This window comes from Callithrix jacchus, chromosome 8 (assembly GCF_049354715.1).
Source record: "Callithrix jacchus isolate 240 chromosome 8, calJac240_pri, whole genome shotgun sequence".
Taxonomy (NCBI): Eukaryota; Metazoa; Chordata; class Mammalia; order Primates; family Cebidae; genus Callithrix; species Callithrix jacchus.
The window spans coordinates 17,924,664-18,816,523 of record NC_133509.1 but is presented as its reverse complement, the minus strand read 5'-3'; the positions used below and the strand labels follow the sequence as shown (position 1 = coordinate 18,816,523).

Sequence of the window (891,860 nt, the reverse complement as noted above, 5' to 3'; positions counted from 1 at the left end):
ACCTCCGGGAGGCGGCGGTCATGGCGAGCCAAGGTTGTGCTGCTGCGCTGTAGCCTGGGTTATGGAGAGAGACCGTGCCTCAAAAGAAAGAAAGAAAGAAAATAAATTGTTACGTGCCAGACACAGTTCCAAGTGTTTGTATGTGCAAACTCCTTTAATCCTTACAACACAATCAGACAGGCATTATCATTATTAGCCTAAAAATGAGACGGACATTACAGAGAAGTTAGACAGTTTGTAAGTGACGTAGCTGGGATTCCAACCCAGGCAGATGAACTAGTCATGTTAAGAGAATTTATCTGCTCAAGGGAAAGGGAGAAAAAAAATGAGTATCATTTAAAAAATACAAAAACTTTCAAGCATTTACTAAAGAAGATCCTCTTCTCCATACACATCTTGTCTCTCTACCTGGACTTAAAGGAGAAAGTACATTTTCTGGGTTATGGAAAGTCACTTTTGAACTGGCATTTCTGTTTCCAGCTTTTCTACCAGCTGCAGATTCTTAAACTCAAACTGAAATAGAACTATGTTTGCTTTTAAAGGCACAGCTCTGGGACTGCATGGGTGATGGGGAGTTGCTGTGGGGGGCTGTGTGCATGCGTGTATCCCTGAAAGCATATGTCACATGACAATGGAGAGCCCCCCGAGATGACCGGGTTGCCACAGAGATGTCACTGCCTGTGTCATGTCTCTTGTGCTTTATTCTTGAGATCTGACACTATCGTAAGAGCTGCACGGATTTACAGAAATTTCTCCAATCCAACTGCTTAGCTGAGTAGTGTTCTACTGTAACATTTGGTGTATTTTCCTTTGTGGCTTTTGATATTGAAGTAAGCTATATTTTCTGGCATTCTTTTTTATTTTTTGAGACAGATTTTTGCTCTTGTTGCTCAGGCTAGAGTGCAGTGGCACGATCTTGGCTCACTGCAACCTCCGCCTCCCGGGTTCAAGCGATTCTCCTGCCTCAGTTTTCTGAGTATCTGGGGTTACAGGTGTCCACCACCACCCCAGCTCATTTTTGTATTTTCAGTAGAGATGGGGTTTTGCCATGTTGGTCAAGCTGGTCTCGAACTCCTGACCTCAGGTCAGGAAATCCCAAAGTGCTGGGATTACAGGCATGAGCCACCACGCCCAGCCTATTTTACCAATCTTTTATGTTTCTTTAGCATAAGGAATGGTTTATTTGTTAGTCCTTTTTCAAAACAATTTTTTTGAGACAGGGTCTCACTGTCACCCAGGCTGGAACACATAATGCCATTATAGCTCACGGCAGCCTCAACCTGCTGAACTCAAGCGATCGTCGACCCAGCCTCCAAGGTAGCTGGAACCACCAGCTGTGCACTGTGGACTTCTGTGGACGTTTGGAATTATTTTGAAGATAAAATGTTTAAAAACCAATATATAGAACTAGAATATATTAACAGGTTGTTATTTAGTTTGTTATGACAATGGTCTTGTGGATGTTTAATTAAGAAATAATCCTGCTAGAGATATACTGTGAGGCATTTACAGGAGAAGCGAGTTAATGTCTTGGATTTGCTTTTAAAGGCTTTGGTGAAAGTTTTTGTTTGTTTTTTAATGAACGAATGAAAAGAGGGAGTAGAACTGAGAACTAAAGTTGGTGGTTGTTGATGTGGGTGATGGGGATCATGGGTGTCAAGGATCTTTTCTCTCTCATTGTGTTTGAGATTGAAATTTTACATAATAAAGAGTTTAAAATATGTATATACATACAAGCCTCCTACGTGAACAATGAAACAAGAGATGTGAGTGATGACTTTGGACGCACCTCTAGTCTGCTAGGCTTCCACCCTCCCCATTCTACTCTGTCTTCACTGCCCATCTTTTTTTTTTTTGAGACGGAGTTTCGCTCTTGTTACCCAGGCTGGAGTGCAATGGCGCCATCTCGGCTCACCGCAACCTCTGCCTCTTGGGTTCAGGCAATTCTCCTGCCTCAGCCCCCTGAGTAGCTGGGATTACAGGCACGCGCCACCATGCCCAGCTAATTTTTTGTATCTTTAGTAGAGACGGGGTTTCACCATGTTGACTAGGGTGGTCTCGATATCTTGACCTCGTGATCCACCCGCCTCGGCCTCCCAAAGTGCTGGGATTACAGGCGTGAGCCACCGCGCCCGGCACTGCTCATCTTTACCTTTCCTTGCAGCTTTGGAGAAGCTAAACTGAACGGGGTGACTCGGGAGGGAGGAAACCACCGGCGCTGCCAGGGAACAGGCGGGCCAGGCCCGCGCACCAGCGCCCCCTCCTGGAAGGAGAAAAGCGCAGCGAGCGGGGCGGCGCCACGTTGCGCTTCCTCCCACCTCCAGTGCTTCGCGCCCGTCTACACCCGGAGCTGGCTCGGCTCGGAATGTCCTTTCCCCTCTTCTCCAACCGACTCCTCACACTTTAAGACTGGGTCCAAGGTCTCTCCTGAGAGCAGACGCTCCATCATCGCTCCCCACATCCCAGGCCTATCAGAAACGATCTTACTCCTTGTTTGTGATCACCGGTCTCCTCCCATCCGCACAGAAGCTGTTAGTCGACCCTGTGTAAGGGCTTGATTTGACACGTAGAAGGAGCCTGATAATTATTTGTTGAGCGCCTAAGTGGATGGAAGCTTGCCCCAGTCCCAGCAGCCTGCGGCTTCTGCTCTCTGCACTGCCCGAGGCGCTGTGGGCATCTCTCCGGCCTCCTCCGGGGAGCGGTTCCAAGCACTCGCGGGCCCGCACACCCTTGGCCTCTGCGGCCGTTCATTCTGCCATGAGAGGTTTAAAATGTATTTTAATAAAAGGCATTTACCTGGCCTGAACCGAAACGGGTGGAAGCAATGAGCTACTCGGTCCCAGGGCTTTCCTGGGTGCCCCAAAGATGTCCCATCACCCAGAGAAGCAGCCGCCCCGGGCATGAGACAGTCGTGTCCACCGCGTGCTGAGTGAAGGTGCTGGGAAGGGTGGGTCCTTCCGCGGTCTCTACCGGGTCTCCTCTGCTTTTGTCTTTTTCATAATTGGTCGGATTGTTTTTGAAGAAGTTTTTTTTCCCTTCCTAGAGAGTGACAAGTGGGTTCCAAGAGCCTCAGGTATGAGACTGTGCGTATTAGCTGGGTGGCCTCGGCCAAGTCTCTTCACCTCTCTGGACAGTTACTAAGAGGAAGTCGTGGAGCTAATAGGGGACTTTCACGTCTGGGTGAAGGCAGAGGAAGGAATCAAAGTACCTCTCAAGTTCTCGCCCAGATCTGATCAATTGTACCCAGAATCACAAAATAGCAGGTAGTTGAATTCACTTGTAATACCCTGAAAGGCCACAAGATAGAAGTGTTATTCCATTTCCCCAATTTCTAGCATAAAGGACTTGGGAATTTCTTCTTTGGAATTGCACCAAAGTAAACACTTCACTACTACTCACTCGCATCTCCAGGCCGAGGATTTAAGCTCTTGCTAAAGAACCCCAGCCGTTCCCTACAGCGCTTCATGCACAACTTTGCTTTATTCTATCGGAGCACCACAGAGGAACTGATCGACAGTCAGGAGACCATTGTCTAACGCGGAGGTGGCATTCCCGCCCTCTGGGAGTATCGCTCCATTGTGTCCTGATACACTGGCTCGTGTGTGTCAGAGCTCCTGAGATATTGCAAATATCCAGAAAACAGTTGTTGAGTGGAGTGGATGTTGGATTTGTTGAACTTAATCATGTAGTTGGCATTAAAGTAGACCATGTCATCTACAGAGGGATTCCCGTGTTCCCACAGGAACTGTTGAGATGAGTGCAAAGGCTGGAGACAGAAGCTTTGTTTATAATTTGGTTTCCTGTATTCTAGAAGTGTTTGCCTCAAGGCCCAGATTCTCAGGATTTGGGGATCAGTGAGCAGGAAGGGCACTGACTGAGTCAGGCGTGGGAGCAAGCCTCAGGTGAATCCTGGTAACCTACTATGGATGAGGGTCTCGCCATAGAAAGATGAGATTCTGCGGGCAGAGCTGCTTGGTCAGGAACCCCTGTCACGTTACCCTTGGCTGGTAGGAAAAGAAAGAATGAAAGCAACAGGGTTAGGCAGACCTGGCTCAGGCAGGCAGGTTGTGTCATAAGCAGCAGACACTAGGAATGGAGGCAGGGTGATGTGGAGGAGCCGGGGTGTTAACTTCTCGTGGTCCTGCCAGTCAGGGGAGCTGTAAAGGTACTTGGAGGAGATGGTAGAGAGCTGATGACAGAGAGTGGGAGTGATAATCAAGAGTGCATGGCCGGGCGTGGTGGTGCACACCTGTAATCCCAGCACTTTGGGAGGCCGAGGCAGGAGGATCACCTGAGGTCAGAAGTTCGAGACTATCCTGGCCAACATGGCAAAACCCTGTCTCTAATAAAAATACAAAAATTAGCCAGGTGTGGTGGTGGGCACCTGTAATCCCAGCTGCATGGAAAGGTGAAGAAGGAGATTCACTTGAACCTGGGAGGTGGAGGTTGCAGTGAGCCCAGATCATGCCACTGCACTCCAGCCTGGGTGACGAGACAGAAACTCCATCTCAAACAAACATGAAAGAAAAGAAGAGTGCATGGCTGGGTGTGGTGGTTCATGCCTGTAATCCCAGCACTTTGGGAGGCTGAGGCAGGTGGGATCGCTTGAGCCTAGGAGTTTGAAACAATCCTGGGCAGCAAAATGATATCCTTTCTCTACAACAACAAAAACAATAACAAAAACCCCCCAAAACAACAGTTAGCTGGGTGTGGTGGTGCACACCTGTAGTTTCAGCTACTTGGGAGGCCAAGACAGGAGGATTGCTTGAATCTTGGGAGATCGAGGCTGCAGTGAGCTGTGATTGCACCACAGCCTGGGTAACAGAGCAGGATGCTGTGTCAAAAAAAAGAAAATGAATGAAAGAAGGAAGGAAAGAAAGGAATAAAAGAAAGAAAGAGAAAAAGAAAAAGGAAAGAAAGAAGGAAGGAAGGAGAGAGAGAGAGGGAAGGAGGGGGGGAGGGAGGAAGGAAGGAAGGAAGGAAGGGAAGAAAGGAAAGAAGGAAGGAAGGGAAGAAGAAAGAAAGGAAGAAAAGAGGGAGGGAAGGAAGGAAGGAAGGAAGGAAGGAGAGAGACTGTATGCCCTGAGCCTGAGAGCCAGAAAACTAGTTTGGACACAACCCTGCGTGCTGTTCCCGGTGATGTGCTCACCACCAGCATAAATGAACTGGACATTCCTGAATCCTGGCTGGACCATCCTGCCAGGGCCTGTGCACGGAGGAGCCCTGGTGACCACCATGAATGGCCTGGGCAGGTCACAACTAGCTGTTTGATACCTTGATTGCCTGTGGCAGCCAAGGAATGCTCTGCCCTTCCTGAGTGGGTGGCTGCAGGTGGCGCACTGGAAAGGCTGCTGTGAATCGCCCCATGCACCACGCTGTTAGTTATTGCAGTGTTGTGCGCACTTGAGTAGCACTCAGGTAACTTTTAAGGGAAAATAGTTATTTCACTGCCCTTCACTGTTGAATTAAATTACGTTTAATTATAATATTGTGGTCATAAAACTAAGTAGAAGGGGTACACATGATATAACTGTATAATCGAAATGATATTGCTAATTAAATCAAAATACAACTTCAAAACACAGAGTTAAAACCAACAAGTTTGATAAGATAAGAGAACGCTTTGCTGAAACCCAACTGCTCCTTATGGCATAGATGTAGGAACTTACCTGATGGTGCAAGTTCTCATGGGCTAGGCGGGTAATAATTAACTCGAAATTAAGAAATTAAGCTAATTCTTCCCATATTAGCGCAGCTCGTTGCATTTAAAGCAATACTACCTGAGTCTGCTGCTGGAATTAAATGTGGTGTTGAGATAGGAGGTAATAAAGACAAATATGAGGAAACTCTACATGGTGTGTCAGGCACTTTGGGAGGTTGAGGTGGGAGGATCACTTGAGCCCAGGAGTTTGAGACTAGCCAGGACAACATAAGAAGACCTTGTCTCTATGAGAAAAAAAAAAAAAATTTAGCCGGGCATGGTGGCATGTGCCTGTAGTCCCAGCTACTTGGGAAGCCAAGGTGGGAGGATCGCTTGAGACCCGGAGGTGGAGGCTGCATCTTCTCCAGCCCGGATGAGGTAGTGAGACCCTGTCTCAAAAACAAAAACAAAGCAAAGCAGAAAACATAGATAAGGAGTGGAATATATGTTCCGCTCCTAAAAACACAAAATTAGGCCAGGCACGGTGGCTCATGCCTGTAATCCCAGCCCTTCAGAAGGCTGAGGCAAGTGAATCACCTGAGCTCGGGAGTTCGAGACCAGCCTAACCAATATGCAGAAACCCCATCTCTACTTAAAATACAAAACTAGCTGGGTGTGGTGGTGCATGCCTGTAATCCCAGCTACTCGGGAGGCTGAGGCAGGAGAATTGCTTGAACCTGGGAGGCAGAAGTTGCGGTGAGCCGAGGTCATGCCATTACACTCCAGCCTGGGCTGTAACTAGGGTGAAACTCTGTTTGTTTGTTTTTTTTTAATTCTCATGGAAAACTTGAGACTCCTGAATAATACTGTTTTATTAAATTCTCTCCCCAGGCATGGGATTACTAAGTGAAAGGCTACATTCAGTTTCACAGCTCTAGCCTCCAATGCTAACGGTTTAACCCAGGAAGATAGGTGTTTTGCACACAGTCAAAGCAGGTGCACGAATCCACAGCTGACATCAGCCTGCTGGCCCTAGTCGAATCCTGTGGCTCCTCTGCCCAAATCCCTTACTGGCTGCTAATCTCACTCAGAGTGAACCCCAAGTCTTTCCCTAGGCCCCCAAGTCATCTGACTACACCTCCACCCCTGCTTCCCCTTGTCCTCCCCAATCCTGAACACTGTCCATGCCCTGGCTGCCACTTTTGGACATGTCCCTGCCCTACCAGGGACACCCCTACCCAGGTATCCACGTGGCTGGCTTGTTCCACACCCCCTAACCATCCTAGTTCAAACTGCAGGCCCAACCCTGTCTCTGCCTCTCCTTATCCATCTTTTCTGCTTTGCTTTGCTTTTGTTTTTGAGACAGGGTCTCACTACCTCATCCGGGCTGGAGCGGCTGCAGTGCAGTAGCAAGCTCACTGCAGCCTCCACCTCCTGGTCTCAAGTGATCCTCCACCTCGGCTTCCCGAGTAGCTGGGATCACAGGCACGTGCCACCATGCCCAGCTAGCCTTTTCCTTTTCTCATAGAGACAAGGTCTTCTTATATTGTCCTGGCTAGACTCAAACTCCTGGGCTCAAGTGATTCTCCCGCCTCAGCCTCCCAAAGTGCTGGAATCACAGCATATCATGCCTGACCATCATGTAGAGTTTCCTCATTTATGTCTTGATTTTCTGTCTCCCTCCTTAGGGTGGAGGCTCCCTGGGGACAGTCTTATGCCACCTGGTTTACTGCTACATATTCAGTGACTAGCATACTATCAGGCACGGGTAGATGTTCAATTAATATTTGTTGAATGAATGAATGAGTGAGTGGGTGATTGCCACGAGTCGGGAGGCATAGAGGCTGTTGGGATATAGTGAATCCCAAGGGAGAGTAGCTGAGTTCTGAGGCAAACAGAACTCTGAGTCAGGAGCAGGCTGAGGTAGACTCATATCCCTTCCCTTGAATCCGGGCAGGCCTATGGTTGGCTTTGACCAATAGAACAAAACAGAAGTTTCGTCTGAATGATTCGTACAACACTTACGAGGTCAGCGTCTCACAGCACCTGCCACACCGTCTTCCTCACAATCTTCTACCAACAGAAAGAGCCTGAATCACTCTTGACTTGCCTTAAAATGGCCACAATGAAAACAGCAGTGCCTCTGGCTCTTATCAATGGGGCCAAACTTGAGAATTGGCTTGCAGGACCCAAACCTGGATGGATGGGCTGAGGATGGAAAGGGCTGGAGTCACCAAGAGTGACGGCTGCATTGCAGTGGTGCTTCTCTCCTGCCTCTTGCCGCTACAGAGGCCCATTGGTGGCTTTCCAGTGTGCCTCCAGGACAGGCAGGGGACAGGGATGACTGCCCATCCCCGGGCTCAGCAGACCCTCTGAGGTCACTGAGGTAGGCCAGGTGGTGGAGTGAGTGAGAAGTGTGAGCCTTTCCCTAGGTTACCGTGCCAGGGGTTCCAGATGCAGGAGGGGTGCTTACACCCAGGCCTGAGAGATCTGGCAGCTCTTCCTTCCTTCCTGTTGCCTATTCGTCATCCAGAGAGACCCATGAAGAGGCCACATGGAGACGGAGAAGCAGGGAACAGGGTGGCAGAGAGACCTGAGGCTCCCTTGGCAAACCATTTCAACCATCTCAGCCTGAGCGTCATCAGACCTGAGAATGAATGAGCCAGCCTGGAGGGTCCAGCCCTGGCAGTTACCAGTGTGTGTGTCCTGGCCACATTCTTGACCCAGAGAATCATGAGAACTAATACAATGGCTATTTGTTATAAAGCAAGAGATAACACAAACGGGGACATTACCTGGGTGTGTCAGGTGCGTGCAGGGGGCACGGTTCTGGGTTCAGGTGAGCCACAGGCAGGGAGGGTGGCAGACGTTATTCTGGTGGCACTGTCGGGGCACAGGTGGAGGAGCCGCCACTTCTGCTGTCTGGGTGAGAGCGTCAAGGCTGACACTGGCATCAAGTTCAAGCATATTGGATTCTTTGGGTCCCAGCGGTTCTGTCCCCCACCTCCTCGGCCAGCCTCTAAACAGGATTGTCCCTGGGTTTAGAAGAACAGAGTTTTGGAATCCACGTATAAAAGCAGGATGTAGAAACAGATGGCTTCTGAAGCTTTTTCCCTGGAGGCAACAGTGTGTTTTCGTGTGCGTGTTGGTGTGTGTGTGCATGCATTTCAGTGCATGTGTATGCCTGTATGTGTGTGCGTATGAGTGCATGTGTGCATGAGTGCATGGGCACATATGTATGTGTATGAGTGCATGCGTTTGTGTATATGAGTGTGCATGTGCATATGTGTGCTTGTGCATGTAATTTACCTTGCTTACCTGTACCTGGAAGTTGAATGAGCACCCATGTGATCCTTATCAGGTAAATTTAAAAAACACAGCCAAAAAATAGTTCTTTCTCCCCATCCCCCTTTTGTTCTGTATTTCCGCTTCCCACAACTTTCTATTGTAGGAAATTGCAAACTTCAGAGTAGTAGTATAATGGGCATCACATACCCCTCACTGATATTGTCCAGAATACATGTTACCTTATCTGTGTGCGTGCTTTCTCCATACACACATGTGCACACGCGCACACACACACATACTCACTTTCAGTGACCCATTTGAAGGTAAACAGCAGCTCATGACTTTCCTAGATACTGCAGGCGTGTGTACTCCTGTTTGGCCAAACACCATCCTCAGTCCAAGAAGATTTACATGGATTCAACGATGTCATTTTTTTTTCTCTTGAGACCGAGTCTTGCTCTGTCGCCCAGCCTGGAGTGCAGTGGCATGATCTCGGCTCACTGCAACCTCCGCTTCCCAGGTTCAAGCGATTCTCATGCCTCAGCCTTCAGAGTAGCTGGGATTACAGGTGCCCGCCACCATGTCCAGCTAATTTTTGTGTTTTTAATAGAGATGGGGTTTTGCCATGTTGACCAGGCTGGTCTTGAAGTCCTGGGCTCAAGCAGTCCACCCACCTCAGCCTCCCAAAGTGCTGGGATTACAGGCATGAGCCACCATGCCCAACCAACAATGTCATCTTAAATACAGTTTATATTCAAATTTTCCCTTTCCTAAAAGTTTCTTATCAATTTTTTTTTGGCGGGGGGTTCTGTCTTTCTTTCCCTCTTTTTTTTTTTGAGACAGGATTTCACTCTGTCACCCAGGCTGGAGAGCAGTGGCTCTAACTTGGCTCACTGTAACCTCAGCCACCCAGCCTTAAATGATCCTCCCACTTTTGCCTGCTGAGTACCTGGGATTACAGGTGTGCACCACCAAACCCAGCTAATTTGTATTTTTGTAGAGATGGAGTTTTGCCACATTGCCAAGGTTAGTTTCGAACTGCTGAGCAATCTGCCTGCCTCAGTCTCCCAAAGTGCTGGAATTACAGGCGTGAATCACCATTCCTGGCCCTCACTGTCTCTTAAAGTATCTTTTCTTACTGTTCAGCTTCTCTGATTACTGGAAACATATAATTTTGAACCAAGTCTGACTCCCGGTCACGTCCCTCCCCTGGTCTGCTAGAGGAGCCCAGGTTCTTGTCATCTGTCCCTGATGATCCTTGAAATTGAAGGTTGAAGACAGTACTCCCTCCAGAACCCCTCCATCCTGGTCATCATCCTGCCATCTTCTGGGCTTTTCCTGGATGGTCAATAATCCTTACGATGTGTGGTCCCTGGAACTGGAGGCTGAGGGTCCCAGCCTGGGTCTGATCCTCGTGCAGAGCAGGCTCACTGCCTCCCCCAGTGGGGGGTGCACTCCTCTGGAAGCAGACTAAGATCATATGGGCCGCACTGAGCCTGGGTGGGATCAACAGTGCTGCACTTTTTCATCCGGTCCTTGCGTGATCTGTGCCCACTGACTGAAATTGATGTGGAGAAAGAGGTTGGAACTAGTATGGGCTGGAATCATATAACGTGCCAGGCCCTGGTGAGACGGAGGTGGCAAAGAGACAAGCCTCAGCCTCTAGAGGAAGTGGACTGTGGAATCCTAGCACCCCCAGGTATTAGCTGGGGCACCAAACCTCTCTGAGTCTCAGTAGTCTCATCTGTAGAAGGTAACAATATTCGAACCTCATAGGTTTTCTGTGAAGATGAAATGAGCTCGTGTGTGTAAGTGTGTTCAGCAGAGCGGCTGGCACCTGGTGGACTCCTGTATTGAAGGGTTGAAGAGTAAGTGGAATTTTGGGGTGCTGGTTGCCCAACACTATGGTTGCTTTAAATGCCAGTGAATTGTACATTTGAAAATGGTTAAACTGGAGGCCGGGAGTGGTGGCTTATGCCTGTAATCTCAGCACTTTGGGAGGCCGAGGCCCGCAGATTGAGCTCAGGAGTTCAAGACCATCCTGGGCAACATGGTGAAACCTCATCTCTACTGTAATACAAAAAATTAGCCAGGTGTGGTGATGCATACCTATAGTCCCAGCTATTGGGGAGGCTGAAGCACCAGAATTGCTTGAGCCCCAGAGGCAGAGGTTGCAGTGAGCTGAGATTGCACCACTGCACTCCAGCCTGGGCTACAGAGTGAGACTCTGCCTCAAAAAAAAAAAAAAAAAAAGGAAAATAAAATAGTTAAAACAGTAAACTTTGAGAGGAGAGATCCAAGATGGCTGATTACTAGCAGCTCAGGATTGTAGCTCCCAGTGCAAGTGCAGAGAATGAGAGGATACCACACTTTCAGACGAATTTTTGTTGCTCATGGACCTGGAGATTCCCAGCGGAGGAGCCCCACGGGTTGCCAGTGCAACTCTTGTGGCTGGTGCGGCAGTTTTGCTGGCGCCCTGGCGCGGTGGTTCTTGGTGCAAAGTAAATGGGACTGGCTCCCCTTTTGGTCGGCGTTTGGAGCTCCGGGAAGGCAGAGTTGCGTATTCAGCTGAATGAAAAAGGGACTCAAGAAGGAAGCCAGACTGGAGATTCCCAGGCAGAAAAGCACCATGAATCTTAATGCTGCTGTTTTAGCCAGTGCAGTGGGTTGCTCAGATTTTGGCACTGGGAATCAACAAATTGGATGTCCACTCAGAGACCTAATTTGAAAGTCAGTAATTACTGACTAACAGAATTAGGCTTCAGAAAGTGAATAATAAGAAACTTTTTTGAGTTAAAAGAACATATTCTAGCCCAATGTAAAGAAACTAAGAACCTTGAAAAAATGTTTGATGAAATCCTAACGAGATTAGACAATCTAGAGAGGAATATAAGTGAATTAATGGAACTGAAGAATACAATACGAGAACGCCACGAAGTATGCACAGGTTTTAACAGTTGAATTGATCAAGCAGAAGAAAGGATATCAGAGGTCGAAGACCAACTTAATGAAATGAAATGAGAAGACAAGATTAGAGAAGAAAGAGTAAAAAGGAATGAGCAAAGTCTCCAAGAAATATTGGACTATGTAAAAAGACCTAATTTACGTTTGATAGGTGTACCTGAATGTCATGAAGAGAATGAATCCAAGCTGGAAAATATTCTTCAGGATATTATTCAGGAAAACTTTCCTAACCTAGTAAGGCAGGACAATACTCAACTCCAGGCAATACAGAGAACACCACAAAGATATTCCTCAAGTAGAGCAACCCCAAGACACATAATTGCTAGATTCACCAGGGTTGAAATAAAGGAGAAAATTCTAAGGGCACCTAGAGAGAAAGGTCAGGTTACCCATAAAGGGAAGCCTATCAGACTTACAGCAGATATCTCAGCAGAAACCCTACAAACTAGAAGAGAGTGGGGGTCAATATTCAGTATCCTCAAAGAAAAGAATTTTCAACCCAGAATCTCATATCCAGCCAAATTAAGCTTCATAAATGAAGGAAAAAAATTTTTCACGAACAAGCAAGCACTCAGAGATTTCATCACCACCAGGCCTGCTTTACAAGAGCTTCTGAAAGAAGCACTATACACAGAAAGGAACAAGCAGTATCAGTCATCCCAAAAACTTACCAAAAGGTAAAGAGTATCTCCATAATGAAGAATCTATATCAACTAATGGGCAAAATAGCCAGCTAGCATTAAATGACAATATTAAACTCACAAATATCAATATTAACCCTAAATTTAAATGGATTAAATGCCCCAATCAAAGACACAGACAGGAAAATTGAATAAAAAAGTCAGAACCCATCAGTATGCAGTATCCAGATCCATCTCATAAGCAAGGACACACAAAGACTCAAAACAAAGGGTTGGTGGAAGACTTATCAATCAAATGGAGAGCAAAAACAAAAACAAAAACAAAACAGCTGTAACTTTCGTCTCTGACAAAATAGACTTTAATAGTAACAAAGACTAAAAGAAACAAGGACATTACATAATGGTAAAAGGATCAATGCAACAACAGTAGTCAATGATTATAAATATATATGCACCCAATATAGGAGCAACCAGATACATAAGACAAGTTCTTAATGACTTATAAAGAGACTTGGACTCCCGCAATAATAGCAGGAGACTTTGACACCACATTTGTTAATATTCAATGGATCAATGAGATAGAAAATTAACAGGGACATCTATGATTTGAACTCAGACATGAAACAAGTAAACTCAGTGAATGTTTATAGAATTCTTCACCTCAGGTCCACAGAACATACATTTTTCTCAGTATCACATTACACCTATTTTGAAAGTGACCACATAATTGGAAATAAATCACTCTTCAGCCAAAAAAAAAAAAAAAGAAAAGAAAAGAAACAGTAAACTTCATGTAAAGTGGATTTTTACCATGCACAAAGAATGAATGGAAGTTTTCCAGGCAAAAAGGTGGATGGGAGGGGCGGGCGATAGCATTTTAGGCATAGAGCTGGTTTCTGAGTTATTGGTGACAGGACAGAGTTATTGGCTTTCCAGGACAGAGTCACAAACAGAGCTTCAAGCCTGTGCTCGAGACAGCTCTCTAGGCCAGGGTGAACTTCAGCTGGCGTCACTGTCTCAGTCACACTGTATTTCGCACCAAGATCGCCTGAAAGATTTTCCCCATCCCCCTTTTGTACTGTATTTGGCTCAAATCAAGACCCAAGTGAAGTCAGCTAGAGGGAGCTGGAGGAAGCTTCAAAGTTAAAGACAGAGCCCCACCAAACCAGCAGAGTGGGTGTCAAGCTATTCTGCACGATATGAGTACCTGGGGGAGACTTAAGGAAATTCATGTGGGATTGCACCCTGGGGCGGTGCGCACGCCTGAGGACTTCACTTTTAGCTTCTCGGGGAATGCAGCCTAACACAGGACCCGGGTAAGTAGGTGGGCTCATGTTCTTTCTATCTAAGGCACATCTTGTTCTCTCACGGGCCCGGCTCCCCCTCAAGCACCCAAAGCCAATGTCTACAAGCCACTGACCTCTAAAGGGTCCGAGTCTTCTTTTTAGAGGGGACTATTTGCAGGAGAACAGAATGTGAATGAGGCCAGAGAAAGCACAAACTTGTCAACAAAGCAGATATTTCAACTGGTTTATTGTTTCTTTACAATAATAAAAATAAATTAGTCACACACAAAAATAGTTGTCATTTTTGCTGAGAACAGACCATATTTACCCACATAATTCAGCTTCTACCCTTCACCTGCTTACGTAATAATTTAACACTTTGAGGGGACATGGAAGTGATGGAGTCTTGAGTGGGTTCCTTGCTCCTGGCTGTGCAGTTCACAGGCCAGCCACCTGCCTTGGGCCCAGGTCCCCAGCAGGGACAGTGGAGGTATCAGGACAGTAAGTGCTGCCACCTCCCTCTCAGCCACTCCCTGTCCCTGCCAGCCACCTGCCTCATCCACAGCTCTAACCAAGCCTCCCGAGCAATTGACGCTGCCGGTCCAAAAATGGGACAAAGTGAAGAGAAAAGGGGTAACACCCTCCCATTTCCTTCTCCAAATGTCTGTGGATGAGGGGAAGGCAGATTAGATGAGGAAATATAACATTTAAGATGAAAAAGTGGCAATCAGGTTCAGGTACAACGCTCCCTGAATGAGTCGAAAAGCAGGTATTTGATCTTAAACCCTGGGGAACTGCACTGATTTGCATACTGAACAGTTGTAACTATGGACTGAGAAAAAGACATCAATCGTTGTACAGCGACACTCCAGGAGGCTGGGTTAGTACGGTCAAATGATTTCACACAACTGTGGATCGCATATGTAAATAAATACCTATCAGGTCCCTTTAAAATTAACACATTCTAAATAATAGAACTGTTTTGGTGTATGACTCATTCTGCAGATAGAGTTCAGAATACATATTTCCTATAAACATCTTGTATTTACAGAGAACAAAATAATAAGTTATAACAAAGTATATCCTTCTCTCAACTGAGTCATAGGGAGGAGTCAAGGCAGGGGGTGTTAGTTTTGTGTAGCAGGTGGCTTCCCTCTCGCAAGACAAAGGGCTGAGAAAGTTGGCTGGAAGTTTTCACCATCCTGTGGCCACTTCTCCTCAGCACGATGGGCACCCCCACCCCCCACCATTATCTGCTGAAAAGAACAGGAATGGGGGGTAGTTCAGGGTGAAGAGAGTTACCTTGCCCCTGCAAAGGTGCAGGAACCCAAGAGCTGAGAAAGAGTGATGGTACCTACAGGGTCCTAGGCCAGTCATGGCTCTGATTCCACTACAGTGAGTGACCCTGGGCAGGCCCCCTGCCAACCTGCTGTTTGGTTACTCCTCTATGCAGAAGGCGGCTCTGACCAACTTGCCAGTGTTTCTCTGAGACATGAGGCCACATTCAGCTCAGGGTTTCAGTCCCACAATGGGCTCTCCATGGCTGACAGCGGGGGCACAAGTCAGAAATATAAAAGCTATGTACTTGCCCTCACAGACCAGACGAATCACCTAAAGCTTTTCTACTTATAGATGCTCCTAAGCCCCAAGTGGGGAGGGCCCTGCGCATCACGCTGCCCATCCAGACACCTGAATCCCCTCTCCAGCATCCCTGACAAATGGCCTCCACTGCCACCTCCAGTGATGGGTGGGGTCACCACCTACCAGAGTCCCTCTCTTTCTGGAAGGCTTCAGCTTGTGAAAAGCTGGGTCTCTGCAGGAGCTAAACTTACCTCCCTGTAGCTTCTGCCTCCTGGTCCTAGGAGAGCTCTTCTTGTGCCCAAGTCCCTTTTCCAGCCTGAAGGTTCTTATGAAGTCCTTCCTGCTGTATCTGAGCCCTCCATCAGGATAGGGAATTGATACACTGACGTTACAGATGATCAGTATTCTTCTTAAAGCGTGGTTCTGGCAAATGCAAACAAAATGTGGTATGACCCTCACCACTGTTCTCTCACGTAGCCTGCTTGTCTGTGGGGTTTTCTCTGCAGGGTTCCATCCCACCTTCTTGACTCACACTGAGCTTGGTCAACTGAAATTCTTGCCTCTCTCCCAGCTTGTATTTATATACTTTTTGTTTTATTCTAAATATAGGACTTTATGTGGATTTCTGGTGACTTTTTAAGATCCAAGTTTTATTCTAGTCTCCCTGATCTTTCTGGAACCAGGATCTGTCACCCAAGCCATTAGCTCCCCAGCTTCATGTCGTCCATAACATTCTGTGAGGAAGGCATCTACGCTATTTTCCCATCTAAACCACAGTAAAATGTTTTATATGGCAGTCTCCATCCACCAGGCTGATAGAGATCACGCAGCCTGTTTTACGGGAAGTCATGCCTCTTTTTACCACGTATATTTGTGTCCTCCTCATTAGAAAATTGATATTCCAACTCTAAAGTGGCTATCCTAATGAAAAAAGAAGAAACAAAACCCAAAACACAACACTGGTTTAGAAAGGTCCTGGTAATATCTGGATTTCTCTCTCTGCCACATAACTTGATGAAAACACATCAAGCTCGTGTCTCCTCTTTTCTATCCCTTTGTAAGGTCATTCTTTTTAAAGCAAAAAGTGTTGAATGCTAACCACTTTGAGAATAAGTAGATGATAATCAAGAAAATAAAGAAAAAAACTTCCAAGAACTCTGGGCCAGAGAAGGTAAAGGGATAGGTGGGGACAGTGCTGAGAACCCTTGTCATGCTCTAGCTCCCTGGGGGCAGGGACAGGCTGCCTTGCTCCCTCTGCGGTCCCCAACAGCTTGCAGGCAGCAGGCACTGAACATGCTTTCACGGAACTGAACTGACGCCCTCTAGTGGCTGGCTGGCTTTACAGGCTTTTTTTGTTTGTTTGAAGTATTTCTCAGGCCGTCCCCTTTCTATGGAGAGAACAGCAAGTCATCGTGAGGGTGGAGAGGATCGATTGTACTAATGTCCGTTGCCTAGGCTGCAAGAGGCACAATTTCCTTTTCCAGTGAGTGAAAGTAAAACGGCAAACTATTTTTGTTTGGACTCCGTTGATTTTTGTGAGGAAACCATATAACAGTTTTAATTCATCTAATTTTAAAATTCAGAGCAGGACATGAGGTAATCCAGTATACAGGCCAAAAAAAAAAAAAAACAAAAAAAAAAAAAAACACCAGTATTGAAATGTAAATTTCAGCTCCACATGATGGCCAGTTAAGGGAACATGGGAAGACCAAAAAGAAGATAGCAGTGGCACAAAGGAGAAGGGGAAATAAATGGGCACTAAGAAAGGAGAGAGAGACATACTTGGAGGGAGACGGCTACCAAAAGCTGGGCTTTTGTTAGGTCCTCTCCCCAAGGAAAGTCATCACCGGAAATCCCCAAGGCCCTAATTGTGTGCATTGTGCTAGGGAGAAAGACATTCAGATGCTGAAATAAAAACCAGGGAATTAGTAAAAACTGGATCTCTAAGACAAAGACATGGATCGAACTCCTGTTCTAATCATCTATAACCTCTCCAGAGATGAACTCCAAGAACAGCTCAATGGTTTGTTGGAAAAAAAGAAAAAAGAGACCTTTGGTGTATATACTTTCTCCCCTGGGGAGACATGGGGTTGATCCATTCGCTCCTCTTCAACTGCACAGTTGGTAGGCTGGCTATTCTCATGGAGGGTCATTCTCCTTTTAAATAATGGTTAGGTCACCTTCAGGAGCCATAGGACACTTTAGACATCAAAGAGACAAAGCCATCACTGACCCAGCCCAGCCATGAGAATTCCTGAGTTGGAAGAACCAGGGTGTTGACCTCCCACTCAACAGAAAATTCCCTTTAAGGACAGAGAGCTCCCTGGTATGTGATGGCCCTTGCCTCCGGTGGGTGGCTCTGATCACTAGAAGGTGTTCCTTTAACTTGAGCTAAAATCAGCCTTTCTCTCTTCCACCCATTGATTTTACCCTGCCCTCCAGCATGAAAAGAAAACCTCTTCAAATGATTGGCTTGCTGGGCAAGATCTGAGAGCAGCCACATAAGGGAACGCCTCCCCTCGTGACAAGAGGCAAAACAAGTGGCGAGTGGGGAAGAGCTGGCCCTGAACAGCACCGGTCAACATGCTCGGCCTCTCGCGTCCCTTCCCTTTGTCAGTCTGCGAGCCTGGGCCTCTGCCAGGCTGCTTATCCACAGGAGTTCCAAGAGAATCGGGAGAGATGGGGATGCTTTTGGGAAATGATGCCTGGGGCTCCCCAGAAGAGAAGCTGGAAAGCTGCCCACGGAAAGGCCAGATAGAATTTCTAAAAGCCCCAGGTTAATGGAAGCCTCATGAGCATGTCCGGCCAGGCTGCCATATTGCTTCCAAAAGCTACAAACCATCATCACACGAGCAGATTTGTCAGCTGAAAGAGCAAAGAGGGGAAACAGTTTGCTAAGAATCCAGGCTACCTTTAAAAGGGAAATATGCCCCCCAGGACCGTAAGATAAGTTTTCTGTAAGTTTAAAATTTGCTTAGCTTGCTCTTTTCCTTAATGGGTAAAATATACATCTATTCCTCCTAACTGGTTTTTCAGAGGGTCCTTTCAATAAGCACTGCATCCTCCTGCAGACCTGCAGCCTCTGGAACTGGATAGTGGGGGGAAATGACTTGGAAGAGATGGGGAGGGGTCCACAGTACCTTGTCCCAGGCCAGTTTTAATCACGCAGATCTTGGTGTGAAAGTCTGGGGGTGGGGGGTATGCACTGTGAGTCCTGGGGGAGGGGAGGAATTGTGGCCACAGAGAGAAATCCATAAACAAAACCAGAAAGGCCAGAAGTAGACTTTTTCTAACACAGCAGTGTTCTGGCTGGGACAGTCTGGCTGGACCCACTGGGGATGGTGAAGGGCACGGGGGAGGTGGCTAAGGCAGGGCAGAGCCCAGGGCGCAGAGCTGTGTGCTTCAGAAGTCAGCTCTGCAGTGGGGCCCGAGGGACCAGAAGGACCTTGGCCGGATTCCTTTGGGAGGAACAGCACTTGGAATGGAGTCAGAAATTCAGGTGACTGCGTTCCTCCGATGGCTTTCTAGTTTCATGGACAGTTTAACAAAGCCTGCAGAGTCCTGTAACTAGGGTCTGTAACTTTCAGGGAAGGGAAGGTAGGAACAGACGTCCAAAACAACTGAGTGCTGGGATACAGACTTGACTAGAAAGATTTCAGGGGCCTGGGCTTTGTTTGGATTCTGGGAAACTTCTCAGCCCCAGACCCCCAGACTTGGTCACAAATGAAGTCACCACCCTTCACACCTAAGGACAGCCCCCAAGCTGGTATTGGTAGATGACTGGGGCAGGGACTCAGCTTTTCCATTGGATAGGCGAATATACCTGGCAGGTCAATTACCTACGTTGAGCCTCAGTTTCTCTGTCATTAAAATGCGGATAATGAATCACCCCCTACCTCTTATTCTGGGTTGTTGTGAGCTGCTAAGGAGCTAGTCTCTGTGAGTATACCTGCTAAATAAAGCACAATAGTCATGTGAGATATTTGTGTCATACGGCAGCAAACAGTCTAATGTCTTGAGAATGAAAACAGGCACAGCTGGGCTGAGGTCACAGAGGGAGCACACATGTCGGCAAGGCTTAGAGGGGCTCTGGGTTGGGGACACTGCCTCCTTGGACTCTCCAGGGAGCTAATGTTAGAAAGGCCAGTAGCACCATGGACAGGGCAGCGCTCAGTCAGCGGCCCATCTGCTGACTTGAAAGGTGCCACTCGAGAACAGGGCTGAGAGCTCCATGCACTTCCCACTGCTTGGCTTTCAAAGGTCACCATTAGCAGGTGCCAGGTCCAAGGAGGGGATCATCAGTACATGGTGATGCTTAAAGGATCAATTGTGGCTTTCAAACATCCTGTGTTCAAAGCCCCTGGGTACCACGGGGTGCATTCACTGGAGGCAGGGGTGGTGACTAAGTGGCTTGGCAGCGCCTGGGCCAGGACGCACATGATGGAGCAGCAGCCAGCCAGGCGCACTGCAGAAGCCCCTGGGAGGGCAGTGATGCTGCCCTACTGATGGGGTGCAGGGGTGTTATCTGCTCCTCAGGAAGCCCGTCTGCCTGTTGGCCACACGGGTGCAGGAGGCGCAGCAGGCCGTCTTGTAGTAGTTGTAGACACAGAGTCTGGCTTGGACCACCACGTTGCAGTTGTAGTACTTGTCCTTGCAGTTTTCATCTGCAGTGGAAGACATTGAACAAAAGACTCCCTGAGCACAAGAGGCAGCCTGGACTACCGGGAAGAGAAGGGGTCGTGGCTGCGGCTTTAACTCCCGTGCTGCTATTACCTAGGTGAGGTGTGAATGTGTGCCAACAGCACACAGATTTTTCTTCTTTCTTTTTTCTTTTTTGAGATGGAGTCTCGCTCTGTTGCCAGTCTGGAGTGCAGTGGCACCATCTTGGCTTATTGCAACCTCCACCTCCTGGGTTCAAGTGATTCTCCTGCCTCACCCTCGTGCCAGCATGCCCAGCTAATTTTTATATTTTTAGTAGAGATGGGGTTTCACCACATTGGCCAGGCTGGTCTTGAACTCCTGACCTCAGGTGATCTACCTGCCTTAGCCTCCCAGAGTGCTGGGATTACAGGTGTGAGCCACTGTACCCGGCCATCTTTCTCTTAAACATTATAAGGGAAATAGGTATAGAGAAAAAGGTACTGAACTGTGCCCCCCTTGACTCTGATCACTTCCTCCTTCATCCTTGTCACTCCAGAGGTAATCAGATGTCCCAAATTTGGTGTTTCTTATCCCTAAACATTCCTTTACACTTAAACTTTATATGATGTAATCCCTCACCACTCTGTGACATTTAAACATAAAAAGTATCATATATTTATAATTATATATATTTGTATTAAATATATTTAAATATATATTTATATTTGTAGATAAATACATATTTATATGTATTTGTATATAAATATTTTTATATTTTCTATTGAAAAAGATACTGTAGATTTATAATTATATATAATATATATAATTTTTATCCTTGGCAACTTACTCAACACTGAATTTGTGCAATTCCTATTTAATGAATGCTCTAAATAATTCATTTTCTTAATAGTGTTTTCCTATCTATATAATATAATACACAATTTAATCATTTTCTATTGATGGACATTTAAGTTGGACACGAATCCAGTGTTTTCTTCTTCAGCTTTTAAGCAGTTTTGTTACCATCCTCTGCCTGGGCCTTGCTGGGTCATAATGTTTATGCAGCTTTGCTAGATATGGTCTGTTTGCTCTTCAAAGTCAGTGGAACAGAAGAATTCTTTCTGCCATATGTTTTAGTTTTTGCTGATCTGGTGAGTGTGAAATGATTCCCACGTGAGGCTGAGCATATTATGTATATTTGCCATTCAAGCTTCCTTTTCTGTGAATTGCTTTTCTTGATCTTTTGCTCATTTTCTGATTTAGTTAACTTTAAAAAATGATTTGTGAAAATTCTTTATATCTGAGGGATCTGATCCTTTGTGAGTTAGGTTACGTGTGTGCAAACATCTTCTTCAGCCGCAGCTTTTCTGATCACTTTGCTTCTGGTGTTGACAAACAGAGAGTTTTTAATTTTAATGTGATTGGTATTATAATTTTTTTCTCCTTTGTGCTTTGGAATAGTTGGTTTCATTTAAAAAACCCTTTTGTATTCTGAAATAAAACATAAATTTCCCCATTCTCTTCTAAAAGTTTTAAAATGCTCTTTTCATATTCATTTGACTAATGCACCAGGAATTAGGGTGTGTGGTGTGTGTACGAAGAGAGGAGGGAATTCAATTTTCTTGATTTTTTCTTTGTACGTGGATGAACAATTGTCTCATGACCATTTATTGAATTGTTCATCTGTTCCCCACAGATTCATGATGACACTTCCATGATATATCATGCATCCTTTATGTTTGAGTTTATTGCTGGGCTCTCTACTCTGCTCTCCTGGCTTTTATCCATTCTTATGCCAGTATGCCTTGATATGTGGTAGGAAAAGTCCCTCGACATGGTTCATCATCAAAACTGCCTTGCTCTTTTTGGTTCTTTGCTTTTGCTCTTCCCTATAAACTTTTTCTTTGAGACACAGTCTCGCTCTGTTGCCCAGGCTGGAGTGCAGTGGCTTGATCTCAGCTCACTGCAACCTCTGCCTCCCAGGTTCAAGCCATTCTCCTCCCTCAGCTTCCCAAGTAGCTGGGATTACAGGTGCATGCTGCCACACTTGGCTAACTTTTTTTATTTTTATTTTTACTTTTTTTCATTTTTAGTGGCGACAGAGTTTCACCATGTTGGTCAGGCTGGTCTCCAACTCCTGACCTCAAGTGATCCACCTGCCCCTTAGCCTCCCAAAGTGCTGGGATTACAGGCCTGAGCCACCATAGAAACTTTAAACACAGGTGGGCAGATTTTTCTATGAAAACCCTTGCTGGATTTTGGTTAATATTGCTTGAATTTATACATTAATCTGGGAAAGAACTGACAATATACTTCTCTGCCATTTGCTTTTTACAAGATTACTCATAAATATAGTTAGATAACTTTTTTGCATCATATCTGTCACCTTCTTTTATGGGGTATCTGAGTATGTTGTCCTATGTGCTGGAACATAATTAAATAAGCCATTTCTTTCTATTTATAGAAATGTAATTGCTTCCAATTTTTCTAAGTTACAAGAAATTGTAGGATTCATTCATTTGTTAATTTTACACAATTCATTAAGCCCTATCTATATATTTTTTTCAGAGATGGGGTCTTTCTGTGTTGCTCAGGCTGAGGTGCAGTAACTGTTTATAGGGATGATCACAGTTTGAGTTCCTGGGCTCAAGTGATCCTCCTGCCTCTGCATCCTGAGGAGGTGACACACCCGGTGAGCCCTGTTCTTTGCGTGTGTGTGTATCTGTACATTTTTGAGTATATATTCCTATTTTTAGTATATATTCCTAGCAGTAAAATGATTAAGTCAGAGATAATGGGCGCTTTGTATCTTGATAGATACTGACAAAATTCTCTCCGAAAAGATTACACCAACTTACCAGCTGGCACATGACCAATCCCCCACAAGTTTGCCAACACTGAACATCGTCTAGTATTTTAAAAGTTTGCCAATCTTATGGAAAAACACGGACTCCAATTACTTTTAAAATTTGCATTTCTGATTACTAGTAGCTTGAGCATTTCCTCAGCCTCTTTTGGTAGATTTTTTTTTTTTTTCTTCTTTGAGAAAGGTCTCACTCTGTCACCTAGGCTGGAGTGCAGTGGTGCGTTCGTGACTCACTGCAGCCTCAACTTCCTGGACTCAGGTGATTCTCCCACCTCAGCCTCTCAAGTAGCTGGGACTACAGGCATGCACTGTCACACCTGGCTAATTTTTGTGTTTTTGGTAGAGAAGGGTTTCGCCATGTTTCCCAGGCTGGTCTCAAACTCCTGACCCAAGTGATCCACCCATTTCAGCCTCCCAAGGGGCTGGGACTATAGGTGTGAGCCACCATGCCCTGCCTTTTGGTGGGTTTGTTCATTGCCTTTATGCTTTACACAATTGGACCATTTGTCTTTTTTTAAATTGAATGAGTTCTGTCTATATTGGGATTTAATTTTTTGTCTACTTGAGTGACATTTATTTGCTTTTAAGATGCTATCAGGCCGGGCACGGTGGCTCATGCCTGTAATTCCAGCACTTTGGGAGGCCGAGGCAGGTGGATCACGAGGTCAGGAGTTTGAGAGCAGCCTGAACAACATGGTGAAACCCTGTCTCTACTAAGAATACAAAAGTTAGCTGAGCGTGGTGGCATGCACCTGTAATCCCAGCTACTTGGGAGGCTGAGGCAGGAGACTTGCTTGAACCCAGGAGGCGGAGGTTGCGGTGAGCCAAGATCACAACACTACATTCCAGCCTGGTGATAGAGCAAGATTCCATCTCAAAAAAAAAAAAAAAAAAAAAAAAAAAGGAAAAGATGCTATCAATTGTAGGGTGATTTCAAAAAGCTGACAACAGCACACACATACCCACGTACTCAGGTACTATTTTCTTCTTCAGCATCATGATCGAAATGTGCACCTGAGCCTTCTTTGCCTTCAGAGCCTACACAGATTATTGCTATCAGCAGCCCTCTGGGATATACCCTGTGTGCCGTAACTCTGGCTTGTGGCCTGGACATTTTTAGTAACTTTGGTGTTGACAGGTATAATTTTGAGGCATATCGAAGAATACCAAGGCTGTGTCTACAGTTCTGTTTTGTTAATCTCACAGCTTCCCTTTTTCCTTCAGTTGGATTTTATGTAATTAGAAGCTAGACAATTTCCCCCACTTGAAAAGACACCATAGACAAACACAGAAGACGAAAACAGTGACGACTCATTTTGTAGCACATTACATTAGTTAAAAGCCTTTGACAAAGTGAGGCAGCTGAGGGATGCCCTTCAGAGCATGATTTGCTTATGCCAGTAATTCTAGCTTTAAGAATTATACAATCAATTCTAAGGACCTGGCAATTTTGACTGTCTTTAGTTATATTTTCTGGCTTGAGACAAACAGGCAACTTCATGTGTATAACTTTTTTTCTTTTCTTTTTTTTTTTTTTTTTTTTTGAGACATGGTCACACTCTGTCTCCCAGGCTGGAGTGCAGTGGGGGGATTGTAGCTCACTGTGGCCTTAACCTCCTGGGCTCTAGTGATCCTCCTACCTCAGCTTCCCAATTAGCTGGGACATGCACTACCATGCCCAGATAATTTTTAAACATTTTTTGTCGACATGGGGTCCCACTATGTTTCCCAGGCTGGTCTTGAACTCCTATTTTCAAGCAATACTCCCACCTTAGCCTCCCAAAGTGCTAGGATTACAGGCGTATGCCATTGCATCCAGCCCAAAATATTTTCTTCTAGCATTTTTACAAAGCATTTTCTCTGTTAGAGTCTTTAATCCATTAGACATTTACATATTTTATATTTTTAAAGCAATCTTCAGTATGGTTTCAATACAATGGAAGTCTCTCCTCTCCCCACTTATCATTCCACACTTAACAAACTTAACTTCCCTTTATAAAGGAGTCTGTTTCAGAATTCTGCATTATGACATTCACATATGATATGCCTAAATCATATATTAGGTTGGTGCAAAAGTGAATCCAGCTTTGAAAATAATGGCAAAAACTGCAATTACTTTTGTACCAACCTAATTGTTTTAGTTCTGTAGCTTTGTAATATGTTCTAATATACAGCACATACAGCTCCCCTCGGGAACCTTCTTTTATCATCTTTATGGTATTGAGCATTCCCATCCAGGAATATGTTAATGTCTCTGTCTATTCACATTTCCCTTTATGTTCTATAGTAAGGCTTTCTTACTTTTATTTTTTTCTATATAGATCTTATATACTTCTGGATAATTTTCTTCTTATGGAATTTACATTTTTTTTGGTTGCTACTGGGAATGATCATCCCCATAACTTTAGTCATGGGTCATTGCTGGGATGTAGGAGCCTCTTAATTATAAAGCATCTATTCTGTAACTGACACATCTCTGGGATAGAAAGGATGTTAGGTCAGTCCATTAAAACCTTCAATTTGGTCCAGAGCAGGAGGAATCTACCCCATGACAGCTTATTGATACATTAATACATTTCCTGTGAAGAAAGGAAAGTAAATAGGTTCTGTGTAAATAGACTGTGAAAAGGCCTACTGAAAGGAGCTCGGTGCAGCTCTATTCTGGAACCAATCCTGACTACACCTGGGGGTGCATTCTGAGTGGATTTTAGGTGGGGCTTTGGGGCATTCAGTATGCCTCTGGAGGTGCATCTCCACCCACCTCACACTTCCTATCTGCCCAATCTATGTGCAAGGTGCCTTCTTTAGTTTTCTGGCTGTACTTGAGTTTCCCTGATGGGATGAGACACTTCCTCATGAACTGCAGCCCAGGAGTGGGCATAACCTCCCTAATGCTCTCCAGTGCTTTCCTCCAGGAAACTGGCCCCTATTTCAAGGGTGCAGGTTGGAGTCTTCTGAAGTGCAAGGCTGCTGTTCCTTGCAGGACTCTGACCACTGTGTGGCCTAGATCTTCCTGCTGTCACTCCCTCTCCTTGAGTCTAGTCACTGCATCCCTCTGAGACACGGTCGGACCCTCCATCACTGTCTCTACCAGTTCGTGGTCTTCTCCTCTTCCTCCCTTCTCTGTTAACTCACTAAGGTTCCAGAATCTCTCCACATGGTCCAGTCTACACTGGTTTGCATTTACAATTAAAAGTCGACACTTTACTACTTTGACCTAGAGTCAAATCTTTGAAGGCATTACCTTTTTTTTGAGATGGAATCTTGCTCTGTTGTCCACACTGGAGTGTGGTGGTGTGATCTTGGCTCACTGCAACCTCCGCCTGCCAGGTTCAAGCAATTCTCCTGCCTCAGCCTCCTGAGTAGCTGGGACTACAGGCACTCACCACCATGCCTGGCTAATTTTGTGTATTTTCAGTAGAGACGGGGTTTTACCATGCTGCCCAGGCTGGTCTCGAACACCTGACTTCGTGATCCACCTGCCTCAGCCTCCCAAAGAGCTGGGATTACAGATGTGAGCCACCGCACCTGGCCATCACTGCCATTTTAATCAATCCACACTAAAGCGTGTCTCTTGCTGGGTCGCTTAGACAGCCATCCACACTATGAATGATCATCTTAAACTATGAAACTTGTAATATCAAAGGCACTTTGACCCTCTGAACTCCATGACTGTGCGCAAGGTCACAGAAAGACCTGGAAGAGGCTTGTTATTGTCACATCAGAGAATCTGACAAGCTTAAAAAATACCAACCTTTCCCCCATGACTGAAATCTCTACTTACCAACTTCAGGGACACAGTCCTGAGGGTTACAAGATTCTCTCTCTTCTGGTTTCAACTGAGGGTCACAGAGGTTACTCAGAGCCATGTCGTCTGACAGACACCGCACTTCCCGGACCCGAAAGCCGCCCTGGCAGCTCTTGGAACACTGCGTGGGAACAAAGGGAAAAAGTCAGATTTTTGGGCAGACCAGTAGCTCAGCACACTGGAGAAGACAGACACTGGAAAATCTCAAACGTTTCCAAAAGGAGATAGAATACGAAAATTCTATCATGTACCTATCAACCAGCTTCCACAATTAGCAACTCATGCCAGGTGTGTCCCACCCATATTCCCAGCCCTCCTGCTCCTCCCACTACGTTGAAGCAAATCTAGACATCTGATCACTTCTTCCATATAATTTAGGGCGTAGTTATAAAAGACAAGAACTCTCTCTTTTAGAGTTTATATATAAGTTCTTTACATATAAATTCTGCCTAGAAATTATAATAATTTATTCTCTTCAATATAGACTGAGTATTCCTACTTATCTTATGACTCCTATAGATTTTTTTTTTTTCTGAGATGGAGTCTTGCTCTGTTGCCCAGGCTGGAGTGCAGTGGTGTGACCTCAGCTCACTGCAACCTCTGCCTCCCAGGCTCAAGCGATCCTCCTGCCTCAGCCTCCCCGGTAGTTGGGATTACAAGGCATTCATCACCACACCTGTCTTAACTGTTGTATTTTTGTTAGAGACAGGGTTTCACCATGTTGCCCAGGCTGGTCTTGAGCTCCTGACTTCAGGTGATCCGCCCACCATGGTCTCCCAAAATGCTGGGATTATAGGCATGAAACACTGGGCCTGGTCAAGATTTTTTTAATACAGGTTATATTTCCCTTTAAAAATCAGTATCTGCATCAGGTCTGCACATTGCAATCGGTCAAAATGTCTTTCACGAATCCTTCAATCCATAGGTTTCCCTTCCACTGTCTTTTTCCTCCTTGCACTTAAAAAGTTTTTGGTTGCAGTGGGGGGTGGAACTGAGTCATTTGTTCCATGGTTTCCCATAGTCTGGATTTTGCTGACTGTGTTCCCATGGTGCAGTGTGTGTTCCTCTATTTCCTGAACACTGCAAGTTGGACCTAGAACAGGCCTTAACAGGTGCAGGGGTTTTTATTGGGTGTGTTTTTGAGACTACTTCCCAGGCGGCTGTCTCTCTTTGGGGATATTAGTGGCCACTGACATGCAATGCTCAGATCCGTGAGTTTATTGGGGGCTTGGAATTCTAATTCTATCATTTCTCCTTCTATTAGCTGGGAATCTTTCATAAAGAATCCTTCCCTCGGCACCATTCCTCTTTGGTTACCCAGTGGCAGGGTTTGTTTAAGAAAGAGAGCATAAACACTTGAATCTTTCCCTTCATGTACCAGTTTTCATAATAGTAAGTTGGTTCCCTAACATCCTATAATGATGACCTATTAGTTTTTTAAAGTATTATAAACTTATTGTAAATGGATGTATTTAAACGCATATAATGTGTTTCATCCAATCTACTGCATTATTATTCTTACTGATGCTCAGTGGCTCACAGGAGCCTCTATGAGTTGGCTCTGGGATGCTTTGGACACGAGCTCTGTTGTTGAAGAACTTCCTTGCTGCCTGCCAGGAAAGGATAGTCCAGCCTAACTTACATATATGCTGCCCCAGATCTGGAAGCAGCCACCCACTCTGAATCCCTGGATTGGTCACTGATTCTAGACCCTTTCAGTGGGTGAAATTAGGAAAGATTTTTAGAAAGATAACTTATAAGTTCATACTGACACTTCCAATTCGAATTCAGGACAACAGGCTTTTTACTGAGGTCTTAAGCTATATGATATCTATCTTGTATCTTTATATCCTTTCTCCTAAGCAGAGAATCTTACTTCTCAAGGATACTGGGGCTAACAGAATTATACTACCATCTAATTACTCATCTGCCTTCTCACACATGATATGCCCAATCACTGTATCCAATACAACACTCTCACCAAAAATAGGATTATTTCAAATAGTGTGAATGTTTTTCTGCAGTAATTTTTTTTAGGGATAGACTGTCAAATTACCAGGTATTAAAGCCACTTGCATTAGTGCTGGTGCCACCAACTGGAAACACGTTTAGATTAATTTGTTTCACTGTATTTTCAGTTTTGGGGGATTGCTTTCTTTAATTTTCTTTTTATAATTATCTAAAATATTTACTTAGTTCCAAACTCAAATTTGGAAAACAAGGTACATTCAAAGAAGTCTAGCTTCCATTAGTCCTTCGCTATTATAGTAACCACTGACTTCATATTTGTTTCAATTTTTTTCTAAATTTGCATCTAAAAATTTCCCTTTTTGTGGCATACATATCTATTAGTTTTGACAAATTCATACAGTTGTGTAACTCCCACTGCAAACAAGACATGAAATAGTTTCACTGTGCACAAAAAACATTCCCCTGTGCTGCCCCTGTGTGGTCAGATTGCACAGATGTGCTCACTCATCCTCCGGCATGCACTGATCTGGTCTCTGTCTCTGTAGCTTCAGAATATTATATAGATGGACTCGTATAACATGTAGTTTTCAGAACCTAGATTTTTTTTTTTAACTTAGCAAAACGCACTGGAAGTTCATCCATTTTTTCATTGCTGAGTTTTTTGTCCCACCGTGTGGATGCACCAGGGTTTGTCCGTTCACCTGTTGACAGACATTTGGGTTGATTCCAGCAGGTGTTTTTGGAGATTATCTCCTTTGACTTGGCCTGGTGAGCATGGCTCTTTGTAGACTTCCCGGACCAGATGACAAAAGAAAATTGCGATCTGTTCTTGTATCCTCAAGCCTTGGTCAACAGTATAATAATGAAGTTCCACTTCCCAGAAGTTGACAGGACACTTTTTGACCCACCTCCTTGGTTCCCGTCTGCCTCTGAGATGTGGTTTGCTACACAGCCAATGGCTGTTACCACTGGAGCAGACAGATACTTTTTGGAAATAGAACTCTCAACTTTTATTCATACATATTTTTTTCTAAGCAAAATTCCCTTTTACTGCTCTTGAATCATTGTGAGAAAGGCTCTGGCCCCTACTCTGGGCTCACTACAGCCTCTGCTTGAAAACCGTCAGTGATGAGAAACAGAATGACTTTTCCCCCACGTCCCACCCCGACCCACAGGACTATGCCAATGGTCACCTGGAATGGTGCCCTCTGGAGGTTTTCTGGTCACCTGGAATGAATGATCACCTCGTGATGAGGTTTTCTATTTTAGGAAATTTCTTTAAAATGAATGCTTCAACTTGAAAAAAATATATCTTATCACTACATCCATCCGTTCCCCTTTCATTTCTTAATGACTTATTTCTGTATTTATTAATCTCTCCTTCTCTTTCTTCACTTAACACTACTTCCCTCCTTTATAAAAGGGATTTGAAATGACTTGAGAAAGACTTAGAGGGCCACAGATTTAAAAAAAAAAGTGAGAAAACTAGGACTAAAGGACGATAAGGGTAGGGAAAAGAAAGAGAAGGTACGGGAATATTGGCGCATAAAATCCACTTTGCAGCATCTGATGTACTCTCTCTTTGAGGTGAGCCATCATTTTGGTTTTGAGCTTCCTAGTAGCCAGTTCAAAGAGAAAACAGAATCAGTCCCACAACCCATAATCCAGAATGTCTATAGGATTTTTAAAAAGTGTACACACACACACACACACACACACACACACACACACACACACACACGGAGACAGGCAGACAAGTACTGAGGTCTGACAGAAATTCCTCTGGTGAGTTTTATAAAGAGGTCACTACAGATATAGTAATTAAAAAATTTTTTTAGAGATGGGGTCTTGCTAGTTGCCCAGGCTGGTCTCAAACTGCTAGCCTCAAATGATCTTCCCAACTTGGCCTCCCAAAGTGTTGGGATCACAGGCGTGAACCACTAGGCCTGACATCAGATGTAGTACTTTTAACAGCACCCTTGAACCCTCAATCCTCTCTGGCAGCATTGCTCAAAATGCAGTCCAAAGACAACTTCATCCAACACACCTTAGGAACTTGCTAAAAATGCAAATCCTCGGCCAGGGCTGGCCCAGAGTTGGACTTGTCAAACAAGATCCCCAGATGATTCCTTGGCACACTGAAGTGTGAGAGTCACTGTTTTATGGCTGCTACAATTTAGAAACCAAGATCATCCAGGTTTCAGGCCTCCTCCACCAAGCAGGCTGCGTCATGAGGTATCCCAGCAGCCACCACCTAAGGTAGATTGCTGTACGGAATCTCTTAAAGGGCTGAGTCCAGTGCCTGGCCCAGAGGGGTCTATGGAAGTTCAGCTGGGGAATGGTGTGCCAATGCAACCTCCATCAAGAGCACCATGACTTACCATGCTCCATTCGGTGCTAAACCATTTGGCTCCACAAGGCTTGAGGTGGCAGGATTGCTGGCTGGGGGGTTTTTCCAGGAAAGAACATTCAGAGGGGTCCAGCACTTCAAAGGTATCTGCATTCTTTCTAACACAAATCACCTCCCTCTGTTGTGTCCCACTCCCGCACTCGATGGAACACTGCAGAAAGAAGCAGAGAAAGTTGAGTGTCACATGATGGAAAGGGGCGGCAACTGCTGTGCATCAGGGGATGCTTATGATGGGCACCATCAATTCTACCACCAATTCTGGGAGGAAGAACTGCATGGGAACCTGGAAATGTTTCTGGAAGAGAAGTGGCATATGGATTGCAATTCCCTAACAGTTCTGTGGTACCCTGATGGTCACAACTGGAGGATGCTGGTCACTAAGATCTTGCTGTCTTCTGTGCTGACAGGGAAATAGTTTACCGTAAACTCTCCTGCAGGATCACATCAGCCAGGTCGTTGGGTTGTTTCTGTCCCATAGGCTCTGACACCTCTCACAGGAGGTAAGACAATGAGCTGACATTCTCGTTTTATCCGTTAGTCTCCTTGGAGGTGGGTACTGTGACTGAATGCACTCCCAGACTCTGCACATCTGTGAACACCTAAAGCTGAGAAGACCCAAGACTTGGGAAAATGTACGCTGTGGTCAACTCTCCCCTTCCAACAGGGCAGCCAGCAGGAACTGTGACTACAGAGCCCGATCTTCTTGTTTCCATATGTGGTGCCGAAATCTGTGCCATGGGGTAGTGATCCCACAAAGAAGCTAGGCGATTCCATATGTTGATGCATTTTGTTAGTTCATGGAAATAAAATGCATATAATGCATATAAATTATGCTATTTAGTTATCTATCACTTGGCTAAATTTTTTTGTTTGGTTTACTCAATCTTTTTTCTTTTTTTTTCAGACAAGGTCTCACTCTGTCACCCAGACTGAAGTGTAGTGGTGTGATCATGGCTCCCTGCAACCTCAACCTCCTGAGCTCAAGTGATCCTCCCACCTAAGCATCCATGGGACCACAGGTGTGCACAACCTCGCCTGGTTAAATTTTTTTGAGACAGGATCTCACTCTGTCACCTAGGCTAAAGTGTAGTGGTGCAATCTTGGCTCACTGTGACCTCCACCCCTCAGGCTCAGTAATCCTCCTACCTCAGCCTCCAGTGTAGCAGGGAATACAGGCACATGTCACCATGCCTGGACAATTTTTGTATTTTTTTGTAGAGCCGGGGTTTTGCCATGTCACCCAGGCTGGTCTTGAACTCCTGAGCCCAAATGATCTGCCTGCCTCAATCTCCCAAAGTGCTGGGATGATAGGCAGAGCCATCACACCAGGTGTTGGCCTGCTAATTAAAAAAAATTTTTTTAGAGATGGGGGCTGGGCACAGTGGCTCACTCCTGTAATCCCGGCCCAGGTAGGATTACAGGGGTAATCCAAGGTGGGTGAATTACCTCGGGTCAGGAGTTTGAGACCTGCCTGGCCAATATGGTGAAACCCTGTCTCTACTAAAAATATAAAAAGTTAGTTGGGCGTGGTGGCACGAATCTATAATCCCAGCTACTTGGGAGGCTGAAGCAACATAATCACTGGAATCTGGGAGGTGGAGATTGCAGTGAACCAAGATGGCGCCACTGCATTCCAGCCTAGGTGACAGAGCAAGACTCTGTCTCAAAAAAAAAAAAAAAAAAAAAAAAATTGTTTTGAGAAACAGGATCTTACTCTGTTACCCAGGCTGATCTGGAACTCCTGGCCTCAAGCAACCTTCCTGCCTGGGCCTCTCAACGTTCTGGGATTACAGGCATGAGCCATTGTACCCAGCCTCTTAATACTTTCGGATTAAAAGTTGTAAAGCAGTGTTCTATGTACTTTTATAGACTTCAAAGAATCTACTACCTTTAGAAAAAGCCTGTAACGATGTCTGCAGTTCACACTTTAAACATTAGCTTTGCTATTCATAAGCAGCCACACAATCAAATAAAAACAGGGAGAAAGAAAAACACCTACCTACAGAAAAAAAATTATAAAACCCCCAAACCAACAAATGATGAATTAGTCACACAGGGCATGAATTAGCAGAGGTTAACACCATCAGAAGTTTCTACTTTGTCCATGCCTTTTTGCCATCTTTGTAGCATTAAAAAAACCACAATATTTCTTTTTTTTGAGATGAAGTGTCTCTCTGTTGCCCAGGCTAGCATGCAGTGGTGAGATTTCAGCTCACTGAAACCTCTGCCTCCCAGGTCAAGCGATTCTCCTGCCTCAGTCTCCCAAGTAGTTGGGACTACAGCTGTGAGCCCCTGTGCCTGGCTAATTTTCGTACTTTTAGTAGAGATGGGGTTTCGTCATATTGGACAGAGTGGTCTCGAATTCCTGACCTCAGGTGATCTGCCTGCCTTGGCCTCCCAAAGTGCTGGGATTATGGGCGTGAGCTTCCACACCCGGCCAAAAAACTACAAAATTTTCTAGTCTGTTTCTCCTATTTTCCTCCATGTTAGTTTATGATTTGGAATGTATTCGTGTCTTGTCCTTTTCTTTCAAGTGCTGCAGCCAATGGAAGAATTGAAGGCAGGAGAAGAGCCACAGGCTGCAGCAGGCAAAGGCTGGCCTCTCAGCAGAAAGAATGAGGATGGGGCAGGGGTGGGAGGTGGGGGTGGGCAGCAGGGGTGGAATGCTGGACTGAAGTCAGGAGACATGGAAACTAGTCTCGACAGCATCAGTAAATAGCTCGGTGCCTTTGGCCAAGACACTGCACTTCCCCAGGTCGCTCTGATCTTATCTGAAAATTGAAAATGAGGGGTTTGGAAACATGATCTGCAAGATCCCTCACTGCTATGAGATCCTACCTCTGTACTAAGTGTGTGGCAGAAAAGAAGACTGCAAACCTCAATCTGAACCTGAAGTTATCTTCTGCTATGTTTTGGCAAGTCCTTGAAAAGACTGTGTTCTTAAGGGAGAATGAGCACGTCTCAGCCTTCTTTTACTGTAAATGATCAGAAATAGCAGAATATGTATGTCTGGAAAGTGAATAAATGTGTGTGTGTATGCATCTCTCAATCTCTCTCTCTCTCTCTCTCTCTCTGTGTGTGTATTTCTCTCTCTGTGTGTGTGTGTATGTGTGCATGAGGCAGCATTTGAAAACAAGAAAGGGTACTCAGTCTTGGTGGTCCAGAAATTATGGGGAATCTTTGAACACTGAAAAACAGACGAGATCAAAGTGAAGAAGGAAACTGGAGTCCAAATGCACACAGAGGAGGAGCTCTAGCAAAGCTCACATGCTTCAGGCTAGATTGGTGGTGGACGGACAGTGAGTGATTAGCTGAGTTACTAGCTAAGAGCAGCCAGGCTGGCCTGACTATGCCAAGGAAGAGGAAGCAGTGAGCCATCTGCCAGAAGCATTCGTGTCAAAGTGCAAAATGAAGTCATTTTTAAGTATTCAAGGGCTCAGAAACCTTACCACTTACAAATCCTAATCAAAAGACTTGCTGGGTTATAGCCTTCAGCAAAATAAAAAGAAACCAGGAAGATGACACAGAATATAAAAGAAGGAGCTGGCAAAGACACCGATAAAAGCTGTTATTACTAATGAATACCAGGTGTCTTTTTTGGATAATCAAAATGTGTTGGAATTGGATAATGCTGACGGTTGTACAACTTTGTGAACTTACTAAAAACGAATGAATTGTATATTTTTAAAGGGTGAATTTTATGGTATGTAAATTATATTTCAATAAAAAATAACCTTTGGGGAGAGGAGAAAGCTGTTTTAAAATTTAAATTCATATTTTCTATAAAATTAACATTAATCTGGAGCTAGATCCAGATAATACCAACATCTTTCTGGAAATATTGTAGATTGAGAGGGTGGAGGTAAATAAAAGGAGAAGGCTTCTATTTTCTTTTAGGAGAGGATGTAGTTACTGATAACTTGACACTAATGGAAACATAAAAGTTTAAAATTCTGTGCTAAAAATTTGAGTGTTATCACAGAAGACATACCACTAGAAGATGTATAACTTTCAAAATGTTAGAAGAGAAGAAATGGAATTTTAAAAACCTGCCTAATAATAAACATGTAGAAAGGAAAGAGGAAAGAAGCAAGAAAGCATGGTAATAGAAAACACAAAATACAAAAAATAAGGATTACAATAAGTATAAATGGTTAAAATTTAACTCTTAAAATACAGAGGTTTATAGATTAGGTAAAAATAATGTAAAAAATAGTCCTGCACATGAAAGACATATCTTAAAAATACATAGAAAGTTTGAAAATTAAGAAACTGATGAAGATATATCAGGTGAAAATCAATAATGGAGTAATTCAAACAGTAGATAAAATATAATCACAGATAAAAGCATACATGACCAAGTAATATTTAATAGGGATAAATGCTTTCAATGAGAAGTGATGGCAGTTTTGCATGTTTCTGCACCAAAGAATTCCTATAGTTGCATTTTGGTGGATCACTGATCCATGAAAAGATGAGAATAAAAATATCTATTGCAATAAATGCAATCAATAAACTGCTCCACACCCACAGGCCAACAAAATGGCTGCTCCAGAAGACTAGAGACGGTGACGGATCTCCCCAGAATGAAGACAATCTAAGGTTGTAGTAAACTCAGAATTGATAGAGAATAATGGAAATGATTCTGATCATAAATAATGGACTTGGCAGATGCTTATGAATAAAAGTTGGGCTACTATGCCTCCAGAGTAGAAAGAGACGTCCTAAGCTTGATATACTCTAGTTTCCAGGGATCTGAGAAGCAGCAGAAAAGGAATATAATTTCTTTACTGGTGGAGTCAGAAAGACTCTAAAGCCAGAAACTCCTTGGTCTCTGCCTCTCCATGGACTTAGGTCTCATCCTCTCAGGCTGGCTTTTTGCACAAGCCTCAATAGGGCCACTGCCAGCATCTGAGCTCACAATCTCCTAGTGAGTCTCTTCCCTAAAACACAAATGAAATGTCCCCAGGAAGGACTCTGTTTGGCTCAGCTTGGGTCACACGTCCAACTGTTGGGTCATGTGTCTAACCCTGGACTAATCACTATGACCAGGTTGGGTATTCGAAATGCCAACTTTCATTCAACCCACATCGTTGAAAGAAACATTTATTTTTATATTCTGAAGTCAGTTAATGTTTAAAACTTACCTTTCAAGAAATAAGCATGCTCTCATTTCAATTTCTTTGGGGATAATGTCAAATTCCTATGGCAGGGAGCTGCCAGCAGGCCCTGACATCCTTATAAATCCAGAACCAAAACCTTGTCCACATTCAATTGTATCCTGACCCTTTTGGACAACAGGGCAACAAATCCTTTCTTTCTAATCTTGGCAGAAATAAAGGTTGTCATTGCCAGGGTTCATATCATTCTTAGTTCTTTGAGCTTAGTCCCAAAGTCAATAGGAGGCCACAAGCAAAAAAGGCCCTGAATCCTGCTCCCTTCTCTTCTGAGAATGGTAGACATGTGAATTCAATTGTATTACTTATCTTCACTTGTGTGACTATAATGATCAGATGCTATGACTTCACACATCTATGGATAATTTGGCATAACTGGTGTCCCACAAATAGTCACTATTAAATTACCTTTGGGGTTTAAGTCTTATGTGTTTTGCTACTAGCAATGAGATAGAAATAGCTGGCAGAAAAAAATAAACGTGGAGAGATGGAAACTAATATTTATTAAGTATTTCCCATATCCTAAGCAATGGGTAACTTTATGTGTAGCATCTCATAAAAACCTCGTAACAACATTAGGAGGTTGGTATTATGAGGAAACAGGTTCAGAGGTCAAATCACTCACCTAAAGCCAGAAAACTGATGAGAAGTCAAGCTGGGATCAGTTAGCAAGTGTGCCTAACTTCGCTATTCATCAGAGTAGCACTGGAAGTACTTGAATTCTTTCTGAATTCTTTATCTTTTACAAGTTGTATTATAAAAACATTAAAGAGAATTTGAAAAGAAAAACATTTCCCTATGCTTTTTGCATAAAAAACTGTACATTGAAGTGGTAGAGGTGATAGGGTTTGAATAATTTCACATTCTATTTCCCACTTCCCATTACGCCATATGCACTTCTCAGACATCTTCCTAATGATTGCTGTCATTGTCACCTTAAATTTTCCTGAGTTATGATCTACCATAGTATCCACAACCATCCTGCTGTCATGATCATCTCTGTTGAAAAAGGCCTTTTTTTCCCCTTTTGTTAATTATTTCCTTAAAATGAATCCCCAGGAGTGGGGTGACTGGGTTAAGGCGAATGAACATTTTTATGGTTCTTGACTTTTATTGCCAAATTGCTTTCCAAAGGGTTTGTATCCATTTACAAGGACAAGGCAGTGCATTTTTTTCCAAGGTCAGTTTTTAAAGCTACTTAAAAGAAATAAAATTCTATATGGAGCCAGAGGTCTTGATAATGTGCAAATTGTGATCATAAGCCAAACAGTCCTTGGAGAACCAGCCAGCCCTGGGAGCCAAATGCTAAGTGTTCCAAGAACTCCAATACTGATGGTAATCAAAACGAGGCAGTCATTTCCATATTTTCTTAGTGGGGTTCACGTTCAGTTTTGGAAGAGTGATGGAAAATGTAATTCATCAATTATTAAAGTATTAAGTATTATTTATTCTTCATAATGAAGCATTACAACTTCTAAAATTTCTGCTTCTGACACTGTCAAATGCCAAAAGAACTGGCTTTATTAACAGGAATATTAATGGCAGCCACCATTTACTGTGTGTCAGGCACTGTGCTACATACTTTATATGTGTGATTTCACGGTTTCATTTCTTCTAAAAATAACCTCATAAGGTACCATGGCTACCAGCATTTTGTAGATGAGGAAAGCATGTTAGACCATAATCTTGAGGGCAGGGATATTTGTGTGTTGCTCACTGGTATAGCCTGAGTACTTAGATGAGCACACAGTAGGTGCTCAATGAACACTGTTGACTAACTGAGGCTCCAGGAGTATAAATAGCTTCTCCAGGGTCACAGATAGACAGTGGCACAACTGGGATTCAAAGTTGGGACACCTGACACAAAGTCCTGGTTCCTAACCCCTCTGCTATGGTGCCTCTTGCCTGGCACAGGCAGACGTACCCAGTTCTGGCCACTCACCTGACTCCAGCTCCCGGTGAACCACTCCACCTTGCCCGTGCAGGGTCCATTGTCACATGGGGTGGCCTCTGCTGGCCGGTTGTTCCCACAGCCCTCCAGGGGTAGGCTGCTGACATGGTTGGTCATGCACACCACCGAGCGTGTCCGCACTCCGGCCCCACACTCCGCTGAGCACTGTGAGACAGGGGGAGGGCATGTTAGTGGGGAGGCCCTGGCAGCTGCTGAAGCCGTTTTCAAATGATGCAAAGGAGGATGGAATGTTTCATTTCCCGCCATCTGTTTCCCCTAGAAATATCTGACAGTTTCTCATGCATAGCCTGCTCCATTATGGGATGTCAGTATGGTGACTCCTGCCTTAGATTTTCTGGGTTGGGCTTCATTCTAAATTCCAAATATCCGGTCTCACCACTGCAATTAATTCACTTATACCGGTTAGGCTATCTTTCTCAGCTTTTGGTTTCAAAAATATAGTCAGGTTGGCTAGGTATGGTGGCTTATGCCTGTAATACCAGAGCTTTGGGAGGCTGAAGCGGGAGGATTGCTTGAGGCCAGAAATTTGAGGCCAGCCTGGGTAGCATAGCAAGACTGGCCCTACAAAAATTTAAAAAAAATTAGCGAGGAGTGGTGGTGTGCACCTGTAGTCCCAGTCTCGACCTGTAGTCGAGAGGCTAAGGCGGGAGGATCACCTGAGCCCAAGAGTTTGAGGCTGCAGTGAGTTATGATTGTACCCTGCACTCCAGCCTGGGCAACAGAATGAGAAGACCCTGTCTGTAAAAATAAAAATAAAAAAAGTAAAAAAATATATTCAGCTGAAGCAGAATGGGTGCATGAAAACCTGGGCACATGTCTACCTGCCAGTAGCCACGTCTGGGCTGGGACTGAAGTCTGTCACCTCAATATTGCTGCCTGATATCAAGGTAAAGTGCTCCAGTCCCTGAAGGCCACAGCTGTGAGAGGATTGGGAGACAGCTTGGTACAGAGGGAGAGCTTGGCTTTGGAACTAGGTACAGCAGTGTTGATATCCTCACTAGCTCTGCAGCCTGGAGCAGGTGACCCAGACCTTCCTACCTTTGGCATGCTCATCTGGACAACTGGCATAGAGACACATCTCTGGCAGGACTAAGGAGAATGTATAATGTGCTTTGCAGACAGCAGGTGCTCAATACATGGCATAAGGGGCTTCAACTCCTACATTCCCACTCTCAGATGGAAAAACTAAGCCTCATAGGGATAAAATCTTAGCTTAGAAGATTATTTGGCTTAGAGCCAAATAACTATTAATAATTTTTCTACTCCAATCACACTGTCCTCTCCTTGGGCACAGTGGAAACATTCCCAAGTCATAGGCCAAAGCTCATAGAGCATTTTCCATCTGTCTTGACATACTTTGGAATGTACCTTTATTTTGCTTCTCATCTTGTCTTTTTTTTTTTTTTTTTTTGAGACAGGGTCTCTCTTTGTCATCCAGGTGGGATTGTATCACCCAGGTGGTGCAGTCTTGGCTCACTGCAGCCTCAACATTTTAGGGTCAAGCGATCCTCCCAACTCAGCCTCCTGAGTAGCTCCAGGTGAGCACTACCACATCCACCTAATTTTTGTATTTTTTGTAGAGATAGGATATTGCCATGTTGCCCAGGCTTGTCTCGGACTCCTGAGCTCAAGAGATCCAACTGCCTTGGCCTCCCAAAGTGCTGGGATTACAGGTGTGTGCCACCACACCCTAACTTCATCTTATTTTTTCAAACATTTTTTGGGCATTCTTATCTGGGTGTCCCACGGATACTTCGAATTCAGCATGTACACCGTCACCACTGTTACCATTCCTTCTGTTTTTCTGATTTGCTTTCAAGTTTCTACCTGGATTTGAAAGTTGACGGTTCTCCTACCCTCTTGCTTCCAACATCTAGACAACCATTAGATCTTGCAGACTCTAGTTTTGCCACATTTCTCTAATCTGTCTAGTCCCTTTCCACCCATGGTCCCCAGGACCATTTACTTTCTTGCCCTGTACTGTGGTTGTAGCTTCTTGCTCAGCCTCATCAGCTTTTTCAATGCATTGGGATTCCAGGTGTTGAGAACTCCATGCTAAATATTCCCTCTGAAGTCATTCCATTCCTAACACAAGTCACATATGGACTTCCCCAACTAGCGTTAAGGGTTTCCGATAATATGGCTCACAATTGAACCACTTCTTCTAGACTAATTTCCCATTGTCCTATTCCACATACCTCCTGCTGGACAGCCCCCGAGTTGCTGCTATTCCCTGATCACAGAAAATGCTCACAGAGACCTTGCCCCTGCCATTCCCTGCACCTAAAATGCTCTTTCCCATCACTGGACAGATCAGAAGTCTTTAAAGCTCAGCTCAAATACCATCTCCTCCATGAAAACTATCTTGAGTGCCCAATTTAAGCTGTTCTTTCCAGCCTTGGAATTCTCATGGCATTCTATGGGCTGCTTCCTGCCTTTAAATTATGGTTATTTGTGTCCTGTCTTTTTTTTTTTTTTTTGGTCTTTGCTGAAATAGGCTTAGTGAGAGCAGGAACTAATGGATCTCTAATTCTTTCTCAGGTCAGTGCCCTTACTCATGAGTAAATCCATGAATATCAGTTGCATATAAACTTGGGCCCTGCCTTGTTCATTTCTCTTACCTATTAGCACTTTCCAGTCCTAGACGTGGCCCTTTAGCACATGACTGAAGTCTTTTCTAAGGGTTTCTGGGTCTTATCAGCCTAGGAGTTCAATGATGAGGCACGTCCTTTTCTGACTAGCAAAGGAGATTTGGTCCTTCTTTTAGGAATATCCTCTCAGGACTGTGGGTGGGTGGGGTTTGCAGCCTCCCTTGGAAGGTTAGTCCCTGCTCCCTGCTGATAAGAGAATATTCTTATCACTGGAGATGGGCAGCTGACTCTAAGATGAGTCTGCACAAATAAACTTTAATAAAATAATCCTTATCTTCTTTCTGTTTCCCCCATATATTTCTTAGTCAATTGTTCACAATTTACTCTGCCCCTAGAAGCCCCAGCCCCTTTTATTTGTCAAATCACTTATCCATAATTTATCACCCTTTGTTAAAATGATATATAAGCCCTCGAGTCTAACTCACTTCTTTCCTATGAGGCCGTCCATGCCACAGAAAAACATTAACTTCAAATAAAGTTGGTAAGATTTTTGTCTGTTAATGTTCTGTCAGTTTAATTCGCAAACTGCAGCCAGAGAACCTAAGAATGTAGAGCAAACATGTTTCCTCCCCTACAGGTTTGCAGACATTTTTCCTGTTCCTTGCTGTATTTAGATTGTTATTAGAAATCAGAGACAATGACTCAGTCCCTTAGCTTAAAATTTCTTTGTTACAATAATTGGAATATTCTAGGCTAAAGGATTTGTTTGTGTGTTTTTTTTCAGCTATGTACGATCTGGGTTTCTTCCAAACTTTAAAACTCAAGATATTTAAACACTCTTGTAAACAATACAAGGTAAGCCGGGAGTGGTGGCTCACACCTGCAATCCCAGCACTTTGGGAGGCCAAGCAGGGAGGATCACCTGAGGTCAGGAGTTTGAGACCAGCCTGGCCAATGTGGTGAAATCCCCATCTCTACTAAAAACACAAAAAATCACTGGGCATGGTGGCACACATCTGTAATTCTAGCTACTTGGGAGGCTGAGGCAGAAGAATCGCTTGAACCCGGGAGGCGGAGGTTGCAGTGATGCAGTGAGCTGAGATTGCACCACTGCACACTCCAGCCTGGGTGGCAGAGCAAGACTCCATCTAAAAAATAAAAAAAAAATAAATAAATAACAGTAATAAAAGGTAAATAGAATTTCAGTTGTCTTCATGTCACCAACGCTTAGATTCTTTCTTTCCAGTTAATTTTCATCTGACTAGTTAACTTAATTTTCTGCCTTTTTTTTTTGAGACGGAGTTTCGCTCTTGTTACCCAGGCTGGAGTGCAATGGTGCGATCTTGGCTCACCGCAACCTCTACCTCCTGGGCTTAGGCAATTCTCTTGCCTCAGCCTCCCGAGTAGCTGGGATTACAGGCACACGCCACTGTGCCCAGCTAATTTTTTGTATTTTTAGTAGAGACGGGGTTTCACCATGTTGACCAGGATGGTCTCGATCTCTTGACCTTGTGATCCACCCGCCTCGGCCTCCCAAAGTGCTGGGATTACAGGCTTGAGCCACCGTGCCCCGCCAATTTTCTGCTTTTAAAACCAAGTAATGCAGATGCATCTGGGAAAGTGTCTCCACATCCCCATGTGCTTAATTTAAAAGAAGAATATTAAGGACCATGCCAGTGCCCAATGGGAGGACATCACGCGGATGAGGCCGGTAGAGGAGTTTCACTTTATAACAACACCTGCAGTGAAAAGCCCAACAAGCATAAATGTGAAAGGAGCTCGCCACACAGGACCTGGCCCGGGAAATTGGTCAGCAGAAGCAAGGGGAAGGAGAAGCCCCTAACAGGGAGCAGGGACTAACCTTCCAAGGGAGGCTGCAAACCCCACCCACCCACAATCCTGAAAGGATGTTCCTAAAAGAAGGACCAAATCTGCTTTGCTAGTCAGAAAAATACGTGCCTCGTCATTGAACTCCTAGGCTGAGAAAACACAGAAACACATGGAATTTCTAAGCAGCCCTCTGGTGGGGACTGCCTTCTCACTCCAGCCAACAGTTAAATCCTAAACTTGGCCCAATTGGCCCCTGAGGGACTATAAGGCTGTAATAACTATTCTTGAACCTCAGCTTTATGCATCATTTTCTTGTAATTTAAGTAGCTCAGTATTTTTTTCCTGGAAAACTTTCTTAGAAATTAGGTGTTACCAAACTGAGGCTGGTGGACTTTCTAAAAGCGTTTTTTCCTATTGTGATTAAAAATGGCACACATGCTTAAACCTATCATTGATTTGCAGAATGAAAAGTCAGTGATGCTTACTTCTGATAAGGCCCACTCTCGATTAAAAGCAGCTGAAAGGTGTTGGTAAGGCGAGTCATTAAGCCAGAAGAACTTGTCCCTAGAAGTTTAAGAGAAGATTCCCACTGGGGTTACAACCTCAATTCGTTTAGGGAAAGAATAATTAATTTTAAATTGGGCAATAAGACACACTCTGTACCCTTCAGTGTTTGCAAACCTTAATTTTCTTTGGTCTCTCTCGCTTCAGCTTGTTGAATCAGAGCCTGTGTCTCATTCCTGACTGGCATGTAACAGGTGCTCAACACATGTTTATTACCAGTAATACAAAATTTCATAGCTCAGACTAAAGCTTAACAAAGCCGACTTTTACACAAAGCAACTATTCACAGGTGGAAGACTGCCATCTGCTGGTCATTCCAGGGGCTGAACCTGCTCTAAGACCAATTGGTAGCCCAAAGGCTCCTGGTGACATGGAGCAACAGGGCAAGACCTGTCTCTAAAAAATAAAAATAGGCTGGTGTGGTGGCTCATGCCTGTAATCCCAGCACTTTGGGAGGGTGAGGTGGGCCAATCATGAGGTCAGGAGTTCAAGACCAGCCTGGCCAACATGGTGAAACCCTGTCTCTGCTAAAAATACAAAAAATTATCCGGGTGTGGTGGCGGGTGCCTATAATCTCAGCTAGACAGGAGGCTGAGGCAGCAGAATCACTTGAACCCAGGCGGTAGAGGTTGCAGTGAGCCAAGATTGCACCACTGCACTCTAGTCTGAGGGGTAGTACGAGACTCCGTCTCAAAAAAATAAAAATAAATACATAAAAACTAAAAAATCCCAAAGATTTAGAAAATAGGAGATTGTTTCAATTATGTAGTTCTATAATAGCTTATAATAAAAACAATGTTTTAAAGATTTTATTCTTATAATAATTAAGTGAAAAGAACAGGTGACCAAATTATACATACATTACGATTTATATCTTTAAAATACGTATGAGGAAAAAAGCTATGTAGGTAAAGTATGTACGAGAAGAAAAAAGCTTGAACTAGAGCTTAAAACAATCTTAAATTTTTTTTTTTTTTTTGATGGAGTTTCGCTCTTGTTACCCAGGCTGGAGTGCAATGGCATGATGGCGCGATCTCAGCTCACTGCAACCTCCGCCTCCTGGGTTCAAGCAATTCTCCCGCCTCAGCCTCCTGAGTAGCTGGGATTACAGGCACGCGCCACCATGCCCAGCTGATTTTTTGTATTTTTAGTAGAGACGGGATTTCACCATGTTGACCAGGATGGTCTTGATCTCTTGACCTTGTGATCCACCTGCCTCGGCCTCCCAAAGTGCTGGGATTACAGGCTTGAGCCACCGTGCCTGGCCAAATTTTCTTTCAGTGAAGAGATTTGGAGCATAGTTTTCCAAATGTTTCATATTCTTAAAATAATACTGTATTACTTTATAACCAGAAAAAATCAACATTATTTGAAAAAGAATCTTTCCAATAAAAAAATGAAAGCCCAGCATCATTCTTTTCATCCATTTGCTGATACAGGAAATCCATCCAGTTTATTGAGAACACAAATGAGTTTTGGGTTGGTTAGAAATTCAGAAACTAAAGAACGAAAGGATAAGCTGAAGAAACCAGGAATTTTTAGCCTGAAGAAAGTGGAACGGGTCCCCCAATGGCTGTAGGGCCATCCTTTTCTAAAGCACAGGGGGACTTAGTAAGAAACACTTTGGTTCATTGTAAAAGGAGATCTTGTGACACCTTGAGCTGTACAGAAAATAGATGTAATTGGACACACAGTAACTTTCTGATAAAGAGTTTCGACAAGAGCTGTGACCTATGTCAGAGACACCACAGAGGATTCCTCATGCTGGCCAGGAGGCTGACCTCAGAAACATCTTTCCCTACTGTTTCCACAGTGACTCTAGCTAATGTTTGGGATGGGACGCTTGGAAAATGGGGATATACAAGAAGAACTAGGATGAGCCCTGGACTCAGCTTTCTGGCAGAAGTTTGAGTCAGCGGCCAGGTCAGCATTTACTCTCCATCCGTTTCTCTTTGGTTAGAGCCTCCCTGATGGCCAAATTAGTGTCTGCTCCTGGGCCTGAGGGCACAGTCAGATACTCATCTTGGGAGCTCAGTATTTGCACCAAGGGCTCTCTATCAGGGGCCATCCCGGGGTTAAGGGGCAGGGACTGTATGCCACAAAATGTGGGGGAACCCACAAGATGAGTCGCTAGGGAATCTCCAGGAGGTGGAGTGAAGGCTGCATTTGCAGGCTTGTCCTTCCTCTCTTTCTGGATAACACTCCCTATGGAAGTGGATCGTTATGGTGATGAGAGGGACAAAATTATGGGGCATCTTACACCTTGGAGGGAGAGAAAACCTGTGTGAACACCTCTAGGGTGATGTTCAAAATACTCAACGGCAGGTGCACAGGTCAGTGACCGGTCAGAATGAACACTGAACAGTTGGAGTTGGCTAATGTGGCCATATGGGGCATGTCTGCTGATGTCCCCAAACTGCATGAAAGGGCCCTTCTTTGAGACTGAGATACTGCAATTGTTGTTCTCATGATGCTGGGGGGTGGAGACTAGGGTGGGGGCTCACAGGCTGCATCAGGTCCCCTAAGATCCATGAACTTGGCTGGGCTCCTCTGTCTTTTTTATGGCCTTGTTACTCAGAGTGTGGTCCTTGGACCAGTGGCCTCAGGGACCCGGGAACCTATAAGAAATGTACACTGTGGTCAGGCGTGGTGGCTCATGCCTACAATTCCAGCACTTCGGGAGGCCAAGGTGGGCAGATCACATGAGCCCAGGAGTTCAAGACCAGCCTGGGCAACATGGTGAAACCACACAAAAATACAAAAATTAGCCAGGGGTGGTGGCAAGGCAACTATAGTCCCTCCTACGTGGGTGGGGATGGGGAGGGGGCTGGGGTGGGAGGATCACTTGAGCCTAGGAGGAGAAAGCTGCAGTGAACTAAGATGGTCCCACTGTACTTCAGCCCGGGAAACAGAATGAGACCCTGTATCAAAAAAAAAAAAAAAAAAAAAAAAAAGAAAGAAAGAAAGAAACAGAAAAGCAATGTGGACTCCTTGGCTCCACCCCACACCTACTGCCTCAGACCTGCACTTTAACGTGGTTCATGGGTAATGTGTAGGCACAGGATTCTAGCAAGGGTAGTGGGGCAGACCTAGTATATCCCAGAGCTGCTAACCAAGGTCAGAGATGGCCAATCATGTCCTCATCCCAGGTAAACTCCCTAGATTGCCTGAAGAATCCAGAACCTGGACTTGGTACCTCTGACAGCTGTGCAGCTGCCCTGGGCAAACCCTCTGGCCTCCCTCATGCCTGCCAATCTGCTGCTGCCACCACGAAAGGAAGCACAATTGCTTATCTCCTTCCTCCTTTCTTCTCCCTGTCCTTGGGCATGTTCTTCAATTTGTTTAGTGTCTTTTCTCGAACTGTATTTCTGATTGTGGTAGAATACGCATAACATAACATTGACCATCGTAACCACCTTTAAGCCCACAGCTCCGTGGCATTGGGTACATTCATGCTGTCATGTAACCACCCCTCCATCTCCAGAATCCCTTTTTTGTATAAATCATCCTTTTGCCCTTGGTAGACGGATTTAATCTATGACTGCTTTCCCTCATGTCCAGGTAACTGGTGGACTAATGGTTGTCTATATATGCCTTTGAGTTATTCTTTGACACCTGAGACCCCCCCCATGGGAGGTCAGGCTACTGGGGAGGAAATGGGGTATGGAATGTTTTGAGTTGGCAGGAAGCAGCAGAGGGGCCTGCCATTGCTGAGTATGTATGAGGTGCCAGGTACTCACGAGATATATGAAAGATGTGATGTAATTATTCACTTTACCTAGCACGACTGAGTGACCACATGGAGTGCTAAGGAGAGTTCCATCAAGTTTTCACCCACTCCTCACCTCTGGAGCCCCTCAGTCCTCATGTAAGGATAGAAGCCTACGATAATTCCTCTCTGGGCTTCCCCGCCCGCACCAGAGCCAGAAATCAGCCTTGGGATTCTGAGCTCGTGATTGATCTTCCCATGGTTTCGGGGGCAGCTGGCAGACCTCAGTCCCCGGCGCCATGCCTGCCATCACACTCACCCTTTCACTCCACTCGGTGAGGAACCAGCTCTTGGCACAGGGTCCCATGTCGCAGTTCTCAATGTCATTTGGCCGGAGCTTCATGTTGCATTCCTCATCGTCAACAACATCCCCAATGTTGCTCACACACTTCACGTCACGGGTCCTCTGTCCCACTCCACAGGGCACCGAGCACTGAAACACACAGCACACTGGCTTCAGCTCTGGGAGAGAATTGCCAGCATGGCGCCCGCAGCCTTTGTTACCAGCCCCATGAGACCATGCTGAGGCCTAGTCATCCCTGTCACCACCTGGGGCAGGGATCTGAGCCCTAGAAAACTGTACAACCCTTTTCTCCAAGACCTTCTTAGATGTCTCGCCTACTGTAAACTAAAAATTAAATCCTTGGCTGGGCGTGATGGCCTCCAAGCACTTTGGAGGCCAAGGCGGGTGGATCACCTGAGGTCAGGAGTTCAAGACCAGCCTGACCAACATGGTGAAACCCCGTCTTTACTAAAAAAAAAAAAAAAAAAAATTAAATCCTAAGCCCTCCAGCTGACTTAACAGGCTTCCTCTTAGGCAAGGAGGCCCCAGAGAAACTTTAAACACGGAGTTCCTGGCCACAATAGGATGGGAGGATGGACACAGCCTGTCATACCACCTCCCTTCTGAATTCCAGCCACAACTAACCAGCATTAACGTTGAGAGATCATAAGATTGACCAAATGGACTCTCTGTGGCAACAAGATACCAAATTATAAACAGGACCAATGCCATGGCAGGCAAGGGTTAAGTCGTGCACCTCTGCCCTTGAAGAATCAACCATGTTTTAAGTTGCCTGGGAAGAAGGTCTTATGATCGTGGCTTATATCCTGTTCTGAGTAAAGAACATTCTTGTGAGTTCCTCAGATCTTATGAATTCTTCAAACTGTTGACATACTGATTAATATGTAACCTGTGGACACTGAAGAGGACAACGGTTTGTTTCTGAGTCATAAAGTTTTGCTGATTTATTTCTGATTCGGGTTACTGCCCTGTATGTAATACATTTACGCTGTATGCTAGTGATTCTAATCTGTAGCCAGTGATTAGAACCTCTGTGCTGTGCCCTCCAATGAAAAAGACAACTCCAATTCAAGGGGTCCCCTCTCTTCTAAACTTTCTTCTAAAAGCCTTTCCACTTGTCACAGACTTTGGACCACGTCCAACGTTGGTGGTGTGTCTTTTTGGGTTGGTCTTTACATTGGCTTCCAATAAATCTTTATCAAATTATTTCTGCCTTAACAAGCCTTAATTTTGGTTGACACCACTTTATTCTTCCAGGCCTCAGTCTTTTCATCTATGAAATGGGTGGGGAAGATTGGAAGGAGCTGGCTGTACCAGCAGTTGCCAACCTTCACTTTGCCATGATGCACAGAACAGATGAGGCCGGTATTACAGGACTCCCCTGGGCTCACCCATAAAGTTGGTGGTGGGAGGCGCACACTACCCTGAACTCAACTGAACTATCGGTACATCCCATGGTTTGCAAAAACAGCTGTCCAGACCCCCACGGGATGGGTTCCCTCCTGTGGAACTCAGGGTTACCCATCTCAGGTCTTGTTGGGGGAGGTTGGAGAGTGTGGCGGGAGCTGGAGAGGGGGCTGGAACGGGCTGCCGTGCTGCGTACCGAGGTCCAGTCGGTCCGGATCTGCCACTCGCTGCAAATCTTGAGTTGGCAGGTGCTGGTGGTCTCGGGCTTCTCCAGGTGCTGGCAGCGGTAGGGCTGCACCGTCAGGCTGCGGTTGGCGTACACCTGGCGGCACAGGACCTGGCGGTGCTGCATGCCCAGGCCACAGGTCTTGCTGCACTCAGACCACTCCCCGATGTCCCAGCTAGCTCAGGAATGAGAGAGCGAGAGTGAGAGACAACCTTCAGTCAACAAGAAGGGAGTGTGAGCCTGCACCAGCTTACACAGAATCATCAGAATCATCATGGGTGAAGTCTCTTACTAGAGTGTTGTTTAAAAGTCAGCCTAGGCGGGGTGCAGTGGTACACGCCTGTAATCCCAGCACTTTGCGAGGCTGAAGTGGGAGGATGGCTTGAGACCAGGAGTTGTAGACCAGCCTGGGAAACATGGCAAAACCCCATCTCTACAAAAAATACCAAAGTTGGTTGGGTGTGGTGGTACATGACTTTAGTCTCAGCTACTTGGGAGGCTGAGGTGGGCGGATGGCTTTAGCCCAGGAGATTGAGGCTGCAGTGAGCCATGATTGTACCACTGCACTCCAGCCTGGGCAACAGAACAAGACCCTGTCTTGAAGGAAAAAAAAAAAAGAAAGAAAAAGAAAAAGTCTGCCTAAAGGTCATCTGACTCTGTAAAGGAAGATAAATTTGCTTGACATACTATTTATCAATGGTTAGGGCCAAGATTCTATAAAAAGCTATAGAAAACGGAAAAAGTACAAATGATTTTTATCTAGTAAAAAAAAAAACCCAAAACAACTGCCAAAGGTTAGTTTTATTACCCTGTAGATCATTAACCCATTTTTGCTGCTACCTTAGAAATCTTATTCTAGTGTTCTTTTTCATGAACAATTCCCATGTCAGCTTCCCAAACCTTCCTCTTGTCATTTGCTCTGTTATTAGTTAAATGAGACATCAGCCCATGCTCATCATATAGTTAGGTGAGAATTATATTTTTATTACTCTGAAAATTAGGTTTGGACCCTTTTAGGGCCCTTTCCCCTCGTTCTTCTTCAAGTGTCCTATTTGTCATTCAATAACCAGTTCAAGGCCGGGTGTGGTGGCTCAGCCTGTAATCCCAGCACTTTGGGAGGCCTACGTGGGCAGATCATTGGAGCTCTGGAGTTCCAGACCAGCCTGGCCAACATAGTGAAACGCTGTCTCTACAAAAAATACAAAAATTAGCCAGCTGTGGTGATGTGCACTTAGTCCCGGCTACTCAGGAGGCTGAAGCAGGAGAATTGCTTGACCTAGGAGGCGAAGGATGCTGAGATTGTGCCATTGCACTCTGGCCTGAGCAACAGAGCTAGACCCCACCTAAAAAAATAAACAAACAAGAACCAGTTCAAGATCTCTCCTGACATACTTTTCCTGGCCTCTCCAGGCTGATGCTTTTGTGACTTGCATTATCCTGTCTCTGGAAACAGCTCACCCACTAACTACACTGGCTTCTCATGCTTTGCTTCCTCCTTTGTTTTCCTTACCAGGCTCAAACCTAATTGCTCTGACTTTGCCAAGGGTGGGCTTTTCAGGAGTGGGCTGACTTGCTAAAGGCTATCACCCCCGGGGTTCATCCTGAAAGACAGTTATGCTTGCCAACCAGACTGCAGTTTATGCATGGTCCAAGTCTTGTATTTCTAAATCAGATTTAGACTGACTTAAAACTACACTGTATCTGCTCCTGAGGTCCTGTGCACAAGCGACCTGAAGTAACCTGATAATAAGTGACCTCGACGGAGGGGCATCTTACAAGGCTGGGCAAGGGAAGATGTTGCAGGGCTCCTCCTCGGGGGATGGCTTCATGCTGGAGTCACAGTAGCTCTCGGGAGCCTCTTCGTGAGTGCTTCTGTGCACACAGCGGAAAATAGGGTACTGCGATCCTGCAATGACAGGAGAATGTCTGAAGGACTGTCCCACACACGGGAAAGCTGGGCTCTGCGTGGAGATGCACAGAGATTTGGGTGCTGATGAAGAGAGGGCACAGAAACAGTGAGGACAATTCACACACGCACGCACACTCACACCCCCTTCATTTGAGGGTTTACATACACCTACCTCACAGGGTCTTTGCTAGGAACTGTGGGGGTGCAAAGAAGGGCCTGCCCTAAAAGAAATCAACAATCTATTTGTGGACACAATCTAAATATGCTCAAAGGCAGATACAAACCATCTTCATAATAGTCCGAGATAACAGCAGAGAGATCCCTAGGCAGTGGAATGATTATAGAATGAACACAAATAGTAACTTTTCTAAGGTTCTCTGGAAGCATCAAAAAGAAAGTGTCCTAAAAGGGTCAAGCTTCATTCTTGAGAAAGAACTGGGTTTGGGTAGACGTGTGAATTTGTATTTTGGAGGGAGGAGGCTGCCTAGGTCATTCAACTGGAATGAAAGTGTTTGCCTCACAAACTAGACTTCTAGAGTGGGTTGACTTGCTAAAGGTGATCAGCTCCTGAGTTTATCATGAAAGATTCTTGCTAAACAGACTGCATTTAAGGGACAGGTTGAAGCACAGAAATAGGACTCAAGAAATGGCGGAAGAGCAGCTACCTCCCCCTTTGGCAAACATCTTACACATTCTTCTAATAAAGTATCCATGAGACAGTGAGTTTCTGAGGGACAGGGCTACTTCCTCACCTCGGCAGCCCCAGTACCTAGGATGGTGGCAGGTGCTCAGTAAATGACTGTGTTGAGTGAATGTTTGGTGTTGAATGGATGTTTATAACAGCCTTATGCTTTTTGTTTTACTTTCATTGGCTTAATAAGGATGTATCTATTTTCGGTAAAAAGCCAGAATTTGTTAAGTGGAATGTCTAGCTCTCAAAAAAAAAAAAAAAAGCTGCTTTAATTCTGCCTTCCTCTTTCTGTTGCCACCTGGTGGCAACACTGAGCTATTACTAATTGACTTTTTTTTTTTAATTGCATTTTAGGTTATAACGTGAGAAACGCGACCCCTGAACGCGACGTCTGAACCAACTACCTGAAGATGCTTCTTCGTAAGTAACTGTCTTCCCTACGGTACAGGGCAATATGCAACTCCTGCCGCGAAGAATGCCGTCCTTTATTTTACAACTCTGTCTTATCTTTGCTGCTAATTGGCCAGGCATTTATATTTTTTGAAACTCCAACTCCTTCCGATTTTAACTGCAACATGGGGGCTAACTTTTAACATAAATGCCACAATATTTCGTCAGTCATGAAAATGTTTCGGTCGTTTTTCAAGCTTATCTTGTATGACACACTGAGCCCGAGGGTAGTAAGAAACCTGACAGTTTGCAAGACAGTGTTGAATCTGAAATGATCATTTGTTTAAATTACCCTGGCAGTAAAAATTTACAGTGTGGCTATAACTTGAGACCACTTGAGAACGTTATTTAAAATAACTTCAGACCTTGTTATTGGTCTGTTCATAGTTTCAGCTTCCTCCTGGTTTAGGCTTGGGAGGACACAAGTGTCCAGGAATTTATCCATTTCTTCCAGGTTTACTAGTTTATGTGCATAGAGTTGTTTGTAATAATCTCTGATGACGGTTTGAATTTCCGTGGAATCTGTGGTGATTTCCCCTTTATCGTTTTTTATTGCATCTATTTGGTTATTCTCTCTCTTCTGTTTTTATCAGTCTGGCTAGTGGTCTATTTTGTTGATCTTTTCACAAAACCAGCTCTTGGATTTATGGATTTTTTGAAGGATTTTTCGTGTCTCTATCTTCTTCAGTTCTTCTCTGATCTTAGTTATTTCTTGTCTTCTGCTAGGTTTTGAGTTTTTTTGATCTTGCTCCTCTAGCTCTTTCAATTTTGACGATAGGGTGTCAATTTTGGATCTCTCCACTCTTCTCATGTGGGCACTTATTGCTATATATTTTCCTCTAGAGACTGTTTTAAATGGGGTCCCAGAGATTCTGGTATGTTGTGTCTTTGTTCTCGTTGGTTTCGAAGAACTTCATTTCTTCCTTTATTTCATTGTTTATCCAGTCAACATTCAAGAGCCAGTTGTTCAGTTTCCATGAAGCTGTGCGGTTCTGAGTTAGTTTCTGAATTCTGAGTTCTAACTTGATTGCACTATGGTCTGAGAGACTGTTTGTTATGATTTCAGTTGTTTTGCATTTGCTGAGGAGTGATTTACTTCCAATTATGTGGTCAGTTTTAGAGTAGGTGTGATGTGGTGCTGAGAAGAATGTATATTCTGTGTATTTGGGGTAGAGAGTTCTGTCTATCAGGTTTGCTTGCTCCAGGTCTGAGTTCAAGTCCTGGATATCATTGTTAATTTTCTGTCTGGTTCATCTGTCTAATATTGACAGTGGAGTGTTAAAGTCTCCCACTATTATTGTTTGGGAGTCTAAGTCTCTTTGTAAGTCATTAAGAACTTGCCTTATATATCTGGGTGCTCCTGTATTGGGTCCATATATATTTAGGATTGTTAGCTCTTCTTGTTGTATCAATCCTTTTACCATTATGTAATGTCCTTCTTTGTCTCTTTTGATCTTTGTTGCTTTAAAGTCTATTTTATCAGAGATGAGAATTGCAACTCCTGCTTTTTTTTGCTCTCCATTTGCTTGGTAAATCTTCCTCCATCCCTTTATTGTGAGCCTTTGTGTATCTTTGCATGTGAGATGGTTTGAAATAAAACAAGAAGGCAAGATTAGAGAAAAAAGTGCAAAAAGGAATTAACAAAGTCTCCAAGAAATGTGGGACTATGTGGAGAGACCTAATTTACATTTGATAGGTGTACTTGAATGTGACGAAGAGAATGAATCCAAGCAGGAAAATACTCTTCAGGATATTATCCAGGAAAATTTCCCCAACCTAGCAAGGCAGGCCAATATTCAAGTCCAGGAGATACAGAGAACACCACAAAGATATTCCACAAGAAGAGCAACCCCAAGGCACATAGTCGTCAGATTCACCCAGGGTTTCTCTAATCTTGCCTTCTTGTTTTATTTCCTGGATACAGCACACCGATGGATTTTGGCTTTTTATCCAATTTGCCAGTCTGTGTCTTTTGATTGGTGCATTTAGTCCATTTACATTTAGGGTTAATACTGTTGTGTGAATTTGATACTGCCATTTTGATGCTAGCTGGCTGTTTTGCCCGTTAGTTGATGCAGATTCTTCATTTTGTTGATGCTTTTTAGCATTTGGTATGTTTTTGGAATGGCTGGTACTGGTTGTTCCTTTCTATGTGTAGTGCCTCTTTCAGGAGCTCTTGTAAAGCAGGCCTGGTGGTGACAAAATCTCTGAGTACTTGCTTGTTCCCAAAGGATTTTATTTTTCCTTCACTTATGAAGCTCAGTTTGGCTGGATATGAAATTCTGGGTTGCAAGTTCTTTTCTTTAAGGATGTTGAATATTGACCCTCACTCTCTTCTAGCTTGTAGGGCTTCTGCCGAGAGATCTGCTGTGAGTCTGATGGGCTTCCCTTTGTGGGTGACCCGACCTTTCTCTCTGGCTGCCCTTAGCATTTTCTCCTTCATTTCAACCCTGGTGAATCTGACGACTATGTGCCTTGGGGTTGCTCTTCTTGTGGAATATCTTTGTGGTGTTCTCTGTATCTCCTGGACTTGAATATTGGCCTGCCTTGCTAGGTTGGGGAAATTTTCCTGGATAATATCCTGAAGAGTATTTTCCTGCTTGGATTCATTCTCTTCGTCACATTCAGGTACACCTATCAAATGTAGATTAGGTCTCTCCACATAGTCCCACATTTCTTGGAGACTTTGTTAATTCCTTTTTGCGCTTTTTTCTCTAATCTTGCCTTCTTGTTTTATTTCATTGAGTTGATCTTTGACCTCTGATATCCTTTCTTCTGCTTGGTCAATTCGGCTGTTGAGACTTGTACATGCTTCGCGAAGTTCTCATGTTGCTTTTTTTCAGCTCCATCAATTCACTCATCTTCCTCTCTAAGTTGTCCATTCTTGTTATCATTTCCTTAAATATTTTTTCAGTGTTCTTAGTTTCTTTGCATTGAATTAGAATGTGTTCTTTTAGCTCACGGAAGTTTCTCATTACCCACCTTCTGAAGTCTGATTCTATCATTTCATCACACTCATTCTCCGTCCAGCTTTGTTCCCTTGCTGGTGAGGGATTGTGGTCCCTTATAGGAGGCAAGGTGTTCCAGTTTCAGGTGTTTTCCTCCTTTTTGCACTCATTTCTTCCCATCTCTGTGGATTTATCCACCTGTCGTCTGAGTAGTTGCTGACTTTCTGACTGGGTCTCTGAGTGGACGTCCAGATTGTTGCTGATGAAGTATTTCTGTTTCTTAGTTTTCCTTCTAACAGTCTAGCCCCTCTGCTGTAGGACTGCTGAGGTCCACTCCAGGCCCTGCTCGCCTGGGAAACACCTGTAGTGGCTGTGGAACAGTGAGGGTTGCTAACAGTTTCTTCTTCTGCTATCTTTGTCCCAGAATGATGCCCACCAAATGTCAGTCTGATCAGTCCTTTGTGAGGTGACTCTTTCGATATACAGGGGTCAGGGAGCTGCTTGAGAAGACAGTCTGTACTTTATAGGAGCTCAAATGCTGAGCTGTGAGCTCTGTCATTCATTCAGGGCTGCTAGGCAGGTACGTTTAAGTCTGCTGCAGCAGAACTCTTAAAGCCCCTTTTTTTCCTTAAGTGCTTTGTCCTGGGGAGTTAGGGCTTTATTTTTGAGTATAGGGCTTTATTTTTGAGTATCTGTTGCACTGTCCTGCCCAGCAAAGAGGCAGTCTAGTTACTGCCTGCCTGCTGAGGTTATGCTGAGCTGCTGTGGGCTCCGCCCTGCTGCTGTAATTCCCCGTAGTCCTGTTTACATAGGTGTGGTTAGAACTGCCATGGCAATGGTGGCCTGCCTCTGTAATGGCAGACTCTGTTATGGTGGGTCGCCTCAGCAATGGCAGGCTGCATCAGCAATGGCAGAGTACCTCCGTAGGAGTGGAGTGCCTTGGTAATGGTGGATACCCCTCCCCCACCAAGCTGCACCATCCTGGCTTCAGCTGTGCTTGCTGTGAAACTCTCAACCCCAAGTTTCCAATTGCTGTTCGTTTTTGTGGGGGTGGGACCTGCCGAGCCTGATCACCTGGCTCCCTGCCTCAGAGTCCCTTTTTTTTTTTTAAGTTGAACGATTGACTCTCTCCCAGGTGTTCCAGCCACCTGCTAAAAGGGCGCCGGGATCTGTGTGATTTCCCATGCAGTGACCCACTGCACTGGCTGAAACAACGTCTCTGCCTGGGAATCTCCTGGCCTGGCTTACTGTTTAAGTCCCGTTTAATCAGATGAATGTGCTAATCTGCCTTCCCAAATCTCAAATTGCCGGTTTAACAGGGCAACCAGACCACTGTATTTTGTATGGAGTGTTGCTGCGCTGCGGCACCGGCCAAAACGGCTGCACCAGCTTAAACAGCCATGCTGGTGGCCTGTGGGGCTCCTACGCATGGGAACCTCCTGATCTGTGGGCAATAAAGATCCATCTGGAAATGTGGTGTCCACTCACCCTCTGCGCTTTCATGGGGAGCTGCAATCCTGAGTTGCTCCTATAGTGCCATCTTTTCCTCTCCAAAGGAAATCAAATTTTTCTTAGCAAAAGGATGCAGGCTCACATAGGAATGCTCTGTGTCTTGGGAAGATGGGTCCTGCTGGGGCTGTCCAGCATCTGGCCACTGCTTATCTTCCCTTGACATTTTATAGCCTTTATGAATGCTGTCTATGGTCCAGATCCATGGAAATGAACTCAGAGCCCTTCTGTCTCTCTGATGGTGGGAAAATGCCAGATCTACAAATCTTTTCTTTTTTTGAGATGGAGTTTCACTCTGTCACCCAGGTTGGAGTGCAGTGGCATGATCTCTGCTCACCGTAACCTCCACCTCCTGGGTTCAAGTGATTCTCCTGCTTCAGCCTCCCAAGTAGCTGGGATTACAGGTGCCCACTACTGCATGTGGCTAATTTTTATATTTTTAATAGAGACGGGGTTTTGCTATGTTCACCAGGCTGGTCTTGAACTCCTGACCTCAGGTGATCCACCTACCTCTGCCTCCCAAAGCGCTGGGATTACAGGCATGAGCCACCATGCCCGGCCCAGATCTGTAATTCTTCAGTCTAGTGACTGCAGTGGTTTCTTACTTTGGGTATGTTTTATTATCTTTAGAAAGGGAGAGAGCACCTGGCCACCTCCCATTGTTCAAGACTGCAATTCAATTATTCCTTTACTTGCTAGCAAGCGGGAACAAGGTGGTAAGGTCAGGAGCTGGCTGGGCTTCAGACAGCTGGAAAAAATCTGGGATCAGTTGGGTCGACTTATATGCAGGCACATTGATTAAAACAGAAATATGTCATGTTGAAGGAGGGGATTGTACCACAGGTAATTAGCAGATAATAAATGAGGTCAGTGAATTCAGGGGCTAGTGTAGAGGTCAGTGGGACATTAGGGAAGAGAGACAAAATAAAGAGCAAGAAAAAAATGAAATGACTCCAGACTTAGAACTCTAGGAAGCAACTGAAACAAGTTGAGAGTTTGACAGAGGCCTGGTGAATGGCTGTGTGCAATGAGCCACACTTGGACGCCAGCAATGGGGCCCTTCCCTGAGATGGCGTTATCATGATGCTGGAAGCACTCCGACAAAGGGAAATTTGACCATGAAAAGCACAGAACTGTGTGGTGTAGTTAGCTCCACCAGGAAGGACTGGAGAAGGCTTTGGGAAAGGATGTGTGTGAAAACACACAATGAGATCACAAGGGGAACAGACTTATTCTGTGTGTAAGTGACTGGGACAAAGCCGGCAGGCTTGGGATTTCCTGGTCACTTGCCATGACTGCTGACATCCATGAGATGAGCTCCACATCTGTGCCTCCACATTGTCTCATCTACCCTGCATGTCTGGTGCCATCACTACCTGGGAGGGAGCAAAAGAGGGACCTTCATGGGCTGCTGCCACTCATCACATGAAAGCAAAAAGGGAATTGGATTGACCAAGAAGGGAGGGATGAGGAGTAACACATTCCTGGGCTTGCTTTATTTCCAAGGCACCTCTTCAGTATCTCTTGGGCCTGAGAACTGGTGCCATTTACTGGATAAAGAAGAGATAAACATGCCATCTCGGACATTCTGAGTGGAAGATGCTGAGAGAGAGAGAGAGAGAGAGAAAGAGAGAGTGCATGTGCGCGCACGCATGTGTGTGTGTACATGTGTGCACATGTGTGTATGTGTCCACGTGTATGTATGTGTGTACATGTGTGTACGTGTGTGTATACATGTGTATGTGTGTACATGAACACATGGGTGTATATGGGCTAAATATAAAAAATGGGTCCTGTGCATGCTCAGTTTCGTACCTCACACTTTTGTGAATCTGTGTGTGTGTTTCTGCAATGCCGAGGACAGAAGATTAAACAAAATCATGTGGAAATCTAGAGAAAAAACTGTTCTTTTTTTTTTTTTTGGAGATGGAGTTTCACTCTGTTGTCCAGGCTGGAGTGCAGTGATGAAATCTTGGCTCACTGCAACCTCTGCCTCCTGGGTTCAAGTGATTCTTCTGTCTCAGCCTCCTGAGTAGCTGGGATTACATGCATGCATCACCACATCCACCTAATTTTTGTATTTTTGGTAGAGACAGGGTTTCGCCACGTTGGCCAGGCTGGTCTTGAATTCCTGATCTCAAGTGATACACCTGCCTTGGCCTCTGAAAGTGCTGCGATTACAGGTGTAAGCCACTGTGCCTGGCCGCTTGCTCAATTTCTAACAGGTAAATCCACATTCTTTATGCTATGTTGACAGAACATGCGTAAAAGCAATCATAGGCTTGTATATCTAGGATACAATAAAGATGAAAAACTACCCTTATACCATTTCTAGTAGCTCATATATTCCACATTTGAAATGTGGTGATGGGCCGGGTGCGGTGGCTTACGGCTGTAATCCCAGCACTTTGGGAGGCTGAGGTGGGTGGATCACAAGGTCAAGAAATCGAGACCATCCAGGCCAACATGGTGAAACCCCATCTCTACTAAAAATACAAAAAAATTAGTTGGGCATGTTGGCACGCGCCTATGGTCTCAGTTATTCAGGAGGCTGAGGCAGAAGAATCGCTTGAACCAAGGAGGTGGAGGTTGCAGTGAGCCAAGATTGCGCCACTGCACTCCAGCCTGGTGACAGAGCAAGCTCCGTCTCAAAAAACAAACAAACAAACAAACAAAAAACAAACAAAAAGAAATGTGGTGATGATATATTCACTTATTCAAGAAACACAGGAGTGCCTACTGTGCGCTTGGTATGATGCCAGGTGCAGAGGTTGCAAAGTGTATATTCATGGAGACAGCCAAGCCAAGCAGAGCTGGGAAAGAAATGTGTCTTGAATTGCTGTGAGGTCCCAAGGATGAAGTGCCTACCTGTTCTTTGCAGACTCAGGAAGGCTTTGCAGAGGTGGTGGTCTCAGAGCTTTGAGTATGAGCAGGAGTGTGCTGGCCAGATACCAGAGGAGTATAGTGAGATAGTAACACAGCTATGTTTTGCTTTTAGCCTATTTATTTACCTGCTTTTACTCTGCTTTATTTAAATGTCACCTCCATACCTCAGCGTGGATCACACAGACTGGGGTGGGTTGTGGGAGCAAAAACTGGAACCTTTGGTTATGAGTTTGCTCCATTAGAGAGATCATGGGAGCAGCTGGAGGACGCACAGGGAAACGGTACATGTTTTTGCCCTCATCTCATTCAGCCCACAATGAAAGGCCTTATGGGCTCTGGACAGGGTGAAAGAGAATCTTCTCTACATGCCACCCTTGGTAGCAAAACACACAATGGGCTGGGTGCGGCAGCTCACGCCTGTAATCCCAGCACTTTGGGAGGCTGAGACGGGTGGATCACAAGGTCAGGAGTTCAAGACCAGCCTGGCCAATATGGTGAAACCATGTGTCTACTAAAAATGCAAAAATTAGCGGGGCATGGTAGCATGTGCCTGTAGTCCCAGCTACTCAGGAGTCTGAGGCAGGAGAATTGCTTGAGAACTGGGACCCAGGGAGTGGAAGTTGCAGTGAGCCATGAATGGGTCACTGCACCCCAGCCTGGGCTACCGAGTAAGACTCTATCTAAAGAAAAAAGGAAAAAAAAAAAAGAAAGAAAAAAATGTTTTATTCTTGTTATGACTTTCCCTGTTTTCACCTAGTTCTGAATGTATCTGGTTCCTATGAAGGGCATCAACACCACTACCTAAAGGTAGAATATTTCAACAACAGTACATTTTGATCTCAGGTTCCTGTATCAATTACATCACATACTGTTTACCTCTATAATATCACAGACAGAGTCTCACTAGAATGGTTTTGGCCTTAATGCAGAATTATTTCTAGCTCTCTGCCTCTGTCAAGACATATTTTATAGGCATTTAATTTTTCCTCACAAAGTATATAAAAGAAGTTGGTCCAATGAATCTACAGTCCACATTCTTTGCACATGTATTAAGTATGAGCACAGTAAAATTTGCGCAGTAAAACCTCTATAAATCAACACTCCAGTTACCGAATCATTATGGAATTGCAGAGGTTCCAGGCAGGAAAACCTCCAGCCCCCAAGAAGAACCGAGGACTTAAATTCTATTCTCAAAAGCCACTAAGCCAATGCTTTTTTGAAAAAGATAAAAACTTTAGAAGCTCTCATGAAAGATTTTTCCTGTGCTAATTTTGTGAGAGGTTCCAAACTTTGTACTTTTAGATACAAGTACCAGAAGAAAAGAAAAAAAAATACTCCAAACCAATGCTCTGGGGTATCATACAGTTCCGCAGTTTGCAGAGACTCCCGGGAGATAGCCTTTCACCAGGCTATACACTTTGCAACCTCTGCACCTGGCATCACACCAAGCGCACAGTAGGCACTCCTGTTTCTTGAATAAGTGAATATATCATCACCACATTTCTTTTCGTTTGTTTTATTTATTTATTTTTTTGAGACGGAGCCTTGCTCTCTCACCAGGCTGGAGTGCAGTGGCGCAATCTTGGCTCACTGCAATCTCTGCCTCCTTGGTTCAAGCGATTCTTCTGCCTCAGCCCCCTGAATAGCTGGGATAGCCTTCCTGTTTTGTTAGCAACCTCCCCTCAAAAAACAGCTGTTTCAGGGGATCAAATAGTACTTTACTGTAAGCAAACAGGAGACCATTATCATACATGAGAAGGAAATTATAACTACACAGTTCATAGGTGTATCCTTGTAACGAGTCACCTTGAAACAGAAGCGGCATTGATTTCCAACCTGGTATGGAATGTCAGACAAAGGCTTTCTGGACATCACATTCCACATCTAAACTTCGGAGTTTTCAAGGAAATGGGACTTCTGGGTCCATTTCAAATTGCTGGGACACAGCCATGCTCTGCTTTCAGCATATCACAACCCTGCTTCATTTAAATTTCACCTCAACTGTATCCTCCCCAATCCCACAAGTCTGTCTCCTCTTTTATTTGGAGAGACACCCCACGCTTTCTCTGGTGCTGTGGACTCTCGTGTTATGAGGGGTTAATAAAGCTGACTCTGTTGGGCTTCAGGTTTGTCCCTGGTGATGCCACTGGGATGGCACCCCCTCAAAAGAGCAGTGGTTCTGTTTCTAGATTGTGGATCTTCAGATACATTCTGCCATTTTCATTTCACTTCCTGAAAGTCAGGGTCGACTTGTGAAAAGTTGTTAAACAACATGCTAAGTGTGAAATGTCAACCCGTACTCTAAACTTTCCCTGTTCAGAGCATCGGATGAGGACCTCCTTGGGTTTTACAGTGGCTTTCTGATTTTTGGGCGTCCATGAAAGCAGGGAGTTTGAAAGCTGCTGTATACTGTTAACCATTGTCTGCCCATGTCCTGCCTGAAATACCGTGATTGCTTCTGGAAAGTATCTTTAATAAAGCTGGATACAGTTTGGCTTGGGAAAAAAAATCCTAGCTGATTGAGTTAGAATAATGGATGAATATAAGTTTGGGATTTTCCTGGGATAGTATAGGAGTTGTGAGTGCTGGTCAGTGTAAAAACCAGCTAATTAACACACCAAGCTCCTGAAGTATGTTTTGTTTTCTGAAATCCTTAGATTTGAGAATGAGTTTCAGTGAGGATTTCTGAAGTCTTCCACAGCCCTGACTTGTAGATTAAATTTTAGATCTTGAAGCATGTGAGCGTATTCTGTTTATTAATGAATATATGTGTCCAGCACGCCTGAATTGCTCAAACCCTGCACATGCCAAAGACAGGCCCTTGGCCAGCTCCTGAAAGATAACCTCTAAGCCCTTGGAATATTCCACCTGATAAGAGTGTGTGTGTGTTTTTTTAATGCCTGAAGTCTTGGGCCACGCGGTATTGATTTGGTTTCTGGGGTGGTAGAGTAGCTAGTGTCACTCGTGTGGGAGTGCACACCTACACGACTGACTGCAGTAAAAACCCTGGACACCAGTGCTTAGGTGAGCATCTCTGGCATGTGCTGCCAGCCTCTGAGTTACACCGTTTCTGAGAGCATTAACTGCATCCCCATGTGACCCTGCTGGAGGGGATACCTGGAAGCTGGCGCCTGATATCTGGACTTTGCTGATGCACGTTTTCCTTTGTTAACTGTAATCTCTATCCTTTGACTGTAATGAATTGTAACCATGAGCAATTCATTACTCTTCTGGGTCTTGTAAGTCCTTGGAGCCAATCGTTAAGCCTGAGAGTGGTCCTGGGGGCCCCAACACAATCTCACACCCATGAGCCATCTCACAGACAGGCTCACAGAGGTGAGGGTTTGCCGCATCCCTTGCGCCGGGGTCCCCAACCGGCACCAGGCCATGGCCTGTTAGGAACCAGGCTGCACAGCAGGAGGTGACTGGTGGGTAAGCAAGATCCACGATGACGTTAGATTCTCATAGGAGTGTGAACCCTATTGTGAACCATGCAGGCAAGGGATCTAGAATGCGCACTCCTTATGTGAATCTAACTAATGCCTGATGATCTGTGATAGGGAGTTTCATCCTGAAACCATCCCCCTATCCTGCTACCATCTATGGGAAAATCGTCTTCCATGAAACCGGTCCCTGGTGTCAAAAAAGCTGGGGACAGGCAGGTGGATCACAAGGTCAAGAGATTGAGACCATCCTGGCTAACATGGTCAAACCCCATCTCTACTAAAATACAAAAATTAGCTGGGTATGGTGGCACACACCTGTAATCCCAGCTACTTCGGGAGGCTAAGGCAGGAGAACTGCTTGAACCCAGGAGGTAGAGGTTGCAGTGAGCCAAGATCATGCCACTGCACTCCAGCCTGGTACCTGGTGACGGAGAGACTCTGTCTCAAGAAAAAAAAAAAAAAAGCTGGGACTGCTGCCTTGGGCCACCTACACACTCCTTGATTAGGGTTCTGTGGGGTTCCACCTGTCCCTCACACAGGCTCACCTTTCCCACACCGATTAGTGCTTTCCCTAACACGCAAAACACTTTTGAAAATCAGTGAGACAAAGAGGAACACTGCAGTAGGAACAGCAGCTGTGAGCCATAGATGGTTCACAGGCTTACCTTTCCCACAGGTCGTGGAGCATTCTGTCGTCCCAAGCTGCTTCCAGTTGTGATCCCGGCTTCGCCTTGGGGGCTGCGGTGCTGGTGGAACCAAGGTGTCCGGTCGACGGGGAGAAAATCTGTCTGGATGCCTGACCGGGAAGGTCTGTGCCGATTCTGAGGTGAACGTCTCAGGGGCCTCCCCACGCAAGTCCTCCTTCTTCTCATTCCTCCCTTTTGCTTCTCCCTCCTCCTGGCTCCTGCGTTCTGTCTCTAACTGGCCATTGAAGGGTTCCCCTAGGAGAGGGAGGTGTGCACACACAGAAGCAGGATCAGTTTGGATGCTGAGTTGTAAAGAGGAAATTGCTTCGACAGCAGACCCTGTGTAGCATGAGGTCGTTTTGAATTCACAGCACATAAGCACATCTGTTTAAAACCAGCAGACACCTATTAGTGCTTTCCCTCACATGCAAAGCACTTTTGAAAATCAATAAGACAAAGACGAACATTGCAGTAGGAATAGTAGTTGTGAGCCATAGATAGTTCACATAAGAAGAAATACAAACAGTCAAAGTCATATAAAAATCCTCAGCCTCACTCATAATTCCATAAATTCACAGGAACAGAATACCACCACCACCTCTATTTACCTAACACCAAAGACTAGACAGTTTGGAAACCCTTAAATCCCAAAACGCCTGTTGAAGGTGCAGGAGAACATACTTTCAGTCACTGTGGAGGAGGCTGCAAATTGATCCATGGTTTGCAGGGAAATTTGGCATTATCTGCCCACATTTTAAATGCACGTACCCTTCGACTTAGCATTCAGTTTCTAGCACATCTGTCCTGTAAATATTTTCTTTTACATAAAGCAGATTATACAAGTATGGTTACTGAGGATTGGTTGATTGATTGATTGATTTGAGATGGAGTCTTGCTCTGTCACCCAGGCTGGAGTGCAGTGGCGCGATCTCAGCTCACTGCAACCTCTGTCTCCTGGGTTCAAGCAACTCTCTGCCTCAGCCTCCTGAGTAGCTGGGATTACAGGTGCCGCCATCATGCCTGGATAATTTTTTGTATTTTTAGTAGAGATGGGGTTTCATCACCTTGGCCAGGCTGGTCTTGAACTCCTGACCTCATGATCCACCCACCTTGGCCTCCCAAAGTGCTAGGATTATAGGTGTGAGCCACCACACCTGGCCACTGAAGTATTATTTGAAATAGCAAAAAAAGTAGAACAGACATAAATGCTCATCAGTGATACTGGTTAAACTACCTTATGCTACAAATACAAAATGGAATACCATGTGATTTTTGAAAAGAATGCAGCAAATACATGTTCTGGCATGAAGAAGTGACTGAATATTGTTTGGTGAAAGAAAAAAAGCATAACACACACACATACACATAGATGTGGCAGGTCACTTTTTGAGATACTAATTTGTGTTTGGTTTTCTGTCTTTCTTCCTCCACCTCCTCAGGATTGAAATAAGAGCCAAGTCCTTAGATGTTATTGCTTTGTTTTTGTGCAGGACAGAAAACAAAAGCTGCTAGAAGTCAACAGCGTTCCTTCCAAGACTGCAGGGCCAGGCTGTCGTTAAGGGTAAGTGGATGTCCCTGAGTGGCCAGCCCAGAAAGGAGGAGGGCACATTTTGAGAGAGAGAGAGGAGAGGAAGTGAGGGACAGGGCAAGAGAGAGAGGGGAGAGACAGAGACAGAGAGCAAGAGAGACAGAGATAGACAGCAAGAGAGAAAGAGAGCAAGAGAGAGAGATACAGAGACAAAGCAAGAGAGACACAGAGACAGAAGGCAAGAGAGAGAAGGAGACACAGAGATCAAGAGACAGAGACAGTAAGAGACAGAGAGCAAGAGAGACAGCAAGAGACAAAGAGACAGAGACAGAGAGCAAGAGAGAGACAGGAATAGAGAGCAAGAGACAGAGAGACAGAGTAAGAGAGATAGAGACAGAGAGCGAGAGAGACAGAGAGTGAGAGAGACAGAGAGCAAGAGAGACAGAGAAAGAGACAGAAACAGAGATCAAGAGACAGAGAGACAGTGTGAGAGACACAGTAAGAGAGAGAGAGACAAGAACGAGAGACAGCAAGAAAGAGACAGAGAACAGAGAGAAAGAGACAGAGACAGAAAGCGAGAGACAGAGACAGAGCAAGCTAGAGAGAGACAGAAAGAGAGAGAGACAGAGAGAGAAAGAGAGAGGTTTTCAAGGTGAAGGAAAGGTAGGAGTGTGGGGTCCTGGTTTGCTGAGTGCCATGGAGCCTTAGGTGTGCCGAACAAGGTCCCAGGAGGAGGCCACACCTGCGGTGGGAGAAGGGCCTGGCTACCAGCCTCACCAGCATCCTGTGCCCCCAGTGCAGGTTGGAAGGAGCAGAGCCCTAACCTGAAGGCCCCATGAGGCTGCTCCTGGTGGCACCTCAGCAGAATTAGTGTGGACAGACCACCAAGGGGTCCAATGCTTTGGCTTGTCTAAGAGTCTAGATCTTTCCTTATACCTGGAGTGTGTGCATGCGTGTGTGTATGTGTGAGACCCCCAAGCAGAATGCGATGGAATTATCTACTGGTTCCAAAAAAGGGGGAAGTTGAGGTCAGATTTAAATCGACTAATGGAAAATAATAATATGCACTATTCCTTGCGCATCTGCGACTGTAGTCAGTGATTGAAATGGGCCGCAAACATGTTTGTGTACGCATAGAGAAAGGCCAGGCACAACCCCACAAAGGGCCAGACTCCCTCTGGGAATGGCCTGGGTTTGGGAGCTGTTGATTTTTTAAAAAGACTATTTTTTTTTTTTTTTTATAGAGCAGTTTTAGGTTCACAGCAAAAGTGAGCAGAAAGTGCATTGTTCCTGGGACAGGTGTGGTGGCTCACGCCTGTAATCCCAGCAACTTGGGAGGTCGAGGCAGGCGGATCACAAGGTCAGGAGTTTGAGACCATCCTGGCCAATATAGTGAAACCTTGTCTCTAAAAAAAAATACAAAAATGAGCCGGGCCTGGTGGCACGTGCCTGTAGTCGTAGCTACTTGGGAGGCTGAGGCAGAAGAATTGCTCGAACCCAGGAGGTGGAGATTGCAGTGAGCTGAGGTCGCGCCACTCTCTCCAGCAAGACAGAGTCTTGCTCTGTCAAGAAACAAAAGAAAAGAAAAGAAAAAAGAAAAAAGAAGGGAGGGGAGGGGAGGCAAGGAAAAGGAAGAACAGAGTTCCCATACACCTCCTCCCACCATACAGTCACAGGGTCCCTAACCATCACCATCCCATATCAGAGCGGTACATGTGTTATAACTGACGATCCTACATGGACACGTCATTATCATTTAGAGTACATAGTCCACATGAGGGTTTGCACTTGGGGGTGAACATTCTCTGGGTCTGGGCCAGTGCACAGTGACATGTATCTGCCAGTGTCATGTCGCATAGAGTAGTTTCACTGCCCTGAAATCCTCCATGCTTCACCTGCTTATCCCTCTGTCCTCCCAGCCCCTGGTAACCACTGATCTTTTTACTGTCTGTGTAGTTTTAACTTTTCTGGAATGTTGTATAGTTGGAATCAAACAACATGTAGCCTTTTCAGATTGGCCTCTTTCACTTAGGAACATGCATTGAAGGTTCCTCCATGTCTCTGTGATTTGATGGCTCATTTATTTTTAGACCTAAATAATATTCCATTAGTTTTTATCTGTTCACCTATTGAAGGACCTCTTGGTCACTTCCAAGTTTTGGCAATCATGTGGCAGTTACTTTTGACTCTATATATTTCTATTTTGATTGAATATTGTTCAAGTATGTATCATTGTAATACAAAATAAGGAGGCAAATTCTAGGGTTACCAGAGAACACAGTTAAAACTACAAGGGGCCTGGGTGAGGTGGTTCATGCCTGTAATCCCAACATTTTGGGAGGCCGAGGCTGGAGGACTGCTTGAGCTGAGGAGTTCAAGACCAGCCTGGGCAACAGAGTGAGACCCCATTTCAGTTGTAATAATAATAATAAAATAATTAGGGTTTTCTAAGCTTTTTTTTTTTTTTTTTTTAAATTTTGAGACAGAGTCTCGCTCTGTCACCCAGGCTGGAGTGCAAGTGGCTCACTGCAGCCTGTACCTCCCAGGTTCAAGTGCTTCTCATGTCTCAGTCTCTTGAGTACCTGGGATTACAGGTGAGTCATATCTGGCTACTTTGTGTACTTTTAGCAGAGATGAGGTTTTGCCATATTGCCCAGGCTAGTCTCAAACTCCTTGGCTCAAGCAATCTGTCCGCCTTGCCTTCCCAAAGTGCTGGGATCACAGGCATGAGCCACTGCAAGCAGCCTCTCAGCTTTTTCACTAGGACTTTCTTACTTAGTTGGCTGTTATCCTTCATGGTTTAAAATATGACATGCAAATGTGACCGGAAAATCAGGACCAGGCATGCTGCTATAAATGAGAACTGTCCAAGATATTGTTGGACAAAACAATTTTAAAAATCTTTCAGTGCCTTGTCCTGGACACTATGCTGGGATGGACATCTAATTTATTCACTCTCTTCCCATGTCCTCCTTCCTGCCAAAAACCACCTTTTGGGGTTTTTCTTCTATTCTGTAAACTAGGTATGTGTTCAGAGAGGTTGCTGATCTGCCTGAGAGTGCACAGCAAGAAGGTGTGGATCAGGATTCCAACTCAGACTCCACTGATATGGAAGAGGAAGCCTGGTCACAATGTCCCTGCTCACCAACTTTTGACAGGTGACCCTTCCAGGCCTGCCCTGTCCCAGGGAGCTGATCCCAGAACCCCCATGCTATTCACGAGCTGAGACCCATCAGGCCTGACAGAAATCATCATCATCCCGATAGATATCAAATAGTCTGTCTGATTATCCCTATAAACCAGCAAAGGACCCCAGAAATCTTATCCAAACTTGGTTTATCAAACTGTGCCTTGCTTCTGAACATGACATAAAAATTCTCTGTTGCACTGAGTGTGCTGACTTGGAGTTTGGACAACATATCCCCTCCCCATGTGCTGGGGATGCACCCGACTGTTGTCCTCCCCAGTGTGTAGCTGTCAGATAACCTGGTTATCCCATCCAAAGCTCAGAGAAGGATGGATGGGCCAGGTTTGGCATCTGTGCCTTTATTTCCTCCTAGGATACGGATGGGACCAAGTAACCTCTCAGCCACATAACAAGCACAGGTATGGTCAGGCCCTCCTCAGGTCACTGCCCAGGTGTGGGACCTGGACAATTATTAACTTATTTTTTCTAAGCTTCCATTTCCTTACTCTTAAAATAAGGCTAATAACAGTACACCCCTCCAAGTACCTTCCTCTGTCGTGAGAATTCAGCACAGCAGTTTATAAGTCCTTATACACAGCAAGGACTCAGTGCGTGTGAGCTATGATTACCACGAATACTTCTGCAGACCTTCCTATTTTAAGGAAGGTAAAGACTGTCTGCATTTGGGGGGTGGGCTCCATCATCCTCTGCTCTCTCTGCAGACTCAGAGAGCAGTCCCATGCCCAGTGCCAGCTGAGAGAAAGCTGCCTGCTCTGCCTATCAGCAGAGCCCACTGGGAATACTCAACATGGATTGTCAGGTGTGAATTCATTATTCTTGTCTTATAGGTCAAAGTGTTATTAACAGAAACAAAAGGGGACAAAGAGAAAAGGCATATAGTAGACAGATAATGGCTCCCTAAAGATGGCACATCCTCATCCCTGGAATCTGTAAATATGCTACCTTACACAGCAAAAAGGGCCTTTGCATGTGAAACTAAATTTGAGATTTTGAGAAAGGGAATATCCTGGATTACGTGGGTGGGCCCAGTGTACTCTCAAGGGTCCTTATAAAGGAAAGAGAGAGATGGATGAGAGTCAGAGAGGAGATGTGATGAGGCCAGAGCCAGAGAGAGATTTTAAAGTGCCAGCCTGCTGGCTTTGAAGGTGGAGGAAGGCGCCAGGAACCAAGGAAGGCAGGTGGTCCCTAGAAGCTGGAAAAGGCAAGGAAGTGGGTTCTCTCCTAGAGCCTCCAGAGACAGCTAGGCCCTGATGACACCTTCATTTTGCCCCAGGGAAACCTGTTTCAGACTTCTAACCTCCAGAACTCTGAGAGAGTAAATTTGCGTTTGTTTTTCTTAATTTTGAGATAGGATCTCACTCTGTCATACAGGCTAGTGGTACGATCATGGCTCACTGCAGCCCCAACCTCCTCGGGCTCAGATGACTCTCCCACCTCATCCTCCTGAGTAGCTGGGATTGCAGGCACACACCATCGCACCTGGCTAATTTCTGCATTTTTTTTTTGGTAGAGATAGGGCTTTCATCATGTTGCCCAGCCTGGTCTCGAACCCCTGCGCTCAATCGATCCACCTGCCTTGGCCTGCAAAGTACTGGGATTACAGGCATGAGCCCCCTTGCCAGGCTTGGAAGCTAGTAGAAAGCATTTCAAACATTGAACTGGCAGGGCAGACCCAGGATGCTCACGCCATTTTTTAATCGAGTGAATGACAGTCTCATCAGTGAAGGCTCAACTGGTCAAGCCTGCTCCAATGTCAAGGCCCCTTGGCTTTGAAATATGCGTCCCTGGGTTTTCTCTGTGTTGACTGAGAGACAGAGAGTGGATGCACAAGAATTGAGAGAGAGAAGGCTTTACAAGGAGGTGACCTAGAGTGCTCAGCCACAAGACAAGGGATTCTACCTGGTCTCCGGTGGGGCGGCACCTGGGGGCTGATGGCATTGGTCCCCATGATCACGTACTCGTAGTGCACGCCTGGGTTTGGCTGCTGGTGTATCATCTGCCGACAGAAACATCAGAGTTACTGCACTTGGCCCGTACGCACACCCCTTCTCCCGCTGGCTTGGGTTTCAACGGCATTATCAGAACTATTGATAAATGACTGGGATGGTTCACTCTAGTACGAATCTAGTAACATTAGTGAACCTGTGGCAGATTAAAGGAAGTCATTTCCGGATGGCTTTTTGTTATGCACATTTGAAGAATGAAGAACTTAGGCTGAGGAAGTCAGAGGAAAGCTAAGCTAAGAGCCAAGATTTTCTCAACTCCAAATGGGAAGATGGAGCAACGGCAGCGAACCTTTCTGCTGGCTTACAGCCTCCATGCCATGGATTAGATTTTGCTCAGCCCTTTCAACACAGATCAATACTTGTACACTGCAGGAGACCTGTTTTAACAGTAGGTGGCGCGAGAGAGTCATGCCAACAAGCAGCAGACATCCTGGACAGAGCCATCCCGGGATCCTTCAGGTCCCTTCAAAGTTCTCGACCTGGCTGCTGAGGCTGGCTCCAGGTTTATCCCCCTCTCATTCACGGAAAGCCCTAGAAACATAGTGATGGGGTCAGGAAAACAGGCAGAAGGGACCCAAGTCTTGCTGGGTCACATTCTCTTAGGAATGATGACAAAAATAGGACAGCAAGCAGGAATCTACGTAGGGCTGTGAAAGTCAGCAGCTGAACATCATCTGGGCTGAAAACATATTGCATGAGCATGGCCCAACAGAATACATCCTTCCCTATCGGATTTGGAGCAGAGTCCCAGCTGCCCATGGCTTTCCTGATGGGAAGCAGGGTGCTGGGCCAAACCAAGCAGCAGAATGAAAACCCACGGTGTAAATATGAGCTCTACAAGGAGACACGGTCGGTTTTGGTATCTGTCTCTGCTACTTTATAAAGCAGCTCTCCTGTTGACCAGCTGTGTAATCTAGAGCAAGTCCCTTCACCCCGCAGTTACCGATTTCTTCCTTAAAGAAGGAAGAGGTTAGAATCACTTTACTCTCAAAGGTGCTTTCTAGTTAGAAGCATCTCTGAGTCACTCCTGCATGGTGGGTCCTGTGTCTGTTCTTATTTATGCCATGATTTCTTGCCCACTCCCTACTGATGAAATGGGTGTCCGTTTTATAAATCACCCAAAGGCAGGCAGACCTCAGAACTCCTGGGATTCTCCTACCCAGGGACCAGTATCAAACCATTGATGTTGCAGAAACATGGCAGTGGGCACTGAACCCCCAAGGGACACAGTTGTGTGGCCTCAGGTTCTTGCTGTGTAGCCCTCATTCTCTCACTGCCTTTTCACACCATCTTCCTCTTGGTCTGTGGCTATAAATCCTCCCTCCCTCTCTGGTGCCTCTTCTGCTTGAACATTCTGCCAGTGCAAACCTTGTCCCGTTTATGAAATTCCTGTTGGCTTCCTTTCCTAGACCACCCACAGTAGGCCTTTAACAACCTGAGTTTTTACCTCTGATACCATTTGAAATGTATTCAAAGTCAACCGACCAATTGGACAGTCTGAAAAAAAATTCCAAAATTAACTATAACAAGGCGTCCTTTGTAATTTTGAGTCTACCGGGTCCAAGGGGAAAGGCCATAGAACTGTGTGCAGGTAGGGAAGTAATGACAATGCAATTAATAATATTTCCAAAACTGACACAGCAAATGTTAATCATCTCAGCTTTGGGGACAAAAAGAATGTGTATAGTCATGGGTGATCTCATTCTTTTTATCCAAATGTTATTTCAAGTTATTATTTCTTATCACTCTTTATTTCCTGGTCTTTTTGAGAAGACTAGATTCTAGTGGTTTCCTTTGAACCATTTAAAACTCTTGAGCAATTTAATATTTTAGTTTCACATAAAATAAATTAAGGTTTTGGTTTCTATGAAGCAGGGAGCTTCTAATAAACCTCTCTCCTGTGAATCCAAGCTTCATTGATTCATCTGGAGGGCTCTGGAGCTCTCCTTTCTCCATTTGCTCTCAGAGTTTGAACAGGGCTAGGAGCTGCGAGTGATCCTGCCTTCTTTTTGGCTCTTGCTTTCCTTTGCCTTAAAACAAACGCGCCAAATAAGCATTATTAGGAAAGTGCCTGGAGGAGATCAAATGCTCATGAAATAAGGAGCATGTTTTGCCTCTGATTTGGTTCAACAAGTAAAATTGGTTTTACTGGGTCAATAAACTCTGAAGGTCATACGCATCTGGTGGGGGTGAAGGTTTCTATGAGCTAGGCCCATTCAGGGGTAAAGGCGAAGATAAACGCCAAGCATTCAAGGGGTGCCCCCAACGAGTTCTGCTCAAAGGGTTTTTATTGAGTATGGGCAATGATTTGTGGCTTATTTGTTCAGAGTGTGTTTCATAGAAGTGACAAGATTCAAAATCCAAAGGACAGTCCAGAAACATCCAAACTCACATAGACATCCAAGATCTCGTTGGTGGGACCTTCCGCCAAAAAGGACTCTCCGGCAGTGCTCGAAATCTCATTTGGACGCTTGTAGGTGAACATGGTCCCTCCGCCCTCATATTTTCCTGGACGATCAATTGCCCAGTTCCCATTGATGATGGAGCGTCCAGAACGACTTCGCAAGGCTGTTAAGAAAAATGAGACAGTTCTTCGGGTAAGCGCAGGGTGTGCACAAGATACAGAGCTGACTCCCCCAGTCTCTGGCTTCTTCAGTCACCCAGGTTTTTGTTAGGATCCACTATGTGCCAGGCAGTGATCCAGGCCCCAGTACACCGTTAGGTATCTAGATTACATCCTCTTGGGCTGAATCACTTCTTCAACCCACTCTGATCCCTTCTACCCCTGGGACTGAGTATAGAAATGTAGGCGAAAAGGATGTGGAAAATGGGAGGGAAAGGAGAAAGGGGAGGAAGAGAAAAAGGGGGGAAGGGAAACAAATTTATATTATATACCATTATCTAGGTGAGAGGTTGCACATTGGCAGCCCACGAGCTGATTTTGGCCCATAGATGGGTTTAGTTTGGCTTCTGTAGTGTTATTAAAAAAAAAAAATAACTGAGCCCAAATATAAGAATTGAAATATTTCACATAAAAATTTTAGAGTTCTAGCTTCTCTTATAAACCAGCAAAACATGTTAACAATGGCTTCACACTCCCTCATGGCAGCAATCAGCTGGAGCCCAGGAAGGCTGCCCCTCTCAGATGGGCCCTATATGCTCTGAGTTGCCCCAGTCCCTACCCCTCCTGTTGCCCCCGAACACTGAGGCTAAGTCTCAGTTTATTACCCCTTTATTTATGAATATGGGTGATTTATATCATTTTTCATACTTGCATTGTTCTTTTTCTGATCCAATTTTTTCCTTTTCCTTTTTTTTTTTTTTTTGAGACAGGGTCTTGCTCTATTGCCCAGGCTGGAATGCAGTGGTGTAATTCTGGCTCAGTGCAGCCTCAACCTGCTAGGCTCAAGGAATCCTCCTGTCTCAGCCTCCTGAGTAGCTGGGAATGCATACATACATACATATATATATTTTAGAGATGGGGTTTTGCTACGTTGCCCCGGCTGGTCTCAAACTCCGGAGCTCAAGCGATCTGCCTACCTCAGCCTCCCAAAGTGCTGGGATTATAGGTGTTAGTCATTGCACCTGGCCTGGAATTTTTCTTATAATTCTCTCTACTCACATGTTTACTACAAGTGACAAAGCTAGAGACAGGCCAAGAGGGTCACATGATTTTCTCCTGTACCTGGTCAGCTTCATTCATTTCGATGACCTTCCTGATTTCCTGGGCATCTGAGGCTGTGGGCTGTGTTAGATACCCACATACACTGTCACATTTAATCGTCACAACATTGCAGAGCAGATGTTATGATCCCCATCTTTCAGAGTGGCTCAGAGATTCGAGGGAACTTGTTGAGGTTTATGAGGCCCATGGGTATCAGACCTGTGATTTTGAGTCTGTACTCAGGAGAGGGGTAAGAAAGGAGAAGGGAGCAAGGAGCAAGTTGTTGGAGTTAACGGGAGAAGAAAGGGTGGCATCCGGAAGTAGAATTTCTTCAGCTACCCTTGGCACCTGGAAATCCACAAGCCAATGGAGGACTGAGTTTAGAGAAGGTCCTTTTTTTTTTTTTTTGAGACAGTGTTTTGCCCGTGTAGCCCAGGCTGGAGTGCAATGGCATGATCTTGGCTCACTGCAACCTCTGCTTCCCAGGTTAAAGTGATTCTCCTGCATCAGCCTCCCGAGTAGCTGGGATTACAGGCGTGAGCCACTGCGCCCGGCTGAACACCCTGTTTTAAGTGTGAAGTACACAGTGGGCCTGTGATGGCCACCGGCACTTTGCACCTTCAGTTTACAGAATTCCTAAATTTAACTTTGTACAATTTGTTATGGAAAAAGGTACACATATGCAAAAGTAGTGTGAACAGTATAATAAACCCCCGTGTACCCACGGTTCAGCTTCAACAACGATCAGCTCATGGCTTCTCTTGTGTCACAATGCAAATATGTATCTAAACTTTTCAGTAGGTATCACTCGCATAAAATAACTTTTTCTTAGGCGCCCCCCCCCCGCTGCCGTTTTTTTCTTTTAAGCAGCGCCCCTGCAGTGGGCCTTCCCAGAGGTTTGGCCTGCAGAATCAGAAACTGCACAGAGGGGCAGGAGAGGCCCAAACTCCAGCTGGGCTCCCCCTGCAGACTCCACCCAGGCTGGCTGGTGCCATGGCTCCAGGGAGGGCAAAGCTGCAGACCTTCCACAATTGAGTGACAAGATCAATTCCGCTTATTGAGTGGCAGGAAGGGTCAAGGGTGGAAACTGAGGAAGAACAGATTCGGGGCTATTCTTTATGAAGAACCACACTTCTTCAAGAATGGTCCAGTGCCTCACATTTTCTCACCTCCCACTCATTCCTCAACCATCTCCAATCTGCTCCTGCCCCCAGCATTCCACTGAGTAAATTTAAAATTAGTGTCACCAAGATCTCTGTGATGCTAAATCCAATGGGTGCTTCCCAGACCTCCTCTTTCCAGATGTCTCGGCAGCACTTGGCACCATTCCATCCTATTTGAGGCATTCTCCCCCCGCATCTGAGACACCACACTCCCCTCGCTCTCCTCCTGCTCTCAGGCTGCTCATTTCTGTTTTCTTGTCTGTCTCATCTCTCCCTACTTGGCCATTAAATATCAGAATTTCTTAGATTAAGAGTAGACCTGCTTTGGACACTTCATGAGCCATGTCCTAGGACCATGACTTCAACTAGCATATGCCAATGACTTACACATTTATGTTAACAGGCCAAACTTTGCCTCTGGCCTTAGAATTTCACACGTAATTGCCTCCTTGCCAGCTTCAGTCAGATGTGTTGCCTAAGGCTGAACCCAACCCCAGCCTCAGTGTTTCTTATCTCAGTAAATGGTACCACCATCCCTTTAATCAGAAACCCAGGAATACCTCCTCTCTGCCTATTCCCCCAAAACTAACCCATCATCACATCTTATTTAACTCCCTCCGCCTCTCTTCATGTCCACTGCCGTCATCCAGGGCCAGGCCACTATGAGATCTTATCTGGACTCATAAAGTATCTTCTAATTCATCTTCCTGTTTCTCTTCTGTTTAGCTAGAACAGTGTTTTCAGAATGTAGCTTAGATCACCTACGATGGCTTAAAATCCTTCAATAGCTTTCTATTGCCTTAGGCAAAAAAAAAAAAAAAAAAAAAAGAAACCCACAATCCCATTATAGAGGCCTCCTCCCCAGATGCTGCAGCCCAGCCTCATCTTGTGTTACTGTTCTCTCTGTGCTCTGCCCCAGGCCTTCTTTTAGCCCATCTACAACATCATGTTCCCTCCACAGTGCTGTCCCTTCTTCCAGAAATGCTCCTCCCTCAACTCCAAGTCCTATTCATTCTTTTTTTTTTTTAAGACAAGGTTTCACTCCTGTCACCCAGGCTGCAGTGCAGTGGCACAATCATGGCTTACTGCTCACTGTAACCTCCTCCTCCCAGGCTCAAGCGATCCTCCTTCACACAGGTGTGCGCCACCACATTCGGTTAATTTTTGTATGTTTTGCAGAGATGGGGGTTTCACTGTGTTGCCCAGGGTGGGTCTTGAATTCCTAAGCTTGAGCAATCCTCCTGCCTTGGCCTCCCAAAGTGCTGGGATTGCAGGTGTGAGCCACCACGCCTGGCCTTATTCATTCTTCAGATGTCAATTTCTCCAGGGCAGTCTTCTCCTACCCCCAGTCCAGGCCCCTCTCTTCCCTGCTATGCTCTAAGAGATGCAAGAGCCTTTCCCTCAAGGCATTTAATTCAGTTTGTCCATACACTCACGGAGAGAGTTATTTGATCAATGTCTGACCCCTTGTACACTGCAAGCTCCAATTTCATCACCATTACACTTTCAGAGTCTAGTGTAGTGCTCGCCACATAGTAGGAACTGAATGTTTACATGGTAGACAAGGGCAAAGAGCCCAAAAGAAAAGCAAAGAATAATAAATAAGCAATTCACAGAAAACCAAGTACAAGTACCCCATAAGCAAATGAACAGATGCTCTGCCTTATGTATAATTCAAGAAATGAAAATCAAAGCCACAATGGGATCATCCTGACCCTCCAAATTAGCAAACATTAAAAAAAATTCATATTGCAAGTATTGCCAGGTGGATAAGCAAGTGTCCACGGCATTGCTGGTGGGATATAAACAGACTCAATCATGTTGGAGGGCAGTTAGACGGCACTGCTAAAACTTTAAATGCCCACACACTTTGATCCAAGAACTCTACTTCTAGAAAACTACTTGAGAGAGATACTTCTATAAGTTTACAAAAATATTTGTAACAAGATTATCTGCCAATTTTTTTTAAATAGAGAAAAATAACTTCCCTAAATGTCCATCCATAGAACATTGTTTAAGTAACACTGGCCATTCATACAATGCAATACCAAGTGACCCAGAAAAGAATGAGCTAGGTCTGTGTGTGTGGGTATGGAAAGAATTCCATGATATATTTTTGAAGGAAACAAAAATTCAGAAGAGTGCTTTTGGTATAATCCTGTTTATGGATACTTTTAAATAAAGGCATAGATATAAAAAAATATATAAAATGTTTAGAGAAAGATAGTCATAAAACTATTAACATTTGGGGATGGGAACTGGGGTTTATGTTGGGATGGGAGATGAGAAGGGAGAAATTTATTTCCCATTTGATATCTTTTTACTGACACTTATAATTTGTTTTACCATATACATGTATCGCCTTCTATAAAAACGTTTTGAGTCCATATAAAGGACATGGTGCAAGCAGAAATCCTTAAGAAAGATATTTTCTGTTTTTCACAGCTTCTTCATACAGTCCCATTCACAGCACCAAAAATGCAGAATTGAGGTAGGTTCTGGCTACAGTTTTATTGCTCTTAATGAGAATATCATAGAAGAGGTTATTATATGGAAACCACAAAGTCCATTAAAGAACCATGTGAAGGACTGCACAGGAGAAAGCCGCAAGGATCTCCCTATGAGATTAAAAATTGGGACCTTGAATCTTTTTACCATCTATTACTATTACTCACCCATTCTCTCTAAAGGGTTGGGTTAATCTTGAATCATACAATAGCAAAGAAGTTTTAAAATGCCACAACAGATTCTTAGCAAACGTGGTTCTGATTCCACAGGTCCATGCATTGGCTTCTGAAACAGCTCAAAAACTAGCCCCCACCTGGCCCTGCATATCAAATACAGCTGCAGCTACAATTTATTTGCCTGCAAGCAGTTCCAGGGCTAGGAATGGCGTCCAGAACTACCTCACAAAAAGGTGCAGGTGGCTCCTGGCTCTTGCTAGAGGCTGTGTTTGCTGAAGGTCAAGCCTGTTTGAAGGGCAACCTCATAGCTATGCCAATATGAAGATACCTTCACTCTCATTTGACATTTGGGTTTTATTGCCTTGTTTTTTTTGAGACAGGGTCTCACTCTGTCACTCAGGCTGGAGTGCAGCACAATCATAGCTCATTGTAACCTCGAACTCCTGGGCTCAAGGAATCCTCCTGCCTTGGCCTCCCAAAGTGCTGGGATTACAGGCATAAGCCAACCGTGCCTCGCCCCTTATTCCAGTTTTAGTTGCTGGTACTGGGCGAATATTTTTGGCCTAAATTGTGGGTACCAACCATGCCATTCTCCACGATTCATGTAACAAGTGCTTATATATGCAAGCCCTGATTATCATATACTTTAATCCCATAATCTTTTATTTATTTATTTTTGAGACAGGGCCTCACTCTGTCACTCTGGCTGGAGTGCAGTGGTGCGATCTCAGCTCACTTCAGCTTCCACCTCCCGGTTTCAAGTGATTCTCCTGCCTCAGCCCCTCAAGTAGCTGGGATTACAGGTGTGTGCCACCATGCCCAGCTAATTTTTAATGTTTATTTTTAGAGAGACAGGGTTTCACCATGTTGACCAGGCTGGTCTCAAACTCCTGACCTCAAATGATCCATCTGCCTTGGCCTCCCAAAGTGCTGGGATTACAGGTGTGACCCACCATGCTCGTCCATAATCCCATAATCTTAATGCCCATGGTTGATGATGACCCAACCACTTGTACCTACAACCAAATAAAGAAGTCATGTTTCCTTACAGCAGACACACGACTATGATCTAGATATTTGATTCTTCTTTTGAGAAATGAAAGTGAAGTTCCTCCTAGTTTCTGGCTGGGAGAGAGGTTAAAAAAATTAAAAGGAAAAAAAGTTTCTCCTAATAATAAATCCCAAACTTTGTAATTTTTCAGCAGTTCTTGGAAGCTATTCGGGAAGTAGCCGAATAAACTCAAGTGGTCAGACATCACTGGCTACCAGTACAATGCCAGCGGGAGGTCGGAAGCCTGGTTTCTTTGCCATTTCTGGTCTAAAATATGAGCTTCCACAGAATCCCACACATGGGCAGGAACCCAAATGGGTCTCAGAATGTGTTAGCTAATGAGGATACCCTGAAAATGAAATACAACTCTTCATGTACTGCCTTGGAGGGTTCTGTGAATTCTTTCATTTCACTAACCTCCAACTGAAATTCAGCATTTAGTTTTATTATGAATGTAAGTAACAACCATAATAATATGCAGGACTGTGACTCTATCACCGACAGAAATCACACAGATATCCATGGGACATTATAGACGTTACTGATATTTTGAAATATTTAAGAACTCATAACTATTTTGAAATTCTGATATTAGATCCTCTAGGAGGTATCCTATCTTAATGTTAAAGAAGCACATGGCTAGACACAGTGGCTCACGCCTGTAATCCCAACACTTTGGGAAGCCTAGGTGGGTGGGTCCTTTAAGCCCAGGAGTTCAAGACCAGCTGGGCAACATAGGGAGACCTTGTCTCTACCTAAAGTAGAAAAATTAGCCAGGTGGGTGGCACACACCTGTGGTCCCAGCTACTTGGGAGGCTGAGGCAAGAGGATCCCTTGAGCCCAGGGGGTTGAAGCTGCAGTGAGCTGTAATTGCATGACTGCACTCTAGCCTCGGCAACAGAGTGGGGCTCTGTCTCAAAGAAAAAAAAAGCACGTTATTGTATGGTAAATTTGTTTTTTAAAGAATATTCTGATGGCCAAATGCAATGGCTCATGCCTGTAATCCTAGCACTTTGGGAGGCCAAAGCAGGCAGATCATTTGAGACTAGGCTGGGCAACATAGAAAAACCATTTCTACAAAAATTAACAAAATAGCCAAGTGTGGTGGTATCTGCCTACAGTCCCAGCTCCTCGGAAGGCTGAGGTGGGGGGACTGCTTGAGTCCAGGGGGTTGAGGCTGCAGTGAGCTGAGATCTTGCCACTGTATTCCAGCCTGGGAGACAGAGTGAGACCTTGTCTCAAAATATATATTTTGATAATTGCATTTCAACAGAATTGGTTTCCTTTGTACTCTTCTGTATTTATGTTATGAGTTTAAAACACTGTTCTAAGAAGGCACCCATAGACTGCCAAGGAGTCTTGCTTCCACCTGGGTATTTCTGTTTAAGAATTCTAATCTCCAGGCCGGGCGCGGTGGCTCACGCCTATAATCCCAGCACTTTGGGAGGCCGAGGCGGGTGGATCACGAGGTCAAGAGATCGAGACGATCCTGGTCAACAAGGTGAAACCCCGTCTCTACTAAAGATACAAAAATTAGCTGGGCACGGTGGCGCGTGCCTGTAGTCCCAGCTACTCGGGAGGCTGAGGCAGGAGAATTGCTTGAACCCAGGAGGCAGAGGTTGTGGTGAGCCAAGATCGTGCCGTTGCACTCCAGTCTAGGTAACAACAGCGAAACTCCATCTCAAAAAAAAAAAAAAAAAATTATAATCTCCAAAATGTCCTTCTTTCCTTGGGACCAAAATGGTAAACACAGGCGGTAATGCATTAAAATTCTGTTAAAAGAACAGCAAACATCTCTTCTTAGGCAGACCAAGTGTAGTTTGATGTCCAAGTTATGGTTTCTGTTAAACAAATATATGTACACATCGCACAGCAATTTTTTTTTTCAGTGAGATTCACTTTGGCATTTTGAGTTTGGATAGACTCAAATCTGTGTGAGTTTCTAAAACATGATGTAACACATTTGGACTGAAAATCAGAGGATCACAGAAAGAAGGCTGGCTTTCTCTTTGGCACCATAATCACAGGTTGTAAGGGGTTTGAGTGAAGGGGAATGCCAAGGTTTTGTTCTTATTTCATTGCTAAATTATAGCAAAGTGTGGCTAATTCCCATTCTTTAAAACATTAGAAGATTTGATTTATTCTGAATCCAAATTTCCTTTGAATACTTACTAACTTTAAAGTAAGTTTGTGTGGTTTAACTTTAAAGAAAGTTTATGTGTATTTAAGCCTCAAATAATGTTGTATGAAATTGATCCCACCTATGGTGTAAATATAAGAAGAAAATAAACTGGTCAAAAAAGTATTGGGGGTTGTAAAGGTACAGCCAGTGACTTTGGGAGTTCAGTCCATGGAGCAGTCAGACACACGCCAATACAACATGACCAGAGAGGCTGGTAAAATTTCCACGAGATGCAGAGGCTCTCAGAGAGGGGGTGGCATTTGAGCAGGGATTTGCAGGGAGAGGAGTGGGTCACACCAGATAGGGGATGAGGGAAGGGCACTGGGGGCGTTGAATGGCATGGACAAAGGCAGGAAGGGGCATGACCTTTGAAGGATGGAGAAGGGAAGTTGAGGGGTGCTGGGAGCGTGTGTAGATGGGAGCCCCCGGAGATGAAGTCAGATGGGAAGACATTGGGACAACTGTGAGGGCTGATTGTGGGCACCGGGAAGCCTAAAAGATTTTGGATCAGGATATGACATCTGAGATCCAGCGTTAGGAGCCTACATTGGCAGCTGAATAGGAAGATGGGTAGCATGTGATGCCCAAAGTTCATTCACACCATACACAGTTCTCATGTACTTACCATGCCTTACCCAGCCCGTGGACAGCCCTGCAACTGTGGCCACCTCAGGCCATGCTCCCCTCCTTAGGCTGAGCTGTCCACTTGCCCAGAGCAGGGAAGGACTATGTCTGCCCTTTAGAAGGAATTCCAGGAGGCTACATTTGCCAATGGGTCTCATAATAGCCCAATTTATCTAGAAGAGAAACGTGATATCTTTCTCATTCCAAAGTAGTTGCTTCATAATCCCCTCCTCTAAAAACAAGAAATTGTTCTCCCATGACTCAGACTGTAGTTTTCACAATCTCTTTTCTTTTTTGAGACATGGTCTTGCTCTGTCCCCTAGGTTGGCATGCAGTGGCATGATCACGGCTCACTGCAGCCTCAACTTCCCAGGCTCAAGCAATTCTCCCACCTTAGCCTTCCAAGTAGCTGGGACTACAGGTGTGTACCACTATGCCCAGTTAATCTTTTATTTTTTCTAGAAACAGGGTCTCTCTCTGTTACCCTGGCTGGTCTCGAACTCCTGGGCTCAAGTGATTCTCCTGCCTTGGCCTCCCAAAATGCTGGGTTCATAGGCATAAGTCATTGTGCCCAGCCTGCTGTAATTTTTTCCACAGGGCAGGAGGCTTGTCTCATTTAGTACCTTACAGACACTCGACAGATGTTGCCCAGTCATGCTGGCAGCCCCTCTCATCTGGGAGGTCTTGTTCAAGGCCTAGTCACTTAATGGCCCCATCACTGCTCCTCTGTCTCCTGTGCTGCTAGCTCCTGCTTCTAACTCTCATCCCTAATCTTAGTGTCTATGCTCTGTTTGTTGATGGTTAATCAATTGCTTTTGTGATTTTTTTTGGAGGGGCTATCCTAAATGCTGTATTTAAGTTTCTCAAGATTTTTTTTTTTAACCTCATGAGCAGAAAGGTGAATTAATCAGACTCTTCAGCCTGCGGCACTTCTGCTGCCCAAAGTCCACCCCTCTTGTCTTATTTTATTTTTCCCTTTATGCCAGATTCCACCACCAGTCCCTGCCTATCCCAACCTGCACCTAGGCTAATGTGACATGTAATTTACATAAATGTTACCGGGTTTTCCCTTTGCTTTTCATACTGTCTTTGTTGCTGTGATGTCCAACTGGATAATTGCTTTCTAACTGCCAAATAGAACTCCATGACATTCACCAACCTCAGTTTACTTATCCAATCCCCTAGGCCTCTGGAGTCTGGTTTTAAATTTCCTTGTTATGGTCCACAGTGTCAGCCAAGAGCTGGTATTTGGTGATGACTCATTGGGTATTTGCTACAAAACACCAGAAGCCAAGAAGGCCCATTTTCGAAAACAGAACTCCATCAACAGCAAGAGGAAAAGTATCTTATCAGGGCTCATATATGCATGCAAAAGGCGGCAACATGTGCCCCAGAATGCATCTTCCTCCTGTCACAGACAGGGATAACTGGAGCTGTCAAAAAATAAGGTATCAGAGGTGGGGTTAGAATTCAGCTGTTACGCCTCCCGGTCATCTGGTCAGGTCTGGCCCAGAAATTTCCATGGAGAAATATGTGTAGTGACCTCATGGAGTTGAATATTAGGATTCTACATGAGAAGCGTCCAGGATTCTATGTGAATGATCGGAACACATGAGAAAAGAAGCATCCTGCATATACTGCAAACGGGGAAGCCCCAAGAAGTGAGACCTGCTTGATTTGAGGGAGGAAGGCCCTGGAAGTTGGGTGGGGCGGTGATATTGTGCAGTCAAATGTGCACTGTGGCTGGGCAGGGTAACAGTCCACTGGCTGGCCTGGCATCACCCCATAAGTACAGTCGGCTATGACCCAAAGCACTGGTTATTAGCCTACCAAAAAACCACACACAGACAGACACACATTCACACGCTCTATAGAACAGGAGAGTGCTCTATGAACAAAAAGAATTAAATCAATACTAGAGTGCAATTATAGCACAGTACTACAGTGCAGTCCTATAGCATGACTATGTGGCAGGGTGGATTTACTTCTTTCATTCATGTGGTAAATGCATGGCCAAACTTATCCTATACTGGGTTGAATAGCGTCCTCCCAAAATTCGCATCCACCCAGAACCTGTGAACGTGACCTTATTTAGAAATAGGATCTTTGAAGATGTTATGTAGGTGAGCTCATGCTGCATTAGGGTGGGCCCTAAATCCAGTAGGACTGGTGTCCTTAGAAAAGAAGGCAATTTGGACAGGCAGACCCAGAGACACACACAGGGAGAACGCCATGTGACAAAGAAGGCTGGGACTGGAGTTAGGCAGCCACAAGTCAAGGAAGGCCAAGGGAGCAAGCAGTGGAAGCTGAAAGAGGGGCACAAAACAGATTCTCACTCTAAGCCTCGAAAAAAACCACTCCTGCTGACACCTTGATTTCAGAATTCTGGTCTCCAGAACTGTGAGAGAATGAATTTCTATAGTTTCAATCCACCCGGTTTGTGGTATCTTGTTAAGGCAGCCACAGGTAACTAATACACATCCCCATTATCTAATTGATGTGTCTGTTCAGGGTTGGAATGTTTGGAGGCTGTGGAGTGGTGGGTGTTTTGATTGGCTTGCAACAGACTAAAGCACCAATATTTGAAGCCAGTGTTAAAAAGACCTATCCTAAATAGAGGCCAAAACAAAAAACAAAAAACAAACCCAGGGCCTAATTCCAAATTCTAAGCCCCAAATCTGTGACTAAATTGCGATAACATTGGTGAATAAGTGGAAAGGTTGATCTCGATGTCATGAGACAGTTGATGTTTTTTATATGCTTATTGGCTGTGTGCATATCTTCTTTTTAGAAGTGTCTGTTCATGTCCTTTGCCCATTTTTGAATGGGGTTGTATGGTTTTTGCTTGGTGATTTGTTTACATTCCTTATAGATGGTGATATTAGACCTTTGTCAGATGCATAGTTTGCAAATATTTTCTCCCATTCTGTAGGCTGTTTACTCTGTTTCTTTTTCTGTACAGAAGCTCTTTAATTAGGTCCCACTTGTCTATTTTAAAAACATTATTTTTAGATGAAATAAACAGAGACCAACCAGAATGCAGGATCAAATTTGTAAGATAAATCACAGGACTTCAAGAAAATTTAGTCTTGTGGTAGAGGAAACTTGGGCTAACTCCTTACTTCCAGGTATTACCTTTCTTAGGGCTTCATGGGAAAGCTAAGTGGCACTGGTGGAGTGCGTTTTTCTCTATCCACCCTGAGAATCTGAAAACAGCACTTCCATCTATCTTCTGCTATCCTTCTTTATAATTTAATTTTACTTAAAAACTTTCTTTAAAAATGTAAAATGTTGGCTGTGCACAGTGGCTCACGTCTGTAATCCCAGCACTTCGGGAGGTTGAGGTGGGTGGATCACGAGGTCAGGAGTTCAAGACTAGCCTGGTCAAAACGGTGAAACTCCGTCTCTACTAAAAATATAAAAATTAGCCAGGCATGGTGGTGGTGGGCACCTGTAATCCCAGCTACTTGGGGGGCTGAGGCAGAGAATTGCTTGAACCCGGGAGGTGGAGGTTGCAGTAAGCTGAGATTGTGCCACTGCACTCCAGGCTGGGCAACAGAGTGAGACTCCATCAAAAAAAAAAAAAAAAAAAAAAAAGTAAACTGTCAAATATACTAAAAGTAAGCAAAGCAGTATAATAAATTCTCAGGTACCCATCATGAAACTTCATGAATTATCAGCATTCAGCCATTCTTGTTTCATCTATAACCTACACCTCTGTAATTGCGTCCCGATTTTTTCACTTGCAACACTTCTCTCAGGGGCAATAGTTTTCTTCTTTCCCCAGGAAGTACTCTCTCAATTAAGACCTCAAGAATAAAGATTTTTTTTTTTTGCTTGTCTGGTTTAATTCCATTTCCAAACTGGGTTAAATAGTGCAAAGTGGAGCTCAGAATGGAATTAACCTCCCTTGCAGAGTGTTGCTGTGGTATTGAGCACCAGGGGACAGTAGGGTCCAGGAGACAGTAAGATTGTATAAGCCAGACTATGTCTCTTTTTCAGAACCCCAAGGGGCAACAGCTGCTGAAAGAATCAGCATCAGCAACATCGATGTGGGCAGAGGGCCATGTAGGCACAGTGACCTCCATACCGCAGCCGCTGGGGCCCTGCAGAGATGCTAGAAGCTCATCAGGAAAACAGCAGGAAGGACCAAGGCAGTTCCTGAGGGCAGTTCCCAAGGGCAAGAGGGTGGCCACACGGCCCTGGAACAGGAGGAATTTAATGCTTGGCAAGGACACCATGGTAGCTATCCTGCTCAATGGGAGGGACCAGAGTATATAAGGTTCTAACATTACAATGATGGCATCTTGAATTAAGATGATTCCAGTCACTGTTTTCTGCTATCGCCCAAGCCTTTTAAACTAAACTTTCCAAGTTACCTTGGCTTGAGAAGCCTGGGCTGCTTCATTATTGATCATAATATTAACAATTATCATAGCATTATGTTGATTCAACAGTTAATTCAACTCTTATAGATGTAAACTTGATGTTTTAAAATTTATTAGTTTCACCTCCTTGAAAAATTCCCCTTCCCCAACCTTTCACCCCTAATTTGTTCTCTATACCTATGGGTTTGCCTTTTCCAGAATGTCATGATAAATGGAAGCACAGAGTATGTGGTCTTTTGAGTCTGGCTTCCTACACTTAGCATAATGCATTTGAGATTAATCCATGTTGTGTGTATCCATGGTTTATTCTTTTTATTGCTGGAGTAGTCTTCCATTTCATGGTTGTTCCCCAGGTCATCCATTCCCGAGTTGAGGAATAGTTGGGTTGTACCAGCATAAAGGGCTGTGAATAGAGGCTTATAAATTTTATTGATATTTTCAAAGGACAAGTACTTTTTTTCTTATTTTTTTCTATTGTTTTCCTGTATTAAATTTCACTGATTTCTGTTCTTATCTTTATTATTTCCTCCTTTCTGCAATTCTCCCTTCTGCAAAGCAAAATCCAAATAAATATGATTTGGGATTAACTTGCTCTTCTTTTCCTAGTTTCTCAAGGTTGAACGTCATATTATTGATCTGCGCTCTTTCCTCTTTTCCAGTATAAGCGTTGAATGCCATAAACTTCCACAAAGCACTGCTTTAGCTGCATCCCACACATTCTGACATGTTGTATTTTCACTTTCAGCAGAAAATATTTTCTAAGTTCATGTGAGAATTCCTTTCCAATTCAGTGATTGTTTAGAAGTCTGTTGTTTCATTTCCATGTTTTTAAAAAAATATTTGGGAAATTTCTAGATTTTCTGCTGTCACTGATTTCCAGTTAAATTCCATTGTGATGGGGAAAAGCCAGGTTTATATTATAGCTATATTGAAAATTTTAAAAGTCTGTTTTATGGCACAGAATATAGTTTATTTTGGTGACTGTTGCATGTACACTTGAAAAGAATATGTGTTCTGCTGCTGTTGGTTGGGGTGTTGTATAAATGTCAATTAGGTCAAGTATTGTACTTGTTCTATCGGTTATTCTAAGAGGAAGACTAAAGTCTCCAAGCATCACTGGGGATTTGTCTCTTTCTCCTTTCAATGCTATCACCAGTTTTGCCTCATGTGTTTTAGTGTTTCCCTGTTTAGATGCATACACATTTATGGCTGTTATGGTTTCTTGGTTAATTTCCCCTTTATTATCATGTAATTTCTCTCTTCATTTTTGGTAATTTTTCCTTGTTTTAAATTCTACTTTGTGTAATGTTAATGTAGCCATTCTTGTTTTTCTTTGATTAGTATCTCCCCGATATAACTTTTTAAACATTTGTTTCCTTTAAATCTATTTATATATGTCATTACATTTAATGTGGATTTAATATAGACAGCATATCATTGGGTCTTTCTTTTTCAATCTAATCTGACCATCTGCATTTACAATGAGTAGTGATTAGATTGCACTCGACTATTTTATTACTCTTCTGTCACCTTTTTAACTTCTCTGCTCTTTTTCCTTTCCTTTTTGTATTTGCATAATTTTTAGTTATGCAAAAAGGCATGTTGGTCATGTCTCTTTGTACTATTTTTTAGTTGCTGTCTAGGGATTAAAATATATAAACCTAATTTGTCACAGTCTACTTTGAGTTAATAGTTACCATTCCAAACAAAATGTAGAAATTTTAAAGCAACAATGGGAAAAGCTCTGCATGTGTGTAGGCTAGGAATATAGGGGAATTTTCTATACCTTCCATTTTTCTGCGAACCTAAAACTGATGTAAAAAATAAAGTCTATTAAAAAAAAGTCTGAAACCAAAAGCAAAACAAATGCAAAATAAAGGTCCCTTTACCCTCCTTATTTATATTTGCCATGTGTATTTCACCTATATATATTGAAATTCTCACAATGTTACATATTTTTTGCTTTCAATAATCATGCATATTTTATAGAACTTAAGAGGATATGACTTTGGCTTTTTCTTTTAACCTCACAAGAATCTTGGTAACTACGTAAGCAGATATAAGGAATTCTATTTTAAAGACAAGGAAACTAAGATACTTGTCTGCTATCGCACAGCTGGTTAAGAGCTGAACCAGGATTCAAACCTGTATGTCCTCACTTCCTATTTCTTTCCCCTGTACCAGGCTCCATTTTGTTCCTCATTTGTGAGTCATGGATTTGACACAGAACTAGAGTCTGTGTGGCACAGAACGTTCCATAAAATTGTAAAAATATATTGGCAATGAGAATACCTAGGTTCAAGACCTACTCTGCTAACTGCAGGTCATAAGAGCTCAATCCAGCTTAACACTCGTAAATGCAGAGCTTGGGAACTTTCACAAATAATAATAAGGTATTCTTCCCCTTGAAGATACGATAGGAGCCAGATGAAGTGCGTCTTAATGTCCTCTATGTGGCACCAAGATAATAAGCCAAAATTGACCTGGGTCTAGTTTCTAAGGCACTGGATCAACCACATTCTGGCTGATGCTGTTCATGTTCACAACTAATAAACAGATTACGTCCATGAGCATTTATCTTGGCTCTCTTCCATTTGGGATTTGCTACTTCTATTCATCAAAATAATCAAGATTCCAACTACACATGGCTGAGTACGAAAATCATTTCTGTGGAAATCCTATTTCCCTTCCCTTAAATTGGTGGTTTTAAAAACTGTGTTCCTTGGAGTCCAAGAGGTTTTCATTAAGTTTCCATATTTCTACAAAGTGTCCTCAGAGGTCATCCTGGAACACAGGGTGGAATGGAATGGAGGGGGCATCTCCCTGTTGCTTTGTTTTAAATATTTTACATTATTTGAACAAATAGCTCCTCGGAATTAAATACATTTGAAAACTTCCACCTTAGAGCATTGACTCAGCCCCCCAGGATGGGAAAGGGTTTGAAGTTTATCTATCTTCGTCTACCTCTCCATGGAAGGCTTGAATTCATCATTACCAAGTGACATCCTACCTGGATCTGAGCAGCTTCAGTGGCAAGGGATTCCCCACGCCCGTAGCAGCTTATCCCATCTTGACTTGTCCTGATGCTTTTACTCGTGAGCATCACTGCTTCTCAATCTTGGCTGCCCATGGCAAGCACCTGAAAAGTGTTTTTTGTTTTTTTTTTAACTGATGCCTGGGCCTCACCTCCAGAGATTCTGATTGAATGGGTTTGGGTACAGCCTGGGTAATGGGAGATTTGGAAGTTTCCTGGTGATTCTGATTTGTAGCAAAGTTTGGGAACCGTTGCCTTAGATAAGATCTCCACCTGGCATGTGTCTACCCAATGCTCTTACTCTTCCCCTGGAAAGCAGGGATAACAAGTCAAATCCATCTTCCACATTAAGAACCTTAAGAAAATCTGGAGATTCGCTTTCTTCCCAGCATTTCCAATTAAAGTCCAGTGTTTCCTAGACGCCTCCTCCTGCCACATGTGATCTGGCTGATCTATGCATGTACAGACCAGCAAGGAACCCCCCTGGAATATAATAGCTAGGATGGGTCTGATCACAGCACAGGAGAGCAGAACTGTGACGCCCCTTCTTCTCCACAGTCCACCTCGATTGCTGCAACTCAGCTTTCCATGGAGCCCCACCTACATGATAAAAACACGTTGATTTTTTCACACAGGTGCTGCTGCTAAACTCTTTTTTCCCTCATCTTGCATTTGGTCACTAATTACTGGCTGAGGCCTAACGACAACCAGAAAACCAAATCAGCAGAGCCCCTAGGCAATTCACTCTTACATCCTGTAGCATTTTACAGTTTGCAGAGTAAATTCACACACCTTATTTTAATTACTCCTCCCCGCAGCTGTGCTTATTCCAATCCTGTCTTTCCAGGTGAGAAAGCTAGTTTTGGAGCAAAGAACAGGCGTGCCCCTAAACCACACGGTTGGTGAGTAGCAGAGCAGTGGATGTAATCCATTTTGCGATCTGTACACCACGCTACCCTACCTCCCACGTAACTGCACAGTCCACGGCAGGCCAGGGACGGGACCTCACAGCAGGGAAACCTCGGCTTAGCGCTGCTGTTTCATGTGGCAGAGTTCCAGGGCCACCCACACTCTGCACACTTGTGTGCAGCACCATAACCGCAGGACGGGGGTCTTTGCCACAGTGCTGGGAAAACAGGCCAGGTTTCAGGGCAACACTATTTGCCCCTCACTTTAAATGCTGACAGAAATTAGGTGGTGACTTAAAAACTTCCTTGGAGAAAGACTGCCATATGCATGGCTCAGTCAAAAACAATAAAACAAAACCAAAAACCAAAAAACACACCAGGTCAGAATGGCAATCCGTTTGGCTAAAATTCCTAACCCAGCTCGAGATGAATTCCTTGCTGCATATACGTGTGATGCCTTATTCTCCTTTTGGTTCCTGACATGTCTTTACCCTAGGACCGAACAAAAATCTAACAGCCGACACTTAAACAATATACCCTTTCAGTTAGTTTCTATATAGTTTGGTTTTCTGGCTGCAGTTTGGTATATTCTCAGGGCTCTCTCATTCAAACTCTCATTACTGACCCTACTACAGGTCGTCTTCTTCACTTATTCCATTGATTAAAGACAAGGCTGATAGCCCTTGGCCAGGCACTGGGCGTGGTATGTCCCAGGTGCAGGCAATAAGGAGGTAAGTCATCTGCGGAGGATTGAAAAACAGTCATAAACTGTCTAGAAGTGGCGCTTTTTATGATCATCGTGTCACTCTCCCCTGCTGGATTAGAGCACTGCCACTGTCCCTCGTCCCTAGCCTTGGCAGGTCACTGATCCCTTTCAATCACAGACGGCAGTGTCAGTCTGCTAAGGCCTGGGGTCTGTTTCTGTCCTGTGTCTAGTGAGTTGGGCAGGAGAGGAGGCACATGTAACTAGGCTCAGCAGGACTTCCCCAAAACTTCCCGGACGGTACAGATGGAAGGGAACTCAGTTAACTCTGCTAAAAAGGATACAGTCCTAAAAGACAGTGCAGCTTCTATGGCAGAACCAAAAGCCAGAACAAACTGGATTTTAAGAGGCTCCAAGAATATATTCCTGCACAACACAGTGGTTATTCCCAAGCCCTGGAAAGCATCGGGCTGGAAAAAGAGGGCATGAAATTGTTTTTGTCTGAAAGGCATTTGTTTGGGGAAAGGATGCTTTCTCCAAGCAAAATGTTAGCTTGCTTGGTTAGAAGTTAACTATAATATTCATTACTTAAAGCCAGCCTGGAATTTTGGCTTGAATTCTTAGGAGCCTGTGATTCAGAAAGGAAATGACCTATTCAACCCCAGGCCAATCAACTAAATGTTAACCTGATAACTGCTTGTTCAAAAGGGCCCGAGAGAGAAGAAATAAATCCCCGAGGGAGGAAAAAAACAAAACTGTGGTTTAAATCCAGGAACATTATCGTGGAGATATCAGAATGTTATGGAGATTGGAGCTAAACGAGGAAATGACTTAAAAGAATACAGTGGTCAGTTGCCTTGGTTCCCAAATTAATAATGTCTTTGTTCTTTTGATATCTCCGAAACTCACATGTTGGTTTAATTAAAATATTTGGGTCCTAATGTGCAGTGCAAGCAGGGAAATCATACATTTGGTATGTGGCTTTAATGGACTATAGCTTATTCTAATCTGTCTTCAAAAGCAAACTTTATCCTTGTTGGTCATCTCTATCAGCTCTGTCTTCTGCCTGGGTACTACTGGCCAACTTGTGTGGGCCTCTGGACATCATGGCTGTTTAGCTGTCCCATCCTTGATGCCTATTTGAACCTTAACTTTGGGTTTCTCCCAAGGCTGGAGTGTCAGCTTATGGTTTTTGTGCCATGTGAGATTGACCTGGTTGCTGGGCCTTCTGAGTTCTGCTCTGTTTCACCCTCCAGACCCACCCTCCCACCCCAGCTCACAGACCTGAACTCCCAACTGTCAATAGGCCATGCCCTTGACCTTAACCCATCCTGCCGCCTTCAGGATTATCCTCCATCAAGCATCCCTTCTCCCTCCTATCTCTTATCTCCCACTCTGCCAACTCCTCTCCATCCTTCAGGAAACATATTCCAATTATCTTAGCCTTAAAAAGGAAAAGACAAGTCACAACTTGCCTCAGTCCTGGCACCCCTTAATCCTCCTCCTCCTCTTCACTGTCAAACTTCGTAGATAACATTCACTCTGGCTGCCTCGCACCTGCAAAGGTCATGTGAGACACTGTGGCTGCTAGATCCAGCTGTCTCTTTTCTTGGATGTCATGTTGTTTGCAAGTTAACCCTTTTTACTAGAATGTAGACTGCTTCTCCCCAAATCTCTCATCCTCACTTGCAGGGCATTGCGTCCTCCAGCTTCTGTCCACCTCAGACCCAGCTCCCGGTTCTCCTCTCTGAAGGGAGCTGGTGCTACACACTCTTTAGAAGGTGGCTATGCTCAACCCTGCCTACCAACAGTTACCTTCTCTGGTCAATTTCTATTTTTTCTCTCCATTCTATCCCTTGGAAAATCCCAAATATCCACAACTTATATCTTTTGTCCTGAGCTCCAGCATCAGGTTTCCCCAGCCTGCTAGAGATTTCCCCTCTACGCTTCACAAACGCCTCCAGTTCAACACGTCCCAAACCAAATCCTGTTCACTGGCTCAGGTGTCCTCCTGGTCAACAGGCTGGAGATCTGTGGGTTTCCCTGGCTCTTCTTTTACCCGTAGCATCGAATCAACTACAAAAACCTATTTTCCAAGCAAGCTGCAGCCTCATTCCACCATATGCAGTCAAAACTTCCCACACTCCAGGTCTGTGCCCACACTGTCTTCTGTCTGGAAGGCCAGCTCCAGCTGAGGAGAGTACTGAAGAGACAAAAGCTCCATTTCAAGACCTGCCACTTACTAGCTTGGACCTCTGTTTCCTCACAGGCAAAAAAAGGGGCTAGATAATCTCTGAGGCTTTGTGATTCCCTGGATGCAATTCCTCACCATGTCTGCATGCCCCCAAACCTACGTACCCTTCAAGATTCATGATACTTGCCTTCTCCTCTCAAAGTATCCTCTGCCTCTCTCCCCGCTCTGGATTCCTGTCACACTTTCTATATTTCTTTCAGGGAGTTTAATCACTGATTACTTATCTCCCGCATTAGATGAACTGCCACAGACTCTTGGAGGGAAGAGTTCATGTCTTGCACTTTTTCTTCTTCTTTAGATTCTCCTTGTATGTAGTAGGTGACCATGATGTAGTCATTGAATGAATGAATGACCGCAGAATCCTCCCCATTGATGAAAAAGCTGCAGGAGCTTCTCATTTCCTCCTGGCTGCTTCCCTGACACAGGGCTGGAATAGCTTGTCTAATCCAAGCAGCAGAATAAGGGGTGGTCCAGCTCGGCAGCTGCTGAGGGTATTGGTATACAGAGGCTCCAAAATACCTCCAGGACAGCAACATCTCACCAGATGTCCAAGGAGATGATGGAATCCTGTGCATGTTGGTTGCCATGCACAGGACAAGAATATCCTGGATAAGCTTCTCAGGGCTGGAGGAGACACCTCTCTCTCACTTCATTAACAATAGAAGTCAGTCCAATGCTGTTGGAGGAATGTGGGTCTGGTTATCTGTGGGGTTTTAGTTTTGCTAGTTGTGCTGTGCAAACTGGGTACTGGTCTTCCTTTCTGCACATAGGGCTCAGCCTGTCCTCAAAACGAAAGTTCAGTAAGTATTTCAAGACTCAGTTTGAGGTACACCTGCTGTGGGCTGGCCCTGGGTGTCCACCCCTCTGGCCCAGCTCCTTCCCTGCTAGACCCTTTCATCCTGCCAGCTCCTTGATTGCCCTTCGGTGGCTTAGGATTATCTTCATCCTTTGTCTTCTGCATTTTCCCTCCCAACTTCTACCCATTCTTCAGGGCTGGGTCCATGTTCTACCTCCTCTACACCTCCTCCACACTTGATCACTCCATATAGCACTGGTTTCTCTCTGATTTGAAGGCCCAAAGTGGGCTTTTTATTCCTTCCCTAGGCCAAACGCTTTATAGCAGAGTCCATGAAGATGGTATCACTATGTACTTCTCGTTCAGAGTGGCTAAGGCTTGCCACATCTGCATGTTGCAGTCTGGATTCAAAGCTGGGTTTAGGCTGCAACACGCTTGCTGTTTTCACTACATCATGCTTCTCCCTGGCCTGTTATACAAATCACTGTAGCTAGAGGCTGTAGCCAGCTGGCCCATGTATATCCAGGACCAAGTGTCTGGTTCATGGTGGTTGCTGGATACATGCATAGTACCTGAATACTCAGCTTTGAGTTATATAATACAGGATCATATTAGTATGTTCTCACCCTGCTAATAAAGACATGCCTGAGATTGGGTACTTTATAAGGGAAAAGAGGTTTAATTCACTCACAGTTCCACATGGCTGGGGAGGTAGAAGGTGAATGAGGAACTAAGTCACGTCTTACATGGTGGCAGGCAAGAGATTATGTGCAGGGGAACTGTCCTTTAAAAAAACATCAGATCTCATGAAATCTATTCACTGTCACAAAATCATGGGAAGTCCTGTCCCCATGTTCCAATTACCTCCCACCTGGTCCCTCCCATGACATGTGGGAATTATGGGAGCTACAATTTGAGATTTGGGTGGGGACAGAGCCAAACCATATCAAGGATGAATGTAATGTGCTACCTTGTCACTTAGCAATTAGGATGCTAACTCTAAGAAAACGGGTTTCTTGGGAAGAAATCATTTTAAGTTCTGTTAAAAACTTTGTAAAGCTTTTCAATAAATATTGGCTAAAATTTGCCAGGATCCTAGCCCCTCACCAGGGACAGGGGCAGAATACAGTGCTAACAAGGAAGAAGTTGAGGAGGCTCCCTAGGAATTAGATCCTTCTCCATCTACCCCAGGCTGTGATGGAAACTTAGGCCTGCAGCTGAGCCACACAGCTGGACTAAGTGCCTGTCTATCAGAGCACTAAGCCCCTGAGGCCCTGTCCCCAGTGCTATGTAAGACTCAGTCCCTTCTTTTTGCCATATCTCAGGTTATAACCACTCACAGGTTCCTCCCTTGCTGACTCAGGCCACTAACCAGGAATGACTGAGTGAAACAATAAGATGCCAATGGGCAGCTGAGCAAATGACATAAGCTAATGGAAATGTATTCAATCTGTCTTGTAATCTAACACAAATTAAAATAATAAAACTGTATCACTTTCACCTGCCATATAACAACAACAGAAACATTAAATAATAGAGATTTCTGGTCTACACGGTGAGATAATCACATAAGAACAGGAGGCTGGCCAGGAGTGCGGCTCATGCCTGTAATCCTAGCACTTTGAGAAGCCCAGGCAGCTGGATCACCTGAAGTCAGGGATTCGAGACCAGCCTGGCCAATATGGCAAAACCTTGTCTGTAATAAAAATACAAAAATTAGCTGGGCATGGTGGTGCATGCTTGTAATTTCAGCTACTCAGGAGGCTAAGGCAGGAGTATTGCCTGAACCTAGGAGACAGAGGTTGCAGTGAGCCAAGATCGCACCACTGCACTACAGCCTGGGCAACAGAGTGAGACTCCATCTAAAAAAAAAAAAAGCGGGGGGGGGGGAGGCGGGCAGGGCCAGAAACCTTTCGAAACGAGGTGTCAGATTTGCTCATTCACTCAAACTTTTTTGAGTACCCACTAATGTGCCATGTGCTGGATGCATACAACAGTGGGCAGAGAGGCATGGACTCTGCCTCCTTTGAGGGAAACAAGTTGCCGAAAGGGAGAATGGTGGGGAAGGGAGTGCAGTGGTCAGGGAAGACCTCTCTGAGGAGGTACCTGAGTGTGGGGAAGGAGTCATCCTTGTGAAGAGCAGGGAGGTGCGTTGCAGAAAGAAAGAACAGTCTGTGCAAAGGCCCCATGGTCAGAACTTGGTTTGAAGAAATGACAGAAAGCCTGGTCAATGACTATTGTTGTCGTGAAGAGACATAACCATGTTGGCTCTTCTGGATGTGGGTTACGGGGTGTCAATAGCATTCTCAGGTAACATTCTGCATAGGAGGGGCAGAAGTTGGCTCACATAAGAATCAAGGAATTTAATGAGGCTGAGCCCCCAAATTCAGGATCTTAAATCTATTACAATTTATTAACAGTCCTTCCCTGGGCCTCCCCTTCCTTATTCATAAAATGTTAGGACTGAACGAAAACACACCTCTAAGGACTCTTAAAGTGAAAAATTCTTTTAAAAGATTCAATTTAATTAAAATAATGAGTTCAAAATGATGAAATGAATCAATTAACTAAGAGTTTAAATATGACCATGAGCTCCAGAGGCTTGATGGCAACTTCCTCCTGCCTTTCCCTGATCCCGTTACAATATTCCAGGCTGCAGGGTCCAGTGGTGTCTGGGGGCCCCTGGATGAGGCCTGCCCTCAAGGAAGAATTCTGAGCAGCAGGAAGAGCAAGCAGATGGGAGCACCTGACCCCTAAGGAGGAAGTCATGGATGGATTTGCAGACAGTCAAATTTCTGAAGACTGTCGGTTCAGAACACCTCAGATGGAAAGGAGGCCTGGCAGGGTGCATCGGGTCCGAAGACGCTTTTCAGATTTGATTTATAGGCTGTGTGGCAGTGTTACCTCTGGCAGTTTTATTTTCCATATGTTTCTCATCAGCACAACTTTAATTTTTTTTAAATCACAGAAGCAATTCATGATCATTAAAAAAATTTAAGCCTCCTAAAAGTAAGAAGTGGAAATTCTCACTTCTCCTTCTGCTCAGCTCCAGTCTCACCTCACGAGGATGACCACTTTAAACGATTAGTGAGAATCCTTCCAGATCTTTCTGTGCATGTGCAGACAGGCATAAATAAAATTATATAAATTCATATGTATTTTCTAATACAAAAATGGGACCCTACTATAATTTTTTTAGCCCACCATCATTTTAAGGATCTTCATTTTATGTTATTAAATATAGAGCTAACCCATTATTTTTAGTGGCTAAAGAGTACTACATAGGATGGAAATAATATAACATTTAATCATTTTTCTATTGTTGGATAGGTTGCATTTTATTTTTTCAGCTTATAAAACTGGTTGCAATGAACATTCTTGTAAAAGTCTTTGTGCTCTTAACGACGCTTTTGCTAAATCAAGGGTTTGCATCATTATACTGTCAACACTTGTTGAGAGTTGCTGAGTTCTCCCGCAGCCTCCTATTCCATATTATATTTTACCATCATTTTAAATTTCTGTAATCTTCCAGGTAAAACTGTACCACACTGTAACAATCTGAAGTCTCCTGGTAATTAGTGGGGATAAATATCTTTTCATGTATTTAGAAATCATTGGTACTTGTTCCCCTGGGAATTACTTGGATACATCCTTTGCCTCTTTTACATTGGATTGTTTTATCTTTTCTTAGTGAACTGCAGGAGCTTTAAAAAATACAAAGGGTATTAGTCATTAGCCCTTTGTTCAGAAATATTATTTCTCAGTCTGTCATTTGTCTTTAATAGGGTCTTTTGACATAGAGAAGCTGCCAATTTTTATTAAATCAGATTTATAAACCCTTTTAATGTTTATAGAAGCCAAAAGGGTTTAGGTCTTGTTAGGAAGTCTCTTCTCACCACATAATTTAAAAATATTCTTTTCTGGAACATTTTTATAGATTTTATTTTTCTATATTTTCTTCTGGTATATTTATAGTTTTTATCTTGGTATATATTGTGACATAGAGATCTAATTTTATTTTTTAATAATAATAACTACTATCCTAATGCTGAGTATTGAGTTGTTTCCTCAAATATTTAAATATATTTTTGTCATATAGTACAAACAGAGGTCTATTTCTATATTATTTCATTTCATTACAATCTCTTTGGTATCCCTGTGCCTTCCCTGAAGCTTATAAAACTTTGATATCTTGTAGGATATATTTTCACTTCATCTTTATTTGAAAACTTGGCTACTCTTGAACATTTGCTCTTCCAGATGAACTTTAAAATCATGTCACAAATGTCAGAATTTCTCTTTTTAAGGCTTAATAGCATACACACACACATGCACACACACATACATATATGTATATATACACATACATACATACATATATGTATATTTCATAAGTTCTTTATCCATTCATCTATCGATAGACGTTTAGGTTGCTTCCATGTTTTGGCTATTGTAAACAATGCTGCAACAAACATGGGACTTCGCTGATCTCAAGTGAAATCAGGATCTCCTGATCCTGATATATACACCCAGCATCCCAGAGATTGATGGATCGTATGGTAGTTTTATTTTTCATTTTTTAAGGAAACTCCATACTGTTTTTCATAGTGGCTGCACCAATTTATATTCCCACTACCAGTGTGTAAGGGGGCCCTTGTCTCCACATCCTTGTCAACACTTATCTTCTATTTGTTAACAGCCATTCTAACAGAGTTTATTCTTCTCCCTCAGATTCTACCTAAGCACCCACTTGACTGAATCCCAGATGCTTGTTTAACCTTCTATTTCTCCTCTAGACTCTCCAACGTCTACTGCAATAGGTACCAGGAAGTATAAGCACCAAATGATATTTAAGGAGTGTGCCACATAGTCCCCAGGTCCTCGGGGAGTCCTGAGGGACTCTGCAGTGTGAGAGGGGGCTGAGCTGATGAGGCGGAGGCCCTTGGCCCCCTCTTCAGTGAGAGAATTGCCTTCTGTGTCTCATTCATGTGCTGAAGTGGGGGTTCTGTGCCACATTTTATTTATAAAATATCTACCCCCATAAAAACAATAAAAAAGATTATTTCTACCATGCTCCCTTTCTACGCATAGAGAAAATACCAGGTATCCACCTTTGAAAAAACTCCGAAGATGAGACATCCTATCTTGTGCTGCAAAATGAATGTATATTTTGTAACTGGAAAGATATGATATTCTACAAATAATCAATAACATCTCCCCTGCAAATACCTAACTCAAATGCAGGTTCTGCAAACACCATCAATTTTAAAATCCCAAATGCTAATGACCGTTACTAAAGTGGCCCTCTCTTCCTTCTTTCATTTTACACGGTGCATTTTGGACTGATCTAAATTCTACAGCATTCCTCTTCTATGGTGTCCACAATCACCAAGTGTCCCCTCCTCTCCTGTCATCTGGATCCCAGTGCATACTCTTTCTTTACAGCGGAGCCCCTTGGATGTGTCCCAGTCCTTCCCCTGCCTGCTGGCCCTGGGATCCTCTGGCAGAGGCTTGCTGGGAGACAGGTGTGTGTCTATGTTGATGTGCCTATGCACCTACTTCCCCTGAGCAGGTATTGTCCTGAAATGACAGTGGTCAAACACCAAGTTTGACCACGTTTGACCACTGAAGCTGTGTCCCAGCAAGTCCCACCCCCTACCAGCTCCTTCACTCCCCAATTTCATGCACTTCTCACGGATCCTGTTCATGCCGCTGTCCTGCGTCCGCTTTCCCTTCCATCACCTGACCCTTCTGCACAGCTCCTCTGCCTCCTTTCCTGATTTGTTTCTTTTTCAGCTCTCTGATTTAGTATTCCTTCTGGTATTCTCTCTGACACATTTTCTCTCATCCTTCCCCATTTATATAATAACTTGTAACTGCGGGCTCTTACCAGTGGCCACTTGAATTGTTCCCTTTGCTCCTTCCCAAGTCTTATCACCCAGTTGCCAAAGGGCACTCCCTCCTTCCTTCCTCCTGTTCTCCCCTGCTAGAAGCTGTGCATTCTGAAGGCTGCCTCTCCAAGTCGCATGGACTTGTGACTGCCCTGTACACTGCAATGTGATCGACCTGCATACTTGGTGTTGTATTTTCAGGCTTTCGGCGGACTTGTGGCTGGGAGTGGTTTAGGTTTCAGATGACCTGTCAGGGTCTGTTCTAGTTCTCTCCTTCTCTCTTCCCTACAGATCATCCCCCTTTCCCTCTGCTCAGCTCAAAGCCCTGTGGTGAGGTGGGCTGGAAGGAAGCATTTTTCCTGTGCTTGGATTTGGTATTCTTTCTCTTTTTTAGTTACAGTTATTTTTAACTCTCTGTTCTCAAGGTATGCCAAGGGTGTGATTTTTGTGTCTTTTCCTTTCTCCCTTTTTCGATCTGTATCATTTGGGGAGGAAATATTGGGATATGGGCATCAGGTTGCCACCATTATCTTCAGCTACTTGGAAGCCCTCATTTTCTCCTTTTAACTGATAATAGCTATGCTCTAGTTTCAATATTGAAATGTGATCCTCAGTGTGTTGGGAGGTGGGGCCTAGTGGGAGGCATTTGGGTCACTGGAGGTGGATCTCTCAGGAATGTATCCTTCTTTTTGTTTGTGAGATGGAGCCTTGCTCTCTTGCCCAGGCTGGAGTGCAGTGTGGCCTGGCTTCAAGTGATTCCCCTGCCTCAGCTTCCTGAATAGCTGGACTGTAGACACAGGCCACCACATCTGGCTTTTTTTTTCTTGTATTTTGGTAGAGATGGGCTTTCACCATGTTGGCCAGGATGGTCTCAATTTCCTGACCTCATGATCCACCCACCTTGGCCTCCCAAAGTGCTGGGATTACAGGCGTGAGCCTCCCCGTCTGGGCAGCTTTGTGTCCTTCTAGCTATAGTGAGTGAATTCTTGTTCTGATGAGATTGCATTAGTTCGCATGGGAATGGATTAGTTCACAAGAGTGCATTGTTATAAAGTCAGCTTCCTCCTCCTGTTTGGTTCCTCACTTCACATGGGTCTGCTTCCCCTCTGACTACCTCCACCGTGTTGTGACATAGCATGAAAGCCCTTACCAGAAACCATGGCCATGCTCTTGAACTTCTCAGCCTGCAGAACCATGCGCTAAACAAGCCTCTTTATAAATTACCCAGTCTCAGGTATTTTTAAAACAGAAACACAAAATGGCCCAAGAAAAGGTACCATAAACAGAAATTTTCAACAAATTAGATACTTCATATAATACTAGTGAAACTAGCTAACACTTATCGAGGCCTCTCTGTACCCTAGGCATGTCCTCATGCTTTATCTGTATCAACTCACTCAGTTATCGCAGCCATTTTACCTCTGCTATTTACATTTTACAGATAAATTAAGTAACTTGCCCAACATGCACTTATTCTCTTGTATAATCTTCACAGTGTCTGGGTAGGCATTATTAGCTCCACTGTATAGATGGGAAGCAGAGGCTCACACAGGCTTTTAACTTGCCCAAGGTCACAGAGCTAACAATGAGGAAGAGTAAGATTTGAATCTGGTTCTGAAGGGATTCGTCTCCCTTGTGAAGGAAGAAGAAAGTAACATCTGTCCTGTATCCTGAGTGTGCAGGGGCTGTGACTCCCTGGATCGGGTGGGACTCAGGCCACCCTTTTACCTGACTCTGTGGTGGTCACCATCATCTGTCCTTCCCTAGGGGAGAATGGCTATGCAATCAGCAGAACTCACCATTATGGGAAATGTTACAATCAAATACCCTGGGCCCTGACACACACACACACACACACACACACACACACACACATGCATGCACACACACTCACACAAATATTTTATATGTATATACACACATTATTAAAAACAAGAAATCAAATGACTGCTGCCCATATTACGGTGTCTCAGGAACTGAACTTGCACACACACACACACACACACCTACACACAATAAAAGGATAGAAAAGAGAATTTGTAGATTAGAGAAGCTTAAAGGACCTAATTAAAAATGGGCCAGGCTAAACCATAAGGCCTAGGGATGCACACTAGGGCAATAAAATTATAAAGAAATTCAAGGAAATGATTTCTCTAAAAGTCAGGAGAGGAAGGGAGGGAACAAAGATTGGGACAGGGCCTGTGAAGGGGCCTCTAGGGACTAGCAGAGTTCCAGTTTTTTTCCCTTATAATAGCTCATTAAGCTATAGGTGTGCTTCATGGAAGGATTTGGAAAAAGGGCTGTAAGGAGAGAGAATGAGATATGAATTCAATGAGATATGAATTGCACAGAAGGCAAGCTTCAAATTAAGAGAGAGCCGGGGCCGCCACACGTACTGCTAGTTCCTTAGCGCACTTCTCCACCTCCCATGGCCTGCTGCACTTAGGGCCATCCTGGGGGCCAGGTGCACACAACTCCAGGTGGATGCAGGGGAGTGTTCTGGGTGGTTTGTTGTGGTCCTGTGGGGTCTAGTGTGGTGGTCTTCAGTGTTTTCAAGGAACTATGGACTGCCTCAGAGTTGTACTTCAGGCTTCTCCTGACAAAGCTACACAGAGTTCTATGGGCATGTTCTGAAAATTTCAGTTCAGTTCCTGATGTCTGTACTTTCTCTTGGGATACCATAATATGGGCAGCAATCACTGGATTTCTTGTTTTTAGCTTCTTTGGTTTGGAAGCAGACATTTTTCACTCAGTTAAAATCTGAAATAACACATTATTTCTTACAACTGCATATAAATTCCCAACTATTTCAATAAAATTTTCAATTAAACTCTACAGAGAAATGAAAAGTTAAATTGCCAGGCAACTTGCTGAACAACTGGAAGGAAAACATATAATCCTTGAAAAAGCTTAATCATGTTAAAAGTAAATACGTTGACTCAGAGTTACACCTAAAAGATGCCAGACCTTTATTAAAAGTCATCAGAGACAGCAGATCTGATGAAAAGCTAAAAAGATCCCCTTTTCTCCTTTCCCAAGAAATCTATACTCCTGAAATCTATATTTCAGGGTAAAATAGAATATAAAGAAAAAGAGACTGAAAGAAGAGAAATCCAAGGACCTAGATATAGAAATTCCATTTGACCCAGCAATCCCATTACTGGGTATATATCCAAAGGATTATAAATCGTTCTATTATAAGGAAACATGCACATGAATGCTCATTGTAGCACTGTCTATAATAGCAAAGACTTGGAACCAACCCAAATGCCCATCGATGATAGACTAGACAGGGAAAATGTGGCACATATACACCATGGAATACTATGCAGCCATAAAAAATGATGAGTTCGCATCCTTTGTAGGGACTTGGATGAACCTGGAAACCATCATTCTCAGCAAACTTACCCAAGAACAGAAAATCAACCACCACATGTTCTCACTCATAGGCGGGTGTTGAACAATGAGAACACATGGACAGAGGGAGGGGAGCATCACACACTGGGGTCTGTTGGGGGGAACTAGGGGAGGGTCAGTGGGGGGGTGGTGGGGAGTTGGGAGGGATGACATGGGGAGAAATGCCAGATATAGGTGATGGGGAAGAAGGCAGCAAACCACATTGCCATGTATGTACCTATGCAACAGTCCTGCATGTTCTTTACATGTACCCCCAAACCTAAAACGCAATAAAATCTATATTTAAAAAAAATAAAAAAAGAAGAGAAATCCAAGTATTCTGAATGAGATGAAAGGACCATGACATTACAAGGATAAAGCCACCAGAACATAGATGGAAATCCACTCAGTCTGTCACAGCTTTTCCAAATAAAGGATCTGACCAACGGCATTTCTCACGTGGTTTCCACCAAAAGGTCCACCTTCATCTGAAAGGAGATCTTTATGCTTGCCTCTACTCAGCATCCAACCTTGACAATGGCTTTTCTTTTCTTGTTTTTTGAGACAGGTTCTCTGTCATCCAGGCTGGAGTGCAGTGGTGTCTTAGTCTGTTCTCATGCTAACAAAGACATACCCAGGACTGGGTAATTTATAAAGGAAAGAGATTTAATGGACTCACAGTTTCACATGGCTGGGGAAGCCTCACACTCATGGCAGAAGACAAAGGAAGAACAAAGGGATGTGTTACATGGTGGCAGGCAAGAGAGTGGGAGCCAAGTGAAAGGAGAAACCCCTTATAAAATCATCAGATCTCATGAGACTTGTTCACTACCCTGAGAACAGTAGGGGGGAACCGCCCCCATGATTCAATTATCTCCCATTACTAAAAGAGCTGACTGCATGCCAGGTAGTCTATCAGGAGTACATTCTGCAGTTTAATCCCACTGGGTCTCTCCCACATATGGGAATGATGGGAGCTACAATTCAAGGTGAGATTTGGGTGGGGACACAGCCAAACCATATCAGTGGTGAGATTCTAGCTCACAGCAACTTCCTGGGCTCAAGCGATTCTGTCACCTCAACCTCCAAGTAGCTGGGACTACTGGTATGCACTACCACACCTGGCTAATTTTGGTATTTTTTGTACAGACCAGATTTTGTTCTGTTGACCAGGCTGGTCTTGAACTCCTGGGCTCAAGTGATCGGCCTTGGCCTCCCCAAAGTGCTGGGATTACAGGCGAGAGCCACCATGCCCAGCAAGACCTTTTAATCTCTCTTTAAAAGCAATTTGGACTTCACTCTCGTTATCTGTTTAGGAAACTGCTCTTTTTAATTATTATTTGCCCACTTGGAAGTTTTATGGAATTATAATTTCAGGAGACTGACTTGTAAACAGTTTCTTTAACTACTTAAAATGTAGGTTTAAACATTAAAACATGATCTAGGTCAGCATTTCCCCAAATTGTCTTCCCTGAACATGAGTCCCTTCAGAGAACAGTGCTTCTTATCACAAGGAATACAGCCAGCAAATGTCATCTGCAGCACCTGGTGCCACTCTCTGCCTCCGCGCTTTCTCCTGCTGCTTCCCTTTAGGTATCCTCAGAGGTCAGAGCTGCCCACCAGCTCAGAGATCTCTTAGTTCACTCTGTCAAGCACAGAAGAGGAGACACAGAGTTGAGCAATTTGAGAGTTGGGCTCTGGTGGCTGAGCTGAGGTGAGGTCACCCTGGCCAGCTTCTGACCCACAGCTTACTGGCAGCTCCCTGCACACTGCAGAGCGAAATCTTCCAACCCGGTGAACGAAAAAAAAAAAACCAAAAAACAACTTACAGTGGAAGAATATATGTCCTGCCATAAAGTACAGCTTCTACTCTGTCTAAATCACCTTGGCATCCAGCAAGTGGGGAAAAAAGGCCTGTCGTGTTTTGAGGGATGGTCTGGAATCGTAATTCCAGCAAGATGACCTCATAATCTACGTAATTCTTGAAACGCATAGCAGCAGTTTAGAATAACAGAAACATTGAAATTAACTCATATTCAACTTACATGTGCACATACACCCGTGTCTCCTTTATCAGTTTGTGCCTAAATGTTCTGGAACACTCTCGTATATATTAATGTCCTGGTATTTTGTTACTCTTAAACTAATTATATGGGAAACTGGCCCAATGGAGGCTCTGGTCATTTGGACAGAGAACACACCCGAACAATTACTTGTTACTTTTGGTGAACGGCCCAGCTGGAATTTTGTTATCCCTTGTAGAGAGTTTAAACATTCCAGCCTGACCACGCTGCTGTGTTTGGCCACTTGAGGTTTCCACCTGGACGGCTTGATCTTTGGGAATCTTGATCCTGGTTTCGTTCTTACTCCCCTGGGGATATGCTACGCCGACCTCTCATGTGTTTGCTGTGTCCAGCTGCCCGGAGTCCATTTGATTCGCCCAGCAATGGTTCACTAGGGATCCCCAGGGCAAGGCTGTCCTGTGCTAGACAAGGGTGAGAATGTCAATCTCTCTCACACCCTAAAAAAAAGAGAAACGCTTCCCAGGGGAGGAGAAAAAAAGGCACAGTTCAACTCATCATTACTAAAAGACTTGACTGCATGCCTGGTAGTCTACCAGGAGTACATTCTGCAGTTTAATTCTTTAATAATTCCCACTTTAGAGATGAGGATCATAAAGGTCAGAGAAATGAAGTAGTCCGAGCAAGGCTGTGTAGCCAGAAGGTGATGGCACTGACCTCACTCAGCTCCACCTGGATGCAAGTCTGTGCTCCTTCCTGTCTAGACAAGCTGCCCCTTAATGATCAGTTAACACTTGAACAGGCAAGGACTCCAGCCAGGTGAAGGTTCTGTCTTGGGTAGTGGGACAAGCTGATGATAAAGGAAGGCGAGTGTATTCTTTTCCTATTGCTGTTGTAACAAATTGCCATAAACTAAGTGACTTAAAGCAATGCAAATGTATTATCTCGCAGTTCTGGAGGTCAGAAGTCTGATACGGGTTTCATTGGGCTTAAATCAAGGAGTTGGCAGGACTGAGTTCCTTTACAGAAGCTTTAGGAGAAAAATCGTATTCTTGCCTTTCCAGCTGCTAGAGCTGTATTTCTGGTACTTCCTAGTTTGTGGCCCCTTCCTTCATCTGCAAAGCCAGCAGTTCAGCCTCTTCAAATCTTTCCGACTTGACTCTTCTGCCTGCCCCTTCTACCTAGGAGGACCCTTGTGGTTACACTGGACTCACTGGATAATCCAGGGTAACTGTTCCATCACAAGGGTCTTCATTAGGCCCTTAATTCCACCTGTAACATTAAACCCCCTTTGCCATGTGATATGGTTTGGCTGTGTTCCCATCCAAATCTCATCTTGAATTCCCACGTGTTATGGGAGGGACCTGGTGGGAGGTAATGGAGTCATGGGGACAGGTATTTCCTATGCTGTATCCATTGATAGTGAATAAATCTCATGAGATCTGATGGTTTTACAAGGGGGAATTTTCCAGCACAAGTTTTCATTTTGCCTGCTGCCATCCACCTAAGATATGACTTCTTCCTCCTTGCCTTCTGCCATGATTGTGAGGCCTCCCCAACCACATGAAACTGTAGTCATTAAACCTCTTTCTTTTTTTTTTTTTGAGACGGAGTTTTGCTCTTGTTACCCAGGCTGGAATGCAATGGCACGATCTCGGCTCACTGTAACCTCCGCCTCCTGAGTTCAGGCAATTCTCCTGCCTCAGCCTCCTGAGTAGCTGGGATTACAGGCACGGGCCACCGTGCCCAGCTAATTTTTTGTATCTTTAGTAGAGACAGGGTTTCACCATGTTGACCAGGATGGTCTCGATATCTTGACCTCGTGATCCACCGGCCTCGGCCTCCCAAAGTGCTGGGATTACAGGCGTGAGCCACTGCGCATTAAACCTCTTTCTTTTGCAACCTGTGCAGTCTCAGACACGTCTCTATCAGCAGTGTGAAAATGGACTAATACACCAAGTGGCTTAACACGTTCATAGGTTCTGGGGAATAGGCTGTGGACATCTTTGGGGGGCATTATTCTGTCTACCATAGAGGGTATCAATAAGACTCAGTCCTCCTTGCCGTCTCAGGTCCCCACTCCCCAGTCAGGCATGTGTAGTGACTCTTGGCTCCCACCCTCTTAGACAACCTTGTGAATGTCTAGCAGTAGACTCCAGCACCATCCCAGGAGTTGGGGAGTGGCAGCTGCATGCCACAAGGACCCCAGATTCTCAGCAAGGATTCTGGGCTTTTGTGATTCTGAAGAAAGGGCCAGCAACACCAAAGAGGACAGTTTCACAAAGAGGTCTTAACAAACGTGAGGCTCGCAGACACACACACAATTACCCATTCATCACAAAACCTCATTACAACTCCAGGGCCAGGGCCAAGGGCAAGATGGTCCTTCTGCAAAGATCACTCTGGCTGAATTTTTGACTATTTTTTCATCAAAGATTGGCTTTGATGCTTCATTGAATCTGATTCCACTGGGATAAAAACATCTTAATTGGCGAAGAGTTTGGGACCATTTACTCCGTTTTATGTATCACCGACGGGAAGTTTGAAGCAGCAGATTTGGGTTAAAAATCAAGGACTTTTGAATGGCAAAAGCTGAGCAGGGTTGAAGAGGCTGCCTCATGAAGAATTCAGCTCCATGCCTCCACTCACGTTCAGGGAAGGGGAAGAACGTGGTCCAAGCAGGGAGCTCCATAAAGGATCCTGGACTCAGAACCCAAACTGGACTGAACTAACACCGAGGAATCTCTTCCATTGTCCAGAAGAGGTGCTGGCACTTTCACATGTACTTCTTCCCAATCCCCATGATCTCAATGAGGGTGATGGTATCAGTGTCATTTTATGGATGAGGAAACTGAGGTGACACAGTCTTGCCCCGGGTGACACAGCTCACCCGGCACAGAGCTAGGAGGACAGTGTGGGTCTTTTTCTATCCCACACACCTCTCTGGTTAGGATTGAAGCCTTGAAAGTCTTGGCTCTCCTTTCTGGGTTCCTGATTCTATGACAGAACTGAGGGTGAAGGCTTATTTTGCATAGGGAGGGAGCTTTATACAACATCATCTCCTTTCATCCTCTTTACCTTCCTCTTATTCCCACTTTATATGTGAGGAGAAGGCGAGTCACAGAGTTCAAATAACAATGGTCAAGAACTCAGAGCTGCTCAGTGGTGGATGCAGAATTCAGAGCCTGACTTGAGGCTTCATATCTGGGGTTCTCTCCACTGCCCCTTTACGGATGCTGCTTCTGGAAGCCCAGAGCTATTGAGCATCCCGAGGAACCAGGTGGTGGCTCCCAGAGCGGAGAAGCCACACCAGGTTCAAAATCCATCCTTGGTCTGACTTTTTGAGGATTAAAAACACTTTGAAGAAATTTCCAGTAAGATCATTAGTATATCTTGGTCACATTTTAGACAAACCATCTTTCAGAATCTCATTGAGGAGGAAGTAAACTGAAGAGCTCTATGGGGACTTATGGATGGAGCTGCAGAGTGTGGGATCTCTGGCTCTTGCCTGCCAGCCAAAGATGGACAAAAGGCATTCCTGAGCTTTATCCCATGGGCCGGGATAGAGAGGAGGCAGGGAAATGACCCGGCTCAGGAGAGGAACCATATGCATGTGGTTCTGGAACATCTGTCACAATGGGGAATGAAAATGTCACAGTAAGTGAATAATTGAAAAAGAAAAAAAAACTGGCAGGGGTGATTTTTCCAAGATGTTAACATTTTGCCCTCAAACACAGGTTTTAAAAATTTACAGGCATCTCTCTCTCTCTCTCTCACACACACACAAATATGACATCAGGATTAATTCATTGGAACATGTAAATGCACTCAATCTTTAGGGTGAAGTCTGGGTCCCAGTGATGACTAATTCTACACGAGCTCTTAAAGACTGAAAGGAAAATGTTCTTTGCAACCATTGGGAACTATAGAAAAATTAACAGAAGAATTCTGGATGGGACTCAAGACAGAAGACTGGCTTGTAAAGGCTTCCCACCGGCCAATAAATCAAAATCATGTACTGAATGCTTTACTGCATGCAGAGCATGCAGTTGGGAACTGTGGAGAACTGTGAAGAAACGGGGAAATACAGATTTGTGCTCAAGGAGCTTTTTCATTAAAAGGTAAGGTAGAGGCAACGGTTATACAGAATGCATATGAACACATGTGAACAAAAGCATTTACAAGAAATTGTAACTGAAGCCACAACTGCAGCCTAAAACAGACGTGGCTAATAACTGACTTAGCTCATAACAGACTCTCAAGAAATGTCTGGTGAATGAATAAATGAAAAATGAACAAATAGGTTAATTTGCATATCGGCATAATTTGCATTGATTTCCAAATATTTGTATTCAAATATTTTTGATTGATGAATGGTTGATACAGATAAATTTCTGAGGTGCTGGGTTTTTTTTTTTGAGATGGAATTTTTTTCTTGTTGCCCAGGCTGGAGTACAACGGTACAATATTGGCTCACTGCAGCCTCCGCTTCCTGGTTTCAAGTAATTTTCTTGCCTCAGCCACCCAAGTAACTGGAATTATAGGTACCCACCACCATGCCCGGCGAATTTTTGTATTTTTAGTAGAGACAGGGTTTTGCCATATTAGCCAGGCTGGTCTCGAACTCCTGGCCTCAGGTGATCTGCCCACCTTGGCCTCCCAAAGTGCTGGGATTACAGGCGTGAGCCACCATGCCTGGCCAAGGTGCTGGCTTTCAAGTTTAGCTTGTGAGCTCAGCCCTTTCAGTGGTCTTTCATTTTCTCTTAAGTTGTTTTCTAAAGACAGAAAGTGCTGTCAAGAGTAAGCAATAATTCCCTGGTTACAGCTTCCTGGTCCTAACAACAAATATCCCATTAACTTCTAAAAATTAAAGGATAATTTTTCATATAAAATAAAATTTAAAACAGCAAAACCTAACAACATTAAGAGGTGGGCTCAATAGTCCTTAAAGAACAAGCAATTAAAGAAGGTGGACATCTAGTGAGATGTCCGTAGTGTAATTTATTCTCTAGGGGTTAATAGACACTGCCTGTTTCATGCTCAGACTTGACTATGAAACTTTTATCAACTTGATATTGGAAGGAAGAATGATATCCAGGGTTGGCACCTACTAACAGGTGACTGTCCATTGCCCTGGTTACTGCTCATCTGTGTGCTGGTAGAACTCTCTTTTAAAATGGTCAACTGGTGTTGACTGAGCTATTCCTAACTCTTAACCAGTTTTTGGACCCACCAGACATTCAATTAGTGTGGGGGTTAGCAAAACACAGTCTTTGAGCCAAATATGGCCTGCCACCTGCTTTCGTAAATAAAGTTTGATTGAAATCAGTCACTGCTCTTGGATTAACAGGAGAGTTGAGTAGTTGTGACAGAGTCCATAGGGCCTACAAAGTCTAAAATATTTCCTATCTGGCCCTTTACAGAAAAAGTCTAGTGCAGCATGCCTGTAAATCTTCACTTTTCCTGCTACTGCTTCCCCCCACAGAGACCGGAACAACAGAATGCACCATGTCCACCACCACTACCAACTACTCTTTCCCCCAGGAATGGCTCTAGGGATTCCCCTCTCCCTTTGTCCTTATAACCCAAGCTTAGCAATATCATGTTTGTGGGTAAAACATCACACGTCATTACTTTCTCTATCCCATGTGTTCTGATTTCATGGTTTATATCAATAGACAGAGACTGATGAAGTGGCGAAGAAGCAATGCTCTGGCCATCTCAAAACAAAGGTGCTCCTATGTGGAGGAACATCTGTCCTCTTTTTTTGTCTGGTATAAACCGTACAGCCCTGATTCAGTAGACAGAGAAAGAAACAATTTCCTTCTTACCTCAGCCCTCAAAATAATGCAGACCACACTCTCCAAAACAATACAATCAGGTATTACCAGCACGCATGCAACCAGTTAAGCATGTAAATATCAACAGATGCCTTTGGGGGTTTAGGTTAAGGAGTCAATCCAACGTACACATCTTGGGTATAGAGTTTCAGTTTTGGAAGTTGAAGAAAATTCTGTGGATGGGTGCTGGTGACAGCACCCACTGGTTGTACAATCGTGTGAATGTACTTAGTACCACTGAAGCGTACATTTAAAATGGTTCAGTTTTACCATGATTTTTAAAAAAGTTCTTGTTAGGGGAAGCTGTATTGGATGGAGTATATGGGAACTCTGCATTGTCTCTGCAACTCTTCAGTAAATTTAACATTACTTGAAAATAAGAAGTTTTAAAAAAATGTATGTATTTCCACTGACTTGGAAGAGTGTATCTCAAAGTATGGTCCTTAAGATCCCTTTAGGAGATCTTTGAGATTAAATCTATTTCCATAATAACCCTAAGATGTTATTTGACTTTTTCTCTCATTCACTCATGAGTATAAAGAGCATGACAAGTTTATTGATGTGGTTTTAGATTTCCCATTGCAACTAACCTTTAAGAAACTACCACTTTCCTAGTTTGGTATAGAATTAAAGGAGAAGATTCACAATGATCTGAAAAGACCACCAAACCACATCTCCATTTTCCAACTACATATTTATGTGAAACCAGATTTTCCTCATATACTTTAGCCAAATGACCTATCAGAACAGATTGGAGAAGCAGATATGACAATCCAGCTGTATTCTATTAGGCCAGACATTAAAAGATACAGTATTTGCAAAATTGTAAAATGATGCCACTCTTCCCAAAATGTTTATGCTTTATGCTTTGGGAAATACTTTTAAAAAACTGTTACTGTATTATATAGTGAGTTTATTATTGTTATTTTAAAGCAAATTAATATATGTCTCAAATTTCAGTTTAAAATGTGAATACTGTAAATATTAATGAATAAATTAATATAAACAAAAGCTCTCTGGGGTTTTCAGTTTTTAAGAGGAGAAAAGGGTCCTGAGATGAAAGCATTTGAGAATCACTGAGAAAACAGAAAAAACAAGTGTCACATAATAAATTTATGCAATTTAAATACTCTTATTTCTTTAAAAAAATGGAAACCAAGGTAGAAATCATAAAACAGAAGTATGTGAATTCAAAAAAGAAAAACACACATGAGAACCTGAGAGCTGGTCTCTAAGATGCTTTTGAAAATAAGCAAATTTAATAACCAAATAAAGCCCAAATAAGAGAATATATCAGATGATGCTGAAATAAGTGAATTTGATATGTAATTCTCTACTACTACATTTGAAACTCTCTGTGAAAAAGATACATTAAAAATTACCGAATTGATTTAAGATGAGCCAGAAAACATGATAGACTAAGCCACAGACATAGAAGAACTATTAAAAGTTAGCGGTAATTTCTCCCAAAAATATTCTAGTGCCAGATGTTTTTTATCGGTGAGTTTTTATAAAAATCTGAAGGAACAGATCATTATATAAGCTTTTCCAGAGCATATAAAAATTGGAACACTGACTTAACCTACACCTCTGAGAGGCAGCACAAATGAAAACGATAGGCCAGTCTCACTTTAGAATACAGATTTTAAAAATCCCAAATCAGGCCCTCGCAAACTGAATTCAACAGAACATTAAATAAACCACTGAGCAAGATCAAACAGGGTGTAATCCAGGAATGCAAGGATAATACGGAAAATGCTAAAGAAAAAAATAACCTAAGTAGGTGCCAAAATGTTTATTTAAAACTCATCCTCTGCAGAGAAATAGGAATGCTTTTACACTGTTATACCATTTGACCCAGTAATCCCATTACTGGGTGTATACCGAAAGAATTATAAATCATTCTATTATAAAGACACATGCAAACGTATGTTTATTGTGGCACTGTTCATAATAGCAAAGGCTTGGAACCAACCCAAATGCCCATCAATGATAGGCTAGATAAAGAAAATGTGGCACATATACACTATGGAATACTATGCAGCCATAAAATCAGGCCCATAAAATCTGTATTCTAAAGTGAGACTGGCCTATTGTTTTCATTTGTGCTGCCTCTCAGAGGTGTAGGTTAAGTTCGTGTCCTTTGCAGGGACATGGTTGAAGCTGGAAACCATCATTCTCTCAGCAAACTAACACAAGAACAGAAAACCAAACACCGCCATGTTCTCACTCATAAGTGGGTGTTGAACAATGAGAACACATGGACACAGGGAAGGGAATATCACCCACCAGGGCCTGTCAGAGGGTGGGGGCTAGGGGAGGGATAGCATTAGGAGAAATACCTAATGTAGACGACAGGGTGATGGATGCAGTCAACCATTGTAGCATGTGTATATCTATATAACAAACCTGCATGTTCTGAACTTAAAGTACAATAAGAATCATTTTATCAAAATTTTCATCTATACTATCTATTTATAAAAGACTGACTGCATTTACCTATGGAAATAGACAATAAATCACCAAGAATTCATAAGGGTTAAAAAAAAAAAACTCATCCTGGTAAAAAATAAATTACAAAATTAGAAATAAACTTTCTTACTCCAACAGTGAGCATGTAATCATATAGTCAATTAAAATATTTATTGAGGATACATTCATTTTCCTTGCTAGTAAAAATCAGGGGCATCCACATTAAAATCAGAGATAGGTTCAGGATGTCTGCTATTCAGAGTGATTACTATTGGCAAGGAGGAGGCAATATTACAATTATTTCTGTATGATTATATCATTAGAAAATGATGAGAATCAACTCAAAATACTCAGTATTTATAAAAGCTCAACAAAGTTACCAGACAGAGGTAAATATAAAAAATCCGTAGTGTTTCTACATATTGATAAGAATTTTGGAGACAAAACGGAACAGATGCCTTTCTCTGTCATCACTGTCATCCTCATACCACAGCAAAATAGGATCAAATACCTATGACCAATCTTTACAAGAAATGCAGAGAATCTATAAGGGAAATATAAAAAAATTCACTGGCAGATATAAGCTATTTGAATGAATGGTAATAAACGCTATGTTCTTAGACTGAATGGTTTTGTTGTTGTTTAGAGATGGAGCCTTGCTCTGTCACCCAGGCTTGAGCGTAGTGGTGTGATCTTGGCTCACTGCAACCTCGCCTCCTGAGTTCAAATGATTCTCATACCTCAACCTCCTGAGTAGCAGGGACTACAGGAAATTGCCTCCTGAGTAGCTGGGACTACAGGAAATTGCCACCACGCCCAGCTAATTTTTTGTATTCAGTACAGATGGGGTTTCACCTGTGGGCCAGGCTGGTCTTGAACTCCTGACCTCAAGTGAGCTACCCACCTCAGCCTCCCCAAATGCTGGGATTACAGGTAGAAGCCACTGAGGCTGGCCACACTGAATGTTTTAACTGCATCTACTCCTCCCAAATCCATTCATAGATTTAATACACTCTTGGCATGATTCACGTTCAAATTCAAGGATCATGTTCCTTAAGACACTGACCACCTAATTCAAATAGTAGCCTGCTCTTCCAGTTGGCACTCATTCTCCTCTTCCCCAGTTTTATTTTTTATAGTATGTCTCATCATCTGAAATTAACTTTTTGTTCTTTTGTCTCCAATCTCCCCAATTAGAACTTTGTAAATGCTATCAGGGCTGGTCTGCCCTTTTCTCTGCAGCATTCCCAGTACCCAGAACTCCACCTGACACACAGTAAGGACTTAGCACATGTTTATTGAATGAATTTAACACAATCACATGAAAACACCTATAGGATTTTCTTATGTGACAATGATTTCAAAAATTCACCTGGAATAATGCTAGATTACCTAAAAATACTATCAAAAAGAAGCAAGGCTGGGTGCATTGGCTCACACCTGTAATCCCAGCATTTTGGGAGGTTAAGGTGGACAGATTATGGAGTCCAGGAGTCTGAGATCATCCTGGTCAAGATGGTGAAGCCCTATCATTACAAAAAATACAAAAATTAGCCAGGCATGGTGGTGTCAGTCTGTAGTCTCAGGTACTTGGGAGGCTCAGGGGGGAGGATCTCTTGAGCCTGGATGGTTGAGGCTTCAGTGAGCCGTGATTGTGCCACTGCACTCCAGCCTGGGCAAAGAGTGAGATCCTGTCTCAAAAAAAAAAAAAAAAAAAGGCAAAAGAGGGAAGAATTGCCATGCCAAATATTAAAACACATTTTAAAACTATGATAGTCAAAATACTCTCAGTGGTACAGAAATTATGACAGATAAATGGATACAATAAATAGTCATGAAACAGATCCAGGGTAAGTATGCGACTTAGCACATTCTACACATTCCAATGTTAAATAAATGAACCACTCAAAAAATTGGTATGGGGAATTGGCTAAACATTAGGAAGAAATCTACCTTCTCATTTTATACTATACCCCAAGGTAAATGTTAAAAATGTTGAGCCAAAAAAAAAAAGAGCCAGATACAAAAAAGTATATGCTGTATTATTCCATTTATATAAGGTTTTAATAAAAACAGACAAAACGAATGTATGGTGTGAACAGTCGTGGTAGTGGTTCTTTCTGCGGCGGGGAGGTTAGTGACTGAGAGGGGCACTGGAAGGGGCTTCCGAGCTGATAAAGTTCTGTTTCTTCATCTGAGTACTAGTGACGTGACTGTGTTCACTTTGTGAACATTCATCAAGCTGTACTGTACAGTTTTGAATAGGGAACTTTTCCTGTGTATTTATACTCAGAATTTCAATAAAAATCTTATCCAACAAATAAATAAGTGCTAAGCCAGCCACTGGCTCTGGCCAGACATTAGGCTTTTGGTACTTAAACACGTGTCTCTTTTTCACATGCGCTTTGAGAAGAGGGGATAAAGTTCTGTGATGAGAGTTTTACTTACTTAATTGTAATGAATCAAGCATTGAACCATGCCTTTATCCTTTCCAGGACGGGTCTGATATCACAGGGGTTCCAAGGGTCCCCATGCTGAATAGTACTGAGACCCTGTGCCCATAACTCTCATGAGCTGATAGAGGAAATTTCATTGTTCTCTTGGTCTCTGAGGCACAGTTGAACATTTTAAAGACCAACACATCAGAGAATAGGAAGTCAGTATTCACATTAAAAGTAGAACACGTAATAGCCCAGTCCTCATACTTGCCTAGGCCTGAAATACAAGCGTTGATCAACTTCTGTTTGTCCCTATGAACATCTTGGTACCCTCAAGCCAATGAGCTGAGTCAGGGGACACCATATTTACTAAATGCAATTCAAACAGTGCTTGATCTTAATTCACTATCAGTTAGTTATAAAGACACGTGCTATGTAAAAAAAAATTTTTTTTTTGAGACAGATTTTTGCTCTTTCGCCCAGGGTGGAGTGAAGTGGTACCTTCTTGGCTCACTGCAACCTCCACCCCCTGGGTTCAAGTGATTCTCCTGCCTCAGCCTACCAAGTAGCTAGGATTATAGGTGCATGCCGCCTGACTAATTTTTGTATTTTCAGTAGAGACAGGATTTCCCCATGTTGGCCAGGCTGGTCTGGAACTCCTGACCTCAGGTGGTCCACCTGCTTCGGCCTCCCAAAGTGCTGGGATTACAGGTGTGAGCCACCACACCCAGCCGTGCCATGTAAAAGTCTAATACGGATTCTTGGCTTGATAAGACTAGGAAAAAATGGTCTTTTGCTTTTAGAAAGGCATTTATTATCTAGACAAACTTTTAAAGAACAAATATGTGGATCTCTAACCATATAATCCTGGACTAGTTTGCATAACAGTAAGAATAAAAATGCCCTAGTATGGCCGAGCATGGTAGGCTTACACCTGTAATCTCAGCACTCTGGCAGGTCAAGGTGGGCAGATCACTTGATGTCAGGGGTTCAAGACCACCCTAGCCAACATGGTGAAACTCTCTCTACTAAAATACAAAAATTAACTGGGCATGGTGGCACATGCCTGTAATCCCAGCTACTTGGGAGGCTCTGGTAGGAGAATTGCCTGAACCCAGGAGGAAGAGGTTGCAGTGAGCTGATATTGCACTACTGCGCTCCAGCCTGAGCAACAGAGCGAAACTCCATCTCAAAAACAAAACGAAACAAAACTATAGTAATGACATCTGATGTTTATTAAGTATTTTGTGCCTGTCACTGTGCTAGTTTACCAGTTTTATTTAACCTTCCCACCAACCCTATGAGATGAATATTATTGTCAATTCATCTTACAGGTAAAGAAAATGACATACGGAGAGGTAACTGACCGAAGGCCGTAGAACCAGCAGGTTGTGTTGCTGAGAGTAGAACTCTTAACTTGCACGATTCTGCTCACATTAAAATGTTTGAGACAGTAATTTGGATCCTTTGGCCAGTGAAACTGATAACTCAAATTTTTTCTTAAAATTCCAAGTTAGTCCTAGCTATGCACAATGTTGTAAGTTAAGGAAAGGCTAGCAATGACATGGAGTATTTATTTAAAAGAAATCTTAATGCAGCTGATTAAGTCTTTTTTCTCTGATCAACAAATTTTTGCCCTCCAGTAGAGATTATCTTAAGGGTTAATGTGGGTCTTCTTGCAGCAATTCTAAAAACTTGGCAAATATGTGATTTGTTAGGGATAACTAAAAATCAAGTAATTCATCCTACAAGATTCATGTAGGACCAGATGTGTGCTGCCTGCTGAGAACGTGCTGTTGGGATTAGGACCTTTGCACAGGAGGAGGTTTAGAGAACAATCCAGCTCTGGTGTCCCCAGAACTTACCAATAAGACAGGAACGGCTGGACTGGGTTTCAAAAGTCCTGCTTTAGAGACAAGGGAAGGACTTTAGCTTCTCTCAAAGGCAATCCCTCCCCTCTTTTTAAAGAGGACTGATTACCTGCATTTCCAACTCCTCCGATTACTTATTCATCTTTTCTACTCTCATTTGCTCCAGATCATCTCAAGTGCAGTTTATCATTCCATGATGTAGCAGTACTGTGTTGTGTATTATGTTCTTCTGTAATAAGGTGCTCAACCTACAGTCACTGATTAAAAACATACACAAAAACTCTTAAGATGGTCAAATGTACTGTTTGGAATCACAGAGTCCACTGACTTAGCGGTATCCTTGTTACTAGTCACTTCTCTCTCAGATCCTTCCCATAGGCCAAGCCTTTTTACAGCAGCCTGTCCCCCTCCTCCTCTATGACTGCCCCAAATTATCTGTAGAGCAGAGCCAGGAACCTGTCACAACCCTTCTCCAGCTGAGTGTCTTCGGATTTAATACAAAGGATGTGGTTCAGGATGAAAGAGGTCTAGCCGTATGCTGTATTTGCAGTCTCAAATGTCAAGGTGACTCTCACTAATTTCATAAGGCACTAAGTTCAGAACATGCCTCACATTCAACCTTCTCTGTACCTTAGTTCATGCTGCTTCTTCAGATTGAAATGCTCTTTCTCCTATTTCTTCTGAGAAAAGCCTATCCATCCACCAAAACATGGATGGGCAAACTACAGTACGAGGGCCAAATTGAGAGGCTGGCTCTTTTGATATATATTCTGTTGGAGCATAGGCATACCCATTCATTCACGTATTGTCTGTGCTGCTTTCTCACTCAGCAGCAGAGTAGCTGTAACAGAGACTAACTGGCCTGCAAAGCCCAAGATATTTACTACATGGTCAGTCCAAAAAAAGGTTGCCAACCCCTGCTCTAAAAGCCCAGTTTAAACACCACCTCCTCCAGGTGTCCCTCAGATTATCCTATTAGAATTCATGTCTCCATCCTTTGCACTCCCATAGCACTGGGTCTCTTTTCAAAGTCATCAAAGGATTCCCAAGTGGAGAGTAAATGCCTTTCAGGGCAAAGACCATGTATCGGTCAACTCTTTCTCCACAATACATTGTATACAGTAGGTGATTACAGATATCCAATGAAATAATTATCTCACAGGAATATTAAGTCAGACAAAGAGCAATGTTTTCTTTAATCAAAGAAAGCAAATCAGTCCTGATTCAGATTAAATACCAGACAATAAAGGGAAAAATATTGATCAATGAGACAAATTCCACCCCCAAGACACCTTCTGTGACTGTAAGGTCACAAAGAAAGCTACAGAGTGGGGCTATGTCAAAGCATAATTTCCAAGGAAGAACATAAATACAGGCTAGGAATTCAGACAGAAGGAGTTGTCTTCCCTTTGCTGACATTTATGTGGTTTCTAATTTAGAGAATAGTGTCCGGCTTGGGGAAAGAGTAGGGTAGATTCAGGAGATGCCAAAGATATTTTTAGAGCTATTGATGCTAAAACAGCCAGAGCAAAGCTAATAAAGGTGGTTCATGATGAGAGGGAGAAAGGATTATCTTCAAAGCCCACCCCTTCAGTGACTTATCTGTAAGAATTGCACTTTGGAAGGCCAAGGCGGGTGGATCAGGAGGTCAAGAGATTAAGACCATCCTGGTTAACATGGTGAAACCCCATCTCTACTAAAAATACAAAAAAATTAGCTGGACATGGTGGCAGGCGCCTGTAATCCCAGCTACTCAGGAGGCTGAGGCAGGAGAATTGCCTGAACCCAGAAGGCAGAGGTTGGGGTGAGCCAAGATCATGCCATTGCCCTCCAGCCTGGGTAACAAGAGCAAAACTCTGTCTAAAAAAAAAAAAAAAAAAAAGGAATTGAAGGTTTAGAAGAAGAGCAGAATGTGACTGGAGTTCTGCTTAATAAAAGAAGGGGAAAGGGTGCTCAGCTTCTCCCATGGGAAGGTAAGACCTGAAGAGAGAAGCAGGCAACCTTAGAAGGCAGGTTTCACATTTCTGAAGCTCTGATGCTCATGAGGAAGAGAAGCTCCCAATGAGAGCCACAACCATGGAGCAGCAAAGGGTGGGCCATCCCCAGCTGCTGGTTAAGAAATCCTCAAGAGATTATTGTTTTTCTCAGGGGCACTTCTCTTTCATTAAGCCAACTCTATTTACTAAACGTTGTTTAAACCTTAGAAAGCTCTTCTTGGGGCCTAACTTGTATTAATGCCCTAATGTGGCAGCTCAGTGACTTAATATATCGCAAAAAAGCAAGACTTTGATTCAAAGAGGGAGGGCTTCAATGGACTTCCAAGTGGGTTAGGGAATAGACGGATCTAGGGACAGTGTTATCCACACTGGACTTGGAGACAATGGGTTCTCAGCTATTACCAGGTAGGAGATCTGGGAGCCATGAGCAGCCCTGCTGAAAATGCTATCCACTCAGATGCTGTTGCCTAGAGTGGGCTAGAAGACAATGTTATTCTTCATGCAAGGACAGAGGTGTCAAATCACTTCCACAAAAACTCAAGACTCAGCCCACTCAGCAGCTGTTTCCTGTATTTGAGGAAAGCATCTCATTAAGTATAGGAAAACAGGTGTGGGCATTTTGCATATTTCTGAGACAGACTGTATTAATTAAAAGCAAAAAAACAAACTACAGCTTAACTATTCCCACAGAATGAAAGGTAAATCCACGTAGAAACAGGCAAACTCAATCTGACATTTCCAGGGTGGCTAGGTACTAACTATAAATATATAGAGCAGAAAATGTGAAACAATGAGCAGAAGGGGGTGGGGCAGAGTTGATTTCCTTTCCTTCCAGCGTATCTGAAAGCTTTTCAAGGCAAAGTGACTCTGAAAGTGAAAAGAAAGCCCCTGTAAACAGATGTAAGAACATTGCGGCTTTCCTAAATCAAAGGGAGGTGAGCTGTCAGACACCAGGTGGAAAGTATATAATCCAAAATCAAGTCCAGGAGTGCTAAAACAAACAATTAGCATCTTTCCAAATCACAGCAAGAGGGCACCATCTCTTTGACGTGGAATCTTTGTTTTGTCAATATCTGGTTTTGGACAGGAGTCATAAAAGCTTGTGGAAAAGAAAAGGCAAGAAATGAGTCCAAATAAAAAAACCAATACTCAATGATAACTTTCCTCATCTATTAGCATTGACAAGGAATATCCAGCTAAGAGTCAGGATATCCCTTTGAGTCGTTTGTGACTTAACCGTCTCCTGGGGCTGCGATGACCCACAGCAGGTAGCAAAGCCCAGCTCAGCATCTTGTCCTGATGCCTGAAAGCAGAGCACTGGTCCCTATCATATCATCTGCTTAAATACTCTTTTGAAAACACACTTGAAGTGTTGGTGAGAATTTGGAGACATTGAAACCCTTGTGGGAAGATAAAACAGGGCAGCTGATGTAGAAAGTTTGGCAGTTTCTCTAAAAGTTAAATATAGAGTTCCCATATGACCCAGGAATTCCACTCCTAGGTATATACCCAAAAGAATTGTAAGCAGTGACTCAAACAGAGTTGTATGGCAATGTTCATAGCAACATTATTCACAATAACCAAAAGAGGGAAACAGCCCAGGTGCTCATCAACAGATGAATGGATAAACAAAATGTGCTATATACATAAAAAGACATTGAAATTCTGATATGTGCTACCACACGGATGAATCTTGAAAACATTATGCTAAGTGAAATAACCCAGACACAAAAGGACAAACACTGTGTGATTCCATGTGCATGAGGTTCCTAGAATAGGTCAATGCATAAGGCAGAAAGCAGAAGTCACCAGGGGCTTGGAGGAGGGGGAAAGAAGAGAGTTATTGTGTAATGAGTACAGCTTTTTGGGATTATAAAAAATTTTGAGGCCGGGTGTGGTGGCTCACGCCTGTAATCCCAGCACTTTGGGAGGCTGAGGCATGCGGATCACGAGGTTAAGAGATCAAAACCATCCTGGCAAACATGGTGAAATCCTGTCTCTATTAAAAATACCAATATTAGCTGGGCATGGTGGCATGTGTCTAAAAATACCAATATTAGCTGGCATGGTGGTAGTCCCAGCTACTTGGGTGGCTGAGGCAGGAGAATTGCTTGAACCCGGGAGGCAGAAGTTGAAATGAGATGAGATTGTGTCACTGCACTCCAGCCTGGTGACAGAGCAAGACTTCGTCTCAAAAAAAAGAAAAAAAAAAATTCTGGAAATGGATCATGGTGAAGGTTGCACAGCAGTGAATGTACTTAATGTCACTGATTATATGCTTAACATCATTAAAATGGTAAATTTTGTGTTTGTATATGTTTTACCACAATAAAAAGAGGAAAAACACACACACTTGATGTTTTATTTCTCTAAAATGTTCTACTCTTTTTAAGAGCTGGATACTCTTTTAAAAGCTAGTCCCATAAGGAGTCTGCTGAGGCAAGATGGTGCACATCTAGTGACTAAGATATAACTATGCCGGGCCGGGCGCAGTGGCTCACGCCTGTAATCCCAGCACTTTAGGAGGCCAAGGCGGGTGGATCACGAGGTCAAGAGATCAAGACCATCCTGGTCAACATGGTGAAACCCCGTCTTTACTAAAAATACAAAAAATTAGCTGGGCATGGTGGCACGTGCCTGTAATCCCAGCTACTCAGGAGGCTGAGGCAGGAGAAATGTCTGAACCCAGGAGGCGGAGGTTGCGGTGAGCCAAGATCGTGCCATTGCATTCCAGCCTGGGTAACAAGAGTGAAACTGTCTCAAAAAAAAAAAAAAAGATATAACTATGCATATTTAGTCCAAGGATTCCCAAAGGGAGCACGCGACACGTGATTGTAATCAAGCTTGAGGTAGTGGTAGAAACGGGATGGAACAGTGTGGAGGGTGCAGGATGGCTGCAAGGAATTAAGCAGAACATGTCCTTCTTCCAATGGTTGGGGAGGGGAAGACACAAATACCGCCCCACCCTGCCATATTTTTCTTGCAAATGGCCATGGTCATAAACACGCAGTGGAGATCATGAGTGAGGCCTGTGCCCAGGTTCAAGTCCTGATTCCACCACTCACAAATCGTGTACCACAGGCAGGTCCCTCAACTATAAAATGCAGACGATGACAGTAGTTCCCACCTTGTGTGAGTGCTGTGAGGATTAGATGAAGGAGCCGGTGGACTCAGGATTTTAGCCTTCTAGCGAGTAGTAATATAACTCCAGTACCACGTGGGCTGCACAGGGTGCATGGGCCTCAGGAGAGCCAGCACGGCCTTTATTTCTGGATCCGCACCACTCAGCACAGTCCCTAGCTTGTGGTGTTAACTCCAGAGAACAATGTCTAAGGCTTGCCTGTTTGTCTTCAAGGAGAGCACAGCCTCACTGGGAAGAGCACAGACATGTAAGCAGATAAACTACAGTAAAATCGAGTTAAGTGCCAAGCTGGAGAGATGATCAGCGTTCTATGAGAATCCAAAGAAAAATGGACTTTCTTTGCTTGTCTTTTTCTCTTTTATTCTTCTGCCATGTATTAAGAAAGCAAGAAAGGACTCCAAATGCCACAGGGCTGGCTACCAAAAGGCATTTTAAGATGGGACTTCTGCTGCTGGGGCTGCTTCACCACTGCTGAGAGATAAGCAATCAAGGGACCCACTACCAAGAATTGAGTGAAATCTGGAAAGTGAACCAAAGGAGGGGATTGGACTGGAAGCTAAGGATTCCGAGTGAGCTGATGAATGTGAACTCAACGGCACATAAAATGGTCCTTCCAAGAAAACCTTAGGTATTTATCGTTATTTTAGAAACATCATTCTGAAATAAGTGATCTACAGTACTTTAGCACTGAAAGGGATCTTAGTGATCAAACAGGCCAGGGTTTCTTACTTCAGCTCTATTGAGGTTTGGAGCTGAATAATTCTTTGTTGTGGGAGCTGTCCTGTGCACTGTGAAAGGTTTAGCAGCATCCCTGGCCTCTGTCCACAGATGCCAGCAGCACCTGCCTCCCCTCTTCTCTGCCCTAGCTGTAACAATCAAAATGCCTCTGGCCATTGCCAAATGTATGGGGAGTGGGGCAAAATAGTCCCCAGTTGACACCTACTGACAGAGAAAAGGCCTTCTACCCTGAAAAGACATTGGAATCACCTTGAAAACTTTTTAAACAAATCCTGAAGTCCAGGCTGTCAGGCTGTGCCCCTGACCAGTTAAATATGCAGGTGAGACTCAGGCATCATGCCTCATACAGCAGGCCTCCTATGATTGCAATGTGCAGCCAGGGTGAGAACTACTGATTCAGGGATATATGGGAACTTACGGTTTGGAGATGCTGGATATTTTACCTATATTTTCTCACTTAAAGTTAATAATCCTATGAAACTGTAATTGTTTTCCTATTTTGCCTATGGGAAAACCAAATCTCAGAAAAGTTAAGGAACTTGACCAAGAGCATCCCAGCTGGAAACAGCTCTGCAAATACAAATTTCAATGGGCAGAGCCAGGCTACAAATGGAAGACAAAGCCAAGAAGTGGAGCCCAGATAAGAGCAAGAGCTGAGAAATGCCACTGACATCACTAGATGCAGCCTGGTGCTGGGGGAGTATGGTGGGAGAGGCATAAACTCATCATCACACATCGGTACTCCTAGAGGATCCATTTTCTGATTAGAATGAGGTCAGCACAGGAGATACGCTGAAGAAGCATGCCTACTTTTCTTTCTCTTTTTGTTCTTCTGGGAAGAGGAAACTATTCCTAGACAGACAGATGGGTGCAAAAGCCACACAACTATAGCAGTTAAATCAGGTAGGCTTTTGATGTCTAAGAAGAAGGGTGTAAAATTTTGCACCTGAACTGGCGTAATCCTGGAGGCTTCCTTGGCAGTGGAGCAGGAGAGAAGGCTGTTTCTAGTCATTGCAAGGAAAACAAAAGAGTTTTGTTAAGCAGTCACTGATGCATACTGGAGCCTTGAATAAAGCCGGGAAAATATGTATTAAACTCATTATCATGCTAGGCAATTCGCCATTATCCTACTGAATCCTCAGATGCCTCTAAGAGAAGAGGCTTTTGTATCCGCCTGCCTGTCTGTCCCCTGCCCAGGCACACTCAGAGGAAACCTGCTTCACCATAGCCTGGCAGCATACTGGGCTCTGCTCCATTTGGAGAAAAGGACTACTGCAAAGACAGATGAAAGTCATTGTGGAGGAAAGCCACCGACCGTACCTAGAATAAGCAACTATCCATTATCTTTATAAATATAAACTGACAACTAAGGATTGATCATCAGATATTCAGAAGAAAACTAAACAAAACAAGGGCAAGTTGTAATAAAAATTCTTAAAAGCTAGTTATAGAAAGAAATAACCTTATTTTGATGAATCTGTCAGAAAGCTAACCAAACACTATTAGAAGTATATCCATTGTGGGGAACAAGATAAGAAAGCCCATTATCATTTTGATTATTCCACAATTTTAGAGGTTTCACCCTCTAAGTGCAAGAAGAGAATAAAGTAGAATACTTGAAAGGAAGGTAACTTTTTTTTTTTTTTGAGACGGAGTCTCTGTCACCCAGACTGAAGTGTAGTGGTTCAAGAGATTCTCCTACCTCAGCCTCCTGGGTAGCTAGGACTACAGGTGTGCACCACCATGCCTGGCTAATTTTTGTATTTTTATTAGAGATGGGGTTTCATCATGTTGGCCAGGCTGGTCTCAATCCTCTCTTGACCTGAAGTGATCTGCTTGCCTTGGCCTCCTAAAGTGCTGAGATTACAGGTGTGAGAAGATAACATTTTTATTATTTGTAGATATCATGACTGGTCACCTAAAGAAAACCCAAAATCAAACAACTGAAAATCTATTAGAATTATCAAGAGTCTAGCAAGATGTCAATACAAAATAAATATATAAACTAATTTCACATATACTAGCATGACTAATTAAAAATATAATGGAAATGAAGATGTTATATGCCATATTAGCAAAAACTATAAAATACCTAGGAATAAAGTAATAAAACATAAGCAACATCAAGTTGAAGAAACTCTATTAAGAACATAAAAAGGGGAACGTGCTAGGCCCTTGAACAGAAAGATTCAATGTTGTGATTTTTTTTTTCTGCCTCAAATCAATCCATAAATTTGTTGGAATCCCAATCAAAATCTCAACAGAATTTTTATGAATTTTGACAAATTGACTTTAAAATGTATATAGAACAAATGTATAAGAATGCCTAAGAGAATGTACAAAAAGAGCAAAGTGTTTACTTGGTAGGAAACTGAGGAGGGGCAGATAATTGACCTATGCAAGAACAAAACATATTAAAACTACAGTAATAAAATTTATATAGTATGTAAGTAGAGGAGACAAAGAGATCAATGGACCTGAAGCGAGAATTCACAAGTGTATCTATATATATTTGAATATAGCAAATGGTAGATATGGCATTTCAAATCAGTGGGAGTAATTTAACAAATGGTGTTTCCAACTGTCTATTTGAAAAAAAAAGTTAGAATCCTGCCTCGCACACCACACAACACAAAAATTAATTCCAGATATATTAAATATTTAAATAAAAATATACTCATAAAAGTAATAGGATAACATATTAGAGAATAATTTTATAATGCTGGAGGTGGGCAGGTCTTAATTAAGACAAAAACACTAGCCATAAAAAAATGGACAGAATTGACTGAAGAAAGATTAAAATTTTTCACCACAGAGTAATAGATAATTTAAGCAGAGTTGAAACATAAGATAAAGGCTAATATTCTGAATAGATATGAGCAAAAAAATGATTATTACTCATTATGTATATGAGTTCTTAAAATCAATAAGAAACTATGAGTGCAATTTAAAAATGTCAAATTCATAGAGTATAAAAATCATTAAGAATTACTAGTCAGGAAAATGCAAATAAAAAAGATATAGTAAGAATTAAGTGTATTTGTAATAGTTAGTTTTGGTAAGGGTGTGAAGAAAGAGTTCTTTCATGTGCTTCTGGTGGGAATGTAAATTGGTACAATGACTTTGGAGAGGAATTTTATTTTCCAGAATTTTAAGTGTGCATTCCATCTGACCTACAAATTCTCCTGCCAGGAGTCTATCCTACAGAACTATTTATATAAGTACGAAAAGATATACAAGTTAGGATATTCACGGAGGCAATACTCGTTAGAGAACCTTTCTTTAAGTTTCTTCTCCAAGAATTTGCTCAGTTTCTTCCAGAAGCAACTTTTTCAGTTATTTATCTTGGGCATTACCTTTCATGCTGCAGTCTTAAGAAAATGTCTAGTGATCCTTGGTTACCCATTCATGGTGTTTTCAGTTATTCATTGGCATTTAAGACAAAAGCAACATGAAGGCTTCCTGAGAACCCTGTGCAAACTGTCAGAGTGTGTTAACAGGCTAAGTTCTACAGAGTCAGAGAGTAGGGTACCAGTCAGCAAGCTGCCCTTTTCCCAATTCTACAATAAAGACTGAAGCCTTGCGGCACCCACCTCTCATCCATGCCCTAGTTCCTTTCAGTATTTCGACAAGGAGGCGGTGCCAGCAGTCTGAATGTGTGTGTCTGCTGGGAGTGGGGGTGCCTGTTCCATAGACAGTTTTTTTTTTTTTACTTCTTTCCCCATTTTCAGCCACATTCACCTCTTCTCCCCTCCCTGTTACCTGCTGTCTTCCAGGCTCAGAGCCTCTTGGGGCTTCAACTCACAGGCCAGACCCTCCTCCTCCCAGACCCCCTCTGCACACCTGGGCTGTGATTTCCTCTGCTCTGTCGGTGAGTATTCTCCCATCTGCTTTCTGTCTTCCAAAAATCTGTTAAAATTATTTGCTCACTGACGCCCCCACTCCAGTCTTCTTGGTGATTTTAAGTCATATCTTTTTTTTTTTTTAATTCCTTTAGTATCATTTTGAAGTAATCTTTGAAGAAAGGGAAGAAAAACTCATGTGCTCAGTCTGCCATCTTCAACCAAAATTCCAAAGTATTATTTGTAATGTTATAAAATTAGAGGCAATCTAAACATCCCTCAGTAGGGAAGTACCTAAATAAATAATGCCACATCCACTGTATGGAATACTCTGCACTCAAACAAAGAAAAAACGTAGCCTTATATGAATATAAAAAGATAGCCATGATATGATCATAAAATAAGGAAGCAAATTGCAAAAAGCATGTGTAGTAATATCAATTAGAGAAAGTATATATTTATTGGTACTTACAGAAAGGGCTGGAGAATACACAATGAACTGTGAAGAGTGGTTAATTACCTTCAAATAGTGTTTACACTTGAAGGCAGTGGATCAAGTGTGGAGTTTGTATAAAGAGGGAATTTTACCTTTCTGCTCTATTTCATTTGTCTTGCTTGAAATTTTTACAGTGAATACGAAAAAATATTAGAGATTGTCATGCAAATGTAAGACATCACAGTATTTAAACATTCAATGTTTCCCATAAAGAAAGCAGCTCGATGAATAAATTGAAGCTTGACAATTATAGGTTATTCATAACACTTGATTTTTTTTCAATGCTGACCATTATTATTGTTTAAAACTTTCAGGAGAACATGCATGAAAGTAAGAATATTGCCAGTTTATTTTTGAAAGCTTACAGATCTTTAGAAATTCTGTCCAAGTCTAAAACTCTATGACAACCTAACATGTTGGCAGGTAGTACGTGTCTTGTATAATCAATTTGTGCTTGGTATGCTTTTATGTCTGATTTCTTAACTGTTGTATAATGACATTAGTAAACTGAACTGACAGAACTATGCCAAACTTTGATATTTCAGCTAAAATAATTTTACAATATCTTTTATTAAGAAAAAGGCAAGTAATACAAAATGTCAATCACTTAAATACAATTAAACTTATTTTCCCTAAATGGGAGAGTTCAGGAATAATTCACATACAAAAGAATAATTCATAGCTTACAACAGACATGGGAGTTCTAAAGTCTTTCCCATTTTAAAAAAAGATCTAGGACTCTAGAACTCACGAAACAGTCTATATTTTGGAGCATGTAAACAAATTCAAATAAACAGAAATTTGGAGCTCAATTCTGCAGAGTTTCATTAGTTTACAATCTCAAATGAGACGAATAAACATCTTATCGCCTGAAATATGTGCAACATTAAATGTTATGGTTTCTGTAGCTTTGTTCAGAGAAAAGAAGCATTGTGGGGAGTTGGCCTCTTCCTCCAGCTGTACATGGGCCACTCCTCCTATGAGGTATGGCAGGGAAGGGGCCGGACCAACGGCCTTCAGAATCTGAGTCTAGTAGGCTAGGCCTTAATGGTCAAACTAAATTACGCCAGAAACTCAGAGTTAACTTTAATGTACAATCACTATAAATATATCAGCCAAGGTTTCTGGTATACAGGCCTCCTTTTTCTATTTAGTTTTAAGTTTTAAATTTCAATTTTCATATCTTAACTCTATAATTATATCTTTAGAAAGTCTAAAGCTTTTTGAAACAAGAAAAGTATTCATAAATAATGTCCAGTGTTAAAGATCAGAAGGCCATGTATGTGAAAATGCTTTGGAGATTAAAATATTCCATATGTGTGGTATGACTACTATTATTAACTAAGTGAGAAGCCCAGGGTGGGAGGAGGGTTCAGAAAAAGTAACTTGGGGGTACTAGGCTTACTACCTGGATGATGAAATAATGTGTAAAGAACCCCCCATTACACAAGTTTAACTATATAACAAATCTGCACTTGTACCCTTGAACTTAAAAGTTAAAAAAAAAAAGAGAATCCTAGGGATGCTCATTTAAATATTGAGGGCTTTAGAAAATCTTTTAAAATAAGGTGATTCAAAAAGAATAAAATACCGAGGAATACATCTAACTAGGGAGGTAAAAGATCTCTGAAGTTAGAATTACAAAACACCACACATGATACAAACAAATGGAAAAACATTCCATGTTCATGGGTGGGAAGAATCAATATGATTAAAATGACCATACTGCCCAAAGCAATTTACAGGCTCAATGTTATTCCTGTCAAACTACCAATGAAATTCTTCACAGAACTAGAAGAAGCTATTTTAAAATTCATATGGAATAGAAAAAGGAGCCCCAAAACCCAAGGCAATCCTAAGCAAAAAGAACAGGGCTAGAAACATTACCTTACCTGACTTTAAACTATACTAGAGGGCTACAGTAATCAAAACAGAGTGGTACTGGTACAAAAACAGACACACAGACCAATGGAACAGAATAGAGAACTGAGGCCCAGAAATCAGGCCATATACTGCCACTATCTGATCTTCAACAAAGCTGACAAAAACAAGCAATGGAAAAAGGACTCCCTATTCAATAAATGGTGCTGGGAGAACTGGCTAGCCATAAGCAGAAGACTGAAACTGGACCCCTTGCTTATGCTATATACAAAAATCAACTCAAGATGGATTAAAGACTTAAATGTAAAACCCAAAACTATAAAACCCTAGAGGACAACCTAGGTAACACTATTGTGGACACAGGAACTAGGGAAGATTTCATGATGAAGTTGCTAAAAGCAACTGAAACAAAAGCAAAAATTGACAAGCGGTGTCTAATTAAACTTAAGAGCATCTGCACAGCAAAAGAAACTATCAACAGAGTAAACAGACACCCTACAGAATGGGAGAAAATATTTGCATCAAAGGTCTCATATCCAGCATCTAAAGGAACTTTCGCAAATTTATATGAAGGAAACAACTCCACTAAAAAGTGGGAAAAAGACGTCAACAGAAGATGTACTTTTCAAAAGAAGACATATGTATGGCCAACAAGCATATGCAAAAAAGCCCAGTATCACCAATCATTAGAGAAATACAAATCCAAGACACCACCTCACACCAGTCAGAATGGCTACTATTAAAAAGTCAAAAAATGACAGATGCTGGCAAGGTTATGGAGAAAAGGGAACGCTTATACATTGTTGCTGGAAGCGTAAATGCTTTTCAACCACTGTGGAAAGTAGCCTGGTGATTCCTCAAAGAGCTAAAAACAGAATTACCATTTGACCCAGCAATCTCTTACCAGGTATATACACAAAGGAATATAAATCATCCTACTATAAAGACACACACACACATATGTTCATTGCGCACGATTCATCATAGCAACCTAAATGTCCAACAATGACAGATTGCAGAAAGAAAATCTAGTACATGGTACATTACCTTACCTGACTTTAAACTATACTAGAGGGCTACAGTAATCAAAACAGAGTGGTACTGGTACAAAAACAGACACACTATGCAGCCATCAAAAAGAATAGGATCACGTCTTTTGCAGGAACATGGATGAAGCTGGAGGCCATTATCCTTCGAAAACCACACAGAAACAGAAAACCAAATACCACATGTTATCACTCCCAATGGGAGCTAAATGATGAGAAGACATGGACACACAGAGGGAAACAACAGACATGGGGCCTACTTGAGGGTGGGAGAGGGTGAGAATTGGAAAAAAATAACTATTGGGTACCAGGTTTAGTAACTGGGTGACACAATCTGTACAAAAACCCGTATGATATGAGTTTACCTACATAAAAACCTGTACGTGTACCCACGAACCTAAAATAAAAGTAAAAAAACAAAACAAAACAAAATGAGGTGATTAAATCATCATCTTCAGCATTAGTAATATAAGTCTGGGCTGGACGCGGTGGCTCATGCCCATAATCCCAGCACTTTGGGAGGCTGAGGTGCGTGGATCACGAGGTCAAGAGATGGAGACCATCCTAGCCAACATGGGGAAACCTCATCTCTACCGAAATACAAAAATTAGCTGGATGTGGTGGCGGACGCCTGTAATCCCAGCTACTTGGGAGGCTGAGGCAGGAGAATCACTTAAACCAGGAAGGTAGAGGCTGCAGTGAGCCGAGATTGATTCATTGCACTCTAGCCTGGGTGACAGTGAGAGACTCTGTCTCAATCATCAATCAATCAATCAATCAAACAAGTCTGCCTTTCTCATAGAAACCTATTTTCTATTGTTTCTGAGGAGTCAGTCATTTAAAAAATACCATCTATTTCACAGGGAGAGTTTTATTTGCATTATAAATAACTAAAGGTAATTCTGGAAATAACAAGAAACTAGAAAAATCTTTTCAAGCTGTGCAATCTTTAAAGCAATGATACAAATGTGAACTATTAATTTCCTTTATATTGCCTATTCTACAGATCAAACTTTCACAAATAGCTGAGTAAATTTTGTGTATCGAGTCAAATTTTATAGAAAATACAGTTTACATAGCCAGAACTCACAAGGTAAGAAAATCAGAATCTTCACTGTTACCTAGAAAACTGTGGAGAAACCCACCACATATCTCTCTGAAAAAGGTTTCAGCGTTTGACAATGTAAAATGTAAAAAACAGTTGTCGGCCGGGCGCGGTGGCTCAAGCCTGTAATCCCAGCACTTTGGGAGGCCGAGGCGGGTGGATCACGAGGTCAAGAGATCGAGACCATCCTGGTCAACATGGTGAAACCCCGTCTCTACTAAAGATACAAAAAATTAGCTGGGCATGGTGGCGCATGCCTATAATCCCAGCTACTTGGGAGGCTGAGGCAGGAGAATTGCCTGAACCCAGGAGGCGGAGATTGCGGTGAGCCAAGATCGCGCCATTGCACTCCAGCCTGGGTAACAAGAGCAAAACTCTGTCTCCCAAAAAAAAAAAAAAAAACAAAAAAACAAAAAAAAAACAGTTGTTAAGAGTTCAAAAATAGCTAGATACACCTGCTAATCGTTTCTACATGATCTCAAACAATCCCATGTATGTTTACTTTTACAATATACAGACTTCATTCCGCAGGAATAGTGGGTTAGGTAAAGAGAACAGCTGTGAAGAGAAAAAGACCATTCTAACCAATGAACACTTCAACAGGATGAAATTTATGGCATATGAATTATAGATCATTTTCTAAAAAAGAAGACACACAAAGCAGCCCAGGTGACGTAAGTGCTATAGAAGGAATCTCTGTTCGTCACCTCTGCAATCTCCTTTCAACAGAGCCTGCTCTTTCGTTTTTGCTCTCTTCTTTGCCCACAGGACCTCATGTAATATTGCCATGGATGCTACAGATTTCATGTGTACCCCACTGATCTCTGGGTGCAGGAAGTTGAACTTGACTTTTTGAATCACCTCTCCATTGAGTTTTTTCTTTTTTGGGATACTGTCTTGCTCTATCACCCCAGCTGGGGTGCAGTGGCATGATCACAGCTCACTGAAGCCTTGACCTCTTAGGCCCAAGCAATCCTGATGCCTAACCCTCCCAAGTAGCTAGGACTACGGGCATGTGTCACCAGATCTGGCTGATTTTTAAATTTTTTTTGGAGAGATGGGGGTCTCACTTGATGTTGTGCAGGCTGGTCTTGAACTCTTGACTTCAAGCAGTCCTCCTGCCTTGGCCTCCCACAGCACTGGGATTATAGACTGAACTACCATGCCTGGCCCCCACTGACTCTTGGTACTTCCATTTTCTCTCTGCCTTCCCTTCATCCTTTTTAGGGAAAGAGGAAATGTTTATTCCACAATTTTGATGGAATCAAAACTGACAAGCCCTCTGAGACAAAAGAAAGGGAATGAACCTTTGTCAACTGCCTAGTTAGGGGCTCTGCTGGGTCTTAAACATGTGTTATCCTATTGAAACTCATGACTACTTGTAAGATGAAGATTCTTATTCTCATACTCCAGAGGAAAACACCAAAGCTGTGAGAGCTTCCTCTATTGAGACATCCAGTCGATATTCACCCAGAATGTCTATTTTTTTCTTTAGGGGGCACAGCTTGAAAACTGCTTGCTGAATAGAACTAACAATAGCCAGGGAAAATGTACAAAAAGCAACATCTTGCTAATAAAAAGTGACATTTAAACGCCATTACACTTCAAATAATCCCAGAAGAACATTCCCATTCTAGGAGGCAGGATGTTTAAGAAGATGTGATCTCACAGTAGTACAAAAGAAAGGAGAAGACACACAAACACTATTTTTCACTATTGAAAAGAATATACAAAGCACCCACTGAAAAACTAGGTTTTCTGCCACTTTGATGGCTCCTGGGTTTGCCAGAGCAAATTGAACAGTTTTTCTTAGATTGGGTTCGTCTCAGAGTCTCATCTGCCATTCTTTCCTTCTCCCCTCAATAAAACCAAGTTCGTTTTGGCTGCATTTGACTAGACAGGGAAGGAAGAGCTGCAGAATATGGAGTTCCTGGGTCTGGAGTTAACTTCTGGGTGATCCTGATATTTGAAAGTTGCAGACTTAATAGTCTTTCAACTGCTGCAGCCATTGACTGCTTCATGGCCAGCGGCACACCACAGGGACTCAGGTTCCAAGACTGCCCATGGGTATCATCTCTTGATAGACTACCACACCAGGAGAGAGACTGCCTGGGTTTGAACCCCAGCTCCACCTCGTTATGGCACTGTGCCTTTGGCAAGGTACATAATCTCTCTGTGCCTGCTCTCTTATATATAAAGTGAGGATGGGAATAGCTCCTTTTCCCAGTTGAGAGAATTCAAAGATTGAATGCATGTAAAGTATTAAAAATAGTACCCGACACATAATTTTGTGTTAGGTAAGTTCTAGTTCAATTAAATAATTAAAAGATAAAAATACATACTGCTATTGTAAACAGTGCTGCAATGAACATACGTGTGCACATGTCTTTATAATAGAATGATTTGTAATCCTTTGGGTATATACCTGGTAATGGGATTACCCATCAATGATAGAATAGATAAAGAAAATGTGGCACATATACACCATGGAATACTATGCAGCCATAAAAAAGGATGAGTTCATGTCCTTTGCAGGGCCATGGATGAAGCTGGAAACCATCATTCTCAGCAAACTGACACAAGAAGAGAAAACCAAACACCGCATGTTCTCACTCATAAGTGGGTGTTGAACAATAAGAACACACGGACACAGGGAGGGGAACATCACACACGGGGGCCTGTTGGGGGCTGGGGGGCTAGGGGAGGGATAGCAGGGGTGGGGGGATTAGGGAAGGATAACGTTAGGTGAAATACCTAATGTAGGTGACGGGGGGATGGATGCAGCAAACCACCATGGCATGTGTATACCTATGTAACAATCCTGCACGATCTGCACATGTACCCAGAACTTAAAGTATAATAAAAGAAAGAAAAAAAATGCATACTGCTATTCATTAGATAACTTTTAAAAATGCCTCCCTTATATTATTTTGTTAACTGATTTGTACATCCTTACATGAATTAGAAATACACAAGAAGTAATATGTTCAAGGCTATGTATGGTGGTTCACACTTGTAATCCCAGCATTTTGGGAGGCCAAGGCGGGTGGGTCACTTGGGGTCAGGAGTTTGAGACCAGCGTGGCCAACATGGTGAAACCCCATCTCTACTAAAAATACAGAAATTAGCTGGGCATGGTGGTGCAAACCTACAGTCCCAGCTACTTGGGAGGCTGAGGAAGGAGAATCGCTTGAACCTGGGAGGTGGAGGCTGAAGTGAATTGAAATCACACCCCTGTACTCCAGGCTGGGCAACAGGGCAAGACTCCATCCCCCACCCGGAAAAAAAAAACAGTAATTTGTTTGACTGGTTTGTGGTTTATCCCTCCCTGAGTCCATGTGTTCTGATTGTTCAACACCCATTTATGAGTGAGAATATGTGGTGTTTGGTTTTCTGTTCTTGTGTCAGTTTGCTGAGAATGATGGTTTCCAGCTTCATCCATGTCCCTGCAAAGGACATGAACTCATCCTTTTTTATGGCTGCATAGTATTCCATGGTGTATATGTGCCACATTGTCTTTATCCAGTCTATCATTGATGGGCATTAGGGTTGCAATCCCATTACTGGTAATAAACCCAAAGGGTTTGCTCAACTGCTTTGTGGTTTGTATCAGATGGAATGCAAATAGCTCGAAAGTCCAGAAGGAAGTATCAAAAAAGATCTTTTGTGGAACAATGGGTTAAAAATGGCCTCTCAATATTGATGATATTGTCTAAAATGATTGCTGGAGGATTCCACAGCTTTTCAAAAGACACGCACGCTACTACATGTATATGTCTGCTGCCCCAGGCAGGTGAAGCAGAAAGAAGAGAAAAATGGCTTTGCTTTAGACCTCCGGGGAGTGAAGGTATAGATGGGATCAATTGTCCCTGGCCACCTCAAATCCTGACAGAATAAACACTGGCGGGTCTCCGGGCTTTGCAAAGAGCTTCTCCCATCTCAGAGCAACAATTTGGTCTGCTATCCACTTTATAACCATGTTTCTCTTGGGAGAAGCAAAGGCTGGTTTAAATGTATAGATACTAAATATTTATTTGCTTACTTGCAAGAAGGACCTTTTTTTAAAATTTTTTTTTACCGTTCTTCACCCAAGCTTCTCATTTCAAGGCGCAGGCCAGGTGGTACCTTGGCATTCCTCAGGGGCACTCTCCGCATGCCCCAGGACTCCCAGACACTGCTGTGTCTGAAGGAATACATCACCTGGCAGGGACAGATGGCTTTCTCTGGAAAAAGACCAAGCTTACCCAAATAGTTGTTGCTTTTGTACATCTCCGTGATGTTGATTTTCGTGGCTCCCTGGGGAATCTCCACGACGCGGTGGTAGCCCAGGCTGGTGAGGGCATGCTTAAACACGCCCGACACAACCTGACAGCCCGTATTGTCTCCTCCACACACCCCACATTTGTCCACGACTTTGTCAGAGCCTAGGTAGTCATCACAGCCAATGTTCTGCAAAAAGGCAGAAAATAAAAGACTCTTATAGCATGAATCGGGAGCATGCAGGAGGAAGGAGGGGAGAAGCTCTCTGGGCAAGAAACTTCTTTTCTCGCTATTTATGAAATGTATATTCTAGGAGTGGGGTGGGGACCACAGACAATAAAACAGAGTTTGTTTGGTGGTGGTAAATGATCAGGAGAAAAATAACACTGGAAAAAAGATGAGGGAAGATGTAAGGGGCTAGAAATGTACTTAAACAGGCTGTACAGTGAAGTTCTGCAAATCCCTGTTGGACTATGGGAGGGGAGAGGACGGTCTGTGCTGGGATTTATTTATTTATTTATTTTAAGACGGAGTCTCGCTCTGTCACCAGGCTGGAGTGCAGTGGCATGATCTCAGCTCACTGCAACCTCTGTCTCCTGGGTTCAAGCACTTCTCCTGCCTCAGCCTCCTGAGTAGCTAAGACTACAGCATGTGCCACTAAACCTGGCTAATTTTTGTATTTTTAGTCAAGACGGAGTTTCACTATGCTGTCCAGGATGGTCTTGATCTCTTGACCTTGTGATCCACCCACCTTGGCCTCCCAAAGTGTTGGGATTACAGGCATGAGTCACTGCACCCAGCCTGTGCTGGGATTTTTATACAAAGAATCTCTTTGGAGGCCAGGCACAGTGGCTCAAGTCTGTAATCCCAGCACTTTGGGAGGCTGAGGTGGGTGGATCATGAGGTCAAAAGATCGAGACCATCCTGGCCAACATGGTGAAATCCCGTCTCTACTAAAAATACAAAAAATTAGCTGGGCATGGTGGCAATGCCTGTAATCCCAGCTACTCAGGAGGCTGAGGCAGGAGAATTACCTGAACCCAGGAGGTGGAGGTTGCGCTGAGCCGAGATCGTGCCATTGCACTCCAGCCTGGGTAACAAGAGCGAAACTCCGTCTCAAAAAAAATGAATCTCTTTGGAATCATGACAAGCACCGCATCTGAAACTGGGATTTGCCCCCAAGTCTTCTTATAGATGCTACACTTAGTAAAGTACCTCCAAAAGTAGTGTTCCCCAGACCAGTTTCTTAGGACACTAAATTGTTTGAGAGCTGAACCTCTACTGGTAACTGTGGCTGTGAAGACCTGAGAGGCAGGACTTTTGCTTGCTTACTCCAGAGGAGCAGAAGGATGAAGGTAAACAAGAGCCAGAAACATGAACAGACAGGACGATAACCTGGTAAATCACGGAGCGCCATGAATTCTCCGTTGCTTTGTAGAGTAGAATGGGTCTCATCAGTGTATAAGGGAATTCTGACTTTCCTGAATTCCCCTCCCCCCACAAAAGGAATCTTCCCACTACTCATTCTAAGATCTTTTGGCATTATCTCTTCCTCTTCATTCATATTTCCGCTGCAACCATTTTATTTTGCATACGGAAATTAAACTTTGGGTCAGACATGGTGGCTTATGTCTGTGATTCCAGCACTTTAGGAGGCTGAGGCAGGAGGATTGCTTGAGCTCAGGACTTTGAGACCAGCCTAAGCAATACAGTTAGATTCACTCTCTATAAAAAAATAAAAAATTAACCAGGTGTGGGAGCACACACCTGTAGTTCCAGCTGCTCAGAAGGCTGAGGTGGGAGGATCACTTGAGGCCAGGAGTATGAGGTTGCAGTGAACTATGATTGCACCACTGCACTCCAGCCTGGGCAACAGAACAGACCCTATTTCAAAACAACCACCACAAAAACGAAACATTGAAACAAAATGGAATAATCTTCATGAAATCTTTTCTCACTTCTGCAGCTTCCCACTCCTGGCCTCACAGGGGTCAGGATCCTGTTTCCTGAGTCTAAAACTGGGACTCCTGGTCCGAACAAAGAATTCTGTCACTTTTCCATGAGCAGATGGAAGTGAGTTGATTATGGTTTGGACGATGAAATACTGTGAGTACAGGATTATTCACTGGGTTGTGAGGATATGGAAAGACAGTTGAAATCAGAATGGTATTCTAATTGTTGAGACACATGCTCTCCAAATCACAGGCTTGTTCTTGTTCTTGAATGCTAACCGCAATGATCAGTCCACATCTCAGGGGCAAGGCGGCCAGCAAACCAAAGTCCGCTTTTGATTTTGTTATACAACACCGGGTCTCTTCATGAAGGTCCTATAGGTCAAATCCCGTGGGCAGAGTCAAATCAAAAGGTGCCCATTCCTTCCCCTCTAGCTGCATGCCTGATTGAAACCTTTCTGCAGGCGCCGCCCTTCTGCATTTATTGCTTCCATATTCCCCAGTGCACATTAACCCATCCATAATGCCTGGTCTCGCTTCACAAATAGCATCGCTGTGAAACACTATCTCTGACAGGAACAGAACATCTCTGTATGCTCATCCACATCCAATTAGCCTTTCCAAATGCCATGTTTGCTATGTATTTCTCCTCCCTCAAATCGTTCTCACCCTGCCCCATGCACATTTTAGCAGAAAAAATAAGGAAAATGTTTTTCGTGCATTATTTCCATAGCCCCACCCCCCTTGAATTCTCCCTTGCTTTGAAACAACAACAACGAAATGTTACCACCACAGGGGTTTTCAATAGAACCCACGTCATCAAGGCAAGATTCCAACTGAATCCAGGAGATACCTTTGACTCTCACCAAGGGGGAAGGTGGACAGGAGAGCTGGTCAACACTCATTGCCTACCCTGTCTAGCAACATCTCACACTCCCTCCCTTCCCAACCTCCAGTCTGTTGCTGCTACCCCTGGACTCGGCTTGTCTAGACTGAGCTTGTTCTCAGAGGGGTCCTTCAGATAAAGGGAACGATGTATACACAGGTAGGAAAGAACACAGAATGACACGGCTGAAGCGCGAGGCTGCCGGGAGGGATGAGTCGAGGCTGGAGAGTTCAGCTGAATTTGTCAAGAATCTCGTTTGCTGGATCGAAGAATTAGAATTTCATTCTATGGCATGAGCAACCCCCAGATGTCTGAAGAAGGGGAGAACCATGCTCAGACTTGCTTTTTAGTGATAATAATGGTTGCAGTGTGGAGCGGGCTTTACCTAGAGCGGGGACAATGAGCCGTCCAGGGAGTCTCTCTTCTGTAACTAGGTTGTAAGGGATATTTCAAGAATGAATGAGAGTCTCCAAAGATGGAACGGATGTCACATTAATCACATTAATCCTCAGCCCCAGCCCAGTTAGAATGGAACTGTCACAAGGAAATTACACAAGCACGGATAACTTCAGACACCCATAGACTCAGACAAAATGTTACTTGGTCTTGAGAATCGACATTATATTAAAATGCTCTGCACCATTTGATGGACCCACCCCCACCAGGTTTCCTGCACAGCATGGTTGCTCTGGATCGATCTGGACATGGGAAGGAAAAGCTGCAAGAGTTTTTCCTGGTAGATGTCCAAGGATCCCGGAGATTGGTTTCAGTGAAGCATGCGGCTGCACAGGATGCCAAGAACTATAGGTGACAGCCCGTCTTCCTGAAGCCACGATCAATAGCTTCCTTAGGACATACTGGAAGCACTCTTCAGTGTTCTAGTGGCTACCCACGCCTCTGAGAGACTGAGTTCCCATGGAGTTACCAAATATCTCTCCTTTACTTCACAAAGCAAGAGAGACAACTACAGAATGAGAACCAGGGAGACAACATATATTCAAAACCTTCATTTTTAGCTGAGACCAAAGGCAAATTACACACATGACAAAGGTCCCTTCTCCTGTACAGGGCCGTTGTGAAGATCTGATGATGTAACGAGGGACGATTTGGATTGGGTGTCTAGGAGGGCGTGGCTGGGGAATGACCTCTGGACTACGATTTGAATGACAAGGACGACCTGCCATGACAAGATCGAAACAGGTAAAGATGTATTTCATCACTGATGTTGTTGAGTGGCTACACTAAAAAGGCTGCCCAGGAGATCCCAAGCTGAATCAGACACAGGTCCTGCCTTTGGGAATCTGAGTCTAACAGGAGTGATCAGACACACACACACAGATAATCACAAGCTATCAGACAATGAGGAACCCCTTATGCTCTATGTCGTGCTGGACGGGATTGAATCTCCTTTAGTCGAGAATTAACAATTAGGTACATGGAGTCTGGAGGATGTTGCAATATCCCAGCATGAATGAGGGGAATAGGGATGGAGTGAAGGGATTTGAGAGATGCTTGGAAGGCAAAATGAACAGGTCTTTGCGTCTGTCCTCATCCTCCTCCTTGCCATCTTCCTCAACATTGTCATGCCCAGCATTTACAGAGTCTTTACTATCTTCTAGGTCCTCTGAACATATATGTTTTGCCATTTAATCCTAAAAAGCCATCCGTGAGATTGCTGAAATTTATAGGAAACTAAGACTTAGAAGAGAGGTTAGGTAATTTGCCCAAGGCCATAATGCCAATAATAGGCAGAACTGGGATGGAAACACAGGTCCCAGACCAAAGCCCAAGTTTTTAACCATTAGGTCAAAGTTGGAGGTCAAAGGATCAGAGGTCATGTTTTGGGTTCTAGCTTTGTTGAAGTAGTAGATGGTGGCAGTGACCTACGTGCAGAGGAACGAGTTCAAATCATGGTGACCGTGAAGACCAGAGAGAGCCTGGCCTAGAACTAGTGACTCTGGCTTTCTCTTCTTGCAAGGTTATGAGGGACCAAGCCCACTATGTATCTCTCTTACACTGGCTCTTTTAACATTATACTTTATATACACGTGTGAAAACATATTCTAGCCCATCTTCCTATTACATTACTTTCTTATTGTTAGAATGTTTTATTTTGAAATAGCGTAAGACTCATAAGAAGTTGTAAAAAGAGTGCAGAGAGTTTCGGTGCCCGCTCACCCAGCTTTCCCTAATGATAATATCTTGCATAACCAAAGTACTTTGTCAAAACCATGAATGCCATTGACATCAGTATCATACTGTGAAGAATAGGTCTTATTTGTATTTGGCGTTTTTTAGATGCACCTTTCTGGTGTTTCATGAACTATTATCACATGTATAGATTACGTGCTATGAATTTGTTTAAGGCAGCTGATATGATATTTTCCTCCAAAACACAGTCGTATAATCATTAGATATAATCACTAGCCGATGTCATTTATCAGGAGAAACAGTTTAGAATAACAAAAAGAATGTTGGCCTGGGAACTGGAAGACCTGGGGTGCGGTCCTGGCCTAGGCCCTGGCTTGCTGTGTGATGCTGGGTTGGTCGCTTCTCTTTGAAGCAGGTGCTGAAAACACTTCCACCATCATCCAGATCTTCTTGTCAAGGACAATGTTCAGAAACGAATCTGGCCTGAATTCTGGTTTGTGTATCAGGAGGCTGACCAATTGGTCACTGATAGGGAAGACTTAGCGCTGACCTGTGTCTAGACTCTGTCAGAGGTACCATTACAGTATCCTCAGGGAGTGCTTGGGGTGGGCAGGAGGACCTTCGTTCTTGTGCTGTCTCTGCCACCAATGAGTACTGTCTTTGGACATGTTGATAAGCTGTTCTGAGTCCAAGGGTTTTTTTCTGTCTGGATGGGGATGGAGCAGCTACTTCTTAGGACTGTTGGGAAAATCAAATGAAGCAGACACAGAAGGTACATAACAAATGCTGCCATATGGTGGCTTCTCAGAAAATGCTGGGTTTTGTCATCATTGTCTTCATGTATTTGATTTTGTCTGAAGTCTATCCACTTTTAGGTAAATCCGATCATCATGTAAACACCCAGACCCACCCCTTTTCTATAACACTTTCCACTACTTCTTAGTCAGAAGTATTCTCTTATTTGTTTGGTCAAATTCAGAAAACTTTGAAGAGCAAAAAACAAAACAAAACAAAACAGCCATAAAGTCAAGACACCTCACACAGCTTCTCTGTTCTCACTGCTCAAACAGCACCTATTGAAAAAGGCCAGAAAGAACATCTACTCTCTGATCTCCCTTTATTTTATGTGTCTTGCTCATCATGTACTACAGTTCAAAATAGATATTTCTTGCTGTTACAAAGACAAGTGGATAACCATCAGATGTCCTTTGTATTTTTTCCAGTGATTTTTGTAATACATTGTAGGAAAATTTTACGCATGGCAAGCCATCACAGGAGAAATTGCTCAAGAATTACCCCCGATTGTGTGCCAAAATTAACCTGAACAAAATTTCCTGAGGGAAATAAGCAATCTGGATGACATATTTGGAGGTGAATTTCACAGGGAGGAGGCCTCTGTCATCATGGCAGGGTAGGCTGGTGCCAGGCATTCAGATAGTGGAGGTTCTGATCCCCTAATGGGAAGCAGATGTGTCTGTGTGTGCTCAATAAACACATGAGATAGGGTAACCTCAACTGTTTGGCTAGATGACCCCCACAGGTAAAACAATGTGCCTTAATAAGGCTGGTAGAACAGTCTGGGAGAATATTAAAGTGATTAGTAGCTGACACCAATTTACTTATATTTACGGTGTGCTAATTCATGGAAACGCATGTGGATGCCAAAACGTTTATTCATGACATTCTGTTGAAAGAAATCCTTTGCATATGATAAATATCCCCTTGTTATTACTGTTAGGACCGTAGATCAATACCACCTTCCTGGAAAGCAATTTAGCAATATAGACCGTTTGATCCAGCAAATTCTTCTAGCAATTTATGCTAGGAAATGATAAGAAATCAGGCCAACAGTTTCTGTATGAAGGGCTCATCACAGTATTATTAATAATAAAAAATTGGAAACATCCTAAATGTTCTACATAAGGAAACAGTTAAACAATCTATTCTGGGTGGATCTTTTTCCACTTGTTATTCTCATTAAAATCCTCTAACATTTATGTCTGTAAAACTGACCTTCCCTATAGTTCAGTAAATGTTTCCTGAGCCAACCTCAACTATGTGCCAATGCAGCAGTAGGCAGCAGAGACATGAAGGTAAAACAAACAGGGTTCCTATTTACAGTCTGAATTGGGGGTCAGAAAACTATAGCTAGTAGGCCAAATCTGGCCTACAACGTGTTTTTATAAATAAAGATTTATTAGAACACAAACACTCCCATTTGTTTAGTTATTGTCTATGGCTACTTTTGTGCCCCAACAGCAGATTGAGTGGTTGAAACACAAACAGTATAAAGTATTTAGATCTGGCCCTTTACAGGAAAAAATTGCCAACCCTGGTCTAAATTGTAAGTCAAACACAATCAAATTACTTCAATATTGTCTGTAAATGTTGAGAGGGAGATGGACAGAGTCTTGTGCAGCCAAAACCAATGCTTAGGTAGATGCTTCCAAATCTACCCCTGATCGTCCTCATCCTGCATCACATACACCCAGTTGATTTGTTCTACAGTGACTCAATTGCAAAACGGAAGGCAGAGAGTTGTCTTCTACCACAGTAGTCTTCAACTTTTTTTTAAGTAAAAAAAAAAAAAAGATACTTCACAAATAAAATCTCGTGTGGAAATCCAAGTCTCCACTATGTAAAAAAAGAAGAGCAGACCTGCTTTGCTTGAAGGACCGTCAGGGTTTAGAAGCCTAGCTTCTCACCCTCCTGCCTGCTCTTCTTCCTCAAGGTGAGGGCTTCTCAACTTCAGCTCTACTGACGTTTTAGTCCTGAACGGTCTTTCCTGTGGGGGCTGCCTTATGCACTGTAGGATGTTTAGCAGCAGCCCTGGCTTCTACCCACTAGATGCCAGAAGCATCCCTCACTCTCAGTGTGACAAACAAAAATGTCTCCAGACATTGCCAAATGTTCCCCATGGATACAAAATCACTCTCAGTTGCAAATCACTGCTGTTTATTCCAAAGCTCATGAGACACCTAGGAGCACATGACAGATTCCCCAGAAAGCTTTAAAACGATGGCAATTCCACAGAAGTGCACACACAGCCTTTGTAAATGTCAGAGAAGCTAATGAGCAAAGGACACTTAATTATCCAGTTTCTAAAAATAGTTCCTTACTGCTATCAAACTATTCAATAACCTTCTTGAGTTCTTCAAGATTGCCTCTTGACTTAACTTCAGCATGAGTAGGATTATGCATTGCAAAGAGCACAGTGCCTGGGACATAGTAGGTGCTTAGTAAGTGTTTATTGAATGAAAGAGCAGCTGGTTGAGGAACCAAAAGATCAAAGTTACAGAACCAACTTGCTCTTCGAACTGGTTCATCTCTAAGGTCCCCTCTGGTGCCAATATTTTTTCTTTTTTTTTTTTTTAAAAAGAGATACACTCTAAATATGAAGAATCCTGTCATATTTAAAGGGAGGGAAATTTGCTTTATATAGACAAAATTAAATTGGAAACAGGAATCAATGGAGATCAAATTGACAATGCCATTCATTTCAAGAGAAGAAATGGTCCATAGGATAAAAGGTGTTCTGGCTTCCTCAATGAAAGCAATTGTAAAACAAGTGATCTGGTTTTAATCAAGCTTCTGGCTGTCACTTTTCAGTACCTCATCCTAGTTCCTAATACGATAGCATCTTACCAAGGAACTCAACTGGAAGAAAATGCTGGCGCTCTTGTATGATAAAACTGGGTAAGAATCAACTGTAGCTATGTTTACAAATCTGAAGATAGGAGTCCTGAGGGGTAAACATTATATTCTGTAAGATAAGTAATTACCACCTCCCCCAATTCCAAGAGGGTCATCATTCTCTGGAGGGTGGGGGTATCTTAAACTCTAAAATTCTAACGCTTTACTTTCATAATCTTCCTTCTCTGTGAATTGAAATGGGGGAGAGGCCTGGAATAGCTTTTGACAGTGGTAATTGCTCTATTAAAAAAGTAAGATAGCCACATTTTTGTATAGAATACTAGAAACCTCTAGACTTTCACTTTACTTTTAATGTGTAGGGCTGTATGGTGAATTGTGCTTAAAGAGACTATAATATATCTGGCTAGATTGTACTGTAATTTTTTAGTGTCCCAGGAGGGGCTGGCAGCAGGAAAAAACCACGTGGGATGTCTGTTAGAAGCTGAGGTTTGGGGCTGCTAAGGGGGTCAAGACTAGGAAGTTCCTTGCAGAATGGAGCAGAAAGATACTGCCTATACCCTAGAGGGCGGAGTTCTAGAAAGCAGATTATCAGCAAAAAAGATAATAGTGAGTTGGGTTGATGAACTCTGATCCAGGATGGAGGCTGCTTGCACACTGGCCTCATTTACAGGGCTTCCTGAGCACAGATGGCCTGAGTCTACCGATGCAGGTCACAGTCAGAAGGCTCTCACGGGGCCTGTCCTCATGGCCAAAAGGCAATGATGGGGATTCACGCTGGCATCCTTGTCACTTCCTTAATGCACAGGCAAACGTGCCTGTTTGCATTTTTCTCCACAAGATGGCACCTCTAAGCCTTTGCAAGAGGGTACTCACCTAAGTAACTAGTTTAAGTACAGGAAGCAGTGATTCAACATTAAAAAAAAAGAAAGATTGTTGAGAAACACAAGAAGGGTGGACTCAGAGATCCAGGCTGACTGCTCTTTACTGGGCTCTTCTGTGCAGGTTTCTGCCATGTTATTAAGGCACGATTTCATTTCTTAAAAGTTTTTTATGGAACATAAACAAAAAAGGTAGGTGAAATATGCAGATCTTGTATTTCCAAAATGTTCGAGAAAATGCTTTAAAATCTGTGTAAATGAATTACAACATTGGGAAATCTGTGGGCTTCTTAGATATCATTGTGCCATCTCCAGGGACGGCTGAGAGGACCGACTGGGTGAGTGGGAAGAAATGATGAGAGAAAAGGCTGGCGACCAAAGTGTGGGATCTTAAATCTAAAGACTCTTGAGTGGGAAATGGCATTCCGAAAAGCTTTTTTCAGGAGATGCCTGGCAAACACAGGCAATGAACTGGAGATGGAAGAGACTGGAGATTGAGACACACACACAGACAACTGCATTAAGATGGACACAAAGCGATAGAGGCCTGGACTAGAGAGATGGAGTCAGAATGGAGGGCAGGGGCCCACCAACATCATGCCGAAGGAATGGCCAAGTGGATTGAGGGTGGATGTTCTAATGAAGGTGGAGAAGTAAGGAAGACCTGGGTTCCTGGCCTGAGAACCTGGAAGAATACTAGTGTTCTTCAGGCAGAAACTCTACTGAGGGGGCAGGCCTTTGATGGGGCCATCCAGCCAGGATCTGAGCATGGATCTGATATTCATTAATTCATTCATTGAATTTAGTTATATTAATTCTCTCTCCCTCATTCTTTCATTGGAATTTTCCTCTAGAACCGTATGCATTTTTATTTTAGCTTTTTGGAGAGGAATCCTTCTAAAGTATATTTTATAATCCTCATTTTTTAAAAAAATCAAGACTAATAAGCATTATTTTCTCTGGCCTCTTGTTACTCAAAGTGTGGTCCATGGACCAGCAGCACAGGCATCATCTGGGGCTTTTTAGGAGTCTTGCACCCCTTCCCAGGCTACTGAATCAGAAACTGAAGTTTAACAGCATCCTAAGGTGATTCCTATGCACATTCAGGTTTGAAAGGTGCTGCTCTACATTGGGGGTCAGCATGCCTCTTTTGTAAAGAGCCAGAGAGTAAATATCTTAGGCATTGCAGTCCTATGGTCTCTGCTGCAACCACTCTGCTGGATTGTTGCAGTGTGAGAACAGCCATGGACCACTTATGGCTGTGGCTGTTCCAATAAAACTTTATATATACAAACAGGTGGCAGGTGGATTAGACTCACATGCTAGATAGATTTGGTTTACTTGCTAGATTTGGCCCATGGGCTGTAACTTGCTAACTCTTGCTCTTGATGACTCAGAGACATTCTGAGGTGTGAGAGATTTTCATCCTCTATATTAAGTAGCTCCAACTATCAGAAGGTCCTGCCATCCCTCCTCTGGATGTCAGAATTCACTTCTTGCAGCTGGTAGTCCCTTTCCTGACTTACTTATTGGCTGTTTTCACCAGGAAATGGCTGAAGAGCAAATGAAATATCCCAGAACTGAAAGAACTCACTAGTCAATAAATGTTGCTGTGATAACTGGCTAGCCATATGCAGAAGATTGAAACTGGACCCCTTCCTCAAACCATATACAAAAATCAACCTAAGATGGATTAAAGACTTACACGTAAAACCCCAAACTGCAAAAACCCTGGAAGACAATCTGCATAACACCATTCTGGACATGGGAACTGGCAAAGATTTTATGACAAAGACACCAAAACCAATCACAACAAAAGTAAAAATTGGCAAATATTATCTACTTAAACTTAGGAGCTGGGTGTGGTGGCTCAGGCTTGTAATCCCAGTACTTTGGGAGGCTGAGGTGGGTGGATTGACTGAGGTCAGGAGTTTGAGACCAGCCTGGTCAACATGGTGAAACCCATCTCTACTAAAAATACAAAAATTAGCTGGGCATGGTAGTACATTCCTGTAGTCCCAGCTACTTGGGAGGCTGAGGCAGGACAATCACTTGAACCTGGAGGCAGAGGAGTTGCAGTTAGCCTGAGATTGCACCACTGCACTCCAGCCTGGGCGACTGAGCAAGATTCCATCTCAAAAACAAGACAAAACAAAACAAAACAACACTTTTAAAAAATGTTTTCTTTTGTTAGTCTTTCCTGTTTTTTCTTGGAGACCAGCTATGGAAAGGCTGAAAAACTGGAAAGGGGTGATATTCATTTTAGAAACAGAGCAAGGGAGACTGCTGGGTGGAGCCTATAGAGTGGACATGTTGGGTCATGGTCTCAGATAAGTTGTAGGTGGAAAACAGATGCAATCAGGGCATTCAGGCATCTCCCAAGGATTTAGGCAGTCGGAGGACCCACGAATATATGTGACAGCTGTTATGGCTGGAGCACACACCACATGCTGGGCACCTCACCTTATATGTTATCCTGCCTGATTCTCTCGACAACCCCAGGAGGTAGGAATTATTATCCCTATTTTGCCAAAGCTCAGACAAGGTAAGTAATAGGTCAAAGCTCACACAGAAGTGATGGTGGTGGGTTTGAAATAAATGCCTTTTGGACCCAAAGTCTAGGATCTTCTTCCTTGTGACATGGTAATTGCTCCATAATTACCATACCTCAGCTTTCCGTTGAAACTGCTCTCTATAACACTAATGTGACAGGCAAGCAGTCCAAACCAATGCCATTTTGGCGCCTGTGCCATTTTAAGAAAAACTAAGACTCGTAATAAGTAACTGAAGTCTGTAATTTCCACCTACTCAGACAATGTGTAAACTAACGCTTATCTTGACTTCTGTGAACCACTTAAGTAACAATCGGAATGTCTAAAGTCCCCTGACCCTCGGAATGTCCGAAGCCCCTTGCCCTCACCCCCGCCCAGGAGGTGGTTTATGGGCATAAAAGGTCTTGACACCCTCCTTCCGGGCCACGGATTAGAGACACAAGTCCTCTGTGGCTGCTGGCGATAAAGACTCTGTAATTTGGCCTAGGCTTTGTCTCAGTGGTGATTTCACGCTCGCTCAGTTACAACGTCTTTGCTAGTTGTATTGTTTCTTAGGATCACAGAAACCCTTCTTCTAAGAACAGGGCCTGGTAGATGGCTGACCAAGGGCTGCATATACACTTATATCTCTTGGGCTGCTCTTAGGCTTCCCCAACATGCTTACACATGGACTTTACTCCCAATCTGAGTCCTCCCCTCCCATGAGGCTTGGCCACGTTGCTTCAGCATCTCCTATACCTTCTCTTGATTCCCTTGCTCCCCTGAAGTCCCACATTGTACTGATTTACCCCCCATGAAGGGACATCTATCACACCACCCTTCCTCCCATAATGAATTCCTAGACCCAAAACTATCCGCTGAAATTGTAACTATTTTTCTCATTTGTCATCCTGGGAATGGGAGCTATTGATTTGCCAAGTTGAGAGGTATTTATGACTCAAGGAAAAATATCGGGTTCCTTGGGTGATGTCATTACCCAACCTGCAAGCTTGTTCTCTGAGACCAGAATGACTAAGAAATTAAATAACGATAATTCCTTATTATTCTCTCTTCTAACAACAGATACATCCAATATGAATATTTCATTAGGAAATAAAGACATTGTTTTCCATGCATTGTCAGAAGGAAGAAATTTGGCTGAAATGTCTAAACGTGAAGGCTCCTTCATGGTTTTCTTGAAGGATGGCTAAGAACAGGGTTATCTGTCAAACTCAATGTGTTCCCTAACAGTAATTCAGGTGGCAGCCAGATGAATGATTCTCATGAAGGGAGAGAATTTTCATTCTCTTGCAACTTTAAACCAAAATGCAGGGCAATGGCAGATCTGCTGCCCATACATGGCTTCCAAGTGACCGCACTAACAATATGCACTTGTATACATAAATATTTAGGACACATATGCCAGTTGGAAAAACACTGATCCTTCCCCTCCTTTGGTGGAAGTTTGAAATTCTTAATTTTCACCAGGCCCTTTTTTAAAATCCAGATCATATTTATGAGCTTTTAAATCATGCCCCCAGATGTGTAAGCATAAAGGTTAAATGTTATAGTTTCAGGTAATCTATCCTGCATGTGGTTGTGAAATTTATCTTTCAAAGACACTGCTCTCATCATGTCATTCCTCTGGCGCAAAAGGCCTCCTGATGTCAGCTGTCACTTAAACGAGCAGATTGCTTCCTCCTAGGCTTTATGCCTATATGTGATTCCCTGATTCCAGGTGGAAGGGAGTGCCAAGGGCTGCAGCTGCTCAAGAATACGACTTACCCCAGGTGTGGACAACAGAGCGAAGGCGGGACTTTGACAATGATCCAGTGTCCTTGTGCTTTGATAGCAAAAATACTTTGCTGTCATAAAGTGAAATATGTAATAATTAGTGACACTATTTATTAATTATATCTCCTAATTTACTGGGTTGGTTTTATGATGATAAAAGCCAGTTTTATGTTTGTAAAAAGCACCTGATACATGGAAGGAACTCAATGAATATCACGTTTTATTTAAAGTCAAGTTAAAGATAACATAGAGGGCAAATTCAAAGAAACACAAATAAATGGTATCAATTCCCAGCTTAAAGAATCGCTGCTTGGAATGTTATTTAGCTAAAGAATGGCCTAAAGATGCTTTAAAAAATTGAAATGGCAGCAAACATGGAAGTAAAAATAACAAAAAACATTTTCCCAGTAGAGGAAAACAAACTCTGGTCAAAAGAAAGAGCCAAAGTCAAAAAGAGTCAAGGATTCAATTTCCACAACGGATGACTCTGGTGGTTTTAGGTTCCATAAGAAAAGTGTGCTCACAGTATTCAGAGAGGTCCGCAGAGATGCTCCTGAGCACCCAGAAAAGCAGTACCAAGAGGGAAAACTGGAATTTGTTGCTTATCTGATAGGGTGAATATACTTACTCCCATTTTAATAAAGGAGGAAAAAGGGAGATTCAGTAACTTGCCTAAGGTCACATGGCCAAGTGCTAGGATCTCAGTTCATATCTATCTAGCTCAAAAACTCAAAAGCAGAGTTTTAAGATGGAAGCCACAGAGGTGAGGAGATTAATGAAGTGACTGAAACAGGGAATATGGTAGTGAATAGCAGATGCCAGCAAGTGCAGAGCGCCCAGTGAAAGGTGCATGCGTTGGACAGTGGAGGGATGAGGGAAAGTGGCACTGGGTGGCTTTTGAGTACCTACTCTGTCCTGAGAATTCTTGGAGTCATTTTTTTTTTTTTTGAGACAGAGTCTTGCTCTGTCGCCCAGGCTGGAGTGCAGTGGCATCATCTTGGCTCACTGCAACCTCTGCCTCCCAGGTTCAAGCAATTCCCTGCCTAAGTCTCCTGAGTAGCTGGGATTACAGGCATGCGCCACCATGCCCAGCTAATCTTTGTATTTTTACTAGAGACAGGGTTTCACCATCTTGGCCAGGCTGATCTCAAACTCCTGACCTCGTGATCCACCCATCTCAGCTTCCCAAAGTGCTAGGATTACAGGCATGAGCCACTGCGCCGAGCCAGAAAGGAGTCATCTTAATACCATCTTGAATTTCCCCTTTACACGCATGGGACACCTCCAATTTCCCAGAAGCTTTGAGTTCTCTCTTATCCACTGCCTACATGCACTGCCTGAAGCACTGGCACTAAACCTCTCCCAGACTTTTTTTTTCTATTGCACCAAAAGGGTGTGATAAAGGCTTTTCTCCCCAAAGCAAACCCAAGGGTCTGGAACTTGAAATTCTTTTGGACAGCTTCTATTTCTTCTGGTGGCTCACTCTGCCTCAGGGCTCCAGAATGTTTTTCGATGATTAGAAAGGGAATCTAAAATCATAGTAGCCCGATTTCCATGATAGGCCAGGGTTTCCCCATGGTATGGTTTGGCTGTGTCCCCACCCAAATCTCACGTGTGGTGGTGGGAATGCAGTGGAGGCAATTAATTCATGAGGGCAGTTCCCCCATGCTATTCTCATGATACTAAGTTCTCATGAGCTCTGATGGCTTTATATGGAGCTTCCCCCTTTGTGTGACTCTCATTCTTCTCCTTCCTGCCATAATGTGAAGAAAGATGTGTTTGCTTCCCCTTCTGCGATGATTGTAAGTTTCCTGAGGCCTTCTCAGTGTTTCAGAACACAGTCAATTAAATCTCTTTCCTTTATAAATTACCAAGACTTGGGAAGTCCTTCATAGCATTGTGAAAACAGGTTAATACACCCCAAGATGATCTTTCCTCTGGGTATGAGTCACTCTAACAACCCTGGGGCTCCCCCTCTTGAGCCTTAAGGTACCTGCTTTGAGACTATATTCTGTATATGATTGAGGGCTGCAAGGAAATTACTGTTCAACATGTGTTTTTAAATAATGATAGAAAAACACCCTGTTCCTTTAAGCTGAAGGAACTTCTGGAGCTCTTGAGCAAGGGAAGGCTATAAATCCATAGCCTTTTAGGAGCTGCTGTATTCATTTTGAATTGTTATTGCCTCCTAAGCATTCCATGAACTAACTAAGGCATTAATCCATAGCTGAGGGGTGAAATGGACTGCTAGAGGAAGTTATTGGAAATTTTTACTTGAATACTAAAAAAAAAAAAAAATCTCTGCTTCAAATCAGCTGGTAATTGTAACATGACTGATAAAAAGCCATTTAGACTCGTAACCAGTAAAGTGATTTATCCACTTCTTAGGATGGCTGAAAAACCATGTCATCACATAGATGAGGATATCCATCTTTATCCTTGCTATGGTTCAAAGTCATCAACAAATTGAACCAGTTTTTTAAAAATGAAAGCTCAAATGTCAGATGAACAGAATACAAACAAAGGTAGCATAGAGCATTGACTTAGCTGGCTGTGAAAGTCAAATTTGAATTTTTTTGTAAATTTGGAGCTTACAGTTACCAGTTTATATTAGGAAACACCACAAATTCTTGCTGAAGATTAGAATTCTGTATTTTATACAAACTGAAATGGATAGGAGCAAAAATAAAATAAATTTGAAGCAAAGGACATCTATCCTTTTCAGATAATATGACTCTGACATTTCATTTCATAACAGATTTGTAGTATAGAGAAGAACAAAATGACCCGGCCAACTGAATGAAGAGGAGGCTTATCACAGTAAAATGTGGCTTACTGTCAAGTATTCCCACTAAACAGAGTGCTAGAATCATAGACTCTTAGAACAGAAGAAAATGTAGAGATCATCTGGTTTAACCACAATCAGTTAGACCTTGGTGTCAGCCTGGGTCCTCCTGTTCCCTGTTGAGACCTTGGACAGGCACTGGGGCTAATTTAACCTATAAATCATGTCTGCTAAATGAGATAGGTCAGTAGCTTTCAAGCTATTCCAAGGGTCTACTTCAATATTTTCATAATATTTATTTTTAAAAGGTGAAGAACTGTGATAAACATCATATACACTCAACCACAATATACGCCTAAGTATAACACACTGGACATCTCTACATTAACTCTATATGCAGCCTCTGAAATAAACTGCTCCCATTTTTATTTCACCAAAGAGACTATCTGTCTATAATTTCTTGCCTATGTTAATTAAGAACTCTTTAAAGGTTGTAAATTGAAACACAATTTAGAAATAAGTGAATGCTAAGGCATCTAAATCATTTTCCATATTACTTGTGCTAAACTTTCTAATAGACAAAATAGCCACATGCCCGCTAATGCCTGTATAATCGATGTTAATGTTTCAATTAGAAATTAATATGTACTAAAGAACAAGATTGCGTCCTTTGCTCCTGGATGAAGCTAGAGGCCATCATCCTCAGCAAACGAATGCAGAAACAGAAAACCAAATACCACATGTTCTCACTTAAAAGTGGGAGCTAAATGATGAGAACACGCGGACACATAGACGGGGGAAACACTTGCTGGGGCCTTCTAGAGGGTGGAGGGTGCGAGGAGGGAGAGGAGCAGAAAAAAATAACTACTGAGTACTAGGCTTAGTACCGGGGTGACAAAATAATCTGTACAACAAGCCCTTGTGACATGAGTTTGCCTATGTAACAAACCTGCACATGTACCCTTGAACCTAAAAATTGTTAAAAAAGAAATTATTTATGCTAATGAAACACATTAGTGGTTTAAAAAAATTGTTTGATGTGTTGGGATTACCTATGCCTCTTTCGTTGGAAACAAGATCATTTTCATGAAAAAGCGTTAGGACTATAGGACCAGATGATTTAGTACATGCATGGCACTTTAAAAGTGGCATATTATTTAAATTAACTCACTGATTCCTCCCAATACCCCAAGCGGAAAGTGACACTATTATTTCAATTTTAGAGATGAGAAAACTGAGGCAGTTGAATAAACTGTCCAAGATTAGTAGTAAACTGTTGAGCAGAATGTAATGCGTGCATTCTGGTCCCAGAACTTAGACTCCTAATATCAACTTTTAATACACCTTCAGATGACCTCCCGGGTGCCTGGTAACCCTAACCTTCTAAGCCATTTGTGTCCTCTGTCATCTGACTGTTTGACTTTTTCTAGGGACAGGCAGCCCTCCACCCACTGAGGAAGCCAGTTCATTCCTGAATGGCCCTGACTAGTAATAAATCCTCCTCTCTACATACCATCCGCACTGCTTCATGTTCTGCCCCTCTGTAAACCTTTGGACACTGGTCAGTGACACTTCCTTTCTAACATATTCCATTTGGTTTGATGTATTTGCCTAAAACAGATCTTCTTCTCAGGACTACATAGGGAGAGCACCCTGATGCAAGGAGAACCCCCGGTGTCAAGCTCAAAAGCTTAATTACCTGGAATAACTTTACTGTGGTACAGGTATCAATTTTTTTTTTTTAACAGTTTCTTTTTAGCATTTTACCTTTTCTAGCATTTGGTTTCCCTGTGAAAACAGTGGCTTAAAAATATCCCTTTAATGAATCTTCTTTCTGTGACAAAGCATTTGCCCTTCTCTCCCTTTTATTACAAAAGTGACATATGGGATTCTAAACTGCTAAAAAAGTGAAAATCACCATTAAGTAGCAATGATGCCAAAGAGCAATGAGAAACTCTGTCTTTGGAATCACAGTCTTCCAGGATTGCAGTTCTGCTGGCCACACACTAGCTGTGTGACCTTAGGCAAGATACGTAACCTTTCTGTCAATACTACATGGGAATAATAATAATAATTTAAAGCACAAAAAGAAAGCGTTCCTCACAGTGCCTGGACTCCAGTGAGTTCTCAATGAGATTCCCTGATGGTTATTAACCATGCTGTAAACACCTGGGGAGGTTAACAAGAAGAAAAGAAGACAGGCATTGCTAGATGGCCCCCACATTCAAAGCTTCGTCACATGGAAGAAAGATTAGATTTCTCATCTGTGGTCCCACGAAATTGAACTGGGGCTTACAGAGGAATGGTATAGAAGGACTGATCCCATGTAGTGATTGTGAAAGGAAGCCTTAGGGAATGCCTCTCTCAAAAGATTGCTGTGAGGATTAACTGTTGCGATCTCTGTAAAGGGCTTAGCACCATGCCTGGAACATAGTAGGCACTCAGTAAATCCTAGCTCATTATGTTAGCAGTTGACTGAAGATGGAAGGGATTGTTTTGGGAGGAAGTGAGCTCTTCACCACTAGAGGCATTCAGGGAAAAACTGAATGAACAGTGTGAGTGTATGTGTGTGTCCATAGGTGGGTTTTGAAGGAAAGATCTAAATCATCAGGTAACTTGCTATATTAATGAAGGATTAATTAAATAGCTGCCAGTGCCTAGCACTACCTGGTCTTTTAGAGTGGCATATGTTACATCTTTGCATTCGGTGGGCTTAATGTCTACTTGGGGAGACAATATCTGTGAGCAAAATAAATAAGAGATGAACCGCATGGTGGGTGGAACAGGAATTAAGGGAGAAACTGGGTAGCAACAGCTAAGGGATTCAGAGATGGCTTCACAGCAAAATCAGGGTTTATAAAATAAAGGGATGGATTTTTACACTGAAATAAAATGAGAAGAAATTCAAAGATTAAGAGTCATGCAATTTTGGGAAAGCCTGAAGTTTTTAAACAATAATCAGCATGGCTTGGGACTTTATCTATGTCATGCTGTCCTTCCTGCTCTCGGTTCTGACGAAGACAGGTAGGTCAGTGGCCTCAACTTATATCACTGAAATTACTCCAATAAAGAATTTGAGACCAGTCCTGGGTAACCCCCTCACTCTCTTGCCATAAATTACCTCCCCAAATTTGCCACAGCTGGCCCTCTAATTTCACTGTGTTGGATTAGAAAGTCGCCTAGGTCAGGTGCAGTGGCTCACACCTATAGTCCCAGCACTCTGGGAGGCTGAGGAGGGCGGATTGCTTGAGCCCAGAAGTTTGAGACCTGCCTGGACAATGGTGAAATGCTGTTTCTACAAAAAAATACAAAAATTAGCTGGACACAGTGGTGTGCACCTGCAGTCCCAGCTACTAGGGAGGGTGAGGTGGGAGGATTGCTTGAGCCCAAGAGGTTGAGGTTGCAGTGAGCTATGATCATGCCACTGTACTCCAGCCTAGGTGACAGAGCAAGACTGTCCAAAAAAAGAAAAAGTTGCCCCCAAAAAGTTGCTTTTGTTACCACTTTTCCAATAAGCTCCCAATACTAGTATTTTGGTGGATACTGAACAGTACATTTCTTTCTTGACCCATTTTTACTGAAAAAAGTCAGTAATATGTATTGTAAGATGCATTGTTCCTCATGAAGCTAAAGTAAGCTTTATTTTGAATAAGAAAAAAAATTAACATGAGCAACATATTTTTTGGGCTTGGCCTTATTTTTTTTCTAAATAAAAACATCTATAACTGGCTTAGACCATCCTGTAAGAATTCAGGGATAAGAACATCCAGGGATATGTGGGCAGTGAATCACGACTATGCAAAACCATAAAATGAAGAACATAACTTTTTGTTGATTCACAATTTAATAATAAGTTGTTTAAAATATTTAAACCATAATGTCATCGTCAGCCTGTATCATGTCTGTGTGTGTTGTTACATCTAAAGGGCCTTGAGCAAAGAAGATGCAAAATTTGACTCTGCATTCCTTTCAGAACTGGCACACATTCAGTGAGAATAATTCTTGAATTAAGTAAAATTCTTAGGACTACAGCTGGGCTCCCATTCCAGAGCACAGAATGCCTCATTTGAAGAATGAAGAAATCAGAGTCCAGATCCTTGTGGAGTGGAACTTTGTGGTTTAGCGCATTTTGGTCCTGTATTGCAAATGGGGCATTTACGTCAAATAATGGTTGTCTATGAGCTTAAGTGAATGTTATTTCCAAATTACATCTGGTTTTCTGGGACTCCTTCGGCCTCCATGCAAGCTACCAGGATTTAGTTTGAAAGTGCAGTTTACAAACTGATGAAAGTACTAATCTTTTCACTTTAGGCAAAGGGAATGGTAGAATGGATTTCTGTTAGACCTTATTGATGTTTCTCAGTATCTGGCTCCTCTACTTCTGAGTAAACGGAGGACTACAATCCTCTACCCTTCCGAAGTTAGGTTTGGCCATGTGACTAGTTCTGGCTAATGGGATGCGAGTGGGAGTGGCAGGAGTCACTTTCATGTGGAAGCATTTAATTGCCGGTGCTCAATTCTTGAACTCCCTCTTCCTCTGCCAGAGCAAATTTTGCAGCTGTTGGGGGACATGACTGCAAAGATGGCTGACCTTGAGGGGAGCTATCGAAAATGGTGGCGCCTCCAGCAAGCTGGGTCCCTGAGGCACCATAATAAGTAGGGTCCTTGCTGGCTCTTTACGGACAAATAGAAGAGAAAAACCTTTGTATTAAGCCACTGATATTTTGTCATTACAGTAGTTGTCACTCAAGCATAATGTAGCTTATTCAGATTGGTACAGAACTTCTGCTTACATTCTTAAACCTACGGTCCAAAAATTATGTAGAATCTCATGCTAGGACACAGTCTAGACCATACTTTGACACAAACTATGTCTCAAATTATTTCTTTCAAATGCCTAAATAAGAGTATACTGTTGCGTTGACATGTCTTCATTTATAAGTACTGAGACTATGAGAACAATTCAGTTTTAAACTGAGTAGTTTGCCGAAAAATTTTTCTCTGTTATATAGAAAAGACAAAGTGTGCATAGACATGGAATGCTACCTGCCAATTCTATGTGCAATTAGAATAGTTTTAGTGCTCAGGGGTTCAGAATTTACCTCTCACTCAGTGCTGCTGGGCTATGTATTATAGTTTGGAAAGCTTCTTTTAAGACCTGCAGGACATCTATAGGACATTTCACCACAATTTTTACGTATCACACAAATCAAAGTGAAGCTGAGGGCCCGCAAGTATCCAAATGACCTTCAGACTTCTGGAAATACAACCCAGAGAAACCTGTATTCATTTGTCCACACTGCATACTATCAGCTCAATATTATACTACAAAAGAGTAAGTGCCCTGTAAAAACATAGAGATTACATGTGGAATCACTGACATTCTTGACTTTTACTGTGGCTCCAAGTTTGATGCTTCCTGCACTTTTTAAAACAAAAACATGGTAAAATCAACATGAAATTTACCATCTTAGCCCCTTTTAAGTTCAGTGGTATTAAAATACATTCTTGGTGGGGTGCGGTGTCTCACACTTTGGGAGGCCAAGGCAGGTGGATCACCTGAGGTCAGGAATTCAAGACCAGCTTGGCCAACATGGTGAAAGCCCGATTCTACTAAAAATACAAAAACTTAGCCAGGCATGGTGGCAGATGCCTGTAATCCCAACTACTTTGGAGGCTGAGGCAGGAGAATCGCTTGAATCTGGGAGGTGGAGGTTGCAGTGAGCAGAGGTCGTGCGATTGCACTCCTGCCTGGGCAATAAGAACTAAACTCCATCTCAAAAGAAAAAAAAAAAAACAAAAAACCACAAAGAAACCAAAATAACAAAACCCAACAACAACAAAACCATTTATAATGTTGTACAACCATCACTACCATCCACCTCCACTGTGTACCCATGAAGCAATAACTCCCCATTGCTGCTTCCCCCAGCCCCTGGCAACCACAGTGCTGGTCTCTCTTCCACATAATCATTTCTCCTTTAACCTTCTGCCATGGACTGCTGCCCTCACCAGATTACTGGCATTTCTTCATTGAAAATGCCAATGGCTTCATTTTCCCTGCAAGTGGGGTCTTCTCAATTCTCATCCCTCACTTCTTGAGCTATTCTCTGCCACTGTCTTCAACGACACTGAGATCCTGGCTCCCCAGGTTCCCCTTTTTTACTTTCCTTCACTATCTCCTTGCCATGGGCTTCCAAAGTCTCAGAGCTTGATGGTATTTTTTCCACGTATACAGCCCAAGATGGTTTCTGAAAGCCAACCATTTTAAGAATTTGTAATGCAGACCATGTTAGTTATCTAAAATTTTAAATGTAGGGGCTCTGAAAGTAAATGAGAAGTTAAAGCTCTGTAAGCAATGGTGAAAAAGAGTTCAGGGAACTTGAGGCCGGGTGCTATGGCTCATACCTGTAACCCCAGCACTCTGGAAGACTGAGGAGGGTGGATCATTTGAGGTCAGGAAGTCAAGACCAGCCTGGCCAATATGGTGAAACCCTGTCTCTACCAAAAATCCAAAAATTAGACACAGGAAAATCACTTGAACCTGGGAGGCAGAAGTCGCAGTGAGCCCAGATCGTGCCACTGCACTCCTGCCTGGGCAACATAGCAAGACTCCATCTCAAAAAAAAATAATAAAAGTTAATTGGACTTGAAAATAGCATTGACTCAATCGATTCCTTCCTACCTCCTAATAGTAGATGTTCCCCCAAACAGAACTGTTCATTCTCTTAGCTTTTCTATTTATTCTGCTGCCATCAGTGAATTCAGTTGCTACCTTCTCTCACCTGAACTTCTAATGCCAAGGGTCATTTATCTGAAGGAGCCCTTTAGGGACCTTTTTTTTCCTAGATGAAGTCCCAGTAATGCCCAGGTTAGTTTAGGAAATAAAATCTAAACTTAAAAGTTAGTTTTGCAGGAGAAAATCACTGTGGTTCAGAGCTCTTCTCATAGGAACCTGCTTATGGGTAAAAAAATCCTTGAATAAAAGAGAGTGCTGGGGCCGGACATGGTGGCTTATGCTGTGATCCCAGCACTTTGGGAGGCTGAGGTGGGCAGATCACTTGAGGTCATGAGATCAAGACCAACCTGGCCAACATGGTGAAACCCCATCTCTACTAAAAATACAAAAAAGATTAGCTGGGTGTGGTGGCACACATCTGAAGTCCCAGCTACTTGGGAGGCTGAGGTGGGAAAATTACCTGAACTTGGGAGGTGAATGCTGTAGTGAGCCACAATCACACCACTGCACTCCAGCCTGGGCAACAGAGTGAGATCCTGTCTCAAAAAAAAACAAAAAAAAAAAAAAAAGAGAGAGCATGCCTGGCCCACAGACCTCAAGTGAGCAGATTTCTCACAAGCCTCACAGGTCCGCCTGTTTTTCAGTCATGGTAATGAGGAAAAGGGGAGAAGAAATTAAATTTTTCTTCCTTTCCATAAGCAAACTTCCCTGAGTCCTTCCCCCTCCCATCAGAGTGTATCCTTCTTTGCAAGTTTTATAAGTTTCTAAATTCTTGTATTCTTGTTCTCTACAGCTGATAACCGTAAGTTTCTGTAACACACTGAAGGTCATGAGAAAGGCTTAAGCAGGCTGGACTCCGGCCATCAAGGCGCTGTAGCAAAAGGCAGCAGATAAGGCCCCTGCTATAGCATCTGTACTGTGTAACAAAAGTCATATGTAAACCTGAGTTGTGTGCCTGTCATTGCTTAAGAAATTGTCTTTTTTCTACACCTACAACACTGTGTACTTCATGTATAAAAAGTCAAGTCCTGTCTTTGTCAGGCACTCAGCCATTTTGATTCCAAGTAGTGTTGGGTGTATACATTAAATAAACTCCTTCTGCAACCTCAATGGTCTCTCCAGTCTCTCAAATTCTGCAACATTTCTGGTGAGTTGGCTGGGAACTGCAGATGACAGGCTCGCTGTCTCCTTTGCCTGTGGGGGGCCAGGGCCCCAGGGCCAAGGGAGATCTGAGACCCTCTAGGTGCTACCGGGAGGTTTCTCCCAAGAAGGAGTTTGGCTCTCCCAAGCCCTGGTACCCTCCCCGGACAGTGCAATGGAACTGGGAAGAGGCTGCAGAGACACTTTAGGATTAGTGCGCTTTGGGAACAGCAGTAAGACATTTGAGGGTTTAAGGAAGGGGAAGGAAAAAGGGAAAGGAGGTCCTGAGCTCCAATTACCTTTGGGGAAGTGACTAGTAACCCGACCTAGCAGGTAGGGGAAGCGAGGGTGCTTGCCAATTTGAGTGAAACTCACCTAACCAGAACCTGATCAGCTCCAGAGGTGTAACTACTAATCTGACCCAGAGGGGCTGGGGGTGGTGAGAGTGCCTCGCTATCCCAAGTAAAAATAGGAAATGGGAGTGAGGAGGGGTGTGAAAGTGGATGAAAGAGATGGCTCTGGGAGGAGACAGCGCCGGGAGGAATGTATGCTCCCAGCGTAGTGTGGGGCTGGCTGCAGCCAGGGTGATCCACATATGGCTTAAGGAGGTACCCTCACAATCTAGGTATTGTTGAGGGGGGTAATGAACTCTCCAATGCCAAACGGCACCTGAAACACCCCCTCCTACTCGGATCAGGATGGGGGAATGGCTTAACCAGTCCCAAACGGAAGTGGAAGTGATTGTGCGCCATAAGGGAGGAGATGGGAGGAAAGGTGAGAAAGCTACAGCACTGAAATGCATGCTAAAAAATTTTTAGAAGGACTTTGGGGGAAACTATGGTATTAAACTAATCCCTCAAAGGTTAAGACCTCTTTGTGAATTAGAATGGCCTTCTTTTGGTGCTGGATGACCTGCCAAAGGAACTGGCTGTGCAAAGTGGTGACCGGGGTCAGAGGACAGCCAGGGCATCCGACAAATTCCCTTATATCAACTCATGGCTGAATATAATTCAAACCCAACCTGTGTGGCTGCAGCCCTGTCTGGTAGATTATTGCAAAATGCTAGTAGGTTGAGCTGAGCCCAGCATGAAAGAAAAATCAGCTGTGCCGGAAGCTTCAGAGACAAAGGAAAAGCCACAGGGAAAACAAGGACAGTTTTGCAGGAGTCGCCAGAGGAGATAGAAATCCCCTACCTTCCTACTAAGGCCAGCCCCTGAGCAGCCAGACATGGAAGGTGACACACCCCAGGCTACACCCTGCAGAGAGGAATCTGAGCCCCTGCCTCAGGAAGCCAGAAAATCAAGGTGATCAAACAGGCTGTCACCTTTGTCTCCGCTGCCCAGGACTAAAGGGGCAGGGAGAGCAGTGCCTGGGCCACTGCCTCAGCCACCTATTACTGGGGGTAGAGGGCAGACAAGTCCTGAGCTCAATGCACAGGGAGATGGAAGAGCCACCCACAGCAGGATTAAGAAAGGGAAAAGGCGGCGCTGCCCAAGATGGCCTGGAAGAAGCCCCGGTGAGCGTCTCCCTGAGGCAGCCGCAACATTGCCTGCAAGGACGACTGGCCGTGCCAGGAGGGGCTCTGCCAGCTGCCTGTCAAGGGCAAGGCCCAAGAAGGCAAGGTTGCAGGCTGAGCAGTGCACCTGTGGGGCACTGGGAACAGCCCCAGACTGAACACAGAGCAGTGGTCACAGCTGCAGTAGGATGGTCCAGGGCCACGCTGGGAACCTAAAGGGGCAGGTGGACGTGGCACCCCCCTGCCTGGCCGCCTGCACCCCGAGGCGGCCACCCATGGGCAAGAAAACCAGCAGCCATAAGTAGTAGCTACAGCAGCTGGGGCAAGCCCCGCTCTGGCCAGCAAAATGTTAAAAAAAAAAAAAAAAAAAAAGGTAAAAAGGAATATCAAAGAGATTAAGAGTTAAACTGCTGACCCTAAAGACCAGGGAGAGAGCCGGCTGCACAGCTGTGGGTAAGAGCAGCTGACCCAAGTAGCTGAGACAGGGTGAACAGTGTAAGAATAAGCTGCTAAGCTAGTGTAACAGCAAGTGAAACAGCAAACGTAAGGAGAGAAAAAGAGAAAGTGCAAATAAGATAAAGACTTAAGGAAGAGGCCCTGTAAGTCTGGTAATGAAAGATTCAGATGAAAATTACAAAAGCTAGAAGGTTTTGCAGGCATGAATGCCACCCAGCGTTTAAAAGGGGCTGCCAAGGTGTATGTTAATCGTGACCAGGAGGCAGAGAGGAAAGCTGATCAGAAGCTTAGAAGGAAAGCCGATATACTGGTAGCGGCTCTGGTGGAAACGGGGGTGAATGTAGTAAGAGGATGTAGACGTGAACGTGGACGTGAAAAGGGCCAAGTTAGGCCATGGTCTCAAAGTAAGTCTAGAATCAATGTGCAGTGTGCAAAAAGAAAGGAGACTAGGAAAATAAATGCCGGGAGGGCAAAAAGCAGAAAATGTCAGAGCCTATAATACTGGAAAAGTGCCAGTCAGAGGCTAACACACCCCAAGAGAGTCAGACACTAAGATGATCAGGCAGGCAGGGCTTGGAGATTACGAAGACTAGGACAGACTGGGCTTCTCTTTAGGCCTCGAGGAGCCTACAGCCACAGTGGAAGTAGGGGGCCAGCTAATGGACTTTACAGTAAATACTGGAGTTGAACACTCGGTAGGAATCCAGCCCATAGGGCCATTTTCCAAACGTACAACTATTATCAGAATTACAAGGATTCCAGAAAAGAGGCCATTTTGTAAGCCAAAGAGGTGTGCCATCAAAGGACGGGAAGTCCAGCATAAATTCCTGTACCCCTCAAACTGTCCAGTGCCTCTACTGGGGAGAGACCTGCTCCACAAGTTGCAAACCCAGATTACCTGTGGACTGCCAGGGGGTATGACTTTAAGCCTAACTCAGCCAAAGGCTATGAGGTTAACCCTTACTGTCCCAGAAGGGACACTATAAAACTATGAAAAGTGGAAACTATAAACAAAGAAAATACAGGTACTGATGCTGAAGGAGGTAACATTATTGGCCAGGCTAGATGATGGAATTCCTGGAGTATGGGCTGAAGAAAATACACCTGGGTTGGCTATAAATCAGGCACTCGTAGTAGTGAAGTTAAAACTGGGAGGAATTCATGACTGTGTGGAAACAGTAAACAAGGGATTCTCAAGCCAAGACCACCTTACAGACCAGCCCTTCATGGACTCAAATGTTAAATACTCTACACTTGGGAGCAGTTTTGTGCTAGAAGGAGCCCATCGGGCTAGGTATGCGGTAGTACCATTGGACTCAGGAGTGGAGGCTCAGCCTCTACCCACTGAAACGTTGGCTCAGAAGACAGGGCTGATAGTCTTAGCAAGAGCTCTTTTGAAGGAAAAGTCTTAACCTATGCCCCGCCTCCCAGAGACTCCTTTCCAGGAAGCTCCATGCTACTCTCCAAATGAAAAGGCCTGGTTTGCCCAAGAAATTGGAGAATACATTAAAGGAGAATGATGGAAGTTCTCCAATGGGAGATTAGCCATTCTTGAATTGGTGGCTCCTAGATTTGTAGAGCAGTTCCACCGAGGAACTCACACGGGAAAAACGGCACTGGAACTGCTACTACGACACCATTTCTACGTGTCCCGGCTTACTGCCGTCACCCCAGCCGCTTGTAACAGTGTCTAACGTGTGCTCAGAACGACCCACAGCGAGGGCCCACTCAGCCCCCGGGAACTAGAGAATAGGAGCCATGCCTTGTGAAAACTTGCTTAGGGACTTCACCAAAATGCCCCGGGCAAGGGGCTATCGGACCGGGCTGGTGCTCGTTTGCACCTTCTCGGGATGGGTTGAGACTTTCCCCACCTGAACAGAAAAAGCACAAAAAGTGACTAACGTACTATTAAGAGACATTTTTCCCAGATTCGGACTGCCCCTAACTCTAGGGTCAGACAATGGACTGGTATTTGTAGGTGAAATAGTTCAAAAATTCACACGGCTGTTAAAAATAAAGTGGAAGTCGTGCACCGCCTACTGGCTGCAGAACTCAAGAAAAGTGGAGCGTATGAACCGGACACTCAAAGAGCTGCTGAAAAAATACTGCCAAGAGACTCTTCTAAGATAAGATAGACCTCCTCCGAGTCAGGTGCACCCCTACTAAACAAACTGCAAGACCCAGACCACCGGAGCCCGCTGATCCTGTGACGAGACCAAGCTGCGGATAGAGACGACAACAGCCCTGCTCTGGTTACCCCAGAAGCTGACCAGTCTACGCATGGCTCAAGCCTGAGGAAGCAACGAAAGCCCTGCTCCAGTCACTCCGGAAGCTGACTAGTCTACGCATGGCCAAAGCTTGGATTGACATCCGCAAAGTAAATGCAGTTAGAAATCCTAAGTCTAGGCCAGGCGCAGTGGCTCACGCCTGTAATCCCAGCACTTTGGGAGGCTGAGGTGGGTGGATCACGAGGTCAAGAGATTGAGACCATCCTGGCCAACATGGTGAAACCCCGCCTCTACTAAAAAGTACCAAAAAATTAGCCGGGTGTGGTGGCACACGCCTGTGGTCCCAGCTACTTGGGAGGCTGAGGCGGAAGAATCGCTTGAACCAAGGAGGCAGAGGCTGCAGTGAGCTGAGATCGCGCCACTGCACTCCAGCCTGGTGACAGAGCAAGGCTCCGTCTCAAAAAAAAAAAAAAAAGAAAAAAAGAAATCTTAAGTCTAGTAATTTTCCCTTAGGCTATTATTAGTCTGTTGCTGTGCTCAACCCGCTCCTCCAGGAAAGGACCTCTTTGCCCTGGTGGGTGTAAGGATGCTACCTTTTATTTTGTTCTTACTCCTCCCCATGAAGGCCTCCCCTTTATTTGTATCAAAGGATAGGCTCACAGAAGGGTGCCCCACTGTGCCCACACTACACGGTCAGAAAACACAATAACCAGGACTCTGCTACATTACACGTACTATGAGTGCACAGGGACCCACTTAGGAACTTGCACCTGCAATCTCACAACCTATTCAGTTTGTGACCCAGAAAGTGGCCAGTCTTATGCATATTATAACCCTAAGCTTTGACCTTATAAAGTCTGGTTTAAAATATATATCAGGTCAAAAGAAAAAAAGCAGCAAACCTTCTAAAGCGAACTAAGAAGGTCTCTCCCTCCTACAAAAGGCCTATTTATATATTGTCAAAAGACTCAGACTTGTCCGGCCGAATAATTCCAAGTTTTTGAGTCATTTTATGAGCATATCAAACAAAAGCTGGCTAAGTCCTCCCCTTTAACTAAAAACCTGTTTGCTCAGCTAGCTGAAAACAATGCTGGCAGCCTAGGTGTTTTCTCATGCTATGTCTGTGGAGGAAACAACATAGGAGACCAGTGGCCATGGGAGGCAAAGAAATTAGTGACAAAAGATAACCTCACTTTAACTGTCTCATTCCCCAAAGCCTAGGCTTGCAGGTCAAAGCATCTGCCTTTTAAAACCTCTATAATCAGAACGTCCTGCATTGCTCCCTGAAGAAAAGCCTTCACAGATCTGGTGGGAGAATTAACTTACCTAGGACAACAACATCACAATGAAACTGTAAGAAAAACTCTATGGCAGGATGGGAAAAATAACTCTGCACCCCCCACCCCCCCACCCAATCCCTCATTTCCCTTCTTTGAGCAATGCTTGATACCAACTCGAAGCTCCAAATACCTGGCAAGCACCTTCTGGCCTCTGTTGGATCTGTGGACCTAGGACATATCAGCAGTTGCTGGCCAAATAGACAGGGGCCTGTGTACTAAGGACATATAATCAGGCCATCTTTCTTTCTAATCCCACTGAAGCAAGGAGAAGCCTTAGGGTACCCAGTCTATAATAAAACTAAAAGGAGAAATAAACAGGGTGTAACCACAGGGTATTGAAAAAACAGTGAATGGCCTCCTGAGAGAATAATTCCATATTATGGCCCAGCCATCTGGGCAAAAAAATGTGAGGATACGGCACCCCTATTTATATGCTCAATAGTATTATAAGGTTATAGGCAGTACACAAAATCATTACTAATGACACGGAAAACACCTTGAACTTGCTTGCCCGTCAGGCCACAAAAATAAGAAATGCTATTTATCAAAATAGACTGGCCTTAAATTACCTCCCGGCCCAGGAGGAGGGAGTATGTAAAAAGTTCAGCCTAACCAACTATTGCCTAAAGATCAACGACAATGAAAAGGTCACTGAAAAGATAACTGCAAAAATCCAGAAATTGGCTCATGTCCCAGTCCAAACCGAGAAAGGATGGCCTCCAGACTCCCTTTGTAAGGGCTTCTGTTCATCTCTCAAAGGATTTAAAACCTTAGGAGTACTAGAAACCTGGGTCTCTTACCTCTCCTTGTTAGAAATATCCAATCAACCATGGAAACTCTAATAACCAGGCAAACTACTGCTCGGCTAATGGCTTTAACCAAGTGTCAACTCCTGCCAAATGAAAAACTAAAAAACGGTGATGCTTTCTGTTGAATTTCATTTATACAAAAGCATCAAAGGGGAGAATAATGCAGGAAAGGGGAGAAGAAATTAAATTTTTCTTCCTTTCTATTAAGCAAACTTCCCTGAGTCCTTCCCCCTCCTGTGGGAGTGTATTCTGCTTTGTAAGTTTTATATGTTTATAAATTCTTGTATTCTTGTTCTCTATAGCTGATAACCCTAAGTTTCTGTAACACAGCAAAGGTCATGAGAAAGGCCTAAGCAGGCTGGACTCTGGCCATCAAGGTGCTGTAGCAAAAGGCAACAGATAAGGCCCCTGCTCTAGCATCTGTACTGTGTCACAAAAGTCATATGTGAACCTGAGTTGTGTGCCTGTCATTGCTTAATGAATTTTCTTTGTTCTATACCTGCAAGCTTGTTTTTGCACCACTGTGTACTTCATGTATAAAAAGTCAAGCCCTGTCTTTGTTAGGCGCTCAGGCATTTTGATTCCATGTAGTGCTGGGCCAGCGTACACCTAAAATAAACTCCTTCTGCAACCTCAGTGGTCTCTCCAGTCTCTCAAATTCTGCAACAACGGCATGGGAGTCTGAGGACAGAGGTGGGAGGCTTGGGGTTCCTGGGAGATCAGGTGGGGTCAGGATTGTCAAAGGCACAGCTGTAGGTACTTCTGGGAAGAACCGAGCAAAAAAGATTTCTCTGTGCTGGTCCCTATGACAAAGAGCCAAGAACAAATGAAGAATGCGGGAGCAATGCAGCAGAAGCTGGCAGGAGCTTCAGTCCAGTGACAGGAGAAAGAAACTGGAATGAAATGAAATGGGGGTGGGGTGCAGAATACCCCCAAACTAACACTTTGAGTATCTCTGGTTTTTTGTTTATTCTATTTCATTGATCTGTATACTGGCTCATGAGGCGGCTATTATTTTTCTGTGTTTTTCTTTGAGACGGAGTCTGGTTCTGTTGCCCAGGCTGGAATGCAGTGGCACGATCATGGCTCACTGCAAACTCCACTGCCCAGGTTCAAGTGATCCTCCTGCCTCAGCCTCCCAAGTAGCTGGGATTACAGGTGCCTGCCACCAGGCCCAGTTAATTTTTTTTGTATTTTTAGTAGAGATGGGGTTTCACCATCTTGGTCAGGCTGGTCTTGGACTCCTGACCTCAAGTGATCCACTGCCTCAGCCTCCCAAAGTGCTAGGATTATAGGTGTGAGCCAAGGTGCCCAGCCTATTTTCCTCATTTTACTTCAGTTGAGGAGAATTAAACAAGTTGTTGAAGGTCCCATGAACAGAATCCAGGTGAAACTCTAGTCTGTCTCCAAACCACACGTGCTTTTCAGTGTACCAGGATAACAAAGGGTTATGAACGGGAACTTCACGGCAGACAGACCTCACTGAGATCTGAGTCCCGACCCTGCCATTTACCAGCTGGGTGACCTTGGGAAAATTGCTTATGTTTGCCAAGCTTCAGTTTCCTCACGTATAAAAGGGGTGTATGATAGTATCTAAGTTTTTCAAGAGTCAAATAACATAACCCATGAAAGTGCATACTTTTAAAGTGCCATGTTGTAGGCACCTAAGAAACATTAATTCCATTAATATCATGATTGTGATGATTTCCAGTCTCACCTCCAGCTCCACACCCATGCTCCCAATCATGCTGCTGGGAGAAAATTAACATTTGATTTTTTTTGATAACTGGAAACCTTTGTCTGGTATGTGTTCCATTTGCCATTAATTAAAGCATTTGATAACTAGAAGATCATGTTTTCCAACCAATCCATGATGTGCTTCCTTTAGAGAAAGAGAGATAGAAGAGAAAATACACTCAACTCTTTTCAGCCTTTTAGCAAAGTCACTGTTATAAATTGGTCCATTTTTTTCTTTCAAAGAAAACCATGCTGCTATCTTCAAGGCCATCTCCTCACATGATTACTTTCCCCAGATAGCTTTTCATTTTCCAGGGTGCCTCAAATAGAGAGATAGATAGATAAAGAGAGAGAGAGAGAGAGAGAGAGAGAGAGAGAGAGAGAGAGAGAGAGAGAGAGAGAGTGTGAGTTTTGTGTGTGTGTGTGTGTGTGTGTGTGTGTGTATGTGTTCCCACCCAATAAATCTCCTGCTTGGCAGGGATTGTTGATGGTTTCTGTGAAAGGGTCTTTTTGTCCCTTTTTGTCTAAGAAGCTTTTTCATTAGAAGCCTGGAAGTCAAGGTAAGTACCAGAGGGATTCGAAGATCTCTTGGCTTTTCTCCGACATCCAAATTATCTCCCAGAAAAATGAAGTCCTACATTCCCTGCAATCAGTTAATAGAAGTGACAGCTGTGAGAGCTTCAAATCTGGCCCTAATTAATGGGCAGTGCACAAATGTGACCGATGCATATTTGCAGAGAAGAGGCTTTAAATAGCATCAAATGTTTGTGAGCAGGAGGCCATGTGATGGCAGGAAATATCTGAGGGTCCTAATGGGATCAGGCTTTTGTGTGCAAACAATGGCCGCAAACCACAGCCCAGCTGAGAGCCATTAAGATGGAGTATTCATTTGTGTGGTGGGTAAAGGCTCTTCAATAGCTGCTAATCAAAATAGAGAAAAATGAATGTATGGTATGATGCAACTCTAATAAGACTGGGTGTCCAAATAACCCCACGTAGGTGTGCGGAAGGCTTACGTGGAATGGCCTTCTCCTTGAACTTGCCGCACCCTGGAGCAGCGTCTCTCTCTCTCTCTCTCTCTCTCAGGAACCTCTTCCCTTGACCTCTGGGGAGATTTTACTCTCTCATTTCTGACCAACCTTTCTTTACCTTGTTCCTCTCATCCCCTCAATGAGACAGTCACTGTTCACATTCCCTGTGTGACAGATTCCCTGGGGAAGATCTCTTCTCCTAAATCTTATGGGGCTTTAAGAACGTCACTTGTCCAGCTGCGGCCAAAGTGGACATGCCATTGGGATGCAGAAGTGCTCATGCTTACCTAAATACGCATACTTAAGAGAGCAGAGAGTGGGACTTCCATGTATTCATTTCCGACACTCTCATTCCCAAATACTGAACTAGAAGCTGGTGATGCAGACGTAAGATTAATGTTCCCAAGGAACTTAAAAACCATCCTCCCCATCACGGTAGTGGCTGACTTGAGTACTATGAGTACTACGCCAGGTACTCTGCTAAGTGCTTTACTTATGCAATCCCACTTAATCCTCACAGCAACCTGGTGAGCTGGTTACTGTGATTCTTTCTTTTCTTTTCTTTTTTTCAGACAGAGTTTCACTGTTGTTGCTCAGGCTGGAGTAACATGGTGCGATCTTGGCTCACTGCAACCTCTGCCTCCTGTGTTCAAGCAATTCTCCTGCCTCAGCTTCTGAAGCAGTTGGGATTACAGGCACCTGCCACCACACCCAGCTAATTCCTTTATTTTTAGTAAAGACGGGTTTTCACCATGTTGGCCAGGCTGATCTCGAACTCCGGACCTCAGATGATCCACCTGCTTCAGCCTCACAAAGTACTGGGATTTATAGGCATGAGTCACCGCACCTGGCTGGATTGTTTCATTTCAGACGATGGAGCTAGTTTTTCTGTGAAAGAGCATAGACCAAGCTCGGAGTCTGGTAAGCAGTGGACGTAGGACTAGACGGGCTCATCTACTGTCAAATCCCATGCCCATATCCATTCTGCTACCCCGACTTTCCTGCTATTTACCTGCCAGTCTAGCAGAGGAAAATAGACAAGTTCACAATTTTCGATAATCATAACCCAGCAGGAAAGGAAATGAACTGACAAATATTAAGAATTTATACAAATATCCATGTGAGTTGTATGTTCAAGGAATCCATATTTGTCCCTTCAAAAGAAATGTTGCTTTCAGCAGAGCATAGTGGCTCATGCCTGTAGTTCCAGCACTTTGGGGGGCCAAGGCAGATGGACTGTTTGAGCCCAGGTGTTCAAGACCAGCTCAGGAAACGTGGCAAAACCCCACATCTATGAAAAATACAAAAATAAGCTGGTGTGCTGGCACGTGCCTGTGGTCTCAGCTAATTGGGAGGCTGAGGTGGGAGGATGGCTTGAACCCAGGATGTCGAGGCTGCGATGAACTATGATGGCACCCCTGCACTTCAGCCTGGGTGACAGAGTGAGACCCTGTCTCAAAAAAAAAAAAAAAAAAAAAAAAGAGAAATACTGCTTTTGATTCAAGGCACTATATTCCTCCAGTTAGACCTGTCTTCAGTCTCAGTGGTATCTTTCTCATGGGTGGGGCTGATCATTTACACACACAGTAGATGGAGGTTGACACACAACAAGAACCTTAAGAGACCAACTTTGCATTGCCTGAATGCCTTCTCTTTTGTCTTTTCTTTCTTGTGTCACCTTGATGCCCTGCACCCTGAAAAAAGGCAAGCTGTCAGGTAAGCTGCCAAACTGAGGAGGGCAGTAATAAAATAACTGTCTTTAACAAGGTCTGTTGATTAGGAGACTTGTTACAGCAAAATAGGCTCAGACAAGAGCTGAAAGAGCTTAGATTTCAACTTCTTCTCACTCAGTAATGAGCCTTTATCATCAGCCTCTGTCCTCAAGAGAACATTTCACATGTAAGCTGTTTGTGTAGTCTTCTTATTAATGTAAATAAACAAGACCTTACATGAGATGCGGAAAAGAAATTGATTAGGACCAGGCAATGTTTCCAAATCACTTACAGCAGTTGCTGGGAAAACAAAATTTTATATTTAAAACATCACACACAAAAATGTGCAACACTTCGGTCCAAGACACATAAACTGTGGGTTAGGGGAGTTCATTCAACCAACACTTAGAGTGACTTGAAAACAAACAGACATTTAAAACATAAGCAAGAAAAGCCAGTCAACTCTCTTTGGTCATGGGAACCCAAACTAACAATTCCAGCATGCGGGAGGACCACAGAGCGGCCAAAGAAGTAGGTTCTGGCCATAGGGCTTTTGGCTTTCAGTCTGTTGGTTGCAAACAATCCCTGGAAAATTGAATCAAGAGTCACATGACCTGGTAACACCTAGAGAGAGGTCACCTGGGTGGCAGATCAAGGAGGGGTCATACAGTCATGAAGAGGGGTCCTAGAATCATCCCTCCTTTAAAGATCTCAGCTTTTCGATCCTGAAGGTGGTACAGAACTCAGGCAATGCCAACAGAGATGGGAAAATCTGAGGGGGTCAGATTTTCAAAATACATTTCCAAGGAAGAGGAGGAAACAGGACTTCTTGACCCACTGAATGTTGGGGCCAAAGAAGAACTAATGATAGGAGCTAATATTTAGTGAGCACTGGACTCACTGCTTTTCAGGGATTATCTCATTCTGTTTTTCTGCCAGCTCTACAAGATAGGTAGGATTATTATCTCCATTTTACAGATAGGAAAACTGAGGCTCAGGGAGGTCAAATAGCTTAGTTCTCTAAGATCTCTCGGCTAGTAAGACATGCAGCTGAGAACTGAACACAACTGTAGTGACCCCGAAGCCCATGCTCGTAATTTCCATGCTATTAGGAGGCTTTGTAGCTTGGGATATTGGGCAGGATGATAGTACCCTGAACTGACCCAGACACCTGACACTACAGCACCCATGTTTTCCTTCTCCCTTTGGCCTGGGACTTACGTGTCCTAGAGGAAAATGGTGGGACATCACAAGACCCCACCCAACACTGCAGAAGCAGATTCCTTACTCTCAGTTGACTGGAACCATGTGGCCAAGAAGAACTAATGGCTAAGCCCTCCTGACCTATCTCAGCCTCTCTCTCTGAGGCCTCAAAGACTCAGCTTGCTTTTCCTTTTCAAAATCGCTAAGATACATCCTACCCCTTTAGGGTTCCTCTACTTTCAAGCCTGGCTGTGAGGCACTACCTGGTCTCCCCAGCTCTTCCCTTCCAGCTACCCCTGGAAAAAAAAGGGCACAGGCCTTCTTAAGAGTTCTACTAACCATCAGGGAAGACAAAAGGAGCAAACACAGAGACTTAGTGAGGTGTTTGTCATTCTTAGCCTTTCCTTTTTCACCCTCTTGTTAATGAAAGTAAGATGATTCAAGGTCAATGGAGGTCATGAAATCCTCCTTCCTTTCCAAGCTCTCTCCTTTTCAACGCTGAGTGTATACTAGAATCACTCTAAAGGTTTGAAAAGCTACTGATGCCCAGGCCTTACCTACAGGACTCTGACTGACTTGGGCTGGCACAGGCCTGGTCATGATAACTTGATGAACATTTTTCAGGTGATCTTACTGTGTGCTCAGGCAGCCACACTCTGCCTCTTACCTAGGGGGATCCTTTCCAAAGTCATCCAATGCAGAGTTCTGAACTTGGGGGAGATCTTGCTCTCCCCAGGAGACACTGGGAAATGTCTGGGGGTATTTTTGATTGTCCAGTTGGTGGTTGGGGAGGAGGGCATGATGGCATCTGGTGGGTGAAAGCCACAGGTATTGCTAAACATCCTACAATGCACAGAACAGCCCCCACCACAAAGAACCTTCAGGGCCAAATGTCAATAGACCTGGAGCTGAGAAACCTTTGCCATGAGGTGCCATCTTATGCACTGTAGAATTGTTGGTCTGAAATATGAACAGTGCTGCTGTTGAAAAACCCTGCTCTCACAGAATCAGAGACACACACTGGTGCACTCAAACACCCCCTGTGTCTCTGAGGGGATCCCCAGAGCTACGAGAGACCCTACTGGGAGGGCCTTAGTCTTTGTGGAGCAGTGAAGGTCATTGTGCCATATCCTTATAGACTTCATGCTTGAAAAGATGGGGAAAAACCTTTCTCTGTCTTCAGAGAAGGGAACTGTGCTTTGTATTCTATTGTACAGTCATGCTCAGAGCACTCACTCCTCTTTAATTATATAAAAAAAGTTTTTGAGGAAAGCATGACAAGAAATCCCAAAACTGGGGGTAAAATATAAACAAATGTTTTGGCTGATGTACTGCACACTTTTTAATCACAAAGTGTGTTTTCAGAGTGTACTGAGCCCTGCCTAGAATGGCTCAAATTAAAGATCAAAGGCAGTGCCGTGACGAGACAGAGCAGAGCTCCACGCCAAGTTAGCATCCCCGTTTCCCCTCCCTGGAATAGCCATGTGGTCACCCGCTTGCCTAAGAAATGCTTGTCTGAAGCACCAGTTAAAACGTTGAGCATTGATTAGAGGATTTTCTTTTTTTGTCTGTTTGCTTTCTTTTTTATTGGGGAACTTCAGAGTGTGGTTAGATAGCAACAAATTTTAAAAAAAGAATGAACATGATTGAGAGCCAGCTTATAAAGACGTAAGTTTGATGCTTGGAAAGTGGAAAATATCAAGAGATTCCAACTAGAGACGGGAGGAGCAAAGCTGGCCAAGGGAGACAGAGGCCTCTCTCTGAGCACACAAGGGCCTGGCCATGTGACTTGTGGGTGCAAAGGAGCCTCCAAGGGTTCTGGAGCCAAGCCATCCCTACCTTACAGCCAGAGTAACCAGAGGAAATAGGCTCCTGAGAGCTGAGGCTGTGATCCACACATCGCAGATGAGAAAAAAGTATAGAAAAACAGGGCTATCGGCTGAACATAGGATGGGTTTTTTTTTGTTTTGTTTTTTTTTTTTGTCACTCCATCACTAGGCACATGCAATGGCATGACCTTGGCTCACTGCAACCTCCGCCTCCCAAGTTCAAGCAATTCTCCTGCCTCAGCCTCCCAAGTAGCTGGGACTACAGGTACGCACCACCACACCTGGCTAATTTTTTTGTATTTTTAGTAGAGACAGGGTTTCACCATGTTGGCCAGGATGGTCTCGATCTCTTGACCTCGTGATCCACCTGCCTCGGCCTCCCAAAGTGCTGAGATTGCAGGTGTGAGCCACCGTGCCCTGCCAGGATGGGTTTTATTTGGGATCAGGGCATGGGAGGTAAAGAAACAGAGAAGCTTATAGGGAGGCTGAGGCAACAGTGTAGGTATGGGATGTGGAGTGGGGTGGAGGCTGGAGGAGAAAAAGGCAATTCTACCCAACATCACAAAAGAACAACTATGGGTCCTGAGCATCTATGGGTCCTAGAGCTTCACCTCTAGAGCTGAGTTCTCAAACTGAGATACAACCAACGAGAGATCGTAGCTGATAAGAAACTAGAAATGGAAAATGTGATGGAGAGTGCTTGAGGAGGATGCTCTAGCTGGGATAGTTACAGCAGGTGATATTTGAGTGTGACCTGAAAGACACAGGGAACACGGAGGCCTAGCAGCTGGGGAAAGGCCCTCAGGGTCCCGCTGGCTCTTCTGTCTTGAAGCAGGGTCACCACGCCACTTCCCTCAACAGTGCTTACTGCAAAAGGGTTTGGGTCTCCTTCACCGTCTGGCTGTCCTCCCCTGGATGATCCCAGTTTGCTGCAATCCCCATTGAGATAAGGCCCAGAGATCTGAAGCCTGTCAGTCATCCAGCTCTGACTGGGCAGAGAGCGCAGGACTCTACTGCCAGTTCAGGACACTGCTGTTGATGCAGAGGGAGCCCCGGTGAGTTTTCTGGACGTTCCACTACATTATTTATTCAGATTGAGCCAACCTGGTGACAGATTGGACGTACAGGCTGACAGAGTGAGAGAAGTCAGGGTGTTTCAAGGGTCTGGTAATTTACACTTGTAAACCAAACCCTGTGATAACCGTTTTGCTTTAGACACACACCGCTAGATTATAAAACTGCCTTATCTTCACATCTCAAGTGTCTAGAACAGCCTCCAGCTCACCGTAGGCACTCAATAAATATTAGTTAGACGGCTGGATGACCAATCATATTTCTGTCACTGCTAGCCCCATTCTGTCCATTTCCCGGGAAGGTCTGGCTGGTGCCTCGGCAGGACAAGCAGCAGTTATGAGTCAAGGTGGGGGCTTCCCAAACTTGCATGAATTTTCTGTTTTCTCATCTGGGAAAGAGTCACCAAATTCATCTGTAATCAAAGACTCTCGAATGTCTCTATCAAGGTCAAGATTTGATTCCACTGTTGTACAAAATAAAATTGCTAATAAGAAAAAAAAAAAAAAAAAAAGGCTGGGTGCAGTGGCTCATGCCTATATTCCCAGCACTTTGGGAGGCCGAGGTGGGCGGATCACAAGATCAGGAGTTTGTTTGGGACCAGCTTGGCCAATATGGTGAAACCTCGTCTCTACTAAAAATACAAAAATTAGCCAGGCGTGGTGGTGTGCACCTGTAATCCCAGCTACTCGGGAGGCGGAGGCTGCAGTGAGCCGAGATCACACTACTGTACTCCAGCCTGGGTGACAGAGCAACACTCCGTCTCAAAAAAAGAAAAAAGAAAAAAAAAATCAATATTTGATTCTCAGAGTGTATTGACACTCTTGACACTCAAAATGTCACCTGCAGACTAACAGCATCAGCATCACCTGGGAGTTGTTACACATGCAGAACCTCAGGCCTCACCTTAGGCCTCCTGAAGGCCTCAAATCTGCATTTTAACCAGATTCCAAGGGGACTGCTGTATGCTCCCCAAAGGGTGAGCAGCCCTGGTCTCTGCCAAATGGGTCGAGACTTGGTGCATCTTGTTCAAATTCTGGTTCTGCTACTTGGTTTCTGTGCTACCTGGGACAAGTTCATTTTCCTGATCTCTCGTGTCCTCACATTTAATATGGGAATAAATAATGCATAGAGTTGTTATGAAACATGAGGAAGTGTGGACATAAAACTATCCAGTTATGAAGGTTTCAAGTAAGGCTGTGTGTCATTCTCAAGTTAATTTTTTACCCCCAAGCTAATGACAGATGATCCTCTGCTCCACTGTCAATGGAGGTCATGAAATCCTCCCTCCTTTCAAAGCTCTCTCCTCAACCCTGAGTGTATACTAGAATCACTTTGAAGGTTTTGAAAAGCTACTGATGCCCCGATCCACAAGCCTCTGACTGACCTGGGCTGGCAGAGGCCTGGCCATAACTTGTTGAATGTTTCTTAGGGGATCCTACTGTGTGCCAACGACTCTGGGGAACTCAGACTTTGCCACTTACCTAGGGGTAAGAGGATGCTTACCTGGGATATGGAAGGGCCCAGTGAATGTTCTTCTGGTTGTCCATATGTGACCCTTTCTAAAACTTTGTCTTCCTGAATACACAGTCTGCTGGTAATCCCCACATGAGCTTCCTGTTCATTGTCAAAACCAAATTTCTGCCTTGACCAGGAGATGCTCTGCTTGTAACTGCCATATAATTAAACTCCTCAGCGATGAATGACACACAGCTCAACTGGAAAAAAATCTCTCCTTACTTTGAACCAAAATCTTCCTCTCCCCTGCCCTATTGTATAATACCATGAAAATAATCTGTAATTCTAACTCCATGGGGATTCTTAATTTATAAGAAGACATATATTTTTCCCCTACTGCCATTTCCAGCTCAGCTCCAACAGATGGTCCGCATATGGGATTTCTGGATCCCCACAACCCTGGTCAAACTCCCCTGAAGTCAAGTAACTGGCTACTGATATCCATGTGTCCTTTTAAAAGCTAAGCCTACTTCTCATCTAGAGAAGGAGCTGCCATTTACAGCCAGGGGTGTGCTGGTATGGTCTGAGCTTGTGCAAGCTCAGATTCTCCAAGCAAAGTCATTTTAGTAGCACTGGTCCTTTGACGCCTGGGGCTCAAGTCACTGATCAAGAAAAGTCAATGCCACGATTCAGCACTACTGGCCTTGTCACAGATGAAGATGTCGGAGAGTTCACATACTACACGCACCCACATGCGCTCAACACCTTGCCTCTGGAGGTTCCCTCCTTAGGATGAATAGAACACACGGATTAGAGAAGGAGCCTTTAAGTCCCTTTCACACAGACATCTATCCTGACAGTCCTCGGCCCAGTGATGGGATGGCTCTCCTCTCCCTTTCTGTAACATCAGGACACACTTCTATTCTTTCATGAACATCTTAAAAAAATGGGTGTCAAAACCAACACAAAAGAAACAGAAAATGTATACAAATATCCACTAACTAAATTCATGTAACAGAGCACCTCCTTATGTCCCATCTCCCTCCTTCAAAATACTAGACGTAGACAGTTTTATGGGTAAATTCTGTCCAACGTTCGAAGAGCAGATACTCCCCACTTTACAAGTTATTTCTGAGTACAGAAAAGAAGGAAAGCTGCCCATCTCATTTAATGACATAGTATAATCCCTGATTCCAGAGCTGGATAAGAACAGGGAGAGCAGAGAAAATAGTAAGTCAAGGTTTTCTATTTTGAAATGTCACAATCTGGAATAAAATACTAGACAATGAAATCTAGTGGTGTGTTACTGTGGTCAGATGCATTGTAATCAGGTGATTTTTATCACAGAAGGTAAGGCTCGCACAAAATCTGATAAAATCTCTAACTGTAGTTCACTCCATCACTGGTGCTACAGAAGAAAAACCATATGGGAATCTCAAAAGATGCAATTTAAATAAAGCATCTTTTGATGCTTTAAAAATCTGTTTACGTTTGGCTGGGTGCGGTGGCTTACACCTGTAATCGCAGCACTTTGGGAGGCCAAGGTGGGCGGATCACAAGGTCAGGAGTTCAAGACCAGCTTGGCCAACGTAGTGAAACCCCATTTCTACTAAAAGTACAAAAAATTAGCTGGGCATGGTGGCGGGTGCCTGTAATCCCAGCTACTCAAGAGGCTGAGGCAGGAGAATTGCTTGAACCCAAGAGGCGGAGGTTGCAGTGAGCCAAGATGGCGCCACTGACTCCAGCCTGGGTGACAGTTCGAGACCCTGTCTCAAAAAAAAAAAAAAAAAGTTAAAGTTCAATGTATATTTAGTGTAAAAATTCTTAGAAAAACTTAGAAGGGCACTTTCTGGATCTTAAAAGGGTTATCTAACAGATCCTACCCCAACAGAAAACACTACTCTCAAAGAAGAAAATTTAATATGTGTTCCATTAAGGGTCTGGAAGAAGACCAAGATGCCCACAGTCACGTTGTTCAACAAGATATGGAGGTCCTGGCCAGGGCAGTAACACACAGAAAGGAAATAAGAATTATCAGTACTGGAAAAGATAAGAAAAGGTTGCCATTATTTGCAGATGCCATGTTTATCTTACTTAGAAAACCCCATAAAATCCAACAACTCTGAGAATTACAGAGTACCAAAAGGTTGCAAGACACAAGATACTATAATTTTTTTTTTTTTTTTGAGACAGTTTCACTCTTGTTGCCCAGGCTGGAGTGCAATGGTGCAATCTTGGCTCACTGCAACCTTTGCCTCCCGCGTTTGAGCAATTCACCTGCCTCAGCCTCCCAAGTAGCTGGGACTACAGGCCAAGTACCACCATGTCCCGCTAATTTTTTGGATTTAGTAGAGACGGGTTTCACCATGTTGGTCAGGCTAGTCTCGAACTCCTGACCTCAGGTGATCCACCCCCTTGGCCTCCCAAAGTGCTGGGATTACAGGCATGAGCCACCGTGCCCGGCCAATACTATAAATTGTACTTCTCTATAACCAACAATAACCAACCACAAAAAGAATATAAATAACATACTCTTCACAATAGCACCAAACACTATGAATTACTTAGAAATGAAGCTCACAACACTGTATAAGATCTTTATAAAAAATGTATAAAAATTCTCTAAAAGGATGTAAAAGAAGATCTAAATAAGTAAAAAGATGTGCCACAATTTTGAATGACAAAACTGTATTTGATTTACCCATTTCTAATCCTGCAGAGTCCTCCAGGAAGTCTTCCATGACTCTTTAAGCAGGCATCAGGGACTGCCAGTCTGTGCTGTCCCAGCTCCTGTGCCCCTCTCTACCTTAGCAATCTATCACCTGTCAGTCTCCATCCCCTCCACCCTAGAATTTTGTAAGCTCCTTGAGAAGACACAATTTTCCTAGCCTTGAGCACAGTGCTTGGAATATAGTCACTGCTAATTAATACTTATTGCATGAGTGAATAAGAGACCTATGCTTGTTTGCATGCTCCTACTTATTTGCTATTTGTCAAAATAAACACGGGAACCACTTTCATCTAAGAGTAATGGATATAGCATTGACAGTAACTAAGAGGTTTTAAAGAAGACCTAGGAATCTTAGAGATTTTTCGTAGTCTCTAGTACCCAACTCTATCCTTTCTTCCTCTTTTCTCTTTTGAGTGCAGAATTTTTCAAACTTCTCTTCACCTTCTTTCTCATTTCTACATGGTACTCCTCATTTCCTCAAGAAGTTTTTTCTGAGATTTAGTCTCTTGAAGAGCACCCAATACACTCAACAGGCTCTTGAAGAGCACCCAATACACTCCAAGAACCCTGTAGAATAGACTGATTGACCAAAGGTCTTCACTGGCCCAGGCTGGGCATGGTGGCTCACACCTGTAATTCCAGTACTTTGGGAGGCCGAGATAGGTGGATCACCTGAGGTCAGCAGGTCAAGACCAGTGAGGCCAACATGGGAAAACCCTATCTCTACTAAAAATACTAAATTACCCTGGGAGGTAGTACACGTCTGAGATGGTGCCACTGCACTCCAGCTCAGGCAACAGAGCAATACTCTGTCTAAAAAAAAAAAAACAAGGTCTTCACTGGCCCACTAGAAAAAAAGAAGTATGCCTGGATCCCATCCCAGCTGCCAGGAAACAGATTCTTTAGTAGGTGAAGTCCAGGTGTGCACGTATGCCCAATATTTGTCAAGATCAGTGGCAGTATAATGGATTGTTTGCTAGTTGATCCTAGCACAAGACATCTTTCACATGGCTTTCTCTGCAGGCAAGGCTGGCAGGGCCTTTTTGATGGGCCTGAAGGATGACTTCATGTCACTGTATGAGTTGGATTCCTGGCCAATGATGACAGTCCATGGCCTTCTTCAGACTGAAGCAAACAGCCAGACCAGACTTCCACTTGAACAAGGCATCATAAAAAAAAAGAGGGCAGGTGTGAAAACAGGATTGGATTTACACATTAACACCAAATGAGTCCAAAACACAGGGTTTCAATTAAGCCACACACAAAATGCCTTCCATATTGATTATTTTCATGAAGAACTAAGGCTATCACTCCATGGCAAAGAAATCTACCGGCAGATTTATTGGATGTTTCCTCCCTACCCAAAACTACTTTTAAAGGGAATATTCCCCCCAAAAATGTGACTTAGGGTGTTTTTACAAATTGAAGAGTAAATAATTCAAATATATAATATGTTCAGATATTTTGTTGTTGTGGATACTGTGGTGTGTGGTCTGGATTCCTTCAGGACTGAGGCTGAAGACTCAGAGCTGAATCCCCCCCACCGGGGCTTTGCTCAAGGATTCCCCTCCCTTCCTGGGGGGCAGCCAGTATCTGCTGACTCAGTGATGGAGGGGTATAAAGACCCTGTATCCTTGCTTCTATTGGGACCACGATGAAAGGTTATTTTGGCTCCAGAACTCCCCGTAGAATATGCAATATGTTGGACTTGACCATTCCTGCAGTCCTCACCCTCATTTGTTGTTCTCAATCACTCTCCCTACTAAACCTCCTGCAGACAAATCTCAAAGTCTGTTTCCCAGGAAAGGCAATCCATGACATCTGTCTGGTTCAGGAATTGCTTCACTACTGTAACACTTGATTCTCTGATTCGATTTTAAACGCTTCTGATAAAATACTAAGTTTTAACTACTTTAAGACGGCACAATACCGAGTACAGTCCTAAGCAAAATAAATATTGCTTAGTTCTCATTTTTATCTTTCCAGTATTTTGAATGTTCCTCTTTTACAGCATGGGCTCAGGTATCAGATGGCTTAGGTCAGATCTTGGCTCTGCTGTTTACTTAGGGGAAACGCACTGAAGTTGCTAAGTCTCAGCTTTCTGTAAGATGGGATTAAAGTACTTCTCTGATAAGGTTTTTGTGTCATTAAATAGTATAATCTATGTAAAGCGTTTAGCACAATGCCTGGCACACAAGCTCAATAAATGGTGGCTGCTGTTGTCATTAATGGCATAACAGGGGCGCCGCTCTGGTGACCTTAGTTACTGCCTTAATCATCACTCTGTTCCTTCATTATCATAATAGAAATTGGTGTTCCCAATACTCTGTTTTTTCTTCATTACTCTTTCCCTCCAATTCTTTTCGGTGGCACCAAATTAATTTTCTTAACATACAACTTTTATTGCATTTCCTTCTGTTCAAAAATTTTCAGGGACTCCTGATTACCGAGACCTCCATGAACTGGCTTTGCTGGAGCCATCCAACCAGCACTGCAAAGGACAAGACTCCTCTTCATTGTCGTTGGACGAAGGCTCACTCTGTCCTGCTCCTCCGTATTTTCTGTATCAATCAAAATCCTGCCCAGCTCAATGTGGATTCCATGGATCAAATCTCTCCTCAATCTAGGTCCATAGCTACCTCCGCCTATCCTGAGCCTTCACGTACCCTAACAGTCTCCCACATTTCCAATACTGTATGATCAAAGGTATCCCTAAACTTCTAGCTTTCCCTCAGGTTTCATAACTGACTTAAAAATCTCCTTGATAAGCTCTTCATTAGGACTTCCTACAAAAGTTGCTATTCTGAGCTTCTCCTTTGGTCCTTAAGTACTTTTCGCATCATTAAAATTTACAAAAAGATGGTAGTAAAAAGTAGATTGAACATCTTGAAAAAAGTATTTAGAACATGTTAGGAAAAAAAAGTGAATCACATATGTAAATAATACACTAGACCAAATGCTGAGTTGCAATGAGGTAAAGAGACATATGGAATTTGTCAAAAAAGGAGTCAACTGGCTTCCAGATTTGAGGGATTGATGCCTCTGAGTTATTTTTGCTGGTAGAAATTCCAGTTTATGAGTAATATTTGGGACACTGTATCAACAGTCAACAGGTCACAAACTCTTGAAAAAGTCTCCAGCAGAAAAGGTTTAATTAAGCTTGACAGAAATTATCTAGCAGCTTTCATAAGTAATTGCTATTACCCAAAATAGGACCAACTCATAAATTGCATGATTTCAGAAATGATGAATCAATAAAAATGTTTATAGAGACAACATTTTGATTAATTCCTTCAGACTAACAAATTCATGGCACATGTGATAAACTGACATTTCCATTGTCAATTAGGGAAACTCAGAAATCAAACCGAGTCTTCAAATACAGCCCTTGGATAACTGATCCCAACGTTTTGCACTGGTAATTGCTTTCTAAACAGCTCCTCCAAGATCAACTGCGCCACACCTCTAAGCCTCATTCCTGAGATAGGTTCAAAATCACTTTGCATCTCAGTCATGCTAGCAGCCAAGTAAGATTAATGATAGGTAATATATCATGATTACAAAGAAGGCTTGACAATCAAGCAACAAGTTACCCATAAGTAACTAATGCCTTCTTTTTCTATATATAAACTCAACAACAACAGCAACAACAACAAATCATTAGCAATTGTAATGATGTAATATCTCCTCTACTACTGAGACTTAACTTGGAAGTTCCATATATCTAGAGCACAAGTGAATATTTTTGTTATATGGCACTGTGTTCATAGCAAAATGACTCAAACTTCTACAAGAATCTAAGAGGCCTTTTCAGCCATCAACAAAAATGAAATTATTTCATAGTTTTAGTGTCCAAACACAGGTATTAATATTCAAAAATAATTACTGAATGATAGTTATAGTAACACTCAGTTAATCAGAATATCAATAATTTAACATTCCAGTGGAAATGTACATGTAATTATTTAATAGGTACAATATTACTATGTCATGCCCACAAACTACCTTTTTTCTCCAAAATGCTCAACAGTTACTGAATGAATGCACAAAACAACTAGACAAATAACTGAAATATTGTTAGTGTTTCAGAGCATCTCAGGGCTGAAAGGGACCTTTAGGAACACCCAAACCAATCCTTCATCTGGGACAACTGTTTTAGCAACTCCTGCGTTCTTTTCCATGTTAATGATCTCCATCAAACTTAAAAAAAAAATAACACTCTTGCTCTCAGTCAATATCTTGAAAGCAATTTTCAATTTTTCCTATAGAAACTCATAATTAAGTAGTACTTTTCATTAGTACCTCTCACATGTTTAATTACATATATTTCACAGCAATCTAAATTATCATTAATTGTAAGTTATACCCTGGATTCTTAGATGTTAAGATGTGAAACAACTGTTTTAGAATTGATCATACATGGTACTTTGGGTGTATAATTACACTTGCAAAGGACAAGAAATCATGAACACAGAATATGGAGCAAAAGACCCCAGAAATTATCTTGTCAAATGTCCTACAGCCTATATTAAAGATCAAGAAAGTTAGAGCCAAAGAAGTTATCTGCCCAAGATAACATAATAGGAAGCAGCCAGTAAGGAGAGCAGAACATAAGTTGGACTCCCAGACAGAAGTTGACCCCACTGCTTATTAACCTTTTAACCCTCTACTCCACTTGAGAGCTAAAACATGTCTCCATTACTAACAGTGGTCACTAGGGCAACGAGTCTATGTTGGAGGGGTGAGCAAAGGTGGAAGGATGGCATTGAATATGTGCAGCTTGAATATATTCCCCCTGAGGCTTCATTTCTCAAGCCTTGTACAAGGTCATACACAGCATACATAGATCTAATCATGTTATTTGTCACCACTACCATTAATAAGGTTGCTTCAGCTGAGTTAATCAGCAAGAATAATGAGCTATTCTTGGTGCCCTCCTAATGACATGCCATCAGGCAAGAAGATGGCTTTGAATTCCTGGGCTCAAGTGACCCTCCTGTCTCAGTCTCCCGAGTAGCTCGGACTCCAGGCATGTACCATCATGCCCAGTGAATTTTGCTATTCTGTGTACAGAGTTTTGCTATGTTGCCCAAGCTGATCTCGAACTCCTAGTCTCAATCATTCCTTCTACCTTGTCCCCTCGAAACTCTGGGATTACTGGTATGAGGGCCCACACCCAGCCAGACAACTATGTTTTTAAATACCATTAATATGTTAGACCCTATATTAAGCATTTTTCATTACTTAGCTCACTTCATTCTTAACAACTCATTTTTTTGGATGAGAAAACAGAATATCAGAAATATTAGGTAATTTCCCAAAGCCTCACAGGGAGTAAAGTGGAAGAGCTGGGCTCTGAAGCCCAGTTTGTCTGCTCTAAACACTGGGCTGTTTCCGCTATGCCTTCCTCTTAGGATACAGAAAGATACAGAAAATAATATCCGAGGCTGGGTGCGGTAGCTCATCTCCGTAATTCCAGCACTTTGGAAGGATGAGGTGGGTTGATCATCTGAGACCAGGAGTTTGAGACCAGCCTGACCAACATGACGAAACCCTGTCCCTACTAAAAAAAAATACAAAAATTAGCCAGGCGTGGTGGCAGGCCCCTGTAATCCCAGCTACTCAGGAGGCTGAACCCAGGAGGTGGAGGTTGCAGTGAGACTAGATTGCGTCGCTGCACTCCAACCTGGGCAACAAGAGCAAAACTCAAAAGAAAAGAAAAGAATAAATAATATCCAAGTATCCACCAAATTAAGTTTTGTTACTTTTGCTTAAGGTATTTTCCTTTTTGAGGAAACAAAACATTATCGATAATGCTGAAGAGGCTGTGCATGGTGGCTCATGTCTATAATCCCAGTACTTTGAGAGGCTGAGGCAGGCCGATCACTTGGGTCCAGGAGTTCAAGACCAGCCTGGGCAACATAGTGAGACCCTGTCTCTACAAACAATTGTTTAAAAAGTTAGCTGGGTGTGTTGGCATGCACCTGTGATCCCAACTACTCAGGAAGCTGCAGTTGGAGGATCACCTGAGCCCAGGAGGCTGACGGTGCAGTAAACTGTGACTGCACCATTGCACTCCAGCCTGGGTGAGAGTGAGACCCTGTCTCTTTAATTTTTTTTATTGCATTTTAGGTTTTGGGGTACATGTGAAGAGCATGCAAGATTGTTGCATAGGTACATACATGGCAGCGTGATGTGCTGCCTTCCTCCCCATCACCTGTATCTGGCATTTCTCCCCATGCTATCTCTCCCCAACTCCCCACGCCCTGCTGTCCCTCCTTAATAATGATAAAAATAAAGTTGAAGAAAGTTTTTGGCCAGGCATGGTGGCTTATGCCTGTAATCCCAGCATTTTAGGAGGCCAAGGCAGGTAGATCATGAGGTCAAGAGATGGAGACCATCCTGGCCAATATGGAGAAACCCCATCTCCGCTAAAAATACAAACAATTAGCTGGGCATGGTGGCATGTGCCTGCAGTCCCAGCTACTTGGGAGGTGAGGCAGGAGAATCACTTGAACTCAGGAGTGACCCAAGATCATGCCACTGCACTCCAGCCTGGTGACAGAGCAAGACTCGTCTCAAAAAAAAAAAAAAGAACCTTTTGTTGCACCACCCCTATTTCCATCCCCTCCCCCAGAGGCAGCCTGTGATGCCAGGGTATATCTCCGCTTTACTGTTTTGTGTTTTCTTTAGAAATTTGTGTAATGGTAAAATAGCTTCAGTACCGTGCTTTCTGCACTCTGCTGTTTTTGAGATCTATCCATGTCGACACATATGCATATAGTTTAGTCATTTTAACTGCTGTTAAAGTGTGCACATGTGGGAGAGGTGCCCTAAAGTGTATCCCTGGAAGTGGGATTGCTTACTTTTACGGTGTGTGCATTTTCAGTTTTACTAGAAAGTGCCTCTGTCTTTACGTTTCGCTTGTCAATTCATGCTGTTTCTACATCTAAATAAGGTGACCTCCAAAAGCATCAGGTTAACAGAGAAGTTTTATGAAAACTTAGCAGGAGTTCAATGAGCGTCGTGATTTTCTTCAGAAGACCACTTTGGTTTTGGATCTTTCCATGACTGAAAGTGTTTCCAAGCTTTGGGCTAGGACCAGAAATGGAAAATAAGGACTCTTGTTCAGAGGTGTGTGCTGATTGTTTGGGGTCTTTAGACATCAGCTCGTGCCAGCCAGGGAGGAATTGGTAAATGGGCCCTTTGAGGAAAAAGATAAACAGAAATAAAGAAATGCTGGAGCTAACTGGAAGATTGTTTTTATAATTCAATTTTGTTTTACATAACCTTGCTCCCCCAAATGTTAGCAATTTAGCTCAAAGGGCGGCTAGTGTGATTAAATAGTCACCAAATGTTGCAGAGACAGCTCAGCGAAATTCCCGAATGGAGAAACCATTTTATGACCATTGTTTCACCTCTGGGGGTGGCTTGCTGCATTTTGTTCCAGGACCCCAGGGCCCAGAGGTAATAACATCTGTATTTTTAAGACCAGCTTTGCACCACACCTGCATATCAATTCCCCTTTCTGACTTCTGCCTCTAAACCAAAGCCAAATGTTTGGCTACGGATTTGGTTTCCAGGGTTCAGTTGAGTATGAAAGGCAGCAGCTCCAAGACTTCACTGGTCCCCACCAAAAAATTGTTTAAGTGATGTTAATTGAGTCTTGGGAAAGTTTAAAAAATTTAAGTCCTTAGAGAAAAAGGAGATGAAAGGAAAGAAAGGGAGAAGAAGAAAAAGAGCAGGCAATGAGAAATTACTGACAAAACCAAATTATATCAAATGATGGTATTAATAAAAAATTTAAACTAAAACCATTTAAAAATAAATTTTTTTTTGAGATGGAGTTTCGCTCTTGTTACCCAGGCTGGAGTGCAATGGCACGATCTCGGCTCACCGCAACCTCCGCCTCCTGGGTTCAGCCAATTCTCCTGCCTCAGCCTCCTGAGTAGCTGGGATTACAGGCACGCGCCACCATGCCCAGCTAATTTTTTGTATTTTTTTTTTTTTTTAGTAGAGACGGGGTTTCGCCATGTTGACCAGGATGGTCTCGATCTCTTGACCTCGTGATCCACCCTCCTCAGCCTCCCAAAGAGCTGGGATTACAGGCTTGAGCCACTGCGCCCGGCCCAAAAATAAAAATATTTTAAAAATTATTTTAGTTTACTTTAATGTACTTCCATTAATTTGTTTCTAGCTTGTATCTGATTTTATTGCAAAAGTAGAAAATTACTATTAAATGTTCTAACATCAACTGGAGGATAGGAAATTTGAGGAGGGCAAGAAATCTCAGATTGGAGATTATGTTAGTTGGTTTATCACTATAAACTTCTGCTGACATTTGCCGTGATATCACATGATATAATATGAATCAACTCTCCAATTTACAAATTATCTTCTAATAATGAGAAGTAATTCTAGATTGGCCACTCTCTGGTGACAGGTTGGAAGTCCCTTTAAACTAATGGCTAAACCCTTTTGAGTCCCTGTTACAAGCATGGATTACTGTGAGCAGCTAGCTGACCTAGAAAACAGTGTGAATGAAGCCTTCAAGGAGCTTTGCTGCACAGTGGCCCTAATCTAGAAAGCTCTCTTTAGAGAGTTAACCCTATTCATGAAGAATGAAGTGGAACAGTCACAGATGCCCAACCAAAACCTCTTGCCCAATGCAGGAATCTCGTCTATAGCTTTCCACCCAGCCATTGCCAGAACATTTCCAGTGAAGAGAGCGCTTTGCATCTAGGAGCGATTCTATTTTCTAGGAAATGCTTTCTCACAGCGGATTGAATTCAGGCTCCTTACTACTTCTACCCACTGGTCTCAGTTCTGCATTGTGAGCAGTGCAGAAAAGTTCTAACCCTATTTTCCAAGTTTTCAAGATGGTGCTGTTGCCACCACTTGTCTGCTTCTCCCTGCACTTCTTCAGGTTAAACCATGCCATCTCTTTCTCAATTGTCCACTTGGATTGGAACCCCACATTACTGGTCCTGTTCACCCTCCCTCGGTTGTGTTCTAGTTTATCAAGGTCCTTCTTAAAATAAGCAGATAAGTATGGAACATCGTGCAGTCTGACTAGCAAAACATAAGAGGACTGTGATTGTTCAGAACCCTAATCAGAGTCACCTTTTAAACCTTTTTGTCATACTAGTTGCTTTTATTGAAGGTCAGTTCAAATTTCCTGACCATTTCTAGATGAAGTTCAGAATTCCAGCTATTTAAGTCTGTCTGTTCTACAGATTTTTTTTTTTAAGGAACTGCCATCAAGCTTAGATATCTGCAGTTTCCAAATTATACATACCCTCCATTTTGAAAACATGGACACTTGTCCCTCTTTAGTATTAACAGTTTTTCATTCAACTGGCACATTTGCACTGTGTGTCTATCCTGGGCCAGATGCTGTGCTGTGAGCTGGGTCAGTGAACAAGACACAGTTTCTGCCCTCAAGGAGCCTCTATTCAGTGAGGAGAGTCACATGAATGCACAGAAGGTTACAGCAGCTCAGAAACAAGATGGCTCTGGGAACACATATCCATCCACCCTGAAGAGGCATTATTCCCTGGGGTGCTGGGCTCAACCTGCACACAATGAGTATTGGTGGGAAGCCCAGCCTCATCTCAAATGCCTGGGTGCTGCTGCTTCTCACCTAGCCAGGGCTGCAGAGACCTCTTTGAGTTGTTGCTTACACCCTTTTTCAGGTGAAGAGCAATTTCCATCCAGGAAAAGACAGAATCCAAGCGGAAATAGCTCGTTTCCCTTTGACACTGTTAACATTATTCTTGGGACCTAAGGAAGAAGCCTGGCCCTTTACTCTGTACCTACTTACTCTAAAGGATAATGATGATGAAGATAAAGAAGGGGAAGAGAAGTACCTTCCATGGAAAAAAAAATTCATTCTATGTAACGTACATTATATGTGTGTAAAGCATATAATTTAAATATATATTTATATAACTATAACTTTCTATAAATTTATAAATGTGTCATATATTTAAAATCATATTTATAAATGACAAAATAAAAATTTAAATTATAAAATTACAAAATTAGGAATATATTTATGAATTATAAATTATAAAATAACCCATGTTTGAATGGGGTGGGTCCACTTACACACGGATTTTTCACACAAACATAGATTAAAAAATACAATATCCATGGGGTGTGACACCTGTGTATACCAAGGAATGACTGCATATATTCCTTTAATCCTTTTTATTCCTTAAAGCAACTCAAAAAATGAGGTAGATATTGTTATCCTTGTTTACAGCTGGGAAAACAAGTCTCAGTAACTTTTCCAGTGTCACATGATTAGGAAGTGAGACAGCTGGACCCCAAATCCAGGATTCCCACACTTCTAATGCACATATGACCCTGATGGTTTGTTCTGCCGCGTTACTTAACTGTAGGCCGATGAGACATCTACATCACCTAGAAGTTCCTTTTCCAAGAGTCCCAGTTGCTTCCAGCCTTGGCCTTCCTGGCTTTGTTTCCCTAAGTTCCACCACTGTGTTCAACCCAGGTGCATGAGCCCCCTTTGTGCCCACTGTGACCACCGTTTGGCAAGCCTGAGCTTGTAGCCTCATGGGTTTCTTTGAAAATTTTCCTCCTTCCCCTGGTTCTCATTTTCTTTCAGTGGCATTCCTCACCATGGTAAAGTGGATTGAATTTACAGGTTTTGCTTGGTTGTCTTATTTTGTTAATTTACTTAGCTATCTACCTACATTTTATTTATTTTATTTTTATTTTTTGAGATGGAATTTCACTCTGTTGCTTAGGCTGGAGTTCAATGGCGCAATCTCAGCTCACTTCACCTTGCAACCTTCGCGCCTCCCCCACCCTACCCCCTTGTTTAAGCAATTCTCCTGCCTCAGCCTCCCAAGTAGCTGGGATTACAGGTGCCTGCCGCCATGCCTGGCTAATTTTTGTATTTTTAGTAGAGACGGGGTTTTGCCATATTGGCCAGGCTGATCTTGAACTCCTGACCTCCGATGATCCACCCGCCTTGGCCTCCCAAACTGCTAGGATTACAGGTGTGAGCCACCATGCCTGGCCTACATTTTATTTTTAATCTTCCATCCTTTGGAAACCATATTTTCCTTTGGAGTCTCTGACCAGGGGATCCTGTTTATCTTTTCCAAAAATAGAGATTCCATGCATCACAGAAATCTCATTTCCATTTTTCCATTTACATTTAAAAGGGAAAAGTGAGCAAGTCTATGCGGAGTGCTATAAAAAAACTGGCCAACTGTTTTCCCTTACAAAATCAAATCTGCACAAATCAATGTACATAGAAGGCGCTGTAATCTGAGAGCCATTCTGAATGCCAGCTCTTTCTCAGGTCCTATTTTTTAAAATTGGGCAGCAGTTTGATAGACAGGGTGGCATCTTCCTATTCCACTGTGATGCCTCATGCATTGGCTTCTAAGAACTCATGGAGGGAAGCGTGCCCCACAGAGGTCCTAGCCAGGAGGTGGCCTCAGTTAACTGGAACCTCTCGGGCGTTTGTTTACATTAGTGGATGCTTCTTTCCCTTTCAGGTCTAGCTGACTGCCTCTCTCCTTCAAAAGAAGGAAGAAATCACCCCGTGGTTTCCTTGTATCCTGTTGCTGCTCTCTTTGAACATTACATATTCTTCATCTCCACTCAAAAATCCTATTTTTTCTTTGGAATCCTCTACCATGACCCTAACCAATATTGACCTCTCATTCTCTTCCTATACTTGAACTATGTCTTATAACCCAAACATTTCTGGATTTAATTAACTATTTTCACAAACTATTATTTTAAACTTTCACCTTTAGGGATATTCTTTTCAGTGAGACGACACACTACAAAGTGGGTACCAAAATTTACTGTTCTCTTCTTCTGAAAACAACATCCACAAGGTCGTTGGGGATAGGTGAAATCAACGAATTGAAATGCTGCACATGGAATATGGAGACTAGCTGGGTGGACTCTGGGAATAGGTGTGAGAACCAGGAAAACTTAGCATCCTCTCAGTCAGGAGACTAGAATTCTCCAGAAGGCTCTGAGGTGGAAAAAGCATGTGAAAATGGCAATTGGATTTCATAATCAGGCAACTTCTAGTGTCCTCAGGAGTAATGGTGGCCAAATCCAGGCTGGGATAGATACAGAATGAAGTAAATGGTGGTGAGGAGATGCAAGAAGTGGGTTGAATTCTTCCCAAATAGAGGTACTCTTCTCTGTACCTACTTCTGTTTTTGAAAAGAAGGGTTTCATCTGGGACAGACAGAAAAATGTTTGGCAGGCAGGGCATGGTGGCTTACGCCTGTAATCCTAGCACTTTGAGAGGCCGAGGCAGGGCGATCACAAGGTCAGGAGATTGAGACCATCCTGGCTAATATGGTGATACCCCATCTCTACTGAAAATACGAAAAATTAGCCGGGCGTGGTGGTACGCACCTGTAGTCCCAGCTACTTGGGAGGCTGAGGCAGGAGAATTGCTTGAACCCAGGAGGCAGAAGTTGCAGTGAGCTGAGATCGCGCCACTGCACTCCAGCCTGGGCGACAGAGCAAAACTCCATCTCAAAAAGAAAAAAAAAAAAAGAAGAAAAGAAAAATGTTTGGCCAAAATAGAGTTGCTACATTTTATGGTAAGATAAGAATAAGGTTCTTTAGAGAGCAAGCATTTCTATTCTGTTCCTGCCTCAACCACAGTACTTTGCGATCTGGAGGTGGCTTCCATGCTTAAAAGTTGCATTAATGAATACTCCTTATATTTTGAGGCTAGGATATTTATTCAGTAAGTTTATGGTCTAGTCTACATGCAGCAAACCCCCATTCAGACCTTAGATAGCAGTTACAGATATACAAAGCCCAAATGAGCTATAGACTTACACCCCACATCAAAGGAGGCATATTGCTAAGCAGGGACTTTGGCCAAAATGTGATACTATTTTTCCGCCTAATCAGGACTGGTTTATTGGAGTACAGAGTTCTGCGTGAAACCTATGGTTTAGATGAGACATGATCCCGTGTGTACACAGAAGAAACCCTTCGGAACACAATAACTGGTGGAGGTATGCATTCATAAACAAGTTGCAGAGGAAAAAATGAAGATGTAGTCAGTTTAGTTTTGCTTGGGTAGATGTGGAAAGCTGTGCAAATGAGAGGGTCTAGATAAGGCGGAGAGATTTAATAGAGATTGTGACTTATTTTCTCTATGCGGCTCCAGATGTATCTTCTGGCTAAAGATGAACTGGCTCAACATTGTCAGAAGTCGTAAAGACAACTGGTAAACCCACTAATCCTCCTCCTATTTATGTCTGAATTCTTCAAATCAGCGTTTCCTAAAGTGGTTCTGAATCTGCAGGACCTAAAAAGATGTTAAAATTGAAAAAACGAACAATAGATCCAGGGACAAGTTTGAGAAATGCTAAATGATACCAAGTTAACCGAGTTTCCTTAGCGCAAGATATTCTGGAGGTTTTACTATGCTAGCGAGCCTTGTGAATCTCCACGAGGGGCACATAATACACAGCATTTCTTGAATTTACTTGCATATAAAACTCTTCTCCTGCAGGACTCACGGCGACTGAGGTCCTGAAACATGCTTTGGGAGAGGCTGCTTTTACCAGCTCTGCTTATGCAAATACTACACCCTTGACAAGGGCCATTAACAAATGAAAATGCGTTTGCTTTCCACAAGTCAAGGTAAATTTCACAATGCTTTTCAATTAAGAAAACAGGCTCCACAAATCCTTTACCTGTGATCATTTACATGTGACCATGTGACAAGGGCCCTTCTTAAACAAACAATAACACTTAAGATAGAATTATTGCCAAAACCCATCTATGAGTTTGCTTACTTCCTCCTACTGATGGCAATAGAATTCCGTCTTCAGCCATAGTTAGCAATCACCAGAAACCTCAGGAGAGCAACACTCATCCATTTTGTTCTAAGCTTTTTAGACTATGCTGGCCTTGGGCCTTTGAACCATATCAATGCACGGACTCTCTGTTGGGAAGTAATTTCACAGCTGGGGCCTCTTTCTGAGTGTGACCCTTTCAGTTGTCAAATTCAGAAGGCACAGCAGACATGAGAGGCAGTTGAATGGCCTCCCATTCCAGTCCCATAGCAATGTGTCAAAAGTTTAAGCAGCTGCCTATCCCTCTTGTCTCTGTTAACAGCTGCAGCCATGGAACCCATCCATCCCTTTCATGGGTGCCAGCCCAGAAAACAGCCTAACAGCGTCAGCTCCACACATTAACAACCTGAGCAATTTCACTGAGCCTGGGACAGCAGTTAGGCTTCCTGTGACCCGCCCTTTGAATTCCAGATCCTCCCTCTTTGTGCAACCACTTTTTCTATGAAATATTTATTTTCAGAAATCCTTCTAGGAACCATCTCACCCAAGAGGTTTGCAGAAGAAATCTGCCATCAATCCCACTGGGGGGTGATTGTTGAAATTGTGAGCTCATCTGACTGACCTTAGAGAGCCTCATTACCTCTTTTACAAAAGACTTTAATTCCCCTTTAGTGATCACACTGACAAAAACACAAAGATATCAGTCATTCATGACCCCTTTCCAAAGGTCTCCTAGGCCTCCTGGCCCCTCCCTGACCACACAGCTAGTGTTTCCCAAGTCTTTGAGGGTTGTCCACTTCCAGAGAAACGGCTAAGAGGGGATATCTTCCAAACGACCCAGTTTTCTTGGGACCCCACAAATCTTAGCTGCAGGTGGTACACAATCCTCAACCGACTTCAATGCAGTTCTTGTTGGCAAAGAGTACTCATTCAACTTCTGCTCAGCTCAAAGCCTCCAAGACCTCATCCCTGCCCAATTTTCCAACCTAATATACAGCCATTTCCCAGCCTCCCCTTCTTACCATTTACATCCTCATCCAGCAACCCCAGCGTTCCAGGCATTTCAGATTATTCCCTGTTCCTTAATCCTGTCTTGCAATTCCTGGCTCAGGGCTTTCAACCATGCTGTAGGCTCTGCCTTATTTGTCCTCATTTGCTTGGTAAACAAACAGCATCCTACAATTTCCAACTGAAATGTCATGTTCTCTGAAACCTTTCCTGGCCACCCCAGGTGGGGTTAATCCTTCTCTCTTCTCTGCACATAATATTAATTGTCCACCTGTCATATTACACAATGGTTGCTTGCTATTGATCTGTGTCTCCTGTGACTAGACTGGGAGTTCTTCGAGGGTCCCCAGTGCTTAGCACAAAGCAGGTGTTCATAAGATGTTCACTGAAAAGAGAGGAGCACTGTGGTGTTTTCACTGTGAATGGGCACAGCGGTTGCTGAGTGAGAATTAGCATAGGGGTTGTTGCCAGGGGTGGGGCTGGCAGCAGGAAATAGGCAGCAGTAAATGGAAAAGGCTGGCCTGGTCCCACCCTTCATCTCTTTCAAGAAGGAAAATGGCATTACTTTTACGTCCAATGAAAAACTCAAGACCCTCTGAATGCCTGATGCAGAAAAAGAGAAGATCAGTACAGCAACACTAGGAAACCCCAAGGGCAGAGGATGCAGGAGGGAAATGGGATCCATGCACTGAAACTGGCTGTCTCTATTTGTGGCAAGTTTACTGATTGCACAACTGTACAACTGGTAAAATGGCATGCCTACCCGCTCAGGCCAAGTGTGCTGGCTTTAAGTCCAGTGGTTTTTCTTTTAACATGTCTCAAAGCACCGTCAAAATTGCCAGGGCCTCTGTGAACAGTTGTTTGCTAAGAATCTACGCTAACCCGCGGTTTGTGAAATCTTCTCCATATCCCAGTCTTTTTTGCTTCTTTCTTCCATACACACATGCACGCAACTACACACATATAAATACACATGTAGGCATACACGTGGATGCTACACTCATCTCAACTCACCTAGGGGCATCTCTCTAGACCCCTTCTGCTCTCTGCTCCCCTCCAATTTATACCTGGAGAATGACTCTCAGAACATTACCTCTCATTATGTAAGGAGAGAGTATAAAGATGGGCACTTTAAACAGCACGGGGAAGGAGAGTCTATTAAATGTGTCTATTGCTGTCACTATGTATCTATGTATATAAGTATCTAAAGGTACATAAGTCACCCACATTTACACATCAGCACAGAGAGTGTTATAAATTACCGGAACCAGGGTGCCTGTCTCTGTGTCACCACTAAGTCGAACCTGCCCCCATTGAAATCTCCATGCTGTTGCAGGACAGACTGTTTCTCAAAGGGCAGTTCCCTTTGCTAAGTTCTGTCCTGTTGACACAGGAGTTCTGTCGTGAAAAAATTCTCATTGCCTTGAGTATGCCCCAGTGCCTTCCTAAGAATTGCAGGTCCCTGGATGATGTTGGGTCTCTGTGGTTCACATATTCATGAAATGAGACATTCCCGTGCACCAAAAGGAATGATGAATAAAAACTAAGGGGAGATGAAAGAGGGCAGAAGGTGCCTTCTCTAAAGGAGGGGCCTGCAGGGGACATGACATATCTCACTGGGCAAAATGCTGCCATGGTTCTCTGTCTCTCTGCAACACATATTTCCTCTGAGGCATCAGTGCTGGTTATTATCAATTACTTGTCAATCTGATGCTCCCCCCTTACTTAACACCGATGTGTTCTTGTGTTAGGGAAGGAATGTGCATGATTGGATGTGCTTTCAAACAGTTTATTTAAATCTCTCTGCAAACAGTTTTCACCTCTTTATTGTCAATGACAGTCTTGGATTCCATGCCAGGCCGCCTGTATTTAATTCGACTTGCTTACTAGGCCCCATGCATGCCCGAGCGAGTTCGCTTTCTCTCAGTGCCTGGCATACAGGAAGCCCTCGATACATGGTAGTTCTGGTTGTTGTTTTTCTCCTTATACTCTCTCCTTCCACATGTTCCCAAGTGAGATTACTGGCTTCTTTGGGTCTTCCAAGAGAGACCAATGTGCTAATCTGGTCACAGCTCAGATTATATCCAGAGGTGACCTTGGCCCCCGGAAGTGCGTTACCACTGACCTTCAAGTCTGAACAAAACCTGAAGTGATGCTGAGGAATCAGAGACGGGGCTGAACTAAGAGAAATGTGACTTTATTCCTAGTGAAATGACCCCTTCCACAGTGAGAAATTATACAATGCTCTTTAGAAAGTGCTGCAGTAGCTTGCATTTGTTAACTAATTTGGATGAACTCTTATATGTGTTCCTTATGGCATTACATAAGGAACATAAGGTACATACATAATGTACCTACATTTCATTTTCTGTTCTTTTCTCGCTCCCTCTTCACATTACCAGTCTTCAATTCATACATGCTCTGAAGAACAACAGTGTGTTAAGAAAGAATTCTCTGGTGTCAGGTGGTAGTTAATCTTCTTTAGATCATTACCAATAGATAAACCAACCAGTAAGAAGAGCAAGCCAAGGGGATCTTGGACTTTATGTCATTTTCCAGATTTAAAATCCTTCTGTGGGGTCCATCACCTACCTGCCCAGGGAGAGAGAAGATCCGTATAGTCACACTACACTGTGTCTCTTGAGTTAGCCAAACCGGGCTTTGGTTCTGGCTCTGCCTTACTAACTCTGTGAAATGGGGCTTGTAAAATCATCCACCAGCTCCATTTTCCTTATCTGCATATTGGGGATAATACTCATTGCATGATTGTATCATAAGGATTAAGTGATATCAAATTTTACATTATAATATTCATTTTTGAGGATGCTGGTAGTTGAAACAGAGATTAGAAGAACTTTTTGGAAAGCCATTTACCTTGGATAAGGATCAAGAGACTTAAAATGCTCGTGTTCTCTGACCCAGTCATTCCAATAATAGGGACCAATCCTAAAGGCATAATCCAAACAAGGCCAAAGATTTAAAGACAAGTATGTTTATCATAGCTTAATTTATATTTACAGAAAATTGGAAACAACTCAAATGCATAGCACCAGAGAAACGATTAAATAAATGATGGCCTGCTCACATCATGCGTGTAAGAGATTGCTTAAAATGATGTTGACAAAGACTCTGTGATAATGTGGGGAATCCCTTTTATAATGTTAAGTAATAAAAGGACGGTAGAGAGTTTATATAATCCAGAAAGAAGTACATCAGGATGCTAACAATGGAGGATTTCTTCTACTTTATGAGTTTTATCATTTTTCTACCATGAGTATGTATTTTTAAAAATGGAAAGTTCACAACTACACTGAAACAATATGAAAACCCTGGCGAAGAGACTGTTAGACAGCAGGCACATAACACATACGAGCCCTGCCCTCCTCTCCCTGAGCACGCTTGACTCACTTCTTGCTCTCCTCCAGATTCTAGGGACTTCCTTAATTCCGATCTCCTACCTCCCAGGACCTCTCATGTCCTTCCACATGCCCTAGTGTTTGTCCATCTGGAAAACATCACAGGTGGCCCATGCCTCAGTAAGCCCTATTCGGTACATCTCTAAGGCCATACCTCCATTGTGACTGGGGGTTGGGTAAGGCTCTGCCACCCCTGTGCTCCCATGAGCACCCTCCTCATTCCCCAGTTATGATCCTTATCATGCTCTGCGCTGTGATAACCACACAGTTCTGTTTCACCGGAATGACAGGGAACTACTTCAAGTGTGGACAACATACCTTTCTTACCTTTGAGTCCTCAAGTGTTGGGCATGATGCTTGGGCCTTGGTAGTTAGTCAAATGAATATAGGCGTGGGAGTCTCCTATTCTAACAACTTACCATGATCACCTCTCAGGCTTCTTGTCACTTACAAATGCATTCATTCTTGCCTTTGAGTATTTTTGCAAGCTGGACCATCTGCCTGTGATCTTCCTCATTACCACTCATTCTCAAGACAGCCAAGGTGTCCTTCCCTAACCACTGAAAAAGCTCCTAAAATTCCACCTCTCCTGTCAAACACGAATTCCTCCAGCACTTTCTGATCAGGGACTCCTGGATCCACATTTAGGTATAATGGCTCTCTGGTGTCAGTTTCCAGACAGTCTCAAAGCATCTCCATTTCTATCTCCTTCAAAGGCCCCAAATGGAACTTACCATGTGGGCCGCAGCTGGCCCGTCTTTTCCCACCAACACATTTCTGTTGGAGCTTTGCTGAGCATTTGGTTTCCCCAGAATCTTCAGGGTATTCTGCTCAAGCATCCCTGAAACCAAGCTGTCATCCAGTCCTGCCTTCCGCGCCCCCCACCCCTCCAAAATGTTTTCAGATTTGATTTCCCAATTTTAAGGACAGCTATGCTACAATTGCCATTTGAAATATGTTATTTCTGGGAGGTCTTATTCCTTTGAGCAGTTTATCCTGCCTCCTTGCTAAAGTTTGCTGCCTCCAAACGGCATTCACTTTGCCACAGAAGCTTAAGTGACAAGGAACATAAAATGAATGATCACACTGCTGCAAAATGTCCCCATCCCCAAAAGGAGCCAGACACCAACAACAGAAAATAATACAGCTTATGTGGTCTCGCTGCCCTGCCATTGCACAAAGTAGTTTAGAAGAGGGTTCTTAGAGAAATTGCCTTTGTCTTTTGCTCTTTGCAAGAACCAGAAAGAGGGAGAGAACACCACCATCACCACCACCAACAACAAAGTAACCAAAAAAGCCAAACCAAAACCAAAACCAAAACAGACAGTATTTTCTCTTAAACTACCCACAGTCAACCTTCTGCCCTCACTACATGAGGACATTGCCTTTGTCAAGGTTACCAGTGATGCCAGATTACTAAATCTGATGGCCGATGATGAGTCCTTATTTTCCCTGACCTAACAGGTACACTTGGCCCAGCTGACTCCTCCTTGCTTCAAATACTTTCTTCAAGTGACCTCAGGCACAGCTCACTCTCTTGGCTTTCTCTTTCTCTCTCTGATTGCTGCTTCTCAGTCTCCTGTACCTTCCTCCCCATTTCTCAGACTTCAAGCACTGGAGCATCCCAGGGCTCAGTTCTTTGACCTCCCTCTCTCCTCCATTTACACTAGGTAATCTCATCTTGCCTCACTACCTTTACATCTCCAGCCTCGAGCTTCCCCAAACTTTGGACTTTTATACCCACTGGCTCTCTGACATCTTTATTTAAGTGCCCAAAAGGCCCCACAAACTTTACAGTTCAAAATCTGGTTCCCAATCTTCCCTCCCAAAGTCGTTCCTCCCAGTCTTCCCCATCGTAGCTGCTGGCTACTTCATCCTGCCAACTTTTCAGGCTGAAAGTTTGATGTTATCCCACCACTTCCACTGCTGCCATGTGATCCAATCCACCTTCCCCTTCACTTGGGTTTGTTCCGTAGTTAGTAATGGGCACATCTTCTTCTATTCTGTCCACTCATCATCTTCCCCACACAGTAGTCAGAATGATAATATTAGAGTCAGAGCTCTGGGTGAAACCCCTCAGAGGCTCCCATCTCAATCCATGCAGAGGTCAAAGTCTTTACATGACCTATCCTTAGCATGATCACAAAGTTTCTCATCCAAACCAGGACATTTTGAGAATAAAATAATATTAGGACAGTACATCTAAATGTGGATTGTCCCAAGCAAACAAAATATATACTTATTCTTCCTATAGTGCCCTGCAGAGTCTGGTCCCTGTCAACTTCAGGACATTATAATTCCCTTCGCTTCTCTTCCTTGATCCTTCTGCTCCAGCAATGCTGGTCACTTTGTTGTTTTTTTCCTTTTCTTTCCTTTTTTTTTTTTTTTGAGACGGAGTCTTGCTCTGTTGCCAGGCTGGAGTGCAGTGGCACGATCTCAGCTCACTGCAAACTCTGCCTCCCAGGTTCAAGTGATTCTCCTGCCTCAGCCTCCCAAGTAGCTGGGACTACAGGTGCACGCCAACATGCCCAGCTAATTTTTGTATTTTTAATAGAGATGGGGTTTCACCATGTTGGCCAGGATAGTCTTGATCTCTTGACCTCATGATCTGTCCGCCTTGGCCTCCCAAAATTCTGGGATTACAGGTGTGAGCCAACGTGCCCAGCCACCTTGTTCTTCCTTAAACATGTCAGATATGCACCCTTCTTGGGTCTTTCTGCTTGTTATTTCCTCTACCTGGAATGTTCTCCCCTTTGTTTACATGGCAACCACCTTACCTCCTTCGGGTCTCTGAGCAATTACTGCCTTCCCAAGAAAGTCTTCTTCTACCATTCTACTTAAAACTGAGAACCCACTTCCCATCCATTTCCTACTGACCTTTATTGCATTATTTTTCTCCATATCATTTCTTCTGCCATTGTCAATAAAGACTATTTTCACTGGATATAGAATTCTAGGTTGACAGGTTTTATTTGTTTTTTCTACTTTCGGCACTTCAAAGATGACACTCCAGTCTTCTGGCTTGCATACAATTGACATTTTGTATACCTTAAAACAGTAAATAATTGACATTGAATGATATATATACATTTCCTAGCCCTTGCTTGCTAGAACTTTCCTTGGGCTCCTCTAAGTTTAAATGAGGCATTCGTTGATTTGATGTAGATGACACACATTTCGTCAGGTACTTGTGTGGTGTGTTACCTTGCATTGGAATATTCCAGGCCTTTCTAATCCTTCCTCTTGATTTTCCTACATTATCTCTTGGATTTAAATACATTTTGTCTGAAATTCTCAAACTGCCGAATGAAATGCCATATTAAGTCCAACTATACAGTTTCATTTAGGCCAAAGTAACTATTGTGGAAGGATTGTAATAAAAGTGTGACAATAAATTGAATAAAAGATGGCAAGACAATCTGTAAATTACAAAGTGTTATAAAAATGCATTGAGTTTCTAGTGTTATTACCCTTTCATATTTCTCATTGGCGCATCAATCAGACCTTGCTTTCCTCAAGTGGAAAGAAGAAAAAGGCTGCACCTGTCCAGGCTAGGGGTCTGGGCCGAACTATTAGCAAAATTTTTAATACATCTTCATGCCACAAGCCCAAACTCATTAGATCCAAAACTTATTTCATTATCTTCTTTATTCCCATGGTTTTCCTCTTCAGTATTTTTCAGGCCCATTCTCAGCACCTTCATGTTTCTAGTCTCGGAAAACCCAAAGTTAAAAAGCAGAGTGACCTTAAGAGTGTTCTATACCTCTTCTCTCTCCTGCATCTGTGGCCAAGGCTATTTTTTCTTTCTTCTAATTCTTGCCCATATTCAGCTCTCTCCATTTCTACTACTAAAACCTTGGACTAAATTCTCAACTTATGCCTGGATGGGCACAGCTAGCCTCTCTGACCACTCTTTCTTCACCCTAACCTACCCTTTATATACAGCCAGAAAAACCTTCCAATGAAAGCAATCATCTCCCTAATGCACCATGACCCATGCCCACTGCGTCAAATTCAAATTCTCCCACCAGAGGGAAAGGCATTTCAAGCAATTCATAATCCAGCCCCTTCCAAAGCCCCTACCTGTCACAACCCACTGCAGGCACCAAAAATCCCATGAGCATTCTTAGCCAGTCTCAGAACCTGTGGGAGCCTGCATATTAGGATTTGCCTCCTGACCAGAGCCAGGGTACAGATTTAGTCTTGTTCTTTTCAAAGCCAGGATCTTGAGTGTAACCTCCCACCCAAAAGTTTACTATGCATCTCATGACCCACTTGGTTCTGATAGATGCAGGAGACAGATAAGGGTCCAGGAGAATCTCTGACCCACCTCTGCACTGGGAAAATGGGGCGGAACCACAGGAAGTTTGTGCTATGTGCAGGGGAAGGAACCTGGCCTTTTCAGTTCCTGTGTGGTGGCCTGGTCTTCTTCAGTCCATGCAGTGGGAGCCCATTAGCAGGATCCCCTCTTGCTTTGCTGAGAGTTTTTTTTTGCCCAGTAAATTCCGTTCCCCTCACCCTTCAGTGTGTCTGTGTTCCTAATCCTTCCTGGTGGTGTGACAAGAACCTGCTTTCAGCTGAACCGAGGAGCAAACCTCTGCATCGGTTCTACACTGTCCCTATCAGACGACATCATTGCATTTGCAGCAAAAATGCACTTTATCTTTGACCAAAAGTTTGTAGCCAACCTCACTGCTGAGCCCTCACAGGTCCTAATAGCACAGAGGCAACCTAGTGGGGAAAGAGCACAAGCTTTGGAGCCAGAAAGCCCTGGGTTCGAACCCCAGTTTGCCTTCTTATCACTAGCTTCATAACCTTGGGAATGTTACTTGATCTCTTTGAGCCTTAGGTTTTCTTCTCCCCTCCTTATTTTTTCTGATATAATTCGTATACCAGACAAGTTATCCTTTTAAAAGGATATACTACTGTATAACTCAGTAGTACATTCACAAAGTGGTACAACAATCAGAACTATCCAATTCTGGAACACCTCATCACCCCAAAAAGAAACCCACAACCATTAGGTCACTGCCCATTCCTGTCTCCTCCCAGCCGCTGGCAGCCGCCAATCTGCTTTCTGTCTGTACAGGCTTCCAGGAGCCTCCATTTTAGCGGTCTCTAAACTGAACATCACACGTACCTTATAGGATTGCTATGGGGATAGAGACCATTTTTCACAACATCTGCATCATAATTCAGTATCTAAGAGATCTATAGTAAGTTGCTTATAGTCTATTATTATTATTATTTTTTGCTCCTTCAGAGTCTCGGGTACACGGGACCTTAGCTCCAGACCATTCCTGTTCTTTATTACTGCCCTCACCCCCTCCTGTCTGTTCTCACCCTCAACTCATCATCTGCCTGCTAGACCTCTGCCTCTCCAAACCCAGCATTTAAGATCCAGCTGAAATCCCACCTCCTACATCATGTGAAGTCTTTTCCAGAATAATGCTGCTTTTCACATGGTTGTCCTAAGCTACCCTGAAGAGAAGAAAAGCCCTTTCAGTCGAACTTTAAACATTTCCAATATAATGAGATTTTGGACATGACTCCAGGCTAATCAGACTTGTGTTTATTCTAGATTTTGCTTTGTGGCACATACGAGGCTGCTCACGCACATAGTTGCTTTGTCACAGTAAAAAGGAGAGTGCTATTTTATTTTCAGAAGAGAGTTCTGATCTCACAACCAAACTTCCATTACCAGATGACACAGAAGCAATAAATAGTGATGTTTCAGTAGCTCTGTAGAGGGCAGCTTGATTTTTCCACATTCTTGTGATTTGCAAATTTAGAGCCATCAAAGATTACAGCCTCTTCAGAGTGTATTTGGTCTTGAAAATGCTCTTCATGAGTTTGACATTTTTATTAAGCTTAAAGTCTTTGACCAAAGCCTGGTGCAATTACTGTCATTTATAAAGTAGCCAACATGTGCAGAGTCTTGGCAGGCCCACGACAATGCCTTGCAAAGTCCGGCAGCCTGGACATGCTCACCCAGTTTTCCACTCCCTTGTCTTGGAAGCACCATGGAGGCCCTAAGGGGACAATCCCTGCAGTGGGTGTGAGAGCAGCTGTCCGGGAGTGCTTTCTCCAGCTGCTAAAGGCTTTATTTCTAGGCTGATTTCACAAATGAATCAATTCTCCCCACTACCCCCAGCCAATCCTTGAGGCAATAAAGGGAGAGGATCCACAGGCAGCAGGCATTGTTAAACGATAGTCTTTAGTAGAACAGAATAGTAATGGCTCTTGCTCTGTCATCACATGAGCCTGGACTTAAATCTCGCTTCCAACAAGCACTCATGTTATCATTTAATTATCTCATGGGTTTTCAGCAAGTTATTTATTCTCACCAAAACCAATTTTCCTCATCTTTAAGGTAGGCAGGATAGGCTAGGTGTGGTGGCTCACACCTGTAATCCCAGCACTTTGGGAGGCCAAGGCGGATGTATCACCTGAGGTCAGGAGTTTGAGACGGCTTGGCCAACGTGGCAAAATCCCGTATCTACTAAAAATACAAAAATTAGCTGGGCATGATGGTGTGCGCCTGTAATCCCAGCTACTCAGTAGGCTGAGGCAGGAGAATCGGTTGAACCTGGGAGGTGAAGGTTGCAGTGAACTGAGATTGTGTCACTGCACTCCAGCCTGGGTGACAGAGCAAGACTCTGTCTCAAAAAGAAAAAAAAAAAGCAAAGCAAAGACAGGCATGGTAGCAGGGATTAACTAGGATAATGTAGGTCAAGTGTAGAAATGTGTGTCTAGAATGTAGCGATATTGATGGCCGTTGTTATCACTTTGTCATTGTCATCATCATTATATAACATGAACCAGTTTTGGGGGTCACTGAACATGGTTGGGTGTGATTAATAATTCCCAATCATTCCTTTTCTACTCCAGATATTTAGAAAGTGCCTTTTATGTGTAAGGCACTATACCATGTACTGTGGGGCTTACAAAGATTAAGACACAGATTCTTCCCTCGAGGATCTTACAGAAAAGTAAATGTCATGTATTAAGACAAAGAAGACAACGCAAAGAATTCCAAGAGAAGAGCAAACAAAACCTATGGGAATTCAGAAGGGGAGTGTAGCAGAAATCAGAGAAGGCTTCCTGGAGGAGATGGTACCTGAGCTAGTAAAGATGGTAAGATTTGACCATTCAAAGACTAGAAGGCAGGTACTCCAGGAGTAGAGCAAGACTTTGAAATACAGACAGCTTTCTGTGTGAGTTAACAGTCTTGCACAGAACACTAATCCACAGTATTGACTGTAGCTAATTAGTAGCATTTCCCCAAGGCATGCTGCTATAAAATCTTAATTACTCTTTTAGTCTTAAAAAAGAAATGCTTTGGCTGCTCAAAATCAGTCACTTTGGAAGGAAAGTGAAATAGGCTTTCACCAGATGGAGTCATAACAGAAAGATGACACTAACCACGCCTGGATGTTTTAGAATTTGAGATGTGAGAGCTTACAGTCAAACAGAGAGCCAAAGTGCCTGTTGGTGAGATTTGTGGCTCTGCAGTTGGAAAGGAGTTTCCCATACCGGGGGGCATTGTGGGGAAGACACTGGGGATTTATGCAGCTCCCAGTGTTTGGGCTCAAAGCGGGCCTCTCCACACAATGCAGAGAGATGACATTTGCCCTTGAATGCACACACATTCCTCCTGGCCCACTGCCAGAGTCCACTGGAGCGGCTAAGCGGCAGAATGGAACAACTCTTACTTTATAAAATGCTCCTCATCAGGTTTTATGAAGAAAATGGAGCAGGGCCTTGCCAGGGGAGCACATACCACGGGACTGATGGCATGTAATTAGCCTGCATTACTATTTGGGCAAAGTTCCTGGTTTAAGGGGCTTTCTACCCTTGAGATGCTCTATAGCATTTCTATGACCTCACAGGTGGCTAAGGTCTGGCCAGAACAAGGCATGGGTTTGAACCTTAAATCTAGGAGCAGAGAGAAAACATGGATTGACAAGGACTGGCATATCAGGGCCTCATGAGTATGTGACAATGTGAAGAAATAGTTTGATAGGAAGCGGGCTCCATGTATGATGTTAGCTCAGAAGACCTGGCCTCTCCCCAGGGGAGAGGCATCCACATTTCTACTTGGGTGGAAAAAAAAAATACAGCAAATCAATCAAATATTTATCTTGTACATACCATGTGACCAGCACTACACCATGCTAGAGGCAATAGCTTGGATTCAAAAGAAATATAAAACATAGTCTCAGAGATTACAGTTTAGCTTGGGAGACAGAACTAAGATGAAATTCTTGTACCCAATAACATTTATGGTTTAACTAAGGTTTTCAAGTGGTCCTAACTTTAAATACTGAGAGTAGTGCAAGTGGAGTTCAGAGAGGTAAAAAGCTCGGAACAAATCAGATTAGCTGAAAAAGAAGTCACGAAGTGGGCAGGACTTAAGCTGGGGTGTGCCTAACATAGTGATACATGCCTTTGTCAATCTTTTTTTTTTGAGATGGAGTTTCGCTCTTGTTACCCAGGCTGGAGTGCAATGGCGTGATCTCGGCTCACCGCAACCTCTGCCTCCTGGGTTCAGGCAATTCTCCTGCCTCAGCCTCCTGAGTAGCTGGGATAACAGGCATGCGCCACCATGCCCAGCTAATTTTTTGTATTTTTAGTAGAGACGGGGTTTCACCATGTTGACCGGGATGGTCTCGATCTCTCGACCTCGTGATCCACACATCTCGGCCTCCCAAAGTGCTGGGATTACAGGCTTGAGCCACCGCGCCCGGCCCTTTGTCAATCTTTAAACAATAAGTTCTGCCCAGGTGTGGTGGCTCACACTTGTAATCCCAGAACTTTGGGAGGTGGAGGCAGGAGGGTTGCTTGAGCCCAAGAGTTTGAGACCAGCCTGGACAACATGTGAAACCCTGTCTCTATGAAAAATGCAAAAATTAGCTGGGTGGGGTGGTGTGTGCCTGTAGTCCTAGCTAGAAGGGAGGCTGTGGCAGGAGGATCACTTGAGCCCAGGAGATTGAGGCTGCACTGAGCTATGCTCTCGCCACTGCACTACAGACTGGGCGACAGAGTGAGACCCTGTCTCAAACAGAAACAACAACAAATGCAAAAAACGCTCAAGAGAAACAGTAAGATCAACTGTGGAAGATTCCAGCACAAAGCACAAGGTCGGGTACGAAGAGAGTATAGCAGGGAATGGAGACATGAACTCTGCAAAACCAGTGACGCTTCTCCCCAACCTTCAGTCAAAGCCTGGCCTGTACAATGAATCCTCTAGTGTATTTATCACCTATACCTCCTGGCCTTCCTTGTCTCAGTACCCATCAATGCCAATAGTCAAAAGGTCAGACTCCTGGCCTTAGGGATGTGTCCCGTTTGACCTTTAAAATGCCATGATGTCACCACTCTAGTCAAACTAGCATTCTTCAAATGCATAATGGGCTGGATAACTTCTGCCTCAGCACTTGCTCTTGCTACCTTGGCCTGGAAGGTTCTTCTTGCTCATTTCCCTGACCAATTCTTAGCAGTCTTTCAAGGACTAACTTTAAAACAACTAGCTTGGTGAAGCCCTTCCTAACCCTCAGGGCTCTGCCCTCCAAGACAGCCCAGCCACCATCTCTCGACTGGTCCTCTTTGTTCAGCTTAGCCTGCACTAGGAACACTTCTCACTCCCCTGATAGCCTGGGAGCACCTTGAAGGCCTGAACCATTACTCATCTGTGTGAGCCTAGGGCACAGCACAGGATCAGGCCCACTGAAGGCACCTACTAAATGTCTGAGGGAGAAATGAAAAGCAATTCAAGGGAGTGCCTGAACTCACTTCCTTTGGGGCTGACACAGAGGTGTTCCCTGTGAGACACACATGGCAGGGCCCAGGCAGCTTGGAAGCCATGCCTGGGGACAAGGAGGGATCTTCCTGCCCACCCTAGGAAGCCATAGAGGAAAGTGATACTTCTCACATAGGGTGCCAAGCTTGTTAAAAATCCATCAGTGTCGGCCGGGCACAATGGCTCATGCCTGTAATCCCAGCACTTTGGGAGGCCAAGGCAGGCAGATCACAAGGTCAGAAGTTTGAGATCAGCCTGACCAACATGGTGAAACCCTGCCTCTACTAAAAATACAAAAATTAGCTGGGTGTGGTGGCAGGTGCCTGTAACCCCAGCTACTAGGGAGGCTGAGGCAGGAGAATCACTTTAACCCAGGAGGCAGAGATGGCAGTGAGCCGAGGTTGTGCCACTGAACTCCAGCCTGGGTTACAGAGTGAGACTTGGTCTCAAAAAAAAAAAAACAGTGTCATCCAGCACTTGGGGGTGGGACATATACAAGAGAAACTAAGTCATCAGAGCTAGGTGGTTTGTCTTCTCATCCTGTTCTTCCAAGCGAAATATTAAAAGTTCTTTCTTTGTATACATGCTTTTTGGTAAACATTTTTTTCTTTAAAAGCCTAATGATCCTCACAATGATCTGTTATTATGCCTTTCATAGTGCATGCTGCCTACAGAAATAGCTGGGCATAAACACTCTATAAAGAAGTCTAGAAGAGCTGCATATATATAATATACATGTTACCACATGTGTATTTTGATATATATTCACACACACACGTGTGTGTGTGTGTGTGAATGTATGTGTGTCTATACCTATTTAGCAACTTTCTGAATCTCTGAAAATTTGCAAGATATAATACATATCCATTGCTAAAGAGGCAAACTGTCAGTTTCAGCTAGGCTGTCCTTACACATTGTTGCCTACTTGAGACAGGAGATTCCGGGTAGCACCAAGGCAGGCCTCTGACGGAAAACGTCCCCAAGAATTTGAGAAATTTAATGCTATAATTTAGATATAATGCAAACGGCCTATGGTTCCACCCAAAAACAAGATTAAAAGAACAATATTTTTGGAAGAATTAGAAAAGAAACAACTTCAAAGTGCAACTTTCAAACAAATGATTTGGACTGAAAGAAAGAAGTGAAATCTAGTTAAATATTTTGGTTTAGCAAGAGTTCCTCTTTGCCTCACCCAGCCCTGTTCCCTAAAGCTTGTGGCTTCAGTGTTCCTTGGCTGCTTTCCTTCTTCCCCACACCCCCTCTTTGGCTGCCGCTCTCAAACAATAGCATTCCAAGCCAGGAGAACCAGGGTCACCTAGGGGCCCGGCAAACCGCTGCCACTCTGCCACCTCCCTCTGCTGCTACACGCTTCTGCTGTCTCCAAAACAGAGCTGTGCTCCCCAGCCAGGACGCCGGCAGGATTTTAACCCTACCACGTAGAAGAGGAAATACACAGAATACGGTTCTATCATTAACAGTTTGGCTGAATTGAGTCTAAAGATCTTTGTTTTTAGGACCAACCTAGGCCCAGTACACACCAGGCAACTTTAGAATTCAAAGAGTTTCCACAAGTGAATCAGTCTGGAGTAACTAGATAGAACTAGTATCTCATTCTGTCCCCACGAAGCCAGCCTTTAGGTTGATACTATGGACAATCTGAATGGCAACTCAGTTTATAAAATATAGAACTCTTAGCAATAAGCTTCATAGCACCTTCTGGAAGAGGGATGCTTGATGCATTTAGTGCATCAGAAAAACAGATGGCCACTTCTGGAATGTGGTGGAAGATTTCATTTAAAAAAGGCCTTTGGGTAATTATCTTGTGTTTGTACTTGGAGGAGAGGAAGAAAGAGGGAACCACAACAATGTAATGATTTGACTGCATTCCTACCCACAGAAGGGTGACACACCGTGTCATTTGTGGAAGGCCACTCTTCCCCCAAACCAGTCAGCAAAATAGAAGTCACCCCAACAATTCACTCAACCACCACAGACACAGTGATTCCTCTAAAGACCTGTTTTTAATAAAGGATGAAACAAATACTCACAAGATGCAAAAACACAAACAAAGAATACCTCAAGGACATTCTGGTTGTTATTTTAAAAATACAAGACAAACAAAAGTGAACTTTTGCTGGAAAAGAAGCAACAGTGAGGCTGGATGGAACATGCATGTCCTGACTTTAAGTGTCAGGAGATGGTGAAACAGCCGCCAGTGAAAAGCTGTGCCATCTCTCTCAGTCAAACCGATGTGTATTGTCAATGAAAACATAGACACAAATCCCTCTCTGCCACTTATTCAGACCTTGGGAAAGGTTCTTAGCGTCTCTGGGTCTTGGTTTCCTCATCTATATAATGGGAATAACAGTAGTTGCCACCTTTAAATGGAGGGCATTGAACTAGCAGAGCTTGGGGTGATAGAGCTGGGGAGTCTTCTACTCAATAATTCAATGGAGAATGTTCTCCACTTAACATTGGAAGTCTCTTTGGAAATACAGTCACTAGAAAGGATGCTATCTGCTTCCTCTGGACTTGCATACATACATATGCAATTTTAGGCCCTTTGAGCTTCCAAAATTCTGAACATATGGCTTGTATATTAGTTCATTTTCATGCTGCTGCTAAAGACATATTTGAAACTGGGAACAAAAAGAGGTATAATTGGACTTACAGTTCCACATGGCTGGAGAGGCCTCAGAATCATGGCAGGAGGCAAAAGGCAATTCTTACCTGGTAGCAGCAAGAGAAAAACGAGGAAGAAGCCAAATCGGAAACCTCTGATAAACCCATCAGATCTCGTGAGACTTACTAACTACCATGAGACTCGCATGGGAAAGACCAGCCCCACACGATTCAGTTACCTTCCCCGGGGTCCCTCCACAACACACAGGAATTCTGGGAGATACAACGCAAGTTGAGAGTTGGTTGGGGACATGGCCAAACTGTATCAGCTTGTTAAAACAAATCTTTAGGATTCACAATGTCTGACTTCTAGGCCTGTCCACCCACAGTACCTTTCCAGCATCACCCATTACCTGTGTAGAAGAGAGCTTCCAATCCCAATCTGATTAGAGAGAAGCTCATACATTTAGTAAGAGAGTAGCTGACTTTTTAAACTCAGCTCAACTTTGTCCTCTATGCCAAACTTCTCTTGTTTATTCCATATCACCACTTAGTTCCCACCACTAGGACTGACTATGTAGCTGATAAACGCTTTCTCCTTGATACCTAGTTCAGATGTCACCTCTTCAGAGAAGCCTTCCACAATTCCCTCCCTCCCAAGAGAGACTCAGCTGCTCACTTATTTCCTCTCCTGAGCTCCTCGTATATCCCTCATGCATAAAATATACTTAGTTAACTTCTGTCTCTCTTTCTCGACTAGCAAGTCTTCCAGATCAAGACTATATCTTATTTTCCCTCATGTACATCACAAGATACTGACATGGGGTAGGAAATGGGTTAATGCTTGTTAGATAAATGGAGGTCAGAGCAACAGCGACCTGGAGCATAGCTTTCCTATGTCTACTGCTGAAGCCTGGGAAGCTATTGAGACCCCAGGAGGAGGCCTAAGGTCTTCACCCGAGGCAATGTGGGCAGCCTCTTTGATTTGGGAAGCCTGGATCACCTGGGCACACCTGGGTCGGGCTGGATACTCTGGGGGTCAGGCAGAGGATGGCTTACAGAGGGTAGAAATCTCAGTTACTAAGAGATTCATTCAGGCTTGGGAATAGACTGGAGTGAAAGGAAATAAGAGTCCAGTGGATCCCTGGCTGTGGGGTAAAAGGGGCAAAGAGAGGGACTGGGCAGTGCAGCCCATGTCCAGCTGCTCCACCTCGCCAATCTCTCATGTCCTTCCTATTCCTGGGCATCCTTCCCCTCTTTCCTATCAGCCCCCATTCTTAGTGATTTCAAATAGTCACTGATTTGGGTAGTAAGATTTTTTTTTTTTTTTTTTTGAGTCAAGGTCTTGGGCTATTGTCCAGGCTGGAGTGCAGAGGCATGATCATGGCTCATTGCAGCCTCGACCTTCCAGGCTCAAGCAATCTTCCCATCTCATCCTCCCAAGTAGTTCAGATTATAGGCACATGTAATCACCCCTGGCTAATTTTTGTATTTTTTTTTTTTTTCTGTAGAGACAGAGTTCTGCCATGTTGCCCAGGTTGGTCTCAAACTTCTGGGCTCCCGTAATCCACCCGCCTTGGCCTCCCAAAGTGCTGGGATTATAGGCGTGAGCCCCCATTCCCTAGCCCATAATAAAAATTTGCATCCAAGCAAGGACAGAAGAGAGATAAGCAGAGGCAGGGGAAGGCCAGGAACAGGTAGGAGGACACTGTCATCCTGCCTTGTCACACTGCCTCCAGCAAGTTAGGCTGTTTTTAAAAGGTCACCCATGAGGGTGTCTTCCAGGCTCTTTTTATCACAATGATATAAAGAGATAAGGCTGGGGGTGGGATAGAAACCTCTGTTCACTTCTCCCCTTGATTTAGATTTGGCTCTGACCCTTTCTAGAAAGAACTAGAGGTTCGAACCTCTATTTTCACTAGCTGCCTATTCTTGGAAAAGTTAATGAATCTCTCCAAGATTCCAATTGCTCTGCATTAAAGTGAGAATGCTCCTGCTGACCTCACAGAACGAAGCTGGAATGTGACGAGAGAAGGCAAGCAGGACAGTCAGCTCAGCATGAGGCTCGTGTGGCTGCTTGCTAAACGTCACTCCTTACCCCTCCTGTCAGTCAGCACTGAACTCAGGACTCACACCCCTCCTGTCAGTCAGCACTGAACTCAGGACTCACACCCTTTCTGTCAGTCAGCACTGAAACTCAGGACTCACAGCCCTCCTGTCAGTCAGCACTGAAACTCAGGACTCACAGCCCTCCTGTCAGTCAGCACTGCAACTCAGGACTCACACCCCTCCTGTCAGTCAGCACTGAACTCAGGACTCACACCCCTCCTGTCAGTCAGTACTGAAACTCAGGACTCACAGCCCTCCTGTCAGTCAGTACTGAACTCAGGACTCACACCCCTCCTGTCAGTCAGCACTGAACTCAGGACTCACACCCCTCCTGTCAGTCAGTACTGAAACTCAGGACTCACAGCCCTCCTGTCAGTCAGCACTGAACTCAGGACTCACACCCCTCCTATCAGTCAGCACTGAAACTCAGGACTCACACCCCTCCTGTCAGCACTGAAACTCAACACTCACACCCCTCCTGTCAGTCAGCACTGAAACTCAGGACTCACACCCCTCCTGTCAGTCAGCACTGAAACTCAGGACTCACACCCCTCCTGTCAGTCAGCACTGAAACTCAGGACTCACAGCCCTCTTGTCACTCAGCACTGAAACTCAGGACTCACAGCCCTCCTGTCACTCAGCACTGCAACTCAGGACTCACACCCCTCCTGTCAGTCAGTACTGAAACTCAAGACTCACAGCCCTCCTGTCAGTCAGCACTGAAACTCAGGACTCACAACCCTCCTGTCAGTCAGCACTGAAACTCAGGACTCACAGCCCTCCTGTCAGTCAGCACTGAAACTCAGGACTCACACCCCTCCTATCAGTCAGTACTGAACTCAGGACTCACACCCCTCCTGTCAGTCAGTACTGAAACTCAGGACTCACAGCCCTCCTGTCAGTCAGTACTGAACTCAGGACTCACACCCCTCCTGTCAGTCAGCACTGAACTCAGGACTCACACCCCTCCTGTCAGTCAGTACTGAAACTCAGGACTCACAGCCCTCCTGTCAGTCAGCACTGAACTCAGGACTCACACCCCTCCTATCAGTCAGCACTGAAACTCAGGACTCACACCCCTCCTGTCAGCACTGAAACTCAACACTCACACCCCTCCTGTCAGTCAGCACTGAAACTCAGGACTCACACCCCTCCTATCAGTCAGCACTAAAACTCAGGACTCACACCCCTCCTGTCAGTCAGCACTGAAACTCAGGACTCACAGCCCTCCTGTCACTCAGCACTGCAACTCAGGACTCACACCCCTCCTATCAGTCAGCACTGAAACTCAGGACTCACACCCCTCCTGTCAGTCAGCACTGAAACTCAGGACTCACAGCCCTCCTGTCAGTCAGCACTGAAACTCAGGACTCACAGCCCTCCTGTCACTCAGCACTGCAACTCAGGACTCACACCCCTCCTATCAGTCAGCACTGAAACTCAGGACTCACAGCCCTCCTGTCAGCACTGAAACTCAGAACTCACACCCCTCCTGTCAGTCAGCACTGAAACTCAGGACTCACAGCCCTCCTGTCAGTCAGCACTGAAACTCAGGACTCACAGCCCTCCTGTCAGCACTGAAACTCAGAACTCACACCCCTCCTGTCAGTCAGCACTGAAACTCAGGACTCACACCCCTCCTGTCACTCAGCACTGAAACTCAGGACTCACAGCCCTCCTGTCACTCAGCACTGCAACTCAGGACTCACACCCCTCCTATCAGTCAGCACTGAAACTCAGGACTCACACCCCTCCTGTCAGTCAGCACTGAAACTCAGGACTCACACCCCTCCTGTCAGCACTGAAACTCAGGACTCACACCCCTCCTGTCAGTCAGCACTGAAACTCAAGACTCACATCCCTCCTGTCACTCAGCACTGCAACTCAGGACTCACACCCCTCCTATCAGTCAGCACTGAAACTCAGGACTCACAGCCCTCCTGTCAGTCAGCACTGAAACTCAGGACTCACACCCCTCCTGTCAGCACTGAAACTCAGGACTCACACCCCTCCTGTCAGTCAGCACTGAAACTCAGGACTCACACCCCTCCTGTCAGCACTGAAACTCAGAACTCACACCCCTCCTGTCAGTCAGCACTGAAACTCAGGACTCACACCCCTCCTGTCACTCAGCACTGCAACTCAGGACTCACACCCCTCCTATCAGTCAGCACTGAAACTCAGGACTCACAGCCCTCCTGTCAGTCAGCACTGAAACTCAGGACTCACAGCCCTCCTGTCAGTCAGCACTGAAACTCAGGACTCACACCCCTCCTGTCAGCACTGAAACTCAGGACTCACACCCCTCCTGTCAGTCAGCACTGAAACTCAGGACTCACACCCTTCCTGTCAGTCAGCACTGAAACTCAGGACTCACAACACCTCAATGCTCAATATTCTTCTAATGTAGCCTGTTCTCAACCTAGAGGCAGGCTATGTTCCAAACATTTGTTTGAAAGCTGAGAAAAACCGTTGAGAAACATTAAGTTTACCCTGCCTCCATGGCTCTCCCTTGTGGAAATTACTTTTAGTTTGTAATCAGTGGTAGGCGGGTAACAGCTGCCTACCTGGCATATTCCTGCGGTATGTGTATATGTAGAACACCTGTGTATTAATAAGAATCATCTGTCAAAGGGCAAAAAAATACGTGGATGAATCTTTGCTCGGGGCCTTCAGTCTGGAGAGCTGTCAGCCCTGTCGGCTCTCAGGCTGTGGTTGGTCCCCAGGATAGATTCACTCTGTTGGCCATCTGAGTGGCTGCCTCTCTCAATACCTTTAGCCCACCTGGGTGGGGGTCTCCCAACGGAGCTGGGTCTTGGTAAACTACGAGCATGTTTTCCCACAAAATGTGTTCTATAGATGGTGATTGGTTCCCAGACCTGTCTGTGAGGTTATCCAGCCCACAGGGGATTCACTATCACGGACAGGTCTGGGAACCCAATCACCATGTACAGAATAATGACATGATTCTGTCATTGTTTTGTAGACCAGCACCCAACTACCCAGGAGGGCTTGGCTTCTGTGGGAAAATGCCTTGTGAATTCCAACTTGTCATGCCGGGCAAACAGCTTCTCCTGGCACCTCTAGACAGGTAACAGCCTAATTCCCGGGACGGCAGGGCCGAGTGGCTGTGCACACGATCAGATGGCTGCCAGCACTCTCCTGCTGCCGCTGTCCTGCAGCCCCTGCCCATCACGTACTTCATTGCTGGATGGAACGGGGGAGGGGGGGGGGAACAGCGCCCTCACCTCAACAACTGTCAAGAACCTGTAATGGTTTCCCTGCCAAAAGATCCACATTTCTTCTCTGCTTCTTCCCATGGTAACCACATGTTGGCTGAGAAATGTGTGTTCTTTTCTCTTTCAATGTTACCGCTGTGTGATAAGGAGGAAACATTGCAAGCTATGGAGCAAAACCCTAGCTCCAAGCCTGGCTCCATTGCATGCTGGCCAGTGGCCACGGGCCAACAAGCTAATCTCCCAGGTCTCTTTTCCTCATCTTTAAAATGAGGAACAACCTGCCTCATAGGGTTGGGAAATTACATGAGATAACGTTCGTGAAAACACGACATGGTTTCTGTCATCCATCAGAACAAACCATCCAACCCACAAACATTCATTTTTTTCTTTTCTTCCTTTTTTACTACAATGAAACCACTTCTGAACAATACCATTCCCATTTGCCTATTTACCTGCTGCCTTATTGTTATACACCCACTTTTTATTTCTCAGTTTTGGGTATATGGAAAATGTCTGGATTTATTGATTTTTTTCTTCTTTCTGAAAAAAAAATCTGGCCCTAGTCTAAACATCTCTCCCCACAAAAGAGCTGGATGCAAACATTCTTGAAGATGGTTACACCCAACAGCTGCCCTCTGACATCCCCTGGAGCTCCACCAGCATGAATCCACTAGGTGTTTGTCCTTGAACTCTCCCTTTCAGCGTCATCTGTCACACATGGAACATGCCACATGCATGATGGGGAAGCCCAGGGTATGACCTGCTCCTCTACCCTGCAGAGGGCAGTTAGCCAAGAGGATGGGTATAGCAATGCTCTTGCTGTGTGGGAAGTGAAGCTGTCTGAGCAGTCAAAAATCTTATCTTATGTGTTTGTGACATGCAGAAACGGAAAACAGAAAGAGATGTAAAGAATGACGCTTGAGCTTAGACCAAAGGTAGGCACAACAGAGCAGCCTTGAAAGACCAGAAGAGCCATGGCCAGCCAGATTCAATTCCAACTCCATCACACGCTACTGTCTTACCTTAGTGACTGACTTTCTCCAATTCCAGCTTTCTGAGGTTCATAATAATCAATAATTGTCCTGCCTATTTTGTGACAATAAAATAAAAGGATGTCCATAGAAGTGCTTTTCCATTTGAAAAGCCCTTTCACTACACAAGATATTGTCATTACTATTATCAAACATATGAGAATGGCTTATTCTTTTTTTCGTCAACTTTTAAGTTCAGGGTACGTGTACAAGATGTGCAGGTTTGTTACATAGGTAAACATGTTCCATGGTGGCTGGCTGCACAGATCATCACATTACCTAGGTATCAATCCCAGCATCCATTAGCTATTCTTCCTGATGCTCTCCCTCCCACCAGACACCCCCTCTGACAGGCCCCAGTTATTCCCCACCATGTGTCCATTTGTTCTCATCATTCAGCTCCCACTTATAAGCGAGAACATGAAGTGTTCGGTTTTCTGTTCCTGCATTAGTTTGCTGAGGATAATGGCTGCCAGCTCCATCCATGTCCCTGTAAAGGACATGATTGTGTTCCTTTCTGTGGCTGCATAATGAGAATGGCCTATTCTTTTTTTTTGAGGTGGAGTTTCGCTCTTGTTACCCAGGCTGGAGTGCAATGGCGCAATCTCGGCTCACCGCAATTCTCCTGCCTCAGTCTCCTGAGTAGCTGGGATTACAGGCACGCACCACCGTGCCCAGCTAATTTTTTGTATTTTTAGTAGAGACGGGGTTTCACCATGTTGACCAGGATGGTCTCGATCTCTCGACCTCGTGATCCACCTGCCTCGGCCTCCCAAAGTGCTGGGATTACAGGCGTGAGCCACCACGCCCGGCCAAGAATGGCCTATTCTTATCATCACCCTAGTCCAGGTCCCCATGGCCTCAAAACTGCATTATTACAAGTTGCCAAATCCATCTTGGTCCATGGCTGGCTCATATCATTCTGAAATTCTGCTGTGAATAAAGGTCTTATGGAATATTTCAAGTACTCAGGCAAAGATAGGGAATGACACCACAAACACTTGGGTTTCCATCCCAAGATTTGTCTTAACCCAACAGATATGGCTGAACGTCCTTCCCTCGACTCCATTCCCCACTCTCCTTCAACAGCCATAACTGCTATCTTCAATTCGGCATTTGTAATCTTCACGCATATTTACATTCCTACTGATATCTGTAGATCTAGAAACGATTGATGGTATAGTTTTACATTTTTAGAAGGTTTCTATAAATGACAATACATTTATACTTCAAAAACCATCTTTCTTTCACATTTGATTTCTTATTTGTGTCCATGATGACACATGTGGCTCTGGATTTCCCTTTTTAAAAGTGTTACTCTGTACTTCATTACACATGCATAGCCACAACTTATTTATCTGTTCTCCTAGGGACGGAGATTGAGAGGGTTTCCAGTTATTGGCAATAATAAACAGTGCTGCTAGCAACATTACTGTACTCGTCTCTGTCACACATGTACAAGGGTCTCTCTGGGTAGCATTTTTCAAACTTTTACTACAACCCACAGTAAGAAATACATTTTAGGCCAAGTGTAGCGGCTCATGCCTATAATCCCAGCACTTTGGGAGGCTGAGGCAGGAGAATTGCTTGAGGCAATCATGACCAAACTGGGTGACATAGTGGGACCCCATAGTTACAAAAAAAAAAAAAAAATTAAAAAGTTAGCTGGGCATGGTGGTGCATGACTGTGGTTCCAGCTACTAGGAAGGCTGAAGTGGGAAGATCCCTTGAACCCAGGAGGGCAAGGATGCAGTGAGCCATTATTGAGCCCCTGCACTCCAGCTTGAGTGACAGAGTGAGAGAGTCTGTCTCCAAATATGTACATACATTTTATATCACACCGTACTACACAAAACATGTATGCACACACACACACACACACACACACAAATTGGAACTATTTTATGAAATAGGACTTGTTACTCTTACATGCTATGTCCTTTAATATACTCAAGTCCTTTTAATTCTATGTTTTATATGCTGGTCAAAACTCACTAAATTGACTGAATAAACCATTAATGAACCTAGGATATACATTCAGACATGAAATCGCTGAATGGATGCATGACTATGTGAATCCCTCTCCATTGTAAAACTGCTATTTTAAATCCCTCTCCAGCTAAAAAAGCACAAAGGTCCCTAATGCCTAACATCCCACAGCAAATTCCTCAGTCTCTCTCATAAGGTTTCCCATGACTCAGCCACCTCCCTGACTGAACTGTCAACACTCATTGATTAACCCTTTGACAGGTCTCCCCATACTCCCACAACACATTGTGCGTGTTCCTGCCTTTGCTCAGACTGTGCCCCCTGACGGCAACGTTCTTTTTCTCCCTCTCTGCATCACTGATACCCATCTCCCCAACGTGTATTCCAAGCTACCCCAGCCTCATAGTGACCTTGAACTTAAGCTTCATTTAAAAGCATCCCTGGCTGGGTGCGGTGGCTCATGCCTGTAATCCTAGTAATTTGGAAGGCCAAGGCGGTGGATTGCTTGAGCCCGGGAATTTGAGATCAGCCAAAATAGCCGGGTGTAGTGGCATACGCCTGCATCCCAGCTACTCAGGAGGCTGAGGTGGGAGGATCACCTGAGCCCAGGAGGTTGAAGTGTGTTGAGCAAAGACTGCATCACTGTACTCCATCCTGGGTGACAAAAAAGTAAAATAAATAAATAAATAAATAAAAATAAAAGCACTATTATGACGATATTTCCTCCTAATCTTCAACTGTGTCTCACTTTTCCCAATGACAAGATTCTTGACAATGTAACTATGCCACAGGGAGAGTCCTGGTTTTAGAGCTAGAGGATCTCGTTGTTGAGTTTAAAGTCCCAGTTTCCAAGCCACTGGGTTTGTTACCTCAAGTTAATCTTTTAAACTATCTGCCATTTTCTTTACCTATAAAATGAAAACAGGGCAAACTGCTTTTTGGGTTTTAAGAGAGAAAATGAGATCACAGCTGTAAAAGTGCTTTGAAAACTGTGAAAGGTCAGAACTTGGCTTATTCCTATGCACATTTTATAGCTTCCATAGCGCCAAGCCCTGAGTCAGCATGATGCTTGTGGGTTCTGAGAAGCAGCTTCCTTTAATGAATATCAACAGCCCCATGAGGGAAACACAGAATAGTGTGGCAGGCAAAATTTTAAGACAATTCCCAGATTTCCTGCTTCTGCTTACTGCATACCCTGGATAATCTCACAACTGTGAACGTGTTGGATTTTACTCCCATGATTAGGTTATGTTGAATGGCCCAGTTGACCTTCAGATCAATTATCAGAGTGGCCTGACCTAATCAATGAGCCCTTTAAAAGCCAATGGTTTTCTCCGTTTGCTCATAGGTTTGAAGTATGGGAAGGGTTTAGCATGCTGTTTCTGATTGAAGACAAAGGGGGCTATGTGACAAGGAATGTGGGTGGCTTTTAGGACTCTCAGAGCAATCCTCAGCTGAAAGCTGAGGGGAGGAAATGGTTACTTTAGTCTTCCAGCTGCAAGGAAATTAATTCTGGCAACAACCAGTAAGCTTAGAAGAAGATTTCAAGCTCTAGATGAGGGTGGTACCCTGGTAAATGCCTTGATTCAGCCTAGGGAGACCCTGAACAGAAAACCTAGCTATGCTGTGCCCAGACTTGTGACTTATAGAAACTGTGATATAAAACATTTGTATTGAGGGGTGTGACATCAGCAAGATGGTAGAATAGGAGGTCCCCAGCTCAGGCTCCTCTACAGAAACAAGTATTTGGCAGCCATCTATAGACAAAATTGCCTTTATGAGAGCTTTAGAATCCAGGCAAGAGGTTACAAAATCCCAGTGGGGGTCAAGACCAAGAAGGGCTTCTCTGAGAAGGCAGACCCACCCACAGCTGGCAGGCCCTCCAACTGTAGCCCTTGTTATGGACTGGAAGCACCACCTTCCCCCTGTAAATTCAGCTCCAGGCCTGCTTGTCTATAGTCCTGCCACTAGCCCCTTCCACCAAGGGGCTAAGGAAACTAGGGAAACCCATACCTATCTGTGCCACCAGTAATGGCCACTGACTTTGAACCTGATTGCTGTCCCTTAAACAGCATTGCGACTTGGGTCCTGTCCTGCTCTTCCATGGTTCAGAGGTAGTCCTGCCCACCTAGGGATACATCCAGGGTATTTGGGAGAAGCCATGCCCTTAGTTCTCCCCTACCCCCAGTAATGCACTTACTGTCCTTGGTCCTGACTATCCCATGACTTGGTTCCAGGTCTGCTTTACTGTGGCCCATAGGCACTGTTGCCTTCCCAGACACCCACCCAGAGACCCAGCAAGAATGTATTGAGGGACCCAGTAGAAGTCACACTTGTCTATATCTCTGATAACAGGCTCAACAACTGTGGACATGATTGTGAACCTGGCAGCAGCCACGGGATGCTAGATGTCTTCCTTTGTGATTTGGTTATTTTTTACAGTATACTCGGATTCATTTCTCTTTATTTTTTTATGCATCTGCTATAGGTTTTAACTGTAAAACCAGAGGCCAGCCCAACTCAACTATGATCCCGGAGATAGTCCCATCATCTAGTCTGTTAGATAAGACTAGAAGAGATGTCTGCTCCTTCAATCCAAGGCTACATGAATTATGAAGATTCAGGCAAAAATGACACTGCCAAAATAAACAAGTAAAACACCAATAATGAACCCTAAAGAAATGGAGATCCATGAACTGCTTGACAAAGAATTCAAAATAAACATATTAAAGAAGCTTAATAAGCTACACAAGAGACAGATAACTAAATAAAAGCAGAAAAATAATACATGCATAAAATTAGAAGTTTGATAAAGAAACTATGAAAAAATTGTGGAGCTAAAGAATACAATGACTGAACTGAAAAATATCAACAGAGAGCTTCAACAAAAGACTCAATCAAACAGAAGAAAGAATTAGTAAACTCAGATACAAATCATTTGACATTATCTAGTTAGAGACACAAAAAGCAAAAAGAATAAACAAGAGTGAGGAAAGCCTACAAGACTTACAGGACATCATCAAGTGAACTAATATATGCATTATAAGAGTTAAAGAAGGAGCAGAGAAAGAGAAAGAGGCAGAAAATGCATTTAGAGAAAAAATGACAAAAAACTTTACAATTCTGGGAAGGAAATTCAACATCCAGATTCATGATGTCCAAGTAACCCCAAATAGACTGAACATTAAGAGATCATCGCTGAGACACATTATAATCAAATTGTCAAAAGTCAAATACAAAGAGAGAACTTTCAATGCAACAAAAGAAAAGTGACTCTTCACATACAAGGGAAACTCTGAGATTATAAGTGGATTTCCTGGCAGAAACCTTGCAGGCCAGGAGTGAGGGAGGATATATTCAGAGTGCTGAAACAAACAAACAAACAACTCTGCCAACAAAGAATACTATATCTGCTAAAATTGTCCTTCAGAAATTATGATGACAAAAAGATTTTCCCAAACAAAAGTTCATTATAATTAGATCTTCCTTACAGGAAATACTAGAGTTCTCCAAGTTGAAACAAAAGGACATAAATTACCAATATAAAAACTTTTAAATTATAAAGTTCACTAAAAATGGTAAGAATGTAGTCAAAATAAGAATAACCCAATATTGTATTGGTGGCATATAAATTACTTTTAATTCTCATATAAAGTGAAAAGACAAAATAATAAAAAAACTATGGCTACAATAATTTGTTAATAGAGATACAACATAAAAGTTATAAATTGTAACATCAATAACCAAATGTAGAAATAGAAGTAAAAATTATAGATTTTAAAATTCAATAAAAATTGTTATCATCTTAAAATAACAACTATTACAGCTATATAGGACATTTTATGTAAGCCTCATGGGAATCACAAAGATAAAAACTGTAGCAGACACACAAAGTACAAAGAGAAAGGAATCAAAGCCTACTACCTCAAAAACTTGTCAAATCACAAATGAGGACATCTAGGGAGGAAGAAAGGAAAAAATGAACAAAAAAAATCCCACAAATAATTAACAGTAAGTTCTTAATATCAATAATTATTTTAAAGTAAATGGATTAAATTCTCTAATCAAAAGACATTAAATGGCTGAATGGATTAAAAAAACAAGATCAACTATACACTGCTTACCAGAGACTCATTTTAGTTTTAGGGATAAACATAGGCTGAAAGTGAAAAAAATCAAGACTGGGTATGGTGGTTCATGCCTGTAATCCCAGCACTTTGGGAGGCCAATGTGGGCAGATCACCGGAGGTCAGGAGTTTGAGACCAGTCTGGCCAACATGATGAAACACCATCTCTACTAACAATATGAAAATTAGCTGAGCATGGTGGTGGGTGCCTGTAATCCCAGCTGCTTGGGAGGCTGAGGGAGGAGAATCACTTGAGCCCAGAAGGCAGATGGTGCAATGAGCTGAGACCATACCACTGCACTCCAGCCTGTGAGACACCGTCTCAACAAAAAAGAAAAAAAAAATCCATGTAAATGGTAACCAAAAGAGAGTAGAGTGTACTTAAACAAAATAGACTTTAAGTTGGAAATAGTCACAAGAGACAAAGAAAATCATTATATAATGATAAAGAAATCAATTCATCAAGAGAATAACTATAAATACATATGCACCCAACATTGGAGAACCTAAATATATAAAGCAAATATTGACAGAACTGAAGGTAAATAGACAGCACTATAACAGTAGGGGACTTCAGTACCCCGGTCTATCTAACAGTGGATAGATCATCCAAACAGAAAATCCGTAAGAAACAGTGGACTTGAACAACATACAGACCAAATGGACCCAACAGACATGTATGGAACATTCTACTAACAGCAGCAGAATGCATATTCTTCTCAAGAGCACACAGAATCTTCTCCAGGATAGAATATATATTATGCCACAAAACAAGTCTTAACAAATTTAAGAAGAGTGAAATTATATCAAGAATCTTTCTGATCAAAATGGTATGAAACTAGAAATAGAAGAAAACTGCAAAATTCACAAATATGTGGAAATTAAACAATGCACCTCTAAAACACACTCTTGAATAACCATCAAGGATGAAATCAAAAGAGAAAATAAAAATACATATTAATACAAACAAAAATGGAAATATAGCATACCAAACTCACAGGATGCAGCAAAAGCAGTTCTAAGAGGAAAGTTTATAGTGACAGTGAAAAAAACAAAGATTCCAAATAAACAACCTAACTTTAGAAACTTTAGCTCCTCAACTAGGAAAAAACCCAAACTAAAGCTGAAATTAGCAGAAAGAGAAAAGTAATAAAGATTATAGAAGAAATAAATGAAATAAAACTAGAAAATCAGCAGAAAGATCAATGAATCTAAGAGTTGGGTTTCTGAAAGATAAACAAAATTGACAAACCTTTAGCAAGACTGTGAGAAAAGAGTCAAAGTCTCAAATAATCAGAAATGACAGGGGAGAGATTACAACTGATATGACAGAAATAAAAAGGATCGTAAGAGACTCCTATAAACAATTATATGCCAACAAGGTGAATAGCTTGGATAAATTCTGAGACATATACAATCTACTGAGACTAAATCATAAAAGATAAACCTCTTAAGGAAGAGAAGTCCAGGACTGGATGGCTTCATTGGTGATTTCTACCAAACCTTTAAAGGATTAATGCCAATGCTTCCCAGGCCCTTCAAATAAACTGAAAGGGAGAGAACATTTCCAAACTCTTTTCATAAGGCCAGCATCAACAGTCTTGATAGATACAGATGCAAAAATCCTCAACAAAATACTAGCAAATGGAATTCAACAGCAAATCAAAAGGACCATATACTACAATGAAGTGGGACTTATACCTGGGATGCAAGGGTGATTCAACATGTGCAAATCAAGACGCGATATGCCACATTAACAGAATGAAGGACTAAAGTTAGTTATATAATCCTCTCAATTGATGTAGAAAAAAGCATTTGACAAAATTCAATATCCCTTCATGATAAAAAAGAACTAATTAGGTATAGAAGAAATATACCACAATATAATAGGGCTGTATATGGCCAGCCCACAGCTAAAGTCACACTTAACAGTGAAAAATGAAAGGCTTTTTCTCTAAGAGCTGGAGTGAGACAAGCATGTCCACTCTTGCCACTTGTAGTCAACATAATGCTGAACTCCTAGCTGGAGCAAGGAAGCAAGAAAAAGAAATAAAAGGCATTCAAATTAGAAAGGAAAAAAAGACTGTCTCTGTTTGCAGATGTCATGATCTTATATATAGAAAATCCTAGACTCTACCAAAAAAACCTGTTAAAACTAATAAGCAAATTCAATAAAGTTGTAGGATACGACAGTAGCACACAAAAACCAGTTGTACGTCTATACATTAACAATGAACTATCCAAAAAGAAATGAAGAAAATAATCTCACTCCCAAAAATAAAATATAGAGGAATAAACTTAACTGAGGAGGTAAAAGATCTGTATATTGAAAGAAAGAAATGGAAGAAGACAAATAAATAGAAAGACAATCTATGTTCATGGATTGGAAAAATTAATATTATTAAGACGTCCATAGTACCAAAAGTGATCTACAGAGTCAATGCAACCTTTATCAAAATTCCAAAGGCCTTTCTTACAGAAAGAGAGAAACAATCGTAAAATTCAAATAAAACCACAAAAGATCCTGTATAGCCAAAGAAATCTTGAGTGAGAACAAAGCTGAAAGTGTCACTCTTTCTGGTTTCAAAATATTATAATGCTACAGTAATCAAAACAGTATGGTATGAACATAAGAAACAGACTTATAGACTGACAGAACAGAACAGAGTGTCCAGAAATAAATCCACAACTTTACAGTCAACTGATCTTCAACAAGGGTGCCAAGAACAGACAATGGAGAAGGAACAGTCTCTCAATAAATGATACTGGGAAAACTGGATGCCCGAACACAGAAGAGTGGAATCAAACCTTTACACTAAAACCAATGCAAATGGATTAGAGACTGAATTGTGTAAGACCTGAAACTGTAAAACTGCCAGAAGAGGAAAAAAGTTTCTCTACGTTGGTCTAGTCAATAATTTTTTTGAATATGACATTAAAAAGCACAAGCAACAAAAGCAAAAATAGAAAAGTGAGATTGCATTAAATTAAAAATCTGCACAGCAAATGAAGCAATCAGCAAAATAGAAAGATAACTTATGGGACAGAAGCTAATATTTGCAAACCATATATCCTGATAAGAAATTAATAACCAAAATATACAAGGGACTTGACTCAGTAACAAAAAATCAAATAGTTCTCAAAAGAAGGCATGCAGATGACCATCACATGCATTAAAAGGTGCTCAATATCACTAATCACCAGGGAAATATAAATCAAAACCAGAATCCGATATCGCCTCACACTTGTTAGAATAACTACTGCAAAAAGACAAAGACTAAGTGTTGGTGAGAATGTGGGGAAAAGGAAACCCTTGTACATTGTTGATGGAAATGCAAATTGGTACAGTCATTAAGGAAAACGGTATTCAGGCTCTTCATAGCTTTAAAAATAGAATGATCTTATAATCCATCAATCTCTTTTCTGAGTGTATATCCAAAGGAAACGAAATCATTATCTCACAGAGTCATCTGCACTCCCACGTTCATTTCAGCATTATCTACAATAGCCAAGATATGGAAATGAGTGTCCATTGATAGATGAATGGATAAGGAATATGTTGTGTACATGTGTATATGTGTACATATATACGCACACATATATGTATATAATGGAGTGTTATTCAGCTTAAAAAAAAGAAAATCCTGCCATTTACAATAACTTGAATGAACCTAAAGAACATTATGCTAAGTGAAACAAGTCAGACACACAAATACTGCATGTTCTCACTTATGTGTAGAATGTTAAAAACGCTGAATTCACGAAAGCAGAGAGTAGAATGGTGGTTAGCAGGGGCTTGGTGGTGGAAGGTCGTGTGGGAGAGATGGGGAGGTGTTGGTCAAAGGGTAGGAAGTTTCAGTTATGCAAGATAATTTCTGAAGATCTAATGGTGACTATAGTTAATGACACTGTATTGTATACTTGAAATTGAGTATATCTTATATTTTCTCACACGCACCCATACAAAGATATGAGGTGATGGATATGCTAATTAGCTTAATTGTGGTAATCATTTTACAATGTATACATATATCAAAACATCACATTTTATACCTTAAATACATACAATTATTCTTTGTCAATTATACTTCAAAAATCTGGAAAAAGAAAAGCTTAGACTCTGGAGCCTAACTGCCTTAGAGTCTGCCAGTTAAGGACATAACTTCTTTCCCAATGTAATTTCTTACTTTGTAGTCTAGATAAAGCCTATACCTCTCTGTCTCTCTTTCCATATCTCACTAGCGTTTCAAGTCCAGCCATGCCAATTTCCCTGAAATAATCTTCCTCTCCTTGGAACTACCCTAGCATGGCATCTATACTTCTTACTACCTGCTGTGTACAAATTACATGTATTCTTTTTTGAAAACTCTCTCTTGGGGAAGCACAGATTTCTTAAGAGCAGGATATTATTACTTGATTTTTTTACATCTCCAATAAGTCACAATGTAATTTGCATCCTGTGGTTGCTTAATAAAGGTTAGGTGAACGACACATTTGTCATTGGATGCTGAGCATCACCCTCCTCAAAAAATCCCCATCATTTATGTGTTTTAAGCCACTCAATTTGTGGTAATTCGTTATATAGCAATAGAAAACTAATATATATAGAGCTGGGCAGGTGTGGTCACTAGCTAGGTTTTCAGTTGGTCTATTTGTAAACAGGTGTCTCTCACTATTGTTTTACCTTCCAAACCATGGTGACTCCCATATTTTGAAAGCTATAAATGGGAAATAAAACCTAACAGTTGAGGGTGGAGAGAGAGAATGACCTAATTTGAGGGGATCTACCATATCGAGGCATTTACTGCAGAGTGGAGTAGAATCATCTTTGAAGAGTACAGCAGGAATCTTTCTCAGTCCCAGGGAAATGATAGATCTTCTGACCTGTGTTAACTAAGGCTGGGAAGGGGAATGCAGATTGTAGAGTTTGTTTTCACAGCCTAGCTCTCCCTCTTTTGGGGATTTGTTTACTCAAAGGGATTTCTAATTCCCTTTCTCATTGGAACTCCATAGGCTTCTGCAGATCATGATGAGAACAGCACAAGGAGCCGCTTCTCAGGAGGACATTCTGACTCGGGGTCATTTCACTCACAGCTGACCTCCAGCAAGTTAACAATAGTTACCGCACACCCATGAAAAGCCAGCTGCTACGGAGAATGCAAAAGAAGTAATAGCACTGCCTTACCTAAATCCAATTTATCCCCAATTTATAAAGGCAACTTATCTTAAACTGAAAACATAATTAATTACTGCTAATTTCATTAAAAAGTTAGTACAATCCAGATTTCCCAAGTCAAATTAATATATGCAAAGGTAACACCAAATATCACTAAAATGGTCTTCATTATTTACTACAATATAGTATCACAATACGACCTAAACAAGCATTTTCTATTTATTATTTAGTCTATCAAATGGCTGTTTACCTATTTTTCTTAGGCCACTTAAGAAGAGAACACTTAAGAGTATACCATAGGTGGGGCGCGGTGGCTGACGCCTGTAATCCTAGCACTTTGGGAGGCCGAGGAGTGCAGATTGCCTGAGCTCAGGGGTTTGGGCAGTGAAACCCCATCTCTACTAAAATACAAAAAAAAAAAAAAAAAAAAAAAATTAGCCAGGTGTGGCAGCGTGCACCTGTAGTCCCAGCTACTCAGGAGGCTGAGGCACAAGAATCGTTTGAACCCTGGAGGCCGAGGTTGCAGTGAGCGGAGATCATACCACTGCACTCCAGCCTGGGTGACAGAGCAAGACTGTCTCAAAAACAAAACAAAACAACTGAGTATACTATGGCATATGCTACAGAGTATACTAAAACACAAAACATGTATATGATTTACATTATACAGAGTTTATATCATGTAACCATTAAAAAAGTAAACTAAAAAAAAGCAATGACAGAGTGCAAATGACATCACACTTATCAAACAGGTTGACATCATAATGTGCATCATCCTGCTATAAACTAGCAAACCTCGAGTCACCTGAAAGAAGGGCACTCAGCTAGATGTCATTGCCAGCTACCTCCCTGTCAAGATAACCACCTGGAGGCCACACCGCTGCTTACAAGATGCGCCAGTCCAAAGTTTATACATATATATATCTGTGTGCACAGACACAAGGGTGTAAAATCCAGTGAGAAGGGCTCACATATGCCCAGGTAGGGGACGAGAGTGGCTTTAACTGCCAGGGTTGAGACCACAGTAGAGGCACACAGGAAGTAGCAAAGAGTAGCAGCCTCCTTCCTTCAGATCATCTGAGGACAGGAATTCGAGCCCAGCCTGGCCGACATAGTGAAATCCCGTCTCTACTAAAACACACACACACACACACACACACTTAGCTGGGTATGGTAGGTGCCTGTAATCCCAGCTACTCAGGAGGCTGAGGCAGGAGAATCACTTGAACTCAGGAAGTGGAGGTTGCCGTGAGTCAATATTGTGCCACTGTACTCCAGCCTGGGCAACATAGCAAGACTCCTTCTCAAAAAAAAAAAAAAAAAAAAAATGCACCCAGTGCAGACTGGCTTTCACAAATACCAAGACCGCTTAGAGCGGAAGTAGGGCATCATGTGAAAGTTTTAGTGAAGCCAAATGGTTGCAAATCACAGATATAACTTCATAGTATGTACTTTACAGTTTGCAAAGCATTTCTCCATCTCCAAAGCTTCTCCATAATACCACATTTATTCCCAGCCTCTGTGAATCTGAAAACTGTTTTTTACCACTTCCCACAGTCTCCCGTCGTCCTCCTCCTAGTTTACAACTGTCAAGTCCCAGAAAGTTCGAGACTTTAGCCATCATGTTTAACATGTGAGAAGCCGAGGATTAGAGTGGTGAACCAGCCTGTCTTCTGGCCATCTCCTTGCACCTTCTCTAGAAAAGCTTTCCTAACTCCCCCAGAACACACAGATCACTGGACTAGTCAATCAGCAAGTGTTCATTGAGCATGTCTGATGTCCTGGCACTGATCGAGAAACTGCAAGAGATTTAAAACAACATATAAAACAAAGTTTCCTTTCACAAAAGGGATTACATTCTAGTTCAGGACACAGGTGAGGGAATTCTGAATAAGAGAAATATTTAATTGGAGACATTTACAGTTCATATTGCACAATCCAGTACTTTTCAAAAATACCATTTATTATATAAAACATCCTATTTAGTTAGAAAGTATTTGTATATCACTCTGGTATAGGCTTTGAGGAGCTTTAATAAAAGACATTATGAGGTTGATAAAAATAGAAGAAGCCAGGAAACAGAAAAGACATCAAGCTTAAGGGTAACAAAGTTGTTCTAGCTGAGTATAACATCTGACTTTGAGACAACTGGTAGCCAAGGCAAAAAAGGTAACGTGTTATCTTTTTATATGAAAGGAGGAGAAGAGGTAAATACAAAGGAAATTAGAAAAGACACTAAAATTTCCTTAATGTCTACTGGGTGATAAAAGACAAAGTGTCCTAAACAATCACTTTAGAATAAAGGCAGAAGTAGATTTTTAACTTCATGAAAGCTAAGAAGGTAGTAGCACAATGTAGCTTTATGGAGGTGATTGGGGGGGGTGTGGCTGGGGGGGGGGAGCTGAGCTGAGGTCCAAGTATTTTGACTTGGCCAAAGAGTAGATTCAGAATTCCCAGTGGGAGGGGAGGAAGGAGAATATTCCTTAAACTGTTTTCCTAAATATCTTTAAAAACAAACAAACAAACAAACAAACGTGGCTTTTAATAGGAACACGACTGCAAATGCTAACAGGTCAGATTTTCTGTTTAGCTCCTGATCCACGCAAATGTATTGAGAAAGAATATACTAAATATTTTTCTCTTATTCAACCACCAGTTTTCAGAATATTGGATTTTATAGACCAAAATTTCCAAAAAGAATTTTGAGAACATTTTTTTTTTTAAACAAAAAAGACTACCCTCTAACTCTTACTATCCTTTCCTATAAGACATTTTAACAGCAAAAAAACTGGAGAGGACACAATCTCAGAATAAGAGAGAAGTGATAAAAATAAACAAATTTAACTTCATCTAACACTCCACGATAGTCTTCCTTTGCACACCTTGCTCGGGGTCAGTGCAAACTGCATTGAGAAGGATTTGGGACCGTCTGACCTAGACTGTAAGCATCTTGCAGGCAGGGGCTAGCCCACAGAGAGACACCCTTCTAACATTTTTCATCCCACTGCCAAATATATGTACATCCAACCCTATATGGACTTTTTTTGTTGTCGCCATTGCTTTAGAGGGGTTATTCGTAAATTTCCCACAGTCCTCTGGAGTCCATATAACTAGTAGCACCACTTTAGAGACAATAATGAGGGAGCGTCATCTAGTGGTAATACATGTAACTGCAGGCTTTCCAAACGAATCTTTCTAGAATTCAGTTTCCAGGTATGAATTTTGGCTCAATGTAGTACTTCGAATACAACTTATTAAAAATGAAGAAACAAAATGTCCTGATTTCCAGTGCATTTCTGGGCATATGAAGGTACGCTTCTCGTTCATTCACTTTAGTGATTTTATTTATCATCTACTGTATTCAAACCGGATTTTAGGCAACTTACAAACTATGCAATGCGGCAAAACAAAATAAAAATTTAAAGCATGTACAGATGTGATCTGTTAAAGAAATAATAATATGAAGCTAAAAGTAAAATCAGTGCCAAAACACATGTCACAAGGTCTTTGTATTTGCTGGTGGTAGAGCATATACTCAGCTTTGAGCTTTCCAGCAGACAACTGAAGAGAGAAATCCATTGGCTTCCTAAGACACAAATCCATAAAATTAAAAGCACCAAACAAGCCCAGCTTTAGGGAAGTCTAGGTTCACCTAGTACTGAGACGAGAGAGTAACGTCTCCCATGGTGCCATAAAATGAACGATGCCCTCAACAACAAGCTGGCAGTAAATATGATGGTGAGATGCACGAGTTATTTCCTGTAACTTCCTCTATATGTGGCTGGTGCATCACCAAAGCCCCAAGCGTAAAGGTAATTCCACAGAGGACTATAATGCTGTGGCCCAGGTATGTGGCTTTTGCCAGTCCTGCTTGGTCAAAACATACTCCAGGATATCTAGAGAAATGGACTAGATCGTAACAGTTTCAGGCAATTGCTATGGTAGGTGACAAAAATGGCTGAACTCATTCATGCCTTTCCATATCAATTCCTGTAGAAATATGACTTTGTAGCTCCTCCTGTGAAGAGATGATCATGGTCATGTACAAAATACAAGACCTCGTGTTTAGAGGTCACCTCTAACCTGGGCACTACAAACAGGCTCACAGAGACTAATAGACTGCTCAGGGTCACATAGCATGAAGCCAGAGATGCAAATCTATGTGTGACATTCCCTTTGACATTCTAATGCCCAACTTCATAGCCATTGCTGCTTACTCAGTTAGTGAAAGGAGATTTGGGACCTAGTTTTTGGTACCATGAAGATCTGGGTGAGGGAGTCAGTGTACCTTTTCATTATATGATAAATAGTTTAGTGTTTCCAAAGCTCATTTTGCTTGTCTGCAAAAGGGGATGACAATCATACCTACCAGCATTGTTGCTAGGTTCAAAACTTGAGACTATCATAAATGTTTGCCATTGCAATGACATACAATCAGTGCTTAATAAATGTTGAATGCATACATGAAGGGATACATTACTCTCTAAGGCATATACTTGAACTAAAGGCTGTGACTCAGCATCAGACATTACAATACAGGGTCAGTCAGCAAATATTCACTGATTGTCTACTGTACACTGAGGTACTGGGATACCGTAGTAACCTAGAGAAGTTCTGGGCTACTTTCTCAAGAATTGAAATTATGGTTTTGCCTCTTTAGTTAATACCCATTTGGACTGCAGGCATTCGCTCCGACTTCTCTAAAATTCCTCTATGGAGCATTTTTAAAAGATTAAAAGTCCTTCATTCAACAGACATTCATTAGAATCCTTGCTTGTCCTTACACTCCAGTAGGTGCTGGGGAAACAGCGAAACTCAAAAGTAATTAAGGCGACACAATTAGTATTAAGTTACTAAATGAAGTCACAACGAGTGAGGCTGCAGGAAATCAATCAGAGCCCATATTGACATTTATTATAGCTCATAATCCTTCAGAAACAGTTGATTCATAACCTACCTCTACAGCAATGGAGAGCATATGAATAGAGCACATTGTAGAAGGGAAATTAGATTATCCTATTCCCCAAAGAGTAATTAATTTATACAGTGGATTTGAGGAAATATTTTTACATTAAAACAGGATGGTGTTTAACTTATTTCACAGGTGGCATTTGGGGGAAAAAGAGACCTATTGAATAGAACCAAACTGTGTAATTCACAAAGCACAGATTACAGTTTTGAAAGGTCTAGAAACATTCCTTTGGCCAAACAGTTCCTGAAGTCAAATGCCTTTTCAAAGCTACCTTCTAGTTTTTGCTCATCACTAAAAATAAAGTTTGTTGGGTCCTTGGATTTCAAAACAAAGATTTTCACCCATGTCCCTCCTAAATGTCTTCCTAAGAGGATCCCTATCTTCTATTGTCACTGCCACCACCCTTGGCCTTCCCCACCTGGATTCGTTTAACAACTTTCCCCAGGTTTAATAAATGCTAGGCACCTACTATGTGTCAGGCACTGTGCAAGGCCCTGGGTGAGCAGTAAACAGAAGTCATGATTCCTGAACCTAGAAGGCTCAGATTCCTCACCCGCCAACTCCCCAGAAAGCCCAAGTCTGCTGTCCCTCCTGCAGATGCTCCAGTGAATTTCCCAAAGTGCATGTCTGCTGAGCTCAAGCCTCTACATGGAACCACCAGCAGCCTCACCAAGTCTTTGGGATGAAGTTGTCTTCCTTGGTGGGACATCAAAGGCCTCTTGGGGTATGCCTGCTAGACTCCTCCAGGCACAGCTCCTGTCATGTCCTCCCAGGCATCTTCTACTCAGGCCACAACAAAGACCTGGCACTTACCCAACCCTGCCAGGCTCCCTTTCTTGACGGCGTCTGCCTTTCCTGGAATGACCTCTCCTTTCCCCTCCCAACCAAATTCCTTCTTCTGTGTCACTTTGTTCTTTGAGAAGTAGCTTGAGTCAGCTTCTCTTGAAGCGTGTTCTCCCCACCCCAACCCTACCTTTCCGACTTAGAAAATAAAACATACAGAATCTTAAGATTATACTGAACCAACTTAATATTTGATGACTCGGCAAGCCCTTTTAGACTCTGCTGTCTTCAAGGGGGTGGCTTCTAATATGAAGTATCTCGTGCCCAGTGCCAGTGCTCCCCACCCCTCTCCCTGAGGGCAAGCCAGTGTCTCCTCTTTCTTTACCCCAGAGCATGCCCAGTGCCAGGCTGCACTTCCCAGCATGCAGTGCAGGTCCCAGTGTGCAGGGAAGAAAGTGGTATACTGTGTAAGTGGCCACCATGGTAAAGGTGAGTTTGAAGTAAAAAGGTAGAAACAAAACAATCTCCAAGCCCAGCACAAAGGAAACAATATAAAGAGCTACTTCACCCATACTAGCAAATGTTACACAGCTATTAACGATCACGGCTTTGAAGACTATTTAATGATACAGGAAAAGTGCTCACTATTTAGCTACTCTCACTCAACTGGAAATTCGCGTAATTGGCAAGAGTTGAGGATGAACAGCTAAAGACAAATGTACTTTTGTAAATCCAAAATATAAACAATAAGCTGGTTGTGGTAGGAGTTTATTTTATTATAAATAGCTTTTGAAGTTTTTTCTCTGCAGTATCCATCTCTGTTTTTGTCTCTTTCTGTCAACAATAAATATAAAATACTTTTTATAATAAAAGACAAACATTTTAAGAGAGAGAGCAGATTAGGGATGGCAGAGATATGAAGCAAATGAAAAAAACCCCACTCTTCTAAGATGCTGAAGAAAGAAAATACAATTAATAGGGATATTGCCAAGGTAGCTCATACGCACCAGGTTAGCTAGTAAGATAAGCTGTTTGTGGCCAACCCCAGTAGCTGAATCTCCCAGTGTCATGCAGGAGGACATATGGCCACACCAAGGTGCCATACTGTCCAGCTTAAAAGATCAGCTTGAGGGAAAGAAAGCTTGTCTGCGGGCAAAAGCTGAGACTTCCTGTAGATTCGAATGCAGCCTTTACGACCAAATTTGAAAGAAGGGTTTTCATCTCATTTGACTGCTCTGTCTTCTCCTGCAGGGCTCAGAGGAGAATTTTGTCCACCATAGATACTTAAAATGTGTTCTAGGAGCTAAATACAGGCATTTCAAGAAGCATACCAGACAGCTGGGGATTTGGTGAGGCGACCTTGCCTTAATGCAGTGAGAACATGGAAATCACATTTTGAAATATAAGCCCAGGGATCTCTTTTTTCCATTAAATAAGGAATTTCTTGGGATTTGCTAAACATTTGTTTTATTCAGTACAGAAACTTTTAGGCAAAAGGATGCCAGAAACAAACCTGAAGCCTAAAGCCTAGGCCGGGGTTTATTTATCTGGGCATAGGAAATGGACATGCGGCATGCTGGCCCTCAGGGAAGGTCTTCCAGGGAGACCCCGCTAACTTGTAAGAATTCAAGATGTGCCCCTGTGATCTTTGGGCTCAGGAGACGTTTTGAAAGGAAAAAAAAAAAAGTGAGTCCCTCAGCAGGTCTAGTTCCACCTTCTGGCACTTTCCACTTTGAATCCCCTCAAAAAATCCATGGAAGACAAAGTATCAAGGAAGGAAAAATGAAACACATCCTGCCGATACTGTGGAAAGGCCCCATAGACACCGCAGGCTCAAGGGAGTTCTGACCTCTCACAGCCTTTAATTCACAGCCCACACACCCCAGCCCCAAGCAGGCTGGGGCAATGGTGAAGTTTCAGTGATCCTCAGAGGCGCAGCCACAGAGCAACTGCTAATTCGAAAATGACTGGAAACACCCTGGAGCGTAGTCTGGGAAACTGCCTGGAGCCACAGAAACCCAGAGGCGAGCAGGCTGTCGCAGCTGGAATGAATCTTCCCAGACAAGTCATCAACCTTATTTTTCAGTTGAAGACGCTGCTGCTCTAGGGAGAAAAAGGACTCGCCCAATACCACACGATCACTCAATGGCAGGCCCAGGAGCAGACACCTCACCCGAACTCAACTTAAGATCCTAGAGCCAAATGCCCATATTTCCATCACCATGAATTTGCCCCCAGATTGTGAAGTAGTTGTAAAAGGTATACCTGACGGCAAAACCCCATCTCTACTAAAAATACCAAAAATTAGATGGGCGTGGTGGTGCACACCTGTAGCCCCAGTTACTCGGGAGGCTGAGGCAGAAGAATCGCTTGAAACCAAGAGGCAGAGGTTGCAATGAGCCGAGATTGTGTCACTGCACTCCAGCCTGGGCTACAGAGTCAGACTCTGGAAAAAAAAAAAAAAAAAAAGGTGTATCTGAATAATCTGGGTTTTATTCCAGATTGGTTTTATTCTACCAATACTTAGCAATATGATCTTACTTTCCTCACAGAAAAATGTCTTCCTGATCAATATCTCATAGGGTCGTTGTGAGCAATTAACAACACAAATGAGAAAGCCATTTGCAAACCCTAAATTCTGCTTTCAAAATATAACTGGCTGTACTTGATGCATGGTGCCGTAATTACATTGGTTAGGTTCCGTATAAGGAGTGTTCACTGATGTTAGGTATTATTATCTGTTCTCATAAACAGTGGTACTGACTTCTTGAGTCAAAGGGCTAATATGTTTTATCCTATTTTATTCACCCAACCTACTTAACTCAATACCCCCTCCAAATAAATGAGCTTATTTTCTTTTATTTATTTTTTGAGACAAAGTCTAACTTTGTCATTCAGGCTGGAGTGCAGTGGTGTGATCATAGTCACTGTAACCTCTGCCTCCTGGGTTTGAGGGATTCTCCTGCCTCAGCCCCTCGAGTAGCTGGGATTACAGACAGGCACACACTACCATGCCTGGCTAATTTTTGCATTTTTAGTAGAGACAGGGTTTCACCATGTTTGTGAGGCTAGTCTTGAACTCCTGGACTCAAGTGATTTGCCCACCTTGGCCTCCCAAAGTGCAGAGATTACAGATGTGAGCCACCATGCTTGGCCCTTCACTCATTTTTACCTATGAGTTAAACATTCAATTGTTTCCTTCTTTGCCTTGGCTGCCAGGGAGCTCAAAGTAAAATTTTTGACACATCTTTAGTTATAGGTAAAGGCATGGATTTTTGACACCAGTCTTACTCATGTTCTATATTTCTACCCAGTTTCCCCTTTGCTCCATTTTCCTCCTTTGTTTTCTTGTTCATTGCATTCAGTACATTTTTAAACGTTAAATCGTTTTCAGAATGAAGGCATCATAAATAACTTTTGAAAGATGCTTAGTCAACACATTATTGGGCCAAATAAAGAAACAAATAAGACTGAATTCTAGATTTATATTGTTGCTTTCTTCTTTCCTCCCCCCTCCTTCTTTTCTTCTTTTCCTTCCTCCTTCCCTTTAACTGTGACATCTAACTTAACATTTCCCTTGAAACACGAAACCAAATAGCAAAGAAAGACTCTGTGGGTCTGCACTCAAATCCATGAATATCAGAGGGCAGAATCTCTGCTGCTTCGGGGCTTCTGACCAGCAGATTTCTGAGTGGCAGGCCACATTTTACCCTGAATGCTTCTAGCAAAACATCTATTTTTAGATAATAATGGACTTGGGGGGATGTTACGGTAAAAACATATTCAGATGAGAAAAAATATTTTTTCATTTTTCCCCATTTTAAACTAGTACATGCTGATTAAAGAAAATTTGTCATATACTCTATAGACAAGCAGTAAAAAAGTTAATAAAAATCATGCACGGAGGAAATACTTGAAAGATTATCCTTAGAAAAGAAAGAGGTAAGAGCACAATCATTATAAGTCCTGGCGGTGGCTTCTGTTGGCACTTGCATTTTAGTTTTCTGTTTCCCTTGTTATGAAAAAGGTTCTGAATCTGGATTCAGCAAAACAGAATCCTGGGATCCTGTGTGGTCTTCAGGGACCTCCTGTCACATCACCCATGTGCTGCATCCTATTTAGCACTGTGGGGTGATGGGCATCTGTTTCTGTGGCCACTTTGAAGAACACATGTATTTTGCTTTATTTGTGGTTCACACTACAAACCTGATGCATGGGCAAGAATTCTGTGGTTTTCCCATGCAGTCAGGGCCTTCATGTGAAGACCAGGGAGCCCTCGTTTCAGAAAACAAAAATCTTTCTAAGGTAAAACTAGAGAAGAGCCAGCAGTGTGGCAGATACTTGTGACTAGTCCCAAGTTTGTCTCTTTTTGGTGTGTAACTGGCTTTTGTATTTATCTATACTCATCCTATACCAAGAAAGGAACTCGGGGCTTTCAAATGCACACACAAATAGGATAAGAATAAATATACAAAGAAATAGAGGCAGAAGGGAAATGAAGGGTAAGGTGGGTGCAGAGATGACATTCCCTTAAGGTCTTAACCAAAAGCTGCAATAGGTGGGCTGTAAACTGGTTCTGAGCTTCCAAATGGACAAAATAAAGAAGCAAATATGATGGGTCATCGAAGTCAAGATTCATGGGGAAGATGCTCCCTCCCCCCACCCCCGCCCCCGCCCCCGCCAGGAGTTCTGGCTTCCCTGATTTTGACCAGGGATGGCACTTCCTCTTGTGGCTCCTCTGCCCATGCACTGCTGCATTCCTCCTTCTCTCAGCTCCTGAAGACAGTTTGCTACAAACACCTGCAACTCTGTCGCAGGGGCTTTGCTTTTGCCCAGGAGCAAGCTGGAAGTGCGAAAGAGGTAACGCTCCTATAGCAGCACTGAACTAACAATAAGAAAGGAGCTGGTGGACAGATACAGCTGCTTCCTTGCTTCATGGCTAATTCTGAGATGTGTGCTACACTGGCTCCTAGATGTCTCCAGCAGGATTCAGCTCCAGTGCCCACAGGGGCCACTGGCTTGATAACACCCCTGTATAGGGCAGCTTCCCTTCCAGTCTCACTTCGCCTGTCCTCTGCTGGTGTTTTCACCAGTAGAACCACCCGCCAAGGGAACCACTGGCTCAGGTCCTTGGCTCAGCATCTGTGTCTGGGGAAGCCCCAACTAAAGCAGAGGTCTCTCTGGGATCTAGTGAACAGGGTCTTAAAATGCTTCCAGAAAACACAATGATTGCAACGTGCTGCCTCTAATAGGTCCTCCTGTACAATCGAGGGCAGTTCCACATATCAATATCACGGCTATCCTGGCACTGCTCTGAGTGAGCGGGTCTACTTCATAAATTAACTTTTAGCCTTGCTAATGTGAAGTTGGGCCAATCACTCTAGCTGTCCTGCAGTTTCCAAATCTCTAATGAGAGAGTTGTTCCCTTGCTCCCTCCGTTCCAAGATTCCTTGGCATAAACTACTCCACACCTATGTGAGTTTAAGTATTTAGGGAGTAAAAAAAAAATCTCAGTACTCTCTACTGATGTGTTTTTCAAAGAATTGCATCAGCAGTCTGTTTTGCTCAAGTCCTCAGGGTGAAAAGACAGGGAGGTGCTCCGTAAAGAGAAAAGCCAATGTCTGGAGCTCTCTGAAGGCGATGACCTAGTGGGAATGGCATGGGAAGCAGGGAGCAGGGAGAACAGTGGGGTCCTGGGGTAAGAGGCCCAATTTATAAACCAGGAGAGAAAACAACGGGGACTTTGAAGGCACACTGAGCAAGTTATAACCAACATGATCTTGCAGGGTAGGTAAGGTAGGGATGGGGAATTTTGGGGAAAACAGTCAAAGAGACCAGGATCTAGACCATAGAAACTCTCAAAGCAGCACAGTATCACTCAGCATGGCCAAGGACTCCAAGCCTTTAACAAATTATATTCAGCAAGCTAGTTATCTGTCTACCCTCAAGTGAGATAACAACCCCTATCGCAGAGGGCTCTGGTGGAGATGAAAGGAAGGTATCTAACACCTGACCACAAAGTAGATGCTTAGTAAGAACTGGTGTTGAAACCTGTTGGCTGATCCTGAATTAAGGAAATACATGGACATTGCCTCTGACCACAGACTTCTGGGTATTCTGACTTATAATTATGTCAAAGTAGCTTGCATTTTTATCTTATTAAATCCCTGTAAAGAGAAAACACACAACCTCCAAACCACACACTGTTATAGAATAACTGTGTCTTCAGAGTACTTGAATTCACTACTGAATTTCAGCAAAAAATTAAAAAAAAAAATGGCGGGGGGGAAGAAATGGTTTAGTCATTCCTTTTCTTTAAGCTGTAAGCTTATCAAATTTTTTCTCCTCCTTGGGCCTCAGATTTCCCATAACTAAACTCAGGGAGCATTGGGCCAGATGCACTTGGAGTGCCCTTTCAGGTCTTTGGTTGGTTTCAATTCTAGGGGCCCCTGGGAAAGCAGAGAAACAAGTTCTTCATGAGGTCATAGTTACTTCTGTTTGCCATCGTCACACTTGTGTTCTGAGCACCTCAGAAGCTGGCTTAGGGCCTCTCACCCTTAATGATTCCCTTGCTTTTCTTCCCTTGTCAATAAATTAGAGGAGGTTTTCCCTGTTGTTTCCATACCTCTGTAATTTATGTCCTGTGGTTTCAGAGGTTCATTCAGGATCCAGGAAAATCTGCCTGTTTAATCCTCTCCTCCTCAAGTTCAGTGTTTGCAATTAAACTTAAAAGAGAGTCCCTGGAGCAGAAATCAGAGGGATAAGGTCTCCACCATCACTTCCAACACATCCTTCCATTCGAGTTCAGCTCAAGCTCCACCTCCTCTGTGAACAGTCAGCCTGCTAAACTCTTTTACTTCTCTAAATCATTTCAATGAATGGGCGCGCTGTACTCCACGCAATTAGCACCTTATTACCTACGATGCCAAGTTCTAATTGTCTGTATCATATAATTGAGCAGTGGGTTACATAGGGCAGACTGTCTTCCACTGATGTGTGAGCAGCCTAGTCTGATGTGGGCTCTGGAAGAGGAGTGATGATGGTCTGAATCCTGGTTCTTCTCTGGACTGCAATACACAGTCAATATTATGTGGGCACATGGAGGATGCATATATAACGATCATCTATGATTTTTACCTACTAAGTATCCATTTGCCTGCAAACAGCACCCTGAGGTCACTTTGTGATGCTGGCAGGCTGAACATCTTGCCATTCTAGAGTGTGCCTAGGACTTAGCCTGGCAATCAGCATATTTCTCTCCATTGGTTCAGGGATGAGCATGTGACCTAAGTCAGCTTAATGAGAGTTAGCTCTAGAAATCTGCTGGAACTGTAGCCACAGTCCTTGTATTCAAGATTTCACGATCCAAAAGACTTCCAAACCTAAGGCATTCTTTTTGTTGTTTTTTGTTCTTTTTGTAAGTTTGGTGTTCAAACTCATTTGGCAACAAAACATGATTTAATGGAGGTGACACTATTAATGCTAGTCTTCATTAATCCTATTTAGTATGACTGTTCAACCTTTCTGTCCTGCATATATTCATGTATTTGACTAGAACCTACGGGGCTGTTATATAATACACAATATATTGTATTATATATTATATATAGTATATTGTATTATATATTAGATACAATATGTAATATATTACATACATATTGTATACTATATATTATATATATAGTATATATTATGTACACACACACACGTGGAATATCCAAAAGAATCCAAATTCTGAAACACATCTGAGTCTCAAGGGGTTTGGGTAATGGAATCTGAACTTGTACAGACTTCCTGTTGTTGCACCTGGTTTTCCCTCTGTGTGAAAAGTTACCTCCCTCCCCTTCCACTCCTACTTATTCAACACGCCCTAACCTAAATGTCCTCTCTGCTGTGAAATATTCCCCGACTTTCCTCAGCAGAATTAGCCATGGTGTCATGTGGGTTCTCACGACACTTGATCCATACACAGTACAACGGTTTTCACACTGGATTATGGTCCTCTCTGGGCACATCTGCCCCCTTGGAGGGTTTCTAGGAGTGGGAACCCACCTTTGAATCTTCAGCTTCTGGTATAATGCCCAACATAAACATAACAGCAATAGGGCATCTTACCTCTACAAATTTCTGAAGAGGGAAAAATGGGCAGAAACAGTGTAGAATCACTGAAAATCCATTTGTCCAGTTCTATCAATTGTGAAACAAAACTCTTGTTTTCTAATCTATGATGCTGCAAAAAACGATTTAGTTTTTAATATAGAAAAGTAAAATGAAGAAAACTCAGTGCAGTTTGGAATTGGCTGACTGGCATATCAACCAAGACAACTGATGGAAAAGCCCACCCCCACCCCCATAACAAGTCAGCCCACCTGAGGTCTGATGCATGTTAGGGCCTCAGTACACATTTGTCACATGGGATGAAGAGTTTATTCACCAGCTGAAAATATTTAAAGGAGATGGGAGCGGAAACTGAAGAGAAAGGGGCCCTGGCTGGACAGCAACCCTTTTTGAGGCTGGACGAAGCCATATCTACTAAGGTCATCAACATCCATATTCTAAAACATGAAAATCAGAGGCTATTTACAATCAGGTTATTTGGACCCAATAAAAAGATGTGGACTTCTGTCTACTTCGTGTGTTTTGTCAGGAATAAAAGCCAAAATGTTTAAGTGTTTTTTGGCTTAATCATTATGATGTGTATCCGGATTTAAGCTTTGGCTTAGGATTCTAATAATTATCAAAATGCTTCATAATTAGAGGGCCACCTTCATCTGACTATCCCAAAGTGCTTACTACATAGTTCTTAGATGTTTTCAATGGCATTTGTGATTTTAATTGCCTTTGGATGGGTTTCCAGAGCATTTAGAAGATACAGTTCCAAGTGAACTGCCTCCAGGGTACTAGCAGAGTCTTTATTACCTGAGGCTCACACTGAAGATTTCCAGAGTGGTTTTGCTGGTGGGTACGCCAGCAAGACTCTGCCACGCCTCTTGCCTCTCATGGAGGTCCTCATCAGTTATGATACAGCTTTTCTGCCTCACTGTGGTGATGTAAAGGTTCACTAAACATGTGCTGCACGCATGCATCCTGTGTCCAATGCTGTGCACCATAGGATGAAGAGGGATATAAGAGATGGTTTCCCAGTCTCAGCTGCTTACAGGCTTACCGGGAGGCCAGAATGTTCATAGGGGCAAACTACTAAGAGAGCAACTGAGGTCAAAGCAGATCTGAGACTTGATGTTACAGAATCTACTAAAGTGAAGGGCATTTAAAGACCAGAGATGCATTTTGGGAGGCCGAGGCTGGTGGATCACCTAAGGTCAGGAGTTCAAGACCAGCCGGGTTAACACGGTGAAACCCCGTTTCTACTAAAAATACAAAAAATTAGCTGGGCATCGTGGCATGTGCTTGTAATCCCAGCTACTCAGAAGGCTGAGGCAGGAGAATTGCTTGAACCTGGGAGGCAGAAGTTGCAGTGAGCTGAGACTGTGCCATTGCACTCCAGCTTGGACAAGAAGAGTGAAACTCTGTTTCCAAAGGGGAAAAAAAAAGACCAAAGATGGCATGCTTAGGTGTTCTGGAAGAGGTGGGACTTGGAATAGGCAGGAAGCAGGAACTGTGATGAAATGGACATAACATCACATCTAGGCTCTGGCAGTTCTCAGGTTCCTGCTTTTCTGCTACACTTCCAGGGGCAAGAGTGTCAGAATGTGAGGCCAGAATATTTGTCTGGCTCATTGACATATATGCCAACCACTTAGAATAATGCCTGGCACATGATAGGCTCTCCACAAATAATATGTTGATTAATGAGAGTGGAGGCATGGTATCACCTCTTCCCTTCCCTCCCTACCACCTTGCAAGAGACTCAGATGGTTGATGTACAAATCTAACCATCTCTACAGTACAAGCAAACGTGGAGAACAAACTTGAGGTTTGTAAGAGACTTCAAATACTTGAGGTCTCCTACAGACAGCTTTGAACACACTTAATGTGTCTGGTTTGAACAGCATCTGATTTAAAACCACAAATACTCTCTTCCAAGTACCTGCAAGCTTTCCCTTGCCTAAAGGTCTCAGAAGCCGCAACTGGGTGTGTCAAGATTATTTTGCTTCTAGACCATTCACCCTCCAGCTCTGGGTTGAGCAACTGTGTGGTCCTGGGCAAGCCACGTAACCTCCAAAAAATTCATTTTCCTCGTGTGTAAAATTGGTAGGTTGTATTAGATTATCTCTAAGGTTCGTTATTAAATAATGATTCAAGACATTGGAATTTGGTGCTTAACATCACTTTCTGGCTCTAGAGAAGGTGTGGGGGAGAGAGCGGGAGGAAGAGGGGAGAGAGAGAGAGAGCGTGTGTGTGTGTGTGTGTGTGTGTGTGTGTGTGTATTTTAAAAGGAGTCCTGGGTCAAGCCTTTGCAACTGTAGCTTTGGAAATCCTGGTTTTTGCTCTTTCTTCTTTCTCAACTGCTCACCTCATCACCATTTGAAAGCATCCTAGATATTTTCTTCTCCTTTCTCTCCCGTCGCAGCCTGTGGCTCATCAGATTTGGTTAATGAATTTGGAGCTACCCTTCGGATTCTTGACTGTACACCTCCCTTTTCTAGGATCCCACATTTGTCTTTTTATTCTCATGGGTGATGCCCTTACCTCCAACTCTGTATTCATTGCCTCTCATTCTTCTCATTTTGCTTTCTACTTCAATTGGATAAATACCTGCTCACAGCTTGACGCAATTCCCCTAATCAAAGAATCTTTCTCCATTTGGCTTGAGAGATCAATTTTTCAATAATAATGATGGCTGTCATTCATTGAGCATATGCTCATACCAAACACTTTATGAAAATCATCTCCTTAATCTTCACTAAAACTCTATGATATTGACATGATCTTCCTATTTTAAAGATAAAGAGAATGAATGAGGCTTAGGGAACTTAGCCTGCCTAAGCAAGAACCAGCGAGTCAAGCTCAGGCCTTTGTGTCGCAAAGCTCATGGATTTTCTCCCACTATACAAAAGACATCAACACTATTCAAGGGTTCATGATATGTGTTTGCAGTTTAGTGATCACTTCTAGATTCAGATAATGTTAAAGCTGGAACATGCTTAGGAAGTCACTTAATTTTAGTGACTTCTAGTAGAACCTAAGAAATATAAGAATATACCCACACAGAAAAAAGAAATGTATAATTACATAGAAAATTGCACACATATTATACATAACTATATTTATATAATACAAACAGAAAGTACATCTTTACAAGCTTCCACAGAACATTTACAAAAATGACTTGGAATACCTTCCTCTAATATCTGCCTATGAAACTCCTAAGCACTCCTCAATCCCGTTGCAAATGCTGCTTTCTCCCTGGGCTGTTCCTGATCTCACAAAAGGGTGTGCTATGTTTATTAGAGTAATTTATATCTTAGCCCTCACCGACCTTTTTGTTTTTTCCTGCTTTTAGAGGGCAGATGGGGTCTCATGTCCTTACAAATTCCATAGCACTTAGCACAAAACTTGACGCCAAAAGTAGCACTCAATACGTGGTTGTTGAATTTAATTTAGAATTGTTTATTTTGCCTTGGTTCAATGTAAGAATACGAAAAATATTGTAGTTAGGCAGAATTCAATACATTCTAATATAAATCACTCTGTCTTTTATATCAATTACTCATTTTGTCCCTTAAACATGCCTTCGTTGAAATTTCAGCATTTTTTCTGTTGGTTCGTATTAACTTTCTAAGCTAAAGTAAATAAATTTACTGAAAATGCTGAATCAGCAAATAACTTTTTTTTAAGTAAAAAAATATTATTTTTAAAGAAGAAATGCCTAATTGAGCATGCATGCCAACAATATGGTATAAGAAAATAGGAAGGAAGAAAGATGCTCATTGTAGCATTAGTTTTTAGATTATATAACATTTTCATTTATAAAATACGTGACTTTCTCTTAAGGTACTCAGTAGTTTCTTGGCAAGAAATTTTCTCAAGAAATAACGATAAAATTCTGTTTGAGCCTCTCATGATATGCCAACCACAATTAATCACTTTTCTCTAGTGTCGCTGAGCTGACCTGCTTTATAGCACTGGCTACACAAAAGGACAGTGAGTTAAAGGAAGAAACTAAAGGTCATCCTTTGCATTTGAATAGATCTTTACAGTTTGCAAAGCACTTTCATGAACATTATCTGATTAATGTTCCTTATATGTCGCTGCAATGAATGTTATTATTATTCCCATTTTATAGGTAGGAATGCGGAAGTCTAAAAAAATTACTTGCCTAATAAACGTTTGTTGAGAAAAAAAAGAAGGATAAAAATGTGCCTTATGTAGGGGCAAGATGGCAGACCGAGCAAAGGTATTCGTTTTCTTCTTTCCTTTGCAAAATTCCACTCAAATAGCAGAAAACACACACAAGTTGTAGCAACAACTATGAAACAAGAAAGGATATGATTAGCAGATAAAACATTCTGAGGAATTTCTGGATATTAGAAAGTTTATGTTGGCAAGAAACCACAGCAGAGGAAACCACCAAAACAGACTATTGCAGAGATGAAAAAATTCTAAACTCAGAAACCACAGGCACAATGAGCAAAGCTACAGTGGCCACTGACATCAAGGAAAGGACTGCCTGAAGAATGCTGAGGTCAGTCATGCCCCACCCCTCCACAGGCCAACAGAGACGCTGGTGGGAGGTTTCAACACGTCTTCCTCAAATACTGACAGATAAGGCACATTAGAAAACACACCGAAGCCTTGAACAACCTCATCTACAACCTTGATTTAATAGAAATACACAAGTCTCTGAACCAATTATCAAGACTGTTCATCAAACAAACATTTTTCTCAAGCACACTTGGCGGGTTTACAGACGCTGTTTACGTACTGAGCCATAAAGCAAGTCTCAACAAATCTCAGTAAGTCAGCATCACACATACTGCATTCTCTGACCACAATAGAATCAAATTAGAAATTAATTTGGGATTTAAAAAACCACTGAAACCCTCCATACTTAAAAAATATAATTAAATAATGCATGGCTCAAAGAAAATATCATAATAATTTTTAAAAATACTTATAACTGAGGCTAGGGGCAGTGACTTATGCCTGTAATCCCAGTACTTTGGGAGGCCAAGGTGGGAGGATTGCTTGAACCCAGGAGTTCAAGATCAGCTTGGTCAACATAGGGAAGACCCTATCTCTACAAAAAATTTTTAAAAATTAGCCAGACATGATGGTGTGCATCTATGGTCTTAGCTATTTGAGAAGCCGAGGTGGAAGGATCACTTCAGCCCAGGAGGTCGAGGCTGCATGAGCTGTGATCCTGCCACTGCAATCCAGCCTGGGCAATAAAGTGAGACTCTGTCTCAAAACAAAATAAAACTTAAAACTGAATAATAAAAATACTGTCTATCAAAACTTAAGAGATGGCACATAAGTGATATTATAAGAAAAAAATTACCATCTTTAATGCTTATATAACAGATTAAAGGCCAAAAATTAATTAGCTGAACATATATGTATACATATGTATACATGTATACACCGCAATATATTTAATATACATATATGTATACATCTATATATGCACAATATATATATTTAATATACATATATGTATACATGTATACACACATGTACGTGTGTGTGTGTGTATATATATATATATTTAGAGACAGAGTCTCATGCTGTCACCCAGGCTGGAGTACAATGGTGCAATCTTGGCTCACTGCAACCTCTGCCTCCTGGGTTCAAGTGATTCCCCTGCTTTAGCCTCCCAAGTTACTAAGTGCCCACCACTATGCCTGGCTAACTTTTATATTTTTAGTAGAGATGGGGTTTCACCATGTTGGCCAGGCTGGTCTTGAACTCCTGACCTCAAGGGATCTGCCTGCCTTAGCTTCCAAACTGCTGGGATTACAGCTGTGAGCCACTGTGCCTGGCCCACATAAATTTTAAAAGTTACTAAAGTTAAAGAAAAAATGATGACATGAATAAACCCGAGGAAAATAGAAAAATAAAAGCAGAACTGAATGAAATAGAAAACAAAGCTTCAATGCAGAGGAACAACAAAGCCCAAAGCTGATTTTTTATGAAGATTGATAAAATTTATAGGATTCTGGAAAGAATGGTTAATAAAATAAAAGACACAATTTAACAATATTAGGAAAGAAAAAAGGGCTCTGCAGTATCTGGAGATCCGCAGATGCTGCAAGTAATTAGAAGATAATGGACATATTTATGTTAATAAACTGGAAAACTTAGATAAAATGTACAAATTCCTAGACATATTTAACTTTTAAACATTTTCCAAGAATAAGGAGAAAGCCTTAATACTCCTATAATGATTAAATAAAAACAGTCAGTGGTTTAAAATTTCCCCACAGGGGGAAGAAACACGTCAGGCTTAGCCAGTTTTTTTTAGGTGACTTTCTAGGAATAAATTATAAGAATTTTGTACTATAGAAAATCCTCTAGAAATTAGAAAACAAGGCAGTACTTCTGAAATGAATTCATAAGACAGGTATAGCCTTGTAACAAAACAGTAAAGTACAGCATAAGAAAGAAAAATGTATAGGCACTCTCAAATATAGATTTTTTTTAAAGAACCCTCTTAAAAGTAGTCATGTTATAAAATTAATTTAATAAAAATTGAAATAGAACCAAGTTGGATTTATCCTTGGAATGCAAGGATAGTTTAACATTATAAGATCTATTTCTGTAATGTATCACACTGACAGATTAAAAAAGTAAAACCAAATGATCATCTGAATAGAGAAAATGTGTTAGATAAAATTCAATACATGTTCATTATTAAAAAATAAATCTCTTAGTACACTGGGAATAGAAGAGGGTTTATCAAACTGATACAAGCATTAACTGATACAGCAAACTTAATTTTTTTTTTTTTTTTTTTGAGATGGAGTCTCACTCTGTTGCCAGGCTGGAGTGCAGTGGCACGATCTTGGCTCACTGCAACCTCCGCCTCCCAAGTTCAAGTGACTCTCCTGCCTCAGTCTTCTGAGTAGCTGGGACTACAGGTGGTGTGTGCCACCAAGCCCAGCTAATTTTTACATTTTTAGTAGAGATGGGGTTTCACCGTGTTGGCCAGTATGGTCTCAATCTCCCGACTTTATGATCTGCTTGCCTTGGTCTCCCAAAGTGCTGGGATTACAAACTTGATTTTTAATGGCAAAATGTCACAAGGGTTCTCTTTAAATCAGGAGGAAATCAGGAACAAAATAACACTGCCTCCATTCAACGTTTTTCTGGAGGTTCTAGCCAGTGCAAAGTTTAAGAAATAAAAATTCTAAAAACTGGAAAAGAAACAAACTCAAAATGGCCACTAAAAAAGAAATAAGATATATGAGAATTTGGAAAAGGAAAAAACCAAAATGGCCATTATTCATAGATTACATGATTATGTACTAGAAATTACAAAAATTCCTATATGAAATTGATTTAAATTAACAACCATTTAGAAAGTTGTTTTGATATAAGATCATCTACTTGTTTTTTTAGACAGGGTCTTACCATGCTGCCCAGGCTGGAGTAAAGTGGTATGATCATCACTCACTACAGCCTCAACCTCCCTGTGCTTAGGTAATCCTCCCACCTTAGCCTCTTGAGTAGCTGGGAATATGGGCACACACCACCATGCCTAGCTCATGTTTTTCTATTTTTCTAATTTTTTCTTTTTGGGAGACAGGTTTTACCAAGGGCTAGTCTCAAACTCCTGGGCTCAGGTGATCTGTCTGCTTCAGCATCCCAAAGTGCTACTAGCATTACAAGCATAAGCCACCATGCCCAGTTGATCATTTGCACTTCTAAGCATTAGGAACCAAAAGGAAAAAATAATTATAAAAACATACACATAATTTATAATAAAATAACAAAGTACCTAGGATTAAGTATAAAATAAGATGTATAAGACCTTTGTGTAAAAAATTGTAAAACTTTATTAGAAATGTCAAAGACTTAAATAAACATAAAGCTTATATACTATGTTCATGGATAGAATGTCTCAACATTAGAATGCTGTTAGTGTTCTCATATTAATCTATAGACTCAATACACAACTGATAAAAATTCTTAAAAAAGTTTTCAAGAAAAATTGATGTGATAACTTCAAATTTTATAAGGAAGAGCAAATGTCTAAGAATAACTAAGACACTCCCAAAGAATAATGTGAACTGATTTGCCCTACATAGATTGAGATTTATTATAAGACCATAGTAATTAAGACAGCATGTTACTTGTAGAGACATAGACACATGACCAATGGAACAAATACAGAGGCCAGAAAAAGATATACATAAATATGGAAACTTGGTAGTGAATAGAAATGGCCCTGTAATTTGTTGAAAGGGAAAGACTATTCAACAAATGTTCCTGTAGTAACTCAATGCCAATACAGGGAAAAAAGAAAATTAGATCCCTTAATGAAAAATTATATCTCTTATTCACCCTATACAAAAAGTTTAATTCTAAGCATATAAAAACTTAACTGTGAAGTGCAAAATTTCAATAATTTTAGAAAACAACATAGGAGAATATGTCTATAACCTTGGGATCAATAATTTCCTAAACAAGAAAAGGAGAGTGTTCACATAAAGAAATAAAATGGATACATTCAAATACACTAAAACAAAGGACTTCTGTTTAGCTAAAGACACTTTATAAGTCATAAAGTGGAGAAAATATTACATGGAATAAAAAGCAAAGGGTTCATATTCAAAATACATAAAGGACTCCTAAGTCAGTAGTGAAAAAGCAAAGATCTAAGTTTAAAACCAGAAAACAAATACAAACAGGCATTTCACAGAAGAGGAAACGTGAATGATATGTATACACATAAACATTGTACTATATCGATAGTTTATGATCAGGGAAATATCCATTAGCACACACCAAAACCATTTTATACCTTATAGATCAGCAAAAATTAACCTGTCTGATAATGCCTAATACTGGAAAGGAGATAAATCATTGCGAACTTTTACACTCTACTAGTAGAAATGAAAACTAGTACAAACTGCTGTGGAAAGCAATCTGACATTACTTGTAGAGTTAAACAAACACATTCTCCATGACCCACCAATTCAACTCCTAGGCATGTATCCTAAAGGAATTCTTGCACAGTATGTGAGAAGACATTCCAAAGTGTTCATAGCAGCATTGTTTGTAGTAGGAAAAACACCCTAAAGGGAACCCACATATCTATCAACAGGAAAACAGATGATATATTCATATTGCAGAATACTATCTAGCACTGAAAATGAATGAACCACTGCTACAGATATTACCATGTCTAAAAAATCAAGTTGAATAAAAAAAAAATCAAGATAACCGTGTTTACACAACTCAAAACCAAACACTATCAACCAGTATGTTCTTTTTTTGTTGTTGTTGTTTTTGAGATGGAGTCTCACTGTCACCCAGGCTGGAGTGCAGTGGCACCATCTCAGCTCACCGTAACCTCTGCCTCCCAGGTTCAAGTGACTCTCCTGACTCAGCCTACTGCGACCTGGGACTACAGGCGTGCATCATCTCGCCCAGTCAATTTTTGTATTTTTTTTTTTTTTTTTTTTGTAGAGATGGGATTTCATCATGTTGGCCAGGCTGGTCTCAAACTCATGACCTCAAATGATTAACCCATTTCAGCCTCCCAAAGTGCTGGCATTACAGGCATGAGCCACTGCAACCGGCCCAAACGGTATATTCTTTAGACACACATACACCGTGATTACATTGTTTAAAAAAAAAAAAAAAGCACTGAAGTGAAAAGCATAACATTCAGGATGATGATAAGTTATCTCTGGAGAAGAGAAGTGAGGATGCCAAGAGTGGGGAGTAGCATACAGTACTGGGAATGTTTGATTTCTTTAGTTGGGTGGTGAGTTCACAGATGTTGGCTTGATTATTCGACTTCATAATTGCTTATACATTACATACATTCTCCTACATATATTATTATACCTTTTTTGAAAATAAAATAAATGGTTAAAAAATACTCAAATATCATCACTCCACTGAAGAGCTGGATGGTATTATGATTGAGTTCAACGAACCTTCAAACCCGAGTCCCTGGGGGGCGGTGGTACAGATTTAAAAAAAAAAAAGTAACGCTTTTTTGTTTAAACTGTTTCCGTGGTGGGGTGTGGTGGCTCACCCCTGTAATCTACCTGGGGAGTCTGAGATGGAAGGATCACTTGGGTCCAGGAGTTCAAGACCAGCCTGAGCAACAAAGTAAGACCCTGTCTCTATGAAAAATAAAAAATTAGCCAGGCATGGTGGTGCATGCCTGTAGTCCCAGCTACTTGAAAGGCTGAGGCAGGTGCATTACTTGAGCCTGGGAGGTCAAGGCTATAGTGAGACGTGATTGTAGCACGGCACTTCCAGCCTGGGTGACAGAGTGATACCCTGTCTCAAAAAACAAACAAAAACCATTTCAAAGCATATGAAAAGATGAAAGACTTCAGAATTGATTTTACAAAACTATCAAAACTCTGGTCTAGCACAATAAAATACAGCCGAGAGCCAATAACACTTACTTAAAAAAAAAAAAAAAGAAAAAATTAAAAATAATTATAAATCAAATCCAGTAGCAAATTTAATGAAAAATCACCACGATTAAGACAGTGAATTCCAAGAATGCAAAGACAGTTCAACATTAAGAAATCCATAATATAATTCACTATGTAAGTAGATTAATGGAGACAATTCATATGAGCATTTTTATAAAGACAATGTTTGATAAAATTCAGCAATCACTCCTGATAAAAACTTAGAAAGAAACTTCTAACTGCATAAAATGTATCTACTTAAACCTCTGACAGGTATCACACTTAGTGATGAAATATTAGAAACATTCTAAGTCTGGAAGGACTGGGTGCAGTGGCTCATGCCTGTAATCCCATCCCTTTGAGAGGCTGAGGTTGGCGGATCACCTGAGGTCAGGAGTTCAAAACCTGCCTGGCCAATACAGTGAAACCCAGTCTCTACTAAAAATACAAAAACTAGCCGGGTGTGGTGGCACACACCTGTAATCCCAGCTACTTGGGAGGCTGAGGCAGGAGAACTGCTCGAAATGGGGAGGTGGAGGTTGCAATGAGCTGAGATCCCACCATTACACTCAGTCTGGGTGAAAAGAGTGAAACTCCATCTCAAAAAAAAGGTCTGGAAGAAGACAAGAATGTTCACTTTCATTTATCTTAGTCAGCACTGTATTCTGGAAGTTCTAGTAAATGCAGTTAGACATGCGGTAGAAACAAGCATAGGTATCAGAAAAGAAGAAAAACTCTGCCACTGCAAGTCATAGGCATACACATACACATATGCACATAGACCCACAGACATACACATACATATAGGCACATACCCTTATGTTTATAAATGTACAGGAATGGTTTTAGAAGGACAGATGCTAAATTGTTAACAATGGTTTCATCTGGGCAGCAAAGGAAGATAGCGGAGAGAATGAGGGTAAAGAAGAACCTTTAACTTTTATTCTCTGTATTTGTTTGCTTGAATTTGTTTTTACAACAGTTTTTATAATTAAAATTTTTTTAGGCTAGTGTTATGGCTCATGCCTGTAATCCCAGCACTTTGGGAGGCTGAGGCAGGTGGATCACGTGGGGTCAGGAGTTGGAGACCAGCCTGGCCAGCATGGTGAAACCCTGTCTCCACTAAAAATACAAAAATTAGCCGGGCATGCTGGCAGGCACCTGTAATCCCAGTTACTGAGGAGGCTGAGTCAGGAGACTTGCTTAATCCCAGGAAGCAGAGGTTTCAGTGAGCTGAGATCACTCACTCAAGCCTGGGTGACAGAGTGAGACTCTGTCTCAAGAAAAAAAAAAAAAAAAAAAAAAAGGGGGAAAAGCCTTATGATCACATGACTTTTCACCCAAGTGACTAGCCCAAGGCTCAAACTTGGGTTTTGCAGTATCAAGTGAGTTTCACATAGCTGGTTTGCTATTTTAGATACCAGAAAAAGGAGGAAAGAAAGGGGTAGCCAGGGAGAATTGTGTACTAGGAAATAGTCATTAAGGTCATTACATTGATCCTTCATTTCTATTTGTCACACATAATGCTCTAGGAATGAAGAGTGACAACTAGTTTTTTAAACAAAGGGTGTCACTGCTTCCAAAGCAGCCCTACAGTGGATCATAAGGTCAGGAGTTCAAGACCAGCCTGGCCAAGATGGTGAAACCCCATCTCTGCTAAAAATACAAAAATTAGCTGGGTGTGGTAGCACATGCCTGTAATCCCAGCTACTCGGGAGGCTGAGGCAGAGAATTTTTTTTTTTTTCTTCGAGACTGAGTTTCGCCCTTGTTACCCAGGCTGGAGTGCAATGGTGCGATCTCGGCTCACCGCAACCTCTGCCTCCTGGGTTCAGGCAATTCTCCTGCCTCAGCCTCCTGAGCAGCTGGGACTACAGGCACACGCCACCATGCCCAGCTAATCTTTTTGTATCTTTAGTAGAGACGGGGTCTCACCATGTTGACCAGGATGGTCTCGATCTCTTGACCTCGTGATCCACCCGCCTCGGCCTCCCAAAGTGCTGGGACCACAGGCGTGAGCCACCAAGCCCGGCCGAGAATTGCTTAAACCTGGGAGGCAGAGGTTGCAGTGATCCGAGATCACACCACTGTACTCCAGCCTGGTGACAAGGCAAGACTCTATCTCAATAAAAAATAAAACAAACAAAAAACAAAGCAGCACTCCATTCATTATTTAATTTGATTTACTCCTTAGGAAATAATTTCAATCATTTATGAAGAAGAAAATGTCCTGCAATGATGATCTAAATGACATCATAAAAAGATAATCTTGACTGTAGATCTGGAATTCGCGGAATTTTCAAAGGCACAGAGAAAAACTCCAGTTCTCAGGTTTCAGCTGAGTGACAAATTTCCTGCCTCATCCCCTCACAACGGATGCTTCTGTGATCTGAACTATACGTTATTTCTAGTACATGCCATGGCCTTTCTTATTTCTGGGGCTCTACAGATATTTTCCCTCTGCCTGGAATGCTCTCCTCTCTCTTCCCACTTAAAATGCTAACATATCCATCAGAAAAGAGTTAAGATAGCAGGACTGACTGCTCTCTGTGAAAAGATCTGCTTACAAGGCTGGTTCTAGCCTGGCATCTGGTAACTTGGATTTGAGGAGGGTTCCCATCCTTCCCAGAACTGATAAGGGTGGCTTGCTTGCTGCGCCTCTACTGTACAGACTGTGCTGAACACCTGCTTTCCTTGTGGGAGTGTGGAATTTTGTTAGCTGGCAGGCAGAGGGTGTGTATGTGGTCAGCCCCAATAAAGATGCTGGGCTCTGAGCCTCTAACAAGCTTCCTGGCTGCCAACATTTCCCATGTGTTGTCACAACTCATTGCGGGGGGAAGTAAGTGGGTCCTGCATGCCTTCCCTAGGGTAAAAAACCTTGGGTGCTTCTATCTCGTTTCCCCCAGACTTTACCCCATGAACCTTTTCCCTTTGTTGGTTTTCTTTGTATACTTTCACTGCAATAAATCATAGCTGTAAGTGCCAATGTATGCTGAGTCACTGAATCACTGCAGATCACTGAATCTTAGGGGTTGTCTCGAAGACCCTCAACACACAACCCTTCAAGCGTCAGTTCAAATATGACAGCATTAATCTTTCTGTGCTTTCTCAGGGAGCTTCCCATTGCTCCTTTGCCTCTGCTCTTGCAATTAAAGAGAGTTCCTTATTGCATGATCATTAACCCTTTGTACTCTGTGCCCCTTTTAGAGTATAAGCTCATCAAAGACAAAGATCTGGTCTTTTTCCAGCATAGGGTAAATATACTTGGTAGCATTTGCAATGGTGATTGTAGTCACTACCCACTGTTCACTACGTGCCTGACACACATAGCTAAGAGCTCTACCCTTATTATTCGCACTTCATCCTTCCAACCACCCCTTAAGGTAGTTACTACTCTTATCCTCATCTATAACGTGGAGAAAACAGAGGGGCCATCAGAAGGTGTTCAGTGAGTGAATGAACCATGTAAAGAATGTCATTTTAGTCCGTGGGGAATCACGTCACTGAGCTGCACTTTTGTCACCATGGCTATTAACTCATGTACATGCACCTCTGCAGGTGCTGTGTACAAACTGCTCCTAGGATGTAACCTATTATATCACTTCTTCATTATGAAGTGACTTATTATATCATTTGTTTTCTTATTACTTTTTTTTAACTAGATAAGGTGTGCTTACTGAGCACAATTCAATCAAGGGTGTGTAGTGGAACATAACCCTCTCTCCTGTTTGCCACCCCAGACCCTCTTTTATGTCCTTCCAGAGGGGATGGACATGTGTTAACATATTTTACACAATGGGAGCATTTTATGCACATTCAATTTGCTTTTCTTACCTAAAAACACATCCTGGTGGTCGTTTCATTGCACATCTACAACAACCTCACCCTTCCTGAACACCTGCAGAGCACGCCACATCACTAGGACAGTAGGTTGGAAACAGCTTAATTATGACAAGTGGCTCTAGAACATTTTACAGAGTAGACCTATATGATAAAAAGTCTTAGAAATGGAACATCTGGGTCCAAAAGATATTACTTATTTTTAATGTAAAATATTGTGACATAATGTACATACCATAACATTTGCTCTTAAAGGTTATGGTTCCGTGGTTTTTAGGATAGTCCACAATTGTGCAATATCACCACTACCTAATTCCAAGACACTTTCATCACCATGGAAAGAAACCCTGTCTGTATCCATTAGCAGCTAAGAGATCTAGTTTTCATTTTGATAGGTTTTGCCATATTGTGGCCATCAAAATTAAAGAACATCTTTTTGACCACACATTGCAGAATTTATAATATTACTCCAAATACGCAAGGTAGTAGATTTCTAGTTGTGTCTCCATCCCTGTGCCTACACAGAACAATGTCTCATTGGTCTTATCTGAGAAAGTAAGTCCAAGCTCAAGAAAGAAAATGCAAGCCTCCCATTCCCACCTCCCCTCCCCCACCATTCTGCTGCGTTCTGCATAGAAGCTGCATGTTGGCACACTCCCCACACTGAGAAATGCATCAAAAGTCCAGCCTGACTTTAGAAGTCCTTTACAGTCTTTTCAGAGATGCACCCCATCTATACAAGTGTACATGGTTGCTACCCTGACCTTGACCAGGACAAAGGCATTCTCATGATGTCAGTGTTCTGAGTTTAATGCTCTGGCAACAGGAGAATTTAAAAAGGCACAGTTCCTTTCTGTGTCTGTTCTCCAACCCAAGCGCTGACACCATATCAGGTTGTTCTGTCCTTGGACCAGTCACCAGTGCCCACAGTGCCAGCCATGGGATGCCAAACAAGGCTTGCTTTGCGTCCCACCCCTCCTCCCACCACCTGCCATCCCCTGCTTATCTGGAAGGACCTCACACCCTAGAAAACTGACTCTGTAAACTGCTTCCCAGAGTGTGCCGCTTGGCTTCCAGCCCCACGTGGAGAACACAGCCCGCCAAGCACCCCCAGGTGTATGACGCTTTCTTCCTCTTTCTTCCTTTTCCTCATGTGTTTTTAGGAACATCCAAAGGGAAGATAATTAAAACCTGCAAGAAAACCAGCTGGCAGAGTAAAGGAAAATCTTAGTGACTTAGGGACGACGCCACATGTTTATGGGTAAGTTTTGTAAGTAACACGACAATAAAAAAGAGGCTTTATAAATAAATGCCACATTCTTCAAAGCTCTATATAAACTACATTTTTTTTAAAGGAAGGGGTGGGGGCGAATCATACCATGCTTCTTCCTCATCATTTCATTTCCAACAGGGGGAAAGGAATCCTAATTGTACAATTTCCTAGGAGCTCAGGCGTTCTGGAGCCAACAGCACAGAAACATACACGCACTCACACACGCATTCACACACACGCACACACTGAGGAAAAAAGGGAAAGCAAGAAAGAAAAGAGGAGGAGGCCCAAGAGGATCCTTATTTAGCAAAGCAGAGTGGAACAAAGGGGCAGGAGGGCAGTCATCTCACCACCTCTGATCGGGTTTTCTAGCTATTCATGCTAAGCACACACACTTTTAATTCATAAGACGAAACCTCTGCCTTCCTTTCTCAAATGCCAAGCGCTGTCTGAAAAGTGCCAAGATTAGGGTGAGCCTATATAATCCCTTTCATTTTTCATCTCCTTTGCTGATTGTCAGGTGAAGCAGAGAGCCTTTTGCCACTCTGCATGTGACACAAGGCTCAGGGCACACACATTCCAGAGTGGCCTTCCCCACGAGCCAGCTGTGTGTAGGTAACTAAAGCCTGCCCTTTGCTTGCTGTTAACAGGAGTAATTGGCACGCCACTGAGGAGCTGCTGGAGCGCTGTGATTTGCTCAGTTTGGGGGTCTCCCCAGACCATATGTGCATGCAGTGGTGATAGAAATATTTTCCATATGAGCTCTCCACTCGCCTGCTTAAGTGTTCCAGGCTGAGGGAGGCCAGCCCATTTGTCATTTACTCTACACACTAAAAAAATCAACAGGGAAGTTGCGAACTTCAACTACAACTAGAGGGCAATGGTCTGCTTTCAGCTTCCAGCATCACTCACCCATTCAGTTCCTCTTGCTCCCATTCAAGGGCTCAATCCCCCCACAGGCCCAGAAAATATCTACAGAGCAGAGGACATGATTAACTAATAGGCGAAAAGCCTACAACAAATGACCCGTTGCTGCATGCCTCTGAGCTGCATGTCTGTTTTGAACAGAGCAACACGCCTGCTGAAACCACAGCTAGCTTTGCAGCCGTGGGCTTGGAGCGCTCTCACTTCCACTCTTCTTAGACAAGGGAAAGTAATTACATTAGCCTTTCAGAGCCTGCTTGGTCCCTGACAAGGCTAACAAAAGGCAAAGCTGTGAAGTGGCCTCATGGCCCTTTTAGGAGATATACTTTTCACTTGGCTTTTCAAAGAAGAAGATGGATGCAAGAGAAAGGCTGTCGTTTCATTACTCAGGCATCAGGGTAAGAAGTGGATACAGGAAATATGTTGCAGGCTGCTTTGCAGGTGAGGGTGGATACACCAAGGTGCTTCCTCCATGGGGCTCAATGACAATCTATTCTAATCTCTTTACCTGCATAAAAAACTGACTCCAAGAGGTATCATTGATGTTTAAAAAAAAAAAAAAAAAAAAACTGCACCCAACAATCACATGAACTCAACCTCTAAGAATAAATCATCCTCGTGGACTTGAAACATCTCTTCCTTCTAAGGCTGATCTGGGCACACTCCTAGCCCTGTTGCATATTATCCCTCTTCAAACCTGTGATAGAAAGTTAAGCACAGATTTATCCAAACACATCAAAGCCCAAAATAAAAATAAAAAGAGAAGGAAGTGTTGTAAAAGCAGGGAAGAAAAGCGATTCTCCCAGCATGCACATTCTCTTTGCAGCACTGGAGAAAAATTCTCAAAAGGTTAACAGTCCCTATCAAAATCTGACATGGCATATCTTTTCTTTTTTTTTTCCTACTACAGCAGGAGAAATGTGCACGCTACAGGCATCTGTCACCAAGGCCAGAGCAACTTCCCAGTGTGGCAACTGTACAGATAGCTTCAGAATGAGATTTTAGAAATTATAAAATTCTTTAAGAAGAAAAGATGTCTTCATATAAGAAAAGGCAAGAGAAGCCTACGAAAGTAATATAAAGCATTAGTCTTTGCACCCCATAAAAATCCATTCCCTGATCCCTCTTGGTTGATAGAAGAGGAAATATAATGCTGACAAAAATACAACTTCTGACAAGATATTTTATTTGGCTTACCTCTCCCCCAGGTCTTGCTAACACTGCTGTTTGAACGTGGAGAAATGTTAATATCAGGTAGCTGACAAACATTATTACCCAAAGTTAGAACTACCCTAGAGGAGAACTCCGTCTGCCAAGTGCTAACAGCTAGCAGATGCACTTGTGTCTCGGGATTCCAGCCCTGGAGTTCCGCTAGGCACCGCGCTGGTTCCCTCGGCTCTCCCTCACTGTACTACCCGGCGCTTCAAGCTCAGCCTCTGCTCTGAAGAAAACTGGTAAGCTGATCTCTTCATGTAATAACTTCTCCCGGCTGGGGGAGGGGACAGGAGCCAGCTGGGAGCTGGGGGGCTGCCTTTAACAGAAAGCAGAAAGGGGAGGGACAGAAATGATCAATGTGGAGTTCTGCATCTGGTCTCATTCATGAAAAGGGTTCCAAGGTAAGCACTCCACATGCAGGGGGACAGCCCCTACCCTCATCCACTGAGGCAGGGAGGAGGCAGTGAACTGCAGCAGGATGAGCTCCAGGCTGGGAACGGGGAGGGCTAGGGCCTTCCTAGTGCAGGATCTGGGGCTGACCAGCTGTGTTTGCCTGGACAAGTTGGCAGCCCTCTCTGGGCTGCAGTTTATTTTTCTCACTGGTACAATCAAACGTTGGGTGAATGGCCTCTGAGTTCCCTTTTAGATCTGATTTGATGGTTGCAGAAATCTAGGTGGTTAAAGGTTGTATTATCAAAGGCAGCCTCAATGGGGAAAGTCACAGGGTGATGTGTGTTTGTGCACCAATTATATAGACACAAATGGATGGGAACTGTGGAAGACAACATAGCCCCCTCTTGCTGCATCCCTGGGTCACTATGCCTAACCAAGAGCTTGAGGAATGATTGCTGACAATGTAAAAATAGGCAGCAAGATGGGAACAAGTGAATCCCAAGTGTCACATACTGCGTCAGAGTGCACTGAAATGCAGGATAGTTTTAAAAGAAATAAGAGCTACCTTTGAGTAGACTCACACTGACCAACAAAGTGGGACTTGGGAGTGTGGGGAGCAGGATGGGAAAAGGGTCTTCCTAGAGCCTACTGAGCACTTGAGATACACCTTACATGGTCACCTGTTATCCTGAAATAGCAGGGATCGTAGTTTAAAACAGATTACCATTGTATTCTGCCTAGAACGGGTTCAAGGCAGTATTCTGAGGCTTTTGGTGACCACAGAGGATAGGATGACTGCATGGTGTAGTGGAAACAGCCTGAGGTCCTGGAATTAGGCAGGTGTGGGTTAAACTCCAGTTGTGCTTCAAACTCTTTGTGCATGTATGGGTGAGTATTTAACTCTGGTGAGCCCTAGTCTCCCCTCCTGCGAAATAGAAAAATGCCATCCAATGCTTATGATGACTACCAATGAGCTCACCTAGGCACAAAACGTGGCATACTTCCTGGCACACAGTAAGTACTAAAGACACAGCCTTTCCCTTTGATCTGAAATAAATATCAGCAGCCAGCCCCAGAAAGTAAATTAATAAACACTTGAAAAGCCTCAGGTTATGAGCATTTTCCTGCATTAATGAGGAAACTTTAAACCTAACTGCAGTTTGCAGCCATCTCAGAAAGTTTATTATCACCAGTCACGAGACCATTTACTAGTGGGGGGACGAGGGGGAAGAACTTTCATTCCTTTTTTCCAGGTCTATAAGATGAAAAAAAAATTAGAGTGAGGATAACATAATATCTCCAGTTAAAGAAAGAAAGGAATGAATTTTTCTTCTTCCTCCTTTGCAGTCACGATTACTGTTCAGCTTTGGGTCTATTCTGCTACGTAATTGAAGGGGCAAAGTTATCTTCTGAGTAACCTCACGGGAAATGCAGGCATTACTTCAGAAAGTCAAAGTTCTTGAAAGTCCAGGAGTGTTGTCTAGCCAGGGGTTGGGAAACTTTCTGTAAAGGGCCAGATGGTAAATATTTTTGGTTTTACAGACCATGTGGTCTCAGTAGCAACTACTCAATGCTGCCATTACAGCACAAAAGCAACCACAGATAACACACACATGAACGAGTGTGGCTGTGTTCCAATAAAACTTTATTTGTAAAAAAACAGGCAGCAGGCCAAATTTGACAGTAGTTTGCCAGCTCCTGGTCTAGACACTTCCCAATCATCCTTCAAGCCAATGCAATCTTTTGACTTCTTTGCTCTACTGCAAGGGCTCTGGAAAGGTCACCAATGGCCCCTGTGTCACACAATTCAAAAGATAATCATTTAGCACTTATTTACTTCTCTGTAGCCATGTCTTCCTTTACTTTTAATGTTGTGGTAACATATAAGCAACCTAAATTTATCATTACATTTATTATTAAGTATATAATTCAGTGGCATTAAGTACATTCACAGTATTGTGCAGCCATCGCCACTGTTCATGTCTAGAACTTTTCCATTTCCACAAACAGAGACTCTGTATTCACTAAACCTCTCCATTTACCCTCCTCCAAGCCCCTGGTAACCACTATGCTACTCTCTGTCTCCATGAGTTTTCCTAGTCTAGTTACATCATACAAGGGGCATCATACACTACAGTATTTTTCCTTTTGTGTCTGATGTATTTCACGTAGCATAATATTCCCAAGGTTTGTCCATGCTATAACAGGACAAAACTTCATTCTTTTCTAAGGTTAAACAATATTCCGTTGCATGGATATACCACATTTTGTTTATTCATCCATCTGTTAATAATGGACACTTGGAATGTTCCTACCATTTGGCTGCTATGTATAATGCTGCTATGAACCTGGGTGTCCAAGTATCTATTTGAATCCCTGCAGTCAATTCTTTTGGATATATATCTAGGAGTAGAATCATTGAATCATATGGTAACTCTATGTTTAACTTTTTGAGAAGCTACCAAACTGTTTTCCGTAGTGGTGGTACCGTTTTACATTCTCACTAGCAATGCATAAAGGTTCAATTTTTCTACATCCTTGACAACACTTATTATTTTCCATTTGACAACAGACATCTTAATGGATGTGAAATGTATGTCTTCCTTTTTGAACTACTCTCTTCCCATAGCTTCCAGGGCTATGGCTCTAGATTTCCTTTGCCTCTCATTAGCTGACATTCGTTGAGCACTATGAGCCCAGTATTATTAAAATTACTAAAATAACTTTTAAAATAGTTTCATGTAGCCATGACAACAGTCTTATTAAATAATTTGCTTCATGTCACACAAAGGTAGGTGGCACAGTCAGCATTCTGACCCTGGCAGCCTTTGTCCAGAAGCTGACTCTTAATGACAGCATTGCCTTGTCACCATTTCTCTGGACTCTTGACACACCCTGGGCCTAGCTCCTAAATTCTTATGTTCTAGGCCGTTTCCTCTCTGTCTGCCTTTGTTGGGCCATCTTATCATTTCAATGGTCTCAACCCTTTACATACCCACGATTCTCTACAACCATCTGTAGCCAGGTCTCTCTCCTGACCTGCAGGTCGATATACCCAGTTGCCGAATGGATACTTGCATTCCTCAAATGTACTCTGAATTCAACAGTTCTAAAACTGACCTAATGTTTCCCTGACACCTGTTCTTCCTCCTGTTTTCTCCATCTTAGTAAAGGACATCATTAGCCATATAATTCCCAGGGGCTGAGAACAGGGTCCTCCCACTCCCTCACTTTTTCATCCAAACCATCATTGGGTCTGATTGAGCTTCTAGAGAGCTCCACAGCAGGTCTATGGCCCCACATTCCTGCTGCCCTGTCCCCATCCAGCCCTTCACATCTCTTCATGACTTTATGTAGCAACCTTCTTGTTCTGTTCTTCTCTTCTTCCAGCCCTCTTTCCTACTGCAACCACTGGGATCTTCTAAATGGGATTCCAATCATGTCATTCACCTGATTTTGTTCTTTTTCTTTTGAAATAACTTTAGGTTTACAGAATAGTTGCAAAGACAGCACAGAGTATCACAGCATCTCTTCACCCAGCTCTTTATACTGTTAACATCTTACATAACTGATATATTTATATAAACTAAGATGTTACCATTGGTACAATAATATTAACTAATATAAATATCCCTAGTTTTTTTTCCAAAACGTACTTTTTCTATTCCAGGGACCCAACCCAGGAGACCAGTTATATTTAGTCATTACATTTCTTTGGTCTCTCCTGGTCTGTGACAGTTTCTCGGCCTTTGTTTTTCATGACCTTGACACTCTTGAAGATTACTGGTCAGGTATTTTCTAGCTTATCCTTCATTTTGGGTTTATCTAATGTTTTTTTCATGATTAGACAGGGGTTAATGGGTTTTTATGAAGAATACTATGGAAGCAAAATGACCTTCTTATCACATTCATCGGGGGATACTCTTTCAACATGACTATCACTGATGATGTTAACCTTGACCATGTGGTTAAAGTGGTATCTGCCGGGTTTCTCCACTGTAAAGACAGTATTTTCCTTTTCCATACCCTATTTATTAGAAATGAATCAGTAAATCCCATAGAATTAAGCTCTACTTTCTGGTGGGGGAGTATCAAAGAATATTCAGACATGTCAAAACCATCACAAATGCATACATATTTTGAAGGAGATACTTTGAGGCTATGCAAATGCCCTGTTTTCTTGGCTAATTTTAACATTCATCTGTAGATCTTGCCTGCAGCAATTATTACTGTAGTGTCCTAATAGTGATTTTCTGTTTTCCTCATGCCTTCTACATTTAATCAGAACTCATTAGTTAGATGATTTGTCCCTCCTTTTCCATATATTTATTAATTGAAACATTTATTTATACTCCTCTGCTTAAAATCTTTTGATGGCTCTCCTTTGGGATGAAGTCCAAATCCTTTCATATGACAATTACAAGACTGTTTGCAATATGTTTTCTTCCTGCCCTTCCAGCCTCTTCCCCGTCTTTTGCTCATATACACTTTATTCTCCAGCCATCTTAAGCCACAAGAAATTATCCCAACTACCAGGTGTCCTTGTGCTCAATGCCTTCTTTCCCAGTAGTCCCTTTCCCTAGAGTCATTCCCCTATCATTACCGAGCTAGATCCTGTTGCTCTTTGCTTCTAAAAATGTATCCCAAATTGTGCATAAGCACCAAATGTTGGAAACCACCTAAATGCCCATCAATAGGGACTAACTGAATAATTGTGACATCCATAAAATGAGGTACCCTGGAGCAACAAAAAAAAAAAAAAAAGAAAGAAAAGAAAAAATTGAGGTTGCTTCCTATGTAATGATACGAAACATATCCAAGATTTATTAAGTGGAAAAAAATGCACAGAGGTGTGATTACTGTCCTATTATCTGCGTATGCCTGTTTGTAATTGCTTGTCTATGTGCTATCTGTGGAAAAACACACTTGAGGCTACCAACAATGGCTACCTCTAGGGAAGGAAACTGAATAGCTTCAGGACAGAAATGAGAGAAAAATTTATTATTATATAACTGTGCTGTCTCATACTGCAGCCACTTAGCCATGCACAAATACTGACAATGGAAATGTGGCTATTCCAAATTGTAATATGCTGTAAGTGTAAAATGCACTTTGTACAAATTGAAAACTTGGTATGAGCAGAAGAATGTAAAATATCTCATTCATATATGTTTATGTTGATTTGATGCTGAAATAATATTTTGAATATGTTGGGTTAAATACAGTATTAGAATTAATTTCATTTGTTTCATTTTACTTTTTAAAATGCGGTTACTAGAAAAAGAGCCACACTGGTGGACAGCATTTCTATATCCACTTTCACACTTACTGAACTGTCAAACATGTGAATGTATTGCTATTCAAAAAGTAAATAAAATGAGGCTGGGTGCAGTGGCTCACGTCTGTAATCCCAAAACTTTGGGAGGCTGAGGCAGGCAGATCACTTGAGGTCTGGAGTTTGAGACCAGCCTGGCCAACATGGTGAAACCCAATCTCTACTAAAAATACAAAAATTAGCCGGGCGTGGTAACACGCACCTAGTAGCAGTAATCCCAGCTACTTGGGAGGCTGAAGCAAGAGAATCACTTGTAACCCTTGAAATTAGGAGGTGGAAGTTGCAGTGAGCCAAGATCCCACCACTGCACTCCAGCCCGGGTGACAGGGAGAGACTTGTCTCAAAAAAAAAAAAAAAAAAAAAGTAAAATGAATGATAGAAATAATAGTTAAGAATAGAAATGAACACACACACATCTTCCTTGATCCCAGTGATTCACTTAAATGTCACTTTTTCTAGGAGTTACATCTCATTAGACTCCCTGTTAAGCCGAGGGCAATGCCCAGGCCTCCATTCCCAGGTATCCTCTGATTATCTCCAGTGTATTATTTATCATGATGTGTTGTAATTGTTAATTCATGTACTGTCTCCATCAATAGAGTGAGCGCTCCATAACAAGAGATGCCTCTTTTCTCTGTGGCTCCAAGAGTCAGCACACAAATAGCCTGATTCAGTGAATGTCAAACCAGAGAATGGATGCAATGGAGTATTTTATAGGAAACTCTTATCTGTTTGTGACGGGAGATCTTCTAATGGTTCATCTTAGATACCAGAAAACGAAAAACACAGAGGAGAAACTCCCAGAAGGTATATTCCTCAAGGAAATTCAAATAATTTTAACCTAACTTTTGGGTAGCCTAAAAAGAGAAAATGTTAGTGGTAAAATGAGAGTATCAAAAAACATGAATGTATGACACCTAAAACCACACATTTCATGTAAAATATAATATTGCACTACATCTTACTAATGAAGAAGAGTGAACCATAGCAGATGTCACCTCTAAGGCTATTTTACTTCCTGCCAAGAATGTGTTTTCCTTTATGAAGGAAGAAGGAAGATGCAGGCTTCTCCACAGAGGTCCATATTGTATGGCTAAACTGTTCAAACTATGTTCTTTCTTTACATATGCTGACATTGTGTGGAATAGGTGGAAAAAGTCTCTTGTCAAGAAAGCAGCTGGCTATCAGTCAGGGAGCTGGCCATGCAGGAAAGGAGAAGCAGAAGCAGGTGTTAGTAATTAACTCTTTCTTTGTATGAACCAAGAAGCCATTAAATAGTCACAGAGGTGGGAAATGAGGAAAGCAAAGAGTTCTCTGCTGCATTTCTAGTGATTGCTGTCTCTTCTCTTTAAAGAACAATCATGAGAATCTACAACAAAGGAAGTCGCTGCATCCTTACCCTTCTCTGATTTCTGTCTGAAAGGGACCAAAGGCTGGGTGGATCAGCACTTATAAATATCAGGGCAGCCATGCAGTTAGACTGAGCACCTTGCAGGTTCACTGAAAGGAGGGTTATGTTACTTGGCTCAACTGGGTTCAGGGATTTAAAGTCAGGCCAAGAGTAGGGCCACAGACACAGCGAGATGCTTTAAAAAACAAAAACAAAAACAAAAACCCTACAGGCCTAACTCTTAGAGCACACAGGGGAACTAGTTCAGATAATGCATCGAAACCATGCATCGGAATCATGTTGACTGTATTTTTGTTTCAAGTATTTATTCTAAGGAGAGGTTCTCAACTGTGGTCCCTGGATCAGAATCATGGGGGAACTTGTTTTAAAACGCAAATATCAGACTCATCCCAGACTTATGAATTAGGAACTCTGGGGGTTAAGCCCACCGATTTGTGTTATAACAAGCCCTGTGGATGCCTGCTGGTTTGGGAACTTCTGCTTTAAGCAATAATCGTCTGTCTAGTAAACCTTAATTCAAATTGCATAAACTTAAAGTATTATAACAACTTATTTTCTTACAAAAGGTAACTGTCAGACACTAAAACATAGCACAAAGCCGTAATAATGAAAACAGTGGCATAAACAACACTGACGGAAGAGGCAGATCATTTACTAAACATGGAGAGGGATTTCATGTGCAATCAAGAAGTCACTTCAAATCAACAAGGAAAGGAAAGCAAAGGGTTGGGAATGTGGCCAGTGACTTGAGGAGTAAGTTATTTCTCTAATTTATATCAATGACAAAATAAATTGTGGGTGAATTACAGGTTTTATGCAAAAATAGAAGTGTGAAAACAGTAAAAGGAAATGGGTTAATATTTCTATATTCTTGGTGTGGGGAAGGATTTTTAAGCAGAGCTAAAATGAAGACAGAAATCATAAAAGAAAATATTTATATATTTGTATACATATTTAAAAATTCTGTAAATTCAAAATATCATAAACAGAATTAAAAGCCAAATAGGCTGGGTGCAGTAGCTCATGCCTGTAATCCCGGCACTTTGGGAGGCCAACATAGATGAATCACTTGAGGTCAGGAGTTCAAGACCAGCCTTGGCCAACATGGTGAAAACCCGACTCTATTAAAAATACAAAAATTATCCAGGCGTGGTGGCATATGCCTATAAACCCAGCTACTTGGGAGGGTGAGGTGTGAAAATGACTTCAACCTGGGAGGCAGTTGCAGTGAGCCAAGAACACGTGATTGTGATTGCACTCCAGCCTGGGCAACAGAGCAAGACTGTCTCAAAAAAAAAAAAAAAAAAGCTGAATACACAGTAGAGAATGTAGTTCACGTATCCATTTTCTAAAAATATCAGCACTTATCATCTGCTTGAACCAGGAAAAACAGCAATAGGCAAAAACAAACTCAATTCTCATCACTATGGAGCTTACTGTCTGGTGCAGGATGTCAACATTAATGCAACCCAGCAAATACATTTAAAATTGCAACATGAGGCTGGGCATGGTGGCTCGCACCTGTAATCCCAGCACTTTGGGAGGCCGAGGCAGGTGGATCATGAGGTCAAGAGATCGAGACCATCCTGGTCGAAATGGTGAAACCCTGTCTCTACTAAAAATACAAAAAATTAGCTGGGCATGGTGGCGCGTGCCTGTAATCCCAGCTACTCAGGAGGCTGAGGCAGGAGAATTGCCTGAACCCAGGAGGCAGAGGTTGCGGTGAGCCGAGATCGCGCCATTGCACTTCAGCCTGGGTAACAAGAGCAAAACTCCGTCTCAAAAAAAAAATTGCAACGTGAAAAGAATTACAAAGGAAAGATACATGGTAACATAGGAGGTCTGTCCTCATTAGAGAGATTGGCTTGTGAGGGGAGCAACAATGGCCTTCCTGATGACTTGAGAGGAAGAAGGTGTGGCTGAATAGAGGCAACCAAAAGGACACCAGCCTAGCATCAGATGGGCTGAGGACAAAGGGAGGGGCCATGATGAAGAGATTTGTCTTTCTCTTAATGAGAATCTACTTTAAGGGCAAGGGAAGCAGTTATAGGACATTTTGCAAAGGCTACTTCTGCTGTATGGAGAAGGGATTAGAGGGAGGCAAGAATGGAAGCTGGAAGGCCAGTTAGAAGATTATGGCTGTAGTCCAGACTAAAAGGGCTAAGCGCTTAAAACCGGAGGGTGGAAAGAAGTGAATGATTTCAAAGGTAACTGACAACATTTTCAGTGGGAAGGGGCTCAGGTCCACAATATATTTTTAAAAACACAAAACTCTTAAATAAAAACAATGTTAACAATGAAAGGATGGATTCAATGTCTAAACATAGGGGAGGTCTTGGATACACTACAGTACACCCAGAAAGTGAACTCCTATACAATCATTTAGAGTGACCACGCCATATGTTTACTGACTGCTTGATACTGATAACATTTTGATGTTACATTTTAAGACAAAAGTAGGCTACATCAATAAGGGAAGAATAGTCTTTTCAAAAAATAGTGCCAGGATAAGTGGATATCTACACACAAAGGAATGAAGATGGACCCCTACCTCATCCCACTCACACACGAATTAACTCAAAACACATCAAAGATTCTACATCATGGTCACTATAATTAATAGTAACATATTATATACTTGAAAACTACTAAGAGAGATTTTAAGTGTTCTTCCACATATAAATAAATGTTAAATGTGGGAGGTAATACGTATGTGAATTACCCAGTCACAATGTGTACATCAACACAAAACATCATAAGGTACACCATGCATATATATAAGTTTTACTTGCCCATTAAAAAACAAATCATAGTCTGTGGTAGGCAGAATGATGTCTCCAAGATGTCCACATCTTAATCCCTGAAATTTATGAATATGTTACATTACATAGCAAAGGGAAAACAAGGTGGCAGATGGAATTTACATGGCTAATCAGATGACTTTAAAATACAGAGATTATTTTAGATTATCAAGGTAGGCACAATTAATCACAAGGGTCCTTACATGTGGAAGGGCAAGGCAGGAGAGGGAAGACTGTGAGAACTCAACCTGCCGTTGCTGGCTTTGAAGATGAAGAGGAGCTGGGAGCCAAGGAATGTGGCAGCCTATAGGAGGTGGAAAGGGCTAGAAGTAGGGATGCTTTCCTAGAGCCTCCACAGGGACTACGGCTTTGCCAATACCTTGGCTGCAGTCTAGTGAGAACTATTTTGGACTTCTGATCTCTGGAACTGTAAGATAATAAATGTGTTATTTGATGCCACCAAATTTGTGTTGTTATAAAAGCCATAGGACACTATAGACTGACTGTAAGAGCTAAGATTTAAAAACCCTTAGAAGATGATACAGGAGTAACTTCATGACTCTGGGTTAGGTGATAATTTTATAGGTGTAACACCAAAAGCACAAGTGACGGAAAAATAAATGAACGGGACTTTATCAGCATGGAAGGCCCTGGTGCTGCTAAGGATACCATCAAGTTGGTGAAAACACAATCTACAGAATGGGAGAAAAAATGTACAAATCATGTCTGATAAAGGACTTGTATCAGAACCTGTATTCTTACACCTTAATAAAAAATTGGAAACTCAATTAAAATGGGCGAAAGCTTTGAATAGACATTTCTCCAGGAAAAAACATACAAACGGCCAGTAAGCACAGAAAAAGATGTTCAGTATCATGAGTCATTAGGGAAATGCAAATCAAAACCACTACTCAAATACACAGATGATAACAAATGTCAGCAAGGGTGTAGACAAGCTGAAATTCTTTTCTTTTCTTTTTTTGAGACGGGGTTTTGCTGTTGTTACCTAGACTGAAGTGCAATGGTGCGATCTCAGCTCACCGCAACCTCCGCCTTCTGGGTTCAAGCAATTCTGCCTCAGCCTCCTGAGTAACTGGGACTACAGGCGTGCACCACCATGCCCAGCTAATTTTTGTATTTTTAGTAGAGATGAGGTTTCACCCTGTTGACCAGGATGGTCTCAATCTCTTGACCTCATGATTCACCCGCCTCGGCCTCCCAAAGTGCGGGAATTATAGGGGTGAGCCACCATGCCCGGCCAACAAGCTGAAATTCTTATATGCTACTGGTGGCCACGTAAAACGGGGCAGCTGACTTGGAAAATTTTGCAGCTGTATCAAAGAGTTAAATGTAGAATTACCACATAACCCAGTAAGTCCAGTTTTACATATATACCCAAGAGAAATAACGACGTATGTCCACATTATTCATAATAGCCCAAAAAGTAGACATAACTCAAATGTCCATCACCTAATGAATGTATATAAAATGATGCATATCCCCATTACAGAATATAGTTTGGTGATACAAAGAAATGAAGTATTGATACATGCTACAAAATGGATGATCCTTGAAAAATAAAAAAAAATTTTTTTTTTTTTTTGAGACAGAGTTCTGCTCTTGTTGCCCAGCTGGAGTGCAATGGTACAATCTCGGCTCACCGCACCCTCTGCCTCTCAGGTTCAAGGGATTCTCTGGCTTCAGCCTCCGGAGTAGCTGGGATTACAGGCACCTGCCACCACGCCTGGCTAATTTTTAGTAGAGACGAGGTTTTGCCATGTTGGACAGGCTGGTCCCAAACTCCTGACCTCAGGTGATCTGCCCACCTTGGCCTCCCAAAGTGCTTGGATTACAGGCATGAGCCATCGCGGATGGCCAAAAAGATATCTTAAGTGAAGAAAGCTAGTCTTGAAAGACCATTTGTTGAACGATTCCATTAAATGAAATGTCTGAAATAGGCAAACTTACAGAGACAGAAAGTAGATTAATTGTTTCATAGGCCTGAGGACAGTGAGTGGAAATGGGGAGTGACTGCTAATGGGATTACTTTTGGGAGTGATGAAAATGTTCTAAAGTTATATTATGGTGATAGTTATACAATGATGTGAATATGCTAAAGAAAAAAATCAGTGAATTGGAGGGTGTATAAATTGTATCTTTTTTTTTTTTTTTTTTTTTTGAGTTAGAGTCTTGCTCTGTCACCCAGGCTGGAGTGCAGGGCATAATCTTGGCTCACTGCAACCCCTGCCTCCTTAGTTCAAGTGATGCTCGTGTCTCAGCCTCCTGAGCAGCTGGGATTCCATTCACCCACCACCACACCTGACTAATTTTTGTATTTTTAGTAGAGATGAGGTTTCGCCACGTTGGCCAGGCTGGTCTCGAACTCCTGACCTCAAGTGATCCGCTTGCCTTCGCCTCCCAAAGTGTTGGGATTACAGGCATGAGCCACCATATCTGGCCACAAATTATATCTTAATAAGCTGTTTTTAAAATATAGGCCATAAAATATCACTCTTAATTTTATTTTGAGCAAATATAAAATGTATCTCATTCTTTTTAAAAATTTTATTTTCTACTTGTTTTCTGTAAGCAGAAAAATAAATATAGTGAGAAAACAATAATTATTTTCATTTGGACAAACAGTGAAATGATAAATATGGGAGTGACTATGAATAGGCAGTTTGCAAATGAAGATATACAAATGCAACTGAGAGTATGATATGAAAACAATTTAACATTAATAGTAACCAAAGATACACAAAAGCAAGTAACACTTTGCTACATTAACCTGGAAAATAATTTTTATGAAGGATAAATGCCCATTACTGGCAAGAGTCTAGGGAAACAGGTAGTCTGACACAGGGTTGAGATTGCAAATGGATACAGGTGCTTTAACAGTTGGGCTTTGGCTGGGCGCTGTGGCTCGTGACTATAATTCCAGCAATTTGGGAGCCTGAGGTTGAAGGATCCCTTGAGCCCAGGAGTTTGAGAACAGCTACGTAGCGAGATTGTCTCTACAAAAAAATCGAAAAGTTAGCCAAGGGTGTTGTATGCACTGTAGCTCCCAGTATTCAGGAGGCTGTGGTGAGCTGGGATGGTGCTGATGTATTCCAGCCTGGGCAAGAGACTGAGACCCTATCTCTGAGAGTGTACACAAATCACCTTGCTGCTTTTTTTTTTTTTTTTTTTTTTGAGATGGAGTCTTGCTCTCTCGCCAAACTGGAGTGCAGTGGCACGATCTCATCACCTCGCATCTTAACATGATAGTAAATCAGTAGATCTGGGATGGGCCTCAAACTTTGGATTTCTAATAACCTCTAATGATGCTGGGGTTATTTTAGTTCAAAATGTATGCATTACGAAGCCTGGTGATATTGCCTGCTTAGAGCAGGTCTCCCACCTGACCAGTAGGTCTTCCCTTCATCTTCAAAGCCAGCAATGGCAGGTTGAGTTCTCACAACCTTCCCTCATCTGCCTTGCTCTTCCACCTTTAAGGACCCTTGTGGTTAAATTTTCTCCTACTAGTCAGGTGGGAGACCTGCTCTAAGCAGGCATTATCAGCAGGCTTCATAATGCATACATTTTGAACTAACACCAGTTCCATATCTAAGAATCATGGACATGAGCCAACATTTGTCTAAAAAAGAGTTCTCATCTTCATTTGGTTCATAAAGGTGAAAAATCTTAATGTAAATGTTTAATTACAAAGTCTGAGTTAAATACGTCTTGTATGTTTTAGAATACTATTTAATTATAAAACTGACGTATTGTAATATTTAGCGACACTGAATGGTGTTTGCTGTATGGATGTGACAATTTGCTAAGTGAAAAAAGGTTACAAAGGAGGATTCTAAGGATGAAACCATTTTCATTACACACAGAAAAAGTGATCAGAAGGCTATTCTCCACCATGGTAATGCTGGTTCTCTCTGCGCGGTAATTTTTACTTTCTCCTATTTGCTAATCAATATTTTCTAGCATTCACACCACAAACACACAATATTAACATAATAAGGAGGAGTAATGAAGGTTATTTTGATCCTGCTCAGATTACCAGGGATTTGCCTCATTGGCAACCCAGCTCAGCCAAAAGAGGCAAAAGCTCCATCTAGAGGTTCTTTCATCAAACTGCAGGCACCTGATCCCAGAAACCCACAGAAGACTAAAATGCTCAGCAAATACATCTCATATCTCAGAAGGCACACACGTGGCAAGTATCTCAGAAGGATTGGTTTTCTTTCCATGACCAAAGGTGTTCATTCTATGTCTAAATGGAAAACTTTACAACTCCCGCCAGTGGAGCTGAGAAAATATTACCAGTGGGAAACTGACAGAGAGCCAACCAACTCATTGGTTTCCTTCCAAGGGTCTTCAATACACTCCTTCTCTAATCTTAATTTTACTTAAATATAGTTAATTTCCTGCTTTGAATAGAACAGAGATGATTATTACTTTCTGAAAAAGAAAGAAAATGGCTTTGCATAAGTTAAGAGCTTTGTCGAACACCTATATTATAAACAGCCAGCACTAAACACTCGGGTGAAAAAGTTTAACAAATATGTGGCAAGATAAATCCTACGTTAAGTAATTCCACCCTTTGGAGTTTCAGTCAGTGCTAAGAGTTTAGTGTTGGCATTGCTGATGGCTGCTACTCTCCTGAGTCATGTCTCTCTTCCAGCCTCACTCCCTTAAGGCCAATGCTATAGAATAAGCACCAAAGGTTCCCGTGAACACCTCTGCAAAACATGGCAGATCAACCCAACAGTATAACCTTACTTACTCCTCAGCATGGCCTGGACCTGTATTTTAGGCTTCAGGACTTACATAAATTTCTGAGGCCTTGGAGAAAGTACTGGAAAAACCTGGAAACACTGACCTTGCAATAAAAGCTTAAGGCTGGGGTTATGAGTGAGTTGGAGATGAGGAACATGAAGAGGGGACATACTGATGGTTTTTAAGTTCACAAGGGGTTCTAAGGCAGCCCTGGTCTCCCTCTACCCAGCATTCAGGAGTCTTCTGCCCAGTTTTTGCATCTCTTCCTTGGCAGCTGGAAAATATCGGAGAAACTAACCCAGAACAAAGAGCTAATTAAGTGATAACTGGATTGAAGTGTTACCTCTTCTTGCATTTTAACGAAAGAAAAGAATAACATTTAATGAGTGCTACTAGGAAGTGTATTAAGAGACCATAAATGTATTATCTCATTTAAATAATATACCAAGTGGATGGGTGAGTCAAGGCTTGGAAAAAGTTAAGTGACTTTTTCATGATCACATAAACAAGTCTGTAGCAAAGCATGGATTCAAAACCCAGGACATCTGTCTCCACAGCCGAGGCTCCTAACCACAATGCAGCAGAAGAGTCTTGCTGACTGCGTTTTTGAAATGTGTCTTGAATTCATCCACTTCTGCCCATTTTCACGTGTACACAAGTTCAAAGCATCGCACCTCCCGCACACTCACAGCCCCAAAACCATTGCTTGGCCTCCTAGATGAAGCATCACTGAAGTTACATCTGACCCTGGATGTAACTTTAATCTCTGATCTTTATGTCCTTCCTCTCCCCTTACTCCCAGCCACAGGAGCTGAGCTGGCAAGAAGTGTAGCGACACCACACTGAATTGGGCATTCTGACTGCTGTTAACCTCAGCTTGCTGGAAACCAGCCTCAATCTTGGCACTGAGTGCACCAGCCCCCGAGCTGCTGTAACCACCATTCGGCTGGTGGTCTTCTCCACTGGTGTGTCTTCCAGCTTGTGCACAGAACTTGTTCATTTTCTAATAATAATTTCTACCAGGGGTATTTCATTTTCTTCCCCCAATAAAAAGGATTAGAAGAAGATAGTATAAAGGCTGCAACTACCAGCAAAAAGTGGCAAGAAGAAATCAGTAAAAACTGTAGTTACCATTAACAGCAGCACTGCCACCTAGCACCGTTCTGTGTGGGGATAAGCAGCCACAGATAATTTGCAAGTCTCCGAGGGTGATAATTCATGTTCATAAGCATAATTCCCAAGCAAATCCCAACAAACCACGTCATTAAGAAAGAGTAGAGTTTTGATATTTATTATGTCAGGCATTAGGCTGGGAGGTAGCTATGATCCCCATTTAATTCTCCAATCTATAGATTAAGTTTCCTTTATTTTACAGTTGATAAAGCTGGAGACTGGAAAAGGTACAATTATTTTCAGTACACTTTGTTCAAGAAAACATAAAAGTATACAGGATACTTTAGAGAAATCTTTGGTGATTGTCTAATTTCTGGGTTTCTAACTACTCACAAAAAAAATCACCTTTATTTCTCCTGTCTTTACTAAGCTTCCCCTTCTCAACCTAGCACCTGGCACCAGGAGTGTTTAATCTGATTGAAAACACAGTAAGTGCAGTTAATCACTAACCTCAGCTTTCAACTGAGACTGTTAGGTAAAAAGTCAAATAGACTTCCTGCTGACAGAGAACCTTATTCCATATTTCTTATGATCAATACACACAGCACATTTTGAATAGATAAGTAATTATGAAATTTGTTTTCCCACAGTAACAAGAGAGAACATGTTCAGAAGAATGTCGAGTGCTATCATAAAAAGGGAAAGCTGAAAACATTCACCTCCTGTTTCATCAAGTTTATTCACTAAGGCAAAGCTAGCTGCTATAACAGATGAACCTTGATGGCAAACACAAAGAGCTTATTTCTTGATAGTATAAAACTCAGTTGGTGGGCAGGGAGGACACAGCTCCACACAACCACTTAGGGACCCAGGCTGCCAGAGGCTCTATGCCCCTCAATACATGGTTTCCAAGGTTGCACTGGAAACTCATATCCACCTGGCAGATGGAGAGGGGAAAAAGTGGAGGATCACCAGGACTGGTCCATCTTCCACTGGGTACATCCAACTGCAAAGAAGGCTGGGAAATATGGCCTAGCTACAGACCCAAGAAAAAAGAGACTCAGGCTTGGCAAACAACTAAAGAATCTTTGCCATAATAGTCAGGAGCTTCCAAAGAAGTGAGTTCATCACTGTTACCTAAATTATATGAAAGTGTGATGTGAACTGGTAAGAAACGGATCATGGGAAGCCCAGACTTACTCCTTACCAGCCATGAAGCCTACACACCTGCCGCATATCAAGATTTCCCTTCTGCTCCTGCTTCCTTTAAGGCCAGTCAAGAAATCTGATGAATCTGTGAAAAAAGGAAGTCTCATCATCTTTACCAGTTGATGTTCAGATAGTCCAGTGTCAGTTACAAAAGGCAGCCCAGTGAGGGAGTTTGTACTTACATTATGGAATGCAAAGAGGCAAAGAAAAGAACACTTACAGAGTGCCTACTCTATATGGATGCTTGACAGACATTATCTTCTTTAATTTTAATAACCATGGGGGGAGAAATTTTATTTCCATTTTCCAGATGAGAAGACTAAGCTCACAGAAGTGGACAACTCTACTAAAGGTTGCAGTAGTCTTAAGAGTTAGACTTCAGTTTGGGTGCTACTCGAGTCCATGTACTTCCCCATCCTGTTTCCCCTGGAGCCGAGGGCTGCTGGGTGCCACTGTGTGGGTTGTTGCCTGGAATGAGAAGTTGCTGACAAAGTCCTCGGTGGTTGCTCCAGACGTTCTGAAGGGCCCTGACTCTCAGGGTCGAGGACCCCATCCATTGTAAAAATATGATACACAGGCAAGAGCACTTAGCTCTCATTCTTATCACTGACTCTGGCAATGGCAGAGATGAAGGAGAGAGGGAGAGAGAGTTTCCAAGTTAGCTGTCTCCCATTTTCAACTTTTGTGGTTTTCAATAATAAACACTCTGGAAAGTTGGGTATTTGCCTGAGTGCAAGAGCGTCCAAGGCACTGTTTAGTCCTAAGGCTATTTTCTTAGGCTTATACCTAGGATATATCAGACAAGATATTAAGAGTTTAAATTGCCTGGGTGAGGTGGCTCACAACTGTAATCCCAGCACTTTGGAAGCCTGAGATAGGAGGATCACTTGAGCCCAGGAGTCAGAGACTACCAGCCTGGCCAACATGGCAAGACCCAGTCTTTACAAAAAATACAAAAACTAGCTGGGCGTGGTGGTGTGCACCTGTAGTCCCAGCTACTCAGGAGGCTGAGGTGGGAGGATTACTTGAAACGGGGAGGTTAAAGCTGTGGTGAGCCGTGATTGTGCCACTGCACTCCAGCCTGGGCAACAAAGTGAGAGCCTGTCAAAAAAAAAAAAGGATAAACATGTGGAAAAAAAATCAATAAAATCTGAGCAACATCAACGAAGAAAAGCAGCAAAATTAAAAGAAAATCCAAAAGAGGAATCATAAACATTAACTAAAGTGGTGGGGTGTGTGTGTCAGAACCTATCTGATGATGTCGGGAATAGATCAGGGGTTTGCAACAATTTTGCACTTTCAGATGCTCAAGTTTTTGGCTATACATTTGAAGGCGTTAATGGTAAATCCGTTATGAAAAAGAAAGTGTTGGGAAGTTACCAGAACTCCCTGCTGTTGTCACATTTTTCACTTCTGCTGCCTTCCATCTGAGAATTGTTTATTGCCCTGACCATGTCTTTTTATATTCATCAGAGGAAGAGATTGTGTATTTCAATAAACGGCTGCCTTAGTCAATTTTTTTCTGTTACGTCAAAATACTTGAGAATGGGTAATATATAAATAGTAGAAATTGGTTTCTCACAGTTCTGGAGGCTGGAAGTTCAAGATTAAGGCACCAGCAGGTCTGGTGTCTGGTGAGGGCCCTGTCTTCACTTTCAAGGTGGCATCTTGTTGCTGTGTCCTTACATGGTGAAAGGCAGAAGGGCAAAAGGCCGAACCCTGTGTGAAGGCTATTTTATAAGGGCATTAAGCCCATTTATGAGGGAGAAGTCTTCATGACCTAAGCACCTCCTAAAGGACCCATGTCTTAATACACCTGCACTGGGGATTAAGTTTCAACATGAATTTGGGGAACATTCAGACTATGGCTAGTCATTTTTCATACATACTAACTTGCCATGACATGGTGCCTTGTAGCTGTGGCACTGTAAATCCCGCCTCATTCTGTGCCACGTGCCACTTGCTCAGTTCAGCATACTCTCCAATAGACACTGAAAGAGCCTGTGTTCTAGGTTGACGCAAAAACAAATTTTACATACAGATCAAAATTTTGCAGAATACCTGTGCGGCACTGCTACGCAATAAGCTACCACACCAGCTCTAGGGATCGTCATCACCTAATTGGAAAAGTGCAAAATCAAAGACTCGGCATTTGCCCAAGTGAGAGATGAAGCTCTATTTCACATATTCAGTTCATCCCACCCATAAACATGCTGAGAGAGTCAACATCATATTTTCACTGCAGCAACTGTTCCTGAAATATGTCCAGTCCAACTATTCCTAAAATAGTTTATTTCAGGAACAAAAAAACCAAACACAACTTAAAGAATCCCTAAACTAAGCCTAAAGAGAGCACAATGAAACTGCCAAAACGACTGCATTTCTGTCCATTCGGTGGACCTCTAAGCGACTGTCTCCTAACAAGAAAGAAGTAACTTGAAAATATTCAGCCGGTGCCAGTGATGTGTGATTTAAGAGAGGAAATACTTAGAGGCTTAAGAGACCTTTGCAGGGAGCCTGGAAGCTGGCTGCAAGTTTGAAGAAACTTGCATTCTCTGGAATCCAGGTTCATTTCTCTCTGGGAACCACCAGGAAGTAAAGTCCATAAACTGAGATTTTAGAAGGTCCTTGAAACAGGCAATGAATCAGAACAAAATGAAACTTGGTTCAAGTAGGCAGTAATTTATTGCGGTGGTGTTCCCAGCCTACAGGGGGAACATTCAGCCATTTACAACGAAATAGTGATGGGTCAGTGAATTTGATAATATATCCAGGGGCAGAATGTAACTGAATAGGGTTGGTTCTTATTTCCTTGGTTCTACTAATTCACTTACTGTTTACTGTGACTGCGTGTGTCAGGTGTTAGAAGCTCCTGAATGAGTGAGACCCACTTCCTGTCCTTGAGTGGTTCACGTTCTACAGGGAATGAGAAAGGTGGCGAGTCTGTAGCTAGGGATGCTAAGGCAAAGTTCTCACTAGCTCTCACCAAGGACCATGATTTTCTGTTGCATTTGTGAGACCATTGAGATGAGATGCAAAGAATGCATCTCCAAAAATCCCAACAGATTCGGACTTTTCAGCATGATTTAGGACGTCGACTTCTTCATCTGTGTCCTGTTTCCTCACAGTTGGAATGTTCTGTCCATGGACTATGATAACAGAAGTCAGTTATTTCTAACTCATTACTTGGGAAGACATCTCCCTAATACATAAAACATTTGCGCAGATTTCTCTGTACATTGTAAATCTGTATAACTGACTCTCAGCTCATAGTTTGAATAAATGTATCTGTGGGCACCTTTTAACCACCCCCACTTGCTGGCTCTGTGCTCAGGCCTGACCTTGTCCAGTTCTGTACCTTCCACTGCATCCTGCATATTTCCACTTGCAAGTCTTACCAATGTTTCAAATCCAAAACATCTATTAAATCCGCAGTTTGGTGGTTATGAGTGTCAGTTTTAACATTAGGAAGCTTAAAGTTAAATTCTGCTTGTACCACATACTAGTCGGTAAGTTTGGAATAATTTGGGCTAGTAATTTAATCTCTATGTGCCGCATGTTCCTCATCTATACAATTAGATGACTGATAGTACCTATCCCTTGAGGCTGTCACAAGAATTGAGACATTACATGTAAAACACTTAGCATGGGGCCTGATGCATAATGAGCACTCAGTAAATATTAGCTATTTTTATTCTTCATTGCAAAATTGATGTCTATGTTTCTGTCATTAATATCACCATTTTCTTTGTAGGTGAGGTAGGGAGAGTTCAGGATTGAAGAGTCCCGATGACTGCATCCAAGGTGCATAACTGCTGATCTTGGTTGGCCCTTTTTGAGGCATGGAGGAGGGAGGGAGGGAGCATGGGCAAGGAGGTTCTTTAAAGTATAAAGCAAGAAGGGGCTCATCCACCTACTCCTCCTATGCTCACGGCAGACATTGCAAGTCATTTACAACACTCTTCCCTGCTCAGCTCCTGCAGCTTAGCGTCCTTCTCAAGGCAGCATAGAGTCAGCCATCCAACGCAGCAGAGTTGCCACACTGGGTGAAATGTACTTGCTACAACTGCTCTAAAGGAACAGCTTCTGCTGTCAAGAAGGTTCCAGAGAAATAAGAAAGCAAACCATGGGACAGTTGCACAGACTATTAAAGTCAGAGTGTCACTGTGCAAATCTGCAAATGGCTTCTGCCAACTGCCAGTTCCTGGTGTCAATCCCTGTGGCTATCTTTAAGGATGGCAGGCGTCTTGGAGACAACCCTGGCCCTCAACAGACTGTTCGATTTCAGTTTTCTCCACCCCATCTTTCTGACCATCACTTATATGATCTTTTCTCAGAGGGTGGGCACCATCGAGCAGTCTTTTTCAGAAGTGTGGGGACCACTTGTTCTTTGAGATAATCTAGATAAAACAGGTCCACGGTCAAGTAAGTGTGGGAAAGGCTATCCCCCAGAAACCTTCTTTAGATAGTTATGATATACACAGGGATGTTAAAAGCTTACAAACATCCTGCAGGATAGATACCTGTTCAATACTGTTTAATCCAAGGTTCCCCAAATGTCTTTGTGTATAGAACAATTTTCCCCTCATATAATAGCTACTGGTATACCAAGATCCAGCATTCTGTATTTTGGAGAAATATGCCTTGGTGTCAAATTAGGATTTTCTCCTTCTCTTGATGACCACATGAAAATTTATCACCAAGTTCTGGCAAATTCTTTCGTGAAATATCTCCTGCTTCCATTTCCTCCTCTTTATTCCCATCCAGTTCCTCATTTTTCCAGTCCTGGACTAAGGCCAGAGCAGCCAGTGAGCCCAGTGTCTGCACCCAACCCTTGCTATCCTACTACCCCCATCAACCATCTTCCTAATACATCCGCATCATTGCAGTAGGTTGAAGGGTGGTCTCCCAAAAGATACGACCATGTCCCAATCCCCAGAACCTGGCCTCATTTGGAAAAAGGGTCTTTGCAGATGTGATTAAGGATCTGATGATGAGGTCATCCTGGACTGTCCAGGTGGGCCTTACATCCAATAGCTTGTGTCCTTATGAGAGAAACACAGAAGATAAACACAGAGAGAAGAAAAGTCCATGTGATGATGGAGGCAGAGACTGGAGGGATGCAGCCAGGGGCCAAGGAATGCCTGGAGTCCACAGAAACCAGAAGAGACCAGCCTGGAGTCCACAGAAACCGGAAGAGACCAGCCTGGAGTCCACAGAAACCGGAAGAGACCAGCCTGGAGTCCACAGAAACCGGAAGAGACCAGGAATGAGTATCCCTTGGAGCCTCAGAAGGGAGCACAAACCTGCTGGCCTTGATTTCTGATGTAAAGTTTCCAGAACTGTGAGAATTGATTTCTGTTGTTTCAAGCCACTGAGTTTGTGGTACTTGATTACAGAAGCTACTGCAGTCATCACATCTTTTTTACTCAGCTCCAAAAATGAAGCAACATGAGCTAACACTGACTTACCCCAAAGGGTTGACTCTTTTGTTTCCATAACGTGCCAGATAACCAAGCGTGACCCCCAGTGTGGTGGGCACATGTGCATTGATGTGGTGCAAGGGAGGCATCTAGACAGGCTTGGCTGCCCCTTTTCTGTGGTTCAGGCTGGAGTCTCATTAAGTTGCTGGTCCCAAAGTCTTTCTCTTTTGAACTTACTAAATCCTCCCTTTCATCTTCCAGGTATACAAAACCTACTCCTTTTCTAAATATCTAAAGGTAGATATCCATAAACTCTGCCACTGACACCTCTCAGTTCTACCTAGAGACACAGAGGTGTTAAATCACCTATTCCAGGAGGTTCACAGAAAGTCAAGGAAGATTCTGGGTTGGCTTGCTTTCCTTGCTTTGTATTTCTTCACCCCACATTTATTTATTCAGTCAACATGTGTTTACTGAGCACATATTAGGTGACAACCACGACATTCAGAATTGGTCACACTTAAGTATGAAATTCTGAATACATCTCTTTCAATCGATGAGCAATACTTTTCACTTTCCAAACACTCCATCAGCACTTGCGTGTTCCTCTTATTATCCTGGACTTCCCTCTTCCCCACTCCTAACCCCATACCTTCACATAGAAGCTGTCTTCTATGATCTGTCCACAACTGTGCATGTCCTGGACTGGGGAGACAGCTCAAAGGACAGCTTTGAGTTTGCCTCTACCATGTCACTACAGTAAAACATGTAGGCTAATCTAAATAAGTTGGTTGTGATAGTAATATTAATAATAGTAGTAACACTTGGAAAGGTAAATAAAGTACACAGAAAACATGCAGGATTTTATTCTAGACAGAAGAAAGTACCCTGAAGTAGGAATTAAAAGTTCAAGGCCAGGCTCTGCTACTTTCCAGCTAGGTGGTCTCTCTGGGTAATATCACTTCATCTTAAAGAGCAGGTATATGCCTCCATGAGGTGCAAAGCCCAGGTTCACATCAGGTGTAAAAGGGTGAAAAACGGTAACAGTGAGCTGATGATGAATGTTTTTTATGAGTATGTTAGGGCTTTAACTTTCAAGGAGTGTTTTACACAAAGGGACGCAGACTGGCTCACCATACAGGTGACTGTATTTGTCCCTCACCAATTTTTATAATAATTTCTTGAAGCGGGGGAGGACTCAAGATAGCTCTGTGAGAACAACCCAGGATTGGAGCTCTCGTTGAATCCGCAAAGAGGGACATGGATGAATCTGGAGAACGTCATCCTCAGCAAACTGACACAAGAACAGAAAATGAAACACCGCATATTCTCACTCATAGGCGGGTGATGAAAAATGAGAACACATGGACACAGAAAGGGGAGTACTAAACACTGGGGTCTACTGGGGGGAAAAGGGGAGGGCCAGTGGGAGGGGGAGGTGGGGAGGGATAGCCTGGGGAGAAATGCCAAATGTGGGTGAAGGGGAGATGAAAAGAAAAGCACACTGCCATGTGTGTTCCTATGCAACTGTCTTGCATGCTCTGCTCATGTACCCAAAACCTAAAATCCAATAAAAAATTAAAAAAAAATAATAATTTCTTGAAGCAATGAGGCCTTTAGAAGAAGGATCCCAGCTTATTCATTTTGGCATCTGGAGTCTGGAACACAGTAGGCACGTGACATACATTTGTAAAATGAGTAAACACATGCCTATTATTCATAACTTTTTCTTCAAGGATCTTAAAGGAACTTTTAGTGACAGCAAAATCTGATCCACCAGGTGAGTCAACAAAACAAACAAACAAACAAACAAACAAAACCCCAAATTGATCTACAGGTTAATGAATTCTTTTAGAACACAAATGAGGAACTGAGAGCAACCTGAGAGGTCATCTTCTTACTCATGGCCATTTGGCAGGGAAATTCATGGCTCTTCCATAGTGGTTCGGTTGTCTTGGAAGTCTAAGTATTTTCAAGTTGGAGAAACACAGAGAAGTAATTAAAAAGTAACTCTGCCAGGATCCCGGAGCCTAGAAAACTGAGACCCGATCATCCACCCATGCTTTTGGACAGGAGTAGGTCAGTGTCAAAGAAAATCCATTTTTTAAAGTGATGAAATGAATTCAATTTAATATGATGCCTAAAGAATCTTATTTATTTAAACAATTTCTTTAAAAAAATAAGCTGTATATTTATCTTTTAAAATAATGGAAAACTAAAATCTCTTACCAAAAAATTATCTATAATCCCATCATTTTCCTTGTCTGCAGGGAGAGTGGGGAAGTAGGCAGTTTTGTTAGGTGTTCACTTTGCAATTCAAAGGGGGAGAGAGTATTTGTGTGCTGTTACTTTTAGGTAAAGTAGTGGAAGACAAGTTAAGTAAACCAATAATTTCCTTTTTCTATTCACAACAATTTCCCTTTCTCACCCTTGTCTTCTCCCGAGTCCATTATCTTCAGGTGCATCACTGATGTTGGTAGTTGATCCACCAACATTTCAAAATCAGTATGGTCATGGAAGGAAGACGTTAGCCATTCGCTCTCAAGGTTCCTCTTCAAACTTTGTGTTGCTACCATCTCCCATTCTTTTGGGATTTACAGAGACTTCTTGGGCAGCACTGCTCCCAACTTAGCAAACCTATCTTCCTCACTTACAGCAGAGTGAGGATATAATCTCTGGTATCAGGTTATAAGGTTTAAATCTCAGGTCCACCACCTACTATATAGCACTTTGGCCAAATGATGTAACCTGTTTAGAGTTCAGTTAATCCATCAGAAAAAGGGGAGCAAGAATAGTAGCTGTGTCATAAGACTGTTGTGTTTACTGAGGGAATACCGTACGTCAAGTGCTCAGCATAGAACCTAACACATTGTAAGTGCCTAATGAATGTTCTCTATCATTTCTCCAAATGAAAATCTCAGTAAAACATACCGGAAATGTGTAAATATGAACATTCTCCAACTCAAGGGCAGTGGGATAAAAGGAGTCCAGACACTCTCTTGTTTAGATAAAACTCTTCTTGCCCCACAAGCTGCCTAAGAAAGCGATTCCAAGGAGGAGGCCCTGGGGCCCACCCCACAGGAAGCTTTAAGAAAGAGCAGTCACTCCTAGACTCCAGACTTCCGGTCTGAACTGATGGGGAAACCTCCTCTAGTGTCATTCAGGGCAAATGGCAACACGGAGCAAGCTTTACCTCCAACACAACCTCCCAGGTCATGTTTGCCATCCGGGTCTCATCTCTAGACCGGTCGACCCCTCCCTTAGTGAGAGCACGCTCCAACCCTCCCTGACAACCCCTCCACTTTCCACTCTGACTTCTGAAATTAGTAATGCCAACCAGGCCATATTGCTTACTCGCTGCATGTTTCTTAACTGTGTCAGTTTCCTATGTGATATGGAGCTATTAACAGTATCTACAGTTTAGGATTACCAACAGGACTAAACAAGTCGTTGCAGGAAAAGCACTTAGAATCCCGCTAGACAGACAATACATGTTCAATAAAAACTTGCCATCCTATGATTTGCCGGAGCTACATCATCTTTTCTGAATGTTTACTTCCTTTCTGCCCACTCCCTGGACCTGGCTGGCCTCAGAGGATCACTCCTCACACCCAGGGCCTGGAGGTAGGATAGTCTTTTCTCACCAATTCTCCCCCCTTGCTCTTTCCAAAGCACTATCCTCCTCCTTCGAAACTTCCAGCTTCTGAAGTTCATGTTCTTCTAACCATTTTCTCCACTCCCTGTCTTGCTACTGTACACTCTATTCCACAAACAGATACCAGAGTTATCGTTAACACTTAATTCAGGCCAGGCATGGTGGTTCATGCCTGTCATCCCAGCACTTTGGGAGGCCAAGGCAGTTGAATCACTTGAGGCCAGTAGTTTGAGACCAACCTGGCCAACATGGTGAAACCCCGTCTCTACTAAAAATACAAAAAGTAGCTGGGCATGGCAATGTGCGCCCATAATCCCAGCTACCTGGGAGGTTGAGGCTAGAGAATTGCCTCAACCAGGGACGCAGAGACTGCAGTGAGCTGAGATCATGCCACTGCACTCCAGCCTGGGTGACAGAGTGAGATTTCGTCTTAAAAAAAAGAAAAAGAAAAAACTTAATTCAGATAACATACCGCTTCTGCTTTAAACCTTTCTATGGTGTCCTATTACCTTGGAACAAAATCCAAAGCCTGTCTACATCTCTGACCTTATATTGTCACTCACCGCCACTGGCTACACAGTGAAACTGGCCATCTTGCTGTTCCTGAAAGACATGGCACTCACTCACCCCAGGGCCTCTGCACTTGCTGTTTCCACTGTGCCCAACACTGGATTCTGGATCCTTCATATCACTCAGGTCTGAGTTCAAAAGTCATCCCAGAAAATCCTTCTAAGAGACCCCAACATAAAGCAGCCCACATTCCCTATTACTTTCCTCCATCTACTGTTCTTACGGCCTTACCGACATCTGAAATAATCATGCTATCTTATTGTTAAAAAAATGCCATATTATTTTTAACTTCCTGTTTTTCTGTCTTTCTGGTGTATATGCTCCATAAGATTGGGAGTCTTGCCTTTATAGTTCATTGTAGAATCCCTGAGCAAAAGTGCCTGGTCACAGTAACCATGCACAAACATTTGCTGAATAAACCAACACAGAACAATGGGTCTAAAGACCACAAAGCTCTGTCCTGGATTTCAATCTGAGCTCTGACAATTTATTGGCTGTGTTGCCTTGGACAAATTATTTGCCTCTCTGAGACTCAAATCCCTCCAATTAGAAAACAGTGGAGGCGGAGAGTCATCCTATCAGGGCTGGGAGGATTAATGAGATTGTGTTTACGGCAGCACCTAACATATTGCTCCACAAATTCCAAGCACTCGAAAAATCATTATAGTTATTACTACCCAGAGGATAACATAAACTTTAAAACTTTACTAAGATTAAAGTCACTTAAACTTGGATCTCTTTCTCTTTTTCAGAGTCTGGAGGAGTACAAACCCCAGCCAGAGGATGTCTCTATCATTCCCACCCAGGTAGGGACTTCTGCTCTTGGAAAAATGCCTCCCTTTGTCTGAGAAACAGAGCAGATCATCACATCACGTTCCTGAGAACAGTGGATCCCATATTTAATGGTTTAAAGCTGACAGACGAAAGATTCCAAGGTATCATAACTTCTTGTATACATTAGCAAGAGGAATTAAGTTTTCCACAGCCGAATTGAATACATTTAGAAGGGATGGGGAGATGGGGGCGTGTGAACAGGTTTCCCTGCAAGAAGTCAGGGAAACTTTCAACTTTGTATTCCTAAGGAAGGGTCTATTTTCTGGAACCGAGCAATGCATACATGTTCCCCAGAGCATCTTGCACTTCTGAGAGCTCTTGGGTCTACTTGGCCTTTCCTTTCTCAAATCTGTGGATAATTAAAACAAGGAGAAGGCAGTCTGGTCAGTTCTCGTCCTTGACATTCATGGCCAACAGATGAAGCATACATATGTCTACACAGCACTACCCTCCCTCTGGGGACCTCCAGTATCCTTGCAGCTCTGGAGAGAGTTGTGATTGAACAGAAGGGCCAACAAGACTTCAAGGCAATGCTTGGCTTTTCGTCTGCTCAAGGAAGGTTACCAATGCCACAGTGCTTGCACTTTGGGCCTTCTTCCATAGGCCTGAACAGAAGCATGGTCAAAATTTCTCGTTCATCACACACCAGGGCCTGAAGGGGAGTGGGCACCTAGGGGAGGGTTAGAAGAAATACCTAATGTAGATGACGGGTTGATGGGGTGCAGCTAACCACCATGGCACGTGTATACCTAGGCAACAAACCTGCACGTTCTGCACCTGTACCCCAAAACTTAAAGTATAATTAAAAAATAAAAGAAAAAAAATTTGCTTATTCTTTAAAGGAGACTTTGGCTGAGGAGGAAAGCAAGTAGTTTGGTGTGGTTACATCAGTGAGAGACAGGCAGGGGACTGAGCAGGAAACGGTTGTTTTCTGTGCATTAACACAGGACCGAGACGCCAGTGAGACTCGGCGCATCGCGTGGAATTCTGCTAGGGAGCATTATTATTCACGTTACAAATGAGAACGTCATGTTATTCACGTTACAAATGAGAATGTCTTTCGGCCTGAAATTATTGTTACTGAAGAAGAATTTACAAAACAAATCCAAACATACTAAGATTTTGAATGAGGGAGATTGAGAAGGTTGGGAAGGTCAAATAGGTAGAAGGGAGATAAAGGACTGGAGGCGAGAATGAAAGCGAGGTTAAGAGACAGAGATGAAGCAAGAGGAAGCAGCAGCGTGAAAGAGAAAACAGACACACACCGAAGAGAGAGACATGGACAGGGAAGGAGGGAAGGGAGCAGTGGGGATGGAAGAAGAGACAGCAGGTTTAGAGCAGGTTGAAGCGACCCATTATCACACCAGATGCTTCAACTTGCCTTGCTGCTTACTTGGACGGTGGTCAGTGAAAGAAACTATCACATGACATTTTTGCTAGCAGTCTGTAAATTCATTCATCCTTCTTTTGAGAATCTTATATGTTAGTTTAGCTTAGGCCAATGAAAGCAGTCAAATGTCTTCTGCTTTAAATACCCTGGACAAACCTCAGGCAGAGTTCATTCAACAGAACTTTCTGTGATGATAGAAGGTTCTCCCTGCCCAATATGGTAGCCACTAAGCTACATGTATCAACTGGACACTTAGCATGCAGCTAACTCAACCAAGGAACGGAATTAAAAAATTTTATTTCATTTAAATTAGTTTCTCAGAGGAGAGTCTGTATCCCAAAGGGAGCAGAAGTGAGATATTATCATATAGCACAGAAAATGAACACAAAATTTTAAGTTATATGCCAAGTAGTTTGGTGTGGTTACATCAGTTATAGAAAACTATAACTAGTATATCAAGTTAATGATTTCAGTTACTATAGTTCTTAGAGCAAGAAAAAAAGGAAATCATACTTTGTTTGAAAGCACATGTTAGTAATAGTACAGGTGGTGCACAATATGGCATAAATTATGAAGAGGGTGTGCAAATAACTAAAAGTTGAAATTATTTAAAAAAATTAGAGTCTTAGAAATACTAGACAGTGTTTTCCAATTGCATTATACTGAAGATTGGCAAATGACTTGAATTTATCACCATGGACTCAAAGAGTAAGAAAGGAGGGTAATTTTTCAATTGGCACAGAGGAGAAAGGAGGTGTGAGACTATGAGCATCTGCCAAGGAAGCTGGGATCTATGGCGTCTGAAGTCAAGCCTTGAGGTTGTTGCAGATGTGATTGGGCCACTCACCACCAACCGTCCAGCTCCTGCATTTGCTGGGTAGATGAACTGGGACAAAATGGCAATGATGATAGCCCAGGGACATCATGTAGAGTAAATAAAGTATGTTAATGTGGGCTGCAAACTGTGGAGCACCAGATACAAATGTTATTCTATTTTATTCTCTCTTCATTTCCCTTAGCTTTGTCTTCTCTTCCAGGACACCACCTGTATCCCATTTCAGTGGAGAAATGCTAACCATTCATTCAGAAATGCTAACCATGACTAAGCATTCAGCTTCCCCGTTTCCTGTGGTACATGCCCCAGAGTGTCTTCACTTGATCAAAAACCCTTGGCGGGCCCAGGGTAAGTGCTCCATTATAAAACCTAGGGCTCTGACTACAGGCTTGATTTGGGGTATTTACACAGAGCGTGTGTTCTCTCGCAAGGGGAGTAATCTTCAGGTCATTACATCTGCTGATCCTCTGAAAAAGATGCCAGGATTTTGCCAGAATGTGCCCTGAAAAATAGCCAAGGCACAAATTAACACCCACTTTCCGGCAATGGGAACCATTTCTGAAAAAGCCACTTCTGTAAAACCCGAGGCAACCTGGAACAATCCGGGAGCCAACATGTAATTTATTCACAAAGAACGTAGAATTCTGATCCGGCAGCAAAGCTGCTGGGTGTGTTTCCTTTCCCACACAAGCTACATTTCAAAGGCCTGCCACTCTTAATTTACAAGCCCAGCCCTCGAAAGGAATGCTCTACATAGCCGAAGATTTACAGAATGTCATAACTACAGACAAGGTAGAGAGATTGGGCCCTCCTCAATCCCCTTGTTTTAGAGATGGGGACACAGAGACCCAGACAGGATAAGTCAGCTCGTGATTACACAGCTACAGACAGGGGCACAGCCAGCACTGAAATCCAGGTATTCTGACCCCCTGATCACTGTCTCTGGCTCCTCCAATTTTTCTACTACATTCAAACATCAATTATGTTTTCAGATTAACATTTAAAAAGCAATGATTTTCATTTCAAACTAGCAGAATTGAAAAGGAAATTCAGGCATTGCTTGGGAGATGGAGCTAGACAACATCGAAGGTTAATTTCTAATCCCGACAGATTAGGTTTCAATGAAAAGAGGTAGCACTTAGCACAGGGACCAGAGTTAAAGTCCACCTGTTAAGGTGACACAGAATAACACATTCATTCATTGCTGGTGAGAATGTAAATTGCTAAAACCATTTAAAAAACAAAAATTGACAATACGTATTAAATTCTTTAAGGATATCTAAACCTTTTTTTTTTTTTTTTTTGAGATGGAGTTTCGCTCTTGTTACCCATGCTGGAGTGCAATGGCGCGATCTCGGCTCACCGCAACCTCCGCCTCCTGGGTTCAGGCAATTCTCTTGCCTCAGCCTCCTGAGTAACTGGGATTACAAGCACGCGCCACTATGCCCAGCTAATTTTTTGTATTTTTAGTAGAGGTTTCACCATGTTGACCAGGATGGTCTCAATCTCTTGACCTCATGATCCACCCGCCTCGGCCTCCCAAAGTGCTGGATTACAGGTGTGAGCCACCGTGCCCGGCCACCTAAACCTTTTGACCTAGAATTTCTACTTTTAGAGCTTTCCTTGAGGAAATACTGAACAAATGACCAAATGTGTTATGTCCAAGATGTTCTCTTGTAGGAGGTTAGTAGGTAGTAACTAAAAACTGCAAACAACTTAAATATGTACCAGCAGAGGTATGGTTAAACGAATTTGGATATATCCATCCATGGGATGTGATGTATCCAACAGAAATAGCCTCTGAGAGAGAGAAATGTTCACTGATATGTTGTTTAAAAGGCACATTATAAAACAGCACATATAGTATGATCCCATTTTTGTTTAAAGTTTTATTTACTGAAAAACAATAACAGATCAGAGATTATCACGGGACAATAAGATCATAGGAGATTTTAATTTTTCTTCTTATATGTATATTTTCTTTCTGCAGTGGATACATATTACATCATGAAGAGTTTTTAAAGGATCTTAAGAATAAAACAACTTTATTATTTACTCAGCAACGAAAAACAAACTATTGATTCAACACCATAGATGAATCTCAGAAACATTATGTTGATCAAAAGCAGCTAAACACACAAGAATTGATCTCTAACATTCCATTTATATGCAGCTCTAGGAGAGGTGAGACTGGTGATAAATATCCCAAGGTAGATACCAAGAAGAGAATAACTTTAATACCTCCTCTACTGGCAGGCCAGTTGGATGATGATGCTTATCTCTCCTACATCTGTCAAGCCCTCCTAATTACTCCTGCAGGTGGCCACAATGGAAACAGCCTCTTTCCATCACAGGTGCCATTATGAGCGTCATGCCCAGGACAGAAATGTGACCTTGGTGACTACTGCCCTTCCTTTCTCCTGATACCTGGCTTCCTTCTGCTCCCTGGCTGCTGTGCCTCATTCTTCCTCACTTTCCTTCTAAACTGAGAGACTGATGTAGCCAAAGGGGCCCTAGCTCTGACCTCTGTTTGCCTGAGTTCAAGCACTGGCTCATTTATTTAAGCAAGTAGGTCAATTCCCCTAAAGCAAGTAAGTCAATTTCCCTAAACTGAGGTCACTTTCTGGTTTTTATCATCATAATCCCACCTCTCCTAGAGCGGCATATAAATGGAATGTTACAGATCAATTCTTGTGTGTTTGGCTTCTTTGGTTCAATACAATGTTTCTGAGATTCATCCATGGTGTTTAATCGTTTGCTTTTTGTTGCTGAGTATATCTATTGCATGCATAAGCTACAACTGATCTATTTACCTACTGATAGATCGTTGGGTTGTTTCCAGTTTTGAGCTATTATGAATAAAGCTGCTAATAATAATCACGTTCAAGTCCTCTGTGTCTCTCTTTTGATTTCTCCCCAGTAAATACCTAGGAATGAAATTGCTGGGTCAGTTGTCCAAAGTGGTCATGCCATTTTACATGACCACCAGCAATGTGTGAGCATTTCAGTCTCTCATCCTCACCTAGGTGTTGAGAATTAAGTGTTACTAGTGGTTTTACAAGAAGGTGTTCATTCGCATTTTCCTGATGATGTTGACCACCTTCATGTAATTATTGGCCATTCATATATCTTTTTTGCAAAATGTCAATTTAAGCCTTTTGCCCATTTTATTAAGCTGTTAGTCTTATTATGAGTTCTTCCTAAAGTCTAAATGCACATCCTTTGACATATAAAGGGGTTTTAAAGACACTTTCCTAACCTACCTGAAACAGGGTGAGGAGACGATTAGATAATGCTGTGGCAGTCTATGAAACTTAAGGATAGCCTTTCCTGATAGAAATCACAATCCCGCTATTAACAAGCAACAGTAAAACTGAGGCTAAGAGCAATGCGAGGATGGCATGTCTCCTAAGTACAGAGACGACAGGAAGCTCTCAGCTCACGTCATCTTGGAAAGCCTCTAGCAGTGATGTGTGGATGTCTGGTCTCCCATGAGGTTTCTCTGATTCTGCATCTTCCTCAACTCTACTTATCAGCTTGTGTCATGATTATCATTACTGAGCCCTTGCTTAAATTTTGGATCAATTTCTTTGCTCTGATCTCTATTGCTTTCCTTATTGCTACAGCACTGGGTTTTGAGCTTCCTGCACCAAGATGTATGTTTTCATTTTCTTGTGTGACTTGCGGCTTACCCTGAGTCCTGTCTTAGTTCCAGCTTCCTTCCCGCCACCTGACTCTGACTCATGGTCTTGCTTTTATCTTCAAGGTCAAGAGGTGCTTCTTCTCTGGGCAGTTAGCATAACTTCAGGCCCTTGGTACTGTCTTGGGTCCAGCCCACTTCTTTTACTCCCTGCATGTTCCGGCTTGCTCATGACCTACAAGACCTGGTTTCTCATTCCTTAGCCTAGAGATAATATTATGAAGGATGAGGTAGATTCTGTTTCCCAGGATAAAATATTAGCTTTGGCATTTAAGGTCTTTACCAACTGACTTCTTGTCTTCTTTCCCTAACAAGTTGTAGTTGATTCACAAATAAATGTTCCAACAGGAAAACGTATTTATCTCTTTCCCCATTAAATGGGAATCAATGGGAAATTGTAACCAAGGACCAAAAGAATTGACAATATATTGCTATTTCAATGACAAGTTACTCCGAGCTAGAAGAAAGAATCTGGGCCCATGTGATTTCTGACTCATACATTCGTACATTCATTCATTTAGCATTTACTGATCACTTGCAAAGTATTGAGTTTGGAACTGAAAACATAACCCAGCTACAAAACCTTATTCTGAGGTGTTCGCCGACTGGTAAGGAAAGCCAACATAAAGAACTTTCCTTCCACAATATAAGTGCTACAGTGCAGGCACAAGGTGCCACAGGAATTCAGGGGAGAAGCGGAATGTGTATTTCTGGAAGCCATCAGGATATTGACAGTGATGCTGATGTTTCACTGGAAAAGCAGTATTTGAATGGTGCATGTGTTAAAGGATAGGTGGGAATATGACAGAAAGATGAGGAAGACAGGGAACAGTAGAAACAAAAACATGTTTCTCCAAACGCTTCACCTCCCAAGATGCTAAGAATGACTTGGCTACAGAAATCATACCCAAGTTATGCTGGGATGGAGTATCTCCCACTGCATTATTATTTGAGGTGAATACGAGGAGGAGAATATTGGTAAAAACCAAGCCACAGATCATCTCAATCCTAGAGCACCCCATACCATTCCTTCTTAACGCAGCCAGTTTGATTGACTAAACTTTGTGCCTTGCCCACTAGCTCTGTGAAAGCAAAGCCTGGGTCTGTTTTGCTGTTTGCTATCATCCTAAAACCTGTGACTGTGGCACTTGTTATTTGTTAAAGAGTTGGGTGCATGAAGCCCTGAATACTGGATCGGGGAGAAGGGCACAGTCTCTGAAGGCAAGTCACTCGCCCTGGGTGGGAGGGCATTCTATACCTTGATTTCTAGCTTTCCATTGCTAGCTGTGTTTGCATTTTGTTTCTTTCTCTGCATATGCAGAATCATTTAAACCACTACAATTTGAAGGTGATCTTAGAATATTTTGTGCCTGTTTGAGAAAGGACTTTGGGAGAAATTCTTTTGTAATAGGAAATTTTAAACAGCATTTTCCTAGGACTGAATTATACTACTTTTACTTACAGAGGCTGCTCTTAGGGGAAAGGAGCCCTATGTAGAAATCTGACCCTGAACAGTGTAAAGGTATTTGACATCTAACTGAGCATGAAAATGGTGAGATACAATCACCCCAGCTGTCAGTTGGAAACTATGCCACAAAAGCAATGATAGAGTAAGTGAGTTCTATAATTTCTGAAAAAATAACTAAAAGGGAACTTGCTGTTTTCTTGCAAAACTGCATCCCAGAGCAAATGTACCAGCAGAATGGGCCTCAACAGAATGTGGATGGACAGAGAGCAAACAGCAGTGTGACATCAGGGAATTGCAAATCAACCCCACAATGAAATACTACTTCATACCTACTAGGACAACTATAATCGAATAGACAGACAATAACAAATGTTGTGAGGGTGTAGAGAAATCAGAACCCTCCTACACTGCCGATGAGAATGTTAAATGGTGCATCTGCTTTAGGAAACAGCCTGGCAGTTACAAAAAGTTAGAGTTACCTTACATACATGCACACATCAACTCACACATAAACACCCATAGCATTGGTCTGAATGTTTGTGTTACCCCAAAATTCATATGTTGAAACCTAATCCCCAATGTGATAATGTTAAGAAGAAGGGTGATTAAGTCATAAGAGTTCCCCATGAACGGGATGAATGACTTTATAAAAGAGGCCACAGGGAGTTTGTTTGCCCCCTTCACCATGTGAAGATGCAGCAAGAAAGCATCATCTATGAAGCAGAGACTGATCCCTCACCAGACACTGAATATGCTCACTCCCTGATCTTGGACTTCCAGACCCCAGAACTGTGAGCAATAAATTTCTGTTGTCAATTACACAGTCTATGGGACTTTTGTTATAGCAGCCTGAACAGACTAAGCCAAAAGCCAGAAGTAGAAACAACTGAAATTACCATGAGCTGGTGAGTAGATAAAAAATGTATATCCATACAATGGAATCTTATTTTTTCATAAAAGGCATTAGGTATTGTTATGTGCTATGACATAGGTGAGCCTTGAAAATCCTATGCTAAGTGAAAGAAGCCGGTCAGAAAAGACCATACACTACTCCATTTATGTACAATATCCAGAGTAGGCAAATCTATAGAGACAAAGCAGATTAGCAGTTACCCAGTGCTAGGGTTTGGGAGTAATTGCTAATAGGTTCAGACTTCCTGTGTGAGGTAATGAAAATGTTATAAAATTAATAGTGGTGAAGGTTGCCTAACTTTGGGAATATAGCAAAAATCACTGAATTGTACACATTCAATAAATGAATTGTATGGTATGTGAATTACATTGCAATAAAATTGTTATTTAAAAAATAGCAGCCCAGGTGGATTACAGAAGAGAAGCAGGCACAAAGTTCAGTTACAAAGGGAGATCCAGATAGTCCTGAGACTTGCCACTCCCCAGGGGAGGGGAGGTGGGGCTCACAGCAACATCAGAACCACTCTTGTATTTTAGCTGTCCTTTACTGCACATATGTGAGTGCATATGTAAATGTAAGTTAACTCTTAGGAAACTATTGGTCTGTGCTGTCTAATAATCACGAGCCATATGTGACTATTTAAATTCAAATGATTGAAATAAAATTTAAAATTCAGCTTCCCATTTGCCCTAGCCACATTTCAAATGCTCAACAGCCACATGTGGTTCATGTGTGCAACCATACCATGCAGATATAGAATATTGCCATCATCTCAGAAAGGGCCTATCAGACAGCAAGTCTCACGTGGCTGGCCACTGTGGGCTCAATCACTTTCTACCAATCCTTTTTGCTACCTCCTAAGGCTAGAGTTAAAAGAACTCTTTCAAATATTGTTGCAGCTAAGAAACCTGTGTCCTGACCAGGCAAAGAAGCAGGTCCCTGTAAAAACCAGAGTTACAACAAGGCCTACTCTCGTGTGGGTGTGTCAGTCAACACATACGCGGTTGCTCTGTCCTGCTGGGATACTAGATGCTTTTTATTTCTTTTAAGAAAAAAGAAAAAGAAAAGGAATTCTAGTATTGTTTTTATAATACTGGTGGAATAATAAACAATTGTTTAATGTTCTGAGTGGCAAGATTAAGCCCCTAGGGGAATAGGAGAGAAGATAAATCAATATTTACCAGTAGTTCTTATCCTATGTTAAATATTAGCTTAAACTTCAAAACCCATGGTTTTTGTTGCTGCCTCGCCTTAAGCCCAGATTTCACTGGTCTTTTGCTCTTGTGGAGAAATAATCATTTCAGAAGCAGTGGGAAATATTTGAACCATGTCCATTATATATGTTTTACTGTCGTCTTTAATAGTTATTGTAAACGCAGGGGTCACAGGGAAACACTGCCTGCCTGAAAGGTTCAACCTTTGCAATGCAGCATAAATCTCAGTGGGAGTCAACCAGTACTACCCATAAAGCTGTACAGTGAGCAAAATTAAGGGTAATTTGCTAGCATTTTTGAGAAAATCTGTGAGCTACACTGGAGGTTTTGTATTTCACAGATTTGCATTAACCCTCGAAACATTGGAAGTTGCTGCCAGGCCTGTGCAGACATCATTGGAACCTCCACACCAAAGAACACATTAGGCACAGAATTTGCTGTGTATTCAGCCTGGGCAGTTTACCCCCTCATTTCTTAGCTGCTGGGATAACAACAAAACTGGGTCTCCAGAGAAGCCAGAGAAAGCTCTCTGTAGGGGATGTGGAGCCAAAAAAGTAGGTCATTATGTAACATTGCCTAGATGGCCCAAACAGCAGATTGTTCACTGCATATTAAAATATTCATGTATATCACCCTCCCTAGGGTCTCCAATAAAGATCCTTTATAAACACATACTGAATAAAATCCCCGACACCGTCTCTGTGGGGGATGTGTATTAAATACCAAGCTTTTCTTATCGATGCTAAAGCTAAGCCCTGAGAGGTGAAATAACTTGCTTTAAATCACAGTGCGCCAGGAGGAGCCCAGGTGCGCTGGCATCTGAACCTGCTTTGTAAAACCTCATTATAATTGTATAAAATATGACAAAAAATACAATCATGATACAAAGAATTTGGGAAGTTAAGGGGTTATTTAATCAAAGTCACTTAAATGATTTATGGTTGGAAGGATCAAAGAATTAATGTTACAAAATTAAGCAAAAGCCAAAACAAAAGCAGTGGGAGGGGGGAAATTGGTTTTCCCACATTTTAATTCTTTTGTGAAAATGAACTCAACAAGTGCTTAAATATTTTGCAATGAAAGTAAATCTTTTTCCTTTTTCCTGGGAGGAAGGAAAAACAACAAAGATCTGTGGTGTTCAATTCAGAGAGAACACCTTGGCCTTTGAAAAGTCTCCTAATCCTCCCACCTTTATTCCCAACTTTAGCTGTAGCAGGGGAGAGAATCTATTATTCCTTCTTCAGGCCTCTAAACCAAATCTGAGAGAGGCTGGTGGAGACATCCCCAAATTCTGCCTCACTCCAATACCAAATGCCTGTTCAAACATCCCTCAAGACCAGCCTGGTTACCAGTTCCACACAAAAGCTATGAACAGTCCAACTCTCTTCCCTCTTCCTCCTTGTTCTGTTTTCCATTATTTGGTGCCCTTTCCATTTGATTGGCTCTGCTGAAGAGAGAAGCCATATTTCTTTTATCTTGCTCTGCACTCAGACTTCTCCTCTTGATCTTTATAGCAAAACATCTTTGTCTCATCACCAAACACAAGCTCACTCATCCTCTTGTACAAAACATCACTCGACCACACCGACAAACACAAGCTCACCCATCCTCTTATACAAGAGCCTAGCATGTAGCAATACTGTTACATTCAAATGAAAAGAATGATTCTACTTCTTTTATGGCAACCTGAGGTCAATAACGAGACTTTTAATCATCCTTCACAATGCCAAAGACTCTACTTGCTGTTTTTAAGCACAAGGTTTATCCCCAGATTACAAGTGAGTTAAGGTCTGTAGAGACCATGGTCCATAACAGAACATGAGGCTGGGCTGCGAAGAAAACCTGGTTTGTCTTCAGGTCCATCTCATGCTTATTCCTAATCCAGGCAGGGGCACTGCCACATCTCCCTGCTGCTCGCTCCCATGCTGTATTCGGGTCACAATGCAGACATCCTCTTCATGCAAAGACCTCCCTGATCACAGTATCTAGAAGAGCCCATCCATGCCTTCTTTCTCTCTAGCCCGTTTCTCCTATTCAGCTTTTCTTCAGAGAAGCTATGGTCACTGATATTCTATGTCTGTGCGTTAATGATCAACCTCCCCCACTGGAATATAAGCTCCATGAGGGCAGGCACTTTTGCCTTGTGTGCAGCTGCATCCTCAGTGCCTAGTATAGATTTGTCCTTTCAGTAGGCACTCAATAAATACTTAATATAAGTGAAGGACGAACAAACAGCTGTCATTCACCGGGACAACATTGACTGAGTACCAAGTCATAATAAAACCTACCAATTACTCAGTGTTCACTAGACGCTAGACGCTGTGCCAAGTGCTAGTGGCTAGCACGCTGGGTGTTCTATCAATGCAACAGCTTTCTACCAATGGGCAAAGTTTTGTTTTTAATCAAAAGATGTCTCTTGCCCCAGTAGAGCAGCGACACACAGCTCTACGGTCAATCATTACCTCCTCTTCAGTCCAGCATGAAAACCTTCTGACTTCTGCCAATATGGTTATTAGAATGATTCCTACTGTATTCATTGCATTTTTAAGAGTATCTACAATATTTATGTCCTAGAGCCTGCTGGAGAAAAAAATCCTTTTTAAAGCCAATAAAACACTACAATAACCAGATTTAAAAGTTTTCATCATTCAATCTAAATAAACCAGTTGTGCAGCTTGGTAGAGAAATCCTCCAAATAGGTAACATGGTAAACTTTCCCGGGGAAAGTAGCTTCAGACTGAACATCTACCTAGGATTTACCACTTTTAAAAATGAAGAGTCCATTTAAGGTTCTCTATCAATTTCATATCAGATGCTTTCTACTGCCTGGAGGATACAGTATGGTGAAAGCAGCTGATAAAATATGTGGGATTTGGGGTCCAACAGACCCAGGTTTGGTTTCTAGCTCCGCCACTAGCTGTGTAAAGTTATGTTAGATGCATTACTTCTTGAAGTCGAAATGTTCTTGCTGCTCATCTACCACCGTGTAACTAACAAACATATAATCGTTATTTGGTCAGGGGCTGATTTTACTCCACTTACTTACAAGCTAATGAGTTAACCTATCATGGTTTCATGGTTACTAGCAGAGTCCTGGATAAGGAGACAAAGGACTTTATTACTCATGGCACAGTAAGTAGCATGGATGTCAGTATTCGCAATTGGTTCCCCTTGTCTCCAAGTCCACGGGGACAATGCAGAGAGGTCCAGACGGACACTGCATGTGCAGTGTGTTTGCCATGCAGCAGAGGAACACTGAGCTTGCGAATGCATTGCTTTTATAGCAAGCAGTAAACAAGCTTCTTCTTCATTCTGGATGGAGGACTTCCCTCATTTCTAAATGTTGCTTACTGAAAGCACAGGCCTGAAAAAATGGGTGAGATGAAGGAGATCATGGCCTCATAGTCTGGTCATACCCAACATGACATGTAGGAGTGTGAGTAAACCCACAGAGGACTGTTTCCAATAATAAGATTAAATTACCCCCCACCCCGCCCAGTTCCTGTAACTTGGTATCTCAAGATTCCACCTGCCTCCTCCCTCTTTCTCTCAGAAAGACTTCCTTTTTTGAAGAAAAAAAAAATCCATCCTTTTATTTTTCTTTTTGCATCATACTCAAAGAATTCTAAAATTTTTGAGCTGGGAGGCATTTTTCAAACCAAGCAGTTGTAAAATTTTAGGCAGCTATTAAAACTTACACAGAATTTTAATCATGTTTATAATATCTAAAAATACATTATATATACACGATACTTTTCTGTGTTTTACAAATTCTACACTGAAAATGTATCTCACTTCTCAAAAGAAAAATGAAATGCTCTAGTTCACCCCTTTACTTTGCAGATGAGGAAGTGAGAAGCATACAGGTTAAATGACCTCCTGCAACCACTCACCCGCTCCAGCAGGCCCTTTGCAAAGCTGGCAATGAAAGGCACAGCCTCTGAATTTTCAGTGGTATGACTTTGGCCCTCGCCTCTGGGGATTTGGGAGGGACAGCAGGGCAGGGCTGGGTAAGGAGGATCTGGCCAAGGTAACCATGACCGTCTGAACTTGGGGAAGAAGCCCTTTGCATTTAATGACTGTTGGCAGCTGGACTCAGGTTGCCCTGCCCATTACTATAACTGGCACGGGGGAGAAGATGAATTCCCTTAGGCCTGGGCTTCTTATGGTAAGCCACTCATTGTTCAAAGTTGGCAGCCGAGTGAGATGTGGCTTAATCCTGGGCAAAACAAAGCCCTGAGACTCCAGTAAGCAGAGCTGAGGTTGGGCTCTGGCACAAGCTCCTGAAGGACTGGCTTCAACATGAGCTATCTGAATTACTTGTCTAGACAATTCCCCATTTCACTGGATCATTAAGTGGTCCTCCTGCCCCCTTAGCAATGTTCATAACTCATGTAAGCATCTTTCTCAATCACACACTTCTCTTTTTCCTTCACTATTATTTTCGAATTACATTACTGCATCATTGTACTTTTTATTTTATTTTTTGGTAGTGATGACTTTGCTATTCCCTAATTGCAGGAGAAGAACCCAACACAAGTTAGTAGAAGATCTAATCAGGGAACTGGTTAATTTAGCTCAGCTGAGTTAGAATGAACCCCTTGGAGCTTCAAGTCCTGCAGTATAATTCTGGTCCTGCTTCCGGGGGGAGGATATGTGGCTTTCTGAAACCTGTCAAAGACAACTTGAAGTAACATTCCAACACCAAGCCCAAGCTTTTCTCCAGGCACAAAGAATATGGAGTCCAAAGATTTGGTCTTTGCCTTCCTGGAGCGTCAGGTGTAGAGGGAGGCAGATGAGGTTCAAGGTGGCAATGTGGGGAGGTAGCTGCTAGAAACTGCCTGACTACTCCCCTCCTCTCTTCAGCCCACATCTTTCAAACTTTGGGACAATACGGGGAAGTGTCCTCAGCTAACATACCAGAAGGAAGAGATCTGAGCACGGCTGAAAGAAAAACATAGAACTAAGTACAGGCCTTTCAATATACTTCCTGAAAAATCTTGTGTTCTACAAAACAGTGCCCTAAAAATAGTGGTTTATGAGAGAACTAAGAGCCAACCACTCAAAACCTATGCAGCCTTTTAACCAAAAGTCAGGAAGACCCATAATTGGTTCCGGGGATATAATTTGACACCCCAAGTAAGAAACTCAGAACTCTGTAGTCTGTCTCAGGGAATATTAAAAACATACGACATCAAAAAAGTGGCACGCTGGCTTGCAGGTGCTGTAGCAAGGTGGTGAGGCAGAGCTCTGAACCAGAGGGGCAGCCATTAAAGGCAAACAGGAGGAAGCACAACCAACCACAGTCCTGGAGCTTCAGCAGTCTCCCCTAGGGGTAGCTCCTGAGAGTTTTGGGTTTTGTGCTCTGTGTGTGTGTGTGTGTGTGTGTGTGTGTGTGTGTGTGTCCTACTGAAGTTTTAAATTCTACTCCCACTATTCCACTTCCCCCTGCCTAGGAAAACTTATGAATGAACCCAATAAATTCCAAGGTACACTGACATCATTCTACACTTTACTAGTTATTTGTGAACTAAGCAATGTCATAATACAAGTTGTAACAGAACAGGCTGCACCTCACAGGGCAGTGAGCCTGAAACACAAACCCTATGGAGCCGGTGGAAGGGTCCTGGCATGGCAGTAGTAGCCTTGGGCCAGTTCAGACCAGGAAAGACAACCTGCTCTTCAGGCCGCCATAAGCGGTGGAAATGGAATTGTGGGATACAATGGGATCATCTGAGCCTTCATGCAAGTTGAAAACTAAATGTGTTGTTTTGTGTGAATTACATGGATTTCTATAACCTTGTGTTGACATTCTTGTATCTCATTGGATGTGTGTGTGGGGCACTTGTGCTGGAGGGGACTAAAGCTTTGACAAGACAGGCCACCTGTAAACAACCTGGTCTTGGTTGGCATGGGGCTTACGGGGTGGAACTAATCTCTGGAGACAAATTCCCTGTCTCTGTACCATGCTGATGGCAAGTGCCTCTTGAAAGCACATGGGAAAGGGAAAGTAAGAATCAGTACAATCCAATGCTTAATTAACCCTGGGCAGAGGTTGGAGGGAGAGGCTGAAACAGATCACTCATCCTGATGGCTAATGCATTGTTCTAAACTCATCACGGCGCACAACCTAAATTACAGAAGGAAAAAAACCAAAAAACACAAATCTGGAGGCAAAAGATATTTGACTCCCAAGATCTAGATCAGCAAAAGCACAGATGGGAGTTAAGGAACAACACGGCCATAAACTCAGCAGACCATAAACTCCTTATGGGCAAGGACAACTCCTGACACCATGCCCGAACACAGAGGGTGCACGAGCAATTATTTCTGAGTGAAAGAAAACATTCAGTATGACATTGTGGGCACGAACCACATTTAGAAAACATGTTCGTGTGTTTTTTTCCCCCTCAAAATAAACAAACCACCATTTTGCCACTTTACAAAATTACAAAAACGTTTTCAAGGATTTCTTGTCATTTTTCAAATTCCTTCTTTGTTTGCTTCTGGAAACAAAACAACTGGATCTTCTGCTGATACAAAGAAAACAGGCCCACTTTCTATTATTCTTAGACCTCATTAAGCCTGAGCTGATAGCTATTAATCACTTGGGTATTGCCAAGTGCTTCTGACACTTGCCAAAGTATAGGACTTTCCTGTTGCAAGATCAGGTAACTGTAGTATTTGGCATTTCATTACTATTTGCCTTACCTATTTGAAGCGTATTTTTCCATCTATGTTTCTGTTCCCACACAAACTTGAACCACTTAAATTTCCTCTACTTTTGCAAAATTTTATTTTAAAGTTGGAAACCTGATTTTTTTAACTTTTGCTTTTGACCACTGCTTTTCCATTTTTACATTTGCTATTTTAATCACAAATTTTGCCCTTGTTTGATTTGGCTGTCTCTTTTTGGCTGCCATTTTTAAAAATCCCATCTTTTTTTTTTTTTTTAATTTCACTTTAAGTTCTGGGGTACACGTGCAGAACACGTAGGTTTGTTACATAGGTATACACGTGCCATGATGGTTTGCTGCATCCATCACCTCATCATCTACATTAGATATTTCTCCTAATGCTATCCCTCCCCTATCCCCCCACCCCCTGCTATCCCCTCCCCTAACCCCCCCACCCCCAACAGACCCCGGTGTCCATCTTGTTCTTTTTCTATATCTAATTTTGCATTTCAGCTCTTCAATTTTCTTCCCCAAACTCTAAGAAAGCCTTTTTCAAGTACATGTCTGTTTCATTCACTCTCTTAGACAATATTGAAACAGATACTCAAGAAACCTCTGTACAGAAAGTGATTGTTTGTACTAAAGCAAAAGAGACGTAATTGTGGAGACAAGGTCTCAGCGAAGATGAGAAGGTATGGGGTTCTTGGCATTTCGGAAAAGAATCTCTCCATACCACCTATGTAATCCTGCAAGGACGGGGAGGTAATCGTAAGGATGGGAATCTGTGGGGGTAAAGGCAAGAACTATGCTCAAGAAAATTCATCAAGGTGAATATTCTGGTACTGACATGTTGATGTCATGTGGCTATCATGTGCTCCTGAAACGATGGGATAAGGGCACTTCACCTTCATAGTATTCTTCCCTCAAACCCATAGTCCCAGTCTAACAATGAAAAACATCTGAAAAACTTATTTTGAGGGACACATATCTGACCACACTCTTCAAAACTGTCAAGGGCATGAAATACAGGGAAGGGTGAGAAACTATGACAGAGCAGAAGAGACTAAGGAGACATGATGTCTCAATGTAATGTTGAGTCCTGGATGGGCTCCTGAAATTAAAAAAGGATGGTAATGGAAAAACTGCTCAAATCCAAAGAAAGCCTAGAATCTGGTCAATAGAAATATATCAGTGTTGGTTTCTTAGTTTTGACAAACGTACCCTAGTAATACAAGACGTCAACATTAGGGGACACTGAAACTTGCTAAGGGGTACAGGAACTCTCTCTACTATCTTTGCAACTTTTCTGCAAATCTTGTTACTTCAAAATCAAAAGGTTTTTAATAAAATTAATACAAATAATGAAGTATTCTCAAACTCCTTGTATTTGCGCTTTAACCGCTGGCTCCATTTTCCGTCTTTTCTCCACCTTGTATAATTACTTGTAATACTTTGTTTCTAATATGAATGCGTGGCTTTAGTGTTTATGCTTCTGAAATGGTTTCTTCAAGGTCACCTGATTTCATAAAGAGGTCCTTTGTTTGTCAATTCTTCTCCATAAAATCAACAGTCGTGACTATTTTCACCTTTAATTATCTCAGCTTCCTTAACCCCACATGCATACATTCCATTCATTCCCTCATGCATTTGTTCAACATATATTCAGAGCCCTGGCATAGGCCAGACCCGGAGCAACCCCTCACGACCTGCTGGTGATTTGGAGTCCCTGCCCTCAAGTCATCAAGATAAAGAAAGGTGAAATTCTGCATGGCTTGATCATCACGAAACAGGGACATGTCTCAGGGGCCTTGCTGAATCTCAAAGTATGACTTGTTATTGGAAAAGCCTTCACTTTCCACTCTTTTCCACCTCTCCTTTCCCTCCCCAAGCTAGGACCATGCTATGTTCCCTTGAAATCATTATGTACTGAATAACTGAGTCCCACAGACTGACTGTGTGAAGACTGTGCCAGTATGGACTGATTCTTCATGGTCAATTGAGTAAGGAAATTAGAGCACAGAAAAAGGTTCCATTATCCTGTTTTTTTTTTGTATGTGATTTTCATCTTTCGAAAAAGTTAGGAGGGTTGGCTCCAGGAGTGGATTCAGTGCCTCTTTTGACTTCACTATGAATGCCTCAATGCATACTGGCCCTACAGCCAATACATCAGGCCACCAACCCTGGAGAGTGACATTCCCAGGGAGAGGGGTTGGGAGGTCTGTAGAAAGGTATAACCCAGGCCCCATTTGCTGAAGATGCAACATAGCCTGGGGACTGTGAAGGCTCCCTGAGTGTGTGGAAGGCAGGGTGGCCTCAAACTTGGTCCTAGACAGGCTAATACAATTCTGTTGGTCAATGCTTTCCCAGCATGCTGTAATGATGAGACACTTGTTAGGTTTTTTTCCATTTGTGGACTGGACAGACTCCTAAAGGGTGGGTTGGGAATCCCAAGGTGGAACAGCTCCATGCTAAGGTGAGGTCATGAGGCTTTGACCATGGGGTGTTGGGGACAATGGGAAGGTGCGTTGTGGACTTGAGTCAAGGTGGAAATGCTCGCTGAGGAATAAAATCCCTTTTGTCCTTGCTGTGGCCTATAGTGCTGTGATCTGACTCCTGCCTACCCCTCTGACCTTCTTCCCTACCACCCTCCGAGCATTTTCCATGCTTCATCAATGCTGGTCCTCTTTCTATTCCTCAACTATGCCAAGATCGTTCTCAACGTCTTTAGAGCTGCTGTTCCCACTGTCTGGAAGGGTCTTTCCAATAGATCTTCACAAGGCTTCATGTTAAACCACAGCTCAAATGTGTCCTCAGAGGGGCCTTCTCTGCCACCAATCTAAAACTGTCCTTCAGTCACTATCACAGGAACCTATCTGGGTGGTTCTCAAACTTTCCTGGTGGATGGCACCCTATGGAATTGGTACACTGTGCTGTTTTGAACTGTATTTAAGTTCTTTCAACTTACATTATATAATTCAACTGTATTTAAGTTCAGTCCACTGCAAATTCCCTGAGTAGGATGACAGATTCTCATGTGGCACCTGGCACACACGAGGGCTGAACTAACAGCACATTTAGTGTTAGTTCTGAAGACTATTATTTTAGCCATTTGTCAGAAAGACCTCATTTATAAAATAATTTGTTTTCTCCCTCCAATTCTCACTTAAGACATTTCCTACCTTTATTCTCCCTAAAGATGTACAGGAGCCTGACATGATCTTCTGTATAAGATCTTCTGCTTCTATTCAGCATGTATTCCATCTATAGACTACATTATGATCTGATACGGTATTTTTCAAGTCAGCTGTTTGGCCTCTTTTATGTTCCAATGCTTTAATCATCTGCGTCTGCTCCCAGCTGCCTCTCAACGTTCTTTCATTTCTCTAACTTGTGAAGCATAATATTTGATACGTTACTATTGCGCACAGTTCATTTAAAATTGGAAGATTTTCAGCAGATTTTATAATTGTTAAAACATCCTTAGTATTTGCTGCTGGATAAAATATTGTGTTTCTTTTCTTCTGTGATCCATGATAATCTCTAAATTGTTTTCTACCATAAAAGTTCGCAAAGAAGCACGCCCATTATTTTCATTCACTTCTCCATCCTAATTTTGATTAACTTTAGTATTTGTAGTTAATTTCCATGGCACAAGGTAAATGTTGAGAGGTGTTTTTAAGTGCTTTCTGGGCTGACCCTATATTATATACAAGCATCTCTAACCGGATCCAATACCTAGATGCACAAACTTGCCCTGATTGTACTCCATTCCTTTCAGTAACTATATCAACTCTAACGACCATGCTATTTATCCCTGTACAATGGGGCTCTAATTAAGGTCCAGTTCCCACAAATGTTCTGGAATTTTATGAAAATATTTCTCTATGAGATCAGTATTGTGGATTAGTTTTACTTTATTCCTAAAATCAATCAATGTCAAAGGCCTCATTCTCAGTTTTATATTTAAACATGTTCCACATTCCTGGGCAGATCTTAAACATAGTTAAATAGGTGTGTTCTCTGCATGATTTGTTCCTTCTTTGGCAGCAGAAATTATGTAACACACACTAAATAGAGGAGGCAGAGATGGAAAAGAGAAGTCAAAGATGACTCAATGACACCAAAATCAAAATTAGGGTGGAGGAATGAATAGAAACAATGGGTGTGCTTCTTTGTGAGCTTTTATGGTAGAAAATGGTAGAAAACAAGTTGGAGGTCATGACAGATCATAGATGAGAAGGAACACAATATTTTATCCCAAAGTGGGAAGACTTATTTGCATTTTTAAATTCAAATCTACCTTCATACATTAGCTGTTCAAAAGATACAAGGTTTAATGAATTAAGTCAGAGTACACTAGATTATTCCATCAACACAGCCTTGCCATGTTGAAATACCTTCTTCAAAGGATCTTGGCATTACCTAGCCCTGGCACGTAGGTAGTAATCAGTTCACATTGGCAGAATGGGAAAATACCAGCACGGAGGAGAAAAGAACGGAGGAGAGATTGAGAATGAGAATGAGAATGAGAATGAATAGAACACAGCCTTGGAAATCAGATAAACCAACTTGAGGCATATCCAGCTTCTGCCAGGTACTAGTTGTATGACCTTTGATAATTGAAGTTATTAAATGTGAGTCTCAGTTTCTTTCTTTGCAAAATAAGAATACCAACACTACCATTGAGTTTATACTGAGAATAATCATATATGGATGTGTGATGCACTAGAATAGCTGAATATGTGTGAATTGTTTTGCCTCTTTCTGCCTTATCTAAAAGAAAAATACACAGCTTTGGTGGATTTTTTCCCCCACACTAATCACCAACAACAATCTTCTTGTTATATATAAAGAATTGTGCTAGATGGAAAGACATATCATGTTCATAGACTGGAAGACTTATTATTTTTAGAATATTTGTGCTCTCCAAAGCAATCTAAAAAGTCAATGTAATCTTTATCAAAATATCAATGGTATTGCTTTGCAGAAATAGCAAAAACAAGTCTAAAATTCACATGGAACCACAAAGAACCCTGAATAGCCAAAATGATCTTGAGAAAGAAGAACAAAGATGGAAGCCTCATACTTCCTGAATTAAAAACATATTGCAATGCTACAGTAATCAGAACAATGTGGTACTGGCATAAAATAGACATATAGACCAATGGACCACAAGAGAGAGACCAAGAATAAATTCTCACATGTGGAGTCAAATGATCTTCCACAAGGATGCCAAGATTACACAATGGGGAAAGAACAGTCTCTTCAACAAACGATACTGGGAAAACTGTATTTCCAAATGCAAAATAATGAAGTTAGACTCTTACCTTATACTATATACAAAAATTAACTGAAATGGATTAAAGATCTGAACTAGAAAGCTCTTAGAAGAAACCTTACTGGAAAAGCTTCATGACATTAGATTTGGCAATCATCTCTTGGATATGACACCAATAGCGCAGACAGTAAAAACAAAAATAGACAAATGGTATTTCATCAGACTTAAAACTTCTGCTCAGCAATGGCAACAATCAACAGAGGAAAAAGACAACCCATGGAATGGGGGAAAATATTTGCAACCTATATATCTGAGGAGGGATTAATATCCAGAATATATGAAAAACTGTTACAACAACAAATCTAATTTAAAAATGGGCACAGGACGTGAACAGACATTTCTTCAAAGAACATATACAAATGCTAATAAGTGCATGATAAGATGTTCAAAATTAATAATTATCAGAGAAATACAAGCAAAAACCACAGCGAAATATCACCTTAGACCTGGCATGGTGGTTACCATCAAAAAACAGGTAATAACAAGTGCTGGGGAGGATGTGGAGAAATTGGAAGCCTTGTACACTGTTAGTGGTAATGCAAAATGGTGCGGCTGCAATGGCAAACAGTAAGGTGCTTCCTCAAAAATTAAAAATGGAATTATCACAGGATCCGACAATTCCGCCTCTGGGTATCTATCCAAAAGAACTGAAAACAAGACTCTGAATATTTTTAGAATATTCTCTTTTGCATACCTGTGGTCGCTGCAACATGACTCACAATACCTAAAATGTGAACTCAACTGTCTACCCATAGATGAATGGATAAAGTGGCATATTCATCCAATGGAATGAGTATTTTAGCATTTGTAGCATATGATGGGATTTCCTTCTTTTTCCATCCAATGGAATATTATTCATCATTAGATAAAAGAAGGAAATCCCATCATATGCTACAAATTCACCATCTGCTTTTAACTCGATTTTTGTCGCTTGTATTGGAAGCACTATGATACAGTCTGTGTGGTTCCAGTTATATGAGGTATTTAAAGCAGCCAAACTGTTAGAAATGGAGAGTGGAACAGTAGTTCCTAGGGGCTCAGAGAAGGTAGAAAAAAGGAGTTATTCAATGGGAACAGAGTGTCAGTTTTGTAAAATGGAAGAGTTCGAGGGATCTTTTGCACAACAATGTGTATATACAATAATTAACACTATTGTACTACATACTTAAAAATTAAGATGGTCAATTTTATGTTATGTGTTTTTAACCACAATTTAAAAAAGTTGTGCCAAGCACCTAAAACATCTAAACATGGTCTTCAAATTGCTTAGAAGATAAATGTATGAAAAATATAGTACATGGTATCCTATGTGGCATGGCAAATATTTGCTGGGGAAAATATGTGCTTCAAAAAACTCAGTGTTTGTGAGACTGCTGCTCCTTTGGTAGACAAAACAAGAAGAGAGAGGCTTCCTCCTGGGCCTTGAAGGAAGGAACAAACTTAGAAGGAGGTGCTGTTGGCAGAGAGGAGAGCATTAAGCAAACTACAATGAGAGGACAGCAACTGGGGACCAGGAGTTGCATCAATTAGACCAGAGTGAAGGGTTTGTGTTTGGAAATAACGAGAGACAAGGTGGGAAAGGTAGGACTCATCTGATCAATGCCATGATACAGAGCTTAGAATTGATTTGTCATCCATTCAATACTAATGAGTGTTCTTGAGCTTGGCACTTAGATGACTCACCCAAGGTCACCTTGCAAGACTGACGTGTGTCAGGTGTGGTGGGACCTGTGATACCTTTAATAACTGTAATCCCAGCACTCTGGGAGGTCAAGACAGGTGGATTGCTTGAGTTCAGGAGTTCAAGACCAGCCTGGGCAATATGGCAAAACCCAATCTCTAAAAAGAAGACAATATATATATATATATATATATATATACACAAAAACAAAAAACCATCTCTACAAAAAAAAAAAAAAATTCGATGTGGTGGTATGTGCTTGCCGTCCCAGCTACTTGCGGGGCTGAGGTGGGAAGACACTTTGAGCCCAGGAGGTTGAGGCTGTGGTGAGCCATGCTCATGTCACTGCTCTCCAGCCTGGGTGACAAAGTGAGACCCTGTCTCAGGAAAAAAAAAAAAAAAAAGATGAACAGATTAACCTGGCTATCGTGTGCAGGATCTATGCAGAAGGCAGAAACCAGAGGGCAGCAAGGATAAATACTGCAGTGTCCAGGAGCCAGTGGTGAAGCCTGCATGGAGGGTGGGCATGAGAGTGGAGGAAGGTACGATTCTAGACTGACAGAAGCTATGATTCTGTAAGGAGGTCAAGAGTATTAGGAGAGGCAGCCATGGGATCTGTATTTAAAAAGCAGAAAAACAATAAAGCGCTGTTTCCTAACCACTATCAGCAAGACATTATCAACATCCAAGCACAACTGGGGTGAAAAAATGCAAAATATTTTAAAACACATTTCAGGCACTTTACACAGCAGGAATGTTTTGTGGATTTCCACTTGCAATGGACCCTAATATGTTAACATTTAATTAGGCGAGAAATAATCAGCTTTCTCAAGAGGCATGAGTTGTTCCCTTCTTAAAGCATGATAAATTATAATACTATATGGATTATTCCCATGGACTCTTTCTGATTAGAATGTGTCACAAAAATTTAATATTGTTTTGAGGAATACAATCCAAACAGCAGTGTTCCTGTTGGTCAAAAGTTACTTAATCATTAAAATTTGAGTATTAGATTTCTATCACCAACCCATGTTGGCTTCATGCCACGCCAGTTAGGATATGCGCCTGAATCATTATGAGAATCACCTATAACCCACCCTTCTCTTGTCATTTTAACTCAAAGATATTTAATTCCTTACTTTGAAAATCCTATTGGCATACACCAGACATTCTATCTGTAAATGATATGACGTTGATCCTAAAGCAATATTTTAATTCAAACCCATTTATTTTTCTTTCTTTCTTTCTTTTTTTTTTTTTTTTGAGACGGAGTTTCGCTCTTGTTACCCAGGCTGGAGTGCAATGGCATGATCTCGGCTCACCGCAACTTCCGCCTCCTGGGATCAGGCAATTCTCCTGCCTCAGCCTCCTGAGTAGCTGGGATTACAGGCACGCACCACCATGCCCAGCTAAGTTTTTGTATTTTTAGTAGAGATGGGGTTTCACCTTGTTGACCAGTATGGTCTCGATCTCTTGACCTCGTGATCCACCTACCTTGGCCTCCCAAAGTGCTGGGATTACAGGCGTGAGCCACCGCGCCTGGCCCAAACCCATTTATTTTTCTGACCAATGACATTTAAAATACATCATGAAAAATCTTTACAACCCAACAGTTATATTCAATGTCTGAAAACTTTATGTCGATAAACAGAAAAAAAAAAAAAAAAAGAATTCTAACAGAGACTACAGTGGTCTGGGGATCTATACAACCCAGTGACACTAGCCCGGCAAGTAATGCTTTTCCCCAGGGAAGGTTGATCTTAAAAGATTAAACCCTACCTCTGCAGAAGGGACTCCTTGAACAAAGAAGTAGGTATGATGGAATAAATTACAATATATGTTTGTATATTATTTATACATGTGTGTGTATATATATTATTTTACACACGTTTACCTCTCTCTTTTTTTGAAATGGAGCCCTGCTCTGTCACCAATGCTCTTGGCTCACTGCAACCTCCGCCTTTCAGGCTCAAGTGATCTCCTGCCTAAGCTCCCTGAGTAGCTGGGGCTTCAGGCATGCGCCACCACACCCAGCTAACTTTTGTATTTTTAGTAGAGATGGGGTTTTGCTACATTGTCCAGGTTGGTCTCGAACTCCTGACCTCAAGTGATCTCCCTGCATCGGCCTCCCAGAGTGCTCGGATAGAAGGCGTGAGCCACCGGCCACACCTGGCCACATATATACCTGACAGACACATAGCAATATCCCCCTCCTCTTCTTAAAACCACATTTTAGAAAACATTCAAGTTTGTATAACTGTATTATTATCACAGAAAGGTTTTGGGCACAACAATTTCAGAATCTGCACAACATCCTTCATTTTGCAAAATACTCTTTGGAGGCTGGACTGCAATGGCAGTGCTGGTGTTCTCGCTTCTTGGATGTTGAAGCCTGCGGCGTGCCCAATATTCATGTATTTCCTTTTCTCTGGCTGGTAATTAATTCATCATCCTGCTCAGAGCCCAAAGCTTCCAGCCAATGCTCCTGGAGTGGTTTCTCTCATTTTCAGCTGCCACCACCCCTGTGGCATGGCTCCTATCTCCTTTCCAGTTTTAGCTAAAATGGAGGGAGGAGCCATGCCACAGTCTTCCTTTCTTTAATATTGCTTATGGTAGAAACTGAGTCACTTCCTCATATTCATTCTCCCCTTCTTCCTAAGGACAGACCCCAGTTTTATTCCAAGCATCACTGTGCCTGGGACTATCATTTCGACCCTTTCTTGTATTTAGAGGTGTCCAATGAGATGTCAGTAGAAGCTATGAGGTAAATTTCTGGGAAAGGTCCTTAAGAGGGGAACAGGCAGTAGCATACTTTTTGCCTTTCTCCTCTTTCTTCACGTTGCTGCCTGGAATGTGGTTCTGTTGACAGGAGCTCCAGCAGCCACCTTGGGCCTGGAGGCAACCTGGATGAAAGTTGCATGCTGGGAGTGACAGAACAAAAAGACTGAGGAACTTAGGATCCACATTGCCTATACACAGACTTGTTTCAAGTGAAAGAACCAAGTAAACCACCTTTGGGACTATAGGCCATGCTTATCTTGGAATCTTGTTTATGAAGCTGATTCTAAATGTCAATAACATAATACTTCATCCCAACTGCTTTCTATTGTACACTAAATCAGCTCATAGTATGAAAGATTAATTTTGCTGTGCCATGAAGAAATATTAGCACGCAAAAGCTGTAGTTCAAGTAAGTGACAGGTACAATTACACATCCTTAAATGATCTCAGTTCAGCTCAAAGAACATCTCAGCTTCTACTGACATCTCATTGGATACTTCTAGATATAAGATTTACATAGAACAAGTGATATTCCAAAGTGATCTGGCACTTAAGAAACCAAAGGATGGTATCTAGTTAATTCCATCCCTTCCTCTAAGGGAGAAGCTTCTGCTTCCAGGCAGACCAGTGCCTGTGCTGGTGGTTTACTGTGTAGGGAAGTGATTGGTATGAACTCTAGCTGCCACTCCAGAATGTAAGCAGAAGACTCTGTCCTGAACATTTCCAAAGCCTGAAGTTCTAACCAGTCTCTCCAGTGACTCTACCATGGGCTTAAATGAGATGCATGGTCTTTTCCAGCAGGGAAGCCTCATGGAGTTAAGTAAAAACCAAAGGGCAGGGTGCTTGGGAGAGTTCCTGGGGACAGTGACATGTGTTTATAAAACAGTTTCTACCTTGGATCAAGCATTTTGAGACTCTCCTCCACAGCCCACATGGGAGGTTTCTAAATCCAAATTCCTTTATGTTACAAAGATAACAATATTGACCCTCATTTTAATCCTTTACAGTGTCTGCAGTCTGCAATTTTCATGACCCAGCAGAATTTGAGCAGGTCCTATTTGGCTTGCCAGGTATCGGATGCCCTGAGCACAGGGAAGAATGCTTCATTCTTTCTTATGTCATGTTTCTAACAAAGAGAAACTATACTTTTAGTACCCTATTTCAGTTTAGAGTAGTACTGCCAGGGTGAAGGCATGGGAGGGAGGGAATGAATATTGGGGACAATCAGTTAATCACAGTAAGATGTTCAAAGTCCATTCCTTTCCCGGGGCACACATCTGCTCTGACAGGGGCCACTGTCTACTTGTGAGCTTTCTTCTCTGGTTAAAGGGACTTTGGTGTCTGAGTCTTTGCATTGGAGGGCTGGGTTGGAAGCACTCCAAGCAGTAGGAGAGGAGGGCTCCATGTCGGCATTCTCCAAAGTAACCCAACAATTCAAACTTACGGTGAGAAGAACGGGGTTGGGTTGCTATTGGCAGCTGTCAACTTGAATTGTTAGCCATTTCTACCTTTCGAGGAAACTGTGACTTAGGTCATTGGCACCATCTCTTCTCCCTACTTTCTGAAAAGCAGTAAATTGCCCACATTTCCTCAGCCTCCCTCCTCTCAGCCCGCACTGGGCCTGAGCCAGGTCAGCTGTATCAATACTTCGGGAGGTGTGTGGACCATTAAGCTGAAGGTTAGTGGAGACCTTTCCTACCAGCACCTCACAAGACCACGTAAATCACTTCTGATTAAGCTGAAAGCTAGTGGAGACCTTTCCTACCAGCACCTCATCAGACCACGTAAATCACTTCTGAGGCCCTGAAAGAGAAACACATGCCAAAAATATGTCGATTTACAAAATGTTTTTATATCTTTTGGGTATTTTATTTCTCCTGCTTCTTGTGACATAAATAGCACATAACCCTGACCCTGGGATTTTTTAATAACCAGCTGTGAAATTTCACTAGCACTGGCATAAAATCAAGAGCCGAAAATAATTCACCCCAATGTATGGAGGCTTCTGTCCTCCTCTGATGGGGCTTTGATTTGGTAATGGTTTATAAAGCCACTCTTCTTCCTGATCTGAAACAGAACTTAAAAGAAAAATATCAAATTCACTAATGGGCAAGAATCCAGAAGGTATTTCTCTTGGGATCCACCGTGTGCTGGCGGTGGGGGTGGGGTCAGAATATGGAAGAGTAAAGAGGAAACACTGTGTAATACAGACTTCAGTTGCCTGAACGCTTTTAAAAATATTTAATTAAAAGTCAGAGAACATTCGGGAGCCACTTACACTTCGTGCTTGCTTTTGTAATGACACACAGAGGCTGATGATGACTTGGGGCCACTGAGACATTTAGAGCACAAGGTTGCCCAACTTGGAAGTAGGAGTTAGAAAAGATGGGGACAGAGATGAGCTCTGTCCTTTAAAAAATATGTTAGTGTTCACCTATTTTATCATTTAACCAAATAACGTTCTTCCCTGCAGAAGATCAGTTTGCAAATACAAACAAGAAACGCAAACGGAAAAAGAGTTCTTCCTAAAGGTTTTCACGTATGAAGGTTCAGGGGTAAATTGAAATGACTCCCTTTGTCAGTACACATCATTTTCTTTAAAAATTGACCCTCTCAATCTTCATATTGAAGTTAGGTTATAGCTGGGTGTCCCATCCACAGGTGCCACCTGAAAGCGATGCTGTAAACTATGAAGGCTGCTAGGGACAACCATGCACTCATTAGTGCTCCCAGGGCCAGTCCTGGGGCCACCAGGACACGGTTCACAGGCAGTGCAGCCTCTGATTAGCTGTGCTGTGCTCTTGGGCAAGGGGACCACTCTGAGCCCTTCTTGCCCCAGCTATGATGATGGCAATAGCCCTTCCCTCACAAGGAAGGCAGCTGTGGCTGATTTGACAGACCAGGTATGAATTGTCTAGTAGAGTGGTAAGAAATAGTGTAAGCCCAATAAACATTTGTCCTTTGGATGAAGGAGATGTCCTTAAGACAAAGAAAGTTCATGCCAGCGATTCTGGGGCAATCTAATCGCACTCTTTATTCACACTGAGGTGTATGGAGGTCTTTACTATTAGCTTTTAGTGAAGCTACAGTCCACATTCAAACACTAATGTTGATACAGACTAGTCATACGGCCCACAGCAACACATTCAGCTTCCTGGAGCCTCAGTTTATTCAGCTATCAAATGGGGATCATAGCTACATTTTCTACACAGATGATAAAGATCACATGTAAGGAGGTCTTTGTACCTGTGGGGTGCTACATAAATATAGGTTATTAAGTTTGAGATGGCTGCAGTCCAAACTCAGAGGAAAGGCTAAAAATTATTTTTAAAAATTAAAGAAATGTAAGAGTGAGAGTTACACAGACAGAGCACTGGCTTGGCAGCCAAAGCTCGGATGATGCCACAGGTGGTCTCACAATTCAATGTCAACTTCTCCAGCTCTGTCACAAAAAAATCCACCATCCTCATATTACCCCAAAGCCCATGAAGTCTGATGAGGAGCAAGCTGGCTTAGCATCCATGCTTTTATACCAACCCTACTAAAGTCTTCCCAAACCATTTTTGCCCTGGGTATCCCATGCAGGTTTATGTATTTTAAGGAACAGCCACATAGTTCTGAAATATCTTCTTGTCGACTCCTCTCAGCCAGGAAACCTATCTGAATTCACAAAATTTTATTTGGGAAGTTTGATGGGTAGAGTGGTTTTCTGAGGGGCTACTTCCCTCATTACAGTGATTAACCCTTTTTCAACAGTTCTTATATGGTTCTGGGGGGAAAAAAAAGACATTTCACAGAGGGCAAAGGGTTTCAATGTGGCATGCTTCAGGAATAATTCTCACCACAAACAAATCGATTCTTCCTACTAGGTTCTATGAGCATGGAATTGATTTAGGGGCTTCTTTAGAAACAATGGAGAACTTTTGCACTTTGAAAAAGACCCTGGGCTAATTCTGGACCGGGGATACAAAGGGAAAGAGGCTTCCTTTACTGCTATGTTTCTTTTCTGGAAGCTTCCTTCTCTCAGGCTTGGGGAGTTGGTGAAGCCAGGTCCTCAGTGGCTTTGCTTTCTCTTGCAAATATGCTTCATGGGCTTCCTTTCAAAACAAAACAAGTAATCCCAGGACTATGGGAGGCCAAGTGGGCAGATCACCAGAGGTCAGGAGTTCAAGACCAGGCTGGCCAATATGGTGAAACTCCCCCATCTCTACTAAAAATAAAAAATAAGAAGATAGCTGGGCATGATGGTGCACACCTATGGTCCCAACTGCTCAGGGGGCTGAAACAGGAGAATCGCTTGAACCCAGCAGGCAGAAGTTGCAGTGAGCTGAGATCGTGCCACTGCACTCCAGCCTGGGTGACAGAGCAAGACTCCATCTCAAAAATAATAATAATAATAAATAAACAAAACCTAAGACTAAGAACTGCTGTACTACCTTAGACTAATGGTGCCCCATCTACTGTGGACTATATGTATGCTGAGAGCCCCGTTGTTTTGAGGAAAAAAAGTGTCAAAACATCAAGTGTACAACATCCGTAACATATAAATACATCTCACAGACCACTGAGAAAAGAGCTTACATGCCCACAGGAAAACGTGGAAATGACATGAACAGGCATTTCGAAAAGGAAACGGAAGTGATAACGATGAAGAAATATTCCACTTCATCTGTCATCAAAAGTAGGCAAGGAAAAATAAAGATACTGTCTTAGTCCATTTGCACTGCTACATCAGAATACCTGAGGCTGGATAGTTTATAAATAAAATAAATTCATTTCTTTCTTTTTTGAGATAGGGCCTCACTCTGTCAACCAGGCTGGATGCAGTGGCACAATCATAGCTCACTGCAGTCTCAACCTCCCAGGCCTAAGCAATCCTCCCACCTCAGCCTTTTAAGTAGCTGGGACGACAGGTGCACAATGCCTGGCTAATTAAAAAACTTTTTTTTTTTTTGGTAGAGTCAGGTCTCCCTATGTTTCCCAGGCTGGCCTCAAATTCCTGGGTTCAACTGATTCTCTTACCCTGGCCCCCTAAAGTATTGGGATTGCAGGTATGAGCCCACCATAAATGCCAGGCCAGAAATTTATTTCTTACAGTTGTAGAGGCTGGGAAGTCCAATGTTGAGGAGCTACATCTGGCAAGGGCCTTCTTGCTGATGCAGACTCTCTGCCAAGTTCCAAGGCTGTGCAGGGTATCACGTGGTGAGTGATACCTGAGTGTGCTAGCTTAGGTCTCTCTCTTATAAAACCACTAATGCTCCACCCTTATAACCTTAGCTAATCCTAACTATCTGCCAGAGGTACCACCTCTCATATACCATAGGATATCCCCACTTCTAAATAGTGTAGCAACAGGGATTACATTTCAACCTGAGTTTCAAAGGGGATCAACATTCAAACCATAGCAGATATCATGCTTTAACTTTCCAAATTTATAAGCATTAAAAATATGATTATGCCCAGTGTTGTCAAGGGTGTGGAGGAAAAGGGCATATTTTCCCACGTTAGTAGTGGAACAGTCAATCTGTCTCATGGACAATTTGACAAGTGCCATTAAGATGTTCATATCCCTTTGACCAAAGTAATTCCGTTTCTTGGGGTTTAGGCTGAGAAAACAGCATACTTGCACACAAAAATGAACATGCGAACATATTCATTTTTATGTTGTGTTAGTACCACAGAGTTTGGAAACTATCCAGGGACAGGTGATATGTATTTTAGGCTTGGCAGGCCACCTGGTGTCTATTGCCATTATTCAACTCTGCCATTGTAACAAGAAACCAGTCAAAGACAATACAGGAACAAATGGGCACAGCTATATTCTAATAAAACTTTATTTATTTATAAAGCAGGTAGCAGCAGACTGGATTGGGCCCATGGACTGTAATTTGCCAACCTGTATAGTACAATTCATAATTTTTGTTTTTTATGTTTTGTTAGAGTCCTGCTCTGTCACCCAGGCTGGAGTGCAATGGTGCCATCCCAGCTCAATGCAGCCTCCAACTCCTGGGTTCAAGCAATCCTCCTCTCTCAGCCTCCTGAGTAGCTGGGATTACAGGCATGCACCATCATGCCCGGCTAATTTTTGTATTTTTAGTAGAGACAAGGTTTCACCATGTTGGCCAGAATGGTCTCGAACTCCTGACCTCAGGTGATCCACCCAACTAAGGCTCTCAAAGTACTGGGATTATAGGCATTAGCCACTGTGCCTGGCCTATAATTTTTAAAAGTAGAATCATCTAAATGCCTAACAATATGGAAATGGTAAAATATTTTATGTAAACATTACAACTTTTTTAGTGAAATGGGAAAATGCTCATGTGGAAAAAAAATAAGGACACAAAACTGTAGGTTTAGAGTGATCTCAGTCTTTCAAAGGAAAGAAAATATGTAAGCATGGAAAAAAGATTAGAAAGAAATACACAAATATTTTAACAGCAATGGTGGTTTTAATTTTCTTTTTTTATACTTTTCAGGATCCAAATTTTCTATAATGGATATGTGTTTTATTTTTAAAATAGGAAAAAAATGTTTAAAATGACAGAAGTGGACTTTGGTGTGAAGATTATTGCATAAGTCATCATTCTCCCTTCCTTCATGGGGAAATAACCCAAAAATGAGAACAAAAGAAAAAGCCTACCGTCTTCCATTTGTGGCAAAACCAGGAGACATCAAAATTTTTTAAGGGACACAAAATGAAAACAAATTTTCTCCAGAGGTACAGAGGAGGAAGTGTGGAGAAGAGATGTGGGGGAGAGTCTAGAGGCAGCAGATTTCATAAAGCCCTAAAATTACTGCACTTCCAAAGTGTGAGGGGCACTCTTGAGGGATGAAGGCACACCCATCGCCTGCAGAAGAGCATCCCCCCCCAAGAAGGCAGTGAGCTGGGCAGAAGCTGGGGGTAGCTTCCAGGGTTGTGGGCCTGAAATTTATGCAATTTGGGGATAAGAACCTTTTAAAGATGCATAAGACAACATTTTAAATACAAAATTAGCTACAACAAGAGCACTTAATTAAAACAAGTAAGGAAATGGTAATACATGTACTTTTTTTTTTTTTTTTTTTTTGAGACGCAGTTTCGCTCGTTACCCAGGCTGGAGTGCAATGGTGCGATCTCGGCTCACCGCAACCTCCGCCTCCTGGGTTCAGGCAATTCTCCTGCCTCAGCCTCCTGAGTAGCTGGGATTACAGGCACGCGCCACCATGCCCAGCTAATTGTTTGTATTTTTAGTAGAGACGGGGTTTCACCATGTTGACCAGGATGGTCTCGATCTCTTGACCTCGTGATCCACCTGCCTCGGCCTCCCAAAGTGCTGGGATTACAGGCATGAGCCACCGCACCCAGCCTAATACATGTACTTTTTAAAGCTGATAAATTTGACACCCACCACCAAAATGCAGGAAAAGATTCTAATAACTAGCTGCAACTAACTTACTGACCCACCTCTACAACACTCCACCTCTATCGTATCTTCTTTCCCTATTTTTTGGTTGCATAGTCTTACTTCTTCAGAGGACAGTAATATTTAATATGGAGGAACTCAGAAAATACTGTTCCCATGAGCTTTTCTGGGGAAATTTCTAGAAGATGTACCTCAGTCAAGGGAAAGATGATGGGGGAAGGTATGGCAAAGGAACTGGGGGGGCACTCTGAACACACTTAACTTCAAACCTAAGACAAAAGCAAGTTTGGGTATTTAAAGTTAGAAAGGAGAAAAATAAACTGAAGAGAAGCATAAGGAAGGAATTAATAAAAATAACATCAGATATTGGTGAGTTGGAATAAATCACTAATAGAATAAACAGAACTAAAAGCTTTTGCAGCAGCAAAATACATAATTTGCTAGCTAACTAAATCAGAAAGGGGTGGGGGAATAGTAAACACACAAAGTAAGAATTATGAGGCAATAGTTACAAAACCTAAGTAAACTAAAAGAATCATAAAAGACTATTTCACTAAACGCAAGACAAATACATTTAAAAGGCTAACAGAATGGGCAATTTTTGAAAAAGCAATACAATTTACTTAAACTGACTCCAGAAGAAAGAGAAAATCTAAACAGACTAATCTCCATAGAAGGAAAAAAAAAAGAAACTTGCTTAAGAGCCTCATCTAAAACGTATGAGATCCAGCTGGTTTCATTTAGCATCTCATAGAACAAACTTACTTAAACTATTCTAGAACACAGGATAGAATGGAAACTTCTAAGTTTTCTGATGTGAGCAATAACATCATGCAACAAAGATTTCAAAAGTGAAATCATCTTATGAGTTCTTATCCAAAAATCCTAAATAACTTACTAACAAACATTATTCAGGACATTAGAAGAACAATGCAGGGCCGGGCGCGGTGGCTCAAGCCTGTAATCCCAGCACTTTGGGAGGCCGAGGCGGGTGGATCACAAGGTCAACAGATCGAGACCATCTTGGTCAACATGGTGAAACCCCGTCTCTACTAAAATTACAAAAAATTAGCTGGGCACGGTGGTGCGTGCCTGTAATCCCAGCTGCTCGGGAGGCTGAGGAAGGAGAATTGCCTGAACCCAGGAGGTGGAAATTGCGGTGAGCCGAGATCGCGCCATTGCACTCCAGCCTGGGTAACAAGAGCGAAACTCCGTCTCAAAAAAAAAAAAAAAAAAAAAAAAAGAACAATGCATCCTAATCAGGTGGCAATTATGCCAGAAATACAGTTTAATATTAGGAGAGAATTAATATAAATCAGAATATATATAAGTTTAAGAAGAAAAAACATAATTCAATATCTGTTCTTGTTAGAAATATTCAAAGATGTTAGAATGTTCCCTTCATATGATAACAGCAGGTCTGTCACTGCCCAAGAGCTTGCATCATGCTGAAGAGAGAAATACAAGCAGCATCTTCAGTAAACTCAGGAATAGGACAAAGATTTCACTCTTACTTAACTTTGTGCTAGAAGCAGTAGCCTACATAATTGAATAAGAAAAGGAAAGTATGAGTAAAGAATTTGATCAGGAGGAGTAAAAGTATCATTACTTACAGGTAATGCCAAAGGGAAAAGTATCATTACTTACACTGAATGCCAAAGGGAAAAAAATGAAAACCACAGAAATAATAAAGAATTTATGAAGATAAAGTATATAAAATTATAGAGAATCCAATAACTTTCATATTTATTAATAACCAGATTCAAGACATATTGGAAGAAAAGATTCTATTTACAATAGCATTTTAAAAGGTAAAACATAAGTCAATTTTTAAAATGTGAAAGTCACTTAAAAAAACTTTAAAATATTTCTGAAGGTCCTCAACAAACACTTGAACAACATTCTTGAATTATATACCACTTAACATTATCTTAATATAAGTATCAACAGTTATTTCCCTCTGGAGCTAGACAAATATCTACATGCAAGATTCTATGCTGGCCATAAGGGGAACTGCAAACATAAGGCAAAGAAGAATTTTTCTATACTGTGTTGCTTTGGCCCTTATATGCTGGTTGACAATTTCTTGCAGGTTACAGCTAACAAGATGCTCATAAAATCTTTTATATACCCGGAGACTTAGAAAAGGCAATTAGATTTAGCAACGAAGAGGTTACTGTTGACTTTCAAGAAAACAGTTTCCACAGAGTAATGGAGCTGAAAACTAGTCTGTAGCTGTTAGCAAAAAGCCGTTCATTCCATCGTTTAAGGAAAGCAAAAGAATTTCTTGCCTGCTTATGACAGTGTGAACTGATGCAAGAAGCCTATCTTCCATCTCCAAAAAAGAAGTTGGATAAAATACACATGTACACAAATCCTACATAGCTGAATTCAGAATAAGAAAGGGAAATCCCAAGGTGTCAGAAATGAAGAGAAAATGCAAAGTCAGAAGCATGTTGCACTGGCATAGAGCTGAATGTCTTACAGTTGTAGGAGATCCCAGTAAGTCCTGCAAGGCTGGGACTTCAATGCAGTTTTAATACAGTTCACAATTGAGACTGTAGTCAACTACTTCCCTGGCTGACAGGAAGCTACATCGGAGAGATTTCCTCAGAATAAAGCTAAAAGCTTTTTGAACTGGTGGGTAGACACTCAATAGGTGGTGTCTTCAAAAGCTTAGTTAACATATATCCTGGTTTTACAGCCTCCCAGCAAGGCAAATTCAAAGTATTCTCAAAGGTACTTCTCTTGAGCCAGTGGGTTCTCTCCAGGAAAAGAACCCCTGTTGCACTAGCTCATACTCCAAAATTGCAAAGCATGGGAGAATTACCTCACAATGAGCCAGCATTCACAACAAAGAAATTCACACCCAGGAGCTGCAGATAATGGGCCAATCTGAAGAAGGCTTTTAAAACTATTTCTAAAATGTATGTAGAGATGGACAAAGGAGTGGGAAATAAAAAAATTAAAAAAAATATAAAAAAAAAACAGAAAAGAAACTTGGCATCAGGAAGTTTCTTTTGAAACTTCCAATGAAAGTTTCAATAAGATGTGAGTGATACCTGCATGCATAACCAAAATGGCAAGCCATGTATGCCACTTACACCATGTGGAAGTGAGAGAAGGGACATGTACTGAGAGCCGATTATATACCAGGAAGTGTCCTAAAATGTAACTGTCTCCTTTAATACACACAACAACTACCTGTGGGGTAAAGTCATCATTCCCACTTTTTAACTGGGCCTTGGAAAATTTCACTTTCCCAAGGTTACACAAGTGGAACTGGAAGTGGAATCCCAAACTAGCAAAAGGGGAGAAACTACAGCTGCTAAGGAAAAAAATTCAGGACTTGTTATCTCCAATGAGGCAGAAAAGGATTAAAGGAGGTTTGATTTTAAAGATACCACTTCAACTCTGACTCTGAGAACGAGAAATACTTTGAGATAGAGAAGAGGGTGCTTAAGGGTGGTGTGTAAGGGTGCTCAAGAATGAATGCTATATCATGCACTATATAAAACTCCACATGTCCCCAAACTGAAATCACCTCATACTCACGCAATTATTTTAGCAGGAGAGGAAAAAATGATCTGACTTCAATTTGTTCAGCATTTATTTTCTAAAAAAGGATATTTGCCACAAGTAATTACTGTGAAGGGGGAGCTATTCCTGGCTAGAAAGTTTTTAATCATGAAGTGGTATTTGACGTTCTAATTATTTCCACAGCTTGAAAAACAAACTTGTCACTGGGCTGTAGTAGTAACTAAGTATGACCACGAAAAGAATGGCATGCACTGTTGATATACACAGCCACTAATTTTATAGGAATAAAACTAAAATATGTACTAATAAATATTTGTCATTCGATGAGAAGCCCTATAAAATAATGTAGGAAACAGTTTTATTCTCTCTCTTTTTTAATCTTAAGAGCTGGGGGCCCTGGGCAAGCGGTCTGTAGAAGGCAAGAGAAAGAGTCTAGAATCTCTAGGCACTTCTGTCTCCAATTTCCATTCTTCTCAGGCCTCCTTCTGCCCAGCAAGGCTGGTAACATCAAATGCTCTGGAGGCAGTGGTCAGCTCAGTTTTCTCTTAATGATCTCGAAACATTTCAAAGTTGAATTTGTAATAAGTTCCTCTTCTACCACTGAACCACAATAATTCTGAGCCAAAAATAGTCAATGATGGTGAACTATAATTTTACTCAGGAAGGAAAATAAATCACAGAAAAATTCTTTAGGGGGTTTCTAGTTCAACCTTCTCAGCCTAGGGATGAGGATTTGAGGCCCAGAAGTGAAGAGAAGATGGCCACTATGGGCAGACCTTGGCCTAGAACTCATTTCTTACAGGCCCTCATCCAAGGCTCCGTACCATGCAGATGACCAGGTCAGATGAATAATGGCAGAATAGAAATACATATACAGATGCTGAGCCAATGGGGCCTAGAAAAAGCCATTAGCATTAATGAGGATAGCAGGAGTGGTGGTGGTGGTTACTGATTAAACACCCTTCGTCAGCCCAGCCCTCTTTCTTCCAAATCAGGAAACACTAGCTTCTAGAGGAGCTGGGGGAAACAATGTATTTGAAGACACAAAATGGTTTAAATGTTTGTAGATCACCTAGCTGGTCAGCAATAGTCAATAGTCAAGGGTAGAAGAGAGGACTGGACCAGAGGTCTGCTTCTGAGATGATGGGACATCTTAAGCAAACTCAACCAGTATGCATTTTTTATTAGGTCATAAGTCCTCGACGTCTTTTAAATTCCAATGCTTCTAAATGCTTTGGAGGGGAAACCTTGTGCCCAGGTCTTACTCCACCACAAGGGTTCACTCCATCATGAACTTCAGAGGCCACAGCCAGGCCACTTCACATCTCTGAGTTTCCTCGGGTTCCACACCTGCAAATGGGGGGTTAATAAACTCACAGTTCTAACAACCTCACAGAACTTTGACTTTTCAGAGTTGAACCTCCCCTTTAAACTTTCCGTAGTTCAAACTCTCCTTTTAAAGAGGGTTGCATGAGGCAAAATATATGCTGAAAGGATGACGAAGAAGAGGAGGAGGAAGAAGAGGAGCTTAGGTTGATGATGGTACCTTTGACCACTGATTAGAGCTCTGCCTCAGGATAGGACAGATCTGGTTTAAAAGCCAGGCTCTGTGCAATCCGGACAAAATAAAATCTTTCTGAACCTTGGTTTCTTCAAATTTAAGTCTGGAATAATAATGGCACCTATCTCATTGGAAAAAGAATGTAAGAAGAGACCCACGGCCAGTTTATTCTTCAGATCTTACTCATGGAAACAACAGCATATGGGCCCTTCTATAGCTAATTTAGAAAAGTAGAACCACTCTCTTTGGAGGTTCCTCTTGAGTAAACTATGCTGGCGGAGTCAGTAAAATCAGCAGACGGAAGTTTCCCAATGGTCAGAATCAGAAATTTCATAGAAAATTATTCTGAAAGTTTCCTTTCCAGACTATAGTATCATCTTCATCTCAGTTTCAAATCCTGAGAAAGCCTAGCTAGGTTCACGGAGAGGCTGGTTAAGGGGTCCAATGTGAAATAATATACCACCTTGAGTTATATTTGAAAGGCCCTTTCCTCTTCACAGAGTATTTTCTCAATTGTTCACACCCTGTGAGAACAGGCAGAATGAACACTGTTTCCTTTCCCTAGAAGAAGAATCAAATCTGTAAGAATGAGATTGTGTCCTCTGCAGGGACATGGATGGAGCTGGAAGCCATTATCCTCAGCAAACTAATGGAGGAACAGAAAACCAAACACTGCATGTTCTCACTTATAAGTGGGAGATGAACAATGAGAACACATGGACAGATGGAGGGGGACAACACGCACTGGGTCTGTCTGCGGAGGGTGGGGTCGGGGGAGATCATCAGGATAAATGGTTAATACATGCTGGGCTTAAAACCTAGGTGATAGGGGCTGGGCGCAGTGGCTCACGCCTGTAATCCCAGCACTTTGGGAGGCTGAGGCGGGTGGATAATGAGGTCAAGAGATCAAGACCATCTTGGTCAACATGGTGAAACCCTGTCTCTACTAAAAATAAAAAAAATTAGCTGGGCATGGTGGCACGTGCCTGTAATCCCAGCTACTCAGGAGGCTGAGGCAGGAGAATTGCCTGAACCCAGGAGGTGGAGGTTGCGGTGAGCCGAGATCGCACCATTGCACTCCAGCCTGGGTAACAAGAGTGAAACACCGTCTCAAAAAAAACCTAGGTGATGGGTTGATAGGTGCAGCAAACCACCATGGTACACATTTGCCTATGTAACAAACCTGAACATGTACACTGGAACTTAAAATTTAAATATAAAATAAATAATTAAAAAAAGAATCAAGGCTGTAAAAGTTCAAATTACTTTCCAAAGTAAATTGCCAACTAGTCAAATGCTCTTCTCATGAGACAGCACTGCTTCTCACTCCACTTGATCAAGTTTTAGAACCTCATTCTCCCTGAAATATTTGGTTTTGTCCAAACAAAAACCAAATAAGCCTTGATAGGAGAAACTAATAATCTTTTACCTATTATGAAACCAACATAGATTAAAATTCAAATAAGATGCAAGCCACACATTTACATATATGAAGACTGAAGGGAGTTTAACGAAGGTACTCAAGAAGAATTGAGGTATTTGAGATTGTGACTGCATAACCAGTCTGAGGAACTCAAGTATAGTCAGCCCAACTTGGCCTGTGCATCTCTCTCTTTTGTGTTTCTCTATGTCCCCGGATGGTGCTGTTATTAAACATTAGAGATAGCTCTTTAATATTTTGTATTCCTTATTGTATAAGACACTGTTTATTAGCAATCTCAATACCTAGTCTCAACCTTCTTTCTTTGATGTCTTTATAAGAAATACTCACTTTCCTAGTCTCCTTCATAGCTGGATAGGCATGGCAATTGTTCTGGCCAATGATATGTAAGTTGAACTCTGCTGTGGCGGAGGGTAGCAGTTATGAGAAAGGTTTGCTTTTCTATTAAAAGTTACAGTACAGGTCGGGCATGGTGGCTCATGCCTATAATCCCAGCACTCTGGGAGGCCGAGGTAGGGGAATCAGCTGAGGTCAGGAGTTCAAGAACAGCCTGGCCAACATGGTGAAATTCCACCTCTACTAAAAACACAAAAAATTAGCCAGGTGTAGTGGTGGCCACCTGTAGTCCCAGCTACTTGGGAGGCTGAGGGAGGAGAATCACTTGAACTTAGGAGGTGGAGGTTATAAGTGAGCCAAGATCGCACCACTGCACTCCAGCCTGGGCAACAAGAGCAAAACTCCATCTCAAAAAAAAAAAAAAAAAAGAAAGTTACAGTACAGTCCTTTCCATCTTTCTGTCTGCCTTGAACTCAAATATGATGGCTGGAGCCACAGGAGCCCTCTTAGGACCATGGGAGAATCAGTAGAGATGATAAGCCACTGAACCAACTGTAGTTACGGTCTACCTTTGGACTTCTTGTTATGATAGGAAAATAAATCCCTCTTGGTTTAAGCTGCTGTAAGTTGTTACTGTTACTTGAAACCAAACATGCTGATCAGACTATGATCAGAAGGAACAGGAATTTTTTTTTTTGCCCCTGTTTTCTAAGTTGGCTCCACATGTTGTTGGAAGGGCACTCATGGCTCTGGGTGATTATTCTGGTATTTAAAGCTAAGGTTGAGTTTTCAAGCAATGGCTGGTAACACATAAAGACACCCTCTCTTTTCAGCATTTATGTAGGGGGAATTCACCCAAAAAATGTATTTATCAGAAACCATGGTATTCTCATAAATGTCTACAGAAGGAATGATCAACTGGAGGAAATAATACTCTAGTCAATAGGTACAATAAAATGACTGTTCTATCCAACTATGAGCATATGCATATATATCCTTTCCTGTCCTTCCTTCTTTTTTTTCCTTCCCTTCTTTCTTTTTAGGTAATTAAAGGCTCAATGAACAAATGTAAAGGGGAAAGACGCTACAGCATCAAGAGGAGCAAAAAGGAAGGGTTGGACTGAAGAAAGAGAAAAATGAGAGTTGAGAAAGGAGGTCTTGTCTTCTCTATCTGTGCTGGATCCAAAAAAGTTATTTATCTACTGCCACTGCCTGCTGGAATTCAGCGAAGGACTTAGCTACTTAGAGAAATCCTTGTGGTACAGTAAAAGAATCAGTCTACTTGTATTTTCAAACTTTTATGCCTATTTTTAAAAACTTCATCGTCCCAGGAATTCTCAAAGTTTTAGATATATAAATATATATGAAGTAATGACTCCAATTTTATAAATATACTTAGAAGCAAAGAAGTAGCTATTAGTACTGTCCACAGAAGCCTAATAAGATGGTATTCCAAAGGCATCAGATTACCTTATCCCGGATCTTTGAGAACCAAATCGAGTCTTCTTTCATCACCAAGTCTAAACGGTACATTTAATGTGAGAATCTGTCATTTTTTAGAGCTTTTTTCTTTCAAGCAAATGCAGGTTTTTGTTTGTTTTTGGCTTAGTAAGCATGCTCCTTTTTCCTCGCTCCTAAACAATTTAACAAACTACTTTGTTTTTAAACAAGTCTAACAAGGGTGGTCTGGTCACATGCCTAAAAATTAAGACTTCATATACTTTGACATTTAACCAAATTTCAGTTCTGTGAATCTATTTTAAAAATGCCAATCAGGCATGTAAACTGCATGCATGGGGTGTTCATGGATGTGTTTGCAATAATGAGAAATGAAGATAATCTCTGGTAGATGAGTGGAAATATTTTACAATCCACTGTGTCCTCTTCACGGGTCCAGTGCATTCCCTGCCCGCTGACTTTAGGCTGGGTCACGTGACTTTGGCCAATGGACTATTTGTGACTAAAATGAAATGCAAGGTTTGAAAAACCATTTACGTGATGGGGCTTTGCACTCTTGCACTTTAGTCAAATTAGCTGGCGCTGCAATGAGAAGATCCCAGGAAGGGTGTGAGAGACTTATGGAGCAGAGCCCCTCCACCTCACTATGTACCAATACCGCCTCAGCCACGCTGAAAACTCGTGAGCAAGAAGGAAGTGCTTATTTCTAATCTGCCATATTTTTGTGATTGTTATGCAGCAACAGTATGGCAAGAGTTAATTGATACACAACTTATATTTCAAAAAATAGGGAATTTAATACATTGCACACATTATCACATAGTACTAAACAGTTCTTATGGCCGGGTGTGGTGCCTCACACCTGTAATCCCAGAACTTTGGGAGGTTGTGGCAGGTGGATCACCTGAGGCTGGGGGTTCGAGACCAACTTGACTAACATGGAGAAACCCTGTCTCTACTAAAAATACAAAATTATCCAGGCATGGTGGTGCATGCCTGTAATCCCAGCTATTTGAAAGGCTGAGGCAGGAGAATTGCTTGAACCCAGCAGGAAGAGGTTGCAGTGAGCCGAACTGCACCATTGCACTCCAGCCTGGGCAACAAAAGTGAAACTCCATGTCAAAAAAAAAAAAGTCATTATTATTAATGATAATCAGCCACACACACACACACACACACACACACACACACACACACACGGGATATGTCTAAAATATTAAGAAAAGAAGTGGCCAGGCATGGTGACACGTGCCTGTAATCCCAGCACTTTGGGAGGCTGAGGTGAGCAGATTGCTTGAACTCAGGAGTTCGAGGCCAGCACGGGCAACATAGTAAGACCTTAAGTCTCTAAGAAAAATAAAAAATTAGCCAGGCATTCATTGTGGCATGTGCCTGTGGTCCCAGCTACTTGCGAGGCGGGTATGAGAGGATCGCTTGATCCCAGGTGGCAGAGTTTGCAGTGAGTTGAGATCCCACCACTGCACTCTAGCCTGGGTGACAGAGCGAGACCCTAGCTCAGGAAAAGAGGGCAGGGTAGGGGAAGGCAGGGGAGGGTAGGAGAGGGCAGGGGAAGGGAGGGGAAGGAGGAGAAAGGAGAGGAAGGGAGGGGAAGGGACGGGAGGAGAGGGGAGCAAACAAGTATTCCAGCATGAATCTTTTTTTTTTAAAATATAAATGCATGTGTGTGCTTACACACACAGAAGAGAACCTGGACTTGAAATACATGAAATGTTAACAGTGTGTCTCTCTGAAGGGGAAGAATATAAGTATTTTTTATTTCTCAATCACTATTTTTTGCATTAAAAAGACTCACAGCAATTTTAAGTGCAAATGAAAATAAGTAAGTTATTTCATTTGGAAAAAAAACAAAGAAAACTTACAGAGTTTTCTGACTGTAAGCTGCCAGGTATTACTAGCCTTCAATAGGAAACAAATTTTTTTTCAAACCTTCTCCTAAAGAGTGAAGGGTATGCATTTTTAAAATCTGGCAACTAAAAGCTGAGGTATGCCTCAAAAATTAAACCAAATCCCCATCAACATACAAAAACAGCCCAGCCTGTTTCTTTCCCAAATTTGTCTGTTTATTACATCAACTAATGAAAAGTCTCTGGTTCAGACTCTGAGTAGCATATCTGTGAATTAGAGCTCAGTTTCCCAAGTAAAGTTAACCTTCTTTCCTGCCTCTCACTCTTGATGATTTGTCCTTGATCTTCCCATAAAACCCCAAATCCAGAAGCAATGATTAGGAAACTGCAGACTCTAGTAAAAGTAATTTCATTAGTGTCAGAGAAAGAGAAAGGTTACCCAATTAAAAGAACTAAGGCTTGGCATGAGAAGCAGAAGCTGTGAACATGACAAACAACATGAATAAATGGAGATGGAGAATGTTCTTTAAGCCTAATGGGAATCTGTGCAAAATAAGTCCATCTAGTACCTCACTCAGGTATGGGGGGGAGGGGTCATTGAAAACATCTGACCAAAACAAAACAAAAAAATCAAAAATTAGAAGGAAAAAAAGTAAAGAAAACCCACTAGTGAACAAGTGATCAGCTAGCAGTTACAGATCCCAGACATGGCTTGCAAAAAAAAAAAAAAAAATATATATATATATATATATATATATTCACTCCGACTAATTTTCCTGCAGGTGTTTCTGTTCCCCTCGACTGCCACTGCACTACTGGGGGCCCACTGCTCTCTGGTGTTAAGGATTATAGTTGTTTCAGTTAAAGGACACAAAGCAGACCTGCGGTTTCGGGAAATATTAAAGACCTGTTCGCTTGCAGAAAAATGACAGAAGCTTTCATCTCTTTCTTTTCTAATGGCCCATTAGGGAAGCCCAAGAGGAGTAATTTCTCAGACCACTTTGCTCAGTGTCTGGAAACGGCCCCTGTGATTGTCCTTTGCAATCCCCTCATTTGGTTGCCAGAGTCTTCCCCTGGTCAGAAATGCAGTCCCCAATATTTCTCTGTTGCACATCCCATAATTACACTTGGCATAGCTGTGCTATAAGCCACAAAGAAGGGATTTGAATTTTGGTTGTGAGCTACCATTGAAATTCTTTCTGCCTGCCACTCACTGACAGTCAAGATTTAAATCTCTCTTCACAATGCTGCACTGTTTTGTAACAGGTGACCACAAGTGCTGGTACTTTGATTCTGTTCATCTTTTGGGTGGAGTCCACCAAATCGTGTTGTCTATAAAAAGTTGCATTTTTCTGTTTAATAAATATATCTCCACAGATACTACATGCATGTGTTTACTAAAAATGAGAATAGACAATATAATTCTGTATATGTTATGCCCCACTTTAAAGAAGACTTACATAAATATATGTAACAATACTAGATAATGTAAATTAAAATAATAGATGGAAATATAAGAAAGTCAGGAACGGAGTTAGTATACACCATCTATTGCTATACCTGCTTATGTACTTCTTAGAGGCAGATCTGGGCTTTCTGGTGTAAGCTGTAATATGATGTGGCATTCATAGAACCAAAACAGCCTCCCTCACTCAGGATGGAAATATCTAATACTATGCAGCCGAGCCCAGGGGAAATTTCTCCCATGGGTCTTCATTAAGAGGCTGTTATGGAACGTAATGAGCAACATCTTTAAGGAAAACTTTGCACCAAGAGAGCAAGCAGCTGCGCAGGCCTCCTTCTTGCAGCAGCCTCCCAGCCTTGGGGCTTGAGCACACCCCCTCCCATCCTCAGGGACCAGAACCATGAGATTTGGGCACACAGCTCTGCTGCATTGCGTCAGATTTGAAAGCAAGCAGTGAGATTGTTTGTAATGGTTTTTTAAGCTGCAGACTCTATATCCAAGTGAAGATTTACTAGGGAGTGGGAAATACAGAAGGAGAAGCAGGTTCAGTGTGGTGAAGGGGATGGATAAAGTGAGTGGTAGGAGGGATGCTGATGGAGGGTAGGAGACAGGAGACGGGAAGGAGACCTGGGCTGCGCTGGTGGTGAAGCCTGGAGAATGAAGCATGAAGGTGGAGGCTGAAACGATGGGAGAGGAGCTGACCTGGCTAAGGAGGCAAGAACAGGAGGGGCTGAGGTCCCACAGACTGAGAGTTGCTCAAGAGGAGGAGGAAGCAGCAGCTTTTATTTCTTGATTCATAAGATGCAGCATAATGCCCTCAATGTGGCCTCCATACTCCTAATCCCACTCCAGTAACCTTCAAATGTCTCTAGCTATCTGCCCATCCTTTCATCCTCCAGGCACAAGAGCTCTCTTCAGGGTGGGGGAAATGAACTCAATATCCAGGCACTGTGGAGCAGCATGTCCACTTCCTCTACCTCTGGACTCCTCTGGGCAACTTCGAACTGTTCTAAACACAGTTTTGCACACATATGCTCTAACTTTACTAGCGGTCTGTTTATGTTCGCATTCAACTTCACATTAAACAGAAGGAGACCCCGTCTGATAGGAACCAGTGGCGTCACACCCTCATACATTTGGCCCTGGCTGGTTCCGTGCACATCTGAAGGAGGGTGTGTAGAGCTTTTGCCTCGTTTCAATGCCTTGATGTTATAGCTCTGGTTTCTGAAATGTTCTTTTGTAAACCAGGAATTTGTACTGCAAATTATCTGTATGTATACCTTGGTGAACAGTGCTCTTTGGGGCACTGAATTTGCCTAAGCATGAAACCTGAGTTTGCTCATTGCTGGAAGTAAGAAGTTTTCCTTACCCCATGGGAGGATGCCAGTGGGTGTTCACTCATGCTCACGCTATAGAAAAGAATTAGAAACCCATGCCTGCCCAGGGGACTGATGAGGCAGCTGGAGCTCCTGATGGCTTACTTTTCCAAAAGTAAACATTCCAAAAGTTTCTTGAAGAGTTTGAGGGATGCTGATGAGGGGTAGAGATGAGGAGGGAGACCTGGGCTGTACTCTTTCTTGAACAACTGCTCAGCAGAGCGTTTAGTAATGATTCTTCTGTAAGCTCTATTCTTGAGGTACTAAAAGAAAATAGCATTAGCCTTAGCTACAGATTTAGCTATAGATTTGGACGTAGAGGTTGCCTTGTTGCCTTGAAGACAAGCAGGCCATTCTAGAGTAGCTGCCAATCAGGAACACTGGAAGTTGTCTGAAGGGAGCTAAGAGCAGCTGAGTATCAGAAATATACAAGGGGTTGGCTGGGCACGGTGGCTCATGCCTGTAATCTCAGCACTTTGGGAGGGCGAGGTGGGTGGATCACTTGAGGTCATGAGTTCAAGACCAGCCTGGCCAACATGGTGAAACCCTGTCTCTACTAAAAATGCAAAAGTGAGCCAGGTTTGCTGGCAGGCACCTATAATCCTTACCATGGAGGCTGAGGCAGGAGAATTGCTTCAACCTGGGAGGTGGAGGCTGTAGTGAGCCAAGATTATGTCACTGCACCTCAGCCTGGGTGACAGCATGAGACTCCATCTAAAAAAAACAAGAAGAGGAGGCCGGGTGTGGTGGCTCACGCCTGTAATCCCCAAACTTTGGGAGGCCGAGGCGGGTGGATCACGAGGTCAAGAGATCGAGACCATCCTGGTCAACATGGTGAAACCCCGTCTCTACTAAAAATACAAAAACTTAGCTGGGCATGGTGGCACGTGCCTGTAATCCCAGCTACTCGGGAGGCTGAGGCAGGAGAATTGCCTGAACCCAGGAGGTGGAGGTTGCGGTGAGCCGAGATTGCGCCATTGCACTCCAGCCTGGGTAACAAGAGCGAAACTCCGTCTCAAAAAAAAAAAAAAAAAAAAAAAAAAAAAAAAAGAAGAAGAAGAATAGACAGGAAATGGGGAAAATGACCACGATGGGTCAGGCCCTTTGCTGAATACTTTACATACATGTTACCTTATTTGGTCATCATAAAAAACTACGATTTAATCCCCATTTTAGAGACAAAGTGCAGCTCAAGAAAACTTGGCCAAAGACATAGTGAATGGCTGAGTGGAGATTTGAGCCCAAAGCCCATCTCTTAGCCACTTCTTTTAAAAAATTAAGAAATTATTATCTTTTATAGACAGGGTCTCCACTCTGTCACCCAGGCTGGAGTTGCAGAGGCACGATTCTAGCTAACTGTAACCTTGAACTCCTGGGGTCAAGCAATCTTCTTGTCTCATCTTTCCAAGTGGTTAGGACTAGAGGTGCACACCACTATGCCCAGCTAATTTTTAAAAAAATATTTTGTAGAGACAGGATGTTGCTATGTTGTCCAGGCTGGTCTCAAACTCCTGGCCTCAAGCAAACTTCCCGCCACAAACTCCCAAAGTGCTAAGACTACAATCATGAGACACCACGACTGGCCCCCATTTTTTGATGCTTACTCCCTAACACCTGCTACTTAGAATGTGGTTATTGGACTAGCAGCAGCAGAATCACCTGAGAACTTGTTAAAAATGCAGAATCTCAAGCTCTATTCCAGACCTCCTAAATCAGAATCTGCATTTTAACAAGATCCCCAGGTGATTTATGCATCCAAATTTCAGAAGGATGATCCTAATACACCACCACTGTCTGGTTAGTAACCCGTGGGAAATGACCAGAAGCCACTTTAGTAAAAAGGAAACTGGGACAACAAAACGGGGAACAATTTGGCAATATCCATGAAAATTTGAAATGCACGTGCCTTTTCCACAAAAATGCTACTTAAAGGAAGTTATTCTACTTATAAACTCACACATATGTGCAGAGACCTAGAAACAAAGATAAAAATTGTGTGGAATAGCAAATGAGCAACCTAAATGCCCATCCATAGGTTCACGAAGCAGGCTTTCAAGAGGAGAGGGATGGTACATTCAATTTACAATAATCTGAGGCTGGCTTAATAAATAAAAGGATTATTAGTAAAGTTATGGATTAGGGCATAAGAGAAAAGCATAATACAGGGGGTCTTGAACTTGAGTTTGGATCAGAATCATCTGGAGGACTTGGTAAAACACAGACTGCTGGACTCCACCCTCAGGGTGTCTGAATCAGTAGTCGGTCTGTGTGGGCCTGGAAATGTGCATTCCTAACAAGCTCCCAGGTGATACTGACTTTGCTGGTCCTACAACTGCACTTTGAAAATCATTTGCATAGTGAAGTAAGCCAGAACTAGAAAAGAGTGGAGGAAATACCCCGGGCCTAATGGGTCAAGGGAAGAGAGATTGCTAGAACCCAGAAGGAGATGGTCACATAGAGAAGGCACCTAAGATGTCCTTGCAAGGAGAGAGTTAAGGGGATAAATAGCCCAACTTCTCTCTCCTCCCTCCTCCTCATGTGGGGCTGAACCCAGTGGGAATCTAGGAGGGAAGGAGGTCTGATGATGCACTTCACATAGAGTAGCTTTCTGTAGATAGAGAGCAGGGGATGAAAGGATGGCTGATAGATTTGGAGAAGAAAACATCTGGTACAATGGTGGACTGGTTGCACGAAACCATGGAGAAGTTTTCACTTGCAAGCAAAAATAAAGTAGCAGGCCAGGGCGTGGTGGCTCACACCTGTAATTCCAGCACTTTGGGAGGCCGAGGTGCGTGGATCATGAGGTCAGGAGTTCAAGACCAGCCTGGCCAAGATGGTGGAACCCCTTTCTTTGTAGTCTTTACTAAAAAAAACTACAAAAATTAGCCAGGTGTGGTGGCAGGCTCCTGTAATCCCAGCTACTCTGGAGGCTGAGGCAGGAGAATCACTTGAAGTCGGCTGACAGAGGTTGCAGTGAGCTGAGATCGCACCACTGCACTCCAGCCTGGGCAACAGAACGAGACTCCATCTCAAAAATAAAAATAAAAGTAGCAAGATGCCAAACAAACATTACATGTGCTGTAATGCTCCCATTTGTGTGCAAATAATGCAGAATGTCCCTGTAAAGGCACAAGAGGCTATGAGTAGTGACTGCCTCTGCCTCTGGGGAGCAGACTAGGATACTGGGGTTTCCTGAATGGATAAAGCCTACCCTTGGATGAGGTCATAGGGGCCTTGGGTATACTGGTCCTCAGATCCACGTCAGAAGAAGTCAGCATCAAGAGACTGCCCAGTATTGTCCAGCACAGTGAGATCCTGGGATGCTTTGAAAAACCACCATAGAGGCCCCACCCTAAATTCCAATTTCACTGGCCTAGGGTAGGAGGGCCCGGGCTGGTAAATAAGAATGTGTCCAGGTGATAGGGCACATTGCTGGTCACTTTCACTGGTGAGAACCTTCCACTGATGGTGGCCTGCACATATGTATGCATGGCACAGCATGCATGGGGACTTGGCTAGCTCCATTCAAATTACTCCAGGCATCAACATTCCTTTTCTCAACAGCACCCCAAAACAGGGGGCAGGGTCCTTGCTACCCCACCCCCATCCCATAGGAATAGTGGCAATGGGAAGGGAATGTTCTCTGACTCTTTTCTCTGTATAGGATTGGGGCACGGTGGTAAACTACATTCCTTACAATGATAGGAGCATGTTAGGCATTAGTGTTCAGGCTGTTACTATTATTAGAGTGAACAATCATTTTTCAACAGGTTGCCTGGTGGATTTGAAGGCTCAGAAACAGTGACAACTCCAAGTAATTCAGAGCTCAGAGATCCAGCTGGGGTGTGGCCTAGAGAAAAGGCATAGCTTTTAAAATAATATTGAATGACCTAGAAACAGTTTGATTCTCAAAGCTGGGCTGGGCGCGGTGGCTCACACCTGTAATCCCAGCACTTTGGGAGGCTGAGGTGAGTGGATTGCTTGAGCCCAGGAGTTGTAGACCAGCCTGGGCAACATGGCAAAACCCTATCTCTACAAAAAATACAAAAATTAGCTGGGTGTGGTATTGTGTGCCTGCAGTCCCAGCTACTTGGGAGGCTGAGGCAGGAGGATTGCTTGAGGCTGAGAGGCAGAGGTTGCAGTGAGCCAAGATCACACCATTGCATGTCAATCTGGGTAACAGAGATTCTGTCTCCAAAAAAAAAAAAAAAAAAAAAAAAGCCAAATACAGTTAATAGTTTTAAAAAGACATGGTAACATTAAGGATTTTTAAAATAAGCACCTGAAAATGCACTATTCAAAACAGATCTCATCATTAACAGCATCTGCAACAAGTCTGCCCACACAACTCAGATATTCTCCCTGCCAGAGTTACATAAAACAACTCACACTGCCTCCCCCGCCAGTGTTTCAAAGGCTACATTTCCTTCCCATGGGCGTTTTTCTAAATTTAGAATGCAAAGTTTACCACTCACATAGTTTCAGTTAAGATGACATGTGCTTTATGAGAATAACACATACACAGTCAACCTGCAAAATCAACCTCTCTCAAAATTAAGATCCCATTTCCATGCAGGTCAGTGAGCAGGACTTCCAAGATGCATAAGAGAGGGGTTGTTTCTGGAACATTCATCTTGGAATGAAGAAAAGTTCCTCAGGGAGACACTTTCTTGTTTGTCTGCTGTGGAAACTCTGCCCGTTAGAGAAGCCAAGCCTCTGTTCTCTAAGAAGAGCAAAGAAATCTTCAACTGGGGGAAGTTCTAAGGGCCAATGTGAGAGAGAGCAGAATTAAAGGCTTGCAGAGACAGTGCAAGCCTTGTCGGAAAGGATCCCTGCTCAGATGGGCCTTTCACAGATATGCAGTATAGTTACTCTAGAATGAATTAACTGTTGATGATGATGATAATAAATGATAAACAGTAGTGGTTAATATGTACTGAAAGCCTAACACATACTAGTTAGCAAATACTTGACTCTGTTAAGTTTATAAGCATGAAATCTTTACAAGAATCCTATCATGTAGATACCGTTATTAACTCCATTTTACAGAGGAGGATAAAAATCTTACAAGGCCAGGCTCAGGGGCTTATGCCTGTAATTCCAGCATTTTAGGAGGCTGAGGCAGAAGAATCACTTGAACCTAGGAGTTTGAGACCAGCCTGGGAAACACAGGGAGACCCCGTTTCTAAAAAAAAAAAAAAAAAAACTTAAAAAAATTAGCCAGGCATGGGGGTACATGCCTGTGGTCCAAGCTACTCTGGAGGCTGAGGTGGGAGGATTGTTTGAGCCCAAGAGGTCGAGGTTGTAGTGCGCCATGATTGTGCCACTGCACTCTAGCCTGGGTGACACAGCAAGACCCTCTCTCAAAACAAAAACAAAAACACCAATGTACTTAAGCTCACATGACTGGATGTAGCCAAGCTGGGATTCAATCCCAACATCTGACTCCAGAGCCCAAGCTCTGATCCCCCACTCATCCAGTCTCTCAGAGCCAGTGAAGACTGAGCACTATGGATGATCTTACCCAAATCCTCGTGGCACCCAGTAAGGAATGTTTTATGACCCTCATTTGATAGATAAGGAAACAGGAAGTAAAAGTGTCAGGGTCTTGCCTAAGGTGACACACCTAGGATAAGGCTGGGCCAGGATATGGAGCCAGGCATGTCTGTGCAGTGCACCCTTGTTCCTGATCACTTGATCATACTTCTTTCACATTGCAAAAGACAAACATCTGACAGAGTGACCTAAAGTGGGTGAGGGTAAGGCAAAAGAGGACAGCAGGAAGTAGTGGCTGGAGGGCCTCAGAGGGTCACACTGTACACTTGAGACCCAGCATAACACATTAGGGCTGGCCTAGGTGAGTAAGAAGGGTGTGGGAGGGATGAAACAGAAAGTATTAAGCATATTTACTATCCCAGAGAGACTGGGGGCATCCTGTAAAGACACGGACATTCTGGAAGCTCTGTCACCTATACTTCCCTCCATGGGTCTGACTTTTGGACACCTCCACCTGCTTACCCTAGTGATTAATTCTGAACCTCAGCATGCAGAGGGCCCATGTGCTCATGTCTGGCGGCAGCTGGCATGGGTGTCATAAGCGGGGATGGGTCACAGAAGGGGTAGCCTGGGACTGGATGGGAGCGGGGTCAGCAAACTCCTGAGGCCCACAGCACAGGAATGTGCCGGCATTGAGGCCAAGGGGTTACCGAAAAACTAGCAAGTTCTTTTTGGTTTGTCTCTGCTTAGCAGAAAAGCTCAAACAACAAAAAGAAATAGCCCAATAACTTTAAATATATGGTAAAACTTCTGAATTGTATATGAGTTTGAAATCCTCACTCAGCCAACTTATTAGCTTTGTGATCTTGATCAAATCACTACATCTCTGTCAGTTTCCTCACCTAGGAAACAGGCACAATACTAGTATCTCCTCATAAGGTCATTAGAAAAATTAAATGAATCAATATATGTAAAATGCTTAGAATAGTACTCTCTGCCATAGAAATGTTGGCAATTGTTGTTATTATTTTCTAGCAGTGGTTATCACGGTTATCACTTGGGTTTTAAAAGACCTTTATATTGAGGTCTTTTGACCTTAAATTGAATTTTTATTTCTTCCCTAGAGTTTGACTGCTTGGAGCCATGTGGATGCTCCAAGCAGTCAAACTCTAGGGAAGAAATAAAAATTTTCAATTTTACTGCTTCCTCTAGGTAGGGAATAGGTAGAACTCCAACCAACTACCAGGTTTTTTCCATAACTCTTGAATGCAAATAATCATTCTAAAGCAAAGCTCTGACTCCTCATAAATTAGGAGTAATTATGAATTGCTTCTAGAAAAAAATAAAAAAAAAAAAAAAAAAAAAAAGGCCAGCATGGTGGCTCACGCCTGTAATCCTAGCACTCTGGGAGGCCGAGGCGGGTGGATCATGAGGTCAGGAGTTTGAAACCAGCCTGACCAACATGGAGAAACCCAGTCTCTACTAAAAAACACAAAAATTTTCCAGGTGTGGTGGCATATGCCTGTAATCCCAGCTACTCAGGAGGCCGTGGCAGGAGAATCACTTGAACCTGGGAGGCAGAAGTTACAGTGAGCCGAGATTACGTCACTGCACTCTAGCCTGGGTGACAGAAGGAGACTCCATCTCAATAAAAACAAAAAACAAAAATCAAAAGTCAAATTACTTTATAAACTACAAGGTCCTTAAGATAGGGAATCTCTTATACTTATTGCCTGAAGATGTGAGATTGTTTCATGCCTTTACGCCTTTGCATAAATTGGCTCCTCTGCCTTCATCTCTACCTCCATATGCCTACTGAACTATTTATATGTTAAAATCCAGCTTGGACATCTACTCTGTACTTATTTGACACTGTACATATTTATATTGTATGCATTCCCCTCTATTATATGTTGTCTCCCCCTAGATTGGCTCAATTGACTTTGTATATCACTTAGCACATGGTGTTCAGTCTTCTATTCGTTAAATGAATAGAAGGCCTGCTATGTGTCAGGTGCCACAGGAGACACTAAGGAAGGATTCAACAGTTAGCCAGACCAGCATGGTGGAGATCATGGGGAGGGAGATCACCAGACTCTGAATTTCCTGCCTTCTTGCCAAAATAGGGCAGTCTTCCAAAGATATATTTGATGCAGATGTGCTGAGCATAAGTTGAACACGCATCCGGCTAAATGCATTCATGTGGGTGCTGCTTAGCGGATAAATACCACCCATGCCTCACTTCCAAGTGAGGGGCTCTCAGCAGTTGGTTGGCAGCTTCTCAGCCTTGAAACCAGCCACCAGCATGTGTCTGTGGGACTGCGAGGTGGGGGAGCCAGGCCACGACGGACCTTCTCGCATTGCTGTCTCACTGTTCTCCATGAGTTGCTGACTTGTGAACCTGCAGCTGCGTTCTGAGAGCTGGTAAATCTGAAAACGCAAGGTGAATTCAACTTCAACTTGGGATGTGTGCGCAGAAACCAGTCCTGTGTGCAACCTGAGGATGCCCACTGGGGACAAACCCACGACAACCCCACAGGGTCTGGGCAGTGCAACACACAGAGAAGTTAGCATGGTTTATAAGATGGAGAAAAGTTTATCAAGTAGAATCCTCTTTCAAAGTGACCTGTAGGTGTTTGAGAAAAACACCCAAACAATTTGTTAGGTCAAATGTGAGGCCTGGAGGGAGTCTAATCATGCGTCCAATTAAGCAAGGAAAGAAAAGGGATGGATGTTTATTGTCACAAGTGTGACAGAGTCTGCTAGTTGTCTTCCAATATTTATTCTCCCTTTGTTCCACAGTAAGAGAACGACCAGGTTTTAGACAGGCAGATACCTGCCCAGAATAGAGACTATATTTCCCAGGCTACTTTGTAAGTAGCTGTGGTTATGTGGCTAAATTCTGGCAAACAGGATGGAAGCAGAGGTAGCGTGTGCAACTTCTGCGATATTCCTAAAGGGAGGGTGCATGCCCGTTTTGCTGGCTGGAAGGTATATGTAATGGCTGGAGCTGAAGCAATCATTTTAGATGATGAGAGGATCTTAAAAATAGAAGCTAAGCATGAAAAAGTAAGAAAGAAAAGAGGTTCTAGTACTGTGGAGACCACAACTGCCCTGGACTGTTCATACCCAGACTTCCCTATCGTGAGGCAGAAATAAACTCCTTTAGATCACTGCTATTATTTTTTTTCTATTATAGCTAAAACTAATGTTAATAGGAAATAGGAACAAGGGAGTGAAATGAGGGCTGAGCCTGTGAAGAGACCTATAGCCAATCACTTGTTAAAGTCACCTCTGGTGGTGTTTTGGACATGCTGCCCAAAAATATGGGACATTAGCATATGAGCATATTAAATATTTTAAGCAGATGGGATCTGAGAAAGCATGTGCAGGTTGGTTTCCAGACCTGTATGAGTCTGTTCTCATGCTGCTAACAAAGACGTACCCAAGACTGGGTAATTTATAAAAGAAAGAGGCTTAATTGACTCGCAGTTACACATGGTTGGGGAGGCCTCACAATCATGGTGGAAGGCGAAGGGGAACAAGACAGGTCTTACATGGCAGCAGGCAAGAGAGCGCGTGTGCCGGGGAACTCCCTTTATAAAACCATCAGATCTCCTGAGACTTGTAACAGCATGGGAAGACCCACCACGATTTAATTACCTCCCACCAGGTCACTCCCACAACACATGGGAATTATGGAAGCTGCACTTCAGATGAGATTTGGGTGGGGACACAGCCAAACCCTATCACCTTTCTCCTGCTCTTCTTCCCTGAAGCAGGTCATTACACCCAAGGATTTTCTGACCCTTCCCTGAAGCAGGTCATACGACCCTCATGTGGAGGTGACCTCCCTGTACTCAGGGCAGAGGAGCATCCTTATCTCTGAAGACACTGGGACAAGAAAAGAATCTGAACAAGGAGGGTTTCCTTGCTAAGAGCCCCCCAGTTTACCACCATTAGATCGCACTCTTTTGACCTATCATATTTCTCCATGACTGTCCACTCTTCAAAGGTGGCACAAAAATACACAGGTTTAATCATTTCTTCAGGTATCCATTTTCTTATGAAGACTCCAGTGTCACATAAAACTTATATTAAATAAATTTGCACTTCTCTTGTCAGTCAGTCTTTTGTTATGGGGCCACAGCCATGAACTGAGGATGGATGAGACATTCCCCCTTCCACACCTCTAGTATTTGGTAAAGGGAGTCAATGAATGACAAGTCAATTCATGCCATGTGGATCTTTGTGGAAAATGGATTTAGGGAGAGAAACGAAGGCAGCGTGTGAGGCTGTAGAAGTGGAGAGGCAGAAAAAGCAAGTCCCTGGAAGCCATGGGAAATGGTTTGGAACTCCTAGACCTTTCCATTTGAATTGAATAAGACTTCCGGGGATGTGAGTTACAAATGCAAAGGCAACGCCTCACAGCAGACACCAGACTAGAGGTCTGGATAGGGAGGCTCCCTCACAGAAGCTACCTTTTAGCTGAGGCCAGAGGCCCTTGAGGCATTTGCCCCAAAGGCAGCAGGGCTCAGGTCCAGTCCAGTGTAGCTGGAAAGGGGCTGGACAGGGAATGAGGGGAGTACTGTGTGACTTAGGGGTGATGAGAATAGAGTTCCCCCAGGTTTAATCAGAAGACTCTGAGATCAGCAATGCCTCCTAGAGAGACAGCCCTGGCTCCAGTACAGAGAGCAGATGAGAGACAAGTCAGTGCCAAGCCACTGCTGCAATCTGGGCAAGAGGTGATGGCAGCTTCTACCAGGGGATGGGAAGAAGAGGGGCAGTTGAGGGAGATCCAGAAGGTAGAGCAAAGCCTAGAGCAATGAGGAAGAATGAAGACTTAAGGAGTCTCCTGAAGGTTCTTCCCTGGCACCAGCAGATAAAGGACATGACGTCTTTGGACATGCTCTCTGAATCAGGCCTGGAGCTGGGAGAATGCTGGGGGTCAGTCAGGTGGGTGGGCTGCAGCATATTTACATCTGACCCTTTTTCTCTGTTATAGCTTCTCCTAGGGCCTCTATTTCTCTATTTTGAAGTAAAAGAAGGAGAAAAAAGGAGGATGAGGAAGAAGAAATATCCCTTAGAATTCTCAAGGAAAAGCCAGCCAGATCCTCTTCTCCACATCAATTTCACCCCTGACCTTCTTTCCTGGCCTTTCAATCACCTGCCACAGGAAACTTCAGGAACTATCCGTGGAAGTGCCAGTAAATGCCCTGAATAGGCATTCTCTTATTTGCCACTATTTTAAAACTGATGGAAAGTGACCAAAGCATTCTTTCCAGTTCCCTCCTCCCTCCAGCTGATAGTGTATGCTTTACAAATAAGAAAGCAACAAAGCAGGTTTTGGGAAATAAGCCATGAGATTAAACCTTTCCCAACAGGGGAGATGAATACCAACAATGCAACAGACCAAGTTTGATTGATACGTAGGTAACTTGGATTGCAGGGATGAAAAGTCTGGGCAAATATAAATCTTAAATTTAAATGCACATCACCCAGATTTTAAATAATGATCCTCTTTCCTTTGGGATCATTAAATCTGAAGCCAAGGAGGGAGGCCAGGGAGAAAATAAAGCATAAATCTATCAATTAGCTTTATAATGTAGAAGGGAGTTGAAACCCCCAAAAGGTAGCAGGAACAGCTTTTAAATCCTGCCTTTTCTCTGCCCCTGTCTACCCCTCACAGCCACCCTAATTAACTGCAGCGTAAGTGTCAAACTATGGAATCAGGGCCAAGATGCAGTAGGAGCCTGAACCGCTGAGTTCAAAGGGAGCTCATTTGTTTATTACTATTATGTAATGACTGAGTCAGTCACACTGAACATCCTGTGGGAGACCTTGTTTCCATTAATAAAAACCTTGTTTTCTTCAAAGTGAAATGCAAGAACAGATTAATACATTTTAAAATGAGTAGAAACAGGTTCCTTTACTAAAGAATTTCGGTGGCTAAAAGCTAAGATTTCCTAGCATTAAGGGCAAGCATGGGGAGGTTGAGTTCCATCTTGAGGCACTTGCTCACGAAGAAAAAAATAACTCAGGTAAAGGTCATACACAAGATGAATTTTACTCAATTTGGAGAGTTTTAAATGTGCATTTTATACTCACTCACTAGGGAATATAAACTCATATTAAAAGTGCATATATTCACTGTCCTAAGTAAATAATTGAGGACTTAAGAAGGAGAGGGTAGTATTTTCATGTCTTACTCTAATGGAAGGTCATCATTTTGGAAGACTGTGGAACAAACGGGAAGTTGGTAGCTGGCTCCCCAAGAAGGGCTTATATAAAGGGGTTCTGTGCCTTCTCTGAAAACGGTATGCATCTCCCAAAACTGGGAAAATTAAGGCAGAGGAATTTCTGATTGGGGGTTTATGCTTATACTTTAGAAGGGCAAGTGGCTAGGTGAGATGATGAGTGAGAGGTGATACTAAGCGACCATGAGTGTGTTGCCGGTAAAAGCACCAAAGCCCTCTTTCCCAGGAAAATCTCAAGGAAAGCTAATTGGTTATGCTCCATACAGCTTAAAGGACCTGCAAACCAAGACACAGACTGTGTGTAACACGGCTACCTTGAATGATGGCCCTTAATGGTAAGCATCTTCTCACTGGCATCACCAAGAACGACAGTTGAAACTCATTGTTACAAATCTTGGGGGAAGAGTATCCCTTCTCTAAATTAGCAGGCAATACACAGTATTGGACTACCAGCAACCTGGGAACTGGAACCCAGTCTTCTCATCGGTTTGCCCACCTACAGCCTTTCTAATCTTTCTGACAGGTGAAGGGTACACGCTGCCATGGAAACTCTGGGGTGGAGATGGAAGCAATGTATATTCAACCTATGGCAATTTGTCCAATGGAAGTCACACCCTGATGGGAAACAAGGTCTGAGCCAGAGTGGACTGTCTAAACCAAGATGGGATATACGAGCACGGCATGGAGCCAAAACAAATGGCAAAGTCAGAGGTCCTAATGCAGAAGGCTGGACAGCTAGGATGGTGGGGAGAGGCATGAGCTTGAAGGACTTCCCAAGTTAAGCAGAGCTGACCAGGAGGGCATGTGATAGATTCATATCTGGGGAGTTTAGGGGTTTGCATGGGGTGTGTCAAAAAGCACTGGCATGGAATAAACATATCTTGCACAGGAACGTATGACAGGTAATTGAATAGTTTGTGATTTGAATTACGTAAAGACATGATTCTAATGGTAGAAGCATGTGAAAGAGCAGACAAATAAGGCTAAAAGATGAAGGTGAATGAACTCAGGATAGCGAGAAAGATAGCTGATGGGGAGTTAAGAGACTTGGAGACTAATCAGGATAACAACACTTGTAAACAAAGAGGTACTCCCTGGTCCAAAAGGGTAAGGACAAGAGGTCGGTCAGTTGATAGATCTTTATGCACCTAGAAGTTCCCTAGGCTGATCCAGGAGTTATGTGGTAGGGAACTTGAGCCGAGGACAAAACACTTCCCAGCTTGCCCCATTTCCTTTCTTCCTCTGGAGCAAGAAGCAGCTTACTAGAACTGACAGATGCAAATGTCAGAGACCCAGAATGTATTGATTAATCAGGCATTTGGCAAAGTCTCTCAGGAAATTCTTGTGGACAAGGAGGAGAAATGTAGACCAGATGACGGTATAATTTGGGCAACTCATAGTTGGCTGAAACATGTATTCAAACATAGCTGCTGGAAGGGGGCAGGAAAGTGACCTGGGCCTGCCAAATGGCTCTGTCACCGGTCCTATTCTGCTCCTCATTCCTATGTGTGACTTGGATATAAAGATAGACGGAATGCTAATCAAACACAGTAACAATGCAGGGAGAAATAACCAAATGATGAAATCAAGATTTAAGACTTAGTGAATATCAGAATGACTTCAATGGGCTGGAACAATGAGCTGGACCAACGAGAAGGAATTGTTCGGAGGTGAATGCGAAGTCTTTCATTTAGGTTCAAAAAACCAACTACGTGAATATAGGATTGGGAAGTCCGGAACTGACAACAATTCCTTTCAACAAAGACTGTTAATTTTAGCTGATCACAGCTAAAGATAATCCAACAGTTTCACATGGCTGCGAAAAAGCTAATGTAATCTTTGGTCCTATCAACAGAAACATAATATCCAAATCAACTGGAAGAAACAATCTCACTCAACTCTGTCCTCTTAAGACATCCAGACTGGCATAGTACCTTGCCAACAGGCAGCATTCAACAAATACTTGTCACACAAATGAATAGATACCAAATTTTCAGATGGACCTTGAAACTAAGATGGTAAGTTAGTTTGGAGACTGTTCTTAAAAGAGAAGGCTGAACAAACATGGAATGTTTAGCCTGGAGGAAACTAAGGAGACCCACATGAGAGTGGTTTTCAAATATTTGAAGAAATTTCACATTTGGTTTTACTCCAGAGAGAATAGAAATTAAGGGTCAATGGACAGAAGATATGCAGAGATACAACTTGGCTCCAGTAGAAAATGAGAACTGTTTGAAAATCAAAGGTAGTGAGTGGTGGCATGTGTTTTGTTACTGAATATATTAAAGTAGAAGTGGGATGATCATGTTTCATTTCTTTAGTGTTTCACAATATATGTCTGCATATATTGAAAAGTTAGGCCTGTGCTGGGCACGGTGGCTCATGCCTGTAATCTCAACACTTTGGGAGGCTGAGGCAGGAGGATCACTTGAGCCTAGGAGTTTGAGACCAGCCTGGGCAACCTAGGGAGGCCTCATCTCTACGAGGAAAAAAAAAAAAATTAGCCAGATGTGATGGCGCTTGCTTGTAATCCAGCTATTTGAGAGGCTGAGGTAAGGATCCTTGAGCCTGGGAGTTCAAGGCCACAGAGAGCCATGATCACATCACTGCACTCCAGCCTGGGTGACAGAGTGAGACCCTGTCTCAAAAAGAAAATGGTCAGAACTAAATTTAGTGAGGAGTTATATATATATTTTTTAAAGAGAATATGAAAAAGAAAAAGAAAGTTGGTCCTGGAGGACATGTTAGATTTCTTCCAACTATAAGGTTATAAGACAGATGATTCTATGATGCTTCTGGTTTTGTTCCTTCAGCTCTGAAGGAGCTTCCAACTCATGGGAGTTGGCTCGCCAACATAAAAAGCCTCATGCCAGGCAATCTTGGCCATGTATTTCAAAGCAGCAGTTAACAAAAGAACCTGGCCTGCACTCCAGGATGGCAACCCATGAATGGTAACTTTGTGAAAGGAGGTTCAGTTTTGATCTATTTGTTTAACTTTTCTCAATGCAGACACTAGGGAAGAAAAAAAAAAAAACAAACCTGATGGTGCCCATATGGCTTCATCATAGTGGAAGAAAATCCTGCTTGGAAATTCTGATCAAAAGTAGACTCTAACCTTGACTTTTCTGGACTGTATTTTTGTTTCTTAACAAACGTCATATTAAATATGTTTGGAAAGAACGTTTTAAAGGACTACATGTATTTTGACACTGTTTGGTAGCCATATTTAATACTGATGGACCCTATAAATCCCAACAGGATCTATTTGCTTCTTTATTTGAAATAACACTATGGGAATTTTGTACTAGAGGAGACTGAAAGTGCTGAGGGGCCATTGAGGGTGTGCTACCTCACCTCTGAGATAGCCACTGGTATACATGCCCTTTTAGAAGTCCCTCACACACTGAATAATGCTGAACCTGTAACCAATAAGATTGCAGAAATGACAGGGTATGACTTCTGGGACTAGGTTATAAAATATATTGGGGCTTCTACCTTGCACTTTCTTGGATCACCTGGGGAAGTCAGTGCCATGCTGTGAAGACACTCAAACAGCTCTATAGAGATGCATGTGGTGGGGGATCGGAGACCTCCTACTGTTATACTGGAGCAAGCATAGAAAATTAACACCAAGACAAAATTGCAGGGATTTTATTGCCGGTGGTCACAGAGGACTCATGTCTCTCCAACCTGTGGCCCTGAGCTCAGGGGGAGCAAGGCATTTAAGCTGCAAAACTACATTCTTGTTTAGGAGGGCACAGGGGTGTGCAAGGCAAGCTGTCTGTACAGAAGCTAAAGTCAGTGGTTTGTTGTAAGGGGAGGAGGGTAGCAGTGGAAATTTTTACCCTTAACACTTCTGAGAATTGCAGTACAATAACAGTTTTGAGAACTACACCTCTGCCCAGGGCCCAGGTGTCATCTCTATAAGATGGCAGTGCTTAGGTTTCTGTTTTAGCCCCTATTTCACTACCAACAGTCAGTACCAATTTACTAGGCACATGAATGAGACGTCTTACAAGCAGATCTTCCAGCCCCAGTCAAGCCTTCAGATGACTGCAGACCCAGCTAACATCTTGAAGACATCCTCATGAGAGGCCCTAAGCCAGAACCACCCAGTTAAGCTGCCCCTGAATTCTAGACTCACAGAAACTTTGTGGGATAGATGTTTATTATTTGATAATAAATATGATAAACATTATTGCTACCTTTGGGAATCATTTGTTATGCAGCAATAGGTAATGAATACAGGGGGTTAATATAGAGCTGCCACGGCTAAAACTCAGTTTTATTCTGTACTGCTTAAATAGCAGGGGCCAACCAGAAGAACCAATATGTACGAACCGGGGACCTAGGAAGCTGTACAGAAGATACAAGCTTTAGAAGATACAAGTGTTATTTTGTGTTTCCAGGACTGCAGTGAATGATTAGGTAAGCACCTCCAGCAAACTGTTCTCTGGTAACCTGCAGTTCTTTTTGGCTATGTGACAACGACCAGACACCAGCAAGGTAAAGTGACCTTGGCATTATATGCGTACAAGATAGCTACATTTCGTAAACAGGTAACGTTCATAATTGCCACAAGGCAGTCTTTTTCTATTTTCACTGAAGAGACAGCTATCAGCCTGCTGAGAAAAAGGCCAAAACCCAGGCTCTGCAAGTGTTTGTTGACTTTAAATGGTCCAGGATAAATCAGCTCCTACAGTCACGGGCATCACTGTCAGCTTCTGATGTGACTTCAGGACTCCAGGTATCATAAACCAAGCTAGAATTTACAAATATGTCCACATGCCATCCAGCCCTACTGGCAGGCAGAGGTATAATAAATTCCAGGTGGAATGTATACTGATCCATTAAGTTGGGGAGGACAGCACGATATTTAAGTGCCTTTTAATATACCATTCAATCTACTCCTGGGGTTATCTGGGACCAATGGCATGCTTAAAAAAAGAAACAAAAAACAGGCGACTTGTATTCCTTCTTCACCTTGCTTATCTACCTATATTTTTTATAGGTAGATAAAAGGCTGGTAAGTGATTTATTCTTTCTATTAGTGAGTCAGCTCAGAACATTGGTCTAGCTTTCAACCTCTTAGCCATTCCCTTAGGGGATCTTTTTGGAATGTGCTCAAGAAAGAGAATTACCACTAGTATTTTGGGCCACAGAAATCAAGGGGGTAAAGAGGGGACAACCTCAGAGAAACATGAAAAAGGGCCCATGGCACTTATTATAGGAGAGGCATTAGTGTGGCCAGAAGTAGAAAATCAGAGACAGGCCCAGAGGTGGAGACTGCTGGTAACTTTGGAGCTGCAAAAGGTATGGTTGAGTGTGGTGGAGGAGAGGTAGCAGATCCAGGCGGTATGAGATGGAATATACAGTCTTTAAGAGAGAATGCAATCCGAAAAATTAAATGTATAAAGCTTATCTGACTAATAATATCTCATCTCCCTAGAATGTATTAGACTCTCTACTCTCCAGTTCAAAGCAGCACACAGTGAGCTAATCCTTTACAAAAACAAGAGTTATTCTTAAGTAAGGTTAGTTATCATATGTAACTTTTTAGTTTATATATATTCACTCCCAAGTTTGTATATATTTTAATATGAGGGCTCTGGGTCATTTTTACTTTTGGAATGTTTCTCTTTCTTTTTGCATTTTTTTTAAATTAAAAAGTAACCTGAAAAACACCAAGGCTTGCTTCAAATAGTCTACTTTATGCAAGAGATACAACCATTCCAAGAAAACTTGGAGAAGAAATATTTCATTCTACCTTAAACTAAGCAAAGTGAGCAAAACCCATGCCAGAGACAGTTCTGGGGCTTTCTGCTGTGTGACCAGTTCAAAAGCATGTTGACCAGACAGAAAACGAAAGAAAGAAAGAAAGAAAGAAAGAAAGAAAGAAAGAAAGAAAGAAAGAAAGAAAGAAAGAAAGAAAGAAAGAAAGAAAGAAAGAAAGAAAGAAAGAAAGAAAGAAAGAAAGAAAGAAAGAAAGAAAGAAAGAAAGAAAGAAAGAAAGAAAGAAAGAAAGAAAGAAAGAAAGAAAGAAAGAAAGAAAGAAAGAAAGAAAGAAAGAAAGAAAGAAAGAAAGAAAGAAAGAAAGAAAGAAAGAAAGAGAAGAAAGAAAAGAAAAGAAAAGAAAAATAGAGAAAGAAAGAAAAAAGAGAGAGAAAGAAATAAAAAGATAGTTGGGCATGGTGGTGCACACCTGTAATCCCAGCTATTCAGGAGACTGAGGCAAGAGAATCACTTGCACCTGAGAGGTGGAGGTGGCAGTGAACTGAGGTCATGCCACCACACTCCAACCTGGGCAACAGAGCAAGACTCTGCCTCAAAAAAAAAAAAAAGAAAGGAAAAAGAAAAGAAAAGGCTGATACTACTCAAGATTCAAAGGGTCAAGTTAGGAATTCATGAGAAAGCTGTGTAAACTGTATCTTTCATGTCCCTAAAATATAATTCCCAACTATTTTCAATCCAAGCTTTAATGATAAATAAACATAGCTAAGCAGAGAAGGTTCCATTTGAGCATCTGGCAAAGTAAAGAACTTGGAGTAGCCATTCACAGTGGGCACTATTATAAATGAATCAGAGGCAAGGTTTTTAAAGGGCAAATACATTTTTAAAAAAAATAATTCTGTGTGAAAGACTACAACCTAAAGTTGTAGAGACCTCACAGAATAAGAATGGCCCTCTTTCAATAACAAAAATGTTTTGCATGGTTTCTCCAATAACGTCTAAAGATGAGTACAATATTTTCTTCTCTTTTATTTCTCTTTTAGAAAGTCCTAGGCAGTTGAGAGTCTTGATGCATGATAATTACATGATTAGTTAAAGTTTATATTATGCTTTATAGTTCACAAAGTACTTTTGGTACCTTACTTGTTTTGAGCTTAAAAACAACCTGGCCGGGTATGGTGGTTCATGCCTGTAAACCCAGCACTTTGGGAGGCTGAGGTGGGTGGATCACGAGGTCAGGAGTTTAAGACAAGCCTAGCCAATATGGTGAAACCCTGTCTCTACTAAAAATAGTAATAATAATACAAAAATTAGCCAGGCATAGTGGTGGGCGCCTGTAATCCCAGTTACTTGGGAGGCTGAGGCAGGAGAATTGCTTGAACCTGGGAGGTGGAGGTTGCAGTAAGCTGAGACCATGCCATTGCACTCCAGCCTGGGTGACAGAGTAAGACTCTATCTCAAACCAACCAACCATCCCACCAACCCACCAACCCACCAACCCACCAACCCACCAACCCACCAACCCACCAACCCACCAACCCACCCGCCCAGAGGTAGGCATAGTATTTTTACTTGAGAGGAAATAGGTGTTTGGAAGCCAGTGAACATTTACTGAGTTCCTACCAGTTAGGCTAAGTACTTTAGACACATGATCACAGTCCTACTGCAGTCCTGCTGTTTTTATACATTTATTATCCTAATTCCAGAGACAAGAATACTAAAGTTTAGAAAGGGCAGTATGCTGCCTTTGATAATACTGCTGTAAATATGATAAAATACAAACTAAGACAAAATTTGGCTCCAAATCCCAGGCTCTTTCCACAGCATAACAATAGATGTATGAATCATATTTCCATGTATATTTATATCCCAAAATCCTGTTCTAAGCTCATATGATTTTTGCCAATCACCGAATTTCTCTGAACTTCAGTTTTGTTATCTGTGAAAAGTAAATACTAACAATAATTATAACAATTAACACATGGTCATTAAAGAATTAAACCAATGCATATGCATATAAATATGAATACTCAATGCATATAGCTTCTAATAAGATTATATGCACAGGGTGGTTTCACTTGTAATCATTTATCCCAGGACTAGAAGAGTTCAGGAATCCTCTGGGAAAGGATCCTGGTAGCAGCTAATACCACAGGTTCCCCTGACTTCATTTGTTCATTCCACACACATGTGCCAGGCATTGTCATGGCGCTGGAAATTCAATGGTGAGAAAGATGGACTAAGGCCCTTCACTCCTGGGGCCCACATTCTGGTGAGGAAGACAGGCCATAAACATATAACCAAAGAAATACTAAGACCTCAAGTAAGAATAACAGATCTGGGAAAAATCAGGCAGCATAGAGGGTAGAGTTCGGTGGTGGTGGAGGGAAAGGTGTTGGAGGTGGGCTGGTCAGAGGACAACCCTCTGAATAGAAGCATCAAAGAAGTGAAGGAGTGAGCCTGGCAGACACCCCAAGGTTGAGTGTTCCAGCAAGTGTCAAGCCCCTGAGGCAGACAGGCTTGGCAAGACCAAGAACAAGGCTGAGGTGTCAGTGCTGGGTGGGAATGGTAGGCGGGAGAGGGGAGCTCTGGGAAGAAGCCAGGTCTTGAAGGACGCTGTTGTCTACAGCAAGGAGTCTGGACGGCATTTCAGGTGATGAATCCATTTCCTAGTCCCAGCCAGGACAGGCAAGGTTGGAAATACTTGCATCACCATCTCCTTGGCTTCTTTTTTTTCTTTCTTGAGGCAAGATCTCACTTTGCCACCCAGGCTGGAGTACAATGGCATGATCTTGGCTCAGTGCAACAACCTCTGCTTCCTGGGCTCAAGCAATTCCCCAGACTCAGCCTCCCAAAGCGGGATTACAGGAGCACACCCCATTGCCTGGCTAATCTGTGTGTGCGTGTATGTGTGTGTACGTGTGTTTTATTTTGGTAGAGACAGGGTTTCACCATGTTGCCCTGGCTGGTCTTAAACTCCTGAGCTCAGAGTGATCTGCCTGCCTCAGCTTCCAAAAGTGCTGGTATTGCAGGTGTGAGCCACTGTGCCTCACCCATCCTGGCTTCTTTATTGGACAGAACTCTGCATACCCTCGGGTCTTCATCATTGTCTAACAGATGTTTATGAAACAAAGTTCACTAGTTATCTCAATGAGACAAAATTCAGAGTCAGCCTGAAAACTGTAGCTTCTGGAGGGAAGGCCATCCATGGCTCTAAGATATCTCCTTGAAGCGGTTCTTAGAATTCCCCAGAACCCTCATTTTATCATCTTGAGCTGAAATAACACAGGTTTGTTAAAGAAGGCAATGCCTCAAGATGGCCTTTGGAAGGGAAAGTTTCTTGGCTGCTGCTATGAAAAGAGGTGAATATGGAAGGAATTTACATACTTGACAGCAAAAGTTTTACCCTCCTGTTCCACCCCAGCTTTCTCTCAATTTCTAGAATAGGGGCTTGTGGAGAAGGAAGCAGTGCAGCGTCGAGATGGGGCTCCCAGACTCAGAAGCTCTACTGCTGAGGTCTGATTCCTGACTCAGCCACCCACCAAGTATAAGATCTCAGGCAAACTACTAGGTACCTCAGTTTTCCCATCTGTGAAATGGGGATGCTAATAAAACCTACCTAACAAGTGTGTTTTGAGAATGACTGCTTGAGATGATCAGGTAATATGCTTAGCACAGTGCCTTCCTCATCACCACGATGCATGAAACAATGTTTTTTTTTTCTTTTTATTTCAACAAAGATGATCATTTAAGCATCTTCACTGTCTTACCAAAATTTGAAGACAGCTCCTTTTGCTCCTGGCAAAAACTTTTTCCAGAAATGAAAGAAATTAGGAAAAAGAAATGGGTAAGATTGCCTTAAAATGTGAGGTGAAGGGAGTACACAGGGTGGGAAGTCTATGAATAAACACGATGTGCTGCTTTAGCACTCTTTGGATGTCTAACAGGGGACATTTTCAAGCTATTTATTTAAGTAATCCAAAAGTAAACCACAAGAGGAAAAGAGAGGAAGAGAAAAGTTCTTTCCTTATGCCCAAAGCAAACACCACAAAAAAACTTTGCCATTCATAAGAGGGGATGCTGGTTAAGGGAGTCAAAACCTGACTTTGCTTACAAAAGGTGGTCCCCTCAGAAAGGGCAGTGGGTCAAACAGGGCTGAGCTTGACCACTGACTTTCGGGCAAGCTCAGAAAGAGAAGAAACTGACCTCAACAGGGCAGGATCAACGGCCTCTGTTGCTCGAGGGGAAAGAATAGCTCCTATCAGAATTGATGAGAAAAGCATAAAAAATTGTACTCCTTGCTTTAATCCAGGGCCACCAGAGGTGAAGAGAGCAATTTTGTCTTTGACACCTCCCACTCCCCTTTCAGCATCTACTTGTGTCAAATTACTACCCCCTTCCTCCATGCTCCTAATTTCTGCCCGCTACCTCTCAGCCAAATTGGGGTTCATCTGGAACAGATTATATCCACAAATTCATTTCACACTAGGCCTGGTGTCATGCTGCAGAGGAGAACAGCATCTTATTGCAGCCCAATTCCTTAGGTAGAAGGAATGAATCCCGAAGGCTGGGGATGGGGCTGGTGGCATATGGAGCCACCTAGAGAGACAAGCTCCACTGGAGCATGGAATGATGGCTACTTATTAATGGAGGGGCCTCTCCCTCTCTTATCCATGAAGCAGCAAGGCCAAGGGGATGGCTGTTGGAGATACAGAATGCTCTCCTTCAAACACACACCCCACCAAAGCCTCCAAATCAATATATAGTCAACGCAAAAATTATAGGCTTCTCAGTAGACACGGCTACATGACAAGCCCTGTAAATATCACCTTTCATGCAACCTGCCACCCTAAGCCCTTCTGATTTCATCATTGTGGGGCCACTGCTGCATCAAGTATGAAAACCTTCTAGCCTCAGGAGGCTCAAGACTTCTGTATCAGGCAGAAGGAGGGGAAGCAAAGTTCTGCTTTTTTTCTGGCCCTCATCTCTCCTGCTTTGCAGATCTCCAACAAATATACACAGCCACAAAAGATGTCTTGTCCCAGAGAAACCAGGTAGGAATTTCCTCATGGTAGAAAAGCCAGGCCCACACGATCAGCAGGTGATGTAGTCATTGGTGGGTAACAAAGGTGGGCATGGAAAGGGAGAGGGAGCCTCTAGACCAACGAGAGAAGATTCATATTGAAAATCAAAGCTGTAGCCGGGCTCCGACAGGTTTCTGGCTTTGGAAGGAAAGTGTATTTATTCCTCCCATCTTGATCTCTTCAACTGGGCTTTGGGGATTTTATTGATTCAGTCAATTTAGCATGTCTTAGTAACAAATTCTTGTTAATTTTGTTCCTCTTTTGGATGACCTTAATGTCAGGGAGTGATGTTTGAAGAACGAGAGATTGCAGGGGTAGAGAAACTAGCCTGCCAACACCGCCCTGAGAAAGCCTTTTCAATTACCTTTCTGACCACTTAGAATGAATTTTAACGGGCTGTGCTTTTCCTGGGACATTTTTTCTTTGAACTCCCAGACTTCCCTTCATTGCGAGTTGCCATAATATGAACCAGATTCTTTTTCTCCCTCTTGTTTGCTTAAAAGGCGTTAACTATAAATTAGAGTATCTTAAGAGCGAGGTGTCACATGCGGGGCCTCAGGCTCCTCGGTCCTGGAGCCCCACAGCTGGGAGAGGGGCCAGGTCACCTCTTTCTTTGGCAGCCAGGCTCCAAGACCCAGGCCAGGGATGATCCCACCCTTCTTTTCAAAGCTATCCAGTTACATCAACGTACAGAAACTGCCTTGTTTGACTTAAGCATTAAGTTTTATTCCCTTTTTGAAAAAAAAAATTCTTTCCTAGAGGAGAAAGGAAAGAGTGGGTTTTTGTTTTGTTTTTCATTGAGATGTAGTCTTTCTCTGTCACCCAGGCTGGTACAGTAGAGTAATCTCTGCTCACTGCAACCTCTGCCTCCTGGGTTCAAGAGATTCTCCTGCCTTAGCCTCCCAAGCGGCTGGGATTACAGGTGCACACCACCATACCTGGCTAATTTTTGTATTTTTAGTGGAGATGGGGTTTTGCCATGTTGACTAGGCTTGTCTTGAACTCCTGATCTCAAGTGATTCACCTGCCTTGGCCTCCCAAAGTGCTGGAATTACAGGCATGAGCCACTGTGCCAAGCCGAAAGAGTGGTTTTAAATGTACATTTCCTTTGAGTTGTTTTCCATGCAATTATTTCATTCTAAAGAGCATGCAACCACCGTGGACACCAGGTTCATTTCCAATGCTCCCATGCCTCGAAGAAATGACTGGGGTTTCTCATCTGTGGGAGCTGCCAGCAGGCAGCTGTGACAGTCACAACACAAGAAGGCAATGACCATCACAATCCATTTTTTTTTTTTTTTTTAGGACAGAGTTTCACTCTTGTTACCCAGGCTGGAGTGCAATGGTGCAATCTCGGCTCACCGCAACTTCCACCTCCTGGGTTCAGGCAATTCTCCTGCCTCAGCCTCCTGAGTAGCTGGGATTACAGGCACGCACCACCATGCCCAGGTAATTTTTTGTATTTTTAGTAGAGACGGGGTTTCACCATGTTGACCAGGATGGTCTCGATCTCTTGACCTCGTGATCCACCCGCCTCAGCCTCCCAAAGTGCTGGGATTACAGGCGTGAGCCACCGCGCCCGGCCCACAATCCATTTTTTACGTATACCTATCCATTAAATTCTCATCAGGGAATCTTTAGAGCTGCACATACCCACCTCCCTCAGTGTCTGGATACAATGCCCCCAGGGGACAAAGCCACCAACAAGCAGACAACGACTGTTCCACTGTAATTCAGCTTTTTGTGAACACTGAAATTCACAGCTGTTACTCAATTTCAAATCTAGGTCACCAAGTACCAACTGTTTACAGGCATAGTACTAAATTATTTTGTACTGCTCGTGTCACCAAACATGATTGCCAGTTATTACCCAGTGTATTATTTGCTTGTGGCAGGTGACACCATGTGCCCCCATGGCCCTCACAGTGAAGCATGCAAGGACAAAAGAGAGGACAGATCAGTTCCTGAAGCCCCATTTCAGACAGAAGGGTCTGACAGCAAAACACTTTGGACTTGAAAGAACTGGACGCTTTCAATCAAAGAGTTTAGTTCTGAATTCTGAAAGGGCTTGGCCGGTAAGATCACCCGAAGTTGGCATGTATGACTGGAAGCTACATTGTAGAGAAGAGGGAAGCTATGGCATGAGGCAATGTCTTGCCACAGGGGAAAGGGTGGACTTAGTCTGCTCAGGCTGCCGTAACAGAATCCCATAGATCGGGTGGCTTAAATCACAGAAGTGGATTTTCTCACAGTTCTACAGGCTGGAAGTCCCAGATCAAGGTCCAGAAGGGTTGGGTTCTCATGAGGCTCTTTCTGGCTTGTAGAGAGCCACCTTATTGCTACATGCTCACGTGGCCTTTCCTCAGTGGTTGTAGGTAGAGACAGAGAGTAAATTTTCTGGGGTCTTTTCTTATAAGAGCACCAATTTTATGGGGGCTCCATCCTCATGACCTCATCTAAATTTACCACCTGGCTAGGCACGGTGGCTTATGCCTGTAATCCCAGCACTTTGGGAAGCCGAGGCAGGCAGATCACCTGAGGTCAGGAGTTCAAGACCAGCCTGGCCAATATGGTGAAACCCTATCTCTACTAACGATACAAAAGTTAGCTGGGTGTGGTGGTGGGCACCTGTAATGCCAGCTACTCAGGAGGCTGAGACAGGAGAATCACTTGAATCCAGGAGGCAGAGGTTGCAGTGAGCAGAGAATTGTGCCATTGCACTCCAGCCTGAGCAACAAGAGTGGAACTCCGTTTCCAAAAAATAAAAATAAATAATAAATTTACCCCCTAACCACCCCACCTCCAAATACCATCATATTGGGGTTAGGGCTTCAACATAACAAACTGTTTTTGGTGGAGGGAAGCCATAATTTCAGCCATGCCAAGGGTAAATCCCTTTGAGAGCTGAGGGAAGAGGGGAGACTGGCATGGAGGGGCTAAAGTTCAAGTATGGAATGTTTTCCTTCACCTCATGCAGCACCCCCACACCCCCCATACCCAGACCAGGGCAGAACCACCTGGGGGTAGGAACAGAAACCTCCAGAGAGTTTTGGGAACCCAAACCCACAGGAATTATGCCCAGCCCCCATGCCTCTGTCCTTCTTCCCAAATGGGAAAATGGAAGCTGGGAGACCACCTTGCAGAGTGACCCCAGCAACACAGGACAGCTTCAGGAGAGGAGATGCAGTGCTGTGGTGAGTCCAGCAGAGGAAGGAGCTGGGACAGTGGCCACAAAGCCAGTATGTGGCTGTAGGAGGTGGTTAGGCAGGAGGTGGCTGGCCAGAGCAGGGGGCCTGGCAGGGATGCAGTGGGGGCCTGTGAGCATCAGCTGCACCTGTGAAGACTATGGTGGAGTTTCAGCTAGTGAGGAGGGTCCTGTGGGAAGGCTGGAGTCCACCAACCCTCAACATTGTACTGCGAAACAAATGAAGTCCCATCCCTGTGACTGGAGCAGATGCAGCAAGGACGGTGGGCCCAGAGACCAGGCAATGTGAAGTCCGTCTCAACTGGTCAGCAAGAACCAGCAGGGAAGGAAGGAACTAGCAGGGAACCCTTTCTCCAGGACCATAACACTAGGTATGCTCTCTCCTCCACCCTGATCTACCTGGGAGAACAGACCGAGAAACGGGAAGAGAAGGGACCTGGAGAAGGAGGCAGGAACTCTGAGAGAGGAGTTTTCCAAAATAGACCAAGTTAGTCCAAAAGAGACATCTAAACCAGAAAGGACTAACTTTAACTGACTAGAAAATAAAGTATCACCCGTCTCCCTGCCCCCACACCTGTGTCTACCAAGTATCAATGCAAATCTTGTTTAATTAAGGGGTTCAGGAAATGCCACCCTGAACTCACTGTTCAGGTCAAAATAGACCACACTGGTGTGCTGATGACTTAGAACTGAAGGCACTAAGGGAGAAGTAGATGCAGGCAGGGAAAGCCCCCCTTATCTGCCTAAGGACGGATCCTCCAAAACAAACCCAACTGCCCCGAATCTGCTCCCTGGGAATCTTATCAACATGGGAAGATTAACTGGGATCACAGGAGAGGAACTTGGAGGTTGATCCCAGTCCAATCACCTTTTCTCCCAAAGGCTGCTCAGAGGCAACTTGTATCTGAGGCAACAGAATTTGTATCTGCCTAACAAAGCTTCTTTACCCACATATAATTCTCCCACTCACTCGGCCATAACTTGTGTCACTACCACCCCCAGATTCACACCCCCTTTTTTTGAGAGAGTGTCTCGCTCTGTCATCTAGGCTAGAGTGTAGTGGTGTGATCTTGGCTCACTGCAACCTCCACCTCCTGGGTTTAAGTAATTCTCCCGCCTCAGCCTCCTGAGTAGCTAGCATTATAGGTGCATGCCACCACACTTGGCCAATCTCTGCATTTTTAGTGGAAATGGTGTTTTGCCACCTTGACCAGGCTGGTCTCAAACTCCTGACCTGAAGCAATCCATCCGCTTTGACCTCCCAAAGTGCTGAGATTACAGGAATATGTTGTGATGCCTGGCTCCTAGCCCCCCTGTTCCTGTCTGTAGCTCAGGATGCAATATAGTCTTCAGTCATCTGACCCTTCTTTGAGTCTCATATTTTGTGGGGCTCCCATGTGTACATATGTAATTAAATGTGGCTTTCCTCCTGTTAATCTGTCTTATGTCAATTTAATTCATAGCCCAGCCAAGGAAACTAGAAGGGTCGGGGGAAGCCACATCTCCCTCCCCTATACTACCAAGTGAAATGGGGGCTTATGAACAATTTGAGCTGAGTTATGAGCAAAGTTACATCTCCACAGACTCCAATTTTTCCCTAATTTATACTTATTACACTACCTTGAATGCTATAATTATTTTCATTTTGCAGATGAGAAAACTTAACTCGGAGAATAGCAGCAACTTGTGAATGAGCACACAACTTGTAAGTGATAGAAGCTGACTGTGAGCTGAATCTTTCGAGCCCAGACCCAAAGTGATTTCTGCTTGTTTCCTGTTTCCCTCTCCCCTAACCCTCTCTAGCAGGCACAGCTCTCAGGTGAAAAGCAGAGCAAGAAAAAAAATTCTTCATTTGCCTGCATTATTCTCACGTGGGCCTGCAATCACCAGGCACCCAGAGCGTGAGTCTCCACTTTTTTCCAGGTCTAGGTTTCCTCCAGGCAGCAAAGCCAATCGTATGTGGCATACGGACATGCAACCACCCAATCCACTAACTCCAATGACTCAACCCGCAGCAGGTTAGTGACAGAAGCAACAGGTCTGCCATCTTTGGGTTTTCAAACACACACTGCTGGATTTATATATTTGTCCCGCACCCAATCCCTTCCTTCCCTTGTTCCTTCTGATTCATCCTGGATTTGCACATCACAACTCTTGTGGCCATCCATGTCTACCCTGGACAGCTGCCATAGGCCAGGGTCCCAATCCACCTCTTTGTATTGTCACAGCACCTTAATATGGGGAGTAGTTTCTTTTCCTACTTTTAATCCTAAGTAGTTTTTTGTTCCTTACGAAGTCTATCACGACTTCGTAGGAACTAGGCAAATAACAATTGGTATTAAGATGACGCTTTTCATTTTCTAGTAGTCGGCGTGCATACCGGTGCAAAGCAGTTTTCTCCCAATGAAGTCTACTTACTTCTCAAATGCTAGTCTAACTTGAACTGTTAAATTTTACTTCTCATTTTGCTACCAACACATTTTACAACCCAAGCTAAAGTGACTACAAAATGTCTACACGGGATGGGGACAACTGATTATCACCACTGTCCTCTGTGACTTTCATGTCTTTAGATTGGATGGTACTAAAAATAACAGCTGATTATCCTTTTAGTACTTATGGTGTGGCAGGCACCATAAGTACGACACAAAATTATCTCACTCAATCTTCACAATGACTCTGTGAAGTAGGTTCTATTATTACCTCCGTATTTTCTGAGGTGCAGAGGTTAATTAACCTGCCCAAAGCCACACAATGGTTAATAGGTGATGGAACTCAGACTGCAACCCAGGTCTGACTCCAAAGCCCACGTTCTTCTTCACTATCTACATTGCCACATAGAAACAGTGTCGATATACCCCCAAAGAATTTGTTCAGTGGAACAAGAGTTTTAAATCAGAAGTGTTGAACAACAGTATATGTGTTATGTCAACAAGAGCAATTTAAAAGCTCTAATTACTAACTAAAATCAACATATAAGCCTTCTCCATCTGAGGATCAAAGTCTGGATGTGGAACTGAGTCTCCTCTGTGATCACCATCTCAGGGAATGTGATCAAAGAGAACAGGTTTCCCTTGACCCTCTGGGGCAGTGAGCAGGCTGCTCGCTGGTCAGGCAGGCACATGGGGTAAGGCTGGCAGTCCATTTTCTGGTTTGCCCACTTCAGCTACTTTGAGGGAGAATGAACAGAAGGCAAGGGGATTTCTAAGTAATCATCAAATGTGTTTACAGCCAGTCCCCAGTTTTCACCACCTCTCCTTTGACCAATCCATTCACCCAGCCATGCCTGAGAGCCACCTATATTTAACTTTTCACCACCTTGACTTAAGAATTTGTCAGTTTCTAACAGGCGGTTAATATTATCAGTGGCTGGTTTCCCAATTGATGCATGAGTGCCATCTAGAGTGAATGGAGGTAACTGCAGCCACAGTGGGGAAATCCATCCTTCCTACATCTTCCTAAAAGTCCCTGCAGAGAAAGCAGGAAGGGCTGCAGTAAGATCGTTACAGGACTCAGGGATGGATACCCCATTCTCCACGATGCGCTTGTTTCACATTGCAGGCCTGTATCAAAACACCTCATGTACCCCATAATATACCTACTATGTATCCACAAAAATTTAAATTTAAACTTAAAAGAATCATTATGGTCGGGTGAGGCAGCTCACGTCTGTAATCCCAGCACTTGGGAAGGCCGAGGTGGGTGGATCACGTGGTCAGGAGATCGAGACCATCTTGGACAACATGGTAAAATCCCGTCTCTACTAAAATACGAAAAATTAGCTGGGTGTGGTGGCATGTGCCTGTGCACCTGTAGTCCCGGCTACTCAGGAGGCTGAGGCAAGGGAATCACTTGAACCCGGTAGGCAGAGGTTGCAGTAAGCCAAGATTGTGCCACTGCACTCCAGCCTGGGTGACAGAGTAAGTTCCATCTCCAAAAAAAATTTTTTAAATCATTTACTAGGTATTACTTACAGCAAAACAAGCAAATATGGTCTCTGTTTTAGAAGACTTTATTATGTAACACTGGAAAAAAGAAGTTAATAAATATAATATCTATTACTTCAAGATCAAATTATTAAATGCCCCCAAATGTTAAGGGAGTTAAGACTTAAGGACAGGTTGTTTCCTAAGCAGCCTCTGCCACCAAAATATTTGATTTGATCTTAGGCAAATGACATTTCTCTGGGCATCAGTCTTCTCAACATTGCCTTCTCAATATTCTCAATGAGGATGGTGGACAATATGATACAAGCCATTCTTACAAGGCCCATTTCTAGCATATAACACAATACTTCTACATAACAACTTCTACTGGCTGCTGTTGTGTTTCAAGCAGGCAGACAGAACCACAAATAAGGGTAAATCTTCTTGTGACCCTAACTAACATAACCCTGACAATGTTTGTTTTGCCCATGTCCCATAAAACCGGATCCATGCCTGGCTAATGGGATATAACCAGAAATCAACTAAGTAGAGCTGCTGAGAAAGCTATTGCTTATCAGAGGAAACGGTGCAGATTCAATTGACAAGCACCTTGTACCTTTAGCCCTTCTTCCTGCCTGGAACATGGACTCTGGAGGTAGAAGAGCCAGCATGTTTTCATGAGAACATGTAGTTACATGCCAAGGAGAGCTGATCAAGACTCTGGAAGGGTCTGTGATGAATTCTAAGCACATTTATTAGCCCAGGACCTCTTCCTCTGGAGTTGTTCCATGAGAAAAGCAGTATCTTTTGGTTAAACCATGCTAGGGTTTCTGTGGCAAGCAGAAAGTCATCCCTAATTGACACAACTCAGGTTTTGTCCTTTGTTTTCATATTCAACAAATATTAGCACATATACATGTAGCTATGTGCCAGAAACTGTGACAGATACTAAAAGACAGTCCTATCTTGAGGCCTTGCAGTCTGGTAGGATAAATTCTACAGCCATATTAACTTGTCAGAAAGCATCCAAAGGAAGAGAGGTGGTCACAGAAGTCCCTCTCAGGGTGACTCATTAGCTAAGTATTCAACAATTAGCCTGATAAAGAGGAGGAAAGAGGGCAGCAGAGGACACTGTTGCTTGCAAACCCACTGGGCACTTCCCCTTCCTCCATGCTGACAGTGCCTTGGTTTTCATTCCCGTGTCCTTTTCTCTCCCAGTCCCTGCCCCTGACTTCTTTAAATCCCTGTGCCAGTGACAGGCAACAGATTAGCATGAGATGCAGTTCTCACTAATAAGACAAAAAGCAACTCCTTCTTTGAGGGCATCTGGAAACGTGTCCCTGACTGTTAAAGAGCATGCACGAGAAAGAAGAGGGTCCTCATTCTTTTGCTGGACTTGATATCTTCCCGAGATGCTCAGATCCAGAGCAGACATCCTGAAAACTGGAGGGAAGTGACCCTGAGGAGGCTGCACAGAGTTTGGCAGAGTGAAAAAATGAAGAGAAACTTGTCCTTGATGACACTACTGAACTACTGCCGTTAATCAACCCTAGAATCACCAGACACCCATATTGATGTGCTTAAACTCTTACTGTTTAAGCCTTTGCATTGGATTTTCTGTTACCTGCCGCCAAAAATATCCCGCTACACAAGGCATTCTAGGCAGAAGCAGCAGAATATACTAAAGCACTGAGAAAAATGACAAAAGACAACTTGTTTTGAAAACTAAAGGTATTAAAGATCAATGTGTAAGGTAAACAGTAGTGTGATAAATCGACACCATAGAACTAAAGGGAAAATTAAAGACCATGGAGGAATCACTAGAAATTTTACAGACAGGGAGTGACACATTTTGATTCCTATTTTACAAGACAACACTGACTGTATAAGAAAGGGCAACACTAAAGATGAGAAGACCATGAAAGTGGTTGCTATACTTATCTATACAAGTAATGACGAAGGTTTAAAGAAAGGAAAGGAAATAATGGCGGGAAGAAGAACAAAGAGCAAAATACAAATAACTACTAAGGAGGTAGATTCCTGGGGACAGTATCACCATGGGATACAGAGGGGGAATGGAAAGCAGAATTGATACTGACATTGATATTTCTGGCCTGGGTAACTAGTTGGATGTTGTTTGTGGAGATACAAAGTATCTAAAGTTATTTTCTTTTGGGAGAGGTGAAGGAAATGGTAAGAATAAATTCAGTCTCAATTATCTCAAGGTTTGAAGTCCTTGTCATACAACCAGGCAGAGCTATCTTGCAACCGCATTTTGCTAAAGGTGTAAAACATGGATGGACTCATCTCCACAATTAAGCTCAGCAAAATTTGTCTCATGCTTCATGCTTTGATGTACAAAACAAGCAAAGCGCATACGGATTTCATATCCCATCATGGATAACATTTGAATTCTACAAACTTGAAAGGAACTTTCTGAGCCATTAGCCACGAAGATAAATTATCACCTCTTTCCAGTCAGCCCAAATGGTGGTCCTGACCAACGCTTTGAATTTCAGACCTGGGTACCCAGCTGGGTACTTCATATCATCACCATTTGGAAATGATGGGAAGGATCATCTGAGAAAACAGGGAACCTCCTGTCAATCAAGTTGATGGGGATCAGAATGTTGACTTTGTTGGTGCTTCTGTAAATGTGACACATCTGCACTCTGGGATTGTGAGATCAGGGGATATCCAGGTGACACCTGGTGAAGAATGCATCAATGGCATGATGCCAGCAGCTCCAGATGAACAGCCTTGCTCCCATGATGATCTCATGACTGGCTAAATAGATGGATTTGTTCATTTGAACAAACATCTTTTGAGAGTAAGTATTATGCGCTGACTCACTGTGCTAGACAGTGGAAGATCCAAGCTGAGTAAGACAAGGTTGCTTCCTAGTTTAGGATTTTTCTGTGCATCAATGGGGAGCTAGATACGCAAGTCAAAAATGGCAATAAAGAATTACAGGTGTCTTAAAAGAGGTCTCTTTGGGGCACAAAAGGGAGAGGAAGCCACCCTCTCTGGGGACAAAGAGTAACAGCATTATAGCAGAAATGACACCTAAGCTATGTCTTGCCAGGTGAACAGCTATTTGCCATGTGTACAGGGAGGAAAAGGTATTCCAGGTGGAAAAACAAGTAGGGACAGAGACCAGAGGCAGGGCCTCTTCAGAGAGCTGTACATGGTTTGGTATGGCTAGAATGCTTGCTTTAAGAATGGAGAGGTAGTAGGCAGGGGCTAGATTATGGAGCATACTGAATGCTATGCTAAGGAATCTGGACTTTTATCGTGGACAATGGGGAGAGGAAGAGTGGACACAGAGGCAGGGGAATAATTTACTCTAATTTATATTTTAGAATCCCTGTGGCAGTAAAATGAAAGCTTATATGAAAAAGAATAAGAAAAGGCAGGAAGACTAGTAAGTACTAGTTAGTAGACCACTGCAATGGTCCAAAGACGACGACCTGAAATGAAGGTCTTCTGAGACTTCAAGAATAAATAGAACTGGGTCACCAAGGGTCATAGAGAGATGGGAATGAAGAAGGCATACAGCTTGTCTGGCATGGGGACTCACTGATTGGAGGTGTCACCTGCCAAAATCAGAAACCCAAGAGTGTGCACAAGGGAGGAAGAAAATATAATGAGCTCAGATTTAGTCATGTGCAGCTGTGAGATGTGCGGGTGGAAATGAAATGTAGCGAATTAGCAGATGAGTCTGGTGCTCAGGAGAGAGACGTGGGCTACAGAGGACACATGGATTCTCTTGATATATTTCTGTCTTCTGACTAAAAGTTAAATCGATATGTGACTGGACAAGATTAGCAATGACACCAGTGGCCATAGAAGAGAGTGTATCAGCTTGGACTCTTCAGGTGGATCCTGTGCTTTAGAATTTTCCACTGAGTTCTTTAGAATATGTGATTTGCAGTGTCTTAGATGGAAGGGATCTAGCAGTGATCCTGTCCAAACCTGCAGTCAGATAAACATCCCTTCTCTGCACCAGTTTATCCAGCTTACCAGTTTGTCCACACGCAGCACGAACACCTCTCTCTGTGCCCGCCCACCCAGCAACCCACCATTCATCACACATTTATTAAGCACTCGCACTGTTTTAACAGGGAAGGTGTTATGACAAGGAATAGGCCATTCATTATGGGGAAGTTCTAGTTCCTAGGAACTTTTTTTTTTTTTTTTTTAATGTTGACAAAAGGTCTATTATAAAGGACCACCTCAGCCCTGGATAACCATGAAACAGATTTTCCACTGAGGAGCAGCACCTGCGCTTTAGTGGTGTGGCAGTCTTTATTTCTAGGATTTGCTTCAGGGCCTTTCTTTAAACGAAATGAAATGAAATAAAATAACATGGAACAGAAGCATTTAAGAGTATTTGTTATGCACCTTTGCTTTAGTTTTGAAATTCTGTTTTCCCATTGTGCTTTAATTCAATACAGTGCTTAACAGCTGAAGCAATGCATGTTGTAGAGAGAATGGGTCAGGATACAGCTTTGAACATGCACCTTTTATGCTTTCTTTTTTTATATATTTTATTGTGTTTTAGGTTTTGGGGTACATGTGAAGAACATGCAGGATTGTTGCATAGGCATATATATGGCAATGTGGTTTGCTGCCTTGCTCCCCATCACCTATATCTGGCATTTCTCCCCATGTTATCCCTCCCCAACTCCCCATCCCCTGCTGTCCCTCCCCTAGTTTACCCCCAGACAGTGTGTGATGCTCCCCTCCCTGTGTCCATGTGTTCTCATTGTTCAACACCAGCCTATGAGTGAGAACATGTGGTGTTTGATTTTCTGTTCTTGTGTCAGTTGGCTGAGAATGATGGTTTCCAGGTTCATCCATGTCCCTACAAAGAACACGAACTTATTGTTTTTTTGTGGCTGTGTAGTACTCCATGGTGTACGCTTTTTAAAAAGCGCAGCACATAGGAATTTTTTAACAAGTGATCTGGGATGCTGCGGTTTTGCAAGTGCCCAGCAGGGGGCCTGGAAGGGACAACATACAGGTTTGTTGTGTTTATGGTTTTGTGCTGCCTCTGAACTTAACATACATTTTCAAAGGGTTGTTTCAATGCTTCCTCTTTGCGAAATTTGACATTCTCCCTCCTTACCCTAAATTCAGAAATACACTGTAGCTTCCAAACAACATCAGGTGAAGTGCTCATACATACAGAGGGGGGTGGGGAGCGGGAGGGAGGGAGGGGGATCTGGTTTTCTTTTTTCTTTTTTTTTTTTTTCTTTTTGAGACAGAGTTTCACTCTTGTTACTCAGGCTGGAGTGCAATGGTGCGATCTTGGCTCACCGCAACCTCCGCCTCCTGGGTTCAGGCAATTCTCCTGCCTCAGCCTCCTGAGTAGCTGGGATTACAGGTACGCGCCACCGTGCCCAGCTAATTTTTTGTATTTTTAGTAGAGACGGGGTTTCACCATGTTGACCAGTATGGTCTCGATCTCTTGACCTCGTGATCCAACTGCCTTGGCCTCCCAAAGTGCTGGGATCACAGGCTTGAGCCACCGTGCCCGGCCCTGTTTTTCTTTTAATTACAGGTTGGACATCAGTTGATAGAAGCCAAGTTGGGTAAAAAGACCTGCAGGCAGAGAGGATAGCTTGACCCTTCGGTCACAAATGGCATTTATGAGCAACCAGAGCAGCCCAGGGAGGCCAGAGAAGGAAGGGGAGTGCCTAGCCCAACCTCCCTAAAAAGGAATGCTTTGAATGTAAACAGAAAAATCCTTAACTTTTTTCCTCCGTCAACTTTGTAAAGATTTCACACCTAAAGAAAACGTTACAAGAACAGTTCCACCAGCATCCACATACCCTTCACCTAGATTCAGTGAACATTTTGCCACACTTGTTTCACTGTCTCTCTGTTCCTCTCCACTCCTCCCCTCTCCTTTCTCCTGTATTTTTAGTGTATTCATAATTCTTTCAACGTTTTTAAGTACCTAATCTTCCCCTCAAGGGGCTCATGGTTTATCAGGAGGGTTAGAAGCATAAATAGTCTAGTAAGAACAAGAGAGTCTCAAGCACAAGGGATTATGGAACTGGAAACACTGTGAAAGGAGCAACGATGCCTGCCAGAATCAGAGAATGCACTACCAAAGGTGACCTATGTGCATACACAAAGGAAGAAAAAGATTTCCAGGCAGAGGGAATGGCCTATACCCAAAACAAGGTGGAAGCAGAGCCGTGTATCTGGGTTTTGTTTTGAAACCTGCTTTCATCTCCTTCCTTTATATATGTGTGTGTGTGTGTGTGTGTGTGTGTATAAAAATGCACACGCATGTACGTGCATGCGTGCGTGATGTGATCTTGGCCCATGGCAACCTCCACCTTCCAGGTTCAAGTAATTCTTCTGCCTCAGCCTCCCAAGTAGCTGGAATTACAGGCACACGCCACCACGCCCAGCTAATTTTTGTATTTTTAGTAGAGATGGGGTTTCACCATGTTGGCCAGGCTGGTCTCCAACTCCTGACCTCAGGTGATCTGCCCACCTCTGCCTCCCAATGTGCTGGGATTACAGCATGCGCCACCGTGCCCGGCCTCATCTCCTCCCTTTAGACAGCAACAAGGGCTACTATTTTGCTACTGCGTGCTTACTAAGCTGTGCCAGGCACTGTCTAAGACTCTTTTATGCACTGTCTCATTGAATCTTCACAAACCTGTGGGGTCAATACTGCTGTCACCCCCACTTTAATAAGTGGAAAATGAGGCTCAGAAAAGTTAGGAACTTTTAATAAAGGAGACCCAGCTCCTGAGAGGCAGGAAGGTAGTAAGTCCTACTGCATGTTACTGTATCTTCTTAAAGTTCTATAGGTGAGGCCAGGCACAGCCTGTAATTCCAGCATTTTGGGAGGCCAAGGCAGGTGGATTATGAGGTCAGCAGTTTGAGACCAGCCTGGCCAGCATGGTGAAACCATCTCTATTACAAATACAAAAATTAGCCAGGCTAATTTTTAATTTATTTTATTGAAAAATAAAGATGTTTAATTTTAACTTTTTGAATTAATCCCAGCTACTCCAGAGGCTGAGGCAGGAAAATTGCTTAAAATAAAACCCGGGATGGGAGTGAGCATTGGAGATTGCAGTGAGCTGAGATCATGTCACTGTACTCCAGCACTCCAGCCTGGGTTACAGAGGAAGACTGACTCCATCTCTGCTGGGGCAGTAGGGGTGGGGGGCAACTCTACAGGTGAAACACTTTCTCTTCTCTCTCCAAGGACACTGAGGCTTTCCTCCATCCCTCTCTCCTGCACTCTGTGACCCAAATCAGTAGGGCAGTAGCCTTCCCAATCTTGCTGCCTTTTCAGGCACTGCGTGGTTCCCTTCATCTGAGCCTCACACCAGTCCACATTTGCTGCTCATATCAGGACCTGCCCCCTGTTGCCCACTGATCCTGTTACAACATCCTGGACAATTTCTGCACCTGGTCACTGTTTTTGCTACCCCTAGACATCAAGATCCATGCAAATGACTTCCCAGACACAGCCCCACACCATCACCACCATTACCCATCACTAGCGCTGCTATTTATTGTTCACAATACACCCTACACTGAGCCCAGATCATTATAAATAAAACATCTCATTTAATTCTCCCAGAATTTTAGGATGTGGATTCAGCATCTCAAATTTATAGATAAGAGGACTGTGTTTCTGAGAAATTATATGACTTGCTTGAAGTAATCTGACTAGTGAATTTATACCAACTCTTGGTCTGAGAAGAGCTAAAGAAGACTGAACAACAACAACAACAACCCAGGTTCAGAACTAAGTCTGAACAGCTGTTCACCTTGCATGTCCATACAGTTGCTCCCAAGTATAATTTATCGTTCTTGGTGTTACCATCAAGGAGCAATTACTCTGCTAATTCAAACCGTCCCCAGTTATTGCCCCAATTACTCCACTTCCATTTTTTGTATTTTGGCCTTTTTAATGCATTGCCCAGTCCTGAATTAAACACTAATTTATGCCAGTTTCCTTATGAGCGGCTTTTAAGAAAGACATGTAATTCTGGTACTGAACACTAGATGTCACGATCAACCAGTTCAAGAAAAAGTCATCACCAAGCAGTTAAGTCTCACGTCTACTTATCTTGTGCTATATGATCTATAAAAGCAAGAACACAGCAATAAGACATAGACTTTCATTTACAAAAGATTGTACAGTCTCTAGCCTCACTCTGAGGAGCATTATATATCTATCCAAAGAAGAGCTTAATTTTCCCTAAACAAGAAATAATTGCATGAGTACACCAAACATTATCAAAACACCAGGCACTGTACTTCATAACATATGTTTGAAATTTCACATTGTATGTGTGAAGTATTCAAATTAGGCTTTTAGAAACTGACTTGAAATTCAAAGGATACAAAAATTCTTCATCCACAAGAAGTTCATCATAGCTCTCAAAAGGGATACAAAATTTACGTTGAGGTTTTATTAAACACAGTTTTGAGGAAATGAGGCTAGTACTTGGGAAGCAAATGTTTGAATCCAAAAATCTTTGTTCATGCATGGTCATATTCAGTCCATTTAAATGACAATATGGCTGTCACTGATCTCCCTTCCTTAGTCCATCTGGGTGAATGTGGAGGTAGGACAAAAAAATATATATATATATATGTTGGCTGGCAGCACTCAAGATTTGGTTAGGAAACTGGTCCAGAATATCATTAAGCACTACAATTACTAGCATAATGCTGGGAATTGTGAAAATAGAACACAAGAAAAGTTAGTAGAACAACTAGTAAATTTCAAGCCATTAGAAGATGGATTGATAACCTTTAAGGAAAAAAACAAAACTTGTGAAAGATACCATCTATTTACTGAACAACAGAAGATGGTTCCTTAAGAGCTGCCCACGGGAGCAGTGAGTGGTTTTTCCACATCAAATCTCATTTGTTCTAAAAGCAAACACCTGCCAAAAACTTTATTCTGGGTTTTTCAATACATTTTCCAATTCTCTATTTTTTAATACTTTTCCTCAACTGTCCATGAGATCTTGACCTAGCTTACTGTGGTTTTGTCATTTGGAATGCTTTTCATGCTTGTAACTCCTGCCATTCTGGTCCAAAAAGTCATAGACTATTCATGTATCAATCAAGTAAAAATACATTGTACACAGGAAGTCTTGTTAAGGTACCTAAATCCAGGTGGCTTTTCCAAGTGATGAACAAATAAAGGTCTCCATTTGAAGTCCATGAATGCATTAGCCCCGAGCAAAGCAAACTTACCTTTCATTGCTTCGAACACCTGTGTGTTCTGCTTCTCTTTCGAAATGTATTTTCTAATATTTATATATGAAAAGACAGAGAGATGAATAGAATTGAATAAAAAGCCAAAAGTACATACAAGCAATAAAGAGGGAGCCTCAAAATAGTGGAGCAAGATGGACTATTCAATTATGGTAGAGGTAATTGGGTAATTATCCATAATTGGGTAGCCACCTGTAAAAAAAGAAAAATTGAATCCATACCTCACACGATATATTACGATAAATTCCAAATGAACTAATGTAAAAGGTAAAAATGTAAAAACATAGAATCATAAATTGCTGAAAGGAAATAGGATGATTTCTTAATAACTTCAAACTGTAGAAGGTCTTTCTATGACATAAAATCCAGAATCACAAAAGAGAAAATTGCTAAATTTGCCATTTAAAAAATCTGAAACTTCTGCATGGCAAAACCAAACAAAACCCTGTGAGCAAAGTGATAAGTAAACAAACGGAACGACAACAGAAAACACCCTGCAATTTACACTGTAATCTCTTTAATGCATAAAAAGCTCCTACAAACTACAAAAAAGTTTAGCAAACCAACAGAAAAATGAGCAAAGATTATTAAAAGATCACACAAAAGGAATATAAATGGTTCCTGGGCGAGGAGGGCACTGCACAGGGGTGGGACCAGGTTGGGTAGAGGAGGTGCTTAGGGCACAGAAGTGAAGGAGACCCTGAGAATTTAGTAAATTTGCCTCAAATTCTGCAGCCAACGTACGGCACTCACTTCATCCCAGCCCCGTCCTTGAAGGTTCAGTTCTTAAGCATGTGAAAATGTGCTTGGCCTCACTCAAAGTTAGATAAAAGCAAATGAAAACTAGTAATATCACAGGAGATACCACTTTCCACTTATCAGACTGGCAAAGAGCCAAAAGTGGATAACAAACCACTCTCATCCATTGCTGGGAGATGTGTTACGGTTTCAACCACTTAGGGCAACTTGCCATGCACTAGCTATCAAAGTCACAAAGACGTATGAATTCTTGACTCCCTTTCAAGAATATATCCAACAGATATTGCAAACATGTCAGGGGACCCATGTGCCAGTATATTAATTGCAGTGCTAAGGGCTCAGAGACCAATACCCCAAATTTAGCACGTTAGCACACTGGATTCAAGTAAGCACCTCAAGGTCTCTCTGACCTTACCCCCGCTCCACCTCCCCTTAGCCCCTCAATGTTCTGTCTCTCCCAGAGCTGTTCTCTAAAGTTCCCTTAGCTGCCTAAAGCCCACACCTGAGAAAGAAGAAAACAATTACCTCTGGTCCTTTCCTTGAGTTTTCATTAACTTGTATTGCCGGGAAGAAAGATTCAAGCTGTCAATGCCTGGGCAGACATCTATCAAACCATTGTCTTCTACTCTGGTGCCTGATACGGTTTGGATGTAGGTCCCCTCCAAATCGAATTTGGAAATGTGATCCCCAGTGTTGGAGGTGGAGCCTAGTGGAACATGTTTGGATCATGGGGGTGGATCCCTCATGAATGGCTTGGTACCAATACCCTCGGTGATGAGTGAGTTCTCAGTTCGTGTGAGCTCTGATTGCTTAAAAGAACTGAGAACTCACCATACCCTCGGTGATGAGTAAGTTCTCAGTTCACGTGAGCCCTTCTCTCTCTTGCTGCTGCTCCTGCCATGTGATGGGCCTGCTCCACTTCACCTTCCACCATGATTGTAAACTTCTTGAGACCTTACCAGAAGCTGAGCAGTGGCCAAGACCATGCTTCTGGAAGAGCCTGCAGAACCATGAGCCAAATAAACCTCTTTTCTTTGTAAATTACCCAGCCTCGGGTGTCTCCTTTACAGCAGTACAAAAACAAATGAACACAGTTCCATTCAGTATTTCAAAAGGAATCGTTTACCAGCCATTGTCTGCTCTGTTGGCCCAAGAGACTTTGTCACCAAGTCCATTCGTTTTCCCGTAAAAATGTTACTGTTCCTCAAATTGTCACATTTCCCTCATCTCCAACTGGCTTATGAGAAAGGATGTATAAACATCTGGACTCCATTGGGTTGTTAGGGAATCATTCTCCTGCAATTCCCTTGTGCCATGCATGTTAGAACAAATTTGGTATGCCTTTTTCCTATTAATCTGCGTTTTGTTGATATTCACAAACCTCCAGAAAGTTAAGGCGGAAGCTTTCCCTTGGTCCCTACAGGTTGGGCACTGTGAACGGGATAACCAAAACCACTTTGCTCTTTATGGAAGCCACATTCAAGGGAACCCCAGAGGTGATATGCCAGCAAAAGGGTGAGAAATTCTTATCATTCTTGGTCACTCTTTGTGGAATCTAGCTGAGTCGATGGTAAAACTAACTGTCCCATTTTCCTTTCCAAATTTAAGATTAATGGGGAAAAGCACTTGTTTGACTAGCGTTGGGTATAGTAACTCTGGTGTATTTTTACTATGAATATTCATATTATCTGATCCTTTTCTTTCCAGAAATAGTCTTTGTCTTTTCCTTTGTCTTCCTGTGTTGTTTTGTCATAAATAAGGGTATCACAGAAGAGAAACAGGATAGAACACAGGCCTACAGGCCTAAAACCCTGAGAAGCCCATTGTCTGAGCTGACCTCCACAGACTGGTGAGTTTTACAGTTCTCATCAGACCAGCGTCTATTTAAGAGAAACTGTGCTGTGGGTCCCTGAAATGAAAACCGGATGAGATTCTCCTTTCATCTTGCTTTATGCTCTTCAGAGCTGACTTGTGAGCAAGAGGGAGCACTCTCCCTTGGTCTCTGCCTCTGGGGGTGTGATTTTCAGGTCGTGTCCAGCAGCTAGTCTAAAAGGACTGGGAACCCTGAGCCATGTACAATTTTAAGCAGTGTTCTATTTTTTTCCCCCAAATGTGCCAAATTCTCACTGGAGTCTGTCTTAAAAGGAGTTTTATCCATGAAGGGCTTCTGGTGCCTCCATCTTTGTTGCCTGGTTAGTGCTGGAAAAGGCGAATCCCAGGAGTGCCTGCCCTGTGTCACAGGCATCACAGGTTGGCAGGTCTGTGGATGGAGGCACCCCCATGTGCCCACAAGTCCATGTGCTCATGGAGAGACCAGCTACACCATCTTTAACCACCTGTGGCAACAGAGATCTCCTATCTTAGCTTATTTCTGGGAGTAAATTTGTGGGGGGGGGGGAATCATGAAGGCTGCATCTTTTGTACCCATTTTTTTAAAAATGCCAATTTTGTCTGTGGTATTCTAAACCTGAGGACTTTCCATGAAAAAAGTTGGCTCGAGTCACGTATGAGATAAATAAATTCGCTAAATGTAAAAGACTACTCATTAGAGAGCTATCGTCTTAAACAGCTACCTTATTGGTACCTATGAAAAAACACGAGAGAAATAGAACCCAAAAATTCCCTTGGAAAGATTTTTAAAAGGCAGAAATCAGACTGAAAACAACGTGAAGATCCTTTGTACATGTAAACTGTCTGCTTTGGAGCCTTTGAAGAATTTGCAAAAAAGATATTCTGGCCTGTAGTTTGGTGGCTAGGATTCTGAACTTTTCCTTTCTGTCTGGGGTTGTATTCCCAGTTAGGGAACCGGTCCCTGGGAGATATAAATCTTTTAATTCAGGAGAAAAAAAGAAACATTTATAAGGATTGGTTTTAATGATTTGTTTTGAATTTATATTTGACTCTTGACTTTCTGGAGTACATATTTGTTACTGATCCTTTTCCCTCCCATGAATAGCTACTGCTGTCCTGCTCATCGCTAAGTTTCTCTTTTCTTCTCGCTGTCTTGCAGGGTGGCTCTGGGTCTTCAGGGGACTGATTCTTTGTGCCTTTTTATATGAGTCATGCATTCTTGGTTAAGTCATAAAAGGCGTATTGATCTGCCTCCAGAATCACTAGATAGATACCTTTAGATTTTTAAAAAAAATTTAAAACCCGGAATACGTGCTATTTGTCCCCATTGAAATCTAATAAGAAATTGTAAAGGATTGTTTCAAAGAGAGGTCTATGGCTAGAAATCAGCTTAATTAAAAGCTGACACTCAGACTGTATTTTTTTTTTAAGCTTCTCTGTTCTCTTTTGGATATTGTTTCTCCCATGAGAATTTTTAGACAAGTAAATGCCTTTTTCTCAAAGCCCTGGTAAACAAAACTCACTGGCCTTTTGGAAAACTTCATCCCTCCCCACTAAACTATCTCCTCTACAACTCATTCTTCCTTTTAATTCTGCCCTTCCTTTCTTTTGCCACCTTCAATACTGCATGAAGAGATCTAGAGGAAGACTTCTAGCAATCCTTAACCCCCTTGAGAAATACAAAAAAAAGGGACCATTGACCTCTTTTTGTTTCAAGATTCCTCATCTTCCTCATAAACTCCAAGTGATGAACAATGAGAACACTTGGGCACAGGGAAGGGAACAACACTCATAGGGCTAGGTGCGGGGGTGAAGGGGAGGGGAGGGGAGGAACAGCAAAGAGGGGGTGGGGAGGATGGGGAGGGATAACACCGGGAGAAATGCCTGATGTAGGCGAGGCTGGGGGATGGAGACAGCAAACCACCGTGGCATGTATGTACCTATGCAACTATCCTGCAGGATGCAGGATATGCACATGTACCCCAGAGCCCAAATACAATAAAACAAAAGAAAACAAACTCCAAGAGTCATGGGCAGGTTCCTCTCAGTTGTAAAGCTCTGCTCTTTTACACTGATATTCTTATTCTCTTTGGCTTCTGTGTACACAGTGTGTGTTATTGGCTATGTTTACATGTATGCATCTGTATATATATGTGTTTGTATGCTGTTTACATGGTACCAACTTGATTTAGAAATAAGTGAACACTCATAAATCAAGTAAATAGGCCCAAATGTTTTTCAGGTTCAGACTGACTTTAATAAGCCTTTGGTAAATAGAACTAGCTTTAAAATTGTTGGTAAAGTAACATAAAAACAGCTTCAGAATTTAATTGACATTTTGCCTAGGTCTGTCAGACAGGTTTATGCTGTCTCTGCTAGATGTTTTAGTGTGCTAAAACTATTGCTTTTGTAATATTTTTGATGCTTGTTTGTTTTGTCTGTGAGCTAAACCTGTAAGGGCTGGCTAATGGGCTCCCCCAAAACTCTGTATACATCCTGCCGTGATCTATACACCAACTTATGTCTTTGGTTTTGAGCATCTGGATTCTGAGGTGTAGCATGGTAGCCATGATGAGGCCTGGGACATATGTGTGTGTGTGGCACCTGGACCATCAGCTATAGGGCAGGGCTAAGCCTAACACAGCTCTATCCTCCCTGGCCCAACTCTGTCTATTGGCCATGTTGGAAAGGGTTGGATCCTCCTGACATCTTCACAGCTCTTTCCTTTGTCCTGGTTTCTGTACCTGGTATGTGAATCCAGAACCCAGACAGGCCCTGGCCTTCACAGCCACCTGTGTGCCCATATGGTGAACTGGGACCCAGGATGACTGAGGGGACACACTGGGGAGGGGGTCTGTGTCCAGTATCTCAGAAGGCTTGAGACTGGCTAGTATAAAGCAAGACTTGTTTTTCTTTTGCCAAAAAAAAAAAGAAGAAAGTTAACTTAAATGGCTAGTTTTGTTCCCCATAAACAATTAAAATGTAATTGTTAAGAACAAATAAATTAGGTAAATATGAATGGGATAAACATTTATAGACAAACATGTCAGTTCAAAAAAGTCTTTTCAGTAATTTAAAATCTTAAAGTCATGTTATATTAAATAGATTAGCAGGAAATGTCTGCATTCTATCTAAATATATTAAAACATTTAATTATTAAACAGAAGTTTAAGCTTACATACTTTTGGTATATTTTTTCAGAAAAGAAAGAATATTTAATTAGTAAATATGCCATCTTCCACATTAAAAAGTTGTTCTATGGAAAAGGCTATGTTTCTAAAAATTATAAAATATATATTCACAAAATGTTTTGGCACACAGCACTTAAACTGCTTAATTTTTCAGTGAAAATTAGGATTACTGAGAGTTAAAAGTATAATTATGGTATATAATCAAAAATACTAGAAATAAAGGAAATAGTTCTGTATACAAAATGTACAGGGAGGGTAGGGTATGAGGAAGAGTATGAAAAAGGCATAAGGATGTGGGTTTTGCTTAAAAAGGTAATTTTGTCTACTTTGGAGGTTATTTAAAAGTTGTTTCCAAATGAAGAAATAAAAATATGCTACAGATGAAACTAAACACATATAAAAAGTTGAATAAAATAAAATTTTAAAGAAGTTATAAATGTTTACAAAAATTGTATCATGTGTGGTCAATGCTGACTAATACAGATTTATTTGTAAAATTTCATTAAAATTAGCATTTATACTGATGCAAAAGTAAATTTTGGTTCTCTTGCAAACAGGATTTATAAATACTGACAAAGAAGATTTTGTTCACCTTTTGAATAAACTGCAAAAAAGAAGGGAGAGAAAGGAAGAGATTCTACGTGCTTCATACTGTTACTGTGTCTTTTGATTATTTGAAAAACTGAGTCTCTATCGAAAAGTAAAGGCTTTAGCTTTTTTGAAATCTCTTAATTATCACTTTGGTTAAATGAATGATGATTGTTTCACAATGACCTGTGATTCTATTTTTAATCAAGTCTTTTGAACCTTTATTTTTAAAAGACTTCAAAATCAAATTTCAAATTCTAAATTAAATCTTTTTGAGTTTCAACTAACTTTTGAATGAACATTCCAGAAGGGCCTTTGGAAGGTACAGAGAGACATATTAGGCTTACTTGGTAGGTTAGAATCACATGGGAAACGTCAAATATAAAATTATGTTTAATTTTTCTTGAGTTGTATTTGTATAAATGTGTAATATATGTTCCAAAATAGTATGAGATTCCTAGAAATCTGGTATGTCTTGATTGATGTTACCAGTCATAATTGTAATGTTAAATCTTTCTGTAATGCCACAGAAATAACCAGATTTCTTTGTGTAGAGACAAAATGACTGATCCTGGATGTTAATCCACTACTGACTTCTGAATGACTCCATTCTCTGAATGCCTCCTGATTTCTTCTTTATTTGTTGTCCTTAGTGTAAGAACAGGTACTCACTACAAATCCCAGTTTTAGATCAAAGCAACCTTGATGTTATCACATAAATGGTAGGCTATGACACATACAACATTCTTGCCTGTTCTGGAGGGTTGCCTTTAATTGTCTTGCGGGAGCGTGTATTCCCTTCCCTGATGGTATGTAAGTCTTGGGTCTGGGGAGTAGCAGTGCAGATATTGACCTGTCTTGCAGCCACCCAAGACCATGCTTCTGGTCTAAGTTCTCCTAATAAATAAATCATCATATACTAACACACTGGATTGATCTGCCTCATTCTTTGGTTTCTTGGCTCCTTTGGCGTTTGAGAACTGCTGTGCACATGTGGATCCTTCACAGAACACCTTGTTGATTCCATCATTAAGAACTCTCGTAAGATTTCTAATCATGGCCATTTTAAGTCTTGTTGTCCACAGTAAGTTGCTTTACTCCAATGCTTCTAAAAGGTATTTGCAAGCAACAATAATCCTAAAGTGTTCTCTCTTCAAGAGGTTCATGAAAAAAATAAAAAGCTTCTGACAGCTACCCGGAAATATAGACCCCCTGCTAATGACTTTGAGATTATCCAGTTGAACTGGATAAAATTTTTAACAATTCCAATGGAAAACACAGGACTCATAAAACTGTTAACATCAAGCAGAATAAGAATTACATGTGCGTCAGCTGATTAAGGATTATGATATTTTAGGGCTTTTTGTTTGAACATTGCTGATTCTTTGTGTTTTGTTTTCCAAAGTCAAGGAGCTTCCTATTATTCCTCTTAAATTTTACAGCAATTGGGTATAGTTTTGTGAACAAAATTGAAACATTTGCCTTTCTCTCTACCTTATCCCTCCCAAATTCTGAAGTTATTCATGAATATTCTTATCTTATGGCAATGTGGTTATCTGCATAAATTCAATAAGAATCAGTTCTTCTTGTAACAGAACACAATTAGAAACACTGGTCAAACACCAAGGCTTTGACTGGAATGTCATATTTTCCTCTATGACCAGACAGCTTTATAGAACAGAGGTTGATATTACGAAGCCAATAGAAGCCCTGGGAAAAACTGGCCTAATACACAATTCTTACGGCTGCCTTGTGGTAGGTAGAGAATGACACTTTCTGTTTTTTTGTGTGTGTGTGTGATTTTTGTTTGTTTTTTGAGACAGGATGAAGTGCAGTGGTGCAATCTTGGTTCACTGCAACCTCCACCTCTTAGGTTCAAGTGATTCTTGTGCCTCAGCCTTCGAGTAGCTGGGATTACAGGTGTGAGGCACCATGCCTGGCTAATTTCAGTATATTTAGTAGAGACGGTATTTCACCATGTTGACCAGGCTCAGGAAGAGAGAAATTCACTCAATTTGTGTAGTTATTACGACGTAGTCTGAGGACAAATCAAATCTTTGATTTGGCTTATAGCCTTGAGAGACTTTTAAAAGTCTTAATCTGAGTTTCCTTTTAAAAATTTTCAACAAAGCCAACTTGAAAAGAGCCTATATAATAATTTCTAACTGTACTTTATGCAAATCAGGCCAAGTTAATAAAACGAACTCATTTTACAAACAAATTAGTCTCATTATGAGTATCTTTGATAGGAATGAAAGGCTGAAAAGTTATGTTTCAGAAGAAAATTATGGTGCATTATTATTAGATTCTAGCCCTGTTCATTGTTTATGAGTTTTTCTCCTACGCTTCTCTCTTAGAATCACTAAAAATTCAGATTTATTTTTTCCTAAGGCCCTACAAGTTGAAGCTGGTAAACTTGGCTTTGAAAAAAAAAAAAATCACAACAGCTCATATTTGAACAAACTTACACACGGACTGAAATCCAGGAAAGTCTATCACGTTGCCTCTGGCCTTCTCAGCTGACTATCCCCCCAGACTCTATAAGAAACTAGTTTATAGACCACCACAGGCATTAACATTTGCTTTCCATCTGTTTCCATAAAAACGTCTCTCATTAAAGATCTGTCTGCCTGTGTCATGTATAGAAGTCTAACTTTGAGAGCCCATCTACAATTCCATCTCTTAAAATGAGAAACCCCTGATTAATTGGATTGGCCTATTCTCAGAAATGAGAGGCTGGTTTAATGAGATCCTTTACCATTCAGCTACTAACCCTATGTTCCTCTCCAGTCACCAGCTCATCTTTTAGTATGTGAAATGTCCAGGAAAGTTTGAGTTCAGAAACGAATATCCCAAAATGTGGCACCTTGATGCGCTAAAGCAGCAGCCTCACAGTCTCTCTGATCTCCCTGTTCCTGTTTCTTAACCCTCTGTCTCTCCCAAAGCACAGGATGAAGCTGTTCTCTGAAGCTCTCCTACTTGCCTAAAGTCACAACCCACCAAAGAAAATAATTACCTCTGGCCCTTCCCTTTGTTTTCATTAACTTAACTCGTTGCAGGAAGAAAGATTCAAGTCTGTCAATACACCTGGACAGACTTTTGTCACAAACCAGTGTCTTCTATTCTGATTAGGGTCCTATTCAGTATTTCAAAGAGAATCATTCACCAGCCATTGTCTGCTCTGTGGGCCCAACAGCCTTTGTCCCAGGCCACTGTGTATTTTCCCAGTCCATTCATTCCCCTCTAACAATCATTTACTATCCTCAAATTGCCACATATTCCCCATCTCTTTCCTCTATGGAGAAGGGTATATAAAATAATCTGTACCCCATGGAGTTATTGGGTGGTCGGATTCTCTCCTGATTTTCCTGTGCCGTGCATTTTATAATACATGTTGCATGCCTTCTCTCCTTTTAACCTGCCTTTGGTCAGTGAACCTTCAGAGGGGGAAGTGGGAAGCTCGGCCCCTACAGCAGCATGGCTGGTGATGGTAAAAGACTGGAAACAACCAACATGTGCATCGCAGTTAAATAAATTATGGTTGATCCTCCTGTGGAACACCTTGCAAATGTAAAATGAACGAGAATGTTCTTTAGATATTGAAACGTAAGGAAGATAAGGGAAAAAGCAGTGTCTGTAATAAGAGGCAGTACTTGTCAAAAAGAGAAGGAAGATAATATAATACGAATTGTCTTGTGATGCATTAAAACATCTGCCTTAAAAAAGAAATTATCGGGCCGGACGCAGTGGCTCAAGCCTGTAATCCCAGCACTTTGGGAAGCCGAGGCGGGTGGATCATGAGGTCAAGAGATGGAGACCATCCTGGTCAACATGGTAAAACCCCGTCTCTACTAAAAATACAAAAAATTTGCTGGGCACGGTGGCGCATGCCTGTAATCCCAGCTACTCAGGAGGCTGAGGCAGGAGAATTGCCTGAACCCAGGAGGCGGAGGTTGTGGTGAGCCGAGATCGCGCCATTGCACTCCAGCCTGGGTAACAAGAGCGAAACTCAAAAAAAAAAAAAAAAAAAAAAAAAAAAAAAAAAAAAAGAGAAAAAGAAATTATCAGCTACTGGTTATTTCCTGTTGGGGCTCTGAAGAACTGGATACTTTTGATATTTGAGTCATATAAATGTATTATCTATTAAGAATATGAAACAAAGAATTCAAGTGTTTTCATCTGGCACTTTTGTTCTCAAAAACCCGTTTCAATCTATTTTTCTAATGCTTTTCAAGCACATGAGTGGGGCTTCTCGCTATTTGGTTTGACCTGAATTTTGCCAGGAATTTAAATGAGTTGCCCAAATACGGTGTTCAGGTGATGAATGTTCCCTTCACATCTTCACTCAGATGTCCAGGCCCTACTTGAGTCATCATTAGGCTAAGCAGCCTATGTTAAAAAACAGTAAGAATAATTAAAAAGTCTGAGCCCATGTCAATATAACTGGTGAATAATAGGAGTTGATTCTGCAAGGATGGGTACAGGGCCCAAAAGGAAGGGACACTATTGCTTCCTTGGCCCTGTGAGTCTGAACAGAGACTGCATAAAATTTCCATATGCAGCAGAGTTTTCTAAAATTTTATTATGTGCCTTGTGGAACAGTACCTGTAGAACTGACTTTGCATACAATAAGTATTGCATAGCTCTGTAGCTTGCATTCCGTAACAGATCCTACTCAGACAGTGCTTCTAGACTGTGCTTGGATGGGGCAGGGATGGCAGTGGGTTGGTATAGAAGCGGACCGTCTGGCCCAGAGGACTTTTCTCTGCTGAAGTTTCCCCTCATTTCTCAGTTACAAGTGTCAGTCATCACTGCTGCTAATTTAGACTGAACACTTCAAGTTCCCTTTGGGGAAACGCTACCCATTTCTTCATAAAGCTAGGGGAGGGGATCCTAACCTCTCTTCTGTCACTTGGGTAAGAGAACCAGGTTGGATGCCCTGGATATCCCATCCCATCCCATCCCAATTTTAACTGAACCACCTCTCTTTTATCTGTTTTAATGTTAGATATCCTGGTCGCTCAAAGCCTCTTCTTGACCCATTATATTATCCAATTTCCAGGGGAGTCTTTTGGGCCTGGAGAATGACTTAAGGAGGATTTCCCATTCCTAAAGCCAGCATGTGTTCAGAAAGAAGGGTGCATACCTTGGAGGAACTAAGAATGGCACCACCAGAAGGAGACCAGACTAACTCAAGGGCAGAGAGCAGGGAGCAAGCACAAGGTGGTCATCTCAACAGCTATCGTGAGTCAGCAGCTTTCCTGAGTATCTCATATGTCTAGGTCCTGGGCTAGAGGCCTGGCATACACTTTCTCCAACCTCTAAGGTCTGCGAGGCCAGTGACATTGCCTTCACCTGCCCCCTGGACTCTTGCCCTCCCTGGAGACCTTCACCTAACACTCCATTTAATGTGTGCCCCCAACCGTTTTTCACTACCCTGTTAACTTCATAGCATTCATCAACAGCATCCATCATAATATTTGTTGAATGCATCTTTTTTTTTTTTTTTTTTTTGAGACAGAGTCTTGCTCTGTTAACCAGGCTGGAGTTCAGTGGTGTGATCTCGGCTCACTGCAACCTCTGCCTCCCGGGTTCAAGCCATTCTCCTCCCTCAGCATCCCGAGTAGCTGGGATTACAGGCATGAGCCACCAAGCCCAGCTAATTTTTGTTTTTTTGGTAGAGACAAGGCTTCATCATGTTGGTCAGGCTGGTCTTGAACTCCTGACCTCATGATCCACCCGCCTCGGCCTCCCAAAGCACTGGGATTACAGGCGTGAGCCACCGCACCTGGCCTGTTGAATGCATTTGAACACTTCATAGCATTCATCAATTCTTTTGCTTATTAACTGACTTTGTATTACTTTTCCCATTAGGTTTTTAAAGCTCAATTTGAGTAGAAACTATGTTAATCTTTTCCACTGTTTTATCCCAGTGTCTTGCCCAGTGTATGGCAGTGAGCAGTTATAATTATGTTAGGTTAATAATTATGTGTATTAGTTTATTAATAATTATTTGATATATATCAATTAAGAAATCTAAACAAGATTTTCATGTTGCATAATTGTTTTAGTGATCAACATAAGAAAACAATTACACAACATGAAAATCTTGTTTAGATTTCTTAATTGATATATATCAAATAATTTGATATATATCAAAACAATAGCTAATTTTTCTAAACTACATATAACAAAACAAATTTCATCAGCTTTATGTTAGGTTTCAGTTTAAGGTTTCAAGAGGTCCTAAGAACAGATCACGTGCCCCAAAAGTTTTCTTCTTAGTTAATCCTATTCATGATCATTTTCAGGAAAGGAGGTTTCACAAACAATTTCTAACTCGTTCTTTTGTTCCGTTCACGTATATATTTAAAAAACATTCATTGAATACTTTTTAACTGTTAAGCACTGAGAATACAAATACATATACAACTCAGTCCCTCTTCTTTAGGAGCTAAGACACACGTCAAAATAACTAAAACATAAAACAATAAACTTTTAATAGTCACAAGCAGAAAGCACTTTTTGAACAGAGTGCTTGGGGTGGGTAGAAGAGAGAGAGTCCACGAAGAGTCACATCAACTTGGAATTCTGGCAAATGAGAGGTTCTCCCCCCTCTTTCAGGGGTGAATCATGCAAATATCCGGGAAAAGAGAAGAACAATGTACCCAATCCAATTATTCTCTTGGTTTCTTCGGACTAACAATATAAACTCTAAGCAAAGCCCACAAAGGGACGGCAGTAAAAAGGAACGTAGGGCAAAAGGGCAGAGAAATGAGCAGGGTCTACTTGTGTGGTTCAGGAGAGCACAATAGTGTGTATAAAGGAGAAAATGGACAATCAGCACCTACACACACACACACACACACACACACTCTCTCTTACACATGCACACATTCATTATGTCATCCTTCCCAGTCCGGACAACACGTTGGTCCACAGCTTATCTTTGAACATTTGGAAACAGTTACCATGCTTTAATTTATTGAATAAATATGAAACTGTCTGCCAATGTGTCCTGATGGAAGCCAAGTGGTGTCCCAGCTGGGGGAGGAGGTGTCAAAGCCCACACTGAGTGTGAGTGGATGGCGGAGCCGCAGGAAATGCCCTGCAGTGGAGGCGATGACTGACCGGACGATGTGCCTGATCTAAGGGAGGAGTTTGGGAGCCAGAAGGCGGCTTCTTCCCCTTCACCAGAAGGCACCATGGGAGCATGCACTCACACTTTCTTAGGTTCCTCTGCCATCAGCTCGGCAGGGACTCAAGAAATTCAGAGTAAGCAACCGAAAAACAATATGGGGCTGACAGGGGCTTGGGAAGGTGCCAAGAATTCTCCCCCACCTTCAAGGCCTTGTGTTCTGGGTATCTGGCCAAGGGGGCTTCATCTCCTTGTTTTATCTGCATTCAATGGCCTATTCCAAGCCCCAAATGAGAAAACTCTGTGATGAATTAAAGATTAATTTCATTTGCTGAAATTCAACATATTGAGTACCAAGTACCTTCATTCATTTACACATTTATTTCAAATACTCATTCAAATGGTAGGCTTTTTGCTAACGTAAGACTGGACATAGCAAGGCACTCCAGGCTGACGGGACAGCACGGACACTCCCATAAAAGCACCAACCAGCAGGCCTACAGGGTCAGGGACTGCCAGGGAGTGACAGGTCCCCATCTGGCTGGCACTGGGGGCCAGGAGACATGGCAGGAGGCAGATGATAAAGGGCAGGGACTTTATTCATAGGCAGTATGGAGTCGCAGGTGGAATTTAGTCAAAACAGATGTTCATCCTGATGTTTTGAAAAGGTGGTCATTTGCAAAGAGGAGGTGAGAACAATAAACTCAGAAGAGGGGAAAGACTTAAAAACAAATGTTGGCTTTTTTTTTTCCAACACATATAAACAACTCTTTCTATTCTGATGAACAGTTCAGCCTAAAAAGCCAACAGTAGTAATAAACCACTATGTAGCATTTAGTATGTTCAACTCACTTCATCTTCATGACAGTCCTCTGTAAAATGGCGACTAATAATACCTCCTTGATCGGGTCATTGTAAAGATGAATGAATGAACAAAATCATTTTTGTGTAAAGGACACCGCCCAGTGTGCGGCACATGGAAAACTCAGAAACGGCTCCTTGCTGGCTTGCATCAGCTTCAACACCTTCTTCCCCTGTGATTTCAAAGAAGCTATTTTTTTTGCAAGGCACCTACTCAAGTTCTGCTCCTTCAAAACCAAACACTTTTTTACGGGGATGCGGGTAGGCCTTGGGGTCATTCTGACTCAGGATCATTAAAGTCTGGAAGCCTGAGATTTCTGAAAGGTTGGTCTCCAGGGAGCTAAAGGTTTGGTTTCTTTTCTCCTGCATGACCCTGTTCTTTCAAAAGCCTTCTATACCTTCGAGGCAAAGTTTCATCGATTTTTATTAAGTTGTGAGCAAAATTAATACATACAGCTCAAACTACAAAATTTTGGAACAGTTAAAAACAGTTTAAAGCCAAGATCAAGAAAAATAAATCATAGTGTGGCTAATGTGATGTTTAATAATAGAAATTATGATTGTGCTCTCTGTTAATTAGACCTAAGTGGTATTCCACTTGCATAAATGACAATGATGACTGGGCAGGGCTGAAGTGTCTCTGAGACCTCTCTGAAGACTGGCCAGATGTTCATTTTTTGATGTCTGGGGAAAGTGGTTGGGGTGAGGGAGGGAGAATCTCTGTGGCCTTCCAATACATCCTCTTGTTTTTGGAAATGACAGAATGAGAGCTCTACTTGCCCTTGTCCTTCACAGCCTTTCTATAAGCAGTAATTAGCCCAAAGCCAACATTTAGACTCCTTCAGTCCCTATCAAGAAATGGAGTATCACCGAGCACCAAGGGACTAGATATCAACCCCAAATTTCTCTGGTCCCCAACCCTCACCAAGGTAGTCCTAGGACATCTGCCTTCTTCTTGTCCTTTTTCCAACTCTTGGGTCTAAAGTGCAGAGGAGAGGCAGATCAAGATGGCTGAATAGCAGCCTTCATCAACATTCTCCACACAGGAACACCAAATTTAACAATTATGGACACAAAAAAGCACCTTCATATGAACCAAAAACCAGGTGAGCAATCACACAAGCTGGTTTTAACTTAGGGGCACTGACAAAGAGAGGAAAGACATTCATGAATCACTGACACCACCCTTCTCCCATTCCCCAGCAGCAGCCACGGGGCATGGAGAATCTGTGCGCTTTGGGGAGGGAGAGCACAATGATGTGGACTTTGCATTGGAACTCAGTGCTGCCCTGTTATAGTAGAAAGCGATACCAGGTGGAACCCAGCTGTTGCCATGGAGGGAGCATTCAGACTAGGCCTAGTTCAAAGGGCACTCAACCATCCCAGTGGTTGGAACTTGAGTCATGGCAAGGCTTGCCACAGTGGGCTAATGTACTCTGGGGTCCTAAACAGACCTGAAAGGCAATCTAGGCCACAAGCCCTGTAATCACAGGGAATGTTATGGTGCTATGTTGGGCTTGGAACTAGTGGACTTGGGGGACATGAAACCTAGTGAGACACCAGCCAGGATGGCCAAGGGAGTGTTTACACTACCCCTCCTCCAACCCCGGGCAGAACAGCTTGCCTCTACGGGAGAAACTCCTTCCTTCCACTTGAGGGAAGGAGAGGGAAGAGTGAAGAGGTCTTTGTCTTGCAACTTGGATACCAGCTCATCCACCATAGGATAGGGCAACAGGCAAGTCCTGAGGCTCCCATTCCAGGCTGTGGTTCCCAGAACACATTTCTAGATGTACCCTGGGCCAGAAGGGAACCTGCTGCCTTGAAGGGAAAGACCCAGTCCTGGCAGGATTCATCACCTGCTAACTAAAGAGCCTTTGGGCCCTGGATAATCAGCAGCGGTATCCAGGTAGTACACGTCAAGGGCCTTGGGTAAGACTCTGAGATATGCTAGCTTCAGCTGTGACTGAGCACATTCCCAGCTGTGGTGGCTATGGAGAGAAACTCCTTCTGCCTGAGAAAAGCAGAGGAAAGTAAAGAGGACTTTGTCTTGCAGCTTAGATACCAGTTTGGCCACAGTGGAATACAGCACCAAATGGGCTCTTGGAGTCCCTAGTTTCCGGCTTTGGCACTTGGACAGGATTTCTGCACCTGCCCTAAAGGGTGGGTCCCAGGCCTGGCGTCATTCACCACACACTGACTACAGATCCGTTGGTCCTTGAGTGAACATCAGCGCCAGCCTGGCAGTACTCTGTGGGCCTGTGGAGGTGGTGGCCATGGGAAGAGACTCCTCTGCCTGTAGAAAGGGGAAGAAAGAGTGGGAAGGACAGTCATCTGGCTTGGGTGCCAGCTCAGCTGCAGTAGAATAAAGCACCAGTTGATTCCTAAGGTTTCTGACTCTAGGCCCCGGCTCCTGGATGGTATTTCTGGACCAGCCAGGGCTGGAAGGAACTTGCCGCCCTAAAGGAAAGGACATAAACCTGGCTGGCTTTGCACCTACTGATTGTAGACCCTAGGGCTTTGAGTGGACATAAGCAGTAGCCAGATAGTGATTACAGCAGTCCTTGGGTAAGAGCCAGTGCTGTGATGGCTTTAGGTCCGACCCAGTGCAGTCCCAGTGGTAGTGGCCACAGGGGTGCTTATGTCACCTCTTCCCTGGGTCCAGGTAGCTTATCACAGAGAGAGACTCCATTCATGTAGAAGAACGTAAGGGGAGATAACAATAGTCTCTGCCTGGTAATCCAGTGAATCCTTCTGGAACTTATACAAGACCACCAAGGTGGTACCTCTATGGGCCTGCAAGACCATAGCATTATTGGGCTTGAGGTGCCCCCTAATGCAAATATGTCTGCAGTGACCAAAGACTTAGATCTCAACACCCAAGTCCCTGAAAATATCCAGAAAGCCTTCCAAGGAAAGATGACTACAAACAAACCTGAACTGTGAAGGCTACAATAAAAATCTCAGTAAAATATCAAGACCCTAATGAACATCCACAAGCATCAAGACCATCCAGGAAAACATGACTTCACCAAATGAACTAAAAAAGGCATCAGGGACCAATCCTGGAAAGGACAGAGATACATAACTTTTCAGTCAGAAAATTCAAAATAGCTGTTTTGAGGAAACTCAGTGAAATTCAAGACAACATAGAGAAGAAATTTAGAATCCCATCAGATAACAAAGAGATGGAAATAATTTAAAAGAATCAAGCAGAATTTCTGGAGCTGAAAAAGGCAACTGACATACTGAAGAATACATCAGAGTCTCCTAATAGCAGAATTGATCAGGAAGAAAAAAGAATTAATGAGCCTGAAGACAAATTATTTGAAAATACACAATAGGAAACAAAAGAAAAAAAAGTAAAAAAGAATAAAGCATGTCTACAAGCTCTAGAAAACACCCTCAAAGTGCAAATCTAAGAGTTATTGGCCTTACAGAGTAGGGAGAGAGAGAGAGAGACGGGATAGAATGTTTATTCCAAGGAGTAACAGGGAACTCCCCAAATCTAGGGAAGGGTATCAGTATTCAAGTACAAGAAGGCTATAAAAGATCAAGTAGATATAATGCAAATCAGGCTACCTCAAGGTATTTAATAATCAAACTCTCAAAGGTCAAAAAAAAAAAAAAAAAAGAAAAGAAAAAGAAAAGTTCCTAAAGGCAGTAAGAGAAAATAAATAAATAACATACAATGTGAGCTCCATTACATCTGGCAGCAGACATTTCAGTGAAAACCTTATAGGCCAGGAAAAAGTGGCATCACATATTTAAAGTGCTAAAGGAAACACACTTTACCATAGAAGAGTGTCTCTGGTGAAAATATCCTTCAAATGTGGTGGAGAAATAAAGACTTTCCCCGACAAAAGTTGAAGGAGTTTATCAACAAAAGCCCTATCCTATGATAAATACTAAAGGGAGTAGAAAGAGAGTAGAAAGAAAAAGATGTTAATAAGCAATAAGGAATCAGCCGAAGGTACAAAACTCACTGGTAACAGTAAGCACACACACACACAAACACAGAATATTATATACTGTGATTGTGGCATATAAACTACTCTTGTTGTTTTAGACAGAGTGTCACTCCATCACCCAGGCTGGAGTGTGTAGTAGTGGCACTATCTTGGCTCACCACAACCTCTGCCTCCTGAACTCGGGCGATTCTCATGCCTCAGCCTCCCAAGTAGCTAAAATTATAGGTACATGCCACCATGCCCAGGTAATTTTTGTATTTTTAGTAGGGATGGAGTTTCGCCTTCTTGGCCGGGCTGGTCTCAAACTCCTGACCAAAAGTGGTCCCAAAGTGCTGGGATTAGAGGTGTGGGTCACTGCACCCAGCCACCACTCTTATCTTAAGTAGAATGACTAAAGAGGAACCTATCACAAACAATAACCGCGACAACTCAAGACATAGACAGTACAATAAGATGTAAATAGAAACAACAAAATGGTAAAAAGCAAGGAGTTGAAGTGTAAAATTTTTATTGGCTTCTCTTTGCTTGTTATTTTGTTTGTTAATTGCAACCAATGTTAAATGATAATCAGTTTAAAATAATGAATTGTAAGATGTCATTGGCAAGCCTCACGTTAATCAAACCAAAAAACAAAACGGATAGATAAAATAACAAAACTCAAGAAATTAAAACATACTACCAGAGAAAATCACCTTCACTAAAAGGAAGACAGGAAGGAAGGAAAGAAGAAGAGAAGACTACAAAACAATCAGAAAACGAATAACAAAATGGCAGAAATAAGTCATTACTTACCAATAAGAACATTGAATGGATATGGGCAAACCTCGCCAATCAAAAGACATAGAGTGGCTGAATGGATTAAAAAAAAATAGACCCATACATTTGTTTCCTACAGGAAACACACATCACACATAAAAACACACACAGACTGAAAATAAAGGGATGAACAAAGACATTCCATGCAAATGGAAACCAAAAATGCAACAGGAGTAGCTACATGCTGACAAACTAGATTTCAACACAAAAACTACAAAAAGAGACAAAGAAGGACATTGTATGATGATTAAGGAGTAGATTCAGCAATTGTAAACATACATGCATCCAACACTGGAGCACCCAGATACACAAAGCAAATAGTACTAGAACTAAAAAAAAAAAAAGAGAGAGAGACAGCTGCGGTTTTGTGGATGCTTCAACACCACACTCTCAGCATTGGACAGACCATCCAGACAAAAAAATCAGCAAAGAAACATCAAACTTAATCTATACTACAGACCAAATGGATCTAATAGATATTTATAGAACATTTCATCCAACAGCTGCAGAATACACATCCTTTTCCTCAGCACATGCGTCATTCTGAAGGATAGACCATATGTTGGCCACCAAACAAGTCTTAAAACATTTAAAAATCCTGAAATAATATCACGTGTCTTCTCTGACCACAATGGAATACAACTAGAAAATAATAACAAGAGGAATTTTGGAAATTATATAAACTTACGGAAATTAAACAATACACCCCTGAATGATCAGTGGGTCAACGAAGAAATAAAGAAGAAAACTGAAAAATTTCTTGAAACAAATGATCATGAAAACACAGCATACCAAAATCTCTGGGATCCACTGAAAGCAGTACTAAGAGGGATGTTTATGCCTGTAAGCACCTACATCAAAAAAGTAGACTCAAACATATTGATGTGTCTTAAAGAACTAGAAACACAAGAAAACCCCCAAAATTAGTAAAAGAAAATAAATAATAGGGCAGGCATGGTGCCTACGCCTGTATCTCAGCACTTTGGGAGGCCAAGGCAGGAGAATTGCTTGAGCCTAAGAGTTCAAGACCAGCCTAGGCATCACAGTGAGATTCCATCTCTAAAAAAAATTTAAAAATTAATCAGGTGTGATAGCGTGTGCCTGTAGTTCCAGCTATGCAGGAGGCTGAGGTGAGAGAATTGCTTGAGCCTGGAGGTCGAGGCTGCAGTGGGCTGTGATCATGCCCCTGCACTCCAGCCTCAGCAATAGAGCAAGATTGTGTTTAAAAAAGAAAAAGAAAATAAATATAAGAGCAGAAATAAATGAATTTGAAATAAAGAAAACAACACAAAAGATCAACAAAATGAAAAGTTGGTTTTTGAAAAGATAAATAAGATGGACAAACCTTCACCCAAACTAAGAAAAAAACAGAGAAGACCTGCATAAAAAAGCAGGGCTGAAAAAGGATACATTACAAATGATACCACGGAAATTCAAAGGATCATTAGTGACTACGATGAGCAACTCTATGCCAACAAACTGGAAAAATGGATGACATTCCTAGGCACATACAACCTACAGAGATTGAAGCATGAAGAAATACAATACTTGAGCAGACCAATTAACAGGTAATGAGGTAGAAACAGTAGTAAAACATCTCCCAGTAAAGAAGACTCGGACCCAATAGCTTCACTGCTGAATTTTACTAAACATTTAAAGAAGATTTAATATCAATCCTATTCAAACTATTCTAAAAAGTAGAGGAGGAGGGAATACTTCCAAATTCATTCTGTGTGGCAAGTATTACCCTGATACCAAAACCAGACAAAGACATGACAGCAAAAGAAAACTACAGGCCAATATCCCTCATAAACATTGATGCAAAAATCCTTAAGACAAAACTAGCAAACTAAATTCAGCAACATGTTAAAAATATCATTCATCAGGACCAAGTGGGATTTATCCCAGGGGTGCAAGGATGGTTCAACGTAGGCAAATCAATCAATGTGATATAGCAACAGAATGAAGGACAGAAACCATATGATCCTTTCAATAGATGCCAACAAAGCATTTGATAAAATTCAATATCCTTCATAAAAACCCTCAAAAAGTTGGGTATACAAGGAACATGCCTTAACATAATAAAGTCATATATGACAGATCCACAGCATCATACTGAATAGGGAAAAAAACAAAAGCCTTTCCTCTAAGATCTGGAACAAGACAAGGATGGTCACTTTCCTCAATACTATTATTCAACATAGTACTGGAAGTCCTAGCTGGAACAATCAGACAAGAGAAAGAAAGAAAGGCCATCCAAATTGGGAAGGACAAAGTCAAATTACCCTTGTTTGCAGATGGTACAATTTTATATTTGTAAAACACTAACAACTCCAAAAATGATTAGAATTGATAAACAAATTCCGTAAAGTTGCAGAATACAAAATCAACATACAACAAACAGTAATGTTTTTATATGGGAACAGCAAATATACATATTTCTATATGCCAACAGCAAACAATCTGAAAATGAAATTTTAAAACGAATCCCATTTACAATAGCTACAAATAAAACACCTAGGAATTAACCAAAGAAGTGAAAGATCTCTACAATGAAAACTATAAAACATGGATAAAAGGAGGTGAAGGGGACACACAAGAATGGAAAGATATCCTGTGTTCCTGGATTGCAAAACTTAATATTGTTAAAATGTCCATAAAACCAAAGCAAATTACAGATTTATTGAAATTTCTATCAAAATACCAATGAAGTTCTTCATAGAAATAGAAGAAAACAATTCTAAAATTTATATGGAACCATAAAAGACTAAGAATAGCCAAAGCAATCCTGAGCAAAAGGAAGAAAACTGGAAGAATTACAGTACTTGACTTCAAATCATACTACATAGCAATAGTAACCAAAACAGCACGGTAGTGGCATCAAAACAGACATATAGACCAATGGAACAGAATAGAGAACCTAGAAATAAATACTCACAACTACAGTGAACTCATTTTCAACAAAGGTGTCAAGAACATACACTGGAAAAAGCAGTTTCCTCAAAAATGGTGCTGGGAAAACTGGAAATCCATATGCAGAAGAATGAAACTAAACTCTCTCTCAACATATACAAAAATCAAACCAAAATGGGTTAAACACTTAAATCTAAGAACTCAAACTATGAAACTATTACAAGAAAACATTGGGGAAACTCTCCAGGACATAGAACTGGGCAAAGATTTCTTACATAAACAAACACAGGCAACCAAAGCAAAAATGGTCAAATCAGATCACATCAAGTTAAAAAGTTCCTGCACAGCAAAGAAAATAATCAACAAAGTGAAGAGACAACCCACAGAACGGGAGAAAATATTTGCAAACTACCCATCTGACAAGGGATTAATAACCAGAATATATAATAGTCCAAACAACTCTATAGGAAAAATCTCTAATAATCTGATTTTAAAATGGGCAAAAGATTTGAATAAACATTTCGGAAAAGAGGACACACGAATGGAAAACAGGCATATGAAAACCTACTCAACATCATTGATCATTACGGAAATGCAAATCCAAACTACAGTGAGATATTGTCTCACCCCAGTTCAAATGGCTTTTATCTAAAAGTCACGCAATAATAAAGGCTGGTGAGGATGCGGAGTAAAGGGAACCGTCTTACACTGAAGGCGGGAACGTAAATTAGTACAACCACTTTAGAGAACAGTTTGGAGGTTCCCCAAAAAGCTAAAAATAGAGCTACCATGTGATCCAGCAGTCCCTCTGCTTAGGCATATATCCTGAAGAAAAGAAATGAGTATATTGAGGAGGTATCTACACACTTACGTTTATTGCAGCACTATTCACAAAAGCCAAGATTTGCATCAGCTTAAGTGTCCATCAACAGGTGAATGTACAGAGAAAATGTGGTACATATACACAATGAAGTACTATTTAGCCATAAAGAAGAATGAGATCCTGTCATTTGCAACAACATAGATGGAACTGGAGCTCATTGTGTTAAGTGAAACAACCCAGGCACAAAAAGACAAACTTTGGGCTGGGCATGGTGGCTCACATTTGTAATCCCAGCACTTTGGGAAGCCAAGGTGGGGGATGATCACCTGAGGTCAGGAGTTTGAGAACAGCCTGGCCTACATGGCAAAACACCATCTCTACTAAAAATACAAAAATTAGACGAGTGTGGTGGCACATGCCTGTACTCCAAGCTACTTGGGAGGCTGAGACAGGAGAATTGCTTGAACTCGGGAGGTGGAGGTTATGCTGAGCCAAGATTGCAACATTGCCCTCCAGCCTGGGCAGCAGAGTGAGACTCCATCTCAAAGAAGAAAAAAAGACAAACTAGGCATGGTCTCATTTATTTGTGGAAGCCAAAAATGAAAGTAATTGAACTCATGGAGATGGAGAGGAGAATGATGGTTGTCAGAGGCTGGGAAGAGTAATGGGGGGTTTAGGGGGAGGTAGGGACGGTTAATGCGTACAAAAAAATAGAAAGAATAATATCTAGCATTTGATAGCATGACAGGGTGACTATAGTCAATAATAATGTAATTGTACATTTAAAAATAACTAAGAGTATAATTGGGTCTTTTGTAATACAAAGGATAAATGCTTAAGGGGATGGATACCCCATTTACTCTGATGTGATTATTACGTATTGTCTGCCTGTATCAAATTATCTAATGTACTCTATAAATATAAACGATGTGCCCACAAAAATGACAAATTAAGAATTTAAAAAAAATAAATAAAACAGAGAGGAGCTCCAGAACTGGGTAAACACAGGTCTAGCTTGAGCTGAAACACAGCATTCAAGCCAGCAATGGGTGGGCCTGGGGCCTTTACTTGGCTTGATGTGAGGACAGTGCCCTCCTCTCCTGAGGACTCTTGTAGACTCAGCTTATATTATTATGTAATGCTTGTCACCTTTCATTAACTTTTCTTGCAATCCTGGCTATTTCTTTCAATCCTATGTGGCCAGGAGAGGCTTTGTGTAACTATTTCAGATGCAGACACATGTCTTAGGGAGAACTGTCTGCAAGTGACAGCTTTCTCAGCCACAAGTCAGAGAGGTGAAGAAATGAATTTGAATTCTGGGCATGCAATCAAATATTTAGAAAAGGACACTTTTTACTCTTTGAAAGTTGCAAAGTAAACACAAGTTCAGCCTGGGAAGCAAATGTACTTCTGATTATTTAAACTGAAGTTCTAGAGAGGATGGGAGAGTCAGTGGTTCCAACAAACTTCAATGAGGAAATTTCAGGCAAATGCAGAGAAAAAATGCAAAGTAGCATCAAAGTAGCCGTGGTAACATCCGAACTCTATTAATATACTTACATCCTGGAAAATGTCTGTCTCAGGCTTTTAACAATGATTATCTGCAAACTGTGTTGCCATCAAGTTTGAATGTTTTTCCTCAATTAATAAGAATCCATATCCATGTCCTTATAAGTGTTTGCTTTTCTTTTGTATCACCAGCTCATAGACACTTAATGAAATACTAAGAAAATGTGCTCTCCCAGTGAAGAGACCACATTTCATATTCCTTCCAAGTCATCTCACCACCATATATTTACATTTCTGACTCTTTGTTAACTCTATTTTAATCAGTGTCCCTTAAAACTTTGCTACTCAAAGTACAATCCAGGGACCAGCAGCATCAGCATCGCATGGAAGATTTTTAGAAAAGCAGACTCCCGGGCCCTTCCCCAGGCCCTACTGAATCAGAATCTGCAATCCCTTGGTGATTCACACTATAGCATGAGAGCACTGACCCAAAAGAGCATGTGCATCTGACAAATCTATAACCACGAAAAAAGGCAAATACTTTTGCATAGAAAATCCAAGTATAATGGTAGATATGTAGGCATATGCAGTGTTAATACTAATAAATGCCAGTATGCTTACTTCATACCAGACCCTGTTACAAGGTCATGACTCTTCACCACAACACAGGGTGTAGGTACCATCCGCCTCATTTTTTAGATGATGTACAGAAGCAGAGAGAGCTTAAGTAACTTTTGCAAAATCACACAGTAAATCAGTGGAAGAGACATGACTTGAACCCAGGTAGCCCAACTTCAGGGGCAGGTTTGTAACCATTATAATTTACTGTTACATTCACCATTCCTCAGCAGTATGCACCTGTATTCAGGAAATGAAACAGTTGAGTTGGGATCTGAACGATAAAGCTAGATTGCTATCAGGCCCATCATCTTAGCTCAGTAACATTTAGAAGCAGAGACCATTCTAGATGGAGAGCATAAAACTCTAAGAGAACACCCTTTGGTATTTTCTGAGGACACCGAAGCTTAAAGAGGATGTGTGAAAACCAGCGGTTTTCCCAAAGGAGCAGAAAATTGGAGGCTATGATATTTTCCATGATGTTTCCTGTCTCTTCTATGCCACATCCTAATTCTTTCAGGGTTTGCTCTTCCAAGGATACTTCATACACATCAGATATCAAGTGACACCTTGTTCCTTTCTTAACTTGCATTCAAAATGTGAGAACAAAATCCTGTCATTTGCAATAGCATGGATAGAACTGAATTTCTGTCAACTGAAATAAGCCAGGCATACAAAGACAAATATCACATGTTCTCACTCATATGTGGGAGCTTGAAAAAAAAAAAAACAACACAAAATTGAACTCCTGAAGACAGAGTGAAATGACAGATGCCGGAGACTGGGAAGGGTAGTACGGATGGGGTTATAAAGTGGGGATGGTTAATGGCCAAAAAAAAAAAAAAAATACAGTTAGAATGAATAAGATTGAGTATTTGGTAGCACAGCAGGGTGACTATAGCTAACAATAACTTACTGTATATTTTAAAATAAGTCAAAGGATAGAGGCTGGGTGCGGTGGCTCATGCCTGTAATCCCAACACTTTGGGAGGCCAAGGCAGGTGGATCACCGGAGGTCAGGGGTTCAAGACCAGGCTGGCCAACATGGTGAAACCCTGTCTCTACTAAAAAGACAAAAAATTAGCTGGGTGTGATGGTACATGCCTGTAATCCCAGCTACTTGGGAGGCTGAGGAAGGAGAATCACTTGAACCGGGGAGGCAGAGGTTGCAGTGAGCTGAGATTGTGCCATTGCACTCCAGCCTGGGCAACGAGAGTGAAACTCCGTCTCAAAAAACAAAAAAATAAATAAAATAAAAGAGTGTAACTGGAATGTTCCTAATACAAATAAATGATAGAAGCTTGAGGTGATGGATACCCAATTACCCTAATTTGATCCTTACACACTATAGGCCCGTATCAAAATATCACATATACCTCATAAATATATACATCCATTACATACTTGTAATAATTTAAAATATCCTTTTTTAAAATCTGAAAATATCAATCCTGCTTTGCTAGTTATTTTGCCTCCTATATGAAACCTCCTCATTCAAAATGTTGTTGGGGGGGTAGGTTGTGCTCATAAATCACACCTCAATATCTTTAATATTAAACACGGTAGCAATTTGTATTCAAAATATAATAGGAACTTTCAGATGTTATAGTCAAAGAGCTCTTCCTTTGATAAAAATCAGTCTGCCAGCTAGCTATAGAGTGCTAATTAAGACAAACTCTTCCTTTGGGTTCCAGAGTCATTTAACTGCTAAAATCTTAGCTCCACTAATGCACATGTAGATGAAAGGAAGGTACAAGTCCTAGCGCAAATTAACGTGGCCACAGAATTTGTGCCATTTCACCTAAGATGCCTTTTTTTTTTTTTTTTTTTTTTTTTCAGACGAAGTTTCACTCTTGTTACCCAGGCTGGAGTGCAATGGCACGATCTCGGCTCACCGCAACCTCCGCCTCCTGGGTTCAGGCAATTCTCCTGCCTCAGCCTCCTGAGTAGCTGGGATTATAGGCACGCGCCACCATGCCCAGGTAATTTTTTGTATTTTTAGTAGAGACGGGGTTTCACCATGTTGACCAGGATGGTCTCGATCTCTTGACCTCGTGATCCACCCACCTCAGCCTCCCAAAGTGCTGGGATTACAGGCTTGAGCCACCGTGCCCGGCAAGATGCCTTTTTTTAACCAAATGGTGCTTTCTGTCAATGCTGAGCATCCTACAAGGATTCTCTCAAGCCCAGAATGTTTGCAGAATGCCAGGCGGGGGAGTTCCTGGAACAGACTTCAGAAGCCCAAGGAGGTTGAAAACTTCCTGTTTAAAGTACAACTTCTGCTACAAAAGGCACGAAACAACTTTCCTTTGGAAGCCTGCCTTTTCTGGGGAGAGGCAAGATAAAATATGCTATTCCTTTAAAATGCCACCCTCATGACGTCAACCATTTCTTGATTTAACCAGCAGTGCCCTTTCCATAACCTCTGTTTTTCATAGGCAAGGAAGGAGCTCCAGATCCAACCAGCAAAGATCACCGTGTCCCTTGTGAAGCATGTGGCGTCAACATAAATCACTTAATACTGGCATTTTCATTATTTGGACATGATGATGCCCAAAGATCACAAGCAGAGTCAGGGCTGACCAAGTAGCCCCATCTCAGCCCAGTCCCCCCAGAGTGCATGGTTCAAGGGCCCCCACGTGGGCTGGGGGGAGCTAGCAGACTAGTCCCTCCCTGGAAAACAATGGAGTCAGCAGTCACAGACCAAACGCCCCGAGAATTCACCCCAGGTGCCCCAGTTCAGGGGCTCTTACCTTGCACTGCCCAGACACACAGATGGCCGTGCCGTTCTGGTCACAGGGGGTGCCATCGATGACCTTCTCAGCTTGCCGTACGTAGAAGCGGTAGCCCATTGCCTGGCAGTTCAACTCACATTTGCGATTGCCTTTTACTATCAAAATAAAATAAAGAAAAGTTGACGTGCAAGCAACGCCATCTCTTTGGAATCAGCACCTTTTTTCTTCCTATAATTTTTATTGAGATAAAATTCATGTAACATAAAATCATTTTAACCTACTACACAGTTCAATGAGTCTTTGTATGTTCCTAAGGTTCTATGTCCAGCCACAACCATTATTATATAATTCCAGAACATTTCCATCAGCTCAAAAAGAAGCCCTGTGCCTATAAGCTGTCATTTCAATTCCTCGCTCCCCCCCAGATCTTGGCAACCACCAATCTACTTTCTGTATGGATTTGCCTATTCTGGACATTTCATAATCCCACACTTTTTAAAAGTGCATGAAAGTTATCAGCTCTCCCCATATTCGATGATAGAGGGAAGGGATTGTATCTTGATCTATTTGCATATAGTAGTAATTCAATGCTGAGTGAATATTATAAAGGAATTCTTAAAGACTCTCACCATGCAAATAACAGGTTCTGCTTTTAGACATCCTCCCATGCTTTGCCATTGTCAAAACTAATTAGATTGGTGCAAAAGTAGGTGTGGTTTTTGCCATCGAAAGTAATGGCAAAAACCGCAATTACTTTTGTACCAACCTAGATATACTTCATACATCAGCGATCATAGTGAGCACACAATTTTTATGTTGAAGAGTCTCACTCTATAACCCAGCCTGGAGTGCAATGGTGCAATCTCGGCTCACTGCAACCTATGCCTCCTGGGTTCAAGTGATTCTCCTGCATCAGCCTCCCAAATAGCTATGATTACAGGCACCTGCCACCGCAGCCAGCTAGTTATTTTTTTTTTCTATTTTTTAGTAGAGATGGGGTTTTACCATGTTGGCCAGGCTGGTCTTGAACTCCTGACCTCAAGTGATCTCCCCACCTCAGCCTCCCAAGGGTGGCTCATGCCTGTAATCCCAGCACCAAAGTGCACTTTGGGCTCCAGAGTCATTTACCTGCAGTCATTTACTTCGGTGCTGCGATTACAGGCATGAGCCACTGTGCCCAGCCATGTTCTGCTTTTTAAAGTTAAAATCTATGCAGATATGATATATCATCTGTATGTCTTTTTAAATGGCTGCAGCTTTCTGTAATTCCTCCGTTATGAGATATTTAAGTGGTTTCTCCATCGTTTTAGGTTGAAGTTCAAAGTTCTAATCGAGGGATAAAATACCTTTTAAGAGTGGAGCCTCACCTACCTTTATGGCCTCATTTCCTCCTGTTCTTCCTTAAATCCACATTCCTAAATCCACATTCTACACCCAACTAAGCACTTCCTCTCTCTAGCCATTGCTTAACTGTTCCTTCCGTCACTTGGCTGGCACACATTCGTACTTTGTTTGCATGTCCAGGTCACCTCCTCAGGAAGCCCTCCATGGATCTTGATCCCACCTCTACTTCCGCCCCACCGCAGGCTGATGTGGCCTCCTCTATTTCAGGGTTAACCATGATGCATTGCAGTGTGGTTTTGTGAGAACACAGGATGTCTCTGTCTTACTTTTGTATCCCAGGAACCCAGCACAGAGCTTGGCACAAAGCAAATGCTAAACAAATCTCTGAAGAATAAAACAAGGGATGCATAAATAAATCCTGGCCTTTTCCCCCCATTAGCTTTCTCTCCTCTCCTACTGCTAGATATATTTCCCCACCTCAGAGTCTTTCTCTACGTTTCTATCACTTCACACCAAGCGTGGCGCACAGTGGGTGCACAGTAAATGCTAAATTAATTACTGCTACAAGGAACATCTCAGAGCAATTTAGTTGCTTCCAAAATAAGAATGAAAATAATTTCCAGGCAAAATATATTTCTATATCTAAAAGAGACAGACAAGCCAAGTACACACAGTTTTTTTGTTTTTTTTGTTTTTTTTTAACTGTTTTTGGAGACAAGACTAATGCTATGCTCAGCCACAGGCAGCCCGTTCCAGGGGCAAACCTTTGTCTAAAAATCAGATTACCAGACTGGGTAATACTGACTTTTTCCTACACAACACAACACAGCATATTTCCCCAGTGTGGCTGCCTGACTGTCATAGCAATAAACTTCCTTCTATTCCAAAGCCACTGAAAACCTCTAACAGGAAATAACATGGAGCCTCTGGGACCACATGGTTCAGGAAGATCACATCGTCTAGGTACTCTGAGCTCTATCTTATAAGTCAAGAGACCTGGTTTCTTACCTTGGCTGCCCAAAAGATATAAGAAGTGATTTGGGGGAAATAAATAAAACCAAGATGGAACCACCTTTGGGATTTATTCCCAACCAAACCATCATTTTATAGATTTAAAAACAGGCCTAAGAAAGGAAGTGACAAGCTGCAGACAAAGCTCATCTCCTGTAACTTGCTTTCTCATTTCATCTATTAAGACCCTATTCCCCCTCTCCCCAGATCCTGGCTTTCTGAAGCGCTAGAATGATCCAGGTGCATTGCATTGTAAGTAATAAAAGGGTTTGCGAAAGGCAGCCTCATCTGGGCAAGGGTTTTGGGTCCTCACTTCTCTTGGCTTCCTCCCAGGTATCTCTATCCTTTGAGATCCTATCTTTTGGGGCCACAATTTTATTTCTCAATATTCTCAACTATACTGCAGAAGAACATTCTGAGAAAAAAAGAAAAGCTAAACATGAGACAGTTACAGCAGAATCTCCAAAAGGCCACAAGAAAAGAAATTAGAAAAATGGCCTTAACTCTGGCTCTTCCTACCAGTAGGCACTGGGTCTGCCTTCTCAGATTTGCAACTAGGAGATAACTGAAACCTGAGGACAAGGGGCTTTTTAACAAAACCACGTAGCATTCTGTTGCCTTAAAAAATACCCCAGGTCTGGCCAAGTGTGGTGGCTCACGCCTGTAATCCCAGCACTTTGGGTGGCTGAGGTGGACAAATCATGAGGTCAGGAGTTTGAGATCAGCCTGGCCAACATGGTGAAATCTTGCCTCTACTAAAAATACAAAAAATTAGCTGGGTGTAGTGGTGGGTGCCTGTAATCCCAGCTACTCAGGAGGCTGAGGCAGGAGAATCACTTGTACCTGGGAGACAGAGGTAGCAGTGAGCCGAGACTGCACCACTGCACTCCAGTCCTGGCAACAGAGACTCCCTCTCAAAAAAAAAAAAAAAAATGCCCAGTTCTTTTCATAAAATTATGTAATGACTTCTCTAAACCCTGCATAGACTTCCTACCCACTGCCCGCCCCACCTTTGTGTCTGTGTGAGGCAGCATCTCGTATCACTCAGGCTGGAGTGTTCTTGGCTCACTGCAGCCATGACCTCCCAGGCTCAAGCCATCCTCCCACCTCTGCCTCCTAAGTAGCTGGGACTACAAGTGTGCACCACCACACTCTGCTAATTGTATTTTTTGTAGAGATGGGGTTTTGCCATGTTGCCCAGCTGGTCTCAAACTCCTGGTCTCAAGTGATCCCTTTGCTTCAGCCTCCCAAAGTACTAGGATAACAGGCATAAGCCACCGCCCCCAGCCCCCAACCCCTTTAAAATTCCACATAAAAATACATTTGGGCATGCATGTCTATAATGCGAACACTTTTGGAAGCTGAAGCAGGAGAATTGCTTGAGCCCAGGAGTCCGAGACCAGCCTGGGCAACATAATGAGACCCTGTCTCTACAAAAAAATTAAAAATTAGCCGGGCGTGAGGGTGCATGCCTGTAGTCCCAGCTACTCAAGAGGCTGAGATGAGAGAATCCTTTGAGCCCAGGAGTTTGAGGCTGCAGTGAGTTGTGATAGCACTACTGCACTCCAGCCTGAATGACAGAGCAAGAGCAAGATCCTATTTCAAAAACAGCAGCAACAACAACATTCGAAGGGTTTCAAATTAAGGTTTTGCATGAATATTCACTTTATTTTTTTGCCTTTGAGTCAGGTACAGTTTTGATGCCAGGAGACGCTACTCTATGCAGATTTTGTCAGGTTTCGTTAGTGCAGACAAAAGGGGAAAACAGAAAGGGGAGCAATGGAATAAGAGCAAGTGGGCACAAACTTCTCTCTGTTCCTCCTTCTTTGCTCTCATCTGTTTCCTGAATGTCCTCCCTGTTTCCAAAACGAACATTTCACCATCCACACACTAAAGCAGTAGTTCTCAGTGTGGGCCTGGGACCAGCAGCACCAGCACACCAGCGTACTTGCTGAAAATGCAAATTCTTGGGCCTAACCCCAGGCATCCTGGATCAGAAACTCTGGGGATGAGGTCCAGGACATGGTCAGTTTGGGAATCATTGCTCTGAGGAAAATCAAGCAGTAAGCAGACTTGGAAGCAGCTGACTCTTCTTATTTTGAATCAAAGCTATTCAAATTCCATACCTGAATTTAAAAGATGATATAACCCCAAATATAAGCACTCTAATTAAATTTAGGATATTACCAAGTATCAGGAGCCCTGATATTTAAAGCCCTCTGATCATGAAAAAAATGCTGGTGACTATACAAGAAAATTTAGGTCACTAAGAGTAAAGCAACTAAAAGCTAAAGGGTGTACCCTCTAATACAAGTTAAAGATTTAAATCACTCATTGAATTTTGTTTCCTTGGAAAAGCCATCGATATAATAAAATTTTTTTAAAAAGTAATAAACTCAAAAGAACAAATAGAAAAGGAGTTAACAGTTACAAAATTCTGGAAACTGGAAAGCAGAAGTAGCCATCATAAGGACTTATGACCCAAGAAAGCTAATCCTAAGCAGCAATAAAAGCAACAAAACTACATAGCATTGTGGAGTCTCCAAAAGGTAACTTTGGAAGTAGGGGAAAGAAAACAGACCTAAAATCGGAACAGTGATCTCTAAGAGTTGTAAGAAGTAGTTAGAGGTCCCACTTTCCAGAATGGCTCTCAGTGCCTCTGAAAATCAACTCTTTGATAAAAGCAAAAGGCAGCTAGAGTGGCTCTACTAATATTTTGGACAAAGTAGACTTTAAGACAAAAGTTGTTACTTGAGACAAGAATGTTTTATAATAACAAAAGAGTCAATTCGTCAGGAAGACATAACAACCAAGCCCCAAAATACATAAAGTAAAAAGTGACAGGCTGGGCATGCTGGCCTGTATTCCCGACATTTTAGAAGGCTGAGGTGGGGAGATCACCTGAGATTGGGAGTTTGAGACCAGCCTGGATAACATGGCAGAACCCCATCTTTATTTTAAAAAATACAAAAATTAGGCAGATGTGGTGGCACGTGCCTGTAATACCAGCTACTCGTGAAGCTGAGGCAAAGAATTGCTTGAACTTGGGAGGCGGAGGTTGCAGTGAGTCGAAATCATGCCATTGCACTCCAGCCTGGGTGACAGAGTAAGACTCTGCTTAAAACACACACACATATCTGACAGAACTGAAAGAATAGACAATAATAGAATGGTAGTTTCAAACTTCCATATCCCACTTTCAATAATGAATACAGCAATGAGACAGAAGATCAATATGGAAACAGAATACTCAAATAACACTATAAACCAATTAGTCTTAGATATCTAAAGCAGATCAATAAGGAAATAGAATACTTGAACAACACTATAAACCAGTTAGATATCTATAGACTATCAATAAGGAAATAGAATACTTGAATAACACTATAAACCAATTAGACTGAGATCTATAGAAGATCAATAAAGATATAGAATACTTGAATAATACTATAAGGCAATTAGACTGAGATAGCTATATAATACTCCACCCAACAGTGGCAGAATACACTTTCTTCTCAAGTGCACATGAAACATTCTCCAAGAGGGAATAAATGTTAGGCTATAAAACAAACTTTAACAAATTTTAAAATATCAAAATAATGAAAAGTATGTTCTCAGACCACAATTGAATGAAATTAAAAATCAATAGCAGAAAAAAAATTGGGGAACTTTTTAAATACATGGAAATTAAACAACATACTCCTAAATAAATAATCAAGAAAGAAAGCACAGGGAAAATTAGAAAATACTTTGAGGGCCAGGTACGGGGGCTCATGCCTGTAACTTTGGGAGTCCAAGTTAGAAGGATCACTTGCAGCCAGGAGTTCAAGACCAGCTAGGGCAATATAGTGAGACTCTACCTCTTAATTGTATTTCTATTTACTATCAATGAGTATTCTGAAAATGAATTTGAAAAAGCAATTCAACTTAAAATAGCATTAAAAAGAATAAAAATACCTATAAACAATTTAAAGAAGTATAAGATTTATGCACTGAAAATCTCAAAATATTGTTGAAATAAATTAAGAAAGATCTAAACAAATGGAAGGACATCACATTTTCTTGGATCTAAAGTTTTAACTTTGTTAAGATGGCAATACTCCCCCATATTGATCTGCATATTCAACACAAACTACCAACTGGCCTATTATTTTTCTGAAGCTAATCTTAAATTTTACACAAAAATGCAAGGGACCAAAGAAAAACAGTTGGAGGATTTGTATTTCCTGAATTTAAAATGTACTACAAATCAACAGAAGTGTGTTATTATCATAAGGCTAAACACATAGATCAATGGAATAGAACTTAGAGTCTAGATATAAAGTCTTACATTTATGGTCAATTGACTTTCGACACAAGAGCTAAGATGATTCAATAGGGAAAAAATAGTGTCTGTAACAGATGATGGTGGGATAACTTTTGCATACAAAAGAATGAAGTTGGATCCCTACCTCAAACCATATACTAAAGAAAAAAATTGATCAACCTAAATGTAAAAACTAAAACTATAAAATTCCTAGAAGAAAATGGGTGTAAATTTAACCTATTAACCTAAAAATGTGTACATAAATATTCATAACAGCTGTCTTAGTTTGCATGCTATAACAAAATACCTTATATTATGTCATTTATAAACAGAAATTTATTTCTGTGTTCCAGAGGCTGGGAAGTCCAGCATCAAGGTGCCAAAAGATTCAGTGTCTGGTGAGGGTTCTGTCTGCTTCACAGATGGCACCTTGTTGCTGTTATCCTCGCATAGCAGATGAGGCAAGGAGCCTTGCTCAAGTCTCTTTTATGAGGGTACTAATCTCATTAATGAGGCAGGAACCCTCATAACTTAATTCCAAAATGTCCCATCTCCAAATGATATCACATTGAATGTTAGGTTCACACTGACATTCAGACTATAGCAGCAGCATTAGCAGCTAAAAAGTGGAAACAACTGAAATGTCTCTCAACTGATGAATGGACAAACAAAATGTGAATGTGGTATATCCATACAATGGAATATTACTTGACAACAGGAAGGATTAAAGTATGGATACCTGCTATGACATTGATAAATCTTCAGAACATTATGCTAAGTAAAAAAAGCCAGTCATATAAGGCTATATATTGTATAATTCCATTTACATGAAATGCCCAGAATATGCAAATCCATGGAGAAAGAAAGCAAATTAGTGGTTGCCAGGGCCTGAAGAGAAGGGATAATGTGGAGTGACTGCTAATAGATATGGGCTTTCTTCTTAGGATGAGAAAAATGTTTGCAATTATATCGTGATAATAGTTACATAACTGCGAATATACTAAAACAACTAAATTGGTGACTTTTATGACATATGAATTTTATTTCAATAAAGTTGGAATTTTACAAAAAGGAAAAGCAGAAGCAATTAATTTTCCAGATCCACAGGAAATCATCAGATAACTCAAGAAAATTTCAGTTTCCAGATTGCAGGAGTCTATCAAGTGCCCAGGATAATGGTGTCAGGGCTGGGATTTGATCTTACCTTACTTACAATCAATAAGTTATCTTGTTACTGTTTTCATGGATACAAACAGAAGATAGAAGATTTCTGAGTGAGAGATAAAGAAGAGCAAGCAGTTCATGGAAGAGCAAGTAGCGTGAGCATTAGTGTGTTTGCGTCTGTTCCCTCTGCCCCCAAGTCCCAAAGGGGCAATCCATAGGGCCCATGGATACTGCATATACAGTGGCTTTGTACTGCAGCTGAGGGACACTGAGGTTGAGAGATCTACTGCTTTTATTGAAAGCAATAAGCAACCCTACTATTTGTCCTGAATGGAGACTTATCCCTCAAGGTTGCTCACTGCAAATACAACTTTGGAAATAATGTGATTTTAGTGTGGTCAGGGCCTTGCATTCTTGGCATGCTCCAAAGACTTGTAAGCATGGAGAAGTGTCTCCCAATAAATAGATAAAAACAAGCCCCCATGAAGGGCACATCACTTGAAATTTCAAGACACTGGGACAAAGAAAAGATAATACAAGCATCCCAAATAGAAACAAAATAGTATTGGATTTCTCAACAATAACTTTGATGGCTGAACAATGATTGAGTAATACCTTATCATTTTTGAGGCACAGCCATTTCTAAATCAGAATTCTATATCTAGTCAAATTATCAATCCTTAGGAAGAAAGCATTTTCAGAAATGCAACTCCTGAAATGCAATTTACTTCTCACACGCCCTTATTGGAGGATGTAGTCTACCACAATGAAGGAGTAGAACAAGAAAGAAGAAGGCGTGGGATCCAGGAGACAGAAGATCTAAGCCAAGAAAGAAGCAAAGAGAATGCTCAGGACTAGGAAGAAAGGAGATCTCAACAAGACAGGTGTGAACTAGGGAAAGACTAGAGCAGGTCAGAGTTCCAGGAGAGAATTCTTGAAGATGAAATGGACAGAATACCCAATACATTTTAAGATACTGAGATTTTAAGATCCTGAGACATGAAGCTACTGAAAGAAGATGTACACAATTTAGAAGAGCTTGGGTTGAATTAGTATCAGGTACATAGAAACGTAGGCAAACTAAAAACCAAAAGGTATTTGTCAACAACAGAGAAAGTCAGATTTCAGGAAAGGAAATATAATCACAGTCTATGTGGTGAATGCTTCACTACGGTGCCCAGATAATCTACCCCTACCCAATCCCCAGTCAGCCACACCCCCAGCAGTTAGAAGCTGGCTCAACAGCTGTGAATTTCTAGAGCTTGTGCTGTGCCTGAGGAAGCTGGCTCCCCCAGGGTTAAGCCTCCTCCTCAGGGAGAGCTCCATCTAATGACTGGTCCTCTGGTACAAAGGCCTGCCCTGTCTCAATTGCTGGTAACTCTTCAAGGCTCCTTCTGCTCAGAGCTTCCTGTAGGACGAGCTGAGGCCTTGGTGTGACTGCATCACAGCCCAACCTCCCTCTGTCCAATCCTGCCTCCCACATCCGTCACAGGTGCTGTGCCCCAAGGAATACTAGGAGTAAATCTCTGCTTGAGGATCAGTGCTCTGGATATCCGACCTAAGGTGGTATAGCACATGGCTGCAGTGTGAAGTGTATGTGCACAGTCATCACAATGTGAGCAATGCTCATTCGTCTAAGCAAAATTACAACAATTACATCAAGAGGGTGTGGGATGGGGAGTGTTTGCGTGTGGTAAGGTCTAGGGAGAGGACAGTGAAAGAGGACAAGCTTTTCATTTTCAACAGAAAAAATTTAAAACATAAAAACCCAGAATTAACAATGTGAGTATTATTTAGAGATAAGGTAAAAATCAAAAGAACAGCTAAAATGGTAGAGGAGTAGGAAAGATTAGGGAAAGGGCAAACTTTTAGAACTACTTGACTCTATAAAACATATACACACATAATTTGGGATAGAAAATAAAAACCAATTTTTAAAAAAATCTAGAAAATAACTCCCACAATTCAGGTACTTTGAAATGAAATCCTTCTGTGCAATTATTATTAATGGTAGATCCTTTCAATCTCTATTCAAAATTAACAAAAAACTAAAAATCTCCTTGCTATCTTCTTAGAAATTTTACATAAGTGGAAGAAACTTATGCAAAAGGGAATGCTGCCTTCTAGAAAAGCAAAATGTTGCTAAAGTGTTGAGCTTTTGGATTTTAGGAAGCTTTGCTACTTCACTGGTTTGCATTTGCTCTCAGCCAGCAAGGAGACTTTGGGAGGGACGGGAGCCCCCAGAAAGTGGAAGGAAACAAGGTCCAAGCTTTTCCCACAATTGCACATTCTCCCACTCTCATTTAAGTGGGGAGAAAAACCAGGTACAACAAGAGGAGATTCTGTGCATAAATACATGAAGCTATTCCTGGAGAATAGGTAACATCTGTGCTTAGCTGCAGATGCATTCAAACATCACACGTTCACTCCAAGTTGAGCACTGAAGCCCTCATTTCCCAGGGTCAGGTTCTTTTTTTTTTTTTTTTTGTGAAATATTTGATACCCCTGTTCAAGAATTGCAGCCTAGTAAACGCAGCTCATAAAACTTGGAGGTGGCAGGGTGCTTACCCAACACATGCTGATGAGTGAAGTGTAAATGAATTAGAAACATGTGGATACAGTGTCTTAAGTGTGTATGCAGGGGTTAAATAAAATAAGGTGTTTGCTCAAAGCAGAGCAAGGGACCAGGAGTTTGCTGCATTTGGTATAACTAACCCAGGAGCAGCCAGAGCCACGGGAGCACTAGGCTTCACCTCCACTGACTACATTATCTATGTATTATTGCTCCTGTTTATGACAAAGTATCTCCCTGCCCTTGGATTCCAAATTCTGGACTAGACTCAGATGATTACTATTTAAAATGCTTTTCCCCAGACTGCATTTTCCAGGACAAAGTTATGGAAAATAAGATGAGCAGAATGATTCTCAGAGGCCAGACTCTTCTCTGGAATTAGAAAACTGTTCTGAAAAAGTCAGAATAGAAGAGGGGTAAGATTAAGTCTTAGCTTTTCCTGTTCGGAAAAAGAAAACTGTTTTGGGTGCATTCCATTATTAAAGCTCAAATGCAAAAACACACAGCTTATCAGTTGCCTAATACCCCAAATCTTCCATCCCACACTTGCAATTTAAACTTAACTTAAACTTTATAAGTTCATACTGAATGCCCTTTAAAGGGCATTTCTAAAAGCAATGTCCTTTAGAAACTTTAGAAGTGCACTAACTGGGGCTGGGTGCAATGGCTCACGCCTGTAATCCCAGCACTTTGGGAGGCTGAGGTGGGCAGATCACAAGGTCAGGAGTTCAAGACCAGCCTAGCCAATATGGTGAAACTCCATCTCTACTAAAAATACAAAATTAGCTGGCCATGTTGGTGGGCACCTGTAGCCTCAGCTACCTGGGAGGCTGAGGCAGGAGAATTGCTTAAATCTGGGAGGGGGAGGTTACAGTGAGCTGAGATTGCACTACTGCACTCTAGCCTAGTGACAGAGCAAGACTCCATCCTGTCTCCAAAAAAAAAGAAAAAAAAAAGAGGTGCCCTACTGAATCTCACTCAACTGACTGTTTTAACCGGCTTCAGATATGGATTAGAAACAGTGAACGAAAATGTCTTTTTAATGTTTATTTTTCTTTCTGCAGATTTACTGAGGTATCTTTTATACAAAAACATCCCTTTTGAACCCTGAAAAAAATCACTGGCTCAATTTTCTATCAATAGTCTTAGCACCATGCATATGTAAATATAGTTCTAATTGTCCACAACACTAACATTCAGTGGCTTTCAAACTTCTGGAAGTCTTCTGCTAAAACGAAGGCTGATGGACCCCACTCCCTGGAGTGTCTGATGCAGTAGGCCTAGTGTAGAGTTCAAGAATATTCATTTCTAACAAGTTCCCAGGTGATGCCAGCGCTGCTGGTCTGGGAGTCACACCTGGAGAACCTCTGCTCTAACTGATGCTTCTGAACTAGCATAGGAGGAGGAGACCTGGCTTGTAACCAGGCTACTAGATGACAGCCTGGGAATGCACTGCCATAGCTAACATGCAAAATGATGTTTGGCTACCTAAAGAAAAGGTTACAGCTGTATATGTGAAAGCTAGACAGCGAAGACTGCAGCCGTCAGGAGGCCTTGCAAGGAGGAAATTTCCTTTTGAGTTGTCAGGTATGATCTATACTGTGCAGAACACAGAGCGGGGACAGGAACTTCTCTTTCCTTTTTAGCTGCATTTGGATTTAGCAGGCATTAGGATGTAGCTGCCTAACTTAGTCCTGCCTTTTGCAAATTTTATGTTTAGCGTTTATTGGACACTTACTATATGTTAGACTCTTTATAGAAATTAATTTAGCCAATCCTTGCCAATGGACGACAAGGACCCTGAGGCTGAGGCAAGCTCAGTGATGTGGTCACAACCACGTGGTAAGTGTAGAGCTCAGCTGTAAGCAGGTCCATGTGACTGAAATGTCCTTGCTCCCACTGCACTCCCCGCCTCACTAGTCCATTCTGGAACCCAAAGCTACTCCAAACAGAGCTTCCCTCTGCTGTTCTGTGCTGCCAATGGGCTACAGCTGTGGCACCACTGGGGCATGCCTACCCCACAAAGTCACCTGCTGCAGGCTAGATTACCTACCTACCCTCACCCTGCTTGGATCTCATGGGGGCCTGGGGACTTTCTGCTTCCCCTAGGGCAGCCAGCTAAATAAATGAAGCCTCCCTCCTATGGCCCAGAAAGTGGACTCTGTTTCCGTTTTGGATTTCTAACTCCATGCCCCTGTCTCCTACTCAATTCCCTGGCCTACTCCCATCAGCTGCATGAAACCTGCATGGGTCTGCTGTGATGCCAGACATGGGAGCTGGCTGTCAACCTCTCCTCCTGTTCCCTCTTTCTGCACCCCCAGCTGCCAGCTTTCAATCTTCTGCTGGGTTGCCAATCACTAATGCAGATTTCTAGAGCACAACCCAGTTTTCTCAAGGACAAGGATGTATGTCTGTCAATGGCAACAAACATTCTAGAAACCTCTTTCAACCTTTGTTATTGGCTCTACCACCAAGCGGTATCATTCATTCATTGTGGGTTCTCCTCCTCCCTTTCACTCCTCTGCCAAATCCCAGCCCAGGCCTTCATCAGCCTATGTTACAGGCTACATATTGTCCTAGCTGGTCTCCCTGATTCCAAGCTCCCTGCCCTCTCCCCATTTGTCTGGCTCAAGCTATATTATCCCCAAACCTTCCTTCTTCAGGTCACCCTCCCTTCAAGAACTTGTAGCTCTATACAACTCCTTTCCCACCACTCCTAAAGAACCATCACCTCTTCGCCAAATGCCCTGTGCTCCTTCTCCACCACCATGGTTTTGTACACAGTGTTCCCCTGGCTGGTGTCTCATGTTCTATTCTCTGCCTAAATAAATTCTACCTGACGTTGCAGATGTGACTCCTGGAAGCTTCCTCTTTCATAGCCACTCCCACTAATCTTGCTATCTCTGGACTACATGGACCATCACAGCTGGAAAGACCTCACCCAATCCTTTCATTCTACACAATAGAAAACTGACACCCAGAAAAGTGAAAAGACTTGTCTGGAGTCATTCTGTTTGTCAATGACCTCACCACACTTAAAATACTGCACAGAGATTTCCTAAATTGATTATAATGACACTCAACCTGGCTAAAGTGCTTGCATTGTAACAAGTACTGTGTGAAACGCTGCATATGTATTAGTTCATATCACTCTTTCAACGCAGAGAAATAGACACTATTACTATCCCATTTTACAGATGAGAAACCCTCGGCTCAGGGAGGTTAAAAACCTCACTGCTAGAAAGTGCTAGAGCCAGAAGGATTTACATTCAGATTTGACTTAGAATTCTATCCTCAGTGCTCTATTACACTCTGAATTCTTTCCTCTGAGTACATATTCTCTAAGCAGAAGCTTATCCCCTCAAGGCCAAGGACAGTGCCTAGCATGGGGCCATGTATGAAGCAATGCTTGTTCATTCATCAGATTGTATGCCAGGCACTGTGCAAGAATCTAGAAATAAATAAATTACTAAGACAGAGTCCCGGCCCTCATGGGACAATCAGCATTTATTCATTCATGGAACTGATCACTCAGCATATACATATTGAGGATCTTATTCCAGACACTATAGTAAGTACCGAAGAAATAAATTTTTATTGAGATGGAGTCTTGCTCTGTTGCCCAGGCTGGAATTCAGTTGCGCGATCTGGGTTCACTGCAACTTCTGCCTCCTGGGTTCAAGCGATTTTCCTGCCTCAGTCTCCTGAGTAGCTGAGACTACAGGCATGCATCACCATGCCTGGCTAATTTTTATTTTTAGTAAAGACGAAGTTTCACCATGTTGGTCAGGCTGGTCTCGAACTCCTGACCTTATGATCAGCCTGCCTTGGCCTCCCAAAGTGCTGAGTTAACACGGTGCCCGACCAGAAATAATTTTAAAAAGAGACTATGTCCTTGACTTCCTGCAACTACAATTTCATAGGAAAGATAGGTATGAATTAACTAGTTACACAAATAAGTGAAATTACAGCTGTGAAAGAGGGGTAGGAGTTTACTTACTATGTGAAGGGGAGGAGAGGAGGGAGGAGCATTCCAGGCAGAGATATATCCAAAGGCCGGGAGCACGAAGCACATAGATGCTGGGAGACATTCCTCATGGCTGAAGTGGAAAGCGCGAACCGATACCAGGCGAGGCTGCGGAGGTAAACCAGCAGCCCAGGTCATGCAAGACCACTGTTCTCATAGGAAGAATGAACAACTTGTCTAGAGTCCTGGGAAGTGCTACAGCTTACATCCTGCACACCTAAAAGCCGAGCAGGGAACACAGTAGCTTCCCATTTGTGGAAAGTTCCTAGACACATAGTTTCATGGGATTTGGCTAAGCCCACCTTGTCCAAGTTACCCAACCTTTTTCTGAAATGTTTCCTTTTTCTCTCACATCAGATTAAATCTAGAGCTGGAAAAAGTGACTGAAAACAAATGCCATTATGAAAAGGCACCATACTGTTCAAAACTCTTCACGCTGTGTGACATGTTGTGTTACATCCTAAAATGTTATATTTAATAGATAAGCTGGAAAGGGGTTCTGCCAGTGGAAAGCCAGTCTGGCTGTCAGGAAAGCAGCTTGACAGATTCAGTAGAGGTGGGAGGCCATGGGCCAGTGTTTGATGGCTTGGGAAAATTTTTAACTATCTGAGCGGATATATGTTAAAATACCGACTAAATATATATCCTCTAGCAAAATTATGTGGCTGGAGTTTCTCCTGTCAAGAACTGAGGCTGCTGAGAGCTCTGGGAAGGAAGTCAGGGAAAGGAACTCTGGTATAAATTGCCACATAAAGTAAAGGTCCTGGAAACCAGAGAAAGTCCAAGGCAGAAGAAGTGGTAGCACCTCTACGGGCAATACCCAGAGGAGGACCGCTTGACTTCCCATCCCCTGCTATTACCATCTCAGTAAAAAAGGTATGCATATGTACAGGTATGTGTCTGTGCATGCATATGTATGCATATATGTTTTATGTGTGTACATGATGTATACATTATGTATGCATGTGTATATATGATATAGATGTGTGGGTGTATCAGAGTATGTGTATTTATAGTACATATTAGGTGTATATTTATATACCTGTGTCTACATGGTATATATGTGTACATGTATTGTACATATGTGTGTGCATGTCCATGTTTCATTCAGAGTCTATTGGTATCAGGCCGAAGCACTCAACAGTGATAACACATGGGTTCATCAGGTGGAAAATCTTGGCACATAATGTATGGGCCACTCAGCAAATCCTGATGTCTGAAAACCGTGCTGTGCTTTCAACAGACACACACACTCTCTGCTAGACACTGAGAAGCAGACTCGGGAGGCACTGGAAAAGGAAGGTTTTAGCAGGAAAAGAGTTTGGATGGCTTCAGAAAAAGAACGTTCTGGTATGACATCATCCAGGAATTCAGGGGAAAACTCCAAGGAACCCCAGCTCACGTTATAATTTTTGGGGGGAGTAGGGGGATATGGTCTAGCTGTCGCCGAAGCTGAAGTGCAGTGGCGCCATCTCGGCTCACTGCAGCCTCTGTCTCCTGAGTTCAAGCGATTCTCCTGCCTCAGCTTCCTGAGTAGCTGGACTAAAGGCATGCATCATCAAGCCCAGCTAATTTTGTATTTTTGTAGAGATGGGGATCACTATATTGCCCAGGCCGGTCTTGAACTCCTGAGTTCAAGCAATCTGGCCACCTTAGCCTCCCAAAGTGCTGAGATTACAGGTGTGAGCCACAGCACCTGGCCAGTCTCAACTTCTGACTGCAGAAACCAGTGAGTGGGAATTGTCTGTGCCTCCACCCAGTCCTTGTGAGCTGCCACAGGCTTTGCATCTGGAGGGCAACGGAGCTCAGTGGGGATTTTTAGACTGGATGTCCTGTCACCTTCACAGCATGTCCCTTAGCAGCCTCCCAGAGGGCTCTTGGCCTCTGAGCTCCTCGTTTTGGGGTTTAATAAAACCCCCTAACAAGTGACTTTCATCATGTTACCCCTCTTCTCACAGCCATCCAGTCCTTCACCATCATCAGATGTCCGCATCTAACTCCTAAGGCAGGTTTCAAGACCACTGCCTCCTTCATTTGGGCGTGTCCTCCTCACTGTTACAAAAACACAGCACAGGCATTCACACCTCGGTGGCTGTTTCTTCTATTCACCTGTCCAGAATATCCTCGGTTCTCCAATCTGCCTTCGCAAATCCCACCTTCAGCATTGAGCTCCAGACCCACAACTCCTGGGAAGCATTTCACACTGAAATCTGTTCAGAAATAGCTGTCGAGTGCTGAGTAGAAGTGGGTGGAGATGTCAGAGGGACTGGCATTAATTTTATTAAATACACAGAAATGTAAGCAACTATATAAATGCCAAATTGTGCCAAGTGCTGTGATGGCAAAGTCTCCTGGGGTATATAAAAGGGAGAAATGACTTAGTCCAGGGTATCAGGAAAGGTTTTAATGAGGAAGTGACTTCCGAACTGAAATCTGAAGGATGAGTAAGAGTTAGCTCTGTGAAGGACGAGTGGGGAGGAAGACATCTCAAGCAGTACCAGCAGACTAGGCACACTCTCTGTGCAGGAGGAGGAGTGAAAAGAAGGCTAGTGTGGCTGGACAACAGAGTGTATGACAGCCCAAAGGGAAGTCCACCTTTAGGTGTCTAGTTTGCACCATCTCTCTGGGTTTGGGCTGCCAAATAAAATATAGGATGCTTAAATATTTCAGACATAGAGCACACATTGAATTGGACATACTTACACTAAATACTTACGGTAAAAAATTATTGTGTATCTGATATTTATATTTAACTAGGCATCCTGTATTATTTACAGGCGACTGTACTCTGGATACAACCAAATAATGTATTTTTCTATGTAACTCAATTATATTCTTAATTACAGTGGGTCTTAATTGTTATTCTGATTTGATATCATTCCATCTCAGTGACTGCCTCAATCAGAGAACCTTGGAACAGGAAGACTCCTTATAGAAATCAGCCAGTCTGACCTTGTCACTTCACAGATGAGAACAGGAGGCTTAGGAAGGCCCTGGAGTCGCTCAAGGTCACAGATAGAGAGTACTCTGGGGCTTCTTTCATGCCTCCCTGCTGTGCCTAGGACAGTGCTGAGCACACTAAAAAGCAGCTTAATCAATTGTTCAACTGAATTAACAATCTCATTTACATGCCTCTGTACAGAGGGGGATGAATAGATACAATCCCAGACACCCAGGAACTTTCAAAACCAAATAAATAGCAAGCCAGACAGTAGGAGCCATTTGCACAGGCACATACACAGGGAGACACAAAGGACCTGGGGAAGGGGCTGATTCCATCAACCGGACTCCAGCCTTTTCCCTGAGATTCTACAAGAGCTTGGAAACCAAGGCTCGCCTCCCTCCCTGTGGCTTGGTGAGTTTATTCCTGCATGAAGGCTCATTGGATTTACATGGCAAATATGGAAAGTGATCATTTTTACTGAAAGGTGGAAACCGTGACCCTGAAGGAACTCGCCAGCCTCATTCCCCCATTCAGGCCACAGTTATTCGCTGAGAGACTATTTCAGGCTCTCTCTGTAGGCAGAGCACGTTCCGTCCAAATACGCACAACCATCAGGAGAAAAAGGCAGGGGCAGGCTCCACCCCCACTATTTACCAAACGAATGCAGCCCTCCACATTCAACTCCAACTGAATGCAGGGGGATAATCCCCGAGTAAGCTTGGCTTTCATTCCTCCACAGGACTTTAAAAGACATCAATCCATCCTAATCACAATCAAATGAAAGCATTTCACTTCCCCAAAGACAAACAAGGATTTGGACAAATGAGAAGCGGAGGTTCCCTTGTGGCTGCATGAAAAACAAATTCAGCAGCCCCGGCTCCCTCTCAAAGGAAGCACCAGGAAGGACGTTCTTGTCATGGCCACACAAAGCGTGACATGAGCTCATCGTGCCAGCACCAAATTGAAACCTCAGGCTGAAACAGTATTTGGTGGTATTTGAGGGGAAAGGATGGGCAAAGACAAAAAGGAAATACAAAGGATGTGTACAGAAGACACATGAAAAGCAGCCCGCTTCTTGACCATAGGACAATTTGGATGGTGGCCGTTGAGTTAAATGAGGTGTAGCCTTGCTCTCGAGCTCTCTGAGACCCGAAGATGCTCTGCAGAACTAGCTGGGCCAGCACTATAATTCCATAGCCAAGGCCCTTAGGGTCCAATAGAACCTTTAAAATGCAATGATATTCAAAGAGATACGGCAGGAAGGATGCTGGTTAGGCCTGTAGACAAACTACCCAGCACACTGGAGAATCTACTGAAAGGCATACAAGAGAAAGGATGGTCTCTGCATAGTTCTCACCCGAGTTTGAATCTGAGCTTGTGTCATTGGACGAAGTATGTCTATGAACCTTGCTTTTCTTTTTTTCTTTCTTTTTTTTTTTTGAGACAGAGTCTTGCTCTGTTGCCCAGGCTGGAGTGCAATGGTGCGATCTCGGCTCACTGCAGCCTCCATTTCCCAGGCTCAAGCAATTCTCCTGCCTCAGCCTCCCAAGTAGCTGAGATTTCAGGCATGTGCCACCATACCCAGCTACTTTTTGTATTTTTAGTGGAGACGGGGTTTCACCATGTTGGTCAGGCTGGTCACGAACTCCTGACCTCAGATAATTCATCCACCTCAGCCTGCCAAAGGGCTGGGATTATAGGTATGAGCTTCCGAGCCTGGCCAGAACCTTGCTTTTCTTATCTGTCAAAATCAGAATGACAAGGTTTATCTTAAAGATTTGTCTGTGAATCAAATGAGAATGCTTGTAAAGACACAGGCACTCAATAAAAGTTAACTTCCTTTCTCCTCCCATGAAACTAGATGCCCAGGGAAGTCGTGGAATGTCTGCATTTGGAAGCTTTATAAGAATTGCAGACATGGAAATATCAACATTTATCAATATGTGCCAATGCCTGGCAGAAAAGTTGGAATGGGCAGTAGTCCCCAGTAGTCTCAAGGCTTCATTCGAATATTCTCTTGCTTTTAAGTAGTAAATTGACCCTGGACTGTCGTCAGAGCTCTTCTGAGCTGCCTGTTCTTTTAGTTTTCTTTGATAATGATCACAGAAACATGGCCAAGTTAAAATATCCCTGGAAGAAGAGTAGGGAGATGGGCTTTATGGCATTTTGGCTGCATTTCAGGACTCCAGCTGCACGGTAGCCAAATCTAGAAATGCTGTCCAGGGTCTCATTATTCTATTTTCTTCCTCTCCATGGTTCTTGCAAACAGCCACCTGCAAGTTTCATTGTTATTGGATCTGGATAGAGACAGAGTTTTAATCTCACTTCTTGTGATAGTCTCCTGTGTTCTGAGAGGCCATCATCTCCTGCAGTATCATCAGCCACTGATAAACCTAAGTCTTAAAGGATTCACTATTCTTTTCCTTCAGTGAAAGTTGCCACTAACAGGCATACTCAGATTCAATGGAAAGTGTGTGACTACAGAATAAGATTCCCACCCCTCCCCTGACACTGAACATAACCATAGCCAGGAAACCTGTGTGATACTGGCTTTTTTCCTAGACTCGGTTCCCAACTTCACCTTGAATATGTAGCAAAAGCCTGATGCTCTACTTTCTCTTGGATAGATTTAGCCAACTAGTCTGAGTGCAGTGGCTCACACCTATAAACCTAGTGCTTTGGGAGGCCCAGTGCAGGAGGATTGCTTGAGGTTTGCAGCTCAAGACCAACCTGGGCAACAAAGCAAAACCCTGTCTCTGCAAAAAGAATTTTAAAATTAGCCGGGGTGGTGGCTTGTGCCTGTAGTCTCAGCTACTTGGAAGGCTGACATTGGAGGATCCCTTGAACAGCAGGAGTTCAAGGGTGCAGTGAGCTATGATCACATGACTGTACTTCAGCCTAGAGGACAGAACAAGGCCCTCTCTGTACAGCAAATCTAGAAATCGCATACACACACACACACACACACACACACACACACACACACACACACACACACAGAGATTTAGCCAATTATAATTACCAAAAATTGAAGGGCCCAGAAAAAGAGAAAACTATCCTTGAATGCCTTATATATTTGAGATGAAAGCCTGTGATTTTTCTGACAGTGATCCCAGTTATTCCCACTCCCCTTCCAACTGTACTTTGTAGATCAGGAGTCAAGAAAATTTGCTAGGTAACTCAATATGGTAAACTACTCCTCAGGCAGAGCTCTGACAAATGCAGACGCAAGTTCAGATCAAGGACATTCAAGGTCTGTTATTGTGGGTTCAGAGGGCTAGATGTCAAAGGAGGGCTACATGACAAAGTAGACATAGGGAGACACAAGATCCAAAATTGGATTTAACCTCTGTACATTTATGTAAAGGAAAATCAAACTTGCTACAGCTTATCTATGCAATCCTGAATCTTCCAATACTTTTACCCTTTAAGTCCTCTCTAATTTCTTCTTGGTTTCCTTGTCCAGCTAAAGTCATAAGAACAGTTCACCATAAACAGATAATGCCACGAAACTCAGATCACATAAACAGACAGAAAGTGTAATATAACCTCTCTTAAACCGTTGGCCCAGATTTCGTTGGGGCCATGCTGTTTGGTTTTTGATAGTAGGTATATAAAGGCAAATGGGAGCATTTCCTGATTTGTGTCTGTTTATCTGAAAATTCAGGGATTGTCCAGGATATGTTGCTCATTCTATTATTTCACCCTCAGAAATGGAAGCAATACCTCATACCCATTATGAAAACTATTATTAAAAAAAAAAACAGAATAGCAAGTGTTGGCAAGGATGTGGAGAAACTGGAACCCTTATATACGGTTGGTGGGAATGTAAAGTAGTATAGCCACATGGAAAGCAGTATGACAGTTTCTCAAAAATTTAAAAATAGAATTACCATACGATCCAACAATTCTACTACTCAGTATATACCCCAAAGAACTGAAAACAAAGTCTTGAAGAGATATGTGTATGCTCATGTTCATAGCAACATCATTCACAGTAGCCAAAAGGCAGAAGAAACAAAGTGTCCATCAGCGGATGAGTGGGTAAACAAAATGTGATATAAACATACAGTGGAATATCATTCAGCCTTAAAGAGAGGAAATTCTGACACATGCTACTACATGGATGAAATAAGCCAGTCACACAGTGACAAATACCATATGATTCTGCTTCTCTGAGGTACCCAGAGTAGTCAAATTCAGAGACAGAAAGTCAAACAATAGCTGCCAGGGGCTAAAGGGAGAGGGCAATGGGGAGTGTCTGTATAATGGGTATGGAGTTTTAGTTCTGCAAGATAAAAGGAATGCTGCAGATTTGTTGCACAACAATGTGAAGGGACTTAACACTTTAAAATGGGTAAGATGGCTTGGTGCCGTAGTTCATGCCTGTAATTCCAGCACTTTGGGAGGCGAAGGTGGGCAGATCACCTGAGGTCAGGAGTTTGAGACCAGCCTGGACAACATGGAAACCCCGTCTCTACTAAAAATACAAAAATTATCTGGGTGTGGTGGCAGGTGCCTGTAATCCCAGCTACTCGGGAGACTGAGGCAGGAGAATCGCTTGAACCAGGGAGTCGGAGGTTGCAGTGAGCCGAGATTGTGCCATTACCTGGTAGACAAGAATGAGACTGAATCTTAAAAGAAAAAGGTTAAGATGGTGTATTAATCCATTTTCACACTGGTGATAAAGACAAACCAAGACTGTGTAATTTACGAAGAAAAAGAGTTTTGAATGGACTCACAGTGGCTATGAGGCTGGAGAGGCCTCACAATCATGGCAGAAGGCGAAAGCCATGTCTTACATGGCAGCAGGCAAGAGAGGAAGTGAGAGGCAAGCAAAAGGGGTTTCCCCTTATAAAACCATCAGATCTCGAGAGACTTACTCACTCCCATGAGAACAGTATGGGAGAAACCACACCATGATTCAATTATCTCCCACTGGGTCACTCCTATAACACGTGGGAATTATGGGAGCTATAATTCAAGATAAGATTCAGATGGGGACACAACCAAACCATATCAGATGGTAAGTTTTATGTTTTATATATATATATATATATAAAATCACAATTTTTTTTAGAAGGAACCCATATGCCAGATTCCATACAAACATCCAAAGCCTGCTCCCTCCCTACACACACACATACATACTAAATTCCAAGGAATCAAATCAATACTCAAATGAAACAACTAAGTCAAATTGGTGAGCAAATTACAGTAGCTGAGATGATTTCCTACCAGACCACTCTGTCCTATAGGGCTTTGCTTTCTTATTTTTATTCTTCCCTCCTTCATCTGAAGCTGGCATACAGGAAGGGCTGAACACCATGAAACCTTTCAGAAACAAACGGCTTCTGGTAGATGGAAAAATCAGCCATCCTTTGGAAATGAAGATGACATGACTGACCCAAACTAATAAAGCCTGCATGAAGTTTGCTGTGTTCCCCATTACTAAGGATACATTTCTATCACTTCACCCACATTCTCCTATTATAAAGTACCTGGCACCTAGTGGGTACTCCATATAGGTTTGGTGAACAAATTAATGAATCACCTACAGGCTAAAGGGAACAAACCAAGCGGCTATGCAGCAGAAATTTAAGAAGCCCTCAAGAGTGTTAGAAACGCAAACTGATTGCCTCTTTCTGGATGAATTCAAGGGCTGATTTATATGAAAGGAGGTAAAGTAAGTTCTTGTTAAAGTCTCAGGTTTTACTGAGAAAGTGCGACATCCTGAGTGTAGTTTTGATTTGTCTTCTGCGTATGTGTGTAAACCACAAAAGCAGTTAACTGTTGATGGCCAAATAACAAACGCCTCTGTCTCCCGCAGGAGTGATTAAATAGCTCTGGGTTGAGGGGGAAAAAGATCAAAAGAAGATCCAGACATCTCTGGTTGGCAGACAGCAAGAGGTCCCGGGATCAAGAGAGGGTAACCTTTGCTTGAACCTAGAGCAATTTGGAAGAGGGGTTCTTGGCTGAGAAAAAGAAATCTTTAAGAGGTTTCTCATAAGCTGTGCTAACCAAGATTCTGAGCTACATGCCTGAGATTCCCTAACCAGACCCTAATATTTACTTCTAAGCCTTTGTTGTATATACTTATGATTCACAGGAAAGATTTCTTTCTTTTTTTTTAAGAAGAGCACATTCCCAGCCCTTTGGGAGGCTGAGGCGGGTGGATCACAAGGTCAAGAGATCAAGACCATCCTGGTCAACATGGTGAAACCCTGTCTCTACTAAAAATACAAAAAATTAGCTGGGCATGGTGGCGTGTGCCTGTAATCCCAGCTACTCAGGAGGCTGAGGCAGTAGAATTGCCTGAACCCAGGAGGCGGAGGTTGCGGTGAGCTGAGATCGCGCCATTGCACTCCAGCCTGGGTAACAAGAGTGAAACTCCGTCTCAAAAAAAAAAAAAAAAAAAAGAGCACATAAAGCAAGTTTGGGATGGAAGTGCTATCTTCACATGACTGGTGCAGCTTTTGGGAAAGTAAGACAGGTATCAGGCTCTGTAATTCATACCCCACCTGGCAACATAATTCATACCCACCAACCCATTCATCCCCCTCCTGGAATTTATTCTAAGACTAAAATCTAAAACAGCATATTTCCCTTTTTCCTGAAAACGCATTTGAATGAATTTTGAGTTCTGTTTATACATATTAGGAAAAAAGACTCTAGGGAAGAAAAACAAATTATAAAAAAATTATACCCTTTAAATCTCAGGGCATATTGTCTGTGTACAGTGAATCCCTGTGTAAGCCCCGATTCTTGGGTACCATTTGGTTTGGAGAGAATCACCAAACCACAGCATCTTGAGCAGATAATGTAAATGTTTCCCTAACACCTGAGATCACCCAGACAACAATGTCAGTCAACAAGATTCCTTTCTATAGTCCCTCAGCCTATTTAAAAAAAAAAGTTAATCAGTTATGCCTAGCAGTCAGCTTCCAGTGCACAGCTATTCATTCTTCAAACGTGATAAAAAGCATCCAGCCCAAGTTCTCAGAAACCTAAAACAAAACGCAAGCAAACTGTGAAAACAACTTGACCCTATGCCCATGGGCTGCAAAGGATCTCTAGAGATCAGAAAAGAAAAAGACAACAAAAACAAAAACAAAACCCCTGAAACCCTGGCTCTGAAAGTAACAAGTAGTGTAATGCAAACACATGTTGATTACAAGGCGAACAGAATCCTTTTCTGTTCTGTTTCCAAACACAAAGCTTAGAAAACAAACGATTTTTGCCAAATTCTTCTAAAATAAGGAAACAACTGGTGAATGCCGTCATTTAAAAATCGAACCCCCTGAATTAGGAACCCAGGTAACACTTAAAGTTTCTTTTAGAAAGTGTTACTTATTTTAAACTCAGGAGTGTACATATTTTAATATAAGTCAACCCATCAACATTTGGGCAGCAGGGACAAGGCTGCGTTTGCCACTCTCTCATTTCGGATGTTGCTTTTCTGTACGCTGGCATTTATTCACTCTTGACTAAGCACCAACTCAGTAAACAGTCCCAGGAAATACTGGTGCCTATGGGACAGAGCGTATGATTTCTTCTGTCATTTCTGTTGCTTTAGGAATCTTCGTTTTGTCTCACTCCTAAGAAACAAATCATCATGTTTTGGAAAGCGAAGCTGGGGCCACCTGTCAAACTTCCCTTTCACGTGGTAACATCTCCATCTGCTGGAAATTTAAATGTCTGCATTAAAGGCAGATAATGTTTTATTTTTTTCTATAAATCTATGTCTAATTCACATTTCTACTTTCTCTTACATGTGTCACCATTTCATTGAAAATATCTGCTCCCTTTTCCTTTTCTCTGAGCTTCCCAATGGTCTTTATCGCTCTGGTATTTGCAGCTCCTCCCTTGACCCTGCCTTGGCCTCCTCCGCGTGGTTCAGGCAGGTCCTCCTCAGTCTTTCCTTACAATTGTATATCCTTAGGTTAGTCCTTGGCTGAATCTGGAAATTGCTTACCTGTCCTCCTTGGGCAGCATTCCTTCAAACTATCATCTTAGCTGCTCACAGCATGAGCTTCTTTATTTGGCTGGTGAACCATTAAATAGCTGCTTGGATTGTCTTTGATTTTTAATATAAGTCAACCCATCAACATTTGGGCAGCAGAGACAAGGCTGCGTTTGCCACTCTCTCATTTCTGGTGTTGCTTTTCTGTACGTTGGCATTTATTCACTCTTCACTAAGCACCAACTCAGTAAACAGTCCCAGGAAATACTGGTGCCTATGGGACAGAACATATGATTTCTTCTGCCATTTCTGTTGCTTCGCTAGCTACTTTCCTCATTTTTCCTTAGAGTTCTGCCTGCATTCTGCCATTGCTTTTTTTTTTTTTTTTTTTTTTTTAAAGTAAATGAATGCACAGTTCTATTGATAAATTGTTGTTTCCTGGTGCTAAACTCACAGTATGAACTCGGCAGCTTTCTGGACCCCTATCTTTTTATCTGTACAGTAAGCAGGATGGGATGATCTCTTAAGCCCATCCTATTTATGAAGATGTTAAATTAAATTAAACTTGACCTGAGAAAGCCTCCATACTTGCATACTCAAGTCCTTATGTAACCACAACCTAACTCTGTTTGTAAACAAACCATAAACCTAATTTAGGAATTTGGCTTAGTAACAGATAACTGAGTTGCAGCCAATCAGGGCAGCCAAGTTTCAGTCAATCACAGGTGGCCAAGTATTCAAACTAGGTTCAAATAAAGCAAACCCTAAGTTTTAAGTGAGCCAGCTGTCTCTATACATCCCTTCTGTTTTCTGCACATGCCTTCCCTTATTGTGTCCATAAATGTTATCCAGTTATGTGGCAGCCCCAAAGTCTTTCTGAATCTGTTCTGCTTCTGAGGGCTACCCAATTCACAAATCATTCTTTTCCCAATTAAATTCTTATTTGTCTAAAGCTTTTCTTTTAACAGATAAGCGTCACAAGTGAGACTCAAAGTCAGACTCCAGCAACCCCCAGGAACACCAGGCAACCAGTTGAGGTACCCATGGAGCCCAATGTCCTCACTGCTCTCTTGTTTGTAACTGGAGATCATGGGTTAGTTTTTCTCTTGAGTTCTGAACTCCACAGAGTTGTGTCTAGAGCTCTCCTAGTTTATATGAGCAATTTAAAAAATCTGAATTGGGTTCGGAAGTCACAAAAGCAACTGGACTGGATCCAGGATTGGACTGGATCCAATAATTAACTGGATCAGATCCAGCTAGAGGCCTCAGATGTCCGACAGAACCAAACAGAAACTGACAGTAAATGGCAATTACTGCAGGGGGTGCAAACTCCAGCTTTCAGAAAGTCGCAGGGATTTTGTGCTCTATCCTCATCATTTCTTTTTCTTGCATGCTTAGGTAGAGAAAATTCATTGGCTAAGTTGGTTAAGGGGATCTGAGAGCCAAGGCCAACATTCAACATAAAAATGGATCCTTAACTTTGGAAGAATTGAGTATTCCACTTTCTTGTCATGCCTACCTTTACATGTATTGGTACTAGGCCCTGAAAGCAGCAAATGCTTTCAGGCAAAATCTTGTTAAAGATAATTTAAAATTACGATGCCATTATGTGGATGAACAGTACCTCACTTTAAGAAGGGCATTTTAAAATGTGGGCTCCAGATCTAGGCTCACCGGGGATGCCTATTGATGTGCAGATGGCTTCTAAGAAGATTTGAAAAATGTTATTGCCTCTTGTAAAAGACTATTTACAAAAGGCAAATAAAAAACTGAAGCAACTAAATGAAAGAAAAATGGAATCTGGCCGGGCGCGGTGGCTCACACAGTGTAATCCCAGCACTTTGGGAGGCCGAGGCGGGTGGATCACAAGGTCAAGAGATCGAGACCATCCGGGTCAACATGGTGAAACCCCGTTTCTACAAAAAATACAAAAAATTAGCCGGGCACGGTGGCGCATGCCTGTAATCCCAGCTACTCAGGAGGCTGAGGCAGGAGAATTGCCTGAACCCAGGAGGCGGAGGTTGTGGTGAGCCGAGATCGCACCATTGCACTCCAGCCTGGGTAACAAGCGAAACTCCGTCTCAAAAAAAAAAAAAAAAGAAAAGAAAAAGAAAAATGGAATCTGCTAACCTTTTGGCTTAGTTACTACCTCATCCCAAAGGCAAAAAGAAAGCTGGATAAAGTGTTTATAAAAGGTAAATATTCAGATAAAGGAAGCCTTCATCTTTTTCAGCGCTATCCAATATGCTGAATCCAGGCATACGAAATAGTTTCTTTGCCCTTTTGTTAATGAACTCTGCCCTGAACTCAGTAATTTTAGCTAGGAAACAGAAGCTAAGTTGCAAAGACCACGTACTGAACTAAATTGGTCTCCAAAATACAGTCATTCCTCAGTATCCACAGGGGATTAGTTCAGGACTTTCTGCAGATATGAAATCTGCAGATGATCAAGTCTCCTATGTAAAATGGCATGTTACAGAATCTACACACATCCTCTTGTATACTTTAAATCATTTCTATATTACTTATAATACCTAATACAGTGTGAATGCTATGTAAATGATTGTTATCCTGTGTTTTTACTTGTATGGGTCTTTATGATGATATTGTTATTTTATACAGTTTTTTCTTCCTGAATGTTTTCAATGCATGGTTGGTAGAATCCATGGATGCAGAAGCAGATACAGAAGGCTGACTGTACACCTTTCTGGGACTTAGCTGGCTATTTTGAAATCCTTTTGTAAAAGAAATTTAAGTCTATTTAAAAAAATCTACATTTGTAAGGTTGTCAGTTTCTCTGTACCAGGAAGAGAGGAAGGACCCAGTCATTTGAAACTCTCAAAATGGAAAAGACACTGATTTAAATTTATATCACAATATATTACAATATCACAGGGGCCATTTTACCTCAACTAGGCCTTAAAGTATGCCCTTCTTTCTTGGTTTGGGCAAACAGTAGTATTTAAGCCTGAAGTCTTAGCTCTGTGCCTTTGAGATATAAATGTTCTACCTAGTTTTGCCTAAGCCATCACTTTGGAAATGCAAATTTAGGATAAAAAATCATTAGATGGTTATAAAAAAAGGGGTAAGTCAAACAGACTTCTGAGATTAAAAGGAAGGCCAAATCTATCAAAGGCTGTACAGATGAGAGGGACCCCTGCTGCTGGTACCCCAAAATTACAGGGGTACCCAGTTTGCTTTATTTACTGCAATTTGGAGAAATTCAAAAAGTAGGAAGACAGGAATTATAATAAGAAAACTAACAATCGCTTAGGGCAATAATCCAATAGATTAATTTTTAAAAAAATGATGGGAAAGGGTCCCTTGACTCACCCCCAACCCCTTGTTAGGATGGGATAAACTAGTTTCAAAATTCATTACTTCAAAATTCTTTTCCAGTAACTTAATGCCTTAAAGATCTATTACATTAAGTAATAGATACTCATCAAATGTCTAAGTAAGTACTGGAACTTAATTGCTGGACATAGGTTTAGAGTATATATACTTCAGCATTTTGTTTTTATATTGTACAGAGAAGCTAAATATATTTGAGTCTATTAGTAAAGACGAAAAATTATGAGAAAATACATTTCTAAAAATTATAAAATTCTATCTCAGTTCAAAATTATTTATTCCATGAGAAATAAGGTTAATAGTTTAAAATTCCAATTAATATATGGAAATAAGAACTAGATATAATAAGGGAAACAGGGAAAGTAAGATGTGTTTTTGGGCAGGAAAGTTATAAGAAAGGTATGAGGATGTGTCATTTTGTTAAGGAAAAGAATAGTTTTTCTAGTTTGGAGGTGGTTTCAGAAGAAATGAAGGAAGAAAAGAATGACTGGATAAAGGGATAAGAAGTTACAGAAGATTTGTGAAAGATCTATTTTATGAAAGGAATTTTATGGATTAAGTTGGCTAAAATTAGAAGGAAATTGTAAGTTTTTCTAAAATTGAGTATTAATATCAAAAATACACTGATGCAAAACTAGCATTTGGTCCTGTCTGTTAAAAGAGCAAGGTTTTCTTGGAGTATTGGCTTCTGCTCTGAATAGGAAATTGTGAAAGTTTTTTCTTTTCTTTTCTTTTTCTTTTTTTGAGACGGAGTTTTGCTCTTGTTACCCAGGCTGGAGTGCAATGGCGCCATCTCGGCTCACCGCATCCTCCACCTCCTGGGTTCAGGCAATTCTCCTGCCTTAGCCTCCAGAGTAGCTGGGATTATAGGCACGCGCCACCATGCCCAGCTAATTTTTTGTATTTTTAGTAGAGACGGGGTTTCACCATGTTGACCAGGATGGTCTCAATCTCTTGACCTCGTGATCCTCCCACCTCAGCCTCCCAAAGTGCTGGGATTACAGGCTTTAGCCACCACACTGAAAGGTTTTTCTTTACCTTTTAGATATTTGACCTAGAAAACGAAGATTCTGTGTTTTACCAAAGTATTTTCCTGTCCTTCATGTTGTCTTTCTTAGGTCTTTGAGTACTAAAGAAAACGGAATCTTCTCTATTAAAAAGTTAAGATTTTTCCTACAACTATGTAACCTTCTGTTTTTGTCCCTAAAATATCTTATCATCTTGATTAAACACATAACCAAGGTCATATTTAAGTGTTTAAAACTTTTTGGCATTTTTGTCAAAACCAAACTTCCCAAATCAAATATAAATTAAGTATTTTTGACCTTGAATTAACTTTTGTGATTTCTCAGTAGGGCCCTTGGAAAATCTCAAAGGATGTATCTCTCACCTTTAAAAAAAAAAAGAGATATTAAATAAGTAATTTATTTGGTATGTTAACTACATGGGAAGCATTGTGAAATAAGAAATAATGTTTAACATTTAAATTACTTTTATGGATATTACTTTTATCCAATATTAAAATGTGGTTCCAAAAATTGTATGAGATTACTAAAAGTCTAATATGTCATCAGTCATAATTTTGGTTATGTCAAAATGTTCTGTGGCACAGAATAAACAAATTTTCTTTTCAATTGTTGGTCATAACGAACTCATTAAATTTTTAACATGAACATGTTAAGTCTTTTGTCACCCACAGTCAAGTATCGAGAATCCAAAAGTGCTCTGTGTCCAAGGAGGTTCATGGAAAGGATGGAAAGGACTCTGACAAGTACAGTTTTCTGATAACCTTAATATAATTCCATTGGGATGGTAATAATTCTCAGAATGCTTATGAAGAAACTGATCGTCTTTATAAAACTGCTAGCCCCAACATCAAGCAGAGCAAAAGTTAATTAAATATGAATACCAAGGAAATGTGTTGGGAGATTTTTACGTTAAGTCAGCCAATACTAAAATTGTTAAATTATGCAATTTGAATAAGATCCCTAAGATTGATCCAAATCAAATTACCTATGACAATCTATTTAATAAATGGTGCTAAGTACCTGAATCAGAAAAACAAAATTGGTATTTAAAAGGATGCACATTCAGTGTTAACTGTGGACTCATGGAGGCCCTGGTGTCTTTCCTGAGTCCTTAAAGTTTCCATTATTACAAGTTCTGCACTCTATAACTCATCAAGCAGTAGGCAAAATGATATAAATTATAAAAAAAAAATTGGTGTGGTGACTATTCTAAGCTTGCTAAAATGGTTTATAACCAATGTTTGGTTTGTCATGCCCATAATCATAGGAAGACAATCCAGACTTTAGGTGGTGCATTTCTACCACCTGATGGGCCATTTGAACATTTACAGAGGGATTACATTCAACTGCCACCCTCCATGGGATGGCAATAAACATATTATGTGTTCCTTTCCCTTTCTCTTAAGAAAGGGAAAGCATTTGATCTCAATAAGGAAAAGGAACACATAATATGTTTTTGGAAGCAGCTAACAGTTGGTTTGCAGGCATCCTAAGTGGTGGATAGCAAGCTTGGCTTTTCCAAAGTTTCCAATCTGTTTCTTCTACTTGGTCTCCAGATTGCTATGACATGTGTTACCAGGCTAACTACCAAGATGGATACCTCTCTGAGTCAGACTATTTTGCAACAAGATAGGGTCCCTGATTGCCATCCAAACCAAAACAGGGACTATGGTCAGTTAGACTCAACTATTATTGAACTGCCTATATTTCCTAAAGTTTGATGTAGATCGGTCTGGTTTACAGGGGATCTTGTTAAGGAGTGTACTTTGGTCTTTTGATTTTACTCTCCTGATAGTCATCACAGTTGTCTCGGGGTGTGTTGTACCCTCTCAAGTCTTAAACGTTTGTAGCCAGCCATTCATTGAGCATTCAACAGTCTCATTTTGACTCGATTAGCAGGAATGTAAGAAATTATTCAACTGATGACATGTGACTTATGAATTCCATACTGAGACCAAATGAGAGTTATGAGTTCTGCACTTAGACCAAATAAGTCCTTTTATGATGGTGACAGAGAGTGGCACCAATGCTCAAAGTTTTGATTAATTCCCAAAATTTGGTTAGAAGCTGACCAAAGGAGGAGGAGGGAATTGTTACATTAATCTAAATTTGGCTTGAGAAAGCCACTGTACTTGCATACTCGAGTCCTTACATAACTGCAACCAACTTAGTATGTTAAAAAAAAATGAAAACCTAACTTTGGAATTTGCCTTTGTAACAAATAGCTGAGTCTCAGCCAATCACAGCAGCCAAGCTTCAGTTAATCACAGGTGGCTGCAAGGCAAACTCCTTTAACTAATCCAGCTTTCTCTGTATCCCACTTGTTTTCTGTATCTCACTCCCTTGTTGTGTCCATAAATGTTATTCAGCAATGTGGCAGCCCTGGCCTTTCCGAACCTGTTCTGGGTCCAAGGGCTACTCCATTTGTGAATCGTTCCATTAAATTCATTAAATTTAATTTGTCTGAAGTTTTTGTTTTTAAACAAAGGTCAGAGAATAAACACACAGATATGTAAAAGAAGCCATTTGCTTCAGTAACTTCTCATAAACTACAAACTTAATGGAGTCAGAGGTTGGAAGGAAAACTGTCCTCCCCTTGGGAATGGAGGGCTGGTGAAGGACAAGCTAGATATGAGAACAGCTGACTATAAAGAAAACAATAGCCATGTAAACCCAGGAGAACCAGAATCCCCTTAGAACTGAAAAGATGGGTAGGACAACCTTTCTTTGTTCTCTGTAACCATTAGCTAAGCTGCACTTTGAACAATGAGAAAATGAGAAAAGCTAAAGAAACCCTCCCCACCCACACACACCAGTGCTGCCTAATCCTGGAGCAGAAGCCTTAAAGAGCTTTTGATCTCAACAATTGGCTTAAAACAAGTTACCCACTGTTGGGGGATGGTGGCTCATGCCTATAATCCCAGCACTTTGGGAGGCCAAAGCAGGAGGACTGCTTGAGCCCAGGAGTTCAAGACCAGCCTAGGTAACATAGTGATACCCTGTTGCTACCTAAAATAAAAAGGTTAGCCCAGCATGGTGGCATGCAACTGTAGTCCCAGCTACTCAAGAGGCTGAGGAAGGAGGATCCTCTGAGCCCGGGAGTTTAAGGCTGCAGTGAGCCATGAGCACAACGTTGTACTCCAGCGTGGGCAACAGAGCGAGACCCTGTCTCAAAACAAGGAAACACAAAATAACAACAACATTACCTTCTTATACTTAGAAGAAAGAATCAGGTCTATTAAGCAGTGACTCGCAACCATAAAAGATTAAAAATTATGCTTTGATTATGGTTAATATTTAAGCTCAGTCCACTAAAAAGCTAAAGCATCATGGAGTCGAACAGTGGATCTGGCAGGACGGAGCATCCCCTGGCACTTTTTATATGCAATTACTGCATTACATGGTTTTCCTACCTCTGCTCCCACTGAAATTCTGAATTTGAGGGTGATGAGACCTTGTCTTTCTCATCCTTATAGCCTAGACGGAGGTCTTCTCACGCAAGTGCTTGATAATTGTTTGTTCAATGAGAATGAATCAACCAGCGCCCATTCTCACGGTCCGCACCTGGCTAGCTATCTACTCACCAAAACCTCCGCCCCTCATTCATCTGGTGGGAGCTCTCCAGGCCACCTTCATCACCCTTTTACAAGAATAGTGAAGGCATCCCTTTCTCAGAATCTTTATTTTGACCGGATAGAAAATTGTCATAATGTATCGATATTAGAAAAAGCCACTTTACTGTTATTTGCCAGAAAGTTGTTCTAATAAATATACACATCACTCATCTTTAGAATAGTTATAACAAAACATGAAAAAGTCAAAATAACAAAGATATCTACAATGTAAATGCTGACCCCTTAGATGAAGTACCCTGTGCAGTGCATAGTCTGAACAACAGTACAAGGCAGATAATTTCTTCCCAACATCTCAGTGGCTAGCCTTGAACAACTAAGCCTGTAAGTAAGTGGAAAATGGCAGGGTCATTTATCTTCTATTTTCAGGTTGGCTTTCAGGAGAGTCACTGATGGAAATCGGTGGGAACGTGTGTATGTTGTGGATATGTCCAGGAGTAGAGAAGAGGGCAAGAGTGTGATCACAAGTAGGAAAGATCAGGCCTTTAAAGAGTAACTTCTGTATTTCACAAAGTTCTCAGGCCCAGGATGACCTACAACCTTGACAGCAAAAGAGTTTCCCTGAAGACACAGTGTTAGCTTAGGTCCCAAAGAGCTGCCCTGATACCAAATAGCTGCCTACACCCCAGGGTTTGTCCCTAAATCCATAGGCATGCCTTACCACGTCTTCTCTCTTTCTCCTTATCCTCCTCCCTGTAGCACCAACACTGTACAGCATCACACCTTCTCCTCGGTGTCCTCTTGTCCCTCTGCACCCCTGTCACTGCAGCCCTCTGGTTCCCCTCCCTTGGGGTTGTTCCTTCCCTGATTCTACCTTTTGATCCAGGGACCAGTATGCAGCATTTGTGTGTACATAATGTTTTCTCCAAGAAACACTCACGTTCAATGGGAACACTGTCTTTCATGAACCACCTGTGAACTTCAGAATGAAAAGCCAGAGACCCACTACACAGAGACAGATTTTTGGAGGCAGAATGGACTTTGACAACATCTCCCTGGACCCTCATAGTTCATGGAGGGGCAATTTGACCAGGAGCAAGTCAGTGGCAGAGTAGGGCCACGAACTCAAGTTTCCTGACTCACCATTTGGAGTTGTTTTTTAGAAGCTGAAGGAAAGCTTCACTACAAGATCTTATGAATCCAGAAAAGATTTTTCTGTCAAAAAATATAGTTGGGTTTGAGGTATATCAACGGGTTTCAATGATAATTTGCTATTTGAGTCATAAGCCCCCTCCAAAATGTCTTTGTTTCAGCCACTGGGACATCCTGTATATCAGACCCTAAGATAGGATCCATGGAAGTTCAAGTTAAGGGAAAGCCAGAGGACTCTGTACCCAATAAAGCAAGCAGACACCACAATCTTTTCAAAGACTCACGAAACAGTCACGAAAACTGGGCCATAATACAAAATTCACCACATTTTAAAAGTTCGAACTTATTCAGGGATGTATTTCTGACTCGAAAAACAATAAAACTAGGAATCAATAATAAAAGAATTCTTTTTAATCCATCCACTTGCAAGTTACAGGCATTCTTCTAAATAACTTTTTGGTTAAAGAGGCAGTTAAGACTGAAATTATGAACTATTCAGACAAACTGTTCCTAACCCGAACCCTAATGCTATCTGAATATTCTTAGAAAAGTCTTATAATCTCTCGATTTTCTTCTAGAAGGAGGTTGTTGCAAGAATGAAAAGAGATAACAAGAAACAGAGTCTAGCATGAAGTAATTGTTCAACAAATGTGATGGCAGCATTAAGGCCAACCTTGTGTAACTGGGCGTTAAAATACAATGAGTGGTTCCTGTGTCCTAAAAAAGTGGAAGCTACATTTTGAAGGATCGCTATACAAAAATTTCAAAGTTGATGAGCCAAAACTCATTAATGACTCTTGAATCCCTTGTTCACATTGAGAATGGAATATGTTTTGAGAAAATGGAGATTGGAAGAGGAGCACTTTGGAGAGAGCTGTGCTGCCACTTCCCTCTGCCAAGGAGAAGAGGCAGGGTCCTCTCCTTCACAGTAAGAGAAAAGTGCTTCACTGAGACCATTAGAAGGTTAGATTTGGTCTCCCTATAATTGTTGGGACAAAGGGTACTGGGTCTAATTCCCACCTGGAAATTCTAAAAGATTGGATGTCCAATGGTATGAACAAAGGAGAGGTGCCTGTTGAGTACTGTTCTCTTGGAGATGATCCGAGCAAATGATGTGGGAGTGCTTTTCATAGGCTGAAGAGAAGGCAGACTGGGGAGAGAGCCAGACTACATTGATTTGGAATCCCACCTAAGAGGATTCCATGAGAAAGTGACTAACCCCAACCGAGAGGACCCATGGGCCACTGGGAAAAATAGCCAGAGGAAAATGCAACATGTGTGTCAGGGGAAATAGAGTTCAATGTTCCCAGTAAGAGCCTCAGAAGAACCCTCAAAAGAGCCCAGGAAGCCAGGCACAGTGGCTCATTCCTATAATCCCAGCACTTTGGGAGGCTGAGGCAGGCGGATCATGAGGTCAGGAGTTCAAGACCAGCCTGACCAACATGGTGAAACCATCTCTACTAAAAAAATACAAAAACTTAGCCAGGTATGGTGGCACATGGCTATAATCCCAGCTACTTGGGAGGCTGAGGCAGGAGAATATCTTGGACCTGGGAGACGGAGGTTGCAGTGAGCCAAGATCATGCCACTCTACTCCAGCCTGGGCAACAGAGAAAGACTCCATCTCAAAAAAAGAAAAAGAGCCCCTGAGAGAACGAGTCACCTCTAAAGACCTTCCAGTCCCGCCCAGTGGAGATAGCACAATGGTACTCATCAAGCAGGAGCCCTGCCTGCTCTTACACCCAGCAGAGTAAAAATCCTTGGACACCAGTATGAGAAAGGACGAAAGGACAGCAAGAAGGAACTCCGCCTCTTCTCAATTGAGGAATGTTCTAGTTTAGAAAGGGGAGTGGTAATTCAACTTTAAAGGAAGTTTTGATCATTACAGGCTGGATACTTTAAGTAACGGAATTGCAACTATGACCATGTTGGTAACTTCCGGTGGTCCTACGAGTTTTGATGAATCGAGAGTGATCAAAAAAGTCATGAGACCACCTGAGTTTTCAACCAAGAACAGTGAAAGAACTCCTACTAAATTACTTTTGAAAGGACAATGAAAGAGAAAGAGGGAGGAAAGCTGCTTGTAGTCACATTCCGCGAGTTTCCTGTTCAGTTGGCAGGTTGCACTTAACAAGCTGCATTTCCAATCCAAACAGAACCCGTGTCAGGATGCTGTGATGCCACAGTCCTCCCAAGGAAGAGAAGAGAACAGAACAGAACAAAATGGAGCAGAACAGACTTCATTTCATAAAACCTCTTCCCCGTTTCTACAAAGTTTCAGCAGATTATGCTGTTTAAGGCCATTTTTGTGAGACAGGGAACTACATAAGAGGGACTCTGGAAGCAAAGAAGGATGGAAGAGGGCTTTTTTTTTTAAACAGAGAGGAGATTTAGGGCAGGCACAGCTAACTATGCTAGAATAGGAATCCCAAGCAGGCAGAAAGAGGAGGATGAAGGGGCGCCCTGGGGTTAGGCTCCTACTCTGGAGTCAGGCCTGGGCTATTGCGGTGGCCTTGTTACTGTTATTATCAGCCACATTGACAGGAAGGGTAGAGACTGATAACCACAAAGCAAGCTGAGAAAGTCAGTGCCTACAGCTTTCTTTGCTTCACCTGGAAATCCTCATGCAAAGTCCTTTAGTAGCAATGTACCCAATCAAATGGGTCATGGACTCTCGCTCTCTCTCCTCTCCCTCTCCCCCCACCCCCACCCCTACACACATACACACACACACACACACACACACACACACACACGAAGGGGGGATATATTTTCAAGAACGACAAGTAAAGTGAGTATCATTTCCAAGGATCTAATAAATGATTTTTGTATCATCTCCGGAAAAGAGAAACTCTGGGAGATACAGTTTAGGTGCCAAAACAAAAGAATTCTCGGATATTTTATTGTTTAGGTGGAAGTGATGGATCAAAATATTTGTGATTAGGGCTGTCTCAAAAAAACTGCAATTTAACAGATCTTCAAAAAACCATTAATTCACATGCATACAACAAGTTTCATTTCTAAGCCACCCCCAGAATCAGCTTCCAGCAATTTCATACTGTTTCCCATGTACTCTGACCACGTGTGCCCCTTACCAACACACGCCTTAAAGCTCAGTGCTACGCAAAGGCTAAAAACAAAACACGAGTGTTTCAAGAGTAAGTGATGGAATAAAACAAAACTGAGCTACGTGAATACTAATGGTTGGAAAAATGAGACCTGGAAACGACATACAAAACACCTACTCATCCACTAGAACTTGACACACAGGTCACCTCTTCTATGAAGCCTTCTTGAACCCCTAAGGCAAAACCAGTATTTGCTAGAACCACACTTGCTAGTTTTTTCTTTAGTTACTTTGTGCGTGTGAGAGATGGGAAAGTTGCTCAAAGTTTATATCTTAGATTACACTATAAAGAGTTACAATCTCTTGCTTTACGGTCATTATCTGCTATTAGCATAAACCTATACCCATGTATATATATTCTCTAAATCAGCTACATCTTAAATCAGCTACCTTGACTCGCCCTGGCACGTCTGAACAGAACTGGGTAAGCACCAAACCCTGGTACGTGCCATTCCTTATTTGGAAACCCTCCTGACCTTCTCCTGACTAGCTTCCTCTTCTTGTCTTCATCCTTGTCTTCTTTCTCCCTTATTTATTCAGGAAATTTCCAAGTTTTTAGCCAATTGGGTCAAGCACAGAATCTGAGGTCCCATTCTGGCCAATGGAAACTGGACACAGCAGTAGGACAACTGTATCAATTTATGAAAGTTATAAATGCCCCCGTCTCCTTTGTTCAGGTGTGCTCTCGTGGCAAGACTGCGGCAAGTTGCACCCTTTCTGCAGGAAGTAAAATAGCCTTGCTGAGTGATCCACTGTTTTGGTGTGAATTTTTCCCGACATTGTAAACCCATTTCCAATGAGGAAGATACCATTTTCTGCATTTGAACAGGTAATGAGAGCTGAAGTAACTTGCTCAATGGCACATAGCTAATGTCTAGCGAGTGTCCCAAATAAGGTGGGAAATTAATCTGTATTATAAACAGCTATTACCAGGCAAAGTACGAATAAAATATATGCCTTCTCATTTAATGCCATGGCCTCTAAGGCAGTTCATCTTACTGCCCAACTACAGATGAGCAAATTCATCCAGACTTGCCCAGTGTTGCATGGATGACGGGTAGCAGGTGCAGCTCCCAGGCAGGGTTGCTGACTCCTATCCCATGTGATTCCATGTCATCATGCTGTCTTTTCTTTTGAGACAGAGTCTCACTCTATCGCCCAGCTGGAGTGCATTGGCCCCATCTTGGCTCACTACAACCTCCATCTCTTGGGTTCAAGTGATTCTCCTGCCTCAGCCTCCCGAGTAGCTGGGATTACAGGCACACACCACCACCACCACCACCCCCCCGCCGACCTACTTTTTGTATTTTTAGTAGAGACGAGTTGCACCATGTTGGCCAGGCTGGTCCCAAACTCCTGACCTCAGGTGACCTGCCTGCCTTGGCCTCCCAAAGTGCTGGGATTACAGGTTTGAGCCACTGTGCCTGGCCCATGCTGCCTTTTCTGACAGCCTCTGAAACTGTCCACCCCACCCACTTCCACTGGCCAAACCTCAGCCCTCACCTAGGTTACTTCTGATGAATGCATCTCCCTCCTGTACTTCCCACCTTGTATTCCACAGGCTCTATCAGAAAACCTCCTGTCTAGGGTTCAACCATCTTCTATCGCCTAGAGTAACATGACTTTAGTAAATACTATTTCTATCAGAGAAAATTAGGAAAAACTTGGAAAAGAGTAGAAAAAAGATTTCTGAATATCTTTTCTGGGGAATAATGAGGCATTGTTCAAGGAACCCTTTTTGCATCATCTCATTTTATAGGTCTGTACCTTTCATTACTTTGAGTTACTTTACAATTCTATAAACTGTAGAAAACTAATAGTAATGCAAATGAATTTTGTCAGCGGAGATGCAAATGTAAACCTTGCCTGGTCCTCAAGAGGCCAGTTTTCCTTAGCAAATTCCTTTCCGCATTCCTGACGGCCTCTATATGTGTGTCTGTTGTCTCCTTTGAAGCAGTTGAAACATCATACCTGTTCACTCATTAATTAATGAGTAAAATAAAATCTTTGACACATGTTCATTTTATCTTTGGAAAGGAGTTATGATTTCACTTAAAAAAAAAATATTCTTTAACATTTTCCAGTGCTGCTTGAGACACTTACAAGTCAGCCTGAGTTACTCTATTCTAGAAACATAGTATGTTCACTCCTTCCCTTTCCAGGTCTCCCCTACTCGGGGACCACAAACACACACACACACACACACACACACACACACACACACACACTCCCAGGAGCAATGAGCAGACTTCCAGGTCTCCCCTACTCGGGGACCACAAACACACACACACACACACACACACACACACACACACACACACACACACAGGAGCAATGAGCAGACTTCTAGAGAAAGATAGGGAAAGGTGAAAAGGTGAGAAAGCAAAAAGAGAATATAACAGCGAATTAGACAAGGTTGGCAAACTATGGCTCTTGGGCCAAATCTGGTTTACTACTTTTTTTTAAAAAAAAAAAAACTAAGTTTTATTGCAGTGCAGCCATATCCATTCACTTATGTACTATCTACGGCTGCTTTTGTGCGGCACAGCAGAGTTGGGTGATTGTGACAGAGACTGGCCTACCGTCGAAAATATTCACTAGCTGGCCCTTTACTGAAGAAATTTGCTGACTTCTGGCCGGGCGCGGTGGCTCACGCCTGTAATCCCAGCACTTTGGGAGGCCGAGGCGGGTGGATCACGAGGTCAAGAGATTGAGACCATCCTGGTCAACATGGTGAAACCCCGTCTCTATTAAAAATACAAAAAATTAGCTGGGCACGGTGGTGCGTGCCTGTAATCCCAGCTACTCAGGAGGCTGAGGCAGGAGAATTGCCTGAACCCAGGAGGTGGAGGTTGCGGTGAGCCAAGATCACGCCATTGCACTCCAGCCTGGGTAACAAGAGCGAAACTCCATCTCAAAAAAAATAAATAAATAAAATAAAAAGAAGTTTGCTGACTTCTGACTTAGACACACTCTTTAGCCTTTACAGCAAGCTTGTCCAACCTGCCGCCTGCAGGCCACATGCAGCCCAGGATGGCTTTGAATGTGGCCCAATACAAATTCAGGAGCTTTCTTAAAACGTGAGTTTTTTTTGTTGTTTTTTTTTTTAGCTCATCAGCTATCGTTTGTGTTAGTGTATTTTACTGATTCACAATTCTTTTCCAGTGTGGCTTAGGGAAGCCGAAAGGTTGGATACCCCTGCTTTACAGCATTTATAATTTGGTGCATTTATTTCTTCCTCCAAATAATGGAATAGCTGTAGGTAAAAGGTGGAATTGCTAGGTCAAAAAAAAAAATGTGCGTTTGTCATTTTCATAGATATTACCAAATTTCTTTCCACAGAGAAGTTCCTCAAATTATACGTCCATCAGAAATATATGAGGAAGCCCATACCCTTAATGATCACAGGTGATATCATCATTTTTATCGTTCACTCTGAGAGGTGACAAAAAATGGCTTTAAAGGAAATTTTCCTCATAACAAGTAAGGCTGAGCATCTTTTCATACAGTTAAGTTATTTGCATTTGCATCTTTAAGAATGGCATGTCAATTATTTTTGTTCTCTTTTCTTTTGGGTGATTGGCCTTTTTTTTGGGGAGGTAGCACTTTAAAATCCATCCAAAGTGACATGGTCATGATAGAATCTGGGAACAGAGAAGTAGGTCAGCTAATAGTTACTTTTTTTTTTTTTTGAGATGGAATCTCGCTCTCTCACCAGGCTGGAGTGCAGTAGTGTGATCTCGGCTCACTGCAACTTCTGACTCCCGTGTTCAAGCAATTCTCCTGCCTCAGCCTCCCAAGTAGCTGGGACTACAGGTGTGCACCACCACGCCAAGCTAATTTTTGTATTTTTAAATAGAGATGGGGTTTCACCATGTTGGCCAGGAGGGTTTCAATCTCCTGACCTCATGATCCCCTGGCCTTGGCCTCCCAGAGTGCTGGGATTTCAGGCGTGAGCCACCATGCCCGGCCTAATAGTCACTTTTAAGCTCTTTCCCAATAACTGTTAAAGGACCATGAGTGGGTGTTCTCCTTCAGTGGCCCCCCATTACCTATAGAATCAAGTCCAGATCCCTCAGGAGGACATCCAGAGCCCTTCATGCTCTAGAAACACAGGCAACCCTTGCCTGCTTACCTCTTAATCTTTTTTCAGGACACTCCCAGATAACTCTTTTCTATATACTTGGTGATTCAGTTCAAGTGTCACATTCTCCAAGAAATCCTCTCTGAAACCCACATTGTATGATATACTTCTCTACTATGCTTCAATGGGATCATATGCAAACTTCCATTAAAATTAGCTCTAAGGTATCCATCTCCCCTATTGAACCATAAGCTCTTGGTTAAATGCTGACCAACCTGAAACTGTTAAAAATTAACCATGCAATTTGGAATATGCTCTCTTGTAAAGTGAAAAGGTGAGATTAATATCCAAAGCCCTTCTTGGATCTATGAATACATGAACCAGTGGATGAAAAGGCATCTGAGGAGGAGTCATATGGTAGCAAAATACACAACTGGATTAGCTTCTGGGGAGAGAGTATGAGTACCATACTGAACCAAATGTGCAACAGAATTGGACCCTGCTTAGGTGGCAGTAATAGACTAAAACGGCTAAGAGGGATTTTTTTTTTTTTCTTGAGATGGAGTCTTGCTCTGTCACCAAGGCTGGAGTGCAATGGCATGATCTCAGCTCACTGCAACCTCTGCCTTCTGGGTTCAAGCAATTCTCCTGCCTCAGCCTCTCGAGTAGCTGGGGTTATAGGTGTGTGCCATCACGTCTGGCTAATTTTTGTATTTTTAGTAGAGACAGGGTTTCACCATGTTGGCCAGGCTGGTCTCAAATTCCTGACCTTGTGATCCACCCGCCTCGGCCTCCCAAAGTACTGGGATTACAGGTGTGAGCCACCATGCCTGGCGGATGGATTTTATTTAAGCAAAAATATTTATGGGTCTTTATCATATACAGATGGCCACCATCAATTACTTCCCTCACTGTATATATATGCTGCTTCTCATATCAAGAAATAAAGCCTAATAACCCATCCTGTTGAATCTGGACTGGCCTTACTAACTTTCTTGACCAATAAAATGTGCTAGAAGTATAGATCCTAGATTCTACAGCTAGATCATAAGAAACCCTGTATCTTCCAACAGGATCTTTTAGAATGCTTGTTTTGGGGAAAGTTGGCTGCCACGTAGGAAATTTGACTACTCTAAGACCACCATGTTGTGAGGAAGCCAACATAACATGGGCCTCCTCAGTGGGAAGGTATAGATTCTCCATCAGCCCCCAGCTCCTCCCTGCATGCCAGGTATGTGAGCGAAGAAGCCTTCAGATGAATCCAGCCTCAGCCACCAGCTGAATACAGCTGCAGGAAAGACCAACCAAGAATCAATTGCCCAGCTGAGTGCAGTCAACCCCCAGAACTACAAGAGATCATAATAAACTGTTGTTTAAGATACTCAACTTTGGGGTGGTCTGTCACACAGCAATAGACAGCCAAAACACAGAGGAAGCTGCAGACACAAGATAACAAAGTGGGAAGGACAGATGACTTTCTCAGGTACCCAGATTTCTTTTCCTTTCTTCCTTTTTCTCATTCTCCTTTTTCTTTTTCTCTCCTTCCTTCCTCTTTTCTCTTTTTTTCTTCTTTTGAGACAGAGTCTTGCTCTGTCACCCAGGCTTGAGTGGAATGGCTCGAGCTTAGGCTGGAGTGCAGTGGTACAATTTTGGCTCACTGAAACCTCCGCCTCCTGGGCTCACGGGATCCTGTCACCTCAGCCTTCTGAGTAGCTGAGACTACAGGGGCACATCACCATACCTGGCTAATTTTTCATATTTTTGGTAGAGATAGGGTTTCCTTGTGTTGCCCAGGTTGGTCTCAAACTCTTGGACTCAAGCAATCCACCCACCTTGCCCTCCCAAAGTGCTAGGATTACAGGTGTGAGCCATCACACCCGGCCACATACCCGGATTTCAATCCCAGCTTGGCTTATTACTGAGTAACCTTTGGGAAGGCTTTTAACCTCACTAAGCCGCAGTTTGCTCATCTGTAAAATGGTATGAATATAGCTCCTACCTGCCAGGGTTACTGTGAAAATCAACGAGATAACAAATAATCTTTTTACTAAATAGAAGGTACTATATCAATAGAGGGACCATGAAAGATAACTCAAGATTAATACGAGGACAGTGATGCAAATGATGCCACGGGGGTCAGAAAAGAGTTTTAAGCACGTTGAGCCTGACATCCAGAGAGAATGCCTTACACATCTTCTGTGCCCCTCTGCCTCCTTGCACTGTTCTGGTGTGCACAAGGTCCTTGTGACTAACTGTCTGAGTACTTCCTGGCAGAAGAGAAGATGCAAAGGGGAGGACTGGAGGGTGGGAAAAGGTGTTGACTCTTGTAGATGGAGGATGACATGAACTTGTACCAGATTAAAATTAGTAACAAGAACTACTCTTACCATTTACACAGCCAGCCTCGCTATGGTAAAATGAATCCTCTATCTAAATAGCTGACAGGGTGGGCTACACTCAGGCAGGGTGTGCTGGAGAGGGTCGGGGAACTCATTTTTTGCCATTTCCACTGGCTGTCAGGCCCTAAGCCGAGTGTCTTCACAGACGTTCTCTCAATCTTCTTAGCAACCCCCATTAGTATTATCCCCATTTTACACAGAAGGAAGCCAAGGTTCAGAGAAGCTAAGTCACTTGCCCTGGGCCACCCAGATAGTAAAGAAAGATGGTAATGACGGCGGTACTGAAGATGTTGATACTAATTGAGCAGGCACTATTCTAGGCACTTTACATACATCATTTCATTTAATTCTCACAGCAACCAGAGGTAAATCCTATTTTTGCCTCCATTTTACAGATGGGGAAACCCATGCACAGTGAAATTAAGTCTTTGTTCAAATTCATGCTGTTGATAAGTGGCTTAGCCTGAATAGAATTTATGAAATCTGGCCCCAGAGCTGAAGCTCTTGAAAGCCCCACACTTGCTCCTGTCTGTCACACTATGGGGATAGGTCAGTCCTATCAAGTGATTCTAAATGGAGATCCATCTAATGGCATTTTCTGTTGGATGGCTGCTCCAAGTCCTATCTTATGACACTCCACAATTATAGTACAGTTACTAACAGTCACTAAATAGTCCCTGGACTAATTATGTAGAGATTTTGCCATGTGGGAAACCCTAACATAGGAACTCCCCATTAAACTGCCACAATAGAAAGGGCAGAATTTAAGAAACAGCTTGGAAGGAGGGGAGGGAGACTGACACCGTATCCCAGGGTGAGGCAGATGCCTCTGAGGCTCTCCAGCCAAACATGACTAAGCCCTTCAAAGCCCAGAGAAGGGGAAGGTCGGGAAGGCCGTGCTATGGACATTTGTCTGGAAAAGAGGGAGGAGCCAGCTAAGACCTGAAAACGGGATCTGGCCACCCCTTCCCAAGGAGGCTGGGCCTCCAGTTCTCCTGTCCATAGCCGAGTCCCACAGTCTTCACAGACAGCAAAGACACCTCTTAGAATCTCGCCCAAATTGGAGGTGTTTGGTAGGAATCGCTGCGGCACAAGGCCATCATGAACGCTTTTTCCCTCTTCGAATCAGTAAGGCAGTTGGTAGTGTGAAGGGGAACAAGAAAAACCTCAAAACAGATTATTTTACAAAATAACATAACTCAATTATTTTCAGCCAGCAGAAGGGGAAAATCCATTTCTCACCGCATTTAATTTTCTCACTCTCTTTCCTTTATCCTTCCCAAATCTCTGTCCCTGCATCTGGAATGTGATCCCGATGTGCACTCCCCTTCTTCTGCCAGAAAGGACTCCGGTTACTGGATTCTGCCAAAACACTTAATCCAGGCCCCGCCCTTATTAAAACTGCAGGCGGGAGAGCCAGTAGGGGAAAGGGAGCAAGGGCGTGGGGCTCTGCACAACCTCCCCAGTGCCTCAAATATTTTCTCGAATCCTGGCAGCCACACCCACAGCTCTTGGCTGCTGTGGTCCACACCCCCTCAGAGAAACCAGTCTGCACAGAGTCCCACTGGGTGGACCTGCTGAAATACATACTGTAGAGCAAGCCTGTCAGCTCCCACCAGGGACAGGAGTGGTGGTCAAGGAAACGCAGACCTCCCAAGCCCAGTCCTCTCAGCGACATCCTGGTGATGGGGTCTAGAGCAGGGAATAACACCCTCTCATAACCGAGTTTAGTGTCCCTGCAGCGCAGATGTCCTACAATAGGCTACCTGTCTGTGCAGTGGCCACCAAATCTGGACTGTCATGAGCCGTGGGACCACCTAGGGTGCAGAGCAAGAAGGCAGGAGGCCAAAGGACATTCCTTTACTCTGTCTCCATCACCTAGGGCATACCTGGAAATAGTTTTCTTGGCCCATAAGCCACAGGGCACGAGTGGAGCAGCTGTCATGCCCTGTGTACCTTCTAATGCTGGGAGCCCTGACATGGATATGCTCTTCTTACCCCAAAGCCACAGGGACAATGTCATCTCTCACATTTTTGATGTGCACAGCTGTGGTCTCTCTCTGCTGCACCCCCAGGCTGGACTCAGTCACCACCCTGTGCGTTGTCCCTTGGTGTCTTCCCGGCATATAGCGCTACTGGTGCTCTGGGAATAAAAACTAAAACTTCCTTCCTCCCTGTTTTACTTCACGTTCTCCATTCTTCTGTTCACTGATTCAACAAATTTCAATTTAGCACCTACTATGTGCCAGGTAATTTTTCCCAGGGTCTGGGGATACAGCAGAGAAAGAAGTCAATAGGTCCCTGTCCTCAAAGAGCTTCCATTCGACTAAGGCATTCTACTGTTTATTAACAAACAAGAAAAAATGACCTCCTGCCATGTTGGACATGTGTAATTAAGTGTGAGAGCACAGGGGGACTAGACGGAGTGACTGCATGGCCACCTTGGGCTGGCAGGGCTTTAGACCCAGAAGCAACTATGTACAGAGAGTAGCCATCAGCTCACTGGGAGAAGCTCATTAGACTAATTAGAAGAACCTAAATTAGGGCCAGGCACCGTGACTCACACCTATAAGCTCAGCACTTTGGGAGGATGAGGCGGGCAGATCACTTAAGGTTAGGAGTTCGAGACCAGCCTGGGCAACATGGTGAAACCCCATTTCTACTAAAAATTACAAAAATTAGCTGCGTGTGGTGATGCATGCCTGTAGTCCCAGCTACTCCGGAGGTTGAGGCAGGAGACCCACTGGAACCTGGGAGGCAGAGTTTCAGTGAGCCAAGATGGTGTCCAGCCTGGGCAACAGAGTGAGACTCCATCTCAAAAATACAATATACCTAAATTAGAACACTTGGAAAGGGGTTAAAGACTCAATTTTTGACCTGTGAAGAAAAAAACTTCATGCCTGACCCTGGATCCTGCCGATTCAAACTCAGTCAAGCCAGCAGCACCCTCGTCGGGCCTCTTCCAAATCCATTAATTCAGCTCTCCTCAGACCCAGCCTGACTGCCCAAGGGCATGTTCTCAGCTGAGCAGAGGCCGAGCCCGCAGCCTCTTTCCTCTCATAACCGACCAGCACCCAGGACAGTCCTCTTTTCTTCACTATCCTTGCTCTAGGAACCACTGAACAATGCAGAATCCAGTAATACTCAAGGCTACAGGTCCACAATTGTCATGAAAACAAGAAACAACTTCCTCGGTAGACAGGGAAATGCAATCAACAGAGACGTTCTTTGAGAGCCTCTCTTTGGGGCGAGTGTCTGCACGCACACATGCACACGAGACACAGCCTTCAGACTAGCTGGAGGAAAGGCATCACATTTGGAAGCCAATTTCCAATAAAGAAGAGCTCCTTGGTGAGCTGGGTGTCAGCAGGCCAGGATTAACACTCACCTTATACAATAAGCATGTTTTATCAATCTTTTATTGCACGTGGTTTTGCTCCAGGAAAACCTTTATTTGAAAGATGATTTGGTCTGCAGTGCACAGAAATCTCCCAAACACGGTCCTGGATACGGTAGACTCCAACACAGAGCTTGACTCATGGTCTGCATTTGGCAAATGTTATTTACGTTTTACAAAACACTTGTAATGCTTCCACGCTAAAACAACAGGACTCCCTGGGGTCGGGAAGGATAATCCTCAGACGTAACAGATTGACTCACTCACTAAACGTAGTACAGGCACAGGAAATCCAAGGAGGAACAAGAGGAGTGTGAAGTTCACTGGAGGGGCATCATACAAGATGAAATGTTCTAAGCATAACAGAGTTTTGCATATGGAAGGTGTTTATTGGCCACCACTCTCAGCCTGCATCTTGTCTGGGCAGTGATGTAGGATTTATTCTAGACTCAGGAAACTTAAGATAATCTAGTCTTTGAGCTTGAACCTGAAGAGGTCATATGGCCTGCACAAAGCCACACAGCAGGCCTAGCTATTGTCTGATTGGGTCATTCTATGCTTATTAGCAACTGCAGGGAGAGAAATAATGTGAGAGCCCAAGTGTTTAAAGGTGAGACCTCAGGAACCAAGCTCCATCGATGGCTCTGTTTGGCACATAAAGGACATCGAGTAAATTTATGTTGAATTAATAAAGGAAGAGTCTTTTTAGTTCATCGGATTCTTCCTTAGCCATAGTTTGGAAAAGTCTCCACCTTGGTTGACAATGAAAAAACAAAGATGGCTTCTCAGTCCTGACTGAAATAGATCAGTCTAAAGCCACTCTGATCCACCCTGCTTAACACTCTCTCTTCCCTTGGCTTCTGGACACTTTTCCCTTCTGGTTTTCCTCAGAGCTCTCTGGCCTCTCCCCTCAGTCTCCTTCATCTACCCCCTTTTCTTTTATTTAAAGACAGGGTCTTGATCTGTTGCCCAAGCTGGAGTGCAGTGGAATGATCACGGCTCACTGCAGCCTCAACCTCCTAGACTCAAGTGATCCTCCTGCCTCAGCTTCCCAATAGCTGGGATTACAGGTATACGCCACCATGCCTGGCTAAATTTTTAAACCTTTTTTAGAGATGAGGTCTGACTGTTGCCTAGGCTGGTCTGGAACTCTTGGGCTCAAGCAATCCTCCCACCTTGGCCTCCTGGGTAGCTGGGATTACAAGCATGAGCCACCGAACCCAGGGATACTGGGATACTGATGTTCTTCAGGGTTCTGTCTTCAGTGTCTTCCTTCCTCAATCACCTGGCAATCTCATCTGCTCTCTTTACTCATACATGTAAGAATCTTATCATCTGTTCCCATAGTACTTTCCTAAAGCTTTCTGAGCTTTAGGCAACTAAAGCTCAGAGGTCACACAAATAGCAAACAGCAGAGGGAAAGGCAGCATTTGAATGCCGAGTCTGATTCTTAAGTCTATGCCTCCCATGCAAAGAAGCTGGGATTTTATCATCTCGGCATTGAAGTAATCAGAACAGTGCATCCTATAGATAAACTATAAATCCTGGCTCCTCTTTCTTTGGGATAACAGACTCTGTTGAGAATTGTATAAAAGCCTGGGCCTTCTCCAGAAAAGCTACACATGGGAATGCGTTCACAGAAAAAGCATTTTGTATACAATATAAAGGGTGTCCTGGATCCCTGGAAGTTCAATGATTCCTTCTGGTTCAGGGACCTCAGATTTGAGAACTTATCCCATAAAGACTCGGAAAACACCTTCGAAGTACTTTAAAGGAAACCACAGTTTAGGTGTTCTTTCTCATCTGCTCTGACTTGCTCTAGTAAGCAAACTGAAAACTGAATCACATTATGGATTGTTTTGCAATCAGACTGAGTGTTTGCTAATAAAAGGTGGACACAATTTTTATCAACATGGCTTATTTATCAAACAATTACACTTGGCCTAAACCAACCAAAGATGTATCACATACAGATTTTATGTTCCTCATCCTACACTGCTATTCTCAGAGTGACATCCCTGAGTGAAAATAAAGTAGGCTTAAAGTGTAGAAACGTTGCTTCTGGTTCATGTGTTAACAACTGCTGATGTCAGAAGTCTGACCAGATGCATGATCACAATATGAAGCCTCACGTATAGGATGCACATAAAAGAGTTACATGAGATGTGTTGAATGCATGTGAGTTATCATCTACAAGGTCCTTGGAAAGCCTTTATAGCCTCATCTCCCAATCCTCCCACCTATTCAACCTCTGGACCAGTCTCAAGGATGAAGCAGCATTTCCCGAACTTCTGGGCTTCTAAGCCATTGCTCAAGCTGCTTCTCAAGCCCTTCCACCCATGTCCCTGTGGAAAATTCCATTAAGACATAGCTTAAATGTTAAGCTTTCCTCTACCCCCTCCCAATACTCCAGTTGGATTTCATTTTTCTTTTATCAGGGCTCATAAAAGCAGTATAGATAAGCCTCAATCATAGCACATAGGACATTGTGTTACAATTATTCATTTCTATTCCCCTGGTAACTCTGAGCTCTTTGAAACCCATATGCCTAAAATTTGTATCCTTAACTCACCACATAGGCTCTCAATAAAATTAAAATTTGAAATGAACTCAACTGTATCAGCCAATCCTTTCTAAGCCCTACGGGACAGGGGGGCAGGGAGGGGGGGCATGTCTAGAATCTTTAGTGATGTTTCACTGTCTTCCAGTTGACCTGGTTTTTAAAGACCCATACTTTTTAACTCCACTCATAACAGCCCCAGTATATACAGTAATGCCTGCTACTTGGTTATGGGGCCATGGCTGTGGGAAACATCCTGTAATTTATCTCCATACAAAGTCATTGCCATGGGAAAGAAACCTGTCTGCTTCTCACGAAGAATGGCTGGCAACCATCAGGGCCTCGGATAAACTCTGGCCTTGTGTCTTCAGCCAGAAGTTTACCTTGTGGATCCATCATCGAACCCTAACCTAGCTAAGGACTGCAAGTAATAGTAACACCAGAAGTGACGGTCCTGGAAGCTTGAGTCTTTCCAAATGAACATTCAGCATGTTCCTGGTTGGGAAAGGATGTTAAAAAACAATGAGGACAGGAAAGCATCAACGCTGATGGAGTCACGTACCTGCCAAAAATAAATGGACATGGCAATCTTTTTTGTTTAATTACAAGGCCCACGTTGGAAGCCAGAAAGGACAGATGTGAGGACAGGGTTGACATGGTTCTTCAGAGGGGCTTTTACTCACATGTATCGAGGAGTGTTGAAAAGAACCAGGGCAGGCAAAATGTACATGGTAAAGCCAAATGGCAGAAGGTAGTGGGTTTCCTGAAATGCAGACATGGGTAAACACATTACCATTATTTGGTAATTAACTTCTCAATCTGTATGGCCCCTGGAAGGGAGCAGGGAGACAAAAAGCAAAGGCATGGACCAAGTTGGGAGAAATGTTGCAGAAAGGAAACTCATTTCCATGTGGTTTTCAGTCCAATCTGGCCACAGAGAACCATTACCAGCCTAGCAGAGAGGCCATGCCAACACCATCTCCACTCATTACTGACGATCTCAGTAAGACAATGGAGATCGCTGTGTCCTAGAGCTTGTAGGCCTTGCCACAGATAATGAGAGCAAAGAACCCATATGAGAAGCATTTTGATATTTTGAGGTTATAAAAGATTTGCTTAGCTTGCGTACAAGGAGAAACTCAAAAGCAGATGGCTAGGAGATGGAGCAAGGTGGGAGGCCAGATGAAATTTATAATTTGAGAGAAAAAACAGAGGGTAAAATCAATCAACAGAAGCAATGTTGGTTAAGGGTACATTATTGTTTTATGTATGTATAATTTTCCTAAAGAGGGGATTTTTCTTTTCCTTTTGTAATCATGACATATATTATGGTGGGAAATGCAGAAAGCTCAGCTCAGCACCAGATAGCAGATTGGTCCTGCCCCTCCTTAGCTGGGTTTGGGCCTCTACTCTACAAAAGACTGGCTTGCACCAGATGATCTCGAAAACCTCTTGCGGAGCTCACAGCTTGTGATTGATTTACCACGCAATGTTTAATTGTGATGCAGAGGCTGCTTTCCCACAGAATGCAGATGGACTTCTGCTACTCCTCAGGGCAGTTCTCCAGCCACTGACCTGATACCCCAGGACCACAGCTGGCCTTGGAAAGCATTTCCCAAACAGAGGTCATCAGTATCCCAACTGGTGCAAAACTGTTCCCACCACAGCATGTTGACAGATTTGTCTGACTATGCCACCATGAACACAGGGACCAAAGTGGTCTCACATATCAGATCAGCTTAAAGGTAATAGAACAACCCCTGCCAGTGGAGTTTCTTAGAAGAGTTACCAACAAGCTGAATACAAAGAAAAGTGTAGAAGTGTGGCCACGTGGTTTGCCTGCAATGATACACTTGCACAGAGGAGATGCCCCAAATCTGGTGACGGCACACCCTTGTTCCCAGCTCTGTTATTTTTCCATGTGCCCTCCCCGAAGGCCTCAGCTCACCTCCCCTCCTCCCCTCTGCACCGTCCTCCTAAGCTTCCATGGACAGCTCAAACTTGTTGGCCATTCTTTCTAGCTGAATTTATTTTAACTTCAAGAAATTAAACTTCAGAGTTTTGTGAAGGGCTATGTTGGGAGATTTTTATTTCAAGAAGTGAAGAAGGAGGAAAAATAAAAATTCAAGTCACACAACGTTCACTTTTAGAAGTTACAACACCTTGGTTCTTTCTGTGCCAGAGACCCACTTAACTGGTCACTGGCAGCCCCAGGTGCAGAACTCAGGGGTCCTGATTCCCAGTAAAGGGTTCATTCCTGTTCCACTTCTCTGCTCGGCAGGGAATGGCTGAATTCTAGGGCTCCTTACCAGAATGCGTGCTTTAAAGTGAAGGTGCCAAAAACGTACATTAAGCAGACACCAATATCCCTTCATCTTATATGCTGAAAAGCATAACTGAGGTATTTTTAGTGAGTGCATGTGGTCAAACTCAAGGACAATGCTGAGCTAAACTTAATGAAGTTTACATTAATATATCCTACCTTGTTTTTGGCATCAATGTTCACTTTTTTTTTTTTTTAAGTAATTTGCAGTTTATATAATTATAAAAGCTGGAAATCTATCACCCCAGCTGGGCAAGGATACACTATAAATGTGCTAGAATAAAATATAGATGGAGATTTAATTATCATGCTACTCATGCTTTTTAAATAACAGCGTGTCAGCACTTCCATAAACCGATTTACATTACGTTAAAATTAATGGACTGGAAACCTCTGCTTCTGCTGCAATGGACCATCCCTGACTCTCCCTCTCACCCTCCACCTCCTTCCTGAGACCAGCTGTGTTTCAGCTTCCCCTTCCCTGGGCCCTCACTGAATCTCTAAATCTCTGCTACCCTTACAAACCCCTGCTGCCTCTAAGGCTAAGGACCCCTATCCCATCCCAAACCAAAATCTAAGCACATGCAACCTCATCCCATTTCTCCAAAACACATGAAAGCAAAACAAAACCAAAAACGAACTCAGCAATCTTTCTCTTCCTACAGCTGTCTTTGACTTCTGCTGGGTATGGCTCACTTTTACCTGTTAGAGGTCCATCCAGTGAAGAGATGATGGGAATGCTACCTCCCAGAGCCCAGCAGGGAAAATACAGGCTTCTCAAGGTCAAGGGTGTGCGCTCTGGGGTGAGGGGTCACTGACAGGTACTAGGTAGACAGAAACGTGATGCAAGTGGCCAGTGGCCACACCTTCAAGACATGTTGATAGGGAAAGGGCTCTGGAGAAGTGAACAGGCTCATGTCATCTTTTGTTTTCTACATTGTGCAAAAGTACCTGTGTGAATGAAGAATGAATGAAAGAAGGAATGAATTTAGTATTCATACTAAAGAGAAAAAAATAAGAAAGGGAAACAACAATTTTAGGTGCTTTTCTGGCCTGGCTACTTCTGTATCCGACTTACCCTTTGTATACAATATATCTACTTTAATCGCTGTAACTCAGAGTAGCCTTGTTTTTAATTGAATACTGAAGGTCAGAGAAGTTAAGAAATTTGTCTACGATCTCACTGCTAAGAATTGACATGGGATTTGAACCCAGGTCAGCCTGCTCCTATGTCCTGGTTTTTCTACCACTTCACATGGCAAAGTGTTGGAAGATGGAGTGGACTTGTGAACACAGGTGGGAAGGATGGTCCAGAAAAAGAGAAGTCTGAAATACAAAATGGATAACTATAGAGATTACAAGAGGTAACTTTAAAAGAGAGTAGATTTCATGACAAAAGTGAGAACCTATGAACCCAAATGAGAGCACTGCTTCCCCTTATCAGGGTTCCTCTGGAGGCTTTGCACTTACACCAAAGATGCTGCTGTCTCAAAGCCTTTACGTAACTCCGTTAGGATGCAGTTACACAGCAAGTGACACATTCCTTTTAAATAGCTCAGTGGTAACAGGTATCCATCCTTTGCAGATAAATTTGTTTTTTGCAAAGAGCTGTACCCTTTGGAACCAAATCTGGAACAAAAACTTGTATTGGGAAGCGTAAGCTTTAATCAAAGGCTAAAAAAGCCATTAGATTAGGTGGGACTATAATATAGAGTGACTGTCTCTTCTATAGCTCAGTCTGGCTCCGAACACAACTAAGAGCTAAACTCTGAGCTGTTTTCTGGAGTGGTAGCGCCGTCAGAGTACAGACCGGCAAGGTATCTCTGTTGAAAACCAACATTCAGTTGGAGGTACAGGTCATGGTTAGCAGGTGTTCAGAGGGAAGACAAAGGAAAAGCAGAGGGAGTGTTGACAAATCTGAGCTTCAACACTGCAGACATTCAGGACCCGCCGGCATGGTCCTCAGACCAGCAACAGCAGCAGCCATTGAGGTTCATTAAAATGCAGAATTGCAGGCTCGTGTGGACCCACTGAATCAGAACCTGCCTTTTAACAACAGTTTTCAGTGGTTCTTCTGCACATTCAAGTTTGAAAAGCACTGGTCTGGAGGAGGAGGCCCGACGAAAGGGTTGAGTATTGAGGAACTGAAAAGACAACCTGGAATTGAGGTTCCCAGGGATGACATGAAAACAGACATTTTAAAAGCTCAGAAAAGCAGGAGTTTGAATACTCTCATTTTAATTATTGTAACTACAAGTCCAAGATTTTACAAAACAGTCTTTCTTTTTTTGGGTGTGTGTCGGGGGGTGGGCACAAAGTCTTGCTCTGTTGCCCAGGCTGGAGTGCAATGGCACAATCTCAGCTCATTGCAACCTCCACCACCTGGTTTTAAGTGACTCTCTTGCTCAGCTTTCTGAGTAGCTGGGATTATAGGCATGAGCCACCATGCCTGGCTAATTTTTCTATTTTTAGTAGAGATGGGGTTTCACCATGTTGGTCAGGCTGGTCTTGAACTCCTGACTTTGTGATCCACCTGCCTCAGCCTCCCAAAGTGCTAAGATTACAAGCATGAGCCACTGCGCCCAGCCAGAACAGTCTCAGTTTCAAATACTCTGTTCCATTTGCAGATCATGTATTATGGATGGTCTGGGGCAATAGGGATAGACCCATGGGTATTGGATTTGGGTATTCAGGGGGTGAGATTAGGGAAATTGTTACCATGTGGGTTTGGAGACAGGCTAGTTAGTGTGAAGGACTGCGGAGTGTTTGGATTGTCCGTCTGATCATCTGAACACTGAAAAAATCAAGCTGAAGTCAGGGAAGGATCAATGTTAAGTTAGGAGAACAAAATAACTTTCTATGAGGATGGAAATGTTCTATATACACACTGTCCAGCATGGTAGTCACTAGTCGTAGGTGGCTATTAAGCACTAAAAACACAGCTAGCAGAACTGAGAAACTGAATTTTAAATTTTGATGTGGGACTACTGGCTAGTACACTAGACAGCACAGGCATATGAAAATGCCATGGCAACTCCTGCGCCTGCCTCAAGTCTAAAGAGGACCAACAAGATTCCCACCAAAAGAGGGGTAATCGATGGGACACTAAAGGTATTGGTCAAGTAAGGCAGAAAGCCTTGACTGAATAAATGTATGTGGATAGAAAGTGGAGACTTTGATAAGTCAAACTCCTTGACTTTAAAAGTGTGTGTTCTGGGGCCAAGCAAGGGAGATGTCCCCATCTGGCAGTGGCCCAAGGCAAGATATCAGAGCCCTATTAGCAGGGAGATGGCATTCATGTATGTGGGAGGGTGATCTGGTGCTAACTGGGCATCTACATAGGGCAGGGGTATGATGGTAATGTGACATTGATTACGTTCAGGGTGACTGAGTAAAAATATAAATGATAATGGAATCTAGATTCCTCATGGCCAGAGAAGAGAGTTACAGCTACAGAAAGAGAAAGTGAGAATGAAACTTATGATGCTATATTGGAATTTGAGATGTGTGAGAACTCACAATTTTTAATATATATTGATGGATACAGAAATACACACATGAGAGACAATTATGTGCACATATACATAAGACATATTGCTCAGCTCTGTGGCCGAAAAGGTCTAAGAGCAGTAACACCCCAAGAGCGACAGGTACATTTATCGCCCAGATTTTGGCTTGTAAATACTATTCTCCAATAAAGTGGACCAGGGCTCCTTGGAAAAATGGCTGATTCCAGGGCTGAGACTGATAAAATACAAGACTGGAACATCTTCTCATACCAAAAAGTAAGGAAGTGCTCAAAGAGTGATGAAGACGTGTCAAAAAAGACACTGACACCAGGCCAAAGTGGCTCTCACTAGCCAAATACGGGCAAATTAGAGCTTCAAAGTAATTAACAGTAGTAACAGATTATAACCCATTGAGTTGAAGGGAGATCCACATATCCATGCTGATACAAATAAATGGCTGAATAAAGGAGCAAATGGACAAGACATATCACTTGATGGGATACATTAAGAATACCCCATAACCTCTGATTTTCCCACTAAAAATTCATTGATGGAATCTAATCATGAGGAAACACTGGACAAACCCAAACTGAGGGCCGTGCTACCTAATAATGGTCTACATTCTTCAAACATGTCAAGGTCATGTCATAAAAGTCAATGAGAGAATATGACATGCTTCCAGACTGAAGGAGATCAAAGAGACGTGACAACCAAATACGACGTATGACTCTGAATCAAATACTTTCACTCTAAGAACATTATTGGGACACTTGGGACAACTGGTGAAACTCGAATGATGTTTGTGGACTAGGTAATAGCGATATATCAATATGAATGTCCTGATTCTGACGGTTGTTCTGTGGTTATGAGAATTTTTTTGTTTACAGGAACTCTGGGGAAGTGGCAATGTATCACTCTGGCAACTTACTCTCAAGTCAGGAAACAAAAGAACTCTTGCTTCGGGGCTTTAACTGTAAGTTTGAGACTGTTTCAAAGCAAAATAATTTAAAAAAAAATACCCAAAGTACTATGTTCACTTATTTTGGCCAATGCACTCTAAGGGAAAGTCTTGAGGGACATCTTAGAAAGAGGTTCTTCTCTAGCAATAACCACCTGAACCAGAAGTGCTTCCCTTCCACCTGACTTAGACATTCACTCATCAAAGCTGAGGCCTGGAGCTGTCACAATCATTTTGCAACTAGGGAAAGCCACTAAAAACTCAGAGAAACCATCCCAGAGATCTGACATTGTTGAGCTGCTGAATTAGCCAGCCCTCAGACTGGCTGCCTCCAGACTTCTTGTTGTGTGTGATTTATTACCAAATCCAAATTGTTTATGTTAAAAAAAAATCTTCATCTGCTTTCAGACAGCACCAGCTCTCCTGTTTGAAGAAAGGGGCTAGTCACAGAGGTCAGCACCCTTCTCTTACAGGCAGCCCTAGTGCCTTTGGCCCTACCTTGCCCCTTTATCAGACTCCCTCCTACACACCCTCTGGCCCAGGATGGGAGCTGCCGGCACTTGGAAAGCCCTTTTTACCTGGCAGGCTACTGGTATACAACTACTCCTTATTCACAGTCAGTCCTTCCTTCTGCCCCTGCCCCTCACCCTGCTACCACTTGCATACTGAAACAGAACAAAAACACACCACACAGAAATGAGAAACCACATACATAATTACAGCCAATGTCACAGGCCCAGGCTACACCAAGAAAGGATCAAGGATCAAGATGAAGAACCCTGGGAACACTTTCCTTTTGGACTTTGCCTCCTGATTTTCTCTGTGACTCTGTTGCCCCGTGTAACCCACACACTTCTTGGCTACCCGTTTCCCACATGACCACACACATACTCAGAATTCTTGGCTCGCTCTTCTGCCATCATACCTAAAGGGCATCTCCCACCTTGGCAGATCTCATGAGCTGGACCTGAGACGTAGACATGGATAGCACACCATTTTCAAAATCCCTCCCATGGCCCCAAAGATGCTGGCGGGCAAAGGCTACATTTGTTGAGTAGACCCTGTGCATCTGTGGAAGTAGGCAAAAGAAATCTTTGTGAATGCTGATGATCCGACTTGGTGCTTCCACATGGTTTTTTGGTTTGTTTGTTTTTTTTTCTGATTATGAAAGAATGTCCCTACCTTGAGCCCAGAGAAATTTTCACCCCATTTGTTATTTTTCCTAAATTAGCATGTTTGGCACGAAACAATTAAAGACATGCTTACGGCACAGGGCTGAGTAGTGTGGAGGACAAAGGATGTGAGGTGTGTGGAGTAAGCAGCCAGCCCCCTGCATGTATGCTCCCTGAGGCAGCTGAAACATGTTTGGAGAGGTCACCAATGCTCTGTAAGGTAGAAGTAAGGAGCTGAATGGTGCCCTCCTTCCCCCAAAATCCATCCAAGTCCTGATCTGGAATCTGCACATATCACCTTATCGGGAAATAGAATCTTTGCAGATTTTATTAAGAATCCTGGCTGGGCACAGTGCTCATGCCTGTAACCCCATCACTTTGGGAGGCTGAGGTGAGCTGGCTGCTTGAGCCCAGGAGTTCAAGACCAGCCTGGGCAACATGGTGAAACCCCATCTTTACACAATATACAAAAGATGAGCTGGATGTGGTGGCACAGGACTGTAGTCCCAGCTACTCGGGAGGCAGAGGTAGGAGGACCATCTGAGCCTGGGAGGCCAAGGCTGCAGTGAGCCATTTTGCCACTGCACTCCAACCTTGGTAACAGCAACATCCTATCTGAAAAAACAAAAACAAAACAAAACAAACAATCCTGAGACGAGATTATCCTGGATTTAGGGTGGTTCTAAATCCAGTGACAGGTGTTCTTATAGGAGAAAGGAACAGGAATATTTAAGTCACAGAAACATACAGAACAGAAGGTCACAGGAAGACAAAGGCTGGAGTGATATGGCTGGAAGTCAAGGAAGGCAAGTGACTGCTGGGTGCCACCAGAAGCTGCAAGAGGAAAGTGAGGATTTGCCCTCAGAGCCTCCAAAAGAAGCTGACCATGATGACACCTGAATTTGGACTTCTTCCCTCTGAAATGATTAGAAAATAATTTCTGCTGTTTTAAGCCACTAAGTTTACAGCAATCAGTTACGGCCTCCCCTGGAAACTAATAGAGTGGGAAAGACAGGCTATTTATTATCTGTCAATCAATCAACAGAGACAGGCTCTATCTACCTGTCTAATTCATCTATCTAATATATCCATCTAATCTCTTTATATATCTAAAATATCTATCTAATCTGGCATGTATCTACCTACCTACCAACCAGAGATAGGGTCTCACTATATTACCCAGGATGGTCTTGAACTCCCGGCCTCAGAGATCCTCTGCCTCTACCTCCCAAAATGTTGGGATTACAGGCATGAGCCACTGGCTTGACCAAGGCAGAGCATTTAGGGTTGGACCTTGTTTGTCCAGAGAAGAAACAATTTTTCCCCCCAGCTCTGACAACACATGCCCAGTAAGCACCAACGCCCTGGCATAAGGAACCTTTTAGCATATGGCAAAGGCTGTCTCTTAAGACCCTTCTGTATACAGGACGGGCCAGTGGGGAGGAAGAGAGCAGAGAAACTCAGGCACAAACGAGGAACTCAAAGATCTTCTGAAGTTCAACACTTGTTGACTGCCTGTGAGGATATGGGTGTGTCTGGCACAAAATGCCTCACAAGAGAATTGACCTTGAGGAAAGAAAATATCTAGATGGTATCCAAGGGCTTCCATCAGTTGCTGTGGGGTAGGGAGGGCCACTTCAGGCACCATCCATGGCTGAGGTGGGCTGCCCTCCGACAAGGCTGCCTGGGGAATAAGGACGAACACGTCAGAGTAGCCAAAGTGGCTGTAGCCAAGAAATGTCGCCAAGGGCCACTGTGCAGCCTCTGCAGGGTCTGTGCCTATTAGAGCACACAAGGGCAGGGGCAGAGGAAACCCACAGCAGAAGAGATTAACCTGCATGGAGATCAGCTTGATTTGGGGGTCAGAGAAGGGAGGATTCCCATGCTAAGACTGTACCCCTGCTGTTTCTTCTTTCCTGTTTTCAGGCTGTCCTCTGACTCCAGGCTTTCCAAGTGTGTGCAGGCAGAGGACCAAGGGTGCAAGCCCAGCGCAAGCCCCCCTTTCTTTCTTCCATTCATCATGTCCACCGTGAGTATTGTGCACTTCCTGTGGCAGTCTCTATAACACAAACTGCCTCTGTTCCAGGTTCCCAAAGCATGTTTTAAAACCTCATCAGCTATGTTATTTTTAAACTCCAGGAAACAAATGAGATTTAGTATATGTTATTAAGTAACACCTATTGTCTTTTTTTTTTTTTTTTTAATGAAAAAGCATTTCGGTCAATCAAAGGATGCATTGGTTTCTGCATCTGGATGTCCACCCATCAATCCACTTATCCCACCCCTCCCTACGTCCTGTTAGAGACAGCTGCAACTAACCTTACCTACTCTCAACAAGAGTTAATCAATCCTCTGTGGTGGGATGTGGAATAATTTACTTTCTTCTTGGCTTTCAGTTGGATTGTTTGAATACTTTATCTTGAACACAAGGTACATTTAGCAAAAAAAAAAAAAAAAAAAAAAAAAGAGCATTAAGGTTATTCTAGATGAAATATAAAAACCTAGTAGGTGGAAATAAAACAAATGAAAGGAAAGGAAGGAAGGAAGAAAAGAGAGTGAGGGAGGGAAGAGAAAAAAAGGAAGAAAAGAGGGGAGAGAGGGAAGAGATAAAGAAGAGAGAGAAAAGAAAAGGCAAAGCAACAAAAGAAAAAAGAAATGAGAGAGAGAGGAAATGAACACACAGGGAAAAATGGGGAGACCATCATCTGCACATCCACCTCAGGAACTCTAGGGACTGGTTTAGAACCTCCCACCCCGTTTTCACAAGAGAACTCCCAGGGAAAGCTTATGAAAAGAATCTCTGGGGCCAGGCACGGTGGCTCATGCCTGTAATCCCAGTTCTTTGGGAGGCTAAGGCGGGCAGATCACCTGAGGTCAGGAGTTTGAGACCAGTCTGGCCAACATGGTGAAACACTGCCTCTATTAAAAATAGAAAAATTAGCCAGATATGGTGGCGCATGCCTGTAATCCCAGCTACTCAGGAGGTTGAGGCAGGAGAATCGCATGAACCCAGGAGGTAGAAGTTGCAGCGAGCTGAGATTGCACCACTGCACTCCAGCCTGGGTGACAGAGTAAAACTGTGTCTCAAAAAAGCAAACAAACAAAAGTGTCTGGATGCTCATTAAGGTCCAAACATGGACTTACGAAACACAGACTGGGAAGTGGAAGGCAGTCACGGCAAGGGAGCTCCAGAGGGTGGGTGAGCTCCTAGCACAGTGGGAAACAGGCCATATGGTGTGGCTCTGCCAGCTCAGCCCTCAAGGATTTGGTTTGAGGGCCACAGCCTTAAAGCTACAGGGTAAATGGCATTTTGGAAGTGCTGGTCTAAGCTCCCACTCAGAATTCCAGGACTTCTACCATATTTTGGTCTTTATAGTGACCTTCAGTAAGTCATTTAACCTCCCTGAGCCTTGGGTTCCTCATTTATTAAATGGGGATGAAAGACCATCCTGGCAAGACATACACCAATGAGCAGGTTTACCCACACCCTGCCTCAGCAAAGCACACAATCTAGTCAGACAGACACACAATACAAAGCCAATCTGCAAACATCTACTGATTAAATGCTAAGATCCAAATGCAGTAATGAAGCCTAGAAATTCAGATCAACATCAAGAATAACTAAGACTTGGCCAGGGGTGGTGGCTCATGCCTGCAATCCCAGCACTTTGAGAGGCCGAGGCAGTTGGATCACCTGAGGCCAGGAGTTTGAGACCAGCCTAGCCAACATGGCAAAACCCCATCTCTACTAAAAATATAAAAATTAGCTGGGCCTGGTGTTATGTACCTGTAGTCCCAGCTACACGGGAGGCTGAGGCAGGAGAACTGCTTGAACCCAAGAGGTAGAGGTTGCAATGAGTGGAGATCATACCACCACACTCCAGCCTGGGTGACAGAGACTCCATCTCAAAAAAATAAATAAATAGAAACCTAAAACTTATTGAGCACTTACCTGTTTTACACATTTTTACCATTTAATTCTTATAGCATCCCTATTAGGTAGCTACTTTTATTATTCCAATTTTACAGATTAGGAAACTGAGGCACAGGGAGGTTAAAAACTTACCTCAAGTTATGGTAGAGAAATTCCTACCTTACTAGGTAGTGCTGGGATTTCAATAAAGGCAACCCATCCCAAACATTATACCCTACACCTAATCTACACTATACCCTACACCTAATCTACACTATACCCTATACCTAATCTACACTGGACCCTATACCTAATCTACACTAGAACCTATACCTAATCTACACTAGACCCTATACCTAATCTATAATAAATAATGTATGGCTCTCATTTTTAATGAGGTTATATTGTTAGATGGTGACAAGGCAAGTTAACAAAAATATAAAGTCAGGTGCTGTGATCAGTTTCATGGGACATGTGTGCAAAGTACAGAGGTGATGGTGGAGGGAGGGAATAATTCAATATCTGAGAGGGTCAGCAAAGATTTCCTAAGAGTCACTAAACTTAATCTGGGTTTTGAAGGATAAGTAGGAGTTTTTCTGGATTAAAAAAAATCAATCAAAGGGACACCCAGGCAGAAGTAATAGTTTGGGTAGACAGAGGCAAAAAATGCAAAAAAAAAAAAAACAAACAAAAAAAAACCCAGCATAGAAAGTTGAAAAGGTTTAATGCAGATAAAACATACTAAGAATGCTAAAATGCTATGGAGAGCCCAGAAGGAGTGATATCTTGAGGGCAGAACACAAGGCTAACAAAAAGATCTGGGGGTAGGTGAGGTCATGACGAAATAGCCCGAGAAGAGGCAAGGCCACAGAGATGCCCAGTGTCAGGAGCAAGACACAGTGTGATGCCCTGCAAGGAGCCTGCTTTTATCCTGTAAACTCTGATCACTCAGGCACCTGTTTCTATAGGAACAGAGGTGACTGTTAGGACAGACGGCTCTTCACTGATAGCCCCAGAACTTCAACTCTGGTTTCCAGACAGTGGCCAGACCCTGACCTCAGTTGTGGCTACATCAAACTGGAGATTTCGGTCTTTTGCAGGTCCACTCTGGTGGTTTGAGTTGGAAGGTCTTTTCTCCTTTATCCCATTTCCCCCTTCTTTTACCTCCCACCAAGTATCTGTTACTGCAAGAGGCCAGGTAAGGCTGTCTTTTCCTTCTAATAATCTCAGTGTTCAGGCACAGATTAACCAAACCCAAACAACAGAACTCAAAACCAAAAACTAAGTTCCAGCCCTGATGCAGAGAATACGCATGTTTCTAACTCCTCAACTACCTCCTAACCTCCTTTCTCTAAAGACACCATAAAAGGAGAAATCAGAGCCGAAAGAACCTCACTGCAGAGTAGATCAGTGTATTAATTTATAACAGTGCACATACTCTCAGCATTACCTCATGGCCCAATTCTAGGACCCACGAGCGAATGTGAACTGGGACAATGTAAACCTCCCTGATATCTATGTGTGTGCAAACGCAGGTCCAGAGAGTTTCTCAAGACGATCCCTTGCTTTTGGGATCTTCCTGTTCTACTGCTGAGCGTTGGGAAAGCAGCTCAGGGTCGGGGGGAGGGGGAGGGGGTCCTGAGCCATCACCTGGAGAATCCTCCCATTTCATGGGATGCCAAGACTGTAGGATTGGCTCAATGTCACACAACTAATTAGGGAAACTCCAGGATTCAAATCTCAAACTTCTGATTCTTCAGTGTTTGAAACCATATTTTGAACCTAGTTATTAGAGAGAAATAAGCAGGTAAGATATGGGGGGCATTGCTGGGAGAACAGTTTAATGACAGAACAGGGAAGGAAAATATGAGCACTTTTCTAGGTACGATTAGGCATTTTACATACATTTTTCAAATACTCATAATCCTGCTAGGAACTTATTGGCACCACCAGTTTATACAGGGAAGGGGCTGAGGCTGGAAAGACCAGAAAGCTGCCCACACTCATTAGTAAATGAGAGCCCCGTTTGACTTTCAAATTGGTCATTCTTCCTACATCACACTGCACGCAGAAATCACTTTCCTAACCTTTACTCAAGCCTGCTGGGAACGTCTCCTGTGGGCTCAGCCTCTACTAGGTCCACCTGGGGTACCCAAAGGCCCTCCTCACGTGTGTACGTGGAGCCTGGAACACAGAAGAGCCTCAGCTTCCAGCCTGGCTGAGGGGCTCTCTCTCCCAGTGCCCAAGTTCCTGAGAACCTTCCAGTGCCCAGTAAGAATTTGCATAATGAATGACCTGCCGGTCAGAATGTCTGAGGCCTCTCTCACCCTATCCCTGACTGGGAAACCTTTTAGCTACTTATCAGGCCAGACCTGTTTATCTGGTTCTCATTTAGGACAACTTTCTACATGTTAACTAGCTGATCCTTGTGAGCCAGGGTTTGGTTTACAAGGCGAGTATTTGTGGTTTTTCTCCTGGGCTGACACATTGAGTAAGGAGCGCCAAGCCGCCAAGCCCTCCGGGGGCAGGTTTCCTCCCACTGCCTTGGGCTCTGCCCACTCTTCAATACTGGCTCCCACAGGGTCACTGGGCCTGGCTGTACTCTGGTTCGCCCTGGACTGGAATGCAGCCACATGCTGTGTTGTGTCCAGGTGGGGCCACTGCAGGTCCTACTGCTGGCCTGGCTGCTACAGCCACTAGCACTCCTTACAGTTCTAGAGTTGGAAAATGACCCCTTCATGTTTTTAATATTGTACCCAGCTAAGTCCAAACACACAGGCTGCCGCAGCCTATCCCAGGACCAGGGTAGCCCCTACATCATTACGAGAAGAAAAGAAAGAGAAGGGAAGTCCTCTTTCCTCCTTTCCTCTCCCTTTCTCCAAAACACAAAGCACATATGTGCACACACACACTCCCTCTCTCTCCTCTCTCTCTCCCCCTCTGATTTAACCCAAGATCTGCAAGACTCTCAGGTAAACTGTGCCTTGCAAATACTGCCCTTTGCCACCCTAAGGCATAAGCTAAAATGTGATCAAAGTTATCTTCAGCTGACATTAATGAACAGTATTTTCCATTGGTGAAAGTATGAAAGTCTAGCTCATTTGGACAGGTTTGTATGTCATTCTTAGACCCTCTTTTACTTCTTATAGAAAAATTAGATGGGGCTACATCCATTTACTGCTTCAGACACTGTATCCAAGCTGCCAAGAGAAAAAAGTTATGAATTAAAATGATACTTTGAGGAATAGAAATAATAATTTTTAGATTTGAGTTTAGAAAGTACCACTTACAGAAATGTAATACTTGGCCGGGCGCGGTGGCTCACGCCTGTAATCCCAGCACTTTGGGAGGCCGAGGTGGGTGGATCATGAGGTCAAGAGATTGAGACCATCCTGGTTAACATGGTGAAACCCCGTCTCTACTAAAAATACAAAAAATTAGCTGGGCATGGTGGTGCGTGCTTGTAATCCCAGCTACTCAGGAGGCTAAGGCAGGAGAATTGCCTGATCCCAGGAGGCGGAGGTTGTGGTGAGCCGAGATCGTGCCATTGCACTCCAGCCTGGGTAAACAAGAGCGAAACTCTGTCTCAAGAAAAAAAAAAAAAAAAAAGAAGAAGAAATGTAATTCTTTATGTCTCTTAAAAGTCTAATTCAGTGAGAGCTGTTTTTTCTTTGAGCATGTGGTACCTCAAAACAAACTCAGATATGGTTACATGTGGAATATAATTAATGGCCAGTGATAACTCCAGCCATTCTGGGTACTGATCTTCAACTTCAAGAAAAACAAATCACACCCAAATTACCACTTTATTTTTTTCCTTAACTGTTAAAAATGATAAAGTATAAAACTCTTTGCTTTACATATTGCTAATTAGAAATTTTAACTTTTCTATAACTTGAATTTGAATCTCTTCTATGTTTAAGTGACAACTGAATTTCAGATTTAACAAAATATTACAAACTCATAATAAAGGGTATTAATGTATTTGTTAACTGCCACTTCCTTCCCTGTATCATTGGGCCCTCACCACGGAGACCAAGGCTGTCACATTTATTTTTATTTTAGAAGTCAAAAATCACTGCCCGAAATCCCTTACTTGATTAAAAACATTCTAGAAGCTTGAGCATTTTATAGGGAGAGAGGGAGAGTGTGTGAACCTGCCTCATATGTGGTGGCTGAGCAGGGGATGGCCGCCATCACTTTATTTCCTCTCTCTCATGGAGTGCAATGCGAAAGGCCATCCACCGAGGTGATCTCTCCCCAGTGACTGAGATTCTTTTTTCATTGACTGTGTTCTGCTGCAGTCCGGCCTCTCCAGTTTGGCCTTCCATATCATTCCCCCACAACCCCTCCACCCATGCCCTTCTACAAGAAGGATGACCTCAAGTTCGAAATAATCTCCAGCATCTGTTTGGGGCTTTGATTTTGTGGGTTTATTTTACACATCCTAATTCTGCAGGAAACTCCCTGCAGATGTGGAGGAGCCCTCAATCACTGACCTCTTGTTAAAAGACAAACAGCCAGAAACCAGAAACATAACCAGGAAGATAAACAGCTGTTGAGGTCTCAGCTGCTTGCCAGAGTGGCATCATCTTTGCAAATAAGGCTTGCACTCATCTTCATCGAGGAAGTTAGGCCTTGAAGTTCTTTGGTTTAGAGATGGTAAAAGCATGGCACACATACCTCCTACCCTTCTCCCACACCCATGACAGACATCACTAATCAATTACTATATTCTTTTTCTCTGGGCCTGAAATCAGCCCCAGAATTCTCCTCAAAAAGGAGTGCAGACAAACTCTGTGACACCATATTAAATATATTTGTCATCCTAGAAGTCTAGGTTCTAAGGGATAAGGATTCTGAAAAAAAAAAAAAAAAAAATTAAATTAAATCTGTGCATTTTTGTTGGGAGGGGTAGGGGGGAGGTTAGGGGGTACTTGGTTCAAGTCCTGAACAGAGTAGGAAATTGTTTCCTTGAAATGCCATCTCAAAGCCCACAATACTGATTTAACAAAAAAGCCCTCAACTAAAAGCAGAAGTTGCTGGTGCTGACCAGTATTTGCATTTCCTGAATGTGAGCTGTGTTCCAGGCACTGCTCTAAGCACCTCACATGTATTGTCTCATGTAATTAATAAAAGATGATTCTGATGCTAACATGATCCAGGATTCAAGACTCATTTCTCAGATCCAACATGTTTCACAGATGAGTGCAGTGCAAGTCACACAAGACAGCTGCCTGCCAAGAGTGCGCTCACCCTCCCCGGACCTGAGCTCCATTAATTCTGCTCAGGAAGGAGGGCCTTTTTCAAATCCAGCATGGCCCTGGCCCATCTGCTCCAGTGTGTCACTTAGCCACAGTCTGTTTCTGAAGTGCAGCTTCAAAAAGCAGATTTTCTAACAGATTCCCGCTTTGTCCCAGACAGACAGCACAACTTCCATGAAAGATGTGCATCTTCCTTCTTCCACTGAAGAGGTTCTGCTGACAGTTCTGAGCGCTATGAGGGCCACAGGTCTATCCTGCAACACATAGGTCATGCTAAGGGCTTACTTTCAAATAACTAGAAAGAGGGAGGCTGTTTTGTTTCTTCTCTTAGTATTGGGTCAGACACTGGCAGGCTGAGTCATTTGCCTTGATGGGCTGGCATGTGGCTGCAGCCTTGGCCAATGCCAATTTCAGTGTTATTTGGTCCTTGGGGATTCTCCATGGACTGCCTTGCACCAGCTGCCTCCAGAGCTGGGGAATGAGAAAACAACATGTACAATGATGAATATAATAAAAATGAGAACTACTGAATGTATTGGATGTTTAGTGAGGGCTCAGAAAATGTGCCAAAGGCTTCATACACACTCTCACACTGAATCCCCAAATGCTTCTGTGACCTGTTCATCCAGAAAGCTGCTGACATTCACCTCTTAGAAAAAGGGTTCTGTGGGAGCTGAGCGTTGGTTTCAAAGCTAGGATTTTGAAGAATTCCTTTAACTCTGTTTCTTCATTTGCAAGAAGAGATTCCCTTTGTTTTTCATGTTATGTGTCATGAAGAAAAATGATCCATAAAAATATGCCTTGGGCTATTCTGCAGAAAAGAATGAAGTAAGTTCTCAGTTTATGGCTGTTAAGGTTGCTGATATGCTGCTCTGGCTTCCTGTTTGCTGGGTGTATCTTATCACACTGTCCTCCATATGTGAATTCTAAACCTTGAAAACAGTGTTTCTTTAGATACTTTCATCAACGCAACTCGAAACTAAAACAACAGGCTGGGAGGCAGTGAGCTTCTTGAGGGCAGAGGTTGTGTCTTACTCATCTCTGAATTCCACAGATTTGGCTTAAAAGAAACAGGCGAAAATGTTATTTGAGGATAAAGAGCAGAGGGAGGTAGAGAAAAGGAAGAAAAGCAGCCACCGCATTCTGTATTATCTTGTCCACTAAAGTGCACATTTTTTCAATAAGCATCTACTAAGCCCCAAAGGAGAAAAAGGTTTGTTGTCTGGTATTATCTTAAACATTGGGTGTTTGATGCAAATGTTGCCTTTCTTGAGTGGGAAATAGCCTTAAGTGTGAAACAAGACTTAATAAGTCCTTAATGACAGTTACAATCACTTGTACCCTCAGTCTGGCTGATTCTTAGAAAAAAAAAAATGCCCACACTGATGCCATGGGAATGTCCTCTAAGATCACTGCCTTTCTGCACTCTATCAGTTGCCAGCCACTCAAATCCACATTTTTCCTGTCCAGAATTACAGATGCCAGAATGACAAAGCCCTTGGCCAAGAAAAGACAAAGGCTCAGCCTCATTAGAGCATGTTGAGGGTGGGAAAGCTAAAGCCTGAGAGGCCCACATATCAGAAATTGGAAACTAAAATAGACATCTGTTTGGAATCTCCATGGGCAATTCTCTGATCACGACAAGCTTTAATAACTGCAAGGACAGTAACCAGGGGGATTTAGGTTGGCTCTGCCACTCCCCCTGTTCCCCCATAAATGCCTGCTCTGAAAACCATAACTCAGAATGCTCCTCCCAAGACTCTTTCAGCCTGGAGACTCCAGAGATAGGAAGCTCACTCTCTTGGGCTGAGCTGCTAACGCTTGCATTACACCTGTTTTTTCAGCCAGAATGCTCAAGTGGCTCTTTCTGCCACCACCTCCTGGGCAGCAAAAAGGGAAGATGTCCTTCTCACCCAAGCATCCCAGTCTCCCCGTAGGAACAGCACTATTAGGGAGGCCTAAATGGGGGGAGTACTCAAATGGAGTCTGGGTGAGCTAGACCAGATACCAAGCTTAAAGGCAGGGGTGTCTAATCTTTTGGCTTCCCTGGGCCACAGCGGAAGAATTGTCTTGGACCACACATAAAATATACTAACAATAGCTGATGAGCTTAAAAAAAAAAAAGGCGAAAAAATCTCAGTGTTTTAAGAAAGTTTACAAATTTACATTCTGTCTTGAGCCACATGTGGCCCACAGGATGTCAGTTGGACAAGCTTGTTTAAAGGGCTCAACTTTAAACATCAATGAATTCATCACTCAAGTATTTGGTGAGGGCTTTCTGCATATCAGGCATAATTCCAGGTATGGCAAAACAGAGACACACATGTGCTGCCAGGGTGAATGGTCCCTATCTTAAGGTTGTGACAGCAGTTAGGCCACAAAATGTTAATGTCACAGACTTTAACTGGGGTTCGAATCCCAGGGATGCTGCAGTCTAACTTTGTGGCCTTGGGCACCTGCCTTCCCCGAGTTAAGGAAAGGATTAAATTAAGTGGCAAATCTGAAGGTCTAGGGGCAGAGTCCTTTTCTCCTTCTAGGATTCCTGATTCCATGTCTGGTGTTCCTCCTGCATTCCGCAGCCAAGAATGTACACACACACGTACCCATATACATCATCTTTTAAATAAGACTAACCATACCCTACATTTTTTATCTCTTCTTCTCTTAGTTGTCTGGCAGTGTAGGTATTTGTGGTACCCATGAGAATAATGTCCTTCGCAGACCTCCAACTATAGGCAATGAAATTGACCAAGGGCCCCAGCTGCTGTGCTCTGAAATCCATCACTGTAGCTGTGTTGGCACCAGACTGCACTTCCCACGGGCTGCTTCTAGAGGCAATGGCAGAACCCAGCAGGGGTTCTGAGACAAACCTATTCCTGGGAGACTCGGGGCTCCTCTGACAGCTGAATTTGGCTGCAGGACTCCCTGGTGGCATTGTGGACTCTCCTTGGCAATCTAAGACCCTTCCCTACAACCGCCCCTTCCTCTTTCCTTCAGTAGAGATCAGACTTGCATTGCTGTCTGACCATTCTCCTAACCTATTTCCTTTAATGAAATCCTTGAACATACAGTCCTGTCTTGATGCCTGCTTTTTGGAAGATGCTGGCAAACAGAATTTTATCATGTCTGTATTACAGATGAGAAAGCTGGAGTTCAAGGGATAAGTAGGCAGCCCAATGTCACTGTGTGTGTGGCGGGGCGGGGGTGGGGGGCAAGGAACGCACTGCAATTCAATATTAGCTATTTGTGAATCCAAATGCCAGAGGCCTCCCATTGCCTCCACAAAAAGTCCTAGAGATGAGCCCTGAGGTATTTTCTGTGAAGCAGTATGCCTTTCCCCATTTCCCTAGGTCCTACAACTGATGAGTGGTGGGCCAAGACAAAAGCCTAGGTTTTCAGCATCTAAGTCAGGCGTTCCTCCTCCCTGCCCACCATGCTCTGGGAGCCAGACTGCAGAGCGATCCCAGCGAGAGCAAAGCTCCACAGCTCACCCTGCCCCATGGTGCCTGTGGAGCCACAGCAGGTTTTTGCATTTAGTAAGTGTGTTTTGAGACAATCATTTCATAAAAGTTAATCTGCTCTGGGCTGGAGCCAGCTCAGACTGATAACTCCAAGTCTCCCCAGATGAGAACTTCAAATGCAAAGCCACATTTCTTCCCGGTGATCTTGGCCGCCCGAAACCTGACTACCTTCAGATGAAACCAAGCATTCATGTGTCCACATCCAAATTTTCTTGGCCTGCCCCAGTTGGAGATTTCAGAGCTGCCTCATCAATGCCAGAAAAAGTACGAGGAAGCACAGCCACTCTTCCGTCACCATCACAAGCCAAACACGCTCCCTCTGTACCTAGATGGCTGGGGAGATGCCCAAACAGCACCTCAGGAAAACTAATCAACACTGTCCAAATGGCTGTAGCAGAAAACTGGAAGGAGAGACAAACAGCTTTGCCGGCCAAAGGCCACTGAGAGGAGCGCAGGAGAAATGAGCTCAATGCTCTGTCTACACCCGGGAGCCACACAGGTGGGAGAACAAATTAGCACAGCCTCCCTCCCTCCTCGACAAGGCCAGATCGCCAGTGGCACCCGGTAAACAGGTTAGTGTTCATGTCACTCAAACCTCTGCTCTGTGTGTAGACTGATGTCTGTTTTATTTGAAATTACTTACCAACCTAGTCTCTCCCCTACTCTTGGCAACCAACAGAGCGATGGACCTGTGACAGCAGCAGCAGAAGCAGAAAGAGAAAGTGAGAAAAAGTGAGTATATACAAGAGTATTGTACATCAGAAGGAACAGAGCACAGCACTGCTCTCTTCAACTGGGTCCCGGAAGAATTGAGAGGGCAGAAAGGAAAGCAATAACAGTTATTGAGGGGTTTACTGCATGCCAGGCACTGGGCGATGGATTTACATGCCTTCTGTCATCTAATCCTCACAGTAACTATAGAAAGCTGATATACTGTCATTACTTCCATTTTATGGAAGAAGAAACTGAAGTTTAGAATGGCAAAGCAACTTTCCCAACAAATCATAATTCTGGCCTGGATTTTAACAGAGTTAGGGTAACTAGAGAGCTTCCTCTGTTGATCCAATACACAATTTCCTGTTTGTTGAATACCTACTGTGTGCTGTGTGCTTTAATGACTGACAACTGCATGCCATTCTTAGAATAGCTTTAGAAAGTACATGTCATACCCATTTCTGAAGGGTAAGCACTGAGACTCAGAGAGATGAGCTTAACAAAGGTTTTTCTATAGCTAGGAAGTGGGGGAGCTCAGGTTGAAAGCATGTCTGAGCGACTCCACAGACCATGAGGCCCTCCTCACAGGCACACCCAGGGCAGCCCCTGTCCCTCCTCGTTTGGCCCAGGAGGGCACAACAATAAACAATTCTAGAATAGTCATGGTGTTTTGTTTTGTCTTTTTGAGACAAGGTCTTGCTCTATGGCCCAGGTGGCATCATGTGATGGCGATATCACAGCTCACTGCAGCCTCAAGCTCCCAGGCTGAAGCGATCCTCCCACTTCATTCTCCCTAGTTGCTGGGACTAAATAAATTAGCCACTATGCTTCGTAGAGATGGAATTTCACCATGTTGCCCAGGCTAGTCTCAACTCTTGGGCTCAAACAATTCACCTGCCTTGGCCTCCTAAGGTGCTGGGATTATAGGCATGAGCCACTGTGCCCAGCCCATAGCAATAAGGGAACACTGCCTGAGTATTTTCAATGTGCTAAGTACCCCTCATTTCATTGTTACCACAGCCCTGCCTGTGATCGAGTGCCTTGACCTCAATTTCACAATGGGTAATTCAAGGCTTAGAAGGGCAGGGCACACGAATCACCTGAGCAGAGCTGGTGTCTCGGTAACGTTCAGCGTACTGCCTGCTGATATTGACATCTCACAGGAGACATCAGCTCCATCCTCTCCTTTCCACTCCAAAGACATTCATTCGCCTTTTGGCTAAAGAAACTCGCTCATGCAAATTGTTAAGGAGGCAGCAAAGCATGTTTCAGGGTTTCATTCTAAGCACAATTCCCTAAAAGAATCTTCTAGAAGTTATGGGCAGTGTGGGTCACTCAAAAGTCTGGCAACCTTTCCCTCCAACCTGAACTTTCCCTGGGCTAAGGCCTCCGACATTCTGCTTCAGACATCCCAGGAAATGCCTCTGTCCTTTCAAGTCAGTGAGATTCTAGCTGAGGCCTAACCTCACACCCAGCCTGGCCCACTCACTGTCGCCAGGCAGCCAGTTCCTTGTTTTTCCTCTCATGATGATGGATACAACCTGTCAGGAAAGCTAGGAATATTTTTAGCTCCCGATTTTTATCTAAATTTAACTCTGAGCCACAGCACAGCACCAGCAGACTTGCATCCGGAGGGCAGCCAACGTTTTCATGGCGACACATCACAACGGAGGCTTGGTATTTCTCAGATGCCCTGGCTCACCTTGAAGCTAAAATAAGGCAAACGGCTCTTTAGAAAAAGGATCTTGATCTTGTGGTACTAGAAATATCAGATTGCAGAACTGGAGGGAAACTCAGATATTATCCAGCCTCCTCATTTTACAGATCAGGAAACTGAGGCCCGGCAAGCGTCAGCCACTTGAACCACAAAGCTTGGTGTCGCCTTTTCCACGACACCACATGGGCTCTAAGGAAACCAATGAACAAATCAGTTGGGACATCTGCAGAGGGCCATAACTTTTTATTTTATAAATCATAAAATCAAATGTTCTGGGTCATGAAGCTGAAGTTGGTTGAACCCTGATCTCTAGTAAACAGCACCAACTGTCTGATTCAGCACATTTAATAAGCCCATGGAAAGTGGACTTTTTCCAGGTTCAGAGTCTAAAAAAAGTTCCAACTGAAACAATTCACTAAGTCATTCTCCCTTGCTAAAATGCTGGCTTCTGGAGAGCAGGGCATTATCAGTTGACTGACTGTTCTATCTCCAAAGCTGGGAATAGCACCGGGAATAGTGGATGCTTGATAAATATATACTGAGTGGCAGACTAGATGAATGAATGAATGAATGAACAAATGAATAATTAGGAGGAATAGAATCATTAGGCCTGAATGACTGCTTGTAGGAAAGGGAGTACAAAGCCACCAGCCAAATAAATTCAGGCTGTGTTTTTCCATTACCAAGCTATGCAAGAGTTGATGTCTTCTAGGACTTAGATAAAAGGTTTTGCATGGTCATAAAAGGTAGATGGAGATCCCCAAGTGGCCACTATCATTCACACAGAGGGCTTGATTGAAGATTATATTCAAAAGAGAAATAGAAGAGAAATAAAGAGAAGAAGCATAAAAATATGGTATCCCTGCCAGCTAATAAGAGGGTCACCATGAATCCCCCAGCAGAATGAAGCAGTGGACTACAGGCCTCATCTCTGAGCCAGGGTCTGGGAAACGACATGCCCTATTGTAAGGGAGGAAAGAGAATGGCTTTACTTTTGTCTCATTCCTCACCTTAGTAACTTTGTGGGGAAAGAGGCGGTCATTGCTACAGTACGTTTATTTAAATTGAAAAATCACCATTCTTGCACAGACCCGACTGAATTAATATATCCTGAGGCTCAAATAGCATCAGATGTCCCTGGCTCCACATCGTAACACATTTATTTTCACAAGCTGGTCACTATGCATATAAATACAAAAGGTTGTATTTGTGTATATTTGAAGGCACATGATATGGGGAGTAGGGTGAAGAAAAAGGGGCAAGAGAAAAATCAGGGTTTATAAAAAAGAAATCCAAATACAGCTTTATTTATTGGATGCCATACACGTTCAGCATTGTGCTTTAAAGATTGTTTTTCCCCCTGCAGTGGGTGGAGGATGACGATAAGGAAATGGGGGTTTCTGAAAGAAAGTAGATGACACAAAGTAAATAAAACAGATTCATGACTTCTTAGAGCTTTAACTTACTAGGAAGCCAAGACAAACGCAATGAAACATTCATAGATAAAATAAGTGTTACACATACTAAAATATAATAAGGTATTAGTGAATTGGTATTATAAAGTGTGTGGTTCAGGGAATCTCAAAAAAGGAAGTTCTAGTGGGTCAGGTCAGTCAGGGAAGGCTTCCCGAGGGAGGTTCCAGAACCTGGCAGGAGGTGGCTAAGATTTAGCTGACAGGAGCCGTTTGAAACAATGGTGGGTGACAGGACAGTGTGAGCCCCTCCACAACTATGGGAATTTATATATTTGACAGCGGAGAAAAGGCCACCATGAAACAATGAAAAGGAAATAGAATAAAGTGATCCCAGGCTGGAGTGCAGAGGCATGATCTCAGTTCCCTGCAATCACCGTCTCCTAGGTTTAAGCGATTCTCCTGTCTCAGCCTCTGGAGTAGCTGGGATTACAGACACCCGCCATCATGCCTGGCTAATTTTTGTATTTTAGTAGAGATGGGGTTTTACCATGTTGGCCAGGCTGGTCTTAAACTTCTGGCCTCAGGCGATCTGCCTGCCTCAGCCTCCCAAAGGGCTAGGATTACAGGTGTGAGCCACCATGCCTGACCGGTTTGTTTTTTAGAGACAGGGTCTTGCTCTGTCATCCAAGCTTCAGTGCAGTGGTATAATTATAGCTCACTGCAGCCTCGAAATCCTGGGCTCAAGTGATCCTCCCACTTCAGCCTCCTGAACAGCTGGGATAACAAGCATGTGCCTCTACACCCAGTTAATTTTATTTATTTTTGAGACAAAATCTTGCTCTGTCGCCAGGCTGGAATGCAGTGGTGTGATCTCGGCTCACTGCAAACTCCACCTCCCAGGTTCAAGCGATTCTCCTGCCTCAGCCTCCCAAGTAGCTGGGACACCACCACGCCCAGTTAATTTTTATATATTTAGCAGAGACAATTTTTGTATATTTAGTTTCACCATGTTGGGAGGATGGTCTTGATCTCTTGACCTCATGATCCACCTGCCTCGACCTCCCAAATTGCTGGGATTGTAGGCGTGAACCACCACACCCACCCTAATTTTTTTTTAAATAGATGTGAGGTCTTGCTTTGTTGCCCAGGCTGGTCTGGAACTCCTGGGCTAAAGTGATCCTCCTGCCTAGGCCTCCCAAAGTGCTGGGATCACAGGTATGAGCCACCACACACAGCCTGTTCAAAGTGTTTACTGAGTATCTCATTTATAAACAAAGCTAACATTTATTGGGGCCTGTCAACCACCAGCTGCTTTCACACATATTATCCTCTTGGATTATCACTATAACCTGTGGGGAAGGTCCTGGTCCCATTTCATAGGTGGACAATTGAGGCTCACTGAGATTCAACATCACAGAGCCTGTGAGGATTACAGACAAAATGCTGCTCTAGGTCAGCTTCCCAAAACCCTGTTCTTTCCACTCCAGTTTATTGCTGAATGAGCTTCATGCTGTCCAAAAAGAAATTATTCTCTTTCTCTGCAATTGCACCTCAGCTTTAGCTGCAATGCAACCAGAAAACTATTCCCGATTCATATTAACATTACAGTTTTTCACCTTTTCATCACCACCACTACCAACTACAATCACCATTATCACCATTATCACCATCATAATCATCCCACCATTATCATCACTACCACCACCATCATCACCACCACTGCCCTGCCGCTGCCACCATCACAGTCATCATAATCATCACTACCACCACTACCATAATCACAATCATCATCATCACCACCACCATTTTTTTTTTTGAGATGGAGTCTGCTCTGTTACCCAAGTTGGAGCACATCTTAGCTCACTGCAACCTCCACTTCCCAGGTTCAAACAATTTCCTGACTCAGCCTCCTAGTAGCTGGGATTATAGGCACACACCACCACACCCAGCTAATCTTTATATTTTTAGTAGAGATGGGGTTTAGTCATGTTTGCCAGGCTGATCTCAAACTCCTGACCTCAGGTGATCCACCTGTCTTGGCCTCCCAAAGTGCTGGGATTACAGGTGTGGGCCGCCATGCCTGGCCACCACCATCACCATGATCACCACCACTGACATCATCACCACCATTTTCTGAGTGTTCACTCTGGACCAGTAACACTTTGGGTATTACTGACTTGAAGCCCTTGACATGTGTTTTACTCATTGACCCCTCACAACTATCCTGTAGGGTAGATAGCTTTTTTTTTTTTTTTTTTTTTTTTTTTTTTTTTGAGACGGAGTTTCGCTCTTGTTACCCAGGCTGGAGTGCAATGGCACGATCTCGGCTCACCGCAACCTCCGCCTCCTGGGTTCAAGCAATTCTCCTGCGTCAGCCTCCTGAGTAGCTGGGACTACAGGTGCGCACCACCATGTCCAGCTAATTTTTGTATTTTTAGTAGAGACGGGGTTTCACCTTGTTGACCAGGATGGTCTCGATCTCTTGACCTCATGACCCACCTGCCTCAGCCTCCCAAAGTGCTGGGATTATAGGCATGAGCCACCACGCCCAGCTGATATCATTTTTTATCTCTGCATTGTGGATGAGGAAACCAAAGCTTGGAGAGCTAAATCACATGCCCCAGGTAACATTAGTGGCCAAGTCTGGGTTCAAACCATGTCTTTCTCCCATGCCATCTGCTTCATGCTATACCTGACTAAATTCTTCTCCTGAAAGCTTTGCAGAATAGTTAACATGGAATTATTAAGCAGATGTTCTTGCTCTACTAAAATGCAACATTTATCACAGAGGTGGAAATTGTTAGAGGACTTGCCATAATGTATTTTACATGCATGTTATTAGAATTACTCAGGGATGAGGGAAAAAAAGTTCCCAGTAAAAAATCTTTGGGTTTTTTTGGTTCTGGTTTTCATGTCATCATAACCTACAGGTGTCCCCTGGACAAACTCTCTAGAGTTCTTTGAGATTTGTTACCATTTAATTAGTGTCATTCATAAAAGTCAAATGAGCCCTAATTTAGCATTTACTCTGACTAATCTCTGACCTGGGCTTGGCATTTCAATAGCTGAGCCTCAATCACGAGAGGTTTGAAAAAAAAAAAATCCTAAGCAGTCAGTATGGACAGCTCATTGTACAAATGTGGAAACTGAGGTTTGCAATAACAACAAATCGTGTAACCTTCTACCCTGACTTGAGCTCCAGGGAGGACTGGACTGTGACATATCCCACTTTTGAACTCCCTTAGAGTATTATCTGGACCTTTCTAGTATCCAGGTTCCTTGCATCCTTTTCATCCCATTTGCCTCCTTTCTTCCACTGGGCTGTGAGCTCTGCATGCAGACAAAATTGGTTTCTCGACTATCTATCACCAGTGCCAGTATCAGAACTGGCTGGCACTGGGTAAGTACTCAGGGACTGGTGAACAGAGGAATAAAGAGAAAGCAGATGGTCTTGAAATGGAAGGAAAAGGAGGACAGCATGCTGGAGGTTACAGATAAAAGTCTCATTTTTCTGGATGAGAAATATGATTCCTATACATGTATGAGGAGTTTCTTGCAACGCTGTGCACAAGTCAAATCTATAAATAACCCCTATCTTCAGCAATATGGGTTGGTTATATAAATTATTATACACTCCAGGCAAATTATATGAACAGATATTTCTCCAAAGAAGATATACAAATGGCCAACAAACATGAATGCTCTACATCAGCGATCATCAGGGAAATGCAAATTAAAACCCCAATGAAACACGGACTTACTCCTGCAAGAATGGCCTTAAAAAGTCAGAAAACAAAAGGTGTTGGCATGGATGTGGCAAAAAAGGAACACTTACACATAGCTGGTGGGAATGTAAATTAGTACTACCTCTAAGGAAAACAACCTGGAGATCTCTTAAATAACTAAAAGTAGGTCTATCATTCCATCCAGCAATCCTACTAAGTGGTAAATACCCAAAGGAAAAGAATTATATCAAAAAGACACCTGCACATGTATGTTTATTGCAGCACAATTCACAATTGCAAAGCTGTGGAACCAAGCTAAGTGTCCATCGACCAATGAGTGGATAGAGAAAATGTGGTATTTATACACCACGGAATAGTACTCAGCCATAAAAAAGAACAAAATAATGTCTTTTGCAGCAGCTTGGATGGAGCTGGAGGCCATTATTCCAAGTGAAGTAACTCAGGAATGGAAAACCAAATACTGCATGTTTTCATTTATAAGTAGGAGCTAAGCTATGTGTACACAAAAATATACGGAGTGATTTAATTGACTATGGAGACTCAAAATGGGGAGTATGGGAGAGAGGAGCAATAAAAGAATACATATTGGGTACAATGTACACTACTCAGGTGATAAGTGGGCTCAAATCTCAAGACTTCACCACTATGCAATTCATCTATGTAAGCAAAAAGTATTTGTATTTCCAAAGTGATTGAAATAAGGAAAATAATTTTTAAAAATTATTACACACTCATATGATAAAATATCATGAAGCTGTACATGCATAAATGCTGCTATCGGGCATGCATTGTCTAAGGGCCAAACATTTGTTCCTGGGAGGTTTTAAAAAAAAAAAAAAGCTATCGGCTGGGTGCAGTGGCTCATGCCTGTAATGCCAGCACTTTCAGAGGCTGAGGCAAGCTGATCATGAGGTCAAGAGATTGAGACCATCCTGGCCAACACAATGAAACCCTATCTCTACTAAAAATACAAAAATTAGCCAGGCGTGGTGGCGGGCACCTATAATCCCAGCTACTCAGGAGGCCAAGGCAGGAGAATTGCTTGAACCTGGGAGGTGGATGCTGCAGTTAGCTGAGATCATGCCACTGTACTCCAGCCTGGCAACAGATCGAGACTCCGTCTCAAAAACAAAACAAAGCAAAAATCAGCTATCACAATTATTTGCAGCCTTCCAAAAGACCTCAAAATATAAACAGATACACAATATATCTGTGGTATTAATATTTCATGGTGGTATTCAAAAGGCTCCTATGGGAGCAGTAATGAAGAGAGGGTAGGGAGACACTGCTGTAGAATCATTCACGACAGGGACAGATGCTGAGGACGACTGCTGAATAAGAAAACAGATTGCAGAGGTGTAATAAGACTGGAAAAATTCATGCACACAAACACAATACACACACACACACAGTGATACATTTATATCACTGGAAAAATGGAAGCCATAATTGTAGCAGCATTCTTTCAATAGTGGGGTTGTAGGTTTTTATTTTCTTCTCGCTTATCTGCATTCTCTAAAGTTGCTATGCTAAATACATTCCTTATGAGAAAAACGACTCCACGTGCGTGTTTCTAAGGGTCAGGTCACTGCGTTACTCTGGTGTTCCGCCAAAGGGTTATATAGGTAGCCCTTGATTTTTACTACTTCATCCTTTATCTTTCTTGCTATCAATAAGCTTTTGTCTTGCCACCTTGGGACACTAAAGTTAATGGTGAGGATCCGCCCTGGCACCCACAGCTTTAAGCTCAAGATGACCTACCTGGAACCTAATCGGCCTGCAGCTCTGCAACCAGTTTTCAGGGAACATGAGAGAACGGAATAGGCTTTCCTACCTGCCCCCTTCTCACTCTGTCCTGCTGTGCTCCTCTCCTCCCTGGCTCCCTGAACAGTCCCAGCTTCTTTTCAGCTGGCCTCACTAGGCTTAAGCTCCTTCTCCTTTTCTAAGCCACCACACCATGTGTCTATTTCCTGGGCTTCCTCCTCCTGCAAGGCTGGCCACAGGCAAACATGAGATTTCTGTGTTCTCTTCATGATCTTTAATCTCTGGTTGTGGTATTCAGCTTCTAAAACAGTCCCTAGTGACTGGCGCCTTCTAGTATCCATGGTTTTGGGTAGTCTCCTCCCACACTGAATCTGCACTAGTCTGTGTAACCAATAGAGAACGATGAAGGTGGCAGTTCATAACTTTGAAGATGAGGTTAAGGATTAGCAGACTAGGAGCAAGAATGTTGCATATCCCACCTGGCCTTTTTTTTTTTTTTTTTTTTTTTGGAGACTGAGTCTCACTCCAACAATCAGGTGGCAGTGCAGTAGCACAGTCATGGCTCACTGCAGCCTCAACCTCCGGGGCTCAAGTGACCATCCCCACCTCAGTCTCCTGAGTAGCTGGGACTATGTGTGTGCTACCATGCCCAACTAATTTTTAGAATTTTAGTAGAGACTGAGTTTCACCATGTTACCCAGGTTGGTCTTGAACTCCTGGGCTTCAGTGATCCCCCCCCCTGCCAACTCAGCCTTTTTAGGTGCTGGGATTACAGGTGTGAGCCACCACGCCTGGCCACCACCTGCCCTCTTTGACTGCCTGCCTTGAGGAAGGCCAGTCACTGTGTCAGGAGGACATTCAAGCAGCCTTGCAGAGGCCCATGTGGAGAGGAACTAAGGCCTCCTGCCCACAGCGAGCACCAGGGAGTGAGCCACTTCGTAAGTCCAACCTCCAGCCCAGCCAACCTGACTGCAATGCCATGACAGACACTGAACCAGAGCCACCCAGCCAAGCCTCAACCTCCTGGGCTTCTCAATTCCTGACCTCTAGAAATATTTTAAGATAATAAATATTTATTGCTGTTTTAAGCCACTAGGTTTTGGAATAATTTGTTATGCAGTCATAGACAATGAATACATTTTAGAATTCTATTATTCCATACTAGGTGAAATAGACAAAATTTAAAATAGAAGGAATTCACAAACATTTAACATTCCTACTAAGTTTTTCTGATCTGTTCCTTGGATTAAACTTCCTCACTTTTTACTGACCCATTTTTCTGGATGATTTTAATAACCAAATATCCTCCAGTAAGGGTTGTGTGTGTCTAGTTGGCCTGCCTATAGTTTTAGCCTCTCAGACTCTTCAACTCACGGAAGTCCTGTTTTCCAGCAAGTGGGTCAGTAGGTACAAATCAGGAAACCAAGGGGACGTTTCCTCAAAGTTCCTAAAAAGTCACCGATCCCTTCTGGGCTAACTTCCATAACACTGTACAAACTGCAATGAATTTTTAAAAACCATGAATAGGTGCATTTTAAAGTACTCCAAGCTTATTTTCAACTTGATTTGACCCACATTATTTTTTAAGCCTATGTGGTCATCTTACTCAGTTCTCTATTTTTCCTTTAGTCCTAATGGTCTTTGATTGTTGTTAATATTTGCAGTTGTTGACTCTGGCTTTTATTTGTTTTAGCTGCTTTTCTGAGTCTTAAGAAAGCAGAATTTTTTGCCCATATTGAATTGACTATAATATTTTAAGATTCTTGTAAACATTGCTCACATTAGCCCATTTGTTGTTTTAACAGGTCTTAAGTTGTTTCAGCTGTTTTTCAGTTAAATATTTAATTTAAAAAAAGTTTTCTGATGTTATAGCATTTTAAGAATGCCATTACATTTATTTCAAGGCTCTCACATTCATAACTGCTTTTAATATTTTAATAACTTGGTTATTAAATAAATCTATTCTTGGAATATGATTTCAAAATGCTACAGGGAGGGGAAAATAATTTTAAAAGGTTTTGCTAATCTTATGGTTTAAAAAAGAAGGTCAATACTAAAGCTTTGTTTTTTTTGGAGATGGCATCTCACTCTGCCACCCAGGCTGGAGTGCAGTGGGGTGATCTCGGCTAACTGCAACCTCTGCCTCCTGGGTTCAAGCGATTCTCCTGCCTTAGCCTCCCGAGGAGCTGGGATTACAGCACTCATTACCACACCTGGTTTTAGTTTTAGTAGAGATGGGTTTTTACCATGTTGGCCAGGCTGGTCTCGAACTCCTGACCTCAGGTTATCTGCCTGCCTCGGCCTCCCAAAGCTCTGGAATTGCAGGAGTGAGCCACCAAGCCCGGCCTGATACAAAATATATAGAGGGAGTACATGAAGCTACAGAAGATCTTGGTTCCAGCTCTGGTTATCTCAGACAAATAACTGGCACATCACTGAGTCAGTCATTTCACCTCTGCTGGTCTCAGCTGATACATCTCTAAAACAGGTAATCATTTACTTTGGGTCAACTTTAGAAGGTTACTGGGCAGCTGTTATGACAGCAGTTCTAATCTTCACAATATACTCTTATTTGTTTAAATGTTTTAAAGTTTATTTTCAAAACAAATTTTATTTTCCCATGGAATACGGAAAAGCTACAGCACTTTCCATGTTATAGTAAAATAAATACAAGAGAAAATGAAACAATGTTATTAAATTCTAGCTAGACAAAATTGAAGACTAGCTCAATTTGAGAACTATTAAAAACATCACTAGCATAACATCTTCCTTGATGTTAAAAAAAAAAAAGGATGCAGTCTGAGGTTGAAAGAGAATTCAAAAAGGAATGACTTTCTCATTCTAGGATTCAGTGTTATTTGATGAGGTTTATTAGTTCCACCAAAATCAAGGGGCAAGCAGTGTGAGTCCCACACTTTTTGAAAAAGCTGTTGCGAGGAAAGATATGGATGGAGCAAAAAGTTTGATCACTTTTCAGGAACAGACTTTCTTGGGCTAGTTAGATCTTCCCCCCCCCCCCCACCATGTTGTCTGTTTCTTTGCCAATCCAAGGTGGGCTGCATTGTATGAAAATGCCAAAAATGTGAGGTGACCTATTTTAAATCTTAGTAACATCAGGAACCTTTAGGAGAAGGAAATAATTTGTGATCCAAAGGAGATTTTAGCTTGCTGGAAGCTGCTATCCCCATGGAAAAAGGAAAATGGATCTGCTCATGGGAAGTGGAGTTGCTGTAATATGGAGATGTTCAGAAGATGGCAAATAACTTTGAGGTTGTTTTAGTCTAGATTAACTTGTGGTCTTTAGTACATTGCAAATATACGAAGATGTTTTATGAGCTTTCAACTTATACAAAATGTAAGGCATTATGGAATTGTCCTACTAAACCGTGAAGTGGTTATCATGAATGACTACAGAACGATCCTCACACAGTTCACCGTGATGGGGGAAGATGACTCATTCAAAGGCCAACTTTGGGAACCAGGAGTTCACCTGGGGGTGACCCAGTAGACTCTTAGCTCCGTAAGCATGAATCTGAGTCAGCATTTCTCTAAGCATATTCCCAAGAATGTTAGTGCCAAGGGATTTCTCTAACAGCAGCAACAAGAAATTTAAAAATGGTTCTATGATCCCTTTGCTGAAGTCCAGTTACTATATCTTCCTTTTGAAGATTTATAATTCACGTAGGTATAGTAAGAGCTCTGAGAACTCCTGTAAATAAAGAATTTGCTTACGTTTGCTTAACCACATGTTTGTAACACTTGGCCAAATAAACCATCAATAGCCTAGCAACACCCTGACTTCTAACAGGGCAGCACCACCAACGGGACAACTCAGAATCAGAACAAAGAAAAACACTGAATAAGACACTGGGTTCTACTTTTGTAAATACTTTAAGGAAGAGTGGATTTCTCCGGAATTAAAAGAGTATTTGCTGAAGATTTCAAAACGAATTTTTGGACATTTAAAAGATTTTAGAATCCTTGTTTGACGTCAGCATTGTAGTGTTCCCTGTTTCCTTGATTAGACATAGCAGGAGTGTCCTAAGGTGATCAGTTCTGATTGTGGTGTGCTGGAAATAGGCCTGGAACAAATGTGGTCAAATGAGATCACTTGAGAAGTATTTTGCAAGCACCAAATGTCCAGCACAAGTATAAATTGTTACCTCCAGGAGATCCGGTTCTAAATCAGGTTCTACCACTAACCAACATTATGACCTAGGCCATGATCACCCCCATTTTGAAGATGAGGAAACAAACTATGAGAAATGAAACAAATGATCCAAAGCTAAACCCCAAGCTAGGAGAATCATACTGCAACCCAGGGCTCCAGCTCTTAGCTCAGTGCTCTCTCCACTGCTGTACTCTGCCTTCCCAGCCCTCCTGCCTCTCAGGTTCACACTTGCCATCGTCTGACTCTCTTTTAGATAACCTGGGTGTCTGCGCTCCTTTTGTTCTAAGTCTTAGATTCATTGCTCCTGCTTCCCCTAGGATCTTGATTCTAGTCATTCCCAACCCAGAATGAAATGATCCATTGTGGTTTTGGCCTTTCTGATTGCTGATGGGCTGAGCCATAGCCTCAGCTACAGGCCCCTGGTTGGCTCTGTGTTTGTGTTGGTCTGAATCACCTTAACAACTCTTGACCCATCAATGACTCCATGGCCAAACCCTGAGTGCCTCCAAGAGGCTTTAGCCTTTCCCATTAGGATACTTACTCCAGGAGTTTTTATGTTGGGCTAGGAACTTAATGACCAAAGGACACATAGTGGCTTCTTCCCATTAATATTCCTTCTCTCAGTGTGGCCAAGGAACAAATGTACCAGGTGTAGGAAACACCAAACTAACTCCGCTTCAAACCGTGCTCCACCCTATGCCTACTGCCCCTCCCTGGCTCTCTGTCTGTCTCCACCCCTGACCTCCTTGGCCTTCATTCTGGTGGTCATCCATACTGCCTCTATCCTAGTCCATGTTAACTTTGGAGGCTCAGTCGTCTTGAATCTGTGTCTTCCCAAATTCATTGCTTTATCTCTGGTTCATGGCATGCCTCCTGGGAAGGAACTGGGACCGTTCTTCATGAATTTCCCCTATGGGCGGCCCAAGCAGATTAGGAACATGTAACTCCACACTCTCCAAATCCTTCCTCCCTTCCCTACCACCCCTCAAAAGCCACTGATAAGTGGATGATGCACAAGAAGCACCTGTGCATTTAAGTTCTAAGCTCCACCACCTCCTCTCTTAAACAGCAGTGAGGATCACAAGAGACACTGATACTTACTCAGCCCTGATCAAATACTAGGCATTTGCTAATCAAACACATTAGGTAGTGTATCTCATTTAATGCCATGAGAATTCTATGAAGGTAGGTACTATGAATTTCTCCATTTACAGATGTGGAAAATAAAGCTGGAAGAAGTTTAGTAATTTGTCAAATGTCAATACGTGGTGATAGATCCAGGATTTGAATCCAGACCATTCCCAGTCCTCAGCTATCCCACTATACCCCTAACACAGGCAGCCTCTTCCTTGGAATCATATGAAAAAATAAACTTCCCAAAGGATAAATTTTGCCATCTGACATGGTTTGGCTCTGTGTCCCCACCCAAATCCCACCTTGAATTGTCATAATCTCATGTCATGGGAGGGACCCAGTGGGAGGTAACTGAATCATGGGGGTGGGTTTTTCCTGTGCTGTTCTCATGGTAGCAAATAAGTCTCATGAGATGATGGTTTTATAAAAGGGCAGTTCTCCTGCACGTGTTCTCTTGCCTGCCGCCATGTAAGACATGCCTTTGCTCCTCCTTCACCTTCTGCCATGACTGTGAGACCTCCTTAGCCATGAGTCCATTAAACCTCTTTGTACTTATAAATTACCAGCCTCAGGTATGTCTTTATTAGCAGGGTGAGAATGGACTTAATATACCGCCTCCAAAAACATTCCATCCTGTGTACCCAGAAATGGGTCCACAAAAGACAACACCCTTTTTCCTTTTATGGCTACTCCCCATTTCTAATGCTTTCCATCACAAATCTGTTTCAGAAGTAAAGGGAATGGAGGCTTAGTCACTTGTATATCAACTATTTTAAACACCAATATCCAGCTCTGAAAATTTTCCCTCAGCAGTTTATTCAGACTATTATACAAAGCAAACACTTAGGCAATCTAATCTGTCTAAACATTTATATCCCACCCAATATTTTTAAAACTTTGGGTTCTGCCAACACTTTCTAAGGGACTTTGAAAAGCAGTTCCCATGGCTCATTTTGTGTCACATGAAAATATAAATGTCAGGATTGACAATGGTTTATTAGGTCTCACTGATAACTACAAAGCATAATACTTTGGTATTTTCCCAACATGGGCTCAGTCTCCAGATTTCGACCCTAACATCCATTATATTTGTGTTCTCAGAACTCCACTGAGATGCTTGGAACATAAATCTTCCAGCCAGACCCTGTTGTTTGTTGGGGGCCCAGCCATCCCCAGGCCCAGGGAGCCCCCCACTCTGGTCAGCTGCTGGAAATGAGGATGCTTGTCCCCAGGTTCAGTGTATCTAGGCCTTCAACCACTGGAGCCAGGCCTGGAAGCACAATGGGTCCCCATGGCTAGCAGCAATGGGCCTAGGGCCAGGATTTAGAAAACACTATTTTAAACTTCAAGGATTAGCAATGACTCCCTTGTTCAAAGTTGTATCTGTCCTTGCTGTGAAGGAAGATGTAGATGCTTCAGTTTCAGGAGGTGGAAAGATTTAGGGAAATGGGAACCTAAGGAAAAAAAGGTTCCCTGAATCCTTCTTCCCTTCCCTACCACCCGGCAAAACATTAGGTTGGGGTGTAGTACATTTAATGAGTCAAAATGACACCTAGACCTCTGTAGAATGACCGTTCTGTATTGCTCATCCTCAATAAAGGCAGACCTGTGCTTTACCAACTCCACAAAAGTGGGCCAATCATAATGCCTTGGGGATAACTTCAAGATTATAAAATAGGTCACTGAAGATGGAGGTCCCACCAGTATCGTCTTAGTGTAACCCCTTGGTTGGAGCAGGGGGTTAAGGTTTGTCAACGTGTTTGTTTTGAAAAGATGGGTCTAGTTTCATATGTGCTTTATTGGAAGAAAAGTTGAGCTATTAAAGGGAGAGCCGTTTAGCAGAAGTTGGACATGTGAGAACCAAGACAAGAAAGCGCAGGAAGGGCAACAGACATACATTACTGTTTCAGCTGAATCGAGTGGTGTGGGATTTCAGTCATAGCCAAGAGCTTGTTTTGCAGGCAGATGTCCATACAGGCTAACAGGGATAACTTTGAAGTTATCTCCCACTCCTTACTCTGCTCATACTCAGTGAACCCAAAGTCTTACTAAGATTTCCTCTGTAATTTCCACGTTACCGCTCATTCACCTTGACTTCTAGTTTGAAAGTCATCCTACATTCACTTTTGAGGATAAGGTAATACATATATATAGTCATTTGTTCTTAATCAGTATATTCTACTACTAAGAATGTAGTAGGATAATTTTTTGGGGTGGTGAAATACAATCTGATATATTTTTATAAATTGTGTTTCTATTTCCCTAAATCTCTCCACTTCCTGAAACTGAAGCATCTACCTCCTCCTTCACAGCAAGGGCAGATACAACTTTGAACAAGGGAGTCATTACTAATCCTTGAAGTTTAAAATAGTGTTTTCTAAATCCCTGGTCTAGGGACTACCTGCAAACAAAGGTCTCCCAGTAACAATAATCAGGCTTTGTTCAAAAGAAAATAAAAAATATATTTGTTAGTTTCAAGGAAGCAAAGGCTGGAGGACTGACCAGAGAGGACACACCTGACCTCCCTTCCTGGGTGCTTTGCTTCCCATTTGGAATTCTGGGAGAAGACTACCTCTCTGTGTGCCCTATGTCAAGAAGGGGTAGCCATGGTGGAGTAGAGAACAGTGTCATGCAGGCTTTGAAATATCTCCCTGGTTTCCCACAGCCTACAGAGAGGTGAATCAGGAGTTCATGCATGGCTTAGCGTCATAATAAAAGTGTGAAGGGGGTCTGTGGACAACGAGAAGTCCAGGTTTTGGGCAAGAAGGATACAGACTGGCTGAAAGCCAAGGCAGGGACTGTCACTGGCTGCACAGTTAGAATCAGCCCAGAGCACAGGTGAATGCAGGTATATCGGCCAGAGAAGGGAGAGATGAAGGCAGGCAGCCCAGGCCACGCTGGAAGGACAAAGGGCACCTCCAGGATGCCAACAAGGACCCAGAGGGCAGAGAGTGTACTAACAGTCCTCCCTGTAACCACTGCCATTAACATACTCCTCATTGCAGAAGTCATCCTTGGGGAGCAGGGGCAGGAGGCAGAGAACCCAAGGTAGAAAACAGCCCTGGACCTTGAATTAACTATGAGCCTGAATCTTTAGAAAAATTATCCACAGAAGACTGTTTGAAACCAGGTAAGAGAGTGAAAGTATAAGAACGCTTGAAAGCATTAGTTTATATCCTACTATCTTTGAAAATAGGATATCATAACTCATACACGTTTAAAATAGAAATGTTTTTAAAGTAATGATTCTCTGAGTCGACTGCAGAAATTTAAAACTTGCTTCAAGAGGTGTATCTACCATTTAAAAGATCTAACCTGCACTATGGCACACTGCATCCAAAGTGTGGCGGTACTTGGATCACAAGTTTGTGATACAAATAATATGATTACGCTGTGGTCATGATTTCTCTGAGGATGAAAGCACAACTACTTTTCTCTCTTAAAAGAATAAAAATGACTGGGTGTGGTGGCTCACATCTGCAACCCCAGCACTTTGGGAGGCTGAGGCAGGCAGATCACTTGAGGTCAGGAATTTGAGAGCAGACTGGCCAACATGGTGAAACCCCGTGTCTACTAAAAGTATAAAATTTAATCAGGTGTGGTGGTGCGTGCCTGTAATCCCAGCTACTTGGGAGGCTGAGGCAGGAGAATTGCTTGAATCCGGGAGTTGGAGGTTGTAGTGAACCAAGATCGTGACACTGCACTCCAGCTGGGTGACAGAACAAGACTTCATCTCAAATAAATAAATAAGTAAATAAATAATAAATAAATAACATTTCTTATAGTAACTTATCAAAATTTATATTACCGGGCTGTTACAAGATAAGTCCTTCCAGCCTAAATCAAACAAAAGAAAAAAAAAAAATCAAGATATAATTCAACCTTTCTCAATAAACAGTAACAGTTAAAATGATCCTTTCTAACTCACTCAGAAACACTTCTTAGGATAAACATTCTCAAACTACTGAGAAAAGCCACAGGACTCTCAGCACATTTGTGTTCAAAGCCCCTTTGGACAGAAAAGTTCCTCCAATAAAAGCCTTCCTATGCCTCACGATCTGTACCAGAGCATTGGAACTAATGAACCAAAACGATGATGGCTGTAATCTGCTTTTGTTAGTAGGGGCGGAGCCTGTGCTGTGCTTTTTCTAACTACCTAAGTCCTCGTTCTAATAGGAACAATTGATGCCAGTAATCATACCAGCAGTGGCATGAAAGCTAGAGAGCTCCTAGTTGGTACAAACCTGCAGAGATGGAGGGAGCCCATGAGACACAGCCAGGAAGTCTGCTGCTTTGGGGCAGGGGTAAGTATGAAAAATCAAAAGTAAAAAATGACATGCTTCTCCCAGAAATGCTTTTACAAAAAGCAGTCTCTCCTTCCCTCAAAGCAGTATTTTTAAGATTCTGAAATCGTCTATATATCAGAACTAATTTTACATAGGTAAACGTGTGCCATGGTGGTTTGCTGCACCTATCAACCCATCACCTAGGTATTAAGCCCAGCATGCATTAGCGATTTGTCCTAATGCTTTCCCCTACCCTCCCCCCACTGGGTCCAGTGTGTGTTATTTCCCAAAAATAAAATATTAAAAAATAAAAATAAAAAATAAAGTACTGGGCTCCTTGAAGAAGTGGCCGATTTGATAACTGGGGTAGGGAATGTTCACGATGAACTGAAGCATCTTTTAGCTCCGGAGAGTAAGGAAGTACTAAACACATGCACACACGCACATATGTGAGCACCTGCATGTGCGTGTGCACACACACACACACACACACACACAGTGACAGGGTTGTGCCAAAGGGCCGGGGACCAACTAAATTCAGTGATTAAGGCTTGAATAATTTAGCAATAAATAAATACAGTAGAAATGAATTATAGCCTAAATAATAAACATCCATGGGTCCACACTGTTATCGATAAATGATATTGATATCAATAAACACATAGGAAAGAAACCCAATTTTATCATACATCTACTCATTCATTCCAATGAATATTCATTAAGTGCCGTTCAATGCCAGGCACTGTTCTAGCAAGCGAAGATGTGGCAGCAAACAGGATAGAGGAAGTCCTTGCTCTCACAGAGCTTTTATTCTAGGTGAATATGTCAACCAGCTCCAAACATTTTAGATACTCGAACGGTAAGGTATGACAGTGAAGGTCTCTTGCAGGAGGGGACAATCAGGAGGGGGGCCTTGAGTAATGAGGAGGAAGCCCTAGGAAGATCTGGGGGTCGGATCATTCCCAAAAGCACGAAGAGCAAGTGCAAAGGCACTGTGGGGTGGTGGGGAAATGGGGAGAGGGAGCCAGAGTCATGCTAGAGTGAAGTAAGAAAAGGCAGAAAAGGTATGAGGCCAGAGGTAACTGATCACGTGTGGCATGGCAGGTTTGCGAGGGCTGCCATAATGAAATATCAGAGTAGGTGGCTTAAATAACAAATTTATTTTCTCACAGTTCTGGGGCTGGAAGTCCAAAATGCAGGTGCCTGCAGGAGTTGTGTCCTCCAAGGCCTCTCTCCTCGGCTCACAGATGGTTGGTCCCCTGTGCATCTGCAGCCCTGGTGTCACTCCGTATGCCTAATCTCCTCTTCTTAAAAAGGAAACTGGCCAGATTAGGTCAAGACCCATCTTGACAGCCTCATTTTAACTCAATTATGTCTCCCCCGTCCACTCCACCCCGAGACAGAATCTTGCTCTATCACCCAGACTGGAGTGCAGTGGTGCCATCTTGGCTCGAGGGGGGCACCATTCAGTCCATTAACAGAGGTCAGAGAAACAAAGATAACCCTGGATTTTTCTGAAGCACAACAGGAAGGCCACAAAGGGTCTGCAGCAGGACAGTGTCACAAAAGATAACTGCCTATGGTGCTGTGTGAAGCACGGACTATGCGGAGGGGTTAGCAGGAGCGAAAGCCAGAGGCCAGGTATGAGGGTGGCTGCAGCTGCCCAGCTGAAGACAATGGGGTGCGTACCAGGGTGGCAGCATGGAGATGGAAAGAGGAGGACAGACAGAGGGCATGGGAAGAGGAGAAGATAGGACATGCTGAGGGACTGAACAGGAGTGACGAGAGAAAGACTGCACTTCAGGATGACTCCTGAGCATTTGGCTTGAGCAACAGGGAGACAGTGGTGCCATTTACTGAGGTGAAAACAGATTTTACTGTATGATACACACGGATAAAAGGGAAATGTGATATCAACATACAATGCTAGCTTTGTCATCTGTAAGTCTAGAGAAAGGATATGTGGAAGTGGAAGGCAAGGCTAGGTGCACAGTTAGAAAGTAAAGCAGCAACTGCACCATGAAATCCCAGGATCAGACAAAGAGGGGCAGGGAGCGCCGCACTTTTCTAATTAGTTCAAAAAACATCTTGGAAGAGGCTGGATTCTAAAAGCTGTTCAAATGATGCACCCATGCCAGAGAATGTCGGATGTCTTCCAAAACCCATTATCTTCCAAAATAATAGACTTCTTTAGCTGAGCTTATGGCTACTCCCTTCTAAGATGACATTTCCAGGCCTTCCTTGAAGCTAGGTGTTGTGACCGGGATGCATTTCTGGCCAATGCAATGTAAGCAGAGGTTACCTAAGACAACTTCCTGGAAATCTGTGTTAACGAGCAGCACGTCTATGTCCTTTGCTCATCATCCTCCCTTTTTATTCTCTATCCTGCCTCTTGAAGTTGAAATACGACGGCTGGAACTTTGACTGCCTCTTGGAATGTTAAAATTAGGACCAAACCCAAGGGTTAGGAGAGAAAGAAACTGGAAGGCTCCAGGCCCTGAGGCCTCTACGGAGCACATCCACCTTTAATCCACTTCTGTCATATTTAAGTCATTTTATTTTGGGTCTCCGCTGCTAAACACTGAACCAAATCGGAGCAGATACAATAGGCTAGGGATGACTGGCACATTGTGGGGGAGAGGTTGGGGCATCAGTGAACAATACCCCAAATAAAGGCCTCAGAAGCAAAAGGTTTTCTCTGATGTTCTCCTGCCCTTTGTGTCTCCAACTTATTCTCCGCCAAGGCTAGACATTGAAACTGAATCCCTCTTTCCCCAGGTGGGTCATAGAAACTAGAACCCCTTTTCCTTCAAGCCAACCATAAATATATAAATATATCTAACTTTTCCAACACCTTTCTGTGTAAAACCTGGCCATAAAGAAATTATCTGACCTACCTTGTTTGTCATAAGACTGCCCCACTCCAGAGAGGGTCCTACCCACACCCACAAGGAAGGAGTGCAAACTTAGAGAGTCCAAGAAGAATCTAGCAGACAGGCCCTACTGGGTTTCCCCACTCAGTCAATTAGCACTGAATCCTATCCTTTTTGACAATCATATTTCTACACGACTGTTCATACTTTGTTGAACCTAAGCATAAAAATGGACACTTTTCCCTGTATCTTTGGGTCTTTGTTCTGAAGGCTCCTGTGTATACATGTTTCTCCAATTAATCTGGCTTTCATGAGTTGATTTCTCGGTGAACCTTCAGAAGGCAAAGGGGACGTTTACTTGCCCCCCCCCCCGAGACAATTACATATGTGCCAGGCATCCTTTTAACTTAGTGATAAACTGGATTCTAATGGATCTCTCTTAGTCCCATAGTATATGAGAATCAAAGTCTGTGCTGATTTTCTAAAATGAAATCATGCTAAAAGATAGGTAGGTCAAATTACAAGAGCAGAAGTACTTGGATTAGAGGCGGCAGGGTACTCCTTTTGGAGTGGTATGAATAACAAATATTTGCAGGGGGAAGACAAGCTGTACAAGTGGAGAGCCATCAATGCTGGGTGTCCATCTGGAAGTGCATGAGGTAGGGAGGAAGGCAGCAGAGGTCAGCACTGCTGCCCGTATTCTCCAGGCAGCCCATATTCCTGTGTAACACGGCCTGCATGCCACACCTTCCTCTGCCAACTATATCTTTTTATTAAGAAAGAAATAGAAGACAAGCCCATATATATATGGTCAACAAGAGCGCTCAAATTATGCAGTGGTGGAAAACAGTTTCTTCAACAAATTATTCATAGTAACTGAAAAGTGGAAACCACCCATGTCCATCAACAGATGAATGGATATCCTCACCATAGAATATCACTTGGCAATTAAAATGAAGGAAGAGCTGATCCACATGAACACGTGGAAGGCCACTGAACTGCCCAACGTAAGATGGGTATGTTATGTTCTATGAGTTTTACCTCAGTAAAGAATAAAACAAAATGAAAAGGAAGGAGACAGGGCTCTCCTGATCTTCCAAATATTTCAAGAAGCACCCTGGCAGTTAAAAGAATCAAATGTGAAGAACCTGTTATATGACTTGAATTCAATCATTGAGAAAGTAGCAACTTACAAGAACAAGTTAAACCTTAGTAGGCAGGAGAGGGTTACAAAAAAACTAACTCAGCACGCCTGTGATGCTTAAATCTTGCATATTCCAAAGAAAGGCCTGACTCAAGGACTGGCCCTTGGACGCTCCTGGGAGGTAACCTCTGGGTTCTTGGAATACTGTCTTAATAAGAGTGTTTTTGTATGTCTCAGAACGTAGACCACCCAGTATTCAGGGAGAATGCCTGTTTTTGCTGAGGGGTAGAGGAGGTTGGGTTGGGAGGGACTGGAGTCTGAGTACCAGAGGTCAGTCACACGGGTGCTGCATGCCTATATGACCGGTCCCAATAAAAACTCTGGACACCAAGGCTCTGGCATGCTTCCCTGGTGAGTGACATTTTGCAGGTATCATGACACATTGCTGCTGGGAGAATTAAGCACATCCCTGTGCCACTCTGCTGGGAGGGGATCCCTAGAATCCTGTGCCTGGTTTCTCCTGGACTTGGCTCCATGTGCCTTTTCCCTTTGCTAATTTTTATTTGTGTTCTTTCACTGTAATAAACCATAAGTGTGAGTACGAATGTGTTTATAAGTACTGTGATTCCTTTCGGCGAATCATCAAGCCTGAGGGTGGTCTTGAGGGCCCTTGACACACTTAGGTCTTAAGAGTTCAGTATGCTGGCACATCCAATGTACTTAACATACACATCGATCACACAGATGTAGAAACTGAGTATAATACCAAGTTACATGTGGGAAGATGGGGACACAGAGGCCACACAGCCACTGTCATAACTAGGGCTAGATGACAACCTGACTTGCCATTATGGAGGACCCAGCCATATTTACTCAGCCAGCATTAATCAGTGGCTGGTGAGGAGATGTTCAGCAACCAACAGGCCAGAAAAGTAGGGGTGTCAGTCAAGAAGAGCAACTTTCGCAGGCCAAAGCCCCAAAGAATCCCCAAGAACAAGGGAGGCAAACTGGTCCCAAAGCCTGGAAGAAACATGTTTTCCCCACGCGCATGGCTTGAGGGAGGACTGCAGAGCAAGACCTGGAGAGGGGATAAGGGAGGAAATTCTGGGATGGTGCCTGAATATTCTCCTAGACTGAAACATGATGCCAATTTAAAAATGAGAGAAACTTATGCTTGTACTTCAAACTGGTATTTCTAAAGAATGCTCTGTGAAGGAGAAGTGCAACAAGCTAATATGTGTTTCAAATATCATACAGGGGTCTATACGTTTGAGAAACATTAGGTTAAGCAATTTTAAATGTTTTGGGGTTGGTTTTATATATAAAGGACTTCTCAGAGCCTTTAAAATGCTAGTCTGAACTATGCGTTGTCAAGGTGGTAAGATTACATGCAGTACTCCTCCTGACTTTACGTGGCCATAGTGCTCTCTTTCAAGCAGGATTTCAGGGATGTACACCAGGGTTGAGAAAATTGCTTATCTAGTGGACTAGACACCCAAACTTCATAAAACACAAATGCTTTCTTTTTAAAACCTTTTTTTCATTTGTGCTTCTTTGTTTACCTTAATTTCTCAGTAAAGATAACCAAGAAGCAAGAAGGTGTACTGGAAGGAGCATAGGCTTTTAGGAAAGAAATCTGGGTGTGACCTGTTTCTTTGAGGATGAAAATGAGATAAAGTATTTGAATAGTAAGATACTGGCCAGAAGAGAAGCCATCAAAAAATATATAATTCCATTCCTCTCTCATCTTTTTTTTTTTTTTTGAGACAGAGTCTTGCTCTGTCACCAGGTACCAGGCTGGAGTACAGTGGCATAACCTAGGCTCATTGCAACCTTCGCCTCCCAGGTTCAATCAATTCTCCTGCCTCAGCCTCCCGAGTAGCTGAGACTACAGGTGTGCACCACCACACCCAGCTAATTTTTGTATTTTTTAGTAGAGACAGGGTTTCACCATGTTGGCCAGGATGGTCTCCATCTCTTGACCTCATGATCTACCAGCCTTGGCCTCCCAAAGTGCTGGGATTATTGACATGAGCCACTGCACCCGGCCTCCTCTCTCATCTTAATGCCTTCAAGCTCTTTGAGGGAAAAGGCTGGTGTCTTCACACCTCCTCCAATATTAAAGGGAAAATGTGCGCTCTGGCCAGCCGCATGTGATGTGGTGGTGACTGGCCAACTCCAGGTCCCTGAAAATCTGGAAGGCTAGAGATTCCAGTGACTGGGAACTTGAGGAGGACAGATTTGGAGTGGGCTGTAAGGAGAGGCCTTTCCCAGCAGAGCAGGCCCCTTGGTTCATGACATACGTGAACCTCATTCCACTATTAAAAGCAAACAGTTTTCCCTCTACTCATCCATTTCTCTTAGATGGCATCAGACCCCACCCAGAATAACCTTTCTAGGAAGGGTGATAAGAGCTACCACATCTTAGTGTATCTTAGGTGATGGGCAGTCAATAACAATATCATTCATCCTTCAAGCAACTTGGAGTTAATAAATAAAGAAAACGAACTCGGAGAGGTAGAATACCTCTGAAGGTCATAATTACTAAGCAGCAGAGTCTAGATAGGAACTTGTGTGTGTCTGGCTCCAACCCCACGTTAACCACTGCCCTCATCTCACTATGAACTCCATCCTCCCTCCAATGGGCCCCCTCTGCTTTCCAGCCCCGCAGCCAGCTCCTGGGGGTGATCTTGGGAAGACAGCTTACCTATGTCAAGGACCTAGGGTTTGAGCATAATTAAATATGTCTTCATCTTTCTACCATTCCATCTTTACAGAGCAGATTGCAGGGGTCCTCTAAGACTCAAGTCTGTCCTCTGGGGACTGGTAATGTCTTGGATTGAAATTGGTACTTTGATGTGTTGGGCAGATGATTAATAGAGAAAAATGTCTGTTTCATGTTGGTACAAGATTAGCCAAGTGATTTCCATTTACCTATCACCCATCCACTTTGGCTCTTGGGGGAACATCTCCTACCTTGTTAGGGTTTTCCCCAGAATCTTCATCAGAAAATGTACCCACTTTTCACAGGGAAAGAGGTGAAAAGAATATGTGTTAGACCACTGTGATTCATGGAAAAGAGGTGTTATAAACAAGACTCGTGTGTTTATTGCCTGGGCAAGAACAAGAAATAGTCTTTATTAGAAACGGATTTGATAGCATCTGGATCCATTTAGTAAGCATATTTATTTCATAACAACATGAGCTCATAATGCCAGCATGATTAATGAGCTTTTATATTCTACCACTCTTTTTGCCTAAATCTCCAAGTTCGTTAGGGAAATTAATTGTCTAAGATGGGGCAAATATGCATTTTGGTTACTTTTTGTCAGAAGGAATCTCTTATGTAGAATTTATTTTACCATAGACAAGGTTGGAAAACATTGGAAACTCCTTCAGTAATCTTCAAAATCAGCAGCACCTGAATTATCTCAAAAGAATTTCAAGGTTCTTAAGTAATGTTTGTGTGTTTCCCCTGGTGGAAATACTGACCGGATCTTCAGATCGGGGAAGAAACAGAGGAGGAAAAGAATTTGGGCTAAAATTTTAGTGATAAGACTGAAAAGTTTACTACCAAACATTTTTAAATATGCAGGATAATACCATATATTATAACTACATTGGAATAGAAATGCTATTCTCTCCATGAAAAACTTCAGAATAAATTATGTCTCTCTTAAACTCTAAGCAGAAGCCTTTAGGGTTTAGAGAAACTAGAATCTTCTTGCCCAACACATCAAAGTACCAATTTAGAGAAAGAAGCACGAGACTCCTCCTTTCCCCTTCACTCGTCACCTGGTGAGGAGGAGCACAGATAATCCCGACCAAAGGCCCAGCTAGTCACAGCCAGATGGGTCAGAGCTTGTACCATGTTTCATGCAGAGGACAGAGTTCTTGACTATTGCATGGGGCAGCCCTTTCAATTTGCCTCCCAGAGTAAGTTCACCTCCTGGTGGTATCTGGGATGAGATGTCCACCACTGCTAGAGGCATCTTATCCATAAAAAGGCCAGGAGTGAGCAGCTCCAGCCAGTGCTGCCCAGTAGCTCTTAGTGCTGCATCTTGGAGACATGTCCTCCTCGACACCTCACCCTCTGATCCTGAAGGTCACAGCTAGAGTGGACCAGGGAAAAGCAACCAAAGAGGCTCGCTCTGGGATAGTCAAACAGTCCTTGTGACTCAAAGTGGAGCAGCCCAAGGTTCCTAGTGTGAAGAACTCCTGGTGGGAGGTAGGGGGTCTAGAGGCACAAGAGCCAGCCAGTGTTAAAGGGTCTATATTTGCCTTGTGGTATCCTCGAGGTAACCATGCCACAGTCACTACAACAGGCTGTGACTAATCCAGAGCACCAGGAAACTATCCTCTCAAGGACCCAAGACACGAGCTTAAGGCCCAGTTTATCAGGAGGTACCACCTAGAGAGACAGCACTGAATGCAAGACTTCTGTCAATGGTATCAACAGTAAGCTGGGAAAACCGAAAATGGAGGACTCTGGAAGAGATAACACATTCAAGACCCAAATAGGCCCACAGCCCTGGATTTTCCTCCAAAAACAAAAATAAGCAGAAATCTCATCTTCAATGTACCACTTTCTCCATAGAACTGGCTTGTCTGAGTTCCACATAACACATTATTCTTTGAAACTGTAGAGGCCATTTGTCATTTGCCTCCCCATTCCCTCTTTAGCCAAAGTAGACAACACTGTCTGCCAGAGATCTATAAAAATTTAGCCCATACTGACTGTCCCCTTCCTGCCCAGGCAGCTCTTTAATCTGAGTGTATCTGGGCCCTACCTGAAGGGGTAGCCACTGTCCTGGCTGAAGCAGAGAAATGCATGGTGCCCAGAGCTAGCGATGCCTGTGTGTCTGTGCACATTCATTCTGTGCCAGCTGCCAGAACCACTGGGAAGTTTATATAACACAGTTTCTAGTGTTTCGCCTCAAGTCCCCTCCTGGGTAGGAAAGCTTATTCGTCAGCACGGCAAGAAGTTTTTGATGCACAGAACTCACAAATGCAGACCTCATATCGGGGTGGACAGGTCTGAGGCTTCCATTTCTAGGGACCAAACGAAAAACTTGCAGGGAAGTGTGTGGATGACTGCGAGACCTTCCTGGGCCCTCTGCATAATGTTGAGTGGCAGGGGGTTGTAGGGCAAAATGAGGAGCCATCAGGTACAGCATCTTGCGGGCCCAGGTGTTGGAACAAGGGGGAAGTGTGCATCATTCAGTTCTCCAGCTGATCATCTCTATCAGCTGCAGTGGGTGACAGATTATTACATGCCAAGCAGACTTCCTACTGGCCACAAGAAGGGAAGAACCCACTGGGCTGAGCATGGGAAGGAGTGTGTTTGGGGAGAGAACCAAAAATCTGCATTGCCTGCTTCCCCTATTCACTCCCCCCCAGTACCCCACCCCCACCCAACAAAATCATCCCACTTGGAAAAATCCAAGTAAGTGGATGTGAGGACGTTCCTTTGCAGGTGGTGTGGCTGCATCTCATGCATCAAGGCAGAAATGGGGCCTACTCTGAGCAGCAGCCCAGAGCCTCCCTGTGGGATGGGACCTGCTGCTCCGCTGTGTCCCTGACTCAGGCACTTCCAGCTGTGTGTTCTGGCTCAGTGCCTAATTAGCCTCTTTGGTTCTGGTGATCCCCTGGTCTTCCCCTGTGGGCTCATCAGACCTGGGCTTCTCTATTTGGAACTCAGCCTTGCTTTGCCTACCCCAACCCTTTGCCACCTCTGGTATGCTTTCCAACCTGGGATGACAAACTCTGTCTAGCCCCAATCTCATTGAATCTGATCAAACAAGGATGGAAAACCCTGCCAGGGAAAGGAGACTCACAGTGACATTTGGCAGCTCACCTCTTACATGTGGAATACGTTTCTGGGTTTGAGCGTGATACTTCAAACCTCAGTCTCTGGAAATAGATCCCAAAATAAAGCAACCCTAATCTTGTTCCCACAGGCAGGCCCTCTAATCTGACCAAGAAATCAGAAGGCCCTGAAGTTGCTGTGGTGGACCAGTGAGGGCATCAGGCAGTGGAGTTCAGCCCCTCAGCAGCCCCCCAAACTGAAGGGCTCAAAAGGTATCCCATCTTTCTAACATCATGTATTGCAAAGACTGAGTGATGCTTCCTCTTCTCCCTACAAGTTCCACCTTACAGGTATCCAGGCAAGATCTAAGTACAACTAAGTGGAAGCACACATTCAACTTAGAAATTCCGCATTGTAACTCAAATATCAAATTACCAGGGGAGGTCCCTAGGTAACCCAGAGAAAGCTATTTTTAAAATATATTAAATTAGCCAGGCGCGGTGGCTCAAGCCTGTAATCCCAGCACTTTGGGAGGCCGAGGCAGGTGGATCACGAGGTCAAGAGATGGAGACCATCCTGGTCAACATGGTGAAACCTCGTCTCTACTAAAAATACAAAAAATTAGCTGGGCATGGTGGTGCGTGCCTGTAATCCCAGCTACTCAGGAGGCTGAGGCAGGAGAATTGCCTGAACCCAGGGGGCGGAGGTTGCAGTGAGCCGAGATCGTGCCATTGCACTCCAGCTGGGTAACAAGAGCGAAACTCCCCGCCCCCCCCCCCCGCCCCCGCGCGCACTCTCTCTCTCTCTCCCTCCCCCCCATATATATATATATATGGGGGGGAGGGAGAGAGAGAGAGAGAGAGAGAGAGAATTCTCAAAAGGAAACAGAAGCATCACTTTAATGTTCATCTGGAGAAAGGACAGCCCAGAACAGCTAGGAGAATCTCAGAAAAGGCAGAGTACTAAAAGGAAACTAAGCTTTGCAGATATTAACACTTATTACAAAAGAGTTATAATGGAATCATATTAATAGAATATAATAGTTTTAAGATACCTCTTATAATACAGAGATATTCTCAGAAGTGTTTTCTAACACTTATTGATCACTTGCTGACAGTCATTGTTCTAAATTATTTACATATATTCACTCATGTAATCATTTATCCTAAGAGGTAGACACTATCTTATCATCCCCATTTTACAGATAAGGAAACTGAGGTCTAGAGAAGTGAGGCAACTTGCTCAGGATCAAAGTCACAGAGATAGTCAGTCAAATCCAGACTGCCTAAAACCAGAGTCAATGCTTGCATGCACTGCACTCAGCTGACTCCCTTTTAGAATCAACAGAAATATTCACTGATAGGAGACATTTCAAATATTGTTAGGACACTCAAAACATCATTACTCAGGCCTAAAATGATGGTTATTGAATGAAGAAGCAATTTGGAAAACTGCTTATGATGTAATGTGAAGTGACAAGAAAGCAGAATAAGGGATGGACAGAAATTTCCAAGTCAAGTCATGAAAATAATATAAATGGGACAAACTGGAAGAAAATACAAATCTATGGACGCATGCATGATGATTGGCCTAATGTAGAGCAATGTCCCACCCCATACCAACTAAACCAATGTCTGGGATTGGGAGCCAGGCTCCAGGGGTTTTTAAAGATTCCCAGGAAATTAAGTGCTCCATGGAAAAGCAGCCATGATGTACTGCCATGTTTAGGAATCTCTGGTCTAAAATTATGAGACAAGGAATGCAGCCTAAATAGAATGGGACTTTTTTTCTCCCCAATAAATGACAGCAAATAAAAGGTCTAGGGAAATCTAAAGAAGAGCTTTAATTAGCAGAGTACAATAAACAATTCATAAAAAGAGAATTATAAATAGCCAGAAAATATGCAAAGATGCTCAAAAAAAAATTAAGCAATATCATTTCTTACCTAATAGAACAGCAAAGATGGGAAGCATGATTATCCCCAATGCACAAACTTGTATGTTCAAAGACAGTCACTAGCACATTATTTTAAATAGAAATATGCCAATATAATAATTAGTAATAAAATATGTTATGATCCATCCATTACATGGGATACATGAAGCCATGAAAAATCACAGACTAGGTCTCTCTTTGTTGGCCTAAAAGCTGTTTACAATATATTATCAAATGCAGAAAGACAGATGAAGCAACGTGATATACAGCTATAGCATGACCCAGGTTTTGATAAAAAATTAAATAATGTGTAGAACCAAATATTAACTCAGTTATTTCTGAGTGGTGAAATTGGAGCTGATTTTTTTTCCTCTTGCTTTTAGTCCCTATTTCTGCTGAACAACAAACAACAACAACAAAAATCCCTCTGACCTTTAATGAAAGAAAAGTTTTAGGTAATTAGAAAATAATTATCTTAGGGCAGAGGAATTTTCCTTGTCCTGTAGCAAAGGCCCAGATCATTTCAAATAAAACAGGATCTGTCCAGACCACACTGTCTACTTTAGCAAATTCTTGGGTCCTAAAAAGGAAATTATCCAATTAAATCCATATTCCTTTGGACAATGGTAAAATCTCAGCAAAAAGATTCTCCTGACTGTGTTTTCAGAAGCAGGGAATTGGTTCCGCAGGAAGATGTTTATCAAAGGCACTTTGATGTTCTATTGGAACCTGCCAGCACAATGCATTTATTTTATTATCTTGTTTGTAATTTCTTAATCGGAACTTAATCGAGTTCTTGTATAGTGTTCTCCTGCCAGACATTACACTGAGAATTTAAACTGGACAAAGCAATCAAAAAGAACACATTATACTCCTCAGATTTTTACCGTAGTTTTTACTTATACTACAGCATCTTCATGGATAATTTGGGAGGGGGGGATTGATAAGTGTTAAGAGTTTAAAAGCTGAACTCTGCCTAGAATATGTGCTAAGGAATTTGTGAGAAAAGTGATGAGAAACTTCTATAAATCCAGCATCTGATTGAAACATATCAACCAAGCGAATCCCTGACAATCAGCAATCATACTATCTCAAGTTCCCGGCTGTCCCTGTGTGGCTTGAAAGCCCCTGGATATTAGCAAAACCTAACCAGACAGAGAAAGTACTATTTTCCAGAACTCCTTCCAAGGAGGGCTCTGTAAAAGATTGCAAGTCCTCTGATAAGGGGGCCTGTGGTCACGACAACCACAGAGGTATGCCCGAGTGACCGGAGAGCATCACCAAAATGCTTTCTGCTAAGGTGGGTTCCTGTTAAGCACACTGTGTTTTTTTTTGTTTGTTTCTTGGTGAAGGGATGGTTGTTAAAGTGTTTTCTTTTAAAAAAATTTTTTTTAATTTTTTTTTTTAAAGAGACAGGGTCTTGCTCTGTTGCCCACACTGGAGTGTAGTGTCACAATCATAGCTTACTGCAGCCTCAAAATCCTGGGCTCAAGTGATTCTCCCACCTCAGCCTATGAGTAGCTGGAACCACAGATGCATGCCACCAACCCTGGCTAATTTTTTTTTTTTTTTTTTTTTTGGTAGAGTCAGGGTCTCATTTTGATGCTCAGGCTGGTCTGAAACTCCTGACCTCAAGCAATCCTCCTGCCTTGGCCTCCCAAACTGCTGGTATTATAAGCGTGAGCTATCACGCCTGCCCCAATGTTAATTTTAATTGACAAGTAAGAAATGTATGAATTTTATGGGGTACAATGTGTGTTATGGTACATGCATATATTGCAAAATGATTAAATCAGGAAAATTAACATATCCATTACCTCAGATACTTATCATTTCTTAGTGATAAGGACAACTGAAGTGTACTCTTTTAGTAATTTTGAAATAAACATTATTAACCAGTCATCGTGCTGTACAATAGATCACTAGCACTTATTTCTTCTTACTGAAACTCCACACCCTTTGACTAACAGCTCCCTTTTCCCCATTAGAGACACCATTCTACTCTCTGCTTTTATGAACTCAACTCTTTTAGACTCCACATATAAGTGAGATCATGCAGTATTTGTCTTTTTCTGCCTGCTTATTTCACTTAGCATAAAGTCCTCTAGATTCAAGCATGCTGTAGCAAAGCACATTGTTTTTATTTTGCTCAGTGCAGCATGCAAAGGTAAATGCTCAGAGCAGAGGAATGGATGCCCCCAGTGGTCTTCCTTTCTTTCCTTTCACTTAGAGCAGCTTCTACTGTAACCAGTGTGGAGTAAATATTTGAAGAATATTGACGCATCCACAGTTCTTAACTTGCCCCTATCAAGAAACCAAGAATTTTAAACTAAACCTGCAAGATGGTTTAAGTTTTAAAACTTCAAAATATGGTAAAACATGTAGATGAGTTCCATCAACAGTCACCCTACCTCATCCCCCCTTTTTTTTTTGAGATGAAGTTACCCAGGCTGGAGTGCAGTGGCGAGGCTCACTGCAACCTCTGCCTCCTGGGTTCAAGTGACTCTCCTGTCTCAGCCTCCTGAGTAGCTGGGACTACAGGCATGCACCACCATGCCAGCTAACTTTTGTATTTTTAGTAGAGACAGGGTTTCATCATGTTGGCCAAGATGGTCTTGACCTCTTGACCTGGCCATTCCCTCCTCTTTTAATGGTTATTCTTCTCTGTGGTTATTGTTCCGCCTGTCCAACTCAGCAGGATGAAGGATGACTCAGACTAGAGACTCATGAAATAACAGGGCAGAACCTGAGAGTACCAGGCAGGTGCTGAGGGGGTACCAGGGACTCAACAATAAAGGTATTGCTTCTCCCACCATGGAGGTGATTGAAATAGAAGATCGACACTTACCCATGGGTCATTAAAGGAGGGAATATCTAACGGGGAATGAGAAGAAACAAGGCCTCATCTGGTGGAAAAAGGATAAAGAGAACAGACATGTATAGCTAATTCTGCAATATGCATCACTGGTACCCTGGTCTCGTAGCAAAATAACAGTGGGATCGCTGGTTAATAACAGAAGAGGGTCTTCAAAAAGAAAAAAGTTGGAAGACTTATATTTCCTAATATAAAATGTGCTACAAAGCTACAGTAATGAAGACAGTGTGGTGTTATCATAAGGCCAGACATATAGATTCATGAAATAGAATTCTGAGTCCAGAAAGAAATCCTTATATTTATGATCAATTGATTCTGGACAAGGGTACCAAGACCATTCAAAGGGGACATAGTCTCTTCAACAAATGGTGTTGGGACAACTGAACAGCACCCCCCAAAATGAAGTTAGAACTCTACCTTACACCATATACAAAAATTAATTCAAAATGGATCAAAGACCTAAATTTAAGTGACAAAATTATAAAACTCTTATTAAAAAACATGGGATAAATCTTTAAATCCTTAGATTTGGCAGTGAATTCTTAAATATGACACCAAAAATATGAGTAACGAAAGGAAAAGAACAGATAAACCAAACCATCAAAATCAAAATTTTTGTGCAAAGGACTCCATCAAGAAAGCGAAAAGACAAATGGCAAAAAGGGAGAAGGTATTTGCAAAGATATATCTGATAAGGCTCTAGTATCCCGAACATATAAAAAAACTCTTAAAACTCAACAAGAAAGAGACAACCCAATTTAAAAACAGGCAAAAGAGCAGGGCACAGCTCTTTTGTGCAGCTGTAGTCCCAGCTACTCAAGAGGCTGAGGTGGGAAGACTACTTAAGCCCAGGAGTTGGAATCCAGCCTGGGCAATCCCTACTGTCTTTAAAAAAAAAAAAAAAAAAAAAAAAAAAAAAAAAAAATGGAGAGAAGCAGCACAAAGAATTTGAATAAATATTTTTCTACAAATAAGATATATGAATGGCCAATAAGCATGTAAAAACCCAAAAAGAAGCTCAACATCATTAGCCATTCAAGATATGCAAATCAGAACCACAATGAACACCACACCCACTACTAGGATGGCTATAATTAAAAAAAAAAGAAAATAACAAGGATATGAAGGAAATGGATTAATGTTATGCTACATGAATTCCACCTCATTAAAAACAATAAAGACATAAATGGGCAGTAAGTGCATGAAAAAATGTATAATAATGGAAGCAGGGATGAGGCAGAAAGAGCAAAAAGAAAGAAAGGAGCACTGGGATCCATTATAGTTGCATTTCACAGGTTATCTCATTTAATCCTTTCAAGTGACTCCATGATGTCAATGTTATTAATCCCATTTTGCAGATGAGAAAACAGAGGCTCAGAGCCATTAAAAAATCTAGCTGCAGCTAATAAATGGCAGAGTTGGGATGAGGTTTCTCAACAAAGCTACCAAAATGACTGCAACTGAGATTATAACAAAGGAATAGGACATTTTCAGATGCACTGAAAACTGGACCCTTGATTTTATGGCACTCTTAGAGTGTGATAACACATAAAAACCTGTAATAAACTTTTATGTCCATGAAGCCAGGACACAAAGCTTGGCCGGTGTGGAGGATAATGCAGGACAGGTGCTGCACAGAGTGAGGCATGCTGCTTGACCAACTTCCTCAGCCCTGCTCTGCTTACTGATTCTCTAATCCAAAGACAAACACCACTAGAGACTTGGCAGGAGTGTGAGTCTTGCCCTAGAGGCACAGAATAGAGACCACAGGCCTTAGGAGGCTTCAGAGGTCACCCTGTCTTAGTGGGCCTAAACACATCTATGTACCAGATGTATCTGAATTACCTGAGGAGCTCATAAAATGCAGATTCCTGGGCCCCATGCCAGACCTCAGGTGGGCAGGGCCCAGAAATGAGAATTTTTAAAAAGCTCTCTGGGGGAACCCTTGTCTATTGGTGGGAATGTAAAATGGTACAGCCACTTTGGGAAACAGTTTGGCTGTTTCCTAAAAAGTTAAACATAAGAGTTACCATTTGATCCAGTAATTCCACTTCTAGGTATATATATGCAAGAGAAATGAAAACAGACGCCCTCACAAAAATGTGCCCATGTATGTTCTGAGCAGCACCATTCATGATTCATCAACTGGGCCAAATATCCATCAACTGATAAGCAGATAAACAACACATGGCATATCATACAATTGCCATATTATTGAGCAACGGAAAGAAATAGGCTATCAACACATGCTACAGCATTAATGGACCTCAAGGATGTTATATTAACAGACGCCAGATGCAAGAGACCAGATAGTGCATGATTCTGTTTACATGAAATGTCCAGAGGAGGTAAATCTACATGGGCTGAAAGTACATAGCTTACTTGTTGCCTAGGGCAGGGAGTGGGAATGGGGATATTATTGACGTGATAACAATGTTCTAAAACTGACTGATGCTGTAGTTGCACAACTTGGTAAATTTACTAAAAATCATTGATTGTACACTTGAAATGGGTGAACTTTATTATACATAAAATGTGACTCAACAGAGTTGGTTTTTTTTTTTAAAGAACAGGTCCCCAGGTGATTCTGATGTTCCAGCAGATCTGAGAACCACTGAATTCCAATATACTTACCGTGCAATGAGGAACCTGAAACCCAGAGCGGGAAATGATTCACCCAGAGTCACAAAGTGAGTTTATACAGAGCCAGATTGCCTCTGATCTGTGTCTCCACACAAGGAAAAGGAATGCTGGGGGATGACCTGATGAAATTAACCAAAGGGGACTGCCAACCTCAATGAGTCAGTCCCCATTAAACCCTTTTCCCCCTTAACTAGCAGGAAGCTGGTTTGTTTTGCTTGAGTGATCCAGGAAAGGGGCTCAGGAAGCAGCTGTAGGGCAGTGAAAGGACAAGCTTGGAGTCAGGAGGCCTGGGTTCCAACCTGGCCCTGAGAGTTCCTCATGACAGTCACTTCACTTCCCAGGGGCTCATTTGGCTCATCCATCTGTAAACAAAGCCCATCATATCACCCTCCCAGGATCACTGCAGGACCAGTAAGGAAGATACTGAATAATCCAGGTAGGAGATGACTTCCTTCCTGCCTAATCTGAAACCACAGATGTCCAGCCCAATCTGTTTATCTTAAGGTTACAACCAGAGCATCCCTTCCAGCCTGTGGGGCACTCAAATTCCCTGATGTGGGCACCACTCACCCACCCTGATTCCTAGGCCCAGTCCCAGCTTGATCCCAGTTCCCAGGTGCCATAAAACTCTAGAAAGGTGGAAACAAGATTGTATTTTCTTTTACAGCTATGAGAGCTGCAGGCTGAGAACAACATGTATTTTAAAAATAACAACCTTCCGAATGGCCACCGATGCATCAAATACTGGATTGGGCGTGGTGTTATTATAAGACCAAGAGAATGTAAAACATCCTGTAACATATCTCAGTAGAAGATCTTTGCCAAGGGAAAGAAATCTGTCTTCTATCTAAGAGGAATGTTTGGTAATTGTTTGGGCCTTGGATAAACTCAGGCCATACGTCTTGGGCCAGGCGTTTACATTACAGACTAATCATGGAGCCCTGTAGTGAATGCAGACATTGTGGAGTAAGAGTGAGTTACCGAGATGATCATGGCAGCTTTGACACTTACAGAGATGTGCAGCCTGTGTCCGGATGGGGAATATTCCAGCCAGGATACTTCCTTAAAAGGAAAGATGTAAACACTGGTATTCCCTGAACGGAACCCATCTAAGTGGATCCTGAACTCCCAGCCTATGCCATCAGATAAGAATGTCAATGTGGCAGAGGGCGAAGGTGAGAAGGAACCTGTCCAGCTCAGCCTGCTTAGGTCACATTTTATTTGCTTTATCAGCTCCAAGAGAAATCTGACTTCTGAGGGACCTGTGGGTGTCAGTCACAGTGACTCCTGGTAACTGAGCTAGACAGTGAAAAACAGGCATTCTCTGTAACAGGGCACTTAGGACTGATAAGACGACAGAATAAACACAAGCTTGCCACTCATGACAGCAGCACAGGCTTAGGCTGGGAGAAAGAAAGATGAACTTGAGACCTTTGGTTCAGAGAGGTGCTCCCGACTTGCTAAAAATGAAGCTCTAAATAGCAGCAGAGGATAAATAAGAACAGAAGGAGCTAGAAGGGAAATGGATTCACGCAGGAAAAATACAAAGAAACGCAAAGGCTAGGAGAACAAACATCTAAAACAATACTGGCAAATACATTGCACATGTACTGCAAGTGCCCTGCCCCAGGATTCACGGTGGCCTCACACCCTCCAGGGACCCCCCAGGCAGCCACTAGCAGGGACTGTTTCACGTGCACCTCCCAGGCCTGAAGAGAAAGCCTGGATTTTCCCCTTCCAGTTAAACATGGAAGAGAGACTATCTGCCTTGCCTCCTCTCTCTTCCAAAACCCTACTAAATTGCCTACTGTTAGGGAATTTTAAGATTTTTTTAATCTATGAGGACAAAGAAAAAAGAAAGGAGATACCTACAAATAAAGATTTCAGCAAACTTGGAGAAAAGTAGAGGAAAGTGTCGTAATTGAGTGCAAGTTGCAAACATTCGTATCCACTGTGGAGGAAACGGTTGAGAACAAAGCCATCTGGACTGATGGACACCCCAGCAGCCCAGCCCTCAGAGGCGCAGGGACCATGAAAGATGAGGCTCCAGTTATGATGGAAAACTGAGCTACTAAGCTCATGTTATGCAGCCAGGCTACCACGGAACCGCCATGCCCCTCTCCAAGCCGAGGAGAGGTTTACTCTTCAGAGAAACTGAGAAAGGGCTGCAGACTCAGGAACCAGACATCTCAGAGAACAGAGCTCAGGGCTAGGGGCACCCAGAACCCATCACATGTCCACCTCCATAGGCAGGATATTCAAGGATTCTTCTCTGGAGAAAACTAAGAACCTCAGAGGAAAAATATCTACATAATGGCATTTGTGTGCGGGGTTCCAATAACAACAAAAAGAGCGAGCTCAAAATCTGTTCTCCTAAAGAACAGTTCATCAGGTGGGCATGGTGGTTCACACCTGTAATCCCAGCACTTTGGGAGGCCAAGGTGGGTAGATCATGAGGTCAAGAGATCGAGACCACGCTGGCCAACATGGTGAGACCCTGTCTCTACCCAAAATACAAAAATTAGCCGAGCATGGTGGTGGGTGCCTGTAGTCCCAGCTACTTGAAAGGCTGAGGCAGGCCTGGGAGGCAGAGATTGCAGCAAGCCGAGATCGTGCCACTGTACTCCAGTCTGGGCAACAAGAGCAGAACTCTCAGAAAAGAAAGAAAAGAAAGAAAGAAAATAAAAGAAAGAAAGAAAAGAAAAAGAGAAAAGAGAAAGAGAGGAAGGAAGGAAGGAAGCAAAGAAGGAAGGAAGGCAGGCAGGCTCATCAACCAACTACCCCACCTTTGTATGCTGAGCTGCACAGCAGGGGTTATCTGCAGCACATGCACATAGAACTTTCAACCTGTCCAATATGGATATGTGCTAAAAGCTGACAGCCATTGGGGGAAAGGCCCTGACAAGAAAGGCAGAGTTAACACAAACACAAAAAGAACTTGGAGGTGGGTGGATAGGCAGGGGGAAAAAAAGAACCTCAAAACTCTTGTTATATTCTTAAAGAATGATAATTGAAGTATGTTAAGATAGTGCATCCATGAAACAAGAACAGAATGCGATGTGAAAGGAATAATCAGAAACCAGAAGGGTCTCGGAAATTACAGGGTCATAAAAATTAAAGCACTCAACAGAGAATTTAGAAGATAGTCAAAGCAAATTCTCCAGAAAGGAGAAGCAAAAATAAAAACAGAAAATAGAAAAGACATGGAAATTTGAGATGTTATCCAAAATGGCGTTCCAGAAATAAAGAACAGAGAATGTCCAAAGGAGGAAAGTATCAAAGAAATACTGAAAGAAATTACACAAGTATTAATTTCTAGCTTGAAAGGGTTCCTCAAAAGGGATGCGTAGGAGACCACAGATGTTCAAAGGCCCTCCTCAAGGTACCTCAACATGAAGTATGGGAATACCAGAAATCAATAGAAGACCTGAAAAACATCCACAGGCAAAATTCAACCACACACAAAACAGAGAATCAGAATGGCACTGGTCTTATCACAAGCAGAATGCTGGAAGACAATGATGGGATAACTTCAGAATTCTAAGACACAAATGATTTGCAACACTGATTTCCAAAACTGGTTTAAGTCTGGGGTGCAATCAACACATTTTAGATATACAAAATCTAAAAAAATACTTCCCTTGCACCCTTCCTTAGGAAACTATTAGAGGATGTTTCCAGTAACCAAGAAAGCAGAAGGATGCGGTAGACAGGGGCCGCCACAAGAAAGGATGCTAGCTATGCTCCCAGCCTAGAACACAACCAGTCCAGATTGGAGCAGGAGAGTGGAAGACTAAGGGTAGGAGGCCTCCAAGAAAAAGCAAAATGCAAATGGTAGGTTACTTTATGTTTGAGCACTCAGAAAAACGGATAGTTGTCAGAAAGATATTGCAATGATTAATTTTATGTGTCAACTTCATTGGGTCTAGGATGCCCAGGTATCCAGGCAAGCATTATTCTGGTAATAACGTGTGTCTTTGAGAGTGTTTCTGGATGAGATTAACTCTGGAATCAGTAGACTGAGTAAAGCAGATGGCCCTCCTCAAGGTGGGTGGTCATCATCCAATCAGTTGAAGGCCAGAATAGAACAAAAAGGCTGACCTCCCTCAAGTAAAAGAGAACTCCTGCTTGACTGCTTGAGTTGGAAGGTCGCTCTTCCTGCCTTCGGACCTGAGCTGAATTATAGGCGCTTCCTTGTCTCAAGACTTCAGGCTTTCAGAAAGGAATTATACCGTCGACTCTCCCGGGTCTCCAACTTGCCAAATGCAGACCTTGGACTTCTCAGCCTCCCTAACTATGTGAGCCTGTTCCTTATAATGAATGAATGAATCAATCTATCTATCTATCTATCTATCTATTTTGAGATGAAGTCTCCCTCTTGTTGCCCAGGCTGGAGCATAGTGGCATGATCTTGGTTCACTGCAACCTCCACCTGCCAGGTTCAAGTGATTCTCCTACCTCAGCCTCCTGAGTAGCTGAGATTATAGGCATACGCCACCATGCCAGCTAATTTTTGTATTTTCAGTAAAGATGGAGTTTCGCCATGCTGGCCAGGTTGGTCTGGAACTCCTGACCTCAGGATCCACCCACGTCGGCTTCCCAAAGTGCTGGAATTACAGGAGTGAGCCACCTCACCCGACCTAATGAACCTATTTCTATATATGCATACCACTGGTTTTGTTTCTTTGGAGAACCCTAATACAGATACGTAGAAATGTTTGGAAAGTGATACATGTGATAACATATGAAAGAACCGCGGTGAACTATTTTTTCATAGTCATAATAATGTAGACAGTGACTATTTAAAAGTTCGGTTGTAACTACATGGCAGTGATTAGGGCGGGGAAGTGAGGCTGGGGCAGTGGTTGATGTAGAGTGTTCAATCCAGTCACTTTACAAGAAGTCAAGAAGGAATATCCAAACTGGATCATGCACATTGTCTAGAAAAATGAAGGTAAATGCCAGAAGAAATAGCTTAAGAAGCTGATGATAGTTGCCTCTGGGGAGTGGGATGGAATTTGGGGGGATACTGTTTTTCATTATAAGCCTTTTTGGGCTATTTGATTTTTAAATTATATGCATATGCCCATAAATAAAAGCTGACTAAGAAAAGGAAAAAAGAAAGCAAACCAGGTTTCCAGACATCAATTACAATGTGACTATACATGCTAAAAATAAGTCGATTATAGTTGGCAGTAGAGACAAGCCTATTAGCCACCTTTAGCACGTGATGACAAGTTTACTTATTTGTAGCCAGCAGTTTTCAGGCAGTTGAATGTCTTATGGGTTATAAGAAAACTACAAAGGTAACTAATTTATGTATTATGACCAAAATACTTTTTAAATTAAGCACTAGTAAATGATGTATCGCTGCACTTCTTAGTAATCAAAGCCCGAAATACCTTTAATTACAATGCATTTAGTTTCCTCTTGGCAGCAAATAACTTTTGCAAGTGCTGAACGTCATTGTAAACAGTAGTTTTTAAAAGCAATGCAAGCAATCCGTTGATAGATGTGGAGATCCCAAAGAGACGCTAATAGGACAGAGGGGAAAAAAAACCTCTAAATGACATTCAAATGAAAGCTTGGGACTTACTCTCTTGGTCTGTTGCAAGTGGAACTCTCCCTAGCTGATTTCAGGGGAAAATATACTTAAAGGACATTAGGCAGCCTGCAGAACCTCCAGGAGAGCCAGCTTGGAAGCTACTTAGCCATGAACAGAGGACATCCTGTGCCAGCACCAGGCCTAAGGCTACAGACGTGTCTCACACACTGTCGCCCATGGTCACCAGCACTATGTAGTAACAAGATGCAGCAGGGGGACTAAGGCAGCTGGATCCCAAGCAAAGCTTCCAATACACTTCTCCCGATTCCATCTACTGGGGGAAATAAAGAACTGGGAAATGTTCTGTGGGGGCGATGTGTACCTGCTCTGGGGAAGGGTGGGTGAGGAGATATCAGCACATGTGGATACTCCCCCCATGCCCTGGCACCATCACCTCCTTCTGGATTCTTTGTCAGGGAGGGATCATCCAGCTAGGAAAATGGAAGAGTGAATCCTAGTTACTTCTCCCTTGTCGGGAGGAAGCTAGCGGCAAGCAGGAGATGAAATGGCAAGAGAAGTCAGGGTATTTATTCTGACTTTTCCTGTTCCTCCCTTGTTCCTGGCATGTCATAAAGGAAAGGAGTGAGCCTCAGATGAGGGTTGAGAAGATATCAGGTGAGGCTAGAAAAGAAGGTTAGGGCTCTACACACTATGATTCTTTGTTCTTAAAGCAGATTGGCGTTCTTTTTTTTTTTTTTTTTTTTTTTGAGCCAAAGAGGTATTCAGATAATTGTAATAATTGAATTACAGATTGGTCAAGTTAATGTCCTCATACTCATTTTGCAGTTGCCCAATCAGTTCCTTTGAAAACCGGACTTTGAAGGAGAACCCCCAAAAGGCAGGCCCTGGTCTCTATTTCAGACTGGGTTCCCTGAAGCAGAGCTACTCCTTTATTCATGGGGGAGGGCCATGGAAAGTGTGGCAGGGAAGGAGGGAGAGAAAGCAGGATGGGGCATGTTTGCAAGCTGACCTCTGCTTGGCGTCCAGTGCAACTGACCCTGGGATCACAAGCAACCATCATAAAAGCAGCATCAGGACAGTCCATCAAGAGGGGGAAGGGAAAAGAGTTTCACTAATTCCCATCTCCTACCAGTGAGATGTTCACCCCAGTGGTGCCACCTCCCTACCCTCTTGGTTGCACATGCCTGAGCATCCATGGGACCCTGGGAGTCTTGCCCCTTAGAGTCAACAGCAAGCCCCAGGGTGGCAGACAAGAGGCTAGGAGCTGTGGTGTTTGTCCACATGAGGACAGCTGTGGCAGGGACTGACCCAAGACCCCTCAGTAGATTACTTCCAAGAGGATCTGGGGCAGCACATGAGAGATGGCTCATACAGTGTCTGGCTCATAATTAATTCGCATTCCAACTTCTGGCAATATTTAGCTATCTTCCTAAAAGGTAAGAGTTGATTTTATTTTCAAAAAGCAGTACTAATAGAGATCTCTTCCAGTTGGAGATTTGTCCACTGAGTGTTTATTATGCAGAAATCCCCCATGCAGAAGACCATGAAGCCCTGGAAGGTCATGGTATTGCTGGAGAAGAAGCCGGAACCCACACACTGCACCAAACGTCAGCACACTTGTTATGTAAACAAGTATCACACATGCATACAGGAACTATTTTAAATGTACGTGGATGCTGCTGTGATTGGTAAGATACGGAAATTTACTGAATAAACAGAATAACTGCATTCCTAAAGGACCTTTTATTCTGGATGTAATCACTGTGCTGATTATTCTCTGCCTTCCCAGATCTATTCTCTGCCATTATTTGTCCTGTTTTATGTTCCAGAAAGGAGACCTTGCCCTCTGGCCTCCAGCTGGATGTGACCAGCAGGAGATGGAACGGTAAGAGAAGTCAGTATTTATTTTGACTTTTAGCCCCCACCCTCACTTGTTCCTAGAAGGTCATTAGATACCTCTGAGCCTCAGTTTCTCCATCTGTACAATGAGAGAGTTAATCAGATACTCTCTAAGGTGGTTTTTCAGTCGCTGGCCCATGTTTTCACTTCCTGGATCATCTGAAAGAATGGTTATTCACATTTGCCAAATCAAATAGGTATGAATTCCAAGCTGATATTTCCTCATTGCTGTTGGGATACTTTCTTTCAAAAAGAGATCAGAATGACAGGGTAAGAAAGTTTCCAGTTTGCCTTTATTTCGTTTCACATTAAGTGTTTACTGTGGACTGATTCCTTTTTAACATCTAAAGGCAGAATCAAATTTAGTAAATACCAAGCACACAGTTGTGTGGGACTGCACAAGTCATTTTTTTCTAAACATTTCCACGTCTCATCAGGTACAAACTAGAACATCTGCAGTATAACATATTACCTAGTGCACTTTGCAGGTGGCCTATTTACAGGACATGTTGTGCCTATTGTATGAAGTTATTCAAATGTAAAAAGAAGCCAATTTCTTAAAAAAATTTCCCAAATTGGTTTATTAGCCCTCAGCCATAGAAATCATTTTAAACATAGAAGAGTTAAAAATTCCTTCTTGAATTCAACATCTGGGAACATGGTTTATCAATCCAAGAAGAGCTACACCCAACTACCAGCTCAGAACATCCAAAGCAAAATATGAAGCATCTGAAATATGCAAGTTCATCCTCCTGGCATCTGGCCACAGAGTGGTCCTGGACTCCTGGGTGATGGGGGGTTCACCCTAGTTTCAAAAATGTGCAAGACGGCTTTCAACAAGTTACATTTGCCTCACAAAAGGCTATTTTTAAAGTTTCTGATTTTCAGCCTTCTAGCAAAGGGTTTTTCCCAGGGACATATCCCTCTTTCTCTTCACCCCGTGAAGCTTGATTATTTTTGTGGGTAGCGTCTGGAACTGTTTTGGATATAAAACATCTAAATTTAAAAATATCCTCATGCATATCAAAGAAGAATGGAAGAATATTAGTATTATTCCATAATGCTTATTACAGATAGAGCAATGGGTAAAAGCCTAGATCTGTAGGTTTACATGAAAACACTGTGGGATAATAAGCAGATTATTTTCCATTTTTCCTGGACACTAGTACTATTTTCAAAATATCAAATATTAATACAGCATGACAAAATGACAAAAATGATGCACCTTCTCCCATTTCCTTCTATAAAGACAAGTGCCATATTAAACCACTCAAAAGGCTACTCCTGTACTTTTACTTTCAAAGTATTTCATTTTGATGGGTATGTTTTCCAGGCAGTCACACTTTTTTAGTATTAATTTCTTTCTAAGACTTTGACTCAAATATCATACTTCTTAAACAGGAATGTGTTTACTCATAGGAATGTTGATTGTTAAAGACTTAAAATTTGAAGTGTACGTGACCAGAAATGTGAAAGACAATAGGCAAAATTCAAAATAAACCCACATCAGCAGAAGTTATGGTGAGATTTCCCTACTAAAATTGACAAACATATTTTTAAAAGCTCAGCATCACTGATCACCAGAGAAATGCAAATCAAAGCCACAATGAGATACCATCTCACAGCAGTCAGAATGGCTACTATCAAAAGTCAAAAAATAACAGATGCTGGCAAGGTTGTGGAGGAAAAGGAATCCTTATATACTGTTGGGGGAATGTAAATTACTTCAACCATAGTGGAAGACAGTGTGGTGATTCCTCAAAGACCTAAAGTCAGAAATACCATTCAGACCAGCAATCCTGTTACTGGATATATACTCATAGGAATATAAATCATTCTGCCATAAAGAAACATGCACACATATGTTCATCACAGCACTATTCACAACAGCAGAGGCATGGAACCCAAATGGCCATCAATAATAGACTACATAAAGAAAATGTGGTACATACACACCATGGAATACTATGCAGCCATAAAAAAGAACAAGATCGTGTCCTTTGCAGGGACATGGACAGAGCTGCAGGCCATTATTTTTAGCAAACTAACACAGAAACAGAAAACCAAATACTGCATGTTCTCACTTATAAGCGGGAGCTAATAAGAAACACATGGACACCTAGAGGGGAACACCACACACGGGGGCCTATCAGAGGGCAGAGGGTGGGAGGAGGGAGAGAATCAGGAAAAATAACCAATGGACACTAGAATACCTGGGTGATGAAATAATCTGTACAGCAAACCCCATGACACACTCTTACCTATGTAACAAACGTGCACATCCTGCACATGTATCCCTGAACTTAAAATAAAAGATAAAAATAAAATTGGTACAAATAATAATGTAATAGTAACAACAATAGTAATAGCATGATCCCAAACCCACTTGGAGTAAACTGGTCACAATCAAAGATGTGTAAAACAAATATGTCAAAGAAAGTGTTTACCACTGTGGATATATAAACGCTCCTGGCCACGCAGTGGCTCATGCCTGTAATCCCAGCAATTTGGGAGGTCGAGGTGGGTGGATCACTTGAGGTCAGAAGAAACCAGACTGACCAACATGGTGAAACCCCGTCTCTACTAAAAATGCAAAACCATTAACCAGGCATAGTGTTGTGTGCCTGTAATTTCAGCTACTTTGGAGGCTGAGGCAGGAGAACTGCTTCAACCCAGGTGGTGAAGGTTGCAGTGACCTGAGATCACACCACTGCACTCCACCCTGGGTGACAGAGCAAGACTCTGTCTTGAAAACAAATAAAAATAAATGTGCCTAAACCTCACTTTTAAAAAATTGGTAGAAGAAAAGCTGAGTATTACCTGTATGAAAAAAAAAATTGTTGCAATGATATTAACAAAGAAACTATGCACATTTTAAAGAAAAATCACTAGAATTTTTTTTTAATATAAGAAAAATTGGGGTTTGGGAGAGTTAATTGGAAAACAATTAGTGAAGGACTTAGTTACTTGAAACTTTAGTTGGAGTTAGTTTCAGAAACACTTTAGGAGGTGAAGCTCAATCCACAAGAACATTTGGTGAAGCCCTGTCATGTAGACATCAGTTATTCCGGTTTGGAGCAAAAAAAGACAGCCAAGCCAAAAATCAATATCACCACCAAACAATACATTTTAAACTACTCAGCAGACACCAGTTGGCTGGGAGGTTTTATATTAATGATGAGTCCATTTAATGATCTTCGCTTTTTCTGTTTATAATATTATTTGTGAAGGCTTGCTAGTGTGCAAAATGCTTAGCTGTAAATTATTTGATGGAGCAATGTTTAATAAAGTATCATTATTCCATTCCATTCATTGTAAGAATGGTGCTTACATCTCTGAAGATGTAGAGCTGATCGTTAAAACTGAGAATACCAGCCAGGACGGAGGGTGGTGAAGGTACCAACAGCTTCAGGAGAGAATACCACACTCAAAAAAAGAAACAAATCAATGCAGACAGCGGCTGAGTATTAGTTCATAGAAACACTGCAATAAAAAGTGCCTCCTAGGAAAGCTTGCTTTCTTATCTCCTTGAATACTAACTGTGGGTACAGGAAGGACTGGGTAGGTCATGACTAGTATTCTCAAACTTTCTGTTGAATTGTTTTCCTTAATGGGGAAACAAATGTTCTCAAAACACAAAAGTGAAGACCTGGATACAATGAATTACTTTGTTATTCACAAGTTGACTTAATTAGGAAATTTTTTTTCTTTCACAGCTGAAACCCATCATTGCAAAGAGGAGCTATTGCAAAGACTACTGGAATGAAAACGTTTGAGAGTTTTTCATGAACAGCTCAGATACATGTAAGTCTTTGAGTTAGGTTATTTACATGTGAAGATAATTATTTACATAGGTCAAAATAAAGAACAACCGTTGTTACTAAAATCAGAAACACGTTGGGTCCAGGATACTATAGAAGTAACTTGGCTTCTCAGCATGAAAAAACACCTACTGAAATTCCTATATATAATCCCTATGCCTGAAAATGTAGCGTGGATCCACTTCTTTGGCGACATGCTGAGCATCTCCCCAAGTGGAATTCCCCAACACTCATTTGTATAAGTTTCTGTTCTCAAAATATACCATCACCTGAGAGAGGGGCTGCCTGGACCCAGAACCTATCATAATTCAGCATTAGTACTCTTTTTATCAACCCAATTAAAATATACAAAAATCATATCTCACTTTTTTCCTCAAAAGCAAGGAATATAAAAAGCATTTTTCTATTAAGACAAACAGATATACATTATTGTGCACAATGAAAACTCCATATGCATTCATAAGAGTGTGTAGCCATCTCTAGCCATTTTTTGTACTACTTGGAGCCACATTTCCAAGGTTCTCATTCATTTGAGTCTGGAGCTAAGGGCACTTAAGAGAAAATGCATCAGAAGCACTGTACCTCTTAAGTAGAATATGAGGATACTGACATCATTTAATCCAACTAAAACGTGAAATTCTGGAAAGAGATGCATGGGCTGCTCTTTTCTAAAGTAAAAGATCCCAACAGGACAAAGGGCTAGCTCTTGCCCCAGCCCCACAGAGTCTCCATTTATCACCCCAGGCATTGAGCTCTCAACAGAGCTTGTCCCCCAACTCAGCAATACAGCCCACTGTCAACGCAGCCTTCCACTTATAAGCTATGTAGAAATATGAATTTTAAAAACAAGGCAAAAAGTTTCCCATGATGACCAATCTTTGCGATGAGTTCAAGCTGCTTTACTAGCTATTGGATCTATCTGATCTCAGCAAGTTGCTAAACCTCCCTTAGCCTAAACCTAAACCTAATAGCGTCCTTTGTCTTACAGATGTGTTCTGAGGACTGTGCGAGATGCCTTCTGTAAAGGAACCCAGCACACTGACTGCCACAGAGAAAATATGCCACAAACATTACTACTATTAGGTACCAAGTCTTTAATGAGCTGGGTTCAAGGAAAAATGCCATTAACATGTTCTAAAGTAAAAGACATCTCTCTCAACACCAAGAATATTAGACAACTTAAGGAGATAATATTAACATTCAAGAAACAGCAAGTGCTATAAAACCACATGTGAGCGACAGGGCTGGTAGACTTGGTGTGTTCAAGTTCTTAGTCTACTGGCCCCATGAGCTTGACCAAGTAACTGTGTACAATACAGTTAAAAAGATCTGACCTGCCCACCTCACTGGGCTGTAATAAAGGTCAGAGAAATAATATACATGAAAATGTTCTGGGGGCTAGAGAACTTTATGTGCATATTTCTAAGTATTACCGTGACTACCATTAATTAAAACAGGGTACTCTATTATAGGGCCCAGGCTGAAAAGGATACACAAGCTGAATAAGGAAGAAATCAGTGAGAAGTCAGCTAGTTGGGGTTGTCTTCGTGGATCTGACAAGCTTTGAGTTGTACCCTGAAGATCAGATAGAATCTGGGTAAACGAATAGCACCGGCAGAAATCCTGGCCGGAGTCACTGCATGAGCAAGTTCGTGGTGATGCGCTTGGTTGAGTGTAAAGTGGAATGATGGGAAAGTAAATGTGGGTTAGTTGTTGGTGTCAGCCTATGTGGACCGTCAAAGTCAAGGAGCAGAGCTTAGCTAGAACCAAGGCAGAACCAAGGCAGTGCTGGACAGGTAGCTACTCCTAGAAATAGGACCGTGACAGCTACAGGTTCAACCTCACACATACACACATCTCCTTGTCTTTCTTCCTTCCCTCTTTAAATTTGATTTCTTACAACTATACCAGCTTATGGTACAGTTGATATAAATCAGTGAATTTTTTTTTTTTTTTTTTTTGAGAAGTCTCCCACTGTCACCCGGGCTGGAGTGCAGTGGCATGATCTCAACTCACTGTAACCTCCGCCTTCAAGCGATTCTCCTGCCTCAGCCTCCTGAATAGCTGGGATTACAGGCATCTGCTACCACACCCGGCTATTTTTTTTTTTTTTTGTATTTTTAGTAGAGACAGGGTTTTACTATGTTGGCCAGGCTGGTCTTGAACTCCTGACCTTGTGATCTGCCTGCCTCAGCCTCCCAAAGTGCTGGGATTACAGGCATGAACCACCACACCCAGTTTATCTGTGAACTTTTAAAACACTTTTAATCCAAGCACCAAATTTCCTGGGATTGCTGGATGCCATCGTTTGAGTGAGATGCCAAACATTCCTCATTTGGGAAAATGTGTAATAGTCCATGTGGAGAACAAAATCAAAATGTGAAGAGTTGAATAAAAAACACTCCTTTGGAAATAAAATATTGCTCAGTGTAAGTTAGCTAACCTCATCTTTGGGACTAGAAAAATAACAGCAAATAGTAATAATATAATAGCTAACATTTATTACGCCCATACCATGTGTCAGGTATAGGAACTATTTCACTTAATCTTCTCCCAAACCTTTGGGGGGATACTACAGTTATCCTCCTTTTCCAGATGGGGAATCTGAGGCCTTTGGTCCCAGAGCAGGTGAACATCACAGTCAGGGTTTTAATGGTTATTCTGCATGAGCCAAAGCCAAATCACAGTGAATATGGTGATGACTGAACATGACAAATAGGAACCCTTTTTATCAAACAGTTTTGAAAATTAGTCATCCAGAATACAAAATTCCTCAAGGTAAACAACCAAATCTATAATTACTGAACAGGTGCCTTTCAGATATACAAACTGATTTACCAAATGGAGAAAAGATGATCTTAAGATTTCCTCATGCTATGGAGAAAGGATCCCACTTAACACAATACATACATCCAGAAACAGTGGAATGTACTGAATTTCTGTAAATCAAGTACTGTATTTACTAAAGAAACTTCTCTAGGGTAAATGTGTAGTAAATATTTAACAAAGTGAAGAATTTTTGCAACTTGAATAGTCATTCAATAATTTATCTGTTTTGTAAATTTGAATATACAGCAGACTCCTGACATTCCTGAGGCATACATCCGAAACCTTCTCAAATTCCCAGATCCATAAATATAAGAATGTTTATAGAGGCTCCCAGCTTTCCCTTGAATCCCATTTCCATAGTCATATGTGTTTTCCTGTGCATAGCCTCACACTACACACGGCAAGTTAGCCCTACTTTCAGATTTCACTAAATGTGACTCTCCCCTGATGGCTGTTTTCCACAGACACAACACAATGTTTTAATTAACAAGCATTGTTACAAATGCACAGAATAAGGATAAATGACCCTTTTCCGTAACATGTATCTTCCAAAGTAGACTTCTGAGTGTCATACCTCAGCCTAATTCTGTGCCACAGACCCAGAGGAGAACCCACAAAGAATCACAAACCTGTGAGTTAAATCCATAAACACCTAAAGTCTGAACACATTTATTAAGTTTGCTTGGGCAGGGATATGAGGCATATCTGTACAATCTACAGAAATTTCATTGTTCTTGCTAACCCACGAGTTACAGAAGTCCAATGAACCTTTTGGTGAGGAGTCCAGAAAGTTCAATTGCAGAAACATTGCCCACATGAATTACGATGATTTGCCTACAAATTCAAAATACGGATACTTTGTATGATAAGGATTGTTGAAGATCAAACTTGGGTGATTTCACTGCTTTCAGTAATGCAGTCCACTCACAGCTGGCACACTGGGCACAAACGCCAGGAGACAGACCCTTCTGAAGGACTGTTCTGGAACTCTCAATCCCTGGCTGCGTTTGGACACGCCCCCAAAATACCACTAACCAGGACAGACAGAGTAGGGCAAAGAGTGAAGGAGGGACAGGGTGAGTGAGAAAGGAAGGGACATAGAAACCAAGAGAAACAATGAAAGAAACAGAAACACAGGAAAAAAGAGAGGGAGGGAGGGAATGTGGAAAAGAAAGAAAAGAGAATAAAGAGAGAAAGAATGAACACGGAATTTGGCTGCTGTGCAGGAAGAGAAAGAGAAAGCTGTTATCATTTCAAAATACATATGATAGCTTACACATTTCAGAACGTATTTGAAAAGATGACTGCCAAATTTTCAAGTTATTTATTTATTACTCCTTTTGTTCCAGAGACCTTTTGCAGGATTTTGCTGCCAGATTAATTTTCCTAAAGCTCAGCTCTGATCATATTACTCTCCTGCTTACAAACCCCAATAGCTCCTCACTGCCTATAAAAGGTAGTCCAGTTTCCTTAGCCTCCTATTTGAGGCCCTCTATAATCTGGCCCCAAACTTCCAGGCCAACCTCATCCTACACTGTTCCCCTTTGTAAGTTCTTTGCTCCAGCGGAAGGAACTTGCTGATGCTTCCTAACACCTGTATTTTCTGCCCAAGCACCTTTGCTTGTGTGGTTCCCTTTGCCTGGAACACCCTTTCCCTACATCTGCACACGCCCAGTCCCACTCGCTCCTCGAAGCTCTGCCTGCAGGATGATAGGACACAGCAGGCAATCAGTCACCAATAGTGGAACTTCCCACACAGATACAAGTGCTTTATACACAGCTCTTGCTGGAATCTCAAAGTTTTTTTTTTTTGAGATGGAGTCTGGCTCTGTCACCCAGACTGGAGTACAGTGGCAATCTTGGCTCATTGCAACCTCTGGGTTCAAGCGATTGTCTTACCTCAGCCTCCTGAGTAGCTGGGATTATAGGTGCGCACCACCACACCCAGCTAGTGTGTGTGTGTGTGTGTATTTTTTTTTTTTTTTAGTAGAGATGGGTTTTCACCATGTTGGCCAGGCTGGTCTCAAACTCCTGACCTTGTAATCCACCTGCCTTGGACTCCCAAAGTGCTGGTATTACAGGCATGAGCCACCATGCCCAGCCAAGAGGAAGTTATTTCTTAATTTTCTAGATCTGCAGCTGTGGTCCAAGGGAGCTGGGGCTTTTGCCCTGGGGTTGTGTCCTTTGCCTATTGTTCCTCCTGCTACCCCAAGGCCATTGTTTGCACAGAACAAAAAGTGGCTGCATGAATCAATGCCAACATGTTATAGCAATATTTTTTTAAGGGAAAAAAGTGCACCTTTCCATTCTGTGTGAACTCGAATTCGCTTGTCCAGTCCTGAGTCAGTTTCATTTGGCAGCCCCTCTGTAGCCCTTGCCAGTTTCCACGAGGCAGGACACTCCACTAGCCGATTCAGAAAGGCAGAGGTTGCAGAGGCCCAAGAAGCCAGGGCAGTACGGATTCCCCAGGCGCCTCCACACTCCCCTCCTGGAGATGTCATGAGAACATAGGCAGGAGGAGGCTGATAAACACCAAAGATGTCAATGGATCCAGTTTTACTCCTTCACATCCTAGGAATGTGCCAAAGAATTTCTAAAGGTGCTATTTATCACCAAGGGTGGGAGAGCAGGTTGCTAACACTATTCATACAACCTCCAAAGCCGGCTTAAACAAACATGGCAACTGGGTGTAGGACCAGGTGTCATGACTGATTGATGGGGATCTATTAAGCATGCAAAGCCGCCAATATCTACGTGCTCACTGGACACAGGCCAAAGCTATTACATGATGAGCTGTTACGTAACCTGAAGTACTAATGGAATTTGAACTGTACACATCTGATATGCTCCCCCTTTCTAATTTTTGGCATTAAGAGGCTATGTGAATTGACTCGAATATAAGAATCCTCCGTTCCATTCTCTCCCTTTCCTGATGACAGGAAGGCCATGTGATCACAGCAGAATATCTCATAATAGTTACTGATGTACTCAAAGTTTCCCCAAACCAAACGTTCCGCTGTCCTGTTGAAATCTGACCTATTTTTAATAGGCTGCTCCGTTTAAAAATCAACATGATTTGCTGGAGCATGACTTTAGATGAAAGTTGTTTCCTGGGACAGATCCAAACTTCAAATCAATCCCCTGGACAAAACTGAACTCAGCCCAATAAATGGCTCACTTGATAAAATATTGAAGCAAAAATAAATTAATCCAATAACCATATGAAATCTATGGCTGCCCTGCCAATTTCTTGCCCCGACTCAGTTGTTGACTTCTGGGCTCACTAAACTCGTGACAAGGTTTGTCTGTCTACTGTTTCTTACTCCTGCAATACCTGCCCTCTCTCCACCCCTCTAACCTGCCATATTGCAGGCTGGGACAATTGAACTCCTTGCCCCATCAGAAACTACTCACTGTCCTCCTCCTTGCCTCCATAGAGAAACAGCATCTGCAGTAAGGTTTCAAAGAAAACGATCAGTGGAGCACAATGTAGAACTTTGTTTCCCCAAACTTTTCTTATTTATTACTAAATAGCATTCTCGAGTTACAAATTCTGTTGAACAGCTCCACAGCTACAAGTGAGTTATTAATCGCTTACACTTCAAAATCTATCAGGGGAGGTTGAGGCAGGTGGACTGCTGGAGCCTAGGAGTTCAAGACCAGCCTGGGCAACATAGTAAAACCCCATCTCTATAAAAAGTACAAAAATGCATAGTGCATGCCTGTAGTCCTAGCTACTTGGGAGGCTGAAGTGGGAGGATCACTGAGTCCAGGGAGATCGAGGCTACAATGAGCCTGGGTGACAGAGGAGACCCCGTCTCAGCAAAACAAAACAAACACAAAAACTCTGTTGGCTTCTAGCAGTCTTTAGTTTGAAACTAGAATTAATGTTGGACTTCTCCCTGTTTTACTTTTTTTCTTTTTTTTTGAGACAGTTTCGCTGTTGTTACCCAGGCTGGAGTGCAATGGCGCGATCTCGGCTCACCGCAATCTCGGCCTCCTGGGTTCAGGCAGTTCTCCTGCCTCAGCCTTCTGAGTAGCTGGGATTACAGGCACGCGCCACCATGCCCAGCTATTTTTTTTGTATTTTCAGTAGAGACGGGGTTTCACCATGTTGACCAGGCTGGTCTCGATCTCTTGACCTCGTGATCCACCTGCCTTGGCCTCCCAAAGTGCTGGGGTTACAAGCGTGAGCCACCGCGCCAGGCCCTGTTTTACTTCTTAATCGTTAAGCATTACCAAACAGACATTTGTCAACAAAGTTATACAGTGCTTTCCTCACAAGGGGCAGTTGAGGGAGAGCAGTGGTGGTGGTGTTTCTATTTGGAAATCAAAAAGAGAATGAAAAAATAGAGATTAAAAACTAAGCAGTACCCAGCAAAGGGTGATGCTGTACAGGAGGAATCCTACAAAGGGGGTAGTGATGATCACTTCTGCTTTGGCCAGAGGGAGCTACAGAATACTGTATGTGCCATTTTAGTCTTCGCACAGAAAGGACTGGGAGGTATCTACCTTCAGTGGACTGTCTGAAGATCACTGGACACTGCCAGGACAAAAGTGATCCCAACAGAGCAGTGACAGTCACAGAACAGGAAAGACAGAAAAGCAAAAATCCAGAAATGTCTCCCACGATAAACAGAAAGGGCTGTAAATGAGAGCATTCTATTCCAGGGTAATATGTTCACAAAGAAAAATATATCCCTAAATATACTCAATGACTGAGTATTTGGGTTACTAAGTAAAAGGACCTCACAGTTAATTGATGGTGAAGCCTCTTTGTAGTTAAGAGGTGTGATGATAATGTCTGACTTCAGGGTATAATGACAAGTGCTTGCTACTGTGTAGGCTGAAGACAGCTGGGCTTTGAAACAGAATAATTCACATACAGGCCAGGTGCAGTGGCTCAAACCTATAATCCCAGCACTTTGGGAGGCCGAGGTGGGTGGATCATCTGAGGTAGAGTTTGAGACCAACTTGACCAACATGGTGAAAACCTGTCTACTAAAATACAAAAACTAGCCGGGTATAATGGCAGGCACCTGTAATCCCAGGTACTTGGGAAGCTGAAATAGGAGAATCATTTGAACCCCGGAGGAGGAGATTACAGTAAGACGAGATCCCACCATTGTACTCCAGCCTGTGCAACAAGAGTGAAATTCTGTCTCAAAGAAAAAAAAATGCAAATACAAATATTTGCCACTGCCTTAATTTTATTATTCTGCGGTGGATACGGCCTCAGATGCAGACAGGAAATACAATCAAAAGCAGAATTAAACCTATTTAATACAAGCCATAAGATGATCCAGTTTTTCAAACTATCCTTGGTTTAGTTCCTCCACCTCTGGATATACTGCCCACCATGACAGAATCCTTACTCTGGGAAACCAGACCAGCCCCTGACAATTTCAGTCATCCTATGGTCATCTCTTGAAAAAATTACAATTAGCTACATATCATTTGATTTTCACTTTTTAAACGTGAATACATATAGACAATGTACAATGACACATATTTATTTGCATCATTCCCTGCCATTAAAAAATGTAGAGGCATTTGTAGTCAAATCTAATGCAATGTTGTGAACATTTACAAAGCTCATTTTTAAAAGACACTTTTCTCAAATTTTCAAGTAACTATCAGGATTAATTTGCACGTACATAACCATGATTGGAAAAACTGAAAAACCAGAGAGATAGCAAAGAGGCAGGACAGGTGTAGCCATTTCCCCTTCCCATGCACGTGCAAGGCATCACTAATCAACCCCAGTAACACTCCTTGTTTCCAAGCCCAGCCATCAGAGCTCGCACAGGTGAGGAGACTTGCGTTATTATGGCTCACCACACTCTAAAGGGAACAGTCAGGGTGATAAACAACCAGCAAGCCCCAAAGCATACGAATCCGTTGAATGTAATAAAAATATTCAGTAGGCAGGCAAAAAGAAGATGCAGGGTGACAACAATTGTATTAAAATATCTGAAGAGGGACCTTGTGCTCAATATGGCTCCAAAGGGTAGCTAGGCAATAATCATTCCAGGGTAAACATGGTGGCATTCATAAGAATGCATCAAGGCAGATTTTACCCAGATAAAAGGAAAGAGGGGTAAACCTTCCCACCTCAGACTACAGATATAAAAGAGATTTTTCTTTTTATCTTTTATAAACAAGTCCCACTGATTCATGGAATGTTCTCAGCAAAATTTCTAAGAAATAGAGACTGGCAGGTATAGTAGCTGTTTAACAGCTTTGGGGGAAGGACAGTGCATTAGTCTACTCTCACTAGCTGCTAATAAAGACATACCCTATACTGAGTAATTTATAAAAGAAAAGTTTAGTTGACTCACAGTTAGTTCAGCATGGCTGGGGAGGCCTCAGGAAACTTGCAGTTACGGTGGAAGGGGAAGCAAACACATCCTCCCCTACATGGCGGCAGTAAGGAGAAGTGCCAAGCGAAAGGGGGATAAAAGCCAACAAATCTCGTGAGAACTCCCTCACTATCACGAGAACAGCAGCAAGGGGGTAACTGATTCAATTATCTCCACCTGGTCCCTCCCATGACAGGTGGGGATTATTAGAGCTACAATTCAAGATGAGATTTAGGTGGGAACACAGCCAAACCAAATTAGACTGTATCAGTGAGGGAGAATGTCTGATAACTACGTAAAGCATGGGCTGAATTTATAATTTAAATATAAGTTGCATATTCACTGATGACACTGTAGCTGTAAATCTAACTCTGAAAACCTCTTGATACTGGCCAGGTACTAATATCATGAGGTCCATGCGAGGTACAACAAAATGTTCCAACCACTGCTACAGGACATATCCCTAGCAATTTACAACACGGTGAACTCCTCTGCTTGGAGAGTGAGAAAACTGTGCTACAAAAGATTAAGACAGAGACCCAGGATTTCCTAGAGAAGACTTAGTAGTCTTGATGTAAAAACACATTTGTTTGTTTTTAAAGGAAATGAATCAGTCATAGCTTGGATGCATGAAGGGGGAAATTCTTCTGCAGGCCCTCAGGCAAATCGCTGCTCTCAGCTTGGTGGGCTGTGCTTCTGTAACTTCTCAGTGACTGATTCTCCTCTGTTGTTCTGTGACCCAGGGTGGACTATCCTACCCCTGAGAATCTCTGTTCCTGCATCTGTAGAATAAAAACACTAGAATACTGACACCCTGACCAGCCACACGATGAGGACTGAGCGAGGCAGTCTTTGTAGAAAGCTGAGTTCTTGGAAGAGAGAAACAATAGGATCAGTTCTCATTATTTAATATTTTACAATGGGTTTAAGCTCTACGCTTGGTTTCAAATCCTTAAAATCATTCCTATTTAGTCTAATCCGCTCATTAGATGTTGAAATACACCCTGAGGCTTTTCTTTACTAACTACCCAGACTGACACAGGTTCAAGTGCCAGGAAAGAAACCACTTTTATAAGAATCGTTTACACCTTCTAGAATACCCTAGAACAGAGACAGTTTTCACCCTCAAACAATCTTGCCTTTCTTATATCCTACATTTTCCAGTGAAAAGACTTACAGAGGTAGGTGATAACCATTTGCCCCATCCTGCATTCTTCTCCCTCTTTAGCTAGAGGGAGAAACATGGTGTGGGTATGTGAAGTAGGCTGGTCCCAGAGACATTTCACGCGTATAATCCTACTTGGTAGCAGTGGTGGGAGGAGACCTAGACCAGTGACCAGGATTTAAGAATCAGCGGGGAGGGAATAGAATCATTCCTCACTCCCATGCTAAGTTCACCCCCCTTTACGATGCAGTGGCCCATGCCCCTGTGTCACTGTCAACCTGAATCACGTTTGAGATCAGAGGGCAACCACACAGTAGGAGGTCTTATCTGTACAATCTTCAGAAATGCAGACACAAGAAGAAGGAAAGAATGATATTTGCGTGTTACATTTCAATTTAAATAATCTCCCAAAGGTGTCAGGAAGCCCCACCAGCTGAATTATGAAATGACAGATGACAAGCCAAGCAGCCACCCTGACATGTCATGAGTTTCTGTCACAGACAGAAACGATTTTTGTTCATCCCATATCCACTTTCCCTTCTTTCTAGATTTACTTTTTGAAAATTACTTCTCCCCTCTGCATGTAGTCTTGGTAAGACTGTCACTCAGGGTGCCCCTGCTCCCCCTGGCCAAGGTGTAGGATGTGGCCTAAGCTAAGCCAATCCAACCCTTGTTACCAGGACTCTGACCCTCGGATGGAGAAACCTGCTGGAATTTTCCATTGCAGCAGCAGCATGTTAATGAGACTGTCAGTTCTGTCCGCCTAGAAGTCCAAGGCTTCCCACTTTCCATCCTTTACCAAGCCTACTTCTCCACACTTCCTGTTGGGTCTCCTGAGCTGTCGGACATCCTCCTGATAAAATCCTTTTGTGTTTGACTTAGCCAGAATTGGTGTCTGTTGTTTGCAAAATAAGAAAGCTAACTAATACAGATGTCTGACTTGCTTCCTTGAATTCTGACCTATTAGAGGATTCCTATACCCAGGAAAGCCCTATGAGTCTAAATGAGTCTCAAAAAGATAGTGTGTGTGTGTGTGTGTGTGTGTGTGTGTGTGTCTGTGTATATATATATATATATATATATATATTATTGTACTTTAGGTTCTGGGGTACATGTGCAAATCACGCAGGATTGTTGTATAGGTACATACATGGCAAGGTGGTTTGCTGCCTCCAATCCCCCATCACCTATATCTGGTATTTCTCCCCATGTTGTCCCTCCCCACCCCTCGCTGTCCCTCCTCTAGCCCCCTGCAACTGACCTCAGTGTGTGATGCTCCCCTCCCTGTGTCCACATGTTCTCATTGTTCAGCACCAGCCTATGGGTGAGAATATGCGGCGTTTGAGTTTCTGTTTTTGTATCAGTTTGTTGAGAATTATGGTGTCCAGATTCATCCATGTCCCAACAAAAAAAATTAACTCATCATTTTTTATGGCTGTGTAGTATTCCATGGTATATATGTGCCACATTTTCTTTATCCAGCCTATCGTTGATGGACATCTGAGTTGGTTCCAAGTCTTTGCTATTGTAAATAGTGTCGCAATGAATATGCATATGCATGTGTCTTTATAATAGAACAATTTAAATTTTATTTTGATTGAAAATATTTGTATATATTTATAAGGTTTCAATATGTGTATACATCCTGGAATAAGAAAATCAGGTCACTTAACATATCCATCACCTCATACTTATTTCTTTGTGGTGAGAATATTTAGAATCTACTCTTTTAGCAACTTTGAAAAGACATGGTGACTATTAATTATAGTCACCTTGCTGTGCAATAGATCACCAAAACTTATTCCTCCTGTCTCACTGAGACTTTGTGCCCTTTGACCAATATTTTTACTTTTCACCACCCACTCCCACCCTCCTCAGCCTCTGGTAACCACCATTCTGCTTTCTACTTCTGAGTTCAAATTTTTACATTCCACATAAAATGTAATATTTTCTATTCCAATATTTCTAATATTCATCTTTCTGTGCCTGGCTTATTTCACATAGCATAAAACCCTCCGAGCTCACCCATGTTGTCACAAACTACAGAATTTCATTCTTCTTTCAGGCTGAATAGTATTCTATCATGTACGCAGACCATGTTTTTAAATCCTTTCATCTGTTGATGGGCACTTAAGTTGTTTCCATATCTTGGCATGTGAATAACACTGCAGTGAACATGAAAGTACAGACATCTCATCAACACACTGATTTACATTCATGCGGCTATATACTCAGAAGCGGGGGCCAGGCATGGTGGCTCGCACCTGTAATCTCAGCACTTTGGGAGGCCAAGGTGGGCAGATCATGAGGTCAGGAGATCGAGACCATCCTGGCCAACATGATGAAACCCCATCTCTACTAAAAATACAAAAATTAGTAGTGCATGGTGGTGCACGCCTGTGGTCCCAGCTACTTGGGAGGCTGAGGCAGAAGAATCACTTGAACCCGTGAGGCTGAGGTTGCAGTGAGCTGAGATCAAGCCATTGCACTCCAGCCTGGGTGATGAGTAAAACTATGTCTCAAAAAAAAAAAAAAAACAGTGGGGCTACAGGATGATGGTAATTCTATTTTTAGTTTTTTTGAGAAACTTCCATACTGTTTCCCAAAATGGCTGTTCTAACTTACATTCTAATGGTAGACAAAGATTCCCTTTTCTCCATATCCTTGCCAACACTTACCATCTTTCTTTTATTTTTTTTAATTGCATTTTAGGTTTTGGGATACATGTGAAGAACATGCAAGATAGTTGCATAGGTACACACATGGCAGTGTGATTCGCTGCCTTCCTCCCCTTCACCTATATCTGGCATTTCTCCCCATGCTATCTCTCTGTTCTTTTCCTTTTTTTGAGACAGAGTCTCACTCTGTCACCCAGGCTGGAGTGCAGTGGCATGATCTTGGCTCACTGCAACCTCCACCTCCCAGGTTCAAGCAATTCTCCTGCCTCAGCCTCCGGAGTAGCTGGGACCACAGCTGTTCGCTACCATGCCCGGCTAATTTTTTTGTATTTTTAAGAGAGACATGGTTTCACTTTGTGGCCAGGCTGGTCTGGAATTCCCACCCTCTAGTGATCCACCCGCCTTGGCCTCCCAACACTTCCCATCTTTCATCTTTTTTCTAATGGTCATTCTAATACGCATGAGATGGTAGCTTATTGTGGTTTTAATTTGCATTTCCCTGCTGGTTAGTGTTATTGAGCATTTCAACATGTATCTGTTGGCCTTTTTTATGTCTTCTTTTGAGAAATGTCTATTCAGGTCCTTTGTCCATTTTTTTTTTTTTTTTTTTTTTTGAGATAGTCTTACTCTGTCACCTGGGCTGCAGTGCAATGCATGGTCTCAGCTCATTGCAATCTCCACTTCCTGGGTTCAAGCAATTCTCCCACCTCAGCCTCCCAAGTAGCTGGGATTACAGGCCTGTGCCACCACACCTGGCTAATTTCTGTATTTTAGGTAGAGATGGGTTTTCACAACGTTGGCCAGGCTGCTTTTGAACTCCTGACCTTGTGATCCACCTGCCTTGGCCTCCCAAAGTGTTGGGATTACAGGTGTGAGCTGCTGTGCCAGGCCCCTTAGCCCATTTTTAAGAGTTGTTTTCTTGTTAGCGAGTGGTTTGAATTTCTTGCACATTTTGGATTTGAGTCCCTGATCTGATATATGATTTGTGAATATTTTCTCCCAATCTGTGGGTTGTCTTTTCACTCTATTCATTATTTCCTTTGCTATGCAGAAGCTTTTTAGTTCAATATAATCCCATTTGTCTATTTCTGCTTTGTTGTCTGTGCTTTTGAGGTCATATGCAAGAAATTGTTCCCCAGATTAGTGTCTTCTCATGTTTCTCTTATGTTTTCTCCTAGTAGTTGTATAGTTGATACTATGCATTTTTGAGACTAATAAAAGAGAGAAACTAGAAAGCTTTAGAACAGTTCTTCAGTGTGATATCTATACTGGCTCTAAATGTCACCTTCAGGAATTGGAGACACAGAGTGAAAGCAAGAGACAGAGAGTGAGAGAATGAGAAAGAAAGAGGGGGGAAAAGAATAATACGGTGTTTAAAATATAGTTTATATTATACACAATACAATGTATATAAGTACATATAGTTCAATGGGTTTTGATAACTGTATACACCCATGTGTATATAATGCCAATCATGACATAAATCACTGTCATTCCAGAAGTTTCTATCATGCCCCTTTCCAGCTATAATACTCCTCCCACCTGCATAGGTAAACAGTGTTCTGATTTCTATCACCACAGCCTAATTTTTCCTGTTCTAGAATACCATACAAATGAAATCAGACAGCATGTGCTCTTGTGTCTGGCTTATTTTTCTCAACATAAAGTTTTTGAGATTCATCCAGGATTTTATATGTGTCAGTAGTGTGTTCTTTTTTTACTTTGGAGCAATACTCCATTATATGAATGTACCACAATGTATTCATTCAGTCTCCTGTTGATGGATGTTTGGGTTGTTTCTAGTTTGAAGCTAATATGAAAAAAGGTGCTGTGAACATTCTTGGGAAAATTTTTTTATGGCCTTACAATTACTTTTATTTCTCTTGAATGAATTAATTTTTATTAAATGATGAAGAAGCTTTTTATAAAGTTTGCAGAGAAGCAACAATACACATTCTGCTGGAAGAAAAAAATGACCACCTTGCATCTTTTCTTTAAGGATAGGATGGGTTCAGAGATATCATCTATTTAATCTGTACTCCCTCTCTACAAGCTACATCCTCGCAACTACAAAACAGCCCGATTTCTTTACCATTCTAGACAAACCTTTCCCTTCTCCTTAAAGTAGCATACACTCATAATATGCTTTCTCCATGGCAATTAAAAAAAAGGGAGAGAAATGGTGGCTCGGCACGGTGCCTCGTGCCTGTAATCCCAGCACTTTGGGAGGTCAAGGTGGGCAGATCATGAGGTCAGGAGTTCCAGACCAGCCTGGCCAATATGGTGAAACCCTGTCTCTACTGAAAATACAAAAATTAGCGGGGGTGGAAATGTGCTCATGTAATCCCAGCTACTTGAGAGGCTAAGGTAGGAGAATTGCTTGAACCCAGAGGTTGGAGTGAGCCAAGTTCATGCCATTGCACTCCAGTTCTGGGTGACAGAGCAAGGCTCTGTATTGTTAAAAAAAAAAAAAAAAAAAAAGAGACAGAGAGAGAGATGGCTATACTCACTGACCTCCTAGGCATGCTCTCTAATTCCCTTGCAGTAGGTTTCTAACAGCCCATCGCTGTCTTATTTTCTCAGTTACTTCCCTGGCCTCTTGCAGAGTTCAGCAGTGCTCACCACTTCTTCTGGAAACCCATGGCTTCCATATACATATGAGTAGAGTTTCCTGTAGCCACACTTTGGGCTTTGAACCTGGCTCTATCACTTACTAGCTAGGTGACCTTGGGTAAGTTAGTTAACTCGTCTGGGTCTTTGTTTGATCTATAAAATGAAGGTAAAAACTAGTCCATGTGAAGATTAAATGGGTTAATGCTTGGAATTGTGCCTAGAATATAGTAAGTGCTCAATATGCATAAGCGATTTTTGTCATTTCACTTGGTCCTCATTGTATTTGTCTGCTTGAGCTGCCATAATAAAATAATACAGGCTGGGTGGCTGACACAACAGAAATTTATTTTTCATAGTTCTGGAGGCTGGAAGTCCAAGATCAAGGTGCTGACAAGATAGGCTTAATCTGAGACCTCTTCTCTTAGCTTCTAGGTAGCCACCTCCTTGCAGTGTGTTCATGTGACCTCTTCTTTCTGTGTTCTCAGAGAAAGAGAAACAAAGGGAGAGAGAGAGAAGAGGAGAGAGAGAGACAGAGAGAGAGACAGAGAGAGATCTGGTGCCTGTTCTTTTTTTAAAATTTTATTTATTATACTTTAAGTTCTGGGGTACATGTGCAGAATGTGCAGGTTTGTTACATAGGAATACACATGCCATGGTGGTTTTCTGCATCCATTAACCCATCATCTACATTAGGTATTTCTCCTAATGCTATCCCTCCCCTAGCCTCCCACCCCACAACAGGTCCAGTGTGTGATGTTCCCCTCCCTGTGTCCATGTGTTCTCATTGTTCAACTCCCACTTATGAGTAAGAACATGTGGTGTTTGGTTTTCTGTTCCTGTGTTAGTTTGCTGAGAATAATGGTTTCCAGTTTTATCCATGTCCCTGCAAAGAACATAAACTTATCCTTTTATATGGCTGCATAGTATTCCATAGTGTATACGTGCCACATTTTCTTTATCCAGTCTATCATTGATGTAACCAGTTGGTTTGGTTCCAAGTCTTTGCTATTGTGAATAGTGCTGTAATAAACATGTGTGCATGTGTCTTTATAGTAGAATGATTTATAATCTGTTGGGTATACATCCAGTAATGGGATTGCTGGGTCAAATGGTATTTCTGGTTGTAATCCTTGAGAAATCACCACACTTTTTTCCACAATGGTTGAACTAATTTATACTCCCACCAACAGTGTAAAAGCATTCCTATTTCTCCACATCCTCTCTAGCATCTGTTCTTTCCCAGCTTTTTAATGATTGCCACTCTAACTGGTGTCAGATGGTATCTCATTGTGGTTTTGATTTGCATTTCTCTAATGACCAGTGATGATGAGCTTTTTTTCATATATTTGTTGGCCGCATAAATGTCTGCTTTGGAGAAGTATCTGTTCATAAACTTCGCCCACTTTTTGATGGGTTGGTTTGTTTTTTTCTTGTAAATTTATTTAAGTTCCATGCTGATTCTGAATAGTAGCCTTTTGTCAGATGGATAGATTGCAAAAACTTTCTCCCTTTCCATAGGTTACCAGTTCACTCTGATGATAGTTTATTTTGCTGTGCAGAAGCTCTTTAGTTTAATTAGATCCTATTTGTTAATTCTGGCTTTTGCTGGCATTGCTTTTTGTGTTTTAGTCATGAAGTCTTTGCCCATGCCTATGTCCTGAATGATATTGCCTAGGTTATCTTCTAGGGTTTTTATGGTTTTAGGTCTTACATTTAAGTCTTTAATCCATCTTGGGTTAATTTTTGTATAAGGTATAAGGAAGGGGTCCAGTTTCAGTTTTCCGTATATGCCTAGCCAGTTTTCCCAACACCGTTTATTAAATAGGGAATCCTTTCCCCACTGCTTGTTTTTGTCAGGTTTATCAAAGATCAGATGGTTGTAGATGTGTGTGGCATTATTTCTGAGGCCTCTCTTCTGTTTCATTGTTCTACATGTCTGTCTTGGTACCAGTACCATGCTGTTTTGGTTACTGTAGCCTTTTAGTATAGTTTAAAGTCAGGTAGTGTGATGCCTCCAGCTTCGTTCTTTTTGCTTAAGAATGTCTTGGCTGTATGGGCTCTATTTTGGTTCCATATGAAATTTAAAGTAGTTTTTTTTTTTCTAAATCTGTGAAGAAAGTCAATTGTAGCTTGATGGGAAGAGCATTGAATGTATAAATTACTCTGGGCAGTAAGGTCATTTTCACAATATTAATTCTTCCTATTCATGAGCATGGGATGTTTTTCCATTTGTTTGTATCCCCTTTTATTTCTTTGAGCAGTGGTTTATAGTTCTCCTTGAAGAAGTCCTTCACATCCCTTGTAAGTTGTATTCCTAGGTATTTTGTTCTCTTTATAACAATGTGAATGGGAGTTTGCTCATGATTTGGCTCTCCATTTGTCTATTATTGGTGTATAAGAATGCCTGTGATTTTTGCACATTGATTTTGAATCCTGAGACTTTGATGAAGTTGCTTATCTATCAGCTTAAGGAGATTTGGGGCTGAGATTTTGGTTTCCTAAATATACCATGTCATCTGCAAACAGAGATAATTTAACTTCCTGTTTTCCTATTTGAATACCCTTTATTTCTTTCTCTTGCCTGATCGCCCTTGCCAGAACTTCCAATACTATGTTGAATAGGACTGGTGAAAGAGGACATCTTTGTCTTGTGCCAGTTTTCAAAGGGAATGCTTTCAGCTTTTGCCCATTCAGTATGATATTGGCTGTGGATTTGTTATAAATAGCTCTTATTTATGACAAATTTATTATTTTTAATCCTGAGTTCTAATTTGAGATACGTTCCATCAATACCTAGTTTATTGAGAGTTTTTGCATGAAGAGGTGTTGAATTTTATTAAAGGCCTTTTCTACATCTATTGAGATAATCATGTGGTTTTTTTTGTCATTGGTTCTGTTTATGTAATGGATTGTTTATTGATTTATGTATGTTGAACCAGTCTTGCATTCCAGGGATGAAGCCAGCTTGATCGTGGTGGATAAGCTTTTTGATGTGCTCCTGGACTCAGTTTGCCAGTATTTTATTGAGGATTTTTGCATCAATGTTCAACAGAGATATTGGCCTGAAATTTTCTGTGTGTGTGTGTGTGTGTGTGTGTGTGTGTGTGTGTGTGTGTCTACCAGGTTTTGGTATCAGGATGATGCTGTCCTTTAAAATGAGTTAGGGAGGAGTCTCTCTTTTTCTATCATTTGGATTCATTTCAGAAGGAATGGTACCATCTCCTCTTTGTACCTCTGGTAGAATCTGGCTGTAAATCCATCTAGTTCTTGGCTTTTTTGGTTAGTACGATATTAATTACTGCCTCAATTTCAGAATTTGTTATAGGTCTATTCAGGGATTAGACTTTTTCCTGGTTTAGTCTTTGGAGGATGTATGTGTCCAGAAATTTATCCATTTCTTCTAGATTTTCTAGTTTATTTGCATAGAGGTGTTTATAGTATTTGCTGATGGTAGTTTGTATTTCTGTGGGATCAGTGGTGATACTCCTTTATCATTTTTTATTGTGTCTATTTGATTCTTCTCTCTTTTCTTCTTTACTAGTCTGGCTAGTGGTCTATCTATTTTGTTAATCTTTTCAAAAATCCAGATCCTGGATTCATTGCTTTTTTTAAGAGCTTTTCATGTCTCTATCTCCTTCAGTTCTGCTCTAATCTTAGTTATTTCTTGTCTTCTGCTAGCTTTTGAATTTGTTTGCTCTTGCTTCTCTAGTTCTTTAAATTGTGATGTTAGGGTGTTGACTTTAGATCTTTCCAGCTTTCTCTTGTGGGCATTTAGTGCTATAAATTTCCCTCTGAACACTGCTTTAGCAGTGTCCCAGAGATTCTGTCTTTGTCTCTTTGTTGTGTCTTTGTTCTCATTCGTTTCAAAGAACTTCTTTATTTCTGCCTTAATTTCATTATTTACCCAATAGTCATTCAGGAGCAGGTTGTTCAGTTTCCATGTAGTTGTGCAGTTTTTAGTGAGTTTCTTAATCCTGAGTTCTAATTTGATTGCACTGTGGTCTGAGAGACAGCTTGTCATGATTTCCATTCTTTTGCATTTGCTGAGCAGTGTTGTTTTACTTCCAATTGTGTGGTCAATTTTAGAATAAATGTGATGTGGTGCTGAGAAGAATGTATATTCTGATGATTTGGGTTGGAGAGTTCTGTGGATGTCTATTAGGTCTGCTTTGTCCAGAGCTGAGTTTGTGTCCTTAATGTTCATATTAATTTTCTGTCTCATTGATCTCTCTAATATAGACAGTAGTGTGTTAAAGTCTCCCACTATTATTGTGTGGGAGTCTAAGTCTCTTTGTAGATCCCTAAGAACTTGCTTTATGAATCTGAGTGTTCCTATATTGGGTGCATATATATTTAGGACAGTTAGCTCTTGTTGCATTGATCCCTTTACCATTATGTGTTTGTCTTTGTTTTATCTTTGTTGGTTTAAAGTCTGTTTTATCAGAGAGTAGAATTTCAACCCCTACTTTTTTTTTTTTTTTTTTTTTTGGCTTTCCATTTGCTTGGTAAATATTTGCCCATCCCTGTATTTTGAGACTATGTGTGTCTTTGCACATAAGATAGTTCTCCTGAATACAGCACACCAATGTCTCTTGACACTTTATCCAATTTGCCAGTCTGTGTCTTTTAATTGGGACATTTAGCCAGTTTGAATTTAAGGTTAATATTGTTATGTGTGAATCTGATCCTGTCATTATGATGCTAGCTGGTTATTTGGCCTGTTAGTTGATGCAGTTTCTTCATAATGTCAATGGTCTTTACAATTTGGTAGGTTTTTGCAGTGGCTAGTACGAGCTTTTCCTTTCCATATTTAGTGCTTCCTTCAGGGGCTCTTGTATGCAGGACTGGTGGTGATGAAATCTCTCAGCATTTGCTTGTTTGTAAAAGATTTATTTGTCCTTCACTTATGAAGCTTAGTTTGGCTGGACATGAAATTATGGGTTGAAAATTCTTATCGTTAAGAGTGTTGAATATTAGCCCCCACTCTCTTCTGGCTTATAGGGTTTCTGCAGAGAAATATGCTGTTAGTCTGCTGGGCTTCCTTTTGTGGATAACCATGCCTTTCTCTCTGGCTGCCCTTAACATTTTTCCTTCATTTCAACTTTAGCGAATCTGATGATTATGTGTCTTGTGGTTGCTCTTCTCAGGGAGTATCTTTGTGGTGTTTTCTGTCTTTCCTGAATTTGAATGTTGGCCTGTCTTGCTAGGTTGGGGAAGTTCTCCTGGATAATATCCTGAAGAGTGTTTCCCAACTTGGTTCCATTCTCCCCGTCACTTTCAGGTACTCCAGTCAAACATAGGTTTGGTCTTTTCACATAGTCCCATATTTCTTGGAGGCTCTGTTCATTTCCTTTTCATTCTTTTATCTCTTGTCTTCATACTTTATTTCACTAAGTTGATCTTCAATCTCTGATATCCCTTCTTCTGCTTGATTGATTGAGCTATTGATACTTGTGTATGCTTAACAAAGTTCTCATGCTGTGTTTTTCAGCTCAATCAGGTCATTTATGTTCTTGTTGAAACTGCTTATTCTAGTTAGAAATTCCTCTAACCTTTCTTCAAGGTTCTTAGCTTCCTTGCATTGGGTTAGAACATGCTCCTTTAGCTCGGAAGAGTTTGTTATTACCCACCTTCTGAAGCCTACTTCTGTCAGCTCGTCAAACTCATTCTCCATCCAGTTTTGTTCCCTTGCTGGTGAGGAGTTGTAATCCTTTGGAGGAGAAGAGGCATTCTGGTTTTCAAAATTTTCAGCCTTTTTGCGCTGGTTTTTCCTCATCTTGGTGGATTTATCTACCTTTGGTCTTTGATCTTTGTGACCTTCAGATGGAGTTTTTGTGTGGATATCCATTTCGTTTATGTTGATGCTGTTCCTTTCTGTTTGTTAGTTTTCCTTCTTATAGTCAGGCTCCTCTGCTGCAGATCTGCTGGAGTGGGCAGGAGGTTCACTCCAGACCCTGTTTGCCTGGGTATCACCAGCAGAGGCTGCAGAACAGGTTACTGCCTGTTCTTTCCTCTGGAAGCTTTGTCCCAGAGAAGCCCCTGCCAGATGCCACCTGGAACTCTCCTATATGAGGTGTCTGTCAACCCCTGCTGGGAGGTGTCTCCCAATCAGGAGGCACCGGGGTCAGGGACCCACTTGAGGAGGCAATCTGTCCTTTAGCAGAGCTCAAGCACTGTGCTGGAATATTTGCTGCTCTCTTCAGAGCCAGTGGGCAGTAACGTTTAAGTCTGCTGAAGCTGTGCCTATAGCCGCCCCTTCCCCCAGGTGCTCTGTCCCAGGGAAATGGGAGCTTTATCTATAAGACCCTGAGTGGAGCTGCTGCCTTTCTTTCAGAGATGCCCTGACCAGACAGGAGGAATCTAGAGAGGCAGTCTGGCTATAGACGCTTTGCCCAGCTGCAGTGGGCTCTACCCCATTTGAACTTCCTAGTGGCTTTATACTGTGAGGGGAAAACTGCCTACTCAAGCCTCAGTAATGGTGGATGCCCCTCTCCCCACCAAGCTCAAGCATCCCAGGTCCACTTCAGACTGCTGTGCTGGCAGTGAAAGTTTCAAGCCAGTGGATCCTAGCTTGCTGGACTTTGTAGGGGTGGGATCTGCTCAGCTAGGCTCCCTGGCTTCAGCCCTCTTTCCAAGGGAAAGAGGGTTCTGTCTTGCTGACATTCTAGGCCCCACTGGGGTACAAAAAGAAAAATCCTGCAGCTAGCTCAATGTCTGCCCAGTCACTCAGTTTTGTGCTTGCAACCCTGGATCCTGGTGTAGGCACCCAAGGGAATCTCCTGATCTTTGGGTTGCAAAGACCATGAGAAAAGCTGGAATGCACCATTCCTCATGGCACAGTCCCTCATGGCTTCCCTTGGTGGGGGAGGGAGTTCCCCAACCCCTTGCACTTCCCAGGTGAGATGATGCCCCACCCTGCTTCAGCTTGCCCTCCGTGGCTGCACCCACCCTCTAACCAGTCCCAATGAGATGAGCCAGGTACCTCAGCTGGAAATGCAGAAATCACCCACCTTCTGCATTGATCTCGCTGGGAGCTGCTGATCAGAGTTGTTCCTATTCGGCCATCTTGCCAGCCACCTCTGTTCCTCTCACAAGAACACTAATCCTATCAGATCAGGGCCCTGCCCTTAAGACCTCATTTAATCTTAATGAGTTCCTTAGAGGCCCCATCTTCAAATACACTGTGAATTAGGGCTTTAACATCTGAATTTTGGAGAGACATAAACATTTAGTCCATAACATTAATTGTGCTGTGTGTATTAGCAGAACTTATAAACCATAATAAATTTTATTAACATAAGACATGATATATGGAGTGACAATGCCGTGGTCCCTCTCCTATACCTGGGTCACCTTCTCAGTGTCGTTTAATGGCTGAGACTCTTTCCCAGGCTTCCTTAATGTAACAAACTCCAAAGCTCATTTCCTGGTTCTTGTAAAATCCATTTTGTTATTCTACATTTTCTTGAAGGTCTTATCCACTAATCTCACTAAGGCTGATGACTGTAAGTATGTGTCTACAAGCCTAAGATATCTCCCTGAACTTCAGAACCTTGCATCCCCAACCTCCTGTTGTGTCCCACCATTCATTCAGACTCAACACATACAAAACCAAAATCATTTGTTTTCACAAGGAGGTTGCCCTCTAAGCGTTTGTCCTCAATGATATGCTCATCCCCAAAGCAATCATGGCTTAGTCTTGCCAAGTATCCCTGGCATGTACAAGAGAGTTCTCAGAATGGATCTTGTAGGGGGCACTCCAGATACACCACTAGTGATATAGAAACTACCTCTCATTTCCCTGAGGTCTGCCCTTTCCACTCTGAACGTTCATAATGATAATGGATTATCTATGTACAGGGGTGGGCTGTGGGAATGAGAGTGCCTATGAATAAAGCTACTTCATTAAAACATGAACACACTAATGCCAGGTCCACCGGCACTTAGTCATAAGCCTCCCTCCCCGCTGTATTACACTTCTGGTAGTATTGTCTATGTTTTTATCTCACAGTGCTCCCTGCCCTGTCACGTCCCACCATGGTATCTGTGTTGGAGCAGACTGCTGGACTGGTGGAGGAGTCAGAAGCATGCCTGGGGACCTGGCCTCCAGCATTCCATCTTTGGTCCCTCAGAGCTTTAATCAAGGGGCAGATCTCGACTGAAGCGGCTCGGGGCTCTGTGGATATCGGACTATGTGGTGGCACCTTTAATATTCCCCGAAGCAACATCTACTGTTCTTGCAAACAACCTAATAGAAGTCACCTGGACTTACAAGGAAGGCATTCAGGAAATTTCACTGGAGCTTCCTGCCTGTGGGAAGGAAGCAGTATTTGGTGCACCAAGTACTAGGGCTGGCCACAAATACTCCATTTCTCCTCCTTTGAGCACAGGTGGGAGGGTACCTCCCTTCCCCCTTGGAAGTCAGGTGTGATACGTGACTTGCTGTGGCCAATGAGATGTGAGTAGAAACAATGTGGATAAATTATAATTGAAGCTTTAAGAACCCAAGCCTGTATGCTGGCTATCATTAAGAAGTCTAAAATAACAAGATGCTGGTGAGGTTGTGGAGAAAAAGGAACGCTTATACACTGTTGGTGAGAGTGGAAATTAGTTCACCCACCATGGAAGACAGTGTGGCAATTCCTTAAAGACCTCGGCCCAGCAATCCCATTTCTGAGTATATACCCAAAGGAATATATATCATTCTATTATAAAGACACATGCATGCCTTATGAACATATACATTCATGTTCATTCATTGCACTATTCAAAATAGCAAAAACATGGAATCAACCTAAGTGCCGATAGATGACAAACCTGATAAAAAAAAGTCATATATATACACCATGGAATACTATGCAGCCCTAAAGAAGAATGAGATCATGTCCTTTGCAGGGACATGGATGGAGCTGGAGGCCATTATCCTTAGCAAACTAATGCAGGAACAGAAAACCAAACACTGCATATTCTCACTTGTAAGTGGGAGCTAAATCCTGAGGACGCATGGACACACTGGAGCCTACAAGCGAGCAAAGAGGGGAGGAGGGAGAAGATGAGGAAAAATAACTAATGGACACTAGGCTCAATAACTGGGTGGTGAAATAATCTGTACAACAACCCCCCGAAACATGTTTGCCTGTGTAACAAACCTGCACATCCCACACATGTACCCCTGAACTTAAAATAAAAGTTAGAAAAAAAAAAAAAAGGAACTTGAGTCTGGGTTACTTGTTCTTCTTCCCTGCCTCAGTGAAAACATGAGTTGAGGTACAGTTTCTACCAGCCTGGGTCCCCAAGTAAGCAAAATACACACACCTTTACATATGGAACGTGAGCAGGAGTCAAGCTTTTGTCATGTGAAGTCATTTGGATTTGGGGATTATTTGTTACTGTAACAACCCAGCAGCTGCTGACAGAAAACCATCACTCTGTTCATGTCACTCATTGGCGACCTTCAATTTCTGACTCAGCCTCCCCTCCGGCTTTTCAATTGCCACTGTCTTTAGTTCAGCTCTCAGGGTCACACAGTACACTCAAGCTACCCAACATAAAGCTGCCTCCTGGTTTAAAGATTAAAACTGATACCTGATGCCCTGTAGTCTATGACAACCCACTAAAACTCCAGAGTCTCATGCTGTTCAGCCCTGATTACTCTTGACATGAAAACAGGTGGAATTTTCTCCATCTCAGCACCTAAACAAGGGGCTTCCTATTAAACTGCCCATTCTAGGTGGAATGGACATACATATTTATTGTCCAAGACAGAGAGTGAAAGGGGACTGGGACGACAGGCATAAACTATCACTGTGTGAATGAACTGGGACGCGTGGGCACCCTAATTCCACTTTTGCCATCTTTACTGTACCCGGGCTATGAGAAAAATTCCTGGAGGCGTTATCTAAGGACAGGTCACCAAATCCAGGAAATGCAATTAAAGGCCTAAGAAGAACCATCTGGTAAAATTAATGTGTTTATCAGAGAGTATACTCTGCTTTTACTATTCTATGTAGCATTGTACTGAATGAGTGCAGCTGTTTCCCTAAGTAGGCACATGCGAATAGCAGGAGACATCCAAACAAAACTAAAAACCCAATGCAAAATCCAGCCGTAAAGCATGAACACCCTGCAGAAACATTAGCAGTGTCTTCTTCCCGCCGGTCAGCCTGGGAGCCATTTAAGAGGAGGAAGGATCAAATCAAGAAAACAATCTTAGCAGCAAAAGGAATTACTTAAACAAGCCAAAGTAAACTTAACTTCAGTGACCAAAAGCTTCCTCTCTCCTAGGCATGTGAGAAATATCAATGTCAGTGACTATTTTAAAAGACTGCTTAATTTTCTAGTAACACAATGTAAAGGACAGTTGATTAATCTACATTAGGATGCTAATCATTAAACGCCTCAGTGGCTTACCATAAAGAAGTATGCACTGATTTTGGTAGAAGAATGTTTTCCTGTCTGTCTCAATCTCCACTTCTCTGTCTCCTCTTCATGTGATGTGGGTCCCCTACCATAGGGATGGTCACATGACCTGAGCTAGCCCAAGTTTCCCATGCCCAAAACCTAGTTCCAGGGATGGGAATAGGATCCAAACAAGACCACGGTATAGTCTGTCTGGGATTGAAACAGTCACTGGGTCTATTAGTTTCAAGAACTGATGTAACATATCACACAAACTGGTTGGTGTCCTGTTGGACACAAACAAGAGAAATGTATTCTCTCACAGTTCTGGAGGCCAGAAATCCAAAATCAATGTGTTGGTAAGGTCGCACTCCCTCCAAAGTTTCTGAAGGAAGGATCCTTCCACACCTCTTCCTGGTTTCTGCAAGTTGCCAGCAATTCTTGGTGTTCCTTGGCTCATAGCTGCATCACTCTAGTCTCCGCCTTGGCCTCCTCATGGGCTGCCTTCCCCCTGTCTGTGTCTTCACATGGTGCTCTCTGTGTGGGTCCCCAGTCACAATGGATTAGGGCCTATTCTACTCCACTGTGACCTCTTCTAAACTTATCTCTTAATTAGATCTGCAAAGACTCTCTTTCCAAAGAAGGTTACATCACAGGAACCTGGGGTACCTTTAATAAATCTTTTTTGAGGGTGCAATTCAACCTACCACACCAGGTGAGAGAGTCTCTCCCACTATGGCTGCAAGCTCAAAGCCACAGTAAGCATGCTCAACTTTCTGAGATGGAAGTGAGCAGAATCTAGAACTGGAGAAAGATGAGAAAGGCAGGGTCCTGTTACTGATTCCCTGGAATGAAGTCACATCTGAATCCCAGGCCACCTCTTGGATTTCCCAGTAACATGACTAACAAAATACCTTTCTGATGGAAATGTATTTAGTTTGGGTTTCTGTCACTTACAACCAAGAGCTCCCATTAATATATCCACCAACGAATAATGCTCTATAATGTGAATTCAAGTAGTTTCCCATAATCTGGGTGGGACAGAGGATAGAAGAATTCATGAAAAAGATTGGCCATGGGCTGATAATTATTGAAATTAAGTGGATATATAGGAGTGTATCTCACTATTAATACTATTTTCTCTACTTTTACCTATGTTAGAAATTTTCCAAAAAATCAGTAAAATTAAATGTTCAAAAAATAAGTTCTTCCAGGTCTTATAATTAAAGTCTATAACAAATAGAGGGGAAAATATAACACAAAAAGCAGACTCATACAGAAGCCAGACAATAGCAGGCATCCACATGTAATACATGAAAACATCAGCAAAGTTTTCTTTGTGTTCTGCATAGGGCTATCAATATTGGACCTGCATCAAACAGACCTCAAGGTCTTAGACAACAGCAGCTGGCTGATAGCCACCCCAGACCACATAGAAAGGTCTGGCAAGGCAGGTTCTGCTCCTGGGGAAATAACGGAATGCGCGCTGCTCAGGGTAGTGTGAAACTCATCTTTCCTCCCAGGTAATCACAATAAAGCAGCTATTTTCTACAGCCAGCCATAAAGCAAGGGTGCAGCTCAGACAAAAGACAGGGTCACTTCTCTAAATGTTCACTGACAAGCATTGTTGTTCTGACACAATATTTCATGATGCAACAAATACCCATGATTCTATCCTTTGATGTAGGTTAGAGTCATCCCCTCTTGGATTGGAAGTTCTCTACCCTAGCTACTCATAAGAATCACCCGGGATCTTTAAAAAATTCTGATGTCCAGTCTGCACCCCAGACCAATTAAATCACAATCTCTTGGGAGGGGTCCAGGGATCAGTGCTTCTAGGAGGCTCCTCAGTGATCTAATGAGCAGCTAGGGCTGAGAACCACTGCGCTGGACAGACCCATATCTGTGAGGCAGGTGCTCACTTTGGATACATGCCCCACTTCTCTAAGGCATCTACTACCATCAGTTGGAGCAAACTCAATTCTTCATCTACTCTAGTAAGTAAATCTCAATCAATCTAGAACGTTGCTCCTTCTTCTTTGTGCTAATTTCCTAGAGGCTGCATGACAAAATACCATAAACTTGGTGACTTCAAAAGAGAAATTTATCCTCACAGTTCTAGAGGCTGGGAGCCTGAAATCAAGGTGTTGGCAGAGCCATGCCCACTTCAAAGGTTCTAGGCAAGGATGCTTCTTGTCTCTTCCTAGCTTTTGGTGGCTTCCAGTAATCCTTGCTGTTTCCTGGTAGAAGCATCACTCCAATCTCCCTCTTCATCATCACTTGGAATCCTCCCTGTATATCTGTGTCCTTTCTCTTCTTATCAGAACACCAGTCATTCTAGATTAAGAGCCCACCCTTCTCCAGTATGAAGGCAGGATAACTGATTACTTCGGTAATGATTCTATTTCCAAATAAGGTCACATTCTAAGGTTCCAGGAAGAATACTAATTTGGGTGGGGGGTGGGGGAAGTATCTAACTCAGTACACTCTTCTTCACCCATATTAAGTGAGTCTTACACTTTGTCTTCACCAGAATGCATGTAAGACATAATTAATTGGGATTACGGTGCCTTTAAGAAACGTTACTTTGAAATCATTTTAGATTTATAGGAAAGTCACAAAGATAGTACAAAAGTTCCTGTATACTCTTTACCCAGCTTCTCCTGATGTTAAAACGTTACAAACCATTTATAGCCCTGGTGCAGTGGTTCACATCTGTAATCCCAGCACTTTGGGAGGCCAAGGTGGGTGGATCACTTGAGGTCAAAAGTTTGAAACCAGCCTGGCCAACATGGCGAAACCCCGTCTCTACTAACAATACAAAAATTAACTGGGTGTGGTGGCGGGCACCTGTAATCCCAGCTACTCTGGAGGCTGAGGCAGGAGAATTGCTTGAACCCAAGAGGTGGAGGTTGCAGTGAGCCAAGATCATGCCACCACACTCGACTCTATCTCAAAAACAAAATGAAAACAAAAAACAAACCATTTATAAAAACTAAGACATTAACACTGGTACAATACTATTAGCTAAACTATACATTTCATGCCTATTTCACCAGGTTTTCCAACAATGCCCTTTTTCTGTTTCAAGATCCAAATAGGGATACCACCTTAAATTTAACATAATACTCTAAAGAATGAAAAAGGTCAGAACCAAACTCTATCTACAGAATCAAATGAAAACTTCACTTTGGCATCCTTTTGCTCACTTTCACCCTGTTCCCCACCCTTGTATTTGCACTCAGCAGGCTCTATGTTTCCTCTGTACACCCTTCCCGCTTGAATTTGATAGTCTCAATTTCTTGGGCAAGTTAGTTCTTAACAATTTTGAGGTCATGGGACCACTCTGAGAATCTAATAGAAGCTACAGAGTCTCTGAGAACACAGCACAGATAAAAACTATTTAGCAGCCAATTTCAGAGCAGTCAGATACTAATCCACTTCCCTCCTCCCCAAGGGCTTCTACCTAAGTATAGAACCACCTTGCCCAGTTTGGCTTCCCCAGGCATTGATTCTGCAATGAATTCAGCACAACTCACTAGCAATCCCTCTTCCAAGACAATTTCTCCAGATCCTGGACGTAGGGCAGTGTTCCATGCTTTGGGTCTTGGCCAACCTTAGCTGTCCCAGCCTCTGCCTCGGGCTGAGGCTGAGAAGGGCTGGCTGGGCAGAGCTCTTCCCCTGGGCCCTGAAGGCAGCTGGACTCCCTCTCCAGCCAACTTGGCTGTCAGCACAGACCCCCACAAGTTTTGCTTGACCTAACACTTCTTCTGAGCCCACTTTCACCATGGGTGGGAAGAAATATCTCAGAATATTAAAACTTCTCAGTCCACAAGCCATGTTACCATCTGGGTTTTGACAAAGAAAAGTGACTCCAGCAACCAGAGTGGGATCAACGAGCTCTATCCACTTTGGATCTCATGTCATTTGGAAAAGACGGGGACCTTGGACTCAGGGCAATGCCTGCCTACTATTCTTTGTCTTTGGAATCAGCGTGTGAGGCCCCCTACAGGTGAGAACCATATAACTGTACAACCCCACATGCTCTCTTAAGTTCCCATATCAGCCCTGTGGCATGAACCAAGGAAAGGGAAACTCCATCTCTACTCTCAACTCACAACCCTATGTTTGAACCTCTTCTCCAGCTGATTCCTTGAACCCTGTTCCATCCCCCTCACCTTGCCATCCTTGGATGTTGCTTGTTTCAATGCCTCATCCATCTGACTCATGTTGAAGATGGTCCAGATGTCACCTGAGCTATGCTACTTTTAGTAAAGACCCATGCAGGCTTCTCTTTGCCCTGGAGTCATCCTTTCTCCCCTATGACACCCCAGCCAGGATCACACCAGTACCTCCAATATCAATCAGAAGTCAGCAAGAATGGAAAACAGATCAAAATAACTTCTTCGGACAGGGCTGCATCTATTCTTACCTTCTGCAAATGGCTCCCATTCATAAAACCGGCCCATAAATGGCTTGTTGTTGTAGGATGCACACTGTACCTCCCGGATGCTTCTACTGCTTTCTGGACATACCTAATAAAGCAGATAATAAACATGCAATTAGTGTCCGTACTTTTCATAGCTCCAGGATACCTTTCCACGCCCTGGGTACCCTTCCAACTTTATTTTATTTTATTTTATTTATTTTGAGATGGAGTCTCACTCTTGTCGCCCAGTGGTGTGCAGTGGTGTGATCTTGGCTCACTGCAACCTCTGCCTCCCAGGTTCAAGTGATTCTCCTGCCTCAGCCTCCCGAGTACCTGGAATTACAGGTGCATGCCACCACCCCCAGCTAATTTTTTGTATTTTTAGTAGAGACAGGGTTACACCACATTGGCAGGTTCGTCTTGAACTCCAGACCTCAAGTGATCTACCTCGGGCCTCCTGAAGTGCTGGGATTACAGGCATGAACCACTGCACCTGGCCAATTGTCACTTTTATTACAAAAATGTTACATATTTATTGCAAAAAAAATTAAAAAATACAAATAGACTAAAAATTAATTCTGAATTAAAAACATCTATAACCTCACCTTCCAAGGATAACACTTTTAACCTCCCTCTGTGTATACACACACACTCCACACACATAATCTTTTTCACACTTTTGTAACTCAGTGGATTGTGAAATCCTTTCCGAGTCATGAAATACTTATGATGTCAAGTACTGAGCAATTCTAGATGATTCCGAAGGTGTATTTGTTTGTGGTCTAGCCTATTAGCAATCTTACTCATTGAGAGAAAGGGGTTAAGCAGACTGTCTAAGCCTTTGTGGTTTACAGGCTTCCAGTTCTGGTAACTGCCACCAGGTTAATGCAGGGTGGCTCCTGGCTACAGCCTGGTTATGGAGCAGTTTGGTTTCACTTGGGTCTAGTTATTTGAGGAACGGGACCTTCAGCCCACTTGCTCTGGTGTGTTTCTGTTATGAAAACCTGCAGTCCAGCAGCTGATCTCTAGTTCTGATTATGGACAGGGTGGGCCATCAGCACTCTGGGCTCCGCTTCTTGTCACTGTGGGGCCTTTGGCAAGGCATGCCACATCTCCAGGTCTCAATTTCCTCATCTGTAAATGAAAGGGGTTGGATTTGATTCTCTTTTGCTCTAGCACTCTGTGATTCCATGTTAAGTAATTTGGAGTGGAGTGGGATGGTGTTTGGGTGTGGCTCTTCATTGCTGCAGCACAGGTTAGGGTGCACAGGCCGCACCAGAATCACCCAAAGGAGCACTTCAAGCATATATTCCTGGGCAATCTTCCCCACTCTCCTGTCAGAGTGGGACTTAAGAATTTGTATTTTTAACAAACTCCTTAAGGTTTTCTTTCTCAAAGTCGTACATGGGGACTGCTACAGGCATGGTGCCCTCTACAAGTCACCCAGCTGTTCACATCCTACTCGAACTTCGGCTCAAGCCAAAGGGTTGTGAAAAGCATCTTAACTCAAAATGCTCCATGGAGACAGCTGGTGTTACTGGAAACGTACATGGGTCTAGCAAACCCATGTAAGGGTTCCCAGCAGATTGGCTTCCAGAGCCCGAGGAGACAGGCTTCTGTGGCCTGTCCACCTCTCACTAACTATCAGAGCTCAGCCCACCCTCCTCGTTCACCCTGCCTGCTTTTTCCTACCAGTTTCCATCATGTTCTGCTTTAGAGGGCTTCTTGCTCCATATGGTTTGGTAATGCCCACCCTGTGCATTTGTACCAGCAGTCTCCCCAACTGTGACTGTTCTGAATTAAGCAGGAGACATTTTCCCTCACACCTATTTTCAGTCCTTCCTCTGGTCCCTCGTCTTCCAGGAGACCTAATATTCTGATACATACAGTAGATTTCTCTACAAATCCTTGAAGACTTTGAACTATCCTATTATCAGTGTATTCCAGAGACTTCTACACAGTGCTGTTTAATGTTTCAGGGGCCAGGTTCCTTTTCCTTCTGATTATTCACACACACACACACACACACACACACACACACACACCCATTCAACAAAGCTAGATCATACTTTATCCACAGTATGAATTAGACTTTCTGAAGAAAATAAGTCAGAAGAAAGAAGTCAGAGGGAGCTGTATGTTTTTCTTGAGTAGTCTAGTGCATCAGAATCACCTGGATAAACTTGATAAAATACAGATTCCTGGATCTCATCCCAGATTTACTGAATCATAATCCTTAAGGGAGGGATCCAGAAGTTTGCATTTCCAAAGAGATCTCTGGGTGATTCTTTTGCACGCAGAAGGTTGGAAATTCCTGCTTTAGGTGGGACAGAATTTGGACTAGAATTTAGAGAAGATGGGGTAGACAGTGAGAGGCAGCCTGGTGGGGACCAGGCTGCTTGGGTTTAAATCCAGGCCCCACACCTCACTGGCTGTGGGACCTCTCCATGCCTCAGTTAGTTCTCTGTGAAAAATTGTAAAACTATAGTGTTTACCTCGTTGGGTGTTGTGAAGATTGAATGAGTTAATAGATGTAACATATTTAAAACAGTGCTTGGCACAGGTAAGGGCTCTGAACATGTCTGCTGTGGCTGCTATTCCATGGAAGGGGAATGGCATGAACAAAGTCAGAAACAGATGGCCTCTTTGAGAGAACGGAGTAGACTGACTTGTCAGGAGCAGAAGGTTTAGATCAGTGGTTTTCAAATCATAGTGTACAAAAAATTAACCTGGGGAGCTTGTTAAAAATTTTTGCCCCTATAATGATTCTGAGTTGTTATATGTGAAGCTTGGGGATCTGCATTTCAACTTTTTGATACAGGTTATAAACACATGTTAAGAAATCCAGTAGTTAAGGTAGAAGATGGCTGGTATTTAAAGTTGGAAAGAGGCCAGGCATGGTGGCTCATGCCTGTAATCCCAGCACTTTGGGAGGCCAAGGCAGGTGGATTATCTGAGGTCAGGAGTTCGAGACCAGCCTGGCCAACATGGTGAAAGCCTGTCTCTACTAATAATACAGAATTACTTGAACCCGGGGGGGCAGAGGTTGCAATGAGCTGAGATCATGCCTCTGTTCTCCAGCCTGGGAGACAAAGCAAGACTGTCTCAAAAAAAAAAAAAAAAAAGTGACAACGTATGAGTATTGAGATCTTTCAAATACACTGGCCCTTAGCCAGCTTTGCATGTGCTTGCAGTTCATAATCTTAGGGTATGACTTAATACTCCACTCATGCCCAGTGCTCTTACATCCATACACATCTGCCAATCCAACTTATAATGGGTCATTCAGGATACCCTGTCCCTTGGTCACCAGTAAGTCCTTTACATCTAAGCGTAGTCTGGTTCCCCCCTAAGGCAGAAGAGCTTAACAGGGCATCAGAGCCACAGGGATCAGCAGATCCACCTGCAGTTGCCAGGAGTCAACTGAGCCCTGCAGGAGGTAACATGGTGTCCTGGTGGTGGACATGGACCCTTCTGTGACTCCAGCAAGGTCTCATGTAATGCTAGGCAAACTGCCAAGTCAGAGACTGCACACTACTTCCTGGAGGGCAGAGGGACATGGCCAGAAAAATGCAAGGCTTCTTGGACCCAGATGTAGAAGTGGGTTATTGAGGCAGCATTATGGTACAGCTAAGGAAGGCAGAAGGCTGGAGTGATGATGATGATGATGATGATGATGATGATAATGATGATGATGATAATGATGATACCTAACTTTTATTGAACATTTATTAAATGTTAAACATTCCACTATGTGATTTACATACATTCAGCTCAATTAATCCTCACAATAACTATTATATACCCATTTTACAGATGAGGAATCCAAGGCAACAAAAAAATGAGCTGCATATAGTCACAGAGCTTGTAAGTGGTAAAATCAGGATTTGAATCCTGACACTGCATCTAGAATCCATCATAGTAACCACTATGCCAGGGTACCCTTTGTGACGGTGTAGACAACAAAGTTAATTTGTGATGGGTCCTCAGACAAGAGAGCCTTAACTGTGTCTTATCTACGGTCAGGAAAGGTCTAGAGGCCAAAGCTGGATTCAGCCCCCAAGGCTTGGTGAAGTGGCTGGCCCCAGCTACAAGGAGCATGGAGCTGCAGAGTGAGGATGGAAACCAAGCAGAGCCTGGGAAATCCTGTTTCATGTCTCTTTGATAGATTACATCTGTTTGTACTTGTCATACTATTATCAGGATGTGATCTCCTCTCATTTTAACAGACTCTCTGAAGTTAAAACTTCCAGGTCACAGATCCTTTTACATTTGTTAGGTTTTAAATTGGTTGTTTCCTGATGTCATGGACTGAGTCACCTTCACCTTATCAGTAATCGTCTGTACATTGCACTGTGAACCTTTCCATGGGCACAGATTCTTGGAATCCTCAGGCCAGAAAACTGAGACGGGAAAAGCCATGTAGATAGAGATCAGGCTCATTCAGGATGAGTCCCACAAAGTCTGGAGATTTAGAGCCAAGTAATGTCCCTGGGAGATAACCTCCCTTCAAATGACTCCCTTCCACCCAAAAGAGGGAGGGATGTTTCCACTGGGCTTTTAATGGAAGAGAAATAAAGACGTGCTTTAATATGATTAGCTGAATCCTTATAAAGCAATATGAGCCCTATCCAAAGTTCCATCTAGACAATTGCCTGGGGTTGCTATGAGTCACAAATAGCATTATGGAAACTCTGGCTACATTTCTAGTGACCCTGGTTAATCTGAAATGACAACTGACTATACCCAACTTCACTTCTCAAGAAGCCACCATCAGTGATCACACACTTACCTTTTGGTAATTAATTACTTTCACCTTCCTGAGAGATGAACAGCATCATGTCCTATGTACTGGTGCCAAGGAACATGACCTTGAAGTCTGCCTGCATTAGATATGCAATTTTTTTCATCCCTTGCATTGCTCTGGATTCAATCAAAAGACCCACTACCATAGCAACAGATGATGTATTTAACATCACCACAGTCATGAGCTTTTTAAGAAAATGAAATCTAGAAAATGTCCCTGCACTGTCATGAGAAAGTGGCTCTGTGACCTTGGGAAAAACATTTAGCTTCTCAAAGCCTAAACTACCATAATTGAATAACAAGCCCTATACCACCTTCCAGGCCCCAAACCCCAGGGATTTTCATGGGGATTTTTAAGTGGTAACACATTAATGTTTCCAGCTCTCTGTAATGACCAATAAATGCTGGCTGAAGTGGAGACACCCAACGTCCACTGCGGAGACTTCAGTAGTTCCAGAAGTCCTAAGTCCCTGAAAGGTATGTGTTCTGAGCATGCCCTTCCTTCCTTTCTCAACTACAGCTGGAAAATGGGCCTGTTTTCTAGCTAGAAAGTAATATAAACTATGGCCAAAATTCCTCTCCAGTTATCTTGCACATTTTTCAAATATGTTTAATATCTCCTTTCTCAAAAATCACACAGAACAAACTCAACCTCACAAAAACCTTTGCCACCTCCCACCACTTCCAGCAATCCTCCAGTCAGTGAATTAATTGGTTTGTCTGAGGAATTTGGAGAAAGGTTTTGTATATATATTTTTTTAATCTGAGATTTTCTTGATTCTCAAACGCTTTTTTTCATCCAGAGGAAGTTCATCATGTTCTCCTAGAGAGAGGTGTTTCCCTCTCATTCAATACTTACATCAAAGTCCCAAAGGATTTAATATGACACTAAGCCCAGCCATTCACCCAGGTGAATCTTAGATTTTTAAATATTTTGGGGGGCTGGGCATGGTGACTCACGCCTGTAATCCCAGCACTTTCAGAAGCTGAGGTGGGTGCATCATGAGGTCAGGATATTGAGACCATCTTGGCTAACACGGAGAAACCCCGTCTTACTAAAAATACAAAAATTAGCTGGGTGTGGTGGCATGCGTCTGTAGTCCCAGCTACTTGGGAGAATTGCTTGAACCTGGGAGGTGGAGGTTGCAATAAGCCGAGATCGCACCACTGCACTCCAGCCTGGGTGACAGAGTAAGACTCTCTCTCAAAAAAAAAAAATTCAGGATCCCTTCAAATCTAGGCCTATCTCAAGACTGCTTACTTATGTCTGCCTATTTATATTATTTATATGTCTCTAAGTCTATAAGAAGACCTAAAAAAGAATGCCCTTTTCCTTAACTAATCAGGAAGCACATGGTAAAATTAAAGTATTAAAAAATTTAGTCTGGTGGCTCATGCACGTGATCTCAGCACTTGGGAGGCTAAATTGGGAGCATGCTTGAGTGCAGGAGTTCAAGACCACCATGGGCAACATAGCAAGACCCCATTTCTACAAAAAAATAATTAGCTGAGCATGGGAGTGCATGCCTGTAGGCTGAGGCAGAAGGATTGCTTGAGTCCAGGAGTTTGAGGCTGTAATGAGCTATGCTTATTCCATCACACTCCAACCTGGACAACAAAGTGAGACTCTGTCTCAAGCAAAAGCAGAAACAAAACCACCCCACTCTCTCAAGGAGCATAAATGTCCTAGTGGCTGTTTCTGGTATTACATCAGTAAGACTGGCTTCCTTCTCCTCTGCTATCTACTGGGGCAGGGTGTAAAATTCCATTCAAAGGCAAATACTCATTGCAGCGCTCCATGTGTCGGGTGCTGACAGTAATGAGGATGCAAAGAATCTGCCATAATAGCCTCCCACAGGGACTTACAGGCCAACTGGAAAAAAATGCATAAACAAAAATGTGAATGTAGTGAATTGTTTGGACACGACATTTTTAATCCTGCAAAGGAAGAAGTTAACTGATTTTTCCTAATGCTGAAAAATCAAGAAAATAAAAATTGTTAATATACTACATATAGCAAAAAATATAAGTGAAAACAAAGATGCTGCTAGTGTAGATCAGCAGGAAGAAGGAAAGGGGGTCATTTCTTCATCTTCCAGAATAAGGAGTTGATGGAGAAAATTTAAGTTGATGCATCAAGAAGCAGGGGTAGTAATAGGCCATTTAGAGCTATGGAGAGAATGAACATAAGAACTACATGTTAAACATTACTGGCCGTGCTTACATCTCGAGAGAGAGACTAGGATATATGTGTCTTTGTTGTTCTACTATTCCTTACTCTTTGTGTGTACAACTTTTTATAATCATGAAAAATGACAACTGTTAACAATTCTTATGTGTATATATTTGTGTGTATACCTATATACACTCTCTAATAATTCACACATATATGTGAATAACACACACACATATGTATACATATATACACCTTCCCTCACCTGGATAATCTGCACTTAAACTCCACCCAAGCCAGGTTAATTTCCACTATGTGGGGATTTAAAAGGACCTATATACATATATGTGTATACATGTATGTACACATATCTGTGTATACACATATATACATATAGACACACATGTATACAAACATGTGTGGATCATACACATACATATATGCATATACGTGCATACATATATGTACACGTATGTGTGGTCCACATATATGTATATATACATATTTGTATGTGTGTTCATGTATATGTGTGTGTGTGTGTGTGTATATATATGAAAAAGTCAGTAAGAGAATTTTCTATGGAAATTCCAAGTGGTCTGAGAGGACAGAAGGAAAAATTCTGCAAAAAGCACTGATACTTGCACATATTTCCTAGATGAGGAGGTTGGTGATAAGCTCATGATAAGAGAAACTAGTGTTGAAACCCCCAGTCTGTCCATCCAGTAACTGGCCTAATGGTTCCTGGCAAGCTTTACACCTTACAGAACTGTACTCAATTCTTACCTGGCCCATTTACTAAGTTTTTGTTTAAAACTGCAGTCAGGAAGTTGTTAGCTCCTCTTTCATTCGATATCAGACTAGAGGTGGAGTAGAATTAAATCTGCCTGAGGAGAGCACGCCCAGCTAGTTTGGGATTTGGCCAACATCTTCCCCTTATTTGCACTTACTTTGAGGCACAAACAACTCCACATGGATAAATCCATTGTCAAAAGCCAATCCTACCCCAGGGAAATTTACTAGAGAGTCACTGATACCAGAACTCATCACATCCATGTTTGCTAAAAGCTGCTTTTAGCTCCAGAGTTTCTCCCTCATAATGTTAAGTGCACTCTGTCTAAACTCAGGATCACACCTCCTTTGGCAGCAAAGCCCCTTAAAAACTCATAATTGTGTCCCTGCCTTGTACTACAGCCTCCCTCCTCCAGAAGAGGTCAGAGTATCAGCCAGTCTCCTCTCCAGGGAGAAAGTGTTGCATTCAGAGTGCCCAAGAGAAACTGCTGAATTCAGAGTCCCTAAGAGAAAGTGGGAAGAGAGACACCTAAGCCTCCAGGACAAAGGTCGAAAGGACTTTTTGTTGTTGTTTTAGAGACAAGGTATTGCTCTGCCCCCCAGGCCTGAGTGCAGTGGTGTAATCATAGCTCAATGCATCCTCCAACTCCTGGGCTCAAGCATTCCTCCCGCCTCAAGCCTCCTGAGTAGCTGGGACCACAGGCACACACCACCAACCTCAGTTGCTTTTTAAATTTTTTGTAGAGACAAGGTCTCACTATGTTCCCCAGGCTGGTTTTGAACTCCTGGCCTCAAGCAATCCTCCCACCAGGGCCTCCCACAGAATTGGGATTACAGTCATGAGCCAATCAAGCCAAGCCAAGCCTGGCCAGAAAAGGGATTTTATTTTGTTCAACTTCATCCCCTCAGGCGCCAGAGAAATTGAGGTTTGATTTCTCCTTCCTCTGTTGCAATCCCTATAACAACTCTAGCTATCAAGTCTTGGGCTTCAATGCGCTTCCATGAAGAAGAAATTTAACTGATTACTCTGTTCCTTGAGTTCCTATTACTTTTAGCCATCATCGAGAAAGTGCAGGGCTGCAGATAAATCATGGCTTCCTCCCTGTGTTGCCCCTTCACTGCTGAAGACAAACTTGCAGATAAAGGCTTCATTCACTGGAAATACATCTGATTCCACCAAGAGGTCTTTCAGTGCCTCCTTCTTGCTCCTCAGCCCTTACAGGACTGCAAAGGGCCTCTAGGACCTCTGTCACTTGCTCTTCCTTAAACACCCACCCTTGCCTGGAACTCGAACTCCACCCAAGCCAGGTTAATTTCCACTACAGGGATTTGAAAGGACCTATGTGGCATGTGCAGTGGCATATATGACCTGCATTGTTAGTGCCTTTTGATGAGTCTATCCCTCTTACCGGACTTGAGCTGCATAAAGCAAGAGCCTGCTCTCATCTCAGTGTCCCAACCACAGCCTAACACCTCACCCCACTCAATCAACGTCAATGTTACGTTTATGGACTCCAAAGCTTTCTCTTTGGAGTGTTTAAAAGACTTTGTGCCACTGCACTCCAGCCTGGGTAACAGAGAGAGACTCTGTCTCAAACACAAACAAACAAACAAACAAAAAAACAAGGCCAGGGGCTATGGCTGATGCCTGTAATCACAGCACTTTGGGAGGTCGAGGTGGGCAGATCACCTAAGGTCAGGAGTTGGAGACCAGCCTGGCAAACATGGTGAAACCCCATCTCTACTAAAAATACAAAAATTATCCAGGCATGGTGGCATGCACCTTTAATTCCAGCTACTTGGGAGGCTGAGGTGGGAAAATCGCTTGAACCCAGGAGGCGGAGGTGGTAGTGAGCCGAGATCACGCCACTGCACTCCAGCCTGGGCAACAGAGCAAAACTCCATCTCAAAAAAAAAAAAACAGATTGAGTCTTGCATCCACCACATACAGTCTGGCTGATGGAGAGTGTTGCATTGGTAGATGTTCGAGATTGGTGCTTGAAAAGACCACAGATCCTCAATCTGTACCTAACTTCCTCATGCACATTGTAGGCAAAATAATAATACTTCCTTATCTTTAAAGTCTACATTCAGAACTCTTATATGAATTAAACAATCTCAGAGACATATTGGGTGCTTAAAATTCCTAGATCACACCATAAGATAGGTCTTAATATTAAATATGCATTTGGGAAGATGTAAAGAATTCACTGCTATGAAGTTGGTTATCTATAATTCCACTCTTATCATTTTAAAGTCACCATGACCCAAGGGTGATCACACTGAAACTAAATCACAGCTGAATTGCTGGGTCTCTTGGCAATCTTGTTTTGTCACTGGGTAAAGGGAAAGGAGCCTTAATCCCAGCTAACATGGGACTGAGGATGACTCTGAGAAGGTCTGATCATTTCATCCATGCATTTCTTCAGTTACTGCTGAGACTCTGGAAGATGTTCAGATATGGGGAAACCTTACTCCATTCCTGTATTAAGGGGGGTATGCCAGTCATGTTTATTTCCTAACAATGTGTCAGCACCATGCTTTCCATGTGCCACCGCCATGCCAGCTCTTCTATACTCCATCTTGTCAGAACCTGACATAAACCCTATAGATGGTCCTCAGGGTGTTAAGTGACTTGCCCAAGGAAACAGCTCTTCCGTTTAAAAGCTTGGCATCTGTATACCTTTTCTTCTTTGAGTAGGAATACCTACATAATTGGGGCATTCATGTCCTCTCTTGATGCTGCACATTGGGGAGAAGAGAGAAATGTTTACAGAGGTCACTGATGCTGAGATGCTGCGACACATGGGTCTGTCTGGGGAATACACAAAAAAAAGACAATATAGCTGAACTGAGACTGCGTTCCTCAGAAATGCCTGTTTGCAAGGCTGGTCCATGGCTGGCATCTGGGAACTTAGATCTCAGGGCAGTTTCCACCATTCCCTAAATGATAGGAGTGGCTCACTGTGCCTAAATATAGCTTACGCTAAACACCTGCTTTCTTTTTGGGAGCCTGGAATGTTGATATGTAGCAGGGAGAGGGTGCCTATGTGACCAGCCCTCAGTAAAAACCCTGGCCACAGGGAGGGCTTCTCTGGCAGACAGCTTTTACACATGTCATAACAGGTCATTGTAGAATTAAGCAACTCCTATGTGGCTCCATTGTGATTCTGGAGAGCTCATGTCTGGGTTCCTATGCTCTTGGGCTTATGTGCCTTTCCTTTAGTGATTTTGCTTTATTTATTCAACCCTTTGGCTGTAATAAGTCGTAACTGTGAGTATGACAATATGCTGAGTCTTATGAGTCCTCCGAGGAAATCATCAAACCCAGGAGCGGTCTTGGGGAACCTCTGACAGAGGGCACTTTAAAGAGATCGTGGGGGTGTGGCCCAAGTCACAAGAAGCCATGGGCTTATGAAAAAAAAAAAAAGATATGCAATCATGGAACCTTTAAGGAATGACATCTCTCAATAAAGGTAAGCAGGATGTGGCCTTGGGACAGTGGGGTGCACTGGGAGGACACTGTGAGCATGTCACAAAGAAGAGAAGGGAACTCCACCTATACAATCCTTTGCCAACATGTACTTCTTTGGAAGTAGAGGCTGGATTGGAGGCTTTATTTTGCCCACTTCCAAAATGCCAGATGACAGACACCACAACCTCACAAGAAGTTTCTAACATTCTTTGCAATTCAGTCTCCTCAGTGGTACCATAACCTGGCACCCAGGGAAGCCACAGCTTCTACACAGGGAGAATGACCTGCTGTGAGCAGCACTGGCCTGGTAAAAGGGGCATGCTTTACAAATGTAAATTCAATGCAAGGAATGCCAAGTGGGCATCAGCTCCACACAGATGCCAAATGCCCTCTCTTTTACTTTCTCTCTATGGTTGGTCTGGTCTTCAAAATTAAGGGATAAACTAGTGAATGGGAGAATGTGTTTTATATGACAAATGAATTCATTTCATTTAAAAGGACAGCAATAGATATTTAGGAACAAGGGCATGCCTGATCATGAAACCAAGCAATTCTTTACTTTTTAAATTACAAAGCACTTTCCTTCCGTCACCTCATTTGATCCTCAAAACAATGCTAGGAGGTAGATAACACGACTTTCTCATTATTCTCCGTGATACCTACTCTGTTACAAGACAAGCAATGATGCTCAGTGAAGACTTATTGGTTGACCGATCAGCAATGGCTTTAGAAAAATTCCTGCTTTGGAAAATTAATAATTCCTGAAGTCTGACAGTGGAAGAATAAGCTAAAAAGCCACCCAGGCATTCAGTGAAATTATTAAGATCACAAATTAAGTCATTTCTATGGACTCTATAGCAGGAAATATATTTTTAATGAGGAAATTAAAGCTAATATATAACAGCTGTCCTGTTACCCAGCAACAGAGTATTAAGGCAGATTAAATTATTAATGAAAAATAGAGCGACTCAGAAATTTAACCTCTTAACATCCTCTCATTCCCTTCTCTTTAATCCACAGTTTTTAAACTGATATTTTTAAAAATTCATTTCATCACCATATACAGATAACATTGATAGTTTGTTCTACCACTCATTAGTTTATGGTATCTTCAGCAAGTTATTTTACCTCTCTTTGTGACTAAAAAATGAAGAGAATAGCAAACTCATGGTTAAGGAGAAGATGAAACAGTAAGTTTTTAGAAAAAAGGCTGAGCACAAGGCCTGGCTTATGAGTTTTAAATAGCGGTAGATATTATTTAAATGAATGAATATGAAATCAATAAATATTTATTGAACTGATATCCAAAGTGAGTATACCTATATGTATATATGTATGAGTACAGCTATACAGGTCCTTAAAATAACAAAATACTTCCACAACAGTTAGTAACTTACGATGCCCAGAGGCCTCCATATGCCATCTATTTACCCCAGCTGTCTTAGCTCCTTCCCTAAGAGGTGAAGACTGGGCCAGGCTCAGTGGGTCATATCTGTAATCCCAGCATTTTGGGAGGCTGAGGTGTGAGGATCACGAGGTCAGGAGTTCAGGACCAGCCTGGCCAACATGGTGAAACCCTGTCTCTACTAAAAATACAAAAATTAGCCAGGCATGGTGGTACACATATGTAATCCCAGCTACTCGGGAGGCTGAGACAGGAGTATTGCTTGAACTGGGATCTGGGAGGCAGCAGTTGCAGTGAGCTGAGATCACAGCACAGCACAGCACTGCACTCTCCCTGGGACTACAGAGCAAGACTCCACCTCAAAAAACAAAACAAAACAAACAAAAAGAGGCGAAGACTCTTCACAACTTCAGTCTCAGACTGCTTCATGTTACAATACCTAGTGTTTACACCTGGAATAGCCGAGAACCTCTGGGAAACTTACATATTGCACTTGAGGAAAGAATCAGTATTATAAGTCACTGAGAATTTGGGGCAGCAATAGCCATTAATAATTAAACCACCATTAGGTGATTGTCAATAAGCAATTCAAGCAGCAATGTGTGAGATACTAAAGCAATAACTTCAAAAAAAAATTTATGGGGAGAATGGAGAATACATGGAAAGAAAAGAGAAAGAAGGAAGATTAAAAGGTGCGTTAACATGGCCCAGACACCGTACCCTTGCTGTCTTCACCATGCTTAGTGATAAATGACAGAAAGAGGAGTGGCAGCCATTTCCAGGCCCAGTACGGGTTGTGTGTACTCACGTTGGTGTTGCACAGCTTGTACTGCCGATAGGCCCCAATGCATGAGATTGCTGTAGATCGGGCAGGCTGAGAGAAGCTCTGAGCTGCCCCGTGGGTCCCCACACCATGGTTGTTGCTTGTTTCCGGGCTATGAAAGAGACTTGAAGCTGCCTGGAAGCCTTGATCGTGGGTCAAAGGCAGCTGGTAGATGGGGGCCTCTGCAGCCTGCAGTCCAGAGCGAGGGCCACTGTCACTTTGGTACAAAGGTCCATGTTGGGGGACCGGGTGGGCTGGTGAGCTGTGGCTGAGCCTAGCAGACGATGCCCCCTGGGACCTGGAATGCCGGGATGAGGGCTTCTGTCTCCGGAGCCTCTGTGGCATGTGTGTAGTGTCTGTCTGCAGTGGTAAGATATATGGAGCCTTACCATAGCCGTACTTGCCAGGGCCAATGGGACCTCGGGTCCTGCTCCTAAAGAGAGACAGACAAGAGAAGAGATGATCAGAGTTGTATGAATTTTCACATTAACTCAGAAGCTCTGGTCCATGGTAGAAAGGACCAGACAGGAACGGAAGCCTGGGAAAGGGTCTACGGTAGGACTGGGAGGTAGGGGGAGTGCATTTTAGAAGAAGGGACCATCATGGAGGCTGGAATGGAGACTCCATAGAGGCTGGAAAGTAGAATGAAGGAGGGAATCGACGGAGGATGAACAGTGGATGATGTGAGTGGCTGGAAATGAGGTTAGAACAGTAAACTGTGGTCATTGTGTAATTTTTATGCAAAAAGTCTGGGTATTTTTGTAGGTCACTGGGAGCCACTGAAGTGGCTAAATATAGCTTTTTGCTCATTCAACTAACTGCAGTATTTCAGACCCTGTGCCTTTACCATTCATACTCCAAGAGCTTTTCTAGGTAATGGAATCTAGAATTTGGTAGCAGAATTTGGTTGAGACTGCAACCAAATTCTAGTGCAATTCCCAAGGCCTGACTTGCACTGAGTTTAATCGTGAAAGTCTTCAAGGGCGTTAAGCACTTGGCTCCTCCATCACTCTTGAAGCAGCCCATGCTAAGCAATGGCTAAATGGCCATTTTTACATTGGTTTAGATTGGGGAATCCAAACTTTTGGCTTCCCTGGGTCACAATGGAAGAAGAAGAACTGTCTTGGGCCTCACATAAAATACACTAACACTAACAATAGCTGATGAGCTAAAAAATATATTGCAAAAAAATCTCATAATGTTTTAAGAAAGTTTACAAATTTGTGTTGGGCTGCATTCAAAGCCATCCTGGGCCACAAGAGACCCAAGGGCCGTGGGTTGGGCAAGCCTGGTTTAGATCTTTAGATTTTTGTAAAGACCCACTACCCTGGGGTGGGGTGTGGTGGGAGTCTTGGGCAGGACAGGGTAGAAGCCCTGATTTGTAGCATGTGCCCACTGCTATGGTGTACATACTTCCACCACGGCTGATATCAAGCTACCAACGTGAAGACACTATGAACTCTGGTGAGCAGGTAAAAACCAGCTCCAGAACACCACTGCATGTACCTTTATTATGCGACTACTGTTTGCAATACACAGAGCTAGCAATTATAAAGAAATATAAAAATTAATCATCCATAGGCTGGGCATGGTGGCTCACACCTGTAATCCCAGCACTTTGGGAGGCTGAAGCAGGTGGATCACCTGAGGTCAATTGTTCTAGACCAGCCTGACCAAAGAGGAGAAATCTCATCTCTACTAAAAATACAAAAATTAGCCGGATGTGGTGGCGCATGCCTGTAATCCCAGCTACTCAGGAGGCTGAGGCAGGAGAATCACTTGAACCCAGGAGGTGGAGGTTGCAGTGAGCCAAGATTGCATTATTGCACTCCAGACTAGGCAACAAGAACGAAACTCCATCTCGAAAAAGAAAAAAAATTAATCATCCATAGTTTTCAAGACCCCAACCTTACAACTGAAAGTACGTAGATCACAATGCAGGGTGGGGTAAGGGCCTCATACAATAAACGGTACTTTGGAGAATTCTGAAGCAAGGAAAAGCACTTCTGTCTGGAGGGATCTGAAAAGGTTTCACCTTCAATGGCTTTAGAGTTGAGAAGCACAGGTTCCAAATCTCTGTGGAAAGACTTAAGTCAGTCAACCAACTCCTACTACTTGTAAGATGACTGAGCTGGATTAAATGACCGCCAAGGTCGCTCCAACTCTAAAATTATATGCTTCCATAATAATTAATCCTACATTTACATAAAATTGGAAATGTGCCCAAGGGTTTCTACAGGATGGCCCCATTAAAATAAGCACATTAAAATAGCAATCAAGGTGAAACATTGATTTCTGTCCTCATGAGAAAATTCTTTCTTCACTCTCCACATAATCACTGAATATAAATTTAATAGACCGCAACTAATTATTAACATCTTTATTACTAATTGTGCCTTCATTCTTAGCTGATATGGAATTAAACCATGCCACAGTGTTTATTTTGCATTTAGATCTTTCTCAATTAATCTTGGCAACACTTGGGACTCTGTTAATGATGGGGGCTTTAAGAGATGCAATTAAGAAGTTAGTCACACATATATATATATATATATATATATATATATATATATATATATATATGTATGTATATAAAACTTGGATGTAATTTGCCTCTTTCTTTCTTGTGGCAGGCCAGGTAAAATGAATGACATCATGCAAAAGCAAAGGAAAGAATTTCTGTGTATGTGTGTGCTTTTTTAAGATCTGAAAGTCTACCAAAAGTTCTAGCCTCAAACTAAGTACTGGATGGAGATCCTAGCTGAAGGGAACAGAGAAATGGACATGTGGAGTAGCACTTCTCAATCATGAGTGTTCACAGGCATCACCTGGGATCTTGTTAAGCTGCAAATTATGGATCTAGGACCTCTAGGGTGGGGCCTGAGAGTCTGCATTTCCAATAAGCTCCCGGGAGATTCTAATGCTGCTGGTCCACAGGCCCACAGCTTTGAGAATCAGTCATAGAATAAAATAGAAATTCCAAACAAAATGGTGAAAATTCAATACTGCAATTGTCATTTTTAATAGAGAAAAATGGCAATGAAATTCAAACCAAAAGCCTCTGAGTTTGAGGCAGATACAAAAGATCTGCTGGCCTGGGACAGGCTGCCCTGCCGTAGCTCACTCAGGGAGCACTCATGAACCAAGACTGAATTGAGCTTCCTCATGGGGAGCAGAAGAACCTGCTGTTGGCTGATGACTTGAGTAAACATCTTCCCAAAGACTGCCATCACCCCTGAGGGGGGTAATATACACAAGCACCAATGTATAATTTTATATTCATATTGCCTTGTGGAAGGCTCTCCCTAAATTGAAGAACCATTCAAAACCCATTGACACAGCAACATCATTGGAAAAGCGATGAGAAGAATGCAAATGACCCGTTAATTCTAAAAGACCAAAGAGAATGAGCAACCAAATAGGGCGTGTTTATGAGAGATCTGATTTCCAAGCATTTGACTCAGAACATTTGGACAAGTGGCAGATTCATTCTGGCTTGGCCAGGAGAACATTTGTTTTCCTTGCAGCTGGTCAGAGCGAATAATCCTGACACGTCTGAATGGCCTCTTCTCCAATAGGACAGAGTCCATCTGGCCACTTGCAGGGGGGCCTCCATGGAACTGGGCAGATTTATGCAGAGCTGTGATAATAAGTACAGATGTGGCAAGGGGATGTGTGTAGCCAGTTGACCCCTCCAGGAGAATCATGTGGTAGGTGCCTGGGGCAGAGGGGGTGGGGGCTGTTGAGTAGTTCTGCTTAGTCTCCCCAAAACCCATCTCTGGGATTTTACTTTGGGTGTTCCACTTGCCAAAGCACTGGCTAATTTCTGAAAGTTATGTCTTGAGAAAGAAATGGAAAAGGCACAGTTTGCAGATCAGAGATGTGGGAGTCAGTGTAGGCTAGTGATTCATGGCATGGACCCAGAGGCCAGTTTTCTGGAGTTTGAATGCTAGCTCTGCTACTTTCTAGTTTGGAAACTTTGGGTAAGTTACCCCAATCTTCGTATGGCTCGGTTTCTTCAAGTAGGACCAGGATTGAGATGAGGTCAGTGAAGCACCTAGGATGCAATATTTAAGGATATCGTCGGAATTGTGGAAGTGCTGGTAGGAACCTGAGAGTAACGTCTCCCTAAATGTTATACCCTAAGTACCTCTCTAGCTGCACTCCAAGCCCAGTCCTGGCCTTGTACTCATTTACAAATAAACACAATAATAGAACCTTTGTTACAGATAGTTGCAAAGATTAAACAACTTAAGAGCAAAAGTCGTAATGCCTCACACAGACTATGCATCAAACATTTGCCTTTCCATAAGAAAAGCTCTAGTTTGGCTATTTAATAGCTCTACCAACTTTGGCAAATAATGCACCTTCAGTTTTCTTACCTGTAAAATGAGTTTTCTTACCTGTAAAATTTCACATTCACTAGAATGACTACACTCAAAAAGACAGATAATATGTGCTGGGAAAGATAGATCAGAAACCTCATACATTCCTAGTGGGAATGTAAAATGGTGTAGTCATTCTGGAAAACTATCTGGAAGCTCCTCAAAAGACTAAATGTAGTGTTACCACATGACCTAACAATTCCAGGCCAAGGTACATGCCCAAGAGAAATGAAAACATACATTTATATATAAACTTACACATGAATATTCATAGCTACATCATTCATAATAGCCAAAAGGTAGAAACAACCCAAATGCTTATCACCTGAGGCATAGATAAATAAAACATTGGTACATCCATAGAGTAGATTATTATTCAGCCATAAGAGAGGTGAAGTGCTGATATATACTGTAACATAGATAAATCCGCAAAACTTTCTAAGTGAAAGAAGCCAGACACACATGATTCCATTTCTATAAAATGTCAAGAACAGGGAAATCCATACAGACAGAGAGTGGTTTCCAGGGGCTGGGGAGAAAGAGGGAAAGGGAGTGACTGCTAGAGGGATGGCGTTTCTTTTTAGGATGATGAAAATGTTCCGCATGTAGATCGTCGTGATAGTCACACAACCTTGAAATATACAAATTATTGAGTTATATTGTATTTTTAAATGATGAATTTTATGGTAAGTTATATCTCAATAAAGTTGTCATTTTTTTATGAAAGCATGTTTACTTACAAAGATGTTATAAAGTCAAACTGAAGTTATTGATAGGAATACATTTTTTAATCTAAAAGCAATTTTTAATCATTTGTTTCAACAATGTTTAACCTTTATTGAGCAACTTCTATGAGCGTGTATTGAGCATCATGTGTGATTTTTTTTTCTACTTGTTCACATTTCCAGCCCTGGCAACATAAGTAAATGGAATGCCCCACTCCCCCACCATAAAGTAGGGCTCTATGAGACGAACGTGACAGTGGACAGTAAGGGTTCTAAGACCAGGTTCCAGGCCCAGTTCAACCGGTGGGTGCCTGGGAAAATTACTGTTGCTTTAATAGTTGTTGAGATAATGGCTGCAAGTAGCATGTTTCCCTTACAACAGGCTGGCTGCCACCCAGGGCTCGTTATGTTTGATCTTCCACAGCTCTACAAAGTTAATGCTAAGCAGTCAGCATGATGACTCAAGCAAAGTCACCTCAGCCAGTGTCCCTCCCTACACAGTCACCCTGGAAATGTGTCATCTGCAATCACACCTGGAACTGACAACTCCCACCTTTCTATTTCCTGCTGAGATCCCTCTCCTGAGCATCAACCCTAGCTAACCTCCAGACTAGAGCCTGAAAAGTGGACATAAACTGCCTGGAGGTCTCATCAAAATCCGGCTTCTGCTTCAGTGGGTCTGGAGCAGGCCTCTGGTTCCGAGTTTGTAACAAGTTCCCAGGTGAAGCCAGTGCAGTGGGTCCTGGGACTGCATTTTGATAGTTCCATGTGTTACTTCGAAGTCAACACACTCAAGCCTGGATTGACCGTCTTTCCTCCACAAAACTGATGCCCCTCTAGTTCTTCCCATATTCTCTATCTCAGTAGTCCTTAAACTTGAATAAGCATCAGACTCACCTAGAAGACTTGTTACAAGAGATTGTTCAGCCCCACCTATAGAAATGCTGATTCAAGGGGTCTAGGCCAGGGGCTGACAATCTGCATTTCTAACAAGTTCTCAGGTGATGCTGATGCTCTTGGTCTGTGGGCCATAGTGAGAACTGCTGCTCTGTCTTACTCCCAAGTACCACCAACTCCTGAAGATCGCTGACTCTTCCACTCACCCTTCTCTCTGCATTCCATCCAAACTCCTTGGCTTACCCACTCAACCTGTACAGCATGGCTCCTGCGGCATCTCTCGTCAGCCCTGGCCCCGCATGGACCACCCCACACCACGTTCCTTGCAGCTCCTTAATAGGCCAAGGGACCTTATTCTCCACGCTTTGACCAATGCTGTTTCCTCCTCCTCAGCTGCTCTCTCCAGCACTGTTTCCCAAAACAATGACCTAGTCACCCTTCAGGACTCAGCTGAAGCATTTTGTTATCAGTGTAATTTTTCCTGGTCCAAACCCCCCTCCAACCCTCTCCTTCACAGAATCGATGTCCTTCTCTTTTGTCCTTCCACTGGGCCTCATATAACTGTCACAGCACAATCTTTCATTGTGCTTACTGTTTGCACACCTACCTTAGTTTACCAGGCTGCAGGCTCCTGTCTTATCTGTCTGATATCCCTATAGCCTCCTACAATGACTGGCACATAATAGGTGCTCAGTAATTGACCCTAGAAAAGCTGAAATAACAAGCAAATGGCTCAAATCACTACTGCCAAAGGGAGAAAAATCTCCCCTCAGCATTATCGTGCCTATTTAATTTCTGTTATATGAAATGTTATATCTTATCAAAAGACTGTTAAACTATCGTGGCCCTAAGGACAAGTGGCCTCTCTCTATGTAGGAAAAAAAGTCCCATCTACCGTGTGAGAGCATTTCTGGTATCAAACACCTAGAGAAGAGACAGGTCCTCAGAATGGAGGAGGACCCAGCAGGGGCTGAGACTCAGCATTTATTTTCAAAAGGAGTGAAGAATTGAGAGGTCAAGAGCTGTCAGAGCTGGAAAGCCACCAGGGCAAGGCTGTCAGCAGCCTTCAGCTGGAGGGTGGCTTCCTACCTCTCAGTTTCCAGGACAGAGGGGAGTGGGCAGATGAGAGCTCCCGCCCTCCAGAGCAGGGTGTTTGTGTTTCTTATGCTCTCCATATTTATTTCCATCTTGTTTTCTCTTAAAAGTTCAGTTAAGTCCCTTTGAGGGGCCCTGCCTCTCTCAGCTGTGCTAACATGAACCCCACATGGGCCACAGCATCCCACAGAGCAAAAGCCCCTGGGACTGCCCTCGAGGAACTGGAAGAGTGGATCCTGAGAGCCCCAGGGTAAAGCAGAACTTCATGAAGGCAGCTGGGCAATGAGGCCGACCATCCCTGCTTGTATGGAAAGTCTCCTTGCGCTGCTTAACCTTGGAGGTCCTGGGTTTTACAGCATTAAGAGAGGTAGTATCCCAGCCGGTGTGGTGGCTCACACCTGTAACTCCAGGACTTTTGGAGACTGAGGTGGGCGGATCACCTAAGGCCGGGAGTTCCAGACCAGCCTGGTCAACATGGTAAAACCCTGTCTCTACTAAAAATAAAACAATTAACCAGGCGTGGGGGGTGCACACCTGTGGTCCCAGCTACTCGGGAGGCTAAGGCACAAGAATCACTTGAACTAGGAAACAGAGGTGGCAATGAGCTGAGATTGTGTCACTGCACTCCAGCCTGAGCAACAGAGCGAGACCCAGTCTCAAAAAAAGACAGAGGTGTCGCTCCTTGCATCTTGGTACCTAAGTTGAGCTGCTACTTAAACAGAAATAAATTCTTCCATAAGACGGGAAGGAAGCTCGTGAAATGAAAGCTTATTTATTGTTGGAGAAAGCTGGTAAGTTAGCAGGAATCTAAGTCCCCATACTAGATTCAATGGAGAAAATCTAAGATACCATTGGATTTTTCTGTGTCTAATGAATAATGTCCATGTGGCTTAAAGAGATCCTTTATGCCACATTTGCACTTTGAACTGTTACTATATATCAAGGCTAAACTCCAAAGCTAGTATATTGGGGCAGATCTCCTGGAGACTGTATCACAGGGGCATGGTTATTTTCTGTTATACGAAATACTATATCTTATTAAAAGACTGTGGCCCAGCATCATGGGATGCTGCATCTGAGGGCTGCCTTGATGCCAGCCTCCGAAATGTGGACAGACACTCCTCTATTTCTCCAGGCAATGAGGAGACAAAGCATTTCCACTTGGCACTTTAAGCTCAGAGAGGGAGGAGGGAGATGTAATTCACAATGACTTTCAAGTGAAATGCTTTTTGCCAAAATACAATCATATGACCATATGTATCTTTAAAAAGGTTTTTCTAGACATAAAAACAATACTAGGTGGTAGAAATTACACCTAGGAATTGTCCTTTGTACGTGCTTGTACAAGCACACAGACGTGTGTGTGGGGATCCTCACCGTAGCCCTGGTGAGCTGGCAGGATGCCTGAAACCACAGCAGGACAGTGGTCTGAGGAACTGGCCAGTGCATTTCAGTCATCCCTTCTTTCCACACAATTCTTCTAGAATGATACTGAGGATTATAGTGCTAGAGAAGCAAAGACTCAAAGATCAGTATGAGGAGAGAAAAGGTTTCTTTAAATTTGAAAAACTGAGCTTTGTCTGTCAAGAGCCAAAGTCTGGCTCACAGCAGGCAGAGGTAGAGCTTATACTACAGGCTATGAAGAAGTGTTATGACCTTGGAATGACCATTCTGAACCCAAGGAAATTAAGAGTTTAGCAGGCCGGGTGTGGTGGCTCACACCTGTAATCCCAGCACTTTGGGAGGCCGAAGTGGATGGATCACCTGAGGTCAGGAATCCAAGACCAGCCTGGCCAACATGGTGAAACCCCATCACTACTAAAAATACAAAAATTAGCTGGGCATGGTGGGTATACGCCTGTGGTCCCAGCTACTTGGGAGGCTGAGGCACAAGAATTGCTTGAACCAGGAGATGGAGGTTGCAGTGAGCCAAGATCGCACCATTGCGCTCCAGTGAGATTCTGTCCCCCCAAAAAATGGTGAGTTTGACAAGCAGGCAGGTGAGGGATGAACCCAAAGGCAGTATTCAGAGAGTAGGACAGAATGTGATGGCCTGGGCTGGGACGCAATAGAAATCCCAGATGTGTTTAGGGGCCTGAGAACAGAAGGAACCTGCACGCTTACAGGGAAGCCTGTGTCCAACATGGCAGCTGACTAGGATGTGGGAGGGAGGCGTCAAGGTGGAAGGGCCCACCTGAGTGTGGGTGGGCCATCCTGGAGGGTCTTTGTAGTTTCACAAAGGACACAGAGTATGAGGCCAGGAGGGTACATGTAGAGATTTCAGCAGCAGTCACAGCAAAGGTGGAACAGAAGCCCAGGGGACCCAGGTCACACCCCCTGGGAAGAGGAGAGGAGAACGAGGAGAGAGTCCCGACTGAGCTGAGCATAAACCCTGAACTGATCATATTTAACACAAAGGGTCTGAGCATCTGAGTCTCCTGGAATTGGCAAAATTTTCCTTCAGCAATAGAAGCAGAGGCTCACGAACAACATCTATTTATAGAAAAATAACTTGTGTTTCACATACCTGAGTGGTGACTATAAATTGTAAATCTGAAAGGCAATCTAAGTATCCTTAAACAGGAAAATAAGGAGCTAAATTATAGGGCATTCAGGTATTTGAGTACTATGAAATTGTTTAAAAGAATGAGGTGACTGTGCATGTACTGACATAGAAAGATCTCAAAAACATAAGTGAAAAAGAATAAGACATTGAAGATACTAAGCTGAGGACACTAAACATGCTCTCATTTGCATGTGTTTTCTTTTTAAAGAAAAAATGTATACGGTATATGAAAAATACACACAATATATACAGACTACATTTCTGAATTGATCAAAAGGAAACTCTGGGCAATGATTTCCCCTGGGCAGCAGACCCAATGAGGTGGCGTTGAAGCAGACCATTTGTCATTTCTTACCCTTTCGTACTGCTGTGTAAGCAGTGTCAGAAAGAGAGACCAAGTCAGTAACCTTAACGCTTAAATATGCAGACATTTCAATTTGGACATAAAATGCCTACTTACAAACACACTGTAATCCCCAAAGACTTGAGGGACAGAAACAGTTTGGGGACAAAAGATTTCTCTGAACTGTCTCTGTCAAGAACAGAAAAGTCCCAGAAAGATTTTAGAACAGCATAAACCTGTATCAAGCTCATGCTGAGGTAGAAGCTTCTTAGAGTCTGAATACTCTTGGATCTCATAGCCTATGGGAAGAAGAGCAATGATGCTATGATGTCCAGTCCAATCTTTTCAATAATGACGAACACTGCAGCGCATATTCCCAGTGTGGCTAATAACATCCCCGTCCGTCAGGTACCCAAGTAAGGAACATTACACACTTCTGACTTCCGTCTCCACTGGATTTGTCTTTCTAAGCACAGCCCTGGTCATTACTCTATTTAAAGACTCAGATGGCTCATCTCTGCCTAGATAATAAAGCTCTAGAGTACGGTGGCTCATGCCTGTAATCTCAGCACTTTGGAAGGCCGAGGAGGGTGGATCACGAGGTCAGGAGTTTGAGACTAGCCTGACCAACATGGTGAAACTCCATCTCTACTAAAAATAAAAAAATTAGCCAGGTGTGGTGGCACGCACCTGTAATCCCAGCTACTCAGGAGGCTGAGGCAGGAGAATCGCTTGAACCCAGGAGGTGGAGGTTGCAACGGGCCAAGATCGCGCTACTGCACTCCAGCCTAGGCAACAGAGTGAGACTCCATCCCCCGGCCAAAAAAAGAAAAGAAAGTTCAAGCCTAGACAGTTTAAGGCACATTTGGTTTGATGTCACATTCCATCCTTCATCATCTGGTTTCAGTCTGTCTTCCCAGATTCAACTTCAGTCTTCATCTCCCTTCCCCTGTATCCTGCCCCCAACCCTACACTTCCCAACCATCACTAATGACTCATCATTTCCCAAACACATGGGGCTCTTGTGCTGTAAGACTCCCTCCTAGAACTCTACCCTACCTATTTCTGTACTTCTGTGCCCAACATAAACATTAGCCACCACATGTGCTTTCCCCACTGTTAGTATTCTAGGGGGCAGTCTGTGCACCCCTTTGCCACATTAACACTGTATTGGTAAGTTTCATTTCTGCAGGGCTAGGCTCCCTGTTTCTTATTGGTGTGTGGATGATCCCTGAGACTAGCTCCGAGTCTGACACAGAGGCACCCTGGGAATGGATGCTGAATGACATATGGGTGGGCCCAGAGCCTAGTTGCTCAGCATTTCTAACCAATGGGTCAATAAAGGCTACTGTTTCGGATTAATTCATAGAGACAAAAGGCTAGGAGTTCCCATGCCCAAGAAGTCAAGGGAGTCCCACAAATCTGGGTGGGAATTAAAGGGAGCTAGGAAAGTTAGATCAGTAGCCAGTGGCTACCTCGAATGACTGGAGAGCCCAAATTAAAATGAGGAAAAATGGGAGGGAGCAGCAGCTGAGGACCAGAAACGTGTGTGCTCACCAAGGAGCCACTTGAGCCAAGGCAAGCTGGGCGGAAGGGAGTGTGCAGCCTCAAACTGGAAAGAGAGCCCTGTTTTCCTAAAACTCGCCTTGTTCCATTAGGATCACCTGCCAAAGGGAGAAAGGATATCATGTGCTAAGTTCAAAGAGGCTGTGAGCAAATGGTTTAGGTTGAGTGCAGATGTCTTCTTAGAAGTTCTAAGACTGAAATTCCTGCTAGGGCTGTTCTGGGGAATAAATTATCTGGTGTCTACAGAAGATAAGAGGCAAAACTCTGACCACTTAGGGAAATGAAAATTAAGATGATGAAAACGAAAGCTCCCTGGTTGCCTACCGTGCGGCAGACAGTGTCACATACGTTACCTGCAGGTTTGAGCAGATCTGTTGCTGCAGCTCCCTACGATGTGCTGAAGATCTGAGCTTAAAGACCAGAGCTGATGCTGACAGGTTTGCTCTGAGCCTTTAGGAAAGAAGGATCCCACAGGCTTATGGGTGCGGGGAACAGCCACAGGGAGAAATGACAAATGTGTTCTAATAAAGTGAAAAGAAAGAGGTCTTTTCACAGATGGATTCAGGAGCTCTTCCAGGAGTCAGGAGGCAAGCCACTTACACAGAGGAAGCAGAAAGGTGATTTTGGAGCAACTCAGAGGTTAAAGGCCTTTTTTTGCACCAGGAAGCCAAGCCTCTAGAAAACCCTATCCTCAGCGACCCATCCATCAGCCTCCCAGGACATGAGTTCCATGGGGCTGTCCCCCAACGCCAGCAGCCAAAAGAAAACAGAGCAGCAAACTGAAGAATAAAAGACTCAGGCCTTCTGGGGGAAATGACCCCAGGAGATGACTTAGACCCACACCCCTAAATATTGTCAACAGGCAGCTTCTCTTCTTCTAGGATTGTGTTTGAAAATCAGCTGGGTGTTCCTAGGAACAAGTCAACCACAGTACTCACTGGTGCTGCGCTGCATCAGACTAATCTGGGTTTCCAGGACTGACCTTCAGGTGCCATATTCAATGTGGGCCCGGATGAGTGGAATAAGGGCAAGTGAGTGGGTGTTCAAGGAAACCAATTTTAGTACCACAGAAATCAGTGGTGGAGAGGCTGCAAGGATGCCACCTACAGTTGAGCAGGTTACTCGCTGCACAAGGACACCTGGGAATTGAAATCCAGTGTGTCCTCCCAGCAAGGAGATGAATCTGACCAGGGGAAGAGGCATCTTTTTGGATTCATACAAAGGCAAGAAATGAGCCAGTGGAAGTTTAAGCAAGAGATGCTTTCAGCTAAGGCTGAGAGAAAATTAAATAGCTCATAGCAAAGATGACTATCTTACCCTATTTTGTACTAGGAAAGACATCTCTGAAGGTGATGAGAGCAGGAAACCAACAGGGACAGATTATGTAGGATGGTAGAAAGAGCCCCGGTATTCCATCAGACAGGCCAGATCAGCCACTTATCACCTGTATCATTGTGGGCAAGTCATTCCACATCCCATCTCCAGCAGCAAAACGGAGGTAACAATGCCCACCTCCCCTGGCTGTTGTACAGATTAAACTCAATGATTCAGGGAAAGTGCCTAGCGCAAGGGTTGGCTCTCAGTGGATGCTTCATAAATGGTAGGCACGGTGACGGCTGCGCTGCCCTGAAGGTTAAAGTCACAGAGCCTCTAATGTGATATGTGAGAACTGTTGCAGGGGAGGTAGCCAAACATGGGACTGAGGAGTGCGGAGACGGCTTCACATGAAAGAACAGTAAATGCATTCATTTCTCCAGTGTAACTAAAAGGAGCCCTCTTAGGAGTCAAGTCCGTTGTTATTATGGGTTGTAATCTGAACCTGAGTAGCCCTCCAGGACTGTGGGGTTAGAGGAAACCAAATGAGATTACCTGTGGGGCCCCGTGCCTGGCCAGAACAGGTGTTAAGCAAATGAGGGCTCCTATCCCCTCTCTCCTAGGGACTGTCAAACAGGGCCCTCTGCCCTAGAGGCTGACCCCCAGCAGGTTGAAGGAACCTGAAGAACTATTTTCAGCAGTAAATTCTGCTGAATATATTAATACAACAGCAATAATGATTATAACACAACTACATTTCTTGAGCATCTTTTATGTGAAAGGTCCAAGAAGGAAGCAATGGTATTTCTCTCATATTCTGGATGTTTCTCCCCACTCTGAATTTCGATATCACTTCCTACGTACCCACTTACTCTATATCACTTCATTTCTTTCTCTATTATAAGTATAAAGTATCTCAAGAATAGTGATCAATCATGATAATAAGAAGATGCATAACTTTCTTCCTTGCATTAGAGGAAGTTATTTAGGTACAAGCCTGTCACCTTCAGTTAACTAAAGCCAGGAGAGATCTGTTCTAGAGTTTATCCATCCCTGAAAATATTTAGCAGAGTGTGCAGTCAGCCTTCCATATATATCCAAGGGTTCTGCATCAATGAATTCAACCAACTATGGATCAAAAATACTGTGAAAAAAATGGATGGTTGCATCTATATTGAACATGCATAGACCTTTCTCTTGTCATTATTCTCTAAACAATACAGTACAACCATTGTATTAGGTATATATATATATATATAATTTAGGGATGATTTAAAGTATTGGAGGATGTGTGTAGGTTATATGCAAATACTACACTGTTTTATAAAAGGGATTTGTACATCCTCAGATTTTGGTATCTGCAGGGAGTCCTGGAATCAATATCAATCCCGACTGGACACAAAGGAACAATTGTATTTAAATAACACATTCTGTACGTAGATGAGTATGCTGTATCAAACACCTGCTAAAAGCTTTATGTGTATAATCCCATTTAATCGTCTCTGCAAACAGCAAAGTAGGCCATTACTTGATTTTATAGATAAGGAAATTGAGTCTAAAAGGCATTGAACAACCTGTCCAAGCTAGTAAGTCTGTGTGAACAGATATTAACAAATGCGACTGAATGAGTAGGGTCAGCCTCTCTAAAGAGCTTAACAATTGCAATACAGTACAGTTTTTAAATGCCAAATTCTCATTCGTAGAGGATTACAGGGATGGACGATTTGAAATGAGGACTTACTAGAAAACAGGAAAAATTATTGTTTCCCCCCAAATCGAGAAAAGTTCTCAGCACTTGCCCACAATGAACTGTGGTCCAATCACTGAGGAAAAGGGAAATCTTAACTAATTGCTGCTGGATCCATGTGGCCCACAGGAGAACCAAATACTTCTGCATGAAAAAAGAATCAGGAGGGAATATAAAATATATTGTGTGCTTGGAAGCTAAACCAGAAATGGGGAAAGGCAGGCTCTGGGGCAAGGCCTGACCTGGGGCATAAGGATGAGAATGGAGTTGGGAGCAGGAAGAGAGAATAACTCAGTGTTACAAGATAGGCCTTAAAGCCAGGTTCTCTGGTTTAAATCCCTGCTCTGCAGCCTACTGGCTCTGAGCCTCAGAGCTCATCACATTGTTGCTGTAAGCACAGAATTCTTCTCATGTTAGACAAGAGACCCTAAGGATAGTTTATTCATAAGGGTCCTACGAAGTTTAGCTCAGAGTCTCCTACAGTACATTCGTTTCTGTAGCTGATGTAACCGGGTACCACAAACTTGGTGATTTAAAACAACAGAAATCTATTCTTTCACAGCTCTGGAAGCCAGAAGTTTGAAATCAGCATCACGAGGCTGAAATCAAGGTGGCAGCAGGGACATGCTTGTTTCAGAGGCTCTAGGGGAGGATCTGTTTCCTGCCTCTTCCAGCTTCTGGGGGCTGCCAGCATGCCTTGGCTGTGGTTACATCACTCAAGTCTTCAAGAGCTACATCTTCAAATCTCTCTCTATTCTATCTTTACATCACCTTCCCCATTGTGTGCCTACATAGTATATCTCCCTCTGCTTGTCTCTTATAAGGACATTTATAATTGCACATAGAACTCACCTAAATAATCCAGGATACTCTCCCCATCTCAAGATACTTAATCACATCTGCAAAGACCCTTTTTCCAAATAAGTTAGCATTTACAGGCTCCAGGATTAGGACCTGCTATCCTTGAGGACTGAGTGGGAGAGAGCAGGGAATTATTCAACCTACTACAGAGGAAACCATCCATAAACATCAGCTGTCATAGCTCTTGTTATTTATTAACAGACATGAGACAAAAGAACTACACATCCAGAAAAGGGCTTATGGACTGACAAGCAAGTGAATACCCAGAAAGCCCTTAAGGGATGTGAGCACTTTATACTGGGAACCAACAGGGAGGCCATGTGTGATACAGGTCAACCACAGCAGCTGTCCCCTAAACCTCACATAAATTTCCTGTATCCACATTGTGGGCTCAGGGTGGCAGGGAGAAGAGCAAGAATGTTAGGGTCAGGGAACCAACCCTGCACTCAAATCCCTTCCGTCCCTTCCTGGAGCAGAACGCTGGGGACTTCTTTACCCTAGCTCAGTGTCCTCTGTAAACTGGGGCTGGCTGAGGTTCAAACAGTACATGTCAGTGATGTGGCACATAGTAGGTCCTGCAAAAATGGCTGTGATTACTCTGACTGAATTAACAGTATGTGCAGGCTCCTGCAGTTGGGATGACTGAAGGAAATGACAGTAACCCCCACAGGCAGGAAATTCCTTCCTCCCATCCTCATATGAAGGCATCACAGGCTAGCACCAGGTGTGCGCTGGATTCCAGATGCAGAACAGAGATCCCCCTTCTGGGACACACATATTGTAGTCAGGCTTTTTCCACAGCCCTTCGCATCTTTCTTCTGGAACCAGAGTTATGAATGACTTGGAGAAAGTTCAATGCAGCATTCTTATGGCAAATGTGATCTTTGTTCTGATAACTAATGAAATACTTCTGACACTTAATGAAATACCACAAGAAATGAACAAGGGCTCTTTGGAGCCTGGTCTGAGATCAGAGTAACTCAAGCTTAAAATCTGGCTCCAATCCTTCCTAACCTACAGGCAGAAATGTACATACCAGCAGGCCTATCTCTGCTACGAACTCTGTTATTGAAAAGGACTAAGGTTTCTAATTTAGAAATCAAAGCATATTAGAACACCGTTTATCTGCTTAGCATCAACAGGTAACTTCTTGTCACACAATTCAGGGACTAAGTGATATTCCTGCTTCAGAAGGTTAAAAAAAACAAAAATCCCCTTGAAGTAGGAAAATGAAACATACCAAAAACAAGGAATATGCATTTCAAACACTTGTATCTGCTTTCTCTGCTAACTACCCAGGATGGCCAGGGAGGTTTTCCAAGGAGAAATACAGATGAGGCCAAAGATTTCCCTTCTTGCTATGTGGTTTCTGCCCCGCTGTAGGTAACAAGACTCTCTGGGTATCGACTGAGGGTCAGGAAATCGGCATGTGGCTTTGTGAAGTTTAATTAACAGCAAGTTTTCCTATCCAGCATCATGAAGAGGGCTAGTAGCTCTACAGGCCCCCAGGACAGAAACAACATATTGCTCCAAAGTTATTACTGATGAAATGCAAGTAGCTTCCAACAAAGCACAGGAAAGGAGGAACTGAAAAAACAAATGAGTCCTACCTGCAGCCGGGGACAGTTTCCAGGGGAGGTGGGAATGGGTGGGTAAAACTTGTGATCCAGGCCTGATCCAGGCTGTCCTGTTTCAAAACGAATGAACCTTTCAAACAAACACACATACACCCATGTGTGCACATGCAAACACACGCAAGCACGCTCATATGCTCATGCACACACATGCACATGGACACACAGACAACAAATTACAGATAGGGAGACACAAGTCTCCCCAAAAATTATCTAGTCAATGGTAATAAAATAATCAAGCCATGTTGTTTTTGAATGGTGTCTTTCGAAGTACTTTTACAGCTGTTACCTCATTTGACCCTCACAACAGGCCTTGTTTGGTAGGCAGAGGGCATACGATTATTCATATTTTATAGATTACATTAAGTGATTCCCATAGGTGACCCTGTTAGCAGATGATGGAGCTGAGGCAGGAAGTGGGGTCTAATGAGTCCCAGTCCAGGGATTTCCACAAGGCAAGAGATAGTGATCCCTTCCATGAAGACGGCTGTCCAAGAAGAGACTAGCAAAAGGAGGACAGACATGTGAACAACGCTTTAAAGAAAAACTCATGAGACAGAAATCTGCATGGAGGGATTTGAAGAGTTACAATGTCAGTGCATCTACAGAGAAGAAAAACCATCACATTCCAGAAGCATGTTTGAAAAGGTGTTTGAGGCCAGGCATGGTAGCTCATGCCTGTAATCCCAGCACTCTGGGAGGCCAAGGCAGACAGATCACTTGAGGTCAGGAGTTCGAGACCAGCCTGGCCAACATGGTGAGACCTCATCTCTACTAAAAACAAAAATTTTCTGGGGGTGGTAGTGTATGTCTGTAGTACCAGCTACTCAGGAGGCTGAGGCAGGAAAATCACTTGAACCCAGGAGGCGGAGCTTGCAGTGAACCAAGATTGTGCCACTGAACTCCTGCCTGGGCAACAAAGGGAGACTCTGCCTCAAAAAAGAAAAAAAAAAGATAAGAAATGTGTTTGAGGGCTGTGTTTCCCAGTCACCTTCTCTTCCCATTACTCTGGATGGCAGAAAAGATGACAGGAACATTTAAAACAGCAATTGGCCTCAATGATGCATCAATAAAAAGCAAGACCCCTTAATGGCTAGAATAAGAACCTCTTTATTTTATGAATGTAGAAACTCGGGCCCAGAGAAATGAGGTGACTTTTCCAGGATCAAAGCATTCATAAGAGCTGGGGACTGGACTCTGAACTTGGGATTCAAAGCTCTTTATTCGACACTGGCTGCCTTGGGCATTTACTATTCTTAACTTTGTTACTGTCACTGTCCTTCATAAAGAAGAATGCTTAAGGGTAGGGTGGGGAGGAAAGGTTTTTCCTCTTCTTTGTTTTTCTGAAAATAGGATCAGTACATTTCCCATAAACAACAACCAATGTGAATGGGAAAAAGTGGCAGATGGTCCTCCTGGCACAGAAGTTGTCCTATTGCGTTAGTAGTCACAAGACACCAAAATGCAAGTACTCTCCCTTCCAAAGATGTCTGCATCCTAACCCCCAGAACCTGTGAGTGTTACCTTATATGGTAACGGGACTTAGTGATGATTATTAAATTAAGGATTTTGAGATGGGGAATTATCCTGGGTTACCTGGGTGGGCCCAGTGTAATCACAAGGGTCTTCCTTATAAGCAGAGGTAGGAGGATAACAGTCAGAGAAAGAGATGAGATTACAGAAGCAGGAGTTCAGAGTGATGGGGGAGAGGCCATGAGTCAATGCATGTAGGCAGCCTCTAGAAGCTGAGAAGGGAAGGGCATGGTTTCCCCTCGAAGCCCCCAGAAGGAATGCTGTCCTGCTAGCACCTTGACTTCAGACTTCTGACTTCCAGAACTGTGAGTGAATAAACTGGTGTTGTTTCAAGCAACTAAGTGTGTAGTGAGTTTTCCAGCATCAACGGGAAACGAATATACCTGTTACAAAACTGCAGGGTCAAGCCTTAGCCCCCAGACAATTAACCCTGGCTTCTCGGACTCACAGAGACAGGGTGGTAGATGGCACAGCCAATCATTTTGAAAAGCGCAGGGCATTAAAGAGAAATTTAGATGGGCTTTACACTGTATGCATCATCTCATGGAAAAAATGTTGGCCATCGGTGTTTATAGGGGCTGTCTTACTCTAAGAATGTCTCGTTCAGTCCCCTGAGGACTGCTTTAAAGTTCCTCTCTGGAAAGGAGCCTGTGGACTTCCCCAGTCTTGCCTGGACACTCCCTCATTTACAGCCCATGCTCCAGCCTCACCAGACCATTTATGAACATGACATGCTCACTCACGCCTCCAGGTCTCCACCCTGACAATTTGCTCTTTGTGGGAAGGCCGTCCTCACTCTTGGGTTCTGCTAAAATCTTTCCTTTTCAAAGCACAGCTCAGTTATTCATCCGAAGCCCTCCCTGGCTCCCCTAGTCCTGCGCTCTTTACCCCTCTCCTCCCCGGGCACTTGCTCTTGTACATATCTGCTTGTCTTCCTACGCCACCCCATCAGCACGAGCCCCTCAAGGATGAGGAGTACTTCTCTGCCTCGTGTCAGCAAACCACAGCATCCCCCAGCAGCACCGAGGCTTTCCCAGTTCTTTCCCAACTTTTCTTCCTAAAAAATGCAAACTGATCATTCCAGAAAGTACCCTCCACCATGAAGTGACCTTGATTCCCCAAGAATCAGTCCCACTGCTCTGCTCTGCTCCTACAGCCTTCAGCTCATCGCCCAGGTAGAACACTCACCACATTCCCTTAGGTGTTCATACCTGAGCTGTTTCCTCATCAGACACAGAGGTCAGAGGTCATGGAAAACCATGCCTCTTTCACCTGTCTATCCCTCCTGTGTCTAGCACAGTGCCTGGCCCAAAGCAAATACACAAAGAATATTGGCTGAATTAAAATGAAAACAAAACTTTAAAAAAGGCAATGTCTGGCCGGGCATGGTGGCTCACGCCTGTAATCCCAGTGCTTTGGGAGGCCGAGATGGGTGGATCACCTGAGGTTCAGAGTTTGAGACCAGCCTGACCAACATGGAGAAACCCCGTCTCTACTAAAAATACAAAATTAGCCGGGCGTGATGGCACACACCTGTAATCCCAGCTACTCAGGAGGCTGAGAGGAGAATCACTTAAACCTGGGAGGTAGAGGCTGCGGTGAGCCAAGATGGCACCACTGCACTCCAGCCTGGGCAACAAGAGCAAAACTCTGTCTCAGAAAAAAAAAGGGCAATGTCCAAGTTATCTCTATTAATTAAGCCCTGAGACCTGGAAGCTGCCTTAACAGCAAATAACTATGAGAAGACTTTGCAGGGCCAGCTTGAAGCAACAGCTAGGCAGTGTTTCCGCTGGGCTTTTGGAGTTCACAGTGGAGCCAGTTTCAGTGTTGCTATACAACACTAAAAGCTGTGGGATAAATACCAGAGAAATACTTCATTTTCTGTCTCAAAGAGGTGTTAGTTTATCAAACTTAGCTAAATTAGCAAGTGTTCCCTTTCACTTGGAAAAAGGCTTTCTAGAAAAGTAAGTCTAAAAGGAGCAGGATGTCACACAGGCGTGTGCCCTCTTGCTTGCCTTCTGCGTGACCTTGAAGGAGATATTTACTCCCTGACCCCTGAGTCTGTCATCCATAAATGAAGATGCTATACATCTGTCACACAGGTTGCAATGAAAAGATAAAATGCTGCAGGTCTAACAACTGCCAAACAACCGTCTGGCGTGTGGAAGGCATTGAGACGCCTTTACTGAGCACTTAGGAGATACTGTGCTAAGCCTGTGGTCTGAGTTATCCAATTCGCGGCAACTCAGCAAAGTAGGTGTATTATTATTCCCACTAGGGAAAATGTAAGTAACATCAGCAGGATACACAGCCAGCAAGTGGCAGAGTCGGACAGAGCATCAAACCTGTCAGTTCCAGAAGTTGCACTAGTAACTCTCCTGTGGTTTACAGGGTATGTATCTCCTGTTCTAGATTCCAGTAAAGCGCTATATTTCAAAGCCCCAGTTGTGAGAGCTGGCCACAAACTGCTCTTGGGATGTGGGTCTGCTAGCCTGGGCAAGAGTTTCCCTCATCCTACCAGTCTTCTTCCCAACAGGAAATCAGCTCTACAGGAAAATTTCTATAGGAAACTACTCTGGGAGGTTCTAGGAAGCCCACACTCCTCAACCTCTTTCTATCCCCAAACACCTGATGGATATTGATACACTCCCCCCCGGTGGAACAGGGTCATGTTTTTCATAGTTGAGACTTTCATATCCCAGCCACCCACAACTCTCTCCAGGAGAAGAAAATTGTCAACCTGGCACTACCTAGTTCAAATCCAGATTTGAAAACATGAATTAAAGCCATCGATTATCCCATTCCCCAGATTCCAGTTGGTTAATGAATGTAATGAATGACCAGAAAAGCTGGCTAATGTAGGCGAATGTAAGGAAAGCCTGCCTGATAACAGGCTCTTTGGCAACCAGAGTGGTGAAAAAAATCACCTGAAGTCCTCAAATAAGAGTGGGTACTGCTCTCATACCCTGTCTTTGTAGAAGCTGAGTGAAACTGACCAACGGACATTTGCAACACATTTCTGTAAGGTTGTGTATTTGGGTCCTGGGCCGCAGGGAGTCTTTCTGGATGCCATTTTTGCTAGACATTTTGGGAATGGGAAGAAATCCACCTTGCTTTCAGTGTTATAAAAGGGAAGGTCTTCAAAGAACTTAAACAGACATTTTTCTAAAGAAAATACATAAATGGCCATTAAACACATACACAAAAAGTTCAACACCACTAATCATTAGGGAAACGCAAACCAAACTACAATGAGATGCCACCCCACACCCATGAGGATGGCCACTATTAAAAAACAAAAAAACAGAAAATAACAAGTGTTGGTGAGGATGGAATCCTTGTGCACTGTCGTGGGAAGGCAAAACAGTGCAGCTGCTATGGAAAACAGTATGGCGGTTCTTCGAAACACTAAAAATATGATTATCCTGTGATCCAGCAATTCCACTTCCCAATTTCCACCCAAAACAACTGAAAATACCCATGTTCATAGCAGTGTTATTCACAATTCCTAAAATGTGGAAGCAACCCAAATGTCCACTGATGGATGAAAGGATAAGCAAAATGTGGTATATACATGCAATGGAATATTATTCAGCCCTAAAAAAGCAGATTCTGACATATGCTACAATATGGAATAAACCTGGAGGACATTATGTTGAGTGAAATAAGCCAGTCACAAAAAAAGCCCAAAAAACAAATACTGTATCATTCCACTTACATGAGATACTTAAGAGTAGTCAAATCATAGAGGAGAAAAGTCCAATGGTGGTTGGCTAAGGGCTGGGGTGGGGGAAGGAAGGAATGTGAAGTGATTGCTTCATGGGTACAGTTTCAGTTTTGAAAGATAAAAAGAGTTCTGTGAATGGATGGTGGCGATAGAAGCATAACAACATAAATATACTCAGTGTCACTGAACTACATGCTTAAAAATGGTTAAGAGGGTCAATTTTAAGTTATGTGTATTTTAACACAATAAAATAATTGGAGGATGAAAAGGTGAAGGGGGTCCTATAGTAACAGGGGCTCCTTCCAGCACCCTCTAGTCTACAGGTATCCATTTCCAGAAACTGAGGGGGAAGCCTCTCCTACCAAGGAACATCTTCAGTTTCACCGGTGTGAGCTGCTACACTGCGGTGTGCTTTGTAAGACTCACCTAAACACCCCGATTCCCTACTCGCCCCTTCCCTTTAGCCATCACAGGGACACAGTCTTGGGCCTGGAGTGAAAGAAGGCTTGGGTGCCATTATAGAATCTGTTGGCCAAGACCAGAAGGCTGAACCCCTGAGCCTGGAACCTCCCCAGGCTGCCACTGCCCTAACTAACTCACAGGGGAATGCCACCCTTTGTGGAGGATTTTTTTGAACAAGCCACATCAAGAAAGGGCAGAGAGCAGGGAGAACAGATCCTAGGGCCTTGGCTGCACCTGGCCTGTGCTACCCACAGTCCTGCTCCTCTGAACGGGAGCTCAGTTCCTGGCTCCCTGTCTTCCTGAGTGGCCCCAGTTCACCTGATCCCTTTGGCTGCACTTGAGTTCTAACTGAAACTCTCTCTAACACACTATCTAACATCAGCCTTTTGACCCATAATGGGAGTTATAGCAACCACTATGAGTGTCCATTGGGGTCAGGCAATATGAATGTATTTAATGAGTGTCCACCATGGGACAGGCAATAGGAACGTATTATTTCATTGAATTACTCAACAACCCCACATGATAGGTATTATTATTGCTCTCATTTGAAAGATGAAGTTCTCTGAGGCTCAGAGAAGTTTAACTTTCCTAAGCTCTGAATCCTTGGAAGAGCTCCAATGAAGATTGACATTATTTTTGAGGCTTTTTAGAGTAGGATTTATACTATGTGTGTGCTTGTTTTAATGAGGCAAAGGCCTGATATGGAAGCAGTGAACTTAAGAAGTTTCTGGATATACTCCAGCTAAGTAAATTCTATTTATTCATCAAGGGCAGCTTCAAATCCTACCTGTTCTGTGCAGTCTTCCCAACTGTTCTATCCCACAGGGATCCCTTCTTCCTGAACTCTGGTCACATCTCTGCTGTCCCCCAGGATGGGCAGTGTTTTGTGGGTTTGCCCTCATCTACCACCCAAGTGAAAGGCCCCAAGAACAAAGACTGTGACTTCTAATTTTTTTTGAACTCACGTGATGTCTAGGATTAGATGCAAAGAAGATTACCCTGAACCCCCTAGCCTGGAACCTCCCCACGCTGCCATTGCCCTAACTAAATCACAGGGAATGCCACCCTTTGTGGAAGACTTTTCTGAGCAAGCCACATTAAGAAAGGGCAGAGAACAGGAAGCGCAGACCCTAGGATCTTGGCTGCACCCAGTCTGTGCTACCCAGAGTCCTGCCTCTATCCCTTCAGATTCCCCTAGTTAAAGGAGCTGAACACCACAAGGAAGAGATGCCGCTAATTTTAAGCCTTCACTATTAAATCCCATCCATCTGTCAAGACACGGCTTGGAGAGCCCAACCTCCAAGCAGCTTTTCTGAACACTCCGGCTGGTGTGCTCAGAAAATGAACAGCTGCTTCATTTTCAGAATACCCATTTCAGTGAAAAGAACCTTAGTGCCAGACTCTGGCCAACCTCAGTTTGAATTCTAGTGCTGTTTCTTCTCAAGTGGTAATCTTGAGCAAGTCACTTCATTCCTCCAAGCCTCGGTTTCATTGTTTGTAAAATGTGAATAATAGTTTCTGCCTCACAGGGTGGTGTGAACTGTAAATGTCGTCATGCATTTGAAAGAATGCCTGCACATAAGACATGCTCCAGCATGGGAGCCGCCGTCATGACTATTTCACCAGCCTGCCTTCTATTGAAGGCATTTACATGTGCATCTTTTCCAACCCTTTAGAGTAGTGGTTCTCAAACTCTAGGGCATATCAGAATCATTTAAAATGAAGATACGTATGACATATAACTGACCTACAATTCAGAATCCCCATTAGGCATGAGAGATGGTGGGGACTTGGCAGCTCTCTTTTTAACAAGCCACCCACTCCATGGCAAGTGATTCTGATATGTGCTCACCAAACTTGGAAAATCCTGCTAGTCAATATTTGATTCCCAAAATCTTTCCCATAGAAACTTGAGTCTCCAAAGAGCTTCATCCAGACCAGTGCTTCCCAAACGTGGCTGGGTTGGAATCATACCAACATCTGAGGGTGGCCGCTAGAGACTCTGATGGTTTGGAGTGGGACATGGGTATCAGGGCTTCTAAAAGATGGGCAAAAAATTCTAACAGTCCATCAAGAATGAAAACCACTGTTGCATTGGATTTTGACCCCTGGTTTCTATAGCAATACCTGAGGGCTCAACCGGAGAAACTCAGATTTTACGTCTGTTATTATACAAGCTGAGACTCCATCTAAGATTGATTTAGCAGAAAGAATTCTTCTGCTTAAAAAAAAAATAGCAATTTTGCAAACAACAGTTCTAGCCTGTCAGTAAGAGCCATGAGGTCCCATAACCTGGCTTGTATTCACCTTTGTGTATGTCCCAGGGCCTTACAACATAGTAGATGTTTAATAAACATCTGGTGGAAGGTTGAATAGTTTCCTCTATTATCTGATTCCAATTAAGTTTCCTGTTGCCTAGCAGGGAACCTAGCAATTTCTTAAACATCTAAACTCCAACAGCCTTTGCCTCAAACCTGAAACCTGAAACAGAGAATGGAGCAGACAGCCATCCCGAAAACACGCTGACATTTCTCCTTGGGGTTAAATATACTATGCAAGTACCTAATGACTGATAAATATAAGCAAATGTGATTTTCATCAGCTGGGAAGAGCATGACATTTGTAGGCAGCACAGGCCTCCCAGGCTAATATTTGGATTATTTCATCAGAAACTGTCAAATTACAAGAGCATGATAAAAACTCACAGGAACTTCATAGTAAACAGTAACTGGCCCCTGTCAGTACATTTGAAGAAAAGAATTTCCTGCTGCCAAAATGAACAGGCAGAATGCCTGCAGCACAGGCCTGTGGCCAACAAGAATCTGGCCCTCAGGCAGCTCTTCTAGGTCCTCAACCACAGAGGCTTTTGAGAAGCCCCTTTCCCATTCAGGTCCACCCAAGTCCAGCCCTCCATCCCTTCAGCTGGAGCCCACAAGAGGATGAGTACTGCAGGAATCTGGGGGTCAGCAACACCACCTTCAAATCTCAGCTTGTCCACTGACTCTAGGTCCTCCAATTCCTCATGTGTACCATCGACTTCATCAGGTCCTTAGAGGCATTCTGCCTGGGTTTCAAGCCTGACTCCATTTCCTCGCCTCTAAAATGAAGATGCTATTAGCAACACTCTTAAAGGGTCATCAAAAGCTCTATCCAAAGACTGTAAGCTGATAAGAATAGTGCCTGGGGAGGCCAGGCATGGTGACTCATCTCTGTAATCCCAGCACTTCAGTAGGCCAAGGTGGGCAGATCACTCGAGGCCAGGAGTTCGAGACCAGCCTGGCCAACAAGGTGAAACCCCATCTCTACTAAAAATACAAAAATTAGCTAGGCATGGTGGTGCATGCCTGCAGTCCCAGCTACTAGGGAGGCTGAGGCAGCGGAATCATTTGAACCTGGGAGGTGGAGGTTGCAGTGAACCAAGATCGTGCCACTGCACTCCATCCTGAGCAACAGAGACAGACTATATCCAGCACCGCCCCCACAGAAAAAAGTACCTGGATGGACATTTAATAAACCTTAGCTATTATAAATTTGCGATTATAAAATTAAGAGTTTTGAAAACCGAGTTTTTGTCTTTCCTTTTCTTTTCAGGTTTTTGTCAGTTTGGTGACAAAACTCACTGGCCAACAAACCTGACCTCAACTGATATCAGGCTACTTATGGTCTTTTGGTTTTATCCTCCTTGGTGAGAATATCCATATGTTTCACTGTATAAATAATAATGTGTTTGATTATGGGATGCTGCCCTATACTACAGAAGAAATGCCATTAACATGTGAAATATGACCCAAATTACCTTTCTAAAATCTGGACAGTTCTGAATTCCAAAACACAGTGGCCATAAGCATTTCAGATGCGGGACTATGGGCCGGGCATGGTGGCTCATGCCTGTAATCCCAGCACTGTGGGAGGCCAAGGTGGGCAGATCACTTGAGGTCAGGAATTCAAGACCAGCCTGGCCAACATGGCAAAACCCCTCTCTACTAATAATACAAACATTAGCCGGGTATGGTGGTGCACATCTGTAATCCCAGCTACTCAGGAGGCTGAGGCTTGAGAATAGCTTGAACTGGGAGTTGGATGTTGCAGTGAGCCCAGATGGCGCCACTGCACTCCAGCCTGGGTGACAGAGTAAGACTCTGTCTCAAACAAACAAAAAACGTAAGGGACTACGGAGCTATGCTATTATGGCTTTGTGATTGGAATGAAAACAGACAACGTACATCAAGCCTTCAGCTTGAGGAGCAGACCCTCAGCTCCAGAGCTGATACTGGAGGGTGCTCAGGTTTCCATGTAGAGAGAGAGGGAGAGAGAGAGAGAAGGAAGCATCCTCTTGGGGATGCCTCTCTCCTTCCCCCTCCATGCTAGATCTTGGAGTTCACTGTTCTTCACTCTTCTCTTCTATCTACTCAAACGTGGCTCCCTTCAGAATTCAGCTAAAATACCCTTCTTCCTGAAATGGTCCTCTCTCTCTCCAAACCCCTACTGCACAAGGTCAAGAGCACGTGGCTGGGGAGGGTGGATGGGCTGCATCTCCTTTCCACCTGCAGGCGGCTGGCAGTGACAGCTTACACCACTGGGCTAAGATGGACTCTCATGCAGCAAGTGGTCATAGTGGAAAAGGCTGGCCGTGGAGACTGATACTGAACCACGAGTGGGCAAGAAGGGCGAGGCAGCCCACCTGATAAGCTCAGGCCCTCCTGCTGGGATTAACATGGCCAGACAAATGAATTATGCATTTCTTAATCACAGAGAGCACATCTTACACTTTTTGTTCTTGTCCATGTTTATTTGTTTTTTGTTACTGTTTTTGCATTAGTATTCTCCCAGGATCTACCAGGGACCTGCGCACTAAGACACCAGCAAACATTGTCGGATGAATGCAGAGTGATCTGTTAATATCGATTGCTTCACTCACTAACAGGCTCTTCCCAGTGCCTATATTCCTACCTTTCCCAGGGCACTGCCTAGTTTGGCATATTCATGCTTCTTAGAGCTGTACCACTATTTTGATGACACTATGCCATTTCTAGAGTTTACATTTTATAGACTCTGAAACACAGTTTAGGTCCTTAATTAGACATATCCACAAACCAGTGTGTTGACTCGAAAAACTTTGGAGAAACTTCCTTGGAAAGTTCACAGAATCTGGAAGCCTACAGTTTCTGAGTATTCTAAGACTCCAAACATTCGATTTAGCCCAGGATTGGCAACTCATAACAGCTCTTAGGTTAGAGGACGTCTTCTTGTCTTGTGTTTTCAGCTCTAATCCACACAGCCTGAGGATCTCTCCTTCCTGGCACCAGGACAGCACTCCCCTCCTCCTTTTACCCCTCTAGGAGGCCTCCCTGAAATTCTTCCTAACAGCATTCTCAGAATTAGCCTCCTTTGAAGATTATTCAGAACCACAGAGTGAGGTGGGAGTGGCCTCAATGCTTTACAAGGCTGCAAAATCTTGTAAAGTCTGTGGTGCAGAGCAGCTTCCGGGGCAGGGGCAGGGGCAGGGACAGAGACCGCGACAGGGTGGGGTAGGAGGTGGGAGGCACATAGGCAGGGGCGGGCATGTACCTTCTGTCCGTGGTAACTTCGCGGCTGTGGGGCTGTGGGTGCCGGCTGCCCCGCAGCATGGCCGGGCCCTGGCGGCTAGCATCCGAGCTGGCCAGGGCTTGCTGCTCGTCCCGGTACCGGTGCAGTGGCACCGACGTGCGCACTGCAGACACCACGTGGTCCACGAAGGTGCGCGCGGGGGTACTGGGCCGCGGGCCACTGCGCACCCGGTAGGAGCGGGGCAGGCAGGGCCGCGTCTGCTGCATCACACCGCCGCTGCAGCTCCGCGAGCAGGCGGACCAGGGGCCCCAGGAGCCCCACACTCCCGGGGCGCCGCTGCCGCCGCCACCGTCCTCGGGGGCGCCCTCCGTAGCCATCCGCTGTGGGACCTGCGGAGACAGAGGCAGGTTAGGGGACCAGAAAGCCGATCCTTGCTTCACGGGAAATGCTTTGAGCAGCGCCGACTTACCCATCAGCCATAAGTAGGCACAGGGTCTATTTCAAAGAAGAGTATTAATACAATCCAGCCTAGTTTAGAGCCACTTTTTGGAAGAAAGAGGGGCCCGTGAAGGCAAAAGTGCATAGGGCCCACGAAAGCCATAATGTGGTCCTGGCTTTGGGTGTCACGGCCTTGGAGAGCGCCAAGTGCATGGTGCCCTCGCCTCTTATGCGGTTTCTGGAGTCCCTCTTGCCTCCAACTCGGGTCTTCCGGATTCCCGCCAGAGGGACTGGACTTCCTATAAATTGTAAAGAAGGCATGCCCTGTGTTTCCCAGCAGGAAAGGCAAGGAACGGGACACAGTGGTTGAGAGGCCACGGCTTTAGAGCCAGGCTGCCTAAGGTCACAACCCTGCCACCACTTCCTAGCAGTGTGACTGGGAAGTTTCTGAATCTCTCTGAGGCTCACTGTGCCTTAAAGATGATGTACCTACCTGATAAGCTGTAAGGAGTTTAAGTTAGGCCATCCGTGTGCATAGCAGAGAGCTTGGCACTCAACAAATACTTGTTAGTAATTGTACTAATGTCCCTGCTGCCATAGTGACTCAGAAGAGGTGAAAAATGGCAGAAGGTTCAAAAGCTCTATCGAAACAGTGATCTACACCCTCATTTAGCCTGGTCATTTCACAGATCTCCTACACCAGGCTCCATGCCAAGAGCAAGGACACTGTAGTTTGTTCATTATGCAGACATGCTCTGAGCACCAGCTGTATGCCAGCACTGAGCCAAGCCCAGAAGACAAGGAGAAACGCACCACAGGTCCACACAAGTGGCTTGGATCCCGCAGCAGATGAGCTCTATGCAGCCAGTACAAGACTGTGGGAGGCTCTTGGAAAGGACTGGCTGACCAGCAGGGTGAGGGTGGGGAGAACTGAAAAGACCTCAAAGGAGGAAATGGGAATCACAGTCATAACTGTAATTGTTCAGGCACCTACTCGGTGCCAGATAACATAGCTCACCTCAAGAAGAGATCATCCTAAGTAAGCCAGGTGGGCCCTAAATCCAATGACAAGTGTCCTTATAAGACATGGAAGAGAAGACACAGACACAAAAGCAGTGTGACCCCCAAAGCAGAGACTGGAGTGGCGCAGCCACAAGCCAAGGAATGCCTGGAGCCGCCAGAAGCTGGAAGAGGCAAGGAAGGATTCTTCCCCTAGTAACTTTGGAAGGAGTGTGGCCCTAGTCACACTGATTTTGAACTGCTGGTCTTCAGAATTTCAAGAGTAAATGTCTGTTGTTTTAAGCAATCCAGATTGTGGTAATTCATTACAGGAGCGTGCTCACACCTGGAGAACAAGGAAGGAAAATGGAACAGCACGGGCTGTACTCCTCCTCTGTGTCCCATGCTGCGCAGATGGCACATGTGCAAATGGCCCAGCTCTGCAGCACAGGCAGCCCTAGTGCCAGTTATACTTTCCAGGGCCCCTCAGCTCTCCCAGCTACCCAGAGAGGTTAACGTTATGTGTCTCCTCTTATGGGGAAGCACTGAGACCCTAAGAGACTTCATGACTTTTCCTCGGTCTCAGACTAGTGCAGGGCACAGACGGAACTAAAATTGATGTCTCCTGACTCCTGGTCTAGTATTCATTTTCACCCTGCAGCATGTGGCCTCCCTGTCTATGTTGTTGGTAGAAAACAGAAGGTTAAAATAAGTAGAAATAAAACCACTTCGATAGTTGTTCTAGTGGAAGGATAATTGGGATAAATGAAAAAATGCAGAAATATGCTTCTGGCACATTTGGGGATTTCAGGTATCCACCACCTCCTGATCTCTCATTCACACAGATAACTAAGACACTGCCTATAACAGTTGGATTAGACATGCAGCTATACTCAAAATCCACTTCCTAGAACTAATCCCACCCTTAATTTAGTTTCCTATTGCCAAACTGGGCAGAGTCCCTGGGGAAAGAAAACATGAAACCACATTCTGTCCTATTCTATTCATAAGAATTCTCTACTTTATAGTCGAATTATGGTAAACGACTTGAAATTTCACATGGGTCCCCATGGTGGGAAGGCAACAACATGCTCCAGAATTGTATTTTTATGGTACATCCCCAGAAACAAACAAACAAACAAAAAACCCACAGGAAAACAGAAAGGAAGGAAGGAAGAAGGGGAAACCGAAAGAAAAAGAAAGGGAGAAAAAGCCAATCAAAGAAAAAATGAGGGGATGAGGGCTCAAGATGTTAGCCTGCTAATTGCATCAACCTCCCAGCCTCCCTTCATTCCTTTCTGATCCTCCTCATAACCTTCTCCCCTTCTTCTGTTCTGACAGTGAAGGAGTTTTCTGTAAGGCAAGATGCAAGATGGGATAACTTTCAAGTGTTTTGAGACATAATATTCCTAAAATTAGGATAAACTAGCAGGACCTCTGTTAGTGACAGACAGCAAAACCACATAATAAATCATGGCAAGAGACAAAAATAATTGAACCTCAAAGCTTTACAACCTGCCAGCGTGCTGCCCTGTCCTCAGTATATACTGACATGTGAAGACTGAAGCAAAAAACCTGTTTTGAAATATACCCTAAACTGCTGGTTTTCTTCATTTATAAATCATTCTAACACATCAGTAAGAAACAGACAACCCAATGGAGATAGGAACTAAAGGTATGAACAGGTGGTTCATAGCTGTTGTGGACTGAATGTGTCCTACCCCCATTCATATCCTGAAGCCCGAACCCTCAGTATGATTGTATTTGGAGGTGAGGCCTTTGGGAGGTAATTAGCTTTAGATGAGGTAATAAGAGTGAGACCTCCATCATAGGATTCATGTTCTTATAAGAAGAGGAAGAGAGACCAGAGTGAAGAAAAGTAACCAGTTTTCTCCCTCTCCTCTCTTAGCCACACTCCCCATTCCACCATGTGAGAACACAGGGAGAAGGCAGCCCTCTGCAAGCCAGGAACAGAACCCTCACCAGGGAACCAAATGGCTCAACACCTTGATCTTGGACTTCCCAGCCACCAGAACTATGAGAAATAAATTCCTGTTGCTTAAGCACCCAATCTATGGTATTTTGTTACAGGAGCTCAAGCTGACTATATACAAAAGGGAAATAAATGACATATGAAAATTGTGTAATGTCACATATAGTGAAAATAATGCAAAGTAAAGTACCAAAATTCCATTTTAAACCCATTAGATTGGCAAATATTATAAAGTTTGACAATGCTGATATGGCAAGGATGTTCACTGCTGATTAGAACCTAAATTTGGGCAATTTCTTGGGAGAGAACTTTGCAATACCTATTACAATTTCCAATGCACATTCTCTCCCACCAGCAGCTCTACTTCAGTAGTTCATCTTACAGATATACTAAAAAATACTGTATAAAGTTCTATATATACATAAAGACTTATATTGCATCATATTTTGTAAGAACAACAATTAAAAAAAAATAAGGAAGCAACCTAAATGTTCATTAATAGGAGCTTGAGTAAAACTAAATCTAATCTATCCAAACAATGGAATGCAATTTATCTGGTAGAATGAGGTAGATTTATATCTGTTAAAATGGACAGCTCTCCATATATTGTTTCACTATATTAATGAATAGAACAAAACAATAGGACAGTGTAAGAGAAGAAACCTATTTGTTGATATCACTCTTTAAGCACTCAGTTGAAACGTAAGAAATCACTGATATTTGACCATTTTTGATCTACAAAAATGCAATTTCATATAATTAATACTTTCCTATGATTCAATCTAATATGAGTAGTTTTCTGACACTGACAACTAACAGAGCCCAACTAGAAAATCTTTTCCCACCAAACAAGGCAGCAGGAATGATAAGGCAGAATGCAGTGTCCTCTCATCACCCACCCCTCGCCAACCTCCTATACTAGCCAGTTGCCCTGGGGATCACATCCACACCTTGGAGCAGCTGGCAAGGCCTATTAGCAAGTGTTTAAGGACAGCAATAACAACCACTTATTTCATAACAGAATTCAGGCCAATCACTTTATACATATTATCCAATTAATCCTCAAAACATCCACCTAAAGAAGCTATCATCATTCTCCTGTTACAGATGAAAAACTGAGGTTTAGAATTTGTTTCTGGAATTCAAAAAATTCTTAACAGTTCATGAGCACCCAGAATACCTCCTATGATTTCCAGCAATGCTTAGAGTGACCTTAGGGAAGGCTAAGATTCTGCACTGTGTACATGTGAACAGAAGGTCACGACAATTGGAGTGATTGCATTTAAATGACTTTATACCCATTGTATTAGTCCCTTTTCATGCTGCTGATAAAGACATACCCAAGACTGGGCAATTGACCAAAGAAAGAGGTTTATTGGACTCAGTTCCACAATCATGGTGGAAGGTGAGAGGCATGTCTCACATGGCAGCAGACAAGAGAGGTAAATTGTGCAGGGAAACTCCCCCTTATAAAACCATCAGATCTCACGAGACTTACTCACTATCAGGAGAATAGCACATGAAAGACCTGCTCCCATGATGCAGTTGCCTCCCACCAGGTCTCTCCCACAACACATGGGAATTGTGGGACCTACAATTTGAGATCAGATTGGGTGGGGACACAGCCAAACCATATCACCCATAGACTGGTAGGCCCTAAGAAAATCTAGGGTAAAGTTATTTAAATGATCACAAAAAGAAAATAAACAAAAGAGATCTTCTATTATGAAAAAAAAAATGCTGGTATAAGGAAAGGAGCAGAGGATGAAGTTCACATTGAATGGTTTTAGCCTTCTATGAAAGAGGTAAGGTCTGCCACTGAGGGAAGGGAAGAGATACACTGAAGGATTACAGACAGAAGAAGCCCAGTGGATAAGCAAAAATACCCCTTACCTGCCCTAACTGCTTTAACACAAACCCTCTGTCAGATACTCACAAGATTCATTTCAAGGAAGTATATTTCCATTTTGCAGATGCAGTCCCTGAGGTTCAGAGTGTCCATGTGGTCTAGCGGATGATGTGAGCTTTGAAAATATATGTGAGATATAATAATGCAAACCTGCTGGTGTTGCTTGGTAGGTGAGATGAAATAGCTAAGTAAGGCATCTAATACGCCCCTAACCCCCCAGCAGGGGCAGAGGAAATCTCCATTTTGTCCTTTATTGGGTGACTGTACATCACCATTCAGAAGTTTTATAATGTGTAAGACACAGACCTGACCCTAGAATCAAAGTGGTGCTCTTTCTGCTTCACTGGAGGTTTTAAAGGATGGGGGTGGGTGTCACGGTAGGGAGGTAGGTGTCAGGGTAACATAACAGAATTAAAAGAGCTTGTTCAAAGCACACATACCATGCCATGACCCTTCCCCCAGAGATTATGACCTTCCCTGCATGGGGTGAGGCTACGGTCAAGGGGGCTGTGTATTTTGGATAAAATCCCCCAAACCTGATATCCCCCTCCTCATGTAAAAATTACTGCTTGATATTATGATGGGGCATGAGCCAGGCAGCAGGAAAAAGAAATGGCATCCAGGGCCTGGCATGGTGGCTCATACCTGCAATCCCAGCAATTTGGGAGGCTGAGGAGAGTGGATCATTTGAGATGAGGAGTTTGTGACCAGCCTAGCCAACGTGATGAAATCCCATCTCTACTAAAAATACAAATATTAGCTGGGCATGGTAACAGGCATCTGTAATCCCAGCTACTCAGGAGGGTGAGGCAGTAGAATCACTTGAACCCGGGAGGTGAAGGCTGCTGTGAGCTGAGATTACACCACTGCACTCCAGCATGGGTGACAGAGAGAGACTCCATCTCACAAAAAAAAAAAAAAAAGAAAAGAAAAAGAAAGAAATGACATCCAGAGAAGTTAGAGAAGCAGTATAATCCCCTTACCATTTAACTCAACTTGGGCTGTACAAGAGACTGTAACAGTGTTAGAGGGAAACTGGAATACCCCCAAAGACTTTGCATGTGGAGCTGGATGCCCTAACTGACCAGATTTTGGGGTCAGCTCTATGGAAGTGTTGGTTGATATTAGACAGGGACATTTGCATAAATACATATCCATGGGAAGGTATCTTTATGGGGCAGCATTCCCCTTTCCTTGGGTCTTTGGTCATCTCTCCACATTGGATTAAATGTGGTGGGAATGTATTCGAGGCCCTTGGGTCAATGGACACTTCTTCCCTGGAATTTGAATCTCCAGCAAAATGACCAGTGAACTACATGGTTTTGGGTCCTTGGCTCCGGCAGCAGCTCTTTTGAACCTGCTGTTTATGCTGAGACCAGTCCTGTGCTATTGCTCTCTAATATGCCTCACTTCCCACCTGCTTCCTAGACTCATTACTGTAAATTCCCTATTGCTTACATTAGTGTCTATTGCTTGCAGTAAAGAACGCTAAATGATACCTAAATCAGTGGTCCTCAACCTTTTTGGCATCAGGAACCAGTTCCACGAAAGAAAGTTTTTCCACAGATGGGGTGGTGGGGGATTAGGGATGGTTTGAGGATGAAACTGTTCCATCTCAAATCATCAGACATTAGATTCTCATAAGGAGCACAACCTAGATCCCTCACATGCACAGTTCACAATAGGGTTTGTGCTCCTATGAGAATCTAATGCCACTGCTGATGTGGCAGAAGGTGGAGCTCAGGTGGTAACGCTCACTGGCCTGCCACTCTCTTCCTGCTGTGCACCCCAGTTCCTAATAGGCTGTGGCCCAATCTGGTCTGTAGCTCAGGGTTTCAGGACCCCTGACCTAAATGACTGCAAATATTATAATAAAATGTGGTAATCAAGATAATGTGAAATGATCTGAGACTGCCTTTGGCACAGGACTTGGAGGAGAGAAAGCAGCTACTGGGATGAGCAAAGGCTGGGAGAGGTGGTCTGGACTTGGCAGAAGCCTCATGATTAAGGAAGCCCAGGGCAGAAAGAGTCATTTAGCAACCGTAATTGACCACAGCCAGGGTAACTAGAGAACCATGGTCTCCATGAAACATGATGGGGCTGAGTGAATCAGAGGCTCACAGGCGAGGCAGTAGGCAGGCTTTGAGAAGAGCAGGAGAGGTAATTATCAGAGCAGTTCTGGATGGGGTTTATTTCATCATGGCCTTTTTAAGGGAAATGAACATAAGTGACCAAAATAAGGATGGTCAAATAAATGAGGGTCAAATGACTCCACGAAACATCATAATCATTAACAATACGGAGCAATATGGAAATAGTCTTGTAATACAGTATTAAGGAAAAAATGTCAAATGTAAACTTGTAACGATATCATGATTATAATAATGTAAAGATTCTGTAGCGTAGGAACAGAGCCTGGAAGGGGACATGGAAAATGAAAACATACGATCTGTTACTGAAGCTGGACCCAGGATAAGTTTTCTTGTAATTTAAAAAATTTCAGTCATGGTTACAATATTGCCAGCTCAATAAATAAAAATAAATAGATTAAATGGAGAAAGATTTGGAGCAGACTGTGGAGGGTGGGGGGCACAGAGTGAACCAAGAGTTGTTGATAGTCTCGTCACAGAAAACCCTGGAAATTTCTCATCGCCACCAGTAAATTCATAACCAGGAACAGCTCTCAATGTTTTCAATGGATTAGGTTTCTGTACTAATGTGAAATCATGTAAGGTTTCACTGGTTTCTGATTCTCTTTTTACAAAATAAACCTCCCATCTGTTCTTCATAGAAAATGAGTCACATGCAAAGTCTGAAATTGAAAAGTCTCATTCTAAGAGAGACTGGAAAAAGTAGGTTTGGTTTTAGCCACATAACCAAGTCAACACTCTAAAGCAAATGTTTCAAAAATACACCTTGGAGTTTGAGCCCTGAGAACAAAGTTTTAGGAAGCTGAGAGCGAATGAAAGCAGGAACATATACATAGCTAGCTGCTCAGCTAGGACAACCTGGGGCCTGTGCAGGAGCTCGGGGAGGTGGGACCTCTTCATAGAGAACCTCCAAACTTGGCTGGGCGTGATGGATCACGCCTGTAATCCCAGCACTTGGGGAGGCCCAGCCTAGGAGATCACCTTAGGTCGGGAGTTTGAGACCAGCCTGGCGAAGTGGTGAAACCCTGTCTCTACTAAAATTACAAAAATTAGCCAGGTGTGGTGGTGCACGCTTGTAATCCCAGCTACTCGGGAGGTTGAGGCAGGAGAATTGCTTGAATCTAGGAGGCAGAGGTTGCAGTGAGCCAAGATCACGCCATTGCACTCCAGCCTGGGCAACAAGAGCAAAACATCGTCTCAAAAAAAAAAAAAGAGAATCTCCAAACTCCAGCCAGATCTAAATTCAGGATGATCACTGTGGTTTTCTCTGAGACAGATGATTTAATGTTTTACCTTGATCAACTATGTAGACTCTGACATGACACACTGCAAAAGGTCCCAAATCTTACCTTTCAGCATTTATGTTAATGCCAGCAGCTGCAGTATCAGTGAAAGAACCTCACAATATGAAGACTGGAGCACAACACGCTCAGCCTTGACCATTGGATCAGAATTGCCTCAATAGTAATTATTATGTAAATGAGTTCTACACATGCACTCCAGGAACAGTTAAATGGTGCATTTACACAAAACCAGAACAAAGGAGGAGTAGAGGCCGAGGGAGACCAAGATAAATGAGGAATGAGAAAGTCAAGCTTTAGAGAAAACATGAACCACACAGAGGAAAGCACCACTGACAAGCGGCCACCCAACAGCTAAGCAGTTCTGAGTCTTGTGTTCTGCACTTTCCAGCTCGACTCCTCCAGGTACTGTGTTATTGAGTGTATACTCTGAACACGTAGACATGCCCCTGTCCTATTTCTCCTACTGCTGTGCTAAGCTTCTCAAGGCAAGAGCCACAGGGTAATTTGCAACACAATCTACCTGACATATAACTTGAGAAATGCAGATTCCCAGCTCCTACACCAAACCTAATGAACAAGAACCTCTGGGGCAAGGCCCAGGAATATGCATTTTAAATAAGCTCCCCAGTGACTTGAATGAATCCTCTGGTTTGAGAATCACTGGCCACCGGACACCTGTATGTGTGACTCAAAGAGGAAAGCGCTAAACTGAGCTCACCCTCCAGGCTTTGGACTTGTACTGTAGGCTGCTACTTCCTTAGCCCCCAAATGCTCTAGCCACATGATGTTATTACCCTTCCATTTCCTGCATTTTGAACCACCCTTTCTACTTCTGCCATTCAAGCTGAGGCCAACTCAGAGTTTCTCATATGAGACAAGGAAACATTCATGGACTGAGACCTGCCTCACATGGTATGTACGCTAAGCAGATTCCACTGGAAATACTGTATACTTTTAATAAAAGTAGGTATAACGGCAAACAGGAAATGCAGAAAGATGAAAGAAGAGGAAAGGGTGGACTCCTGGGAAGCTCTGGACTGGACCCTGCAGGCTGGTCACAAGTCTGCCATCCCTGTCTTTGTGATTTGAGGCCAGCCAGTCTGTGGCTCGGGACCTCAGTTTCCATATCAGTAAAATGAGCTGGTTGGCCTTAATGAGGGCTGAGGTCCCTTCCAGCACTAACAAGCCTCTGATTTTTCCTGGAAGCACGCTTATATTTCTTGCCACTTATTGATTTGCTTCAAGTACCACAACAGAGAGAGGTAATCCCAGGTTGTACCTAGGGCTCCCCACTGGCAGCAAAGAGGCTCTGAGCACAGATCTTCCCTAAACACAGTGCAAAGGAGGCCCAGATGCATTTCCATGATCTTCAAAAGCAGGGCCCAGCCAAAACTACGATGCAATGAAGTAAATATTTGGATGTGATCTGCATAATCGGAAACACTCTTCCTTCTGAAATTGACCTTACTCTCTTTCATCACCAGCCACATGGAAATTGTACTTCGTTATAACTAGAAAATAATGCAGAGCATGTGCCTTGGTACCCATTCGGCCCTGTGTTGCTGCGCAGTTACTCAGGAAACAGGAGCAGATGTCTCTGTGCAGTGCCTGGTGTGGTTTTTTGTGCTAGCCTCATGCTCTCCATGGCAAGTGGCTATTTGCAGCCCAAGCCAACCAGGACAGTCAAAATAATGAGTAATGCATGAAACAAAGAGTGCTGACATTTGGACTCAGAGGCTGATTTGGGGAACAGCAATCTTCCAGCAGAAGAGTCTGCCTGGTGATTTGGCCGTCTGCATCTGGGTCAATATTCAGCACTCCCCAGTAAGCCCCTGAGATCAGCAGGCAGCTTAACAAAGGCAAGCCGAAAGCATTTTCATGGAAAGCATCAGCATCCAGCACAGAACAGAGCACGCAGCAAGTGTTCAACAAACACCTGCCAAGTGAAGGAGGCTGCAAATGGATTGAGATTTGATCCCACATGGATTCCCTGCCTTAGTCTTTCCCTTACTCACTCAGGCCTCCCTGTAACACCAAAGCTATTTTTTTTTTTTTTTTGAGACAAAGTCTCACTCTGTCCCCCAGGATGGAGTACAATGGCACAATCTCGGCTCACTGCAACCTCTGCCTCCCGGGTTCAAGCAATTCCCTATCTCGGCCTCCCAAGTAGCTGGGATTACAGGCATACACCATCATACCCAGCTAATTTTTTTTTTCTTTGTATTTTTAGTAGAGATGGGGTTTCATCATGTTGGCCAGGCTGGTCTTGAACTCCTGACCTCAAGTGATCTCCCAAAGTGCTGAGATGATAGGCGTGAGCTATCGCACCCGGCCACCAAAGCTATTTTCTTAAAACTTAGCCCTACTGTGTTACTCTCTTGCTTACCAATGTCTCTTGGGTTTTCACTCTCCAAAAGATGAAATCCAAAATTATTCTTTGCCATGGCATCCCAAACCTGTCATCATCTGGTCTCAGGCTTCCTTTCCAGCTTCAACTCCATCACTGTCCACCCATGTTCACACCACGTATGAAGTAGGACATGCCCCCTCTCGCTGCCTATCTTCACCTGGCTGTTCTCTGAGCTCCAATGCTCCCTTTTCTCCTCTGCCTATGACTGTACCTTTTCCATCCATGTCAAGCAGTCTCTCTCCCATTCTCCAGGGCCATTACATACCCTTCTCCATATCACTTACCACCTGGCACTGTCATTATCTTTGTACACAACTCTCTCTCCACCAGCACTGTGAGCTCCCCAGGGCAAGGATTATGTCTTATTTATCTACCGACTCTCTAACAGAGACTGTGTCACCTGGCAGGCCCTCAGGAAATATTTGAGGGACAGGTGAATAAACCCATGGGTAAATGAATGAATAACAAATTTCCTAGTGTCTTGGTCCTCTGCCCACCTGCTCTTTGAAATGTCAAACACCTCCTCTCCCTAGCAGCACATGCCATGTTCAGGGACTTGGCTGGTGATCTGATGTCTCTACTATTTTCCTCACTCCAAGTGCCTAAATGTCAATAAGCTGACAGTCTGAAGAACAGTTCCTTCTCTTCATAGCAATCCACTCAGTATTTGACCCCTTGCTATCCACTGCTTGTTGAAATTCTCTCTCTCCCTGACTTCCAGGATACCATATTGTCCTGGTTCTTCTAAACTTCTGGTTGTCTATTTGGTGGCTTCCCCTCCTCAAATGTTGGAGTTCCATTCTTGGTTTTCCACTTTTTTTAATCCAAACCTTCTTTCAGGAAAGACATTGTAGCATCAGCAATGATCTTCATGCCGACGTCTCCCCTATTCATGGATAGCCCCCAAATTCTCTTCCAAGCACCAGATTTACATTCCCCAAAACCAGGCTGAAATATCTACCCGGGTGACCTAGGGGCTTTTCCTATTCAATCTGTTGCTTAATAAGAACATGAACACCTGCGCCATCATGAATTTTCAATCTTCTGGCCTATACAGACGTGGTCCCATCTCCCACTGCCCTCCTCCAACTGGACAGAAAATCCTGCCAGTTCTACCTTAGAAATATTTCTAGACTCTGTCCCTTTTTCTCTAGCCCACAGTCCACGGTTTGTTCTTCATTCCCAATTTGCTCTTAAGTGGTTTCCACCCATCCAATCCCTCCTCCCCATACTTCCATGTTCATGGTCATTCCTGAGCTCCTCTCTGCCTCCAGGACCACTCCAGGCCCCCAGCCAGGTTTACAAGGCCCTTCCTTCTTCGGCCTCCACCTTCAGCCTCCCGCCAGCATATCCCTGTTCTTAACGTCTCACTCAACCATGCCAAGCCTCTACATCACTCTGTGCCTTAGATGATCTCAAAAGCCCCCCTTGACCCCCAACCTTTCTTTACCTGATAAATTCCTGCTTTTCCTTTGAGACTTACCAAATGCTATTTTACACCCTCTTTGCAGACTAACCCAACTCCCAGATAAGGATAGTGGCTCTGTCCTTTAGACAACCATTGTGAGTACACTATATTTCACTATAATTTCTGTCTTTGTGTGTCCCATGCCCCAAGTTGTGAAACAAAATCAGGTGTAAATTCCTTATACCTATTGCTATTACCCAACTATAATATGGAACTTATGAATGGAATAACTACAAAATTGAAAAGTAATAAAAATTCAAATTAACCATATGAATTTAATGGGATAGATAGTTAATGGAACTAAATAGACATTGATGGACATGATTGCAGGATGTATTTAAGTCTTTTAAGTTTCACTTGTTGACAGATTCTTTTGAATTTGAGCATGATGGATCATCATTTGAGTTATGTTTTTTCTTTTGAAAAATGAACTTGTTTTAAACTACCAATCAATTACTTTGAAGGCCCAAACCATACGGTTAAAACTTAAAATGCTGCTTAATGGGAAAAAAATTCACTATTGTTTAGCAGGACACTTATTGCTAATGAGCCATTGTGAGCTGGGTCACAAAAGACAGAACCTGTACAATAGAGCAGAAAGGTGCCCATTCAATGAACTCTATGGGGTGGAGTCTTTGAAGATTGGTACTCTACGTGGTATCTCCATTTTTCCACCCTTTTGTGGATTCAAAATTTAAAAATCTCTTCTCACTGAAACCAAGGAACTCAATAAAGTGTCCTTCAGATTATCCAGAATAGACTTATATTAACATTTTCAAGTTATCATCCAAATGAAAATCCTAAACTTAAAAAAAATACCAAATTTCAGTTGCAGACCACCAAGAATATGCTCCAGGGGGGTATATTCAAGACTTCAGGGGGTATGGGTCCTCAGCTCATAAATCATCGTTTTAATTTTTTGATTTTAAAAGAGTTTATTTTTAGAGCAGTTTTAGGTTCATAGCAAAATTGAAAGGAAGGTACAAAGACAGCCCATATTCCTCTTGACCCCCACATATACGCAGCCTCTCTACATTATCAGTATCTTTCACCAAAGTGGTACATTTGTTACAATTGATGAACCTACATTGATAAATCATAATCACCCAAAGTCCACAGATTACATTAGGGTTGACTCTTGGTGTAGCACATTCTATGGGTCTATATAAATGCATAATGACACGCACCTATGTGTATAATATCTTAGAGAGTCTTTTCACCACCCTAAAAATCCTCTCTGCTCTGTCTATTCATCCCTCCCTTTCCTCAATTCCTGGCAACTGCTGATCTTTTTAGTATTCCCATTGTTTGTTTCAACATTTTTAAAAATTACAGCTGAGACTCAGAATCAGGATTGGAACCTAGGTTTGGCTGATTCTGAAGTTCAGACTCCTCTCTCCCTACCCCAGCGTACTTAGTTCTTAAGGCTGCTGTGAGTTCCAAATGCTAAGTACAAAAGGACTTTGTAGACCAAAAAGTCCTGTACACTTGTTAGTTTAGGGCTTAGTTATTCTTATTTATATGTGTAAATGAACAATACTTTAGAAAAGGAGTTGGCATATTTTGGGAAATGTCCTGTCTTGCAAAGTACAGTACCTCCCTAGGAAGATAATAATTATGTCAGTCTTCCCATATACTTACCTGGCTACAGTGCAATCCTGGTATGAGTCAGTTAAGGAAGTGAAGATATTTACATGCTCTGTGGGAGCAGGTCATGGCAATAGGTGAGTAACACACCAAAAATCCTGGGCCTCTCCAACAAAGGAGAAGACTCTAAGTATCAAGGGCCGGTGTGCAAACCCAATAGAAAAATCCTCTCTCACAAAGGCGTACCTGTGGGCAGCCATCCCTGAAAGGGGCACCACAATTTGGGATGCAAACACATTTTCTGTCTGTATAATTTCCAAAATCCAGTTGAATTCCCTGGGTGCCCTATTGAGATCTTTCCAGTCACATCTAACAACCTATGGAATCGATCTCCCCTTGTTTAAATAATATTTCTTTCCTTCTTGAAGAAAGAGAGGCAATGCCTGAGAAGCCCCTCCCACATTGCCAGCACTTTACTAACTTACTTTATTTAATCCTCGCAATTGGCTCTGTTCTATCAGTCAGACCTGAATTCACATATCACCTCTTCAAAGAGGCCTCCCCTGGCCACACCATCTGCAGTAGTGAGTGTGTATGGGTACACACACACACACACACACAAACACACACACACGGATGTGTTTCATTTTCCTCACAATAGTCATTACAGTCTGAAATGTTCTTATTTGCTTTTCTGTTTATTCATTCCTCCCATCTGAAACAGAAATGCTTCATTCTATGGAGGAACCATTTGTGCCTTACTCCTTTATAGCCCAGCTCCTATAACAGCAGTAGGTACTCAGTGGTTGTTGAATGAATGTACCCTGCCAGATGGGAAGAGCTGAGAAGCTGGTAGAATCTGCTGAAGGTTAGGCTGCTGGGAAGTGAGGCTGCCAGAATTCAAACTCAGATTGGTCAGTCCCAGAGCCGAGACATGCCCACCACCCAGGCTTCTCTAGCTGGGGTTGCTAGCTGCATGTCAAGAAGCGCAAGACAGTCCCCTAAGAAAGCACGTGGCATCTTCCCAGGTTATCAGTTTCCTCAAAGGCTTTTTAGAAAATGGGGGGAAATAGTTGAATTTTTTCCTGATAAGTAATTTAAAACATTATTTTAAAATTAGAATAATGAGCTATATTTTGGGAACAGAATGTCACATTTTGATGAATGTTTAAATAAAATAGTAGCCTTTAAGAAAATTCTGAGCCTTCAGTAGGCCACTTTGGGCTTCCCCAAGCCATCTGTGTCTATGTGAGTATGGGTGCATATATTCACACTCTTTTCCTAGTGGGGCATTTTGGTGGAGATGTTTGAGAAGCTCTGCACTGTCCTGGCCACTACCCAAAAGTGCTAGAGTGAAATGATTTGGCAGACAGGAAAGTAGCCAAGAGATGATCACCCTAAACAATGACCTTCAAGGCCACAAAGAGCAGTTGTATAGACAGGAAGGCAAGCAGGCTTTAGCTAAAGAGATTGGGGTAACAATGCAAAGGCACAGATCACTACAAACAGACGATGTTACCACGGAGGGGGATGCAAAGTCCCCTTCCCAGAGCAGCTCCAGATTGAACAGATCTGTCTTTCAGGGATGGCTTAGCTGTGGTCTCACCTGGAAGAGAAAATCTCTGGAAATTCCTTCCACCTTGAGAACTCTATGGTCCAGACTACCAACAATAGCCAAATTGGGAGCTCCCACCACTCTTTCTGCAATGAGAAAAAGGGGCCCCTCTTAACAGATCTCTGGCTTGATCTGAAACTTCTGGCCCCAGATATTCACAGAAGTTGCCCAGGCCAGATTCCTTGCTGGGACAAAGAACTGAGCACTGCAGCGGTGCCGGGGCTACCAAGCTGGGCTCCTCTTGCCTGTCTGCCCATGTCGACATGAACCATATGCACAGCAGAAAGGAGCCTCTCTCAGCAGCACTCCTAGGCTTCCCTAAACATTTCAAGTCCCCTGGCTCTGAACCAAGAATCCCTCTCAGAGCCAACAGCTTACAGCCCATTAAAAACCCTGTGTAAATGCAAACACTCTCTCCGTTAGACAAGGAAGAAACAAGAACCACGTCTTGGGACTGAGCTAGCAGTTGTTGAAACTAGACGAGGGGCTGGAGTCCCTGAAGAGGAAATATCACTGTATTAAAAACCACAGCTATTTCCAATGCTCACAGTTAATTACTTGGGAGACCAAAGGTGCCCTTGGAGGCACCACGTGGGCAAGCCGATTCTGCCACGTTCCAGGCAGTGCCAGTTTGGAGAGATGGGAGGTAACTGGATTTTCTAGCTGTTTGAGGCCTGAGAGAGATCCTGTGTGTTTAATAGTAAAAATACTACATTAGTACATTCCTAAAGTCGTTTAATCCACACCCTGAGCCTATGAGATCAACATCATCCTCAATTTATCCATAGGAGAGTCGCTAATCTATTTAGCCTCCCAGATGCCAAATAGACCCTTCACTGGGGAGCAGAAGTACCATTTTGAAAGCTCTCACCCTCCTGGCCCTTTCTTCTATATCATGGGGTCCATTTCTCTTTTTTTCTTCTTTTTTAAATAACCACTGGGAATGTTGGTCATTGGGTCTAAAGAAGACAGAAGTCTCTATTTAGGCCTCAAGTCCAAGCTACATATGACACTTGACTTTAATGCAAGTCTGCACTGGGGGTCATTAGGCACCAACCCAGATAGTGTTTCCAGGCATTTGATTCACAGAGTAAGACCTTATACTGTGAACTCGATATAACGGGAATGAATATAAGTGAGCACAGCCACCATCACATGGATAAAGGGCACAAAGAGATTCCCAAAGGGAAGCCAGCCTGGGGCATGGGAAAGGTGGCTCCACTGTGGGCTTGCCGCCAACATGGCATCTCATGCATCTGTTGCCTTTGGTGGTTGTAGATGGAGCGGCATTTTCACTCTATGCATCCCCACATCTTATTTAAATTGTATACTTTATTGGGTTACGGTGGCCATGGCCTATAAACTTTACCAAAATATACTTTGTGGCCACTAAAAGCATTTATTAACTAAATTCTTAGAGAAAAAATTATTTAGTTATTTCAAGTATAAAGCTTCTGAACACTTAACCCTTATTCAGAAAAATGATTTTTGAGCACTCAATATTTAGCACAAGAACTCTCAGGAATGTAACTAGTGCATTATTACAAGACACATCAGACTTTGTTTCCCATTTGCTACTATTCTCGGTGTCTCTTTCCTTTGGGAATCCCACAAGCAGGATTCAGGCATTTCAGGGTCCTCAGCCATAATACCATCTGATGACGTGAAAAGCTCACCAGGAACCAGTGCCAACGTTACAGACGATGCACTCTCAGCCACACGGCCAGTGAGAAGCCAAGCGAGGACAGCAGCTCAGGATGTCCCATGCTCATCCACCACCCTCCCCTGAGTCAGCACAACGTGCAAGTCAGAGAAGCTGCAGACCAGCCTGTCTGGGATAACAGGGACTTGGTGAACAACAGACCCATGGGAGAAGTGATGTGGTTTCTGGCTAAAAGAAGAGCCACAGAAATGAAAGACAAGCATGCTGGGCCCAGGAATGTGGAGGGAGCTCTGGAAAACACCCTCCACCACTCGTGGCAATCTGACACTCCCGACCAAAGGAGAAGCCTGGGGATGGCTTCAGAAGCCTCTGAAATACCTACGGCTGCTGCTACTTCTAGAACAACAGTTCTCAACAAGAGGCAATTTTCCTCACCAGGCGACATGAGACAGTTCAGACCCTTGCCATACACACACACACACACACACACACACACACACACATCCATATACCCCCACACACACACCACACACACTACACACACCACACACACACACACCCATATACCCCCCACACCACACACACACACACACACACACACCCATAAACCCCCCCACACACACCACACACACTACACACACCACACACACACACACCCATATACCCCCCACACACACCACACACACTACACACACCACACACACACCCCCATATACCCCCACACACACACACCACACACACTACACACACCACACACACACACACCCATATACCCCCCACACACACACCACACACACTACACACACCACACACACACACACACCACACACACACACACCCATATACCCCCCACACCACACACACACACACACACACACACCCATAAACCCCCCCACACACACCACACACACTACACACACCACACACACATACACCCATATACCCCCACACACACACCACACACACTACACACACCACACACACACACACAGTCACATACCCCACACCACATACCACCCCCACACACATACCCCCCACACACCCCACACCACATACACCCCACACACCACGCACCACACACACCACACCACATACTCCACACACACAAACCACACACCACACACACCACATACTCCACACCACATACCCCCCACACACCACACACCACACACACATACACTACACACCACACACATACACACCCCACACAACACACACACATGCCACACACACACAACACACACACAGGCCACACACAACACATGCCACACACACTACACACCACAGTCAGGCACCACACACATACCACCCAAACTATAGACTCCACACACACATGTACACACTACATATACACAGCACACACACACAAACACCACACACACCCACCACACACACACCACATACATACCACACACATACACCATGCATACACACCACACACACACATCACACATACATCACACACATACACACACACCACACATGCACACACACCACACATACATCACACACATATACAAACACACACACCACACATGCACCACACACATACCACACACACCACAGACACACACACACACACACATACACAGAGTCATCTGTCCCAAAATGTCAACAGTGTCTAGAGTGAGAAAACCTACTCTACAACAAGCCAGGCATGTCCTGGACACCTCTCAGCCTTTTTCTCTGCAGAGTCCCAGTTCTGACCTATGCAGAGAAGAAAAAAGCAAAAGAATCTAGTCCCCAGAGCATGGGCATTGCAACTGAGAGGAGGAAGGGGGTGGGGCACAAAATCAGAGGGAGTAAAGATCCAAAAAGAAAAGGTCCAAAGGGAATGGGATTGTGGGAGGACACATGAAGACCCCAAGCAGTACCCCTGGGTCTGCCTCTTGCGTGCTGTGGCATCCATGCAAAGAGTCCAGGGAGGCCAGTTTGCTTCTTGGTGCATCACTGGTGGCTGTTGACAGGGGCTATTTTTAAATAAGGTCACCAATAAAATTATACAGTAGGGGATTCCCAGGGAATCTATTAGGAGAACTTCTTAAACCAGCTGACTAAACCTGATACGAATGAAGTTAAACTGTGAATATACTTAGACTAGGGCTGGCCAAGTAAGATGAAAAGGAATGCTGCTCTGACTCCTTCAATGGTAGAGGCAGAGCCCTTGCAATGTTGGGTTATATGTGATGCTTTATTCAAAGGCATACCGGTCACCCCTATCAGTGGATGGTGGAGTGTCCCCACATGCATGGCTACAAGAGTAAACTCTACCTAGAGCCCACATATGTCAGCAGGGGGTCCCAAATGCCAGGGATCCCTGGCCAGGAAGAAGAAGTAGACCATGAAAGATTAGCAACCTCCTTACCAGGGATGTGAGCATCCTTCTGACCCATAACACCCTCTAGGCCAAATCAACACCTGAAGTGACACTAAGACAGTAATTTGGGTAAATTGAGGCAACTGTTCAACTAGGAAGAGGAGAGAGTGGGGGAGAAATAGGTGACCCCGAAGGTCCTTTCAGCATGATATGCAAGAATTCTCAGTGTCCTGCATATAGGCCTAAGACAGGCTCACCATGAAGAAAGATGACAGAGCTGCCTGCCAGGAAGAACCAAGTGAGGAAAGTGGCATTTGGGCAGCACAGCCTTCTGTGCCAGCCTCAGGAGCCACAACTTTGTTGGCTTTCCCTATTCCTGCTTTGATTTCTTTTCCCTACCACATTCTCTAGCCTCTTTTTGTTTCTCTAAAGACAATGTCTTGCTCTCTTGTCCAGGCTGGAGTGCAATGGCACAACTATGATCATAGCTCACTGAAGCCTCAAAATTCTGGGCTCAAGCAATCCTCCAGCCTCAGCCTCCCAAGTAGCTGGGACTACAGGTTCTTGGCCCCATGCCTGGTCAATTTGTTTATTTTTATTTTGTGTAGAGACGAGGTCTCACTATATTGTCCAGGCTGGTCACACACACCTAGGCTCAAGTGATCCTCCCACCTTGGCCTCCCAAAGTGTTGGGATTACAGCATGAGCCACTGTGCCCAACTGCATTTTCCAGCTTCTAAATCACACGTTTATTCCTCTGAGAGCCTTTCTATTTGTGGCATCCACCCCACCCCATACCCCAGTCACCCAAGAGTGCCAAACATACATAGGGCCAGCACCCCATAACCACTTGCTCACTTCCCAGAGACCAGAAAAGCTATTTAGGGGGCAGACAGGTGGCAGGTATTCAGTGGGACACTCAGGCAGAGAAAAACAGAACCTGACAATCCAGTGGGGGCAGCAGGTGCGACCTTCTTCCTGGTGGCCCTTGGAAGACAAAGGTCAACCCACACAGCCCGTGGAGCACTGTCCTCAGCCAGTGGAGCTCACTCTGCTGTCCTAACCCTTGGAGCAGTCTGGGGACCCTCTCCTCTGCCAGGGAGCACGCAGGGTGCTTTCCCACAATGACCAATGAGAGCTCTACCAACTTATGGAAGAGGGTCTGGTCATTGAACTTGGGAAATGAAAATGAAAGGGAGAGCTGTTGGAACATCCGGGCTTGAAAACACATTTAAGGCATAAGTTCTAGAAATAGGAGATACTTTTTAGTACTGAAATGCCATGAGGCAGCAGAAACCAGGGGTGATGGACTGAACTGCCCAAACCATTGAAGAGAGGGCCACTTCCAAGGAAGGCAGGCTTCCCTGCATCTGTCAGGAAGGCCTGAGAAATGGTCCTTTACTCTCTTATTTGTCCTTATGGGTTCTAAGCATAATCAAGCTATCACACTCTCTGTACTTGCTGAGTGCTGGCCATGCATCAGCTCTGACTTCTAGGATAACTCTGTAGGGCAGGTCTCATTAGCTCTGTAGAGGAAACAGAAGCTCAGAGAGGCCGGGCATGGTGGCTCACACCTGTAATCCTAGCACTTTGGGAGGCGAGGTGGGAAGATCACAAGGTCGGGAGATGGAGACCATCCTGGCCAACATGGTGAAACCCTGTCTCTACTAAAAATACAAAAAATTAGTTGGATGTGGTGGCGCACACCTGCAGTCCCAGTTACTCTGGAGGTTGAGGCAGGAGTATCGCTTGAACCTGGGAGTTGGAGGTTGCAGTGAGCCAAGATCGTGCCATTGCACTCCAGCAGCCTGGGTAACAGAGCGAGACTCCATTTAAAAAAAAAAAAAAAAAAAAAAAAGCTCAGAGAATAGCTCTCTTGCACTAAGCAGAAGAGCAAATTTCAACCCAAGTCTGTTTTAAAAAGGTTTCCTGGGACTTTCAAGAACAGAGAGAATTGTCTTTCTCTTTCTCTTCTTCCAAATACAAGGCCAGGCAGATGGAGCTACCTAATGAATGCATAGTGGGTTGAATGAGTCCTTCCACCTTCATGCAGGAATCTTAGCCTTGACTTCCCTGAAATGTGTGGCAGTCTCGACAATCCACTTGGAACCAACGCCTCCACTGGTTTCTGCCGTGCACACTATGATGTCATCTGCCTCCTCTCCCTGCCTCTCTGACAGCTGCTTCTGCTGCTATCCCTCATTTTCCTTCCTCTAGAATCTCCCCCTAACTCCAGAAGCTTTCTCTTTCCCACGTTCCTGCTTGCCCATGCTCACAGCTTGTCTAGAATGTAAGCCCGAGAATATGACTGATAACAGCTGCCTGGCATTTCTGCCACCATCTTGATTGTCACATTTCCGAAACTCATCCCACTATCCTCTCATCTGACCCACTCAAGAACATTTCCTCCTGATGACACTTGGTGTCTGGTGGCAATACTGTCACTCTCCCTAAAGCTAAGGCTACAAAGTGGAGTCATTCTTTTTCTCTCTCTGTTTCCTTCACTCCAAGTCCTCTGGATTCTTTCAATAACTTCTCCTTTTCAATTTAATTATAATTCTCCTAATTTGGATCCTAGAGTGCTTAGTGGAAAACTTTACCTACTGTAGCCTGGCTTTGAAAGCAAGCAGTCCTGAGTTCAAACTCTGGTTCTGTGATTTATAAGCTCTAGGACTTTGGGACTCTTGGACTCTGGGGGGCTGCTACAGTTTCAATGTGTCTCCTCCAAAATTCAGGTGCTGCCAATGTGATAATATTAAGAACTGGGGCCAGCAGGGCACAGTGGCTCACATCTGTAATCCCAGCACTTTGGGAGGCCAAGGTGGGCAGATCACAAAGTCCAGCCTGGCCAACATGTTGAAACCTTGTCTCTACTAAAAATACAAAAAATTAGCCAGGTGTGGTGGTGGGTGCTTGTAATCCTATCTACTTGGGAGGCTGAGGAAGGAGAATCACTTGAAATCGAAAGGCGGAGGTTGCAGTGAGCCGAGATCACACCACTACACTCCAGCCTGGGCAACAAGAGCAAAACTCTGTCTCAAAAAGAAGTGTGGTCTCTAGAAGGTGATTAGGCGTTGAAGATCCCTCCCTCATGAATGGGATTAAGGGCCTTATAAAAGAGGCTTCTGCAGCCTTCAGCTGGCTTGCTCGTCTGCCCTGTGAGGACTCAGCAGTCAGCCTTTTTGCTCTGCTGCTTTCCACCATGTGAGAATGCAGCAAAAAGGCCCTTGCCTGATGCCAGAACCCTGAACTTGGACCCTTCAGCTCCCAGAACTGTAAGAAATAAGTTTCTGTTCTTTATAAACTGCCCGGTCTCAGGCATTTTGTTTTAGCCACACAAATGGATGGATGCAGTGGCTATTCAACATGAATTAGCCTGAGTTTCCTCATTGGTCAAGTGTACTCAGCTTGCAGGGTTATTGAATATGATAGATTTCACATTGTACAGTGTCCTGCACATAGGCGGGTAGCTATCACCAGTATCATTATGACTCCCAGGTGGTCTCCCTGCTACCAGTCTCTCCCCCAACCCCATCCACCTGACACACACCTCCGGAGCAACCCTCCTACAATATCGCCTTTATCAGTGTCACCCCTTAGCTCAAGGGCTTCAGTGGCTCCTCAGTACCAGAAGGATAACGTCTGTCTCCCCTAACCTGGTATCTAAAGTCTCTCTAGTATGGACTCAACCTGCCTTTTAACTGGGCTTGTTACTGGCCACCCAATCTACAAACACAAACTCCTTCTGTGCACGCTAGAGGGGTCCACTTGGTGTTGTCAGAATACCTCATTCATTGCCACCTTCCAACTATACCCTTCTAGTGACAAGATAAATGTTGTCCCTCCCTGGCTCCATCTACTGGACTTTTCCCATTTCTGCCATCCCAAACCACTCTGCATCCCAGCAGAGAGGTCATCTTTTGCAAAACTCAGTATTTCTCCATTGTCTTCTTATATTTACTAGGGTTGACAATTTGACTCCATAATCTTTTTATATTTTGGGATTGAAAACATCCCATATAGGGATGCATATACATCTCTATAGATTTTAATATTTCTTGGTGTCTCCTGTAGACTGAGAACAATTACATACCTTCCTAAACATATTGCTTTTCTACCCTCTACAATGAATTAACACAAGGCCCCGCCCATAAAAATAGTGGGTAAATATTTGCTGATTTGGAAAAACAGCACCTAGTGAGAGTGTGGAGGGCTCATTCCACATCGTGGACTATGGCAGACACATTCCCAGCCCCGTGCTGGGCTTGGGAACACCAGGCTGTGCTTCGTTCCTGTTCCTGTTTCTCTGGTGGCTGCTGGCTTTCCCAGGGCAGCTTCTCCAACTGAAATTCCAGAAGTAACATCCCACAAGGTAGAACTATGTGTCGTTTTCATTCCTCTGTAGAAGAGCCATGGGCTGTGTCTTATAATCCAACGGCGCAGGTGGGAGCCACTGAGATGAATGTACCCTGAAGACCAGGAACTGCTGGTGTCCAGAAGCCAGAGTTATGCATGTTTTTTGAGGCACTTAATGGATACCACAAACCAGGAACTGCTTTGGAGACCAAACTGGTAGGAGCTAAATGAATTTGTAGGGGCCTCTCCAAACAGGCCTGCATGCAGGGTCAAGTCTTGGTTTTGGTGAGAGAATGAGTGACACATAGGAACTGAGCCCTGGGGGGCAACGGGCCACACGAAACAGGGTCACTAGGGAAATTATACCCTTACACTCCCACAGGCACCCAGAGGGGCCAAAGCCATGCCCTAACTCTGAGTGTGGAAATGGCAGACTATTTCCAGACCCCTCTGCAGTGCCCTGAGTACCAAGGACTTGAGTGGGCTAGGCATCTCAGTAGCAGGCGGCTGGGGTCAAGCTGGAGGAGGCAACATCAACTCAGTGGCAAGAAGAACAATCTCAGTTTGTGAAAACAGATGGGAGTGTCTGTTTCTCTCATCTATTAGAGAGGAGAAACAGAACATACCTAAACTATACTTCTGTATTCTCACCAACTCTATTAGTCCATTTTTAAGCTGCTGATAAAAACAAACCTGAGACTGGGTAATTTACAAAGAAAAAGAGTTTTAACAAACTCACAGTACTACATGGCTGGAGAGGCCTCACAATCACGGCAGAAGGCTAAAGGCACATCTTACATGGCAGCAGGCAAGAGAGAATGAGAGCCAAGCAGAAGAGGAAACCCCTTATAAACCATCAGATCTCATGAGACTTACTACCCAGAACAGTATGGGGGAACCGCCCCCATAATTCAATTATTTCCACCAGGCCCCTCCCACAACACATGGGAATCATGGGAGCTATAATTCAAGATGAGACATGGGTAGGAGCCAAGCCATATCACCAATACACCCAAACCATATCACCAACCCTGGCTGTGCTTCCTTTAGTTAACCGAGGTTCTGTGACCTGGGCCTGGAACCACAGTCCAAGCAGTTAGGAGAATCTGGAAATCCTAACAGTCATGGATCATTAGAGTTGTCCCCAGGGTACCTAGAGGTATTTCCCAGTGCATCATATCTCAGCATAATGCGTGTTAATATTGTTAATCTTGTTCTGTTCAAGTTTAAGTGCTTGTGAAAATTATGCTCATAGTTCCCTATGACGCACGTCTCTACCACCACCCCAACCACCAAACTGTGCTAGTCAGTGAGAAGCAAGCTTACAGGGAAGAGGGGGTCTTTTCTGAGTGTGGACAACCAGTAAGAAACCCCAGACGATACAGAGCAGGAAGACCATTTGAGGGTTATGCTAACACTCAGTTTCCAAAGCTGGCCCAGCTCCTGATCAAAAGCAGGAACGGAGAGCATTCCCCAGGATCCCCGCCCATCCCACTAGAAGTCATTCGTATTCCTGTGCAGTCAGCGGTTTGCAGCCAGGTTTGGCTGGGGAGGTCCCACTGCTCATTTCTCTCCTAAACCTCCCTGGTGTGCAGCCAAGTCTCCATTTTATGCAAACTTTAAAAACAGAAACGTAGGAAGAGAAACGATTCTCACGAAGGATGGAAAAATAATCTAACAAGAGATTACAGCTGTGCAGAGGGCTGGTTGGGGATCTGGGCACCTTAGCAGAACAGCTCCCAGAGGGCAGGGCAGCATCTCACATCCTTATTCATATTGTCCCGCACACACTGTCATGGACCAGAGTATGACGTCAAAATAAGTCAACTCTAGGAAGGTCGACTCTAGCAAGCATGCATGCTAGGAACTGCAGAACACTGAAGTAAGTCTAGCTCCTATCCTAAAGAGTTTATAATCCATCTAGGAGAATAACATTGAAATACCTGAAAAAGCAATTGAGAACAGGTTCACTTCAAAATTCACCAAAGGAGCCAGGCACAGTGGCTCACACCTGTAATCCCAACACTTTGGGAGGCTAAGACAAGCAGATCACTTGAGGCCAGGAGTTCAAGACTGGCCTGGCCAACATGGCAAAACTCTGTCTCTACTGAAAATACAAAAATTATCCAGGCGCGGTCACTCATGCCTGTAATCCCAGCTACTCGAGTGCCTGAGACAAGAAAATTGCTTGAACCTGGGAGGTGGATGTTGCAGTGAGCCGAGATGGCGCCACTGTACTCTAGCCTGGGTGACAGAGCGAGAGTCCATCTCAATAAATAAATAAATAAAATTCACCAAAGAAATTCAAAACACAAGACAGTATACACCAAAAAAAAAGGCTTTTAGAATTTGGACAGTTTAGAAAGGTCAAGAAGGCTGGGCACAGTGACTCACACCTGTAATCTTAGCACTTTGGGCAAATCACAAGGTCAGGAGTTCGAGACCAGTTTGGCCAACATGGTGAAATCATGTCTGTACTAAAAACACAAAAAATTAGCTGGGCATAGTGGCAGGCTCCTGTAATCCCACCTACTCAGGAGGCTGAGGCAGAAGAATTGTTTCAACCTGGAAGGCAGAGGTTGCAGTGAGCTGAAATCATGGCAACAGAATGAGACTCGGTCTCAAAAAAAGAAAAGGGCTAAGCATAGGAGATGGTGTTGCCCTTGGGGTATCGGATATCACCAAGGATTTGGGCAAAAATGTAGAGGAAGAAAAGAATGAAGAGACCTGGAGACCTGGGAATAAACTGGTTCATGTGGGGCTGACTCATACGTGGAAGGATAAAAGGAGATGAGATTGCAAAGGTGGGCTAGGGCAGATCTAGAAATGCCTTGTTTGCTGACCCAAGGGCCTATGTCTTTATTCTCTATCCACTGGGCAGCCACTGAGGGCTGTGGCAAGGAGGGAGCAACCAAGTACAGCACTGAAGAGTGATCCTGAGCTCAGAGGCTCAGGATGAGCTTGAATTTCCACCAGTCAGTCAAGGTTCCTATCCATCTCCAAGGCCGTCTTCTCAGAGATAAAACAGGGATGATAATCCTGCCTACTGATTCGTAAGCTTGCTGTGAGGTTTAAGTGGAATAATAGATGTACTTAGCAGTATGCCTGGCACACAGCAAATAATTAACAGATGTTTGCATCCAGGGAGAAGACTAAGGGCATGTTAGGAGCAAAACTGGGAAATATACAGATGGGAGGGACATGAGACTGGAAATTGAGTGGCTGGATGGAAGGTTATCCCAGTAACTCACCAATAAGGTAGCAGAGGCAAAGGCAAGAATGGCCAATGTGAGAGACAGCACAAAGAAAAGGCAAACCAGACATGAACCGGATAAGTCCATGTCTAGGATATCAGCATAGACTTTGGTACCCAGAATAAATATAGAGGAGTCCAGAGACAGGACCAATTTGGTAGGCACAAGAAGTTCTACAGACACTGTTGGGAGACTGGGACTCAGAGCGTCAGTTAGACCTGTACCATGGATCTGGGGATGGGATCCCAGGGGAAGGACAGTGTGTAGAGAAGTGTTAAGGGACAAAGATGGTGGCACTGGGAAAATGCTCCCACTAAGGAGCAGGAGAAGGCAAAGAGGTTAGTAAAGGACACAGAGAAGAAAAAAAGAGGAAGCAGAAAAATTGAGTTACCGGAAACAGGGAGGGTGATCAACAGAGTCAGATGAATCAGGGACAGCAAAGAGAAGGCGTGCTGTTTAAGGTGTGCTGGTGACGTCCACAAGGAGCAATTTAATAAAGCATGAGTGGCAGCCATGAAGGGGGCCATGAGTCTAAATCTGGGAGGCCTGGCACTGAGCAGAGAGGAAAACCATGGGACTGAGAGTTGGAGAGTCTCTGTGTGAAAACGTTTCCTCTCGGTGGGGCCCTCTGCATTCCAAAATTCACAAAAGGTAAAGCAAGCAAAGGAGAGTGACACCTTCTGCTATGAGAGATCAGTTTCTTGGGAACTGCTCCAGAAATATGGCTCCTTTCCAGCTATTCTAGGACAGTGGCTGTCACCCATTTCAGCCTCCTTTCAGGAAGCCTCTGAGACAATAACGATGTCAGCAGGCCTTTGGCTGCTTCTCCTTTCTATTCTGTTTGGCAGAAAAATAAAGAGGTGCATAGAAGAAAAGGAGAAGCTCTGCAAGGGGAATCTTCAGGGAGAGGACAGGAGTTAGCATCTAGTTTTAGAGTCTGCACAGCTTCTGGCAACCCCCCCGTCCGATGGCTGCCAGCCCTGACCATACCTTAGAATCACCTGTGACACTTGTAAAGCTGCCAGCAGCAGGACCCCACCACGGACACACTCATCCAATTGGTCTGGAAGGGAGCCCAATAATTTGGTTTTCTTTTTGTTTTTAATTTCCTAGGTGATTCTAATGTACAGCCAAGGTCAAGAGCCACTGCCCAAGGGGCTCCCTCTCATAAACACTTAAAGCACACGTTTCACAAACAAACAGAATTTTTCAACGACTGATTTTGAAAGTGCCAGTTAGAATGTCTAGCTTAGCAAACAATAATAGGCTTGGTTTGTGAGCCAACACCATTTGATTGGTAAGGGCAGGGTACGGAGAGATGAGAGGGACCCCGAGCCAGGACTCAGTTTAAAAGAGCACAGTGGTCAGTGAATGATGTTTGCCCCAGGTTTGAGGGAGGGGGGATGGCTCAGATGTAGCCACCCGGGGTCTAGCTCCCCTAATCCTATCATGGCCTTCATAAAATAGACTCAAACCATGTGAACATGCAGACTCCAGGAGCCCTCCAACCCAGCAGCGCCTGACCGGGATGAGCATCAGCAACCTCTACGGCACAGTTCTGAGTGTCCTCGCAGAGCAGCAGCTTGAAATGCAATGCTCAGGCCTACCAGAGACCTCCTGAATCAGACACTCGAGGGGTGGAGCCCAGAATCTGTGTTTTAACAACGGATACATACTATCGTTGAAGAACTATTACTCTAGTGGACTTAAAAGAACAACGCACACATTCTTAAGCTCCATCAAGAGCCACTGAAACAGAACCTTTGGAAACAGAGCCCAGAAACGTGTATTTTAAGCAAATGGTGCTAATGCACAGTCAGGCTTGAGTACCACGGACCTAGTATTGCTCTCCGTCGGTTTCATTTCTCAATAGCATTACTAGAAATAAACTATTCAGAGACCTGCTTGATGATAATTGCCTTGGGAAGGTGCTCAACAATGTACACAGCTGGTCACCTCCAGCAGTTCTCCTACCCTCTCAGAAGCTTATTTTCTTCATCTGCAAAATGAAGATGCTCTGATCTCACAAGACTGGGCTGCTGTGGCAACCACAGAGTGAGCACAGCTGGCTTAGGGTGTGGCCATGTGTTGGGTACTGAATGATTCTACTTGAAAGACAGAAAAAAAAAGGGAAGGAAGAAAGGAGAAAGAGGTGGCCACAAGACAAAATGAATCTCTCTGCTATGCACATGGAGCCTTAGCTCTGATTCCAGTTGAGCAAAATTATGGCAAAGATGATTCCCCACATGGAGCACAGATACACACCCTGCGGCGAGGCACTCACTCTCCAAAGGCCCTCTGAAGGATCCTGCAGGTCCTTCCTGACTGCACAGCCTGCTCCTGTAAGTGTATACTTTTGTTTTGCTCCTGTCAGAAATCATGCTACAATAATTATTTTAACTGACGTTAAAACAGCAAGCTCATGTCAACTCTTGGCTGGAGACTTCTGGAAGCCAAGACACCACAAAATCCATTTGCCTCACCCTGTCATGTGTGAAAATTTTTAATTTACCTAGGAAATCATGCAGGCCATGGGAGGGTGGCAGGCAGCATGGTGTGGTGGCTTGGAGACAGCTTCTGCAGGTTGGATTCTGCCTTCAACTGGTGGTGGGGAGACCAGCCCTACACCAGGACCAGTTGAATCTTCCTGTTCGCCATGGCTATTTCACTCCAGTATCTCTACGGCTTCCTTCAGCCTCCAGATCTGTCCCTCCTAACTCACCAGTTCCCGCTCTCCTCTTCCCAGAGGAAGACCCATCTAGATGGGCCTTTGAGAGCCATGAAATACACCCTTAACTCACATGGCTACCAAACCTCTGCCAGCCTCTTTCTCCTGTTTTTTTTTTTTTTTTTTTTTTGAGTCACCGTCATCCTTCGAAGCCAAGGCCAAGTCCTAGAACTGAATGAGCCTCCTCTGTCAATCTCAGCCCTGGTGGCTCCCTTCCTTCTGCAAACACCTAACTCCTCTGCCTCCAATCTCAACCTTGTTTTGAAATTACCATCTTTACCTTCATCCTTTCCACCCCTTTATCTTATGAACACTTGACAGACATGAGTAGGGTGACCTTGTAATTCACTGTCTAATCAGGATCACTTTTGAGAGTGAAAAGAGGCACTATTAATAATTATATCAAGTTAACAAGCATAAGCAATGATTGTCCTAGACAAAGCAGGATGTCTGGTTACCTTAAAATTAGTCCCATCTTACATTTCTTTATATCCTTCTCAGCACCTGGGTCTTATAAACATGAGTTGATAAAGTGAAATGGTGGGAACTAAGCTAGCTGTTGATGGAGGTTTAGGAAGATTAATCTGGCAGTGCTGTGTAGGGTAGATGAGAGCTAGAATAACAGCTCACAGTTATGAATAGAAATGAGTAAGTGACATGCTGCTTTTATTTCGTTCTCTATAGAAATGCAAATGCAGCTCAGGGGCTGATGTAAGGTTGAAACAAGCCTTGCATGAGAAATGCGGTTTGCATAGTTTAATACAATTTAATATTTACTCATGGCCAGCTACGCATCTGTCTCTAATTCCACAGCCACGGTCCTTTCAAAGTCACTGCCTTTGGATGTAAGTTTCTCAGAGAGAATGAGCCTTGTGTCCAATGCCTGGAAAGCAACAGCATTTGGCCACCAAGTTCCTCTTCATCCTCACCAAGCAGCTTTTCCTGTTTTGATTTTAGCTCCAGAGTTAGGACAATGGACAAGTCAATCAGTCCAGATTACCCTGCACCAGGGAGGAGAGACACCTGACAGCTATACCCTTCACCAAGTCCACGGAGACAAAGGCACAAGGGTAATAGAAGCTGCAGGGAGAACGCAATTCTCATCAACCCTTGGGGTTGCCACATTGTTTTTGCTCTGTTTTCCAGAAAGTCTTTAACAGAGGAGAAAGGGTGTGAGGAAGGGAGGGCTTTGCCTATTAGCAGATATTTCAATGCAGTCATCACCCTCCCGCCATTCAATGTCAGGGATCAGCCCTTGCAAAGGAGCAGTCATTGGACAATGGGCACAATCAGGGATCTGGGCTTTTCTGTCCTGCTGCACATTCGACCTGCCTTCCTCTGCTGAAAGGGCTGCTTTTCCACTAGGCATGCCCCATGTATGGAAAAAAGCTCTACCTCTGGTTTGCTCTCATTGGTACCCACCCACTGCAAACTAAAATTGCATGAAGCAGAAGCCAAGATGGTTTTCGTAGTACAATGAATATATAAAGGCCTCAATCAATGATGACTAGTTAATTATGGAAACTTGAGAAGGGGGACTATTTATTCATTACCTCTCACTGAGGAGTTTAGAGGCTTTCATTGGAAATATCATTACTCACCTGAAATGCCTTGCAATAATAACTGGTATGCCCATTTTACAGTTTATCATGTACTGGGCTCCGTGAACTTGAACCAGACATTGTCTTAGCTTTCAGGGCCTCCACAGGACAAAGCAAATGTCACAGAAGGTTAAGTGACTTGCTTAAGGCCCCTAGAAGTCCAGCTTGAAAGACTAAGAACTCAGCACCCCTGTGGATCCTGCCAGCCCTGGTAACTTTCCCAGAGAGGCCCAGCTGTTAAGCCTAATCTCAGAGTAACTGGAACAACCACTTCAAGGTTGAATTATTCATCCCAATCACATGGGAGCATTACCTTATTAAGTGGCTCTGCCACTTGAGGGGCAAGGAGAACAGGCGTTGAGAAACACAGGTTGCTCTTCCATGACAACAGGTCACATGGTTGAAATCCCGGAACCATGGGCAGGACCAGGTTGTATAAATGAGGTTCAGCTGCCCCAGCTCCCATTGCCACCCTGGCACACAAAGTTCGTCTCATCCATTTGCTCCATGTCTTCGTATTTGCTCTTCCCTCATCCCAGAATCATGGCCTCTTCCTTTTTCCCTCGGGATAATTCCTTTTTCACCCCATTGCATCTTACTTATTTATTTTTTTAAATTGTCCCTGGATAATTCTTACTTGGCTTTTAAGATTCAGCTTAGAAATCTTCTCTTTGAGTCTCTATTTCTTCCTCTGTATAAAGGGGATAACAGTAGCTTCTACTACACAAAGTTGTTCAGGATTTAAAAATAGATACTGTGTAAAAAGCACAGTGCCTGGCATAAGAGAGTGTTTAATAAATGTTGGTTGTCACTGTCATCATCTCCCTCTCCTCTGTGATCCCAGACTCTGGCCAGACTTTAGCCGTTGCAGTCACCTCCTAACTGCACTGATCTTGTTTATTCTTTTTTTTTTTGAGATGGAGTTTCGCTCTTGTTACCCAGGCTGGAGTGCAATGCTGCTATCTCGGCTCACCACAACCTCCGCCTCCTGGGTTCAAGCAATTCTCCTGCCTCAGCCTCCTGAGTAGCTGGGATTACAGGCACGCACCACCATGCCCAGCTATTTTTTGTATTTTTAGTAGAGACGGGGTTTCACCATGTTGACCAGGATGGTCTCGATCTCTTGACCTCATGATCCACCCGCCTCGGCCTCCCAAAGTGCTGGGATTACAGGCGTGAGCCACCACGCCCAGCCTCTTGTTTATTCTTATCTCTTCCATTAGGCTCTGGGCTCTTCCAGGGAGGGGCAGGCACATCACCAGCATATCTCCAGCCCCTGGCACATAGTGGGTATTCAATAAACCTCCCGCATTATTTGAATTAATGAATAAATCCATATTAAACAATAAGCCCTCCTCCTGCGGGTCTGTGTGTCTATGTGACATGTCTTCCCTGTGAAAGGCACAGGAAGAAAATATAGGAAGAGAAAGGGATGTTCTCATGCTATTCAGAAATATTCTCAGACAAAGATTCTACATAATTCATATGTACTTTGACATTTTATGGCCTTCATTTTCTCTGAGTGCTTTCTATAGATGCTGCTGTTACTTCTTCACCAACAGGACAATGCTCTCAAAGCCGCTGTTGTAATACAAAGTGAAAAATTAAAGCAGATCCATGTGGCCTCAGCAGAACGAAAGCAAGGTAGGCCAAAGAGAAATCAGGTAATGCATGGATTTATGGTCCAAATCATAACCTGTTTGCATAAACTACCAATGTCACAGGAGGAAAAAGACACCCCACTTTCCAATGGCCAACATATTTTGAACAATATTCAACACCATAAAATTCCAGTAAAGGACCTTTAAATTAGGTATATTTCTTTTTCCACCCTAAGATCTTTATATTTGGCTTATATGGAGTCTTATATCTGGGATGGAGCTGAATGTGTATGAAAAGTGACCACTTTACCAGCCTAATCAACATGGTGAAACCCCATCTCTACTAAAAATACAAAAACTAGCTGGGCTTGGTGGTGCATGCCTTATAATCCCAGCTACTGGGGAGGCTGAGGCAGGAGAATGGCTTGAACCCAGGATGTGGAGGTTGCAGTGAGCCAAGATCATGCCTCTGCACTCCAGCCTAGGTGACAGAACAAAGATTCCGTCTCAAAAAAAAAAGTGATCACTTTTTGCTTAGAGAATTAATGATTTTAAAGAGGTTGCTCTTAGGGAAATGTAGGTAAGAAAACCTGGTGGTGGTGGCAGCAAGGTAAACTCTGTGGCTAATGGACTTGGCTCAAAGGTTTTAATGCAATTTAAAAGGCTGGTTTACACCCCACAGGAGACTTCTCAGTTAGCAGAAGCTCAAGGTCATCCTAAAGGCAGGGAAAAAATGGGTTTAGTGTTCAGCATAGGGAGAGCCAAAAATTGGGTTTGGGGACTGGGTGGGTCTCAGTGACAATAATTACCATAAAAACAAAAACAAAACAAAACAACAAAATGAAACTACTCCCATGACATTTCAGGTCAGTGTGAGGCAAATCTAATGAAGGACAGTTGTATATAACCAGGATGAAATGTAGGAGCCTAAATGTAACTAGAGCACAAACAGGGGACATTCCAAGGAGCAAGCCACCACTTTCTAGAGACTAAGGGAGATGGTGCCATGAGAGCAGATGGGAGGATGCACATCACTGGGGTTCAGAACTTTGCAGCCAGACTCCTGGGTTTAAATCCATGCTTCTGCCACTTGGTAGTGGTGGATTTAATGTCTCTATGCTGAGGTCTCCTCATCTATGAAATCGAGATAAAAATGTCTTCCTTAGATGGTAAATGTAAAAAGTTAACAGGTCAATCCTTATAAAGTGCTTAGCTCAGGGACTGGGACATGGTGAGAATTCCATCAACATTAACCATCTGTGTCACTCTTAACAAGGGCATGGGCATGGAGAACCTGGACCAAGGACCATGCTGCCTCATCTCACACAGCAAGGTTTCCTAAGTGTGAGATTTTGGGCCATCTTCTTCTTCTCCATAGTGACAAGCAGCAAATTCCTTAAGCTACAAGGGCTGGGAGGCTTGTCTTCAATGGCAGCCCCCATCAGAAGTCCGAAGAAGCCCAAGAGACTGAGAAGGAGGAGAATAAAGAGGAGCCCCTCCAACTACAGAGACCTCAATATAACAGCAGAAATGACCCTGTGCCTCCAAATGTGTGGTTTAAGAGGCAGATCTAAGCTGATTCCTCAAGAACAAGCCCAGGGAGATGATGACAACATATAACCAGCAGCTGCCTTAGAATGCAGGGGCAGCCACAATGCTGCCTCTGCAGGAGGATTTACCAGTTTAAATAGGTGGTTCTCAAAATTGTAGGCAATTTTGTGCTCAGGGGGACATGTGGCAAAGTCTGGGACATTTTTAGCATCACGACTGGAGAGTTTCTTACTGGCATCTTGTGGGTAGAGATCACGGATGCTGCTAAAATTCTAATAGCTCACAGGACAATCCCACAAGAAATAATTATGTGGTCCACAAAATGAACAGTTTCAAGGCTGGGGAACTCTGATGTAGATAAATCAGGCCTGGATAGACAGTACCCATGACATTAGAAAGAAAGTGCCTTGAGAAGAAACATGTTTGGGTACCCAGCTTTAAAGAAGTTGCTCTTAGGGAAATTTAGGTGCCTGGCATTTGTCACGGCAACAAATAGTAACAACACCACCTACATAGTTTTTACTATGAGTCAGACAATACTCTAAACCTCTTATCTGTAACTCATGCCATTCTCAAGACAACCTATGTGATAGGTACTATTACCACCCTCATTTTACAGATGAGGAAACTGAGGCACCAGACTTTGCCCAAGGTCCAGAATTACTAAGCAGCAGGACTGGAGTATTAACTAAGCAATCTGGCTTCAGAGTCTGCTATGGTTTGGCTGTGTCCCCCATCCACATCTCATCTTGAATTGCAGCTCTCATAATTCCCACGTGTCATGGGAGATAACTGAATCATGGGGTGGTTTCCCCCATACTGTTCTCATGGTAGTGAATAAGTCTCACAAGATCTGATGGTTTTATAAATGGGAGTTCCCCTACACAAACTCTCTCTTGCCTGCCGCCATGTAAGGCATGCCTTTGCTCCTCCTTCACCTTCCACCATGATTGTGAGGCCTCCCCAGCCACGGGGAACTGTGAGTCAATTAAACCTCTTTCCTTTATAAATTACCCAGTCTCAGGTATGTCTTCATTAGTAGCCTGAGAACAGACTAATACAGAGTCCAAGTTCACGTGGTAGACACTTGATACGTTTGATGAGTTAATGGCAAAAAATAAATGGACATGGCTATAAGCAAAAGCATGCATCAAATGTATTAAAAAAATACAAAGAGAACACAATTAGGAACAAAAGCACATTGACTTCTGCTCTATTTCTCCAAACTAATCAAGGAGTGCACATCATTGGTAGGGAAGGAAGACAGCTGACATGGGAAGGCTCCACTTGCCAAATTCCTACATCATCAAAAATCAGATCACATCACTACAGGGAGGAGAAGACAGACTACTAACCTACAAAGACAATGCCCAGATGACTGTACTATGATTCATTTTGTTGACCAAAGACTAAGATTTGTGGCCTAAGTGATAAGTTATGCTGTCTGTCAAAACTTTGTTTTAACTGTAATCTGGCCTGGAAACATAACATAGTGGGGAATTTAGAAGTTATTTAAAAAACACCGTTTTATGGTTTGGGTTTTATGTGTATAAGTGTGGGAGGGAATGGAAATTTTGAGAAAAAAATTAAAGTACATAAAATACTCATTTTTCTTAGGACCTATAGTCCTAAAGTCACTTTGTTACGGTTGAAATGCACAAAAATATCTACTCTGTAAAATTGGGTTTGTTTATAAGAAGCCCACATTTAAGATATGGGTATCAGAGCAGACTTTGTTCAAACATTAATAACAAATTTATAATGTATTTATTTTTCAATATTGCTATAAATGGAATGACAAACTTCCAGAGGAAGGAATTTATACTCTCAGATTTTGTGGGGTTCTGTGAAGCAGGCAAACCCTAGAACAAAAGAAATATTCATATATAGAAAAACAAAGTTTTTTTTGCCCCTAAACCTAGTAGTGATTAAGTACCAAAAAGAGTTCTTTAAGAAATCAGGGCAGAGAGTGTCATAGAGCAGGAACACTCAAAAGTTAATGTATATCATTTTTGCCATATAAAATGGGGGCTGGTAGCCCCAGTTTTCCCCATGTCTCCAGTTTACATGATTCCCAGTGTCTGCTTCCTCTGGTGGTCTCTCAGCATCTTCTGCAAACAGAATCTGTGACCCAAGATTTTGTTAGGTCTCAATTTCATTTCTTGATTTATAGCTAAAATTCTAACAGTTCAAATGACAATTTAATAAGAAATAATTATCTTGTCCACAAAACCAACAGTTTCAAGGCTGGGGAACTCTGCTGTAGATAAATCATTTAAGATACGTGCCCATCGATGATAGACTGGACAGAGAAAATGTGGCACATATACACCATGGAATACTATGTAGCCATAAAAAACGATGAGTTCGTGTCCTTTGTAGGGACATGGATGAACCTGGAAACCATCAATCTCAGCAAACAGGACACAAGAACAGAAAATCAAACACTGTATGTTCTCACTCATAGGCAAGTATTGAACAATGAGTACACATGGATACAGGGAAGGGAGCATCACACACTGAGGTCTGTGCGGGGGAACTAGGGTAGGGACAGAAGGAGGTGGAGAGTTGGGGAGGGATAACATGGGGAGAAATGCCAGACATAGGTGATAGGGAGGAAGGCAGCAAACCACATTGCCATGTATGTACCTATGCAACAATCCTGCATTTTCTTCATGTACCCCAAAACCTAAAATGCAATAAAATATATATATTAAAAATAATAATAATAAGATACGGGTATCAGAGTAGAGTTTGTTCGGGCACTAATAAATTTAGGTCACCAGAGAACAACTCCTTTCATAATCTAGAGAGATGGAGAGAAGTGAAGGAAGCAAGAGTTAACAATAGGAGCCAGGCAGATCTGCCTTGAAGGAAGAGGAATGATTATTGCTTCTTTCTGGTCTTGCCACCAGGTTAACACTAGGATGGCCAGGACCAAGCCTCCTCCACAGGAGACAGTTGGTAGATATCACTAGATGGGAGAATGATGAAATAACAATTAAAGTCAAGTCAGCCAAAGCTAGAGATGGCAAAGAGGAACTCTTTCCACAGTGGAGAAGTCCATAAACATGGATAGAGATGTTCCTTCTATGTTCCATGTTATGCCTCTGACTCACGGGTACAGCATACTCAGAAAGAAGTCAGAGATTTGAAGGGGAATCCTGGCCCTCAACGAAGAAGAGGCTAAGATGCCAGGACTGTACCATGATTCCCAAACTAAAAGCCTGAAGATGTTCTCCTTCTGCAGCATTGTAAAGGGTTTTCCAAACACAAACACAAAGTTTTAAGCTTATTGCTCCATTTTTAATAGAAGCAAATTAGATTTTTCTGCTGTTGACTCTGAATCCAAGAAATTTAGAGCAGCATGAATTAGTGAACACTGAAATTCTTTTCTTAATAAGGTCTTTTTACTCCAATTTCTTCATTTTTTCATAAGTAGAAATGCTCTTAATTCTCAGTGGCAGTCAGTTATATTTATACCATTAGAAACAGAAGGTTTGACAAACACCAGCTGGAAGAGACACAGTGCCGGCTTTAGAATCAGCTTCCAATTCTGTGTGGGTTCTGGACTGGACACTCTCAAATGAGAGCATGCCTTATGCTACTTTTTGAAGAGCATCTTTGTTTTCTGGTCATTCCCAAGAGACAATCTCACGCTGTTCCAGAGACTTTTATTGCCATTTCAGTACTGGCATTTGATTCACTGCATTGTCTTCTTTCTCCTTTTCCTCCTTTTCTTTTAAACTGAGGTATAAATAAATAAAGTACATAAAGTATGCTCACTGTAAATGTATGAATTCTTATACTTTTAAGACCCATGTAATCCCCACCCTCGCCAAGATTTAGAATATTTCCAACACCCTGGAAGGTTCCCTCATGCCTCTTGCTATTCAAGAGCCACCCTCACCACCTGTTGGTATCCACTATTCTGATTTTATTTTCACCAAAAACTATTGATTTTATTTTCATCAAAAACTATCTTTGTCTATTCTTGAACTAAATATACATGGAATGATACTGTATATACTTGTGCACCTGGCTTCTTACTATCAATATAATGACCGTGAACTTATTTCAGTTGTTGTTTATGTCAGTAGTTCATTTTTAACAGTTTCATTGAGGTATAAATTATATAAATTTATGAACATGGGATGTCTTTATACTTATTCATGTCTTCTTTCATTTCTTTCAGCAATGCTTTGTAGATTTCATTGTACAAGTTTTTCACCTCCTTGATTAAGTTAATTGCCAAGTTGTTCGTTCTTTTTGATGCTATTGTAAATGGAATTGTTTACTTGATTTGCTTTACAGATTGATCTTTTTAGTCTATAGACTTGCAATTAATTTTTGCATGTTGACCTTGTATCTGCTACTTTGGTGAATTCATTTGTTCTAACAATCTTTTTGTGGATATTTTTGGGTTCTACTTATAAGATCATATCATCCGTGAAGAGAAAAAGTATTCCTTCTTCATTTCCAATTTGGAAGCCTTTTATTTCTTTTTCTTGCCTAATTGCTTTTCCTAGAACTTCTAGTGCTGTGTTAAATAGAAATGGCAAAAGTGGGCATCCTTCTGTTGTTCTTGCTTTCACCATTGAGTATGATGTTCACTGTAGGTTTTTCTTATATGGCCTTTATTATGTTGGGGTAATTTCCTTCTATTCTTAGTTTGTTGAGTCTGAGTTAGTTTATCTATATTTTACAAGCTATAAATTGAAGTTCACGTTTTTGCACATAGATATCTAATTGTTCCAGCATTATTTATTAAAAACACTACCTTTTTCCTTTACAAAAATCAATTGTCCACATACATATGGGTAGGTCTGTTTTTATGCTCTATTCTATTCCATTATTGTGTTGCCTATCTTTATACCAATAACATGCTATCTTGATTACTGAAGCTAATAATATATATCTCAGGGAGTACAAGTCTTGCAATGTTCGTCTTCTTCTTGAAATTTGTTTTGGCCATTCTAGGGCTTCTACATTTTCATAAGAATTTTTAATCAGTTTGTCAGTTTCTATTAAAAGTCTGCTAAGTATTTTCTTGAAATTGTGTTAACTCTATAGGTCAATTTGAAAAGAAATAGTTATCTTAACAATATTGAGTTTCTTGCCTCATAAACATCATATATTTATCCATTTATTTAAATTTTTTTGAGATGAAATTTCACTCTGTCACCCAGGCTGGAGTGCAAAATGATTTATAATCTATTGAGTATATACTCAGTAATGGGATTGTTAGGTCAAGTGGTATTTCTGATTCTAGATCCTTGAGGAATCACCACACTGTCTTCCACAATGGTTGAACAAACTTACACTCCCACCAACAGTGTAAAAGCATTCCTATTTCTCCACATCCTCTTCAGCATCTGTTGTTTCCTGACTTGTTAATGATCGCCATTCTAACTGGCATGAGATGGTATCTCATTGTGGTTTTGATTTAAATTTCTCTAATGAACAACAATGAGGAGCTTTTTCCATATGTTTGTTGGCTGCACAAATGTCTTCCTTTGAGAAGTATCTGTCCATATCCTTCACCCAATTTTGATGGCGTTGTTTTCTTCTTGTAAAATTTTTTAAGTTCTTTGCAGATTCTGTATATTAGCCCTTTGTCAGATGGATAGATTGAAAAAATTTTCTCCCATTCAGTAGGTTGCCTGCTCACTCTGATGATAGTTTTTTTTGTTGTGAAGAAGCTCTTTAGTTTAATTAGATCACATTTGTCAGTTTTGGCTTTTGTTGCCATTGCTTTTGGTGTTTTAGTCATAAAGTCTTTGCCCATGCCTAGACTGGGCAAACCTGGTAGCGCGTAGGTTTTCTTCTAGGATTTTTATGGTTCCAGGTCTTATGTTTAAGTCTTTAATCCATCTTGAGTTAATTTTTGTATAAAGTGTAAGGAAGGGATCCAGTTTCAGCTTTCTGCATATGGCTAGCCAATTTTCCCAACACCATTTATTAAATAGGGAATCCTTTCCCTATTGTTTGTTTTTATTGGGTTTGTTAAAGATCAGATGATTGTAGATGAGTGGTATTATTATTATTGAGGCCTCTGTTCTGTTCCATTAGTCTATATCTCTGTTTTGTTACCATACCATGCTGTTTTTGTTACTGTAGACTTGCAGTATAGTTTGAAGTCAGGTAGTGTGATGACTCCAGCTTTATTCTTTTTGCTCAGAATTGTCTTGGCTAAGCTGGCTCATTTTTGGTTCCATATGAAATTTAAAGTAGTTTTTTTTCAATTCTGTGTAGGTCAATGGTAGTTTGATGGGGATAGCACTGAATCTGTAAATTATGTTGGGCATTACAGCCACTTTCACGATGTTGATTCTTCCTATCTGTTAGTGTGGGATGTTTTTCCACTTGTTTGTGTCCTCTCTTATTTCCTTGAGCAGTGGTTTGTAATTCTCCTTGAAGAGGTCCTTCATATCCCTTGTAAGTTTTATTCCTAGGTATTTTATTCTCTTTGTAGCAATTGTGAATGGGAGTTCACCCATGATTAGGCTCTCTGTCTGTTATTAGTGTATAGGAATACTTGTGATTTTGCACATTGATCTTGTATCCTGAGACTTTGCTGAAGTTGCTTATCAGCTTAAGGAGATGTGCAGCTGAGATGATGGGTTTTCTAAATATCCAATCACGTCATCTGCAAACAGAGGCAATTTGACTTCCTCTCTCTTCCTATTTGAATACCTTTCATTTCTTTCTCTTGCCTGATTCTCCTGGCCAGAACTTCCAATACTGTGTTGAGTAGGAGTGGTGAGAGAGGGCATTATTGTCCTGTGCCAGTTTTGAAAGGGAATGCTTCCAGTTTTTGCCCATTCAATATGATATTGGCTGTGAGTTTATCATAAATAGTTCTTATTATTTTGAGATACGTTTCATGAATACCTAGTTTGTTGAGAGTTTTTAGCATGAAGGCTGTTGAATTTTGTCAGAGGTCTTTTCTGCATCTATTGAGATAATCATGTGGTTCCTGTCATTGGTTGTTTATGTGATTAATTACATTTACTGATTTTCGTATGTTGAACCAGCCTCACATCCCAGGAATGAAGCCTACTTGATGGTGGTGGATAAGCTTTTTGTTGTGTTGCTGAGACAAAGTCTCTGTTGCCCAGGCTGGAGTTCAGTGGTACAATCTCAGCTCACTGCAACTTCTGCCTACGGGTTCAAGCAATTCTCCCACCGCAGCATCCCAAGTAGCTGAAATTACAGGCACATGCCATCATACCAGGCTAAATTTTTTATTTTTGGTAGAGACGGGATTTCACCATGTTGGCCAGGCTGGTCTTGAACTCCTGACTTCAGGTGATCTGCTTGCCTTGGCCTCCAAAACTGTTTGGATTACAAGCTTGAACCACCATGCCCAGCCATCTTGCTGGACTCTTAAGTCTGTGTCTCTTTAACTCAAGATGTCTAACAGGTTCTGCCTAGCATACCCCTCCTGGCACCAAGACCAGAAAACTCTCAAGGCAGTAAGCTGGGGACATTTTATGGCTCAATTCATTTATTTCCTATCTCTGAGTGATAACTATCTTTTGTTGTCTAAAGTCTAGGGTTTTGAAAACCATTATTCCAAATATGTTATCTGGGTGTTTTTGGTTGTTTCAACTGAGAGGGTAAATCTTATCCCTGTTGCTCTATCTTGGCTATTTTGTTGTTTCAAGAATAAGGGTAAATCCAATCCCTGTTGCTCCATCTTGGCTAGAAACAAGTTATTTTTTCTTTATTGTTGTTTTGTGTTCTCTTGTATAAATATACTATAATTTATTTCTCCATTCTCTTACTGATGGACTTTTGAGCTATTTACAGTTATAAATGAAACTACTATGAACATTATTATCTATGTGTTTTGGTGGATATGTGCCCGTATTTATCTGGATAAATACTTGGGAATATAGTAGCCAGATCATAGAATAGGCAATGTTTAGCTTTAAGATACACTGACAGTTTTTCAAAGTGGTTTAGTGTTTAAACTCCTACCAGCAGTGTATGAAAGTTCCAATTGCTCCCTATCCTCACCAACGCTTGGTAGTATTTTTCATTTTAGCCATTCTGGTAGTGTCACACTGCGATTTTAGTCTGTATTTACCTAAGGACTAATGATTCTGATTGACTACTTTTTCATATGCTTGTCAGCCATTTGGATGTCCTCTCATATGAACTGTCTATTTAAGCCATTTAAATTGAATGGCTTAACTTTGTCTTAATGATCTGTAGGTGTTCTTTACATATTCTGAAGAAAAATCTTTTATCAAATATATTGTAAATGTCTTTACCCTGTCCACGGTTTATCTTTTCACTCTTTTTATGATGTTTCAATTTTTAAACATCCTCAGCTCTAATGTAGCACAATTCTTTTATGGTTACTGATTTTTGTGTCTTGTTTAAGAAACCTTTGCCTACCTCAAATTATGAAGCTATTCTCATGTTTTCCTCTAGAATCAATTACTGTTTTTTCCTTTCTTCTTATTGAATACAGCAGCAATAATTTGAGTTTTATGTAACATAATTTTTTCCCTTCTATAGACTTTCTGTTCAATACCCAACTGTAAGACATTGTCAAGGGGCAATCCGAAGTCACTGGTGGCACATCCTACTGCATTAATTGTGCCTGTAACCCATCACGAGATCCTCTGCTGTTTGTGTCGTGCCTTGCTTATCAGTTAGCAAGACAGATATTTTACCTCACCTTTACTTCATTGTGCAGTATCTCTGTTCGTTTAGAGTTTCTATAAATAACAGGTTAAAAAGCAGTTCCCCTTGGCTGGTGGCCGTAACAATGAGTTTTTAATTCCCCTTTTCTAGTTTTCATTGTTTCTAAATTCTTTATGATAAACAAAAGTATTTTTAATTTAAAAAGTTAACTTAAAAAAAGTTTGAGCAGTTGTGGTTAAGGTGTATATATGGTTTTTCATACATGGAGCTAAAAATGCAATGTCTCACAATCTTTCCTGCATACAGTATGTTGACCATACATATTACGACTTGTAAAACAACTTGTTCATGGAGTGTCTGCTGGGCAGACAGTAGAACAGTTTCATTAATTTTAAAGCATTCTACAGTCTACATATTTTCGCTTGCTAATAACTTACTGTTTTATTAAAGTCTTGCTCAAGTCTTTTCCTACTCTTGGTTGCACTTTATCCACAAATGAAGCCACAGAAAGTTTTGAAAATGTAGTCATTTGTCAAGTATCTTTAATTAATTACCAAGAATGAAAGTCGAACCGTTCTTTGTGATACTGTTCATACTGCAGGAACCTGAGGACGACTTCTGGGCAGAAACATCTGGAAAGAGATATTTAAACTCTGCACCGGGGTCCTCTTTTCCTGAATTGTTATGGGACAGTTTTTGCAGAGATGTATCAAGTCACCCGAGCAGCATTTGGAAATGCATAGTTTACTTGACAGCATTTACAAATTATGTCTTTTCCTCAGAATAACTTACACTGTAGAAATGCTTCCATATGCTAAAGTTGGACACACCATTGTATTGAGAAAAAAAGAGATGTCTTTTAGTAGCAGTTTTCATATATATGCTAAACTGCAGTGTACACAAATTAATAATGTCCTCCCTTAAGAATTTACCATAAATGGTTTCTAACTCTTTATCCCCTAGCTCTCTGCTAAAGATTGGGAGTAGATATTGCCACAAAACAACAGGGCAGCAAAAATTCAATTCTGATTTATCTAAGTAATGAAAACAATTTGATCGCAATCCTAAGTCTTATGCTTTGATGAAAAAAATACATTTCCCCCAAATCTTCTGTGTTCCTTAAAGTCCCAGAAGCAGATAATTTCCAACTTCAAATTCCAAAACACATATACCTGCAGTTAACGCCTTTCTATCCTGACTTTAGAGCAAGAATTGGCAACTGTGTGCCATGGGCCAAATCTAGTTCACCACCTGTTTTTGTAAATAAAGTTTTATTGGAACACAGCCTATTCACTTACACATTGTCTATGGCTGCCTTTGTGCTGCAAAAGCAGAGTTGAAGAAATGTGACAGACTTTATAGCCCAGGAAGCCCAAAATATTCACAACAACCCTTTATTTAAAAACATATTGACTCCTATTTTAGTCAGCATTTCCTCATTTCACATCTTGCAGGAATAAATGGATGCTACTACTGCTAGTACTGCTTCTGCTGCCAAATTTTTGAGCACATAACCAGGATGACAGCCACCGTTCCACAAAGCTCTGATAAACCATCAAAAAGAAACCCACCACTAAGGAAAGTAGTGAATCCTTTTTTGTCTTGAGTGAATGTCAATGACCTTGGCGGCCAATATGATAAATATACATATTTATTATATTCAAAAACTATTCTAAAATGTATGTTCTCTCTCTATAGTAATCTCTACATGATTCTGAGAAGAAGTTTAATTTATTTTTCTACTACAAAGTTCTTAATAATATTTTGACAAGGAGGTACCATATCCCAAGAGATGATACTTTTTGCTCAGTTTTTGAATTAAACATTCTAGAATAACTTATGGAGTGATGTCAGCACGATGGCCAGCCACAGTTGCCTAACACAAAAAGGTGCCAAAACAATAAGCTATACTTCGACTGGAGTTATTGATGAAGTATACTGGAAAGCACCAGGGGAGCAACAAAATTTCTATAGAGCACAGAAGCCCAGGATAGCACCACAGAGAGGGAAGTGAGACATCCTCCCCCTGCCACGTGGTATCCCCAACCAGGATAAGCTTAGGGCCAGGGAAACTTCTTCCCATGGGGAAAAAAGTAAGCTGGAGTTCTTTGCCCTTATCACCTTATTCACATGAACAGTCACTGCTACAAAAGGGTCTCCCAGTCCTCACAGGAACAGAATCCAGTGTGGACAGTTACTGGGAGTTCATGTGGCCATACTGCCCCAGAGCAGGAACCACTTTGGCACTCCAATCCTCATGCCTAAGCTGCTACGGTATGGTGCCACCTTGAAACTTGACCCACAGCCAGAGTGCATCTTGTGTTGGGCATCAGTAGCCACCAACCCCTTCCATCTCTGAGGTTCCACCATCATTCTACCACATTCATGAGAGTGCATGCAGCACCAATACTCCAGCTTCCCAGAGCCTAGGCCCAAAGGAACAACCAAGACTACAACATCTGAATTAATGAGGTACCCTATTCCCCAGGGAAACAAGCAAACCTTCACAGTGGGGAAGCCCTGTGAAGTCACCCAGCTCATGTGTTCTCACTCCCATCATAACAGGTATACTGAAAGTGGCTCTACCCCACTGGTGAGATCCTGGCACAGCTGCCAGCCACCTCTGGTCCAACAGCTGGCCTAGAGATGTCTCACCTCCCTTTCCTCAAAGAGAGAGCACCACATAACCACTCAGCCTCGCTCCACCCCGCCCCACCTTTGGCCTGACACCCTGACTGGAGGTGGTCCAGAAAGAGCTCTATGCAGCCACACAGCACACCACACCACAATTCAACAGCCAGTGAAGCAGTGGCTCTACCTTACTGGAAAGCCCACCAAACAGCCTGCTGGCCCACCACACTCACACATGCTTAGCCTGACAACCAATCTGGCACCCCTACCACCAGCAAACCTGCACCACTGCCATCACAAACTCCTGCAGCCTAGGCCAGTGAGACAATTGCAGACATCACAGATGAGGATTACAGCTGAAGAATCTGTACAGAGACCATGTTACTGAGTCCACCCATAACCAAAGTCAACATACCATTCCTGACCAACACCCCCAGATCCATCTACAAAAAAAAAGACTCTTCCTATGAAAGCTAATCCATAAAATTACAAAAATGACTGTCTTACTATATGCACAGACATCAACATAGGGACATAAGAAACATGAAAAAGCAAAGAAATATTATATCCCTTGGGAGGCCGAGGCGGGTGGATCACGAGGTCAAGAGATCGAGACCATCCTGGAAACCCCATTTCTACTAAAAATACAAAAAAATTAGCTGGGAATGGTGGCGCATGCTTGTAGTCCCAGCTACTCGGGAGGCTAAGGCATGAGAATTGCTTGAATCCAAGAGACAGAGGTTGCAGTGAACCAAGATCGTGCCATTGCATTCCAGCCTGGGTAACAAGAGCAGAACTCCATCTCAAAAAAAAAGAGAAATATTATACCACTAAAGGAGCATAATAAGTCTTCATTAATTGACTCCAAAGAAAAGGATATTTATGAAATGCTCAAAAAGCAATTCAAAATAATGATCTTAAAGAAACGCAGTAAAATATAAAAGAATACAGACAAGCAAGTCAATGAAATCAGGAAAACAATTCATGAGCCGAATTAGAAATTCAATAGATAGATACATAAAAAAGAAGCAAACAAATTTTAAAGCTAATGAATTCAATGAATGAATTAAAAAATGCAATTAAAATTCTTCAACAACAGACCAGATCAAACAGAAGAAATAATTTCTGAACTTGAAGGCAAGTCTTTTGAAATAACCCAATCAGAAGGGAAAAAAGAAACAATAATTAAAAAGACAAAGAAAGCACATGAGAGTTATGGAACACCATTACGGGAACAAATACTTTAATTATAGGACTTCAGAAGGAGAAGAAATGGAGACAGGCACAGCAAATCTATTTAAAACAACAACAAAACTTCCTAAGTCTTGGGAGAGATACAAATATATAGATTCAGGAAAGTCAAAGATCATTAGTGAGATTCAACCAAAAAAAAAAACCTCTCTGAGGCACACTATAAACAAACTGCCAAAAGTCAAAGACATAGAATTCTAAAAGCTTTAAGGGAAAACATCAAGTTTACATATAAGAGTATCTCTGTTAGACTACCAGCAAAAATTTTTAGCAGAAACCTTACAGGCCAGGAGAAAATTAGATGATATATTCAAAGTGCTGAAAGAAGAAAAAGCTGTTAATCAAGAAAGAATACTTGATTGAAGAAGAAATAAAAACCTTCCCAGACAAGCAAAAACTGAGAGAATGCATCACTACTATACTAGCCTTACAAGAAATGCTTATGGAATTGCTACAGCTGGAAACAGAAAGATAATAATTACTATCATGAAAACATGTGAAAATATAAAACTAGTCTAGGTAAATCAATAAACATACTCTGAATACCCTAGTGTTTTAATGGTATTATGTAAATCTTTCAATTCTCTAGTATGAAGGTTTAAAGCCAAAAAGCATCAACTACAAATAGTGGCTGAGGAACATACAAAAGATACAGATGTAAGGCAACCAAAACACAAATTGGGAGTGGAGGAAAAATGTACAGTACTTTGATGCAACTAAAGTTAAGTTGTTATCAGCTTGAAACTGCTTATTAGAACTGTCAGACTATTGATGTTAGCCCCATGGTAACCATGAAGAAAGAAATTTTACAACAGATACACAAATAAACACGAAAAAAGAAACTAAGCTTAGCACCACAGAAATCCACTAAACCATACATGTAAACAATCAAGGAAGAAAGAAACAAAGGATCCGCAAAATAACCAGGAAACAATTAACAGAATGGCAGGAAATCTTACCTCTCAATAATAGCCTTGAATGTAAATGGATTAAATGCTCTAATTTTAAAAGATAGAGTGGCTGGCCAGGCGCAGTGGCTCACATCTGTAATCCCAGCACTTTGGGAGGCCGAGGCGGGTGGATCACGAGGTCAAGAAATCGAGACCACCCTGGTCAACATGGTGAAACCCCGTCTCTACTAAAAATACAAAACAAATTAGGTGGGCATGGTGGCACGTGCCTGTAATCCCAGCTACTCAGGAGGCTGAGGCAGGAGAATTGCCTGAACCCAGGAGGCAGAGGTTGCGGTGAGCCGAGATTGCGCCATTGCACTCCAGCCTGGGTAACAAGAGCGAAACTCCGTCTCAAAAAAAAAAAAAATAGAGTAGCTGAATGGATTAAAAACAAAAAAGATCCAACTATATGCTACCTGAAAGAAAGTCACCTTGTCATTAAAGAAAAACAGATTGAAAGTGAAGAGGTAGAAAAAGACAAACACAGACTGAAAGTGAAGAGGTAGAAAAACATACTCTATGCGAATGGAAACCAAGGCAGGCAGGAGCAGCAATTCTTACATCGGATTAAACAGACTTTAAATGCAAAACTGTAAAAAGAAGGTCATTATATAATGATAAAGGGATCACTTCAATAAAAGGATATAATAATTATAAAAACGTATGCATCCAATCCTGGAGCATCAAAATATATAAAGCAAATATTGTTATGTCAGTATTAGAGACAGACTGCAATACAGTAGTAGAAGGGGACTCCAATGCCCCACTTTCAACAACAGACAGATCACCTAGGCAGACAGACAATCAACAAAGAACAGCTGGACTTATACTGATCATAGACCAAACAGACCTAACAGATAATTATGGAACATTCCATCCAAGAGATGCAGAATACACATTCTTCTCAACTGCACATGGAACATTCCCCAGGTTAGATCATATGTCAGGCCACAAAACAAGTTTTTACAAATTAAAAAAAATAGTGTAACATGTATATATTCATATCCTGATGGCATAAAACTAGAAATCAACAAGAAAGGCTTTGGAAACCTTACAAATACATGGACATTAAACAACATGCTCCTAAATAATCAATAGGTCGATGAAGAAATTAAAAGGGAAATTTTAAAATTCCTTAAGACAAGCAAGAATGGTTAGTAGGTTTTTCTCGTGCTTTTCTCTATTACCTCCTATAACTCCTACCTCAAAAAAGAAGAAAGATTTTTAATAAATAATCTAACCATGAATCTCAAGAAGAAACTAAATCCAAAATTAGTAGAAGGAAGGAAATAATAAAGCTCAGTGTAGAAATAAAAAAATTTTAAAGATCAATAAAGAGTTTGTGTTTTGAAAAGTGAACAGAATTGACAAACCTTAGGTACACTAAGAAAAAAAGAGAAAAGACAAATAAAATCAGGCTTCAAAAAGGAGATAGGACAACGGATAACACAGAGACTCTTACGAAAAACCGTATACCAATAAATTCGAGAACACAGAAGAAATGGATAAATTCCTGGACACATACAACCTACCAAGATTAAATTATGAAAAAATAGGAAATTTGAAGAGATCAATAGCATACAAGGAAGTTGAATCAGTAATAAAAAGTATTTCATCAAAATAAAGCCCAGGACCAGATGGCTTCAGTGCTGTATTCTACAAAAAAATCGAAGAAGAACCAATACCAATTCTCTTCAAACTATTCCAGAAAACTGAAGAAGGGGAAACACTTCCAAACTCATTTTACAAGACTGGCATTATCCTGATTTCAAAACCAGACAGGGATACAACCAAAGAAGAAAACTATGGGCCAATATCCCTGATGAACATAGATGCAAAAATTCTCAACAAGACACTAGCAAACTGAGTTCAATAGCATATTAGGACGATTATTCACTAAGATCAAGTGGGATTCATCCCAGGGATGGAAGGATGGTTCAGTATATGCAAATCAATACATGTGATACACTACATGAACAAAAAGGAAGTTGAAACTGTATGATCATTTCAAAACACCCAGAAAAAGCAACTGACAAAATTCAACCTTCCTTCATGATAAAAACTGTCAATAAATTAAATATAGAAGGTATATACCATAACACAATAAAGGTCATATATGACAAAGCCACAGCTAACATTATACTAAATAATGTATACTGAATAGTATAAATTATACTGACATTATACTGAGCAAAGCTTTCACCTTTTCCTCCATGAACAAGAACAAGATAAGGGTGCCCACCTTTACCACCCTAATCAACACTGGAATTCCTGGAAGTCCTAGCTAGGGCAATCAGGCAAGAGAAAGAAATATAGAAAAACTAAATTGGAAAGAAGGAAATCAAATTGTGTCTGTTTTCAATGACATTACCTTATATACAGAAAACCCTAAAGACTCTACCAAAAAATGCCTAGAATAAACAAATTCAGTAACGTCAGAGGATACAAAAATCAGTAGCATTTCTATACGCTAATTGCAAACTATCTGAAAAAGAAATTAAGAAAATAATTTCTTTTACAATAGTACACACACAAAAAAATAAGATATGTAGGAATGAACTTAAGCAAGGAAGTGAAAGATCTCTGCATTGAAAAATTTAAAAGCAATAGAATAATAGCTCATGTTCACAGATTAAAAGGATTAATATTGTTAAAATGGCCATACAAGACAAAGCAATTTACAGATTTAATGTACTTCTTATCAAAATAATAATGACAATATTCATAGAAATTTTTTTAAAATCCTAAAATTCATATGGAACCACAAAAGACCCCAAATAGCCACAGTAATCCTGAGCAAAAAGAACAAAGCTGGGGGCATCATACTACCTGACTTCAAAATATACTACACAGCTATAGTAAGCAAAGCAGCATGTTGCTGGCTGGCATAAAACAGACACATAAGCCAATGGAACAGAATAGAGAGCCCAGAAAGAAACTCACATGCCACCTGACTTTCAACAAAGGTGCCAGGAACACATATTGAGGAAAAGACAATCTTTTCAATAAACCACCTGGGAAAATTATACATCCACCTGAGATGAATGAGACTAGACCCCTACCTACTAAAATCAACCAAAAATATATTAAAGATTCAAATATAAAACCCCAAATTATGAAACTACTACAATAAAATATAAGAGAAATGCTTTATGACACTGGGCTGGCAAGGATTTTAGAAATAAGACCTCAAAAGCACAGGAAACAAAAGCAAAGATAAACAAATGGAATTACATCAAACTTTGCTTCTGCTACAGCAATGGAAACAGTGAAGTGAGGGCGTGTAAATTTCCACAATAAACTGAAGACACAACATACAGAATAGGAGAAAATATTTGCAAACTATACATCTCACAGGGGGTTAATATCCAGAATATATAAGAAACTTAAATAACTCAACATCACAAAAGAAAAAAGCAGCTCAACAATCTGATTAAATGGGCAAATGATCTGAACAAACATTTATCAAAATAAGATATACAAATGGCCAAAAAATATATTTTGAAATGCTCAACACCACTACTAATCAGGGAAATGCAAATCAAAACCACAGTGAGATACCACCTCCCTCCATTTAGAATAGCTATTATCAAAAAGACAAAAGAAAACAAGTATTGGTAAGGATGTAGAAAAAAGTGAACACTTACGTACTGTTGGTGGGATTTTAAATTAGTACAGCCACCATGGACAACATTTGGAGGCTCCTTAATAAACTAAAAATAGAATCACCGTAGGATCCAGCAATCCCACTACTTCATATATCCAAAGGAAATGAAATCAGAATGTTCAAGAAACATCTGCACTCCCATGTTTATTGCAGCACTATTCACAATGACCAAGGTGTGGATTTAGCCCAAGTGTCCAACAACAAATGAACAGAAAGGAAAATATGGTGTGTCTATACACAACAGAAATACCATTTGGCCATTAAAAGAATGAAATCTTGTCATTTGAGATAACATGGATGGACCTGGAGGTTGTTATGTTAAGTGAAATAAGCCGGATACAGAAAGACAAATACCACAGACCTCACTCGTATGTAGAATCGGGAAGAAAAAAAAAAAGAGTTGTTATCATAGAAGCAGAAAGGAGAACAGTGGTTACCAGAGACTGAGGAGGAGAGAAAGAAGAGAGCAGACAATGGGGAAAGGATGGTCAATGGGTACAAGTTACCAAAACCAGGGAATAGGTTCTGGTGTTCTATTATTACACAGTAGGCTGATGACGGTTAACTGTAAGGTATTACATATGACAAAATAGCTAGAAAAGAGGCTTTTGAATGTTCTCACCACAAAAAAAAAAAGATAAATGCATGAGATGACTGGAATGCTAAATACTGTGATTTGATCATTATATAATACATATGTATTGAAACATCAAATTGTATTCATAAATAGGTACAATTACTGCTTGTCAATTTTAAAAATTTAAGAATAAAGTAACTCGTAAATCTTTTTTCCCCTTTTTTCAGAGCAAATGCTTAAAGATACTGATTTGGGAACCTTTTGTTTAGGTTAGGCACATATCATTAAGGTTAACTTGAAAAAGTACAAGAGACCCACCAGCAAAGTAAATTGATCATTTATAAAGTATTTTCAGTTGATACTCTATTAGAGCAAAAACAACAAGAGTAACATGGTAAATTGATTCAACTGTTAGGATTAACAACCCTGATAATTCTAGACATTAATAAATAATATAACTTAATAATAAAAGCAGGCAGTTGTCCTTTCTGAGTCCTGATATTACGAATAGAGATGATGCAGTGGAGTGAGGGGGGGGTGCAAATTTCCAGGTGAATGAAATGATGCTTAGACCTTGACCAGGTTTTCCATCAGTCAGTTAATCATTCAACAGGGATTTTACTGAGCACCTCCAACATGCCAGGCTCTATTCCAGGAGCTGGGAATAGGGCCATGAACAAGACCAGTTCCTACTTTCATGGAGGTGACATCCTAGTGGGAGATACAGTTCACTAGAGGTTTATACCTGACCCAGAAAAACAGAGCCGAAACATAAAATAAATTAGACTATAATCAGATAAGAACAGGAAGAACTACTCCCAAGAAGGGTCATATTTAGCCAAATACGTGCACATACTCATTTTTCTTTGTCTCCTTCTGTCCCAAATTTCCCCTATGAAAATCCTCTCTCAGGAAAGGAGCCAACCCCCCTGGTCACACTTAGATACAAATAACTGATCTCTTCTCAGGAGTCTGAATTTCATTCCAGGTAGACAGGAGGAGCTCCTAGGTAGCAGAAAGGGCTTCTAGAGACTTTCTAAGAGTCCTATCATGCATAGTTTCTAAGGAAACATTGATCAAGTACCTGCTCAGCTGCAGGGCAGCACTAGGCTTGTTCAGTCAATGGTGAATGGTTCATTTACTATAAAACACAGAGAGCCTGAAGGGAAGCATATTCAATACTGTCAGTTCACTCCTTCAAATGCTGTCTCTCCTCCACCCAGTCTTGTGGCCCAGAAGCCTGGCCTTTGGGGACTGCATCAAGGCCTTCTTGTCTTCTGTCTTCTGGTTGGTTTGGCCAAAGGGAGTCACCAATAGGAGATGAGGGATGAGAGGAAAGAGAAGACCAGGTTCCTTTTTTTTTTTTTTTTTCAGACAGAGTCTCCCTCTCTCACCCAGGCTGGAGTACAGTGGCGTGATCTGGGCTCACTGCAACCTCCGCCTCCCAGGTTCAAGTGATTCTCCTGCCTCAGCCTCCCTAGTAACTAGGACATCAGGCACATGCCACCATGCCTGGCTAATTTTTTGTATTTTTAGTAGAGATGGGGTTTCACCATGTTGGCCAGGAAGGTCTTGAACTCCTGACCTCAGGTAATCCACCTGCCTCGGCCTCCCAAAGTGCTGGGATTACAGGGTGAGCCACTGCGCCTGGCCAGAAGGCCAGGTTCTTATTTCCCAGTTCCGTCCCTGCCTGGCCATCAGTTGGCAGTGGCTGTGCCTCTCTACTGAAGATCATGACTCCCTGTTGGGGGTTCTCTTGCATAGCAACAGCCATAGCTACAGCTGCAGGTCTCTCCCTGCCCTTGACCTTGAAGGTGCCCCAAGAGAGGGTCAAGGCTCCCTACTGGTCTCCTCCATTCCCAAGGGGTTCCTTAAGCCCTGCCCATGGCTTTGTAGGGTGCTCTCACTGACCTCTCAACTGTCCATTCTAGAGAACACATGTTGCAAAGCTGGCACTGCTCTCAGATCAGAGACCGACTTCAGGCACCAGCTTCATGTTTTAAGCTCCATGATACAGTTCGGATCTGTGTCCCCACCCAAATCTCAGGTTGAATTGTAATCTCCAATATTGGAGGCGGGGCCTGGTGGAAGGTGATTGGATCCTAGGGATGGTTTCTCATGGTTTTAACACCATCCCCCTTGGTGCAGTCATGGCAATAATGAGTTCTCATGAGATCTGATTGTTTAAAAGTGCATGGTACCTCCCCATTCTCTCTCTTACTTCTTCTCTAGCCATGTGAAGTGCTGCTCCCCCTTTGTCTTCCACCATAATTGTAAGTTTCCTGAGGCCTCCCCAAAAGCCACGCAGATGATCAGCATCATGCTTCCTGTACAGCCTGTGGAACTGCGGGCCAATAAAACCTCTTTATAAAATTCAGTCTCAGGTATTTCCTTATAGCAATGCGGGAACAGAATAGTACACTCCATATTCTGTAAATGATGCTTCCTTTCAGGATTGAGGGTGACTCACCTCTAAATAGAACAAAGTTCACGGCAGTGACCAGAGTGACCCCAGCCCCTCAGGCAGAGAAAGAAAACTCTGGACGGCCCTGGCTTACCTTCCTGTGTTGAGTGGAGGGCTGTGGGCAGACGAACTGGAATCCAAGCAGCAGGAGGGAACCCAGGACACTGAAAGGGAAAAATAGCAACAGGCAGGATAGTGAGTATGTTCCAGGCAACAGCACCCAGTGGAAGGCAGCATCACCATCTCATGAGTGGATGGGGGAGAACAGCCCAGCCCAGGCCCTGGGACGTGACCCAGTGAAGACACACAGGGATGGCCCCACAGGAGGGAGGCAGCATGGTGCTGTGGCAAGGCATGTAGGGGTTGTAGGTCATAGCTTTAACCTCTCTAAGTCTCAGTCTCCTCCCCTGAAAAACTGGGATAACAACAGAAACTGGCTTAGAGGTTTAGGGGAGCAAGATAATGCACCATACGTTACAGAGAGAGTGCTAGTGTGGTGTACATGCGGTCCCTCAGAGTAGTAAGGTCCCTCAGGAAAAAGTGTGGGCCTGGATCCTGCCAGGGAAGTTCCTCTCCTTACAGCTCATGCTTTCCTGGAAACCATTCCTCTGCTTCTTCACGGCCTTTTGATGTCACATATGTTCTCCATGGGTGGGATCAGCTGTGCTAAGCCTCACTGTCACCAGCCCTGATTAGGGAATGTCATCAAATAACGGGGTGGTGGGGAAATAGGAGCCGGCTGAGAGAGCAGGGTGTGCTGGACAGGGCAGGGAGCCAGGCTAGAATCCCAGCACCATCATTCCCATCTGGATGATCTTGGGTCAGTTAGCGTTTCCATGCCTCAAACATTCTCACCTTCTGTGAGGACTGTAACAGAGGTAAAACACCTGGTATGGTTAGTTAAGTTAAGAAGGTGAGGGAACGAGTAGAGTTGGCCAGGAAACCTGGAATGCAGTCCCTCTGAGTCAGAAGGACTCAGATCTTTCACTCCCTCTCCTGGCCCAAGTGCCCCTGCATGCTGAAATGTAACCTCAGATCAAAGGAGAGAAACGTATTGTCAATTAATTTAAATGCCCAAAGTCTCGTGATTTCAAATCATCAATGTCATTATTTTAAGTATCCATGCAATGAGGCTTCTATATCTTTTGACCATTTGTCAAATCTTATTTAACCTAAGTTAAATAATATAGTAGTTTCCAATCTTTTTGAGACTTCCAACACAAATGAGAGATGTGAAGACCAAAAAAACCCACTACGTCAGGGTGGAGATGAGGAAAACCTGCCTGAAGCCAGGGGTTAGGTCTTGTGGAGTTAGATAAGGCTTCCGCCATTTCTGAGAATCCAAAATTTCACCCCAGCTCCTGTTTTGTATGTAAGTGACCCAGCAGACCACACAGAATGCACAGGGGCAGACTGGTTACAGATTGTGCAATGTGGTGAGATACAGGGAAGATGGTCTCTGTCATATGGTATTGAAGGCATCCTTTTTGCTGTTGTCATGGAGTTGCAGCAGAGGCTCCAGAGCTGAGAACGTGAGTATTAGGTACGTATGCACACACTCCAAAAAGAGTGGCTGCACTGTCTATTTGGACCTACAAAGCGGGTGCCCCCCCATCCCCTCACCTACCTCCCACCTATATGCATAAGGAGGCTGGAGGATGGAGTCTGCTAGGTGTAAATTTCCCTGAAGATGAATATAGGAGGGCTAAATACAGCCCCTCCACTCCCCTATGGAAAAGGAAAAGTAGGAGCCCTTCTCCAGCCAAGCAAGAGGGACAACATTCAGAGCTTGATCCAGACGCCACGGTATCTGAGGGTATAAGGATTGGTGCCTGATTCTCCTCTGAAAAACATATAAAGGCCAAACCCCAGCTAGAGTATCTAGGAGGGAAAAATGGAGAGAAGGCTAGGGTGGGAACAGTCTGTATTTTTAGAGCCTGCAGTGGCAGGAGATGTTTTCCATGCCCATGGAAAGACATGGAACTTAGGTTATCTGGAAAGGACTCCACCAAAGATTTTCACTAGAATGAGATGACTCCCCCTCCTCGAAAGTAAAGCTATGGCTTTTACTCATGGAGTACAGGAGCTGGGGGGTGGAGATGGAACTTAAGGAGTCAGCCAGATCTACAGAGCCTGCACCAGGGAATGGTGCAACAGGAGAGCCCAGTGAGGGGAAATGCTTCAAAGTGCCCCAAGAGAGGAAAATCTGGAACTTGGACATCTGCCAACTGAGGACAGCAGCACAAATCACAAGGGACACCAATTCCACTGGGAACCTCCTTGCCAGTTACCTCTTCTCTCCTCTGCTTCACCCTGGAGGAATTCACAATGGCAGTGAGTGGGCAGGGCAGGGAACTAGGAGTGTGAAGAAACCAACCAAGACCCCTCTTCCCTGCCACATGGGTCTGAGGCTACAACAGGCCCAGCTTGAATTTAATGAACAGGCTCATTACAACAGCCCAGCTAGACTTTCCTTGTAATATACTGTATTGATAACAACATTCTTCCAAGCAAGGGATGTATTCAGAAAAATAATATGAAATTAGTGGTGAGAAGAATAAAGAATTGAATTATAACTTGCTGAGGATCTAGACTAGCACTTTCTACGGTGATGGAAACATTCTCTGTCTGTACTGTCCAGTACACAGAGACACAGATCTGTGCTATTCAAGACACAGAAAGCTAGTGGTACATGTCTAGATGGTGATGTTACTGATGTCCTCAATAATTTCTAAAATAATTCCCCTTCTCACTCCCACCACACACAACTTCCTTTGGACTTTTTTCTTTTTTGAGACAGAATCTTGCTCTGCTGCCCAGGCCGGAGTGCAGTGGTGTGATCTCAGCTCACTGCAATCTCTCCCTCCCTGGTTCAGATGGTTCTCCTGCCTCAGCCTCCTGAGTAGCTGGGATTATAGGCACCTGCCAGTGTGCCTGGCTAATTTTTGTATTTTTAGTAGAGACAGGGTTTCACCATCTTGGCCAGGCTGGTCTCGAACTCCTGACCTCATGATCCACCCACCTTGGCCTTTCAAAGTGCTGGGATACAGGCATAAGCCACCGTGCCTGACCTCTTTGGACTCTTTAATAGTTGAAAATGAGCCTGTTCTTTAAATACATAATGTACTGGAAATACTGCCCAAGATGGCATCCAGCAATAGGGCAAGAGAATTAAAGAGAGTGAGTTCCCAGACAGTGGTGGCAAAGGGCAGTATCTAGCTATATCCCTACTGGATCCAATTTGACCTCTAAACCAAGAACATGTGCACCACAACTCCCAATTCCATCTTCCATGGTTGCATGACCTTGGGCAAATCACCTTTTCTCTGTGTGCCTCAGTTTCCTCATCTGTAAAATGGGAATTACATAACTTGTCCTGCCTACCTCAAATGAGTTAATGTGCAAGAAAGCACGTTATGAACCCATGCCTACAAATGTGAATCATTTGCAACATATTCTGGCACTGCTTACTCATTTAAAAAGAAAACCAGATTGGTGTGGTTTTGTTTAAAAAAAAAAAAGCAGCTCCATAAATGTGTTACACCTCAGCCCCTCAAAGCTCTTGGCACACACAGTAGCCACATATTTGAAAGGAGCAGTTTCGGATAATCACTGATCCAAGGTTGCATTTCTATAGCATTCAGGGAGACTTGGGGCAGGAGAGGGAGTAAGACTACATCTAGGTTTTCTTTGACTCCGAGGAATTGCATTCCAGGTTGCCTAGTCAATTCTACTCATTCCCTTACTTCTTAAGGTTTCTTCCCAAAGGATCTTGTCTTCACAGGGCTTCCTTGATGCAACAAGAAAACAGTGGTCCCTTTCCCAGCGCAGCCCTTTTCTCCATAGCACTTACTATTTCCCATATTATGACTTTACTTAAATCTCTCTCTCTATCCAATGAAATGTAAGCTCCATGAGATCAGGGAGTTTGTTTTGTCACTGCTTTATTCCCCAGCACCTACCAGAGTGGCTGCTATACAGCAGGAGCTTAATTCACTGAGTTCAAGAATGATGCTTCACCATGTTGGTGACCCTTGATATTTCAAGATTAAGTGAAAATAGTGTGAATTAACATACTCAAAAATGTCTAAAGCCACTTTGGGAGCTTTAAAAATTTTCTTTTATGAGGGATTTATAAAAATCAGTTGTGCTTTTGAATTTCTATGTTACCTCTCTCCAAAAAAACCATCCTTAGAAGATCATAAGATAAGGCAGCAAAATGTTTGCTGGTGCCTCTTGTCACAAAAGTGCAACACAAATTATATTTAGATGTTCAAATCCTTCTTTTCTTCATTTACTGGGCCCTATTGAAGCTAAAATGCATAGGAGTACCCCCCAAAATTCATTCTGCAGTAAAATCTTAGATATTAAATGGTCTCTGCTCTGAATGGAATAGAATAAATTCCCCCAGTGGGGAAATTATTCTTCAGGCTACAATAACAGCAGACACAGCAATATATAACCCTAGGGGCCAGATGAAACCCTGCCAAGGGCTGAAAGTTTCCCACCCCTGCTCAGCACAGCCTGTTTTAGGATACCTCACCCTGCTTACGCATACCTAGCTAATCGGTATCTGTAGCTGTGCCCGTCTCTTTTCAGAATACCAACAATCTAGCCCAAATCCATGTTCCTCCAGACCCAATTCAAAATTAATGTTGGGGAAGGAGAGAGCATGCATGTGCCTCTGTGTGCGCAACTCGTGTGTTATTTCACTTTGATAGTTTGCTTTGGCAAACCGTTCCCAGCTTGCAACGTTTTGACAGACTGAAGGCTACCAGGGCCTTTGGCAAACAAATCACACACTGCTTTCCAAGTGGCAAGGGGAAGCTACATTCCAACCAAGACTTTCCGATTCACCTTGCAGTCGAAATAACCTAACATTTCACACCAACCGAAAAAAGAAAAAACAGTTATGCCCTCTACCCAGTGCTGTTCTAGGTTTTAAACACTCTATCATTCCATTTCCCCATGTAGAAAAGAATGCTCATTGAAATTTGGTACCAGATTTACATCACGGAACTGGGGCTCTGGGCTTCTGTATTTGCCTTGGCCAGCCCCACTCTCCACCCTCCGACCATCTCAGCTGCAATAAGGTTGGATACTGTCACAGCCCCTGTGTACCTCGGATTACTTCAATGAACTCAACACCACTTGGGCATATCAAGTAACAAAACAAGAAAAACAAGAAAAAAAAAAACCTACTTCCTTTCTTCTTCAGTTACTACAACCCAAGAGATATTTTGGGAGCAACCAGATCACTAATAAAACTATATCGACCTTAGCAAAAGACAGCCAAAATCTTAGCACTGAAGTGAATCCTGCCTAGTGCACTCTGGAAATAACAAATGCTTGTTGGCCAGGCACAGTGGCTCAGGTCTGTAATCCTAGCAGTTTGGGAGGCCAAGATAGGCAGATCACTTGAGGTCACAAGTTCGAGACCAGCCTAGCCAACACAGGGAAACCCCGTCTCTACTAAAAATGCAAAAATTAGCTAGGTGTGGTGGTGCATGCCTGTAATCGCAGCTACTCATGAAGCTGAGATAGAAGAAAAGCTTGAACCCAGGAGGGGGAAGTTGTAGTGAGCCAAGATTGCACCACTGCCCTCCAGCCTGAGCAACAGAGCAAGATTCTGTATATATAGGAAAAAAAAAAGTTTGCTAAGCATGCATTTCACCATGTTCGGCTCAGTCCTCTGCCTTCCTCTGACAACAGTTAAGAGTGAAGGCAGCAAGGAAGGGAAATGGGTTACCAATGACATTAGCCAATAAACAGCTGATGGCTACCATTGATTTCAGCACTCTCAGGTAGTACCTGATTTCAGCACTCTCAGGAAGTACCTCACAACCATCCTATCACACACTTTTATTATACCCATTTTGCAGGTGAGGAATTTGAGGCAAAGAGAGACTAAGTCATTTACCAAAAAGCCATACAAGAATACTAAGTAGCAAAGCCTGATTTCTAACACCAGCGATTGGTCAGACCCTTGGCCTGGACTCTTAACCACTGTGCTGTGGGGCCTCATTAGGACACCTTTTTTTTTTTTTGAGACAAGAGTCTTGCTCTGTCACCAGGCGCCAGGCTGGAGTGCAGTGGCGTGAGCTAGGCTCACTGCAATCTCCGCCTCCCGGGTTCAAGCAATGCTCCTGCCTCAGCCTCCCAAGTAGCTGGGATTACAGGTGTGCGCCACCACGCCCAGCTAATTTTTGTATTTTTTAGTAGAGACGGGGTTTCACTATGTTGGCCAGGATGGTCTCGATCTCTTGACCTCGTGATCTGCCCTCCTCGGCCTCCCAAAGTACTGGGATCACAGGTGTGAGCCACTGTGCCTGGCTACAACACATTTTTACAAAGCAAGCATTTGCCATTTGATTACATCAACTTTCTTCCCCACTCTGTATGAGGTGGTGGCTTCACAATCTCCTCTCTTTTCTGCCACCGCTTGTAAGAATCATCAGAAACTAGGTGGATGCAATAAAGCTGCATTCATTCAGTCCCACTAGAGGACATTCTAAATTTCAAAATAAATGAAACTAACCACATAAATCCCAAACTTAAGAAAACGCAGGTCAGGCAAAGTGGCTCACACCTGTAATCCCAGCACTTTGGGAAGCCGAGGCAGGAGGATTATGAGGTCAGGAGATCGAGACCATCCTGGTCAACATGGTAAAACCCCCATCTCTACTAAAAATACAAAAATTAGCTAGGCATGGTGGTGCACACCTGTAGTCCCGGCTACTTGGGAGGCTGAGGCAGAATCGCTCCGGGAGGCGGAGGCTGCAGTGAGCCAAGATCACACTATTGCACTCCAGCCTGGAGACAGAGCGGAGTAGCTCACAGGTGCATGCAACCATACTCTGTCTCAAAAAAAAAAAGCATTCTATTTATTTCCTCTATTTTCTTACACAAATTAATCTGAGCTTAAGTAACCTTTCTTAGATGGCTCAGAGACACCAGAGTAAATATCAATCAAGATGGTGCTCTTTGGAGCATAGCAGGCTTGGGCTTGAGATCTTCAGGCACACAGGGCTTTATGAATCTGGTCGGCAAGCTGTCTCCTTCCTGCTATCAGGTGTTGCTTACTGTACTGTCAATGACCCTGCATCCTCTCAACTGGGCGCCCTCTGGATCTGTCTTGGTCTTAGAAACATTCAGATAACCAAGCTGCAGCCAAACAAAGACCAACAGGCCCGGGGAAAAGGCCTACTTGGCTCATGCAGAGTGAAATGTTTCCATTATAGAGCATGAACTTAAGGACACATATTCTAACTGCAATTGGTTTTTATCACTTGTTTCCAGGTTCTCAGCTCTTGCAACCATTTGTATGTTCTGAGCTAGTACCTCTGCCAATGTGAGGTGTTCCATCACAGCATAGCTTTTTTTTTTCTTTCTTTTCTTTTCTTTTTTGAGACAGAGTCTTGCTCTGTCACCCAGGCAAGATCACCACTCACCACAGCCTCGATCTCCCAGGCTCAAGTGATCCTCCCACCTCAGTCTCCTGAAGAGCTGGGACCACAGGTGCATGCAACCATACCCAGTAAATTTTTTGTTCGTTTGTTTTTATAGAGCCAGTGTTTCATCATGTTGCCCAGGCTGGCCTTGAACTCCCAGGCTCAAGTGATCTGCCTGCCTCAGCTTCCCAAACTGCTAGGACTACAGATATGAGCTGCCTTGCTGGCCTACACAGCACAGCTTTTAAAGACACAACACCCTTTGGTAAATTTCCATCCTCAATGGTAGGTTTCTTGAGGAAATGGTTTCTGATACACCTTTGCAGCGAGCACAACAATCGGCAAAACCTGGACCCATCCTCAGGACTAACAAACACCAAGTGAAAAAAAGAATAGAAGGATAGAATAAAGTGAAGGAAGGAAAGGATAGATGGAGGAAGAAGGAAATATCAGTCACTAAAGAAAGTGCTGCTGTCCAGGAGTTTAAGATCAGCTTGGGCAAGTTAGTGAGATCACATCTCTATAAAAATGTTTTTTTAAGTTAGCCAGGCCTGGTGGCACGCTACTCAGCAGTCTGAGGTGGGAGGATCACGTGAGCCCAGGCATTTGAGGTGCCAGTGAGCTATGACTGCACCACTGTATTCCAGCCTGGGCAACAAAGAGAGACCCTGTCTCTAAAAAATATATTTTTTTAAAAGTGTGGCTCTGTGACAGTTTTCATCAAGAAAATGTTTTCTAAGTGCATCCCAGAATTCCCTGCTGGAAAAACAAAAGAGCTGGGGAAAGGAAGGCAATGCTAAAAAAAAAAAAAAAAAAAAAAAAAAAGACTTCTACAAATTGGAATTACTGGTTCTAATCCCCGGCAGGAAGAGGAGGGGTCAATGTTAACCCAAAGCATAAAAATCCACTTAGAGATGTAAGGAATGGGTAATTGGCAGCCCAGTGATCACACCTTGACTCTACTGAACCTTTTTGGGTACAGAATGTTCTAGCAAATCCCACAGTCAAGGAGTGAGTGATGAGGACAGGATCCAGGTACCGCGCTGTGCCAGGCGTAAAGAAAAATCAATACTGTCTGAATGCTTGCCATCATTTTACAGGTGGGGGTTTGCCAGGGCAGTCCTCCAAAAATCTATTTTATTTCCTCCTAGCCTCTATGCCTACCACTCAGATGGCTCCTCCCAGACTTCCCACAGTCAAGACTCCGGCAGGTTCTTCCCCGGACACCTGCACACTTCTGCACCCCACCAGATGTGCCGTGTTCATATAGTGTCAACCATGTTCCCACATCTGTTTATGCCAGTTGCTATTGCTTTGTAATGACATAAAGTATTCAAACAGTAAACAAACCCATGAAAGCGAGCACAAGAAGAAAGCGCACTTGTTAGTTGTTTCTACAAAAATGAAGTTAATTGCTTTGGAAAGACTCAATAAAGGCAAGCAGCCAAGAGAAAAAAAAATACTGGCAAATTAGGTGTGGATGAGATAACTGCAAATGATTAGGGGCAAAAATAATAAAAATCCAGAATCATTCCGGTACTCAGATTGCTTTGCAAATGTCTTTCCATTCTCACTGCCCTTAAAAGGAACCCAAATGGAAACCTCCGATCATGCTTATGGGTACGGTTTATACAAGAAAGACAATCAGGGGTTCAGGCACAAAGAAAAGCCAATGGCCCCACATCAAAAGACTGGTGAGTGGATGTACATGTGTTTTAAGTTAAAAGTAAACTGTTGAAGGTGTATGTGTGTCATTTGTTTGGTTTCCATGCTTCATTCTACTTTTCTAATTAACTAGCTAACCATCCCAGTCAGGAAAGATAAAATTTCAACCTTATCTGTTGTACATAGAAGGTAGTTATTAATTTATTGATTCACTCTTAAACAAATATTTATTAAGTATCAACCAAGAAGTAGTTTAGATGTCAGTTACACAAATTCTGGCCTGCCTTATTAATACCATGAAGTTTAATACTTGTGATCCAGACCTGGCCTCCCTTCCTTTTGCTCCTCTTCCCTTCCTCCTGCTCCTCCTCCTTCTCCTTCCCTCTCCGTCCTCCACCCCCTCCTTCCCCTTTTTTCTCCCCATTTCCTGATCACTGGCACAGGGATATTGATTGACTCCATGACCCCACCCAATTATCACATATTTCTTTACCTTTGAGGGAAATTTCAGTTTTCATTGACCAATTATACCTTAAATATCACTACTTGGGGCATTCTCTTTCTCATACACACAAACACATTTTCTTATCCCCTTTCTTTCTTCCTTTCTGCATTCAGGATCTTTTTCAGTTACCCCCAAGAAAAGCCACCTTTCTCTTTCTCATTTCCTCGGTCCTTTTTGGTTGTATTTCTATGTGTAGTAGCTGACAGGCATTAAAGTAATAATACTTTATTGAAGTATGTATCAAGGAAAAGAAAAACTTTAAGTTGCAGAAGACTAAAACCAGGCACTTGACCTAGGGCCATCAACCTATAAAACCCTTAAAATAATCCAGAAGACTCCCTCATAAAAACACCATCTAACTCTGTAATCGCTCTAATTACATCTGTAATTCCTCAAAAACCATGGTTCAAAATAAAAATCACCGAAGTCAATTTTATTTCCTGCCAGCTTAACCACTTGTTTGGCATTTGATAGTTCTGTTTTTTTCTTTGCTTTCATTTGAAACATAAAATATGTCAACCATATGAAAGCACTCCTCGAAGTAAGGAAGAGCACCTGGTCAAGTAGACTGGCTCCAGAGATTTTGTTGGCTGGCCAACTCAGGTAGCCATCAGCATCTATTGTACTGTTCTAGGGATAAAATTGTGTTTCCTTCCTATCACTCACTGAACAAACAAATAAAGATGTAATTGTGCATCAAAGAAAAAAAAGGTGCATAATTTGGAGCAAGCCTTTAAGAAATATAAACACTCTGAGCAAGGCAGAGATGCTCTTACGTCTTTTGTTTCTGTATCATTTAGTGCCATTTCCTTTCTAATTTTTAACAGATGACAAACATTCCTTAACTAGGATTACCCTACCCTTTGGTCCACATGGATTTTAATTGCCCTGAATTTTTCATGGCATCCAGAGCTTGTCCAAGATTCAATGATAATCCCCTAACCAGATCCATCGAGAGTTAAAATCTTAGTGCCTCTTCTGCTACTAGGTTTAACCGTGATTTCTTTTATTACTACGCACTCTGAGCAAGGCAGAGATACTCTTGCCATGTTAATGCCCAAAGCTTCTGTCTCTTTCAATGAGGAGGAAGCTAGATTTCTATTTCTCTGTGGCTTGGCAAAAATTGGGGAGGGATTTTTAAACGAAATCTCCGTATATCAGAATTGTGACTCCCCTTAAATGTTCTTTCCGCACAGGGATTTTCTTGACAGCTAACTCCTAATTTTAATTTGTTTTCTCTTTTGGTAGAGAAATTCTCCAGCTTTTCCAATTGATCTTTATGCATTGCATTGCCTTGATAAATATTAAAAATTCCTTAACGTGTGTGTGTGTGTTGTGTGTGTGTGTGTGGTGTGTGTGTGTGTGGTGTGTGTGTGTGTGGTGTGTGTGTATTTGTGGTGTGTGTGTGTGTGGTGTGTGTGTGGTGTGTGTGTGTGTGGTGTGTGTGTGGTGTGTGTGTGTGGTGTGTGTGGTGTGTGTGTGTGGTGTGTGGTGTGTGTGTGGTGTGTGTGTGTGGTGTGTGGTGTGTGTGTGTGGTGTGTGTGTGTGGTGTGTGTGTGTGGTGTGTGTGTGTGGTGTGTGTGTGGTGTGTGTGTGTGTGTGGTGTGTGTGGTGTGTGTGTGTGGTGTGTGTGTGTGGTGTGTGTGTGTGGTGTGTGTGTGGTGCGTGTGTGTGGTGTGTGTGTGGTGCATGTGTGTGGTGTGTGTGGTGTGTGTGTGGTCTGTGTGTGGGGTGTGTGTGTGTGTGGTGTGTGTGTGTGGTGTATGTGTGGTGTGTGTGTGTGTGTGGTGTGTGTGGTGTGTGTGTGTGTGTGGTGTGTGTGTGTGGTGTGTGTGGTGTGGTGTGTGTGGTGTATGTGTGGTGTGTGTGTGTGTGGTGTGTGTGGTGTGTGTGTGTGTGTGGTGTGTGTGTGTGTGTGTATGTTTCTCATCTACCAGTTTTGTCAGACCTCTCAGTCTTCAAGTAACCATAGCCCTTTTCTCCATAACACTCTGAAAAGCATTTAAACAAAAGGCACTCTAGTTTTGCTTCTTGTTCTCTTAAAAATATATTTACATGGCCCTAAAAACAAGGATGCAAAATGATTGATGTGTACCTTGTTTATGAAGAAGGGAGTTTGATGGAAATCTCAAGCTGAGATCCCCTAAAGAATCAGCTGTCCTCATAATTCACATTTTCTTTCTCTAGTACTGACAGCAGAATTCTTGGCAAAAGGTCCTGCTGAGCAGCCCTGTTCAAACAATCCCTGCAGCAGGACCCTCATGCTAGAGGCCTGTCCAGGCTTCCAGAGCTCTACCACGAAGATAGCATCTAGCTTTCAACTACTCCCATCCTGCTAATTTCTCTTCTGTGGGCAATTTCCTTGAAACAATGTATGGTTTAGAGGTGAGTTCCCCAGGCCTCCCACAGAGGGAGATGACCTCCATACCACACACCCTGCTTAGATTATTACAGGAGGCTAACTGTTTGCAGGGGCATTCATTAAAATTCCCGGACATAGCTACTAATACTTAGGAGGCAGAGGTGGAGGATCGCATGAGCCCAGAAGTTCAAGGTTACAGTGAGTTATGATTGCGCCACTGCACTCCAGCCTGGGTGACAGAGCAATATCCTACCTCTTAAAAATTAAAGAAAAAACAAGAAAAAAAAACCCAAAACATTAAGAAAAAACTTTGTCAAAGGGACTTCCTCCCAAGAAACTCCCTGCCTGTGCAGCCTGGGTGGCCACATTTTTGAGGGCCCTCAAGTACTTGTAGGGGCCTTTTTGCAGACAGCCAGACTTACACGAGCTTAGTACATGGTGGACCCACTTGCCCCCTTTGAACCAGTTCAATAACTGACTATGATCTCTACTTCCTTGTCCCACATGGGACCCTGGTTGGTCCTGGTGCTCAAAATGCCGTGGTCCTACAGTGACCCTGTGGGCCAACTGCATTCCTCACTACCTTATGGTTTTACAACAATAATTTGGAACTTCCACAAACTAGATGCATATTTCATGCCTTGAAATACCTTTTAAACTCTTTTTTAAACTATAGTTTTAAAAAAAGCATACATGCTAGGCCGGGTGCAGTGGCTCACAGCTATCATCCCGGCACTTTGGGAGGCCGAGTGGGGCAGATCACCTGAGGTCAGGAATTCAAGACCAGCCTGGCCAACGTGGAGAAACGCCATCTCTACTAAAAATACAAAAAAAAAAATTAGTCAGGCGTTATGGCAGTTGCCTGTAATTTCAGCTACTATGGAGGCTGAGGCAAGAGAATTGCTTAAACCCCGAAGTCAGAGCTTGCAGTGAGCCGAGATTGCGCTATTTTACTCCAGACTGGGTGACAGAGCGGGACTCTGTCTAAAAAAAAAAAAAAAGCACATATGCTAATTTGTACTAGATGCCAATTTCTATCTTGAAGAGACCACCAAACATTAATTTGGGCTGTGCTATCATGGCTCAATATCATACAGCCTTCAGAATGAAGCCTTTGCTTTCTTTTCTGACCATCTCTGACATGCGTGTGAATATGTCACTGATAAAGAGGTTTGCAGTTCTCTGTGGGTATTTGGATTGCAGGCCTGCACACATCTGCTCATGTAAAATTATACAAGCAACTACATACTAAAGCTCATACATATGTACTATACTCAATTAAACGCCAGGCATTAGCCCAAGGGCATCTGCTTGGCAAATGCTCTAGCCCTGGTTGGCCAACCACCTGTGGCACCATCATAATAACATACTACAGACCATTTTACTTTCTGTTATAAGTTCTAGGCATTTGGGACTAATGTACAGTTATGAAAAAAAAGACTACAAGATATCGTAATGATTCAACTTTGAAACAAAACATTCTTCCTTCCCCTCATTCCAGATTCACAATTTATTTAAATAGCTACAAAGTAAACCAGATGCTGAAGCAGATAATTAAGCTGACAACGATAAACCCTGATTTCAAATGTTGGTATTTATGAAAATTGATCTCATAATGTATAAACAGTATAAATTTAAACTTATAAATTGATATTAATATAATACTGTCATTGTCTATTTTATATATTGGGATCTTGCATAGGATTTTGATGGAAGAATTTTTAAAAGGGTCTGTCAGCCTTTTTAAAAAGTTTGAAAATAACCTCAATAACACAGATTACAGTTCCAATGCTCAGACCCCTTATTCTAACTCTGCATATAAAGGAAGGTGACAGCCGTGATATAAGCTCTCTGAGCACTGGTTTTCTGATATACACAAAAGGGATAATAGTACTTACTCAACTTGCCATGCATGGTTGATATAAAGATTGAATTTTAAAATGCGGTTGAAAGTCAAAGACGTTTTGCACATAAGGGACAAGAGAGAGCAACTTTTAAAAATACCATATTCTAACAAAATCTATGGCATTGCAACCAGAGAACGATTTTTAAAAAGTTCTTGACATAATTCTGTTACACAACCATGGTAAATAAATATACATTGATCTGACCCCACCTCCCAGTTCAAGTGATTCTCCTGTGTCAGCCTCCTGAGTAGCTGGAATTACAGGCGCCTGCCATCACACCCAGCTAATTTTGTATTTTCAGTAGAGACAGGGTGTCACCACATTGGCCAGACTGGTCTCAAACTCTTGGCCTCAGGTTATCTGCCCGCCTCCGCCTACCAAAATGTTGGGGTTACAGGCATGAGCCACTGCACCCAGCCTAAAAAAAATTTTTTGAAGCCTAGAGAAGGTCTCCCAGAAGATAGTAGATTGACTTAGACCCCAAACCACTCAGCACAGCACACAGCTCCCAAGGCCTTGGAGACCCTTCTGAATAGCAAACTATTACCCACCTGGATGTATTATATCAAAAATATCAGTCTTGGTATAATACGTCAGTTGCAGACCCTTAAGATCACTTACTTTAAGAAACAATATAATAAAATGCAAATATCAAATTTCTTATCCTCCTGTTTTTTTAATAAAGGTCCTTCACTTACCTGAAAGACCCCATGAAATGGGAAACCATGATGCTTGGGGTTCAGGCAAAAGCAAGGGCTCTTCAGAGACGTTGCCAATTTCCTGCAACTGGGAGTCACGTTCAAGTCCTACAGAAATGAGCAATGTTATTTTTAGCATCATTTACTTAGAAAGATTCTAGAGGCATACCTGGGTTAGTGAAACCAGAAATGAGCAAATGGAAGATATTAAAACAAAAGTGTCCAGTTATGGTTACCAGGATTTCCCAACTGAAATCCGATTTTATATGAAAACGAGGTAACAAGTTTACAAGACAACCAGCCCAGTGCCTGACCCACAGAAGATGTTCAGTAAATCACTATCGGAACGATTACCTCAGACTCTGAGCTAACAGGGGAGCTGATGCTAGGCACACTTGTGCTGGAAATCCAGCTCCATCTATTACAGGCTATTTCACCATAGATGTCATATCACATTCATGTCTGGTTTCCCCAGCTGCACAAGTTGAGTAAAAATATTGACTAACAATAAAAAGAAATAAAGTACTCATGAATGCAACAACATGGATGAACCTTGGAAACATTATAGTAAGTGAAAAAAGCCAGATACAAAAATAGCAGCATTATATGATTCCATTTATAGGTAATGCCCAGAATAAGCAAATCTACAGAGACAAAGTAGATTCATGGTGGCCAGGGGTTGGAGGTTGGGGGTTGGGAGGAGCTCATGGGAGGGTACAGTATTTTTTCCTGGAGTGACAAATGTGATCTAAAATTAGATTGTGGTGATGGTTGCACAACCCTGCAAATATACTAAAAATCACTGAATTGTACACTAAATTGTGAAACATGCAAGATATAAATTATATCTCAATTAAACTTGTTTTAAAAAATACTGTCTAAAGAACTCCTGTAGGTGGTTCTAAAGATTAAATGAAGGGATGCATGTGACATGCTTAGACAGTGGCTGGTACAGAGTCACCGTCAATAAATGGTAGCTCTGACGATACTGAGAGTTTGGATACTCATCCGCTTCAAATCTCACGCTAAAAACTGATTCCCAGTATTGGAGGTGGGGCCCACTGGAGGTGCCTGGTCATGGGGGTGGATCCTTAATGAACGTCCTCATGCCCTCCTTATGGTAATGAGTGAGTTCTCACTCTATTGGTTAGGGCAAGATCTGATTGTTAGAAAGAGCCTGGCACCACCTCCCTTCTCTCTTGCTCCCTCTCCTGACATGTGACACACTGGCTATACTTCCCCCTGTACCATGGTTGAAAGCTTCCTGAGGTCCTCACCAGAAGCAGATGCCAGCCAGCACCATGCTTCTTGTACAGCCTGCAGAACTGGGAGCCAAATAAACCTCTCTTTATAATTTACCCAGTCTTAAGCATTCCTTTGTAGCAACACAAAACGAACTAATACACTGATGCAAGAACAGGTCAAGTAATACTTAAAATACGTTGTCACAGTGAAAACAGGTAGGTAAAAACTCTCACCCATAAATAGTACTTCATTCAGAAGCCCTCGCCAAACAGAATTTCTAAACATCGTCAAGAAAGCCAATAGTTTCAAAGGCAAGTTATAAATAGCATCAGAAATTGTGGGATGGACGGATTGGTTCCAATGTAATAAAATTTGAGAATAAAACAGAGCACGGCCCAGTCTTCTCTCCTGCTGCATCTCCTTGAAGGGAAAGACAAATGGAGCAAAGTTCCAGGGTGTGCCAGGGATCCGTTCTAATAAAGGTGGAGTTCTCTAAGATCATTATTTTCTTGTTTCTTCCAGGGACTTCAGACTTCCTTCTCAACAGAAAAGGTGGGTGGGAAAATAAATGACAAGGATTTACGAAAAGATAGCCATGAGAACCAGACAGTTCCATTCTCAGGGGAAAAGAATCAAGATTTTTAAATTACCACAGGCCCTGTCTGGGGGTTATTAAGAACGTAAAGCCTCTTAACTGTAATCATCCCTAATTAGCCATCAGCAACTCATGAAATTACTCCTGCTATTGAAGACCCTTAAATTCTTGGCTCTCAGTCAGAAATTACACTGAGATCCACCAGGAAGAAGGCCAACAATTGCAAATTGGAACAGTTAAAATGCCTTTGAATCAGAGGTGCAGTCTTCTTGCTCTTGGCTGCAAAACAGGTCTGCACCAAGTCAGGGGACTTAACTTGGAAGTCAAATGAAGTCTTTGCCGGGTCCCGGATAACCATCAATTAATCAGTAATTATTTACTCAATAGGTGGTATGCTCAGGTCCTCTCCAGTGCTGTGGGAATCCACGGTCTCACTTGTACGATCTAGCTTAGGAGAGTAAGATTACAGGAGATGGACCACGGGGAAAAGGATGGTGTCGTTATCCAGAGCAACACAGGGGAAACAGTGTTCCTTCAGCCCTGAGTACCACCCAAACTAGCACAAGAAGGAGAATCGCTGTAGAGGAATGGTCTGGCATCAGCAAGGTAGATGGGACTTAAATTTGAGCCTTAGCCTAGGCAGATAATAAATGAACAATCTAGGATTGTTGGTAAGTGTGCATAATGTAATTGGAAAGAAATGGGTGTGAGGCCAGCATTCACTTTTCTTAACCAGCTGACCTTTGGCAATTAACCTATCTTTCTTCATCTGTAAAAGGGGGGGGGGGCGGATACTGTTTTTAACTACCTTATAGGGTTTTTATATGAAATATTTATCTAGACTGTATGGCCTGAGTGCTGGGGACACACACACACACACACACACACACACAATCAAGAAATTACAGCCCCGAGGCTGGAGAGCTACATTCTTTAAACAAGCTAAAACATAAATAAATATAAAAATAAAATTGTGGTAAGAGCCATGAAAGAAAGTCCAAGGTGCCCTGGGCAATGATCAGAGAAGATCCCTCTGAGCCAGTGGCCTCTATGTGGGGGCTGGAAGGGTGAGTAGGACTCAGCCTTGTGGAGACGGGCAGGGGAGCATCCCAGGGAGAGGGAGGCTCTTGTGAGGAGTCGGAGGAAGAAGGAAGCAATGTGCCAGGAGAAGGTGGGAAGATCTGACTGTCTCCTAGGCAGTCAAGTCCCCAAAACACAGTAAGTGAATGGTTGAGGTGACAAGAGAAAGAGATGTGTCAAAGACAACTCTCTCCAGATTTCTTGGGGACAGAAGGAGCAAATGGAGCTTTTGTGGTTGACATGGTTTGGTTCTGTGTCCCCACCCAAATCTCATGTCAAATTGTAATCCCCATAATCCCCATATGTCAAGAGAGGGACCAGGTGGGAGGTGACTGGATCAGGGGGCCAATTTCCCCCATGGTATTCTTGTGATAGGGAGTGAGTGCCCATGAGATCTGATGGTTTTAGAAGGTAGTTTTCCCTGCTTTTGCTTGCTCTCTCTCACCTGCCACCATGTAAGATGTGCCTGCTTCCCCTTCCGCCATGACTGTAAGTTTCCTGAGGCCTCCCCAGCCATGCAGAACTGTGAGTCAATTAAATCTCCTTTGTCTGTAAATGACCCAATCACAGGTAGCATCTTTACAGCAGTGTGAAAACAGACTGACACAGTGGTTGTGTCAGGAATGAAAGGGCAATACGGAAGGAAGAAGGTTTGGGAGAGAACAGTTGTCCCCAGAGTGGGGAGACTTCCTGAACAGATCTGATGAGACATTGGCCAGAAAAACATCTGAGATTCTCAGAACCATCTGAAAATAGATTTGCAACCTTACTGCTGATAGTAGCAAAATAAATAAGCAGATATACATTGGAGTTGTATGCTCAAACATTTTTTAACTGATGTAAATTTTTTTTATAATCAGTGCAATAAAAAAAAATTGAAGCCCACAGCTCTATGTTTTTGGACCAACTTCTTATCAGATTTGATGGGTCATAAGCTTATCAAGATACGGCTAATGAGCTTGCACTGGCACTTTCTAGCTCCGCCATTCTTGGCTCTCATTTGAGCTTCCATGATTAGTATTGTGTTAAATTAGCCCTGCTTTTCAAACTGGGGGTCACTACTCTTGAGTCGGTCATGAAATTAATTTCTCGGGTCAGGAACAGCATTTTGTAATGAAGTAAAAAAAGAATGAAAGAGAAGAGAAAAAAAAATACCTGCATTCATCACACATAATAAGGGTAAGTATTTCTTATTGTGGCTCCCACCCAGAAAAGTTTAAAAGTCCTCATTCTGGAAGACCAGAGGGCAGCGGAGGACTAGAACTATGATTGCGGGGAATTAAACCTAGAAGCCGAGGCAAAGCCAAACGTTATCTTGGGCCCTGAAAGGCAACACCAGACCAATATTGATGAGATGGGCAAGAAAGAGCCATTGTAGGCTGTGGAGCAGGGAGGGACCTGTAAAGAGTGAGGGTTCCCAAAAATCCGTCTGGCAAGGGCGCACCGAGTGGGCTGAGCACACGTGCTGTCTGCGTCTGTCTGCCTTTTGAGGTTTGCTTCTGTTGATTTATAACCTTTCTTGACAGTGAACAAAAAAAATCTAACAATCTAGTTTCTGTTAGAACATATGCTCCTTGGGGGATGGAGGCCCCACCTTCTCTCCCCTACACAAAGATCCTACAGGAAGGTTGAACAAGTCACCTGATTTGGTTCAGGCCAAAGTGGCCGTCTGCACACACCAGGAGGAAGCGGCAGCAGGCCCAAGGCTCAGGACAGTGGGGTCAGACACATGGCCAGCAAGATCAAACTAAGGACAGAAAAGGATTCCCTGACCCGAAAGGATGCCACGATGCCTGAACCATTCTGCCGCCCCTTACACACAGGCCCACGTCTGAGTATCTTTCCTGCCCCTTCTCCTCAGGGCCTGACCCGAACTCCTTGAGAACCCTCCTGGAGGAGCCCATCCCACAGAAGACAAGGATCTGCTCAGTCTCTCAAGTAGGGGTTCAGGAAAACCCCACTGCCAGCACCAGTTCAACCTCCTTCCCTCCCTCCTCCTTCCCTCTCACACACTGGAGTGCTGTCCTCTGGAACTCCCACAGCCTAAAGCAACTAGCCAAACAAAAGCACTTGTCCCTGGGGAAAGGAAGTGACTCACTGGCAAGGAATGAGGACCAAGTTAGAAGGAAGCAGCTCCAGACCCCAAATCCAGCACCCAGTCACATTTGGTAAGGACAAGTTCTCAGAACCTGCCTCTTTCCTAGGAAAGCTGCCTCTGAGGGTCCCAACAGGGCAGAATGGGAGCCTCCACTACTCAGCCTTGTCCTGTCTACACCAACATCACCAACGTGCCCTCCTGTGTTGCTGACATGTACGCAAACTCTCCTAACACAACCTTGACCCTCTGTTTGCAGTGGCCCTACTGTCCCCAGTCTGACATGCTAGGTGGTGGTAGGTAAAAACACCAGGATGTTGGCTCCCAACATCAGGGCAGTTCCAAACTACTTTGTTCTTGCATGATTAGAAAAGAGTCAGGAATCAGCTTTTACTGGATTCTCCCACCTGAGAAGGGATGTAGGTCATGCTATACAATCCTCATAGCAAACTGAGGCCACACAGCAGGTCCAGGGTAGTCAGGCATAGGGAACCAGCACCTGGATAAGTAACATGGTTTGGGGAAAGATGATTGGTTGAGTGGACAGGAAAGCTTCTGGAGTCTTAAAAAAAAAAAAACACTAAACTATAACCAAAAAATCAAGGGACTTGTGTATTTGGGGAATGAACAAATCCCATACTGGAGAAAGAGCCCAATGTGAATAACAGGGGACAGGAACAAGGACTCAACAAGGACCTCAGAGCCAACAGGGGAAGAGGACAAGGGGCCAGCATGGAGGTGGAAGTCGAGGAAGGCATTGGGAGGAGGCTGCCCTACACTGCATGGAGGTGGGGGCAGGCCCAGGACAAGGATGTGTAGAGTGTCCCCTACACCCCATCTGAGAAAACTCAGCACATTGGAGAAAGAGCTTTGGCTGGAGAACGCTGCCAAGAAGAATGGTCCAAAACGAAGAGGCTGAAAAAGGAATGCTCTTATTTCTTCAAGGCACCCCCTGATTAAATGGAGATTATCCACAGCAAGCGGGAAGAGCAGAGGGAGGCATAGGCTTTAAATCATCCACATAAACAACATGGTGGGCAGACTTGCCAGCTGACAATGGCAGACACAGGATAGGGTCAAGAAGCTTAAAGAGAAGAGATCATCTCCCTTAACAGATACTAGATGTACCTGTTTACACTTGCCCCTCGCTGGATGGGAAGCTTCTTAAAGGTAGAGGACTCCTTAAGCCTTCTTTACAAATGCCCTTCTATTAGACACGCTGCCGACACAGGGCGGGCATGCAATCGCAGTTGGATGAATAAATGGATGAACGAATGAATGGATGAACAAATGAATGGGTGAAGAACGAACAGCATGAGTTTCTTACGGACTTTTCCCTCTTAGAAAGCAGGGCCCCCATGTGATTGCTCCCTCCTTGCTTTTGCTGATGCTCAGCCAATGTCTACACTGCCCTGGGAAAAGAATGAAGGAGCTGAAGGCACTAACCCACTGCAGATGCGTGCTGCCTCTGTGGAGGTCCCACCCTCCCGAGCCCTCTGGCGGCGGTCATCAATCGTCACAGCCCTTTCAGGAAATCCTGCCCCAGGCCAGAGGTATTCAGGGAAGCTGACCTTGGAGCCCCAGGCCCGGTCACATTTCCAGCTGCTCCCTGCCTGTGAGGACAGCCAGAGGAATGTTCTCCCAACATGTCCTTGGCTCGAAGTCCTTTCTCCTACCACCTCACAGAGGCAGTCCTTTTTGTTCCTGTCATAACCAAACTCAGCTGCAGAACTCATTTCTTCCCATGGAACCCCCACACTGCAGACTGGCTGGCTTGCCCAGAGCAGCGTGAAAACTCACAGAATCTGGATTAGGTCTAAACGATTAAACCTTGAGAAGATCTATTAAAACTCCCTGGCAGCTTTCAAGCAAACACATTACAGGGGGTTTTGGTACTCATTAAGGAAAACACCTTGCTGCTCCATCCTCACCTGGAGAAATTAGGCACTAGCACAGATTAGTTAAGGATTTCAACGCAAATTGGAGGATTTTCATGGTCATTAACATTGGTGGGGTTTATATTTGTTTTCAGTCCTAAAAAACGTTTCCCAGGTAACTAAGGAAAACATTCAAGGGCAGAAATATCAGGCGGGCGAGATATTTAAAATAAATGAGCCATTTGTTCCTGCTTCTGTACAAAGTTGCTTTCTCAATTTCAGATGACATGACACTGCAGATCAAAGCAGGGAAAAACGTTTGGAGGAAGAGTGTTTTCCTTCTCCACATATGACTGGCTTCGGTGCTTGATTTACAGCACTTGACTGACGTGATTAAATGTCTTTGCTTCTGTGCAAGTCTCAGATGCAAAACCAGGGACGGTCACAGAGTATCATTATGATTTGTGCTTGTCTTTCCTCCCTCATAACACAGGACCTCTTCCTCGGAGACCTACTTGTAATATTTCTGCTGTCCAGAAAAGCACCTGGAGCACAGTAGGTATTTCCAATGACAGAAAGTCCTCCCATTCAAACTCAGGTAGGGGGCCTTCTCTTCCATGCGGGATTGTGCTGCATGTCCCCAGTCCAGGGTCCAAACAGCAACTCCATTATTCTGTAGTAACTTCTAATAGTTTCTGAAATTAACATGACATTCTCCATCCCACTCCTAAAGACCACAACACCCAAATAAACAGCTGTGATGAGATGCAGGCCACCCTAACTAGGAATCAAAGACACCTAGACACACTCCAGCCTTCCTCCCCTCTCAGACTCAACCTCTCCCCACCATCTGCTGCCAAGAGCAGCTGATAATCCCTGGGTCATAGTTATCAAAGGAAAAAAGATCAGACTACCATGGCTGAGCTCTGCATGGAGGCTGCAGCTTTTCCGATGTGCTGCCCTTTCTCCAAGACTATGATCCATCTCATTCCAAAAATCAGTATTCTCCAGCTGCCTTGGCCAAAAGCAGGTGGCCAGGGGAGGAAAAGGCAGCTGGGGCTCAGAGCTTCTTCCCTGCTTTCCAATACAAAGCCTCAGTTATGTTACCTAAAAATGGCCTCCTGCCAGTCTGGTGAGCACCCGTGCACATGTGCACATGAGCATACACACACATACACGTGTTGGGGAAGGAAGGTGTAACAAGTGCACTAACACTAAAAGAATAAACACAGCCAGTACCACATTCATTCACAAGGTGAGGATTCAAGGAGTGAGTGGAACACAGCCAACAAGGTATTCTTTTGATTTAAAAAAATCTGTCTATAAAATGTATTTGTTAAGGAAATTTATTTATTAAGGAAAGCTTAAAACTACAGAAAAATATAAGGAGGAAAGCCAAAATCGCTCGTTGTAATTGTAATTGTATTACCTAATAATCCAAGTTACTCATCATTAAACCTTTTGATGTTCTTGTTTAGTTTTTCTATGCGTAATGCTTATATATATCATCTGCATTTTTACATATACTATTTCTACAAAACAGAATCACATAAGCAGTTTTGTATTCTATTTTAACCTTACATCATAAGCATCTCATTAGTAATATTCAAAATCATTTCCAATCACTGCAAAATAGTCTACCCTATGAATACCTGATAACAGATTTAATAATGTTCTCTTATTGTTGGAATATATGATGAACATCTTTGTATAAAATTCCTTATTTGCTACTCTTCTTGTTCCTGAAGATAAATTCCTTAAAAAACGTAATCACTAAGCCAAAAAGTATGACTATTTAAGATCCTTCAGAATGAATTATTTTCAAAAAGAATTGTATCAACCTAGAATCTCACAGGTGGTGGATGAAATGAACACATTTGCCAATAATGCTATGATTATAATCTTTCCTAATTTGATAAATAATTAGTTATGGTAGGGTAACTCTGCCACAAACCACCTCAAAATGTCAATGGCTTAACACAATAAAAGGATTTTTGCTCCAGTCACTATCTGATGCAGGTTGGCAGGAACATTCTATGTCACACAATCATGCAGGTATCCAGGGACCCAGCCTATTTCCAGTGAGTGACCCCACCATTGTCTCGGGCTTGGTCATCTTCACCTGGGTTCTTTCCACCCAGTGAACAACGGGAAAGAGAAAGCATGGAGGACTGAGCCAGCAGCTTCACCAAGGTAGCTTAAATCACTGCCACTCCTATTCCATTACCCAGCTTAGTCATATGCCAATATACCTAACTGCAAAGGAGTCTGGGAAACACAGTCTACCCCAATCCCAGAGGAAATCTTCTGGTAAACAACTAGCCAGTGTTTGTCACAATAGGACAAAAAAAGTGGTAAGTCATTTTAACATGTACTTCTTCAATTATTGGTAAAGTTCGAGTAGATATTCATTTTTACTAGTCATGTACACTGTCTCTTCCGCGAATTTTTTACAACCTCATTTGCCCATTTTGCTGTAAGGCTCATAATGTTTTGAAAGGATTTTTAAGATCTCTTTCTTCATGAAGGTTGGAAGCCCTTATTTTATCAAGTTAGGAGCCTATTTTCATTTCCTTTTCATCTTTTAGTTTATTTGTAATTATTAAGTAAATACATTTTTATTTAACGTCTTTAAATCTATCAATTATTTCCATTGTGATTTTCTGCTAGACATCTTATCACAAGCACACATACACAAAAAAAGACAAGCACAAATCATAATGATATGCTGTAACCATCCCTGGTTCTGCATCTGAGACATGCACAGACACAAAGACATTTAACCAGGTTAACCAAGTGCTATAAATCAAGCAATGAAGCCGGTCATATCTGGGGAAGAAAAGCACCCTCACTCCAAAAGCTTTCCCCACTTTGATCTGCAGTATCACGTCATCTGAAATTGAAAAAGCAACTTTGTACAGCCTTCTAATCGAACTCCGCAGCATCATTATTTTTGTCATCATGATTCAAAGATGAATAAATTGAGAGGGCCGGGCATGGTGGCTCAAGCCTGTAATCCCAGCACTTTGGGAGGCCGAGGTGGGTGGATTGCGAGGTCAAGAGATCGAGACCATCCTGTTCAACATGGTGAAACCCCGTCTCTACTAAAAATACAAAAAATTAGCTGGGCATGGTGGCGCGTGCCTGTAATCCCAGCTACTCAGGAGGCTGAGGCAGAAGAATTGCCTGAACCCAGGAGGCGGAGGTTGCAGTGAGCCGAGATCGCATCATTGCACTCCAGCCTGGGTAACAAGAGCGAAACTCCGTCTCAAAAAAAAAAAAACAAAAAAAACAAAAAACTGAGAGGTAAAGAAACCACGTAACTGGTACAAGGTATCACAGCTAATTAGAGGCAAAGCTAGGACTAAAGATTTTTAAAATTAACATATATTAAGTAAATAATATGTGATAGGCTGAGCCGAATGCTTTTTAAACATTAATTCTTAAAACAACCTATGAAGCAAGTGCTATTTCTATCACCATTTTACAGAGAAGGAAACTGAGGCTGCAAGCATGGAAACAATATGCCTGCTCAGAGTCACACAGGCAGGAAGTGGCAGCAGCATGACTTGAATGCAAGCTCGCCTGATTGTTGGAGTCACGGCTTGTCTTAGCGCTAAATTAAACTGCCTCTCAGGGCCGGGCACAGTGGCTCATGCCTGTAATTCCCAGCACTTCGGGAGGCCAAGGTGTGAGAATCACTTGAGCTCAAGAGTTTCACACCAGCCTGGACAACATGGCAAAACCCCGTCTCTACAAAAAATAAAAAAATTAGCCAGGGGTGGTAGGTAGCACATGTTCTGTAGTCCTAGCTACTCAGGAGGCTAAGGTGGGAGGATCGATTGAGCCCAGGAGTTCGAGGCTGCAATGAACCGAGATCGTGCCACTGCACTCAAGCCTGGGCAAGAGAGAAAGACTCTGTTTCAAAAAAATCAAAATAAACTGTCTCTTGAGTCTCCTGCCACACTGCACCAAATGTACCTTTTCAGGAGAGTTGCTTGTGTTCACATTTACCTGGTGTACAGCACGCAGGCGGCAGCCTGGGCCCCGGTCAGGCAAGATGTGGGGTGTGAGGTTGTGCTCTGCCCCATTGATTCTGGGACAGTTCTGCCCTTGAATCCAGGATATTTTCTCAGTGCCCCATGCATCTGCCCATCCAGAACACATCCCAACTCAGTGTGCCTCGGCCACCATAAATCAGCCAACCACACACCCTGCCCTTGGTGCTTCTTAGTATCAAGGGAAAGGAGTTGCCTCACCCTGCTCTGCTCCTGAGGTTTCCACATCGACGTTTGCATTACGTCATTATTTTTTTAAGCGACAGAAATCTAGTCAATGATTTTCAGCAATCACCGCTGTGCCATGTATGCTGAAAAACCCTGTCTATCCTTATAGAAGGAGGGAGAAACCTAGCAAATTAGTCTGATTTCCTTGACACAATTCTGTGATGGGCCAGTATTGAGGAACACTGAAATCAGATGTTGTGATTAAAAGATTATGACAATGTGAAAAAGTCAGTCATCACATAAATTAGAGAATGTTTTCAAGAAAATCAAGAGAGGCACACCCTTGGGGTCCAGGGTCATCCAGAGGTCAAGAAGGACATTAAAGGTATTTGGGTTTAGAAAGAACAGGCTGTCGCTATCCCCTTTTTCTTGAACTCTCATCAATGGCTATGATGCCCTGCTCTCTTCCTGTCTCTTGTCTCTTCTTAACTAGGACTTCCCTGTGACTCAAACCAGAACTAGAAAAATGTCAACTATAACCAACCCTCACTATCAAATCGTGTACTCTGGAGAAATACTCTTACCCTCTAGCCTTTTTATTATTTCATGCTAAGGTCTCAAAAACCCAGCACCTCAAGACCTGCACTCTCCTTCAAGCTGCTTTCCTGTACTTCGACTTTCCTCCTGCTGATGATGGACCAAGGTGAATAAAAGGACCTGTCACCAGCTCACGCCACACCCTCCTTCTTCAGAAGTGGCATCACCATCCTTCCAGGGAATGAAGCCCAAAGCTTGCCTGGGCCTCTGGGACACCTTCTCCTGTGTGCCTTGGGCTCGCTCTCTTGCCAACTCTCAATTCTTCCTTTGTACTATCTTAGATAGCTTCTTTCTTCTCCATGCCATCTTCTACCAGCCTCGTCTAAACCATCATCCAGATAACTGCAGTCAATGTTCTCCAATTTCCCTACGCGCCTTTGTCAAAAGTCAGATGGGTATATTTCCAGATTGTCTAGAGTATTCCACTAATTGGTGTGCCTTTTCCTCACCAATACAACACTATCTTGATTAGCATAGCTGTGTACGTCTTAAAACCAGAAACACCCATTCCCCTTCCTTTATTCTTCTTTTTCAAATTTGTTTTCAAAAGTTTGATTATAATATGTCTTCGTATAACTTTCTTTCTATTTGCTCAAGTTCTTGAATCTCTAAGTTTGGGTCTTATGCTCAATTTGGGAAGTTTCCGGTCAGTATTCCACTAAGCAGTTTTTCATCCCACTTTCTTTTTCTTCCTCCTTTGTCTTCAAAGACAAAAATGTTAGCTCTTTCGTTATAGTCTATTTTTTTTTTTTTTTTGAGATTGAATCTCACTCTGTCACCCAGGCTGGGGTGCACTGGCACGATCTTGGCTCACTGCAACCTCTGCCTCATGAGTTCAAGTGATTCTCCTGCCTTAGCCTCCCAAGTAGCTAGGATGACAGGCATGTGCCACCACACCTGACTAATTTTTGTATTTTTAGTAGAGACAGGGATTTGGCCAGGCTGATCTCAAAATCCTGATCTCAAGTGATTCACCCACCTCAGCCTCCCAAAGGGCTGGGATTACATGTTATAGTCTTACAGGTCCCTGAGACTCTTGCCTTCCTTCCTTCCTTCCTTCCTTCCTTCCTTCCTTCCTTCCTTCCTTCCTTCCTTCCTTCCTTCCTTTCTTCCTTCCTTCCTTCCCTCCCTCCCTCCCTCCCTCCCTCTTTCTTTCTCTCTCTCTCTCCTTCCTTCCTTCCTTCTTTCCTAGTCTATTTTTATCTCTGTTGCTCAAGTTGGGTTATTTCCATCATTACATCTTCCAATCCATTGATTCTTTCCTGTCATCTCCATTCTGCTGTTCTGCTGTTTAGCCCATCAGTGAAGCTTTATTTTTGTGATTATATTTTTCAATTCTAAAATTTCCATTTGGGATTAAAGACTTAAATGTAAAGCTAGAAACTGTAAAGTTACTAGAAGAAAACATAGAAGAAGTACTACGAGATGCTGTAGTGTCTGTAATGCTTTGTCTTTAACCCCAAAAGTGCAGGCAAAAATAGACAAATGGGATTACATGAAATGAAAAAGCTTCTGCACAGCAAAAGAAACAGCAAATAGTGTGAAGAGACAATCCACAGAATGGGAGAAAATATTTGAAAGCCAAACATTTGATAGGGGGTTAATGTCCAAAATATATAAGGAACTCAAACAACTCAACAAGAAAATAAAAAACTCAATTAAAAAATGGACAGCGGACCTGAATAGACATTTCTCAAACATATGCAAATTGCCCACAGGTATATCAAAAGATCCTCAACATCACTAACCTTTAGGGAAATGCAAATTAAAATTACAACGAGATATATCACACCTGTCAGAATGACTATTGTCAAAAGGACAAAATAAATCAAGTGTTGTTGAGTATGTAGAGAAAAAGCAAATCTTGTGTACTAATGGTGGAAATGTAAAGAAGTACAGCCATTATAGAAAATTGTATAAAGCCTCCTCGAAAATCTAAAAATAGAATTACCATATGATCTAGCAATCCCACCACTGGGTATTTACCCAAAATGTTTGCAATCGGTTTGACAAGAGAGATCTGCACTCCCATGATCAATGAAGCACTACGTACAATAGCCAAGTTATGGAATCAATCTATGTATACAGCAACAGATGAACATGGTATACCATGCATAGGATGGGACATTATCCAACCTTAAAAAGGAAGAAAATCCTACATGCCACAACACGTACAAATCTAGAGGCCTTCACACTAAATGAAATAAGCCAGGCACAGAAAGACAAACACCACATGTTTTTACTTATATGTGGAATCTAAAACAATCAAACTCACAGAAGCAGAGAGTTGAATGGTGGTTACAGAGGTTGGAGGGTGGGGAGAATGGTGAGGTTATGGTCAAAGGATAGACTCAGACAGGAGGAATAAGCCTTCTTTGAGATCTGTTGCATAGTGCAGTGAAAATAGTTAATGACAGTATTTTGTACACTTCAAACCCTGCTAAGAGTAAATTTTAGAAGTTCTCCCTAGAAAAAATGATAACATTTGAGGTGAGGAATGTGTTGGGTTGATTTCATTATTCCACATTGCATTCATAAATCATAGCATCACTTTGTACCCCATAAATACATACAACTGTAAACTGGCAATCTACAATAAAATGTAGATTCTTTAAAAAATAAAAGAGAATTTCCATTTGGTTCTTCTATTTCCTTGCTGAGATTTCTCATTTATATTTTCTTTATTTGCCTCAGGTGTGTTAATTGCTCCTTGAGGCATTTTTATAATGGCCACTTTAAAGTCTTTGTGACACAATTCCCTCATCTCTGTCAGTCAATTCAGTGCCAGCATCAATTGTCTTTTTTATTCAGTGTGAGATCTTCCTGGTTCTCAGTGCGATGAATGATTATCTATTGAAACCTGGACATTTTAGGTATTATGATAGGAGGCTCTGGATCTTATTTAAACCTTCCATTTTCCCTGGCTTCTTCTGACACTGCTCCCGCAAGGAAAGGGCAACCCCCTCATTAGAGCCACGTGGGAAGAGAAGGCCAGTTTCTCAGGTTCACTTGGTCTCCAATAACACCCAAGGGGGAAAAGGGAGTTGTCATTGCTTCTGAGCAGAGGTGGGAGTTCCAGCTCCCAACCAGGTCCCCACTGACATGTCCCAGGCTTGGAGGGGCAGGAGAGCTTCCTGTAGCCTCTGCTGGTACCACAGCAGGGAGGCTCAGAGGAATGCATGGCTCCATTACTGCTGGGTAATGGTGGTAAGAGTCCTAACTGTCCACTAGGCCTCCTCTGACCACCCCAATAAGAATGAAGAACTAGTGTCGTGGACATGGAAATGGATTGCTGGATGTCAAACAACAAGTTAGTGACAAAGTCGGGGCTCAACGCCCATGCCCTTGGCTGCAAGACCATTTGCTTCTAAACCAGAGTTCCCAACAAACAGGAAGAATGCCAGCCCCCCTGCCCAACAGAATAATGAAAGATCTCACCAGCCAAAGGACAGCGGCTGCTTCCCTTCACATCCTGCCAGACCCCAAGCCAGAAAGCATATGTGGCTGTGTGCCACCGCCCCCTAAACAACACAAACACACATCTACTTAAGACGGGTCTCCCATCCAACATACACAGCAAAAGCATGTTCCTGAGCCAAGAAGCACAGCATCACCGTCACCTTCAGGGCTGGTGGTCTTCCGTCTGGAGAGGTTCTGGCTTTCCTACTGTTGGACTCTCTGAAATCAAGATACACCCAGGAGCTGTAGAACTCAGAGCAGCCAGCAGGCCCAGCGCCCCCCTCCTGACTGGAGAGCTGGGTCTGCACCCAGCTGGAGACGGCTTCTTCGGACCTGGGGCCTCCCGTCTGACCCTGGCCGGCCAGCCACGGTCTCAGCACAGCACTGCTTATTCTCCAGTAAAGGAAAGCTGGTGACCCGGGAGGGGAAACTCTGCTTTCTAACAGCCTTTGTTTTTGTTTCCATTTAAAAAGGTTAGTGACTTTATTGCATGTGGAAAGAACCAAAGTAACAATTTCAAAGAGGCTCAGCATGTTTTGGATCTGACCAAATAGAACTTTCGAGTGGGGAGGAAGGGAAGGGGAAAAGAGAGAGCAAAAGTTTATCCCACATTCACTGGGTGCCAGACACAAGCCTTGGTGCTTCATCTATGCTCTCGCCTGCCTTTTACAATAAAAAAAATTCCAGCTAGAATCAAGTTCCAAACTCCAGCTAACAGGCTGCTGGGAATCAGGCAGAGCTGCTAGACTCCAGGATAGCATACAATAATAAACCAGTTTAGGCCATATCATTTTTTCTTTTCTTCTCTTTTTTCTTTTTCTCTCCTCTCCCTTCCCTTCCTTTTCCCTTCTCCTTTCCCTTCCCTTTCTCTTCTATTTCTTTTCTTTTCTTTCTGGGTGGGTCTCACTCTGTTACCCAGGCTGGATGGCAGTGGCATGAACATGGCTCATTGCAGCCTCAAAACTCCTGGGCTCAAGCAATCCTCCTACTTTAGCCTCCCATACATGTAGCTGGGGCCAGAGGTGCATACCACCATGTCTGGCTAATAGTTTGATGTTTTGTAGAGATGGGGTTTCACTTTGTCGTCCAGGCTGGTCTGGAACTCCTGGGCTCAAGCAATCTTCCCGTCCTAGCCTCCCCAAGTGCTGGGATTACAGGCATGAGCCACCACACCTGGCCAGGGTGTACAATTAAAATCATGAAATAGAATGACAGTAACAATATTAATAAGGTCATTGGGTACTACGATTTTGAAATAATGTAATTAAAAATTTTTCATTCTCTAGAATAACTACCTAAACCATTTAAAATTGTATTAAAGTAACTAGGTTGGTACCATTCAAGCTCATAAATACCCCCATTTTTGATAGAACTTGTGAATTAACCTTTTTTCTTATGAGCACTGGATCTCTACGAATAATTTTGTTGACTATTAGGATATTTTAGCATTCACTCTTCCTATAATTGAAACAATTTTCAAATATTATAGTCAACTAGACCAGGGATCCACAAACTCTGGCCCAAAGGTTAAACCTGACTCTCTGCCTATTTTTTCCACGTTTTCAAATGGCTGGATAAAAATCAAGAGAAGAATATTTTATGGCATATAAAAATTACATGAAATTCAACTTGCAGTGCCCATAAATAAGTTTTACTGGAACATAGTCCTGCCCATTCATTCATCTATTGTCTATGGCTTATCTCATGCTCAAAAGGCAAAGCTGATCAGTTACAACAAAGACCACACAGCCTGCAAAGTCAAAATATTAATGTTTTGCCCCTTTCCAAGAAAATGCGCTGACCCCCAATCTAGACAACCTGTCAGATGGTGGTGCTGGTATCAGTCTAAAAACACATCAAAATCATGATGAGAACAGCAACAACCGCCACACCAGCCTGGCGACCGAGAAAGCCAAAACAGCCTCACAAGATACCAAGCGGCTAATTTATGAGTGAGCCCACTGTGCAACCACGTGAGAAGCAAAAGCAAAGCAAAGCAAAGCAACGCTATGTGTTTAGAGACTGGATCAAGTAAACACACACTCTACATTTATTCTGTAGAGGGAAAAGCCTGAATTATGAGATCTGAATTCTGCGAGGTCTCTAAGAACGTAGCCCTCCCATAAAACACAACAGGTTTCTACTTCCTTTCTCCCTCTCTCCTCTCCCTCAACACAGTTTCTTCCCGTTAGGAGGCAGAACCCACCCCAAGTCTTTCTGAATTCCCATCAATCTGAATCTGATGCCCATCTGGGTCCCCCAACCTCTCTACTATGTGTTTATCATAGTGATTTTCTTCTCACCTGCTCCCTGCTAAGGCTGTAAGTATAATACTACTCCCCACCCCCCACTCCTCGAGACAAGAACAGATCTTCATCCATAAGAAGAAAGAAGTTCTAGCACTCATTTTTGCAAGTTGGCCCTTCACTGCATTGTAGGCATGAGCAAACACCTTACCTACGCTCTCTCTAATTCCTACAGCATGTGCAGAGATTGTTAGCCCATTTCACAAGTGAGGAAACTGAAGCTTAAAGAGATTAAGCTGCCCACGACCACACAAGCAGAGTCAGGTCTGGAATTCACACACTTTCCAGCGCATGGCGCTGCCACCTGAAGCACAGCAGGGGCTCAGAAGGCAGTGGATGCCCGAGTGAATGACTGCATAGCAGTGCCCACACAGAACCACTAACACACAGCAGCACAATCACAGAAGCTGCCAAGACCTTCCACTCCTCAGGACCTCTGTGGACACCGAAATAACTTCCCTCTATGGAACTCAAAAAGTCACCACCCAAACAGTACCTCTCACACCCCTTGAGAAGAGTGAGGTATCAAGTTCCTCCAATCTGAACCTCAGGAAAGAACAGTAACTAGTGAGGAAAGAAAGGGCAGGCAGAAAACCAGCACCTGTTCTGTTTCTGGGTCCCTCATCTGGGCCTCCCAGGTGCATTTTCTCTGAAGACCCCATAAGCAACATGGGGCACTCTTATTATAGTTCCTGCTTTTGACCTGGTAATCACATGGCTGGGAAGTTTATTTCCAAAGCAGAACATGAGATCAGAAACACACAACAGCAAAGTGAACATTGATGCCGGTAGGGCCGATGTTTAGATTGGGAAAAAGTAGAACAACCTAGATCCCTGACAGAGGGTGGGGAATGGCTAAGGAAACTGCGATGGAGCAAAATGATGAAAAGCGTCACTGTGCTTTAAAAAATGGGGCCTTGCTTAGGTGAAAAGTGGGAAATGTTTACACAAAATCATATTAGTTGAAAAGACAAATCTGCATGTGCTAAATTAAAACATACACCTATATCAAGGAGAAAACAGAGCAGTATCAGCAGTGCCATTATGCATATATATGCTCATGAGAAAGAGGCCAGGAAGACAGAGCATCCTGTGAGAGATTGAGAGCAGGAAGAGACCTTTCGTCACTGAGGTACTCATTAATTCAAACATCACTCTGATGTCTACTCGCTGTGTGAGCATGTGAATGTTCCTTAACCTTTCTGAGCAGCCTCGGTTCTCTAGCTATAGAGTAGAAATAATAGTGTCTACCTCACACAAGTTCTTGAGAGGATTAAATAAAAGAACCCAGGTAAGGCTGGGCACAGTGGCTCATGCCTGTAATCCCAGCACTTTGGGAGGACAAGGCAGATGGATCACAAGATCAGGAGTTCAAAACCAGCTTGGCCAAGATGGTGAAATCCTGTCTCTACTGAAAATACAAAAATTAGCTGGGCATGGTGATGCGCGCCTATAATTCCAGGTGCTCAGAAGGCTGAGGCAGAGAACTGCTTGAACCTGGGAGGGAGAGGTTGCTGTGAGCCAAGATCAGACCACTGCACTCTAGCCTGGGTGATAGAGTGAGAATCAGTGTCAAAAAAACAACAACAACAAAAAAAAAAAAAACAGGTAAATCCCAGTAACTGACATGGAGCTCCATAAATGGCAGCTCCTCCCCGCTTAGCTGACCAGAAGGACCTATGAACTTCAAGCAGAATGAAATGACGGGCCTCAACTAAAACATCACTGAAGTCAAGCAGGCCCTGGGTACCTGTCTGCTCTGGAAAAGACAATACATGGAACTAAAGGCTACAATGTCACTACATGCCCTTGTAATGAGACTTCAAAACTTCAAGACACAGCTCTACCCTCAGGGCTCACCTTACAACCAGCAATAAACTTCTACACAGTCCCCAAGGGGCCTCATGTGCCTGGCTGGATTTGATCCTCCTATCAATCATTAGGTAAGTATAACTATTATTATCCCCCATCAAGAATGAGGCAATGATAGGGCAGAGAAACCAGAACAGAGGGCAGAGTGGGGATTTGCATCCAGGCCAGATGGCCTCCATGGCTCCCGATTTTGCTCTCAAGACAGCTGCATTCTCTAGCCTCAGCTTGGGACTGTCAGGTCACAGCAGAGCTAGCAAGGAGCAGAGCCAGTGCAGAATTGGCCAGCACCACCAGAGGACCCAACAGATGCCAATGCCCAGCCCATCAGTAGTCTGACCACCTAGCATGGGGGCAGGAGACGAGGGGCAGGGTAATGTCATGGAAGGGGCAGCTGGAAACCATGGAGCTGGAGCAAAACAAGGAGCCAGCCAGGCAGAATCCAAGGCATGTGAGAGTCAGGGGTCAAACAAGGGAGATCAAGCAAAAAGTAAGTCGTCAATTCACCCAAAGCAAGCTTTAGAGCCCTGGAAGACAGCTTCTGTCTTTCCCAAAGAAGGCGTGGGCTCAGGATTCAGCCAGAGTGGTTTAAAAAAAAAACAACAACAACAGCGATAGCTAACATTCAAGTGGCACTTTTCTACATGCCTGAGATAGTTCTGAGCATTTTCCAGGCAGAAAAACTACAGCCCAGAGGCCAAGGAACTTGCTCAAGGCCCAAAGCTTGATAGAGCCAAGGCTTGAACTCAGGGACCTAGCTCCAGAGTGCTCTCCTCCTCAGCACCACTGTGCGGCTCCCTGACCTGGTAAAGGAGGTGGCTCCTCTTCCTTCACATTACAAGTGGTCAGAGACGCTACATTTCAGGGGAAAAGTATGCCTGACAACTACAAATCTGTAGCTTGCTGATATGATCGCAGGGTTTCCAGGAAGGAATCAGGTAGGGCAGCCTCCCAGCAGTCCATGTATCCTTTTATTATAGGAAATTAATCCTCTTCTCTCTCCTGACTGTGCCTCTAAGAAAAATGGTTAAGTCGAAGACACGGCTCGTCACCCTCCAACCCCGTAGTCACATGGCTGCATCCCTGCCATAAATCAGAGCTGATGCTCCCCTTTCATCAGATGCCTGCAGATAATTCCCCTGCGATTTCCCTGCTGGGGCTCACAGGGCCAAGGCCTAAAGGGTTAACATCTCATTTCCTCTTGTCTTTCAAGCCTTAATCCCCATCCAGAGCTGGGTGCATTCCAAGCCCACCTGGAGCAGGTCATGACGAGCTCCCAGCCCATGGCTGGCCCTTCATTTCCCCTGGCAGGAGATTAGATGGGGCGACCATTAATCACTCAATGCTCTTGTCCTCACTGCTGGCCAGGCCTTAGGCAGCTGGCCAAGGGCTGGGAGGGTGGAGCAGGCCACATGCTGCCCACCCGGGTATGGGCTGCCCAGTGCCACCCTCCTGGGGCAAGACACAGCGGCACTGTGAGCCTGGCTCGCTGCCCTCGGACCACGCCTTAGAGAAGCAGGGCTAAGGGGCTCCACTGCCGGGCTACAGCCTCAGTGATCAGCTTTGGAAAGTCCAGTAGGAGAAGAAAATGTGGGCAGTACCCTCAGCAGAAAGAGTGAGTAGGTGGGAAAAGAGGTAAACAGAAAGAGACCACTTTCCCAGGACAACTCATCATCAATACATAGAACTACTGCCTTTTGTTCCTTGGGTTCTTCTTTGGGGAATCTAAAGGAAAGCTGGGGATGGGGAGCAGGAGGAGCAGGGATGTTGGATGGATAAATCATTATTATTATGACCGCACAACTGGGAGTGTTCATTTGCTGGGTTTGAATACACAGTTGTAACATTCAGCCCTGCTACCTTCAGACACAAAACCCTGGACTTGAGAGGGCCTGAGATTATATACATTTTTTTCTATAGTAATATACTGAGCTCCAATTGTCTTAAGCACTGATCAGGTACAGAGTAAAGAAATGGGATGAGAGCTGACACTGAGCACCTGTTATGTGCCTTAGGGCTTTGCCTTAGGCTCTGCATACCCATGCACTGGTCCCCCCACCAGCCCTCCAGGCTTTGGCCATCCTCTTGTTACACATGGGGAAACTAAGGCTGGGTGGGTAGGGAGTAGAGCAAGGCCTGTTGAATGGAAAAGATGGACAGTCCCCATTCTAGGGAAGGAGGTTCAACTCATCGTGCCTGCAGGGAGGAAGGGGCTGGCATTGCCTGTCCAGCCCTATTTGCGGAGTCCCAACCCAAGCAACTTGGGGCTCTTGAACAAACCCACCCTGGTCTTTCTCCCTCAGCACTTGCTCAAGTTCCAAAAGAAATTCACAGTGAGTCTGATGGCAGATGGGCTTACATGCCTTCAAGTAAGGTGAGGGAGCTGGGCCTTCAGGACCAAACTAAAAACCCTTCCAGCCAAAAGAGAGGGCCCTCCTCCTGGCCTTGGCCACAATTCTCCATTGCTCACTCCTTAGAATGAAGGTCAGGGCCTCTGTCAAAAAGGAACATGCTGGATGAAATAAAGTGGCATATTAACCCACCACCTGTCACTAGAACCACATTGTAAAGGAAGCCCAGGGCAGCGGTCCCCAAACCTGGGTGTGCAGAAGAATCACTTGAGGTAGCCTTAAAAATGCCAGTTCTTCTGTTTCCACCCTGGAGCCTGTGTTTTTCTTTCACCAGATCTGAATTTCGATTCAGATGTTCCTAGTACAACTCTTTCAGGAAATAATGATACGGTGGAAAGAACACCAGATTTAGAGAGCCGGGTTTAAGATTTCAGCTCCAAACCTGAGCTGCTGACCTCAGGCAAATAAGCCTGAACTTTCTTCCTATACAATGCAAATGCTCGTGTCTCTCCTATAGGTGACCGGGAGGATTAAAAGAAAAGCAAGTGACAGCCCCAAGTGTAGCACACACCGGTGCTCACCAAACACGGCCCGAATGAGGCTTACAAGCCAGCACGGCCGTGGGCACAGAACTAAGTTTTGATGGGAAGGAGGAAAAGAGGGCAAAGCAGGCCCAGATGATAAAGGGGTGTCCCAGCCTTGGCACTCTGGTCCTGCGGAGGAGTAAAATTGGGGGATCCCGAGGCAGCAAGGCAGCCTAAAGCCAGAGCTTCCCCTAAATCTCCTCCTCTTCTGCGTCAGCCTGCATCATGTGCTGGCTCCCAACATAACACTTTTTTTTTTGAGATGGACTTTCACTCTTGTCGCCCAGGCTGGAGTGCAATGGCACAATCTTAGCTCACCGCAACCTCCACCTTCCAGGTTCAGGTGATTCTCCTGCTTCAGCCTCCTGAGTAGCTGGGATTAGAGGCATGTATCACCACAACTAATTTTGTATTTTTTAGTAGAGACAGGGTTTTCTCCATGTTGGTCAGGCTGGTCTCGAACTCCCAACCTCAGGTGATCTGCCCACCTCAGCCTCCCAAAGTGCTGGGATTACAGGCATGAGCCACCACACCCAGCCCCCAGCATAATATTTTTAATCCATTTTCACAGTGAGGATATTCAACAAACACACATGAAACCTTTACATCTGCACGTAAGTAAACACGATTCTGCATACACACGCAAACAAAGAGAAAAGGTGGGAAAACCAGAAAGAAGAGGCGAGAGGGGGGAAAGTGAGATGGGAGGTCAAACCCAGGCAAGGAGGCGGGTGCTTTCAAGTTTGTTGGGGCCATTAACATATGGACAGTGAGTCCCATGACTTGGGAGAGGCCCAAGGAGGCTGCTAGAGGGAAGCCTCAGAGTGACTGGGGAGGTGAGGCTCATCCAGGCTGAACATAGAGCTAGTGCAAAGAATGCAGAGAAGAGACACAGGAATGTGTGCAAGAGAGGCTGGGCGGGATACACTGCCTGGCAAAATTTAGATCAGAAGAGAGGAAATCTGAATTTTTGAGCTGGGGATGGGAGGTGTGGGGAGGGCAGATAACACTATGATAAAGGAACCGGGTGAGTGGAGGGATGGGTTTTAAGTAGGGGGCATTGGGCTGGGATTAGGAAACATGTTAATGTTTCCTGATGAAAATTAACCCCGATTCAACCGTGCCCGTACAGCACTTTCCTATCTCAGTCTTTCCTCAAGCTCTTTCCTCTGCTTGGCATGTCCTCCCTCCCCACCAGCCTTTCCCATCACCTGGAACTCCTCCTTAGGCTTCAAAGCCCAGTGGTAACTCTCCGAGCTCCTCCCACGCAGAATCAATTTCTCCCTCATCCACATCTCCTTCATGTTTTGCACATCCCCCTGGTACTGTGGTTATTTCTACCCTTCCCTTTCCCCCCTGGGAGGTTATTTATCATCTGCTAGCCTGTGGACTCCCCGAAGGCAGCGATACTGCCTTGTTCACAGCGTAAGCCCCAGCACATAGTAACGGTCCTTGGCACGGAGTACAAGCTCAGAAATATCTGTTGGAGAAAAATTCAATAGAAGTGAATGCTGGGGAGCCGTTGTGATTTCTTGAGAGAAATGATGTGGTGAAATCAGAATTTTAGAAATATTAATCTGTCAGCATGAAAGAAGATGGATTAAAATGAAGAAAGCAACTCGTGGCTGCGAGTCAAGAGGGGAGATTATTACTGTAATTTGGACGTGGTTGAAGGTGGGGGCAGTGGGAATGGAGACAGGGAAATAATTTCTCCGACATAAAAGAATGTGGAAGGGATTTTGTGATGAATGACCTATAAATGTGGGGGACAGAATGGGAGTGTTGGGGACATTTGAACATTGAGACTCCCAGCAATTAGGATAAAAGTGGTGCCAAGAGGGAAATGTGGGGGGTGGAGAAGAAGAAGGCAAGACACAGCCTCTGTCTAGGATAACTGATTGCAATCACAACCTTTTCTAGGCAAAAACAAAAACAAACTCCAAATCCAAAATATCCCAACCCTGATCTTACTCCCAAACTCTGGGCTGTATTTTTCTTTCCCTAACAGCCAGTGAGAAGCATTTCTTCATGGCATAGGAGACTGAAAAGAAAGTAATGCCAACCTGGTGCCCTGCCCAATTCTGGGCACGGAGGAGATCACATGAGTTCAACGGGCCAGCTCCCCACAAGAGACCAACCCGTTTGCTTATTCAGAAGGGGCTCCAGTATCCTGATCACCCAAACTCACTTCCCAGGCCTGGACCTCTGGGAAATCCCTGTTCCAGCCCTACAGAGATTTGTAGGAAAGTCCCAGGACGCCCATCTGCTTCCTCGCATTAATTTCAGGGCTAGGATTTTGTTTTCTAAAGGAATTCAACTATGATGCCAACAAAAACCTATAGGAATTGAAGAGTTCTGTATTTAAGTCACATTTTTAAAATGTTTGCTTCTTTGTATATTGAGACCCAGTAAGACCCTAGTAAGCCCAGTTACTCCATAACCTCCAACAATATCAATCAAGTAGAAGACATGCAGATTTTAAAGGCTGTGTGATCCTGGAAATATCTTTAGACTGTTCTGGGTCTTGGGTGCCTCCAGCTGTGAAAGGGTTGGACAAGACGATTCCTCAGATCCCTCTCGGGTCTCTATTTCTTTTATTCCAAATTCCAACAGGCATCCAATGATTGCTACCCACGTCAAGACTTTAGACTCACTGCCCGAAAAGGGCAAAGGGCAGCGTGGTGGGGGTCGAAAAGAAGACAGGAAGAGAAGCAAGCATGCACTTTTAACAGAAGGCAAAGGAGGCTGCGAGGCACGGGGCCGGGTGTGGATTGCTTAAAAAACTCTTTAGACCACAAATTCCAGATACTTAGGTGGGCCCGAGAACGCCCTGAAATCCCCTTCCCAAGTCAGGGCTGATGTGATTTCAGAGCAAAAGAAAACTTAACTTCCAGATCTGTAGAGCTCCAAGGTGAGCTCGCCGTGCAAAAGCTACTTCTGTACGTGCGCCAAGGGGCCGCAGGTACTCGGGCTGCACTTGAGGAAGTGTCCGCAGTTGGCGGAAATAACCCAACCACTCGGGCTCCAGGCGCTCGCCGGGCTGCTGCGGCTAAGCCGAGGGAGACACACAGACCCGAGGCCTCGGGCCGGGCTCGGGGAGCGGTGACGGAGACTCGCCCGGCTCTGGCGCCCCAGGCGGGAGGGAGGCGAGGCTGCGGTGGGGGGCGCACGGGCTGGGTGTGCACTCGCGGCTCCCCCTCCGACCCGACCCAGGGAGCGCGGGGCCCCGACCCGGGGACGGCCGAGGCGGACAGTCCCTGGAGTTTAAGAGTCGTGCGTGGAGGGGTGAGCGCTGGCGCCAACGCAGAGCGAGACTCTCAGTCAGGACGAGAACCCGAGAAGCAGGCGCAGCCGTCGGCACGGACCAGGCGCGCGCTGGCTCCCCGAGCCCGGAGCGGCGCAGCCCACGGCGTCCCCGGACACACCCACTGGGTCGCCCGCGCCAGCCCGCCCCGCCGGCCAGCGAGCGGGGGCCGGAGCCCGAGCAGCGGCAGCTGGGTTGGGGCCGCGAGGGCGGCGCGCAGGGGGTACGAGGCGCGCGGCTCTGCTCACCTGGCGGTCCGCGTTCCGGAGCGGCCGGCGGCCGCCTCGCCTCGCCTCACCCCCGCGTGGTTCCCGGCGCCCGGCAGCCCCGAGCGCCGCCGCATGGACGGCCGCCGCCGCCGCCCCGCCGCCCTGCGCCCGCCTTGCACGGGCTCCCGCTGCGCCCCGATTCCGCGTCGGGCTGCGCGGGCGGCAGGCGGCTGAGGCACGCGCGGAGAGCTCTGGCTCCGAGTTTGCTATCCGAGAGCGGGATCCGCGCTCCTTCAGTCCCTCCTCCCTCCCGCCTCGCGGCCTCCCGCTGTCATCTGGAGCCGCTCCTGCCGCCCCCTGGCGGCTGCCGCGGGAAGGGCGACCCCATCCGCCCCCGCGATCCCCTTGGTCAACAACAACAGGATGGTCCCTGGGTCCCGGGGGGAAGAGACATCACCCAGTAGGAGGGAGCACGGTCTAGACATAGGCCCCGGGGGCGGGAGGGGGCGAAAATGGAAAGCAGAGTGCTTCAGCTGGCCAAGGCCGTCTAAGTGAGACGAAAAGGGAGAGGGCAGTTGAGACCAGGCCCTGAATTCCGCCTTCATCTTATCCTGAGGTCTATGGGGACCCGTTGAAGGACGGGGGCACGGGACGGACGTGGGCATCCTTGCATTTGGAACAGCAGTTCCCGCAGCATTAGGATGGGGTGGAGGCAAAGCGGGGAGCCAGCGAGGCAAGTCGTTCTGTCAACTACAGCGAGAAGAGGGCGGTGACCTCGCTAGGGGCGGGAAGGAGCCCTGGTGTCTCACACACACACACACACACACACTTCCACGCGAGGCAGGACGCGCTGAGCTCCTCCTGAGGCCAAAGGAAAAGTACAAGAGCCCTCCAAATTCAACTGGGGTTAGACGCATGGGGAGGAGACACACACGCCCTGACAGCCAGAGCCGTGCAGTCTTCTTTCTTGTCTTATTCAGGGTAATATTTTGTTGGGGGAAAAAAAAGTCATCATCATGAATAATGATAAAAATCAAATTTTGATCCCTTCGTTTTACTAATTGGGAAATTATTGCCCACAAAAGAGCACGACCAAAGTGCCGCGGCTAGTTAATGGCAGGAAAATGACTAGGGCCCAGTGTTTTGAGTCTGAATTCAGAGCTAAATTCTTTGCATTGGAGCCAAGGTGTTCAGAGCTGGGAAGGCAGGAAATAGAGTGATTGTGAGGAACTGTCCCTTCTTTCCTCCAGAGCAGGAGGGGGGTGACAAAAATTTGAAGAGGCTGTTCTGATACAGGCGTTTCCCTAAATTTGAGTCAGCCTGTTTATCGCCGCCTCTAAAGCTTGCCTGCAGGGGCTGTTTTGAAAGTGCAAGTGTTCAGGGAGGTCAATGACAGAACGCAAGCTCCTGCCCCGCAGCCAGGCGGCAAGAGGGCTGGGTGCGGTGCGCTTCGTGGGAGAAGCAGGGAGCTCCCAAGGAAGACTGTCCTCCAAAAAAAGAGAGAGAGAGAGAGAGAAAATTAACAAAAGGGAAAGCAGCAACCCAAGAGATTAGGCAAAAGAAACACCACTTTGCCTACTACTGGCCCCGAGCCTGGCAGAGCCAGTTCTGACTGATTCAAGAGCTGGTTCCAATGGAATGAAATAATTCCACACTTGATCAAACAGATTTTGATGGGAGGCACCTGGTGTAAATGGGATTAGATTAATTCTGAGTGTCACGAGTCCCATGGGTCCAAAGTAAGTCGATCTAACAGCTCTGGTAAATACTGGCCAGTTTAAACCATTTAGAACTGGTTAAAAAATAAAAAAAATAAAAACCTGCACAACTTTAGAATGTACTTAATGTCACTGAATTGGCTTTAAAATGGCTAAAATGGAAATTATGTTATGTATATTTCACCATACTTTTTCAAAAAGAAGGCAAAACTAGTAATACTTGTTCAAACAGGATTGAATTAAATTATTTGGTGCCAAGTGTGGCCTTGGTGCTAGGATTCAAAGATGAAAGGAAACTTTCCATTCTGAAAGAAATTCCATGTAAGGTGAAGAGGATGAAATATAGTCAGAAACCATACCAATAGGTGGTAGGTGTATGCAGAAGTGTTTAGGAGCCCATGTCGTTGTGCCTGCCTCAACACAGGAAATCCGGGATGTTCTGCTCAGCAGAATCTTAAAGAATGGGGTGAGTTCATCAAATAAAGTCTGGGTGAACAGGGCTCAGGAGCAAAGGATGTGGTTTTGTTTGTTTTTTATTTTTTAACTTCAAAATCATTTTAAACAAGTTTCACAAATAGTACAAAGAATTCCCTTATATTCCCCCACCCTCTTCCTCTAATGTTAACACCCTACATAATCGAAGCAAACTTGATTCAACAGACGTAGGCTGGCTCCTCAGAAGTGATTCCAGTCCATTCCAACCTTGGTCAAATAGTTTTGACCATATTTTGCTGATATGTCAAAGTCTGTTTCTTTAAAATCAAGATAATACTTGTTTTATTTATTTATTTAGAGACAGAGTCTCACTCTGTCATCCAGGCCGGAGTACAGTGGCATGATTGCAGCTCGCTGCAGCCTCCACCTTCTGGGCTCAAGCAATCCTCTCACTGCAGCCTCCCAAGTAGCTGAGAGAACAGGCATGCGCCACCACACTTGGCTAATTGTTTTTTTTATTTTTATTTTTTATTTTTAGTAGAAAGGAGGTCTTGCTATATTGCCCAGGCTGGTCTCAAATTTCTGAGCTCAGGTGATCCTTCTTGACTTCCCAAAGTGCTGGGATTACAGGCATGAGCCACAGAGCCCAGCCTATACTCATTTTAAACAAAGAGATATTTACATTATGTGTAAGCATCAGTGAATATTAAGTGTGCTAAGGCAGCAAGCTTTGATCTTTCAGTCCTGTTATGTTTGTACTTTTATCTAAATGTGTCTGTTACATATGAATCAGAGGAACAGGATTTGGTCTTTGCGTATAAAATAGCTTACTGACCCTCACTGGAAGAGAGAGCCAGGAAGAATAAGTGCTTCAGATCACAAGTCAGAGGCTGACCCGTGGTTACCTAGGCTGGGGGCCTGTCTGGCATGTCAGTGTCATCTGTACACAGCATCTTGGAGGAGCGTGGGTCACCCTTTGCATATCTGAAGTGATGAACTGCTCACTACTCATAAGATAGCCCACATTGTTGGCTGGGTGCGTTCACTCGATCCGTACTTTGGAAGGCCGAGGTGGGTGGATCACAAGGTCAGGAGATCGAGACCATCCTGGCTAACATGGTGAAACCCCACGACTACTAAAAATGCCAAAAATTAGCCTGGCGTGGTGGCACACACCTGTAGTCCCAGCTACTTGGGAGGCTGAGGCAGGAGAATCGCTTGAACCTGGTAGGCGGAGGTTGCAGTGAGCCAAGATCGTGCCTTTGTACTCCAGCCTGGGCGACAGAGTGAGACCCCATCACAAAAGAAAAGAAAAGAAAAGAAAAGAGCCCACATTATTTTTAGAGGCTCCTTGTTAGAAAGTCCATTTTAATTTTGACCTGAAACGTTTTGCCCTGTGATTTTATTATCCATTGGCCTTAAGGCAGCTTCTAAAGGGACAGACAAGAAACATAACCCCTCTGTCATGTATCAGCTCTGTCTTGTAAGACAGCTCTAGCTTACACCTGTGGTCCTATTATTATTATTAATTATTAATAGTGCCCCCCTTCATTCTCTTGTCCTAGTTAAGGTGAAAAATGATACATGACACCCTATAGAAGACTGTCATGACCCCAGTCACTGATCAGCCCCTGCCTAGAACCACACCCACAGAGCGTTCAGCCATTTCTCCTGTGGTTCTCAGCCTGCAGCACAGCGTCCACAGGTGGTGAGGGCTCCCAAATGTCTGAGGAATGAATGGCTCCCTGTTGAGAGCAACTTCCTGGGACTTCAGAGCATACGGAACTGGAATAAGAGCAAAGTGTGAACAGATTACAGGAAGGCAATGCCGGACAGTCAGATGGACCCTTTGGGGGAAAACTTTTAGAGAACACAGTTTTCTCACAAGCGCTGAGAATGCCTGAGAGGGAAGTTTGTTTGCCTGTGTTTCAGAGAGTTGTGTCCCAGCAGGGAAGGAAGCCACTCTACTAGCATTTAGAGTAGCATTCCCTACTCTGCTAGCATTTGGAGGTGGGATGAAAATGGACCTGCATTCAATCTCCTAATTTCAGGCTCCAGAGAAGGTACCGGATCCATCACGAACCTTGTAAAATTGTGCCTTTCATTTTTCTGCTTGTAAACTTCTGTGGACTGTAAAGTCAAGGCAAGCCTGTGCCCAGTACACATAAGAAAATAAGGGAAGCATGGCAAACAAAACAGAACACTTTGAGAGCTGGTCAGCTTGCTGTTATTTTGAGCTGTTTCGAAGACTCTCAGGGCAAATGCCCTCCCCTGCTGGCCTCCTTAACCCAGTCCTTTCTCTTCCTCCTTCAGGGACTCTGGGATGCTGACCTACAGTCCGAGTTCCCGTGCCCCTGCCTGGGGCTGACTCTCTACTTGACCTGTAACCCACAACTGGGCAAGAGAAAATCCTGCAGCCACAGCTCTGAGGACATGAACAAAATGGTTTCCAGACGGAATGTCAAGGATTCCCAGGAAGTGTCAGGGAGTCTTCAGGCCACGCTTGAGGTTATCTCATTCTCTTTCCCTTTTCTGCTTCTCTCTTGCTCTCATCCTCTTTCTCACACTGCATCTGGACAGCGGAGACAGGAAGGTACTTGTTACCTGGTACAGGACAACTTTTGGAATCCCAGATATTCAGATTATTTCCCCTTTTCCACTTTGCAAATGATAACAATCACAGCCAAGAGGCACCACCCAGATCGGAGGCTGCTTCTCCTTAGGACTTGCAGAGAGAAGGAGAAGGCGGGCCTGGCTGCCTCCAGCTCACAGGCTCCCTTTCTCCTCCTGGAGGTGATTAACCAGGCGAGGACGATGGAGACCTACAGCATGTGCTGGTGTGCGATGCCTCCTCCCCACAAGCAGGACTGATCAGACACTCCCCATCTGTCCTGTATTTATTGAGGCCAAATATGAATGACTAAAAGGAGGATGAGAAAAATCACCCATGGTCAAAGGGAAGAGCATGGAAGACTGTTCTAGATAGAAGGAAAGCACGTTTGCAAAGGCCCTGAGGAAGGCAGAGCACACTCAAGGGGCAGAAGGGCTACGTGGCCTCACAATCCACACAAGAGCGAGAAGGTGGGGAAGCGAGGCGGGGTGGCCTGAGGTCTGATTGTGCAGAGCCTACGGGACCTGTCCCATCAGAGCAGATACAGGACCCTGGTTGGAGCAGGCCCTGGAGCCTGTTGCTGTCCTGGAGGCCTTCAGGAGGCCCAGGGCTCCCAGAGTGGAAGAAGTAGGGGACAGCTTGAGGTAGTGGCTGCTGATTGGCTGGTATGGAAATACATCATTTTATAAACGAGTGAGAAAGCAGTGTTCTGCAATTCTGTTCAATGCCAGAGCTGCTTATGGCCATTTTTATGAGTTGTGTTCTTTTCTTTTCTTTTCTTTTTGAGACAGTCTTGCTGTGTTGCCCAGGCTGGGGTGCAGTGGCACAATCTTGACTCACTGCAACTTCCACTTCCTGGGTTCGAGCGATTCTCCTGCCTCAGCCCCCAAGTAGCTGGAATTACAGGTGTCCACCACTACGCCCAGCTAATTTTTGTGTTTTTAGTAGAGATGGTGTTTCATCATGTTGGCCAGGCTGGTCTTGAACTTCTGATCTCAGGTGATCCACCTGCCTTGGCCTCCCAAAGTGCTGGGATTACAGGCATGAGCCTGGTGACCTCATCTTAACTAATTATGTCTACAATGACCTTATTTCCAGGCCAGGCTGGTCTCGAACTCCTGACCTCAGGTGATCTGCCCGCTTCAGCCTCCCAAAGTCCTAGGATTACAGGGGTGAGCCACCACACCCTGCCCAGTTGTGTCATTTTCAAATGAGCATGAGGAAGCCTCTAAGGGGGTTTAAACAGGGGTTGATGTAATCAGATCTGTGTCTTTCCAAAGGGAGAAAGGGGTAAAAAGCCCATTTGTTCTTAAAAAAAAAAAAGTAATACAAAAGCATCATTCCACAATTCTCTTGTAATAAAAAAAAAAAAATGCAAACTAAAGCAAATCCATCATTCTGAAAGAATGCCCTGCGTCTGCCTTCTTCCTGGGAGACTCTCCTAATGAGGTCCTGTCCTTCACCCATTGCTCACACTGCCGCCTGGTACCTCTTGTGACCAGGACTGCAAATCTCCAAGACCACTGGTGTAGGGTGGGAGAGCTCAGCCACGAAGCAGTTTCTCTGTTTGAGGCTAATCAGCTTACGTTGTGCTTGAAATTGCTGTCACCTTGGCCTTGTTGGCAATTTTCCCTCTTCAGCAAACTGGTTTTCTTGTTGAATGAATTAATTTTTATAAAATCTCAGAGATAGGGCATATCCAGTGAACACCGGCCAGATACGGCTTACGTATAAAACCAGGGCACTGCAAACAACAAAGTCACGCAGTCTCCAACGTCCCGGCCCTGCCTTTCCTCACTCGCCTTCATCCTGCCTCTCTTCAGCACACAGAGCACCTACTATGTGCTAGTTGTAATGGCTCACCAGACAATGCTGCCAGAGTGTTCCTGCAACCCACATCCCCTTTTTTCTTTTTTCTTTTTTTTTTTTTTTGAGATGGAGTTTTGCTCTTGTTGCCCAGGCTGGAGTGCAATGGCGTGATCTCAGCTCACTGTAACCTCCGCCCCCTGGGTTCTAGCGATTCTCCTGCCTCAGCCTCCCGAGTAGCTGGGATTACAGGCATGTGCCACCACTCCCGGCTAATTTTGTATTTTTTAGTAGAGATGGAGTTTCCTTCCCCATGTTGATCAGGCTGTTCTCAAACTCCCAATCTCAGGTGATCCACCTGTCTCGGCCTCCCAAAGTGCTGGGATGACAGGCATGAGCTGCCGCGCCCGGCTTTTTTTTTTTTCTTTTAATGTTTCCTTTCACCACTCTGTTTGTGATGGTGGAAACTTTTGCTTATGAGCAGCAGTGTGGTGTCACAAAAGAAAGCACTCAGTCCCCCAAACACTATACCACCATTACTCTCTGGCCATTCCATCGTAGAAGTCACCAACCTCTGAACTGCAGCCGCCTCATCTATGGAATGGCAAGAACCTAATTATACCTGTTGGGAGAGAATGGGACGGGCTCACACCACCTCTTGAAGCCCCTTCCAGTTCTCAGATCCACGAATCTCTCAGAAACGCTGCAACAGGGAAATTATGTGGCTTGTTTTGGTCCATCTGGGAAAAGATGACATACTCAGAGAAGTATGTGATTTTTTTTTATAAAAAATTTCAAGCTGGATTTGGAATAGCTTCTTTTACTCCCTGTCATGCAGAGAATTACCATGAGGCTACAGTGCCACATCATGGCTTCAAGACAAAACTCCCAACAACCGTGTCTTGAGTCACTGAGGCATTGACAGAGCTGCTGTGTTTGTTGATTTGGTTAGGAGGAGAGAACGCCCGAGTGGGTGACCCTGGAATGGCTCCTCTGTTCCTCTGGAATTAGATGTTCATCCAAAAGCTACAGGATCAGTGTTCAAGGCCAGCTTCTTCTTAAGTTCACCTTTCACTATGTAAGATCTCAGAATTATAGAGGTGGAAGAGAGTATTTTCTTTTATTCAGATTAAAAAACAGAGGCCTGGGGGGGAAAAATGAGTTGCAGATATTCATACCGTGAGTATGTGGTCGATCTGAAATAAGAACCCATCTGGTGGGCCTTGAGCTATTCCAGTGAGCCCCTCCCCATTGTCCTGTCCCCTTGGAAGTCCATGGGTGGAGAAAACCAGGGGCCTCAGGCTGTCAGAAGTAGCCATGGAAACTACTAAGGAAATCTTGGATTACAAATACATACACATTAAAGCTAAGGATCTTCCCCGCTCAAAGCATGTTTGATCTAATCAGGTTATTCCTTTTCTTCTTTGGAGTTCAAATAGAAGCCTGTGGCTCCTCCCTCATGGGCTTGTCCCAAAGCTTAGCCCAGCACTGTGGACCACAGTCTCTGCTATTACCCATGCCGCTTTCCAGAACTCAACCTCTTGCCAGAAATCCTCTTCTGCAACCTCAGGTTTGTTCTGGAAGAGTTCCAAGGTCTGAGAAGCATTTCTTCTATGGCACTAGGACGGGTCCCACCTCCAGCAGCCTGAGCCCTACAGTGGCCACCTCACCTCTCTTGTGTCCATTGGAAAGAGCTGTACCTATCCTTGTATCCTTCAGCGAGCAGGCCATGTGGAGGTGGAAGGCATCAGAGGAGGCAGAGGAGCACTGCATTGTCTGCATGCTTCAGGGGCAGGTTTCCTAGGAGGAGGAGGAGAGATGGAAGGCTGTAGAGTGGAATGGACAGAAAACAAAGCAGTGATTCGGGAAGAAACAATAGCAGCTGCTTTTCATCTGGGTACTAGCCTTGTGACCTTGAGCAGTTGCTCAACCCTGCTGAGCCTCAGTTTCCTCCTCTGCAGAGCAGGCCTGACATTTACTCACAGCTGACTTCTCTCAAGGTGGGGAATGGGGAGAGAACAGTCTCGTGCTCTGTGCCTTACCCGTTAGCATCCTCAGTCTGAGAGAAGTTGGGCTGTGTGCTTGGTCCGTCCCTTTTGTCTGGCTAGCTATATTGCCATTCTTCTGTTGTCACGGGAACATTCCAAAGGATGAATGAAGGGTACGGGATCAAGCAGAGGCAAACATGAGCAAGAACAAGCGTGTAGATTAAGATACAAACTTCTCCTGACCCAGTCCTGTGAGTGGAAAATACCACACAGTGGGAAATAAAGCAAATCACCCTGACATGCAGTCAGATATTGTGGTGTAGGTCAATGGGTGGGTCAAAAGGCTTGGTTTTCTCTTTCTTGTTTGCTTGCTTTCTCTTTCTTTCTTCCTTTCTTTCTTTCTCTTTCCCTCCCTTCCTCCCTCCCTCCTTCCTTCCTTCCTTCCTTCCTTCCATCTTTCCTTCTATTTCTTTCTCTTTCTCTCTTTCCCTCCCTCCTTCCTTCCATCCATCTTTCTTTCTTTCCTTCTTTTTAAAAACAAGTTGTTGCAAAAGGAAAGAAAAAAGAAACACATTGTTTCTTTTTAATTGATTAAGCTATTTGGATGTCAAACTTTTTACTTGTCAGCATGTGAAGTTCCCTTGAAGCTAATAAGAACCCTCTTCTGGATAAGGAAGACAACACATCAGGTTGTGAAAGGCACATGGGTTTTAGGGTTAAACAAATGTGCACTTGGAGCCTTGCTCTAACTTCCTGACTGTGTGACTTTGGAAAAGTGACTTACTAGTCTGAGTTTTTCAACTCTCATGTGACTGTAACGATTCCAGAGGGCATGGTTGTGGCAGTCATGACTGAAGTTCACCAATCTGCCTTCAGGGACGAGAGAGGATTTCACTTCCCCTCCCTTTGAAGTTAAATGTGGCCACGTGACTTGCTGTGGCAAATGGAATGTGACTTCTCTTTTTATTTTATTTTGTAAAGCTGGTAGCTGCTTGAGGACTCCATGTACAAATCATCATGTTCCCCCCGACTGGTGCTAGGGTTGTGGAATCCTTGGTTAGCCTGGGTCTAAGAGGACTGTGACCCACAAATACTCCCACCATTCATTCAATGTGTAGCATCAACTCTCCCACTGAGGTTTGAGTCTGTAACTGCAGCAAAACTAGCATATGGTGACCGATATAATGGTTGATACAATAAAATATGATGACATTTGTAAATACAACTTAACAATGGCAAAGTGATCCGAAAGCCTTGTTATTTTAGTGTTCAGAGGGAATCGTGTTGATAATTGGCCCAAGTTAAGGGATAAATTCCTGCATGGATCAGGCAGGCTGTAACTTTACCCCACCCAGCTCATTTGTCTCCACCAGGGACCAGAATCAGGAAAATCTGAAAAAAGTCCCCCAGCAGCTCTGCCACGGTACCCAAATCCCAGTTCTGCCTTTGAGTAGGCTCCAGATAAAGGACAATCTGTGTGCTGAAATGGGGAGCTTAGGGAAATTCATCAGGCTCTGGGAGTGGAGAATACTCAAGAATGGTGGGGAGGCACAGTAGTGGGAGGCGTCTTGAAGGGCAGCCCTGCAGAACTGAGGCCTGTGTGGCATCGAGGTGGGAAATCCTTGAAATATGAAGGTTAAATATACAGTGCACAAGGTCCCTGGCCCTCTTCTCTCACCGTGATACACACCCTGTCCTCCCATAATAATTTTCTCATGCAGACCTTCCACGACAATTTATTCCAAGTCATTCTTTCTGCCACCCAAGTCTGATCTCTGATCCTTGACTCCAGGCTCCCATTTCCTGGATATTTTGGCAGGTGCTTCAAGTGCAATGTCTTATGTACAGAACAGATCACTTCCTGTCCCAACCCAAAGCCTCTTTCCTATTCCATACTCCATATCTGGATGAAGAGCTGTCATCTTCCCAGTCATTCAAGCTCATCATCTCAAGAGTACTCGTGGCCTTGGAATACTCTTTTTTTCCCTACTAATATGAAAGGGGAATATGCCAACCAGAGAAACAATTGAAGGCCTTGTGCAGGCCCAGTGAGGTTGTGGAGAATCTTGGTATGAATTTGTTCTTTTGAAAATTTCACTTTGGGTGGACTGCCTCTAATTGTGGATTCAGAAAATAGGATGAAATTTAGAGAAAAAGAAAATAGGATGGTGTAGTGTAATTTGATGTATGTTTGGCCTTTGTCCCTGGTCCTGGTGCAGAGAATCAAAAACCCTTGGAATTTCCTCAGTCATCGGGGTGTCCTTTCTTATTCTGAGGGAGCCCCTTTGGAGCACACCTGAGTTTATGCTAATGAGATAATTTAGGGTGAGACCACAGATAGCCTCAGGATGGGACTGGACACCAGAAAAACTAAGGAATTAGAAGGTTGAAACTTTCAGCCCTACCCACTGACCTCCAGGAATGGGATGAGGGGAAATTAAACTCTATAAAAACTCTGGGAGAGTGGGGCACCCCAATTCCACAGGGACAAAAGCTCCTATGCTTGGGACCCTCCTAGACCTCACCTAAGTACGTCTTCATCTGTATCCTTTATAATAAACCAGTAAACAGCCTGAGTTCTGTAAGCTACCCCTGCGAATTATTGAAGCTGAGGAAGTGGGTAGTAGAAACCCCAATTTACAGCTGGTTGGTCAAAAGTACTAGAGACCTGGGCTTGTGATTGACATCTGAAGTGGAGGCCAAAAACTAAAAATAAAATCCTAAGCCCCTCAGCAGCTAAACAGACCCCCTCTTGGCTAAGGGGACCCTAGAAGATTCTTAAAAACGGAATTCCCAGCCACGACACAAAGAGAGGTGATATATTCCCACCCTTTTGGAGTTTAAGCACAACTGGTCACCATTAGTGCTAAAATACAGATCATAAGGCTAACAAAGCAGACTCACTGTGACAATAAGATCCCAAGTTATAAACAGGACATAAGGCCATGCCAGACGAGGGTTAAGCCACTCACCCCTATGGGTCACTCTGACCTCAAATATTGGTTCACACACTTCCTTATCTTAACTCAAGACATTCCTTTCTATTGACTTCAAATTTTTATACAAAGCTTTACTCCTTTAACCAACTGCAAATTCAAGAATCTCTGAATCCAACTATAACCTGTAAGCTCCCACTTCAAGATGTCCCACTTTTTCTGGCTGAACCAATGTATACCGTCCATGTATGAATTTATGTCTTTGCCTATAACTCCTGCCTCCCTAAAATATACACAACCAAACTGTAATCTGACTGTCACAGACACACTGTCTCAGGACCTATTGAGACTGTGTTCTCTGGGCCATCGTCACTCATATTGGCTCAGAATAAACCTCTTTAAAACATTTTCAGAGTTTGCTTTTTCCATTAACAGGGCAATCTTGTGAGACTGAGGCCTAACCCTGTGGGATCTGATGCTTAACTCCAGGTAGACTGTCAAAATGGAATTAAATTGTAGGGCATGCAGCTGATGGCAGCATTGGAGAATTGCTTGCTGTGGAAAAAAAAAAAAAAAAACCCACACATTTGCTGTCAGAAGTATTGTGTGAGTGAAGAGAAAGAGTGTTTTCTCCAGATGGATTGCCTAATTCCTTCAGGCCATATAATAAAGTGCTATAGCTGGTCAATAAGTTTTGTCTTTTATGAAACTTTCCTGGGGAAGGAGACAGTAAATGCCATACATATAAACAAAGATATCATTTTGCACATAGAAAATTATTGATGATTTAAAAAGCAAAAGGAGAGCCTTATTCCAGAAAAGAAGGAATAAGGAATGACACACTAAATGTAACTATAAATCCTGGACAGAATGGATGGAGGAGCTACCTGCGAGTTCTAAAACATAAATCATAGCAGGTGGCTTTGGGAACGAGACCAGGATTCCAAGTTTCACTAAATCTGTAGTGAATTTACCCTTTTCTTCCTTCCAGTATCAGCCATTTAGACTGAAAGGCAGCCAGAAAGCCAGAAGTGTGCACCAGAGGAAGACAGAAAGAGCTCCAAGAGAAGTCTTCTTTTTCTGGTCTAAAAAACAAGAAAGGAGACTCTGAAGAGTCAGGGAGAGTGTGGGGTACAGGGGGGAACCCCTGGTTTTTTATTATTTTTTCCTTATTTCCAGCCTCAGCCTACAGGCAATACTGTAGCAGCAGTGATGGTGGTAGGGGCTCGGGGAGTGGGGGAGGGGCTGGGCAGTGATCTAGGACTCCAAGAGAGAGGAATTATTTTGTTTGACTGGAGGAGTGTAGTGTTCACAGGAATGTGCAGCAAATCTTTCTTCTTCTTTTTTTCTCCTTCTCTCCTCCTGCCACTTGACTCCAGACACAGAAACAGTCATGGTAAGTGTGGCAGAGCAGAGAAACTAAAGCCCAAGCTTGCTCACTGGAGGGTTAAAAAGGGAGGCCTCAAGGAGCCAAAGGGCACTGGGGAGATCACAGAGAGCAGGGAGCTTAAGACAGAAACCCCACAAACTTATGTTTGAGCTCCTGGGCTCACCTCCAGTCTGCACATGTATGGATCTGATCCTAAACCACATACCACATGTTTGGAGAACTGAAAATGCACGGTAGACCCCAATCCAGGCCTGTGACTGGCCACTGGGTGGCACACACAGGACTGATCTCAATAGCGCTGTACTCTGAAAACAGAAATGATATTGAAACCACAGCCTAAGAGGCAGGTTTGAACTTGCAAAAATCATATAATCTGTTCTATTTCCTGTAAAAAACAACAACAACAACAACAACGAAAAACCTTCTTTTTAGGATTTAAACCAGACCTGGGGTCCTGTAAATATTCAAAATGTCCAGGATATAATCCCAGTTTCTCAGCATGTGAAGAACCATGAAAGTCTCAACTGACAAGGAAAGACAATCAACAGACACTAACCCTGAGAAGATACAGATGTTAGAATTATCAAAGATTCTTTTTAAAGCAGCAATTATAACCATGCTCCATAAAGTAAGGGCAAGTGCTCTTGAAACAAATGGAAATATAGAAATCCTCAGGGGGAAATAAAAGAAGATATAAAAACAGGGAGGGTGCAGTAGCTCACACCTGTAATCCCAGCACTCTGGGAGGCCAAGGCGAGTGGATCACCTGAGCTCAGAAGTTCGAGACCATCCTGGCCAACATAGTGAAACACTGTCTCTACTAAAAATACAAAAAATTAGCTGGGTGTGGCAGTGGGCACCTGTAATCCTAGCTAGTCAGGAGGCTGAGACAGGAGGATCTCTTGAACCTGGGAGACAGAGGTTGCAGTGAGTCAAGATCACGCCATCGCACGCCAGCCTGGGCAACAAGAGTGAAACTCTGTCTCAAAACAACAACAAAAACAAATGGAAATTTTAGAACAGAGAAGTATGCTAACTTAAATTTCAGATTCACCGGATGAAAACTAAAGATAGATCAATAGAAATTATCTAATCTGAAAAACAAAGGAAAGGAAATTGAAAAAGACACCCAGCAGAACCTTAGGGGCTGTGGGAAAATGGGCCAAAATGTTTAATATTTGTGTCATTACACTCCTAGAAGGAAAGGAAAAAGGGTGTTGAATGGGAAAAATGTATTTTAAGAAACAACGGTGGAAAAACTCATCACATTTCACAAAAGACATGAACATACTGGAGACTGAAGAAACTCAGTGAATACCAAACAGGATAAAATCAAAGACATCCACACATTATAATCAAACTTATGAAAACTATTAAAACAAAGAAAATATCCTGAAAGCAACCCAAGATAAATGACTAATTTCAGGTAGGGAAACGATGATTTAAATGACTGTGCTAAAAATTTATGACACCTACTAAAATTTTCTCATCAGAAACCATGGAAGCTGGAGGGAAGGAGAATAACATTTTTAGCATGCTGAAAGAAAAGAACTATCAGCCAGGCGCAGTGGCTCGTGCCTGTAATCCCAGCACTTTGGGAGGCCAAGGCAGGTGGATCGCCTGAACTCAGGAGTTCGAGACCACCCTGGGCAACATGGTGAAACCACATCTCTACTAAAATACAAAAAATTAGTCAGGAGTGATGGCATGCACCTGTAGTCCCAGCTATTACGGAGACTGAGACACAAGAACTGCTTGAGCCTGGGAGGCAGAGGTTGCAGTGAGCTGAGATCATACCAGTGCACTCTAGCTTGGTCTACAAAGTGAGACTCTGTCTCAAAACAATAGAAAACTATCAATCCATAATCCTATATCCAGTGGAAACATCCTTCATAAATGATGAAAGAAGGTTCTTCTCAGATAAAGACAAAGTAACAGAATTCCTTGATGCCAGACTTGTTCTGTAAGAAATGCTAAGGAGAATTCTTCAGACAACAAGGAAATTCAACCAGAGGGAAACTTTAACAATAATAATGAAAGAAGAGCAACTGAAATGGTAGCTATCTGGAAAAATATAATCAAGCTTAAATTATTTGAAATATGTGAAAGCAAAAATTGTAACATTGACTAATGGAATTTTCAGTGTATGTAGTCACATAATATACAATACTGTGATGACTTCATAAAGAGGGGATGCCAAAGGTACCAATATGGTGAGAACATTTCTGTACTCGAAATTGTAAAATAGAATTCTAAGTAGATTGTATACCGTAATCTATAGAACACCTACTAAAATTTTTTCCGGAGACATAGTAAAAAATCAATAGAAAATTAAAATAAAAGACAAAAGTATTCAAATACTACAGAAGAAAGTAGGAAAGGGAAAATGAAAATCAGAAGAAACCAACATAAAATATATGATAAAATGGTGATCTAAGTACAAACATATCCATTTTTTTTGAGACAGCACCTCACTGTGTCACCCAGGATGAAGTGCAGTGGTGTGATCATGGCTCACTGCAACCTCAACCTGCCAGACTCAGGTAATTCTCCCACCTCAGCCTCCCGAGTAGCTGAGACCATAGGTGTGCATGCCACCATGCCTGGCTATTTTTGTATTTTTTTTTTTTTTTGTAGTGACAGGGTTTTGCCACGTTGCCCAAGCTGGTCTCAAACTCCTGGGCTCAAGTGATCCATCCTCCTCAGCCTCCCAAAGTGCTGGAATTAGTCATGAGTCACTGCACCCACCCTCAATTTTTACATTCAATTTAAATGGTATAAACACATAAATGATACAAATGTTAGATATCTGTTCCTGTGTACCAAATTATCACAAACTTAGCTTAAAATAACATGTTTATTATCTCCATTTCTGTGGGTCGGGAATCAAGGCATGGCTAAAAACTAGGTCCTCTGCTCCAGGGTCTTTGATGAAGCTGCAACCAATATGTTGGCCAGGGCTGAAGTCACGTTTGAAGGCTTTCCTGGGGAAAAATATCTGATTGTAAGCTCGCATGCATAGTTGTTGGGACAATTTTATTTCTTTTGGGCTGTTGGACTGATGGCCTCAGTTTCCTGCCCTGTGAGCCTTCCCAACATGGCAACTTACTTCATCAAAGCCAGCAAGAGAGTCTATGGAGAAAGACTGCTAGCAAGACAGAAGTTACAATCTTAGATAGTATAATCACAAAAGCGACATTCCATCACCTTTGCCATATTCTATTGGTTGGAAGCAACTCACAGGACCTCTCCTCACCTGTTCATACTTAAGGAGTGGAGATGAAGCAACAATATAAATCCAAGAGGTAGGACTCAACAGAGGTCATGTTGGAGTCTGTCCACCAGCCCTACCAGTTAACAGACAGAGACTGAATGAATTCAAAACAAACAAATAAACAAAACCAAGACACAACTACATACTGCCTAAAAAAAACTCACATTTTTATTTTTTAATTTTCTGAGACAGTATCTCCTCTGTCACCCAGGCCGGAGTACAGTGGCACAATCACGGCTCACTGCAACCTCGACTTTCTGGGCTCAGGTGATTCTTCCACCTCTGCCTCCCAATGGAACCACAGGTATGTGCCACCACGATGGGATAATTTTTATATTTTTTGTAGAGAAGGGGTTTTACCATGTTGCCCAGGCTGGTCTCACATCCCTGGGCTCAAGTGATCTGCCCCCCTTGGCCTCCCAAATTGCTGGAATTATAGGTGTGAACCACCATGCTCAGCAAAACCCACTTTATAATAATATATCTATGATCAGAATAAAAATGAAAATACAGAAAACCAAACCATATAAACACTAATCAAAAGAAACATGGAATATTATTTTATTATTAAAGTAAACTTTAGAACAAGGAAAATTACCAAGGATAAAGAGGACACACGGCATAATAATAAAAAGAGCCAGTTCACTAAGAAGACATAGCAATCCTAAATGTGTGTGTATCTAAAAACAGAATTTCAGAATACAAAACCCAAAAACTGATAGAACTGAATGGAGAAATGACAAGCCCATAGAGTTGAAGGCATCAAAGCTCGCCCCTCAGTAATTGATAGTGTAAGCAGACAGAAAATCATCGAAGACACTGAAGAACTGAGCAACACCACCAACCGATTCTAATGGACATTTACAGGTCACCTAATGGCAGAATGCACATTTCTTTCAAGTGTACATGGAACACTTTGGGTATCTGATGCACAACACAATTCTTCCCCAGACCGCCAGGAGGCAAGGTCTGTGGCCAGAAAAATGGAGAAGTGATCACGGGGTGCAGTAGGCCGTATTTTCTTACTTCACCCTCTAACCCATCCCTGACTCTCCTAAAGGTTGCTGTGAGACCATGGTGAGTACAAACCGAAATGAAAAGGTAGTTCTGATTTTAATCCAATTGCAGTCAGTTTAAACAATTGAGAACAAATTTTATTTGCATACAATTATTCACACAAGTGTGACTGGATCAGATCTGGATTGTAGGCTTGCAGGTGTCTGGTTTTGAAACACAAAATCCAGTATTTTCTGCCTGGGAAATATATATTTTTATGTGGTTAATATAAATTGCCTTTCCACTTCAGTCTGACTGTTCATTGCATTGTAACTTAACTTGTATTCTTACTGAGTCTCTACATGTTTTCTTTCCACTTCTGTACTAGTTTACCATTTGGAAAGGTAAGTATGATCATGTACCAGTCCAGGTGGTTCCTAGCCAGTCAACATTGCATTCATTCTCGCACTGCCCATCAGCCAGGAAGTCTGTGACTAAGTAAAAGTGATGAATGTCTGTCCCTATATCCAATGATGATTTAGTTCATAAATTTTTTAAATAAAAAACATCAGACTGGGTGCAGTGGCTCACCCCTGTAATCCTAGCATTTTGGGAGGCTGAAGTGGGCCAATTGCTTTAGCCCAGCAGTTAAGACCAGCCTGGGCAACATGGTGAAATCCAGTCTCTACAAAAATACAAAAATTACTGAATCCTGTCTCTACAAAAAAACAAAAATTAGCCAGGTGTGGTGGCACTGGCCTGTAGTCCCAGATACTCAGGAGGCTGAGGTGGGAGGATCACCTGAGCCAAGGAAGATAAGGTTGCAGTAAGCCATGATCGTGGCACTCCAGCCTGGGTCACAGAGTGGGACACTGTTTCAAAAAAAAAAAAAATGAAAGAATTTTTATTGGATAGTTATATTCAGGTTATAGAAGAACTATTCCGCAGTTCACATAATCAACATATTTACCATAAAAAGCAGAACTGCTCTGGACACAGTGTGCTCACAGATCTGGAGAAACAATTTCTCTTTGAAAATGTGTCCTATTCTGGGTCTGGCGCCTATGATGTCATTCAAATGTATTGTCCCTGTGAAAAAAGATGTTTCTCCAAAAACATCACTGCGAGAAGGTCAGCACTGGACATGAAGTTCTTTCCCACAGAGGGAAGCTCATGTCTAGATAATTGGGGGAAAATTATTTTGGCAAACAACTTGCTTCAGTTTCATTAAAACTCAGGACAGTCATCAGTGTAAGAAAGAATTTTAGGGCTGGGTGTGGTGGCTCACCCCTGTAATCCGAGCACTTTAGGAGGGTGAGGTGGGTGAATCGCCTGAGGTCAGGAGTTTGAGACCAGCCTGGCCAACATAGTGAAACCCTGTCTCTACTAAAAATACAAAAATTAGTTGAGCATGGTGGCTCATGCCTGTGATCCCAGCTACTCGGGAGGCTGAGGCAAGAGAATCTCTTAACTGGGAGGTGGAGGTTGCAGTGAGCCAAGATCACACCATTGCACTCCAGCCTGGGAAACAAGAGTGAAACTATGTCTCAAAAACAAGAAAAGAAGAAATAACTTTAGTGTCAAGAGTAATCTATAGAGCAATGAACATTACAGATTATGTGCTGAATCAAGGAAGTTTGCTTTCGACGTAAAAATATATATACCTTTCTGTGACCTATGAAAACAAAATGTAAATTATAAGATATAATGTATAACAACATCTAAACCTATCTGTCTTTGTTCCCCCCTCAATAAATAGGCTTTGGGTTTTTGTTTGTTTGTTTGTTTGTTTTGAGACAGAGTCTCACTTTGTCATTCAGGCTGGAGTGCAGTGGTGCTATCTTGGCTGACTGCAATCTTGACCTGGGCTCAGGCAATCCACCTACCTCGGCCTCCTGAGTAGCTGGGACCACAGACATATGCCATACCTATCTGGCTAATTTTTGTATTTTTTGTAGAGATGAGTTTTCACTATATTGTCCAGGCTGGTTGCAAACTCCTGAGCTCAAGCAATCTACCCACCTCAGCCTCCCAAAGTGCTGAGATTGCAGGCGTGAACCGCCGTACCCAGCCTTTCCCCTCAGTAAATAGTTAATAGTGTATTTTCAAAGCTATTTAGCAATGCTGCCAGGTTGATCTGGTTTAAACTAGGCAAAGCTGGTTTTAATAACCAAGGGAAAAGCTATTGAAATCAGAGCTGATTTGATCCAGTTTGAATCAGCCTATTTTAACAAATGTGACTTTAAACCGTTTTCATTTAGTTAGGATCTGTGTGCTTTACTAAGAATAATTTTACACTGTTTTCCCCTAATATAAAGTAATTTCACTTGCCTGAATCCAGTTTCCTCCTTCTGAACTGCTGTGATTCAATTCACGTTGGTCTGATCCAGTAAGGACAAGTTAGATACTGGCTTATCTGGTCTCCATCAGCAGGAACTGCTTGGAATCTGATGTGTCAGTTTGGGACTGTTTTATCCTGTTAGAGCTGGCTTTACCATGATCCAGGAAGGTTGGCTTGACCTGGTTAGAACCAATTTAAGCAGGTTTTAACCAACTTGTAATCAGTTTGCTTCTTAAAAACACCAGTTGGCTTTCCTTAGAAATCTGACATTTGGAATGGCTTAGCTCATCTGAGCCGACTGTAAACCACATTGAGTGAGGTTAAATCAGCTAGAACTCTTCCGTCTGGTCTGAAACACAAAAAAGTGGGAATGCTAGAAGGCCAGGTTACAACGGTGTTAGTGTGAAGCGCTGCGGAGGAAAGGGAAGGTATTGCATCTGTACTCTTTGAGATCCCAGTTGAGAGACACTCAGGGTCAAGACATGATTCTTTGTTGGTTTGTTTTTGAATATTGATGAAGTTCCCCAAAGAGGTAGGAGGAGAAGAGAGGGATTGGGTTGGAAACCAAGCAGGGTCAAATGCTTATTGTTAATTACCTTAGGGGATTATATTGATATGGTCACGGTTAGTGCTAATATAAAAGAAAAGGTTTATTTTTATCGTAGAACTATAACTTTGGTTAAACAATTTATGTAGTTGATTCTGTTCTTTTGACAATTCTATCACATTTCCAAGAGTTATAGTTTTCCCTCTCCCCCAAGACATTTGGAGAGCACATGGACCTCTGTATCCTGGCCTCATGGCACCTCCCTCATCCCCATGGAAAGAGAAAGATGAGAGAAGGGAGGGAGACCTTTGGCAGCCCAGGGAAGACAAGTTTCAGGAGTTTATGAAGCACCATCCCCTGCCACCCCCAGTGAAGACCCTACCAGAAGGCCTTATGTTCTGAGCTATATTGAGGGACTGCCTCATTACCACTCCCTACTGTCATGGGGCAAGTGTCAGGGCTGTGGCAAAGGTCAGGCTATCATCATCAGCCCCTTCAATAGACTGACCCTAGCATCAGGGTGACCATATGTCCCTGTGTGCCCAAGACAATCCTAGTTTACATCTGAGGCCCCAGTGTCACTATTAATAGTGACCTCCTTTCACTTTCAAAGTTGTTCCAGTTTGGGTAACAAATTGTATGATCAAAGGCCCCATCTCCTTTCATCTGTCTGACTCTCTTTCTTTTCCCTTCCGTAGAGATTTTATCCATCCCACAGCTTAAAATTCTTTCCCTCTGAAGATAACTACAGGATTTTCATCTCTGTCTTGTTTTCCCCAAGTCCACAATTTCCACTTGGATACTAAAGCAGTCACCCTCTCAGTGTTGGTGTAAATGACACAAACTGACAACTATTGATTTAGTCTCATTCCCATCACTCACCCCTGCCACCCAGAAAAGTGTCACCTGACACTTTTTTGTACCCAGTTCCAACACTAAAGAAAGGTCAGACATATTTGTTCCCATGGTGGAAAATAAAAGGCTGTTTGCCCATGTTGCCAGGATTCCTCTGGAAAGCATCCGGGAATCATTCCAGAAATTCCATTTCCAGGTGTGTGTTTCTTTAAGGAAATATTGTGCAGCAGAGAAGGAACTCACTGTGCAGGTGCCATTGGCTGTGGGCGTTGCTATGGCAGATTGGCCTTATTATTGAATAGCAGAGGAAGGAGTCATGGGGGAAACATGACATGAACAGGCAGAGCGCACACGCCGAGGCCCAAGAAAGCCGCAATCATGGAGCTGACTTGGTTCCAGACTGTGGCACTAAGGAGACCAACTTCCTGAGCTGCAGATTCGCAGCACAGCCATGCAGGCATGGGAGTAAGGCAAGCCCATACTTCCTCTTGATTCCAGGACTCCCCACTTGAGGCTGATTTGCTGCAACCTTAGCTCTTGAGAAAACTGGGGTCCCTGCCTTCTTGGAAAGCCTGAGAAGAAGTTTTGCTGTCCGGGTGTCACAGCATCCAGCGTACAGGAGACAGATCAGCAGCTGCGGTCAGCAGAGGCACACACACCAGCCGCTGAAGATGGGTGGCTTGTCCTGAGTCAAAGTTGGGCTGGTTTATAAACTGCACCTGTGAAGAGAAGAGGGCTGACCCCAGTGGGAACTTCCTGAACCATTTGCACCTGTTCACCTAGGAGAAGGAATGGCTGGAGCTGCTTCTTTCTGGTTATGAAATATGGGCCAAACTTCACTGATAATATAACTTTTAGACCATTTAGTGGGATAATAAAAGTCAAAAGAGAACATACATGGGTTGAACACCCACAGCATGCTAAGCTCTCTGCTAGGTGCATTATGGAAGAGCTTATTGAATTCCTACACAAACCTCTGAGGGTGGACGGCCACTGACCTGGAGTCTTGACAGCCAGGTACTTCATTCACCCCCCGAGTCTCAGTTTTTATGTGTGTAAAGTGGGCTGACCCTACCTAACCAGGGTCTATTGCAGAATGATTGAGGATGGTGAATAAAGTTATGGCCGAAGCTGTGCCCTTCTAGCTCATTGAGATGTAATTTAACCTACATCTGGGGGAAGGTGGTCTGATTCTTGGGATGTGACTCCTGGATACGGTTTGTTTCCACAGGTGGTGCAGATTTAGGAGAATAAGCCCATCTTGGGTCAGGTGTCCCTAAAGGCGGATCCTGAGGTGAGGATTCCAGGACATATCACTTACTTGGAAGATGAGCTCAGGAAGCATGGGAGGCAGTGAGGGGGGGAGGCTGGGAAGGAAGGAGACTCCATAGACGGTGTGTTCATGAGAGGGTTACCTCTATGGGCAACAGGGACTCAGTCCCCCTAGGGACCCTCTAGGAAACAGTGCAACCCCCCTCAGAGTGGCACTGCTGAGAGGGGCGGAGCAAGGGTTTTATCCACCAACTCCTGTCTCTCACGGTAGAGGCTCACTCCTGTAGCCTTACCTTACCCACACTCCTAGCCTGAAGAACTGTTTGCAGACAACCTCTAGGGCATGTCCAGGGCATGTGGTTGAGGAACCAAAATGCCTCTGAAAGAGAGTTCCCCCCACCTCCGGAAAAGGAGAGGGAGAAGGCAAGAGGAAAGTGAAGGTGGACAGTTAAGACGTCTGGAAAACTTTTGGCGTCTGCCCTACATCAAAGCCGAAACCTGGAAGATGAGAAATTCGGGCTTCGGGGATAGAGTGCTTGTCTCCCCTTCCACTTACTCTCCAGGACCCTCCTGTCCACCCACTCCACTTGCAATAGGCGCCGATTTACAGAGTAGAGGGCGCAAGAATTGGAGGCTGGTTCAGCGCTGTTAGACAATAAAAGGAGCACTTACGGTGCTGCACAGTGTTCATTAGCAGGGAATCTTAAGCTGATGTCTCTGGGACTTTCGCTGGTAGGCTGCTGTCATTGGGGGCAGTATAATCCTGTGGTTATGAGCAGGAGTTTTGGAGTGAGATCAAGCTGGGGTCAGGGTCTAGTTCTGTACCTTGGTAATTGTATAAACTTAGGCAAATTACTTCATCATCTATGTATTTATTTATTTTTAGAGACAGGATCTCACTCTGTCACCCACACTGGAGTGCAGTGGTGCAAACATACCTCATTGCAGTCTTGAACTCCTGGGCTCAAGTAATCCTCCCAGTTTAGCCTCCCAAGTAGCCGGGACTACAGGCACAGACTGCTGTGCCTAGCTAATTAAAAACATTTTTTTTTTTTTTTTTTGTAGAGGAAGGGTTTCCTTATGTTGCCCAGGCTGGCCTCAAAGTCTTGGCCTCTAGCCATCCTCCTACCCTGGCCTCCCAAACTGCAGGAATTATAGGTGAGAGCCCCTACACCTGGTCATTACTTCATCTTTTTAAGTTGAAGTTTCCTCATTCATAAAACTGGGTAAAATGCTAAACTTCTTATAGAGCTGCTGTGAGAGTTAAATAAGATACTGCTCTTATCACAATATCTGACACGTAAGGAACAATCAATAAATTCTGGCTAATATTCTCACTCATTCTACAAATATTTATTGAGTCTTTTCTTTGTGCCAGGCTCTATTTCAGGCACGAGTGACACACCAGTGAATTGAGATAGATTCCATCTAAATTGTCATAAAATTTAGATCCTACTGTCTTAAAGACAGACAATAAACAAGAAAATAAGTTGACAACCATTATCATTTCAGGTAGTAATATGATTTGGATGTGTGTCCCCTGCAAATCTCATGTTGAAATGTAATCTCCCACTTTGGAGACGGGGCCTGTGGGGAGGCTACTGGATCCTGGAGGTAAATTTCTCATGACTGTCTTAGAATTCTCTTAGCAGCAGGTGAGCTCTCCTTCCATTAGTTCACGAAAGACCTGCTTGTTTAAAAGAGTCTGGGACCTCCCTCTTCTCCCCCACATCTCACCATGTAATGCACCTGCTCTCCCTTTGCCTTCCACCATGACTGGAAGCTTCCTGAGGCCCTTACCAGGAACAGATACCAGCACCATTCTTCCTGTCCAGCCTGCAGAATCAAGAGCCAATTAAACCTCTTTTCTTGATCAATTACCCAGCCTTAGGTATTTCTTTATTGCAGCGCAAAAGAAGACTAACACAGGTAATAATAAGTGCTGGAGCAGAGGTCTAAAGAAGTGAGGATGCTGAAGACAGCATTCTAGGAGGTGAGTGCAGGAAATATGAAAGCCATGCGATGAGAACACTTTATTCTCATAAATAAAGTGGTATCTGAGTACTTGCTATGAAGAGTACAAAATACAGTAATAGATGAAAGAGGAATTGGGGGTTGAGGAGAGATGTATTCATTTGCTAATTAATTTTTAAACATAATATAGGATGTTATCACATGTTGGTATGCCAAAAGGATGAGCCACTAGAAACAGAAAATCAATGATACAAGAGAAAGGTGTCAAGTCCTTGAATAGGAAAGAGGGCTAGGGCCCTGTGTACAGGTGGCAGATGCCCTGGGCCGAGGCTGTGGCAGGCCATCCCTTGCAGCAGGGAGAAATGCAGAGGATAGAAATACAACCACAAGAAACACTCCTGGATGCTTAGGGAAATTGCTTTTCTCTTAAAAATTTCCAAAAATTCATCTTAGGCACCTATTAAATGGCTCATCTGGAGCTGAAGGTTTTGCGCTGCCTGCCAAGCAATGATTTGGGGTTCTTAGCCAATCCTAGGAGAGTAAAAGCTGGGACAGGAGATCAGAGAACACATTCTTCTCCATCTGTGCATGCCTTCAATACATGTTGGATTGACTGGAATTATGAGAAACTACAATCATTTGTTGAAGATCTGCTTAAAAGATATTTACAGATGGTGCAGAAAACCATTATACTGAGGAAGGAATTACAGCCTCCCCAGACAGTGTTGGAACTGTCCTGAGAAAATCGGTCTGAAGGTAGGAACCCCGTCCTGGTGGGATGCTTCACCACTGAGAACTGGGAGGGGTCCACTGACTTGGTGTCTGTGAGATGACATGGCCTCTTCATAGGCAGCAAACTCCCAGGATAGCAGATCTCCCAGATAGAAAAGGGGACGCCCTTCACATCATGCTCTCTCATAGGCTTCTTCCTGAAGTCTGAGGCCTGAACCCCCAAATACTGTAAATAAAAAGATTTTTTTAATTAAAATTAAAATTTCCAAATCAGCAGGAACACATTTAGGTTTGTTACAAGGGTCCATTGTGTGATGCTGGGCTTTGGGTTTGTAACAATCCCATCACCCAGATAGTGGACATAGTACCTAATAGGAAGTTTTTCAGCCCTTGCTCTCCCTCCTTTTGGAGTCCCCAGTGTTTATGGAAGGGTATTTCCTAGGTTTTCTTCTAAGATTTCAAATCTTGAGGTCTTACATTTAAAGCTTTAATCTATCTTTAGTTAATTTGTGTATATGGTGATAGGTAGGGGTCTGGTTTCATTCTTCTGCATAAGGCTAGCCAGTAATCCCAGCATCATTTATTGAATAGGAAGTTTTTCCTATTGCTTATTCCCTTTCTCCTAGTTCCCTATTCCCCTTTCCCCATTGTTTATTTTTGTCAACTGTCAAAAATCACTTTGTTGTAGGTGTATGGCTTTGTTTCTGAGTTCTGCATTTTGTTTCATTGGCCTATGTGTCTGTTTTTGTACTCTACCATGCTGTTTTGGCTACTGTAGCCTTGTTGTATAGTCTGAAGCCAGGTAATGTGATGTCTCCAGCTTTGTTCTTATTGTTTAGGATTGGTTTGACCTTTCAGACTCTTTTTTGATTCCATATGAATTTTAAATACGTTTTTTCTAAATCTGTGAAAAAATGGCATTGGTAATTTGATATAAATAGCATTGCATTTGTAGTTTGCTTTGGGCAGTAAGGCCATTTTAGCAATACTGATTCTTCTAATCTGTGAGCATGGGATATTTTTTCATTTGTTTGTTTTGTCAATGATTTCTTTCGGCGATGTTTTGTGATTCCCATAGTAGACATCCTTCACCTCCTTTGTTGAATGTATTTCTAGTTATTTTATTTTAGGTGGTAGCTATCGTAAATGGGATTATATTCGTGATTTGGCTCTCAGTTTCAATGTTATTGGTGTATAGAAATGCTGCTGGTATTTGTACATTGATTTTGTATCCTGAAAGTTTACTGAAGTTGTTATCAGTAATAGAAACCTTCTCATGGAGACTGGACTCTGGGGTTTTCTAGGTATAAAAGTATATTACCTGTGAAGAAAGATAGTTTGACTTCCTCTATTCCTATTTGGATGCCTTTCATTTTTCTCCTCTTGGTGGATTGCTCTGGCTAGGACTTCCAACACTATGTTGACTAGAAGTGGTGCGAATGGGCATCCTTGTCTTTTTTCCATTCCTCAAGGGGAACGTTTCGAGCGTTTGTACATTCAGTATGATGTTGGCTGTGGGTTTGTCATAAATGGCTCTTGTTATTTTCAGGTATGTTCCTTCAATTCCTAGTTTATTGAGGCTCTTTATCATTAAGGGATGTCGGATTTTGTTTAAAGGTTTTTCTGCATCTATTGAAATGGTCACATGGTTTTCGTTGTTAATTCTGCTTCAGTGGTGAATCCATTTATTGACTGTGTATGCGAAAGCAACCTTGTATCCCAGGAATAAAGCTGACTGATTGTGGTGAGTTAATTTTTGATGTGCTGCTGGGTTTGGTTTTCTAGGATTTTATTGAGGATTTTCATGTCTATGTTCATCAGGGATATTGGCCTGTAGTTTTTTTTTTCATTGTGTCTTTGTCAGGTTTTGTTATCAGGATAATACCGGTTTCCTTGAATGAGTTAGGGAAGAATCCTTCCTCCTCAATCTTTTGGGATAGTTTCAGTAGGATTGGTACCTTCTTTGTATTTCTGGTAGAATTTGGCTGTGAATCCAACTAGCCCAGGACTTTTACACGTTGGTAGATTTTTTATTACTAATTCAACTTCAGAACACACTAGTCGTCTGTTCAGAGTTTCAGTTTTTTCCTGATTCAATCTTGGCAGGTTGTGTGCTTCCAGGAATTTATCCATTTCCTCTAGGGTTTCTAGTTTGTGTGCACAGAGGTATTCATAATAGTCTCTGAGGATCTTTACTATTTCTTTGGGACCAGTTGTAATGTCACCTTTGTCATTTCTGATTGTGCTCATTTGGATCTTCCTTCCTTCCTTCCTTCCTTCCTTCCTTCCTTCCTTCCTTCCTTCCTTCCTTCCTTTCTTCCTCCCTCCCTCCCTTCCTTTCTCTCTCTCTTCCTTCCTTCTTTCTTTCTCTCTCTTTCCTTCTTTCTTTTTCTTTCTTTTCTTTCTTTCTCAGTCTAGCTGGTGGTCTGTCAATCTTGTGTATCCTTTCAAAAAACTAACTTTTCATTTTGTGGATCCTTTGTATGTTTTGGGAGCGGTCTCAATTTTGTTTAGTTATGTTCTATTTTAGTTATTTCCTTTCCTCTGCTAGTTTTGAGATAGCTTGTTCTTTGTTTTTCTAGTTCCTTTATGTGTAATGCAATGTTAGATCATTAGTTTGAGATCTTTCTATTTTCCTGATATAGGCATTCAGTGCTATAAACTTTCCTCTTAACACTGCTTTTGCCTAATCCCAGAGATTTTGGTATGTTTCAAAGAATTTGATAAAAAAGACTTTTAGAGTTAACAATGAGGAAAGTCTTTCCATGTTGGAAGTCTGGAGTTCTAGTATATTCCCCTGGTGATCTAGCACTTCCTGCAGTGGGAATTGTGGGATTTTCCTGCTAAGCTTGTAATGTTGGAAGGATGGTCAATACATTACTCAAGAGTCTTACACTTTGCCTATCAATCACAGAGGCAGGAGAATATGTTGACTAGTTTCTCACCTTGGACCTGAAGCTGCTTTTAACAACCCACCTATAACAACCCCCAAAGACTGACACTGGACCAACAAGCATGAGAAATCCCTTGATCTAACTCCACTGCACAGTGGGGTGATAAGTGGGGTTCTGAAAAGCCCTTGGAATGTCACAAACTTGTGCCTTTCCTTGTCCCCCAGTAGCTGTGTCATCCATGGATACTCTTTCTTTTCTACCCTTGCCACTTCCTGTGCTCACCTGGATACTCCTGCTCCCTCACTCCTTTCAGCTCCCCATATCTCTCTGGCCTTCTATGGGGGCTGTCAGACCCATGGTCTGCTTTCATCTAAAGATGAGTTAATAAGGGCTACAGACACAGGCAGGTAGGGAAGGAAATTTAGAAAACCAGCTCTAAAAGTCAGAGTTGTATAAGATAATCAAATCTTTCAGATTTTCAAGAACGTCCTCCTCTTAGCACAACTCCTCTGCCTTCTCATCTCCCCACTGATGTCTGCTATGTCTGCAGAAGGGGGTGAGGGTGAAGAAATAGACCCACCCTGCCAGGAAGCCTTCACATCACAGTGGCTGTCTGGGACCCAGAACTGGGTACATAGCAAGTTGATTCCTAAGACCCTGGACAGCACATACAAGCTAAAATCGTGCTTTTCTCTATGGGGTGGTCCAGAAAGAATACCGTGCTTCAAAGCAATTCTGTATACAAGGTGGTAATTGCAGCCTAGGGAAGGGACCACAAGTGAGGTGTGCCCCCAGGACTTTCATCAAGTTGCCTAAGAGCACAGTTAACACATCAGGTTACAGACCTTACCAAAGTGGAGGCTCACAGGCCAGAGAACGGCTAATTAGTTAATTGATTACATTAGCGTATCTAAAGAAAGTATCTGTGGAAACCAAGTAGCACTCGGTCAGCTTGGAATCTAGAAAGAGCTCAAGCGGAAAGGCATACGTGGGAAAGCCTTGCTAAAGGAGTCAGTCCTGAACTGTAGCATAGGCCAGCTGTTCAATCACCCTCCCACCGGCTTAGGAGGTGAAATGCAAACACCTGTGAGTCCCCAGCCGCTACCACGGATAGATCCAAACACTTTTGTTTCTGCTCTGCCTCTGCTTCCATGATAGGTAGGTTGAGACTGAGAACGTTGTGTATCCAGGAGCGAGGGTTCTGCACTCGCTTCATGAGACGGGGCACGGGACAAAAGCACCAAGTACAAGGTCAACAGAACTCTCCAGACTGGAGGCAACACCCCGCCCGTCTCACCCCAGCTGGTTAAAGCCTTTTTGCAAATTCTTTAGTAAATAGGAATCAGGTCATTAATTTTAAAACCCTGCCCTAGAGTATGGGTGATTTAGTTGTATCAAGGGTCCCTAAGACCACCACCAGGCTCAGTGATTTGCTAGGAGGACTCACAGGATGCCACATATAGTCATGCTGACAGCTAAGATTGATTACAGCAAAAGGATACACAGCAATTATTTCACGAGCAAAGGGAATAGGCATATGGGGAGACGTCCAGAGAAAGCCAGGTGCAAGTTCCCAAGGGTCTGCTCTCAGTGAATTCACACAGGACACACTTATTTCCTCTAGCAACAAATTCTAACTACACATGTGAAGTGCTGTCTGTCAGGGAAGCTCATTAGAGACTCAGGGCCTAAGACTTTTTATTGGGGTTTTGTCATATAGGCACCCTCTGCCTAGCATGTAACAAGACTCCAGACCCTCAGACAGAAGGCAGGTGTTCAGCACAAACCGTTTCATTCGTACAAATGGTGTAAGTCCAATGAGCCACCCTTATCACTGATGGAAAGTTTTTTTAATCAGTGTAGGGAATTATTCACTGGCCAAGTTCTCGGATGCCAGCCAAGGACCAGTTTTGCAAGCAGACCTTTCTAAAGAGCACAGTCTCAGGCAGCTATGGTGACTGTTTCCTGCACAGGTGTATACAATTAAACTCATGTTATCCATACAGTAACACTATAAAGTTCTCACTCACAAGCATAGGTTCAAGCATGAACAAATCCTGTGCTATCTTCTTGAAGTCCCAGGATAAAACATTCCTCTAACTATTGAGGTGGATATATTTTTTTCCACCAAGAGGAGCCCATGTTTGACTGCCAACAAGATTCTAGTGCTCCCATTAGCCAAGTGTGGTGGTGCCCGCCTGTATTCCTAGTTACTCAAGAGACTGAGGCAGGAGGATCCCTGGAGCCTCGGGGCTCGAGGCTGCAGTGAGTTATGATTGCACCCTAAACTCCTGCCTGGGTGACAGAGTGAGACCCTGTGCCTAAAAATAAATAAATAAATAAAGATTCTAGTGTTCCAAGTTGGCAAAACATGCCCAATCCCACCCCTCCCTTCTACCACTACCTTGTATCCTGGCCCTTCAATGAGTTCGAGCTTTCAAGCCATCCAGATGATTCAGGGTGCTAAATGTTATTCACAAATTATCCCTTTCTCACCCTTTCCCAAGCCAGAATTGATCAGCATGGCCTCCTCAGCCCCTGGCTCCCAGACCCAGAGGAGGCCATGCTGCTTGAGAAGTACTCCAGGGACACCGCCGGAGGCTGCACACAGCGAAGCTCAGACAAGAGCCCTTCCCTCCGAGTTATTTAAAGGCGTCTCTACTCTGCTCCCTCCTCTATCCTTGCTCCCTCACCTCCCTACAGCTGGGATATTATTGTCTTATTTTTGCCCTTCAGAAGCAAACTGTCAACACAGCGACCTTTTCTTTAGACAGTTGTTCAAATATTCTGTGAAATATGACTTGAGCCACCCTGAAGTCAACCTCGAATCTACTTAGTGGTAATGACTTGATTGCTCTTGGACCCGTGGAAATCATAATCCTCAGCCCCATTTTACACAGTGATGACTTTGCCCAGTTTATTTTCTTTTTTCAAAGGACAGCGTTAGGAAAGCAGTGAGGGGGGAGGTGGTTACCCCTTCGGGTCTACCCAGTGCAATCAGTCCATTCATAGAGACTAGATCGGGGGCCCCTCCACACCCAGATCATTACCTCAGCAGGAATTCCCCTTCTGCTTTTTTTCCTTTTTTCTCCAAGTGTAGAATCCGGACTGTCTGTGTGTGAGGGGCTGGGGGTGTTTCAGGACAAATGACATCATGTAGCCCCATAGAAACAGATGTTCAGACTTTCTGTACTTCATGAACTCAGTTTCGTGCCATCTACTGGAATGGAAACTGGCCAGGCCATCCAGAGGGAGCTTCTAAGACGGGTGGGTGGGACCTCACTGCTTTCCTTTCACTGAAACAGGAAGGGCCTGGGCTGGAATATCTTAGTGAGCACAACCAGAAATGGGCATGGAAAACCAGTGCTCAACCCACAGTAGGTGAGGACTCGAGCTCCACTGAGCAGATTTGTAAGCTAGATGCTGAAGTCATTTTTCCGTTCCACCTCCCCCACTCCACTCCCCCCAGAAAGGCATGAGATATTTTTAGCAGGAAAAATAAATGCCCCATAAAAATGAACATAAAAATACCATACGAAGGACAGGGCACCCTCCCACTGGTTTCCAAGAGATCCCTGGAGTGACCATTAAACAGGCTTTGAAGCCAGCATTGGAGGAGTGGATGGGCACAGGCCAGCCCTAGTCTGAAAAGAGCTGGGGAGGGGAACAGAAAGAAGAAACTGGTCCAAAGAACCCTTTGCTTAATGAAGGAGAGTATGGGATCGGGGAGAAATTCACAAAGTACACCATGTGCCTCTTCTGTGAGCTCACGACCATTCTGCCTGCCAAGTCCGATGACCCCTGCACGCACATCTCCCTGACCTTTCCATGGCATCTGATCCATTCCTTTTGCCACTGGCCTCTGTGGAACTGTCCTTTCTTCATGCTCCTCCATTTCTTCCCCAAGCTTAACAGAATAAAATCTGAGGTCCTCATTTTCCTCCCAAACCTGCTTATTTCTTTATTTTTCTCTTAATGAAAAGCATTTCCAGGTCCTCAGGCCAAAACCTTGAAGTCATCCTTGACTTCTCTCTCTCACACCCCGTATCCAATCTGTCAGCAGATCCTACTGCTCCACTCCCCAAATACATCAGGACCTGACCACTTCTCACTACCTCCCCGTTCCCATGTGGTCCAAGCCCTCGTCATCTCTCACCTGGCTTATTGCACAGGCTGCCAGCTTCACCTTCCCGATCTGCACTTGCCCCCTCGGGCCATGGGTTCTCAACGCAGTCATCAGACCGATATTGTTAACATGAAAGTCAGATGGCAATCTCTGCTCAAAGGCTTCAAAAGATTTCCACTCCTACCTAGGAGGGAAACCCAAGTCCTTACAGTGGCCTCAAGTGGTCTAGCCCCTTGTTAATTCTGGCCTCTTCTCTTCCAAGCAAGCCCTGTTATGCACCGCTCCAGCCACATGGGCTCCAAGCTAGTTCTCTCATCTCCAGGCCCTTGGACATGTGATTCGGTCCTCCAAAAATGCTTTCCCCACCAGACGTCTTCACAGCTCACTCCTTCACTTGCTCCAGGTCTTCAGGTGAATGTCACTCCATCTGAAACTGCAACCATCTTGACATTAAAAAAAGAAAATTCCCTTCTTTCCTTTATTTCTCACCTTAGCACTCATCTCCATCTAACCTACTACAGAGGCAACTGTCTTGCTTATTTCCTCCCCGCTCCTCCACTAGAATGTAAACTCCATGAGGGCACAAGTCCTTGTCTCTCTTTTGTTTGCTTGTTTGTTTCTGCTGCTGAGTCTCCAGCAGAACCTTCTATTGAATGAATAGAATGGATCAAGGAGCGGATGTATCTGCTAAAATCTACAACCACCCCTGGCCTCCTTGCTCTTGATGCTGACACCCATACTTGTCACATCTTCCAGCTCTCGGGAGCTGTTCTGGCCCATACCCCTCCTTGGCTACTTGCCTCTAACCAGACGCCAACTCCTCCGCCATGGATCTTCCTTCTGAGAAACGCAGTGGTGTGACAGGGCAGACCAGTCTCTGCTCAAGTCTACAAGAACCAGGACAAACTTTTCAAAATGCTTTGGAGCAAGTGGCTTCAACAAACTCCAAATGTAAAGTGAGTTTAATAACATCGACTTCCATTAGGTTACTGTGAGAATGGCATGGGGTAACCTGTCTATCATGCTTCTCCTGGTGCCTGATACAGTCACCACTTCCCTTCCCGCTGTGTTAGTGCTATTTTAAATGCCTCTGACTCTGATGGCTACGACTCTCTTGAAGGTCTCTTCAGTCTTCTCACTGGGCCACCCAGCTTGTGCACTGCTGCATAATTTCTCCAGGTTACTTCCTGGTTCAAAAGTCTTTGTGTGGTCAGGTGCAGTGGCTTATGCCTATGATCCAGACTCTTTGAGATTCCCAAGCAGGAGGATCACCTGAGGCCAGGAGTTTGAGACCAGCCTGGACAACATAGCAAGACCCCATCTCTACAAAAAATAATATTAAAAAATTAGCTGGGCATGGTAGCACATACTTGTAGTCCCGGCTACTCAGGAGGCTGAGGCAGGAGTATGGCTTGAGCCAGAAGTTGGAGGCTACAGAGCTATGATCACTCCACTGCACTCTAGCCTAGCGACAGAGAAAAACCCTTCTCAAAAATAAACAAACAAAACCCCCAAATCTTTGCATTCCTTCCAAAGGAGGAAACATTTCATTTAATCCAGCCACGTGTGGTTAAATATGATCAAGCCAAATAAACTCATTTCATGTGTTTAACTGAAGCAAGCTGATTTCTTCACAGGAGCTGCCCAGTAAATGCTTAAATGAAGCCCCCCATGATGTGTGTGGGGTCAGTTCATCAGCTGAGCTGTCTTAACTACTTCCAAGCCCTACATGTTCTTCCTTGTCTCTGAGTCACTGTGAATGCTGCCCGTGAACCTAGAATGCCCTTTGGCTCTTTCCCCTCCCCTTCTTTGCCCATTAAATAGCACTCCACTCACCAGAGTTCCAGCCATTTGTGGGGCAGAGGCAAAAGGATCACTTGAGGCCAGGAGTTTGAGGCTGCAGTGAGCTATGATCACACCTGTGAAGAGTCATCACACTCCTGCCTGGGCAACACAATGAAATCTCGTCTTTCACAAAAAAGTAAAAAAATAAAAAATAACACCACATCCTTCAGCAGCCTTCAGGCAGGCCCTCCTTTCAAAAGCCCACTGTGTGTCCTCCCCAAGCTGGGCTTCACTGCCCCTCTGCTGTGCTCCCACCACATCCGTGCTTACTCCAAAGAGGCACGTCCTATGTTGAATTGCATTTGCCTGTTGCGCTGTCTACCTCTCCAGCCCAGGCTCTGAGCCCTGGTGGGCAGGGATCATGCCCAATTCATCTGAGTGAACTGGTGCCAAATATAATATTTGGCACATGGTAGGTGTGGAATAAACGCTTTCTGAATGAATGAGTAGGTCAGTAAGTGAGGAATGCATGACTCAATGGCTAAATGAAGAAATGCAACACGCTACCAGCCCAAGTGAAGGCTTGTGAGGGCAGGAAAGACAGGAAAAGCATGCCTGTTATGAACAGACCCAGAACGGCACCCCCTAACCCCTTGCCTTCTGTCCAGGGTCCTCTCCTCTCCGCCCTGCACACACTTGTTTTCCGTGAGCCACCTCACCCATCCCAGAGGCTTCTCTTCCCACCTGAGTGTCACTGATTGCCAAAGCAATGGTCCCAAATGCTGTGCCAAACTTAAGGCAAGCTTTCCAAAAAATGTGTTTCTTGCCTATGGCTTTTCCATTTGAATTTTTACAGCCACCTCTTCCTCCAGGAGATGACCTGTCTCTCTGGATTGGAGGTGTGTCTGCATTTCAGGAACAAGCAACTTTTCTCCGTGGCTGTGGGCTGAACCTCTACCATTGGAAAGGCAACTCCTGCTATGTCCTGTTCAGAAAGGATTTTAGCAGGTTTGGTGAAGGTAAATGCATTCCTATCGCCATGGAGACGTGGTATTTCTCGGTGACAGAGAACAGAGAAGCAACGTTAAACTTACTTGCATTGCAGTGTAGCAGAAAAAGTAAAAATTCAGAGCCTGGATGTGTAGGGCAGGCATGGGGAATTTCTGGCCTCCAGGTCTTGGCTCAATTTTCTTCCAGCCTTTGGCAAATGTGACAAACCATGGTTATATTAATGAAGAACGATACTTATCAGTCAGATACCACCCAGTGCTGGAAAGGCCCCAGAGCCAGTTGGAAGGCAGTGAGTGGTGACACATTTTACAAGCACGTTCTCCTTGTTCTGCTTCATTTCGGAATTCATTTGGGCTTCCTACATTTCAAGTCAACTCTCTTTTTGAAATGCCTGTAGATTCTCCAGAACCTGTGCTAAGTTTTAGGGCAATTTTTTTTTGCCTTTTGCCCTTGTTTTATACTGTTGACCAAAGCTATAAAGTCAGAAGCTTTGAAAGATGGAAAGACCCTTAACTGTCAGAAGTGACTTTAACTTTGAATTTTACGAGTTCTGTTTGTGTTGACAACATGATTGATTGCTTCCGAGACTGAAGATTTGCAAGTGGAAATATTAAAAAAAAAAAAAAAAAGTCAGTGCTCTTCCTGATGTGTGGGAGAGTAGGGCAAAAGCTTTTGTTTTTGTAACTGTTTCTGTGTCACGCACTCCGCCAGATAGAACACAAGACCTCTCTACCCGGCTTAAGCCTACCTGTCAGAATAACCATGGGAGGAATACCTGGAGACTGTTGCTACTGGTCTTAGGAAAGTATCCAATGATCAGAGGTCACTTCCCCACTTTGAGGGTGTTCAGACTGACAGAAAAGACTGAAGACCTCTGAAGCAATGACACATCCAAGAAGTCAACAGCACCCACTGTTCCCAAAGAGAGTTTCTCTTGGGGCTTCTGGCCAGTTGGAATCCTTAACACATCAGCTCCTGCACATGACAGCTGTGCACATCCCTGCCTCTGTTGAACAGGGACTGAGTGTTGCCAAAGCAGGCTCCATGACAATGAGGCATGGCTTGGTTTGGGCATTGTAGACAGCTTAGGCTGTTGTGTAGGAAGCTGATGCCTAGAATCACTCTGGAACAGGCACAACGTTCAGAGCTAGAAAAGCAAAATCAAAACCCGTTTGCAGAGCCCATGGATAAGATCAGGAACAGCAAACAGGTTTCACGTCTGCTCTGATTGGCAGTGCCTGCCTGGAGTATAGTACTGAGAAGGGTTGTGAAGCTGTGAGTCAGAGGAAGGACACAGGGCTAGGGATTAGGAGTGCCTGCATTAGGCCTAAGCAGGGGACAGCAGCAAGTGTACTATGTCTTTTTCTTTATTTTATTTTAGCCAAGAATTACCTGTAAAAAGTCAAAAAGTGCTTCCACTGATGCAACACAGCAGGCCTTTTCAGGTACTCTTACCAGCAGGCTCCCTCTTCTCACTGAAGAGCCATGTTAGCAATAAACTTTGGCGAGAAGATGCTGTGGAAATGGTAGAATATGGAGATTATTCTGTGAAAAATTATAGGTGATTTGAGAGTAAAAGCAAAAAGCTATTGGCACTAGGCAGAATACATAGAAAATAAAATATAAACTCACTTTTGCAATCCATCTGGGATGGCATGGATTGAATGGATTCACAAGGGTGCGTGGTTGAATGGGCAACACTCTTCACCTGCCAGTGCAGAGCCCTAAAATGAACACTTAACCACCATTGAGGGTGGGAGGCAGCTCTTCGATGGTGGTGGTCGGGGGAAAGGGGAGGTGTAAGCCTCATAATAAGGGCAGAGGGCAGTGAGGCTGGCTAAAGTATCTGGCCATTGGAAATTCTATTGTCTCAGCTCAGTTGAGGAAACCAGTAGCCTTAGATGGAGAATAAAACTGATGGGCCAGGCAACAGATGGGGCCATCACACAGAGCATGCCTGGGATGTGCCTGTCAAGGAGAAAAGAAGCCCTTCCTGTCCACTCACTGGTGGTAGAGCCAGTCCAGAAGCACGAGCCCAGAAGCAATCTGGATGTCTCCATGGAGGAATAATTCTTGTCATTCCTAAGGCTGTTCTAGATCCTGTTTCCTGATATTTTCCCCACGTGTGTGGGACACAGGGGAAGCTGTGAAGGGAGGCACAAGTACTTTTTCTGTACCTCTTCAGATTATTTTTCTTTTCTAGTCCTTACTATGGTGAGTTACATGTATTGATCTGTCAAATGTTAGGCCAACTTTACATTCCTGGGATGAAATCCACTTGGTCATGACCTATTATCTTCTTATGTATCATTGGATTTGATTCACTAAAATACTGCTAAGAAGTTTTGTGTCTATGCTTGCTGTAGGAAAACAGCCCATTGCATGGCAAGAGTGGTGCCATCTTGAACTGAAACTGCCATGATGGCTGTTGTTTGACTCTTGCATGCCAAAGGGATCTGCAGCAAGGCCTTTATACAATGCCCATAGCTTAGATAACCCCTCATAAAGATGCCTATCTAACCTTCTCAGTAGTCTTGAGTTTCACAAGAAACACAGACGTGACTCGCTACCACATATTTTACCAAAAAAACTTATAATATTTTCTAAAAGTTGAGTGTAGGGATCCACTGACTCCCAGCAACCCAAGACATCACTTCTATTTGTAAGTTCCTATTAACTGTTTCTTTTTAAGAAACTGAATTTGTCGGTCTTTTTATTTAGCCTCTTAGCTCCCTCGGCCTTTGGGGGCACGCTTACATATACCTGCTCACTGAAGAACACCTGTCTTCATCTTTTTTGTGTTGCTATAACAGAATATCATAGACTGGATAATTTATAAAGAAAAGAGACTTATTTGACTCACAGTTCTGGAGGCTGAGAAGTTCTACAGTATGCTACCCATGTCTGGTGAGGACCTTCTTGCCATAATAACTTGGCAGAAGGGCAAGAGAGCATGTGAGACAGAGAGAGGCACCAGGCGCTGGACCCACTTTTATCTGTCACTCTTGTGATAACTGACCCATAATAACTACATCAATCTATTCATGAGGGCTTCACCCTGATGATCCAATCTCCTCTTAATAGGCCCCACCTCCCAATACTGTTGCATTGGGGATTAAGTTTCTAACACATGAACTTTTGGGGAACACATTCAAACTGTAACAATGTTCATGAGAGATTTGAGACTGAAATTTTCTTTCTTATAATGTGTTTGGTATTGGTATTAGACTAGCACTGAACTTAAAGAATGAGATAGGAAGTATTTCCTCCTTTTCAATTTTCTAGAAGAGTTTGTGCAGAATTAGTATTATTTCTTTCTGAAATATTTGATAGAATTTACTAGTGATGCCATCTGAGTCTAGAGTTTTCTTTCTAGGAAGAATTTGTTTTAATTTTTATTTTAAGATAGAATCTTCCTCAGCTATATTAGTGTATGTGTATCGGGGGGTTGCTTAAATGTAATTTCATTATAGTCAGAAAACATATTTTGAGTTGAATTGTTTTCAATTTATTAAGGCTTATTTTGTATTACAGAATATTGTCTAACTTAATACGTATTCCCTATGCACATGAAAAGAATGTATTATGTTGTTGTTGAGTGGAATACTCTATAAATACAATTATAAAAATAGGTGGGTGATGAAAAATGAGAACACATGGACACAGAAAGGGGAGTACTAAACACTGGGGTCTATTGGGGGGAAAAGGGGAGGGCCAGTGGGAGGGGGAGGTGGGGAGGGATAGCCTGGGGAGAAATGCCAAATGTGGGTGAAGGGGAGAAGAAAAGCAAAGCACACTGCCATGTGTGTACCTACGCAACTGTCTCGCATGCTCTGCTCATGTACCCCAAAACCTATAATCAAATAAAAAATTAAAAAAAAAATAGTTTGGTTTATATTATTTATTGTATTTTTCAAGTCTTCTGTGTCCTGACTGATTTTCTGCTTGTGCTATCAATTACTGAAAGAAGATTCTGAAATTTCTGACTCTAATTGTAATTTTGCCTCTTTCTTCTTTTGAGTTTATCAGTTTTTACTTCACATATTTTGATCTTCTGTTACTTGGTGCAAAAAATTGAGAATTGTTATGTCCTTTGAGATATAAATGATCCTTTTATCATTTTGAAATGGCTCTCTGTATATTTAAAACATATTAAAATATAGTTATTCACAATATTCTTCTATTTATAAAAAATTTCTTATGCATCTGCTGTTATTTCCCCATTTGTAATTCTGTTTTGTTTATGTATGTCATCTTTCCTTTATCTTGAAGAGTCTTTCCAGAAGACCATCTTTTTTATCTTTTTAAAGAAGCAACTTTTAATTTTTTTGCTCTCCATTATTATTTGTGGTTACTATTACTATAAATTGTATTGATACAGGAGCTAAAAAGAAATTATTTAGGCAGTTAGTGAGAGTAAGGGAGTCCTCAGTAAGGTTTTCCTTTTAATAAAACCCAGCCCCCAAATCATTTCTTTTCTAACAAAAAGCAGCCTGGAAAATCAAGCTGCAAGCATAGATAAGCAAGCTGAAAGCTTGTGTAGGTAAATGCCAGCAGCTGTGCCTATAGAAAAAGGAATACCTAGAAGTCAAGCGTATTCAACATGGAAGTTTCCTCTTCTCTTTTCTTTGTCACCACGTGTTCAGGTAACACGGCACTGGTCAGGTAAAGACCCCATTTGCATAAAGAAAATTAGGGTGCGTTGGCCAGCTCTTCACAGGCTATGTAAATGGCACACCTGGTCCAACCAATCCACTATACCCTATGTAAATCAGATACTGCCTCCTCAAGCTCATTTATAAAACCAACCGCATCTCATTCCAAATCCAGAAACCCACTCAGGACCCCATCCTCTGCACAAGGAAGCTCTCTCTCCTTTCTTTCACATATTATTCTGCCCTTAAACTCATCCCTTGTTTGTCTTCATCTTCAATTTCCTTAGCACAAGACAAGGGACCTTGGGTATTTCCCCAAATGATGCCACTACAGTATTATTATTTTTCATGTTATCTTTACTTTGGTTTCTGCCCTTAATATTTCCTTATTTCCAATATCTTTAGTTTGTTTTAATTTTTCTTCCCCTTCTTGAATAAAGAAGAAGTTTTCAGTCTTTATTGATTGTGATAAATTTATTTAGATTTATAAATTTCCCTCTTGGCTACGTTCATAAATTTTGGCTTAAATGCTTTCAGTTTATTTTGTTTAATATTTTTGTGAGTTCCTTTTTAATCTAATAATCGTTTTATGCTATTTAATATCCAGATTCATGGGATTTTTAAAAAGTTATTACCAATAACTGTGAGGAGTCTTACATTTTATTTTACTTGCAAGTTAACAAACCAGCCAGTCACAGTTTCAAAAATACTGGCAGAAGACATGAGACTCCTGGATCAGAGACAAAGAACTTAATTACTTCATTTTCTCATTAGTTCCCCTTGCTTCCCAAGTCCCACAAGCGTAATACATACATGGGTATTACAGGAGGATGCTGGAGGCGGGGTTAAGTCACAGCTAAGAAACGCTGAGTTTAGAAAACGCCAATCTTTATAAGGAAGCTGTGAGCCAATGCACCCAACTTCTGCTCCGGTGGGAGATATTATCTTCATTTTACAGGACAGCAAACAAACCTGCTCCCTGCCATGAAGGGAGATACTATCTTTATTTTCCAAGGCTGTTTGCTATATAAACATCCTTCAAAATATAGTCCAGAACAAAAGCTAATAATGCCTCTGCTGAAAAGATATACAAAAACATGAGAAATCCATGCAGCATTCTGTCTCAACAATTGCTCTTTTGTAATTTATTTTTAACAAAATGGCATTGTAGTCAGGGAACATAGGCTGTGCAATATAGATCTTTAGAACCATTTATGCAAAAAGGTGGGGAAAGTCTCCATGAGTTAGAGCACCACACACCACAGAACCTGCGGACCAACTTCATTCCCAGGATCTGCACCAGGCATCTCATCCTTCAGGGAATCTTCCTTAAATATTAGGTTGTAATCCAGTTTGTTGAGGGCCTGGAGAGAAAGGGAATGAGGAAATAAATGCCTTAGGGCAGCTAGTCATCATACATATATTCTCACCAGATTCTCAACCTGGCAGGATCTTGAGGTTGCACTGATATTCTCCCCACCTCCCCAATCTTTCTATCCCACCTCCCAACACAGACACAGACACACACAGACACACACAGACACACACACACACACACACACACACACACACACACACCTGGCATCTGGGCTGCTCTTGCTAATTTCTGTTCTATAGAAGTGATGAGGCCAAAAAAGTGACCCTGCCAAAGCAATGTAGAGGACAGGTAAGAGCAAAATTTATCCTCCACAGTTGCACCAGCTGCCACACTGTGCCCCAATCCTGGACTGCTATGAGCCTCTACACAAGCTCACAACTGTCTTTGGTCTCCTCTGGCCTCTCAGAGTTTTTATGTTAATTCCTCAGACCAGCAGTTCTTTCCCACTTTCAGTTTCTCAACCCTGGCTGCATATTAGAAGGACTTGAGAGGTATTTTTAAAATGTTATTGTCCAGATTCTGCTTCTGGAGATTCTGATACAATTGGTCCAAGGTGGGCCCCCGATTAACAGTAGATTTCAGTGCTCCTTGGGTGATTCCAATGGCAATAAAGGTTTTCAATCATTGTCTCTAATTTCTACTGGGTCAATTTGGGGAAAGGGACCTCACAGCCCACTTTCCTTAATTTTGTCAGGAACTAAAAACCTATATTTTGTTTAATGCTTAAATTATTGAACTCATATACCTAATAAATACAAATTTTAAAAAGAAGTTATCTTGATTATTTAAGATGACTATAATTTGATTACATTATCTTAAACCATTTAAAATGCAATTATAAATTCACTATGGTTGATTTTTTTCCCAACACTTCAAATATCATAAAACTTTCACAAATGCAGTGACTACAAAGTTTATTATTAATATTACACTTACACTTGAACCTATTCTAAAGTCTCAGAACAATGGACTTATTCATTTCTTTGATAATTTATGTGCTTGTTTTATACCTTCCTGGGGGATATTAGTATACTTATTTTAATATCTTCCTAGGGTTTCAGCAATATATTTTTATTTCTTCCCAGGGGTGGAGTAATATTACTAGACCCAAAAGAAAAAGTATATACGCTTGGCCCAGCCAAGGCTGCAGGATCTGAATTACTGGCTGATCCATTTTTGGTCTGGCCTCAGGACTCATCATCAGGCTGAGTTAACTCCTAGTGTTACCACAATACAGTTTTTAAAGTCACACCTTCACACAGGTTTTATTTTTTTACAACCTGGTGTCTTTCAGGAAATGATGTACTTTTAAAATCTCACTTGGCCAACGTCACAAAACCCAAGGTCCTATCAGTATGATATATTGACTTGGTCGGCTACCTTTCTAAAGAATTACGTATTCCTTATTGATGTTTTATTAGAATGAGAGCGGGGCCATCTAGTGGTTTCATTTCCTATGAGATGAGACATTGGTTGTGAATAGTATACTCTCTCTTTGAGACATTTGACTAATTTCTGTTTAGAAGACCCTTGCTATGGACAAAGTGTTTGTGAACCCCCAAATACATATACTGAGATCCTAATCCCAATGTGATGAGATTAGTAGGTGGGAGGCCTTTCGGAGGTGCTTAAATTATGACTGCCCTCATGAATGGGATTGATGCCCATGTAAAAGCGAATCTCGAGAACGTGTTCATCCCTGGCACCATGTAAGGACACAGCAAGAAGGTGCCATCTATGAGAAACAGGCCTTTATCAGACCCCAAATCTGCTTGCACCTTGTTTTTAGTCTTCCCAGCCTCCAGAACTTTGAAAAATCAATATTTCTTGTTTGTAAGCTACCCAATCTATGGGATTTTTAAATAGCAGCCCAAATGCACTGAGACAACCCTGTTGGACCTTTCTTCTACTTGGTAATTTTATGTCATCATTAATCTTGATTAAATATGGGATTTTTTGGTCAGCTTAAATTATTATATGTTAATCCCAGTACCAACCAATCCAGTCCTCCCTCTTCTTGAAGGAGGTTACTTGGCTCCATAATTTTATTTTTTTCTCAGAAATAAGTATGTGCATATATATTTTTTATAAGACAGTAATTCAATAGGAGAAACAAGATTGCCATATAGAAACAATGTTAACCTGTTAAAATCCGTGAATAAAAAACATATTCATAATTGGTTACCTATTTTTTATTACAACCATATTTTTGTACTAATTATGTTAATTGTTGAATATAATTATAAACCATGGCCTTTTATAGACTTAACATGTTCCAAGTAACCATAATAATAATATTTTGCACTAAAATTATCATAGCTCAGTCCATGAAAACCTTAAATTGGATCTTTGGCTTTTTGGTATTGCCCCTAACATTTGAAAAATAAGGTTTTTACTTTCTGGTAATAACAGGATATTCCAGGCTCATTTTGATTGTTTTGTACTTCCCAGAACAAGAAGTCATCTGTCCTCTGTAGAGTTCTGGTTTCTGTTTCTTGATAATAGTATTAGAATAGTGGTTATGAGTGGATGCATAAAAAAGGAGATGGGCAAAAGTCCTGCCAATGCTGTTGACCTACTTACCCCAGAAAAGGGGACTTCAAAAATAAATCATGGTTTCCAAAGATTTTCAAATGTAAAGACGTATGTATTAGTCCGTCTCACACCACTATAAATAACTGCCCAAGGCTGGGTAATTTATAAAAAGAGGTTTAATTGACTCATAGTTCCATGTGGCTGGGGAAGCCCCAGGAAACTTAGAATCATGGCAAAAGGGGAAGAGGCATAGCTTACATGGTGGCAGGTGAGAGTGTGAAGAAGGAACTGTTGGGTACTTATAAAACTATCAGATCTCATGAGAACTCACTCAGTATCACAAGAGTGGCATGGGGGACACTGCCCCCATGATCCAATCACCTCCCACCAGGTCTCTCCCCTGACATGTGAGAATTATGGAGATTGCAATTCAAGATGAGATCTGGGTGGGGTCACAAAGCCGTATCAGTGTTATATTGCTGAGCCCTACTTTTCTTATAGTAAATGGTATTACCTGATACTAAGACTTTCTCTCCAGTAATAGCAGCCAGTTCAATAAACATATATGTCCCTACTAAAGTCCAAGCACTGTCCCTGCCTTGAGGGCTGCAGCATAGCACAAGATAAGCTGGATAGAGCACATTCCTCTCTTCTCCTTGCCATAGAACCTTAACTGTTCCTTGTTAAGTTATGTAATAACTTGGAGATAAGTTGGAAATAACTTCCTAGAAGCTGAGATTATTACAGGGATTTTTTTTAAAAATGGCAATGAAGGTTTTGAGGACACAAAGAAAGACGGAAGACTGGAGACACTCAGACACAAAGGGACAGAACAAAGACATCCAGAGAATAATGGACTGAGAGGGAGGGAGTTGTGTTTTTATGATGAGAAACGTGTGGGAGGGCAAGCACTGAGGAGATGGAAGAGAAGATAGCAAGAGGGCTATAGAGAGATTTGGCACAAAAGACAGAGGGAGAGAAGACAGATTTGGAGAAAATGATTGATACTGAGAGGATCTGCAGCAAGATATGAGAAGATATGAAAATGCGATGTAGGGAGAGTAAAGGAATGAAAGGAGAAAGGAGGGGAAAAGAGAGAGAGAGAGCTGTTCATCTAGTTTCGTGTCTGAACCATAAATACAAGCCATAGATTCACTGACTGAAACAACCATCTGGATTTGAATGGTTTTAGCTGAACTAAAATCCATTGTGTAGGATATAGACTAATTACGGTCTGAGCCCTGTGGGATTAGCGACATATTTCCATTTTCTCTTTTGCTTGGCTCTGTTGGGTATCAATCATCAGGCTTGTGTTCAGTGGCAGCATCTTCAAGTCCATCTTGTTGACCATTGTAGAGTGACAGGCTTTGTAAGCTCAGCTACTACACCTCACTTTCCACCAACCATGGTGGCGATGACCTCTGCATTCTTACATTCAGTGCTGGGATTAGCTGAAAGTCAAAGACCTCGCTTGCTGCACACACGGTTGATGAGTCCTATCCTGTTACCACCTCCATCATGGTCAGCAGTCTATTCCACAGGGTGGAAGTCAGAAATGTGAATCTTACTGATACTTAGAGCCTTCAATCTCTACATCGCAGTCTTATGAAACGCTCGGCTACTGGCCGCCTTCTCTCCCCATACACCAGTTCATGTTCAGCTGGACACATGGTTAGTGATTCACAAAAAAAAAGTGTTGGAAGAATGGCTTCCCAAATATGCTACTCCAATGTTGGCTTGGGAAGAACAGTATAGGCCTTATACATTTAAAAATGTGTAAAGTTCGCATTTTCAAAGTTGACTGCAAATTTATTTGGATTCTTCTTCTTCTTCTCTTGTTGCAAAACATTTCTTCTTGTTAACTGAGACTTGTATCACTGGGGCTCTTGACTTTCTCATGGTGGTGAGTCTAAAGTGGACTCCCTTCCAGACTTCAGGGAGCGGACAAAGGGGTGATAGGTCCAGTGTCAGCATCTTCCTAAGCATTAGACCCACAACTTGGCATGCAGAAGACTCATCTGGGAGCTTGTTAAAAATTCTGGGACTCACCCCCAGGGATTAGGTCTGAGAAATTGGAATGGAGACAGGCAACCAAACTGTAAGACTCCCATAAGTGGCTCCAAGGCCATTCTTTTAAAAAAGTGAGTATTATTATTTTTAATTGACATATAGTAATTGCACATATTTATGGGGTTTAGTGTTATGTTTGAATACCTTCATTGAAACATACATACAGGGTAACTAGCATATGACTCAGGCCATTGTCTGAGAAATATTTCCCAGGATAATGACAGTAGGTCTTTGCTTACAAGGTGTCTTGCCAGTCCTAAAAACACCTGTATGATCCCCTGCTGGGAGCAGGCACGGATGCATCGAAGTTCTCCTCCCAGACCACATGTCCTACCATCACCATGTCAACATCAGTCAACACAGACACCTGGTCACTATTGAACTTCACCTGCATCGCTGATGTGGACTCTTCATGAGCCTCACATGTTGTTTAGTATAGGTGGTCCTATCTTCTACTGCACAATGAGTTCCTGTAAATCTGCTAAGAATCCAAAAGTTCAAGATGAAAATTTATGTGTTATGGAAGACCTTCATTCCCAGAGAGCCACACACACACACAAAAAAAAAACAAAGATAAAATCCATAGTAACATGTCCTGCCTTCTGGATTGCATCCTTGATATATATTTCCAGCAGTTGGTACATGTTCGTTACATTTTGTTCTTTTCTTGTTCTTTATGGCACTTTCATCATGCTTAATGATACCCATCTTTGACTCTATTGTAGTGCCTGTGAGGTTTCACTTCTTATCATCAGTATCAGATTTACTTATTTTTTTCTACTCTGTGCTGTGCACACGTGGTGATGCTTACAAGACTGAACAGTTGGCTGCCAGGCAGAGCCACAATGGGATAGCTCAGAATGTTCTTTAAAGACTGGCTTATAAAAGCCTGAACTTCACATCTGGGAGGTGCACAGGACTCAAAACTGCAGGATGTAAGGATGTTAAAAGTTAGAGGTTGAGAACCATCTCTGTAACAGGAATCCAACTTAAATGAAACTAATTTGTCTAGCCAAATCCCAAGATAAAGCTTTATTACTCATCCAGATATTTTTCTTTTTGTTGGGGAGGAGGGGAGACAGAGTCTCACTCTGTCACCCATGCTGGAATGCGGTGGCTCACTGCAGTCTCCACTTTTCAGATTCAAGCAATTCTCCTGCCTCAGTCTCTTGAGTAGTTGGGATTACAGGCACACACCACCATTCCCAGCTAAATTTTGTATTTTTAGTAGAGATGGGGTTTCACCATATTGGCCAGGCTGGTCTTGAACTCCTGGCCTCAAGTGATCTGCCCTCCTCAGCCTCCCAAAGTGCTGGAATTATGGGCATGAGCCACCATGTCCCACCCTATCCAGATATTTTTCTAAGTGCTGGAGATACAGCCATGAAGGAATGAGACAGACGTAGTCAGGGAACTTACAGACTGGAGGATGAGACAGGTAGGTAAGTGGGAAATTACAAATAAACTCTGTGAAAAGTTCAGGGTGCTGTGCGCACACGATAGGAACACCTTAACAAAAGTTGAGTATGGTTTAGTCAGGTGAAAAATTGAAAAGAAATGTTGCAAAATGCCCAGGAATATAGAGACAAGAGACAGCCTGGTATGTATAGGAAATGGTAGTTTTCAAAATGGCTGCAACAATATTTCCTGTTTCACATGTTCTTCTGACAATGCAGCTTTGATATTCTACCTGCCAACAGCTGGGTCTTTGTGCTCTTGGATCTGAAAGTGATAAAGGCTATCTGTGAAAAACCTACAGGTGGCCAAGTACGGTGGCTCATGCCTATAATCCCAGCACTCTGAGACGGAGAGGTGGGTGGACTGCTTAAGCCTAGAAGTTCAAGACAAGCCCAGGCAACACTGTAAAACTCCATCTCTACCAAAAATTCAAAAATCAGCTGGAATGTGGTGGTGTGTGCCTGTAGTCCCAGCTACTTGGGAGGCTAAGGTGGGAAGATCACATGAGTCCAGGAGACAGAGGTTAGAGTGAGCCATGATCACACCACTGTACTACAGCCTGAACAACAGAGTGAGACCCTCTCAAAAAAAAGAAAAGAAAAATTAAAACCTACAACTAAACTTATAATGATGAGATATCGAACATTTTGACTCTAAGGTTAGGGAAAGTGGGAAAGGACAATAATGACCACTCTTACTACTTTTTTTTAAGACGTCGAACTGGCAATCCTAGCCTGTGCAATGAGGCAAGAAAAAGAAACAAAATGTATAAAGACTGGTATGGAAGATGTAACACCACCTTTATTTGTAGAAAAAAATGATTTCATCTGTGTAGAAAATCCTAAGGAATTAATATTGCATGTTTACAGGATACAAAGTCAATATAGTAAATTCTCATTATTTATGGTAAATATGGTCCATAAAATTGTCTCAAACATGAAATTAGTGAATACTGAACATTTGCTCAGATGGAAAATACAGGTTTAGGATCCTGTGAGACTCTGGGACAGTATTTTTAGTCAATTAATACCTAACTTTGTTATATGTGTATTTCTGTTTAACAGCATCTTTTAAAAAATACACATATTGTTGATTTATCAACATCAAACTCATGGCCTCAACAGCACTGTCATGCCTCAACAAAGCTTATCTAACACATTTCTCTGTGAAGTCAGGCACATCACTACCTTCTTGTGCTTAGATGCATTAGAGAGCACTTCAGACCTACCCCTGGGGGCCATTGTAAACAGGAAAGTCATCAACCAAAAGCATGAAAATGCAATACACATGGCATGAAATATACTGTGAAAGGACACTTGTTTACTTTATGATAACTGGAACAAGCAGGGAGAGTACCGCCTTGCTCATCCTCAGCTGGGAACATGTGCACTGGGAGCTCAGATTATCCATCACTTTGTGTATATCCACAAATGACTGTGGGGACTACACGTGAATTTTAGTGAGTAGGCAAATTCACAAACACAAAATCTGCAAATAATAATGATCAACTGTATATAAACGTCAACTGTATTACTATGTATTTACAAAAAAAAAAAACACGTTGGGAATGAAAATTTAAAATAGCAAAAAATATCAAATGCTTAGGAATAAATCTACTTCAGAATAAAATTTAAACTGAAACCTACTAAATTTTGCTGTAAAAATGATCTAAATAAATGAAGAGTTATCTCATGTTCATGAATTGAAAGACCCTCTCCAATTTATCTATAAATTTAATATAATCCCACTAAAGATCCCAAAAGTAATTTTAAAAATAAATTGCCAAGCTGATTCTAAAACTCATATGGAAATGCAAAGACCTAGACTAGCTAAAGCAATTAAGACAATTTTGTAAAACAACAAAATTGGAGGGGTTATATTACCTGTCTCCAAGATTTACACAGAGCTACAGCAATCAAGAATGTGCAGTAAAATTTGTGTAAAAATAGAAAAAACAGATAAATGAAATAGAATAGTACCTTTAGAAAGACACCCACACATATATTGGTCAATTAATTAAAAAAAAAACTGCCAAAGTAATTCAGTGAGTGAAAAGACACTTTTTGCACCAAATTGTGCTGGAATGCTGGGTTCCCATAGAGAAAAGAAAATGAAATTGAATATCTACCTCAAACCATTCACAAACATTAATTCAAGAAGAATTATTGGTCGTGAATGTAATAACTATAAAGTTTCTAGAAGAAAGCAGAAGATAATATCTTTGCAAACTTGGGGCAGGAAAACTGTTTTAGAGAGATTATAAAAGGCACTTGCCATAGAAAATTGATGAACTGGACTTTCCCATAATTCAAAACAAAAGCATTGTATCTAGTATGTATAAAGAACTTACACATATCAATAATAAAAAGACAATTCAAGTTAGAAAAATATAAAAATGACCAAAACACGCATAAAAATGTAATCAACATCAGTAGACATCAAGGAAAATAAAATTAAAGCAATAACCTAAAAAGGCCACAATAGAATAGCTGAAAATTTAAAAAGCTCAAAACAACAGATGTTGGCACATATGTGGAACTACCAGACCTCTCTATATATTTCTGGAAGGAGTGCAAAATTGTACAATCACTATTTTAAAAAAATTAATGCCAGTTTCTTAGGAAGTTAAACTTACAACTATTCTGACTCAGCACCTCCACTGCACAAAAGGAGTTGTACAAACATGTCTTTACTCACAAGAACCCCAAACTGGAAACAACTCAATAGAATGGATAAGAAAGCCATGATACCTTTATATTAAGAAATAAAAAATAAATTATTGATACATGAAACAATGTTTGTGATTCTCAGAAACATTATGTTGGGTAAAAGAAGTCAGACACAAAAGAGTACCTGCTCTTTTCCATCTTGCAAGATGGTGGGTGAAAAAGTCGAGAAGGCAGATACTAAAGAGAAGAAATCCAAAGCCAAGAAGGCTGATGCTGGTGGCAAGGTGAAAAGGGATAATAACCTCAAGGCTAAAAGGCTCAAGAAGGAGAAGCCCCATTGCAGCTGCAATCCTGTCCTTGCCAGAGGAATTGGCAGGTATTCCCAATTTACCGTGTATTCCAGAAAGGCCACTTAAAAGAAGTACTCAGCTGCTAAATCCAAGGTTGAAAAGAAAAAGGAGAAGGTTCTTGCAAGTTCCAAAACCAGCTGGTGGTGACAAGAATGGCGGTACCCGGGTGGTTAAACCTCACAAAATGCCTAGATAATTATCCTCCTGAGGATGTGCCTCCAAAGCTGTTGAGCCATGGCAAAAAACCCATCAGTCAGCATATGATAACACCACAAGCCAGCATGACCCCCGGACCATTCTAATCATACTCACTGGATGCCACAGGGGCAAGAGGGTGGTTTTCCCGAAGTAGCTGGCTAGTAGTGGCTTGTTACTTGTGACTGGACCTCTGGTCCTCAATCGAGTTCATCTACAAAGAACACACCAGAAATTTGTCATTGCCACCTCAACCAAAATTGATATCAGCAATGTAAAAATCCCAAAACATCTTACTGATGAGTATTTCCAGAAGCAGCAGCTGTAGAAGCCCAGACACCAGGAGGGTGAGATCTTTGACACAGAAAAAGAGAAATATGAAATTACAGAGCAGTGCAAGATTGATCAGAAGGCTGTGGACTCACACATTTTACCAAAAATCAAAGCTATTTCTCAGCTCCAGGGCTACCTGTGATCTGTGTTTGCCCTGATGAATGGAATTTATCCTCACAAATTGGTGTTCTAAATGTCTTAAGAACCTAATTAAATCCCTGACTACAAAAAAAAAAAAAAAAAAGAGTGCTTACTGTATGCTTCTATTTCTAGAAAGCTCCAGAACAGACAACACTAATCCATGGTGAAAGAAATTATAGCAATACTTGTTTATAGGGGATTGGCAGGGATTGACTAAGAAAACTTTTCTGAAGTGATGAAAATGTTGGAATTCTTAATTGGGATGTTGATATTTTCAAAATTTATCAAATTATACACTTACATGCATTTCATCATATGTAAACTGTTTCTTTAAACGATCCTTGAATGATCTCTTCTCTACACAAAAGCCACTTTCAAGCACACGCAGGCTCACTAGCACATTAGACTGTAAAAAATGAAAGTCCTAATAGTCAGTGAATATACAGAACAACTGGAAGTTGTATTCTCTACTTGTGGGAGTGTAAACTGACACAAATCCCTTTAGAAAGCAATTTGACAATATTTAATGCAGTTGAATGTGTCCATATTGGCTCAGCAATTCCACAGCTAATTGTGTACTCGTAAAGCACACATAGGACTAGGCATATTCAATGCAGCATTTTTTGTACTAGTTTTAAACTAGAAATCTCCCGATGCCCACCAACAGGAAAACAGATACGTAAATCACACATTGGCTGTACAACCGAATACCAAATAGCAGCAAAAATGAAAGAAGTGGAACAAGTCCCATCGATGAGGATAATCCTCAGGAACATAATACAGAGTGAACAATGCAGAAAAATACATATTGCATGGTACCATTTATAAAAAATTAGAAAATATAAAACTTACTTCAATAAATTCCCTATGCATTTATGCATAAGTAGGAACAGAAAATATGAATGAGGCCAGGTGGAGTGGCTCACACCTGAAATCCCAGCATTGTGGGAGGCCAAAGCAGGCAGATCACGGGGTCAGGAGATTGAGATCATTCTAGCCAACATGGTGAAACCTCGTCTCTAATAAAAATACAAAAGGTAGCTGGGCATTGTGGCAGGTGCCTATAATGCCAGCTACTCGGGAGGCTGAGGCAGAAGAATTGCTTGAATCTGGGAGGCAGAGGTTTCAGTGAGCCAAGATGGCGCCACTGCATTCCAGCCAGGTGACAGAGCAAGACTCCATCTCAAACAAAACAAAACAAAACAAAACAAAAATGAATAAGCATAAAATTCAGAATAGTGGTTACCTGGAGGGAGGGAAAGAAGGTGCGTAGGGGTTCCATGTCTACTTGTAATGTTTGATTTTTTAAATCTGAAGCAAATGTGGAAAAATATTAAGATCTGTTATGCTTGGTGGTGGACACAGGGCATTTATTTGAGATATGATTCTACAGGCATTTCTGCATGCTGAAATATTTCAAGATAAACAAAGGGAAGAAGTCGACTCTCTGAGGGCTCAGGCTTAGAGGGACTTGTATAAGGGATTAATAAATAGTTTCATTGTCTCCTGAAGAGAAACTGCAAACTATTCCACTCCCCAAGGAGAATATTTATTCTTTAGGAGTAATTTATTCTTTGGAGCTTTGCATATACTTTAACTATTTCCATAAAGGATTTGAAGTATTTTGCAACAAGACACACATAATGAACCATGAAAACATAAACATAAGTAGAAAATCAGCATCAAATATAATAAACATTCCATCAATACTGGTTAACACAGATGCTGTGATGAAATTTTAAACTTGGCTCTGAAGTTCTTGGCAACAGTAACTACCCCATCTCCAACTGACCCAAAAAAGCAGGTTACAAAAACTAACCTTTGTTCTTCAAGATTTAAATAAAATATTTTCCTGAGTAGTCTCTCTTTATTCGACTTTGCATTTTGTCTTGCTGCTAACTAACCAGATTCTCTCTTCCCTCTTTCTCTTTTCTTTCCTTTTAAAATTGATTAAACAAACTGTGAGACGGGAGAATAAAGCCCAGGTTTGCCCAAAGAGATGAACAGGATTTGTTTTGGTCTGTCAACAAAACGTTAATCATAGAAAATCATGAAATCAAAACAAGAGAAAATATAGGTGAATCGTTAACTGCTTTCTGAATAAGCGTAATTACAATGAATGACATCACAGAGAAAAACAATACGAGACATGACCACACAGAAGGAAAAACATAGATAAAAATCAAAATAAAAAGGCAAGTACACTATGATAATCTTATTTAACGAGTGATAGGTTTATTCTCTTAAATATAAAAGATAGCATAAACAAGTACTGCTCTATGCCAGTGACTCCCAATTCTGTAACTCTAGTTCAAGCTACACTTCTCAACTCCCAACTCTTATATTCACACCTACTTAACACCTGCACTTGGATACTTCACAACCATCTCAGCATATGTTGAGATGCGCGGTATAGCCTGTATATATTGGATATGTTGAGATACACTGTGTATTCCATAAGACGGAATTCCTGATCCTTCCAACAGATGCTCCATTCACAGATTGCTCTCATCTCAGTTGATGGGAACTCCACAAGCCAAAAACCTTGGGGCCGTCATTGACTACTGTTTCTATATTTCATATCCAATTGTCAGTAAATCTTGTTGGCTTTATCTTTAAAATATACCAAAGATCCAACCACTTTCTGACACCTCTGTCGCTAATCACCTTGATCCAAGCCACAATTCTCTCTCGCCTAGAATAGTGCAGCACCTAATTGATTGCCCCTCCTGAAGCTGATTCTCTACACATTATTGGAATGAATCTAGCCACCAATATTTTATATTTTAATATGTATATCCTTAAATAATACCTAATACTGTACATGTGTACTTATGTATTACATGTAAAATGTGTAACATTTTACGTTAGTATTTATACGGCACATAATGGTCTGCAATATGCTTTACATGTAGATAAAGTTGAGGAATTCTCATCTTTTATTTGCTAGTCCTCAGTATAATGACAAAACATGAAAGTGGATCAGGAACGACCATGGGCACGGAAATTCTTCCCAGATGCCAGACCCTTAAGACTAACAGTGAATGTGGGTCCAGTTTACTATTTATTGGCTGAAATACCTTAGGTGAGTTTTTTAAATCCTTTCTATGCCTCAGTTTTCTAGTGTTCAAATGGGATTGTTATTTTATATATATATATATATATTATAATTTATATATATATATTATAATATTATATATATATATAGCAGTGTTAGGAGATTAAATGAGAATGCATATGAAGAGTTTATAGTAGTGCAAGACATTGCTCAGTGAATCTTTGTTGTTATGATGATTACTCATTGAAGAGAATATGAATCCCAGTGCATTCCCTGCCTGATAAGGAAGAGATCAGGAGCATGGTAGGGCTGTACTTACTATCTTACGTGCCGGGTCTTCAGTAGAATGAAGCTCAGGAAGTGAGGAGCTGATACCAGAACCATCCTCCGACTCAGCAGTATAGTTAAGCAGCCTCAGGTCACCCTGCACACTTGGTAATCATCCCCAGGTCTACCAGCACACTTCACCATCCAGCTGCTGTACCAGAACATGGGGTACAGTATCCCCCTAAATCGAGGTATTGAATGTTTCTACTTTTGAGGCAAATGCAAAACATTGTTTCTGTGTGAGATCCCTTTTGGAAAAAAGCAATTCTTCAGCACACACTAGCCCCGAGAGTCTCAGACTGTGGGATTTGCAGCTTTTCCCCTTCCCTGAAAACCCTGGAAAATTCCAAGTAGAAAGGGCAATTTATTCCCTAGATCACCACTCACTCACAACATAGGACCCTCACTGATCCCGGACCCAGCAGACCCAGGTCTCCTTGTCTTTTTATCTGGGGATTATCTTCACCGAGGAACTTCAGAAAGCAAAATGAGTTTGGAGGGTAAAGCTAGATGGGAGGACACAGCCACTGGAAGTTTGAGACCAGACAAAATAAGGATTCAAGAAGTAGAAATCGGCATGGGATAGTGGGAGCAGACAAAGGAACTCTGGTAGGAAGGAAGGAGAGACCAAAGCTGAGGAATAAAGAGGCTTGGTTTCAGGAACAAGAGCGAGATTTTATTTCCAGGCCTGAAGCAGAAGGTCTGGGTAGAGCTAGCAGTGACCAGAATGGCTTGCTGCCATTTCATTGAGTGCTTAGTGTTCCTAAAATTCCCAGGATGACTGGGCTGAGAAAGCATGTGAGTGTCAAGTCTCTTCAGCAGTAGGGATGGGAGGGTTAGGGAAGGAGAGACATGCAGGAAACTGGACAGATTTTTAAACAGCCAGGACATTCATCCTCAAAGCCTAAAGTAGGAACAGTCACTCAGACTCCCGAGGAGTTACAGGTTCTACATCTTTCCAATCTGCTAGAAATCCACACAAAATATACTCTTGCTTCTCCTCTTACCATCACCTCCAAGCTGGGATCTCATCTCTACGCCAAACAATGTATAAGCCCCAGGAGAGAGCACTGTTTACTAGCCAGATGAGAAATGATCCATGTTTCAGTTGGAGAGGCTGAAGGATCAGAAAGCAACGCTAACAGCTCCTCCGTCCTAGGGCACCAACGCTATCATTCAACCTACACCCCAAAGAGTATGAATTAAAGCTCAATATAGTGGGTGTTTGCTGCGTGCCAGGCATGAGGAGAAATGCTTTACATGCATTATTTCATTTGATCCTCATGGCTGTCTTATAAAGTGTGTGCTATGAGGAGGAAACTGAGGTTATATGCTGGGAACCTGATGGCCTGAGTGCCAAGATGCCACACCAGGACAGTGCTTAAAAGGCTGTGATCAGAAGAATGCTAACCTATTAAAGTTAAGCACTCCTTCTGGGAGAAGAGTAATGAAGAGCTCTTAAGGATGTGGGTCTTTCTCAGAACCACTACCCTCCTCACCAGCATGAAGTTGTTCTTCAAATGAAATTTTAAAAATCAGAAACTTTCACCCATGCAACCCTAATACTTCTGAGGCACAGGTATACATGCATGTCTATAAAAGGAGCCCCCGAGAGCTAACAATGGAAGAAAACACCTTTCAGAGATTCAGACTTACTGATTTGTAACAGCATTTTATAGTCACTCCAGGTCTCTTAAGACAAACCATTTTCTTCCTATCTCAGTTTTGACTCATTTTCATATTCTCCGCCCATAGTGACTCCTGGGACCTCCTGTGGTTCCCTGAGAATGCATCCCTAGAAGAATGTGGCATCCTCCATATAGGTGAATAGCAGGGACCCTGCCTAAACAAAGAGGAACATACAATAAATATGACAGTTCTGACTGGATTAATGAGGCAAACATACTTTATTTTTACTAATTTATTAGTAAGTTTATTCTTCACTCATAAAAAGAACATATTTTTGGCTTTGAAATCATGATGTAAAATAAAAAGGGAAATAACTGAAAATTATCTGCTGAAAGTAGGCAGATGCAACTCATGCTGAATCGTCAGCAAATGCTACATGCTTTGGGCTATAGCAGGGCACCAATCAAAGCCAGAACCAAGGATGCAGTGCCATCCCATCTCTGAACACTGCCTAGTTCCCAAAGGCTGTTTGGTCATCACACACAGGAAATCATTCTTTCCTTTCTCCTGCTTTCCTTCTTAACTTTTAGCTATGAGAACGGTGGGCAATAATGCTTTAATGCTAGTCTTTCTACTTTATAGGATAGCGTTGCTGTTGTTTTAACATGTATAACCTGCATATTTTCACCCTCCAAAAAATAAAACTGCCAAAATCAACGGTAACTAAAGGCCATTTTTATTTTTGGTCTGTTATCTGCTGTAGGCAGAGCTTCATGTAGGAATTTTTATTGCGAATTTCTATGACGGCATCCCTAACAAGCTCAATGAACATCTGTGGCCAAAGCTTCTGCAAAGCCTCATTTTTCATGTTGATTTCTGTGGCTTCCTTCACAAGGTCTTCTATATACATTTTGCAGAATTTCTTCTTTTCTTTTATTTCCTGTTAAGAAAAGAAATTTTACATTAAATCATAACTAATCCAAAACTCAAAGCAACAATCAGCTGAACCAGAAAAACCTGAAAATTTATTCTGACCCCCTTGTCCGCCCCCACCCACTCCTCAGAGCAGGAATTCTTTCCTAGCCCCTGACAGACAGTTCTGCTTGAGTAACGATAACAACAAGGACCTCAGTACTTCTCAGTCTACTCCTACCTCTATCAGATAACTCTGCTAGAAAATGCATTTCTTTACTGGAATTGTCGAATCATAACTACCACTCATCTCCTATCTCAGTTCAGGTCATTTAGCTCACACAAGTCAGCTGAATGCAGACTCACAGATTCCTGCGGTAAATGTGTCAGGATATGGATAGTGACCATTTCAATTGGTATGAGATTACTTAATATCTACGTAATGCTTTCAGTATCTATACTCTGAATTTACTCTGTTATGGGAAAGTGTAAAATGGTACACTATACTAACTTATGCAGCCTTGACCATTTGGAGAAAGTTGGGGAAAAGTGTATGAGGAGGCAGAGGAAACATATAAACCTGGGACCCAGGACATTGTCTTCTAAAGAAACAGGTCTCCGACTCAACTTCTGGGTCTGGCAGTTTACAAATAAAAAATCTGGTTCTAAACATAACAGAGGAATTTTGGAGCCAGAGGATATTTGAGCATTGGGTCCCAATTTTATCACAGAGGCTAAAACAAAGTGATTTTGTTTAATGCAAGAATTTAACGTTTATTTTGGCTATTGATACTTTTGGAGAGTATCAAGGCATGATCATGGAAGGTATAATATGGAAGAATCAATGTAAAACATCAGATAATCAGAATTATAAGGGAAGTAAAGCACTTCAATGAAGAGGGAAAGTAATAAAGGTCAATGAGACAATAGATTTAACTACTTGGAAAATGATCCATTTAAACCTCCAACTCAAAACAATACACCAAAATAATTTCAAGATAAATTAAAAGAGTTAAATTTAACATATCATAGTCCAGGCATGGCAGCTTACATCTGTAATCCCAGCACTTTGGAAGGCCAAGGCAGGAGGATAGCTTAAGGCCAAGAACTCAAGCCTGGGCAGCATAGTGAGACTCCATCTCTACAGAAAAATAAGAATAAAAAATTTAGCCAGGTGTAGCAGCACATGTCTGTAGTCCCAGGTATTGGGAGGCTGAGGTAGCAAAATTATTTGAGCCCAGGAATTCAAGGCTACAGTTCAAGCTATGATCATGCCAATGCACTTCAGCCTGAGTAACAGAGTAAGATCATGTTTCTAAATAAAAGAAAAGAAAAATAATTCAGCCAGGCACAGTGGCTTACGCCTGGAATCCCAGCACTTTGGGAGGCTGAGGCAGGTGGATCACTTGAGGTCAGGAGTTCAAGACCAGCCTGGCCAACATGGTGAAACCTCGTCTCTACTAAAAATACAAAAATGAGCTGGTGTGATGGCACACACCTGTAATCCCAGGTACTCCAGAGGCTGATGCAAGAAAATCACTTGAACCCAGGAGGCAGAGGTTGCAGTGAGCTGAGATAGTGCCACTGCACTCCAGCCTGGGTGACAGAGTGAAACTCCGTCTCAAAAAAACAATTAAAATTAAAATTAAAAAATTAAAAATCACAGCTATTGTCATTAAAATTATACCTAAGAAGATTTCTAGGAAGTCCTAGCCAGAGCAGCCAGGCAAGAGAAAGAAATTAAAAAGCATTCAAATAGGAAAAGAAGTCAAACTATCTCTCTTTGCTGACAATAAGATTCTATACATAGAAAATTCTAAAGACTCTGCTAAAAGGCTTTCAGATTGAAACAATTTTAGCAAAGTTTCAGGATACAAAATCAATATACAAAATTCAGTAGTAGCATTTCTATACACAATATCCAAGGCTGAGAGTGAAATCAAGAACACAGTCTCACAATAGCCACAAATAAAATGAAATACCTAAGAATACAGCTAACCAATAAGATGAATCATCTCTACAAGGAGAACTACAAAATATTGCTGAAAGAAATCAGAGATGACACAAATAAATGGACAAACATTTCCTGCTGATGGATTGGAGAATCAATGTCATAATAATGGCCATATTGCCCAAAGTAATTTACAGTTCAATGCTATTCATATCAAACTCCCAATGTCGTTTTTCACAGAATTAGAAAAAAGAAATCTAAAATTCATATAGAACCAAGAAAGAACCCGAACAGCCAAAGCAATCTTAAGCAAAAAGAGCAAAGCCAGAGGTATGACGCTACCTGACTTCAAACTATACCATTAAGCCACAGTAACCAAAACAGCTTGGTACTGGTAAAAAACAGACCCATAGACCAATGGAACAGAATAGAAAACTCAGAAATCAAGCTGCATGCCTAAAACCACCTGATCTTCAACAAGGCTGACAAAAACAAGCAATGGAGAAAGGACTCCCTATTCCATAAATGGTGCTGGGGTAACTGCCTAGCCAAATGCAGAAGACTGAAGCTAGACCTTTCCTATCTTTCCCCATATGCAAAAATTAACTCAAAAGGGATTACAAATTTAAATGTAAGATCTCAAACTACAAAAATCCTGGAAGACAACCTAGGAAATACTCTTCTCGATAACAGCCTTGGCAAAGAATTTTTGACTAAGTCCCTAAAAGCAACTGCGACCAAACCAAAAATAGACAAGTAAGACTTAATTAAACTAAAGAGCTTTTGCACAGCAAAAGAAACTATCAACAGAGCAAACAGACAACCTACAAAATGGGAGAAGATATTTGCAAACTATGTATCTGACAAAGGCTTAATATCCAGAATCTATAGGGAACTTAAATCATCAAGCGAAAACCAAATAATCCCGTTAAAACATGGGCAAAGGACGTGAACAGATACTTCTCAAAGGAAGACATACAAGAGGCCAACTAAGATACGAAAAAGTGCTCAGCATCACTAATCATCAGAGAAATGCAAATCAGAACCACGGTGAGATGCCATCTCTCACCTGTCAGAATTACTATTACTAAAAAGTAAAAAAACAACAGATGCTGGCGAGGCTGTGGAGAAAAAGGAACTCTCATACACTGCTGGTGGGAGTGCAGTTAAATTAGTCCAGCCACTGTGGAAGCAGTCTGGTGATTTCTCAAATAAAACAGAGCCACCCTTCACCCAAACAATCCCATTACTGGGTATATACCCCAAAGAAAATAAAGCATTCCACCAAAAAGACACAAGCACTTGTATGTTCCTTGCTGCAGTATTCACAATAGCAGACATGGAATCAACCCAGGTGCCCATCAATGGCAGATTGGATAAAGAAAATGTAACATATAAATAATATGGAATACTAACTACATAGCCATAATGAAGAATGAAATCCTGTCCATTGCAGCAACATAGATGGAACTGGAGGCCATAATCTTAAGCAAATCAATGCAGAAACAGAAAACCAAATGCTGCACATTCTCACTTATAATTGGGAGCTCAGCACTGAGTACACATGGAAGATGGCAACAACATAGATATGGGAACAACATAGAGGATGGTGGGGGTGTGGGTTAAACAATTATCTATCTGGTACTATGCTCATTACCAGGGTGACAAGATCCATACTCCAAACCCTGGCATCACATAATATCATGTAACAGATCTACACTGTACCCTATATCTAAAAGTTGAAATTTTTAAAAATAAAATAAAAATAAGAAAGATGTATAATAAGAAAAATGCTTACATCATAATGTTAAGAAAATAATTTTTGATAGAGTTTGGGTTATATGAACGTATGATTTGTCAAAACTCAGCGACTATATACCTAAGATTTACATTTTGGTATGTAAGTTTTACCTCCAAAAGGTAAAATTTACAAAGAAAAAACTCTATAGAATACTGAATTCCAATTAATTAAATGCATGCTGAATTACTTAGGGAGAAGCATACTAATGTCCACAATGATTGTGAAATTAATTAAAAAAATCCCAAGGTAGACCGATGGATGGATAGATACACAGATATGTGATAAAGTAAGTACACTGTATAGTACAATGCTAACAGTAGAGTGTAGGTTTGGTATGTATGGATGTTTACTGTAATATCCTTTCAACTTTGCTGTATGTTTAAAACTTTTATTAAAAAGTTAGAAAATAATGCATAAAAACTATTGAAGAAAATATGTCAAAGTCTCATTGCCTCTGGGTTCTGAGACATTAGTATGTTTTCCTCCTTTTTTCTATTTTTCCAAATGCTTATGATTTTTAAATTTATTTTATTTTCTTTTAACTCGGCTTCCTGAGTAGTTGTGACCACAGGCATGTACCACCACAGCCAGCTAATTATTGTATTTTTTGGTAGAGATGTGGCTTTGCCACGTTGCCTAGGTTGATCTCAAACTCCTGAACCTCAGACTCCTGAAGAGCTGGGATTACAGGCATGAGCCACCATGCCTGGCCTAAATGCTTATGATTTTTGTAACAAAATATGTTTTAAATTCCTGATTAATTAATGTAAGTTAATAATAAGTCCAAATTATACTAACTTTCCTTAAGAGAGGCAAATTTTAAGAATTTTTCTTATGACATATAAGGTATCTCTAAGTAATCACTCACCATTCACGGGTCAACATGCTGATCAGATATAGTTCGTGTACTAAAACAACAGGTCATAGGTTAACCAACCATAAAAGTATGTACAGATTTTGATGTGTGATAAGCAACAAATGGTTCTAGCTGGGCTCTTCTCTGATGAACTTCTCTCACTCTGAAATACTAGAGTCTGAGACTTAGCCATCTACACTAAGTTAGCTTATTGATGAGAACAGAATGTAGCTGCTCCCTTTTAGCACTCAGAAGATCTGATCTACATAGGAACTCCTACGAAGGACAGGTATGAATCACTAGAGATCAGCAACTAATATGAGCAATATTTTACAAGCAATTATAAGTAGAAAGCATAGAGCATATTTAGTGAATGGTTCTTTTACAGATTTCTAAATTGCTTAAAATAGGATTTTGAATTTAAAAAGAAAAATTATGTTATTAAGCCAAATAATTTTTATACTTTAGAAATAACAAAATTTAAAACAATTAAATGATATATTTTATTAAATCATTTACATATTGTACAAATGAAAATAAACTCTTCATAACTGGCACAGTATAATTTATAGTACTTTAAAATTTTCTAGTATAGTTCCTTCCATTGTTTCTCTAGGAACATGTTGATACAGAATTGCATCTGCTATAATAATCCTTAATTTAGTAACTATTTTGAAAGCATTTTTACTTCATCATTTCTCCTCCAAACCAATTACTCTGCATATCCTTACAATATACCCTATAATTCATCAGGTGTCTGCCAGGATGACTCTGCCTGTCCAGGATGATCCCATTAAAAGCACATTAGAGACACCTCTCTTGCCCTGACCTGTCAAGGACTCGTTGCTCCTTAAATAATGCTTTTTTCCATTACCAAATGCTTTCATACACTCAACTCTTTTGGTATTACAACATCCCTGTGGGATTCATAATGGCAGTATTTTACAAGTTCAATCCTGATGAGATGATGAACATTGTTTATATTATTTTATTAAACCAGAATTTCATTGTTATGAAGATGGTTTGGGAAAAATAAGGTCAACAGTGGGGTTTGTTATAGAGCAATTTTAACTATAATGGTACTTGTATTAGGATTTAATCAATATCTCCATTTTACAAATGGGAAACAAGGTCTATAGAGATTGAGAGATCTGCTCAGGATTAAGCATCACCTATCAATACTTCCCTAGGGAAAACTCTCTCATCTAGTTTTTGAAGAACTTACAGTTTATTTGGGAGATGGCCTGCACATATAAAAAGTCAACTAAAAATATACAACAATAGATATATGCTGAGTAAAATCTTCAGACAGCAAATTATAACCAGTGTTCAGAAAAGAGAGAGAGCCCTTTGCACTGAGGTGGTCAAGAAAACTTGAGAAAGCACCATGATATACCACGAACATGTCCAAGGTCAGAATTAGGACTCCATTCTAGAGGCAGCTCAGGCAATAATTCAACGTGACCCTCAGTAACTCATCCGACTTTCCAGTTTTCCTCATCTAAGAATAGGATTAGATTCTTTAAAGTCCCTTTCAGCACTCTGATTCTATGTCCATCTTAAACCTGTTTTAGAGGAGTCAGGAGAATAGATGGACAACTATCAAGCAACAGAGTTATGACACGTATCATGAAAGGGTCTGCTTAACCTGATTTGTGAGGAACTTACCTCAATTAATTTTCTCAACAACTCAGGATGTATGGAAGAGAGACTGAGCACTTCGTGCTGCAGAGATTGAAGTATTTTTCAAGATGTAAGGAGCATGGTATAAATGAAGGAATGCTGGGCTGTGAGTTAAAAGAGTGTGATTAAGGGACTTGAGCAAGGTCTTTTGGGTACTCAGAAGTAGAATCAGGGGCTCAAATCCACATCTCCTGATTGTTAGTGTTTCTTTCCAAAATATTATGGAGCCTCAGATTCCTTTCCTCTTTAAAATACCTCGAAACAGGAGTCAACAGTCCCTGTCTGTACTTCCTTTATTGCTTAATTACTGCTCAAATCACTTTAATCAAGACTCTGCTTATATGACTGCACTGAAGCTATCTGTTTTTAAAAATACGCATGCCTGGAGTTTCAGCTACTTGGAAGGATGAGGGAGGAGGATTTCTTGAGCCCAGGAGTTCAGGGCCAGACGACAATATAGAAAAAAAATCATCTTGAGTGACTGCCCAATTTATCAAAATATTTTTCTTTATAGTTTGTGCATCTATGGGGTTAAAAAATCACAGCCAGCCCAATCAAGATTATAAAGATTTTCTCTCTTTTTTTTTTTTTTTTTTTTTTTTAAGACGGAGTTTCGCTCTTGTTACCCAGGCTGGAGTGCAATGGTGCGATCTCGGCTCACCGCAACCTCCGCCTACTGGGTTCAGGCAATTCTCCTGCCTCAGCCTCCTGAGTAGCTGGGATTACAGGCACGCGCCACCACGCCCAGCTAATATTTTATATTTTTAGTAGAGACGGGGTTTCACCATGTTGACCAGGATGGTCTCGATCTCTTGACCTCGTGATTCACCCGCCTCGGCCTCCCAAAGTGCTGGGATTACAGGCTTGAGCCACCTCGCCCGGCCGATTTTCTCTTCTTTTTAAGGTAAGAACCTTAAAGTTTTGCTTTTAATACTTGGGTTTTTACTTGGCCTGTAGTTAATTTTTTTGCTTCATGGTGCAAAGAAGGGGTTCAATATACCTTTCTGACTGAATATCCCATTTCCTCAGTATCATTTATCCCATTAGACTCTCTCTTTACAGCCACCCTGTTTTAATTGATAGGATTTATAATATGCCTTAATATCTAATAGTGCTAGCTGTCTTCTCATTGTTCTTCTTTTTCAGAGTTTTTGTAGCTAGTTACGTTTATTTTTCCATATGTACTATAGTATCAACTTGTCAAAAAGCCTCGACAAAAAAGTTTTTGGTATTTTCATTGGGATTATATGAAATTTTTAAGTTAACTGAAGGAAAATTGACATATTTTGCTTGAGATTTCTCTTATCCACAACACGGTAGTTTTTCCATTTGTATAAATCTTTTGTATGCTTCATTAATATTTGAAAAGTTTTCTTTATATAGTTCCTGTATATTTTTTATTAGGTTATTACAAGATACATTATCTTTCTGTGTTGCTACTGGGAGTTAGGTCTTTCCTTATATCTTCTTTCTGCTTATTTGTAACATGGAAGCTGTTGACTTCTGCTCCATTTACTGAATTTTCCTACAGCTTTTTATGATTTCTAAATTAATATTCTTGGGATTTCCAGGTATTTAATAATATTATCTGCAGATATTAAGTTTGCTTCCTTCTTTTTAAGTGACCACTGATTTCTTTCTCTTGTTTCACTGCATTGTCTGTGTTGAGAAAAAAATAGTAGTGATATTAGGCATCCTGGTCTCGATACTCACTTCAGTGAGGCATTGGTGTTCTATTCCTGTCTAACAAATTACCTCAAACTTGGCACCTTAAAACAACATGCATCTATCAGCTCAGTTTCCATGTATCAGGAACCCAGGCACGGCTTAGCTGGGTGTTCTGTTCAGGACTTCATAAAGCTGCAAGGAAGATATTGGCTAGGTTGTGTTAATTTCTGAAGCTCAGAGTCCTCTTCTAAGCTTAAGTGGTTGTTGGCAGAATTCTGTTCCTTGCAGATGTGGGGAAGAAGTCCCTGTTTTCTTGTTGGCTGTTGGTCTGGGGCTGCTCTCAGGTCCTAAAAGCTTCTTGCAGTTCCCTGCCATGTGGGGCTCTCAAAACATGGTAGCTTATTTCTTCAAGGCCAACAGAAAAGTCTTTCAGGGACACCTTGAATCCTTTTTTAAAGGACTTGTCAGATTAAGTCAGACTCACTCAGGATGATCTCCCTCTTCATTAACTCAAAGTCAGCTGATTAGGAATATCAATCATATCTGCAAAACCCCTTTACCCTTGCTATATTCCACTGGTTAAAAGCCAGTCACAGGTTTTACCTACACCCAAGGGAAGGGATTATACAAGGTACGGATACCAGGGTGTGGGGATCACAGAGGCCACCTTGGTTAGAATTCTGCCTACTACTAATGCTAATGTTTCTACAGTTTCCCCATCGAGCATAACACTTACTATCCAATTTCCATTTATCCTATTTATTGAGTTACAAAATTAAGAATAGATATTGAATTATGTGAAATTTCTTTTCAATGTCTATAGAAATAATCATGATTTTTCATATTAGATCTATTAATTCACTAATATTGAATCTTTTCTGCCTTTCTAGGATAAACTGCACTTGGCTATAATATTTGTTATTCATTTAATGTTCTGCTGTATTCTGGCTGATAATATTGTTAGAAGAGTTTTGTGCCAGTATATTGAAATGTCTGGTTTGGCTTTTCTTTTCCTATGCAATGCTGGCAGTTTTGGAATAAATGTTTTGCTGCCTGTATTGAAAACATGAAAGCGTTTCCTTCTTTTTCAATACTCTCAAACAATTTAAAAATCATTAGAATTCTGTGTTTCTTAAAGAGTTGGTAGATTTTACTATAAAACTGTCCCTGGTTTGAATGCAGCTCTTTGATGTTTTTCTAAATTTCTTTAATGTCAATTGGCATGTTTAGATTTACTAAATATAGTTGGCCTCCATATCCATGGGCTCTGCATCTATGGATTCAACCAACTGCAGATTGAAGATTTTTTTTTTTAAATCACATCTGTACAGAATTTTTTTGTCATTATTCCCTAAACAATACAGTACAACAGCTATTTACATGGCAGTTGCATTGTAATATAAGTAATCTAGAAATCATTTAAAGTATACGGGAGGATATGCACAGGTTATATGCAAATATTATGCCATTTTATATCTGGCATAATATTGGAGCATCCTTGCATTTTGGTATCTGCAGGAGGTCCTGAAACCAATCCCCCACAGATACCAAACACAACTATATACATATTAATTTTTCACTCATAGAACCAACTGTATTCAGGAAGAGAAAGACACATAATCCTGCCACCCTGGTCTTCATTTTCCTCTTTTGGCAACACCAGAAAACCCCTATTGGCCAAAGGATTATGTTCAATCTCTTTCACATTGTTCTCTTACTGTGTCTCCAGTCTCATCTTTTAACACTGTCTGCTTCAATCTCTGAACTTCAACAACAATGACCTGCTTATAGTTCTTGCCCTCCCTATATCTTTTATACTTCTATGCCTTATTCACACTGTGCTATTTGCCAGAACTTCCTCTTTCCCCTTTGCAATATAGCTATATTTTATCCTCATATTGGGCATCGTTTTTTCTAAAAGCCTCCTTGGATCTGGGTAAGTTATCTCTCTCTTCTCTTGATATACTGATTTATACTTATCTGTATATATGTCTATCTCCTCCATTAGAATGTGAGATCCATGAGGGCAAGGACAGTGTCTTTTTATAGCCCTAGTATATTACACAGTGTGTTGTGTATGAATGAAAGTATGAATGTAGAGAGTGCTAAGATGAAACAAGGTAGCTGACTTCAAGTATCTGAAGGATTTTCACAAGAAAGAGACTTGTTCTTTTTACCACGTAAGGTGGTACTAGGATCACTAAGTGAAAGTTATTAAGAAGCAGATTTAAGCTTAATATCAGGAAGAAGTTTCTCACATTTAGCGCTGTTCTGTAATAGACCACGATGTCATGAAACATCGACTTTTTGCACTAGAAGAACTTAAAGCAGGATCTGAACATCTTGTAGGATGCTATTAAAAATAGTCTTGCAATGTGTTTTCAAGTAATTTTCAAGCTGTAATACTTCGAGCCCCATGGATTCCAAAGAGACACTTCAGGATTGGGGATGGGAAAGGAAAAGGAAAAGAAGACCCAATTCAACTGAAGCTCTGAACTTCCCACTTTCCTCTGTAATAACAGCAGTTCTGTTTCACTTTCTTTTTTTTTTTTTTGAGACGGAGTTTCGCTCTTGTTACCCAGGCTGGAGTGCAATGGCCCGATCTCGGCTCACCGCAACCTCCGCCTCCTGGGTTCAAGCAATTCTCCCGCCTCAGCCTCCTGAGTAGCTGGGATTACAGGCACGTGCCACCATGCCCAACTAATTTTTTGATTTTTAGTAGAGGCGGGGTTTCACCATGTTGACCAGGATGGTCTCGATCTCTTGACCTCGTGATCCACCCGCCTCGGCCTCCCAAAGTACTGGGATTACAGGCTTGAGCCACCGCGCCCGGCCCACTTTCTTTTGATATACTGGGTTTTCAGCTACAATACGGTGGTTTGAATAAAGAGGTCCAAACATGTTAAAAACATCTGAAAACCATGAGACGGGCCATTTCGCGTCTGCAGTATACACATTGCCCCCTGCCACACATAAACACTTTAAATGTTATATCTATATATCTAGAGATAGGTATATAGATATTCAAAGATATCTATTATATATTAATCATATAACCTGTGTGAGGAGATCTATAGATATACTTATATCTGGATATACAGCGCCTTGCACATGAGTCATAGATGCTCAATAAATGTGTTTTCTCTCTTTCTTGTTCTTTTGCCTTCAAGAGATTTGTTCCCTCAAAATCTCTTGAAGGATCTTAATGCTGTATTGTTATTTAGAGAACTTGTTGCTTCAGCTTTCCTAGGAGCTCCATCAAGGTAAGTACTGCATATTTTTCTTCTTTGTAGTTCCTGCAGCGCTGTAACATTGCTTCCCCTATACAAAACACTCTCACCTCTGACCACATAAAACATAAAGGTTTAGTTCCCATTTTCCCGGCTAAGTAGCTATATTGGGAATAGAACAGGTTGAAATTACTTGATTAGGCAATCATAAGAAAATGGTGTAGAATGAAAGATATTAATTAAAACATCAATGGCCCCAGTAAGGAGAACAAAAATGGAGGTCCTGCTGTGTTCTCTGATAATCTGGCATGAGGTGGCTAAGTATCCATATAGCAAGCCTATACCCTACTTCTTACATAGATCAGGACTCTTGGTACTATTTTGGTCTAGATTTTTGCTACAGATTTATGGTACAGATTTCTCTTGAACATTTTTTTCTGTTGAAATAAAGGTATTGAAACCCTGGGTTCTTCATCTCGGGGCTCTGTTTCTTCCTAATTACCTTGGTGCCTACTGTCCCCGGCTTTGTACATAAGGCTGACACATATTCCAGAACAAACAAAAGTTATCTTAGCTGACTAAGGATGAAATGTACAACCCCCAAATTCCAAGCCATGTGGAATATATCCTAGCATTAGATCGCAATGATTAACCCTAGTTTTACCTCTAGCTTTTCATTATAGAAGTCTCTTGTAGTATAATTTAATGTAGCACGATTTGTATTTTCTCCTACAAGTCTTTTGCTGTCATTATTTTCTTCATTGCTAATACCAGGTTTTTTTCCTTTGGATTCTAGCAGATACCGAAATTGCTTTTTCCTGCAGAAAGACAGTAAAGAGATTCAGAGAGTTACTCCTCAGACTTACTAAAACATGTCTATTTTTTGTTGACATAGAGGGGAACATATACTTTGTTTTAACAAGTTTGAGTTTATGATTTATTTGAGTTCAGTTTGGTACCCAAATCTTTCTACTAATTAAGCTATTCGACCCCAATTATTCTGTTCCATAACTACCAATCATCAACATAAAGATGTCTCAAACACTTGTAAAATGGAAAAACTCTCCTTTAATAAAAATCAACGAAAATTAATCACAGAGTGCAAAACCCAAAGACTTTATGTCCCATAAAACATGCTAGTTACGACTTATCAATCACACAAATGGCTAATAATTCCATTATGCAGCTTGGTAATATTACTCATAGCTAGAAAATGGAATGGGATCTTGGCTTAAGTTTAGGCAAATCCAAAATAGACCATAAACCAAAAACCTCCAACTGTGAGCATATTATGGCAAGATTCTAGCGGAAGTTAAATATCGAAACAAGAAGCCTCATTTGATTATGAAGAGGAACATACCCAGTGCTCACAGTATCACTTACAGAGCCATCTGCCAGGATTCATCCTCCATGAGGGTGGATTTCTGGTTTCCACCACTTAGGGTGTCTCTAAAGGATACTAGACTGTGAACTGTGTACTGAAGATTGAGAACAGAAGAGGAATATAACTTTTTTAAAAACTTATTTTTCACTGATCTAAAAGTGTAACACAATTATTTTAGAGATTTTAGGAAGTACAATTTGAAAAGTAAAAAGAAATGGGTAAAAACCATCCATAAGTTTTCATAAATTAATAATGTTCACATGTGACATATTTCCTTGCAAACTTTTTCTATTAATTTTTGTAAAAAATTAAGATCATACTAAATATACAACTTTGTATTTCCTTAATGCTATATATTTTATATATCATAAAAAATTATTTTAATACATGAATAAAAATCAATTGGGATATAGATCACAATTTACTTAATTGGTTCCTCTTATAGGATAGTTACGTAGTATAATTTTCTAAACTTTGTAAAGAAAAAAGTAAATAACATATAGATCTTCATTTCTATTTATTTTATTTTAAGTTCCAGGATACCTGTGCAGGATGTATCAACCCATCACCTAGGTATTAAGCCCCACATGCATTAGCTATTTATCCAGATGCTCTCCCTCCTGCTGACTGCTGACAGGCCCCAGTGTGTGTTGTTGCCCTCCCTGTGACCACGTGTTCTCATTGTTCAGCTCCCACTTATAAGTGAGAACATATGGTGTTTGGTTTTCTGTTCCTGTGTTAGTTTGCTGAGGCTAATGGCTTCCATCTCTACCCATGTTCCTGCAAGGGACATGACCTCATTTCTTTTTATGACTGCATAGTATTCCATGGTGTATATGTACCGCAATTTCTTTATCCAGTCTATCACTGACAGGAATTTGGGTTGATTCCATGTTTTTGCTATTGTGAATAGTCCTGCAATAAACATATACATACATGTTATAACAGAATGATTTATATTCCTTTGGGTATATATCCACTAATGAGATTGCTAGGTCAAATGGTATTTCTGGTTCCGGGTCTTTGAGAAATTGCCATACTGTCTTCCACAATGGTTGAACTAACTTACATTCCCACCAACAGTGTTAAAGCATTCCTATTTCTCCATAGCCTCGCCAGCATCTGTTGTTTCTTGACTTTTTAATAATCACCATTCTGACTGGCATGAAATACTATCTCATTGTGGTTTTGATTTGCATTTCTCTAATAATCAGTGATGTTGAGCTTTTCTTTTTCATACGTTTGCTGGCTACACAAATATCTTCTTTTAAGATGTGTCTGTTTATGTCCTTTGCCCACTTTTTGATGGTGGTCATTTTTTTCTTGTAAATTTGTTTAAGTTCCTTGTAGAGTCTGGACATTAGACCTTTGTCAGAGGGATAGATTACAATATTTTTCTCCCATTCTGTAGGTTGCCTTGTTTGCACTGATGATAGCTTCTTTTGCTGTGCAGAATCTTGGCTTAATTAGATCTCATTTGTCAATTTTTGCTTTTGTTGCAATTACTTTTGATGTTTTCGCTGTGAAATCTTTGTTTGTGCCTATGCCCTGAATGGTATTGCCTAGATTTTCTCACCCTGTCACACAGGCTGGAGTACAGTGATGCTATATTGGCTCACTGCAACCTCCGTCTCCTGGGTTCAGGCAATTCCCCTGCTTCAGCCCCCCAAGTAGGTGGGACTACAGGTGTGTGCCACCACCCCCAGCTAATTGTTTGTATTTTTAACAGAGATGAGGTTTCACCACGTTAGCCAGGATGGTCTCCATCACCTGACCTCATGGTCTGCCCTCTTGATCTCCCAAAGTGCTAGGATTACAAGAAGTGAGCCACCATGCCAGGCCAAGAGTTAGTGTCTACTAATAGAAGACTTTAATTCACATCTATGGTGATAATCCAAATGCTTTTCTTCCCTCTGCTTTTTGTTGATCACTTTTTTCCTTTTAGTAGTTCAGAAATTAGCCATCTAATCTTTCTCTAATGAAAACCCTCAATATTTTAACACACACAAATATGTATTTTTCCATCAAATTTTATTGTTATTTAGTACCTATTATCTCTCCTAAACAGGGAAAGAAAGTAAACTTTAACTTCCATTCTTTTAGGATTTTCTCGAATTTTCACTTTTAGGTTATTTAATCTTTTTAACATTATACATTAACACTTATTCAGACAACTATAATTTTTACTGATTTGTTTCTACATCATCATTTCTTGAATTCAATGCTTCCCTCTTTTTTTGTTTTGCTTTCTTTTTCCCAGAATGGTTTTATGGGTTTTAGATAGGATTTAGATTCCATCAATCAGATATACTTGGGTAAGATTTGAATTCAGAACTGAGCTAAGTGGGGAAATAGCAGTAGTATGCGAAAGACTCACTTTGTTAGTGTAAATTATAGTAGGGTAACATGGTTCTGGAGCCAGACTCTGGGGAGCAGAGTAGAGAACTTCCTGATCCCAGCAGTTAAAGTGGTGTGATCCTGGTGCTCACAGCTGGGACAATAGTCTCCTGTTGTTCTTGACTGCAGCAAAGTGCTCCATGACCAGAGTGGTGGCAGTTTCCCTTATGGGCTTGTTCTATGGTATCATTCTGGGAGACACCATAGAATCTCCCAGATTCTACGGAGGCTCAGTCTAGAGTCAGCTTCCTCAACCCTCTCAATGATTTTGTAGCGATCTAATTCCTTGCTTACTCTAACCAGAGTGACTTGTACCATCTGTAACTGAATCACGGCTGATCAACCACCCTTCACTATTTCTTCATCCATGCTGTACCTTGTCAGTCGGTGTGTTCTGTCAGATTTCCTCTTCTCCATCTTGCTGCCTTGGCTCAGGCCCTCATAATCTCTCCTAGACTACAGAGTAACCACTTGATTGATCTTCATTACTCAATCTCTACCTGCCCAAATGGCAGCCTTTCAAGAATGTAAATCCAATTATATGATTGCTTGTACTTCATTACAAAACACAAGTTTTCACTTTTTCTTGGCATGGATTGGAAAGCTCTTCAAAGTCAGACCACAATCAATCTTTCTAGCTTCATTTCCTATCACTTATTCATAATCATCCCATGTTCCAATTATATGGAGCTATTTATAATTACTTGTGCTTTTACAGGTATCTTGCCCCCATATCCTCTACCTGAAAACTCCTACTGATTCCCAAAGAACTAGATAAAGATGTCTCCTTTGTGAAGCCTTCCTCAGTATTCTTCCAAAATGTGGTTAGTCTCTCCAATGGCCCTCTCTTATAGTACCAGAAACATTACATTTTAATTGCTTGTGTATACCTTCAACTTAATAGACTATAAGCCATGGGAGAATAAGGACTTCATCTTATTTATCTTAATATCCCCAACACTTTCAATAGGGCCAGTCTAGGATACACGTTTATGGGCCATATAATTAGCATAGTTAAGAGGTATATGGAATTTGTTTCTTCTTCTAGTGTAACAGTAATTCTATAAAAACTATAAAAATTAAAGGTTACCTGGCATCACTCAGAATGGAAATCAGACGATACTGGGGTAACTCAGAAGATGCTACATGTGCTAGGATTCCAAAGAGCCTTTCAGCCATTATCATATCATTCTGTGTCACCTGAAGAGATATGATAGAAAGGGGTAAAAACTGACACCACCTCTTAGCTGGATAAAACTAATATAATCCCAAAGAGAGGTCCAGATTAAATATTATCTTTTAAGCCCACAAAAGCGCATTCTCCTGTGCTGTAGGGAGAAGAGTTTTCACTGATATTTTTCTTTCTTGAATTAAAATGAAGATGTATAATTGCAGTTCATGATGATGGAAGTTGATTGGAGGTGATGAGTTAGTTCTGGTTTAGAAGCTGTATTTCCTGAGAATTACACTTGAGGTAACTTCAATTTTTAGTGATTTTTTTCAGAAATCCTATAGCTTCTTGGAGTAGAATGATTTCAAGGAGAAAATTCCCAAGTGTCAATGGAATAGATTCATTTTAATAATGTGTCAAAGGTAAGCCAAGATGTTGGTCATACCTTGCTCTTACAGGAATAATTCTGTCCCTTCCTGAGAGATGGAGCTTTCACTGAATTAGCCAGGATGCTCCTGTTCATTCTAAATTTAGGTCAGTCTTTCTCCCCAACAAGAATAACTTGTCACAAGTATACCCTATGAGGGCTCATTCTTATATTAACCAAGAAAGTACTAAAACCTGAAAGCAGCACCTGTATTGCTATCTGGGCATATTTTCTTTAATACATAATAGGGTTGCTTATATTTTAAATACTGTTGGTTTGTCTATATAATAAAATGATCCCAGCCAAGAGTCATTTTGCCCCCTACAGAACATTTGGTAATGTCTGGAGATACTTTTAGTTATTCCTGGACATGACTGGCATCTAGTGGGTAGAGAGCAAGTTGCTGTTAAAGCATGGTACAATGCAGAGGACAGCCCCCACAACAAAGAATTATCCAGCTCAAAAGGTCAGCAGAGCCAAGGTTGAGAAACCCTGGTACAATTAAATTTTTGGATCTTTTGAAAATTCGTTCCTAACACTAGCTGTAATACTCTTCACAGGCATTTTCTTAAAAACAAAGCAATAATTCACAAACATCTTATACATATGAATCAGTTCAGACTAAATCTCTTCTCTTCCCTGGATCTTCATAGTTAAGGAGGCTTCTATTCCCTCAAATTCTTCCTTAGCTAATAACTAAGTTATATCTGATCCAGTATAGTCACCTAGTGGCCAATGCAGGCCACTACTCCGTCTTTTCTTCTTGATCTTCATAATTCAATTTAATTCTACCTCAAGCAATATCATTCTTTTTTGTACACAGAAAAGTAGAAATGCAGTGCAACATTACTATATAAGATTGAGGACTTTACAAACAGGAATATATTTTAAGTATTTTAATAAAGTGTCAAATATCCCTGGCATTTCAGAAATTTAAATCAGAATAAATTATATTGGCTATTTCTCATTCTTCTTTACTTTATGTAATTATACTATTTCTTTCTAATTCAAAGTTCTATAATAATGGATATTCTTCTAGTAATGATCCATATCTGGGTAAATACACTATTTGGGGTTAATAAGGGTAATGGTTTGGCCATTAAGGGGGAATCACTCACCCATAGTCAAAATAACCATTCTCTTTCCAGTCTTGGCTAACTTTAGAAACCTTTAGGACTAATTATTAGGTCCTTCCGGGGATTCGCAACCTTGCCTCTGGGGAAGTACCAAATAGTATATGTGAGTACACAAGACTGATCCAGCCCTCTCGAAAACTAGCTGGAGAAATTAAAAGTCATCTGAAGATTCAGGTTTACCCAACATCTTCAGCAGATGGCTGATTCTGAGGTCACAGAAATACCATGGTTGATGCACATTTCATATAGCTGCTTGTACATTGATCCAGAGATGTACAGTCTCCTCATAGCATGCTGAATTTTTGGAGTTAAGTATTTATCTGTAGTGTACCAGCTGCAGGAAAACAGTTACTGTGCCAGAAAGTTGACTACAGTGGATTTTATAATAAGGAGGTCTTCTGAATTTCAAGATATATTGTAATAAGACTAACATATTAAAGATGATTTTTTTTTCCTTTGGAGGAGTATTTAAATTCAGTAGTGGTAGAGGCATAGTTGCTCTCTTTTCTTCCAAATTAATATTTAAAAAGAACATGGTTTTTGAGTAGCTGGGGGATGACCTTGTGACAAGCTTAGCAGAATCAATCTAAGAATAACTTTTCACTAATAATTTTCCAGCTATTCAGCTCCAGACCTGAGTTGCTCATGGTAGTCATGGCACAGGCAGCTGCTACCAACTATTAACAAAGCAGTCTAGACATTTACATAAGCTTGTTTTATTTTCTTTTTCTCTTATTTTTACTTTCTCTTCTTTTACCTTTCTTCCTGGCTTATTCCTCCTTTTTATCTCTTCTTTTTGTAAATCATCTTCTTCCTCCCCCTGCTTTTTTTTTTTTTCATTTTATTCTTCCCTTTCTCTACCACAATACCCTTAATTAGTTGACATTTAGGTTTGACTTCCTTATTCCCTCTTGCATACCAGGCAGTCTGCAAAGTACTTTGAGAAATACAAAGATCACATTACTTATAGAAGAGTTTCTTTTATTTTTATTTTTAACTGTCACCCTACCATTTTATTTCACTGAACACTTAACACACAACAGTAAAATATTTGCCATTCAGTATAACCTGGTTACTATTTTACTTTCACAATTTGTTTAGTGCTTTGGAAGTTTTAAAACAGATTTTTAGGTTTTTGACATTTTAAATATCAATATATTTTTAAAAACCAATATGCCTCAAATGTTCTATCATGGTTATTTAAATTCCTAACCATTTAAAATAACTACTTCCCCTAAGAAGGAATATATTTATTCTATAGTTCACCTAGTTTTTAGCTTACCTCTGTTCCATTTATTTTCTGCATGCTAAAATGGCTTAGCCTAAACAGTACGTAGTATTTCCAGAGGGTAAAACTGACAACTGGATTTCCTTGAGGGTCAACTGTCAACTGGTCAACACGCCGGAGTTGCGCTAGTGCATTAAATTGCTGCAGCATTCCAAGATTTGTTTCCTTGAATTTAAGGTGCTAGAATGATAAAACACAAAAAAAGATCAGAACATTGAGTTTAACCATACTGAAATATTAACATTAAAGCTTCACTGATCATTCCCCAAGTCAATATGCAAACTCTAGGCTTAGCAAATATGCTTTCCATTACATTAAAACAACTGAATGTACTAAATTTATGTAACTTTAATTCAGCCAACGTACCATTGACCAAATCCATCCAATATTGAATTCTGGGTGACTCCTTCTATAAGTGACATTCGCACTTATAAATAAACATTCTTTAAAGTTACATAAATAACAAGTAATGCAGATTTTTTCAGGAATTATTGATTTTATACACTTTACACTGACACTAAATAAATTTTTTAAAAATACAGAAAATGAAAATTTTAGAACTTTATAAATATGTGGCCCACAATTTTGTTAAGAACTAGATGGTTGTTATTACTTGTATCTTAGCAAACACTGTGTAGGATAGTTATACTGGCTACAGAAAAATCAAATCACTAAAACTGCAATGTTAATGCAAGCATTCTGTATGTGAATCTAGATGCTCTTTTCTAAACACGCTGTCTCCACCCCTATCTTTTTTAGAGAGAATGAAGTGAAAAAAAAAAAAAACACAACTCCACCGAAAAGGCAGGTGAGGGATGTCATGTGGCTAACAGAGAAAAACACAGCAACAATAAAAACTGAAGAGAGAACTCATTATAGAAATCACAGTTTCTACAAATGCATACTAAATAATACAATGACACCGTAAATGAGGAAGGCTAATTTCTTAAAGTAATTTTAATGTGCTACTAAAATTATTTTCAACACTATTAGGGGATTTTTGTAAAAATTATATGATAAATAGACATCTCACCATTACTAGGTATAATAGGTGAATATGTAAGGCTATGTGGTAAAGCTGAATGCTTTATAAAGTAGAAACGTATAACTTGAATACAATTATATCAGTCTTTTTCTAACCCATAAAGGATCATTCTTTCAAGATATAATTTCCAATGTTAACATAAAACTTGAAGGCCATTTTATGAATGAGCTAATTTAAATCCTAGCTCATGAAAATCAACACAAAACCTTAATCTTCCTGCCAGATAGAGACTACATAAATAAAAGTTAAAACAGGTCTTTGGCCTGAACACACAAGTCATGACTCAGAATAATTCAAATATGCTACTGAAAGGAAATATTTACCAGAGAATTAGGAAACTTAATCTTCAGTTTGGGAAGCACTTGGACGATTTCATCAAATTCTATGAAAGTGAAGGAGACTGTTGTGATCATTCCTGCCGTTTGAACACTCCAATTCCTATCCAGAGATTCCAGCGCTCCTGAGCCATACAGGGAAAGTGTATCCCCGTCTACTTCAACAAGGTATGTGTCTATGACAGATAAACCTTGTAAAGCATTGTTGAGTCCTGAGTCTAGAGGCCTGGAAAATCCAAATAAAATTTTAAATAAAATACTTATCAGGCAGAATATCTAACAGTATAATGACCTATTAGAAAATCTCTTCACAATTTTATATTCATTTTTCATTTTGGTAATTAAACCCAGAGCATTCAAGACTAACTTTCAATAGACTATCTGGAAGTTTTATATTATTCTAATCATATATTTTAATTTAAAAAGAGCCATATTATGAAAAAAAGATCACCTCTAAACCAAAATTATTTATATCCATGAAAGATAATTAATAGTCTCTTTAGTTTTAAAACAACCCATTTACTACATTATGGTTAGTTTTTCATGTCAATACAAATAGGTTTTCCCAATCTATAACATTTTCTGACTAGAAAAAATTGTAGTTTACAAATTAATATTTCTACAGTAAGAACCATACATGTAAAAATATGTTTATAAACCAAATAATAACTGCTAAAAATAGTTTATTTCTCAGAGGTTATATTAAGGGGTAACTCTGGCCTTCTATTTTTGAATACTTCAGTGGTTTTTAAAAAATTTTAAAGGGTATATATTATAATCAGTAAAATCAGTGAAGATTTCCTCCTCATTTTGAAATACGAAATGGTGAAAAGGAATCATTATATTATATATATACACTATATAAACACGCTTCTCATACTGCACTGAATTTGGTAATTATTATTTCCAAGGTAGAAGCCACATTTTTTATACAAGGCTACCTAAATGATAGCTAGAGAATAAGTGAAATATCTTAATCCCAGTCATATTTTCTGCTCTGTGAATACAGACATAACTATTTGTTTTACTCAACCTCAAAACTTAAGCGAAGCACGGTGTTTGTTTCTGCATTTTCCTTCTGGGATTTCTGCTCTCATTAAGTACTTATTTGCCCCTACTAAAATCAGCGTCTCACTCTCGTTTGTGCTGCGATGGTCTCCGGTACACTCCTGGAACACATCACTCCTCATACTATATTCTAATTTATGCTTATAATTTTGCCTGTTATTCCAGATAGTGAGTGAGGCTAGAGATTGTATGTTTTTACATCTTTGAGACCCAAAACCTAGTAATGAGCTGGTAACAATGTATACTGAATGAATTATTAAAGATCCTCAAACATTTTACAATGTTGATGCTAAGGGAAAAAACTAAGAAAGCATCCCACCCTGTTGGTTTATCATACCTATTTTGGAGGTGCCAGTTAACCTTCTACACATTTGTTTATTCAGTAACACGCTGAGTAATAATATCAGTCTACTTTAAATAAATATGCAACCAAGAAAACACAAAAAGACTTCATTTCTACCAGACGCTTAAGACAAATACTATTGTATGACAAAAATCAAATATCCAATGAGTAGTAGTATATGAATGGTCTCAGATGATAATCTTAGAAAGCGAATTAGTTCCATGAGCTGTGCTTTGTGTGATACACTGAGTCAGATTATAGCTCATTAAGGTTGGTTATATAATCAATACTGGAACAGAATAAAGGACAGTTTCACTGCCACTCTTGATGAAAAGAGTGCATACTGCTATTACAATACTTGCCACTTTGTACTGTAATTACTTGTTGCCTCATCTATCTCTCTTACTAAACACAGTGATCCTTGAGGGCTTGAATTTTGTTACAATTAGTATAGTAGATCCAGTATTTAGTATAGCTCCTAGCACATGCTCTGCTCAATACATATTTCTTGGGTGAATTAATGAAGTGAGACAGTGATCAAGTTTTTAATGAGTGTGTATTAGATCTTAAGAAGGATATTCAAACCATAAGCTATGGTTTCTGTAAAGGGGCAGCATCAGTGATACAGACACAGAATAAGGGTTAGCAAAAAGGTTTATCCAGGTGAGGCAAAGACATGTAATGAACAAGGAAGGTAAAGGGAAGAAAAACAGCTAGTTGACATAGGGATGCCTCATGGCCACAGTAACCAGCAAAAATGTTTAATGCAAAAATGATGGGGAATCAGAGCTCTGCACCAAAAACATCAATAAATCCTTTGAGAAATGATATTGCTCCACATCATATATTTAGAACTGTCTTGCCTTTCTTTTTCTACATAATTAAAAGTTTATTCCACACAGTAAAAAGTGTCTGTCATCAGAATGGGATTATTTATTTTGTGCAAAGGGCTTGTCAAGTAAACTGTTGAGGAAATAAGTGACATAATAAACAAGGCTGCTCTCAGGAAAACAGTGACATGGTTACAAAACAAAGCAGAAGTAATCTCCAGTTTAGATAGCTGTCACATGCACATTTGGTAAAAACAAATGGCAAGTCTCCTGGGCTGCAGGCAGGCTCATCCTTTTCACTAGGAAACACAGCACCTAGTAAAGAGGCCATATAACACCTAACCCATTTCAGTTATTTTCTGAATGAAGCTTTTGAGTTTAGCCTTAAACTCTGACCAATGTTTACAAATTTGCTCCTCTGGAAAAGTGTATTCTGAGTTCTATAAAAAATGACGTCGCTTGCTAAACAGCGTTTATATTTTGGGGATTGTTCTTCCAGTTTTCCTTGTATCCTTAGTAGATATGGCTGCATCTTTTTAGTTACACATACACACATATTAATTAATTAATTAATTATTTCTTTCATTTACCAAACATGTCCTGAAAGCCCAGTATCTATAAAACACTGTGCTAAGAATTCTGGCAGATGTCATTAAATCATCTGTATTGATAAGAACAATCAACATTGAGATTATATAAAGGTTTTTTGATATAGCAAAATTATTGCTCACCTTTACTGGGTGATAGTTTCAGAAATATAACTGCTCTAATCCTACTCTGCAGTCAACCTAATAAACACAGGGGATATAATTTTTAAACTAAAATGACCTCAGTATCTCAATAAACAAACAGTTTTTTGTGGAGAGCTTATTATGTGTCAGATACTGTGTTAAGCATTGGGGATATAAAAATAAATCAAGATATATATTTTCTTTCAAAGAGCTGTCAATCTGGAAGAGTGTTGAGAGGAAGATGAATAAATATATATTAAATATAAAATAATGTGCTTATTGTGATATAACGAATATTTAAACCATGCACACAGAGAAAGGAATGACTAATTCTTCTAGAGGGGAAAAGTCAAGTTTCAAAAGGAGGTTGCATTTGAACTGATCCTCAAGAGATAAACAGCAGATTTTTATCAGGAACAGAAGTTGGGAAAACATAATGAAGAAGGGTGCAGAAATGATTACTAAGTTCAGGGGCACATGTGCAAACGGATACAGATTTTCTTTTGTATGATTCAGGACCTGATTATTTATGTAAGAATAATTTCTTTTTTTAACTTTTAAGTTCAGGGGCATATGTACAGTTTTAAAACATAGGCAAACGGTGTCATGGGGATTTGTTGTATAGATTATTTCATCACCCAGGCATTAACCCATTAGTTATTTTTCCTGATCCTCTTCCTCCTCCCACCTTCCATCGTCCAATAGGCCCTGGTGTGTCATTCCCCTCCGTGTGTCCATATGTTATCATCATTTAACTCCCATTTATCAGTGAGAACATGTGGTATTTGATTTTCTGTTCTGTGTTAGTTTGCTAAGGACAATTGCCTCCAGCTCCATCCATGTCCCTGCAAACAACGTGATCTCATTCTTTTTTATGGCTGCATAGTAGTCCATGGTGTATATGTACCACATTTTCTTTTCTTTTTTTTTTTTTTCAGACACAGTTTCACTCCGTTGCCAAGGCTGGAGTGCAGTGGCACAATCTCAGCTCACTGCAACCTCTGTCTCCTGGGTTCAAGAGATTCTTGTGCCTCTGCCTCTCAAGTCGGTAGGATTATAGGTATGTGCCACAATGCCCAGCTAATTTTTGTATTTTTAGTAGAGACAGGGTTTCACCATGTTTGCCAGGCTAGTCTTGAACTCCTGACCTCAAGTGATCTGCCTGCATTGGCCTCCCACATTTTCTTTATTCAGTCTATCACTGATGGAGATTTTGATTGACTCCATATCTTTGCTATTGTGAATAGTACTGCAATGAACATACAGCATGTTTATGTGCCTTTATAATAGAGTGATTTATATTCCTTTGGGTATATACCCAGTAATGGGATTGCTGGGTTGAACCGTATTTCTATGGCTGGAACACTAAAACACCAGACAGGAACACTGAAACATGCAGGGGAGTAGGACCTGGAAATGAGCCCGAAAAGTCAGATTTTATCCTGCATGGTTCAGAAGCAGAAAAAGGTTTTAAATTAAAAAAAATAATGAGGCCATATTCAATGCAAGTTTTTAAGCACCTCCAAAGTATTATGCATGGATCTAGGTACTAGTGTTGGGGATACAAAGATGAGTAAGATATGCTCTCTGCTCTCAAAGACCCGCTTCAGACAGATAAGTCAATCAATTGTGTGCAGGACATAGTAGGAGAGGCTGAATGTAGGGAATGAGTAAGAATACCAGTGCAAAGGTGTCAACTAGACCAGATTTGGGCAGAGCAAAAAACAGTATGGTGTAGTCGAAATGGCAATGGCAAGAAAATGAGATAGACCTTAGTTCAGATTCTAGATTGATAACTGATGACTTTTGGGGCGAGTTATTTAATTCTTTGAGTTTCAGTTTCCTTGTATGTAAAACGATTATCATAATACATGTACTTCAGAGTTGTGAGGATTTGAAAAAGTATTCTAAACTATGCCTCATACTTAGCTCCATACATTTTCATGATTATTAATAAAAGAGAGCATAGATTTAACAGATAATTAAGAATAAAGTAAGAAACTGGTTGATTGGAGAATAGAGGAAAGAGTGGAATTAAGTGTGAATCACATTTCTAGAGTGGGTAACTGGTCATCCTGCCCAGTTTCCTACCTTTGTCTAGTCTAAATTTGTACTCTAAGAAAGCTGATATTCTTCTCTGAAGGATCTGTTTAAAATTTGTTTTCCCATAAAGTCCAATGCATTTCCAATTACATTCTCCAACTGAATAGTAATTATATAACAGCAGGCAGAATGACATCAAATACGAATTCTCTTCAAGATTTTTAGCATTTAATTTCAAGTCCAAAGCTTCATCTATTCTACTTTCCATAATATGATCTTTACATAAGAATAAGCCAGGAAAATATCTGATGCCTTTTCAATGAAGGACCCTAAGAAAAGACAGGTGATCAACTCAGTGCAATATAAAGTAATGATTCTGAAAGCCAGGTTAAATGTAAGACATGCTCTGAAATGTCCAGATGAAAAGACATTATTTAGGAGGTTTATTATTATTCTTTTAACCTTTAGGCTTTTTGTAACAAGCCTGAATAGAAAGACTTAAAATATTTCAGAAGATTCTTTTCCCAATGAATAAGTGGTGCTGATTCCTATAATAATTTATTTTATGAACGATTACAACATTCATGTGTGAAAATTCACTGTATGCATTATATTTTTATTATAGTAGTGTTGGCTAAAATACCACAGTATTCACAGACAGGAAATGATCAAAAATAATCAGCTTCACCACATGCATCCAACGTAAGCAAAAATAAATAAATTAATAATAAACAAAAAAATTACACCAAGTACTTTCCAATTTCTGCCAGAGACAAGAAACTTGGAATATGTCATTTTAGGAGAGAGATCCAAGATGGCCGATTACTAGTCACTCAGGATTGTAGCTCCCAGTGAAAGCACAGAGAACAAGAGGATGCCACACTTTCAGATGAATTTTTGTTGCGCACGGACCAGGATATTCCCAGTGGAGGAGCCCCACGGGTCACCAGCGCAACTCTTGTGGCTGGCGCGGTGGTTCTCAGTGCAGAGTAAACAGGACTGGGTCCCCTTTTGGTCGACGTTTGGAGCTCCGTGCAGGCAGAGTCGCCCATTCAGCTGATTGAAAAAGGGGCTCAAGAGGGAAGCCAGACCAGAGATTCCGGGGCAGAAAAGCACCATGAGTCTTAACGCCACTGTTTTAGCCGGCGCAGTGGGTTGCTCAGATTCAGGCGCTGGGAATTAACAAGTTTGACGTCCACTCAGAGACTTAATTTGAAAGTTGGTAATTACAAAGATGACAGGTGGATATATTTACAATGATGGGAAGAAACCAGCGTAAAAAGGCTGAGAATATCCAAAATCAGAATGCCTCTCCCTTCACAGGGGATCACAGTTCCTCATCAACAGGGGAACAAGGCCTGATGAAGAACGAGTGTGTTCCATTAACAGAATTAGGCTTCGGAAAGTGGATAATAAGAAACTTCTGTGAGTTAAAAGAACATGTTCTAGCCCAACGTAAAGAAACTAAGAACCTTGAAAAAAGGTTTGACGAAATCCTAACGAGAATAGACAATTCAGAGAGGAATATAAGTGAATTAATGGAACCGAAGAATACAATACAAGAACTCTGCAAAGTATGCACAGGTTTTAATAGTCGAATTGATCAAGCAGAAGAAAAAGGATATCAGAGGTCGAAGACCAACTTAGTGAAATGAAACGAAAAGACAAGACTAGAGAAGAAAGAGTAAAAAGGAATGAGCAAAGTCTCCAAGAAATATGGGACTATGTGAAAAGACCTAATTTACGTTTGATAGGTGTACCTGAATGTCATGAAGAGAATGAATCCAAGCTGGAAAATATTCTTCAGGAAAACTTTCCTAACCTAGTAAGGCAGGACAATACTCAACTCCAGGTAATACAGAGAACACCACAAAGATATTCCTCAAGTAGAGCAACTCCAAGACACATAATCGTTAGATTCACCAGGGTTGAAATAAAGGAGAAAATTATAAGGGCACCTAGAGAGAAAGGTCAGGTTACCCATAACGGGAAGCCTATCAGACTCACAGCAGAAACCCTACAAACTAGAAGAGAGTGGGGGTCAATATTCAATATCCTCAAAGAAAAGAATTTTCAACCCAGAATCCCATATCCAGCCAAACTAAGCTTCATAAATGAAAAAATAAAATAAAATTTTTCATGAACAAGCCAACGCTCAGAGATTTCATCACCACCAGACCGGCTTTACAAGAGCTTCTGAAAGAAGCACTACACACAGAAAGGAACAACCAGTATCAGGCAACCCAAAAACTTACCAAAAGGTAAAGAGTATCTCCATAATGAAGAATTTATATCAACTAATGGGCAAAATAGCCAGCTAGCATTAAACGACAATATTAAACTCACAAATATCAATACTAACCCTAAATTTAAATGGATTAAATGCCCCAATCAAAGACACAGACAGGCAAATTGAATAAAAAGTCAAAACCCATCGGTACGCTGTATCCAGATCCATCTCATAAGCAAGGAAACACAAAGACTCAAAACCAAGGATTGGAGGAAGAATCACCAATCAAATGGAGAGGAAACAAACAAACAAACAAACCAGGAGTTGTAACTTTCATCTCTGACAAAATAGACTTTAATAGTAACAAAGACTAAAAGAAACAAAGAAGGACATTACATAATGGTAAAAGGATCAATGCAACAACAGTAGTCGATGATTATAAATATATATGCACCCAATATAGGAACACTCAGATATATAAGACAAGTTCTTAATGACTCATAAAGAGACTTGGACTCCCGCAATAATAGCAGGAGACTTTGACACCACATTTGTTAATATTTGATGGATCAATGAGATAGAAAATTAACAGGGACATCTATGATTTGAACTCAGACCTGGAACAAGTAAACTCAGTGAATATTTATAGAATTCTTCACCTCAGGTCCACAGAACATACATTTTTCTCAGTATCACATTACACCTATTTTGAAAGTGACCACATAATTGGAAGTAAATCACTCTTCAGCATTTGCATAGCATTTCACAGACTTAAATGAAATATTGGTTGGCTGTTTGTTATTTTCTTCCCTTATTCCTTCCTGTCTCCACTGTTAAGCACAATTATTGGCATAAAAGAGGTTTTTAATACCTATTTTTAGATTGCATTCCAGCCTGGGAAATAGAACAAGACTCCTGTTCTCTCTCCCCCTTTCTCTTTACCTTTCTTTCTTTCTTTCAGAACAAAAAAAGTACTCTGGTCACCTTTGTTCATTTGGTCATGCAATGTGTAAACTATTTTCACTTCCTATAACATGGTAGTCCACAGGAGGAGCTAGTGAATATTGTCCATTACGAGGGGATGATGAGAGCCAGACCAAGGCTTAGCAGCAGAAAGACCACCTGGAGCTTCCAGAACCCTGTGGCTGCTCCAGACACCAATCATGTCTCTTTTAATTTATAGGTCCCTACTCGACCTCATTTTTCCCTGCACTTTTTTGAAAACACTACATTGTTAGCTCTTCAGAGTTTCCCATAACCTGAATTTTGATTATTATCCCCATGGTGTGGTTTAACATATTCCTCTGTGCTCTATCTTTTTCTGTGAATTGGTAGCAAAAAAAAAAAAAAAAGAAATATGTCATTTTACTGTAGAGTTCTCCCAAGTACAGTGAACAGTGAAATCATTAATGGGATACAGCAAAGTCTTAGATAATTATTTCCCTTTTTGTGTCTATAATTTTTTATGGACACTTGTTTCCAGGCATTTAGTTACACACCCATAAGCCAAAGGTTACAGACATTGTAATCCAAGAATTATTCACTTTTTTGGCATTATGAAATACTAAAGACTATAAATACAAATGATTATTAAAAATGAAAAACCTTATGTAGTATTACAAAACAAATGGAAACACTAGGAAAAAAACTTTATGGCCCTCTGACTAGCTTTCTATGTTCAGAAATAATTAGATTTTGGCCAAGCATGGTGGCTCATGCCTGTAATTCCAGCACTTCGGGAGGCCAAGGTGAGCGGATCACCTGAGGTTGGGAGTTTGAGAACAGCCTGACCAACATGGAGAAAACCCATCTCTACTTAAATTACAAAATTCGCCAGGCGTGGTGGCACATGCCTGTTATCCAGCTACTAGGGAGGCTGAGGCAGAAAAATTGCTTGAACCCAGGAGATAGAGGTTGCGGTGAGCCAAGATCGTGCCATTGCACTTTAGCCTGGGTGACAAAAGTTAAACTTCGTCTTTTTTCTAAAAAAAAGAAAGAAAGAATTAAATTTTATCATTCAGGGTCTCAAATGATAAAATTTCTTTCTTTTTTGAAGACTTACAGAAATGTAGTAATATAATCACTGATGTTTAAAATTCTATACTTTGTACTTTCAGATACCAATAGCAGATAGATTAAGTACACATGCTTAAAACCTCTTCCTCCAAGACCCCGCTGAAGAATAGTGATCAAAAAGGCGTAAACCCACAACAACAAGCACAGTAGAGGGAGATTATTGGCAGCAGGAGATTTCCAGAAATTCAGCAAATTTCTGGAAGCTAGAAAGAAAAAGTGTTAAGTGATGAGGAAGGGTAAAAAAGACCTGTATTCTCAAACATGCACTGAAAATAAGGAAAAGATGGCAGCCAAATTGCTCAGTGGAACTCTGGAAAGGAACTAAGGTAAGTATGATGGAGGATGCGAGTGAGAAGTGAGGCTGAACATGGGCACTAATTGAAGTTCTGTAAAAGGATTCTCCCACCTACTTCTCTCACTGCCAGCGAAAGTCTCATAGAGCGGCACTGCAGTTCGGTGAGAAAGGAAAGAACACTCAATAAATAGCACTAGGGTAACTGGCTGTACAACCCCCTTCCTACGGAAGGAAACCCCCTCCCCACACAAATCAGAACTTAAACTTCAAATATAAAAATCAATTACAGGTATAATAAAAATTTAAATATAAAATGCCAAATGTTAAATCTTTAGAAAGGCAAAATGGGAGAATATTTTTTAAATTTCAATGTGATAAGGACTTGTTTTCCTAAACACTAAGTGGGTAAACCATAAAAGAACAGGTATATATTTTTGTGTCTTCAGTATATAAATAGTATTTAAAGTCAAAGGCATGTATGAGATCATTAGGGGGAAAGCAGAGAGTGTAAAGAGAGCCCAGAACCAAAATCTGAAGAACTCTACCATCGAGAGGTTGAGAGGACAGAAATATTTAAGATAAAAGAAAGACACATAATACAAGAAAAAAATCAAAGACTGCTAATAATATGATGTAAAATAATAATCTATATAGAATGGCTCAAAAGCAAATAATGAATCTAAGTTAGATCACAGAGACAGGCTTCAAAAAGAGTAGATTCTAGAAATCAGAAATGTAGAAACAGCAGTAAATTTCTTTGTTCAATTTTTTAAAAAGGCAATCAGAAATTTTAAAGAAAAACAACTATATATGAAAGGCATGGCTCAAATATGGGGCAAACTAATATGTGGCATGGGTTTGCACAACTCTTAAGGTATAATGAAGAGGTGTCCATTTGAATTCGATGCTATGACTATTCTTAGAGTGGCTTAGGAAGCAGAGAAGGAGATATAATCATAGCTTACTACTTATCTGTAAAGTAAGAAATACTTACATTATAGAAACTTAACTACTGTTTACCAGTTATCAATTTAAATGCTACCAACTGACAAAGTTTCATGATTATAGAACAGATACAAATGATATTAATCTTGAAATATAAAAGTGTAGCTCATAGAATATAGCCAAATTGGAATCCCAAAGAGAGAAAAAAATGGTAGAGTAGGGAACTCCAAAACACTCCATCCCTCCATGAAAGAAACGAACATGCTAGCAACAGCAACAAAAAACACCCAAAAACAATCAAAATCACCTTTTCAGAAATCTAGACTCTAATAAATTACAAAACCAGGGAAACAATGAAGAAAAGAAAAAGTGTTGAATGTCAATAAGACAGTTCTGAAGCATTTTAACTTACCCTGTTAGCATTCCCCACTCCCCAGCCTGGTGGTGGCCTTGGGGTTGAACAGCCCACATTCCTGTGCTGGTTGCTGACAACAGAGGAAGCAATACAGACCATATTCTCAAAAAATTGTAGTTGTGTGTTTTGACATGTTTGGTGGCTCTCTGCAGGATTAGTTCAAGGGCTTGCCTTTGTTTCACTTGCCTCGAAGCTTCCCTAGGGCTTACGTAGCTTCTAAGTGGCATTTGTTGAAAGTATTTAAAGGCAAAAATGTGTTAGCTGCCACCACATTGGACAAGGGATAGTAGCTGCAGAAAGCAACACACAGACCAAAAACACTGAGAAGGAAGAGGCTGGAGAAGGAGATATCAGGGAGAATAGAGTTTTGAGAAGCTCCTGTGAGTCCAGGGAATCTAAAAGGCCACATGCATGTCCAGGGTTGGACACATGTTTGGAAAAGACCTGAGAAGACACTATCCTGAACCCTAACCCTAACCTCTGGCTGATCTTGAGGTTCCATACAAGCAGGAATGAAGGTTAAGGTAGAGTGGTAAACTGCCTAGGTAAGCAGTGAAAGAGTGCCTCAAGGCTGGGCACGGTGGCTCAAGCCTGTAATCCCAGCACTTTGGGAGGCCGAGGCGGGTGGATCACGAGGTCAAGAGATCGAGACCATCCTGGTCAACATGGTGAAACCCTGTGTCTAACAAAAATACAAAAAATTAGCTGGGCATGGTGACACATGCCAGCTACTCAGGGGGCTGAGGCAGGAGAATTGCCTGAACCCAGGAGGCCGAGGTTGTGGTGAGCTGAGATTGCACCATTGCACTCCAGCCTGGGTAACAAGAGTGAAACTCCGTCGCAAAAAAAAAAAAAAAAACAAAAAAACAGTGCTTCAAAGCAGAACCAGTCTGTAGAGACTGGGAAAGGTTTATTTTTTCCTTTTTTCCCAGGCATTTAAGAAAATTTCTGAAAATCACTAACTGACCACTTAGCTAATGGAACAGAGATTTCAGTGGATACACATGATAAATAATAAAGTCTTCACAGAAATAGTTAGGAAAGTCATTAAACAAATAGAAGAAAACAATCAAAACAAGCAGCAACAACCAACCCTAGGGAAGAGGAATGATCTGATTTCCAGAGTTGCCGCATGAATGTCCAGTTTCAACAAAAAATATGATGCATACAAAGAAACAAGAAAGTATAACCCACTCACAGGAAAAAAGAAATGAACAGAAACTGTCGCTGAGGAAGCCCAGACATTGGACTTACTAGACAAAAACTTTTAAGTCAACTATTTTAAATATGCTCAAATAATTGAGGAAAACTAAGAGAACGATGTCTCACCAAATAAAGAATATCAATAAAGAAATGGAAACTAAAAAGGAATCAAACAGAAATGATGGAGTTGAAGAGTACAATAACTGAAAAGTTATCTAGAGGGCTTCAACAGCAGATTTGAGCAGGTGGAAGAATCAGTAAACTTAGATAGGTCAATTAAATTACATAGTTTGAGGAGTGGGGTAAAATAAAAAGCAAAGATAAATGAACAGAACCAGAAAAACTGTGGTACACTATCCCGCATACCAACATAAACATAGTGGGAGTTTCAGAAGGACAGACATTAGAGAAAAAAAGCAGAAAGAATATTTGAAAAAATAATGGCCAGAAGCTTCCCAAATCTGATAAAAGACATAAAACAACATATACAAGAGGCTCAATGAACTCTGACTAGGATAAACTCATAGATCCACACCAAGACACATCAAAACCAAACCACTGAAAGACAAAAATAAGGCCAGGCACAGTGGGTCATACTTTGAATCCCAGCATTTTGGGAGGCCTAGGAATGTGGATCATAAGGTCAGGAGTTCAGCCTGGCCAACACGGTGAAGCCCCATCTCTACTAAAAATACAAAAATTAGCTGGGCATGGTGGTGTGCACCTGTAATCTCAGCTGCTTGGGAGGTTGAGGCAGGAGAATCGCTTGAACCTGGGAGGTGGAGGTTGCAGTGAGCTGAGATCACGCCATTGCACTCCACCCTGAGCAACGGAGTTAGACTTTGTCTAAAAAAATAAAAAATAAAGTGACAAACTTGAAAGTAGTAAGAGAGAAGTGACTCGTAATGGACAAGGGATCTTCAATCAGAATAACTGCTGATTTCTCATCAGAAATCATGGAGATCAGAGGGTAGTGGGATGACATATTTAAAGTTCTGAAAGATTAAAAAAAAAACCTGTCAACCCAGAATCATATATGGCAAAACTGGACTTCAGGAATAATAAAGAAATTAAGACATTCCCTGATAAACAAAAGCTGAAGCAGTTTATTGTTAGTATACCTGACCTACAAGAAATGCTAAAGGTAGTTCTCTGGGCTGAAATTAAAGAAGCTTAGTTGGTAATTTGAAGTCATAGGAAGAACATGAAGAAAGGTAATTAGATAAGTACATAATAAAAGCCAGTATTACTAAATTTTTGGTTGGTAATTCCTCTGAAAAATATGATTTAAAAGAAAAATGCTTAAAAATAATTATAAATCTATAATGTGCACACAATGTTTAAAGATACAATTTCTGAAAACAGTAACGGAAAAGGGGTAGAGCTAAATAAAAGCACAGTTTTTATATACTACAAGTAGAGGTATTAATTCTGACTAGCTAAATTAAAACATTAATTGTAATCCCCAGGGTAACAGCCAAGAAAATCGCTAGAAAATGTATAGTAAAAGGAACAAAAAGGGAATCAAAAATGGTACACTGGGAAAATCAGTTAAATACAAAAGAAGAAAGCAATGAAGGAATTTAAGAACCAAAAAAGGATATACAACAGATAGAAAGCAAATAACAAAATGATAGAAGTCTGTCCTTTCTTATCAGGACTTCAAAGATTAAACTACCCAATTAAAAGGCAGAAATTAGCAGAAAGGATTTTTTTTTTCCAACATGGAGTCTTGCTCTGTTACTCGGCTGGAGTGCAGTGGGGTGATCTCAGCTCACTGCAACCTCTGCCTCCTGGGTTCAAGCAATTCTCCTCAGTAGCTGGGATTACAGGCATGTACCACCATGCCAGGCTAATTGTTGTATTTTTAGTAGAGAAGGGGTTTCGCCATGTTGTCCAGGCTGGTCTTGAACTCCTGACCTCAGGTGATCCAGCCGTCTTATCCTCCCAAAGTGCTAGGATTACAGCCATGAGCCACTGAACCCAGCCAGGATTTTTTTTTTTTAAATATCTAAGTATATGCTTTATACAAGATTAAAAGACACAAATAGGCTGAAATGGAAAGGACAGAAACAGATATTCCATGAAAACAGTAAACAAGAGAACCAGAGTAACTACTAATATTATGTAAAATAGATTTTATAGCAAATATTTAATGAGAGACATGGAAAAAACATTTTATATTGAAAAATTTGTCAATCCATAAGAAAGGTATAACAATTATAAAGGTATATGCACTTAACACCTAAAATACATGAAGCAAAAATGGACAAAGTTGAAAGAAGAGACTGTTGTACAATAATAGTTGGGGACTTCAGTACCCTACCTTCCATAATGGATAGAACAACTAGACAGAAGATCAACAAGTAAACAGAGGACTTGAAATACACTATAAAACCAACTAACAGACATATCTAGAAAACCGCACCCAATAATAGCAGAATACATATTCTTCTCAAGTACCCATGGAACATTCTCTGGGATAGACCATATGTTCAGCCATAAGCAAGTCTCAATCAATTAAAAAAGATTCAATTCATAAAAAATATCTTCTCTGACCACAATGAAAAAATCTGGAAAATTAGGGCCGGGCGCGGTGGCTCACGCCTGTAATCCCAGCACTTTGGGAGGCCGAGGCAGGTGGATCACGAGGTCAAGAGATCGAGACCATCCTGGTCAACATGGTGAAACCCCGTCTCTACTAAAAATACAAAAACTCAGCTGGGCATGGTGGTGCGTGCCTGTAATCCCAGCTACTCAGGAGGCTGAGGCAGGAGAATTGCCTGAAGCCAGGAGGTGGAGGTTGCGGTGAGCTGAGATCGCACCATTGCACTCCAGCCTGGGTAACAAGAGCGAAACTCCGTCTCAAAAAAAAAAAAAAAAAAAAAAAATCTGGAAAATTAACAAATAGTAAAAATTAAACATTGCAATCTTAAACAACCATTGGATGAAAGAAGAAATCTCAAGGGAAATTAGAAGAGTATAGCTGATAGAAGTTGCAATGAACAAAGTGGGAAAAATAAAAAGGATAGATGCATCTTGCAAATGCAGACTTGAGAGCTATTGCCTATAGTGGGTAAAATAAAAAATAAAGATTTATATATATATTACAAAAGCTAGTCTGGGGAGGAAAAGAGGTGAGAGAGCTGAATCTTCGTCTATTAGAGCAAGTAGTATATCTAAATCTTACCAATTAAAAAATTGCATAATATACATTTAAAGATTTAGTGGAAAAGGGGCCAGTAAAATACCACATAAAAAAAAAAGAGTAGCTGCATACATAAAAGGAAAATCAGGTGAAGGAGGAGTTTCAACTGTGTCAAATGCTGTAAGGAGGTCAAGTAAAATAAGGACTTAAATTCAAAACGCCATTCTGGATGCTCCGGTTAAGAGTTCCCGGTTTAGATAACATGCAAGGTATAATAAGTTCTTTCAGAAACATGCCAAAATTTCAGATCTAGGAGATTTTACAGGAATCAGATAACTACAAACTAAACTGAAGAAAAATCTACAACCAGTGGAAGTTATAAGTAACTGATTTTACTTATAATCTCTACCGGTTATATACTATCTGTCCCTAAAATTTTATTTTTTCTACCTTCATGTATAAATATCTTCTGTGGCTACTCAACTTGCTAGTTTTTAGGTCATTAAAGAAAGAATCAAACTAAGAGAATGTAATATTGTTTCCATGACAGTTTAAACACACATTTGTAGAAAGTAAATCTTTTGCCAGAAATTGTGGATCCTTTTCCTAATGATTCATCATTACTCTTTACAACCTCTCCACTGAACCCCTGCATCACTTCTCCTATCTCTCCCAAACACTTTATCCGTGCTCTTAAAAGCTTCAGACTTTGTGGAACTCCTAATAAAAACTCTGAAACTCGGCAAGAAGTACAAGGCACAACAATTTTCACTAACAGGTACTTCCTCTTTCTCTTGGAACAGTTTGCTTGTTTTTGAGACCATAAGGACCCTATAATTTTAAATTATTTTAGAGGGTCATAAAAAGTTTGGCTATATGCCACTTTAAAAGTTCAAAATGTCATCAAAATCATGTTAATAGTCGCAATCCACTGATCAGAGACAGTTTTGACAGATAAAATAGCCATTTATAAAAAAGATACTCCTGCATTCACTGAAGGGGCCAAAACTAGTAAAACTTCAACAGTGAATAGCCCTGTCACAAGAGAACAGCATGCATGGCCTCTGGTGCCATACCTTGTTCTACCATCAGTAACTTCAATGTCTACAATAATTTCAACTGATCAATTTCAACTGATCGTCTCTCCTCTGGTGGCCTTCACTTCTACTCTTTTCCAACAATCCACTCTTGATAACTACAATAATGGCTTCCATATTGCTTAGATTTCATTACTTAAATGTGTTATACCTCTAAACTTACTCAACATTCAACCTCAAAAACTTACTCTGACCATAAATTCCACTATTCCAGCACATATTAATGCTCTTACTTAATATGCTCCTCATCTGCAACTTTAATTAGACTTCCAGTCCCAGAAACATAAAATTTTCTTCCTGTTACCAACCTTCTGTCTTTAAATTCCTTAAAATCTCACCTAGACTATCTGATGAATATTTTCATCTTTTCCTTTGTCATCACACTTGAAATTTTCATTCCTTGTCTTTGATTCCTTGTCTCTTTGTTCTTTATCAGACATTTGGCTTCTCTTCTGTTATACTTAGCTACTCTGTGCTCTTGGAATAAACTCACCCAACCATTCAGGCTAAAGTTGCTATAATTTCATGGTCTCTAGACTCATTTAGTTCTCAGAATTTTCCTTCAATCTTTCAACATTTTCCCAGTTAGCTCCCTCTGGATATCAAAAAAGACCTGAAAAAATGGAGAGACATACTATGTTTCTCAAAGTGACATTACTGTCGTAAAAATGTTAATTTTTCTGAAATTAATAAGTAAACTTAAATGTGATTTGAACAAGATTCTCACCATTTATTTTCTATTTCAACTGATTTTAAAGTTCCTATGAGGCTGAGCACAGTGGCTCATGCCTGTAATCCCAGTACTTTGGGAGGTCAAGGCAGGCAGATCACTTGAGCACCTAAGAATTTAAGAGCAGCCTGGGGAACATGGCAAAATTCCATCTCTACAAAAAATACAAAAATTAGCTGGACATAGTGGTGTGTGCCTGTAGTCCCAGCTACTCAGAAGGCTGAGGTAGGAGGATTGCTTGAGCCCAGGAGGTGGAGGTTACAGTGAGCCAAGATCATGCCACTGCACTTCAGCCTGGGAGACAAAGTAGGACCCCATCTCAACAACTAAATAAATAAATAAAGTTCAAATCGAAGAATAGGTATATGGTAACTGAAACTTGGAAAGAACAGTAGAAGCCTATTTTCCCTATAAGTTATGAAAACTTACTACAAAATTACTATAATAAAGAGTCTGGTGTTGGCATTAAAATGGGTAGATGAAATGGACAGTCCAGAAATACATGCACATATTAAAACTTAACATGAGATAAAGATGGCATTCTCATAAAAAATGAATAGTTTAATTTTTAAAAGGTTATTAGCAAATTGACTAGTCAATTGAAATAAAATCAAGTTAGATCCTTATCTAACACTGTGTATAAAAATAAGTCTGCTATGGCTCACGCCTGTAATCCTAATGCTTTGGGAAGCCTAGGCAGGCAATCACTTGAGGTCAGGATTTCGAGACCAGCCTAGCCAACGTGGTGAAACCCTATCTCTATTAAAAATACAAAAATTAGCCAAGTGTGGTGGTGGGCACCTGTAAAATCCCAGCTACTCAGGAGGCTGAGGCAGGAGAATCACTGGAACTTGGGAGGCAAAGGTTGCAGTGAGCCAAGATCGTGCAACTGCTTTCCAGCCTGGGTGACAGAGTAAGACTCCATCTCAAAAAAAAAAAAAAAAAAATTGATGGATTGAAGAACTAACTTTTAAAACCTTATTACAATGTTGAATAAAAAATGCCAGATTACTTGGATAAACTTGAAACAGAGAAACTTAAGAAAAATGAAAAAATAATTTTTCAAAAAGAGAAATGAGAACTGATGTGTATTATTTCATAAATCAACAGCCTACTGCTATAAAGTTTTAACATTATAAAGTGTTACAGTTCTAACCAAGTAAAATTATATTTCATCATTTAAATAATATTAAATATAGCTCTAGGGCTATATAAGAGTGGTATATTAGTTATATAAGTTGTCTCTTTATTAGAATTTTTATTCTTGCCTTATTTTTCTAGCTGAAAGAGCAGAGGGGGTCCACATGTGGATCCCAAGTGAGCTGAAGGAAACACATTGATATAAGTTAATCCTATAACTAAAACTTAAAAAGTATATCCGCCTAAATATATGTTAGACTCTAACGCCAGACAATTTCTAAAACACTATTCTCATGCCACTCAAATTACTTCCTTTACTGTACATATATTTTCATATGAAAGGGTCAAAGAATTCCAGCTGAAAACCTGAAGTAAAAACTATAGTGTATTGTATTTAGTTTTAAAAGGTGTTTCAGAGTTTAGTTAAGGTAATAAGACACATATGCTTCATCAAATTAAACAAAATTAAAATGTATTCTATCTTTGATTTTTAGGCTTTATTTTTAAATTATGTAAATATAATCAGCCCTCAGTGGGTTCTGCACCCATAGATTAAATTAAATGAATCAAAAATAATCTGAAAAGAAAAATTCCACAAAGTTCCAAAAGCAAAACTTGAACTTGCCACATGCTGAGTAATATGCCAAATCCGTGCAAATGAAGTGATGTGTAGGCATTTTATTAGATACTATTTAAGTAACCTAGAGATGATTTCAAGTATATGGTAGTATGTGTATAGTTTATATGCAAATACTATCCCATTTTATATAGAGAATTGAGTATCTGCAGATTTGGATATTTGCAGGGGTCCTGGAACCAATCCCCCATGGAAACTGAGGGACAGCTGTACAAATATATATTTAAATCATACACACACTATAAAGATATAGATACTTTATGTCTCTCTGAATTCACTTGATTCCAATATGTTTTTCTGAGAGGAAGAGAAACATGTGGGGTCTAGATAATGCACTCAGCGTTGCTCATAAACCTAGAGATATGTTATCATGTGGTAAATGTATCAGAAGAAAAGAGGTTGGGAGTCACTGGAACAGACAGATAGTAGAGAGCACAGCTGGAGTCACTATTCAGATTGTATGCCCGATTGCTTACTGCTAGTAGTTAAAGAGTAAGGTTTTGTGTGGCTGCTGAGGACACAACAACAGCAGTTAAATCAATCAATCAGGATTCCTTTCCTCATGGAGCTTACATTCTAATGGGGAAGACACTCATGAAATAACTAACTACCAACTAGTTCTTTAGTCATAGTTATGGTAAGTACTAGGAAGGGGAGGTGCAGGGTACTGAGAGAGAAAAAGGATACCTGATCTATTCTTTGGAGTCAGGAAAGACTTTTTTGGAAGATGTGAAGTTTAAATTTCAGACTTCTATGGGTGAGCTGAAGTTAGCTAGGACTGAATCAGAGAAATACTGCAGGGCAGTGATTGCTGTCAGGGCAGAAAAACACTATTCCTCTAAGAAAGGTTCTGAAGTAGGAAGTAACTGCACTGAAAGAAAGACAGTGATGCTGTAATAGCAGAAGAAGATGGTTGATGGCATGAGAAAAAGAGATGAAGTGGGCAAAAGGCATCATCGACTATGTTAAGCAATCTAGGCTTTTCCCTATGAAAAATATGAAATGCCCTATGAAGGGTGTTTTAATTAGAATATTATAGTAAGATTTATATTTCCATTTTTTCCATCTTAACTTCTAATTTCAATCTAACTTCTAATTTTCTTAAGAAAGCTCTTTAAAAATAATTATATGTCAAATGGTTTCTAATTCCCGCTCCAAATTCAATTATCTAAAGATGCTTGTATCTTGAAAGAATACCATTGCATACCCTGTTTCCTCTGGGAATGCAGGGAGGGTGCTTCCATCAAGCGGACAGGGGTCATGAGGAGAGTCAGAATCTTTTCTATCTTCATTCGTAGCAATACTGGCTACACGTTGTTGTTGCAAGTCCCACTGTCGAGCGACATTGTTAATTGTTAACCTTTTCTTCTCCTAGGAAAAAGTTAATTGTGACAAAAGTTATATAACGTATTTTTTGTAGCAGAAGTGACATCTAAGAGGCATATTGTTTGTACTTTCTTATAATACTTTTAAAAGGAGCCTGGGTTTTATAAGTAGCTACCCAATATACATTCTAAAACAAGATCTGGGAGGCCTGTATTTACTCTCTGCATTCAAAATTTCAATAATAATCTAACACTCTAAAGGAAAAAAATATGCAAACAATTATTGCTCTTTAGGAACTTAAATTTTATTAAAAATAAATATACAACCAACTAGAGATTAAAAATTCAAAATCTATTGCATACTTATTATCTGAAGTTTTAAACAGAAATTTATATGCCTCTAACACAGTAAGAAAAAACTAACAATATCTTAGTTTTTCTACTCAATAATTAAGACTGATAAAGTGAAATGATCTTGGAGGGGAGAGAGAAGGAGTTGATCAATGTTCCAAGTTTCTCAGAATAAATTATAGTGTCTGAAATTTAACAGTTATTCTCTAGACTATTAAAAGAAATTATACTAGATTGAAATGTCTCTAAATAACTGGTACCATCCCAGATGAATATGAAAGAAATGAATTCATTATAAGCAATGGATGCCTTAAGGTAGTGGTTCTCAAGTTTCAGGGTACCTCTAATCATCTGGAGGTTAAAACAGATTGCTTATGTAGAGTTTTTGAAGTAGGGTTTCAGAATCCGAATTTCTAACAAACTCTTAAGTATTCTAACATTGCTAGTTCATGGACCTCACCTTGAGAACCACTGACTTATAGCATTGGAGCTCAATCCTCTCACAGAAACCCTGTTGTGAAAAAGCAGATCTAGACAGCTGAAAGAAATTGTGTTAAATTGAAATGTTTTGATTCAACATATATATATATATATATATATATATACACACATACAAATTGAAAAAAATCCCTATTCTGGTAAAGTTTCAATTATCAAAAGATAATATTTAATTACAGCTTATCAATTAGATCAGAATGCTGAAAACAGACATTGTAGTCTTCACTAAGACTACAATCCTGCATTGAAAAATTAGCTGAGTGTGACACTGACCCCTCTTTGCCTGGTGGCTCTGGAGCCACAGAAGGCTAATAGGAAGGTTCTCTGTCCACTTCTTCAGTGCATATGTACATGTAGAACAATTCTTTTTAGTTGTACCTCTTCACATATATTTGTATAATGTTGGGTTATCTAAGATTTTAGCATGTATGCATGGCATTAGATAGGAATAAAATGTGATATGGCTTGTTTAATTAAAACTAAAGTTTTTAAAGTTCTTTTTCTGTTTAAAAAAAATTTTTTTGGGGGGGGGTGCAATAGTGTACACTTGAAATATCAACTGCTTGGGAGACTAACTCAGGAGGACTGATTGAGCCCAGGAACTGAAGGCTGTAGTGTGCGTTGGTCACAACTGTGAACAGCACTCCAGCCTGGGCAACACAATAAGACACCATCTCTAAAAAAATGTTTTGGGCTTCTTTTTATCTACTGTTTGGTGTTTCAAATTTAAGTGTACAATTCAGTGGGTTATATTTAATATGTATATACTTTGGAGACTTTTTGACATTTTACGTATGTGCTCCTTACATAAAGCAAGTAGAAATCTGCAATTCTTATTGTAAATCCCTAATCTATAATAAAAATGCTTCTTACCTTAAGGAATTCTATTTAAGTTACTTGCTGATGACTGTGCCAACCCAATTTTTAATCTAAGCAATCTCGGGCTTTCTTTTTTTTCTTTAACTCAGTATCAAGGCCACTTTGAAAGAAGCCATGGCAGTCAGTTAATAGATGATGGTTCTCATGCTGGCTTCATGCATTTGGTTTTCTGGCTGGCAGGGGTAGGTCAAAGAAATATTCTGAATGAGGTAGGTATAGCAGTCCTTAGAAAAAGGGCATAAAATATCTTTAGACCACTGAGTATGTTAACAAATTTATAACAGGATAGTCTTTGAAAATGCAAACACTTTCCTATATTCGTGCTGAAGTTAAGCTTCCTTAATTCAAGTTATTAAAGTCAGATCAATACCAGGTTGACTAAGAGAATGATTAATTTTACTGGGGCCAGGAAAAGGGAAGACATAAGACATGAGTATAGCCTATCTTAAGGTCACGTGGGGATTAATTAACAGCTGGCCAGGAGGACACGTAAGGGCCCTGGGCATCTGTACAGGAAAAAAAAAAAAGAAGAAGAAGAAGCAAAAGAAGGGTTAGAGAATGCTAGAGATTCTGAAAGGCAGAAGGACGTACCTGAAGAAAAGTTTAAAGATCACAGAGGCATTTGGTGTATCAGTGACAATTATGTTTCTAATAGCTAGATGCCAATAAATGGCCAAGTATGTGCTAGAGTGACAAATATTTTAGAAGGTGCCAAGTTCCAACTTCTGCCAGTTGAGTCTCTTTTTCATAGTCCAGGGAAGACCACAACAGTGTATGCCATAACTTTTACTTCCCTTCACTTCTCAGGTTGCAAGGAAAATAAAAAGATAGAAAAGCAACAAGGCAGAAGATAGTGTCTATACACTCTTCCTGTTCTATACCCAATCCATCTCATTTTCTTAATGATCAATATGTAGAGCTGCATGAGCAATTCTCACCAAATGCTGAGGGTCTGTTGCATCACGATTCCAAATCTGAGCTAGGGCTAGAACCTGGGACTCCTGATTCCCCATGGGTTTCCTTTGACTAAAAATAAAAATACTAAATAAACCTCATAACTAAAGAGTCCTATTTAGTGACATTTTGTTTTGTCTCACTATATTTTCCTGAGGCTGGACTCAAATTCCTGGGCTCAAGCAATCCTCCTGCCTTAGCCTCCCAAGCAGTTAAGACTTCAGGTACATACCACCTTGGTTGGCTGCTAATTTTTTTGAATTCTGAGTGCCATTTTCATTTTAAAAAGAAAAGCTTCTATATAGAACATGAATGAGTAATGATAATCAAGGTGATATCCTTAACTTTAGAAAGTAGCACGATGCATATTATGAACTATACACTTTAAGCTGTCTTTATTTACCTTATACTTTGAGATATTAATATAAAATATTTAAAAGATAAAACTTTATTCAAGGAAATTAATATCTGCTAAATAATTTTAAACCAGTTTAAAACAAATTTCTATTCCTAGTTCCACAAAATCTTTACCACTTCTATATCAGAAACTTTTAAATTTAAAAAGTTATTAAAAAAACATGTAGCAGAGTTCATTTATATATATGTAAAGATGACAGTCAATTACAGTATTTTCCAAAATGAATTGAACAGGCCATGGGATACACAAGATGATGCACTGGTATGAAATAAAATTGTTATAATTTCAATTATATTTATTTTTCATCTCTTCCTTTTAAAACTAGCTTCATTCTGTTGAATGAAACTTATAAAGCTTAGAAACCGCTTTTCCAGTAGACTGCCTCACTAGCTTCTGGGCATGTGTGTCTATGTGTGCACACATATCCAGGCAGACATCAGAGAAAATACCTTAAGCAAAGATTGTTTATGACTTTCCCGTTTCTTCTCTTCCTCTTTTTTGGCTAAAACAGATGCCATACGCCTTTCTTCTTCCTAAAAGACATTTTTCAAAAAGTATTATGAAGAGTTTAATCATTTTTAAAAATGCTAAGTATCTTTGGTACTGTAAGTACGGTTTTCTTCTTGAGAGACATAGTATTTGCTAGCAGAAAATATACTCTCAAAGAAAAAGTTAGCATCTTTCTCTTATTTTCTTCTTCCCCTAATGCTAAAAATCTGTGCATTCCTAACTCTGCTTCTGGCGGTGACATGAACCTAGCTCATATAAGAAAGAAAAAAGAGTGAGAAGAAAAGGAGAAGTACGTTTGCATAATTTTCCTTTTGTACTCCATGCACTACATAGACTTAAACTTTCTATCATCAAGATAAGAATAAAAGTGATACATCTAACCATGTTGATTGCATTTGTGATAGAAAATCAGAACTTTTTGATGAAAAAGCAAGGGTAAATATCTTTTAAAACTCCAATTATATGAATAAATTATTTCCCATTAATATAATTAATTACTCTTGGTTTGTTTTTTAAGTTATGTTTCCCAGCCTCATTTCTTAAGTTCTAAAAGCTATGAAAGGTAGCGTGATGATCGTAGTTAATAATCCTCTATCGTGATCTCGGCATCTGCTAAGAGAATAGATCTTAAATGTTCTCACTATAAATAATAATAATAATAATAATTAGGTGAAGTGATAGAAATATTAACTAACTTGATTGTGCAAATTGCTTTATAATATAGATCAAATCACCACATTGTTTACCTTAATTTTATACAGTTTTGTCAATCATACTTCAACAAAGCTGGAAAAAGTAGAAACGATGGAATAACATTATAAACAGTTTAGAAAAATGTTTTAACGATCAGTCATAATCCCAAACACCTAACTTAAACTATAATTTCTGTGTATTACCTAATAATATTCACTATGAGCAAATTTTTTAAAGGTTATAATCTATATACACAATCTGCACCATTTTTCCCCCGAACACTGTCAGATTTTTAATAAATTATAACCATGTCACTTTTAATTTTCATTACCAAAAGATTTGTAGATACTCAAAATGATATGATAAATTGAGAAAATAATTTCTTCATAAAAGACAAGCTTGAAAATATCTTCAGAGATAGGAAACTATAACAAGTAACCTAGCAGATTTGAATAACTCTCTTAGAAACAAAAAAATTGTAGGAATTGAAATTTAAAATCCAACAAGGGAGATTTAATAGCAGATTATACACAGCTGAAGAGAGAATCAGTCAACTGGAAAACAGAGGATGAGAATGTTTTCTATATGTTTTAGAATCACCCTACATATTTCTCTATCATAGCACTTAACCCATCTCATTTTATTTCTGGTGTTACCCCCTCTTGTCTCCCACCCCATACAATAAGCTCTATGAATGTATAAACCTTGTCTATTCAATAATTTATTAAAATTGAAACTTCTATATCAAACGGTAGACATATTTCTATCTTTTTATATGTCTGCAAACTGCCCTCCATAAATGCACTTCTAATTTATACTCCTACCAGATTTCAACATTTGACTAAAAACCTAATGGCTAGTCATAAGAGCTGTTCATCAAATATTCTTGTGTCTTCGTGTGTCCAAGACACATTGTGAGATAGCACTTCCAGCCCCCTTGAAGTTAGATGTGGCCATATGACTTGCTTTGGTCAAAGTCATCTAAACAAAAGTGACACGTATTTACATCTGGTTGAAAACTTCCAAAGACAATGTGTGATACAACAATTCTCTCTCACCTTGCTACAGCACCTGTAAAACTCCACAGGTGGGTACTTCGAAAGACTGAGTACCAGAATGAGGACAACACAGAGTAAAGATCCCAAATCACACATCATAGGCAGACAGGTATTAGAAGCCTGAAATGAGCTTTGTTGTTTGAACGTAGTGAAGTTAGAGAAGAGATTACTGCCGCACAATCTAGCCTATGCTGACCAGTACATATATGTTACATTAGAATTAAAAAGGTCAAAGGGACTATGAACATGTATTCTAGAGGATGGGCCATTATATACACTCCGGAAAACAAGTAAAAGCCTAGATTAAATAATGATGTTTAAAAACACACAAACAGAAACCAACACAGAGTTAAAAAAGAAAACTAGGAAAGCATACACTAGACAACTCTAATTTTACAAATAAGGAAACAAATGCTCTAAAACATTACTAACTTATATGAGGACACACAGCTAGAGACAAAGCCACGATCAGAACCAGAAGCCATGGCCTGCTAGAAACAAAATTCATTTTATTTTTTGTAATAAAGTTACATTTAAATTAATTTTACTGATTTTAGATAAAGAAGAGTTTAGAACTCAGAAGTGATCTGCCATATGATTTACTTCTTTTAAAAACAACTAAAAAAAATCTAATGTGATTTTGGTGAATTTCAAGTGTCTTTTACAATATGGAAAATAATTATTCTTTTTTTTTTTTTAAGACAGAGTCTTGCCTCTTGCTTGTTGCCCAGGCTGGAGTGCCATGATTCTCCAGCTCACTGGAGAATCTCAGCTCACTGCAACCTCCACCTCCTGGGTTCCAGCAATTGTTGTGTCTCAGCCTCTCAAGAAGCTGGGATTACAGGCATATGCCACCACGCCAGGTTCATTTTTGTACTTTTAGTACAGACAGCGTTTACTATGTTGGCCAGGCTGGTCTCCAACTCCAAGACTCAATTGATCTGCCTGCTTTGGCCTCCCAAAGTGCTGCAATCACAGGTGCGAGCCACCAATGTCCAGCTGGAAAATAATTTTCTTAACTTTTAAAAACTAAATAGAGGTAATGAGGAAAAATAAACTAAGTTAAAAATTCAGAACTTTGAATCGTAGCTCACAAAATAGCTGGTTTAATAATCCTATTAAACTCTTTTATTCAGTAAATACTGATTTGGTACCACAGAGTACAATCTATTTCAGAATAAAGTGTTTAAAAGAGCAAAATATATTGATGTTCAATTGTTGACTCATCTATAAAACGTGAACTGGAAACAGATTGGTTTTTCAAAGAGCCAGTTTCAAACAGTACTGGAAACCGTATGGATCACGTACTACACATAGTTACGAGATGATTTCATCAGATTTTTGAAAAGAATCTGAGCTTCTATTAAAGGCAGTAGAGCTTTAAAAGGAAAGCTAAACCTCGGAAAACTGGATTTACACCAAATCAATTCAAATATTGAATGTTTTAAAAAGGAATTTATATATCTGAGAGCTATATTTCAGCCCAAATAATTACAGAGTAAACTTAGAAATAAAAATAAACCTCTAATTGTGAAGATAAGTTATAAATCTGTTTATAAGAAGGAAAAACTAAAATTCTGGCACCTTCTTGATAATAAGTCCAATTTCTGGGACAAAAGCCACATCCTTTATATAACAAAATATTAAAATAAATAAATAAAATAAGTGGGCAGTGGGATCTGGGAGCGTGATCTGGGACAAAAAACTATTTTTTTCCTCACTTCATTTGGCCATGAAGACCCAATAGAGAAATGGCTTCAAGTTAATTAAGCCACACAGTGATTTAATAGGTATTTGATAACCTAGGTTATACTTTCTTAGCAGATACTAAGGCCTAAAACAATGCAAATATTACACAAGAAGGAGACTTGATCCAAAGTAAATAATAGTAGTCCTAACATATGCAGCAATTTATGAAATTTTAAAAATCAAATGGCAAAGTATATTTTAACCATGTACTCTAGTTATAAACATTACTTTCTTTGAATACAAAAAATATTAAAAGAGACTTTAAAATCACAGGATTTTTTTCCCTAAAAGAGATGGTCAATAATTTTTATTCAAACAATCACTTTTAACAGACAAAACTGTTTTATTTTGCAGGGTCATACCTAGTGTTAGAGTGAAGAATAGAAGCCATGTCACCTGACTTCTGGTCCAGGGATATTAGCTGTTAAACACTGGGGATGGAAATAGCCAGAACAGGGTAGATTATGTTGCTGTAGAGACTTCAAAACTTTCACTGGCTTATGATTTTTAAAAAGTTTATTTCTTGATCATGCAAAGAACACTTCAACTGTCTTCAATGCAGTGGCTAAGTAGTGCTGAGTGCCATGATCTGATGGCATCCTCAACTTGATATAGGCTTCCACAGTGATGATCACATGGGAAGAAAGCATGCTTTTAAATGCTTCTGCCTGGAAATGATACACACTATTTCTGCTCACATTTCGTTGGCCAAATATCTTCTCATATGTCAAAAAGGAGGGGAACCAGAGCACATTGGTGAACATTAGTAATGTCTATCAAAACAGAAAACTTTCTTATGCCTGAGATGAGCTCTTCTTTTATTTTTGGAGAGCAAATTGTAAAGAAGTTCACACTAAGCCAATTAAATGTGAGCTTGAGGTGAAAACTTTAGACATTGTGTCTGTTTCTGAATTGTTTTGCTTTGTTTTGAGAAAGGGTTTCATTCTGTCCCACAGGCTTGAGTGCAGTAGCGAGATCTTGGCTCACTGCAGCTCTGACCTCCCGGGTTCAAGCAATCCTTCTGCCTCAGTCCCCTAGTCACTGGGACTACAAGTGCGCACCTCCATATCCAGTTAATGTTTTTGTATTTTTTTGCAGATACAGGATTTTGCCAAGTTGGCCAGCCTGGGCTCAAACTCCTGACCTCAAGCAATTCACCTGCCTCAGCCTCCCAAAGTACTGGGATTACAGGTGTGAGCCACCGCACCCAGCCCTGTTTCAGAATTGTGAGAATATTGCCTACATTCACAAAATGTTGCCTTAGAGATAAAAAAGAAAAAACTCTACCTCCCAGAATTTTCTATATAAGGGTCTTTGTTCTAGCCCCTCAAAAGGGGCTGGCAATAGTTCGGGTGTAATCTGATCATTGTAGAAAAAAATGGGATGGGACTGTCTCCATATTCTGAATGCTGTTTTTCTATAAACAAATATTGTTTTAAACCATATTAACTTTTAATAATCACATCTCATAATTGATTCAACTTGAATTTATAAATTCCAAGTCACTTTAACACATGCTGCTAAGTCTAATCTTCTGTAACACTGTATTTGTACTAAGAATTGTTTTGTTTGATTGTCATTATGGAATAAAGTCCAGGATTTTCTATTCATCTTTTTATCTTGTTAAATTCTGCTTATTTTTCTAGACTAGGTGTAAACCAAATTTTTCTGTAAAGGGTCAGATAGTACAGCAAATATTTTAGATATTCTCTATCTCATATCCTTCTTTGTTTCTTTCTTTTTTTACAATGCTTTGCAAATATAAAACCACTATTAGCTTGAGAGCTGCACAAAAAGTGGGCTGCTGGATGGATCTATCCCATAGGCTGTGGTTTGCCAAACCCTGTTCTAGACTATGGAGGTACTTTTGGATTCTGATTTGATCAACCAATATATCAAGAACTCTAATTTCTCTAGTTTATGTCATTCAATACTTTACCAGAATAACAAAGATTTTCTCCTGGTGGGCTGGAGGCAAAAAGCCTCATGGCATGCCAGTACAGATTTCTCTAAAGGCTGGTGTTAATACATTACTTCATGTTCTGTAAGTGTACTTGAACCAGAAATCTATATAACCATATCATACAATTTACTCAAAATGATGCCACAAAAGACTTTGTCAAATGTTTTGCTTAAATACCAAAACACTGTCTATAGCACTCCTCCGACGGCCTATTTATAATTTCTAAAGCAGGAAACATTTTTTTTCTGGCAGGAATTGTTTTCTAGTGAGCTAATGCTGCCTCCTAGTGATCAATCCCTAAGACCTCGCAAACCATTTTTTTTTTTTTTTTTGAGACCTAGTCTTGCTCTGTCACTAGGCTGGAGGGCAGTGGCACAATCTCAGCTCACCACAACCTCCAACTCCCTAGTCCAAGTTATTCTCCCACCTCAGCCTCCCAAGTAGTTCGGATTACAGACACGTGCCACCACGCTCAGCTAATTTTTGTATTTTTAGTAGAGATGGGTTTTCACCATGTTGGCCAGGATGGTCTCCATCTTCTGACCTCATGATCCACCTGCCTTGGCCACCCAAAGTGCTGGGATTACAGGCATAAGCAAACACGCCTGGCCACAAACCATCTTTTAATAATGCAATGTATTTCATAATCAACATCAAGTTGACTGTCACAATTCATGGAATTTATATTCTTTCCTTTTAAGATAAAAAGACAATAGTGCTGCAAAGCCGCTAGAGTCAGACTGCCTCTCTAGATTCCTCCTCTCTGGGCAAGGCATCTCTGAAAGAAAGGCAGCAGCCCCAGTCAGGGGCTTATAGATAAAACTCCCATGTCCCTGAGACAGAGCACCTGGGTGAAGGGCCAGCTGTGGGTACAGCTTCAGCAGACTTAAACATTGCTGCCTGCCAGCACTGAAGAGAGCAGCGGATCTCCCAGCATGGTGCTTGAGCTCTGCTAAGAGACAGACTAACAACTCCACAAGGGTCCCTGACCCCAGTGCCTCCTGATAGGGAGACACCTCCCAGCAGGGGTCAACATACTTCAGACTGGAAAACTCTGGCTGGCAGGTGCTCCTGTGGGATGAAGCTTCCAGAGGAAAGGGCAGGCAGCAATCTTTGCTGTTCTACAGCCTCTGTTGGTAATACCCAGGCAAACAGGGTCTGGAGTGAATGCCCAGCAAACTCCAGCAGACCTGCAGAAGAGAGGCCTGACTGTTAGGAGAAAAACTAACAAATCGTGTTGATGCAATAGCATCAACATCAACAAAAAGGATGACCATGAAAAACCTCCATCCGAAGGTCACCAACAGCAAAGACCAAAGGTAGGTAAATCCTCAAAGATGAGGAAAAACCAGGGCAAAAGGGCTGAAAATATCAAAAACCAGAATGTCCCTTCTCCTCCAAAGGATCACAACTCCTTGCCAGCAAGGAGACAAAACTGGAGAATGAGTATGATTAATTGACAGAAGTAGGCTTCATAAGGTGAGTAATAAAAAACTCCTCTGAGCTAAAGGAGTATGTTCTAACCCAATGCAAGGAAGCTAAGAACCTTGAAAAAAGGCTATACAAATTGCTAACTAGAATAACAAGTTTAGAGAAGTCCATAAACGGCATAATGGAGCTGAAAAACACAGCATGAGAACTTCGTGAAGCATACACAAGTATCAGTAGCTAAATCGATCAAGCAGAAAAAAGATATCAGATATTGAAGATGAAATGAAGCATGAAGACAAGATTAGAGAGACAAGAGTGAAAAGGAATGAACAAAGCCTCCAAGAAATTGGGGACTATGTGAAAAGACTAAACCTACATTTGATTGGTGTACCTGAAAGTGATGGAGAGAATGGAACCAAGTTGGAAAACACACTTCAGGATATTATCCAGGAGAACTTCCCCAACCTAGCAAGACAGGATATACAGAGAACACCACAAAGATACTCCTCAAGAAGAGCAACCTCAAGACACATAATTGTCAGTTTCACCAACGTTGAAATGAAGAAAAAAATGTTAAGGGCAGCCAGAGAGAAAGGTCAAGTTACCTACAAAGGTAAGCCCATCAGACTAACATTGGATCTCTCTGCAGAAACACTACAAGCCAGAAGAGAGTGGGGCCCAATATTGAACATTCTTAAAGAAAAGAATTTTCAATCCAGAATTTCATATCCAGCCAAACTAAGCTTCATAAGCGAAGGAGAAATAAAACTCTTTACAGACAAGCAAATGCTGAGGGATTTTGTCACCACCAGGCCTGCCTTACAAGAGCTCCTGAAGGAAGCACTAAATATGGAAAGGAAAAGCCAGTACCAGCCACTACAAAACATACCGAAATGTAAAGACCGTCGACGATATGCAGAAACTGCATCAACTAATGGGCAAAATAACCAGCTAGCATCATAATGAAAGGATCTAATTCATACATAACAATATTAACCTTAAATGTAAATGGCCTAAAAGCCCAAATTAAAAGGCACAGATTGGCAAATTGGATAAGGGGTCAAGACACATTGGTGTGCTGTATTCAGGAGATCCACCACTTGTGTGAAAACACATATAGGCTCAAAATAAAGAGATATAGGAAGATTTACCAAGCAAATGAAAAGAAAAAAAGCAAGGGCTGTAATCCTAGTCTCTGATAAAACAGACTTTAAACCAATAAAGATAAAAAAAGGCAAAGAAGAGCATTACATAATGGTAAAAGGATCAATGCAACAACAAGAGCTAACTATCCTGAATATAAATGCACCCAAGACAGGAGTACTCAGAATCATAAAGCAAGTTCTTAGAGACCTACAAAGAGACTTAGATTCCCACTCAGTAACAGTGGGAGACTTTAACACCCAATTGTCAATATTAGACAGATCAACAAGACAGAAAATTAACAAGAATATTCAGGACTTGAACTCATTTCCGGACCAAGTGGACCTAATAGACATCTACAGAACTTTCCCCACCCCAAATCCACAGAATATACATTCTTCTCCACACCACATCACACTTATTCTAAAACTGACCACATAATTGGAAGTAAAACATTCCTCAGTAAATGCCAAAGAACAGAAATCCTAACAAACAGTCTCTCAGACCACAGCGCAATCAAATTAGAATTCAGGATTTAGAAACTCACTCAAAACCACACAACCACATGGAAACTGAACAACCTGCTCCTGAAACACTACTTAGTAAATACAAATTTAAGGCAGAAATAAAGAAGTTCTTTGAAACCAATGAGAACAAAGACATAACATACCAGAATCTCTGGGACACAGCTAAAGCAGTGTTTACAAGGAAATCTATAGCACTAGATGCCCACAGGAGAAAGCAGGGTGATCTAATATTGACACCCTAACATCACAATTAAAAGAACTAGAGAAGCAAGAGCAAACAAATTCAAAAGCTAGCAAAAGACAAGAAATAACTAAGATTAGAGCAGAACTGAAGGAGATAGAGGCAGGAAAAACCCTTCAAAAAATCAATGAATCCAGGAGTTGGTTTTTTGAAAAGATTAACAAAATATATAGACCACCAGCCAGACTAATAAAGAAAAGAGAGAAGAATTAAACAGACAAAATAAAAAAAGATAAAGAGGAGTTCACCACTGATCCCACAGAAACACAAAGTACCATCAGAGAATACTATAAATACCTCTAAGCAAATAAACTAGAAAATCTAGAAGAAATGGATACATTCCTGGACACATACATCCTCCCAAGACTAAACCAGGAAGAAGTCTAATCCCTGAATAGACCAATAAAAAGGTCTGAAATTGAGGAAATAATTAATAACCTACCAACCAAAAAAAAGCCCAAGACCAGATGGAGTCACAGCCAAATTCTACCAAAGGTACAAAGAGGAGCTGGTACCATTCCTTCTGAAACTATTCCAAACAAAAGAAAAAGAGGAACGACTCCTCCCTAACTCATTTTATGAGGCCAGCATCATCCTGATACTAAAACCTGGCAGAGACACAACAAAAAAGAAAATTTCAGGCCAATATCCCTGATGAACATTGATGCAAAAATCCTCAATAAAATACTGGCAAACCGAATTCAGCAGTGCATTAAAAAGTTTATCCACCACAATCAAGCTGGCTTCATCCCTAGGATGCAAGGCTGGTTCAACATATACAAATCAATAAATGTAATCCATCATATAAACAGAACCAATGACAAAAACGAAGAAAAAGTTCAAAATACCTAGGAGTCCCAGGGATTTATTTCATAGTGCCTCTAGGCAAAAAGAAATATGTGACAACTCTCTTTACTAAGTGGTTGGGTCCAAACAATTTAGTAAGTATTCATGGTTTAGCAATTTAGTAGCAATTTAAAATTACAAATGTAAATAGAAAGAAAAAATATTTTATATCATTCTTAAATAACCACAACTACTTACCAATGGAATGTGTAGAACCAGAAGGGCATTATACAACTTCTGAAACAGAGTATCAGATTGGGCACTGCCACCCTCATTTCCTGCTCCATACTGATTTTGGCAAGGTATTTTTTTTTTTTTTATTTACAACAACTACTGAAAATTCAGCTTTTCAAAGATGTGTGATAGAAAGAAATATAGTGTGCATTAATGTTGAAATGGTAAACTATGGGAGTTCAGTCAGGGTGGTGGGAAAAATTTTAGAGAAAAAATTATACAGATAGTTATAGGAAATAGTCACAAACCTTGGAAGGTCGGAGCTGTGGGGGGGTGGGGTTTGCATAGCTTCAGCAAAAGGTTTGGCTGAAGGCAAGTGAATTCTCTTAAAACCTTAGGGTGTAGATACATAGGAATGTAGAGGAGTTAATCTAAATAGCTTGCTTACTCATGTGGTCTTAAGACCAACCTTTGATTGTCTACGGGTGCATGATTGCTCTCTACTCCCTGCTCTGGAGGTCTGCAATGTCAATTACCCTCTAGTGGTGTTTACTCAAGACCTTTGTCATTTAATCTGTAATAAATAAATGCAAACTTCACTGGCTGATTGGGGCTGAGGTTGCTAACTCTTTACTGGACCCTTCTTGGTACGGGCGACTGGCCAGGACCCTTAGTCGGACTGACAGGCAAAATAGCTGTGTCAGTGTACCGTATTCAACTGTCGTGCAAGCCTGGGTCTTTTGGCCAGATCCCAGCAGTTGGTGCCCTGTGTGAGGAACAGCTGTAATGGAAACGACAATTGGTGTCAGGTGTGAGGAACAGCTGTAATGGAAATGGCAGTTGGTGCCCCCTCTGAGGAATAGCTGCAATGAATCGTGACGGAACCCTTAAAAATGAAGGTGAAGACTGCGCAGTCAGTAAGTCAGTACGTTGATAAGTCATTAAGTATGGGGTCACTGGTGCCTGCTCAGGATCTCCAAGTTTGAGGGTACTGCTCAGGCTAGGGTTTCATCATGGGACAATAGTTAGCAGCACAACCAAGGGAGTATATAAAAGTATTGAAACAGCTGCCAAGCCAGTGGAGCCTCAGTTTCACAGGCTCAATCAAGCGACCTAAAGCAAATTGTTGTATCACTTAATCCATGGTTCCCAGAAAAGATACACTAGACGTAGAGCTCTGGGAACAAGTGGGAAGAAATCTTAAACAACATCAAGTGCAAAGGGCAACAGGTCCCAGGATCATGTCTAATGCTATGGGCTTTAGTGAGGGCAGTTCTGGTCCCATTATATACAGAAGAGCCTAAAAAGAGGAAGGAGAAAGAACTGTTACCTACTTTACCACCCCTGAGTCCCTCAGCCCTGCTATCACCAGAACAAAATAACAAAGAGGAAACCGAGGTTTTGCCTGAGCCCCTTCCTCCAAAAAATAAGAAAAAAAAAAAAAAACAAGGGATATGCTACAGCTATGGGACCCTGTCTTAAGCAAGCGCCATTAGAAGGGGAGCTCTTAGCCTGCCCAGTGGTGCAATATCAACAAGGAAATCAGGTGTATGTTTATAGGGATAAGAAAGGCATTAGACGCTGAAGTGCACAGCCAAATGGGCAGTGGATGGAGGGCAAGCTTTGGCAGTGGGAAAGCTCCCACCACCTGGGCTGGCAGCATCCGCCCAGCGTCAGGAGGAGGGAATGGTGCAGACAAAAAGTGGCGCGCAAGCAGGCACAGTGCGGCCGCCACCCAGGACCCACGCCACTGTCCTCAAAACCTTGAAACAGCTCCACCGGTGGCCCAAAGTAAGATTTCATGTGTTCCTTGTGTACAAGTGACATCCCAAATTATAATTCTCTGCCAAAATTTGAGTTAAATTTGAATTCTAATAAAGACCACTGTTATTCCTCCCCTACTTCTAATGTAGCTCTCTTAAAATCCTCTTTAGGTAGAACAATAGCCTCTGAAGGGACAGAAATTACAAAAAGCCCATGAATTAGTTGAATTCATTGAGTAATTAAAAGCCAGCCATATAAAACCATCTAACAGCCCTTGGAATTTGCCCATTTTTGTCATTCCCAAAAAGTCTGGTAAATGGAGACTTTTGCATGACTTACGTGCTATTAATGACTTACGTGCTACAGCCTATAGGACCCCTTCAACAGGGCCTCCCTTCCCCCACAGCAATTCCTCACGTTTGGCCTATAATTGTTACTGACTTAAAAGGCTGCTTTTATACTATTCCTCCTGCAGAACAGGACACAGAAAAATTTGCGTTTACATTACCAGCTATTAATAATGAAAGGTCAACTTGCCGATTTCATTGGAAAGTGCTTCCTCAGGGAATGCTGAACAGTCTTTCCATGTGTCAGTATCATGTAGATCAGCCTTTGCTCCCCAATAGAAAATAATTTTCTAATTGCAAGATTATTCATTTTATGGATGATATATTACTGGTAGCCCCAATAGAACCAGTACTTTTAAGTCTGTTTGCCTCTGTTGTAAAGATTACAAAGTGAAGAGGTTGAATCATAGCACCTGAAAAACTACAAATGTCCTCTCCTTGGAAATATCTTGGGTACAAACTAACTTCCTGGTCAGTGAGACCTCAAAAGGTTAAATTAAATCCTAGCAACTTACATACCTTAAATGTTTATCAAAAAGTACTGGGAGATATAAACTGGCTTTGCCCCATCTTGGACATAACTACTTACAAGTTGCAAAACTTGCTTTCTAACTTAAAGAGCAATAGAGCTCTAGATTCTCTCAGATATTTAACCCCTGCAGCAAAAAGGAAAATCAAGGAACTAGAACAAGCCATCTCTCAGAGGCACCTAGATCGCATAGATCCACGCTATTTGGTTCAGTTGTTTATTTTTTCCCATCAAACACTCCCCTACAGGGTTAATAGGACAAATAACCCTGGGACTGTGCTTTCTAGGATGGTTTTTTTGCTCACATACCTGCACTAAAACACTGTCTCCCTATATCCAGTTAATCAGTAAAGTCATAGTATTCAGGCCGCAGATGATACAACCGTTAGGTTATGATCCTGATATCATCAGGATTCCTTTAAGTAAAAAGCAATTTGAGGCAGATCTGCAAATAGCACTCTTTGATTACACAGGTCAAACAGAGAATATCCTTCCTGCTGATAAACTTCTTCAGTTCTTATCTCATACTTCTGTGCTCTTACCTACAAAAATAGTTCACTCTCCCATACCCAATGCTTTAACAGTCTTTACTGACAGCTCGTGTAAACATGGAAAAGCAGCAGTGTGGTAGAGACCACATAATTTTCTCGTTCAATCTGGATTTACTAACACTCAGAGAGCTTGACTGGGGTCCTGATATTGGCCTTAGAAACATTTTCCCATTCAGCCCATTAACATTGCTTAGTGACTCTGCTTACTCTGTTTACTTATTGCAAAACCTTGAAATAGCCCTCATAAAGTCTACTCTCGAGCCCATTCTGTGTACACTTTTTCTTTGACTTCAGCAATTGCTAGATCAACACACACATCCTATTTTTATCACACACATTTGAGCCCATAGCTCACTGCCTGGCCCATTGGTTTATGGTAATGAACAAGCAGACCTAAAAGTTATGACATCACTGCTTGACCAAGCCACCCCATTGCATCAATTTTTCCACCTAAATTGGAAAAACTTATCTAAACAAATTCAACTTACCCAGAGACTGAGTAAGCAAATTATCCTGCCATGCCCAGATTCCCAGCTCACAGGCATGTCCCCTCCTTCAGCAGACATTAACCCTAGAGGACTAGAACCTAATCAGTTATGGCAAACAGATGTTACACATATCCCTGAATTTGTAAAACTTAGATATATACCTGTATCTGTTAATACCAACACTCATCTAATTAGTGCACATGCTCTTCCAGGAGAATCCACTCAATACATCATTAAACATCTTCTTTTAATTTGCATTTATGGGGCAGCCTACTAAAACTAAAACTTAAAATTGTCCAGCTTATACCAGCTCACAATTTCAACAATTTTGCCACACATGGAATATCCAGCATTCCACAGGCATCCCATATAACCCCCAAGGATAGGCCATAGTAGAATGTGCCCACTCTACCCTTAAAAATATGCTCAAAAAACAAAAATGGGAGAGTATGGGTAAGGATCCAGCAACACTACTAACACAAGCCTTATTTATGCTCAATTTTTTAAATATAGATGACAAATTTCAATAAGCTATAGAAAAGCACTTTGCTAAAACCTCTCAAGATATAAAACGAGCAGTTTTATGTAAGGATGTAAACAGTAATGTACGGTGTGGTCCAAATTATTTACTAACATAAAAAAGAGGATATGCTTGTGTTCACACCTCCTCAGGTCCTCTCTGGATTCCAGCACAATGCATCAAACCTTACCATGGTGTGGCTGAGACCCAACACGGTTCCAGAAATGAGGAACTGACCCTACAGCACCTGTTATTCCCATGCGGTCTCCCATTCAAGTACTAACCAGGCCTGGCCCTGCTTAGCTTCTGAGATCAGACAGAAACAGAAAGATTGGAGAGAGAAATCATGGGAAAGAATAAGAGAGAGACTAGAAGAAACAGATATCAGAGAGAGACACAAAAAGTAAGACAGGAGAGAGATAAAGTAGGAAGAAGAGAACAAAATGTTAAGAATGTTATAAGAATGCACCTTTAGTGAGGAAGGTTAGAAAACAAAGTCAGAAAGTTAAGAAATGCCAGAGATTGTGAAAGTCATGAAAAATGTTATAAAAAGAAATGTATAATTTTGGTTTTGAAGGTCTAAGAAAGTTTTAAAACGTTAACTGTAAAAGAAATTCTGTCTGTAAACATATTGGCTAAAGTTAAAGAAGTATCCAGTTTTTCTATAAACTAGACATTAAAGCACAACAGGTTTTTCTTAAAGTACTAACCTGTTCTTTAACAAAGATTATAAGTTCTCCTACTGAGCACAGGCACCACTCCTAGAATTTCCAGTACACCAGCACCAGCCTGGAGACTATGTCCTCATCAAAGGATGGAAAGAATAAAAACTCAAACCAGCCTAAGAAAGACCCTACAGTTCCTGCAGCCCCGTACAATGCGGATTCCACAAGCCCTGAACATTATGCTGAAGAAGGCAACTCAGTAGGCTAAGCAAATCCTACTCTAAACCAAATACCATTCACTCCTGATAATTTGTTCCTTTTTTATTCTCTCACTCTGCCTGCAACATGTACTTGCTACACTCTATTCGAGCCTATCTTCTAATCTGCCCTTTCCCCCCTGTTACTTAAGCAGGCACTCCCTTCCCAGCCTCTAATGACAGGACTGCTTGGTTAGGAGGAATTAACATACCCCTAGTGAGTTCCTTAGCAATGGCACACATCAGACTAAGGTGTCAGGTCACTCCTTGGTTGGAAAAGAATGTCACTGATTATGCTTATGTCTGTCTTATGTTATTTATTAATTCTAGGATGCAAAGCCAGAATAAGAGCAATGACCACCTTGACTAACAGACCTGCTACTGAACACATCTGTACTCTTCAATCAATAAAGCCAGATGCCAAAAAAAAAAAAAAAAAAAAAAAGAAAAAGAGGAGATGTGGGAGTTCAGTTAGGTTGGTGGGAAAAATTTTAGAGGAAAAATTATAGGAAATAGTCGCAAACCTTCTTGGAAAGCTGGGGGATTTGCATAGCTTCAGTAAAAGGTTTGGCTGAAGACAGCTGAATTCTTTAAAAAGCTTAGGGCTTAGAAACATAGGAATGTAGAGGAGTTTATCTAAATAGCTTGTTTACTCATGTGGTCTTAAGACCCTTTGATTATCCAAGGGTGCTTGATTGCTCTCAACTCAGGAGGCCAGCAATGTCAATTACCCTCTAGTGATGTTTACTCAAGACCTTTGCCATTTAATCTGTACTAAATAAAACAACTTTGCTGGCTGATTGGTCTGCAGCTACTAACTCTTTATCAGACCCTTCTCAGTATAGGTTAGCCAGACTGCCAGGCAAAATATCTGTGTCAGTGTATGTTATTCATCTGCCATGCAAGCCTGGGTCTGTGGGTTGGACCCCAGCAGTAAACTGCTTTGAGCTACTAAGTAGCTCAGAGTCTCACAGATGTCAAATCTCACTGTGTTTCTCTTGGAAATTAAAAATATTCATTTCCTGTGAGTTCACTGGAGCATCCCCTGCAGGCAGTTTAGGAACCACTGCCCTAGTGCATAGAAGTTCATTAAATATTTGTGTAGTTCAACACAGTAAGAATGTTTGTATGGTAATTTACACAAAAATTCAATTAAGATATTGTTTTGTAAAGAGAAAAAATAGTTTCAAAACTGGCATTATGGCTCATGCCTGTAATCCCAGTACTTTTGGAGGCCGAGGCGGGGTGGATCACAAGGTCAAGGAATCGAGACCATCCTGGCCAATATGGTGAAACCTCGTTTCTACTAAAAATACAAAAATTAGCTGGGTGCGGTGGTGGGTGCCTGTAGTCCCAGCTACTCAGGAAGCTGAGGGAGGAGAATCACTTGATCCCAGGAGGCAGAATTGCAGTGAGCCAAGATCGCCACTGAACTCCAGTCTGGTGACCGAACAAGACTCTGTCTCAAAACAAAACAAAACAAAACCTGGCATCATCAAATTTTTCAGCCAGATAATATTTTGGGCTTGCAGGCCATACAGCATCCATAGCAACTACTTGACTTTGCCATTGCAGCATCAAAGGAGACATAGATAAAACATAAGTGAATGGGCATCACTGTGTTCCAATACAACTTTATTAACAAAAACAGCCAGCTCATAGGCTGTTTGCTGACATTTGTTATAAAAAGTCCTTTAAAAATGTATAGCTTCCACACTAAAGTTAGTAAAAAGTTATAAACAAAATGTGAGACCAAATACCATAAGTCCATATTGATACAAATGAATGAATAAATTGAAATTTTTATGAGGAATGAGATTACAAAGGGAAGAAGAGAAACTTCACAAAGAAAAGCTTGGCAGAAATCATCTTGAAGTAAGCATCCTCAATAAAGAAATATGAATAACATGTTGTAGGACATGCTGGGCTAAGATGCAATAAGAATACAAAATCCCTACTATGTTATTAATGCCAAAACCTATAAGTAAAAACTAATCAGGATGAACCCAAAAAATCTGAATTGAGGGTCATTCTACAAAAAACCTGACCTATAATTTTCATAAATATCAAAGTCATGAAAATCAAAGAAATATTGAGGAATAGTTCCAGAAAAATGACTTTAGACACATGACAATAAAATTCATCTATATGTATTGCATAATTCTAAACTGCATCTTTTTGCTCTAAAGAACAATATTGATATAACTGGTAAACGTTGAATGTGGTGTGAGAATCAGATGCTAGCAATTTTTCAATGTTTCTTGATTTTGTTTTTATATTGTGGTTATATAGAAGAATGTCTTTGCTTATTGAAATTACACATTGAAGTGTCCATGGTTGCTGGGAAATCAAGTCAACAGCTTACTTTCAATAGTTCAAGAAAAAGAAAAAGACTTTTTACTGTACACAATCTTTTTATAATTTTGAGATTATTTCTAATTTATTTCTAATTTTTAAAAATTAAACGGTAGTGGAGCAGATATGCTTTATAAGTGCTAATGTATATTTATATCCTACATGTAAATATATAATCTATATATATCCTAAATATATGTGACCTATATATTTATATACTTTATAGCTATCAATGCCGTACATTTAGCAGAACTGTGGTGCTGCTCCCATTCTGGGTATCTTCCCCCATTTCCTTACCAGGCAAACACACCCTTTAGAATGCACAAGGACAATAATTACACACAGTATCATTTGCCTTTATTTAAGGCATGGAAGTCAGATACATTTCATTCAGTCAACAAGCCTTTATTAATCATTATTAAGTTAAACTACATTCTCAGTAGTGTGTGAGATAGAGAAGGAATGGTAGTAAGCATTTAAAGAATATCTGTATGTGCCAGGCAAAAAAGAAGAATGATTTCTACCCTTAAAGACTATACATAGTTTGGGTAGACAAGACTGACAAATGAATTCACTATTAGGAAATACCATAAAATTAAGTACTAATTTATATAAATGGGTTAGCGCTATATCTTACCCCACTCATCTCAACCACATCAGAAAGAGTAATTAAGGAGTAGCACAGATGCTTAATTAAGAAAGACATGGGAGATAAGGGTAAAGAGTCACCACAAAAGTATGAACAGTATTGACACTACAGAGCTGAATTAACTGAGAGGACAAAGAACCATAGCTCCATCATGGAATAGAGAGAGGTGAGCCCTAGAAGACTTCTGGTATCCATCAAATCACCCACACTTTTACCTATTAGCTAGACACCTTAGAGGTCCGCAGTATTGCTGATGCAGAAATGAAAACTGCACACATTGTGAAGCTGATATTACAAAGGAGTAGGTCAGTTGGCAGTTGCATAAACCTAGCTGATCATCAGAATTCACATGAAAATTAATTAGCAGTCCAGAAGAGAGGAAATAGGTAGAGGCTTAGGATATTTTTCTAGGTCAGAGACTATCACACTAAGATGATTAAAATGTGTTTTCTGATAAACAATAAACCTGGTCAAATAAACAAGTGTATTTAATTACAGAACATCTTGGAGCCTATAATATGCTAAAAAGAGAGGGCTATTATGCACAGCATTTCACTTAGGACAGAAGCCATATTAAAACATCTAAATGTAGAAAATAACATAGAAAGACAATGAATAAAAAGAGGTAGCTTCTTTGGGAGGTATAACATCAACAATAACAATAGCAACTACATACGAATGCTTCCTAGGAGCCTCACAGTCCTCTAAGGTGTTACTTTATCTTCACAACAACTCTATGATGTAATTCTGATCCCCATTTTACTTGAAGGAAAATGAGGTATGCAAAGGTTAAGTACACTGGCAACTGTCTCTGGCTAGGAAGTGGTCAAACCAGAATTCAGACGCAGGCAATCTGGCTCCGGTGCCCATGCTCTTAACCATTACACTATGTAACTTAATGAAATTCTCATTCATTTCAAAATAAATTCTTAGTTAAATATTAAGCAAGAATGAAAAACAAACATAATAATTAAACAGAAGGCTAGAAATTTCAAAAGTCCTGTTCAGTCAAACTGGGGATGGGGTCAGGTGGTAAAAACTCTGTAATTGTAATTATGAAGTATATAATCATGATAACCCATAGTTCATTAAAATTAAGATACATTTCAAGCAAAGAATATGCACCCCAATATCTTAAACCACACTAAAGAAAACAACATGGTGACCACTTTGGAAGGGTTCTCACCGTGATTCTCTTCATATCTAGCTGGCGCAGCTGCATCATATTCTGAAGGACAGTGTGTTTGTACCATGACTCTTGAGCTATGGGATTGCCATCAAAAGTGATGTCCGAGAGGGAAGAAGAGTCAGCAAGGCAGGAAATACTGTCAAAACTGCAGAAGAGACAGAAAGCACTGGATTATTATGAGACCTTTAAATGATAGTTACATTTTTTTTTTGAGATGGAGTTTCACTCTTGTTGCCCAGGCTGGAGTGCAATGGTGCGATCTTGGCTCACCACAACCTCCGCCTCCTGGGTTCAGGCAATTCTCCTGCCTCAGCCTCCTGAGTAGCTGGGATTACAGGCATGCACCACTATGCCCAGCTAATTTTTTTTTGTATTTTTAGTAGAGACGGGGTTTCACCTTGTTGACCAGGATAGTCTCGATCTCTTGACCTTGTGATCTTGACCTGCCTCGGCCTCCCAAAGTGCTGGGATTACAGGCTTGAGCCACCGCGCCCGGCCTGATAGTTACATTTTTTAATAGACTTTATTTTTAGGATGGTTTTAGATTTACAGAAAAATTGAGAAGATAGTACAGAGAGTTCCCATATACTCCATACCCATTTTCCCCTATTGTCAACATCTGGTGTTAGTATAGCACATTTGGTACAATCAATCAACCAATGTCAACATATTCATATTCTTAGTAGCTAAAGCCCGTATTTTATCCAGGTGTCCTTAGTTTTTACTTAATGTCCTTTCTCTGTTCCAGGATTCCTTTGAGGATACCATATTACATTTAGTTATCATATCTCCTGAGGCTCCTCTTGGCCGTGACAATTTCTCAGACTTGTTTCTGATAACTTAACAGTTTTGAGGAATACTCATCAGTTATTTTGCAGGATGACCCTCTATTAGGATTTGTCTGATATTTTTCTCTTGATTAGATGGGGGTTAAGATACATACAATTTTTTTTTTTTTTTTTTTTTTTTTTGAGACTAGGTCTCACTCTGTCACCCAGGCTGGGCTTCAATGTTGCTATCATAGCTCACCAATGGCCAAAGTTGGAACAAGTTGAATAACAAAATAAGCAAAATTGCACTGGATAATAATCCAAAGTATAAAATGAATATCCATGAGTCCAGAGTCTCTGTCCTCAAGGAGGAGGAGCTTAACTTCCCACTCCCTAAGTGTGAGCTGCACATGGTGACTTCCTTACAAATCGTTTGACCTCAGACTCTTGGGCTCAAGCAATCCTCCCACGTCAACATCCCCGAGTAGTTGGAATTACAGGTGTGTACCATCATGCCTGGCTAATGTTTTACTTTTTATTTTGTCTACAAAAGAAAAAGGGTCTCACTATGTTGCCCAGGCTGGTCTAGAACTCCTGCTCAAGCAATCCTCCCACCTTGGCTGCCACAAGTGCATGAGCCACTATGCCCAGCTGGTACATATTATTAATATGACTTATCACTGTTGATGTTGACTTTGATCAATATGTTTAAGGCTGAGACTGAGGTCATGTTCTTCAGGTTTCCCCAGTGTAGTTACTATTATAGCCTCTCCTTTTCATACTCAACGATTTGTAAGGCAGTTACCATGTGCAGCTCACACTTAGGGAGTGGGAAGTTAAGCTCCTCCTCCTTGAGGACAGAGACTCTGGACTCATGGATATTCATTTTATACTTTGGATTATTATCCAGTGCAATTTTGCTTATTTTGTTGTTCAACTTGTTTCAACTTTGGCCATTGGAAGCTCTTTCAATGGGCTCCTATGCCCCTTTGGCTCCCATCAATGTGGATTTTTTTTCTTTTTCTTAGCATTTTCTTACTTTCTGGCACTAAGAGATTTTCTAGACTCATCTATTTTCTAGACTAATTCCTGTCCTGGTCCTAGAAGCCATTTCTGAGGGTCATAGTTCTTTTTATTGGCAACTAGTATTAGAAACAAAGATCTGGGGCTAAGTGTACTTCTTGCTACTGTGGGGTCATATCCTTTACTCTCTCTCAGCTGACACAGCAAGAATATATACGTGTGTACAGAAACTTGTGTATATGCATATCTATATAAATATTTCTCTAAGTAACTGTGTCTATATTAAGCTAAAGAGTTCATACTGATGTCTCCAACTCTAATCCATCACCAAATGAATCATTCTATCCTCCTTCCCTTGCTTACCTGAAAATTTCTACTCCAACAAGAAGTTTGGCTCCAAACCATCTGCTCTCCATTTACTTAATTATTCAATTCCAGTATGTATAGAGGTATGAGAATTTTTGATGTGTACCCCCAGTGAGAAACAACTTTATCAACTAAAGTACAATGATTAGGTGTAATTGCTTTTGCATTTAGTCTTACAGGCTCATTTCCAAAGTTTCTTAGATGAGTGCCTTTTCCCTCAACCCTTTAGGGAGGTTGTTTCATATATTTGTAATACAGTTAGATTCTCTTGTCAGTCTGTATTCCTTTCTGAGATCCTTTAAACTCCTAAATGATTTTTTAAATTTGCATATACTAAGGTTTACTTTTTATGATGTATATTTCTACAGGTTTTCACAAATGCATAATCTCATGCATCCACCATTAAAGTATCTTAGAGTAGTTTCATGACACTAGAAAAATTCCCTGTACTTTAGCCATTTGATCTCCTCTCCTCCTCCCAAATCTCTGGCAACCACTAATCTTTCTACTGTCACTATAGTTCTGCCATTTCTAGAATGTCATATAATTGGAATCGTAATCTGTAGCCTTTTCAGATTGACTTCATTCACTTAGTAATATGCATTTAAGTTTCAACCATGTCTTTCTGTGGCTTCATAACTCATTTCTTTTTATCACTGAGTAATATTCTATTGTATAGATGTACCATAGTTTCTTTAACCATTCACCTATTGAGGACATCTTGGCTGCTTCCAGTTTTTGCTGATTATGAATAAAGCTGCTATAAATATTCACCTGCAACTTTTTGTTTTCAACGGGGCATAGGTTTTCAACTGGATAAATAACTAAGAGTATACCTGCTGACTGTGTTTATTTTAGTTTTGTAAGAAACTGCCAAACTGTCTTCCAAAGTGGCTGTATCATCTTGTAATCTTAACACCACCCCTCCCTCACCAGCATTTGGTATTTGTGTTCTGGGATTTCAGCCATTCCAAGAGGTGTGAGGTGGTATCTCATTGTTTTAATATGCAATTCCCTAATGACAAAAGATGCTGGGCATCTCTTCATACACATACTTGCCATCTGTGAATCTTCTTTGTGTTTTCAGCATTTCAGCCCATTTCAAATTGGATTCTTTCTTTTCTTACTGCGGAATTTTAAGATTTTTTAAAAAATTTGGATACAAGTCTTTTATCAGATATATGTTTTGCAAATATTTATCCCAGTCTGTGGCTTGTCTTTTCATTCTCTTAACAGTGTCTTTCACAGGACAGATGCTTTTAATTTTAATGATGCCCAACTTAACAATTTTCTCTTTCATGGATCCTACTTTTGGTCTTGCCACTAAACACTAATTGCTAAATCCAAGGCTGTCTAGATTTTCTCCCAAGTTTTCTTTAGAAGTTAATAGTTTGGCTCAGTGCAGTGGCTCATGCCTGTAATCCCAGCATCTTGGGAAGCTGAGGTGGGTGGATCACGAGGTCAGGAGTTTGAGACGAGCCCGGCCAAGATGGTGTAACCCCGTCTCTACTAAAAACCAAAAATTAGCCAGGTGTGGTGGCCGGTGCCTATAATCCCAGCTACTTGGGAGGCTGAGGCAGGAGAATCGCTTGAACCTGGGAGGTGGAGATTGCAGTGAGCCAAGATCGTGCTACTGCACTTCAGCCTGGGTGACAGAGCAAGACTCCATCTCAAAACAAAAGTTTAATAGTTTTGTTTTCTACATTTAAGTCCCCGATCCATTTTGAGTTAATTTAGTGAAAGGTGTGTGGTCCGTGTCTATACTACTTTTTTTTCACATGGACATCCAATTATTCCAGTACTGTTTGTTGAAAAGACTATCCTTTCTGTATTGAATTGCTTTTGCTCCTTTATCAAAGATCACCTGACTGTATTTGTATGGGTCTATTTCTGAGCCTTTTATTTGGTTCTGATGATATATGTGTCTACTCTTTGACCAATACCACACTGTTGGGATTACTGTAATTTTATAAGGGATCTTTATTATGTAGCTTTGAAATGATTTAAACACTTTGTTTATTTACTACATGAATGACCCATGTTTTGCTGTGATAAGAACATGAAGAGTAATTCCTCTACTTGTGAGAATGTTATATCACTCCTCATCAGACCACATATGTGAGTTACTGGGCTGAACTACCAGACTCTAAAAACACATATAAACCCAAGATTTTGACAGACTGAGAACCTAAGCTTTGTCAGGGCTACTCTATGTCAGACACTTTTCCAAAGACCGAAATATAAGACTAGCAGGGTTACTCTCTGCCAGCCTTTGAACTATTCTCCAAAGCCCAGCAACACTGGCACTGCTTGCTAGTACTGAGGGACCTTGCATGTTGTCATGCATGTACACTTTGTTGATCAAACCATCTCTCCCAAAACCACTTACAGAAAGGTACTCTCCAAACTTTGACTAGACTTTACATCCACAGAGGCATGCTTCCATCCTAATTTAGCAAATAGACTTTAATAACTGGACTCTAAACTAAATTGGAACTCATCCACTATGTGGATATTCTACTTTATCTATGGAGTATATTCTCTGTGATATTTGTTCCTGTTATTATCCCATTCTTTGAGCATTATGAATAAAAATGATAAGCTCTTTGTATGGCAATAAACTGTGTGATTTGTGAAATCATACTTTGATCATCTGTTTATTTTAACTAAACAAAGTAGTCTTGAAAAAGGTTACCGTGAATCCTCCAACTTTATTCTTCATTATTGTGTCCCTATTCCAGGTCTGGCCTTTTCATATAAACTTTAGAATCCAATTGTTATCTATAAATAACCTGTGGGATTTTGATTGGGATTTTCATTTTTTAAAGAAATAATCACTTTTCTAAATAATACCACAGAGCACCTTGGTAAAACTCATTTATATTAGTCATTCTCATTCAGTACACAAATACTTTACAAATACTTTATTTATTTAGGCACTAAATTACCAATACTTTACAGTATTATAAAGTTTTTATTCAGGCACTAAAGTAAATATCTCTTCTCACTGTGTCAACAAAAGCTGGATGATATAGAATATTCTCAGTATAGAAAATAGCATAGGTACTACCAAGGCTGAGGCAAGTTCTACAGCAAGACAAAAGTCTACTGTTTTTATTGTCAGATGTAAATACTTCTTCTACGATTTCCTCACACTCAAGGTAAAAAGACACCCTGCTATTAATTATTTTACCTCAGAGCTTGTCTTTGCCAATCAAAAAGGTAAATCTCACGATTTACGTACAACTCATAGTGTTCAAGACATGTTCAGATAAATACGGGAAGGCATTTGTAACAGACTAGCATATGAAGGTGAAAGTGTGAGTTTATAAATTTAAGCTTAATCATCACTTCAAGTATAAACAAGCTTGAACAAACATAATTTTCCTACCTAGCATGGTCAAAATTCATTTTCTTTATCAATATAAAAATCTCAGAACAGTTTCTGGCATTTGAGATGGCTGTTTTCTCTCCTTCCCCATAGTTATTTACATAAAGCTTGAATCAAATAAAAATGCTTTTGAAGGCAATGCTTTATGTCTTCTACTTTGTTAAAGTGAACTAACTCATCACCTTCTCTCCACAAATCTGCTTCTCTAAGTATATTTTTTATTTGATAAATGATGTCACCATCAAACCAATCATTTGGGATGGGTACTGTAAAGAGTCACGAGGGATTTTAAGCAAGGCGGGTAATATGATCAGAATAATATTTTAGAAGAATCACAACTTAATAACGTCATGGAGGGCAGAAGAAAAAGAAAAGAGACAAGAGCCAAAAGCTAGTTATAAAGTAGATTGCAGTAACAGAGGTGAAAAACAGTGAGGGCTTGACATATCAAAAACCAAGACAGTGATCAGGAAGGTAAAGAGGGGATAGGTTCTGTGGAAGATTAGAGTGTAGCATGGACAGAAACCAGTAATCATTTGAATGTGATAAAGAAAAGAATCCAGAATAACTTCCAAGTTTCTCTCTCAGGTGAACAACTAGAGTCATGGTTACAAGGGTACATACTCTGTCAAAATTCACTGAACTCTGCACTTAAAATGTGTGAATTTTATTTATTACATGTAAAGTATATCTTTAAAAAATTGATTTAAGAGAACTTTTTAATTATGAAAAATATATATTTGACAGATTGTCTTCTCATCTATCAGGTCTCCTTTTCCTGGAACACTGTTGCATTGGTGGCCAGTGGCTATTAAGTTACATTTCAAAAGGGTTTTCACTAAGCTTTCCTCCAGCTACTATAGGATGGGCTCACTAATTTCAACCTTAAGGCGTTAACTAATGTGAAGAGCAGAGGCAACAGAGCCAGTAGATGTTGAAGAGCATTTTTTTTTCCAATACTCAATCTAACCAAATAGAATTAAACTGTAAGTTTCTTGAAGACTAGAAAGGTACTAGACCACTGCCCAACACCTAACTTAAGACCTATCTTTAGTAAGTGTGCAATAAAGTTTTGGTGAATGAATGAAAAAATGTGATGAATTAAAACAATTTCAAAGGACTTATCCTTGATTTAAGAAAATGAATGAGTGAATTTTCTTACACTTTTCTTGGAATTATTATTTAAAAGGTAACATAATATTTAAGAATCATTATGACCCGAGATATATTACTAATCAGGCAGATGCACTTAAAAGTGAAAATAATATGTACAAAAGCATGGACAAGCTGGAAAACTTAACTTTGTTATAGATAGATTCTAATTTTGTTATTTGCTATTTATTTACAAGCTACATTATAGAGTCGACGATTTGTTTCTTATTGCTAAGTATAATTTTAAACTAAAGTGATTGTAACTGTTCCCAGCCCTGTCTCTCAAGTATTCCTTTGTGGAATTGAATTGATCTAATAATTGCCAATGGAATTGGTCTAATAATGGGTAGTATCAAACAAAACTAAACAGAATCTTCATTTAATTCAATACAAAGCACTTTTGTATGTATTGAAGAAAACAGTATGCCCAGTGCACATTATGAAGCACTTCAGAGATCTAAAGGATCCGCAGACGCCTATATGGTCTATGTCTATAATTCAAGCACAACGAAAAAGTGGCATCAGGAATGGGGACATCACTGCAATCCTCAGCAGGTACTATCTGGGCAACTGCTCCCAGATCAGCTACTAGTGTTGACATTCAGACTGGAGTCTTTATGCTTTGGATAGTTTTATTAAAGTAAAAATAAATCTGTATTTGATCCAGAAGAGTCCTCACAAAATTTCATTTCCATCTGTCAAGCATTTAACCAATAAACATGCCAGACATTCCTAGAAGTGCACTGACAAAGAGCATATGATTTTAAAGACGTTCTCTAACCAAATAAAACTATACTCTTAAGTACAAAGATAGGCTAATGATGGGTTGTGTCTTACCTAACCAAAGAAAATCAAAAGCAGACTGTTGAAAAACAACAACAACCTGGAAATAGAACAGTAAGTATAGTGAAATACTGGTTTTAAAAACAGTCTCACTCTCTATCTCTTTCTTTCTCTCTCTCGTTGTTTTTTTTTTCTTGGTGGAGGGGTTAAGAACACTCAGTTGTTGCTGTCATCTCTTCAGAGTACCAAGAATGCAAAAGCTTTGGTCCAAAGGCTGACATTTAATTTATAATTGACTTTAATCTTTTTCCAGATTACTCATACATTTGTTCTTCCCCTAGCAGTCTCTTCACATTGCCACATCTGCTTCCTATCTGCTAAAGAACCTATGGAGAAACAATCTGTCCCAACTGATAAAAATTCATATCCCAAAAGGAAAAGAAAATATTTTAGTCCATTTTATGCTTACTTAATAAAATACGGGGAAATAAAATTTCCATATATGCATGTATATGACATAGATATTTAACTAACAATTCCTAAATATCAGTGAAATCTCTTCAACTAGAAATTTGCCTCCCCTAAGTAAGCTAAGTACTTTAGAAAAGGGGGTTTTCTTCTTTTACACCAGTAAGGTACCATGATCTCTAAAATAATATTAATGAAAAGTTCACTTATTTTATATAGATCAGTGAAAATTTTTCTGAATAGTTACTATTTGCCTAGGGGGCTGAAGTGAAATGGAACAGTAGAATAAATCATCAAGGGTGCTCACAAGGACTGAAATATACACAACTGACAAATATAAAATCACTAGAAAGATGTATAACATATAATCAAGTATTAAAGAGTAAAGCACAGTTTAAAAAAAAGTACACATACATATACACCATGGAATACTATGCAGCCATAAAAAATGATGAGCTCATGTCCTTTGCAGGGCATGGATGAAACTAGAAACCATCATTCTCAGCAAACTAACACAGGAACAGAAAACCAAACACCACATGTTCTTACTCATAAGTGGGAGATGAACAATAAGAACATATGGGCACATGGAGGGGAACATCACACACCAGGGCCTGTCAGTTGTTGGAGGGCAAGGGGAGGGATAGCATTAGGAGAAATATCTAATGTAGATGACAGGTTGATTTCACTAGAAAGATATATAATATATAATCAAGTAATAGAGAGTAAAGCACAGTTAAAGGAAAGTGCACATACATACACACCATGGAATACTATGCAGCCATAAAAAGGGATGAGTGCATGTCCTTTGCAGGGACATGGATGAAACTGGAAACCATTCTCAGCAAACTAACATAGGAACAGAAAACCAAATACTGCATGATCTCACTCATAGGTGGGAATCGAGCAATGAGAACACATGGTCACAGGGAGGAGAACATCACACACTGGGGCCTGTTGGAGGTGGTGGGGGGCAAGGGAGGGATAGCATTAGGAGAAATACCTAATGTAGATGACAGGTTGATGGGTGCAGCAAACCACCATGGCACCTGTATATCTGTGTAACAAACCTGTACTTTCTGCACATGTACCCCAGAACTTAAAGTATAATAAAAAATAAATTAATAAACCTGCACATGTACCCCTGAACCTGAAATTTTAAGAATAAATAAAATATAAAATTTTAAAAAAATCCACAAGGTTTCAAAAAGTAAAACTTGAATTTACTGTGTGCCAAGTACTATGTTGTATTTCCGCAAATGAAGTGATGCATAAGCATTGTGATAGGTATGGTAAGTAATCTAGAGATGATTTAAAGTATACAGACGGAAGTGCATAGGTTATACACAAATATTATGCCATTTCGTATCAGGGAACATTGGTGGATTTCGATATCCACAGGAGGGGGCGTGTGGGTTCCTAGAAGCAATCCCACAAAGATACGGAGGGAAAACTATATAGTAAATCATAAACCAGTAACATGGTCGCTTATCATAATTAACAAGTATTGTGTGCTATACATAACTGCAGGTGCTGTGCTTTGATATGACTGGCAGCTCAGTAAGTTTGTTTACATCACCAGCACCAAAAACACGTATGTCATGAGTTGTGTTATGATGTTCTGATGGCTATGATGTCACTAGACAATAGGAGTTTTGAGCTCCTTGACAGTACAGGTAACCACCATTGTAAATGTGGTCCACCACTGACCAAAATGTTGTCATGCAGTGCATGACTGTAGATCTGTGTGTTGCATGTAAACCTAAAGTGTTTTAGAAAGACCAGGGCTTGGCAAACTACAGCCTACAGGCCAAACATGCTCTAGCACCTGTTTTTGTATGGCCCACAAGTTAATAATGGCCTCTTTGTTTTTAAGTGGTTGGAAAAAATGTCAAAAGAAGAATATGTCATAAATGAAAATTAGATGAGATACAAATTTCAGTGTCCATAAATAAGTTTTATTGAAACACAGCCCTGCCCACTTATTTATATATTATTTTTGGCTGCTTTTGTGCTACAAAGGCAAAGTTAAGTACTTGAAACAGACATCACCTGGCCTGCAAAGAATCATGTACATGACAGCAATCTAGGTTATCTAAATACACACAGACACACACACACACACACACACACACACACGCATGCTTCCTAATTCTATCCACTGAGATGGCCAAGACACAATGATACCTTAAAAAGGATGAACACACCTTGCACTCAAATCTTAGTTTCTAAACAGCATTCTCCACTAAAAATCATTAGAACTCCTTGGAGAAATGGCCGATTCCGGAGCTAGGACCGTAAAAGTATACAATCAGCCTGGAACATCTTGTTGTGCCAGAAACGAAGTAAGTACTTAAGAATGAGGATACATCAAAAGACTACAGGAGCCTGCTTGAGAAATCAGAGAAAATTTGAGCATCAAAATAAATAATAATGTAAAGGATTGCATCCCTCTTTTGTTCCCTGTATGCAAAAAAAACTTTGCTAATGGAATCATAATTCCTGAGGGCTAAAAGTACGGACTCCCTCTAATATTAATACAAGTAGATTTTAACAGGTATTCCCAGCTTTGAAAGGCACGACTCCAAGGGTTAATGCCTTAGTGGTAGAATGAAAAGCAGTGGGTAAAGCATACGTGCTCTATCAGGAGTGCAATGAAGTGAAGTTAGATTTAGGCAGAGGTATGTGTGTGCTTATCCATAACGTGTTAATATATATTTGAGACATATGAACTCTCTGAGAGGGACAGGGGAACCATGCTGTGGAAAAAGGAAGAACCTCTGATATCTAGGTCAGGCAGACAGATGGCAATGAGGGGTGGGGGAGATTGAAAGTAGAACACAAATGAACACACACACGTGTGCACACACATATGCACACACACAGGAAATGGGATGAAATGACCCAAAGTAAAGGAGATACTGAACAGCTAGCTCTAACATTAATGTGAGCAAAGGCATGAAAGAGGAAATAAGTTTATTGGACATATATTGTTATCATCTTCTTGCCCAACTTCCCTTCCCTTGGTAACAAAACACCTTTTTCCTGTAGTAAACCCGGTCCGCAAACTGATCCCACTCTCATTGTCCTAGGGGATACGGACCATATGTCCCAGGATTGAGCATTCAGTATGTCCTGTATGTCCCTGGCTGTGGTGATTCATTCCAAGTGGGCACCTGACCTAAATAAGCACAATCAGAATCCTCTGCAGCAGTGCTTCCCAGACTGTAATGTGCATTTAAATCACCAGAGCACCTTTTAAAATGACAGTTCTGACCCAGAGGTCTAGGGTAGGACTTGAGATCCTGAACTTCCAATAAGGTTCCCAGTGATGCTAATACTGCTGGTTCAGGGACACAATTTTGATCATGAAGTCTCTTTAGAACCTTCTGCCAGAGCAATCAGGGTCGAAGTGCTCTTTATACTAGAGCTGCTAAGTGACAGACTGTGATTCTCAGGCTGTTGGATTTTCCAAAAGTGGCAAATTTTTTTTTTTTTTTAATGTTTCTGTCACTTACGTCTTTGTGTGTTCTCTGTCATTAGGTTATATACTCATAAAAAACAAAAGTCATATATTTAACTTCTGTTACTCTCCACAATGCCTTTTTTGGTATTTTATACATAAAGATGCATAATCAATGTTCTTCAACGACCAACTGGGGAAAAAACTTGAATTCTTTAGATGAAAGAGATGGAGAAGATATTTTAATGACATTGTAAGGACAGAAAAGAGGAGGATCAGCTACTAGCTATCACTATTGAGGTAAAAATAAAACTTCCTCAAGATATCCCTCAGATAATCTTAGATCCTAAACCCACCCAGCTTTGAAAAACTGACATCACTCATAATCCCTGAAGTGGGTAATTTTGGAGAACAAGCCAATACCCATGAAATGCCAAAAAGAAAGTCCCAAAAACAAGTTCGAAGAAACTGGCAGAAAAATATCATTAATCTTATTTACACATTTAATCAGTGCTTCCCAGGAGATTCCCAAACTAAAAACCCTGGTCTCTAACCTGGGGGTCTACAACTGAAATTGTCTACTTATTTTTAAGCTATAAAAAGGATGTTTCATGAAAACAAGAAGGGACTAGAATAGACATTTCCCAAAAGAGGATTACAAATGGTCAAACTATAGACTAAAAAAAAAATCAAGTAAATTCATTAAATTAAAACCACAATGAGATACCATCTCACACCGTTAGGATGGGTATTATCAAAAATCAGAGGATAAGTGTCGGTGAGGATGTGGCGAGAAGAAAACCCTGTACATTGTTGGTGGCGATGTAAGTTAGTACAATCATTATAAAAAAGAGTATGGAGGTTCCTAAAAAGTTTAAAATTAGAGCCACCATATGAACTAGCAATCCCATTTCTGGGTATATTCCAAAGGAAACAAAATTAACATGTTGAAAAGGTATCAGTACTCTCATGTTCACTGCAGCATTATTCACGAAAACCAAGACATGGAATTAATCTAAGCATCCTTAAACAGATGAACCGATAAAGCAAATGTGGTACATATGCACAGTGGAATATGATTTAGCTTCAAACAGAAGTAAATCCTGGTATTTTTGACAACATGGACAAACCTGGAGGATACTATGCTAAGTGAAATAAGGCAGACACAGAAAGACAAATACAACACAATCTTACTCATCTGTGGAATCTAAAAAAGTAGAACTCACAGAAGCAGAAAATAGAATGGTAGTTATCAGGGGCTGTGGTCATGTAGGGTGACTGGGGAGATGTTGGTCAAAGGATACAAAATTTCAGTTAGACAGCAGGAATTAATTCAATATGGTGATTATATTTAATAATTTAAAAACAATGTATCATATACTTGAAAATTACTAAGACTTTAAATGTTCTTTAATAAAATCTTCAAGATTTTTACAAAAAAAACTATATGAGGTATCATATATGTGTTAGTCATTTCATAATATGCATATATATGTCAAAACATCTTATACACCACAAATATGTACAAATTTTATTTGTTCATTTAAAAAATATTTGAAAACACAAAACCCAACAATGCCCAGAGACTAGCTGACAGTTCTGAATTACTACTCTTTAAGACATTTTGGGGTGTACAATTAAGTGACTGCGATACCCTTCTGCATATCCAGGATAAACAAACCTAACTGTTTCACTTCCAGAAGTATCCTCCTTATGGAGAATCCCAACTTCCTTACTTTCATGCAAGCAAGATTTTTTTTTTTTTTTGAGACTGAGTCTCACTCTGTTGCCAGGCTGGAGAGCAATGGTGCGCGATCTAGGCTCACTGCAACCTCCGCCTCCAGGGTTCAAGTGATTCTCCTGCCTCAGCCTCCCAAGTAGCTGGGATTACAGGCGTCTGCCAACACATCCGTCTAATTTTTGTATTTTTTAGTAGAGACGGGGTTTCACCATATTGGCCAGGATTGTCTTGATCTCTTGACCTTGTCATCTCCCCGCCTCAGCTGCCCAAAGTGCTGGGATTACAGGCGTGAGCCACTGCACCTGGCTTGCAAGCAAGATTTTTTAAAGAAGAAAATATCTTCCTCTTTTAACCAAGCCAGTGTCCTTAAAGATCAGGCAATTATTTTCCTTCCTGAACAAGCTGAGTTTCAGCTCTCTAAAAAAATATCATCTTTAACACTAAAAACAAATATAAAGGAAACAAATTCAACCCATCTAATAACCTAAACACACAGACACACACACATACACAAACACACACACACACACACACACACGTCGTTAGATACAGAAATAATGTATTCTTGATGTCAAGGGAATTCATATCCTTTAAGTACTTGACAGGTAAATGGCAGAGATGGTCATGACAATTTGAAAATCTGGTAGGTAGAGCTTGCCATTTTTGCCAGGACAGCATCAGACTCACCTTCCCAATGTAAACAACTATGAAACTGGACAAAATATACAAAGCAGATGTTGAACAACAGACAACTCAGGGCTGTGATCTTTGAAAGAAGACAGACATATAAAAGCCACATTCATCTTGGCTTTCTGCCTGAGGGTGCTTTCCAGATCATAGCATAGGGAAGTGGATCCAAAGAGAGAACAGAGGTCTCACTAGATAGATGAAATAGTAGTCAGAATTTGGGTCTGCTGAGGCTACTGGAATTTGAAGGGGATTGGAGAGGAGGGAACCTTGGAGAGAAGAAATTCCAGAAGTCTGCATAAGGGTTTCTTGAGTATTTGGCTAAATATTAGGATATGGGTACCCAGGGTGTAATTCCACAAAGCCTAGCAAAATATAACTACTGAGGGGCTGTGAGATAATAGTATCTATGGGTCACAGGGAACTGGGAGACATCACAATTCCAACCAAACAGAGTGAAGAGACCTCAATGAACACCCAGATTATATATTTGAAGTCCAAGAAAGGCCATGCCTTAGGTGTAAGGCAACTCTATGTCAAGAAACAATGTGAATATTTTCATGTTTCTGCCATTGTAAGGGCTTTCTGAGCAAAGAAAATTGGCACTTTAAAGGGTGATTGAATAGACAGAAATAATAAGAACAATATGGAAATTTAGGCCAGGCATGGTGGCTCATGTCTGTAATCCCAGCACTTTGGGAGGCCAAGGTAAGTGGATCATCTGAGGTCAAGAGTTTGAGACCAGCACGGACAACATGGTAAAACCCTGTCTCTACTAAAACTACAAAAATAGGCTGGGTGTGGTGGTATGTGCCTGTAGTCCCAGCTTCTCCGGAGGCTGAGGCAGGAGAATTGCTTGAACCCTGGAGACAGAGGTTGCAGGGAGCTGGGATCACACCATTGCACTCCAGCCTGGGCGACAGAGCAGCAAGACCAGGTCTCAAAGAAAAAAAAAAGAGAGTAATATGGAAATTTATCTCTTAAGAACTATGTGTTTACATTGCAAAAGGTAACAAAATGTGGAGCCATTTGTTTATATTCCAACAGATTATTGGCCAACACACCTTTGACTTTTCTCTTCACAGAGGATTTGTTTACTAGGAAGATAAGGTCTCAGTTTCTTTCTGTGTTCTCTCTTTCTGCCCTGGAGGGGAAGGTGCAGTTGTGTAAGCAGCTTCTATATAAGCTCCAAGATTCATAATTTGTGGTTTCTTTCATGTACTACAGGCCCCTCTTCATACATGCAGGTAACATCTGCATTTATCACAAAGCACCATGGGGGAAAAATGGAGCATGGCAAACTAACACAAGATATTCTGCAGGTAAATAATCAGTCTACCTCAGACACACAAATCTTGTGTTTACTGTCATAACAAAAGGAATATAGACATGTTACTGTAGGTAGGTAGCCAGGCTTGAGTGGGACTGGAGAGGGCTCCCCAGCAACCAGGAATGTCAGGTGACCATCAGGTGATGGTCAGGCAGTTGTTACACTGTTTCTCTAAAACAAGAATTGGTTGCAGCAGGCCCCAGGGAAAGGCAGTCTCCCAACAAATAGAAAAAACCCTTAAACTAATAATTAGTAGCTTCCCAATAAATCTACTGATAATTAGTAGCTTCCCACTGGAGTTGGGCTGGTGGGCTCAAGTACGTGCATTAAGAGGCAAAATGTCAGAGTTTAACTGGTATATGACATTCTAGGAACCTTCGGCAGGTAAGGGAAAAATGCCTCAAGTGTGCATGTGTACAATGCCAGTAAACACACTGCGCATGTGGCCTCTTCCGAATGCTGGCACGCCACTGCACATGTGGACAGTCCACTGCAAGGGAAGCATCAGGGGAGAAGGGATGCAAGACCCGGGAAGTATGCCAGCATATAAAACCCTACATCAAAGGTCAAACTGGGCACTTGATCTCTCAAGTTGCCTACCTGGCCCTCTTCCAAGTGTAATTCACTCCCTTTCACTCCTGCCCTAGAGCTTTTAATAAACTTTCACTCCTGCTCTAAAACTTGCCTTGGTCTCTCCTTCTGCCTTGTGTCCCTCAGTCAAATTCTTCCTTCTGAGGAGGCAAGAACTGAGGTGGCTGCAGTCCTGTACAGATTTGCCACTGGTAACATATATAAAAACATATTACTCTAGTTCTATAGTATCACTTTAGATCTTTCCTCAAAAAAAAAAAAAAATCTAATAAAAAAAAAGCCTCAACAGGATCAAACTGATTCTCTAGTAGTTATCAAAACAAAACTCAATAATCCTTAAATCTCTCAATAGAACATCCACAATGCCCAGAATACAATTAAAAAATTGCCAGATGAGGAAAAGCAATAAAAATTGAAACATATATTAATGAGAAAGATAAGTCACTATAACAGTACCAGAGATGACACAAATGTTGGAATCAGTAGGTAAGAACTTTAAAACAGCTATTTATATAGATTTTAAAAATCTATTCAATCAGGTAGGCATTTTTGCTTCTAATAGAGGGCTATCTTACCTTTGCATCAAATAAGTTAGAAAACAGCTAAAGCAAGGTCTCTGTTTTTCTTCACCTCCCCCCTCAACTTTCAGTTGTCCCACCTTTCTAGACCAAACCAATGTATTTCTTAAATGTATTTGATTGATGTCTCATGCCTGCCTAAATGTATAAATCCAAGCTCCACCCTGATCACCTTGTACACATGTTCTTGGGACCTCCTGAGGGCTGTGTCATGGGCCATGATCACTCATATTAAGCTTAGAATAAATCTCTTCAAATATTTTACATAGTTTGATTCTTTTCATTGACACGACCTCAAATTCCTTTTGGAAGTATTTCTGTAAGTACAAGAAATGCACGAGGGGAAACTAGCTATATATCTTAAGTTTGTTTCTAAGTGGATTTTGAATTTAATCTACTTATACTTTAAGTTTGTTTCTGAATATTCTTTGAATTTCCTTGCCTTTGTAAAACAAAATACAAAGGAAATCATAACACATGTATTGGTCTCAACTTATCATACTTGTTTGTTTGTAAACCTAGAAACAACACCCAGTATGTTAATCGTGAGTAATTTTAAGGTTCAAGACCCTTGCCTTTAATAATATGCACCAAAAATTTTTCTGCAACTTTTAGAGCCTTCACATGAATAAAGTCCGAAGGAACCTTTGGCACATCAATGTTTTGAAAACAGCTAACTACCAACAAACATAACAGAGGGTCCCAGTTTCCCCATTACCTTGTATATTTGCTCCCCTTTTTTTTTTAATTTACTGTCTACTACCCTTGCCCCATGAACTCCAACTTTCAGTGAACTGCAAGGCTTGTGGAAAAATCATCCTCAGAAACTATCATTCTGATGTTTCTTGAGACCTCATGCAACACGCATAAAAACAGGAAAGTCCCCAATAGTGAGGGGTGGTTAAATCCAAAAACTGCTAATTAAGATAAAATCACAAAGGCACATACTCAACTTTTCAATAGCCTATAAAAACGGTGGCTCTATTTCAATTAGAGAGTCATCTGGCTTTCAGGTGCTCCCTAACAATACATCCAAATGAAGCCTTTAACCTCTGTTCCTGTCACTTACATAATTTCAAGATGGCAGTAAACTCTACATGCAATTTAGTAAATTAGAAAATATAAAGCAAATGTACTCTGTTCATTTTATATGCTACAAATAAACCTACAGAATTTACAGTTACGCAGAATGCTGTAAAGATATGTAAGGCATATAAAGAAGTTGATTTCTAATGCTCATTTACCTCTAACAGTAACAGAATAATTTTATAAGTTCAAAGTTCTACTGTGTTAATGGCAGGATTGCTGGTTCCCTTAAATCAGAAGAAAATCTCCAATGTCTTCAATCATACTGACACTTGACAAGAGTAAATGATGTTAATATTCCATCTACATAGTCAATAATCTGTCTAGCATGAGATCAACAAATACATTTGAAACTAACAGAAATAAGAAGTCATTTTGACTGTAATGTAAAAATAAAACAATAAAACAAAATAAGAATTAGCTAAACTGAGTAATCCTTAACTTGTGTAAAAAAAATTAAAATAAGACTTTACATTAGAGTGCAAAGTATTATAACCAGAACGTAACATCCATGACAAATATTCTAAGAACAATGGGGAAAATACTGTTGGTTCATTTTAAACATCTTTCTATTTTATAACATTTTAGAGTAATTTTTGCTTCTGATTTCTAAAAGGAAAAACAGCACTTTAATAAAGTTGTATTGAAATAAGATATGAATGAAAAACTACAGAAAAATTATTTTAGTAAAAGTGCTATGTTTCAAATGAAATATATTTAAATCCAACAATAGTGAACCCTGAGCATGATCAAACAAACTAATCTTACCCAAAGTCTATTTTTCTGAAGTGGTAGAACACATCTGTCATTACTTGTGAGTATCTCTTTTCACCTATTTTCTGTCTAAAAGAATTCAAAAGCTACAGCTAGGCTTTAGAGTCAGACCTACTAAGGCACCACATGCTACCTTACCATACTCAGGGAGCGTTACTCGCAAAGAAGAAATAAAGCAGCAATAGATGAAAACAAATGCCCCATTTTTAAATCTTGTTTTTGTGGGTCATCTTTACATCATGCCCATCACATTTAGAAAAATGCAATTAAATGTCTGTCTGAATGAAGGTGACTCACAACGTCAACTATTTGATAAACACAAGAGGAGTTCAGTAGATAAATGGAAACTGGTAATGAAATTTCCTTGACAAGTATGTAGTCATTTTTCAAATGTAAAACTTAGCAGATGGTCAGAAAAGATCTGTCAATAGTTGATTTCCTCTGTTTAACTCAGTCAGAAGATTTGCATATCATTGGTTACCCGCTGACAAAGGAAAAGTAAAGGCATTCTAACAGTAAGCTGCATACTAGAACTAAGGGAAATGAATTTCCTTCAAGCCAAAGTAACATAAGTGACACTTGCAATCCCGGAAGGTACAAGAGTAAAATCTTGTATCTCAACTATAGGAATACTATCTAACAACCTGAGCTCATAAAAAATGTCAATACCTCCTGAAGGTCAGTGAAATAATTTCCTTCTTTTTTTTTTTTTTTTTTTGAGACGGAATTTCGCTGTTACCCAGGCTGGACTGCAATGGCGCAATCTCGGCTCACCGCAACCTCTGCCTCCTGAGTTCAAGCAATTCTCCTACCTCAGCCTACAGGCATGCGCCACTATGCCCAGCTAATTTTTGTATTTTTAGTAGAGACGGGGTTTCACCTTGTTGCCCAGGATGGTCTCGATCTCTTGACCTCGTGATCCACCAGCCTCGGCCTCCCAAAGTGCTGGGATTATAGACATGAGCCACTGCACCCGGCCCTAATAATTTCCTTCTTAAAATACCAACTAGTACTAAATGAGACAACTGCTGGGCAGGTTAAGTTTTCCTAAAGATAAACAGATTCTTTTCTAGAAATATAATTGATATAGGGTGACTTATCAAGTTGAAACATAGCTTGAGAAAAATGCAGGGAGAGTGATTTCTTGATAAAGATAAAATTATAAACCATTTTCAGAGAGGATTATCTTGCTTTGGAAAATAATGATGAAGGCAAAGTCACACCCCAAAGCATGTGCTTCTGTGACCTTTAACCATACTATAACTACTACCAAAGGTCACTAGAGACCTTAAAACAGCATTCCTCCCTCAAAACAACAAAAAAAAGGAAACCTTTAAAATGTTCAGTGACATTATAAAGAAAAAGCTGAGTTCAAATAACATGGTCTTACTAAAGTAAGAAAAGAGGTATGAGAGGTCCACCCCGGCAGAGAAGAGTATTTTATCAGTGACATAGGTTAGAAATTCCAGTGCACGGTGATAATAAAAAGCAACACTATTTTTGTCAGTTTTATTATTTTTAAATGTCTTATAGACGAGGCACCTCCACATTGTTTAAAAACATCCTGGGGCATACCACACCCATACCCTACCCCAATATACCCCACTGCACAAATAAAAGGTTTAGTTTCTCTAGAAATTTTGGGCAAGATCCTTACTGACAAATCAGTAAATTAAGCTGGAAGCCCAAAACAACTGCCAAGAGAACTTTGATTTACTTACAGCTTTAAACCTCACAAGTCCATTCATGAAACAGAGACTAAATGACCTAGTAAAATAAAAAACATAAAAAAGGATCCACCAAAAAGAGTTCTTAGATCACATAGAAAAATATTTTTTTGAGGAGTTAAATTCTCCTTATAAATCTTTTAAATATAACGAGTAATACCTGTACTAAGAACACAAACATGCTAGATGCTGAAGAGCCTGTGTGAACAGAATAGACATATTCCTCTGCCTTTGTCAAGTTTATAGTCTAACAGAAGAGACAATATAAAATAAAATTACAATAAACTCTAACACTGCAATAACAAGAAGCTACATGTGCATGTGGTAAGATCTCACAAAATTTTTCAAATTTTTTCATCTAACCCATAGTAAGAAACATATTAACACTGTAACCCAGTTTCCACATTGTGTATAGTAAAATAACATACATACATATGCATACATAGACATAGCCATATATAATTAAAACTGGAAAATTTTTATGAAACAGTATATGCTCTTAAAATGTGTGATAAATTCTGATATTTCCCATTCCATTTTAATGTACCTGGTTGTAAATCACTAAACTGATCCTGGGATCCCTATGTGGTTTTTGACCTGAAGTTTGAAAAACACAGGCCATTGGTATTTTTAAGTCAGCTGCATTTTTAAAATAAAGGTACAAATTCCTGGCCCTACCTAAAACTACTGAATTGGGGTCCATGGGGCAGAGGGCCCAGAAAGCTGGTACTGTAAAAGCTGGCAACTCTATTATGGCAGGATACAGAAGAACAATTGTGCCCTGAATATATACTGTAGCTTTCACTACAGGTTATCTGACGGCCCAGATATCTGAGATATTTGTATCTTGAGTAAAGTTCACAGAAATGTTTTCAAGGTTGCTGTCTCTGATTTTTCCCCCCTCAGACCCAATATATTTGCTATACCACCTCCTGGACCAGAAGCATCAACAAGAACTGTGCCTCAAAAGCAGACCCGCTGGAAACACGAGAGGAAGGCATACGGTGAAAGCCTCATAGAAACACAGAGAAAGCAATTGCGGAGAGAATAAAAGCCTCAAAAGTGTTGACTGACTTCTATCTTTATTTTCTTAAGAAATCACACTTTTTAAAGAAAGTTATAAGTATCAATCTCATTACTCTTAACTTTATTTTGCTGGGTGAGCAGAATTCCTTTCCGGGTTGAGAAGAAAACTTCCCAGACACAGGCAACCAAAACCAACTTCCCACAGAGCTAGGAGTTTAGGAGTTAAAAATTCAGACATCCTGGAGACCTGGGAGCATCATAACCCTATATTCAAATGTATATCTCTCTTTAAATTCCTCCCCATAAACAAGAAGCAAAAGAAGCAATGAGTTTCACCACATGTTGAGGGAATCCAAAAGTTTGCAGCATCTTAAACAGCAAGTATTTCACATATTGGAAAAATGAGAGACTATCTTCTCTAAAGAGTTGTAAATAATTTTTAGAAAGAAATTCCCTTAAAAAAAAAAAGAGTGTCCCTTCCATTGCCATTGAAAAGAAATTCTACCTCCCCCAAGATAGAATGGCAGCTGGAATGTTGCATTCAAAATACACTGAGAAGAATATGAAAAGTCTATCAAAAAAACTTTAATATTTTTTCTACAGAAGAGAAAAAAAGAAAAGAGTAACTATTTTCTTCAAAATAATGTCTATTTGCAAAGCGCACTGTCTTTGGATAATTTCTGTCTTCTAGAGACACAGTACAGGATGCTTTGATGAAAACAATTCTGATGGAGGACATGCAAAAAACATGGGAACAGACAACATACAAATTAAACCGGTTTTTAATACAGAAACATAGACCTGGAGTTCAGAAAAAGATATGCTCTAAATCGTTATACATATATTTTTTTACCCTCTTATAAAAGCAGATTCAGGGAACAGCCTTGAGGTGAAACGAAAGAAAGAACTGAGGGCATTAAAAAGCCCTCAGGTTTTTTTTTTTTTCAAGCTAAGTGGCTCCTGGGAAGGAGGAGAAGGAAAGAGTTAGGGAAAAGTAGGGGCCCTTTTGCACTGAAAAGTCTTACTGTACGTCTCAGTTAATTCTGAAATCTTTCACATAGACACTGAATGAGACCTCACCACAATATAAAGGATGATATGCTTCAAATCACTGGAAAACTCGATTTCTATATTTCTATATTCTAATCCACTGTCTCTTAGCAGCATTAATTCTAAGTAGAGATGCTAAGTTAGAAGGCAGTTTGGCCTAACTAGCAAGTGGCTCAGTGACAAATAGAGCCTGCTGAATTCAAATTGCTTAGTAGCTCTACAAATTATAGCTGATAATTTATGAAATTCTAATTCAACCGACCAATGCCGTGAATGTCAAACAAAGGACAGCAAAATATATGTTGAAATTTCCATGTACTCATGTTTTACAAAAGAGCAACTCTAAAGCATAATTAAATCAAAAGCACATGCTATACTAATTTCATCATGTTAGCATTACAGGCAAGAATACACACAAGGGCTTTGCTTTTCCACAAAGAACTTTGCCTTATCATTTTCTAGTTTAAAATCTCCCATGCCAGTAAAATTCTCCAAGGTAATTACAATTTTAATCTAAAGCACTAGAACCCACATAATCAAGTTATAATAAATGACAACTTGGGAGTTTCCCCTTACCTAGATATATTGTTGAAGCTGAGAAACAAATGTTGGAGGCAGGGCAAATTATCCACATCTCTCTGGAAGAAAACAGAAAGCAAAAATGAATCAGATGAAAGAAAAAAGTGTTATAAATGTCTTCTTGCTAAGCCATTGAAATATATAATCATTTCTATTTACTGCAACATTGCTACATCATTGGTTTCTGCTGGACAGTGAGCTCCATTCTCCTCCACTGCAGATTAAATGGGAGGGTTTCAGTACATCCGCAGAACAAGCTGCACCACTCGCAAGGTAAAAAGCACCGAGGAGACAGGGAGAGATGCTGCCGCTAGCCTCTTTAAGCATGCTTTTGGGAAAGATGCCAAACTGCTACTTCAGCATTTCAGCTGTAGCACAAATACAGTATGATCAAACATTTGTTAAAAATCACTGTTAAAGAGAAGACATTCAAAAGCTTTAAATTTTAAATTTACACAATTAGCCTTCTAAACAATAGTGGGAATTTTAAAGCTATTTAACTCACTATTCTCAAAACCTTGGCAATAAACCACCCGTTACAAATGAACCAATACACTAATGATTCCCCCATAAAACTAAAAGCAAATCTAGTAAGTGTCACTGAAGGGCACTGTAAGGGCAATTCCCCATCTCAGCTCATAACAGAGGTTAAAGCATACCTCTGCTGTGTAAATACAGTTAACCTTAACAAATACTGAATTGTTTAGGACCAAATTATTTTTTAAAAAACCAAAAGATAAACACAAGAAAAAGCTATCTAATTTCATTTAATGAAAAGACATAAACCTTCTGAAAAGATTTATATATAATGGAGTAACAGAATCTTAGAGAAGCTTAGTAATTACCAAGTCTACAACCTTATTATTCTCCTAGGAAAAGTGACCAGTTGAGGTTATTGCAGGGGGAGAAGGAGGTGGTGGGAAGGTGGCCCCGGAGTACACAGTGTCCCTAGAGGCTGAGACAGGGCAAGATTCCAGTTGTCCTGACTTCCAGTGCTCTGCTCCTCAAAGTATTACATACTGCCACTTCTTACACAAAATGTTTTTCATTTTTAAGGGCAGTATGATTTGCAGTAATTCTCAGTTATATTTGAACAATATAAAAATAAGTATATTTTACATGTTATTGTGACCAATATTTAAACCTAAATCAAATCTTGTTTTACTGCTTCCATAAATCATTATCTTTCTTCCTCCCTCCTTTTCTTCCTTCCATTTGAAAACTACCATTTCTAAGATGCGAGTAAGAGTTTAGGCAAGTGCATTAAAATTATAGACAAACCTAACTTTTCCCAAAATGCCGTATTTATTTTTTTAAAGTTTGTTGTCCAAAGAAAATATAAAAGTGATAGAATTAAGACAGAGTTACCTTTTTAGGTTTTTCAGAAAGCAAAGGAAAAATGAAGCCGCCTTGTGTTGCTACCTTCCCTAGGTACTATTCTCTAAATTTCTCTCAACCCTTTAGACCCTAAACAGTGTAAAACGAATGCAGCAGCCCATGATCAAAACACTGGCTGTGTATAACATTCATTTGACATTAACATTCTCAGGCCCACCCTGAAAAAGCCTACTCTGCAGATGTGAGAAAATGATTTTTAGAGCTTTTCTTGGTCAAGGAGTAAGTCTACAGAAACAGGAGGGCAGCCAAATTTTCCTCAGTAGGTGATACACTTCATATGTTGGCAAACTTCTAAAATCATCCCTTTCAGCTACTTCTCTCTGATATTCCCACAAATGGAGGAGAAGTGATGGACTAGTGGTAGGGCTCATTTCATTCCAGGGCCCTAGTTTCCAAAGGATAGCTTACTGCTATGTGCTCTCTAGAAACATGAAGTCACAGCCAGACTGAAAGCCCTCTCTGTATTCCTGGGGAAATCTCTTCTCCCAAATTCTTCCTGGAATCTACCTGAGATATTTCTGGACACAGTAATTGCTACTGACCCTCCACTGGGAGAAACTGAGAGGCAGCAGCCTTTAAAAATACATTTTTAAATCAAGGCATCTCATTTAAAAAATACGTTTGTCCCTTTGAGCTCCAGCATATCATCTCAGAGATTATAAACACCCTCTAAGACATAACTTTTTTCTATTAAAATGTAAAACTCAAATTCTATCAGGATATGATTTGTGAGAAAAAGGTTTTTTAAGTTTAGTTGATGAAATTACAATATTATAATTATTTAATCTTTGTTTATGAGACAAAATTTTACAAGTCTTTATGAAATTTTCAAAATCATTAAATGTCATTGCCTGATAAAGTTATAAAAAATACTCACAAGTTGAAACACTAAAATACAGAATTCAATTCTATATATCCTTATAATCATTTACATAGATAGCCTTTCCAGAACTTTAAAAAGCAAATAATTACCCACAATCATTTTTTTGTTGTTCCAAATTTCATTTCTGTAATAAAATGTTTTCTCCAATTTTCCTAGCAATTCTGTGATATACTTTTGTAGTGAAATTCTAGCATTACAATAGATAAAAAGAAAATACCATATTTACCATATCAATTATCTATGCATGCATTATTTATATTTATTTATTTTTTGAGACAGAGTTTTGCTCTTGTTGCCCAGGCTGGAGTGCAATGGCGCAATCTTGGCTCACCACACCCTCCACCTCCTGGGTTCAAGCGATTCTCCTGCCTCAGCCTCCCAAGTAACTGGGATTACAGGATGTGCCACCAAGCCCAGCTAATTTCGTATTTTTAGTAGAGACAGGGTTTCTCCGTGTTGGTCAGCTGTCAAACTCCCGACTTTAGGTTATCCACCTGCCTTGGCTCCCAAAGGGCTGGGATTACAGTCATGAGCCACCATGCCCAACCTATGCATGCATTATTTACAGAAGAAAGACCTGTTAAAAATTAATAGGGGATGGCTCCTCTAATATGAGAGAGTAAACGAAGGATGGGACATACATAAGATCCAGGGAATACAATTCATCATCCAGAGAGGCAAAGAGAAATCCAAGGATGAAATCTGTATAGCAGGGCTAAATGCAACCAAGCTACAATAGACAGAGGACAGGAGGCTCTGGAAGGGTATCTCCAAGAGATGAAAATGAAACATATATCACCTAAAGTCTTTGCCCACACAGAGAAGAAGTTTAGGTTCTGTTGAAGAGTTTGGAAATTAATTAATGACAGTTAAACAAACTCTAAATTGAGACAGTTATTAATCTCAGGGAAAACAAAAGTTTAACATCATGGTCTAAGACTCACTTTGAAAACCTCACCTTGCTTTGTCAACCATCCTAATCCATTTTATCATAAATGTATCCATTTTCATTAGCCCCTGCATTGAAAGACCCATCCTAAATCAGAACCCCAAGAAATTTCCAACTAAATCTCCTGTCTTTGCCTTTGAAGATACAGCCAAGGAAATATCAAGGTAGCGTGCTTTTACTTGCCAGAAATAATTTCTCCTTCGCTTTATCAAATAATCATTCTGGTGGTACTCTGGAGGAGCCAGCACGCAACAATCTGCTTATCTAAAAATTATTTTGGAATGATGGGGAAAGTGGAAATGGGGGTTAGGGATAATGTAAGGAAGCTAAATTCTCATCTCTTTTAAGAAAAAGTATTTATTTTACAGTCAAGCATTAAATACTCCTGACACTGGAGGGGTAACTGGAGGTAACTATTTCAGAAGGTAACTATTTCTGGAGGTAACTATTTCAGCATCAGAGAAACTATAATAAGCAGACAGAATACCAACATACCTAAGATGAGAGAAAAAAAAAGAAATAAAATGTTTTTATTCTGAAGGTAACTATTTCAGCGTATTAGAGAAACTATAACAAAGCAGACAGAATGCCAACATACCTAAGATGAGAGGAAAAAAATGAAATAAAATGTTTACATGTAGGGGAATATTTATAGCTCATCTGTTATTACTTTATTATCTTAAATTTATTACATTTAATAAAACAATAGTGAAAATAATATTCAAAACATTTTTGAAGTAAAATTCAAAACTATTTTATGTATTTGGAAAATATAATCTTTTTAAAAATAAAAGAAAATTATTTATCACACGATTATTTGAAAGGATTATAATTATTTACTTTTCAAAAAAATACTGACTTGTCTTCTGAGAAAAATGCTTGTCCTACTCTGCTCAGGAACTGCTATCCATATCCCTAAACTTCATAAAAGAACTAAATGGCAAGGAGCAGTGGCTCACACCTGTAATCCCAGCACTTTGGGAGGCTGAGGTGGGGGAGGTCAGGATTTCAAGACCAGACTGACCAATATGGTGAAACCCCATCTCTACTAAAAATACAAAAATTAGCTGGGCATGGTTGTGTGCGCCTGTAGTCCCAGCTACTCAGGAGGCTAAGACAGGAGAATTGCTTGCCCCAGGAGGCAGAGGTTGCAATGAGCCAAGATCACGCCACTGCACTGCACTGCACCCTGGGTGACAGAGCAAGACTCAGTCTAAAAAAAAAGAACTAAATGATTCAGCAATCTGACCACATGGGGAACATCTATCACTGGAGCTATTTTTAGAGCAGCTTCCTTTAGAGGAATAAGGAAGAAAAAAGGTGAACAGATAAGGATTTAGACATGTACCAAGTTGGGCAAATATGAGTGAGTATAATAAAATCACAGCTATCCTCTTTACAATGTAGGCTTTCATACAAAACAAGTTAGAGTAAAAATACATAGGGGTAATTATTCTAACTTGGAGAGCTGTAAACAGATTTATTCACAAAGCATCAAACAAGTTTGGATACAAAAAGCAAAGTACTCCTTTTTATAAAAAGATTTATTACGTTAATTCCAAAATACTTGCTTCACTCATCACTTTGTGACACAGACACATATTACATGAGGACTAATAGCTGCAAGCCATATATTAAACTCTAATCAGATATATAAATGCCAACAAAAAAAGTCCATTACTTGGCTCTGTTACCCAAAGGCATCAATGTACTTATCTGGTTTTTGTACTTGTTTACCACTCATTACACAGCAATAGATACAGTCAATTCAGCCACATCTTACTCTTGCAGTCTGATTTTCTTCTACACACTGTTGTAATACTCTAGAGAAAAAACTGAGAGGGAACTTAAAACCAGACCAGTAAGAAGGCACTGATATGCTGACTAATTAGGGAGATGCCCAGTCTTTATAATCTAGGACAGTTAGATTTAATAGCTTTGAGGAAATTTTTTTAAAGCCCCAATTTCATAACCATAGGCTTTCCCTCACTGGAATTAACAGTTCAAATTTACATCACAAACATGATCTAAAAAGACCCTAAAAAAGACCATAAAAAATGGTGCCTGGTATTCGTGACCCTAATAGTCCTGGCAAAACTGTCTGGAAGGACACGAATTCAACTCAGGCTTTGCAACATCCTGACTATTCCAAACTACTAAACTATATAAAGAAAAAATCACCATGAGTAACAGTCAGAAGAACTTTCAGGCAACAGATGTAGAACTGCCAAAAAATTAAGAAAATATAATAACTTGATAAAGACTATGGAATATTTATGTTTAAATTTGCAGGACAAATAAAAGTAATTAAAACAAGAAAAAATAAGGTGCATGCATGCTGCATTTTATCATGCTTTGCAGATATTGTGCATTATTTTAATTTTACAAATTGAAGGTTTGTGGCAATCCTCTATCAACCAAGTCTATGAGGGCCACTTTTCCAACAGCACGTGCTTACTTCCTCTCTATGTCACATTTTGGTAGGTCTCACAATATTTTGAATTTTATCATTATCATTATATCTGTTACAATTATCTGTGATCAGTGATCTATGATATTACTATTGTAATTGTTTTGACAACCACAAACTGTGCCCATATAAGATGGCAAACTTAATCAACGAATCTGTGTTCTGACGGCTCCACTTACTGGCACTTCCCCCATCTCTCTCCCTCTGCTTGGGACTCCCTTTGCCTTGAGGCACAACAATATTAAAACTAGGCCAGTGAATAACCCCTACAATGGTCTCTAAGTGTTCAAATGAAAAAAATGAGTCACAAGTCTCTCACTTTAAATCAAAAGCTAGAAATGATTAAGCTTAGTGAGAAAGACATGTTGAAAACTGAGATACGCTGAAAACCATGTCACAAGCTGAGATAGGCTGAAAATCTCTTACACCAGTTAGCCAAATAGTGAATGCAAAGGAAAAGTTCTTGGAGAAAAGAAAGTCAAAAGTGCTATTCCAGTGGAACACAGGATTAATTAAAAAAAAAAAGGAAGAAAATTCGAGTGGTCTGGAAAGAAGATCAAACCAGCCACAACACAGCATTCTCTTAAGCCAAAGCCTAATCCAAAACAAGGCCTTACCTCTCTGCAATTCTATGAAGGCTGAGAGATGAGGAAGCTGCAGAAGGAAGTTGGAAGCTAGCAGAGGCTGGCTCATGAGGTTTAAGGACAGAAGCCATCTCCATAACATAGAAGTGCAAAGTGAAGTAGCAGCAAGTGCTGCTGTCAGAGCTGCAGCAAGTTACCTAGAAGATGCGGCTAAGATAACTCATGGATGTAGCTACTAGCCTAAACAACTGATTTTCAGTATAGACGAAACAGCCTTGTATTGGAAGAAGATGCTCTCTAGGACTTCCATAGCTGGAGAGGAGAAGTCAAAAATAACTTCAAAGCTTCAAAAGACATGCGGACTCTCTCATTAGGAGCTAACAAAGCTGTTGACATTAAGATGAAGCCAATGCTCCTCTGCCATTGTGAAAATCCTATGGCCCTTAAGAATTGTGTAAATTTGGCCGGGCGCGGTGGCTCACGCCTGTAATCCCAGAATTTTGGGAGGCTGACGCAGGCGGATTATGAGGTCAGGAGATTGAGCCCATCCTGGCCAACGTGGTAAAACCCTGTCTCTATGTTAAAAAAAAAAAAAAAAAAAAGGATTCTGTTAATTCTACTCCACCTGTACTCTATAAACAGAACAACAAAGTTGATGGTGATGACAGTAGATCTGTTTACAGAATGCTTTACTGAATATTTTAAGCCCACTATTGAGATTTGCTCAGGAAAAAAGATTCCTTTCAAAATATTACTGCTCATTAACAAGGCATCTGGTCACCCAAGAGCTCTGATGGAGATGTACAAGGAGATTAATGTTTCCATGCCTGCTAACACAACATCCATTCTGCAGTCCATGGAGCAAGGGGTAATGTCAACTCTCAATGATTATTATTTAAGATATACATTTCATAAGGCTTTAGCTGCCTTAAATAGTGATTCCTTTAATAGACCTGGGAAAGTAAATTGAAAACTTTCTAGAAAGAATTCACCATTGTAGCTGCCATTAAGAACATTTATGATTCACGGAGGAAGTCAAAATATCAACATTAATGGAAGTTTGGAAGAAGTTGATTCCAACCCTCACGGATGACTTTGAGTGGTTCAAGACATCAGTGGAGGAAGGAACTGCAGATGTGGTAGAAAGGGCAAAAAAACTAGAACTAAAAGTGGAGCCTAAAGATATGACTGAATTGCTGCAATCTCATGATCAAACTTGAATAGATGAGGAGTCACTTCTTATGGATTAGGAAAGGAAATTGTTTAGAATATCACATTAACTTAGTTGACAAAGCAGCAGCAGGGTTTGAGAAGATGGATTTCAATTCTGAAAGAAGTCTTACTGTAAGTAAAATGCTACCAAACAGTATCTCACGCTACAGAGAAATCTTTCATCAAAATAAGGCTCAATGAGGCAAACTTTATTGTTGTCTGATTTTTATGCCACAGCTATCCCAACCTTCAACAACCATCACCTTAATCTGTCAGCAGCCACTAACATCACAGCAAGACTCTCCCTCCACCAGCAAAAAGATTATAACTTGCTAAAAGATCAGATGATCATTAGCATTTTTTAGTCTAAAGTATTTTTGAATTAAGTTATGTACGTTTTTTTAGACATAACGCTATATAGCACATTCAATAGACTAGAGTATCATGTAAACATAATTTTTATATACACTGGGAAACTGAAAACTTCATGTAAGTCACTTTATTGCTACATTTGCTTTATCGTGGTGGTTTGGAACCAAACCCACAGTATCTCCAAGGTATGCCTGTATTAGAAATAAAGAAATCTGGGCATTTATTTAAAAGAATTCATGTAGAACTTCTACAAAGAAAAAACTATGGTCATTTTTTAAAACTCAATGGATGGACTGAAAATCAAATTAGACAAACTGAGGATAAAGTTAGTGAATTCAAAGGTAGAACCAGGTAAGTGGTAAGAATGAAGAAATGAAGCGGAGAGAAATAAGAATGAGAGAGATTAAGAAACAAAGACTAGAATGAAAAGGTCCATACTATATCGAGTAGGTGTTTAAGAAGTGGAAAGCCAGAAAATAGAAGTGCAATGTTAGAAAATATAAAGACTCAGCATGTTCCCATAATAAACGAAAGATATGTGCCAGGCATGGTGGCTCATGCCTGTAATCTCAACACTTCGGGAGGCTGAGGCAGGTTGACCATTTGAGGTCAGGAGTTCAAGCCCAGCCTGACCAACATGGTGAAACCCAGTATCTACTAAAAATTAGCCAGGTGTGGTGGTGCACATCTGTAATTCCAGCTACTTGGGAGGCTGAGGCAGGAGAATCACTTCAACTCGGGGGGCAGAGCTTGCAGTGAGCCAAGATGGCACCATTGCACTCCAGCAGGGGAAACAGGAGTGAAACTCCATCTCAAAAATAAATGAATAATAAAACTTATGAATCTGAAGATTTAGGAAACACAAATATTAGGTATGCTGGTAAAATTACCACATTTTATTAAATCTAACATTATCTTATTTTATTTAGCACCTGGGGAAAGTAAACTTAAAATTAACTTAAAATAATAAATCATTTAAAATTTTTATTTATTACTGAAAGAGCTCTTTTGGACTTACTTAACCAGGTGTTTTTTTTTTTAACCGAATATCATTCAGTAAATATCTCCACTTACTATACACTAGAGCATATAGTAAGTATACAAATAGATGGAACAGAAGAGAGGGTCCAGAAAAAGATTCATTTGATTAGTACTCAATTTCAATAAAGACAATTTAATTCAGTGGGGAAAGAAAGTTTTTTTCAATAAAGGTGAGGAAGAAAATAGATATCCCTATGTGGGAAAAAGGAAACATAATCCCTTACCTCACAGCATACACAAACTTAATTAAAATGGATCACAGGCTGGGCATGGTGGCTCATGCCTATAAACTTTGACACTGTGGGAGGCCAAGATAAAAGGATCACTTGAGCCCAGGTGTTTGAGACCAGCCTAGGCAACATGGCAAGACCTTGTCTGTATAAAAAATTAAAAAATTAGCCAGGTATGGTGGCATGTGCCTGTAGTCCCAGCTACATGGAAGGCTAAGGTAGGAGGATTGCTTCAGCCCAGTAGGTCATGGCTACAGTGTGCTATGTTCAAGCCACTGCACTCCGGCCTGGGCAACAGAGTGAGACTCTATCTCAAATAAATAAGCAAATAAATGAAAATAAAAGTGAATCACATACCTAAATAGAAAGGTAAAACTATAAAACCTCTGGAGGAAAATATAGGTGAACATAGTCATGATACTGGGATAGACAAAGATTTCTCAGACAGGACACAAAAGACAATAACAAGTAAAGAAAATGAATTGATAAGCTGAGCTTCACTAAAATTAGAAGTTTCTACACATCAAAAACACTGTTAAGAGAGTAAAAAGCAAGTCATGGAGAAAATATACTCAATACATATATCAAACAGAGGACCTGAATCTAGAATGATAAAAAGACAACCTAATTTTTTCAAACAGGGAACAGATTTGAACTGATACTTCATAAAAGATGAAAGGAGGCTTGAAAAGATGTTCAGCATCATTAGTAATGAAGAAAATGTAAATTAAAAGCACAATAAGAATCATAGAATTGCTAAAATTATAAAGACTGACAAACTTTGACAAGGATATTGAGCAATGAGAACTCTCTATTGCTGCTGGGAGTATAAAATGGTACAATTACTTCACAAAACTGGCAGCTTCTAATAAATTTAGATATCCACCTACCTATGGCTCAGTAATAACACTCCTATGTAATTACCTAAGAGAAATGAGAGCATTTGTCCACCAAAATATATATGTAAATTAAAAACTATGGCCATGTTTGGTGGCTCATGCCTGTAATTCCAGCACTTCAGGAGGCTAAGCCAGGAGGATCAGTTGAACCCAGGAGTTCAAAACAAGCCTGGGCAATGTAATGAGACCCTATCTCTAAATAAATAAATAATTATTTAAGACTACAAGAATATCCACAGCAGCCTTATTTGTAAGAGCCAAAGATTGGAAATGACCTATGTGTCTGTGGACAGAAAAATGAATAAGCAAATTATATGATATTTCTACAATGGGATACAGCTCAGCAATTTTTTAAACTACTGGTATGCACGACAAAATGGGTGAATATCAACACATTATGTTGACTATACAAAAGAGTTCATATTCTTTATATATGTACTTTATATAAAGTTCAAAAACCGCAAAATTAATCCACAGGGAAAGAAGTCAGAATACCTGTGGGGCAGGGGAGGGTACTGACTAGAAAGAGGCACAAGAGAACTTTCTGAGGTGATACAGTATTTTATATTTTGATCTGAGTGATAGTCACATGAAATTACTCAGATTAAATAGAAGTTATTGAATTGCACAGTTGATTGTGTATTTTACTGCACATAAATTATCCCTCAATAAAGTATGGAGAAAAGATCTTCATATTTAGATTTAAACTTCTGAATCACTTTTCCACTAATAACATCCATGCTTTTCACTCACTATTGTCTTCTATGCCACTAAGAACATCAATGATGCAGTATATCCTAAGAGTGTGCTCCATTATTGACTATGGGATTTTCTTCCAAATACTGAAACCCATTCTGTATGTTTTGAAACTGTAAGATAAAGTACCAACACGAATTGTTCACACAGCTTCTTGTTATTTTGCAATTTCTCATCTATTCCAAAGGGTTTGCTCAATTCCTCCTGCCTTCAGTTGCATTGCTTGACACAATCTCTCTGAATCTATCTCAGTAACAAATGTAATGCAGCTTCACCAATACATGGCTAACTTCCTTTTAAAGTATTTGATTGTTAATTAGCGAGAGAAGGTAGAATTGCTGTCATTCTTCCAAGGAAAAATAATTTGTCTCACTAATATTAATATAAAGACATATGTCTTTGCTGCTCTATTTCCATAAGTTTTTGAATAGAATGTTTCATTTCAATTCCATATCATGGTGTAATATTTTAAAATATATTTTGAACAGTGATTAAACTTAAAACACATAGTGCCATAAACTGAACAATAGTATAAACAGCTATAACCAAGTCCACATATATTTAAGCAATGAAATTGCTGTAGCCTGTCTAACATTGATTTTAAGCATGCCATAGATTGTAAGACATATCTGGATTTCAGAGTTGTTGGAATATGAAAAATGTGTGCTTCACATTGGTAAAATAAGATAGTTCCACACCTAAATATATCATAGTAAATCTGGACTTCAAAAAGAAATCCTATAATCTTAAAGGTAACCAGAGTAAGGAAAAGAAAATACCCTACACACACACACAGATGTTAGTAGACATTTTAATGACAATAACAGAAGCTCAAAGACAATGAAATATGATCTTCAAACCATCTGGGAGAAAAATAACTGTCAATCAAGTCAAACCGTCAATCATGAATAAAAGCAAAATAAACTCATCTTTTGATAAACAAAAACAGAGACTTCAGAGTTATCTTAAAGAAACTTTTTCTAAACGATATATTTTGGGAAGAAGGATAGACAGAGATACAGAAAGGAGTGGTGAACCCAAGCAAGCATGGAGGAACATCCAAATAAGCACTGAGTGGAAACAACAGTAATTAAAATGTCTAATTTGGGGGGTAAAAGAATATAAAAAAAATACTAGGCAGCAAAAACATGTAAAATGGAAAGCGTTACTGAATTAAATAATTCTAAGGTCCTTATCTTTAGGATTGTATTAGAGATGTGTATTAACTCTGTGATTCAAAAGTCATGTATATTTTAAAAGTCGTGTATATTTTAAAAGTCGTGTATATTTTAAAAGTCGTGTATATTTTAAAATGCTAAGAATAACCATTAAAGTGAATAATAAAGAACAGAGAAAACACCATTAACCCAAAATAAGACAGGAGAAAATAAAAACACAGGGGAAACAGAACAAAGAGGAAGCGCGAAATAACATGAAAGCAAAAAATCTAAATATATCAGTAATCACAATTAGTGTAATAAAGTCTCCGGTTATAAGACAGATCCTCAGATTATGTGTTTTAAAAGGGGATTATGCATTCTTTATAAGAAAAAAGTTGGAATTTAAAGAATACATACTTGATATACACTGAAAAGAACTCAGCATCTTTTCTGTGACATTCCTGCCATACTCTTCACAAATGCCAATGTTATGAAATACAAAAAAAAAGACTCTTCCAGATTAAAGAATACTAAGGAGATATAATAATTGAATGCAATGCATGATCTTATATTTTCTTTTGCTATAAAGGACCCTATTGGGACAAATGGCAAAATCCAAATGAGATCTATAGATTAGATAAATGCCATCATATAGATGTTAATTTCCTAAATTTGATAGTGGTACTCTTGTTATGAGACAATTCCTTGTTTTTAGGAAATACACACTGAAGTATGCGACGATAAAGAGGCATTGTGCCTGCAACTTAGTCTTAAATGGTTGAAAAAAAGTATATATTAACTGATAGATATAAGGAGAAAGTAAGCAAGAGAGAGGATAAAGCAGATACAGCAAAAAGTTACCATTTAGAGAATCTGGGTGCACTTTGTACTGGGAATTCTTTATCCTATTATTACATCATTATCTGAAATTATATCACATTTTTAAAATCTCCTAATAGATTAGGAAATAAAAAAGATATACCAAGAAAAAATAACCAGAAAAGGCTGGCATTGACATTAAATAAACATTAAGGTAATAAGTATTATTAATGTCCTGTTATATCCTAACAACCTAGAACAATGCCTGGCATTTAGCCCATGCTTGTAAAATACTTGCTTAATGAAGTAGTAATAAAGAGAGTTAATATATAATGATAAAAGAACAATTACCAAGAAGATATATTAATTTTAAACTTGTATGCTTCTAGAAACATAGCTTCAAAATACTGACAAATACCAGACAAATATATTGATAGTAAGCATCACCTATAGATACTACCATATACTAGACAATAAATAAGTAAATAAAAACCTCAGCAAACTTCAAAGAACCAATTACATATAATCTACATTTACTAGTCACAATGCAATTACATGAGAAAATAATGGTCATAGAATAAAAAAATCCATACATTTCAAAATGTTAAGGTGTACTTCTAAGTAACACATGAATCAAAGAAGAAATCACAATGAAACATGGAACTTAGAAAATGTTTAGAACTAAATAATAAAAAAAAATACTAAGTTTCAAGACTTACCGGAAGAAGCTAAAGAGGGAAATTTACAGGCTTAAATGCTTTTATTAGAAATGTTTAAAGTTTTCTAATAAACTGAAAACTAATATATGAAATATCTAACACAAAACTTGAGAAAGAAACAGATAAAACAAAAGACACATACAAATGTTGATAATATTAGTTCCTATTATTTGGGGGATATCTGAAATGTTTCATGATTTGTTTTGAGTTTCATTTATTTTTTGCTTTAAAATTTTTTATTTTTAAAAAATGTTTGTGGGTACATGGTAGGTCTATGTATTTATGGGGTACATGGGATGTTTTGATACAGGCATGCAATGTGTAATAAGCACAACATGGACAATAGGGTATCCATCCTCTCAAGCATTTATTCTTTGAATTACAAACAATTTATTTACATTATTTTAAAATATACAATTAATTTATTATTGACTATTTTCACCCTATCCTGCTGTCAAATAGTCGGTCTTATTCTTTCTATTTATTTTTACCCATTAACCATCTCCAACTCCCCTCAATTCCCCACTACTCTTCACAGCCTCTGATGACCATCCTCCTACTCTCTATATCTATGAGTTAAATTGATTTAATTTTTAGGTCTCACACATAAATGAGAACATGTGACATTTGTCTTTCCATGCCTGGTTTATTTTGCTTAACGTGATCTCCAGTTCATTCATATTGTTGCAAATGAACCGTTGGTGGGAATGTAAATTAGTACATTAGTAAATTAGTACAACCACTATGGAAAACAGCTTGGAGGTTTCCAAACTATTTCCAAACTGTTTTCCATAGTGGTTGTACTAGTTTACATTCCCGTCAACAGTATGCAAGGGTTCCCTTTTCTCTACATTCCTGCCATCATTTGTTATTGCCTGTCTTTTGGATATAAGCCACTTCATAACTTGGATGTAATTCATAATTTCATATAATTCATAACTTCATAATTTGGATACAACCCACTTCATAATTTGTAAAAGAGAAAGATGTCATACAATCTAAAAATATTTGGTTTGAAATATATAAAATTTCAAAAACAAAGATTGGTGAATAAACAAGCAATAACTTTCTACATCAAAAACATCAGAGAACGTTTCTGTTCAAGATGGTAACCAGGTAATGCATCTGTTTCGCCTTTCCAAGATTCGATGGGTGAAGCAATAAAAATACACAAAAATGAGTAAATTTATGAAAATCCTAACAAAAGAGTTATCATTAACTGACCATCACTTCTGATGAATTTCAGGCAGCTGAAAAGCTGATGGGATCTTAGTGGAGATAATCCTGAGCAGAGAGAACTGCAGCTCAGAACTACAAGAGAGATGTTTCACTCAAAAGCAGCAGTTCTTTCTGACTGAATGCCATCTTACTCCACACTGGGTCAGTACATACAATGAGCAAGCACGGACTGCCGTGAACGGTGCTGAATCAAGTAGGTGTATACTTAAAGATCTGTCTACTCAACAGCTATTTTTGGAATACCAACAAACCCACCCACTCCCACTCCTGTCATGAACATAAACATGTACAGACCAGCTGGCTGAAGAAATCCTCAGCTAGAGTCTCAGGAACTGTTCTTCAAAGAAAATAGAGTATTTGTCAAGGAAGGATGGAAAGTGTGGGTGTTTTATCTATAGAGATGATTAACTGCCTCTACAAAAGAATCAGAGGGAAAAAAAGAAATGACGATTTCACCTGGCACAAATGAAAACAAAGTCTTTCTACCCCTAAAAGAAAAGTCTCCTTATTTTGGCAATCACTGACTGAGTCTGCCTTTTCCCTTTCACTTAAACTAAACGGAAGTTCACAAGTGTGTGGGATTCAAGAACTTACACAAATCAAGTGATCACACTAGAGTGAGATCTTATGGTTAGAAAGATCTATTCAACCGCACAGAACACCCTACTACTTAACATGGCCCTTCATTTAAAGATTACCAGCTACTGAGGAAAATCAAAACCATGAAAAAAAAAAAAGCCAAAAGAATGAGTGTGGTGACTGATCCTGGAGAAAAAAATGATGAAAAAAAAATCCTCAGATTTTAAAGTCCCTTGAATCTTTTAAGAAAGAGATGCTTTGAAAAAGAAATAAGAGTTGGATGAAGTTTATTTATCCATATATTTCACAATTTATGGATATGGTAAATTTGATACATAGTAAATTTCACAATTGACTATAATTAATATGCTTGATACTTATTGTCTTTTTAACTTTTATAAATTAATGAAATTTCCTCTTCCATAAGTTGTTCACTGCTGCCTAAACTATAACGGTAATGATTGAACATAATTCTCAACGGGAAATTCAGTAAGCATTCTCCTGAATATGCATTATGTACTTTCCAAATGAAAGCCAAAATAGGCACGAATATGCTAGGGCCAGTAGACTCCTGCTCCCCACTCTAACGAAGCTTTTCGGAATCTTACCAGACCCAAGGTCCTAAGGACAAACTGAGTCCTGACTGAACAGTTCTTGGAGATTTAGCGACATAACAGGTTAACCCAATCTGAATGTCTTTTAAATAAACAGTCGTGTTCCATAATTGTATCTAATCTGGGAAGGGCTTGACAGAATTTAGAAGTTCTGGAATAAATCCACGTCTTGGATAGTGTTCTAAAATTATCCTAACCTTCTAGAAGAGGCAAGCATTACCTGACTCATATTTTCTGGGAAAAGTTTAAAATAAAATCAGTCTTTACAATGAGGCATATAAATAAGGTATCATCTGTCCCCCAGCCATTTCAAGTGTACCATTTATAGACACTTAATTCTTACAAGGGAACTCAATGTATTGAAAGAGTTAAGAGTTATATTGTGCCTTTAAAAGTGCATAATGATACCAGAGAGAACCTAATGCAGTTTTCTATAGCATTTGTACAAAGGAAAGTTGTTAAAAGAGCAAATAATGTTCCTCATTACCTGTATCATATGACACAGCAGAACAGGTACACTTCTAATCCTCTTTACACATGAACAAATACAAAATATCTCAGCATCAAACTTCTATTTAATTGCTGACTTCCAGCAAAATCATAAATTTGACCAAGTTCATCTCAGAGTTTTAGAATCTCCTTTCCATAGTTTTGCCCCCCACAATCAAACTCTTTTTCCGCCTGTTCACATGCCAGTTCTCTACCATCTTCATGTCTTTTTTCAGCATTCACAAACCAAAAACACCCTAGAGTCAAACTGGTCCAACGTCCTCATTTTAGAAAAAGCTAAACTGAGTCCAGGAGAGTTATGATTTACCCAAGGTCACACAGCTACCAAGAGATGAAGCTAAGACCAGAACTGGGCCTCTGATGCCCTATGCAATGTTTTCTCCACTATGCCAAGCTGCCTCTTTAAAAACTGCAAAGCATACAGTATTTATGTGTATCTTCACAACTCTCAACCTCTCCTCTCTGTGCCTTTTCCCTCTTGGTACAATAATTTCTCAACTTTCAGTCACAAATAACCCTCTTTCTTATTAATTCTGTATCCATGATAAAACAGGAAAGGATTTACTACTCATTTACCACAAATGATTCATTGAGTGATAACACTTCTATTGTGTTTCTAATGTTACATTTATTCTTTAAAATGGAAAACACCTCACCACCTCCCAAATCAACATATCACAAAGCTTAATAATTATATCCACAATTTGAATTCAGAAAACACCTAAATAACCGTAGAGTCTTACTTTGCAGAAAGCCATGTTACAACATTTGTTTCATTTCTTTGAAAAGTACATATCAATTCCACTTGAAACTCACCACGAAAGTGATTTGATTGTGTCGCAGGTTAAGCTCAGTTAGTGAATCCAGCCCATTAAGATTATCAACATGGCTTAAAAAGTTTTTGGCGAGATTTAAAACTCTCAACTCACACAAGTGATTAATATTTTCAATTTTGGTAATCTGTTGAAAAAAATACGAAAGGGGTGATTAGTAGGCAAAAACCTGAAATATCCATGTTCTAAAAACCCTGAAAATAAAATATTCAAAATCAATGGATTCAGTGGCAAGTTTATATGTAGACATTTAAAAATCTATTTTCAATTTCCTACGTTGTAAATAATACGGAGTCATGTAACTTGTGAACATTAGCTAAAAGAGCATGTTTTACAACTTGACCATAGTAAATACTTGAAGTACATTTCATCCATAATCAGTGAGTCCATCGGGCAACTTTAAGTGCTCAACACTTTGCCAGGTCTTGTGAAGGCTACAGACTACCTGCCAAATAGAAACATACTGTGAGCCCAAGGTATGTAAGTTCATCATGTTTTAACAAAGTAAGTCCACCCTTGGACAGAGAAGGCAAGGGAGAGGAATGACATCAAGTTACCCTTGTTAATTCTATTTAAACTGCAAGATCTTGAGAGCAGTCGAGTCTGAATGGAAAGAGTCAAGGAACTACGATTCCCAGTAGAAGGTGAGGGTAAATATTTTTTTATTAATGGAAAGCTTAAGAGAGGAGATGTTGCCAGGCGCAGTGGCTCACACCTGTAATCCTAGCACTTTGGGAGGCTGAGGTGGGTGAATTACCTGAGGTCAGGAGTTCAAGAGAGGAGATGTTTAGTGAGGGTGCAAAATGGTGAACACTGTTTAAAACAAGAGGACTTCAATTATCGACTATGCATGTGCATATAATATTACAGGATCTTTGGGATGTCACTTTTCTGGACAGAAACCTCTATGACCAGTGGCACCTTTGCCCGAGTTTCGCTCTGGCTCACTGGGCTCGTTTTTACCTACTTGCCCTGGCAGGCTGTGCTCAGCTCATGCTACTGGCCTGGGTCCCATGCCTGCTAAGGGCAAGTCAGGCAAGGAACTGTGAAGGGTGTGTGAGCAAGCATGGTCTGGCCACCGTGCAGTCAGACATGCTGGCTACTACGGCAGGACGGGCAGCTCCAGATGCTGGCACAGACACCAGCTCTCTGAGAGTCTGCAGCTGGACCAGGAGCACTGCAAGCAGCTTCCACAACCAGCACTGGGGAACACGGTGGTGCCCAGAAGCTTGGATATACCAGGAACCTCAGGGCCCCAAAGAGGGAGTCACAGCCACAGCTTGGGGAGCTCCCAAGCCTAGGTGACCTAAGGGCCACAGTTTCCTTCTCTTTGCCTGCAACATGGCGAGCAAGGGGCATGTCTCAGCCTGTTTGTGTTACAGTTCTTTTAGCCTTTCCATTCTGTGGGTCACAAATTCTGTGGGTCCCAAGTTCTTATCCTGCAACCAGGAAGAATGAGGTACACACACAAGTAGAGGGTAACCAAGACAAAGAGAAGCTTTTTATTTATTTATTTTTGAGATGTAGTCTCTCCCTGTCTCCCAGGCTGGAGTGCAGTGGCACAATCTTGGCTCACTGCAACCTCCACCTACCAGGTTCAAGTGATTCTCCTGCCTCAGCCACCCAAGTAGCTGGGACTACAGGCATGTGCTACCACACCTGGCTAATTTTTTGTATATTTAGTAGAGACAGGGTTTCACCGTGTTAGCCAGGATAGTCTCAATCTCCTGACCTCGTAATCCGCCTGCCTCAGCCTCCCCAAGTGCTGAGATTACAGGGTGAGCCACTGCACCTGCCCAAGGAGCTTTCTTAAAATAAACTTAAGAAAAATAATGCTGTCACAAAATGTTTCATTTATAGTTATTAACAGTTTTTAAAATAGAGGATAAAATACCAATTCCTTTGCTTGGCATACAAAACCCTCCACAATCTGGCCATTGCCTACCTTTCTAGTCTCTTCTCTCATTATCCTTCCACACATGCCCTATTCTCTGGTGGTAAATACTTACTGTGTTGTTTTCTACCTCAGTGCCTTCGCATATGATATTCTTTGACTGTCAATACTCTTTAATTCCTCTTCTTCTTCCACCACCATCTAACTGGATAATTTCCCTCTATTGGACAGACAGTAACTAGCCTGCAGAACCGGACAATTCCCAGGCCACCAACTCTCTTCCCACATACTACATGCACACACAGACACACACAGGGCTGGAACCAGATTAGAACCTAGTAGATGTGGTTCTAATGTACTTGATAAATCTTGATTTATTTTTTATTAATTACATTAGCTTTTCACCAGAACTACTGGAACCAACAACTGTTAAAAAGCCTAGAGAGATCACACTGAGGTTTGCACCTGACCAACTGTAAGCAGCTGTGGAAGAACTTGTTCATCAACAGGCAGTGACCCCCCCAGATCATCCCAGGATGTAGGATTATCACTGCTGAAGAGACTTTACATTCTGCATGAGTATGTAGCCCTTTAACTATTTATAAATATCACATTTCAAAAACAAAAATTTAAATGGATGATAAAAGGACTGAAAAACAGCAAATATGCTCTGACAGAGAAGAATAAAGAGAGGAAACATAAACCAGATATAGAAATTCAGACAGACAGATAGGGGAGTAGACAAATTGACTGAACATAATTAGAACCCTAGATTATATAGTAATCAGGAAAATATAAATCAAAACCACAAAGTGATACCACTTTATACCTATTTGATCAGAAAAAATTAAAAAGTCTGAGTAGGTTAGAAGGAAGATGGTGCTATAGGAGCAACTGAGGATTGCAGCTCCCAGTGAAAGTGCAAAGGGTGAGTGGACGCCGCATTTCCAGATGGATCTTTATTGCCCACAGACCAGGAGATTCCCAGGTGTAGGAGCCCCACAGGTCGCCAGTGCAACTGTTTTGGCCGGTGTGGCTATTTCGGCTGGTGCCGCGGCGCAGTAGCACTCCGTACAAAATACACTGGTCTGGTTGCCCTGTTAAACCAGCAATTTGAGATTTGGGAAGGCAGATTAGCACATTCATCTGATTAAACGGGACTTAAACAGTAAGCCAGGCCAGGAGATTCCCAGGCAGCGAAGTTGTTTCAGCCAGCTCAGTGGGTTGCCGCATGGGAAATCACACAGATCCTGGCACCCTTTCAGCAGGTGACTGGAACACCTGGGAGAGAGTCAACCAATCAACTTAAAAAAAAAAAGGGCTCTGAGGCAGGGAGCCAGGTGATCAGGCTCGGCAGGTCCCACCCCCACAAAAAGAAACAACACAGCAATTGGAAACGCTCGGGATTGAGAGTTTCATGGCAAGCACAGCTGAACCCAGGATGGTGCAGCTCGGTGGGGGAGGGGCGTCCGCCATTAACGAGGCACTCCACCCCTACGGAGGTACTCTGCCACTGCTGATGCATCCTGCCGTTGCCGAGGCAACCTGCCATAACAGACAGAGTCCACCATTACAGAGGCGGGCCACCATCGCCACAACAGTTCTAACCACACCCATATAAACAGCACTACAGGGAATTACACACGGCAGCAGGGTGGCACCCACGGCAGCAGGGTGGAGCCCAGAGCAGCTCAGCATAGCCTCTGCAGCAGGCAGTGACTAGACTGCCTCCTTGCTGGGCAGGACAGTGCAATGGATACTCATAAATAAAGCCCTAACTCCCCAGGACAGAGCACCTGAGGAAAAAAAGGGGCTTTATGAGTTCTGCTGCAGCAGACTTAAACATACCTGCCTAGCAGACCTGAATGAGCAACGGAGCTCACAGCTCAGCACTTGAGCTCCTATAAAGTACAGACTGTCTCCTCAAGCAGCTCCCTGACCCCTATATATCCAACGAGTCACCTCACAAAGGACTGATCAGACTGACATTTGGCAGGCATCATTCTGGGACAAAGATAGCAGAAGAAGAAACTGGTAGCAACCCTCACTGTTCCACAGCTACTACAGGTGTTCCCCAGGTAAGGAGGACCTGGAGTGGACCTCAGCAGTCCTACAGCAGAGGGGCCAGACTGTTAGAAGGAAAACTAAGAAACAGAAATACTTTATCATCAACAATCTGGACGTCCACTCAGAGACCCAATAGGAAAGTGAGCAACTACTCAGATGACAGGTGGATAAATCCACAAAGATGGGAAGAAACCAGTGCAAAAAGGAGGAAAACACCCAAACCGGAACACTTCGCCTCCTACAAGGGACCACAACCCCTCACCAGCAAGGGAACAAAGCTGGACGGAGAATGAGTGTGATGAAATGACAGAATCAGACTTCAGAAGGTAGGTAATGAGAAGCTTCCGTGAGCTAAAAGAACACGTTCTAACTCAATGCAAAGAAACTAAGAACCTTGAAAAAAGATGTGAGGAAATGATAAAAGAATGGACAACTTAGAGAGGAATATGAATGAATTGATGGAGCTGTAAAACACAACACGAGAACTTCGCGAAGCATGCACAAGTCTCAACAGCTGAATTGACCAAGCAGAAGAAAGGATATCAGAGGTCGAAGATCAACTCAATGAAATAAAACGAGAAGGCAAGATTAGAGAAACAAGCGCAAAAAGGAATGAACAAAGTCTCCAAGAAATGTGGGTCTATGTGAAGAGACCTAATCTACGTTTGATAGGCGTACCTGAATGTGACAAAGAGAATGAATCCAAGCTGGAAAATACTCTTCAGGATATTATCCAGGAAAATTTCCCAAACCTAGCAAGGCAGGCCAAGATTCAAGTCCAGGAAATACAGAGAACATCACAAAGATATTCCGCAAGAAGAGCAACCCCAAGGCACATAATTGTCAGATTCACCAGGGTTGAAGTGAAGGAGAAAATGCTAAGGGAAGCCAGAGAGAAAGGTCGGGTCACCCACAAAGGGAAGCCTGTCAGACTCACAGCAGATCTCTCGGCAGAAACCCTACAAGACAGAAGAGAGTGGGGGCCAATGTTCAACATCCTTAAAGAGAAGAACTTTCAACCCAGAATTTCATATCCAGCCAAACTGAGCTTCAGAAGTGAAGGAAAAATAAAATCCTTTGCAAACAAGCAAGTACTCAGAGATTTTGTCACTACCAGGCCTGCTTTACAAGAGCTCCTGAAAGAGGCACTACACATAGAAAGGAACAACCAGTACCAGCCGTTCTAAAAACATACCAAATGCTAAAGAGCATCAACCAAATAAAGAATCTGCATCAACTAATGGGCAAAACAGCGAGCTAGCATCAAAGTGGCAGTATCAAATTCACACATAACAATATTAACCCTAAATGTAAATGGGCTAAACGCACAAATCAAAAGACACAGACTGGCAAATTGAATAAAAAGCCAAAACCCATCAGTGTGCTGTATCCAGGAAACCCATCTCACATGCAAGGATACACAAAGGCTCAAAATAAAGAGATGGAGGATTTACCAAGCAAATGGAGAGCAAAAAAAAGCAGGAGTTGCAATTCTCATCTCTGATAAAATAGACTTTAAATCAACAAAGATCAAAAGAGACAAATAAGGACATTACATAATGGTAAAAGGATCGATACAACACGAAGAGAAAATGATCCTAAATATATATGGACCCAATGCAGGAGTACCCATATATAAGGCAAGTTCTTAATGACTTACAAAGAGACTTAGACTCCCACACAATAATAGTGGGAGACTTTAACACTCCACTGTCAATATTAGACAGATCAACCAGACAGAAAATTAACAAGGATATCCAGGACTTGAACTCAGACCTGGAACAAGCAAACCTGATAGACATTTACAGAACTCTCCACCCCAAATCCACAGAATATACATTCTTCTCAGCACCACATCACACCTACTCTAAAATTGACCGCATAATTGGAAGTAAATCACTCCTCAGCAAATGCAAAACAACTGAAATCATAACAAACAGTCTCTCAGACCATAGTGCAATCAAGTTAGTACTCAGAATTCAGAAATTAACTCAGAACCGCACAGCTTCATGGAAACTGAACAACTGGCTCTTGAATGTTGACTGGATAAACAATGAAATAAATGAAGGCAGAAATAAAGAAGTTTTTTGAAAACAACAAGAACGAAGACACAACATACCAGAATCTCTGGGACACATTTAAAGCAGTCTCTAGAAGAAAATATATGGCAATAAGTGCCCACATGAGAAGAGTGGAGAGATCCAAAACTGACACCCTATCGTCAAAATGGAAAGAGCTAGAGGAGCAAGATCAAAAAAACTCAAAACCTAGCAGAAGACAAGAAATAATGAAGATCAGAGCAGAACTGAAGGAGATAGAGACGTGAAAACCCCTTCAAAAAAATCAATAAATCCAAGAGCTGGTTTTTTGAAAAGATCAACAAAATAGACAGACCACTAGCCAGATTGATTAAAAAGAAAAGAGAGAATAACCAAATAGATGCAATAAAAAATGATAAAGGGGAAATCACCACAGATTCCACAGAAATTCAAACCATCATCAGAGAATATTACAAACAACTCTATGCACATAAACTAGTAAACCTGGAAGAAATGGATAAATTCCTGGACACTTGTGTCCTCCCAAGCCTAAACCAGGAGGAAGCTGAAACTATGAACAGACCAATAACAAGGTCTGAAGTCGACGCAGCAATTAAGAAGCTACCACACAAAAAAAGCCCAGGTCCAGATGGGTTCACAGCCGAATTCTACCAGACACACAAAGAGGAGCTGGTACCATTCCTTCTGAAACTATTCCAAATAATCCAAAAAGAGGGAATCCTTCCCAAATCATTTTATGAGACCAACATCATCCTGATACCAAAACCCGGCAGAGACTCAACAAGAAAAGAAAACTTCAGGCCAATATCCATGACGAACATAGATGCAAAAATCTTCAATAAAATACTGGCAAGCCAATTGCAACAGCACATCAAAAAGCTTATTCACCATGATCAAGTAGGATTCATCCCGGGGATACAAGTCTGGTTCAACATACGCAAGTCTATAAATGTAATTCACCACATAAACAGAACCAAAAACAAAAAAACATGATTATCTCAATTGACACAGAGAAGGCCTTTGACAAAATTCAACAGCCCTTTATGCTAAAAACCCTCAATAAACTCGGTATTGATGAAACGTATCTCAAAATAATAAAAGCTATTTACAACAAACCAACAGCCAATACCATACTGAATGGGCAAAAACTAGAAGCATTCCCTTTGAAATCTGGCACTAGACAAAGATGCCCTCTCTCACCACTCCTATTCAATATAGTACTGGAAGTTCTAGCCAGAGCAATCAGGCAAGAAAAAGAAATAAAGGGTATACAAATAGGAAAGGAGGAAGCCAAATTGTCTCTATTTGCAGACAACATAATAGTATATCTAGAAGACCCCATCGTCTCAGCCCAAAAACTCCTGAAACTGGTAAGCAACTTCAGCAAAGTCTCAGGATACAAAATCAATGTGCAAAAATCACAAGCATTCCTATACACCAATAACAGACTGAAAGAGAGCCAAATCAAGAACCAACTACCATTCACAATTGCTACAAAGAGAATAAAATACCTAGGAATACAACTGACAAGGAACGTAAAGGACCTCTTCAAGGAGAACTACAAACCACTGCTCAATGAAATAAGAGAGGACACAAACAGATGGAGAAACATTCCATGTTCATGGTTAGGAAGAATCAATATCGTGAAAATGGCCATACTGCCCAAAGTAATTCACAGATTCAATGCTATCCCCATCAAGCTACCAATGACCTTCTTCACAGAACTGGAAAAAACCACCTTAAATTTCATATGGAACCAAAAGAGAGCCCGCATAGCCAAGTCAATTCTAAGGAAAAAGAATACAGCAGGAGGCATCACACTACCGGACTTCAAACTATACTACAAGGCTACAGTAATCAAAACAGCATGGTACTGGTACCAAAACAGAGATAGAGACCAATAGAACAGAACAGAGGCATTGGAGGCAACACAACATATCTACAAGCATACAATCTTTGATAAACCTGACAAAAACAAGCAATGGGGAAAGAATTTCCTGTTTAATAAATGGTGTTGGGAAAACTGGCTAGCCATGTGCAGAAAGCAGAAACTGGACCCCTTCCTGACACCTTACACTAAAATTAACTCCAGATGGATTAAAGACTTAAACATAAGACCTGGCACCATAAAAACCCTAGAAGAAAATCTAGGCAAAACCATTCAGGACATAGGAGTAGGCAAGGACTTCATGACCAAAACACCAAAAGCATTGGCAACAAAAGCCAAAATAGACAAATGGGACCTAATCAAACTCCACAGCTTCTGCATGGCAAAAGAAACAGTCATTAGAATGAATCGGCAACCAACAGAATGGGAAAACATTTTTTGCAGTTTACCCATCTGACAAAGGGCTGATATCCAGAATTTACAAAGAACTCAAACAGATTTACAAGAAAAAAACAAACAAGCCCATTCAAAAATGGGCAAAGGATATGAACAGACACTTTACAAAAGAAGACATATATGAGGCCAACAATCATATGAAAAATGCTCATCGTCACTGGTCATCAGAGAGATGCAAATCAAAACTACATTGAGATACTATCTCACGCCAGTTAGAATGGTGATCATTAAAAAATCTGGAGACAACAGATGCTGGAGAGGATGTGGAGAAATAGGAGCACTTTTACACTGCTGGTGGGTGTGTAAATTAGTTCAACCATTGTGGAAGACAGTGTGGTGATTCCTCAAGGACCTAGAAATAGAAATTCCATTTGACCCAGCAATCCCATTACTGGGTATATATCCAAAGGACTATAAATCATTCTACTATAAGGACACATGCACACGAATGTTCATTGCAGCACTGTTTCCAACAGCAAAGACCTGGAACCAACCCAAATGCCCATTGATGATAGACTGGACTGGGAAAATGTGGCACATATACACCATGGAATATTATGCAGCAATCAAAAACAATGAGTTTGTGTCCTTTGTAGGGACATGGATGAATCTGGAGAACATCATTCTCAGCAAACTGACAAAAGAACAGAAAATGAAATACCGCATATTCTCACTCATAGGCGGGTGATGAACAATGAGAACACATGGACACAGGGAGGGGAGCACTACACACTGGGGTCTATTGGGGGGAATAGGGGAGAAACAGTGGTGTGGGGAACTGGGGAGGGATAGCATGGGGAGAAATGCCAGATGTGGGTGAAGGGGAGGAAGGCAGCAAATCACACTGCCACATGTGTACCTATGCAACTATCTTGCATGTTCTGCACATGTACCCCGAAACCTAAAATGCAATAAAAAAATTAAAAAAAAAAATTCCAATGTAAGATAAAAAAAAAATTAAAAAGTCTGACAAGTCCAAATGTTGAAAAGAATAAGAAGCATCATGATTATGCATTCATGGTAGGAGTACAAACTGGTACACTCCCTCTGGAAAGCAATTTGGCATTATATTTTAAAGTTAAACATTTAAATAGCCTATGACTCATCAGTTTCACTCCTATATACTCTAGAATACAGATGGAATATGTGGAAGAGGAGTCATGTACAAGAAAGTTCTTAGAAGTACTATTCATAATAGCAAAAAACAAGATAAAACAAACAGACAACGACAACAAAAACAGGAAACAACCCAAATGTCTATCAACAAGAATCTGGAGCAAAAGTTTTTGTCTTACCATGGAACATAGAAGTATACATACAACTATAGCTACTCAAAATAGTTAAATCTCAGAAATATGATGCTGTATTCCAAAAGCAAACACTAGATGACAACATATAGTATACCTTTCTTCAATTAAGAGACAATACTACTAAAGAATATATTATTTAGGCACATGTACATGTGATAAAACCAACTGAGAAACCAACAAAGGAATGAAAAACATGAAATCTAGAATAATGGTTACCTGTGATGCAGATGGAAGGAGATGGAATAAAACAAGAAATACCTAAGTGGAAGAAAGTAATATTCTAGGTCTTGGATTGGGGTTGGAAAATGTGTACTTTAAAAATAAGTTAATAAACAATGAAATTGTCATAACTGTAAGAATTCCAAATGTTTTATAAGCTGTATCTGTCATTTACTGCTGAGGAGATACCAAGACTTATATAAATAAACTTGATACCTTAGAAATTTCAGTGAATCAATAAATAAACTCTTGAAAAATTCAATGCAAGTATGATTCTTAAAACTTTTATACCATTTTCCTGAACTTTTTTTTTTCAAAAAAGAAAGGAATGAAAGGGCTTTACAATACCTGATTGCCATGAAGATCCAAGACATCTAAGCTTTTTAGATTCTCCAGATTTGATATTTTCTTGATTCTGAAAACCAGAATAAGTAGAATAGGAATATGGATATATCACATCTATCTGTATATCAAAGCCTGCTAAGTCATAAAGGTGTAACTCATTTTAATGATACCATGTAACTCTATATATATAGTCACATATATTCAACAATAATTTATTTCCCTCTGATTTATTATAATTTAAAAAATACAATACCACTCAAGAGAAAGAGAGTTTAAATCCGGTACCATCAGAAAAAAGCAATCCTCTATCTAAGAACATTAGGTCAAGGCATTTCTTCAAGGCAATTCTTCACTTTAGAATATAATCTAAACTCCTTACTTCTGCCTACAAGGCACTAACCTGGCTGCTGACTCTTCCGCCAGCCTTATCTCCTACCACAGGCTCGCACACTCACTCTGCTCTAGCCACAGAGGCATTGTTGCTGTATTGCTAACCTGACAAGGATATTTCCACCTTAGAGTATTTATTCTTGCTGTTCCTACTCCCCTAATGTTCTTCCCTCAAAACTTCACATTATTCATGTCTCAGAGCAAACGTCTCTTCAAAGTTGCTTCCACATGACCCTATTTAAAATAGCTTTCCCTTCCTTTCCCCATACACTTTTCTCTGTTTTGACTTCACAGAATTGATCATAGCCTAAAATTATATTATTTTGTGTTTACTTTTTTTTAAACCTCTCTTGCCAAACCAAAATGTGAGCTTCAAGAGGACATTCTGACATGTTCTCCACTCTATCCCCGGCACTCATAACAGTGCCTGGTGCCACGCAGGTACCCAATAAATATTTGTTTAATGAATGAACATACCAGCCTCAATGAATAAGTTGTATGCACAAGGGCATTCATAATAGGATTCTTTATGACAGAGACAAATTGCATACCACCTAAATGCCTTCTCCTGGGACCTGCTCAGTTTGCAAAATTCTTATATTTATTTGAAATTTTTGATATGCCAGATGGAAACAATGACAAAAAAAGAACAAAAAATAAAGTTCATGCAACCCATCTTTATCACCACCTATTTTTGCTGTCCTTGTTTACTGCCTCAAAGAACCATTTCTACCTCTCTAAGTGTTTTCAGAACTTGGATCATCCACTGAATAATATATATGTTATCTATATATAGTGTTATATATGTGAGAGAGATATATATATAGTGTGTGTGTATATATATATACCCATATATACTGATCATACCATGTAAACATAATGCAGACTTACACTTCATAAATTTCTGTCTCCACTTGATCTCAGTTATCTTTTTTTTTTTCTTTGAGATGGAGTCTCACTCTGTAGCCCAGGCTGGAATGCAGTAGCTCACTGCAACCTCTACCTCCCTGGTTCAAGCGATTCTCCTGCCTCAGCCTCCTGAGTAGCTGGGACTACAGGCGTGCACCACCATGCCCAGCTAATTTTTGTATTTTTAGTAGAGATGGGGTTTCACAATATTGGTCAGACTGGTCTTGAACTCCTGAACTTGTGATCTGCCCAACTTGGCCTCCCAAAGTGCTGGGATTACAGGCATGAGCCACCATACCCAGCCAATCTCAGTTATCTTATCATTGCCAAATCAAGCATTATATTACCATAAGCCAATTGAATCCAATTTAATTTAAAAAAACTATTTATCATATGCCCACCATGTATCATCACTGTGTACCTGTAGATCTTCCTCACTCCCTTATCACACATACATACCACACTGCCTTACGACCACCACCTCCTCATCAGTCTCCTCTTACATCCTCACCCTGACAGAATCTGTACCTTACCCCCTGAACACTCCTATGTCACTTCATCCAAACCAAGAGCATTCTTCCAGACTCACTAGCCAGGCATTTAGTGGACTCTTTCACTAGCCATCACCCAGTGCCAGGCATTTAATACTATCCTATCTAGAATTTAAATCTCTCAAATAGCTAAATTAATAGCCCAACCAGATAGGAAAACAAATACAACTTTCAACACAGTATCTCCTCTGCGTGCTTTGCTCCTGAAATACCTAAAACAGTTGTAGAAAATTATAGTACCCTAATCATACGGCTTAGGACAGAGCCATGCATTCTAATAGTAACCTGACCTCACAGGTATTAGAGAAGCCGTTTATTCAATTCCTTTATGCTTCCAAGCTCACATTCCCTAAAACAGTGGTCCTCAAATTTCTGGGTATATCATAATCACCTGGAGTGCTTGTGAAAACACTGACTATTTATTAGTTTATTTTACCCTCCTTTGAACCAGCTTTGTCATCCTGCTGGTTCCCACGTTATTGAATTAATTAAAACACTGGCCTTTAACGCTGTGATTACTATTTGTCTGAGAATTACATTTTTAACATTTTGAAAATTATACTCCAGGGATAATAGAGATTATATCAGCCCAAAGTTCTCTAATTTGGAGAATCAATGTAGTCTGTTTCTGTCTTTATCAGAAATCCTGAGCACCTTTAAGGCATTTCAATCAGAGAAACCATCATGTGTAGTATGCCTTTCCTCAGAATTCCAACAAGGCCTCACATATTCACTCCCTGTCTGTTGTGACTGCAACCACCTTTGTAAAATTGTAACAGTGAGAGGAATCTAACATAACTGACTCCATCTTGCTTCTAATCATACAAGCTAGCTGTCTTTGCTCATTCTTGCACATAGGCCAAGCTAATTATGGGAAAAATTCAGATTACAGTTTAACTTTAAACTAAGGATGATAATAGTCCCTTCCTGAAACTAACCTCATCTTTATTCAGGAACCAAAAACATCTTCACAAAACTAATGAAAGACCCATAGGGCCCAAATTCTACTAAGACTGAGGCATAATTAAATGATAACCAGTCATTGTTTTCTAACTTGCCTTTTTGTAATTGCTTACTGCTCAGGAATCACACAGCCAATAGTAATAAGATTTGTGACTTACCCAATTTCCCCTATAGATGACATCGTTAGTGAAATCTAAGACTGGTGTTTGAAATATTTTTCAATATATTTTCAGATTCTGGGAGACCAACTGACACCACCTAGACTGGTGATCAGCACTCAGGAACTGACTCAGTGCAAGAAAACAGTTTCAACACCCCTGTGATTCCATCCCCAACCCAACAAATAAACAGAAACCCATATTCCCCAGCAGCCTGCCTGCCAAACAACCATTGACAATCCGAGTCTCCAAATTCTTGGGGAGGAAGATTTGAGAAATATTTCCCATCCTCCTCACTTGACTGCCTTGTGATTATTAAACTTGTACTCAGCTGCAATACCTACTGTCTCAGTGTATTGGCTTTTCTGTGCAGCAGGCAAGAAGAACCTATTAGGCTATAACATGAATTCTGGTATTAGTTTAGCTTTGACACACAGCTGCTTTATGACTTTCACATCAGATTCGGATTGCTGAGGTGAAGAGGAAGAAAGACAAATTGTTCAATCAGTTAAACCTAAGACCAACCAAATATCTTGCTCTCTTGTTCTCACAAATTGCCTTTGCCATAAATTCTCTTTCCACCCCGCAACACCTAAAATGACCTAAAAACTTAGCCAATTCAAAAGAACTCAGAGGTAGATGAAGGCATCAGTTAACCTAGAAGGCCCCCACTGGTCAGATTAGGTATTGATGTGAGGAATTTGCAGAATCCTAGCCAGTGTCCCAGATTTGACCATTTTTACATTAACACCAATGTGACCTAAAAGATTTATTTTTAAAAAAAGTTCTTCCACTGAACAGAAACTGAAACTAGAAAAAGATGAGGGATATACCCCTCTAGGGCTATATCACAGCTTGTCTCTGCAAGCCACATTATGTTACTGATGCCAGGATAAAGACCTCACTACAGAACCTATACTCAGCTTTTCAGGCTCAGCTTTTCAGGTGTCAGAAACAAATTCTCAAGTGGAAAACTTCAAGGAGTCAAAAGGAAAGGAACAGAGAATCCCAAGGTCTAAAAGAGAACTTTGTATCTATAATCCTGGGTGATTAGAAGAAAATGCACAGAAGTTCTATGCATTAGCCTGTAATGATGAGGGTGGCAGACGACCTGGAGAGGATAAGCAGGAGATACTGAAGGCAGAACAAATAGAGAACAGGAACTTTGACAGCAATGTGGGGTCTTTAGTAACAATGGAAACCTCACATACAGAACCTGAGCAACGTTCTTTCTTAGCTTTAGAGTAGAAATCTTTGTTGGAGTTGCCTGAACCCAGAGGCTGTGACTGCCCTGAGTTTCCATATGCGGTTCTACTGCCTTGGACCAAAAGACAATGTAGACCTTTGTAATATGAAAAGGAGAAAGCTTTCTGAACTTGACCAGCAGGAAGCAAAAAGTCATCCAATATAAATGTATGAAGAGACAGGCAAGCAGATGTACTTCCCTCTTTACCAGCATCCTCAGCCAGGTTTGCCTAATGTTCACAAAAGTACTAACTCAGTATAGATTTCCATCTTCACAGCTCACAGGCCCCTTGCTGTGACAAAGTCACAGCAAGCTGGCTGGAGAGCACTTGGCATTTGTTTTAAGGATCAGACTTGCATTTTTTTTTTATTGTACTTTAGGTTCTGAGACACATATGCAAATCATGCAGGAGTGTTGCATAGGTACATACATGGCAAGGTGGTTTGCTGCCTCCACTCCCTGTCACCTATATCTGGCATTTCTCCCCATGTTATCCCTCCCCAACCTCCCCACCCCCTGCTGTCCCTCCCTTAACCTCCCCAACAGACCCCAGTGTGTGATGCTCCCCTCCCTGTGTCCATGTGTTCTTGTTGCTCAACACCCACGTATAAGTGAGAACATATGGTGTTTAATTTTCTGTTCTTCTGTCAGTTTGCTGAGAATGGTGGTTTCCGGATTCATCCATGTCCCTACAAAGGAGACAAACTCATCATTTTTATGGCTGCATAGTATTCCATGGTGTATATGTGCCAAATTTTCCTTGTCCAGTCTATTATTCATGGGCATTTGGGTTGGTTCCAAGTCTTCGCTATTGTAAACAGTGCTACAATGAACATACGTGTGCATGTGTCTTTATAACAGAATGATTTATAATCCTTTGGATATATACCCAGTAATGGGATTGCTGGGTCAAATGGAATTTCTATTTCTAGATCCTTGAGGAATCGCCACACTGTCTTCCACATTGGCTGAACTAATTTACATTCCCACCAACAGTGTGAAAGTGTTCCTATTTCTCCACATCCTCTTCAGCATATGTTGTCTCCAGAGTTTTTAATGATTGCCATTCTAACTGGTGTGATGGTATCTCAATGTGGTTTTGATTTGCATTTCTCTAATGACCAGTGATTATTAGCTTTTTTCATGTTTGTTGGCCTCACATATGTCTTCTTTTGAAAAGTGTCTGTTCATATCCTTTGCCCACTTTTGAATGAGTTTTTTTTTTCTTGTACGTCTGTTTTAGTTCTTGGTAGATTCTGGATATTAGCCCTTTGTCAGATGTGTAGATTGCAAATTTTTTTTTACCAACCTGTTTCTTTTGCTGTATAGAAGCTCTGGAGTTTAATTTGATTCCCTTTGTCTATTTTGGCTTTTGTTGCCAATGCTTTTGGTGTTTTAGTCATGAAGTCCTTGCCTATGCCCATGTCCTGAATGGTTTGCCTAGATTTTCTTCTACAGTTTTTATGGTGTTAGGTCTTATGTTTAAGTCTTTAATCCATCTGGAGTTAATTTTAGTGTAAGGTGTCAGGAAGGGGTCCAGTTTACTTTCTGTATATTACTAACCAGTTTTCCCAACACCATTTATTAAGCAGGGAATCCTTTCCCCGTTGCTTGTTTTTGTCAGATTTGCCAAAGATCAGATGGTTGTAGATGTGTGGCATTGCCGCTGAGGTCTCTGTTCTGTTCCATTGGTCATATCTGCGTTTTGGTACCAGTACATGCTGTTTTGATTACTGTAGTCTTGTAGAATAGTTTGAAGTCAGGTAATGTGATGCCTCCAGCTTTGTTCTTTTTGCTTAGGATTCTCTTGGCTATGTGGGCTCTCTTTTAGTTCCATATGAAGTTTAAGGTGGTTTTTTCCAGTTCTGTGAAGAACGTCATTGGTAGCTTGATGGGGATAGCCTTGAATCTATACATTACTTTGGGCAGTATGGCCATTTTCATGATATTGATTTTTCCTAACCATGAGCATGGAATGTTTTCCCATCTATTTGTGTCCTCTCTTATTTCCTTGAGTAGTGGTTCGTAGCTCTCCTTGAAGAGGTCCTTTACATCTTTTGTTAGTTGTATTCCTAGGTATTTTATTCTCTTTGTAGCAATAGTGAATGGGAGTTCGTTCTTGATTTGGCTCTCTGTTAGTCTGTTATTGGTGTACAGAAATGCTTGTGATTTTTGCACAGTGATTTTGTATCCTGAGACTTTGCTGAAGTTGCTTATCAGTTTAAGGAGATTTTGGGCTGAGATGATGGGGTCTTCTAAATATACAATCATGTCATCTGCAAATAGAGACAATTTTACTTCCTCCTTTACTAATTGAATATGCTTTATTTCTTTTTCTGGCCTGATTGCTCTGGCTAGAACTTCCAATACTATATTGAATAGGAGTGGTAAGATAGGACATCCTTGTCTAGTGCCAGATTTCAAAGAAAATGCTTCCAGATTTTGCCAATTCAGCATGATATTGGCTGTGGGTTTGTCATAAATAGCTTTTATTATTTTGAGATATGTTCCATGAATACCTAGTTTATTGAGATTTTTAGCATAAAGGGCTATCAAATTTTGTCGAAGGTCTTCTGTGCATCTATTGAGATAATCGTGTGTTTTTTGTCTTTGGTTCTGTTTATGTGGTGGATTATGTTTATAGACTTGCATATGTTGAAACAGCCTTGCATCCCAGGGATGAAGCCTACTTGATAGTGATGGATAAGCTTTTTGATGTGCTGTTGCAATTGGTTTGCCAGTAGTTTATTGAAGATTATTGCATCTATGTTCATCATGGATATTGGCTTGAAGATTTCTTTTTCTGTTGAGTCTCTGCTGGGTTTGGTATCAGGATGATGTTGGTCTCATAAAATGACTTGGGAAGAATTCCCTCTTTTTGGATTGTTTGGAATAGTTTCACAAGGAGTAGTACCAACTCCTCTTTGTACATCTGGTAGAATTCAGCTGTGAACCTGTCTGGACCTGGACTTTTTTTGATTGGTAAGGTATTAATTGTTGTCTCAACTTGAGCCCGTGATATTGGTCTATTCAGGGTTTCAACTTCTTCCTGGTTTAGGATTGGGAAGTTGCAAATGTCCAGGAATTTATCCATTTCTTCCAGGTTTACTGGTTTATTTGCATAGCGTTGTTTGTAGTCATCTCTGATGGTAGTTTGTATTTCTGTGGAATCAGTGGTGTTTTAACTTTATCATTTTATATTGCATCTATTTGATTCTTCTCTCTTTTCTTTTTTATTAATCTAGCTAGCAGTCTGTCTATTTGTTGATCTTCTCAAAAAACCAGCTCCTGGATTTATTGATTTTTTGAAGGGGTTTTTGTGTCTCTATCTCCTCCAGTTCTGCTCTGATCTTAGTTATTTCTTGTCTTCTGCTAGCTTTTGAGTTTTTGATCTTGCTCCTCTAGCTCTTTCAATTTTGACAATAGGGTGTCAATTTTGGATCTTTCCTTGTGTCTTATGTGGGCATTTATTGCTATAAATTTTCCTCTAGATACTGCTTTAAATGTTTCCCAGAGATTTTGGTACATTGTATCTTCATTCTTGTTGGTTTCGAAGAACATCTTTATTTCTGCCTTCATTTCATTGTTTATCCAGTCAACATTCAGGAGCCAGTTGTTCAGTTTCCATGAAGTTGTGCAATTCTCAGTTAGTTTCTTAAACCTGAGTTCTAATTTGATTGCACTGTGGTCTGAGAGTCTTTGTTATGATTTCCATTCTTTTGCATTTGCTGAGGAGTGATTTACTTCCAATTACATGGTCAGTTTTAGAGTAGGTGCAATGTGGTGCTGAGAAGAATGTATATTTTGTGGATTTGGGGTGGAGAGTCTATTAGGTCCACTTGGTCCAGATCTGAGTTCAAGTCCTGGATATCCTTGTTAATCTTCTGTCTCATTGATCTAACAGTGACAGTGGAATGTTAAAGTCTGCCACTATTATTGTGTAGGAGTCTAAGTCTCTTTGTAGGTCATTAAGAAATTGCTTTATGTATCTGGGTGCTCCTGTATTGGGTGTGTATTTAGGATTGTTAGCTCTTCTTGTTACATTGATCCTTTTACCATTATGTAATGCCCTTCTTTGTCTCTTTTGATCTTTGTTGGTTTAAAGTCCATTTTATAAGAGACTAGAATTACAATTCTGCTTTTTTTTCTCTCTCTCCATTGCTTGGTAAATCTTCCTCTATCCCTTTATTTTGAGCCTATGTGTGTCCCTGCACATGAGATGGGTTTCCTGAATACAGCACACCAATGGGTATTGACTTTTTATCCAATTTGCCAATCTGTGACATTTACTGGGGCATTTAGCCTATTTACATTTAAGGTTAATATTATATGTGTGAATTTGATCCTGCCATTTTGATGCTAGCTCGTTGTTTTGCCTGTTAGTGGATGCAGTTTCTTCATTGTGTCGATCTCTTTACCATTTGGTACGTTTTTGGAGTGGTTGGTACTGGTTGTTCCTTTCCATGTGTAGTGCTTCTTTCAGGAGCTCTTGTAAGGCAGGCCAGGTGGTGACGAAATATCTGAGAAATTGCTTGTCCACAAAGGATTTTATTTCTCCTTTGCTTATGAAGCTTAATTTGGCTGGATATTAAATTCCAGGTTGAAAGTTCTTTTCTTTAAGGATGTTGAATATTCACACACCCCTCTCCCGCCACCTTCTGGCTTGTAGGGTTTCTGCCAAGAGATCCTCTGTGAGTCTGATCCTCTGTGAGTTTGCGGGTAACCCAATCTTTCTCTCTGGCCGCCCTTAGCATTTTTTCCTTCATTTCAACCCTGGTGAATCTGACAATTAGGTGCCTTGGGGTTGCTCTTCTTGAGGAATATCTTTGTGGTGTTCTCTGTATTTCCTGGACTTGAATTTGGCCTACCTTGCTAGGTCGGGGAAGTTCTCCTGGATAATATCCTGAAGAGTGTTTTCCAGCTTGGATTCATTCTCCCCGTCACATTCAGGTACACCTATCAAATGTAGATTAGGTCTTTTCACATAATCCCATATTTCTTGAAGGCTTTGTTCATTTCTTTTTACTCTTTTCTCTAATCTTGCCTTCTCGTTTTGTTTCATTGAGTTTATCTTCAATCTCTGATATCCTTTCTTCTGCTTGTTCGATTTGGCTATTGAAACTTGTGTATGCTTCACAAAGTTCTCGTGCTGTGTTTTTCAGCTCCATCAAGTCATTTATGTTCTTCTCTAAGCTGGTTATTCTAGTTAGCATTTTGTCTAACCTTTTTTCAAAGTTGTTAGTTTCTTTGCATTGGGTTAGAACATGTTCTTTTAGCTCAGAGAAGTTTGTTATTACCCACCTTCTGAAGCCTGCTTCTGTCAGTTCATCAGACTCATTCTCCATCCAGCTTTCTTCCCTTGCTGGTAAGGAGTTGTGATCCCTTGGAAAAGAGAATGAGTCTGGGTTTTGGTATTTTCATCCTTTCTGTGCTGGTTTCTTCCCATCTTTAAGGATTTATCTACCTGTGGTCTTGTAGTTGGTGACTTTTGGATGGGGTCTCTTCTAGAACTGTTCAACAGCTATTCCTTTATTTAAAAAAAAAATAAGACTAAAACCAAACAAATAACAAACTAAAAAGATGGAAGAGTAGAAAGAGGAAGAAGAGAGAGCATTAGATAGCTTTTACTTCACTAACATAATGATATAGTAGAAAGGCATTAAGTCTCCTAGAGTTGAAAGAACAAGAAGACCTTAAATAAAATCAGAAGGTTAGATAGACCAGTGCCTTCAAGGCACAAGTTATCAAAAACAAAAACAACAACTTAAAGGATTAATTCTAAAAGCAAGAGAAGCTGAAAAGTACATGTAGGAAAACAGAATAGATGGAAAGATGACTTGAAATGGTAGGAGCCAGGAGAAAGTGATTTTAAATATTACTAAAAAATATTAACTCAAAAACTAAAAGCAGGGAATAATGACCATGGTATCAAAGAATAATTATAAGAGAGGCAAAGAAATCAGTAACTCTGAGAAATTTCTGGGCAAGAGAATAGGGCGCACCTCGGCAAAAGAATAGGGAGACTAGGGAATGCCATAAATGTATGAAAATTTATCTTCCCTTCTCACTTTGCTCAGTAAACTGCTCTGGCAGTGTACCCTTATTGTATAGATTTTGTATACATCTAACTTTGCAGAAGTCAGTTTGCCTTTCCATTTCTCCATCTGTGAAATGAGAAGCTACTCTCTGACGTCACTTCAAGCTCGAATACTCTATGATTCTATAATCTCCCGCTATGGTTTGCATATTTGACCCCACCAAACATCGTGTTAAAATTTGATCCCCAATGGGTCGGGCCTAATAGCTACATAAACAGGCCAAGATAATCTCCAAATTTGCTCAGACTACATAATGCTTAGCTTAACACTTGGACTAATTATGGATAATAAATGACACTGATAGGAGCCTTCATAGAAACCATGAAGAACAGACAAGAGCCTAGAACTCTGGGACATGATATTGAGAAAAGTATCTAATATTATCACTGGGTAGTGAGAATAAAGAAAGTCAAGGCTCAGTACACAATACCACAACTATGGCACATTGGCATACTGAGTAATTTAAACAGAAGGAAATTGAGGAAATTATATTAGGAAGAAGCTCACTCTCTGACCTTCTCCCACCTTTCTCCCCTGAGGCCATAAAAAGAATTATCTGATCTATTTTCCAGATAGATAGAATTATCTGATCTGTCCCTTCCCTTTTAGGGTATAGGACAGGATTTCTCTGGAATGAGGGTCTTATGACCCTCATGGAAAGAAGCAACAGAAATAAAATATATAATATAACCCAAAAAGGGAAATGAAGACAGAGACACCAAGAAGAATCTGAACAAACAGGCCTGACTAAGTTTTCCCAGTTTATTACCATTAGATCATACCTCATTTTGTCCAATCATACTGTCTACTTGTTATCAAATCTAAGCATAAAAATACACAGTTTTCCTTGTTTGAGAGGGTATTCATTTATGAGGGCTCTTGTGCCATGTAAAAGTTGTATTAAATAATGTTTAATGCTTTTATCTTGTTAATATGTCTTTGTTACAGAGTGTCAGACACGAACCTTGAGATGGGTGAGGAAAAGATACTACCTTTTTTCCCTGCAAGGAGTAATCCAAGATCCATGCTGGGGTAGGAGGCAGGAAAAGATGAAGGAGGAGAATCTAGCCTGGTTATCATGCTATATCTAAACTTCCTCATTTGATAATATAAAAACCATTTTTTGGTTTTACTATAGAGCCCTTCTTTGAAAGCATTGCAAAAGCTATCCAGTGAAATAGAATGAAAAGTTGTGAATGACTCTCAAAGAAATGTGTCAAGAACTGTATAGCTGCATTACATAATAGAGTATATAAAAGGAACTGGGGAAGTTCATATAGGATGTAATGTTAGATACCATCTGAAAAGGAATCAATTCATGATTTGATCATCACAAAGTATCGAGTATCTACCCTCAGTCAAACACCGGAAAGAGTCACAAGTGAAACACATAAGCCTAAAGTGAATACACATGCTTAAACTAAGTTCTAAGAAGATAAAATCAAGGCCAAAGTCTGCTATCTACTTCCCTATAAGATAAGGCACTGGAAAGCAATGGAAGTAAAATACGTAATAAATGTTATTTGAATCTCATGAAACAAATTACAACGGAATCTTAATCCATTCAAATAATCTTCAAAAATTTTTTGCCTATTCATTTCTTAAGTATTATTCAATTCTAAGTTGTCATCTAAACACCGTAGGACTCCACATTAATCCTATACATAACATTAGGCTACGAACAAAAACGGCTCTACAAAGAATACCTGTTTTTCCCCAACAGAAGGACACGAAGGCATCGCAGAGTAGAAAGCCCACTAATTTCTTCAATCTGGTTATCGCACAAATCCAGGGATATCAACTTCTGTAAATTAGAAAGATTTTGTATCCGAGTTATAAAATTATGTTGGAAGTTCAACAAACGAAGGTGTTCTTCCCCTTTGATGACAGGACATACAGTCAGCTTTTGCCTAGGAAAAAATTGTAAAAGTTAAGTAGGTTATGATTCAGCTGCCCACCTCCTCTTACGTTAGTTAGTAAGTATCTTTGTGCTCCCATTCTGTGATGAGAAAAAAATAAGTTGGACCACTTCCAACCCCCATGAACTAAGTGACTTATATTTAATTATAAATCATTCACAAAAAAGCCAATAGACTGTGACAGTGTTTATTATTAAAATTATGCCTAAGCTCTCATTGTATTAAAAAAAAAACCTCAAACATAAGTTATTTCACATGAAATTGACTTAACATGAGAAAACATTCAACCTAATTGCCTTTTGTGATAGAGGTTTAAATGGCTGAAAGAATCTTGTCTCATAACCAGACAAATGCCCTTGGCATCAATCCACTGACGTAACAACTGCCCAGGCAACTAAGTCATCTGAGTTAAAAACATATAAAAGGGTCTCTCAGAGAATCACAGGCTCTTGAGCTGGATGACATGTTCAAAAGAGCAAGAAATTCAGCCATCTACAATTCACTTTGATTTAAAAAAAAAAAAAATTCATCCTGAGATCCATTAATGGCAAGGTGGTCCTTACTTAACATTTCCTCAGAAACTAAGATTTTAAGTATATGTGTACATGCTCAACACTTTGAACTTTGCAGAGCATTTAGAGTGCTACAGGGTAGGATGAAACCTTAAAAATACATGCTTTCAGTTGTATTTAAAACAGTAAGCCATAGGCCAGGCACAGTGGCTCATGCCTATAATTCCAGAACTCTGGGAGTCTGAGGTGGGTGGACCTCCTGAGGTCAGGAGTTTGAGACCATCCTGACCAACATGGAGAAACCCCATCTCTACTAAAAGTACAAAATTAGCTGGGCGTGGTGGCACATGCCTGTAATCCTAGCTACTTGGGAGGCTGAGGCAGGAGAATCACTTGAACCCAGGAGGTGGAGGTTGCAGTGAGCCAAGATTGCACCATTGCACCCCAGCCTGGGCATCAAGAGCAAAACTCTGTCTCAAAAAAAATAAATGAAACAAAAAGAAAACGAGTAAGCATCTATTATGCAAAATGTTATAATGTATTACAGGTGAAGTAGATGAGTTCAGGGCCCTTTAAGAATTCTAGTAGTAAAATAATAGCGGCTGACAGGAGGCCCTGAGTGATTCTACTCCATGAGGTTAAAAGGAGTCTTCAAAGGAAATGCAGCTCTATCTGGGTGTGAACAACTCTAATAGGGAAGTTTATTGGAAATATTCTCTTTCAGTAGAAATCAAGTTAACGTAAGCTTTAAAGAAAATAAATCAGAGCTTTACTAGCATAAGTGAAACTATGAAAATGATCAGAACTTTCCTGATAAAGAGAAAAAAAGAATGATTTGCAGAAAAAAAATAACTGAATGTTAATAGCTAAAAAAGATATGATGTTTAAAAATATAGATCCTAAAGAAACCTATTTAAGACAGCGGAAAGAAAAAGAAATTTGGGGCAATATTTAATTCTTTTGATGTGTGGTTAATATTTATAATTAATTTCATGTATTCAATTATTTTATCACAGAATATTTAAAATTCATTTCATATATTCAATTATTTTATCACAATATTTCCTCCAACTATTTTATCACAGCTGTGATAAATGAATAAACTTAGTATATAAATTATAAATTAATAAATTGTAAGTATTATACCTTAAAATTTATATCTTTGTGCATCAGCTTAGCAAAAACTTTAAATTGTCTCACTTCTCCTGCTTCAGTCTTTTTCTTTTTCTCTTAAAGTTGCTGATATTCCCCAACTTCTATTTCACCCAATTCTTGAATCAGTCATGACTAAGAAAGGAAAATAAATAACCTCCATCCTCCCTCTTACATAAGCTACAGTAGCTTGAAATAAAGTCACCTTCTCTGATTCTAAACACAGTGGTTAAGTCCCAGTGCCAAGGCTCACTTATATACCGCTTAACCCCACAAACCCCTGTCACTCCACCAAAACAAGCAAGCAAACATACATAATAACCAGAGGCCCAGTGCCCTCAAGGGAAGTTTCTAGGCCTAGAAAACTCTTGAGTTGCTACACCTCCTGTCCCATTACTGATACATCTATTGGACTAGGCCTTTGCTTCTGTGTTTCCTTATTGGTACTGACAGGCTGCCTTCCTGGTACTCCAGGCCTAACCTAACTCCCAAAACAGCTAGAGCCTAGCTCTTCCAAGCAGTTCTTCTCAGGGTTGGATTCTACTCTTGACCCCTCAGTCTCCTAGTTAAGAAGCTACACAGCATGGCAGATCTGCCTTTGGAAGTCACTGACGCTACTCACTGGCTCTCAGAAGTCACTCCTGAGTTAGTTCCTAGCTTCCAGCCAAAGTTTCTTGACTGTGCATCCTGGCTCTTGTCAAACTGTGCCTAACTTTATGACATCTTTGTGATTCTGCCAGTTCACAACCAACTTTTGAAGCCGAATCAGTTCTCTTCATCCTGATTTTCTTGATAAGCAAGTCTCCGCCTAATCAAAGTTTGCTTCTCCACCCCAGAGGCCCATGCTGTTAAGGACCCATCTTTACAACTGCCTGAGTCACCCCAAGCTACAAAGAAAGTGCCTAACTTGTTACTGGCTCCTGCTAATATCAAGTAACATGAAACTGAAGGGCTGAGGTACTATTTTTGGCCAGTCTTTCAAATAGTAAGAGAAAAGTTATCATAAAAATCCCTCAAAACATTAAAATGATATCATGAAAGGTATAAATATTAGACAGCATTCTCAGAAACCACTTATACTGCAAAGACGTCATGAGAGATACTGCCCTTCAGTGTTAGGTTGCCTGCAAAAGAACATGTTAGAACCTCCAGCAGTTTTTCCCAACTATAAACACAGATAGTTCAATATATTTGTTGTCAGGTGTGCACTGCTAAGCTAAAGGTATGCACAACAGAGATGTTTTTTCTCTGCTGGCTATGCCATTGGGGTAGAGGTTGGGATCCTGCATCCACCATTCTACTGTGGATAGTTTCCTAGATGTGAAGACGGGGATCGAGTTCTAAATGCATTTGTTCACTTAAAAAAATTGTATCAAGAGCCTGTTTTGTACCAGGTTCTGCTCTAGATATCAAGAATACAGAACTGGACAAAAATTTCTGTGCTTATGGAACCTGTATTCCAGTAGGAGACAGACAGTAAACATAAGTAAATAGTTATTATGTTATAGGGTTAATAAATGCTAAGAAGAAAAATAATAAAAGCAGAGAAGGGAGCTGGGGACTAAAGCATGGAAGGGGTTGCAATGTTGGAAAGGATGGCCAGAGAAAATCAGCCCTGAAATGATGACATTTGAGTGAAGACCTGAAGGTGGTAAGGGAATGAGCCTAGAGATATGAGGAGGAAGAGCAATCCAGGCAGCAAGTACCAAACTCCTGAGGTATAATCATTCTTGGTGTATTCAAGGAACAGCAAGGAGGCAGGTATGGTTCGAGCAATGACTGAAGGAGAGTGTAGGAAGAGATAAAGCCAATGAAGTAACAGGAAACTAAACTAGATAGGGCCCAGGAAGCTCATGTGAAGATTATATTGCATTTTTTTCCTATACTGAAATCCATTTTCATCAATGTCATATTTTAGAATTGCTATAGTACTCTTGTAGAGTATACTCAAGCTCTTTTATGTTACATAGATATAAAATTCCTCAGCATACCTCTGGAAGGAGAAGCAAAACAGTGGTAAAAAAAAAAAATGATTATATGTAGGTAGAAGAATTGAATAACTGGGGAAGAGGAGGAAGGAGGGAGACTTGCATCTTTCAAATCTTGTACCACGTCTATGTATTACCTAGTCAAAAAAAGAAAAGAAAAGAAATTGTCCTCACCTTTCTAGGCTCAACCTGTCTGAGTAAAGAATTTTCTCTTCAGAAGAACGTTGAAGAATAGGAAATGATGACAATGATGAGCTCACCAAATTAATATGATCACCTATTAAAAATGATATACAAATTACTTAATTCAGAAAAACCTTCAAAGTCTTGAAACTAAAGTCACCTTATATTTGGAGAATGTTGGCACCTATAGATATCTTATCTAGAAAGCATAGTTTCTATAGCTCTCCATATTTGAAATTACTAAGTTGAATTTGTTTCTTTCCTCCTTAAACCTAAACTATGTGTTCCGTATATGCCAAATAATGTTTCCCTTGCCTTACAGATTGGTTGAAAGTACAGAACTACTTCAGTGCTATCTTTATCCCTTTATAATCCTGACTCCTTAAGTTTTAGCTCTCTTATAACTAAGATGATAGTCCCTCATTACCAGATACATTGGGGCCAGCACTATGACAGCCCTGCCGGATTCTGGATTTTGAAGGTGTCTTAATGGAAGAATCTCCAAATGCTGATAAGGAGCTCGTGGCAGTTTTCATTTCCAGCCCATATAGTTCTGTCACATTTGTTGTGGATGAGATGCATGATGATTTATTACAAGGCGAAGGACTTATTACTCTTCCATCTCCTTCAAAATATCAAAAAATTTATCACAAAACTACATAATACATGACTTTACTATAGGTTTACTACAGGAAATACACAAAAAGTAGTTTTGGATAGCAGATGTAAACCTCATATCATCTCTTTCTTTGTATGTTCAGCCACTGTTAGTAAAGAATATTGCCAAGACACCAAAGTGGATGTCAATAAATGTAGTATACTTGTTGTTAGGGTCCACAGGGTATATGATGCGTCTCTAAGGTTCATAGGCCGTTTGTTAGGTGGTGTCCTTGCCATTATGTAGCTTTCAATCTAGCAGACTGAAATTAATAAACACACATAGGAAATTCATAAATAGAACAACATACATAAATGCAGAATAAAAAGAATACCTACTTATAAATTTGCACATAAATGTGTCTGGTAATTTTTTACTTAATGAAGGTAGATACAGATGGGTCTGGCGGGAGGAACATTAAGACATTTTCTAAAGAACCAGGAGAATGTAAATGGTCAAGAAGAAACGATAAGGAGTTCCAGAAATGAGGTAAGATTTGAGTAATGGGTCAAACGTGACAGTTTGAATGCCAGAGGAAATCTACCATATTTTCCTCTATAAAAAGAAAATCTTCTGAAAGCAGAAACGGATGTTGAAACGCTTGAAGGAAGCAATAAGTATAACAGTAAAATAGAACCTGAAGTTTCCACAGAATTCTGCTGTTGAAACTAACAAAAAGATGAAAACCAAATCTAGAAAGCTAACCTACTCTTTGGGAGGTCACCAGATAATATAATGACAACTTAAAATCAAGTTGCATATAAATCATATTAAAAAGCTATCAGGTCATGGCATTTGCTAGCTTCTTCAGGTCTATAAGGCATAAACTGAAGTATCTCACACCTTATTTCTTGAACAAAATAATCAGTGCTCACATCTCACTTTTCTGAATATTATGAAATATCAAGATAATAACGATGTTCTAGAGCATCAGCATTCAGAATGGACACCATATTCACCAATGAACTGATTTCCTCGCAAGACCACATGCTATCAGGATACCCAAGCAACCACAAGTCAGAAAGTTGATTTGGTAATCAAGTCAAGATGGTTAAAAAAACAAAAACAAAACAAACAGAAACCATCCTAAAGGCTGATGCAGTCTAAGAATTAACTAAGTAAAGATTAATTGCTTAACTAAAGATAAAAAATGGAAAATCTCCAAGCAGCAGTCAACCTCAGTTTCGCTTGTTAGCATCAGTTAGGTTTTTTGAATTATTTTGTTAAGCTTCAAGGCAATCCTCAATTTTTAAGAGGCAGATTTAAACTTTATAAGACTTGAGATACCGAGGCAATAATTGAAGATTAAATTTAATTTACACCCAGCAAATAGAGGAATTTTATTCTCAAACTTTCTAGCTCTTTTTATATACAGAAGTCATAATCGCTATCGGCACAATGAACTTGCTATCAATGTGATATACTGCTTATGACAATAGAAAGAGATAAGAATGATTAGTAAAAAGCCTTAAATGTATTGCACAACAAGATCTTCTAAATAACTAGGAACGGGAGAGATCTGCAGTTAAAATGTCCACATATATATGCGGGTATAGAAACACCCACATGAAAACCACATTACTATGTGGCAAAATTTTCATTGTAACTGTTTGTTACTGTTTATTTCATTTTGCTTTCTTTCTCTTTTTCTCAGACAGGGTCTTGCTCTGTCACCCAGGCTGGAATGCAGCGTGGCATGATTACAGCTCACTGCAGCCTCAAACTCCTGGGCTCAAGCAATCCTCCTACCTCAGCCTCTTGAATAGCTGGGACTACAGGCATGTGCCACCACATCTGGCTAATTTCTGTATTTTTTTTACAGATGGTGTTTCATCATATTGCCCATGTTCAAGACTTGAACTCCTGGGCTTAAGCAATTCACCCCCCGTCTTGGCATCCCAAAGTGCTGGGATCAGAGACATGAGCCATAGCAACTGACTTATTATGTATTTCTTATATCACTATTTAACCTACTAGATATGCATCCCTTGTCTTCTCAATTAAATTTACAATCTCCTTGAGTGATGGACTTCATTTTATATTTTTTATATCCTTGGTAAAGTCTAAATTCAGTAGGCAATCAGTAGACAAATTGTTTTTCCAGTTTACTAAGACTAATTGAAAATCTATTTTGTGTGTATTATTTCTGTTAAAAAAAATCTCAATATAAATAGCATCTAAAAGTGTTAAGAAGTATAATGGTCTAAATTTGGTGAGAATGTTCACTGTGCTGTATGCTAGATACACAGATGGCTGGATGGTTGGTTGGATGTATGAATATATAGATAAGGAGATGGATGCATGGATAGATAAATGAACAGATGGGTAGATGAACAGACAGGTGGATGGACGGATGGTGTAGGACCTATTGCCATACATGTGTGTCCAATCGGCCCTGTCCTTGAGATTGTTTTGGGAACCAAAATCTTAACTCTGGATTTTCCAGTGATTTACTATTATCTTAAGAGAAAAGTGTTGCCTCTTCCCTGCTACACACACGTTTTAAAATTCCTAATCAAGGGATTTTATCAATTAAGGTTAGGTTAACTGAAATTTTACTATATAGTAGGCCCTGCACTTATAAAATCTCAAAGAAACAGGGGTTAACTCTTAACAATATTCTAAGAAGCCTAAAATAAATCACATATCAAGTTTTAAATTCACTAGCTTAAATAAAATACCAAGTTTCTTTACTTTTGACTGAGAGTATCATTGGTTAATTTGTGTGGATAGGCTATGTTTGATTAATTAAAAAAAAAAGAAATGGCTGAAATTAATTATAATGATTAGGTATCAGGATACAGCATATTAGACAGACATCCCTAAACTTTTCCTGATGAAGTGCTACTTATAATTTTTCCAAAATTGTAAGCCCTTGTAGGTAAAATCTGAGTACAAAAGTCAAGAAAATAACCATAAGTTGTGTGGCCTTCTTTGCACAAAACTGCCTAGAACTATGGAGCAAACACATTGGAAGTAACCAGGTATACATCTAAGACATGTCAAATGAGGATCTTGTCACAGAAACTAATTTTGAATAAAATTTTTAAATGAAAAACCAATTAGGTTTTTTTTCCCTAAAGAGTTAATTCATACTGAATGGGTCATTATTTATGTATAAAACTTTATTCATCTCTCAGGTTCACAAAATTCAATGCATCCATACTATTTCCTCATTAGCAAATATCTAGTAATACTTGACCACTTAAATAAATTTGCTTGGCCAGCTATCCTTAAATCTGTTTACTAACTCCTTACTCTTACTCAAGAAAAGCTTAGTCAAAGTACTTAAGTTTGATTCATGACTTTGGAAAAACTTTTAAGATATTGTTACCAAAAATGTCAAGGAGATTCACAATGCAAACATAAAAACCCTAGTTGAGGGTTCACATCTATAATGCTGTGCCTAAGGCAGTGACTGGCACATAACACTTGCTTTATAAATATGTACTGAACTGAATCAAAAAAGGCAAGACAGATGCTTCCTGCACTGTGGAACTGCAGTTAGGCTGATGTCATGTCCAGCAATTGGCCAAGACAAGAGTGTAGAATGTAGGAAAGAGAAAAGATGTGTCAGATTAGATGAGTCCAAGAGGTAGGCCCAGAAAAAAAAAAGAGAGAAAATTAACCAATGTTCAAAAATCACCATATGTTCCCAAAGTAATGGCATAAACAACCTAGAAAGGCCTATACTGACCAGCCCTCTCATGTAAACTCCTAAGAGGTAGAGGTAGTTTTGTATATGTGGATTCAGAAGTCTTTAACATGAGCACATTACAGAGAGCTAATGGCCGTCAGCAACAAGCTAAGATTCAAATGTGAAGGAAATTTGTCCTTGATTTGAAAAATATATTTCAGAAATATAACCAGATCATATGAGGCAGTGTTTGTCAAAAGATGACCCACAAGCCGTAGATCTCAGAATCACTTGTGACATTATTAAAATGCACATTTCCAAGTCCCACTCAAGACCTACAAAATTAGAATGGGGAAGAAGGAGGGGGAGCACTAAGAAGCCGCATTTTTCACAAGATCCCAAGTGCTAGACACTAAAGTCGAAGGCTTTAATATAAAATCTATTATTATATGTGATTGAAACAGAGAAAGATTGTTTCTTCTCTACTCCTGACTTTCCATTCTTTCCTTATTTCCTTAACATATGTGTTCCCATACTCTTACTCTCACTAATTCACAACTTCCAAATGCGATTTTAATATGGTATTTGGAACATTCTTTTTCCATTCATTAGTGTATAGCCCACACTCAAACTAAAATAATAACAGCTTTTTCTGTACTGGAAATAATCTACTATGCTATGTATATAAAACAAATTTTTTTTTAAATACCAAACCAATTTGGTCCCAATGAACCATTTCATTTTAAATTCAAGTTTATTTGAATCTAGTAATTCAACATTATTAAACAGTTAATATTATTCAAAGATGAAGAACCACATCTGATCTCTACTCACTGACAATACCTTGCCTACTTGAGCAATTTCTTTCAAGTTCATGTTGTAAAAGTCTCCCGGGGAATGACGACGTGTCTTTATTTAGCTTGAATTCAACCTGAAAAACATTATTAAATAAAAAAATATTTGGAGATGAATTTATCACTAAGCAACAGAGATAATTTAAAAACAACATATAATGACTGATACACATGCTACAATGTGGATGAACCTTAAAAAGATCGTGCTAAGTGAAAGAAACCAGACACAAGACCACATAGGCAAATCCATAGAGATGGAAAGCATATCTGTGGCTTCCACATGTTTCAGAGAAGCAGGGAATGGGAAGTAAGTACTTAATGGGTTCAGGGGTTTCTTTTGGAATGATGAAAAAATTCTGGAATTAGATAGAAGTGATGGCTGTACCTCTGTTATTGTATTTTACCATGCACAAATCAGGGTCACTTTTATGAGGTCAGATAAAAGATACTCCAAGCTGAGACACTTCCAATCCCTGCACTCTCACCATTAATACAATGATTAAAAGAATCATTTGCTACAAAAAAGCACACAATATAAATAAAATGCTGTTGAAAAACATCACTGTTTTGATCATTATAATCCCTTTAAATGTCCTATTACAACATAATAAAATTGTGTATTTAAGCCTTCTAAGAGGGTTTTCACTTGATCTAAAACTGATCTAAAATAATTATCTGGTAGGAAGACTGAGAAAAACAAAACCAAAACAACTTCTTATGACTAGCCACAAAAAAACCCAAATATGTTATCTTTTTTTTTTTTTTTTTTGAGACGGAGTTTCGCTCTTATTACCCAGGCTGGAGTGCAATGGCGCAATCTCGGCTCACTGCAACCTCCGCCTCCTGGGTTCAGGCAATTCTCCTGCCTCAGCCTCCTGAGTAGCTGGGATTACAGGCACGCACCACCATGCCCAGCTAATTTTTTGTATTTTTAGTAGAGATGGGGTTTCACCATGTTGACCAGGATGGTCTCGATCTGTTGACCTCGTGATCCACCCGCCTCGGCCTCCCAATGTTATCTTAAATGAATTAAGATGCTTCTAATTTATCCATACTACAAACATTATGTTGGCATTCCTTAGGAATTATATGATCTAAAGGTATTTTTATCAGAATAGATGTGCACACAAGATAAAGTGAATGATTTGGAAAGAAGGTTTAGATGAGGCACATGGTTCCTAGAAACATTGTAAGGGTGAAAAAGGATTTATCCAGTGAAATCAGTTAGGAAAGCTCTGGAGGGAATCCATTATGCCCAATTATAATAAAGAATATTTTCAATTAATCTAGCTAACTGCTGTTTATTTGAGATGATCAAATGGTCTATTTTCTAAGTGTTCACCATTTTCATATTCATATATAATGTAATCAACACTGCCTCCTTGACTAAAGATGCCCTTCCATTTATCTTCCTCCCCTTCTTCATGCTGTTATCTGTGAATTCTGCCCTTCACTTTAGAGTTCTTCCAGTGACACCTATTTAATAACTTTTTAGGAAACACCTGAAGTGTGATGGTTAGAGGTTTCCAACTTGGTCAAAGGAAGAAAAATCATGGTGTGTCTTGAGATATAGTTGTATAGGAGGTAGGGGGGTATGAATGCTGAGGTGGGACAGAAGGGAAAGAAAAACATGTTTATCCCAAAATCTCAAAAACTAAATCAAAAGCCAGAAATTCTGGAAATGCTAGAGATTGAGCCAATAGTCTAGGAGAAAAAAATCTCATATTCATATCTTAGCTTCTAAATAACATTAAGCCTAACATGTGTCCACTGCTAACCTATTTTTTTCTTTCCTGATTTTAAATGGGATGTGCGGATATGCCCTCACAAATTACCATTTTATCTAAGGTGTCATCAGTAGTAAGACATACCATTATTTTACCCTTGACTAAGAAAGAAAAAACCTCCAGAATTAAACTATGACGTACCATCAATGTTACGAAGGCTCCTGATTTCAGAAATGTATAAATATTGCTGGGTGTGGTGGCTGTCGCCTGTAATCCCAGCACTTTGGGAGGCCAAGGCAGGTGGACTGCTTGAGCTCAGGAGCTTGAGACCAGCCTGGGCAACATGGCAAAACCCCATCTCTACAAAAATACAAAAATATTACCCAGGTGTGGTGGCGTACACCTGTGGTCCCAGTTACTCAGGAGGTTGACATGGGAGGATCACTTGAGCTTAGGAAGCAGCGGTTGCCATGAGCCAAGATTGTGCCACTGCACCCCAGCACCCCAGCTTGGGTGATAGAGCTAGACCCAGTCCCAAAAAAATAAAAAAGGGAAAATGGTAAATGTCAAAAAAAAAAAAACCCTTACCTTTTGCAATGAATGAAATAACATTAAGTTTTTAAAGAGGGCTTTTTTGGCTTTATGTAGGCAGAAAGTAAGAACTAGCCTTAAACTGGAAATCAAATATACTTAAATTTTTCAGTTTAGAATCTACCCTTTAAATCATGCTACTATTTGTGTAGAATATAAAACAATCTGCAATTTAAATGCCAACCTGCTTAAATCTTACTTTGTTTTTTTCAGGAAGCGATGATGTTTGAATAACCAGATGAAGCCCGCAGTTCACCTGAAATGTAAAAATAAACCATAAAATTTGCTCTTAATACACACATATTTCAAAAAATGTACATATAAAAATAAAACCAAAAAATAGAACAGAATGCTCGACTTCTGTTTCCGGTAAATGGTCTTGAGCTGAGGATTTGCTGAAAACAATAAAAATCACATCTAAGAATTAAAAGGTTTCACTCATTTATTTTTCAAAATGTCGGCAGCTTAACCCTCTGGTTAGTACCTCAGGCTTTCGACATTTGCCATTCATGTCTAAATAAATATCTCATTGGGACAGGTGGACCTCTTCACAGTTAAATGGCGCGGGGGGAGGGGAGGGTGGAGAAAAAGGAAATGACTGGCTAAAGGAATTTAAATAAACCCGAGATTTTCACAGCAGACCAGCTCCACCTTCTGGGGAGCCCAGATCCTGGACAAGACTTTGAATATGCATCATACAATATTAAATTGTGCCTCGGTCCAGCCCACGAATCTCAAGCCCGGGTCAGACAATAGCTTGAATAGACACAGCGGTCCCGGTCCCAATAATGCAGCCCATCTTCTAGGACAAAGACGCCAGTAAAAAAGAATACCAATGTGAAGAAAGAGGAAGTAGAAGGCCCAACTTACGTTGTTCGCAGCCCGGCCAGAAACAGAGCGGTATTTCCCGGGAATCATGATAGGAGACAGTCCAGGATCTCTGATAGATCTGCCTTCGAGGTGACGCTACAGCAGATATTCAAAGAGACCCGAAAGAGGTCATCTCCCAGGCAACCTGCTCAGGGTTACCATAGAAACGACCATTTCCGGTCTGGACCTCTCCCTAATCGATGGGGCAACACAGTCGTTGTGGCCTCTGCTTGTATTCGTGAGGTCCCACTGCGTCAACACTTCCTCGTTCTATTTTCTCGGCCTCATAAAAACAGAGCAGGAGTACTGGGAGGAGGATAAGCTGGGGAAGAGGCTGGGCACATTGGTAGCTATGACAACCACCACTTCCGGTCCGTTCCTCTTTACGGCCCACCTCAGCGCGGCCCGCGCGAAATTTGTATCCCTCTGCTTATGTCTACTGGTTCCTGGGTAGCCGTGCAGGAATGAGGAGGAGGAAGATATCGAAGAGCCCTCCCACTGGGGGCTGCAGATCGCCACTTCCGGTGACCAGAGGTAGGGAAGGAAATAATCCCGACCCGGAGTGGACAGGTGAGGAGGGGAGGACTTGCCTCGCCGAAGCCGCCGCGAGGAGCGTGCCCAAGGGCGAAGGTCCGGAGACCTCAGCTCCCGGGCACCGAAGACGACCGCCATGCCTGCCCGTTGCGTGGCCGCCCACTGCGGCAACACCACCAAGTCTGGGAAGTCGCTGTTCCGCTTCCCCAAGGACCGGGCCGTGCGGCTGCTCTGGGACCGCTTCGTGCGAGGCTGCCGCGCCGACTGGTACGGGGGCAATGACCGCTCGGTCATCTGCTCTGACCACTTTGCCCCAGCCTGTTTCGACGTCTCTTCGGTTATCCAGAAGAACCTGCACTTCTCCCAGCGCCTGAGGCTGGTGGCAGGCGCCGTGCCCACCCTGCACCGAGTGGCCGCCCCGGCACCTAAATGGAAAGAGGAGGGAGCTCAAGCAAGCCGCCCCGACACGAGAGGAGCGCTCCAGGCAGCCAGGCATTCTGCGGCTGTCCAGTGTCCAGTCTCCTGTACACGCCCCCGGGCTGGGAAGCGCGCTGCGGCTTCGCAGGTAAAGAGGGAGGCCACCAAGGGTTATGGAAGGACTCCTGGACTCTGACTGGGCTCCTCCACTTAGCGTCACCTTGGGAAAGGCACCTCATCTCGAAAACAACATTTCTGTTTTCTAATCTGTAAAGTTAGGAGTGTGCTTTAGAGGTGATCTCCAAGGTCCCATTTAGTATTAACATTTTGGAATTAAGTGACCCAGTTAATTCCTTCTAACTGCTCCTCCCTCAAAACTCTCACACGCAGTCTTGTCCTGCAGAGTACTGAGTTGCTTTCACTCGCTGCTCCAGAGTTTTTAAATAGAAAGGGTTTGGTTTGAGCAAATCTCAAGAATTGGAGTGCTTGAAACTGTGTTTGCATAACGTTACATAAGTTTGAAGAACGTCCATTATTTGTGTCAAAAATGTTAGGGCGAAGGAGATGTGGAGCTACAGATGAAGACGGGGCTTGCTAATAAATCCCTTCTCACCCCTAACATTCCTTTTGACTGATACTACCTCTAGCTGTCTTTAAGTTAAGTATCCCTGGTGAGCTGAATTTCCCCATCTTGCTCTCTTCTGCCTACTTTTCTGTTCCTGCTAAACATTGTTTGCACTCATTTTGGATCTGGTTACTACTACCTTGTTCCCTACTTATCATTTTAAAGAAAACTTCCCAGCTTTCCTTGAGATAAACTTCAGCCTTCCCGCCATTACACAGATGAAATTATAGCAAGAGGTTAGTAATTTCCTCAGGGGTTTGTAATCCTTACTGTAGGTCCGGTTGCCAGACCGACACTCTTTCAGCAGTACCAACGTGCTTCCTACATTAGGGTGGGTGTTAAGACCCTTTAATGGCATCCTGCAATTATTAGGATCAAGAACAAAATTATTAACCCAACTTACATGGCCCTGCATGCTTTTCCCCCTGCATACACCAGCCCCATCCAAGGCCATTGTTCCCGTTGCTCACTGTGTACCATCATGCTGACCTTTCAGTTCTTGGACATATTATATTTCTTCCTACCAACAAGACTTTGCTCAGTTTTTCCATGTATTATAATATCCTGGAATTATGCTCCTCCCACTCCCCATCATCACCAATTAAGTCTTTTTCCCTTAAAAATCAGCTAAACGTCTTTCCTCTTGATCCCCTAGTTATGTACTCTCATTCGTGTACTCCATGTGATTCAATAGCACAGATATTTCAGTAGCACTTATCATAATTGCCATGAAATAATCATGTAAGTTGCTTAATATTTGTGTCTCACATTAGAATGTAAGCTCCGTGAGAGCTAGGATCGTGTCTGATTTCTTTGCCATTGTATTGCAGTGCCTAGGACAATATTTTACAAATTTAAATAATTCAATAAATATTTATGGAATGATTACATGACTATAAGAATAGTTTTTTGCATTGTAATTGAATTTTCAATTCTCTGCCAGTTTCCCTTCTCATCCAGCTGTATACCTGTCAAGATACCTGCCCTTTCCTTGAAGCGTCTGTCCACCGTCATCAGCTATGCACTTTGCTCAAACATACACATATATATGTGTGTAGAAAGAGAGATAAATATTAAACATGTGCCACACATATCCCCCTACACCATTTTTCTTCTTCATAATTATACAATCTAATAAAAAATTGGGAGAAGAAAGTCAAGCTAGTGAAATAACCAGTCTTTGTAACCCGTAAAAACTAACCATTGGGAAACAGATCCAGCATACATAATAAATCGGTTTTCCATTTAGTAAGCACAACCATCCAACGTTTATAACAATCCATATTACATTAATATACCTGCTGAATTGCTAGGAAACTACGTATGAGTTCTAAAATAGTCACTTTAGAAGTATATAAGATTAAAAATATATTTTTTTAGTTGATAGCAATACATGTTTAGCCTAGTCTGGATAGAGAGCCATAATAACATTGCTAAAAAATTGACTTGTGTATCTGACTTCTCCCACCCAATGTTTTCTTCCCAATCCCAGGACCAACTGTCTAAAATTCAAATTTCCAGTCATTCTACATTTATTGAATAGCTATTGTAGACAGTGTTCTGGGTGCTTGGTGCTATATATAGATAAATATAAATATGAATGTTACATATCTTTATGGGGCTTCAGAAAAGATAAGAGACCACTTCCAAGGAAAGGAGCTTGATTATTGTTTTCCCTTAACTGTTAATTTTGCATTCAATTTCTCTTAAAAGTGCTTTATGGCATTCAATCTAGAGGTCTTATATATCTTTCATTGGATTTATTCACAGTATTTGATTTTGCTACTATAAATGGTATTTTCAATTTTGTAATCTGTAAGTGTATATTGATAAATTAATTTTTGTTGCACTTGTATCCAAAAACTCACTTATTAATTCCAATAGTTTTTAAATTCTCTTGAATTTTATACATGTACAAATATATAACCTGAAAAAATGTTTTTGATGTTCATGTTTTTATTTCGTATTTTTCCTGTTGCACTGGCTTGAACCTGCCGTACAGTGCGGGGAACAGAAGAGGTGAGAGGAATCCTTTTCTCATTCCTAATTTCAGAGGGGAAGCCTTTAATATTTCCCCATTTGATACGATTTTTGCTATAGTTTCTTCTAGCTGCTCTTTTTAATAAAAAGAAATGTTCCCCTTTATTCCTAGTTTAAATGATAAATAATGGTGAATTTTATCAAATGGTTTTTCTGAATCTATTAAGGATAACATTTTTATTATGTTAATACAGTAAATTATATTGCCTGGTTTTAAAATACAGAATCAAACTGGCATGGCTAAAATAAACTCAATTTGGTCAAGCACTTTATTCCTTTTCCATATTGCTTACTAAAATATTAGCAAAAATAAAATATTTAGGATTTTTGCATCTGTGTGCATGAGTGAAACTGGCCTACAGTTTTTTTCTTTCTTGGAGTGTCTTTTTCAGGTTTGGGTATGAAGACTGCCAACAAATTTGGAATTGTTCTCTCTTTGTCCTCTGGAAATGTTTATGTAAATTGGCATTATATATTCACTAATACATTTGGTATTAATACTTGGTAGAACTCATTGATAAGACACCTAATCCTGGAGTTTTCCTTTTGGAAAGGTTTTTTTTTTTAATGATCAATTTGATTTCTTTGTTATAAGGTTACTCAGAGTTCTTTTGTTTATCCATTTTGATAAAATAGATACATTTTAAATTTAAAAAGTTTTTAATTTTAAAAATTTAAATGTATTGACACAAAACCTTCATGATAATTTTGTATTTGAAAAAATTCTGTTTGAGCCGAAGTAATTTTTGGTTTTTCATTTTTTCTTGATCAGCTTCACTGCATGGTTTATTGATTTTTCTTTCTTCTGTTTTAGACAGAGTCTCACTCTTTTGCCCGGGTTGGAGTGCAGTGGCGCCATCTCGGCTCACTACAAACTCTGCCGCCTGGGTTTAAGCAATTCTCCTGCCTCAGCTTCCTGAATAGCTGCGATTACAGGCGCCTGCCACCTCGCCTGGCAGAGATGGGGTTTTGCCATCTTGGCCACCCGCCTCAGCCTCCCAAAGTGCTGGTATTACAGGCATGAGCCCCCGCACCTAGCGGCTGATGGATTTTTATTAGTCTTTTCAAAAAATAAACTTTGCCTTGTTGATCTCTCCAGAAATTTTTTTCATTTATTTCGCTTATTCATTATTCCCTTTCTCTACTTTTTAAAATATTGTCCACTGTTCTTTCTCTACTTTTTAAAATTTTGTCCACTGTTCTTTCTTTCCCTTTTTAAGAAGTTAAATTATATCATTGATTTTCAGAATTTTTTTTTTTTTTTTTTTTTTTTGAGACGGAGTTTCGCTCTTGTTACCCAGGCTGGAGTGCAATGGCGCGATCTCGGCTCACCGCAACCTCCGCCTCCTGGGCTCAGGCAATTCTCCTGCCTCAGCCTCCCGAGTAGCTGGGATTACAGGCACGCGCCACCATGCCCAGCTAATTTTTTGTATTTTTAGTAGAGACGGGGTTTCACCATGTTGACCAGGATGGTCTCGATCTCTTGACCTCGTGATCCACCCACCTCGGCCTCCCAAAGTGCTGGGATTACAGGCGTGAGCCACTGCGCCCGACCAGAATTTTTATGGTGAATGGTAAATGGCACAGCTAGGTTTCACAAGCTTGATAGAGGACAACCTGAGTCCTGAGAGGGGGATACGTTAGAGATATGTTGTGGAATACTTTTTGCATGATAATAATAATTCTAATCTAAATTAAGCCTAATTAATTTTTCTATGCTAATATATGCATTAAAGATTTAAAATCCCCACCTAAGCATGGCTTTACTGAATCTTATAAGTTTTAGGTATGGAGTATTTTTATTATTTAGTATAAAATATCTAATTTCCATTATGGTTTGATCTTTTACTCGTGGGTTATTTAGAAGTATATTTTTAAATTTCCATATCTTCTGGGCATTTTTTAGTCGAATTTTTGCAATAGATTTCTAGGCCAGTTACACTATTGCCAGAGAAAATACGATATATGGACTTAATCTTTTGAAATTCTTTGAAACTTGTATTATGCCCAAAATAGTTTTTTAAATGTTCCATATGTACTTGAGATGAATGTGCACACTGCAGCTGGATGGTGTTCCACAGATGTCTGTTAATCACGTTTAAATTTCCTATATCCTTTTGGAATTTTTATCTTATTCAATTAATTACTAAGAAAGTGTTGCAATCTTCCACTGCAATTTTGAATTTACATATTAATCTTCAAATTCTATCCATTTTGTGGTATATATCTTGAAGCTATGTTATTAGGTTATTAGCAATGTTATTAGGTATGGATATATTTTGATGCTATGTTATTAGGTATGTAGTGCTAATAAAGCAACACCAGCTTCTTTAACATAAAGAAATGCATAATACATCGGTTTCCGTCCTTCTACTTTCTTTTTTTTTTTTTTTTTTTTTTTTTTTTTTGAGACGGAGTTTCGCTCTTGTTACCCAGGCTGGAGTGCAATGGCGCCATCTCGGCTCACCGCAGTCTCTGCCTCCTGGGTTCAGGCAATTCTCCTGCCTCAGCCTCCTGAGTGGCTGGGATTACAGGCACGTGCCCCCGTGCCCAGCTAATTTTTTGTAATTTTAGTAGAGACGGGGTTTCACCATGTTGACCAAAATGGTCTCGATCTGTTGACCTCGTGATCCACCCGCCTCGGCCTCCCAAAGTGCTGGGATTACAGGCTTGAGCCACCGCGCGTCCTTCTACTTTCAATCCTTCTGTGTCCTTAGAAGTTTAGGCGTTATTCTGTCTTACGGTTACACCATTGAAGAGAATGTATCTTTTCTTCTCTGGCTGCTACTAAGTTTTTCTCTCCATTTTCCATTTTTACAGTAGTGTGCATAGGTTTGTTTTCAGTTATTTTTATTTTGATAAATAGAAAGGGTTTAAAACTGTCTTAATGCCTTCTTTTTGATAAATTCTCAGCTGTTACTTGTTCAAATATTGCTTCTGCCCCATTTTATGTTATACTTTTAACTCTTATCCCATATGTCTGTTATGATATTTTCTATATTTTCTGTCTTTCTTTTGCCTTTTTCTGCCTCATTCTAGATACTTTCTTTTGACTCATATTTTAGTGGATTAATACATGCCTGGAAATTCTACCTCTAAGCTTTAATCTGAAGAAGCAATCAGACAGGTACACAAGAGATTTATGTTCGAATATTTCTAATAATATGGATTGTTTTAATAAATTGTATATCTGTGTAATACATTTCTATGCGGCCATAAAAATTATGATGTAGAATATTTAATAACATAGAAAGATTATATATATATAATATATATATATATATATATATAATAAGTGGGTAAACTAGGTTATAAAGCATTATGTGATCTCAATTTAGGTTATAAAGCATTATATGATCTCAATTTTTTAAAATACATAGGAAAAGACAAAAACACATCAAATATAAAGTTTTAGCCATGGATTGTGAGATTATGACTAATTTTTAGTTTCTTTTGCTTCTTTGTATGGTGCAAATATTTGCAGTTTAAAAATGTATTATTATTATAAAGGGAACAAAAGTTATTTTTTAAACCCTGATTAAATATCTAAAACTCTATTTTATCCAGAATACACCTTTTTGTAAAGAAATATGTGCTTATTCTAGACTTTGACAATGTTTGGCTTAGAAGTAGATGTAACTACTGAAAATTGATCATTATTTTATAAACATGAATAGAGATAAGCCCTTTAAATAAGACTCATGTTGCAAAGGGACTCTTTACAAGAATTTATTCACAAAGTTGTGTGTGTGTGTGTGTGTGTGTGTGTGTGTGTGTGTGAGACAGTCTTGCCCAGCCTGGAGTGCAGTGGTTTGATCTTGACTCACTGTAACCTCCACCTCTTGGCTTCGAGCAGTTATTGTGCCTCAGCCTCCTAAGTAGCTGATGGGCCATCACACCAGCTAATATTTGTATTTTTAGTAGAGATGGAGTTTCACCATGTTGGCCCATCTGGTCTCGAACTCCTGACCTCAGGTGATCCTCCCGCCTCAGCCTCCCAAAGTGCTGGGAGGCATAAGCCACTGTGCCTGGCTACAAAATTTCTTTAACTTGAGTACCAATAGCCTATGGTACAGCCACCAAAGACACCTGCTAAAATATTTTTTCAGTGCTTTGAAGGCAGCTGCCACTACCTGAAGGCTGTAGGTAAAATTGCTAACTACTTTAATTTTGTTTTCATTTCTCTTTCACTTATTTTCTCTCCTTCCAGGCCCTCCTACCTTTTCCAGATACCTTTTCTTACTCTCTTCCATATAATCTCTAGGTACCCTGTCTTATATTGTCTTTTGCATATCTAAACCCTCCTTCTTTCTACCTCTTACCCTTATCACTTCCCCCAAACGAAATTTCATGGCCTGGCACAGTGGCTCATGCCTGTAATCCCAGCACTTTGGGAAACTGAGGCAGGCAGATCACTTGAGGCCAGGAGTTCGAGACCAGCCTGGCCAACATGGTGAAAGTTCATCTCTACTAAAAATACAAAAATTTGCCGGGCGTGGTGGCAGGCACCTGTAATCCCAGCTACATGGGAGGCTGAGGCACGAGAATTGCTTGAACCCGGGAGGTGGAGGATGAGCCAAGATCATGCCTCTGCACTCCAGACTGGGTGACAGAGAGAGACCCTGTCTCAAAAAAAAAATAAAATAAATTTTCATTTCACAATGTAATTTTTCTCAGGAAAGTATTGAAGTCATTTATTTTCTTCTCTATAAAGAACAAATGATTAGGTTTTCTAGAATAATATGACTGCTAAGATATCAAATTAAGTTAATACTGATAGTATTATCTTGGCTGGGCATGGTGGCTCATGCCTGTAATCCCAGAACTTTGGGAGGCCGAGGTGGGTGGATCACCTGAGGCCAGGGGTGATCCATCTTTTTTAGAAGAGACGGGGTTTCACCATGTTGACCAGGATGGTCTTGATCTCTTGACCTCGTGATCCACCCGCCTCAGCCTCCCAAAGTGCTGGGATTACAGGTGTGAGCCACCGCGCCCGGCAGTATGGCAGAATTCTTAAAAGCTTGGAGTATAGATTCACCTTGCCTAGGTTCAAATATCGACCATACTAATATGTGACTTTGAAATTTTTTAGCTATACTCTTTTACTACTTGTGACTTTTGAAAGATAAAACCCTGCAAGGTAGACTTAACTTTAATACGATTCTCCTATGATTTATATTTTTAGATTACATGTGAAAATGAAGTTATGCAAACCCAAGGCCATGCTGATAATCCATCTAATAATGTCACTGCAGTGCCTACTCACTGTGAAGAAGGGCCAGTGCATAAAATTACACAAATTTCTTTGAAAAGGCCTTCTCACCGTAGTGTGGGTATGTTTTGACTCCAATGGATTAAGCAATTAAATTGATCTTTTGCATATTCAAGATATATGAAAAGCAAAGTCTAACTCCTCGGTACTTACACTTATTCTCTTCCAGGTATTCAAGCCAAAGTGAAAGTGTTTGGAAAAAGACTGTAATGCAACTACTCTATTGTAGTCTAGAACTTCTTCTCTCTTTGACATTTACTCCAGTGATTCAGAAACAGATACAGACTGGGATATCAAGAGTGAACAGAGTGATCTCTCTTATATAGCTATACAGGTGAAAGAAGAGACATGTTAAAAACCCAACCTCAAATGCTCTGATGTGCTATAGATTTTCAAATCTTTACTGTTTTTGCTATTGTAAATCTTTCACTTCAAGATAATTTGACAGTTGAGTACCAGCAAAATTTGTTTAGCTCTATGGCAAAAGTTTGCTTGCTTGCCACATAATGAAGATAATCCCTACCCACAAACATCCCTACACTCTACTTTCAACACTTTTTTCTTTTCTTTATTTCTTTTTTTTTTTTTTGAGAGGGAGTTTCACTCTTGTTGCCCAGGCTGGATGGAGTGCAATGACATGATCTCAGCTCACCGCAACCTCCGCCTCTCAGGTTCAAGGGATTCTCCTGCCTCAGCCTCCCAAGAAGCTGGGATTATAGGCATGCACCACCACACCCAGCTAATTTTGTGTTTTTAGTAGAGACGGGGTTTCTCCACATTGGTCAGGCTGGTCTGGAACTCCCGACCTCAGGTGATCCATCCACCTCGGCCTCCCAAAGTTCTGGGATCACAGACATGAGCCATCATGCCCTACCTCACTTTTTTTTTTCCTTTTAATCCTTTCGGTAGAAATCAGGTTACAAAGCAAAACCGCAATATCAACAACGTATTCTAATCACAGTTAAGCATTGAATATTTATTTAAGCTTAGTTCAGAAGCAGTGCTTCTATGGGATTTACTTGACATTTGCTGGTTAGAATGTCACTATTCTTCTAAATAATTTGAAGGAATAAAGTAATAACAGTGAGCACAGCCGTGCCTGACACTACTAATTGATTTGGTAGTGAAATCTAGAACTTCTTCTAGAATGACATCTACCCTTGACTACTTTTTATGTTATTTATTTATTAGTTTGTCAATTGATAACATATATGGATCTGTCCTGTGAGCATTTCTGATGAATCTGTGGTTCTTACAGAAATTTTTCAAAGAGAATCAATTTAGAGATGGAGTTTTCATACACTTACATTAACTTATTAATGAAATCTATTTGCATCAGTTCCTACTGCAACACATTAATTAGCTTGATTAATTTAGAATCATTAACATCATGAAAAAAAGTATTACATTTCTAATGTATTCCCATTGCAGGTGTTAGGTTTTCTTTCTGTCAATACCCCTCTTTTGAATTCTACATTTGAGAAATAAGCATGGAAATATTAGCTACCCCATCTGCCATTCACCATGAAAAATTTCTCTGGTGATTTTGTACCATGAAGTAAATTGTTACAGTGGTTTCTGAGAAGCATACCATAACTCTGATCTTCTATTGAGAATAGTAATAACAAATACTAATTTTACACCACATATGTCTTCTTAGTTCTGCATGATTAGAAGAACTTGCATGTGTTTTTATCCTAGAAGGTTTAAATAATACATCAAAGTGATTTCTTCCAAATCCAATTTTATGTCTGCTCTAATTTGAATAGTGTAATTTTAATTTTAAGGACAATAATAATAAAATAAAATATTAATGGAAGTTGTGAGCCTGAACAATGATTGTGTAAAAACATGGCATTATTAGTGCTTTCATTGTTGTTATTGCTGTTTTGACTTGAATTTGAGATGTCTCTTGTTTGTTTGTTTTACAGACAGGGTCTTGTTCTATCACCCAGGCTGGAATGTAACGGTACAATCATAGCTCACCATAACCTCAAACTCCTGAGCTCAGACGATCCTCCCACCTCAGTCTCCCGAGTAGCTAGGACTATAGGTGTGTGCCACTATACCCAGCTAATTTGCTTTGTACTTTTTTTTGTGGAGATGGGGTCTCACTATGTTGCCCAGGTTAGTCTCAAACTCCTGGCCTCAAGCAGTCCTGCTACCTCGGTCTCCCAAAGTGCTGGGATTACAGGCATGAGTCACTGGACCTGGCCTGTTTTCAGAGCATTGTGTTTTAAAATGAATCGTATAAATCTTCTGAAGCTAAACACCATTATTAAGTACCCTTTGAG

General features: G+C 41.9%; 4 protein-coding genes and 4 long non-coding RNA genes across 32 annotated transcripts; 4 read left to right on the top strand and 4 right to left on the bottom strand.

The window, feature by feature from the left end:
- Positions 1–14,050: 14,050 nt before the first annotated feature.
- THSD4 (thrombospondin type 1 domain containing 4) lies at positions 14,051–686,698 on the bottom strand. 2 transcript variants are annotated; one of them, XM_035259084.3, is made up of 18 exons: positions 686,443–686,698; positions 660,607–660,714; positions 646,113–646,182; positions 590,892–591,259; positions 562,451–562,898; positions 548,998–549,100; positions 400,363–400,499; positions 136,076–136,280; positions 72,597–72,772; positions 70,098–70,194; positions 63,442–63,717; positions 50,714–50,843; positions 48,908–49,112; positions 47,260–47,433; positions 38,217–38,390; positions 31,069–31,248; positions 26,693–26,837; positions 14,051–20,065 (listed from the first exon to the last, which is right to left on the bottom strand). In XM_035259084.3, exons 2-18 carry the CDS (start codon positions 660,633–660,635, stop codon positions 19,923–19,925), a joined length of 3,060 nt encoding a protein of 1,019 aa, XP_035114975.1. In that variant the 5' UTR covers positions 660,636–660,714; positions 686,443–686,698; the 3' UTR covers positions 14,051–19,922. The 2 variants fall into 2 exon arrangements, with proteins under 2 accessions (XP_035114975.1, XP_035114976.1); XM_035259085.3 differs by lacking the exons at positions 400,363–400,499; positions 548,998–549,100; positions 562,451–562,898; ... (2 more) ...; positions 660,607–660,714; positions 686,443–686,698 and adding an exon at positions 259,624–259,869.
- Positions 257,085–292,270, top strand: LOC103795564 (uncharacterized). Of its 4 annotated transcripts, XR_008474203.2 has the most exons (6): positions 257,085–257,122; positions 257,393–257,490; positions 259,337–259,880; positions 287,077–287,259; positions 289,586–289,731; positions 291,374–292,270. It is a non-coding gene; the product is annotated as an uncharacterized LOC103795564 (long non-coding RNA). The 4 variants fall into 4 exon arrangements; XR_013520787.1 differs by having other exon boundaries at positions 257,085–257,490; positions 291,703–292,270; XR_008474204.2 differs by having other exon boundaries at positions 257,085–257,490.
- LOC144577291 (uncharacterized) lies at positions 273,219–278,191 on the top strand. Its single transcript, XR_013520788.1, has 2 exons — positions 273,219–275,319; positions 276,118–278,191. It is a non-coding gene; the product is annotated as an uncharacterized LOC144577291 (long non-coding RNA).
- Positions 686,699–688,497: 1,799 nt separating the features above from the next.
- On the top strand, positions 688,498–691,427 carry LOC144577219 (uncharacterized). The gene is made up of 3 exons (XM_078333160.1): positions 688,498–688,587; positions 690,196–690,264; positions 690,870–691,427. The coding sequence occupies exons 1-3, from the start codon at positions 688,498–688,500 to the stop codon at positions 691,425–691,427; spliced, it is 717 nt and encodes a 238-aa protein (XP_078189286.1).
- Positions 691,428–710,436: 19,009 nt separating this feature from the next.
- LOC144577290 (uncharacterized) lies at positions 710,437–720,266 on the bottom strand. The gene is made up of 4 exons (XR_013520785.1): positions 720,135–720,266; positions 719,099–719,185; positions 718,329–718,731; positions 710,437–711,504 (listed from the first exon to the last, which is right to left on the bottom strand). It is a non-coding gene; the product is annotated as an uncharacterized LOC144577290 (long non-coding RNA).
- A 5,938-nt stretch (positions 720,267–726,204) lies between these two features.
- Positions 726,205–737,306, bottom strand: LOC144577289 (uncharacterized). Its single transcript, XR_013520784.1, has 4 exons — positions 737,180–737,306; positions 736,702–736,758; positions 736,522–736,618; positions 726,205–727,113 (listed from the first exon to the last, which is right to left on the bottom strand). It is a non-coding gene; the product is annotated as an uncharacterized LOC144577289 (long non-coding RNA).
- Positions 737,307–742,169: 4,863 nt separating this feature from the next.
- On the bottom strand, positions 742,170–880,789 carry LRRC49 (leucine rich repeat containing 49). Of its 21 annotated transcripts, none has more exons than XM_035259074.3 (17): positions 880,679–880,789; positions 879,993–880,064; positions 877,471–877,567; positions 872,769–872,966; positions 872,333–872,435; positions 868,294–868,497; positions 856,276–856,342; positions 846,017–846,160; positions 828,764–828,825; positions 806,179–806,326; positions 786,982–787,065; positions 783,315–783,478; positions 763,165–763,402; positions 761,791–761,976; positions 758,865–758,974; positions 754,658–754,811; positions 742,170–742,832 (listed from the first exon to the last, which is right to left on the bottom strand). In XM_035259074.3, exons 1-17 carry the CDS (start codon positions 880,724–880,726, stop codon positions 742,629–742,631), a joined length of 2,283 nt encoding a protein of 760 aa, XP_035114965.1. In that variant the 5' UTR covers positions 880,727–880,789; the 3' UTR covers positions 742,170–742,628. The 21 variants fall into 21 exon arrangements, with proteins under 21 accessions (XP_035114965.1, XP_035114966.1, XP_035114967.1 ...); XM_035259075.3 differs by having other exon boundaries at positions 877,480–877,567; XM_035259076.3 differs by having other exon boundaries at positions 880,008–880,064.
- Positions 880,790–881,185: 396 nt separating this feature from the next.
- On the top strand, positions 881,186–891,382 carry THAP10 (THAP domain containing 10). The gene is made up of 3 exons (XM_009005163.5): positions 881,186–881,777; positions 889,480–889,627; positions 889,736–891,382. The coding sequence occupies exons 1-3, from the start codon at positions 881,349–881,351 to the stop codon at positions 889,774–889,776; spliced, it is 618 nt and encodes a 205-aa protein (XP_009003411.3). The 5' UTR covers positions 881,186–881,348; the 3' UTR covers positions 889,777–891,382.
- Positions 891,383–891,860: the final 478 nt, after the last annotated feature.

Excerpts from the sequence above, each read along its gene's own strand:
- THSD4 (XM_035259084.3), bottom strand. The coding sequence starts at position 660,635 with ATGGTTTCCCATTTCATGGGGTCTTTCAG. Across the intron at positions 591,260-646,112 it reads CCTCCACTCAACACAGGAAG|GTCCCACAGCGGATGGCTAC; the intron begins GTAAGCCAGGGC and ends CTGTCTCCGCAG. Across the intron at positions 400,500-548,997 it reads ATGGGAGCCATTTGCAGAAG|TAAAAGGCAATCGCAAATGT; the intron begins GTAAGAATAGAT and ends TTATTTTGATAG.
- LRRC49 (XM_035259074.3), bottom strand. The coding sequence starts at position 880,726 with ATGATTCCCGGGAAATACCGCTCTGTTTCTGGCCGGGCTGCGAACAAC. Across the intron at positions 872,436-872,768 it reads TGCTGGCCCCAATGTATCTG|GTGATCATATTAATTTGGTG; the intron begins GTAATGAGGGAC and ends CATTTTTAATAG. Across the intron at positions 828,826-846,016 it reads ACAATCAAATCACTTTCGTG|AGAGATGTGGATAATTTGCC; the intron begins GTGAGTTTCAAG and ends GTTTTCTTCCAG.
- THAP10 (XM_009005163.5), top strand. The coding sequence starts at position 881,349 with ATGCCTGCCCGTTGCGTGGCCGCCCACTGCGGCAACACCACCAAGTCT. Across the intron at positions 881,778-889,479 it reads AGCGCGCTGCGGCTTCGCAG|ATTACATGTGAAAATGAAGT; the intron begins GTAAAGAGGGAG and ends TTATATTTTTAG. Across the intron at positions 889,628-889,735 it reads GCCTTCTCACCGTAGTGTGG|GTATTCAAGCCAAAGTGAAA; the intron begins GTATGTTTTGAC and ends ATTCTCTTCCAG.
- LOC144577219 (XM_078333160.1), top strand. The coding sequence starts at position 688,498 with ATGCAGAAGTGTTTAGGAGCCCATGTCGTTGTGCCTGCCTCAACACAG. Across the intron at positions 688,588-690,195 it reads GCAGAATCTTAAAGAATGGG|AACCACACCCACAGAGCGTT; the intron begins GTGAGTTCATCA and ends GCCCCTGCCTAG. Across the intron at positions 690,265-690,869 it reads CAGCACAGCGTCCACAGGTG|GGACTCTGGGATGCTGACCT; the intron begins GTGAGGGCTCCC and ends TTCCTCCTTCAG.